This window comes from Triturus cristatus, chromosome 5_2 (assembly GCF_964204655.1).
Source record: "Triturus cristatus chromosome 5_2, aTriCri1.1, whole genome shotgun sequence".
Classification (NCBI taxonomy): Eukaryota; Metazoa; Chordata; class Amphibia; order Caudata; family Salamandridae; genus Triturus; species Triturus cristatus.
Window position 1 is genome coordinate 33088648 of NC_140588.1, and position 1153433 is coordinate 34242080.

At 46.0% G+C, this 1153433-nt stretch overlaps 1 protein-coding gene across 2 annotated transcripts; it reads right to left on the reverse strand.

The window, feature by feature from the left end:
• Positions 1-304667: 304667 nt before the first annotated feature.
• On the reverse strand, positions 304668-973383 carry GALNT12 (polypeptide N-acetylgalactosaminyltransferase 12). 2 transcript variants are annotated; one of them, XM_085606792.1, is made up of 10 exons: positions 973095-973383; positions 792738-792907; positions 749074-749263; positions 713865-714050; positions 605939-606056; positions 512826-513002; positions 462649-462780; positions 358647-358760; positions 320207-320362; positions 304668-305943 (listed from the first exon to the last, which is right to left on the reverse strand). In XM_085606792.1, the coding sequence occupies exons 1-10, from the start codon at positions 973271-973273 to the stop codon at positions 305806-305808; spliced, it is 1560 nt and encodes a 519-aa protein (XP_085462918.1). In that variant the 5' UTR covers positions 973274-973383; the 3' UTR covers positions 304668-305805. The 2 variants fall into 2 exon arrangements, with proteins under 2 accessions (XP_085462918.1, XP_085462917.1); XM_085606791.1 differs by lacking the exon at positions 973095-973383 and adding an exon at positions 940857-941536.
• Between the last annotated feature and the right edge of the window lie 180050 nt (positions 973384-1153433).

Consider the following 1153433-nt stretch of genomic DNA (forward strand, 5'->3'; position numbering starts at 1 on the left):
CTGAAAATGAGCTCCCTCAATAACTCCTTAGCTACAGTGAGTCTATCACATCTCCTAGTCACATAGGCTTCCACCCAATGTAAAAAGATGCATACCACTACTAAAATGAACATCAGTCCATTGCATTCTGGGATCTCGACAAATTCCAATTGCATTCTGTTGAAAGGACCTCCAGGTCTTCCTATGTGACTCAGTGTAAAAGCAGTTCCTTCCATCCTTCCAAAAAGTCTTTATTCGATTTTCATCATAAAAGACATACTATACATAATAAAATTCATATAAAATAGTTATATCATACATAACAAAAAATGTGTACATAATAAAACCAATAAAAAAATTATTAAATATACATATTATTGAAACACAATGACTGTACATAGTAGATAAATGTAATAAACACATAGTACCTAACCCTGTAGCCATAAAAATAACAGTTGTTAAAATCAACAGGATGACATATGTGACACAAAGTTAGATTTTAGCCTTCCGAGACCTAAGAATCCAAGCCCAACTGACAAATTTAGCAACACCTATAACCACAGGTTTTGAAGTGTCAGATTTCAAAATTCTACTAGCTACCTGTGCAGAACGAGTTCTCATTAGTCGACATACGGGACGGAGCCATACACGCCGTGGAAATAGATATGCCGGATGACAGAAAAGAAAATGATCCATGGTTTCTATCTGGTCCACACAAAAGGGGCACTACTACCAAGAAGGCTCCAGCTTTTTGTTAGCCCTCGCAGTGGTAGGGAGCCCACTCTAAACTGGTGATACAGTTTACGATCAAGTTGCTTTGTAATAGTGTCCCAATATCCTTCATAGGCGGACTCATCCTGAAGAGCAAGGAACGTTACGTTACTGTCATAGAACTACCCGTAAGGGAAGCAAATCTCTTGGCCTTAATCCTGCTCCAGTAAGCATCCCTGAGAACAATTTTTGAAGGGAAAACAGCTGTGTCCGGGTTTGCCCAAAGATTTCCCATCCCTATATCAGTCAACAATGATTTAATTTCAGTCAACCAAGTGATCCTACGTGAGCCCTCAAGCCCTTTAACTTCCAGTAGTGCTTTGGCATAAATAGACAGTTCCGGTGTGGTCCACAGACGACGCCAAAACGCGAGGGGTCTATACCTTACCAAGTCCTCAATGGGCTGGAAACCTAAATCATATAATAATGGAATACAAGGTGTTGATTGAGGAAGCCCTGTTGCGGACCTAAGAAATTTATTCTGTGCAATCTTTAATTTAGACAAATTGCTAAATCCCCACAATTCAGCACCGTACATAATGGCAGGGAGAATCTTGGAACCGTAAATCTTCATCAGGGGAGCTATAGGTTTGGTTAAAGAATAGCTATGCTCTTTCAACAAGGCTCCACCTAATTGGGCATGTTTAAGAACAAGGAGGTCTAACTGTTGCTTCCAGCTAAAATTCTCGCTGAAAGTAACCCCCAGGTAGGTAAACACAGCCGTTTGTTCCAAAATAGCACCTCCCATACGAACCTGCGCACTAACACGCCTTGGGCCACGGAAAACCATAAACTTAGTCTTCCCTACATTTATTTCCAACTAATGTTCACGGCAAAATAACTCAAAACGAGACAGGGCCAACTGCAGGCCCTGTCTTGTCTTGGAGATCAAGAGAGTATCGTCCGCGAACATGAGGAGGGGGATCATGGCCCTCCTGCTGCAGGCGAGTCTGTGCCCCCTCGTTACTGCTCGTGACTCCGTTTTTGCCCTCCTGTGCCCGGATTGTGCATTTTGTTTTATACTGTATCTCTGCTTCTTTGTGATTGTGTAACTTGTTTAAACTGTTCTCTGCTTCGTTTTGCACGTTGCTCCCCTGTTGTGACCCCCCTCCGCTCCCCGCCGCCGTGACATCGCGGCCCGCCCCCTTTCTTTCTGTGTCCTCCCCGCTCCCGCCTCCCAGCTGCTCCTCCCTCCCACTTCGCCTTAAATGGAGACTACGCGTATGCGCAGCGGTCACGCGCAGCGGGTGTGCCGATTGTGCGCCGAAGGCGTGCCAAAGGCAAGCCCGTCTGCGCCCGTCCGCGCCTGGCCCGCGCCCAGCGCCAGGACCCCTGGTCCACAACGAAGCCAGCACACCCGAGGATCCTACGACCCCGCCACCCTCCACGCACTCAACGCCAGCCGAACCCCCGTCTGCTACCGAGCCACCCCGAAACGCACCCACGGACCCTTCACCTGCCAAGCCTGCAAGTTCACCTGCCCCCGGACCTGCTCCCCACCCGCCAAGCCAAACACCAGCAGCAACCACCTCAAGTGCATCCTGCTCAACACCCGCTCCGTCCACAGACACTCCGTCGAGCTCTGGAACCTGCTCGACACAACATCACCAGACGTCGCCTTCCTCACGGAAACCTGGATGAACGCCTCCTCAGCGCCCGCCATCGCCATCCCGGACGGATACAAGATCACCCGGAGGGACCGTGTCAACCAGACTGGAGGAGGCATCGCCATCATACACAAGAACACCATCCGCATCACGACCAGCACCGACGACACCTTCGCCGCCGCCGAACACCTCCACTTCCAGATACACACCGACCCCAAGACCACCCTCAGAGGCACCCTCATCTACAGACCCCCGGGACCACGCACACAATTCAGCGAAGCCATCGCAGACTTCATCAGTCCGCACGCCCTCCCCTCCGCTGACTACATCCTCCTAGGGGACCTCAACTTCCACCTGGAGAACAACAGGGACAGCAACACCACCACCCTGCTGGACAACCTCGCCAACCTCGGGCTCAAGCAACTGGTGAACACCCCCACCCACTACACCGGCCACACGCTTGACCCAGTCTTCTCCTCCAGCGAGCACATCTCCTTCAGCCACTCCACCGGACTTCACTGGACTGACCACAGCTGCGTCCACTTCAGCTTCAGAAGAACCACGACCCACCACCACCCGCAACAGGTTCCTCGCAGAAACTGGAACAAGATCACCGCCGACCAGCTCACCACCTCCCTCAGCCAGAACCCTCCCGCCAGCACAACGGACCCCAACGAAGCAGCCAGCAACCTCACCCAGTGGATCACCAACTGCGCAGACGACCTCGCACCACTGAAGACCCCTCCCAGCAGACACGGCAGCAAGAAAGCCTCCTGGTTCACCGACGAACTTAAGAACTCCAAGAAGAACTGCCGCACCCTCGAGAAAGCCTGGCGCAACGACCAGACCACAGACAACTTGACCACCCTCAAACACGCCACCCTCAAACACCACCAGCTGATTCGCACCACCAAGAAGACAGCATTCAAAGAACGACTGGACAACAACGCCCACAACAGCAAGGAACTCTTCAGCATCGTCAAAGAGCTCTCCAACCCCAGCGCCGGAAACAACGACATCACTCCCTCGCAAGACCTCTGCGACTCACTCAACTCGTTCTTCCACCGCAATATCGCCGAAATACACAACAGCTTCGGCGCACCAACCACACACCCATCCACCAAACCTACGCCCCCACCCTCTGCGCCTGGACCCAGGTCAGCACCGAAGACACCACCCGCACGATGAACACCATCCACTCCGGATCCCCTACCGACCCCTGCCCCCACCACGTCTTCAACAAAGCTGACTCCATCATCGCACCCCAACACCGGGACATCATCAACGCCTCCTTCAACACCGCCACCTTCCCGGAGAGCTGGAAGCACGCCGAGCTCAGCGCCCTCCTGAAGAAACCAACAGCGGACCCCACCGACCTCAAGAACTTCCGCCCCATCTCGCTCCTCCCTTTTCCTGCCAAAGTCATCGAGAAGACCGTCAACAGACAGCTTGCCGCCTTCCTCGAGACGACCGGATCCCTCGACTACTCGCAGTCCGGCTTCCGAGCCAACCACAGCACCGAGACCGCCCTCATCGCAGCCAATGACGACATCAGATCCCTGCTCGACAACGGGGAAACAGCGGCCCTCATCCTCCTGGACCTCTCCGCAGCATTCGACACCGTCTGCCACCACACCCTAGTGCAGCGCCTCAGCAACATCGGAATCCAAGAGAAGGCACTGGGGTGGATCATCTCGTTCCTCGCCGGAAGAACCCAGAGAGTCCGCCTCCCCCCGTTCAGATCCGGGGCCACTGAAATCTTCTGCGGCGTACCACAGGGATCATCGCTCAGCCCCACCCTCTTCAACATCTACATGAGCCCCCTCGCAGCCATCGCACGCCAACACAACCTCAACATCATCACCTACGCCGACGACACCCAACTGATCCTCTCCCTCACCAACGACCCAGCCACCGCCAGAACCAGCCTACACGAAGGGATGAAAGACGTCGCCGAGTGGATGAAGAACAGCCGCCTGAAACTGAACTCAGACAAGACGGAAGTCCTCATCCTCGGACCCTCTCCTTCCGCCTGGGATGACTCCTGGTGGCCCCCTGCCCTGGGCAGCGCACCCAAACCAATGGAGCACGCACGCAACCTGGGCTTCATCCTGGACTCCTCACTCACGATGACCAAGCAAGTGAACGCCGTCTCATCATCGTGCTTCAACACCCTGCGTATGCTCCGTAAGATCTTCCGATGGATCCCCACCACAACCAGGAAGACAGTCACCCAGGTCCTCGTCACCAGCCGCCTGGACTACGCTGGAACCACTGCCAAACTCCAGAAAAGACTCCAGCGCATTCAGAACGCCTCAGCACGACTCATCCTGGACATCCCGCACCAAAGCCACATCTCCGCCCACCTGAAAGACCTGCACTGGCTCCCCGTCAACAAAAGGATCACGTTCAGACTCCTCACCCACGCACACAAGGCTCTCCACGACATGGGCCCGAAGTACCTCAACAGCCGTCTCACATTCTACACACCCACCCGCCAGCTCCGATCCGCCAGCCTCGCCCTCGCCTCCGTCCCACGATTTTGGAAATCCACCATCGGAGGAAGATCCTTCTCCTACCTGGCTGCCAAGACATGGAACTCCCTCCCCACTCACCTTCGGCTGACCCAGGACCATCTCTCCTTCAGGAAACAACTCAAGACCTGGCTGTTCGAGCAGTAGCATCCCCCCTCCCCCTCAGCACCTTGAGACCCTTACGGGTGAGTAGCGCGCTATACAAATTCCGATGATTGATTGATTGATTGATCTTCATACCAGCCAAAGTGGGAGCATTTGTCGGGTGATTAGAAAAATAACTTATAACCCTGTTAATGAACAACGAAAACAGGGTAGGGGCAAGCACACACCCTTGTCGAACTCCCTTTGATACCTTAAATCTTTCTGTCACCTCCCCTGGTTTACCCCAGTGGACACTGGCATACGTGTTATCGTGGATATTTACCAGGATCAACACCAACTCTTTAGGCATACCCATCTCCAAAAGAACTTCCCATAACTTAGCCCTTGGCACAAGATCGAACGCGGACCGTAAGTCCACAAAGGCCGCAAAGAGCTTACCATCCCCGAGAAAAACCTCCTTCCAATATAAAAGGACAACCCTAAATGCTTGGTCCTGGGTCCCTATGTGGGACCGAAACCCCGCCTGAAGGGGAGTCAAAACATTAGTTTCGATCATCCAACTCTGTATGCGACCCAGTACTAGGCGAGCTCTGATTTTTTGTACTGCGTCTATAAGACCAATCGGCCGATAGTTGGCCGGGGCAGAGCGATCGCCTTTCTTATAGATCGGCAATATCTCCGCCCCAAGCCACAAGTCAGGGACCAAAGCTCCACCCGCAAGGCCGTTAGCTAGCATCGTCAAGTACGGGACCCATACATCTTGTTCTTGTTTAAATAAATCAGCGGGGATACAGTCTGGTCCCGGGGCTTTGCCACTCCGAATACTTTTTAATACAGACTTCACCTCACAGGGAGTAAATTCCAAGGGGGTTTCAAATACAGGGGAAAATGTAATAGAAGCGGGCTTATCGCTGACCTTAAACTGCTCCTCAAAATACGCAACCCACTGCTGGGGCTCAACATGAGTAGTGGGCCGCATATCATGGGGGCAATTGCCCCATTTAAGAAGGTGCCAAAATTGAACCATATTTCGGCCTTCACAAGCCTGGTATAAATCCCTCCAACGGTCCTCATCCCAATTTTTCTTTGCCTTTAATTGGGCGAGTTTACAATCAGCCCTACATTTTTGGATGGGAACAGGTAACCTGGATTTAATGGCCTGAATCAAAGCACTTTGGGCCTTTCTACAGTCTTTATCATACCATGAACAAGATCTCAACTCTTTACCTTTGTTAGTAGATGGTAAAGATCTAACAAAAAAAGATTTAAGCTTTGTAAATAGTGCATTATGGATGTCCCGAATTTTACCCTTAATCGCTTCCTGGAACTTAAAGCAGTTGAGTGTTACCATGGTATTACTAACCAGGTTCCTAATTAAACCCGTATATCCTCACTTGTGGCGATCTTAGGCCAACGCTCCCTTCTTTGATCATTAGTTAGAATTGCATCTACAAATGCGGGGGCATCTTCAACCATAAGGGAGCTAGTAAAACTATTGTCATTAATAGATACGAAGAGGGGATTATGGTCACTCTCTACTCTACTTATTACCACCATATCAACAATAGATGGCCACATCTCCAGGTTAACTAAAATATAGTCAATACGACTCCCAGTTCTGCCATTATCAAAAGTCATCCTCCCTAGCCTATCTGACTTAGTTCTCCCATTAACGGCCCTCAAGCCCTTGTTTAAGCATAATCCCTTCATATACAGGGCAGCTTGTGTCCATGTCCTTATGGGAGTCAACTCCAGCTGGGGAACACCCCAAAGAGAATCCTCAACCTCAGTTAGATCCCCTCTGTCCACAACCAGAGGCTCAAAACAAGTGTTAAGGTCCCCAGCCACTAACTTATTGGTGGACTTCATTTCTGTCCCTAGGAGGCTCTCCAAAAGTAAACAAGTTGGAGAGCATCTCCCACCCGGGAGACCCCTCACATAGATGTTAATAATGAGGAGATTAAGGCCTTTCGTTGATTGAACCCTGATTATCAATATATCTGGGCTATTAATCGGGACCTCTACCACTGTGACACCCTCACATTGACGAACCCACGTGGTCAAACCACCCATCGGTCTACCCCTAAGGCCCTTGGCCGCTGGTTTAAAAAAATGTAAAAAGCCTGTACGGAATAAGGGGACCGTTGCCCATGTCTTTTGGAACGACCATATGTCTGTCTCATCAATAAAACTTGCCCAATCTGGTGTGTATAACCTTGGTTCCAAGCCTACTATATTCCATGAAGCAATCTTCATAGTAGAACTAGCAGGGTTAGTTGCCACCACCTGGCAGGACTCTTTGGAGGGGTAAGCTAAACAGACCCTAGGAGGCTGTAAATTAATGGAGGGGTTAGCCTGACAAGGGATTTCTCTTGGGATCGATGACATAACACTATCCAAACCCACTCGACATAATGGAACCGAGACCCCAGGTACTTTCGACAGGGAATTGTCAGAACTAACCCCACGTCAATCGTTTTCCTCCAGAGACGATAAAATATCAAAACGATTATATGTTGGAATGGGCTGGTTAGACCATGTAGGAATACTCGACAAAACCCGGCAATCCCTCTCAAACTGGGTTCTTCCTGGCTTGTAAAAATAGCCTAGTGGGAGAATTTTAATCACATTGGGCACAGTTAACTGTTGTGAGACAGCATCTAAAATATATTCAACCAATGTCGGAGACCTGAAACTCAGCACCACACAATCACCTGGTAGGGACTTATGAGACTGGCCAATCCAATTAATTCGCCTCACCATTTTGAATTCATCGAACAAGGCCTTACTATTCCCTAAGCTTTTCCCAAGGTAGTACAACGATTTGTTCTTAAGGTTAGACCAGTGTTCAAGGGTCCCAACAGTAAGAGGTGGAACATTTGCTAAGATTATTGTGTATGGGGTGGCTTCGGAAGGAAGGTGCAAATTGGGAAGTATGTTATAAACCCCAGCTCCCTCCTCCTCTGTTCTTACCCTATTAACTGCATGGAGATTGGTACCCCTTTTAGAGGCCCCTTCCGATACTAAATTTTGGTCCTTCACTTCCCATCTGGAAGAATTAGCTGCCGGAGCCCTAGTTGTCATAATGGGTCTATCGTTACAGTCCTCTATAGTTACACTATCAACCATTTCCCCATTCATCTGTGATGGTAACCTTACATCAGGAAACTTACTACTATTACATTTGGCTTCAATCTGGTCTAACCTCTCTACCACTAGATCTAATCTAAGTAAAACGGGTTGAATAAGGGCAACTAGCTGGTCCTTGAGGATAGCACTCAGGGAATCCAGGAGGGGCTGTATCGTAGACTGCGTTAGTGGCCTACCCTTGGAATCAGAACCCTTCCCCTTTGCTAGAGTCCCTCTAGAATCTGATTGGGCCATCAATACAGTTTGGTAGCACCTTATCCTTTCCTTTTTTTACTAGGCGGTTCTCTCGTTTTCCCTTTAAGAGCCATTCTCCCTCTCGTGATAACCCTAGGTGAACTCGGTGGGCTAAAACTATGCAGGGAGGTATCAAGGAACCCCGTTGTAGGTGAGATAAGCAGGGGAACAGGGAGGGTGCAATCATCAATACAGAGATTGCTGGTGGTAGATTGAACTACCGGGGGCTGGGCACAGGGCAATGAAAAGGCAGGTTCTAGAGAAAGTCTACGTTCAACAGCTTGAATCTCTTGATTCAATGCCGTCTCTGCCCTGATTAAATAATCGTCTAGGGTCCCCCCCACCCTGTCACCAGCCTTCCTCTTATTCATGTTAAGATAAGTGCCAGATGACCCACCATAAACATAAACAACCCACTTCCGTTTAATACAAACTTAACAACCTACAATCGGAGAACGGGAAGGCACAAAGTAGAAAAGTAAAATAAATAAATAAATAAATCCCAGTACGATCTCTAACATAACAACAATTAGGCCTCACTAAGGTGCATATACCACTGTACCCGAGTCCGACCACGAAATATCAGTCCAAGCCCATAACCATCGGCTTAGAGAAGTGGCCCAGCCCAGCCTCTTCCTGCCACTGACGGCCTCAGACGGGCCGCCCTTTGCCCGGGCTTCGCCCGGCGCCACCCGCGCGCGTTCCGCGATGCGGGGCCTCTGTTCTCAATTTATCGCCTCCTGGCGCGGATGTCTCGCGGGCGGCTTCCGGCCGCAAAGGCTCCCGGGACTCGTAGTCCCCCCACACTGCGGCCGCAATGACCCAAACTGCGGCGGCAGGAGAGACCAGGGACAGGAGATGGCTGCAGGCAGTAGGCGATGGCTGTGAGCACTGGAAAAGGTAGGCAAACGGTAAAATCCCCCACAAAGTTAGGAGGAACCCGCTCCGTCGGGCCTCTGTTCTCAATTTATCGCCTCCTGGCGCGGATGTCTCGCGGGCGGCTTCCGGCCGCAAAGGCTCCCGGGACTCATAGTCCCTCCACACTGCGGCCATGATGACCCAAACTGCGGCGGCAGGAGAGACCAGGGACAGGAGATGGCTGCAGGCAGTAGACGATGGCTGTGAGCACTGGAAAAGGTAGGCAAATGGTAAAATCCCCCACAAAGTTAGGAGGAACCCCCTAAAAGCAGTTCATTTTTCCACATTCCTTTGCTGACAAATAACACACAGATAACAAAATGGCTCAGCCATCTCTTGAAACTTCTTATGGACCAAGTCTGTCTAAACAATATCACCATCACATCCCTTCCTACATGCATCAGACCATGGAAATACCTCGCCATCGGTGGCAACAAACTATTGGGTAAGACTGGTCTCACTTCTCCTGAAACCGAAATGTCATCATCACGTTTCACATATCCTGCTCTGATCAAACTCTGTTGCCTTTCCTCAGTAACTCGCTCTTGCAACCTCTTCACTTCTTCCCATACACAGCCATTGTCATAAAAAGGTTGAGATTGGTTTCATCTGTTCCCTCATTTGTGTATTCTTCATTGAAAGTACAGACATTCAGTGCACAGTAAGCACAGCTTAGTTGGCATAGCGATTGCCAGCTGTCTCAAAATCATTTCCCTTGCAATCAGAAGAACATTTTACAATGGCAACTTGTGCTGGCATTTGAAGGGCTTCTAACAGTTTTCTCACATTTTCTCCATTGCGGATGTGGGACCCTGAGGAGGTCATAAACCCCTCTGAGACCAGAACTATCCGAAATTGGGAACCAAACCGAATCCATATTGGTATCGGTGAATATTGTCACTTTTAGCTGGTCTGAAATGCAGCACACTCTGGTAAGGTCAATCAACTCAGCCACCTGTGCTGAGTTTACTTCTCGAAGTCAGACAGCTTCCACCACTCCCGTAACAATACAGACAGAATAAGCATCCCTCATAATTCCGTCTCTGTCTCTAAAATGAGAGCCATCCAAATATAGGGTGTAATCAGATTCAGGTTAATGGCACATCAAAAATGTCGGGACGGGGCTTGGTGCATAGCTCAGTGACATCGAGACAGTCGTGGTCTACTTCAATCTCATCCGCATCACAAGCAGGTAAGGGAAGCATTGTAGCAGGGTTCAAGGTTGTACATCTTTTCCAACTAATATGGCCACACAATAACACACTCAACAACTTTATCTGAGTGTAGTAAGTTTTAATTAGAAATTTAGAAATAAGTCAATGTAAACCAGTCCTAGCATAATCATGTAGAAATACCGAAATGTTAAAATAAGTCCAAATCTCCTGGAGAGATGTACCCTAAATAGTACAAAGCCAATAACTTACTCTAAAGTGATAATACAAATAATCAAGAAAAAGAATAGACATTAGGCTTCAATTTTACTGTTGACTTTGGCTAGTGTACTCAACACGTGCAAATTTCTACAAAAGAATAAATGCAGCTTCTCATATGCATGAATAAAATGCAACGAATTATGAAAGTGTCAATGTAATTATACCTACACGTGATTAATTCTGGTTCTACGTATGAATGTCAACTACTAGTTGCACACATCCTAGTTAATAATCTCACAGTAAGGCATGTCGTTATCATTTCTCCAGTCACATGAAAATATGTAAGGGTTCATAACTTTATTAATCACAATTTTAAGCAGGACGATCTCTGAATGTTGATTACGTATGATTATAACACACTTCTAAGTTATCTCAGATGGGATCAAGATTACACTTCCCCACAGACATGCATACAATATCCAACCAAGTTTTAAGGCAGAGAGGAGAGAGTGTGTGTTTTTGTGAGTGTGGGCATGTAAAAATACAGGGCATAATCCGACAAATAGCTCATCATACCGGACTGAAAGAACCTGTAACCAACTATTTACTATAGAATACATTTTTTAGAGCTGTGTAACACCTCAAACACCCTCTCCCTGAAACTACACCCCTGGGCGTCAGCACAACATCCTGGGATTCTGGGCAAATCACTTAATCTCCCCATGCCTACCAAAAATAAATGTCTTGTTTAATGTAAGTGATGTTCATGTAATGTGCTCCAATACCTTCGGGTCGAGTTTGCGCTATATAAAACTGCAAAAAACAAATTTAAGCAGCATATAAGTGGTGATCCAATGATCAAATCTGGGGACTTGAGACACTGAAAAGTTGGTATCTCATCCATTTTCTGACCATTAGGTAAGGTTCTTTGTCAAAGTATAGAGGACACAGAACTTGTTTATTTTATATATCAATGATCTACATAAATTATTGATTAAACTTACCAACGATGTTCCCAGAATACTCTCCCCGCCCTACTGTATGCGGATGATGCGGTCCTAATGGGCCGCACACCCAATGCACCACGCACTTTAGTCCGGGGTTTTGTGGATTTTATGGCAGGCCTAGATCTCTGCACTAATTTTAAAAAATCGTTTTTAATGGTTTGCGGCCCTAAAAAGCACCTTGTTAACACAATCTCCATGGGCTACGCAATGTTTACATAGCACTAGCACTTACCCCTATTTGGAGTTGGTATTCGCAGCCAATGGTTCTTGGGCCGATCATGTGCCACATAGCAGGAGCAAGTTTTTAAAAGCCACTAACTCAATTCTGTGCTTCCAGCAACCAAAAAAGGCTGAGGTGGTTTTATCTATTATTAAAATGTATAAATCACAATGTATTCCCACGGCAACATATGGCACAGAAGTTTGGGGCTTTACAAAGTGCAGTAGCATCCAGGGTGAGGAAAACAGATTTTGCCGGAAACCTTTGGGGGGGTCTCAATTTCTTCCTAGCAGTATGTCTGCCATACATTGAAGATTATATCAGGGCTCGTCCATCCATATTCTGGCTTAACATTTGGCAAAATCCGGTAGCAACCCTTACTAGAGATATAATAGTGGACTGCCTTAAATGTGAAAAGGGCAGAGACATACCTTGGCTTGCCGCTGTAAGGGAGAGCCTGAACAGTGTGAACCTTGAACATATCTTTTTAAACTTTTTAAACCCAAGTAATATAGAGGGCATAAACAAAAAACTTCTTCAGGAGGCTCTATACGAACAGTACAGTAATGCAAGATATGAAAAAGAGCTTTCGAGATCCTCTGTTGCAAGGTATATGTCCTTAGCGGACACACTTTGTTCATCATCATACCTGCCATCTAGCTATCTTTTAAAGAATATAGGTCGTTGGGAAAGAGGTTTGATTTTTCGCCTGAGGGCAGGCACTCTGAAATTTTTGCTTTGCTTTCCCTTGGGGTTCAATGCCAACCTTGATCTAATGCCATGCCCTTGTGACAATCGCAGTAACCAATCAATGTTACAATGTTACACTTTTTATTCTTTTTTAACTTTTATCAAAAATATACAAAACAATTTTTGATTCCTGTTTCTAAGGTAACTGCCATCATTGATTATAATGTAGCCTACATGGAAATTCTCAAGTTGGAGGAGGATGATTTGGTTTTTCGTGTGGGATCCTTTTTGAAAGTGGCATTTTGCTCACGTGCTTCTATGAGCACCCACTGATGGCTGTTTTTTCACTGTTTTTAATTTACAGACTCTGACGATCAGTAAAATATCTGGATTTTTTGTGTTTATTTATTTATTTATATATTCTTGTATTTGGTCTGACAACATGTTTATCTTATATGTGTCTCTTTCTGAATTATTTTAGATCTTTGCATTGCCATTTACTTGACTGCACTTTACAGATTGTTGTATTATTATGCTGCTTTTTGACATGTGCTTACAGGTTCCCATTTGGATATTGCTTTTATGATGTTGCTGCTTGTTATATTTGTGTATATCTTATAGTTTTATGTATTTTATTGCTGGTTTTGGTCTGTGCTTTTAAGGATATATTCATATCCGAATAAAGATTTATTGAATATCTAATGCCCAATTTCGGATTGTCATCTTTGTACTTTCCCCACGCATAACCTACCCAGGAACTGCAGTTCCAACAGGATTGCAGTTGATATGCGACCATGTGATCTGGGGCCAATTGCACTCCTACCAATGGGAGTGGTGCAGGACATTCAAATGCGTGGGTGGAGCAGCTTCCTGGTAACAGCCGCATCCGACGAAGGCAATTCTGCCGAAATGCATCATGCCCAAGCTGTCTATCAAAGGACTTCCATGGATTTCCCTGAGTGGCCTCTAAACTTCTTTTTATCGGAGGGGTTCCGTGAGGATGTGTGCACGCCAGTCAGAGGCGTAAATAGAGGCCGCATTCGTCAAGCGGCCGGAGCAACACTGGCATCAGCTGTTGCTGTATCTCTTTGTCCAAGGTATTGGAATGGCTCCGGCCCACCTCAAGTGCAAGCTAAGCCAGTGGCTGCTGCCGGGTGCAGCTCGTTACTTCACGAGGAGCCGGATTCATTGTAATTCCGACTCACTGCACGGCTGACACATGTATTATCGGGCTGAACGTCAAGGGGACCCGAGGAAGCCCAAGGACACAATTCCAAACCGGGACTTTCCATTCTGACACACCGCGTCTATGTTGTAAATATCTAATGCCCAATTTTGGATTGTCATCTTTGTACTTTCCCCACGCATAACCTACCCAGGAATGTTGTCTTCTGGGAACTACAGTTGCAACAGGATTGCAGTTGGTATGCGACCATGTGAACTGGGGCCAATTGCAGTCCTACCAATGGGAGTGGTGCAGGGCATTCAAATGCGTGGGTGGAGCAGCTTCCTGGTGACAGCGGCATCCAACGAATGCAATTCTGCCAAAATGCATCATGCCCAAGCTGGCTATTAAAGGACTTCCATGGATTTCCCCAAGTGGCCTCTAAACTTCTTTTTATCAGAGGGGTTCTGTGAGGATATATATATATATGTAATTTTCCCCCTCCGCAGCACCTACCTGGACTATCAAGGCATCCTGGGACCTGTAGTTCCTATGAATTACAGGTTGGTGAGTGAGCACGAGGTAAGGGGACCAATGAGGAAGTTGCAGGACATTTAAATCCAAGGTGTCTCAACGCCTCTTGTCATCCAGGCATCTGAGGAAGGTTGGATAAGGCAGAAATGCATTATGCCGCATTTGTTCCAATAAAGGTGTTTCCGATCAGTCCCCCGAGTGGCCTCTGCTCTTTTCTTTTGGAGTGAGTGTTTTGGATATTGTTCACATCAGCAGGCGACGTGATTCAGAGGCCCACGATTTACAAGTTGGCCGCGGACATTGCTGGTGGCTGCATCTGCAGTATTGTTTGGAGTTCCGAGGTATTGGGAAGTCCGTGGCCCGCCTCTCTAATCAGGACACAAAAAGGCGGCGATACGTAAGGCGGGTTGCATTGTCACTCCTGCCTCCGCCGTAACTGTTGCCTGCTATGTGGGTCTGAAGCAGTGTTTGGGGACCAGAGGAGACACATGGGAAATCATCCAAACAGGAAATTGGCATGTTTTGATTCACCATTGCATGTCCTGCACTCTGCAATTCCACTTGGACTGTAATTTTCCCCCTCCGCAGCACCTACCTGGACTATCAAGGCATCCTGGGACCTGTAGTTCCTATGAATTACGGGTTGGTGAGTGAGCACGAGGTGAGGGGGCTTAGCGGTTCCTCACCAACGAGGACGTTGCAGGACATTTAAATCCAAGGTGTCTCAACGCCTCATGTCATTCAGGCATCTGAGGAAGGCCGGATAAGGCCGAAATGCATTATGCTGCATTTGTTCCAATAAAGGTGTTTCCGATCAGTCCCCCGAGTGGCCTCTTCTCTTTTCCTTTGGAAGGAGTGTTTTGGATATTGTTCACGTCAGCCAGCGGTGTGATTTAGAGGCCCCCGCTTTACAAGTTGGCCGCGGACATTGCTGGTGGCTGCATCAGCAGTATTGTTTGGAGTTCCGAGGTATCAGGAAGTCCGCGGCCCGCCTCTCTAATCAGGACACAAAAAGGCGGCGATTCGTAGGGCGGGTTGCATTGTCACCCCTGCCTCCGCCGTAACTGTTGCCTGCTATGTGGGGCTGAAGCGGTGTTTGGGCACCATAGGAGACACCTGGGAAATCATCCAAACAGGAAATTGGCATGTTTGACTCACTATTGCATGTCCTGCACTCCACGATTCCACTTGGACTGTAATTTTCCCCCTCCGCAGCACCTACCTGGACTATCAAGGCACCCTGGGACCTGTAGTTCCTATGAATTACGGGTTGGTGAGTGAGCACGAGGTGAGGGGGCGGAGCGCGTCCCCACCAACGAGGAAGTTACAGGACACGTAAATCCAAGGTGTCTCAACGCCTCCTGTCATTCAGGCATCTGAGGAAGGCTGGATAAGGCCGAAATGCATTATGCCGCATTTGCTCCAATAATGGGGTTTCCGATCAGTCCCCCGAGTGGCCTCTGTTCTTTTCCTTTGGAGGGAGTGTTTTGGATATATATATATATATATGTATATATATATATATATATATATATATATATATATATATATACATATCCAAATGAAGTTGTGGCGCTGAAGTGAGAGCCCAGCCAGTCGGGTCGGGGCTCGTCAACGGACGCCGCCGTTATATATTGCACAGAAGTTCTTTCCACACATCCATAGGGAAAGAAGACGAGCTACACCGGTCTTGCAGGAAACAGTGTAAAGTTTATTCACACCAACGGTAGAAGACGCGTTTCGGCTGACAAGCAGCCTTGGTCACATATGGGAAGGCTGAGGACCTGAATTATGTCGGATCCATCAGCACGGCACCCCGCGGTAATTGAAGCAATCGCAACCAGTTCCCCAGAAGCACTGGCCGCCCTGCCAAGGTTAGACTCCCTGCGTGGCAATGGAGGTGTTGTTTGAATTTTGAAGCCTGACCTGCTGGCCCCTTGAGAAGAGATTCTCGTAGTGTGGAAAGTAAGGGAGCAGTAGGAAGAATTTCCAAGACTGCAGGTGATTGCTGCTTTCAAAGAAAACGTGGAAATGTGAAAAACGAACTGTGCTGAGAGGAACACTTTATTATTTTGTGCAAAGGAAAAGACGAATATGAGAAAAGCATGCAGGGTATTTAACTAAGGATTGTGTTTAAGAAGTACTCTGCACGCATGGAAAGTCGTAATAATTTTCCCCTGCGCACTCTGCAACAGAATACGGCCTGCGTGTTCAAAAAGAGAACCACGTGGGCAATTCAAATGTCAGAGAGACTGCCTCCCGTGATCAAGGCTCTGGTGAGCTGAAACGTTGGGATTAGTGAGACTCTTTGCCTTCGTGCCATTCTACGAATTAAAGGAATTTGAAAGCAACTTTACCAGAGTCAGTGCGCTTCTTTTCAAGGTAAAAGAGTTTTGTTGATATATATATGTATATATATATATATATATATATACATATCCAAATGAAGTTGTGGCGCTGAAGTGAGAGCCCAGCCAGTCGGGTCGGGGCTCGTCAACGGACGCCGCCGTTATATATTGCACAGAAGTTCTTTCCACACATCCATAGGGAAAGAAGACGAGCTACACCGGTCTTGCAGGAAACAGTGTAAAGTTTATTCACACCAACGGTAGAAGACGCGTTTCGGCTGACAAGCAGCCTTGGTCACATATGGGAAGGCTGAGGACCTGAATTATGTCGGATCCATCAGCACGGCACCCCGCGGTAATTGAAGCAATCGCAACCAGTTCCCCACCTACTAAAGGTGTAACAATAAATGAACTATTGAGGAATGGACACTGTGCTTACTTACAGTTATATTTTGATGCACCTTAAAAGACTATACGCCCCACAATGCAGCGTCGTATGTTGGTACGCCGTGATTGGCAACTGCTTAAATAAAGGATGTAGTATTGGCAGTCAGGTGACTCGTCAGTGATGTTCCGTATGAGCCGTGGAAGAAGAGGCACCACAGCCTCGAAACGCGTCGGCTTGTTCCCAAGATCAGGGAACTGTTTGTGAAAGCTAACGAGGACACAGCCCGGATGGGAGGGGTGCGGTCGAGTGACCTTATCGAAACATCAAGGCGTGTGTTGGATTGTATCTTTGGAGAGCTGTCTGGTCCTGGTAAGGAGCACCATTCCCAGCGGAAGAGCACATATGGGAAGGCTGAGGACCTGAACTACGTCGGATCCATCAGCACGGCCCCCCCCTCGGTAATTGAAGCAATCGCAACCAGTTCCCCACCTACTAAAGGTGTAACAATAAATGAACTATTGAAAAATGGACACTGTGCTTACTTAAAGTTATATTTTGATTCACCTTAAAAGACTATAAGCCCCACAAATGCAGAGTGATATGTTGGTACGCCGTGATTGGCAACTGCTTAAATAAAGTATGTGGTATTAGCAGTCAGGTGACTCGTCAGTGATGTTCCGTATGAGCCCTGGAAGAAGAGGCACCACAGCCTCGAAACGCGTCGGCTTGTTCCCAAGATCAGGGAACTGTTTGTGAAAGCTAACGAGGACACAGCCCGGATGGGAGGGGTGCGGTCGAGTGACCTTATCGAAACGTCAAGGCGTGTGTTGCTATATATATATAACAGCAAAAAGGTTAAAGAATATATGGTTCCTGGCAGAAAGGGAATGTGCACTATCAATAGGTTCATGAATTGTAACACGAATTTTGTCATCTACTGTTTGACATGCCCGTGTGGTCTCCAATACGTCGGAAGTACCATTCATCCCGCTAAGAAACGAGTGTTGGAGCACACACGGGCAATCACAAACCGCGACACAACTTACCCGGTAGCGAGACATTTCGCTGAAAAACATGAATCTCGCAGCGATAAGCTTAGCTATTTCTGCCTAGACCATGTCCCCATTACTGAAAGAGGAGGAGACAGGATTAAAGAGCTGCGTCAATTGGAGGCACGCTTTATTGTTGAACTCCAAACACGCACTCCTGGGGGTCTTAATATGGAGGAAGAACTGTGGTCCTTCATTGGCTAAGCCAAAGTCCAACCCTATGCGACACTGTGTATGCAATATGACTTAGAAAAAGCAACAGCATCTTGATAATTCATGCAGTTTGTGGTGTGCATACAATTTTTGCATTGGACATTCATTTATGTATTACTTGCCCATATGTTGTTATATAAAGTATTCCGCAACGATGTATCTTCACCACACGTTAAATTTCGGCAGGACATTAGCCCATTTGAGGGCTGTATCTCTTAAGATCGAAATCCAGCAATTCTGCCGTATGGTTGTTAAACGAACCTATATGGGTAAAGTCTATTGTTAGTATGTATCTATGGCAATGCATCAAATCATATTGACCTTAGACGGAGTTTTCCTAAATTTTTAATGCCATTTGATGTAGCAATACTCATTATGAATTTTTTGAGACAATCGATCATGACAATACATCCAATTGAATGGATTGATTTTTCTTCTTTTTTAGGGAAACCGCAATGTGCGTACATTTATTTTGCATGCTCCATATGTCTAGGGGGTCTGAATGTTATATTAGGCACCCACAAAGCCGGCACGGTTTGATAAATTACCTTGTTAATCTTGCCATGATCTTTTCTGTTTAAATTAACTAGGCTAAAATGGCTGACACTGTAACGATTGATTTTCTGTTATCTGTATGACAAGTCCTCTGTCGGTTTCGCTTATTTTCCTTTTCGTCCAATGAAGACATTTATTATTTATATGTGGCTTTTTGAATGATTCAACTGACACTGATGAAGGCCAGGGTGCCGGAACGCGTGTGTTAGCTTTCCACGGAAATTGAGCAATAAAGATTTATTCTTGGAAACGAGCTTGGAGTGCGCTTCACGTTATCTTTGGTGAAGGCGTGGTGTTTTGGAGATATATATATATATATATTTTTTCACCAAAGCGCCCTGGAAAATAAAAATAAGAATGCACATCTGACCTTACCAAAGGAGAAGCACTTTCCTCGCACTGAAGACTCGTTGTCCCAACCAGCTTAAGAAGGCTGCCGGTTTGTATTAAACAGTACTGGATCAGCACCTTGCTCTATATGCTTATTAAGCCTGCCAGAATGAGCTGCACCTACTACAGGAAATAATGGAAAATAAAAATAAGAATGCACATCTGACCTTACCAAAGGAGAAGCACTTTCCTCGCACTGAAGACTCGTTGTCCCATCATGCATTGAAATGCATCCGTCCAATGAGAACTGTCATACTAATGAATAAATTGATGGAAATGAAACAGCTGCGAGTTTCAGATGTCGTCTTTTTCAAATTGCCCAGGAAGAAGGGGTTGAGAAACCTTGAAACGCGTTGGCAGCAGGAATGAAACGTGGCACACGAAGGCAAACTGCATGTTAAAGCCAGAAGGCAGAGCAAAGTCGTGTGCGCTCCCAAGCACAGGGCGCTTTGGTGAAAATATATATATATATATATATATATATATATATATATATATATATATATATAATTAGTCCATACGCTCCTGCTGTCTCACCTCACCCCCAAGGCAGTTGGATCGCACAATACCGGCGGAGCATGCTAGTCATTCCAATTGTTAGTAGACTCCAATAAAGCGATCACTCGGGGGATTTGTAATGCCACCAGTTGGTTTATTTTCAGAAACGCGTTTCGCCTGACAACGCAGGCTTGCTCACACACTGAAATGTTTGGACTGACAGTCCTACATAGTTTTTAGATCGTAATCTGAGTTCCATGGCATCCATATTGGAATGGTAAATTACACAGCAAAAGAATACAATTTTGTTCTACAAGTTTGCATAAATCAGTTACATTCACTGATCACATGTTCATGTTTGAATAGCAAGTTTAGTACATTTTGTAAGCATTTGTCAACACTGTTAAGTAATTCCTCTACTTTAGACAGTTGCTATCTACATCATAAAGAGATTCAGCATCCATGTTGGAATGGTCAAATTTAGTATAAATTAATATGACAACATTTCACAGACTTTGTACGTATATACTGTGTCTGCAATCGTAGACACAGACATTATTGCACATATAGGGTCTAGTGCCTGTGACTGTGTTTTGCTTTTTGCCTCATACCCTTAGTGGGCTATTTGTCTTTTAGTACCACTTGGCTGATCCCATTCTACTCAGCATAGTGCCTTAAGAATTTTGTCTTTTTGCTTTTGGCCTCATACCCTTAGTGGGCTATTTATCTTTTAGTTCTACGTGACTGATCCCATTCTACTCGGCATTGTGCCTTAAGAATTTTGTCTATATTTTTCTACATTCTATGTAGAGTATATGTTGTTGCTAACATGATTAGTCAAGACTGTCAAATACATCTGCTATTCCAAATTATGTTCTGGGACTGTTCAGTCCTAAGCCATCAGCTTGGTATCATAATATCACACCCTTGTGTATATGTTTAACACAGTGCTATTTACCCCCCTCCACCAATTATAAACAAATTAGATAGTTGCGAGAATCCATATGAATTAAAGAACATAAATTCTCTTATCTGTCATGTGCAGTCACTCGTCACTTTTTATTGCGATGTCCGAAGAAAAGAGTAGGGGGAGCGTTCGACATGTCCACTGCTGGAGTCGGCCCTTTCCTTTCCTCCTATTGTATGAAAAAGAGAAAATCATTAATTATTTTTGTGATTGGGGTTAAAAACAAATTCTAGTATACTGTCAAGTCTCCACTCACCTGAAATCCAGGATGTTCGATTTGAGAGCTGAGGCGCTAGTTCTCTACGCCCTCAAAAATCTACGCCAGTCAATCCGTATGTATAACACAGCTTAACAAGAACAGATCTGAAGGGGAAGGGGAAAATGGGACAAAATGAAAAAAGAACACACTCTGCTGGATTCGGATCTTGACACAACTGTGGCGCTGATCGTGATACCTTAACCACTCTGTATACACAGCAATTCTTCTGGGAGAATATCTATGTACAAACGATAAAGATCAATAAGCATTCATTAACCTACTTAGTTGAATACATCCACTAGTATCCTGATTTACATTGCACATAAAGATTATACCTTTCACTTTAATTTGCTGCTCAACATATAGCAAAGATAATGTCTTCCTTTTATTATCAGATGCATCACGTGCTTAAAGTGACGTTCTTAAACACATGTGTATAATACTGCTCTCTGTAGTGAAATAAAAGAACACTTTGTCACCTTTGTAGCATAACACACTAATAACTGAAATTCAGATGCTCTGTAAAACACTTACTAACAAAAACACCTTTTTCTTTTTTTCAAGAATATCGTACAATAAAAGTAATACAACACAAAATAAGTTTCAGTAGAAAAAGTCCACATATTTCTGAATAGGAAATGAGTCTGTCTCTCTTTAATTTGAAAAGTCTTATTTGTCTCACTCTTGAAATACGAAGAAACTATAATTTAATGAACCTTGGAGAATTTCTTCTGCGAGCGCAAAAGTCGTAAATTATCAGCCTTTGGAATAGAACAGAAAAGTACCAGTTTAATCTTTGATGCGCTTCCACTGCAAGCTTTGTTAATTAGAAATGCCTTACTTAACTCAGCTCTGCTTTTTCTTTCTTTGTTGCATGCCGGAGTTATTTCCAAGATGGAACGAAGGAGGAAATCGTTGAGTTGTCCTGGAAACCACCAAGGACTGACTGGAGCCGTTGAGGAAGAATGCTGCCTGCGGCGCGGGAACTGAAAGGAAATCAGGTAAGTGGGGAATAGTGAAGACAGGCGCAAGCACGTCTCATTCTGCTTTCAAGCCTTTTATAGGCTTCAGGTGGGTGAGGTGGTTTAACAGAAATGCAATTTGCCAACTGCAAAGCGGGTGTGGCAGGCACATGTTAACTGTCATTAGTTCTGCTAAATCAAGTTGTTTCAAGCTAAATGGATTCAGATACCAAGAACTACTTAATGTTTATAACAGTATTACAGCATACATACCAGTTTATACAAGAAAAATAAAAGCAGGAAAGTTCACACTTGTGCAATTCCATGAAGAAAACCAAAATATAGCAAACCAGAAATAAAGACTGAACATGCTACATATATTGGGTCAATTCTAATACACAGTATGAGGATTAGCCATCTTTATGGCGCAAACCCTAACATATATACTATGCACAATCCACACGTTTTTGTAAGCAACTACAGACATACTCAAGATTGAAAGAACACGTCTAAAGAAATTCAACAAAGAAAATACAGTGCAAAGAACATGGAAGAAGAAACAGAGAGAAGGGCAGCTGCCCAAAGTCTCTTTGCAAGAGCACCAAATAAAGGCCAGCCAAGAAAAGAAACTATAGCCTAGGATAGCACCTTACAGTATAAATTGAAAAGGTTAGAAAAACTCAAAAATCTGAAACCTCCAAGTGGTGGGAGACGATATAGTTGCAAGACTATATCGATAAAGAAATGGTACCGTGTGGCCTACGGATTTACACAACCCCCTCCTATGAATCTATCTTTAATAGCTGGCACTTCATCTAAAAAAGATATGGGATTAAAGATACAACCAACTTTTTTAGACGAGTATCGCCTCCTGAGGACAGGGAGGCAAACCCCAAGAACAACACAACAAACAAAGACAAGAGGGAGAGGCCAGCAGAGTAGAGGAAGAGGAAAAGACCTGGAAGAAACTGGAGAAGAAGACAAAGGCAAAGACAGAGAAAACAGAAGAGTAGGAGGACGGGGACGAGGGCTAATGGGAACTAAAGCAACTGGCCCAAATAAGCAGATATGATGGATGATAATACGGTAAATAGAACAATCATGAATTTATCACATCCTCCACTTTCCATGATGGAAAAAAGAACACTCTGTTTAGGTCTCTCATTCTGCCTGGCCAATGACTTCAGCTAACCTGAAACAAGAATAGACCTATATAAATTCGTAAGAAAAAAGTGTCACAAAATAAAAGGATCATGACCACCAGAACAGGGTGACATCACCACCAACACCCTTACACAGATCAACAGTGAAACTGAAACATATCTCAGTGTGGGTGACATTGAAGCATTACGAACCTTACAAGATCTGCATGATGAGGCAGACTCAGGAGATTACAGAATAACATTTGATGTACCAACAGACCAACCGGCCAAAACTAAGTTTAAACCGAAGTCTATTTTTTATCCCAATATGGCCCATGATAATATTGATACTTTTCATGACACTATGACAATTTCTCTAGAACACAATGGGAGAGTATCAAGTCATTATCAGAAGATGATAACATGGTTATGCGCCCAGCAGATAAAGGGGGGTAACATTGTATTATAGGATAGAAGCATGTACATAGAGGAAGCATTGAGGCAACTAGGAGACACCAAATTGTATATAGAGACCAACATGCTGGAGTACAACAATAGCATTGTTGAAATCGGGAATATGCTGAGTAGCTGGAAAGACAAAGGCATTTTACAGTGGGAGGAATATTGTTACCTAAAATGCGATTATCCCAAACTCCCCAACTTTTATCCACTGCCAAAGTACACAAGAATCCCATTATACCACCAGGAAGACCTATTGTGTCATCAATAGGATGTGTTTCGGAGCACATATCCAAGTATGTGGATTACTTCCTATGTAAATACGTAATGACACTGCCATCTTACACCAAAGACACTAAAGACTTTCTGGGGAAGATTGAAAAAACTATCTGGGAGGAAGACTTCTTACTAATCACCATGGATGTCAACTCCCTTTACTCGATCATTGACCACACTTTAGGCATTCAATATTGTAATACATTTCTTAAACAAGCATTTGCAACGCAATCGGTCTCACCTTTGGGACCTTATAAGCATTTTAATGCAGCACATTACCGTACATTACTGCAAAGTAGCCTAGCTATGGACTGTGTGGCAGTGATCATGGGACTGGCAGTAGATTTGGCAACAGACAAGTGAACGTGGTATTTGAGCTCTTAGGAGTTGTTTAAAGAGAAATACATTAAATTATTGATACGTTTTAATTAAATGTGTAAAAAAGTGGAGCCTACAAAAAAGTTTGTGTAAGTTTTTGGAAATAAAAATGCATGTTTTTGAGTTACTCTCGCCCTCCGATTCTCCACCCACAGTTCCCAAGCATGACCTCAATGGAAAATCAGAGCCACATGAGGGTAGGGGCGGGGTGGGCGGAATGAGAAAAAGCACTGTACAAGAAACTAAGTTCTGACTTCATGCAACTCCAAGCTCAAAACATATGCCACAAAACAAGATACCATTGCTTGCAGTGAGTTACACTGTGAAGAGGAAACAACAGGAGGAGGGAAAGGAAAACACAGAAACCAAGAACTAAAGAAAAAGACACAACAAATGCAGGGTACCACCTTGAGACAATAAGGATCTCATGTTAAGCAATGGATAAGCTGCCACGCAAGAAGCAGGCCCTCAGAACCACCATCAACATATCATAGCCCATTTATACGAACGTGTTTTCACATAGGCAAAAAATTGAAAAATCATTTGAGTCATCGGACCCCAAGATTCTAACTACATCAGGAAATGTACCTCCCCAATTATAATATGTGGTTAATCAAGTAATAATCACAGAATGAACTCTCACTCTAGCTACGCATAATTAATGTTTAGCACAACACCCCTGCAGCAAGAGGCCCATCAGAACTCAACTTGTGTCAGGCAAATGACAGCTGACACTGGTTAGGTTGGGGAGGAAGGGGGCTCAAGACCCTACAAACCACACAGAGGAAACCCTCTACACACTCAACAACCAAATAGCTCAGGATAGAAGATCGCAAGAGCCCCTCGGCCCTCATATTGTGCATCACTATGAGAATAACACACACCCTTCCAAACCACTGACCCACATCAATCTGGTTCAGGAAAGGAAAGGCCCTCTGGAGAACCTTAGCTTGTTGACTGAACAACAGGCTGACATCTGCACCACAAGAGAAAGTAGCTGGCAAACCAGGAGCTCTACCAATGCCACATTTTATATCCTGAGCCAGAGGGGTTTGATGGGACACCACCAGAGGAGGAAGGGTTAGGCAGTGACCCACAAGGTACTGGCAAGCCTGCTTAGCATTCTGCAAAGATGATCCATGGCACAAAACGTGGTTCACAAAAAACGAGGCACTAAGCACACAGCATTACTGCTCTTAGGGAGAACAAGGCTCAGGCACGAGCTCCATAACCATCAGGGTACATCAGGGTATGGCACAAGCTGAATAACCAGACGTGGCCAGGCTTACAAAGGACAGTACCCTGACCCAGGGTGCAAAACCTTATTCACAGCGACCTGATGGCAGCGCGTTCGCGCTGTAACGCTACGCGAGACCTAAAAATAATATTAAAGGAATGATAAAGGCAGGGGATCAAAATAAAACAAGGGCATTAAAAGTGCATGAATTTTTGGCCCTCCCTGCAAATATTATGTTACTGTTGGAGCACTGCCTGGCCTTTTCTTGCAATTTGGTGCCACCGAGTGGTGGTGACCTAAGGTTGCTACCCTCAATCGCCTTATAGAAGCACCAGTCCTACCCAGCGGCATAGGAAAGAGGCCTCAAGGCACTATTCAATCAGATCTGAGTGGTAGACTGAAGATTATGAGCAGGAACAGTGTGTGATGAGACACTAAAGATAGGGAGAGTCTATGTATACACATAAATTACATTACTTCTCAGCACATGGAATTCACCAAGGAGGATCTCCATGTATAGATTCCCTGCCACTAGAACTCAACTTGACCTCACTGTAACCTCATTTAGTCTCCGAAGCTAGTCAAGACCTACCTTCTTGACTATCTCAGTGGCTTAGTGTTGCGTGCCAGGTCTGTCTACCATTTCAAGCACGAAAAAGGACAAACATCTTTTATTTCACCTCCAATGTCTTGTGTTTTCCAGTGATCCTAAAAAATACACTCCTGTTACCCATCAGGTTAGTATTTCTGCTGTGTTCTCCTGAAGAAGTTTTGGCCTTAGAGGTTGTTGAGTAATTGCGCCCTCCTTAGAACCGCAAATACCAGGGTAAAAAGAAATTCAAGAGGGCGCGCGGATACAGCACTGAAATGGCGGGAGGTGGAGGGGCCGCTATTATAGAAAATAGCGCCAGATACAATTTCACTCTTCAATGCATTTACTCAACACAAATCCCTTCTTTCTACAGTATTCAGTGGCTTCTAGAATGACCTCACTGTGATGCTTTGAAAATGTCTGCTATTTTTCATACACTCTGATGATCATCTCTGCCCTGAACAAATAATGCCTCTTCCTCCCACATACACCTTGATGCCAGACCTCTCCATAACATCAGACTCTCTGTGGCAGGTAAGGAGCACCTCTCGTCTCGCCACCCTCCTGCATAAAGGAATGAATATTCCCTGGATGGTTTAACAGTGCTTTTTGTTCCACCTGATTACTCATTTTACATTGCATACTTTGTACCTGACATCCACCCATGTGTGCCTAATGTGCCTGCTGATGGCTCTGCAGAGAGGCTGCTCACAGCCTCGCCGCTCCCCCATAAAAGCTTTTCCCGCAGTTTTATAGGAATCCATTTGTGTAGGTTCACTGGTGTGTCTTTGCTTAGCATGAGCAGCTGGGAGGCATTTCAAAACCTGCCTGTCAGGCGCTCCCTTTGTTTTCACAATCACTTTCTAAGCATCATTTCTCAGGCGCTGCTCTACGCTTGAATAGCATCAGAATACCTTACAACAATGCGCTCTGCGTTAAAAGAAATTCAAAGTGGACATTTCCGGAGCGCTGACCCTTTTTGCAGTGCCCCCCCACACTTTTACCCACCTGATTCCAGTAGCTTTAGGATCTGTGATCCTTACCACTACTAAATTCTGCCCAAAAGATTTCAGTGGAGATTAAATAGTGTTCCGTTTTCTGATCTCAAAGGCCATAGTACACAGAGAAGAAACATAGGCTACCCAGGAACTACGTACAACAGCTCCTGCTTTGGTGTTTGTTGTCAGGAAAGCGCCTACCCCTAGCTGCTAATCGCACAAAATGCTCTTATACCTGGAGTGACATCCGTCGCTACTGGATTGCGGCATGCGGTACATGACAGCAGAAGCAGCCCGAGTCTTAGAACCAGGTATGAGCAGCTCGTTGACCGGGGGCGGCAATGCATGATGCGGTGGGTATCTCTGCATGGGACCAGTACACCAGCACTGACCGGTGTGAGGAAAGAGGAGACAGCGGGGGTAGCTGGGGGAGCAATACCGGGTGAGGTGCACTCTCATGGCAAGAGCACCCCTAGCTCTGCCTGCAATGACAACAGCACCCTGGACCAGCAGCAGTTTGACCCCATTTCTAAACTTCCTTTGCCTGCAGCTGAAGCAGAGCAGGCACCTCCCACTTCCACCTGACTCCTTAACCCATTCACTGTCTCTGCGGGAACGCCTGCTAGCTCTTCTCCCAGCCTTAACAAAATCTACCATGGCACCAAGCTGCTCTGAAACACGCAACACTCAATTCAATTGGATGTACTAGGAACAGAACACATGCATTTGCAATGCAATAGGACTCGCATTTATGCCAGACCTATTGCATTGAAAACGGGAGTGCAGGGAGCGAGAAGGCATGAATCTGAGTGCAGGGGGAGAGGGGCTGAGAAGGCACGGACTGTGGGAGGGGGAGGAGGCACAGGATGAAAAGAGTGCTGTCAGTAAAGGGGCCAGTAGCCGTGGAAGGACACAAATGACGACATGCTCGTCATTAAGGTGAGACTAACAAGCCTACAACCAATTGGAAGGCAGCATTTAAGAGAGAAGCCAATGAAAAAGATGGGGCGGAGAGTGGGCGGAGCTTCCACGAAGCTTCCAGCTATAGTGTATACTGCATGCCTCGCAAAGCGATGGCAGTGCATTTGCGCTGCAACGCTATGCGAGACCTAAAAAAGAAGAATCTGTTTTGTAGAACACACAACAATGCTGTTGGAAATTATTAAGTTTTGTCTGTTTAACAAAATGTTTCTATTCAATGGCATGTTGTATAAGCAAGTCCTTGGCACGGCAATGGGGACTTGTTTCGCCCCTAATTTTGCGAACCTCTTCCTAGGAGTCTGGGAAGAGGCAATCCTCAAAGAGCTGGAAACACAAAACACAGAAAACAAAGTCATAAAATGGCTAAGATATATAGATGACTCGCTCATCATAAGGAAAGGGAGCGAAGAGAGTGCCATAAGCTTCATTGAGAAACTTAACACCAATGACTTTAATCTTAAACTAACTCACACAGTAAGCAGAGAATCTGTAGAATTCCTAGATGTAGTAGTGGAAATCCAGAACAACTCCAAACTGCACTGCAAAACTACTGCAGGTAACAGTCTCCTGCATGCTCTCAGCAGTCACCCGAGACACTGAAGTGGAGCATTCCCTTTGGGGAATTGCTGAGAGCAAGGAGGAACTGTAGTAACCAGGAAGATTTCATCAGAGAGTAGGAAAACATGACGGAAAGATTGAAGGAAAAAGGTTATTCGAGGTGGGTGTTAGAGAGAGCTAAAGACAAAGCAAGTAAGATCACTAGGGAACAAACACTACTAGACAAACATGACGCAACAGATGAGCATGATGTAAGAGTAATCCTCACATTCAACTCTGAATCTAAGGGAGTCTCTACGATTCTGAATTGAAATTGGAATATCCTAGCTAGGGAACCCACTCTCACAGATATTTTCCCTGTGTTGAAAACTAAAACAGCGATATGATTAAGCATTCACTAAAGACATGAATTCTCCTTCCTTAGAACATGTTTCTTGTCTTATGTTGACTAATGTCTGGACTCCATCTTGTAATGTCATGTCTCCACGTGTTTTGCACGAGAAGAGTCCTTCCTTTTTGTTAGTTGCTCTTGTAATCTGCCTAGTAACAGTCTATAAATAGCTCCTTTGTCCGTCTGGCGCATGCCCAGACTTGACCACATATGTTATCAGTTAGTCCTTGTTTGACCATGTTTTCGCGGGCTCAGGAAATTGTTAACTCCGCCCACATATTGATTCTGTATCGAAAATGTCCATAAAAGGTAATGAATTTTGCCTCATGTTGTATCCACCCACTTATGAACCCCTCTGTTGTGTATAAAAGGGGACCGTGTACGCAAGTTCTTTGTGCTACTCTATGCAATACTGAAGAGTGTTGTATAGGTTGTCGGACCACCCTTAAGGGTTAATAAACTCTGTCTTTGTATTTGCAGTTTCCGTGCCAACTTCCTTCTAGTTTTCGTTACAGGAGAGCGAACCCTTGTATTCTGCGGGCCTAGCTGGGGCCTGTACTCATCAATTGGCGCCCGTCACGTGGGGCTCATCGGCGACTCGGATGCTCGAAGGACTGGTCGTGACGAAGGTGAGGAATTTGGCCGGGGATGTGATCACTGCCAGTGGCGTTTTTAGTCCTGGCATCCCGAGGTTTCTTCCGTCCCTTCCGAACTGACCTTCTGGGTGGCGCCGGTCCTCGACTGAGACCTCTTCTGTCGGTTTGCCGCGACAGCCGTTTGGGCGAATTTTGGAACTTGGCAGTTGGAATCTGGACACTCTTGATTGGTAAGAACCGTAGTACGGTACTTGCTCCGAGTTTTGAAGCCTGGGTTGGCTATTTGAGTTTGATTTGTGATGACCGGTCATATTTTGTATTGATTACTGTGAGAATATATGCGTTGCAACACATATAGGCAAGTAATGTGGACATATTTCTCCGGAGCTGTGTAAATCTGAACGGCGCAAAGTTTAAGTGCCATTTTTGATAATACTGCATATTTTGCATTATTTTTGAGCATGCCTGCTTTTAGCGCACTCCGTAAGTGGTGCTGCTGCTTTGGAAACCGGTTAAATCTCGAGGAATCTGCTCCAGCCCCCCCCAGAGGGGACGCCTAATAGGGATATGTATGTGAAGCATGGTCTTTCCTCTATAATGTACAGCACAGTGTGGAGGAAATACACCAAAAAGGATCCTGAGTTACGATGGCCTTTGTATGGATCGTTTGATATGCGTAAAATTGAGTATGTGGAACAGTGTATGTGTAAACGGCGTGCTCGGCAAGACATGTTTGAATGTGTACGGTTATGGGTGAAGGAAGTGCGTGAGCGAGAGAAACGTGAGAAAGCTCTGTTTGATAAAGAGCAACGGAAAAATGATCATGCGAGAGCGCAGGAAGCGAAGCGTCGGGAGGAAAGAGAACTGGCGGAGAGACAAGAGAAAGAGCGTAGGTTGCAAGTCTCGGGTCAATATGCTGTCCGCCAACCACTTTATCCTGTCCTTACTAATCTTGAAGATGATTTTCATTTATTAGATCGCTCTCCACCCCCTTATGTTGGCGCGTCTGCCCCGAGGTCACAGGATTCTGGATCGGTTTCGGATAAGGTAGACACGCGGTCCATGTTATCAGTTGAGCGTATGGGTGAGCTTCGGAAAATTTCATTTGCGTGCGCTTAAAGGCAAGCTACCCCTTGCTGAATTGTTGGAATCTTTGGAAAGTTGTCGGGATAGAGAGAAGCTGTATTTTGTTGCAACTCTTTCTGATGACGTGATTACTGCCTTTCGGAAATATTTAGATGTATTTGAGCCTGATGATGTAGTATCAGATTCTAAAGCATTACGTAACGGTGTTTTTTCTCCCTCTGAGGTACCCGATGCGGTCCGACGGCTGTTGGCATTATGGGATGCGGCGAGTGAACTTAAAGAGAGAGCGCGCCTACAGGCAGCGGAGAAGGAGCAATCGGATTCACATGTCGGCGGCGGCCAACCATCTACTTCCCATTCAGATAAGGGCGAATTAGTGCATGCTAAACCGATGCGAGAGGCGGCACCTTTGTATGTTCCTCCTAAAGGAGCAGGAAACAGTTCAGATATATCTTCCCCCGATGCTAGGGGATATTTTGTGTATAATTGGGTTTATACTCCCTGGCACAGGGCTGATGTTATGGCATTAAAGAATGCATTGCCTGACCCCCGCAAGAATCCAGCGGCCTTTTACGAAGAGGTCGAAGGGGCCTTGAATTCTTGTACTATGACTTTAGCAGATATAGATTTGTTCTTTGGGCTTATTTTACCACCGGATATGTGGCGATCTGTGCGGAAGGTGGATGATCAAGCCGCTTTTAAGGTCAAATGGTCTGAGATTGAGGATGTGGATAGGGAGAGAAAACCCGCGCAAAAACCACCCCAGCTTATTTTAGATCTTCCTGCTGCTATCCTGACTAAATTGAAAACAATTATCCCCCCTAAAAAGATTGACTGGAACATGTTAGCCTCATGTAAACAGAAGGTTGATGAATCAGTTTCAGACTTCTTTACACGCTTTGAGGAGACATTTCATGATTTCAGTGGTCAGTCACTTACGGATGTGTTCTGTTCGATTTTCCCGGCCTTCTTGTGAGGAACAATGATGGAATGTGACTTCAGTCTCTTATCATTCAAGTCTAAGGGTTAGAGTAGTGAATGGAGCCTATTTACTAGGCACTTCGACATGATTCTGTGCTCTTCCCCAGAGATCAGGGCTTGCACACATAGCCTAGGGGATAGATTCGTTAGTATTAGGGATAACCTGTCCTGTAGTGAGGGTATTTCATGGAGCTGTGCTGAATTCAGGCCTGGTAGGCCTCAAACGGGAGAGACTCCATCTTTCTTTCTGCTCCGGCAGCTTGGGATGCTTCTAGGTCAAATGTAATGTTTTAGTTATGAGGTGTTATTCGCTTGGAGAGAACCGGTTCAGGCGGTCCCTTATCGAAGGATTGTATTTTTCTTCATGCCGAAGACACTACATCAGGCCGGCCGGCTGGGAACGTGTCCTTGGTACGGGGAGGTACAAGAATTTGGTGGGCGGCAGGTTACGGGCCGGGATTTTCCATGAAGAAACGCACCTCTATATTAGTGAAAGTCTGAGGCAGTTACATGTTCAGTCCGTAGGCGGCATCTAGCCGTTAGCAGTAAAGCTACTACTTATTCCAGGGAAGACAGACGCCATCTTGAAGGCGGAGAAGAACCGAGAGACAGATACTCTCCCAGCAGAATAGCCAGAGAGGAGAGAGTAGCCGATAAGGAAGAGGTCCCAGTGACTCGGAGAAGGGTGATCCGTGACTGCGGAGGTGTGACTTCCAGGCGAGCCGAGGCACAGACGAGAAGGGAACCTAGATGACCACTGAGTGCAGGCTACATACTACTAAGGTGATGTCGACCCTTTCTTATTAGAGTGTACAACTTAATCTTTCACTTTTCTTTGCAGGTTATGTGTTATATCGTAATGTTATGTGATTGTGTATGTAATGAGTAATAAAGTACCCAGTTTGTAGTGAACCAACATGTGCTGCGTGTTCTTGTATGAGAGGGTAGCCTATTCTTCTAGTCAGCTGCGGCTACATGAACAGATGTTAACCCTGATCAGGTAAGTGGTAACTGAATAAGGGAAAGAGGAGCCCCTCGAACCTGAGAACAGGCTATGCTCGAACTGGCAATCCTTGTGTGATCTGATGAATAGTGAGACTGATTCCCTTTTTGTATGTTATGGTGATCATAGGATGAACTGTCGTATGAGACTGCCGTCTAGGTAGAGAGGTCTGGATTCGTATAGGATCGCGAGGCCGCCACTTGTGATACTGTCGAATGGGCAGAGAGGTCTGGATTCGTAGGGGATCGCGAGGCCGCCGATTGTGCTGAGACTGCCGTCTGGGTAGAGAGGTCTGGATTCGTATGGGATCGCGAGGCCGCCACTTGTGCTGAGACTGCCGTCTGGGTAGAGAGGTCTGGATTCGTATGGGATCGCGAGGCCGCCACTTGTGATACTGTCGTATGGGCAGAGAGGTCTGGATTCGTATGGGATCGCGAGGCCGCCACTTGTGATACTGTCATATGGGCAGAGAGGTCTGGATCCGTATGGGATCGCGAGGCCGCCGATTATAAGAGGTCTTGGTATGTATAGTAGGAAGTCCCTGTCCTTAGGTGGTAAGATATATGTGGTTACCTATTGTAGATAGGCCCTAGGGAGAGGGAGGGGGTAACGTTCTGACTGGGTTAGTGAGGCTCTGATGAGCGGGTTCTATCTGATCCGAAAACCCAAGCAGAACATTTGGCGTCACGAACCGTTTACGAAACCTGTGTGCGTTGTGGTTGTATCGTGTTTGCTTTCGGCGCGTGCGTGGTTTCGTTTGTATATTATTTGTATATAATTGTGTGTAGTTTTCTTTTCTCTTTCTTTTTTTTTTCTTTTTCTCTTTTTCTTTCTTTTCCGAGATGTTTTCTAGAAAGTCGAAATCTACTTTTAAGTTGCCCGTTGATATTCCCGGCTGGGATTCAACGCCTTATGAAGCCTTAGCCCGTGAGTGGGCTGATTCTACTGGTTTGAGTGAGAATTGGAATTCTTTTTTGGAGCTGGCGGAGCCGGCTAATGTGATTACTTGTTTACAGAAGGCGCCGGTATCTAAGGGTGATGAGCTTCCCGTTTTGGGGCGCAGAGGTTGGATTGTTCTGTCTGCGTACAGGATTCTGCATGAGAGGTTGTTGAAGTTACAGAACTTGCATAAGGATTTGGAAGCGAACTTTGTTGAGATTCAGAATGCTCATACTTTGTTGCGGTGTCAAAATAAGTTGCTTGCTGACAAACTTGAGACGTACCAAACTATTGCCGAGAGGGCGGCTGTGCGAATTGCTCGTTATAAATACAAGAATCGGCGTGGTCGGGTTTCGACGCGAAAGGTGCGTCTGGTCGTGGCGAAAGCCGGACTGGATTGGAATCCTGATGAATGGGATGGTAATATCTGGAACTCGAGTGATTCTCCTTCCTCGGGTGAGGAGTCTGCCAAGCGCGAGTCCTCTCGCTCCGGCCGTGATTGTAAGTCTGCTTCTTGCGCCTCTGAAGGTGCACCCCGTGATTGCGCTCGTCCTTCGAGCGGGGTCGATGCTTCTTACACTAATTGTTCCTCTACGTGTACTGGTCGAGCTCCTTGTGATGCTCGTCCCGCGGTCTCGGTGCATCCAGTTTTTCGGCGGAAGTTGCAGCAGGCTCCCGGTGCTCCGAATGGTATTGCTTTAGACTCTTTGGAGGATTTTACTCAACAAGAAATTAGTGATATTTTGCAGCGATTTCGGCAGCGAGCTGGTGAGACTTTACTCACATGGATGGTGCGCCTTTATGAACTGGGCGCTGCTGGCATTATGTTGGATGCTGGCGATTGTTTGAAGTTTTGTTCCTTGAGTTCGGATTCTACTGTACAGGATCATTTTCGTAACTTTAATGTTGGTGGTCAAATTTCTTTGCTTCAATTGGCGACTGAGGGTTGTAATCAAAAATATCCTACTGAGTCTGACTGGCCTGTGAATGACAAACCGTGGTATACTTTGCGCGATGCTGCACAACGTCTCAAAGAGGAGGTGATGAAAACGGCAATTTTTCTAAATACTGCTGACAGGTTGCTTGATGGTTTCTTGACATCTTCTGTGCGGAATCGTATTATTCGTTCTTCCCCTGTTGCTTATAAGCAGGTCATGATGACTTTATTGATTAATCAGACTGGTAATATGTTATCTGTGGTGCTGGAATCGGTACGCCAACTCGGTGAGTTGGGTGAGTGGTTTAAACCTGAACGGCAGTCCCGGCCTGACACTCGTACTCCTGGTGACAATAAACTTACTAGACGTGATATGTTTTTTGCTCTTATGGCCGATGGTGTGCGGAAGGAGGACATTGACGGTGAGACTACTTCTCGTTTGTGGGAAATGTTTCGCAAACGTGGCTTGGATCGAAAGGAGGGTGCCCGGCGTGTTCGGACGACTGAGTGTGATCGTGGTTTTTCTGACGGTAGCGGTGATGACGACCACCGTGGGCGCTCAGATCGTCGTGATGATCGACGTTATGTACGTGATTTGTCCCCCCGTCGTGAGAGAGACAGGGAGAGAGAGGGGGAAAGAGAGAGGGGGAGAGATGATTATGTTAACAGCAGACGTAGAGATGATAGGGATCAATCCCCTGAGTTGAGAAGGAGAGAGGATCGACACAGATTGGCCGATCGAAACCCGCAGTACAATGCAGAGAACAGGAATCCATTTCCTAATGGAGATGGATATGAACAGGAGGTATCGATACCTGGGAAACGTGAGAGTCTTTATCCTGATTTATCCTGGTACACAGAACGCAGTAAAAATGACTAGGAAATAGGTCAAGCTCCAGTACACAGATGGGCTCACAGAGACAATAGACCCTATGTAGATATTGATATTTATTGGAGACATCGTAATGTCCAAAGGGCCCGAGCATTGGTAGATACAGGAGCGGAGGCCACTCTTATTCATGGAAAATCAAAGAAGTTTAAAGGTCAGCCTTTTACAACTACCGGATTAGGTGGAAAGGAAACTCCCGCAGTTCAAACTTTACTTGAAATGAGAATAGGTAGAATTCCTAGAAAAGAATACTCTGTATTAGTGGTACCACTCTTAGAATTCATAATTGGAATTGATATTTTGAAAGGAATGACTTTGCACTTAGATGATGGATGTTACCAATTTGGAACTAAACATTATATATCGTCCAGGCCTGTACGGGTTGGTCGTTTAAGAATGCCCCCCATAAAAGCTCCCCAGGCGACAAAAGTGGTTCGTCAGAAGCAGTATCATATTCCAGGTGGTCATGAAGAGATTAGTACCACTATTCAGGAGTTGGTGGATGCAGGAGTTATAACCCCAGTTACTTCTGCTTGGAATAATCCTGTTTGGCCTGTACGTAAGAGTGATAATTCTTGGCGCATGACTGTTGATTATCGAGAATTGAATAGACACACACCCTCTTTGACTGTTGCAGTACCGGATGTTATTACCCTAATTGAAAGAATCCAAAAACATCCAGGTACATGGTATGCGTCCATTGATATTGCTAATGCTTTCTTTTCGATTCCGATTGCCCCTGAGTGTCAGGAACAATTCAGTTTTACGTGGAACGGGCGTCAGATGACGTTTAGAAGTCTTCCCCAGGGCTATGTGCATAGTCCTACGATATGTCACCGGCTGGTGGCAGAGCATTTGGCTGAGGTTCATCCGCAAATTCAGATATGTCACTATATTGATGATATTTTGATCCAAGGCGAAACACAAGAGGAAGTTCAGACCCAATTGGACAGAGTCATTCAGTGCCTGCGTGAGAAAGGTTGGGAAATCAACCCGGATAAATTTGTAACGCCCTGAACGTCTCAGGATCGTTTAACAGACACGACAATGAGGACGCAACCCCTTGTGAAGGGTTAGTTCTTTTAATGAAGGCAAATAAAATACAAAGAACAAACAAAAGTTATAGTCACTGGAATCCTCCAGGCTAAGTACGTTACCAGCCCACAGCACGGATGGTCCTAACCGTCCTCTGCATATACGCCGATACCGGCGTATGCCAACAGAGGGCAGAAATGAAATGGCCGACAATGCCAATCGGTAGGCTGTGAGGGGCACGAAGAGTGTTGGGGAGAATCGAGGAGTCAGGGAAACACCCAGCCGGGGTCTCTACCTGAAGGGAGCAGCCGCTCAACCTCTTCCTCAGACTGCACCGGGACGCGGAGTCACCTCCTGGTGATGCGTCACCGATACCCCAATCACAAGCAAGAAGACTGAACCGAGAGCAGCCGCTCGATCGATCCTGTGGACTTCCGAGTCTGTAACGCGGCAAACACCTCCTGGTGTGCGTTACAGCTGGCAGTCCCTGTGTCTCTGGTCGGGCTGGGAGTTACGACTCCAACCAGCAAAAGCGCCACTGCGCTTGGACTCAGCCGAGTCAAAAAGCGAAGCTCAATGGTTGACCGGTAGAGCTTCCGGGTCCTTCACAGGTGACGATGGGGCAAGACACGGCCCAGGGAGTAACGACTCGACCTACCTCCGTTCTTGCCTTACTGGAGCACCACTCCGGAACACTGCTCTTCACGAAGCAGGTACGTCGGTGTAAACACAATATCCGACAGCCTTGTACCTCCCGGTTCCTCCCTTTATAGGGCGTGTTTTCCTTGAGTTATGTAACAGCTCTCCTGTTTACATAAGGGCGTGTTTCCCTTGAGCTATGTAACAGCTCTCCTGTTTACATAAGGGCGTGTTTCCCTTGAGTTATGTAACAGCTCTCCTGTTTACATAAGGGCGTGTTTCCCTTGAGTTATGTAACAGCTCTCCTGTTTACATAAGGGCGTGTTTCCCTTGTATGACAGGAATTCTTGACAGTACATCCTCCCTCTCAGCGGCTCCCCACGGGTCCAGCGCTGGCAGGAAAACGCCGATGGAACAAGGAGACCAAGCGCGGAGCATGAACCCCTTCAGCCGGTTCCCATGAATGCTCCTCCGGGCCATAGCCTTTCCACGCAACCAGGTACCACAGCTTCCCCCTGCGCCATTTGGACGCCCGTATGCCCGACACTTCATACTCCACCTCCGACTCCACGCATACCGGCCTAGGTGTCCCAGACGGCTTGGAGGGTGCTGGTTTGAGCAATGATACATGAAAGACAGGGTGTATCCGCAATGACTGGGGCAAGCACACCTTCACGTTCACGGGACCCATACACTTGGTAATTCGATAGGGGCCCATGTACTTGGGATGGAACACACTGTTCTTTCGAAACCTCATGTTTCTTGTGGATATCCAGACGTAGTCTCCAGTGCGGTACAGTGGCCCGGGCCTTCTCTTCCTATCTGCCGCAGCCTTGTATCTTCTCTTGGCCTCTATTAGGACAGCCCTTGAGCGCATCAACGTGTCTTGTATGTGTGCCACCCTGTCCGCTGTGGCGGGAATCCTGTCCTCTCTGAACGGATGTAGAAATGGCAAGAACCTGGGATGTTGGCCATAGTTGCTATAGAACGGAGATGACTGTGTGGAGCTGTGAGTGGCGTTGTTATAGGCTATCTCTGCAACCCATAGCAAGTCGACCCATTCTTCCCTGCCCTGGTCCACAAAACATCGCAGATACTGTTTGAGCGTTTGGTTCAGGCGCTCGGTTTGGCCGTCCGTTTGAGGGTGGTAGCTGGTGGACAGGGCGGTCTTAACATGCAGCGCAGTGCACCAAGTCTTCCAGAATTGCGCAGTAAACTGCGACCCCCGGTCCGACACGATCACCCCAGGTAATCCATGCAGTCGTACCACATTCTTTAGGAGTAGTGACGCCAATTCCCCGGCCGTAGGGACTCTCTTGCAGGGGATGAAGTGCCCCATTTTCGTCAAGTAATCCACCACCACCAGTATTGCCGTCATCCCCTGGTCTACCGGTAGGCCCACCACGAAGTCCAGTGATATGCTATCCCATGGTCTATCCGGGGTCGGAAGTGGATGTAAGAGCCCTTGGGTTCGGCCATGGTCGGCCTTCATGGTAGCACACGTAGGACACTCCTGTCCCCACCTCCTGACATCCACTCTCATGGTTGGCCACCAGAAATGCCGTCCCATGCTAGCCACCGTTTTTTCAAAGCCCAAATGACCTGCGCATGGAGAGTCATGGCACCAGATGAATGCTTGTTTCCGTAGCCTAGGCGTGGGTATCAATAGGCACCTGCCCTTCAGGGGTATCCCGTCCTTCAGCCGCCATTCTCTGTGACTGAGGAGCCACCTCCGCCATGCGAATGACCTGATCCCTCTCTTTATTCCCCTCAGGAAAGTATCCGGTTGGATAACCCCCAATACCATCCTCGGGGAAATGATGGAACGCTCGGTTGCAGGCAATGGTTCCTTAACTGCAGATTGACGGGACAGGGCGTCCGCCTTCCGGTTTTCCGTCCCCGGCCGATATGTGATGCGGAAGTTGAACCCCGCAAAGAAGATCATCCACCGCAGCTGCCTGGGAGAAAGGTGTCTAGTGGCCGTCATGAACTGTAGGTTCCGATGGTCCGTGTACACCGATACCACATGTCTTGCCCCCATCAACCAATGCCTCCATTCGGTGAAGGCGTCCTTGATTGCGAGAAGCTCCTTCTCCGCAATATGGTAGTTGCGTTCGGCGTCGTTGAGTTTGCGGGACATGTACGCAACGGGATGAAGCACCCCTGTGTCGTGGTTGCGTTGGGACAAGATAGCCCCCAGCGCCACATCCGACGCGTCCGCTTCCACCACGTAGGGGAGATCCGGATCGGGGTGAGCCAACACCGGCGCCTTACCAAAGGCGCTTTTCAGGGCCTCAAAGGCTTTGTTCGCTTCAGGGGACCAGACAAACTCCTTGGACTTCCTCAGTAGCTGTGTGATTGGGGCCACCACTCCAGAAAATCCATCTATAAACCGCCTGTAAAAGTTGGCGAAGCCAATGAAACTTTGGACGTCCTTCACGCTTTGGGGCACCGGCCATTCTTTCACCGCCTTGATCTTTCGTTCTGCCATCTCCTGTCCCTCTGGACTCAGCATCACTCCGAGGAATTCCACGGATGTGACGTGGAAGTCACACTTGCTGAGTTTACAAAACAGCATGTTTTCCCTCAGCTTTTGGAGCACAGCTTTGACGTGGTGTACGTGCTCCTCCACACTGGACGAATAGATGAGGATGTCGTCGATATATACGACCACGTAGATATCCAACTCCTCTCTGAATACCTCATTCAAAAAGTACTGAAAGGCTGCCGGGGCGTTGCACAGACCGAACGGCATGACGAGGTACTCAAAAAGGCCGAACCTGGTCTTAAAGGCGGTCTTCCACTCGTCTCCGTCCCTCATGCGCACCAGATGGTATGCCCCTTTCAAATCCAACTTGGTGTAGATACGAGCTTTCTTGACCTGTTCCAGAAGTACACTGATGAGAGGCAAGGGGTACCGATTTTTTATGGTTATCGCATTCAATGCCCTAAAGTCCACACAGGCTCTCAGCTCCCCATTAGCCTTCGGGATGAAGAAGAGTGGCGAGGCGGCCGGAGACTTGGACGGGCGGATGAATCCTAGCTTGAGGAGTTTATCCAGGTACCCCCGGAGATGCACGTTTTCAGGCTCCGTCAGGGCATACAGCCTGCCGCTGGGAACGCTGGCCCCTGGCACCAGGTCGATCTGGCAGTCAAACTGTCTATGTGGTGGTAGCACTTCCGCCTTCACCTCATCAAATACATCCTCAAAACTGTGATAAGCCTGGGGGAGAGCCACATCTTTTTCTGCCGCTGTAGCCACCGTCTGACTCCCGCTCTCATCTGCGTCAAGGGATTCCGTTCTTACTCCACAATGCAGGATGCAATACGGTGACGTCATTTCGATGCGATGTGTTGGCCAATCCACAAAGGGGTTGTGTTTCTGTAGCCACGGCAATCCCAATATGACGCCATATTGGGGCGCTCGGATGATGTTAAAATCGATTTGTTCCAAATGGTTCCTCCCATATCTCATCGGAAGGACCCCCGTGTGCTGTCCGATGGGCCCCGTCACCAATCGCCTTCCGTCTACCGCATAGACGTCTTCGGGTACTGCTTTGGGAAGAAGCACTAGCCCTAGCCTGCATGCCTCGTTGTGGTCCATAAACATGCCAGTGGCCCCTGAATCCACCATGGCCACAACGGGTATCCACTGGTCATGTACTCCCACGTGCACCGTGATAAACAGGTGTCGTTGTCCCTTAGTGACCGAGTTGGAAAGTGAAGGGATGGATGAGTGACTCCGAGATGCCCCTTCTCTGGTCTTGGAGTCCTCTAGTTTTCCGCCGGTATGTCCACCACGGCTGTTACCGACCGGTTGGCCCGATAACGTGACGTCTTCGGTTTGGCAGGGCATTCACGTACGTAGTGGCCTTTTTTGCCACAATATAGGCACAATCCTTGTTTACGGCGTGACTCTTTCTCCGTGGCTGTGAGGCTCGCTCGTATTGCGCTGATGTCCATGGGTTCTCCCTTGGATGCGGTGGAAGTTTCAGGACTTCCCAGCGTCACATAGGATGGAAGGGATTTTCCTTTTCTCCCACGATCCCCCTTTCTTTCATTTAGCCTATGTTCCAGCCGTAATACCAGGTTGATAAGGCCCTCACATGTCTTGGGTTGAGGGTCAATATGAGCCACGGCGTCCTTGAGCTCATCGCACAGCCCTTGATGGAAGAGCGCCGTCTGTTTAGCAACAGGCCACTTGGTTTCCGCAACCAGCCTTCGGAACGCGTTGAGATACTGCACCAGGTCGTTGGATCCCTGTCTCAACTCAAGCATTTCACGGTCCGCCGTGTACGAGTCAGCCCTTCTGTCGAATACCTTCAGGAATTCCTCGCGAAAAGCACCCCAATCACATAAGAGGGGGTCGTCCCTGCTCACCAGAGGTACGGCCCATTGTGCCGCGTTTCCAGCCAAATAGGATATAAGGAAAGCCACACGAGCCTGACTCGTGGGGAACGCCTTTGGTTTGCACGATAAATGTAGCGCCACTTGTGTGAGGAATACCTGCACTGTGTTAGGATCCCCACTGTACCTCTCTGGTGTTGCCAAGGGGATGGCTACCGGCATTTCCACTACTACCGCAGGGGTCTGGTTCGTGAGGGAGGTGCTGGGCGTGAGCGGGTCCAATTGGATAGCATCCAGTCTGGCTTTTACATCGGCTGTTTCTTGCCTAGAGGCAGCCACTTCAACTTGCATGGCCGCTAAAGCAGCCAGCACATCATCAAGTGTTGCCATGTCTGTTATCGACCGGGAGACAGTTAGTGTTATTAAGGTCGGATATTTTGTAACGCCCTGAACGTCTCAGGATCGTTTAACAGACACGACAATGAGGACGCAACCCCTTGTGAAGGGTTAGTTCTTTTAATGAAGGCAAATAAAATACAAAGAACAAACAAAAGTTATAGTCACTGGAATCCTCCAGGCTAAGTACGTTACCAGCCCACAGCACGGATGGTCCTAACCGTCCTCTGCATATACGCCGATACCGGCGTATGCCAACAGAGGGCAGAAATGAAATGGCCGACAATGCCAATCGGTAGGCTGTGAGGGGCACGAAGAGTGTTGGGGAGAATCGAGGAGTCAGGGAAACACCCAGCCGGGGTCTCTACCTGAAGGGAGCAGCCGCTCAACCTCTTCCTCAGACTGCACCGGGACGCGGAGTCACCTCCTGGTGATGCGTCACCGATACCCCAATCACAAGCAAGAAGACTGAACCGAGAGCAGCCGCTCGATCGATCCTGTGGACTTCCGAGTCTGTAACGCGGCAAACACCTCCTGGTGTGCGTTACAGCTGGCAGTCCCTGTGTCTCTGGTCGGGCTGGGAGTTACGACTCCAACCAGCAAAAGCGCCACTGCGCTTGGACTCAGCCGAGTCAAAAAGCGAAGCTCAATGGTTGACCGGTAGAGCTTCCGGGTCCTTCACAGGTGACGATGGGGCAAGACACGGCCCAGGGAGTAACGACTCGACCTACCTCCGTTCTTGCCTTACTGGAGCACCACTCCGGAACACTGCTCTTCACGAAGCAGGTACGTCGGTGTAAACACAATATCCGACAGCCTTGTACCTCCCGGTTCCTCCCTTTATAGGGCGTGTTTTCCTTGAGTTATGTAACAGCTCTCCTGTTTACATAAGGGCGTGTTTCCCTTGAGCTATGTAACAGCTCTCCTGTTTACATAAGGGCGTGTTTCCCTTGAGTTATGTAACAGCTCTCCTGTTTACATAAGGGCGTGTTTCCCTTGAGTTATGTAACAGCTCTCCTGTTTACATAAGGGCGTGTTTCCCTTGTATGACAGGAATTCTTGACAAAATTACAAGGTCCGTCCCAGGCTGTGAAATTTTGGGGTATTAATTGACATGAGGGGCACCGAGAAGTGATCCCTCAGGTTAAACAGAAAATTCTTGATTTTGCAGTTCCGAGAAATAGGAAAGAAGCCCAAAGCTTCATTGGTTTGTTTGGTTTTTGGCGCCAGCATATTCCTCATTTGAGTCAAATATTGGCCCCTTTGTACCAGGTCACTCGTAAAAAGAATGCATTTGAATGGGGTAAACCACAGCAAGATGCGTTCAGTCTGGCAAAAGAAGCAATTCAGCATGCTCTGGATTTATGGCCTGTATGTGATGGTGATGTGGATTTGAATGTGTCTGTACAAGGCCTTTATGCGAATTGGAGTTTGTGGCAGAAACAAGGCAAGAGTAGAGTACCGTTAGGTTTCTGGACTAAAAAGTTACCTGATGCTGGTGAGCGTTCTACACCTTTTGAGAAACAGTTACTTGCATGTTATTGGGCTCTGGTGGATACCGAGCAATTGACTTTGGGACATGATATAGTTTTGCGACCTGAAATTCCTATCATGCAGTGGGTTATGAGTTCGCCGAAAACTCACCGAATTGGACACGCTCAAGAGGCGAGTGTGATTAAATGGAAATGGTATATACAAGACAGGGCACGTGTGGGACAAAAAGGAGTTGCATCTTTGCATGAGCAGGTGGCGCGGGCGCCATCGACTGAGACTGAGAGTGAATGTTCCGTACCTTTAGTACAGGAGTCTCCTGTTAAGTGGGGTAGACCTTTTGATGATTTGTCCGCAGAGGACAGAAACCATGTCTGGTTTACGGATGGTTCAGCAAGGTTCATAGGGACGAAACGGCATTGGAAGGCAGTGTCCTATAATCCGATCACACAAAAATTGCTGAGTACAACTGGTGAGGGTAAGAGCAGTCAATTTGCTGAACTCTATGCTGTTTATCAAGTTCTGAAACAAGAGTTACCTGGCACATGTCATATTTTTACCGATTCTTGGTCTACTGCCAATGGACTGGCAGTTTGGTTACCGACTTGGCATTCCCATAGTTGGAAAATCCATTCAAAAGAACTGTGGGGAAAAGAATTATGGCAGGAGATTTGGGAAATGCTCCCACAGAGTACTGTTACAATCTTCCATGTGGATGCTCATACCCCGATAGACTCTCTTGACAAATTCTTTCATAATATTGCAGATGAGAAATCTAAAATTGCTGAGGCAGTGGTGGACACGCAAGATTCTGATATTGCGGGATTGGCGAAATGGGCCCACCAGAAAGCAGGACACTTTGGAGAGAAAGCCACTAGCAGGTGGGCTGCTGATCGAGGAATTTATATTCCCCTAGATTTAATCAAAAATGTTATTCTACATTGTCCCATTTGTCAGCATATCAGGCAGCAAAAAGTGCCCCAAATTGTTAAAGGTCATTTACATCGCGGGAAATTGCCCGCTCAAATTTGGCAGATTGATTACATCGGTCCACTTCCTATGAGTAGGAATTGTCAATATGTTTGCACTATTGTTGATACATACAGTGGCCTGTTGGTGGCCCTTCCCTGTAAGCAAGCTACCCAATTGAATACTATTAAAACATTGGAATTGATTATGATGTACTATGGTGTGCCATTCCAAATTCAATCTGATAATGCATCCCATTTTCGTGGAAGATTGGTACAGGAATTCTGTGTGGAAAACAATATTGAATGGGTGTTTCATATACCATATTATCCACAGGCCTCGGGTCTTGTGGAGAGGTTGAATGGACTGCTGAAAAATCAGTTACGTAAATTAACAGATGACAAGTATAAGAATTGGCGAGACTTTTTGCCTCAAGCGCTATTGATTTTGAATAACCGTCCTTTTCTAAATGCTGAATCCCCACTTATGCGTTTGTTTCCTCCGAATGTTGATGCTAAGCCCAATGAAATCAGAGAGACTGTGATGTACTGGGAGATTACTCCCGGAGCTTTGGCTCCATGTAGAGCGACCCCAGGGTCGGCAGGTTTAGACTTGCATGCCATGGATGACACCGTTATAAAAAGTAAGGATCGAGTCATCATTGAAACTGGTGTTGGTGTTCATATACCAACTGGAAATTTCGGATTAATCGCCCCTAGATCGGGGCTGGCTGTAAAAGGCATTCAGGTGCTTGGAGGAATCATTGATAGTGATTATCAGGGAGAGATTAAGGTGCTCCTGCTGAATAGCAGTGAGGTTGACTTACTGATACATCAAACTGACCGAGTGGCTCAATTGCTAATAATGCCTGTTTTCAGTGGTGAGATCACAAAAGGCACTGCCCCAACGTTGCTAACTGTACGAGGCCAGAAAGGTTTTGGCTCCACAGATAATCCTGGGGCCAGAGTTTGGGTGCAGTCGCCTAAGAATCCCCCTGAACAAGCAGAAGTCATTGCAACCGGTCAAGACAACACCATTTTAGTTCTGAGACCAGGGAAAGATAGCTGGGAAGCAGTCCCGGCTGACAAATGTTACTTACGAGAATGAATAATGCCTGTATTTGATTCTCTTTCAGATCATTCTTTGGACTGTTGCTGCAGGATGTGTCGGCGTTGGACTCCTTTTGGGCTGGTACGACGAGAGAGGAGGGATCCCATCAACCCGGGCTGAGTTGAGAACCCGAGTGTCGCGTTCCTTCGCTGCGTGGGATTCGTCGTCGAACTTTTGGATTACATTAGCCAAACAAGTGACTAAAGCCCCTCATTTCTGCTTGACACCGATGAGATCGGTGACGGACATTCTAGCGACTTGTTTAGTTGCTGTCCCTGCTTCATTGGAGACTTTGACTCATATTTTTAATATATCAAATGCTCGCCCCAATGTTCTTCTGGGCGATTTTGCTGCCCATGAATATTGCCCCTTGTGTACTGTACTGTCAGACCCGATACCCCCCATCCAGTCCCAAATAGTTACCTATAATATCACACAGGGTGATTTGTGTTTTTTCCTTACTTGTGATCCTAGTGCGATTTCTGAATGTATGCGTTTAAAATTGAAAGGTGCCACTTCATTCACCGCTCATGAACGAACTTTGTGCCTTCAAAGGACACCGAAAACATGTACTTCTGTTCAGAATAACATGACTTGCAAGAGTTTGGTAGTTACCCCCAGTCATTATCGCACGATGTTACTACCTGCCGGATGGCTTTTCTCATGTGGTAATACTTCCTGGCCATATATTCCGGCAAATATTTCTGGAGGCCCTTGTGCCATTACTAGACTGAGCTTGTTAATGTTTTCATCACATCCGAATGCCAACTCTCGTGTGATTCGAGATACAGTGAGGTTACAGGAGGATTGTGACTCATCTTTGCATTTATATTCCAAGTCTGAATACCTTAGCCTGGCTATTTCAATTGTTGGTGTTCCTGCTTTGGCAGTTTATAATGCCAAATCTATTGGGAAAATGGCCTGCTGGATGGTAAAATCCATCAATCATACTTCTACAGTCCTGTCTGACATGCTATTAAACGCCCAGGGTGAACGTAGGGCTATCTTGCAAAATCGAGCGGCCATTGATTATCTTTTGCTTAAACATGGACACGATTGTTCTGATTTTGAGGGTCTTTGTTGTTTTAACTTGTCAGATCATACAAAATCCATTCAAGCTCACATTGATAAACTACATGACTTGACAGAAGAAGTTAGAAAACACATTGACCAGGGCTGGTTTGACTGGCTCTTTAATTGGTTACCTGATTTGCATATGTTACGTCAGATATTAGGAGGTATTCTGATTACTATCGGCATTTTGATTTCTATCTGTTGCTTTATTCAGTGTATTCCTTCACTACTTCAATTCTGCACACCTGGTACTAGACATAGATCAGTTAGTCTTGTTTCATATTATTCTTCCACAGATATTAGTTCTGTTTAGTGAATGTATAATAGACTGAAGTCAAGGGTGAAATGTTCTGCTCGATTTTCCCGGCCTTCTTGTGAGGAACAATGATGGAATGTGACTTCAGTCTCTTATCATTCAAGTCTAAGGGTTAGAGTAGTGAATGGAGCCTATTTACTAGGCACTTCGACATGATTCTGTGCTCTTCCCCATAGATCAGGGCTTGCACACATAGCCTAGGGGATAGATTCGTTAGTATTAGGGATAACCTGTCCTGTAGTGAGGGTATTTCATGGAGCTGTGCTGAATTCAGGCCTGGTAGGCCTCAAACGGGAGAGACTCCATCTTTCTTTCTGCTCCGGCAGCTTGGGATGCTTCTAGGTCAAATGTAATGTTTTAGTTATGAGGTGTTATTCGCTTGGAGAGAACCGGTTCAGGCCGGCCCTTATCGAAGGATTGTATTTTTCTTCATGCCGAAGACACTACATCAGGCCGGCCGGCTGGGAACGTGTCCTTGGTACGGGGAGGTACAAGAATTTGGTGGGCGGCAGGTTACGGGCCGGGATTTTCCATGAAGAAACGCACCTCTATATTAGTGAAAGTCTGAGGCAGTTACATGTTCAGTCCGTAGGCGGCATCTAGCCGTTAGCAGTAAAGCTACTACTTATTCCAGGGAAGACAGACGCCATCTTGAAGGCGGAGAAGAACCGAGAGACAGATACTCTCCCAGCAGAATAGCCAGAGAGGAGAGAGTAGCCGATAAGGAAGAGGTCCCAGTGACTCGGAGAAGGGTGATCCGTGACTGCGGAGGTGTGACTTCCAGGCGAGCCGAGGCACAGACGAGAAGGGAACCTAGATGACCACTGAGTGCAGGCTACATACTACTAAGGTGATGTCGACCCTTTCTTATTAGAGTGTACAACTTAATCTTTCACTTTTCTTTGCAGGTTATGTGTTATATCGTAATGTTATGTGATTGTGTATGTAATGAGTAATAAAGTACCCAGTTTGTAGTGAACCAACATGTGCTGCGTGTTCTTGTATGAGAGGGTAGCCTATTCTTCTAGTCAGCTGCGGCTACATGAACAGATGTTAACCCTGATCAGGTAAGTGGTAACTGAATAAGGGAAAGAGGAGCCCCTCGAACCTGAGAACAGGCTATGCTCGAACTGGCAATCCTTGTGTGATCTGATGAATAGTGAGACTGATTCCCTTTTTGTATGTTATGGTGATCATAGGATGAACTGTCGTATGAGACTGCCGTCTAGGTAGAGAGGTCTGGATTCGTATAGGATCGCGAGGCCGCCACTTGTGATACTGTCGTATGGGCAGAGAGGTCTGGATTCGTAGGGGATCGCGAGGCCGCCGATTGTGCTGAGACTGCCGTCTGGGTAGAGAGGTCTGGATTCGTATGGGATCGCGAGGCCGCCACTTGTGCTGAGACTGCCGTCTGGGTAGAGAGGTCTGGATTCGTATGGGATCGCGAGGCCGCCACTTGTGATACTGTCGTATGGGCAGAGAGGTCTGGATTCGTATGGGATCGCGAGGCCGCCACTTGTGATACTGTCGTATGGGCAGAGAGGTCTGGATTCGTATGGGATCGCGAGGCTGCCGATTGTGCTGAGACTGCCGTCTGGGTAGAGAGGTCTGGATTCGTATGGGATCGCGAGGCCGCCGATTGTGCTGAGACTGCCGTCTGGGTAGAGAGGTCTGGATTCGTATGGGATCGCGAGGCCGCCACTTGTGATACTGTCGTATGGGCAGAGAGGTCTGGATTCAAATGGGATCGCGAGGCCGCCGATTGTGCTGAGACTGCCGTCTAGGTAGAGAGGTCTGGATTCGTATGGGATCGCGAGGCCGCCACTTGTGATACTGTCGTATGGGCAGAGAGGTCTGGATTCGTATGGGATCGCGAGGCCGCCACTTGTGATACTGTCGTATGGGCAGAGAGGTCTGGATTCGTATGGGATCGCGAGGCCGCCACTTGTGATACTGTCATATGGGCAGAGAGGTCTGGATCCGTATGGGATCGCGAGGCCGCCGATTATAAGAGGTCTTGGTATGTATAGTAGGAAGTCCCTGTCCTTAGGTGGTAAGATATATGTGGTTACCTATTGTAGATAGGCCCTAGGGAGAGGGAGGGGGTAACGTTCTGACTGGGTTAGTGAGGCTCTGATGAGCGGGTTCTATCTGATCCGAAAACCCAAGCAGAACAGGATGATACGGGTCGACATCTTTTTGTCGATAAATATGTGGCGAATTTATTACCAAGAATAGCAGCTCGTTTAAAAGCGAGTGAAAGTTCTTGGTCCACTTCGTCTCCGGCATCCCTCCTGACTATGGCTCAGTATTATGAGCGTCAGGAACAAGAAGCGAAGGGGCATGAGGAGAAGAGATCGAAAGATTTGAAAACTAAGGTGATGCTAGCACAAGTGTATGGTCCGCCTCGTCGGGGTGTCGAAAGAGGTAGAGGAGGATTCTATGGTCCCCCTTCCGGTCGGTCAGATGTTAATAGAAATCAATGTGCGTATTGTGGGTCATTGGGCTAGAGATTGTCCGGTATTATATGCATCTCGTCAGGGACGTGGTCAGGGACCACCGAGAGGTAGAGGGGGCTTTTCGAATTTCAGAGGGAATTCCAATGATCGTGCTCGCTTTGAGCCTAACGTGCAACAACGAGATAGACCTAATGTGTTTGATCGGCAACACCAGTATCAGATGTCTGGGAATGACCGCCCTGGGTACCATGATTCACAGCATGCATAGGATTGCGTTGGATGGGGGTTGGAATCAGTTGAAGTACCGGTTGATCAGAAGGGTCCTTATGTTTCAGCAAATGTTTTGGGTTCTACTGATCGGTTCCTAGTTGATACAGGAGCTACTCGCAGTGCACTGTCCAAACAATTGGTTCCTAGGGCTCCCCCATCTGGCTTAATGGTTACATCGGTAGGGTTTGATGGTACACTCTCTCGAAGCCCTCTTTCTCGACCCCTTGCATTCCATGTTGACCACTTTTCTGCACCCTGTCCGTTTTTGCTTGCTCCGAACACGCCCGACAACATTATGGGTCTTGATATGCTTAAGCACTTCAGAGCTACGATCCGCTGCTCCCCTACTGGAGTACGTGTGATATTAAACGATAATCGCCCAATGACAGACCGGATGTGTGTGGTTGCAGAGGATACTGTATTAGCTTCCCTCCCTCATTCTTTGTGGGCCACTTCGGATACTGATGTGGAACAGATGGTGATTCCGCCTGTCCACATTAGTGTCCAGGAGGGTGCGGTGTTACCACGCCTCCCGCAGTATCGCATTTCCCAGGAGGGGGAGGAGGCACTCATACAGATTGTGCAGGATTTGATTAAGGTGGGAGTAGTGGAGGAAGTTCCCTATAATGTCTGCAACAGTCCTATTTTACCCATTTTGAAGAAAGATACCGATACCAGGGTTTATCGTTTTATCATTGACTTAAGGGAAGTGAATAAGATAGTGATACCTCAGTATCCAGTGGTTTCTGATATCACAGCGTTACTTACTTTGGTCCCGCCAACGGCGACCACGTTTTCAAATATTGATTTGAAAAATGCTTTCTTTTCGATTCCTATTCACCCTGATAGCCGATACCTTTTCGGCTTCACTTTGAATAATAGGTCTTATAGATTTTGTAGAGTCCCTCAGGGTTATACAGAGAGCCCTAGTATTTACAGTCAAGCATTGAAAAGGCAATTGGATTCCTTTGTTCTGCCTGAGGGCGTCGCCCTTATACAATATGTCGATGACATCTTGTTGGCGGCCGACACTCCTGAGCTGTGTGAGAAGAGTACGTTATCTTTGCTTTCCTTTTTGGCATCTCACAATCACAAAGTGTCGAGGAAGAAATTGCAATTCTGTAGACCAAAGGTGACTTATTTGGGTCACCTTTTGTCTAAGGAGGGGCGTGCACTCACACCAGATCGTATTCAAGCAATTTTGGACACGCCAGTGCCTTCCACACAGAAGGGTGTGCGTGCATTTTTGGGTCTTGCTTCTTTCTGTAGGCAATGGATATTGGGGTTTTCACACATAGCTAAGCCATTGTTAGCACTCTTGACAAAAGACACTCCGATTCCTCTTCCCTGGTCAAATGAGCGTGAAATTGCTTTCCAGCAATTACGACAAGCCCTTTGTTCAGCACCAGTGTTAGGTACCCCTGATTATACGAAGCCCTTTTCACTGTATGTGCATGAGAAAGATGGATGTGCATTATCAGTTTTAGTGCAGATGCACGGCGACAAGCAGCGCCCTTGTGCATATTTTTCGGCTGTACTTGATCCTGTTGCCCGAGCCTTACCAGGGTGTTTTCGCTCGGTTGCGGCGACAGCTGTGTCAATACGCCAAAGCGAGGGAATTGTGTTATCTCACAAACTGTTGGTATTAGTTCCCCTTGCTGTTGATGCCCTGCTTAATCAGACAAAGACGCAGCATTTGACCAGTGCTCGTTTAACGGGATATGAGTTGACGCTTTTGGCTCCTCATATTACGTTGAAGAGGTGTGCAACGTTAAATCCAGCCACATTGTTGCCGTTCCCGGAAACTCAGTCTGAAGCACGAAAAGCACATGACTGTATTCTTGTGACTGAGGAACAGACAAAGGGTCGTATTGATCTCCAGGATACGCCCTTTACAGAGGTAGATGGAGAACTATGGGTGGACGGATCATGCCTGAAGCTACCAGATGGTACGACTTCAGCGGCGTATGCAATTACCACATTACAAACAATAGTGGAGACAGCACGCATACCGCAGAAATCAGCTCAAGCAGCGGAACTGATAGCATTAACACGAGCATGTGAGCTCAGTGCAGGATTGTGTGTGAATGTTTATACAGATAGCCGCTATGCCTTCGGAGTAGCGCACAATTTAGGCCTACTCTGGAAGGAGAGAGGGTTTCTAACATCACATGGAGCACAGATAATGTATGGAGAGTTAGTTCACAACCTTTTGACTGCATTAACATATCCAAAGAAGATTGCTATAGTTAAATGTAGTGCCCATAAAAAGGTGGTTGATAAAGTTGGAGAAGGGAATGCTTTAGCAGACCGGGTGGCACGAGAGACTGCGATGCAGCCTGGTGCTACTGCAATGTATGTTGTGAAGTCGCAGACAGAAAGATGGCACGATGCTAGGAGAGAAGTGCTGGAGATACAGAGGACCGTTTTCGATAAGGAACGGGAGCAATGGTCCAATGATGGAGAATTAGATGATGAAGGGTGTTGGAGAAGTAAGCAGATGGATAAATGGAAGTTACCCACAGCCTTCGTACAACCTGTGGTTCAGATGGCACATGGACTAGCGCATGTCGGAGCTTCCGCAATTGTTAAATTACTCACACGAGTTTGGGAGCATCCGGAGATCGCTAGTACGGCAAAGAGGGTAGTGCAGACCTGCATGATTTGCCTGAGGTATAACCCGGGAAAGGGTACACGAACTCCAGCAGGAGGATCTGCGACACCTACTGCACCCTTTGAGGTTTTGCAGATGGATTACATTCAGCTTGAGCGCTGTAACAATCTGAAGTATGTTCTAGTAGTGGTTTGTGCCTTCAGTAAATGGGTTGAGGCATACCCTACGAAAGACAATACTGCAATGACTACAGCCAAGATGCTATTGAAGGAGTTCTTCCCTCGATATGGTGTTTGCAGATTGTTGTGGAGTGATAACGGACCTCATTTTATAGCAGACGTTATCAAGTATGTCCTGAAAGGCCTAGGCATTACTCAGAAGTTCCATGCAGTATTTCACCCCCAGTCTGCGGGATTGGTTGAGAAATATAACGGTACTTTGAAGCTTAAGATCGCTAAGATCCAAGCTTCGACTTCTTTGACTTGGCCAGACGCTTTACCGCTGGCATTATTGTCAATTAGATCGATACCGCATTCTCGGACCGGTCTCACACCCTACGAGATCGTGTTCGGATGCCCAATGAATATTTGGGGTCCACCAAAACCGAAGTCAGTGTATGATGTACCTTGTGTAATGATGAATGATTATCTGGCACAGTTAACGGATAATTTGGTTTCTATTCATCAACAGGTTCGAGAAGCGCTCCCTGATCGGTCCACGGGTGAAGGTCATAATCTCCGACCTGGAGATCACGTTATGATCAAGGTGTTCGAAAGGACGAATAGTCTGGAGCCGAGATGGGTTGGTCCTGAGCAAGTCCTGCTCGCAACGAGGACAGCTGTGCGAGTTTCCAATCGGAAGAACTGGATCCACTCTTTGCACTGTCGTAAAGTGCCGCCTGGATTGGTGGAGCCTGCTGTGTTGACCGACCATCGAGAAATCCTGACTGCGGAGAAAGGCCATGCTGTGGAACCGAACGACACTGAGGAGCTCTTCCCGGACCAAGCGATTCCTGGAGGAAGAAGATATCACCTCAGACCAAGGAAGTGATTGTTGTATCCAAAGACGTTGTCAGAACGGCCCTTAGGTTAGTGAAACGGAGAGCCAATGAGGCAAGGGGGGGGGATCAGCCCTGCATTAGTGTAGTGACACCCGTCTTGGCCCGCTGGTGAAGAAATCAACGGCTGCCTAAGGGGAAGAGTTCTGACAACCTTTTAGTTTCAGGAAGATATTGACTTCTTATTACGAGATGGAGAAGAAGAAGATTCTTTGTGCGACAAGCTTTATTATCATTGTGGCTATTGTTGGTATAGCCACATGGTTTGTTGAGGATGTGACTCCTGCCCGTGAGTTGCTTGTTTTGACCACTCCAGTGCCTGAGGAGCACTACTTTTATACTCTTCCGTATCAAGAATTGAAGCATCGTCAGTCTTATTTGAATAACACTTTCATCCAGATGTTGCATCATACCCATGTTGCTACGAATGCTACGAACTGTTGGATATGTGGTATGATGCCAGCTCATCAGAAGAAAGGAGGAACGCCGTTCATACCTCTTCCTTTCTCTCATAATGGCTCTTGTAGAGCATGGTACACTTTGCTTTTTGCCACACGGAAACCTACAGTGGGACGATTACTTTTCAGACTTAATAGGGAATGTCATCAAGATAAAGAAGGCTATCCACAAGCGAATGGGACAATATGGGAGTGGGAAGAATATCGACCAGACAATGAATCGATCCCCTACATTTTCACGAACACCAGAGACACTGCAGGGAAGGAACAATTTGTGATTCAAGTGGCACAAGCTCAAGCGGACCTGTGTGTCCAGAGTGTGGGTTATATTCCTGTTGGTGTTAGCGACTGCATTATTGTATTGAACATAGACGGGTTAAATAATAGTACTTTCTTAGCCTCCCATAACACTTACTTCGTATGTGGGAATAAGGGCTATTATCGCTTACCAGCCGGCTGGTCCGGAGTATGCTATGTAGCATTTTTATTACCCCCTGTATTCTTAGCGCCTGCATCCTATCATAAAGATTTGAAGTTGTTGAATAATGTGACTGTAAATAGGTATAAACGTACTCTATCCATTGATGATGTTGATCAAACTGATACTAGCTTACAGCAGTATATTGATTTTAACTTAGGATTGTTTTTCTTTGTTGGAGCTGCCCTAAATAGTAGGAAGGTTCGAAGGTTAACGAGAGTTGTAGAGGCTGTGACGAATCAGACCGCTGCTGCTCTTGGGAATCTTACGGAAGAATTACAAATTACTAGAATTGTTGCATTACAGAATCGTATGGTATTAGATGTTATGTTAGCTGATAGAGGTGGAGCATGTAAAATTATCGGAAGTAGTTGCTGTGTGTTCATTCCTGACCATACGCCATCAGTTTCTAACGCTATTAATAAATTGCATAAAATCGCAGCTGAGATTCATACAGAAAATGGCACTTGGACCTTTTCTGGATGGTTTTGGGCATTGATCACTACATGGGGATGGAAGGTTTTAACTGGTCTCTGCATTATTGTAGCAATTCTGTTTTCCTGTTGCATCTGTGTCCAGTGTGGTCCTTTACTCTGTTCTCTATGTGTGTCATTCTGTATTCCTGATAAGAAAGCTATTGCCAATGTCACCTATCAGAAACATTTAACCAAAGAGGTGGAAGAGATGATGAAAATTGACATATATGATGATTATCCTAATAAGCCGAATGTCTTCAGTAAATGCTGAAAGGGTCGTCTGTTGAAAATTAAAACAGCGATATGATTAAGCATTCACTAAAGACATGAATTCTCCTTCCTTAGAACATGTTTCTTGTCTTATGTTGACTAATGTCTGGACTCCATCTTGTAATGTCATGTCTCCACGTGTTTTGCACGAGAAGAGTCCTTCCTTTTTGTTAGTTGCTCTTGTAATCTGCCTAGTAACAGTCTATAAATAGCTCCTTTGTCCGTCTGGCGCATGCCCAGACTTGACCACATATGTTATCAGTTAGTCCTTGTTTGACCATGTTTTCGCGGGCTCAGGAAACTGTTAACTCCGCCCACATATTGATTCTGTATCGAAAATGTCCATAAAAGGTAATGAATTTTGCCTCATGTTGTATCCACCCACTTATGAACCCCTCTGTTGTGTATAAAAGGGGACCGTGTACGCAAGTTCTTTGTGCTACTCTATGCAATACTGAAGAGTGTTGTATAGGTTGTAGGACCACCCTTAAGGGTTAATAAACTCTGTCTTTGTATTTGCAGTTTCCGTGCCAACTTCCTTCTAGTTTTCGTTACAGGAGAGCGAACCCTTGTATTCTGCGGGCCTAGCTGGGGCCTGTACTCATCACCTGCACGCCCTCGCATCACATATAGGAAAGGAAGAAATCTCAAAGACATCCTAGTCAAAGGTGACATAACAAAGAAACCTCATGACACGAGTTTGAACCTGAAGGGCTTCTTCCCATGTGAACACTGCAACGCATGCCGCAACAGCCACATGCGTAAACAGTACTATACTCAAAAAGGGGAATAAACAATCAACCAATTTCTTACCTGTGGATCTACCTTTGCCATTTACATCTTGGAATGTCCATGTAACCTCCGATATATGGGTAGTACCACTTTTGCAGTTAAGAAGAGAGTGTTGGAACACATGAGGGCCATTAACAACAAGGACCCTCAGTTCCCAGTGGCCAGGCACTTTGCAGAGTATCATTTGTCAAACAGTTCATTGCTAACTTACTTTGCAATTGAACAAATTGAACAGAACATAAGGGGTGGGAATAGGACACTCCACCTCAGACAAAGGGAGTCCTGGCACATTATCAACCTACAGACCAAAACACCAGGAGGGCACAACCAGGACGAAGAATTGAACATCCACCTACGTGATTAATAGACATCCTTATCTGTAGTTGTAAACACAACAAACATTAGCCACATCATACCCTTTATTGCACGCTTAGATGCGCCTGGGTGTGCTTCTTTGTATAAAGTCTATTGAAAAAGCCCATCATGAAACGCTTGTATGTAGAATGTCTGTTTGCTTCATAGTATACTAGAACTTGTTTTTAACCCCAATCACGAAAATAATTTGTGATTTTCTCTTTTTTATACAATAGGTGGAAAGGAACGGGCCGACTCCAGCAGTGGACAAGTCGAACACTCCCCCTACCCTTTTCTACGGACATCACGATAAAGAGTGATGAGAGACTGCATATGACCGATAAGAGAATTTATGTCCTTTAATTCATATGGATTCTCGCAACTATCTAATTTGTTTATGATTGGTGGAGGGGGTAAATAGCACTGTATTATACATACACACAAGGGTGTGATATTATGATACCAAGCTGATGGCTTAGGACAGGACAGTACCAGAACATAATTTGGAATAGCAGATGTATTTGACAGTGTTGACTTATCATGTGAGCAACAGCATATATTCTACATTGAATGTAGAAAAATGTAGACAAAAGTCTTACAGCACTATGCCAAGTAGAATGGGATCAGCCACGTAGAACTAAAAGATAAATAGCCCACTAAGGTTATGAGGCAAAAAGCAAAACGCAGTCACAGGCACTAGACCCTATATGTGCAATAATGTCCGTGTCTACGATTGGAGACACAGCATATACGTACAAAGTCAGTGAAATTTTGCCATATTGTATTTATACTAAATTTGACCATTCCAACATGGATGCTTAATCTCTTTATGAGGTAGATAGCAACTGTATAAAGTAGAGGATTACTTAACAGTGTTGACAAATGCTTACAAAATGTACTAAACTTGCTATTTAAACATGAACATGTGATCAGTGAATGTAACTGATTTATGCAAACTTATAGAACAAAATTGTATTCGTTTGCTGTGTAATTTACCATTCCGATATGGATGCCATGGAACTCAGATTACGATGAGTCACTTTTTGCTTTCTAAAAACTATGTAGGACTGTCAGTCCAAACATTTCAGTGTGTGAGCAAGCCTGCGTGGTCAGGCGAAACGCATCACTGAAAATAAACCAACTGGTGGTATTACAAAGCTCTATTGGAGTCCATGACGCGTCATATAGATGACTGAGGCCAATTCGCTAACAAGTGAAACCGAATCAGATAACGGAGGCCCCAATTATATGAATGCATTGTCAGGAAGGCACAAATTAAGCCTAGAGGAAGAGGTGGATTTTTATCGTTGGCTCGCAGGCAGACTCTGAGACCTCGGAATTAAAAGAGGCAAGTAGGCAATGAGGCAATAAAAGACGACAAGCAATGCGCAAAAGGAGGCGGTGCAAGACACAGAAAGCCACAATGGTGCAAGAAACAAAAATAAATGACAACACGATAATCAACCCATCTAATGTGACGCTTACTAAGGCAGAAACGCAGCTGCTATCTCTAGGGCTGTCTTTCTGCCCGGAAAGCAACTTTGATTACAGGCGCACCAGGGTGGATATTTTTTGATTCATACACAAACTAAAGCTAAAAATAAAAACATCACCATCAAAGAAAGTTTAGATCAACCTAAAGTCGCAATATTGAACACGAATTTGCTCCAAGTATCGGATGCCTCAACTCTTTCAACCATATATGAACTGAGCAATGAAACAAATATGGACACAATAGACAATACAACTACTGCGTCTACACAAGAAAGGCTACAAAACATGAATATAATACAGCAAAGTGCGGGTAGCAGCCCCTTTTAACCCAAATCCACCTTCCTCCCAGTTATGCCCAAAGATGCAATTGACATCTTTCACGAGATGGTGACGGATGACATCAAGAGGTTGTACCACAAAGTAAAACACAAAAAGCGCAACAAGAACTACAATCAAATACAATATGCTAATTTGATCAGGAAACTCAGTAATAATCATGAAGTGGTTATAAACAAGTCCGATAAGGGCGGAAACATAGTGATCTGGCCCAGGAAGGAATACTTACAGGAAGCCCAACGACAATTAAATAACCAAGAATGCTATGAAAGAACAAGCGTGAATGAATATAAAAAAGCAAAAGAAGGATTGAAGAAAGACTTACAGCAATGGTTAGGGAGGGACTGATATCAAATGATGAATACAAATGTTTACACAATGAGTATCCAGTACTCCCAATAACCTACTTCATACCAAAAATCCCCAAAAAAATTACACCCATACCTGGCAGACCAATCATCTCAGCCAATAACAGCATAGGTGAACACATAACACAATACGTGGATTTCTTTTTGCAGGATCATTTCAAAAGGCTTCCAACTTTTGTAAAAGACACTGGTGATTTCCTTAGAAAAATACATGAAATTGAATGGACGGACAACCAATTGCTCATAACATTGGACTTTGAGTTTTTATATACTAGCATTGAACACAACACTGGTATCAATGCGGTCAAGTATTTTTTGAACAACAGACCCTTAGCATGCTAAAACCACAACAAAATGCTACTGGACCTTACAAACTGGTGTTTACATAACAATTTCTTTATGTTCTGGAAAGACCCATATAGATAACTGAGAGGTGTTGCGATGGGAGCCTGTTTCTCCCCCAGCTGTGCCTGCTTGCATGTTGGTTGGTGGGAGGAACAGATTCTCAGAACAACACACTCAGCTATGTATTCTTTGCATGTCAAACATTGGCTAAGGTACTTAGATGAGGTTTTTATAGCCTGCAAAGGAGATAAGTAAAGTTATCTCAAGATATAAATGTGAATACTGCATTTTTATTATTTACATCTAATATAAGTAAAACTAGCATTGAGTTTCTAGATGTAAAGGTGAACGTAGTGGAAGGCAAACTAGAAACAACGCTGTACCGCAAAACTACGGCAGGCAACTCAACATTGCACTCCAGTAGCTCGCACCCAAAGCACCTTATAAGAGGTATCCCCTATGGGGAACTTCTCAGGCTCAAACGTATTGGCAGCACAGAGGTTGAACTTGAGAAATGCACACAAGAGGCAATAAAAAGATTTAAGATGAGGGATTACAATGAATGAGGCTGAGAAAAAAGTGAGAGCCAGAACTAGGGAGTCTCTGATACAATCAGGGGATCAACACAGAGAACCCACAGAAATGCCCATTGCATCTTCAGAGCAGAAAAGAAGAGATGTTGGTGCTCCCAGACTGATTACTACATTCAGTCATCAAGAAATGCAGGTGAGGTCCATCATTAAGAAAAATTCGCCAATTATACTCACAGATGGAGTACTGGCAAATAGACTTCCCGCAACACCTACAATCACATATAGGAGAGCTAGATCTATGAGATCTCAACTAGTGAAGAGTAGCCCTGAACTAAGTTCCAACACTATATGGCTCAAGCCTAAGAAAGGTTTTTTTAAATGCTTTATCTGCAGGGTCTGAAAGTTGGAGTAAACACTATGCACTATACAACACCTTCCAGCCAAGGCGAAATTGCCATCAAAGGCAATTACAACTGCAGGACAGAGTATGAGGTGTATGTGCTGACATGCACCTGTGGCTTGAAATACGTGGGCAGCACGAAGCTACAGATGCATGCCAGGATTTTGTGGCCCTTGCGGGCTATCATTAATAACGACACCGCTTACCCAGTCGCATGCCACTTCAAAACAGAACACAACAATGACCTTAGACATCTGCAGTACTATGTTGTGGATGCGGTTCCTATTCTCCACAGAGGTGGCAATAGAGAACGTTTACTGCCACAACTGGAGTCACGTATGATTTTGGAATTTGATTGTAAGGCACCCGCAGGGCTTAACAATACAGAAGATCTCTACAATTTACTGTAAACGGATGAGATTGTTGATTCCATAACATCTGAAAGGTATACATTAGCTCTAAAGAAACCACTATGAGAGTAGAATTTTAATCAGGTTTCAAATATTGAATTTGATCCATGAAGCCGCCCGCAGTTAAGAATACTATCTATTTATTAAAAGTATTACGCCCAGATTTTTTGATTTTTTTATTTTATATCTATCTATCTATCTATCTATCTATCTATCTATCTATCTATCTATCTATCTATCTATCTATCTATATATTCACTGAAAAAACCATAGGTTTCACACATGTTATAGTTAGCGGAAATTTTACTGATAAAAAACCAATGAAATTCCCCCGTTATAGTTAGTGCAGGCAACTATAACTCACGCGACCGCAATCCTCTGCTGATGCTAATACTGTATTTAGACACTTATTTGCCCATGTCTTCTTCCATACATTTTTAGCTATACATATATTACAAATATTTTTTTTTCATAAAGACACATATGTCATCAGCAGAAGATTGCGGTCGCGTGAGTTATAGTTGCCTGCACTAACTATAACGGGGGAATTTCATTGGTTTTTTATCAGTAAAATTTCCGCTAACTATAACATGTGTGAAACCTATGGTTTTTTCAGTGAATTTGCAAGGTTTTTTAAATGCTAATTCCTAACTATAACGTGTGTGAAACCTATGGTTTTTTCAGTGAATTTGTACTGTTTTTTAAATGCTAAGTTACTTTACGCCATTCGTGGCGTGCGCGCCCACTTAACGCAGTTCGTTCCGTGCGCGCACGGTGCGCTTCGCGCACCGTGCGCGCACAGTGAGCACGTGGTGCGCTTTGCGCACCGCGCGCCCACTTTACGCAGGTAGTGCCGGGCCCCCCAAGCCCCGGGGACCACCACCCCCGGGGCTTTATTGTGACCCCCCTCCTGGAGCCCTCGAGGGCCCTGGGGACCGCCAGGGCCAGCTTCTACAGTGTCCTGGGGTGCCCACCCCCAGGACACTGTTGTTTGCTATGAGAGGGCGGGAGTCTCCCGCCCTCCCATAGCAAACTTCATTTGGATTTTGAAAGAGAGAGCAGGAAAACCTCCTCTCTCTTTCAAAATCCAAACAATATTGCTTTTCCACACGGGGAGCTGCATGTCAGCAGCTTCCCACGTGGAAAAGCAATGCCGGCTCCCGAAGGACGCGAGGAGCCGGCTGGGACCGTGGAGGCGTTGGGGCTCCCCTCACAGTCCCCAACGTTTTTTAATAAACCCCGGGGGGATAATAAAAATTAGTGATAGGGGCTATTTTCTTTTTTTACGGTAAAATTAGGAGTCGCGCATCCTAATGCGTTGGGTGCACGATTTCTCTCGCGTAGGGTGCGCGGTTCCTAGCGCATTGGGTGCACGGATCCAAGGGAAAAAAAATGAAATTTTTTGGAGATAAACATCAAGCTTAAGTGTTTCGTTCTTGAGTGGCTCTAAAAAGAGCTGTTGTGTTCATTGAGAGTTTTTGGTACTTATAAGTACCTATACAGAGTCTAAAGTTGTTGAGGAAGACTCTGTTTCCTTCATCAGTAAAGTGTACTCCATCTCTCCTATACATCTCTTGCATATGAAAGCACAGATTGTTATTGTAAATGGACCCCATCCTATAGTCTCGGAGAAAAGCAGAAACAGATTTATTCACATGTTTCCTAGCTTTCTCAATCTGTGGACAAAAATGATTGGACCAGTTCCATTTCTGCCTTTGGCATATGTTAGAATACACAAAGGCAGTTTTGGGAAAAAGTGAAATCAATTCTGCAAAGGTGTCCTTCATAAGCATTTCCAGACCTACCCCAGTCAAAGTGCCTAGATCATTGCCACCACAGTGCATTATTATGAGGTCAGGGTGTTGGAGATGCATAAAGGATTTTACCAGTGGCATCAATTGGTGCCACTTTAACCCTCTCTGTCCAATCCATTTAATATCTACATTTGGCAAACCTAGGTCTTTGTGAATGCCTTTGTTTTCTGCATACCTTTGGCTCCAGAAAATATAGATGTGTCCCAAAATCCACACTCTAAGCATCTTGAAGGGAGGTCTGGATGCACTCAGATGGTCTCTGTAAATGAAATGGCAGTTTGAAAAGTAAGATTTTTCTACAATGGTGGCTAATATGCAGTTTTGAAAAAAGACAAGAAATCATTGGTTGTTTGACAACCTTCTACACTGAAAACTAGGGTGCATGTTTCTGTTTTTTAAACGCATGATTCTTATTGGTTAACAAAAACTGATTGAAAGGAACATTTTATATGATAAGCTGATATGTTGAAAAGTCAAGCACACTTGCTGTTTTGATTAGCAACATTGTGTGCTGAACTTGTGACCTGTGTGCTCAGTTCAGTGTTCCATGACCTGTTTCTATGGTAACAGGCAGAAGGCAGATTGGGGGTAGGGTTCAAATTTATGTCATTTGGAAAGGGTTGAAATGTTTAACAAATAGAAATGTGTGTTAGCTTTTGAATTAATGTGGGAAGGAATGTGATTTGATGTTTACATGTATATGTGTGCAAAATGAGAGGGAAACTTTGCCATTCTTAGATTTTGCTGACAGGTGCACAGTGCACAGATTCTGTATAAGAAAATCTGATGTGTGACTAATATACTTCTTAATCTACAAAACAACTTGAAAGGTGAGTTATTTAATTGTGAGGGGATGTACGTGGTCTATTTTGATTTTAATCAGACTAATGTATTTCTCCTGCTGGGAGTACTTTTTTTTGTCTACAATCTTGTGTGCATGTAGAAACCATTCTGTGATAAGCATTTGTGTTTTTCATGTGTTTGCAGACAGATAACTGTGCTGTTTTTATATTTTGCAAAATGAGTCATGTTTCTACACTAAAATGTAGTACTCGTAGATTAAGAAATGTGTTTTGGTATAGTGCAAGGGATAGTGGTGTTTGTCTAGAATCACACATTGAGTCTGTGTGCATTTAGGAATCATTTTGAGAGAAACATTTTGGTACTAATGTGTAGTAGAACATTTTCTGTAATGTGTGCAGTCACCTTAGATCTTGTAGACTAGTAAATGTATTTTGTACAAGGGATAGTTGGCTGTCTACAATCACACTGTGAGTCTGTGTGTATTTGGGTAAGCATTGTGAGAGAAGCATTTGGTAACATCGTGTATTTGTTGACAGATAACTGTTTTACAACCTGTCATGTTGTCATGTTTTAGTAGCATTAGAAGCCAGTCTTTGCTTATGCATTGATAAAATGAGTCAGGCTTTGACACTAAAGTGCAGTACTGAAATATGTAGATTTTGTGCAGTCCCCTTACCCCTTTCACAGTAGTGAATACGTTTTGTTAAACTCCTAGGGATAGTGTTGCTTGTCTAGAATCACACTGTGAGTCTGTGTGCATTTGGGTAACCATTGTGAGAGAAACATTTGGTAACATCATATATTTGCTGACAGATAACTGTTTTAAAACCTGTCATGTTGTCAAGTTTTAGTAACATTAGAAGCCGGTCTTTGCTTATGCATTGATAAAATGAGTCAGGCTTTGACACTAAAGTGCAGTACTGAAATATGTAGATTGTGTGCAGTACCCTTACCCCTTCCACAGTAGTGAATGAGTTTTGGTAAACTCCTAGGGATAGTGTTGCTTGTCTAGAATCACACTGTGAGTCTGTGTGCATTTGGGTAACCATTGTGAGAGAAGCATTTGGTAACATCGTGTATTTGCTGACAGATAACTGTTTTAAAACCTGCCATGTTGTCAAGTTTTAGTAGCATTAGGAGCCAGTCATTGCTTATGCATTCATAAAATGATTTAGGCTTTGACACTAAAGTGCAGTACTGAAATATGTAGATTGTGTGCAGTCCCCTTACCCCTTCCAGAGTAGTGAATGAGTTTTGGTAAACTTCAAGGGATAGTGTTGCTTGTCTAGAATCACACTGTGAGTCTGTGTGCATTTGGGAACCACTGTGAGAGAAGCATTTAGGTACTTCATATCTTTGCATACACATAACTGCTTAAAAACCTTTCCTGTTCTCAAGTTTTGGTAGAATTAGAAGGCAGTCATTGCTTATGTATTCACCCAGGACCTGTCCTTGCAATACTGTAAACATTCAGTTAATATCCAAGTAGTAACGGAGTGAGGCAGGCCTTAGCACATGCATTGATTTAAACGCCTATCCACTATGCATGCAGTCCTCTAACCATCTACACAGTTCTCTTTCACACCTTCAATTCCCCAGTCAGTATCCTTACACTTCCAGCAAACACCCTGTCACTCCCCTTGCACTCCTCTAGTGACCCATTCAGCACCATGTACTAATTCATTCACTGCGCGAAAACCCAACCACTTATAAATTCACCCAGGCACTCCCCTTGCAGTACTCTAATCATTTAGTCAGTACCCAAGTACTCATGCAGTGAGCCAGGCCTTAGCACATGGACTGCTTCAAACTGCTATCCACTATGCATGCAGTCCTACTTGTCTTTCACACCTTAAATTCCCCAGTCAGTATATATACACTTCCAGCAAACACCCTGTCACTCCCCTTGCACTCCTCTGGTGATCCATTCAGCACCATGTTCTAATACATTCACTGTGCCAAAACCCAACCACTTATAAATTCACCCAGGCACTCTCCTTGCAGTACTCTAATCATTCAGTCAGTACCCAAGTATTCATGCAGTGAGCCAGGCCTTAGCACATGGACTGCTTCAAACGCCTAACCACTATGCATGCAGTCTTTTAACCACCTACACACTTGTCTTTCACACCTTCAATACCACAGTCAGTATTCATACAGTTCCCGCAAACACCCTGTCACTCCACTTACACTCCTCTAAGGACCCATTCAGCACCATGTACTAATCCATTCACTGCGCCAAAACCCAAACACTTATAAATTCACCCAGGCACTCTCCTTGCAGTACTCTAATCATTCAGTCAGTACCCAAGTACTCATGTACTGAGCCAGGCCTAAGCACATGGACTGCTTCAAACGCCTATCCACTATGCATGTAGTCCTCTAACCACCTACACACTTGTCTTTCACACCTTCAATCCCCCAGTCAATATCCATACACTTCCAGGAAACACCCTGTCACTGCCTTTGTACTACTCTACTGATCCATTCAGCACCATGTACTAATCCTTTAACTGCGCCAAAACCCAAACACTTATAAACTCACCCAGGCAGTGTCCTTGCAGTACTCTAATCGTTCAGTCAGTACCCAAGTACTCATGTACTGAGCCAGGCCTTAGCACCTGGACTGCTTCAAACCCCTATCCACTATGCACGTAGTCCTCTAACCATTTACACACTTGTCTTTCATACCTGCGATTCCCCAGTAATTATCCATCCACTTCCAGCAAACATCCTGTCACTCCCCTTGCACTCCTCTAGTGACTCATTCAGCACCATGTACTAATCCATTGACTGCACCAAAACCCAACCATTTATAAATTCACCGAGGCACTCTCCTTGTAGTACTCCAATGATTCAGTTAGTACCCAGGTACTTATGTAGTGAACCCGGACTTAGCACATGGACTACTTCAAACGTCTATCCACTATGCATGCTTGCCTCAAATCATCTACACAATTGTCTTTCACACCTTCAATTGCCCAGTCAGTATCTATATACTCGAATAAACATCCTGTCACTACCCTTGCACACCTCCAGTGATTCATCCAGCACCATGTACTAATCTATTCACTGTGCCAAAACCCCAAAACTTAAAAGATTCATGCAGGCACTCTCCTTGCAAAACTCTAATGATTCAGTCAGTACTCAGGTACTCATGCAGTGACCCAGGCCTTAGATGATGGAACGCTTCAAATGTCTGTCGAGTATGCATGCAGGCCTCTAACCACCTACACACTTGTCTTTCACACCTTCAATATCCCAGTCAGTATTTATACAGTTTCCGCAAACACCCTGTCACTCCCCTTACACTTCTCCAGTGACCCATTCAGCACCATGTACTAATCCATTTACTGCGCCAAAAGCCAAACACTTATAAATTCACCGAGGCACTCTCCTTGTACTTCTCTAATGATTCAGTCAGTACCCAGGTACTTATGTAGTGAACCCGGTTTTAGCACATGGACTACTTCAAATGACTATCCACTATGCATGCAGGCCTCTAACCACCTACACAATTGTCTTTCACACCTTCATTTGCCCAGTCAGTATCTATATACTCCAATAAACACCCTGTCACTCCCCTTGCACACCTCCAGTGACTCATTCAGCAGCATGTACTAATCTATTCACTGCGCCAAAACCCAAAAACTTAAAAGATTTATCCAGGCACTCTCCTTACAGTACTCTAATGATTCAGTCAGTACCCAGGTACTCATGCAGTGACCCACGCCTTAGCCCATGGAGTGCTTCAAACGTCTGTCCAGTATGCATGCAGGCCTCTAGTCATCTACACACTTGTCTTTCACTTTTTCAATTAACTAGTCAGTATCTATAAACTCCAGTAAACACTCTTTCAGTCCACTTCCACACCTCTACTGACTCATCTGGCACTATGTAGTAATCTATTCACTGCACCAAAACACAAAAACTAAAAAAGATTAACCCAGGCACTCTCCTTGCAGTAGTGTAATGATTCAGTCAGTACCCAGGTAATCATGCAGTGTCTGAGGTCTTAGCTCATGGACTGTTTAAACGTCTATCCACTTTGCATGCAGGCCTCTAGTCACCTACACACTTGTCTTTGACTTCTTTAATTAACTAGTCAGTATCTATATACTTCAATAAACACCCTGTCACTCATCTTGCACTCCTCCAGTGACTGATCCAGTACCATGTACTAATCTATTCACTGCGCCAAAACCGAAAAACTTAAAAGTTTCATCCTGGCAGTCTCCTAGCAGTAGTTTAATGATTCAGTCAGTACGCAGGTACTCATGCAGTGAACTGTGCATTACCACATGGACTGCTTTAAAGGTCTATCCAGTATGCATGCAGGCTTCTAACCTACTATACACTTGTCTTTAACAGCTTGAATTCCCCAGTAAGTATGCATGTACTTCCAGCAAACACCCTGTCACTCCTCTTGCACTCTTCCAGGGATTTATTCAGCACCATGTAGTAATGCATTCACTGCGCCAAAACTGAAACACTTATAAATTCTCACAGGCACTCTTCTTGCAATGGTCTAATCATTCAGTCAGTACCTAAATACTAATGGAGTGAGGCAGGCCTTAGCACATGGATTGATTCAAACGTTTGTCCAGTATGCATGCAGGCCTCTAGTCACCTACACACTTGTCTTTCACTTCTTCAATTAACTAGTCAGTATCTATAAAGTCCAGTAAACACTCTTTCAGTCCACTTGCACACCTCTACTGACTCATCTGGTACTATGTAGTAATCTATTCACTGCACCAAAACACAAAAACGTAAAAAGATTAACCCAGGCATTCTCCTTGCAGTAGTGTAATGATTCAGTCAGTACCCAAGTAATCATGCAGTGTCTGAGGTCCTAGCTCATGGACTGTTTAAACGTCTATCCAGTATGCATGCAGGCCTCTAGTCACCTACAAACTTGTCTTTCACTTCTTTAATTAACTAGTCAGTATCTATATACTTCACTAAACACCCTTTCACTCATCTTGCACTCATCCAGTGACTGATCCAGTACCATGTACTAATCTATTCACTGCGCCAAAACCGAAAAACTTAAAAGTTTTACCCAGGCACTCTCCTAGCAGTAGTCTAATGATTAAGTCAGTTCCCAGGTACTCATGTAGTGAACCATGCATTACCACATGGACTGCTTCAAATGTCTATGCAGTATGCATGCAGTCTTCTAACCTACTATACACTTGTCTTTAACAGCTTGAATTGCCCAGTCAGTATCCATGTACTTCCAGCAAACACCCGTCACTCCCCTTGCACTATTCCAGTGACTTATTCAGCACCATGTAGTAATGCATTCACTGCGCCAAAACTGAAACACTTATAAATTCACCCAGGCACGCTTCTTGCAATAGTCTAATCATTCAGTCAGTACCTAAGTACTAATGGAGTGAGGCAGGCCTTAGCACATGGATTGATTCAAACGTGTTTCCACTATGCATGGAGGCCTCTAAGTCCCGACACAATTGTCTTTCAGACCTTCAATTTCCGAGTCAGTATCTATAAACTCCAATAAACACTCTGTCACTTCAATTGCACACCTCCACTGACTCATTTGGCACTAAGTACTAATCTATTCACTGCACCAAAACCCAAAAACTTAAAAAGATTCACCCAGTCACTCTGTTTGTAGTACTCTAATGATTCAGTCAGTACTCAGGTAGTTTTGCAGTGATCCAAGTGTTACTCTATGGACTGTTTCAAACGTCTATCCACTATGCATGTAGGTCTCTAGCCACCTACACACTTGTCTTTCACACCTTCAATATCCCAGACAGTATTCATACAGTTCCCGCAAACACCCTGTCACCCCCCTTATACTTCTCCAGTGACTTATTCAGCACCATGTACTAATGTATTTACTGCACCAAAATACAAATACTTATAAATTCATCCTGGCACTCTCCTTGCAATACTCAAAACATTCAGTCAGTATCCAAGTACTATTGGACTGAGACAGGCCTTAACATATGGATGGATTCAAACACGTATCCACTATGCATGTAGGTCTCTAATCACCTACCCACTTGTCTTTCACGCCATCAATATCCCAGCCAGTATCCATACACTTCTAGCAAACACCCTGTCACTCACCCAGTGTCTCTCCTTTTAGTACTGTAATCATTCAGTCAGTTAGCATGTAGTCTTTTAGTGAGGCAGGCTTTAGGGCATGAACTGCTTTAAAGTAGTATGCACTATGCATGTAGTGTTTTAACCATCGTCACACTTGTGCTTCAGGGCTATAGTTTCTTAGTCAGTATTTATATAAAATGTGTTTGTACAGTAATAGAATAGTATACATTTGAAAGTTATTAATATACATTTATTTGTGATTATTTTTTACAGATACTGTTTTTCACCATTAAAATAGAGAAATCATGCCAGAAAAAAAAGAAAAAGACAAGAACAGAGACAGGAGAATTATTTGAAGAAACATCAACCACAAGTATTGAATGAATAACATAAATGTGGCTAAAAAGAAAAGATCTTCTGGTAAGATCACAAAGCAATTTATTAAAAATGTGTGTAGGACCAAACAGAATGTACAGAAGGCTGAAACCTCTGAGAATGCTTCAAGTAGAAAAAAAATTCTAAATAATAGGAAAAGCAAAAACGCAAATGGTCAGTCAAAGGAGACGAAGTATGGTAAAAGAAGGCAAAATCAGTATAAGGAAATAAGCAAAAAAATATTTTACAAGAGAGTAGTACATAATTTGCTGAAAGATGTGAAGAAATATAAAAAAGAGCTCTATTTTATAAAAAGAAGAAGCATATTGAAACCATTGTTGAAAAGGCTTTTGAAGTAAAAAGGAAACTATTCATTTTAGTATTAAACAGAATTTGATCACTAGATAAACCAATCCATTTAATGAAGGCCAAACGTAGGAGGAAAAGAGTAATTAATAGAAAAAAAAATTGTGATGTTTTTTTAAGAGAATGGAAACACAGTTCCAGTTCTGAGCCTTTCTTTAATGAAGAGAGTTATTTACAGAGCAATAAATTATTGTATGCAGTTGACACAAGTGGTCGAGGTTATGAGGTTAGAGATGGTTGTCCAATTGACAAAGAGAAAATGGTTGAAAGAAATGCAGAAGAAGTGATAGCTGATGAAGTTCTAGGGAGACGTCCTAAACACCCTGTGTACACTTGGGAATGCAGTAGTATTTGTAGTGTACGACAAGAATCTATTGATAAATTATGTAGTTTTTTTTGAGCATATAGTAAAAAAAGTGTTAAACAAAATATTAAGGTATTGCAAGGACTAGACCCTTGCAGAGTGAGAAAAAATACTGGTTTGCAAGGTCATTCTCTGGCTTGTCTTTCTAGGAAAGTTTGTCAAAGTGTTTTTCACGATTTCAGGATGTTGGCAGTACATCATACTCAAATGCGGAAGTTAGTGAGAAGATTGTATTATGCAAAAAGTCCAGCATTAAAGTTAAATGAGTTGAACAGTGCTCTTTTGCGTGGGTCAGTATCAGATGTGAACAAGGTTTGTGATGATATTGAGTTTTGTTACTTTGGTCCTCAGCAAGAGAGTGCAGAAACTGACACATTAGTAGAACAAAATGTTGAAGACAATGTAGAACCCGTGATTACAAAAAATGTTGAGGATGAAATCACAAAGTTTAAGGTAATTTCAGGTGAAAGGCCAAATGTTTCTTGTAAAATCAGACTAGGGGTGTCAATCTGTATTTAAAAAGTGAAATAGAAGATAATGATAAGTGGAAGGAATTTGCAACTTATTTGTTGGTAGAGGATTGTTTTGATTTGGGATCTGAGCAGCATATTTGCAAATATTGTTATAACAAATTAGATTAGAATCAAATGCCTGCTAGAGCAGTTCATAAGAATCTAGAGTTGGTTGCTATTCCTCCAGAGCTGATAGATTTAAATACGTATGAGTCTATTCTCATTCAATGTGTGCACCCGTTTCAGGCTATTCTTCATATGGAGCCTAAAACAGGTAAATTACCTCCATCAGAGTTACAAAGAGGATTGAAAGGAAGAGTTGTGTATTTACCGTTAGACTTAAAGAAAAATATTGAAACTATTGGTGTAGACCATGCAGAAAATGAACCACTAGTCATTCTAGTTAATGGTGTTCCTACTAAGAATAAGAAAATTTGGCAAGAGTTAGCGGATGTTAGAAAAGTGCAAAAGGCATCATTGTATCTGATAAAAAATAATGAGTGCTATAGAAATGTGTTTGTAGGAGAAGAAGAAATAGATTTAGCAGAAGATACTGAAACATTAAGTGGATAAATAGAAAAAGTGGACATGTCCAGATGTGAAGAAATCTATGAACATTACAGTGTACATCCACTTAATTCCAAAGAGGTGATGGGGAATACGATTGAGTTGTTCCAAATGAAAAAAGCAAGAGGAAGTCCCATGAGTGTATGGGAAGAGAGCTTGGAAGCTCGTTGTCTCCCGCAGTTGTTTCCAACAGGAAAAGGTGGACGATATGATGAACGTCCTGTGCAGATTCCTGCATCTAAATATCGGACAACAAGATTATATGCAGAAGATCCAAGATTTCGACAATGTATCCCTTATATGTTTCATCTTCTGTTTGAAAGTGACTTGTCTGGACTTTCATATGCAGTAAATCACATTTTAAAAACTGGAATGCATCTGCAAAATGTAACTGCAAAGGATTTTATGGATAAAGTGCATCAGAGAGATGATCATTTAGAATCTCAGTTGATTAATCTGATGGCATGTCAGTGTGGGACTAATGAATATTGGTACCGTCGTCATTGAGAACTGAAATGTATGTTACGGAACTTGGGAACTCCTACATGGTTTGTTACACTAAGCTGTGCTGAGTATGCTTGGGATGATTTACTTGAATTTCTTCGAGAGGCAAATTCCAATATAAAAAATATTGAATACAAGACACCTGGAGAATTGTGCTCTTTGGATCCTGTTAATGTATGCAGATATTTCAATCATAGATTTGAAGCTATGATGTCTTTCATCCGCAATAAAAAGAATCCTCCTCTTGGAGAAGTTGTGGATTTCTTTTGGCGAAAGGAGTATCAAGCAAGAGGTGCTCCTCATATACATATGTTGTTATGGATCAAGGACGCCCCCAAATTTGGAACAGATTGAGATGAAACTGTTTTGTCTTTAATTGAGGATTATGCTACATGTGCCGTACCTAATAGCAGAGAAGATAAAAACTTAAAACAACAAGTCTTAAGATTCCAAAGCCATAGGTGTGGAAAATATTGTCGACGAAAATACAAGTCAAAGGATAAGTTCTATACCAAATGTCGTTTTGGATTTCCACGTCCTGTATTATCCAAAGGAAGAGTGAACAGTTTTATGTCAGCTATGCGACATACCATCACAAGAAAGTCTCCAAAAAATACCTACAACTTAAGAAGAAGCGAAGAATCAAAATACATAAATGACTACAATCCAGTTATTTTATCCATGTGGAACGCTAACATGGATATTCAGTATGTTGCGGACAATTCCATTCTGTTGCTCGATATGTAACGTCCTACATTACTAAATCAGAAAAGACGGAATTGAAAGAAATGTGGGAAAAGATTTCTCACGAGAAGACTCTAAGTAAGAAATTATACAGTTTCAGTTTGAAGATGTTATCGCATCGTGAAATTGGAGCATATGAATGCTCAGATCGGTTATCATCTGCAAGTCTATATTCCAAAAGTAGAAGAATCGTTTGGGTGAGTCTAGGTCTTGCAGCGATGCGAAATCGGGTACTGAAATCTGTTCAAGAAATTGAATATTTAGCAGAAAAGAACCAGAAAGTATAGATATTTTGAAAACGAATATGTTGGACACATATTACTCAAACAGAAGTCATCATCTTGAGAACATGTGTCTCTATGAAGTGCTGCAAAATTACACTTTTAAATGGAATATTACAGAGAACATCAATGATGGAAAATATGCAGTGATTGGTTCCGAAGGATGTCTGGTGAAACAAAGGAAAGGAAATTTAATTAATCACAGGAAACTGAGTTGCGACACTGCTGACAAAAGGGAATTTTACTATTTAGCCCTTTTGCAAATGTTCAAACCGTGGCATTCAGAACTGGAATTACTTGGAGATTTTTAGAGATATGAAGATTCATTTAATGCTTGTAAAGATACCATACAATGCAGTGCTTTGGCAAATTATGTGAAAATGTTGAATGATGAAATTGATCAAGAAGCTACAATTGCAGCTCAGATTGCTAGAGACAGTTCTCAAGACAGTCAAAGTTCTGCTGCACTAAGTTAAGATCCACTAGGACAACCAATTGTTGAAATGCAGCAATTGCCATGAATGAGGTGGAAACAGCAATGTATCAAGCTCAAGAATATGTAATACAGTTAGGAAACTTGGAAGAACAACTAAATGTTGAACAGAAACAAATATATCAACAAGTGAAAGAGCAGATTGACCATGGATTACTTCATGAAAAGAAAGGGTGCTCATGTACATCATTTCAACCTATCCGAATGTATGGGAGTGGTCAAATTGGAACAGGAAAAAGTTTCTTAATTAAAGTAATTACAAGTTATCTGCAGACAACAACTGAGTCGCATTTGTCTTGTGTTGTCACTGCTCCAACTGGGTTGGCAGCACATAACATTAAAGGAATTACTTTACATCATTTACTAATGCTACCAGTAGAGCATGATAACACATTGGAATACCACAAGCTATCTGGAGAAGCTTGTTGTGAAGTTTCAAGAGTCCTGAAGAAAATGAAACTTCTCATTATTGATGAGGTAAGCATGGTCTCAAACTTGATGCTTGCCTTTGTGCATTTAAGAATGCAGTAAATTCTTAAAACAGAGTATGAAGTTTTATTTGGAGGAAAACACGTAATAGTTTTTGGAGATCTGCTGCAACTGACTCCGGTAAAAGGACAACCAGTATTTAAAACACTTGCACATGTAGATACCAGAAAGTCTCTTGGTAGTGTTGGTAACGTGAACATTTGGACATATTTTGAATACAAAGAACTGACAACAAATATGCGACAGGCAAATGACGCTGAATATGGAAGTATTCTTCAAGATATAAGAATTGGAATTCTGACAGAACATGGCAAACAAGCTTCGGACAGTCGATTACTTTCCAATTTGTTTCCAAATGAAAATGTAGTTCCTGAGAAAGTGTACATGAAAATTGCAGAAAAGAAATCAGTGATCTGCTGAATGCCAACACTGCGCGAGTGTTCTATATTCAACGAAGAACTATTGAAACTGGAAAATGAAGAAATTATAAAAATGGAAGCCATCGATAAAATAGAGCATGAAGGAATCACTATTATTTTGACGGGAAAGTTGAAAACAAAACTGGATTCTTTAGAAAAATATCTAAAACAGCTGGTTTAGAAAAGACACTATATGCATGTGTAAACTGTCGGGTAATTTTAAGGCATAATTTGGATGTAGAAAAAGGTTTAGTTAATGGAGCAATGGGTAAGTGGTGGATTTTGTTAATTATCAGAAAAAAGAAGGAATTTAATTTTTTTAAATTAAATTTGATCAGATTGAAGAACTTAAAGAAATTGGTCGTTGTTCAGTTCGTTTTTTGCTTGTTAAAGATTTGTATGTCCGTAGGAAACAATTTCCATTTTCTCTGGCATATGCAGTGACTATTCATAAATCTCAAGGATTAAGTGTAGACAGTGCATTGGTGAACATTGGATCTATCGTATTTAAAGAGGGTATGGCATATGTTGCTTTGTCGCGAGTCAGAACATTATCTGGTTTGTTTTTGATTGATTTTGATGAGACAAAGGTTACTGCAGATGCAAACTGTGTAAAAGAGTATAATAGGTTAAGAAGGGCGTATGCACCCAATTTATGTCAATATCCTGTATTTGAAAAGCGTGTGGTTGGTCGAAAAAGAAGGTTTGAGAATATCTGTACTGAAGGTGTAGAGAAGGGAAAAGAACAAGATAATGTTGAGATAGCAAGTAAAAAGAAAAAGGACACTATTGAAGAGATTGTTGGTTATCAGTTTGAAAATAGTTCAGGTGTCAACTGCTATGCTAATGTAGTGGTCAATGTTGTTTTTTACCTTGAAGGTTTGCAAGAACAAATTATGCAGAATCAGGAAAAAAGATTTTGTTCTCTGTTGCATTCTGTTTATGAAAAATTGACAACAGATACAAGTAAAATACAAACTGTTTCAGATGTTCGTAATCTTTTGGATGTGTGTTCTGGTTCTACACAATTTACACAAAATATCCAACAAGATGCTCAGGAATTTTTACTGTATATGCTTACCATTTTTGAAAATGAAGGTGTAGAAATAGAAAACATTTTTGGCCTTTCTTACAAATGGGAACATCATTGGGAAAATTGCATGTATACATGTAGCACTAATGTAGACACTGAAAGACTTCTGTTTTTAACATTACCAGACTGTAAATCAGTGTCTTTCAATAAATTAGTTAAAGGTGCAAATCAAAACATGGAGTGTAGCCAATGTATATCAGAAATGTTATCCACATTATTTTTTTTAAAATATGGACAATACATAATTTTAATGATGCAACGTTGTACAGCTGATGGAAGAAAATTGGATACTTTAATAAAGCAATTTGTAGCAACACAACTATCAATATCAGGAAGGACTTTTGTAGCAATTGCAATAATTTTCCATGATGGTCCTTCCACAACATCTGGACATTACACTGCCTATCTAAAATGTGACAAAGGCTGAACACTTTGTAATGATACCCAGTTGGTTTTCAAACAACGTTTGCCTAGGGAATTACCAAATTCCTACCTAATATTTTTAAAGTCAAAGTTTTAGGAAGATAATTCACTCTCTGAGGAATTTATTATTATAATTTAATAGGATTACCATTGGACAATTTACATAAAAAGGGGTGCAAAAATACCATTTTGCCTCAAGGAAAGGTATATGTTTGAATTATGGACTTTTTCGTGCTCATTGACTCGGTGAATATTTTAAAGCGACAACATTTACAGTTTTTATAAGTTAAAGTTATAACATTTTGTTAGCCATACGCATTTCATATATGTGTGATTTCTATTTTTTGGTATTTTACTGAGAATAGCATGTTGGGTTTTTTAAACAATCTTTTTGATTGTTTTTTTTTGCCCGCTGTTATGTGATGAATACGATTGAAATCACTATTTCTAGTGAAATTCAATATATTCTGAGAGCAGCAAAAAAGGCAAACAAATTACTTTGTTTAAATTATGCTGTGTTGTTAAAAATGTATTATTACATGTTATAGCTATTTTTTCTTTTCTTTCACAGATCCTAATTCTAAAATAAGCAATTTACCCAAATTTACTTTACAAAAAACATCTGAAAAAAATGTGTACCATTTTTTATTTCTATTACTGTGAAGGTAAGTTTAACTAAGTATTAATATGCAGAATGGGCAGATCTGCAAGAAGCTACAAAGTTTGAATACGTTTTTCAAAACACCCTGTTTATACCTATGTAGTTTTGGAATCTCCCTGTCATAGGATATAATGTGACCCGCAATCATTTCAATCATTCTTCTTTGAGCATCTTTGCAGACAAAACTCTGTGCTTACCTCCTATCATTCGCAAGCAATTTTCCAAACAGAAATATGTCACTTTTTGTAACATAGTTATAGCGCAAGACACTCTTTCATAATTACAAAGAGAGGAAAAGGCACTCTGTGTACCTTTTCTTCTCCATGTAAATACGACCTTATCATACACACCACTTTGCGTTGAAAGGGCGTTCTATAAGTGTTGCTGTGCGTGATTGCACAGAATACTCATACAACAAGACACTTCTCCAGATTTATCAGAAATCATAAATCTCTAAAAGTGTGTGAATGCTACACCATTCTCCAATTGGTGTAGCAAAGCACAACAAGGATAATTGTTTTCATTTTTCCTCATGTTTCATCTTTCAATGCATGCTACAATGCTCAGCATACATTGAAGGAGAAAAATGTGTTTACAAAAACAAACTCCACATGACACAGATATCCTTGCACTATGGTGCAAGGGTGCCTGTGTCACCACATGGCTGCAGTTTAAGCAGCTGTGCAGAGAGAAGCATAGACTTTGCAACATATTTATGTACATATGTTGCATCTCTGTGCTTCGGAAGTACTACAGCACACTGCAGTGAAAGAGGTTATTGTGTGATGCTGCAGCACTTCCTTATAGTTCTGCACTTATACATTCATCATACGCTACTAATGCATTCGTTCAGTCAATAACGCACTATACATACATTCATCTAAACTTTCACACACTAAAATACAAATATAGCTCTTTTTTAAACAGAGAAGTTAGTTCTGACAAGAACTTTTTTTTCCTTCTTTTCTGTTTTATATTTTATTGTGCTTTTTTCAACGATTTTGTGATTTTGGTTTTTTTTTTAAACAAAAAAAGGGAACATGATGAACAAAATGGTGAACTTTAGGGGAAAAAAAATTAACACTGATGGTTTCTCTGCGCCCTGCAGATAAGCTCAATGGACTGCTCACCATAACAGAGCAGTTTGTTGCATTGAATGCAACTAATTTTAAGTTGTCCAAATTCGGGACGTATGTCCGGGTGAACAACTGATTGCGGTGCTGTAGATGTACTTGCCACTGCTGGCGGAGGGTTGTGATGCATTCTTCTGCATTCTTCCCTTGCCAGGTTGACGGGGTGGAGAGTCCTGAGGTGCTTCATCACACTTGCGGTCCCACAAGAGTATTTTTTAGTTGGATCTCCTCTTGATAGGACTCTCTGGCAAATTTTGCACGTCGCCTTAGTTGCATTTGTTTTTGTTTCTCCATCAGGAAAGGTAAAACATTTCCATACCGCTGAAGTGTATCGTTCAGGGCGTGTAGGTTCAGGAAGAAACCCATCATCTGAAGAATGTTCTGAATCAGATGGTGCTTGCTGTCCAGAAGCCATTTTTTTAGAATGAAATGAATGGCAGCTGTGGATATCTCCCCAAAAAAGTTCTTCTCTGCAGAGAGATGCTCCTCCAAAGAAGGTCAAAGAAGAATGATTGAAATGGGTGGGGTATTTCAATAGTTAGAATAGGAAGTGTAATGAAACAATCAAATCTCTTTTTTTCAGGTCACATGGGATCCGCGCACCGTGCACATAGGCAGCACACACCGAGCGTGAATCCGCAAAATTGCATTTAAAAGGAATATAGGATTAGAAGTAAAAAGATATTAATTTTATGAGTAGTTTAGATTATGTCTTCAATTAATATTCACATGAAATACATATATATATGTTTTTTGACATTTAAAATATTTTGCGGGATTCGCGCACCCACCGCGTCATACACGCACATGACGTATCGCGGAAGCGCGCAAGCATTGCGTAACGTGCTTCGTATGTGTCGCGTATAGGCTTGAAGTCGCGTACCAGTCACATTGCAATTGCGCACAAAAATACGTATCCAATACATACCGTACGTGGATGCTTACGCACAGGGATCGAGAAAGAAGAAGAAGAAAACTTGGAAGTACCAGTGAAGCATTTTTACGAGAAAATTGTATGGGCCTTTTTTCCAATACTTGCTTGTGAAAAAAGGTCAACGCACATGAGGTGACATGCACTATCTGCAACAAGGTCCTCTCACGTGGATCAGAAAATAATATTCATGTGGCACATCTTCGATGCTTAAACACCTGCAAACAATGCACCCACAGCACCTTGGACGAGAACAACATCATCATGACCTTCAAAAACAGGCATCACAAGAAGACCAAGTTGCAGGGCCCAGCACCTCATCAGGTTCTTCCACTACTCAAAGAAGCCATATTGTACCTGAGTTTGTTGGACTGGAGCAGCTTTGCATTAAATGCAAAAAGGTTCTCTGCTATGGAGAGCAATCGGTGGATGCTATTGTGGTTGCTGCAAAAAACCACCATAGTTAATTTATTTTTGTTTTTGCAATGACTTTTTAATTGCAAAATGTTTCAAAAGTTTTCTCCGTTCATTCTGTTGATTTTTTCATTTACAAAAAACACCCCAAAAATACAAAGAAAGAGTTGGAAAAACAATTATGAAAGAAAAAGGGAAAAAAATGGTTCTTGTTAGAACCGCCTACTTGGTTAAAAATAGAAAAATGTTTATGTGTTGTATGAATTGTTGCAAGTGTAATATATGGAGAAGTGCATGAATATTGCATGTGTAATTGCATGAGTGCATGTGTAGTGCCTGGGTGATTGGAGAAGTGCATGTGTACTTTCCGAGTGATTGCATGACTGCAGGGAAAGTGCCTGAGTGCATGGATGATTGCATCGATATATGCCTAAGTGATTGCATGAGTGCATGGATAGTGCTTGGGTGATTGCAAGAGTGCAACGGTAGTGCCTGAGTGCCTGGATGAGTGCCTGGGCAGTGCCTGGGTGATTGCATGAGTGCATGGGTAGTGCCTGGGTGATTGGAGGAGTGCATGTGTACTGCCCAAATGATTGCATGAGTGCAGGGAAAGTGCCTGAGTGCATGGATTATTACATGGGTAGTGCCTGGGTGATTTTATAAGTGCATGGGTAGTGGCTGGGTGATTGAAGGAGTGCATGGGTAATGCCTGGATGATTGCATGAGTGCAGGGATAGTGCCTGGGTGATTGGAGGAGTGCATAGGTAGTGCCTGAGTGATTGAAGGATGTAGCATCGTGCTACAAATAATGACAGACGCCCTTTACGATTTCTCAGGAGCTTTATTCTCTACTCCTTATCTCTACCTCGTCCCTATTCTAACTGCCCACTTCTCTCCTCGCTCCTCCTCTTCCCCTCGCCCCAAGGCTCCGCCCCCGCCAGCTACTAGAATGCTCACAACCTTACATCTCCCCCTTTGTTACTAAAGCTTGTGACAGTGCTCACATCTCTTCGATCAACCGTCTCGGTTTTTGAATATCTCTTCTTGGCCGGAGGGACAGGCCTTCAGACACAGTTCCATTGCCGCCCTCAGCGTCCCGTTCCTGACCTATAGGTGTTCGACCATGCCCTTCACAGTGTCCAGTCACAGACGTTGTAGGCCCCAGCGTGAGTGTCTCTTTCATGGTGAGACCGCATCTTTGAAGGTGGGGGGCATTGCGAGTGGTGCGCCTGTTTTCCGACTCAGCCGTCAGCGCGGTACTCGTTCGTCTAGTGACTGTGAGGGGCGTTGCCCGGAACCAACAGTCCGTTTCCTTACTTGGTTCTTGTTTGACCACGACGCAATCCCCTTCCCGAGGCGAGAGAGATCTGGCTCGTCTCTTGTGGTCCGTAGAATTTCTCATGCTCTCCTTGTCAGCGCGATCAGCGTTAGTTACTATTTCTTGGTGAAGATGACCTGATGACACCGGTCTTGATGCCCCCTCCCAAGTGGGTATCCGCGTCCAGATGGGGCGCCCTAACATGAGTGTCGCTGGACATTTGCCTGTCGTGGCATTGGGTGTTGTTCGATATGCTCGAAGCACTTCGTTGAGAGCCATTTGCAAATCTCGTCTATCACAGGTAGCCTGCTGGAGAGTCTCTTTGAGTATGGCCATAAACCTCTCACCAGTGCCATTGGCTTGTGACCACACAGGTGTTATCCGCCGAAGCCGGACACCCACGGATTTCGCAAAGTCGCTGAATTTCCGTCCAGTGAACGATGGGCTATTGTCTGTTTTCAGTTCCTTGGGCACACCCCAGGCTGCAAAGACTTCATCTAGAACCGCAATGGTGGCGGCAGCACTGGTGGACGGCACAAACTGGGCAATGGGAAACCGGGAGTACTCGTCCATTATTACGAGAACATATTTGCCTGATTGCATTGGGCCATAAAAGTCCAGGGCTAGTTCGTGCCACACTCCAGGCGGCGGCGGTGTCATCTGACTCGGGGCCGGAAGATCACCGTGCCCTACTATTGGACACTGTGGATACTCTTTCAGGGTGGCATGAGGGGTGGTCTCCAGGGGGCCCGCAGGCGGTCGCGCTTGATCCTCCCCAAGGTGGACATCTTCCTCCACAACGGACAGTCCAAGTGAGTGTGGTGCCCTGGGGTGTCGCGACTTGTAGTCAGCCACGTTGACTGATTTGCCTGGCTTGTACACGATGTCATTGTCATTGCTGACGCGATAGAGAACTTCCACCAGACGCAGCCGCTCGGCCGTCGGCAGGCTAAGGAGACAGTCAGCCTCCGGCCCTTCTATGACGTGGATCACAGCGGGAACTGACATTGTGTTGTGTCTCAGCGTAGTTGAAAACTTCCCGAGGCAAGGGAGGGGCTTCCTGGACATCCAGGTGTAGACCCGAACAAATGCAGGACTCAGGCGCGGGAGGGGTTTCATTTTTTTGTACTCCGTCACCGGAATGTAATTTAGTGACGCTCCGCTGTCCATCACAAATTTTGTGGCATGTCCACCGACGCTGATGTCCAGTCGGGAATATTTCTTAAGTTGGTCCGGGTCGGCAACCATGCTCGCGTATTCAATTGAATATTCTTGTTCGTCTGATGTCGATCTAGAGTCCCGAGAGGGTGATCTCCTCGACCATCGCGATGTCCGCGACTCCCTGCTGGAGTGCGATGATCTTGATGACGACTTTGGGCGACCATGCACCGCTCGCGCATGTTGCCGGCAAGTGTCACTCCGCGACGTCACGGGCGGTTTCTTTCCTTTCTCGCGGCGATACTCTCCGCACATGGCTTCAAAGTGACTGCTCCGACCACACTTGCGGCACTGCTGGCCCATAGCCGGGCACACTCTGGAGTGTGGGAAGTCGTACCCGCATCTGTAACATTTTTGTGCTGTCGCCTTCTTCACATAATCATGTCGTCTGTTGTTTCTCCCCGAGTCCGGTCGACGGTGCCCAGAATGGCGCCGGCGCGATGATGGCCGATCGTGTCGCCCGCGCTCCCTGGACCCTCGGCGAGGGCGACCGGTTCGCACCTGACATATCTGCTCTCGGCGTTCCGTACGCCCTGCTTCCATGGTCTTGGCCTGCTCCTCGGTCTGGTCATGCACTCTCGTCAGTTCCTCTATTTCGTCTAGGGTGTGACTTTTCTTTAACAATTTTCTTCGGAGGGTCTCAGATTGACAGCCGTCAATGACACGCAGCCGTATGGCATCCTCCGTAGAGAATGCTTCAAAGTTGCAGTGGCGTGCCAACCGTCGTAGTCGGGTTATGTATGTGTTCATCGCTTCATCCTTTACTTGGTGCGCCCGCTGGAACACATACCTCTCGTAGTCTACATTTTTTTTGTGTAAAAATTTCTTATCCAGGGCTTCCCGTACCTTGGCGTACGTCCCTGCATCCGCAGCTGGGATTTCCTTAATTATCTTGCTAATGTCCTTTCCCACGAGGTTTCGAAGCGCAATCAGTTGGTCCTCATCGCCGAGGACCTTGGAACCTTTGATGTAGTCCTCAAAGTCCTCGATCCACTCCTCCCACCGAGGGCCCATGCTGCTACCGACTACAAGCGTCAGGGGCTCCGGAGGGCGCAGATGTGACAGCCCTATGACGATGGGTTTGGCCTCCTGTCGGGTCGGTGATCCTTGATTCGACATTGTGAATCCCGTGCGCTCGGGTCAGTTCACTTCAGTCGGCTTGCGTGCTCGCACCTGCGTTTGTAGCACACTTGTCTCGGGTTTGCTCGTGCTTGTTTGTTTCTTTGTCTTGGCTTTGCTTGTGCTTGTTTGTTTCTTCGTCTTGGCTTTGCTCGTGCTTGTTTGTTCCTTTATCTTGGCTTTGCTCGTGCTTGTTTGTTCCTTTATCTTGGCTTTGCTCGTGCTTGTTTGTTTCTTTATCTTGGCTTTGCTCGTGCTTGTTTGTTCCTTTGGCTTGGCTTTGCTCGTGCTTGTTTGTTCCTTTATCTTGGCTTTGCTTGTGCTTGTTGATGACTTATCCTGGGTATGCTTATGCTTGTTTGTTCTCCCTCAGTGAATCCTAGGCGCCTGACTTCAAGATGGCCGCCAATTCACTTTAATGGGGGGTGTCCCAGGAGGATTGCCTGACTTCAAGATGGCCGCCGTCCCTGCACACACGCGCGAGGCTCTCTCCCGGCTCATTCAGTCTACTACAAGTTGGACTCACCGGCGGGCATCTTCAGGGGTGGCACCCTCCAGTCCCTGCTCATTCACGGCGGCGACAGCTACCAGGTGAGGTCGGGGTGGGCTCCCGCCTTGTTCTGCAGCTTCCCGCTCTTCTTGCGCGCCGACCCTGCCAAAGCTCACGCATCGGGCGTGAGATTAGCCGGCAGCGAGGGATTTTCGGTCTTCGTTTTTCTTTTATTTTTTTTTGCGCGCTCAACAGCGCTTACAGGCAGGCTTTTGGAGACAGCGTCTCCAGCGTCAGGCACCTTCTCCTTCACTCTGGGGACACGAGGCGGGGTCGGGGTAGGCTCCCGACTTCCGTAGTCACTGGTGGCATCCAGAGGTGCTCAATCGCCTCAGGCAGGTCCGGTTCTTCACCACGCTCCAGGGCTCTGTAACTGGTGTGGGCTTGCTCATCCCACCCTCGTCGCCAGTTGTAGCATCGTGCTACAAATAATGACAGACGCCCTTTACGATTTCTCAGGAGCTTTATTCTCTACTCCTTATCTCTACCTCGTCCCTATTCTAACTGCCCACTTCTCTCCTCGCTCCTCCTCTTCCCCTCGCCCCAAGGCTCCGCCCCCGCCAGCTACTAGAATGCTCACAACCTTACAAAGGAGTGCATGGGTAATGCCTAGGTGATTGCATGAGTACATGGGTAGTGCCAGGGTTATTGCATGAGTGCATGAGTAGTGCCTGGGTGATTGGAGGAGTGCAACGGTAGTGCCTGGGTTATTGCATGAGTGCATAGGTTGTGCCTGGGTGATTGCATTACTGCAGGGGTAGTCCCTGGGTGATAGAAGGAGTGCACGGGTAGTGTCTGGGTGCATGTAGGACTGCATGAGTAGTTCCTGGGTGATTGGAGGAGTGCATGAGTAGTACCTGGGTGATTGTAGGAATGCAGGAGTAGTGCCTAGATGGTTGGAAGACTGCATGGGTAGTGCTTGGGTGATTGCATAAGTGCCGCAGAAGTGCTTGAGTGCATGTATGAGTGTATGGATAATGCCTGGGTGATTGCATGACTGCATGGGTAATGCCTGGGTGATTACATGAGTGTAGGGGTAATGTCTGGGTGATTGGAAGAGTGCATGGTTACTGCATGAGTGATTGAAGCAGTTCATGGGTAATGCCTGGGTAATTACATGAGTGCACGGGTCATGTCTGGATGATTGCAGGAGTGTATGGGTACTGCCTGAGTGATTGAAGGAGTGCATGGGTAATGCCTGGGTGATTGCATGAGTGCAGGGGTAATGTCTGGGTAATTAGATGAGTGCATGGATACTGCCTGAGTGATTGAAGGATTGCATGGGTAATGCCTGGGCGATTGCATGAGTGCAGGGTTAATGTCTGGGTGATTGGAAGAGTGCATGGGTAATGCCTGGGTGCATGGAGGAGTGCATGAGTAGTGCCTGGGTGATTGGAGGGGTGCATAGGTAGTACCTAGATAATATTTTAAGTTCATGGGTAGTGGCTGGGTGATTGGAGGAGTGCATGGATAGTGCCTGGGTGATTGGAGGAGTGCAAGGGGAGTGCCTGGGTATTGCATGAGTGCATGGGTAGTGCCTGGGTGATTACAAGAGTGCAAGGGTAGTACCTGGATGATTAGAAGAATGCATGGGTAGTGCTTGTGTGATTTCATGAGTACAGCAGAAGTGCCTGGGTGCATGGGTAGTGCATGAGTGGTTGCATGAGTAGTGCCTGGGTGATTGGAGGAGTGATTGGGTAGTACCTGGGTTATTGCATGAGTGCATAGGTAGTGCCTGCGTGATTGCATGAGTGCATGGGGAGTGCCTGGGTGATGTTATAAGTGCATGGGTACTGGATAGGTGATTGTAGGAGTGCATTAATACTGCCTGGGTGATTGGAGGACTGAAATGGTAGTGACCGGGTGATTGGAGGAGTGCATGGGTAATGCCTGGATGATTGCATAAGTGCAGGGGTAATATTTGGGTGATTGGAGGAGTACATGGGTAATGCCTGGGTGATTGCATGATCGAGCTGTAATGTCTGGGTGATTGGAGGAGTGCATGGGTACTACCTGAGTGATTAGAGGAGTGCATGAGTAGTGTCTGGGTTATTGCATGAGTGCATATGGAAGTGCCTGGGAGATTGGAGGAGTGTATGGGTAGTGCCTGGGTGATTAGAGGAGTGCATGGGTAGTGCCTGGGTGATTGCATGGGTGCATGGGTGCTACCTGGGTGATTGGAGGTGTATGTGTGTACTGCCCAAGTAATTGCATGAGTACAGAGGTAGTGCCTGAGGGAATAGAGGAGAACATGGGTATTGCCTGAGTGATTGCATGAGTGCAGAGGTAGGGCCTGGGTGATTGCATGAGTGCAGAGGTAGCGCCTGGGTGATTGTAGCAGTGCATAGGTAGTGCCTGGATGATTGGAAGACTGCATGGGTAGTGCTTCGATGATTGCATGAGTGCAGCAGTAGTGCCTGAGTGCTTCTATGAGTGCATGGGTAGTGCCTGAGTGATTGCATGAGTGCATGGGTAGTGCCTGGGTGATTGGAGGAGTACATGGGTAGTGCCTGGGTGATTGGAGGAGTGCAGAGGTAGTGCCTGGATAATTTGAAGACTGCATGAGTAGTGTTTGGGTGATTGCATGAGTGCAGCAGAAGTGCATGAGTGCATCTACAAGTGCATCGGTAATGCTTGAGTGATTGCATGAATGGATGGGTAGTGCCTGGATGATTGGAGGAGTGCATGGGTAGTGCCTGGGTTACTGCATGACTGCATAGGTAGTGCCTGGGTGATTGCATGACTGCAGGAGTAGTTCCTGGGTGATTGCATGAGTGCATAGGGAGTGCCTGGGTGATTTTATAAGTGCATGGGTACTGGCGGGGTGGTTGTAGGAGTGCATGGATACTGCCTGGCTGATTGGAGGACTGCAAGGGTAGTGCCTGGGTGATTGGAGGAGTGCATGGGTAATTCCTGGGTGGCTGCATGAGTGCAGGGGTAATGTCTGGGTGATTGGAGGAGTGCATGGGTGGTGTCTGGGTTATTGCATGAGTGCATAGGTAGTACCTGGGTGATTGGAGGAGTACAAGGGTAGTTCCTGTGTGATTGAAGGAGTACAAGGGTATTGCCTGGTTAATTGGAGGAGTACATGTGTACTGTCCAAGTGATTGCATGAGTGCAGAGGTAGTGCCTGAGTACATGGATGAGTACATGGGTAGTGCCTGAGATATTGCATTAGTGAATTGCTAGTGGCAGGGTGATTGGAGGACTGCATGGGTAGTGCCAGGGTTATTGCATGAGTGCATGAGTAGTGCCTGGGTGATTGCATGAGTATGGGGCTTGTGCCTGGGTGATTAGAGGAGTGCATAGGTAGTGCCTGGGTGATTTTATAACTGCATGGGTAGTGGCTGGGTGATTGCATGAGTGCAGGGATAATGTCTGAGTGATTCGAGAAGTGCATGGGGACTGCCTGAGTGATTGAAGGAGTGCATGGGTAATGCCTGGGTGATTGCATGAGTGCAGTGGTAATGTCTGGGTGATTGCATGAGTGCAGGGGTAATGTCTGGGTGATTGCATGAGTGCAGGGGTAATGTCTGCGTCATTGGAGGAGTGCATGGGTATTGCCTGGGTGATTGCATGTGTGCAGGGGTAATATCTGGGTGATTGGAAGAGTGCATGGGTAATGGCTCGGTGTGTGGAGGAGTGCATGGTTAGTGCCTGAGTGCATGGAAGAGTGCATGGGTAGTGCCTGGGTGATTGGAGGAGTGCATGAGTAGTACCTGGGTTGCCTGAGTGCATGGGTAGTGCCTGGATGATTAGAAGACTGCATGGGTAGTGCCTGGGTAATTGTACCAGTATATGTGTAGTGCCTGGGTAAATTGAATGAGTATGAGAACAGTGCCTGAGTGCATGTGTAGTGTTTGAAGGAATGGATGCGTGTAGTAAAAGTGTCTCTAAACATTATTTCACATTATCATGCATATTACATTATTTCTTCTTACCTTTTTTACTAAAGTAGATACAAAACTCAGTGGAACTATTTTAGAGTACTTTTGTTGTAAACTGAATTTAAAATGTTTACAAACTTCATCATTACCTTCTGTAAAAAAGAAGAAAAACTGTTATCGCATATAATATAATACTTTTAAGAAAACAACATAATTTTAGAATTACATAACATTTTCAGTTTCCTTTTTTTGCTGCTCTCAGATTCTACTGAATTTCACCATACGCAGTGATTTCAATGTAGTATCATCATACAACAGTGGGGAAAACAAATCAAGAAGATAGTAAAAAAAAAAATAAGCGTTGAGCATTATTTAGAACATGTGTAACTATGTGTTTGCCTATCTACAGTTTCTTAATTACATTCTTCAACTACATTAAGTCTTTTATTTCTCACAACTACATTTTGTAAAATGTACACTCTCATTTACATCTCATAATATAAAGAACAAATATATAAACTAGTTGTTTCTAAACACAATTTTCCAAATGCAATATGATTTAGCACAAACAATAATCCATACACTAATTGTTCACATCTTCCCAATAGGCCGAGTAATGTTTCCTAAACATTTGCATTGAAAATATCCAAAATAAATAGTTAATTCGTGTTTACATCTTCCCAATAGGCTGAAAGAGGTTTTCAAAACTTTGGCATCAAAAATATCAGATATGAATTTGGTAAATCATTAGGCAACCTACATTTGAATTCTAAATGAGCATCATAGCAATGTGTCCATCCTTTATTGCACTTTAAATACACAGTATAGTGTCCAGATGTTGTAGTAGGTCGATCCTGGAAAATAATAGCCACTACTTTAAAGGTTACAATTACATTAGCATAGCAGTTGATACCTGAACTATCCTACAATATCATTAACAGTGTCCATTTTCATTTTCTTTGCAGCTTCATGATTCTCTTGAATTGTTTTATTTTTTTGAATCTCAGTAGAATGTTTGTCATATTTCCGTTTTGGACACACTACACATTTCTCATATACTAGATATTCACCTAAGTTAGGAGCATAAAGTCTTCTTACCCGATTGTACTCTCTTACACAATTTGCACCAGCAATAATCTTTTTCTCATCAAATTCAATCAAATATAAACATGTTCTTACTCGAAACAATGCAACATATGCCATGCCCTCTTTAAACACTGTACTTCCAATATTTACCAAAACACTTAAACCTTGAAATTTATGAATGGTTACTGAGATGCTACATAAAGAGGAAACTGTTTTCTACGAACATACAAGTCTTTTACAAGCAAAAACCGAACAGCACAACTTCCAATCTGTTTTACCTCTTCAATCTGATCAAATTTAATCTTCAAAAATTCAAATCCATCACTGTTCTGAAAATTTACAAAATCAACAGCTTTTCCTATTGCTCCATTTACTAAACCTTCTTCTACATTCAAATTACACCATACAATTACCCGACAGTTTAAACATACACATAAAGTCTTTTCTAAACCTGCAGTCTTAGACACAGACTTCTCCAAAGAATCCAATTTTAACTGTAATTTCTCAGAGAGACGAATAGTAAGCCCTTTGTGTTCCATTTTATCAATAGCTTCAATTTTCACTATTGGTTGTTTTTCCAATTTCAAAATTTCTTGATTGAATGTTGTCGGGAGGTGCTTCCTGTCCCTCGGCGCCCGACCCCGGACTTACCACTGTCACCTCCCTCTTCTGCCCCACGGTCCCCGGAGACCCGAACAGGGCCAACGCTGATGCCATCGGACGAAATAGCGGAGCGCTGGCCCTTTCAGGAATGGGCTTCCCCGGCAGACGACGGACACGCCCCTTGTGACAACGTCGCTCGGGATTGGGTGAGCTACGGGAGAAAGTGCGCAGATGCGGAAGCAGGAACGACGCCGGAGACGCGAGGAGAGGCGACGGACCAGGAGGAAGGCGAGCAGACTACGGAGACCGAGAGACGGCGAGCCACGGAAGGTGGAGAAGAGCCGGAGAAGGAGCCAGGAGGCGGGAACCACGCAGCGCCCTGCCAGGGACCCGGAGGTTCCTGGCTACAACAGGTACGAAGTCGTATCCTGGGCCCAGGGAGGCGGGTCTTGGCTAAAGCGGGGGACACCTCATGGTAGTCAGTGGACGGTTCATCTACGGCTACCATCCTGTGGTATAACTTTTGGTGTTGGCCGTTCTTTCACTCACACGCCACTTCCTTACTGCGGTGTCCCACACAAGCCCTACCCCAGACTGTTAAACCGTTCCTTGAGACTGAGAGGACTCTCTTTCTTTTTGTTTATTTTATGTGCGGAGCCTACGTCCCTACCGGTGAAGTAACCTGAAAACGTGGGGAACCCTAGAAGACAGACGACCCTGGGGAAAAAGCCCGAAGGCCGGACTCCTGTCAATTCTCTCTTGTGGGACTGTAAAAATCCAGAAGTGATTGTCAAGACCTATAATTAAATCAACCACCAGATACTCCCTAGTCTTGCGTCCTTATTTACGCTGCCCGGGGAGGGCGACCCCCACAATTTGGTAGAGAATGCGGGCATAGAAGCGCAGGACTCGGACACCTGATGGAAGCGCTTATCCAGCACTTGGTAGAGGGGCAGCGTAAATTGGAATGGGCAGTAGAAAGACAGCTGACAAGTGCCCAGGCCGACAGGGACACGTTCAAAGACCAAATGAAGGCCCAACTTGATGCCCTGACCCGTGTTGTCGAGGAAATGCCCTCGGGTCCAGTAGGACATGCACCTATCCGTTTCTCAAGTGCTTTCCCCACAGTCTCTCTGCAAAAGTATGTCCCCGGCGAGGATCCCGACGCGTTCCTGGTTAATTTTAAGCGTGCAGTGAGAGCCGCGGGGTGGCCCACCGAGAAGTGGCCTTTTTTCTTAGCGCCGCTGCTGTCGGGTAAAGCACAAGCCGCCTATCAGTTGGCCAATGAGGGGGGCGATGTCCCATATGAAGACATCAAGGCGGTAATACTGGAGCATTTAGGAATGGACGCCGAAGCTTATAGACTACGTTTCCGTAGAGAAAAGGGCGCTACCGGTGACACCCCTAAAACCCTTTACCTCAAACTGAAAAAGGGCCGCAGAAAAATGGCTACGTCCAAACGATCTCACGAAAACCGACATCATGAACGCAGTCATACTGGAGCAATTCCTGGAAGCCTTACCCTTTGCCACCCAGCGCTGGCTACGTCAACATGCCGGATTAACCATCGACAGGGCCGTGGAAATGGCCACCTCTTATGCCAGAGCGCAGCCTCGCCCTCTAACATGGGAACCCGAAAAAGGTCTACGTACCTCCACTTTACCCCGTAGACCTCTCCGTCCCATCAAGGAACCAGAAAAAGTCAGAGCTGTTCGGCCAGAACCCCTTGTCCCTCGACAGCCTCAGTGCTTTGAGTGTGGCGAGTGGGGTCATATTGCCCGGGTTTGCCCACGAAGAAAAACAGAAGAGCCCATGGACGTTAGTTACGGACCCCGTAACATGTTGTATTCCACAGAGATGGGTGCCGCCTATTATGTAAGTCTCCGGGTAAATATGATGTAGACAGTCCATGATAAAAAGTTGCTTTGTGTCCCCAAAACAAAGGGTTCCGGGTGGACAGGTAGCCATTAGGTGTATCCATGGGGACGTACGCTTCTATCCCACAGCCCGAGTACCCCTTTCGTGTCCCGGGGCAACCGGTTCTACCTATGTCACCGTAGGGTTGTTAGACACTCTTCCTGAGGATCTCATCCTGGGTACGGACAATCCGGAGTTTTTGTCTCTCTTTTGGAAGACCACAAAAACCCCGGTAGATCCGGTTCCCGGTCTTTTGGCCCAGGAACCATGGGCTATCGACAACTACTTCCATTTGGCCCAGGTTAATGATGCTACGCTCCTTCACGCCTGGCAAGAGGCCAAAAGGCCCCCTACTCCGGGGAAGGGAACGTACCCCTCCTTTTCAATCCAAAAGGTACTCTTGTATCGCATCCCTCATGCCCAGGGTCCCTCGCAACTTCTGGTCCCTAAAGCTTTTAGAGAACAGGTCCTGTTTTTTGCACATAGTCATCTTTTGGCCGGCCACATGGGAGCCCATAAAACCACCGAGAATATCGTACGACACTTCTATTGGCCCGGTATCTACGCGCAAATCAAGTCCTATTGCCAGACATGCCCGGTCTGTCAGCTCAAGAATCCATATCAACCCCCACGAGCACCACTCCAGCCCTTACCAATCGTGGGACAGCCCTTTGAACGGGTAGGTATGGATATCATAGGGCCTTTACCCCGCACGTCCCAGGGATATCAGCATGTATTGGTCTTAGTAGACTATTGCACCCGATTCCCCGAGGCCTTTCCACTCCGGAGCATTACCACCACCTCCATAGCAGACAGACTCATGGAGTATTTTTCCCGGGTGGGGTTCCCCTTACAAATCCTCACCGATCAGGGAACCCCCTTTGTGTCCAAACTCATGGCCCAAGTATGTAAACTCATAAACACAAAACATTTGAAAACCTCCGTATACCACCCACAAACAGATGGGTTGGTTGAAAGATACAATGGCAATCTGAAGTTGACTCTGAAAAAGATGCTGGAGAGCGAAGGGAAGTCCTGGGAACGTCTACTCCCTCTGTCCCTCTTTGTCATTAGAGGGCTGGTACAAAGTAGCCTAGGGTGTTCCTCATTCGAACTCCTCTACGGCAGACAACCTCGTACACTGCTGGAAATGACAAAGGAAACCTGGGAAGCAGAAGAGGATAATACCCAGACTCTCCTGGAATACGCTCTACATCTGCGGTCCACCTTGGGTAAGCTTAGGGTATTGGCCGACCGAAATCTTGAGAAAGCCCAGAACCAACAAAAGAAACAGTACGACAAGGGTACCAAACTACGTACCCTCCGGGTGAATGACTGGGTTTTAGTTTCGCTTCCTCCGAGCCTGAGCAAGGGAAAAAAAGGTTGGAAAGGCCCTTATAGGATTATAGAGACCATAGGGAACACCACCTATAGACTACGAATGAGCGACCGCACAACTCAGACCTATCATATTAACCTACTCAAGAAGTGGTTAGGTCCCCCTCCAAAAAGTATACATTTATCACAGCCAGAACCATGCTCCCCATGCACCCTAGAGGAGCTGACAGTAAATCCGGAGTTGTCCGTTCAGGAAACTCAGGAGTTACTGAACCTCCTCTGTTCCTTTCGGGATCTCTTCTCCGACACTCCAGGCAAAACCCCCCTTGTGGAACATCGCATAGACACTCGACCCGGAGAACCCATAAAACAAAAACCATACCGTATCCCGGCGGCCAGACGACCGGCCGTGTCATCGGAGATCCAAAAGATGTTACAAATGGGGGTGATCCGACCCTCCCAAAGCAACTGGTCATCCCCTATAGTCCTTGTACCTAAACCAGATGGGTCCATCAGGTTGTGTATTGACTTCCGGAAAATCCACGCCATCTCCTCCCTAGAGGCCTATCCCTTACCACGTGTGGATGAGTTGATAGAAAGGTTGGGAAAAGCTAAATACATCACCACACTGGACTTGACAAAAGGATATTGGCAGGTACCCCTCAGGGAGAGTGATCAGAAAAAAAACAGCCTTCTCCACTCCCTTTGGCTTGCACGGCGCCCCAGCAACCTTTCAGCGGTTAATGAATATCGTTCTGCGCCCTCATACTCCTCGGCATATCTAGATGATATTGTGATCTTCAGTTCCTCATGGGCTTCTCATCTAGATCATTGCCGTCGGGTGCTACAGGAATTACAGGCAGCAGGACTCCACATTAACGCTGGTAAGTCCTTTGCGGCTTTTCACCAGGTACGTTACCTGGGTTATCTGCTCGGAAAGGGCTGCATTGAGCCGCAAAAAGAAAAAGTTAGGGCCATCACAGAGACCCCCGTCCCAACCACTAAAAAGGAAGTCTGGGCTTTTTTAGGCCTATTGGGATACTACAGACGCTTCATACCCCAATACTCTGAGATCGCAGCTCCTCTGACCGAACTGTTAAAGAAGTCAACATCAGACAGGAGCCTGCGATGTCCGACAACCCAAGTCCTAGAGGCGGTTTCCCGGCTAAAACAGGCGATTACTAGCCACCCAGTGCTGGTCTCTCCGGACTTTGGCCTACCCTTCATTCTACAGACGGATGCCTCTGACTCCGGCCTAGGGGCCGTCCTTTCACAACTGACTGAGGGGAATGTGGCCCATTTTGTTTATCAGTCGGAAACTGTTTCCCGAGAACGGCATTATCCCATAATCGAAAAGGAGTGCCTGGCAGTTAAGTGGGCTGTGGAGAAATTGCGTTATTATTTAGAGGGCCGACGGTTTAAGCTGTACACAGACCACGCTCCTCTCATATGGATGTGTCATAACAAATCCAACAATCCTCGCATTATGCGATGGTTCCTCTCCCTGCAACCGTTTCTGTTTGACATTTACCATCGGAAGGGCTCTGACAACGCTAATGCTGACTTCCTCTCCCGAGTGCCTTATGTCCCAGAACGGGACTATTTGTGGGGGGGGGGGTGTCGGGAGGTGCTTCCTGTCCCTCGGCGCCCGACCCCGGACTCACCACTGTCACCTCCCTCTTCTGCCCCACAGTCCCCGGAGACCGAACAGAGCCAACGCTGATGCCATCGGACGAAATAGTGGAACGCTGGCCTTTTCAGGAATGGGCTTCCCCGGCAGACGACGGACACGCCCCCTGTGACGACGTCGCTCGGGATTGGTTGAGCTACGGGAGAAAGTGCGCAGATCCGGAAGCAGGAACGACGCCGGAGACGCGAGGAGAGGCGACAGACCAGGAGGAAGGCGAGCGGACTACAGAGACCGAGAGACGGCGAGCCACGGAAGGCAGAGAAGAGCCGGAGAAGGAGCCAGGAGGTGGGAACCACGCAGCGCCCTGCCAGGGACCCGGAGGTTCCTGGCTACAACAGGTACGAAGTCGTATCCTGGGCCCAGGGAGGCGGGTCTTGGCTAAAGCGGGGGACACCTCATGGTAGTCAGTGGACGGTTCATCTACGGCTACCGTCCTGTGGTATAGCTTTTGGTGTTGGCCGTTCTTTCACTCACACGCTACTTCCTTACTGCGGTGTCCCACACAAGCCCTACCCCAGACTGTTAAACCGTTCCTTGAGACTGAGAGGACTCTCTTTCTTTTTGTTTATTTTATGTGCGGAGCCTACGTCCCTACCGGTGAAGTAACCAGAAAACGTGGGGAACCCTAGAAGACAGACGACCCTGGGGAAAAAGCCCGAAGGCCGGACTCCTGTCAATTCTCTCTTGTGGGACTGTAAAAATCCAGAAGTGATTGTCAAGACCTATAATTAAATCAACCACCAGATACTCCCTAGTCTCGCGTCCTTATTTACGCTGCCCGGGGAGGGCGACCCCCACAAATGTATAACACTCTTGAGGTGTAGGCATTAGGCAAACTATAGACTTCTTTTCTCCAATTTATTTGTACCTTATGTCAGGTGCTATGTTTTCATTTGCAAACAAGTTTGTTAGGAGCCAACTTTGTAAAGCTTCTTTACCATTTTTGTCAAAATACCAATTCTTATATCTTGAAGAATGTTTCCATAATGTTCATCACTTGCTTGTCGCATATTCTTAATAAATTCTTTATATTCAAAATGAGACCAAATGTTGACATTTCCAATACTTCCCAAAGATTTCCTAGTGTCTCCATGGACAAGTGCTTTAAAAACTGGTTACCCTTACACAGGAGTAAGTTATAGTAGTTCGCCGAATACAATTACATGTTTTCCTCCAAATAAAACATCATAATATGTTTTTAAAATCTGATGCATTGTTAAATGTACAAAGGCAAGCATTAAGTTTGAGACCATGCTCACCTTATCAATGATTAGAAGTTTCATTTTCTTCAGTACTCTTGAAACTTCATTACAAGCTTCTCCAGATGGCTTGTGATATTCCAATTTATTTTCATGTTCAACTGGTAGCATGAGTAATTGATGTAAAGTAATCCCTTTAATGTTGTGTGCTGCTAATCCAGTTGGAACTGTTACATCACAAGAGAAATGTGATTCAGTAGATTTGTGTAGATAACTGGTCAAAACTTTCATTAAGAAACTTTTTCCTGTTCCAGCTTCAACACTGCGCATTGGCATTCTTTTTTTTCATGCAGTAAACCATGCTGTTGTGTTGTGCAGTAAACCATGCTGTATCTGTTGTGTCACATATATTTCCTTTTGTTCAATATTTAGTTCTTCTTCCAAGTTTCCCAACTCAATAATATCCTGTTGTGCTTGTTGCATTGCCATTTCTACTTCATTCATGGCTATTGCTGCTTCATTTTCAATATGTTAGTTGTCCTAGTGAAGCAGAACTTTGACTATCTTGAGAACTGTCTCTAGCTATTCCAGCTGCAATAGTAGTTTCTTGTTCAATCTCTTCATTTAACATTTGTAGATAAGTTGGGAAGATTGTGCATTCAAAGCTATCTTTACATGCATTTAAAGAATCTTCATAGCAGTCGAAATCTCAGAGTAATTCCATTTCACTACGCCAAGGCTTGAATAGTTGCAGAAGTGATAAATAGAAAAATTCCCTTTTATCTGGAGTTTTGCAACTGAGTTTTCTGTGGTTAATAAGATTTCCTTTGGCATGTTTTACCAAACATCCATACCATCCAATTCGTGCATATTTTTCTTCATTTATATTTTCTGTAACATTTCTCTTAAAGCTGTAATGTTGCAGTATGTAGCGGTTTTGAATGAAGGGGCAGGACAACAGGACGATGTAGACAAGGTTTTATTGTGTGAAGAAAGTGTCTCCACATTGAAGCCAGAGTTATGCGTTACAGTCAGGATGTTATACGGAGTCTCTCTCCTCCTTGTCTGTCCCTTTTGTCGCAGACGTCTTCGGGGGATCCTCAACCAGGTCTTTTGGGATTCTGGCTTCTCCACGCCTTGGAGATGCGCTCGAGGGAATAAAGGAAATGGGACAGTGTGTGAGTGTTTAGTGTATTTATGTGCGTTTGAGGGAAGGGGGAGTGAAGGAATACACGCCAAACGAGTGCCGCACTTCTAAGCAGAAGAGTGACAGTGCAGGGAGGGGAACACACCTTCAGAGAGGACTGGTAGGGGCTGGTACCCTTAGCTGTCGGGTTTCTCCCTCCTTCCTACCCAGCCCGCAAACCGCCCTTGTACCTGTGAAAGCCACGCTCTTCCTGGAGCGTGGCTGGGCAAAACGTGGTCCCAGTGGCCGCCTGGCTCTCCTGGCGTCTCCACACTTTTCACAATCCCTCTGTTGCCCGATGTTACTCCCGCTACTCTCCAGTCGTCTCCTCGCTCTGCGTTCTCCAATCCTCCATGCTCTCCTCACTTCTCCTTCGCCTCATGTCCTCCGGTGATGAAACACACCTCCTTCCGGGTCTCGTCCGCTCTTGTTGGTCCGCTCCACGCCGCGTCAGCATTGGGGGCGGAGTCATCAGGTTCAGCGTTCGAGTTAAATGAGCAAAACCCTTTTTCTGCCGGACTTCCAAATGATGGGGAAGAGTGATATATCCAGTCCTCCTGCTGTGGGAAAACAAGAGGCTTTTCTGTTGTTGGGGCATTGTACCACTGCTTCGAGTGCCTTCTACACTCCCCTGGCAACCCTGCCCGTGACACACCTCCTCCCCTGGATTTTCCCGATCGGGGAGATGGAACACCCTTGACAGGTAATCAGCGCTATCGATGTCCACGCCTTTACGGTGTTTCACCTCGAAGGTAAAAGGTTGCAGAGAGAGGAACCAACGGAGGACCCTTGGGTTGTTGGCCATGTTACGGCTCGTCCATTTGAGGGGAGCATGGTCAGTGTACAAGGTGAAGGGATGGCCTTCTAGGTAATAACGTATTTTATCTACGGCCCATTTTACTGCCAGAAACTCTCTTTCAAATGGTGGGGTATTTCATTTCTCTAGGGAACAGCTTTCGACTGATGTAAAGGATGGGATGGTCTACCACTTCAGGAGAAAGTTGAGAGAGGACAGCCCCTATTCCGTATTTCGAGGCGTATATGTGCAGGAGAAAGGGTTTGGAAAAATCAGGTGAAGCTAAGACAGGGCTGGTCGTGATGGCTCTTTTCAAGGAATGGAATGCCTCCAGCATTAGCCCAGTGGAGTGAAGTAGGGCTCGAGAACTCAGGTCTTTCCGTAGGGTGTCAGTCAACGGGGCGGCGACATCTGAAAACTGGGGTATAAAACGCCTGTAATACCCTATCAAGCCGAAGAAGGCTCTCATCTCCCGCTTGGTACTGGGAAAAGGGGTTTCGGTTATGGCTCTGATTTTCTCGACTTGGGGGGCGATCAACCCATGACCTAGAACATACCCTAAGTATTTCACCTTTTGGTACCCTACTCGGGACTTCTTGGCATTAATGTGCAATCCTGCTTCCTGCAAGGCCCGCAAAATGGTCTGGAGGTGCTTCAGGTGTGTCTTCCAGTCTGGGCTGAAAACGACAATGTCGTCGAGGTACACTGATGAAAAGGATTGGTATTCATGCAGGACAGTGTTCATGAGCCGCTGGAAGGTTGCGGGGGCACCATGCAACCCGAACGGGAGCACCGTGAACTCATATAAACCGTCTGGGGTTGAGAAGGCCGTCTTTTTCCTGTCTTCTTCTCTTAATGGCACTTGCCAGTATCCTTTGGTCAAGTCCAATGTGGTGATGTACCTGGTATCACCGAGTTTTTCTATTAATTTGTCGATGCGTGGAATAGGAAAGGCATCAAAGGAAGAGATTTCATTGAGGGCCCTAAAGTCCATGCAAAATCGTATACTACCATCGGGCTTGGGCACCATCACAATCGGGGACGACCAATCGCTCCTTGAGGGTCGAATCACCCCTAACTTCAGCATGTCGTGTACCTCTTTTTGGATGGCATCTCTTCTGGCGGCAGGGATCCGATATGGTCGTTGTTTAATGGTTTTCCCGACTGGAGTATCGATTCGATGTTCTGCCAGTGAGATCCTCCCGGGATTGTCCAAAAATATAGAGGCAAACGGTGCCAGCGTCTGCTCCAAGGATTTCTTTTCTTCGTTGATCACTAGGTTTTCTAAGGTGCTAGAGTTTGGAGAAAGAGTGGGTAACGTGAGGTGGGCAGTCTTGGGTAGAGGGCCCAACCATTTTTAAAAAAGATTAATATTGTATGTCTGTGTACGACTGGGTGTTATCTGCACCTTGTATGCGGTCTTTCCAATAGTTTTGACTATTTTATAGGGTCCTATCCACTCTGCTTGGAATTTCTTTGAGGAGGAGGGAAGCAAAACCTACACCCAATCATGAAGATTATGCCTCCACCATTTTTGTCCCTTGTCATAGAAGTTCTTTTGTTTTTCTTGCTTCCTTTCCAAATTGGAGGAGGCCAAGTCCCTGAGTTTCCCGATCTTCGCCTTGAGGGCCTGTGCGTATTCGAGCATGTCTCGGGTCTCTGTTCCTTCCTCTTTCTCCCAGGCTTCCTTCGTCATTTCTAAGCGACTTTGTGGTTGTCGTCCATAAAGCATCTCAAATGCAGAGCAGCCTAAACTGCTCTGTACTTGTCCTCTGATCACATAGAGGGCGAGAGGCAGTATCGGATCCCATTCTTTCCCATTTACGTTCAACATTTTCTTCAGGGTAGCTTTTAGTGTACCGTTGTACCGTTCAACAAGTCCGTCAGTTTGGGGGTGATAGACTGACGTCTTGATATGTCATAGATCCAGGATATGACAGATTTCCTTCATAAGGCACGAGATGAACGGGGTACCCTGATCCGTCAGTATTTCTTTGGGGAAGCCAACTCGGGAGAACACTTCCTGAAGTTTCTCGGAGATGTTGCGAGTCGTGGCTGTCCTCAGGGGAAATACCTCGGGGTACCGGGTAGCGTAGTCCACTATTACCAGGGGATATAAGTTCCCCTTTTTGGTGCAGGCAGAGGTCCGATCAGGTCCATCCCTATGCGCTCAAAGGGAGTGCCTATTATGGGAAGTGGTTGTAAGGGTGCTGCTGGGAGTCTGTGCATATTTCTTTTCTGGCAGACCTCACAAGACCGGCAATAGGTCTTTACATCCCGATAAACCCCTGGCAAAAAATAAAAACCTTATCACGTTTTTGGTGGTCTTCTCAGACCCTGTATGCCCTGCTGTGAGGTGTGAGTGAGAAAAGAAGAGTATCTGGTCTCGGAAAGAAAGGGGGACTAATAGTTGCTGTGGTTCGTTGGGAACGGCCTGTCGGTATAGTAGCCCTTCCTTAATGAGGAACCTGGGAAACACTGGAGGGCTATTGTCTTGGGTGATATGGGCCTGCTCCCGGCATTAAAAAGGGTAGCATCATTGGCCTGGGCAAACTTGAAGCTCCGATCACGTAGCCATGGCTCTGGGGATGTGAGAGCTGGAAGCGAACTGTCTACCCTCTTCTCTGAGTCGGTCTTTCTATCATGGGTTAGGGTAGCTTGATGGAACAGTTCTAAAAACTCAGGAATGTCAGTCCCTATTATTAATTCCTTGGGGAGAACCTCCAACACCCCCACTTTGATCTGATAGGAAAACCCATTAGACATGGTGAGCGTTATGGCAGAAAGGGGGTAGGGCTTGACATCTCCATGCACACACCTAATGTGTACTTTAGCATCTGGCATTAACTGACTAGGAGGTACCAGGACTCCCTGAATGACAGACTGCCTACATCCTGGGTCTAGTAGGGCTTTGACTTTTCTCCCCTGTGCAATCACATGAAACGCGCTCCCCAGTTCTGCGGTGTACAAAATGGACTTCGGCATATAACCCACTTCCATGGGTTCCTCAGTTGTTTTCTTCCTGGGGCAGAGGCGGGCTATGTGGCCCCAGTCCCCACAAAGAAGAACTGGGGTCCCTTAACACTTGGTAGGTCAGGTTTCACCGGTCTGGGTTTTATGGGTTCCGGGACAGGGCGGTATTTTCTCTCCTATTTCGTTGGGATTACGCGTGGGTTTTTTTCAGTGTCCCAGAGGGATGGTCTGGCTTGTGCATGCGAAAAAGTAGCCATCGCGATAGCCTGTTCGGTGGTTAGATGTGTGTGTTGGCGCAGCCACTTTTGGGTGTGAAAAGGGAGGGCGTCCAAGTATTGCTCCAAATAGATTTTATTCATGATTTCTTCCTTGGAGCTCACGGCCGGGGTCGACCGTTTGTTGGCTGCCATCTTGAGCCTGAAAAACAGAGTTTTGGGGTTCTCCCCTGGTGCACCCTTCTGTTTACGAAAACACACCCTGTACGCCTCCGCATCTAGGCCAAAGTGGTCGAGTATGGTTACTTTTAGATCCTCATATGGTGTAACTCTGGTGGCGTTTGCCACCTGATATGCGGCTTGGGCCTCTCAGGTCAATAGCGGGGCCAGGAAGAACGGCCACTTCTCCATGGGCCACCCACAAGTCCTGGCTGCCCGTTCAAAGTTTAGTAGGAATGCATCCTCACCGGCCATGTATTTTTGTAGGGATATTCCGGAGGGGGCATGCGTTACACTCTGGGGTTCTTGTAACAGTACAGTGGGCCGTTCGATGATCATTTTCTGCAGACCGTCCATCTGGCCCGCGATGGTGTCTTTAAATCCGTCGCGGTCTGCCTGGGCTGACTTCATTTGCCGTTCTACAGCCCACTCAAGTTTCTCTTGTCCCTTCACAAGATGTTGTATTAAGGCATCCATCTCGGTTGTGCAGATGGTGTTTTCTAATCCCACTTCTGGCACCAGTTGTAGCGGGTTCGAATGAAGGGGCAGGACAACAGGATGATGTAGACAAGGTTTTATTGTGTGAAGAAAGTGTCTCCTCTTTGAAGCCAGAGTTATGCGTTACAGTCAGGATGTTATACGGGGTATCTCTCCTCGTCATCTGTCCTTTTTGTCGCAGACGTCTTCGGGGGATCCTCAACCAGGTCTTTAGGGATTCCGGCTTCTCAACATCTTGGGGATGCGCTCGAGGTAATAAAGGAAATAGGGACAGTGTCTGAGTGTTTAGTGCGTTTATGTGCATTTGAGGGAAGGGGGAGTGAAGGAATACACGCCAAACAAGTGCCTCACTTCTAAGAAAAGGAGTGAGTGCAGGGAGGGGAACACACCTTCAGAGAGGACTGGTAGGGGCTGGTACCCTTAGCCATCAGGTTTCTCCCGCCTCACTACCGAGCCCGCAAACCGCCCTCGTACCTGTGAAAGCTATGCTCCTCCTGGAGCGTGGCTGGGTGAAACGTCGTCCCGGTGGCCTCCTGGCTCTCCTGGCGTCTCCACACTTCTCACGATCCCTCCGTCACCCGATGTTACTCCCGCTACTCTCCAGTCGTCTCCTCACTCTGCGTTCTCCAATCCTCCACGCTCTCCTCACTTCTCCTTCGCCTCACGACCTCCGGTGATGAAACACACCTCCTTCCGGGTTTCGTTGGCTCTTGTTGGTCCGCTCCACGCCACGTCAGCATTGGGGGTGGACTCATCAGGTTCAGCGTTCGAGTTAAATGAGCAAAACCCTTTTTCTGCTGGACTTCCAAATGATGGGGAAGAGTGATACATCCAGTCCTCCTGCTGCGGGAAAACAAGAGGTTTTTCCGTTGTTGAGGCATCGTACCACTGCTTCAAGTGCCTTCTACACTCACCTGGCAACCCTGCCCCTTGACACAGTACTTCACAGAGACATTTGTTTTCCAGATGTGGACTCCTTTTGGGATAGTGCGTATCCAACATATTAGTTTTAACAATATCTGTACTTTCTGGTTCATTCAATGCTAAGTATTCAATTTCTTGCAGAGATTTTAATACTCGATTTCATGTTGCACAAGACCTAGACTTACACAAATGATTTCTCTTGGCTTTGAATAGAAACTGGCAGCGCTCAACCGAACCGAACATTCATAGGATCCAATCTCTCGATGGGAAAGCATTTTCAAACTAAAGCTGTACAACTTGTTACTAAGACTCTTCTCTTGTAAGATTTCTTCCCACGTTTCTTTCAAATCTGTCTTCTCAGATTTGGTTATACATGACGTAACATAGCGAGCAACAGCAATTGAATTATCTGCAACATACTGGATATCCATGTTTGTATTCCACATTGTCAAAATCACTGGATTGTAGTAATTAATATACTTTGAATCTTCAGTTATTTTTATGTTGGATGCATTCTTCTGAGATTTTCGAGTTATAGTATGCCTTACTGCTGACATAATACTATTGACTCTTCCTTTTGAAATTATTGGACCTGGGAATCCAAAATTACATTTTGTATAACATTTTCCCCTTGACTTGTATTTTCGTCGACATGTTTTCCACATCGATGACTTTGACACCGTAAAACTTGTTGTCTCAAGCTGTTTTCCCCTCCTTTTTTTGGAATGGCACACGTAACATAGTTTCATCAGAATCGGTTTCAAATGTAGGTGCTTTCTTGATCCATATTAGCATGTGTATATGAGGAGCACCTCTGGCTTGATGTGTATATGAGGAGCACCTCTGGCTTGGTACTCCTTTCTCCAAAAGAAATCAGTAACTTCTCCAAGAGGTGGATTATTTTTATTACAGATAAAAGACATCATAGCTTGAAACCTACGATTAAAATATCTGCACACATTTACAAGATCCAAGGAACACAGTTCTCCAGCTGTCTTCAATTCAATGTTTTTTCATTTGAATTTGCTTGTTGTAGAAATTCAAGTAAATCATCCAACGCGTATTCAGCACAGCTAAGCGTAACAAACCACGTAGGGGTACCTAAGTTTCTTAACATACATTTAAGTTCTCTGTGACGACGATACCAATACTCATTAGTACCATCGTCTCTTTGTTGAACTTTGTCCAAGAATTCCTTTGCAGAAACATGTTTAAGATGAACTCTTGTTTTTGATATGTGGTTCACTGCATATGAAAGTCCAGACAAATCACTTTTAAACAGAAGATGAAATATATATGGAAAACACTGTCGAAATCTTGGATCTTCTGAGTACAATCTTGTCGAACGGTATTCTGAAGCTGGAATCTGTAGTGGTCGTTCATCATATCGTCCACATTTTCCAGTGGGGAAGAGCTGCGGAAAACAACAAGCTTCTTTCCCATACACTCATGGGAGTTCCCTTCGATTTCTTCATTTGAAATAATTAAATAGTGTTTCCTATCACTTCTTTTGAATGTAGAGGATGTATACTGTAATGTTCATAAATTTCTTTCACTGCTGGAGTTGTCCACTTTTTCTATTTGGCCAGTTGAAATTTCTGTTTCATCTTCTAAACATATTTCATGTTCTTCCACATTTACAGTTTTATAATAAATATTGTTTTGTACAAGATATAATGTAGCCTTTTGAAGTTTGGTGACATCTACTAACTCTTGCCATATTTGCCGACTCTTTGCTGGTACACCATTAACTAGAATACCTACAGGTTCACTTTCCTCTCTCTCTATACCAACAGTTTCAATTTGTTTTGAAATCTAAAGGTAAATACACAACTCTTCCTTTCAGACTTCTTTGTAAATCTGTTGGAGGTAGCTTACTTATTTTAGTCTCCATGCAAAGTATAGCCTGAAACAGGTGCACAGATTGTATAAGAATGGATTCATAAGTATTTAAAATTGCCAGTTCCAGAGGAATTGCTACTAAGTTGTTATGTCCTGCTCTAGCTGGCATTTTATTCTCTTCTAATTTGTTGTAACAATATTTACAAATACGTTGATCAGTACCCAACTCAAAACAACCTTCCACCAACAAATAGGCACCAAATTGCTCCCACTTATCATTGTTTTCCTTTTCACTTTGTAAATATAAATCAACATTCCTAGTTTGACTTCTATAGTGAGTACGTCAACAACAAATACAAAATAGTTTGGTTTTTCACATGAAAGTACCTTCAATTTTGTAATTTCTTCTGCAAACTTCTCAGTAGTAATATCTTCCACCTGTTCATCAACACCTACACTTATCAAGCTCTCACTTTCTCTACACTCCTCTTGTGAACCAAAGAAACAAAACTGTATATCATCAGAAACTTTTTTTACATCCGATACTGAACCATGCAAAAGAGCTGTGTTTAATTCGCTTAAAGATAATGCAGGACTTTTTACGTAGTACAATCTACTTACTACCTTCCGCATTCTGAATTATGTACTGCTAGCATTCTTAAATGATGAAAAGTACTTTGATACACTTTTCTAGAAAGACAAGCCGGAGAATGACCCTGCAAGTTAGTATATTTTCTCACTTTAAAAAGATCTAGTCCTTGCAACATCTTAATCTTCTCTTTAACACTTTTTTTGCATAATCTCGTAAGAAAATTCGTAATATATAAATAGATTCCTTTCGTATACTACAAATACTACTACAATCCCACTTATACACTGCAGCTTGAGTACGTTTACCTTGAACTTCTTCAGCTATTACTTCTTCCACATTTCTAGGAACCATCTTTTCTTTTTCAATTGGACAACCATCTTTTACCACTGGTATGAACTGCATGAACTAATGTATTTTGTTGAAAATAGCTTTCTTAATTAAAAAAAGGCTCAGTACTAGATGTGTGCTTCTATTCACCAAAATTTATTTTGCAAAAATTACTTCTATTAACCAGTTTTTTTCCTTTTGCTTTTCTCCCTCATAAAGTGCATTGTTTTATTCAATGTTTTCATTCTCTTCAATACCACTATAAAACAATTTATTTTCAATTCAAAAGCTTTTTCTACTGCACTTTCAATCTCTTGTTTTTTCTTGCAAGCTGCTGATCTTCTTTTATATTTTTTACAATCTTTCAATACATTTTGTAGTACTCTACTTTTATAAGTTCTCTTCCTAATGTCTTTATAGTTTTTCATCCTTCTTTCAACATGGATTGTTTTTCTATAACTTGATTTTCGATTAATATGTCCTTTTTGCGTTTCCTTCTGACTGGTTGTACAACTTTTCTTTCTCTTTTCCACATTTTGAAAATTCATTACATTCTGTAAAAGTCTTTTAACAAATTCTTTGGTTCTCTTACCAGAAGTATTTTTCTTCAATGTCACATGTTGTACTTCATCTAATTTCTGCTTTTCTCTCTCCTTTAAATAGTACTGTTTTTTTCTTGTCTTTTCTATTGAACTTTTATAAAAAATATTTTATATTATTAAAATAATTATATACAAATATTCTCATCTATAAATAAAGAAATACTTTCATTTCAATTGCAAAGCTATGTTAGACACTGCACTATTCATTCATTTCTTTATTTAAAAAGTTTTGTATAGCACAAACAAGACCCCGAAGGGTATCGGAGCACTTCACGGTAATGGAAAGGGGAACAAAGTAGGGGAACGTTAAGGTAAGAGAGGACAACATGTTGAACAAATAAGATTGTACATGAAAGCGAGCAAAATATAACTTAAAACGCTAAGGCAAAACGTTACTTAAGGCAGAGAATCCTAGTCATTAACAGTTGATAGGAAAAAAAATTACATTTCGAGAACAGACGAGCCATGATCCAGTTAAGGCAGGAACTTGGTCATTAGGATTGTTTTTACTTTATGTTTAAAAGCCGGCGTGTAGGGGATTCTGCAGATTTCCGGAGGGAGAGAGTTCCAAATCTTGGGTGCTGCGCCCAAGAAGGCTCTGAGTCTCGTTTTCTTTTCGCGAAAAGTGTGCGGTTTGAGTAGCAATGAGGTGGCACTTCTGGAAGGTCTGCTACCACTTGATAATTCAAATTTTTGAGCCAGGTATCCAGGTGTTTTGAAATGGAGGGCTTTGTGGGTCAGACAAGGAATCTTTAGTTGTATTCTTGCTTCGTAGGGTAACCACTTTAAAGATCTTTATGCTTGGGAAATGTGCTTGTTTCTTTTAGTGTCAGTGATCAGCCTAGCAGCGGCATTCAGTGAAGCCCTAAGCAGGGCTAAGGTATATTTGAGGAGACCACAGAGTGTTGCACTTCCATAGTCTAGCCTAGGTCAGACAAGTGCTTCTACCACCTGCTTGAAGTCCTCTTGAGAAAGGAATGGTTTTTGGTTTCTAAGAGTCCTTATTTGGTGATTCGCACCCTTGCACATCTTTCTAATATTTTTCTTCATGTTCAGGTGTGAGTCCAGGGTGATTTCCAGAGATTTTGCTGTGTCGATGATAACCGGGGAGCAGTTGAAGGTAGTAAGGTGTTTCATCCATGGAAGACATCACAACCTCTCCAACAGAAATATATAAATAGACACATGTCATTCAAAACACCATAAAGTCCCTTAAACTTTACAGACTGCTGTTCCCAATTCAAAATAACAGGTTAAAGTCATTTTGACAGATGATTTAGTGATTAGGGTACTTTGTATAAGTCTTTGAAAAAATCCAGGTATAGAAGTATTTGTATAATTGTTTTATATATAGTTTCACTAGGAAAAGGTACAGACACATGTATGGATGCTTTTCAGAAATATAGTGAGGCTTACAATATAGATATGTGAAGGATTGCTGCTTTATATTTGGCTAAGCTCAACACTTGAGGTTTAAGACATGTTGGCAGAGGGATTAGTGACTAAGCTACTTCGTATGACTCTGTGGAAATTTACACTTGAAGTACGCCGCATAAATGTAGGTGTCTGTTTGAAAGGTGAAATGCAGTCTGTCAAGTTTACGGTCTTCATGGTTTTGTGACTGAGGTATGTCTCTACTTGTGAATACATGTGCAAGTACAGACATATAGCAATCACAATCCCATGTGGACCTTAAACTTAAAAGTTCACAGACTGCACTTTACATTTCAAAGAGAGACCTACATTTCTGCGGTGTACTTCAAGTGTACATTTCCCCAGACTCATATAAAGTAGCCAAGTCACTAATCCCTCTGCCAACATATCTTAAAACTCACTTCTGTGCTGCAGCTTCACCATTCTCCGAATATTCATAATGTTGGGCCTAGCCAAATATAAAGCAGCAACCCATCACATATCTCTGCCATAAGTCTCACCATATTCCTAAAACCATTTATGGTTCTATCTGTATCTATTGCCAAAAGCATAACACATATCAGAATACATTCTCATATGTTTTATGCATCTGAAAATGCTAGACGTATAAAACACAGGTATACATCTATTTGTATATTGCTTTTCAATACGATGCTGCTAGCAAATGGTACAAACATATGCATGCACGCTTTTAAGAATATGGTGAGACTTAGAGCTGAGACATGTGATGCGTTGCTGCTTTATATTTGGCTAGGCCCAACACTTTAAGTGGTCACAGAATAGTAAGCTGCTGCACAAAAGTGAAGTTTAAGACATGTTAGGAGAGGGATTAGTAATTAGGCTACTTTGTATGAGTCTTTTGTAAGGTACACTTTAAATATACTGCATAATTTTCAGTGTCTGTTTGAAAAATAAAGTGCAGTCTGTCAAGTTTTAAAGCCTTTATGGTATTGTGAGTGAGGTATGTCTCCATTTGCACATGTATTCCGATATGTGTTATGCATCTCAAGATGCTAGACTTAAAAAACACAAGTATAAATCTATTTATAAATTTCTTTTATATACGATGCTGCTGGAAAAGGTACAGACAGAAATATGCATGTATGGTTTTAGGAATATGGTGAGACTTACAGCTGAGACATGTGATAGGTTTGTGCTTTATATCTGGCTAGGCCCAACACCCTGAGCATTACTAGAATGGTGAAGCAGCAGCACAAAAGTGAGGTTTAAGGTATGTTAGGAGATGGATTCGTTATTATGTTACTTTGTATGAGTCTGTGGAAAGCTACACTTCAAATATACTGCATAATTTTCATTATCTGCTTCAAATGTGAAGTGCATTCTGTCAAGTTGTAAGATCTGCATGGTGTGAGTGAGCTATGTCTCTACTTGCACATGTATTCTGATACGCATTATGCATCTGAAGATGCTAGACGTATAAAACACAAGTATACATCGATTTGGATATTTGTTTTATATATGATGCTTTTAGCAAAAGGCACAGACATATGCATGCATGCTTTCAGCAATATAATGAGACTTACAGCTGAGACAAGTGATACATTGCTGCTTTATATTTTGCTAGGCCCAACACCATAAGTAGTCACAGAATGGTGAAGCTCCACCACAAAAGTGTGGTTTAACACATGTTAGGAAATGGATTAGTTATTAGACTAGTTTATATGAGTGTGTGGAAAAGTACACTTAAAGTATACCACATAAACGTAGTTGTCTGTTTGAAATATGAAGTGCAGTCTCTCAAGTTGTAACATCTCCATGGTGTTTTGACTTAAGTATATCTCTGTTTACACATGTATTCTAATATGTTTAATCCATCTAAAGATCCTAGACATGTAAAACACTGGTATACATCAATTTCTATGCTTTTTTTATATATAGTGTCACTAGCAAAAGGTACACACACATGCATGCATGGTTTTAAAATTTGAGGAGACTTACAACAGAGATATGTGAAAGGTTGCTGATTTGCTCTTAGCTATGCTCAATACCTGATTAGTAGTAAAATAGTGAAACAGCAGCAGCAGAAAAGTGATGTTTAAGATTAGTTTGGTGAGAAATTAGTGGTTATGATACTTTGTAACAGTCTGTTTAAAAAGTTAACTTAAATTATGCCACATAAATCTAGGTGTGTGTTTCAAATATGAACTGCAGTCTGTCAAATTTTAAAGCCTTTATAGTCTTGTGACTGAGGTATGTCTCTACTTGCACATACATGTTGATACTTGTCATGCATGTGAAGGTGATAGACATTTAAAACACAGGTATACATCTATTTGTATATTACTTTTATAGATGATGTTGCTAGAAAAAGGCACAGACGTATTTATACATGGTTTTAGAAATATGGTGAGACTTATAGCTGAGATATGTGATAGCTGTGTCTGAGTGATTGCATGACTCCATGGGTAGTGCCTGGGTGATTGTATGAGTGCAAGAGTCATATCTGGGTAATTGGACAAGAGAATGGATAGTGATTGGCTGATTGCATAAGTGCAGAGGTAGAGTGCATGAATAACTGCATTAATAGTGCCTGAATGCATATATGAGTGCATGAGTAGTGCCTAGGTGAATGGATGAGTGCAAAAGTACTGCATGGGTGATTGTAAGATTGCAAAAGTATTGCCTGGGTAATTAGAGGAGATGATGGATAGTGACTGACTGATTTCATGAGTGCATAGGTAGTGCCTGGGTGGTTTTATGAATGCATGGGTAAATGGAATGTGTACTGGAGTAGTGACTAAATGCACGCATAGTGCCTGAGTGATTACATGAGTGCAGGGGTAGTGCCTGGGTGATTGTAGGAGCGCATGGCTACTGCCTGAGTGATGCATGGGTAATGCCTGGGTGATTGCATGAATGCAAGGGTAATGCCTGGGTGATTGGAGGAGTGCATGGGAAATGCCTGGGTGCATGGAGGAGTGTATGGGTGGTACCTGGGTGATTGAAGGAGAGCATGGGTAGTACCTAGGTGATTGCATGAGTGCAGGGGTAGTGCCTGAATGATTGGAGGACTGCATGGGTAGTGGTTCACTGACAGAATATTGAGCTACAGAAATATTGACGTAAAAATATTGAAGTCCTATCTACATTACAGTAAGTAAAAAAATATCGGCAAAAAAATATCGTTGTCAAAAATATTGTTGTTAAAAATATCAGGTTTTTTAATGTTACAAAAATAATGTAAAATAAAGTAAATAATACATATAATTAAAAGAAACATAGTTAAAAATATTTTAAAATGTTTAAAAATTATAGCTAATACATAAAATGTAAAATAAATTAAACATATACATATAAAATATAATATATATACTTACTTAATAATATTCATAAATAATTAATTTAATAACTTATAAATTGTCAAAAACATTTTATAAATTATAAATACAAATATACACATACAACAATAATATAAATAAAAATAGATATAACACATTTAAAAATTACAATATGTTTAAAATAAATTATACACTACATTAACAAAAACAGTAGAGAAAATATTGGATAGTGGATGGAATAAAATTACTATTCCCACTCCAGAGACTGTAACAGTAGGGAAAGTGTTGGATAGCGTAGGGGTAAAAATTACTATTCCCACTCCAGAGAGTGCAACAGTAGGGAAAGTGTTGGATAGCGGAGAAGTAAAAATAAATATTCCCACTCCAGAGAGTGTAACAGTAGGGAAAGTGTTGGATAGCGTAGGGGTTAAAATTACAATTTCACTCCAGAGAGTGCAACAATAGGGAAAGTGTTGGATAGCTTCGAGGTAAAATGACTATTCCCACTCCAGAGAGTGCAACAGTAGGGAAAGTGTTGGATAGCAAAAGGGTTAAAATGATTATTCCCGCTCCAGAAAGTGCAACAGTAAGGAAAGTGTTGGATAGCGTAGGAGTTAAAATTACTATTCCAACTCCAGAGAGTGCAACAGTAGGGAAAGTGTTGGATAGCGAAGGGGTACAAATTACTATTCCCACTCCAGTGCGTGCAACAGTAGGGAAAGTGTTGGATAGCGTAGGGGTTAACATTACTATTCCCACTCCAGAGAGTGCAACAGTAGGGAAAATGTTGGATAGTGTAGGGGTAAAAATTACTATTCCCACTCCACAGAATGCAACTGTAGGGAAAGTGTTGGATAGCGAAAGGGTAAAAATTACTAATCCCACTCCAGCGAGTGCAACAGTAGGGAAAGTGTTGGAAAGCATGGGGGTTAAAATTACTATTCCCACTCCAGAGAGTGCAACAGTAGGGTAAGTGTTGGATAGGGTAGGGGTAACAGTTACTATTCCCACTCCAGTGAGTGCAACAGTAGGGAAAGTGTTGGATAGCATAGGGGTAAAAATTACTATTACCACTCCAGTGAGTGCAACAGTAGGGAAAGTGTTGGATAGTGAAGGGCTTAAAATTACTATTCCTACTCCAGGGAGTGCAACAGTAGGGAAAGTGTTGGATAGCGTAGGGGTTAAAATTACTATTCCAACTCCAGAGAGTGCAACAGTAGGGAAAGTGTTGGATACCGGAGAAGTAAAAATAAATATTCCCACTCCAGAGAGTGTAACAGTAGGGAAAGTGTTGGATAGCGTAGGGGTTAAAATTACAATTCTCACTCCAGAGAGTGCAACAATAGGGAAAGTGTTGGATAGCGTCGGGGTAAAATGACTATTCCCACTTCAGAGAGTGCAACAGTAGGGAAAGTGTTGGATAGCGTAGGAGTTAAAATTACTATTCCAACTCCAGAGAGTGCAACAGTAGGGAAAGTGTTGGATAGCAAAGGGGTACAAATTACTATTCCCACTCCAGTGCGTGCAACAGTAGGGAAAGTGTTGGATAGCAAAGGGGTACAAATTACTATTCCCACTCCAGTGCGTGCAACAGTAGGGAAAGTGTTGGATAGCAAAGGGGTACAAATTACTATTCCCACTCCAGTGCGTGCAACAGTAGGGAAAGTGCTGGATAGCGTAGGGGTAAAAATTACTATTCCCACTCCACAGAATGCAACTGTAGGGAAAGTGTTGGATAGCGAAAGGGTAAAAATTACTAATCCCACTCCGGCGAGTGCAACAGTAGGGAAAGTGTTGGAAAGCATGGGGGTTAAAATTACTATTCCCACTCCAGTGAGTGCAACAGTAGGGAAAGTGTTGGATAGGGTAGGGGTAACAATTACTATTACCACTCCAGTGAGTGCAACATTAGGGAAAGTGTTGGATAGTGAAGGGCTTAAAATTACTATTCCTACTCCAGAGAGTGCAACAGTAGGGAAAGTGTTGGACAGCGTAGGGGTTAAAATTACTATTCCAACTCCAGAGAGTGCAACAGTAGGGAAAGTGTTGGATGGCGTGGGGGTAAAAATTACTATTCCCACTCCACAGAATGCAACTGTAGGGAAAGTGTTGGATAGCGAAAGGGTAAAAATTACTAATCCCACTCCAGCGAGTGCAACAGTAGAGAAAGTGTTGGAAAGCATGGGGGTTAAAATTACTATTCCCACTCCAGTGAGTGCAACAGTAGGGAAAGTGTTGGATAGCATAGGGGTAAAAATTACTATTACCACTCCAGTGAGTGCAACAGTAGGGAAAGTGTTGGATAGTGAAGGGCTTAAAATTACTATTCCTACTCCAGAGAGTGCAACAGTAGGGAAAGTGTTGGATAGCGTAGGGGTTAAAATTACTATTCCAACTCCAGAGAGTGCAACAGTAGGGAAAGTGTTGGATACCGGAGAAGTAAAAATAAATATTCCCACTCCAGAGAGTGCAACAATAGGGAAAGTGTTGGATAGCGTCGGGGTAAAATGACTATTCCCACTTCAGAGAGTGCAACAGTAGGGAAAGTGTTGGATAGCAAAAGGGTTAAAATGACTATTCCCGCTCCAGAAAGTGCAACAGTAGGGAAAGTGTTGGATAGCATAGGAGTTAAAATTACTATTCCAACTCCAGAGAGTGCAACAGTAGGGAAAGTGTTGGATAGCAAAGGGGTACAAATTACTATTCCCACTCCAGTGCGTGCAACAGTAGGGAAAGTGTTGGATAGTGTTGGGGAAGCATCACTGAGCCACTCTCAACTCGGAGGAGAAACGCTGCCATCCATCACCTGCCTGCCTACCTGCTATCAGCAAGCGGAGCCCTGCAGTCGTGGTCGCACCCGCCGCCGTGCCTTTACACCGCGCGGTCGCGGAGCGGTGCGGACCACATTTCCCAGCTTGCCCTGCGACTCCGCCCATTGCCTGATTCCCGCGCCGGAGGAGCTGAAAAGAGGGCAGCTCCCACTGGGGAGCGGGGAAGCATCACTGAGCCACTCTCAACTCGGAGGAGAAACGCTGCCATCCATCACCTGCCTGCCTACCTGCTATCAGCAAGCGGAGCCCTGCAGTCGTGGTCGCACCCGCCGCCGTGCCTTTACACCGCGCGGTCGCGGAGCGGTGCGGACCACATTTCCCAGCTTGCCCTGCGACTCCGCCCATTGCCTGATTCCCGCGCCGGAGGAGCTGAAAAGAGGGCAGCTCCCACTGGGGAGCGGGGAAGCATCACTGAGCCACTCTCAACTCGGAGGAGAAACGCTGCCATCCATCACCTGCCTGCCTACCTGCTATCAGCAAGCGGAGCCCTGCAGTCGTGGTCGCACCCGCCGCCGTGCCTTTACACCGCGCGGTCGCGGAGCGGTGCGGACCACATTTCCCAGCTTGCCCTGCGACTCCGCCCATTGCCTGATTCCCGCGCCGGAGGAGCTGAAAAGAGGGCAGCTTCCTCCGCCTCGCGGACGCGCGCGGGCGGCGCCCGGGCAGAGGGCGGGCCGTCTGTGGCCGTCTGGGGCTGGCCGAGGCTGGGCTGGGGCCCCCCTCTAAGCTGTGAGTGCGGGTAAGTGGTTACTTACTGTAGAATGATTGAACACGCGACCCCCCCGCCCAGCTCCGATACCATCGTTCCTATACGTGGAAATCTCGTCACACTTACCACCTCATTTGAGCATATGTTGGAGGATGCTGTAAACAGAGTTAATAAGGAAATCGAGATCACTGAGAGGAGGCTCTCTATGGGCTATATACCCCCGTATCAACAACAGCAAGAGGGCTCTAGCGAAAACGAAACTGAGACTGCGACTGTGATGCCTGTACCATTAATCCCTACTGTAATTATTAATAAGCCAGCACACTCTGGAACTACCAGCGAGGGCCACATAATGACTGATGCTGTAATCACCATTTCTGATTCCCAGCAAAGTCCTACAACCACAAGTGATAATAATTCCATCGCAACATCAGTAAAAACCGTGGGAGAGAAAAGGAAGAGGGGCCCTGGTAAAACCACCAAAAGCAAGAGGAAACAGCCCCCTTGCAACAAACTTCAACCGACGCCTATGAGTATGTGGTCACGAAGCTCGGATGACCCTGGTAGGGCCCCTACTGATTCCATCGTGCACCCAGCAATAAGCACCCCTGATCTTACAACTTTGACAGCGGGCCGTACCTCTACTCTTACACAAACCGAGCCCGTGCCAAGGAATTCCCCACTTGTAAACCCGAATGGGAATCTAATTGACACTATAGTGGACTCCACCTTTAACCGATTGAAGGACCTAATGGTAAACCAGTTCAATGTTATTTTTAAAAGACTAGACAGACTGGAAGGCATTATAAAAAATGAGGAAACCAAGAGAAAAGGGTCCATGACCATTGATCTAACCAGAGGCGAAAAGCATCTAAAGGATCTCGACGCTCTCCATAACAGACTTTTAGAGGGCTTGAGCAATAGTGCTCCGCCTGGTCCAACTAGCGTGTGCAACGAATGTACTGGGAGGGTTAATCTAAATCTACCATCAATTAATCCTACACACAAGGCACACACTCTGAACAACCCACCCGGTATCCTGCCCCCCCCCCCTATTGTACCAACCGTTATAGCCACATCCGGACCTGTAAATCTAGTCCCTAACACAACCAACAGACCTTTAGCCACCCAACAGGCATATAAAAGTACGGAAGTTACCCTTCAGCTGCCTCCAGAAGCCTGTCCCTATGTAACAATATTAGCTGGCGTACCCCCGCTTAGACCTAACCAGACCGAGTCGTGGGATGAGCTTAAAAACAAATGCCTGGACTGGATACGTAAATACAAGGGTGTCGGGTGGGAGATCGCCAATGACATCCTAATGGTTCGTAGGGTGGCCTGGGTGGGACCTTCCACCAAACACATCATGGGAGACTGTATAGTTATATCCTTAAGGTCTCCTTCATTGGCCAAATGGCTGTTGAACGCCCCATGTGATTCATTTACCAGACCCACTAATATTATTCTTGTACCATTGGGTTTCTTTTACAGACCCCGAGCAACACCATATAATAACACTAATCTGGCACCTCAGTTATTTAATAGGTTTAGCACTTTATCTGACTTGGATAACCAGGATTGACCAATACATAACCCTATTATTACAGAAACATCAATATTGAGCCCCAGGTGTGACAACCCTGATATAGCCGAACATAGTCCCACTGATAATCCGTTGGGATCACGGATGGTCGAACCTGCATTAGTCACTTTCTCTACGACCACTGTTCCCAAACCTTATGATCAAAATCTGAATATACTCAGCTGGAACATTGCAGGCCTGAAAGCGAAGTTGAATACAAATGATTGGGTCAATATGGTCAATCGATTCGATATCCTGATGTTCCAAGAAACCTGGTGCACTAGTAACCTATTACTTGAGGGCTTTTCATGCTATAACAAACTTGCATCTATCCCTAACTCTGGTAGGCCAAGCGGGGGCTTATCGATATGGATAAAAAATTACTGAAGGTAATAGTATCAAACTTATAGATACTAACAATGATAATGTCCAGGCCTTGATTTACACGCATGGAATTACGGTCTGTCTAATTAATTTTTATAACAACGACTTTACATCTGTGCCTAACAAAAACTTTATCGGGTTATTTGAATTCATCGATACCCTGACGCAGGATGGAAAATATGGTAAATTAGATGGCATTTGTCTGGGGGGTGACTTCAATGCCCATCTGTATAACAGTACATACACATTTGCTACAATTAGTACTGGGAAAACTCCTTGCAGCAGAGGCAATGAATTGTATAACTATTTATCTACCTATGATTTAGTCGATGTAATGGCAAAAGTCGGCCTCGACCCAGTTAACCCCCCACTGCCGACTTACAGAGGACGTGGCTGCTCATCTACCATCGACTATATCTTTATTTCAGCTTCACTCGAAAAAATTTTAGTTAAGGCCGAAGTTTTAGGTACTAGCTATAGCGATCATAATCCAATTTTTACCACTATCAGATTTTTTAACAAATCCAGAAAACGTAAAGAAATAGGGGCCAAAGACCTGACACTATCCACTGACAAGTTGAAAGTCATGTGGAGAGGGATAGACAATAATGCATTACTGGCCCGTATTATAAAATCCCACCGCCCATCTATAGAGACATGTTTGTCTAGTACTTGCCCCGGTGCAGACATCATTAAGGCTTTTACTACGTTGTGTGCTGGTATAAAATCAGAAATCTCGAAGCCAGTGACGACCCAGAGCATGAGCCCTAGATGGTTCGACGACACTTGCTCTAGTGCAAATAGGTCCTTACGTGACGCTCTAAAAACCGAACCCAGGGACGTGGCATTAGTTAAGCTCCTGAGAGCGCGTTATAAGTCCGCAATTAAAATCCGCGCAGAGATGGTGTTAAAGGAACGGTGGGATTCCCTCGCCCGCGCTGCAGCTCTCAAAGACGTAATGGGGTTCTGGAGAGAGGTGAAAGCATTCAGATCCTCAGGTTCAAACATCACCCCCATAGGCTGCAATATATCTAGCAACGTATGGGAAGAGCACTTCTCAAAAATTTATTTGGCCAATCAAATAAGCTCTGATTATCTCCCCTTACCCCCACACGTATCTATATTATTGTCTGAAGTTGAAGATGCCATACACGAAAGCGCAGGGAATAAAGCACCCGGCCCAGACGGGCTGTCTATCGACCTCATTAAATCTCAACCAGATCTCTGGTCCCCTCTTTTATGTAATGTTTTTAATAATCTGATAAACTCTCCCATCCCAGAAACATGGACCACAAGCATAATAGTACCCATTTTTAAGAAAGGGGACAGATCCAACCCTTGCTGCTATCGCCCTATATCCTTGATCGATAACACCCTGAAGATCTTGGGGCGAGTCGTTTTTAATAAAATCCGGAATTGGGCTGAAGAAGAACAAATTCTAAACTGTTGCCAGCTGGGCTTTAGGAGCCACGTTGGCACGGTTGAACAGTGTCTAAATCTAAATCTCATACTGGGGAAATATACAGTAGCAAAAAAAGTACCCTTATATTTGGGTTTCATGGACCTAACTTCAGCGTTCGATTTTGTCAATCGTTCACGCCTATGGGAGATCCTTTTAAACTATGGATTGGACAATGCACTTGTACACTTTCTGGCATATCTGCATAGAGACTTGAAAGCACGGGTGAGGATTAATAACGATGGCGAGGTTTCTAGGGATATTTTAATCGGCAGAGGGGTCAGACAAGGGTGTGTCCTGGCCCCTCTGCTTTTTATTCTTTATATTAACGAATTGAACAACTCTCTGGTCAAATTATCTAGCGATGTACCTAAAATTAACGGCGAATTGTACCCTGCACTTTTATATGCAGACGATGCGGTCCTTATGGGCCGCACACCTAAAGTTTTACGTATTTTAATCTCTGGCTTTGTATCTTTCATGGGAGATTTGGGACTATGCACCAATTTTAACAAATCATTTATAATGTCTTGCGGACCTAAAAAATACCGTACAAAGAATATAAGGATCGGAACAGATCTTTTAAAAAGCACGAGCACTTTTCCCTACCTTGGTTTAGTCTTTTCTGACACAGGCTCATGGAAATCGCATGTAGCCAGAGGTAGAAATAAATTAGGTTTGGCAATCAACTCTATAATGAGTCTGGGACAACCAAAAAAGGCCGATGTTGTGACCCCTCTACTGCAGATCTATAGAACCCAATGCCTGCCTACTGCGACTTATGGCTCTGAAGTATGGGGGTTCACGGACTGCAACGGGATACAATTAGAGGAAAATAGATTCTGCAGAAGGTTACTTGGGGCACAAATCTCATCACCTACCTTTTTGTGTCATAAAGAATTGAATCTACATTATGTAGAAGATTTTATCAAATCCCGCCCCGCCTTATTTTGGCTGAAGATATGGCGCAATCCTGCAGCCATTTTAACACAACGAATTATAATGGACTGCTTGAGTTGCGATAGGGGCAAATATATACCCTGGCTTAATGCCGTTCACAAAAGCTTGTCTAGTATACATCTAGAACATAGCTTTTCCCTTCCCCTTGCTGCCGAAAACATAATCTTAAAATCAGCAAGGGAGGCACTATATGCCCTATATCGTACTGACAGAGCAAAGGCAGAGTCTAGTAAACCTTCTATCATTAGATATATGTCCATCCCGAGTACAGTTGACACTAACTATTCAAAACCACAGGAATATTTAAGGAAAAATATTGGGAGATGGAATAGGCGTCTGCTTTTTCGCCTTAGGGACAACAGTGTAAAATATCTCCTATGTTTCCCTATCGGCTTCAACAAAAATCTAGAGGATACAGCCTGCCCATGTGGCAATGGCTGCAAACAAACCTTACTACATTTTTTGTTTTTCTGCGGATTTTATGTAAGGTATACTAAGCATTACCTCATCCCCCACTTTAAAACTCATGGGACGACTAATTATATCTCTGCATATGAAGAAATACTACAATTGGGCAGTGATGATATGATTTTTCGTGTTAGCTCCTTTTTATCTGCAGCCATAAAATCTAGAGCTTCTATGCTTTCCTGATGATAAATGTTACTAACTATTAAAAGGTGCTGACTATGGCCAACCAAGATATGTTTATTCTGTTTAAACAGGTTATTGTAATTATCCATCTGTACTATAACTATGTCTACATGCTTGCTATTTTTGCACAGTAATGATGAGGTTTTCTTTACAACTCATTTTAGATACATTATCGCCTATTTTTTATTCAATAAGACTATAGTATACAGGGTCTACAATGACAAAATTCTGATTCTATCGTTGGATGTTTACAATTTGCTTATTTGCACAGAGTCTAAAAGTTTACATTTTGCGTCTTTGCACAGCCTGATTGATGGACATTGTACATATTACTGGTTAAACCCATTTCTCCCTTTTAAAAAATCGCCTTTTTTCTTTTTCGTTATGTATTTGCTTCATGACATCTATTTTTATTCTTTATGTTTTATTTTTCTCGAGTGAAGAATGTATGTCATATGTTTACAATGATGTTGTACTTTTATGGATCTTTACTGAATCCGAATAAAGTTAAACTGAAACTGAAACTGGATAGCGTAGGGGTAAAAATTACTATTCCCACTCCACAGAATGCAACTGTAGGGAAAGTGTTGGATAGCGAAAGGGTAAAAATTACTAATCCCACTCCAGCGAGTACAACAGTAGGGAAAGTGTTGGAAAGCATGGGGGTTAAAATTACTATTCCCACTCCAGAGAGTGCAACAGTAGGGAAAGTGTTGGATAGGGTAGGGGTAACAGTTACTATTCCCACTCCAGTGAGTGCAACAGTAGGGAAAGTGTTGGATAGCGTAGGGGTAACAATTACTATTACCACTCCAGTGAGTGCAACATTAGGGAAAGTGTTGGATAGTGAAGGGCTTAAAATTACTATTCCTACTCCAGAGAGTGCAACAGTAGGGAAAGTGTTGGATAGAGAAAGGGTAAAAATTACTATTCCCACTCAAGTGAGTGCAACAGTAGGGAAAGTGCTGGAAAGCAAAAGGGTTAAAATTACTATTCCCACACCAGAGAGTGCAACAGCAGGGAAAGTGTTGGATAGCGTAGGGGTTAAAATTACTATTCCAACTCCAGAGAGTGCAACAGTAGGGAAAGTGTTGGATAGCGAAGGGGTACAAATTACTATTCTCACTGCAGTGAGTGCAACAGTAGGGAAAGTGTTGGATAGCGTAGGAGTTAAAATTACTATTCCCACTCCAGAGAGTGCAACAGTAGGGAAAATGTTGGATAGCAGAGGGGTAAAAATTACTATTCCCACTACAATGAGTGCAACAGTAGGGAAAGTGTTGGATAGCGAAGGGGCAAAAATTACTATTCCCACTCCAGTGAGTGCAACAGTAGGTAAAGTATTGGATAGCATAGGGGTTAAAATTACTATTCCCACTCCAGAGAGTGCAACAGTATGGAAAGTGTTGGATAGCGTAGGGGTAAAAATTACTATTCCCACTCCAGTGAGTGCAACAGTAGGGAGAGTGTTGAATAGCGTAGGGGTAAAAATTACTATTCCCACTCCAGAGAGTGCAACAGTAGGGAAAGTGTTGGATAGCAAAGGGGTTAAACTGACAATTCCCACTCCAGACAGTGCAACAGAAGGGAAAGTGTTGGATAGCCTAGGGGTTAAAATTACTATTCCAACTCCAGAGAGTGAAACAGTAGGGAAAGTGTTGGATATCGAAGTGGTAAAAATTACTATTCCCACTCCAGAGAGTGCAACAGTAGGAAAAGTGTTGGATACAGTATGGGTAAAAATTACTATTCCCACGCCAGAGAGTGTAACTGTAGGGAAAGTGTTGGATAGGAGAGGGTTAAAATTAACATGCTTATCAATTAAATAATTTTTAAATTTAATAACCATTTATTAATTAAGAAATACATTAATTATGAATACCAATAACTTACAATTAAAAATTACTTTAATAAAATTAAATTACTTCCCACCCTATTCCCCTATAAACCCCACAACACTGTCCCTGAACTAAATTAACACAATTCATATAATTATGAATTAATCAATTAATTACCAATTAACATTGAATTAACAATAAATTAATTATCAATACCAAAACATAAACATTAATAATTACTTTAATATAATTAAATTACTTCCCACCCTATTCCCCTATTCCCCTAAAGACCCTCAACCCGCTACGGAACAAAAAATGCAACATTTAATTAAAAATAATGAATAATTTCTAAAAATTAATATTTAATTTACTATAATTAAATTACTTCCCACCCTATTCCCCTATAAACCCACAACCAGCTACGGTACTAAAACGCAAAATTTACTTTAAAAATTTTTACTAACTTCTAAAAATGTAATACATATATTAAAAAAATACAGTACATAACAAAAAATATAGAACACATACATATAAAGTACATACTAAAATATATAACACTAATATAAACATCGATATTATTAACAACAATATTTTTGCAAACGATATTTCTTACCTTCAGGTCGATATTCTGGTCACCGATATTCTTGATGTCGATATTCTGTCCCTTTGATATTTACAACTCGATATTTCTCTAGTTCAAAATAAAAAACTCAATATTATGTCTGTTCACCATGGGTAGTGCTTGCATTAGTGCAGGTGTAGTGGCTGAGTGCATGTATGACTGCACGGGTAGTGCCTGAGTGATTGCATCAAGTGCATGGGTACTGCCTGGGTAATTCGAGGAGTGCATTGGTAGTACCTGGGTGATTAGAGGAGTGCATAGGTACTGCCTGGGTGTCAAGGTTTTATTCCAAACTCCCAAGATTGCTGCGTTGCTCAAATGGGTCCACCTCTCAATCGCTCCACTCTCTGATGATATAACAGCGCAGAGGGTAGGAATGATTAAGCGAGGGAAGGAAAGGATGGGGACAGCGGGGAGGGAGACCTACAACACAAAACAAAATCCACAAGTAAAGGCCTGTTCCACTTCCTGTAATACATGTCTAAACTCACATAACTTATACCTAGCAATAACTACCTGTAAAGGAAAAAAGAACGAGCTGTCTTGCAACGAAGTCTTTGATGAAGGTATCGTATCTTATGAAGGCTCTTTAATGCAGAAACGAGAAAAAACACCATATCATGAGTTTCACCACACTATGGGTATACACCACTCATACACAACGCTCACTCATACTGTACCCACCACAATGATTGTTGGTACTTGCATCACAGAGGGGGTTGAGCCTAACTCACGCCAAAGCCCCTGCTAGGAAGAAAGATCACAAGAGCACATAAAGTATTTAGTAATACTCATCATCAGAAAACGAAATAAATGGTACTGGCATTAACCTCTCATGCCTAGTACACTTCTGCTGTTTCAGCACAGCCAATATCATGCATAACATTTCCAATAATAAGGCACTTCTTAGGCTTAAACACCATGAATCCATACACAGTACACAGAGGTATAGCTTCCCCCTATACTATAAGGTCAGATGCTAATAACTTGAGCACAGCGATCCAATTCTGAGCACAGCGATCCAAATCACCTCCTCGTGAAGTCTAAAAGTTATGCCCCCAGAGCGGTGACAATGTCACCCTTACCGCCCTTCATGAAAGCTTCCAAAAGGTCAAGTTTTCTCTTAGCGCGGGTCTTCCTCAAGCCGGCGTCCCTGCCGAACAGAATTCGCAGCACTGATTGCTTCCACCGCCCTGCATAAAAGAATTCTGGGTAGGCGCGCCATCAGAGCGCGACTACCCGGAAGCAGGAAACCTGGGAAATGGAGTTCTTGGGGAGGGGCGCGAGCGAACTCCAACACCACACTTGCCTCGCGCCCTGAAGCAATTGCCCATATACAGTGTGACACTAAGTGATTGTATGAGTGCACGGGTACCACCTGGGTGATTGCATGAGTGCATGGGTAGCGCCTGGGTGATTGGGGGAGTACATACATAGTGCCTGGGTGACTGCATGGGTACAGTGGTAGTGCTTGGGTTATTGAAGGAGTGCATGTGTAGTGCCTTAGTGAGTGAATGAGTGCAGGGGTAGTGCCTGGCTGACTGAAGGACTGCATACATAGTGCCTCAGTGCACAGATGACTGCAAGGGTAGTGGCTGGGTGATTGGAGACTTACAGCTGAGACATGTGATGGGTTGCTGCTTTATATTTGACTAGGCCCAAGATCTTGAGTAGTCACTGAATAGTGAAATTGTGGCACAAAAGTGAGGGTTATGACACTTTTGTACTGCAGCTTTACCATTCTGTAACTACTCAGGGTGTTGGGGCTACCCAAATATAAAGCACCAAACCTTCTTTTATAAATCTCACCATATTCCTGAAAACATGTATGCATGTGTCTGTACCTTTTACTAGTACTACCATATATAAAAGAAAGCTACAAATAGAGATATATCTGTATTTTATACGTCTAGCATCTTCAAACGCATAACACATACGAGAATATATATACAAGTAGAGACATACACCAATCACAAGACCATGCAGACCTTAATACTTGAAATACTGCACTTCACATTTCAAACAGATACCTACATTAATGCGTCGTACTTTAAATGTACCATTTCACACACTCATACAAACTAGCCTAATCACTAATCCGTTTCCTAACATGTCTTAAAACTCACTTTTGTGATGCAGTCTCACCATTCTGCAACTACTTAGGGTTTTGGGCCTAGACATATATAAAGCAGCAGTCTATTACATGACTCAACTGTAAGTCTCACCATATTCTTGAAAGCATGCATGCATATGTCTCTACCTTTGCAAATCATCATCATATCTAAAAAAAATATACAAATAGATGTATACCTGTAATTTATACGTCTAGCATCTTCAGATGCATAGCAGACATGAGAATACATGTGCAAGTACAGACATACAGCAATCACAATACCATGCAGACCTTAAACTTAAAACTTGACAGACTGCACTTTTCATTTCAAAGAGAGACCTACATTTCTGTGGTGTACTTCAAGTGTACATTTCCCCAGGCTCATAAAAAGTAGCCTAATCACTAATCCCTCTGCCAACATATCTTAAAACTCACTTCTGTGCTGCAGCTTCACCATTCTCCGAATACTCAGAATGTTGGGCCTAGCCAAATATAAAGCAGCAACCTATCACATATCTCTGCCATAAGTCTCACCATATTCCTAAAACCATGTATGCTTCTATCTCTCCCTATTGCCAAAAGCATAACACATATCAGAATACATGTGCAAGTAGGGACATACCTCACTCACAAGACCATAAAGGCTTTAAAACTTGACAGACTACACTTAACATTTCATTTCAAACACACACATAAAATGATGTGGCATACTTCAAGTGAAGTTTTACACAGACTCTTATAAACTGCCATAATCACTAATTCCTCACCCAACATATCTTAAACATCACTTTTCTACTGCTGCTGCTTCACTATTCTACAACTAATCAGGTATTGAGCATAGCTAAGACCAGAGCAGCAACCCTTCACATATCTCTGTTGTAAGTCTCCCTACATTTCTAAAAGATTGGATGCCTGTGTCTGTACCTTTTCCTAGTGCCATCACATATAAAAGAAACATACAAATAGATGTATATCTGTATTTTATATATCTAGCATCTTCAGATGCATTACACATACCATAATACATGTGCAACTAGAGACATACCTCACTCACAACACCATCCACATCTTAAAACTACGCAGACTACACTTCAAATTTCAAACACTGGAAATTCTGCGGTATATTTAAAGTGTAGCTTTCCACAGTCTTACACAAATTAGCCTAATAACTAATCTCTCTGCAAACATGTCTTAAACCTCACTTTTTTGCTGCAGCTTTATCATTCTACAACTACTTAGAGTGTTACACCTAGCCAAATATAAAGCAGAAAACATTCACGTCTCAACTGTAAGTCTCACCATATTACTGAAAGCATGCATGCATATGTCTGTACCTTTTGCTAGCAGCATCATATATAAATGAAATATACAAATAGATGCATACATGTGTTTTACACATCTAGCATCTTCAGATATGTAACAAACATCAGAATATATCTCCAAGTAGAGACTTACTTTATTCACAACACTATGCACACCTGAAAAATTCACAGAACACTTTCCATTTCAAGCAAACACCAAAAATTATGTGGCATATTTCAACTGTACCTCTCTAGAGACTTATAAAAAGTAGCCTAATCACTAATACCTTATGTGAACATGTTTTAAACCACAATTGTGTGCCACAACTTCACCATTCTACTACTACTCACAGTCTTGAGCCTAGCCACATACAAAGCAACAACACCTCTTTGTTATACATCATGCATCTTCAAATGTATAAGACATATGAGAATACATATACAAGTAGAGACATACTTCAGTCATAATTTCATGCACACTTTAAATCTTGACAGAGTGCACATGCAATTTAAAAGCGACACCTAAAAGTATGCGGTATACTTCAATTGTACATTTCCACATGATAATACAAACTACATTAATCGCTAATCCATCTTCCAATATACACATATTACTATATACAATCTATTTCAAACAACATTTAAGTACAATAAAACAAACTACAATACACATCTCTACATTTAATAATATATTTAAAACATCACAGTTCTTGAATAATCTTTAAAGTAACTATAACTCGCGTGCCCGCAATGCACTGCTGATGATGACGTCACATATTACATCACTCATGACATGGTCAGGGACATCACTCATGACATCACTGATGACATCTCAAATGACATCACTGATGACATCACTGATGACATCATCCTTGTGATGGAGTGGCAGACCTCCTCTCCCCCTAATATAACCTTTGATACACATATTCAAAAATAGAAACTAAAATTTTCAAAACAATGGACATACCAATACCAGTTACAACAACCTATTCAGTAATTCTAAGATCCACATACACATCCACTCATTCACCAACAGTCCTATACAGTCACTCATACATGTACTCACTCATCATATGTACTCATACACCTATACATCCTGTTACACAATGCCACTCATCCATAGAGTTACTCACACACATAGTCACTCATGCTAATAAAGAATCAAACATCCATTTACTTGCATATACAGTTATACACACAGCACCACACTTACTTCTACAGAAACTTACACATACTTAGTCTTTTAAACAATCACTTATAGAAAACACATACTTATTCATACAGGAACTCTTCCAATCTCTCACTCTCACATATACTCACTTATATACACCAATAGTCACATCTACTAGTTTAAAACATATGTAGTTACTCATAAAGACACTATTGAGACAGTCATTCACTCACTAACACACCCATGCACACACTCATCCACCCATACAGTCCTGCACACATGCTGTCTTCAACACATACAAACAGTGAGTCACTCATTCATGCACCTATGCACTACGTAATACCCCCCACCAAACCATACAGACACTCAGACACTCATACTGATACTCAAAAAACCAACTAGTAACCTATATAGACACTCATGTAGCTACTTACCAACCCATGCAGCCACTTATACACAAAGTGAGAGACTGATACAGATATTTACATATTTAAACATTACTCACTAAGCCATGTATTCACTAAGATACACTTAATCAGTCAGTTATACAATCAATTTTTCAAAAACAAATCATCCATTTAGACACTTATATACCCATTTATTCTTACATCGACCTTGAGATATACATATATAAAACATGTAATTTTCAGAAAAACACACATATTACTGGATGATGTCATCAGTGATGTCATTTGAGATGTCATCAGTGATGTCATGAGTGATGTCACTGACCATGTCATGAGTGATGTAATATGTGACGTCATCCGCAGTGCATTGCGGGTGCGCGAGTTATAGTTAGCCGAACTAACTATAACGGGGAATTTCAATGGTTTTGTACGAGTGAAACTCCAGCTAACTATAACGCCCCTGAAACCTATGGTTTTTTCAGTGAATATATATATATACACAACTGCGGCTCATCTACGGAGTACTTTATATATATATATATGATGATCAAGCCCACCTGTTGGGCGAAACGCATCATGCCGCCATGCCGAAGCGTCTATCTACTTGATTAATAAACAAAACCACGCATCTATTTTGGAGTCCGTGTCCCAATCTTTGTTTTCCAACTTGGGAAAATACAACAGGGGAACTCTGGTGTTTGTTTATATATATATATATATATATATATATATATCTCACAGAAAAGAAATGCCAAGCCCGGTTTCAATTGCGCAGGTATTTATTGCATTTTGCTGCACGCTAACCCTACGCGTTTCAGCTTTCGCCTTGATCACAGGTGGGTGACATCATGGTAAAAAGCAAGTGCTCCTTTAATAAAACAGTCATGTGACTTTCACTCGTTGCACTCAAAGTTCCAAGATGCATTTGTTTGGCATTTGGACTGCGCTGGCAGTTTAATGTAAATTTCGACCCAAATAGCCTTCAGTACTGCCTTGTGCTGTCATCTCCTGCTTGGAAAACAGAGTAAGTATTGTCTCTTGGGTGCACGATATCACAGTTGCAGCGTCGTTTTTTAGAAATACCTGGCATAGGAAACTGTCCAAGAGAGGTGTGACCCCTCTTTTCTCCCTTTCATCACTCGCGCCAGAAATACTTTGGAAGTCCGTTGGTCTGGCAAAGAGGGATGCGGGTCATGCCCCCACAATCCACAGCACGGCAAAGTTCATGTCTCCATACGGGGGGCCCCCAACCCTGCAGGGCGGCTCCGGCAGGCAACGGAGATGGAGGACTCCGTCAATAAATCTCACAGAAAAGAAATGCCAAGCCCGGTTTCAATTGCGCAGGTATTTATTGCATTTTGCTGCACGCTAACCCTACGCGTTTCAGCTTTCGCCTTGATCACAGGTGGGTGACATCATGGTAAAAAGCAAGTGCTCCTTTAATAAAACAGTCATGTGACTTTCACTCGTTGCACTCAAAGTTCCAAGATGCATTTGTTTGGCATTTGGACTGCGCTGGCAGTTTAATGTATATTTCGACCCAAATAGCCTTCAGTACTGCCTTGTGCTGTCATCTCCTGCTTGGAAAACAGAGTAAGTATTGTCTCTTGGGTGCACGATATCACAGTTGCAGCGTCGTTATTTAGAAATACCTGGCATAGGAAACTGTCCAAGAGAGGTGTGACCCCTCTTTTCTCCCTTTCATCACTCGCGCCAGAAATACTTTGGAAGTCCGTTGGTCTGGCAAAGAGGGATGCGGGTCATGCCCCCACAATCCACAGCACGGCAAAGTTCATGTCTCCATACGGGGGGCCCCCAACCCTGCAGGGCGGCTCCGGCAGGCAACGGAGATGGAGGACTCCGTCAATAAATCTCACAGAAAAGAAATGCCAAGCCCGGTTTCAATTGCGCAGGTATTTATTGCATTTTGCTGCACGCTAACCCTACGCGTTTCAGCTTTCGCCTTGATCACAGGTGGGTGACATCATGGTAAAAAGCAAGTGCTCCTTTAATATATATTCACTTAAAAAACCATAGGTTTCACACATGGTATAGTTAGGTGGATATTTCACTCGTAAAAAACCAATGAAATTCCCCCGTTATAGTTAGTTCAGATAACTATAACTCGCGCGCCCGCAATGCACTGCTGATGACGTCACATATTACATCACTCATGACATGGTCAGTGACATCACTCATGACATCACTGATGACATCATCCTTGTGATAGAGTGGCGGTCGCACGAGTTATAGTTATCTGAACTAACTATAACGGGGGAATTTCATTGGTTTTTTACGAGTGAAATATCCACCTAACTATAACATGTGTGAAACCTATGGTTTTTTAAGTGAATTGGCAAGGTTTTTTAAATGCTAATTCCTAACTATAACGTGTATGAAACCTATGGTTTTTCAGTGAATTTGTACGTTTTTTTAAATGCTAAGTTATGTATGTATTATTTTTTTTTTTAGATATTTATTTTACAATAAACTACGTCAAGTCAAGTCAAGTTGATCTTTATTCGGTTATTAAAACAAAATAACCATAAAAGTACAAAGAAATAATTATACACATATTAAAATGACAATTATAGGAACCAAACATATGAAAAACCGAGTCAGTTCAGATCTCAATTGTTTTCCGCAATTTAAAAACATTTTTGAGGAATGAGGAAATAAATACGACTGTTAAAATATTATCCAATTTCTGTACAGCTAAAAAAGCAGGGCGACACCGATTAATTTCCATCATTTTTAGCAAAGGAACAACAAACATTTGTCTAGGTCTGGTATAAAATTTACAAAAGAAAAGTATATGCATATCAGATTGCACTGATAGATCATCACAGGGACATTTGTTCAAAATTTTTGACCAATTATTCATAGATGGAAAGCTGAGTGATCTAAATAATAAATTAAGTCTAAAACGTATCAATAAAAACCTTTCATAATCACTCGTTTCTAGCTTTAAATATGGCTGTAGACTGTTGCAAATTACAATTTGCTCATGGGCTACTACCGTAGTTTTCTTAAACTCTATTCTAACTCTGGTCTCTTGCAAATAGGTCATACATCTATCTTTTAAACATTTCCTACATATATTACAAAGAGAGGGCGGGTCTGTATAATAGTCCCCCAGCCCCAATAGCGTGAGAAAATTATTAATATAGTTCAACCATCTGATTTTCCCACACTTCTCTAGACCCATCGCATTTTCCATAATCATTCGATTTAGACCAGATTCATCTGCGGTCCATATTCTATGCCATAATAGAACTGGTGCCGTTTTTATTATATCTTCCAAATATGGTTCCCCAAGTTCTATATGGCAAACATATGTTGAAACACTCTGTGGGACACCTAGGAGATATTTCATGAAATTGTTTTCAACCACTTGTAATGTACTGGCATTTGCATATCCCCATAGGCCTGCCCCATAAGTGACAATAGCTACACAAGTTGCTTTATAAACAGTCAACATTTCCTTAATTGGTTTCCTCCCTATTTTTCGGCTAAAATTTTTTAAAGCCATGATAGATTTACAGTACAACAGTTTCCTTGTCTTAATAGTATTGTTCCATAGCCCGGAGCTATCTATTAAGACCCCTAAATAGGGAAATGTTAAGGTGTCCTCTACTGGGGTGCTTCCAATATAAATTACTTTTTTCTTCCTCTGTGCACCCGGTCCACAGTGCATGGTGAATGTCTTAGAACAGTTTATGCTTAAATCAAGCTGATTCATAAAATCAGAAAAGGATGTGACTACTCTTTGCATGGCCTGCGGTGTTCTAGCCATCAGGACCGCGTCATCTGCATATAACAAAATTGGGATTGATCTTTTTCCTACCATTGGTACGTCCCTGCACTCAGTTATCAGTGTCTTTTCCACGTTGTTAATATAGAGTGTAAAAAGGAACGGCGCCAGGACACAGCCCTGTCTTACACCCCTTTTGATTGCAAAAGATCTAGTGCATTCACCATTTTTTCCATATCTTACTCTGGCCGATGCTCCTGCGTAAAGATCTCTCAGGAAGTCAATAATCTGTTTATCCACACCCAGTTTATCCATTACTACCCAAAGTTTACAGTGTGTTACTGAGTCGAATGCTGAGGTTAGATCCACAAAAGTTAAAAACATTCGTCCCTCTTTCACTTTGGTGTATTTTTCAATTAAAATATGCAAATTCAAACACTGTTCAATAGTACCAAGACCTTTCCTAAAGCCATACTGCAAGTCGCTTAAAATATTAGCTTCATTAGCCCATACATGTAACCTATCTAAGATTACCCTTCCTAGAATTTTAATAGTAGAATCCAGGAGTGATATTGGGCGGTAACACTTGCAGTTTTCACGATCACCCTTTTTAAAAATTGGGACTATCAGGGATTCACACCACGATGGGAGGAGGCCTCTTTTCAGAGTTGCGTTAAACAAGCGTGTAAGAATCGGAGCCCATAGTTCCTTGTTGTTTTTAAATAAATCAACAGGGACTCCATCGGGGCCAGGTGCTTTTCCCGCTAGACTTGCATCTATACATTTCTGCACCTCTGTTATTGTTATTTCAGGTTCAAGTTGGATACTACTCTGTATATGATCTCTCAATTGGATATTATCATTAATACTTTCCATATTATCCTGTACAGTGGAATACAACTTAGCAAAATATTCAGCCCACTCACTCTCAGCAATTGCCACTTCTAGTGGGTCCGTGTCGCTGAAATTTAGAAAAGGGGCATTAACAACTTTCCAGAATGAGGCAGAGTCTTTACTTAACGAGGCGTCACATAAAGCATCCCATGCTTCCAACTTTAAAGCATTTTTCCTATTTTTAAGGGTCTGCTTATAGACACTCCTACAATTCCTGATTAAATCAGTATCCTTCTCTGTAGCATGTATAGCATGCTTTAGCCTTCTGTAAGCCTTAGTACATTCTGTATCAAACCACCTCTTCTGCCTTGTATTCCCACCATTAGTACCAACCCACAATAACTTCCTTATTTGGGCAATAATCAATAAAAAATTATTAATAAAATCAGAATCATTGGCATTCACATCTGTACATACATAAAATTGGAGCAGCATACTTTTTATTAGTTTCTCCTGGAAATCTTCGGGGCAAATTTTTGTCCACTTTAAAGCATAACCATTTTTACGGGCCATAATAATGTTATCTATTATCACTTTAGATTTGGCCCTACCACAATGTTTCTTGACTCTCATGGTTATTTTAAAGCTTAAAGGAAAATGATCACGAAGTGGGCAATCCAGGATTCTATAGTTCCGTATCATATCCCTATGTCTAGAAGTCATTAGGACATAATCAATAGTTGTATTTGCCCCTCTGCCATTAAACGTTGGTAAGAAGGGGATTTCTGGACTAATCAACCTATTTACAAAGTCCAAATCCTTTTCAAATATTAATTCATTTAAATAATCCCCTTGTCCAGAATGTTCGAAATGACTAAAGCCAATGTCTCTGTTCAGTTTTGTTCCACATAACCCATTCTCAGAGCTCCTGCATAATTGGCGATTAAAATCTCCTACCCAAATAATGCAGGTATCCTCTGTCCTCCGCCCTATCGCTGAGGTGATGTTACTACCTAATAATCTAAAAACATCCATTGGGTCTTCTCCTTGGATGTTATCATAAAAATTAATCAGAATTACGGAAAACCCCTTGTTAACTGTGATCCTTATAATATGATAATACACATTATTAAAAACTAACTCAGTTTTAACTCCTACTAGCAGGTTCGAAACATAAGTACACAAACCTCCTTTAGCCCTACCATGAGTTGAACTAACTGCTGGAGAAAAGAATGTTTTAAATCCATTAATATGTATAGGTTCAGTTGTCCATGTTTCCTGGAGGCTAATAACATCAAAATTGCCTACCAGTTTTTCCCAGTTTTTATTGCCCAATTTAGACCTCAGTCCTGCAATATTCCAGCTCAAAAGGGACCAAACCTCCCCACTGAATTGATCATCCACTAGATCATTATTACTATCAAGAGGTGCTTCCTCGCCACAAAGTACCTCAATTTGTGGTCTCTCTCTAATAAGGACCACCTTAGCTGACTCTGTTTCGGTGATGGTATTCCGAAGCCCTTGGTCCTTTAACTTGTTAATTTTGGTAATATTCGAATTAGTGAGTCTAATGTCTCCCTTGAGTCAGTCAATATCTTCTAGCCCCTGCAGGATATGAAATCTATTTGCTAAAGGGATATTAAAATTTGGGCTAACATTACCTCTATGTCTGAACCTATGTTCCCCGGAATACCAGGTATCATCTCTCCTTAAATCCATTACCGGGTAAAAGTAGGTTAGGTCTAGAGTTTGAATTCTGCCAGTATTATAGTTAGGTTCCCATTGACAAATAAAACTCACTGCTCTTCTATCCCTCAAGTTCACGATAATACAATCTCCTTGTATATCTTTATGCCTCTGTCCAATCCAGTGTACCCTCCTAACATTTAGAATTTCTACACGAGTTTGTCCAGGCAATGGCCTATTGTGATTCAGCCAATGAATTACCTTATTCTTGAGTTCCTGATAATTTTCTGCCTTTCCGTTACTCAACTCTGGTACCCCTGTCAACACTATGGTATAGGGAATTGACTGTGGAGGGAGGTCAATATATATTCTTTTATCCTTGTCATTTCGATTATAGTTTCTTAGGTCTGCCATTCCCTCCTTCTCATCATATCCCCTACCATTCTCTTTTTCAATTCTTTTACCACCAGAATCTATTTTATTTGACATATTAGCCCCCGTAGGTAGGATGGGGGGTGCATCATTCTTCTCGCACCTTTCAGGTAGAATTGCAGGTGCTAATATATGAGGAACATTAATAACAGCATCATCTGTTTTATTGGTATTCAATACAACTTTAGATCTAATTAGTGTACTAAAATGTTCCAATGTTTCTAGAGTACCTGCCCCTTGCTTTTCTAAGCCCTCAATTTTATCAACAAGGGTCTTTAGTCTTCCTACCACTGGCAATATCAAAGACTTCATTACCTGCTCAATTTTTATCATGACGTCTACCAAATCACTCAATGTAATTCCTTGTTGTATGGTGGAATTATCTTCTTGATTAGAGGGTTCAGTACTATTTGATGACTTTCTTTTGGCCCCATTCTCTTGACGGTGGGGTAATACAAATTTCTTATTTTTGCCTTTTGGTTTTCCTTTCTTGCGTGCATTCTGCACAGTTTTTGTTTTTGAACTACTCCCTTGTATCTCCTGCAGGGAGATAGCACCATTTGGCAAACCCACAGTGTTTATATCTTCATTTTCGCAAACAATTATCTCCTCCCTGTGATCGGGGACATTGTTTGTATTTGACTGACCCTCACTTAATCCTAATCTAGGAGTTAAAGACAACCTATTTTCCCGAATCATAAAAGTATCAGGAGGTGTAGTTTGCGGAATTACAACACAGTTCGAGTCCTTGGCCGGAAAGTCCGCATATGAGGCCATTAGAATAGATTCTTGTGATAATTGCATACTCAGCATGGCATTAGAGTGTTCCTCTGTGTCCTGTTGCTGTTGCGTTAACAAACATAGACCAGGGGGTAGTGATAGCCGCCTCTCAGTGCTCTCGATAGCATTGGCGACTACCCCAATTGTTTTTGCAACATCCTATCTATTGCTGTCAGACTTGGAAGGAAGAGGGGTCTTAGTTGGGGCTTTAGTTTTAACAGATGAACGAGTGGCCATCCGTGTAGTTTTCCCCATTCTTCACGTTCACCGTGCATTCGATTAATCCAAAGAACCCCCTTTTGATAGGAATAGCAGCAAAATACCTGTGTTGAAAATCAAGGGAAGTGGCCGAGCCCAGCCACGGTCAGCCCCGGACGGCCACAGACGGCCCGCCCTTTGCCCGGGCTTCGCCCGGCGCCCACCCGCGCGCGTCCCGCGACGCGGAGGGAGCGCCGATGTTAAATGCGCCTCCGGGCGCGTAGGTAACGTCAAACAGCGCCGGGGCACCTGGGATATGTAGTTGTGGCCGCTTCCAGGCCGCGCGTGAGGTAGCGGCAGCGGCAGCCCCGAGTGCTACGTGGGGGGCCGATGGAGCACCAGCAGGGCCAGCAGCAGGAAAGAAGAACAAAGCGTCCACAAAGCAGGTAACACCCTGTCTGAAGGGATTTACATTTTCGGACTTCCCGCTCCACCGAGGGAGCGCCGATGTTAAATGCGCCTCCGGGCGCGTAGGTAACGTCAAACAGCGCCGGGGCACCTGGGATATGTAGTTGTGGCCGCTTCCAGGCCGCACGTGAGGTAGCGGCAGCGGCAGCCCCGAGTGCTACGTGGGGGGCCGAGGGAGCACCAGCAGGGCCAGCAGCAGGAAAGAAGAACAAAGCATCCACAAAGCAGGTAACACCCTGTCTGAAGGGATTTAGACTTTCGGACTTAAACTACGTATTAAATATTTTTTTTTTCTTCTCTTTTTGGTTTTTCACCGTGCGCGCACGGTGCGCGCACCACCGCGATTTTTTCACCACCTTCCTTTTTCACTCTCGCACTGAAAACAAACAAAATGGTGGCCGACACTTCCTGATTTCGACCGATTCGAACGTTGACTAACATGTAACCACCAATCAGAATTACGCTTGTGCACGTTAGGGTGCTCGCACGGTGCGCGCACGGTACGCGCACGGTACGCGCTTAGAGATATTTATATGCTTTTAAATGCTATTTTCTCAGGAACTACTGAACAGATTGACACCAGACCTGCAAAAGGCACTTCCCTGGCCTGAGGACTACCTCTCTGCCAAATTTCAAGTAATTCTGTTCAGCCGTTCGGGCTGTACCTTCGACTAAAGGTCCTATGGGAAAATGCATGGGGAAAACGTGTTTTGGGACCCCCCTTTTTTCTCGGCCCCCACTTGACAAATCGCCCCGAGACTTTCAGGGTAGGAGCTGAGCGGAGCGCTCCATTAGTTTTGAAAATTTCGCGAGTATTCGTCAACCGGCGCCAAAGTTATTCAAAATAGAATTTTCAGATTTCCTATGGAAACACGGTCCTAACTATAACTATCTACTGGCGACCGCCAGTAGATAATATATATATATATATATATATATATATATATATATATATATATATATATATATATATATATATATGTATATATATATATATATATATATATATTCACTGAAAAAACCATAGGTTTCACACATGTTATAGTTAGCTGGAAATTTTACTGATAAAAAACCAATGAAATTCCCCCGTTATAGTTACTGTAAGCAGCTATAACTCACGCGACCGCAATCCTCTGCTGATGCTAATACTGTATTTAGACACTTATTTGCCCATGTCTTCTTCCATTAAATTTTAGCTATACATATATTACACATTTTTTTTTTTCATAAAGACACATATGTCATCAGCAGAGGATTACGGTCGCGTGAGTTATAGTTGCTTACAGTAACTATAACGGGGGAATTTCATTGGTTTTTTATCAGTAAAATTTCCAGCTAACTATAACATGTGTGAAACCTATGGTTTTTTCAGTGAATTAGCAAGGTTTTTTAAATGCTAATTCCTAACTATAACGTGTGTGAAACCTATGGTTTTTTCAGTGAATTTGTACGGTTTTTTAAATGCTAAGTTACTTTACGCCATTCGTGGCGTGCGCGCCCACTTAACGCAGTTCGTTCCGTGCGCGCACCGTGCGCGCACAGTGAGCACGCGGTGCGCTTCATGCACCGCGCGCCCACTTTACGCAGTTAGTGCCGTACACGCAAGGTGGGCACGCAGTGCGCTACGCGCACCGCGTGCCCACGTAACGCACCGTGCGCACATGGAGGACATATTATGCGCTTCCTTGTGATAGGTAATCTGTTAAATTTAATTTGTAAGTGATGACAATAATATGCCATGCACAGAGAGTGCGTTTTTTTTTTTTTATATATTTTTTAGCGTAAGCGCACGGTACACGTACGGTAAGCGTAATCGGCGAAATTTTCAAAAAATAAAAATTTACCGTTTTTGGCCTTGGGGGATCTTTGAGGACTCAACTAACATGGCTATGTGCATGGGCGCTGTCTAAACAGCCCCTTTATATGTTTTTTCCCTTTGTTTACAGCCCCTCCCTCACAGTGCGAGAGAGAAAATGGCGGCCACCGCTTCCTGGTTTCGACCGATTCGAATGTTTACTTAGATGTAACAGCCAATCAGAATCGCGCACGCCACCGTACGCGTACGGTAAGCGCACCGTAAGCGCACCGTAAGCTGGCTCAGATATATATATTGATTTAAAGGCTATTTTCTCAGAATCTACTGAACAGATTTACACCAAACCAACAAAAGGCACTTCCTTGACCTGAGGACTACCTCTCTGCCAAATTTCAAGTAATTCTGTTCAGCCGTTCGGGCTGTAGCCCTGTCTAAAGGTCCTATGGAAAAATGCATGGGAAAAACGCGTTTTGGGACCCCCCTTTTATCTCAGCCCCCGCTTGACGAATCCCCCCGAGACTTTCAGGGTAGGAGCGGAGCGTAGCGCCCCACCTATTTTGAAAAATTCGCGAGGATTCGTCAACCGGCGCCAAAGTTATTCAAAATAGAATGTTGAGGAATTCCTATGGAAACGTGGTCCTAACTATAACTACCTACTGGCGACCGCCAGTAGGTAATATATATATATATATATATTACCTACTGGCGGTCGCCAGTAGGTAGTTATAGTTAGGACCCCTTTTCCATAGGAAATCCGCAACATTCTATTTTGAATAACTTTGGCGCCGGTCGATGAATCCTCGCGAATTTCTCAAAATAGGTGGGGCGCTACGCTCCGCTCCTACCCTGAAAGTCTCGGGGGGATTCGTCAAGCGGGGGCTGAGATAAAAGGGGGGTCCCAAAACGCGTTTTTCCCATGCATTTTTCCATAGGACCTTTAGACAGAGCTACAGCCCGAACGGCTGAACAGAATTACTAGAAATTTGGCAGAGAGGTAGTCCCTATGTCAAGGAAGTGCCTTTTGTAGGTTTGGTGTAAATCTGTTCAGTAGATTCTGAGAAAATAGCCTTTAAATCAATATATATATCTGAGCCCGCTTACGGTACGCTTACCGTACGCTTACCGTACGCGTATAGTGGCGTGCGCGAGCGCGATTCTGATTGGCTCTTAGATCTTAGTAAACATTCGAATCGGCCGAAACCAGGAAGCGGCGTCCGCCATTTTGTCTCTCGCACTGAGTGTTATTTATCAAACATGATGCCCAAAAACATGTTACGGGGCTGTTTTGACAACTCCCTCCCACATAGTCATGTTGAGGGAGTCCCCAAACATCCCCCAAGAGCAAAAACGGTTTTATTTTTTTTTCGGCAATTTCGCCGAGTACGCTTACCGTACGCTTACCGTAAGCGTACGGTAAAAAATAGAAATAAAAAAAACACTATCCACACTTACCCCACCCCCTGTGCTTTTGGTGGCCGTAGGCCTCCAAATGTACAGGGCTTATTACATCAGTAAAAAAACTATATTTTGGCAACATGAAATTATAAAATCGAAATAAAAAAAACACTATCCACATTGACCCCACCCCCTGTGCTTTTGGTGGGCGAAGGCCACCAAATGTACAGGGCTTATTAAAGTTGATAAAAACCGTGCACGGAACGCACTGCGTTAAGTGGGCGCGCACGCCTCGAATGGCGTAAAGTAACTTAGCATTTAAAAAACCGTACAAATTCACTGAAAAAACCATAGGTTTCACACACGTTATAGTTAGGAATTAGCATTTAAAAAACATTGCAAATTCACTGAAAAAACCATAGGTTTCACACATGTTATAGTTAGCGGAAATTTTACTGATAAAAAACCAATGAAATTGCCCCGTTATAGTTAGTGCTGGCAACTATAACTCACGCGACCGCAATCTTCTGCTGATGACATATGTGTCTTTATAAAAAAAAAATATTTGTAATATATGTATAGCTAAAAATGTATGGAAGAAGACATGGGCAAATAAGTGTCTAAATACAGTATTAGCATCAGCAGAGGATTGCGGTCGCGTGAGTTATAGTTGCCAGCACTAACTATAACGGGGCAATTTCATTGGTTTTTTATCAGTAAAATTTCCGCTAACTATAACATGTGTGAAACCTATGGTTTTTTCAGTGAATATATATATATATATATATTACCTACTGGCAGTCGCCAGTAGGTAGTTATAGTTAGGACCTATTTTCCATAGGAAATCCGCAACATTCTATTTGGAATAACGTTGGCATCGATTGATGAATCTTCGCGAAAGTTTCCAAACTTTTGGCCAGCTCCGGTCCGCTCCGCTCCTATCCTGAAAATTTCACGGTGATTCATCAAGCGGGGGCCGAGAAAAAAGGGGGGTCCCAAAACACCTTTTCCCCATGCATTTTCCCATAGGACCTGTTGATGCAGCTACAGCCCGAAGTGCTGAACGGAATTACACCAAATTTGGCAAAGAGGTAGTCCTCAGTTCAGACTCGTGCATTTTGCTTAAATGGTGTAAATCCGTTCAGTAGTTCCTGAGAAAATCAAAAGTAAAATCACATATATATCTGGGCGGAGCCTAACCACACATCTCATCGTGAGATCTGATTGGCTGTCAGCACTTCATCCAAGAAGTGTTGGTAGCCATCTTGGGACCAATATACATGATAGCACCTCATTAAAAAGCATTGCAGTTAATAAAATGTTTTAAGACTTTAGTTATATTAGAAATCATTTGTTGATGGTACCATACTCATTTTAGGAATTGTGGTGTGTTCTAAGGTGATTTTACCATGTGAAAAAGCCTTCTGCTGTGATATCATGAATCATGTTTGAGAGAAAACTATTTTCTCATGCTTTTCCTACAGAGGTTTGGAAGGTGATCTATAAGCTAAACTGAGAGCGTATTTTCTGTAAATTCACATTATCTTTCTCAGTCATGTGAGAATGAAGTCTGACATTCTCAGTAAACATGTACATCCAACAAGGGCAGAGACTGTCAGTTGATTCCTTTGTGTTCTACTGCAGCTTCCCAGAGTGTTCTAAAGAACAACTAGAGCGCTAACAGTCCTACTTATGACAAACGTATGGCACACCTGAAGCCTTCTTGGTTGGAATAAAGTGGTAACTCTTAAAACATTTAATTTAAAAAGGAACAAAATGAGGGGGTTCATTTTGCCATAGATAGTCTGATTAGTGCTGCAGAAAGAAAAATTAGGGCACATTTTGAGTGACTTCTCAAATCCTCTTCTATTCCAAAAACATAAAAAAATTCTGACATGCAGACTGAAACATGCACTTTCAATACCAGCAGCAGACTTCCCTGGTGAGCAGTAGCTTTACTACAGTGATCTAATAAGCAACTAGAGTGCTAACATTCTGAATTTATGGCAAATGTGTGACACATATGAATGCCTTCTTGATGGAATCAAAGTAAAAAACTGAAAGTATTTCCTACTGAGAAGACTGTAGTAAATGAGGGAATTAGGAAACATCATAACAAATAAGTCTCCCAAAATGGCCACCAGAGACAAAAGAGCCCAAATGTAGCCCAAATATCACCCAGATGTAGCCCAAGCATAGCCCAATGACAGAATGTCCCAGAGTGTTCTAACGAACAACTAGAGCGCTAACAGTCTTACTTATGACAAAAGTATGGCACACCTGAAGCCATCATGATTGGAATAAAGTGGTAACACTTAAAACGTTTAATTTACAAAGGAACAAAATGAGGGGGTTACTTTTGCCATAGAAATTATGATTAGTGCTGCAGAAAGAAAAATTAGGGCACATTTTGACTTCTCAAATCCTCTTCTATTTCATAAAAAAACTTCTGACATGCAGACTGAAACATGCACTTTGAATACCAGGAGCAGACTTCCCTGGTGAGCAGTAGCTTTACTACAGTGACCTAATGAACAACTAGAGTGCTAACATTCAGAATTTATGGCAAATGTGTGACACATCTGAATGCCTTCTTTATGGAACCAAAGTAAACAACTGAAAGTATTTCCTACTGAGGAGACTGCAGTAAATGAGGAAATTAGGAAACTTCATACCAAATAAATCTCCCAAGATGGCCACCAGAGACAAAAGAGCCCAAATGTAGCCCAAATATCACCCAGATGTAGCCCAAGTATAGCCCAATGACAGAATGTCCCAGAGTGTTCTAACGAACAACTAGAGTGCTAACAGTCTTACTTATGACAAAAGTATGGCACACCTGAAGCCATCTTGATTGGAATAAAGTGGTAACACTTAAAACATTTAATTTACAAAGGAACAAAATGAGGGGGTTCATTTTGTCATAGAAATTATGATTAGTTCTGCAGAAAGAAAAACTAGGGCACATTTTGACTTCTCAAATCCTCTTCTATTTCATAAACAAATTCTGACATGCAGACTGAAACATGCACTTTGAATACCAGCAGCAGACTTCCCTGTAAAGCAGTAGTTTTACTACAGTGATCTAATGAGCAACTAGAGTGCTAGCATTCAGAATTTATGGCAAATGTGTGACACATCTGAATGCCTTCTTGATGAAACCAAAATAAAAAACTGAAAGTATTCTCACTGAGGAGACTGCAGTAAATGAGGAAATTAGGAAACTTCATAACAAATAAATCTCCCAAGATGGCCACCAGAGACAAAAGAGCCCAAATGTAGCCCAAATATCACCCAGATGTAGCCCAAGTATAGCCCAATTCAAATTCATTTTGGTTGTAGACATGGGGAGATTAAGTGATTTGACCAGAATCACAGAATGTTGAGCTGAAGCAGAAACTCCAACCTTGTTCCCCAGTTGCAAAGTCTGCAGCTCTGGAAGTAACACCACATCCTCTCCCCTAGGTGCAACATTTAATCAAGTGGTCAACTGGATAAAAAAACATAAATATTACAAATAATGTAAAAGTTCTTTGTCGCTATTTGAAAACTCAGAAAATATGTCCTCATTTAAGTTTTTTAGAGCACTAACCATAATTTTGATGCAAATAAGACCCTCTCATATATGTAATTTCTAAAGGAAATACTCTAGGTATTACAGTTTTGATTACATCAAGATGACGTCAGGCGTTCCACACTTTTGTAATAAATATAGAATGTTAGCAATCTAGTTGTTCATTGGGATACTGTTGAGAGGCAGAGGTCAGGGGCACGGACTCTGAAAATTGAAGGCAGGCAGGAGAATGCAGAGGCAACAATTTGATCACACTGGGCAGGCAGGAAGGGCAGTGGCAGCACAACAGACTATGGAGGGCAGTGGAAAGGGGGGCAGGGGCAACAAACCAACAATACAGGACTGGCAAGAGAGGCTGTGGCAATATAATAGACCATTGTGGGCAGAAGGAAGAGGCAGTGGTAGTACAAACTTACATGCCAACAGACCTGTTTCAGCCAGGAAACGTCCAATGTTTTAAGCTCAATTGGGCTTTATTTGATCTGTCTCCTGTCTACAATCTCCTCTTTTTCAATGTAACTCAAAGGGGAAAATCAATACCCCAGTTTTTTTTCAAAATCTCCCTCTTACCAAGTTCAAAATGTTCGCAAGTATGGTACATTGGATCACGGTAGGCAGGAGGAATTGGGGTAGGGACATGGACTCGGATAACAGAGGACAGGAGGGACATGGAGAGGTGCACCAAACTGACCCTACAGGGCAGGCATCAGGGTTTGCAGCAGCACAATACACCACACAGCGCATGCGGGACGGGAGTGCAGCACAACAATCCATAGAAAGCAATAGGGAGGGGACAGGACCATGTACATGGACTACAGAGAACAGAGGGGAAAGAGGCAATGGTAGCTAGTTGACCATAATGGACAGACAGGAGAGAAAGCTGCAGCATAACAGACCATAAAGGGCAGGAGGGACGGATCAGGGGCATTACAATGGAACAGACAAGCCAGGAGGGAGGGAATAGGGGTCTGCACATGGAAACAGAGGGCTGGGGGCAAGGGGGCAGGGCAGGAGCAGCAAGATGACCATGGAGGTCAGGCAGGATGGGCACTAGAAACAAGACACACCATGGAGAGCAACAATGAGACTATCATGGCATACACACAGACCATGGAGGGAAGGTGGGAGGGGGTCAGGGGCAGCTAGCTGACCACACAGGGAGGTGCCATGGCAGCACAGAAGACCATGCATGGCAAGCGGGAGGGTTAGTGGCAGCACAATGGCTATGATAGGCAAGAAGGAGGGTGCAGGGGCATGCACAAAGGACCATGGAGGATAGAAGGGAGGGTCAGGACCTGGACACAGACAAGAGAGTTCAGGGGAAGGGGCCTCACAACGGACCGCGTGGGACAGGCAGGAGGAGCAGTTGCAGCACAACAGACCAGGGAGGGCAGAAGGGTGTGGTAGTAAAATGGACCATGGAGGACAGGAGGAAGGGGATAGGGGCATGGCATGTGGACAGGCAGGGTGGAGGTGGCAGGAACAGGTTACAGTCATCTGACAATGCTAGGCAGGTGGGAGGGGAGTGGCAGCTCAACAGAATACTCAGAGTAGATAGCAGTGGCAGGTCCATGGAACATGGTGGGCAAAAAGGATGGAGCAGGGGCATGCACAAAGACATCGGAGGGCAGGGGGAAGGAGAATAGGGGCAGCAAGCTAAGCACAGAGGCTAAGCAGGAGGTCAATGATGGGCCAGAGAATTGGGCAATGGACGGCAGGAGGAGTGGACTGGTACATCATGCTAAATGGAGGGCAGTGGCAGCACATCAGACCATGCATGGCAGGAGGGAGGAGGCTAGTCCGTGGATTCAGACAACAGAGTATAGGGAGGAGGTGGATGGGGCAGCAAGCTAACTGTACAGAGAAGGTGGGTATTAGGAACTTTATTGTTTTTAAAATGTGTGTCTGTGCGAACTACTTAAAATATGAACAAGTATGCAGCATAATCTCACCTTTATTCAGGAAGAAGAGGACGTTTGTGACTGTGACTCCAGGCTCACTTGGCAGAAACACCCCCTGACCGTCCACCCCCATCGCAAAATGTAATGCCCGTGAAAAGGTTAGGTGGACGCAGTGTTATATAGAACAGTCCTGAGAGTACGATTGAAAATGAAAACTAGATATAGTATATGGTATAAACTATGCACCAAAAAGTGTGATATAAGATGAACTGGGGCATGAAATATAATATGCAATACATTGTGCGCAATGACAGATTCATTGGAGAGCGCGAGATAGCACAGGCACTAGCGCGTGCTATGCGATATGCACCTTGGAGTGTAATATGCACAGAGCAGTGTTGTGTAACCTAACTAGTCTCTAAAGTTGTAATATAAAATATGTGCTGGGGAGTGTAACGTTGCATATGCACTGTGACAAAGATATGGATCCCAGATTGTAATATGTATGGCATAGCGCTGTGCGTTATAACATAGGCATCGAGGAAGGCACGTTAGATGGGGCAATATAACCTGTGCGAAGGCAAGAGTGGCATGTCATATTCACGGGGTGGTGTTACAGTGCACATGGGCTAGAGAGTGTCATAGCATACGCACTAGCTGGTGAGTGTGAGGCACTCGGCGGGCACTGGTGGGTGTAACACAGCATTGGGCTCAGCCAGGAGCACGCTTTGACTCTCAAGTGAGGTTCGTCTCCTTTCCAGAGAGTAAAATAAAAAGTATTACACATCCGGCGGTGGATGTGTATTTTATTAACCGTGAGGGGGGTTTCTTGCATAGTTTGGTCGAATTTTTGTCGAATCCCCTTTGAATGGCTTGGTGTGCTTGTATATTAAATGTGCCCGTCAATAGCTACCCATGTTTGTATGAATAAACAACAAGGGTGTCTACTTGGAGAGTATCCACCGGCGGGGGTGCCGGGATTAGGCACGGTAGGACGTCAGACACGTCAGAGCTTCACTAGCGGTGTAAATACATTCCATGTGGATTCATTCCATGCATAGTCGCCTTTTAATGAATATCACGCAAATCGTCATGGTGATAGGTACGTACGGTTTGTCCAGCATGTCATAGGTGTTTCTATAAATATATATTTTTTTTAAATAATAAAAAACAAAGGCCGGCCCCGGGGTATGGGGTCCCCGGGGCCATAAGTGGCTTGAGGAAGGGGGCAACACAGCCCCCTCCGAAAGAATTAAAAAAAAAAAAAGGTCATGACCCGGGGGTTGGGGTCCCCGGGGCCGATTAAGGCCTTGGCAGGGCCAAATTTATTTTTTTCAACAAAAGAAATTAGGGTGCAGGCCCTGGAGGATGGGGTCCCCAGGGCCAGTAAATTAGAAAAAGATGGAGGGCCACACAGCCCTCCTTCTTAAAAAAATAAAAGACCCTCATCGCGCCGGAGGCCACGCCCCCTCCTTGCAGCACTCTGCAAACGCGCCCCCTGGCCAGTTGTAAGTTGGGGAATTAATTCCCCTTCACTACTGAGGGTCCCTGAGGGCCAACTAGCCCAACAGCTATCTCCAGTATGCGCCAGGGAGCTGCGTTGCAGACAGGTGTTCTGAGGCCACGCCCCTTTTCACACCTCTATGCAACGCAGCTCTGTGGCGCTTACTGGAGGTACCTAGTGGGCTAGTTTGACCCTAGGGACCCTTAGGATTCAAGGGGACTTAATCTCTCAACTTAGAACGGCCACAGGGCGCGTTTACACAGTGGTGAAGGGAGGGGACGGGGCCTGAGGTGACGTGTGCAAACACGCCCTGAGGCGCGTTTTAAGTTGGGGAAATAATTCCCTTTCAATCCTGAGGGACCCTGGGGGCCAACTAGCCCACCAGGTGCTTCCAGTAAGCGCCACTGCTCTGCGTTCCAGAGAGGTGGTGCAGGCCATGCCCCTTTTTACACCTCTCTGCAATTACGCTTACTGGACGTACCTAGTGGGCTAGTTTGACCTTAGGGACCCTTAGGATTCAGGGGGACTTAATCTCTCAACTTAGAATGGCCACAGTGCGCGTTTACACAGTGGTGAAGGGAGGGGACGGGGCCTGAGGTGACGTGTGCAAACACGCCCTATGGCGCGTTTTAAGTTGGGGAAATAATTCACCTTCACTCCTGAGGGCCCCTGGGGGCTAACTAGCCCACCAGGTGCTTCCAGTAAGCGCCACTGAGCTGCGATGCAGAGAGGTGGTCTAGGCCGTGCCACTTTTTACACCTCTCTGCAACGCAGCTCTATGGCGCTTACTGGAGGTACCTAGTGGGCTAGTTGGACCCTAGGGACCCTCAGGATTCAAATGAACGTAATCTCCCAACTAAAAACGGCCACAGGGCGTGTTTACACAGTGGTGTAGGGAGGGGACGGGGCCTGAGTTAACGTGTGCAAAGAAGCCCTGTGGCACATTTTAAGTTGGGGAAATAATTCCCCTTCAATCCTGAGGGACACTGGGGCCCAACTAGCCCATCAGGTGCTTCCAGTAAGCGCCACTGCGCTGCGTTGCAGAGAGGGGGTCTAGGCCGTGCCCCTTTTTACATCTCTCTGCAACGCAGCTCTGTGGCGCTTACTGGAGGTACCTAGTGGTCTAGTTGGACCCTAGAGACCCTCAGGATTCAAGGGGACTTAATCTCCCAACTTAAAACGGCCACAGGGCGTGTTTACACAGTGGGGAAGTGAGGGGACGGGGCCTGAGGTGACGTGTGCAAACACGCCCTGTGGCGCGTTTTAAGAGGGAGTTTCAATCCCCTGCCCTATTATATACTAGGGGCTTACAGAGGAGGTCATGCTGATCACAGGGGGACCCCAATGCATAGTGTTCCCTAGTGTATGTAGGTATTTTCAATGTATTCCGAGTGTCTTTTAACATAGCACTGGCTCTAGGACTGGTTAGTCAGACTCAGTTACCACCAGTATCCGTCTGAAAAGGTTGAGGGTACAAGATGATTTTGCAACAAGGCTTCTTTCTGCTCTTCTGTTTGTTCTTTCTGCACGTTATCCTTCTTCCTGCACTTTTCTTCGTCTTTGAGGACTTCTGTTGCTTCTTTCTGCATTTCTTTTTTTTCTTTCTGTGCGTTTTTTCTTCTTTCTTCACATGTCCTATCTCTGTAGGCATAGTTAGAAATTAGCATTTAAAAAACCTTTGAAATTCACTGAAAAAACCATAGGTCTCAGGCACGTTATAATTAGGAATTAGCATTTAAAACACCTTAGAAATTCACTGAAAAAACCATAGGTTTCAGGGGCGTTATAGTTAGCTGGACTTTTCACTCTTACAAAACCATTGAAATTCCCCCGTTATAGTTAATTCAGCTAACTATAACTCGCGTGCCCGCAATGCACTGCTGATGACCTCACACATTACATCACTCATGACATGGTCAGTGACATCACTCATGACATCACTGATGACTTCTCAAATGACATCACTGATGACATCATCCAGTGAATGTGTGTTTTTCTGAAAATTACATGTTTTATATATGTATATCTCAAGGTCGATGGAAGAATAAATGGGTATATAAGTGTATAAATGGATGATTTCTTTTTGAAAAATTGATTGTATAACTGACTGATTAAGTGTATCTTAGTGAATACATTGGTTAGTGAGTAATGTTTAAATATGTAAATATCTGTATCAGTCTCTCACTTTGTGTATAAGTGGCTGCATGGGTTGGTGAGTAGCTACATGAGTGTCTATATAGGTTATTAGTTGTTTTTTTGAGTATCAGTATGAGTGTCTGAGTGTCTGTATGGTTCGGTGGGGGGTATTACGTAGTGCATAGGTGCATGAATGAGTGACTCACTGTTTGTATGTGTTGAAGACAGCATGTGTTCAGGACTGTATGGGTGGATGAGTGTGTGCATGGGTGTGTTAGTGAGTGAATGACTGTCTCAATAGTGTCTTTATGAGTAACTACATATGTTTTAAACTAGTATATGTGACTATTGGTTTATATAAGTGAGTATATGCGAGAGTGAGAGATTGGAAAAGTTCCTGTATGAATAAGTATGTGTTTCTATAAGTGATTGTTTAAAAGTCTAAGTATGTGTAAGTTTCTGTAGAAGTAAGTGTGGTGGTGTGTGTATAACTGTATATGCAAGTAAATGGATGTTTGATTCTTTATTAGCATGAGTGACTATGTGTGTGAGTAACTATGGATGAGTGGCGTTGTGTAACAGGATATATAGGTGTATGAGTACATATGATAAGTGAGTACATGTATGAGTGACTGTATAGGACTGTATAGGACTGTTGGTGAATGAGTGGATGTCTATGTGGATCTTAGAATTCCTGAATAGGTTGTTGTATCTGGTATTGGTATGTCCATTGTTTTAAAAATTGTAGCTTCTATTTTTGAATGTGTGTATCAAAGGTTATATTAGGGGGAGAGGAGGTCTGCCACTCTATCACAAGGATGATGTCATCAGTGATGTCATTTGAGATGTCATCAGTGATGTCATGAGTGATGTCACTGACCATGTCATGAGTGATGTAATATGTGACGTCATCAGCAGTGCATTGCGGGCGCACGAGTTATAGTTAGCTGAACTAACTATAACGGGGGAATTTCAATAGTTTTGTACGAGTGAAAAGCCCAGCTAACTATAACGCCCCTGAAACTTATGGTTTTTTCAGTGAATTTCTAAGGTTTTTTAAATGCTAATTCCTAACTATAACGTGCCTGAAACCTATCGTTTTTTCAGTGAAAAAAAATAATAATATATATATATATATATTACCTACTGGCGGTCGCCAGTAGGTAGTTATAGTTAGGACCACGTTTCCATAGGAAATCCGCAACATTCTATTTTGAATAACTTTGGCGCCGGTTGACGAATCCTCGCGAAATTTTCAAAACTAATGGGGCGCTACGCTCCGCTCCTACCCTGAAAGTCTCGGGGGGATTCGTCAAGCGGGGGCTGAGAAAAAAGGGGGGTCCCAAAACGCGTTTTTCCCATGCATTTTTCCATAGGACCTTTAGACACAGCTACAGCCCGAACGGCTGAACAGAGTTACTTGAAATTTGGCAGAGAGGTAGTCCTCAGGTCAAGGAAGTGCCTTTTGTAGGTTTGGTGTAAATCTGTTCAGTAGATCCTGAGAAAATAGCATTTAAATCAATATATATATCTGTGGCAGCTTACGGTGCGCTTACCGTGCGCTTACGGTAAGCTTACCGTACGCGTACGGTGCCGTGCGCGAGCGCGAATCTGATTGGCTGTTAGATCTTAGTAAACATTCGAATCGGTCGAAACCAGGAAGTGGCGGCCGCCATTTTCTCTCTCGCACTCTGTGTGGGGGTTAAAAAACAAAGGCCAAAAACATGTAAAGGGGCTGTTTAGACAGCTCCTAAGCACCTAGCCATGTTGAGCGATTCCCCAAAGATCCCCCAAGGCCAAAAACGGAATTTTAATTTTTTCGATAATTTCGCCGATTACGCTTACCGTACGTGTACGGTAAAAATTTATAAAAAAAAAAAAATATCCATACTTTCCCCACCCCATGTGCAAATGGTGCCAGTAGGGCACCATTTGTGCATGGCATATGAGACATATGAAAAATTAAAATATTACCTTTCACAACGAAGCGCATCATATGTCCTCCATGTGCGCACGGTGCGCGAAGCGCATCGTGCGTACATGGCCCATCTAGCATAACATGGGCACGCGGTGCGCGTAGCGCACCGCGTGCCCACCGTGCGTGCACGGCACTAACTGCGTAAAGTGGGTGCACGGTGCGCAAAGCGCACTGCGTGCTCACTTTGCGCGTACGGTGCGCGAAGCGCACCGTGCGCGCACGGAACGAACTGCGTTAAGTGGGCGTGCACGCCACGAATGGCGTAAAGTAACTTAGCATTTTAAAAAACGTACAAATTCACTGAAAGAACCATAGGTTTCACACACGTTATAGTTAGGAATTAGCATTTAAAAAACCTTGCAAATGAAGTGAAAAAACCATAGGTTTCACACATGTTATAGTTAGCTGGACATTTTACTGATAAAAAACCAATGAAATTCCCCCGTTATAGTTAGTGCAGGCAACTATAACTCACGCGACCGCAATCCTCTGCTGATGACATATGTGTCTTTATGAAAAAAAAATATTTGTAATATATGTATAGCTAAAATTTAATGGAAGAAGACATGGGCAAATAAGTGTCTAAATACAGTATTAGCATCAGCAGAGGATTGCGGTCGCGTGAGTTATAGTTGCCTGCACTAACTATAACGGGGGAATTTCATTGGTTTTTTATCAGTAAAATGTCCAGCTAACTATAACATGTGTGAAACCTATGTTTTTTTCACTGAATATATATATGTATATATATATATATATATATATATATATATATATATATATATAGTAGTCCGTAGATGAGCTGCAGTTGTATCTTCACCACTGTAACAGCATACACGGACCAATTAATAAGTGCTGGTTATTTTATTTTGTGCAGTTTTGCCGCCATAACGTTTCAGCTCCTCCGAGCCTTGATCACATGACAACATTAACGAATGAGACCATGGTTTTTAAAGTGACTGTGCGTAATAAAAAAACGATCATGTGACTGATTTGTTAGAAGAAATGGATGACAGACTTCGATACTAATCCATAGAGGCATTTGTAGTTTTAGTACATCAGTATAAATAGTAAAAATATACAGTTTTAAAACCTACAATTTAATATTTAAATATATCATATAATAACACAGTAATTACATAAACCTGATATATGTGCAACAGTTGGCAACAAATGTGCAAATCGCGCTAATGTGCAAAAATGATGCTGTAAACAGTGTTTCATTTCAGAATTAATGAGGATATATGGATAAATCCAATGTGAATTAGATACCTCTTCTGAATAATATCGCTGTATATGCGGCATCTTTTTTATGTAAGGTAAAATCCTTAATTGAAGACACCAATATGTAGTCCATCAAATTGTAAATACCTTTCAACGACTGTAAAATGCATCTCATATTACGAACATAGTATACACATTAGTGTTGACATATTGCTGTATTTACCAACTATCTGCAATGTTATTCAGGTAGTGTATTAACTGTATGACAGAGTGTACTGCCTGAGCGACTATGGCGAGTCATGGGATAAATCCCTTATTATATTGGTCACTGCCATCAAACCTTCTACTACAAGGAGTAAAATCATACTCTTTGTCAATCGGTTAAATTGTGCACATGTGCATAGGATAAAAAGTGCTACACCATATACGTAAACAATAAATAAATCCAAAGTGAATAATCTTCTCATATTTAAACCTATATAAATACCTGATATTCTAAAATGGGGAATTTTTTTTCTTGCCTTAAAATAAACTGAGCCCAGTTATATTTCTCTGATAGCAAGTAAAGCACTTATGAATAAGTTCAGTTGAGTACTCAGTGATTAGTATCAGTTGCCTTCATTGTTGCGATGAACATATTCTTTATCTTAGCATACTGATTAATCTTTAGTGTATTGGAAACATAGAAGAACTAAAAATCATGAACAATATGCAAAATGAGGATAACCCAATTGTTACCTTCAGCCCGGTTTCTGCTTCAGCATTTAATGATCATAGTATTGTTGTAGTAGCAGCTAGATTCCAAGACGCAGAGGGGAAGAAAGAGAACTCTAGAACGTCTACCATTCATCCTCTAGAGAGAGAAATAGCTATATCAATCTCACCCTCTTAGAACTGAAAGATCTAAAACAATAAATAATTATCAAAAAGGAAAAAGACCGCTCATGGGTCTAACCTGCTAGGATAAAAACTTACGCTATCTGTGGATATATATCAACCATAGTTTTTTAGGGTAGACAGGTATGTAAGTCATCAGTGATATTCAACCCCCCCTTGATGTTTAGTATCGAGCTGCAAAATATATCTCGTTTCAAGTTTGCGAAGCTTGTATTCCCTGTCGCCTCCTCGCCTGCTTGCAATTACAGCATCAATAACATAAAATGTCAGGCCCTTATTGTCACTATGGTGGAATTCTTTAAAATGTCTGGCTACAGGATAAGTATTATCTTGGTTTGCTATTGACCGAAGGTGTTGTAAAATACGTTTATGCACAGCATATTTAGTGCTTCCAACATATCTTAGTTGGCATGGGCATTGGAGTACATATATAGCAAACTCAGTCTTGCAAGTAAGTACCTTGTTGATACGATGTTCCTTATCACTGAAATTGTCTTTAAACGATTTCATATTGATGCCATGGATACAAGACTTGCATGTTTTACATTTAAAGAATCCACTATTGGTCTGTAACCATGTAGTTTTTTCAATAATTTCCGGGCTAGTATTGACCAATCGGTCCCTCATAGATGGGGCCCTGCTGTAAGCAATGGAGGCTCTCTGAGGAAGAGTAGGGCCAATAACAGGATCACTTAAAATTGTAGGCCAATTGCGAATAATGATTTTATACAATTCTGTGTGTTGTCTATTGTATCCTGTAATAATTCTGAATGGGCTGGTTGACATGGGTAACTGATCATGTGTCGTTGTTTTTGTAATTGTTCCAAGGTGGTCTGTAGGTTTGTAAGTGTCAAGGAGTTATTGTCTGCTGACTTTCATAGATTTCACTACAGCGCTATCAATGACTCGTGTACTGTAACCCCTTTCTAAGAACCTAATCCTACTTGTTTGTTGAGCTAATTTAAGATCTTGTTCACTGCTGCACACTCTCCTTAGACGGAGCATCTCTCCGTAAGGGATACTAGTTATCAAATGTGTAGGGTGCGCACTGCCCGAATGTAGGATGGTATTACCTGCGGTGCTCTTTCTGAAAAATCTTGTTTGGATCTTATTATTGCTAATGAACACCTCAGTATCCAAAAAAGTAATATTGTACTGGCTCATTGTTACTGTAAATTTGAGATTGAATTCATTTTCATTGATCATGGAGATAAAATCCTCCGCCTGTTCTTTACCACCCCTCCAAACTACAAACAAGTCGTCAATGTAACGATACCAAGCAATCACATTAGTTCTGAAGATAGTCTCATATTTGACTTTGAGGACCAGTTCCTCCCAAGCACCCATGTGTAAGCAGGCGTAGCTTGGAGAGAAACTAGCCCCCATTGCCACACCCTGCAACTGGTGGTAGAGAAGATTATTATACATAAAAATGTTGTTACATAGACAGAATTCAAACATTTGCAGCAACATTACATTATGATACTGATATTGCTCTGATCTCTGAGTTAAATAGTACTTGACAGCAGATATACCATCAGTGTGCACAATGCTCGTATATAGTGCTGTCACATCAAGCACAAGCAACCAGTCATTATCCATCCATGAGAGCTGCTGTATTTTGAGCAAAAAGTCACCTGTGTCCTGTATATAAGACTCTAGGGCTTTCACATGACTTTGCAAAAAATAGGCAATATATACTGATGTTTTTTCCAAAAGCCCTCCCTTTGCAGAAATGATAGGTCTGCCGGGTGGATTTTCCATGTCTTTGTGGACTTTAGGTATAAAATAGATCAAAGGAGTTACTGGATTGTCGTTTTTAAGAAATTTGAATTCATCCTCAGATAACATTTTCTTACTTCTCCACCTAGTCAGTTTATGGTAGTATTCTTGCTGTATAGTTTATAGCGTTGTCATATTGGTACGTTCGTAACATTGTCTATCATTAAGCTGGAGGTAGGCCTCCTTGTCGTAATTAGCTCGTGTCAACAGAACAATGTTGCCTCCCTTGTCACTTCCTCGAACGATGATGTCCCTTTCTTTACTTAATCTCATCACCAATGCCTCATATTGTTGTGTTTGCTTATCATATTGCCTCTTTTCTTTGGCTATCCGTCTCTGAAGACCTTTTAGCTTCAAAGTGACATTCTCATGAAAGATATCAATGGCATCACGGGGCATGAGGGGACTGAAAGTAGATGGTGCCTTAAAAGGTGTTTTCGGTGCTATTTGTTTTATAGGCAATATTGCTAATTCCTCCTGTCTTGGACTAACATCATATCCAGCCCCCTCAGTTTCCCACAATTCCATAATGTCGTCAGAAATTCCTGAACATGAGGCCAAACCTTCACCAGAAGGATCCAGATTGTAGGATAGTGTATTTTTGTTTGCTTTGAGGAGGTGAGATTTGCGTAACTTTAGCTTTCTGACCGCTTTATATACATCCAATCTTGTTGATGCATAATCCAGGTTGGTTTGTGGTGCGTATGATAAGCCCAATTTGAGAATATTTTCTTCATCGCCTGTGAGCTTCATAGGGGTCAGGTTCACGATAGTACAATTGGTATCATTATATACTACTGTTTCTTGGCTGACCATTGACCCCTGCTCTTCTTTCTGTTTTGGTAAGATGCCCCTCTTCCTCGCATTGTGCCGCTGCCTGCGTTTGTAGTTTGAATATTTTCGTTGTAATTTCTTTGCGTTCGGGGTCTGAGAGATTGCATTCTCTTGTGGCATAAAAAAACAATTTCTTCCCCTGAAGAGGGTTTGGTCAACTGGCTTTGCATTTCCGCGCCTCGAAGCTCAGAGTCCGATTCGTTATCCCCCACTGAGCTGATATCCGACAAAGTTGAGTCGGTCTGGTCTTTGTTTCTTGGCGCCTTAGGCTTTACATATGTTTTTGGCCCACGTAGGACATCATACTTCTTCGAGAAAGTGAATTTTTGGCCAAGCTCATAATCATTGCGGTCTCGCTAAAATTTAAAGCTTTTCTTTCCCTTATTTTTGTTTCTTCCTTTTTAAGTCTAGCATTCATTTCACTTGTTAATTTGGCTTTTTCTTCAGTTTCACCAATTGTCTCCAGTTCCTCATTGATTGCAGCTATTTCTTTAAGTAATTGTGCTCTATCAATGTCTGCGTATTTGATTAAAATCAGTATTAGACGTCTGGACGATTCTAAATTACTTTCGGCCCATTCTCGCATGAGGTCAGGATTGGGATTCTCGTAGCTTGGGGCCGTTAGGATTCGCAAACCTCTTGGGATGCGATTGACATCAATATATCCTTGTAAAGACTTAGATTCCCACCATTTGCTTTGTTCATTTTAAATTTTTTTCTCCAAAATTTTAAACTTATCTTTAAGAGTACTGTTTCTAGAATTACCATCTGTATTTAGTCTCCCCCGAATATTAGCAGGTATCTGAAGGCTGTCCGAAAACCTCACCACTGCTGCAGCCTCCCGGTCTTTCACGCTGTTGGCCGACATACTGAATAGCATTATTTTTGTCTGTCAGGCGACTTATACAGTATTCTTATTAAATTTAAGAACTGAGCGCCAATGCACTGTGACTCTCCACCCCTGAATACCTGATTTCTTCTGTTGCCTCGAAGTCAAGATTCTCCTCCCGGTGTATCGCGTCCTCCGACCCGGCACGCAGCGAGCCTCCTCTTCTTCGTACGGCGTCTTCACATACAGGTTCAGGGGGGTCAAACGCCGTTCTCCTTCCGGAAATGCTTAAATCCAGGTAAACCCGGATAGAGTTTCGTGGTCGGCATTGTCCAATCAAAATGGAGATGTGATGGCCGTACAAAACAATCCAGCCAAATATATGAAGTACTCCGTAGATGAGCCGCAGTTGTATCTTCACCACTGTAACAGCATACACGGACCAATTAAAAAGTGCTGATTATTTTATTTTGTGCAGTTTTGCCGCCATAACGTTTCGGCTCCTCCGAGCCTTGATCACATGACAACATGAACGAATGATTTGTTAGAAGAAATGGATGACAGACTTCAATACTAATCCATAGAGGCATTTGTAGTTTTAGTACATCAGTATAAATAGTTAAAATATACAGTTTTAAAACCTACAATTTAATATTTAAATATATCATAATAACACAGTAATTACATAAACCTGATATATGTGCAACAGTTGGCAACAAATGTGCAAATTGCGCTAATGTGCAAAAATGATGCTGTAAACAGTGTTTCATTTCAGAAATATATATATTGGAAGATGGATTAGTGATTATGGTAGTTTGTTTTAGTATGTAGATATGTACATTTGTAGTATACCGCACAATGTTAGGTGTTGCTTTCAAATTGGATGTGCAGTCTGTCAAGTTTTAAGGTGTGCATGGACTTGTGTTTGAAGTATGTCTCTACTTGTATATGTATTTTCATATGTCATATACATTTGAAGGTGCATGATGTATAACAAAGATGTGTTGTTGCTTTTTATGTGGTAGGCTCAAAACTGTGAGTAGTAGTAGAATGGTGAAGATGCAGCATAATAGTGTGGTTTAAAAGATGTTGAGATAAGGTATTAGTGACTACAGTACTTTTTACAAGTCTCTTGAGAGGTACAGTTGAAATATGCCGCATAATTATTGGTGTTTGCTTCAAATTTGAAGTTTGTTTTGTGAATTCTTGAGGTGTGTATAGTGTTGTGATAGATACATATGCATGCATACTTTCAGGATGTTGCACTTTTTTACTCACTCAGGCACTACCACAGTACTACTCCAATCTCCCAGGCAGTACGCATGCACTTATAAAATCACCCAGGCACTTCCTATGTACTCTTGTAATCCCTCAGATATTACCCCTTCAGTCATGCAATCACCCAGGCATTACTTAGGTACTTCTTAGTCCCCCAGACATTACCCCTGAAATGAAATGAAATGAAATGAAATGAAAAGGGGAATTTGATTAAGCGCACTGTGGCCAAGCGGCTTCCTGGCGCTGAGGACTCATCCAAGCTCACAAAGAAACCCAAAAGGACTAGCTAGGAAAAGCCTGAGAAAACAGGAAAGTTTTGAGGGCCTTACGGAAGTGGGTGTAGATGGGAATGGAACGAATAGAGAGAGGAAGACTATTCCAAAACCGGGGGGCCAAGACCGAGAAGCGGGTGCCCCCAGTGCGAGTTTTGCGAAAGCGGGGGACGTGAAGCAAAGAAAGTGATGAGGACCGAAGAGTTCGTCTGGGAGCGTGGGAAGTGATGAGGGAATTGATGAAATGAGGGGCAGAATGATGATGAGCCCGAAAGGCCAAACAGGCAAGTTTGAAGAAGGATCTAAAATAAACAGGGAGCCAATGAAGAGACTTAAGAGTGGGTGTTATGTGAGAAAATTTGGGTAGGCGAAAGATAAGACGGGCCGCCTGGTTTTGAATGGCCTGAAGTCGACGAGTTTCATAGGCAGGGATGCCAACGTACAGGCCATTTCCATAGTCAAGGCGAGAGATGACAAGAGCGATGACTATGGTTTTGAGGGCATCAACAGAAAAAAACCGAGAAATCTTACGAATAAGACGAAGGGAAAAGAAGCACGAAGAGACAACGGAACTGATTTGTGAATGCATGGACAGGTCATGGCTAATCTTAATGCCCAAGGTCCGGACAGAAGAAACCGGAACCGGGGGGGGGGACCAAAAGAGAGGGGCCAATGAGCAAGGGACCAGGGATTGGAGGGACCACCCGTGAGGACAAGCTCCGTTTTATCTGGATTAAGCTTCAGATGATTGGAGCTCATCCACTGAGAGATGAAAACTAGAGTGGAACAGAGCTTGGGGAGGGAAACAAGAGGAGAACTGATGCACTCATGCAATCATCATGCAATCATCAATGCATTAGCGATACACTGATTCAATCAGCCAGGCACTACCCTTGCACTCCTCCAATCACTCTGTCAGGATCTATGCACTCTTTCAATCACTTACCCAGTACTAATGCACTTATTAAATCACTCAGGCACTACCTATGCACTTATGAAATCACCCAGGCACTACCCTTGTACTCCTCCAACCATCTAGGTTCTACCCTTGTTCTCATACAATCATCCAGGCACTACCATTGCATTCCTTCAATCAGCCAGCCAGTCTCTACTTGTATATGTATTTTCATATATGTCATACATTTGAAGGTGCATAATGTGATCAAAAAGGTGTTGTTGCTTTTTATGTGATAGGGACAAGACTGTGAGCAGTAGTAGAATGGTGAAAATGGAGCATAAAAGTCTTGTTTAAAAGATGTTAAGATAAGGTATTATTGTATATGCTATTATTTATAAGTCTCTAGAGAGGTACAGTTGAAATATGCCACATAATGTTTGGTGTTTGCTTCAAATTTGAAGTTTGTTCTGTGAATTTTTGAGGTGTGCATTGTAGTGATCGTCCGATCAGCATTCTAGTGTTTCCCACTGCTGTACCACACACTGAACCCCCACCCACCACAGGCGTCACCTGTCAGGTGACCCTGATAATAAAAGGGGCCGAGCGCACGTGCTTTGGGCCAGTTATACACCCATACCAACTGTGTCTGTGTCATCATTTCACGAGTATGTGGGCCTAGCGCCCACCAACTCGACATTGGCGATGAGGGGGCTGTGCCAGTGCATGCAGCAGTCCAGAAGCAGATGGGGAAAAGGGGGAGAGAGCTGCTCGTGTTGAGGGCACCTCCTGGAGCAGGCGAGCTGAGCGCCTGATCGCCGCCGGCTGATGAAGAGCTCCCAGCGTGAGAAGGTGTTCGGGAGTCCACCCCGATCCTGAAGTGCCTGCGCTAAATGCGCCCTTCCCCCCTGCGATGAAGCACTGTACCCCCGACAGTCTGCGGGCATGTGAAGAGCCCCAGGGGGTGGAAGAGCCAAGTGGAGCCCACCCGCATCGGAAGAGCCTGAAGACGGCGAAGTAAGGCCCTGGGAGGACAGGAGTAACGGCAGGCGGGCCGGACTGCCAGGACGCCGGCCGCTGCTGCGGACGAGGCCTGAGTCAAAAGCAAGCAGAAGGTGAGCCCTGGCTGCGGGGCTTGGGGGCAAGGAAGAATGAACTGTGCTCATATAGCTTAAAGACAAAAGTAAGCAGCCCCGAGACTAGCGCGACCCTCCCCCACCGCCTGCAGCGTGTGAGGAAGTGGGGCTGTGGCAGCGGGGTGGAGGAGAGAACAGGGCTATCCTGGAAGAGAACTGGTTTGGGGCCAAGGAAATCTGGAGTCTCCAGCAGCAATTCCTGCCCCCCCCGTGCAGCGAAGTGAACAGTGTGAGGCTGCTGCGGCGGGGGTGAAGCGGTGAATAGAGTCAGCGTGTGGCCTGTGGCCGAATACAAATGGCCAGCGTGAACTGATACCAGCACGCCCTGAGTCCCACATAGCGTGTGAGCTGAGAGAGCCTCCGGCTGCAGGCGTGAAACGAGCAGCTGGAGGTGTTAGTGCCCAGCCTGCGGGAAGAATGAGCGTGTGACTAATACCAGGAGAGAGGCCGCGTGAAAAAAACAAACCAGCAAGGTGAGGCCCGCAGCATGGGTGAAGCTGCTCGGGCCGACTGTAACATGCTGTGACCCTTCCCTGTCATGTCCCTTCCCCGCCCCCGTCCTGCCTTGTGTGTCTGTGCGCGTGTCCCCGGCGCGCGTTTGGAATGTTGGAAGTGTTTGTGCGTAAGCCGTTATGCCAACGGCATTCCGATCTGTAATCTTAATAAAGCTGGTCGCTTACTTCATTCTCTCTGTCTTCACGTCACTACATCTTAATTTTGGCGACGAGGATGGGATCAGGACCTGTCACTGGATCACGGCAGATCACCAGAGGCTCCTGACGTCCTGTACACTCTCCCACCGAGTGTTTTGTGAGGCAGACTTCCTCTCTTCGCTCCGCCTCTGTGTGACGCCCATTAACCCCTTCCTCACACCATTTGCCTTACTTCGAACTTGTCAGCCCCGGGCAGGAGCTGCAACGAAACGTGAGTGAAGTGAAATTTGTCTGCCAACTTAAAATACCATAAACGGCCACCGGAGGGAGCCTTACGCCTTCTTAATCTTTACTTCTTGAGATTTAAAGTATCTTCCCAACTAGTACCTGCACTGTGTCAGAATGACTGGAATAATGAATGCGGTGGCAATGCCCAGCACCTTCCTAGAAGTCCCTGGGCCACCCGCGGAAAATTGGACACAGTGGGTAAAATGTTTTGAGAAACATTTAGAGGCAATTGATGGGACTGAATATAATCCTATGAGAAAACAAGCAATGATGTACAATTGTTTGGGGGCAGAAGGAAGGAGATTATTCGACCACATAACTCCAATTGAAAAAGAGGAAGGGGATGAAGAATGGGATGTATTTAAGGAGGCCAAATTGAGAATGAAATACTATTTTGACACCACTATGAGCGTGATAATGGAGAGATATAACTTCTACTACAGGTACCAAGCACCAGGTGAGGCGATTGAGTCTTACGTCGCAACATTGAGAATGTTAGCTACAACTTGTGCATTCAAAGATGCAGATGAAATGATACGGGATCAGGTGGTGATGCGTACCACGTGCGTGAAGGCGCAGGAGAAATTGTTATGCCACAAGAATCCAAACCTAGAAAAGGTAGTTTCTACCATCAAAAGTATGGAAAGATCGGCCAAAGGTGTTAAATTGCTGAGCAAACCAGATAATCAACAAGTGAGTGTCAATCTTGTGCGAAAGGAGGTGGAGTCCGCATCCAACAAACCACGCAAGAATTTCACTTGGCCTAGGAACCCCAGTACCCATGTTGGAAGGCCGAATTGTTATCGTTGCGGATCCAACGCTCATATGGCAACTAGCAAAGAATGTCCTGCGAGGGGCAGGATCTGTCAAGGATGTGGAAAAATGGGACATTTCCTTAAGGTTTGCAGAACTTTACGTTCTAAGAAAATATACACAGTAAGCGAGTCAAAGACTGATGTAGATTCAGATGAAAGTGAACTACTGGAGAACCTGGTGCTGCTGGTCGCCATCATCAATGGTGAAGATGCACAAAACCAACCCAGGTGTGATGTTGGTGTGAATGGTGAAGATGTCGAGATGTTGGTGGATACCGGGTCAAGAATAACAATTCTGTCTAAGGACACATACAACGGACTCAAGTACAAGACACCGTTGGAATCTAGCAGAATCATTCCAGGTGCATATGGCGGATACAAGATAACATTAGAAGGGGTCTTCAAGGCGGATTTGTCGTTTAAGGGACAGAACACCTCCACAAAGGTTTTTGTAGTGGACTACAATGTGAACATTCTGGGTTGGCTGGAACAACAAAAACTTAAAATGATGATTTATCCTTGTCAACCACCGTATGTATTCAGCATTCAAGAGGACGGCCTGGAGACTATTCTCAAGGAATTTGAGGAGGTATTCAACGAACAATTAGGATGCCTAAAGAACTTTGAACATCAGATTATCCTGAAGAATAAAGCATATCCAGTGATCAGAAAGTCAGGAATATACCCTTATCAGCTCGCACCGAAGTCAAGACAATCCTGGAGAATTGGTGCAAAGATGGTATTATTGAACCAATCAATGCATCTGAGTGGTTGTCGCCAATGGTTATCGCGAGGAAAAGGAACGGAAAGATCCGTTTGTGCATTGGCCTTCGCGAGCTGAACCGCCACGTAGTAGCTGATTGCCAACCTCTGCCCTTGATTAACAAAATGGTGATGACGTTAGGTCAAGCGAAGATCTTCACAACACTAGACTTCAGCGCCGCCTACCATCAAATACAATTGCAAGATGAATCGAAAAATACACGGCATTCATCACACCAGAAGGAGCGTATCAATTTCGCAGGTTGCCCTTCGGATTGTGTTCGGCTTCGGCTGTTTTTCAACGCATAATGAACCAGTTATTCAAAGGCATGGAAGGAGTCAGATCATTCCAGGATGATGTTCTGATTTACAGCGAGACAAAAGAGGAACACCTGGGCATCCTGAGGAAAGTTCTTCAGAGGATTCAGGACAGTGGTCTTACACTGCAAAAAGACAAGTGCAAATTCCTAAAAGAAACTGTAGAGTACTTGGGACATCTCATCGATGGAAATGGGGTATGACCAAAACCCTCCCTGATTTCTGCAATTTCGTGTTCACCAAATCCAAAACATAAGGATGAACTGGCATCTTTCTTGGGCATGTGTGAGTTCCATTCCAAATTCATACAACATTATGCAGCCAAGGTCGATCCGCTTCGGAAGATGGTAAAGAAGGATGCGGAGTTCATTTGGAATGAAGAATGTGAACGAAGCATAAAGACCATTAAGATGGAACTAGAGCAAGCACCGTCTCTGCAGTCATTCGACGAGAAGTTGAAAAGCACTGTAACAACAGACGCCAGCCAGATCGGGTTGGGGGCTATGCTTAGCCAAATGACTGAGAACGGGGAGAAAATCATCGCATTTGCGTCCAGGAAGCTAAGGGGCCCGGAGACAAAGTACTCAGTAATTGAACGTGAATTATTGGCTTGTGTTTGGGCTGAAACAAAGTTTAAAAGTTTCCTGTGGGGCAAGGAATTTACTATCCGCACCGACCACAAACCGTTGGTCAGTATACTTGAGGGAAAAGGTTCTAGCCAGCCTTCGCCAAGAATAGCGAAGTTGGAATTCAAATTGCAGGAGCATCAAGTTAAGATAGAATACATTCCTGGCCATTTGAATATATCGGCAGATTATTTATCACGTGCCCGTGCGAGGATGATTCTGAATGCGAAATGGATGATGATGATGTACTTGTTGCGTGCTTATTTGAAGGTCATGATTCAAATGGTACCATTACTAAATCAGAATGGTTAGAAGCTATAAAAGATGACACAGTGTTAGAAACACTTAAAAAATATGTGATCAAAGGTTGGCCACGCGAGAGGGTACTTGATGAAGCACTCAGACCCTACTGGAAAATTAAGGATGATATTAGTGTTGTTGAAGATGTCATTCTCCGGGGTGGAACTTTAATAGCACCAATGTCCATGAGAAGCAGGTTTGTGGCTTTATCCCACGAAGGGCATGTAGGAATGACAGGCACCAAACAGAGGTTGAGGGAAGGGTACTGGTGGCCCTCCATGGATCGTGACGTCGATATGTTTGTTACTCACTGCTCAATGTGCAATGAAGCTGACAAAACTTTGACGACACGCCATTGCCCCATGACCTCCATTGAACTGCCAGAAGGTCCCTGGATCAAAGTTGGCATTGACTTCATAGGTCCCATGAATGCCCTGAGTCTAGAATTGCGCTATGCCATAGTGCTGATTGATTATTTCAGCAAGTGGGTAGAAGTCAAGTTTGTGTCTCAACCCACTACATGTGAGGTAATTAACTTCCTGAAGGAGTTATTTTGCAGAGAAGGTTTTCCTCATCAACTGGTCTCCGACAATGGAGTGCAGTTTGTATTCTCTGAGTTAGTCTCATTCTTTAAAAAAAATGGCATAGAGCACGTAAAATCCTCTTTATATCATCCACAGGGCAATGGTCAAGTAGAACGGGCCAATCGCCTGATTAAAGAAACCATCCAAATGGCTTTGAAGTCTCATATTCCTGTTGAGGCAGCACTACGCACCAGGTTGTGGTCATACCGTACCACCCCCCACAGTACCACTGGTAGAATCCCATTTGAACTCATCAGGGGCAGGGCAGCGATCACACGTTTGCAACCACATTGGTCATTGGCTTGGAAAAAATGGGAAAATGAAAACCATAAAGGAAAAGAGAGTAAGATGAGAAGTCTGGTAGATGAACGCCAGAAGCGCATGCGCACTAATTATGACACAAGAAATGCTGTACGAAAGATGTCCGTGAAAGAAGGTGACGTGGTGAGAGTGAAGTATCCCAGGAAGGGGGCCAACATGAGCAAGTATAGTGAACCCAGGCGCGTGGTAAAAACAAAGGGTACTGCCGTTCTCCTAGACGATGGTCAATGGTGGAATGGGTCGAAAGTTGCAAGAAGCAGGATATCTGAGCCTGTGAGCAGGCCCAGTGGCTCGCAGGATGCTGGTCTGGTGTCCTCTGCTGAGTCGTGCCTGGGTGGAGCATATGGGGGGAAAACTACTCCTGTGTCAATAGATGATATTCCCGGAGTATCTCTTCCTGGTGTGGCCACTGGTCCTGTTGATACCATTCGTGATAGGAGAACAATTATTCCGCCTGTAAGATTCAAGGATTACGCAATGTATTAGCTCTTCTAGGGAAAGCATAAAAGTATGTGTTTCCTTTGCTTGTTTTGAAACTATGTATTCCAGAGTTACTGGGAGAAGATGTAACATGCTGTGACCCTTCCCTGTCATGTCCCTTCCCCGCCCCCGTCCTGCCTTGTGTGTCTGTGCGCGTGTCCCCGGCGCGCGTTTGGAATGTTTGTGCGTAAGCCATTATTCCAACGGCATTCCGATCTGTAATCTTAATAAAGCTGGTCGCTTACTTCATTCTCTCTGTCTTCACGTCACTACACCGACCTGAGCGCTGCAGGCAGAGTAGTTAAGTGGCAGCAGAGAAGTGCCCCAATCACGTGTGCACAGGCAACCTGCCAAAGTCAACCACAGAGAAGAAAGGAGGAAGGCACCTACCGTGCTGCGAGTGCCCGTAAAGTGTGGGGGAAGTGTCTGGGAGCAGCTGGGATCCTGGCACCGGAGTCCCTGTGGAGCACGTTAAGGCAGCGCCATCTCCATACATGGGGCCATGCAGCAGTACAGATCGGCAGAGACGGGGACATGTAAATGCAGCAGCACTGCCATCTGGTGGCCGGTTGCGGGATCGCGCACAACATGCAGCCCACAAGGAACAGGAACACTGTCAGTAGCAAAGAAGGAAAATGGCTGTAAACCCCCATTAAGGGATGCCTGCAGGAAAGCTGCCCTAATCACAAGGTGGTGCACCAAATAAATAAATAAGGAGTGCAAGAAAAGAGCAGCTCGAGGTGGCAGCAAGGAATGCACCTAAGACACTATGTCAGGAGTGCGCAGGAAAGCGTCAAGAGGACATGAATGCACAACAGGGACGGCTACTTGCAACCCACAACCAATGGTAAGGCAGTGCACATGCTCTGGGGACCAGGACAGGCAAATCAGGAAGGAGTGCAAGATGAATATGCTCAGGAGGTAGCGCACGAGGAGCAAGCTCATGGTGTCAAGAGAACCCTGAAGAGCGTCTAAGGTGAAAGGCAATGCAGGAAGAGGAGCAGCAGAACCCACCGACAGCGAGAAGAGTATCGGCTAGAAGGGAGCCCTGAACCTAGCTGTACAGAGAGCGCCGTGATGCCTGGTGGCCACAGGCTGTCGCTGCAGCAGCAGAAACAAAGCAGGAGCACCACCAGAAAAACGAGGGTGAGTCAGGAACCCAGTACCAAGCAAGTGCGCAGCAGCACAGCAACAGCTGCTACAGTCCAGGAGAGAAGGACGGAAGGAAATGCGCAGCAAGTGCATCCAATGAGGCAAATGAGGGGGCGCAGTCAGAAGCGCACCAAAGCAATGCGACTGCGGAGGGAAGGAGAAGAAGTGGTTGTGCAGACCACCAGAAGCATGAGTACCCGCAAGGAGGAAGAAGCCGACCAGCCCATTGGTGGCAAAGGGGGAAGAAGCCAACCTGCCAGATGGTTGCAAGGAGGAAGAAGCCCACCTGTCAGATGGTCGCAAGGAGGTAGAAGCCGACCTGTCAGATGGTCGCAAGGGGGTAGAAGCCGACCTGTCAGATGGTCGCAAGGAGGAAGAAGCTGACTTGTCAGTTGGTCGCAAGGAGGAAGAAGCCGACCTGCCAGATGGTCGCAAAGAGGAAGAAGCCGACCTACCAGATGGTCGCAAGGTTGACACCGACCTACAAGAGGTCAGAGAGCAAAGTGACCTGCGAAGAGGTCAGAGAGAAGGAAGGGATCTGACAAGAGGTCCGTGAGGAGAACGACCGAGGACATGTCCATGAAGAGGACCCCAGGAGAGGTCCGCAAGAAAGACAGGAAGAGATGGAAGAGAAGTCTAACGAGGTTAACAAGAAGTCAGAGTAATCAAGCGAGAGAAGGTCACGATGGCATGTCCAGTCACAGATCGAGGTGAAGATAGTGTCCTAGGGGCGGACAACACCAGGGAGACACGTGTGGAGTGCACGCTACACGGAAAGGCCTGGTTAGGGTAGACCAGCAGGAGAGAAGACCAGACCATGTCGCGAAGGAAATAGAGAGAAGACAGAACTTGAGTGGCAAGTCGCCATGGTGAAGGAAGAAAAGCAGAGGAGAAGAGTAAAGAGGTGTGCATGACAGGTCAACTCACACACCGGAAGGGGAACACCTGAAGAAGAAAGTGCAAAGATGCAAGAACATCGGAACACGGTGCCTGGAAAACATCAGTATCACTGGGAGTACACATCTACTTGCGAATCCTAAGATCACCCGGGGACGACAGAGGCCAGCAGGCCGGTCCATTGGTAACAACCACCTCTGGGATGGAACGGACATAGGACCGTGGATATCCAAGGGGCAGAGGCCTCTGGGACACCGGAGGCAGCGGGTCCCGACACGAGAGATGGACTGTTTTGAAGCTCGCTCTGAGAATCCTGGGAGGACGAAGGTAGCATGCAAAAGGGCAAGTGCCAAAAACACCCTTTCAGGTGGAACTTAGGTCACGCAGAGGTGACCCGTAGCGACTCCTCCAACCGGATTGGAGCGACACGGCGGAAGTCCACCGGTCCAGTGGAAGCCTGGCAGCAAAGGGCCTCCGGGTTGTCCGGTGAGACGGGACACCCACGAGAGAGGGGCATCCGTGAGAGGGACGGCCTGCAACTGCAAATCCCGTTGAAGGTAAAGAATCACCAGATGGAGAAAGTACTTCACCCAGGACTGTACAGTGGAAAACAACACATAACTGATCCACCATCATTCCATCTGCACTTTCACTGGATGTGGAATAGGAAGAGAGAGACTGTAGATCACACTTCCATGTTTCAAGTCCAAGAAAGACTACATCTACAGTGCACCCTGACATCGTGCCAAGGAGAACTAGTGGTCCTGGCTGCAAGGATACCATCATCGGCGGTTGGCCAGCAGCGGAAGAGACTACGTGGAAGTCATTGTTATTGTGTTGTATTTTGTTTACAAACTATATTCTCTCCCACAGGTTCGGACTTCATTGTTTCGACCCTTATTAAAGTTTGGGAGGGATGTAGTGATCGTCCAATCAGCATTCTAGTGTTTCCCCCTGCTGTACCACACACTGAACACCCACCCACCACAGGCGTCACCTGTCAGGTGACCCTGATAATAAAAGGGGCCAAGCGCACGTGCTCTGGGCCAGTTATGCACCCATACCAACTGTGTCTGTGTCATCATTTCACGAGTGGGTGGGCCTAGCGCCCGCCAACTCTACATGAATAGTGTTTTTGATACAGACATATGCATGCATACTTTCACTCACTAAAACACAACCACAGTACTACTCCAATCACTCAAGTAGTACCCATGCATTTATAAAATCTCCCAGGCACTTCCTATGTACTCTTGTAATCCCCCAGATATTACCCCTCAACTCATGCAATCACCCAGGAATTGCCAATGTACTCCTCTAATCCCCCAGAGATTACCTTTGTACTCATGCAATCACCAATGCATTAGCTATACACTGGTTCAGTCACCCAGGCACTATCCTTGCAGTCCTCCAATAACTGTGTCAGGATCTATGCACTCCTCCAATCACTTACCCAGTACCCATGCACTTAAAAAATCAGTCAAGCACTATTTATGCACTTATACAATCTCTCAGGCACTACCTTAGAACTCCTCCAATTACTCAGGCAGTATCTTTGTTCTGATGCAATCACCTAGGTAGGACCCCTGCACTCTTTAAATCACCCAGCCAGTACCCCTGCAGTCCTTCGATCACCCAGCCACTCCCATACACTTATATAACTATCCAGGACATACCTTTGCTCTCCTCCAATCACTCAGGCACTACCTCAGTACTCCTGCAATCATCCAGGCAGTACCCACACACTTATAAAATCACCAAGGCACTGCCTATGTATTCCTGAAATCCCCCAGACATTACCTGTGCACTCATGCAATCACCAGCCATTATGTATGTATACTTCTAATCCCCCAGACATTACTTCTGCAATAATGCAATCATGAATGCATTACGTATACACTGGTTTAATCAGCTAGGCAATACCCTTGAACTCCTCCAATCACCATGTGAGGATCTATGCACTCCTCCAATCACTTAGCCAGTGCCCATGCACTTATAAACTTACTCAGGCAGTACATTTACACTTCTCCAATCACTGAAGCACTATCACAGTACTTCTCCAATCACCCAGGCAGTACTGATGTATTTATAAAATCATCCAAGCACTTCCTATGTACTCTTCTAATCCCTCAGATATTATCCCTCAACGCATGCAATCACCCAGACATTGCGTATGTACTTCTTAATCCCCCAGACATTACATTTGCACTCATGCAATCACCAATGCATTAGCAATGCAGTGGTTCAATCACCCAGGTACTATCCTTCCACTCCTCCAATCATCTTGTCAGGATGTATGCACTCTTCCAATCACTTAGCCAGTACCCATGCAGTTATAAAATCATTCAGTTACTACCCATGCACTTATGCAATCACCCAGTCACTACCCTAGTACTCATTCAATCATCCAGGCACTACCCTAGTAGACCTACAATCATCCAGGTACTACCATGGTTCTCATGTAATTATCCAGGCACTATCCCTGCACTCCTACAACCACCCATCCACTACCCCTGAAGTCCTTCTATTACCCAGCCACTAACTGTGCACTAATGAAATCACCCAGGCAGTACCTTTTTTGTCATGCAATCACCCAGCTACTACCCCTGTAGTCCTTCGATCACCCAGATACTAGCCATGCACTTATATAATCACTGAGGCAGTACCCTTGCACTTCTCCAAGCACAGAAGCACTATCCCTATAATTATGTTATTACTCAGCCAGTAGCCATGCACTTATATAATCACCCAGGCATTACCCCTGCATTCCTTCAATCACCCAGTCAGTCTCTACTTGTATACGTATTTTCATATAAGTCATACATTTGAAGGTGCATAATGTGTATCAAAAAAGTGTTGTTGCTTTTTATGTGGTAGGGACAAGACTGTGAGTAGTAGTAGAATGGTGAAGATGGAGCATAAAAGTGTTGTTTAAAAGATGTTGAGATAAGGTATTAATGTCTACGCTACTTTTATAAGTCTCTAGAGAGGTACAGTTGAAATATGCCACATAATTTTTGGTGTTTGCTTCAAATTTGAAGTTTATTCTTTGAATTTTTGAGGTGTGCATTGTGTTTTTGATACAGACGTATGCATGCATACTTTTAGGATGCTGCACTTTTTCACTCACTCAGGCACTACCACAGTACTATTCCAATCACTCAGGTAGTACCCATGCACTTATAGAATCACCCAGGCACTTCCTATGTACTGTTGTAATCTCCCAGATATTACCCCTCAACTCATGCAATCACACAGACTTTACCTATGTACTCTTCTAATCCCCCAGAGATTACCTTTACACTCATGCAATCACTAATGCATTAGCTTTACACTGGTTTAATAAACCCAGGCACTATCTTGCAGTCCTCCAATAACCGTGTCAGGATCTATGCACTCCTCCAATCACTTACCCAGTACCCATTTACTTATAAAACCTCTCAAGCACTACTTATGCAGTCGCCTGGCACTGCCTTAGTACTCCTCCAATCACCCAGGCTGTATCTTTGTTCTCATGCAATCACCTATGTACTATTACTGCACTCTTTCAATCACCCAGCCACTACCCCTGCAGTCCTTCGATCACCCAGCCACTCCCCATACACTTATATAATCATCCAGGCAGTACCTTTGCACTCTTCCAATCATGCTCACATTATCTCTGCAATTATGTAAGCACTCACTCAGTGGTCATGCAGTTTTAAAATCATCCAGGCACTACCTTTACAAACATTGAATCAGTCATACACTATGATAGTAACACTCCAATCACACAGGCAGTACTCATGCAGTTATAAAATCACCCAGGCTATTGCTATGTTCTTCTGTAACCCCCCAGCCATTATCCCTGCATTTATGGAATCACTAATGCTTTAGGTATACACTGATTGAATTACCCAGGCACTATGCCTGCACTTCTCCAATCACCCTGTCAGAATCTATACACTTCTCCAATCACTTAGGCAGTACCCATGCACTTATGAAATCACCCAGGCAGTTCCAATGTACTCATGTAATCCCCCAGACATTACACCTGCAGTCATGCAATCACCCAGGAATTACCTATGTACTTCTTTAATCCCCCAGACGTTACTCCTGTACTTCATGCAATCACTAATGCATTAGCTATACAGTGGTTCAATCACACAGGCACTACCCTTGTACTCTTTCAATCACGCAGGCACTACCCTTGTATTTATGTAATCACTCAGCCTGTACTCATGCACTCATAAAATCACCCAGGCACTACCTTTGCACTCTTCCAATCACTCAGGCACTACCTCAGTACTCCTGCAATCACTCAGGCAGTACCCATGTACTTATAAAATCACCAAGGCACTGCCTATGTACTCCTGAAATCCCCCAGACATTACCTGTGCACTCATGCAATCACCAGCCATTACGTATGTATTCTTCTAATCCCCCAGACATTATTTCTGCAATAATGCAATCATGAATGCATCACCTATACACTGGTTTAATCAGCTAGGCAATACCCTTTTTGTTTTTTGAAAGAATTTTTATTAATTTTTCCCTCCAACCGTTGCTTCATCAGATCAGCATTACTTACAATAGCCTTGTGCAAGAGCGCTTGGCAGCTTAAGGCATTAAAATATAAATTAGATCCGTAGCATTCTCTTCCCTAACACCCCCACCCCGCTCCCTCTCTACCCCCACCCCCCCTTGTCAGTGTGCCCGTAGCAGACCCCCTCTCCACAATACACATAGTACTTCAGGAATTAGAGGAGCCTAACCCAAGGTATGGGAGGCGCCCCAGTGACGCTCTCAAAAGGACTAAAACCCGCGCGCCGTCGCGCAGGTACACACCACTTCCACGGCCGGACCACTCGCCACCTCTTAAAAAACTGTACAGATGCCACGTTCTCGCGGAAAATATTCAAGTGGCTTCACCCTGAGTAGACTCCCCGGCAGTCCCAGTGATCCCCTCCTCATTCCCTATAGACGGGCCATGCGTGCAGGATCCCCACCTTCCCCAACCTGCTCCCCTGGGCAACGAAGCCCCTCCACCAAGGCTCCCCACACACTAGCAGCGTCCAACGCCTGGTCATTAGAGGTACGCCTGGCCAGTTGTAGACGAAGCGTCCCTTCATTCCCTGCCCATACCAGGAAACTCGCCTTCCACCTCCTAACGCTCGGTCCTGCCCTAGCCTTCCAATGCAGGGTAAGTTCCCTTTTTGCCATTATCAGCCCCAGATCATAAAATTTGCTCGTAATTTTTGTGCGGGGGGTGTGCAGAAACCAGAGTAGCAGGCAAGTTCCCATGTCCACCTCCAGGTCCCGCTCAGTCACTTGATTCAAACACGCCACCACTTCCGCCCAATACGAGCCCAAACCTGGACAGGACCAGAACATGTGTCCAAAGTCAGCCCCCTCCGCATTGCACCGAGGACACAGTGGTGGAGAGCCTCCAGATCTTCACCGGTGTTAAGTAGGCTCTATGGAGAGTGTAAAATTGGACCAGTTGAAACCGAGCGTTACGTGTGCCCTTAACCCTTGCACTCCTCCAATCACCCTGTGAGGATCTATGCACTCCTCCAATCACTTAGCCAGTGCCCATGCACTTCTAAAATCACCTAGGCAGTACCTTTACACTCCCCTTATCACTGAGGCACTATCACAGTACTTCTCCAATCATCACACCCAGGCAGTACTGATGTACTTATAAAATCACCTAGGCAGTAGCTTTACACTCCCCCAATCACTGAGGCACTATCACAGTACTTCTCCAATCAGCCATACAGTATCCGAAGTACTTATAAAATCACCCAAGTACTTCCTATGTACTTCCTATGTACTCTTGTAATCCCTCAGAGATTAGCCCTTAACTCATGCAATCACACAGGCATTACCTATGTACTCCTTAATCCCCCAGTTATTACTCCTGCACTCAAGCAATCACCAATGCATTAGCCATACAGTGGTTCAATCACCTAGGAACTATCTTTCCACTCCTCCAATTATCCTGTCAGGATCTATGCACTCCTCCAATCACTTAGCCAGTACCCATGCAGTTATAACATTACTAGGTTACTACCCATCCATTTATGCAATCACCCAGGCACTACCCTAGTACTCATTCAATCATCCAGGCACTACCTTTGTTCTCATGGAATCATCCAGGTACTTCCCTTGCACACCTTCAATCACCCAGCGACTACCCCTGAAGTCTTTTGATCACCCAGCCACTACCTATGTACTTATGCAATCACCCAGGCACTATCCTAGTAGTCCTCCAATCATCCAGGCACTACCCTTGTTCTCATGTAATTATCCAGGCACTATCCCTGCACTCCTTCAATCACCCAGCCACTACCCCTGAAGTCCTTTGATTACCCAGCCACTAACTATGCACTTATGAAATCACACAGGCAGTACCTTTTTGTCATGCAATCACCCAGCTACTACCCCTGTAGTCCTTCGATCAACCAGATATTAGCCATGCAATCACTGAGGCACTACCCTTGCACTTCTCCAATCACAGAAGCACTATCCCTATAATTATGTTATTACTCAGCCTGTAGCCATGCACTTATAAAATCGCCCAGGCACTACCTGTGCACTATTTTGATTACTCAAGCATTACAACAGTACTGCTTCAATCACCTAGGCAGTACCCATGCACTTATAAGATCATTGAGGTACTTCATATGTACTCATATAATCCCCCAGATATTATCCCTGAACTTATGAAATCACCCAGACACTACCTATGTACTTCTGTAATCCTGTAGACGTCACCCCTGTACTCATGCAATCACCAATGCATTAGCTATACACTGCTTCATTCACCCAGGAACTACCCTTGCACTCTTTCAAACATGCAGGCACTAACCTTGTAGTTATGTAATCACTTAGCCAGTACTTATGCACTTTTAAAATCACCCAAGCACTACCTTTGCACTTATCCAATCACTCAGCCTCTACTTCAATACTCCAACAATCACATTTATGATATGAATCAAAATGCATATGCAGGTAGAGATATACCTTAGTTACAAGACATATCTCAATCACAATATAATGCAGGCCTTAAAAGTTGAGAGATTGCACTTAAGCATTTTTGTACTGCTACCCAAATAAAATGTATAGTTGTGCTCTATGATTCTGTTATATAGGTTGCGATGTCTTCTAATTGTAAGAATTCTGCAGTGTCTGATATAGCTTTGAATGCAATTAAAAATATTTCTTTAATTAGACATGACAATATTTGAATATAATTATTTTATTATTAATCTATTTAAGAAACTTATTTAAAATTGTCTTTGTTTTGAGATAGTCACCATTATTAGTAATAAAGATTGAGTGTGACAAGAAAAGATAAAAAAAAGAGAAGAAAAAAACAGAACTATTTAAAGGAAACGGAAAAGCAGAAATTAGATGAAGTACAACATGTGACATTGAAGAGAAAGACTACTGGTAAGAGAACAAATGAATTTGTTACAAAACTTTTAAAGAACGTAATGATTTTTCAAAATGGAGTAAAGAGAAAGAAAAGTAGTACAACGAATCAGAAGGGAACAAAAAAAGGACAAAATAATGGCAAATCAGATTATGGGAAAACAATCTATGTTGAAAGAAGGATGAAACAATTTAAGACATTAGAAAGAAAAGTAGAGTATTACAAAATGTATTGAAAAATTGCAAAAAATATAAAAGAAGATAAGCCTTTTGCAAGAAAAAAACAACTGATTGAAAGTGTAGTTGAAAAGGCTTTTGAATTGAAAAGAACATTATTTATATTAGTGTTCAAGAGAATGAAAACATTGAATAAAATAATGCACTTTATGAAGGAGAAAAGTAAAAGAAAAAGACTGGTTAATAGAACTAACTTTTGCAAAATCTTTTCTGGTGAATGGAAGCACATTTCTAATACGGAACCTTTTTTTAATGAGGAAAGCTATTTTCAACAAAATACATTAGTTCAGATTTTATTGATCAACTCGGAGAACATGGCGGCAGTCGGCTGACTTGCTGCGGTGTTCCGGGATTAAGTTCCCGTTGCTCTTCACCTAAATGCCTGAACCTCGAGCAACACAAGTGATTTCCACGCACTGAAAATCCCCGAAAATCCCCGAAAATATTTTTTTTTTCCGTTTAAGTTTATACTTTCTAAAAACCAAGTCTTAGGGCTTTTCAGAGGAAATAATCTGAAGAAAGGAAACGAGCATTCTTCCTACGTATCTGGCGATCGATAGAGCCCGACCTGGCTGTCTGTCCTCCCTCTCTATGACGGGAGCTTCGGACGGCGAATCAGGCATCTTCGGTGATGGAGGCGGCTGGAGAGCTGTGAGCGTTATTGGCCCTAAACGAAGCTCGAGCTACGGAGGAATACAGAACGAAGCACCGGCCGGTTTCTGGCTCTGGTCCGTGGCCGCTCTCAAGCTGCGACGGGGGAGGAAGGCACGCTGTCTGGCGCTTACCGTATGTAGCGCTCTAGTTAAATCCCAGGCTCATAACTTCGAGTTTGATTCACGAGGAGCAGTGGAGGGTAAAGTGGCTGCTCAGTGTCCTACGGACACGAAACAAACGGAAAGTAGTGTGGAGGAGATTTTGGAGGAGTTTGAAGAGGAGTGTTCGCAGCCACACCCGCGGTCTCCGAAAACTAAGGGCAGAGGGGGTCGCAGAAGAGGTAGGGTGCCTGCAAAGGCACCAGAGAAGGAGCCCGCTCTTACTGCTCCATGTGAGGTAAATCTAGTTAAACTGGTGGAAAGTGGATCTTCACCTTTTGAAGGTAAGAAAGCCTCTTATTATTTGTCTGCAGAAGTTAAATCAAAGGGTATAAGAGCAAACGGAACCAGACGTAAAGCTAAACTTAAAAGAGATCTGAATGCGGATCTGGGTACTAAGATAACTCCATCCCTACGCTCCTACTTTAAAGTAATACCACAGGTGCTCTGTTTAAAAGACGCGCAGGACATGTCTGCCTCCCTGTCAGTAATGGATTTAGGGGCTGTAGAAATACCTGTTCCTGAAATTCTGGACGTCATGGATGTTCCAACTTCAGTTTCAGACTCCATGCCTGCCTCTTGTCCCCCCTTAGGGGTATTGTCCGCTTCGGTGCATGTTTCCTCTACTTAGATAAAGCTGAGGAGGATATTGTCAAGTTGCGGAAGGAGGATCAGGCCCTACTAGACAGGATGGAGGTGTTAGAGAACAATGCCAGAAGATCTAATATCCGCATACTTAATGTACCGGAGGGTTCGGAAGGTTCGGATGTTAAAGCCTATGTGGTGCAATTATTGAAGGAGTCGTTGTGTCTAGATCAAACTTTAGAGGATCTGACCATCGACATTCAAAGAGTACATAGGGACCCGTTTAGGAGAAATCAACAAAGATCTAAGCCTCGCAAAATCCTTGTCAATTTCCATACCTACGCCCTTAAAGAGCGGATTCTCAACTTAGCCTTAAAACAAAAATCCCTTCCCGGAAAGGGATTTACTTTTCTTATCAGGTCCGATCTTTCTAGAGTCACGTTAGAGAAACAGTGGGAGTTTGGCAGGCGGCTTGATGTATTTAGAAAGTTGGGAGCAACTGCCCAGTTGGTGTTTCCAGCCACCTTGAGGGTGATGTTTAACAATAAGATGTCCAATATAAGTACGGTGCAAGCTGCTGATGAGCTTCTTTTAGAATTGGGCAATAAGACAGCAGGTTAAAATGTATGTTTTGTAATATACAGTTTAAGAAAGGAATGATTCTGAGTGCTAGGTATAATTCCGTAATTGCAGGTATTTGAGAAAGAAATAATAATAATAATTTCTGAAGAAAAAAGAAAAAAAAGGAGGGAAGGAAGAAAAAAAAAAAAAAAAGAAAAACAGAGGAAAAAAAAAAAAAAGAAGGAAAGGAGGAGAAGGGAAAAAAAAGGAAGGAAAAAAGGAAAAAAAAAAATATATATATATATATATATAAAGCTAAGAAAGGAGGGGTGGAAAAGAGGGGGAATGGGCAATGAAATAGTTACACATATTTGTCTATGACCCCTTCCTACTTCTTTTTTCTCATGTAGTTTTTTTTTATTTATTTTTTTATATACATTCTCGTTTATAAACTTATGTTCCGTCAACATAAACGGTTACTTTGAACACGTTGGAGGGAATTTCGGTTCAGGGGTTGGTGGGGAACACGGGGGCTTGAGATAGGGGTGCCATCTGCTGGACTAGATCCGGTTAGATACACCACGGGTTCTCCATGGGAGGGAGGGTGTGGAAGGGAAGGGGAGGAAGGGGGGTTGGGAGGGTCACGGGGTAAAATGGTTATAAAATTCCTCATGTGCTATCTTAGCGTTCTACTGTACGTTGCTTGGAGTATGATAACCTTAGATATGCTGCTGTTTGGTATAAGGTCAGGTCAGATAATGAGGTCTTATGCCTCCATGCAAGGTTTGGTGTTCCTAGGGTCAGTCATTAGGGCAAGATTTTATGGCTATGGCTAGTCTAAAGATAATATCATGGAATGTGAACGGCCTGCGTACCAAAGCTAGGGCTAGGAAAATACTACAATACCTTAGAGACTCAGAGGCACAGGTCATTGTACTGCAGGAGACACACTTGATTCAAGATGAAATGGATGAGTTAGTTAAAGGGAATAAGTGGATCGACTTTGCAATTTCTACTTCCCAGTCTTTGACCTGTAGGGGGGTATCGCTTATTTTCAAAAAACATCTCAGGGCGAGGTTGTTAGATTTTAAAGTTGATCCTGCAGGTAGATAGGTTATTGCTTCTCTCTCCATTTCGGGTACTCAGATTACTCTTGTGGGGTACTATGGTCCCAATCAGGATGACCCGTCATCATTGGAGGTAATTTTTTCTCACCTCCTGTCCTTTCCAGAACCTGTAATTTTTGCAGGTGACTTTAATATTGTCCTAAATCCCACACTGGACAAATCTCACAACAGTCGTTCTTTAATTCCATCCAAATCAAGGTCCTTTTTGCTAAACGCAATGAAGCAGTATGGATATGTAGATATCTGGAGGTTAAGGGCAGGTGAACAGCTGGGAGTCTCTTATAGAAATTACAAATACCGCCATCAGTCCAGAATAGACTTTGTATTAATTAGCCATTCCTTAGAAGATCTTGTTAAAGATATTAAATACCTTCCAATACATTTATCTGACCACTCAGCTGTAGTTTTGGATCTTATATCATTATTAAGGGCGCCGGCTAGGAGTTGGTCTTTTGATCGCTCCTTACTCTCCCACCCAGAAGACGTTCTTTTTCTTAAATCTGAGGAGAGCCATTTTTTAAGGGTAAATCTAGGATCGGCAGGCATCGGAATGGTGTGGGACTCTCTGAAGGCATTTTTGAGAGGTCTCATTACAAATAAAATGGCGTACAGGAGGAAGGAATATAGGGAGGCCGTGACATCAGTGGAAGCTAATATTGCTAAGATTCAGACCCAATTAGATCAAGTCGCTGACTATAATACAGAAGCGGTTCACTCTTCGTTGTCTGAGAGTTTACTTTCCTTAAAGGGCCAGCTAGCTTCGATTCTAAATCAGCGGACTCAAGAAAGGTGGGAGGCCAGCAAACTTGCAAATTTTCAATATGGAGAAGGAGCGGGGAAGCTATTGGCATGGAAAACCAAAACGGACCAAGTCCGGAATAACATCGAGGTGATTAATGTCAATGGCTCCCCACTCTCCCGAGATGATGATATTAGATCTGCCTTTAGAGAATTTTTTCAAAATATCTACTGTGAAGACAAGAACATTAGTTTAAGCACCATTAAAGACTGGCTTAGCAAGATTGAACTTCCAGCACTTTCTATTGAACAGAGCGAAATGTTGGATGGTGAAATCTCGGAGGAGGAAGTTATTAAGGCCATACATAATGCCAAAAAGGGGAAGGCGTCAGGTACAGATGGCCTCCCGGCCGAATTATATAAAACACTTGAGCGGGAACTTGTCCCCTTCCTGGCTCAACTATTTAATAGCATCCTACTGGCTGGTGAGCTTCCCCCGACGTCATGGGACAGTGCGTCCATTACAGTAATTCTGAAACCAGGGAAAATACCCACGGCATGTAGTTCATATAGGCCTATTTACATACTGAATGTAGACTATAAACTATTTGCATCAATTCTGGCCAATAGATTAGCTTGTGTAGCCCCTAAAATCTTGCACCCTGACCAGAAGGGGTTCGTCAAGGGGCGGCAGCTATATGAACTGACATTTGATTTAATTGGGGCTATAGACTTGGCAGTTTTGGAGTCTTCCCCCCTGGCGGTCCTTACCTTGGACGCCGCCAAGGCCTTTGACAGAGTCAATTGGCTGTATCTGTCGGAGGCCCTGGCGAAGTTCGGAGTGGGAACAGGGTTTCGCCGGACTATTGGTCTTTTATATCAGAACCCAAGTGCATGCGTACTGGTGAATGGAAGTCTATCCGATCCCTTTAACATCTCGAGGGGTACACGGCAGGGCTGCCCTCTCTCTCCGCCCCTGTTTGATCTGTACGCTGAACCATTTGCCTTAAGCTTAAGGGATAATGCTAATATCAAGGAGTTTGCGTGCAGGGGCTGGGAGAGAAAAGTGGCCTTGTACGCAGATGACATCCTCATTTTTACATCAGATGCCCATATGGCTCTTCCAGAAATATTCAAGCTAGCCTCTGCATTTGGGGAGGTATCTGGATATGAGATCAATGCCACAAAAACCGAGATGATGACCTGGGGTATGGACCAGAGTTTGTATATTGCTGGTATTCGGCCAGGAAAGAAGTTGAGATACCTGGGCCTTGATATTGTAGAAGATCTAGACCAGATTGTCAATATCAATTTTTCCAGGATAGTTAAGGACTGCCGTAAGTTACTTCAGTCCTGGTCCCATCTTCCACTGTCGTTATTGGGAAGGTCTAATTTGGTCAAGATGTCCGTCTTGCCAAAGGTTTCTTTTCTCTTTAACACTATTCCCCTGTATTTCGATCCAATTTTTATTAAAACATTTCAGGCCGAGATCAATACATTCATTTGGAATAAACACCTTCCAAGAATCTCGTGGAAAAAGATAAGGAGGCGTCCGGACATCCAGTTGTATGCATGGGCGTTCCAGCTCTCTCATGCCAGGATGCTGTTAAAGAAACCATTAGAGTATGGGGTGGGAACTCTATACACCACTTTGCTTATTGGAGAAGGGGTTAGCCAGTCTGGATTCCTTTTGAAATTTGGAGATCCCAAGTACTTTAAAAAGATTAAATTGAAGATCCTATTGGGGATGGCAAGGACTTGGGCCCAGGTTCTAAAAGCTATTAAAATAGGGTATTATGGCTGTAGGACTCCCTTATGGGATCTGCCTGATCCTCCGCCCTGGTTGTGTGATTCGCTAGCATTACCCATCAGGGAGGCAGGGTTGGAGTTTTGGGGAGACCTATTTGTTGACGGCGAATTGCTCTCTTGGGAGTGCTTGAGTGGGAGGATTGGCCCAGGCCTAGCTAGGCTAAAATATCTGCAGACGTCTAGTTGGTCTCGATCTTATACAGCACGGCCTTCTCGGAGAATTAAGTTCCCAATAGGTGGTTATAGTACTATTATAACTTTGTTGATTGACAAACCCCCTGCTGAGAAAGAGATCTCGTCATGGTACAATTTGATCTTGGAGGAGATGGATGGGGTATTTTTGTTACCGGATGAGCTTTGGGGGCCAGATATAAGTAATACTAACCTGCAAGAATTATGGGGTACATCATGTAGTATGATGTGGGATGTCGTGAAACCGGCGTGGTTGCGCAGGAACCACCTTTATACTATTCATAGAGCTTACTACTCTCCCCTTCTCCTCTCTAAGTTTACTCAGGGGAATATGGTAGTGTGTGCTAGGTGTGGTCTCTTGGCTGCCTCGGATATCCACATGTTTTACGAGTGCCCTTTTTTGTCGCAGTTCTGGGAAGCTATTTGTAAGATTCTGTCAACCTCAGTGGACTTCAACATAATATTAGATCCCCAGTTAGTGATCTTTGGAATTTTAGAGGGGGTCTCCACATTGGCGAAAAAGTTAGTCTTCTTTGCTATACTTCTTGCTAGAAGGGAGATATGCAAGAAGTGGAAGGACCCTTCACCTCCTTCTGTCAATGAATGGTTCGCTTCTGCCTTGCAAGTCTCCAAGCTGGACTTAGCCAGAATATGGAATCCTGATAAAAGATCTTTTTGGCGCCTTTTGAAATGGGATCATTGAGAGACTGGGGTTTTTTTTTTTTTGTTTTTTTTTTCCCCCAGGTCCAATGATTGAGCCATCTGTCCCATTTCTGGGTATAAGCATTGCCTTGATACTTTCTTCAGTATTCTGGCGGATTTTCAAAATCCTTTGAAGGGTTGCGCTCTGCTGATCGTAGGTATGTCAAGCATTATTGCTATGGGACGAGGTCCTCGCTCCATGTTCTGTCCCTTCCAGTTGGTATGTACTGAGGTAGCATATCGCTTGTTAACCTATTGATCATACATATAGAACCTTGGTGGCGTATGAGGACAAAAAAAAAAAATACATTAGTTCATGCAGTTGGTACCAGTGGTCATTGCTATGAGGTTAAAAACGGTTGTCCAATTGAAAAAGAAAAGATGGTTCCTAGAAATGTGGAAGAAGTTCAAGGGAGACGTACACAAGCTCCAGTGTATAAGTGGGATTGTAGTAGTATTTGTAGTATACAACAGGAATCTATTGCTATATTACAAAATTTCTTATGAGATTATGGTACAAAAAGTGTTAAACAGAATATTAAGATGTTGCAAGGACCAGATCCTTGTAAAGTGAGAAAATATACTAACTTGCAGGGTCATTCTCTGGCTTGTCTTTCCACAAAAGTATGTCAAAGTACTTTTCATTATTTAAGAATGTTAGCAAAACATCATTCAGAAATGCGGAAGTTAGTAAGAAGATTATACTACGTAAAAAGTCCTGCATTATCTCTAAATCACATAAACTTAATCTCTTTTGCATGGTTCATTGTTGGATGTAAAAAAAGATACTGATGATATAGAGTTTCGTTTCTTTGGTCCTCAAGAGGAGTGTAGAGAAAGTGAGAGTGTAGGTGTTGAAGAAGAGATGGAAGATACTACTACTGTGAAGTTTGCAGAAGAAATTACAAAGTTTAAGGTAGTTTCTTGAGAAAATTCAAACTATGGGGCTCATTAGGATGGCGGACGGACTCAAGTCCGTCCGCCATCCTGGTGTAAACTGAGACCGTCTGCCACACATGTGGCGGTCCCGCACACCCGATCATGATGCAACCGCCACCATGGTGGTCAGATCATGATCATTAACATTGCGGCGGGTGATGCTGAGAGCAGCACCCGCCGCTATGTTAATATGCCATGTTGCGCATTTTACAGCACTACGTGGCAGGCACCACAGGGTGCCTGTCACGTAGTGCTGTGAAATGTAGGGGGGTACCATGGGTTTTGTTTTTCACTGAAAAATATGTTACCTGTGCCATTCCAAAAGAAGGAGGAGAAAACAACTTGAGACAGCAAGTTTTACGGTTTCCAAGTCATTGATGTGGGAAATACTGTCGACGGAAATACAAGTCAAAGGTAAGATTTTATACAAAATGTCATTTTCGATTCCCATGTCCAGTATTATCAAAAGGAAGAGTCAACAGTTTCATGACAGCAATAAGGCATACTATAACTCAAAAATCTCCGAAGAATGCTTACAACATAAAAAGAATTGAAGATTCAAAGTATATTAATGACTACAATCCAGTGATTTTGCGATGTGGAATGCAAATATCCAGAATGTTGCAGATAATTCGATTGCTGTTTCTCGCTATGTTACGTCATATATAACCAAATCTGAAAAGACGGAGTTGAAAGAAATGTGGGAAGAAATTTCACAAGAGAAGACTCCAAGTAACAAATTGTACAACTTTAGTTTGAAGATGCTTTCTCATCGAGAGATTGGATACTACGAATATTCGGATCGGTTGACCTCGGCAAGTTAATATTCAAAGTCAAGAGGAATCATTTGGGTAAGTCTAGATCTTGCTCCAACACGAAAACGAGTATTGAAATCTGTACAAGAAATTGAATACTTAGCATTAAATGAACCAGAAAGTACAGACATTGTTAAAATGAATATGTTGGATACGTACTATTGTAAAAGAAGTCCACATCTAGAAAACATATGTCTCTATGAAGTACTGCAACATTACAGCTTTAAGAGAAACGTTACAGAAAATATAAATGAAGAAAAATATGAAGTAACTGTATGTGAAGGATGTTTGGTAAAACATGCCAAAGGAAATCTTTTTAACTACAAGAAACTCAGTTGCGAAACTCCAGATAAAAGGGAATTTTTCTATTTGGCACTTGTGCCACTTTTCAAAACTTGGCATAGTGAAATAGAATAACTTGGAGATTTTGAGTGCTATGAATGTTCTTTTAATGCATATAAAGATAGCATTCAATGCACAATTTTCCCAACGTATCTGAAAATGATAAAATGATGAGATTTTACAAGAAACTACTATTGCAACTGAAATAGCTAGAGACAGTTCTCAAGAGAGTCAAAGTTCTCTTCCACTAAGTCAAGATCCATTAGGACAACCAATTCTTGAAAATGAAGCAGCAATAGCCATGAATGAAGTCAAAATGGCTATGCAACAAGCACAACAGGATAGTATTGAGTTGTTAAACTTGGAAGAACAACTAAATATTGAACAAAAATAAATATATCAGCAAGTGACAGAACAGATACAGCATGGTTTACTGCATGAAAAAAAAGAATGCCAATGCTCATCATTTAAACCTAATCGAATGTATATCAGTGGTGAAGCTGGAACAGGAAAACGTTTCTTAATTAAAGTTTTCACCAGTTATCTACAGAAAACCACTGAATCACATTTATCTTGTGTTGTAACCGTTCCAACTGGGTTAGCAGCACAAAACATTAAAGGGATTACATTACATTGATTACTCATGCTACCATATGAACATGAAAATAAGTTGAAATATCACAAGCTAACATGGAGAAGCTTGTTATAAAGTCTCAAGAGTACTAGAGAAAAGGAAATTTCTGATCATTGATGAGGTGAGCATGGTCTCAAACTTGATGCTTGCCTTTGTACATTTAAGAATGCAACAGATTTTAAAAACAGATTATGATGTTTTATTTGGAGGAAAAAATGTAATTATATTCGGTGATCTACTACAACTTACTCCTGTGACAGGACAACCAGTTTTTAAAACACTTGTCCATGAAGACACTAGGAAATCTTTGGGAAGTATTGGAAATGTAAACATTTGGTCTCAATTTAAATATAAAGAACTTATTAAGAATATGGAAACAGGGGGGAGGAGCCTAGCGCGCAACCAAGATGGCCGCGTAGGTGCGAGGCTCCCGAGGACCTCCGCAACCTCCTACGACTATCCTGAATTTATCCTGTCTCGGATGAGGGGACTGTGTTGGTGAGCCTGAGCTGAGGTGGCACCCGTTTCCCGTTGTCAAATCGGACCTCGGACACCGGAGTGAGCACCGATTGAAGTCTGCGGCCTTCTCCTCGCCAGACCCCGGATTTGCGCTGAGGGGTGACCCAGTGACAAAGCGAACAACAGCGGCGGGCCGGGCATGGCGAGTCGCGTATCCCGCACTTTCGCTTTCGCACCCCCTTGCTGTCTCTGCAGGGTTGGGTCGCGGGGCTCTTTGTGTTGGTGTGGTCTCGCTGGGAGACTCGGCCTGCCCGCCGGCTGTGACCCACCCCGCCGATCTGGGGTGGCCCCCCCCGGAGCTTGTGGCCCTGATTGCCTGCCCTTCACGACGTGGCTGGTGCGACCGGGGGACTGGTGGCCATGGCCACGAAACAAGATGGAGACCGGGCAAAGACCAAGTCGACCCGGCGTGGCACCACCCATCAGGCCAACAGTATGGACCGCTATACCCTCCAGAAGGGATCTCCTGGCGGACCGCACAAATCCCCTGAGGACCCTCCTGATGCCCCGGACCTGCCCACGGATCTGACTCTGCGGGATGTCATGGGCGCCATTGCCGAGATGAAGGCCTCGGTGGGCCAGCCGTTCGACACACTGGCACAGAAGATCGACTCGGTCCTCGTGGATGTTGGCCTGGTGAGGGCCGATCTTTCCAAGACCAACGACCGAGTTGATTCTTTGGCCCACACCGCATCGGGCCTTACTACTGAGGTGGCGGCACTACAAACAGAGGTGCACCGGCTTAGTCAGGCGAGCGCGCTTATGGATCGGCGCCTGGAGGACTCCGAGAGTCGGGCCCGGAGGAACAACATCCGCATCATCGGGGTGCCCGAGGGACGGGAGGAAGCGGCGGCGGACCTATTTGTGGAGGACCTGATCGCTACCCATCTCCAGCCACGGGGGCTGAGTAAATTCTTCGCGGTGGAGCGGGCCCACAGGGTTCCCGGGGGAAGGCTGAAGGTCGGAGCCCCTCCGCGACCTCTCATTGCCCGGATTTTTAACTTTCGGGACAGAGACGCTATCCTGCAAGCCTCCAGACTGCATGGGCCGGTTAAGCTTGACAATATGGAGGTGAACTTTTACCCTGATTTCACCCCAGCGGTCCAGAAGCAGAGACTGAGCTTCCTAGGCGTCAAGCGCCGTCTTCGGGACCTGAACCTTAAATACGCTATGCTCTTCCCAGCCAAGCTGTGAGTGGAGGTAGAGGGTCGCACGCACTTTTTTGATCGTCCCGAAGCGGCCGGAGACTGGCTGGACACTCTGTCTGGGGATCGTGATCGAGGGGGCGGGGGGGGCGGCGGGGGGAGACGGCACACTGGATCGGGACTGAGGGGGTAATATTGGGCTTCACTCTGGACAAAAATGATGCCACTCTCGATTAAGCGTCTGTCTGTATAATTTCCCCTCCTATGGAGGTTGTGTGGGGTCTACTGGAGGTTCTCCTTCCTCCTCTAGGGTGTTTAGCTAGTTTTTATTATATATATGGGGCGACAGGCACACTGCACGTTGGGGGGCTGTTCGGGCTCATGCAGGGGTGCAGGGAGGGGGGAGTTTTGTTGGGGCGGGTGGGCAGGGATGGGGGGGTGTTGTTCGTTTTTACCACAAGGCAAAAGTATCATTGTGTTAGCTCTATAGTGCTCTCGGGGGGACAAATGGTGGCTTCTGTCTATGATGGGGGGTAGGGAACTAACTCTGTTGTCCTGGAACGTGAATGGACTGGGGGACAGGATTAAACGTGGTGTGGTCCTGCAGTTCTTGAAGCGAATCTCGCCCGATGTAGTTTTTCTGCAGGAGACACACCTCATTGGCAACTCCTTCTGCGCCATGAATCGGCGTGGCTATCGCCTAGTGGCCCATTCGGGCTTCACGTCTGGCTCAAGGGGTGTGGGCATCATGGTTAAGAACTCGCTCCCGTTGGAGATTGATGAGGTGCTCCATGACGACAGGGGACGTTACACGGTCTTGGTGGGAAGGATGGAGGGCAAAGTGGTCGTTTTTGTGTCAGTATACGTCCCGCCGGGGCTGCAGTCGACTACCTTTGCGGACCTGGGGCGCCTCCTCCTTGGCCTTCCGGGGGGGATTCTGGTGGTGGGGGGGGGATTTCAATGCGGTGGTTTCCGGGACTGTGGATCGTCACCCCCCTAGGGACCTCCCCCGGGCCCAATCGTGGCTATCTGGCCTATTGGACACTTTGGGATTGGTGGATTGCTGGCGTTTAAAACATCCCACGCAGCTACAGTATACCTTCCATTCGGGGGCCCATGGTAGTCTCTCACGACTAGATTATGTCCTGGTCCCGGCGGCCTATGTTGGGAGGGTGGGAGAGGTGCGCCATTTGGCACGGGGTATCTCGGACCATTCCCCGCTCCTGTTACACCTAGATCATTTTCCGAGGGGTGAGGGTAGGGTGGTCCCGATCAATCCCTGGTACCTGCGCGACCCCACCATTCGCGCTGAATTGATTAAATCCCTCCAGCGCTATTTTGACGAGAATGTGGGGTCCGTGCCTTCGGCTGTCTCACTGTGGGAGGCATTCAAGACAGTACTACGAGGAGAGGCCCTGTCCCTTATTTCCCACACCCGGAGGCGTGAGCGGGAGGAGGTGACCCGGGTGGAAGCTGAGATAGCCGAGTTGGAGGGTAATCTAGAATGTGGGGTGACGGATGCCGTATTACATGTTCTCCAACTCAAGCAAGCGGCCTATAGGGCCCTCGTCACGGAGGCGGCCAGGGGCCTCAGTAAAGAGCAACAGGGGAGACTGTATGATGTGGGTGATAAGGCTGGTAAATTGATTGCGTGGTTGGACAAAAAGGAGAGAGCGAGTCGTGTAGTCCCGCTGATTGAGAAAACGGACGGTGTGTGTGTTACTGAGCCGGAAGAAATTGTCTCCTGCTTCGCGGATTATTTCCGTGGGGTGTATTCCCCGGTGTCTTCCCGCTCTGAAGAGGATTCCCGTGCCCTGCTCAGGGATATCGCGCTGCCTTCCCTTTCGGAGGACAGAGTGTCGTTGGACGCCGCTCCAACCTCCGACGAAATCGCCCTCGCCATACGTTCGGTCGCTTCCGGCAAGGCCATGGGTCCTAATGGTCTCCCCATCGAGTTGTACAAGTTGCGACCGGATACGCTGGCACCACATCTCCGATCGATGTTCCTGGAGGCTCACTCGGTGGGCTCCCTCCCGCTGGACCAGGGTCTGGCTACAATCGTTGTTATCCACAAGGAGGGGAGACCTCGGGACCGGGTTACATCCTATCGGCCCATTTCGCTACTGAACGCGGAGCCCAAAATTCTCGCTAAAGTCCTGGCCAATCGGCTGGTCGGCGTGGTGGGCGACCTGGTTCACCAGGATCAGTCCGGCTTTATTCCCCATCGTAACACGGCCCTTAACTTGCGGCGTCTGCATGGGGTGCTCGCACGTGTTCAGTACATACGGGAGCCGGACATTTTGGCGTCCTTGGACGCCACCATGGCGTTTGACACGCTTGAATGGCCATACATCTGGGCGATGCTTGCAAAGTTTGGCTTTGGCGCAGGGTTCATCAGTTGGGTCAAATTGCTGTATTCGGGCCCATTGGCGCAGGTGGTGGTGAACGGTAGAGTATCGGCTCCGTTCGAGCTGGGCCGGGGCACGCGGCAGGGCTGCCCCTTATTGCCGCTCCTTTTTGCGCTTGCCTTGGAGCCCCTGGCGGAGTGGCTGCGGTGGGAACCTTCCATCCGTGGTCTCCGTTGGACCCCCGAGTATGAGGACCGCGTATCCCTATACGCTGATGACATCCTCTTGTACCTAGCTTCCCCACGTAAATCACTGATAGTACTGGTTGATGTTTTGCATTCATTTGGTCGTAACTCCGGCCTTGTCATCAACTGGGCTAAATCGTGCGTGTATGTTCTCTCTGGGGAGGCTCCTATTCTCCCGCGGGACTGTCCGATCCAGATCGCCCCGCAGGGATTTCGGTACCTGGGTGTCTTCATTACTCTGGACCCGGAGGCCCGGTATGATCGGAACTTGCTTCCCCCCCTCCAGCGCCTGAAGGAAGATGTCACGCGCTGGCGGCGCTTGCCGCTTTCGCCGCTCGGCCGGGCGGCATTGTTTAAGATGATGTCTCTGCCGCGTTTCCTGTACGCTTTGCAGAATACTATGGACCTCGTCCCAGCGCGCTACTTCCGTGAGGTGGAGAGTTTGCAGCGCCGCCTGTTCTGGGACGGGAGGCCGCGTATCGCCCTGGCGAAGCTGACGCTCCCATGGTATGCCGGAGGGATTGCCCTCCCGGATATCAAACGGTACTATTGGGCCTCCCAGCTGGCTGCGATTAATCACGGCCTGTACGGGCCCGCCTTAAACCCGGCATTCGAAATGGATAAGATGCTACTCCCGGGTGGGGACTATAATCGAGCGCTCTACTCCGGCGTGCCCGACGCTCGGCTGACCGGCCCCACGCGTGTCATGGTGCGAGTGTGGCACGCGGCTAATGTGGCGATGGGGTGGAAGGACCGTCTGACCCGGGCATCACCACTATACGCGTCCGAGCAGTTGGGCTCCCTGTGGACCTCGAAGGGCTTCGAGAAGTGGGACATGATAGGCATCAGCAAAGTGGGGGATCTCTGGACGAGGGGAGGATTTAAAACGTTCGAGATGCTGCAGACGGAATTCCAGTTGCATGACAGGGAGCACTTTCGGTATTTGCAGATCCGTCATGCACTGGGCTCCGTCTTCCCGGACGTTGCATCCATCCCGGAGCATTCCCCCCTGGAGGATAGAGTGCTGGATGGACACGTTCCGGACAGCACGATCTCACTGATCTACAAAAAACTGATCAATGACCGCTCGGGATTGCTGACTGCCCTTCGTGAGGCTTGGGTTGCCGATGGACTGGAGCTGGACGACGAGGACTGGGCCTCTGCGGTGGCCTCCCCGAAAGAGGTGGCCATACCGGCCCGCCTTCGCTTCGTCCAGCTCAAGATACTCCACAGAGTCTACATGACGGGGCCAAGGCTCCTGCGTATGGGCTATGCTGTGGACGGGTTGTGTAAGCGTGGGTGTGGCGCTTTGGGGACCTTTCTGCATATATTGTGGGAATGCCCGGAGGTGGAGCGATTCTGGCGTGGTGTGCATGAGGTCCTGCGTGTGGTTACGCATGTGGTGCTGCTACCCGAAGCGAGGAGATGCCTGTTGAATGTGTGGGAACCTACCGACTACTCGGCGCCACAGACGTGGTGGGTGACTCTGGGATATATGGTGGCCAAGCGTGATGTTGCTCAACTGTGGGGATCCCAGAGGTCCCCGACTGTCTCGGCCTGGAAGGAACATATGGATTGGTGCATGTTTCGGGAAAAGGTGGTGTATGTGGCGAGAGGTAAGCCTGGGACATGGGTGAAAGTATGGGGCCCCTGGAACGCCTACCGTGGGGGAATCTGTGCTCCGCCGTTATTGCCCGATCCGTCGCCGGCCCCATCCCCTTAGCCGACCCATCTTCCTTGTTCCGGGCATTGAGTTTACCCAGCCCTAGTCCTGATCTCTTCCCCTTCTTGATACTCCTATGGACTGGTAGGGTCCCCCTCTCAGGGGAGCACATGTTGCTATTTCTGATTGCGGATTGCCTTGTGGGTTTGTTTTTCTGGTTGTTCTTTCAGTTTAAAATGAAACCGTACAGTGGGGTCCGGATGGTGTGGCTATCAACGCTGCTAACTCCTGTGCATCTTCCTCAGCCGCAACACACGCTCTACAATGTGTATCATATGCTCCTTTTGTCTACTAGCGGCCGGCCGGAAGGTTGTAGGCCCATCTTTGTATATTTTTTGAGTTTTGTAATAAACGGTTTCAAAAAAAAAAAAAAAAAAAAAAAAGAATATGGAAACATTCTTCACGATATAAGAATTGGTATTTTAACAAAACATGGAAAAGAAGCTTTACAAAGTCGGCTACTAATGAACTTGTTTCGAAATGAAGACATTGCACCTGAAATAATGTACAAAAACATTAGAGAAAAGAAGTCTATAGTTTGCCTAATGGCAACACTGCAAGAGTGTTCTACATTCAATCAAGAACTTTTGAAACTGGAAAAACAACCAATAGTGAAAATGGAAGCCATTGATAAAATGGAACACAAAGGAGTTACTATTCTTCTCTCAGACAAATTACAGTCAAAACTGGATTCTTTGGAAAAGTCGGTGTCTAAGACTGCAGGTTTAGAAAAGACTTTATATGTATGTGAAAACTGTTGGGTAATTTTACGGCGTAATTCGGATGTAGATAAAGGTTTAGTAAATAAAGCAATGGGAAAAGTTGTTGATTTTGTTAATTATCAGAACAGAGATGGAATTGAATTTTTGAAGATTAAATTTGATCAGACTGAAGAAGTAATACAGATTGGACGCTGTGCTGTTCGTTTTTTGCTCGTAAAAGACTTGTATGTTCGTAGAAAACAGTTTCCTCTTTCTTTAGCATATGCAGTGACCATTCATAAATCTCAAGGTTTAAGTGTAGACAATGCTTTGTTAAATATTGGAAGTACAGTGTTCAAAGAGGGCATGGCATATGTTGCCTTGTCTCAAGTAAGAACATTGTCTGGTTTGTATTTGATAGATTTTGATGACAAAAAGATTAGTGCTGATGCAAATTGTGTAAGAGAGTATAATCGGCTAAGAAGACTTTATGCTTCTTACTCAGGGGAATATCCCATATATGAGAAACGTGTAGTATGTCCAAAACAGACACATGAAACACATTCTAGTGAAATTCAAAAAATGAAAACAATTGAAGAGAATAATGAAGCTGCAAAGAAAATGAAAATGGACACTGTTGATGATATTATAGGATACCAGTTAGAAAACAGTTCAGGTATCAACTGCTATGCTAATGCATCTTCATCATGAAATTATGGAAAATCGAGAAAAAAGTTTCTGTTCTTTATTGCATTTTATTTTTCAAGAGTTGGTAACTGATAGAACTAAAATCCATACTGCTTCTGGCATTCAACATATTTTGAATATATGTACTGGTTCTTTGCAATTTACACAAAATATACAACAAAATGCACAAGAATTTCTTATGTTTATGCTTGCAGTATTGCAAGTAGAAGGTAAAGAAATTGAAAATTTGTTTGGACTAAGTTATAGATGGGATCATAAATGTGAAGAGTGTTCATTTTCTTCTACCACTGAAATAGACACTGAACGATTTATATATTTGACAATACCAGATTGCAAATCAGTGTATTTTAATAAATTAGTAAAATCTGCTAATCAAGATATGAAATGCTCTCATTGTAAATCAGAAATAGTGTCAATGTTATATTTAGAAATATTTGGAAAATATGTCATTTTAATGCTACAACGTTGTAGAGCAAATGGAAGCAAATTGGAAACCAAAATTACAAATTTTGTCGCAAGTCATCTATCAATTTCAGGAAGAACTTTGACAGCTGCGGCTATTATTTTCCATGATGGACCTACTACAACATCTGGACACTGTACTGTGTATTTAAAGTGCAATAAAGGATGGACACATTGCAATGATGCCCATTTCGAATTCAAATGTAGGTTGCCTTTCAAATGACCAGATTCATATCTGATATTTTTGATGTGAAAGTTTTGAAAACATCATTCGGCGTATTGGGGAGATGCAAACACAAATTAAGGAGTTTATTTTGGATATTTTCAATGTAAATTGATTTGGAAACATTATTCGGCCTTTTGGGAAGATGTGAAGAATTACTGTTTGGATTATTGTTTGTTCTAATTGTTATTGCATTTGCAAAATTGTGTTTGAAAGAAAAAGTTTATATATTTGATCTTTATATTCTACGCAATGTAAAAGAGAATGTATATTTCGAAATGTACTTCAGATAAATACATGATTTATTGTACTTCAAGAATGTAATTTAGAAGCTGTAGATGGGTTTTTTCACAATCTCATTGATTGTATTTTTTTCCCTGATGTTATATGATGATCTACATTGAAATCACTGTGTATGGTAAAATTCAGTAGAATCTGAGAACAGCAAAAAAAGGAAACTGAATATGTTATGTAATTCTAAAATTATGTTGTGTTCCTAAAACTATAATATTATCTTTAATAACTATTTTTCTTCTTTTTTACAGAAAGTAATACTAAAGCTACAAAAGATTTTAAATTCAGTTTACAATAAAACTACTGTTAAATAGTTTCTCTGAGTTTGGTATCTACTTTAATAAACAAGGTAAAATGAAAAAATGTAATAATTATAATAATGTGAAGTAATGTTTATAGTCACTTTAATTGCACTTATCCATTTTTTCAAACAGTACCCATGCAGTGATCTATATAATTAGGCCCTATTCCCACACTCCTGCCATCACCCACGCACTATCCTGGCATTTCTCCAATCACCTAGCCTGTATCCATACAGTTATAAGATTACCCAGACACTACCTATGTACTTTTCCAATCACCCAGGTACTATATGTACACTTATGCAATCAGCTAGACATAATCTGTACACTCTCCCAATCACCCAGGTAGTACCTATACACTTCTCCAATCCCCTAACCATTACCCCTGCACTGATGCAATCACCCAGGCATTACCTATGCACTCATGGAATCACCCAGGCACTACCCTTGCATTCCTCCACTCATCCAGGCAGTATCCATACACTCCTCCAATCACCCAGCCACCCCTCATGTACTTATAAAATCACCAATGCACTACCTGTGCACTCGTCTAATCACTCAGGCACTACTCATGCACTCCTCCATTCACCTAGATATTAACCCTGCATTCATGCAATCACCCAGGCATTACCCATGCACTCGTTCAATCACTCAGGCAGTGCCCTTGCAGTTATACATGCACTAAGGCACTGCTGCAGCACTCATGCAATCACCCAGGAACAACCCATGCAGTCCATGTACCCAGGTATGACCCATGCACTCATGCAATCACGTAGGCACTACCCATGCACTGATGCAATCACCCAGGCAGTACCTATGCACTCATGGAAATACCCAGGCACTATCCATACACTCCTCCAATCACACAGCCACTACCCATGTACTTATAAATTCACCAATACACTCATCTAATCACTCAGGCCCTACCAATGCACTCCTCCATTCACCCAGACATTATCGCTGCATTCATGCAATCACCCAGGCATTACACATGCACTTGTTCAATCACTCAGGCAGTGTCCATGCAGTTATACATGCACTAAGGCACTTCTGCAGCACTCATGCAATAACCCAGGAACTACCCATGCAGTCCTACAGGTACCCAGGTACTACCCATGCACTCATGCTATCACTCAGGCACTATCCATGCACTCATGCAATCACCCAGTCTCATCCTATCCACTCATGGAATCACCCAGGCACTACCCTTGCATTCTTCCACTCATCCAGGCACTATCCATGCACTCCTCCAATCACACAGCCACTACCCATGCACTTATAAAATCACCAATGCACTACCTAGGCACTCGTCTATTCACTCAGGCACTACCCATGCACTCCTCCATTCACACAGACATTACCCCTGCATTCATGTAATCACCGAGGCATTACCCATACACTCGTTCAATCACTCAGGCAGTGCCCATGCAGTCATACATGCACTAAGGCAGTTCTGCATTTCTTCTGCACTCATGCAATCACCCAGCCTCTACCTATGTACTCATGGAATCACCCAGGCACTACCCTTGCACTCCTCCATTCACCCAGATATTACCCCTGCATTCATGCAATCAGACAGGCATTACCCATGCACTCCTTCCATCACTTCAATCACACAGGCATTACCCGTACACTCCTTCAATCACTTAGGCACTACCCATGCAGTCATGCAATCACCCAGGCTCTACCTATGCACTCATGGAATCAATCAAACAATCAGGGCTTTATAAAGTGCGCTACTCACCTGTGAGGGTCTCAAGGAGCTCGGGGGTGGGGGGAGCAGCTCAGGATCAGTCGAAGAGCCAGGTCTTGAGGTCCTTCCTGAACGTGTGCAGGGTCGGGGAGCGTCTGATGTTCACAGGGAGATCGTTCCAGATCTTGGCCCTGATGTAGGAAAAGGCTCTCACGCCTGTTCTGTTTTTGCGGATGCGGGGGACCTCTGCCAGGGCAGGGTCGGTGGAGCGGAGGTTCCTCTTGGGCATGTGGAAGGATACTCTGCCATTGAGGTATTTGGGTCCGATGTTGTTGAGGGATTTGTAGGCATGGATGAGGAGTCTGAAGGTGACCTGTTTCTCCACGGGGAGCTATTGGAGGTCTCATAGGTGTTGGGTCTTGTGTTTGTGATGCAGAGTCCTGAGGATGAGTCTGGCTGTGGCGTTCTAGATGGTTTGGAGTTTGTGTAGAAGGGTTCTGTTGATTCCGGCGTATAGGGCGTTGCTGTAGTCGAGTCTTCTGGTTATGAGTGCATGGGTGATGGTCCTTCTGCAGTCAGGGGGATCCATTTGAAGGTCTTGTGGAGGATGCGTAGGCAGTTGAAACTGGTGGAGGCGACGGCGTTGATCAGGTGGTTCATGAAGAGGGAGGAGTCGAGGATGATGCCGAGGTTTCGTGCATGATCTGTAGGGGTGGGAGGGTTCCCGAGGGTAGAGGGCCACCAGGTGTTGTCCCAGGCAGAGGTGCAGGGCCCGAGGATTCGGACCTCAGTCTTTTCTGAGTTAAGTTTCAAAAAGCTGTCTTTCATCCAGGCGCCACGTTCCTCATTCCTTCCTGGAAACAGAGTCTGGTGTCTTCGGGCTTCTTTGTGAGTGAGAGGATGAGCTGAGTGTCATCGGCGTAGGATACAATGCTGAGTCCATGCTGTCTGACAATGGCGGCGAGGGGGCCATGTAGATGTTGAAGAGTGTGGAGCTGAGTTATGATCCTTGGGGTACTCCGCAGTTGATATCGGTGGGTTTGGAGAGGAAGGGAGGGAGTCTGACCCTCTGGGTTCGGCTGGAGAGAAAGATTGGATCCAGTCGAGGGTGGTTCCTTGTATCCCTACGTCGTGAAGTCTGGTTGTGAGTGTGCAATGTGAAATGGTGTTGAAGGCTGCGGAGAGGTCTAGCAGGATGAGGGCTGCAGTGTGTCCCTGTTCAAGTAGCATGCGGATGTCATCCGCAGCTGCGAGGAAGGCGGTCTCGTTACTGTGGTTGCTGCGGAATCCAGACTGGGAGGCGTCCAAGATGAAGTTCTCTTCGATGAAGGCGGTCAGTTGGGCTTTTACGAGTCTCCCGGTGACTTTGGCCGCGAAGGGGAGGAGAGAGATGGGGCGGTAGTGTTTCAGGTCTGTTGGGTCGGCCGTTAGTTTCTTTAGGAGGGGTTTAACCTCCGCCCGCTTCCAGTCATCTGGGAAGATGCCGGACATGAAGGAGGTGTTGATGGTCCATCCTAGTTCGGGTGCGATGGTGGAGGCAGCCCTCTGGAATATGTGCGGTGGGCAGCGGTCCGTTGGTTCTCCTGAGTGGGTTCACCCGGGCACTAACCTTGCACTTCTCCAGTCATCCAGGCACTATCCATACACTCTTCCAATCACCCAGCCACTACCCATGCACTTATAAAATCACCAATGCACTACCTATGCACTCATCTAATCACTCAGGCACTACCCATGCACTCCTCCATTCACCCAGATATTACACCTGCATTCATGCAATCACACAGGCATTACCCAAACACTCATGCAATCACTCAGGCACTACCCATGCAGTCATGCTATCACCCAGGCTCTACCTATGCACTCATGGAATCACCTAGGTACTACTCATGCACTCCTCCAATCACCCAGGAACTACCCATGCAGTCCTACATGCACCCAGGCACTACCCATTCACTCATCCATGCACCCAGGCATAAACCATGCACTCCTCCTTTCACCCAGATATTACCCATGCACTCATGCAATCACTCAGGCACTACCCATGCTGTCATACAGGCACTAAGGCACTTCTGCAGCACTCATGCAATCACCCAGGAACTACCCATGCAGTCCTACATGCACCCAGGCACTACCCATGCACTCTTCCATACACCCAGGCATTAGCCATGCAGTCTTCCAATCATCCAGGCACTACTCCTGCACTCATGCAATCACCCAGGCACTACTCATGCACTCCTCCAATCACCCAGGAACTACCCATGCAGTCCTACATGCACCCAGACACTAACCATGCACTCTTCCATGCACCCCGGCATTACCTATGCACTCCTTCTATCACCCAGACATTACCCTTGCACTCATGCAATCACACAGGCATTACACATGCACTCCCTCAATCACTCAGGCACTACCTCTGCAGTCATGCAATCACACAGGCTTTGCCTATGCACTCATTGAATCACCCAGGCACTACCCTTGCACTCCTTCACTCATACACTTATAAAATCACCACTGCACTACCTATGCACTCGTGTAATCACTCAGGTACTACACATGCACTCCTCCATTCATCCAGACATTACCCCTGCATTCATGCAGTCACCCAGGCATTACCCATGCACTCATGCAATCACCCAGGCATTACCCATGCACTCAAGCATGTCTGCAGCACCTATGAAATCACCCAAGCACTACCCATGCAGTCTTCCAACCATCCAGGCACTACTCCTGCATTCATGCAATCACCCAGATACTACTCATGCACTCCTCCAATCACCCAGGAACTACCCATGCAGTCCTACATGCACCCAGGCACTACTCATGCACTCATACATGCACTCACGCACTTCTACAGCACTTATGCAAGCACTACCCATGCAGTCTTCCAATCATCCAGGCACTATTCATGCAATCACCCAGGTACGACTCATGCACTCCTCCAATCACCCAGGAACTACCCATACAGTCCTACATGCACCCAGGCACTACCCATGCACTCTTCTATGCACCCAGGCATTACCCATGCACTCCTTTAATCACCCAGACATTACCCCTGCAGTCATGCAATCACCCAGGCACTACCTATGTACTCATGGAATAATCCAGGCACCACCCTTGCACTCCTCTACTCATCCAGGCACTATCAATGTACTCCTTCAATCACCCAGCCAGTACCCACGCACTTATAAAATCACCCAGACACTATCCATGCACTCTTCTATGCACCCAGGCATTACCCATGCACTCCTTTAATCACCCAGACATTACCCCTGCAGTCATGCAATCACCCAGGCACTACCTATGTACTCATGGAATAATCCAGGCACCACCCTTGCACTCCTCTACTCATCCAGGCACTATCAATGTACTCCTTCAATCACCCAGCCAGTACCCACGCACTTATAAAATCACCCAGACACTATCCATGCACTCCTCCATTCACCCAGATATTACCCCTGCATTCATTCAATCACACAGGCATTACCCATGCACTCCTTCAATCACTCAGGCATTACCGATGCACTCATGCAATCACACAGGCATTACCCATGCACTCATGCAATCACACAGGCATTACCCCTACAGTCATGCAATAAACCAGGCTCTACCTATGCACTCATGGAATCACCCAGGCACTACCCTTGCACTCCTCCTATCATCCAGGCACTATCCATGCACTCCTCCAATCAACCAGCCACTACCCATGCACTTATAAAATCACCAATGCACTACCTATGCACTAGTGTAATCACTCAGGCACTACCCATGCACTCCTCCATTTATCCAGACATTGCCCCTGCATTCATGCAATCACCCAGGCATTACCCATGCACTCATGCAATCACCCAGGCATTACCCATGCACTCATACATGCACTCAAGCATGTCTGTGGCACTTGTGCAATCACCCAAGCACTACCCATGTAGTCTTCCAACCATCCAGCCGCTACTCCTGCATTCATGCAATTACCCAGGTACTACTCATGCACTCCTCCAATCACCCAGGAACTACCCATGCAGTCCTACATGCACCCATGCACTACCCATGCACCCATGTCTTACCCATGCACTCCTTCAATCACCCAGACATTACCGCTGCACTCATGCAATCACACATCTATTACCCACGCACTCCTTCAATCACCCAGGGACTACCCCTGCAGTCATGCAATCACCCAGGCACTACCTATGTACTCATGGAATAACCCAGGCACTACCCTTGCACTCCTCTACTCATCCAGGTACTATCCATGCACTCCTTCAATCACTCAGCCAGTACCCCTGCGCTTATAAAATCACACAGGCACTATCCATGCACTCCTTCAATCAACCCATCCAGTACCCCTGCACTTATAAAATCACACAGGCACTACCCATGCACTCCTCCATTCATCCACACTTTACCCCTGCATTCATGCAATCACCCAGGCATTAACCATGCACTCATGCAATCACCCAGGTATTACCCATGCACTCATACATGCACTAAAGCATGACTGCGGTGCTTATACAAGTACCCAAGCACTACCCATGCAGTCTTCCAACCATCCAGGCACTACTCCTGCACTCATGCAATCACCCAGGTATTACCCATGCAGTTCTCTAATCACCCACAAACTACCCATGCAGTCCTACATGCACCCAGGCACTACCTATGTACTCATGGAATAATCCAGGCACCACCCTTGCACTCCTCTACTCATCCAGGCACTATCAATGTACTCCTTCAATCACCCAGCCAGTACCCACGCACTTATAAAATCACCCAGACACTATCCATGCACTCTTCTATGCACCCAGGCATTACCCATGCACTCCTTTAATCACCCAGACATTACCCCTGCAGTCATGCAATCACCCAGGCACTACCTATGTACTCATGGAATAATCCAGGCACCACCCTTGCACTCCTCTACTCATCCAGGCACTATCAATGTACTCCTTCAATCACCCAGCCAGTACCCACGCACTTATAAAATCACCCAGACACTATCCATGCACTCCTCCATTCACCCAGATATTACCCCTGCATTCATTCAATCACACAGGCATTACCCATGCACTCCTTCAATCACTCAGGCATTACCGATGCACTCATGCAATCACACAGGCATTACCCATGCACTCATGCAATCACACAGGCATTACCCCTACAGTCATGCAATAAACCAGGCTCTACCTATGCACTCATGGAATCACCCAGGCACTACCCTTGCACTCCTCCTATCATCCAGGCACTATCCATGCACTCCTCCAATCAACCAGCCACTACCCATGCACTTATAAAATCACCAATGCACTACCTATGCACTAGTGTAATCACTCAGGCACTACCCATGCACTCCTCCATTTATCCAGACATTGCCCCTGCATTCATGCAATCACCCAGGCATTACCCATGCACTCATGCAATCACCCAGGCATTACCCATGCACTCATACATGCACTCAAGCATGTCTGTGGCACTTGTGCAATCACCCAAGCACTACCCATGTAGTCTTCCAACCATCCAGCCGCTACTCCTGCATTCATGCAATTACCCAGGTACTACTCATGCACTCCTCCAATCACCCAGGAACTACCCATGCAGTCCTACATGCACCCATGCACTACCCATGCACCCATGTCTTACCCATGCACTCCTTCAATCACCCAGACATTACCGCTGCACTCATGCAATCACACATCTATTACCCACGCACTCCTTCAATCACCCAGGGACTACCCCTGCAGTCATGCAATCACCCAGGCACTACCTATGTACTCATGGAATAACCCAGGCACTACCCTTGCACTCCTCTACTCATCCAGGTACTATCCATGCACTCCTTCAATCACTCAGCCAGTACCCCTGCGCTTATAAAATCACACAGGCACTATCCATGCACTCCTTCAATCAACCCATCCAGTACCCCTGCACTTATAAAATCACACAGGCACTACCCATGCACTCCTCCATTCATCCACACTTTACCCCTGCATTCATGCAATCACCCAGGCATTAACCATGCACTCATGCAATCACCCAGGTATTACCCATGCACTCATACATGCACTAAAGCATGACTGCGGTGCTTATACAAGTACCCAAGCACTACCCATGCAGTCTTCCAACCATCCAGGCACTACTCCTGCACTCATGCAATCACCCAGGTATTACCCATGCAGTTCTCTAATCACCCACAAACTACCCATGCAGTCCTACATGCACCCAGGCACTACCCATGCACTCTTCCATGCACCCAGGCATTACCCATGCACTCCTTCAATCACCCGAACATTAGCCCTGCACTGATGCAATCAAACAGGCATTACCCATGCACTCCTTCAATCATTCAGAGACTACCACTGTAGTCATGCAATCACCCAGGCACTACCTATGCACTCATGCAATCACTCAGGCACTACCCATGCAGTCCTACATGCACCCAGGCACTACCCATGCACTCTTCCATTCATCCAGGCACCACTCATGCAATTACCCAGGTACTACTCATGCACTCCTCCAATCACCCAGGAACTACCCATACAGTCCTACGTGCACCCAGGCACTACCCATGCACTCTTCTATGCACCCAGGCATTACCCATGCACTCCTTTAATCACCCAGACATTACCCCTGCGCTCATGCAATCACACAGACATTACCCAGGAACTCCTTCAATCACTCAGGGACCACCCCTGCAGACATGCAATCACACAGGCTCTAACTATGCACTCATGCAATCACTCAGGCACTACCCATGCAGTCATACATGCACTAAGGCACTCCTGCAGCACTCATGCAATCACCCAAGAACTACCCATGCAGTCCTGCATGCACCCAGTCACACCCCATGCACTCTTCCGTGCACCCAGGCATTACCCATGCACTCCTTCAATCAATCAGGGACTACCCCTGCAGTCATGCAATCACCCAGGCACTACCTATGCACTCATTGAATAACCCAGGCACTACCCTTGCACTCCTCCACTCATCCAGGTACTATCCATGCACTCCTCCAATCACCCAGCCAGTACCCATGCACTTATAAAATCACCAATGCACTACCTATGCACTAGTGTAATCACTCAGGCACTACCCATGCACTCCTCCATTTATCCAGACATTGCCCCTGCATTCATGCAATCACCCAGGCATTACCCATGCACTCATGCAATCACCCAGGCATTACCCATGCACTCCTTCAATCACTCAGGCATTACCGATGCACTCATGCAATCACACAGGCATTACCCATGCACTCATGCAATCACACAGGCATTACCCCTACAGTCATGCAATAAACCAGGCTCTACCTATGCACTCATGGAATCACCCAGGCACTACCCTTGCACTCCTCCTATCATCCAGGCACTATCCATGCACTCCTCCAATCAACCAGCCACTACCCATGCACTTATAAAATCACCAATGCACTACCTATGCACTAGTGTAATCACTCAGGCACTACCCATGCACTCCTCCATTTATCCAGACATTGCCCCTGCATTCATGCAATCACCCAGGCATTACCCATGCACTCATGCAATCACCCAGGCATTACCCATGCACTCATACATGCACTCAAGCATGTCTGTGGCACTTATGCAATCACCCAAGCACTACCCATGTAGTCTTCCAACCATCCAGCCGCTACTCCTGCATTCATGCAATTACCCAGGTACTACTCATGCACTCCTCCAATCACCCAGGAACTACCCATGCAGTCCTACATGCACCCATGCACTACCCATGCACCCATGTCTTACCCATGCACTCCTTCAATCACCCAGACATTACCGCTGCACTCATGCAATCACACATGCATTACCCACGCACTCCTTCAATCACCCAGGGACTACCCCTGCAGTCATGCAATCACCCAGGCACTACCTATGTACTCATGGAATAACCCAGGCACTACCCTTGCACTCCTCTACTCATCCAGGTACTATCCATGCACTCCTTCAATCACTCAGCCAGTACCCCTGCGCTTATAAAATCACACAGGCACTATCCATGCACTCCTTCAATCAACCCATCCAGTACCCCTGCACTTATAAAATCACACAGGCACTACCCATGCACTCCTCCATTCATCCACACTTTACCCCTGCATTCATGCAATCACCCAGGCATTAACCATGCACTCATGCAATCACCCAGGTATTACCCATGCACTCATACATGCACTAAAGCATGACTGCGGTGCTTATACAAGTACCCAAGCACTACCCATGCAGTCTTCCAACCATCCAGGCACTACTCCTGCACTCATGCAATCACCCAGGTATTACCCATGCAGTTCTCTAATCACCCACAAACTACCCATGCAGTCCTACATGCACCCAGGCACTACCCATGCACTCTTCCATGCACCCAGGCATTACCCATGCACTCCTTCAATCACCCGAACATTAGCCCTGCACTGATGCAATCAAACAGGCATTACCCATGCACTCCTTCAATCATTCAGAGACTACCACTGTAGTCATGCAATCACCCAGGCACTACCTATGCACTCATGCAATCACTCAGGCACTACCCATGCAGTCCTACATGCACCCAGGCACTACCCATGCACTCTTCCATTCATCCAGGCACTACTCATGCAATTACCCAGGTACTACTCATGCACTCCTCCAATCACCCAGGAACTACCCATACAGTCCTACGTGCACCCAGGCACTACCCATGCACTCTTCTATGCACCCAGGCATTACCCATGCACTCCTTTAATCACCCAGACATTACCCCTGCGCTCATGCAATCACACAGACATTACCCAGGAACTCCTTCAATCACTCAGGGACCACCCCTGCAGACATGCAATCACACAGGCTCTAACTATGTACTCATGCAATCACTCAGGCACTACCCATGCAGTCATACATGCACTAAGGCACTCCTGCAGCACTCATGCAATCACCCAAGAACTACCCATGCAGTCCTGCATGCACCCAGTCACACCCCATGCACTCTTCCGTGCACCCAGGCATTACCCATGCACTCCTTCAATCAATCAGGGACTACCCCTGCAGTCATGCAATCACCCAGGCACTACCTATGCACTCATTGAATAACCCAGGCACTACCCTTGCACTCCTCCACTCATCCAGGTACTATCCATGCACTCCTCCAATCACCCAGCCAGTACCCATGCACTTATAAAATCACCCAGGCACTACCTATGCACTCGTCTAATCACTCAGACATTACTCATGTACCCTCCATTCATCCAGACATTACCCCGGAATTCATTGAATCACTAGGCATTACCCATGCACTCCTTCCATCACTCAGGCAGTGCCCATGCACTCCTCCAATCACCCAAGCCCTACCCATGCACTTATTCAATCACCCAGGCACTACCCATGCACTCATGCAATTGGATATGCACTGCCCATACTCTTCTCCATATACTCCACTTACCACAATTCATAAAACACTTACAAATTTGTCTATTTTTAAACCAAATAGGCGGTTCTGAAAAAACCATTTTTTCTTCTTTTTTTGTTTTATATGTTGTTGAATTTTTTGGGGTGTTTTTAAAACAAAAAAATACATAAATAAACAGTACCAACAGTGAATAAGGTTGAAAAAATGTATGAAATTATAAACTCCTTGCATTAAAAAAAACAATTAACAATTGTGGTTCCTAATAGCAGCCAGGACAGCATCAAGTGATTGCTCACCACAACAGGGAAGGTTTTTTGCATTTTATGCAATGCTGCTCCACTCTAGCGAAGTCAGGTAAGATGTTGGCTGTGCTAAAAGATATTGAACCACTTGATGTGCTAGGTCCAGCAGCATTGTTATCACTTGCCTGCCTCTCCTGTTCCCGTCTAAGCTGTTCCTTAGCTAGACGTCGAAGATGCATTGTTTGTAGGTGTTCCAACATCGACGACGTTCCACAGGAATATTCTTTTTCAGAACCTCGTGAGAGGACTTTGTCACAAATAGTGCTTGTGACTTTCCAGACATTTACCTTTTTTTCTCCTGGTGGAATAGAGAAAAATGCCCATACAACACTTTCATATCTCTTCTTTATGGGTTCCCCCAAGTCTTCTTCCTCTTCATGGGAAAGCTATTCAGGTGCATCACCAGCTGCCATTTTCAACACCAAAAAAGGCAAGCAAGAGGAGCAGAAGACAAAATGTGTGCCTGCTAAGATGGTCTTGAAGGAATGAAAAAGAATGGGTGGGGTCCTTCAAATTCTAGAATCAAAAATGGTTTCTTTTGAAGTCACATGGGTTTGCGTACCCGGCGCACACCTAGCACCTCTTCCTTTGTCTGCCATTACGAGTTGGGTCTTCCGTATATTTCGGACCTCATAAAACTTGAATCCATCCTGTTATGGCATAGAATATGGTTAAAAGTGCAAACCAAGTTAAACAGAGAGATACTCCAAGATTGTCGACCTAGGGCACGCAAAATATTTTACCGACCCTAACACAATGCAAGAAATCCCCATAAAGAAACTGAGAAAGGAGGGTCTCCAGCACCTAGGCATGATAAGAATGTCGGAAGAGTGTCTAAAGTCTACTGTGAAACAACATCAGTCAATTTAGACCTCCTTTGACATTGAACTGTATTTAACATTTGTACCAGGTAGTTTTGATAGGCGGCTTTTATCTTGGTTTAGGCTGGATACTGTCCACAGATTAGTGACTTTTCCAAAAATGAATGATTGGTCACGGACACTGCAACCCTGTCCATGTGACAAGCAGGCTGAGCAGTCCACAATACATTTAGTTTTACTTTGTAAATGTTATATTGCGTTGAGGAAAGTGTGGATAATACCACTTTTAAAACAACAGGGGCTAAGGCAATGTCATCCGGCCCTGGTCAAACTCCACTTTTTAGAGAATGAACATGTAGCTTGGCGCATAGCAAGGTTTTTGAAGAAAGTACTGCACTTTAGAAAAAGTATGATATGTGCTGATTTTTAAACTATGATGAACTACAACTGATTGGACATTCGCCGTTCTCTCTTTTTAGAACAATGTCTATAATTTGTTGTTTTTTAATTTTATTACTGACTTTTATACCTAGGCATCTGTATATGTGAAATATTAGGTATTGTTTGTATTTTTATGAACGTCTCATGCTTTTATGATTGTTAAATGATGCAGTCGAATAAAGCTTTCCTTGACTTGACATACCCACTCACTGATTCCTAGGTCTACACACACATCCAATCACTCATCCATACAGTCACTCATGCATGCAGTCACTCATCAATACAGCCACTATTATATCCACTCATACACCTATACAGACACTCACACACCACCACTCACCCATAGAGTTACTCACACAGCTAGTCGGTCATGCAAAGAATCAGACTCCCATTTACTCACCTATACAGTTATACACACACCACCTCACTTATTTATAAAGATACTAACACATATTTACTCTCTTATACAATCACTGATACAGGCACACACTCATCCATTCAGCCACTGTCACAATCACTCTCACATATAGTCATTCATATACTCCAACACTCACATATACTGCCTTTCACATATGTAGTTACTCACACATGTACCACTGAGACATCAATTCACTCAACAAGACAGCCATACGCATGCTCACCCACCCATACAGCCCCTTGCAGATGCACTCTTGAACCCATACACCAAGTGAATCACCCACTCACACATCCATGAGGGACTCACACACACCCCACCCACCCACACAGATACTCAGGAACCCATACAGATACTCAGACAACCAATCAATAACCCATATAGACACTCATGTAGCTACTCACCAACCAATGTTTCATAAACAATGGGGTGACCCTGTGTCCCTCAGAACCTGGGTATAAATTATATGTAATACAGTGGTTCTGTCGGGTGAGACCACACAATTACTTTGCTTGACAAAAATTTACACAGAAAACTAAATAAACAAATTGACAAAACACTAAATCATATTTAAAGAGAACACATGAAAAACAAACAAAAATGCATAAACTTGCGTGGAATCAGATATGTCGGGTGGTGAAATATTCTTTATGTATAAATTGCATCATTTATATTCACACCCATATATTTCTTTTTTTAGCAAAGGAAGGCTGCCAAAAATGTAAGCATTATAGTGAATTCGTGAAAAAGTGACATAGTGACATATGTGACACAAATAGTGCGTAGTATATACAAAGTGATTAGGAAAAATATATGTACATAATAAAACAGGCCAGTATAAGAATAAACAAATGACAATGTTTCTGAAGGTGAATTCAATTTGTTAAGAAACAAGGTCTTGGACTGGACCTCAGGAATGTCGACGTTTCAACCCTATAAAAGCGATCCTAGATCATCATGCGGGTCTTCATCAGGACAAAAGTTACACAATGGCAACCTGGAAATGCAAATGAAGCACATATCAAAGAGATTCCTCTATGAAAATAACATGTGTTCCACCAGCCCCCAAAATATGGAGGCATGATTGAATGGCCATGACTCACCTAACGGGCGGTTTAGGTCAGCCTTGAATTGGCAAAGTGTGGAAATAATCGCTCGTCCAATCAAGTTTCTACAGAAAAATTGGAATAAATGGTCTGATCAATTGCCCTATGTGCAGATATATGATATCAGACAATAATAATTCAGTTCTCACATGTTATGCGGTGTGAGATGACACATTAGACGGTCTGATCAAATTGCCCCATGTGCAGATAATTGAAATCAGACAATAGTTAATAATCCAGCTCTCACATGTTATGCGATACGGAATGACACATTAAACATGTATTGAAAGTGCTATCCAAATTATGACATCTAGAGCGAACCTGACCAAGCGAGCGCTATATTCAAAAGATTATCTCGCACTTAGTCCTGGGGCACAAACCACCACTCTGGCTCTACCCCCAACTTGAAGGTGCTCATCAATTAACAATGCCAAAGTAAAGTGGTTTCATGGTAAACGCGTTCAATTGAACATCGTTATGCGGGACATTGTTGGTATGTATGTGGAGCTCACCTTAAGAATAAATAACAGGAACTGAATTAACAGCTCAGTTAGAAACGGGGTCAGCGTCAATCTCGGTTTCTCATGTAGGTGTCTATAAAAGAAAACGCAAGCTTAAGGGGACGTCCTCTAAAGTAAGTTACTAATAGGCAATAGGTGAGGGAAAGGGTCACAAGCTCACCTTAATATACGAAAGCCATACACCAGCGTTGGACTTGATATGGAAGGTTTGTTTAGGTCCTATAGTCAGCATCTGTAACAAAAAGCCAAGAAGCAGGCTTAGTTACTCGTGTATCAAGGACAAGGTAATGAGATGCCAGGGGGATCGCAGCTGAATGGCTCACCTTAATCAATTGGCGACCGGAATGAATGACGGTGAAAACGAAGAAGCAGCAATAAATCCTGCCATAGAACTTCCTTTCCTGTGTTAATCGCCGCCACTGCCGCGTTTGGCATCTCGGTCAACTTTGATTGGAATTCGTAAGCATGTGAGTGACGTGGGGCGTACGCGGGCCCGGACTGGTTGTCATGTAACCAAGGCAGCGATAGACTGACGTATCAGCCGGTGTCTTGTAACGCAACGTAGAACGTGTTGCGTCGAAGAAGGCTGCTTTCGTAACCTAGCAACAGAGAAAACCATGCAAACCAAAGACTCCGAACGAGTCGTGATAGCATTGTAAAGGGAAATCTGAGTGGAAAAGATTACCCCAGGCAAACGCTTGATGGGCTGGGTGGCACTATAAAGTAAATCATTTTAAAAAAATCGTTTAAAGAAAGGGTTGATACCAGAGACAAAATCATATGTGCGAGACACAATGCACATTATCCAACTTCTGGAAGGACAACCATTTGACATCAAAACCCAGTTACTCGTCACTCTGGACGTATCCTCGCTCTACACCTCTATTCCCCAGGTTGAGGCGCTTAAGGTGGTGAGGGATAGTCTAGATAGGAGGATAAGACCACACTGGATACCTACTGATTTTTTGATTGGTCTCCTAGAAATCGCGATGAAGTACAATTACTTCATTTTCATGAAGCAGTTTTACTATCAATGCAAAGGCGTTGCGATGGGGGCTACCTATGCGCCCAGCCTGGCTAATATCTTCATGGATGCGTATGAAGAAGAACACCGTTATAGCCACCAAAATCCCTTTATCAACCAGATAACCATCTGGAAACGTTACATAGATGACATTATAATGATCTGGTCTGGTACCGAGGCTGAACTGGGGCGTTTTTATGAATGGCTCAATCTAAGATCTGTTGATATTCAATTCACCATGGTGAATAACACGGAAACAATTGATTTCCTAGACCTGACTTTTAAAGTTGAAGATGGATTGTTATTCTGTGACTTGTATCGGAAACCCACAGAGAGGAATACCCTTCTCAAGTATGACTCCCATCATCCACGCAGCCTGAGAGATAATCTCCCGTATGGTCAGTATCTCAGGTTGAGAAGAAATTGTACACGACGGGCTGATTTCTTTAAGGAAACTGAGATTCTCACTGATCGTCTAAAAGAGAGGGGATACCCTGTGGGACTACTTACGGAAACGTGCCTGGTATTGTCCTAGGGATCAACTCTTAGAAGTCAAGAAAAGAACACCGGGAACTGAGAACATTGTATGTGTAACCACGTTCCATACCAAAAGTAACGAGATGAAAACGATTATGAAGAAATATTGGAATCTCGTGGCCAGTGAACTTCCTACAACTGAGCAACCACTGTTCGCCTTCAAACGGGGCAGGAACATAAAAGACAACGTGGTCACAGCATATCTTGAGCCTCCAAAATCCCTGGGACTCAGAGACCAACTGGGTCTGGCTCCAATCATAGGCCACCACAAATGTAGCTGTTGTAAAGCTTGTCCGTTGACAGTGGAGGGCTCCTCATTTACTTATCACAATAGAACATACAAATCATTGTGCTTTACAAACTGTAACAGTGTCAATCTTATCTACGCAATAAGTTGTCCATGTGACTTATTGTACGTGGGTCAAACTACACAAAAGGTAAAAGTTAGGATACTTCAACACATGAGCCGCATTAGATGCAAAACACAAGGAGCCCCATTGGTAGATCACTTTCTCTCCGAAAACCATCAGCCACAAGACATCAGATGGTGGGTGCTAGAAAAAATAAATCCCGCTCCAAGAGGGGGGTCCATTATACCAATTTTGAAGAGAAAGGAGTGTAGGTGGATACATTCCTTGAATACTGATCAACATGGTTTGAATGAGTTTGAGGAGATTTCTAAACAGATGGGCCAATTATGATAGGGACAGTTTTTGTAATCTCTTTACACTGTATCACTTAGTTTCCCTGTTACACTTAGAACATTGATTTTGTTGGGTTTACATGGAGTTTACCCATATAGGCTCTGTGTATTTTAACACGCTAGACACCCTCCAGATCTTATCTGAGTGGTAAAAGTAGTTGCTCTGTTGTCCATGTATATGCAATGTATAATTTTGCTTATAATTGTACTTGTGTCTCTATCTGGTCTTTTTCCAAGGTTCAACTAGGTTTGAAACATACTGTTGAAACTAATTGTTTTTGCTATCGTTTGACAGCACAACTTGATTGATGTTACTAATGTTTTAACAATGTTTGTTAGCATGACTTGCCTCCAACTGCATATTGGAATTTTACTGGAATGATCTTTGCTCGCTAGGCTCATCTATCGTTTTAATACTTTTTGCCTACAATTTCGGACCAAATCGTTTTGACCAGTGTGTAAGAGCATAATCTGGACGTTAAAATGTCATTGGAATGTTTTTTGCTCACTGGGTGCTCTTATTGTTTAAGCCCTTATAACAATCTGTAGTTTAAAGCTTTCTATGATGACTTACATTGCCATCACTATTGCGGAGTCACCCTTTCTTTAAACGATTTTTTTAAAATGATTTACTTTATAGTGCCACTCAGCCCATCAAGCGTTTGCCTGGGGTAATCTTTTCCACTCAGATTTCCCTTTACAATGCTATCACGACTCGTTCGGAGTCTTTGGTTTGCATGGTTTTCTCTGTTGCTAGGTTACGAAAGCAGCCTTCTTCGACGCAACACGTTCTACGTTGCGTTACAAGACACCGGCTGATACGTCAGTCTATCGCTGCCTTGGTTACATGACAACCAGTCCGGGCCCGCGTACGCCCCACGTCACTCACGTGCTTACGAATTCCAATCAAAGTTGACCGACCGGTTTAAGTGATTGCCAAACGCGGCAGTGGCGGCGATTAACACAGGAAAGGAAGTTCTATGGCAGGATTTATTGCTGCTTCTTCGTTTTCACCGTCATTCATTACGGTAGCCAATTGATTAAGGTGAGCCATTCAGCTGCGATCCCCCTGGCATCTCATTACCTTGTCCTTGATACACGAGTAACTAAGCCTGCTTCTTGGCTTTTTGTTACAGACGCTGACTATAGGACCTAAACAAACCTTCCATATCAAGTCCAACGCTGGTGTATGGCTTTCGTATATTAAGGTGAGCTTGTGACCCTTTCCCTCACCTATTGCCTATTAGTAACTTACTTTAGAGGACGTCCCCTTAAGCTCGCGTTTTCTTTTATAGACACCTACATGAGAAACCGAGATTGACGCTGACCCCGTTTCTAACTGAGCTGTTAATTCAGTCCCTGTTATTTATTCTTAAGGTGAGCTCCACATACATACCAACAATGTCCCGCATAACGATGTTCAATTGAACGCGTTTACCATGAAACCACTTTACTTTGGCATTGTTAATTGATGAGCACCTTCAAGTTGGGGGTAGAGCCAGAGTGGTGGTTTGTGCCCCAGGACTAAGTGCGAGATAATCTTTTGAATATAGCGCTCGCTTGGTCTAGTTCGCTCTAGATGTCATAATTTGGATAGCACTTTCAATACATATTTAATGTGTCATTCCGTATCGCATAACATGTGAGAGCTGGATTATTAACTATTGTCTGATTTCAATTATCTGCACATGGGGCAATTTGATCAGACCGTCTAATGTGTCATCTCACACCGCATAACATGTGAGAACTGAATTATTATTGTCTGATATCATATATCTGCACATAGGGCAATTGATCAGACCATTTATTCCAATTTTTCTGTAGAAACTTGATTGGACGAGCGATTATTTCCACACTTTGCCAATTCAAGGCTGACCTAAACCGCCCGTTAGGTGAGTCATGGCCATTCAATCATGCCTCCATATTTTGGGGGCTGGTGGAACACATGTTATTTTCATAGAGGAATCTCTTTGATATGTGCTTCATTTGCATTTCCAGGTTGCCATTGTGTAACTTTTGTCCTGATGAAGACCCGCATGACGATCTAGGATCGCTTTTATAGGGTTGAAACGTCGACATTCCTGAGGTCCAGTCCAAGACCTTGTTTCTTAACAAATTGAATTCACCTTCAGAAACATTGTCATTTGTTTATTCTTATACTGGCCTGTTTTATTATGTACATATATTTTTCCTAATCACTTTGTATATACTACGCACTATTTGTGTCACATATGTCACTATGTCACTTTTTCACGAATTCACTATAATGCTTACATTTTTGTCAGCCTTCCTTTGCTAAAAAAAGAAATATATGGGTGTGAATATAAATGATGCAATTTATACATAAAGAATATTTCACCACCCGACATATCTGATTCCACGCAAGTTTATGCATTTTTGTTTGTTTTTCATGTGTTCTCTTTAAATATGATTTAGTGTTTTGTCAATTTGTTTATTTAGTTTTCTGTGTAAAGTTGTTGTCAAGCAAAGTAATTGTGTGGTCTCACCCGACAGAACCACTGTATTACATATTACTCACCAACCAATGCAGCCGCTTACACACCAACAGACAGACTGATACAGACATTCAAAGTTTAGTCACTAACCCATGCATTCAGTAAGACACGTTTAATCACTCACTTATACAGTCAGTCACGCACCTACTAAATCATCTATTCAGACTCTTATATACCCACTCATTCTTCAATACACCTTGGCTTAGATATATATAAAACATATTTAAACTTTATACAAACACACAGTCACTGGATGATGTCATTTGTGATGTCATCAGTGATATCACTGACCATGTCATGAGTGATGTAATATGTGACATCATCAGCAGTGCATTGCAGGGGTGCGAGTTATAATTAGCTCAACTAACTATAATGGCCGAATATATATATGTAACCTACTGGCGGTCGCCAGTTGGTAGTTATAGATAGGATCTTGTTTCTATTCTAAAAATGTTTTTTCTTTTACAAATATCTTTGGCGCCATTTGACTAATCTTCGCAAAATTTTCTAAACTAATGGGGCGCTCAGGTCAGCTCCTGTCTTGAAAGTCTCGGGGTGATTTGTCGAGTGGGGGCCGAGAAAAAAGGGGGTCCCAAAACGCGTTTTTCCATATTAATTTCCAAAGGAAACTGTTGACACAGCTACAGCCCGAACTGATAAACGGAATGACACCAAATTTGGTAGAAAGGTAGCTCTTGGTCCAGAGTGCACTCTTTTTGTTAAATGGTGTAAATCCGTTAACTAGTTTTTGAGAAAATGTAATATTTACAGATATAGAAATATGGATCCGGAGGATCCGCAAACCCTCCCGATCTCGTGCCTGCAATCTGGTTAGCTGTCAACACTTCAAACCAGGAAGTGTTGGCAGCCATCTTGTGACTCGGTTGAACCGAGTCACAAGAAAAAAGGTGAAAAAACAAGAAAAGAGGGCAGGGTAGAAACACCCTGACACCCTAGGACTCCTCAGGGGGTCTCACAGGGACCCCCACAGGGCCAAAAAAAGCATATTTTTAAAAAAAAGAATTTCAGCAGAATTCACGCTGAGTGTGTGAATCCAACAGAATGTTTTTTTTTTTAAACAAAGCACGGGCTCCCACAGTCTGTTTTCTTTGTCCAAAAGTAATACCGGCTCCTGCAGGAGGCGGGGAGCTGCCAAGGACCGTGGGGGCATTGGGGATCCCCTGCGGTCTCCAACGTGAGGGTAAGCCTTGGGGGTTGGGGTCCCCGGGGCCCAAAATGGCCTGGGTAGGGGGGGCTGCGCAGGTCCCCCAACCCATTTAAAAACAAAAAAGAATTGGCCATACCCAGGAATGGGATCTCAGGGGCCATAAGGGCCTCAATAGGGGGGCCGTACGGTCTCCCTCCAAAATGTTTTTGTTAAACAAAATAGAGGGCAGGCCTCAGGAGATGGGGTTCCTGGGGCCAAAATCGGCCTTTGGAAGTGGGGGCATTAAATAATTATTTTTTTCTCTCGTGGTAGGAGTTGAGGCTCTCAGCTTGGCCCCCCAGTGTAACGTGGCGGTGGATTCGCGGATCCACCTTAAATAAATAATTAAATAGTATACAATTCAGAAGGTAGTATTGCAGTTGAGATTTTTTTTATAGAGCTAGTGTGATTGAAGTTAATAATCACACAAAAATTGATAGAGTTAGAAATAGTATAAAAATATATAAATTAAAAGTTAAACTTGAAAAGTGAACTGTGTTGTAGTACATTGAATTCATGCTTTTGTTTTGCGGATTCACAATAGGTTTGCGATTCCGGAAAATATTTAAAAACAGTAAAAATGTTAAAAAATATATAAGATTCACTGTTGGGTTATAGGCTGGCCGATTAGCCTTATTGACAATGCCCCAAAAATGTTTGCAAAACAAATTTTAGAGAAACTCCTTGACTGGGCTGATATAAATGAAATTTTGTCTCCCCTTCAGGCTGGTTTTAGAGCGAAGGTTAGACCAAGCCATCAGATATTTAGGTTTGCAATTTTATATTGGAAATATGTTTTAAGACAAAATCAAAAGTTTTATGTGGCTTTTATTGATCTAAGAGACACGTTTGATCTTATTCCATGGCCAAATTTAAGGCGAGATTTGATGAAAATGGAGATCCCAGACAATCTTGTGCATCTAATTAATAAATTACATGAGAACAATTATGCTCAGGTTCGTTGGGGTCCATATGGAGAACTAACGGACCCCATCCCCATTGAGAGAGGTGTACACCAGGGCTGCGTTCTTGCACCCACTTTGTTCTCTTTATATATTAATGATGTTGTAGAAGCCTTGGAGTAATGTAGAAATGATTCCCCGGTGTTGAACAACAGAAATATACCAATTCTTCTTTTTGCAGACAAGTCCCTTCTTATCTCTAAGACACCCATGGGACTACAAATTTAATTGATAAGTTTTTAAGTTTTTGCAGCTCTAGAGGTTTAGAGCTCAACATGAGTAAAACAAAGTATATGGTGTTTGAGAAGGCTAAGAGGAAGAGCCCTATTGTCTGTTTAGGTAGAGAGGTTATCGAAAGAGTACACAATTTTGATTATTTGGGCGTTAGACTTATGGATGACTGCAGGTGGACAAGCCAAATGAACAAGAGCACCTTAACAATAGAGCACAGATCTAATGTCATTATTAAATTTCATAATCAAACAACATCACGTGTAATCTCACCTGCCCTGGAAATCTATCGCGCTACAGCACAGGGTCGAGAGCTCTATGGCACTGAGATCTGGGGCTATGCTGACCCTCACTTGCTGACAATAGCGGAAAACAATTTCATTAGGAAAATGTTTCATTTCCATCCAGCTCACCACTTACCCCTTTGTACTTTGATGTGGGTTTGAAAAGAATTGCTAAATTTGTCTGTTTTCAAAATTTTAGTCTATTAGGTCTGACTTGGACCACATCCGAGTTAGGAGTTTATAAAGATTCACTTATAGACTTATTAAAATCCCCATGAGCTAGGAATCTCCCATGGGTTAAAATTGTTTTGGTTTGGCTGGGGTAATTGGGATTACAGAGCTATTGGGATGACTCAACTGTAATTCGCAAAGATGATTTCAAGATGTTGAGAGCTCGTTATTGGGCTTATATAAACGATGGATATACAACAAATAGCTTAAATGGCCCCCTCACTACTATGTTTTCAGATTTTAAGTCTTTTCGCGCCTTTGAGAAGTTTTTAGATCTAATATCCTCGCCACTAGCTAGAAGTCTGTATAAACGTTTTCACCACGTGTCTCTCCCTTTACGATCTTTTAGTTGTATATGGTACATGAAGCATGACTCTATTACTTGTCCGATTTGGGAAAAAGGGGGTGGTAATGGACAGAGTTTCTGAATGATGCAGAATACTCTTACCAAGTCAAGAGATCATGGTTTTAATCCATCACCGTTTTTTAGCTCACTGCACCATCCCAGTTCAGAACCTGGCTATATGCAAATTAGTCTGTACCTGTCCCAGTGCATGATGGGAACAGGGCAAACCAAACTACCAAGCCAATTCTTGTACTGGGAAGGAAACAAGCTTCCGGGGACCGGTTTCTGGCATCACAGCCTTCGTCGGACCGGCTTGCCTGAATCCTGATGGTGCAATGAGCAAGGGACTCACGTCTGAGCATACCCTCCCACACTGAGTGTGGATAAAATCGATTTGGGAAAAAGGGGGTGGTGATGGACAGAGTTTCTGAATGATGCAGAATACTCTTACCAAGTCAAGAGATCATGGTTTTAATCCATCACCGTTTTTTAGCTCACTGCACCATCCCAGCTCAGAACCTGGCTATATGCAAATTAGTCTGTACCTGTCCCAGTGCATGATGGGAACAGGGCAAACCAAACTACCAAGCCAATTCTTGTACTGGGAAGGAAACAAGCTTCCGGGGACCGGTTTCTGGCATCACAGCCTTCGTCGGCCCGGCTTGCCTGAATCCTGATGGTGCAATGAGCAAGGGACTCACGTCTGAGCATACCCTCCCACACTGAGTGTGGATAAAATCGATTTGGGAAAAAGGGGGTGGTGATGGACAGAGTTTCTGAATGATGCAGAATACTCTTACCAAGTTAAGAGATCATGGTTTTAATCCATCACCGTTTTTTAGCTCACTGCACCATCCCAGCTCAGAACCTGGCTATATGCAAATTAGTCTGCACCTGTCCCAGTGCATGATGGGAACAGGGCAAACCAAACTACCAAGCCAATTCTTGTACTGGGAAGGAAACAAGCTTCCGGGGACCGGTTTCTGGCATCACAGCCTTCGTCGGCCCGGCTTGCCTGAATCCTGATGGTGCAATGAGCAAGGGACTCACGTCTGAGCATACCCTCCGACACTGAGTGTGGATAAAATCGATTTGGGAAAAAGGGGGGGTGGTGATGGACAGAGTTTCTGAATGATGCAGAATACTCTTACCAAGTCAAGAGATCATGGTTTTAATCCATCACCGTTTTTTAGCTCACTGCACCATCCCAGCTCAGAACCTGGCTATATGCAAATTAGTCCGTATCTGTCCCAGTGCATGATGGGAACAGGGCAAACCAAACTACCAAGCCAATTCTTGTACTGGGAAGGAAACAAGCTTCCGGGGACCGGTTTCTGGCATCACAGCCTTCGTCGGCCCGGCTTGCCTGAATCCTGAGGGTGCAATGAGCAAGGGACTCTCGTCTGAGCATACCCTCCCACACTGAGTGTGGATAAAATCGATTTGGGAAAAAGGGGGTGGTGATGGACAGAGTTTCTGAATGATGCAGAATACTCTTACCAAGTCAAGAGATCATGGTTTTAATCCATCACCGTTTTTTAGCTCACTGCACCATCCCAGCTCAGAACCTGGCTATATGCAAATTAGTCCGTACCTGTCCCAGTGCATGATGGGAACAGGGCAAACCAAACTACCAAGCCAATTCTTGTACTGGGAAGGAAACAAGCTTCCGGGGACCGGTTTCTGGCATCACAGCCTTCGTCGGCCCGGCTTGCCTGAATCCTGATGGTGCAATGAGCAAGGGACTCACGTCTGAGCATACCCTCCCACACTGAGTGTGGATAAAAGTGATTTGGGAAAAAGGGGGTGGTGATGGACAGAGTTTCTGAATGATGCAGAATACTCTTACCAAGTGAAAGAGATCATGGTTTTAATCCATCACCGTTTTTTAGCTCACTGCACCATCCCAGCTCAGAACCTGGCTATATGCAAATTAGTCCGTACCTGTCCCAGTGCATGATGGGAACAGGGCAAACCAAACTACCAAGCCAATTCTTGTACTGGGAAGGAAACAAGCTTCCGGGGACCGGTTTCTGGCATCACAGCCTTCGTCGGCCCGGCTTGCCTGAATCCTGATGGTGCAATGAGCAAGGGACTCACGTCTGAGCATACCCTCCCACACTGAGTGTGGATAAAATCGATTTGGGAAAAAGGGGGGTGGTGATGGACAGAGTTTCTGAATGATGCAGAATACTCTTACCAAGTCAAGAGATCATGGTTTTAATCCATCACCGTTTTTTAGCTCACTGCACCATCCCAGCTCAGAACCTGGCTATATGCAAATTAGTCCGTACCTGTCCCAGTGCATGATGGGAACAGGGCAAACCAAACTACCGAGCCAATTCTTGTACTGGGAAGGAAACAAGCTTCCGGGGACCGGTTTCTGGCATCACAGCCTTAGTCGGCCCGGCTTGCCTGAATCCTGATGGTGCAATGAGCAAGGGACTCACGTCTGAGCATACCCTCCCACACTGAGTGTGGATAAAATCGATTTGGGAAAAAGGGGGTGGTGATGGACAGAGTTTCTGAATGATGCAGAATACTCTTACCAAGTCAAGAGATCATGGTTTTAATCCATCACCGTTTTTTAGCTCACTGCACCATCCCAGCTCAGAACCTGGCTATATGCAAATTAGTCCGTACCTGTCCCAGTGCATGATGGGAACAGGGCAAACCAAACTACCAAGCCAATTCTTGTACTGGGAAGGAAACAAGCTTCCGGGGACCGGTTTCTGGCATCACAGCCTTCGTCGGCCCGGCTTGCCTGAATCCTGATGGTGCAATGAGCAAGGGACTCACGTCTGAGCATACCCTCCCACACTGAGTGTGGATAAAATCGATTTGGGAAAAAGGGGGTGGTGATGGACAGAGTTTCTGAATGATGCAGAATACTCTTACCAAGTCAAGAGATCATGGTTTTAATCCATCACCGTTTTTTAGCTCACTGCACCATCCTGCTTGGCAGTTCGGGCTGGACTGTTCCCATGAGGCACAGGGTCAAGACTGATTTGCATATGGCCATGTCTAAACTGGGGTGGTGTAGTGGGCAAAAGAACGATGGATTTAACCCAGATCTCTTGACTGGGGGAGAATGTCTGCATTGTCAGCATTCCGTCCATCATTTGTTTGTTGTAACGCTTTTCGCCCTAAGTGGGATGGGTATTCCCAGACGTGGGACCCGTGCTCACTATGCCACTGGAGTCAAGCTATCCTGGCTGATGACGGCTGATAGCCAGAAACCGGTCCTAGGAGGCTTGATTCCGGTCCAGGGAAGACCTGGCTTGGCAGTTCGGGCTGGACTGTTCCCATGAGGCACAGGGTCAAGACTGATTTGCATATGGCCATGTCTAAACTGGGGTGGTGTAGTGGGCAAAAGAACGATGGATTTAACCCAGATCTCTTGACTGGGGGAGAATGTCTGCATTGTCAGCATTCCGTCCATCATTTGTTTGTTGTAACGCTCTATTACTTGTCCAGCATGTGGCCTGAATGATGAAGACGAGATTCATATAATGTTTTTTTTCCGGAATACTGTAATCTATGTCGCAAATGCATTGTGCCCATTTACCGTGACATGGGAACTTACAGACACTGGGTAGCTTTTAGGAGTTTAAAAAGTGATACAACCCCAAAAATAGTATTTGCAGTTAGTAAATCTTTACATGCAGTATGGTTTAAGATAATTAAGATTCTAAAGCCTACTACTTACCGTTGTGCTAACTAAACATATTTGAACAGGACTATTGGTTGCACTACGCACAGTCACTTTTTTGACTTATTTCACTGTTTTTTATATTGGTTCTGTGGGAATGTTGTTTTATGAAATAGTATGCTGTTGTTTGGATGTTCCTATTTTCAGAGATTGATTATGTATTTTTATTTGATTTTACTATAGAACATGAAGATGATTAAAGTTATTTTACACATTTATTATAATGTGGGATGAAGTAAAAGGATTGATATGTATTTTTATAGTATATATTTTAGTGTTATTGTATTTCTGCTTGTGTACACTTTGATGGTTTACTATAACAGAATAAAGTATTACTACTACTACCTGCCTACAATGAATCCCTTTTGATCGTTCCCAATAATCTTTTGTGGAATCGGCATTAGTCATAATGCCATGATTTTTGTAAAAAGTTGTAGTCCAATTGAACAAACGAATCAGTTGATATTAATTAATATCCAGAGGTCACTTGCTTTTTTTTAAAAAAAAAACGTACAATCAATGCTTCTGTAAAGGTTTTGGGAACCTCAACACCTTCCAGTATTTGATTATACATTGCTACTAAGAAGGGTAAGAGTTGTGAAGCAAATTCTTTATAAACATCTATCGGTATACCATCATTTCCACAGTCTTGCACACTTTTGCTAGCCTTTAGAGGGGTCTGCACCTCTGCCAAATATATTTTCTCTATGAGGGCCTGCTGTTCTAGCTGAGGTACACAAGTTAATTCAATAGAGTTAAGGTATTATGTCAGCTTGGCCCTGGATATTTAGTTGACAGTTTGATACAGATCATAAAAGTGTTGATAGAATACTGGTGCTATTTCTTTCTTTTTACTAGTTTGTCTTTTAGTAGTTGGATCGATAATCACATCAATCTAACTTTTACAGGTTTTGCACCCAGAGAACCAAGCCAGAAGCCTACCAATGTGTTGGGTTGCTTCATATACTCTCTGCTGGATAGTTTTTGTATTGCATATCTCCTCAGCATCATAAAAATCTCTAAGGTTTTGAGAAGCCTTATCCATTGCCCACCAAGCTCACCATCATTGCCTTCAATATTCTTTAAATCACCGGAGGCCTTGACCAGAGCAGCTTGAAGCTCTTGAATTTTTCTAGATCAATCTCTGTTCAGTTGAGCTTTGTATGCTATCTCCCAGCTTCTAAATATTAAATTTAAATATTACATTTAAAGTTGAATGCCCAGCTTTAAAGGCCTCCCAAACTATACATTTGAAGCCATTACTTTGCTTTCTTCTTTCTTTAATATCTTTATTTCGACTACAATGAGTCATAAAAGAAAAAACCCAAGATAAAACATTGAATTACAAATGTACAATATATGCTAAAAATACATCCTCAATACACTTTGTAGCCAGGAAATGAATACTTATCAAGTTAGCAAAGTACAGAAGATGACCTTAAGACCAGTCACCCAACAACACAGAAAGATATAGAACTAAATAATCTCATTGTTACAGAAACTTTCTCCTGATTTTCCACATTGCATCTAGAAATTTGCTAACAACAAAAACGGTTAATGGTGATAAATCCGTTTTGAGTATTCGATAGGCCTCCAAATGTTTCCTAAAGCCCCATTTTTTACATAGGGGAACAATCCACTTTTTCCTAGACGCTGTATACAAACGACAAAAGAGGATTACATGGAGATCATTTTCGGGCTGGTCAGTGCAAAGGGGACAATTAGCAATAGATGGAGGGTGCCATCTGCTCGTGAGAGCTCGAATTGGAAGCGAGTTGTATCTCCATTGGAGATATAATTTTCTAAGGGTAGAAGGGTAAATATCATTCAGGACTATCCCAAACTTATAGTAATCTTTTATTAAAAGAAATGAACTTGTCATGGAACCCAATTTATCAGAGACCTGCCAGAGCGACAGGTTGCTTTCATGGTACATTTTAACCAAATCTTTACGGGATATGGTCTTAGATGCGTCTTCTGGAGAACTCCATAAAGAAGGGCAACCCAACCTATCAAACTCTTCCTTTATAAATTTTAACCAAGGAAGCTTTTGTATAGTTTGGTACTTCAATAAATCCAAAAATTCTGATCTGTAGGTGTTTAGTTCAGGGGTTGCCCAGAGACGCCGCCAAAAAGTTAAGGGTTTTAAGCCTAGTTCCTCCTTTATGGATCTTATTCCTAAATCTAGCCTAAGGGGGAGAAGAGGAGTACTGCTAGGAAGAGATAATAATTGGCGAAGAAATTTATTTTCAGTGGCCACAATTGCTTGCGGGCAATTGTGACCCCACAACTCAGCCCCATAAGTTACTGCCCCTCTGGCCTGCATTTTGTAGATCTCTAGAGGCGGACCAGTAGGTTTTGAATAGGAATTATTCCAAAGATTAATAATCCCCCCAATTTTCTGCATTAATTTTAGTTGGGATTTGGTCCGGTGTTGAGTCCATAGGAAGTTTTCATTTATGGTCACTCCTAAGTACTCAAACATCCGAACTCTCTCCAGACTAACACCGCCGATGGTCGGATTAGGGCGGGATTTTTTAGGGGGATTCAAAATCATAAACTTGGTTTTGGTCGTGTTAATTTCCAACCCCCTATCTTGACAGAAAGAGACAAAGCCATTCAAAACTCGTTGGATGCCCATAGGGGACTTAGCAAGTAGCAAAGTATCGTCGGCGAACATAATTGCCGAAATCCCGACACCAGCAAGCTTTGGCGCCTCTCTATTGGGAACCGCACTTAGGTAGGGGATGACTCCATTTACTTTGCTTTCTCTCAAAACACTCCGCAATCTGAACCTTGATTTCCTCCCTCCAAATCTGATACGTCAGTAATATTCTGTTGATCTACCATTGCTCCTAGAACCTTGTTCAATATCACTTTTGATCTCTATTGAGATTGCCGAATGATCCACAAAAGCATGTGCAATAATTGCTGTTGAACCTCTGTTAACCCTAAATGAGTAAAAAAAAAGTCTAAATGGGACGCTGTATGAAACCACTTTGAATAGCAAGTAAACTGTATGTCTGTGGGACAATCTAGGCACCATGGATCTACTAACACAAAATGCTGTTTAAAGAACAATATTAAAGATGCAGTCCTTAGTTTAGTTCCAGGAAACTTGGAGATTGTCCACCCCTTTCAGAAATGGGTTTTCAGGGGGTCTTGCTGTATGGATAAAAAATGCACTGCGGTCCAAAGTTAAGCTTCTTTATATAGATTCACAGGACATTCTGGCCCTCGAGCTGACCCTATTTGGTGGCTGGAGGGTCAGAATGTTTAATGTTTATAATAGAGTGGACCGTGCCTTGGAGGAAACAAACACCATCCATATACTAGATAACGTTTTGGCCAAGTATTCTGATAGTGCCCCTGTACTGGTGGCAGGTGATTTTAACTGTACCTTCGAACTCCTTGCCTCTACCCCTCTAGATCTAACCGAAGACTGGGATTGCGAGTGGTCAATCCCTCCCCTAGACCTCCCATAAGGAAGGTAGACGAAGAGAAGAGGCCAGGTGCTCGCTCTTACTCTACAACATGATTTAAGAGCCACAAACGGTAGAACTAGGTCAGGTCCTAAAGGGAACACACCTTTAACAGACCTGGTCACACTAGGAGAATAGACTACTGCTTAATTACCCCTAATCTTTGGCCCCTAGTAGAAGACATAGCTGTGGAGAAAAGATCTGAGAGTGACCACAACGCCCTTGCGCTTATCCTCACAAAACTGGGCCCCGTACAGACTGCTATTACAGGGTGCCCCGACCTGGGTGTGCTCTCGGTAGCGAACAATCAAAAAGCCGTTAAGTGGAGTTGGGTGGAGGAGCACCCGGCAGCCTTAGAAGCTGTGATGGTAAAACAAAGGCAGCATATTAAGGAGTTGGCCCAATTATCCCCCAAGGATGCAGTTGAGAGCATGGGGCCCCGCGACATGCTGTTTTTTAATGAAATGAGAGACATACTTAGTCGACCTCCTACAGTACGGGGAAAGGAGGTGCAACGCACAGCTCCGCTGCAAGACTCCAAGAGTTCCTGGTATATTCAGGATTGCAGGAAGGCAAAGGGGGCTCTTGTTAGTCCACTAAAACGAAGGGTACGTGTGGGGATTATAATCTGCAGAGCTGAGTATAGAAGGGCTATTGGTAGAGCTAAAAAGGAGTGGGAGGGTTCTCTTTGGTCTTCCTTACCCATTGCACTGATCGATAAAGACCCTAAAGCCTTCTGGAGACAAGCAGCATATTGGCTAAAGGGGACAAGGCAAATCTTGGAATATACCGTTCAGCCCGAAGAGTGGGTTGCTCACTTTTTGCACTTTATATAGTATTGGCACTCATGCAAGCAGTGAAACTAGTGAGACAAGGGACGAACCTCTGGGAGAGGAAGGTGACACCTTGGTTTTCTCACTGGAGGAAACACAAGCAGCGATCTCATCCTGTGTGCCAGCGCGTGCCCCTGGTCCAGATAGAATCACCAAATACCTGTATAGAGAGGATAAAAAGCTCGGGGGTCCGTATATTAATTTGGTTACGAACTTGATCTTGTCTGATGCCCCCATCCCACCATCTTGGCAGATTGCAGAAATCCTGACCATTTATAAAAAAAAAGGGACAGATCAAAGCTGATGAGTTACAGGCCGATAAGCCTTATAGACTTCCTCCCAAGAATATTTTGCAAACAGGTCTTAGGAAAGATACAGGACTGGATGATGGAGTCCCAAATTCTGAGTGACTTCTAGGCGGGGTTTCGCACTAAAGTCAGCACCCTGGACCAGGCCTTCCACCTTATTTGTATTTACTGGAAGGAAGTAGTTGTCAAGGGAGGCAAATTATATGTGGCCTTTGTAGATCTGCAGACTGCATTCGATCTAGTCCCTCGGGCTAGACTCTGGAGGGTTTTAAATGAGATGGGCCTCCCTACTAATCTTTTAAACATTTTAATTAGACTACATTCATCCAACACAGCACAGGTTAGGTGGGGCGCGAACAACCAAGTAACAGAAACTTTCCGTGTCCAACGCGGAGTGAGGCAGGGATGTGTGTTGGCGCCCACCCTTTTTACTCTTTTTATCAATGGAGTTGTTGATTATTAAGATAGGGATGCCCCTAGAATTGGTGTGAGAAGAGTGCCTGCATTGCTGTTCGCAGACAACACCCTTCTAATTTTCGAATCACCGCAGGGTCTCCAACAACTCCTGAATGATTTTTTAAAGTTTTGTGAAGATAGAGGCCTGATTCTTAACGAGGCAAAAACTAAGTATATGATTTTTACCAGAGGAAGGAACAAACCAATAATTAGATCTGTGTGGGCCGGGAGCTGCAATTTAGAGCAAGTAGAAGTCTTTGACTACCTGGGCATTCGCCTGACTCCAACAATTGACTGGGATCCTCATAGGGAAAAAGCAAAGTTACAACTAATTCATCAATGTGCCCATGTCAGTAAAATACTCAGGAAAACGGTATCTCGTCAAATTGCCCCTACAACACCAAGGTTCTGGGAGGAGTGCTGTATGGTGCTGAGTTATGGGGTACGGGCAATCAAACCTCCCTCACTATTATTGAAAACCGCTTCCTAAGATCATTGGCCGATCTCCCCGCTAGCACCCCTCTGAGACCCTTGTATTTGGACCTTGCCCATAGGCAGTTGAAGCATAAGCTGAACTTTAATTTGCTAATGTTCTGGTTCAGGTTATGGACTGTGGAAGAGCTGGAGACCTATTGAGATACTTTGAAGGAACTCCTGAAATTTCCCCAGGCAACATCGATTAGGTGGTTCATCTCCTTACGAGAACTTTTGGGGAGGCTGGGGATGGAGACCTTCTGGTCGAATCCAGAAAGTATGGCACAATTCTCAAGGGAGAAGCTGAAAGACCTGTATTGGGAAAAGTCACTTGCAATGGATCTGGCAGAATCAGCGATTGGCTTGACAGGAGACTTTCTGAACTTCAAGTCTGTTCCATTGTTTGAGTCACCCATTGATGAAATTACTCCATCGTTGGCACGTAAACTCTTCCTACAGTTCCGCTACAAGACTTTGCCCACCAGACTATTTTGTTGTAAGTGGTGTTATAGTGCTTCTCTTGATGATTTGTGCCCTGCTTGCAAGGCCTGTCCAGAGTCTATTGTTCACTTACTTTTCTTTTGCCCTCACTATTCATCATTGAGGAAAAAATGGATATTTCCATTGTGAAGACTTGTTCGTCCGGGTCATTATCTTGAGGTAATGAGATCATTGTGCACTGATACCCGTAGACTGTTGGTCTTTAGCCTCCCAAGAGTCTGGTACGCACTGTGGATCAGACGTGGGAAGCTACTTGTATGAAGCACTTTATCCTTCCTGGAATTGCTGTATTTTGTCTTTTGCACATTTAACTAATGGAAAAGTTTTTAACATATTAATTCACCAAATTCTCTTATCTTTGTATTTTATACTTGTGCTATGTACTTTTTGGGATCCTGGTGATAGTAATACAGTTTTTTGATGACGATGATGTCACGACAACCAAGCTCCTCAGGATCAGGGCGGTGCTCAAAGGGGTCCACCTCCTGACTTCCCCACACTCCAACTTAAATTAATACAGAGTATAAAGGTGATCAAGCGAGGGATAGGGTTAGGGTAGGAACAGCGGTGGAAAAGGGAAGCCTGTAACAAAACAAGCACACAATTATTATGGTACAAAGTCCTGGCTACTCTCATATAATTCTCGCTAGAGTCTGAACCATACCTAAAATAGGATTGTTCCAGAGGTGAACCCTTTTCTTCCCTTTTTCTGGCAAGATACTTCTCTCACCGTAGGAAGTCGTTCACACCTGAAAGTCAGACACACGATGTTAGACTCAAACCACGGTACCAGGTTTTTACGTAGCCACCTATGAGTAACATACATACCCACTGTCACACACCCTTTAATCTAAAAGATAAAGCCAACTTCAGCACCAGGTAAATGTTCTCATTACCGGGAATAACTGATAGAGTAGTCATAAAATAGATCACCAGGGAGTTAGAGATCACTGATCCTCGTGAGTTCCAAATAACACCAAAAAATGTCAAATCAAGGACTCCCAGTATAACCAGCTGGTCAAGTATTACAGTTCGGTAATCCTGGGTAGTATAACACCAAACATGAAAAGGAAACAAAGTCTTGTTACCCGGACATCCACTACAGATGGCCTGGGATCTTACCAGTCCTCCGATATCGTTTCCGCCAACCCCAGTGTTCCGGAAGGAGCCCAGCGAGAAGAAACAGCCAGACAACTTCTACTCCGCCAAGCTGACTTTTCTTTACCCGCAGCTGCGAGCAAGGGAAGTTGACGGGAGGAAAGCGGCATACAATGGAGGCAACCGATGTAAGACACTCCCGCCGCAAGCGGAAAGTGCCTCAAGACGGAGGTGTTCTCGCTCGGCCGAGTGGAACACGCCTGACGGCTCGGACAGAGCCCAACCAGCAACTGCAGGAAATAAATCCTTTGCGTCTCTGCAGAGAACGCGACAATCCAAGGAAATACGAACAGAGTGCTTCAGAGCAGCAGCTCTGAAACGGGAACAAACTCCAACATAGAATCCCGTACAACGCTCCATGCGTAGTACACAATTATATCAATTAAGTCCCTCCCAGAAGGGTGGCTTTCTCGGATATGTGGTTCTGGATCACAGAGTCCTGCAGCTGGTAGGCGCAACCTCGTCAGCTCCTGACAGATAATGGTTTAGTTTGCTTTTTGAAGCAGCTGGAAGAGTTGAATTTACCATTTTGGATACAATTAAAATTGCCACCAAATATTAGGAGCCCTTCCATTTCTAATGCACGTTTATAGATCTGGGTCAAGGCCCTGTGTCGTCCTCTATAAGTTCAGACATATCTTTGCCACTGAGACCTTGGCTCACATCTCTCTACCCTTGTTGTCTTGTTGTCCTTTTTAATATCCATGACATTCCCATTTAAATTTCTTGATAGATAAATCTCAAACCCTCTCTCGTTGCACCCCAAAATGCAAAAAAAAGCTTCTGAAAATCCTCTGACAGCCACTACCCTTGGATCATTGGTTTTTAAATGAATCTCTTGCGAAAAATTGCATCCTCTTTTAAAGATGATAACCAATTCATATTTGACCCTTAATTGTGGATTTGTGATACCCGGATGTCAGGGGTCCACACTGCTGTTCCTGCTGTGTCTGCTGGGAATGGGACTCGGTCCCCCAGCATGCGCCTGTAAGAAGGAAGGATCAAAAACAATGTAAAAATGGTGATGGACTCCCGCAGCATGGGTTTGTTATTCCGCAGTTCTTGCTGTCTCTGCTGGGGTGGGACTTGTTCCCCCAGCATGTGCCTGTAAGAAGGAGGGGCCAGAAACACCGTAAATCCAGGGAGCGACTCCAGCAGAGGGGGACACACGTGGGAGTGCGAGGGCCATGCCTGGGCAAAGCCCGGGCCAAGTGCGTGCCTGACTGGGTCTGTCTGCGACCGTCCGCATCTGGACGAGGCTGGGCTGAGCCTCCCTCTCATATAGGGTCACGGAGGTCTCCTGGAATCTGAAAGCTACGGAGTAAGCAGTACGTTCCCCTTGGATTTAGCTAGTTTGGTGAGAAGATTCTTGTTATTTTCTTTTTATTCATCTTGGCCAATCATCAATATGGGTAAATGCTAAATTCAATGTTCCGTGCCTGCCAAGGTCTCGTCAGGGGTATCTCTAAAATACCCCCAATTACAAACTACTTGACAACAGTGATGGGTGCTCATTCCTGTGAGATAGGTTGGTGGAGGAAAAAACGAAATGCCGTTAGACGCAGCTCATTGTCCCTCTCTAAGATACAAGTTTTAACCCAGTCATCTCCCAAGGCAAACTCGACTTCATGCAACAGTACACCTCTAAGGGGAGAGGAGACCGCAGAAATCACATTGTTAGAAATGGGTGTCTCATAGCCCCAAATAGGGCAGGCAGTAACATTTTGTCTGGGACAAGAAATTATGTAGTCTCCGATTCGGGGACACTGTGCCCTACGGCTGTGCTGGTGGGCTCACCCTCACCTGCTGCTTCCATTGAGTCTTCCATGCACACTGGTTCTCTCCCCACTAAAAGGAACAGGCGCACTAAACACCCAGAGAGTAAAACACCGGTGAAGAGGAAAGCAAAATAACAGTGATTAATACAGAGGCCAGTGATTCTTGACTCTTTAGCTTCACCCAGCATGACATGGACGAGCACATAGACTCCCTATTCAATCATCTTTATCAATAATTGTACAGAAAAGAGATTCTAGTAACTCTATTAAAAAAAGAACTACTAGCCAGATTGGATGAGGGTTTGGATATCTTAAGGCTTTATGTAAGATTTCACTCGCTAACCTGACAGGGGGGGTTTGATCTGGACCTGACCCTTTATCTGAAATCACCCCCCAAATTGAAGCGAACAGGCAAGGCTCCAGTACATTCCTCTCCACCTGCTCTACAATGGAAGGTGGAGGGCCCAAATCTCTCAATTTCTGCAAGTATGAGACATTCCCAGCCTTCCCAGCCCTCACTGCACGGTTCTGGATCTCTGGGAAAAGTTTCAGGACATGATATCCAACAATCGCACTTACATCTTTCTCCTCAGGCTACTCCATATGTTATTATTTTGGACTGCATCCCGGCTCTGAAAAAATACACGAAAGAAATAGAGGTTGACTTAAGGAATAAGGTGCTTCATTGGTTTGGATCAAATTTGGGGTATGCCACAGACCCCCACATGATATTATAACAGTTAGATGAGTCTCCTCAGTTGGTTTTCGCAGGGGCTTCCCTGGTAGTGATAAAGTAGGGGTTAACTTTAGAACACTGAGAAGGGTAAGACACCTTTTGAGGGCTCTTCAATACATAGACAATTCTCTGCATCCAATTAGTGTATTACTTCTGTTTTTTTTTTCTACCCTTCAGCATCAACAGGGCAGGGAGCAAGTATGGCCCCCATAAGGAACCCAGCGGTTTCATTGGCTTGTACACTTTCCCCAGAGCTTCCAGTGAGTAACCGTTTTGATGTTCTGACTACCTTGGAAAAAATTGATTGACTCCCAGGAAAACCTAGCCCCCGCCTCCCGTCCACCTGACATAATAACGACCACTGAAATTAGTCTTGAGGGATCTCCTATGTGTGGCTCCTACAGGGAATCAAATATTTAAAGAAGTGGTTGATGTTAGTGCCCAGAAGCCAGTGAACTCAGATCCCTCACTTGCAATTTTGTCTTGTAACATCGCAGGAATTTTAACAAAGTTAGGAAATGAGGATTGGGTGGGCTTTGTGTCAGGTTATTATATAATTCTTTTACAAGAGACCTGGACAGTGAGTGATTTTCATCTAAATGGTTTTTGCTCCTATTGCACACCGGGTATCCCATCTATTTCAGGGAGGGCAAAGGGTGGCTTGGCAGTGCTCACATCAGTTAAATGTGCTACGATTAAGGTTCAACTAATTTGTTGTTCACCTTGGTACCAACTGCTTTTAGTTTCCGCTATTAACACTGTGGATCTTTTAATTGTTAACTTTTATCATTATATTTTTGACCACTGAAATGTTCAAGTCGCTGATAAGCTAAGTGAGGAAATTAGCAAGCTAACCCCCCTCTGGACAGCCATTATGCATTCTGTGGGCTGGTGATTTTAACTGTAGAAATTGTGATTTTAGTGGTTCAAGTGTTTGTGGGGTTGAAAATAAGGATGAGCAGTCAATGCCCAATTTCTCAGAATCTGCTTATGGGCATGCACTGAATGTTATTCTAATTTCTCATGACATGGTCTCTTTATTTTATTCTGTTAATGAATGTAATACATTTTACCCATCTTTTTTGGGAGGAGGACAAGTAAGCACAATTGATTTTATGTTTCTATCCAGTAACTATAGTAGTCTCGCCCTGAACTTTACAATTTTGCCAAATTGCGCTAGTGACCACAATCTTTTAGTAGCATTTTCTAAACTAAATTCGCGTCCAGGGACCTTGAAGTCAATTGATCGATTGTCAGTAAATTCACTAAGTCCATGAAGTTCTATTTACATCTGGCCTCCATGGATGTATCCAGTACGTTTGATACCAATCAATCGTGACAGATTGTAGGGTATGATGGGAGATATGGGGTGGAGCAACCCCTTGTTGTCCTGATGCGTAGGTTACATTTTACCACTATGGTTAAAATATGCTATAGAATAGACGGTGAGAGATCAAACTCAATTGTTTCGACGGAGGGGGTACACCAGGGCGGTGTACTGGCCCCCTTTCTATTCCTTTTTTGAAAAAAAAATGTATTGTCATTTTAAAAACAATACAGACTTACAACAACGTGAGCACATCGGTGATATCTCAATCTCATTTGGTAAGCAACACTCATATTACAACAATTTGGATCATATACATTTTAAAATCTAGCACTATAACTCAGATGATTGGCTAATGAGTTGTGTTTTCCTATGCATCTGATAGTCCTTACCTTTTAACTTGTGTCTGGTTTCCTGGTTCTCAAGTGGTGTCCTATGTGTTGCTTAGGTTTCCCATTGTGCTCATGCCCCTTTAGGACTCTTGGTGGGGATTCTTACTCCTGTCCGTTAAGGGGGGAGGTGGGAGGGTCATTCTGTCCATTCAGCATATCTGTATGAGTTATCAAATACCCTTGCAGGGGGTCCCAAATATCTTTTGGCCGAGAAGATGCTGGGAGTAGTTCTGCATAGATTAATGTCTGTCCTGCCAAAAGAGAAGGTCTTGAATCCATTATTTAAAATTAGGAGCCCTCCCTCTGCCCCATCCTCATGCCATCCTGTGCTTGGCCAGTAATAAACCTAGCGCCACATATTAATTATATGCTGATGGCATGGCTGCCGTGTATCCCAATAGTGCAACTACGGGCGATTCTGTTAGCGACATCAGAGTCATCTGTCCTAAGGCTGCAAAGACCTGGCTCCAATAGGGTTTGACAGCCGCGCATTCCATGCGAGATGTAGGAACCCTGCAGCTTCCTGTCCGCATCGGTCGCAGGCTTCATTGTCACGTAGTTTAAATTTGAACATTTTAGCGGGAGTGTAGTATAATCTATGAAGATATTTAAAATGTATGATACGCAGCCAGATGCTCGCAGATACGTTTCCAGTTTGTTGACAGCAGTAGCTCCATTTGTCGTTGCCAAAGGGTTCGCCCAGTTCCTCCTCCCATTGCATCCGAGTTGTCCCCCTAGCCATCTGAGTGGCTGTCTGTGTGCTATGGTATATGAGAGATACGACATGTATGGGGTCCATACTGTGTAGTAAGCAGTGCAGTGGGATTAGTGTAGGTGGTTTGTTAGGGAAATCTGGAGTAGCCGCCCTCACACTCTGCCTTGTTGCAGGGATTTGGCTCATGCACAGAACTATGAGCAGGAAACCAGGACCTCAGTGAATTGTGGTGTACCAAAAACTCTCCTCAGTACCCAGAACTCCTATCCGACTAACATCAGTGTCTCATTCATTCTCCGTATCATCTCGAAGCTACCAATGATTAGACAACCCAGAACAAGCGACTTAGAGTACTCTCAGGAATGGTGGGAATCAGAAACACCTTTTCGTTATTATTCTCATATCAGTCCACAACAAGAGTAATCAGAGACACGGTAACTTTTAAACATTTTATTTTTAACTACATGCCCTAAGGTGCAGTACTTTGGCTAACATAAGCAGACAGATGATTAAAAACAAAACCATCTAATATCCGTATCATCGGAGTACCCGAGGGACGGGAGGAGTCGGCGGCGGATCTCTTTGTGGAGGACCTGATCACTACCCATCTCCAGCCTCGAGGACTGAGTAAATTCTTTGCTGTGGAGAGGGCCCACAGAGTTCCCGGGGGCAGACCGAAGGTCGGAGCCCCTCCGCGGCCTCTTATTGCCCGTATTTTTAACTTTCGGGACAGGGATGCGATTCTGCAAGCTTCCAGACTGCAAGGGCCGATTAAGCTGGAGAACATGGAGGTGAACTTTTATCCCGACTTCACCCAAGCGGTCCAGAAGCAGAGACTGAGTTTCCTGGGCGTCAAGCGGCGGCTTCGAGGCATGAACTTAAAATACGCCATGCTCTTCCCGGCCAGGGTGGAGGTGGATGGTCGCACTCACTTTTTTGACCGTCCTGAAACGGCCGGGGACTGGCTGGACACTTTGTCTGGGGGTCATGGTCGGGATGGCGGGGGGGGGCGGCGGGAGGAGAGTGCCCACCGGACCGGGTCTGAGGTGCTGATGCGGGGGCTCACTCCGGATGCTGCCACTCTCGGCCAAGCTTAGGGTCTTTTGTCTGTCGTGTCTTGTCTCCCCTCCATTGGAGGTGGTGCGGTGTCTCGAGGGGGTGCTCTTTCCTCCCCTAGGGGGTCTTAGTAGTTTAAATTACATAGGGGCGACAGGCACACTGCAAGTTGGGGGGGCTGTCTGGGCTCATGCAGGGGTGCAGGGAGGGGGGAGTTTTGTTGGGGCGGTTGGGTTGGGGTGGGGTATTGTTCATTTGTACCACAAGGCAAAAATATTGTTGTGCTACTCCTAAAGTGCTCTCTGGGGGGCGATTGATCGCTTTCGGCTATGATGGGGGATAGGGGACTGAGTCTTTTGTCCTGGAATGTTAATGGACTGGGGGACAGGATAAAACGGGGGGTGGTCCTGCAGTTCCTAAAACGAATTTCACCTGATATAGTCTTTCTGCAGGAAACACACCTCATTGGAAACTCCTTTCGTGCTATGAATAGACGGGGCTACCGCCTTATGGCCCACTCGGGCTTCACGTCTGGTTCAAGGGGTGTGGGCATTATGGCTAAGACCTCGCTCCCGTTGGAAGTTGATGAGGTGCTCCATGATGACAGGGGACGGTACACGGTTCTGGTGGGTAGATTGGAGGGCAGAGTGATTGTTTTCGTTTCTGTTTATGTCCCGCCAGGGTTGCAAACGACTACTTTTGCGGATCTGGGGCGCCTCCTCCTTGGCCTTCCGGAGGGGATTCTAGTGGTTGGGGGGGATTTTAACGCTGTGGTTTCCGGGACTGAGGATCGTCACCCCCCTAGGGATCTCCCCCGTGCCCAAGCGTGGTTGTCCGGCCTCTTGGATACCTTGGGGCTGGTGGATTGCTGGCGTTTGAAACACCCTACGCAGATACAGTACACCTTTCATTCCGGGGCCCATGGCAGCCTTTCGAGGCTAGATTATGTCCTAATGCCAGCGGCGCATGCGGGGAGGGTCGGGGAGGTGCGCCATTTGGCGCGGGGTATTTCAGACCACTCCCCGCTCCTGTTGCACTTCGACATTGTCCCGAGGGGGGAGGGGAGGATGGTCCCGATTAATCCCTGGTACCTGCGTGACCCCACCATTCGCACAGAGTTGGTTAAATCCCTTAAGCGATATTTTGAAGATAATGTGGGGTCTGTGTCCTCGGCGGTCTCTCTGTGGGAGGCGTTCAAGACGGTACTCCGGGGGGAGGCCCTGTCCCTTATTTCCCATTCCCGGAGGCGCGAGCGGGAGGAGGTGACCCGTATTGAAACTGAGATAACTGAGTTGGAGGGTGATTTACAGTGTGGGGTGACGGAGGACAAATTGCATGCTCTCCGACTCAAGCAGGCGGACTACAAGGCCCTCGTCACGGAGGCAGCCAGGGGCCTCAGTAGGGAGCAACAGGGGAGACTGTATGATGTGGGTGATAAGGCTGGTAAACTGATTGCGTGGCTGGATAAAAAGGAGAGAGCGAGTCGAGTTGTCCCGTCGATTGAGCAATTGGATGGTGTGTGTGTCACTGACCCAGGAGAAATTGTCGATTGCTTTGCAGAATATTTCCGTGGGGTGTACTCCCCGGTGTCTTCCCGCTCGGAAGAGGACTCCCATGCCTTACTTAAAGACATTGCGTTGCCTTCCCTTTCGGAGGAGGATAAAGCATTGTTGGACGCGACCCCAACATCTGAGGAGATTGCCCTCGCCATACGCTCGGTCGCCTCCGGCAAGGCCATGGGTCCTAATGGCCTTCCCATCGAACTGTATAAACTACGACCGGATACGCTGGCGCCACATCTCCGTGCTATGTTCCTCGCGGCCCACTCGGCGGGTTCCCTCCCGCTGGACCAGCGTCTGGCCACTATCGTGGTTATTAATAAGGAGGGGAGGCCGCGAGATCGGGTCACGTCCTACAGGCCCATTTCGCTGCTGAATGCGGAACCCAAAATTCTCGCCAAGGTGTTGGCTAATCGGCTGGTTGGCGTGGTGTGCGATCTGATTCACCAGGATCAGTCCGGCTTTATCCCTCATCGCAACACTGCGCTCAACCTGCGGCGTTTGCATGGGGTGCTCGCGCGGGTCCCATTCATACGAGAGCCGGCCATTTTGGCGTCCCTGGACGCCACTATGGCGTTCGACAAGCTTGAGTGGCCATATATTTGGGCAACACTCGCGAAGTTTGGTTTTGGCCCGGGATTCATCGGTTGGGTGAAATTGTTGTACTCCGGACCGCTGGCGCAGGTGGCGGTGAACGGTAGAGTGTCGGCTCCGTTTGAGCTGGTTAGGGGCACGCGGCAGGGCTGCCCGTTATCACCGCTCCTCTTCGCGCTTGCCTTGGAGCCCCTGGCGGAGTGGCTGCGGTGGCATCCTTCTATCCGTGGTCTCCGATGGACCCCCGAGTATGAGGATCGCGTATCCCTTTACGCTGATGATATTCTTTTATACCTTGCTTCCCCGCGTAAATCACTGATTGTACTAGTTGATGTTTTGCACTCATTTGGCCGCAACTCCGGCTTAGTCATCAATTGGGCTAAATCTTGTGTGTATGTCCTTTCCGGGGAGGCTCCTATCCTTCCGCGGGGTTGTCCTATCCAGATCGCTCCGCAGGGATTTAAGTACCTGGGTATCTTCATTACCCTGGACGCGGAGGCCCGATATAAACAGAACTTGCTCCCCCCCCTCCAGCGCCTGAAGGATGACGTGGCGCGTTGGAGGCGCTTGCCGCTCTCGCCGCTCGGCCGTGCGGCATTGTTTAAGATGATGTCGCTGCCACGTTTCCTGTATGCTTTACAGAATACGATGGACGTTGTCCCGGCGCGCTACTTTCGCGAGGTGGAGAGTCTGCAGCGACGCCTGTTCTGGGAGGGTAGGCCGCGTATCGCCCTTGCGAAGCTGATGCTCCCGTGGTACGACGGGGGGTCGCCCTCCCAGACATCAAACGGTATTACTGGGCCTCCCAGCTGGCTGCGATAAACCACGGCCTTTATGGGCCCGCTCTTAACCCGGCCTTTGAAATGGATAAACTATTACTGCCGGGTGGCGATTATAATCGGGCGCTGTATTCTAGATCGCTTGACGCGCGTCTGACGGGCCCTACGCGGGTCGCGGTACGGGTGTGGCACGCGGCTAACTTGGCGATGGGGTGGAAGGACCGGTTGACCCGGGCAACGCCACTGTATGCATCGGAGCGGCTGGGCTCCCTGTGGACCTCGAAGGGCTTTGAGAAGTGGGACATGATAGGCATCAGCAAGGTGGGCGATCTCTGGACGAGGGGGGGATTTAAGACGTTCGAGGTGCTGCAGACGGAATTCCAGTTGCAGGACAGGGAGTACTTTCGATATATGCAGGTCCGTCACGCGCTGTGCTCCGTATTCCCGGATGTTGCCTCCATCCCGGAGTACTCCCCTCTGGAAGATAGAGTGCTAGATGGGCATGTACCGGACGGCACGATTTCATTAATTTACAAAAAGCTCATCAATGATCGCTCGGGACTGCTGACTAGCCTTCGTGAGGCGTGGGGGGCTGATGGACTGGAGCTGGATGACGAGGACTGGGTGTCTGCGGTGGCCTCCCCGAAAGAGGTGGCCATACCGGCTCGCCTTCGCTTCGTCCAGCTCAAGATACTCCATAGGGTCTATGTTACGGGGCCGGGTCTGATGCGTATGGGCTATGCCGTGGACGGGTTGTGTAAGCGTGGGTGTGGTTCTTTGGGGACCTTTCTCCATATTTTGTGGGAATGCCCGGAGGTGGCGCGATTCTGGCGTGGTGTGCATGCGGTTTTGCAGGCAGTCACGCATGTGACGCTGCTGCCCGAGGCGAGGAGATGTCTCCTAAATGTGTGGGAGCCAACCGACTACTCAGTGCCGCAGACGTGGTGGGTGACTCTGGGATATATGGTGGCCAAGCGTGATATTGCGCAATTGTGGAGTTCCCAGAGGTTGCCAACTGTCTCGGCGTGGAAGGACAACATGGATTGGTGTATGTTTCGGGAAAAGGTAGTGTATGTTGCGAGAGGTAAGCCTGGGAAATGGGTGAAAGTGTGGGGCCCCTGGAACACCTACCGTGGGGGAATCTGTACCCCGCCGCTAACGCCTGATCTGTCACCGGCCCCGTCTCCTTAGCCTGCTTGTCTCCCTGGTTCTGGGCATTGAGTTCACTTTGTCTCCGTCCTGACCTATCCCCCCCCCTGCTATTCCTGTGGATCAGTAGGGTCCCCCCCAGGGGAGCTCATGCTGCTGCTTCGACTGTTGGTTGCCTTGTGGATTTGTTTTTTCGTTTCTTCTATAAAAATGAAACCGTTGTGTGGGGTCCGGATGGTGTGGCTGCCGACGCTTCTTTCAACTCCTGTGACCTCTCTTCTGCCGCAGCGTGTGTTTTACTGCTTGTATTATATGCTCTTCCTGTTTGCTAGCGGCCGGCCTGAAGGTTGTAGGCCCATCTTTGTACATCTTTTGGATTCTGTAATAAACGGTTTCAAAAAAAAAAAAAAAAAACATCAGCATTGTTACAATACCATAGAAAATGAAGGGAGAAATCATATTATAAAATGATAGTCAAATACAACCACCCTCCCTTCGCTAGTAAGCTAGTTTTATGAAACTAATAGGAGGTCTCTAGGCCTGAATGGCGAACCCCATACCGTAAATGTCAGCTTAGGTGAATCACATCACAGGATCAGTTCTGCTCTGTGTCTGGAAAAGGTTGTTCTCCAAGTGCCTGAATCATGCATGCAAATGCAATATTAAAGGCACCCGAGTTTCAGATATTTGCAGCTGTGTGCGTGTTATGGCTAGAGCGTGGGCCGATCAACCTGAATTCTAAGCATACATTGTTATTTGACCTTGACGGCTTCTGCACTCAGTGTTCAGACTAAGGTCGCGGTGCACGCCTAGGGATGTGAACAACAGACCGTTCTCATGTGAAGAAAAAGCAAGCAAGCAGTTTTTCTTGTAATGACAGCTACCTGCAGTGTCGTGTGCAAAAGCAGCAAAGTGGCAAGATGGCGTTTTACATCTAAAGCGCTTATGCTAACATAGCAATGTGTGCCCATAGAACCCCGTCTCCACTACACCCTCCCTTGATCGGACCACGAACAAAATAGGGAAGCAAGGTAGGAACGCAGAGTTCAAGTTCGATCGAGACAGAACCAAGTTCATGTATAGGCAATCCATATAAGTGGTAGTGACAGTTCGAAAAATTCGTTGGGAAAAGGGAAAAAATTAAAACGTCTCTCATGGGCGTGACACAGCCCAATGTGGAGTAAAAAGAAACATTAAAAATCTGGATTCTGACGTGCGGAAGATGGACAGCTGCCAATTTAATCCATCAACGTGTAGGCACAATAAGTAGCAACTGCCTCCAAGAGGAAGTCATTATAATGTTCTGTAAAAGATTCAGCCATCCAGTCAAGTAAATGAGCATACATGTTCTTCAATAACTGGAGCCTCTAGCACAATCAGAGGACAACTTGCGTGTTCTTCAAGATAACTTCTCGCCAAGAAGTCATATGCTGCCGCATACATATCCCAATTCCCTAGGACTCCATGTGCCGCTCCACAGGCCATAATCCCGATGCCATAACAGTCCAACTCATGAGCCACCAAGGGACTCATTAGTCGATCATAATCCGGGGCAGGAGACACCGTGTTCGAGAGGCACAAATCCAGAGCCCATTCGAATGGAAAATCTAGGTAATGGAAAACAGGTTGCACGCAAGTAAAGAAAGAGAACCGGAAGGATAATCCATAGGCTATGCTTAAAGTGGCGAGTGGTAGTGTTCCATAGTATTCAAGCATCCGGGTGCGCAGTTGAAGCAGCCGGGGCGGGTTGTCGTGTGATACAGATTGTGCATCCATTGCGGAGCAAACAAACCAACAGGAGCACACCAGCAGTCAGGGCGAGAATCAATGGTAGCCCGCTAAAAAGACACTGGAAAAAATAGAATGAAAAAATGCCGGTATCACACCAAATATTGCTTGGAAGGAGGTCACGAGGCCGGAGCCCACAACTTTGAAAAAGTGCACCAAGCCATTTGTTGACAAGGCATTAAATATAGTATGAATCAGAGCACCGAAATGAAGGAGGAGATCCATATTTAAAAGCGCATGCACCTCGGTGCGGGTGTTTGCCACGTGAAGGACGAATGTTTCACGGGAGGAATTCAGAGCGACTTCTTTTTGAGACAATAGAGCCCTTATTCTGCTCATCTTGTTGAACTCTGCCTTCAAGGTTGGGATGGAAGGCCAGATGGATACATCCAGTCTCCCATGCGGGGGCGGGAAAAGGACATTTTTACAGCAGACTACGCATTACAATGTACGGAATTCCCGCTAGCATCCCGCAGCATGCCTCATTATTTAAAAGCAAATAGCTACCATAAGCTAACAATGTAAATATGGGTGTAATTGCTGGCACAGGATTTCCCTTCAGAATACAAGCTAAATTTGGTGTCTCAACGTTGCAGGCGCCATGCAATTGGATGTGCCTACAGACTACTGAGTGATCAGGTGTGGAAGTGCATTCCTCTCCTTTTAAATAAACTTCTCTACCCTCTCTCATGCACCTGTATGTAAATGGGAGCGACCAAACTTCATGCAGGAAAGCAGTACCCAATGGTTCATATCTGCCTTGGGCATAATGTTTCGTACATGAACTGAACTTAAACAATGGAAACGGCAAGGTGATTAAACTGTGGATAAGCCACACAGCTGAGTTCAATTCGGCCACAAAGAAAGGTAAAGTTTCCCACTTTTCAATGTGCAATAATGAGTATGTTGCATCTTTCATGGACATGAACTGTTGTTTTGCAGTCAGATTAAACGGCAGGAATAAAGATGATGTATTCATGTAGTCCGAGGGAACTTTCCCAGCCTTTAATGTTTGCAAAGTCCATGCAAACTGCATTATGGAACGCAATTGATTTTGACCATGGTATAAAACAGACATATCATCCTGTACTATATCCACAACAGATGAAACAATATTATCTAATGTGTAAATTCTGGAAGAAAGGGTGTTAATGCTATTATCGATGACAGCTAGCACTTTTTCCAAATTTGCTTGATCAATAGCTCTTAATCTGGAAGCAGCTTCAATTTGAGATAATTTCCAAACTTCGTTATAAACAGCATACACCCATCTTTTGGACCTGACACCCACAGGATCCTTAACAAAATCATTCAAATCTACTTTGTCATTTAATTTTGATAAATGAAGTTTAACAGATGCCAAGGTAGAATGTTGCAGCCAGTTTTGACATAACTTCCCGACAAAAAAGGTAGTAACAGAATGGGAAGATTCAAATCGGGGGTCCACTCTAACCTGTGTATAGCCAGGGTATAGACCCAGAAAACGATGTTGACAGCTGTCTGAGTTCTTCTGCCATATTAACCACCCTTCAGGGTTTAGGTTGGAAATGTTGAAGGATGTATTAGTAATGAATGACTGCAACGCATCAAGAGACAGATCTGTGTGATTATTCCATTTTGGATAAGCGCCCAGATCAGGAATAGAGGGGGTATTCATCTTTTTAGAAGTACCCAATCCAAAGCAGGTGGTTTGAAAAATGGTAGAATTCAAAAACAAAATGTGGTTTGGGATAAGGCAAGCATGATGCAGAGCTTCTGTACCTTGTACCTGCCATGCTTTAGAACCACAAACAAATTTATGATCAATGGTATCTTTCCACAGCTCATAGCCCCCTATAGCCTATTCATCCATAAAGGACTTGGAATACAATAATTTAGTGTGGGTCAGTGTAACTCAGCAGCCACTTTAAAATAAAAGGCCTCAGGTTGATATACACTGAAACCAGTAAAATAATTAAATTTGTTCACTAGAGTTTTGGAGCTGCCTTCAGTGGGCGCTGGACAATGTTCCAATTGCGTATAATTTACAAAATTTCTAAATGTATTTGCTTTATGCAGGAAATGATTGCCTTAGTGTTGGTAGCAAAACAACTCCCCATAATTTGCTGATTCGAAATATGAATCTTCAGCATCAAAAGCAGCATAATATTTCAAATCAGAAAAAAGAGCCTCTACGGCTTGGACATCCCAATCATCAGAGCGTATGTTTTGTTTCACAACATCCCCCATAGAAACGCGAAGTACATTGGGGACATAATCACTTCTGTGGGACCATGAATTTGAAATTTAATAGCATCCCATACAATCCCACCTAACACAGGCCAGGCAGTAATATTCACAAAAGTCTGATCCCTCTTCATGATGTGTGATGAGGAGTGGGGTGCCAAAGTTCCATCAATTAAGCTAATTGTAGATCTTTCGGTGAGATAGAGTCCATTTACTAGACGGAAAAATACGACCACAAATCCAATTGACATAAACAAAAAACATAATTATGAGCACCAACCAAATGTAAGTCCATGGGGGAATTAAAAAATGTCTTTTAAACCAAGCAGCAAAAATAGAAATTTTCGATGGGGCATTGGAAGTCATAGAGTTAGTGTCAAATGAAAAACGAGACTGGTCAACTGCACTTGAATTTAAACCAGGCAACGACACATCTGTGGGATAAGTATACTCAGTATCTTCAATCGGACCACCAGCCGGTGGAGGCAATAAAGGTTTAGTAACTGTATGCATCTCGATGGCAATGTCAGGCCTGTTGGTAGCTGCCGGAGCCAAAACAGAATTTCTCAGCATTGCTGGACAAGAGACCGCTGGGGTCATACTAAGAAGAATCGGCCACTCGCTGTAGTTTGACATTGTCAATGGAGATGTACCTGTTATCCTTGCGACCAGGGAGTGGAGGTAAAATGACTGTTCTTGTACCGTGCACGCCTAGCACTGGAACTAAAGCACGATAAGAGGGGCCAAACTTCTTCTTGTTCTCCACCTTCTCACGGACCAGTTCACCAACTCGAGGTAGCCAGCCAACTACCGGAATCTGAAGCGCAGCATCAGTTGTGGAGGGCAAGTGTTCCTTTGCAAGACTGTCTCTGCTCTCTTGTAGATTCTGTAATACAGCACAGTGATCATCTACGTCAAAGGGTGCGGCTGACGCCGCCATGTCTAGACCATCAAGGTCTGGGACAAACATCTTTATGCCAAAGAGCATTTCATATGGGCTCCGCCCACCCAGAGACCTTCTAGGGAGATTATTTAGTGCACGTTGAACGCTATACAAATGGGCCAACCAGTTCCTGCCAGTACCTAAACCCCTAGCTGTCAGGGATTGCTTTAAGTCACGGTTCATTCGCTCCACAACACTATTGCCCTCAGGCCGGTATGGAGACGAAAATTTGACTTGGACCCCCAAAGATCTCATGGCTTCTTTGTACACCTTAGAGGCGAACGCAGGACATTGGTCAGAATGAAGGGTACCACATGCGAAAATTCCCACAAAAACATGCAAATCCCTTATGACAGTTTGAGCATCAGCACTCCGTTGTGGCCAGACCCAAATAAAACGTGTGCACGAATCCACTGCAACTAAGATGTACTTATACGCAGTATCAGCGGAGAAAGGACCGCAGTGATCTAAATAAACGCACCCAAGTGGTTTATTAGATATGTACAACTGTGATTGAGGTGGGCGGGCAGCAGTTGAAGGTTGTATCTGCTGGCAGATGTCACAATTAAGAACATAAGCACAAGTCTGTTTATACAATCCGTGCCACAGTAACGTTGTTGTAAGAGAGTAACAGTCGCCGAAACAACGGCATGGGCAGAAGCTATACCTTCGTGAGCTGCTGTTATCAAGGAAAGTCTGCAGTCCGCGTTGGGAATCAATCTGTCACCAACGTCGTTAATTCTCACATAGGGAACTTTATCAGGACTTAAGTGATAAGAGTATTTAGAAGGGAAACCTCTTGTGTAATTACTGGATGTATGACGTTACAACGCATACTATTACAACGCATGCCTTTACAACGCATTTTTTACAACGCAAATACCTTTACAACGCGTGTTGTTACAACGAATACTGTTACAACGCGATATAGTGTTGTTAGTTGTAAAGTACTATTACAACGAATTCAAATATAACGCATACCTTTACAACGCATAAATATAGTGGGTTTTTTTTGTTTTTTTTAATTTTGTAAAATAAAACCTGGCACGGGATGCAGGGAAATTTGGGGTTTTTGGGTGGTGAAGTGTTTTAAAATGTAGATAAAAACGGAACGTTAATGTAATGAAATGCAAAGCATTTCTTAAAATTAATACTCGAGTATTACAATTAATACTCGAGTATTAAAAAAATACTCACTTATTTTCAATTTTGAAAAATGTACACACGCAACGATTTATTAAATATAATATACTTACAAAATATTACTTATTCACTAAATAAGTATTCGTTAAAAAAAAATTTGACATACACTATGGTGCCGATTCCGATCCTGGGAAAACCGGGTACGAACCGTCGGTCGGAGCGTTTACTCCGTCCGACTCGTACCCGGGAAAAAAACCTTACAAACTTGCAAGTACGATTCGTACGGAAACACCATTTCCGTACGAGTCGGACAAAACACCGACCGACAGTAAAATACATACGAATGTGATCCGGGACACCGCAGACGTGACGTCTGGACGGAGTTAGGCATGTTTTTACGTACCAGCAAGTACGATTCGTACCGACAGCAGTCCGGATGGCAATATTTTTACGGCACCCAAAAAGTGCCGGAAAAGGTAAGTACGCTGCGATGCGAGCGGTATAGGGGGCCCAGTACGCACCGCCCCCCCTCCAGCCCCCGTATGTACGCGCTGTTCCCCCCCAGGCCGCAGATGGACGCGCTGTACCCCCAGCCCCCGTGTATGTACGAGACGTACCCCCACCCGTGTATGTACACCCGTGTATGTACACCCGTGTATGTATGAGACATACCCCCACCTGTGTATGTACACCCGTGTATGTACGAGACGTACCCCCATACACGGGTGGGGGTACGCTCCGTACATACACAGGTGGGGGTCCACACCGTACATACGCGGGTGGGGGTACGTCCCGTACATACACGGTGGGGGTACGTCTCGTACATACACGGGTGGGGGTACATCTCATACATACACGGGTAGGGGTACGTCTCGTACATACACAGGTGTACATACACGGGTGGGGTACATCTCGTACGTACACGGGTGGGGGTACGTCTCGTACATACACAGGTGTACATACACGGGTATACATACACGGGTGGGGGTATGTCTCGTACATACACGGGTGGGGGTACATCTCGTACATACATGGGTGTACATACATGGGTATACATACACAGGTGGAGGTACATCTCATACATACACGGGTGGGGGTACGCCTCGTACATACATGGGTGTACATACACGGGTGGGGGTACGTCTCGTACATACGCGGGTGGGGGTACATCTCGTACATACACGGGTGTACATACACGGGTTTACATACACGGGTGGGGGTACGTCTCGTACATACACAGGTGTACATACACGGGTGGGGGTACGTCTCGTACATACACGGGCGTACATACACGGGTGTACATACACGGGTGGGGGTACGTCTCGGACATACACGGGTGGGGGGACGGCGTGTACATATGGGGGCTGGGGGGGACGGCGCGTATGCGGGCACATGTCTCCATGGTTGCTATAGAAGTTCGCTCCGTACGGTGTTTTTTTTCCATACGGTTGTACAATCGGATGCACGGGACGGATCGTACTTGCGCGCTCGGACTTCAGTTTTACGATTCGTACGGAAAATCGTCCGGGGACGTGTCGGACACTTTTCCCGACCCGAGGACGTCTCGGGGAATTTTCCCAATGCGATTCGTATGTATTTTTTCCCATACGAATCGCACTTGCCAGTTTGTACGGTACTCGTACGATTCGTACGGAAAAAAATCCAGATACGATTCGTACGGGGAAAATTTCTCCAGGATCGGAATCGGCACCATAGTCGCCATTTTAAACATTGTAGTTCCCAAATTGTCCTACAACACTTTCCATGAAATTAATACCACAACACTACTTGCAAAATGGATGCCAAAACGGATCAAAAAATTGAAAACAACACATCTTAACATGCTTTTTTAAATTATACGTTTCCACAGTAAATAAAAGATTTTTTTAAAATATAACCAATGCTGTATTTCTTAAAATTAACTATGACACTTGGTAAAACGTATAAATACAACCAACACACCATTTTAAAATCAGTTGATTATCAACTCGCAGAGTGACCAGACGCCAAAAGCTGAACCTCTGACCTCTTCACCGAGATAAGACCCGACTTCATTTAAGAAGGATTATTTGCCGAAATACAAGTAAGTTTCTAAAACGAATAACAGAAATGTTTACTTGAAACATTTAAAACTCTGCACCTAATAAGTTTGAGTTTGCATTTTTAAATAAAAAAAAAGCACCAACCTATTACTATAGTTATGGAAACATATATCATTTAAAAAAAACACAAAATATTTTTACATTACTACGATATAAAGTAAATTGTTTATTTAAGAAAAGGATTGTCAATTAATATATAATATATATTATTTTTCAAACATCACAAAAAGATTTTTTTTTCTAAAAGACAACTTCTATAAACTGTGACGAAAACGACTACTTCAAAAAATAGCGTTTTGCAAAATGAGCCACACTACTCATCAAGAGTAAATTGAAGGTATTTTCCTAAATTTTTGTAAACAGTATTCTAAATAAGTAACACGAAAAAACATTTTCTAAATCTAACGATTTATTAAATATAATATACTTACAAAATATTACTTATTCACTAAATAAGTATTCGTTAAAAAAAAAATTTGACATACACTATGGTGCCGATTCCGATCCTGGGAAAACCGGGTACGAACCGTCGGTCGGAGCGTTTACTCCGTCCGACTCGTATCCGGGAAAAAAACTCTACAAACTTGCAAGTACGATTCGTACGGAAACACCATTTCCGTACGAGTCGGACAAAACACCGACCGACAGTAAAATACATACGAATGTGATCCGGGACACCGCGGACGTGACGTCTGGACGGAGTTAGGCATGTTTTTACGTACCAGCAAGTACGATTCGTACCGACAGCAGTCCGGATGGCAATATTTTTACGGCACCCAAAAAGTGCCGGAAAAGGTAAGTACGCTGCGATGCGAGCGGTATAGGGGTCCCGGTACGCACCGCCCCCCCCCAGCCCCCGTATGTATGCGCTGTTCCCCCCCAGGCCGCGGATGGACGCGCTGTACCCCCAGCCCCCCGTGTATGTACAAGACGTACCCCCACCCGTGTATGTACACCCGTGTATATATGAGACGTACCCCCACCCGTGTATGTACACCCGTGTATGTACGAGACGTACCCCCATACACGGGTGGGGGTACGCTTCGTACATACACAGGTGGGGTGGGGGTCCGCACCGTACATACGCGGGTGGGGGTACGTCCCGTACATACACGGTGGGGGTACGTCTCGTACATACACGGGTGGGGGTACGTCTCATACATACATGGGTAGGGGTACGTCTCGTACATACACAGGTGTACATACACGGGTGGGGGTACGTCTCGTACGTACACGGGTGGGGGTACGTCTCGTACATACACGGGTGTACATACACGGGTATACATACACGGGTGGGGTATGTCTCGTACATACATGGGTGGGGGTACATCTCGTACATACATGGGTGTACATACACGGGTGGGGGTACGTCTCGTACATACACGGGTGGGGGTACGTCTCGTACATACACGGGTGTACATACACGGGTATACATACACAGGTGGGGGTACATCTCGTACATACATGGGTGTACATACACGGGTGGGGGTACGTCTCGTACATACACGGGTGGGGGTACATCTCGTACATACACGGGTGTACATACACGGGTATACATACACGGGTGGGGGTACGTCTCGTACATACACGGGTGGGGGTACGTCTCGTACATACACGGGTGTACATACACGGGTGGGGGTACGTCTCGTACATACACGGGCGTACATACACGGGTGTACATACACGGGTGGGGGTACGTCTCGGACATACACGGGTGGGGGGACGGCGTGTACATATGGGGGCTGGGGGGGGACGGCGCGTATGCGGGCACATGTCTCCATGGTTGCTATAGAAGTTCGCTCCGTACGGTGTTTTTTCCATACGGTTGTACAATCGGACGCACGGATCGTACTTGCGTGCTCGGACTTCAGTTTTACGATTCGTACGGAAAATCGTCCGGGGACGTGTCGGACACTTTTCCCGACCCGAGGACGTCTCAGGGAATTTTCCCAATGCGATTCGTATGTATTTTTTCCCATACGAATCGCACTTGCCAGTTTGTACGGTACTTGTACGATTCGTACGGAAAAAAATCCAGATACGATTCGTACGGGGAAAATTTCTCCAGGATCGGAATCGGCACCATAGTCGCCATTTTAAACATTGTAGTTCCCAAATTGTCCTACAACACTTTCCATGAAATTAATACCACAACACTACTTGCAAAATGGATGCCAAAACGGATCAAAAAATTGAAAACAACACATCTTAACATGCTTTTTTAAATTATACGTTTCCACAGTAAATAAAAGATTTTTTAAAAATATAACCAATGCTGTATTTCTTAAAATTAACTATGACACTTGGTAAAACGTATAAATACAACCAACACACCATTTTAAAATCAGTTGATTATCAACTCCCAGAGTGACCAGACGCCAAAAGCTGAACCTCTGACCTCTTCACCGAGATAAGACCCGACTTCATTTAAGAAGGATTATTTGCCGAAATACAAGTAAGTTTCTAAAACGAATAACAGAAATGTTTACTTGAAACATTTAAAACTCTGCACCTAATAAGTTTGAGTTTGCATTTTTAAATAAAAAAAAAGCACCAACCTATTACTATAGTTATGGAAACATATATCATTTAAAAAAACACAAAATATTTTTACATTACTACGATATAAAGTAAATTGTTTATTTAAGAAAAGGATTGTCAATTAATTTATAATATATATTATTTTTCAAACATCACAAAAAGATTTTTTTTTTCTAAAAGACAACTTCTATAAACTGTGACGAAAACGACTACTTCAAAAAATAGCGTTTTGCAAAATGAGCCACACTACTCATCAAGAGTAAATTGAAAGTATTTTCCTAAATTTTTGTAAACAGTATTCTAAATTAGTAACACGAAAAAACATTTTCTAATCCACACATATTTAATCTGTTTTTCACACAGAAATTCAATAACGAAAAAAAATATATATATATCATCTTTGAAAATTCAAACGTCGATTTAGAAAGAAGGTAAATATTTTAAACATTAAATAACTGGTTTTTTTTGCTGTCTTCATGAATGCAAAAAGGATTGTGAAAGTGTAAAAAAGTGTAGAGGTTAAAATAATTCAGGTAACGTCATAAAGGTGCAGCAGCAGAGAAATTGTGGGATGTTGTAGAGCTATCAATTACAATTTTAACTCCAGAAAGGTGCAACATTAGGGAAAGTGTAGGATGGTGTACGGTTAACAATTACTATTCTAACTCCAGGAAGGTGCAGCAGTAGTGAATGTGTGGGATACTGTAGGGGAAATTATTACTATTCTAACTCCAGGAAGATGCAGCAGTAGGGAAAGTGTGGGATGGTGTAGGGGAAACAATTACTATTCTAACTCCAGGTTGCTGCAGCAGTAGAAAAAGTGTAGAATGGTATACAGGTATCAATGACTATTCTAACTCCATATATGTGCAGCAGCAGGGAAAGTGTTGGATGGTGTAGAGTGAACCAATTACTATTCTACCTCTAGTAAGGTGCAGCAGTAGGGAATGTGTGGCATAGTGTAGGGGTAACAATTAATATTCTAACTCCAGGAAGGTGAAGCAGTAGTGAAAGTGTGGGATACTGTAGGGGCAACAATTACTATTCTAACTCCAGGAAGATGCAGCAGTAGGGAAAGTGTGGGATGGTGTAGAGGTAACAATTACTTTTCTAACTCCAAGTTGGTGCAGCAGTTGCAAAAGTGTAGTATAGTAATAAGGTAAAATAAAGTAAAATGTCACTTATGCTCATAAAATGTTTACATTTTTTACTGTATCACAAACAATGCAATAACAAATAGCATTTGCATTACTTTCTCATTTTTTCAGATACTCACATAAATCTTCTCAAAATCAAAGCACAAGTTCAATCCCACAAGACCAGACAACAAAAAAGACCAGCAAAATTTGAGAAACCAGACTGAAACCAGACCAAGAAGAAAACACCTAAATCAAAAGGTAATTGAAATGAACACTCCAAAGTAGGAAAACATTCAATTGGCAAAACTTTTAAAAACATATTCAAGAAAGCTGCAACAATACAGAAAGTGTGGCATCTTGTCGAGATAACAATAACTCTTCTAATTCCAGGTTGCTGCAGCAGTAGAAAATGTGTAGGATGGTATACAGGTATCAATTACTATTCTAACTCCATATATGTGCAGCAGCAGGGAAAGTGTTGGATGGTGTACAGGGAAACAATGACTATTCTAACTCCAGAAAGGTGCAGCAGTAGGGAAAGTGTGGGATGGTGTAGGGGTAAAAATTACTATTCTAACTCCAGGAAGGTGCAACAGTAGGGAAAGTGTGGGATGGTGTAGGGGTAACAATTACTATTCTAACTCCAAATTGGTGCAGCAGTAGCAAAAGTGTAGTATAGTAATAAGTTAAAATAAAAAAAAATGTCACTTGTGCACATAAAATGTATACATTTTTTATTGTATCACAAACATAGCAATAAAAAATAGCATTTCCATTACTTTCTCATTTCTGATTTTTTCAGATACTCACATAAATCTTCTCAACACCAAAGCACACGTTGAATCCCACAAGACCAGACAACAAAAAAGACCAGCACAAATCGAGAAACCAGACTAAAGCCAAACCAAGAAGAAAACACCTAAATCAAAAGGTAATTGAAATGAACACTCCAAAGTAGGAAACCATCCAGTAAGATGCACCAGTAGGGAATATGTAGGATATTTTAGGGGTAACAATTACTATTCTAACTCCAGGAAGGTGCAGCAGTAGTGAATGTGTGGGATACTGTAGGGGTAACAATTACTATTCTAACTCCAGAAAGGTGCAGCAGTAGGGAAAGTGTGGGATGGTGTAGAGGGAACCAATTACTATTCTAACTCCAGGAAGGTGCAGCAGTAGTGAAAGTGTGGGGTACTGTAGGGGTAACAATTACTATTCTAACTCCTGTAAGGTGCAGCAGTAGGGAATGTGTGGGATAGTGTAGGGGTAACAATTATTATTCTAAATCGAGGAAGGTGCAGCAGTAGTGAAAGTGTGGGATACTGTAGAGGTAACAATTAGTATTCTAACTCCAGGAAGGTGCAGCAGTAGTGAATGTGTGGGATACTGTAGGGGTAACAATTTCTATTCTAACTCTAGGAAGGTGTAGCAGTAGGGAAAGTGTGGGATGGTGTAGGGGTAAAAATTACTATTCTAACTCCAGGAAGGTAAAGCAATAGGTAAAGTGTTGGATAGTGTAGTGGCTGAATTTACTATTGTAGTTCCAAGGAGGTGGAACATTAGGGAAAGTGGAGGATAGTGTAAATGTTGAATTTACTGTTCTAACTCCCAGAAAGTGCAGCATTATGGATAATTTAGGATATTGTTATTTGTTATTTTTCATTTTATTCCACATAGTAAAATCAAACATATTTTCTTCACAGATAATGTCTACTCAGGAAACAGCTTCCTACATAAAATCCAGAAAAGGAAACAGATTACTAAAGCATGCTGGATACATATATTGTAAAGAAAGGATAAGTTTCCCAAGAAATCATTGGAGGTGTGTGCAATACTACTCATCCCATTGCAGTGGAAGAGCGGTTACCCTTGATGATATCATTATTAAGACAACAGATCATAACCACTCTGCCTCTGCAATGGAGATTGATGTAAGGGAAACCTTAAATGAAATGAAACAACTTGCAAGCACCTCCAATGATTCTACTGGAGAAGTGTAGCTCACTGGTTAGAGGAGGCATACCCTGAAGCAGAGGTCAGACCCGGGACCAGGGTTCAATTCCCGACGCGGCAGGGTCCGGAGCCCAATTGTCCACGGACTCTATAATTCTCGCTTCGGTGCCCACTCTAAGCACGAGTTCACACTATGCAGCTCTGGGCAACAAGCTTGCTTAATCTCCACAACGGCCCCCCGCGGAGGGATGCCTGGCTTTCACCTTGGGGATGCCCAGTACGGGTTATCTCACAGGGAAAAACCAGGACGGGTTCCCAATGCAAGCGCCAAGATGCCCAAGGGTAAGTTGAGCGCTATATAAGAACACATAATAATAATAATAATTTTAAGAGAGGTTGCACAGCATCTCCCCAGTCATGTTGCTAGTAATATGCCTATAATTCCTAATTTGAGGCGAATTATACAAAGACAAAAGCAGGCAAGTAACACACAAACCACAACACCTCATACCTTTTCTGACATTATTATTCCACATGAACTTACTATTTCTTTTGCTGATGAACCTTTCCTTCTCCTTGACAACAAAAACCCTCAAAAACGTATTTTAATTTTTAGTACACCCCGCAACCTTGTTAAGTTAGAAAATAGTGAAATGTGGATGATGGATGGTACGTTTAAAAGTACACCCCATCCTTTCACCCAAATTTACACTATACACGCTAAAATTAACCATAATGTGATCCCCTTAGTATATAGTTTACTTCCTGATAAGACTACTGCAACCTATACTGAACTTTTATCAGTTATTAAAAAAAAAACATCCAAAAGTCCTAGGAAAATAATTGTGGATTTTGAATTGAGCATGATCAATGTGATCAGTAAAACCTACACGGATACACAAATTCAGGGCTGTTTTTTCTATTTTTCCCAGGCATTCTGGCGTAAGTTACAGAAAACATCCCTGGTTGCAGCGTACTCAACAGATAGCAAACTCCAATTTGAGTTAAAAAAATTAACAGCTCTTTGTTTTGTTTCTCCCGTAAGTGCAGATTATTACAATGTAAATGAAGAGAAATTGGCACCCATCCTAAATTATTTTGAAGACACATGGATTGGGCACCTAAGCAGATCGGGTCGCAGGAGGAAGCCACGTTTCCATGTGGAGTGGTGGAACTGTTACACAAGCTGTTTAGAGGGAGAAGCAAAAACAAATAATGCCATTGAGGGATGGCATAACTCCTTCAACCACACAATTGGCAAACCACACCCTAATTTCTACTCTTTTTTGGAAACTTTGAAGAAGGAGCAAAGTTTTCAAGAAATGAGACTTTCACAAACATTAACTGGTAGTCTAAACCCACGAGTTACACAAAAAACAAAGGAAATGTCTGAGAGACTTTTGGGTATTATACAACAGTTTTCGTTGTGTGTGGCTCTAGACTACCTAGAAAATGTTGCTAACATTCTAAACTTCTTATTAACTTTTTCACCTTACTTTCCTGCTTTGCCCTAAATTTAATGAAACAATAATTACAATTGGCAATAACATTTTTCCAAAACATTTTTCACAAATATACGTCGGGTCAGCCTTCCTTTTGTTGACTTCTTTAAATTACCATGTTTTTTCTTTCCAAATTAATGCAGAAATGTACTTCTATTATTTAACAATAGATCCAAATCTACCTCCTACGAAAACATATTCTCCCTATGTCAACCTGTGCTAGTTTCCTTTTTGCACAAGAAATAAAATCGTATTTCTTCTGACCAACCAATTCAAAATTCAACAATTACTACCTCCTACCAAACCATACTGTCACTATATCTGCCATAGTACTTTAACAAAACAACGGCAACATTTTTTTTTTTTTTCAATACAGCTTTTCGTAAACAAATACGTTGTATAAAACATTTCTCTTATAATAATTAAACTTCATTTTGAAACCAATTGTAAACACAAATAACTTTTGACGATAAGTTTTTCTGACCCGACATAGGCATACTCTAATTACACGATCGGCGACATACTTTTTTATCAGTTTTTCATTACATTATTAAACCACAACCTCTCCTTACCCTTTCTTTACAATATATGTATCCTTTTTTAACTTAACATGTATAAATAAAGTTTAAATTGTTTCCTACCTGGACGTAGGTCAGCTTCCTGCTGCTTCCTCCTTCGATGCTCTTCAAAATGGCCGCTTACGTTCACGTTTACGTGCTTACGTCATCTGAAGCTGCAAAGATTGTTAACAGACTTTTTATTTATATTATTTTTATTATTACTTTTGTTATTTAATTAAATAATATTTTACTTCCAAAACAATATGTAAATATGTGAAAATATTTAAAAACAAAATGCTTTTTTTCTATATTTTTGAAATAAAAAACTAATTTACGAAACTATGTGAACTATTTTTTTATTAATGTATTTATTTTATCTATTTATCTTAATTGTATGTTAATACTTGTACAATAACGTAATTTTATCCTTACCTGGATGCTTACTCCATTTCCTTGATAAAGATCCCCTTTCTTCTTTTTTAACACCTTCCTTTTCAGTTCCGCGGGAGAAACAGCTTCATATATGGAAATAAATGAAGGACAATTTTTCCCATATAAAACAATGCAAAAGCGTGGGACCTTTTTTATTAATAATAGTTTACATTTTTTTTTTTCAACTAATAATTAATTTAAAAATATATATTTTTAACATTTATATTTTAATACATTTTAATAATTTTTAAACAAAAGTATTTTTTTTTTGATATTAATTTTAATACCTAAGTATTAAATTATTACCTTTACTCTCCATTTTTTAAATTAATTTATAATTAATAATTATTCCCACATTAAAATTAAATACCCAAATGTACTCAGTATATTGTAATATAAAAAAACTAGAGTATTAAATTTTTTTTATTTTTTTTTTTTTTTTTTTTATATAAGTATTAAATTATTACCTATACACTACTTTTTTTAAATGTAAACATAATAAAAAGTTATTCCCACATTAAAATTAAATTCCTAAATGTACTCATTATATTGTAATATTAAAATACTAGAGTATTAATTTCTAAATTTGTTTGTTTCTTCAATATATTTATTTTATAAAAATCTATTTAATAATATTTAATACCTGAGTTTTAAAACATTCATTTTTATATATTTGCTCATTTTTAATACTATTTGTTTCTATTAATAACACTTTCAATTTTGGGGGGCGGAGCTTGCCGGCAGCGATGGCGGACGTGTGAGCGCTGTGCTCTCCACCTTAGCCCTCGCACGATCCTGCTAAAGATCCTGAACTGCCGAGCTGCTTGGAGGAGGAGACGGGTGAGACCTCTCTGCGCCCAGCGGAGCTGAACTCGAGCCCCTTCTTCCGACAGAGACGACGTGCGGAGCGCCGGAGACGAGAGGCGGCGCGCCTGCCGGACCGCGCCGACATCCCCGGACTGTCTTGGGGAGCTCCCCGGCGTACGTGACGCGACGTGCGGCTGGGTCGTGGGTTGCTGACCCGGCCCGCCGGAATCAGTCGCGGACCCGGTGGAATAGAGGTGCGGGCATCACCGGACAGAGCAACGACCTTGGGCAGCCCCATCGGGGGAGAAGAGCACCTGATACGCCCCGATCCTGGCACGGGGAGAGATTGACCCACGTGGCTGCCGCGGTGGGCGGCTTGGACCTGGCGGAGTCGCCGCATTGTATTGGCTGGCCTGGGGACTTCGGTTGGGCGCTGACCCCATGACCTCCTGTGCGGTGAGGCTTTGCGGATCGTGGGCCCCTGGGGTCGGTTCTTCCTCGCGCCGCTAGTAGGCATGGTGGGGTACCCCTGGGCCCCTGAGGCGGAAGTGGAGCTCCTGGCGCTTCTGTGCCGTGGCGGTTGACGCATCCCTTGCCCAGCGCCCTGAAGTGCGCTCCCCGGCGGCCGGAGGGGAAGGCGCCGGGTGCGTGCATACGGGGAGGCCAGGAGACGAAGAGTCCGGCAGCCTTGCTGGAGTGCACAGAGTTTCCCGGTGGTGGTGTAGGGGTGCCCTCGTGTGCGGGCTGGTTGTCACCCGCTGAGCGGAGTGCCGAGGACTGGAGTCCGATCCTGCGCCGGGGGTCTTGGGACCCAGAGGCTACTGCGGGGGATCCGGCAGTCGGCCCTGAAGGGGGTGCGGAGGTGACGCCCTCGCGGTGCTTCGCTGCCTCGGTCCGCCGGGGGCCCTAAGACTTGGCAGGATATACCGCCCTGGAGTGTCGGGCCTAGTTGAAGCGGCAGTTGCGCAACACTGCCATGGGTAAAGGCGACAAGAGACAGCCTAAACTCTCCTTTGACCCGCGCAAGACGAAGGTACCAGCCAGTGCGGGCCGGAGGCGCCCACCGGTGGCACTGCCTTCGGAAAGCTCTACAGGTGCGGATATCAGGGAAATGTTGGTGGCGATGGAGAGGGGCCTGCAGGGCAGTTTGACTGCGATCGATGCCAAGCTGGATGCTCTCACATATCGCATGGACCGCATGTCGGAGCGGGTTGACAAAAACGCGGAGCGGCTCGACATGGCTGAGAAGAGGGTCACGCAAGTGGAGGAAGCGCAAACAGAGTGGGACGCGGACCGCAAACAATTCAGTAGATTGCTTCAGGTCATGCAGGATAAGTCTGAGGATTTAGAGGCCCGCTCGCGGAGATCGAACATCCGCATCACTGGGGTGGCGGAGTCGACCCATACTGGGAGGATGGAACTCTTCGTGGAAAAGCTTCTGCATACTCTGTTGGGGGAGGACGTGTTCTCTGCCATGTTTGTAGTTGAAAGAGCCCACAGATCGTTGGGGCCCCGTCCCAAGCCGGGAGCACCAGCGAGACCAATAATAGCAAAACTGCTGAATTACAGAGACAGGGATGTGGCACTGCGGGTGGCCAGGGAAAAAGGCAAGTTGCAATTTGAGGGTATGGACATTTCGGTTTACCCAGACTTCACGGCGAAAGTCCAAGAAGAACGGAGACATTTCGCACCGTACAAAAAACAACTTCGAGAACTCGGTCTGGACTATGCGATGCCCTACCCGGCGAAACTCAGAATTAACAGGCAGGGTCGCTCGCATTTCTTTACTGACCCGAGGGAACTGCAGAAATCCTCGAAGGAATGGTCTAGGGACCGGCGGAATAGTCCAAGGGGACACAAAGACATTCCTGTGGAGGCCTCAAATTTGGAGGAGCAGGATTAGTTGGCTGTTGGTAGCCGGGCTTGGCAAACGGCCAGGCCGACCGGACCCGCAGAGGGGGCGGGGAGTGTGTGCTGCTCTGGCGGGGGCTGGGGCGATTGGAGCAACTCGGACAGCGGCGGAAGAAATGGTTGCATATGTGGACTGCGCAGCTGCCCCCTGGTGAGACCTTTCTGATATATAGCGCGTGGGTAAAATCTGTGGACCTAATTGACCGGTTCGCTAGGGGGAAAGTGTATTTTGTCTGGAGGGCCGCTGGCTCCCTTGCTCCGTGTGTGTTGTGGGGATGGGGCCCTCCTTAGGGTCTGTTAGGGACACTTGCTTGTCTTGCCTGAGTCTGGGTCAGCTTGTATGGGCACGGATTTGCTGCGCAGGCCTCTCGAGGCCATTGGCTCTGTTCCGCCCGGTGGTAGACTTGGGTACCTGTGAGGGTGGTGGGGAGCCCACGGGCCCTTCTGGAGATGGAGGTAGTGCAGCTCGAGCAGTACGACTATGCGGGGGCAGGGTTATGGGGGTACGCCATTACCGTGGATTGTTGACAGGTTCTGAGTGTTTTTAGTGCCTGGCAACCTCGGCCCCAGCGTTGCTGACTTGCAGGGTCCCTGCAGGGGCTGGTTTGGGGAATGTTTGAGGGGTGTGTTTGTTGTTATGAAGGGTGGAGGGGAGGTTCGGGGTTCTGTCTGGCCAGGTTGGGGGCGGTCGGCTGTGGGTGGGGGGGTGGGTTTGGGTTGGGGGTTGGGGGTGCGCACGATCTACTGAGTGTCATGTCTCCGGTACTTTTTCTGTATGTTTGGACTGAGATGCGTGGTGGCTGCCAGCGGGTGGCCCTTAGGGCGGGAACTATCTTTGCGGTTCCTATGGCGTGTAATTGCAGCAATGGAGGACCCTAGTGATACGCATGGCGATAACGATACCATGTCCCTGAGAGCGTTGACGTGGAATGTTAGGGGGTTGAATGATTTCCGTAAACTTAGAAAAGTGCTGAGTTTTCTCCGCAGGCACCACATTGATTTGGCGCTTCTACAAGAAACACACCTCCCCCTCACGAGTAAAATGCTTCAAGCAAGGGGCTTGGTGGGTAACAGCGCAGCGGCAGGCTTCACTACACACTCCAGGGGTGTGGTCACTTTGGTGAACCCGCAATCCAACCTGACGCTGACGGTACTGGAAGCGGACCCGGAAGGGCGCTATTTAATTGCCAGATGCGTAGGGAAAGGGCATGATCTAGTGGTAGTTAACGTTTATGGTCCTAATTATGACAACCCCGAGTTCTACGCCGCGCTGGCCGCACACTGTCGGCAATATATACACGCCAGGATGGTGTGGAGGGGCGACTTCAACTTCACATTTAACCCGTCCATGGACCGCTCTTCTGGCCCGTTGCGTCGCCCGGCGGCTGCTGCCTTACACATGCAGGCGGAACTGACTAGACTTGATTTGGTGGATGCCTGGAGACACGGACATCTAGGGAAGGGGGGATATACGCATTACTCTGCATTCCATGACGTGCACACTAGAATTGACTACTGGCTGGCATCACAGCCGCTGCTCGCGGTGATTAAGGGGTGCGTGGTCCTACCGCGCACGCTTTCGGACCACTCCCCTCTTCTCCTAATACTAGATACCCCGGTGAAACGTATCCCGCCGTTCACATGGCGGCTGCCACCTTACTCACTGCTAGACGAGGTATTTAGGGGCGAACTGGCGGACGATATAGAAACCTTCTTTGATAACAACTTGGGCTCCGTTCAGAGTTTCCACACGGTCTGGGACTCGTTCAAAGCCTACATCCGAGGCATGGCGATGGCCAAGCACTCCGGTGTCCTTAAGTCCATATGGCAGAGCCTGAAGACTATAGAGTCGCAACTAGCGCAGCTGGAAGAGCGGCATCGGATCTCTGCGGACCCCGATGTGGTAGCGCAGATTCAGGCGTTGGTCGCCGAGTATGACAAGGAAGCAGACAGGGAAGTGCAGCATATGGGCAAGTATGCTACGGCCCGTACATATGTGGAGGGTGAACGCCCGGGCTCCTTACTGGCGAGGATACTGCGTAATAGCAGAAAGCCTCTGGTCATCGACGAGCTGGTCACCTCGGCGGGCACAGTGGTTACTAGTGAGGAGGCGATAGGTGCCGAGTTCAGAGGTTACTATGCTGGCCTTTACACATCTAAGTCCTCTCAGATGGAAGAGGAAATAGAGGACTACCTCAGCTATATCAAAATGCCCTTCTTGTCCAACTCTCAGAGGGAATTTCTTTCACTGCCCATACAGCAGGACGAGATTCTGGAGGCGCTGGAGGGAATGAGATCTAGCAGCGCCCCTGGGGCAGACGGGTTGATGGTGGCATTCTACAAAGCCTTCAAGGATAAGCTCCTCCCCCACCTGATCACGTTATTTGACGGCATATGCCAGGATGGCTGCATGCCGGACACCATGAGGGAAGCGCTTCTTGTGACCATTTTGAAGCCCGAGAGGCCCCCTAACTTGTGCGGATCATATAGACCGCTTTCACTGATCAACGTAGACGCCAAATTGTACGCCAAGGTTTTGGCCACGCGCTTGGCGCTGCTGGTGTCGGAACTTGTAGTGCCGGAGCAGGCGGGCATTATACCGGCCAGAAACCTTACATACAATATTCGAACGGTGCTGGGAACCATGCAACATGTGCGCCCAGAGCGCAAGGCATTAGCCCTTTTCCTGGATATGGAAAAGGCGTTCGACTCCGTGGAGTGGCCCTTTATGGTGCGGGTATTGCGGAAGTTCTGACTAGGAGAACCCTTTTTGCAGATGCTGGGAGCATTATATTACCGACCCACTGCCAGGCTGCGACTGAACGATAGGGTTACAGACGCCGTCGATGTAGGCAGGGGAACCAGACAGGGCTGCCCCCTTTCTCCTCTCCTGTATGCCCTGGTGGCGGAACCCCTGGCGTGTGCAATTAGGGAGTACCATAGATACGAGGGTATTAATTTTCCCACCTATAAGATCGGTATTTCCGCATACGCAGACGATACGCTGCTATACGTCCGGGACCCGGAGGAGAATCTCTCGTCAATGCTGAGGGAGGTGGTCAGGTTCGGGGCTCTGTCCGGCCTTAAGGTGAACTGGAACAAGTCCCTGGTGTTCCCGCTGACCCCGGTCACTGTGCCGTTTCAGATGGACTACCCACTGCAGTGGACATCGGAATCGGTCCGGTATCTGGGGATTCAACTCCACAATGACCCGGAGGTGCTACTCAGGGAAAACTACGGAGTGGCATACGCCAACCTAGTAGAGGACGTAGAGACGTGGAATCGGCTTCCCCTGTCTTTGCTGGGCAGAATAGCCATCATGAAAATGGTGGTCTTGCCAAGATTCTTGTTTCTATTTAATAACATCCCCATCGTCCTGTCCATGGCCTTCTTTAAGCAGATGACCCAAACCCTAGTTAAGCTGGCTTGGGGCGGTAGGCAGCCCAGAGTCCGGTGGGAGGTACTAACCCTACCGTACGAGATGGGAGGACTGGGGGCCCCAGACATGGAGAGGTATTACAGGATAGCCCAGGCGGCCCACCTACACGCGTGGATACATGCCGGCCCGGATGTCCCACATGTGATCCTGGAGCGACTGTTTGCAGATCCGCTCCCCCTACCGGCGATTGTCTTCCAGCCAGTTGATCGCACTGTGGGACGATTGGACTCCCTCACAGCCACGAATCATGCTTGGCAGGCGTTAATGAGAGCGCATGATTGCGCCCTTCTGTACTCCCCTCTGCTACCGGTGGAGTGAGCGCTCTGGCTCCCTCCGCTATGTGAGAGGGGTGTGTTGCAGGCATTGGGCACGTTGGGCATTGCACGGATGGAGGATTTGTTTATTGATGGGGTAGCCAGGACATGGGAACAGGTCGGGTCGGCGCAACCTGCGCCCACGCTCCTGCAGTGCTTTCAATTCCATAGGGTCCGTAGGGCGCTCTCGGTCCTGCTGGGGCCGGGCATGGTGGAGCCCCAGGAACTCCCGGAACTTACTTATGTCATCAAAACGGTGACATCGTCCAAACTGGTTACGACCCTCAAAAGAATAGGGGACCAGCATACGGCGTGCCAATGCAGCGCAGCGAGGCGAGCTTGGCAGACGGACCTCCAAATGGAGATCACCGACGAGATGTGGAAATACTGTTGCACCAGCACCAAGTAGGTATCGTTAAATGGCCGCCACAGATTGGTGCACTTCAAGTACTTGCAGCGGGTATATTATACACGGAAAGATTGCATAGGTACGGGCTCCGCCAATCTGCGGAGTGTGAGCGTTGCCATTTCCTAGTGGCCGACTTCATGCATATGGCCTGACACTGCCCGGGAATCGTGAAGTTTTGGGCGGAGGTGTTCCGAGAGCTGAGTCGGATTCTGGGAACAGAGATACCACCCAACCCATCCCTGGCGCTGCTGGGGTACTCCCGGCCTCTTCCTTTGGCACTGCGGTGCCTGACTGATTTAGCGCTGTTAATCGCTAGAAGGGTCGTGGCGATTTGCTGGATGAGAGGGCTACTCCCCACTAAGAAACGGTGGGCCAGTGATATGCTGTACTGCAGTACACAGGCGGAGACGTACAGCGAACTGCTACCGCCGAAAAGTCGCCCCAAGAATTTCTGGGGGTTGTACAGAACGTTTTTGACTGCCGGGGTCACGGAGACGGCTGACCGGGAGGGGTCACTGGGGGAGGAGTCCAGTACACACACTTTGCCCGAGGGAGACACGGGACATGTTCAGGACTCCGGGTGTGCATGATTCTGAGGGACCCTGGACCGTGAGTTGGGACGGATGCCTGCCCTGTGGGGAGTGTGCACGGGTACATTTCTTGTCTGACTGGGTGGCTTGAGTGGGGGGCAATTGGAGAGTGAATGTGTAATGCAGGGTGGTGCGCTGACTGACCGTTGAAGGGTGCTACAGCTGGCTGCGTCTGGACAATGGGACTGAGGAAAAAAAAAAAGTAAAAAAAAAAAATACACAAAAAAAAATAAAACTTTCAATTTACCTCTCATTATTATTACTATTTTTTTAAATATGAATACTAAAGTATTATTTCTCAATACTTGAGTATTTTTACCATTTATGACTTTTAAATATTAAAAACACAACTTCAATAATTTTAAACATTTTTTATTCTTTAAATATAATAAATCAGAAATATAATTTAATAATATATGTAATAATTAAAAAAAAAATAACAGAACATAAAATAACATTGAAAAATAAATATTTGCGTTGTAAAGGTACTTGCGTTGTAAAGGTACTTGCGTTGTAAAAGCAGGCGTTGTAAAAGCATGCGTTGTAAGTCCACTTGCGTTGTAAAAATCCCGTTGTAATGGTAGTGCATTGTAAAAGTTGCGTTGTAAAGGTTGTTTACCGTAATTACTTCCCTTCTCTGTTGCAGCAATAGCTGCCAAGATGTCATCATCAATCTTACTTTTGGATCTTGTAACTGCTGCTACTAGGTATGTTGCCACTGCTGTTTTTGCTGCTTCGTCAGCTAAGCTGTTTCCGACAGCGTGAACAACAACTCGCTGGTACCCACGAGTATGAATTACATTCACAAGAGGTAGATGCTGTTTAAGTTCTGCGACTCAAACCCACAGCATTTTATGCTTGATTGTGCTACATTTGGAATCACGATAGTCATTTTGCGACCAAAAGAATAAATTGTCGTTGAAAGACAGTAAAAAGAGTCACTCACTATAAGAGTAGTAACTTGAGGATCAGCAAACTCCAGTGCAAGCACCAGAGCACGAAGCTCTGCTAACTGGGCGGTACAATCACCCAATGACTGCGTGTGCACGACATCAGATTTGAATTCACCGTTCACGAAAATACCAGCCACTATTGCGCAGGCCGCTGAATAAGCATGCTTAAATCCCGTCGCCGGTTGCACCGAACCGTCAGTGTAAATGACACAATGGTAATCCTAAAGCGGGCGCTAGGACAGAGGAGCTGGATGAACAAATTCATACTGCAAGTACTCCTGAGTCTGCAATGAGGCATCAAAGATGTAAGTGACATCCGGCGATGTCAAAGAAGTGGCCCATTGTATCCAACGTTGATGCAAAACTTTAGAATTAGGTACACTGGCTTTCGTTACTGCCTCTAGGGCAGGATATGTTGTGACAACCAACATGCGTTTCCCTTGCAACAGCGCTCTCTCCTTCAGAATCGCCATCTGCACAGCAGTCAAAACTTTTTCGACAGTGGAAAAGCGCATTTCAGCCGATGTGTACAAGTGCGATATGTAAGCAATGGGGACTGTGTAGCCCTCATTGAACGTTAAGTACGTGAAACCTACTGCGCCAGGCACAATTCTTATTACCAGGTTAGTGTGGTTATCACGCGTCAGTAAGTATTTCGAAGCAAGAAGAGCAGATAGCTGAATGTTCTGGCAGCCAGCTCGATTTGGAAAAAATAGGTTGTACCAAGGGATATAGCGGCTTGATACGCTGGGCATAATCGGGAATGTAAGTACGCCCGAAATTTTAAAAACCCAGCAAAGATTGTAGTTTCTTCAGTGTTGTTGTAGCACGCAAACAGGCGCACTTCTCCAGGAAGTGAGGTGCTATCCTCGACCTTCGTTGTTGAGTTCATAGCCCAAAAACAACACTGTATACTCGGCAATGTGTGACTTTGCAAAGTTGAATTTGTAACCGAAGTCCACAAACATGACAATGATGCGGTCAATGCAACACAGATGTGGCCATAATTCGTTGTCTGTGAGATAAATATCATCAACATACGAGTACGCATCAGGGTCAATGCTCTCCAACAGAGAGGCAACACAAGCGGCAAAGACGCCTGGACTGTTTTTGTGGCCCATGGCTAATCTTTTAAACTGTTTTTGCTTGCCGCCGGAAGTAGAGGCTGTCCATTGACTACTAATCGAGGACAGATTATGGCAATAAAAGCCATTGGAGATGTCAAGTGTGGTTTTAAAACGTTTTCTCACGAGACTATCAACAAGGGCAGAACTGTGGGTATTCTGTATGGCACAGGTCCGATAATGAGAGTTCAAATGTCGGTAATCCAAAACTAGGCAGTACGACCCATCAAGTGTAGTTACAGTGAATAGAGGATTATTCATGGGTGACACACATGTTTCAATAACACCTTGATATTCCAATTGATTAAGGATTTCTGCGACGTGAGATCTAGCTTCGCGGTGCATGGGATATTGGGGTTGCGGCTGGGGCATAGACCGTAATGGAATCTCATGGCTTGGTGACAGCTTGTTCCACCCAACCTGAGTACGGTACAACGCTGGAGCAAGTACCTGAGCCCACTCTTCTGCAAAGTTCTGAGCCTGATCCTTTGGCACAGTGTGTGCGAAAGATGGGAGGATTACCTCCTCCCCTCTAGGAGTGGCCAAAATGAAAGTTGGGGGCCTGTCTGCCTCTGCTAACAGAATGTCATATGTAGAGGTCAGATTTTCCCAAAAAATCCCTTTTATGGTACGTTGTATGTCACCTTCAATTAAAAGGACTATGTCATATAGTCTGTCGGGGGAGCCACTCTAGTATCAGCAGTTTCTACAGTAATGAATGTGTCAGTTGCTGTCGCCTTCAGATATGGACGCAGTGCTTGCCGCACTACTGTAACCTCCGCTCAGCTGTCTAGCAGCGATAGTGCCCATGTCAGGTTCCGAAGCTGTGTTCTCACTATCTGTGGCATACCTCGCTGTTAGTGCGGCAACTTTCTTCTTTTGAAACAGGGGTCGTTGGTGTGCAAATTCGTCCTGCTTGCCTTTACCGTCAGTCTGGCGGGGCTGCTCACGTCCTTGTTGGGCACCCCGACCCTTGCCACGTTCTCCTCCACCAGACTGTGAGACCGATGTTTCCTCTGAAGAACGAGGAGAACGTTGTTCAGGAACCTGAAATCTATCAGGAGACCTAATCCTAGTCTTAGTTTGCGGTTGCGTAGTTGTTGTCTGAACAAATGGCTTAACCCCTAAACTATTGCGGCCAATGGTCTTCTAAGCCTCCGCAATAATTTTTGGTAACTGTCGGGGTTTATCGACGTCGTCGACGAGGCGCAGCGCATTCGACACTTGAGAGTTAACCGCATCTCCCTTGACGTTAGCAAGGATGAGCGTGGCAACTACGTTGAACACGCCAACAAGCCTCATTCCTAACTCGACCGCCGCCTCAGGACTGTGTTGATCCTGAACACGTTTGATCACGGAGGGCAGTACAGCCATAGACGGGGTGCCGAAGCACTACGAGTAGACTGCTGCAAACACTTTACCCCAGTTATCACAATCAGCTACCTCTGGGACCAAGCCTTTCTGCAAACTAATGGTGAGGATCCTGTTTCTCCACAGGAGTAGAATTTGGAAAAACTGCTTCCAGCTGGTCAAACATCTCTGCAAGCCAATAAGGCATATTGTCCTTATTTTGGGGGCGCTTGCCCATTAACGTTAACCATGACGGGACTAATAGTAATCCCGGTCGGGCCAGCTGGTTGCGCCGCAACCCCAGGTGCCCCCACCTGGACATTGCGTGACACGTATTGCACTAAAGCCCTATGCACTGCAATTAGGGCGGTATGGAGTTGACGTAACTCACCCACCGTGGCTTGCAAATAACGTGGATGTGGTGTAAACCCGGCCAAGACTCGTCAAATGGCCCCTGGAATGGACAAGGGACGCAAACGAACCAGTGTAACCGTGTGGGGGAGGGCGCCATTGAACCAAATACGATGCTGCCAAGCAGAAATTGAAATTTCCTGCATCCTATATGGCGTGTAATTAGCCGGGAATGCCGTAGGAGTGTATGAGTGAAACGTATTATCATCCGCATTCACCTCCGGCAAAGTAACCCAAGAGTAAAACAGCTCATAGGGATGCGATGCATCAGCACTCACTACAAAGATAACAGACATCCCATCGTCAGGCACCCCGAACTGCGTCAAATGACGCCGGAGAGGTGCGTGACTATGCGCTGCAATAGCGACTTCAGCCATAAGGACACAGAGAAGGAAAACAATCTATATCAACAATAGCACAAAAAGGGTATAAGATAAAACGAAACCTTTTTAATTGTCAAGCTTGAGAGAACCTATATAATAACTAAGTAGGTAGGTTTAAACCGTCCTTCCGCTAACCGGAAAGAGGGTAGTGTGGACTAATATAAGCACTACTAAGGTGTCTCAATCATAAGACCAAACGTTAGGTGCGCCATGTTGCAGGGATTCTGCTCATGCACAGAACTATGCGCAGGAAACCAGGACCTCAGTGAATTGTGGCGTACCAAAAACTCACCTCAGTACCCAGAACCCCTATCCGACTAGTATCAGTGTCTCATTCGTTCTCCGTATCATCTCGAAGCTACCAATAATTAGACAACCCAGAACAAGCGACTTAGAGTACTCTGAGGAATGGTGGGAATCAGAAACACCTTTTTGTTATTATTCTCATATCAGTCCACAACAAGAGTAATCAGAGACACGGTAACGTTAAAAATGTTTATTTTTAACTACGTGCCCTAAGGTACAGTACTTTGGCTAACATAAGCAGACAAATGATTAAAAACAAAGCCATCAGCATTGTTACAATACCATAGAAAATGAAGGGAGAAATCATATTACAAAATGATAGTGGAATACAACCACCCTCCCTTCTCTAGTAAGCTAGTTTTATGAAACTAATAGAAGGTCTCTAGGCTTGAATGGGGAACCCCATACCGTAAATATCAGCTTAGGTGAATCACATCACAGGATCAGCTCTGCTCTGTGTCTGGAAAAGGTTGTTCTCCAAGTACCTGAATCATGCATGCAATATTAAAGGCACCCGAGTTTCAGATATTTGCAGCTGTGTGCGTGTTATGGCTAGAGCGTGGGCCGATCAACCTGAATTCAAAAGCATACATTGTTATTTGACCTTGATGGCTTCTGCACACAGTGTTCAGACTAAGGTCGCGGTGCACGTCGAGGGATGTGAACAACAGACCGTTCTCATGTGAAGAAAAAGCAAGCAAGCAGTTATTCTTGTAATAACAGCTACCTGCAGTGTCGTGTGCAAAAGCAGCAAAGTGGCAAGATGACGTTTTACATCTAAAGCGTTTACGCTAGCATAGCAATGTGTGCCCATAGAACCCCGTCTCCACTGCATCCTCAGTTAGACATACATACATAGGTCCATCGCCACGGGGTCCCTGTCTGTGAAAAACTGTTCTTTATTACGAAAAACCCCATTAACATAATAGTCTCCCCATTTCCCAATGCCAATTTAATCTAATAGTTGGCGGCATCTTAGTTCCTGGGTTACGTCTAGATCGGGGTGGTGAGCCACCGGGAGCAGGGGCGAGTATATCATTGCAATATCCAATATTTTCGCAATTTTGTGCCATGCTGTGACAGTGCATGCCACCGCAGTGGAGTCAGTGTCTCTCGCTTTCGTCTGTGTGGCTATGAATACCGACAGTGGTGTAGGCTGCATATAGTATTGTTCTACCGCTAAGTGTGGCATATATGGAGTGAGGTAAACCAATATGTTGCGTAATGCGCCTGTGCGCTAAGATAGTACAGTTCAAAATCAGGGTCCTCAAATCCCCATTGCGCAAAAGGCAAGGTCAGGATCTCCCATTTCAGTCGAGGTTGTCCCCCCCCCCCCCAGGTGAACCATATCATTTGGATTTTCAGGGACTTAAAGAAGACGTGTCCCGAGCAAGAGGGATATTGTTAAATAAGAATAACAATTTAGGTAGTATGACCATTTTCATCAGGGACATTCTCCGTGCGAGGGACAAGGATATGGCAATCATTCAAGAGACCAATTCTTATACGCGCTCTAATGCTTTTCCAAAGTTTGCTCGGAGCAGCTCCGTCCTATCTCTGGAGGCAGTTGTCCCGAAATACTTCACTTCATCAGGGCACCACTCAATAGGTTAATCCATGGGATAAGGTTGAGCTGCAGCAGTAAGTGGGAACATCTGGGATTTCTCCCAGTTAATTTGCACCCCTGACTATTCTCCAAAAGCAAGGAACTCTCCTAATATGGGGTTGAGTGTGATCATCTGCATACAGTGAGATCAGCACGTGTCTAGTGGGGTACTCAAGAGCCCACTTCCGATGGTACTTGCAGAGCTTAGCCACTAGGGGTTCGACAGCTAAGGCAAATAATAGCAGTGAGAGCGGGCACCCCTGTCACTCACCTCTCGTGATGTTGAACGGGAGTGAGCTGGCACCGTTTACCAACACTTTGGCCCATAGTTTGAGGTATAGTAGTTGTATCCAAAACAGAAAGCCAAGCGGCATGCCCATCCTATGAAGTATTCCAAACGTGTAGTCCCACTCTACGGAATCGAACGCCTTGGTGGCATACAAAAACACTGCCACCGCTGCAAGATCCGGATGTATATCTTGCATTACCGTAAACAGGGCTCAGATTGTGGGACGTGGCCGGTCCTGGCACAAATCCCGCTAGGTCTGGCAGTACTAATGCGCCCATGAGGAGGCTCAAGCAGTTTGAAGGTATGTTCACATAACACCTTCTTTTCAAGACTGTAGTATTCTTACTCCCGTTCTTTTAAAATTTGCTGCGATTTAATCGAGTCTGCCCCAGAATCATGCGGACACGATAATCCCTGCAATATTTCTTATGATGTTGTCCCCATTTCTTGATTCCTGAATTCGCCACATCTTGATTCCTGAATTTGCCACATCTTTACGGAAACGAGCGTCTAGTTCGCAGCGATGGACTAGCCTTAATTCAGAAATCCCCGCAGCCTATCGATCGAAATATTTAGCTTATTTTTTTTTAAAACATATCTCCCGGCCTCTTGTGTGAATATTCTCAGCCACGTGCTGAGTTCTCTGTTATGACGTCGCACACCTGTCGTTGGGCACAGGTATAGTGATGGGGTTGTGGATGCGATCTGTCCAGCGTCGGGTTAACTGTTGTGTTGAAATTCCCACCAGATATCAAGGGTGGTGCCTATGTCTGTTATGTTCCCCCATAGATTGTTGAAAAACTAACTAGTGTTACGGAAAGCGAAGTTAGTTTACCCCACAGCATGCAGAGGCGACCTTGAAGGTCCGAAACAGAGCCCATATGTATATACGGAGTGTTTTTTTTTAACTAGGATTGTGGTGCCTCACAAGTAGGTCGAGAAGGATGCAAAGCAGCTGTGTTCTGCCCATCGTGCAGCGAATCGCTGGGGCCGCTTAGGGTCTAGGTGGGTTTCTTGTAGCATCGCTATGTGTATCCCATGTCTGTCCAGATATGCATGTATTTGTCGGCACTTTCATGGGTTCCCCAGTCCTCCAATGTTCCAGATTATGAAACGTGTATCTGGTTGGTTACCGGATTCAGTCAGCTAGTCTGTCTTAGAGTATAGTAAATCAAGCATTGTGTGCTGTATGTACTTTAGCAAATGCACGTCATACCTTTCAATATCAGGTGATGTGCTTGCAAATAAAACATTCCAGTCTACCCTACCCCACCCATATTGACAACCCCAACTTGTTGTTATCTCTGTACCCTCCCATACAGCCCCGATCTGTAACTAACAGCTGTCTTGGCAGCAACTGTGGTTCACTCATAAACCCCATATCAAGTCGGTGCAATTGTTCCAAACTAAACTGCAGCAGTTGACAATATGCTAAAGGGACAATAGAACTCCCTAAAGAAAAGAAGGGGAGGAATGAATAAGTAAAACAGGAAACAAAACAAAAAATCACACTAAGGTGAATCACTCAAATGTGTTATGAAAAAGGGAAACAGAAGCTGAGGGATCACCCTGTGGGATTACATCAGAGGTTGCGTCAACCCACTCTCACCTTCCCCGAAATTGGAGAAGGGAAGGGAAGGGAAGGGAGAGGGACGCCCAGGAATGCAAGAACACGGGCTCACTAAATCGCATTAGTCAATTTAGATGATTAAGCGTCTAGCTTACAAATACACAAATCATAGGCTGGTCCATGTGCCTGGGTGACATGTTCGATCATGCAGTTCTCAGTTCATACTCAAGACTAGTTCGGTATTATCTCAGTCAATCTTCCGAGTCCTCTCTCTCTCGACTCAACTGCTACTTCTTTAATTTCTTAAGAATGTCCTCTACTTTTGTGGAGAATTGCTGCTTTCCCTGAGGAGTGCCTCGGAGCCGGGCCGGGTACATAATCGAATAATCTATTTGCGCCTGGAGTAGGTTCTTCTTGCCTGATATACATTTATTCCTGGCTTCTTGGACTGCGAGCTTGAAATCAGGGTATAAAGCAATATTGTGCCCCTCGTACACAAGTTGCTGTTTCGTTCATGCCATCCGCAATGTTGTGTCCCGGTCCCTGTAATTGAGTAGCTTGGCTATTATAGGCCTGGCCGGTGCTCCCGGCGTTGGACTGGGCCCTAGGGATCGATGCACTCTCTCTACCACCAGGGCAGAGAGTGCGTTGGTGCTGAAGATCTTGCATTTTGCCGGTGTTGGCGCACTCCGGCACTCCCAGGATGCGTATGTTGTTGAGCCTTGAGCACACCACACTATCTTCATTTTTAGCGGCAATGACCTTTAGCAGACGGTTCATTTACGATGCATATTCTATTCCTATTCTATTCTATTTGGGTGTGCGGAGGAGGCTCCAGATCCCCGTGGCAAGATCCAGGCCTGCTTTCTACTGCCTCCTCCGGACGAGCAGCGCCGGGTCCGTCCTCCTCCCGTCTGTGACGCGGCTGGGCAGCTGCCTCCCCTTCCTGGCTCCGCCCGCCCAGGGGACCCGCCAGCAACAGCAGCGCCGCCGCTTCCCCAGCACCGAGCATGGCCGAGGCCGGAGAGGACACTGGGGCCCGTGCCCTGCTGGCTCTGCGCTCAGCCCCCTGCAGCCCGCTGCGCAGCTCGGGCGGTGGTGGGGTGTGCGAGGGCCCTGGCCCGCCGGGAGGGTCGCAGCCTGGAGTTTCTCATGCGGCAGCCGGCTGTCACTGTTGGCCGCAACTCTTTGCAGGGCTCGGTGGATGTGAACATGGGCCACTCGAGGTTCATCTCTCGCCGCCACCTGCAGCTCTTCTTTCAAGAGCCGCACTTCTACCTTTGCTGCCTCGGTAAGAACGGCGTGTTCGTGGACGGTGCCTTCAAGAGGCGGGGGACTCCTGCCCTGCAGCTGCCCCGGCAGTGAGTAACCCGAGGGAATGGTGGAGGTGGCCTGGGCGTAGGTGTTGCTGACCTGGCAGGCAGGGTACCGAGAACCTGTCAGTCGTGGCTTGCGGGTGCAGGGGCCCAGGCTGTCTGGGACTTGTAGGTGAAGGGGCCCTTGCGATCTTAACTTGTAGGTGCAGGGTCCCAGGCAGTTGTAACTTTTGGGTGCAGGGCTCAGGCAGTCGTGACTTTTGGGTGCAGGGGCCCAGACAGTCGTGACTTGTGGGTAAAGGGGTCCTTGCAAACGTGACTTGTGGGTAAAAGGGGCCCTGGCCGTCTTGTGGGTGCAGGTGCCCTGGTAGTGTTGACCTGTGAGTGCAGGGGACCTTGCAGTCTTGAGGTCACAAGTGTGCATGCAGCCTTACTGGAATATGTTATGTGTTAGTGTTTGTTGGGTTAGGCATAAAGGGCAATTGCAGCGAGTGTCAGATGGGTAAGTTATTTTGTAATAGATGGTAAAAGTGAAGAACATCGACATGAGATAACAGAAGTTGGCACTGACAAATATGCCTGGAAGTCTACTTAAGTGATGACGATTGGGCTGATAGCAAATGGTTGGTGATAAGTGTGGGTGCAGTATGTGGTAGGTGGCGATGTGTGGGTTTGGTGCCGATTGAGAGGTGGGGCTGTTGAGGCCTGACAAAGCAATCAGTGTAAAGTGAGGAATATTGGTAGTTAAAAGTGGACAGATGCTCACTCATAAAGAATAATTAATATAAATAACGCATAGACTAGACCAAGTGATACATCTCAGTTTTTTTTTTTAGAAAACATTTCTGGATCTTATTTATCAAACAAAGTGTATATATGAGATGTTGTACGGCCCAAACTTAGACTAAAGGCAAACCTCATGAAATAATCACATAAGATCAGGATCCATGTTAAATATTGCATGTTAAAATGCCAGTATTGTATTTTAATAGAATTGCGCTCAATTGATTGCCTAAACCATGCTTCCCACTTTCCTGCAAATAAAATGTAACTTTATTGTGGCATTACTAAACTTAAACACCAAATACTAATTATGATGGTTTTGTTAACAATCTTTAGACAAACTGCTCCTCTTTTATCTTCCATACGTTCCTTTAGGGTTAGTGAAAACTGAGAGATAAAGTTATTTGCCCCATGTCTGTGTCCAAAAATTACCAACCTCATATACAAGGCTTACCTTGGAGAAATTGTGAGATGTAAAAATTCCAAATCCACTAGTTAATAGTATAGTAATACTGGCCCTACCACCATTTTTAATGCCATAGAGATTAACCTATGTAATAACCATTGAGTCGCAGTTCTTAAGAACTAAGGGCGATATGTAGGTAGCTAAATACCGGCCGGTCTCAGCCGAAAATCGGTAAATTTCCCGTTACCCTTTCTAATGTAGGAGGCTGGATTTAAGGATTCGGTAATTTACCGATTCGTTATTTTAAGGAATCGGTAAAATACCGATTCCTTAATTTAAGGAATCGGTAAATTACTGAATCCTTAAATCCTATGTAGGGAGCACTCAAGTGAGTGCATTTTTGGTTTAAGGATTCGTTATTTACCACCAACTACAGGTTGGTGATAAATACCGAATACCTTTTAAAAAGCAATTTTGTGCTTTTTTAAAAGTGCCATGTGGCAGACATACATGCCCTTAGGGCATGTATGTGCGCCACATGTGCACACATACACGATTCAGGGGTGCAACAGGGTGTCAATGTGACACCGTGCCACCCTTGAATATGCTCCCCCTATTACCGAATCGGTATTTACCGAATCGGTAATAGTGAATGGCTTCCCATTCATTCCTATGGGCCTGAATGAATTGGAAGGTATTCCTTATTACCGATTCGGTAAATACCGAATCGGTAATAACGAATATTACCGAATCTGTAAAATTTACCGATTTTTAACCTACATTCTATTTACCGATTCTTAAATACCGAATCGGTAAAATTCGGTATTTAGGAATCGGTAAATAGAAATTACCTACATATGGCCCTAAATTCTTAACTCCCAGGATCCATACATAAGTCAAAACACATCAAAGCGACAGTAACAACGTGAGCTATGATGCAAAAGGCGACTCCCGCTGAGGTAATCGCAATCCATCGATATTCTGTGGTCTTCTAAGGGGTAAGAGGGAGAAGCCATAAAAACCAGGGGCCTTTCAGCCTCATGGCTACCCAAATCCCCTTCTCTGCCGCATACCTCTCTTGCCTTTTATTACATAAAAATCGATTTCGTATACTTGAACATTAGTTTTGCCTTATCACATTTAAATGTTGAAAATAGTTTTCATGATTTCATGGGAAACGTTAAACAAGCATTGGCATAGCCAATAGGTCTCGCCTTGGGACCTTATAAGTGCTTAGCCATGCAACAGTTGATGTTGTTGCACAAAGGATATTGTGCTGCATAACTAAATACTTATAAGGTCCCAAAAGCGAGACCTATTTGGCTATGCGGATGCTTGTTTTCTTTGGCATTTTATTGAGATTCAAAAAAGTGCAAAACAGGGAAGCGTTACAAAAACAGGGTCAACTTTCCCAAAATTGTTCATAAGTAATTTGGACTTCCGAAACAAACATACACACTATAGCATACTATAGTAAGAAAGCCACCAAACACATTGGATACCAGCGTCTGTGAAATAAACATGTTTAAAAGAACCCTGTAAACATAGAAATGTCTTCCCTTTAAAGCTGGTCAAAACATAGCGCACATTCTCCACGAAAAGTGGCAACCTCGTAAATTCCATAGTTATTATCCAAGTGCCTACAATATATTTTATAAAATAACGCCTGTGCATGTTTCGTGCCCTAATACTTTCTCTTTATCTTAATTGATATTTAAGTTCTTAAATAAATAAAGAACAGAAATAGGAGCATATTAAAACTGCATTTAGCGAAGAGACATATTTCACATATCCCAACAAAAGGAACAGAAAGAAAACCAAACACTGGTATACAGGGGAGGGCGCCGCACTGTTCATGTAATGCACAACACTTTGATCCCCACTTAGTCTAAGTACAGAACTGCCGACACATGGTGTAAGTACAAAGCTTTCGACATTGGGACTTGGGAAACAGCTTTGAGTCTTGGCGTGGCTTTCATGTGTGTACCAAAAATATTGATTGGAAGTAATACAAAAATAAACAATGCGTGCAGAGTGCATTTAATAAAATAAACAATGCAAATTGTAACAAAATGTGCTCAATTATTTATACGCTGCATATTTTCATTGTTTTTTCCAATAGTAACAAATAGACAGATACCATACCATGCCAATCATTACAATTAGTAACTTTGCAATTGACCGAAGAAAGCTTAAAGTAGACAGATAGTACGTGCATCATATAAAAACCCATAGGGCAAATTTGGACATTTTCATGTTAAAGGAGAAAATACTATTCAACAACATGTGCAAAGAAGACCAGGGAAATTTAAAAGCTACAAGGTTGGACTGTATCTCGAACATAAACAATTGTGATGAGATGCTACTGCAACGCAAAATATATAAACTGGCGGAAAAAAGACTGTGGGCACAAACTGTAATGGCGCATTCAAAGCTTGTCTGCTTTTCAGAGAAAGACGCGAGTTAATAACACACCCTGGGCAGAGTATTCTCTTTTTGAACGGTTAAGGGAAAAGGCTATGTCCGACCAGAAAGGCCGCTGGTGAATGGTGCACTATTGACTCCTCAGCACTATGGCAGCAAAGGGGCTCGGTGGAGAGAAAACAATCATAGCCAGCTTTTCTGCATCTGTTTATTTTTGGGTGTACAAATACTATAGAGCCTCAACTCTGCAATCCAGGCAAATGCAGTCCTTTGAGTTAAGGGTGTGAAATCCCCCAGTTCAGCTACCTTGACCGGAAGCCAAGCTTGGCGGGAGAGCGGCATAACCCTGCCGGGTCTGGCCCAGGTCCCACCACCCCATGCTACTTTTATAGAGGTTCTATGTGCAGGAGACCATCAAAAAGCAGCACAGTGGCTAAGAGGAGCGTATAGCAATGAAAACGAGTGGGGTGTGCAGCCCAATTGTGAAACTGAAAGCATGCATGGTGCGTTGAGAATAAAAATAAGCGCTGGTATAGGGGGCACCACACTCTGCATGTAAAGCGCAGCACTTTGGTCCTCACTTGTAAGTACAGAGCTGCCGACATGTGGTGTAAGTACAAAGCTGTTAACTTTGGGACTAGCGAGCCTGGCTTTCCTGAGTGTAGACAAAATGTCATTGGAACTAATAAAAATGTAAGTAAACAAAGGCGTGCAGAGTGCAATTAATAAAATAAATAAACAATTCAAATTGTAACAGAATTAACAATGCAAAAGAAAAATGAGGATGTTTATGAAGAAACAACAACATCAAAGAACGAGCAGTAGAAGGAAATAAAAGTAGTAGTCCCACAGCGTAATTAAACTATAGTTGGCCGGTGCTCCTGAACAAAATACAGAAGTGAGGTGTCAGGAGAACCAACCAATAAGGAGCCACCAAAGAAGACTGTTGCAGGAGAGAACCAATAGGTAAGCAGAAGGCAGAATTTCCCTCCGTAGAGGGATTACAGCAGGTCTTGCAGACAGCGCATGCACGCTGATACTCGACCTAAAAATCACTGTACTACAACAGGACTACATTGTTGGGCTTAAATGTGCGGACGATTTTAAAAACGAAAATCCTGAAGGGTGATAATGAAAGAATAAGATGCACCATTAGTCAGTTGTTGTGGAAGGTTATCTGCTCTCTGAATTTCTTTTGCAAAGTTATACTTTTTGCTCTAAAAAACTGTTATGTTGTTAATGCTGGAGAACGAAAACTTCCATCATGTTCTTGTGACTATATTATTGTATCTTTATTTTTGATGCATTGGTTTATTTATCTGTATGATGTAGTAGGACAATTCCAAATGGGAAAGGGGGTGTTATTTTGTTAATGCTGGGGAATGCTTAGTGTTCGCTTCTATTCACAAAATATAAGGGGGGAAACATTCAAGACTGGTCAATTGATGCCTGGCCCTCTTGGAAAGATCATGCTTGAGATGTGTGCTTATAATAAAGCTTATTTCTTCATCAGTACGATGTGTTGTAGTGCTTACTTTACAACCAAAAACTTTGGTTAGTCATTGCATTACAAAGCATTTAGGATCCCTTTCGCGCTTTTTTCATTTAGGCGGAACACAACCAAGTTGTTCCTCCTTTGCAAGTTTTAGATATTTCCAATTTTGTTTTGAGCCACTTAGATTTGAGTTGAGAGCCTCAGTGTCTTTCCAATGGGAGAACATATTTAAAATTAACAAGAAAATAACGCTGGTTTTAATTAATGTGCAGAATAAATGTGCTAGTTTGATGAAATAATGTATTTACAATGCAGAAAAACGGTAAAATGCTTATTTACTCGTTCTAGGCCTCAATAAAGGCTAAAGAAATGATACTTGGAAAAATGAGCTTGAATAGAAAATGCTGAATGCACATAAATATTTTGCTTTTTTTTGTCCTCATTTGCCTCTAAACCACACCATTCCACTTGCACCATTGAATGGAGTACCGTGCCCTTATGTGCTGGAAGTCAAGAGAAAGAAGAGAGGACGGGGATCTTCACCCTTTACTGCCATCACTCGTTTGAAACTCCATCCTCTACAAGATTCCCTTTCTATCACTCTGTTTCTCCACCATGATAAAGCGAGGGGGAAAAAACAAGAGGACAGATCACCAGTCGAGGCAGAAAGCTGAATCATTGGACTTCATTGGTCTGATGCTCACACCAATTCAAGAAAGGAAGCCAAAACTCATGCTTTCTGGACCCCATTGTATCCAATCTGGCAACATATTTAACAGAGCGTACCCAGTCATCAAACTTGGGGGGGGGGGGGCGTAGCTACCCACTGTCTACATATTTACCTTTGTGCAAACAGTATGGAGTAAAATACCAACCTTGCCTGGTTGTTTGTATTCTTTGCCAGAGAGTATACACATCCAAAGATAACAAGCAGAACGCTTACCTTAATATCGGTCTTCAACATACCGGACAAGGCCCTACTCACATCCTTCCAGTATGGCTGGATCTCTGAACAGTCTACAAACATGTGAACGTCATCTTCTCTCATACTGCCGTACTTAGGGTAGGCTACGTCGCCTCCTCTCCCAAATTTTGACAACCTCTGAGGGGACCAGTAGGCTCTGTGAATGGAGAAAAGGTGATTTGTTCTCAGGTGTGCCGGTTTAACTATTTTAAACAACATAGACATAGATACTTGCCATTGATGTTCCAGCGGTGCCTCCAGCAAGCATCTTCCCCATAATTTGTTGGCAATATGAAGGCTCCGTCTTCCAGTTCCACCAATAGCCAGTAGATTGTTGCAAGCTCCTTCTTGAGTACTGACTCATGCAATAGTCTGTCTTCAAGCTCGTTCGACTTTCCTATTATCCTACCTGGATTTTGGAACCAACTCTGCATTTGCAGATATTTAAACCTGGACAATTTGCTATCAGATAGTAGTTTACATGTTTCCCAAGTTATCAGATTACCGTCTCGAACTATGTGGTCCCATCTTGTTAAAACTGCCTCTATCAAAGGTGCAACCAAAGAGTCTTTTGTCCACCCCGATGAACCAGGAGAGTCCCAGATAGGAGCCATTAGACTATAGTACGGTATTTTCAAAACTTTTTTAACCTTATACCAAGTCTCGGCCAACCCCTCAAGATCTTTAACCTGACTTTTTTTTAAGTACTTGGGGTCAGCATATTTGAACATGAAGCCAAAATTGCCCCCTGACTCCTGCCCCGCCATTACTCCCAGTAGCCTCCCTATCTCAGATGATGTGGGTGTATTCAGTAGCATCTTGCCATTCGTCAATAAAAAAGCCCATGAGTGTAACAACAGGTCCGGTAGTGCTAATCCTCCCTTCTCCACCCTCCTCCTCAGTTTCTTCCAGGTTATTCTGGGTCCATTGCTTGCCCAAATAAAACTACTAATCTGGCTTTGCATCCTTTTAAGGCATTCCTTATCAAAAGACAGGAGAATTGCATCAAACAGAAAAGTAAGCTTCGGAAGGAGCATCATTTTTACCAGATTTACACGGCCCAACAGAGTAAGCTGAAGGTGCGCCCAAATCTTTAGGAGTCCACTGACTTCTTTCTTCACCCTTTCGAAGTTGACTTTAGTTATTTTAGTAATGTCCTGTGGTATCATTACTTCCAGATATCTCTTTTCACCTCTACTAATGACATCGCCTAGCTCCAAATTCCAAGACATTGCCTCTGTCTTATTCCTATTAATCTCATAGCCCGAAATTTTTCGAAATTCTGACGCCAAGGTAGTGATACGACTCAGAGTATTTTGTAAATTAGTTGTGTAAATGAGGATATCATCCACATAAAGACCTAGTTTCTTACTCCAACCATTGTACTGGAAGGGTGAAATGCCTGAATCCTCCCTGATATTCCTAGCTAGGGGCTCTATATAGAGATTACACAAAAGAGGCGATAATGGGCAACCCTGTCTTGTACCCCCGGTGATAAGAATAGGGTCTGTCGAAGAGCCATTAATCAGAATTCTGGCTTTTGGTGCCTGTTAGACTTGGGGGTCTCTAGTTGGCACAGGTATGCACTTGTGACAAATAGGGACCCTCGCCTTTAGTCAGGGTAAGGGGGTACACTCCTAAAATAACCCCTGCTCACCCCCTTGGTAGCTTGGCACGAGCAGACAGGCTTATCTCAGAGGCAGTGTGTAAAGCATTTGTGAACACATACAGTAATCAAGTGACAACACTACAGATGGACACCACACAGGTTTTATATAAAAAATAAGTATTCTTTATATAGATTTACCACAAGACCATAAACGACAAAAATACACAATACTGTTACTTTAGATGGTAGAATTTAACTTAGTTCTCTTAAGTTCTTAGATGCAACACTTTATGTCAATGTACCTTTTAAATGCGACACGCAGGGCAACAAAAGTGTTGCAACGATGGTGATGCGATTAAGTTTTTGGTGCAAAGAAATAAAGACGTGAAGATCTTCCAGATGCGGCACGCTTCTCCGATGGTGCGAGAAGACTCGACTCGATGCGTCAGCTACAGCGGTGACATCCCTTTACGCGATGCGACGACAGCGGCCTTGGCGGCGACACTCTTCTCTGACTTTGCGAGACGCTTCCGCTTGATGCGATGTCGCAGTGGCGACACCCCTTTACGTGATGCGACGACAGCAGCTCCAACGGCGGCACGCTTCTCCGTGGATGCGAGGTACTTTTCTTGATGCGGTGCAATGCGCCAACTACGATGGCTGCGATGGTGACATGCTTCTTCCTCGAGGCGAGACTCTTCTCTTGATGCAGTGCAATGCGTCAGCTACGATGGCTGCGATGGCGACATGCTTCTCCAGCATTACAAGACACTTCTTCGATGATGCGAGACGCTTCCTCTCGATGCGATTCTGCAGCGGCGACACACTTTGCGCGATGCGATGACAACAGCTCCGACGGCAGCACGCTTAACCTTCTTGAGTCACGCTTCCAGCTCCTTGCGACACGCAGTCCCTCAGAAGGCCCAAACAGCAGCAGCAGGCACTTCCAAAGAACTCTGGGGAGCTGGGGGGTGAAGTCTGTTGTTCCTGAGACTTCAGCAGGAGGCAAGCTCTTTTCCAAGCCCTTGGATATCCTTCACAAGTTGAGCAAAAGTACACACAAAGTTCCTTTCTCCTCTCTTTGGCAGTAGGCAACCCCTGCAGGCCAATCCCCCAGTTTCAGAGATAGTTTCTCCTCAGTTTCTTCTTGGTTCCCCGCGCTCGCATTTGACTTGATCTATCCTATTTCTCACCTGCTCTCTTTTAACCTTCCACGCCAGCAGCTTGCCACAACCCTCACTATATTCAAAATGAGCCAAACGACTGACCTCCCACTTTTTCCTAACCCTATCCTGTAATATTGTTGCCAGGTTTGATTTTGCCTCCAACACTTCCTGGAGCAGCCTGACCCGAGCTTCTTCATCTACCCTAGGGTTGATCAGATCTTTTTCTAGAGAGCGAACCAGCTCCTCTACTACAGACACCTCTTTATAGTATCCCCTCCTTTTTTCCGCAGCCAGTGCCCCTAATCTTCCCGTTAAGAAAGCTTTGTAAGCATCCCAGATTGTTTCGGATACAGCTGTACCCTGGTTAAACTCAAAAAACTCTACGGTCTCTCTACTCAGAGCTTCTATGACTCCTTCTTCCTGCAGGATCGTGCAGTCTAAAGTCCATCTATATTGAGTGCCCACAGCCTGAATATTCAGATGTAATAACACTGCCGAATGGTCTGATAAGTGAACTCCCACATGTTCAACTTGCTTAACCCATTCTCTTAAATTACTATCAATGAGGAAGTAATCAATTCTCAACTGATGTCTATTTTTTTGATTAAAAAATGTAAAACCTTTTTGTGGTCCTGACTTCTGGTGCCAAATAAAATACAGCCCCAACTGTGTCATCATTTGCTTAATGAGCCCTGACATTTTAGGATTTACAAGGCTCTACTGTGTGAGGTTCTATCCAAAGTGTGATCTAGGACAGCATTGAAATCTCGTGCCAATATAATGGGATCAGAAGAATGTATTAGTTCCGCCAAAAGTTCACCTAAGGGGGAGACATCGTCCTGGTTAGGGCCATAATAGCCCGCTAAAGTGAAACCTTGTCCCAATATCTTCAATTTAACAACTAGTCATCTTCAAGCTTTGTCTGAGACCTAGTCCCCTATACTGTTTTGTGCCACTCTTCTTACAAGAATCGCCACCCCCTTGGTTACAGCTGATTGGGTAGTACAAACTGCTTGGGAGATCCATTTTTTAGGGTAAACCACGAAACTATTTCCCCGCTTGGAATCATAACGCGGTCGTTACAACGCGTTGTGATTCCGCATACCATTACCAGGGGGGGGGGGGGGGGGGGGGGGTGTTGGATTTAAAATCCAACTCCTTCTTTCTTCCCTAGTGTCCGCACAGACTGGAGTTGGAATAGTAAATTATACTATTCCAACAACCAGCGCCCCCCCTCCGCAAGTCGTTGTTCTGACTTGCGGAGTAATGGTATACGGAAGCACAACGCGGTCGTTGTAATGACCGCGTTGTGATTCCAAGCGGGGAAAAAGGCGGCGGAATAACGTCATAGATTCATTTTTTAGCATTAGAAAGCTACAGGGCCTCCTTTTCTGTCAAATGCTTCTCCTGCAGAATGATAATCTGGGCCGGGCAATCTTTCAAATACTGTAATATTTTGCCCATCTTCCCCGTACCCTAAGGCCATTCACGTTCCACGAGATTATTTTTATTAAATTCTCTTGCTTCTCACCCATCCCACATAAAGGCTAAAAACAAACACCATGTCTGGACAGAGCAAATTTTAGAGGCTATAGAGGATCTTTTTTTGTTCTCCACCTGCTCCCCACCCAGTGCCCCCCTGGCCAACCCCCTCCCATGGAAAACCCTTCCCTAGTTCTTCATGGCTCAAGGCCATATGGGTGTCCCCCCCCCCCCCCAGAGCGAACGTGTAAAAACTATATTGAATTTGTGCAAGAGTGAATTTACCCATACCTTATTAGTTGAATTTTTGTCTAACCCACCTAAGTGATGAGATAGTACTTCCACGCGCAATCATTAGTAGCGTGATATTATTGAAAAGTAGATTCAGTCATCAAAAGGACTATCCTCCAGCCTGTTGAGAGGTGCTACACTCCAGGTTGAAGGCTTTTAATGAAGTCATCCATCTTTTTTCACCAGAGTGGAAGATATGCATTTTGTTATTTAGCATCACCTTCAAAATTGCCGGAAATCTCAGCTGTACTGAAGCACCCAATCTCTTTAGTGTGTCGATTCTTTTTCCAAGCTCCCATAGCCAATTGGAGGTAGCGATAGAAACATCCGACCTGATCTCACATTTGAATCCGTCTACCTCAATTGATTTCATCCCCAAAGCTTTCGGCAGTATTTTTTCTTTTAACGCATATGTTAAAAAACTTAATAGGATTTTCCTAGGCTTGGACCTATTGGCAATGAGCTCGAACGGGTCTCTATGTACACGCTGTAAGTCTTTTGCTATCTCCTCTTCCGACTCCTCCATCTGTAACTGGTTCTTAATCAATTTAACTACATAAACTTTAATATTGTCGCCTTCTCTACCTTTCGGAACTTTCAGAATTTTTAAATTGTTCCATCTTTGGAAGTTTTCCAGTCTTTCGAGTCTATCTTTGTGCTCTCTTTCCACTGTTTTCAAGTTATCTATTTCAGTACAGTTTGCCCGCACAGTTTTCTGGAGCTCTTTAACCTCGCCTTCTAGCGCTGACGTTCTGCTACTGAGGTAGTCTATCTTTCTCTCCATAGCTTCACATGCATTTTTAATCTCTAACTGGTTTGACTCCGGTATCTCAAATCTATTTTTGATTTCAGCTGATAAAGCTACTAGGAGTGCTCCTACAGATGTATCCTCCTTCTCAGGGTGGTTTAAGTTCTGTTCAAGGTCTTTAGAATTTGAGGCTGTACCTTTTGAGCTTCCTGGAATTTGTTGCTTGCCAGGATCCTCCTCAAGGGATAATGTATTTAAGATCTGATACCTATTTACAGACATATCCTCTTCCCAATTGACTTCGCCCAATCCATCTAAACCACCCAATTCATCTGGGGTCTTCGCCTGTTGCATAGTATCTTTCTGCTGACGGCTATTTAAACCTGCCATCTTACTTTCGCCCAGAATTAATGTTTTAGGTAGAACTTTAAAATACGCTTTAAGGGATGGAGTGATTTTTACTTTGAGCTCCGGAGTTAGTTTCTTTATTAAAGCCTTTTTGTGTTTAACTTTTGGTTGGGAAGGAGACAATTTCTTGTAACCAATGCCAATATTTTGCTTCTTGATCACACCATGAACTTTTGTATTTATGAATAAGTTGATCATCAAGTTCAAGTATTCTTGCAGAATGTTTCTACCTATACAAAAATCACTGCTACATATAACTTTGATTTCATTTAATGGGGTAATGAATAGTTTAAGCATTGAATTGCAAAGTTTAAAATGTGAATTTGACTTTCTAACCTACTTGTTTTTCACCTTCATGATGATCCTGCATGTTAGAAATTGGGTCTCTAGTTGGCAGAGGTATGCACCCTGTCAAAGTAGGGACCACAATCCTAGTCAGGGTAAGTTAGATACACATCCAAAATTAACCTGTGCTCACCCTCTGTTAACGTGGCACAGAGCAGGCAGGCTTAAATCAAGAGGCAATGTGTAAACTATTTGTGCAATACTTATTACAGTAAAATAGAGAAAACACCACACAAAAAGATACCACAAATGGATAGACAAATAGAGCTTAATTTATTTACAAAGCAAGTCCAAATGACAAAACTCCATAAAGTAGAACCGGAATTTTTAAAGAATACCTGCAAATATAGTGTCTAAAAGCATAAAGCGCCAACCATGATTATCTGGTTGTGCTTGACTGGGGTAAATCCAAAGGTTCAGGCCAACCGCGATGGAGCAGGGACCAATCTTGTCCCGCTGGAAAAGTATCTTGGTTGGGCGATACATGGACAACGTGATGGAAGGAGCAGGGAGGTGATGCGTTGATTCAGATCCTTAAGATTTGTAGGTGATGCGTTGTCATCAAGCCGCACACTCAGAGATGCGTAGTCATCAAGCATCACTGCATGTAGTCGATGCGTCATTGTCAAGCCACACAGCCGGCGAATCGATGTCACTGAAGCAGTCAAGGACGCATAAGAGATGTGTTGGTTCCACAGAATCCACTTCCAAGGACCCAGGAATGGATTGGCACCACTTGGCAGGGTAGAACTCATAGATGGCAGAGTCCACCTGCTGTTGCAGGATTACTGTAAGTCTTTGATGTCCCTGATATTTCTGAACAGGAGGTAAGCAGACAAGTCCTTGGAGTTACTCTGGGTGTAAGTCAAGCCCTTCTCACCCAGGCAGGGTAACTCAGCAGAAAATCAGCTCTTCCAGAACAGCAGTCCTTCAGCAGCACAGCAGTCCTTCTTCCTGGCAGAGTATCTACAGGTCCAGAAATGTACTGAGTTGTTAGGGTCAGAAGTCCAATTCTTATACCCAGTGGTGCCTTTATAGTGGGGGAGACTTCAAATAGGGGCTTGGAAGTGCCCTGGCTCCCTACTCACTACAGGGGGTTAAGCAGTCATTTGTGTGGTGAAAGGACACAGCCCATTCAGGTGTAAGTATGAGGCTGTGCCCAGCTCCTACCTCCCATCCTGCCCAGGATGGCCCATCAGGACATTGATGGCCCATCAGTCACACCTAAGCTCCCTTTCTGTTGGATATCTAGAGGGAATGCACATGGCCCAGCTGTCACCCACCCCAGATGTGTATTGGAGTTAGGCAGCAGGAACACAGGGCTTAAAAGCAGAAAAATGCCAACTTTCTAAAATAGGCGTTTTTAAAGTTGAAATCATAAATGCAACTTGATCATTAAAGAGGATGTATTCTTACAAGCCCATAGGTAACAAACATGACAGATCTACTACCTTTCAATTGGGAATTACTCCTATTAGGTGTAAGAAGAAATCCCCAATGTTAACCTAAGAGAGGGGTAGGCTTCACAGTAGTTAAAAACAAATGTGGGTGTTTTTCACTACCAGGACATATAAAACTAAAGAGTATATATCCTACCTTCTACTTACACAGCACCCTACCGAGGGTCTACCTTAGGGGTTACTTTTATGTTATAAAGGGGGGGGGTAATGCTTGCCAAGAGGTTTTAAATGCCCAGTTTACATGGCAGTAAAACTGTCCACTCACGCTATGCAGTGGCAGGCCTGGACATGTTTAAAGGGCTATCTAAGTGGGTAGACAATCAGTGCTGCTAGCCCACTAGTAGCATTTAATTTACAGGTCCTGGACACGCAAAGTGTGCTTTACTAGGGTCATTTAAGTAAATTAAATAGGGCAATTGTGGATAAACCAATGTTACCATGTTTAAGGGAGTGAGCACATGCACATTAGCACTAGTTAGCAGTGGTAAAGTGCCCGGAATCCTAAGGCCAACAAAAACAGATCAGCAGAATGTGAGACAAAATAGCAAAATGTTTGGGGGGTACGACGACCCTATGGGTGACAGGTCCAACACTGCAGAAAGGTTTTCCTTACTTTAAATAAATGTTTTGATTTTTACATAGATTACTGGTTAGAAGCAGATTTTAGAAAATTAAACAGCATAGTACATATGTGAGAAAACCAGCCTGAAGGAAGTGGATTCCATGTGAAAGCATAGTTGATAACATATTATTGAGAATGCAACATTATCGTCTAAAGACTATTGTATTTGTGTGAGAAGATGAGGAGTAATCCTGTTCCTAGAAGAGCATCAAACACTGATTGGTGGACAGAAGATGAGAAGTAAAACATATTACAAATTTTCTGAAATGTGAAGCCAATAATAGTGCATGTTCCTAGAGTAGGTTCCCACTTTTTTTTCCCATTTTCCCATTTACCCAGACCTTATTTCATTGAACTCTACTGAGTTTCCTGAACTACTACTTATGGGACATTCTTCCTGTGATAATTTGGAGCTATTTGAGCTGATTTAAACGCTAAAGCTTTTTTTTTTTTATAAAGACTTTTTACTGCTTTCCAAAGCCATAAAACATCTCTGTAAGAAAAATAAATATTACAAAACACAGGCAAGCGGCGATAGTCCCCGACATCAAAGCCATATAAGGATCCACATCTAAATCCCACAAGCCCAAAATGATCCCACAATATGCTCCATATTTTAGTTTTTTTAGGGCAGTCACATGCCGCATATACTGTTTCCTCCAATGCTTAACACCAGTCCATAGCATTCTGCCACCCATGAAAGTCTGGAGCATTCTTTGAAATCCAGCACCGGGCAACCACACACTTCCCTTAGAAGGTCCCCAACCCCCCAGGTATCTTTCAAATCTCCTGCCCCCGCAATCTGAGGGGAAAAATAGGCTGGCCTCCCCAACACATCTGACAAGACCTTCAGAAGCCTGGACCAATAATGTTGTATTACAGGGCATAGCCAAATCACAATAGAAATGTGTGGTATCAGCACCACAGCAATGGCATGTGGGTAATGAAAGTTTACTCGCCTTCAGCAGCCATTCCATCATATGGAGAACATTAATTTGGAACATGAGAAGCCGGAAGGATATGGCCTTTTCCGCAATACGCCCTTCTTGTAAAGCGATGAAAGACTACAGGCGACCACAAAAAACAGGGTACAGAATAGGAGTGGTTCCACACAGTCCAAACCCCCCGCTCTGTGAAAATGGCCCCCGGTTAGGAGTTTGCATGACTGAGCAAATGCTGGGAGTATGACTCAAGTTTTCTTCTCAATACTTCATCCATGTTTTGGATTACTCTCAAACCATAAACTGTTCACGACTGTGCGGATTTGCCCCAAAATGTTTAGCGATATCCCCCAAAATATTCACCTATCTCTAAATATGTAAATAGGTGGTCCTGAAGAAAGTGGATCACAATTTTAAAAATCCCCACAAGATCCCGCATGCTTCGCAGGATCTACAAGTGGATCCCCACGGAGACAAGAAGAACAGTAACCCAGGCCCTCGTCAGCAGCAGACTGGACTACGGCAGCGCCCTCTACGCAGGAATCCCAACCAAACACCTAAAACGACTACAACGCATCCAAAACGCCTCCGCCCGACTGATCCTCAACGTCCCTCGCTGCAACCACATCACCCCCACCTGAGAGACCTGCACTGGCTCCCCGTCGACAAGAGGATCACCTTCAGGCTCCTCACACACGCACACAAATCCCTCCACAACACCGGACCAGCCTACCTGAACAACAGACTCAACTTCTACACCCCCGCCTGCCAGCTCCGCTCCGCCAACCTCGCCCTGGCCGCTGTCCCACGCATCCGACGCACGACCTCTGGCGGCAGATCCTTCTCCTTCCTCGCTGCCAAGACCTGGAACGACCTCCCCACCCACCTACGGCAGACCCAAGACCTGCTCACCTTCAGAAAACTCCTCAAGACCTGGCTCTTCGAGCAGTAGCATCCCCCCCTCCCAGCGCCTTGGGACCCCCATGGGTAAGTAGTGCGCTTTATAAGTTTCTTTTTTTTTTTTTTTTTTTTTGAAAAAGTTTTTATTGAGCAATAATTCGGTTACAAGTACGGGCCTACAACCACCCGGGCCGGCCGCTAGGTACAGAAAGAAATCTACACATATCAAGGCTACAATCAGTTCCCAGGGCACTGCCCCGCAGTGGCTCCAGATAGTTCTCGAGGAACAGGAAGCGTAAGTCCAACAATCACAAAAACAGAAAGACAAACAATAAAAAACAAAAGGCGAGTTATGAGGGAAACCAGTGCGGGTCAGGCTCCCCCCGGGAAACTCCAGGACAATTGAGCAAACCGCTAAAGAGAGGAGTACCGGGAGGCCGGGGACGGAGGGGGGGGGGAGGGGGTCAAGGGAGATGAACGTCCATATGTAGTTGTTCCAAAAGGTGCCAGGAGCCATCAAGGGTCAGGGGGACATGGCGATATCAGTATCTACCAGGGGGGGCGTACAGATGCCTCCGCGATACGCGTTCCACTGCCCCCAAATTCTACCCCATGCCCCCGGCTTGCCACGGGCCACATACACAGTCTTCTCCCTAAACATACACCAGTCCATATTCTCCTTCCATACTGACACGGTGGGCGGCCGTTGAGCGCCCCAAAGTTGCGCTATGTCCCTCTTGGCAATCATGTTCCCTAGGGCCGCCCACCGAGTCTGAGCCGCGCTGTAGTCATTGGGCTCCCACACATTCAGGACACAGCGACGCACCTCCGGCAGCAGCACAACCCCAGTGACCTGTCCCATAACCGTGTGGACCCGGCGCCAGTAGTCCGCCACCTCGTGGCACTCCCAAAGGATATGAAGAAAGGTGGCGCTGAGCCCACACCCTCGCTTACAGAGCCCGTCGCCGGAAAATCCCATCGAGACCAAGCGCGGACCCGTCACATACACCCGGTGGAGAATCTTGAGCTGTACCAACCGGAGACGAGCCGGAATGGCAACCTCCTTGGGGGACGACAGTGCAGACTGCCAATCTTCGTCGTCCAATTCCACCCCATCCCCAGTCCAAGCCTCCCGAAGGCGCACAAAAAGGTCCGCCCGGTGATTAATTAATTTTTTATAGATTAAAGAAATAGTACTATCAGGGACATGTCCGTCAAGTATGCGGTCCTCGAGGGGCGAGGAAACAGGGATCTTGGTCCCCTCCCCGAAGACCGAGAGCAGGGCGTGTCGAACCTGGGCGTAGCGGAAGAACTCCCTGTCGGTCAGCTCGTATTCGGCCTGGAGCACCGCGAAAGTCTTTACCGCGCCCTTATGCCACAGGTCTCCCACTTTGCTGATACCAATCGTGTCCCACTGGTCAAACCCCTTCGTGGTCCACAAGCTGCCCAGGCGGTCGGAGGCAAACAAGGGAGTAGCACATGTTAATCGCTCACTCCAGCCCATGGCCGCAGTGGCAGCCCTCCAGGTCCGCACCGCAATCTTAGTAGGACCCGTAAGGGTCCGGCCAGCCAGGCGGGAATAAAGTGCCCTGTTGTAGTTCCCGCCGGGAAGCAGGAACTTGTCCATCTCATACGCCGGATTCAAGCCGGGCGCATACGTGGCGTGGTTAATGGCAGATAGCTGCGAGGCCCAATAGTACCTGCGAATGTCAGGAAGCGCGATGCCCCCGTCATACCAGGGGAGAGTGAGCTTGGCAAGAGCAATACGCGCCCGCCCGTCCCACACCAGTCTCCTCTGCAGGCTCTCCACCTCCCGAAAGTAGGCCACTGGGATAACGTCGAAGGAGTTCTGGAGTGCATAGAGGAACCTGGGAAGGGACATCATTTTAAACAGCGCGGCCCGACCCAGCGGGGACAGGGGGAGCCTGCACCACCGGGCCGTGTCCTCCCGCAGTCGCCGAAGTGGACGCAGGAGATTCTGCTCATAGCGAGCCACCGGGTCCAGCGAAACGTATATCCCCAGGTACTTAAAGCCGCTCAGAGATATTTGAATCGGGAGCCGAGGCGGCAGGAGAGGAGGACCACCAGAGATGGGATAAACGCAGGATTTAGACCAATTGATCGTGAGACCCGAATTGTTCCCAAAGGAGGTCAGAACGTCAAAGAGGACGTTGAGTGACTGCCGCGGTGAGGTGAGATACAGGAGAATGTCGTCCGCATACAGCGAGACCCGATCTTCGAAGCCCGGGCCCCACCGGATCCCTCTAAGCGAGGGCTCCCAACGGAGCCAGGCAGCGAGTGGCTCCAGGGCGAGAGCAAAAAGCAACGGGGACAACGGGCACCCCTGCCTCGTGCCCCTGCCGAGGGCAAAGGGCCGAGAGACCCGCCCATTCACCACCACTTGAGCCATGGGTCCCGTGTAAAGGAGCCTCACCCAGCCAATAAATCCCTCTCCGAAGCCGAATTTATCCAAGACGGCCCAGAGGAATGGCCACTCAATAGTGTCAAAGGCCATCGTGGCATCCAAAGAAACCAGCACGGCCGGTTCGGAGAGGAACTCCGCCCTGGCAAGGGCACCGTGAAGACGCCGCAAGTTAAGAGCGGTGTTGCGGTGCGGGATAAAGCCGCATTGGTCCGGATGAATAAGGTCGCACACGACACTCAACAATCGATTGGCCAGGACTTTCGCCAGGATTTTAGGCTCTGCATTGAGCAGTGAAATAGGCCGGTAAGAAGTACAGCGGTCTCGCGGCTTGCCCTCCTTGGGGATAACGACTATAGTGGCCAAGCGCTGGTCGGCCGGAAGGGAACCCGCCGCAAGAGAGTCGCGGAACATGCGGCTGAGGAAGGGCGCAAGCTTATCAGGACGCAATTTGTATAGTTCAATGGGCAGACCGTTAGGACCCATAGCCTTGCCCGAGCGAAGGGAACGGATCGCGGTCGCTATTTCATCCGACGACAAGGGGGCGTCCAGCCGCTCCCGGTCCTCAACGGACAGGCCGGGCAGAGCAATATCTCTCAGTAGGAGGCGAGAGTCATCCTCATCCCTGTCAGTCACCGGGGAGTACACCGCCCGGAGGTGGTCAGCGAAACATTCCACAATCTCATCCGGCTCAGTCACACACACACCATCCGCAGCACGCAACTCGGGGACCACACGATTCACTCTCTCCTTCTTGTCCAGCCACGCAATCAACTTTCCCGCCTTGTCCCCCGCGTCATACAATCGGCCCTGCTGCTCCCTATACATAGTTTTGGCCGCGTCAGTGACCAGGGACCTATATTCGAACTGTTTCAGGCTAAGGGCATGTAGCCCGTCCGGAGTAACATTCGCCTCCAAGGCCGACTCCAACCCCGAGATGTCAGTCTCCAGCTTCACCACCGCCTCGCTCCTAACCTTCTTGGCCACCACTATCTGGGCGAGGGCGTGTCCGCGTATCACAGTTTTAAAGGCTTCCCAAAGGGACAACGCAGACGACACCGACCCCTCGTTTTCACTGAAGTATTGGTCCATGGCCTTAACCAGGCTGTCACGAGTCGCAGGGTCCCGCAGGTACCAGGGGTTAATAGGAGCTATCCGCCCTGCGGACCGCGACCCGGTGTCAAAGAGAAGCCACAGCGGAGAATGGTCGGAGATACCACGCGCCAGGTGTCTGACCTCTCGAATCCGACCAGTCTGCGCCGCGGGCATAAGGAAGTAGTCTAACCTGGAGAGACTCCCATGCGCCCCCGAATGAAAGGTGAACTGACACTGGGTCGGATGCATTAGTCTCCAACTATCCACCAAGCCGAAGGTCTCCAACATCCCACCCAGCCATGACTGGGCAGCGGGGAGGGTCCTTGGTGGGTGACGATCCAGTTCACCCGAAACCACAGAATTAAAGTCCCCGCCCATGAGCAGGAGGCCGTCCGGAAGGTCAAGCAGCATTCGACCCAAGTCAGTAAAGGTGGAGTTCTGGAGGCCCGGGGGGACGTAGACCGAAACCAGGGTAAGGGGCTGCCCCTCCCACCTCCCAATCAAACACACATAGCGCCCTCTGTCATCCGAGACTATCCTCGTGATCTCCACCGGAAGGGAGGTTCGCAGGAGAATGCCCACCCCCCTGGAGCCAGTTGTGAAACCAGAATGGGCTACGAGGCGGTATCCCCCCCTGTTCATCGCATGGCAGACATTGCCGACCAAGTGCGTCTCCTGGAGAAACACCACATCAGGAGTCACACGACGCAAATATTGCAGTACAACACCCCGCTTAATACGGTCCCCCAACCCATTGACGTTCCATGACATAAGCCTCAACCCGTCTCCCCCCATCCCCTCCAATAGATCAAGAGGCCCCCAGCCCGCAGCACGGTTCCCAAATATGGACAAAAATCAATACCTCGCCCTGTAAACAAAAAACACACAACAAAACAACCCCTCTTCCCCCCCAACCCCACCCCAAGTCCAACTCCCCCCACCCTGCACCCCTGCGGGCCAATGACCCCCCCCAACTTGCAGTGTGCCTGTCGCCCCCCTAACCCCATTCTACAAAAAGACCCCGGAGGAGGAAAGGGACCCGAACCCGCCCGCACCCCTCACGGGTCCTGGTAAGACACAGTATGCTAAAGAAGTAAGACCCAACTGTACAGTGCAAAACCGCAAAAGCAAGGACCAAATGTCAGTCTAAGGGGACCCGTCACCTGCGGTGCCCCCAGAGGGCCCGGGCCGGCCACCCCCGTCCGGCAGCGAGTCCAGCCAGTCACTTGCGGCCACAGGAGAGTCAAAAAAGGCTGTCCGCTCTCCATACTCCACTCGGAGTTTCGCCGGGTAGATCATCGAATACTTCAGGCCTAGCTCGCGGAGACGGCGCTTCACCCCTTGGAATCCCATCCGCTGTTTCTGGACCAGTTGCGTGAAGTCCGGATAAAAATTGATGGTCGAGTTCTCGTAGCGGACCGGGCCACGGGTCCGTGAAGCCTGCAGAATAGCGTCGCGGTCCCTGTAGTGGAACAGTTTAGCCACGATAGGCCTCGGGGGGGCCCCCGGCCGCGGCCGGCCGCCCGGAACTCGATGGGCCCGCTCCACGGCGAAGAATTTGCTTAGGCCAACCGGGGACAGCTGTTGCAGGATAAGTTCCTCGACCACGAGGTCCACCGGGCGGCCGTCGGAGGACTCCGGTACACCAATGATGCGGACGTTGTTGCGTCGGGCCCGTCCCTCGAAGTCCTCAAGCCGCCGGGCCATATGGTCGTTGACCACTCTAATGTCCCCAAGCGCGGCCCGCAGATCCGACACCTCCGCACCCAGGGTGGAGGTCCGTGTATCAAGGGCCTGGACCTTCTCGTTGGTTTTGGAGAGGTCGGCCCGAATCAGGGTGACATCGATCGCGACAGTGTCGATCTTACGGGCCAGGGCCTCATATTGCGTCGCGATGGTTTCCCTGATGCCCTCGATGGCGCCCATAATGTCCTGCAGGGAAAGTTCCGCAGAGACGGTCGTGCCTCCCCCTGCAGCATCCGGGGAGAGGCCAGCAGCGCCAGGGGACCCCCTGCCCTGGGTGTAGCGGTCCATGTTGTTGCTCTGGACCGCTCCCCCGCGCAGAGAAGCCTTGGTCTTGCGCCCCTCCGGACCCCCTTTGCCCGCCATGCGAGCGCAGTCTCTCAATGGGACCTCCGATCAAGAGGTGTGCGGGCGCCAGCAAAAGGACCACAAACTGTCGATGTAGGGGTCGGAGGCGTTGAGCCCACCAGTAGCAGATGGAAGCAAGCCTCGGGCAGAGGCCCAGGAGGCACCTCGCCACCTTGAGCACGCACGCCAGCCGATCTCCTGAAGGCCAAAACCGAAACCGAAAGTGCTGAATCGGCAACTGGCACCGCGCTGAGGCCGCTGTTGTTCAATTGCAGCCCGGCCCCACGGGTCACCTTCACCCCGGCCACCTCCGTCGGGTGGGTCCCAAAAGTTCCGACGACGACAACTCAGGATTCCCAGGTCCGATTAGAGTTTTGAAAAGAGATATATGATCAGCTGGTCTTCATCTCCCAGATTCCATAAACCAAATCAGGATAGTCTCAGGATATATTCCGAGGGGCAGAAAGGGTCCCGGGAGCCCTGTGCTCACGCGACCATCTTGGATGCGCGCTAGGCTCCTCCCTTTATAAGTTTCTTGATTGATTGATTGATTGATTGAACTTACAACACAACATCTAAATTTGAAGTTCTCGCTCTGTTGTATTCACCGGTGTATGTAATTTGTGATTGAGAAAGACATGTATGAGATGTTAACATGAATGTGTGCTGCTGTGTAAGGAGAGAGTGGTATTGTGTGGTTGGTATATCAAGGTATGTGCCAGACAGTGTCTCTACATGATTGTACAGTTTAATTTTTTTTCAAAAAAAGACACGCTTATGGTGCAATACATTGTGTAAGAATTATGAATTGGTGCTAAAAATTTGGATGTACAAAAAGGTTTTTAATATAACAAAATGAAAAGAAATTCTAAATAAAGAAATAAGAGAAAAACAAGTATGTTTATGTATTTGATTTGCATGCATTAATTTCAGCTGTGGTTAGCCCATAGAGTGTTTCCAAACCAATTAAGAAGTAATAGAGGTCAAGTGGGAGTCATCTTTGTATTAATTTGTCTTTTTCCCCGGTGCTCTGAGACATAAAAAGTGTACGTATTGGATACCTTTTTCATACAGTGTATTACATGTCATACGTAAATCATGATAGAAATCTGCGGTATCAGTACCACAGCAATGGCAGGTGTGCAATGGAAATGTACTCACCTTCAACAGCTATTTCGGCATCAGGTAAGTCATATGGAGAACATTAATTTGGAACATAAGAAGCCAGGAGGATATGGTCAGTTCCCGTGGCACCATAAGTGCTTCCCTCCAGTCCCAGTCCTCTAGGGGTCCCCAGCCAAGCCTCTCAGCAAGTATGGAGAGGGCAGAAATAAGGTCGGGAGTTGATGACCAGGGACAGATAAATTTGAAACCCCCTTGTGGCCTAGGGGGGAAATGAGGACCTTTACCTTCATGGAGATGTACTCAAGGACCTCCCTCAAAGTGGGGTGATGACAAGATAAGGCATGATGAAGGAACTGCAATAAGCGGAAGAACTGCATATATTGTAAATATAAGTGAGCCAGTAGCTTGGAGAAAGAAAGCAATGTAGAGTCCTGCCATCAATCCCCAAGCTGAGAGATGATAATGAAGTCCCACTTTCTGAACCTCCCCACGTGATGAAGAGAGCCACTCCAAAGGGAAGCCTGTAGCGTGATCCTACCCCCCCAATCAGTCCATCCCGTAACTTCCTGCCGAAAAAACACCCCCATGACATGTGGTAGAGCTCGGGGAATCGGGGACCCATACAAGTGTTCAGTAATCATCTCTCAGGACATGAGTGAAAGTTCAGCACAGTATGCTGCCCCTGCGCCTCCCATGGAGCCAGTCATTCAAGATCACCAAGTGGGAAGCCCAGAAGTAAAATGGCAAATCAGCTGCAGCCAGGCCTCCATCACAGGTTGATAGCACACACTTATGGAAAGCTATATGCAGAACCCTGTGGTTCCAAATGAAGGGACGTATGAGGGCCTGAAAAGAATGAAACCACACAGACGGACTACTGTAGGGGAAGTTCTGTAAAATGTACAAGAACCCAGGCAGGGCCATCATTTTAAAAAGCACAATCCTGCCCAGAAGGTTGAGGGGCAGAAATGCCTAACAGTCAAGCTCTTTCTTCATGTGTGCCACCAAGGGTGTAATGTTCGGTGTCCATAACAGGACAGGGATCTACGAGATGTATATTCCATGGTAAACAAAAGGTCAGCCAACAAAGGGTTATAGTTCTGCACCAGCCATGACTCTGCAGTGGGCCCGTCAACTGAATCAGCATGGACTTGGGAGTGGTTAACCAAGAGCCCAGATGCCAGTATGTAGCGAATGATCATGTTCAGAGCTCGAGGGTCAGAAAAAAAGGGTTTGTGTAGGAGAGTACCACATCATCAGCATAGAGCGGAATGCAGTCCTCCTGCACATCGCCTTCCCACCAGAATCCCCCTACCTGTGCATCACATCGGACCCATGTTGCCATTGGCTCAACCACAAGGGCAAATAGGAAAGGGGACATGGGCCGTCCTGTCTAGTGCCCCTTTGAATTGGGAACGACTGAGACTACCGTTCAGACAGATCCTCGCTGAAGCGCCTATATATAATGTTTGCACAAACCTAATGAATAGGGGGCTAAAACTCAATGGAGCCAACAAATCCAGTAGGAAAATCGAATAAACTGAATCAAAAGCCTTCTTAAAACCGATAAGGAGGAAGGTGTTAGAGCTGGGCAGGCAATGACAGTACGCCACAGCCACTTACAATGACGAGTCCCAGGATAGGGCATGCAACCGTATTGGTCCAAATGGATCAGCATGGGAATCACATGAAGGGGTATTAGCAAGGATCTTGGCATACAATTTGAGTACAGTATTGATAAGGGAATTTGTGGGGTATAATACACAGGATTCAGGAGGGTGCCCTGACTTATGAAGGACCAAAATTGTGACCTTGTTCAACTCTGCTGGAAACTGGCCATTAAAATTGGCTTAATTAAACCGTGCCAGTAAGTTGGGTAGCAACGGGGTACGGAGCCTCTTATAATATTCTGCAGGGAACCAGTCCGGACCTCGTGTCTTGCTCGAATTCAAGTCAGAGAGGGCAGATTCAACCTGCAAGAGTAAGGGGTTTATCTAACGCAGCATCATTATCGGAAGTGAGCAAACAGAGGGGGCGGTCAGCTATCAGGGGGGAGGATAACTCACGGTGTTGTCAGGGTTGGTGTGCATACTGGGCACTATAATAGTCCACAAAGGCAGCTGCTATAGCACTAGACTCCGTAAGTAGACCGCAGTCAAGGACCCAGATGCTGGGAATACATATGTCAGTGAGGCCAGCCAATATAAGAGTTTGCTGGATTTATCACTCCAGCCATACACCCTGCTCTGGGAAGAAATCCAGCATCGCCAAGCTTCATCAAGGATCAGTTGGTGCAGCAAGAGTCGATTTAGGACAAGTTGGTGAGGCACAACAGGGTTTGTCACCAATGCCTCTTCTGTCTGAGCAACAAGGAGTTCAAGCCCTTCAACTCGCTGCAATCACTGCCAGTCTAGAGCATGAATACGGACACGAGCTATGCCCCTCAAACACACCTTACTGGAGGCCCAAAGACACCGCATGGACCCAACTTTGAATTGCATGAAGGTAATCAGTTCCTATGACAGCTATTTGACCACTGTCATGTCCATAAAGTGCCAGGCACTGAGGCGTCACATCAGCTAATCACCTGGGGCCTCACAACCCAGTTGGATGGTGACAGGAGCGTGAACAGAAATGCCTTGCAGTAGGATATACACACCAGCAGTGAGGAGCACATCTGTAGCAGGCATAAAGACATAGTCAATGGTGAATTGGTTCTGTGTGTAGCTGAGGTATGCGTATACGCTCGAAAGTGAGGTTGCCAGGTGAGGCAAATATCACAGAGCTCAAGACCAGATGCCCAATCTATAAGCTGGATAAACAGGTGCAGGGCCAGGCAGAACCTTGGAACTTTCTGGGCAGGGGACATCAGCATATTAAAATCACTATCAACGGGGCGTGGCTTGGCACGTCAAGATGGTGGTCGCACTTTAGGAGTGCTCTGAACCCCTCCGTCATCCGTGCCACGATCTGCAGCCTTCTGACCCCCAGATCTGTACCCATAAATTCCTGACAGCTTGCCTTACCTGTTTGAGCCGTCATCTGCGGCGATCGGCCCGCTCCGACATCTTGTCGCCTGCTCTCCCGCCTTGCCTCACCCATAATGGCGGCACTCTCTCCCTGTGTTGCCGGGCCTTGAGTGGCAGCTCGCCACCGGAGCTGATCATCGTGGGTGTAACAGGCGCCGCTGCGCCTCCACCGAGTCCCCCACCCGCGTGGGGAGGAGGCGGAGACTTCTGGTGAGAGCGGCCTGGAGCGGGTCACGGGACGGCTCTGCCCCTTGCCTCCCTGCCGGGGATTTGGCGATCTGGCGGTGCCGGGCTCGACCTGAGGCCTGCGCTGCGGTTGCCCGCACCCCTGAGATCGGCTGTCAGTTTAGACGGCGGGCGGCTCCTGCGACGTCCCATGGCCTGGACACACCAGTGGGCTCTGGAGGCCTCCGCTGCTGGGTCTGGCTGCCGTGGCCCATGCACCAACTCAGCTGGCCTTTGATCTTTGCCCCCCCTCCGGTGAGCGCGGCGAGGGGAGTCGCTGGGCAGCAGTGCGCGGTCCTGCCTGAGGAGGGGGGTTTCGGCTGCACCACCGAGCAGCGGGGCGGTAGAGGTCTCCCTTCCCCTCACCAGAGTCGGACCGCGATCGTGCTGCGGTCGGCAGAGTGGTCCTAGGGGGGTCCCCGCCTTGAGGCCTGCTTCCCTTGCGCCTGATAGCCCACGCCTCATCCGGGCTGGGACCTACCTTCCACCCCTCGGGGAGCACCGTGGTGTGTGCGGACGGCGGCGAGGGGGTACGGAGTCATCCTGCCCAGTAGGGAGTATCGGCTGCACCACTCGAGCAGCGGGGTTGCCGGAGGGGACCTCCACCACCCATTCCTCCGGTGCGCCACCTCGGCTCTTGCGGCTTACACGCGGGATCGGCTCTGCACTTTGAGGCCCCCGGGCTGGTTGCCTCTGACCCCAGCCCAGGGCCCTGTTCTTTCCTGGGCCGCTTTCAGGACTACTCCTCGTGGCGGCTGCCCGCACTGTCTCTGCTGCCTGCTCCCTTTGCTGCCAACGTTGCCACACGTAGCGCCTCACAGATCCAGCCTGCCATTGGCGCTTGTGGCTCGCTCCGGAGTCCTTCCCTGCCTTCACCAGCAATGCCCTGCAGGACCCGGGCCCTCTCCGTTGCTGCGCAGGGGGAGGGGGTCCTCTGAGCTACCTGAGGCCGAGGGGGAGGGGTGGGACCCTCTCCATAACCCTGCTTCACTTCCCTCGACACCCTGCGCCGGTCTGGGGCCGGGGGGGCCCGGTGAGCTGGTGCGACCTACTCCCGGCTGCCGGATCGGGTAGCGGAGATCACGTGCAGGGCTCACCCGGGGGGCCTGCCCGCTGTGGAGGGAGAGCCGACACTCTGCTGGTGTGCCCGTGGAGGTGCCCCCTTGATCTCTCAGTCGCTGGTGAGAGGGACTGAAGGGTTGTGGACCGGCCAATATATCAGGTGGCGGGAAGCGCGGAGGTGACCTAGTGCCGGCCCTCCCCCCCCTCCATTGTTGCCCCATATTCTTCCTCCTCTGACCCTGGACCGACTCCTCCGTGGCGTGGCTGGCTGCAGGCCCGTCCTCTGAGCCGCTTGATGTTCCCTGCGGTGCTTCCCTGGCACACTTGACTGGACGGCCCCTGGCTTGGTCCTGACCATTGCGGTGAGACTGCGTGGGCGCGGCGGTCCACCTGCCTCCGTTGGGCCACTGTGACCCTGGGTCGGACGAGACCCCCCTTCCGCCTCCTCAGTGACTGCTCTGGTGAGTGGGGTCCAGAGGGGAGGATCGGCCCATCGCGTCGGGTGGCAGGGCTGTGGACCGACTCTGGCGCCTCCACCCCCTCCCTTTCTTGTCATCTTTCTGAGCGGGGCTCTGAGCTGGGGACTGTCAATGCACCTGAAGCACGGACTGACCTGGTCACCCCCTGGGAGGGCCGCTCCACCCGACCCTGGGGCTGGGCCTGGGACATCATCTTCTTCCGGCTTCTGCTGGGACCTGAGGGGGTTAACTCTGGCCCCGGACCTGAGCATTGACGGTCTGGGGTCGGAGGACCCCTTTCCCCCTCCCCCTTCCTCTACTCTGCGAGACCGCCGCCCACATCTGCCTGGGCCGGATTGACCTCTACCCTTGGAGGCGATGGGCAGAACTCGCATCTCACAGAACCCGGTCCCTCCAACCCAAACAAAAATGGACCAGTTTACTACTTCAGATCAGGATCCTGGCGGGGGGACACCCATCGCACCTGGAGCCGCTGGGAGCGAGCTATCCACCATCCTTCAGGCGATAAGTACATTGCAAGCATCCGTGGAGAACAAGATTGGCGAGGTGAGGGTGGATGTGGCTCTCACCCGCCAAGACCTGCGCAACGCTACGGCACGCATCGTGGAGACGGAATCCCGTATCTCCACGGCAGAAGGCATCAGCCAGCTCAAAACCCAGGAGGCCCGCCTCCAGACCCAGACCTCGGAACTCCATCGAAGGGCAGAAGATGCTCTGGTTTGCCGTGGAGCGAGCCCACCGCTCTTTGGCTCCCAAGCTCCCACCTGGAGCCCCTGCTCAACCCATTATCCTGAGAATCTTCAACTTCCGGGACAGGGACGCTATCCTGGGGGCAGCCAGGGCTCTTGGTCCACTGCAGTATCAGAACTCCAGAATTATGGTTTTCCCGGACTACTCCAGAGAGGTGCAGACTCAACGCCGATCCTATGATGAAGTCAAACAAAAACTCCGTACCATGGGCCTTCGCTATGGCCTTCTATTCCCGGCCCGGCTCAAAGTCATCTTCCAAGACAAGACATTCTTCTTTGACACCCCCCAGGCGGCCTGGACCTGGCTCACAGAGGAGCAGCCCCTTCCGCCTGGACGGCTCACTCCCCGGCGGGCCCCCCCCGCAGTCACACCGAACCCTGCCTACACCGCAGCGGTACCATACCAGGTCCCGCAAGAAGAATGACCGCCGGGGAGAGGAATCCCACTTCCCGGGTGTGCCAACTCAGCACTCCCCCTCCCAGGCTCTGGCGCGGCGGTCCACCTCCCCCAGCCCGACTACCTCCCTGATCGACCTGGGCACTATCCTGGGCCCCTCCGCAGCCCTGCGACACGCCGTGTCAGACTCGGACTTGTCTAGGAGCCCTGTGATCCGTGGATCCAATGAGGATGGGAATACCTGAGCCACACGACGGTAACTCTGTCTCTCCCTTTCCAGAGGCTCCTGCAATGCGACTGCTCTTGAAATCCCCGTGATGGGGGCGATCCGACTTTGCTGTTCCCCTGAGTTTGGGGAACTCATTTCTAATCCAATCCCAGGACCTGCCTACGGTACTGGCTGCAACGTTGTCTTACCATGATTACAGCTGTCTACATATCTCTTATCCGGCTACATGGAGGGGGTCCATCTCTGCCACGTTTCTGTTTCGCTAACCGCTTTAGCTTAGCATCTAACCTCACTTTGGGGTTGTTGGTTTTATTTGTTTTTTCTTTCAGGGCGACAGATGCTTCCTCTTCAGAAGTGTAGGGTGGGAGGAATTGAGGGGCGAGGGGGGGTGGGGGGGGAGACCGTTGTCTTCCAACAGTTTTTTGTTTTTAGCCGCCTACGGGACGCTATTTCTTGTTCTTATCGGTAGCCGCATCCACATGTATGCCTTCGCTGACGACACGGGGCCCACCAGTTCACACACTTTCCACCCAGCGCCTCGGGAGGTTGTTTCCCTGGGGACCCGGGCACCTCTGCGCTTGCGTCCGCTCTTCCACACACCGCCCAACATGATGGCCTCCAACTTCAATAGGACCCTCCACGTCCTCTCCTGGAATGTTAATGGATTACTTGACCGTATCAAGCGGGCTACTGTCCTTCGCAGCGCCCACCGACACGCACCTGACATCCTGTTTCTACAGGAAAAACACCTCCTGGGCTCACAATGCAACTTCCTCGCCCGCTATGGGCTTGACAGGGTCTGGCACTCTGGCTTTACACAAGGTTCCCGGGGGGTGGCCATACTACTTAGGCGAGGACTTCCCTTTACCCTGGCCAAAGTCGAGACAGACACACATGGCCTCTACGTGGCCCTGACGGGTACGATCGAAGGTCACCCTCTGAGTCTTCTGTGCACATACATTCCCCCCGCCACCATGGCCTCTACCCTTCGCCGCCTCACGCCAGTGATTTTCTCCTTCCCACAAGGCCTGACAGTTGCTGGAGGAGACTTTAACGCCGTCCTGCACCCATCGCGTGATGCGACTGGCATTCCGTCGGCCTCCCGCCTTGACTCTGCAAAACGCCTATCCATTTGGTCCTCTGCCCTGGGTCTCTGTGATGCCTGGAGGGTGTGGAACCCCCGTAAGGAACAATACACCTTGCAGCCCGCCCTCCTCGGACCTCCCTGGCGGATCTGTTGGCTGGGACTGGAACCCAGCTGCCCTGCTTTCCCCGGACGGCCTCAGAGACTCTGGACCTTCCTTTCACCCCAGAAGAGATACATGGAGCCATCTCACTGTTGCACTCCGGCAAGACGCCCGGGCCCAACGGTTACCCCCAAGAGTATTACGCGACCTATCGTGATGAATTGGTTCCCCACTTAACGGAGCTGTTCAAGCACGTGGTAGACGAAGGATCCTTCCCGCCTGAAACTGATCTGGCCACTATTGTGGTCATCCCAAAGACACAGCCACCCTCCTTGACTGTGCGGACTATCGCCCTATCTCTCATCAATACAGAGGTCAAAATCTTCGCCACTGCGGTGGCCCAACGGCTCCGTCCCCACCTGCAAGACTTGGTCCATCCAGACCAATGAGGCTTCATGCCTGCCCGGGGCACCCGACATTGCATACGCCACCTCCACTTGGCCCTTGCCCACCGTCATCACCTCACCCCGTACTGGCTCTGCTTTTCATAGATTTTGAAAAAGCATTTGATACGGTGAACTGGGGTTATCTCGAGGACTTGCTGGAGAAGATGGGTTTTGGAACCCCTTTCCGTCACCTTATTCGGGTCCTCTACTGTAATCCCAGGGCAGGTGTCCTCATTAACGGTGAACTATCTGAGACGATCCCCATCCGGAGGGGCACCCATCAGGGCTGCCCACTCTCACCGCTTCTATTCGCGCTGGCGATGGAACCCCTGGCTTCCCTCATCGGCCAAGACCCCCTCATCCATGGTTGGGCCTGGGATCGAACTCAGATTGACAAGATAGCCCTGTACGCAGATGACGTCCTCCTTTTTTTGGAAGACCCAGAGAACTCGGTCACCAGATTCCTGGAGGCCCTCTCTGCCTTTGAGCGGGTCTCCGGCCTCCGACTCAACCTGATGAAATCCACCCTGGTCCCCCTACATCCATCTCGGGCGAGCTTTGATTGGCAAACGACCATTCCTCTCCGCAGGCAATCCTTCAAGTACTTGGGTGTGTGGGTCACCTGCCTTCCGGAACTCGAGTGGGCTCTGAATATTGCGCCCCTGGTCGCTAGGGCCAAGGCGGACCTCAGGAAATGGCAATCCCTCCCTCTCAACCCCCTGGGCAGATGTGCCCTCTTTAAAATGATGGTCCTCCCCAGTTTCCTTTATATAGTACAAAATATCGCCACCCACCTTCCAGGCAACTGGTTTCGGGAATTAGATGGCATCTTCACCCGGTTTTTATGGGGTAACGGGAGGCCGCGAATATCTCTAGCACATTGCCGCATTCCCCCCTTTGACGGGGGCATCGGGGTGACTAATCTCCACCTCTACTACCTGGCCACGAGGCTCATCGTAATCCACGACTGGTTCGCGGGCGACTGGTCCGACCCGGCGTACGGGTGTAACTCAGGCCAATGGACTTTGTGCAGATCCAAGCGTACCTGTATGGAAGCCCCGTGCCGCAGGCTCTGCCCCCAATCACTAGGACGGTGCTAATGGCCTGGCGTCCAGCCCTCCGATATGTAAGATGGGACAGGAAACTCACCAAACAGAAGCCCCTGTGGAGTGGAACCTGGCTGCGGGAGGTTTCATTCCTCCAGGACTTCCGTCGTTGGGATCTCGTTACTCGGAGACGTCTGGGTGGGAGACCATATCAGATCTTTTGCAGACCTACAACAATGTCATTCCCTCCTTCCCTCCCAATTTTACAGGTACTTACAACTCAGGCATGCACTCCACACACACATTCCGTCTCCCACCTCTCCCCCGGAATTTAGCCCCTTGGAGGCCGAGGTGATGATGGGGAACCTAGGCAGAGGGGTGGTGTCATGGATTTACTGATCCCTGGGGAACAATGGCCCCGCGTCCCTTGATCGGCTCCAAGCCCGCTGGGAGGGGTGGGTGGGCCCCCTGGAGGAGGGGGATTGGAGAGACGCCCTTATGGCCCCCAAGACCTTGACAACCTCCTCCAAGTTGCGTCTCGTCCAACTCTACTACCTCCATACGGCATACCTTACTCCAGCACGTCTGCACAGCGCCCACATGCGACCCGCCCCGGCCTGCACGCGTTGCACTCGCGCTCCCGCAGATTTTTATCACGTGGTTTGGCAGTGTCCTGCTCTGGCGCTGTTCTGGAGAGGGGTGGAGCTTGAGCTCACACGGGCCCTTGGGTGGGAGGTTCCACACGACCCATTACGCTTGCTCTTGGGGGTGTTTGATGGCCTCGATGGATCCAGGGCCGATAAGCGGTTCCTGGGAACGGCGTTGGCAGTGGCGAAGCAGGATATAGCAGCGCTTTGGTCCCAGGCCAAGTCACCTACTGTGAGGAAATGGAGGTGGGGAGTGGACTGGAGTGTGGCACAGGAGGAGCCCCTCTTTGAGGCCCGGGGATGCCCCGAACTATTTGGTAAGGTGTGGGGCAAATGGTTCAACCTATTACCCGCATGAAGGGTTTGAATGTGTCGTGTACTTGTATTTCTGTAAACATATGTTGTATTCATCTCACCTGTGCCTCGTGAGTTCCAGTCGGCTTTTCTCGAATGCAATTCATCTCAATAATGTGCTTGATTTGCTACCGATGTATTTTTGTTTTAAAAAACACCAATAAAAATGTAATTATCAAAAAAAAAATCACCACCAACAACAGTGATCTCCTGGGAGCTCTCGGCAACACTTTCTGCAAGGCATCGAGTATAGGGCCAGGAATTCGCAGGCATACATAGCAATTCAGCAAAGGGTAAACCTGATCATCAATCATCCCTTCAACGGTAACAAACCTACCCTGAGGGTTGGAAGTAGCATGAGTGGCCCCCATGTGCAAGCGCTTGTGGATGAGGCTAGCTACCCCGTGGGATCCCCTCATGTAGCCAGCGTGGTATACCCTATTATACCCGTATCAGGCCAAAAAGGAGCAGTCGGTCCCGAGTAGATGGGTCTCCTGCAAAAGGCATAGGGTGTTTCGCAAACCCCAGGACAGCACTACCTTTAATAGGGTCACTAAGTCCAATAACATTCCATGTCATTATCTTAAGAATTAGCATGAGGATGAGTGCTCAGGAATGCCTGGGCGTGGGCCAATTAGGCATCCAGTGGGAACATAAGGACAGGGAGCTGCAGCTCGCCTACATTTAATACAAACATACTGCCCCCAAACAAACCCCCCAACCACCCTCCTCACCCCATACTCTGCCCAAACACAACTACAAACCACAAACGTCCACCACACGGGGGCACACACACACCACACAATGTGCCACCGCTGGAGGAGTCGGGATGAAGAAGGATACAGTGCTGTTGGTTCAAGAGATTTGTAAAACTCAATGGACAGCGAAGAAGTCCCCAGGAAAGGGCCTAGATTTAGCTTCACCTTAGGAGTCCTGGGAAGAAAGTAGAGCCTCGACAGCACCAGAAGATCCGACTCCACAACAGTTGCTGTCTCCTGAATGGGGTCACGAGAGGTACTAGGATTCTTGTGCATAGGAGGCAAGGGATCCCATGGCCCGTCTACCCCATGGCATCATCGCTGGGCCCAGACAGCAGCACCCCCATGTCGAAGAAACTGAATTTGGAAATATGGATAACCATGAGATGGGCAGGGAACAGGAGCATATGACGGGGGTTCATCACTCAATTTTTGCTTCACCACTTCAAAAGGCCGGCACTGTACCAGACCAGTATAGTCTGGGAACATTAAAATCCAGGATGACTGAAAGGTTGTGGGGGCTAATTCGCAGGCATAGCGCTGGATCACATTCCTATCTTTGTAATTTAGGACAGTCACAATCATCGGCCATGGAGGGGCCCCAGGCGGAGGAGCTGCCATCAGGGACCTGTGAACACGTTCCATTATAAAGCAGGATGACAAATGCCCCTACGGATCTCCCACGAAGATTAATTTCCCCAGAAAGTCTACAGAAGATGCCCCTTCGGGAACCCCACATACTGGATATTACTGCAGCGGTCTCGATTTTCCATGTCTTGAGCTCAGAGCCCCAGGTTATGGGACACCATCGTAAAGCGAGTTACCTCTGCTTTGAGGGTAGAGACTGAGTCCGCGAGGTCAGAGAAATGCCCCTCAGCATTGGCCACACGGTCCGCCACATTGCACAAATCTTGGTGCAGGAAAGCCTCCTCAACGCCATACTCTCCGATCTTAGAATCCAGGGTGGATCAGAAGGCTTGGAAGCCAGGTTAATGTCATTTGTGCTCAATGGGCCCTCTGGCAAAGTGGGAGGGGGAGCCGCAGGGGCACTCTGCTGAGAGATTGGGTGGATGGGTTGTGTACTTAGCAATTTTGGGTTGCATAGAAGTGGAGGGGGGACTCCCCTTCCCCATGATGTCCTGAGATGTTATGTAGCCCATGATATAGAAATACACCCATAGGCAAGACACCAACATGTCAGGGGCCAGTCAGCAGAGATGATGCATTAGTTGGAGGGTCCATTCATGACCTGCTTGCCCAGGGTAACCTACCCCAGCAGCACAAGCAGTCGGGGTACCTTCAGGACCCAGTCGAAGCACCACAAATATGAAAAGTCAGAGGCAGCAGATCCCAGAGCAGAGGAGAAAACATTGGAGGTTACATAGCACAGAGGAGCAGGCCCCACCAGCATCAAACTGGGCACAGCCTATCCGAAGTCCCGTCCAAAGCAGACGACCGCCATCAGCAGGAGCCGGGGTCGGGGAGATGTCCAACAGTGTCCCAAAGTGTTTCAACAAATGCCCCTCTGGGAAGCCACAAGAGGTGACCAGACCACATGGCGTACGCAGCTAGACACCACCGGAGCCCCAGTAGCATCCAGGGCCCTCCGCATGCTAGGAGATCTGCTCTGGAGATCCGTCACCAGAGCAAGAAAGGTTGCGGAGCCGCTGAACACTCGCGGGGCTCCAGCCATGTACGTTTCACCATCTGCCTAATTTCCAGGCAGCTCGCAGGCTGCGCAGCAATCCTCGGGCATGCCATGCCCATAGCTAGCACTGCTGTGGGTCGGGGACACCACTCAGCGAAACAGCTCTGCCATCGCAGGGACCGCAGCAGCGGGAGAATCCTTGCAGACAAACGCCTACTGATTGTCCCATCACCCCCAAGGCCTGGGGGAGCACCCGAACCGGCTCTCTGCAGCCGGTAGGAGCAGCCGTACAGGCCCCAAATGCAGCGTGGCTCAGCGGGCTCACTCAGGCACCTCCTGCAGCCCTCGGGCGAGCAAGCAAGACCCCCAGAGTCAGGAGGTCAAGGGGAATCAGACTGGCTCGTTGGGGCTAGGATTATAAGAGCCAGTATCCAGATTACCGCAAATTCAACTCAGGAGAGCAAGAGGTCACGGAGGGATGTCCGCCATCTTGGCCAGTTAGGTCATACTCCCGTAAACGCTGAGGTTTTATGCTTTCTCTCACTAACTTCATTACCTCAATTCTTAGAATAGGAATTCATTCCTTTATGGAATACATTTGACACAATATTTTAATTGATTTGATTAACCATTGTGGATTTTATGTTTCTGTCATATATTGACTATTAAGATTAATATGAATTTAACTTGTGATATTCAATAAAGATGATCTACTAATAGATTCAATTAACAAAATCCTTTAAACCTTTTAAACTAGTTATTGAATACAATTATTAGAATAGGTATTGTGATTATTATTGATGAAATGTATTAACTCTCTTCTTCTCTAAAAAGACAACAAAGATTCATTGCAAGGGAGAAAGCATCAGGAGTTAGCCCTGAGGTTGTTAAACCACATCTTTTAATCCCTTTTTCCACTTTAATAAGTTTGGTAGCAGAGGGACGGTTTACATTATGAGAAGATGAGTAAATTAGTTACGAGACTTAGAATAATGCTCAAATCCTGTAGCCCAAAGCCCCAGATTCTGAAGGTTGACAGAGGTGCAGTTTTGAAGGCAGTTGCTGTATTGGAGGTGTGAGTATTAATAGGGGTATTGGAGATGTCAGTATTAATAAGGTTATGCGTTGTTGTTGTTGATATTGTCACGTGTTGAAGATGGATGAATTATTGGTGTTTATTGTATTTACTGTAAAGACATTGAAGAGGTTATCAGGCTTGACGTTTCTGGGATAGAGATATTGAAATTGATAAAGTGTAGAATACACTTTATAGTTTTTCTTGTCTGCAAGAGAGTTGTGGTGTACATCGTGAGGTTCCATTGCCTGCACAATTGAGTTAGGTATTTTAATGAATTGTTGTGAATTTACTAATATTAATTGATGTTGGCAGAACCAATTGAGCAAACAGGGAAGCTACATTGATTAGATGACTGTCCACTGATCGAGACTTCATTTGTAGCTGTGAAAATTCTTTGTCAGTGAAAAGTTTGAAAGGCGTAAAAACCTTAATAACCTGAGTGTTGATTTACCTTTTGTTTTCTTTAGAATAGCAGACAATGTTTTGTTTATTTAGGTTCACTGGAAGTTGATTTAAGTTGTAAGATTGCATGCACAAGTGAAAACTGTAAAGTAAGGTGAGCTGCTGCGAGGAGGGAAGGTGCCCCTCTGTGAAGAAAAAAAAACACCAATTACCACGGGCAAGAACTGGCATCAAGAGTGTGTCATGTTTGCCGCTCGGTGAAATGTCTTCAAATCATGCATAACATCGATCTAGAAGGGGTGCTTGTTTGAGATCATTTCATGCACCTAGTGACAACACTGGTGACAACACAGATCAGGGCTTGACAAATCCACTCGACCGCTCGCATTTTTGAGGTAAATTTAATGAGGTCGAGCTATTTTTAGGTCCTACTGCCCTTTCTGGCGAGTAGGAAAACATACTAACTTTTGTCCTCTGTCTTTGAAAACGGAGAAAACGTGACAAGATAACAAGATTTAAAGGCCTTTTTATTGCTCACAAAGCAAATGAGCAATAAAGATGCCTTTAAATCTTGTTATCTTGTCACATTTGCTCCGCTTTCAGAGACGGAGGTCAGGTAGGTTACTGTTAGGTCGAGGAGATTTTTCAAGGTACTAGACCTGCAGGACTAGTACCATTTTTCAGATTTTTCGAGCCCTGCAGATGATGGCTTGCATCTGCATTGTTTATTTCTTGGTGGCACCTTGACGTGTCCTTTTTTATCTTAGGTTACCATGCAGTTTTACATCTTTCTTTCTCCATTTGGTTGAGGGTTTTGGAACCAGTTTTGACCTGTTGAGCTAACACCATTAGTATTATTTGGGTATCATCGCCCCTCACACCAGGCTGAGAGAGATCTATTTAAGGCATGGAAGCTGCAAAAGGCACTCAAACTTTCAACATGATCACTGTCACCAACTAGGCATTACCAGGAGAGGAGAGCTATCCTGTCCCAGGTATTTTCTACAGCTACAGCCCAACTGGATAACTCCTCTACCCCACTGACACTGGAGCAGAAGATTAAAGGTATCCTTTTCTAACAAGCCATACCTTACTTGTTTATCCTATATATGTCACTGAACCAATATAAGGGAAGGGGCAACTTCATAGAGAATATTTTTACGTATTTCATACTGCTTACTTTCCAACACCCGAACAAACAATATTATCTCTAGTCATACAATCCGAATATATGCTCTTGGGAGCCTCCGTTATACACCACAGCCGTGCATGACAGGTCTCTCTAGTTGCAGTGTCGGTTATTAGGATGGAGGACCTCAGAAAAATACCCACTGATGAACATCAGGGATGCTGCTGCGCAGAGAAACCATTTTTATTAATACAGCAGACAGGCTGTTAAGTAATATGTTTCCACATTGTACTTACCATACCTGCCCAATACCCTGGTGCAGAATGCCCTAAATGTAGATGGGTACTGTCTGGTAACAGGTAATTTTTCAACTAATTTTTTCGGTAAGCTATTCGTAATTCTGGAGTTGAAACTGACCCAAAAATCCCTTTTAGCATCTCTTGAAGCACTTATGGGCTACATACCGGATATCTAAAAACTGATCAAAGGATTTGCAACACTGCTTTTCTTATTGGCTAACCAGTTGGTGGCACTAGATTAGAGGTGACCATATCTCACAAATAAGTGACTATCTGTAATGGATGCGAATACCACTTTTAATAAAAATAGAGAGGAGAAATTGCTCATCTTCAAAATAATTTTATTACATCCTACAACAATATTCTGCCCCACAAAAATATAGAAAACTCTGAAAGTGCATATTAAAACAATCACTCATACTTCCATAACTGAGTACATATAAAAAAGCCATTGTTCCCAAATATTAAATAAATAAGCGCCAATGAACTGTGCATCAAAAATAGTTATATTCTTATGTACTCTACCAGAAAGTCCACTAAAGATACTAACCCTCCCCATATTTTAACAGATTAAACATGAATTATAAAGAAATATTTAAAATTTGTGTAAACCATGTCTCACCTAATCAAAGGCATGACGACTTCTTATACTGAAAAAACCAGCCCAGAATAAATCAAATATACATATTATTCTGTAATTTCTATTTTGTAAGTCAAAGTGGAATTCAAGAAAGTAATGCCTAAGTAAAACTTGGAATTCTTTAAGTAACTGTATGTTGTGTGTGCTTCTTAAGCTTGAATAGAGTTAGGAGTTCAGGATATTCATGTAGGTTATTCGTACAAGAGGCACATTGGTGAGTGTGTTATACAGAATTGAAAAACCCACACAACACACCTTTAAGCACGGTGAATGTAAGTTCCAGTCCCTTTCACAATGTTTTAAAAAAATATAGGATTAAAAAAATACGCAAGTGCACTAATTGCAATCAATGTGAATATTTAACTTGAAACCGAGAGCCTTTCTGTTAAACATTTTTAAAATAGGTGATTCAATTTATGTGTGGGTGTTTTTCAAATATGGCACAACTGTTCATTTCTTGATTTTGAAATACCACTTACGGCACATAGTGCATGTATGCTAATGCAAACTGCCCCACAACATCAATGTAACATCTTTCACATTCTATGCAATAACGCCCTAAAATTGCATAATCTATGGTGGATAGGCCTAGGGCAAGGAGGTAGTGCTTTATAACGGCAGTAATTTTAAAATGAATAATCAGTGATAACATTTTGACAGATGTGTGTATAGATAACATCCGCCGAGGTCAACAGTCTTTGGGTCACAGAAAAATAGCAAATTTGTATTCAACAAATTAGATCTATAAAAATAAATCCTGTATGGTACGACTGGACTGTGATCTAAAAATACAGAATTTGTCTCTCAGAGGCAACATTAGGCTCAGTCTCTCTCACTGAAAACCCATTTTTGGTCATCTGAGTCGCTGCAGGGTCGCAGTAATGGTGCTGGATTGCCATTGTGACCTTTCATCTCGGCTTGAATACATTTCTGAGTTTGTACATGGAACAAAGTACCATCCTGAAAAAGAAAAACAGTATCAGTTTACTTGTACTTAAAGAATTCCAATTTAGAGATAATCTTAAATTGAAAGAGCTGCATTGTTGCAATATTCTAAGTAAAATCTGTATGTTTAGCACAAAGGGTTATCAGTGCTAGAGTAATTTAGGTTCTCTTGATCAATGGCCTATTTTTGGCTAAGAACATATTGGAATATCCGACATTAGGAAAAAGAACTTAGGAGAAAAAGTGGATGGAGGTGTGTGTAGCTAACTCAAGCTCAAATCAGGATCAGTGTTACAACATAAGGCCACGCAATTTACTGAAGTTGGTACCACATCTCTAATCTCTTAACACACCTTTGTAAATCTATGTAAATCGCAGGTTTATTCAATTTGGGTAAACTGATGTGTACCTTAAAATTGTTCCAGAAGGGAAAGAGTTAATACATAGTCTAAAAGCATATCGCTATGTTGGATTTAGGACTACGAAAAAAAAAAAAAAAAAAGAGACCAAAAATACCCTAACTATGGCTAGCAATGAGAGGACCTGATTAAAAATAGAGAAAGCCTAACAGAAAGTGGATTTATTGGTCAAGAGTTGAAGGGCAATATGCTGCAGAATCTACTACAGCGGGGTCACCTCCAAAACATGTGTTTAAACTGAGGTAAAGAGAGAGAGTCCCAGAGCAGAAACACGATCAGGAACATTGCTGGAAAATTTGATATGCAGACATTGGGGCTCCAACTCAAAGGGATCTATGGGCAATGCAGATTGCACAGTGCTGGATGCATTTTGCAACCGGAATCTAAAGCAGCTGCTTGCAGACTTTGGTTCACTGTATCAAAAACAGCGGAAAGACTGAAGAGTATAATGCCCATAGGGTGGCCCTCCTCAAAACCCAAACATCTAGCACAATGACCAATCAGGGCAATTCCAAGGCAAAAGCCTATCAGGGCTGCAACAAATGGCATTGATGATATATTTACCTCACTGACTCAAGCAGAAAGTGTTGTACTTGTTTGTCGCCCGAGTGAGTCCCAGTGAAGAGTTTTGCGGCTGTGAGAGCCAAGATTCATATGATCTGATTCATTAATGGTCCAACCATCATTATTTATGCAATATCCATATCTCATGCGCATTGCAAATTTGCTTTTGGCGGCACAGCCCTTAGTTCAGTGTTGCTGGTGAGTGGGCGCCGGGAGGGACTCCGATTGGGCTGGATTTGGTTTGGTAGGGGCCTGTGCAGCAGGCAACGTGCACAGTTTTTTTTCAGAATACCAAGCCCCGGCACGCCCGCACCCCACGAGTCATCAGCGGTTCAGCTGGGTCAGCCCGACGACATCGAGCCTCGAGGGCAGGCAGCAGCACCAGGCCTATCAGTTAAATAAAGGCAGTGCCCCGGCCGCCCATCACCAGTAAACCGTAAGTACTAAGTAAATGAGCACAGCCTATTGCCAAACCAACGTGCTATTTTTTTTCTTGAGCCAAGCATGGTGGTGCGACGGTCACCGTGGTAGCTCCGGCTCCACAATCTGAAAATTCGACCATGCCCAGGGCCGTGGCCTAGCTGTATATTATATAACGATAGGGCGGGACGGGGTTAAGTTAAAGGCCCTGCCCGGACCCAGCCCTTTCAGCCTCCTCGGTCTGACCACGGTGCTAAAGAAGACCGCGTGACACTTAAACATTTGATTAAACACAGCAGCTCCAGAACTGTCTGTGTATGTGATGGGTAGGCTGTCTCAGCGTTGCTGATCACTTGCGCTTGAGATCGAACTCTCTATAAAGATGCCGAAAGTCTTGAAGAGAGATCAATTCGTGCCTGGGGTACAGGGAAATCTTTCCCCAAGGGGGTACTGGAACAATGTTAAGTAACAGCTTCGAGATGACAACGTGTCTAGTAGAATTATCTGCAGGCACACTAATTATTTCACTTGCGCGGTAACCTCAGCTCAAGACGCCTACAGCACGGTTTGCTGAGATTAGAAGCCACAAACTTTATCGAGGCCCTGAGCTCCGCTAAAGTGCCTCATTGAAAGATATTGAAGAACAATCACAAAAGAAATGAAACCAAGATTTAATTTAAGGCACGCCTGAATGGTGACTACAGCAGCGCACAATTAATTTGCCAATTACTTTCGTGTACATACACTTGGTTTACAGCCCAGACCTCTTGGGCTCATGACTCTCACCAGAAATGGGGGTCAGAGAAGAGCAACAGGCCGAAACACAAGCGAAAATCCAGAAGTGGGGAGGGAGTGTGAAATAAATACACCTGGGAGAATGCTTTCTGTAGCTGGCACGGTGGAGTCTGAAAAGCAGTGCGGTGTAAAGTGTGCAGTGCTTTGATTCTCAAACTGGGCCGCCACCGATATTTTCTCTGAAGAAACCAGAAAATTATCTTTTCCTAGCAGTCACCAAACAAGGGCCTAACTTCAGTAATTAGACTAAATTCAATCAATATCGGGGTAGGACCGGAAACATGATCCTGAAACACTACCTAGAACACTGGTGATGTGAGCAAACACCACAGTAGTGCCCGTCGCCTGACTATTTAGCTACCCACTGCATTAATTCCCATTAACCCTTTGCCTACCTCCTTAGTTTTATGATCGTTAAGTTCTAGCCTTCTACCAGGGTCTGGGCTGGAGCTGCCGATTTGAAAACGGCCCCCATCTTGCACTACAGAGGTGTGCATATATCACTTGTAGTACCGCTTTCACAGCGTCCCAGGTGCCCCTTCCATACTGGACCTTACTCTCCAGCCACTGAATTCAGTGGGAAGAAATATAAACAAGTACACCCAAACATATCCGGGTCAGTGCGTCTTGGTTACATAAAAGCAATAGCACAGATGTCGGCCAAGCGTCTCTCACTGTGTCAGCCCCCATCTCTTTTTCTCTGTTTCTCTAACAATTTTCCCACACTCTCCAACATCCTTGTTCTCCCTTTTTAAATCTTTTCATAACTCTTACTTCCTGTCTTTCTCTCTTCTCAAGCATCCTCTCCTCCCCGGTCTTTATCAGCTTCCTCTCTCCTCCCATCCTCTTTCCTTCTATCACCAGTCACTAGTCACTTATCACTGCGGTTCTCACCTGGCCTCCTCCCTCTTTTAAAACCAGTGCCCTGGAGCAAGAGTGTCTCAACGCTACGACTGACAAGTTGAGAATGTTCTGATGAAGAAAAATGTTTACCAACATGCAAATAGGATTTACACATACATTTTACAATAAATATTTTGCTGACCTTTTTGTGCTTTGTGGAGAACATCTGTATTTGCTGGATGAACCCTTTAGTGATCAGAGGTTTACCTTTTCTTTCTGTATTTTTATTAAAGTGTTCTTAATGTAATTTGCAATATCTTTTGTGATCTAATCGCACACTGGCTGAGCAATGCTGTTCTCAAGTGCACATTCTATGTTGCTCTTCTCCACATGTGAATAAATGATATGATTTAATCTTTTTTCAAAATTTTCACAGGGTAAGGGAACCTCCTATCAAAACTTTACTATGATTCCGTATCATGCAGATATTCGGGGAGACGTCGGGTCTTTTTATGAATCCCCTGAAGTCCACACTGTGGGTACTGGGGGGTTCGACTCCATTGCAGGAGTGGGCGTCCTCGGTGAGGATGGCGGAGGGGGAGCTTCAGTATCTAGGGGTATTCTTATCACCTACTCCGTCGATTTCTTGGGGGCGAAACGTGGTGCCCGTGTGGGAGCGGGTTTGCCGAGACATTAAATTATGGACTCGCATGCCGCTCACTATTTTTGGCCGGTCTGCGATTTTTAAAATGGTGGCTCTTCCTCATCTTCTGTATCAGCTGCAGAATCACCCCTATGTGATCTCACCGGAATGGTTCCGTCGGGTGAATTCGACTCTGGGTCAGTTTCTGTGGGAGGGTGGGGGGGGGGGGGGTACAGGGGGCGGTGCGAGTGGCCTTACGGACGTGCTTCCTCTCAACATATACTTGGGGTCTGGCAACGTCGGATCTGCTCTCATATTATCATGCTTCCCACCTGCTGGTTCTGAATGAGTGGTGGTAGGGGAGGGGGGGGGACCCGGCATACGCAGTGGAGCGGCGGCTCATGGCCCCGCACACACTTCATACCTTGCTTTACTCCGCCGTGCATCAGGCGCGCTTGCCACCGGTGACGCAGGTAGTTTTTCGGATTTGCGGGTAGGCGCTGACGCGCATTGGGTGGTGGGGTGTGCTCACGCGGGAGACACCATTGTGGCACAATGGGCGACTACCACAGTTGGCGGCCCTGTCAGGGTTTGAGGGGTGGGATCGGATAGGCATCTCCACCATAGGTGAGGTGGTGCGGGGGTGCGTTCTGAAGTCCTTCCAGGATCCTCAACAGGAATTCAGCATGCCATGGACGCAGTTCTATAGATATCTACAGTTTCACCACGCACTCTCCCCAAGCCTGGTGGGGTTAGACTCCATAGCTGACTTTAGCCCAGTGGAGGCGAAGCTTTTTATGGGAGACCTCCAAGAAAAGAAAATCTCCAAGATATATCAATCGCTCGTTATCCACAGCGCCCCTTCGCTCCAGCAGCTCAAAGGGAAATGGGAGGACAATGTTGGGCCCCTTGATGAGACGGACTGGACGGATACACTGGCCTCGCCTCGGGGGGCGGCCATAGCTATCCGACTCCGACTTATACAATTTAAATATCTGCATAGGGCTTACTTTACCAGGCGGAGGTTGTGGCGGGCGGGCTTGATTGTCTCTCCGGAGTGTCTCCGCTGTGGACGGGAGGAGGGCTCCTTCTTCCACACGGTGTGGCTTGGTGGGTCATTGTCTCGGTTTTGGAGAGGGGTGTTGGCCTGCCTATCCGCGGTATTGGGCTGGGATCTTCCTGCTGACCCCAAGCTGACACTCTTGCACATTATGGAGGATATTGGTGGCAACATATACAAGAGACACTTACTGCTGCTGGGTCTCACGCTGGCCAAGAGGGATATCGCCCGGGCATGGAAGGCTCCAGCTGCCCCCTCACTAAATGTGTGGAAGAGGGGCTTGGACTTTAATATGGGCCTGGAGCTCCCTATTTTTGCAGCTAGGGGGTGCCCCCGTAAACACTACAAGATATGGAAGCGGTGGGCAGACTATAGGGGCCTCCCCCTGGAGCCAGTTCCAGAGGAGCGGGAGGAGGGGCTCATCTAGGTTCCCCCGGAGGAGGGGGGTACACGCAGGGACTGGGGTTGGATCTGTCCGGCTTATGCTCATTCAAGCTGTTGTTGGTTGGATACAGTATGGTGCGGTCGGGGGGGAGGGAGTCGGGAGGTGGGGGGGGAGTTGGGGAGTTGGTTTTCATCTGAAATGCATTCCAAGTATCCTATTATGATAAAAATGTCAATGTCATGATTAGTGCGCTGCTTGGGCCGATACCTCTGGGGTTACAGGGGCCGGCAATATATGTGTTTATTGACGAATAAAAACAATTTAAAAAAAAAAAAAAAAACTTTACTATGAGGAAGGCTCCCTTGCTGAAATTCAGATAGGGTACTACCTCTGACTATTAGCAGTGCCAGATGAGGATGTGTGTGGAGCCAATACAGTAAGTGGGTGGAGCTGGGGAAAAGTAGGTGTGGCCTCCGACAAACATTTGAGCACCTGGACTTCTTATTTTACAAATTAAGCACTGCCATACAGGCAATCTTAATTACCAACTACTGACCCATAGACCCAGACCCACGATTTACCAAATTTGCTGTAACTAGATGAAGCACAGACACATTTTACAGATAAGAGAGATGGCCATTGAACCCAGGTCAACAGGAGACTCATGCATGTCCTGGTCCATTTCAGCTTCAAAGCTTCCATAATTAAAGACGAAGTCTGCAGCTGCGTTTCTTTTCAACAGTCAATGCCTGTGCTCAAGTGTGGCCAGCCCCTGCCCAGACCAGGCCGCCCCCGCCGAAACACAATGATGCATGAAAGAAATCTCTCCTGACAAGCTTATTGTATAAAACTCTTTATAAACACACAGTGAAAAACATTTGAACGCTTAGCTGCGGTCTAATAAACAAGTGTTAGTGGGAGGAGGATGCAATTTGGCAATTGTGGATTTAAGAGTCTAGTATGTATTGTTATGCTTTAACTGTCGACTCTCCCACATGAACGCTTGTATGTTAATGAGCAAATAACTTCATCTCTCTGAACTTTAGTTTAGTGTCAAAATTAGCAATATGTAAGGACTCATTACAGGACATTTTATGCACTGGTCGCTCTTATAACTGGCTAACTTAATCAAGATATCTGACAGAGAAAAGCCCCAGTATTGGTCTGTCAACTTTGCAATGTTTAAAAAGTAAAAATATTATTTTAATAGTATGAAGAATTGTCCAAATTGAACACGTCGAGCAACCCTATGTATTATACTATGGCAATGAAGGGGCCTCGGGGAGGTCACAGATGGAATCTCCTGCCTGATTGCTTACCATCTCGTATACACAATAAGGCTAATGAAAGGGTTAATTCAATGCCTGGAGGGTTGAGAGGATTCTGGGTCAGAGTAAAACCTCCCAAGTTAATTCAGTAAACCACGATTAAATTACTCTAACTGACCATCCAGTGGTCAACGAAGGTGCACTACGACGGGAAGATGTGAAGAATGTAGTGTGGGGGGATATGTAACTTCAACGCGAGGGGAGCAAGTAAACAATTCCTTTTTTTTTAGTTACCCTCACACACCCTAGTGGTGTCATGCTTCATCATCGGGTCACCCCGACGCCTATAAGTCGGGTGGGCTCGACCACAGTGTTGGGAGCTCTTTGGAGAAGTTAAGGACCGGGGGGGCTGAAAGATTAAAATACCTCAGACAGATCCCCAGTTTCCCTTTATTGTTGGGTCTGCCTGGGTTATTAAAAATACTTAAAAACGGGTCTAGTGGGAGTATTATGGTCCTAAGACCCTAGTGCCAACATGTTTCAGTCTGTAAGCGGCCGTAAAGGTCCTGGACTTTCATCAGGGCAAAGGTTGGCCTCCCTGGTGGGCAGAGAGAGGGAACTCCCTATCCTGTCCGTGAATCAAGGGCAGAGAAGCTGCTCCTTTTATGTGTGACAGATAATTAATCTATCATGCGTAGTACTCCATCTGTAAAGAGAACAAAGAACAACAACATACAAATGTATGAGCACATAGTGGTAGTTCCAAAATGCTGCTTCCCATATACGTGCTTTGGAAAAAAAACGAGTCCACATGTGCCCACTGACTCTGTGACATAGTGGTGTTCTACCTTTTCCAAACATGTGCCAATTGCATCTGTATCTGTACATAATATTGCTACGTGACAGATTATCGTGTGGTGGCGATTTTGCTCGCATACTGACAATAAGTTCTTGCCAGATGGTGCGTGTTACCAAAGTGAAAGTCTCTGTATCTCAATCTCATTCATCACCCATTCCGTATCCATAGTGAAGATTTTATATATAAAGCAAAAACCAAAGGTAATGATGGACGGAGTGTTGAACATTGCAAGCACTCACCCCCAGTCAACTGATCTGGGTTTAATCCATCACCATTCTTTAACCCACTCTGCCACCCCAGTTCTGACATGGCCATATGCAAATCAGTCTGACCCTGTGCCTCATGAGAACAGTCCAGCCCGAACTCCCAAGCCATGTCTTCCCTGGACCGGAAACAAGCTTCCTAGGACCGGTTTCTGGCATTCCAGCCGTCTTCAGCCAGGCTTGCTTGAATCCAGTGGCAAAGTGAGCAAGGGACTCACGTCTGAGCATACCCTGCCAACTTATGGCGAACAAAGCAAAAACCAAAGGAAATGATGGACGGAGTGTTGAACATTGCAAGCACTCACCCACAGTCAACTGATCTGGGTTTAATCCATCACCATTCTTTAGCCCACTCTGCCACCCCAGTTCTGACATGGCCATATACAAATCAGTCTGACCCTGTGCCTCATGTGAACAGTCCAGCCCGAACTGCCAAGCCATGTCTTCCCTGGACCGGAAACAAGCTTCCTAGGACCGGTTTCTGGAATTTCAGCCGTCTTCAGCCAGGTTTGCTTGAATCCAGTGGCAAAGTGAGCAAGGGACTCACGTCTGAGCATACCCTGCCAACTTATGGCGAACAAAGCAAAAACCAAAGGAAATGATGGACGGAGTGTTGAACATTGCAAGCACTCACCCCCAGTCAACTGATCTGGGTTTAATCCATCACCATTCTTTAGCCCACTCTGCCATCCCAGTTCTGACATGGCCATATGCAAATCAGTCTGACCCTGTGCCTCATGGGAACAGTCCAGCCCGAACTGCCAAGCCATGTCTTCCCTGGACCGGAAACAAGCTTCCTAGGACCGGTTTCTGGCATTTCAGCCGTCTTCAGCAAGGCTTGCTTGAATTCAGTGGCAAAGTGAGCAAGGGACTCACGTCTGAGCATACCCTGCCAACTTATGGCGAACAAAGCAAAAACCAAAGGAAATGATGGACGGAGTGTTGAACATTGCAAGCACTCACCCCCAGTCAACTGATCTGGGTTTAATCCATCACCATTCTTTAGCCCACTCTGCCACCCCAGTTCTGACATGGCCATATGCAAATCAGTCTGACCCTGTGCCTCATGGGAACAGTCCAGCCCGACCTGCCAAGCCATGTCTTCCCTGGACCGGAAACAAGCTTCCTAGGACCGGTTTCTGGCATTTCAGCCGCCTTCAGCCAGGCTTGCTTGAATCCAGTGGCAAAGTGAGCAAGGGACTCACGTCTGAGCATACCCTGTCAACTTATGGCAAACAAAGCAAAAACCAAAGGAAATGATGGACGGAGTGTTGAACATTGCAAGCACTCCCCCCCAGTCAACTGATCTGGGTTTGATCCATCACCATTCTTTAGCCCACTCTGCCACCCCAGTTCTTTGTTCGCCATAAGTTGGCAGGGTATGCTCAGACGTGAGTCCCTTGCTCATTTTGCCACTGGATTCAAGCAAGCCTGGCTGAAGACGGCTGAAATTCCAGAAACCGGTCCTAGGAAGCTTGTTTCCGGTCCAGGGAAGACATGGCTTGGGAGTTCGGGCTGGACTGTTCCCATGAGGCACAGGGTCAGACTGATTTGCATATGGTCATGTCTGAACTGGGGTGGCAGAGTGGGCTAAAGAACGGTGATGGATTAAACCCAGATCAGTTGACTGGGGGTGAGTGCTTGCAATGTTCAACACTCCGTCCATAATTTCCTTTGGTTTTTGCTTTGTTCGCCATAAGTTGGCAGGGTATGCTCAGACGTGAGTCCCTTGCTCACTTTGCCACTGGATTCAAGGAAGCCTGGCTGAAGACGGCTGAAATGCCAGAAACCGGTCCTAGGAAGCTTGTTTCCGGTCCAGGGAAGACATGGCTTGGCAGTTCGGGCTGGACTGTTCCCATGAGGCACAGGGTCAGACTGATTTGCATATGGTCATGTCTGAACTGGGGTGGCAGAGTGGGCTAAAGAACGGTGATGGATTAAGCCCAGATCAGTTGACTGGGGGTGAGTGCTTGCATTGTTCAACACTCCGTCCATCATTTCCTTTGGTTTTTCATTTTATATATAGTCATATGTGATTGCCGTCACAAACATTCTTTAAATACAATGTACACAAACATATGATCTTACCCAAACTTTGGAGAGTCACCCTATCTCAGGGGACCGTGAGGCTTGTAGGGGTAGCTCTGTAGTCAGACCCTGTAGTTTGTCCCCCGTTGGGAGAGAAGAAGTTTAAAAGTCTAATCTAAGGGAAATGCTCTAAGGGACGCCTCCAGTAGCGGTGCTCCATATGATGGGAAACTTGATGACAACCCGCATCCCTACATTCTCGCCCAACACTTACTTCGTCAAGAGTCCTGCCCCGCCTGTTAACCTGCTTGGTTTCGGTTCCCGGCTTGTGCAAGACTATGTCGGAGATCGGTGTATTTGTACTTCCGCATCGCGCGCGAAATTGCTTGTTGATTCTCAATGACGCCTGACGTGTGACGTCATCGCGTCGTGGATGCGGAGCGCACATTACACTGGGCTCATGGGAAATGTAGTTGTGTGTGTCTGTGCCCGTAAACAACGGTAGTTCCTTATTAGAATCATGACGTAGATGCGCTTTAAAAGTATAATAAATCGATGCCAAACGGCGCTAATATCAAGCATCCCCTCCTTAATTAATTAACAATGAGAGAGTAATTTATAGGTCAAGTGAAGTAAGGATGCTGTAAAACAATTTTCATGTCTTGGAGATGTTGAGGAATACAAGTGATGTAATTGGTAGTAATGTCCAACGTGTGATGATATGGCGTTGTGGAGACGTAGCGTGGGAACCTACGACGTGATGGGAGATGTAGTTATTAATGGCACAAGTCGTGACCAATTGTAATCCAGTGTTTCGGTTGAACAAGAGATTGTAATTAGCAGGCAACAAAAAAGTATAGGGACTATATTTAATGAATATTATGTTTGCCAAGCGTGGGTGCCACTAGTTGCTAGGTACACATATCGATTAGGGAGTGTATCTACAACAATGTGCTGTGAGTTTAGTTCACATTAGCGAACATAGGAGCACGATACGACGTGCGGTGACAGCGACTAAACTCACAGCACATTATAAAGAGAAAATGCACAAAGAAACAGAAATCAAATGGACTATAATAGAGAAGGTCAAAAGCACTGACAACCTACAGCGCAAACTCCTTGAACGAGAGCAGCGATGGGTGTATCGTTTGAAGACCCATGAGAGGGGTCTCAATGCCTGCATACCTTGGAGTCAACTAAATAGGTGAACCATCCATTGACCTTTCTCTCCATCCATTTGGGCATTTTCATGACAACTAGACCCCGTTCGGCGGATAATGATATAATTTACTCTTACAGTGAACATCACTAATGCCACTACATCTCCAAGTAGTCATGACCTCTAATGAGTAGATCGCCCTCTTTTGTTGTAGATACACGCCCTAATCGATATGTGTACCTAGCAACTAGTGGCACCCACGCTTGGCAACCGAAACACTGGATTACAATTGGTCACGACTTGTGCCATTAATAACTACATCTCCCATGACGTCGTAGGTTTCCACGCTACGTCTCCACAACGCGATATCACACGTTGGACATTACTACCAATTACATCACTTGTATTCCTCAACATCTCCAAGACATGACAATTGTTTTTCAGCATCCTTACTTCACTTGACCTATAAATTACTCTCTCATTGTTAATGAATTAAGGAGGGGATGCTTGATATTAGCGCCGTTTGACATCGATTTATTATACTTTTAAAGCGCATCTACGTCATGATTCTAATAAGGAACTACCGTTGTTTACGGGCACAGATACACACAACTACATTTCCTATGAACCCAGTGTAACGTGCACTCCGCATCCACGACGCGATGACGTCAGGCGTCATTGAGAATCAACAAGCAATTTCGCGCGCGATGCGGAAGTACAAATACTCCGATCGCCGACACTGTCTTGCACAAGCCGGGAACCGAAACCAAGCAGGTTAACAGGCGGGGCAGGACTCTTGATGAAGTAAGTGTTGGGCAAGAATGTAGGGATGCGGATTGTCATCAAGTTTCCCCTCATATGGAGCGCCGCTACTGGAGGCGTCCCTTAGAGCATTTCCCTTACATTAGACTTTTAAACTTCCTCTCTCCCCACGGGGGACAAACTACAGGGTCTGACTACAGAGCTACCCCTACAAGCCTCACGGTCCCCTGAGATACGGTGACTCTCCAAAGTTTGGGTAAGATCATATGTTTGTGTACATTGTATTTAAAGAATGTTTGTGACGGCAATCACATATAGCTATATATAAAATCTTCACTATGGATACGGAATGGGTGATGAATGAGATTGAGATACAGAGACTTTTACTTTGGTAACACGCACCATCTGGCATGAACTTATTGTCAGTATGCGAGCAAAATCGCCACCACACGATAATCTGTCACGTAGCAATATTATGTACAGATACAGATGCGAGTGGCACATGTTTGGAAAAGGTAGAACACCACTATGTCACAGAGTCACTGGGCACATGTGGACTCAGTCTTTTTCCAAAGCACGTATATGGGAAACAGCATTTTGGAACTACCACTATGTGCTCATACATTTGTATGTTGTTGTTCTTTGTTCTCTTTACAGATGGAGTACTACGCATGATAGATTAATTATCTGTCACACATACAAGGAGCAGCTACTCTGCCCTTGATTCACGGACAGGATAGGGATTTCCATCTCTCTGCCCCCCAGGGAGGCCGACCTTTGCCCTGAAGAAAGACCAGCACCTTTACGGCCGCTTACGGGCTGAAACATGTTGGCACTAGGGTCTTAGGACCATAATACTCCCACTAGACCCGTTTTCAAAGTATTTTTAATAACCCAGGCAGACCCAAAAATAAAGGGAAACTGGGGATCTGTCTGAGGTATTTTAATCTTTCAGCTCCCCCCTGGTCCTTAACTTCTCCAAAGAGCTCCCAACACTGTGGTCGAGCCCACCCCGACTTATAGGCGTCGGGGTAACCCGATGATGAAGCATGACACCACTAGGGTGTGTGAGGGTAACTAAACAAAAAGGAATTGTTTCCTTGCTCACCTCGCGGTGAAGTTACATATCCCCCCACACTACATTCTTCACATCTTCCAGTCATAGTGCACCTTCATTGACCACTGGATGGTCAGTTAGAGTAATTTAATCGTGGTTTACTGCTTACCATCTCCCCAGAGAGTGGGAATACTCAATGAAACAGGTCTTGGTCCCCTAACAGCGCCTTACCACTGGGCTGCTTGTAATGAAGGCATTTAGCAACAGTCAATCATCCATTTTCTTGCAATGTTATTACTGCTTATAAGGTATAGTTACACCGCATGTTTTAAAGCATGAAAGCAAATAAAAACAATAAAAGACAATGGGCTAACAAAGTTACAGCAAACATGCTAGAGCAAATATTGGCAAACAGCCATGAAATCTGTAGGAAAAATATATTTACAGATAATAGCATCAAATCGCAGCATTGGCAGAAGAATTCGAAGCACAATGCCAATGCAATGTTTTTACAAAGGACTGCCGCACCAAACGACCCCTAACAGATTCTGATACATTTGTGGTGCTGTTTGTTCTGTTAACGATACTAGGATGCTTTTTACCAAACACGATTGATAAACACCTGGGTATTTAAACCTAAAATGTAAATTTTATTTTCCCGGTGTATATTTAAGATTACATGCAAATCACTCAGTACCAACAAGTTCATTGATTTGGGGTTGGTCCTGGCCAAAAGAGAACTTACTACCCACTGGAAGGCGAGACAGGGACCTACTCTAGCACACTGGCATAGGGAGCTTGTGAAGTGGGCAGAGAGTGAAAAGAACTATAGATTATGCATGGCCAGGCGTAATGGGAGCGAGAAATCGCTGGAAATGGCTCGGGCGTGGGTGGCACTCGTGGAACTGGCTAAACGTCCTGCAGATGACGAGAGTGCACTTGATGAGGGGGAGGGCGCACAGACTACTTGAGAGGCCCCCACCTGAGGGAGGAAGGACATGGTGAGACCAATAGGAGCCTGACAGGGACTTTCCCCCAATGTTCCTGGTCTGCCATAGGTTGAGACCTGCGAGTCAGGGATTCTGATGGGTGGTGCAGGAGCCCTGATTGACTCCCTGAGTATTTTAGTGGCCAGCGGCATGTTTGGGAGGGTGGTTGGGGTGGGGTTTTTTTTGTTGGAGTGTTTAGGAACCGGGAGGGAGGGAAGGGTATTGGGAGTTCTCTATTTAGATTTACATTATTGGACTGGAACATGCATAGAGATGAATTGAGCTGTATGCCGGGCTACCTGTGGGAGGATGGCTGGGGACCAGTGGTGTGCTCCTGGGATCCCTTGAAGAGACTCTTAGCTTGCAGCCAGCCCTGGGAGGACGGCAGGAATGCTAATGTATATAATTGTAATGCATATCGCCTTCCCAACTATTTTTTCGTGATGCCCACGGGGCTGTATGTATGGCTTTTCAGAAAACCAATAAAAGTCTGTTTGAGAAAAAAACACGCAAATCACTCAGTGGCTAATTTGTAAATGTAATTAGTCTTTTTTGTTGTCTATGTCAAGGGCACACCTGCAGGCCTACCAAAGCTCACTTTGAGACAGAATCACACATTTTTCAAACATTCATTCTTATGCGCCTGGTCATATTGGCTACCAAAAATGGAATGATATTGGAAATAAATTAGCATCCGTGAAAGTGTTCTTTCTGTTAGAAACAACCAGACACCGAAAACACGACTACAGAAATAAATGAAATACCTCTCTAAGAATGATTTTCTGATTATCAGGAACACTCTTCCCATTTTCTCGACACAGATACATAGTGAGATAATCCGTCCCAGGATCCACGGCTGCACAGGCTTCAGGCTGGCGAGTATTGTAGCGTATTTCATTATGTGATGTATATTCAAAGAACTGGAAAACAAGGGGCATACGTAAATAATGTACAGAACAAGTGGTAACTCGCTTCATTATTCTGACTGACTAAAGTATTGGTTAACATGTCCAGCTCTCACATGTAGAATATTTGAGCATTAAGAAACAGCTGAACCAGACAAAGCAACCTAAATCTAATCAATAAACAAGTGGACCAAGGACCAAAAAGCAGCAATGCAATTGATGCTATTAAAAGGCACGTGAACGTACAAACAACATTATATAGATAGTGGTGAAATGGTCGGAATGCAGCTACTCATATTTCATGTTGAAAAGAATAACAACCTTACATTAAGATTGAATAAAATAAATCAAGTCAAGGAGCGTGGCCATGAGGTGGGCAACTTCAAAGTCGTCCTGATTGCTCCAGAGTACTGCAACCAGGCGCTACTCTAAACATTCCCCAACTAAAAGATTTTCGTGCTAGGCTCTGTGGCTCTCGCCAACAGAAATGTGCACCAGTTGCACATTGATCCTGGCATGCTGGCCTTGCTCGGCTGCTCACTTGGACAGTACAACATGGACACAACAGGGCATCCAGGGATGAGGCTGCTCTCCATAGACACCAATGAGGAGGAGTCTCTTCAGGCTATCCACCCTTGGACTTGGTGCCTGGCAGCCACACCTAAGAAGGTCCGGTGGAAAAAGGAAGGGTTTGCAGCCAGCAAATGCATATACAGCAATCTGACTCCTTGGCATCAAGGAATTAATCAAGGAGCACATTAGAACTATTAGATTCTGTGTTTGTGATGTGTGTGGATTCAGTGCCCATCTCCCTCGGCATCCAGCGACCAGCCCCTGTCCTGCATCCAAACCCTACAGTCTAAGTGATGGTGTAGTTTCAGGGGTATTATTTTATGTAAGGCATACTTACTGACTTTGTCTAAGAGTCACAACACCAAAATATAACCAGCATTGGCAAAGCCAATCGGGTTTGCCTATGCAACATGTAATCAAAAAAACATTGACAAAGTCAATGGATTTCACATAGGTGAAACCTATCGTCTTTGACAATGCGTGTTTTTGATTTGCACCCAATATTTTTATTTTTTTTAAAGGAAGTCTTCCGCTCATTGAGAAGCTTGTTCACCCCCCTCCCTAGAGCTCGGTTTATCTTGTGTCACATGTCTTGGCCTAGGAGGCTGGCCTGCGGATGTTAGCGCCTAATATAGATCAATGTATAAGAGGCACTTGGTCACAGACTTTAATACTAGTAAGAGAGCTCAGAAGACTACAGCACCTGAGGCAGAGATCCGAGTGTAATCTGAAGTAAAATAGTTTTCTGAGGGCAAACTAGCTTGCGGGAAAATGGGTGTAACCTGCGGAGATATGTATATCCTACGGGTCACATTTTCAAATCTGAATAAGGTTGTTCAGTTGGTTAATACAAATGTAGCAGAGATCTGTGTTTAACCTGCAGACCATAAGATGCTTAATAGGTTAATGCAGCTACTGCAGACATGTACATCTTGAGGGTCACAATTTCCGTGGTATCAAGACAGCTCCCTTTGTTAATTTTCTTTCTGGGACAGAGGAATATTTCATAGGTCTTCCGCATGCCGCTGTAATTAATCTCCCATTAAATTGCTCCTCACACATCCTAAGCCTCTCATCCTCTCCCCCGCACATAAATCACACAAGGCTTCCCCTGACCTGGCCAAATCCGCTGGTTGCAGCCAGATATTATCTTTTATTATATACACACGTTAACTGGCATTATTCTACAAGCCGTGCATCGAATATTGTCTCTTTATGACCCATCAGTAGATAATAAATAAAGATTGGGGGCGGAATCTGACAGTGAGAGAGGCCTGCCCCTCTGTCAATGAGTGAGTGTTTTGGAAAGCACTGAGAAGACAGTGGGGCCCAAAGCAGCGCTAAAAAACGAATGTAAAGAGGGGGCGTGGTCACGACGCCGATTAAGATGGCCGCCTGACGCGGGACCTCCGGCGCACCGGAGCTTTTCTTTCATGCCGGTTCCGTTCCGAAGAGGATGACAAGCACTTCGGACATCGGATTCTGCCTTTGGAATGCAGCGTGCTTCTGGTGAGCGCTTTTTGCCTCATTTTCATGGCCGGACTGCCTCTTTTTTTACCGCGATCGTTCTCTCCTCAGAGCGGCCGCCATTTTGTTTAATGCGCGATGCTCGCGCTTGTTACCAGCTTGCCTTCATTTGCCTCACATAGCCTTTTTTTGGTGTTCTTTGCCGCCTGGATGCTAATATACCCTCTTTTTGGACACTGACTTGCCCTATGGCTGCCTTATTGCTTATGCTGCTTCACATTACCGGAATGAGGTAATCCTCCAACTGTGGATTTCGTACTATGCTTTTGTCTCCCCTTTGGTTACGTTCAACATTACCTCTGACGGGAACGTCCATGAAGTGGTTGGACACTAATTATGCACTCTTCATTTTCGTATAGACCTGCTCTTGCCCGCCCCTATGTGGTTATCTTATTCTGCTCAGGTCTTCGGACATCGTTCCCTCAGCAATTTTCTTCGCATCAGATGTCGCTTTTTTCTTTCCTAGTGTACATGGACTACCTTGACTGTTCTTGGAATGTTTCTTTAGTCACTCCCCATGCTCTCCTATGGTCATTGTTGTCGCATTATATGTGAGTGGACGCCTTCATATTCTGGTCTCCCTCTACAGTCGTCTTCTTACTTACTGCATGGTTATTTGGGATTGGCTTTCTATGGGCAAGTTACGCAACCCAAAATTTGTCTTTATTCCTTCGGGGAGCTCTCCTGTGACAACGTCTTCACCTCATTCAACAGTGGACTCTTCTCCCAAAGCAACACCAATGGCGGGAGTAGCTCTCCCTCGTTCCTCCTCAGCACAGCCGCTTTTAAGCAAATCTTCGCCTCCGTCAACATCTTCTAAGCGTCTCAAACAAGACTCCTCCTCATCAGAGAAGCCGCCATCCCCTATTTCCATGGAGATGCTTTTAGAGGAAATTCGAGCTCTTCGGCCGTTTGTAGAGGAGACCAACAATAAAATGCAGTTTCTTGAAGAGAAATGGTCGTCCATGGATAACAGAGTGACATCTGTGGAGCGACAGATTTCGGATCTTCAATCTACATCCCAGCGGGTCTCCTCTTTGGAAAAATCTGTTTTGGCGCTTCAACAGCATACGGAGGAATTGGAAAACAGAAATAGGAGGAATAACCTTCGTATTTATGGTTTGCCGGAGTCTTTGGAGGGGGACGATCCTGTGCTCTTTTTCTCCTCCTTTCTTCAGAAGCTTTTGGATATGCCGTCCACCACCTCTCTTAATATTCAGAGAGCCCATAGACTTGGTCCTCGCTCATCCACATCAACCAAGCCAAGGGGAGTCATTATTCTTTTTTTGAAATTCACAGATCTTCTCTCCGTTCTCTCAGCGTCCAGGGCCAAGCGTCAGGTCTCCTGGTTGGGTCAGAGAGTGTTTCTTTCTCAAGACGTGTCAAACGCTACTGCCTCTCGTCGGAAGGAATTTTTATCTCTACGAGCTCCTTTGAGGTCTCTTGGTGCTAGATATGGTTTGTTCCACCCATGAACTTTCAAAGTTACGCACCAAAATCAGACATGGACCTTCCAGGATCCTGCTGAACTCAAAAACTTCATTCATATTCGTTCTAATTCTGCTATGGAGACCTCTTCCTCTTCCTGTGGCTGATTGTTTAACTGTTTCTTATTCCTGCAGATTTCCTGAATATGTCTAACTTTTGCTTCCCTTACAGGTCATCCATTTTTGTTTCTATCTTTGTTTCCATTTACTAGTCTTTTAGTATTAGATTGTAAAATCACGCTTTTCCTAATACCCTTGTATCTGACTTCAAATTCCTTCTATCCTTTGTTTAATAATTGTGTCTAGATTTTGTCCTTCAGTAATCCTTTTTGACTTCTCTGTTCTCCGCTTCCTCATTTCTTTCTATTGTGTGTCGCTCTTGAATTCTCACCCTTTGATCGTCATAGTATGTCTTCATGTTCTCAAATGTTACTCATTCTTTATTTATTTATCTAGATGGACCGACTTCCTCTCCACCTGGCTCTTCGGTTATGTTCTTTGTCCCGGTGCGATCCGGTCTGGTCTCCCGTCTTGGGGGATCTGTCTCGTTGAGTGTCGCCATTTCCCCATTGTCCTATTTCGTACTCCCCTCAGGTATGTTTACTTCAGTCATCCCTTTGGGATATGTACTGTCTCTCCTTGTAATCTCTTTCTTTTTCTGTTTCCTTCTTCCTTTTCTCTCCCCTTTACTGGTTGATCAATTCCGGTTCTCCTTCATTTCTCTTTACCCCTCACTTCTCTTTTTCAACCTACTTTATCGATATTCCTCATATTTTTCTCTTTTTCGGCTTGTCTTTTGCACATGCTTCTTTTTCACTTTTTCTGTCCTATTTGATTCTATGTTATTTGTTAATTCAAAGTTGTTACCTGGAATGTAAAAGGTTTCATTAATCCTATTAAGCGGCAGAGAGTTCTTTCCCATTTAGCTTCCTATAACCCAGATATAGTTCTCTTGCAAGAAACCCACCTTAATGATGTTGAATCTCTCAAGTTAAAAAGAAGTTGGGTGGGTACAGTTTTATTTTCACCCTCTGACAACAAAAAGAATGGAGTTGCTATTCTTTGTCACAAAAGGCTTAAATGTACGGTTCTGTCTCAGGAGACGGACACTGAAGGTCGTTGGATATTAGCCAAATTACTACTGAACTCTATTCCTTTAACTGTTTTCAATGTCTATGGACCTGTACAAGCAGATTGTTCTTTTTGGCCTTTAATTACAAAGAAATGTATCCAATATAAGGATGTATCATTTATTTTTGGTGGCGATTGCAACCAGATTGTTGACCCGTTCCTTGACCGTAAATCCACAGTCCGTTTCACACCACACAAACCTCACAAACAATTTCTTAATACCATTTCACAATCACACCTTATTGACTCTTGGCGTCTTGCACACCCTGACACGTTGGACTACTCTTTCTTCTCTCCTCCTCACTCATCTTTTTCTCGCCTTGACTATATTTTTCTCTCTAAATCTTTATCTCAGAATGTGTTGTCTTCTTCCATTGAACCTATTGTCATTTCGGACCACGCTCCCATTGTAATGGATTTCGACCTACTCCCACCGCGTCCTAAACCCTCCCGGTGGCGCTTTAATAGCTCACTTCTTACTGATCCCAATTTCTCTTCCTCTTTTCACTCTTTTGTTGAGGAATTCTTTCTTTTCAACTCTGATCCTAGTATTTCTTCCCATACTCTTTGGGACTCCTTTAAAGCCTCTGCAAGGGGATTCATTATTGACTTTGTCTCTCGGAAAAAGAAACAGTTTATTCAAAAGCGGAAATCCTCCCTGGCCCATATAAAATTTTTGGAGCACCAGTTTTACACCTCTTGAGATAAATTTATGTCACCGGATCTCTTACGAGCAAAGCTGGAATTCAATAAATTAACTACGGACAATGCTTCTTCGGTTCTTCTTCGCAGTAGTGCAAGGTACTATGGAGGTCGTAATAAATCTGGTAAACTCTTGGCTAACTATCTTAAATCCCGTAAGGAACGCACTCTTATTGACTCTATTTACTCTTCTGCCGGCACTCTTCTCCATAAAGACAAGGAAATCCTTGAGCAATTTCAATTGTTTTATCAGCAACTTTACACCCCAGAGTGTCCTCCCACTCCTTCTCTTATTCAGAGTTATTTTGAGAATCTTCCTAAACCGTCTAATTCTCATCTTAATTTTCCGGATCTTGAACTTGATCTCTCATTACATGAACTCTCTAAAGCCTTGACCTCTCTTACTAAAGGCAAAACCCCTGGCCCTGACGGCTTTCCTGTGGAATTTTATCTGCACTTTTCAGACATTTTATTGCCTAAACTTTTAACCCTCTTTCAATCATTTTGCTCATCCGGCAAGGCAGAAGGCACTTTTCAAGATGCTACCATTTGTCTGATCCCCGAAAGAAGGTCGCGATCATCAATTATGTAAAAATTATCGGCCGATTTCGTTAGTCAATGTAGACTACAAAATTTTTGCCAAATTACTAGCAATGCGCTTAGATCCCCTTATGCCTCATCTCATTGGCAAAGAACAATGTGGCTTCATTAAGGGTAGACTTACATCGGACAACTCTCGTATTTTTCTTAACGTCCTAAATAAAGCTTCCTCACTTTCAACCCCTCTTGCTGCTATTTCTGTTGACGCAGAGAAGGCCTTTGACAGGGTTGATTGGTCTTTTTTATTTGCTTCATTGCGTTGGCATGGCTTTGGTATCAAATTTATATCCCTTATTTCTCTCCTATATTCTGCCCCAAGGCCTCGGTACTTGTGAATGGACAACTTTCTCCATCTTTTAACCTTCAGAGGGGTGTTCGTCAAGGTTGTACTCTCTCCCCACTTCTCTTTGTCTTGACTCTTGAACCCTTTTTATCTTCCATTCGTAATAACACTTCTATTTCTGGTTTCCCATACGGTACTAATCAATTGAAGCTTTCTGCCTATGCAGATGATATCTTATTGTTTATTTCTGATCCTGAATCTTCCATACCCCCCTTGTTATCCGAGTTTAATTCCTTTTCTTCGGTTTCAGGTTATAAGATTAAATTCTCCCTCTCACCTCATCCTGTCTCCCCATCTTTTCTCCGCTACTGGTTTTGCTTGGAGTAGCTCAAAGATTAAATATCTTGGTATTTGGTTTTCCAATTCCATCTCATCCTCGGTTAAATTAAATATGTCTGCAGTTATTTCTAGGATTGATCAATCGCTCTCAGCCTGGAATCCTCTTTTTCTTTCCTGGTGGGGTCGATTGGATTCAATTAAAATGATGATAGCTCCTATTCTAATTTATACCTTCTCTATGTTACCGGTTCATATCCCTGCATTTTATTTTTTTTAAAAATAGATTCTCTGCTTTCGCGATTTCTCTGGAAAGATAAGAAATCCAGAATTTCTCTTGCCACTCTCCGTAAACCCAAATCTAATGGTAGGGTTAACTTTCCTGATTTCCGTCTTTACCATAGGTCCTTTTCTTTACGGCAGGCCTCGAGATGGATCTCATCAACTCTTTCTCCTTTCACGCCTCTTTGGCTTCTCATTGAACACTCTTTATTATTACCCTTCTCCTTTGCCGAAGTGGTACGATTCTCTACCAGAAATCCCTATTCTCTTTGTCCCCTATTCAAACACACTTTTTCTCTTTTAAGTCCTTTGGTTCTTCCTTCTATGGTTACACGTACGTCCTTTTTAAATACCCCTATCTGGTATAATTCACTTATTCTTCTAAAGAATAGACCCATTTTTTGGAAATCCTGGAGGGTGAAGGGCGTAATGTGGGTCAACCAACTCTTTGACGGTACTTCTCCTTGCTCTTTTCCCCAATTTCAACTTTTATTTCGATGCCCTCGTTCCTTTTTGCAGAAATTCACAACCCTCATGGCAATTATCCTTGACCGCTATTATTCTCTTCCTTCTACATCATCATTGCCACCTCCTCCTCCTCTTCTCAATATTCTTGCTACACTCCCTAAAGCATCTCTCATCTATAAATCTTTCGTATCTCCTAATCCAAATCGTGTCAAACTAAAGTGGCGCTTTCTTGGGAAACAGATTTTTGTTGTACTTGGCCTGTTACTCTTTGGGATAAGCTGTGGTCCAGATCTTTAAAAATTTCTCGCTCTGCTTCTCTTACTCAATCCTTATTTTATCTATATCACAGACTTTATCTCTCTCCTCTTTCTTTATCTCGTTTTTCACCCTCCTCTGATTCTAAATGCTGGACTTGTGGTACTTCTGATGCTGACCTTTTTCATATGTTCTTTCTGTGCCCAGTTATCTCTACCTTCTGGGGGAAAGTGTGGTCATGCCTCTCTCGTATCTTCCCTCTTCCTGCCTCTTTCACAAATTCTTTTCTCTTCTTGGGTAGTCTTTCTGAACCTCTAAACCTATCTGTACACCTACACGGTCTCTTTGACCTGACGCTTGCTCTTGCCTTCCAACACATCTCTTCCAACTGGAAATCTCTAGCTACTATTTCCTTACAAGGCTGGTGGAATTCCTTATGCCATTTTCACAGACTGGACGTTTCCTTTGCCTCCACTTGTAAACCTGTTCGTAATGTTGATCTTTTCTGGTTACCCCTCACCACGTATCTGGACTGCTTGGCCCTGAAGAAGCCTATACGTCTCAATGCAGAAAATTTTAAACCCCCTTGAATGACTTGAACTCTCTCCTTTTGTTATCTCGTATAGGTTTATTTAATACTACTGTTTGTTTATGATGGTAATTTTGCCTCGCTGATTTATATAGCTTGAATGTATGCCGTAATTATTTGATAATTTATGGTTTGTATTATTATCTCTGTCTCTTCCCCTCCCCTCCCCCCTCCTTTCCTTCCTTATCTCATCCCCTCTCTTATTTCCCTCAATGTTAAAATTCTCTTAAAAATGCTTTTTGGGTTCCTAACATTGATATTAGCAGTGTTAAGGGTTTTCACTGGATTTCTGTATTGTTTCAGTGTATGCTGATATCTCCTTTTTGTTATCAAATTCTTTAATAAAGCTTTCAAACATAAAAAAAAAAAAACGAATGTAAAGCAGGAAATGGTGAGGTGCAACAGAGGTAGAAGAGAGGGGAAGAGTTAAATAAACTAACAAAGAGAAGATCTTCATGCGATTCGCCTTAAACTGCAGATAGTCATACATGATTATTGTATGTAGCGTTGTTTTATCAGTTTACACACACGTTTAATGTCCATATACTGTATACAGACACTCACATGTGATACACATACACCACACCCTCACATCTTCCTTTATAGTCTCTCCACTGTAAATTTAAAAAAATAAAAATAAAAGAGTAAATGGTGAAGCCTGCAGTGGAAGGACACTGGAAGCAGTACTTGGTCCAGGCTCGAGGCAGCCATAGTACGAAGACACCAAGCCCATGACGAAGACAGAGGCTAGGAGGAACGATGACCAATAGGAAACAAGGAGATTAGTTACTTGGGAGCCGGCCAATGGTAAGTAAAGTGACATGGTTGCCACGTGGGACCCAGCCAATGGTAAGTAATGGGCAGGCTCTAAGCCCCTTTTAAGATTTTTTATTTTTGAATACAAGAGATTTCACAAGTATAGACAGGTGAAATCTTAAACGTGGGCCTATTAACTTTATCAAGGAGCCAGTATAGCTACATATTTATGCATACCTATTGTCTTTTTTTAAAAAATCACCAATAATGATAATCAAACATATGTTTCATTACTTCACATATTGCAATGTTAAAAAAAAATATTGACATACAAATTATAATAGTTTTATTTATAAAAAAAAAAATGTAAAACTTGTCTTTGAGTTTTAGTATGACATTTTCAGCCCACCAAATGCAGCAATAAAAAACAACCACAAGAGAGCTCTGCACTCCCGCTAAAAAGCATAGAGCTCCAGCTTGGAGTACATTAAAAATGTAGTAAGCTATCCTTTGGTCATGGATTTACTAACCCAGGAGACTTACTGTTTTTTTAAAAAAAAATATAAAGTTGGGGGGGGGGGGATGCTTTTTACTCCATGCAGCCCTCCTGCAACAATAAAAAAAATGCTTGGTGGTGTCCCCAACCAGGATGACAAAAAATAACAACAAAGCCCTTGCAGAGCATTATGAGGCACTCCATTCTGGAGAAGTGAATGATAAATGAGTAGCTGCTTCCATTCATTTATAAAAAATAATCTTTGTGATAGTTTGTGGGTATCACGGTGCTCACCCAGGACAACCACACCAGTTATTGTTGTTGGGGGCCCTTGGGGGGGGGCTCATCAGCCCTATGCAAGCAGCCCCAAGGGCCACGTAGAAGCTGGCAACATCATTTATTGTTTTTTTTTTAACCTCGGGTGCCGCAGTGTCCATTCAGGGCACTCCACATCATTAACGTTGGGAGTTATGGAGGATAAGCCCCGTTGCCCCTGCAAGCTTCCCTGCCTGCACCCATCCAGGGTGCGGCAGAAGCCGGCATTGCTTCTACCCCCTGGAAGCAGTTTTCTTTTGGAGCATTTCTAAGAGAAACTTAGAGGTGCTCCCACTGGGCAGAAGCAGTTTTCTGCTCCAGTTAGGTAGGAGCTTATTAGTCTTCCCTACGCGCACTCTCGAAGGCAAGGAATCTACAGTGTACTAGAGTTTGGGGTCTCTGTGCACCACAACGGCGCTGTCCCCGAGGGATGGGGTCCACACGGCCATACAATGGTTTGGGGAAGGGTGCCTGCCCTCTCACCTCTACTTTAATCTTAACTTGGGTCCCGTGGAGGGGTATCAGGCGTCAAGTGACAGGGTAGTCTTACTCTGCTCCTCCCCCATGTTTTTTGAATCTTTTTTTCACGGTAAGGGACTGAGTCCCGAGCCCTAAGATGGCTGCCATCAAATCTTTGTTGTTGTGGTCTTATCTTAAGATATGTTGGCTAAACACATCCTCTGTGGAGTAAAATATATTACATTTTTTAACCTTAATTTCTCAAACTACTGAACAGATTTACACCACTTCATGGGGGAAGATCTAGATTTCTTCTAAACTTGGTGTTAATTTAATTCTACAGTTTTTGCTGTATCACTATTCAATTTTCTTATGGAAAAATGAAGGAGGAAAATGTGTTCTGGGAACCCTTCTTTTTCTCGGTCCCTCACAGTGATCCCTCTTGATGGATCACTGTGAAACTTTCCAGGAAGGAGAAGGGGTGGATGAGACCTTTTTGGAAAGTTTTATGAAGATCAGCAATTATAAGCAAATCTAAAAATGCTTTTCCTTTGGTAATGGCATTCTTTGAAAAAACTTGTGCCTTTGATGCAACAACTGCATGATAGGCTCATTCTCCAGATGCAGCTATTTGGACACCTTGTGCCCTTCTGCCCTAATGGTACATCTCACACTGCAAACGTCCACTTAGAGGCAAGTAGCAGTCCCAGCCCTGTTCCCAATCCAGAAAAGGCTTGCATGGACATTGCATAAATGGATTACCACTCCTCATGGTGCACCTCAGTGATGACAGCACACACGTCGTGCCAATATGCCGAAACCGGGGGACAGAGCCAGGCAAGATTAGAGAAGCCCGCCGCAGGGGACGAACACCGGAGATATCTGTCACTGGGGGCGAGGCCCATTCTATATAGCTGGGCAGGGGAGCGGTACAGCCTATGAAGTATTTAAAATGTATACGGCGTAGACGATAATTAGGAGACAGACGTTTGGTCTGCTTGTGATGGAGCGGGTAAAATGTTTTCCTTTTATGTACCCAATCCATTTATGTATGTTTGAATTAAAACGATTAATAATTAATCATAATAATTAACATTGTGTTGTATGGAAAACTAATCAACCTTATTAACCGAGAGAATACACGTGGGATTGCTTTGCATGGCTAAAATTAACATGTAAACTAAGTTCGTATGCATATTAATAGGATAAACGTTGCTTATGTGATGTTATCGTGAATTAGGCTTAAATAAACGAGTACTAATAGCTTTGAACGTTGCATATGGCTAGATAAATGCATTAGCAAGGGAAATAACACTGTTTAACCATTTCAATGTATTAATGACGTTTTTGTGTTTCTTTGCTTAAGTTGACCATTTGGGCCTGCTATAAAATGGCCGCCGACTGAATCAGACATTTACGAAGTAAATCAATGAAGGGAAAGGAGAAATGCGCCTGCGCAAACTTCAGCAGCTGCGACCTGCCGGTGAACTGTCAGCGCTGTGCCCATCAAGGCTGCTCCGGGCGAAAGGCCAACCCTTCAATAGTAATTGTTGCAATCTGCAATATGGATTGCTAATATTCCCATACATTCGTTTGGAACTTTTAATATGTGGGAACGACATCGAATGTTTCCTAATGCATTAGAATGTATTTCGATTGTCCAATGAGAACCTCGGAAAATGACTATGGCAATATTTGGAATGTAAATTTTAGTATAAATAATAGTAGACTAGAGAGGTATTAGTGCGACTTCTTTTACGTCATTGCCAGTATCCTGATGTTATGCTGACAGAGAGGACGGTGAATCTGCATGATAGAACAGAACTTTGACGATTTGACTGAGGACCAGATTCTGACTTAGAAAATGACAAATAGCCAGAATAGGTAAATATGACAAAAGATGAAATTTATTAAGTAGAATTTAACCTGCATTTGATTTAGATAAAGAAATATTAATTGAATTCATGTGTCGGGTTGTTCTTTCATTGAAATGTATTATTGATTGATTTTTAGAGAATTAAGAAGTCATTAAGCTAATCCCAACTAAATGATTCATTGACCTATATATTTCTTGATGGGAAGTGAAGCGAAGTTTTGATGGAATAGGGAGAGTGATAAAGTTCCCATCAAGGAAAGCAGTGTAGTTCGGAAACCGATGGTTTTCCCCCTCGTCTGGGTAGGTGCGGATAGATTGATTAGAATGAATGTTGGTGTTATGGGCCCCACCAGCGTGTGTGTGTGTGTGACTGCGAAATTGCTCTGTCCGTGGTAATAGGGGGAAATTGAGGAACCCGAACTGCACCAGTTTTTCTGGTAGCTAGAGATGGTTTTTATTGTTTTGGTTTAATGATTTTGGCATGTATATAGCTTATCGATTATTGATTGGTATTGATATATGTACTAACACTATATGTTGAAGTTGTATTGAGTTTTATGTTGTCTGCACGACTTCTGGGATGTAGGAAGTCGGGAATTGGTAACAGTTCCGTAGCAGAGCAGAGGTAAGCGCTGCTCTCGGGAAAGACGGGATTGTGGTTGCCCGTAAGTACACGGGAGAAACGTGTGACAACTGAAGTTGCACGGCACATTGTCTGGGTTCGATTCGGTAGCATCGCCGTGTGTTACCATTAGTGATATTCTCTGTGTGAGAGAAGTGTGAATGATAGCGAAGGGTACCTGTGAAATTTTGGTCTTTAAGTACCAGGAAACCAATTGGCATACCGATAACGCTTATTACTGAAAAGGTAGCAGGTGTTCTCTGAGCTTGTTAGAAGGACAAAGTAGAGGTAAGCGCTGCTTTGTTAACGTATGTCATAATTCTGTAGTAGGACAGACTGTTCGCTGTTCTCGGAAAAGACAGGATTCTGTGTGAATGTACTACATTTTCTTGTGTGAAAGTGCGTGAATGAAATAGCATTCGGGTTAATTGTGAAACTCTGGTCCTATTTCTCAGGAGCATTGCGTTTCCAACTATGTATCTTAATTCTGGAGAAACAGTTAATTGATGCTTGATAGAAGGGTGAAGTAGAGGGATGTGCTACTTTATCAACGGAAGTAACGATTCTGTGGTAGGGCAGAGGTAAGCGCTGCTCTCGGGAAGAACAGGATTCTCGTGAGAAAGGTCTATTGCTATTCTGTGGTTAGCGAAGCAGAAAATGGAGATGTTTATATGTTGTAACTAACGGTGTTGTAAATTTGAAACAAAGTCTACTGAATAGTCTTGTAAATGTAACGCCCTGAACGTCTCAGGATCGTTTAACAGACACGACAATGAGGACGCAACCACTTGTGAAGGGTTAGTTCTTTTAATGAAGGCAAATAAAATACAAAGAACAAACAAAAGTTATAGTCACTGGAATCCTCCAGGCTAAGTACGTTACCAGCCCACAGCACGGATGGTCCTAACCGTCCTCTGCATATACGCCGATCCCGGCGTATTCCAACAGAGGGCAGAAATGAAATGGCCGACAATGCCAATCGGTAGGCTGTGAGGGGCACGAAGAGTGTTGGGGAGAATCGAGGAGTCAGGGAAACACCCAGCCGGGGTCTCTACCTGAAGGGAGCAGCCGCTCAACCTCTTCCTCAGACTGCACCGGGACGCGGAGTCACCTCCTGGTGATGCGTCACCGATACCCCAATCACAAGCAAGAAGACTGAACCGAGAGCAGCCGCTCGATCGATCCTGTGGACTTCCGAGTCTGTAACGCGGCAAACACCTCCTGGTGTGCGTTACAGCTGGCAGTCCCTGTGTCTCTGGTCGGGCTGGGAGTTACGACTCCAACCAGCAAAAGCGCCACTGCGCTTGGACTCAGCCGAGTCAAAAAGCGAAGCTCAATGGTTGACCGGTAGAGCTTCCGGGTCCTTCACAGGTGACGATGGGGCAAGACACGGCCCAGGGAGTAACGACTCGACCTACCTCCGTTCTTGCCTTACTGGAGCACCACTCCGGAACACTGCTCTTCACGAAGCAGGTACGTCGGTGTAAACACAATATCCGACAGCCTTGTACCTCCCGGTTCCTCCCTTTATAGGGCGTGTTTTCCTTGAGTTATGTAACAGCTCTCCTGTTTACATAAGGGCGTGTTTCCCTTGAGTTATGTAACAGCTCTCCTGTTTACATAAGGGCGTGTTTCCCTTGAGTTATGTAACAGCTCTCCTGTTTACATAAGGGCGTGTTTCCCTTGTATGACAGGAATTCTTGACAGTAAAGGAGGGGTAGACTGGAGACAGGAGTCAGGAGCAGGAGCTGCCGCAGCGACTGCTGACGTCAGAAAGACCGCGCTGGGATTGGACAGCTAGTCAGAAGTGTAAAGCGCTCTGGATTGGTACGTTAGTGTGAAGCCGCGCTAGGATTGGAGAAGTACAGGGTGACGTAGACGCTCCAGGATTGGTGCGTTAGTGTAAGTCGCGCTGGGATTTGAGGATTGTGACAGTGACGTAGACGTGCCAGGATTGGTGCGTTAGTGAGAGCTGAGTTGCTATTGGACTAAAGATCAAACAGTTGAAGAAAAGACTAAGGGTTCACAGGAGAAAGGAAAATGTATTATCATTCAGCCGAAAAGAAGAAAAAATCCTTGTTTAGTAAAATAAAAGGATGGTTTGTGAAAGACAAAGAGATTGTGACCAGGGAAGGACAGTTACTTCCTCCGACGAAAACACCCGCATCCTTCATGGTTGCAAAATATGGATACCATACTTGCATTTGGTTAGATAATTGGGCAAAGTACACAAAGGAAGACGGAGTTTTAGCGTTCCCAGAAAATGGTTCGTTTAATTTGGCAATTTTAAGGAATTTGCGGGAAAGAATGATGAGCTTAGATCCACGTCCTAGACCGACACAGTTTGAGGCTTTGACTGAGTGGGAAGATGAGATGCATGAGCGAGAAAAACAGAGAAATGACAGTAGATATAGATATATGTTTGGACAGCCAAATGATCGCGAAACTCATTGTGATCGAAGGAGAAGGTGGCGAGACGCAGTATGACTGAAGGACTATTTCCCGTAAGAGCTGCAGGAGAAAATGAAGGAAGGAAATGTATAGAGAAAAGACATAATGTAGAACCTAGAAGGTATGGAGCAAATGAATCAGAGGATGATGTCCTAGATGATATGTTTTACAAAAACCCACCTCCGTACAGACAGGAATCAGAGACATTAACCTCAGGTACTCCAGTGAGGGAAACCCTGCGAATCATCAAAACAGAGGGTATGACTCCAGAGGTGAAGAGAAGGAATTCTCTTAGGGAAAGAGAGATGGAAAATAAGGTTGAGAGTGAAAATTCCAGGGAATTGGCAAAAACCACGTTAGAACTAACAGAGAAAATAAGAGAATTGACCAAAAATCTAGAAGCAGTTTCAGTCCCTGTAACCATAGGTCCGGTTATGCCCATTTTTGAGAAGCAGAAAGAAAGCCAGCATGGTCTTACAGTTCCGTATGTAAGCAATAGACAAGTGGAACAACCCCTAACGAGAGCAAGGGAGAATCCATGGAGACACACAATGAGTGAAGGTGAACTAAATGTGTCAAATAACCCGTTTTATAGTCCTGATTTTGTAGAAAGAAACAGAACAGTGGGTGGACCAATATTAGAACCACAGATAATGACAGAACCAGGGAATGTAGAAAAATCTGTAGGTATAACTACAGATGAATTGAGCGAATGGCTTGCAAGGAAAAGAGAAAGAATCCCAAACCATTGATGTGGCGAAATTACGCATGGTGTTAGAAGAATTAATAGTAGGGACAATCCCCACAGAAAAGTTGAAAAATTACCAGGATGAGGAGCTGTTGTTCCTATGCAAGAGTGTCACTTGGAGAGCAAAGAATTTACATGACAGGTTAGAAGAAATAGCAAGTGAAATGGGAATTGACATGGACAAGGTGAAAGCTTTACAGAAGCCTTACCGAGTGGATTTCACGGAAAAAGATATTGAAAATCTGAATACTGCAGGGCGAATAGGGCAGATTAAGGACATAATCACATTGTTAAGGAAATGGGGAGATGTGGACAAATGGAAAAGTAGGTGGTATAGAAAGCGAGATGATACCTCTTTCCCAGCATTTCCTGTGAGAGAAAAAGAGAAGGTAGTGACAGAGTTTCCCATGAAAGAGATTCCAGGAGGAGGATATGTGCATGTCCCATGGACGAGACAGGACATTTTGTCATTTACAAATGACTTCCCTCGATTGCGAGAAAATCCCGTCGAGTGGTACAGACAGGTGGACAGATTTGTTAAGTTGTCAAAGGTACTGTGGATTGATCTGAATAGCTTATTTGATATAATAGTGCCAGCAGACTTAAGGGCAGAATGCAAAATAGTCATAGATTAGCCAGCTAAAGAATACCCGAGAGATCCCAAAACAGGAGCACCAGACCCCGAGGTAATGAAGAAATATGAACAAGTCATGGTATTTTTGAAAAACAAAGTGCCTCCCAAAGAAACAGACTGGGTAAAAATAGATCGAACGCATCAGGAAGTGAAAGAATCAGTTCATGCTTACTATGAAAGACTAATACTAGCCTTTAAGCAGTTTAGTGGAGATGAGAATCTTGGTGAGAAGGACCGGAGTCATTTTGTGTACAGATTTGTGTATGTTTTACGTCCCGAAATCAGTGAAATGATTAAGCAGCACACAGTTGATTGGCAAAGCAAGAAAATTGATGAAATCCTGAGACATGCCAAATACTTTAGTGATGAGACTGAGGCAAAGCAGCGAAAACTAAAGGAAAAGGCAATGTGGGCACAAGTGAAAGTTGCAGAAAGACAGGAATCTCAGTTAGTCGAACAAGCCAATAACCCAGGAATCAAAGCAAGATTTGGCCCAGGCAAGGGGAAAGGTAATATAGAAGAAGCTAAAAAGAAGTTTCCATGCCACAATTGCGGAAGGTTAGGGCATTGGAAATCCGAGTGTAAATATCCACCAAGTACTAATAATAAAAATCCATCATTGAATCCACAGGTGCAGTGTGAGGTGAGTGGCCCACCGCAGCAACAGCAGAAGGCTGTTAATCCACAGAATCAGGTACCAAAACCGCCATTACCGCAAAGCAGAAATACCCAGAAATATAGCAAAGAAGTGGGATTCTACAATGAAGAACAGGTAAACAAACCGCAACGCGCAAGCGCTGTTTCACAATATTGGCTGCGAAATGACGAGAGTGATTCAGAGGAGAATTATTAACGGTGCCGAAGGGAGGAAGAAGAGTGCGTGCTTGGCGCAACTCTAGAAATAGATCAGACAGGACCATTTGTGGATGGGAAAGTTAATGATGAAAACATTACTTTTCTAGTAGACACTGGAGCTACACGATCAACTGTCAGGTCAGCAGATGTGAAGAATCTTCCTCTTTCGGATGAAACAATCCAAGTAGTTGGTGTGTCAAACACCCAGATTAGAACATACCTTACAGAACCAGTAAAGGTTAAAATAGGGAAATTCACAGACATGCACCGATTTGTGGTGTGTGACACCAGTCCCGTGAATTTGCTAGGAAGGGATCTTCTGTGCAAAATGAATTGCACTATATTGTGTACCCCAGATGGAATAGCATTTGAGACACCAGACGAGGATGTACTGTATAAAATGACAATAGCTAATCAAGAGAATGGAATTACAGGAACTTATGCAGTATTCAACCCTGATGAATTACCCAAAGAATTGAAACAGACTGTGAAAGCAGGAGTCTGGGATTTTACTGGAGAAGATGTAGGCCTTATGAGAAATATAGATCCAGTAAAAATTACATTAAAAGGAGGAGTAGTTTATCCAAACATTCCACAATACAGACTGGCACCTGAAATAATTGAAGGAGTGATACCTTTAATTGAGAAAATGATTCAACAAGGAGTTTTGAGGGAAATAATGAGCAGTCCATGTAACTCACCTATAATGGGACTGAAGAAGCCTAATAGGAAGTTCAGAATTGTGCAGGATTTGAGAAAGATTAACAAAATTGTTGTGTCATGTTGTCCTATTGTACCAAATCCATCAGTAATTTTGTATCAGATTCCCCATGATGCAGAATGGTACACAGTAATTGATTTGTGTCATGCTTTCTTTTCCATCCCGTTGCATCATGACAGCCAGCTGATTTTTGCATTTCGGTTTGGAGAGCATATTTTGGCCTGGTGCCGAATCCCACAGGGGTACACAGAGAGCCCCTCAATATTCAATCAGTTGCTGAAGAAATCTCTGGAAAGTCTAACAATGCCTGAAAATTTGGTTTTGGTCCAGTATATCGATGACCTACTGGTGGCATCGAAAACACGTGAAGCTTGTGAGACAGACACGATAGCTTTGCTGAATCATTTGGCAGATGGAGGACTAAAAGTATCTCCAACAAAATTGCAATTCTGTAAAAAGGAAGTACAATACCTAGGACATAACATTGAAAAAGGGCTGAGAAAAGTAACAATAGACAGAATCAGAATTATCCGAGGAATGAGAGCCCCAATGACACAAAGAGAAGTGAGAATGTTCCTAGGGATGGTTGGCTACTGTCGTCAGTGGATGTCGTCAGTGGATAAGTAACTTTTCCCTGATCGCCAAACCATTGGTAAGGTTGACAAAAAGTGAGGTTAAAGACCCCCTTGAATTGAACAAAGAAGAATTGGCAGCATTTAGACAATTAAAGGACAGCCTTTGTGAAGCCCCAGCTCTGGGTATGCCAGACTATGAGAAAGAGTTTGAGTTGTACTGCAGTGAGAGAAACGGATGTGCTCTCTCAGTGTTAATACAGAAACATGGAAGATTGAGGAGCCCAGTTGCATATTTCTCGTCAATGCTAGATCCAGTGACTGTAGGTTTGCCAGGATGTCTGAAAGCAGTAGCTGCTACATGCCGAAGCCTAGAGCAAAGTGAAGGAATTGTGATGGGATATCCAGTAAGAGTGTTTGTACCTCATGATGTGGCGATCCTTTTAACAAGGAGCCGAACACAGTTCATGTCACATAGTCGGCTGACTAAGTATGAGTAGGTCATTCTAGGTGCAACCAATGTGAGTCTGGAAAGATGTGTGAATGTGAATCCAGCCACACTATTGCCAGATGGAGAGAGAGTGGAGGTAAGAGATGATGTTGATCATGATTGCTTGGATGTGCTTGATTTTTGCACGAAACCCCGACCAGTCATAAAAGATTTACCTTTGCCAGAAAGTGATTATGTGCCGCTCGCAGGCGCGGACTACGTATTTTTTAATATAACCCATTTTACTTGCTATTACCCTTGTTCTTGTGGAGCTGCTTCTGAAACAGTGGGCGAATCCTGATGATCGCGGACATCTGAGGCTGTTCTTGCGCTGGGACTGCGAGGTCCAGGGTGCCCTGTTCTACAGTGATTCAACGCACCTGATCCTCTTCCCGGCCACACCTCCCCGCTCTCCTGCTATAAAACGCCTCGCGGCCCCCGCTTCGCGGGAGCCGCTCGCAGGCGCGGACTACGTATTTTTTAATATAACCCATTTTACTTGCTATTACCCTTGTTCTTGTGGAGCTGCTTCTGAAACAGTGGGCGAATCCTGATGATCGCGGACATCTGAGGCTGTTCTTGCGCTGGGACTGCGAGGTCCAGGGTGCCCTGTTCTACAGTGATTCAACGCACCTGATCCTCTTCCCGGCCACACCTCCTACCGCTATTTGACTGACACCTGTTCACGCGTGAGCAGGACGCGTGCGGGGCGTAGTCCGGGGCGAAGCCCGGGCAAAGGGCGGGCCCGTTTAAGCCCGTTCAAGCACGGACAAGACCGGACCGGGCCCTGCCCCCTTGCTCCACTGTCTCGCCGTGCCCGAGGAAGTAAGTCACTATGGACACCCGAAGTAAATTACCGAGATCCCAACCGATAGTATCCGGAACTTTGGATAATTTTATTATCAGGGCCAATTCTGTAATCCAGGGGGAACTGAACATGCTAGAAAGGCGCTTATCTGATGGGATTGCCAGTACGCGCAGGTCGTCTCTGGGTCTAATCGCATCTGCAGGCTCCCCCTCTAACCTCGACGATTCACAGGCAGCATTAATGGACAGTATTGATCATACAATTGAATCTGTATTATGCGACTTAAGATCTAGTTCCCCCTCACGTAGAGACACTCTCCAATCTATTCCTGAGGATACTGATCAAATTACGCATCCACTATTGCTGGACTTGATGTCGAATCGAGCACAGTATACTGAGGAGGGTGCTGTCCCAAAAAGAAAACGAGTGGGGATTACCAAGAGAGGAAAAAAAAACAGACTCGACAGACTTCACACTAGTACTGTCAACGTATCTATTCCAACATGTACTAGGCCTGCCCAAGTTAATAATGGCACTTCTAAACCCCCACTGGAACAAACTTTATTGACATCTAATACCTCTATACCTGTTTCTGATTGTGACCTGGAACCCGATGAGGGGTTTGGCCGATTTACTGATATTATAAACACTGCTATTAAGGGACTTCTTACTTCACTGATTGTTAGGTTTGATGTAATTGACATTAGACTCAAGGAAATAGAAAGGGCAGTTACAGTCCCTGTAAATTTATTAGAGAGCAGAGTTAAATCCTGTGCAGTATGTGAAGCGAGCAAGGCTGATTCACACTTTCCTTCCCTTCCTATCCCCTTAGGTTCTTCAAACTCTTTTTTAAGGAAGGAAATCCCTCCACCTGGAATTCGAGATTCAATGCCAAGTATTCCAGAACCCATACCAAATACTCCTCTGCCTAAATCCTCTGCCCTCCCATATACAACCTCCGTGTCCGTCCATTGTCAACCACAAACTCTAACTAAGAACCCAATCGCAGTATCTAATCCAAAATATATAGATTCGGAACAAACTTCTAAGGATCCAGGAGCCCACACTCATTCAAACAGGGCCCTAACAAACAGGAGAAATATAATTAATCTCCCACCAGAAGCTTCACCCTACGTTGTTGTTTTAACAGGCGTTCCAGAACTTACTAATTCTGCGTCTGAATCTTATGCATCTCTAAAAAATAAAGCCATTAATTGGCTTAATAAGCACAGGCCTCTCCCCCCAAACATTAGGTCACAGGTTCTAATGGTCAGGAGGGTTCCTTGGCTGGGTAGTACCACAAAGAATATTAAGGGCGACTGCATTTTGGTCAATTTCAGTAATCGCCAAACAGCTCCCTACATTCTTAATTGGATTGGCAGCAACGGTACCGCCCTTATCAATCCTTTACCTCTGTCCTCTTTCTATCCCCCAATTCACACTTTCTTCCAGGCCGAGATGGATGGTAATTGGTCTAAAGTTGGGGGTAATGGGGCTAGAGGTAGGTTCAGGCACTTCCATACTGATGAGCCCTCATGCTATGATTGCTCCACCATCAATAGATATGCATGTCTTGAGGATGTCGATTGACTTCCTCAGGAGGTCCCTATTTCTGTTTCGTCCCCTGTTGTGTTTCCACTTTCTAACTACCAGTCCACTTCCCCTGCCCCCATTTTTGTTCCCACTACTACTCCTATTTCTTCAAATTTGTGTGAGCCACCTGTTTGTAAAACTCTCGCTGCTGTTTCCAATAGCATAGCAAAACACAAAGTGCTCTCATGGAACATAGCCGGTTTACCCAGCAAACTTGATTGTCCAATATGGGGCTCCTTTATAGATCTTCATCAAATATGTTGCTTCCAAGAAACTTGGGCAAGACAAGATTACCATTGAATGGGCTTTGCTACTTACTCAATTCCGGCGGTGTGGGGTGGTCGTGGCCGTCCATCTGGTGGCTTGACTACTTGGGTTGCTACTCACTTGGGATGTACTGTTACTAAATCTGAAACTGGGTCTGACGATATTCTATGTTTGATACTGGATTGGGGCTTAGATATTAAACTGGCGGTGATTAATGTGTACGCCAGACCCGTGAATTTTTGTGCGGAATCCCGGGTGATTGAGGCCCTATCAAATGTCTTAACTGGAATACCTGACCATATAATGCTTCTTATAGCTGGAGATTTCAATTCCCATTTTGAACCACTCGAGGGCCTGGTGGACCAAATAAACTTAGAAGAGGATGAAATCTGGAATATTCCCCAGGTTGCAGGCCCAATGGCTAGGGCCTGGGCACCCCTGGCTATCCAGATTACTTCCTTGACAATGGTCCACTCTATTAGGGCCTGTAATGGACGAACCATCTTAGATAATCCCCCTAGGCCCACATTTAACAAGCCAGGTAGAGAGGCTAGACTTGACTATATTTTTGTTCAAGCCAAGGAATGGAATAGAGTCCTTGATTTTCAAGTCATTTCAAGGGGGGAGAGCGATCACAACCCTCTTATATTGGATGTCTCCCTATCTGGTTTGTGCCCTCTAGATTTAGCGTCACCAGCTAACATCGAGCCATCAGACTCAGTTACTCTTTCAAACAACAAGCGGAGAATTAAATGGACCAAATTGGTTCGTAATCACAAAGAATTATCCCAAGTTTATGCTGTAGCGGCCTCTGTTCGAAATAATGTAGTGGAGATTTTAGAGCAGTATTCTCCTTTAAACTACTACGAGAAACTGGCTACTGCCCATCAGGAATTGTTTCACACGTTGTCCGGTTTATTTAACCCAACTGTTCCTTGTAAAAAGGGATTTGTAAACCAGCCTAACTGGTACAATAAGACCTGTAGATTGGCCAAGAGTGACTTGCTTGATGCTATAAAGAAGAAAGCCTCCAAGTCTGACATTCAATATAAAAGACAGACTTATAGATCCCTGATACACCATGCTAAATTGGAGTGGGCTACTGAAAAGTGGGAGAATCTAACATCTGCCTTAAAATCTAGAGATTCACGGAGATTCTGGTTGATTGTATCTACTGGTACAACCGAACCTCCTGCAATTGTAAATAATAACATCGCTCCAGAAGCCTGGGAAACTCACTTTAGCACTCTTTATAGGGGTCTGACATCTGCCTTAGCGACCCCACTATATGCAGTACCAAGTCAGGATCAGGTAAATTTCACGTTAAGTGAGATTCAGCTTGCAATTTCTCAACTCCCTGCAGGTAAAGCACCAGGGTTGGATGGGGTACCAGGAGATTTGTACAAACACGAACCTAGAGTATGGGCACCATATCTTACATTATTATTCAACGCTATTCTTGATGGTTTGCCTGTTCCCTCTACATGGCTAGGCGCCGAAGTTGTGCCTATTTTTAAAAAAGGGTCCCCCTTGCTGCCTGGAAATTATAGGCCTATTAGTTTGATAGATGTTGCCCAGAAACTTTTCTCGAGGCAGATCCTGAATCGTATTATGGAATGGGTCGAGACCTCTGAGATCCTGAGCAACTATCAGGCTGGCTTCCGAAAGAGCGTTTCCACAACTGATCAGATCTTCAGATTGTGCATGCTCTTCTGGAAAACAGTAAAGATAGAGGGGGGCTCCCTTTACACAGTCTTTGTCGATCTCCGTGCGGCTTTCGACTTAGTTCCCCGCACAAAATTATGGACTGTGCTACAAGAACTAGGCCTCCCTGGGCCTCTCTTGCACATACTGGTGCGCCTTCATACTAATAACTATGCGAGGGTAAGATGTGGTAGAGATGGTAGCCTCTCAGCGAGTTTCCCTGTCGAAAGAGGGGTAAGGCAGGGTTGTGTTCTGGCACCCACGTTGTTTTGTCTTTATGTAAATGGCCTCATCTCTCACCTAAATGACGTACCTAATAGAGATGCTCCACGGCTTGCGGGTATTGGCATTTCTGCCATTATGTTCGCCGATGACACGCTGCTCCTAGCTAAGACCCCTATGGGGCTTCAACGTGTCTTGGATGGCTTTGTCTCTTTTTGTATTGACCGGGGGTTGGAGATCAACACGGCTAAGACCAAATTTATGATCTTCAACCCCCCTAGGTCTCTTCGCCCTAATCCCACTATAAATGGAATTAGCCTAGAAAGCGTCCACACTTTTGAGTATTTGGGACTAACTCTGAATGAGAAAATGACTTGGTCCCATCATCAGGTAAAATCAAATTTAAAGTTAACCCAAAGGGTAGGGGGAATTCTGAAATTATGGAATCAATCCATGACTCATCCCATTGGTCCGCCTCTGGAAATTTACAAAATGCAGGCACGTGGGGCTCTAATCTATGGCGGCGAACTCTGGGGCATTGACTGTGCCCCTGAGATTGCCGCTACGGAAAACAAGTTCTTACGGAACTTGTCTGCCCTTCCATCTAGTACGCCGCTACTTCCCTTAAGGCTCGATATGGAACTGAGACCGATAAGGGAGGAACTAGGTGTGAAGCCTTTAACTTTTTGGAGGCGTCTCTGGACAACTCCTGAACTCTTGAGTTATCGTTCCGAACTTATGGAACTCTACCTTCATCCAGCTCTAGGCAAAATCCCATGGCTTAATTATGTCAAAAATGAACTTACTAGGCTGGGCCTTCGGACCCACTGGACAAAACCCTCAGAGGCCTGCGCGACCATATCCCGCAAAGAACTTGTGGCATTATACCATAGCTCCAATCTCTCGGTATCTTTTGTAAGTGATAACCTGGGATCAATGACCACTACTTTTTTAACTATTAAGGATTACTATAGATTGGAAACTGTGCTGAACGATATAAATCCCATCGCCTTGAGAAAATTATTTCTACAATGGCGATACAACGCACTCCCAATTAGAGCACTCACCAGCAAATGGCACCCGCCTACTCTAAAAAATTGTCCTGCATGCTTTAGCGAGCTGGAGGACGATACTCATCTAATGTTTTTTTGCCCTATGTACACTAAATCTAGGAAGAAGTGGATCGTTCCTATTTGCAGGAATTGGGGCTTCAGGCGTCATTTAGATGCCTATAGGCTGCTGAAAAGTGATCTATCTCCTCCTATTGTATTTGCTATCTGCAAGTATCTAGCAGCAGCATGGTATATCAGAAGAATTCACTTGTTGAAATGAAATGTAAAACTGCTTACCTGTGGTTAGGATTATGCTGAACTATTCCTGTATTTGTATCTGTAGCCACCCTAGATTGTAGTTGTCTTTTATTACTGTAAGATTGTTCCTTTTAAGATAATTTGTTGCATCCAATTGTATCTGTATGACCTCTTTTATGATTCTTTGAATCGAAATAAAGATTTAAGAAGAAGATTATGTGTTGTTTGTGGATGGATCTTGTTTGAGAACGGATGAAGGATTGTTGAGTGCAGCATATGCTATATGCACAGTTGCAGCAGTCATAGAAGCATCACACTTGAAAGGAGTTAAATCCGCTCAAGTAGCAGAACTAGTGGCATTGACAGGGGCATGCAAAATTGGGAAGAATGTGAGAGTGACTGTGATAACTGACAGCCAGTATGGCTTTGGAGTTGTCCATGACTTTGGCCAACTTTGGCTGCAGAGAGGTTTCCTGACCTCAAGTGGAACTCCTATAAAGAATGCAGAAGTGGTTGGAAAATTGCTTGAAGCAATACAGTTGCCCAAAGAACTGTTGGTTGTAAAATGTGCTGCTCATAGTCAAGGTAGTGATTACATCACTACCGGGAACCGATATGCTAATGACATGGCTCAGTACTGTGCCCGAAACCAGTATTCAATCAATAGGGCAAAGGAAAAGGAAATGTTTTCTTGCTCCATGTTTACTAACGTTGTGGGAACATGGGAAGAAGTGAGGCAGTTGCAGGATGAAGCAGGAGATGAAGAAATGAAACAGTGGGTAAAAGCAGGTTGTGCACCAAGGGAGAAAGATCATGTGTGGGTCTATCGGGATGGAAGACCAGTAATGCCTGATAGCATGATGTCAACCATGGCACGGATGTATCATGGCCAAGGACATCTAGGGAGAGATGCCATGAAAAGGGCCTTTAAGCAGACCTGGTACAATGCAAAATTCAGGTTGATAGCAGAGAGTCTCTGTCAAAGATGCCCGATATGTCAGCAGTACAATCCTGGAAGGAAAACAGTGGTGAGCCTAGGCACAATAGGCCGAGAGGGAGGACCTTTCACCAGAATGCAAATAGATTTCATTGAAAGGCCCCCTTATAACAGGTTAAGGTATGTTCTGGTGGTAGTTTGTCTGTTCTCCAGGTGGGTGGAGGCATACCCAACAAGAAGAAATGATGGAATAACAGTGGCCAAGCTATTGTTAAGGGAATTCATCCCAAGGTTCGGGTTCCCAGTGACCATTGAATCAGACAGAGGAGGACACTTTTACAATGAAATCATGAGATTGATTTGTGAAGCATTGGGTGTACAACAAAAACTACATTGTGCCTATCGACCAGAGGCTTCTGGTGTGGTCGAACAAATGAATGGTGCGATCAAAAACAGAATAGGGAAAATGTGTTTAGCCACAGGAATGAAATGGCCTGATGTCTTGCCTCTAGTATTGATGACAATCAGATCTACTCCAGACAGAACTACAGGTTTGAGTCCCCGCAAAATTATCACGGGACTGGCCATGAGACACGTATTTGTTCCAGTCAACAAATTGATTACAATAACTGATTACATGATTTTGGATTACTGTAAAGGCCTGGCTGACGCAGTCCATTCTGTGTTTCACCAGGTTGGAGCGGATGCCACTACCCTTGAAAGAAAACCAGCCCATGACCTGAGCCCAGGAGACTGGGTGAGAATAAAAGTCCACAGAAGAAGATATTGCTTGGTTCCAAGGTGGGGAAGGCCAAGGCAAGTTATCCTGACCACAACAACTGCTGTGAAGTGTGCTGGACTGAAAAATTGGATACATGCAAGTCACACTTTGAGAGTTCCAAATCCAACAGCATTGGAAAAGAATATTTTTATGATTCGGAATAGAGTGCTGATTCAGACAACGAAAGTTCAAAGACAAAAGAAAATCCTGAAAGGGGGGAGAAGGAGCCAAGACTAGTTCCAACTCCAAGAGAAGAAATCCTGAGGAAGAGATTGCAGATTTCAGATAGTTCAGATTCTGGAGATGAGCAAACCGCCAGTGGGGAGCACAAATAGAAGAAGAGAAAAGAAAAGAACATTTCGACAGAAGTGACATTCACACCAGATGAAAGAGTTAGAGATGTTCCACCTGAGAAAATTCTTGAAGGAGAAGAAGGGACAGAAATAGAGAGAGAGGGACAGATTTCTGCGGAAAACCCCAGAGGAGGTGTAGGGACATCCAACACTGACTTCGGTGAAGGGACAAGCAGCAAGCAGAAATATTGCGTGTCAGAGACCCGAGGAGGGACAGAAGTAGGGCAAACACAAGAGGTGGAAAAAGAAACTGGTGAAAAGGAAAAGCCAAACGAGACTGAATCTGAAGACAGTGAACCAGAGGGTCGAGTTCTGAGAAAGAGTACTTGGATCGGGGAAAGAAACAGTAAAGACGGCAAACCAAGAAGAAATGTTAAAGGAGACCTTTGGCCAAACAAAATAAAGAGACTGAGATATCGATTGACACGAGTTAAACCCTCAAAAGCTGAACAAGTGAACGAAGTGACAAGTCAGCACAAAGAAAAGGAGGGAGAGACAGAAGTGTCCTGAATGGACGTATGTGGCACTGCCTGAACAAGGAGAAGAGGTAGATAGTCAAGGAAATCCAGAGGAGACTTTACTGAAAGTGGTGGAAGAAGAAGAAACAGCGGAAATCCTGAGAGTTATCTTATCCGATATTGGAGAAGAAGCGGAAGTTCAGGAATTTCTGTATGTGGATGATGAGAAGGAAGTGAAAAACGATGAGATGCCAAACTGAGTAAATTCAAGAAGGTCTTTGTAGAAAATATTAGGATTGAATAAGAAATTGAAGGACTGGGATAACCTGATAAGTGCGTAGCTCTTTCAGGTAAAAGTACAAGGAGTGGAGTAGAAGAGGCTAAGTCAAAAGACACGGTCAATTTAACAAGATGGCTAACATAGATGATAACAAGAGTAAATGTACCTTTATGAGAAGATGGTGTAAAATGTGTTGTTGTTGTACAGGATTATTAATGTTTCTTTGGAGCGTACTCGCTCTATTGATCTCTTTCAAAGTAACTTTAGATACACTAGAAGGGCATACAGAGAATATGACTAACGTAGTAAAGAGTTCACAAAAGGTAGTTCCATATAAAACAAGCACTGAACATATACACAAGGTTGATATCTTATTGGCAAAAGAGGGTGGAGTCTGTGGAATGCTGAAAGTTCAACATTGTTGTACTTACATTCCTGATGAAAGCAAAGATCTAAAGGTTTATATAAAAAATATTACAGAACTGCATGATGAAATAGTACCACTGGAGGTTGAAAGTATCTGGACTAAAATGAGTAATAAGATGGCTGCTATTAAAACTTTCTTAGGAAAATTAGGTAGTACTATATTAGGGAAATTATTTTTTCCATTAACGTGTGTGATTTTCATATTATTAATAATTAGATTAGGATGTATGTGTTGCAGACATAAAAGAAATAAAAAGAAAATTAGACGAGAAATTATCAAAAAGAAGGAAAGGAACCAAGAAAGAGATTTTGAAGAAATAGAATTGGAAGAATGGAAGGAGAGTCTGTATGACAAAACAAAAGGAGAAGATGAAGGGGAAACAGAATTATAATTGAGCAAGAAAACATTTAGAATTTCCGTAAAAGGGGAAAAATAAATTGATTTTTGTGGGTTTTGTTTTATGGTGATAAAATCACCAAAGGGGGGATTGATGGAGCGGGTAAAATGTTTTCCTTTTATGTACCCAATCCATTTATGTATGTTTGAATTAAAACGATTAATAATTAATCATAATAATTAACAGTGTGTTGTATGGAAAACTAATCAACCTTATTAATCGAGAGAATACACGTGGGATTGCTTTGCATGGCTAAAATTCACATGTAAACTAAGTTCGTATGCATATTAATAGGATAAACGTTGCTTATGTGATGTTATCGTGAATTAGGCTTAAATAAACGAGTACTAATAGCTTTGAACGTTGCATATGGCTAGATAAATGCACACACATATGGGTATTAGCAAGGGAAATGACACTGTTTAACCATTTCAATGTATTAATTTGCGTTTTTGTGTTTCTTTGCTTAAGTTGACCATTTGGGCCTGCTATAAAATGGCCGCCGACTGAATCGGACATTTACGAAGTAAATCAATGAAGGGAAAGGAGAAATGCGCCTGCGCAAACTTCAGCAGCTGCGACCTGCCGGTGAACTGTCATCGCTCTGCCCATCAAGGCTGCTCCGGGCGAAAGGCCAACCCTTCAACAGAAATTGTTGCAACCTGCAATATGGATTGCTAATATTCCCATACATTCGTTTGGAACTTTTAATATGTGGGAACGACATTGAATGTTTCCTAATGCATTAGAATGTATTTCGATTGTCCAATGAGAAACTCCGAAAATGACTATGGCAACAAAGAGAACTACGACACGAAGACAACTACGCTCAAGTGAGATGGGGATCCCAGGGGCAAAAAACAAATAGGATTACGGTAAATAGAGGAGTTCGCCAGGGCTGTGTACTGGCTCCTATGCTATTTCCCTATATATAAATGGGGTTGTCAGCTATTTACAGGATTTGCTGGCGGGTGATCGGGTTCCTACTTTACTTTTTGCAGGAGACACGCTCCTTATTTCTAAAACGCCAGCAGGGCTCCAAAAACTCCTAGATAGATTTTACTCCTTTTGCCAAACTAGGGGTTTGACTATAAATGCCACCAAGACCAAACTCATGGTGTTTAATCCCTACAAACCTTTCAGAAATAATTTTAGCTTAGAAGAAACACACTTGGAAAAAGTACCAATGTTCGATTACTTGGGAATAAGACTGGATGAAAAAATGCGATGGAGGTATCACATTGACAAAATGCTCCTAAGCCACAAGCGTGGCATAGGCATTTTAAGTAAAGAACATCGCCTATCGTCGAGCAGACCCGTGGCTCCTGCACTGTCAATCTATGCAGCTAAAGCGGTCAGCTCCGCCCTCTACGGAGCAGAATTGTGGGGCTTTGAAAACACCGAAAGCATCTGTAAGTCCGAGCACAAGTTCCTAAGAGAACTAGTGATGGTCCCCAGAAGCACGCCATTAAAACCACTGCTAAAAGATCTAGGCAGACACTCCTTTAAAGACATAGCGAGACTACGACCTCTGCTTTTTTGGGCCCGCTTATGTCGGACCCCTGAATTGGCCAACTATTCAGCCGCACTAACAGAAATTATGGCACTAGATGTCAATAAAAGAATCAGCTGGCTGGCCAATCTTAAAAAATCCCTTTATGCCCTAGGTCTAAAGGAACATTGGGACATCCAAACTACCACTGGTAAGGCATGTCTTAAAAAAAACTACTGGGCCTGGGTTGACGCTCAAGAACACAGCAACCCAAGAATTGTCAGGATGACGGAAGAATTCTCTCTCCATAAGAATTGTATGTCTTTTGAACCGTATCTTGATTTTATAAAAACACCACGAGATAGAGTGATCTATATCCAGTTCAGGGTTGGCTCTCTGCTGGTTAGAGAACTAACAGCGACATGGAGCACCCCATATCAGACGCCTTTGGGGTGCCCCTGCTGCATAGCACCGGCAGAGAGCATAGCCCACTTTTTGTTTGCTTGTCCCACCTATAAAAGCGCAAGGGCAAAATGGCTAAAACCTATCTGTAGAGATCTGAAGACACGTGACTATTGCACTGCTTTACGTATTTTAAAGGCCGACCCGCGAACTCTCTTCGCCTGTGGTGTAGCCAAATATCTTGGTTGTGCCTGGATTGTAAGGTTTAAACACTTGAGCAAAGTCTAGTAATTAATTACGTCTTCACCATCACTGTTGTGTCCCTTTCGCCATCCATTGCACAGTCACTTTATTTCTGAGAGCTACTTCGCATTAAAGGGGAAAAAAAGGGCTCCCCTCAATTAGAAGGGCATCCAAATGAATTTTGCAATTATTGTCTCTAGATTTGAAGGCATTCTGTATTTGATGAGCCTAATGTTGGTTGTTTTTTATTCTTTTAATTGATGTTTTATATCTTTTTAACTTCTTTTATTAATTGATGGATGTAATAGTAGAATTGCTTTCAAGATACTGGATATCGAAATAAAGCTTTTTGAATTGAATGGACTATGGCAACATTTGGAATGTAAAGTTTAGTATAAATAACAGTAGACTAGAGAGGTATTAGCGCGACTTCTTTAACGTCATTGCCAGTATCCTGATGTTATGCTGACGTAGAGGACGGTGACTCTGCATGATAGAACAGAACTTTGACGATTTGACTGAGGACCAGATTCTGACTTAAAAAAGACAAATAGCCAGAATAGGTAAATATGACAAAAGATGAAATTTATTAACTAGAATTTAACCTGCATTTGATTTAGATAAAGAAATATTAATTGAATTCATGTGTCGGGTTGTTCTTTCATTGAAATGTATTATTGATTGATTTTAGAGAATTAAGAAGTCATTAAGCTAATCCCAATTAAATGATTCATTGACCTATATATTTCTTGATGGGAAGTGAAGCAAAGTTTTGATGGAATAGGGAGAGTGATAAAGTTCCCATCAAGGAAAGCAGTGTAGTTCGGAAACCGAAGGATTTCCCCCTCGTCTGGGTAGGTGCGGATAGATTGATTAGAATGAATGTTGGTGTTATGGGCCCCACCAGCGTGTGATGTGTGTGTGTGTGTGTGTGTGACTGTGAAATCGCTCTGTCCGTGGTAATAGGGGGAAATTGAGGAACCCGAACTGCACCACTTGCAGCAATATGACCAGCCCTCCTTAGAGAGATCGATACAGAGATCCTCGCTCCTGGCAATACGGGCATGGTCAGTGAAGAGCGAGCACGCCGCGAGCGAGGTAGCATAGAGCCAGGAGACCAGTTTGCGAGGGGAAGTGGACGTGTATGCCAAGTCGAGGGCAGTCAGCGACGAGGGGGGGGGGGGGGGGGGAGCTGCGGGAACGTGGAATGTAACTCCCGACAGGTTGCTCCAAGTTTATAATAGAGCAGTGTGTCCATGGGACCAGACCATCCGGAAGCGAAAAGAAAACGCCGTTGGGGTAGAGGTCCGATAGAGTAGCCAGATCCAAGCCAGTTGCGCATTTGGCCATCCCGGCTGTCTGCAAGGAGGGAAAAGCCGGGTGGTATGCTACAGGCATGGTACTGGAGGAGAGCAAGCTGGAACACAAATGCTTTCTAAGACCGTCCCAGGGCCAGCGTAGGGTCTCCACCGTGTCAATCTCTCCGCGCTGTGGTTTTGCAGGAGCAACAATAGCGGTCTGCAGGGGTAAGGGGGCAGCAAGGTCAGCTTCCACCGCAACATGGGGCTGGAAGCCAGAAGTGGAGGAAGCTGGCATGGGCACTAAGAGCGTATAATTTAAAGTCCGGGGCACCCATCCCGCCGCACGAGAGAGGGAGCGCGAGGATATCGTATGCCACCCTGGGTTGACGACTGGCCCAGACAAGGGAGATGATGAGGGAGCGAAGTGTGCGAAAAGAATGGGCTGTAAGGGGAATGGGGACGTTCAGGAACAAATATACAAATTTCGGGAGCACTACCATCTTAGGGATAGCAATACGCCCTGCAAGGGATAGGGGTAAGCGCCGCCAGAGGGGTATCTTGGTCTCCAGCAAGTCAACCGCCCGGCAGAAAGTAACCTTCCAGAGCTCAACACCACAAATGCCCAAATACCTGGTAGGCCCCAATGCCCACACAAAAGGGTAGTCCGGGGTGAAGGGGACAGTGGCGCCCGTCAGAGGAAAAAGGACAGACTTACTCCAGTTAACCTGGATGCCGGACAGCCCCCCGAATTGTACGACCTCGCGGACCATGGGGTTGAGGTTCTGGGTGGCGGACAGAGTGTGACATCGTCCGCGTACATGGAGACAACCAAGGCTCGGCCCACGAAACCCAACCCTCTCTGAGTGTGGTGTTGCCAGAGTCTGGCGGAGAGGGGATCCATAGCCGCAGCGAAAAGCATGGGTGAGAGTTGGCACCCCTGCCTAGTGCCCCTGGAGACAGAAATGGGCTCCGAAATCTGACCACTGACACGGAGGCGGGCAACAGGGAGGGTGTAAAGGAGGAGGACTTTGCGCAGAAAAACCGGGCTAAACCCGAGATGGAGAAGGAGATAAAATAGATAGGGCTACTCGAAAGTGTCAAAAGCCTTGGTGGCGTCTAAGAGAGCCGCCACAGCCGGGAGAGCTGGGTTGATCTGGTGAAGGACAGCAAATATAGTGCGACGGTTATGTGACGTTGCGCGCCCTGGGATGAAATCCGGGTGACCGATCAGGGGCATGAGAGGTAACAGGCGGGAGGCAAGAAGCTTAGCAAAGATCTTGTTATCAGTATTAATAAGGGACAAGGGGCGATAGGAGTCTAGTAGTTCAGGGGACTTGTCCGGCTTTAGGAGTAGAGTTAACAGGGCCTTGAGAAGTGATGGAGGGAAATGTCCCACCTCGAAGGAGTCATTATACATGGCGGCGAGGTGTGGGACAAGAATGGGCGCGAAAGTTTTATAAAAGGACGCAGGCAGGCCGTCAGAGCTGGGCGCCTTGTCTCTGGGCAGGCTGTTGATGGCTGCTAAAATCTCCTCCTTTGAGAAAGGTTCGTCGAGGTATTCCCGATGGCCATTACTGAGCCAGAGGAGCTCCAGGGTATCAAAGTACTGGTCCAAGATATCACGCGAGGGGGTGATCCCGGTAGAGTTGCATATAAAAAGTAGTGACCCGTGAGATCACTTCAGTAGGAGAGGTAGTACGTTCTTGACCACCGTCCTGCAGAGCTGTGATATATGAAGCGGCGTGAGGCCGTCGCAGAAGATTGGCCAGAGTTTTACCTGGGTGGTCGCCTTCGGTATAATGGCGGGCCCTGGCCTCTCTACCCTAAAAGAAGAGCTCCCTGTCTGCCTCCTGTTCAAATTCAGAGAGTATGCCTCGGATCTGTGCAAGGGTATCGGGGTTGGGGCTGAGAGATTGCAGGGAGTCAAGAGCCTTAATCTCTCTCTCCAGACGCTCGAGAGTGCCTCGAATAGAGCGAAGGACGCCAGACTGTTTGGAAATGCATTCGCCCCGGACCACCACCTTAAAGCCCTCCCATAAAGTGGAAGGGGAGTCCATGGAACCAACGTTAAGTTCAAAATAGTTTTCTATTGCAGTCTGAAGCTCAGTGCAGAAAACGGAATCGCGAGCGCGTTGGGAGGCAGTGCGCACCATGTGTTCGACTGAAGTTACCCATGCGAAAGAATCATAAGTGGTGAGCCAGAAATCAGGGCGGGACCAGCAGCCAGAGGAGCCTGTAACTCAGGTGCCTTAGCGCGCGTCCGGGTGAGTGTGGCGCCACACATCCAACAAGGAATTGTCATCTAGGAGAGAACGCAGGAGGAAGGTGGTGCGCGGGTGAAGGGCGCGAGGCCCAGAGCGATCCAGAGTGGCTGATGGTGTGATGTTAAAATCGCCCCGCCACAGCAAAGCGGCATGGCCCAGGGAAGATATGTGTCGCCACACCTGCGCGAAGAAGTCAGGGTCATCAGTGTTCAGGTCGTAAATTGCAGCGAGAATGAGAGGCTGGGTCAAGAGGGTGCCGAGCAGTATGACAAAGCGCCCATCGGGATCGACAATGACTTTAGTGGTGCGCCAGGGGAGCCCTTCGCGTACAAGGATAGATACCCCGCGGAAGTAGAAGAGTAGAAGGAGGAATGCATTTCGTCCCAATGTCGAGAGTGTAGCCTAGAGGCAGTAACAGGAAGCAGGTGGATTTCCTGGAGGAAGCAGATGTCAACCTTGTGACAAATGAGGTGTGCATGTACCAGGCAGGCCTTCCGGTGGTCGTTGAGACCGCGAACATTACATGTCCAGAGTGTAGGGGCTGTCATAGGATTAGGCCAGGGAGATAAATGCAGGAGGATGGTGGATATGAAGTGGAAGTCGGAAGTGCTTGGAGTAGGAAGTGCAGCATGTTGCAAACATCGCGGTACATAGAAGGTCCAAGCACTAAAACCAACAAGAGGCCTCAGAGGAGAAGCAAAAGAACCCAAAAAACGCACCCCCTACACCAATCCCCCCAATCAGGTTGTGAACCCAGCCCCACCCACCCAGGGAATCCCCAACTGGGAAGGGAGAAACCAAAATGGAGAAAAAGGGAATCATCCCGTAGGAAGGTGGCTGAGAACAGCGTACACCCCTGCCACAGGGACAGGGTGGCCAAGCCATGAGTGAATGCGGTCTGTGAATGAAGGAGAGAGAGACCTAAGAGAGCGTCCGGTAGCATGAGGCCAACAAGTCGCTCGCGATGCGGGCACATGGCAGAATAGTGACGTTGCTGTACAGGCGAGTAAGGAGTGGGGGACTGCAAGGTTGAGCGAAGGAATACCACAGCATCAGAAAAGTTCCGCAGAGCCCATGCACGGAGGCGGTTGAAAATCCAGCCTGGACAGGCCATCACAAGAGCCATGATTAAACAATAGAAACTGGGACCAGAAGGGGCAAAGGCATGTCATGCCAAGCATGAGGTCGGGGCATGTGAGCAAATGGTGCCATAAGTCATTGTCACCGAGATCGCCAGCCGCAGCCGTCTGGGAGCTAGAAGGGGTGGAGCGCTGAGTTTTGTCCAGTTTTTTGGCATAGGCCAGTGCAGCCTTCGGTTCCAGAAAGGTGTGGAGCTGCGAGCCGTCCCTGACACGCAGCTTGGCCGGATACGCCAGAGAATAGGAAATGTCGTGTTTTTGCAGCAGACGTTTGGCCGGGAGAAATTGGCGACGGCCAGCCTGCACCGCCATGGTATAATCAGGATAGAAGGATATCAAATTTCCTTGATGACAGATTTCCCCCTTTTCCCTGCCAGCTCGGAGGACCGCGTCGCGATATCTGAAGTTCAGAAGTTATGGCAATGATGGGCCGAGCAGGGAGGCCAAGGGCAGGGCGAGGGCCCAGGGAGCGGTGGGCCCGCTCGACAATGAACACAGATGAGAGGAGCTCCCCAAATAAGTCGCGGAGCAGCTGTTCGACAAAGTCTTCCATTTTGTTTATGTTGGAGGATTCGGGCACACCCGTGTTGCGGAGATTGCTTCTGTGGGAGCGCGCCTCTAAATCCTCATTTTTGTTTTTGATGAGTTCCAACACTTTGTCCATTTTTAGGAGTGCATGATGATCCCGGGTTGCGCCGTTCTCTGCATTGGATATCCTCGTCTCCACCTGGGTTAGCCGTGGGAGTCCACACGAGCCTTGACGGTGTCCAGCCGAGCGGAGAGCTGATCAAGTTGGATCGCGATGCCAGTCACCGTGGATTTAACATCCAGCATGATGGACTTGAGGTCGTCCTCTCAGGTTTGGCTAGATTCAGACTGTGTGGCGGACTCGGCAGCGTCCATGACCGCTTCCTCCTGTCGTGATGACTTGCGCTGGTCAAACGCCAGCTTAGGTTGTTTAGGTTCCGTCCGCCCCATCTTTGAGTAACTGAGCGGCTCTCGGATTGCCACCACAGAGGGTAGGAAGGCAGATGAGTGGTGTGCAAACTGGCGGTGGGCCGATGAGAGGGGCCTCGGCAAAAGAAGGGCGGCTGGAGAGGTTGCGGTCGTCGGGTCCAAAGGGTAGGCCGGTGCAGGCGGGGTGCTCCACGGCCCACCGAGCCCGCCAGGGAGGACGGCGCCCGAGCACCACACAGAAAGAGCAGGAGGGCCCGGTATAAATGAGCAAGCAGACCGGGTTTAAGGAGGTGGACTGAGGCTGGTGTAAATGTAGCTAGCAGCAGGGCTTCTCAGCAGAAAGGCTGGCAGGGTAGAAGGTGAAGGGCCTGTGGGTTGGCAAGACAGCACCAATGCAGCAGAGGGCAGGCGCTGGGCCCAGGGAGGCTGGCCCGTTCCGAGTCCCAGCGATGAGAGCAAGCACACAGGGGGAGAGGGCGGCAGCCGGGCAGCAGGAGGGGACTCCAGTCCAGGTCGGGCAGTGGCGGCTGCTCAGCCCGGGCGGCAGCTGTATAGGCCAAAGCGTGTGGAGGGTTGGCGGAGGATGATGTCAAAACCCCTGACCGGCATGGCCTGCCGCGGAGCCAAGCCCGGCGGGGAACCACCCAGCCAGGGTAGAGGCCGGCAGCTGGTAATGTCTGTGCAGGAGCAGGGATGAGGAGCTCAGGCCGCATCGGGCCGTGCAGGCGGCAATGGGAGCCTCCGGGACGCAGGGGTGCGGCAAAGATGAAGGCCCAGTTCCGGCGATGTGCAGCAAGGAGGAGCAGCCGGGAGACCACGGTGGCTCAGAGCGGCGGGGAGATGTGGGAGGCGCGCCACCCACCTCGCAGGGCCCGGGGCAGAACGGCCAGGACAGCGGGTGCCCGAACTGGGAGAAGGCGCCCTCGTGGTGCGAAGGCCCGGGCCCAGCGGTACGACCCACGCGCCCCCACCCCCGCTACAAGGCACCCACACGGGTAGAGACTCATGGGAGCGACGGCAGCAGACTGACAGCGCAGGTCCGGAAAGCCGATTTGAGCCGCCGGAGCCCCTCAAGCAAGGTGGAGTGTCGGTGGCGGCGCCACAGCCCAGGCAGAGCGCCAGCCCTATGCCGGCAGGAAGGCCCAAACACAGCACCAGGCCCAGCGACGGATCACAGGAGTGCTCGCACCAACAGGGCCCAGGAAGACAGCAGGCGATTCTTCAGTGCCAGGTGGGTCTTTAGGGCACGGTGCTGAAAGTCAGCACCGAGAATTTCCACAGGATTTTGGACGGATTTTCCGCTTGGCCGGCAGAGCCCACTTAGAGTGCAGCCATCTTGCAGCCGGCCAAGCCACGCCCCCCCCCCCCCAAAATGTATTTGAAATTTAAACCATGCCATGTATAAAGATTAAAAACCTTTAATTCAATGTAGAGACTTTATATACCATAAGATGTGTGTTTGCTTTTCCCCCAGTTTTTGTAATTTCTTTTCTTACTTTTTCTGAATAAGACTTTTCAAACATGCATTCCCATTTGACTTGTGAGACCTACTGGCTATGCAAGATTTTTCTTAATTTGAGGCACAGGGAAATTAAATGACTTGCCCTGAATCACAGGATGCTGCGTCTGGTTCCCAACAAGATGCAGCAGTCAATCAGGTCCTCCAGCTGCAGCAGGGTGATAGAGATTCCTAAAGAGGGCACCAATGTTTAAAATGTAAAACAAATGTTTCCTACCTGATTTTGCCCCATTCCATGACAACTGTATAAAATCACTCGGTGTCCGGTTACCTCATGCTCATCTGGAGGATTATAATCAAAGCAGTAGTTGATCAAGCCTTTGTTCTTCAGCTAGAGGAAAGTGGAAGAAGTGATTACACAATTAGGCCGGAATTTAAGTGACCTATAGGCCAGAGAAAATTGGTAGCAATTGAGCATGAATTTACTAACATTTACCATGGCATTGCATGACATTTCTATTGTATATTACTGGTTAAGGCCTAGTTCCAGAGTTTTTCCTGCTGGCAGAAACAACAGCTTCACCCATTTTGCATTAACTTAGTACTGTATGGTGCTGACTTAGATCATTGTGACTAAGATAAAGGCAATATTCATTTAAAATTCATTACCGCATAACACCACATTTTTAAATCTTTACGTTATAGGGTTGCACAATGAAAGTCCTTTGTTTCAAAAACTTTTTCAATCACCTTCAGAGAAACTGCTTTAGGTAAAATTCCCCTTTTGGCCTAGGACCTTTTGCAAGAAGGTCGTCTGAAATTCTGAAACACAACCTATAGATTGGGGAACACCAATTATGGCAATCTCATTCAGAAAGACACATGCATTTTGTGGGTACACATTCCAATGCAACACAATCCTACAATAACCATAATAGTTTTCACACAACTGACAACTGTTTGCTAGAGCCCATTTACACTGATGATCACAGGCACTGAAAAAGTATGATGAGCTGGTTGTAACTGGATCTAGAGCACTTGCATCACCAAATAAGTTACTTGCATACCTGTCAACTGAACCCATGTGAGAAAGTGCATGTTAAGTCTGAATTTTCATCCAAAGGCAAAAGGAAAATGCTACTTACCCAGTATGCATCTGTTCTTGGCACATAAAGCTGTAGATTAATATGCTTTAGCCTAGATCACCTTCTGGTGTTGGGTCCGGATGTTTGCACTTTGTTTTTCTTTGAAGAAGTCTTTGTAGTCACGAGGTAGGTGACTCTTTGTTTCGGTGATAGTGCGCATGGGCATCGACTCCATTCCCAGATTGTTTTGCCATAAGGATGATGATGGAGTTAGTAAGAGTAGAAAGGAATGTCCATGTATAGTGTATCTAAGTAAGATAATACTGTAACAGATAACGGTACCCGGGGAGGCTGGTGGGTGCATATGAATCTACAGCTTTATATGCCAAGAACAGATTCATACCGGGTAAGTAGCATTTTCCGTTCGAGGCATATGAGCTGTAGATCATATGCTTTAGCATAGACTATACAACAGTTATCTTCCCAGCGGTGGCTAACCTGTATCTGTTGCACTGGTTTGAAATAGTGTTCTTAAAACGGCCTGACCCACACTAGCTTGTTGTTTTGCTAACACATCTACACAATAATGCTTTGTGAATGTGTGTGGCGTAGACTATGTTGCTGCTTTGCAGATGTCATCTAAGGGTATGTTCCCTAAGAATGCCATAGAAGCCCCTAGTTTGCATGTAGAGTGTGTCCTAGGGGGAACTGTTAATGTGCGCTTAGCTTTAAAATAACATATTTGGATGCATTTAACGATCCACCGCGCAATACCTTCTTTTGAAATGGGATTGCCTTTATGTGGTGGTGAAAAAGCAACAAAGAGTTGTTTTGTTTTACGAAAAGATTTTGTTCTTTCAATGTAATACAGTATTGCTCTTTTTACATCTAATGTGTGAAGAGCACGTTCTGCCACTGAGTCAGGTTGAGGAAAAAATACGGGTAGCTCAACAGACTAGTTGAGATGAAAGGTAGAAACGACTTTAGGTAGAAATGTGGGATTAGTCCTAAGAACCACTTTATTCTGATGAATTTGTAAAAATGGTTCTTGTATGGTTAGTGCCTGGAGCTCACCAACTCTTCTGAGAGATGTGATGGCTTTAAGGAAGGCCTTGTAGCTCACATTTGTGCAGAGGTTCAAATGGTCGGCCCATGAGTCTTGTAAGGACTAGGTTAAGATTCCCCATTGGAGAAGGTGGAATCTAGGAGGGATGATTCTTTTAAGTCCTTCCCTAAATGTCTTGATAGTGGGCACGCAAAACAAAGACAAATGTTGTCCGTTTTGTAGGTAAGCGGCTATTGCAGCCAGATGTAACCGTATAGATGTATAGGCTAAATTACAACGCTGTAGGTGTAATAGGTAGCAAATGATGTTTTGAATTGAAACATCTAGTGGATTGATTTGATGGTTTGTGCAGTAAATTACAAATCGCTTCCACTTTGCAGCGTGGCATGCTCTTTAATGACGTACATGCAGTCTGGCGGAAGATTAAGGTAGTTAAATCAATAAGGACATTGTTCCCTGTTGGCGGCGAAACTGAAAATGTCGTTCACCTGCTCAACAGAGGAGAAAAAGGTGGGAAGAGTGTGAAGATAGGGAGAGAGAACAAAGGGGGGGGGGGAGGGGGGGGGGAAAAGAGAAGAGGAGAGGGAAATAGAGGTAGTATGAAAAGAGGCAAAGAGAATTTCCCCAGTCTCAAGAATCCACTCCTGAAGGGGAGGACTCTATGAAGCCTCTCGTGAGCCCTCACACACCCCGAAGGATGTCTTGCTTCATCATTGGGCTAGTTGTTGCTCCTCGTCGGGCCGGCGCTGCAATGCCCGACGGTCCCCCGAAGGGTCTCTCTATCGGAGGTCTTTTAAAGAGAAAAGCCGTAAGGTGAATGCGGGTGTGTGGGCAAAAGAAGCAGTGAGATGGATCCGAGAGGTTAGTGGTAGGATGCGTGCAAAGTGTGTGGATTTAAAAATGCCTAGGGGTGTCCAAAAAGGTGGATTTTTAATAGTATGGAGCCTCTGGCAGACTAAAAAGACCAAAAGGTCACGGGGTCACTAATCAGCTCAAGGTGCTGGTGTGACTATAATTAAAAGGTCGACATGTTTCACGCCTTGGATGCCCAGACGGGTCTGTGGCGTTTCTTCAGGACCGTAGACAAGTGAAAAGTAGTGCACGGTGAAAACGGGAGTGCCAGAGATTGGAAGGGTAACTCACGTCTATGGAAAGGGTTAAAAAATGGTACGGGACTGCGGGGTACAGTGACCTGGTCAGCAGAGTCAAGAAGAGCGTACCAAACTAGTGTAACCTGTAGGGGAAAAAAAAAAAAGAACGGGAGAGGGGAGGTAGGGAGGGAAGGGATACGAGAGAGAAGGGATGGGAAAAAGGAGGGGAGGGGTGACAATACACACATGAATAGTTAGGACAGAACTGGTACAATCTGGACACAGTTATTACGAGAAAGCACAGCAAGACCTGGATGTGCCCCCGCAAACCATTCACATGGTGATAGTGTGGTCACCCCGGTGACCATGTCAACAAAAACGAACATCAGTGGCGTTTCGGGTGTCCTGCATGGGTCTGATGTACACTCTACTGTGTCAAAGGTAGACTCACTCCCCTGCATTGAGGAGCGGTGCAGGGCGGGAACCAACACTCATGGCGGGAGTTACTGTATGGATATTAACATAGTCGCTGAGGTTGGAAGGGAACGTAGGTGGGAGTGGTATTAGTGACGCCAGAGGAGGCGGCACGATTAATCGTGGACAAGGCCTAGACATCATCAACTTAATGTAGCGAATAGACCAGTGTAGCAAACAGCGTACACCACAATGCCAAGAAAAACGGACCCACTCGACTAGTTGCGGGGGGCCCGGGCGTGGAAGGTTTATGTGCAGTGAGCAGAACAGATGGAAGAAAAACAGATGAACCTAACACGTAAAACACACACATCATGTCGCTAGTAAACAATGGACGTAGAGGCGTTGTATACCAACATTCCTCAAGACGCCACCATTGAGGTAGTCAACGACCTACTACAAGGGATGGAACCCCTCACCAGTACACCAGTGACCTTCATCATGGATCTGATCTCACTAGCCCTGAAAGAGAATTTCTTTATGTATAAAACCTCTATCTTCCATCAGGTACAAGGAACCAGCATGGGGAGTACCTTCGCGCCGAGCCTGGCAGGGCTGTACATGGCCTCGTTCGAGAACAGTCACATCTTTCCCGACACAAACCCATACAAGCAAAACATCATCATATGGAAACGATACATAGATGATATTTTGATCTTCTGGAAGGGCACCAGAACGTCTTGCGATACCTTCCTGGAATGGGTTAATGGACTGAACCCACACCTTCGATTCACGGGAACTATAAGTGACATCTCCATCCCCTTTTTGGACCTCCTGATCATCCTCGAGGACGGCACCCTAAGGACCACACTTCACAAAAAACCGACAGACCGCAATAGTCTGCTTGATTTTAACAGTCACCACCCCAAAGCCCTTCGGGAGAACCTCCCGTACGGACAATTCCTGCGGATACGACGGAACTGCTCAACCAGTCAGGATTATGAGAAGGAAGCCAACCACCTTGAGCAAAACCTCCTGGACAGACACTACCCCAAGAGAGTAGTAAGATACGCAAGGAAAAGAGCCCGAAACAATCACAGGGACGCACTATTGGAACACAGAACGAAGACACCCAACGAGTCCATCACATGCGTCACCACTTTTACACCCCAATCCAACAAAATCAAACAGATCATAAAACGGAACTGGAAAATTCTGAACACCGACACACTGAACCTAGAATTACCACGCTTCGCATTTAAAAGAACAGCGAACCTACGTGACAGACTGGTCAACACACGGCCGCTGCCACGTATACAGGATCAACCCAACAACACACTGTGGAACTCAACCCCTGTGTCAGGCCATTACCCGTGTGGAAATTGCCACGCTTGCTCTACGACCACGCACAGTAAGCAACTCTTTCTGGGCAACTTTACATGGGAACAACGAGGTCACACTAATTGCAACACCAAAAACTGCGTCTACCTCATTACATGCCCGTGTGGCTTAAGGTATGTCGGCATGACCTCACGTCCCATTAAAGTCCGCATCAGCGAACACAAGAGTACCATCCGTCGTGGACGAACTGCCACGAAGCTCACTAACCACTTCATTGACCAAGGGCATACCAGCGAACAACTTACATGGACCATACTAGAGTCACGACCCTCCTGGAATGCTCAAGCCCTACTACGCCAGGAACAACGCTGGGTGTTCCGCCTCCGTACCAATACGCAGGGACTTAATGACGAGATACCATGGGTAGGACTGTAACTCACAATGGCCATACCCCGACCCCGGTGGATACTCCTCACCACTTATGAGCGAGTAATAGTAAACACAGGGGCGCGCTATAAACTAAGTATACATACAAGCCTACGGCCTGGAGTTCCCTTCTCCCCCACCTTCGCTTGCTCCTGTTTTCAGTTTGTACAGGTTAGGGAACCCGTGTGCGCCTCATTGTTCACTACGGGACACATCGTGTCCAAGATACACACATCTGTCCCCTTGCTTATTCTTGGCTGCACTCGGGACACACCGGGGACCCACAGTACACATCACGGGACATACCTAGTCCGGGTTACCCGTGCATGCCACCCTCTCCAGTCCTGGCTGTATCAGGGGTAAATCATGGGCCCACGAGCTCCTCAGGACAACTCACCATCCTCGAGCAGGACATTTTGGGAGGTCTATAGTGCACACGCATCTGGCGTAGTTTCGCTTCTTTACTCCACGCATGCGCACAACCATGGACACACTCACCCACGCATGCGCACAACCATGGACACACTCACCCACGCATGCGCGACACGGCACACGCCTCCGGCCCTCCCACAGGAAATGGTTCACTCCCTTTCTCCGACGCCTCAAAATGAAGCCTGCAAGCAACGGACACTATCTCCAGGCAGCCGATGGCAGTGGGTAGGTGCTGACTGAGCCGGCCCCCGACGCAACCGTGAGTACACACAGGCAGGATCCTACAGGGACTATCTTGTATACGACGTCCACCTCCATGCAGGAGCCACTCCCTTATACTCTCTACGCTCTGTTTTGATCCACCAGCAAATAGGGCGCTGGCAGCCTCGGCGGATCCTATGCAGCCCCGTACAGATACACGAGGGTAAGGATGGGGTAACCTTGCAAGTCACTGTAGAAGTTTCATAGAAGCTTCATGCTTTTAAATATCCTCACGGCCCTGTATATAGACACTGTTTTCTCAAATGACTTTCTTTTTAAGCGCCCGCTCTCCATCCGTACTATCTAGTCCGGCCAAGCCCCTTCCTCAATTAGTCCAGTGGGCTCGTTGTTTACTAGCGACATGATGTGTGTGTTTTACGTGTTAGGTTCATCTGTTTTTCTTCCATCTGTTCTGCTCACTGCACATAAACCTTCCACGCCCGGGCCCCCCGCAACTAGTCGAGTGGGTCCGTTTTTCTTGGCATTGTGGTGTACGCTGTTTGCTACACTGGTCTATTCGCTACATTAAGTTGATGATGTCTAGGCCTTGTCCACGATTAATCGTGCCGCCTCCTCTGGCGTCACTAATACCACTCCCACCTACGTTCCCTTCCAACCTCAGCGACTATGTTAATATCCATACAGTAACTCCCGCCATGAGTGTTGGTTCCCGCCCTGCACCGCTCCTCAATGCAGGGGAGTGAGTCTACCTTTGACACAGTAGAGTGTACATCAGACCCATGCAGGACACCCGAAACGCCACTGATGTTCGTTTTTGTTGACATGGTCACCGGGGTGACCACACTATCACCATGTGAATGGTTTGCGGGGGCACATCCAGGTCTTGCTGTGCTTTCTCGTAATAACTGTGTCCAGATTGTACCAGTTCTGTCCTAACTATTCATGTGTGTATTGTCACCCCTCCCCTCCTTTTTCCCATCCCTTCTCTCTCGTATCCCTTCCCTCCCTACCTCCCCTCTCCCGTTCTTTTTTTTTTTTTCCCCTACAGGTTACACTAGTTTGGTACGCTCTTCTTGACTCTGCTGACCAGGTCACTGTACCCCGCAGTCCCGTACCATTTTTTAACCCTTTCCATAGACGTGAGTTACCCTTCCAATCTCTGGCACTCACGTTTTCACCGTGCACTACTTTTCACTTGTCTACGGTCCTGAAGAAACGCCACTGACCCGTCTGGGCATCCAAGGCGTGAAACATGTCGACCTTTTAATTATAGTCACACCAGCACCTTGAGCTGATTAGTGACCCCGTGACCTTTTGGTCTTTTTAGTCTGCCAGAGGCTCCATACTATTAAAAATCCACCTTTTTGGACACCCCTAGGCATTTTTAAATCCACACACTTTGCACGCATCCTACCACTAACCTCTCGGATCCATCTCACTGCTTCTTTTGCCCACACACCCGCATTCACCTTACGGCTTTTCTCTTTAAAAGACCTCCGATAGAGAGACCCTTCGGGGGACCGTCGGGCATTGCAGCGCCGGCCCGACGAGGAGCAACAACTAGCCCAATGATGAAGCAAGACATCCTTCGGGGTGTGTGAGGGCTCACGAGAGGCTTCATAGAGTCCTCCCCTTCAGGAGTGGATTCTTGAGACTGGGGAAATTCTCTTTGCCTCTTTTCATACTACCTCTATTTCCCTCTCCTCTTCTCTTCCCCCCCCCCCCCCCCCTTTGTTCTCTCTCCCTATCTTCACACTCTTCCCACCTTTTTCTCCTCTGTTGAGCAGGTGAACGACATTTTCAGTTTCGCCGCCAACAGGGAACAATGTCCTTATTGATTTAACTGTTACGAGTGGAGCACGGACATTGGACCATAACGAGCTCCTGGTCCCCCCCCCCCTCTCCTTTTTTGACTGGGAAGATTAAGGTAGCCAAACTCAATGATTTCAGGTGCCAGATCGCAAGGTCGAGTTGACTGGGATCTGGATGTCTTATCTCTCCATGGCTCTGAGTGAGAAGCTTGGGGGAGAGGTGCAGCTTTTGGTGAGGAACTACCGATAGTTCCAATAGGGTTGTGAACCAGGGTTGTCGGGCCCATGTGGGAGCAACTAGGGTCATTGTGAGGGACTGTTGCTTGAGCTTCCGAACCACTAATGGAATTAGCGGGAGAGGTGGAAAAGCATAAGCAAATCTCCCTGACCAATTCATCCATAGCGCATTGCCTTTGGATTATGGGTGTGGGTACCTGGACGTGAAGTTTGGGCACTTTGTGTTGAGGTGTGTTGCGAAGAGATCAATTTCTGGATAGCCCCACATTTGAAAGAAGAGGATCAGAACATGAGGATGTAGATCCCATTTGTGAATCTGTGGTCTTTGACGACTGAGCAGATCTGCGATCTGGTTGTTTGCCCCTGGGAGGTGTTCCACAAGGAGATATATCTTTTGAGGCATGGCCCATCTCCATATGCTTTGAGCTAGGCGTGAAAGCTGTAGAGTGTGTCCCTCTCTATTTTTGTATGTAGTACATTGCTGTCATATTGTCTGTACAGACTAAGACAGCTTTGCCTACTAAATGCAGTTGAAAAGCTTTCAATGCCAGAAAAACCACTAGTAGCTCCAGGTAGTTTATGTGTAGTTGTTTCTGTTGTAGGGTCCATGTGCCCTGAACTGTGTGTTTTTGAAGATGAGCTTCCCAACCAGTTAGTGATGCATCAGCTGTTAACACTATCTGTGGAACCGGGTCGAGGAATGGCTGCCCTTTGGAAAGGTTTTGTGTATTTCACCACTGCAGAGAGCGATGTGTGCGACCGTCTACCAACACCAGATCTGTTAGCTGACCTTGAGCCTGGTTCCACTGATGTACCAAGCATTCCTGTAGGGAACGCATTTGAAGTCTTGCGTAAGGGACGATTAGAATGCAAGAAGCCATCATGCCCATCAATTGCATGAACACTTGGGTTGGTAGTGAGTGTAGGGGTTAAAATTGTGATATGAGATTTCGCATGTTGCGTATCCTGACTGGGTTGGGGTATGCTAGAGCTTTGCAAGTGTCTACTGTAGCTCCTAGATACGCTTGCGTATTGGACGGCTGGAGGTGAGACTTAGTGAGGTTTACAGTGAATCCCAAGCCGTGAAGCAGCTGTACTGTTTTGGGAGTGTGGAGTATGCAGATGTGCTGTGATTTGGCTTTTATTAGCCAGTCGTCCAGGTAAGGAAAGACTTTAATGTGTTGTCTTCTTAAATGAGCTGCGACCACCGCGAGGCACGTGGTGAATACCCTGGGTGCCGTAGTTACCCCGAAGGGGAGGACTTTGAATTGATAATGGTGTCCGTTCACAACGAACCTGAGATATTTTCTGTGAGCTGGATGGATGGGAATATGGAAGTAGGCGTCCTTTAAATCCAAAGCGGATAGAAAGTCGCCTTGTTGAAGCAATGGGAGCACATGATGGAGGGTGACCATGTGGAAGTGGTCTGACTGAATGTAAAGATTTAGCTGTCTGAGGTCTAGTATAGGTCTTAGAGAGCCGTCCTTTTTTGGAATTAAAAAGTACAGGGAGTACAGTCCTGTTCCCTGTTGATGGAACAGTACTGGTTCTATTGCATGTGTTTGTAACAGAGAGAGAACTTCTTGCTTCAGGAGTGCGAGATGTTCTGGTGACATTACACGTTGTTTTGGAATGATATTTGGGGGAGTGCTGATAAGTTCTAGGCAGTAACCATATTGGATAATTTGTCTTACCCACATGTCTGAGGTGATGGAATTCCAGACCGGAAGGAACTGTGAGAGACGCCCCCAACAGGGGTGGGATGATCGGGGGGTAGCAGAGGGAAGTCACTGCTTATTGGCAGGGGAGTGGGTGGAGTTACCTCTGCCTCTTCCCTTGTTATTATTTCCTCTGTAGTTCCCTCCAAAATAGCCTCTGGAGGAGTTAGATTGGTTGTTACCCCTATTCGAAGAGGAGGGGTTTTCTGACGACACTGTTTTTGAGCCACCCCTATAAAAGGAGCCGCCAAAGGAACCCTGGTTAGGAGGCGGTTAGGAGGCAATCACAAGGCCCCCATGGACTTTGCAGTTTAGGTGTCTTTCTTCATTTTCTCTAATGAAGTATCTACTGATGGCCCAAACAGATGCTCTTTATCAAAGGGCTGATTAAGTATGGAGAATTGTACCTCCTACTTGAATCCAGAGATTCAAAGCCAAGCGTGCCTGCGTAACAGTGCACTAGTGTTGATGGCACGAGATGCTGTGTCTGCCGCATCTATAGCGCATTTTATAGAAGTGTTGGTGATGAGCTTCCCTTCTTGGATGAGGTTGTTAGCCTTAGTTTTGTACTCATCCGGCAAGTGTTGCATAGGTTTTTAGAACTCGTCATAGTGAGCCCTATCATAGCGTGCTAACGGAGCCTGAGCATTGGCAATACGCCAGTGGTTAGCTGCCTGGGAAGCCACTCTTTTGCCTGAGGCATCAATAAGTTTTGACTCGTTATCAGGAGGAGGAGCATCGCCTGTGGTTTGAGAATGAGCTCTCTTGCGGGCGTTAATTACAACAAGAGAGTCTAGAGGCACCTGGCCTCTTATATATGCCGGGTCTGTAGGAGCAGGTTTATATTTTTATCCACTCTAGGTGTTAGTATTCTGGCTCTAACTGGGTCTTTGAATACTTCGTCAGTGTGTTTTAGTAAGCCCTTGAGCATTGGCAACGTTAGTAGACCTTTGTGAATGTGTAAATGAATCCACAAGGAAATCCTCTTCTAGATGGTCTGAGTGTAGCTCCACCCCGTGCTTTTGAGCAACCCTGTTAATAAGCTGCGCAAAACCTATGTTATCATCAGGTGCGGAGGGTCTGGAGGGATACAGGTCGGGGTTTTTATGCTGGTCTGGATCTTTATCATAACTGTCCCAGGGATCAGTGTCCTGTGGTATGTGATGTGGCACATTATGGTCCTCATCCCCATCCCCATCTCCATCCCCATCGTCCTCGTCCTGTGTGTCAGGTGATGGTGGAGGTGGTGGTTAATTTGATGGTGTAATTATAAAATTTGTGTTAGGAGGAGGAGAGGGGGTTATGTAAGGGGGAGAAGGGTTAGAACCCATGTCCTCCTTTTTCAGAGGTATAGGATGATCCTCTGTGCGATCTAGCTTACGTTTTTTAGGAAGAATGACCCGGAGGTGTCCGGTTTTTGGGTCAATGCGGTGTCTCTTGTTTGGGACCCAAAGGTGGCTGTTCGGGTTGAGGTTCTTTGGATGGGGTTGATTTAGTTTGAGGTTCTTTGGGCGCCAAGTGTTTTGAGTCTGAGTACTGTTTAGCAGGTTTCGGGTCCGAGCCATTAGGCGCGGGTTGTTTCGGATTCGAGTCTTTAGGTGTGGGTTTCGGCTCCAAGGCTCTTGGTGTGAATTTTGGCTCCGAGGTTTTAGATGCGTGTTTCGGCTCCGAAGCTTTAGGTTTGGAGGCTTTCTGGTCTTTGTGTTTGACAGGTTTCGGCTCAGAGAACTTCGGTGTCAAAGGTGTTTTCGGTGCCGGTGTCGTGGAGACTGGCAAATCCTTGTGTTTGTGTTTCGGTGCAGAAGGGGTTGGTTCGGCTCCGGAATGAGGCTGGCTCGAACCCGAGCCCGAGCCCGAAGGCTTGAGTTTGGGTTTCGTAGCCGAGCCAGAGGACGGGGCATCGGAAACCTTTTCACAGTGCCGACCTGAGCCCGAGGGCAAAGGTGATACCGAAGCCGCAGCTTTTGGGTGAGTGGGCACAGGGGGATCTGGTACGTTGACCTGGAGTGATGGTGGGTTCTTCTTCCATGTCAGAATCAGCTTCGGACACGGAGACCAGCTCTTCTTCCTCGGCTTCTGGAACTGGCTGGTGGGAATCAGAATCTTCGCCAAAGATATCTGGTACGAAGCTGCTGGCGCGATGCATCTCGTGGCGTCAAGCCCGATGGTCACGGATGGTTTTCTTCGATCGGAATGATCGACACGCTTTACAGTCCTTCTCGACGTGTTCCGGGGATAGACAGAGGTTGCAGACCTTGTGCAAGTCAGTGCATGGAAACTTAGCACGACACCTAGCGTGGTAAACACGGGTAGGCCCGACAGCCCGCCTCGAAGTTCCCGATCTAAGGTTTACAGATTGTAGACGATGCGCGTCGAATAGGAAACCGCGATCGATAGACAATACCGTCGAGGGTAGCGGATTGCACGTTGAAGAGGTTCGAAAACGATACCAAACCGGAGCGTTGCAATAAACATCCGATTTCGATGGTGGAAAAAAACAATCTGGGGATGGAGTCGATCCCCATGCGCACTATGACCAAAAGGAGAAGTCAATAAACACTTTGGATGGTATCAGTTCCTAAACGAGGGGAAAGAAGGAATACAGCAATCTTATTCGCTGTTGTCGATGTAAAGTGTCTCCAAGGTCGGTTTGAGTGTGCAGAGAGGAGAGAAGGTACTCCTATATGTAAATCGTTGTGCCCTCATGCACCCTTGCGAGTGTCTAGCATCATCATTGGGCAATGCTCCTTGTGGGGGTGGCGCTGTAGTCCCTCACGAGCCCTACTTGAGGGCTCTCTGGCGGAGATCTTCTAGGAGGTGCCGTATTTGTGCATGTGGGTGTGTGGGTCAGGAGGTGATAGTGGGTGAAAAATAAAATAACCCAGGGGGTACCCTGATCAGTTTATTCGGGGGTTCCCCTGGATCAAGATAAAAGTATCACGGGGATGGAGACGCAAATTATGCAAGAATGAGAGGGGAAACCAAGCAAATTTGATCCCGCTGCTCTCAACCCGTGTAGTGAGTTACTAAGGTGTCAGGTGTAGAAAAGGGTCGACATGTTTCGCGCTGTGAGTAGGTCCCTAGTGGATCCCGGAGCGCTTCATCAGGACCAATATAAGGAATAGAATATAGGATTCGGGGAAAAAGACGCCCTATATTCCCATCAAACCTTCGTTGAGGTTATGGTAAACAGATATATTTGTTGGGACACATTGTTATGCGTGTGCCCTGTTCTCAGCCTGGAGGAGACAAAACAAAGGGGGAGGGGGGGTGGGGAGAAAAAAGGAATACTATCACACATCAACACCATTATGATGGCTCAGGATAAAATTCATAAGGTGCACCTGAGGTGTGCTGATAAAAGCATGCATACGTGTGCCTTGTTAAGATGTATGCTGAGAGGGAAACTACGGTGATGTATCAGAGGCCACATCACATGCATGAACGCGTCCTCTATAAAAGTCATAGGTATAGATAGCGCATGCGAATCTCTGTATATAAATATTATGCAATGAGGTGAGATTAGGTGTATCGATAGGCTAGTTAGCCGTACTATAGTGCCAAGACCGCAACATAGTGCTGAAATAACATGGTGGAAGTTATCGTGGGCTTCAGTGCGTTCCGTCATACATGGTACGTTGAAGGAGGCGGGCTGATAGGGACTACAATAAAAAAGCGAACGTCTCCTTAAGCACTCGATACACAACACACAAGCATGGTGTCACCAAAAGCACAAGGTATACATGAGCACAATCTTTACTGATCACTGTGGTCACCGGAGGGCATTTAAATGAACCAAAATACGAGTTTCCTTTCAGTCTGCAAAGTGCATCACCAGCCTGTGAACAAGGAACGAGGCAGCTCTGAAACGCGTTAGGCATCAAAATTTTCCGGATGTCACTGCCTGTTTGCCTAAATAAATATTCAGTGGAATAATCCTTTGCTGAGTGCGTCTTCAAGTGGGGACACAATTTGATGAATATATATATATATATATATATATATCTTTTATTCTCCTCCACTGGTATAAAACAGGTGCGCTCTCCCTATTCCTGCTCTGTAAAGTATTCTGCAAATCCGGCTTATTTTGCACATCTTTGTTGAACCTTCGTGCACTAAATGGTTTGTGATTAAAAACCTTTGGAAATGAGGTTCTAAAAAGATAAATCCAGTGCCTCTTTGCTATTAATAGAACTGGGTTTCACGTTCTATGGCGAAGGAGGAGGCTTCACTTCAGAGAAGCATAATTTTCTGCACTAAACAATAGATACTGCTGTGCCCAACTTAGAAAGCTTCTCAACTGGCCATGTTACTAAAAGCCACAAACTCGCTCTGTCCATGTATTAAAGCAAACCATAATTGCGTCCAATGTGCTTCCAATGTGTGGAGCTCTGATCCTCTAAGAATGGATGCACGGGTTTGGAGAAAATAGCACAACAACTGATCAACGTGGAATCTAAAACGAGAACTAACCTTCCACTGAGCTTGTAGAACGTATTTTTACTTGGGGAAATACAAGAATCCTTGTGCTATGGGAAGAGCCTGGGTCTTGTCAAAGCAAGAGCTATAACAGGTGCCACTAGAGAAAATTCAAGTAGCAGTTAGGCAAATTCTTGAAAAGGCGGTCCATTAATTTCGACTACATCAAGACGTTCTTTTCTTATGAAGCAAATCTTTCCAGGTTTCTTCGGTATTATGTTATTGGAGATAAACAGGATACAGCAGGGCTATTTTAGAAATTTATAACAAATATATCTACGGCAGTTAATGTAATGCTTTTAATATTAAGGTTGTATTTATGCACACAAATGCCCTTGTCTCTCTAAACAAGCACAAGCACTCGAGCACCAACCTCAGAGGAATTTTGGATAGAACAAGTTCAGAGATGCTGGGATGTAGCGTAGATTACTTCATTTTCCCTCTGTGAGCAACTGAGGAGGTTTTTAGCGTAAGCAGTTTGGTAGCACCCATAACTGCAGAAAATGTAAAAAAAAACCACAATACTCTTGCCCTCACCTAAGCTACCAGAATTCCAACTCTCATATCAGGAAGATGCCAAAAAGTACAGAAAAATATCCTTTATTTGGGAAAAAGGGCAATAGAGTTTTGCGATTTGGGACATCCGCCAGAAACTGTTAGATGTTCCATCGGGGTATTTTGAGTGCCACTGGCATTGTGCACTCGTAATGCAATAGACAAAATCCAAGTCGCTTCTTGGCGGCTGTTCCGCGTCCACCCAACGCTAAATAAGTTCAAGTGTTTTTTTTCCAACAGATGGCATGTTCCAGGATCCACAATGTAACTCCAAGGACAAGGTCAAAACCTTTTATATTCTCCTTTAGAATTTTTAGCCTTGATACAGTGAGATTTTGAGAATTATAATACAGGACACATTTATAAGGTGGAAAACACAAAAAGGTTGCAATTTTATATTACACATGATAACTAGGGGTACATAAAATAGAGTCTAGTTTAGTAGAAGCATCTTAAAAGTGTCCTTTTAAAAATAAGAAGGATATACTTATAGAATAATATTAATATATAAATGGAGTTGAACTGATAAAATGCACTATGTCACACATTTTTCACTTTAATTATGTGTAGTACTTGCCGTTTCATGATTAACCTTTTGATCTGAAATAATAAATTAATGTATGTAATGTATGTCACAATGAAGTTGTGCTAATGTATCTTCACCATGTGTTTAGACAATTTTTGAAAAACATTTGTCAGATCCCAAGTAAATAAAGGGATCGGTAACTCTGAAGTTATTGTTAATGTTAAAGTAAACTTGTGGCAGAACCATTGTTCTTTTCTCGCGGCAGTCTCCCATTAAAGCGGGAAATACAAGGGCAGGCCATTCAGTGAAGATAAAGAGCTCTAGGAGCTGCAGCAGTGTGCAGGATCGGTCCTATGGCACAGACCAGGTATGAGTACGAGTCCAGCTGAGCGGAGGTGTCTGGTAGATTTTTGAAAGGTTATCCAGTTGAGGAGGTTAGTCTGGCCAATGTTATGATAGTCTTTGTATGTGTGCGTCAGGAGTTTGGAGAGTGCTCGTTTATGGATTTGGAGTGAGTGGAGCTCCTCGAGGTGAGGGTGATGTAATTGTGGGATGGGAGGTTGAGGGTGAGCCTGAGTTTTGGAAAGTCTGTTGAGCTTTAATTCTAGCATAGAGTGCGTTGCGGTAGTACAGCTTGCTGGTGATGAGGGCTTGAGTGACAGTTCCTCGTGTGTTGATGGGGAGCCTTTTGAAGATCTTCTTGAGCATCCAGAGTGTGTGCAAGCAGGTAAGTTGGTTGTCTATTACTATTCTGAGGTTCTTTGCGTGGGTTGCCAGGAGGGGTGTGGGTGGGATTTCAGGAGGCCATGAAGTGGAGTCCCAGAGCGAGGAGTCTTTGCGGAAAAGGACTACTTCCGTCTTGAGTTGGGGCAGTTGGCTTTTATCAATCTGGTGACTTTGGTCATGCAAGCATAGTATCTTGTCTGAGAAGGAAGAGTATGAGCTGGGTTTTGTCAGCATAGGCTATGATGCTGATTACATAGGCACAGATGATGCTGGTGAAAGGTATAATGTAGGCATTTAACAGGGTGAGGCTGAGTGCGTATCCCTGTGGAACTCCACACATAAGGTTGACCGTGCTTAAGATGGAGTGGGCCAGACTGACCGACCAGATGTGGCCTGTCAGGAATGAGCAAATCCAGCAAATCCTTTGAGCTGCTACATCCAACTGTGGTCTTCTAGAAAGTGGATCTGGATCTGCCCCTCGTATCGACTTGCTGCTGTATGCCCGTGTCTTGAACAAGTGAATGCGCCAGTACAACTGGTTATATCTGGAGTGTTATCAATCTGTCTATGGCAGAGGGTGATGATAAATTACTCTAGCACTGTCTCATAGCCAAGACGGCAGAGTTGCATGGACAGTATTTCCTTATACATCTCATAGTCCACACTTGTTGCCTATTCCGCGCTGACTACTCATGCTATACCGCAGTTAATCTATATCCTTGACGATAATAAAAGGTTCTCTTGGGATTGGTGCAAAGAATCCCCTGCCAGAACAGCCACACCCTAATTACAGACTAAAGCCCATAAGCACGAAAAGAATTTAGCATTTCTCGAAGGTCTCAATGGCTATTTCGGGCAGCTAAGAAATGCTAAATTAACTTTCAGTATGTATAAACGGCATGTGCGGTGTCACAAAATGCGATTCCTACCCAGCAGAAATTGCATTTAGGATAGCAAAATAAGAAATCGCAAATAGGATTTCCTATTTGCAATTTCCTAATGGAATGTACATAGCATTTCCTAATTATGAAATGGGCATTTAGGAAATGCTGTTGCCATAAATTCTGAACTGGTGGTAACCACGTGCAAACTAAGAAAATGCACCCAAAATGCATCAGGAACATCCACAATCATGCCTGTATGAATAGCATGTATCCATTTATAAATAATAATTTTAAAAAATTGAAATTAAAAGATAATAATCCCCTGCTCAAACGATTAAAATTGGCTAAAATACAGTAAGGGGCAACGGCCACTCGTCTGAATCTAAATGGAAGAAGTGTGTTGCAACCAGAAAAAAACTACAATTTGTACCTTATCTGCCAGAGAAGACCTTTGGGTTATAACATTTTAGGATCTCAAAATGGCTAAGCAGTTTGACAAGTATCTTTATGGCACATGTCACTTTCGTGAAGCTAGTCTTTAATCTTTCTGGCTTAATTCAGTAACCAAGAACCTAACTGGAAGGGCCATGGAGCCCTGTAGGCCTTCTCTTGCTAACCTGATATGCATGGGCTTTGAGTGCTATTTAAGACCTGAAGGGCCATGGTCTGGGGTTTTTCTACTATTGCCACTTCGATTCGGCATGTCAAATCGCTGGGAAGAAGAACGCCTCCGCATTCGCTCTTTTGATTTGGGCAATTGCACCACCTTGCTGATTGCTCGTATATCTTAACTTTGACGTAAGTTGAAAGTTGAAACAAAAATAGATTTAGTTAGAGGCCAGAAGGAGAAACCTCCTTTCATTACGTGGTGTGGGTGGTCGATTTCTACCACTGAATGAACTTGTTCAGGCATGCAGGCCACTTAAATTATCAACTGTCCCACGTAACCATAGGAGAGACCCCTGAATGGCTTTCGGGCCCTCAACTCTGTTAACACTTTAGCCCACTAGATACGCAGGGCCTACATTCAAGCTGTAATCAATGAGTTTAGAATGTCATTATTTATACAGAGCTAGACATTTAGCACTTTGAAAAAGGATCCTGTGTTACAGCTGTGTGCTACACCACAAGGCTTCAACCTAGTGCACTGAGGCCAGTCCTGGATGCATATTCCGAGAAGGATGCAGACAGACTGGATACAATTCTGGGCTAGGCCTAAAAATGGATGCATAGTTTAAAACAATTTTCAGGGAATTTTAGTGACTCAAACGTGTAACACTGGAGAGCAGGAGGGATAGCATAGAGGCATTTGTATTATTATTACAAGGCAGTATCTTTCAGTGAAAGAGCTCTGGTGTAACTAGAGGTTACCCCAGGACTGAAAGGAAGGGTCTGGTGCTATATATAAATAACAACCATATACCCTGTGTGTATAACGAAAGTATGTAGTTAAAAAATATGTGTTGTTTGTTTGTGCTGTTATTGACACACAATGGCATATAAGCCCATATGTGTAAGTAGTTGTGCAATTTCCTATTCCAATTTAGCGATTTCAGAACTTGCGATTTCCTAATAGCAAATGCGATTCCATGTTAGTTACTTTTGGGAAATTGCAGATTACATACATTCCGTTTTGTGATTCCTAAATAGCGATATCTACGGATTCGCTATTTGGTAAATCACAAAATTTGAATTTTGTACATATGTACCAAAGTCCCAAGAAAGATGTAAACTAACAAAATGGATAAGCTTCCTGTGCCCTTTGTGGTGAAGAGAGGAAGCCCTTGGTGGCAGCGGGGACTACTGCTTTTTGGGTCCTTCTGTTGTACTGGAGCTTTCTAGTAAGTCATGTATCGGCCGCAATCCAATACACTAAAATGTACTTAGAGGGCCAAGTTGATGTACTGGATGGGGGGGATGTGGGACACAGCAAGGGCCGATTCAGAGCCCACTACCTGCCCGGATATCTGTGGTTAGACTCGGTCCCCCAGCATCTTGCTGCAGCAGCAATCTCGGGTTTTGGCTAAATGGCAGCAAGGCCGAGCCACTCACATCAATAAACAAAAAGGTGCCAATGCTGCACTTTGTTCAACAGAAACTTGATCGAAGTGAATTGAATAAAACAATACCACTATCAACTACTTTTTCAGTTGGATTTAATCCAGAGAATTTTTTGTCAAATTACATGAATTCTTTATCAAAAATATTTACACAAACCTGAAAGCAACCGACATTTTCAAATAAACATACTGTTTTAGATAACACAACCTACATCCAAGATTTTTCTTTTTTGACATTCTCCATTCTTCATTCACTTACACCACAACCTCATTCGAAACCGACAATCATCCACAGATAAACCACGTACTCACTGGTCAAACACACTATTTATACAACATATATATCAAATTGACATTTAGAAAACATCATAGTTAAATTCAACGAATAAACAGAAAGGCCATCAACAAACGTCAGTTGATCGCAATTCTGAGAATTACACTCTGTTTTCTATTTTGCAAAATAGATTGGCCTAAGACAAAAAGGTCTACGCGTTTCAAATCCCGCCTCTTGTGGGGATTCTCATCAGGACCAATAATAGCTGCAACTAAATGCTTTCAAAGGCTCCCATGGTGTTGCAAACATACACTCAACTTGGAACCATTAGAGGTAGAAGGTAGATTCTTTTGTTACGCGAGTAAATCTTTTATGAAGGTTTGTGTTCTTTGAGAATGCTTAATGGTTGGCCTCAAGGTGAACTTGCCTCGACAGTCTGGAGAGGGACTCAATCGCTCGCGACACCACGGGCATACAATCAAACGCCCTGCTTGTTTGATTACCTTCTACCTCTAATGGTTCCAAGTTGAGTGTATGTTTGCATCACCATGGGAGCCTTTGAAAGCATTTAGTTGAGCAGGGGGCTAATTTCGGGGATACAACAGTGCCAAACCTGGGCACTAAAAACAGGCCCCACACTATGGGGAAAGCTGCAGCCCCCACAGATGGAATGCCTCCTAAATCAGGTCATGAAGGGCTACCCATACGTATGCCAAAGATCACTCGTGTTCCCAACAACCACGGGGTGGTGGGTCCAATAGTAATTCTACCATTAGCCACCTTTGGACTATTCCCCTAGAACACATGAGTGTTACCCACTCAAAAACTCTTAATTTTGTTTTAAACTTTGAAAATTCGCAGATTGTATATTATTTATTATCTCATTTCCACATGGCACCCATAGTCCCGACTCGAGTTTCCCTGTACCACTTGTTTTTTTTACAAACCGTCTTGCTGCATACACTATATTGCGCCAAAGACAGATCTGGTAAAAGTCAGGGGGGAGTAGGTCTAGGCCCAATGCCAGCAATGGTCCCATAACATTTAACAAATTTGCTCCCATATCAAATCCGGACTCCTGTGATTGACTGGAGAATGACAGTCGGGGGTTCTGCCAGATCGAACTTCCAGCTCCTAGTGCAAGTTCAAGGCTTAGGGAACACAGTGGGATGAATGGGGAGGGAATATCAAATCATGATCCCCGTTCACCCAGCCAACATCACGATATGATAGAGCCCCCTACCCTTTGTTTGACCACTCTGACTTATAGCCTCCTATCATGGAACATCGCAGGCGTTAACAAAAAACAATGTAATGAAGAGTGGTTTAAAGCATTCTCTGATTATCAGATTATTTGCTTTCAAGAAACCTGGGAGACACACTCAATCTTTATTAATGGTAACCACTTATTTAGTAACCCAGCAGTACCTTCAGCTGAGGGTAGAGCTAAGAGGGGTCTTCTGACACTGCTAGCTAACACTCTCGCAATTTAAGTATCAAAAATCATAAAACATCTCCCTACTTTCATATGATAGTAATTAAAGGTTATGACACTTGGGACCTCTTGTTAATAAAATATTATAATAACAATTTTCCAACCCTGAATCTGTAGCAGAGAATATATGGGATGGCCACTGATGATCTCGTTGGAATACAAGCCAATCCTCTACAAATTCTGTGGGTGGAAGACTTTAACATCAGGAACGGCCCAAGAGCAGAGACAAAGCTGTGCGGGATAGAAGAGCATAGGGGTGAGCAAATTATTTACTTCACTCATAATAAACATGGCACTGCCCTGAACAATGTACTGATGACTTGGCAAGTAGAGTCCCAAAATGAAATCGGTTTAGTAACTGGCCAAATATCCTCCACTTTTCGGGGCGCGGAACACTGTTCTGCGATCGATTACATAATTATGTGCGATTCTTTAAACACCAATATTTCTAAGATCAAAGTCTCCTTTACCAAATTCAACGACCACGCTACGCTTACATGCGCTCGTGTGGTACTCCGCCAAGAAAATCTTTAGTAAAGTCAACCGTAAACCTATTTTAGCGAGCAAAAATGGATTCCCCTTAAAGTGGGATAAAGTGGGCATGCCTAAGCTACTTGCAAACCTCCTAGCATCCAACTATGAGGATTTTATCCGCTGCTTAGATCCACAACCAAGCTGCATCCTGGTGATAGAAGCTTTTAGCCAATATTCAAGCAAACATTAAAAGCCTATTGACCCACCCAACTCCCATAAAAGATATAGCCCGGACCGATGGTTTGATAAGAACTGTTCAGCAGCCTCATATAACCTTCGGAAAGCCCTAAAAGCTACACCAAGAGATAAGGAGCACATTTGCGACCTAAGGAATTTGTATAAGTTAGCCACGGTGGAAAGACAGAAAGAGAGAAAACCCAAAGCTTAGCAAACATTAAAGAAAGCATCTTCCAAATAAGGGCGGTCCCTCTCTGGACGTTCATATAGAGGAGCAGACATGGATAAGCGACTTTCAAGATATTTTTCATAATCCGGCGGGCCATAGCCCATGTCTGACAACTTACCTATCAAGGAATCAACCTGTCTTTTATTCAAATTTGAGGAAGTAGAGACCGTTTTGTCACAGTCACCATCCCTAAAAGCGGTAGGACCCGACGACAATTGTGGTCACCTATATTGACCATAGTTTTTAATTCAATAGCATTAATTGGTTTGCTGCTCTCTTGGAAAACATCAGCAATTATAACTTTCTATAAAAAAGGCAAAGCCCTAATTCCCTGCTAGATAGCACCGCTAAAATAATGGGTAGGTTACTACTAAATAAGTTGGAAATGTGGGTGGCGGAGAAGAACATTCTCGCCAAAATGCAGTATGGGTTCAGGCAGGGTAGGGGTACCATTGACCAATGTCTTAATTTGTCATAATTAGCTACGAAGTACTCCTTGGCAAAAAAGAGGACAAACGTATACATTGCCTTCATGGTTCTATCGAAGGTGTTAGACTGTGTGGTACACAGCAAACTGTGGGACATCATGGTGGCCATGGGCGTGGAGGCCGCAATTACTAATTTTATTAGAGAGTCTTATCTAGACGCCTTTGCTTCGGTTCGATTTGTCGACGTGGGGAATGCACCAAATCTTTCAAAATTGAAAGGGGGGTCAGACAGGACTGTGTTCTGGCCCCCTTTCTATTGTCCCTTTACACAAATAATTTTTATGAAGCCCTAGTTAAAACATCAAAAGACACCCCTCAAGCTCAGAACACCCCCCTTTCGATTCTGCTATACGCGGATGATGCGGTTCTTATAGCAAGAACCCCCATAGCACTTAAATCTCATCACTGATTACATGGCCTTTATGTCCAATCTGGACCTCAAAGTAAATAAATCTTAGACCTTTATTTTAGCTATGGGAGGTGCAAACAAGAAACCCCCAAGTTTTTATCTTGATGGGGAAAAAATAGAATACGTTCCAAGCTTTAACTATCTAGGTTTGGTCTTTGAAGGCGATGGTGCAGAATAGGGCAGATCGCAAGAGCATAGCCGTAATGTTCCACTTTTCAAAATAATTGGCAGTAAGCACATGCTGGAAATTATAAAAATCTATGTAGCTAAATAAAGATATATTGCCATTTACGGCGGGGCAGCGATTTGGGGAGATAGTGGACATTGCAACCCTGCAAGTAATAGAAGTCAACTTTACAAACGGCTGCTAGCGGTTCCAACAGCTTGCATCAACTTTGTCGCTCATAAGGAAGTTGATTTGCCCTATATTGGTGATGTTATCAAATTGGCCCCGCTTTCCTTGTAGCTGTTAATTTAGAAAAAAAAACAGCGTTGCACTAAATCAACAGATTCTGAAAGACATTTTGTCCTTAGATCATAACCATAAAATCCCTTGCCTTTCCTAAGTAAAACATACTTTTACATCACTGGGACTAACGGAACGTTTTGACACTCCTAACCTCTGCAAGTTTTTCCCAAATCAAGGCCAAAGGAGCATTTTACTAAGAAAACTGCTTCTGACAGGTGGGATAGATGGAGGGGGAACATTTCTGTTTCGATCTACTATGGTCTACCACACTTACAGCAAGGGGTTCCATCGTATCTTTCTTTTGTCCATCCAGCACCTGTATATTCTAACTAGATTTTGATTGAATCATATACCGATAATGCTGGGGCTTCCATCGAACGTATTCTCAATCTCACAATTCCCCCTTTGTCTGTGCAACAATAAGTCACTTCAATCAACCATGCACATATTGTTCTTTTGCAATTTTGTACAAAAGATGGGAAACAATATATTATCCCTCTGAAAACATTTAGCTATCGCTCCCCAACATTGGCTCTTGCTACGTTACAAAACTTAAAAACTCAGTTTGTTTGCCTCACCATGGTCTCCTTCTTACAAGCTGTGTTAAGAAGTCGAAAGGCCAGTAACAAACCTCCCTCTATCCAAATGAAGTTACACGAGGGGTAGATCATGATCTTAACTGCCTCTCGCGTTCAGTTTTTAATGTTAGCTAGATTTTGCATATTCAGCACTTGCATGTATTAACAAAGCAAATGCTTATTGTCTCTCGTGCTGAGTTTCCCCACCATGGCGAGATTTGCACAGTCATATTCAGCATGTATGAACCAGTTAACGGTTTATCTCTGGAAATGCATTTTGTTCTTATCACTGTTTGTTATCTCTATATATGTCCTTTATATGCGTTTTAACTTTATTGACCCAATATATGGAGCTCTGACTAATGGCGTTATACTTTTGGAAACATTTTAACTTGTATTTTTAGCCTGTTTTCCTTGTAATTGCATCTGTACTATGCGGTATATAGTACCGATTATGTATACAGTGTTTTAATAATGTACTTTTATGCATTTGACCAAATGCAAAATAAAGAATACATTGAAATTGTACTGGATGTGCATATTACACTGGTTCAAGCATCCTTCAAAAAGTACTTCACATGGTTTTGCTGGTGGAGGCATCAGCAACACAGACTATAGAGATGCCAAGCATGCAAATAATGTTTGGAGAATCAGCTGGGGATGCTGATGAGTCTGGAATTAAATGAGGAAGATGTAAGGGAGGTCCTGTAGAAGCAGGATCCATCTGATGGACTTTCTAGAAGAGCTGAAGGCCACAATATGGAGCTGGTTTTGAAGGAAAGGATTATGTAGAAGTTGAATCCAATATGCTTGCCTGCCTTCTTTAAAGTTGAGAGGACGCATAGGTCCCAATTCCTCTATCTCTGTTAAGTGCTCCTCCAAGAAGGGTGAAATTCAAACTTAACTATAGGGACATGGAAGCTATTTTGCAGGCACAGAGAAGTGTGGGACACATCACCTTTGTAATGTTGCTTGCTACTCTTACCAGGCTACACATAATAAGTTTAAAAGCAGAGAAGGCCTTTTGATTTGATCAATAATAGACTGATGGCCATGGACTACACATAATTACCGCTAATTCCTAGTAAGTCATGGCTGGGAGCAGCTCCTCTTCGGACCTCTAGGAGATGCATGAGCAGGGACACACGGAAGACCAGCAAAACTGAGGCTGCATTTGTTTTTCACAAAGTAAGGTCCACAGTTGTTAATTTATAATCAGAGGCTTTACAGGCGGCCTAGGTCCATGGACAGACTGGTCTCCACTTAGACAGTAGAATCTGTAAACTGACTGAACATTGTCACAAGCATCATGAGTATCAACAGTAACCGTAGATTTTCCATCAGTGTCACAGAGAATAAAGTATTTATTGTTTATTTTGAGAGTTTTATATAGCGCTGGCTAGACCCGGAGGTATCAGAGCGCTTTACATAAGGTTCCACAGAAATTACAAAATTACATCAGTTAAATGTTACATCAGTTACTAGAAGTGCTGGCTAGACCCGTGGGTATCAGAGCGCTTTACATTAGGAATCACATTATTAAACAGTTAAAAACAGTTTACAGGTTACATTGGTTTTACGAAACACATTTAAATAGTATGGAGGAAGGATAAATAGGGCGGATAGGGGTAAGGGGGAAGGGTGTAAGTGGAAGGAGGGAGATAACGGCAGGAGAGACGAAGGAAGGTCTGCCCAATGTCCGGCTGGGTAGGTGACGGCCGAGGAGGGAATTCACAGCCCATCTCCCCTATAGCTATCAGGGTAGCTCTACCTGGCAACGGTCAGGTAGCAAGGTCTCAGCGGTCACGGGAAAGTTCACAGGGTAAATGTCCTGAAGGGTGTGCAGTATCCAGGTAGGATAGGGTAAGAGGGAAGGGTGTAGGGGGAAGGGGGAAGATAACGGCAGGAGAGACGAAGGACGGTCTGTCCAATGTCCGGCTGGGTAGGTGACGGCCGAGGAGGGAATCCACAGTCCATCTCCCCTATAGCTATCGGGGTAGCTCCACCGGGCAACGGTCAGGTAGCAAGGTCTCAGCGGTCAAGGGAAAGTTCACAGGGTAAATGTCCTGAAAGGGTGAGCAGGATACAGGTCGGTTGAGGGCTAAGATCAAGGTCTGGTCGATGACCAAGTAGGACCTTCCATGTAGGTCTGAAACCAATGATTGCTGTTTCAATCTCTTTTGCGGCCTTTAAAGGGGGTCAGGCAAGGGATTCAGCCCCTGGTGTTAAATTCTGCCGGGCCCCATTTTAGCTTTCCCCATTTTTATCTTTCCCCTATGTATTCTTAGGGGCCCCTAGGGTACTCGGCGCGTTGCTATCGGTGGCCTCTTTTCCCCGGCACCAACTCAGGGGTCATAGCGCCAGTTCTCTCTCCTTGATTACTTCGGATGCCACTGGGTTATCACTCCTGACCCAAATGCATGTTAAATGTGTAGTGCGCCAAGGGTCTGCATGAAGGCTTTACATTGACAACACCAACAGCAAAAACACTGATGGACTAAAACGTGTTGCAATACGAGTATAGCTAATTAATCAAAATGGCATACACCTTGTCATGTATATGGCAGTTGGAGAACAAAATCCCTTCTTAGGACTGGCTACAATTTGTTGTAAAGTAACCTAGTCCAATGATCCTTGTATGAGACTCTCTAAGAAGTACATTTGTTTGGGTCATTGCTGGAACTGCAAAGAGGAAATGTGCACATTTTGTGTGGATTGTTGCAGTGCTTAATTTGAGCTGGTGTTCCCCAGTGGGAGCCACCGGCAGTCATTTGTGGGCACCAGCACTTATTTTTCCTCATCAGACATTTCTCGGAGCAAAAGAGGGAAAAACACCCAAATGGGAAAGATGGAGGAAGAGAAAGATGAAAAAAAACCTCACCAAAGACGAAATCAGGAACCTGCAAGTGTGAGATAAGGGGGCAGAGTGCATCGGTCAGTGGATTAAAGAGGGCTGAGTTGTATTCACTACAACACAGCCTTGGTATTTGGTGTGCTGACAGTTGATAGCACTGAATGCAGGCTTCAGAGTAGCACTTTGGACAACATCACTCATTATTTTACAAATTAAGCACTGGATTGTTTCATGGGGGTTTATTTCGTGTTAGAATGATTTATGGTTATAGTGTGGTATAGCACTGATGACATATGTCCTAGTGTTTCCCATCAAAAAGGCTTAGTGGAAGCCACATTTAGGCTCACTGATCAGTCCAAAGATGGACTTGTCAGACAGTTGACCATGGAGCTGTGTATGTACTCAAAATTGCCTGACAATAGGCCTGAACTGCTAACTGAGATGCAAGGATGAGAAATAAGGGTAAACCACAACCCTGGGGAGAGGATGTGGCCTAACGGCTAGGGCTGTCAACCTCGAAGCTGGGGAACTGGGTTTGAGTCTCGACAGGGACGCTTAACGTCCTGTGCTTCTGGGAAAATCACTTAATCTCCCTGTGCCTAACAAAAATAAATGTGTCTATCTGTAAAGGAACTGGTGCTCATGTAAAGCGCTCTGATAACTTTGGGTCTAGTTCGTGTTATGTAAAAAACAAAACAAAAAAAACATAATAGAACCTGCATACTGAAGAGAGCTCTGTAGGGTGAATGATGGAAAAACTGAGGGAACAACACAGGAGCAGGAGGTTTTCGGAAGGGGGTGAACTATTACCCTGTACATGAGGTACACTCATGACAAAAAATTATGGTGTAGGTATGCAGACAAATTTTAGGTTGTTGAATATCTTAGCAGGACTCTCTCTGCCCATTCCCTCTGCCAGCCCTATTTAAAATAGAGGTAAGCAGAATCTGCGCCCCACCAGAGGAATTGGGAGGTCTTTGTTGACAAAAGCAACACACATTTAAAGAGAAGGTCAAATGTTCAATTGGGTATATTATATAACTTTCTTATGTGGCCAACTAGATGCTGTAGTAGACAAAATAATCCAAGTTTCTTCTATTTGTCTCTGTTGGTCTGTATTTCAAAGACTGATTGTTGGACTTGGCCCTTTTTGCAGGGTCATCCCTAAACTTTTTGCCTTCCTCCTGTATTTTTTCTGACCTGGTGTTGGCTGTTTTATGACTCTGGGCACCTTACCACTGCTGATCAGTGCTAAGGTGCATATGCTCTCCCTATGAAAAATGTATACATTAATTGGTGTCCATGTTTGGCTTATTTGGTTTACTATCAGCCCCTAGTAAAGTGCACCAGGAGTGCCAGGGCTTGTAAATACAAATGCTGCTGGTGGGCTTGCAGCACTGGTTGTGCCACCCACAGAAGCGGCCTAGTAAAATGTGTCTAAGATCTGCCACTGCAGAACCTGCGTGCAGTCTGGTACTGTCGCGCTGACTGCGCAAGTGCACCCACTTACCAGTCCCTAAACCTTCCCTTAACTACATATTAGTCACCCCTCTGGTAGGCCCAAGGGCAGGGTGCATTGTAGGCATAAGGTAGGACATGCCCTGATGTGTGTGGCATGTCTTAATAGTGAATTACAACCATTTTCGTTTTTCACTATTGAAGGCTACCTGCTCTCCATAGGCCAGAATGGGCTGCTGGAATTATTACACGCTGTAATCCCAGTGGACTCATAGAACATGGTAGAAAGTCAAGTTTAGTATGCCTGAACTCAGAATAATAAAATACTTCTTTTAGTAAAGTTTATTTTAATATCGTGTGTTTGTAAATACTACTTTTAGAAAGTTCGTATTTACTGACCCGGCCATTTCAGTCCACCTCTGGTTTGTGTGTGTGTGCTGCCTAGTTTCAGTGGAGAGCAGGGCTGGGGAATTCCAGGAGACAGGCTGGCTGCCAGGTGGTGGGTAGAGAGATTACACCAGGATGGGTGGGAGGAGTACACCTTGACTCTGAGTAGACCTGTGCTCTGCCACCACAATGCCGGCTCCGCCCCCTGTGGAGCGGCTGATGTCTCTGCCCTGCTGCTGAAAGGAAAGAGCAGAGTCACCACAACAAAGTGCTCCAAAACCGGACTGAGCCAGGCCCCCTGGTGACAAAGAACAAAAGAATAGCTGTATAAAAGAAGGAGCCCTGCTCCTAAGAAATCAGATCCTGTTTGCGCCAAGAAGAAACTCTGCCTGAAGAGAAGGACCTGGAAAAGCTGCATGGAGGAGTACTGTCTCTAAGCCTGAGAGACTGGCCTGTGGTGGGTGCCTTGCTGCTGGAAGGAGAGGAAAAGACTGAAGAAAAGACTTTTATTCAACTTGTGCTTTACAAACAATCTCCAAGGGCTTGCTTGTGAACTTGCCCCCTGAACTGCGCCCCAGGAACAGTGGGTGCTACCTTTCCCCTGGAAGAAGAGGAAGCTGCTGTGGGTGACCCTGCAACGCTGACCCCAGAGAACCTGTGTGCCCCATCTCGCTGAGCACTGCGACTTCTGGCTGCCCGGGCTGCTGTGAGCACCGCGACGACCAGCCCGCCTGGTCTGACCAAAGCAAGCAACTGCCCCCTCGAGCGGTAGCTTGCAACGTAAAGGGAGACCACGGCGTCCAAGCGCCGAGCCTCTGCGACCCTGAGCCGCCGAGACTACTGTAAGGACCCAAGGTGCACTGTTCGCCGATCCTGGTGTCAGCCGACAGAGCAACGCGCTGAGAATCACCCCCGGGGCTGCCCCTCCTCCTCCTGACCTCAGTGGTGTGCTGAGATGTCCCCGAGCGCCCCACGAAGCATCGCCGTCCACTGAAGAGCCAGGACTGCAACGCGACGCGGGACGCCCTTTGCGGGACTGCTGCGGCCGCCACGAACCTCCTACCAAGATTCAAGGTACTGTGAAGTGAAAGCGCCCCCGTACGAACCGTACTTGCCATAGTACGGTCCGTACCAACACTGGCGTCGCGCTACGCTATTCTTGCGTGAAGCGTGAGCTTTTGTACGGGTCGCACCAGCTGATCGAAGCGTCCCAGCGAAGGTACGGTCCATACCGTTGGAAATATTTAGACGTTGCTCACGCGGGAAGCGTGAGGATTGGCAAGAGGCGTACCGGACTTGTACGATGCGTACCTACGAGGGTACGGTCCGTACGGCTTAAGTCCCAGTACGCGTGCTCACACGAGAAGCGTGAGGAACGGCACGACGCGTCTAAAAACTCGTACAGAGCGTACGCCAGGCACTACGAAGCGCACAGACCTCAAATAAGTATATTTTGAGCCAAACATTGCCATTTAAAGAACTGTGGACTGCTGAAAAGTATTACAAGTAGCTGGAACCTACTTTGAAGTGAAGAACTGTATTTTTAAAACCTGCTTGAAGAAACCTTTTTATATAAAGAGTTTATTTTTACAAAAATACAGTCTTGTGTCTCTGTGTGGTGGGTTGGAGGTTGTTGTGTGGGACATCTTGAATGCTTAACCTAATGCCCTCTGGAATCTAGCCTGACTGCTCGCGCCACGTTACCTAGAGGGTGAGCAGGGGTTATTTTCCCAGAGTAATCCTTCGCCCTGACTTAGAGGAAAGGGTCCCTGCTTGTCGCAAGTGCATATCTGCGCCAACCAGAGACCCCGGATTCTAACATTGGTGGCAGCGGTGAGGATTTACGGATTTGCATTCTTGGTGTCTGCGCAGTAATTACTAGCCATTGCACAGGGAGGACAGTCCAGTAGCTTGAGCCACAGAACTTTAAAATTTTAACTTCGCTTGCCAAGAAAGAAGATCCCTTGTGTTTGGAGTCATGCCGGGCCCAAACAGCATTGAGAAATCAATCTCTGAAACCTCTGAAAAAGGAGAATTGGTATGGGATGAGTCAAAACTGGATAGCTATACAAGAGACCAACTCAAGTACTTCTGCAAAAACCTAAAGGTTCCACATGCAGGATGCAAGAACAAACCAGATCTCTACAAGGCGCTGAGAGCCTGGATAGAATCAAGGGGTGCGGCTGAGGACGTCGTACTACCGGAGCCAACAGAGAGTGTTCACAGTTTTGGCAGAGGCCTGTCACCAGAGGAGCTGGCAGACAGACAGGCCACCAGGGATCATGAGATAACATTGGCAGAGCTGAAAGTAAAAAGCCAATTGGAGTTAGAAAGCAAAAAGCTGGCTCTGGAAGAAAAGAAAATGGCTCTTGAAGAAAGAAGGATTCAGATGGAGCACGACGCGAGAATTAGGGAGTTGGCGATAAAGGAGAAAAGTTTGGAAAACCCTCCCTCTGGTGGCAGCGCAACGCCGGTGCAGGTAGAGTCAAGGGTGTACATGCCAAATGATGTAGTTAAGGAATACTTTAAGAATGACAACATAGGGCAATGGTTCAAGGCCTATGAGGTAGCCATGTCTTCCCACCGGGTCCCTGAGAGAGATTGGGGAACGGGGTTGTGGGGGCGGTTCCTCAGTGAGGGGCGGGACACACTGTTAGATTTGCCCGCTGATGTCTACAATTCTTACCCCCACATGAAAGAAGCTTTAATGAACAGATATGGGCTAACTCCTGAATTATATAGACAGAGGTTCAGGGAGTGTACCAAGTTTGCGGGGAGTACGTATGTGGAGTATGTAACCTCTTTCTGCAGAGCACTGGATGGTGAGGTGAAGGATAGTTTGGTTAACCCTGCTAGGGGGCTGTTTGATCCAATAGTGGGAGAGCATATTGTAAGTCCCTGTTTTCCAGAGCTATGCCAACACCTGTTGGAGAGTGAGTTCTCTGACCGCAGGGAGCTCACATTGGAGGCAGACCTTTTGGTGGAGTCCAGAGGGTCTGGAAAGGCATTGGGGAGTGATCCCAAGAGGAGTGGTTCAGGTATCTTCAAACCCAGTGCAGTGGAAGTGGCTCAGAGTAGCCCAACTAGGTCCTGTAGTAGTGAGAGGGGTGTAGGGCCTCACGTCCTGTCTTTAAGGGGAAGGAGTGAGAATGGGTTGTGTCCCGGTAGTGCCCAACCTCAGTCTCAGAGCTTGGATGGTTCTTTGAGGGAACACCAGGTGGGGAGCCTAGTCTGTCCTGAGTTGCTGCCCGTTGTGCAGGATCCCCTAGTGTCTGGTGAACGGGGAGTGTCTGTAGGCAAGCCTCCCTCAGTTCTGGTGTCTGGCAGTACCGCTCCAGTTGGGAGGGTGCAGAGGTCCAGATTGAGGGGTGAGAGGGGGAAAGAGTCCCCAGTGGAGAAACCAGTGGGTCAGGGGCCAGCCAGAAGGGCTGCGTCACCAGTGAATGACCATGGTGACACCACTTCTGTCCTGGGGGATCTTCATGCGCTGTCAGATGGACAGGGGTCGGGAGATCAGCGCCAGGCAGACTGTCACACGACACATGAGTTATGTGTCACCCTCAGGGGGGGCATGCGTGCTCCCCGGGAAGTCCTGGTGCGCCAGGCGAGCGTTCAACCGCATGGGTTGGTCCCAGGGTTGGGATGCCAGGGTCAGGTGTTGTCTGACCTGGAGGGTGGGACAACTGTAATCAGTGTCCTGACCCAGGTTGCTTCTAGGGGTACCACTCCAGTTGGGAGTGTGCAGTACTCTGGAAGGGGGTGCAGAGGGAGGAGTCCTCGCCTCTGACCCCGGTGCAGCCTGAGGGTTTAGACCCTAGGCTGGAGAGCCAGGTTCAGGTGTTGTCTGACCTGGAGGGAGGGACATCTGTAATCAGTGTCCCTACAAGTCTGTCTTCTTGGTGTACCACTCCAGGTGAGAGGGTACAGCCATCTGGAAGGGGGTGCAGAAGGAGGGAGTCCTCGTCTCTGACCCCGGCCCAACTGAAGGGTTTAGACCCTAGGTTGGAGGGCCAGGTTCAGGGTGTCCCCCCTGACCTGGACGCCCTGTTGCAGGATAGAACCCCTGAACTGGTGGGTGAATTGCGCAGGACACCTGCCCCAGGTGCCCTGGCAATTCTGGAAGGGGGTACCACTCCAGGTGGGAGGGTACAGAGCCCCCAGGAGGAGGACCGGGTGTGGGAGAGGCCACCCCAGTCTTTGGTCCAGCCGACGGATACAGGCCTGGGGCTGGTGGGTCAGTGCCAGGATGTCATACCTGACCTGACAGGAGGGAGGATGGACAAAGGGTGCCAAGCACCTGGGGCTACTGCCCCCGCTCCCTGGCGCCACAGAGGTTTGAGAGCCCTGAGAGGCATACGGCCTGGGTCTCATCCCTGACTACTGTCAGTGGCCACTGTAGCATTTTGCTGTCTGTCTGTTGGGACACACCTGTGGGCCAGTTAAGGTTAGGTGCTGCACAGGTGGTGTCCACAGGTAAGGAGAAGGGTTCCCCATGGATTGGCTTGGTGGGCCCTGAGAGTATGGACAGAGGGATTCCAATAGGTTCAGATTGGCGTAGAACTGGAGTCTGCCCCTGCAGTTGCGGGCCAGGTCCTTGTTCTATCGCCCCAAGCAGAGAAGAACATCACGGTGGTGATTGGTCTACCCTGCGTATGGCTGGAAGGGGGTTGTGTTGGACTTGGCCCTTTTTGCAGGGTCATCCCTAAACTTTTTGCCTTCCTCCTGTATTTTTTCTGACCTGGTGTTGGCTGTTTTATGACCCTGGGCACCTTACCACTGCTGATCAGTGCTAAGGTGCATATGCTCTCCCTATGAAAAATGTATACATTGATTGGTGTCCATGTTTGGCTTATTTGGTTCGCTATCAGCCCCTAGTAAAGTGCACCAGGAGTGCCAGGGCTTGTAAATACAAATGCTGCTGGTGGGCTTGCAGCACTGGTTGTGCCACCCACAGATGCGGCCTAGTAAAATGTGTCTAAGATCTGCCACTGCAGAACCTGCGTGCAGTCTGGTACTGTCGCGCTGACTGCGCAAGTGCACCCACTTGCCAGTCCCTAAACCTTCCCTTAACTACATATTAGTCACCCCTCTGGTAGGCCCAAGGGCAGGGTGCATTGTAGGCATAAGGTAGGACATGCCCTGATGTGTGTGGCATGTCTTAATAGAGAATTACAGCCATTTTCGTTTTTCACTATTGAAGGCTACCTGCTCTCCATAGGCCAGAATGGACTGCTGGAATTATTACACACTGTAATCCCTGTGGACTCAGAGCATGGTAGAAAGTCAAGTTTAGTATGCCTGAACTCAGAATAATAAAATACTTCTTTTAGTAAAGTTTATTTTAATATCCTGTGTTTGTAAATACTACTTTTAGAAAGTTCGTATTTACTGACCTGGCCATTTCAGTCCGCCTCTGGTGTGTGTGTGTGCGCTGCCTAGTTTCAGTGGGGAGCAGGGCTGGGGAATTCCAGGAGACAGGCTGGCTGCCAGGTGGTGGGTAGAGAGATTACACCAGGATGGGTGGGAGGAGTACACCTTGACTCTGAATAGACCTGTGCTCTGCCACCACAATGCCAGCTCCGCCCCCTGTGGAGCGGCTGATGTCTCTGCCCTGCTGCTGAAAGGAAACAAAGTGCTCCAAAACCGGACTGAGCCAGGCCCAGGCCCCCTGGCGACAAAGAACAAAAGAATTGCTGCATAAAAGAAGGAGCCCTGCTCCTAAGAAATCAGATCCTGTTTGCGCCAAGAAGAAACTCTGCCTGAAGAGAAGGGTACTGTCTCTAAGCCTGAGAGACTGGCCTGTGGTGGGTGCCTTGCTGCTGGAAGGAGAGGAAAATACTGAAGAAAAGACTTTTATTCAACTTGTGCTTTACAAACAATCTCCAAGGGCTTGCTTGTGAACTTGCCCCCTGAACTGCGCCCCAGAAACAGTGGGCGCTACCTTTCCCCTGGAAGAAGAGGAATGCTGTGGGTGACCCTGCAACGCTGACCCCAGAGAACCTGTGTGCCCCATCTAGCTGAGCACCGCGACTTCTGGCTGCCCGGGCTACTGTGAGCACCGCGACGACCAGCCCGCCTGGTCTGACCAAAGCAAGCAACTGCCCCCTCGAGCGGTAGCTCGCAACGTGAAGGGAGACGACCGGCGTCCAAGCGCCGAGCCTCTGCGACCCTGAGCCGCCGAGACCACTGTAAGGACCCAAGGTGCACTGTTCACCGATCCTGGTGTCAGCCGACAGCGCGACGCGCTGAAAATCACCCCCGGGGCTGCCCCTCCTCCTCCTGACCTCAGTGGTGTGCTGAGACGTCCCCGAGCGCCCCACGAAGAATCGCCGTCCACTGAAGAGCCGGGACTGCAACGCGACGCGGGACGCCCTTTGCGGGACTGCTGAGGCCGCCACAAACTTCCTACCAAGATTCAAGGTACTGTGCAGTGAAAGCGCCCCCGTACGGACCGTACTTGCCTTTGTACGGTCCGTACCAACACTGGCGTCGCGCTATGCTATTCTCGCGTAAAGCGTGAGCTTTTGTACGGGTCGCACCAGCTGATCGAAGCGTCCCAGCGAAGGTACGGTCCGTACCGTTGGAAATATACAGATGTTGCTCACGCGGGAAGCATGAGGATTGGCAAGAGGCGTACCGGACTTGTACGACGCGTACCTACGAGGGTACGGTCCGTACGGCTTAAGTCCCAGTACGCGTGCTCACGCGAGAAGCGTGAGGAACGGCACGACGAGTCTAAAAAGTCGTACGGAGCATACGCAAGGCACTACGAAGCGCACAGACCTCAACTAAGTATATTTTGAGCAAAACATTGCCATTTAAAGAACTGTGGACTGCTGAAAAGTATTACAAGTAACTGGAACCTACTTTGAAGTGAAGAACTGTATTTTTAAAGCCTGCTTGAAGAAACCTTTTTATATAAAGAGTTTATTTTTACAAAAATACAGTCTTGTGTCTCTGTGTGGTGGGTTGGTGGTTGTTGTGTGGGACATCTTGAATGCTTAACCTAATGCCCTCTGGAATCTAGCCTGACTGCTCGCGCCACGTTACCTAGAGGGTGAGCAGGAGTTATTTTCCAAGAGTAATCCTTCGCCCTGACTTAGAGGAAAGGGTCCCTGCTTGTCGCAAGTGCATACCTGCGCCAACCAGAGACCCCGGATTCTAACACTGATCAAGGATGATGCCCACCCGTGTTTTGACTGGACAAGTTTGCGATGAAGTTTAAACATGGGGGAAAAGTTACCATTAGGAGAGCTCAGTTCACTGAAGCAGAAACAGTTCACAGATAATGTTGGAAGTGGGATTTGAAGCCTTCGATCAGTTTAACAGGATCTACAAGTGCAGCATCTTGACGTGATTGAAAAATCTGGACACAGACACCACAACAGCAGATCTTAACTCAGATCTCTCAATTATGGTCTTGCAAAGCACACTTTTGTTGACTGGTCCTTGCTTGCAGATGAAACCAAAGTAGGATCATGCTTTGAAAATGGTACAACAGAACTCACTGGTGTAGAACATGGAAAAACACATTTTTTTATATAAAAGTTTATTTTCAAGCAGGTGGAAAGCAGTTGAGATGCCCTCGAACCAGTTTAACAACTCATACTTCATCTGGAATGTCACTGAATGACAATCTGCCACAGAACTCGTCTTGCTGCCAGTGCATTTCATGCAATCTTGCTGCTTCTACTGCATTTTAGGAACTGTGCACCGAGGCACCTAGTTTCTTGAACCTCTGGAGCAAGTCTCTGTAAAATACTTCTAAGGTTGAATTTGTGAGTATTCGTTTCTTCATACCTAGACTTTTTGGGCTCTACAATTATTTCAGTTGTAGGCTTCCAGGATCATGTCTCCTAGCACCAGGACAGTAGCAGGACTCGAATGACTATGCAAATGTGCCCAAATGATGATGTATGCAGGTCAAGCAATGGAGCTTAACCTCAAAGAAAGTTCATTATACTAGATCAATGGTTGGCAGTATAAAGAAAAATATCTACTACTAGCCAGTGGGATTCATAGTCTGAAAAGCAAAGACTGAGAATCCTTCTGTATAGACCACCACCCTCCAACATTAACAGGAGTGGAAAAACCCCAATGGACAACCTTCTTACCCACATTGATTATATTCATTGCTACTAAATCTCTTTTCATGGGAATAGGGATGACTTGAGACCATACTAGAAAGATGAGGTAGCAACATCAGTGCTTCATTCTAATTCAAATGTTATTCATTCAGACAGTAAAAATCCATATGAGCATAACATAGATTAACATAAATAACCTAAATTATCCCCAAAGTTAAAAAAAAATAATAATAATAATAACTCCTGTACATTACAGCTCTTTATAAAAAGATATATTCAAAAGCATCATTCATCCTCCCTGTTTATAAGGGACTTCAAATTGCTTTTCCTTTTTCTTGAGAAATGTGTAGACAGGTGGCAAATATGCATCAAGATATTTAGACATTTTTGTACATAACTACAAAGGGGCTAAGGAGAACCCTTAACATACCTCTTGCCCCTCCAAAAGTCCCCAGCTGAAATAACAGTAATCTTGTCAATATTGAGCTCAGAAGAGTTGTTGAACAACAAGCAGGCACTTGCTCTCCTTACAATTTCTGTAAATGGTCCAGTGACCTATTCCACTGACTATAATTCAAATCAGCTTGTAATGATAAATGGTTTCCCATCCTCACTTTTTTTTATAACACGTACTGCAATATCTGTCATTTCATTTAAAGAAGTATTGATAGGCCCAACATCCTTTAAAGGTGCCATTTGAATTCATTGCCCAAGTAATTGCCCTAAAGTTTGTGATTCACCAAACTGTTAGCAGAGGTGTTCTCTTGCTCAATCACTCTCTCAATTAGTTAATCACACCCTTGTACTGTTGAAGTTCATCGTTCTTTCCGGACCTCAGGCATGTAGTCTTTTGAGGTGCATATTGCTGGGTGCGCCTCTTTAAGCAAGTTTTAATAGCACTGTGACTTCCTACCTTTTCTCCTGCTTCCTTCCTTCACACTATTTCCTCTGCACACATTGCGTCTAACCGTAACACCTGTGGCCATGCTGCTGAAGTCGGCCAATTTATTAGTCCACTAGCTTCACTTCACTTCCTTGTTCTCGATCTCTTTATTTAAACACTGCTAGGGTAACAGACACATATGTGCTTATTACCAACCCACATAGTTTGAATATTCGTATCCAACTTGTATACCTGTGCTTCACTAGCTGGTCTCACTCTCTCCTTCAATAGGTAACTCCCTTTCTGGGTCGTGTCCCGCATCACCGATGGGCGGCCTAACCTCAAGATGGCCACTACTGTGATTTGCGCTAGTTAGTTACTCTCAGATTTCTACTTTCGCCCAGTGAGTTAAGACACACCTGCTAGTTCCAACTCCTAAATCGCTGTGCCAGAGGTTGGGCAAGAATGACTCTAGGAACAGCTCCTTTATGCACCCTATAGGGAGACCAGGTGAGCATTGGTTCACCATGTAGGATATGAGCACATTTTGAGATGAATGAAGTGCCTGAGTAAATTTGAGGAGTTCGCCATATTCTTGCAAGCCTGAGTGGATGCGTAAGCATATTAATTTGGGACAAAAAACCCTTGTCACAGTGGCCACCAGGCACAGCTACTCTCACTTTCCTAGATCTGAATTACACCAGGCAAGCCTGCTTCCTCTAAAAGCGAGAAAAAAAGGTTCCTGAAATTACGAATTTCTCAAGATTAGGAATGCAATCACAGCCTATAAGAAAACTAAATTATGAGAAAAGGGCTATGCGGAATGAGTAATTTAGCCCTGGCTTAAAATCACACCAAAAGATTGTGGCAGTTGGTTGTATGAAGTCCAATATGTAATTTTGAGACGGACAATCGGATTCCTTTCCTGTAGACATCTATGTGCAGGAGGCGAATAATCAAAAATCAATCCACAGGAATGATGTTATGTGAATTTTAAATAAATTCACAAGAGTAAATGTTGGTGTTCATGATGTGATTCCCAATGAGTTCAACCTTCGAGACCTGGATAAGCGGTGTGATATATTGGTGGGACTGATTTCCGCAATTGTTGTAATTTGTCATAAAGATCTTTCCAGAGTTTAAGAAAGGAACATAAAGCCAGCTAACTAACACCTGTTATATTACTTAACTTAGGAGAAAATATTCTGTTCGGTGCCATTCTACTCAGAATTGAGACAAAGATTACTAGTGATGGGATATTCCCAAACAAATAATTTAGGCAGTCTGTATCCATGATGACTCATTATTTTACACTTTTGACCTTGGCTACTATCAAACTATGTAAACAAATGTACCGGTCACTTACTTGGAAAATGTATAGTCTGCATTTCTCATAGTAGTCAGAGTAGTACTTTGAAAAAATGCAGAGACTAAGAGGTACAAGTAGAAAATAATTTGACTTACTATTGTGCTTTCACACAGCTATGTGGATCAAAATAAATATGCCAGCTAGTCGAGAGGTAGTAGGGGTGAACGCCTACAGGGCATTACATCAAGGTTGACCATCTCCTTCAACACTTTTCAACCTACTTGAAGCAGACATGCCAGGCTGGCTTGAAAATGCAGATGTTGGTCTTCCAAAAGCAAACACTTGGCCGTACGCAGATAATGTAGTTTTGCTTGACTTAAAATAATCTGTTTTATTTCAGTATGTCAAACTAAACAACCTGGCCATAAGTGCCCAGAAAACAAAGTTGATCTTTCAGCAGTTGGTCAAAGTTCATGCACGGTTAAAGCATCGATTTAGATGGTGGAATCACATAATGAAGGTAGTTCAGCTCCTAGTGGAGAGGGTACTTGGGTATGGTTGAGGATGAATAACTAAGGTCTCTGTCATATAGGGATATTTCTTATTAGGTGTAAGGCTGAAGCTCACTACTTGTCATTTAGCGTACAGAAGCTAAAGAGGAATGGATGATGATCTAGCAGTAGTGGCAAGCAAGTGAGAAGGGGACTATTGACTGGAAAATGAAGGAGGTGTGTTCTTAACCAATAGGCAGTAGTGAGACTAAATGCAGCCCTTACAGGGTTTGGTGAAAAAGTTACTTCCTTCAGTTATAATACTTCTGGTGAATTAATCTTTCCACGGATTCGTCACGTTATGAATATTCTCCAAGTGCCAAACTGAGTCTGGGACCTTTTGTTCACAGCAACAGATCTCTAATACCACTACATGGCACCATGTGACCATACCCAAAACTTGCCCGCACAGGATGTAAAAACATTAAAAGTGTAAAATGCATCAACTGGGCCACGGGGATCAGTTCATGATACACATTCCACACCCCATGGGAGAATGCAGGTAGGAGGGGGCGCTAAGTGGCGCACGACCAATACGGCCGCACTGCTGTGAGGCTCTGGCTGCCTAGCGGCAATATCCTGCTAAATATCCAGCCCACGAATCTCTGAAGCGACGCCGAACCGAGCCGACTGCTCATGACTCCTTTCGCCACCCAATGCTGCAGAAAATAGCGGAGTACGGAGCCCTGCGACTGTGCTGGAGCCCGCCAAACTGGTGACACGGGATCGCCGCTGTTGGTTGCTGGACGCCATACCGGCTCCCATTAATAATTGAACCCCCGGCGCCCACGTGGGGACTGGGCCGCACCGAAGGTATCGCGCTGCAGTGGCGCGTATCAGCCCTCAAGTACGTTTGCGGCTTTCACCCCCCGCAATGTGGCATACTGCGCTTCTCAGCGCAACGACGGTGGTGTGAAGTCGTCAGTCGGGAGGCGCTGGGAAGACTTCCACTGCCCTGGCCTGCGGCCGCTCCAACTGTCGCAGCCCTGTTGTGTGCTACAGCGACCTCTGATAGCAGTGGAGTGCGCAGCCCCCGGCGCTAAGATCTGGCTGTGTGGCTGCTGGGCGCTGATGTGGAAGGATCCTGCACAACACGGCCCCAACATTTCCTGAGGACCCTCTCACTCACTGTGGCCCCAACAAATACACACAGCCACCTGGACGAATTGCTCTCTCCTATTTTACCAGTAAATATTTGACGCATATAAACTGGCACTGGATATACACGCAGAGAGGAGTTCTCCCACATGGTGTTGACCTGTGGAAGCTAGCACGCACTCGGGAACTTTCGCAATTGCAGCTCAGGGGATACGCATGTGGTTTGGTGCCTGCAGGAGACCATACTTGTACCCCAAGGCTTGAACGATTACTTCTGGCTAGGCATTATAACGTGCACAATCTCTACCAACTGGGTGCTCGATCGTATTGTGCACCCCAAAGCAACTACGTGACTTTGATGAAATGAGTTCACACGACGGTATGGAGTGGAGCAAATGTAGTGATAAAATCTCGCTGCATTAGAAGATCTTTGTTAAATAACTGATCCGCAGACCTGTTGTCACGCTGGGAGGCTATATCCTTATCCGATCCCCTGAAACACGTTGAATCAACGATTACCTAGGCCTGCGCGCTTGGAATCTCGACACAACCATAGCAACTTTGCGCTGGGCCCATCATGGGAAAAACGGACGGCAAGCAATCAAAGTTGCCCTTCGAAGCTCGGAAAAATGTCACGCGATCTTGTGCGGATGGCCCAGATGATGTAGGTGCAGAGAGGGTACAAGACTCAGAGACCTCCAGAGAAGATGAAGTTAAAGCCCTCCTGCTCGTAATGCAACAAAGTCTCACTTCTATAGAGTCCAAAATGGATTCCATGAACACTCGAATGGACTCCATCGTCCATAAGTTGGACAAGCATTAAGAGAGATTAGTGGAGGCGGAGAAACGCATTTCGGACGGCGAAGATAACACAACCCAAATGCTAAAACACATCGCTCAAATGAATAAGGTCCTTAAGGTCATCGCTGCAACAAATGAGGACTTAGGAGCACACAGTAGGAGTAATAATGTACACATTATTGGATTTCCAGAAAGCACCAATACTGGTAAAATGGAGGACTTCGTCAAACGCCTACTACGTGGAACCTTCGGTGCCGAGGCCTTCTCGCAACACCTGACCATAGAACTGGCAGCACACCGATCCTTGGGCCCCAAGCCTCCCCTGGGAAGTCAGCCGCGCCTTATCATTCCTCGCTTCCTAAATTATCGGGACCACAACGTGGCTTTGAAGTTGGCCCGAGCGAAACGTCATTTAAATTTTGAGGGTAATGACTTCACAATGTAGCCTGACTTCACTCCCATAGTACAAGAGGCGAGAAGGAAATTTGTTCCAGTAAACCTAAAACTGCGCAAAGTACAAATTGACTATGCACTACTATGTCCAGCACGCTTGCGCATTACACATAAGGGCAAACAACATTTCTTTACTGCTGCACAACAGGTGGAGGACTTCCCCAAGCGAATTGAAAGACATACTTCTCCTCGTGCGTCACAGGACACTCCGTCCAGATAAACATCTCCGGCACGGGAATGAGATGAGAGACTGGAACCCCTCAGATCTGTCATTGTTGTGCAGATGTCTATAATCTTTACACACTCTTATGGACAAAAGGTTTGTCAATATGTTTCAGGACTACCTGCCTAAGCACCCAACAGCATTGGGCTTGGACAGCATTGATGCGATCCTGCACTCAGATAAGTGGATTTGGTGGCGGGGAGGTGGAGGGAGAAGAAGAAACACTGTAGTTAGTGGGACTAAACATGGACTATTCTGGGCTACCCTCTTCCCCCCACTCCGGACTAGACCTGGTCTATTCCATCACCTGGTGGGAGGAGAGAACCTCGTGTGCCCCCTATTGTACCCCCCAAGGGTGTTCCCAGCGTAACTTGGGACTTTAACAGTTGAATGCTTCGTTATGTTTTATGGGAGGTGGGTGGGCGCATAAATATCAGCATGATTGGGTTGCTGTTGTGGGTGGGTGGGGGTTTCGGGGACTGGGAATGTTATCTAATAGTTTCGTAAGACATATGTTGAGATGGATAGATTTGTTGATACATGCACAGTGCACTTTAGGCAGTGGAAATTCTACATATTCTGGTAGGACTCATATGATACTTCCCCAATGATTTTAGATTGCTGAAACTCAAAAAATACGATTACTGACGTGGAAAATCAGGGGTCTGGGAGACCCACGTAAACGCAGGCAGAAACTGGCATACCTAGATAGACACCGTATACACATCGCTATGCTCCAGGAAACACACTTTAACCCAACACATCCCCCCGTTTTTGCCAGCAAATGGGCCATGCATAGGGTGTTTTCTTCTTATTCCTCACACTCTAGGTGTACTGCGATCCTGATGGAAAAAAAATTCCCCATTCGTCATGGAGGGCATGACCTCAGATACGAATGGGAGATACTGCAAGATGTGGGGTAGGTTGGAGTCACACACTTACGCTGGTGTGCTGCTACAGCCCAAATGCAGATGATCCAGAGTTTTTTACTGCACTATGGTGCAGAATATTTGAAATAGGCTCCACACGTGATCTGGGGGGGAGATTTTAACACAGTATTAAACCCTGTTAATGACCGATCTAATCCTCTCCCACACCACTACACTAAGACCCATGGTATATTATCCGATATGATGGCTGATAATGGCCTCATGGATGCATGGAGGCACATTCACCCAGAGGAAAAGGAAGGAACACATTACACAACAATTCATTCTTCCTGGGCCAGAATGAATTTTTGGGTGGTCACTCGGGATATTGACCCATGGATAGTTAATGCTGAGCATCTGGCCAGGACTTGTTCTGACCATGCCCCGGTCTGCTTGACACTATCCCCGCCGACTTTATGCTTAGCTCCCAGAAGCTGGAGACTCATCCCAGAAACGTTGCTAGACACGACCTTTAAGTCCGAACTGGGACATGAAATTACTGACTTTCTCCAAAGATATATAGGCTCTGTCACACATATAGGTGTAGTTTGTGAGGCCTTTAAGGACACAATAAGCGGCTTTTGCATAGCCAAGACTTCCGGTGTCTTGCAAGACATTCGGTGCTACTTGCACCGATTGGAGGGAGAGCTTAAACGACTGGAAAGAGAAATGGGGAATGATATTAACGGCACGCTCCAGGCAACCTTCAGGGATACGCTTGCGGACTATAAAGATACTGAAGCAAGGGAGACCCGCTTCAGGGGGAAATATTTCACAGCGCGTAGATACGTCGAAGGGTATCTGTAAGCCTTGCTTCTCCAATTATGTTGCGGAATTAACAAATGATGATGGGGTGAGACATAGAGACAGTAGGGACATACTATACAACTTCACTGCATATTATACAAATCTGTACAGTACCTGTAGACACCATCTATTAGACCTTTCTGATTACTTGCAGGATGTGGCTATTGGCACTAGGAGACACACAGAGAAAATTCCTTGCTGCACCATTTGAGGTGGATAAGATGCGCACTGCCATCATGCAAATGCAGTCTGGTAAGGCCCCAGGGCCAGATGGCCTTCCAATAGACCTTTACAAAACGTATAAAGACCAACTGATACCTATACTTAAAGAGGTCTATGAAGAAGCCCATGAAGAACAAGTTACTTACCTTCGTAACGATGTATCTGTAAGAAACATTAGTTAGTTAGATTCCTCACCTTAGAATATCCCCAGGCGTCAGACTGGATCCGGAAGATTTTTCGTCAGCAATACCCCTTGCGCGTCGCTAGGCGTCGTCTGCGGCTCCGCGTCCGTCGTCGGCGTCGTGCGCCGGGATGACGTCGGAGTACTTAGACGCCGCCCTTGCGCGCTGACGTCAGTTCTTGTCCATAGACTTCCGCGCTAGGAACGCAGAGCCATGCAAGAGACCGACACTGGTGCCAAAAAATTCTAGGGCCCTGAAAGGGATAGCCTTAACCCTAGATGTCAGTTCGCAGAACGGGGAGGATGGGTGGGTCGGTGAGGAATCTAACTGACTAATGTTTCTTACAGATACATCGTTACCAAAGGTAAGTAACTTGTTCATCTGAAAGAAACACGTTAGTTAGATTCCTTACCTTAGAATAGATACCCAAGCAATACCAACCCCGGTGGTGGGTCTGCGAACCAAGATCACACCAGAAAGTCCTGGAGGACAGAACGGCCAAAGAAGCCATCCCTCGGGACTTGGCTGTCTAGGCAATAATGCCTGGCAAACGTGTGCAGCGAAGCCCACGTTGCCGCCTGACAGATGTCCTGCAAAGGGACTCCCCGTCCCAAAGCAGTAGTAGCCGCTGTGGCCCGAGTAGAATGGGCGCGCAGCCCAACAGGCGGTTCCTTTTTTGCCAAGGAATAACAGATTTTTATACACAAAACGACCCACCGGGAGATGGTCCGTTTGTGAACAGCTTTTCCCTTCTTTGCACCCACGTAGCCAACGAAAAGCTGGTCGTCCACTCGGAACTGTTTAGTGCGGTCCAAATAAAAGGAGAGCGCACGTTTTGGGTCCAGACGGTGGAGGCGCTCTTCCTCTTTGGAAGGATGCAGAGGCGGAAAGAAGGTGGGCAAGGTGACAGATTGCCCAAGATGAAAGGGGGTCACCACTTTCGGTAGAAAGGAAGGACGAGGCCGAAGGACAACCTTGTCCGGATGAACAGATAGAAAAGGAGGCTTGGACGATAGAGCCTGGAGCTCACTCACCCGTCTAGCCGAGGTGATTGCTACCAGGAAAGCAGTCTTAAGAGTTAGAAGACGAAGAGGACAATTGTGAAGAGGCTCAAAGGGAGCGCACATCAGGAATGTCAAGACAAGATTCAAGTCCCACTGAGGCATTACGAAAGGGACAGGAGGGAACGTGTGAGTAATGCCTTTAAGAAAGCGTGACACTGCAGGGGACTTGAAAAGAGAGGGCTGATCTGGAAGCCGTAAGAAGACAGAGAGAGCAGCAAGATAACCTTTCAAGGTGCCCAGGGCAGAGCCCTGCCGGGCCAAAGAAAGAAGAAAGAGGAGAACCTCAGAAAGAGGGGCGGAGAGGGGATCCACAGCATTTGCTGTGCACCATGCCACAAATTTGTCCCACCGGCAGGCATATACCGTCTTTGTGGAGGGACGCCTGGCTGCCAGAATGATATCACAGACTTCAGGAGGCAAGTCAAATGGCATCAACTGCCGCCGCTCAATCTCCACGCATGGAGGTGGAGGCTGGACAGGTTCGGGTGGAGGACCGTCCCCTGCTGCTGCGACAGAAGATCCTCCCGAAGGGGCAGACGTATCGGAGGATCGGTCAACATACTGAGTAGCTCGGGATACCAGTACCTTCGTGCCCAATCCGGAGCCAACAAGATGACTTGGGCCCGGTCGCGCTTGATCTTCTTCAGCACTCTGGGCAGAAGTGGTATAGGCGGAAAGGCGTACAACAGACCGCAACTCCACTCGCGACGAAAAGCGTCGCCGAGCGAGTGCCGCCTTGGAAATTCCAACGCGCAGAACTGCTGACATTGCGCGTTCTCGTCGGTGGCGAAAAGATCTAACCAAGGCTCTCCCCACTGCTGAAAGAGACCTTGCACCACCTCAGAGTTCAGACGCCATTCGTGATCCATCATGCACCGGTGGCTGAGTTCGTCTGCTCTGGCGTTCAGAGAGCCCGCCAGATGTTGAACCCCCAGGGTGACGCCCTGGTGTTCCAGCCATGTCCAGAGGCGCAGAGCCTCCTGACAAAGGGTCCACGACCCCACCCCGCCCTGTTTGTTGCAATACCACAGGGCGGTGGTGTTGTCCGTGAACACCTGCACGACACTTCCCCGGACAGAGGGAAGGAAGGCTTTCAGTGCAAGTCGGATCGCTCGCAGCTCCACCAAGTTGATGTGGAGGCGAGACTCCGCCGGAGACCAGAGGCCTCTGATCTCCGCCTCTCCCATATGGCCACCCCATCCCAGGAGGGACGCATCCGTCACTACGACATGCTCCGGTAGGGGTAGGGAGAGGCTCTTGCCCGTGACCCAATCGCGGTCCGTGAGCCACCACTGCAACTGCTGTGCAGTGCCCTCCGAGATCAAGACATGGTCGGACAGGTTGCCGTGATGCTGGGCCCACTGAAACTTCAGGTCCCACTGCAGAGCCCGCATGCGCCGCCTGGCGTGATGCACTAGTAGGATGCAGGAGGCCATCAGCCCCAGAAGCCGCAACACTAGCCTGACCGAAACCCAGGATAGAGGCCGAAAGATGGGAATCAGGGCCTGTATATCCCGGACCCGCTGCTCCGGTGGATGGACCCGGAACTGCGCCGAATCGAGAACCGCTCCGATGAAGAGGAGCTTCTGAGAGGGGCTCAGGTGTGACTTCGGCACGTTGATGGAAAACCCAAGCAAATGCAGGAGATCCGCCGTAGTCTGGAGGTGGGAGACTACTGCCTGGGGCGAGCCCGCCTTCAACAACCAGTCGTCGAGATAGGGGAAGACTGGAACCCCTGATCTGCGCAGATGAGCTGCGACCACCGCCATCACTTTCGTGAACACCCGAGGGGCACTGGTGAGGCCGAAGGGGAGCACGGTGAACTGAAAGTGCTCCTGACCCACCGTGAACCGCAGGTAACGCCGGTGGGCCGGCAGGACGGGGATGTGGAAATATGCGTCCTGCAAGTCCAACGCTACCATCCAGTCTCCAGGGTATAGGGCAGCTAGAACCTGAGCCAAAGTTAACATTTTGAACCGTTCCTTCCGGAGGAAGGCATTGACGTTCCGGAGGTCCAAGATAGGGCGTAGGCCCCCTTTGCCCTTCTTGGGAACCAGAAAGTAGTGGGAATAACAACCACGACCTACTCCTGGGCTCGGAACGCGCTCGACGGCCCCCTTGGCCAAGAGGGACGAAACTTCCTCGTGGAGAAGATTCAAATGATCCCCCGAGATACGGTGGTGCTGCGGTGGCATGGCTGGAGGGGTCGTCTCGAAGGGGAGGGAGTAGCCCCTTCGGACGATTTGCAGCACCCACCTGTCCGACGTGATGGAACGCCAGTGGAGCAGGTGATGGCGAACTCTGCCGCCCACTGGCGTGGAATGGGCCTGAAAGCTCGGACTAGGAAGGCTTTGAGGCGGATGCTGCCGGGGTGGATGTGGACTGACCGCTTCGTCCTCCGGAACCGCCTCGGCGGAAACCACGTCCGCGACCGCGTGCAGGCTGGGTCTGCGGCCGGTGGCTAGGCAGACGTGAGGAGGTGCCCCTTCCTTGGCCACGAAAGGAGCGAAAAGCGGAAGGTTGTGGCCGCGGGGCCGAGAGGCCCAAGGACGTGGCCGTAGCCCGGGAGTCCTTGAAGCGAGCCAGCGCACTGTCCGCTTTGTCACCAAAAAGGCGAGCGCCATCAAAAGGCATGTCCATGAGGGTTCTCTGGACATCCCCTGAAAAAGACGTGGACCGCAGCCAGGCGTGACGTCGAAGCGCCACCGTGGTAGAAATCGCCCTACCCAGCGAGTCCGTAGTGTCGAGTCCACATCGGATTGCAAGGCGCGCTGCATCTCTCCCATCGGCCAGGGCCGAGGAAAGCCGCACCCGGGCCTCCTCCGGGCACAGTGGCAGCACGTCCTCCACCGCTTCCCACAGAGAGTGGGAATAACGGTCCAAGAGACAGGCGGTGTTCAAAGATCGCAGGCCCAAACTGAGCGAAGAAAACAGCTTCTTACCAAACTGTTCCAGTCTCTTGGAATCCCGGTCCGGAGGAGCGGACGGGAAGGAGGAATGGGAGGTAGAGGCCTGGATAACCAGACTCTCGGGGGTGGGGTGTTGGGAAAGAAAACTGGGGTCGCCCGGAGCAGGGCGGTGGCGCCTGGCAACGTTCCTATCCACAAGAGGGACTGTGGAGGGCTTGGACCAGGTGCCCTGCAGAACGTCAGTAAGGGCCTCATTGAATGGCAGCAGAGGCTCAGTGGAGCATGCGGCAGACTGAAGCACCTCAGTGAGGATGTTAGTCCTCACAGCCACGGCAGGCAGCTCAAGCCCAAGGGCTTCGGCCGCCTTGCGCAGCACCACAGAAAAAGCTGCACCCTCCTCCGAAGCCACAGTCGGAGGAGAGATGAATCCAGTGTCCGGAGAGGTATCCAACCCACTGGCCTCCCCCAGTTCATCTGCCCAGTCTTGTGCAAGTTGGCTCTGAAGGGCCATAGGGTCATCAGACCCCTCCCAGTCGCCACCGTCATCCGATTCCTGGTAAACAGGAGGAATGATCGGAGCCGGTCGATAGACAATATGTGTCTCTAGCGGCGTTGGATGCGGCGTCGGGCGGCGCCGCATCGGCGTCGGGACCAGACAGGGGCTGAACCGGGGATCAACGTCGACCGGAGCCGGCGGTGGTATCGGTGTCGGCGCCGGCGGAGGAGGCGTAACGAGGACGACCGGCGTCGACGGGCCCCAGGCTCGGGCCCCTCGGGGACCTGCGGCATCGGGGCCGGAGCCTCCAACGGCGCCGGGGCCGGAGCCGCCGGCATGCGAGGTCGCCCAGTCGAGTCCGCGGGGCCCGAAGGCGCGCCAGCGGGCGTCGACAGCGGGGCCAGGCTCCTCATGGCCGAGAGAAAGGCACTGACCTCCGCCGGCGTCGCGTCAGTCCCAGGGACCGTCGGGTATGGGGACTTGCGCGGCTCCTGCGGAGCCGCGGGGGTGGAACCACCCGGACCCTCGGCCGAGTCGCGCGACCGGCAAGGGGAGTCCGAAGAGCGGTGTCGCTTCTTGGACTTCTTGAAGTGCCTCGACTTACCTGAAGACTTCGAGCCAGACGAGTGACGATGTCGAGTGCGGCTCCGCGACCGATCCTTGGACCTCCTCCTGGACCGGGATCGAGAGCGACGCGGAGCCAAGTGGCGAAGCTCGAGAAGCATGCGGGACCGCTCCCGCCTAGCTTTCGAGGTCAGGGCCATACAATCGGAGCACGACGCCGCGTCGTGGTCGAGGCCCAAGCAGTACAGGCACCGGCGGTGATGATCGGTCACCGACATCAGTCGGTGACAGTCGTCGCAGGCCTTGAAACCAGGCATCCTACCGGCACCAGAGTCGAGAATTGACCAAAAAGAGTCAAAAAAGGTAGTCAAAAATTGACTAAAGGGGTAGCTCTCCCGGATCTGCGCTTACTGGCGCGGAAAAAAGAAGAACTGACGTCAGCGCGCGAGGTCGGCGTCTAAGTACTCCGACGTCATCCCGGCGCACGACGCCGACGACGGACGCAGAGCCGCAGACGACGCCTAGCGACACGCAAGGGGTATTGCTGACAAAAAATCTTCCGGATCCAGTCTGACGCCTGGGGATATTCTAAGGTGAGGAATCTAACTAACGTGTTTCTTTCAGATACAGGCATTCTCCCATGCTCTAAGAGGGAAGCCCCATTACCTCTCTCCTAAAGCCAATCAAACCTGTTAATACTTGTGATTCCTACAGGCCGGCAACCCTAATTAACAATGACACAAAAATACTTGCCAAGATGCTTGCTTATAGGTTGAGCCTCCTGTTGGAGAAATTAGTGCTGCCGGATCGAGCAGGCTTCATCCTGGGGAGAGCGACATCCCATAATCTCCGTACATTATTTTCCATCCTGCACAGTGTAGACTCCACCCTGCCACTTGCGGATGTCTTTTTAGATGCCACGAAGGCTTTTGATCCAGTCGAATGGGATTATTTATTCAACTTATTTCAATGTATGGGCATCCCCAAAAGGTTTCTGGCATGGATACGAATGCTGTACAATTCTCCAGCAGCCAAATTCCTGATTAATGGTCTGGTCTCTTCACCTTTCTCCGTTACGCGGGGTACGAGGCAGGGTTGCCTGCTCTCCCCACTCCTCTTTGCTCTCGCAATCGAGCCGCTCGTGGCCAAAGTGAGGCAACATCATCACGATAAAGGTTTGCGATGCCAACTGCGCCACATACTCATCTCCCTCTATGCATATGATATTACCGTGTACATTAGAGACCCTCGGCAGAATTTAAACCCTATACAGCGAGAATTTGTTCATTTTGGGGAGCTGTCGAGAATACATATAAATTGGCAGAAATCTCAAATCTTCCCCCTCGCTTCTTCCACAACACCATTTTACCCTGACTTCCCAATAGAATGGTGTGCCACTGTGGTGAAATATCTTGGGATCTACATCACTTCGGATCAGGAAGAACTAATGCGCTTAAATTATGGCAGAACCCTAGAACACATTGCTAGTTGCGTCACGAGATGGATCGCCCTTCCCCTGTCTATGGCGGGACGTGCCTCTCTAATAAAGATGGTTATTCTCCCCAAGCTCTTGCATTTATTTATGAACATTCCATTCGACTCCGGTAGATACTTTTTTTTAAACTTTACGCACTGAGATGATTAGATTGCTGTGGGTTGGCAAACAACCCAGATTGAAGTGGGATGTGCTCATTAGGCCTTATTCTCAGGGGGGATTTGATGTTCCAGATCTGGAATTGTATTACGTCTGTGCGGAAGCCCACTGTGCCCAATACTGGTTCCATCCACCTGAGTATATGCCGCAAGTGGCGGTGTAACAGTTGCTGGCTGATCCCATACCTCTGTAAAGGGTCATGCGGAGTACGCACCAACTCCGTGAGTCCGGCCCTATGGCAGTCACATGTACAGTGAAAACTTGGCAGTTTATAGCCATGCGCATGCACGTTCCCATGCTTTATTCTCCTATACTTCCCTTGGTATATCACCCCAAGATGCCAGTATTACAAGATTATGTTTTTAAACAAACCAAAACTAAATTTGGCGTACACAATTGGGGTGACATACTTGAAAGGGAAATACCGCACAATGCAGCAAATGTACGCTACAGCGACACCTTCCCCATGGAATTTTGTTTCATATGTTAGATTGCGACAAGGTATTAAAGAATACACGCTGTCATACCCACAAGAACCACAAATGCTCAGTCCATTACATACGCTGTTACTGAATGAACAGGCTTCGCATGTGGTGTCCACACTTTACCATAATATATACACCAGCCAAACCCCGGCACAATGTGAGGCACGGGTGAAGTGGGAAATAGAACTGGGGCAAGCAATAACCGAGAAACAATGGCTCTACTGCTGTACACAAACAGAGCAGGTCTCAGCTAGTTGCCGCCTGCGCATTATACATTACAAATTCTTACACTGTATATTCATACACCTGTTAAAATGTGCAGGAACAAGCTGCGGGATAACCACCGCTGTGAAAGATGTGGGCTGGAAAAGGCAGACTTTTTACACCTTGCTTGGAATTGCCCCAGCATCCTAGACTATTGGAAACATGTATTCAAAGCATTGCAACAGATGTCACCTCTGATTCAAGTTTCACCACTAACTGCTCTCCTGAACTACACAGAGGCTATAGAGGTGGGATATCGGCGATTCACTTCCTTAGAGCTGCTACTAACCAAGCGGAGAATAGCATGCAAATGGGGACGGGGCAGAGCCCCTAAATTTAATGAATGGCTTAAAGACATGCTGTTTTGGCAGGACCAAACACGGACATATGCGGAATTGCTACCACCGTCCTCGAGGCCCAGAGACATATGGGACCCCCTCAAATCATATCTCCTTGCACACCTGATTGACACCACAAATACTACATAGCTACGTTAATGTATGCTATTTGGCTATGGCCCACGCACGAATAAATATTCGGGGATAAAGGGACGTTGTTTGATTACTCCTGAATGTAACATTCCTATTATTACAAATAATCAATGTGTTAAACTAGTGTATTACAGATCTCCTGCAAATTGCTACTATGAATATTGTCAAACATATCTTTCTCTCTGCTGTTGATGCCTACAATGAGTGTGCAATTTATGTATTATGAGTGTTTCATGGTTTTAAAACTAATAAAAACAGATTAAAAAAACAAAAGAATGCAGGTAGGAATCAAAAAAGCATTAACAACGCTAATACAGTACATAGATGTTTCCGTATCATGGAATCTTATTAAAGACAGCACTAGCTCACAGGTGAGGGAGCAAGGGATCTGTGGGAGGATATAGTATCCGCCAGCAATATTGTTACCACAGGTAAGTAACCTTTTTGTCATATGCATCACCTGATGAGGCAGTCGCATAGAAATATGGAGGTGTCTTACTAGATTGTTACCTGTCATCATTGTGGTGATGCCAGAGTATTCTGGAACTGTAAGCTGAAATCTTCTTGGGAATATTCTGGAGATGGCAGTTACATAGAAGCTGACTGTGTATGAGGTGCAATAAAGGATCTCTGCTCTTACCTACCTGGTTCTGCATGCTATTTCACAAATACCTTTCTGGTAAGTGGGACTGAGTAATGCGGATTAACCAAGAAAGTCATGCATCACAGTACCAGATATACAACTTGCCCGAATAACAAAATTGCGCTGGCGAAAACGATTTTATTACCTTGCCTACTTTACCACTTCACCAATCTCCCCATCATCCCACCTCGCTCCTCTTCAGGGAGCTTGACTCCTTGCGGGGGGACCTCATTTGGGGTACTGGGTGAAGTTGTGTGGCCCTTCGCAAATTGCAGCTTCCGATTGATCAGTTAGAGCTCGGTGCTCCATCCTTTGAGGCATATTTCCTGGTGGCACTCAATCTGCACGGCTAGTGATCCCTTTCTACATGGTCAGTTCCTTCCATTTGGCCAATTAGTGTGACTACAATCTCTTGCTGGGCAATTTCTCTTACATCAAAAACTCATGCACACACACACCGTACATTATAAAGCGCCACAGAACCTGCAACACATCCCTTCCTACAAACTATACATACAATGGGCACCGGCCACCACCTTATCACTTGGCTGAATAAAGCCATCAGTGATTTAACAATGCTGCCCCTGAACACACTTCGACATAGATGGGAAGATGAGTTTGGGGGCACATTGCATGATAAAGAATGGAAGATAGCTTTGGAATTACCTGAGCAGGTATTCCGCAACTCCAGAATAAAAAACCTTTAACTTCTCAAGCTGCACTGAGCATGTCCTACCCCAGCTCAGATAGATTGTTTTTCTCCTAAGCAGGCGCATGCTTGCCCACGCTGCCAGGTCTTTAGCGCAGATCTGACACACATGGTCCTGTCCAGCCAGCCACCATTTCTGGGGAAAGTTACATGCTACATTGCAACAGGTCATGGAGCTCAAAACATCCACACCTGGTAGGCATGCTTCCGTGGCATCTCCAAGCAGCACAAGCAAAACAAAGTATGGGTAAGTGCGGAAGAAGACGATCTTCGTTATGAACAGGTCCAGGGGTTCTGCAAATGACCCATCTCACCACAATGGGCTACCCTCCTCTCGCAGGTTTTGCAAAATACTGGGAATAAAGATCTTCTCCCATAGCGGCACTGTGCTCCCACTCCTGCCAATTGCCGACTTTTCACCATACCTCCATCTTCACATACTTTCAATACACTGCACACCCTCCTCCTCCATCCGGAGAGCCTGACCATACCGTCAACGTAAACACATTTTATATTTGAGTCAGATATACCCCTCTGTACCTCCCTAATCCCCCTCCATATGTTCCCCTCTCTCCCAGTTTACAAACCAGACCTTACGTTACACAGTCACAACAATTTTCTTCTCTTACACTAGGATGCATGATGCTTGCAATTTGTACTTCTGTCTTATTTACTTGATGGACTTGCGTACCACTACTTTATTTGTATTCAGCAGTTGTGGTTCTGTATCAGCAAGAATGCCTATACTGGTTAACAATGTTGACTGTATCTGTTCCCATGTTTCTAAAACACAAAAAGTGAAGAAAAAAAAAAAACCACAGTACCAGATATTGCATGCTTGAGAAGAAAATGGTAATAATGGTTAGCAAAAGTATGCAAGGATGATCATGGGGCTGCCTAGCAAGACATTTCTGGTGAGAGCAGCGGAGACAGCCATGACTGGCAGAATAGGCACTAATGACAGCTAGAAGGCTTTTCTTGACCAAGGCATATTATATTTTAATACAAAAGAAAATGTGGCAGAAAATGATGTGACTGGTCACCTCTTTGCTTTTGCTGGCTCTCTTGAAGCCCATAAAGAGGTGAACAACCCCGCTCTACTGACATAAGACATTGCACCAATGTTCCCCCAGACTATATGTGTGTGCATTTCTCTCATCCATGTGCAAAACTAAATTACAGCTTGTGGCACACTGTCAGCAACCTTTTCCTTTCAGGCTAGGCTCGGTGTGGAGTTAGGCACAAGATAGATGTCCCTCAGCCACTTTTTTCTTCTTTGTGCAAAATGGTGAAATTTTGAAATACTTTTGCACAAATCCGTTATAAAAACAGGATATATTTTAGACAAATAGCTTGACACATGGTTAAAGAGTACACAATTCAAATGGTCTTCCTTTTTGAGTCTCAATTTATTTTTTTGCTCCCCACCCCACAAAAGCAATTGAGGCCCTTATTATGAGTTACCCACTAAGTGGTCCAGATTTTACCCATCCCCTGAGTTATCAATAGTGGGGCGTTATATAGCACACAAAATGAATTCTGTATATCTTATGGTGCCAGGAGACTCCTAGAAAGCGTATCATGCTGTACTGCTCGATTTTCCCGGCCCTATTGTGTTGATGGGTGATTAGGGTGACTTCAGTCTATTACCATTCAAGCCTAAGGGTTAGAGTAGTGAATGAAGTCTATTTACTAGGCACTTCGACATGATCCTGTGTTCTTCCCCATAGATTAGGGCTTGCACACATATCCTAGGGGATAGATTTGTTAGTCTTAGGGATAACCTGCCCTGTAGTGAGGGTATTTCATGGAGCCGTGTTGAATTCAGGCCTGGTAGGCCTCAAACGGGGGAGACTCCATCTTTCTTTCTGCTCCAGCAGCTTGAGATGTTTCCATGTTATAGGGGATGTTTTAGTTATGAGGTGTTATTCGCTTGGAGAGAACCGGTTCAGACCGGCCCTTATCGAAGGATTGTATTTTTCTTCATGCCGAAGACGCTACATCAGGCCGGCCGGCTGGGAAAGTGTCCTTGGCACGGGGAGGTACAAGAATTTGGTGGGCGGCAGGTTACGGGCTGGAATTTTCCATGAGAAAATGCACCTCTATATTAGTGAAAGCCTGAGGCAGATACGGACACTTATTCTTTCAATCCATAGGCGGCACCTAGCCGTTAGCAGAAAAGCTACTACTTATTCCAGGGAAGACAGATGACAAACTGGAGGACGGAGAAAGACCGAGAGACAGTTACTCTTCTAGCAGAATTGCCAGAGAGGAGAGAGTAGCCGATGAGGAAGAGGCCCCAGTGACTCGGAGAAGGGAGCTACGTAGGTGTGATCTCCAGGCGAGCCGAGGCACAGACGAGAAGGGGACCTAGATGACCATTGAGTGCAGGCTACACACGACTAAGGTGATGTCGACCCCTTTCTTATTAGAGTGTACAACCTAATCTTTCACTTTTCTTTACAGGTTATGTGTTACATTACATTATGTGCTTGCGTATATGATATATATATATATAATAAAGTCAGTTTGTAGTCAACATGTGCTGCGTGTTCTTGTATAAGAGGGTAGCCTATTCTTTTAGTTAGCTGCAACTCAACATGAACAGATGTTAACCCTGATCCGGTAAGTGGTAACTGAATAGGGGAGAAAGGAGCCCCTCGAACCAGAGAACAGGTTGTGCTCAAACTGGCAGTTCTTGTGTGATCTGATACACTGATTCCCTTGTCGTATGTTATAGTGATCATAGGATGAACTCGTGAAGGCTGCCGTCTGGGTAGGAAGTCCTGGGTCTGTCTAAGACCGCGAGGCTGAGACTGCCGTCTGGGTAGGAAGTCCTGGGTCTGTCTGAGACCGCGAGGCTGAGACTGCCGTCTGGGTAGGAAGTCCTGGGTCTGTCTGAGACCGCGAGGCTGAGACTGCCGTCTGGGTAGGAAGTCCTGGGTCTGTCTGAGACCGCGAGGCTGAGACTGCCGTCTGGGTAGGAAGTCCTGGGTCTGTCTGAGACCGCGAGGCTGAGGCTGCCGTCTGGGTAGGAAGTCCTGGGTCTGTCTAAGACCGCGAGGCTGAGACTGCCGTCTGGGTAGGAAGTCCTGGGTCTGTCTGAGACCGCGAGGCTGAGACTGCCGTCTGGGTAGGAAGTCCTGGGTCTGTCTGAGACCGCGAGGCTGAGACTGCCGTCTAGGTAGGAAGTCCTGGGTCTGTCTAAGACCGCGAGGCTGAGACTGCCGTCTGGGTAGGAAGTCCTGGGTCTGTCTAAGACCGCGAGGCTGAGACTGCCGTCTGGGTAGGAAGTCCTGGGTCTGTCTGAGACCGCGAGGCTGAGACTGCCGTCTGGGTAGGAAGTCCTGGGTCTGTCTGAGACCGCGAGGCTGAGACTGCCGTCTGGGTAGGAAATCCTGGGTCTGTCTGAGACCGCGAGGGTGAGGCTGCCGTCTGGGCAGGAAGTCCTGGGTCTGTCCAAGACCGCGAGGCTGCTATATATATATGTATATATATATGTATATATGTGTATGTATATATATATATATATGTTCATGTAATAGGAATTCCCTGTCCTTGGGTGGTACATATATATATATATATATATAGGTGTGTTCTTGTGAATAGGCCCTAGGGAGAGGGTAACGTTCTGATTTGGGTTAGAGAGGCTCTGTTGAGCGGGTTCTATCTGATCCGACAACCCAAGCAGAACATTTGGCGTCACGAACCGTTTTCGAAACCTGTGTGCGTCGTGTTGTCTCGTGTTTGCTTTCGGCGTGTGCGTGGTTTTGTTTGTGTATTATTTGTGGTATAATTGTGTGTATAGTTTTTCTTCTTCTTTCTTTTCTTTTTCTTTCTTTTCTTCTTTCTTTTTCGCTATGTTTTCTAGAAAGTCAAAATCTACTCTCAAGTTGCCCATTGATATTCCCGGATGGGATTCAACGCCTTATGAAGCCTTAGCCCGGGAGTGGGCTGATTCTACTGGTTTAAGTGAGAATTGGAATTCTTCTTTGGAGCTGGCGGAGCCGGCCAATGTAATTACTTGTTTACAGAAGGCACCCATCTCGAAGGGTGAGGAGATTCCCATTTTAGGGCGCAGAGGTTGGATTGTTCTGTCTGCGTACAGAATTCTGCATGAGAGATTGTTGAAGCTACAGATCTCTCTTAAGGATGTGGAAGCGCACTTTGTTGAGACTCAGAATTCTCATACTTTGTTGCGGTGTCAAAATAAGTTGCTTACTGACAAACTTGAGACTTATCAGACTATTGCCGAGAGGGCGGCTGTGCGAATTGCCCGTTATAAATACAAACATCGGCGCGGCCGGGTTTCGACGCGAAAGGTGCGCCTGGTCGTGGCGAATGCCGGACTGGATTGGAATCCTGATGAATGGGATGGTAATATCTGGAACTCGAGTGACTCTGGTTCCTCGAGTGAGGAATCTGTCAAATGTGAGTCCTCCCGCTCCCGCCATGATTGTAAGCCTGCTTCTCGCACCCCTGATGGTGCACCCCGTGATTGCGCTCCTCCTTCGAGCAGGGTTGATGCTTCTTCCGCTGATTGTTCCTCTACGTGTACTGGTCGAGCTCCTTGTGATGCTCACCCCGCGGTCTCGGTGCATCCAGTTTTTCGTCGGAAATTGCAGCAGTCTCCTGCTGCTCCGCAGGGTATTTCTTTAGACTCCTTAGAGGACTTTACCCAACAGGAAATTAGTGATATTTTGCAGCGATTTCGGCAGCGAGCTGGTGAGACATTACTCACATGGATGGTGCGCCTTTATGAACTGGGCGCTGCTGGCATTATGTTGGATAATGGTGATTGTTTGAAGTTTTGTTCCTTGAGCTCGGATTCTACTGTACAGGATCATTTTCGTAACTATAATGGTGGTGGTCAAATTTCTTTACTTCAATTGGCGACTGAGGGTTGTAATATAAAGTACCCTACTGAGTCTGATTGGCCTGTGAATGACAAACAGTGGTATACTTTGCGCGACGCTGCACAACGTCTCAAAGAAGAGGTGATGAAAACGGCGATTTTTCTAGGTACTGCTGACAGATTGCTTGATGGTTCATTGACATCTTCTGTGCGGAATCGCATTATTCGTTCTTCCCCTGTTGCTTATAAGCAGGTCATGATGACTTTATTGATTAATCAAACTGGTAACGTATTATCTACAGTACTGGAATCGGTACGCCAACTCGGTGAGTTAGGCGAGTGGTTTAAACCTGAACGTCAGTCCCGGCCTGACACTCGTACTCCTGGTGACAATAAGCTTACTAGACGTGATATCTTTTCTGGTCTTCTGGCCGATGGTGTGCGGAGGGAGGACATTGACGGTGAGACAACTGCTCGTTTGTGGGAGTTGTTTCGCAAACGTGGCTTGGATCGGAAGGAGGGTGCCCGGCGTGTTCGGATGTCTGAGTGTGATCGCGGTGGTTCTGACGGTAGCGGTGATGACGACCGCCGTGGGCGCTCTGTTCGTCGTGATGACCGACGTTATGTACGTGATATGTCCCCTCGTCGAGAGAGAGACAGAGAGAGAGAAGAGGAAAGAGAGAGGGGAAAAAATGATTATATTTACAACAGACGTAGAGATGATAGGGATCAATCCCCTGAGTTGAGGAGGAGAGAGGATCGTCATAATCTGGCCGATCGAAACCAGCGCTGTACTGCTGATGACACGAATCCATTTCGTACTGGGAATGGATATGAACAGGAGGCTCCTATACCTAAGAAACGTGAGAGTCTTTATCCTGATTTATCCTGGTACGCAGAATGCGGGAAACATGACTAGGGAATAGGTCAAGCTCCAGTACACAGATGGGCTCACAGAGATAATAGACCCTATGTAGATATTGAAATTTATTGGAGACATCGTAATATCCAAAGGGCCCAAGCATTGGTAGATACAGGAGCGGAGGCCACTCTTATTCATGGTAAATCAAAGAAGTTTAAAGGTCAGTTTTTTACAATTACCGGATTAGGTGGAAAGGAAACTCCCGCAATTCAAACATTACTTGAAATGAGAATAGGTAGAATCCCTAAAAAAGAATACTCTGTACTAGTGGTGCCTCTCTTGGAATTCATAATTGGAATAGATATTTTGAAAGGAATGACTTTGCATTTAGATGATGGATGTTACCAATTTGGTACTACGCATTATATATCGTCCAGGCCTATACGGGTTGGTCGTTTACGAATGCCCCCCATAACAGTTCCTCAGGCGACAAAAGTGGTTTGTCAGAAGCAGTATCGTATTCCGGGTGGTCACGAGGAGATTGGTACCACTATTCAGGAGTTGGTGGATGCAGGTGTTATAACCCCAGTTACTTCTGCTTGGAATAATCCTGTTTGGCCTGTACGTAAGAGAGATAATTCTTGGCGTATGACTGTTGATTATCGAGAATTGAACAAACACACACCCTCTTTGACTGTTGCAGTACCGGATGTTATTACTCTAATTGAAAGAATCCAAACACATCCGGGTACGTGGTATGCGTCAATTGATATTGCTAATGCTTTCTTTTCAATTCCGATTGCCCCTGAGTGTCAGGAACAATTCAGTTTTACGTGGAATGGGCGTCAAATGACGTTTAGGAGTCTTCCTCAGGGCTATGTGCATAGTCCTACTATATGTCACCGGCTGGTGGCAGAGCATTTGGCTGAGGTGCCAGTTTATCCACGGGTTCAGATGTGTCATTATATTGATGATGTTTTGATCCAAGGCGAAACACAAAAGGAAGTTCAGACCCAATTGGACAGAGTCATTGAGTGCCTGCGTGAGAAAGGTTGGGAAATCAATCCGGATAAACTACAAGGCCCGTCCCAGGCTGTGAAATTTTTGGGTATTAATTGGCATGAAGGGCACCGTGAAGTGATCCCTCAGGTTAAACAGAAGATTCTTGATTTTGCAGTTCCAAGGAATAGGAAGGAAGCCCAAAGCTTCATTGGTTTATTTGGTTTTTGGCGTCAGCATATTCCTCATTTGAGTCAAATATTGGCCCCCTTGTACCGTGTCACCCGTAAAAAGAATGCGTTTGATTGGGGTACACCACAGCAAGATGCGTTCGACCTAGCAAAAGAGGCAATTCAACATGCTTTGGATTTATGGCCCGTACGTGATGGGGAGGTAGATTTAAATGTGTCTGTACAGGGCCTTTATGCGAATTGGAGCTTGTGGCAGAAGCAAGGCAGAAGTAGAGTGCCGTTAGGTTTCTGGACCAAAAAATTACCTGATGCTAGTGAGCGTTGTACACCCTTTGAGAAACAGTTACTTGCATGTTATTGGGCTCTGGTGGATACCGAGCAACTGACTTTGGGACATGATATAGTATTGCGACCTGAGATTCCTATTATGCAGTGGGTTATGAGCTCGCCAAAAACTCACCGCATTGGACACGCCCAGGAGGCGAGTGTGATTAAATGGAAATGGTATATACAAGACAGGGCACGTGTAGGACAGAAAGGAGTTGCATCTTTACATGAGCAGGTGGCGCGAGCGCCATCGACTGAGACGGAGAGTGTATGTTCCGTACCTTTAGTACAGGAGTCTCCTGTCAAGTGGGGTAGACCCTTTGATGATTTGTCCGTAGAGGACAGGAACCATGTCTGGTTTACGGATGGTTCAGCGAGGTTCATAGGGCCGAAACGGCACTGGAAAGCGGTGTCCTATAATCCGGTCACGCAGAAACTGCTGAGCACAACTGGTGAAGGTAAGAGCAGCCAATTCGCTGAATTGTATGCTGTTTACCAAGTCCTGAAACAAGAATTACCCGGCACATGTCATATTTTCACTGACTCTTGGTCTACTGCCAATGGACTGGCAGTTTGGTTACCGACTTGGCATTCCCATAATTGGGAATTGCATTCTAAACAGTTGTGGGGCAGAGAGTTATGGCAAGAGATTTGGGAGATGCTCCCACAGAGTACTGTTACAATCTTCCATGTGGATGCTCACACCCCTATAGATTCTCTTGACAAATTTTTTCATAACATTGCAGATGAGAAATCTAAAATTGCTGAGGCAGTGGTGGACAGGCAAGATTCTGATATGGCGGGATTGGCGAAATGGGCCCACCAGAAGGCAGGACATTTTGGAGAGAAAGCCACTAGCAGGTGGGCTGCTGATCGAGGAATTTATATTCCCTTAGATTTGATCAAGAATGTTATTTTACATTGTCCTATTTGTCAGCATATCAGACAGCGCAAAGTGCCCCAAATTATTAAAGGTCATTTACATCGCGGGAAACTGCCCGCTCAAATTTGGCAAATTGATTACATTGGTCCACTTCCCATGAGCAGGAATTGTCAATATGTTTGCACAATTGTTGATACATACAGTGGCTTGTTGGTAGCCCTTCCCTGTAAGCAAGCTACTCAATTGAATACCATTAAAACGTTGGAATTGGTTATCATGTATTATGGTGTGCCATTCCAAATTCAATCTGATAATGCATCCCATTTTCGTGGAAGATTGGTACAGGAATTCTGTGTGGAAAACAATATTGACTGGGTGTTTCATGTCCCGTATTATCCACAGGCCTCAGGTCTTGTGGAGAGAATGAATGGTCTGCTGAAGGGGCAGTTGCGTAAACTAACTGATGACAAATATAAGAATTGGCGAGACTTTTTATCTCAAGCACTATTAATTTTGAATAATCGTCCTTTTCTAAATGCTGAATCTCCACTTATGCGTTTGTTCCCTCCGAATGTTAATGCTCAACCAAATGAAATCAGAGAGACCGTGATGTACTGGGAGATTACTCCCGGAGCTTTGGCTCCATGTAGAGCGACCCCAGGGTCAGCAGGTTTAGACTTGCATGCCATGGATGACACCGTTCTAAAAGTTAAAGATCGGGTCATCATCGCGACCGGTGTTGGTGTTCATATACCACCCGGGAATTTTGGATTAATCGCCCCTAGATCGGGGCTGGCCGTAAAAGGCATTCAGGTACTTGGAGGGGTCATTGACAGCGATTATCAGGGAGAGATTAAGGTGCTCCTGCTAAATAGCAGTGAGGCTGATTTGCTGATCCATCGAACTGACCGAGTGGCTCAATTACTGATAATGCCTGTCTTCAGTGGAGGGATGGTAAAAGGCACTGCCCCAACTTTGCTAACTGTACGAGGCCAGAAAGGTTTTGGCTCCACAGATAACCCTGGGGCCAGGGTTTGGGTGCAGTCGCCTAAGACTCCCCCTGAACAGGCAGAGGTCATCGCCACCGGTCATGATAATACCATTTTAGTTATGAGACCAGAGAAAGATAGCTGGGAAGCAGTCCCGGCTGACAAGTGTTACTTACGAGAATGATTAATGCCTGTATTTGATTCTCTTTCAGATCATTCTTTGGACTGTTGCTGCAGGATGTGTCGTCGCAGGACTGTTTTCGGGTTGGTTCGACGAGGGAGGAGGACTCCTGTCAACCCCGGATGAGCTACGCGCTCGAGTGTCGCGTTCCTTTGCTACGTGGGATTCGTCATCGAACTTTTGGACACTATTGGCGAAAAGAGTGACCGATGCCCCTCACTTTTGTTTGACGCCGATGAGATCTGTACATGATATCCTAGCGACCTGTCTGGTTGCTGTCCCTGCTTCGATGGAAACCCTAACTAATATTTTCAACATTTCGAAGGCTCGCCCCAATGTTCTTCTGGGCGATTTTGCTACCCACACGTATTGCCCCTTATGTACGGAACTTCCGGACAGGATACCCCCCATCCAATCCCAAATAGTTACCTATAATATCACACAAGGTGATATATGCTTTTTCCTTACATGTAATCCTAGTGCAATCTCTGAATGTCTACAGCTGAAATTGAAAGGTGCTACTTCCTTCACCTTTCATGAGCGAACTTTGTGCTTTCAAAGGACACCGAAAACATGTGCTTCGGTCAGGAACAATATGACTTGCAAGAGTTTGGTAGTTACCCCCAGTCATTATCGCACGATGTTGCTACCTGCCGGATGGCTTTTCTCATGTGGTAATACTTCTTGGCCATATGTCCCCGCGAATATTTCTGGTGGCCCCTGTGCTATTACAAGACTCAGTTTACTAATGTTCTCGTCACATCCGAATGCCAATTCTCGTGTGATTCGAGATACAGTGATGTTACAGGAGGATTGTGACTCATCTTTGCATTTGTATTCCAAGTCTGAATACCTTAGCTTGGCTATTTCAATTATTGGTGTTCCTGCTTTGGCGGTTTATAATGCCAAATCTATTGGGAAAATGGCCTGCTGGATGGTGAAATCCATTAATCATACTTCTACAGTCCTGTCTGACATGCTGTTAGACGCCCAGGGTGAACGCAGAGCCATCTTGCAAAATAGAGCGGCCATTGATTATCTTTTGCTTAAACATGGACATGACTGCTCTGACTTTGAGGGTCTTTGTTGTTTTAACTTGTCTGATCATACACAATCTATTCGCGCCCACATTGACAGGTTACATGATTTGACGAAGGAAGTGAGAAAACACATTGACCAAGGCTGGTTTGACTGGCTCTTTAATTGGTTACCCGACCTGTATCTATTACGTCGAATATTAGGAGGTATTCTACTTGCCATCGCTGTTTTGATTTCTATTTGTTGTTTTATTCAGTGTATCCCTTCACTACTTCAATTCTGCACACTTGGTGCTAGACATAGGTCAGTTAGTTTTGTTTCATATTATTCCTCTACGGATGTTAGTTCGGTTTAATGAATGTACAATAGACTGAAGTCAAGGGTGAAATGTACTGCTCGATTTTCCCGGCCCTATTGTGTTGATGGGTGATTAGGGTGACTTCAGTCTATTACCATTCAAGCCTAAGGGTTAGAGTAGTGAATGAAGTCTATTTACTAGGCACTTCGACATGATCCTGTGTTCTTCCCCATAGATTAGGGCTTGCACACATATCCTAGGGGATAGATTTGTTAGTCTTAGGGATAACCTGCCCTGTAGTGAGGGTATTTCATGGAGCCGTGTTGAATTCAGGCCTGGTAGGCCTCAAACGGGGGAGACTCCATCTTTCTTTCTGCTCCAGCAGCTTGAGATGTTTCCAAGTTATAGGGGATGTTTTAGTTATGAGGTGTTATTCGCTTGGAGAGAACCGGTTCAGACCGGCCCTTATCGAAGGATTGTATTTTTCTTCATGCCGAAGACGCTACATCAGGCCGGCCGGCTGGGAAAGTGTCCTTGGCACGGGGAGGTACAAGAATTTGGTGGGCGGCAGGTTACGGGCTGGAATTTTCCATGAGAAAATGCACCTCTATATTAGTGAAAGCCTGAGGCAGATACGGACACTTATTCTTTCAATCCATAGGCGGCACCTAGCCGTTAGCAGAAAAGCTACTACTTATTCCAGGGAAGACAGATGACAAACTGGAGGACGGAGAAAGACCGAGAGACAGTTACTCTTCTAGCAGAATTGCCAGAGAGGAGAGAGTAGCCGATGAGGAAGAGGCCCCAGTGACTCGGAGAAGGGAGCTACGTAGGTGTGATCTCCAGGCGAGCCGAGGCACAGACGAGAAGGGGACCTAGATGACCATTGAGTGCAGGCTACACACGACTAAGGTGATGTCGACCCCTTTCTTATTAGAGTGTACAACCTAATCTTTCACTTTTCTTTACAGGTTATGTGTTACATTACATTATGTGCTTGCGTATATGATATATATATATATATAATAAAGTCAGTTTGTAGTCAACATGTGCTGCGTGTTCTTGTATAAGAGGGTAGCCTATTCTTTTAGTTAGCTGCAACTCAACATGAACAGATGTTAACCCTGATCCGGTAAGTGGTAACTGAATAGGGGAGAAAGGAGCCCCTCGAACCAGAGAACAGGTTGTGCTCAAACTGGCAGTTCTTGTGTGATCTGATACACTGATTCCCTTGTCGTATGTTATAGTGATCATAGGATGAACTCGTGAAGGGTGCCGTCTGGGTAGGAAGTCCTGAGTCTGTCTAAGACCGCGAGGCTGAGACTGCCGTCTGGGTAGGAAGTCCTGGGTCTGTCTGAGACCGCGAGGCTGAGACTGCCGTCTGGGTAGGAAGTCCTGGGTCTGTCTGAGACCGCGAGGCTGAGACTGCCGTCTGGGTAGGAAGTCCTGGGTCTGTCTGAGACCGCGAGGCTGAGACTGCCGTCTGGGTAGGAAGTCCTGGGTCTGTCTGAGACCGCGAGGCTGAGGCTGCCGTCTGGGTAGGAAGTCCTGGGTCTGTCTAAGACCGCGAGGCTGAGACTGCCGTCTGGGTAGGAAGTCCTGGGTCTGTCTGAGACCGCGAGGCTGAGACTGCCGTCTGGGTAGGAAGTCCTGGGTCTGTCTGAGACCGCGAGGCTGAGACTGCCGTCTAGGTAGGAAGTCCTGGGTCTGTCTAAGACCGCGAGGCTGAGACTGCCGTCTGGGTAGGAAGTCCTGGGTCTGTCTAAGACCGCGAGGCTGAGACTGCCGTCTGGGTAGGAAGTCCTGGGTCTGTCTGAGACCGCGAGGCTGAGACTGCCGTCTGGGTAGGAAGTCCTGGGTCTGTCTGAGACCGCGAGGCTGAGACTGCCGTCTGGGTAGGAAATCCTGGGTCTGTCTGAGACCGCGAGGGTGAGGCTGCCGTCTGGGCAGGAAGTCCTGGGTCTGTCCAAGACCGCGAGGCTGCTATATATATATGTATATATATATGTATATATGTGTATGTATATATATATATATATATATATATGTTCATGTAATAGGAATTCCCTGTCCTTGGGTGGTACATATATATATATATATATATAGGTGTGTTCTTGTGAATAGGCCCTAGGGAGAGGGTAACGTTCTGATTTGGGTTAGAGAGGCTCTGTTGAGCGGGTTCTATCTGATCCGACAACCCAAGCAGAACACATGCCTTTAGCCATAAATAAATATTTCAATAAATAACCATGCCTATGCACTGCCAAATAGGGATATTTTTTATTAGGTGTAAGGCTGAATCTCAATATTTGTTTTTTTTTTAAGGACAATCATATTTTCACATGATGTTTGTAGGATGATTTAGATTTAGATACCAACTATTTTCAGGACTCTGCTCATGAACTGGGGGCTTTAAGCCCAGCCAGACCCTTGGCCTAGCTCTGGCTTGGATCTCCCTGTTAATTTGTTGGCTTGCTCACCTCTAGGAAGGGGAGAAGTTCATAGCGAGACTTTCCTATATGGGAACAGTAAACTCTGGAAGAGGAAAAGAAAGAATCAGAAGTGACCTGGATAGGTTCAGCAAGAATTAGAAAACACCGTAGATGGAGAGAAAAGCAAAGAAAGACTGAAAAGGAAGACCCGTCTGTCTTATGGGAAAAGTAAAGAGCAAAACAGGTCTGGCTTGGTTAATACTGAATAATTATCTAGGAAATAAGAGAAACGAAGGACTGGTCTGCCTCCCTTTTCTCCTTTCATCCCTTCCTTATTTCCTCTGCCCTTTATCAATCTTTATAATAATAACTTATCTTTTATATAGCGGTGCCTACCAAATGGATAAAGTTTCTAAGCACTGTAAAAAGCATGTCATTATCCATTTTATGGCACTCCTAGTGCATTTATGGAGCTGCTCCCTTACAAAAAGACAGTGTTATCCATGTTGCTGCCAATAGTGAAGTCAAAATAGATAGTCTTTGGTGTGTGTTTATACCTCTACACTGCTGCCTATGCCTTTGTTTCTCAGCTGAACACCAGTAATACTGTACTCTATGTTATACGGGAGGGGACATTTTTTGATGCATTGAACAGTCTTCCTATCTCCACTCAGCAACCGAAATAATAATTGTCCATCATTTTCCGTGGACCGCCACTAGGGTGAACATTTGGCTGGTTTTATAATGGCATGGTTGGTTTTTTTAATATCTGATGGGGAGCGCTTGACCTGCCATTTATCGTTCCCACTGCCAGCTTGCATCACAAGACTCCACAGCCCAGGGGGAACTGCGGCCGCAGTCGCACCACAATCGCGCCAGCCGGTGCATAAAAGCTGCCCCCAGCTCCCGCTGCGCAGGAGCGCTTGACCTGCCTTTTTTTGATCCTGCTGCCAGCTTGCATCACAGGATTCCACAGTCCAGGGGGAACCGCGGCCGGAGCCGCGTCACAATAGCGCCAGCCGGCGCAGAAAAGCTGCCTCCAGCTCCTGCTACGAGGGACGCGCACGGGCCAAGGGCGGGCCCGTCTGTGCCCGTTTGAGACCGGCTGGGCCACCTCCCTAATCTATCACAAACGGGTGAATCTTTGGACATTGGATACTGGACTAAGGACTACTACCTACAGAAGTAAGCTTGTTATAGCGTGTTTTATTGCTGTTAACCCTAACTGTGCCCTCATTGCTAAATACCCAACCATGCCTAAAAGGAAGATGAATCATGCAGTAACTGCAGCAAATATAGAGACAAAGGTAGTGGGCCAAACATCACTACTGCCTTACCTCACAGGGGCTATGGGGGCCACTGAAGAACAAATCAGCACGGTGGAGGAGTCCTTATCAAATGGGAAGTGGGTCCCAGTAAGGGAGGAGGGAGGTCCTTGCTTTAACAATCTATTACCCCTAAGTGAGATTAACTCTGCCCAGGGTCTCCGAAATGGTTCCATACAGGATATCTCGGACCACATAGTCCAAAGTGATCTGAGTGACCTGGTAGAGGTTATACAACCACCCCTGAAGCGGAATAAAAATCCCGGAAGCCCGGAGGGTACACCTATACAAAAACCAAGAGGGCAAGGTTTGGGGAGGCGCAAAAAGAGCTCCCAAGGCAAGAAAAAGACATCTCAGGGTAAAGTGACATCTCAACCACAACCAACTCGTAATAATTTATCAGGAACACGAAAACCCACCACGCACGCCCAGTTAGCGGGTCACTCATTGGTACTAGAAAAAATATCGAAAAGTATAGATGAATTGCATAAGTACATAGAGAGCGCACTGGGGAAATTAATTGAGAGAGTTGTAAACTTGGAGGGGAACTTAATGGGAGAAATCGGTATAAATCATCAGGATGGCTTAACATATGTTCAGGAAAAGACCTCCAAAAGTGGGCCTATAAGCACTACCCATGCAGTTACCCCTAATCCAGTAATCAGGGATACTATCTCTGATCCCCCAATTCTTGGACATAATGTGGATATGAGCGAACAACAATCTATCATTGAGACAAATAAGTTGGTGGGGAAGGAGAATAGACATCAAACCAGACTAGGGTCAAATCGTATGGATCTAAGGCTAACTCAGGAGTTCCAAATGCATACTCGCCTTGACTTGCCGCCGGAAGCCACACCATATGTGGTAATCCTGGCCAAAACCCCAGTACTAAAGACTTCTGAACCAGAAACATGGCTAGATCTTCGTAATAAGTCTCTCCACTGGCTGGGAAGGCACAGCGGCCTTACGGATGGGTTATTCAAGCACTTTAAAATGGCAAGGCGGGTTGCATGGGTGGGTAGAGAAAGAAAAGAGCTGCAGGGTGATTGTGTAGTCCTGATGTTCAGTGACCCTAGATTAGTGCACGCAATCTTAAACAGGCTAGGAAATTCCTTTTTTAATAATGACGTAATCAATGTACTGCCACTAAGAGCTTTCTATCCGCCACACCCGGGCCCATTTAGGCCCAAAGGGAAATACCCCGTTATGGCCCCCTATGTTAGAAAACCCATGAGGGATCCCCTACCGGTTACGTGGGAGGTGAGAATATTCCTCTTTATAATCGTTTTGAACCTTTAACGGGAATGGAAGAACAAGATTGACCGATTGTAATTATTGCGAGGGAGGAGATTCATAGAAAAACGGGCACAAAGCTGACAAAGGAGAGACACACAGTAAATGAGGGATTAGATCCATCCCTATATCCAATGCACGAAGGTACTAGATCAATCTTCGTCCAAAGATACCATCGGGGTGGGGGAGGATAGAAGCCTTGTCCCCGTAAACTCTTCAAGTAAAAATGGTCAACTTGAACATACTATAATAGACACCCGAAGTGTAAATGAAGAAGGGTTCATTCCGAAAACAAACAACTTCTGTAAAATATTAACCTGGAACATCGTAGGTTTACATGCCAAAGTTAAAGGCCCCCAGTGGCTAACTTACATCAATGATCATGCCATAATTTGCCTCCAGGAAACATGGGTAATAGAGGAGATGCATATAATTGGTTTTCAAACATTTAACACCGCAGCATGTACCAGTAAACATGACCGTAATAAAGGAGGTCTTTGTACCTATGTTTCTAACTCAGCAGGGGTCATTCATGTGAAACTTAGAGAGGCTAGTGATTATTACCAGATCCTGACTATGAATATAGGTGGGCAAAAGGATGTAGTTTTGATAAATTTATATAACAACATCCCCAAAGCCCAGATAATGAATGTCTCATCCAACTTAGGCACATCCCTAAAACCTCTTGAGGGGAAATTGCTGAGAGACATGTTTAATATTTGGGTGGGTGATTTCAACTCCCCCTTGTGCCAATTCAGCGAACAAGGTATCTGTGGCTTGGGGAACGATAGTGAAGACACACCCTCACACTTCTCACATACACCTCTAGGAGACCGGTTGAATGACATAGCGTTTCAATTTGACCTTGGTTACACGAATGAATTGAGCTTGCCTCCCACCCCAGTTCAACCGACCTTTAACGGAAGGGGATGCGAATCGATTATTGATTTTTTTCTAATTTCCAACAGATATTCCCATAATCTACTCTCCTGCAAAACCCTCGATATTTCTATGAGCGACAATTTCCCTATTTGCCTAGTTCTCTCTTTAAGAGGGCTTGAGAAGAAAACCGATAAGAATTCACATTATAATACTGACATCTACCTCTCCAGCACAAATGGCTATACGCTAAAATGGGCAAAAGTGGATCTTGAAGCATTTCTTGCAGGCCTGATTAATAATAGTTCAGAGGAAATAACGATATGCTTCTCACAGGACAGGGAGGATATAGAAATATTAAATGCCTTCCTTAAGATTTCAGCTGAGGCCAGGAACGTATTAATAAGAGAAAAACGTAACGGCCGGCAACCCTCACAGGGCTGATTTGATAAAGAATGTACGAAGGCCCATATTAATTTAAAAAAGGCCCTGCACAACGAACCGAGGTGTAGGGACAAAATAAGACAGGCAAGATCCTTGTTCCGCCTGGCGCAAAAAAACGTAGGGCAATATTAAGAAGGGACGCGTGGGACGCCCTACATGAGGCTTGTATAAATAAAGATAATACTGGCTTTTGGAGAGTGGTTAATGCCCCTTTTTTAACAATAGGGAGATAGATACTATAGATATGGCTATTAGTGGTGATATGTGGGTAGACTTTTTCTCAGGGCTCTACACGGATGAGATAACAGGGTAGAGACGGCCGTACCGAGAGTAGATGATAATATTGATATTGGACCATTCCCCCTAGAGATCAACATTACCTTGAAGGAAGTGACTAGGGCTATTAACTATAGTGCCTCAGGGAAAGCACCAGGGCCGGATGGTATCCTGGTGGATGCCTATAAATCGAACATAGGGTTATGGGCCCCTCTTTTAACTAACGTATTAACTAGTTGCATCCGTCATGGGTTGATCCCCACCTGGGCTGACGCTATACTGATACCTATATTCAAGAAAGGGAATAGAAATGAACCTAGCTGCTATCGTCCGATATCTTTATTGGATGCTTTTATGAAAATAGCGGGAAGGGATGAGAACTACCTCATACAGTTTTTTCTGTTTCAAAATCATGAATTTGTACGCAAGGTAGATTATTCCCCTTATTCTCAGGAATCGGATTTTCAAATAAACATGATGTGCTAAAATTGCTTTGTTCTGGTTCCTCAGTAAAGGTTTAGAACAGACTTATGAAGTAATCAATTTTCAAGATATATAGGCTGCACTAAATGCCTGCAACTTGCTGCTAGCCAGTATCAAAACATTAACTCCTCTGTTAACCCTAAGAAAACAACTGAAAACTCATAATTTTAAAATTATTCCAGTATCCTCATTATCATCTCCTGTCTTGCTTGCTGTTAACCAATAGCTCCATTATGACAGAGAGACCAGAGGGGTATAACTATCCACTGAAAGTTCCTACAGATACAATTGTGATGCCAGATAAGAGTATTCCAGACATTGTATAAGTTTACAATGTACTATTTGTCAGCACTTGGTTTAGATGAAGTCCTACAGAAATTCTTTACTGATGAATTCCAATATAAAATCTGGAGAAAACAACAAGACACCAGGATGGTTTGATAAAGCATGTTGCCTTGCAAAAATAGCTTTTTGCACACGTATAAGGTTAAATAATTTCGGCACAGATCAAAACAACAAACAGAGGGAAAGTATCCTCATCACAAGAAAATCTAATAAGTGCTTTTAGAAGAGAAAAATAAACTTTTCCAAGCTAAATTGTGATCTGATTTAAAATGCAGAGCTAATAAAATGGATATGCATTCATTTTGGCAAGTTGTGAAAAGAGAAAAGAGAAATGAATGAGCATGCATTTTATTTTGACCTAAGAATGAGCAGAAATCAAATGAGGGTATATTTGATAGGATAGATTTGGAGTGATGAAAGCATCCGAGGAAGATGTTGCACTGGAACTAATAATGATGACAAATGTTGAAGCTGCTTTCAGGACAAAAAAAACGAGGGAAGTGCAGGGCTCTCATCATGTCTTTTGATTTTTCTATGAAAACTTACAATCTGTTGTGAGAAAGTGCCCTCTTTCTGCATGGTTGCCACCACTTTTTGCTGAATTGCTGATGTGCTTTGAGTGTGCTCTGGGCTCCTGCTAATCAGGTACCCAGGGACTATGTTGTTTCCCTAAAACTGCATTGAAGCCTAAACACAATTGGCATCTCTGGCCACAGGCCAGCCCCTGATAAATGGTGCCACAGGTACCAAGGCCACTGTGACCAGAGAAGGCCTCTAGGGGCCGCAGCACTTATTGTGCCACCCTTATAGGTCCTGTACCATTACACTCACATACTGCCTTTCCAGGCTGCATGTTTTGGTGCAGAACAAAGTGAAGAGTCGACATGGCACACATCTCTGTGTGCCATACCTGCAACCCACTGCCCTGGCATAGGTCAGTCACCCTTCTAGCTGGATGCACTATACCAGTGGCAAGGGTACAGGTGCATGAGCCCTGTAGCCCTACAGTTTCTAAGTCCATTCTTAGACATTGTAAGTGCAGTGCTGTCATTCAGAGTATATGGTGCTGGGAGTTTGTCATGATGAACTCCACAGCACCATAATGGCTACACTGAAAACTGAGAAGTTTGGTATCAAACTTCTCAGCACATTAAATCCACACTGATGCCAGTGTGGGATGTAATGAGGGGGTATCTTCGAGATGCCCACTTTCAGCTGCCACTACCAGACATTTTTCTGGACCCCTGGGTCGAGAGCCTGCTGCTCTCTGGGGCCTGAAACAATGCACATCCTGGGACGAGGTGTCAAGCCTCCTCCCCCAGGATGGGCAGGGTTCACAAAGGGGAAGCTTCAAAGGCTTGCTGCCTTTGTGAGCTTCCCCAGGCCACTTACTGCTCTCAGTAACTGGTCCCCACTGGTTCTGACCCCCACTTTGGGCAGGAGAAAAGGCGGGAAAAACAAGTGAGGAAGAGAGGTGTGTCCACCTCTGTCAACTCCACCCCTCAGGTGTGAGAGGCGAGGTGAAGCACAACTCACAGTCCACGCCATCTTGAAGATGGGGGGACTCAGCCAACCAGGGACACGCTCATGCCCCCTTCCACTGGAGGGTGGCATGATCGGGGGTGTACCCACCCCAGGGAAGGGGCCCATTGGTCCCTGCCTTTTACCTACCTGTAACGTCCCTAAATTTAGTATTTATGGGCACCCCTGAACCTGCAAGAAGAAAAAGAAGAAGATGAACCGAACAGCCGTGCAGCAGCGAACAAGAGGAAGACGCCCACTAGCTTGGCACCAGCCCTACCGCCCTGTCTCCCCCCAGAACCCGCTCCTGCGAAATCCCGGTGTGTCCTGCAGCCAGCAACCTCGAAAACCCCAGAGGACCTGCCTGCCTTCAACTACAAAGATTCTATCTCCTGTGAACATTGGATTTGTTCATCTGCAACCTCTGGCTCCGGTCGGACACTGCAAATCCGCCCCACTCTGCACCTGACGTCCACAGCCCGAGCTCGAGTGGGCAAACACCAAGAGGAGGTCACCCCCGCAATCCTGATCCGAGATCCGGCGACCCCTGACCTGCCTCAAACCTCCAGCCGACGGCTGCAGCCTAAATCCAGAAGGCCCCCTAACTGCGACCAGGAGCTGGTAAGATGATCCGACCCCCAAAAGGCACCCCTGCAACCGACGCCCCACGGCCTTGTGTGCCCAAACCAATGGTGCCTAACCAACCTCTAACTTCCCAACTTACTTCTCAAAGTGGTGATCGCACCCAGAAGACCTTTGTCCCAGAGTCTGCAGTGCCTTTGCAAACCGGAGGTTCCCCATTAAAACCAACCGGGCGCCCGAAGTCGAAACAGCACCCTGCAACCGGCCGCCCTAGTGCCGCTGAGGGTGCACCTTTGGTGCTACTTTGTTTCCCCATTTGCCCTGAGCTAAAGTCCAGGAGCTTTGCTCCCACAACCCTGTGGCCTGCTTGCCAGCAGCCACCAACCGGAGCCCCCCTATACCCCATTGGATAACATTGGGCCTCAGCACTATGCACCCGGCCGCCCTAGTGTCGCTGAGGATGTAACAAGAGAGCATCCTTGACCCTGAGGGAACCCTTGTTCTAACCCCAGAAGTTCAACTTCAAAGACTGATTAACTTAATTTCTCTCCATAGGAATCCATTGACTGTTTTACTCTGAAAAAGTGCGGAGTTGATTTGTATGGAAACCTGAAAAATAACAATTGTGTAAAACTGATTTTACTTACCTTTTCTCTAGGAAATGTTGCAGTGTGATATCTAGGCATATCACACCGAGTAGAAAAAGTTATCTCAAAAGTTATCTCAAAAGTAACGTAAAAGTAACTTACCTGTAATTTTAATTGCAAAGTCGATACAAAGTATATGTACAGTATTTCACAGTATTGCATTACCAGTAATTCAAACTGTAACCATTTCAAAGTACATTTACAATTGCATTCCAAACTGTATATTTACTGCAAAGTATTTTATCAACTTACCTGTGCCAGGCTTGCTTGGTGCTAGAAAATAACTAAAAGAATATTTTTATACAAAAATAATTGGTCTGAAGTTCAGTCTTTGAGTGTGTGAATTCATTTGCTAACTGAGTGTGTACAACAAATGCTTAACACTGTCCTCTAATACTGCCTTACTGCTCGACCACACTACCACAAATAGAGTGATGTGATATATAACTTTACCTCTGCCTACATTTGGGGATCCACTGGACTCTGTGCACACTATATCTCATTTTGGTATAGTATACACAGACCCGGCTTCCTACATCTGTGTCTCTATTTTAACAATTGTGGTTAATACAGACCTAGAAAGTGATAAAATTCTAGGTAACTGGAAACATGCTGTAATGGTCATATTCATAAGAAAATGTCAAAGGGTGGCTGAGCCACGAACTTATTGCTCATTTCCCAAATGGTTAAATATCAATAATAATCCTTAACGTTTTACTGAATGCTCGGATTACTTACTGCCAGTCTTCAATTCTTCGATTCTTTCTTCTTTATCCCAGTACTTACAAGACTGAGGTTTAGACTCTCTCACCCGATTTGCCACCACCTTCCCAAGCTGCCTTCACTTTCCAGGACCTTGGACAGCCTACTCCTTATAAACTCTGTTTCCACCTGCAGTATTTCCTGAATCTTTTTAAAGCCCAATATCAGACTGGTGATGAAGGCTCCCTTAAAGGGAGGTAGGGGTGTAAGTATTGGGACGAGGAACGAAGAATCCACTAATAAACACAAAAATTAGTAGCTAAATATGCAATGATAAATATAAATTCAGTGCTTAAAGGACACGCTTCTGAAATGTGCTGATTTGCAATAGGCAGTCGTAGTTAGCCGTATAGGCCACAGAAAGGTTAAGAAGCAAGTTTCTTTAACTAAAAGCAAAATAAATATTTGTGAAATGTGCACGTGAATGAGAAGCTTGATCTTAAAATGACACGCTTAGAAATGTTCGTCATAACTGCAGAATGTGCTGATTTAATAAATATATTACTTTATAAGCAACATTTCATTTATAAATGTCAAGAACTTCCTATTTTCTAATGTTTTCACATAAATGCTTGAATATGATAGTGATCATTATTTACAATAATTCTATGTCAGGACCGGAGGCAAAGATTATGCTTTCCTTTCTCCACTTTATTGAATAGCAGCCATTTTAAAGTTAACACACAAAAACTATCATTCACATGAAACCTTGGGAATATTACAAAAAACATCAGAGTCCAACAGGTAGACTGTCTGTCCCAGCTCCACCAATCAGGAGAGCTCAGCCGGTTCATAGTCCTTTATCCCTGGCCATTTCTCCTCTTTCTTCGCTGCTCGCAGCCAAAGATAAGTGTGCTCTCATTTTCTTCTCTTATGGAGTTGGTTGTGTCCCTTATTGCTTTATACTTAATGATTTGTGTATACTGTTTGTGGCGAGCGCGGACGTTAATCTCAATGTTCCGATTGCGTGCCTTGCATCTGTGTTTCGATGCCTTTTTCTTAATATCGCTTTGCTTCTGACCCGAACCAGGTTTTCTGGCATGGGACGCCTGCTACTCGGGCCGACCCATGTCCGGCCACAAGAAGGTTTTCTGCCCCAACGCGGTCGCAGTCATTGTTGTGAAGGCTCAGGGGTGTAGTCCTCCCGCCACTAGGGGGCACCCGATTGGCGCCTCTCGCCCGTGACGTACCCTCTGAATTCCGTGCATTTCACGCTTTGACAGGAATCGGAGCTGCAGCGCCACAGGAGAGCCTTGTCTGGGGAGTGAACACGCGCGTATGCAGGTCAGTACTGCTATCTTAGCAGACTGCTGATGTGTACGCCCTGCTCGGTATTGATTAGGTTCTTACGCTCCCAACGTGGGAGTCTGCAATTGCAGGTTTATTTCTGCGGGACCCACTACCAGGCATATTTGCCCACAGTCATTCACCAGGGCTGCAGAGTCTCAGGCATCAGCCCCAAAGCGAGCTTGGTCGCGCTAAAACATTTGCTGACACCCAGCCACCCACAACAGGCATTACCTGCATCTAGACTGTTACTTATCTGGCAGAACCTGCCGTGGGACTACCTATCCTTTACCTTGCTGGGATTACATCCCCTCCTTTTAAGGTGCTCTTTCGCATGGAGCACTATAGTGAGGAAGACCCCCTTACCGCACTTCAGTGGGACGACGATTTTTATGATGCAGTAGACGCATCAATTCATAGGGCAGGTTCAGAGGCTATGGCCCCCCTTGAAAACCACCTCTCCTGCCAGATTGCACAAGCTTATGAGTAATTGGCACGGGCAGTGCCAGGCCCAGCGGCCCGACCCTCCCAACTGCAACCCCCAACACCTGACCCCCACCGGCGATACGTACCCACAAGGCGGGAGTGGACCCAGATGCTTTTGCCCGACTTGAACAGGCGTTCCTAGACAGTACTGCCTCTCCAGCACCTCCCTCTGACGGGGATCACAGGGATACGGACAACGACGCAGGCCCCTCATGCCCTTGGCTCCCTTCTCGCCAACCCCCTGCCCAGAATGACTAAGGCCTGTGTGCAGACTTGCTAGATCCATACAACATCCTTCACCCCAGATCTGCAGATTGGGCTCCTTCAGATAAGGTCGCCCAATATTTTGCAAGCCGCATCCGAAGACCACTGTAGAAGGACCCCCGCAGCTGTCTCAGGGTGGAATGCCCCATCGCATCCCTAGCACAGAGGAGCCCGAGGCGTAGGGGTAGGGGACCGCCTGGCGAATTTTTTCCAGGCCTGGACTTCCATCACGGGGGACGCCTGGTTTCTCCAGACTATACAGGGATTCCAGATAGAGTTCTACGGGAACCCCTCCCAGCCCGTACCCCCGTGGCCCATCTCCTTCTCAGTGGCAGACTCTGCCCTGGTAGACCCGGAGGTGCAGTCTCTCCTAGTCAAAGGTGCGATTGTTCAGGCCCTGCCCTACCCCAGACGATTTATAAGCAACCTCTTCCTTGTGGACAAAGTGGACGGTGGGCAGCGCCCAGTAATCAACCTCCGCGAATTCAATGAGTGGCTTATCTATCACCGCTTGAAGATGGAGGGAATCCACCTCCTTCGGGACTTACTAAGACCACCAGATTGATTGGCGCGCCTGGATCTCAAGAACACCTACCTCTCGAGTCCCCTTTCCCCCCCCCACAGGAGGTTCCTACAGTTCATCTGGGGGGATAGGACCTACGAATTCACCACTCTGCCCTTCGGCCTATCCTCGGCCCTGTGGTGTTTCACGAAGGTCCTCAGGCCGGTGGTGGGACGCCTTCAGGCGCTGGGCTCCAGGCTCATCGTGGATCTCAGCGACATCCTGTTGATGGCTCAATGTCCTCAAGCACTCGCACGGCAGCTTCAGATAGAGGTCAATCTCTTGCAGGGCTTGGGATTCGTGATAAACAAAGCCAAATCCACCCTAGCTTCTTCCCAGAAGGTGATTTTTCTGGGTTTCTTGATCGACTCTGTTGAGTCTTCTCTCAGTCTCACCCCCAGGAAGGTGACAAGGATCCACCACGAGATTCGACGGGCGCTCACGAAAACGTGCATCTCCCACAGGCAGGTGGCCCGCATCGTGGGACTCCTGCCCTCCCCGATCCAGGCCATTTTTCCACGACCATTGCACTACCGGGCCCTTCAGCGCATGAAAGCCGCACACCTTCGCAGAGGCCTTTTGTATTCACAGCGGGTATCGCTGACAGCGGAGGCCAGAGCCGAACTCAATTGGTGGTTCGCCAACATGGAGGCTTGGAACGGGAGAGCAATTTTTGGTTCACTGCCAGATATTGTTATCGAATCAGACGCCAGCAGGGTTGGCTGGGGCGCGAGGTGTGGTGAGTTCACCATTGGAGGTGTGTGGTCTCCGCAAGAAAAACGGCTACATATAAATAGCTTGGAGCTTCTCGCAGGCTCCTTCGCGATCCAATGCTGGACCAACGATTCTATCCAGTCCTACATACTCCTCAAGATAGACATTGTGTCAGCAGTCAGATACATAAACCACCTCGGGGGTACGCGGTCGAAGGCTCTCTCGGATCTAGCCGTGCACTTCTGGCAATATTGCCTGGACCATCAGATCTCGGTCATGGCGGAATAACTGCCCGGCCAGGACAACCAGGCTGCAGACTATCAGTCACGCCATTTCCGCAACGTGAGCCTTTACAGACTGCATACGGGAGTGTTCATGGACATCCACCACAGATGGGGCCCCTTTTCAGTGGAACTCTTTGCCTCTCGTCTGGATAATCAACTACCCAGGTTTTTCAGCTGGGAACCGGATCCACTGGCAGAGAAGATGGACGCATTTCTCCAGGTTTGGCAGGGGGAGGAGGGCTATGCCTTTTCCCCTTGATAACCAGGGCCTCGGCCCAAGATCGGCGGCAGGGAGCGAGCCTGGTACACCGATTTGGAGATCGCAACCCTGGTGTCCAGTTCTTCTGGAACTTTCCTGGGATGCTCCAATCCCTCTGCCCCGGTTTCCAGCACTACTCCTCAATCCAGTGCAGCAGCCTCATCTGCTCACCATGCAAGCGTCTCTAGCTCTTATGGCAGGACGGATTACCGGGGACGATGGTCGGTCCCAGGCCTTTCGGACATGGCTGAGAGGTTCATGTCCAAGGCCTGGGGGGACGGTACAGTCAAGCAATATAGATCCACCTGGAGGAGATGGTCAAAATGGCATATGCAATGGAACCTTGATCCCATGGCAGCAGATGTAACGCACATCCAGAATTTTTTGGCGTCTGACCGAAGAGGGTTTGGCTTACAGGTCTATCAACACCTTTCGGTCAGCGATCTCTGCAAGCCATGTCGCAGTGGAAGGCTCCCTGGTGGGAGAAAACCCTTTTGTTTGCCGCCTGCTGCGGGGGATACGTCTCTCTCTTCCCCAGGAGCCCATGTACTCATCCTCTAGGATGTGAACCAGGTACTGAACCTTTTCCTCTTTGGCAACCAAACAGGTTTCTCTTGAGGAAGGAACTTTTGTCTAAATTGCCCATGTTCCTTTGCCTGATCTCCTGCAGACGAGTATCAAATGTCAGAGCTTTGGACCTCTCCGGTAGAATTTTTTCTCCCTCAGGAGTTACCTTCACGATCCGCCGCAGGCGGACCAAATGCTGTACGAAATCTATCTCATACCCGGCCTTCCCAGAGTTCCCCGAGTTGTGTGTGGTGTCTTGCCTTAAGGCCTACGAGGAATGTGGGAGCTCCTCATCGCTCTTCGAAAACCACATAGAGCTGTTTCCTCACCCACAATTGCCCACTGGGTAAGGTGGGTGATACAAGAAGCTGGGATAGACCTTCGGGCCTTTGGAGCCCACTCTACCAGGGGAGCGATGGGTTCCAAAGCCTTTGCCCTGGGGGCTCGTCTGGAAGACATACTCAACGCTGCGGCTCAGTCTTTGAAGTCTACGTTAAAAAAATTTACTTTAAATCGGTTCCGCAGATGGCCCACTTGGTGGTGAGTAAGCTTTACACTAGCATAATCCTCGCCTCCGGTCCTGACATAGAATGAAAACATTTCCTAGCTATCGTAACGGAAAGCTTCAATTCTATAAAGGACTCAGAGGCGAGGATTATCCCACCCAAGGTACAACAATTCTTGGAATCTTCCCACCCTCGTTCTGGAGTGAGTAACATTTAAGTTCAAGTTCATGTTGACTCAGACTTTATCTGATTGCAAGTGTCGTTCTCTGTGAGATACATCGGCATGCCATCTTCTCTTTCAGGGCTAATCCTTAGCCATGATTGTCTCCCAAACTTTGTCATCTGGTTACAGGTTTGGACGCAAGCAAACAAGACGCATGAAGGGTCGATGATGGCTGATCTTGCGCGACCAAAGAGGAGGAACCAGCTGGGCTCTCCTGAATGGTGGAGCTGGGACAGGCAGTCTACCTGTTGGACTCTATGATGTTTTTTGTAATATTCCCAAGGTTTCATGGGAATGATAGTTTTTGTGTGTTAACTTTAAAATGGTTGCTATTCAATAAAGTGGAGAAAGGATAGCATAATCCTCGCCTCCGAGTCCTTAATAGAATTGAAACTTTCCCTCACGATAGATCAGTAATTCTTCATTCTTGTTCATATTACATGGAATTAATTACCTAACAGTGATTTTGTCTCTTATTATAGTTAATTGTTCTGCAGTGAAACAAAATGTGGTGTAGTAGGCCAAGCTGCGCTTAAACACCTGTAGGAACTAAGGCTTATGTTTTCAGAATCTAACTACTCAAGAATGTTGTAACTACCTTTGTGATAACTTTACAAGCCGCATTTATTTTTGTGGAAACGCAGCAGGGGTGGCTCCTTTGCTATGGCGGAGTGTCGCCCCATTGCTTTTAAGCAGTGGGAAGAAGAAACCGAAAATGATAATAACTTTGCGTTGTTATCGTTTTATTTCTGCCTCCTGCTGCTTTGCGGGCAGGCGGGTAGGTTATTTGAGTAGGGCAGGGGCAGAGTGGTTCGCCCACTCAAGTGCGCAATGACTGTTTGGTTGGCCCTCTTGGGCCGCCAAAACCAGTCATGTGCACTTTCCCCTTATCCATGCAGGCTGTTTTGCAGCCTGCATGGAGAACAAACCCAGGCCCCCATTCCCTTGTTGAGCGTTAAACCAGGAGGCTCAAAACCAATCACAAGGCTGCTGCAGCATTGTGATTTGTCAGGGTAGCCTGGGTGCTCATTGGTTAGTGGGGCCTGCTTCCAGCTCCTCGATGTGGTCGAGGAGAGCAGGAGCAGAGACACGGGACCCGTCTGGCAGCAAGGTAAGTTTTTTTGTTTTTTAATATAATGTATCCCCCTGCAACCCCTCTCCGTGCAAGCCATGCCGGCCCCCCCTGGAACGAAGGAGATGAACCTGCTCAATGACGAGTGTTGCCACCCAATTGGTCCACGGATGAAGGAGCCCTATACAATTCTGCAACATGTATTCAAGTCTTTTATATTAGTGTGTGTTCCTAGGTAGAGCCAATGCCAGATTTGGACGGTTGCAGCTACTGCTACTGCTGTTACCCTATTGCCCTGTTATTGCCATTTCATATCGACAGATTTCTACTGCAACTGTATGCTGATCTATTTTGATTTACTGAGACTTGCCTGAGTTTCATGAACTACTCTTTATGGGAAGGTCTGTTGCTTTAATTTGGCTTAGAGCTTTATGCTCCTCTGGTCCCACTCTTTTCTTTTTGAATCTGAACTCTTCATTGGTGCTACGAACATGAACTCTGATCCCGATCTTTAGTACAGTGAATTAGTCCTTAATGGAATGCACTTAATCTATAACTTGATGTTTGAGTCTAACCATGCTTTTTGATGTGTTTTCTGTACACTTATTTGATTTATGGGCTAATCGAAATAAAAAACAACAAAAAGGGAACTTTACTAATCTCCTAATGAGAATTAAGGTCTTTAGAAATATATTCAAACTCTTATCATTGACTGAACTAAAAACTATTGATGCAATTTAAATCTATGATGCCTGATTTGCTCTTTGACTCACAATATGATATTCAACGGTCCTGCATGGAGAACATGCAAAGTGCTCATGAATATTTGGCCGGCCCAAGAGGGCTGGTCAAACATTCATGAGCACTTTACAGAATGCACACCCACTCCTCCTCATCAATGTCAGTGGAGCCAGGCCCCACCTCGCCTTAGCCGGACGATACAAAAAATAAAATAACTTCAGTTATTATCATTTTATTTTTTCGTTTACACTGTTCCGTCAGCAGTGGGGTGACGCTCCTCCACCTAGGCGGAGCCGCCACTGCTTCTACAAGACATACTAATGAGAAAAAGAACATGGGTACAGAAATCTTTTCAAACTATATTTATTGTTTTTCCATGTAAAACAAATACAAACCATACAGTGCAAGAGTGAAAAGATCACAGAGGTAAGTCCTCAGGCAAAAAGAGATTCCAGAGTCCAGAAGAGAGCGACTCAGCACCCATGCCAGAACAGGCATCATTTAAGATAACCACACTGTGAATATCAGACTGCAAGAAATTAACCAAGCCATATAACCCAATCCTAATGCGATATACTAGACATTAACACAGGGGGTTGTCACATTAATCATGAAAGAATAGAATGGGTAAATAAGCCCCACTTCAACAGAAGTGCTAACACCAGAAGCCAAATCATCATTAAATTTGTTGAGAAGTTGTCCCCATGCCACTATCTCCTCCACTGCCCTTTCATCTGTACACACCAGATTCATATGCTGTTCCTCTGTTGCTTCCCACTCCAGGAAATCTCTAAGCCAGTGGACAACCACCGGTCTTCTGGAACCCAACCACCCTACTTTTTGCCAACAGACGGGGGAGCTGTGCGAGTCTATAGAGGATCTTTCGCCCTTTAAGACGGGCCACCACTCCCAACAGGCAAGCCATCCGAGTCAGAGTAATCACCAATCTGGTGACCTCCTCTATCTTGGGGACGGTTACCCCCCAAAACTGTTGAACCCCAACACATAACCAAGCTGAATGTAGGAAGGTGGCAACCTCGTCACCACATCGCATCCATTGAGCTCCCTTAAAGGGATCCATTCTGTTTAATTTGTCAGGACTCACATAGGTGCAACGCAGAAAATTAAAATGCAACAGTTTAAACCTGTTATTGCAAGAGATAGTGTGCACCAATTCTAAGGCATGTGACCAGTCAGTGTATCCTCCAGCTCCCAGGCGCAACATGTTCCTCCTTAGGGCCTTATAAAACAGGGTAATCAAGTGCCAACTTTCTCCCCACCGAACCAGACCCCTCAGCACTTCAGATGCCTGCTGCGTGGCCGGAAAGTCACACCACAACTTCCTTTCAACTCTTCCTGACAGCCTCCCATTCGCCACTGCTCCATAAACACATTGACCTCAATAGCCCAAAAAGGGGCAAGATCTCAAAGTCACAATTATATATCAAAGGGAACCCGACAAAGCAGCTTTTTCCCCACCTGTTCCCAGAGCACCGCAGTGGTTCTGACCAAATACGGAATCGGATATTCTGACCGACCCCTCTTTATCAAGAGTTGAGCTAACGTGTCTGCACCAAGCATTCCCTGAAAGAGCTGCTTCTCCCATGTATGTGCTGCATAATAATATAATTGGATATCCGGAATTGCCAATCCCCTGTCCTCCAGATCCCATCGGAGAGTAGATAATTCCTCTGTACTGCGGTGCCCACCCCAAATCAGGGAGACTAACAAGCTGTCCAGTCTAGAAAAATGCTGCAGTGCCAGTGGAAACAACGAATTCTGGACTAGATACAGACAATGAGGGAGGAACACCATTTTAGCGATGGCAGGCCTACCCATCACTGAGAGTGACAATCTATTCCAAAACAGAACTAAGCGTTAAAGGCCTGACACCTCCCTGTCTACATTGAAGCATCTATAAGCTGCCTCAGTGTGGGTGACACAGATACCTAAATATTGGAACCCCTCCGTTTCCCAACGAAGACTGACTTCCGGCAGATTATACACCCACTGACCGCAGAATTCCCCAGGAGTGATTTGTGGGCACTGACTTAAGACCAGGGATGCTCCCAAATTCCGTCAACAGGTGCATCAACAAGGGTACCGACTCACCAGGCAACCTGAATACACCAACTCATCATCTGCGTAAAGGGAAATAACATGGGTAAAATCTCTTACCTGAATACCCCAGCAATCCGTTTTCCAACAGAGCCAAAGACACAATCGCCAATGCAAATAGGAGTGGTGACAGGGGGCACCCCTGTCTGGTCCCTCTACCAAACACACACAGGGCTCGACAAATCCACTAGCCCGCTCGCATTTGCGAGGTAGAATTAATGAGGGCGAGCTATTTTTAGGTCCTACTCGCCCTTTCTGGCGAGTAGGAAAACAAACAAACTTTTATCCTCTGTCTTTAAAAACGGAGCAAATGTGACAAGTTAACAAGATTTAAAGGCATTTTTGTTGCTCACAAAGCTAATGAGCAATAAAGATGCCTTTAAATCCTGTTAACTTGTCACATTTGCTCCGCTTTCATTGACGGGGTCAAGTAGGGTGAAGTTAGGTCGAGGAGATTTTTCAAGGTACTAGACCTGCAGGACTAGTACCATTTTTCGAGCCCTGACACAGGCCTCAGATAGATCAACTCCCACCCGAACAAAGGGGTCAGTATACAAGTGGCATACCCAAGCACAGCATTTGGGTCCCACTCTGCAACAAGTCCATCAGATAAAACCATTCAACCATATCAAAGGCTTTTTACATGTCTAAGGATACCAAGCCATTTCATGTGCTGCTCCAGAGTTCTCATGCAAGACATCTGCTAGTCAAAATAGATTAAAAGTCGTACTGAGCACTGGCATAAAGCTGCATTGGTCCTCATGGAGCAGGTCACGTGTAACACTGCATAGCAGCCAGGATTTTGCATAAGATCTTGATATCTGAGCTGAGCATACTGAGTTGCCTATACGAACAGGAATTCGTCCAGTCCCACCTAGGCTTAAGTATTAAGGCAGATAATACCCTGACGCATAGTTTCTGGCAATACATCCCTCTCCCATGCCTTGAGAAGAATCTCCAATAACTTCTCCCGGAGCACAGCAGAGTATGATTGATAAAACACTACCAGAAAGCCATCGCCACCCAGAGCCTTGGAGCTGTTCAGCGCCCTTATAGCATCCCCCACCTCCTCCAAGGATATGTCCTCCTCCAATTCCTGCACATATTTGGGTCCCAAATGAGGAAGACTCACTCTCCGCATAAAGACATCTAATTTCCCTTCTGGGCCTAGCAGACAGGCCCAATAAACAGCACCGAAATGATCCACCAAGACAGCCAGGATGTCTTGGCGGCTGGTGACAACATGCCAGCCGTGTTCCTGAGATGCATGTGGGAGGGGGTTCCACCTCCCGCTGGAGTATCCAAGCCAACAGGCGGCCTGATTTACCTCCCTCCCTATGTAATCGCTGACGATAGGTCTTTAGTGTCAACTTATCAAGCATCCCCCAATTCCTACGAACCTCTCTATGTAATCGCAGATGTTCCCTACACGCATCAGCAAAGTGAGTCTCTGTTTTTTGCATATCAGCCAAGTGCCCTTACAAGCTGTTGAGCTCCTCCTCCACTTGCTTGCACACTCCACATACAGTCCCCAAACATTTCCCTCGGATGACTGCCTTCAGTGCCTCCCACTCAACCACCCTAGTATTCATAGCACCCCACTATACCTCCAGCTAGCCAGGCACAGAGGTAGCTAATACTTCCCGACCAAATGTATCAGTTAAGAGGTCAGAAGGCATGCTTCAGGACCAGACCTCGTTCCTTGCAATCCCCAATGCAGTCTAAGAAGCACAGGGGGATGATCAGAGAGGTATCGTGCTAAGCGTGTCACTGCTTCCAATTGTGAGTGGTCCGGACCCCCCTGTGGAAAGCGATCCTAGCAACTATAAGTGTTGTGCGTTTTTGAGTGACAAATGTACTCCCGGCCCTCCAGGTGCATCTCTCCCCCAACCGTCCCAGAGTCATGCATGAGCATGGTGAGGAAGCACACCATTAGGGGCTTAGTCGGGTACAGAAATCTTAAGTTTTATTACCAAACCTCTCAGTGAAAATCAAAATTACAGCACAACATACCATTAGCTTTAACCCAGAATTCAAATTATGAAGTAGCTGCTTTAGAAAGAATCTTCATACCAAAACAAAATCCACTCACCTGAGCCACATTCGCCGCTTTAAGCCTGTAATCTGAAATAAATGTTGGAGCAGCCCAAGCAACAGCTACGGCAGCTTTGCAAATGACCACAAGAGAGACACCATCCCACTCTGCAGAAGATATGACCATAACCCTGGTAGAAAGGGCCTGACTGCAGGAAAGTGCCCCTTTATGACATGTTCACCCCCACTTTTTGCCTGGTATTCAATGCGATTTTGACTGGAATTGAACTGGATTCCTGCTAACCAAGTACCCAGTGCCAGATCTCTTTCACAAAAGTGTACACTTGTTCCCCCAATTGGCAAGACCTTTGGAACCCTGGTAAGTCCCTAGTAAATGATACACCAGGTACCTAGGGCATCGGTACCAGAGAGGGTCCCTAAGGGCTGCAGCATGTACTATGTCACCCTAAGGGAACCCTCACCAAACTCTTGCAGACTGCCATTGCAGTCCGCTGCAGACAAAAGAGAAAACAGGACATGGCACATAGCCCTGTGTGCCATGCCTACAGACACTGCATACAGTATATGCAAGTCACACTTACAGCAGGCCTTTCATACCCAAGACAGGGTGCACTATACAGCATGTGTGGACATATCCGCATGAGCAGATATGTCCCTGTGCTGGAAAGTTCAATTACTGCCACTACAACTGACCAGGGAAGCCATTTTAAGTACATGTGCTGGACACTGGTAAAAACATGTTTCCCAGCTACATGATGGCTTCACTGAAACAAAAGATGTTTGGTATCAAAAATCTTGAATTAATGAACCCACACTGATTTCAGTGATGGATTTATTAATACATGCACTCAGAGGGCACCTAAGAGGTGTCTCTTGAAAACCTACCAACTTCCAGTGTGCTGGCTGACTAGTCCTGACCAGCCTGCCACCACAGACGAGTTAGTGACTTCCAGGGGAGAGGACCAATGCTCTCAGCAGTTCACAAACAAAGCCTACTCCAGTGTAGGGTGTTTACACTCCATTCCAGCAGGATAAACTGTAAATTTGCATTCCAAGGCAAGGGGTTACAAAGAGGCCATTGCCTTTGGTATGCAAATCTGGCTTCCCTCAGAGGGCACCCAACCCCCCTGACCAGGGCCTATTTGGCGCCTGGACAGGTGGGAAAATTAGTAGTCAGAGAGGCGTGTTCACCTTTAGGCTAGTTGCACCCCTAAGGTGGGCTACCTGATGTGGACACGAAACTTCAGTCTGCCATCTTTGTGATGGCAGAATTAGGAACTCTGGAATAAGGTTATGTCCACTTCCCACAGGAAGTAGTCACATATGGGGCTTAGTGACCCCAAGGGTAAGTAGCCCATTGGTTACTACCCTACATTTTCCAAACAACCCTAAATGTAACATTTTGGGGAGCATCTGGCACCAGGAAATCCGATCCTGCCAACCTAATAGAAGACAAATGATGAAGTCGCAAAAGCAAGAACAGAAGACCAGCAACTGACTTGGCGCCAACACGGTTGGCCTATCTACTGTCCTCAACAATTGCGCCAAAGACGACTCGTCCTGCAGGTGCCTATGACTCCAAAAGCCTGGGAGGACTTCCAGCCTTCAACTAAAAACCCAGGAACTCCTGTGGAGCAGGAAAGCTGCTCCCCTGAATCCTGCAGGCACCCCAGATCAGCTGCGAGGACTCTAGACCCCCGAACACCCGGCAACAGAAAGCACCACTGCAGCTGTGCCCCCGAACCTGAGTTGAAGTGGACCAACGGTGCCAGTGTGGTCCCCATACCCTCCAGACTCGAAGCCCACCTTGGGTTTCCCAGCTGTAGGCTTCCTGATGCCACCTGTAGCCTCTTTGTGCAGGTCCCCTCTACAGTGAGTGTCTCCTGTGACAAAAACGAGTTGCCTTAGGACAACTCTGCACCCGGTCACCCTGTCCTGAGGAGAAGAGAACCAAAGGTAAACCCACATTGTTGGGCATTGTAAGACCTGAGCCCCCCTGTTGGTTCAGCCGGACTGGCCCCCCAGTCCAACCCCATAGCCTCTTTGTGACCGAAAAAATCCCCAGTGAGTTCAACGGGGCACCCTAAGCTGATTTGCACCTCTGCACCTGGTCGCCCCAGTGCTGCCCACGGTGACCTGTTGGTGCTCCCTTGGACCTTGCCCCATACTCACCTTAAGTCCAAGAGATTGGTCTCCCAATTCGCTGTGAAGAACTTGTATGCAGTATTTGTTTTTCCTTATAGGATCAAATTTCCGCCTCTGAAAAATGCACTAAGTGGCGACTTTTGAAAACTGCAAATATTTCCATCTCGATACGTACTTACCTGATCATATTGATTCTGGTACCTAAATATATATAATGATACAAGTTATTTTCATAAATTGATGTGGATCTCATTGAGTTGTTGTAGGAAAGTGTGTTTCTGTTGCAGTAACAACCCCACTTTTTGCCAGACTACTGATGCACTTTTTCTTGGTGTGCCCTGGGTCCCTGCCAGTCAGGTTCCCAGGGCCTGTGTTCTTTCCCCAAAACTAACCCAATTGGCATCTCTGGCCACAGGTCAGCCCCTGGTAAATAATACCACAGGTACTCAGGGCACTCTGATCAGGGAAGACCTCTAAGGGCTGCAGCACTTATTGTGCCACCCTTAGAGGCCCGGCACTTTTACACAAACACACTGCCTTGCAGGCTGCGTGTTTTGGTGTAGAACAAAGTAAAGAATCGACATGTCACACATCCCTGTGTGCCATGCCTACAACCCACTGCCCTGGCATAGATCAGTCACCCCTCTAGCTGGGTGCCCTAAGCCAGTGGTGAGGGTACAGTGTCTAAGTCCATTCTTAGCTATTGTAAGTGCAGTGCTGCCATTAAGAGTATATGGTGCTGGGAGCTTGTCTTTACGAACTCCACAGCATCATAATGGCTACACTGAAAACTGAGAAGTTTGGTATCAAACTTCTCACCACATTAAACCCACACTGACGCCAGTGTGGGATTTAATGAAAAATGCACACAGAGGGCAACTCAGAGATGCCCACTGAAAAAAGACCAGCCTCTGGTGGGTTCCCTGACTGGTACACACCAGCCTGCCACCACGAGACATGTTTCTGGATCCCTAGGGTGGGAGCCTACGCTCCCTGAGCCCAGAAACAAAGCCTTTCCTGGGCAAAGGTGTTCACATCTCCCCCAGGCCAGGAAGAGCCATCTGTGGCAGGGGAGTTTCTAATGCCTGGCAGCCTTTGTAATGCGACCACCAGCCTCTGCTGCTATCAGGAGCAGGCCCCCTTCCTGTCTCCCCTCCCTTTCGGCGGGAAGACGGGCGTGAAAAACTAGCCAGCCCAGGAGGTGTGCCCACCTCTGCCAACTCCACCCCTCAGGAGGGGGAGGCGAGGTGAAGCCCACTCTCCAGTGCTCGCCATCTTGCAGATGGCAGGCACTCCCCAATGAGGACTAGGGATTGTGCTCACTCCCCCACGTGGGGTGAGCACACTAAAGGTGTAGTCACCCTAAGGTCAGTAGGCCATTGGCTACTGACCTCAAGACCCCTAAAACGCCCCCTAAATACAGTATTTAGGGGGCAGCCCTGAAAAAGAAGGCAGATCCAGCCTACCTACAAGAAGAAAAGAAGGACGAAGAGCCATGCAGAGCTAACAAGAGGACGATGCCCACTGACTTGGCCCCAGCCCTACAGGCCTGTCTCCCCTCGAACCTGCTCCTGCGTAAACCCAGTGTGTTCAGCAGCCAGCAACCTCACAAACCCCGGAGGACCTGCCTGCCTTCACTTGCCAGACTGTTTCTCCAGTGAACACCGGACGTGTTTAAACTGCAGCTTCTGGTGCCAGCCAGAGACAGCGAATCCAGCCCATTTTGCACCCGCCGAACCCGGCCAGAGCTCGAGTAGAAAAAACACCACGAGGAGGTCCCCCCGGCGATCCTGACCCGAGATCCGGTGACCCCTGACCTGCCTCAAGCCTCCAGACGACGCCTGCAGCCTCAATCCAGAGGACCCCCCTAACGTGACCAGAGCGGGTAAGAAAATCTGACGTCAAAAGGCACCCCTGCACCAGACGCCCCACGGCCTTGTGTGCCCAAACCAACGGTGCCTAACCAACCCACGACATCCCAACTTACCCCTCGAAGTGGTGGTCACACCTGGAAAATCCTCGTCCCCGAGCCTGCAGTGTTTTTGTCCCGGAGGTTCTCCATTGAAAACAACAGGGCACCCGACCTCAAAACAGCACCCGCACCCGGCTGACCTAGTGCCTCTGAGGGTGCACCTTTGGTGCTACTTTGGTTCCAAACTTGCCCCGAGCATAACCCTAGGTGCTTTGATCCCACAACCAGTGGCCTGCTTGCCAGCAGCCACCAACCTGAGGCCCACTATCCCCCATTGGATAACATTGGGCCTCAACACTCTGCACCCGGCCGCCCTAGTACCGCTCAGGGTGCAACAACAGTGCATCACTGACCCTGGGAGACCCCTGAGTCTAACCCCAGAACCTTAACTACCCCAGTCGATTACTTACCTGAGAACCGTTAACCTGTTTTCCCTCCATAGGATAACATTGACACTTTGTGGAGTTTTGAAAACTGAAAATATTCTTTAAAAATCATGTGAATAGCCAAAACGTAATTACTTACCTGTTTCTAGGAAATGTCCCAGTGCTTAATCTAGGTATCCAGCACTGAGTTAGAAAAGGAACGTAAAAAGTAACTTACCTGCAATTTACTGAAAAAGCCTATTCATTTCAATGTACTATATTTGCTAAGTGTTGCATACTACTGCTCCCCTGTAAATCAAACAAAGTACAATTTCTATTGCATTTTCAAACTGTTCTATATCCAGTAACTTATAACTGAAAAGTATTTAATGCTTACCTGTACGAGGCTTGCTTGGTTCTAAAAATAAACAACAATATACTTTTATACAACAACAATTGGCCTAGAGTTCAATTCTGGAGTGGTGAATTCACTTGCTGACAGAGTGTGTACCTCAGATGCTTAACACTGTCCTCTGATACTGCCATACTGCTCGACCAAGCTACCACTATTAGAGAGTAAGGTTCTATCTAACTTTAGCCTCTGCCTACCTTTGGGGACTCTTGGACTCTATACACAGTGTACCTCACTTTGGTGCAGTATATATAGAGCCAGTTCTTACAGTTGTGTGTACCATGTATTGACTGCGTGTGTATTGCACATGTCTAACACTCCTCTCTGATAAGCCTAAGGCTGTTCGACCACTTGACCTCCTAAGAGAGCACCTTGGACTTGCTATAGCAAGCCCTGTCCACTTATAAGAGATACCTGGACTCTCTGCATAGTATACCTCTTTTTAGTACACTATATGAAGAGCCAGCTTCCTACATGTACTGATTCAGAAAAATATCTGCTCGTCTAACTAGGATAATGAGATAACCGTCTTAATTCACCAGTTTAGCACAAATTTAGAGGACTCGCAACATCTCTTAGAAGTTCAAAAATTCATAAATAAGCTATCAGATTGCCTAAACACAGCTGTTTTATTACAGATAATTCGTCAGAGCGAATACTAGTTCTAGAAGATGAATAAACACATCTGAATTTGAAGGAAAACTTTCACACAAAGTTAAGATAATTATTAACCCTGTAAGAAGCTAACTTAATCTTGAAAGTGAATCCGGTCCCAAGGATAACACAATTTTATTGTCAGAAATGTTTAGTTAAGGATGGTGGCATAGTATGAAACGCACTTTATAGTTGTCTTGCTGTAGCAATGGCAATCAGGAACTTTGAAGGAAATAACATTTCTGCAGCTTCCTCTAAAGGTTCAGTGTGGGGGTGTGGGGGGGGGTCGCAGAGTTTCAACCCAGAGACCTTTAAAAAGTCTTGAAACAAAGGCCTCTACTGCTGATGATCCTCTATCACTGATCATTGGATTTTTCCAAGTGGTGACTTAGATATTAAAATGAAATCCTTGAAAAACTCGCAGAATATTTTCTGGTGAACATTTTACTGGGGACATATTAGCACCACTTGTCAAAAGAAGACCGATGAGATTAATAGGATGTTTTCTTATACCAGCACAACTGCCTCACAGACTGAAGCTAAAATAAGGAAGCTCTTAACTAGGAACCATAAGTGCTAAGAAAAAGTAGTTCACAGGAGTGTTTGAAATGGGATTATGCATGTTTTTATCTCTATAAAGGAAACTTGGGTAAAACCAGAAAAGATAACGAAGAAGGTCATTCTAGATTATTATGAACAATAGATATGGAAAAATCTGAGATATGCAACTATTACATGCCTTACACATTTTATCCTCATTCTCTTTTTTCTTTCTGTAGAAGTCATTAAAAGAGGTCTGTTCACCCAATATCTTTGAGGGGGGCATCATGTGAATTGCTAACATGTGAGGAGGAACAGCAGACTTTCCATTACAGGAACCCCACAACAGTCTCAGTCTCCTTGCTCCAGCAAATCTACTCAGGTGAGAAGAAAAAATATAAAAAGAACACAGCAGGCCCCTGCACCACTACTAAGTCCAGACAAGAATGCTTTCCAGAGGGGCCTGGCCAGCAGCCAAAGGGAATGCCGCACACTAGTGCGGCTCCGGAACCTTCACCCGTACTCCTGCTGAAATTCAACAAAACTCCGACTCAAAACCCCAAGTACTCAATGGAATGAGCCCCTGTAACTACGGGCTCAACTCCGCTAAATCGCCGCAGGAAGGCATCAAAAACTGAATCGCTGAGGTGGAAGGCAACAAAGTAAACGGCGGCGTCCGCAGACTCTCTCGCCTAGCCAGGCTGCAAAAGTGAAACCACTGCGGCTCCATCAGAGCATAAGATCGGCGGTCTAACCGATAGCGACCGGTGAGTGCAGGCAGTGCAGCATCGGGACACAAAGCTTCAGTGAAGCACAGAAGCAACCGTGACGGCGCTAACAGTCCAAGCCCGCTGCGAAGCACAGCGCCGCCGACAGCACGCTGCCGCAACCAGCGAGGGGTGACCGGCTCGGCGCGGAGTGGTGAAAGTAAACCGCTCCACACGCCAAGACCAGCGAGCATAGTCTCCATAACAACCAAGCTTAAATCGCTGCAGGAGGATTTTTAGAAATGATATCGCGGCGGAGGAAAGCAACTAATAAATTGGTGGCGTCCGAAGACCCGCTTGCCTAGTAGGGCCGCGAAAGCGAAACTACCGCGGCCACATGAGAACACCGGATCGGCGGCCCAACTGCCAACGGCCGGTGAGAGCAGGCAGTAAAGCATAGTGACGGTGCCAACAGTTTGAGCCTGCTGTGAGGTGCCGCATATAGCAACACGCAGCAAGAACCATAATGGGAAGACTGGCTCAACGCGGAGCGGGGAAAGCGGACCACTCCACACGCCAGGACTAGTGCCGGACATTGCCACGACCACCTACAGCGGTGCAGTGGTACGGGGAGAGCAAATCACCCCGTCCGCTCGAAACAGAAGCCGCAAGAAACCCCAGTGTGGCGGAAGGAAAGCCTTAATTACCAGCGGCGCGGAGCGGGGATTGGGGCCGCTCCACATATTAACACCAATGGCCGCATACATCGTAGTGTCCGCCTGTTCCCACCACCCAAAGGCCACAGCACATAAGACGGTAAGAGCAATGCTGCAACACACAGTCAGAGTCATAACGTGTAAACACACGCTGGGGCTCTAGAAGAAGCCAAAGGCAAGGAGCTGGGAAGAAGCGAAATCAAGCCATACCAAGGTGCGGCCTGTCCACAGTTGCACCATCAGAAGGGCACCTCTCTGGGCACAGTCACAGAGTTTCAACCCAGAGTCAAAACGATGCCAGCAGGACTGCCTGGTGGGGGTATAGGAATTCGCGCAAATCCAGACTGCCGGGGGGTCACGGGAATACACAGCCACGATCATAGAGCAGAGGATTGAAAGGGAGCAAGAGCGCATTACCTGACCTCAAGGATCTAGGTGAACATATAAAGAAAGTGTGCAGCAACGCTCACCATGAAATACGTGACATTAGGCCCGAAGGACAAAGTCCAACAATTCCCTTATACAGCAGCACTACCCAGTAACTGCGAGGGTGGACACTCGACTCTCCCCTATCTGGATCAACTCCCCCCCCCATATAGAAACTCCAAATTAGAAAGCAAGACACCAACCAATAAAGTCGTCAAGGGGGACAGCATACAGGGAGGCAAATAACACAGCTCACTGCCGAACCACCGAAAAACCCTGCATGAAACACAACCAGCCAGACCGTAGTTATGTGGCGTGCTTATCAAAATTATGGAAACCCCAACAGGCCGCAAAGGGCACATAGCCCTAAGGCAGGCAGAAGGGGAATACCGCACAATACCCACAACCAACTAACCATGGAGCACGAACCACATATAGCAAGATGGCGGTGCCAAGGACGACAAGGTAGCATTGCAAACAAAACTTGATAAATATGCCTGGACTAAAGGTGGAGAAGATCAAGAATCTGCAAACGTAAGTGCACATGAGCAGGCCCAGACTCTCAACGGACAGTCCGAACTCACACTTCAAGACATTATGGCGGCCATCAATAGTGTACGCACCTCCTTAGAATCGGGACTAGACACAGTAAACATCGAAATTTACCATGTCAGAGCAGACCTCCGAAATATGGACACTAGAGTCAAAGAAGTGGAGGGAACCACTAAAACATTATCCACCGATACAGTCAGTCTCAAGCAACAAGTGCAGCTGCTTCAAACCAAACAAGACCTGATGGAGGCTCAACTACACGACTATGAAGGTAGGGCATGCCGGAACAATGTGTGCATCCTTGGTGTGCTGGAACGTGCACAAGGGTCAGCAACAGATCTCTTTGTCGAAGACCTAATCACCAAACACCTGCAACCAAAAGGTCTCTCAAATTATTTTTCGATCGAAAGGGCTCATAGAGTCCCAGGTGGCAGGCAAGGCCAGGGCCCCCAGGCCAATAGTAGCAAGAGTTTTTAATTTTCGAGCTAGAGATGCTATTCTGCAAACGGCCCGTATTGCCCCACCAACAAAATTCGAGAACAGCACAATTACCTTCTTCTCAGACTTCACGATTAAAGTGCAAAAACAACATCGAAACTTCCTAGAAGTAAAAAAAGCACTCAGACAAAGAAATTAAATACGCAATGCTATTCCCGGCGAAATTACAAATTGAAGTGGATCGTAAAATATGTTTTCTCTCCACACTGGAACTTGGGACTGGCTAGATGGTTGGCCACAAGTCGGGAACTCAAGCAAAGAGGGACGCTCGAGACAGAAGTGGAATCGGACCATGGTACTGCAGAATCGGAAGCGAAAGGATAAAGAGACTGTTAGGCTTTAAAATCTCCAAATGAACAATCCATGTAAAGGTAGGACCACTCCGATACGTCTGTCCGTTCTGAACTAACACACTCTGCTTTGAGGCGGGCATGATAATCTCCGGCACTGCTCTCCCCTGTGCACTGAGCCAAGATGAGAAGTTACGCACAAGCTGGACCATACAAAAGGGAAATGTGCAGTGAAGCTGATGACCAGAACTTGTTGGTACCAATGTTATGAGTAGGGTATGGAGGGATCGTGGGAGGGCTCGGCATGGCCATGGACCTCTGTTTTCTTTTTTTTGGGGGGGGGGGGGGGGCGACAGACACTCTGCAATGTTGGGGAGGCGGGTAGTTCAAAGTCCGTCAGCAGGGCAACAGGGAGGGGGGATTGTTGGGGTTGGGGAGGGTTAGTTTTAAGTTTCTACAGGTCACAAAACACACACCTCAGAGCTTACCAAAAGATTTCACACAGACACTCACAAAATACACACACCTGTGCTGCATGTGCGGGTCCCCTAAAAGACACCCTCACAGGCATCATACAGAACATCTTGTGGGCCCCGCCCACCCTGAAAAGACACCAGTCACAGCAGACAAATGCCACAGCCGATAACCCCTGCTGGAACAATGGCAATAACACTCAATGAAACCATACTCAAAATCCTCACTTGGAACGTCAATGGACTCGGAGATAAGCTAAAGAGAGGGCTAGTATTACAATATCTTATGCAACAAGCCCCAGACTATTGCAGGAAACCCACCTCGTCAGCAATAATTGCAAGGCACTGAACAGATGGGGGTACAAATTAGCAGTACATGCCGGTTTCACATCTGGCTCCAGAGGGACGGGTGTTAATCCGTAAAATTCTTCCATTAATTCCACCAAGGGGGTGGGCCGACCCACAGGGCACATTCACTATCCTAGAACCAATTTGGGAAGGGAAGCCAATCAATATCATATCAGCATGGCCCCCCTGTGCTTCATAAATCACCTCTCACAGAACTAGGTAAGCAAATCCTGGATCTACCGCTCTGTACCCTAGTTCTGGGCGGAGACCTCAATATGACCCTCAACGACCACATTGACAGGCAGTCACCTCGCACCGCAACCTGAAACACTACAACTCTTTCAGAATTTCTCAGCTCAATGGGCCTGACAGATGTATGGCGCCACTTTAATCTACAGTCATCTCAATTCACCTTTTTCTCAGGGGCACATAACAGCCTGTCTCGTATTAACTATATTCTGACTCACACAGCAGACATAGATAAATAAAGGCAAGCCCAATGCTATGCTTGCTGCATGTCGCATCACTCTCCCGTTCGAACCACTCTCTCGTTCGACAAACATCAACACAGAACCACCATACCACTAAATTCATGGCTCCTCAAAATTCCAAGTATAAAAGACAACTTGATACAACAAACAGACCACTATTTTTAAGAAAATGCAGATTCAGTAGATTCTTCACAAACGCTGTGGAAGGCCTTCAAAACAGTACTAAAGGGCCAGGCACTAGCATGCCAGGTGGGGCACAACAGAAATCAGAGGGGAAAAATAGAGCAACTTGAACATGAGGTTAAAAAAAGCATGGATGACTACACGCAGACCCCCAATGAGGCTAACAAACACAGACTAAATATCAAACAACTCGAATACAAAGCTCTTGTGACAGAGATGGCTAAAGCTAAATACATGACAGTCCAACACAAAATATACGAACTAGGAGATAGGGCGGGTAAACAGCTAGCTTGGCTAGAAAAACAGAAACAAGCGGAGCGTTGGGTCCCCATGCTACAATTTAATGGCACCCACACTATCAGAGACGCACAGGAGATTGCAGAGGCTTTTGCTGATCACTTCGAAAGGCTTTATACTCCAGCCATTGAAACCACCGCAGAAGACCCGCATCAATTGCTCGCATACAGTCCCCTACTGACCTTATCCCCCCCGACGATCGGGACTCGCCAAAAGGAGAACCATCAGAGGAGGAAATCCGCTCAGCAATTAGCAAGATGCAACCCGGTATGGCGATGGGGCCCAACGGATTTCCAATCAAATTCCTCAAACCCACTGCATCTCAGATTGCACCATTCTTATGTGATATGTTCCTTGAAAGTAACGAGAAGGGGGCCTTACCTGAAGACCAAAGGTTGGCTTCTATAGTAGTCATACACAAGAAGGAGAAACCAGCAGAAAACTGTAGCTCCTACAGACCGATCTCCTTAATAAACGGCGAGGCCAAAATCTTTGCCAAGATATTAGCCTCCCGAATCGCCCCCATCATCACTAAGATAGTACATGCGGATCAATCGGGTTTCATGCCTGGCCGCACTGTCTTAAACATTCACCGGTTACGTAATGTCCTGGGTAAGAAAAACACAATAGCAGAAGACGCATGAATATTGTCGTTGGATGCACAAAATAGCATTCAACACAATCAAATGGCCTTACCTCTTTGAAGTCCTGCACCGAATGGGTTTCGGCCCCGAATTTCTTAAATGGGTTAAGCTTCTCTATGCAGACCTCAAAACGAAAGTTGAGTGAACAATCACACCTCCCAGACATTCCAGCTCAAGAGGGGTACAAGACAACGGTGCCCCCTATCGCCGCTGATCTTTTCCTTGATGCTAGAACCACTTGCAACATGGGTCAAAGGCGAGCGACTGCTCAAAGGGACATGAGGATAGAATATCCCTATATGCTGACGACATCTTGCTATACCTTGCGTCACCAGTTAAATCAATAAACAGAATTCTTCACATTTTTATGAATTTTGGCAAATACTCACGCTACACTATTAACTGGTCCAAATCAGTAACTTACCCACTCCATGGACCGAATCAAAATCTGTCACCAGAATATGCAGCCACAATTGCAGCGGAGGGTTTCCGATATCTCAGAATATATATAACCCCAGACCGGGATCTCTTTTACACCAAAAGTTTTGCAAAGCCCTTATTTAACAGATTGCAGAATGATGTGCAACATTGGAGGTCACTGCCATTGGCCCTACTGGGACGCGCAGTGCTGCTAAAAATGCTGGCACTGCTGCGTTTCTTATTTATCCTACAAAACAGCCCATTAAAAGCGAACAAGTTACTTACCTTCGGTAACGATATATCTGTAAGAAACATAGGTTAGTTATAGATTCCTTGCCATAGAATTACCCCTAGGCGTCCGACTGGATCCGGAAAGTTTTTTCGTCAGCAGTACCTCTGCGCGTCGGAAGGTGGCTTCGGTCGGCTCCGCGTCCGTCATTGGCGTCGTGGTCGCCGGGATGATGTTGCAGTAGCTACTTAGACGCCGCCCTCACTCACTGACGTCAGTTCTGTGCACAACTTTCCGCGCTAGAAACGCAGAGACATGCAAGACACTGACCACTGGTGCACAAAACTAGGGCCCTGAAAGGATGTCCTTAACCTAGAAATCAGTTTGCAGAATGAGGAGGCGGTAAGGAATCTATAACTAACCTATGTTTCTTACAGACATATATTGTCACCGAAGGTAAGTAACTTGTTCATTTGAAAGAAACAGTTATAGATTCCTTACCCTAGAATAGATACCCCAGCAATAACAACCCCGGAGGTGAGTCTGCGAACCAAGTTCACACCAGAAAGTCCTGGAGAACAGAACAGCCAAAGAAGCCGTCTCTCCGGACTTGGCTGTCCGGGCATTAGTGTCTCGTAAACGTGTGCAGTGATGCCCAAGTAGCTGCCTGACAGATGTTATTCAGAGGAAAGTGCTCATCCCAAAGCAGTAGTGGCTGCCATCGCCCTGATGGAGTGGGCGCGCACTGCACTGGAGGCCCCTTCTTTGCTACAGAATAGCAGGCTTTGATACACAAAACGACCCATCTGGAGATAGTCCGCTTGTGTACGGCCGACCTTTCTTGAAGCCCACGTAGCCAACAAAGAGCTTGTCATCCACCCGGAACTGTTTGGTGCGATCCAGATAAAAGGAAAGCACACATTTTGGGTCCAGACGGGGGAGCCTCTCTTCCTCTTTCGAAGGATGCAGAGGCGGAAAGAAGGTGGGCAATGTGATGGTTTGCCCAATGTGAAAGGAGGTGACAACCTTGGGAAGGAAGGATGGACGAATCCTGAGGACAACCTTGTCCGGATGTACAGACAGAAAAGGAGGCTTAGATGAAAGAGCCTGGAGCTCACTCACTCGTCTGGCAGATGTGATGACCACCAGGAATCTTAAGAGTTAAAAGTCTTAAGTGACAGTTGTGAAGCGGCTCAGAGGGAGCGCACATTAAATATGTCAAGACCAGATTCAAGTCCCACTGAGTCATAACGAAGGGAATAGGAGGAAAGAGATAAGTTATGCCGTTTAAAAAACGTTTTACAACCGGGGACTTGAAGGGAGAAGGCTTATCAGGAAGCCGAAGAAAGGCAGAAATGGCCTAAAGATAGCCCTTGATAGTGCCCAGAGCAGAGCCCTGCTGGGTCAAAGAAAGGAGGAACAAGAGAACCTCAGAAAGAGGGGTAGAAAGGGGATCCACAGTCTTTGCTGTGCACTGTGCTACAAATTTGCTCCACCGGCAGGCATATACCGTCTTAGTGGAGGGAGGCCTGGCTGCCAAGATAACATCACAGACTTCGGGAGGCAGGTCAAACGACGTCAACTGCCGCCGCTCAATCTCCACACAAGGAGGTGGAGTCTGGACAGGTTTGGGTGTAGGACCGTCCCCTGCTGCTGCGACAGAAGATCCTCCCGAAGAGGCAGTTGGGTCGGAGGATCGATGGCCATGTTGAGCAGCTCGGGATACCAGACTCTTCGTGCCAAATTCGGAGCCACCAGAATGACTTGGGCCCGGTTGCACTTGATCTTCTTCAGCACTCTGGGCAGAAGTGGTATAGGCGGAAAGGCGTTCAACAGACCGCAACTCCACTCGTGACGAAAAGCATCACCGAACGAGCGCCGCCTTGGAAATTCCAACGCGCAGAATTGCTGACATTGCGCGTTCTCTTCGGTGGCGAATAGATCGAACCAAGGCTCTCCCCACTGTCCAAAGAGACCTTGCACCACCTCCGAGTGAAGACGCCATTCGTGTTCCATCATGCACCGGCGGCTGAGTTTGTATGCCCTGGCGTTCAGGGAACCTGCCAGGTGTTGAACCACAAGGGATATGCCCTGATATTCCAACCATGTCCAGAGGCGGAGGGCCTCCTAACATAGGGTCCATGACCCCACGCCGCCTTGTTTGTTGCAGTACCACATGACGGTGGTGTTGTCCGTGAACACCTGCACTACTCTTCCCTGGACAGAGGGAAGGAATGCCTTAAGTCCAAGACGGATCGCCAGGAGCTCCAGAAGGTTGATGTGGAGCTCGGACTCTGCCGGAGATCAGAGGCCTCTGATCTCCGCCTATCCCATGTGGCCGCCCCATCCCAGAAGGGATGCGTCCGTCACCACTGTGTGCTCTGGTTGGGGAAGAAACAGGGATCTGCTGTTGACACAATCCAGGTTCGTGAGCCACCACTGCAATTGTTGTGCAGTGCCCTCCGAAATCTGGACGCAATCGGACAGATTCCCCTGATGCTGCGCCCACTGGAACTTCAGGTCTCACTGCAGAGCCCGCATATGCCACCTGGCATGATCGACAAGCAGGATGCAGGAGGCCATGAAGCCCAGCAGCTTCAGGGTCATCCTGACCGAAACCCGGGATAGAGGCTGAAAGATCGGAATCATAGCCTGAATATTCCGGACTCGCAGTTCGGGAGGATAAACCCGAAACTGCATCGTGTCCAGAACCGCTCAGATGAAGAGGAGCTTCTGAGAGGGGATCAGGTGTGACTTCGACACATTGATGGAGAACCCCAGCGAATGCAGGAGGCCGGCCGCAGTCTGGAGGTAGGAGACAACAGTCTGGGGTGAGCCCGCCTTCAACAGCCAGTCGTCGAGATAGGGGAAGACTGGAACCCCTGATCAGCGCAGATGAGCTGCGACCACCGCCATCACTTTCGTGAACACCAGAGGGGTGCTGGAAAGGCCAAAGGGGAGCACTGTAAACTGAAAGTGCTCGTGGCCTACAGTGAACCGCAGGTAACGCCGGTGGGCTGGCAGGACGGGGAAGTGAAAATAAGCGTCCTGCAAGTACAACATTACCAACCAGTCTCCAGGGTCGAGGGCAGACAAGACCAGAGCGAGCGTCAAGATATTGAACTTCTCCTTCCGGAGGAAGCGGTTGAGATCAAAGATAGTACGCAGGCCCTTGCCCTTCTTGGGAACCAGAAAGTAGTGGGAGTAACAACCACGACCAACTTCAGGGGCAGGAACCCGCTTGATGGCTCCCTTGGCCAAGAGAGCCGTGACTTCCTGTTGGAGAAGGCCCAATTGATCCTCCGACATACAGTGGTACTGAGGTGGCATAGCTGGAGGGGTAGCCTCGAAGGGGAGGGAGTAGCCCCTTCGGACTATCATGCAAAACCCACCTGTCAGACGTGATGGTGCGTCAGTGGGGGAGGTGATGGCGGATCCTGCCGCCCACTGGCGTTTGATGGGCCTGAAATGTTGGATTAGGAAGGTTTGGAGGCTGCTTCAGAGGGGGGGGGGGGGATTGGTGGACTGGAGTCGCTCCGGGTCCCGGGAAGGGAGGGAAACTCGGAGTCGGCTCTGCAGGTTCCGCATGCGGAGCTGCGGGAGGGGCACCGCCCGCATCCCTCGTCGTGTCAGCTGACCAACGGAGAGAAGTCAAAGAGCGACGATGCTTCTTCGACTTCTTCTTGTGCTTCAACTTACCTGACCCCAAGTGCGATGATGATGGCTCCGCAACCGGTCCCTCGACCTTCCTCACGACAGGGACCTCGAACGGCGCGGAGCCCACTGCCGGCGCTCAAGAAGCTTTTGGGACCGCTTCTGCAAAGCCTTCGGAGCCATGGACCAGCAGTCGGAGCACGTCTTGGGGTCGTGGTCGCGCTCCAGGCAATAGAGGCACAGGTGGTGAGTTTGCGTAACCGACATCAATCGAGAACAGGAACCGCAAGCCTTGAAGCCTGGCATCCCTACGTGTACCAGGAGTCGATAGGACTCAAAAGACGTCGACAAACGTTTCTCAAAAAGTTCAGTCAAAAAGTGACTTGAGGTACCGCTATCTCGGGATCTGCGCTGGCTGGCGTCAGCGCACGAGTGTGGCATCTAAGTAGCTACCGCGACGTTATCCCGGCGACCACGATGCCAACGACAGATGCGGTGCCAAATGACGCCACATTCCGATGAGCAGAGGTACTGCTGACGAAAAAACTTTCCGGATCCAGTCTGACACCTGAGGGTAATTCTAAGGTAAGGAATCTATAACTAACGGTTTTTTTCAGCGGCCTACTTTAAAAGCATTGACAGAGAAATAAGAACACTGCTTTGGGATGGCAAAACACCACGCATTGCCGCACGTAAACTAACAAGAAGTTGGTACGATGGTGGTATAGCACTTCCCAACATTCGACTCTACTACTGGGAGTCCCAACTAAGTGGTTATTAACCATTGGGTGTACTGCTCCCAGAAAAGAACCAGCATATCAGAGGGATAGATTCCAAATGTGGAAGGAAGGAAACAATGGGGCCCTATACTCGAATCCCAAAAACGGCCGCTACACTGGCTCTACAGCTCTAACTGTTGACATCTGGCACCAGGCAAACAAAACACTTGGGTAGGAAGGAATAATAACCCAAGTTACATCACTCTGGTCAGCCCAACGATTGGGCACATTGGGCACACAACCGGGATTCGATAAGTGAAACACCATAGGCGACCTGCGGGAAAAAAAGGGAAAATTCTCAATTTGTCAGAGTTGCAAAAGGAATATGATCTAGCCAACAGGAAGAGTTTCGATAAATGCAAATCTGGCCCACACTTATCACAATCCTACCTTTACAGGGGGAGGTATCAAAGGCATCCACACTAAAAGAGAGGCTATTGTCCGAACCCATGAACAGGAAAGCCATATCCATAACCTATCAAAAACTTGTAATAACCTACCTGACCCACTCACACGACTCTGTGATCACTGACAGGAAGAAATTGGGTCGCTCGAAGAAGACGTGTAGAAAACAGCATTAATGTGCGAGGCAGCAATACCACTCAGACTCTGTCTCATCCAGCTCAAAATCTTACATAGAACTTACTTAACCGGAGCCACTCTAACTAAATTAGGGCGTAGGGAAAACGCATGTTGTCTCCGGCACTGTATGAAGGAGGCAACATTCCATCACTTGCCATTGAGCTGCCGCAACATATCACCATTCTGGGAAAATGTCACACGACAACTGCAAAACGCAATAGGGAAAGAAATCACACTAACACCCAAACTGGGACTCCTCAATATATGGGATGCCACAGATCTCTCCATTAGAGAACAATGGGTTCCTGCATACAAGTTATGGTCTAGGAAAGGCTTCTCACAGATGTTACACCCTTTGATTGGTTGGAAAGAGTGTGAGCCTTGCAATGGGTGTACAAAGTGCACATAGGAAGAGTGCATATGAACAATTCTCCAGGTACTCCTTAATAGTACTATAAAGAAACTGTCCTCAGGCAGTACTGAAGAATTGTATACTAGTTGAGAAGGTTAATGAGAGTCCCTGCACTGTTTTGTTTTAAAAGCATGTTGGTGAGAGTTTACCCTTAAGAGCTAGGAAGAACCAGAAAAAAATGTACCCACTGATAAAACACTGCACACTAACTTTGAAAATTATATTCCCTAGAAAAAGGAACGGGAAACATCAAACAAATCTAATGCTCAATAATACGGTTTCTATGCAGCATTTAATACAACACTTCTGCTGTTTCTAAGCAATGTTACTACTTCAAATTTAACGGGAGGATATGTAATGTACTCACAAGGATTACAGGCTCAACCTGCCTTGTTAGGATCTGAATTTAGGATACTAAGATCCCTACAGATACTGTTCTTGCCTCCAATTGCATTTAAAAATGGAAACAAATCATGCTGGTGCCTTACCATTCCATAAGAACCAGGCGCGTCTTCAGGAACATGAAGTTCTGGGTAAATAGTCTCCAAGAACCACTGGAAACTTTTGCATTTGAGCCGCTCCCTTAATTGCCTTCTGTCTGTGACATCACCATATGGCTCCTTAATAGAAGAGATAAATGAATATTCCCATGAGTTGAATGGGTTTTCGGTAATTTAATCCATTAACAGCATTCTTAGGTGTCAATCAATTTTTGCTGAATTTTCCAAAATAAAAAGGGGAACAATAAAACATAATATCTGACTGCATGCATTCAGAAGTGCCATATCAAAAAAGGATAAACCCATCAACGATCCCAACTAACCACCCCTCAACTTAAAAAAAAAAAACGGAAATAACAATTTCAGAGAATGCTATGGAATCATGTGAGAAATTGGGTTGTTGGAGGAGTGGGGTGTTAGCCCTGCTCAAGCAATAGCCACAATCCCTGTCAGGGTGAATCACAAAAGTGCCAAATTAACTCATATTTAACCCTCTGGTAGCTTGGCACAAAAGCAGTCAAGCTTAACTCAGAGGCAATGTATAAAGTATTTTTGCAGCACACAAACAGTAATAAAGTGAAAACACAACACAAGAAAAACCTTCCAGCTATTTAGAAAAATAGAGTAAATGTTAATACATTAAATGACACCAAAATGACAAAAAGTAATTCATTTAAGGTCAAAACTAGCGCCTAAAAGATCAAAGCACCAACTGCAGACATCTAGTCGCAAGAGATCGGGTGAAAGTTGAAAATTATGGCTGACCACAATGGATATCTGATACAAGAAGTAGATTGGACCCGGTAGGCACTTATCCTCGTACTTAAAAGAAATGTCAGCAAAAATAATCTGAGACGGTAAAGTTCCGTGAGGCAAGGCTGCAGGCGGTGGCCTAGGAGGAGGCGATATCATTAGGGGCCTATGGAAGAAGCTGCGGTAAAGAATTCCACGTAGTCTCTTTTTTCAAAGTCGAAAACCTCCAGCGGGACGAAGCCTCAAGCTATAGCCGACAAGGGATCCACGATCTGCGAAGGACCTCTGAGTGCGATTTGCAGGTGAGGAGAATAATGTAGCAGGAGCTGCTGGGAAATCAGGTTGATGCACCTTGAACGGATTGACGAGCAGGCGATTTTAGGTCTCCTCTCAGTTATCAGGGCAGTTGGATTCTGGCTATATAGGCATCTTTAGCACCACTTCCAAGTGTCCAGCACTGAAAAGGCACCATCTGGAGGGTTAACACTCACTCAGGCGGATAGTAAAAGCCTTTTCTGTCACTGGGGCTCTGATCGGGAGCCCACTGTGGTGGTCCTGGGTGCAAGAAGTGGAACAGGTCCATAACAGCACAGCAGGCCTCTGAGGGGTGGTTCAAGGCAGGCTTCAAGAAACAGAGCAGTCCTTTGATGTACACAGCAGGTCACAGCAGCAGGTGGTTCTAAGGTGAACTGAAGAGTGGCTCTGAGGTTCCTATTTGTATCCCTTTGTGGTAGGGAGAAGTTTCTAAGATTCTTTTTGAAGTGCTTGGAGTTCCCGCACTCCCGTGCCCTGGATCCAACCTGCCTGCAGGCACAATGAGCTAGTGTGAGGTTTTTTTAGTGAAGGCAGGAACAGCCCATTGATTTGCAAGTGGGGTTTTGCACAGTCCTGCCCCAATTCTGCCAGTGATGGCCCGTCCAGGCACACCTAATACCTCTATTGAGTGGCTATCTTGGAGTATATACAAAGTCCAACTGTCAACTACACTAGTTATGTGACCCTTGAACAGGCTGCAGGCACCAAATAGCTACAGCAGTAAAAAGCCAACTTTCTAAATGTAGGATTTTCAAACATGCAACTTTAAATTCAACTTTACCATTATCAAGGATTTAAAATTTAAATTTCTTGGGCACCAAACATGAAATTCCTACCAGTTCCCAATCAAACGTTAGCACTTATTAAATGTAATAGGATAACTGAATGTTATCCTATGGGAGAGGTAGGCCTCACAGCAGTGAAAAACAAATCTAGAGTTTTTCACTCCCAGGACATGTAAAACTTAAAAGTACATGTTCAACCTTTAATTACAATGCACCCTGCCCTTTGGGCTACTTAGGACCTAACTTAGGGGTAACGTATATGTACGAAAAGGGGAGTATACGGCTTGGCAAGGGGTTTATTTTGCTATGTCGAATTGGAAGTTTAAAACTGCATTCAGGCTGCAATGGCAGGTCTGTGACATGTTTTAAAAGGAAACCCTACATGTGCATTTGTAAAGCGCACGTTCATCCAAGCGTATCTTGGCGCTGAATAACATGTTTATTATTACCCAACTCAATGGTACTTAAGTGGGTGGCAAAATTCGTGCTGCAAGGCCACTAGTAGCATTTAATTTACAGGCCATGGATATATGGTATACAGCTTCACTAGGGACCAATAGGCAAATAAGATGTTTCAATTAGGAGCAAGCCAATTTTACCATGTTTTAGGGGTGAGCACAAGCACATCAGCACTGGTTAGCAGTGGTAAAGTGTACAGAGTCCTAAAGCCAGCAAAATCGAATTCAGAAAAACAGGAGGGTGAAGGCAAAGGTTTTGGGGGTGACCCTGCAGAGAGGGTTAAGTCCAACAAATCAAAATTAGTATTTCTTGTTTTCAGTGTTTTTTAATGAATATGAGTGGGCTCTTTCTCTCTAATCTCTAAAAGACCTATTACCCTAGTACAGCGGTTCTTAATCCTTTGACTTCTATGGACCTCCAATGAGTTATTAATGGAATCCGAAGATTCCCCACTGAGTCATTGGAAGTCAGGGACCAGTGGCCTAACCAATTTCTATGATTTGAACCTTAAAACAATACACATAAAAACTAAAACAAGTATACACAAAACAAATGCTCAAATATTGAAATCTTTGATTTCTTCTTCTTGTATATTCTTGATTTGCATATACTTTATATATATATTTTAATTTATGAATTTTAATATTATTTAATTTCACAAAACTGAAGCGAACTCCCGGAGTTGGCCTTCCAGACGCGCAGGGGTCCGAGTACCACAGGTTAAGAACTATTGCCCTAGTATACTGAAGGACGTCATGGTATCCTTATATAGTTGCTGCAGCTACGCAACTTCTTTAACAGACTCATTTGCCATTTCGGAAGACAAAATGTTTATTTTCTTCCTACTTAAATTAGATGAAGATTTCACAATTCATTTTGTTTCATAATATTCCTAGTTCAACACCTTATCAGACTATCCAGCATTAATAGCTGTGTCTATATGGTTAGGTTTAAACTTTCCTATGTCTCAGTCCAGTTCCCAAATGGGCAGTATACCTGAGCTCTCACAGCAATAGCCCTGACATGTTATATGCATGTTGTGCACACTGGTAACAGATCGGGTAAGAACAAATCTTGTCTTTAATCCACCAAATGCTGCTTTTGCCCTGAATAATTACAACGGAAATGGTGATGAGTCTCTTAGACACACCTTCAACAACTAACTGTAGCATTTAAGGCGCTCACACCCTCCTCTCATTCTGTTTTCGTTGTCACTCTTCAGACATATATCTTTGGGTGTTTGCTGAGTAGTGTCTTCTGCAAACTGTTCGAGGTCAACTGACAAACTGCTGTGTTGAGTCATAGGGTGACCAACTGGCATGGGTGCAAATTCAGGATGGGGAGGGTAAAAATTCAGGACAAAGGGTCAAAATTCAGGACAGGGGGTCAAAATTCAGGACAAAACTCTGGGACAAAAGTTAAGTTCTACAGACACGTCAGAGGAAGTCGCGCAATAGTATAGAAGTAAGTAAATAGACAACCACTTAAGTATAAGTCAAAATATGGACTAGGTTGAGACAATCGTGCACTTCACGGTTTTTCAGTATGCCCACAGTTTGCTACCTTAGACAACTCAAAACTCACATCTCGCTCCAGCAGGTACATTACTCACCAGCCAATGGTGAACCACACCTGAATACAAGTGAGGCCGCTTTTATTGTTGATTGAAAACTACTGGATATACAAGGAATTTTGCAGTGCCAGACCCCAGTAACAACCCCCCCCCCCCTTTCCAGCCTCCCAGGGAAACACCCGATGCCCAGTCCAGACAGTCCGGCCCTGCTACCACCCCTGAATGGTGCCCCTCATCTTCACATAGACCGTCTCTCATGTGTATTTAATTTCTTTTATAGTGCTACTTATCCCAAGTAAGTAGGACAGGGTGTTGGAGTTCATTACATCACACACACATTATATAGAGACAATGACTCATATAAACGTGAAAGTCAATGTATAGGAAATGTTACTTAAGATAATGGGTGCTACAAGGTGTAATCCTTCTTTGATCTATCATTCAGTCTTTCACCATACATTCTGTCCTTCTATCTGTGTGCCCATCTATATCCAAACATATTCAACCATTTACACACCTATCCACCATGTATCCTTCCATCCATCATTTCACTCATCCAGCCCTCCATCCACCCTTTCACTCATCCATCCACCCTTTCACCCCATCCATCTGTACACTCATCCATCCACTCTTCCATCTATTCACTCCTGCATCCAGCCATTTAACCGTTCACCCATCAAACCATCCTTTCACTTACTCATCCATCCACCCAGTCACTTATCCTTCCACCCATTCACCCTTTTAGTCATTCATTCTCCCTATCTCTCTCCATCCCCCTTTCGCTTATCCATCCATCCTTCCACCTACCCACCCACCCATTCATGAATCCATCCATTGACCCTATTACTCATCCATCCTTTCACTCATCCAGCCATTCGTTCTCTCATCCATCCACCCTTTCACTTCTTCACTCATCTATCATCCTTTTGTCCATCTACCCCTGTTCACTCACTTATCAATCCTTACATCCACCCTTTCACTCATCCATACATCCATTCACCCTTTCACTTATCAATTCATCAATCCATCCATCCATCCTTTCATTCATCCATCCACCCATTCACTCCCCCATCATCTACCCTTTCACTCATCCATCCATCCACTCACCCATCCACCCTTTCATTATCTATCCATTCAGCCATTCATTCATCCATTCATCCTTTTACTAATCCATCCAGCCATTCACCCATTCCTTTGCTTATTTACTCACCCACCTTTTCACATTATGAGCTGAGCCTTTGTCTGCAGAGTTGCAGACAGAAGAGGCCCCTCAAGAACTTCACCCTCACTGTAGTTCCTAAAGCAAGGGGTGGGGGAGGGTTCACTATGCCCTGCACATAGGCAATCTGAAAACTTAGAAGTCATGCATGATGCACAGTGCCAAGACGTGAGGGGACTGTGACATGGTGTTGTTTGCAGGGCTTTAAGTGGGGTAAAAAATACTGGGGGGTCTCTTCAAAGGGGGTGTTAGATGTAATTAAGGGCGTGGCTTAAAACACAGAGGCTAAAAATGTGTGCTTAGCATAGTGTTCCGCCCGACTGGTATTATGCGGTTTCTGCTTTTGCATCCATATATATAATAGAGCAAGTATCATTACGCCAACAACAAGCCAGGACTATTGGCTTTGTCAATGGTTGTTAGTTGCTTAAAATAAAAAAGCAGCAACCATGGCTTTGTTGAATGTAATATTGAAAATGTGTCAGTTCTAAAATGATGAGACAGTGAAAGAACTATAACCCGTTCTTTTTAACTTGTTTCACAGGCTTCTTTATATAAACTGTTTTCTCACGTTACAGCACAGGCGTTTTACCTTCTATCCATCTAACAGAATGCCCTGCTCTACACTGAGGCAGGAGGAGTCGTTGAAATGACGGACGGTGAAGGAGCACTGTGTCGGTGAAGAGGACCAGGAAGAAGCCAACTGGAGATTACTCGAAGGAGTCGAAGAAGCCCAGGGCTCCCGAGAAGACACAAGCATTGAGGAGTTCCATATCGATGAGTGGGACCGGAATATAAGCCGCCCGGCTATGTAAATTGTGAGACCAGGTTGTTTCATATGAACCCACAGATTATATCCCCGTCCTGAGGAAGCCATAAAGAAAGTGGAGGCTGAAACACGAACGCGTCGACACTTTGATAAAGGAGGAGTCCACCTCGCTGTGGAATAAATACATGAGTTGCATTGGCATTACAAATTTAGATGAAGTACTTATATCTTTGTGTTGCCGATAGGACTACCTTCTGATGTAGCACTAGGCAATGAGAAGTGCACATTTTTTACGAACTATGCTTATAGGGGAAAGGATTTTGGATTGAGTTATTTCACATATGAGTTTGTATATATGTGTTGTAGTGTAAAAGAAAAAATTGTTTTGTATTGATGTAATGATTGTGTGTATTGCGGTACACCATGTGTTTGGATGTTTACCGATGGATACTTGTGCCTGCATTATAATTATTTAAATTCGCCAGAAGAAATTGGCTTTTTGCCAAGGTAATTAATAAACTCTTGTGCATAAATTAAATATGATCTATCCCTCCATATCATTTGTACATATATCTTAGATGTTTCCTTGCCCAGGTATAGGAGGGTCATTTGGGCATCCCCCGGATTGTTTTGATTGTAGCTCTCTGCAATGGCCAAAATTACGGACAATAGGCGTCTGTAAAAGGGATCCTCACAGACAACGGACGTGAGGTCCAAATTACCGACAGTCTGTGAAATTTACGTACGGTCGGTCACCCTACGGAGCCGGAGTTTAAGAGATGAGCCTGAAGGTTTTCTGCAGCGAGTGACAGCAATCTGTTGTTTTTTGTTTAACGCTGACCTCCGTGGGAGTCAAGAGGCCCGCACATGCGCTCAGTACCTGCTTCCGGGTTCCTGGGATTTCAGCAAGTAGTTAAGGAACGCGTACAGGAGGTAGCGGTACATCTTCTAGATAAGCATTTGCAATCAAATAGGTCTTGCATTTACGAGCGTTTGAGCTATTGGCAATGCAATAGCTTAAACTCTCGCAAATGCGAGACCTATTGCATTGCAAATATTTGTTTGTTAAGGAGCACCCATGTGGCGCTTTCATATTCATGGAGGCCGCACCCCTTTCTTTAGACAAGCCGCGTCTAAAGAAAGGGGCATGGCCAACATTAGAGTGAAAGCGCGGCATTGGGCCCTTTGACAAAAAAAAGCATCTGTTTGTCAAGATAAGAAACATATATTTTTCTTGTAAAAGCGCCCATGCCCCGCTTTTACTTTAATAGCTATATTGCTAAACACACCAAAAAGTACACAGTAATTTTCCTCAATATGTCGAAGCATTCAGAGCGATGTTATCTTTCCTGTAATAAACTGTCACAAAAATGAAATAAACATGTCCATAAATATTTTCTGTTTGCTGCTCACACTTCATTTAGGAAAAGAAGATCAGCAGAAGGAAAAGCCAGCTCTTTTTCTGCTGGTTTAAACGACAGCTGCAATTGTGCTCTGTGGCCTGCCTTTCACTTTGGCTGCTGGCTCTGGTAAAAGGCATTGTGACATCAAAACTCAACCATATAACGTATTATAGTTTAGACGTTATTTCATTCCCTAATTGAAGGTGACTAAAGAGGTCACAACTCTCCTGTAATTAGAAAATTAGACACATGCTTTTATACAGGGATTGCTGTATTCTGTGTGTTATGAATTCTTTCAGTAGGACAGTGATTTCTTTTGTTTAGGTTGGGTGAATAGAGATGCCACAATAAGAAAATTCTCTATATGTTTTCATGCCAGTATTTTAGGCTCCCCTATATTACATATTAAACAGTCAAATAAATCAAGCAAATCATAGTTCATTGTTTCAGAGTATATAATTGGTCTTCCTAATATAATACAGCAATTATAAACAAATTAGCAGACATTTTTAGTGATTTAATGCAAGGCTAAAAAACGATTAGTATATTTTGCTACTCTATCTATTAAGCCCACATGGTTTCACTGGCAGTACCCAGGTAATATATTGTATTTATTTCACATGGCATATGGGAGGTTTACACTCACATCTCAAACAGAAGCTCTTGTAACAAGCATTGAAAATGCAATAGGTCTGGCCCTCGTTTAAGTTAAAGCAATTCTGTTTGTAATTAGGTTGCTTTTTAGCTTTGCTTTTATTAGTGTTTTTCAATCTTCCTTGTACATAACATGCATATGTATGCATATATGTATATGTATGCATGCATTTATATTTGTATTTATATAGATATGCAGATGTTTTATCTACTGGCGGTCGCCAGTAGATAGTTATAGTTAGGACCTATTTTCCATAGGAAATCCGCAACATTCTATTCCCAATAAGTCTGGCGCCGGTTGATAAATCCTCGCGAAATTTTCCAAACTTTTGGCCAGCTCCGCTCCTACCCTGAAAGTTCTGCGGTGATCCGTCAAGCGGGGGCCGAGAAAAAAGGGGCGGTCCCAAAACGCGTTTTCCCCATGCAATTTCCTATAGGATCTGTTGTCGCAGCTACAGCCCGAACCGCTGAACGGAATTACACCAAATTTGGCAAAGAGGTAGTCCTCGGTTCAGACTCGTGCCTTTTGCATAAATGGTGTGAATCTGTTCAGTAGTTCCTGAGAAAATTAGGGTAAAAAAGTTAGTGATATCTATGGCCGGGGAGGGTCCGCGGACCATACCCGCAGCGTAAGCGCACCCTCCCCGAATCGAGCGAGCACCCTCCCGATCACGCGCTGAATGCTAATTGGCTGTCGAGTGTCTGTCTACATTCGAAACCAGGAACTGTTGGTGGCCATTTTCTGCCTCGGTAGAAGCGAGGCTGAAGAAGCAAGGGGAATAAGTGTGTAAAACATATAAAGGGGGCAGAGTGGAAATACTCTGACCCTCTAGAGGTGCTTAGGGGGTCCCAGAAGGACCCCCTGGGGCCCCCCCTTTTTTTTTTTTTTAAACGGCGAAATGCGCGCACGGTGCGCGCATCCTATCGCATTGGGTGCACGGATTCTCTCGCGTTGGGTGCGCGGATCCAAGGGGAAAAAAAATGAAAAAAGACAAGAAATCATTGGTTGTATCACAACTTTCTACACTGAAAAGTAGGGTGTATATTTCTGTTTTTTAAAGGCATGATTCTTATTGGTTAACAAAAACTGATTGTAAGGAACATTATATATGATAAGCTGATATGTTGAAAAGTCAAGCACACTTACTGTCTTGTTTAGCAACATTGTGTGCTGAACTTGTGACCTGTGTGCTCAGTGCAGTGTTCCATGACCTGTTTCTATGGTAACAGGCAGAAGGCAGATTGGGGGAAGGGTTGAAATGTTTAACCAATAGAAATGTGTTTGCTTTTGAATTTATGTGTGAAGGATTGCGATTTGATGTTTACATGTATATGTGTGGAAAATGAAAGGGAAACTTTTCCATTCTTTGTTTTTGCTGAGAGGTGCACAGTGCAGAGATTCTGTAAAAGAAAATCTGGTGTGTGATTGATATACTTCTTAATCTACAAAACAACTTGAAAGGTGAGTTATTTAATTGTGAGGGGATGTATGTAGACTATTTTGATTTTAATCAGACTAATGTATTTCTCCTGCTAAAGTGTAGGGAGTACTTTTTTTCTCTACAATCTTATTAACCGCGTGTGTGCATGTAGAAACCATTCTGTGATGAGCATTTGTGTTTTTCATGTGTTTGCAGACAGATAACTGTGCTGTTTTTATATTTTGGTAGAATTAGAAACCAGTCATTGTTTATGAATTTGTGAAATAAGTTATGTTTCTATACTAAAATGTAGTGCTCCTTCTAGATGAAGAAATGTGTTTTGGTATAGTGCAAGGGATAGTGTTGTTTGTCTAGAATCACACACTGAGTCTGTGTGCATTTGGGAACCATTGTGAGAGAAGCATTTGGTAACATGGTGTATTTGGTGACAGATAACTGTTTTAAAACCGGTCATGTTGTCAAGTTTTAGTAGCATTAGAAGCCAGTCTTTGCTTATGCATTGATAAAAGGATTCATGCTTTGACACTAATGTGCTGTACTTTAATATGTAGATTGTGTGTAGTCTCCTTACCCCTTGCACAGTAGTGAATGAGTTTTGGTAAGTTGCTAGGGATAGTGTTGCTTGTCTAGAATCACACTGAGTCTGTGTGCATTTGGGAACCACTGTGAGAGAAGCATTTGGTAACATCGTGTATTTGCTGACAGATAATTGTTTTAAAACCTGTCTTGTTGTCAAGTTTTAGTAGCATTAGAAGCCAGTTTTTGCTTATGCTTTGATTAAATGAGTCAGGCTTTGACACAAAAGTGCAGTCCTGAAATATGTAGATTGTGTGCAGTTCCCTTATCACTTCCACAGTAGTGAATGTTTTTTGGTAAACTCCTAGGTATAGTGGTTGTTGTCTAGAATCACACTGTGAGTCTGTGTGCATTTGGGAACCACGGTGAGAGAAGCATTTGGTAACATCGTGTATTTTCTGGCAGATAACTCTTTTAAAACCTGTCATGTTGTCAAGTTTTAGTAGCATTAGAAGCCAGTCTTTGCTTATGCGTTGATTAAATGAGTCATGCTTTGACACTAATGTGCTGTACTTAAATATGTAGATTGTGTGCAGTGCCCTTACCTCTTCTAGACTAGTGAATGAGTTTTGGTAAACTCCTAGGATAGTGTTGCTTGTCTAAAATCACACTGAGTCTGTGTGCATTTGGGTAAGGATTGTGATAGAAGCATTTGGTAACATCGTGTATTTGCTGACAGATAACTGTTTTAAAACCGGTCATGTTGTCAAGTTTTAGTAGCTTTAGAAGCTATTCTTTGCTTATGCATTGATAAAATGAGTCAGGGTTTGACACTAAAGTGCAGTACCATGTACTATTCTCTTCATTGTGCCAGAACTGAAAATGTAAAAGTTTTACCCAGGCACTGTCCTAGAAGTAGTCTGATGATTTAGTCAGTTTCCAAGTACTCATGTTGTGAACCATACATTACCACATAGACTGCTTCAAATGTCTATGCAGTATGCATGCAGTCTTCTAACATACTATACACTTGTCTTTCACATCTTCAATTCCCTAGTCAGTATCCATACAGTCCAGCAAACATCCTGTCACTCCCTTTGCACTCCTCTAGTGACCCATTCAGTACCAAGTACTAATCCATTCACTGTGTCAAAAGCCAATCACTTATAAATTCACCCAGGGACTCTCTTTGCTGTACTCTAATCATTCCGTCAGTTCCCAAGTACTCATGCAGTGAGCCAGGCCTTAGCACATAGACTGCTTCAAATGCCTATTCACTATGCATGCAGGCCTCTAACCACCTACACAGTTGTCTTTCACACCTTCAATTCCCCAGTCAGTATTCATACACTTCTAGCAAACACCCTGTTACTCACCCAGTGTGTCTCCTTATAGTACTGTAATCATTCAGTCAGTTAGCATGTAGTCTTTTAGTGAGGTAGGCTTTAGGGCATGAACTGCTTCAAAGTAGTATGCACTATGCATGTGGTGTTTTAACCATCGTCACACTTGTGGTTCAGGGCTATAGTTTCTCAGTCAGTTTTTATATAAAATGTGTTTGTACAGTAATGGAATAGTATAAATTTGAAAGTTATTAATATCCATACATTTGTGATTCTTTTTTACAGATACAGAACAGGAGTGTTTCTCATCCGTTAGCACTCTTCTCGTGCAAGATTGTTTGGATGAAGGGTCCTTAGGTGTTTCATCATACTTGCCGAGCCGAACGAGTATTTCTTGTTAGGATGCCCTCGCAACAGAACTCTTTTGCAAATCTTGCACGTGACCAAGGTGGCATTGATCTTTGTTTGCCCCTCGGGAAAAGTAAAAAATTTCCACAGCACTGAAGAAAAACGTTGTGGGCGTGGTGCCTCCTCCAAAAATTCATCCTTAGATTCGGTGAATATTTTAAAGCGACAACATTTACAGTTTTTGTAAGTTAAACTTATAAAATTTTGTTAGCCGTAAGCATTTTATATAGCTGTGATTTGTATCTTGTGGTATTTTGCTGAGAATAGCATGTTGGGGTTTTTTTAACAATCTTTCTGATTGTTTTTTTTTTTGCCCGCTGTTAAGTGATGAGTACGATTGAAATCACTATTTTTAGTGAAATTCAATATATTCTGAGAATAGCAAAAAAGGCAAACAAATTACTTTGTGGAAATTATGCTGTGTTGTTTTCTTTCACAGATCTAATTTTAAAAATAAGCAATTTATATGAATTTAGATTGCAATGAAAATCTGAAAAAAATGTATACCATTTGTTATTGCTATTACTGTGAAGATAAGTTTAACTAAGTCTCAATATGCAGAATGAGGAGGTCTGCAAGAAGCTACAATTATTATTATTATTATTATTGAATTTATAATGCGCATAGCTGCCACAGCAACGAGGCGTCCCAGCGCAGCAGCGAGAACCCGAGAACGAGAGCCTGAACAAATCAATGAGGGTTAGATGGTGGAAAGGGGGAAAAGCCACGTCTTCAGGGCCTTGCGGAAGGCCAGATGGCTAGGAATGGTTCTAACTGAGGTCGGGAGAGAATTCCATAAATTTGCTGCCAAGTGTCGGAAAGAGCGCCCCCCTGCTCTGGCCCTCCGCACCCGAGGGACACAGACCAGGGCATGTTCGGCAGATCGCAAGGAGCGCACTGGAACATAAGCCTCCAATAGATCCAGAAGAGCCTGCGGGGCCTGCTTTGCTAGAATTTTATGTGACATACACAGTGCTTTAAATTGAATCCGCTTACACACTGTCAACCAGTGGAGTTTAGGAAGCACCTGGGCAACCGAGCAATACTTAGGTAGTGACACCAGAACCTGTGCTGCAGCATTCTGGACCCTCTGGAGGCAGTTTACACTGGCCCTTGTAGCTCCCAAGTAGAGGCAATTCCCATAGTCCAATCTGGCGAGAACAGACGATTGGATAATGGACTGCCGCACCGAGGGGGGAAAGAACCCAAGCAGTGGTTTGAGACTCCGCAGGAGACCGAAACAGACCCCAGCAACGAACTTGGTCTGTTTTTCAAAGGTCAGACCGCGGTCAAACCAAATGCCAAGGTTCTTTACAGAGTCCCTGGGAACTGGAGCAGGCTTCAGACGTTCCGGTCAATGAAGGTCTGTCCATAACTCCCTATCCTTTCCGAAGAGCAGAATTTCGGATTTCCCGGAGTTCAGCTGAAGGCAGTTTGCTGCCATCCAGTCGGAGATAGCCAACAAATCAGCCCTGAAGTTGTTTAGGTTGGCGGAACTTTTCTTAGAGAAGCTGATCATTAATTGATTATCATCGGCGTATGAAACCAGTGAGAGCCCCCTTCTTTTGGCCAGTACCGCCAACGGGCTAACCTAAAGATTAAATAGTAATGGGCTTAGTATAGAGCCCTGAGGTACTCCCTGGTGTAGTGCACACTTTTGTGAGGAGAAGGGGGGAGCCAAGACCTGAAAGGATCTCTCTGACAGGAATGATGTAATCCAGGACAAGGCCAAGTCCCTAACCCCGATGTCCTGCAGGCGTCTCAAGAGTATTTTGTGAGATACTGTGTCAAATGCGGCACTTAAATCCAATAGGATCAAGGCCTCGGAGTCACCTACGTCTAGATGACTTTTAATGGTTTGACACCACCAGAAGCGCGGATTCAGTGCTGTGCCGAGGGCGAAAACCATGTTGAGTGGAGTCGAATACAGCGTGTTGCTCAACAAAGCCTGCCAGGATGGAGTTCACATGTGCGTCCGTCACTTTACCGAAGAAAGGCAGTTGCGAGATGGGACGAAAATTACCTGGATCAGATGCGGCTAGGGAGGGTTTTTTCAATAGGGGGACGACTTTGGCATGTTTCCAGGCTCGAGGGACTGAAGCCGTAGATAGTGACCGATTGACCACGTCAAGGCACAGTTCGGAGATAGAAGAATACAGCTGATGGAAATGAGTGGGGGTCACTGGGTCCGCTGGAGAGCCCGATTTAATTTTGGAGCATAGAGACGCAAACTCCAGAGACGTGATGGGAGGAAATACCCCCAAACTACAGCCATTCAGAAACTCACCCTCAGATGGGTCCATCTCTTCAGACAGGGAAGATGTTTGTGGGAGTCCCTGGTAAATCAGTTACACTTTATTAATAAAATATGTGGCTAATGCACTACACTGGTTATTAGAAGTGATTGGAGAAACCCCATTACCGCCGGAATTCTTCATATTGCCCAATAAGGAGAAAATAGTCTTAGTAGGGTTGGAGCTCCCCATAATTCTATTGGCCACAAAGTCGGCCCGCGCTCTACGGATCGCTTTATGGTATGACTTAAGGGCTGATTGGTATTCCAATTTGGCAGTCACATCATATGTGCGCCTCCAAGCACGCTCCAATCTTTTTCTACAAAGTTGACACACGTTTCTAAAAACACTCAGTTTATACCTATGTAGTTTTGAAATCTGACCATAATCAGATATCATGTGACCTGCAAAAAAAGAGATTTGAGGGGTTCATAATATTTCCCATTGTAGCTATTGAAGGACCGCAATCATTTCAATCATTCTTCTTTGAACATCTTTGCAGACAAAACTCTGTGCTTACCTTCTATCATTCGCAAGGAATTTTAAAACTGGAAATATGTCACTTTTTGTAACATAGTTATTGCTCAAGACACTCTTTCATATTTACAAAGAGAGGAAAAGGCACTCTGTGCACTTTTTATACTCCATGTAAATACAACCTCATTATCCACACCAGTTTGCTTTGAAAGGGTGTTCTATAAGTGTTGTTGTGCATGATTGCACTGAATACTCATAGAACAAGACACATGTCTAGATTTGTCATAAATCATAAATCGATATGTGTGTGAATGCTGCACCATTCTAAAATTGGTGTAGGAAAGCACAACAATGAGAACTGTTTTCATTTCTCCACATTTTTATATCTTCAATGCATGCTACAATGCTCAGCATACATTGAAGGAGAAAAATGCCTTTACTGATTGTTTTTGTGCAGGAAGGTGTGTCTTCCTGCACAAACACAAACAGCACATGACACAGATATCCTTGCACTATGGTGCAAGGGTGCCTGTGTCACCACATGGCTGCAGTTTAAGCAGCCATGCAGAGGGAAGCATAGATTTGCAACATATTTATGTACATATGTTGCATCCCTGTGCTTCGGAAGTACTACAGCACACTGCAGTTAAAGAGGTTACTGTGTGATGCTGCAGCACTTCCTCATAGTTCTGCACTTATACATTCACCATACGCTACTAATGCATTAATTCAGTCAATTACGTACTACACATACATTCATCTAAACTTTCACACACTAACAAAGAAATGTAGCTCTTTTTTTAAACCAGGAAAGTTAGTTACAAGAACTTTTTTTTTTTCTTCTTTTTTCTTTTATATTTTTCGGGGGGTTTTCTGAACAATTTTTAATTTTTTTTGGTTTTTCTGCAAAAAAACCCCAAAAAACAAAACAGGAGGAACCAAACAATGAACTTCAGGGAACAATAAAAAAAAATACACAAAAAAAATACCTATCAAATGTGACTTTCTTGCCGGCTCCAGATCAGATCGATCGACTGCTCACCGTAGCACAATGTCGCATTGCACTTAGTGCAGAGCACTTTTAAATATTGAAATTGAGGACGGATGTCCAAATTTTGGGCTGATGGATGCACTCTTGAAGTGCTCGGCTGCGATGAGGTGGAAGGCGCAGGAGCAGGAGTGTCTCTCATCCGTCGGCATTCTTCTCGTGCAAGATTGTTTGGATGAAGGGTCCTTAGGTGCTTCATCATACTAGCCGTGCCGCACAAGTATTTCTTGTTAGGATCCCCTCTCGACAGCACTCTTTTGCAAATCTTGCATGTGACCAAGGTGGCATTGGTCTTATTCTGCCCCTCGGGAAAAGTAAAAAATGTCCACACCACTGAAGAAAAACGTTCTTTGCGTGGTGCCTCCTCCAAAAATTAATCCTCAGATGTATGAGGAGATGAAGGTGATGCCTGCTGCCCTGAAGCCATTTTTAGTTGAAAAAAGTTAGAGCTAAGTGTAAACTTAGTCTAAAAACATCTTCATGTCTGCAAAGAGATGCTCCTCCAAAGAAGGTCTAAGAAGAATGATTGAATTGGGAGGGGTCTTTCAATAGTTAGAAGAGGAAGTGTAATGAACCAATCAAATCTCTTTTTTTGCAGGTCACATGGGATCCGCGCACCCTGCGCATAGGCAGCACGCACCCAGCGCGCATCCGCGAAATCGAATTAAAAAAAATTATAGAATGAGATGTAAAAATATAATAGTTTTAAGACAAGTTTAGAGTCTGTCTTCAATTAATATTCACATGAAATAGATATATATATATGTTTTTTTAAATTTTAAATATTTCGCGGGATCCGGGCACCTACCGCGTCATAGACGCAGATGACGCTTCGCGGAAGCGCATAAACGTCGCGATACGTACATCAAACGTGTCGCGTATAGGCTGGGAGTCGTGTACCAGTCGCATTGCAATCGCGCACTAAACACGTACCCAAAGCATACCATGCGTGGATGCTAACGCGTAGGGATCGAGAACGGTGCGCATAGGGAGCGCGGATCCAAAAACATTGCAAAATAAATATATCAAATAAAGTTTTGAACATAGTTAAAAAACATATTTTCAAAAATGTTTGAAAAATCCAATAAAAACCAATAATATTTTGTAATTTTTAAAAGAATACATTAAAAAAAAAATTTTCAAAAATGGGGATAAAAAAGAAATAAAAAGACCTAATTAATGAAATTGACACACTGAATTTGAAAAATATAGAAATCCAATGAAAATCATTAAACAGGATATCTTTAGAGATAAGTTATAGTTAGGAATTAGCATTTAAAAAACCTTTGTAATTCACTGAAAAAAAACATAGGTTTCATGCACGTTATAGTTAGGAATTGGCATTTAAAAAAGCTTAGAAATTGACTGAAAAAACCAAAGGTTTCAGGGGCGTTATAGTTAAGAATTGGTATCATTCAACACAGACCGATAAATTGCATGTACACAACATTACAGAAGAGATAAGGAAGACTCCGAAAAAGGAAAAATTAAGAAAAGACATACTGTATTGAATCAAAAAGGATTACTTACATGAAGACATGTATAAATTTAAATAAACAAAATAATGGAACAGTTGTAACAGCACTGTACGTAAAATTAATATACCATAAAGACAACCCGGACTTGTACTTGGTGCTTAAAGTGTATGTGACACGGAGACGGCGACGCAAGTGACCAGGTGAGATCAGCAAGGGACGGCGCAATGTGAAGTGAAAGTGACCTTTCTGTCATTTGAGATCTCATCAGTGATGTCATCAGTGACGTCACTGACCAGGTCATGAGTGATGTAATATGCGACGTCATCAGCAGTGCATTGCGGGGGCGCGAGTTATAGTTAGCTGAACTAACTAGAACAGGCGAATTTCTAGGGTTTTGTACGAGGGAAATGTCCAGCTAAATATAATGCCCCTGAAACCTATTTTTTTTTGTGAATATATATATATATATATATATATATATATATATATATTCATCCTCAGGCTTGGTTTTCCGTCAACTCGGGAAGCACTCGGGCATCGTTGCAGGGCTCCAAGCATCAGCCCCATTAAAAGGTACGTGAACGCCAGCCAACCGACTTCATTAACAGTCCTTCTGCCAAAACGCCCGACGCGTTTCGAAAATCTTTCTTCTTCAGGGGCATGGTTTCAGGGAACCATCGTATTCACTTACTAACTCCTTTTGTGCACATAGTGACGTGCCCTGGATGGACGGCTCTGATGAGACTCCGCTGTGCCTTGTGGGAGTTGTAGTGTGACCGGACAGTGTAGCGTCCATTGCGAGTGCACAACATGTACTGTAAATGTTCAAAGCTCACAGATGAGCCTCAGTTGGCGGGAGTTCACTAAATCCAGCAGCGGTGTCCCACATCTGGGGGCTTGTTAGATACTTGTCCCCGTGGCCCCCAAGTTACCGGGGTGGTGCTTCCCGGCGGCACGGACGCCGCCTCATATTCATGCTCAGGCTTGGTTTTCCAACCTGATTTTCGAAACGCGTCGGGCGTTTTGGCAGAAGGACTGTTAATGAAGTCGGTTGGCTGGCGTTCACGTACCTTTTAATGGGGCTGATGCTTGGAGTGTCAACAAATTAGGGACAAAGGGGTAGGTTTAATGAGGTCCAGTGTACATACCCCGTCAACTACTAATGCAAAAGAGTACACAGTTCCTCTAGTCGAAAAAGAGAGAGGAAAGGGGGAGGATACGCAGGGATGTATTGTCACGTGTCAGGGGAATAAGGCCTGGTCACGGGTAATGCAGGTCAAGAAAGTAGAAGAGGGGGGGGCAGGAACAAAAGATCCCCAATATTGGGAGCCCGTCAGGAATTGCAGCGCCGACCTGACGAGGGGCAGGCTCAAATGATGGGTGTGTGAGAGCCCTAGTTCTAATAAGGGTTTCCCCCCCCCCTCTTCTACTTTCTTGACCTGCATTACCCGTGACCAGGCCTTATTCCCCTGACACGTGACAATACATCCCTGCGTATCCTTCCCCTTCCCCCCCCTTTCCTCTCTCTTTTTCGACTAGAGGAACTGTGTACTCTTTTGCATTAGCTGATGCTTGGAGCCCTGCAACGATGCCCGAGTGCTTCCCGAGTTGACGGAAAACCAAGCCTGAGCATGAATATGAGGCGGCGTCCGTGCCGCCGGGAAGCACCACCCCGGTAACTTGGGGGCCACGGGGACAAGTATCTAACAAGCCCCCAGATGTGGGACACCGCTGCTGGATTATGTGAACTCCCGCCAACTGAGGCTCATCTGTGAGCTTTGAACATTTACAGTACATGTTGTGCACTCGCAATGGACGCTACACTGTCCGGTCACACTACAACTCCCACAAGGCACAGCGGAGTCTCATCAGAGCCGCCCATCCAGGGCACGTCACTATGTGCACAAAAGGAGTTGGGAAGTGAATACGAGTGTTCCCTGAAACCATGCCCCTGAATAAGAAAGATTTTCGAAACGCGTCGGGCGTTTTGGCAGAAGGACTGTTAATGATGTCGGTTGGCTGGCGTTCACATACCTTTTAATGGGGCTGATGCTTGGAGCTTTGCAACGATGCCCGAGTGCTTCCCGAGTTGACGGAAAACCAAGCCTGAGCATGAATATGAGGCGGCGTCCGTGCCGCCGGGAAGCACCACCCCGGTAACTTGGGGGCCACGGGGACAAGTATCTAACAAGCCCCCAGATGTGGGACACCGCTGCTGGATTTAGTGAACTCCCGCCAACTGAGGCTCATCTGTGAGCTTTGAACATTTACAGTACATGTTGTGCACTCGCAATGGACGCTACACTGTCCGGTCACACTACAACTCCCACAAGGCACAGCGGAGTCTCATCAGAGCCGCCCATCCAGGGCACGTCACTATGTGCACAAAAGGAGTTGGGAAGTGAATACGAGTGTTCCCTGAAACCATGCCCCTGAAGAAGAAAGATTTTCAAAACGCGTCGGGCGTTTTGGCAGAAGGACTGTTAATGAAGTCGGTTGGCTGGCGTTCACGTACCTTTTAATGGGGCTGATGCTTGGAGCCCTGCAACGATGCCCGAGTGCTTCTCGAGTTGACGGAAAACCAAGCCTGAGCATGAATATGAGGCGGCGGCCGTGCCGCCGGGAAGCACCACCCCGGTAACTTGGGGGCCACGGGGACAAGTATCTAACAAGCCCCCAGATGTGGGACACCGCTGCTGGATTTAGTGAACTCCCGCCAACTGAGGCTCATCTGTGAGCTTTGAACATTTACAGTACATGTTGTGCACTCGCAATGGACGCTACACTGTCCGGTCACACTACAACTCCCACAAGGCACAGCGGAGTCTCATCAGAGCCGCCCATCCAGGGCACGTCACTATGTGCACAAAAGGAGTTGGGAAGTGAATACGAGTGTTCCCTGAAACCATGCCCCTGAAGAAGAAAGATTTTCGAAACGCGTCGGGCATTTTGGCAGAAGGACTGTTAATGAAGTCGGTTGGCTGGCGTTCACGTACCTTTTAATGGGGCTGCTGCTTGGAGCCCTGCAACGATGCCCGAGTGCTTCCCGAGTTGACGGAAAACCAAGCCTGAGCATGAATATGAGGGGGCGTCCGTGCCGTCGGGAAGCACCACCCCGGTAACTTGGGGGCCACGGGGACAAGTATCTAACAAGCCCCCAGATGTGGGACACCGCTGCTGGATTTAGTGAACTCCAGCCAACTGAGGCTCATCTGTGAGCTTTGAACATTTACAGTACATGCTGTGCACTCGCAATGGACGCTACACTGTCCGGTCACACTACAACTCCCACAAGGCACAGCGGAGTCTCATCAGAGCCGCCCATCCAGAGCACGTCACTATGTGCACAAAAGGAGTTGGGAAGTGAATACGAGTGTTCCCTGAAACCATGCCCCTGAAGAAGAAAGATTTTCGAAACGCGTCGGGCGTTTTGGCAGAAGGACTGTTAATGAAGTCGGTTGGCTGGCGTTCACGTACCTTTTAATGGGGCTGATGCTTGGAGCCCTGCAACGATGCCCGAGTGCTTCCCGAGTTGACGGAAAACCAAGCCTGAGCATGAATATGAGGCGGCGTCCGTGCTGCCGGGAAGCACCACCCCGGTAACTTGGGGGCCACGGGGTCAAGTATCTAACAAGCCCCCAGATGTGGGACACCGCTGCTGGATTTAGTGAACTCCAGCCAACTGAGGCTCATCTGTGAGCTTTGAACATTTACAGTACATGCTGTGCACTCGCAATGGACGCTACACTGTCCGGTCACACTACAACTCCCACAAGGCACAGCGGAGTCTCATCAGAGCCGCCCATCCAGGGCACGTCACTATGTGCACAAAAGGAGTTGGGAAGTGAATACGAGTGTTCCCTGAAACCATGCCCCTGAAGAAAGATTTTCGAAACGCGTCGGGCGTTTTGGCAGAAGGACTGTTATTGAAGTCGGTTGGCTGGCGTTCACGTACCTTTTAATGGGGCTGATGCTTGGAGCCCTGCAACGATGCCCAAATGCTTCCCGAGTTGACGGAAAACCAAGCCTGAGCATGAATATGAGGCGGCGTCCGTGCCGCCGGGAAGCACCAATCCGGTAACTTGGGGGCCACGGGGACAAGTATCTAACAAGCCCCCAGATGTGGGACACCGCTGCTGGATTAAGTGAACTCCCGCCAACTGAGGCTCATCTGTGAGCTTTGAACATTTAAAGTACATGTTGTGCACTCGCAATGGACGCTACACTGTCCGGTCACACTACAACTCCCACAAGGCACAGCGGAGTCTCATCAGAGCCGCCCATCCAGGGCACGTCACTATGTGCACAAAAGGAGTTGGGAAGTGAATACGAGTGTTCCCTGAAACCATGCCCCTGAAGAAGAAAGATTTACGAAACGCGTCGGGCGTTTTGGCAGAAGGACTGTTAATGAATTCGGTTGGCTGGCGTTCACGTACCTTTTAATGGGGCTGATGCTTGGAGCCTTGCAACGATGCCCGAGTGCTTCCCGAGTTGACGGAAAACCAAGCCTGAGCATGAATATGAGGCGGCGTCCGTGCCGCCGGGAAGCACCACCCCGGTAACTTGGGGGCCACGGGGACAAGTATCTAACAAGCCCCCAGATGTGGGACACCGCTGCTGGATTTAGTGAACTCCCGCCAACTGAGGCTCATCTGTGAGCTTTGAACATTTACAGTACATGTTGTGCACTCGCAATGGACGCTACACTGTCCGGTCACACTACAACTCCAACAAGGCACAGCGGAGTCTCATCAGAGCCGCCCATCCAGGGCACGTCACTATGTGCACAAAAGGAGTTGGGAAGTGAATACGAGTGTTCCCTGAAACCATGCCCCTGAAGAAGAAACATTTTCGAAACGCGTCGGGCGTTTTGGCAGAAGGACTGTTAATGAAGTCGGTTGGCTGGCGTTCACGTACCTTTTAATGGGGCTGATGCTTGGAGCCCTGCAACGATGCCCGAGTGCTTCCCGAGTTGACGGAAAACCAAGCCTGAGCATGAATATGAGGCGGCATCCGTGCTGCCGGGAAGCACCACCCCGGTAACTTGGGGGCCACGGGGTCAAGTATCTAACAAGCCCCCAGATGTGGGACACCGCTGCTGGATTTAGTGAACTCCCGCCAACTGAGGCTCATCTGTGAGCTTTGAACATTTACAGTACATGTTGTGCACTCGCAATGGACGCTACACTGTCCGGTCACACTACAACTCCCACAAGGCACAGCGGAGTCTCATCAGAGCCGCCCATCCAGGGCACGTCACTATGTGCACAAAAGGAGTTGGGAAGTGAATACGAGTGTTCCCTGTAACCATGTCCCTAAAGAAGAAAGATTTTCGAAACGCGTCGGGCGTTTTGGCAGAAGGACTGTTAATGAAGTCGATTGGCTGGCGTTCACGTACCTTTTAATGGGGCTGATGCTTGGAGCCCTGCAACGATGCCCGAGTGCTTCCCGAGTTGACGGAAAACCAAGCCTGAGCATGAATATGAGGCGGCGTCCGTGCCGCCGGGAAGCACCACCCCGGTAACTTGGGGGCCACGGGGACAAGTATCTAACAAGCCCCCAGATGTGGGACACCGCTGTTGGATTTAGTGAACTCCCGCCAACTGAGGCTCATCTGTGAGCTTTGAACATTTACAGTACATGTTGTGCACTCGCAATGGACGCTACACTGTCCGGTCACACTACAACTCCCACAAGGCACAGCGGAGTCTCATCAGAGCCGCCCATCCAGGGCACGTCACTATGTGCACAAAAGGAGTTGGGAAGTGAATACGAGTGTTCCCTGAAACCATGCCCCTGAAGAAGAAAGATTTACGAAACGCGTCGGGCGTTTTGGCAGAAGGACTGTTCATGAAGTCGGTTGGCTGGCGTTCACGTACCTTTTAATGGGGCTGCTGCTTGGAGCCCTGCAACGATGCCCGAGTGCTTCCCGAGGTGACGGAAAACCAAGCCTGAGCATGAATATGAGGCGGCGTCCGTGCCGCCGGGAAGCACCACCCCGGTAACTTGGGGGCCACGGGGACAAGTATCTAACAAGCCCCCAGATGTGGGACACCGCTGCTGGATTTAGTGAACTCCCGCCAACTGAGGCTCATCTGTGAGCTTTGAACATTTACAGTACATGTTGTGCACTCGCAATGGACGCTACACTGTCCGGTCACACTACAACTCCCACAAGGCACAGCGGAGTCTCATCAGAGCCGCCCATCCAGGGCACGTCACTATGTGCACAAAAGGAGTTGGGAAGTGAATACGAGTGTTCCCTGAAACCATGCCCCTAAAGAAGAAAGATTTTCGAAACGCGTCGGGCGTTTTGGCAGAAGGACTGTTAATGAAGTCGGTTGGCTGGCGTTCACGTACCTTTTAATGGGGCTGCTGCTTGGAGCCCTGCAACGATGCCCGAGTGCTTCCCGAGTTGACGGAAAACCAAGCCTGAGCATGAATATGAGGGGGCGTCCGTGCCGCCGGGAAGCACCACCCCGGTAACTTGGGGGCCACGGGGACAAGTATCTAACAAGCCCCCAGATGTGTGACACCGCTGCTGGATTTAGTGAACTCCAGCCAACTGAGGCTCATCTGTGAGCTTTGAACATTTACAGTACATGCTGTGCACTCGCAATGGACGCTACACTGTCCGGTCACACTACAACTCCCACAAGGCACAGCGGAGTCTCATCAGAGCCGCCCATCCAGGGCACGTCACTATGTGCACAAAAGGAGTTGGGAAGTGAATATGAGTGTTCCCTGAAACCATGCCCCTGAAGAAGAAAGATTTTCGAAACGCGTCGGGCATTTTGGCAGAAGGACTGTTAATGAAGTCGGTTGGCTGGCGTTCACGTACCTTTTAATGGGGCTGATGCTTGGAGCCCTGCAACGATGCCCGACTGCTTACCGAGTTGACGGAAAACCAAGCCTGAGCATGAATATGAGGCGGCGTCTGTGCCGCCGGGAAGCACCACTCCGGTAACTTGGGGGCCACGGGGACAAGTATCTAACAAGCCCCCAGATGTGGGACACCGCTGCTGGATTTAGTGAACTCCCGCCAACTGAGGCTCATCTGTGAGCTTTGAACATTTACAGTACATGTTGTGCACTCGCAATGGACGCTACACTGTCCGGTCACACTACAACTCCCACAAGGCACAGCGGAGTCTCATCAGAGCCGCCCATCCAGGGCACGTCACTATGTGCACAAAAGGAGTTGGGAAGTGAATATGAGTGTTCCCTGAAACCATGCCCCTGAAGAAGAAAGATTTTCAAAACGCGTCGGGCGTTTTGGCAGAAGGACTGTTAATGAAGTCGGTTGGCTGGCGTTCACGTACCTTTTAATGGGGCTGATGCTTGGAGCCCTGCAACGATGCCAGAGTGCTTCCCGAGTTGACGGAAAACCAAGCCTGAGCATGAATATATATATATATATGCATATGTGTGCGCGTAGAGAGGTAGAGGTGGTAGAGTGGTAGAGAGGTAGAGGTAGATCGGTAGAGGTAGAGAGTGAGTATTAGAGAGTGAGTAGTAGAGAGTGAGTGAGTAGTAGAGAATAGAGAGTAGAGTAGTAGAGAGTGAGTAGAGTAGTAGAGAGTAGTAGAGAGTGAGTAGTAGAGTGTGAGTAGTGAGTAGAGAGTAGCAGAGAGTCAGTAGTAGAGAGTGAGTAGTAGAGAGTGAGTAGTAGAGAGTAATAGAGAGTGAGAAGTAGAGAGTGAGTAGTAGAGAGTAGTAGAGTGAGAAGTAGAGTGAGTAGTAGATAGTGAGTAGAGTAGTAGAGTGAGTAGAGTAGTAGAGAGTGAGAAGTAGAGAGTGAGTAGTAGAGAGAGTAGTAGAGAGTGAGTAGTAGAGAGTAGTAGAGAGTGAGTAATAGAGAGTAGAGTAGTAGAGAGTGAGTAGAGAGTAGAGAGTAGAGAGTAGAGAGTAGTAGAGAGTACTTTCAAAGTCAACAAACCCCGGCAAGCTGCGTACTTTCAAAGTCATCGAACCCCGGCAAGCTGAGTACTGAAAGCAGCCTTTTTAACAACAAAAACACACAAAGATGCGCACCAAGTTACACGGCGCGCGTTTCAACAAAATAAATGCAAACTCAGTGTAAGCGGCATTTTTAAGAACTCTGCCGGTTAATAATAAATAAATAACAACCATTTTCATTGCTAGGACACCTTCCACGCCATACAGGAAACAGCCTTTTCATTGCTAGGACACCAAAATGCAAAATGGCGTCTGGCTGTCCACAGTCCCTACGGACTACGTCCACATGCATGCTGTTTGCTATGGACAAATGGCAATAGCGGCCATGTTTGGCCACGCAGACGCGTGCATGCAAGCCCTCGGCAGAATCGATTCCAAAAGGTAAGTCCGGACTAGAAGCTTACATGAAATGGGGCTACTTTGCAGCTATGCAATCACAGTGCACTCATTAAATATACATTAGCGTTCACGTCATAGGGCTTTAAATTCAGCTTACATTTGTAATACAAATTTATGGTCATATTTAGCCAATTTACCTAAGTAAGAACTTATGACGTTGCTACATCTTTATCTTCCCTTTGACAGATATTATTCTAATTTAAAACGCACACTTCAACTCTGTACAGATGCTACCACAATTGCAGACATTCCACATGCTGCCCAAAGAGCACCGTGAGTGGAAACCAATGTTTTTTCAACCCAGTATTTACCTAACACCAGCAACTGACATGGCTGAGGAACCAGTGGTCAATTCAAGCAATAATAATATATTTTTCCTATAGTGCTTTGTGAGGAACTTTTTTATGTACAGTTACTATCACTCAATCGAAAATTGGACTTGTTTGATCAATCTCAGAAAGACGGAAGACTGTATCAACTTTACAGTATGAGAACCTGCAATTCACTTAGTGTAGTTTTTCCTGTCATTACATCAAGATATATAATACAAGTATCATACCTACAAGCCAGGACTATTGGCTTTGTCAATGGTTGTTAGTTGCATAAGATAATGATGCATCAACTAAGGCTTATATATAATATTGAAAAAAGCTTACATTTGAAGCCCTGCAGACACCACCACAATATTGCTGCTCCTGAGTTTCAAAAAGAGAAGGGAAGTCCACAGAAAATGACTCTAAAGGATTTACTTCACCTTACAACGCTCACCTGGCATGACGTCATGCCGTAACTTCTCCACTAGTGAGAAGTGAGCAGGCGCACGTGATGTGCCTGCTGTCACTGCAGTCCGGAAAAACAAGACGGAGCCCGATAGAGACCCGTTTCGAGGCCCCCTTTAAAAAACAAACTGCCGGTGCTCAGCACCGGTGAGACCCGGTCCACTTAAAGCCCTGCCTTAAGAGATGGCGAGATATTTTGAAGCACAAGTACTACACAAAGTGTGCCAGTAAGCAACACTTACAGATTAGATCATGCAAATCTAGTAACTTTTGGCAGGGGCAATCTGACCTAGGCCCCCTACAGTTGAAGAAGCGCACAGACAGCAGGCTGGAGCTGCCATGAGATATCGTATTCCAGACCACCAGTTCTATTACCTTCAAGTTCTTTGTAAAATCATGCTTTCTTAAACTCCCTCGATTACCTCTCCCACCACCCTTCAAGTTCAGTCCCCTCCCAGGGACTTTCACCTGCAGTTTAGCAGCTGCACAGGTGACTGGTGTGAGGGGACAAAGTGCATAGTGTGCATTCCTTGGCTGGTCACTGCTGAGGTACAGGACGTGATCTGTGAAAACAAAAGGGCACCCCACTACCATCACCAATGTAAGGGGAGGGCGTGGAGCACGATTGGCTCCGCCGCCAAATGTAGTTTTGCTTTGATGAAAGGCCGGCCCAGGCCACAAGGGTGCACCAGAGTGAAGATAAGGTGGCGATCAAGGCTTCCCGCTAAGGACACTTAAGAATCGTAACACGGGTAGCATGACTCCTTAAAGCGTTTACTAAAAGATGCTCATGGACGCATTCTGCTGCGAACGACTGGGCCCCAGGAGATGCCGAGGCAAAAACCTAATGCACTTCAAGGCAATACTTGTGTGTGGTGGACTAGCGCCCCGGGAAAAACCATCTGGCAAAAGGTTAGGCAACATTGAACATACTACAAGCAAAAGGAAAGAATACAACGTAATGAGAAAATAGCAGTTTACAAGGCTTCCAGGAGCACTCCAGAGAGCAAGGAGCTATAAGATAGGAGACGAGGCTTTATTGCAAAGAAAAATATTAACACAACTAATCATATTATCATTTTAATATTTAGACTTTCTATTTAATTGGATTCATAGAACGCATCCTCGTATTTCAATGCTTGAGCAAGTCAAATATGTATAAACTGTGGCAACCGCATTTCACTTAATTCACTGGAGCACGCAAGGGTTTTACACATGCGTTCGCTGTCACATTGAAAATGTAGCCAATTTATTAAAACAGGTTTATTTTGCATTACGAAAGCCCCTTCTAAGAGAAGGGCAGACATTCTGCGGACGTCAGATACTAAATTCAGTGAATATTGTGGTGGGAGGGTGGGGGGGGGCGTTGGTGTCACAGTATCTTTCATTTTATCGCCGCCTTTAGAAATGAAGACTACCAGTACCGGAGTGCAAGAAAGCAGGGAAAGGAACTAGTCACATTTGCCGTCGGACACCGCCCAACTACTATTCCATTTTTACACAAACTCCCTTGCTTCTTACGCTACATCATAGGAGCCACGTGCTGGTGCGTCATGTCCAAGCCAGAGTTCTAAGACTAGCCAAAGCCGCACAACTTCAGCATTTCTTCCATCGGCGTGTGCCTGGCTGTGCACGCCAAGGGCGCGCGCATGCTGCACGACAACTACAGGAACAAGTCCCGTCATTGTAGACATGAGTGACGGTCTTTTGGGTGTATTCTGGGACTTGTGGTCTTGCAGTTTACGATAGTTGATCAAATACACGAAGCAGACGGGGTGGGCTGCTCATACGAAATTCATACTCAAGACCCAAGGAAAAGAGAATTGCGCAGGTGCACTGGCTCCAGAGCCGGCCCTTGATCCAACAGCGCCCTGGGCGTAAGTAAATGTGACGCCCTCGCCAGTGCTAGTAAATGAAGTGAGGCGGCAGCAGCAGCCCGTTTTCACAGGCCTGTCCCTGGCTGGCTATATCAAAGCAGCGGCAGGCCTCGAACACACATCGCCAGAAGGTTGAAGGGAATGTGTTTGCAGTAATTTTTTTATCGCCCAGCTCGCCCATGCCAAATACCGCCCGGCTGCCTCACACAGCCAATTAAAACAGAGGTCTTCTGCCTAAGCCAAATTATGTTTTTTGTTAAAAAAAAATAGTAATAATCCCACACATTTTACCTTATCCAATGAATCAGGAGGGCAGACTCATTACACCTATAAAGTGGTATTGCCAAAGTAGTCACCGTAACTAGTTAAGCTCAATGGGACCAACAGGATGAACATCTGCTGATGCAACTACGAGGCCCGGTGCTGCCAGCAGTTTCTCAATCTGTACTCTGTGAAGGCTGACGTGCAAACAGACAGAAGTGGATGCCTGCTTGTGCCCCGGGTGAACTGCAGGTCATCAAAAAGACAGAAGTGGATGCCTGCTTGTGCCCCGGGGGAACTTCAGGGTGCGCGCTGGTTCGGAGCTATGAGCGAAGCGGCATTTTCGTTGCTATAGCAACAAAATGGCATGGGACTGTCCACAGTCCCTACCGACACGCGCATGCTGTCTGCTATGGACAAATGGCAAGAGCAGCCATGTTTGTCCATGCAGGCGCGTGCTCGGCAGAATCGATTCCAAAAGGTACTCGCAATAGCGAGAGCAGCACATGCGCTGCTTTTGCTAGGTGAGACCTAAAAAGAGAGAAGGCTCTCTGCGTGCTGTTACTTTAAAACAACACAATGGTCAAGCAGATGTTTTCCAGAGTAGCTGTTCAGCGTGGCTGCTTGATTCCCGACAGCAAGGAAGGTGTAAATAACAGGAAACACCTCATAGAGCAAATGTGAGAAGTTGGCCTGGCATATGCTGGTCACTAGTTATAGTGGCCACCTTGCACCAGTCCAATTCGACTCTTATGGTAGATAGGTTTAAGACAACCTTTTAAAGAAAGCCTGAAGGCTGCTCTCCACAGCTACCACTAGGATAGCTAAGTCTCAGAGGAATGTAAAGCAGCTTGTTTTACCTTATAATCTCTTGAATTACCAAATGAAAGGACACCACACAGGTATATATATCAAATATATATGTTTTTATTTCTAGACACACTCTACTAATCTCTTTATGAGATTAGAAGCCAGGAACACATTCAAATATCAACGTTTCACAATAAGTTAAGCACAAATATGGCTGGGGCCCTAGGGGGGTACCAGACCATATTCTAAAAAAGAGGTTTAGGAAAGTCGACTTGCAAGGGGACAAGGCTTAGGGCCTGTAGAATCGCTGGCGCTTCCCTAATACACGCAAGGCAGGTAAGTAAAAGACCCACAAGAGACGCGTGCAGTGTGAGAACACAGCCGCAGGTTCCCTATTGGTTTCAATGGAGCAAGTCGCAGTTGGATTTTTAAAGTTTTAGGGTACTTCGAGGAAGTCTACAAGCAAGCCACTTACAAGGTTAAGTAATTCGAGGGCCAACACACACTAGGGCACCGGAGTGCACGAGTTACCTCACCCAGGGAAGCCGGGTGCATAGGTGTCTTTTGGTGTCGGGTCGCGTCGCTGTTTTCTATGGAAGCCAAAGAAGATTTGCTGCTTGCGAGGTCTGGAGAAGTGTCCGATGGAATCCAAGGCTGGATTCAAGATGAAGATGACCTGAAAGCAGAAGGGACAGTGTTCACAGTCACTTGCCAGTGACACGGGGCCAGGAAGATGGATGCCCACGGAAGTCGGGTGATCAAGGGTGTTTTGACTCTTCGCCCACGTGGTCCAGGAGGCATCGACGATGACCAGCAGCTGGATTCGCAGTGTCCCACGACATCTGCAGCTTACTGAGGTGTCGGCAACCGGATTGGAGCCAACAAGCCTTGGCAACAGCAAGTCTTGTGGAAATCGAAGAAAGTCGGCAGTGCAGACCAGCAAGGTCTGAGGGACTCACCCAGCGAGGGTAAGTCAGGGCAGGCCTGGAGCAACCAGGGGAGCCCTTTGGTTCGATGAAGAAGTCTTCAGAGGACCCACAAGCCAGCCGGCAAGGGATCGCGAAGACGCCTCGTGAGGATTCGCTTCACAGGAGCCCACGGTCACTCGGGACGAGGTAGGCCTCTGATTTTCGAGGGAAATCCAAATGGAGGCTTGGACCACACGTGATCCATTGCACAAGTTCGTAGAACGTCCTGAAGGGGTTGCACTCGACAATAGTGCACGGTACCCGGGTATTGCTGTTCCTCGTCACTCGTGGGGTCCACTCGCCCCAGCTCTGCTGGGGACTCACAATTTGCTGCCGAGAAGTCAGGAAATCCACTTCCGGGGCTGCAGGGACTTTGGACTCCGGCGGGAGCGGGAAAGTTTGCGACCGTTGATTCAAGTTTTTGGTGCCTGCCAAGCAGGGGAGTCACTCCTTGACTCCAAGGGAGATTCGTCCATCTTCCAAAGGTAGTGGAACGTCGAAGGGCCAGGATTCTTCTCGTAGAGCGTCGTCCAGGGATATCGGATTTGCAATGGCAAGGTTTACCTATCTTATAGTAAAAAAAGGGAGGGACTAGCTCTATGACCACTCCTCTAGGAGGGTCAGGGGGGTGGGTGGTTACACCCACTTCCCTTTGTCCAGTTTCGCACCAGAGCAGGGGCTGGTAGTCCCTGAACCGGTTTGAGCTGGCATATGCACAGAGGAGCCTACTGCTCCCCCAGTGCAGGACTTCAAAGCACTCTAGGAGTGCACCCACCCAGATCCAATACACTAAATCCTGTCTGGAAGGTCGTGACACCTCCCTGTGACAGGATGCCTATTGTTGGGCCTCCTCCACTGCGAGTTTCAGTCAGCAGCAGGAGGGCAGCCCAGTGTCTGTGCTGGTGGCATCCATTTTGTTATGCCAGGACTCATTCAGATTTCTACCGTGTTTCCACAGTGGGTACATGCCGTCCCCTCTAGAAGGGTGGGATCATACTCCCACACCAGTTACTGGTGTGGGGGTATGATTCCAAGTTGTTTGACACCATTTACCGGTAGGTTATAATGCACTTGAGTATATGGTTTAACCGCATCCACAAACAGCCACAGGGAATAGAGCCTGCCAGCTGCAGAGGGGCCCTGCTCAGGCAGAGGCACCCCCTCACATTGTAAACCAAGCACCCTGCCCTCAGGATTGATAGGGCCTGCCTTAGGGGTAACTGATAGGTTTATATGTGTGTGTATGGTGAGATATAGGGAACCTATACCTCTGTGAGGAGCGCTAACACTACCTCACCCAGGCTGCAGTAGCAGCCCTGTGATGTCAGATTTAGTCTGCTTCCCAGGGGTGGCATAATACATGCTTCAGCCCCTGGTAGGCCTGTGAAGTACCTATGCCCTTGGTACCTAAGGTACCATATACCAGGGGCTCATAAGGTACCACAGTATCCAATCACTAGTGCATCTAATATGCACACCAGTCATTTAAGGGAGTAAGCAGATAGGCTGGGGTCCTGGATAGCAGGATCCCAGCCAGACTAGTCAAAAACCATTCAAACACCAGGACAAAAGTAGGGGCAACCATGCAGTCAGATTCCACCTTCCTACAGCAAATAAAAAAAAATCTGAATTGCAATGTGAAATATTGTGCTTGTCGGCTCGTGTCCCTTAAAATGGCGAAGTTCAGCCGATTGTGTAAATACATGTATGAAATAAGGCCAGGCATGGACGGCCCTTCAAGTCGAGATGGCATCAGTAAAGCGATGCCACCTTACATTTGTGTATCCTAGGATACAACGCGCAGTCATCAACTAGCTCTGCGAATTCTCCCAGGCGAGCAAGGGGTGAGTTTTTAATCCATCACAGAAGACATCCTTATTTGATGTCCAGTGTATGAGTTTGGCAGATCTAACTAGAAATGCGCGAAAAGGAGTCGGATAAACAGATTACTGCTAGGAAAATCATTAGAAAGTCAACCGAGCACACTGTCTGTGTCTGAACAGCATCCTGCAGCATGTGAAGCAGTGACGCTGGAATCTGGATAATTCATATCTGCTTCAGTATTGGCTGAGGGTCTACCTCTGACTCAGGTATACATAGTGCAAGTCATTGTTTGCGTACGTAATGTATGGCATGCACAGTCAGGCAATTAACGTTCGTTCTCCTAGGCCTAAGTAAGCACTGTGTTTTCAGCACTAAAAAAACAAGTGGGGAAACTGCCAAAAACAAGATTTACAGCCTTGTTTTCAATTACGCTCCCACTGCCTGTGTGAGCAAAACCAGGGGCTTTCTAGAGTTGTGGCATGTCTGCGGCGTGAATTATTTTTTTTTTACTCTCACTGCCTAGCCAGGTTCTGGGGAGAAGTGCACGCATTTTCTGTGAAAACGCGAAACCCCCTTTCAGTCGTCTGCTTTGTGCTGTGGACTCAGGAGGATTGTTTAAGAAGCACTGTGCTTTATAGTTGCCCAAAAATATTACAAATTGCATGCAACTAATGCACGCCCCCTTAACAATGTAAGCCTCGGAGGCCAGGCTGCAGTAGCAGAAGGGGGAGGAGGCAGCCTGGTGCACGCTTGCAAGCAGGGTCACTTTCAGTGCAAACTCGCAAGCAGGGTCATTTTCAGTGACTCGCGCTGCAGCCGGCTTCAGTAAACAGTGGAGGAGGGATGTTAGATAGGTGTGGCTCAGAAAAGGTTAAACCCTGCCGAAAGGAGAGCCTTCCCAAGGAAATTGAAAAAGAAGTGCAAGGATGACTAGACAAATAGACAGAAAAGCAATCATACAGGTACCAGGGCCAGTCCGCAGGGACGGGAACAACCCACTGCAAGGCGGGACAAAAGTGAGTATTAGCCAAAGAAAGGAAGAGATTTTCAAAAAGCACAAAAAGGAACTAATGGGAAGTGAGGGGTGTGGCAAATCTCCTTGGATGAGATACACAAAGCCTCGCAGAGCAGCGCATGTGCGCTGCGAGGCTCGACCTAAAAAAACAGCATGAAGCAGGTGGCAGGTAACAGCCTCGTTTTGGAGCGTTGTCATTCTCATAAACTTGGAACTATTTGTAGCTGTTGTGTGATTGGTGGAGTATTATACATAAATCGGGGAGCAGGTTGTAAATGGTGTGTTTCACTGAAAGAAATGGAGGGCAAGAGGGAGCAGAAAAAAACATTGTAGATCGTCGTCTCATTCTTAAGATGAAAGGGAATAAGAACCATCCAGAGTTAAGAAGATAATTAGAATGTCTGGGGGTCAGGAGTTCCTCACTGCTTCTCAAACCCAAATTATAACTGAGGAGGCAGTATGAAAAGCATTGAGATGGTCTAAAGAAAAAGAAAAAACGTTACTGCAACTTACATCAAAAGAATTGTAAATGTATTAGCAGACAGACTAAGTCAAACGGTTTTTGCCTTAGTCATCAAACTTTTTGATAAATATGCCAGCTAGGATGTTCTCCAGTGGCGCTTGGGGGGGAGTAGCTGCTGATCTGTCTGGGTTCAGTCAAAGAGAGGTCTTGACATCCTTCCTGAATTGGGTCAGCAACGGGGATTCCCTGAAGTGGAGGGGCAGGGTTTCCAGGTCTTGGCGCCGTAGTAGGAGAAGGATCTTCCTCCGGTTCTTGTCTTGTGGATCCGAGGGACGGAAGCAAGGGCCAGCTGGGCAGAACAGAGGTGTCTGGCGGGAACATAAAAATGTGAGGTGGTGGTTCAGATATGCTGGTCCAGTGTTGTTTAGGGCTTTTTAGGTGTGAGTGAGGAGCTTGAAAGTTATTCTTTTGTCAACTGGTATTCAGTAAAGTTCACAAAGGTGTTAGGTTATGTGACTGCGACTGGGGGAGTTGAGGGCCAGTCTGGCTGCGGCGTTTTTCAACATTCTGTAGTTTCCTGAGGAGTTTCTGGGTGATGCTGGTGTAGACTGTATTGTCCTAGTCAAGCCCGCTGGTGATGAGTGCCTGGTTGACAGTCTTTCTTGCTTCGGTGGGGATCCATCGGAAAGTCTTTCGAAGCAAGCATAGTGTGTGGAAGCATGATAAAGATAAGGAGTTGATCTGGTGGTTCATTGTGAGCAAGGAGTCCAGTATGATGCTGAGGTTGCATGTGTGGAACGTGGGGATGGGCCACCAGGAGTCATCCCCGACAGAGGGGGTGGGTCCCAGGATGAGTACTTCAGTCTTGTCTGAGTTGAGTTTGACTCGCAATGGACGCTACACTGTCTGGTCACACTACAACTCCCACAAGGCACAGCGGAGTCTCATCAGAGCCGCCCATCCAGGGCACGTCACTATGTGCACAAAAGGAGTTGGGAAGTGAATACGAGTGTTCCCTGAAACCATGCCCCTGAAGAAGAAAGATTTTCGAAACGCGTCGGGCGTTTTGGCAGAAGGACTGTTAATGAAGTCGGTTGGCTGGCGTTCACGTACCTTTTAATGGGGCTGATGCTTGGAGCCCTGCAACGATGCCCGAGTGCTTCCCGAGTTGACGGAAAACCAAGCCTGAGCATGAATATGAGGCGGCGTCCGTGCCGCCGGGAAGCACCACCCCGGTAACTTGGGGGCCACGGGGACAAGTATCTAACAAGCCCCCAGATGTGGGACACCGCTGCTGGATTTAGTGAACTCCCGCCAACTGAGGCTCATCTGTGAGCTTTGAACATTTACAGTACATGTTGTGCACTCGCAATGGACGCTACACTGTCCGGTCACACTACAACTCCCACAAGGCACAGCGGAGTCTCATCAGAGCCGCCCATCCAGGGCACGTCACTATGTGCACAAAAGGAGTTGGGAAGTGAATATGAGTGTTCCCTGAAACCATGCCCCTGAAGAAGAAAGATTTTCGAAACGCGTCGGGCATTTTGGCAGAAGGACTGTTAATGAAGTCGGTTGGCTGGCGTTCACGTACCTTTTAATGGGGCTGATGCTTGGAGCCCTGCAACGATGCCCGACTGCTTACCGAGTTGACGGAAAACCAAGCCTGAGCATGAATATGAGGCGGCGTCTGTGCCGCCGGGAAGCACCACTCCGGTAACTTGGGGGCCACGGGGACAAGTATCTAACAAGCCCCCAGATGTGGGACACCGCTGCTGGATTTAGTGAACTCCCGCCAACTGAGGCTCATCTGTGAGCTTTGAACATTTACAGTACATGTTGTGCACTCGCAATGGACGCTACACTGTCCGGTCACACTACAACTCCCACAAGGCACAGCGGAGTCTCATCAGAGCCGCCCATCCAGGGCACGTCACTATGTGCACAAAAGGAGTTGGGAAGTGAATACGAGTGTTCCCTGAAACCATGCCCCTGAAGAAGAAAGATTTTCAAAACGCGTCGGGCGTTTTGGCAGAAGGACTGTTAATGAAGTCGGTTGGCTGGCGTTCACGTACCTTTTAATGGGGCTGATGCTTGGAGCCCTGCAACGATGCCAGAGTGCTTCCCGAGTTGACGGAAAACCAAGCCTGAGCATGAATATATATATATATATATGCATATGTGTGCACGTAGAGAGGTAGAGGTGGTAGAGTGGTAGAGAGGTAGAGGTAGATCGGTAGAGGTAGAGAGTGAGTATTAGAGAGTGAGTAGTAGAGAGTGAGTGAGTAGTAGAGAATAGAGAGTAGAGTAGTAGAGAGTGAGTAGAGTAGTAGAGAGTAGTAGAGAGTGAGTAGTAGAGTGTGAGTAGTGAGTAGAGAGTAGCAGAGAGTCAGTAGTAGAGAGTGAGTAGTAGAGAGTGAGTAGTAGAGAGTAATAGAGAGTGAGAAGTAGAGAGTGAGTAGTAGAGAGTAGTAGAGTGAGAAGTAGAGTGAGTAGTAGATAGTGAGTAGAGTAGTAGAGTGAGTAGAGTAGTAGAGAGTGAGAAGTAGAGAGTGAGTAGTAGAGAGAGTAGTAGAGAGTGAGTAGTAGAGAGTAGTAGAGAGTGAGTAATAGAGAGTAGAGTAGTAGAGAGTGAGTAGAGAGTAGAGAGTAGAGAGTAGTAGAGAGTACTTTCAAAGTCAACAAACCCCGGCAAGCTGCGTACTTTCAAAGTCATCGAACCCCGGCAAGCTGAGTACTGAAAGCAGCCTTTTTAACAACAAAAACACACAAAGATGCGCACCAAGTTACACGGCGCGCGTTTCAACAAAATAAATGCAAACTCAGTGTAAGCGGCATTTTTAAGAACTCTGCCGGTTAATAATAAATAAATAACAACCATTTTCATTGCTAGGACACCTTCCACGCCATACAGGAAACAGCCTTTTCATTGCTAGGACACCAAAATGCAAAATGGCGTCTGGCTGTCCACAGTCCCTACGGACTACGGCCACGTGCATGCTGTTTGCTATGGACAAATGGCAAGAGCGGCCATGTTTGGCCACGCAGACGCGTGCATGCAAGCCCTCGGCAGAATCGATTCCAAAAGGTAAGTCCGGACTAGAAGCTTACATGAAATGGGGCTACTTTGCAGCTATGCAATCACAGTGCACTCATTAAATATACATTAGCGTTCACGTCATAGGGCTTTAAATTCAGCTTACATTTGTAATACAAATTTATGGTCATATTTAGCCAATTTACCTAAGTAAGAACTTATGACGTTGCTACATCTTTATCTTCCCTTTGACAGATATTATTCTAATTTAAAACGCACACTTCAACTCTGTACAGATGCTACCACAATTGCAGACATTCCACATGCTGCCCAAAGAGCACCGTGAGTGGAAACCAATGTTTTTTCAACCCAGTATTTACCTAACACCAGCAACTGACATGGCTGAGGAACCAGTGGTCAATTCAAGCAATAATAATATATTTTTCCTATAGTGCTTTGTGAGGAACTTTTTTATGTACAGTTACTATCACTCAATCGAAAATTGGACTTGTTTGATCAATCTCAGAAAGACGGAAGACTGTATCAACTTTACAGTATGAGAACCTGCAATTCACTTAGTGTAGTTTTTCCTGTCATTACATCAAGATATATAATACAAGTATCATACCTACAAGCCAGGACTATTGGCTTTGTCAATGGTTGTTAGTTGCATAAGATAATGATGCATCAACTAAGGCTTATATATAATATTGAAAAAAGCTTACATTTGAAGCCCTGCAGACACCACCACAATATTGCTGCTCCTGAGTTTCAAAAAGAGAAGGGAAGTCCACAGAAAATGACTCTAAAGGATTTACTTCACCTTACAACGCTCACCTGGCATGACGTCATGCCGTAACTTCTCCACTAGTGAGAAGTGAGCAGGCGCACGTGATGTGCCTGCTGTCACTGCAGTCCGGAAAAACAAGACGGAGCCCGATAGAGACCCGTTTCGAGGCCCCCTTTAAAAAACAAACTGCCGGTGCTCAGCACCGGTGAGACCCGGTCCACTTAAAGCCCTGCCTTAAGGGATGGCGAGATATTTTGAAGCACAAGTACTACACAAAGTGTGCCAGTAAGCAACACTTACAGATTAGATCATGCAAATCTAGTAACTTTTGGCAGGGGCAATCTGACCTAGGCCCCCTACAGTTGAAGAAGCGCACAGACAGCAGGCTGGAGCTGCCATGAGATATCGTATTCCAGACCACCAGTTCTATTACCTTCAAGTTCTTTGTAAAATCATGCTTTCTTAAACTCCCTCGATTACCTCTCCCACCACCCTTCAAGTTCAGTCCCCTCCCAGGGACTTTCACCTGCAGTTTAGCAGCTGCACAGGTGACTGGTGTGAGGGGACAAAGTGCATAGTGTGCATTCCTTGGCTGGTCACTGCTGAGGTACAGGACGTGATCTGTGAAAACAAAAGGGCACCCCACTACCATCACCAATGTAAGGGGAGGGCGTGGAGCACGATTGGCTCCGCCGCCAAATGTAGTTTTGCTTTGATGAAAGGCCGGCCCAGGCCACAAGGGTGCACCAGAGTGAAGATAAGGTGGCGATCAAGGCTTCCCGCTAAGGACACTTAAGAATCGTAACACGGGTAGTATGACTCCTTAAAGCGTTTACTAAAAGATGCTCATGGACGCATTCTGCTGCGAACGACTGGGCCCCAGGAGATGCCGAGGCAAAAACCTAATGCACTTCAAGGCAATACTTGTGTGTGGTGGACTAGCGCCCCGGGAAAAACCATCTGGCAAAAGGTTAGGCAACATTGAACATACTACAAGCAAAAGGAAAGAATACAACGTAATGAGAAAATAGCAGTTTACAAGGCTTCCAGGAGCACTCCAGAGAGCAAGGAGCTATAAGATAGGAGACGAGGCTTTATTGCAAAGAAAAATATTAACACAACTAATCATATTATCATTTTAATATTTAGACTTTCTATTTAATTGGATTCATAGAACGCATCCTCGTATTTCAATGCTTGAGCAAGTCAAATATGTATAAACTGTGGCAACCGCATTTCACTTAATTCACTGGAGCACGCAAGGGTTTTACACATGCGTTCGCTGTCACATTGAAAATGTAGCCAATTTATTAAAACAGGTTTATTTTGCATTACGAAAGCCCCTTCTAAGAGAAGGGCAGACATTCTGCGGACGTCAGATACTAAATTCAGTGAATATTGTGGTGGGAGGGTGGGGGGGGGGCGTTGGTGTCACAGTATCTTTCATTTTATCGCCGCCTTTAGAAATGAAGACTACCAGTACCGGAGTGCAAGAAAGCAGGGAAAGGAACTAGTCACATTTGCCGTCGGACACCGCCCAACTACTATTCCATTTTTACACAAACTCCCTTGCTTCTTACGCTACATCATAGGAGCCACGTGCTGGTGCGTCATGTCCAAGCCAGAGTTCTAAGACTAGCCAAAGCCGCACAACTTCAGCATTTCTTCCATCGGCGTGTGCCTGGCTGTGCACGCCAAGGGCGCGCGCATGCTGCACGACAACTACAGGAACAAGTCCCGTCATTGTAGACATGAGTGACGGTCTTTTGGGTGTATTCTGGGACTTGTGGTCTTGCAGTTTACGATAGTTGATCAAATACACGAAGCAGACGGGGTGGGCTGCTCATACGAAATTCATACTCAAGACCCAAGGAAAAGAGAATTGCGCAGGTGCACTGGCTCCAGAGCCGGCCCTTGATCCAACAGCGCCCTGGGCGTAAGTAAATGTGACGCCCTCGCCAGTGCTAGTAAATGAAGTGAGGCGGCAGCAGCAGCCCGTTTTCACAGGCCTGTCCCTGGCTGGCTATATCAAAGCAGCGGCAGGCCTCGAACACACATCGCCAGAAGGTTGAAGGGAATGTGTTTGCAGTAATTTTTTTATCGCCCAGCTCGCCCATGCCAAATACCGCCCGGCTGCCTCACACAGCCAATTAAAACAGAGGTCTTCTGCCTAAGCCAAATTATGTTTTTTGTTAAAAAAAAAATAGTAATAATCCCACACATTTTACCTTATCCAATGAATCAGGAGGGCAGACTCATTACACCTATAAAGTGGTATTGCCAAAGTAGTCACCGTAACTAGTTAAGCTCAATGGGACCAACAGGATGAACATCTGCTGATGCAACTACGAGGCCCGGTGCTGCCAGCAGTTTCTCAATCTGTACTCTGTGAAGGCTGACGTGCAAACAGACAGAAGTGGATGCCTGCTTGTGCCCCGGGTGAACTGCAGGTCATCAAAAAGACAGAAGTGGATGCCTGCTTGTGCCCCGGGTGAACTGCAGGTCATCAAAAAGACAGAAGTGGATGCCTGCTTGTGCCCCGGGGGAACTTCAGGGTGCGCGCTGGTTCGGAGCTATGAGCGAAGCGGCATTTTCGTTGCTATAGCAACAAAATGGCATGGGACTGTCCACAGTCCCTACCGACACGCGCATGCTGTCTGCTATGGACAAATGGCAAGAGCAGCCATGTTTGTCCATGCAGGCGCGTGCTCGGCAGAATCGATTCCAAAAGGTACTCGCAATAGCGAGAGCAGCACATGCGCTGCTTTTGCTAGGTGAGACCTAAAAAGAGAGAAGGCTCTCTGCGTGCTGTTACTTTAAAACAACACAATGGTCAAGCAGATGTTTTCCAGAGTAGCTGTTCAGCGTGGCTGCTTGATTCCCGACAGCAGGCGGCAGCAAGGAAGGTGTAAATAACAGGAAACACCTCATAGAGCAAATGTGAGAAGTTGGCCTGGCATATGCTGGTCACTAGTTATAGTGGCCACCTTGCACCAGTCCAATTCGACTCTTATGGTAGATAGGTTTAAGACAACCTTTTAAAGAAAGCCTGAAGGCTGCTCTCCACAGCTACCACTAGGATAGCTAAGTCTCAGAGGAATGTAAAGCAGCTTGTTTTACCTTATAATCTCTTGAATTACCAAATGAAAGGACACCACACAGGTATATATATCAAATATATATGTTTTTATTTCTAGACACACTCTACTAATCTCTTTATGAGATTAGAAGCCAGGAACACATTCAAATATCAACGTTTCACAATAAGTTAAGCACAAATATGGCTGGGGCCCTAGGGGGGTACCAGACCATATTCTAAAAAAGAGGTTTAGGAAAGTCGACTTGCAAGGGGACAAGGCTTAGGGCCTGTAGAATCGCTGGCGCTTCCCTAATCCACGCAAGGCAGGTAAGTAAACGACCCACGAGAGACGCGTGCAGTGTGAGAACACAGCCGCAGGTTCCCTATTGGTTTCAATGGAGCAAGTCGCAGTTGGATTTTTAAAGTTTTAGGGTACTTCGAGGAAGTCTACAAGCAAGCCACTTACAAGGTTAAGTAATTCGAGGGCCAACACACACTAGGGCACCGGAGTGCACGAGTTACCTCACCCAGGGAAGCCGGGTGCATAGGTGTCTTTTGGTGTCGGGTCGCGTCGCTGTTTTCTATGGAAGCCAAAGAAGATTTGCTGCTTGCGAGGTCTGGAGAAGTGTCCGATGGAATCCAAGGCTGGATTCAAGATGAAGATGACCTGAAAGCAGAAGGGACAGTGTTCACAGTCACTTGCCAGTGACACGGGGCCAGGAAGATGGATGCCCACGGAAGTCGGGTGATCAAGGGTGTTTTGACTCTTCGCCCACGTGGTCCAGGAGGCATCGACGATGACCAGCAGCTGGATTCGCAGTGTCCCACGACATCTGCAGCTTACTGAGGTGTCGGCAACCGGATTGGAGCCAACAAGCCTTGGCAACAGCAAGTCTTGTGGAAATCGAAGAAAGTCGGCAGTGCAGACCAGCAAGGTCTGAGGGACTCACCCAGCGAGGGTAAGTCAGGGCAGGCCTGGAGCAACCAGGGGAGCCCTTTGGTTCGATGAAGAAGTCTTCAGAGGACCCACAAGCCAGCCGGCAACGGATCGCGAAGACGCCTCGTGAGGATTCGCTTCACAGGAGCCCACGGTCACTCGGGACGAGGTAGACCTCTGATTTTCGAGGGAAATCCAAATGGAGGCTTGGACCACACGTGATCCATTGCACAAGTTCGTAGAACGTCCTGAAGGGGTTGCACTCGACAATAGTGCACGGTACCCGGGTATTGCTGTTCCTCGTCACTCGTGGGGTCCACTCGCCCCAGCTCTGCTGGGGACTCACAATTTGCTGCCGAGAAGTCAGGAAATCCACTTCCGGGGCTGCAGGGACTTTGGACTCCGGCGGGAGCGGGAAAGGTTGCGACCGTTGATTCAAGTTTTTGGTGCCTGCCAAGCAGGGGAGTCACTCCTTGACTCCAAGGGAAATTCTTCCATCTTCCAAAGGTAGTGGAACGTCGAAGGGCCAGGATTCTTCTCGTAGAGCGTCGTCCAGGGATATCGGATTTGCAATGGCAAGGTTTACCTATCTTATAGTAAAAAAAGGGAGGGACTAGCTCTATGACCACTCCTCTAGGAGGGTCAGGGGGGTGGGTGGTTACACCCACTTCCCTTTGTCCAGTTTCGTGCCAGAGCAGGGGCTGGTAGTCCCTGAACCGGTTTGAGCTGGCATATGCACAGAGGAGCCTACTGCTCCCCCAGTGCAGGACTTCAAAGCACTCTAGAAGTGCACCCACCCAGCTCCAATACACTAAATCCTGTCTGGAAGGTCGTGACACCTCCCTGTGACAGGATGCCTATTGTTGGGCCTCCTCCACTGCGAGTTTCAGTCAGCAGCAGGAGGGCAGCCCAGTGTCTGTGCTGGTGGCATCCATTTTGTTATGCCAGGACTCATTCAGATTTCTACCGTGTTTCCACAGTGGGTACATGCCGTCCCCTCTAGAAGGGTGGGATCATACTCCCACACCAGTTACTGGTGTGGGGGTATGATTCCAAGTTGTTTGACACCATTTACCGGTAGGTTATAATGCACTTGAGTATATGGTTTAACCGCATCCACAAACAGCCACAGGGAATAGAGCCTGCCAGCTGCAGAGGGGCCCTGCTCAGGCAGAGGCACCCCCTCACATTGTAAACCAAGCACCCTGCCCTCAGGATTGATAGGGCCTGCCTTAGGGGTAACTGATAGGTTTATATGTGTGTGTATGGTGAGATATAGGGAACCTATACCTCTGTGAGGAGCGCTAACACTACCTCACCCAGGCTGCAGTAGCAGCCCTGTGATGTCAGATTTAGTCTGCTTCCCAGGGGTGGCATAATACATGCTTCAGCCCCTGGTAGGCCTGTGAAGTACCTATGCCCTTGGTACCTAAGGTACCATATACCAGGGGCTCATAAGGTACCACAGTATCCAATCACTAGTGCATCTAATATGCACACCAGTCATTTAAGGGAGTAAGCAGATAGGCTGGGGTCCTGGATAGCAGGATCCCAGCCAGACTAGTCAAAAACCATTCAAACACCAGGACAAAAGTAGGGGCAACCATGCAGTCAGATTCCACCTTCCTACAGCAAATAAAAAAAAATCTGAATTGCAATGTGAAATATTGTGCTTGTCGGCTCGTGTCCCTTAAAATGGCGAAGTTCAGCCGATTGTGTAAATACATGTATGAAATAAGGCCAGGCATGGACGGCCCTTCAAGTCGAGATGGCATCAGTAAAGCGATGCCACCTTACATTTGTGTATCCTAGGATACAACGCGCAGTCATCAACTAGCTCTGCGAATTCTCCCAGGCGAGCAAGGGGTGAGTTTTTAATCCATCACAGAAGACATCCTTATTTGATGTCCAGTGTATGAGTTTGGCAGATCTAACTAGAAATGCGCGAAAAGGAGTCGGATAAACAGATTACTGCTAGGAAAATCATTAGAAAGTCAACCGAGCACACTGTCTGTGTCTGAACAGCATCCTGCAGCATGTGAAGCAGTGACGCTGGAATCTGGATAATTCATATCTGCTTCAGTATTGGCTGAGGGTCTACCTCTGACTCAGGTATACATAGTGCAAGTCATTGTTTGCGTACGTAATGTATGGCATGCACAGTCAGGCAATTAACGTTCGTTCTCCTAGGCCTAAGTAAGCACTGTGTTTTCAGCACTAAAAAAACAAGTGGGGAAACTGCCAAAAACAAGATTTACAGCCTTGTTTTCAATTACGCTCCCACTGCCTGTGTGAGCAAAACCAGGGGCTTTCTAGAGTTGTGGCATGTCTGCGGCGTGAATTATTATTTTTTTACTCTCACTGCCTAGCCAGGTTCTGGGGAGAAGTGCACGCATTTTCTGTGAAAACGCGAAACCCCCTTTCAGTCGTCTGCTTTGTGCTGTGGACTCAGGAGGATTGTTTAAGAAGCACTGTGCTTTATAGTTGCCCAAAAATATTACAAATTGCATGCAACTAATGCACGCCCCCTTAACAATGTAAGCCTCGGAGGCCAGGCTGCAGTAGCAGAAGGGGGAGGAGGCAGCCTGGTGCACGCTTGCAAGCAGGTGAGGAGGGATGTTAGATAGGTGTGGCTCAGAAAAGGTTAAACCCTGCCGAAAGGAGAGCCTTCCCAAGGAAATTGAAAAAGAAGTGCAAGGATGACTAGACAAATAGACAGAAAAGCAATCATACAGGTACCAGGGCCAGTCCGCAGGGACGGGAACAACCCACTGCAAGGCGGGACAAAAGTGAGTATTAGCCAAAGAAAGGAAGAGATTTTCAAAAAGCACAAAAAGGAACTAATGGGAAGTGAGGGGTGTGGCAAATCTCCTTGGATGAGATACACAAAGCCTCGCAGAGCAGCGCATGTGCGCTGCGAGGCTCGACCTAAAAAAACAGCATGAAGCAGGTGGCAGGTAACAGCCTCGTTTTGGAGCGTTGTCATTCTCATAAACTTGGAACTATTTGTAGCTGTTGTGTGATTGGTGGAGTATTATACATAAATCGGGGAGCAGGTTGTAAATGGTGTGTTTCACTGAAAGAAATGGAGGGCAAGAGGGAGCAGAAAAAAACATTGTAGATCGTCGTCTCATTCTTAAGATGAAAGGGAATAAGAACCATCCAGAGTTAAGAAGATAATTAGGATGTCTGGGGGTCAGGAGTTCCTCACTGCTTCTCAAACCCACATTATAACTGAGGAGGCAGTATGAAAAGCATTGAGATGGTCTAAAGAAAAAGAAAAAACGTTACTGCAACTTACATCAAAAGAATTGTAAATGTATTAGCAGACAGACTAAGTCAAACGGTTTTTGCCTTAGTCATCAAACTTTTTGATAAATATGCCAGCTAGGATGTTCTCCAGTGGCGCTTGGGGGGGGGAGTAGCTGCTGATCTGTCTGGGTTCAGTCAAAGAGAGGTCTTGACATCCTTCCTGAATTGGGTCAGCAACGGGGATTCCCTGAAGTGGAGGGGCAGGGTTTCCAGGTCTTGGCGCCGTAGTAGGAGAAGGATCTTCCTCCGGTTCTTGTCTTGTGGATCCGAGGGACGGAAGCAAGGGCCAGCTGGGCAGAACAGAGGTGTCTGGCGGGAACATAAAAATGTGAGGTGGTGGTTCAGATATGCTGGTCCAGTGTTGTTTAGGGCTTTTTAGGTGTGAGTGAGGAGCTTGAAAGTTATTCTTTTGTCAACTGGTATTCAGTAAAGTTCACAAAGGTGTTAGGTTATGTGACTGCGACTGGGGGAGTTGAGGGCCAGTCTGGCTGCGGCGTTTTTCAACATTCTGTAGTTTCCTGAGGAGTTTCTGGGTGATGCTGGTGTAGAGTGCATTGTCCTAGTCAAGCCCGCTGGTGATGAGTGCCTGGTTGACAGTCTTTCTTGCTTCGGTGGGGATCCATCGGAAAGTCTTTCGAAGCAAGCATAGTGTGTGGAAGCATGATAAAGATAAGGCGTTGATCTGGTGGTTCATTGTGAGCAAGGAGTCCAGTATGATGCTGAGGTTGCATGTGTGGAACGTGGGGATGGGCCACCAGGAGTCATCCCCGACAGAGGGGGTGGGTCCCAGGATGAGTACTTCAGTCTTGTCTGAGTTGAGTTTGACCTCTTGTAGTGTGCGGCTAGTTTGTCTTGGCTGATTTAAGTTACCAGTACAACCCTGGTTCACATTCACATGTATTTCTACCAAATTGATAACAAACTTCATTGTGTAATTCGTTTTAAGAAAGAGAACATTCCACACTTTCCATTATCATCCACTAATGTGCCTAGTTTAATGTAAAGTAACCGAGAAGCAAATATCGGTGTGAAGCAAATCAAAACGTTAGAGCCTGCACATATTTTTGAGATTTGATTGAGTTAGAGGTTCAAAACTTGCACGGTGAACAAAGCCCTTCATGTTTCAGAGGTTAAATAAACGCACATCGGTTTAGAACAAGAATGTTTTACTTAGAGTGCTTTAGACAAAAGCACATATTTTAAATATAATCGAATAAGTCATTCTTTGTATTTGGAAACGCTGTAAGAAAGTGATTCCTGCTGATTTAGGACAGGATATAAAGCCATACTAAAAAGAGGCAAATTGAAGGAAAGTGACTTGTGTAGGGTCACACAGTTGAAAGCGTGGACGTCCCTATAGCTCCCAGGGAGACCAGGTTTGTTTTATACTCCAGAAATGTACCACAATACTTCATGTGTGTCTTTAAAATTGCCCGTGAAAACACGTGGCTTTTTAGCGAAGTTTCTTGTGAACTGTCTTTGCTGTTTGGGGCCACAGAAACCGGTCCTAGGATGCTTGTTTCCAGTCCAGGGAGGACCTGGCTTGGCAGTTCGGGCTAGACTGTTCCCATGAGGCACAGGGTCAAGACTGATTTGCATATGGAAGGGTTCAAACTGGAACGGCATGGTGAGCAACAAAACTATGGATTTAGGCCCAGATCTCTGTACTGGGGAGAATGTATGACATTGTTCTGCATTCTGTCCATCAACTGTTTTTGCATTTTTCACCCCGAGTGGGAAGGGTATGCCCAGACGTGGGTTCCGTGCTCTCCATGCCACTGGAATCAAGCTATCCTGGCTGAAGAGGGGTGAAACCCCGAAACCGGTCCTAGGATGCTTGTTTCCAGTCCAGGGAGGACCTGGCTTAGCAGTTCGGGCTGGACTGTTCCCATGGGGCACAGGGTCAAGACTAATTTGCATATGGCTGGGTTCCAACTGGAACGGCATGGTGAGCAAAAAAACGACGGATTTAGGCCCAGATCTCTGTACTGGGGAGAATGTAGGACATTGTTCTGCATTCTGTCCATCAACTGTTGTTTTTGCATTTTTCACCCCGAGTGGGAAGGGTATGCCCAGACGTGGGTTCCGTGCTCTCCATGCCACTGGAATCAAGCTATCCTGGCTGAAGAGGGGTGAAACCCCGAAACCGGTCCTAGGATGCTTGTTTCCAGTCCAGGGAGGACCTGGCTTAGCAGTTCGGGCTGGACTGTTCCCATGGGGCACAGGGTCAAGACTAATTTGCATATGGCTGGGTTCCAACTGGAACGGCATGGTGAGCAAAAAAACGACGGATTTAGGCCCAGATCTCTGTACTGGGGAGAATGTAGGACATTGTTCTGCATTCTGTCCATCAACTGTTGTTTTTGCATTTTTCACCCCGAGTGGGAAGGGTATGCCCAGACGTGGGTTCCGTGCTCTCCATGCCACTGGAATCAAGCTATCCTGGCTGAAGAGGGGTGAAACCCCGAAACCGGTCCTAGGATGCTTGTTTCCAGTCCAGGGAGGACCTGGCTTGGCAGTTCGGGCTGGACTGTTCCCATGAGGCACAGGGTCAAGACTGATTTGCATATGGCTGGGTTCAAACTGGAACGGCATGGTGAGCAAAAAAACGATGGATTTAGGCCCAGATCTCTGTACTGGGGAGAATGTATGACATTGTTCTGCATTCTGTCCATCAACTTCTTTTTTGCATTTGTCACCCCGAGTGGGAAGGGTATGCCCAGACGTGGGTCCCGTGCTCTCCATGCCACTGGAATCAAGCTGTCCTGGCTGAAGAGGGGTGAAACCCCGAAACCGGCCCTAGGATGCTTGTTTCCAGTCCAGGGAAGACCTGGCTTGGCAGTTCGGGCTGGACTGTTCCCATGAGGCACAGGGTCAAGACTGATTTGCATATGGCTGGGTTCAAACTGGAACGGCATGGTGAGCAAAAAAACGATGGGTTTAGGCCCAGATCTCTGTACTGGGGAGAATGTATGACATTGTTCTGCATTCTGTCCATCAACTGCTGTTTTTGCATTTGTCACCCCGAGTGGGAAGGGTATGCCCAGACGTGGGTCCCGTGCTCTCCATGCCACTGGAATCAAGCTATCCTGGCTGAAGAGGGGTGAAACCCCGAAACCGGTCCTAGGATGCTGGTTTCCAGTCCAGGGAGGACCTGGCTTGGCAGTTCGGGCTGGACTGTTCCCATGAGGCACAGGGTCAAGACTGATTTGCATATGGCTGGGTTCAAACTAGAACGATATGGTGAGCAAAAAAACGATGGATTTAGGCCCAGATCTCTGTACTGGGGAGAATGTATGACATTGTTCTGCATTCTGTCCATCAACTGTTGTTTTTGCATTTGCCACAGCTCCTGTTGATCATGGTGGGACTTGCTGTCTTAGGGTTCTGTTCTCTTGCATTACCAGCTTCACTTCGTGGAGTGGGAGACGCCTTGATCACGCTTATAGTGCTGCCTCCTCTTCCGGAGTGCGGGACATGCGTGGGCGGAGCCAGTGCCAAGGGCGGGCCCGTCTGTGGCCGGCCTAGGCTGGGCTGTACCACGGCTCTTGGTTTTGTAGCTTTGAGATGATTTTGAATGCCATTTATCTGTGGCTACTTAAAGGGACTCTTTAAGTTCAGTTGTCTTATGCTAGTTAAAATCCCTCCCTCCCCGTTCTGCTCTCCTTCCCCAAGAATTCTAGTGTTCTGCATAGCAGATTTGTTCTTGCCTTTGCTTTGGAGTAAACTTTGTGTTCCACTATGGAGAAGAAATGTGTAGCACCATCTAAAGGAGGGGAAAAGGGCTCCACCCCCTCAATCACTGCCTATCCTACTATGGTGATGGGTGCTATTTCAACAGAGCTTAATATGGTAGAAAACTGCATAGAGGCAGTCCAGAAGCTAATAACAGATCCTTACCCCGCCCTCAGTATCCACAATACAATCTTTGGGTTCTTCGACTGTTCTGAATAAGCCTTGCAACCAATTACATTCACAACCTCCCCATCTAGCCAAAAGGTCCAGGGGTAAAATGAATTGACGATACAAGCATCACTGAGCTTGAAGAGACCCAACTCTTCGTTGCCCCTGAAAACAATCCCCTTTCCCAAAAAGGAAACAAGGGGAAGGGAAACTAGACAAGCCAAACCCTAAGGGCTGCATTAATACAAACCCCCCCAAAAAAATAGTGCTGGGCTACAGACAACACTTGGCCCCTCTCAGCCGGGAAATGGAAACGCCACAATTACGACTGCAATCTTAAATCTTCAGGCTTGGACTTGACCCTTAATGACAGGAGTGGAAGCACTCTTGGACTTCCTCTGACAGAATATGGTGGGTCGATTTAACTCTCTGATTGACAAAATCCAATACCCGATTGAGATCCTTAATAAGCTCTATCCCTTTAGGGGCCCAAGGCCCATCTCCTATTACATCACTGGTACAAGTTCCCACCAGTTCTACCACACACCCCCTCCCCCCACATCCTTTTCGACCAGGCCAAGGAAGCAGGATACAAATTCCATCGTGTCCAACCCTCTAGCGTTACCCTAGGGGCCCCTCAGACTACCTGTGAGCAGTGTCCCGCTCCCCAACCTCCTGCGAAATCATGGATCGATCCGGACAACTTACACTTGTTGCTGGAATGTACACATTATGCAATTGTTTTGGAGGGAGTTGCTCCTCTTGAATCAAATGACAAAGAAGACACCCAAAGTTTAATTAATAAAAAAAGGAAAAAATAAATTAATTGACCTATGAATCGCATTTTATATTGTAATATTGTATTTTAAGGTTTTAAAATGTAATGTATTGCACTTTTATGATTTTTATTATAAAATCGAATAAAGTATTGAAATAAAATAAAATAAAATAAAACAGCTCACTGGTGTAAGTAAAACGTGTGATGTAGGGTTGACTTAACCAATAAAATCATTATGGCTTGCAGGGTAAAATGAGTAGGTTCTTGTCAAAAAACACCATGTGGGATTATGTGGTATTGAATTTTTGTACACTTTTTACTACCTCGCCTGTTTCATTTGTAGGCGCTGGGGGCTGTCGGGAAGATTAAGCAAGCTATTGCCCAGAGTCACATGGTGCTGGGCTAATCTGCCGCCGGCGCTGTGGATCGAACCGTGATCCCCGGATTCCGGAGTCAGTCGCCCTGGCCGCGGCGCCACACCTCTTCCCTGATAAAGTGAGATTAAGAAGTCTGGATTTTTTGCACACAGGGAGAGAGAGAATTTTATTATCCTTAAATATGATCACTATCTCTCGATATGTCTCACTCTCCACTACCTCAGATATTGAGACATATGTTAGTTGGGTGGAGAACCCGCAGCTAAGATTTTACCTTATCCACTCAAGACTATGTACAATTCATTACCTAGTGGCCTTTCCCCAAATAAGGTCTTGTTTTAAATCACTCCAGTGTTGCCCATTTGGTGGCATTTCGATTCAATCTACCAGCACTTTATGCTCTTTTGCACATTGTTCCGCACATTAAGATCCACTATTGATACTGGTTGTAGCTGAACCAAACCACCAAAGATATTTTTCAGTCTACAGAAAAATACAATGAATAAGAACCAGGCAGTTAAGACTCAACTTAGCCAAAGAGGGGTTTGTGCAGTAGGAGAGTACAAATGGTAAATTAGAAAATGAAATGCCTCCATATAAAGTAACATTACTATTCTATTTGTTTTAACACAGAGAAACACTTTATTAATCTTAAACTCACCTTGCGAGCATGTGGATTTCGATGGTAGTAAAGCTCTTTGTATTCATCCATCCATACTTCTGCAGCACGAACACTGTTAGCTAGAGCTTTGCTCCGTGAGTAAGGTGCTTGCTTGGGGAAAACATGTCCAACGTGAGAACAAGGATGAACCTCAAGACTTCCACCACACTGCCAAATCTAAAGAGAATGTATTCCAAGTTAGAGTATGACGTTTCTGTTAGCACTAAACACACTTTACAAAGATAAAAACACAGACCAGGGCATTTATGCAGAAGAACATTCTAGAACAAGGCTGAATCACTAGACTCCCTGCTCTTACCATAGCCTATGGGGTGTCTCAAGGTTCTATCCTATCATCAAAACAGTTCAATATTCACAAACATCCTTTGGGACTCCTGCTGGAAAACAAGAATATTGCTTTGCTTTAAAACACCGCTGACACCCAGCTAATCTTAAGAATTTCATCTTGTGATTGCATCATGGAAACTTCAGAAAAATGGATGGTGTTTCTCTTTAAAGATTAAATCTTCTTAATATTAAATGTTTACTCAAACATTGTGGTTCCTATGCTCCACTGGTCCATCCTTGTTCTATTCAATTGGCAATGGGGAACAATTTTAGATAAATTACCAATAACTCAAACTCTAGTGGTTCTGAAGAGATCCTCATCCAATAAGAGAGCTTTCCTTTGCGAAAATCATGTGATCTGTACCCAGTACACATTCTCCATACAGAAAAACTACAGATTCTATTTGAGGGCCTTAGACCTGCGGCAGGTGATTGATGCCTTCACTTATTAACGGAGGAAATGTCATATTTCCCATTCTTTCCAATGAAACCTTTCTTTCAAGTGCCATGGCCCAGAATTGTTTGGGAAAATCAATCCTATATTACTCTAATTATTATGAACATCTATTTGCTCCCTCAAGAGGAACAGATGCCATAAAAATCAAATGACTTCTCTCTCAAACAACCATCATATCAATACAACAAAAATCCAGAATTGCACATAGCAAGCGTTTCAAGGAGGACAGTAAAGTACAAGGTGGGCCCAGAAGACCCATTTAATATGAAAAAAGCAAACTCTCTACAAGGTTTGGCTCCATATCTAGATCTCTCTCCCAAGAAGGTATTGCTCTGATTCTCGAGCAAGGCCCTAAAAACGGAACTTTTCAAGCTTGTGATAAACCCCATCTTCTTGTCCATTGATGCCACCCTAATAATGGTTGCCATGAGTATGGTTCAGTAACAACACTATTTGTCCCATTTTGCAGTAATATACTGTGCTAGTCTGTAAACCACCACACAAGTCATATGGGGATGTCTGTGTGATATAACATCAGCAATAAATAAAAGATTTTAAAAATTTGACACGTCTGTGCAGACAGTTCTAGAGTATTGAATCTCAGGAAGATAAAACAGAGTATGTTTAAAGAGTAATGTACAATTAAAATCTATAAATATATTTACTTTGACACTACTAAGTAGGGACTTTGCCAACTCCAATTTAAAATATGCTTTTGGATTCTCTACAGAGTAGGTCCGCATTCATCAACTTGTGATAAATGCAGCCTTACTCTTGCCTAGTTCGCGGGCTTCATCTCAGGGTGATGTCTGTCATACACTCAGAATGACAGAATGGGAATGTGTCAATCTATTCAATTAAACTTAAATGATATCATATTAATTTATAGATGCCAAAAAACGTTGTCATGCATATTGGCATTATTCTTTAACCCCCGTTAATAATCTGTCCACAATCACAAATTTCAAGACAGTCCAAAACAATTTGACTGAACTTTTGATAAATCATAATGTATGTGTCTATCAATGTATCTAGTAAATGATTTCTAGTATAACATTTACCCTTAAAACATCAATACATCAGTTATATCCTAATTCATTAAGACGTTTGTTCTTACTCCTAAACACAGCTTGGTAGTTAAATGTGAACTGCAAACTATTGATTGCAGAAGATGCCATCAGTTGGGACACAAAGGACGTCTGCATTGTTTTATAGGTATTCACCCTTGCCCAAAATAACCCAGGAAGTGAGTCTCTGGTATTTCTGACTGGTTTTTGGCTTAGACACACAATACGATCATGTGTGTAGGGAGGAAAAAGGGGTAACCTGAGTAGGAAGGAACAGGGGTCTGGAGAAGAAGCAGATTAATGGGCAGTCGGTGGGGTGTGCACTAAGTGGTTACAGGAGTCTGTAACCCTTCAAAGTCATATTTCTGATTATTTAGGACTCCTCAGTTCATGCAATTTAACCAACTATTAAAGTTCTTTCCTTTACTAGGGGTAAGCTCATCTTCCAGTGATACCTCTTTGTGCCATGTCTTATGTGGAAGACAATCTATCAGCCATCTCCGCCACTTCTTGAATGCTTAGTGTGTCTCTCAGCTACTGGGGTGCTACATTTTCATTTGTCGCGGATGTTATGTGACCCGGCGCATAACACGGATTGGGCTAAAAGAGCTGCAGCCCCCCGTCGCCTTCTTCAGTCCGCACTACAGACAGGTTGCAACTTCTCCATGAGGTCATGAATTTGACCTCAATGTGATGCTGTGCAACAAGTGCAAGGAGTGGGAAGATGGGGTTTCCAATAGGGGAACAACAAGGGACGGCCAGGATGGAGAATTCCGGGAACCAGATTCTATTCCCAGGAATCCTGCTGTCACTGGAGCCCAGCATTCATGGTCTTCAATTCACATCAACAGCACCAGGCACCATTTAAATGGACAATGGTGCCAGCAAGATTAGTAAAGGTAAATGCAACCTATTTTAGGGGACTACGAGAATACCACTAACCAGCTGAGCAACTGAAGTTGGTAACCTGACGAGAGGGGCTGGAAATCTGACCTGCAATGTTACTTTTTTTTTTTAAGAAGGAGATGACTCTGCCCAAACCAGAGAACACTATCTAAAGGGCAGTGCAAGCCTAAAAGTGGATCAGAGAAACAGAATGAGTAGGTGAGGAGTAGGGAGGGAAAGTGAAAGCATTTTTGAGACCAGCAGTGCCACAAGGCCCTCAGAGGGTTAGAGGGAGAACACGGTGTGCTTCGAGGCACTGGAGAGGGAGCTGGAGGCAGAGCAAGTGTGGTGCACTATTTTTAAGTTTGAGCAAATGTATTTGCTCCCCTTTATAGTTCAGGCTCCCTTCATCAACCTCAGAGAAATGAAATACTTAGCCAGGCCATCCTTGACAGGATATAAGCATGGCCCACTGGCTACATGCTGATCACTGAAGCTAGCACACTACCAAACTGTGCTATCTCGGGAGATAAACATGATTTTCTGCAGGGGATTCAAATTACGTGCTTTCTTCTTATAGGATATCAGACATTACTGTGCAAGTCTCTTAAACTTGGCAATAAAATCAGTCCTGTCTGTAGTTCTGTAGTAATGGAAGGGTCTGGTTGAGGGCCTGAATACAGTTAGTAAAAGTTACAGAATGATTTGAAGGACATGGTATTAGTGATCACTGACGAAGTAATTGGGGACCAGAATATTAAATTGTTTGTGGATTCAGGAGCCAAGATCACTAGGATCACTGAGGCGTTTTTTCCGGCAAACTAGCCAAGTAAAGTGTTGGAACCTCCAGAACGAGCCCCAGTTTCTTATAAGGGTAACAGAACTGAGTTGTCTGGATTTTTCGAAGAAACGTTGGACTGCAGAGGAAGGAAAATGTTTGGGAAAATAAAGCTGGAATCAAGCGTTTGAACATGCTAGGGCGGTTCCACCAGGGTCTGTTTAAAATGGTTTTGAGGCCAGGAACTAAGGACCAAGTTTCAGTGGTGTGTGAGGACCACAAGGAACATATAGGAAACACATTTCCTTTTGTATTTTTTGATAAGGTAGGCACTATCAAAGGTTTCTGTCACAAGATAAAAGCTAAGGAAGGTTCGACTTATATTAAACACAAACTGCGTAGTGTTCCCTTTTCCATCAGAGATTAACTTGAAAGGAAGTTGAGAGAATTGTGTGACAAAGATATAATAGAGTCCATTGAATCGTCCCTTTGGTTGTCTCCATTGGTGGTCGCACGTAAACGGGACAGGAATTTGAGAGTCTGCGTTGATTAGCGTAGCCTAAACAGAGCTATATAGGTGGACTCATCCTATCCTGACAACTGCCGACCGGTTGACATTTCTCCTTGGGTGCAAAGTGGTTCAGTAAGTTGGATTTAGCTTCGGCATACCACCAGAACCTCAGTCCAGACATTACACAGCATTTTCCTCTCAGTTTGGCACTTTCCAGTACTGTAAGATGCGGTTTGGTTTCAGAGAATCATGTACCACTTGCTCAAGGGGATAAAGTGGAGGCAGCATTTCAAGATTACATTCTGATATTTGCAGAAGCTATAGAAGAACATGGCTCTTTTCTTAATCAGGTACTATCCATATTTCAAGAGAAAGGGGTGGTTCTTAAAATGGAGAAGTGTGAGTTAAAAGACAAAGTAGACTACTTAGGACATGGTGTGTCTGGGAATGCATCGAACCCAGGCCAGGTTTGGTGGATGCCATTGTCAATGCTGTGGCACCTGTGGCAAAGACTACACTCAAGTCGTTTACGGGTTTGTGTGAATTCTATGCCAGATTTAGTCCTGATTATGCTTCTCACATAAATGCTTTGACTGGGTTTTTTAAAAAAACGATGTCCTTGTGTGGGACGTCGGGTGTGAAGAAGCCTTTGAATGGGTTAAAAGGGAATTGGCAAGCTCCAGGGTTCTTAAACCTTCTAATCCAAAATTGTCTTGCTCACCTTAAAACCATCTCTCTGCAAAAACTTTCAAAATTTCAAAGACTGTTGGTATGCAATATTGAACAAATGTTCTCTTGACTTGATCCTTTTAATTATTGAGGAGTTATCTAATATCCTGGAAAGGCTATCAAAAGAAATAACCAATGTGAAATCTGAGTTAACCAATTCGATGTCAACTGATGAATGGTCGACAGTACTAGAAGATATTAATGTGCAACTAACTAAACACTCCCAGGAGATCAATGAGAGGAAGATTCGGAAATTCCAAAGAGATACCGTAGACTACAAGTTGGGAGAGGTGTACAGTTGGGCGGAGGTATATGCTAGGAGACGACAAAACAAACCCTATTAACAAAACACTGAAACTTCGTCTAAGGTTAGTGGTTGTAACAGTCAGATGGGTACATTTGAGAGAACAGCAGCATAATGAGGGGGGAAAGTATGAGTTGCAGATGGTTAGGACATCCATCTGCATAGTAGTAAAGGGAATAGGACTATGAGCAAGTGAGGCACCCTGATGAGAAGGCAGAGGGAGATGGGGGCACTTGGACAAATTGCACATAAGAGTAACAACCCGGAGACGTTTTAAGGCATGGGCAAAGTGGGGTCTGGGTGAGGGCCCCAGTCTTTCAGGGGGACCCGTAATGGATAAGGCATAAGGCTCTGTTCACCTCACAGTCCTGCCCTGATTACCTTGAGCTGGAATGATTATTATACATAGATTGTTTGAAACACCATTTTCCTTTAATTTATTTTTTAACATGGTTGATGTGTGGGAGTCTTTTATAGAAATTTAGCAAATAAATATGTTTTTTATATTTTTCAACACTATGCAGCATCAATGAAATAGTTCCTGTTAGATCAAAACAGGAACTCACAAATGAGAAATGGCAGTGGAGTGCAGAGATTATTTGCAATAATATTAGTGAGCTGCTGCTTAATTACAATATTTAAAACACATCACTATCCCTGAATATTAATGTAAAACACATTTAGAATTTGGACCCGTGTGTCTGTACAGTGTCAGTGACCTGGCCAGAGAGGGCATGAAAACGTTGAAAATGGATCATACATTCAAAGCTGTTCGGAACAGGGGCCACCAAAATACATTTGGCCCAGGGCCCCCAAAATCCTTAACTGAGGACTGTCCCTAGGATGGAGAAAGACTGAGAGAGAGTTGCTTCTCGAGAGGTGTTTCTCAGGAAAGGAGCAGTACCCTGAGAGAAGGCAGCACACAAAAGGAGAAGTCAGAACAGTACCCTGCCAGGTTTTAGAGAGAGGGGATAGCACCAAGACGTTTAGAACAGAAGAGGGCAGTTGCACACAAAGAGCAGTACCATAATTAGGAAGCCTGAGCAGTACCCTGAGAAGGGCCCCACAGGAACATCAACATTTCCAAGGGACAGTAGTGCATTGAGTGCATCAGTATAATGGAGCTGCATACTTCTAGAAAGCTGCACATAGAGAGGGGATTTTCAAGCATGGGACTGCATTCCAGAGAGCAGCACACTGTGAATACAGAACAGTATATTGAGGGGAAAGTAGAAACAAGGTGGTATCCTAAGAGAGAGCAGTATCATAAAGAGACACCAGCACCAGACTAGAGGTTCACAGGGAAGGAGCAGTGACTGTGAAAAAACACCAGAGTAGTGTCCGTGTGAAAGGGGTGGGGGGGGGGGGGCAATCACCCTACATAGGCAGGGGACATCCTAAAAGACAGTTGCACCATGAGTGTGACAGGAAAGCACTTTCTGAAAACACGAGAGCAGCGCCCCAATGGAGGAAACACCCAGATTCAGTGAGCAAAAGTGAGGGAGAGAGAGAGAGAGAGAGAGCGAGAGAGAGATTGAAACACACAGCAGACAAGGGGGGCCAATCTGTGATAAAGTATGGGTAGCATACTGGGGAGTTAGCAGCCAGTCAGTACACTTAGGAGAGAGGAGGGGGACGGGTATACCTTGGAGACATAATAGCACCACCACAAGAGAGGAGCAGTACCTTGGTGAGCGAATAGGTGGACAACAAACTGAGGAGAAATACTTTCAATTATAGATAGGTTGGGTCATTGGAAAAGGTATATTGGAGGCAATAGGTCTAACTTTGTATTATGAACATTTCTGACAAAACAGAGTAGGTCCGATTTATTTTTTGTGTAATTCATATGTTAAAGGCAATAGGCCTCTAAGGATGGGTGGATTAAGGATGGATTGTTATTCTACAGTGTAAAAGTCCCTCTGGACATGTAATGTGTTATATGGCTTCTTACAGATTACTGCAGCAGGCAAGGGTTCTGGTGAGGTTCTCTCCTTTGACAAATCCTGCAAGTAGATTTACCCTTTAATAATCGTTATTAAACCTCGTAGGAGAGGGATGAATATTGTTTTGTGAATATTTATAATTTCTTTACTGTATGCTGAGGGTTGCTTTATGGGAACATTTATGCAGAATACAGTAGTAAGTAAATTATGGTGATAAGCCCGTGATATAGGCTATACGCTTGATTGGTTCATTGAGAACATTTATGTCAGATGCCATATTTCTGATTTGACTATTTGACTATTTGAAAAGCTACAACAAAGGAAGTAGGCCTGTCAAATTTATTGTAAAACGGGTTTGTTAACGCAAATAGACATTTCCGAGTGGGTTGCCATTTGGGTGCACTAAAAGCTATACACAGATGTTTTGTTAAATGGAATCTCCAAAATTATCTTAGTAAGCAGGGTTTTCAGCATTGGTTATCCCCTCTGAAACACATGGGGTTGACGATTTGTAATGAGAGAACGCTTGCTGGGCCTTGAGGTTGTATATTGTTTTGCCAGATATATTTCTGTATATAATTGTAATTTTAGGACTGTATACGTGATGGTTACCAGATTATGCACAATATAATAGGTTATGGTGACAAGGCACTGATGAACGCTATAGGCGTGGCTGGTTCACTGGGACAATTTATGTCAGATGCCATAGGTCTAATCTGTTTATTATGAAAAGATGAACAAGTCAGCAGACCTGACTTATTTATTCTGAAACAGATATATTAAAGACAACAGGCCTTTAAAGATGGATTGGCTTTACACTGTGTTAAAGACTGTTGATGGGTATTTCAGGTATATGGTTACAAGGAATCTCACAGATTACTGTTGCAGACATATTTTGGTGTTAGGTGCTAAACCCTGGCAGGAGAACTGTTTCAATTCCTCCTTTTAGGATAGGTTGTATATTGTGTTACCTTTTCTAACTTTGTACATATTCTTAATCTTACAACTTCGTGCCCGGTGATTGGTTTCTGGGAAAGCTTATGCTTAATGTATTAGGCCTGAGATGGTTATGGTGAGATTCAAGTGATAAAGGCTATAGGCTTGACTGTTTCATTGGGAAATGATCTGGTCTGTTTACTAAGTTACAACAAAGACAGTATGCCGGACTTACTTATTGTAAAAAGCATATATTAAAGTTACTGCAAAGGAACCGGACGTGACTTACCTAAACTGAGATGCTTTTATCAAAGCAAATAGGCCTTTGGGGGTGGATTCTTATTCCACTGTGTTAAAGGCTGTAGAATGGTATTTTGTTACAAAGAATCTCACTGATTATGTTTTTTTGTTTGTTTTTTGGGAGTTTTATATAGCGCAAACTCGACCCGAAGGTATCAGAGCGCTTCACATGAGCAACAGTTACATTACAGACGGGCACATTCATTTTTGTTAGGCATGGGGAGATTAAGTGATTTGCCCAGATTCACAGGATGTTGAGCGTCCCTGCCGAGACTCTAACCCGGTTCCCCATTTCGAGGTCGACCTCTCAAGCCGTTAAACCACATCCTCTCCTTAGTATGCAAGCGTTTAGATATTGGTTTCCTCCATGAATTATCCATTGGGGTAGAATATTTGCCCTGTGACAGTCCTTGTTAGTCCTTCCTAAGAGGAGTTATGCCAAAATTCCTTTTATAGCGACTTGTGATTTTGCTGACTCTATGCCTGATGGCTCCCTTGTCAGAAGGGATATGTATGGTTGTTATGGTAGGTTTGAGTTTGTTTTGGTGATGTGCCAATGATAAAGGTTATAGGCCTGATTGGTTCATTAAGGAAAAGTAATGCCCAGTGCCATAGGTTGAATCTGTTTATTATGCAAAATCACAACAGATGCAATAGGCCTGACTTATTGTGAGAATCGAATGTTAAAGCCAATCCATCTTTAAGGGCAGCTTCTTTTTACACTGCACTAAAGCTTGTATACAATGTTTTTGTTACACAGAATCTTCAGATAACTGTAATGAACAAGTATTCTGATGTTTGGCAGCTCCCAAGGCAGTCCTACAGGGGCGCTCATCTTACTTACATTCTTTCAATTTATTCTGCCTTTGCTTGCTGACTTTGTGTCTGTTTTGCTGCAGAGGGGTAAGTGGGTGAATACAAGAATGTCTCAGCAGTGGATAAATGGATGCCTTCTCACTCCTTATCAGGTAGGCATTGTGGGTTGCTCTCCCAATTGCTTGGCATGTTAGCCTTGGCGTGTCAGGCCCACTCTACGACATGGCATGTTAGGGCCCCTCCCCCCCGGAAGTTCAGCTCTATTTGCACCCCTTTATATGAGTCATATAAGAGTATCCCCTATGCCCCAAAGTAGGCGTCTTTTACCATCTTTTATCAAGGACAACTTTGATGGAAAAAAGTTGTGTGTGCACACCTACCACTATGATTTCCTATCTAAGTAACGTAATCCCTCTGTCTATTTCACTGTATTGTGGGAGGTGTCAGGAACCAAATATTTAGGACATCTCACCTTCAGTTTGGATTTGTGTCCAGCTATCTCCAGTACTCAAATACATATATTTTCCTCCTTTAACATGAAATTATAAGACAAGAGTCTGCTTTCGTTTTTAGGTCGAGCCTAGAGAAGCGCATGTGCTGCTTGTTTGACTTCTAGTAAAGGGGTAAAAAAAAGTGCTACCAGATGCTGCCATGGCCGGCCTAGAGCTTGAGTGCATGTGCGCGGGCGCGCGCTTTGCGTGCCTCTCTTCGTGCTTCAATTCCCGCCCCCTCCCCACCACAGATCTCGTCACTCTGCTGGCTTCATTAAATCCATCGTGATCACTTTCACTTTCGACCAATTGCAGAGTTTGACGGGACTTCGGTATAGTGACCACACCGTCATCCGCTTCAGTCAACACGCATACACAGACATCACCCAAAGATTACACTGACACTTTATTTGTGGGTGAAGAACTGCTGCAGGTTTATTTCATACAACACAGTATGATAATAAAATTGGGTTATCTTACGGGCGATCCAGGGCAGGCAGCCCCTTGCTGCCCGCCCACCTGGTGAGCCAGCACACACGGTGGGTCGATGCCCGGCAGTGTGGCACATAAATATTTGCAGATCATCCACTGGGTCACGTGATCTGCCTCCTACTCCCGCCCCTTCCGACAGGGGCGGAGCGTGTTGTGGCCACCCCCGGTTGGTCAGGCCCCCCAACCGCCCGAAGGACTAACGGGGCGCCGTCGCGGTCTTCCCAGAACCCCCTTCGGCTCCTGGACCTTGGCTCGGGCACCCTTACTGTGCCGGACAGGGGTACCCTTACTGTACCGCCTGTCGCAGAGGTACCCTTACTGTACCAGTCTGCATCCAGATCGCCCTGTAACTCCGCCTGCAACGCAAAAAGAAAACATTAAACATTCCAATAACGCGCTGTGCCTGACACGTGGGGTAAGAGGAAAGGGCGGGAGAACGCGTGTCCAGGCTGGTGCGGCGCGCAGGAGACAGAGGAGGAACTGGGCGAGAGAGCCAACTAAGTAGGGGGGTAAGCCGCGCCCCCTGGCCCGCCTCCAGCTTCACACGATAGGGGGTCCTACCCAAGTGGGCGTCGGCCTCGCGCGCGAGGCAGCACAAGGGGGGAAGGCTCCGACGGGCGGCCACTAGAATGCTGCCCTGCTGATGTCCCACTGCTTGGGACGCGGGCAGCGGCATAGTGACCACACCGTCATCCGCTTCAGTCAACACGCATACACAGACATCACCCAAAGATTACACTGACACTTTATTTGTGGGTGAAGAACTGCTGCAGGTTTATTTCATACAACACAGTATGATAATAAAATTGGGTTATCTTACGGGCGATCCAGGGCAGGCAGCCCCTTGCTGCCCGCCCGCCTGGTGAGCCAGCACACACGGTGGGTCGATGCCCGGCAGTGTGGCACATAAATATTTGCAGATCATCCACTGGGTCACGTGATCTGCCTCCTACTCCCGCCCCTTCCGACAGGGGCGGAGCGTGTTGTGGCCACCCCCGGTTGGTCAGGCCCCCCAACCGCCCGAAGGACTAACGGGGCGCCGTCGCGGTCTTCCCAGAACCCCCTTCGGCTCCTGGACCTTGGCTCGGGCACCCTTACTGTGCCGGACAGGGGTACCCTTACTGTACCGCCTGTCGCAGAGGTACCCTTACTGTACCAGTCTGCATCCAGATCGCCCTGTAACTCCGCCACAGCTCTGGGGAGGCTACCGTCGCTGCCAGAGCCCCCCCTTCCTCCCTTTGCTGTTATATGTGCCCTGCCCCTGCGGGCCAGCTTAATGGGCTAAATTAGGGGTCCTGCTCCATAACCCGTAAAAGACGGCATTAATTTGCAACATCACACAGAAGCCCAGGGCAGACGAACAAAGGATGTCTTTTGGCCCCACTGCCGTAAGCTTAGACGTGAATGGTGTTCCTAACCTTCTAAGCGAAGCCACAGCAGCTCGTCCTAACGTAATTATGGGAAGATCTAGCACCTGCATATGGAGCCAGAACTGAACCATAGCTGAATTCCTCAATCCATCAATTCCCTTCATATCCTAGCACGAAGGTTTTAATTTCCACTCTATCTCCAAAGGTGATGTATTGATAGCGTCATGGTTCCTGAGTTGCTGCTGCTACTGCGAGGATTGCATGATTTGTCGGCTGGGCAAGACATTTTTAACGCAACTGCTAATCGGACGCCGTTTATCATGACTCCGGATAAAGCCAATTTGACTGACTGAGCTGCCGAAGGATACCTCTCTCAGCTCGGGGACCCAAATGTGTGAATGTTTCCCAACTCCCTGGCTCCAAGAAAGGCTGAGCGGGAAGAGCAACACCTAAATCAGTTTCTCAGGCTGGGAAATATGGCATTGGTAACAAGGCATAGGTGAATTAGGCACTTATGGACCTGCAATCCTATTGCGATTTTCCAATTGGCCAAAATAAGTGCCTTCCTGGCGTGTAATTGTGTTCCCAACAGCACAACAAGCAGGGTGAAGGTAGCGTGTGAGTCGGCCGCTTACCTACGTATATAAACACAAGCTGACATCACGGGTATGTAAATTTTGCTTCCTTTCACAGGTATTATCCTATTGCTTACCGCAAACTGACCCATATCTCAGCAACATCTCCTCGTTTTAGCCTTTCTACTTGCAAATTAAGTTACATTAAATTGGACGATAGAGTCTTATACTAGTCCCGCTGTCCAACCCAATCATTTCTTGCTCTCCACTGGGACAGCGTATACAATTGCCTCGCTTGGTGAATAGCAGCTAGCTTTCTGATGGAAAGGGTCAAAAGGTGTGCCTACAGTCCTTGTTATACCGGTGTTGCTGTGCTATGGTAATTCGTGGTGCCGCCATAGTGGCTTGAAAATGAAACGACATATTTTATCAAATGATTTGTTGTGAGCCCCAGATATGATATTGTTCATATCATCATAGTTGACAGTGTCTCTATCTTGCCAATACCTGGGGCACGTCCGCCTTAAATGACGACATTACATCTGGCTTTTCCGCTAGCCTTGCCCATCAACCCGTCAAATGTCTGTGGAGAGCAGCACGTCTCTGGTCATGCTCAAGGTCGCTTTCTGCTCTCCCAATTATTACATGGGCTGAGGGCATGCCATACACGGGTGTCTGGTTGAAGTATGCCCAGGTCATTGACACTCTCCCACGCGCAGTGCTGTGAACCGTTTGAAGTAGTTCATCAGATTCAGCCAGCCACCCCCTAGGTGGAGGCTTGCACTCCCAAACTTCTGCTCGTGTAAAACCCGGCCCACCTCCAGTTCAGTGAAATTTAGTACTTCACGACACTGACAACCCCAGGGGCAAAATACTGGGCTGTGTAAATGCGGCCCGACACCACCATGAACAATTAGCTTGGAGTGGATGGGTGTTGCCTAGGCTGGCTGAAGGCAAAACCTTTGACCATCACTCCTGGCAAGATGTGCCAACGCAGGTAGAATAAAGAGTTACCCTGCCCTCCTTATTTCCTTTCCCAGATCGACACAGGTTGAAGAAGAATGCCCCTTCCCGAAAGGTCACGGCCTTATCCCTGAAGCCTATCCATACAGCATTCTACCGTAAATCTACAGCATTGCTTGTAAAGCGATATCTGGTTCCCCAATTATTCGTGGTCGATATGCTCTTCCTCAGTTTGACCAAAATCTTAGCTAATCGTACGCCTGCCTAATTCCCAGGGCTGTCTGGTTTAATGCTTTCGCCTGGAATTGCCCCCCCCAAATGTGGCCTTGCACTGAACCCTCATCTGGCCCTGGCGCCTATCAAACCACAGTGACAGCCTCTGTCACCTTCATACAATACATAAACAAACCTCACAAGGTCGCAGAAGCGGCAGCCAGGCTAAGTTACGGTCAACCATGTCACTCTCTGCTTTCCCTGGCCTCCCTGTGGCAGGGAGAAGAACCTCAAAGATGTTAAGTGTGATAGACAAGCCTAGGCCTTCCGCCTGTCTCAAACAGCTCATGCTGCTGCCTATCCTATATAGACTAAGCTGCCACTATGACTGGGTTGCCGAAAATATCCCACCAGCTGTTTCCTAATAGCAAGGCTAAAGATGAAAGGCAGCCGCATCTCTTGACTTCAGCGTGGAACTACACAATACCTTCAAGATGTTATGTATGATACACAAACCCAAGCCCACAACTTGCCTCAACACAGCACAGGCTGCTGACTTTCCCATATACGCTAAGCTGCCACTATGACTAATTTGAGAGAAACCTCACCCCAGCTGTTCTTTAATAGCAAGGCAAAGATGAGACAGCAGCATCTCCTGACTCAAGCGTTGAACTTACAATAATAACATTGGTCGCTCAATTACTGTGTTACCTTTCCACAAGCTGACCATTGCACCATGGTTGAGACTGGGAATTAGGCTGAACATTGACATATTTGTACACCTGCTGCCAGGGGACATATATCTACCTATATACCTGCCCTTATCCTGTTGCACCACTTGGGACACAACTTCGTCCCTTCGTACCAACCGGCATGGAACTAATGCCAACGAGATACCCCCTATTACCGGATACTCCTAATAAATGCTGCATTTCGGTACAAAAATACCAGGGGATACATGCAAAAGGGGGGGGGGGGGCTCTCGAGTGCGTGGGAACCCATGTCATTGCGATTAGTAACAGTTGCTCTGTTCGAGCTAGAACATGCGACTTATTCATTTAATCAACTAATCTGTATGAACTAACTGCCACTTATGACCGAGTTGCAGAAAACATTACAACAGCTGTTTCAGAAGAGCGAGGCGAAAGATGAAAAAACGGCAGCATCTCTTGACTTAAGCGTGGCACTCACGAAACAAATTGTGACACCTAACGAACTTCGCCGCACTTTACTAAGTAAACCATGGCCACCAGAAGCGGCTTCCGTGAGATGGCCTTCTCAGTAGGGGCGTGGAGCTAGCACCTCCACACCAAAGTGCACGCCCTCCGAGCAACAACAGGCCCGAGAATCGCGCAGAGCATATTACAGATAGGCTCATTAGTCTGCGTGAAAATGCAGGATTCAGCAGCATAGCTATTTGCTCCGTTGTTTCCCCCTGCCATATACTCCCCTGTAAGAAGAGTTTGAAATGTTGCCAACTTATGACACTTTGACAGCGTTTGCGGGACCCGAACCCTTGTCCTGTGAGAGCCTTGATAACCAGAGGCACAAGACTTACCATTGAGCTATAGCTCCTGGTAGCAAAAGTGACAGCACCATCAGAAACCAGCGACAGGAAAAGGGGGGCGCCTGGGTGGAAGCATCTGCATACTGAAAAGAAAGGCCAAAGGACTGAAAAAACAACAAGCACCTTTGCTAGGTTTAACACACACTCTGATCTAGGCGCATAGCCGCCAAACCGACAAGAGCATTATAATACCTTTAAAATCTGCTTCCAAAATAGCATCATCCCGGTGTTCCCCTTTGGGCTTCCCATCCAAGTACTAGCCGGCCTGGCCCTGCGTAACCTCAGGATGACCCGTGAACGTGCACAAGGAGTCAGTGTGTGAACATGGAGCTAAAGTTGCATCACACACTATGCAGTGTACACCGGGGCACAAGGTGTACCAACAGTGCACTGCAAAAACAGCCTTTGGGCACAACAAGCACACAGAAGGCATTAACGGGCTAAAGGTAGCACAAGCCGTGTATTATTGCTCTGATAATCTTCTTTAGCACAAGACGCGTAAACAACGTTGCACAAGAAGTGCTGACAGTGCATTAATGAGACAGCTTGCGGGCATGAAAAAACAGAGTGCTACTAGAAAATGTCCAGGCACAGGGAGCGCCCCGGGCCTTACTGCGACGGTCTGTGGGCACAAGGTGCACACACAGGGAATAATTAACACGCATCGGAAAGTAGATTCCCTGTCTTTGCTGCCTACGCACTAGCCCGCCAAATTATTTAGGCTACCCGCGGCACCACCAAGATTCTTGCCAGACCCCCCTCCGCCCCCCGGGTCCAGGCTGGAGCTCGGGCAAAGCGTACCCCGGCTCAGGCTTCCGTCCTGTGCGCCGAGCCTTCCATCCACAACTGTACAGTATTAAAGTCATTGACGAGCAAACGTTTCAGTGTGTCACGTCAGCAAATCCTTTTAAAAATGCCGCCTTTACATTTCGTTGTGGCCTACCACGCCCACAAGTTGCCGCTCCGCTTGCTGCCCACAGCGGGAATGAAAGGAGGGAGCACAGGCACAGGACCGGTAGAGAGCGTGGAAAACAAAGCACAACAGCCGAAACTGGGGGTCACTGAGGCAGCAAGTGAACTGTCCTGCGGGGAGACTAAACTCACGGAACACTCCAGCCCAACCAAGCGGTCGTGCATTCGGGGCATTCAACAGCGCCTTTTTAGAGGGGATGCGCCGGCATCCCAGCGATGGGACGCATTAAATTATTTAACGGTGAACATACCATGTGACAAGCAATACGGCCTTATGTTCGCGTTAACATCGGTAAGTGCGCGCGTTGGGTTATAACGGCGAATTGCGGCATGAAGGGGATGGAATGGGATCGTTACAACAGGGGGGGGGGGGAACTGCTCGTGCTTAGTCCATGGTAAGAGCACACGGCGACGCAAATACCCCCAGCACCGACTGTGAGCCCCCCCTCAATGGCTTATGGCCACGAGGCTGCCGGCGACGCGGTGTGCAGGCAACTGGGCCCAACAACCAAGACAAACTGCCCACTTGTAGCGGCGCCACGCACAAACAAGAAACCACACCTGTAAAGCGTGAACAATCACCCGTCAGGGCCTCCGGGCGCCAATTAGCCGCCGGCTCCTGAGGGAAGCGAGACCGATTGCATTGCAAATGCCCGCCCCTGTTAGGCAGGGGTAGATAGGGTGATTTGCAGGGTCACCGGATGCTCAGCGTCTATCCCGAGACTCGAATCCGGTCCAGGTTCGAGGTTGGCCGCTCTCGCCGTTAGGCCAGCTCCGCAACCAAGCACAACCCTCTCGCCCCAACTAAAAGGTGAGCGTACCATGCCGGGGTGGCCTCCCGCCCACCCGGCCCGCCTCCTGGAAGAGAAGCCTCGAGACGCCAGCCGGTTGGTCGCACTCCTGCAACGGAGACACTAAATGACCTACCCCGCGTCCCAGCCCCCAAGACTGGCAGAGCCAGGAGGCCTTGTGTGCGAAATGCAGAACGTATGCCCCCGCTGCCCTTCTAACATTGTGGGCTACATGCACGCGCCCGAGTTTCCGGCGTGGGTGCGGGGGGGGGGGGGGAGATGTTCGGAGCTATGCAAGAGATACCGTTCCATTTACCCGATGGTACCACACATGGTCTGAGAAGGCACCAACAGCTGGGCGAGCAAAGAGCAGGGGGCGCTAATCACCGCGCGGAGGCCACGTGACTGTACGGCTACCTGCGCATGTCCGTACATGCTGCTGCCGAAAAGCTAGAGCGTCCCTGCATTCTACATGTTTGCGTATCAATATCTGGCGCGAACTCCACCAGCCGTAATGGAGCGCTTTACACGATCACATTACACACTCAGGTACGGGAGAGGGAGTTATTGCCCAGAATCAACCCCCCGGGTCTATTAACGCGCCACGCCGGCCGATGGACTGTGTGGGTTGCGCGCGAACGGAGAGCCTTCCTATTTCGCAACTATTCAGCCACTTTCTCAAATACCGGAGGCAGCGGCCTCAAACACCCAGGCCGGAGACTCACCAAGCCGCGACGAACAGTTGAAGCTGGGGGGGGAAAGTGCGTTGCGATTTTTAAAATTTAGCGCGAACCCCACCGCCGGCATTGGAGCGCTACATACGGTCACCGCATTCGCATTACAAATTCAGGAGGGGGGGGGTTAACAATCACGCAATGTGGACGCCACGTCCAAACAGACACCAAACCCCCTGCGGCCCGCCCTGTGGCGGAGGAGCCCCCACTCTTCCCTCAAGGCCTCCTGCGGCCCTGTAGTGGCCCGCTCGCGCCTTGCCACCATTACCTTCCAGACCCGGGTGCACATATCAAAGCGCTGCGAAATTGAGGACACGCCCGAATCCCCATTCCCTTCCGGACCCGGGTGGATCAGTCTAAAGCGATGTGCAATTAAGGACCCACCCGAACCCGATATTGCGCACCGGCGCAAAACCTGTCCCGCGAGAGCCTAGGTACCGTGGAACCCCAAGGCAAGATAGCCGCGCAGGGTGGGGGGGGGGTTGGGTTTCAAACACCCATACACCGGCACGAACGCGCGTGGCCGCTACGCAGACTGTTTGTTGGGCATGGGGCTAGCAAAGCCAACGAAATCGGCGGCGGGGGTCGATTAGGGGTGTGGAGAGTCTTCACGCGATTCGCACAAGGGCCCCCACGCGGCAGGCGCCGTCGGGGGGGTTGCTCTCAAGCATCCCCATCCCGCATTTCAACGCACTGTACCCCATGACACCGGGACTCGCCCCCGACCTTCTGAAAAGATCACAGGGCCGAGCGCGGTTTGAACCCGTGACCGCTGGTAACTAGACCAGTGCTCTACCCCTGAGATATGCTCCGCGGCGACTCACCATGTTGGAGTCCAAACGTCTAACCCCCAAGCACACGGTCCCGTCTACCGGCGCTAGAAATCGCGCTGTCCTGCAAGCCCGCCCCGCCTTTGATTCTCCCGCCACGAAACCGACCAAAGCGTCCCCCCGACGCGAATCACGCCACTTGCGCCCCCCCCACCCGTGGACATCGAGCCACAGGGCCCCGTCAACCTGGTCATGCCCAGGGACAGGGCCGGGGTGGGGGAGGTTAGCAAGACTCACCGGCGTAGAAGATCTCCCGGAAGGCACGACGACGCCGAGGGGGGGAGCCGATCCCAGTACCGACGAGAACGCGTGTCCAGGCTGGTGCGGCGCGCAGGAGACAGAGGAGGAACTGGGCGAGAGAGCCAACTAAGTAGGGGGGTAAGCCGCGCCCCCTGGCCCGCCTCCAGCTTCACACGATAGGGGGTCCTACCCAAGTGGGCGTCGGCCTCGCGCGCGAGGCAGCACAAGGGGGGAAGGCTCCGACGGGCGGCCACTAGAATGCTGCCCTGCTGATGTCCCACTGCTTGGGACGCGGGCAGCGGCATACCGACGCTCTGCTTCGTAGCTCTCGAGGCTAATGTGCCTGCTCGTCCAGTCGATATGTTTCACGATGCTGCCTTGACTGCATGAGAAATCCTCATGCAGCTGCTGTACCCTTGTCTTTGTGATTACACTCAGTCCTAATTTGTCCTCAGTAATAACCCCCTGCTGAAAGGAATCGGGCGGCTGATGTGGGTGAGTGCGGCTCTCGGCGCTATGAGACTTTGTTGATTTGTGTATTGGTTTTCTTCCCATTCCCGCCTTTTCTCATCGTTATGTAACGTGGTTTAATCGTCGAATTTGTGGTATTTTCGGAAACCATCTGCTCCTAATCTTCGCCGTTCTTTGCTTGTAAAAATGATGTGTGGATTTTAATATTTCAGGACCTTGTTTAGCTGCAGATGACGTCTTATTGCTGCAGTGTTGCAGATGTTTAATTTGTTAACAGTTCTGTTTCTTCAAGTGATTGTGTATATTGACACTTTGAGATTTAGCGTATCACATTTTTGTTCACATTGTGTACACGCATATGTTGTGTGCGGTTACTGCATGCTCGGACAGACAATGTACACATACCTATTCTGTGCAGGAACTTGATGTGTATAAAAACACAAATGTATGTATGTGTGTATTCTCACATTGGGTGCACGTGTAGATTACCTGTATATATGTATTTTTGGATGGGAAGATCATGTGTATAGCAGCTTGTGTATTATGTGTATCCACGATACAAGCATTGACACACATTGTCCATGGTCATAACACTCTTCGGATACATGATCCATGTTTCATCATATACAAAACAGGCACATCAAATGCGCAGGTACATTGTAAGTGGGAGCACGTCCTGTGTATGTGCCCATCGCTGGCATAGGCATGTTCTGTGCATGGTTATACCATGTAATTGGCGCACAGTGCTGTAGGCACATTATTTGTATGTGTACATCATGTTTTCGGGCAGAGCCGATGCAAGGGCACGTCATGTGGACAGGGGTATCATGTGTTGGGCGCTTCGTCTGGATGGGCACATCACATTTGTGCACACATTGTTAACATGAACACATCAGGTGTATAAAGTCACATCAAACAAGAGGCCATTGATCCCACGTGATCCCACCAGTGCATGTGCAAAACCACTGCAACACATAAAGTAACTTCCCTCTACTTAGCACTTGATCCCGCACCCCTGCCGTGTTTAGACGCTATAAATCAGACATTACTGTTAACGTTACTAGTTGTTCCTCGGAAGCAGGTGTGCGCTAGATCAAATAGCTAAAACCGGATTTAAATCGTATTTGTTTTTAAATTTACTGTAGACCTTTACTGTCTCCCAAACGGAATAGGCGCTTTAGTGTTCAAAAGTGAAATGTTAGCAGCGCTAACCTCCCCATTCCCTCCCCACCCCCGTATTGTCATTATTTTAAATGTAAATGCCCCACTTCAACTTGAGGAACCTATAATCTACTTCCCTTTCGCCTGTTCAGCAAATAATGTTGACATTGTAAAACTCAAAATGTGGAACGAGAACAACTGTTTTAACTCTCTCTCCCGATGGGGGTTCTGTCGTTGACTAACACAACATTCGGTTTATTTCATTTGGTACAAGTTCAGCGATTCTCTGCTTGAATGCGTATTTGTTTGTGCATCTTCCTGTGTTCTCTAGAATTCCCTTTCACTTATTTCAGCATCTTCCCTACGGCAAATGTGAGATCTCTCAGTTTTAGTCCTGTAAACGACCTGTTGTACTCTACCTTTTGTCATGGTTTGTGCAGTCATGAATGTATGGGAACCTTTATTTCACAGCTGTTACGGTTTAACTTTCTTCTTTGTAGCACATCGGCCTTTTTACACTTCCTCACCTTCTTCAGCCAATTTGAATCCTTGAAAAAGCAGTTTTCAATACGGTGACTCTGTGAGCTAGTTGCAATCTTGCTTCTTCTACTCTGCAAGGAGAACATGGACACCCCGCTAAATCCTCTCCGACAAACTGTTGCATTTGATTCCAAAGGTGCGCGAGTCCTACTTCTGATTGTTTCTCAAGTGTCTGGAGCCTTTAACCAGGGTCAGTGGAAGTAAGCAATGCTGCACCCTTTTCCATATAATTATGTATTTAACACACTTGCCACATATCCACAGCCGGTCTCATAATATGCAGATTTCAACATCTACTTAATATGGCTCAAGAGGTATTTTTTAAAAGTGCTAGACAAGGTGTTGCACAATGGCTGGCTAGTTGCACGCATTGACTGCCAAGCAGTTATCTTCTGATTGCTTAATTAGGTGCAATTTTTGCGACACTTTATTAATATGTGTTAAAATGACAATGTATCGAAATATCACAGAATATGGTGCATTCTGCTCCATAATATGGTTTTCCGTGCTGCGTAATTTAATTAGCTATGCCACATAATCTGGCCATATAATTCCTGTTAGCTGCCTTTAACCTGCCTCCTTATTGTTTGGTTTATTCTGTCTCTAACACAAAAAATAATAATCTGCAGCGTCCCTAAATGTGTGACTGTTCACTTGGACCCTCCCTGCTGATCTTTAACGTCCCCCTCCCAGCCCCCACTGACAGGCTGCACTTCAGTGCCCTCCTTCTCACTTTCAAAACCTGAATAGCTGGAAGTGTCATGAGCCCTAAATAGCACAGCAGAATCAAAGTACTGTACACGCCACCTTTAATGCCAGTTCATTGCCCTCTGCACACACTTAGGGGCATATCAACAAGGTGGCGCGATAAAATTAGACGCTTTTGCGTCCGTTTTCGGCCGAAAAGCGGAGATAATTTTATCGCTTTATCAGCAAGGTCATGCTATCGCGTGAATCCTTGCCTTAGCGCCCCTTTCCCTAACGCCCACCTTTGCATCTCCAATAAGATGTAAAGTGGGCGTTCCTTCCCAAAATAACTGGAGAAATGTCGCTAACCGACATTTCTCCAATTATCAATGGGCACGCTAACAAGCATAGCCATAATAAATGTAGCGCTAACCTTGGTTATCGCTACTTTCCTTACGCCTGCTTTTCCTTTGACTAAACAATGTTAGCCAATGGGTGGTGGATTATAGGGCTAAGACCACCCAGCCCTATCAACAAGGATATCACCGTTTTCCATGGAACATCGCTGGAAAACCAGCAATGTTCCATGGAAAACATCGCTATCACAGGAATAATTATCGCCATTGCGCTATGCGTTGTTAATACAGCGCTAGCATGGCGATGATTATCTGCGATAGCCGGCGATAAAATTCCTCACGCTAAGGGCGGCAAGCAATAATTATCGCTGGCGTTTGTTATTATGCCCCTATATCTCTATAGCTGGGCAGAACTCGCTGCTGGTGTCTGGTGTGATCTGCAGTCCACGAGTTCAAGCCCCAGTGGGGACCACACCAGTCTGTCATCCTCCTGAGGTCGATTCATCGCGATACTATTTGGGTAATGGTGAAATCTGTTATTTACTGTGCTTAGAACTTTTGGTATTAAGCTTTACATAACAAAGAATAATGAACGTGTGCTTTGCACAAACCCTGAACATTATCTAGAATATGTAGTAACCATGGAATTAGCCCCCCATTTCTTCCGATTTCTTTTTGTTTTGCTTTCACTATTATGACCATTTCCAAGCAGGCATATGTCTGTGTCACAATTAGGAGGGTAATTTGAATGGGCTTATACTCCATCGATATTGGGCTGCTCTAAAGTACCTGGTTCCCTGCGCAATGGATTTAAGCTAGCCTGGCTGATGAGGGGTGTTACCCCGAAACCGGTACCAGGATGCTTGTGTCCGGTCCAGGGAAGGTCCTGGCTTGGCAGTTCGGGCTGGATTGGCATAGCCAATCGGTCTCGCCTTTGGGAACTTATAAGTGTTTAGTTACGCAGCACAATATCCTTGGTTCAACAACATCAACTGTTGCATGGCTAAACACTTTGAAGGTCCCAAAGGCGCGACCTATTGGCTATGCCAATGCTTGTTTCAGTATGTCCTCTTGGGTAAATTCAGACATAAGCTTCTGTCGTACTTCCTTCGTGACTGTTTCCAGTGCAATCTCAAACATATCTGATATTTATTTGGTCAAAAAGCCCTTCATTTCGCCATCTCATCATTATACTCTCTCCATTAGAGTCAACTCATTTCTCCAGTCAGGGTTGTTGGCACACTGGTGTCTCAGGACCATCAATAGTCTCTCCTGCACCTTAGTGATGCATTTATTCACGAACGTTTTGTCACTGTCATTAGCGTGCACAGATTGCTCTATATGTATCATGATCTTTTCTAGTGTTGTCATCAATTGAAGCTTGTCAAATTCAGAATTTAAGGAACAGTTGTTCTCATCTATCCTCTCGAGCATTTGTTGGAAATTAGGCTCTTTTGGTAGAATTCCTCCCAGATTTTTGCATTCTTTTCAAGAACCCATTTTTGTTGAACTCTACGCAATTTACCCCAGCTAACCAGTGGTGAAGGGCTTGTGGTCTCCTTTTTAAACCTGTCAAAATTGCCTTGGGCCTAATTGCCACATTTAATTACCTTGTAAGTCCCATGTATGCGGTACTACCTGTTCCGAGGACCGGTAACTTGAATGCTAGTAGTGGGCTGCAGCACTTGTCATAGTGCCATCCACTGCAGTGGCCCTGTAAAGCATGTTTTCAGGCCTGCCAATGCAGCCTGGGTGTGCAGTTTTAAACTGCAAGTTCGGCTTGTCAAAATCCCCCCTTTGACGGGCCTAGACATTCCTTTTAATATCTATAAGTCACCCCTAAGTTAGGCCTTACTCCCCTACAAGACAGGGTGCATGATATTTAAAAATAGGACGCGTAGAAACAAATGATTTACATGTCATGACAGTGAACAACCCCCAAAGTGGTGACAGCGATACAGATGTGCCAAGGTAAAAGGGTTCATATACCCAAAAACCTGGTGCTCTGTGGTGGGGGATGAGAGAGATGTGATTTAAGAATTAGAAGGTAGTTTTGGGCATGCAGAGAGTCCCAGAGGAGGATTAGGGGCTAGTCTCTGAAAACATATGTCAGCCATAGGGAGGGACACTATATTGGCCCTAGATAAAGCTCACAGGATGTGGTATGCTCCCCATGAAAGAAGCCCTTGTTGTAAAGTTTGGTCTCACCCTAGTGAAATACGCTTAAAGTTCAGGGATAGACAAATTTTGCCTAACAAGTTCTGGGTTAATTTTGTGGATTACTCAAATAAGGCACTGGATGGTTGAGTGAAGAGCATCAAAGTCAGTGACTATGATAGACTGTACAATCTATTTTTGGGAGACCACATGTTCGGTACTTGTTTTGCAGAGCTGCACCAATAGTTTATTGGCTAATAAGCCTACTGTGCCCAAAGGCTGCAAAAGGAGGCTGGCCTCTGGATTAGTACCTGGGTGCCAAAGAAGGTATCTGGGATGACCATAAGAAAGGTGGACTAGGACCCCACCAGCAGAAGGATGGGGCGAACAGGGAAAACCAGAAAGAGTTCTCTTTAGGCCCCCGAAAGTGTTTTATGGAATCTCAAGCAGATCCCGACTAAGAAGGGAGGGTTTATTTTAAATTAAGAAACCCTGGGGCTTTACAAGCCCAAGTGCTTCAAATATTACCAGCTAAGGTACAGGAAGAAGGACGCTATCAGCACCAGCAGGAAATAGCCCCCCACAGGTGTCGACACCAGGTATTACCAGTGTAGTCCTGGCAGATGAGACTGGCCCAGTTAGATTTAAGGTAAGTGCAGAGATTATCCTAGTTTCCCTGAGGGACAAAGAGAGGGTGCCAAAAAGGAACATGCCTGATAACACGGAGAATTGCAGATTAAAGACAGTGGCTCACCATCAACTGGCAGACAGTGGAGGCTGTGAGAGACACAGAAGCCAGTGTGACAATTGTGAGGTGTCATCTGATATTTCAACAGCAGGTGGTACCCAACATATCTCACCAGGTTGTGACAGCTGACAACAAGTTGAGTCACTATCCAGTGGCTCTGGTTCTTTTTGTGCGGTAGGGGAGCTTTGGAGGGAGACCTTGGTTTGGGGAGGAGAGTTGAAGGTCCCTTGAAGATAGTTGTGAGTCCATCCATGCATGCTGACTGTAGGAAAGGACCTAGAGCGCCATCTGGAAGGAGGCGGAGTTCAGGTCCCAATTGGAGATGTTGGGATTGCCTGAGTAGGTGTGCCTGACCAGACAGCCCACAGCAACCCATCAGGACCTGGAGTCTGAAACAGTGACACAGGTGCCTGCTAGGAAGAGGAAGGGCAAGGTGAGTAAGAAAACTGCCCAGGAATTTCTCATAGCATGGGAGCAGGCTGATCCTAAGAGTGATGCTCAGGAACCTACAGAAGAAGAATGAATGAATGAATAAGAAATGTATTAAGTGCAAACATTTGCCTGGAGGTGTCTTGGCGCTACACAGTGGGACAGAGAGTTTGAGTATTGTGTTGCTAGTTTTGAACGAAAAGCCAAGTTTTCAAGAATTTCCTGAAAGTTTGCAGAGAAGGGGAGGCTTTAGGTTCCAAAGGCAAAGAGTTCCAGAGCATAGCTGTGGATCTAAAGAAGCTTTTTCTCACCCCATGTGGTTTTTCTGAAGGAAGCTACCGCAAGATTCTTTTTTAAAAATTCTTTTTATTGAACAAGCTCATTAGACAGTACATTATGAAACATATATGTATGTACACCATTTGATTGATTGATAGTGAGAGTAGGACTGTCACAACATCCTAATCTCCCAGTGAATTATGACCCCGAGGATGTAGAGACTGACCTCTCACCGGCTCTTGCTGTGCCTTTTCTTATGTTGCAGACTGTTTCTTTCGCACACAGGACGAACTACAGCGGTTCCTTTAAAGGTGAGGGTTTCCTGGCTTTGCCTTCAACCTACAAGGATGACCTGACTGCCGCGTTCCTACCAATAAGAGCCGACGAAGAAGGGACGGGATATTCAAATCCCGTAAGTTCCTACGAACTGGAGAGATTGCGAGTATCGGAGGAGACGCCACCAGTCGTGCACAAGGAAACAGACGTCCCAGCCGAATCCAGGTATCGACTCCCGAAAGAGAGAGGGACGCTAGGAGGAGCAGACCGACTCAGTCTCGGACAAGACTATGGTAAAGACTACAGCGGTGGACGAGAAAGGGGAGACAGACCCAAGGCCCCACACAAAAACCAGCAACGTTCCAGGAGTAGGGTGGCTCCGACAGGTACAGGACAGCTTAAAAGATGTAAGGGGGAGGCGGGCTTCCAACGCGATGTAAAGTCCAAACTAGAGAAGGAGGAGAGGGATAGGAGTTATGATCTCAGACGGAAAAAAAACCCTGGCACTGGTGAAGGATTACTAAGGTGTAAACTCGTCCCATCACAACCCACCCAACGACCCCTAAGGCCAAAGAAAAGGCCATTCACCCAGGTCTCTTTTTCCTGAGGTACTCCCGCCCCGTGGAAGATACCAGGTGACGACCCCGCAACACCAGTCAAAAGGAGCAAGATAGACAAGACTCTGTATATTTGCACTGTTAAGAATCACGATCAAATAAAATAGTGAATAAACCCAGATACTCTGTTATTTAAGCTAATTCCCGACAAGGACGTACGTGGGGGGTTGGGACAAACTCAGTCTTCGTAGGAATAAGCATGGTATTAAATTAGGAGTTATTTTCAGGTTCAGGAGATGATTTACAGCAGATACATTGTCATACATTACAAAGTAAATGGAAAAATATCGCAGGTTCCATGCTTCTCTACGCATTTCTGTATCTGTACCATGGGGACCATATTTTTCCACACACCCCCAACTTTTGTATACTACTTCTTCCGCTCGTTAACACCAGTCTAAATCCTTTTCCCATTCTGTTGCTGACGGGGGGAGGAGCGCCACCCCAGCGCCTGGCAATGTTCTGTTTTGCGACACCCGCCGCCAATGCCAGCCAGAGCCTAGTGTGTGTAAGCCAGTCTTCCTCCCCCTGAATCATTAGAAGTAGACATCTGGAGTCCATCGAGACCTCCATCCCCGTTACCCTTGACATTATTGTCGTAACTCTTTGCCAGAATCAGCTGATCTTGGGGTATTCCCATAGGAAATGAAAAAAGGAGCCCTCCTGCTGGCATCCTCTGACACACAGCGCTGTTTGTGCCTTTCCCCATTTATGAAGGAGTGTGCTTGGATAGTAGGAGCGATGAAGTATCTTGAGTTGTATCAGTCTGAATCGTGTGCGGATTGCAATTTCTCTGGGACCCTGGAGGGCCTCTGTCCAGTCGTCATAGTCTATATTGCCCAGGTCATATACCCAGGTACTACGAAGGGAAACCAGGGGACCTGGTGCATAGTTTATGAATTTTCAGTATATTGCAGACGTCCGATTTGTCGGGATGGGGACTACCGGTATCGTGTCCTCTAAGGGGGAATAGTCTGGAATGCCTCGTTGTATGTGCCGTTGTAAGGCATGTGAGTGTCTCAGGTAAGGAAATCTCTTGGTCAATGTCAGGCTATACTCTTGTTGTAGTTCGTCAAAGGGGAGAGGTGCACCATTTCTCCACACATCTACGAGATGTTCAATACCTATCATCTGCCAGCCCCTAAACCCCACCAGTGCGGCCACCTCCTGCAGCTGGTCTCCTAGCAACAACAATGTCATGCCAGTCAACCTTCCCTGCCATCCCAGAAACCTGTATGCCTCAATCCAACATGTCACCACGGCTGTCATATGCTCTGGCCATTCTGGGCATGTCTTGCGGGTGTAAAGGAGTGGCTCATAGCTTCCGCCCGGCATTTCATCTATTTTTACTCTGTAGGCCGTCTGCCTTTTTGTCTTCATATGCCCATTTGTTTATAACCAAAAGTTGCGATGCCCAGAAATATAGCTTGATGTCTGGGATGGCAACGTGCTTGAAGAAAGTTGGTGGGACCGGGCATGGAGTGCTCTGCATGATGTATAGGAGACGTGGTAGGCCCATCATCTTGTATAGGGCGGCTCTGCCCATTAGGAACAATGGCAAGATGCACCAGTGTAGTATGTGTGTGTGGAGCCTATCCAGATGAGGGTTAAGGTTTCTCTGGAGGAACGAATGATGATCTCTGGTTATTTGAAATGCTCAGGTATTTAAAGCAGTCCACGGAGATTTGGTCCTCGCACCTCGCTGGTAGTTTCTGAGGTGTGCCCCACAACAGGAATATGGTGTATCCCGAGCAGCTACCAAACAACTCAAAGATATGCAGGACCCTTGTTATGGAGTAGTATGTCCGTGATAGATATCAGCTTATGTCATCTGCGTACAGGGAGACGCGCTCCTCCCTTCCCCCTGGCGCTGCGATACCCTGGATTAGCAGTCCTGATCCAATGTAGCAAGGAAAACAACAATGGTGATAAGGGGCAGCCCAGCTGGAAGAGTCTGGATAGTGTGCCATTGACCGTCACTCGGGCCAGTGAGCCCCGGTAAAGCAAAACTTGGGGCCGAAGCTCAGCCTCGAAAGTACAGCAAATAAGTAGGGCCATTCTATACCATCAAAGGCCATCGCATCGTCTAGCGCCATCAATGTTGTCTGTTGAGGTGAAAGATTTTTTGTCAGGTATAGGACTCCATAGAGTCATCGTAGGTTATGGCGAGTACTTCTGTGAGGCATGAAACCTGGTTGGTCTACGTGGATAATAGTTGAAATTACTCACTAAACTATTAGCTAGTGCTTTTGCTAACACCTTTGCCTCAATGTTTAGTAGTGAGAATGGCCTGTAGGAACTGCTTGGTCTGGGGGTTTACCCGACTTATGTATGGCTACGATTGTGGCAATACGCTGGTCTGCTGGCAATTGACCCTCCTCCCTGGATTCTACTAGCATACTTTTTAATGGTGGTATTATTTTAGAGGCTAGACTTTTGTAAAGCTCGACCGGTAGTCCATTTGGACCGGTTGCTTTCCCTGATTTCAGGGACCCAAGGGCCTTGGATAGTTCTTCTTCTGCAAGGTCCGCATCTAGGGCCTCTTGTGCGTCAGCCAACAGTGTTGGTAGCAAGAAATCTCTGAGCAGCTCCTCGCAGTCGCTCTCGGAGTGTTTGCTTACCGGAGAGTATAGGCTTTCATAATGGGTAGCGAAGGTCTCCGCTATTTCTGTGTTGGACGTTTGGAGTGTCTCCATTGTGCCTCTTATACTGACCACCCAAGATCGCTCCCTATCCCTTTTTTCAAGCCAGTCTTATAGCTTAGAGGCCTTGTCGCCCACGTCGTACACTCTGTATTCCTAGAGCGTATGCCCGCGCCTCGAACCACAAGATTTTTGGCCATACTTGAGCAGAGGGTCCTGCTGGGAGTGTATCACCTAGGATGTTTTTTGAAGTAGGCAGGTCCATACCGTAGAGGTTTCTATAAGCTGTGCATAGAGCATTGAAGAGGATACGCTGTCTTACTGGAGGACAGTGAAGTATGCTTATGGCTCCCTTTGCTGATTCAGATCCGGGCACTTTTAAAAGAAAGCGCAATGATGTGTTCTGCAGTGTCTAAAGCTCATTTAATAGACCAACCGAAATATTAAGGTAGAAACTGTTGCAATAGTCAGGTCTTGTCAGCACAAGCGAGATAAACACTGTTTTTAAGTTCTTGATTTTCTTAACCAGGGACGGGGAGCAAAAAGAGGCTGAGGTAACCTTAGTGATTTGTTCCTTCAACTTCAATTCATTGTCAATCATGATCCCTACAATTTTAACCTTTGGTATAGGGACAGGAAGTGGACCTAATTCAGAAGGCAACCCGGTTTGTGTCTAAAAGAAGGGATTTTTTCTGAATAGGATAACCTCAGTTTTGGATGTGTTTAGCTTTAAGCAATTATTCTCCATCCATTTGTTAATTTCAACCATGCATTCCCTAAAGGAGTCACTGGTAGTAATAGCATTTCAGGCCGGTGACACGACAATCTGCGTGTCGTCTGCATAGGATGTCAGAGACAGTGAGAAGGACTGTATAAGTTTGGCCAGTGGTGTAACAAAGATTGAACACAGTAGGGCTCCGAATGATCCAAGGCAGGGTGTAGGATTTAGAGGAATGTTCTCCCACTGACACCCTCTGTTGTCCATTAGTCAAAAACGATTTTAAAAGATTAAGTGCTGGGTCTCCAATTCCTAAATTCCGCAGTTGGTCAACCAGCAAGGAGTTGCTGACCGCATCAAAGGCAGCAGAAAGATCTCAAAGTAACAGAGCGGCATTCCCTCCTCTATCCAGGGTGGCTCTGATTTCTTCTGTTGCTACCACCAAAGGAGATTTGTTACTGTGGTGTTTTCTATAACCAAACTGGGTATCATCCAGCAAGTGGTTGTTGTCAATAACTGACGTTAGCTGTTGATTAATCAGTTTTTCCCACACATTTTACCGGGTAGGGGAGCCTAGAGATGGGCCGGTAGTTGTTCAGCTCTTTAGTGTCATGGTTGGCTTTCTTTTAAAAAGAGGGAGAACGGACGCTGATTTCCAGCTATCTGGAAAAAGTCCCTCTTTAAACTATACAGCCGTGATGTCAGCTAATATAAGCGTTAGAGGTTCTGATACCATATGGATTATTTTATGTGGGCAAGGATCATGAGGGGAGCCTGATTTAATAATTGCGATCAGCTTCTTTAGTTGCTCTGCTGAAGGTGTGTCCAAATTGTTGAGCTTTATGTTCTCTTGGTCTGAGTTAGGGGACTGTGTTTTTATTAGAGTGGTTGAGTTGTTGTTTGTGAACTGGTTAAAAATGCTAACAACCTTCTCTTGAAAGAAGTATGCCAAAGAGTCACAGAAATCTTGATTGTTGTTTGCTGCATTGATTGTAACAGGCACTGTTAGTTTTTTAATTACTTGAAAAAAGGTTTTATTAGCATTCCAGGGCTGCTCTAATTTGTTCTGTGATATATGCTAATTTTATGGTTAAGGACAGCTTTTTGTGCTCGGCTAATTTGGCTTTATAAATGTTCCTCTCTTTATTTGCATAATTTTTCTGCCATTTTCGCTCCAATCTGCAACATTCTTGTCTTGATTCTTTAATGGACTCCCCATACCATGGCTGGGATTTTTTCCTTCCTTGGCTTGTACTTAATGAGGGCTATGATATCCAAACAATCATGGATCCATATCGGAAAAATTATCCGCCATTTGATCTATATTTTCAGCAATTTGTGGTGCCGAGTCGGTTAGCAGTAAATTTGGGTTCTGAGCTTGGATTTTATGCCATGATCTGTTCAAAAGTGAGAAGACACTGCTGCCCTGGGACATTGCTGCCCTGGGACACCTACTTGAGCTACCTGGGTGGCACAATGAAGGAGGACTGCCCAAGGTAGAATTCTGCAAGGTGAAAGAGTGCCCCACTCATGAGGGCCTATGGTGGAAGGCTGAGGTCAAGGAAGCTGGCAACACCTCTGGTGATCACCTAATTTACTGGGAGAATGTTCTCCAGTCTAGTGGGTTTAAGGTTTCTGAGCCTGGGTTAACCCATGTGTTGGAGGCCCCACAGTATTACTGGCAGGTTATCTGGCGCACCCATCCACTTTTACAGGCCCCATGGGAGGATTCTTTTAGATGCATACTGTAAATCCTGTGTAACCTGCCAGGCCAGCGGGAAGTCAAGGGTAAAACGTAGGTGTAGGAAAGGAGGATCTGCCTCTTATGGTTACCCACACTTTTTGCTAAATGTGATACTGTTTTTGACTAGTCTGACTGGGATCCTTCTAATCAGGACCAAAGTCTATCTGCTTTCTCCCTAAACTGTTATGTCATGTAATTTAGTACACTCCAGATTGGATGCTGGGGTACCATTGTCAGTCCCTAGTATATGGTACCTATGTACCCAGGGCATAGGTACCCCAGAGGCCTCCCATGGGCTAACGCATGTATTTTTCCACCCATGAGAGGGCATGCAAAATGGAACCTACAGGCCTGCCATTGCAGTCTGTGTAAGTTGGTTCATGCACCACTTACTTGAGATATAGGTTTACTATATCTAAGGGTCACTGCACTTAAAACATAAGTCACCCCTATAGCAGGCCTTAACAATCCTGAAGGCAGGGTGCTTGGTTCTAAGTGACAGGGTGCCACTGCATGAGCAGGACACCCCTGCAGCCTACGTAATCCATTCTCCCGAGTTGTCAGTTCATCAGCCATTTACAAAATATAATGGCATTATGTGACCGCGTGATAACCAATTCTAAAACAACTGAAAGTAACCCTCTTGTGTTTGATGTCAAACATTGTGGAATCATACCCCCACACTGGTAACCGGTGTGGAAGGTATGATTCCACCCCTCAGAAACGAGATTTGTTAGGTCCCTGGTGTTCCAAGTACCAGCCTTCTAGTCCCGGGCAGCACAAAATGGTTGCTGCCGACCAGAGACACATTTCTGCCCTCCTGCTGCTGAACTAAGCTCGAGCAGGGGAAGGCAGAACAATAGGCGTTCTGTCACAGGGAGGTGTGACCACCTCCCAGACAGGATTTAGTGTATTAGGCCTGGGTGGGTGCGCTTGCCAGAGACCGAAAGTCTGCATGAGGGGCACATTTGGTGTCCCTGTGCATGATCCAGTTCAAACCAGTCCTGGGAGCCGTTGGCTCCTGCTCTGGCACGAAACTGGACAAAGGACATGGGAGTAAACTCCCCACTGCCCAGACCCTCCCCTGGTAGGGTCCCCTGAATCCGTCCAACCCTCTCCTGTGGGTACAGAAGGGCTTACCTGGCTGTAGGACCCTAGATTCGACGTGGACAAGATTATGAATCAGAAACCATTGAACTCCGACCGTCTGGACACTCTGGACTTCGTTTGGACCCGACTTCGTCTCCCTCTCAGTCTGAAGCATCGTCTGTGCCGGTGCACGATACAAGCTCCGTGCAGGACCTGTGGAGTATCAAGGACAAGTAAAGATATCTCTCTTGGAGTGAAGTAGTCACTTCCCTGCAACCGCAGGCACCAACATCATGACTGACCGGTCTGCTGATCCTGAGCACCTACGGACTCCGAAGGCTCCAGCAACACAGGTGGTGGGTTTCTACGTCCCTCGAGTTCAGAGCTGCCCTCTCACGAAGTTTGAGGCCAGAATCCCTTGTGGGGGCTGCAATACCAGTACCCCTGTGCACCGCGATCATTTGCAAGTGCATATGCTTGTTGGCGTCTCCCGACAAGTGCATTGGGCTCCGAGTAGCCCTAACCTCCGGCACCATTTCCCACAAAGAACTCTGGCCTCCTTGCACCAAGTGCTCCTTGGACTGGTGCTTTGTGAAATCGCTCGAGGTCCTCTCGCGACTCCTGTGCCTCCGGCCAGTGGGTCCATTTGAAGGTCAAATTTGCTTTCCTTGGGGTCCCCTGGTTGCTCCTGGCCCGCGCTTACTCCCCTGTGCTTGGTGAGTCTTGCTGGTCAGAACCGTAACCTTCTTTGACCTTCTGCTTGGGTTGCTGTTGCCAAGGCTTGTTGGTGCTCCAGTCGGACACCGACCTCTCAGTACTCGACATCCTTCGTGGGACAGCTCGTATCCGGGTTCTGGTCGTCGACGTCTCCTGGTCCCGGTGGCTGCAGAGTCAAGAACACCCTCAACGCACCTGAAGCACCCAACATCGGTGGGCATTCGTCTACCGAGCCCCTGGTCACTCCTGAGTGACCCAGACTCTGTTCCCCCTGCTTTCAGGTACTCTTCAACAAGAATACACCTTTGGATTCCAACATACACTTTTCTTCCTTCCAGCAGCGGCTCTTCTTTGAAGTCCTCGATTGGGTTCGACGGCGATTTCCTGAGCCACTTCAGATCTATACACCCGGCCCTCCTGTGATAGGTAACTCTGGTACTTTGGTATCCATGGATGGGGTGGCTCTCCAACCTCCTAAGTTCCACGGGGTTTCTACGAAGTCCACAGGTAAGGGTCCTTAAACTTCAAAACTCCAACCGAGACTCTCCCATAGAATTGCACGGAGCATGTGGTCGTGTTTCTACACTGCACCCGTCCTCCATGGGGTCCCTACTTACTCACCTTGGGTGGTTCCTTGGGGTCCCAGTGATTCTACATCCTCTAGACACTGTCTTGACTAGAGTTGCGGTTCTTTTACCACTGTTTTAGTATAAGGTTTGGTCTCCCCCTGGAGCCCACTGTGTATTAGTGCTATTTACTATTGTTTCTGTGGTACAGTATTGTGTGCTTTGTGACTATCTTTGTGTAGAAGATATTTTGTCGTACTAAAGAGTGTTATATTAATAAATACATATTTTTATAGCTACTGTGTGGTTCTCCTTTCATTTAAGCAATACTATAAGGTTGCATCCTGGTAATACAAGCTTCTTAACATTCATTCAGGACTAAGCCTGAAGGCTGCTCTCCACAGCTACCACTTGGATATCTTTCTAAGGTTATCTTTGACCTCTTAAATCACAATAAGGGTTGTTTGGACTGGTACAGGCTGCACACTTTAATTAGCTCCCTTGCTTCCATACCCTGTGGTGAGAAACACCCTTTGAAAGGGTAGGCATGGACTTTGTTGAGCCTCTGGACCCCAAGACAGTCTTAGGCAACTGGTTCATCCTGATCTTTGTGAAACATGCCACAAGGTACTCTGGGGCCATACCCCCAAGATCGGTGACTACACCTGTTGTGCCAGGGCATCGATGAGGGTATTTACCCATGTGAGTTTCCCAAGGAGGTTATGTCAGGCAGAGGTACCAACTTCTTGTCTATTTACATGATGTGCATGAGGGACAAATGTGGTGTAACCTACAAGTCCTCCACATTGTACTACCCCAGACTAATGGGCTTGTTGAGAGATTCAACAACATCCTGAAGGGCATGATTATGGACCTATGAGAGCCTTAGAGGCATAAGTGGGATGTCCTCTTACCATGCCTGCTGTGTGCATACACGGAGGTGCCTCAAAATGGAATGTGGTTCCTTCCCTTCAAACTTCTGCTTGGCCAACCTACGTCTGGATCCCTCAGTCTTTTTAAGGTGAGTGGGAGCAAGCACCCATCAACCCCCCCTTTCCAGAATGTAGTCGGCTACAGGCTAGCCTTCTTTAAAGAGGCCACTAAGAATCTAGACAGCCAGAAGGTGATAAAACACTTGTACGACCAGAATGCCACTATGGTGGAGTTTTCAAACAGGCCAAAAGTTGTAGGTGATGGAGCCTTTGGAGCCCATGGCCTTGCAGGCAGGTGGATTAGGGCAAAGTGGAGCCTTTGGAGCCCATGGCCTCGCAGGCAGGTGGATTAGGGCAAAGGAGCAGAAGGGGGGGGGAGGGGGGTGTCACCTAACTGGTGGACCTCAAGCCATCTAGGAACATCTTAAGGTTCCTACATGTGAATCGCCTCAAGCCCCACTTTGAGAGATCTGAAGTCACTATGCTCTTGGTGACAGATGACAGTGAGGTGGAGGAGAGCGAAAACCCCCAGACTTATTCACTTCCAAGAAGCACGATTGGACTGTGGAAGGAGTTGTGTTCTCCCCTACCCTGACCCCAGAGCAACTGAGGGACTATTGTCATTTGTTGGGGCAGCTCAACTCTTTATTCTCACTTAGCCCAGGGTTCACGGATTGGTGCACCCATGGCATACAAATAGGGGACAGCAAGCTTGTCAGAAATAACATCTACAGGCTTTCTGAAAAGTGTGAGCCACTATCAAGATTGAGGTATCCAAGATGTTGGATGTGGGGGTGGTTGAGCACTCCTGTAGTCACTTGTCCAGTTTAGTGGTACTGGCATCGAAGGTTGCACCACACCAGAACTCACGTTTTGTGTGGATTACAGGGGCCTCAATTCAGTCATCAAGACTGATACTCACCCCATCAATAGAGAGGATGAGCTCAATGATCAGTTGAGGGCTGCCAAGTACCTCAGTAACTTCTGGTATGACATTCCTGCGCCAATGTGTTTTATGTCCTTACAAAATTCAATAAAAAAATATATTTTTCCCCCAGACGTTCACAAAACATCAGGGTATTGGCAGATTGCCCTGTGTGGGGGCTGGGAGAGGTCAGTATTCCCCACCCCAGAGGGCCACTTTCAGTTCAGGGAGATGCCCTTTGGACTAAAGAATGCCCCTGTCGATTTCCAGAGGTTGGGCAACCGGTACTTGGCTAAGCTGGAAAGCTTCAGTGCTGCCTGCTTGGATGACATTGCTGTTTTCAGCTCCAGCTAGAATGAACACCTACAACACCACTAGGAAGTACTTTTGGTCCTACAGCAAGCAAGCCTGACTATCAAGGCCAATACCTGCCTGATAGGGCAGGGATCTATCATGTACTTGGGCCCCAAGTTGGTCGAGGCAAGATTCATCCAGTTCAGCCCAAGATATAGACCATCATTGCTTGGAAACTCCTAAGACCCAGACCCCGTGAAAAGTTTTCGTGGGCCTGATGACCAGGTACTAGAGGAGATTCGTGAAGGGATACAACACCTTTGTTGCCACCTTAACAGAGTGGAGACTTACAAGAAGCAGCCAAAAAAGGTGACCTGGATAGAGGTGTGCTAGAAAGCCATGTGCACAGCACCAGTGCTCAAGGCCCCTGACTTCTCTTAAAAGTTTCTAGTACAGATGGATGCTTTAGAGCACGGCACTAGGGCGGTCTCGTCACAGCTAAATAATAAGGACTTGGACCAACCTGTAGCCTTCATCAGTAAGCAGCTACAGAGGTAGGGTGCTATTGAGAGGGAAGCATTTGTGGTGGTCTAAGCACTGAAGAAGTTGAGACCAAACTTGTTTGGACTTGCTTCCTGGTTCAAACAGAGCACAGACCCCTCAGAAAGCTGATACAAATGTGGGGTACAAATCCAAAACCTTTGAGGTGGTTCATCTCTCTACAGAGAATGGACTTTACGGTGGAACATCACCCTGAGACTGTCCACGCCAGTGCTAATATTCTTTCCAGGTTTTTCCAGTTAAGTGATGAGAACTCACATGAGGGTGGGTAGTTCTCTTGCATGGGGGAGGGGGGATATTGGAAATAACGATCTCTTCCATAGTATTTCCCCAGAGGTTGGGCAAATTTGCCAAACCTGTTATTGTTGGCTATAAGACTCTGCACACTTCACACCTACTAACTAGCAGTAAAGTGCTTGTGCTGTCCCTTTCATACATGTTAAAATTGGCATTCACCTAATAGACACATTTAATTACCTTGTAAGTCTATAGAATATGACAATACCTGTACCCAGGACTGGTAAATTAAATGCTACTAGTGGTCTGCAGCACTCGTGCCACCCATTGTAGTAGCCCTGTTAAGCAAGTCTCCAGGCCTGCCACTGCAGCCTGGGTGTGCAGTTTTAAACTGTTATTTTGGCCCGTCACCATTTTGACAGATCTTAACCTTTCTTTTTAATATCCACAAATCACCCAAAAGAAAGCTCTATTGCCCTACAAGACAGAGTGCGTGGTATTTCAAAGTATGATATGTAGAAATAAATGTTTTACTTGTCCCATCAGTAGAAGAGCCCTCAAATCTGTTGTTCACTGTGAAATGGCTTGCTCTCCCATAGGAAAACAGTGGCTTCCATTATAACAACTACTATTTAATATCCAACTTAATGAAAATTATGCTTTTGGAAAGCTGTCTCTTCTGCATAAAACCAAAAGGCATTTCTGCCTGTGCGCAACCGTCACTTGAGAACAGATGGTTCCTCTGTGGTGAGATGTATATAGCTCCCACATACTGTACAGAGGGCCTGGGGAATGAGGAGGGAGTTTCTGTCCTTGACAGGATGGCATAAAGGTCTGTGCCTAGCCTCTTCCTCAGCTTCAAATGATTGCCTCCCTTTGTATAGTTAAGCTGGCTCAAATCCTAGTTGGAGGGGTGAAGCTGTCCAGAACGGTTTTAGAGGGTGAACAAAGGATTTCTCCCATCGACACACTGACTTGGGGCATAGCAGTGGAATTCCCAGAACTCTCCCCAGAACACTCCTGGACCTGTGAAAATTTGAAAAAAGAACTGCCTGCTGTCAGAAGAACCAGACTTAAGAATGGACCTGCTTGCCTTGAACTCAGAACCCCAGAAATGACTCCAAACGTCAGTTGGCTGGCTTCCTATTTTAGGTACAGGGCTTCAACAAGCTTCTAGACGCCTACTTTCATGCTGACCAATTCCAACTGGACCCAAACTATTCCCCTCTGCTTTACTCTGCGGAAATGAGTACTGACCCCCCCCCCCCCCCCCCCCCCCAAAAGTACAATGGCAACCTTCATCAACATCTTCACTGGATTTGACACCAACAGCACACAATCAATTGCTTCACTGGACTCGCCATCGAGCAACGCCTAATCTGCGGTCTGCTCTGTGCCAAGCTACCAGAGGGTTTAGCACAGGTTTATGTAGTGAAGACTCCCAGGAAACAGCAAGCTATGGAAATTTAATGAACTCTATGGCATAAACAGAAAACTCTCTGGCAGATACAGCAAGGCAGAAAGACCTGTTGAAGACCAAGCTAGGAACACCATCATGAGCAACAATGGCCATCAAAGAAGATGGCTGGAGTACTTTGAAGAACTGTGTACCAGCCTGTGCTACAGTCTCCACCAGAAATACAGCCAGCTGACAAAGACTTGCCAATCGACTGCAGCAGACCAACAAGGAAGAAATACTTTTACCAATTCCAGGCAAAGTGTTCAAAAGAGTCATTATGAACAGAATGAAGGAACAAGTGGACGCTCAGTTATGAGACCAGCAAGCTTGCTTATGCAAAAACAGATCTTGCACTCACCAGATTGCAACATTGTGCATTATTACTGAGCACTAAATTGAATAGAACTCCTCCCTCTATGTCAACTTCATAGACTATGAGAATGCATTCAACAGCATGGACAGAGACACTTTGGAAACCCTCTGCCACTATGGTGTGCTAGATAAACTCGTAAAAATCATCAGGAACTCTTACATGGGAATGACATGCAAGATAGTTCATGGCCGACAACTCGCAGAATCCTTCAAAGTGAGGACCGGAGTCCGCTAGGGGTATTTACTCTCGCCTTTCCTCTTCCTGCTGTCTATTGACTGGAACATGAAGACATCCACAGCAAGGAGAAGAAAAAGGATCATGTGGACACCCTGGAAGCAGCTCGATGGCCTGGACTTTGCAGACGACCTGGCCCTACTCTCCCATACCCATCTGCAGATGCAGGAGAAGACCGACAAAGTGGCAACCACATCAGCATACCTTGACCAACATCCACAGGTGAAAACCAAGATCCTGAAGGATAACATGAGGTTGAGGCCTTCACCTACCTTGTCAGTGTCATAGACAAGTAGGGCTGAACAGACGCCCACGTTGAGGTAAGAATCGACAAAGCAAAGGCTGCCTTCATTCTGCTAAAGAATCCCTCACCTGCAACCCTAAAGAGAAAAGGAAAACAGGCACGCAAAGAAATTCCTGGCGTCGTGGCGGACTGCAATGAGATGGGGTACGACCCAGAGTAATTACTAGGTGATGAGATTAATTCAAGCATCTCATCCATCACTTTTTTGTATACTGCGGTGGGACAGTACACAAGGCACAATACTCGATGACTACACATTCTACTGACCTTCGCTCCAAGATTGGAGGGCGCCATGCTCTCCTGACAGTAGATAAAGATAAGGTCATTGAATCCCTGGAGTGAGATGGCTATGCTTAACAGCTTGGGATACCAAACTCTCCAAGCTCAATCCGCAGCCACAAGGATGACTTTGGCCCTGATCTTCTTGAGAACTTTGGGCAGGAGTGGTATGGGCTGACAGGCATACAGGAGGTGCAAGCTCCACTCAAGTCGAAAAGAGTCTCTGAATTAGAGCCGCCTTTGAAACTGCAGCATGCAGAACTGCTGCATGTTTTTCGGCGGTGGCAAACAGCTTTAACCAAGGTTCTCCCCAATGCTTACCGAGATCTTTCACCATCTTGGATGGAGACAGCAGTCGTGATCCGCTAGGCATCTTCAACTGAGTTTGTCTACCCTGGCGTTCAGAGAACCCGCAAGGTGTGGAACCACCAGGGAGATGTTCTGATGTTCCAGCAATGTCTAGAGACATGGGACCTCTTGACAAAGGGTCCATGACCCCACCTGGCCCAGTTTGTTGCAAAGGCCCCTTCAGACAATGTGAAGAACCCAGCCGTCTGATGTTATTGACCTCCAATGGGGCAGGTGATGGTGGATCCTGCCTCCCACTGGGTGCCCATGATGGTAAATTGGCAAACTAAAGGGGTTCGGAGGCTGCGCTGCCGGGAGGAGGGTGGACGGCCCGACCTCTGGCTGCCTGACCTACAGGGTCTGTGAGTAACGTGTCCTCGGCCACTCAGAGGCTGGAAAGCTTGTGCACCGTGGTGACTGGGCATGTAAAGATGTGTCTGGGAGCCTAACCGTGGCCACGAAAGGTGGGCTAGTGTAGGCGTGGGGTCATGAAAAGACCCAAGGACCTCGCTGTCGCCCTGTTGTCCTTAAAGCGCTCCAGTACGTAGTCCGCCTTATCTTGGAAGAGACCAGAGCAATCAAAGGGCATCCCCGGAAAAGCCAGTTGTTCTCAGTAAGGTGTTGTGAAGTAAGACCACAGACGAACAAACTGCTCTGCCCAGTGAGTCTGTCGTGTCTAGCCCACATCAGATTGTGAACTTGGCTGCATCCCTCCAGTCAGCAATAGCGTGGGAAAGTGTGGCCCAGACCTCCTCCGGAACCAAGGGGAGCACCTGCGCCACCGAATCCAATAGTGTGTGGGAGTAACAGCCCAAAAGGCACGTGGTGTTCACAGACTGCAGGGCCAGGCCGTTAAAAGAAACATTTTATTTCCCAAGGTGTCCAGACTCTTTGATTCCCTGTCCAGCAGAGAAGCAGGGAATACGCCAGGATTTGCACGGGAGGTTGTGGCTTGGATCACCAAGCTCTCAGGGGTAGGGTGTGGTGTGAGGAAATTGGGGTCACCTGGGGCTGGGCAGTGTGGTGAGCAATCATCAAATTCACAGGAGCCCTTGTGCAGGGTTTGGCCCGAGTCCCAAGCAGGAAGTCTGTGAGGGCTTCATTAAAGTGTATAAGCAGTTCTGAGGGGATCATTTCAGGCTGAAGCACCATTGTCAAGACGTTAGTCTTGACTGACACGAAGGTCCAGGATGTCGTCTGCCATTCTAACCACCATAGCAAAAGAAGTTTCCTCCTCCGTAGCTGTGTTAGGAGGAGAGACCATGCCAGTATCTGGAGAGGTATTCAGTCCACTGGTGTTTATCAAATCATCGCAGCGACCCCTCTTACTCTTTCCTGGGTCCCTGCCCATAGTAATAGGGCTCGGATACCAGCCTGAAGGCATGGCTCCAGTTGGCGCCAGCGTCGGATGAAGTTGCTCCAGCAGCATGTCGGACTCGGGGATGAGAAAGGGGATGGCACCATCGGTGGCATAGGGCCCAGCACCAGCAAAGGTCGAGGTGGTATGACTGGCATCGGTCCGTATCTATCCATGGATCTAGATCTAAGGGGCCTGACTGGAGCCGGGAATGGAACAGCTGATGTAGAACCAGTGGGAGCCCCTCACGAACCCACAAGGCCCAAATGCCTGCCAGCAGGAACCCGCTGCCCAAATATGAGGTGCATGGTTTCATAGAACTCACTGAGTTGGGTGTTGGTCGCTCCGGCTCCCAGAAACTCGGGAAGGCGCGGAGCCAGCCCAGGCGCAAGCTCAACCATGGAGCAAGGCCTCGAATTACAATGCTCGTATCATCGGATGACTTCAACGGACAGGGCAAAGTTGAAGACCTCTTTGACGTCTTACTGTTCTTATTTCAGTGGCACTCACCAGAGGACGACTGAGTGTGATGAGGATATGGGGCTCCACGACCGATCCTGACACCTTCCTCTCAACCAGGATCGAGACAGTTGTGGCATAGCATGTTGAGCAGCAAGGAGCTTGAGGGACTGCTCCTTCAAGGCCTGGGGTTGCATATTGCGGCTGTTGACATATGTCATTGGCAACGGCTGGATTTTGCGCCCTACAAGGTGAGGACACCTGGGGTGAGGAGGTGGAAGATGCCCCTCCGGAGCAGGACAGCTGAGCTCTAAACTCCCACTGCCTGATTACAGGAGCACTGTGGAGAGAGGTGCAAACTTGGGGGCCCGCTGCTGGGATGGTCGGGATTTGACGGCCGCTAAGAACCCACCACAGAGTACTTGTGAGGGCTGGAGGAGGCAACTGATGCCGGTCCGGAGCCAGTGGTCGCCCGCTGTAGGGAGTACCTTTTTTTGACATTGTCATCCCCACTTTTTGCTAACTGGTACTGATGCTTTTGATGAGCGTGCACTGGGTCCCTGCGAACCAGCCCCAGTATCAGTGCTCTTTCCCTAAATTGATACAAATGTTAACTGTAACCCAATTGGCAAGGACTTTAGCACCCCTGTAAGTCCCTGGTAAATGGTACTCCTGGTGCCCAGGGCATGGGTACTAAAGAGGGTCCCTAAGGTATTATGCCATCCTAAGGGACCCACACTCAAACTGCATGCAGACTGCCATTGCAAAATGCGCAAAATGATAAAACCATTCCGAAAACACATTACTCACTCCCTGTGGGCAATGCCAAAATACACTGCATGTGCTATGTAAGTCACCCCCACAGCAGGCCTTTAGAGCTGTAAGGCAGTGTGCATTATAGTACATGTGAGGGCACCATTGCATGAGCAGATATGTTCTGTGATGCCTAGTTCCATTGCTGGTCATTGCAAGTGATCAGAACGCCATTTTAAAGGTATGTACTGGGCACTGGTCATTACAAGTTACCCAGCTACATAATGGGTCAACTGAAAATAAAAGTGTTTTGTGTCTAACACCTTATCTTAATAAATCCATATTGATGGCAGTATCGGGGTTATGAAAACATGCACCCAGAGGGCACCTTAGAGATGCCCCCTGTAACCCTACTAGTCACAGTGAGTTGGCTGACTGGTATCTTTCAGCCTGCCACCACAGATGAGTTTCTGACCCCTTGCAAGGGAGAGCCCGGGCTCTCTGTGGACAGTAACAATGCCTGCTCAGCAGGTGTTCTCACCTACTCCAGCAGGATGGCCAACAAATCAGCATATCAAGGCCAGAGGCTTCAAAGCCTCTGCCGCATTTAATATGCAACCCCGGCTTCCCACAGAGCTGGGGAAAGTCACCCCCTGGGGCCCATTTGGCACCAGAGTGTTAGAAATAGGGGTCTCTACACCCTGTTCAAGTTGGGACCTTTCCTTCTAATCAGGATAAGGGAATTGCACACTTAAGATAACCCCTGTCCACACCCTTAGTAGCTTGGCATAAGGAGCCAGGCCTATCTCAGAGGCAATGTGTAAAGTAGTTGTACATAACACACCGTAACTTAGTGAAAACACTACAAATGGACACCACATCAGTTTAGAAAAAAAAGTATCTCTTTGTAAACCCAACAAAGTCAAAACCACAAAAATCCAAAATACACAACTCCAAATATAACTTTTTAGAGGTTTTAAGCAATGCGGTCTGTAGAACTCTATGGATGTAAGGTTTTTACACGAAGTACCTCAAATGCGTCAAAATTCACAAGGTAAACCAGCCGCAAAGGAGGGAAGTGTCAGAAAACACAGCGATGCATCAGTTCCTGAGTCCTTGGAGAGGCGATGCAACAGTTCTGCTGCATGCAGGCGAAGTGATGCTTCGAATACGGACTGTAGGGGGAACTGATGCGTCGATTCCAAGATAGTTCTAGTCTCTGGGTGCCCACTAGAAATAGGGGTACCCCAATTAGGATAATAAGGAGAGCGAAGGGGAAAATAAGCTCATCAACAACTCAAAAGAAATAAGCTCTACCTAAACATATATCAATGGATCAAAAAGATCTCTCTGATTAAATAGACAAATTTGCCACCATAAAGAGAGGAACACACACTCATAGAAGGCATCAAGCAGTTGATGGAGAAAATTATGATATTTTTATTATTGTTTTTTTAAATAAATCGTATAAGGTAAAGAATTCAATCAATGGGTTAACAAATAGCTCCTAAACAAAAAATAAATGCAAACATGATAATTGATAATACACACTACACATAGTAATCAAAAGTGGGCCCCCATCGGGGGTAGAAAAGAGTGAATGTATGAGTAAATAACAATCAAAATAATCAGGCATACAATACATTCATACACAATCAATCTTAAATGGTAAAAACATACATTGACTCTTAATTAAAAATAGAGGGACAAAAAAGTGAGCAGAGGGGAAATCTCCTCGTAGTGTAAGGGTGTCTAGGATCAGGCACCACTGGCTCATAGGGGGGGGGGGATGCGTCAGGACAAATGCAGTGGGACACGCCGACGCGCGTTTCGGTGCAATCACCCATAAGAATGGGGTGCCACCTTCTTCAGGGCGTTTTCTTTGATGTCAGGGGGCCTGTAGATACATAACATATAAATAAGGCAAAAATTAAGAAAAAAGGAATGGAAGAGAGGTAATGAATAGCAACACATAATTGGAGATTTACACATACTCATTGATAGTGCAATAAATTAAAAGTAAATCATAAGATAATGATGCAACAACTTAATTCTCAAGTCACAGATAGACCAGACTTTAGGTGGCAAATAGAAATTCATATTCGGTATAACAAAAGTAAATGAAATATTAAAGATTTCGACCAATGTTCAAAAAACAATCCAAATCTGGAGAAACAATATTTTAGCACCTCGTTGGTCATCTAGCATGGGATGGACCACCCATGAATGAACCAAAGACTGATCAGAAAAACTACGCATCAACAGAATAAGAAAATCGAAAACTAAAGCAATGTTCACTACTGAGGGAGAGAAATTAATTGATAAATAAAGATTATGGAAATATAAAATATAATGGGGCCTCACCCAGCTTAGGTAAATGGGAACCTTCAGGGAAAGTAGCGGTGGATGGCAATGAGGGAAAAAGATAGTACCACTTGTGTTGGGGTTCTGAAAAGTAGAAACAGTTAGTAAAGGTAATCAGATAAGTCAACAATAGAGCTTACTGGATATCCAATCTAGGAAATAAGGATAGAGAAGCAAGGAAGGGATGGGACTTGCCTTTAGATATGAGCGACTAAGGCGGTCGTGAGATAAGTCTTCTAAGTTCATGTGGGTTCCATATGGTAGAAAGAAAACGGTAGTTGACTGCAAAGTTCCTATAGGGTTAAGAAAACAGGCTGAATGATACTGACGAAAATAGGACACGGGTGAAGCATCAGTTTCAATTAATAGATGGACGGCATCAGCTCGGAGACAAGCATTAACCAATCAAGATAGGATAGACTAAACAACACATGACGTGCGTTGAGCGGATGAAGGTAATGAAAGAGCAAAAATTACCTGTGGGTGAGTATAATATAGAGTTTTAAAATGGAGGCTCTAAACTTCTTAAGGGAAATCCCCTCGGTTCGGGAAGTCAGTTCCGTGATGATAGGGGGTTAACTAAGGAGAAAATATAAACCGGAGTAAGTAACCGAGTCAGACAACTAAAAGAAAAAAAAAAAAAAAAAAAAAAAAACATGAATAATATCCAGGGAGAGTAAACATTAACAACGAAAAAGGATAGCCCAAACAAAAAATAGATAGATAATGAGGTTTCATAATACCTTGGGAGGGTCTGAATATCACGCCTGAACGTTTATAAATCCAAATCACAGAGGTAATGGTAACGTGAAATCTCCGAAGGATGGTCGCTTAACGGCAAGTAAAGTGAGAAATGAAGAGCGTTGACGTGGTTGCTAAAAGTGATGAAAACATAATTAATGAGTAAAGAACGAAGGGGAACGTCCTCGCTGGCATGCAAAGCTGTAGCCGCAGGTGCGCGGGTGAGATACTGAAAGCTGCATGCAGAGGAAGCAAACAGCTGAAAGCAATTAAAAAAACAGTCTGCGCCGGAGACAACAAATGCGCGAAGCAAAGAGGAATGCGTCCTCGCTGACATACAGGACTATAGCCGCAGAGGCGCGGGGGATAAGATTAACTGCACGCGATAGAAGCTAAAGGCTGAACTAGATTAAATGAGCGATCGGCGTCGCCGAGAAAGTACCTTGGAGGACGCTTCATCAAGCTCAGAACCGACAGGGAGCTAATCGGTCAGGGTAGAGGATAACACATCGCAGTGGCCAGGAACCGCGGGAAACGAGGGGTGAAACGTCAGGATTTAAATATGATCGTCAACCAATGGCAGGATGGCACGGTCTAACCGAGCAGGGGCCAATCAAGGAGGAGCAAAGTCGGAATAAAAAAAGATTAAAAATCCCTCCTCAGAAACCGAAATAACCCAAGGGCTAAATTAATAATACAAATGGCAAGCTGAGATGAGTGAAAAAATCTCACTCGTAAGACAGAAATGCAAAGTTCCGAGAAAAAGATGTGCCAAATAATTAAAACAACATCAGATAAAGAGACCATGTGATATCACACGGTCAAAGTGGGCGTCTGGTGAGGTGACCCGGGGGGGACAGCAGAAAGGAATAGATTAACAATGCAGAGTAGCCACGTTGGCGTAAATACCAGATAAGGAGATTCATAAAATTGCGTTTTCCCATGGAAGGGATTCGTTGAGGCCATTTTCCTGGGAGTCTAGAAGAAAAATCCAAAAAACCTCCCGTTTCTTGCGGATATTGGTGATATTGGCGCCCTTATGGCACTGAATTTTTTCCAGGATAGAATATCGTAAATCGCTTTCAATGTGGCCGGCCTCTTGCCAATGGGAGACGAGTGGGGCTGAGAGGTTGCTCCTTCTGATATTTGATTTATGCTCCCCGATGCGTATCCTGCATTCCCTACCTGTTTCCCCAACATAGGGTAGTTCACAGGGGCACAGGATAACGTAGATGACGTTGGCAGTCCGGCAATTGGTCATGGTACCCAGTTCGACTGAGCGATGGCGGAAGTTGATCTTCTCGCCAACCATGGTGTTTGCGCATGCATGACATGTACCACATTTGTGGTGGCCTCGAATCGGTTGGTTGCCCGTGATGGATCGTTGTACCAGTGATGGCTTGGAGCTGTCATATTTAGCCTTAACTAATAAATTCCTCAGGTTTTTATTGCGTCTAAAGGCAAATAGTGGTTTGCGGATCCTGGGAGAATTGGCATCTAGGTTGAGAAGATGCCATTGAGAGTTTACAATGTGTCGGATTTTGTTGTTAAGTACCGAATGTTTGGTAATGCATATCAGTTGCTCCGTTTGTTTTTTCTCCTTGGGAGTAAACAGAACGTCACGGTTGTAGTAGCGTGCTCGTTTAAAGGCATCGCGCACTACTTTCTTCGGGTATCCTCTTTGGATAAATTTAAGCTTCATGTTTTCAGAGTGATGGAGATAATCTTGAACAGTGGTACAATTTCTGCGCAGCCGGAGAAACTGACCAAATGGAATGCTGTTCTTTTGACTGGGTGGGTGGAAACTGTCGAAGTGGAGGAGGGTATTTCTAGATGTAGGTTTGGTGAAAAGTGAAACATTAAGTAGGGCATTTTCATGCTTGACTACCACGTCCAGGAATTCCAACATGGTGTTGCTGATTTGGGCAGTGAATTTCAAGTTTGAATCAGCAAGATTGATCCAAGTTAAAAATTCATCTAAGACATCTCTCTCGCCCTGCCACACGAAAAAGATGTCGTCGATGAATCGTGCCCAGTATCGAATATTTTCATAATATGGGGCCACTTCATTATAGATGTTCTTTTTTTCGAAGTGCCCCATGTAAAGACAGGCTACACTTGGGGCACAGGCGGCCCCCATGCTGACTCCTTTGATTTGATGATAGATGTCTCCATCAAATTCAAAGTAGTTTTCCTCTAGCACTGTTCTGAGGCAGTCAATGAGAAAAATGCTATTGTGTAATGTAGTTTGAGTTTCCAAGATGTCTTTGATGACAGTAAGAGCATCTTTTTGAGGGATATTAGAATATAAAGATTCAATATCCATCGATACTAGGAATTCTCTTTGATGGTTGAATTGAAGGCCCTCAATCTTGGATATAAAATGTCCGGTGTCTTTGACATAAGATTCCAGATTGGTCACTAATGGTTGGAGAAATTTGTCGATGTATTTCGACAGTGGTTCTGTCGCTGAGCCAATTGTAGAAACGATGGGCCGGAGAGGTGGATCGGTTTGGTTTTTATGAGTCTTAGGGACCCCATAGATGATGGGGAACCTAGTGAAAGTGGGGGTAAGGAATTCTGCTTCTTGATGGCATATTTCCCCCCGTGCAATGGCAGTTTCCACCAATCGAAGGATTCTCATTTTCAATTTGGGTTCAGGGTTGCTCAGAATCTTGGTATAGTGTTGGGGGGAATTCAAAAGGTTGTTCATTTTGGATTTGTAGTCATGGGTGTTAAAAATGACGATCCCCCCTCCTTTATCGCAGGGTTTAATGGTAACCTCAGGATTCTGTTTCAAATTGATGAGGGCCAGTTTTTCTTGTTTAGGTATGTTGTCAGAGGCATATGGTACAAATTTGAGAGCTTTGTGAACTTTATTAAGGACCGCCTTTTCAAAGCATTCCACTTCTTTGCCAACTTGTTCAATATTGGGTGTGAAATTGGATGGTGGTTTAAGACCCGATAAATTGTCGTTGGAAACAGGGTCGCTCGAGTTTAGAAAGAAAATTTTAAGACGTATTTTTCGAAAGAATGCGTGAAGGTCCTTGATAAGTTCGAATTTATTGAGGTTCGTCGCAGGGACAAAGGAGAGGCCCTTCGTAAGGAGGGTTTCAGTGGAATTGTCCATAGTTTGGTCCGACAGGTTAAAGACTGGGATTTTAGTTACTTACTCCAGTATTGGTTGTGACGTGTACGGATGTATCGCTGTGGTTGTGCTGGTTCCTGGAACCTCTGAGCTGTTTGAGGTTCCTGGAAAATGCCACTCGAGTGGGGGTTTTGGTATTGGCCTCGATGTTGGTTTGAATATCGATTTTGATATCTGGGGCGAAAACCACCCCTTCGATTGCCTAAAAAACGATTCTGTCCCCGGTAGTTCTCTGTATCAAATCGTGGGTTATAGTGTGGAGATCCCTCACTGTCAGAATCGGTGGTGTCAGAGAAGGTGACAACTCGTTTATAGGTATGTTGTTGTCCAGCAGTATATTCACCTGATTGGGTATAAAAGTTATCAGATAAATATGGGTATGTACGTTCCTGGGTGAACAGTCTGGTGTCCTTTCGGAGTTTATCGGTTTTTCTTTTGAGAAGATATTCACTAAAAGATTCCAGCTCCAAAGTGATTTCTTCTAATTTCTTTTTTCCTTCTTCAAGGCCGCTGGCCAGTTTGAGTTTATCTTCAAGTTCTGATATCTCCACGTTTAACAACCGAATAACTTCCCTGGCTGTTTCCACAATGAGGATCATCCAATCCCGCGAGCACCTGTTGGAAATCAGGGCCCACTTTTCAAGGAATTGCCTGATTTCCACAAAGAGCCCAGGGATATTTCTCACTCTAAGACCGATCGGGATGGTCCCTGCTTTGAGGTATTCTAGGATGAAATTAGCATGTGCCTCCGTGCGTTTTGATTTTTTCTTCAGGTTGTATAATTTCATCCATTCCTCATCGGGGCCTTTGGGCAAGGAGAAGGGTCTATCTGACTCGGTGTTGGAGCCTATAAGTCGTGCGTAATCCTCATCCGAGAAGCCGAATGTTTTGATGCTGTCCATGAATAAAAAATAAAAAATAATAAAGATTGATGAATGAAGTAAAATGCACAAACAAATTCACAAAAAAGATGTAGAAAATAGAAACCAGTAAATGAGAAACAAGAAACTGAAAAAATGATGCGTTTATTTAAAGATACAGTCTAAGGAGGAGGTGAAGAGGGTGGATCTACCAAGAGAAACGAGTGTGCAATGGTCGATAAAGAAAAAATCATAAATTAGAACGCGAAAAAACCCCCCAGCAATCAGGGCTGGAAAGAAATGTCCACTAGAAATAGGGGTACCCCAATTAGGATAATAAGGAGAGCGAAGGGGAAAATAAGCTCATCAACAACTCAAGAGAAATAAGCTCTACCTAAACATATATCAATGGATCAAAAAGATCTCTCTGATTAAATAGACAAATTTGCCACCATAAAGAGAGGAACACACACTCATAGAAGGCATCAAGCAGTTGATGGAGAAAATTATGATATTTTTATTATTGTTTTTTTAAATAAATCGTATAAGGTAAAGAATTCAATCAATGGGTTAACAAATAGCTCCTAAACAAAAAATAAATGCAAACATGATAATTGATAATACACACTACACATAGTAATCAAAAGTGGGCCCCCATCGGGGGTAGAAAAGAGTGAATGTATGAGTAAATAACAATCAAAATAATCAGGCATACAATACATTCATACACAATCAATCTTAAATGGTAAAAACATACATTGACTCTTAATTAAAAATAGAGGGACAAAAAAGTGAGCAGAGGGGAAATCTCCTCGTAGTGTAAGGGTGTCTAGGATCAGGCACCACTGGCTCATAGGGGGGGGGGGATGCGTCAGGACAAATGCAGTGGGACACGCCGACGCGCGTTTCGGTGCAATCACCCATAAGAATGGGGTGCCACCTTCTTCAGGGCGTTTTCTTTGATGTCAGGGGGCCTGTAGATACATAACATATAAATAAGGCAAAAATTAAGAAAAAAGGAATGGAAGAGAGGTAATGAATAGCAACACATAATTGGAGATTTACACATACTCATTGATAGTGCAATAAATTAAAAGTAAATCATAAGATAATGATGCAACAACTTAATTCTCAAGTCACAGATAGACCAGACTTTAGGTGGCAAATAGAAATTCATATTCGGTATAACAAAAGTAAATGAAATATTAAAGATTTCGACCAATGTTCAAAAAACAATCCAAATCTGGAGAAACAATATTTTAGCACCTCGTTGGTCATCTAGCATGGGATGGACCACCCATGAATGAACCAAAGACTGATCAGAAAAACTACGCATCAACAGAATAAGAAAATCGAAAACTAAAGCAATGTTCACTACTGAGGGAGAGAAATTAATTGATAAATAAAGATTATGGAAATATAAAATATAATGGGGCCTCACCCAGCTTAGGTAAATGGGAACCTTCAGGGAAAGTAGCGGTGGATGGCAATGAGGGAAAAAGATAGTACCACTTGTGTTGGGGTTCTGAAAAGTAGAAACAGTTAGTAAAGGTAATCAGATAAGTCAACAATAGAGCTTACTGGATATCCAATCTAGGAAATAAGGATAGAGAAGCAAGGAAGGGATGGGACTTGCCTTTAGATATGAGCGACTAAGGCGGTCGTGAGATAAGTCTTCTAAGTTCATGTGGGTTCCATATGGTAGAAAGAAAACGGTAGTTGACTGCAAAGTTCCTATAGGGTTAAGAAAACAGGCTGAATGATACTGACGAAAATAGGACACGGGTGAAGCATCAGTTTCAATTAATAGATGGACGGCATCAGCTCGGAGACAAGCATTAACCAATCAAGATAGGATAGACTAAACAACACATGACGTGCGTTGAGCGGATGAAGGTAATGAAAGAGCAAAAATTACCTGTGGGTGAGTATAATATAGAGTTTTAAAATGGAGGCTCTAAACTTCTTAAGGGAAATCCCCTCGGTTCGGGAAGTCAGTTCCGTGATGATAGGGGGTTAACTAAGGAGAAAATATAAACCGGAGTAAGTAACCGAGTCAGACAACTAAAAGAAAAAAAAACAAAAAAAAAAAAAAACATGAATAATATCCAGGGAGAGTAAACATTAACAACGAAAAAGGATAGCCCAAACAAAAAATAGATAGATAATGAGGTTTCATAATACCTTGGGAGGGTCTGAATATCACGCCTGAACGTTTATAAATCCAAATCACAGAGGTAATGGTAACGTGAAATCTCCGAAGGATGGTCGCTTAACGGCAAGTAAAGTGAGAAATGAAGAGCGTTGACGTGGTTGCTAAAAGTGATGAAAACATAATTAATGAGTAAAGAACGAAGGGGAACGTCCTCGCTGGCATGCAAAGCTGTAGCCGCAGGTGCGCGGGTGAGATACTGAAAGCTGCATGCAGAGGAAGCAAACAGCTGAAAGCAATTAAAAAAACAGTCTGCCCCGGAGACAACAAATGCGCGAAGCAAAGAGGAATGCGTCCTCGCTGACATACAGGACTATAGCCGCAGAGGCGCGGGGGATAAGATTAACTGCACGCGATAGAAGCTAAAGGCTGAACTAGATTAAATGAGCGATCGGCGTCGCCGAGAAAGTACCTTGGAGGACGCTTCATCAAGCTCAGAACCGACAGGGAGCTAATCGGTCAGGGTAGAGGATAACACATCGCAGTGGCCAGGAACCGCGGGAAACGAGGGGTGAAACGTCAGGATTTAAATATGATCGTCAACCAATGGCAGGATGGCACGGTCTAACCGAGCAGGGGCCAATCAAGGAGGAGCAAAGTCGGAATAAAAAAAGATTAAAAATCCCTCCTCAGAAACCGAAATAACCCAAGGGCTAAATTAATAATACAAATGGCAAGCTGAGATGAGTGAAAAAATCTCACTCGTAAGACAGAAATGCAAAGTTCCGAGAAAAAGATGTGCCAAATAATTAAAACAACATCAGATAAAGAGACCATGTGATATCACACGGTCAAAGTGGGCGTCTGGTGAGGTGACCCGGGGGGGACAGCAGAAAGGAATAGATTAACAATGCAGAGTAGCCACGTTGGCGTAAATACCAGATAAGGAGATTCATAAAATTGCGTTTTCCCATGGAAGGGATTCGTTGAGGCCATTTTCCTGGGAGTCTAGAAGAAAAATCCAAAAAACCTCCCGTTTCTTGCGGATATTGGTGATATTGGCGCCCTTATGGCACTGAATTTTTTCCAGGATAGAATATCGTAAATCGCTTTCAATGTGGCCGGCCTCTTGCCAATGGGAGACGAGTGGGGCTGAGAGGTTGCTCCTTCTGATATTTGATTTATGCTCCCCGATGCGTATCCTGCATTCCCTACCTGTTTCCCCAACATAGGGTAGTTCACAGGGGCACAGGATAACGTAGATGACGTTGGCAGTCCGGCAATTGGTCATGGCACCCAGTTCGACTGAGCGATGGCGGAAGTTGATCTTCTCGCCAACCATGGTGTTTGCGCATGCATGACATGTACCACATTTGTGGTGGCCTCGAATCGGTTGGTTGCCCGTGATGGATCGTTGTACCAGTGATGGCTTGGAGCTGTCATATTTAGCCTTAACTAATAAATTCCTCAGGTTTTTATTGCGTCTAAAGGCAAATAGTGGTTTGCGGATCCTGGGAGAATTGGCATCTAGGTTGAGAAGATGCCATTGAGAGTTTACAATGTGTCGGATTTTGTTGTTAAGTACCGAATGTTTGGTAATGCATATCAGTTGCTCCGTTTGTTTTTTCTCCTTGGGAGTAAACAGAACGTCACGGTTGTAGTAGCATGCTCGTTTAAAGGCATCGCGCACTACTTTCTTCGGGTATCCTCTTTGGATAAATTTAAGCTTCATGTTTTCAGAGTGATGGAGATAATCTTGAACAGTGGTACAATTTCTGCGCAGCCGGAGAAACTGACCAAATGGAATGCTGTTCTTTTGACTGGGTGGGTGGAAACTGTCGAAGTGGAGGAGGGTATTTCTAGATGTAGGTTTGGTGAAAAGTGAAACATTAAGTAGGGCATTTTCATGCTTGACTACCACGTCCAGGAATTCCAACATGGTGTTGCTGATTTGGGCAGTGAATTTCAAGTTTGAATCAGCAAGATTGATCCAAGTTAAAAATTCATCTAAGACATCTCTCTCGCCCTGCCACACGAAAAAGATGTCGTCGATGAATCGTGCCCAGTATCGAATATTTTCATAATATGGGGCCACTTCATTATAGATGTTCTTTTTTTCGAAGTGCCCCATGTAAAGACAGGCTACACTTGGGGCACAGGCGGCCCCCATGCTGACTCCTTTGATTTGATGATAGATGTCTCCATCAAATTCAAAGTAGTTTTCCTCTAGCACTGTTCTGAGGCAGTCAATGAGAAAAATGCTATTGTGTAATGTAGTTTGAGTTTCCAAGATGTCTTTGATGACAGTAAGAGCATCTTTTTGAGGGATATTAGAATATAAAGATTCAATATCCATCGATACTAGGAATTCTCTTTGATGGTTGAATTGAAGGCCCTCAATCTTGGATATAAAATGTCCGGTGTCTTTGACATAAGATTCCAGATTGGTCACTAATGGTTGGAGAAATTTGTCGATGTATTTCGACAGTGGTTCTGTCGCTGAGCCAATTGTAGAAACGATGGGCCGGAGAGGTGGATCGGTTTGGTTTTTATGAGTCTTAGGGACCCCATAGATGATGGGGAACCTAGTGAAAGTGGGGGTAAGGAATTCTGCTTCTTGATGGCATATTTCCCCCCGTGCAATGGCAGTTTCCACCAATCGAAGGATTCTCATTTTCAATTTGGGTTCAGGGTTGCTCAGAATCTTGGTATAGTGTTGGGGGGAATTCAAAAGGTTGTTCATTTTGGATTTGTAGTCATGGGTGTTAAAAATGACGATCCCCCCTCCTTTATCGCAGGGTTTAATGGTAACCTCAGGATTCTGTTTCAAATTGATGAGGGCCAGTTTTTCTTGTTTAGGTATGTTGTCAGAGGCATATGGTACAAATTTGAGAGCTTTGTGAACTTTATTAAGGACCGCCTTTTCTGACCCCTTGCAAGGGAGAGCCCGGGCTCTCTGTGGACAGTAACAATGCCTGCTCAGCAGGTGTTCTCACCTACTCCAGCAGGATGGCCAACAAATCAGCATATCAAGGCCAGAGGCTTCAAAGCCTCTGCCGCATTTAATATGCAACCCCGGCTTCCCACAGAGCTGGGGAAAGTCACCCCCTGGGGCCCATTTGGCACCAGAGTGTTAGAAATAGGGGTCTCTACACCCTGTTCAAGTTGGGACCTTTCCTTCTAATCAGGATAAGGGAATTGCACACTTAAGATAACCCCTGTCCACACCCTTAGTAGCTTGGCATAAGGAGCCAGGCCTATCTCAGAGGCAATGTGTAAAGTAGTTGTACATAACACACCGTAACTTAGTGAAAACACTACAAATGGACACCACATCAGTTTAGAAAAAAAAGTATCTCTTTGTAAACCCAACAAAGTCAAAACCACAAAAATCCAAAATACACAACTCCAAATATAACTTTTTAGAGGTTTTAAGCAATGCGGTCTGTAGAACTCTATGGATGTAAGGTTTTTACACGAAGTACCTCAAATGCGTCAAAATCCACAAGGTAAACCAGCCGCAAAGGAGGGAAGTGTCAGAAAACACAGCGATGCATCAGTTCCTGAGTCCTTGGAGAGGCGATGCAACAGTTCTGCTGCATGCAGGCGAAGTGAAGCCGAAGTGAAGGCGAAGCCGAATACGGACTGTAGGGGGAACTGATGCGTCGATTCCAAGATAGTTCTAGTCTCTGGGTGCTGCATCAGAAATGAGTGGTGCACAGGTGCGATGAGTCGAAATCTGGAACGCACTGGCGATCGATGTAGCAGTGGCAAACAGTCGCTGCATCCGTTTTATCAGCCACCGTCCCACGATACGTTGATCTTGATAGTCGCATAGCAGGGCCTGCGTTGAGGTCAGTGCGGTGGTCTCAGAGCGTTGAACACAGCGTGCAGCGGTTTTTCAGGTTGCAAACATTAACTATGTCGATTTCTTCAGCGGTGCGTGGAAATTTCTCCTGCGCGGGGGGCTGTGTCGGAAAATCAGGCACTGGAAGTTTGATGCATCAATTTGTATGTCTTCTTGACACTTTTTGCAGCAGGAACAACCTCGAAGTGCCCAAAACTGAAATGGGCACCCCAAGGCAGATCAGAACTCAAGAGTAGTGGACTTCAAGGATGCTGCAGGTGAAGTCTTTCTGTCCCCTAGACTTCTTAACAGGAGGAAAGCTGTACATCAAGCCCTTGGAGAATCTTCTTTAAGCAGGATACCAAATTAAAGTAAAAGTCCAGTCCTTTCCACTGCCCACAGATAGAAGCAGTAACTGCAGGCCAACCCAGCAAAGCAACACACAGCAAAGGGGCAGTACTCCTCCTGGCAGTACTTCAGCTCTTCTTCTTGGCAGTGTCCTCTTGATCCAGAATTGTTCTAAAACTCTGGGATTTAGGCCAAATACTGATACCACTTTTGGCCTTTGAAGTCAGGATACTTCAAAGGATTTTCTTTGTAGTGCACAAGTCTTTGACTTGGCTGGTCTTGGCTCCCGCCACACTCCAGGGGGGTGAAGACAGCATTGTGAGATGTCAGGCACAGCCCTATTCAGGTGACAGCTCCTCTCACCATTCTAGCTCAGGAAGGCTCTTCTGCCTGATAATGGGCTATCAGGGTATTCAGGACACACCTCAACTCCCTTTGTGTGACTGTCTAGGGTGAATGCACTAACAGGCCCCTGTAAGTCTAAACCAGACATTGATTCCACAGGCAGGCAGAGGCGTAAGGATGGTTAAACAAGGAAATGGCCACCTTCTAAAAAGTGTCATTTTCGAACACACAACTTAAAAACCACCTTTACTAAAAGATGCGTTATTAAATTTTGAGCTCAGAGAGCCCAAACTCCAAATCTCTAGCGCCTCTTAATTGAAAGTTACTTGTAAAATGTTACAAGGCGGTTCCAATGACAGCCTATGGGACAGCTAGTCATTGCAACAGTGAAAAACTAAATTGGCAGTATTTCACTATCAGAACATGTAAATCACACCAGTACATGTCCTATCCTTCACATACATTGCACTTTACTCCTGGGGGTACCTTAGCCGTGCATTACATGTAATAAAAGGAAAGGTTAGGGCCTGGCAAGTAGGTGTATTTGCCAGGTGGACATAGCAGTTCAAACCTGTACTCACAGACTCTGCATTGGCATGCATGAGACAAGTTTATAGGGATGCTCATGTGGGTGGCACAACCAGCACTGCAGACCCACTAGTAGCATTTGATTTACAGGCCCTGAGCACATTGTGCACTTTACTAGGGACTTGCCAATAAATCAAAATGCCAATCATGGAGAACCAATTAGAATTATAATTCACACAGGGAGCACTTGCACTTTAGCACTGATCAGCAGTGGTAGAATGCCCAGAGTATCTAAACCAGCAAAACCGAAGCCCAGCACATAGTCAAAAATATAGGAGGTAGAAGAAAACAAACCGGGGAAACCACGTCAAGGATGCGAGGTCTAACACAGAGCTGGCAAGAAATGAGATATTCAGGAAGCGTGTTTCCCTTACAGTCTAGTCATAACCCTAAGGTGTGAACAGCCACAGAAAGCTTTTTCCATCTCGATTTTTGGTGAAATAGGAACTTCTGGGTCAGGATTATACCCAATCCCCACGGGAAGTGGTCACAAGGGGGATGTAGTCACCCTAGTGGTAAGTAGGTCATTGGCTACTACCATATACTCCCTTAAAACGCCACTAAATTGAGCATTTGCAGTCCCCCTGACACCACGTCCTCAGATTTGACTTCCTGGGAACCTAAGAGAAGAAAAGAGAACTAAGGACATGAACCAAAATTGTCGCCAAACCCTACCTGGCTGCTTGTCCTTGACAATTGCAAAGACCTGACTCATCCTGTGGCTGTACATCATACCCAACACCTGGAGGACTGTCCAGCACTTCAATAACCAGCTATCATCTTCCTTGGGGTGGAGGAGCAATCCCACTGCATCTTCAGGCACTGACCGGATCTGTACGGTCCGCTATGTTGTTGGCCATCAGGCCAACCTAGGGAGCATCACTTCAAGAAGAGGAATTTGTGGCTCTAGACGGTCAGCCCCGTCTCTCTGATGTGTTTTGAGACACTAGACCCTCCAGGAGCTCCCCTGCACCAGTTCCCTGAGTACCAGGGCCCTTACACTAGCCAAGGCTTGTTCTTCGTCCAGCCTGGACACCGCTACTTTGGAGGCCTTCCTGCATGTTGATGGACTTCAGGACAGATGAGATCCACGACCCTGCTGTTTTGTTTTCTTTCCCTCTGCAGAACCCACCGACAAACCAGGAGAGCCTCCAACTCCAGTAGCCACCAAGTCAAGACACTCTGCACATGAGCTCCACAGCCTGGGTTGTGACTCCTGACCGCGTCCCCTTGGCCTAGGGGTCATCATGACCTGAACCCCCATGTGGGTTCACCCAGATTTGCCCCAAAGTCCCTCTTTGCTGCCTTTATTTCAGGTCCATATTGACTTCTACAGTGTAGCGCTCGAGGCTACCATACTGATAGCACCTCTTCTCCAGGATACACCAGGGAAGGTAACCAGAAACTGCTGGTGGTTCTTTGGACCTTGGCCCCCTAGCAACTTAAGTCCAAAAAGGCACCCCAGAAAACTGACTGCAAGTATCTGGTTGCTGTGTATGTTTTTCCTCCTCCAGGATAACATTACAAACGTTCGCTCATACCTCTAAAAACGTTACTTGAGCATTTTAATGATTTGTATTAAAATCAATAACTCTGAAAGTACTTAAGTTATTCTTAAGATCTTGGTGTCTAAATTCATATAAAAGCTACTTAATTTTTATAAATTGGTCTCAGATTTCTTATTGAGCATGTAAACCATTTATTGGCGGTGTGTGGACATCAAATGCTTAACACTCCTCTTTGATCAGCCTAAGCTGCTCGAACACACTACCACAAATAGAGCACTTGGGGTTATTAAAAGTAAGCCCTGTAAACCACATGAGGGTCATCTGGACATTTTGCATGGTGTGCCCTCACATTGGCAAAACTATATAAAAAGTCTGCTTCTTACAATCGCCTACTGCATTACAGAGACCTCATCTTGAAAAGAGCTGGGGGGAGTGGTCAGCCAAGATGGCCAAGTGGATGTGATCCACGGTGGCTCCGCTACCACATCTACACAATTAAGACGCAACTAAGCACTTTAACGAAACAGAGACACAAATTGACAATATAACAAAGTGGAAAGCCGATGCCCCATCTTTTCCAGCACCGATGTCGTAGTTTTATAGCGGGTGAAGCCTGATTGTGGACTGGCTGACACCTTTTAAGTCTCCATAGTGGAGACCGGAGGCGAGTGCCGGAGCTCCCAAGCAACTCCTGACGTAAAGCGACCGAGAGGTAGTCTGCCAGAGCAACACTCGCGCCCCGCAGGAAAAGTGTCTGCAATTTCTGGTTCCCGCTGTGAGGAGCGGCTAGAAGGCCCCGGGTGCCATATAGACCCGGCAACGGGCTGGCATTGACTGAGGGTCCTCAGACCCGGTTCGGAACACAGGGGTCTCTGTGGAACCATCTGCTGATGAGGGAGGAGGCATTGGGGGCAGACGGGCACCAGGCCTGACCCAATCATGATGAATTGGTAACACCACAGGCAGCTGATGATGTCGGGTGGCGGTGATGGCCCCCTCCTGCCATGTCGAGCTGGCTGGGAGAACCATGATGGCTGTTAAGCTGTGTTGTGGCGTCAGTCTCTGCCCTGGAACTTTGTGGGAGGCAGTAAAAAGCACTTTTCCGGACCTTAATATGGTGACTTCCAACACAATTCACGAGATAACGCTGAGTTAGAGCTTGACTTAGTGCACAATGTATCCAGTCTGAGGCCGGCCGTTAACTACTCCCCTCTTGCTGTGGACACTCAGAACCCTGTTTGAGATCAGTCCCTTGATTCTAGACTTGACGAGGCAAGGCTCATCTACATTGAGCATTACGTCCAGCATGATCCCGCCCCACTGAGAGCAGTCCTGCGAGGGGCAGCGGGGTGCCAGTCCTGCCAGTGGTACTGGTGTTTGGATTCTCCCTCTGCATATGTGCTGATGGTAAGGATTCGTGGGACACAAGAGGCAGGAAGTATTGAAGCATAGAGATGGCAGGCCATCTGCCCTTTACAAAGAGGCAGCCTTTATGCTGCCGAAAAAACAGCCCAACAGGGTGTCCAGTTATTCACCCCCGGAGAGGTCCACTGAGACAAGAGGGGTCATGGCACTAACTAAAGAAGTCTTGCTTTCCTCACTATGAGATTTCAAGACGGAACTCAGAGCGGAACTCAAAATGGATAGAGCTGCCTCAATGGATGAACTGAAAGCAGATCTCAACAACCGATTGACCTCCATCCAACAGGATGCAGATTCAGTAGGTACCAGCGTGCTGGACCTGAAAGCCAAGACCCTTGAGTTAGAAAAGTGTATGAAGGACCTGGGTAGCATGACACAAGACCTCCAAACCCAGCCACAAGCAGCATTGTTAAAAAATGAAGATCTGGAAAACAAATCCAGACAGGACACTATCTGAATTCGAGATCTAGATGAGGGTGCGGAGGGTCCACATTTAGAGGCATTTATTACAGGTCTATTTGCGAAGGTCCTCTGTGACGATTGCACAAAGATTAAGATAGAGGGGTCCACCAAGTGGGAAGACAGACCCCTGAAGATGGAAAACGTACATCTTAAAACTGCATTCAAAGTAAAGGAGGCCATCCTACAGGCAGCTAAGAAAATTATATAATAATGTTTCAGGGTTTTACATGTTCATTATACCAAGATGTGGCCTAAACTACTCTAGTTAGATGCCAACAGTTTAGAAAGTGACTGAAAAACTGAGACATGTTCACATCAAATATTGCTGGACCCATCCCTTAGGCCTGGCATTTTACTTCTGCAACAAAACACATCATGTAACTGTTTTAGCAGAATCCATGGATCTCCTAGGGCTACCACATCCCAATACACAACTCTTTCGGACAACCCAGAGTCTGTAAATGGTGGCGCTGCGGGTCTGGAGAGAGGGGAGTCAGTGGCCCACCTAACGTCGCCTGTGGAACCCAAAGAAGTGATGAGATGCCCGTTATATCTTGGAGCCAGGTGTTCTAATGCACAAACTGTGGTTACTAATAAATAGTGTAGCCACCTCGGGATAAATGCATTAAAGAGATTGGAAGGGATTGGAACTCGGTGAAGAGAGTCAAACCATGTCTAGCCTGGGGTGCCAGGACTGGGGGAGGGCCTTTTTAGTGCGTCCCTGAAATATTGTCTTTCTATGTTTGTTGCCCATAAATGTTGATACACTTGGGCAGCTGTGGAAGCGGTCTCGGACCTAATCACCCACCTCAATGCTTCATCAACATATTTCGAATGTTAAAGAGGGGCCAGTCGTATCAGGGGTTTTGATTGGGGTTTTTTGTTTTCTGTGCTTTGTTGTTTTGCGATATTTGGATGGGTTTCTTTTATGGCAATTAAGAAGATTTTACAAAAAAATTAAATCTTCTTGGTTTGCCTAGCGAGGCTTGGTGTGGGGACATATGGGCTGAGGGGAGGAAGCGGTGGATTGGGGGAGGGTATTGTCAGCTCACTTTGGGGGAATATACATCTTTAGGATGATTACTATATTATCACTGATTATAAGAGGTCGAAATTCGCCGCTTAAGCGCCAAAAGGTGTGGAAATATCTACTTGACCAACACTTCGACGTGGTAGCTTTGCACAAGACCCATCTCAAACGATCAGAAGACCACAGATTAAAGCATAAATTCTAGCCCCCGATTTACAAATCATCAGCAAATACGAAGCAGAAAGGGGTGGCATTGATATTTCACTCAACTACGAAATTTCAAACCAGAGGGCTACAAAACTGATAAAGAGGGAAGGATGGTGATGGTGAAGTAATGACTAAGGGGAAGGTTGTGTACCTTTGTGACAGCATATGCACCCAACACTGGTCAACTAGAATTTATAACGTCTCTAGTACGAATGGTTGGAGGTTATGCAGAAGGAACAATAATAGTTATGGGAGACTTCAACTTAACAAGGCATTCTAGTCTAGATATGCAAAAAACAAGAGTAGAGGAGAACAGTAACTGTGTGTGAGTCTAATGTTATAAACGACTATTGTCTTATACAGTACAAACCACATGAGAGAGAGAAAACAACTACATTCTTCTGGTATAGAAAAAGACAACACAGCAAGTCCTTTCTTATAGTTGATCTGTATCTTTTTCCTTTTCTATAAGCGTTTCGTCCCAATATCAAGGGACTTCTTCAGGGCTGTTAAAAAATGTACATATAAAGCATATCTTTAGTAAAAAGACAACAGATAATATATTGATAATTCTTAAGATACACTTGATCGTTACATTAACAATTCTTTTTAAAAAAAGATAAAGAATATAGTTGCACACTGTATATTTGGAACATGACTATTCCATATGCATGACAGAATCTAAGCATGACCTCCGGGCAATTCCTACAGTGTGGTCACAATTGGAGATTATACAGTTTTTACTTCCTTTGTTGATAAACCCCATATTCCTTTATATGATGTAGCTCCCTACATACAAAACATCTTCATCACAGTTGTGCAGCGTTGTCTCTAATTTACCACTATCTAACCTTACGTGCACCATACATGCACCCCACTCAAATTACCCTCTTTAATGTGTACAAAATAATCTCATCAAATTGCAAGTGTTGATTATTCTAATTCTTTGAAGTGAATGTCATCACTCACTCAATAGTAAAACAAATCTATGTGACAAATAGTGAGAAAAAAGAATACATAAAGAGATTGCATTTTGTAATGTTTTTGAGGTAAAAAATATAACACTATATTTGTTGTCCACTAAAACGCTCTTACCTATATTATTTTAAATTCATATCCTAAACCATATTTATATAAAGTGTCTATTCCATAGCGTTCTAATCAAGTCCACAACTCTAGCGTGTAATGGAGCCTATATTCTGGTTACAATAAGTATAAGTATAAAGAAGCTTAGTAAGCGCTCGAATGCCAAAGGCGTCTTGGCGTGGAGTGTGTAAGCACGGACGAATGGAGGGCTGATAGCTACTGAAGGTTAAACAGCTGGAGTTTCAGCGCTTTCCTGAAAGAGGAAAGATTCTGCTGGAGTCGCAAGGCCACTGGTAGTTTATTCCATATTGGATTGCACAGCTAGAAAATGAGCGGCCACCCCATCTGGCCTGCCTATGTCTGGAAATACAGATAAGGCCAAGATTGGCCGATCGTAGTTCTCGCGGGGGGGGTATAGAGCTTGAACCTATCCTGACAGTCCACAGAGCCCCCACCGTATCGTGCCTTGTGCACCAAGCAGAGCGCCTTAAACTCGATTCTCTGCTGAACAGGGAGCCAATGTAGTGACCTTCTTCCATTGGAGGTAGGGTGACCCTTAGGAAGCTTTAAAATAAAATGGACAGCAGGGTTCTGCAGTGACTGAATTTTACTGATCTGATGCTTATCAATGCCCAGGAACATCGCATTACAGTAATCTAGTCTGGACATGAAGAGGGTGGCCATTACCGTCTTCTGAAGTGCCCGGGGAATGAAGGGGAAGATTTTGCGCAGAGTCTTAAGCAGGAAAAAGCATGCTGAAGTTAAACTGTTCACCCGAGCTGACATGTTCAGTTTATCATCGAAAATCACCCCAAGATTCCTGACCTTTCTTACAGGTAGAGGACATTCCCCCGCCTCTGGTGGCCACCACAGAGTGCTCCATATTGGAGGTCCATTGCCAAATTCAATGACTTCTGTCTTCTCCGTATTGATCTTTAGGAAACTCTGGCCCATCCACTCCATGACGTCCTTCAGACAAACATGGAATCTTGCCGCTGTTAGTTCCGGGCTATCGGATACAGATATCACCAATTGCAAATCATCCGCATAAGACACATGTTTCCTTGCTACTCTGGCCAGCGGCCTGACATAAACGTTAAACAGAGTAGGGGACAAAGCGGAGCCTTGTGGGACGCCGCAGGGCAAATTGAAATTGCCCGATTGTAGACCCTCCCAGTTCAGACTCCATAAACGAGGAGAGGAGGGCTAAAGCCCGCTCGTTAATACCTACCTCCTTTAGTCGCCGCACCAACACCGTAAAGTAAATCAGGAAGGTACAACGTCATTGCTAAAATGCAGGTCCTTAACCGATTGAAAATAAATTTCAGAAAGCGTACAGCAGCCAGCCTTCGTTCATGATAGACAGACCGCTAGCACTATAACTGGACTGTATGTAACTATTCAAACTTCACCTGAGTAGACCGTACCATTTGTCCGTTACAAGATGGCCAACACCTTATTTTCGTCAGTGGTCCCTCTTCTGTGTCTTTACACGACGCTGTTATCAAATCGGTATGTTCCGCGAGCCTTTTCTACATGATGCCCCTTCCCGTCTACTCAGGTGAGATTTGAATAGTTACGTACCATCCAGTTATATTGCTAGCGGTCTGTCTATCATGAATGAAGGCTAGCTGCTGTACTGTTTCTGAAATTTATTTTCAAGCAGTTAACGACCTGCATTTTAGCAAGTATGTTGTACCTTGTTGATTTACTTTAGACTATGCTCAAAATTTTTATTGAGTATCAACTTCGTGTCTGTGCGCCACAAAAAGAATGACGCATATGAAAAAATTCTAAGGACAAATGACAGAATTACGTTTTGCCAACTCCTACGAGAAGGGTGAGGGTCTTTTCGTAATGGTTGTCTTTGCGGTTAACTCTTTGCATATAATGTTTGGATTAAGGAGGGGCACTAAATTGTGCTTTTTATTTCTACACACAGGTTGTACAGCGTCTGGGATGATTATAACCAGAATATAGGCTCGAGTTGTGGACACGATTAGAAGGCTAAGGAATAGTCACTCTCTATGAATATGGTTTTGGATATGAATTTAAAATAATATAGGTGAGAGCGTTTTGGTGGTCGAATAATATAGTGTTATATTTTTTTAACTCAAAAACATTACACAATGCAATCTCTTTATTTATGTATTTTTTTCACTATTTATCACATAGATTTGTTTGACCATTGAGTGAGTGATGAAATTCACTTCAAAGACTTTGAATAATCAACACTTGCAATTTGGTGAGTTAATTTTGTACACATTAAAGAGGGTAATTTGAGGGGGGTAGACGTATGGTGCACATAAGGTTAGACAGTGGTAAATTAGAGACAACGCTGCAACTCTGTGATGAAGCTGTTTTGTATGTAGGGAGCTACATCATATAAAGGAATAGGGGGTTATCAACAAAGAAAGAAAAGACGGTGTAATCTCCAATTGTGACCACACTGTAGGAATTGCCCGGAGGTCATTCTTAGATTCTGTCATGCTTATGGGATACTCATGTTCCAAATATACAGTGTGCAACTATATTCTCTCTTTTAAAAAAAATAATTTTTAATGTAACGATCAAGTGTATCTTAAGAATTATCGATATATTATCTGTTGTCTTTTTACTAGTTATGCTTTATATGTATATTTTTTTAACAGCCCTGAAGAAGTCCCTTGATATTGGGTCAAAAAGTGTAGGCTGTACCTGGTTATGTATTTGTACCGCTATGAAGATTGTTTAATAAAGAAAAGGAAAAAGATACAGATCAACTATCAGAAAGGACTTGCTGTGTTGTCTTTTTCTATACAAGAAGAATTTAGTTGTTTTCTTTCTCTCATATGCTTTGTACTCTATAAGACAATAGTATTTTATAACATTAGACTCACATATGGTTACTGTGGCTCCTCTACTCTTGTTTTTTTTTGCATTCTGTTTATTTCGGGTTTTTATAAAACGGTTGAGCCGAAGAGTGAGCACTGTCAAATACTCTAAAAACAGTGTGCAGCAAATATATACCATAACTGTTTGTTCATGTAGGACATCTAGTCTAGATAGCACTCACCCACACCACGCTCCCACATGTAGCTTTACAAAGGGGATAAAACAGGCCATGCAAGATATGGGACTTATGGATGCCTGGAGAACTACATACCCCACCACAAAAGATTTCACATGCCGATCAGACCTACTCTCGTCTAGACCTAGGAGCAGCAAAGGTCCACTCAATCACTATTTCGGAATACGCCCCTATATCAGTGTGGCTCGATTGGGGCATTCACTGACTTGGATTTTCATGTTGGTTCTTTCCTGGTTCCCCAATAAGTGATAGGCTTTTGAGGGATGACCTACGTAAGGCAATCAGGGAAATCTTCCAAATAAACCTCCAACAGGATACTACACTATCAAATAACTGGGACAGTTTCAAAGAAGTTCTGAGGTGTAAATATATTGAATTAAATTAAATTCTTAAAAAGCAGGGAATGAAGGAGCGGCTGGCACTAAAGTAGGAATTACGGAAAGTTAAGCGTTTGCAAAAAACGAATTCTACTCGTATCCTCCACCGTAAACTGACTACATTAAAGGGGAAGCTTAGTGCAATCTACACTTACAGGGCAGAACTCACACTCCTGCGTTTAAAACGTACCTCTTATGAGCACGGTAACACAGTGTGCGCCCATCTAGCGAGACAACTTAGGGTTGAGAGAGAAAAGGAATATATAGGGAAAATCCTCACCAATGCTGGGAAATTAGAGAGTTCAGAGGTGGGCAAAGAAAGTATATTTTGTAGGTTCTATGATCACCTATACCAAGCAGAAGACACTGACACTACATCCCAATCTACATATCTTACCTCTGTAGACCTGCCACAAGTAACACCAGTTCAAAATGAAATTCCAGGAGCACCCATAACAGATGGGATTGGCAATCAAAGAACTGAAATGCCAGAAATCACCGGGACCAAATGGACTGACGGCCCAATTTTATAAACATTTAGCTCTGGAGTAATACCCCACCTATCCCAGCTCTTCAATCATATAGCAGCAGGGGCGGCAGTCACTCCCTCCATGAATGAAGCTCTGATTACTGTAATATTGAAACCAGGAAAGGATCCCCATCTCTGTAGCTCCTATAGACTAATTGCACTACTTAATTTAGACGCAAAATTATACTCCAAAATCCTGGCCACCAGTTTTGAAGATATGATGCCAGAACTGGACCATCCCGATCTTTCGGGTTTTATCAAAGGTCAAACTCGTAACATTAGGAGGGTACTCCTGCTGATTGAGAAAGCTTCTAAACGACAAATACCACCAGAACTGTTGGGATTAGAAGCCAAAAAGGCATTTGATAGGGTGACTAGCCCTTTCTCTTTCACTCTCTTGAGCGGTTTGGTTTCTGAGAAGCCTTCATCACGATGATTCGAGCCAACGACAAAGCCTCGATTTAAAGTGGTGATTAACAGAGTGAGTTCAGAACCTTTACGACTAGGCAGAGGGACAAGACAGGGCTGACTGCTGCTCCCAATACTTTTTGCATTAAGTATTGAACCTTTGGCGGCAAGTATCAGGGCAACATCGGAGATTAGCGGCATAAGACTTGGCTTAGTAGAAAACAAGATCTCCCAATTTTCCGACAATGTACTTTTGATACTCTCTGCCCCACAACCCTCTTTGATAGCCTTACAAAAAGAGTCTGATTCTTTCGGAGAAATAGCAGACTTCCATATTAAGCTATCTAGGTCTTCTCAGAAGCAGATATGGTCACATTAGTAGACGCTACCCCGTTCCAATGGGCAAAACATTACCTCACATATTTAGGTATAAGGATCACTCCTAACATAGACTGCCTGTATCGTACAAACTATCGCCCCTTCCTGCAACAGTTAAAGAAAGATCGTTTAGGGTGGAGATCAGTGTACATCTCTTGGATAGGTTGCATACATGCGGTTAAAATGACATTACTCCCAAAACTTTTGTTCTTATTTCAAGCACTCCCCATAAGCCTATACCGAGAATTCCTCCCAACATTATGAACACTCATTATCCACTTTACATGGCAAAATAGAAGGGCTCAGTTGGCTTTTAAATTACTAAGACGATCCAAAGAGGAGGGAGGCTTAGCCCTGCCTGATTTTGATCTCTATCATAAGGCAGCACAGCAACGGGTTATTGACGAGAGGTCACTAAGGTAATCTGATAAGAACTGGCTGCATATGGATAGAGCGATAGTGGGCAGAGTTATTTGGGATGTGCTTTGGAAACCTAAGGAAGATCGATCTCCAAATGCCAATCTGAGCACTCCTACGAAAACTATGCAAACAATTTGGGACAAGGTGATAAGAGCCACTCCGTATACACCAATACATATTAATCCAGTGTTCCCTCCAGCTCTTTAGCTAGGCCCCTTCGATGCATGACAGGAGGGAGGATGTCTGACTCTGTCGGACCTCTTCCATAATTACAATATATTCACGTTGGAGTATTGTCAACAGGAATTCCACCTCTCCAAAACTGAACACTTTCACTATCTCCAACTGAAGCACTGGGCGTTACACCCTGAGGCTAGAACAGCAGCCACCAAAGAACTGACACCCATAGAGAAATTTGTACAGAGAGTAGGCTCCTTGAGATGAGCGATATCCTTTCTGTACTCTCTTCTGCTTACCACACTGCACTCTCCACAACCACGTTGCATAGGCTTCTGTGAATACATCCCAGGGATGGAAATCAATTAAGGACAATGGAAAACGTGTTGCTAAAAGTAACACGTTTTAGCTTTATGGGATTTTTCTTCTCAACCGTTCTCCCTGCCGTGCGGAGACCCTCAGGGCTCCTCTTTGAGACCTACACTTTTCAATACATACATCTCATCACTGGCCCCACTCATTGAATCATACGGCTTTTCTCTAACCTCCTACGCTGATGACACCCAAATTGTGGTGTCTTTAGTGCCAGGTGCAATGGTGCGAACAGCTTCACGTCTCCAAGAATGCATGTCAGCGGTAGGTAGCTGGATGGATCAGAACTGCCTCAGACTAAACTCTGGTAAAACGGAGGTGGTGCTGTTCGGCAATGACCCCGGCATGGTGGCCGGAGTCTTTAGGACTCTTACCCACCCCCAAGAAAAAAGTTACAAATCTGGGAGTATGGGTGGACAACAAACTCAGTTTTAAAGTGCAGGTAAATGCGGTTGTATCCTCCACTTCCTTGACGCTTAGAGCATGTAGAAAAATAATACCTTACCTCCCCAAAGATAGTATTCAAACGGTCATCACCACTTTAGCTCTGTCCAAATTGGACTACTGTAATGGGCTTTACCTCACGCTGCAAGAAGGGCTCATGCATAAACTGCAGATCCTTCAGAATGCAGCAGTTCGATTGATTACTAGTACACCATAATATGCATCTATCTCAGCGGAGGTGAAAAAGCTCCATTGGTTGCCTATAAGGAAGAGGACTCAATTTAAAGCTCTATGCCTGGTCCACAAGGTACTACATGGCGAAGGCCCAGAGTTTCTTAAGCAACAATTCGCCTGGAATGTGCCAAAAAGAGCGCTGCGCTCGTCAGAGGCAAAGCTGATTTCTGTACCCAGAGTCCACAAATCTAGCTGGGGAGGCAGAAGTTTTCTAGTATGCGCAGCGAAGACCTGGAATGGTCTTCCGCTGCACCTTAGATCCACAACAAATTTATTCTCTTTTAGGAAGGCCTTAAAAACCTGGCTTTTCTCTGCGTGATCTTCGCATCAGTCTCCTTCTCATGGCCTCCATAGGACTTCACATAGCGCCAGGACACCCTTGGGTAACAGCGCACTCTATAAATAGCAATAACATAACATAGCAAGATAAATGTCTGAAATATTAGACAAGAGGTGACAGAGCTATCATGTGGATCTGCGGGAACCTCAGCCAAACTCCAGAAACTACCACAACGCATACAGAACGCCTCCGCACGCCTCATCCTCGACATCCCCCGCCACAGCCACATCACAGCCCACCTGAAAGACCTGTACTGGCTCCCCGTCAACAAGAGGATCACCTTCTAACTCCTCACCCACAAAGCACTCCACAACACCGGACCAGCGTACCTCAACGAACGACTCACCTTCTACACCCTGAACCGCCAGCTTTGCTCCGCCGACCTCTCCCTCGCGTTCCCCGCATCCAACGAGCGACCGCCGGCAGCAGATCATTCTCCCACCTCGCCGCAAAGACATGGAACACCCTCCCCATCCGCATGCGACAGACCCAGTACCTGCTGACCTTCAGGAGACTCAAGACCTGGCTGTTCGAGCAGTAGCAGCACCCCCGCCCCCCCCCCCGCACCTTGAGACCCTCACGGATGAGTTGTGCGCTCTACAAATGTACTGATTGATTGATTGAAGAGCGGCCAAACATGCAGTTGCGTGGAAGAAACGAGGCGCCCCAGCCTTGACACAGTGGCATGCTCGTTTATAAAGGGCACTTACAATGGAGAGGATGGCAGGCATATTTAGGGATGATTTAAAAAACCTTGAATACTGCTGGGGCCCTTTCGTAACATACTTCTCACGTGGCCTTCTGTTAGTGTTATGTCCCCCAACCACAACAGGATTACATCTCTTTCAGTTCTGAGCCCTCATCGCAGTGTCTAAAGTCGTCCTGTGAGCCCTTTAATCTTACCCACAAATACTACTCTGATGCTGTATGCCACCATCTGTGTTCTACCCCATACAATTGCTTCCGACTAGCCTTTTCAGTTTCATTCTTGTTTATGTTGGGAAGGGAGGGCGATAGAGGGAGATGGGGGGGGGGGGAATGTTGAGGGTGTTCTAGTTCCTTTTATTGTTATAGAGATGGCGGACATTCTTGATGATACCATAATGCATGAAGCACTTCCTTAATCAATATGCAATTGTATCCTCTGTAGAATTACTGTGAAAGCATCTGAAAATGTTGTGACATATGAAGTGCCATTGTTTGTAACTTATACAAAAACTTAAGCAAAAACCAATAAAAAGAAGTTTGAGAAAAGATCCCAAGAGGCCGGACATTTCCACATTGACAAATCCTCAATTTGGTGGCCATTTTGCCGGATTACACAATGCTAGTCCTGCAGTAGCAGGCCTCCTTTCTCACGGTTAAAAAAAGAGCTAGAATATGCTGGCCTTTAACATAATTCTCTTGCTTCCTGCACGCTTTAAGGTTATAGTTGATGGTCACACTACAGTCCTCGATGACCCACTGGTGGCGTGGGACTGGCTAAAAGCTTATAAGTATGGCTTCAAGTCCCATGCAGCCAAAATTGAAACACCATTCTCGAGGACAACTAGAGCGAATCAGCAGAGCGCACCTGACAAAAAGACAGACTAAGAAAGAAAGAGCAGAAGTACTCAATGCAGCACCCTCTCCAAGGGCTGTTAACCAGTACAATCCAGAGAGGCAACAATCCTCCTCTGCCTCCAAAAGCTTGGATTCCAACACACTTCCTAAGGACATTGCACCTGGACCCCAAATTACCCAGAGGGTGGCTGATGAGGTCTGAAGATGGAGAACCTCACCTCTGCTTCCCTTTCCCCTCTGCCAGGTGGGAAGGGAGCTCCATAACAAAGAACATTCTACTCGATGATCCAACTTAGCCAACCAACTGTGGACCTCTCCATGCACTCAGTGCTCCTTTATTGGGGAGGACTGACTCCATCAAAAAGTAGTTTTTTCTGAAATCATGCCATAGCGGAGTCGGAGGTGGAGAGGCTTGGAAGGGGTTTGATGCGGCAGCCACCTCTTACCAGAAAACCCTCATATGACAAGATGGTATCAGGGTTTGGTTACAACAGCTTAGTTTAGTTTTATATTTTAGCTGGAGGGGAGTTGCTACTCTGACCTGTGATGAGGAAGTTAGGTACAGTTCTGTTTACATGTGCCCAGTGTTACGGACCAACTGCCTGGCTGTGTGCTTCCTGGGTGGGCAGGGGGGGGGCTGGAGGAGGGAGGGATTTCCTCAAAAAGTAAAGATGGCAAAGTTGATGCAATATTCCATCATCGCTTGGAATGTGCAAGGGATAGGGATGGTTGATAAGCACTATAAAATCCTTTCTTTCCTAAAGCGCAGAGGAGTGGATTTGTCTCTCCACCTGGAGGAACGCCTAACTATAGAGACGCTGGAGGGAACGTATCTATGCAACTAGGTATTCTGCCATCCCTAAAGGGATGCTAATCTGGGTCGGGCTCGGGGTCCCCTTAGAAATCACAAAGCAGTATACTGACAATGAAGGCGGCTATTTTATCATAGTCAGGAGACTTAATGGACTCAGCATACGAATAGATAGCATTTATGCTCCAAACGTGGCCAGACTTTTTTGTCTGTACTCTAAATGATTTCATGAGACCCTGATGTACCGTTACTTCTGGGGGAAGGGGGACTTAAACTGTGCAGGGACGTTGAGGTTGCTAGATCGGTTTCCCCACTGTGAGACTCGTGCAGGATTACAGGGACTGGCTTGGACACTGCACCCTTCAGGACGTATGATGCAATAATAATCAGAGACAGAGAGAATTTTCTTCTACTCCCCAGTATACGACTTACATGCCTGCTTTGACAAACTATTGGGCACGGCGGAGATCGCTGCTGAAGTCACGCGCATTGAATACTTGGGTCGCACTCTAACAGATCCTAACCCCTGCTTGATGGAGCTCCTTTGTTGTGAGCTTATCACAACTATACCCACCTGGTAGCTCTCCCTAGCTACCTGTATGGACCTTCAGAGATCCTCTAGGAAACAGAATTGCTGACTACCTTATCACAAATGCGCAGACCGCTGTACGACTATGGAATGGAATGCCTTTAATGGTGTGCACAGGGACTCAGTCAATCTGTGTGTGAGGAGTGCTCACTCCAAATGGAGTTGTCTAGGCTGGAGGGTGTAATTCGTAGCTTGAAAACAGAGATCCAAGGTCCAACGGAGATCATGAAACAGACGAGAAATGACTAGGTATAAAAGGCGCACTCTACCACTTTGTTTTAAAGGTACAGAGAATGAAATATATAATTTTACAAATAGTCCATCTGGTGCTTCAGGAGGAGAGGAAGCCAACCATTCCTTATCAAAGAGGACACAGTCAAGAAATTGTGATCACAGTTTCTCCAAGCACACAGATTTTCAAACTGAGGTCGGGGTTTTAAAAGTCTTATTCCATCATCTTTAGAGATGCCCATATGCCAACAAGTGTTTTGTCTAGAGCTGTTTCAGTCAGAGCAGACTTTATGTCAACTAGAATCAAGTACTATTAGAATCCAGAGTATCAGATGCAAACGTAATAATACATATTCTTATATCCTGTATATAATGTTTCAGATCCAAAGGTTGGGAAATTATTAGTCCCCGCAAGTACGTCGGTAGTGTTCTGTGGTCTGCAGAGTACGCTAGACCGAAAATCAGCGCAAATTTCCTAACCTTTGGATCTGGTTCCAAAGCTAGTAGAAATGTACACTAATGACTTGGACTGCGGCCACTTCCCGAAAACGACCAGGTAGGCCCGGATTGTTTCCATTCCTAAGCCACTTCTCCATGCTGAATTCAGACTATGATTTTCTAAGTAAGGTACTAGGGAACTGGCTGCAACACTATCTTTCCATGTTGGCGCAGAAAGAAGAAAATGACTTAATTCCCAAACATAACATCCAACGCCTTTACCATATATTAGATTAAATAAATAAAGTTCAGTTCCCTGAAGCACTGATCTTTTCCATGGGCATACAAAAAGCTTTGGACACTCTCCGGTGAGATTACCTACAAGCGGTTATGACCAGGATGTCTCTAGGAGAGGGCTGAAACAAATGGGTTGCGCTGTTATACTCTAACACAAGAGTACAGGCAGGTGCATATCTGACCTTTTTGGGATCTGTTGAGGCACACAGCAGGGTTGCCCCCTTTCTCCAATGCGGTTCTTGCTGGCAGCTGTCTGCTGCGACTGGAGGGCCGGAGATTCCACTGTACGGCAAGGAGCATAGATGCTCATTATATGCAGATGACACGATGGCCGTTTTGAGCAATGCCCAAACGTGAAACCAGTGGTACATCCTGCTGTTGGATGATTTTGGATAGGTATCTAGTCTAAGTACAAATTGGAGAAAGTCCTGCACCTTTCAAGTCTTGGTTGAATGCATGGGACCAACAGAGCTGGTGCGGATCCTCAGCGTGCAGTGGAAACCCAGATCCCTTAAGTTCTTGGGAATCATGGTATATCATGTGGATGGCGATCTGAGAGGAAAATGTTGGAAGCATAATGCGAGGCATTAAAGGCAGTGCAGCTTTTGGCAAATGCTACAGCTCTCAGTCATGGCCCAAATAGTGTTGAAAAAAATGGTAATTCTGCCCAGGGTCCTTTATTATTTTGTGATCCTCCCAATTGGGATACGAAGAAAGTGGTTTCGCACCAATAATGCCTTGATTTGGGAACGGATATGGAACAGACCAAGTACTAGGGGGTAGCTGTGCAAGCTCCAGAGGCAGACGACCAGTGGCACCCTAGGTGTTCCGGACTATGGATTGTATTACGTTGCAGCACAGTTACAGTGGATCGCTGGCTGGCTGGTATGTTTCAATCTGTCAGAAATGGGAGAGTTTGAATATTCGTGCAAGGAAGGAGGGATGCTCGGGGGGCGTGGCTTGCCGTGCTGCGGAATGGCCGCTTGCTAAGCGAGCTCCGCCGGCCAGGGATTAATCCTGAAGTCCATCCGTGCTCAGGGGGTGCATCCACGGTGCAACTCTACACCTGGAGTGTTACCGAGAGCTGGTGGTGTCGACTGTTTGGCTCGGGGCTCATTTTGTCCCGTTTGCAGCGAAGGGCGAGTCGGTGTTGTTCCGAGGGGGCCTGGGAGCCCCCTGCCCTCTGGAGGACGGCGCTGCGGTGAGCAGTGCTCGAGGCCGTGGTCCCTGTTGCGCAGGGAGCCGCGGCTGGCTGGTGGGCAGGAGAAGCAGAACCTGGGCGGTGAGTTTGCTGCGGGACCCGACGTGCGGTGGTGACGGCACAGGGAGCGAGGCTCGGATCTTCCGGCATAGCCCCGGAGCACGGGCAGCCATATTAGTCGAGCGCAGAGGGCACAGGAAGATAGCGGCAATCCCGGCGGCCCTCCTCTGCTGCGCCTGGCAGCCGCGGTGCCCTCTTTGGCTTCTACGATCAGCGCGGTCCTCCTGGGGGGCCGGATTGGCCTGACTGCCTTGGACAAGAGGAAACAACAGCGCTGGTAGCACTGATGCATTGGCGGTAGGTGCGGACCTGCTCGTCAGATCTGGGCGCCATTTTGCGTTTAGCCGCGGGGGCCCTGACTGTGCGGCGCCTCATATTTGGAGCACGCTTTGATCTGTGGTGTGCATCTTCAAGGTTCCTAGTGAAGCTCTGCGGGGTTTGTCGGCTGGCCGTGCCTGACTGTGCTATATTCGTGGCAGCGTTGCTGGTCCTCTGGTTCCCCCCACAGATCCTGGACTGGACTGTGGTGCTGCTGTGATAAGGACCCACCTGGTTGATCCCTGTTGTTCCCCTGAGCTGGCCGTCTGTTGCCTGGAGGCAGTGGCTGAGTGGGCGGAGATCCTGGCTGTATCGTGGCACCTGGAGTGGCCGGTGAGTGGCAGTGGATGTACCCGTGGTGGAGGTGTTTGGCTGAGGCGTGCTGTGAAGGAGTCCCGCGCTTGGGGGGCCGAGTGACGGGGATCCACTGGTGGAGGAGACGCCTGTGTAGTTGGGCTGAGGTCTTGTGGAGTGTGCTGGTCGCTCATCTCTGGTGCTTGGCGTCTCCCGAGTGGTTGCTGCTGGACTGGTGCTGTTCGTGGTCCGCGAGGGCTTGCCTGTAGTGCAATGGGCAAGCAAGACGCCAAGCAACCCAAGCTGAATTTTAATAATAAGAGGTCCACACGACTGACTGAATCCGACCCTGAAACCAGCACTGGCAGGCTGCCTGATGCACAGACTGAGGATCAAGGGGAAGATGTACGCACCCTCATGTTAGACATACGGTCTAGCCTACGCAATATTGACACTAAGTTGGACACCCTCACCTCCCAGCTGGATGCGGTCAAGAAGCAAGTAGGAACACATGAGACACATCTGGACGTGTTGGACAATCGCCATTCGGCTTTTCATGATTCCCAGGTAGAAACCAAGGAAGGAATATGCTACTTACCAGTATGCATCTGTTCTTGGCATGTAGAGCTGCAGAGTTGTACACTTAGCATAGGTCGCCATCTGGTGTTGGGCCCGGATGTTTGCAGTTTGTTTTTCTTCTTGGACCGTGCTTGGAAGTCACGAGTTTGGTGACTCCTCCTTCGGTCCGTACTGCGCATGGGCTTCGGCTCCATCCTCAGATTGTTTTTCGCCAACAGGGAAATGATGGAGCGTAGTAATAACAGTGAGAAACCCATGTGTGTTGTATCTAAATAAGATGGACTGGAACGGATACAGGTAGCCGGGGAGGCGGGTGGGCGTGTACAACTCTGCAGCTCTACATGCCAAGAACAGATGCATACTGGTAAGTAGCATATTCCGTTCGAGGCATATGAGCTGCAGATTGTACACTTAGCATAGATTATATAGCAGTACCCAACCTTAGCGGCGACCACCGGTATCCGTTGCAGCTGTTTGAAAGAGTGTTTTTAGTACAGCCTGGCCCACCCTAGCTTGCTGCTGGGAATGCACATCTACACAGTAGTGTTTTGTGAATGTGTGCGGTGTAGACCATGTGGCTGCCTTGCATATGTCATCTAAGGGTATATTCCCTAGAAAAGCCATAGAAGCCCCTAACTTTCTTGTAGAGTGGGCTTTAGGGGGAACAGATAATGTTCTCTTTGCCTTCTGATAGCAAATTTGTATGCATTTTACAATCCACCTAGCTATCCCTGATTTTGAGATGGGGTTGCCTTTATGTGGTGGAGAAAAGGAAACGAACAACTGTTTGGTCTTCCTGAAGGGTTGCGTTCTTTGTATGTAATATAGCAACGCTCTTTTCACATCTAGTGTGTGTAAGGCCCTTTCCGCAACAGATTGGGGTTGCGAAAAGAAGACAGGTAATTCCACTGATTGATTGAGGTGGAAGGGGGTAATGACTTTGGGCAGGAACTTCGGATTAGTTCGAAGTATGACCTTGCTGTGATGCATTTGTATGTAAGGTTCCTGTATGGTGAACGCTTGTATTTCACCAACCCTTCTAAGGGAAGTGATAGCTACAAGGAAAGCTGTTTTCCAGGTGAGAAATTGTAGCTCACATTTGTGCATTGGTTCGAAGGGCGGACCCATTAGTCGTGTAAGGACCAAATTTAGATTCCATACAGGGGAGGGTGGTGCCCTGGGAGGAATTACTCGTTTAAGGCCTTCCATGAAGGCTTTAATAGCGGGCACTCTGAAGAGTGACAAATGCTGTCTGTTTTGTAGATAGGCAGCGATCGCTGCTAGGTGTAGGCGTATGGATGAATACGCCAGGTTACACTTGTGAAGATGGAGCAGATAGCATATGATGTGTTGTATGGATGCATCTAGAGGGTTGATTGTATTGTTACGGCAGTACATTACAAATCTTTTCCACTTTGCGGCATAGCATGCTCTAGTGGTAGGACGTCTGGCTTCCATGATGATGTTCATGCAATCAGGGGGAAGGTTAAGGTACCCGAATTCTAAGATTTCAGGAGCCAGATCGCCAGGTTGAGCTGAGCTGGGTCCGGGTGCCTGATTTCTCCATGGTTCTGGGTTAGGAGGCATGGGGAAAGGTGCAGTTTTTGATGTGGTACCACTGATAGTTGTAGTAGCGTGGTGTACCACGGCTGTCTGGCCCACGTCGGAGCTACCAGAATGAGTGTGAGGGAGTGCTGTTGTAGTTTCCTGACCACTAATGGAATTAGTGGGAGAGGTGGAAAGGCGTATGCAAATCTGCCTGACCAGTTCATCCATATCGCATTGCCCTTGGACAATGGGTGTGGGTATCTGGCGGCGAAGCTTGGGCATTTTTTGTTTTCGTGGGTGGCGAAGAGGTCTATTTGAGGATGCCCCCACTGTTGGAAGAATGGGTGAAGAACTTGTGGATGCAGTTCCCATTCGTGTAGTTGTTGAGTCTGTCTGCTGAGCAGATCTGCTATGGTGTTTTGTACGCCTGGAACATGTTGTGCCAGGAGAAAAATGTTTTGGGGAATTGCCCATCTCCATATGCTCTGGGCTAAGCGGGAGAGCTGGGGAGAGTGTGTCCCCCCCTGTTTCTGTATATAATACATCGCAGTCATGTTGTCTGTGCGAATGAGGACTGCTTTGCCCGAAATCTGCTTTTGGAAAGATTTTAGGGCTAGAAAGATCGCCAAAAGCTCCAGATGGTTGATGTGGAGCGTTTTTTGCTGTGGCGTCCATAGACCTTGCATTGTGAGGTGTAAGAGGTGCGCTCCCCAGCCGGAGAGCGATGCGTCCGCTGTTAGAGTCACTTGGGGAACCGGGTCCAGGAACGGCCGTCCCTTGGAAAGGTTTGTGGTGTTCCACCACTGCAGAGAGTGATGTGTGCGGCCGTCCACCAACACCAGATCCGTCAGCTGACCCTGGGCCTGGTTCCACTGTTGTGCTAGGCACTCCTGAAGTGGACGCATGTGGAGTCTTGCATGGGGCACTATGAAGATGCAAGACGCCATCATCCCTATGAGCTTCATAAACACTCTTGCTGGTAGAGAGTGTTGAGGAAGGAATATTTTGCGTAAGGCTAGAATGCTTGTGATTCTGGCTGAGTTTGGATAGGCAATACCTTTTGAGGTGTCTATGGTGGCCCCGAGATATTGCTTTGTGTGAGATGGTATGAGGTGGGACTTTTGGTAGTTCACCGTGAAGCCTAGCTGATGAAGCAGTTGGATGGTGCTGTTTGTATGTTGCACGCATTGGTGGTAGGACGCGGCTTTTATGAGCCAGTCGTCTAAGTAAGGGAAGACGTGAACATGTTGACGTCTGAGGTGTGCTGCTACTACTGCTAGGCATTTGGTAAACACTCGTGGTGCAGTGGTGACCCCGAAGGGGAGAACCTTGAATTGATAATGTTGCCCGTCCACCACGAACCTGAGGTATTTTCTGTGAGAGGGGTGTATTGGAATGTGAAAGTACGCGTCTTTCAGATCCAGTGTTGTGAGAAAGTCTCCCTGGCAGAGGAGTGGGAGGACTTGTTGTAAGGTGACCATGTGAAAGTGGTCTGAATGTATGTAGGCATTTAGAGGCCGGAGATCCAGAATGGGTCTGAGGGTCTCGTCTTTCTTTGGGATTAAGAAATATAGGGAGTAGACCCCTGGATTTCGTTGATTGTCGGGTACCTGCTCTATGGCGTGTTTCTGGAGGAGCGAGAGTACCTCTTGTTTGAGCAGTGTGGAATGCTCTTGGGACATTGGACGGTGCCTTGGTGGGATATTGGGTGGGGTAGATGTTAGCTCGAGGCAGTACCCTGACCGAATGATTTGGGTCACCCATTTGTCCGATGTTATGGACTCCCATACGTGGATAAAATCTTGTAGTCTGCCCCCGACCGGAGTGGAATGGTCTGGGGGGAGCGAAGGGGAGTCATTGTGCGGGTGGGGTGGCAGAACGGGTATTGTTGGTTTTGCCCCTGCCCTTATTGTTGTTGCCTCTGTAGCCACCTCTTTGGTTGCCCTTTGAAAAGGTATTTTGAGGAGGGGATTTGTAGGAGGTAGAGGCATTATCGGTGGAGGAGCCTCTACCTGTGCCACGAAAGGACGAGCGTCGAAAGGAACGCTTAGAGGCTTGGGTCTGGAGCGCTCCCATAGACTTCGCTGTGTCTGTATCTTTCTTCATTTTTTCGAGCGCTTCGTCTACCTTTGGGCCAAAGAGTGTTTGCTGGTCAAAGGTGTGATTAAGTATTGATGTCTGGACCTCAGGCTTGAACCCTGATATCCTGAGCCAGGCATGGCGGCGAAGCAGGACACTGGTGTTTATGGCTCTAGAAGCAGTGTCTGCCGCATCGAGGGCACACTTAATGGAGGTGTTTGTGATTAGTTTGCCCTCCTGTATCAGGTCATGAGCTTGGCGTTTGTATTTCTCTGGAAGGTGCTGCATAAGAGCCTCTAATTCATCATAGTGTGCTCTATCATATCGCGCAAGCAGTGCTTGTGTATTTGCAATGCGCCACATGTTTGCAGCCTGGTAGGCGGTGCGTTTACCAGACGCGTCCAGAAGTTTAGATTCCTTGTCTGGTGGTGGGGCATCTCCTGAGGATTGGGAGTTAGCCCGCTTTCTAGCTGTGGAGACAACTAGGGAATCTAGAGGAGCAGGGCCCTTGATGTATGCAGGGTCTGTGGGTGCCGCCTTGTACTTCTTCTCTATTCTAGGGTTTAGTACTCTGGCTCTGACAGGGTCTTTGAATACCTCTGTAGCGTGCTTGGTGACACCCTTAAGCATGGGTAAAATAGCAGTGGAACGATCTTGTAAATCAAATGTATCCAGTAGGAAGTCTTCTTCCACTGGTTCCGTGTGCATGTCCACCCCATGGTAGTGTGCTGCTCTCTGCACTAAATGGTGAAACCCTAAAGAGTCCTCTGGAGGAGACGGCCTTGATGGGTATAGGTCGTCTTGAGGTACGTTGGGTACATCAGGGTTATTATAATCCTCCCATGGATCTGGGGTCCCTGGTGGAGTGGGATCCATTGGGGCGTTCCCTGGGTCATTGTCCGGGTCCCCGTCATCCGGATCTGGGGATGGGGCCGGATCGTAGTGAGGTAAAGGTGGAGGGGGTGGTGGTGGGAGGGGGGGTGGCAGTGGGGAGGGTACTCTAAGGGGAGAAGTAGCTGAGTCTCTCTTTTTGGGTGGAGGAGGAGGAGCCGGAGCCTCAAGGCGACGCTTCTTAGTAATCACAGTCAAAAGGCCAGTCTTTGGATCTCTGGACAAAGTCTTTTGTAAAGGGTCTGGTGTAAACAGAGCCAATGGCGCCGAGTCGTCTGTCGGCACCGGCGATTTCGGAACCGGAGGTTTCGATGTTCTGTGTACGCCTTGCTTTTTGGAGGTCTCCGTGTGTTTCGGCGTCGAATGCTGTTTCGGCGCCGGAGCGTCGGTGCCGACCGATTTCTGTTTGTGTTTGGTCGGCGCCGAGTGTCCAGGCTTCGGCACCGGTGGTTTCGGAGTCGAGCTGGATTTTGCAGGCTTCGGTGCCGAGTGGTGTTTATCGGCACCGGGCGTCGGCTGGCTCGATCCCGAGCTGCCGTGAGACTTTGAGTGCTTCGACACCGGGCCCGAAGGTGGGGTGATCGAGGCTTTGGTTTTGGTTTTGCCCAGGCCGGCAGGCGAGGGAGTAACCGGAGTCTCTTTGGTTTTTGGTGCGGGGCTGGGAGGGGGCATTGTACTCACGGCCCGCTGTCCTGGTGTTACGTCCTCCAGGTCGGAGTCGTCGGCCTCGGAAGCGCTGACGATGTCTTCTCCCAGTTCGGTGTGTGTCTGCCCCGAAGCTTCGGCGTCGTCTCCGAAGATATCCGGTGGAACTGTCGAGGATGAGTGCGCCATGGTGCGTCGAGCCCTTCGATCTCGGATCGTTTTCTTCGATCGAAAAGACTTGCAGGCGGGGCAGTCTCGAGCCTCGTGTTCCGGAGAGAGGCAAAGGTTACACACCTGATGGAGGTCGGTGTGGGGAAATTTAGACCCACATTCTGGGCACTTTTTAAACGGAGTCCTTTCCATCGGCCGGGACCGGAGTCGCGGAGGGCCCGAAGGCCGGTGTCGATGTACGGGATGGAAAAAGTGCCGCTTCGAGAGATGAAGATGATGAAGGAACTCGAAGAATCGAGGATTTTCCGTCGAGGCTGGAACCGTAGAAGTTCGAAGCCGGAGCACGAAGTATCACATCCGAGCCCGATGGCGGAAAAAAACAATCTGAGGATGGAGCCGAAGCCCATGCGCAGTACGGACCGAAGGAGGAGTCACCAAACTCGTGACTTCCAAGCACGGTCCAAGAAGAAAAACAAACTGCAAACATCCGGGCCCAACACCAGATGGCGACCTATGCTAAGTGTACAATCTGCAGCTCATATGCCTCGAACCAATTGCTCCACATGGACAGAGTTCTAGGTATCCTCCGTGCCAAAAACGAAGACCTAGAAGCGAGGTTTTGCAGAAATAATCTGCGTATTCGCGGGATTCCGGAAACTACGGCCATTTCCAAGGTGGAGACCTACATCGCGGACTTGCTACATGAACTATTTGATCCTCATCTATCATCTGTCTTTGCGGTGGAAAGGGCTCACCGCTCCTTGGGTCCTAAACCACCGGTTGGAGCAACACCCAGGCCCATCCTTACCAAAATCTTGAATTATCAAGACAGTGACCTAATCCTTCGTCTAGCCCAGGAAAAGGGGTCCATTACACACAAAGGGAACAACATCTCCTTCTACCCCGGCTGTACAGGCAGCAAAGCGCGAATTCCTGCCAGCCAAGCGTATTTTGCTCCAGGCACAGATTCCTTATTCACTGCTGTACCTTGCAAAGCTTTAAGTGGCACACGACGGCACATCCTACTTCTTCATGGATGCAAAGTCGGCCTTCAAGTTTGCCAAGCATGTTGGAGGCAAGAGAAGTAAGAAGCTCAACGGCTCTACAGAGACACAAACTGATCGCCTCAGTGATAATGACTGATTTGGGTATTGTGATTTTATTACTGTCTGCACCTCTAGCTACTAGATGGGTGGAGCTCCGGGCACCTTAAATCAGGTTTGACTGACACACGGCTCATTAAGGGGGGTGGTGTGAGACTGGGTAATGGGTTGTCCTTGACTGTAGGGTCTGGTTATGATTATTATTGAGGTGCTCCCCTACGGACTCTCGGTCACCCTGTTTCATTACGGGGAGACCGCCGGCACCACCACGCCCTCATGGGAGAGTTCCCTTTAGAGACACTAACAGGCACATGCATCAAGCAAAATACCGGTCGCAAACGGGCAGATTCTCAGAATCTGACCCTTTGCTCCCGGTATTTTTGCATTTGGGATGCATCATCCCAAATGCAAAAATCGCTATTTAAGGAATCTCAAAATAGGGATTCCTTAAATAGCGATTGCATTTAAGGAATCCCTATTTGAGATTCCTTAAATGCAATGCATTACAGTTTAAAAAAATAGCGATTTCGCTATTAGCGTGAGCAAATTACCATGAGGCTGGACCTCATGGTAATTTGCGAAAACTTAGAAAAATGAACTTATTTGCATTTTTCTAAGTTTCATGTTGCCCACACACATGCCCTTAGAGCATGTGTGTATGCAACATTTGTGCAGAGTGAACATACATGGGTGCAATAGGGTGTCATTTTGACACCCTTGCACCATCGAAATTGCGGGAGCAATTTGCGAGTACCTACTGGTACTCGCAAATTGCTCCCGCAATCTCTAATTCATTCCTATGGGCCTGGAGGCCCATAGGAATGAATGGGAAGACATTCCTTAATTGCGACTCGCAATTTGCTAGTCGCAATTAAGGAATTCGTGGGAATCGCTATTTCTTAAGCGATTCCTACATGCATAGGGTTTTGCTATTCCTTAATTGCGATTCCTTAATAATCGCTATTAAGGAATCGCAAAACCCTATGATGATGCATGTGCCTGTAAGTTTTTTTAGTCCTTTTTGGTTTTTTTCGGTGGGTATACTACAACCTGATTGGGAGGGGGGGGTTGGAGTGGGTGGTGTCTGTTCTGTTTTTCGCCAGTATGTCATTTGTCTGTATGCCATCTGCTAACTGCAGTTGTTAGTGGTAGCACCCACGCCCTTCTCACATGCACCTGGTTTGACAACACGAAGCTAACTTGAATTTTTTTAACATGGAACATCCGGGATCTGAATGATGCCAGAAAGTCTAGACTTGTCCAGGCATATTTGGTGCGGCACAATATTGATATTTGTATGTTGCAGGAGACGCTTCCTAATGTTACACCATCCCCCAGGCTCAGACATAACCGTTGGAGTCAGATCTACTCCTCTGTATACTCTACTCCTGCGGGGTTGCTGTATTGATTAGAAGGGGCCTGGAATGGAAGGAGGGGGATCTACATACCGATCCAGTGGGGCGTTTCATTACTCTCCTGGTACACTGAGAGGAACCCCAATCGCTATTGTTACATTATACTGTCCCAATGCGGACACTCACAGTTTTTTTCAGGACATCTGGGCTAGAGTTAAAGCAACTGGTTGTGAAACTATCATATGGGGTGGTGATTTTAATGTGGTATTAAATGATGATTTAGACAGAAGGGGGGCATCCCGCACTTTACACCCGGCTGCCAGCGCAGCGTTAAACGCCGTATTAGCGGACGACAATTTGGTTGATGTTTGGAGATGCAGACACCCGGAGGTTCGTGAAGGCACGTGTATATCGGAGTATCATGGGGCCTGGTCGAAGGTGGACTTCTGGCTTGTGTCGCGTGATGTTGCCACTTGGACCATGGAGGTGTCGCACTTGCCTAGGTCCCTGTCCGATCATGCTCCATGCCTCCTGTGATTGGCGCTCCCCGATTCCCCTCCACGTATGTTTACGTGGCGGTTACCACCGCATGCGCTCCTGGATGACGCATTTAAAGAGGAGATCAGGGCAGATGTCACAGAATATTTCACACTCAACTCTGGCTCGGTGGAAACCCTTTGGGAGGCCTTTAAGGTGTACATTAGGGGTCAATGCATAGCTCCACAGGCGGGGGTGTTGAAAGCTATTCGCGGTACACTGGCCTCCCTAGAAAAATAAATCAGGGATCTTGAAATGCTTATTTTGCTTCTGACGACTCTGATGCACTGGCCCTCCTGAAATCCAAACTTTTAGACTTTGAGGAGGATGCTCAGCGTGAGGTCAAGTTCTTGGGTAAATACACTGAGGCCAGACGATATGGAGAGGGAGATCGGCCGGGGAGGACACTGGCGGCAATGGTCCGAGCCTCTCGCTCCTCCACTTACATCCCTGAGCTGGCTAGTGGACCAAACAGGGTTATTAGAGGACAGAAGGCTATGCGACAAATTCTCCCATTTTTATTCCACCCTCTACACTGCCACCCAAATCGGTATGTCCTGAAGGAATGCAATCCTTTCTTGATTCCCTCGAACTCCTATGGTTTAGTCAGAGGTACAGAGACTATTTAGATTTTCCTTTTACGGTGGAAGATATTGCCTAGGTGATTAGAGCCCAGCCGCTTGATAAAGCCCCCGGGTCCGACGGGCTAACCACCGCTTTCTATAAAGCCTACGCTGAGGAGCTTGCTCCGCATCTACTGGCGGTGTACGAGGAGGCCCAGACTGTCGGTATACTTCCACCCTCTATGCGGGAAGCAATAATCAGAACGCTACTGAAACCTGGGAACCCTGATGTTGAGATTGACTCCTATATGCCGCTGTCCTTATTCAATGTGGACATTAAGATCCTTGCTAAATTGATTGCGAACAGGTTGCAACCCCTCCTTCCTTTAATCGCAAGGCCGGATCAGTCGGGGTTTATTCCTGGTTGGACGACTTCCCAGAATTTTAGGACGGTTTTCTCGGTTTTGCACTATTTACACCCGGATGTGCAGGCGGCGGCGGCATTTCTCGACGCTACTAAAGCGTTCGACACACTGAAATGGCCATACATTTTTGCCATCCTAGGCCGCAGTCCGTTATTCATAAATCTCATCCGCTTACTTTATACCCAACCGATGGCTAGGATTCGGGTAAATGGCCTCCTGTCTGAGCCTTTCTCTATATCGCATGGCACCCGGCAGGGCTGTCCTCTATCCCCCCTGCTCTTTGCGGTCGCTATGGAACCGCTCGCGGCACGTATAAGACAACATCATACGGCCCGGGGGATCGTGTTCAGTACCAGGAGTCTCCTCATCTCATTATATGCGGATGACGTCACTTGACCCTGCTGTAAATCTCGACCTTCTCCTTCGGGAATTCATCAGGTTCGGCGGCCTATCAGGTATCTCTATCAATTGGGCCAAGTCAGTTATTTTCCCCCTGATGGACAACACCGCCCCAGTTGTCTCTGAATTCCCTCTCAAGTGGGAAGGAGACTCCGTCAAATACCTAGGCATCTGGCTTAGTAGGGACCTGCAGGAGGTGTGGAACTTAAACTACGGGCGTGCCATCATGTGGTTGGAGGCCAAGGTTGCACTGTGGGCCAGGCTACCCCTTTCTCTGGCGGGGAAGATAGCCCTCGCTAAAATGATAGTCCTGCCTAAATTTCTTTATTTATTTGCCAATATTCCAATCCCATTATCGCAGGCCTTTTTCCGAACTCTTAAAACACTGCTGATCTCGCTTGTGTGGACGGGTGGGCAGGCTCGGGTGTCCTGGGTTCTTTTAACACTCCCGCTGAGTCAGGGCGGTCTGGTTGCTCCAGATATGCAATTATATGCCTGGTGCGCACAGGCCCAGTTCCTTCAATACTGGGTTCACCCGACCCCTTTTCAGCCTCATGTGGCCGTTGAGACTGATGTAGCAGCGCCTGTTCCGCTGCGGGTTGCCCTGTATCAGAACTATCGCCGCCCTAGGGAAGACAGATACTGTAAAAGCTCTCCGCTGGGCGTTGAACGAGCTGCGGAAAAGAGCAGGTATTCCCGTTTTTTATGCTCAATCTATACCGCTAGCGCTTAACCCTTTATTGTGTCACCTCAGGGACAGTGCTGGCGGGACTGCGGCTCAAAAGCTGAATCTCCGCACCTTCGCAGATCTCTACCCAAACGGCTATTTCCGTCCTCCACCAGTGGTGGAGGGGGGCCGGTCAGTACCCTTCGCGGAACTATTTTTATATCATAAAGTCCGGGCCGCATGTCGATCCCTACACAAAAGTTTCCCGTGCTCCCCAACACCTATGGCTGCCTTGGAAAACGTGTTGAAGTCACCCTCGCCTCTTAAACTAGTTACACGTATATATACACACTTATGCAAAACACAGCACCCTTGACACAGCCGAGGGCACTTCAGGCGTGGAACAACGACCTCCAGAAACCACTTACTGAGGAGCAGTGGTCGTACTGTTGCCGCCAGCTCTCCGAGATTTCCCCGAACTACAAACTATGTCTAATCCACTTTAAGTTCCGACACCGCTATTTCAGAACTCCTACGAGCCTACACCGCATGGGACTTCGGGATGACGAGAGCTGTTGGCGCTGTTTTTTCAGTCCTGCTGATTGTTTCCATATGGCATGGGATTGCCCGAAGCTGTCGACATTCTGGTTCTCGATTTTCACATTGATACATCAGATAATTGGTGTACCTGCCACTCCCTCTCCCCAACTAGGTCTGTTGAGCTATGTTAAAGACACTCCTGTTAAAGTTCGTTAATTATATGCTTTACTTCTTCTCGCTAAACGACTTGTGGCTGTACACTGGGGTAGAAAGAGGGTGCCCTTCATCAAGGAGTGGCTCAGGGACATCACGTATGGCCATTCACAGCTAACCACCTTTTGGGAACTTATGCCTCCCTCCTCGCGACCGCGTGACATTTGGGAACCTTTTCTTACTTGGGCCCGGAAGAGACAGGCTGCTGCAGAGAACCTACAGACTGGTTACGGGAGAGGGGGGTTGGATGGTTTGGCGGGCTGGGATTCCCTTCTTTTAATGCTTTCCTATTCGGACCGTTGGCACTCGCTCTTACACTGGCTCCATATCTTTTGGACATCACAGGCCCCGAACCCGGCAGGTGTAATCACTGGGTACCCGTAGTATCCCTTATGACTCCTTTTGCATGCTGCTAAATATATTTTGTGATTTTCTTATTGGGTTGGGTGGGGATGGTCGTGGGCGAAATGTGATTGGTACGTGTCTAATGATGCGGATACTGCATTGATTTTGCAACTTGAGACTACTGGCTGTTCGTAACTGATGTTACTGTTTCTTTTTTTTAAATGTCAATAAAAAGAACTTCAAAAAAAAAAAAGGAAGGAGGGATGCTGGCTAAGATGCTAGGGATCAAACTCATGCTTCTACACAAGCCAAGGGGGCGTACAGAGTGGCAGTCCCCAACCGGCGGCGAATCCCCTTCCAGCATTATGAAGAAGCTGAGGTTGAACTCAGCATAGATTTGGCTGAGGTTTCTTCGTAATGGCCTTCCATGTTGGGAGGGGATGCACTGAGGGTCGGGACTGCCACTCTGTTTGTCCCGTTGACTCATTAGGCATACCAACCGATAGAGGAGGGTACTTCACCGTCCGTCAATTGAAATCTTGGACAGAGGTGGGCACGGTAACACTAGGGGTACTACGAATACTAATCGCTGCCTGCAGGCAAGGGTTGACTATGCCCCCTACACTAGGCGTCTTCTGACAGGTGAGCGGAGGATCACCAAAAACCAGGTCAGCAGGATCTTTAGTACAGTAACTGGCAAGTTGAGACATATCTGGGGTCGCCTCACATGGTACCCTTACCCCATGGGCCCTCCAGCCTCCTTCCCTGTTTCTTCTGGGAGCGTTTGAGGTGATCTCAATGATTCACACAGCATTTGCTACTGGGCCAGACCTTTTCTTTCGTTAAAGGTTGTTTTCGCTTTTTGACTGCTCTATATTTGGTAGGGATGGATATATGAAAGCAAGTTGCTCTGAAGGTGATCTGTTGATATGTACTATTACTGAAATTACACAGGTTAAAGAAGATAATACCCGACTCCATTTTGTGGTAGTGTGGTTGAGAAATTAGGCTTATCAGAGGGTTGTGTTAAGCATTTGTTGTACACACACAGTCAATGAATGAAGCACACACTCAATGACCAACTCCAAGTCCAATGTTTTTATAGAAAATATTACTTTGTTACTTTTATTTTAGAACCAAGAAGAACTCAGTTGCAGGTCAGTAGCAGTTTAGTAATAGCAATACTTTCAGGTTCAGTAGGAATGTTTTGCAAACAGCAATAGCAACACTTTACAGTAATATTAGAAATACTTTGTCGTGTCAGACAACAGTAGCAATACTTAGCAAAGCAGGAAATAGACTCTTAATGCAAACAGCAAGAAATACAATGTAATTCATTGGAAGCTAACAGTTATGCACATTAACAGGTAAGTACACTACTGAAAATCGCAGTCTTCGGGCAGGGCAAGGTTCAAGTGGGCACCAAATCTGCGCCAGTAGCAGCACAGGGGCGGCTGGGTGCAGAGGTCAAAGGTGGTGCCCATAGCCCAATGTTAGTCTATGAAGACTGGGGGTGTTTGAAGATGCATGCTTTGCAGGTAAGTATATGCGGTTTTAGGGCACAGGCTCTAGGGGATTTGGCAAGCACATGGGGGGGCTACAAGGCAGCACCAGTCATACACCACCAACGGCATAGGGGCTGCTGGGTGCAGGGTGCAAAAACAGCATTGGGCAACTAATGCAAGCGGAAGGATGAACTCTGTTTCATAAAGAGGCTGCAGGCTCAGACAAGGAGGCTGGACAAAGGTGATCAAGGACTGGGCAGGTAGGTTGGAATGTCGGTGGACACTCGGGCATCATCAGCTGGGATCCCCAAGGTCGGGGGCTGATGATGCAGGGGGGCCTTTCAAAGTCGGAAAATCTTCACCGGAGTGGTCAGGGGTACTCTTCGTGTAGAGGCTGCAGGCGTCTTCGTGGAGTTCAGGAGAGGACTGCCACAGATGTTTGAGGTCAGAATAGCTAGGGAGACTTCTCTGGACCGGTGGGCCACTGAGACTCGGGCTGCGGGCACCGGGTGCAGAGAGGACTGGACTCGTGGATCCCGAAGGCGAGGGTGTCCTTGATGTTGGTTTCTTAATGAACAGGGCGCTGTCATCAGGAGACCTTGGTCTTTAGGGAAGGCAGGCAGTCCTCCCAGGGCTGTGGAGGTTGCTGGGCCTGCAGGATGAGCCACTTCTTCGAGCAGGTTTCTTCAAAGGCTGCGGACAGGCCGGTAGGGCTGGGGCCAAGTCAGTTGTCCTCTGGAGTCTTCACTGCTGCACGGCTCTTTGGTCCATCCTTTTTAGGTCGCCAGGAATCTGAGGATCCAGGTTCAGGGGTGCCCCTAAATACTCAATTTAGGTGTGTTACAGGCACTGGCAGGTAGTAGCCAAAGGGCTACTTACCTTTAGATTGCTTACACCCAATGTGTGTCCCTTCCCTGTGGGGAGGGAGCATCCCCTAATCCAATTGGCTAAAATCCTTCTATCCATCATGGAGGATTTTTTAACGAGGGGGGCACTTCAGCGTGGGACACCTTAGGATGGTTCTTGCTGGGAGGGGACACACCTCTCCTGATTACTAATTTTCCAGCCGACCTTGCCGCCAACAGTGGGACTTGGTCAGGGGGCGGGCATCTCCACTAGCTGGAGAGGCCCTAGCTAGCATAACAAAGGACAGGAAGCCTTTGAGGCTCACCGCCCTGAATGCTGTTCCTGCCTGGGGGTAGGTGAGAAACACCTCCACCCCGAGCAGGCTTTGTTTCAAACCCATGAGAGCTAAAGGCTCCCGCCTCAGGGGGTCAGAAACATGTCAGAGCGGCAGGCTGGTGCAGACCAGTCAGCTGCACACCAAAGAATTGGTCGTTTTTCAGGGGCCATCTCTAAGATTCCCTCTGAGTTCATTTTACAATTAATCCAACACTGGCATCAGTATGTGTTTATTATGCTGAGAAATTTGATATCAAACTTCCTAGCGTTTAGTAAAGCCATCATAGAGCTGTGGAGTTCGTAATGACAAACTCCAAGCCCATGTACTCAATATGGCCTCACTGCACTTACAATGTATAAGAATGGACTTTAGACACTGTAGGGACATATTACTCATGCAGCTGTGCCCTCACCTGTGGTATAGTGCACCCCGCGTTAGAGCTGTGAGGCCTGCTAGAGGGATGACTTACCCATGCCACAGGCAGTGGTTTGTAAGTATGGCACACAGGGATGTGCACCATGTCGACTCTTCAATTTTAGCTGCACCAAAACACTCAGTCTGCAATGGTAGTGGGTATGTACTTGGTGAGGGGTCTCTGAGGGTGGCGCAATACATGCTGCAGCCCATACAGACCCGCTCTGTTCACAAGGCCCTTGGTACCAGTGGTAACTTTAACAAGGAACTTCTGTGCCAGAAATGTGCCAATTGTGGAGAGAAAGGTACAGTTTTGGGAAAGAACACAGGCACCGAGAGCCTGATTAGCAAGGACCCAGTACACATTCAGTCAAAGTGCATCAGAAACCAAGCTAAAAGTGTGTGTGGGGGGGGGGGTTAACAATGCTAAAAGGGGCAATTTCTTACAAGCACCCTTGAGGGATACAGAAGTAGGGACTCTCTAAAAATTACAGCTTTAGGACATATTAACACCGGTGACCTGAATTCATTTGACTATTTGTAATGTGAATTTGGCCTAGAGAGGTCCAATCTTCAGATATCTTCAGCTAAGACATGAACTCAGCCCATATTTGCCAGAGACTTTGAACCTTGCTAGATGCAACTCTTTGGGAGCTAAATAGATAATATCCTGTGAAACGGAGCATGGTGAAGTCACAATATATAGAATACTAGTCTTTAAAACCCTAATTCCCAGACTTAAAAAGGGAATTGGAACATGATTTGGCCAACTCAATGACTTTGGATAGCACTGATGACCCCGCATAAAGCCAAGATTTCAGCTCAATTTGAGTGATCCAGTTTAAATATCTTCATCGCCAATGGCAGCAACCTAATCCCTCAACTGAAGCAGGATGGAGAGCATAATGGACTTATACACATGCTTGTATACAAGGCACAAGGGTGCCCTCCGAAACACACCGGGGTTCGGGCGGGTGGGTGCGATACAGGGATAGTACTTGATGCAGGACACACTGCATACACTTACTTCATGAACTGTATTCACATCTACATACTATTCGATCACTGAGACTGACAATCGAGGGCATGACGCTTAACACAATTGCATTCTGTGTGGTATTCTAGAGGTTTCGAGACATGTATAAACATATTGTTTATTTAATGTTTTATTGTATTGCTGTACTTTGAAACTCTGATAAACAGAAAAAATGAGCATACCTCTTCCAAAAAAACGTAATGAATTTTTTTTCCAGCAGTACTGAGCACCTATTTGGCAGTAGGGTTCATCTTTTTGTCTGTCTGATACATCATGCCCCACGTAGATTAAACTAGGAGCCCATAACTTTTTAGGCAGTAAGTCCTCTTTCCAGCTCGATGCCAGTCATTTTTATTGTTATACCTACCATATGCCAAGACATCTGCCTTGAAATACTTTGCACTATCCATAGTGTCCTTACACTGTGGATGTCTTGCAATGCTACTGGTATGGAGGCCATACAAAACAGACAATATTCTAGTGAAAGGTGTGTCCTCTGCCTTAGTCCTCCTTTCATCACAACTATTTTATAAGGTGTGTCACCAGATAACAATAATGTGTCTTTGGCAATTAATTCTGGGCTTCTTACCCTTGCAATTTAGGGGCCAATTTAACAACTTTGTTGAAGAGGATTGAGTCGTGAGAGAAACCTCACCTCTTCTTTTTTCAATGTGTACCTCTCTAGTTAGAGTCTGAACATAATACAGCATCTTTACTAGGCTGACACAAAAACCTAAATATAGCATTACTTCAAGTAGCTTTTCTTGATCTTCCTCCTCAAAGGTACTCATTAAATCCAGAAATGCCATATAGCAGAAAAGGAAATCTTCAATTGAAGACGCATACACATATGGTTTCACAAGGATTAATTTGTAGTTCAATAGGATTCTTGATGTGTTTCTATTGAGACACGGTAATGTTGGCAATTGCAATAATCATGAATTCAACGGGCTATAAATCCTAAAAAACACATTGCTGGTAAATTATCATAAAAATATTAAGTGCAAATCAAATGCAGTCTTCCAGTCTTTTCCCGGAGAAAAGATAAATCTGCCCCATTTAATTCGCACTACCTCATCTGTCGGCCATGACTACTTCTGTTTGGTTGTGTTTTTTAATAAATGTATGATGTTTCTAAAACGGTACCGTGCATGCCAGCTTTCCACACTAACACTTATGATTTGTTTAACTTAAAAAGTAACTTAAAATGATGTCATTTTTCTAATTTGTGCTAATTCAAACCCTCTTAAAATATACCCCAACTAATGGGTAATTGGTGTTCTCCTACTATTTCCCCTTAAAACCTCACTGTTAGGTGTTCCAACATGTGGGCATGCTCATATAGCTGAGCAGCACCCAGTCTAGTCTGTAAACATAACATATGTGCAGATGGACATACCTTAACCAGAAAACAGCACCATTAACTAAAGTTGAAAGCAGCAAAAGTGAACAAAAAACAAGCAGGAAATGAGGTGAGGGTTCCTCAAGGATGTCAAATGTAAATGTTCTGTCTTATGGGAAAACTTTATTCACATACTAAAGAACTGCAGATAAAAACATGGTGACAGTCTCAAACAAAAACACCCTAACATTGTACCACACACTCTACCAAGGAACTACATATGCAAAGGAAACAACTATCGTTATGGGGACTCTAATTCTAAATGCACTTTACTCTACGAATCCCGAGGTGTAGTACAGTTACCATGTAATGGTAGGAAGGGGAACTCCTTAAAATGGGCAATACTCAGCTGATGTACACTGGTGAGGGGTACTGATGGGCACCCTAAAAAATGCCCTCTTTTATGCCAGAATGTGTGGTCTGTTTCGTTCTGTTTTCCAAATTGTCTGCCTAATTTGACGGTACAGTTTGTTCTTACCTGACCTTTTAAAGCATCGAAATAGTAATGCAACAGAAAAGGCTTGGTTTGCAGGGGATTCTTAATTTCAGAAGAATGACCAAAATCATTTATTCAAATCTGCCAAAAAGGAAGCACGGGTACGTAAGCAAAGACTATGTTTATAGCCAACAAGTTAGCCATGGTGCACAAACATCACAGAATATCGCAGACAGGGAAAACAGGCAGAAAGCGATTATAAATGGATTGCTAATCTTGAGAAAAATCAAACATTTGACATTTTATATTAGTGCAGATTTTAACGTCTAGAATTAATGTTTAAATCATTAGGAATTGAATATTGAAGGAGGTCCTTGAATGAACTACTTACCCTAAATGAGAATTCAAGATTTTCTCCTCCCCATACTTCCATTCCAGTGTCGTAAGAACCGAGGTACTCGAAGTACCTCTTACTTACAGCAAACAACCCACCAGCCATAGTAGGGGACCTGAGGAAAATGGTTATTAAAAAATACAATATTTGTCAAAACATTAACAGAAAGTGTAATCTTACAATATATAGGCAAGTTAAAATCCACCCCTCAAACCTTTATCCAATTTCCAAAGTGTAATAATAATGTTGCAATCATTAGCACAACTATTCACAAAGCTGTTGAACATGGAAGGTACTCCTGCAATCAAAGAATTCTTTGTGCAGCAAAATACAAGTTTTATTCTGCCAAAATGTCCGATACAGCTAAATAGGTTGCCCCCAAGCAGTGCTCTACTTTAGTTGAAGTGGCCATTAATCGAGTAAGGGAACCAACCGCAGAGCATCTCAAACACTTTCCTGGTTTGACATTTTTTAATTTATAAGCAGTTTCTTGTGTATATTATACAATTTAAACACAAAAAAATTATGTTTAAATATTTAAAAGGCAATACGCATTTACAATTTACTTTAAGGTTGCTTCCATATAAGCTATGTCATTAAAGTAATTATGTAACAATTGTCTGCACCCATTAATTAATATAACAATCTTTTTTTATGACTATTGAAGATGCTGTAGAAAAGGATTTGAAACTCCAGGTAGTGTTTTCAGTACGTGCAGCTTGCATCTCTTACTTCACTTGTTTATTTTTTATAAATATGTTTATGCATTTTTTTCGCAACACTGCTCAAATATAGATCAGGGCACCATGTAAATATCTTCTGTACCAGCATGCCTTCACAGGGGAAGACAACTTACAAAGAAATACAACAGCAAGCATAAACACATTAAGGTCTCTGGTTCGTCGGCACAGGGTTGCGGGAGGTGAGCGGCCTAGAGGGTTTTAGGAGTTGGGTTCTCATCGGTATCACCCTGCTTGGAGACGTGTGGATCAGTGATCATATCCGCTCATTTGCAGATCTGCAACTCAGACACTCGTTTCATTCATCCCATTCATCACAGTTTTACAGGTACTTGCACCTCCGTCATGCCCTAGACCCACACATACAAACGGGCAAATCCCTGCCAGAACACAGCCCCCTTGAAGCTCAGATCACAATGGGTAAACTTCGCAGGGGAGGGGTCTCACGTATATACCGCTCTCTGACCAACAACGGTCCAGCATCCCTTGACTTCTTGAGAGCCAGATGGGAGGTTTGGCTGGGCCCTCTGGAGGAGGAGGACTGGAGGGATGCTCTGATGGCCCCCAGAAGTATCAAAACCTCAGTCAGGCTTCGCCTGGTTCAGCTTTACTATCTCCATGCCTGCTACCACACCCCCAACCGCCTATACAAGGAAGGCTTCACCTTGAGCCCCTCCTGTACAAGGTGTGGGACCGAACATGCAGACTTCTTCCACATGGTATGGTCCTGCCCACTTATAACTTTATACTGGAATACCCTGGAAACTGAGCTAACAGAGGTACTGGGTTGGGAGGTCCCACATAACCCAGGGGCTGTCTGGCCAAGCATCGCAGGGTGTGGGGTAAATGGCTAGACTTACCAAATTGATTTTCGCCCTTGTTTCCCCAAGACCATTCCCGGGGCTTTTGGAGTACAAATTAAAATGTATAATGTTACAAATGTGTTTGCTTACAAGATGTCCCATGTTGTGGTGCTGAGACTCATGCTGAGCTGTTCATACCATGTATTCACCTTGTTTTTCACAAAATCAATTAAATTTATTATAAAAAAAAAAAAGTTATCTGGTTGGTTGTACACTATACAAGGTTTTTTCGCTCAACCCTTTACCTCCCATCATCAGCATTGCTCAAAATTTGAGAAAGCCATCAAATGTCCAGTGTATACAGAACAAGACTGAAACAGTAACATCTTTAACAAAACAGTGAACTGAAACAGTGGGCTCCAAGTGGAAGAGCACCTAAAGGTCTAAACGGGAGGTTACACATGGGGAATGGCCCCATTTATCCAGCCCACCAAATGAACAGACAAGATGCAACCTCTCTCAACAAATCTACAGCATCACACCTTGGGTATGACCACTCGGGTTGGCAGACTCTCACAGCCCAGCATCATTTTTAATAGAAAACCTTCCACACGACCCTTCAGGTAGGCACCTCAGCAATTGGACCAGAAGTACTCACTGATTCGGCAGAGGCCTCATAGGACCCAGTGCGGCCACGTTGGCGCCATCCAGCCAGAGTGTGATCCATTGCAGCTGGGCTACCAGATAGTACAGTTTAAAGTCTGGCACCCCAATCCTTCTTCCGGGGTAGGCCGCCTGACAGTATCTAAAGACACCCAATGTCTTCCCCAAACCAGCTCTCATACTATCGAGTCTAGCTGTTTCAACCACGACGTTAGGAGCCAAGTCAGGAGATTGTTAAAGTAATAAAGAAGGCAAGGCAACAATCATCTTGGTCAGGGCTATATGCGTCATAATGAGGAGATGGAGCAAGCGCCAGAAGGCCACACACCCCTTCAAGGAACAGAAGACTACTCCCACTTTACCCTACTGTATGGCCTCCATGGTATGGTAAATTTGGATACCCAGGTACCTCAACGTGGAGGGGGCCCAGCTAAGATTCAATTGGAAGGTCTCCGGTTGGCCCAACTGGGGTGAGAGCGGAAAGACAATCCTTTGCAAGATTCACCTGTGGTCCAGAAAGCTCACCAAACTCGTGCAGCAACTGGAGCACAGGCAGGACATCAATGGCCACATCAGACATGTATAGCAGTAAATATCAAGGAGAACTGGTTCACACTTTTGAAGCTTGAAGTTTACGTGCCGAAAACTATTAGTTTTATATGAAAACCCTCACCCACCAACTTAGTTGGTGGCATGCTTCATCATCGGGTCCCACCCAAGGTGCTGAGTGCACCTCGGCTGTGCTTCGAAGCCTGAATTACAGTGGAGCAGATTAATTGCGAGTGCAAAGTGGTGCTGTGAAAGTGAAGTTTAACCTCTTCAGTGCCCATGACGAGATAGTCTCATCATGGAGCACGGTTGCGCTGTGCCCATGACAAGACTATCTCGTCATGAACCCCACCCACTAGTGCAACGCCCGGCACAGGAGGGGGAAAGGGCGTGGCACTGAAGGGGTTAAAAACTGTCCATTGGGTCCCTTTTAAATGAAGGTATCTTTTTAATGGTGGGCCCTCTGGCAGTGTTAAAAAAGGAGAGAAACGGATATGTGTAGAGTTTAAATTATGTCTCTAATATCATGTAGTAAAAGGTCTACATGTTTCAGCCAGACTACTACGTATGCTGGCCTTCTTCAGGACCTATGTGATAGTGCAGGGATGCCCACGTGGCTGCCTGACAAATGTCAAGGAGTGGAACTCCATCCCCCAAGGCAGTAGGAGCTGCGGTAGCCCTGGTGGAGTGGGAACGCAATCCCACTGGAGCTTCCTTTTTCGCTAAGGAGTAGCAGATTTTATTGCTTAGGACAACCAGTCGAGAGATTGTGCATTTTTGTACAGCCCGACCTTTTTGGCACCCACTTAGCCAACAAAGAGTTGATTGTCCACCCGGAAATCTTTAGTGCGGTCTAGATAGAAAGACAGTGCATGTTTTAGATCCAGACGGTGGAGTCTCTCCTCCTTGGAAGGGTGCGGAGGTGGGAAGAAAGTGGGCAAAGTGATGGTGTGTCCTATGTGGAAGGAGGTAACCACTTTGGGAAGAAAAGAGGGCCTCATGTGAAGGACTACTTCGTCCGGATGAACAGCAAGAAAAGGAGGTTTTGAGGACAGAGCTTGAAGCTCACTCACTCTGCAAGCAGAGGTGATGGTGACAAGGAAGATTGTCTTCAGAGTAAGGAGTCTGACAGGGCAGTTATGTAGAGGCTTGAAGGGAGCACAAAAAGGAACGTCAAGACAAGATTCAAGTCCCACTGGGAAATTTTGCAAGGAGGAAAGAGATAAGTAATGCCCTTTAGAAATGTATTTACAATAGGGGACCTGAAAAGAGAAGGCTGATCAGTAAGGCGAAGAAAGGGAGATATGGCCGAAAGGTAGCCTTTAAGAAAGCCTAGAGCAAAACCCTGCTGGGCTTGAGAGAGAATCTCTGAAAGGGGGAAAGAAAGGGGATCCACAGCCTTTGCTGTGCACCATGCCTCAAACGTGTTCCTTCTACAGGCGTATACAGACTTGGTTGAGGGATGCCTGGCTGCCAAGATGACATTACAGACTTCGGGTGGAAGGTCAAAAGCTGTCAACTGATGCCGCTCAATCTCCACACAAGGAGGTGGAGGCTTGACAGGTTTGGGTGGAGGACCGTCCCCAGCTGCTGAGACAGAAGACCCTCCTGAAGAGGCAGTCTGATTGTAGGATCGTGGCCATGTCTAAGAGCCCCGAGCCCCATAACTACCCGACTCTTCGTGCCCTGTCCGGAGCCACAAGTATGACTTGGGTCCGGTCGCGCTTGATCTTCTTCAGCACTCTGGGCAAAAGTGGTACCGGCCGAAAGGCGTACAGGAGACCGCAAGTCAACTTGCGTCGAAAAGCGTTGCAGAGTGAGTGCCGCCTTGGAAATTTCAACGCGCAGAACTGCTGACATGGAGCGTTTTTTTCGGTGGCGAACAGAACTAACCAAGGCCCTCCCCACTGTTGAAAGCGACCTTGCACCACCTCCAAGTGAAGACGCCATTTGTGATCCATCATGCACTGATGGCTGAGCTCGTCCACACTGGCGTTCAGAGAACCTGCCAGGTGTTGAACCACCAGGGACATGCCCTGAAGTTCCAGCCATGTCCAAAGGAGAAGAGCCTCTTGACATAGGGTCCACAACTCCACCCTGCCATGTTTGTTGCAGTACCACATGGCGGTTGTGTTGTCTGTGAACACCTGCACTACTCTTCCTTTGACAGAGGGAAGGAATGCCTTTGGTGCCAGATGAATTGCCTGGAACTCCAAAACGATGTGGAGGCGGAATCCACCGGAGACCAGAGCCCTCTGATCTACGCCTCTCTCCAGGTGACTGCCCCATCCCAGGAGTGACGTATCAGTCACCATTGTCAGCTTTGGTTGGGGAAGGGAAGGGATCTGCCGCTGACCCAATTTTGGTTTGTTAACCACCACTGCAATTGCCGTGCAGTCCCCTCCGAGATCTGGACAATGTCGGAAAGATTGCCCTGATGCTGTGACTACTGGAACTTCAGGTCCCACTGCAGAGCCCGCATATGCCACCTGGCATGATCCACCAGCAGGATGCAGGAGGCCATGAGGCCCAGCAGCCTCAGGGTCATTCTCACAGAAATTCGGGCTAGAGGCTGGAACATCAGTATCCTAGCCCGAATATCCTGGACTCACTGTTCGGGCGGATAAACCCGAAACTGCGCCGTATCCAGAACTGCTCCAATAAAAAGGAGCTTCTGAGAGGGAGTCAGATGTGACTTCGGCACGTTGATAGTGAACCTCAGCCAATGCAGGAGGTCTGCCGTAGTCTGGAGGTGGGAGACGACAGCCTGGGGCGAGTTCGCCTTCAACAGCTAGTCATCGAGATAGGTAAGACTGGAAACACTGATCTGCGCAGATGAGCTGCGACCACGGCCATCGCTTTCGTGAACACTGGAGGGGAGCTGGTAAGGCCAAAAGGGAGCACGGTGAACCGAAAATGCTCATGGCACACCGTGAATCGTAGGTAACGCCTGTGGGCTGCCAGGACGGGGATATGGAAATATGCATCCTGGAAGTCCAACGCACCATCCAGTCTCCGGGGTCGAGGACAGACAGGACCTGAGCCAACATGAGCATCCTGAACTTCTCCTTCCAGAGGAAGCGGTTGAGAGCCCTGAGGTCTATGATAGGACGCAGGCCTTTGTCCTTCTTGGGTACCAGAAAGTAGTGGGAGTAGCAGCCATGACCTGCTTCTGAGTCAGGGACCCTTTTGATAGCTCCCTTGGCCAAGAGAGGTGCAACTTCCTGGAGAAGGGCCAAATGATCCACCAACAGCGATGGAAGGATGGTGGCATGGAGGGAGGGGTAGTCTGGAAGAGGAAGGCTATCTGCAAAATCCACCTGTCCGACGTGATGGTGTGCCAGTGGGGGAGGTGATGGCAAATCCTGCCGCCCACTGGCCTCTGGTGGCCATGAAAGGTCAGACTAGGAGGGTCTGGAGGCTGCTGCAGGGGGGGTTATGAGTGGACTGGCCAGCCCGTTGGCCCCCATACTCGCTTCGCTATGTCCAACCATCCGTGGCCACGCACAGGCTGGGCAGCTTGTGTTAACCGGGGCTAGACTGGGCCGAACACAGTGGAGCACCCCTTCCGTAGCCACGAAAGAGGCGAAAAGCAGACAGCGAGGAGCGAGAGGTCGCCGCAAGGCCCAAGGATCCGGCAGAAGCCCTAGAATCCTTAAAGAGCTCGAGCGCTGAGTCTGCCTTATCAACGAAAAGGTGACGGCCATCAAAGGGCATGTCAAGTAAGGTAGATTGGAGATCCCCTGAAAAACCAGACGTCCTCAACCAGGCATAGCGCCTCAGGGCTACTGACATGGAAACCGTTTTGCCCAGTGAGTTGGAGGTATCCAGCCCACATCTTATTGTGAATTTGGCTGCGTCTCTACCCGCTGACACTGCGCAGGTGAAAATGGCACAGACCTCCTCCGGGCACTGTGGCAGAATTTGCGCAACCGTATCCCACACTGTATGGGTATAATGGCCCAAGAGGCATGCGGTATTCACGGACCGGACCGCTAAGCTGGCGGTAGAAAACATCTTCTTCCCAAGATGGTCCAGCTTCTTTGACTCCCTATCTGGAGGAGCAGTAGGGAATACACACTTAGAGGACGAGGCTTAGACCACCAAGCTCTCTGGTGTCGGGTGCTGGGAGAGGAACAGTGGGTCGCCTGGGGCCTGGTGGTGGCGTCGGGCAATCATCCTGTCCACAGGAGCCCCTGTGTTAGGCTTTGGACCAAGTGCCCGGAAGGACGTCTATGAGGGCTTCATTGAAGGGAAGAAAGGGTTCAGAAAAAGCCGCAGCCGGTTGAAGCACCTCTGTCAGGAGGTTAGTCTCCACTGCCACAGCAAGAAGCTCCGCGCCCAAGGCCTCAGCCACCCTATGCAACACCACTGCATATGAAGCACCCTCCTCCGCAGCCACAGTGGGGGGAGAAAGCATGCCGAGGTCTGGGGAGGTATCCAGACCACTGGTGTCACCCAGGTCCTCTCACCAGTCCGGCTCATCAAGTTGATAAGCTAAAGGGTCCACAGACCCCTCCCAGTCGTGCTCACCCTCCTCTGGTTGCCAGTCAGACATAAAAGGAACACCAGGGATGAACAGTGGCACAAAAGTGCCCTCCGATGCAGAGGTCGGACGACGTCGGTCTGGCGCCGTGTCCAAGTCAGGGGTGAGGCTGGGTTCAGCGACGGTCAGGGGCACGACCGGCGCCAGGAGTGTCCCCGTTGGGATCAGCGCCGGGAAAGGTACCATGAGGTCGACTGGTGTCGATCTGGATCCAGGCCTGGACCCTCGAAGGCCCTCTGGCTATGGGACCGCCGGCATTGAAATCCCAGGGCCCTCAACCGAGTTTACAGGGCCCAAAGGAGCAGAGTCGGGCTGTGTAGTCCTTCGTAGAAAGCTCGAAGCTGGGCAGCGGATTCTCCGGGAAACGGAGGAAAGCACAGAGCCGTCCCAGGAGCAGGCTCCAAAGACGGAGCTGGAGAACGACGGCACACCGGGTCCCGCGTCACGGCAGCCAACGGACATGGAGAAGACGAAGAGCGACACTGCTTCTTCGCCTTCTTCTTGTGCTTCGACTTACCTGAAGACCTCAAAGACTTGGAAGACAAATGATGGTGGTGGCTTCGCGACCGGTTCCGAGACCTTCCTCTCAACCGGGAGCTCGAACGATGCGTAGCCGACTGCCGGGCCTCCAACAACTTTCGAGACCGCTCCCGCAAAGAGTTCGGATTCATGGCCCGGCAGTCGGAGCATGACTTTGGGTCGTGGTCGCCCTCCAGGCAACAGAGGCACACGAGGTGGGGGTCCGTAAGTGACATCAGGCGGTTACAGGCCTCGTACGGCTTGACCTGTTCCATCGGTGGGACATCTCATACACCAGGAGTCAGGAAACTCCCAAACAAAATCGACAAAGTCGAGAAGAAACTTAGCTCTCTCCAGATCTGCGCAAGGCTGGTGCAGAAAAAGAAAGAAAGGACGTCAGCGTGCAGGGGCGGCGTCTAAGACACTACAATGTCATTTCGAGGACCAGGACGCCAACACCGACGTGGAGTCTACCGACGCCACTTACTGACGCACAGGGGATCTGCTAAAGAAAAAATTTCCAGATCCAGCCTGACGCCTGAAGGGTGATTTTAAGGTAAGTAATCTATAACTAACAGTCTCTTTCAAATAGTATTTTACTTAAGATCTTAAAGTCCATGTCCAACATGAACAGTGGGTGAAACGCTGTGGTGGGCGCCCTTTGCACATCAACCATCGCATCCCTGGTAGTGGCAGGCAGTTTCCTTTCGTTAGAGGCATATTGTACATGGTGGCCAGTCGTGGGGCCAGTTTCACTGCAAAAGCAGAGCAAAATTCCTCCAGTAGGCCATCTGGCTCGACGTCTTCCCCCACACCATGTCTCTAATAGCTCCCTTAATTTTTTGGGAGATCATGGGGCCATCCAACTCCTCCACAGTGGTCTAGGGCAGGTTCTGTAGTTGTAGCTAGGTCAAAAAGCCCTCCATATGTGTCCTCAGGCTCTCTGGCCTTTTTCCATACAGTACTGAGTAGTACTCTCAAAGCTTCATTGATCTGCACCTGGGAGTGTACCTGTTGCCTATTGGACCATGTCAAGCTAGTTATGTGGTCAACATGTGTCACAGGCCGCCCGATCAAGGACAACAGTCTGCCCGCCCTACCCTCATCCTCATGGTGCCCTGGCTACATAGTCTGTATAATTATGGCAGTTGAGCTTTGCCAAAAGGATATTGTATCTTTCACTGGCCTCTGCTAGTCATTCTATTACATTGGGGTTACCATCCACATGGTTACCTAGGTCATTAATGGCCTCGCTAAGTGCCACCATTTCCCAGTGCAAGCTCCTCCAAATGCCCATTGATGTCCCCATGCAGAGTCCGCAGATAAGCGTCTTAAAGGCTTCCCACTCTACGAGGCAATCTGTAGCAGTCTCAAAGTTGTGCGAAAGATAATCAAGAATGGCCTCACGGAGGCCCTCATTGTAACTATCATCCTCTAAGGCACTAGGGGAGAGCCGCCACTCAGGGACTGCCGGCCTGGTTGCCCAACTGGACAGCCACCAACAGCAGGCTATGATCCGAAATGGTGTGACCGAGGTATTCATTGTGGTATATATGTTGACAAAGGGAAGTTGAGCAGCAAACCTTATCCAGGCGAACGTGTCGGGCGTAAAGGCTAAAATAAAAGGAGTAATCCCCTTTCCCCATCATGTTGGGGACTCCAGACAACCTCAAGTCCCTAATCTTCTGTCCAGTCCCGGAGCCCCCTCGCAACTCTATGGGCTGACGGAGTAGAGCGCTCAAATGTGGTGTCAGCTACAATATTAAAGTCTCCCGATAGGATCAGGTTTCTGCCGTAGAAAGAGACCAGCTGGGCCGATAGACGGACCAGGAATGATAGCTGGTCCTGGTTAGGAGCATATACACAACCGAGTAGCAGGGCATACCATCTAATCCCCCATCCACTATAATCATGCTCACGGACCTGCAGGGCCTCAAAGGGGACACCCACCCTCACCCAGATCAAAGCACCCTTGGAAATACACTGAACAACCTGCGGCATAGACCGTACCTTACCGTCTCTGGTGGCACTGCACTTCCACAATGGTAAGGTGTGTCTCCTGCAGTACAGCTATATGCACAGCCCTATGTTTGAGGAATGAGTACATATTGCGCATCTGGACGCTGTTCCCATACTTCTAATATTCCAAGTCAGTAATTTGTATTTGGTATACGTCGTGTTTCGAGGCATTTGGCATAAAAAAGTTCATAGACCTCGCCTAGCAATCAATCAAATAACCAATTCCCTATCCTCAGAGCAGACCAGCAACGGCCAGCTACCCAAAATTAGGCATGATAAAAAGAAAAAACATACAGCACCATACCATTACCCACTGACCAGTGGGCATGAGTGTGCTTGTGGGGGTGAGCAAGCCACACAATCAACATGCATCAGCAGCTACTCCCATCCAGCACCACCACCTCCAGGCACCTTCGCCATTCAAACTGGCACCAGGGGACTGGGGGTGCAAGCATGGCCCACCACAGCCCCACATAGGTCCACCTGCCGGGCAGCTCCAATAGTAACATAGGGTCAGGGCTCTCCCCCTTCAAGGATCTCCAGCCTCTGCAAGAAGAACCCCCATAATAACAACAATAATAATTACACTGCGGTGCCAGAAGGGCACAGTACACAACCTGGCAGCTCCCGCCCACAGTTCCACAAAGTCTGAAGCCACAGGGGCCTCCAGTAACTCGCCACGTCCCCATAAGTCTACCTTATCCATGCATAGCGACAGGTTCAGACCTGAACATCTGCTGAGTCACCAGTGGCATATTCTGCTTGTCTAGCGCTGTATCATCTGAGAAAGAGAAAGGATTGTTAATCAGAATGAGACCCCATGTCTGAGCCTGGGCTGGATTACGGGTAAGCCCTGTGGCAGCCAGAAGAGCAGCTAGAAGGGCAGGAACCCTGTCAGGTTCCACCTGAGCTCTTGTGGGCCCCCACACCTAATTCCCGGCTCCTCCTTCTCGAGTGCCGTCGCAGAAGAGGACATCTCTCTGGCCTGTGGCTGGTCCCACCCTCCATGCGATATTTATCCAGCCACTCGCCAGTGCGGCAGGGGTCAAAAAGAATTGTGTGGTCCCATCCAGCATGACTCGGAATCTGGCAGGAAACAGGAGAGAATATATGAGCCCTCTTAGAGCGGTGCACGGTTGATCTCCAGAAATGACGCTTCGTTCACCTGCACGGCCGCATTGAAATGTGGCAACAAGTTCACGCTGTATTCTCCACTCAAAAAGGGACATCGATGCAGGCCTCTGTAGTAGGGCATCGCGATATCCATAATGTAGTAGTCAGGCCACCACTGGTTATGGAGACTGGCATGTCGCAAAGGGCCTTGTAGTAACCCTATGTGCAAGATCAAGTGCAAAAAATGGGGTAAGTTCCCCGGGGGCCACATCGGTCTTCATCCAAATCTCCAGATATGCGATCATGTTGGTGCCTTCCACACCCTCAGGCAAACCCACAATCTGCACGTTATTGCATCAATTTCGGCCTTCTGCGTCCTCTGCCTTGCCCTCCAGGATTTTCACTTGCTCAGTCAAATCAGTCACCTGCAGCCGCAGAGACTATTGAGCCGGTCCTAGCTTGCAGACAGTCGCCTCCATCTCCTTGGACCTGTCCGCCAACCTGTGGTGGCCCACCCGCAATAGGCCAAATTCCTCCAAGACAATGCCACTCTGTATCTGCAGGGAGGTTTTTAAGTCTACAATGGCTGCCAGTATCCTATCAAGGATCAACTGGTGAGCAGGGGACACCTGGTCCATGCTGCCTCCTGGCAGTGAGCCGTCAGCCGCAGGCGGCCCGTGATACCAGGGCCGTACCAGTGTCGCTCACCCTGGGTTTCCCATCTGCCTGTGCCCAAGGCAGCTATCCCCAAGGAAGTCGCTCCGCTGGAACACCTCTCAACCAGTACGGGCCCACACCAAAAGTTAGTGGGCACTTGACCTCCAGTTCCATAGCCTTCAGAAATGTTCCTTTATCATCCATAGGACATGCTAAGTGGGAGGGAGTGGGAGTGTGGCAGTAGTCTTCCTCTCAGTCGAGGGTATGGGACCTGGCGGCCCCAACCCTGGTAGCATCCTCAAAACACATGAGGCAATGGGGGGAGCTCCCCGGTCCGGCAGCACTAGCATTCTCCTGTCCCAGTTGGCCTCCAGGTCACAGGACCAGACAATACACAACTCTCAGGCCTCCAAGAATGCACCCAGTCTGCGCCAGGGGCTCTTGTTCAGGAGTCCATTCAAAGTCTCTACTCCCCACCCAGCCTCCTCAACAGTGCCTCTGCTCATCCCAGCCAATCCATGCCTCACCGGCTGCAGCAATTATCTGTAGTTGTCCAAGCCTCAATCAAGAGACACAGGGGGAAAATTTCCACCAATCCCCGGGGGTCCTACTTCAGGTTCCAGCAGTGAGTGGCCTCATATGCCCCCGCTGCAGCAATCCTCCATCACAGCAGTAGCCCCGCAGGCCTCTCACCATCTCTTGGGGCCCTCATGGCCACACTTGGGACTCGCTTTCCAGGGGTTTGTCTTTTCCCTTTTCGCTGCAGCGCAGCCATCCCTTGGGCCCTCCTCCACGGCTCTCCTCCGACTGAGCAGATAGGATAGGAGAGCCAAGACAACAGTCAGTCCCCTAGCGGACCCTAATGCAATCCGCAAGCCACCGCAGCGAAAGCCTCCCAGCCCTCCCCGCCACGGCCCGCAGACTTACTCCTTACCAGCAGGGCACCTCACCGGCCAGGCTCTGCATGGCTGCTCTCCTTTCTGCAGCCCTTTTTACACACAGTCCAACGTCCTCCGCAGCAGAGAGCCGACAGCACCTTGTGGCCCAAGACCACGCTGAGCTCTCTGCAGCCGCGTCACCCCCCCCCAAGCCACTGAGTGTGAAAGCCACCACGCTACACCAACAGCACCCTGGGTCTTCGCAAGGGGTCCCTCGCCTGCACCTCCTGAGCAGCCACCCATCAGGGGCCTCAAGGAGTCTAACCAGCTTCCAGGGTCGCAAGATAAGCCAGGATTAGGACGAGGTGAGAGGAGGTCGCAACTAGAACGTCCTATCGGCTATCTTGCCAGGCCACACCCTCCTCTTACTACATTTATTGTATTGTTTTACTATAGGTAAGTACAGTTTAAGCAATTAGTGCAATATGAAATTCAGTTTAAGCTGCAATAATGTCTGAAATGTCTCTCAGGTAGGAACTGTGCCCTGCACTGAGTGGTGCTTGCCATTTCTACCACACATTTAGAAAATGAAGGATTGTAAGAGAGTGAAATAGAACTGTCAGTTACTGGAATTTTCAAGAATATAGTGCTAGCCTGACAAACAGAAAAACTCTTCTCTGTAATGGTTTCCATGCATGGTGGTCCACAACATGTTACTTTCACCCCTGTCTATTAGAGGCAAACTGATTCTTGGATCTAGTCTGGATTACCAATATACCCCAAAAACCTTTAAGTTGATTGTGTGCAAAAATGTGGTGATAAAGCGAACAGAGTCGGAAGCAAAAATATTAAGTGTGACAAATACCTATTTTAATGAGCAAAGCTCTACCTGATATCGATTGATTTACAACTATTTCTGCCTTCGGACTACGATAAAAATTATTGCAAAATAGCTTCACTGTAAAAGCACCTACGCTCTGCCTTTTGGAACGTAGAAATTGACAGAGGCTACTAGCAACGGTAGCAGAATCTGGCTATGCTAATTGAGTATGCTTGATGAAATGAATCGCTGTTCCTTGGATAGAGAAGATGGCTAGACTTGATAGCTACAATTCATGAGAATTGAGTTTAACCTTTTCTGGGATTAGAGAAGGCAGCACTTGCTACAATCTACTAACATATCGGAGCTTTTATTTTATCTTATACATAATGGAAGACCCATGATAAAGATTTCCGATAAAAACAGAGAGGTGAACACAACTCTCTTAGCCAATCATCTGGTTTTGTAACTTTATATATTAGTTGTTTTACGGATTGATTTATGCTACCAGTATCTTGGCAACTATTATACCATGGACCTCTGTTTCAACTCAAAGGTTTTCTCTCTCCCAAATTCATCATTTATTTCATGTTTATGTATTCGGTGCTCACATTTATATTAGGGCTGAGCAAAATTTTAGCGATGCAAAATCTGAAAAATGTATCAAAATGTCAAATTTTTTAAGCTAAAGCATTTCCTACATAAAAAAAGTATTGCTAGATATCAGCAGGAGACTGGTTCACCAACAATATGTCTTGCTGAGAGCCATTTTCTGAATGAACCAGTCTTATGCTTCTATCTTTCAGGACTGTTTTTTATGGAATTACATACTCACTCAAATAAATGTGACGTAAGATACCAGCAAACCACATTTCACTATGAAAGTGTAATTGGCAAATGTTTTATAGCATTTCGGGAAATTTTGCAAGAAAACTACAAAATTTCACACTCATAATTAATACAGAAATAGTTATGAAATTCACATTTTAAAACTATTATAGACCATTCTTTTTCTTTTTTCTTTACTACAAGAACCCCAAGCTTCCTAATCACATTAATTATAATATTAACCTTCATCATGTTTTGTCACAATCTGAGAGCATTATTTAAAAGTGTTCTTATCAATAAATATTTCATTTTACTTGGCAAATGAGTGTGAAGCTTTAGCTAAATTGTATCTTGGAATGCTAAAGTGTGCAGAGTCTTATTTTGAAGAGTGTTCATGTTGTATCCTGGTGTTTAAGTCTTGCTCAGGTGTTCTGAAGGGAAAGCAAGACATTTTGGTGCAATCAGCAGGGATCGTAGTGAAAGGGGAAGAATGTTTGGCAAAAAAAACCAAAAATGGATAAAGCAGGTTCCCAGATACCAAATGAAATACCAGGATAGGAAATAGTTCCATATAGTCACCTCGCTCATGAGTGGTCACATTGTGCTGAGCTCAGTGAGAATTGGAGTGCATGTATGTCTGACGCACAGCGTGAAGAAGTACTAATTTGCTTGCAAAAAGTGCCAATTAAAAAAGGGAAAGAGTTTGGTACTTTGGGTCGAAGAAGCTGGATTCTCTCAAATGCTTTTAGGTAAATGCATGAAAAATGAATTCAGCTAGAAAAAGAGTGTGAAGCAATGGTAAAACAGTAGAAGCCAAGAATTCTTCTGTAACGTTGTCATGTCAGAGCACATTGTTGCAAGCTAACTTGGAAACTTACGAGTTGTGGCTGAAAAGGCAGCGGTACGTGTAGCACAATATAAATGGAAAAAGTGAAGAGGAAGGGTTAACAAAAGGAAGGTAAATTTGGCTATTGCTAAGGCTGGTTTAGACTGGAACCCGGAGGAGTGGGATGGTAAAATATGGGGTTCATCAGAGTTCTCGTCAGACTCTGGGGGAAGAGTGCGTTCAAGACATTAGTCAGAATGAGATGGAGGCGCGGAAGACCATCCGGGAACAGCAAATATACTGGTGAAAGATGCAGCAAAATCCACACAATCCACAGGGGGTTGTGTTACACTCTTTATAGGATTTCACATAGCAGGAGAAGATTTTGTGATATAAGAGAGATTCTGATAGAGGCCAGGTGAAACACCGATTGCATGGATGGTGCGCTTGTTTAATTTAGGGGCGCAGGGAGTTCATTTGGGTCATGGAGATGCAGCGAAGTTTTATATACAAGCAATGATCCTGCAGTGCAAGTTGAGTGTAGGAACATTCAGGAAAATGTGCAGACCACTTTACTGCGATTAGCAGCAGAAGGATGTTCACATAAATACCCAACAGAGTCTAATTGGCCGCCAGCTGATAATTATTTGATGCAATGCAGACAATGAAAGAGGATGTAATGAAGTTTGCAAATCTCATAGGTACTCGTCATGATTTGATAAACAGACTGCTAAATACATCAGTGCAAATTAATATAACTTGTTTGGCTCCCCCAGCCTACAACCATGTTATAATGGCATTGTTGACTAATCAAACATGCAATCCCTTGTCTCAGGTGCTTGAGGCAGTACGTGAATTGGGTAAGTTGGGGGAGTGGAACAAGACTGAGGTCTTCCCAGTCTGAAAATCACACTGATAGTACTAGAGTGTCCAGAAAATACATGTTTATGGCATTGTTGAAAGACAGGGTGTCAGAGGAAGAAATTGATGGCATTGATACCAAGAGTATGCGGGAGATGTATTGGAGGCAAGGGTTGGATAGAAACGAAGGAAGTGGAAAGGTGAATATGAATGATTTTTTTAAAACAAACTTTATTGGCATTTCTCAAGTACATGCAGGTTATGGTATTGTTAGAGGTGGTATACACTATTAGGGTGGCCATGCCCAATGGGCTTATTTTTTATTGTAGACAGTCATGTGTCTTAGTAAGGAGAAAACAGTTAGTATCACGTTTACAATACTTTTTTGGATATGTGTGAGTTGTAAGAGTGGGGGGCGTGTCTATTGGTGTCGTTGTGTGTTCCGTTTCATCTAGGGAGATTTCGTCCTTCCTATAATTTGTCCCGTGTGTGGAACTACCACCCGATCTGGGGAGTTTGATATCGGGTATCCTAGTATCTCTCATCTGAGAAAGAATTTCCTTCCAAAAAGGTTGAATAGTGTGGCAGTCCCACCATCTATGGCGAAAGTAGCCCAGGATCCCACACCCCTGCCAGCATTTGTCTGTTGTATTCAGAAAAAAAGTATCTAGTTTTTGGGGGTGTAAGTACAAATCGTACATGATCTTATAATGGGCTTCCTTTAGAAACATGGATCGGTTATATTTAGAGATATCTTTATATAGAGTACTCCATTGTTTCTCTGTTATGGGGTCTGCAGGGTGGACTCCCAGAAAGCTATATGTCGCGGGGGCGAAGAGGGACTTGCTGTGAGGAGGAGAGAGTAGAGAAACGAGATGCAGCCCCTAGCAGTGCCTCCGGCCAGCACAATTTTTTCTATAGGGAGCAGCTCCCTGGTTGCGGCCAGACGCATCTGAGGTTGCTGCACCCAATGCTTCAACTGAAAGTAGTGGTATTCCTCTGTGGGCTGTAGTTTAAAGGTGGATGATCAATTTTCAAAGGAACGTAATTCCCCTTGTACAAACAAATCTGACAGCATTAGGCAACCACCCTCCCTCCATCTATCAAAGGGACCCTCCAACAAAGCTGGGTTGAAATGGCTAGGTGTGTAGGGGGAGGGGAAAGTCATCAGGGGTAGAGTTTTGGTGGTAATATCTCATATCGTAAGGGGGACCACTAAGGTAGACATTACTTGGTCTATCCTGTTTCGGTTTCCAGAGGAGATCCCATATGGTTCTTCCGTCACCAGTCTGTCGATATGGAGCCGGTGTTTGAGGATTTGAGGGACCATTAAACTATAAGTTGGAGCTGGGCTGCTCTGTAATAGAGAGGGAAATCTGAAAGGAAAAATCCTCCCGTTAGTCGCGGTCTGGTCAGTAGCCGTTGAGATAAGCAGGCCCTGCGTCCCTGCCAGATACATTTTCTTGTCATCACCTTTAGCTCCGCAAACAATCTCCTGTCAACCGTGATCGGCAGACCTTGAAATAAATATAGAAGCAGGGGTAACACTGTCATCTTGATTGCATTTATGCGACCGATCCAAGTGACATGTCGTAGCAATGGTGGGGGGGGGGGGGGTGCGGGGGGGGGGAGGCAATTGGCTTTGTACAGATCCTACAGTTTGGGGGCAATCTTAATGCCTAGATAGGTGATTTATTTTTTAACACATCTGAAGGGTGAGGCCCCCGCAATGGTGGTCTTCTCCCCCAGGGGTACTGTCGGGTTAAGTTAGAAAGATTTAGAGAGTTTGATCTTAAAACCCGCCACCTTCTCAAAGCTACGGAGTTCGGCTTGTATAGCCGGCTGTGAAGTACAAGGTTTTGTAACGGGCAGCAGAATATTGTCCACAAATAAAGATATTTTGTGTTCGTCCGGACCAAACCTAATAACCAGAATTTCTGTGTTAGCCCTGATATGCGCAGCTAGTGGTTTGATGCAGAGAGCGAATAGCATAGGTAAAAGGGGGCAACCCTGTTTAGTGCCACTTGATAGATTAAAAAAAGTCCAAAGCTACCCCGTTAATAAGGACCCGGGATTTGGATCCATGGTAGTTAGCTTTCACCATGCCCAGGAAGCAATCGCCGAACCTGAAATGGTGTAAAGTGCTCATTAGAAAGGGCCCATCGACCCGATCGAATGCCTTCTCTGCATCCAAAGAGAGCAAGGCCGCCAGGATGAGTTTCTTCTGTACTTTGTCGATTAGATGCACTATCCGACGCAGGTTGTTATCGGTCTGACATCCCATGATAAAGCCCGACTGGTTAGGGTGATTCAAGTCTGGAAGAATCCCTTCCAGCCTAGTGACCAGTATCCTGTAATACAGTTTAGCATGCAGATTAAGGAGCGCTATATGCGTAAACGAGGCACACAGTTGCGCATTCTTCCCTGCTTTAGGGATCAATGTTGACGGGACACCAGCCGGGAGGTCGCTATTTCGTTAATAAGGGCCATCAAATGGGGTGATAACTTGTCGCCAAACGTTCTATAGAACTGGGCACTAAAGCCATCGGGTCCCGGAGCCTTCTGGAGTTTCAGAGCATCTATCTCTTTTTGGACCTCATCCCTTCTTATGGGCTGACAGAGTTTCATTGGTGGCGGGGGAAACCTACGGGAGCTCTATCAAGTCCAAATATTGAGATTGGTCCTTCTTGACCACTCCTCACTATGTATGTGGTGCCCGACTTGTCATCTATTTACCTAATGTACTACTTTTCCTGTTTGGCTCGTAGTTGCCGCGCCAACAAGGAGCCGATTTGATTGTTGCCATCGTACCCTAGTGCTTGGAGGAGTAAAAGGATCTTTTCTGCTCTAATAGTGTATATATTGCCTGGAGTTTCCCTTTCAGTGCCGTCACTTTCCTTTGGGCCTTTATGGATGGGGCCTCCTTGTGTAATTTCTCAGCAAGAAATAGTTCCCCCTCCAAACATAAACGTTCCGTATTTTCTTGCCCCAGCAAGGTGGTAGCTAAAGCAATACACTTGCCCCGCATCACAGCTTTAAATGTGTCCCCGTTATTCAAGTGAGAAGTCTCTTTAGGATCATTGTTGGTAAAAAAAAAAATGTTTAAACTACTTAATTGTCTTCCTCAGTTCGTCTCGAAGAAGCTGATCCCTACTGAGAATATTGGGAAAATACCACCTCTTGAGTTTAGAGCGAGGTACGGGCCAATTAAATAGTATTTCCAGAGGTGCGTGATCCGAGAGATATATCGGATGCAACTTAGCTAGAGGGACTGCCTGGCAAAGAGACAGGATAATATAAATATGATCTATCTTAGGGTATGATCTGTGAGAGTGGGAGAAAAGGAATAATTGTGTGTCGAGGGATTCAGGGCCCTCCAAATGTCTACTAATCCCATCCAGTGTAGAGAAGATTTTAGCGTCTTGGTGAAGGACCCCTGCAGCCGTCCTGTGTAGAGGAGTAGTATCCACAGAGGTATCCCATATGAGATTAAAATCACCCAATAAAATGATGTCCCCAGTCTCAAAACCCTCCAGTGTTGTAAGATACATGAGGAGAAATTCTGACTCCCCGGAGTTAGGTGCATAGACGTTGCTGTAGTGCTTGGGTGACCCATCCGGATACCCTTAACCATGAGGAATCTCCCGGTTTTATCTTTGTGTCGTGAGGCTGGAAGTGAACAGAGGAGTGAAAGAGGAGGGCAGCCCAGTTTTGCCCCGACCTCCCCCCGCCCAAGTCCCCACTCCACCAGCTCCCTCACACCCCCTCCTCCATCTGATGTTCAGACCAACATTAAAAGTACCACGGTAAAAACAATACAACATGTGTGATTTATAAGAGCAGAGGGTGCCCCAAAAAGGGGGATAAAATATGGGAGGCCTGGCAGGCTTACCGAGGATTGTAATATTGATACTGTGAAATAGCAATGTTTGTCTTCATGTGTAAATGTAATGTAAAATGAAAAGATTGCAGCATCGTAAAGCAAAAAGTGTTGCAGATATACTTTCTTCATGTTAAAAAAAACCAAAAAAACAATACAACAAAACGGGAAGAAAACAACTAACTCCGCAGTCCCCCAAGGTGAAGATAAGTCCTAATGATTGGCGAATCCAGGGGCGAGTTCAGGACCATACCTGGGGCCCCGCAAAAATGAATGACTGGACACTATTCTCCATATGGCATTTCTCAACCAGACTAGAGTGAGCGGGGTGTCCCCGGACATAGGATAAGAATGTCATTAACTTTTCGCTACCTTAAACCCAAGACCCCTGAACCATATTATCCAACTTCAGTATAGTAGGCAAGCAGGAAGGTTTCCCTGTTCACCCTCCAGTTTCGAGAATACAGCTCGCATAAACAAAAGTTCTTGAATTTTAGATCCATCGCTCCTCAGCGTTTCAACGTCTTGTCGCCCTTCTTGGGATTCTGCCAAGGTCTCGGCAGGCGTTGTTCCAGTGGCCGTTCCATGTGTGCCTGTCCAGTAGCCTGGTTCTGTTGTGACGGGATGATTTCTAGGCCAATCAAAGCCGCCGCCTCCTCGAACTCGGTGAAGTGACACAGCTTGTTACCAAAGGAGAAGGCGATGCCAAAATGGTAGATCCATCTATATCTGATCTGACGGTCCCTTAGAGCCGAGGACAAAATTGCTGCCTGCGAGCCAATGTGGCCTGAGCGACATCTTAGAAGAGCGAGCACGAAGCCCCTTGAAAGATAAGAGTCACCGTTTCTAGCTTTCCGCAGTACTAGCTCCTTGATTTTGAATGAGCTGAATTTGACAAGAATGTCTCTTGGACGTTTGCTATCACCTGGTAGATGCTGGCCCACCCTGTGGACTCGTTCCAGCCTGACCTCTGGACAGTCGCCTCCCAGGACACTGGAGAAGAGGCCCACCATAAACGCCTCCAGATCTGTCCTCTAACTTCCCTCTTCCAGACCCCTCACTCTTATGTTGTTTCTGCAGGAGTAATTCTCCAAAATGTAGGATTTTAGTAAGTCAGAGTGCAGCTGGGTGCTCAAGTTGGCCGACCCCTCCTCTAGTGGCTTCAATCTCTCCTCAAGTTCTTGGCATTTCATTTCTAGATCCAGGGTGTGGCTGCCCACAGAGTTTACATCTGCCTGAATGGACACTAACTTCGCCCCAACCTCTGAGGGGACTGTTTCAAATGAGGCGCCTATGCCCGCCTTAATGTCCTCCCTGAACTCCTTCTTGAACTCTCGCAACGTCTCCAGGAGATCATCTCTGGTGAGAGCTATGCTATCTCCTGTGGAAGCCACCCCTTCCTTTTCTGCCCGGGGCCCAGTTGGCGCAAAGTAGCTTGAGACTCAGTTGGTTTGGGCCTTTTTAATGGCACAAGGGGAAGGGGCTCGGTCAGCGCGTCACTGCATCTGTTCAATGCAGGTATCCCTGCTAGGGTGTCGCTCTCCAGGGTAGAGGGATCCCAGCGGGAGCGTGTTTAACCACATGGACCACCGTTCCAATGTGGCCTCAGACTCTTATCCGGGAGGTCTTTAAATGCAGAGTTCGGAAAACCCCAGAGTGGTCCCCTGCCAGCTTCTCCTGGCCGGGAGTATTTGTCGCAGGGCAATCTTCATCCAGTATCCGCACTCCTATGGTAATCAAGGATGGGGAAGTGTTGGCTCCAAGCCGAGACTCACCTGGTTGGGCCCATCTTTCAAACGGAGTTCGTCGCCCACCGCAGACCTGCCAGGTGCTATCTTGAGGCCAGGCACCGTCTACTGTGCCCCCCGGTTCACTGCTCATGTTCTCCCTCCTCCCAGACTCCTCGCGGGCGCTCTTCCACCTGAGTTGCGGCGACATCTGTTGACCTCCTCGTGTCGTTTCTTCCCCAGGCCGGGACTGCTCAGTTGTAGGCTCAAGTATGCCATTCAGCACCCCCGCTCCGACTCCCTTTCACTGCTGCCACATCGGTAAGTCAGGCCGGCGGAGAGGGCCGGATTGCAAGCGCTTACCAGCACCCTCATTTGCACACAGCCCAGCTCCACCTGTGTATAACGTTGCACTACATGAAGAGGAGCGCGGCCGCCATCTTGCCAGCTCTGCCGCATCTCTCCTCCGGTCCAGGTAAAACCTTGGCTTCCGCCCTCCGTTCGGGCAGCGCAAACGAATAGGTGTCCGCTGTCGACAGCACGCTCAGCACCTAGATTTCAGACAAGACGGGCACCATTTGGCATGCTGTACAGCTCTTAAATGCAGTGCGAAGCTTACACGGAGCACATCCGCGCAGCCATGATGGTTGGCCATGCATGTGGAATTGACATTTTAAAAGGCATGACTTAGTATTTAGAGGATGGGTGTTATCAGTTTGCATCAAAATGGTACATCTCAGTTGCCACCATGAGAGTGGGTAATTTAAAGATTCTCCAGTGAAGGTACCCCAAGCTACTAAGATAATTCATACGAAACAGTACAGAATTCCAGGAGGGCATGAGGAGATCAGTGAGACTATACAAGACTATGGGACTTGCTAGAGGCAGGAGTGGTGATTCCAATCACTACAGCCTGGAATAACCCTGTGTGCACAAAAGTGATAGGAGTTGGCGCATGACAGCTGATCATCCCCGCCTTGAATAAGCACACTCCTCCTCTGACTGCAGCTGTCCCATATATGATTACTTTTTTTTTTTTACCTTATTTATTGAATTTTCTGAAAAGTTCACAGCAGTTCATTACATTATGGTAGCACAAATACATATTGAAGGGAGAGTCCATACAGCATACGACATTTATACAGTAGAAGTTTGTCTGTCATTGACATACAGTCCATAGTGCTGAGCTTAGGTTGTGCCATTATGTCAGTGTTCCATGTCGTGAACATGATACATCAGAATAAAGTACATCATTCCCATACATCAACAATCTCGATGTCTAATGTTTCTCATTTCAGCTACACCTGGCTGTTAGCCTCCTGAGTGGGCCATTTTAGATTATTTTTCACTTATAGACCCGGCAATCCATCTCCACGATAGGGGGAGGGGGAGGAGGGGTGGTACAGAGGGGAATGGGCAGTGAGCAATTCATACCCTTCCAGTCTGTGTGTGCAAGTAGGTATTCCAGCAATGGGTCCCAAATGTCTCTAAACCGTGACAAGGGTGGCAATAGCTCAGCATGCGTGGTGAGCTGATCCTTACAAAATATCAGATCAGTAAGTCAGTCTTTAAATTTGGGGGCACGTCTCCGACCCCATCTGCATGCCACCCGCCTTTTGGCCAATAGCATGCATAACGCTGTAAATTTCCTGTGCAGTGGAGGTAGTTCTTCTGTGTATCCCAATAACGTGATAATGGGCGATAATGGAACTCGAGTTCCTACCATTTCGGATATCGCCTCAAGTACCCCCTCTAGTATTTCTGTATCGCTTCACACTGCCAAGCCATGTGCAAGAACCCAGCACTTTCGCACCGGCATCTCTCGCAAAAGCTGTCCTCTCTAAGTTTGTATCTGTGCAGGCGTGCTGGGGTGTAGTAAGCTCGGTGAATGAATTTGTATTGTATGATCCATAGGTGCCTGCTCGCCGTAATAGCTCCAGTTTGTTGACAACAGTATTCCCATTGTTTATCTGCAAGTATGGTATCTAGTTCTGTCTCCCAACCCCTTCTTGCCTCCTGTTATGCGCTTGGTCGATCCATAGAAGCTGCCCGGTATAATCTGGACACTACATTTGTAGCCCCAGTCATCTGATAAAGCGTGTGCAGGGTATCGCAGCCCATTGGCTCAAGTGGAAAGGTGGGAGTGTTTGCTTTTATCTCATGTCTAAGCCTGATGTAGAGAAAGACCTCCAGCGGTGTGACGCCTTCCTCTTCTAGCAGTGCTTGCCTGTCTTTAAATATGCCCTCCTGATATAGATCCCCCATTGTACGTAGATGACGTACTTTAAGCATATTTCTACAAGCGGTTTCATGAGTGACAGTTGCCAAGTGCAGGTACAAGATTCAGATCTGCGGTGAGTATGGAAAGGTGCACCCCACTTTTCAGAACAGTTACCTCCTTGCGAAATTCGTACATGCTACTCTCGATTTTTTGGTGCCTCCTTCTGGGGTATGTGTGCCTAAATAAGCTTCTGAGGGCAGTGGCGCCATGTAACCCTGTTAGATAGCTAGGGGACACATAAATGGCAGCGGGTGAAGCCAGTGTATTGAGTGATGTGCTTGGGCGCAAAGAAAGTATAATTTAATGTCTGGTGCCTCAAACCCTCCCCGTGAGAAAGGAAGCGTCAGTGTCTGCCAGTTTATACAGGGTTCCTTCCCCCCCCCATGCCAATCGAATGAGCTGTGTTTTAATCGCGCTAAAGAAAGGACGACCTGGATGATATGGGATGGTGAAGAAAAAATAAAGAAGTTTCAGTAGAATCACCATTTTCATCAGTGAGATTTTTCCTGCCAGGGACAACAGCATTGCTATCCATTGAGTTATTAGGTTTGTGATGGATTCCAAGGCGACCCCATAGTTTGCCCGCAGCGTCGCCTCCCTGTCTCAGGCTATCCACACTCCCAAGTATTTTATTTCCGGTACGCACCATGCTAACGGGAATTCTAGGGGAAATTCAGTGGTGGAAGAGGTTAAAGGGAAAATCTGAGACTTGCTCCAATTATTATTTATCCAAGAGATAACACCAAACCTAATAAACTCTAGCAAAACAGGATTCATGCTTATGTGCGGCTCCCGGAGGTAGAGGGTGATTTAGTCAGCGTAGAGTGACACTAGTATCTGACGGGGGATATGGAATAGCATATTCTCAATGGTACTGTCGGAGTTTTGCCGCTAGTGGCTCAATGGCAAGGGCAAAAAGCAGGGGTGATAAGGGACACCCCTGCCGGATTCCCCTGGAGATCGCAAATGGGTCAGAGTATAATCCATTTATCTGCGCAACTGCCATGGGATGACTATATAGCAGCGTTATCCAGGCAAGAAATGATGGTGGCAACCCCATCCATCCTAGAATTGCAAGCAAGTAGTCCCAATCAAGTGAATCAAATGCCTTTGTGGCATCCCAAAAAATTGCCGCAGCATTGGACTCTGGGTCAACATCCTGTAGCAATGCAAAAATAGTGCGCAAATTATGAAAAGTAGCTCTCCTGGGCATAAACCATGCCTGATCGGGCAGCACCAGTCCCTCCATTAGCAAATTCAGCCTGTTAGCTAGTATTGTGGCTAATATCTTGGAATCACAATTTATTAACGACAGGGGCCTGTAAGCATTGCATTTAGTGGCATCCTTAACGGGCTTTGGAAGTGAAATGATCAGGGCCTGTCTCATTGATTGTGGAAGTGTTCCAGTCTCCTTAGCAGTGGCGGCTCCCCAATTAGGGCGTTGGGGCGTTGCCCCACTGCTTTCTCGCGGTGCGAGAAGGCAGAAACATAAATGGTAAAAACGACCATTTATGTTTCTGCCTTCTCGCATTGCGAGAAAGCAGAAGTGCCTCTGTGCTTGGTTGGGGGCGGGAGGGTGGGCGGTCGTGCTCGAGGGCAGGGGGGGAGTGGCTTACCCACTGTTGTAGATACTGACTGTTTGGCCGTCGGCCCTGAGCCGACCAAACAGTCAGTACCCACAACAGTGTGGGTAAGCCACTCCCCCCTGCCCTCGCGTAGGACCGCCCACACACACTATTTCTCTATGCAGAGAAAATGTCCCGGCTGGGGCGCTCTCCTGCTGCGCCTGCGCCTGCGCAGCGATTGACTTGCGATGAGGAGGAAGCTGCCTGCTGGCTACTTCCTGTTCCTGCAGCAGGAACACGTGGACCCAACCGCCGCTGCACCAGTACAGCGTGACCGGCCAGGAGCCGAGGCGGTGAGGTACCCAACACACTCAGGTACGTATGTTTTATTTTTAATTGTTTTAATCCCCACCCGCGGCCCCCACCCCCTCCCTCGAGGATGCCGGCCGCCGCTGGTATTAAGTATGCCAGCCATTTCTGTATTTTCCTGCAGTTAGCTTAAAACGAGGTTCTCAACCAATTTCCTGAGGTATGGCAGTAGATACGTGGGTTGGAAGGTATTTAAATCTTCCAGAGACAGAGGTGCTTTTTAGCAATGGTTTGATACATAATGATTCCAGGAAAAGATGACAAACCAACTTCTCAAAGCACTGTTTAACCAGGCACAAATATGTGATGGAGAGTTTGAATTGTGACACACAGTGGACTGTCCAGTGACGGTATAGGTCTAACTCACAGAGATGACAAATATCGGATCAACAGTACGTCCAGGTGTGTGAGTGGGCCCAGAGGTCAGCTTATGTATTAAAAGAAGCATTGTGTGGTCTATGGGGCTTGTATAACGTGGCGCTACTGGAGTACTTTTCAGTGACCTGCAGGTTGGCGGAGCCCTCTAGAACGTTCAAAGGTGATGAGTGTAAGTGCTTTGACCAAGGTCACCGGGGCCGTCAGGGTTAGAGTCAGGATTCGAAGCTTGAATCGGACTCTCTGCTCCAGTCTCCAGGCCAGCCGTCTGGCCAGCTATCTGATATGCCTCTTGGCTTATCTGCCTACGTTTTGGTCGACGTTCCTTCGAAGCCACTATTTGGGAGAACGCAGAAAAATTCCTTTTTGGGTCTCAAACAGCCAAACCAGATAGCATCTAAGTTTGCATTTCTTACTGCTCTTATGGAAAGTGAGCTGACAGTGAAAGATGTTCAGCAAAGCTTTTAAAACATGGGCACAAGTGGGACACAAAAGTGCACGAAAAGCGTGTCTGAAAAATAAAATAGAAGATGTCGTGCCTCTATAAATGTCTCCAGCCTTGCGCTGATCGCTGGAGTGCCGGGGCTGTTTTTGTGAGGCTTGTCTGTCTGCACAGAGGGGTGAGGCGTTTGATTTCTGCCGGTGCACACAAGTGTGCAAGTCTCAGAGTTTGCTGAAAAGGCAAGAGCTCCTTTATCCAAACCCCCTGGGGATGCACTGCAAAGCCCCACGGCTTGGGTGGAGGGGGATGCGTTGCAGACTTGGGTCCCTCTGCCCCCCCCCCCCCCATCTGTTCCAAGATCTGCTTCAGTGCTGCCCTTCACCACCTGCTCTCCTCTCAGCACTCGGAGATCCCACACACTTACTAGCACTCCTCTTACCAGCCTTTCACGGTGAAAGGCTGCTGGGCTTGCCTGCGGTGCGAGAGTTAAAAAGTGAGGGGTTAATGCTGCAGTTTTGATTTACTCTTCACACGATGTGGCAAAAGTACCACCATTTATGTATTCACTCGTATGGTGGTGATACTAGAAATTATTTAAGGTTTTCAGTGATAAATTTACTGAAATGAAAAGCGTGATTTTATCATATGCGTGCTGCTCAGTCAGAAGCAATATCTTTTTTTGAGTGAATAACGTCACATTTGCCCGTTATTGTAAGTATTGGCGTGGATTAATTTTTGGATTCTTCACTTAATATTTGACTGTCTCTGTATTTTAAATATTCTGAAATATGTTCGGACTGCTACTTCCAAAACTACTCAAAGCAGTGAAATCCCACAGTATCGCCCAATTAATTGTAAATGGCATTTTATTGTGTTGAAATGTTATCTGGCGTGTGTATGGCATCCTGGATTGTTTTGATTTAGATATGTGCTAACTTTTGCCACGTGACTTTTCATAGTATGCTGTGCACTACTTTTCACTAACTGCACCAGGATCAAATATATACCATTTGATAGTCGATAGGGAGACAAACGTGTTTGGCATTTTGATCAGCTGATCGCCTGTGCGTCCAGTGTTTATATCGGTATTGCATTTGAGATTCATACCGAGATTTGGTATGTGAAGTGTGCGTTTCATTGTAAATTTGCAATGACTGTGTCACAGTAAATTATGCACGTCTCGCATCCCTCACACTTCTCCTGTGTGCCTGCTCCTCTTCAAGCGTCCTATTGTCTGCCTGCTCCTGTCTTTGTTGAAGAGACGTTGAATAGTTTCTCTGGCGAGGTGAGGATGAGTATAGGGAGAAAGTGTGTGAGGGTTAAGGTGGCTGATGCAAAGGTCCTCCACGGAAGGCAGGGGTGGGGGGTGTTGGGGAGCGGGAGGGGGGTCAGGGTCATGTGTCTTTCATGGTGGAAGATTGCGGAGCTGACAAGTTTCACATTTCTAGGCGCGCACACAGTTTTAATTTAGTCTTTTTATTCTGGGATTTGTAGTCCCAGTTAATTAGAGGTACAGGGCCACTACCAGTCCCAGAATACATAGAAAGAAACGCGGATTTGATGAGCTGCCCACGTGTGGACCTTCGCACTTGAGTTCTGTGGTGACGGGGATTTATAATAATAATCCATATTTGTAATCCATATCCATATAATAGTGACCAGTGCAGTGTCTCTGCGTGTAGTGTGGGGGAGTAGTAGCTTTATGGTGGTTTGTGCGCTTTGCCTTAAGGAGGAGGCAGCACGTGGGGTTACTGCGCTTAAGACGTGCGTTTGTGAGAAAGTAATATGTAAGTTGATGGCGCCCGGTACCATGGTATGGCACCTCTGAGGCTCTGGCGCAGTGGACTGTGGGCGAATAACCGCTTGTGTGGGACGGGCACAGAGGTAAGAGTTACATTTGGAGAGGGGAAAAGTGACACAGGGGTGAGCAGGAAGGGACAACATGGATAGAGGAGAATAAAAACTAGACGGGGGGTCAAATGGAAAAGGGAAAGACAAAGAGGAGGGTGGACAGGGGCAGAGAAAGAGGGAAGAAACTAAACAGTAGCTTGAAACGGAGAACGCCATGGAACATTGAGAGGAAAGGTTAAAAGTGAGTCAGGAGTGACATAAAGCGATGGATGGGTGAGAAGGGGTGAATGAGAAGAGTGAAGGGTGGGAGAAGGGCGTTGAGAGAGGGAGATGAGAGGGTCGGGGGAGGCTAGAGAGGCACAATGACAAAGAGGTGCGACAACACCGCGGGAGGGAAGGAAGCAGAGGAGAGATGGGTTAGTGATGGATAGGAAGAGATAAGGTAGCGTATTGTGTCACTCACGTAGCGCTTAATATCCCGTTGCAGTGCGCGGTAGGTTGTTCCGGCTCACTCGCTACGCTTGCTCGCTGCGGTGCATTATGACAAAAATTTTACGCCCTACCACTTTCAAATGTCACCAGCCGCCACTGCTCCTTAGCTTCCTCATACAGCTCTCTAGGAATAGGGGCCAAATCATCTATGTAGCATTTATAAAAGTATGCCGGTAACCCATCAGGGCCTGGGGATTTACCGAATCGTAATTGCAGCTTGCCCCTCATCTTTCTCAATGGCAGCAGACAAGAACTCCCTGTGGCTGTCTTTAATTCAGCCTAACGCAGTATCGTCAAAGTATGCAGCAATATCCATCTGACCTTTCTTATATACTGAAAATGTCCCCTGGGTCTGTGTGTACCACGCCGTCGTCATCTTCCACACTGAAATATTATTGGAGAACGGAGGGGCTCTTATTGTCTCAGTCAATGCTTTGCTGGGCCTCTCTCCCTCCCCATATGTGAGGGCACAAGAATAATTAGATCGGAAAAGAGATCCTCTGTCTGCGATTTCTGTGTATTCTATAAGCAGGTCTTTTAACTGTGCTTGTTTCCGAGGCGAGTGCGATTCTGGTGTGGAGGTTTCGCTGGTCCTAATATCCAGTTCCAGCTTGGCTAGCGTTCTCCTGAGATCTCGCAGTATTCCCCCATTTTGTGCTATGCACACTCCGCGAATTGTGATTTTGAAGCTCTCCCAGACGCTTGCCAGCATCTGGACACTCCCTATGTTGCGGGGGGAAAAAATCCTGTACCTCCTGCCGAACCCCCAGAAACAAGAATCCAAGAGGGCTGTAGGGTGTAGCCTCCATGATCTGTAGGGGGATTCATTAGCATGGGGGCAGAGTTTCAAGAGGATAGGGGCATGATCAGAATAGGTACAGGCAAGGTGCTCGGTCCCCCTCAGCCAGGTATATAGTTCTGCCGAAAGTAACCAATAATCTATGTGCGACCAGCTAGCACGTGCAGTAGAAAAAAAAATGGCATCCCTGAGAGTGGGGTGTGAGGACCGCCAAGCATCTAATAGGTGGTGCTCTGTAATAACAGCATTTAGGTGCTGTCCTGCCCTGGTGTGAGGTTCCACAGACCCGTGAGACCGGTCAATGTATGGAGTCAAAGCTAGGTTTAGGTCTCCTCCCCATAACAAATGTGTGGACCCAATATATAGTATGTGGCCCCAGAGTGTAGCAAAGAATGGCACATCATCAACATTCGGCGCGTAGCAGTTTACTAATATTACAGATTGCTCAGCAAGCCTATCCCACATAATGCAATATCTCCCTTGAGGGTCTAGTAGCGAACCAACAGGACAGTACTCCACTCCTGCCTTTATCAAAATGGTAGTGCCTCTGGAATAAGTCGAGAATGAATAGAAGCATCTATGAGCAGCCCCTTTCCCTGCAAATCCAGGGGTGACTCTAGGAGCAAAGTGCGTCTCTTGTAACATTGCTACTTGGATGTGGTGTCTGTCCAGATAGCTGAGTACGTGTATTCTCTTGCGGGGATCTCCTAGTCCCTGTACATTCCATGTCAATAAATTAATAGTGTGCTCTTTCAGCTTTCTATGTGAGGTCATGCGTTAACTGTTGTATCATTTCGACATACGAGGATTACCTTGCAGCTATAGCGACCCAGCTCGGTTATTCGTGTATTTTTGCTGCAGGGTTCCCTTCCATCCCCTTCATGCATTGAACCGCTCTGTACGAAACAACTACAAATACAGTCAACATTTCCCTCCGCCACCCCCCTCCCACGCCCCACTTCTGCAGGTGGATGCGATCCTCATTAACATCCCAATAAGTCTGTCTCCTGAACACAAGTGAGTCAACCTGGTAATGGGCATTGGGGATTTAGTACCGTGCCCAATGATGATGATGCCTTGGTATTGAAAGGAATCCTCCGTAGTTATATGCTCTACAGTGTCTAACGAGACATGACTCAAAATGAATTGAACAAAGAGAAGAAAAATATAATATAACGTAACATATAATCCCTGTTAAACATCTCCTGGGGAACACCAGTAGGGGCTAGTACACAAGCGAGTTTGACATTCCACCCCGATTAGCCAGGGGTGCCGAGAGATCAAAGATGTAGCGGTGTTGTCCGGTTAAAGCATGTTTATAAACCCATCTATAAGGTAGCTTAGGTTGGTCATGAAATATTTTTTTTTTTTTTTTTTTTTTTTTCAAGCAGGTAGGAAACATTTTATGCCGTCTCTGCGGAGTGTAGTATGCTAGCAATCTTTTTTTTTTTTTTTGAAACCGTTTATTGCAATCTCAAATATATACAGGTACGGGCCTACAACCTTCCGGCCGGCCGCTAAAATGACAGGAATAAATGACATATATACAATAAGGCACTTGGCGTTACAGAGACGCTAAAGCAGGAGGTATCAGCAACGTGGGCCACATGACTCTGAGCCCACAATACGGTTTTGTTTTATACAACACAACAACATAAAACCACATGGTCATGAAATATTGACCTGACATGAGCACTCCCCCTTTTTGCAAGCAAGTATATGCTTATAGTTAGTGGTGCTCATGGTGGTAGTCTTCGTTGTTTATATTGCTTCCCGACCAGTCATTTTAGTCTGCATTCGAGTGTGGCGAAGTTGCTCTGGAGCCTTCTCCTTCCTGCTCCATTCGCGGGCTGCGAGAAGATGCATTCTTGAGGAAATCCTGTGCCTGCTGAGGCACTTTAAACACATTTGCTTTCCCCGGTGGATCACCTTTAGTCTCGCTGGGTTTAGCATTATGTAGGGGATGCTGGCCTGCTGCAGTTTGTGCTTCACTGTGACAAATTTTCTGCGGGCTTCCTGAACAGATTGCGTGAAGTCTGGAAAGATGGAGATGGACTGACCATAGTGTTGGAGATCCTTTTTCTCCCACGCCAGACGAAGTGCAGTGTCCCTGTCCTTATAATTCAGGATCCTTGCGATAACCGTTCTAGGGGAGGCCCCCAGCAGAGGCCTGGGTGCAAGGCATCGGTGAGCGCACTCCACTATCAACACCTTGGAGAAGGAGGCAGCACCAAACAGCTCCGCTAGCATACGCTCAATGTATTCCTTCATGCGGCCGGTACACCCAATATTCCGAGGTTATTGCGGCGCGACCTCAATTCCAGGACCTCATTTTTTGCTGAGATCACTTTCAGAAGGCGTCCCATGCTCTGTACTTGCTTTCCCCCCAGTAGTGGATGTATCCTCCAATTGCGATATTCTGTTCTCTGCTTCGTTTATGCACCCATCATGCTCTTCTAGCCTCTGGGTAATGTAATCCATACGCATATTTAGGGCATCCATTTTGGATTCGATAGAATTGAGACTTTGTTTCATGGTGACCAGTAGGGAGCGCAAGTCCTCTTTGCCCGATTGCGAGTTATCCCCCATGTTGGAGGCTGTGTCTCCATCCGGACCTCCGACAGATTTATGCGACTCAAATTGTAACTTTGCTTGCTTGCCCTCCGTTCTGCCCATTTCTGCAATTCAGGTAGCGCTGTGACAGAATTTACTTCCAAAGGCAGCCGTTTGCTGGTAATATATATTGCACGCACAGTCTTGTCTCTGCTTCTTACAATTTTCGGCAGGAGTATGAACTCCGGCAGACACCGCGGCCCACAGCGGCCCAGCAGCAGGCCCTGCGACCAGTAACACTGCGCTCCGACCCCAGCTGCGGCACACAGGAATCCCCTCCTCCCTCTTCACTTACTTGGAGCAAGGGGCTGTCAAAAGTCACTGCAGGAACTCTGTCACGGGTCTGCTCTGCTCGGGATCCCCTGTGAGCCCCGCACTCCGCGGCACCCTCTGGCACCTCTTTTGCAGTGGCGGTGCGATTCAGTCTTCGTCACAGCACCGGTACGGTGAGAGGAAGTGGCCCCACCGTCACAGTGCAGGTAGGCAGATGCCGCATAACTTCCCCTCCATTGGTCTCGCTCCAGTCGGCCGCCAGGTATTTCTGTGTCAATGTTTATGGCAGCAGTGCGTCTCCTGAAAATCTGTTTATCAGCACTGTGTAAGTGCAAGCTCGGTGATCAATCTTCTGTCATTTTGTGTCGGCCTCGTAACTCCTGACCCGTCCTGCATATCTTCTGACACGGGGGAGGCAGCAGCGTGTCTTCGCCATTATTTTGTGCCGCAAAGATTACCACCTCTTTTCGGTGAGCAGTTTTTCATATCAGAGACAACCTTGCAATGGATAATGTCAGATTATAACTCCGGGCAACAGGAGCCTCACTAGGGTGTGTTGATCTTGCTTGCCGGCTCTCTAGCGCCCCTCCCAAATATGATTACTTTAATTGAGAAAATCCAGAAACACACTGGAACATGGTATGAGACTACTGACAATGATTTTTTCTCTATACTGATAGCCCCAAGAACAATGTGCATTCTCATGGAACAGTAGGCAATTTACATTTCAAAAACTCCCTATGACGTATTTGCAGAGTCCTACTATCGGTCATCGGCCGATGGCGGAGCACTGGGATGAGGTACCAGTTATTCCCGGGGTGCAGCTTTGCCATTACATTGATGATGTGATGATACAGGAAGAGACATAAGAACAAGTGCAGATCCAATTGGACAGGATTGTGGAGCACTTGCAGAGTAAGGGGTGGGAGATAAATATGCTAAGGTACAGGGAACTTCTCAAAATGTGAATATTTGGGTATCCAAAATGCATCAGGGACACAGAGAAGTGGTGCCACAAGTGAAACTAAAGATTAAAGAATTTTCTGTGCCACGAAATAGGAAGGAAGCTCAGAGATTCATTGGATTGTTTGGTTTCTGGAGACAGCATATCTCTCAATCGAGTCAGATTTTGGCCCCATTCTACAAGGTTATGTTAAAGAAACATGAGTTTGAGTGGGTAGAGCAGCAACAGAATGCATTTGAATCATCAAAGGAAGCTACACAGCGTGCCTTAGATTTGTGGCCAGTGCAATAGGGGGGTATTGAGCTGACTGGGACAGTCCAGGGGCAGTGTGCCAATTGGAGTTTATGGCAGAAGCAAGGAAAGAAGAGTGTGTCTTTGGATTTTGGGCAAAGAAATTACCAGACGCAGGAGAGTGGTACACTCCAATTGAAAAACCGTTGCTTGCATGCTATGGGGCCCTGGTGAACACTGAGCAATTGACCCTGGGGCACAATGTGATTTTGAGACCTGAGATTCCTATAATGCAATGGGTGATGAGGCCCCCCACGACTCATAGAATACGGCATGCGCAGGAAGGCAGTATAATCAAGTGGAAATGGTACATACAGGACAGGCCCCAAGTAGGCCCAGAGGGTACTGCAGTGTTGCATGAGCAGGTGGCGCAGGCCTCAGTGAAAGATACAGAGGTGTTACAGGATGTGCCTGAGATACAGGAGTCCCCTGTGAAGTGGGGTGAGCCGTTTGCAGCACTGTCTTTAGAAGATAAGAGAAATGTGTGGTTTACTGATGGCTCAGCCAGGTATGTGGAGACTAAGAGGCATTGCAAAGCAGTGTCATACAATCCTGCAACCAAAATATTGTTGACTACTGCTGGAGAGGGAAAGAGTAGGCAGTTTACAGAACTGTATGCTGCATTTCAAGCTTTGAAACAAGAATTGACAGAAAATGTTTTATCTATACTGATTCGTGGTCTACTGCCAATTGGTTAGCCACCTGGCTTCCCACATAGCATGCTCATAACTGGATGATACATTCAAAAGAAGTGTGAAATAAGGAGTTGTGACAAGAGATCTGGGAAATTTTACAACAAAGCACAGTCCCTGTATATCACATAGCTGCCCACTGCCCAACAGATTTATTCGAACAGTAGTGTAATTCCTATGCATATGATAAGGCCAACATTTTGAAGGCACAGGTGGCGACACAGGATTCGGATTTGGTGGGAATGGCTAAATGGGCACCCCAAAAATGTGGACACTTGGGAGGGAAAGCCACTAACAGGTGGGTAGAGAATATAGTGATGCATATTCCCATAGATTTGATCAAAACTGCAATTGTGCAATATCTCATTTGTCAGCATACACAGCACAGGCCAGTCCAACAGGTGGTGAGAGGTCAGCTAAGTAGAGAAAAAGCTTCCAGGACAGATATGGCAGATTGACTACATTGGGCCAATGTCAATTAGTCTGGGTTGACAGTATGGATGCGCAGTGGTGGATACTTACTCTGGCAGCTTGATAGCCTTTCCATGTAAACGTGCCACACAGCAGAATACTTTGAAAACGTTAAACATCAACTCATTTCACGTTATGGTATTCCATTGGAAATCCAAATTCACAATGCTTCTCATTTCAAAGGCAAATTAGTGCAGGATTATTATGCACAACACAATACAGAATGACTATTCCATATTAGAAACTACTCGCAGGCTGCGAGTCTTATAAAAAGGATGAACAGAATGTTGAAAGTTCAGCTGAAAAAATTATCAGATGGGTCATTAAAAGGTTGGAGAGATAACTTGCATGATGCATAGTTAATTTTGAATAGGCCTTTCACAAATGCTACTCTGTTAATTTGAATGTTGACACCAGCTTTTGCAGATTCAGCCTCACGTGGTCACTAAGACTATCTTGTACTGAGAGACAACTTCCAGAGCCTTGGCTCCAAATTGGGCCACCCCAGAGGCTGCAGGTCTTGATTTACATGCATTTCAGATGCACGCACTGCAACCCAGAGATATAGCTTTAATTGAAACTGGGGTTGGAATTTGGATTCCCCCAAGACATTTTGGATTGACTGTTCTCCGTTCAGGGCTTGCCCAGAAAGGCATCCAAGTTTTGGGAGGGGTAAAAGACTCGGATTACCAAGGAGAAATAAAAGTAATACTGTTGAATAGCAGAGACACTGATTTAGTAGTGTGCCTGGAGATCGAGTTGCTCAGATTGTCATCATGGCAGTTCTCTGGAGGATTTGTTAGGAACGGGACAGCCCCAGCCCTTCTTACTGTACGAGGAAAGGGAGGGTTTGGCTCCACTTATATGAACCCAGGAGCCAAAGTATGGATTAAATCACCAAATAACCTCCCTGCACCTGCTGAAGTCATAGCGGCAGGAAAAGACAACATTCTAGTAGTAGTGAGACCTGAAGATGTGAAATTGGAACAAGTGCCTTCTGATAAATACTATTTACGAGAATAAATAATACTTGTTTGTTCTCAGTTTTTCTGGATCACAGCATGGTGTGTTTCTGTCCTGATTGTCCTATTTGGACTGTGTTCATGCGTGTATGGAGGGACTCAACCGCCAGTATCAAATGACAACATTATTACAGCAGCCGGAGAACATGTGGACTTATTTAGCACATAATTTGCTTAATATATCTCACTTTTGTATGTGGAACATTAAGTGCACCCTCAATGCAATTTCTACTTGCTTGATCGCAATTCCTCCTCCTCCTGAAATCCTATTACATATCTTTAATGCTACTAATGCTGATGAGGTGGTGGAGGTGAGTGATGTCAGACCCCACCTCTCTCTCTATGAATATTGCAAATTTTGCTCTGAGGTAACAGGAAATCTATGGAAGAACATTACCTATATCATAACATTCAATATTTCTGATGGTGATACCTGTTTCAATCTCACATGTGATCCTGCTAAAATAGGCAAGTGCAAACAGCGAACGCTTGATGGTTCTAAGAGTAAAATTTCCAGAATGCAAAGTACCTTGTGTCAGTTATGGAGTGATAGTATGTGAACCACTGTAAATAACAATATGGCATGTAAACACAGTGTCTGTTGCTAGTCACTTTAGGAGTATTAAATTACCCATGGGGTGGCTCTTTTCATTTGGCAATACATCATACACCTACATTCCAGCAAACTTGACAGGTTGACCATGTGCTTTAACACAATTAGGGATTATGAGGTTTCCTTTGCATTCAGCTTTACATTCTCGCCATGCTAGAGATGCATTTCAATTGCCTAAAGACTGTGATTCTGAAATTATCTTGTTATCCAAAACTGAATATATTAGTCTAGCTACATCCATAGTAGGTGTTCCTGGGTTAACTGTATATAATACAAGAATAATTAACCGGCGTGCATGTTTAATAGTGAAAGATATAATTGTAACTTCTACTGCTTTAGCTGAATTGCTATTAGATGTTCAGAGAACGAGAAAGGCCACTTTACAAAATAGAGCTGCTATTGTTCCCTTGCTTTTAAAACCAAATATTGGCTGTGCAGATCTCGAAGTTGTGCTGTTTCAATTTGTCTGACCATTCCACATCTATCCATTCGCATCCTAATGCACTACATGAGTTAGTCAAGGGAGTGAAGCAAGACGTGGACAAGGGGTGGTGGGATTGGTTATTTGGATGGTTGCCTGATTTTGGACAACTTCGCTATATTTTATGTATCATTTTCATTATAATCTGTATTTTGATTTCCATGTTTTGCAAGAAATGGTGAGTTTGCATTGCCTTTTATCTTAAATCTTTTTACTGAAAAGTCACAAATCTAGACCCTTAAATGTCATATGGAGAATTCACTATCAATTATTAGACACATTAGAAACCATTATTTCTGTCAGGATTAAATGCTATTATAGAAACATGTATCCTAATAATAAAATAAGCATTCTTCGAAGAAAATCATGTACTAATCACAGCTCTCCCAGGAAAGGAGAAAGCAGAGAGACAAAGAAAGTTAAACTGACTAAAAAAGGTCATCATAAGATCCTACCCACCTCTTTTTGTGAGTTTACTCTTCCCCACCTCACTGTCCCCCCACCCCACCCCTTCGCTCCAAACCACACAGTGAAGTTATTAAACCTCCCTACCCTTCATGGCACATCTCAGTAGTCCACAAAGGTATCCACAGAAGAGAATTTAATCCTACATCAAACCCAGATTGTCCAGCATCCATATTGTCCAGCAAGGCTTTAGCAGAACCTGAAAGAACAAGAATGTCTTCACCTGATACTCCACCCTCACCATAGCAAGCCCTGATGCCATACCATCATACAGGTCCCCCTGCCACTGGTATTCTCAAAAGGACAATCAAAGAGGATACAGCTTATGTGACGGTAGACTCAGGGGTGAAACCAAAGGTAGCACAATGAGCTGCATCTGCCAACAAACTGTGGGAGACTTTGTGCTCCCCCTCCCAAGCTCCCCGGGCTGCCAGCCCCACCCCCAGAGTCAGTGTGATTCCTGGTGGTCCCGGTTGCACTTCAGCAACTTGGTTGGTGTCCACCTGTGCTTCTCCTTCTGGCCACATGATGCTCAATGGCTTCCACAAGGGAAGGAGACTATTCAGGAATGTCACCATCAGTTTCCACAAAGTCTGAACAGCAGCACCCATAGTGGCCTACCATGTGATCAGCTTCACAACAGACTCTTCTACAGGTGGACTCTAATCCAACATTCAAAGAATTTCCATTAGTGTCCCAACACTATGACCGGCTGTGGCAACCTCCCAAGGCTCTGAAGCAGGCAGATAAATAAGGAGCCCAGTCAAGAGCACCCCAAGACACCACCATCTTGAGCTTCGCTGACTCCACCGCCTTAAGCTTGAACCATTCCCTTGAGATTAAGACTTATGCCTAGATGTATGACTTCAATTTGGAGGTAGCAGTGCCTGTGAAAGATTGCTTCTGGGAAGTAGTAATTCTGACTTTGGAGGCCTTTAGTTAGTCTTTATACTTCCATGGCATCTCAAGCCAACGGAGCCTAAGCTGATTTTGCAGACCAGGTGTATTCTTTAGTTGTATGATGTTATGAGCCACGCAGAAACATTTAACTGTATCCTGGCACTGTGGGTAAGATAATGTAGCTAATTCGGAATAGGAGTAATGGGGTGGTAAGTAGCCTTGCTGTAGATCGGAGTTGCTTTTTGAGCGGTGCCAGGGCAGATACGGGACACCTGCATGTCCAGTCTGGAAATAACAAAAGCATATAGCACAGATTTTAGTAGGTCTGGTGAGCACAAAAACCTTTTGACACGCCGAGACGCTGAACCACTCAATGCGGGGAGAAGAAGCTGCTGCTGCTGCAGCCGCCGCAGCTCCCACAACTGGCAACCGTCTCTCCGCAACCTCTCACAGCTGAATCACTGAACGTGGGGAGGTAAAGCCGCTGCGGCTCCTGCAAACGGCAAACAGCTTCTCGCAACCTCGCAAAGTCTCATAGCCCCCACAGCCTGCCCGCCCGCCCGCCCGCCTGCCCACTGCTGTTAACATCAATGCTGCCTGTCGCCCGTTCCCAAGTCTCCATGTTCTCCAAGTTCCCCTGTCATCTTTGCTCACCGCCGCTACAAGAGACTGCTTCAATTGGGGTATAATTGGTGCGCAGCGCTCAGAGGACGGATTGCTGGATTTGGGGCATCGGAGCAAAGCAGGCACCAGGAGCGAAGCAGCTACGCACCTCTCAGTGCTCCTTAGCCCCTGTGTGGCGCCCCCTGCGGCCTGAACGGGAACCGGAGCGCTGAGAGTGTCGCTTGGAGCCTGGCTGAAGTCCCGCTGAAAACCACCAGATCCAGGCGGAGCCGCCGTGCCAGCGGTGAGAGGTGCTGAGCACAGTGCACGTGGCAGGGGCAGGGGTGGGGGTGGGCACGGGTGTGGGCGAATGCACAGCGGAGAAAGTCCTTGGCACACAGGGTGGTGGTGAAGCCAGTCAAACAGCCAGTGTAGCCAGCGAGCCGCCTGCGTTGCCTGTTGCACCCACTCACCATCCCCTTGCCTCAAAACCCCTTGCCTTCGACCCCTCACGCATCGCCCCACAGGGGCCACTGGCCACTCCATATCTCACCCAAACTCCAGCAGCGTCCACAGAGGCAAGGGCAAAGGCCAACGGCTAATGACAGAGGATGTGCTACAACGCCACAGTAGCGCAGCAGTGGTGTTATACTGACGCACCAAGGAGACGGCGACAACCGCGGTGGCAACAAAGAAACGCAGTCTGAAACGCGGTTGGGTGCCACCCGGGAAAACGCGCAGGAGAGCGCACAACAACCAGAAAACCTACTACACCACTTGGGACAATTGGCAGGAGAGTGCACAACGCAGAACAGTCAGACAAGCTACTACACTACTTGCCTCGTGCATTCTGTCCTGTTCTTCACAGCCGCTGATCTGCTCTCCAAACCTCACGAGTTCAACGAGGTCAGGTAGAATCAGAGCGGCCATGCCACCCAGGATAGGAGGGAAAAAAGGAAAAATCAAAACCCCAGCGCTCAGCATAGTGCTGAATCAAAACTCATTGCAACAGACCAGGACCAGAGCGAGACAACAGTACAGACGAGACTCACTAGCGCCACATGCTCAACTTTCTAAGGAATGCAGGCTCAGTCCTTTATTCCAGCAACGCAACACTTAAAGGCCTGCAATCTCCGCTGCTACCCCTACAGTCGCAAGCACTTTCCCCAAGCATATCGCCCTCAGACGAAGGCTGGCTGGACACTAGGGCAACACAGCAACAAGGCCAGCAACTACAGATCAAGCTTCATTGTCCAACGCATTTAGTGGGGGTGCTAGCAGCGGGCAACACATCTCTTGTGGCTTGCGCGGGAGCATCTGTGAATTCAGGGCTCTCTCCTATAAAACTAGCCAACAGGGCTGCATACAGGGGACTCCCACTATGGAATGCAAGACCAAAAAAAACAAGGACGTGAGCGACACCATTGAAGCCTCAAGGACAGTAAACGGGGAACAAATCATTGAAATTAACTCTAGTCCCTCAATTAACACGACGACCAGTATTCATAGCACCCCCATTCTAACAACCCATTCAGCAAACACAAAATCACCAACAACACAGCTACTCTTCGCCCAAGGAAGTCCGCGTACTCAATAAGGAGTACCACGTGCAGGGATCCCGGACCCAAATCAGAAAGAGGATGGGAGGGCGATTATCTCCTCCTTAAACATACAAGAATGGGAAGATATGCTCGCCACTTACTCACCAGATCAGGTACAAAGGGAGCACCCTCCCCAAGAGCCTCTCCGGAATGCTCTCCCCACAGACCAGACCAAAAACGATTCAAAGGAGAGTGCACAAACAAAGGAACAAACTACTGGCACTTGGACTTCCTTATTAAAGACAATACAACTGGTGGTCGAAGCACTGCAATTTCAGTCAGAAAAGATGAAGATCCAGCTTTCATTACTGAATACGCTGGCAGTCTTCACGGCTGGCATCGACGAGAAATTGGGAAACCTGAATGGCCTGATAAAGAGAGCGCAAACCGACACACATCTCAGCTGCAACTGCTTCCAGATCATCGATAAACTATCCACCCTGCTCTCAATGCTAAGTAGCATGATAAAGGACATCAAAAGTGCAACAGCGGGACACACAACAAAAGGCCAGGGCAATCCCAACATCGCGGAGGGAACAATCAACGATCAATCAAATAGTAAGATGCATATAGGGAACTCTAATTCGAACACTGAGAAGACAGAGGGGCTCGGTAACGGAAGATCACCAAAACTAAATGCTAAGCAACGTCGCCAACAGAAAAGGAAAGGGCGTAACCAAAAGCTCCCCACAAATGCAACAGCCTACTTCTCCATCTTCTCAGGTTCTCACAACAAACGGTAAATGAAATCGGGCAACTCAAGCTTCCTAAATCAAGCACAACTGTCTCCAACCATCTCCAACAATTCTCTGGAACAAGGAGGTGCCCCAAAACAAACACTCGCAGCCAGGGCACACGCAGAAACTGGCGAAGAATATGGACAAGGATCCCCAGCTAGGGCTAGTAGCGAATACAAAGAAGAAAAAAGACAAGATGTCACAACCATCCTTTAATAATAAAATCAGACAAAGGCCACACCCAACAGTCAACACACTGCCAAGACTCGAGGGAAGAGACACGGGTCTTACACAGCAACCCTGTACACCACCAACAGTCAAGTGGAGAGGCGGGCAACTCTGGGGCCTCAAAGTCGACTGATACAACGCAAAAAGCCACTAATATGAGCTTAAACAATGGGCCCAGAAGAGAAGGTACTGGAAAGCCATACAGGCCAAACCAGGAGTATTTGCCCAGAGAGTCTAAACGGCCTATTACATCAACCAGTGATTGCGCTAGCTCGAGGTTCCCGGACAAAGGGGCTCCGGACGGGGTGCAAGATTCAAAACAAATATCTCTCAAGTTGACAACATCCAAGGTAAATCCAAGGAACGCTACAGCAGAAGCACCAAGCAATCAACTGGAAACTCAGCTCAAAGAAGAAACCAATCTCATACTTCAAACCGTACCAATGGCCACAGTAAACCTACATCTGCCGGCAACACAAACACCAAGAACCAGGCAGCAAGAAATAGAGGCTTTGGTGTTTTACCCCCAAGGGCCATCAGGATACGTTAAATCGAGGTGATATCTTAAGACTAATGAAGGCAATTCCAAATCTTGCCGGCATCAGGTCAAATGATCTACTCTCCATAGAGTTCATACACACTGCCAATCCTCAGAGACCAGAGGCCACAAAGACAATGTGGATCACAAGTATAACTGCAGAGATAATCCTAGCAGAACTGGGCACATTCCAAAACTGGGGTATTGATATCGCCCCCTTCCAAAAACCAGCCTACCCATTTCCACTATTAAGTAATGCAAGCCCTGGATCAAAAATACACCATGCACACTCAAACTGTGTGCATAGAGGTGCCGGGGTAGAACTTGACAACAGAGTGCCAACAGCCAGCGGGACCAACAAGAAACACCAGGGAGGACAGCCGCCTCCACAAGCCAAGGGTTCAACAGGGAAGCAATATCCCGAACTATAATTATACGCTCAGAGGAGGATTGACACTACTCACAGGACGAAGCCCACAGTAGGGCAAAGGGGATCCCTTTCAAACTATGCTCGTGGAATATCAATGGCTTAGCAACAAAAATAGAGGACCCAGATTTCCTGAGTTATGTTAGAACCTTCAATATAATGTTGCTGCAAGAAACCTGGCTCGCGAATCTTCAGCACATCCAGGGTTACATGTGCTTTATCACACCGGCAACAAGGAACGGCAGATTTGGACACTGTTCAGGGGGGCTGGCCACCTACGTCTGCACGACGAGCATATCTTCAGCAACTCTCATCGGCTCGAAGTCAACTGCAATAATGGCATTTTCTGTTTAAGAGGTTGGATGGCAGCTATTTTAAAAGAACCCGCTTTGAAGTGTTAAATGCTGTGTTCACAATCTGGAACACAGTTTGGAGAAGTTTTAAGGTTCCCGTACTCTCTGTTTATACCCCCACGGATGTCATTTGATTGTTACCAGCGATCTTCTGGGATCATGTGGCTGCCAATTGGAGACTGAAGGGCATTATTCGACTTGGCAATATGTATCAGGCGGATGGGATATTATTTTCGTTTTTGGAGTTGGTGGATAAATATCATTTATCTACAACTCAATTTTTTAAGTTTCTGCAATTAAGTAATTTTTTGGTAAACATCCAATTAGTACTACAACATATAAAATTGTAGAAGCTATTAGACGACAGGGAAAAATTGGCTTCTTATACAAAATATTATTAGAGGGAAGAGTGGATCGTTTAGAGAAGTACAACTTTAAATGGGGAACCTGGATGGGAAATCCCTCAATTTCATTGGAAAAATCGATCGATCGGTCTGGGAGGATTCTAATGGTAGCTAATGTAAAAACCCAACATTATAAAGTGCTATATAATTTGTACCATACTCCTGCCAAGATGATGAAGGGGGGGGGGGGGGGCATAATGATGGAAAATACTTTTGGTGTGGAGCGGATCATGCAGATATTCTTCATGTTTTTTATGTATGTACTGCTCTGAATCTCCTGGTAGGATCGATAGAAAGATTTTTATCAGAGATCACGGGAGTCTCTGTTAAAATTTCCAAATCTATGATGTTGTTAGGAATCGGGGAAGAATTGAGCCAAGCGAAACCAATGTATAAATTTAGTTATTTAATTTTTATGGCCACGGCTGTGGCACGGATATCAATAGCCTCCTTCTGGATACGACAAGATGTGCCATCTTTTGAAATGTGGCGGGCCAAGCTGCTTAAAATTTTTAATATGGAATATAGTCTTTATTCTGTTAAAGGACCTAGAAAAAGAAAGTTGGGTTTACAGGTTTGGGGGTCTTTGAGGGATTATATGGCAGGATAATGCTTTATGGTTATATGAAATATGAAATATGTTATTTTTCATTAATGTAGACTGAGAGCTATATTTATGTAGGAACATGAATGGAATGTCTTCTGTTATCGCTTGTAATAATCAAAGATGGATTTTTATATGTACCTTGCTACTTTGGATTTAAATTAAAAAAAAAACTGCAATATATGGCAGTTACAATCATTATCTCCCTCCAGGCTGAAGAAACGGAGATGTGCCTAATCAACTCGTATGTTCATCCTTGAAAAAAATGAAAGACTCAAAAAAACTTACCGATCAAGTAGCAAAGTACGCTACAGAGATGGAAAACCCGTTGTTTATCCTGGCATGGGACCTAAACCAATATCTCATTGGCTCAGCAGAAGGAGAGGAGGTATCCATTCAAACTGGAATCTATAATATCCCCACACAATTAGCCCCACTGCATGGAAAGAAGAAACACTGCAAAAGTCGCCTTCTTCATGATCTAGAACTCCTAAACCTCCGAACACTAAACTGAAGATTCCCGGATGACTCTCCTCCTGTCGATTTATTTTATTCTGCAACAACAAGCTCCATATTGGACTACACCTTTGTAAGCCTCTCTCTGTTCCCATACATACTTGGGTTCAGAATGGGGGACAAGGGTGATAGCGGCCATCGCCCTCAGGAACTTCAACTAACAGCCACTGCACCTAGATCTATTAGGCCAGACTCAAACATGGGGCCTATTTTCACCTCCAATTTAAGAAGGATCAAATGTACAATAAACAACAAATTCTCAGGCCAAAGCTGCAATCCAGTTTACAGGGACAGTTTACCGCCACATTAATAGAACAACACACAGCTACTTTCTTCACAAAAGACAACTTGCAGATCTCACGCCAAAAAAACAAAATTCCGAAAGATCAAAGAGCACAACTCAAGTCCCTCAAAAAAATCAATAAATACAACTCTGCGTCTGCTGAGAAGACTCCCAGGAAATGCCAGCGCACGAATATTCTTAAAGGACCAAATAGCAGCATTGAAAAGCCTGAAATGGAACATCTGCAGAGATCAAGAGAACGCAACCTGGGCAAAACTCCTACACGACACACATCGCAACGACATGCTTGCTTCTGGAAAACTGTGAACGGGATCATCCCCCCCACCACGAGGGCATTATGTCACACATCTCGAAAGCAAACTGGGTAACATTCCTTGTTGCTCACTTTAATAACCAAACGGGAAGTGCAGGAGTACAAACTCTTTAACAGCTGGACACGAGAAGAACAAGCTGGAGCATGTACCACTGAGACGGGGAGCAGAAGCTCCCAGCCACAGGAAACATAGCATCACGCGCAGCTAGTAACCCCCTGTCTCCCCTAATTAAAAAGCAGATTGCCAAAGGGAGGAAAGAAGGGGCTCCGGGACCGAACGGCATTCCGCCTGCACTGTTCAAAGCAAAGTCGGAGGCCTGGGCTGACATCCTGCAACCTGCCTTTCTGGAAGTCAGGTTGTTAAACAGAATACCGGAATCTTGGAAGGGTTCGACAATTGTGCCAATCTATAAAAAAGGAGATAAGGCCGAGCCCAATAACTAGCGTCTAGTAGCTCTGATAGATAATGAAGCGAAATACTTTGCGGGCACCATACTAGAGGAGCTCACATCCTGGGTTGAGGCGAACCAGATAATACCGCTGAACCAGACCGTTTTTTTGCAAAATAGCCAGCACATCAACAAACATCCTCACAATCTCTCTATTAATCGATGCCGCAAAAACGTCTAAATTACCTCTACACCTATGTTACATTGACTTTAGTGCGGCCTTCGACAACGTAGAGAGGGGCAGACTGTGGGGGAAACTGGCGCGATGGGGCATACCACAGCCTACCTTAAACATTCTGTCGCTTCTACATACTGATACCTGGGGGCAAGTGAAACTAGGCGGTGGAACTCACCTCTCCTCGAAAGTTCCCACAACAAAAGGACCGAAATAGGGCTGTGTGCTCGCACCAACCCTGTTCAACCTATTCATGGCCGATCTTCCAAAGGCGCTCGATGCCTGTAATTCCCACTCACCCAAGATAGGAGGAAAAACATTGACCAATCTTATGTACGCAGACGACGTAGTTCTGCTCAGTCACACTTACGTTGGCCTCCAACATTTATTGACGGAAATGCAGAACTATGCTACAGGAAACAACTGAAAAATGAATCTGAGTAAGACTCGGACAATGTCAATAAACAACAAAAAAAACCTGCAAAGGAACTGGTTCCTAGCCGGCACTAAACTTGACCCAGCTTCTGAATACAAGTATCTAGGAGTACCAATCGACAAGGAAGGGTCGTTTAAGTGCCAGAAAGAGGAAATAAGAAGGAAAGGTCTATTGATAGCTTTATCAATGAAAAAGCTTGCAAACAAATTGATGGGGCCAACTCTGACCCCGCTTCTGAAGGTAGTCCAGGCTAAACTTCTCCCCTCGATTGTCTATGGCAGTGAGGCAATGCGGGGAAGAGACGCTAAGGATCTGGACAACACACAGGTCAAAGCATATAGAACTATGTCCTGTCTTCCGCCCTACACATCACCTGCTCAAATAAGGTTGGATTTCGGGCTTCTACAACAAACCTCAGCCAGGTATGGTGCTTATATCATCTGCTGGCATAGGATCAGAACCGCCACTACAAACACGCTAAATTATCTGTTGTGGCACAACATCCAGCACAGGGAGGTCTCCCAAGCTAGAGGTTACCTTCAGTTAGCCCTGGAATCTACCAAACTCATGGGACTTTGGGACACTCAACGTGTCTATTTAACTTTTAAAAAACTAGTCTTGAAGTCCATAAAACAAATTTCCTGGGTGGAGGACAAGGCTAGTTTCTCAAATAGATCTCATGCCTGGATGACCCTGAACTCCTACAAATCACTTTTTTTTTTGTTGAAACATTTTTATTGTTTTCCAACTCAACAAAACATCAATCATCTCGCCATCCCCCCCGTCCAGGAAATACCAAACATGTATCAGCATCCCCCACTCTCCTGAAGATGGCTCAACCATCCCCCCCGGTCCCCTCCCCCCCCTCCCCCACCCCCTGTCAGTGTGCCCCCTTCCCCTACTCCGTACCCGCTTCCGACGTGCCCCCCCTCCCTAGTCAATAAAATCCAGGAGCCCAACCACTCCCTAACCCAACAGAACCTGCCAGCTAGCCCAGCCAAAAGTGTAGGCGGTCAGTGCCCACCTTCTCGCTTCTTCTACTCCCCGCTCCCCACTGCCTCCTGCCCATCAGACCCGCACTCCTCAGCCCCAGCCTCGGACATCAACCCCTGAAGGTCTACCACCAGCGCTTCCCATGCCCGGGCCGTCGCCAGCGCCTTTTCGTCATCTCTCCGGAGGGCCAGTTGCACTCGGAGGGTGCCCTCGGCCCCCGCCCAACGCGCCAACGCCGATCTCCAGCACAAGAAGTTAGGTCCCACTCCTACAAATCACTTGCCTCACAAACATTTTTCAATCAGGGATATCCTAAAGCCACTAAAATGAACTTTCTTATGCACAGATTGGGGATTTTTCCGTGCGCTCAGCATCTTCCACCATGGCGGAGGACAACAGTACAAGACACGTGCAGGCTGTGTAACACCAACGAAGGAGACATTTTACATCTAATCTGCTCATGCATGGAACTGCATCAAGAACGGCAACAGATCCTAAAAGAACCTCTTAAGCAGAATGGCACCCGTACCAGGAGGCAAGCAGTGCTGGCCTGCTTAAATCCGGAAAATACACAATTGAATTGTAGATTGGTAAAATTCCTTATGCTGGCCCAACCAAAAATGCCCAAAATACCCAAAATTTGAAATTTGAGCTCTGACCCTGCAGGTGGTCCTGCAGACAGGAAGAGGCATTTTCCTGACCACACTAAGGACAGTCCTCCGGCTCTATAGTGAAAACCTCACAACAAGTCCAGATAATCTCAACAACACACACAACACGATTTTGGTCAATTGACAAGCACGGCTGGAGCATAAAATCTGTTACGGCACCTTATAGTACCCCGCAAATTAAAGACAATCACCAATGCCACTATTATTAATTCTGAATTTAAATTGCAAATAAGTTTTCCTACCTCTAGGTTTTAACTGGTTTTACATAAAGACTTTGTCTTTTACAAATATAGCACTCAAAAAGGTAGCAATGGTGGACAAAATTAAATTGAATGCTTGTCTAAATTTTTATTTCTTTTAAGAGTTAATATTGCAATGGTTTTAGTTAACTATGCAAAATAAAGAAACTTTAACTTGAACTTTTTTGAGGCCATGTTGGATTAAGTTAGCCAACTCTTCAACGTATTAATGAGCCAAATAAGCATAAAGGATGGGGTCCAAGGTGAAGCAGAGGGATTTTCGCAAGAGACAATACGTGGCGGCAAAGTCCTTAGGTTTCTGGGAGTCCAGATGGTAGAAATAAACTTGGGTCCTTGAGAGGAGGGTGAAGAGGAGGAATTCAGTCTTCCGAGAGTTTAACATAAGGACATTTTCTGAAATAAATAATTGGAATTTCTAAAGGCAGGATTGAAGAATGGCAATCTCTTTTATACATTACTTTTTTCAAGTAAAGTACGGTGTCATCAGAGCAGATGCATGCGTCTTTGAGCATCATGCTTAAAAGCTCCATATATAGACTAAAAAGGCTGGGGCCAGACTCAAATGCTTCGGGACTACAAACAGCATTGCAGCTTTACACAAGGTGTACGTCGCAATCTTTACCATTGAATGTCTATTTGTGAGGAGTGTGGTGAACCAGTTCAAGACTTGGCCACGAAAGTCATGTGGCGTTATAATGCATGGATTAGCCTGCTAAGGTTATTTGTGTCCAAGGCTGAAAAAACTTAGGAAGGCCCTGTGCCCAGACATCTCCTTTGTCAAAGATAAAAATGCATGACATAAATTAGCTTTAAGGTGACAGTTTCAATACTGAAACTAGAATAGAAACCAAAAGGAAAATCTGCTACTATTGTTGTAAGCACACATTTAGAATTAATAACATTGCGTGCAAATTAACATAGATGGATTGCAAATAGAGTAAATGCACTGTATTTTCATAATGAAGCATTTAAAAGTTGAATTAACAGTGCCTTATATTGACTTTTATTGTCATACAATGTACATTTCAAATGTACTTTCTTGTTTCACGGTCAGTGCAATCAGAGTTAAAATGTCCTTCAGTATTTAATACATTGTGTGTTTAAATTCACATAAGCCGAACGTAAAATTAATATTGGGTCTTAGCCTGAAGGCAGTGAAAATGTGGCTTTTAAAATTTGCACTGTGCATTGTGTTCATTATTTTGTTCATACAGTGTTTCTAGTCTCTTCATTAAATAGTATAAATGTGATCTGTTCTTGTGGTAATATTTATTTCAGCTGTAACAATTTTACAAGCACACTGCCTGCTATGGTTTAGTAATCCAATGTAATTTTTTATTGTTTGTAGGGCAAAGGGAATCATACTTTTGGGTGGGTTTGCAGAGTGAGCTTGTTTTATGTAGTGTAATTTCTAAATGATCATTGACTTGAATTGTTGCAATTTAATGCATACAGGCTGCAGCGTCAATTCACATCATGGATGGGCTTGAGTGTCTGCTTCTAAAATTTTATAAAAGCTGGTATATTTGGGATGTGTGCCAAAGCATTTTTCCTATACTTGTAGTGCAGTATCTATGTCCGACTGTTGCTAGATTTCATATGTAAAGATTTCTTTCCCTTAATTTCTTTAGAGACAGACTTCATGTCAGTCTTCTTATTAAATCAAAACCTTAAGATGTTTCATGCTTTTCTCCTGCCTTTAAATTGAGTTGTTCCTACGACTATTTGCACTATGAATTATTATGTGCCTTGTGCTACACCACATTTGGTTCTCGTAATTAACTAGATTAGGGTTCACCTTTCACTGCCTATGCTGAGTCACATCTATCTCATTTTGAATTGAACTGAGTAACCATTGCCTTTGCTTTCTGAAATGACTTCTGAATAATAAACTTTCATAGGCTATACTTGAGCCTTGTCCCGCATGGATTTCCTATATGGACTCTCTAGTTTTTACTGTAATTTCATGCTTGGGGCTCTCATCCTTTGGGACTCACAAATAGCCCTGATTCATCTCATCGACTCTTAATGAAACAAGCATTGGCATAGCCAATAGGTCTCGCTTTTGGGACCTTATAAGTATTTAGTTATGCAGCACAATATCCGTGGTGCAACAACATCAAGTGTTGCGTGGCTAAACACTTATAAGGTCCCAAAGGTGAGACCTATTGGCTATGCCAATGCTTGTTTACAAATTACTGCTTTGAAAATTGAGGTTATTTTCCTTTCTCTTACTACAGTTAAGGGTTTTTGTCAAGTGAGCTGTCTGAAGATGCCAGTTTTTTTCTCTAACACATAACACGTAAGTAAATAGCCTGTATATAAATATTACAAATAATACAAAATATATCAGGAATTATGAAAGCACATTTGTTTTGTAATTAAGGAGTGTGATGCAAAGAGTTAAACAGAAGCAAAACAAATCAGAAAACTTTACTTGGTGAAGTGCAAATGAAACATATGTGCAGAAACTCTATTTCCAAACATTATTGTTTGTACACTATTTAGTTTTATCTGGAAAACTGCATGTCAGTGAGAAATTGAGTGGAGGAGTTTCAATGTAGAAATCGGATCTCTGCACCTTCTGTGCCGGCGTTTCGTCCTGCTGATAGGATGGAGGTGTCATTCATTTCATAAGGCTTTATTCGGAGCTTAAACACAAAGTCCATAAAAGCACAAACATAACAATAAAAGAAACATCATCTTAACAAAATGATCAAGCTGTTAAAATACTTTTAAAAAAAATTAGAAAAACAGTTTAAAATATCATACTAGGCCTTGCTTTAATGGCTCTAAGAAAAAAAGTGGCAGTAAAAAAGCACACATCATGTGTCGGGTTAAATAACAATTTCATAGTATCTTTTACTGTCCTAACTCCATATTTCTTAAAAACAGGTTTTAAAAAAGCTGAGCGAAAATTGCCATAAATCGGACAGAATAATAAAAAATGCACGGTGCTTTGAGCAGTAGTATTATCACAGGGGCAGGGACCATTCGGGCGTTTTTTGATACTTGGAAAAGCCACCAAATGGTGGACAATCCCAAAACGAAATCTTGACAATACGAACCGATGGGAGGGTCTGGTGACAAAACTCAGATATGGTTGAAAACCCATCGTCTCGCAGAAACTATCATAAAACAAACAGGTAGATAAATTACCGTTGTCCCTCTCACGCACCTCTGTCTTATGGCTCATGAAAACAGATTTCATTTCATTTTTGGTCAGACCCGAGGCTGCGTAATTATCCTCTATTACATTAAGACCATAGATCTCCAGGAAACTACCCGAAACAAATTTGACCCATGGAATCTTTTGATGATTATCAATAGAGAAACAGTCTTTGATGATAGCTCTATTTAAGGAGGTCTCTTCCTTTGCCCAAATAGCTCGCCACAACAAAAGTGGTCTAAGGGCTACAGAATCTTTAAGATGTTGAATACCAAACTCCCTGTGCACCAGATCGGTAGAAACCGAAGTGGGAAGACACAGGAGTCTTTTTAGGAAGAGGTTTTCCTCCACTTGTAGATTACCACTAAAAGAATGCCCCCATATGCCAGCACCATAGAGAGCTATAGAAAGACACCTCATTTGATAAATTTTCAGCATGTCTTTTATCCGTTTATCCCCAATTTTAGATGCGAACTGAAACACCCCATGTGCGCATTTCGCCATCCTCACTCTGACATGGTTGATCTCACTGGTCCAACTACCTGACTTAGAGAATGTTATACCTAGGTAGTTAAAAAAGAGTCCACAGTTTGGACTTTAACCCCATCAATAAAAAACGAATGCGGTTTTTTACAGCACTTACCACATTCCATAACAAATGTTTTAGTTTTATTGATCTTCAACTTCCTTTCCTTAATGAACTGGGAAAACCTGTCCATTAGGCGTTGAAGGCCAATGGGGGTCCTAGATAAAATAACGGCATCGTCCGCATAAAGTAAAACTGGGACGTTGAAATCAAGGATTTTGGGGGCGTCGGCCGCAACGGCCTTTAAAACAGAGTCAATCTCGTTAATGAAAAGTGTAAAAAGTAGAGGGGCAAGTACACAACCTTGTCTAATTCCACGTCTAATAGGGAACTTAGAGGTACGCTCCCCTTCCGGGCCAAAGCGAACACTAGTTCTTAGGTTAGCGTATAACCGGGCCAAGAAATAAACAATGCCCTCTGGTGCCCCCATTTCCAATAATTTCTCCCATAGGATCTTATGATTCACCATATCGAAGGCACTGCTCAAATCTGCAAAGCAGAGGAAAAGAGAACCATTCTTGGCCTTCGTGTACTTCCCTATGAGAAGATCAAGGTTGAGGCATTGTTCTACGGTCCCTCGACCCTTCCTAAAACCGTATTGGGAATTGGCTAATATATTATTTGAATTGGCCCATTCTTCTAGTCTAACCAGAAGCACCCTGCTCATAATTTTCACAGAGGAATCGAGGAGGGAGATCGGGCGGTAGTTCTTAGCGTCCCTCCTCTCCCCCTTCTTATATATGGGGATAATAATAGATTCCTCCCAGGTGTTTGGGACTCCATAACGGACCGCTGCATTAAATACATTAGTTATTATCGGGCCCCATTTCTCTGGTTCTTTTTTGTATACATCAATGGGCACCCCGTCGGGCCCCTGGGCCTTTCCTCCCTTACTAGCTGAGATGCAATCCTGAACCTCGGAAATTGAAATGTCTAAGGAAATGACAGGCCAAACCCCACCCCCAACCTCCAGAGATTTATCCGAGTCAAAAATCTCGGAGAAGTGGGAGACCCAGCTATCTGCACTGACATTGGCCGTCAGTTCAGGCATCTCCTCGCTCTTAAGAAAGGGACTATTAACTGTAGCCCAGAAGAGGGAGGAGTCAGAAGTTTCAGCCGCCTGGTCTAGCTTGTCCCATGCCTCATGTCTCAATTCGACCTTCCTTTTTTTGACTGCGGCCTGATATGTGGCTCTGAGATCCCTAACCAAAGCAATATCCCTTGGTTTAGCTACGAGTGCCTCTTTTAAACCTTTAAGGGCAATGGTGCTAGCGTGGTCGAACCACCCCCTTTGCCTGCACGACTTCCCCTTAAGAAGCCTAGTAAATTTGGCCTCAATAATGAGATTAATGTTTGTAAACTTGGGTACTATTCCATCCATTAATACTTGACTTTCTAAAATAACGGCAATTTCGTTAACGCAATTAAAAATAATGGAGTTGGACAGGATATCAGCTTTATCTCCCTTCCACCTAATTCTAGTTCCATTTGGACGGTGGGGTTCGATATTTGCTATAGTGTTAGGATAGGGGTCTTGTGTCGCCTTCCAAAGAATGGCCTCCATGGTTAGGCAGTTGTGATCACTAATGAGATTATCAACTACCAAAGGGGCAGTACACCATGGGTTAAGGCTTGTTGAAATGCAAATAAAATCAATCACCGTATTTGCATTTCGGCCCGTAATAGTAGGGATAGTTTCTCCAGAGGCACCTTTCAGATTCTCCATCAATTCAATATCGTAGGTCATCAAGATTTTGTTTAATGAATCTCCGTATGGGTTATGGGGAAAATGAGAGACGCCTTCCCCCCAACAATTTACAAAACCACAAACCCTATGTGCAGATAATGGGCACACTGCAATATTAAAATCCCCTAACCATATGAAATCAAACACAATATTGTTACCCGTTACTATGTCTGCCAGAGCAGACTCTAAAGCAAACACTACCTGCTGCCTAGTATTGTCAAAAACATTATTATAAAAATTAATTAAAAGGATATTTCTACCCAGCTCCTGGTAAAGCCATAGGATCTGGGAATGGGCCCCAATGGGTACATATTTCTTAACAATAAGTGGTGCATCCACAGAAATGAGAATCAAGAGCCCACTCTTGGCTCTGCCCGAGGTGGATGCCACCGCCGGCAGTTGGTAAGAAACATAACCCGAATAATTAATGGGGTCCATACTCCAAGTTTCCTGAAAACAGATGATTTTGAACTTATTAATAAAATCTAACCATCCTAAACAAGCGTCCTTTTGTGAGAGGCCAGCAACATTCCAGCTGGCAATAAAACACCGGTCCCAATTAACTGATGCAGTGGGTTTAAAAGATACTACCCCATCCCCATCGCCAGTGGTCAGACTTACAATTCCACTGGCGATTGGTGCATCCGTAGAGTTCACCCTGGATCCACTTATACCAATGGCCTCCCCTGATTCTGAAGCCCCAAGGATCGATCTTATGTTTCCACAATCGACTGTTACATCAGTGTTATAAACACTTGTAACTATGGCCTCCACTGAATCTGAAGCCACTGGGACCGCTCTACATCTCCCCTCGCCCAGGGTCATATCCACTATGCCTGGGTCCACCATAGGGGATACCAGTCAGTCGTTACAGTCGAGCCCACTCAAGGGCTGGAATCTATTATACGTGGGGATAGTGGGGTCAACACACATGTTCATATTTCTGGTCCTCCCTTGGTGATACCCAGCATCCAATTGAATATCATGATCTCTAAAAAAGAACCCAAGGGGGCGTAGAGAAATCCCTTGATCTCGAGAAGGAAGAGAAGCAGCTTTGATCAGGACCGTGGAGGTAAGTTGAGGATTTCGAAAATTAATAACAATACAATCCCCTCCACATGTCTTACGGGATTTCCCCACCCAGTTAGCTCTTCTGGTGCTTAAAATATCCCCAGACAAAGCTACGGGGAAACCACACTGCCGGTGGAGCCAATCCACGGTTTTATTCTTTAATGATGAATGGGATTCATCAGGACCGCACTTAAAGGAGGAACATTGGTTAAAACTGCCACAAAAGGTGCACAAGTCGGAGGTAAGTCTGGCTGATGTCTACTAGATATATTAAAATTTGCGTTGGGACCCACCGGCTTCCTTAGGACTGAGCTAAAGGATGGTTTAGCTTGGGCCGGCAACTGCGGGGGAGAATTGGGAACAGCTGAGGGAACTACACAAACATTCCCAAGACCAAGTGTGCTGCTCACAGCCGACGTTACAACCAAGTTACGGGAGTTACATGGTACCTCCGCAGAGCTAGGCTCATTATCATTAACTTTTGCTCCATTGGCGGCCTTAATAAATGTATCCACTAAACCTCCCAATCTTACTACTTCTTCTGATATAGTAGCCAGTTTAATCAATAGGGGTTTGACAAGTATGTCAAACTTAACATCAATAGCATTGATTAAATAATCTAATTGCTCCTTATCTAAACTGATCGCGGTACCGTCCTGATTCTTTTTTTGGTCACTTTGGGCATTAGACAATGAAGGATCAGTTCTTTTTACGGGGCGATTCCCCCCTCGTTTAGGCTGATTAATCTTGCTAATGTTCCTACATGATCTTATTAATCTTTGTGGCCTCGGTAACTGCACTTTTGGAACGGTCGGATCAGTAATAGTTTCTGGACCAGGTTCCGCATCGTTAGGAGGCCCAGGGATAACCATAGACTCAATAGTAGTATCATTTGCGTCATCCACAATAGGACTATCCATTGGATCTAGAAAAACACTAACATCAGGATCGATGGTTGCCTGGATAACTGTTCGGTCGGGAGAGATGGGGCTCGAACTTTGAGACCCCGGTCGTCCAAGGGACTTCCTCCGTTCTTTGTTAATTTTATCCACCATCTTGACTAGATAGTTATCCATAGTGGACTTTACAACCGCTGATTTAGCTTTGGGCATAATGAGCCGGACTAGACCGGTACCCAGACTCTAAAATAAATTGGCACCACAAAGCGGCACCCTGCAGACCTGTACTTGATAAGACAATCTAACATAAGTGACAACTTCCCGTGATACCACAACAGTATGGTTCGCTGCCCTACCTTTATGGCTATAACGTTACAACAAGTCACCCAACAAGTTGGACAGAGTAACAGCGAATGGGCAGACCTGTATACGGCCCCCTCCAGCCCCCTCCTGTCCCGGACTGTCTCAGACTGTCCGCCCTTTGTCCGGGCTTCGTCCTGGCGTCCCGCGGCGCGTCCCGCTCTGCGATGAATGGATGATCTTATATGAGCGGGAACCAATAAACAAAGGCTGTAAGCAGGGAGGCGGGCTTCCACGCAGGTGTGCTGACGCACGGACTCCTGGACAATGGAGTCCCGTGCGAAGTTCTTCCTCAAGCACAGGGCAGTGGAGCGGCAGCAGTCCCAGGTATCTACCCCTCCGGGGGTGACAGGCAGCACAAGGTGATACTGGCCACAGAAACGAAGCGGGATGGAGGTGTCAACTCAGATAATGGCCAGATGAAAAAAAGTAAATCGCGATGGCATTTGTCTTGAAAGTAATTACCACTGGAAATTGGGACATACGGCTGCGAGGGACCGGCGGGTGCATAGACTCAAGAAGTCAGTCGGGATGAGGCAACCTGTGCAGTCACTGCATGTGCAGCGGAATTGGCAACGCGGCAAGGGCTAGTGGGGTTGTGCACTCACAGGGATGGGGCTCTCAACCTGTGGATGAGAGACAGATTTAGAATGTGTGTGAGAGAGAGTGTGTGTGTGTGTGCGAAAGAGTGTGAGTGTGTGTGAGAGTGTGTGTGTGTGAGTGAGAGAGAGAGAGAGAGAGTGTGTGACTGAGACAGAGTGTGAGTGAGACAGTGTCAGTGTGTGTGAGAGAGAGAATGTGTGTATGTGTGTGTGTGAGAGTGTGTGAGTGAGAGAGGTCTGTGTGTGTGTGTGAGAGAGAGAGAGAGAGAGAGAGAGAGCTTGTGCCCGAGAGAACCATGTGTGGGAAAATTAGTGTGAGTGTGTCACAGTTTAAGAAAATCTTTGTGGCAGTGTTTGAGAGAAAGAATGTCTGTGTAAATGTGTGCAAGAGAGGAAACACGTGGGGATTTCTAAAACTTACTGTTGGAAGGAAGACTGGATGCGTGAGCCAAGCTCGAGCTATTTAGGGAGGGAAGTCCTGCTATTAGAGGAAGGGGCGCCCATGTGTGCTGCTCCTGCCCTGTGTGTCCGTAGGAAGTTGAGCATTTCTGTGCACTCTAGGAGCAGGGTGTCGGGATACAGACATTCAGAAAATAAAAACGCAAATAGCATACCCGGACTGTGACACGGGAGGTGGGCATGCATTAGCGCGGACAGCACATTGGCTTACAAAACAAGGTGAAGGAAGAGGCACAGAACAAAAGAAAAGACAATAAGAAACAAAAAGTACAACCATTTTATAATTATGCCCAGGCCATTGAGGGCTGTGTGCAGGCGTTTCCAACCAGAAATATTTGGGAACGTGAGCATAGGCAGGCAGCTCTAGCAAGAGTCACTGTGAAACAAAAGAAAGTTTGTTTGCACAAGGTATTTGTTTGGAAACGTATGCCATGCAACAAAAGAAAGTTTGTTTACACACGGCATTTGTTGAACAAGCAGGAAGTGAGATAAGGAAGGGGGGTAGGCGGAGAGAGGCACGCAGGCTGACAAATGGTGTGCACTTTCGCGGCCGCTTTGATGTTCTCAGTGGCCGCGCGTCTCACTGAGAACATCAAAGTGGCCGCGAAAGTGATCACGCAGGTTGCCAAATGGTGCGCGCGCCCGGCGCACATGCACTGTAAGCTGGAGGCCTGAAAAGCAACTAGTCTGCACTTCCAAATCCCGCTTACTAAAACTCTTGCCAGAGCAGCGCTAAAGCGCTGGCTCAGGCAAGACCTAAAAAGGCGTTTTCAATGCACGGCTGCGATTTGTAGGACTTTTTTTAACCTAGCGCCTGCTCTGCAGGGAGGCTCTGGAGCACTATTTGAGGCTCTCGTAATTGAGTTCTGGTCTAGGCAAAGAGAGAGATAGTGAGAGACGGAGAGAGAGGGGAGCGGAGAATAAAGAGAAAGATCAGAAGAATAAACCACAAATATGTGACAGAAAACGTACAGACCATGTTTAAAGTGGTGGGTTGCTCTTTGCTGGGGGGAGCTCCGGAGGGGCTGATTTACATGCCGGACATGGAGACTGTGGAAGCTGCCATCTTAGGAGAGAAGAAGAGCTGCCACTTCCTTCCGCTTCCCCACCGCCTCCGCTTGTCTGTTAGCAACATAGGCAGCGCAGACAACGGGAGGGTGCGGGAGCAAAGGCAACACGCCACATGCGTGTGGGGAGGGAACAACCTATTCAAGAGCTCGCATGCAAGCAGTGCGTGTCCAACAAGCCGTCAGACCGGCACGCGAGCATTACCAAGCACCGTAAAAAAAAAATTTAGGTTGCGAGCAGAGACAATGGGAGGGGTGGGAGCATAGGCAACATGGGCAGTGGTTGGAGACAGAAGCAGATCACAAAGACCCGCAGATGCAACAAGTTGCCGCAGGCAAGCAAGAAACTTATTCTTCTTAAAGTTTTATGTGGACTTGGTGGTGGAGTTATGTCGGTGTAAACTTTGTGAGCTTTGTGTAAGGCGTTGGCAGGAAATGGGACTGCTCAAGCATCGGCACGAGGGCAGAGACTGGCACAAGTGAACGTGCGCTGACAATAACATCATGCCAGCCCAGGAGCTCATACTTGACACGATCTCGCCCGAATATAAATGCAAAATAATAATGTCCCATCATCGGGGAAAGCAAGCGGGAGTCGGAGTTTACTGGGAGGAGTTATTGTTGGAGAGCTCGCGATGGGCGTGTGCGCGTGGCAGGAGGGGGGAGCGTGACTCCGAAGTGGGCGCAGACCATGGAGGAGGCAGCGAGTGAGAGTCATACAAACAGGAAGTGGGATAAGGGAGGGGGTGGCAAATGGTGTGCACTTTCGCGGCCGCTTTGATGTTCTCAGTGGCCGCGCGGCTCACTGAGAACATCAAAGCGGCCGCGAAAGTGATCACGCAGGCTGACAAATGGTGCGCGCGCCCGGCGCTAATGCACTGTAGTTGGAGGCCTGAAAAGCCACTAGTCTGCACTTCCAAATCCCGCTTACTAAAACTCTTGCCAGAGCAGCGCTAAAGCGCTGGCTCAGGCGAGACCTAAAAAGGGCCATAGTGAAAAAAAGAGGGCAGAGAGAAGAGAAGGAAAGCAAACGACTTTAAAGAGACCACAGAATGACAGAAGGGGCACAGAACAAATAAAATTACTTAGAACGAGACAAGCAGCATTGCGAGACAAAAGGGGTACAGAGAGACTCCATAAATCAAAGAGACACACATAAAGGGCACCGAGAGGCAGACACAAGGAGATCAGACAGAAAGTACATGAGATAATAGACTGATGGAGCAGAGACAACACACAGAAGCAGAAAGTTCACAGCGAAGTAGGAGAGAATGACCGAGTCATAGTAATCAGACAGAATGTGCACAGAGATAACATGAACCCAGAGACAGAAGACACACAAATGGGAGCATGAAGAAAGCGATTGCAGGTCAGTCTAAATCGCGACAATTGGCCAACTTCCCACATTGCCATTAGACAGTGAGATCACAGCTGTAAAGAAATCCAGTAGCTCAAAAAAGCCTTTCTTCACCAATGAGAGCTATGTGCAACGAAGCTTCTACGGTTCCAACCTAAGTGATCATGGCACGCCATGTAGCGATCAGCGAGCGCATATTGTCACATATACCACGGATGAAGAAGCACAACACGCTACTTTTCAAATAACTTTTCTTGACAGGCGCTAGAAAATGTAGACCCCAGGAGGGATTATAACACAATAGCAAAACCGAACATGGATGTGTACTGGAATATAAAACAACTGTATAGCGTTAAGGCAGAAGGCATTGCTTGGAGAGGAAAACTTGATACAGATAAACTGAGTGTTTTACCTCCCCCAGAGACAAAAAAAGCCCGGTTTTAAAAGTGGTGCGCGCGCGAACGGCCGCCGAGGCTAAAGTGAAAGCACATATGTTTCCAATTAACGGAGACGCGGCAGGGGAGGGGTGGTGCGTGTAGCGTTAAAGCAGAAGGCATTGCTTGAAGAGGAAAACTTGATACAAATTGTACAGTTTGACTTGGTTACAGCTCTTTGTATTCTGCTTATTTTCTTGGCAGATAAATATTCCTCTGAACAGAAAAAAGGGTGGATCTGACTGTGCGCACAGAGTGTTTTACCTCCCCCAGAGAAAAAAAGCCCGGATTCGAAAGTGATGCGTGCGCAAGCGCCCGCCACGGCTAAAGTGAAAGCACATATGTTTCCAATTAATGGAGACGCGGCAGGGGAGGGGTGGTGCGCGCGCGAGTGCCCGCCGCAGCTAAAGTGAAAGCACATATGGCACGCTAATGGAAAAGTGTGTGCAGAACAAATGAGCTAGTGGTGCGCGCGCGCACAGGGAGAGCGAGAGTAGGCGAGTGGTGTGCGTTCACCATGACGAGAGAGAAAAGCCATATGGCGCTTCTGCTCGTCGTTGTGCGCGTAACCGCAAGCTGGAGGCCTGGAAAACCCCTTGGTAGCACTTTAAAAAGCTAGTTTCTAAATGTCTCTCCGAGCAGCACTGGCTCAGGCGAGAAGTAATTTCATTGATCTATCTTAGAGGTTTGATACTGTGAGAATATATCTGGGATAAAGGGAAGGAAGAATCCCATGTGATTTAGTAAAGTTGCATCCCTTGTCTGCCTAGCTGAAGTGCTGTGTGAGAAGTGATGCAGATCCGGTTTGTCCTTATTAGTATTACTGTGACAAAATATTGCAGTTGAATTGCTTCAGTCTCACTTAAATATTTAGATAAGTATTTACTTGATCCAAATATATCCATTCTTGTAGCTGAATGGAAGTGGACTATATAGGATGACATTTTTCTGCCAAGGCTTCTTAAATCAACTGAGAGGAAGTTACTTCAAGGTTTAATAATGAAAGGCGGTGCTTAATTTGCATTCTCAGTTGTCTTGAATCCCTAAATTTCTTAACATCATTCCGTATGTTAAAGGGTCAAGTATGAGTAACTTAGTCTAGTTTGAAATCAAGGAGTGTCTCAAGAACATTCAGGCCATAACAGGAGAGAACCATTAATCTTTTGTGTATATTAGGTTTTAGTAAGTAAATAATCCATCTTCCTTTTTTATTTTTGACAAGTCATTTGACTTGAAAACAGAAGTTTGACTTAACATAGTTTAGTTGTTGCCACTTGATTCTCAACTTCTTTGTTATCTATCTTTAAAAATATGTATTTGGTATTTTAAGAAGTGCATTTCTATGTGACAAAAATGCAAGTGTTTTAGATATGAATAGTCTGAAAATTCAGCAAGTATTTTAATTCTTTTCTATTACATTTTATCTTTACATTTCCCCACAATATATTTGATTTTTATTACGCATCCTTCTATGGCTTGTCTACCCGTTGAGGGCACACAGAAAATGAAATTACTATCTAGGTTATTTTTTTTCTCAAATTTTTATACTACTAGAGCTCTAGTCAACCTTTGTTTGCTTTACTTTTATATTTTTATGCAAGATATTTAATTTGTGATGAGTAATCCTCCTTTCCACTTCCCCGCTGGCCTACGCATCTTAACAGTCCCTCCTTCCATGAAGGAGCATACCCAAAACTTGCTGTCATCTCCAATTTTAGTGAGAAAGAAGAATTCGGATTTCTTGTAGAAAAGAATAAATGAATGAGTGGTTGTTCCAAATATGAAATGTGAGTACATGAAGCCTTTCAGTAGCACATTTTTGTAACACTGATGAAATTCTCTGACCTTGCAGAAATGTTTTTGGGATTAACAAATCACTCTCAATACAGCCAAGTTTTGCAGATAATTGTGTCTGTAGTTCTTACGAGTTGGGGATTAACTTCCCAAAGGAGTCCCCTGAAAATGAACAGACTCCTTGCTGAATTGAGCTGGAGACTCAATGGACACTCCCTTCCAGAATACAGGGTAGTTCCTAATAAAGACTTTAATTTCTCTTTGACCAGGACTTCCTAGAGAACAGAACTGATGGTCTGCAATACAAACGCCCCTGTAGTTATTATTTAACTACATTGGCACTAAGTGAATTTTTCACTCCTAGTTTAAGTCACATTATCAGCATGTTTGTAATGGAGAAAAGAAATGAGAATGAAAGGAGCCCTGATTGAAAGCAGATGTTCCTGAGTGCTGGGGGGAGCGTGCCGGATCCACCTTGGGTAATTGCAGCCAATCTCGCAGCCAGAAATCACAGAGGGATCCCCCTTGAATGTCAGAGACCCGAAGCGAATAGGCACCCCCAGGCACGGGACGGAGTAAGAGGCCTTACCTTAGAATTACCCACAGGCATCAGACTGGATCCGTAAAGTTTTTTCGTCAGCAGTACTTCTGTGCGTCGGAAGGTGGTATCGGTCAGCTCCGCGTCCGACATCGGCGTCGTGGTCGCTGGGATGACGTTGCGACAGCTACTTAGACGCCGCCCTCGCGCGCTGACATCAGTTCTGTACACGACTTTCCACATCAGAAATGCAGAGCCATGCAAGACACTGACCATTGGTGCACAAAACTAGGGCCCTGAAAGGATATCCTTAACCCTAGAAATCAGTTCGCAGAACGGGAAGGATGGGTGGAGCGGTAAGGAATCTATAACTAACTAATGTTTCTTACAGATATATTGTTACCGAAGGTAAGTAACCTGTGCATCTAAAAATGAAACACGTTAGTTATACATTCCTTACCTTAGAATAGATAACCCAGCAATACCAACCCAGGTGGAGGGTCTGCGAACCAAGATCACACCAGAAAGTCCTGGAGAACAAAATGGCCAGGCTGTCCAGGCAGTAATGTTTGGTGAACGAGGCAGCGTTGCCCACGTGCCACCCGACAGATGTCATTCAGAGGCCCTCCTCTTCCTAAGGCAGTAGTGGCTGCCGTCGCCCTGGTGGAGTGAGCGTGTAGCCCAGCTGGAGGCTACTTTTTAGCCAGAGAGTAACAAGCCTTAATACACAACACGACCCATCAAAAAATGGTGCTTTTGTGTATGGCCTGACCCTTCTTTGCACCCACGTAGCCAACAAAAAGTTGATCATCCAGCGGAACTGTTTTGTGCAATCCAGATAGACGGAGAGCCCACACTTTGGGTCCAGACGGTGAAGCCTCTCTTCTTTCTTTGAAGGATGCGGAGCCGGAAAGAAGGTGGGCAAAGTAATGGTCTGCCCGATGTGGAAGGCAGTGACCACCTTAGGAAGAAAGGATGGACGGGTCCTGAGAACCACCTTGTCCGAATGAACAGACAAGAAAGGAGGTTTCGAAGTAGGAGCCTGGAGCTCACTCACCCTTCTAGCAGTAGTGATGGCTACCAGGAAAGCAGTCTTAAGAGTCAAGAGACGTAAAGGACAGTTATGAAGCAGCTCAAAGGGAGCGCACATTAAATAAGTTATCACAAGATTCAAGTCCCACTGAGGCATAACAAAAGGGATTGGAGGGAAAAGATGTGTTAAGCCTTTTAAGAAACAGTTAACTACCGGAGACTTGAAAAGAGACGGCTGATCTGGCAGCCGAAGGAAGGCAAAGATGGCAGAAAGGCAGCCCTTGATAGTGCCCAGAGCAGAGCCCTGCTGGGCTAAAGAGAGAAGGAACAAGAGTACTTCAGAAAGAGGGGCAGAAAGGGGATCCACAGCCTTTGCTGTGCACCATGACACAAATGTGTTCCACCTGTAGGCGTATACCGTCTTTGTGGAGGGACGCCTGGCTGCCAAGATTACGTCACAGACTTCGGGAGGCAGGTCGAAAGACGTCAACTGTCGCCGCTCAATCCCCACGCAAGGAGGTGGAGACTGGACAGGTTCGGGTGGAGGACCGTCCCCTGCTGCTGTGACAGAAGATCCTCCCGAAGAGGCAGTCTGATCGGAGGATAGATGGCCATGTTGAGCAGTTCGGGATACCAGACTCTTTGTGCCCAATCCAGAGCCACAAGAATAACTTGGGCCCGGTCACACCTGATGTTCTTCAGCACTCTGGGCAGAAGTGGTATAGGCGGAAAGGCGTACAACAGGCCTCAACTCCACTCCGCCTCCGTCGCCTAGTGAGTGCCGCCTTGGAAATTCCAACACACAGAATTGCTGACATTACGTGTTGTCTTCGGTGGTGAATAGATCTAACCAAGGCTCTCCCCACTGTTGAAAGAGACCTTGCACCACCTCCGAGTGAAGACGCCATCCGGGATCCATCATGCACCTGCGGCTGAGTTAGTCCACCCTGGCATTCAGAGAACCTGCCAGGTGTTGAACCACCAAGAAAATGCCTTGATGTTTCAGCGATGTTCAGAGGTGGAGAGCCTCCTGACATAGGGTCCATGACCAGACCCCGCCCTGTTTGTTGCAATACCACATGGCGGTAGTGTTGTCCTGCACTACTCTTCCCCGGACAGAAGGAAGGAATGCCATCAGTGCAAGACGAATCGCCCGGAGCTCCATAAGGTTAATGTAAAGCCCGGACTCCGCCGGAGATCAGAGGCCTCTGATCTCCGCCTCTCCCATGTGGTCGTCCCATCCTAGAAGGGAGGCATCCGTCACCACAGTGTGGTCTGGTTGGGGAAGGGATAGGGATCTGCCATTGACCCACCACTGCAGTTGTCGAGCAGTGCCCTCCGAGATCTGGATGCAATCAGACAGATTCCCCTGATGCTGCGCCCACTGTAACTTCAGGTCCCGCTGCAGAGCCCGCATATGCCACATGGCATGATCGATCAGCAGGATGCAGGAGGCCATGAAGCCCAGCAACCTCAGGGTCATTCTGACCAAATCCCCGGGACAGAGGCTGAAAGATCGGAATAATAGCCCGAATATCCCGGACTCGCAGTGCAGGAGGAGAGACCCAAAACCGCGTCGTGTACAGAGCTGCGACCACCGCCATCACTTTCGTGAACACCCGAGGGACGCTGGTAAGGCCAAAAGGGAGCACGGTGAACTGAACCGCAGGTAACGCCGTTGGGCCGGCACGACGGGGATGTGAAAATAAGCATCCTGCAAGTCCAACACTACCATCCAGTCTTGAGGGTCGGGGGCAGACAAGACCTGAGCAAGCGTCAACATTTTGAACTTCTCCTTTCGGAGGAAGCGACTGACGTTCCTGAGATCCAAGATAGGACGCAGGCCCTTGTCCTTCTTGGGAACCAGAAAGTAGTGGGAGTAACAATCACAACCTACTTCTGTGACAGGAACGCGCTCGATGGCTCCCTTGGCCAAGAGAGCTGTAACTTCCTGCTGGAGAAGGGTCAGATGATCGTCCGACATGTGGTGGTATCGCGGTGGCATGGCTGGAGGGGTAGTCTCGAAGGGGAGAAAGTAGCCCCTGCAGACTATTTGCAAAACCCACCTGTCCGAAGTGATGTTGCACCAGTGGGGGAGGTGATGGCGAATCCTGCCGCCCACTGGCGTTTGATGGGCCTGAAAGGTCGGACTAGGAGGGTTTGGAGGCTGCTGCTGCAGAGGGGGGGTTGGTGGACTGCCCTCCCCCCGAACCTCGTTGGTTGTTTCCACGTCCCTGGCCGTGCGAAGGTTGGGTAACTTGCTGCGGCCTGTGGCCCTGGATGGGACGTAGCGGGGCACCCCTTCCATAGCCACGAAAGGGGCGAAAAGCAGACTGCGCCGGACGGGAGGAGAGGCCCAAGGACTTGGCCGTGGCCCATGAGTCCTTGAAGCGCTCTAGGGCGTTGTCTGCTTTGTCGCAAAAAAGGCGACGGCCATCAAAAGGCATGTCCATCAAGGTGTTCTGGACATCCCCAGTAAAGCCAGTGGACCTCTTCCAGGGGCAGCGACTAAGCGCTACCGACGCTGAAATGGTCCTGCCCAGAGAGTCGGTGGTGTCCAGCCCACAACGGATTGTAAACTTTGCTGCATATCTCCCGGCAGCAACAGCCTGGGAGAGCACTGTCCAGGCCTCCTACGGACACTAAGGCAGAACTTGCGCCACGTATCCCACATTGAGTGTAAATAATGGCCGAAGAGATATGTGGTGTTTACGGACCGCAGTACTAAGCTGGCGGAAGAGAAAGTTTTCTTGCCAAGATGGTCCAGCTTCTTGGATTCCCTTTCCGGTGGAGCGGTAGGGAAGGGGCTTTTGAAGGTGGAGGCTTGGACCACCAAGCTCTCCGGGGTGGGGTGTTGGGAGAGAAAACTGGGGTCGCCCAAGGCCAGGGGGTGGCGTCGGGCGATCATCCCGTCCATGGGAGCCCCCGTGTTGGGCCTGGACCACTTGCCCAAAAGGACGTCGGCGAGGGCCTCATTAAACGGCAGCAGGGGCTCCGAAGAGCTCACCACCGGTTGAAGCACCTCAGTCAGGAGGTTAGTCCTGACAGCCACCCTAGGAAGCTCGAGGTTGAGAGCCTCGGCTGCCCTACGCAACACCACAGCGTATGACGCTCCCTCCTCAGTAGCCACAGTAGGAGGAGACAACATGCCAAGGTCGGGTGAAGTGTCAAGACCATGGGGCATAGTTATGCTTCCTAAAATATACTACGTGACAATGCTCAAACGTATGTATATACTAACGCATGCTTATTAGTTGCAGCATCATTTAATGCTTTTTCACCTCATTTAGGTTAACTAGGAGTGGCGTACACAGGGCTGGTCCCTGTGTAGTCCTGACGAAGAGCTTGAGGAATGCTCGAAACATGTTGACAAAATGCTTGGTACACCTAACCCATTATAGCTAGGTCTTCCAGCATTCTGCCCCGTTTTTTAGACTATACCAACTAGGAGCAAGAATAAAATAATTTCGCCCACTAGCTAGGTATTTTTAAACTCACATTAGCCCACTCCACTACACTTTCTGCACCACACATAGTTGTCACAACAGTGCTCCTACGTAATCCGCAAGTCGTAGCATGCCTCAGTCCGTAGAGGACTGAGATGGCCCCAATGATGAAGCATGTCACTGTGGGGAAACCCTGGTGAGTGAGGGGACTCAAGAAATTAAAGTTTTTCTTTCCTGGTGATTTTCAAACTCAGATTGAGTTCTGAAAACTCTTTTGGCTAGGTTCTTTTACCTGATAATTCGGGTTGTTCAGGTCGTGTCAAGATCACTGGCATCTCCCAGATCCTCTCTCCAGTTCTGCTCAGTATCAGGCTGGTCAGTTAAAGGGTCACCTGACCCCTCCCAGGCTTCCTCATCATCCTCTGGGTGCCACTGTTGTTGGAAAGGGACCCCAGGAGTGAACAGGGGCATGAAAACCCCACACAGCGCCGGATCTGACGTCGGACGCCACCGGTCCGACTCCGTGTCTACGTCAGGAAGGAGCCCGGGGTCGACACCGGCAGGCGATCCGACTTGCGCCGAACGGGGTTAATGGTGCCATAGGAAGCGGCACCAGTGGAGGTGTAACGAGGTCAACCAGCGCCGATACGGATCCAGGCCTGGATCCAAGGGGGGCCTGCGGCGCCAGGGCTGTAGACGCCAGCAGCGAAGACCTAGGCCCCCCAATCGAGACCGCAGGGACCGAAAGTGCGCCGGCGGGGTCCGTCTGCCCAAAGATGGCATGCATCGCTATGTAGAACGTACGACGCTGGGTGGGGGTCGCTTCAGGTCCCGAAAAAAAAAGAGGGATGTTCGGAGTCGACCCTTCGGGCTCCGCGCGTGGAGCCGTGGGAGTGGCACCACCCACGTGCCTTGTCGGATCGGCCGACCGACAAGGAGAAGTCGAAGAACGACGATGCTTCTTCAACTTCTTCTTACCCGAACCTAGTGCGAAGACTTTGATGATTTTGAACCGGAATGGTGGTGGCTCTGCGACCGGTCCCTCAACCTTCCTCTCTACCCGGACCTCGAACGGCGCGGGGCCGACTGTCGGCATTCAAGCAGCTTTCTGGACCGCTCTCGCAAAGCCTTTGGCATCAACAACTGACAGTCAGAGCACGACTTGGGGTCGTGGTCGCGCTACAGGCAAAAGAGGCACACGCGGTGTGGATCCGTCACCGACATCAATTGGTTAAAGGAACCGCAGGCCTTAAAACCGGGCATTCCTCATGCACCGGTTCGGAGTCGGAGACTCGAAACAAGACGTCGACAAAAGTCGAGACAAACGTAGACTTCTGTTCCGCATGGCTAAAAGTTAGTGGTGTGGAGTGGGGTGGGGTAAAGTTGAATGGGGTAGAATGCAGTGGGGTAGATCTGAATGGGGGAGTTGGGCAGATTGGCATGGTAGATTAGGGTGGAGTAGATTGGTGTGGGGTAGATAGAAATAGGGTTGATCAAGGTAGATTGCAGTAAAGTGGAATGAATATATTGGGGTAGATTGGAGTAAGTGGGTTAAACTGGGGAAAAGTGGAGTGGATGGGGTAGATTCGAGTGCGGTGGATTGGGGTAGAGCGGAGAGGAGTAGAGTTGAATAGATTGGGGTGGGGTAGACTGGGTGGATTATACTAGGGTAGAATGAAATGGAGTTTGGTTTGAGTGGAGTGGGGTAGATTGAGGGAGTGGGGTAGATTGGAATATAGTGGGGTAGAGTGGAGTGAAGTAGATTGTACTAGTGGAGTGGGGTAGATTAAATTGGGGTAGACTGGGGTGAATTGGGTTAGATTGGGATTGAGTGGTGTTGGAGAGGACTAGGTCAGCTCTTCCTGGATCTGCGATGGCTGGCGCGGAAAAAGAAAGAATGAAAGTCAGCGCGCAGGGCGGCGTCTAAGTAGCTGCCGCGACGTCATCCCGGAGACCACAACGCCGACGACGGACGCGGAGCCTACCGATGCCACCTTCCGACGCGCAGAAGTACTGCTGACGAAAAAACTTTCCGGATCCAGTCTGACGCCTGGGGGTAATTCTAAAGTAAGGAATCTATAACTAACGTGTTTCTTTCAGATAAGCAATGGGCAGGGTTGTCTCCCAAAGACTAAGTCAAATGGGGAAAATCTGGTAGAGGATTGTATGTGACATCTAATTGCGAACAAGACCGGAGGGAGTTTCCTATGCCAATCCCGGCCTGATTTGCACCAGAGCGTTTTCAGAATAGTCTTGATCGTGTGATTTTATCGCTCCATCAGTCTGGGGGTGGTATACTGATGTCTGGATTTAGTGTATTCCCACAACTTTACATGCTTGAGTCATAAGAAGTGACATAAAGGATGTGCCTTGATCAGTCAGTATCTCTGTTTGGAAACCCACCCTGGAAAAGAACTCCACCATAGTTGTGCCACTACTAGAGAGGTCATACTAGTGAGTGGTATGGCTTCCCGGTACGTGGTGGCTCAATCTACTAGTACTAGTATAGGCTAGTACCCTTTAAAATACATTATTAAAGGTCCCACCAGGTTCATTCCTACCCATTTAAACGTGAGGTTGATGATAGGCAGGGGTCGCAATGGGGCCTTCTGGTCTTTAGGGAGGGCTCACCAATTGACAACAGGCACATGACACACCGAGGTTACGAATGTCGGAATAGACCTTCGGCCAATAAACCATCTCAGAAGGTAGTCTTCAGTCTTTTCCCTCTTGCTATGTTCACCACCTACCTAACAGTGGGCAAGTATCAATACCTGTTCCCTAAATGTTAAGGGCACCAACAACTGTACCTTCCTTTCCTCCCCGATTTTCAATGCTCAATGTAATAAACCCCTTTTCACAAAAAATAGGAGACCCTGGACCTCCGTGGTCGCTTGTACCCAAGCCTGTCCTAAATTGTTATCCTCTTGATGAGGTGCTAAATTGTTATCCTCTTGTTGAGCTGCCCTGAAGCTATGTTGGGAATCACTGTAGGTTACTGTCGGAGAAAGTAAAGACAGTTTTTTAATCTGGTGGCTCAGACCACACACTCGTTTACCAAGGTGTTTTTCTGACTTTGTTTTCTTTCTTTTATCATACTCCAACCCCCATCCTGATAAGGAGCTTCCTTTAACCAACTGACTTCTGGATTGTCTTGTGCGTTATTGAATAAGAGTTAAGAAAAAATTGGGATGGTCGGTACCAATAATAGCATCTTCAGATAGATTTGGTATGACCCCTACTTCCATTGTCTCTACGTGATTATCCATTGAATGTCTGTGTGTGCTGTCCCTATGAACACAGGTGATAGCTACCTTCTTGGCATTTGGGACCCTGAACAACTCATTTGCTATAAACGACCAAGTGATGACAACCTGAGTTGATCAATGCAGTTACCAAATGTCCGTTACGTCTTGTTTGTAATCGTCAGGTCACTCACCCATGTACAGCACCTAGCCGCTCAGAAACCCTACGTCTATGGATTATGGAATAGATGCTTTCTGAGGACAATTCCTTGCGATATGTTCCCAGTCCAAACAGTGGAAACACTGAGAACCAGCAACCACCTCTTTCGCTGGAATTTCCTGCAGTCCTTTGTTTTAAAATAAAAGGACGAGGGTGGGGGTGGGAGGGTTATGGTAGGCTGATGCGTAGATGTACTGGGCGTAAATTCAGGGCATCAATGATTGGCACATGCTAGCTCGATGGTTCCTGACACTGTAATGTTAGGGTGTTGTTCTATCCATGCTCAGGTGGAGCCAGGTAGGCCATCTAGATATTGTTTGAGGTACACTTTATCTATGGCCTCGTTAATGGTGGAAGTGTTTGTTTTTAACCAGTGATTCCCCAAGTCTTGGGTTCTATAGTATAATGCCCAAGGATGATCATTAAGCCCCAATTTATCTTTTCTCAGCTTGGTACGGTAGTGATCACTATCATATACCAACCTTTCTAATATGATCTTTATTTCCTCGTAGAGGGTAGTGCCTGTGGGATTGGCAGTTAGATAGGCCGTTCAAGATCCCACTTCTAGCAACACTTGTAACAGGCTATCAGAACACAAGCAGAGTAGGCATCTCTGATTTTTATTTTAACACCGGATTATGTTTTATCAGGGTTGGTTTACGTAAAAAGAGTGGATGAGATGAATAAAGCAAAAGCAATTAGTGGAATTGGCAGTATAGAGTTATGTCACTCCTCTCATTACATCCCAGGTTCTCTTTTTTTTGCCCGTTTTTCTCCTCTCACGTACTTCCCCTTCAGGTAAGGCAAAACCTCGGGAAAACAAAAGAGGTTGTAAATATCTTGTTAAACCAGTTGAATCCCACCACCATTAACAGTGAGGGCAAGACTATTATCATGTGTGAGTGATTTTCCCCCAACTTTACTTTTCACCTATACATAAGTCGCTGTCTCTGGGGGCCTCACCTAGCTTGCTTTTATCACACCAAATTAAACCAGTCACTGTGGTCCTATTGGCACTTAGCCGCCATGTACCACAACACTTGCCTTGGGCTATGGCACTTCCCTTGAGCTGTAGCAATATGGACCTCAGTGTCCTCTTCCTTGGGGTCACTGGATGGGAACAGAAATACAGGAGATAAGACTCTCTTGCTCCTCTAACGACACTGCAACAGTCCCTTATCTCCCTGCAGCTTCTCCTCTGTCGCACAGCTCCCGGTCTCTCGCAGCTTTTCTCCTTGTTGGCTCAGCGTCCTTTCTCATCTGCCTCTCTCAACTCACTCTTCTCGCTGGAGTCAACGTCCATCATTGATTTTCTCGGCTAAAGGGGCGAGGCCACTTGTCTTTGTGAAAGAGCGCGCGGTTAAGAGACTAGTGCCACACCCTCCACTTCATGTTTGGGCAGAATGGCAGCCATATTAGAATTCTCGGTGTGCTGCCTGCCAGCCTTTCCACACAAGTCTTAGCAAAACCAATCGGCCTCTCCTTCAGAAGGCAAGCGCCAACTAATTTGCCAATCTTTATTTGTATAGTGCTCATGATTTTCTCTGTCCCAACTCATGCATGCATCACGACACATGAATCACCACACAAGGCTCATCATGCAAATAATTCCAAGATTGCTGATGTGGTCAAACATGCATGTGTATGAATTGCGAACCATTCACATTTGTGGTGATGCACTAGTGAGCATTTGTTTTTACTACAATGTTCCAACACAGCCTACAGCCATTTCAGAATGATAAGCTAAATCTCAAAAATAGAACTGTAAAAATGAATAGACCCGATTTATTTTAGATGTGTATTTTTTGTATGTATGCAATAAGAGGTGGTACAATTCTCTAGATGCTTTCCCACCTAATGGGCATTGTTTTCTCTCTATTAAAAATGCTTTGCTCTCAGTGGTACTGTACCCAGTCTCAAAAATGTTCAAAGGACCACGCAGCCACACCCTCTCCCATCCACTCCAGAAGGCTCTGTGGGTGCATGCCCTCAGTTGCTTTATTCATTCTCTTCATTTAAGAAGGTTGGTACTGTTGAGCAGCACATCACCTAGCAAGGTTGACACAAGTAGCTCGCTATTTCCCAAGCACTATTAGCTGATTTGAAGTTGGGACTGCTGGGACCCAGATGAATAAGATGCTAGGAAAACCCATGCATTGCCATCATCTTGGACATCTTGGAGGGATGAGCAAATACACAGCCCTAAGCATTGCCAGCATTCTTAGAGGGTGAGATGACACATATAAGGAGGGCAAAATAGGAGGACCAGATCCATTTGAAGACCCGCAAATTGCAAACTCTAGAGAGACAATAGAACTAGAAAATGCTAACACAGCAACCATTCTTGATGTGTTGAGATGACCCAAGAAATCATCCTTATCTGCTTCGGAGCAGCCAAGATGATGGACGTGTTTTAATAACGCTCCGGGACTTCCTCTGCTATCCTCTGTTATTCTTTTACATTGGCTGGCTGTTTGATGCCCTACGCACACCCCTGAATTGTGCAGGCCCCTGTCGCGACCGCACAGCTGTGGATGCTTTCTTGCTGCTCAAAAGGGAGGGAGCGTTGACGGACCAAATAGGCAACCATCCGGAGGACCCAGCACTGCAGTGCCCGAGAAACTACCCGCTAGGGTGGGCGTGACAAGCACACTTGTCAGCAGTCGCAGAAGGTGGTGAGCAAGTCGGGCCGCCAGGCACGTCTCTCCAGCGTGATGTGCTCCCAGACCTAGCCTGGGGAGGGCTCCTGACCATCCCGATCACACAGGTGGAGTTTGGTGTGGCGGACGAGGTGCATGATTCGGTCAGTGCCCTGGGCAGGCTAGGTGTTTACCCCCCCCCCCCCCACTGCATTGGCAATCTAAGTCAGCTCCTAGGGCCTGGATTGTGCTTCATTGCAGGAAATTTAAAGCTGTGGGGTCTGCAGGTGCTATCAAGGCCCCCCTGGGAGTGCTGGCAACATAAGGGCACTCAAAACACCCCCCCTGGGCTGCTTGAGCTGCCCCCTACACTAACATTGAGAGGCAGGTAGGCCAGGGGGTGGACCACTCCACCTGAGATCCTCCCCCCCCCCCTTCAGAACTGATATTATTGTTGAGAGTTGGTTATGACTACTCTGCGCTGCCTGGCGCGAAGCCTTAGATGCAACTTTTCAGGCTGCCATGGGGAAAGACAAGAGCCCATCAACAAATTTACCACATGCCGCTCGCCAAACCCCTCCAAGGCTACCAGACGCCAGGCTGCAGGTGTCCCGGTCGCGGCTGGCCCCCAAGTCTCTAAATTCCCAGCTCCCGGGGAGGAAGCTCAAATCCTGCAGGCCATCCAAAACATCACATGAAGCGCTTGACACGAAAAATAGTAAGGGTGTATGTTGTCCTCTTTCGGGACTTCCGCAACGTAGAAGGGAGAGTAACAGAAGTGGAAATTAGAGTTTCTACCCTGGAGGACGATACCACAGATCTCAAGGGGAAAGTAACTATGCTGACCTCCAATACCCGCATCCTGGAAACAAGGGCGTAAGTTGCCTACAACCGCTCAAGACGTAACAATCTCTGCTTATTGGGGTTCCCAGAGGACGCTGAATCTCCTAGTCCGAAACTCTTTATAGAAACCTGGGTTAAGTCTTGGCTCCCAGAGGAGGTTCTTTCCCCACGGTTTGTGGTGGACAGCGCTCACCCTGACCCAAAGACCTCCGCCAGGAGAGCTGTCACACCCTTTCACCAGGATTCTGCATTACAGGGACAGGGATGTCATCATGCGCCATGCGGACACCAAGGCTAAACTCACCTTTGAGTCAACTTCCATCATGATGTTTCCAGACTATAGAAGGGCAGTCTACAAGGGCAGTGAAATTAAAACTGAAGGCAATGTCCCTGAAATATAGATTGTTTTCCCAGCCAAGCTGAAAGTGATATACAAGTCACAATCCTACGTTTTTCGATACACCGGAGGCATGGGAATGGATGACAGAAAAAATGTCGCTCAAGAGTCATGACCCGCCAGGCATGGTGAAAACAAAGAGGTATGCAGTTCCTAAAATTGACGCAAGGTGTGTTAGAATCACTAAAAGATACCAGGGTGACACTGTGAAAATAATGAGATAAGCAGGAGTGAAGGTCACTCCTTCTGGAAAAGAAGACCCTCACACACCCAACAAGCGGGTGTCTTGCTTCATCACCGGGTCTTCGCTCCTTATCGGGCCGGCGGTGCAATGCCCGATCAGGCACCCAAATGGGGCCTTCCTATCGGAGACCTTTATTTCCAACGCCGATGAGTGAGGTGTGTGGGGGGAGTTAATTTTAATAGTTGGTGTAGGTGCATGTGAGGTGAGAGGTAAGTGAACTAAAACAGGGGTAGGTGATCCACTTCAAACAATTTTAATAAAGCATGGTCACCATCCTGATTAAAATCAAAATAATCCGCACATATCTCACCTTTAGGTGTGTGAGTAAATGTGCTAAAGAGATCAGAGTGTCAACATGTTTCTTGCCTTGTAATGTATTAAATGGCAATTCTTCAGGACCAAAGAAAATGATACGGCTACCTGCACTTTTTTGGTGGTGGTCACAACCTCTAAGAGGTATCACTGGTGGCCACACGTACAGCACCCTAAAAATGTGTGGTACGGCGAGTAAAAAAAAACACAACCCTCATAGGCTGTGACGAATTCGAGGCCAGGGTGGGAGAGCACTAAATTTTAGTGTCGATTCCGTATTGAGGAAAATACCGTAAACCTAAGACCTCACCAGCCGCTGCAGGCATGGTCTCAGGAGGAGACCTAGTCATTACCCCCCAGGCCGCACCGACGGACTAAATCCCATGGGGCCATAGTGCAAGCAAGCGTTCACTTGAATCTTCAGACACTGAGCTCAGAAGCTCCCAAGTACTGAGAGAACAGTCCCCTGTTGTCCCGCCTTCGGTGCTGTGCTGGATCCTTTACATATAGAGACTTCTGGCACTAGGGGGTCCCGGAGGGACCGGCGAAGCAGCTAAGAGACATTCTCAGTCCTGTTCTGAAAATAGATTGCTAGCCCTGGACTCAGTGCAATCAGCGAAAGCAGCCATAAAATCCTGCTGCTTTAGAGGAGGTCCACTCAAATACCCCGTAATGTACTAAATACTTGTTGATATTGGGGACTTGAGGGCGACAGATGCTCCTAGAGTCGAAGTGTGAGGTGGAGGGTTACTGTTGATTGGGGGGAGGAATTGTTTTCAGTTTACTTTAGGTCTTCTTTGTTATATCAGTCTGTACTCACACACACCCAATACCACATGCCTTGTCTGTTACCACGGCTCTGTCAGACACTGGTCATACCTGTCTGAGACCCAAATAGCTGTCTTTCATCTCCTTTCAACACCCTTCTTGATCCTATCAAGCGAACAGCCCTATTGCAAGACACCCACCTGTTGGGTCCCAGCTGCCCATTTCTGTGCAGATTCAGATACAAAGGTCATTCACTCTGGCTATAGAAGGGGCTCCAGGTGGGATAGCCATATTGCTCCACAGCCATTTTTCCCAATAGTCACTCAAGTCATCCATGACTCACGGCGCTATTACATAGGAGTGGTGGGGACAGATAATATTCTCAGCATTTGTGTAGCCCCCCCAGCGGCAGAAACAGTACCTTGACGAGCTCACAGCAGTGATTGTCAACCTGCCGCCTGAGATGGTGATCCTGGGGGACAATTTAAAGCCACTCTGAACCCAGACCTAGATGTGTCTGCACCCTCTTCGAGGTACAGACAGGAGCTGTAGAAGTTGTTTATCTCTTGAAGGGCCTCCCTGGGCTAATGTGATGTTTGGTGGGTGTGGCACCACACTGCACAGTTATACACACAAACATCTGCAGCTACTAAATCTCTCTCTTCCATTAATTTCCTATTGTTTTCCATAGTCGATATGATACGCACGACTGCCTCGGACATCCTTGCCTGTGGGATCTCCAATCACTTTCCCCTTTTGCTTCACATAGTGTAGGAAGGTGGAATCTGACTACATGGTTCCCCCACTTTGTTTCTGGTGTTTTGATGGTTTTTGACTAGTCTGGCTGGGATCCTGCTATCCAGGACCCCAGCCTATCTGCTTACTCCCTTAAACGACATGGTGTGCATATTAGGTGCACTAGTGATTGGATACTGTGGAGCCTTCTGAGTCCCTAGTATATGGTACCTTAGGTACCAAGGGCATAGGTACTTCACAGGCCTACCAGGGGCTGAAGCATATATTATGCCACCCCTGGGAAGCAGACTAAATCGGACACCACAGGCCTGATAGTGCAGCCTGGGGAGGTAGTGTTAGCACTCCTCACTGAGACATAGGTTCACTATATCTCTCCCTGCACACACATTTAAACCTATCAGTCACCCCTAAGGCAGGCTCTGTCAATCCTGAGGGCACGGTGCTTGGTTTCCATGTGAGGGGGTGCCTCTGCCTGAGCAGGGCCCCTCTGCAGCTCTCAGAGTCTATTCCCTGGGGCTGTTTGTGAATGCGGTCAAACCATATACTCTTAAGTGTATTATAACCTCGCGGTAAATTCTAACTCTGGGATGGCTGCATCAAAACATGTCTAGTTTGGTGTCAAACGCTTTGGAATCATACCCCCACACCAGTAACTGGTGTGGGAGTATGATCCCACCCTTCTGGAGGGATAGACATGTGCCCACTGTGGAAACACGGTAGAATCCTGAAGAGCCCTGGCATCATAAAATGGATGCCACCACTCACAGACACTGAGCTGCCCTCCTGCTGATGACCGAAACTCGCAGTGGAGGAGGCCCAACAAAAGGCATCCTGTCACAGGGAGGTGTGGTCACCTTCCAGATACTCCTAGAGTGCTTTGAAATCCTGTACTGGGGGAGCAGTAGGCACCTCTGTGCATATGCCAGCTCAAACCGGTTCAGGGGCTACCTGCCCCTGCTCTGGCGCGAAACTGAACAAAGGGTAGCGGGTGTAGCCACCAACTCCCCTGACCCTCCCATAGGTGGGGTCATAGAGCAAGTCCCTCCCTTCCTTCTACTATAAGTTAGGGAACCCTTGCCATTGCAAACTAGAGATCCCTGGACGACGCTCTGAAGAATCCAGGACCTTTGACGTTCCACTACCTCTGGATGACTGAAGAATCTCCCTTGGAGTCAAGGAGTGACTCTCCTTCTTGGCAGGCACCAAATTTTGCAATCAACGGTCGCAAACTTTCCCGCTCCTGCCGGAGTCTGAAGTCCCTGCAGCCAAGGAAGAGGATTTCCTGACTTCTCCAAGGCCATCGTGAGTCCCCAGCGACACTGAGGCAAGTGGACCCCACGAGTGACGAGGAACCGCAATCCCTGTGTACCGTGCACTATTTTCGAGTGCAACCCCTTCACGACGTTCTACGAACTTGTGCTTTGGGCCAGCAGGATTTCCACCGAAGATCAGAGGCCTACCCCGTCCCGAGTGACCGTGGGCCCCTGTTGAGTGAATCCTCCCGAGGCATCTTCGCGATCCCTTGCCCGTTGGCTTGTGGGTCCCCAGAAGACTTTTCTACAACACCAAGGGGCTCCCCTTGTTGCTCCAGGCCTGCCCTGACTTACCCTCGCTGGGTGAGTCCCTCAGACCTTGCTGGCCTGCACCGCTGACTTTTTACACTTTCCACGAGACTTGCTGTTACCAAGGCTTGTTGGTTCCAATCTGGTCACCGACGCCGCAGTAAGCTGCAGACTTCGTGCGACATGCGGAATCCAGCTCCTGGTCGTTGTCGACGCCTCCTGGACCTCGTGGCTGAAGAGTCAAGACACCCATGGCTCTCCTGAAATCACCCGACTGTGGGCATCCATCTTCCCTGGCCCGGGTTACTGCCAAGTGACTTTGAACACTGTCCCTTCTGCTTTCAGGTCTTCCTTCTTTTGAATCCAGGCTTGGATTCCACCGGACACTTCTCCTGTCTTCACAAGCAGCAAGTCTTCTTTGGCTCCCACTGAAAACAACGCTGCGACCCGACACCAAAAGACACCTATGCACCCGGCTTCCATGGGTGAGATAACTCCAGCACTACGGTGCTCCTGTGGGTGTTGGCTCTAGCACTACTTACCCTGTAAGTGACTTGCTTGTAGACTCTCCCGAAGTATTCTAAAACTCTAAATTTCCAATCGAGACTTGCTCCATTGAAGTCAATTGGGATCCGCGGCTGTGTTCTCACACTGCATGCTTCTCCCGTGCGTCCTTTACTTACCTGCCTTGGGTGGATTAGTGGGGCTCCAGCACTTCTGAAGGCACTAGGCCTTGTCCCCTTGCAAGTCGTTATCCCAAAGTCTCTTTTTTAGTATATGGTCTGGTACGCCCCTAGGGCCCAAGCCATATTTGTGCTTAACTTGTTGTGAAATGTTGATTTGTGCACATGTCCTTGACTTCTAATCTCAAAGAGATTAGTAGAGTGTGTCTAGTAATAAATACATATATATTTTTTATATATACCTGTGTGGTTTCCTTTCATTTAGTAATTCAAGAGATTTTAAGGTAAAACAAGCTGCTTTACATTCCTCTAAAGACTTAGCCTGAAGGCTGCTCTCCACAGCTACCACTAGGATAGCTTTCTTTAAAAGGTTGTCTTAAACCTACTACCATAAGAGTCGAATTGTACTGGTGCAAGGGGTCCACTTTAACTAGTGAACAGCCTATACCAGGCCAAGTTCTCACATTGGTGGCAGCGGTGGGATTACAGCTTGCCATTGTTTTACCAGAAAATCTCTATTTGAATTACTAACTGAAAACCACTATAGGTACTCAAGGTACATATAAAGTCAAGCTTAGTATCAATAGGTTCTACTGAACTTAGAGCTGTGTGTGAAGGGATAGCACACCCTTTCTACAGCTCAAGCTAGGATCAGTAGGCCACAAACTAGTGTAGGTTGTACAACACTGCACAACACTAGAATGTCCTTAAGGGTTGGAACCAGTGGGTCCACCCAGCCTCAGTATAAGGACATGACTTTCTTTGACTTGAAAGACATGTATGCTGCAAGGCACCTGAGGATAGGACAGAGTCCCTCCACACTAAACCTGATAGATCTTCTGACAGCAGATGACCTTAGATTAGCTCTAGAAGCTAATTAGTCTGAATCAGGGGGTGTGTCAATTACAGTGTCTGGGTCAGATGATGAAAATCAGGATGACCTGTGGTTGAAGGGCCAGACCCACAAGGGTCTGAAAAGGACAGAGGAATTCTCCCTATGAGAACTGACAGAGTTGAGGAAAGGCCTAGGTCCCCTTCTAGGGAATCTGACCACTCCCATCACTCTGGCAGAGAATCTGTCCACCAGAGGAACTCCTACCTTCCTAGAAGGGAGACCTCCTCTGACAGAACGTACAAACTGCTGCAGTATGAGGAAGCAAGATTCGCCCTCAAAACCAAGCAGTTGCCATTAGATAGTGTCAGGCTGTCAGCAGCGCAAGAGAGAAGGGCAGGCCACTAACCTTTTCGCAGCAGCCAGCGGGGACGACAGCCAGTAGAGAGGCCTCCCTATTCGCCAAGGCACTACCTCCCACAGCGTAGGATAGACTCCTATGGAAAGCTGCACCCCGGGGAACAGGGAAGGGGATATAATATGAGGAAATACTGCGGGTTCCTTGGCACTGGTCTAGGCATCTGTCACCTTCCTTCTATGGGCGGACTGCAGAATGACAGACAGTACAGGGCATACATCTAGACTCAGGCATTTATATATACAACGTATAGACCACTCACAAGGAGCCTGGTGGTTGATGTCCTGGAGGTAAGGGATTCTCAATCCTTACTATAATCACCAAAGCGCCAATTGTCAGAAAACCATAAACGCCAGTAACCCCAGACAGTACTTGCTGAACCGGCAGTTAGATCACCTGGCTGTTACCACCACAGCCAGGGTGTAGTTCGATATTCCCTGCGTGATTAGAAAGTCATAACAAGCAGGGCATGGTGATCCTAAATAACCAATAAGTTTCTAAGGAAGAAAGTATAAGAGGAAGCGACCTAGCGCTGATACACGCTGCTGCGTGATCACACTTTTCGGTATAGTCTCGCTTTCTGCTGCGCGTTGTCTATCACGCACCTCGCACTCATTACCTGCGTACCGTGCACGGAGTCCGTTTCGTCGTAGCAGGTATGCTGAGATTCAGGTCCTCGGGAGCACAGGGGGTAGGGTTCCACACCCCGAGGCGGGAAGGAAAGCGTCCGCCCTCGGAGCACTGTAGCGACGTCTTCCGCCACTCCAGCGGGAAGGAAAGCGTCCGCGCACGGCGGAAGCGTCGGGCCGAAATAGAAGTATTCCCGTCTTCCAGCGGGAAAGAAAGCATCCGCGGAACTGTGGGGTAGTTGTGAGGCGGCCGGCAGAGCGGAAACGGAGCGTCCGCTATCGGCCCGGAACTTGCTCAGATTGTCAAGCACCCTCCCTCTGCGGAGGCGGTGCTTATATGGAGGCGGGTTGCATCCTGTTCATCCGTCTGCATTGGCTAGGCCCCACGTCCTTATGGGAGTTGGAGTGCAGCAGGCTCCTTGACCAAACACGCCTGCGCCCATGTACACAAGAGGACTTACAGGGGTGAGAGCAGACCGGGGCATGCGCGAGGCAACGGAGAATCGCTACAGAATCCCCTCTCAAGGACCGCCGACTCGGCGGGCGACCTGGCTTACCCAGATTGTCCGCATGAAACAATTCTAGTAAGTCCGGACAGTGGAGATTCTGTATGGGTTCCCATGTCCTGTCTTCCACCCCATACCCTTTCCATTCTACGAGATACTGTACCCGCCCCCTCACCAGTCGGGAATCCAAGAGTTTGTGGACCACATACTCTTCTTGGCCATCGATTTCTATAGGCGGAGGTCTTTCTGGCAGTCTCACGGTAGTGGGGCAGGGCTGGAGCAGGGACACATGGAATACAGGGTGTATGTGCCACGCCGGGGGTAAAGTCAATCTCATGGCAACAGGGTTAATGACCTCTTCGATGCTGTAAGGACCGATATATTTGGGTTTTAACTGGTCTATCCCCTTTAAGTGTATGTGCTTTGTGGCTAGCCAGACCATGTCCCCCACCTGATACTCAGGTTCTCTCGATCTTTTCCTGTCAGCAAAGTGTTTATGCGCAGCCTGCGCTGTAACGAAATGTTGTTTGGCATCCAGTAGGACCGCTCTAAGGTGTGCATGATGCTCATGTATGCTCGGGAGTTTGAAGATAATCGGCCACTCGAAGGGAAGCATGTTTGGGTGATGGCCGTTGAGACAAAAGAAAGGGGAACACCCCAACGTGGCATGTTCCGCATAGTTGTAGGCGAACTCCGCCATCCAGACTTACGTGACCCAATTCGTGGTGTTTTGTAGAGAAAAACACCGGAGGTATTGCTCCAGCGTTTGGTTGAGGCGCTCTGTTTTCCCGTCCGTTTGTGGGTGGTAGCTGGAAGAAAGGCGAGCTTCTATCCCCATAGTCTTACACAAGGCCTCCCAGAAATGGGAGGTGAATTGCGTTCCACGGTCTGTAATGGAGGACGTTGGGAATTCCATGAGCTCTAACTACGTGCTGTAGGACGAGAAGGGCCAGTTCAGAGGATGTGGTTAGTCCTTCTAACGGTATGAAGTGCCCCATCTTGGTTAAATGGTCTACTATAACTAGTATCGTTGTATACCCTTGGCATGGGGGCATCTCAACAATAAAATCCATGGACACCGTATGCCAGGGTCTAGGAGGGATAGGTATCGGTTGAAGCAGCCCTGTTGGCTTAAAATGCCTGGCCTTCCCTTGCGCGCACACAGAACAGCTCTGTACATATTCTCTGGTGTCCTCCTTCAGAGACGGCCACCAGAAGGCACGTTCAACACAGGCTATTGTCTTGTGGATTCCCAGATGTCCTCCCAACATAGAATCGTGTGCCCACTTCAGTACTTGGAGCTGTAGGTCGGGGATGGGCACATACAAGGCATGGTACTGGTACAGTAAGCCATGGTTCATGGTCCTATGGTTGGGGTCCTCTCTGAGCCAGGTCTGCACATCCACTCCAGTCAAGGATGACCTGACGTCCTCCACAAAGCCCTTCGAGGTCAGTAGAGCAATGGACTGGTTCTGGAACACTCCTTCTGCCAGTATAAACGGAGTTTCGGGAATCTCCAATGGCATGTCGTCCTCAGTGTTCATACTGCGGGAAAGGGCATCCGCTTTGCCGTTTTGAGGCCCCGGGCGGTACTTTATCACAAAGTCGTAGTCTGAGAAGAAAAGGGTCCAGCGCAACTGGCTAGGGGTGACAGCCTTGGCCGTTTTCAAGAACAGGAGGTTGCGGTGGTCCGTATAGATCTCGATGGTATGATGGGCCCCCAAAAGGTAGTGCCTCCATTCCTCGCAAGCCCTTTTTATAGCCAGCAACTCCTTGTCGGAGATGGAGTAGTTCACTTCGCTGGGGGTAAGTTTCTTTGAGAAATACGCCACAGGATGTATTTGTCCCGTCTTAGGATGTCGTTGGGACAACACTCCTCCAAGGGCGTGTTGAGAGGCATCCGTCTCAACGATGAAAGGGAGTTGTGTGTCAGGATGTCGTAAGATGGGGGCTTGTGTGAACCGTGCTTTTAACAGCTGGAAAGAACGCTCAGCCTCCTCGCTCCAAATGAACGGCGTGGTTTTCCTCAATAGACAGGAAATAGGGTGTATTATCTTGGAGAAATCCTTAGCGCTTGTAATAATTAGCGAAACCTAAAAAGCTTTGTACTGATTTAACATGTTGAAGGGTTTTCCACTGGGTGATGGCCTCGACCTTGCCTTTTTCCATTTGAAAGCCCTGGGCGTTGATAACGTACCCCAAAAAGGCTACTTCCTGGACGTGGAAAAGGCATTTCTCTAGCTTCGCATACAACTCGTTTTGGCGTAGTCTGTTGAGGACTTCTTTCACGTGGTTCACATGTTCTTGGAGACAAGACGAATAAATGAGGATGTCGTCTATATAAACCACGCAGGTAGTGTCTAGCAAGCCTCTCAGCACTTCGTCCATAAAGTATTGGAAGGCCGCCGGGGGTTGCAAAGCCCAAAGAGCATCACTCTGTTTTCAAAAAGCCCGAACTTAGTCCGGAAGGCTGTCTTCCATTCGTCCCCGCTTTTTACTCTGACCAGGTGATAAGCGCCTCTGAGATCCAACTTCGTAAAATAACGGGCTCCTTTGAGTTGGTCCAGAAGAACCAGAATCAGTGGTAGAGTGTACCGGTTCTTCACGGTTACGCTATTAATCGCTCGATAGTCGATACATGGTCGAAGCTCGTTACAGTCGTTCTTCGGTATAAAAAAAAGTGGGGAGGAAGCCAGCGAAGAGGAAGGTACGATAAAGCCGGATGCCAGGTTCTCCTCAAGGTAGTTCTTCAGGTAAAGGGTCTCGGGCTCTGTTAGTGCATACACCCTGCTGCATGGGATGTCCGCTCCCGGTGTCAATTCAATGCGGCAATCATATACCCTGTGAGGAGGAAGCCGCGTAGCCTTTTGTTTGTCAAAGAGAGGTTGGTATTCTTCATACTCCTTGGGCAGGGTGTTTGTGCCACAAACCGGCTCTTGTGCACATGCTATGGCTAGAAGACATGCTTGGGTGTCCGATGTCCCTTCCGGAGGTGCTGCTTCCTTATTGCAATACCTTGCACAGTACTTCGAGTCTAGGGCCACTGTCCGTGCTGCCCATCGCACTGAGGGATCATGTAGAGTCAGCCATGGCATGCCGAGGATAAGTCGGAATTGTGGCGCGTCTATGAGATCGAACTGGATGTATTCGTGGTGCACCGCGTTGAACTGCATCAACAAGGGAAGAGTATGTGACGTGACTGGCCCAGAGGTCAGCGCTGATTCGTCCACCGCCTTTACGTATTGGGTTTTTTCTTCTTCTCCCAAGGAACACCGATGGTCAATGCATACCCCAGGTCCATGTAATTCCCCGTTGCACCTGAATCCAACAGTGCATCTACCTCACGTGGTTTTTCCGTAGTCACCCACAGGGTGACGCTGACACAGAGATGAGCCACCGCTGGCTTTAGAGTGTTAGCTATAACTGAAGAGATCGAGGCACGTTGTTCGCCCGACCCAGTGATCTCCCTCTGGCTCGGGCTCTTCAGTTTTCCGCCGATTCTTGTGTTCCCATAACTGCTTGTCTCCTTGGGGAAGCAGTACGCTCGGGAAGTTGAGCTCTGGCCCTACATTCTCGGATAAAGTGCCCTCCTTTTCCGCAGTATAAGCACAATTTCATCTTCCGTCTCTTTTCCCTTTCTTCTGTGGTGAGGGGACCTCGGATGCCTATCTGCATCGGCTCTGACCCTTCTACATCCTTAGAGTGTTCTTCCATAACTGGTTTCGGTTTGGGGTACCAACCGCGGGGGTCACCTCTGCCTTGGTCTCCTTTTCTTTCCTGCAACCGGTGCTCTAATTGGACTGTGAGATCAATCATCTCTTCACAGGTTTGAGGCACCACTTGTGCGAGAACATCCTTCAGCTCACCCCTCGAACCCTGATAGAACAGTGTTGTTCTTTTTTCCTGGGGCCAGTCGGTTTCCACCACTAGCCGGTTAAATGAGGCTATGTACGTCAACAAGTCTTGGGACCCTTGACGAAGGGTAAGTAGTTCGCGGTCCTAGGTCAACATGTGCGATTTGCGGTCAAACAATTTCCTCATTGCCATACAAAAGTCTGGGAACGAATGCAACATGGGGTCGTTTCTCTCCATCAAAGGTATGGTCCAACTGGCCGCATTGCCTCCCATGTATGACATCATAAAAGCGGTCTTTGCCGCGTCGTTCTGAAAGACTGCGGGTTTACACAGAAAGTGGAGCCTACGTTGGCTGAGGTAGGTTTCAAACTTCTTAGGGTCTCCATAGAACCGCTCGGGTGGTGCCAGCGGAACCCCTATGTTTTGGATCACGTGTACCGTAGGGGTTGGGTCAGAGGTGGGTGATGAAACAGGAGGTACTGCAAAGAGCCCACCCTCACGTGTGGTGACCGGAGAGGGGGGAGGGACAACAAGCCCTGGAGGAGGAAGGGTGGCTTCCCTAATATAGGAACCCGCCCCAGTGCCCCTACGTGACAGTCCCGCCACCTCCCTACGCAACATGCTCAATTCCTTTCTAAGGTCCTGGTTTTCTAACCGGGAGGTCTGTACTTCATGCTGCAGTGCCGTTAGGCTCTCCAGCAGTGAGGATAAAACCACATTGGTGTCCATCGTCCGGGCTGGTCTTCTAACTTGGGCTTGACAATCTGTCCGGCTGTCAGCAGCGCAAGAGAGAAGGGCAGGCCACTAACCTTTTCGCAGCAGCCAGCGGGGACGACAGCCAGTAGAGAGGCCTCCCTATTCGCCAAGGCACTACCTCCCACAGCGTAGGATACACTCTTATGGAAAGCAGCACCCCGGGGAACAGGGAAGGGGATACAAGATCAGGAAATACTGCAGGTTCCTTGGGACTGGTCTAGGCATCTGTCACCTTCCTTCTACGGGCGGACTGCAGAATGACAAAGACAGGGACATATGTAACGACCGTACAGGGCATACATCTAGACTCAGGCATTTATATATACAATGTATAGACCACTCACAAGGAGCCTGGTGGTTGATGTCCTGGAGGTAAGGGATTCTCAATCCTTACTATGATCACCGAAGCGCCAATTGCCAGAAAACCATAAACGCCAGTAACCCCAGACAGTAGTTGCTGAACCGGCAGATAGATCACCTGGCTGTTACCACCACAGCCAGGGCCTAGTTCGATATTCCCTGCGTGATCAGAAAGTCATAACAAGCAGGTCATGGTGATCCTAAATAACTAATTAGTTTCTAAGGAAGAAAGTATAAGAGGAAGCGACCTAGCGCTGATACACGCTGCTGCGTGATCACACTTTTCGGTATAGTCTCGCTTTCTGCTGCGCGTTGTCTATCACGCACCTCGCACTCATTACCTGCGTACCGTGCACGGAGTCCGTTCCGTCGTAGCAGGTATGCTGAGATTCAGGACCTCGGGACCACAGGGGGTAGGGTTCCACACCCCGAGGCGGGAAGGAAAGCGTCCGCCCTCGGAGCACTGTAGCGACGTCTCCCGCCTCTCCAGCGGGAAGGAAAGCGTCCGCGCACGTCGGAAGCGTCGGGCCAAAATAGAAGTATTCCCGTCTTCCAGCGGGAAAGAAAGCGTCCGCGGAACTGTGGGGTAGTTGTGAGGTGGCCGGCAGAGCGGAAACGGAGCGTCCGCTATCGGCCCGGAACTTGCTCAGATTGTCAAGCACCCTCCCTCTGCGGAGGCGGTGCTTAAATGGAGGCGGGTTGCATCCTGTTCATCCGTCTGCTTTGGCTAGGCCCCACGTCCTTATGGGAGTTGGAGTGCAGCAGGCTCCTTGACCAAACACGCCTGCGCCCATGTACACAAAAGGACTTACAGGGGTGAGAGCAGACCGGGGCATGCGCGAGGCAACGGAGAATCGCTACAGATAGAGAGGCCTTTGAGCTCCAGAGAGCTTCTAGAAGAGAGGGGTTAGAACCAGCCCTGTTGGCTTAAAATGCCTGGCCTTCCCTTGCGCGCACACAGAACAGCTTAGAACCCCCTGGTGGCAGCAACAGTGTCCCTAGAGGTAGAGAATATATTCCAGACCATAGGAACCTGAGCAAGGTTGTTCCTCCCTACCAGAGTAGGGATGATATCCACAAGTGGATAACTGCTATGGAAAGAGCCTGTAGAGTACAACAGGTCCCCCAAAAGCATTCGGGCAGCAATCTTGTGGCTCTCCTTTTCAGATACAGCCAGAGACAAGCTCCTCACTGTTAGAGAAGAGGATGCTAATGACTATGAAGTCCTGAAGAGTGCACTGATAGATGGGTTTGGCTTAACCACTGAGCAGTACAGGTTGAAGTTCAGAGATACCCAGAAGGCACAGACACAGGACTGGGTGGACTTTGTAGATTGTGCTACCAAGGCTCTGGAGGGTTAGATAATTGGCAGTAGGGCAACTGACTTTAAGGGATTGTATAATCGAATAATGAGAGAGCAGATCCTTAACAATTGTCAAAACCAACTCTTACACCAGTACCTGGTGGACTCTGATCTGACCTCTCCCCAAGAATTGGGAAAGAAGGCAGACCAATGGGTCAGAACCAGGTTGAGGCCCAAGAACCAAGGTGGTGACCAGAAGAAAGATTCCACTAAGCCCAAAGAGAAAGGTGGGGATAATAAAAATACAGAAAAGTCCTCTGAAGTGCCCCAAAAATCCAGTTCTGGGGGTGGGTCCCAAAATCCTTCCTCTTCCAATAAGAAACCATATTGTCATGTGTGCAAGCAACCTGGCCACTGGAAAACTGACTCCAGCTGTCCAAAGAATGGCAATAAAGAAAATGTTCCTCCAACTGCAGCTCCAACACCTCCTATTACTACCAGTAGTAATCCCGCAGGTGGTGGGAGTGCACCCAAAAACTTAGTTTGGTGTTCTTGGGGAACTCAGGTGGACTCTGGCCTAACCAGGTCCCCTACACAAGCAACTCTAGTCTGTGATGGTGGCATGGAGTTTGCCAACTTTACTATGAGTCCCAATACTTTGGGCAGGTACAGACAAGAGCCCATGATCAATGGTCAGAAGGCTATGGCCTACAGGGACACAGGAGCTAGTGTCACCATGGTGACAAAGAGACTAGTGCCCCTAGAGAACAAGTTACTTACCTTCGGTAACGATATACCTGTAAGAAACATTAGTTAGTTAGATTCCTCACCTTAGAATATCCCCAGGCTGGATCCGGAAAGATTTTTCATCAGCAATACCCTTGCGCGTCTCTAGGCGGCGTCTGCGGCTCCGCGTCCGTCTTCGGCGTCGTGATCACCGGGATGACGTCGGAGCACTTAGACGCCGCCCTCACGCGCGGACGTCAGTTCTTGTACATAGCTTTCCGCACCAGGAACGCAGAGCCATGCAAGAGACCGACACTGGTGCCAAAAATTCTAGGGCTCTGAAAGGGATGACCTCAACCCTAGATATCGGTTCGCAGAACGGGGAGGATGGGTGGGGCGGTGAGGAATCTAACTAATGTTTCTTACAGATATATCGTTACCGAAGGTAAGTAACTTGTTCATCTGAAAGAAACACGTTAGTTAGATTCCTCACCTTAGAATAGATACCCCAGAAATACCAACCCCGGTGGTGGGTCTGCGAACCAAGATCACACCAGAAAGTCCTGGAGAACAGAACGGCCAAGGAAAGCCGTCTCTCCGGACTTGGCTGTCCAGGCAATAGTGTTTGGCAAACGTGTGCAGCGAGGTCCACGTTGCTGCCTGACAAATGACCTGCAAGGGGACTCCCCGGCCCAGAGCAGTGGTCGCCGCTGTGGCCCGAGTGGAATGGGCCCTCAGCCCTACAGGAGGTTCCTTTTTAGCTAAGGAACAACAGGTCTTGATATACAAAACGACCCACCGAGAGATGGTTCGCTTGTGCACCGCCCGCCCCTTCTTAGCGCCCACGTAGCCAACAAAGAGTTGGTCATCCAACCGGAACAGTTTGGTGCGGTCTAGATAGAAGGACAGCGCCCGTTTTGGGTCCAGACGGTGGAGCTTCTCTTCCTTTTTCGAGGGATGCGGAGGTGGAAAGAAGGTGGGCAGTGTAACAGACTGTCCGATGTGAAAGGCAGTTACTACCTTAGGGAGAAAGGAAGGACGAGTCCTGAGAACAACTTTGTCCGGATGGACGGAAAGGAAAGGAGGCTTAGAAGAGAGAGCCTGGAACTCACTCACCCTTCTAGCAGAGGTGATGGCAACCAGGAAGGCAGTCTTAAGAGTCAGAAGACAGAGGGGACAATTATGAAGTGGCTCAAAGGGAGCGCACATCAGATAGGTCAATACTAGATGCAAATCTTACTGAGGCATTACGAAAGGGACAGGAGGAAACATGTGAGTAATTCCCTTAAAGAATCTAGAAACAACAGGGGATTTGAAAAGAGAAGGCTGATCAGGAAGCCTTAAGAAAGCAGAAATAGCTGAAAGATATCCCTTAAGGGTACCCAGAGCCCTGCTGGGCCAGGGAAAGAAGAAAGAGAAGAACCTCCGAAAGAGGGGTGGAAAGGGGATCGACACCCTTTGCTGTGCACCATGCCACAAATTGTTCCAACCTTTTGGATTCCCGATCCGGGGGAGTGGACCGGAAGGAGGTCTGGGAGGTAGAGGCCTGGATAACCAGGCTCTCGGGCGTGGGGTGCAACGACAGAAAACTGGGGTCGCCCGCTGCAGGGCGGTGGCGCCGGGCCACGTTCCGGTCCACAGGAGGAACTGTGGAGGGCTTGGACCAGGTGCCCTTCAGAACGTCACTCAGTGCTTCCTTGAACTGCAGCAGGTGGACTCTGGCCTAACCAGGTCCCCTAAACAAGCAACTCTAGTCTGTGATGGTGGCATGGAGTTTGCCAACTTTACTATGAGTCCCAATACTTTGGGCAGGTACAGACAAGAGCCCATGATCAATGGTCAGAAGGCTATGGCCTACAGGGACACAGGAGCTAGTGTCACCATGGTGACAAAGAGACTAGTGCCCCTAGAGAACAAGTTACTTACCTTCGGTAACGATATATCTGTAAGAAACATTAGTTAGTTAGATTCCTCACCTTAGAATATCCCCAGGCGTCAGGCTGGATCCAGAAAGATTTTTCGTCAGCAATACCCTTGCGCGTCTCTAGGCGTCGTCTGCTGCTCCGCGTCCGTCGTCGTGATCACCGGGATGACGTCGGAGTACTTAGACGCCGCCCTCACGCGCTGACGTCAGTTCTTGTACATAGCTTTCCGCGCCAGGAACGCAGAGCCATGCAAGAGACCGACACTGGTGCCAAAAATTCTAGGGCCCTGAAAGGGATGACCTCAACCCTAGATATCGGTTCGCAGAACGGGGAGGATGGGTGGGGCGGTGAGGAATCTAACTAATGTTTCTTACAGATATATCGTTACCGAAGGTAAGTAACTTGTTCATCTGAAAGAAACACGTTAGTTAGATTCCTCACCTTAGAATAGATACCCCAGAAATACCAACCCCGGTGGTGGGTCTGCGAACCAAGATCACACCAGAAAGTCCTGGAGAACAGAACGGCTAAGGAAAGCCGTCTCTCCGGACTTGGCTGTCCAGGCAATAGTGTTTGGCAAACGTGTGCAGCGAGGCCCACGTTGCTGCCTGACAAATGTCCTGCAAGGGGACTCCCCGGCCCAGAGCAGTGGTCGCCGCTGTGACCAGAGTGGAATGGGCCCTCAGCCCTACAGGAGGTTCCTTTTTAGCTAAGGAATAACAGGTCTTGATTTACAAAACGACCCACTGAGAGATGGTTCGCTTGTGCACCGCCCGCCCCTTCTTAGCGCCCACGTAGCCAACAAAGAGTTGGTCATCCACCCGGAACTGTTTGGTGCGGTCCAGATAGAAGGACAGCGCCCGTTTTGGGTCCAGACGGTGGAGCTTCTCTTCCTTTTTCGAGGGATGCCGAGGTGGAAAGAAGGTGGGCAGTGTAACAGACTGTCCGATGTGAAAGGCAGTTACTACCTTAGGGAGAAAGGAAGGACGAGTCCTGAGAACAACTTTGTCCGGATGGACGGAAAGGAAAGGAGGCTTAGAAGAGAGAGCCTGGAACTCACTCACCCTTCTAGCAGAGGTGATGGCAACCAGGAAGGCAGTCTTAAGAGTCAGAAGACGAAGGGGACAATTATGAAGTGGCTCAAAGGGAGCGCACATCAGATAGGTCAATACTAGATGCAAATCTTACTGAGGCATTACGAAAGGGACAGGAGGAAACATGTGAGTAATGCCCTTAAAGAATCTAGAAACAACAGGGGATTTGAAAAGAGAAGGCTGATCAGGAAGCCTTAAGAAAGCAGAAATAGCTGAAAGATATCCCTTAAGGGTACCCAGAGCCCTGCTGGGCCAGGGAAAGAAGAAAGAGGAGAACCTCAGAAAGAGGGGTGGAAAGGGGATCGACAGCCTTTGCTGTGCACCATGCCACAAATTGTTCCAACCTTTTGGATTCCCGATCCGGGGGAGTGGACCGGAAGGAGGTCTGGGAGGTAGAGGCCTGGATAACCAGGCTCTCGGGCGTGGGGTGCAACGACAGAAAACTGGGGTCGCCCGCTGCAGGGCGGTGGCGCCGGGCCCGTTCCGGTCCACAGGAGGAACTGTGGAGGGCTTGGACCAGGTGCCCTTCAGAACGTCACTCAGTGCTTCCTTGAACTGCAGCAGAGGCTCCGAGGAGCTTGCTGACGTTTGAAACACTTCAGTGAGGAGATTAGTCCTCACGGCCACCGCAGGCAGCTCCAGCCCAAGGGCTTCGGCTTCCTTGCGCAGCACCACAGAAAATGTAGCACCTTCCTCCGAAGCCACGGTCGGAGGAGAGATGAAGCCAGAGTCAGGGGAGGTGTCAAGACCACTGGCATCCCCCAGTTCGTCTGCCCAGTTCCGAGATAATTGGTCCTGCCGGGCCAGAAGGTCCTCAGACCCTCCCAGTCGTCACCGTCATCCGATTCCTGTTATACAGGTGGAAGGATCGGAGACGGGTGGAAGATGAACCGGGCCCGGACCGGGACTAAACCGCGGAACGGCGTTGTCCGAAGGCGGTGCCGGGGGCGGCACCGGAGGAGTCGGCGCCGGCGGAGGGGTCGTGAGGTTGACCGGCGCTGACTGGGATCCAGGCCTGGATCCCACGGGGGCCTGCGGCGTCGGGACCGGAGTCGACAACGGCGCCGGGGCCGGAGCTGCTGGTTCGCTAGGCCTCCCAGTTGAGCCTGCGGGGCCCACAGGCGCGCCAGCAGGCATCGACAGCAGAGCCAGGTTCCTCATGGCCACAAGGTAGTCCCTGACCTCTGCCAGAGTCGCGTCAGACCCAGGGACCAGAGGGTATGGGGTCGGACGGGACTCCTGCGGCTCCGACGGAGCCGCGCGGGTGGTGCCACCCGAACCCTCAGCCGAGTCGCGCGACTGGCGAGGGGAGCCTGAAGAGCGATGTCGCCTCTTCGACTTCTTGCTATGCTTCGACTTACCGGATCGCGAAGACTTCAACCCCGATGAGCGGTGATGGCTGCGGCTCCGCGACCGGTCCCTCGACCGGGACCTTGAGCGGCACGGAGCCGAATGCTGGAACTCGAGCAGCTTGCGGGACCGCTCCCGCCTAGCCTTCGAAGTCAAGGCCCGGCAGTCGAGGCACGACTCGGCATCATGGTCAGCCCCAAGGCAATAGAGGCACCGGCGGTGGTGATCCGTGACAGACATCAGTCAGTGACAGGTGTCACAAGCTTTGAAGCCAGGCATCCCTATCGGCACCAGAGTCGAGGTCGACAAAGAATGGAACCAAAAGAGTTAAAAAAAAGTTTAGTCAAAAAATGACTAAAAGGGTGTGCTCTTCCCGGATCGGCACTTAATGGCGCGGAAAAAAGAAGAACTGAGGTCAGCGCGCGAGGGCGGCGTCTAAGTACTCCGACGACGTCATCCCGGCGATCACGACGCCGGACGCGGTGCCGCAGACGACGCCTAGCGACGCGCAAGGGTATTGCTGACGAAAAATCTTTCCGGATCCAGCCTGACGCCTGGGGATATTCTAAGGGGAGGAATCTAACTAACGTGTTTCTTTCAGATACAGCTTTTACCTGAGTTAAGATACCAGGTGACCAGTATTGATGGAATTAGGACAGACCATCCCATGGCAGTGGTAAATCACAGCTGGGGAGGGGTCACTGGCCCAAAGAGAGTGGCAGTGTCCCCAACCTTGCCTGTAGACTGTCTACTGGGGAATGATCTGGAAATCTCAGCCTGGGCTGAGGTGGATCACAATGTCCATTTAAGAAGGTTAGGCATCCCTGAGAGAGTGGATGAGACCCTGAGGGCCCCACCTCCACCCCAGGAGAAATTAAGGGGAGTGAAGCCTGAAACAATGGATCACTCCACACAAACAGAGAGCATAGGGGGTGAGGAACAGTCCTCCCCCCACCAGACTAAAGGTAAGGGTCAGTTTTCTAAGGGAACTGATCCTGCCCCTTGTGAAGTAACTGTCCCAGAGGTGGTCAGGCCTGTCCTGGCCACATCTCTGATGGCAGGGGATCCTTCCAAGGTGGTACCCAGTCTGGAGCAGGTATCCTGCCCCCTCTCTACCCTGCCTCAGTCAGCCCAGGGCTGCAGAGGTCAGGGAGGTCAGTGGACCCTTAGTGGGCCCCTGTCCAGAGGAACCCCCTCATCAACAGATTAGGGATACCCAGCAGAGTAGTTCTAGCCAGGTGAATATTCCTCTACATACTGAGGGATCCCCCTTACCCCTAGGTACAGGTAACCCACAGATGGACTCTGTTGGGCACAGGGAGAACTGGGACATAGTTGCCCCAGACATTCCAATGCCCTCCACTATTCCAACCAGAGGGACTAAACCCTCAGCTGTAGGCAGCCAGAGGTTGACCCTTAGGGCCAGATTTGACACAGTCATGGACAGAAAGGCTTCCATGGTGACAAGTGTCCTGAGGAAGTTGAGACCACCCCAAATAGGGCCTCACTTCCAGACTCAGACACCCCACCAGCCTGCTTCTGTACCAAAACACAATACAGGTAATTTCCCTAGACTTTGGAGAAACTCCAGAACCCCTTGGGGTAGGATTTCCCAAGTGGACCATGGGACAGGGAGCAACCATGCTAGTGCAGGTTCTTCCTTATATGGCCACACAGGAAATAAAGGCTTATCTGGACAAGGTTAGCCTGATCTCCTTTCGTTTGGGGGGGGGGGGGGGGGGGGGGAGGGGGTTATGTAGGAATCTGACTAGATGGTTGTCCCCACTTTTTTTCTGGTGTTTTGATGTTTGACTAGTCTGGCTGGGATCCTGCTATCCAGGACCCCGGCCTATCTGCTTACTCCCTTAAACGACATGGTGTGCATATTAGGTGCACTAGTGATTGGATATTGTGGTGCCTTCTGAGTCCCTAGTATATGGTATGTTAGGTACCAAGGGCATAGGTACTTCACAGGCCTACCAGGGGCTGAAGCATGTATTATGCCACCCCTGGGAAGCAGACTAAATCTGACACCACAGGCCTGCTACTGCAGCCTGGGTGAGGCAGTGTTAGCACTCCTCACTGAGATATAGGTTCACTATATCTCTCCCTGCACACACATTTAAACCATGGGAGGGGGTGCCTCTGCCTGAGCAGGGCCCCTCTGCAGCTCTCAGAGTCTATTCCCTGGGGCTGTTTGTGAATGCGGTCAAACCATATACTCTTAAGTGCATTATAACCTCGCGGTAAATGCTAACTCTAGGATGGCTGCATCAAAACATGTCGAGTTTGGTGTCAAACGCTTTGGAGTCATACCCCCACAGCAGTAACTGTATGATCCCACCCTTCTAGAGGGATAGACATGTACCCACTGTAGAATCCTGAAGAGCCCTGGCATCACAAAATGGATGCCACCAGTCACAGACACTGGGCTGCCCTCCTGCTGATGACCGACACTCACAGTGGAGGAGGCCCAACAATAGGCATCCTGTCACAGGGAGGTGTGGTCACCTCCCAGACAGGGTTTAGTGTATTGGGGCTGGGTGGGTGCACTCCTAGAGTACTTTGAAATCCGGCACTGGGAGAGCAGTAGGCTCCTCTGTGCATATGCCAGCTCAAACCGATTCAGGGGCTACCTGCCCCTGCTCTGGCGCGAAACTGGACAAAGGGAAGTGGGTGTAGCCACCCACTCCCCTGACCCTCCCATAGGTGGGGTCATAGAGCTAGTCCCTCCCTTCCTTCTAGTATAAGTTAGGGAACACTTGCCATTGCAAACTAGATATCCCTGGAAGACGCTCTGAAGAAGAATCCTGGACCTTCGACGTTCCACTACCTCTGGAAGACTGAAGAAACTCCCTTGGAGTCCAGGAGTGACTCCCCTGCTTGGCAGGCACCAAACTTTGCAATCAACAGTCGCAAACTTTACCGCTCCTGCCAGAGTCCGAAGTTCATGCAGCCCAGAAAGAGGATTTCCTGACTTCTCCAAGGCCATCGTGAGTCCCCAGCGACGCTGAGGCAAGTGGACCCCACGAGTGACCGCAATCCCTGGGTAGCGTGCACTATTTCAGAGTGCAACCCCTTCACGACGTTCTACGAGCTTGTGCTTTGGGCCACGTGTGGTCCAAGCCTCCAGCAGGATTTCCACCGGAGATCAGAGGCCTACCCCGTCCCGAGTGACCGTGGGCCCCTGTTGAGTGAATCCTCCCGAGGTGTCTTCGCGATCCCATGCCGGTTGGTTTGTGGGTCCCCAGAAGACTTTTCTACAACACCAAAGGGCTCCCCTGGTTGCTCCAGGCCTGCCCTGACTTACCCTCGCTGGGTGAGTTCCTCAGACCTTGCTGGTCTGCACCGCTGACTTTTTACACTTTCCACGAGACTTGCTGTTGCCAAGGCTTGTTGGCTCCAATCTGGTCACCGACACCGCAGTAAGCTGCAGACTTCGTGGGACATGCGGAATCCAGCTCCTGGTCATCGTCGCCTCCTGGACCTCGTGGCTGAAGAGTCAAGACACCCGTGGATCACCTAAAATCACCCGACGACTGTGGGCATCCATCTTCCTTGCCCCGCGTCACTGCCAAGTGACTTTGAACACTGTCCCCTCTGCTTTCAGGTCTTCCTTCTTCTGAATCCAGGCTTGGATTCCACCGGACACTTCTCCTGTCTTCACAAGCAGCAAGTCTTCTTTAGCTCCCATTGAAAACGACGCTGCGACCCGACAACAAAAGACACCTATGCACCCGGCTTTCCAGGGTGAGGTAACTCCAGCACTACGGTGCTCCTGTGGGTGTTGGCTCTAGCACTACTTACCCTGTAAGTGACTTGCTTGTAGACTCTCCCGAAGTATCCTAAAACTCTAAATTTCCAATCGCGACTTGCGCCATTGAAGTCAATTGGGATCTGCGGCTGTGTTCTCACACTGCATGCGTCTCCCGTGGGTCCTTTACTTACCTGCCTTGGGTGGATTAGTGGGGCCCCAGCACTTCTGAAGGCACTAGGCCTTGTCCCCTTGCAAGTCGTTATCCCCAAGTCTCTTTTTTAGTATATGGTCTGGTACGCCCCTAGGGCCCCAGCCATATTTGTGCTTAACTTGTTGTGAAATGTTGATTTTTGCATATGTCCTTGACTTCTAATCTCATAAAGAGATTAGTAGAGTGTGTCTAGTAATAAATACATATATATTTTATATATATACACCTGTGTGGTGTCCTTTCATTTAGTAATTCTAGAGATTATAAGGTAAAACAAACTGCTTTACTTTCCTCTAAAGACTTAGCCTGAAGGCTGCTCTCCACAGCTACCACTAGGATAGCTTTCTTTAAAAGGTGGTCTTAAACCTACTACCATAAGAGTCGATTTGTACTGGTGCAAGGTGTCCACTTTAACTAGTGAACAGCATATACCAGGCCAACTTCTCACAAATAGGGATCCCTGTGCCGCGCAAAGGATCCTTCTGGCGCTTGAATGCCTGATTTCTTGCCAATAATGGGCTTGTGGAACAGATAGATACAGAACTTTAACCCTACTCTGAGATCAATACTGGATCAGTCGGCAGGTTGGGAACTGTATGGGCGGCAGGCAAGGTCACGGTTACAGGTATTGCCAAGACGTATCAAACATACTGAGAGGGATAAATGTAGCCACATCACAGAGCTTGAATCCTGCATTTTGCACCTTGAAACAAAAATGTTATCAACGCATCCATGCAGTGACAGCTCGAGCTCAACCGGATATCCCTGCTGACAGCTGGCTTTCACCGAAGCTGGACAGTGTCGGAGAGTGTCTATCCACCATGTATGTTAGCATCGCAATAAGAGAGGCAAGCTCCTACATTGGCTTGCCACTAGAGGTGCAAGCTCCAAACTGATACCTTTGATTACAGACCCGGAGGGTAGCCCTCTACAAACTCCCAGTTCCGATAGACGATACGTTTGCAGACTTTTACGAACTGCTTTGAGCTCACCAACAACGTTCTGCTCAAGAACTGGCTATTCCATTTCTAGAGGATGTCCCTCTTCCGCAGCTTGCAAGGTCTCGACGAGTGAGACTAGAGTCTCCCATCACCGAATATGAGATATGGGTTGCGATTTATGCGCTGAACCCAGGAAAACCCCTGGCCTGGATGGGTTCCCCCTCGAATACTTTTGAGAATTCTGGGACATCCTCATTCCCCATCCTCTCAAACTCTACACTGAAGTGGCACGGGTCAGCTCATTCCCACCTAATCTGGACTTGTCTACCAGTGTTCCTCCCCAAATGAGGACACCCATCGGACTGCTGTGCGTCATACCATCCCATATCCCTGATCAACGCCAACATAAAGATCTTTGCTAAGGCGTTAGCCACCAGGCTCCAACAGGTTCTGGGTAATCTGGTACATCCAGACCAATGTGGCTTCATGCTCCACAGTAGTACTCAGCACTCTTTGGGGTGTTACACCCCCTTAATAAATGTACATTTTGATAAGTAATTGGGCACAGGTGCTTTCAGTCGGGTATGGTGAGGTGTCCATCAGATTTCACCAGGAATGTTTACATAAACACAGACAAAAACACACACACTCTCTCACTTTGTTTTGAAAGTTCACAACATTTTGGGATATTTTACAAAATATTGTATTTTCTCTCACCTAGTGCCCCTTCCAATCAGCATTCCTCTCGCCTTCCACTACCCCTTATGCCCCTTTTATGCACTCCGCTAGTCGTACAATATATTTTAGCAATATATGCTAGCGTAATTGTTGGAAAATCTGAAACTTACAACCCCCAATCTTACTGACCAAGGTACGCTCCTGATGCTGGGACTAGTAGTACTTGTCAAAATGATTATACTCCAGCTCTTTCTGTACATACTACAGAATTTCCAGCTCCAGATCCCCAATCCCTGGTTCAATGATGTCGCAGTGCTCCTTCCTCTGGAAGGGCCGGCACCCAGGTATAGCCTTTAACAAGTGTTAGGTTGGTTTATGAAGGGGCATTCGACATCTGTTTGCATTACTACCCGTTTCTTGTTGTCAATGACTGGCTGACTGGGGGCTGAAGTGACCCAACTTACCAACTTGAACAAGGCCCACCTCGGTTTGATAGCGTGATACACTTCCTGTACGGCCGGCCCATCCCTTCATACACTATAGAAGTTACTACGATGATATTCGTCAGGCGGGCGGCCAATAGGTTCATGGCTCAATCATATGCCACGGCTAGAGGGTTTGAGGCTGGGACTCGATTGGAGTTATCATACTGGGAGACTAATGGAGCCGTTTGGTCATGCACTCATTTCAGGACCTACAGGCGGCCTTCAAGCTATCATAGTCTCAGTTCCACAAATATTTACAGCTCAGGTATGCACTCGCATTGCATCGCTCAGAACTCGCAACCTACCTGGATTTAGCCCACTAGAGGTGCAGTCGCTCATTATTTGCCAGCGTCGCGGCGGCATTTCTCAGATTTACCACTTCCTGGTCTGTAATACCGCGGAGTCGATCTACACACTCTGACACAAGTTGGAGCAGTGGTTTGGCAGTCTGGAAGATGCTGAATGGCGTGAGGCCTGCATGGCCTCCATGCACAATTGCTATTCCAATGCGCCTGCGACTGATACAACCGCACCATCTGCATACAACTTACCTCACACGCAGCAGTGGCTCTGGCTTGCAGGTATACTCTCTGAACCTCACTGCACCGCTGCTCCCTCCCAAACGCTGATTTGTTTCACATGGTATGGCAGTGTCCTCCTGTGGTGTGTTATTGTAAGCTCATAGCTCAAAGCATATCCTGAGTGCTAGATCGATCGAAAGCTAATTCCCAAGTTGGCTCGGCCTTATGTAAGAGGACTGAGGTGCCTGAGGGGACTGAATGATTGAGGCATAGCCACAATGGTTGCATTGGTTGCAAAGGGGACATTGCGCGCAATCAGAAATGTTAACATCATCAGACAATATTGGAATGGAGGGCTAGCATGAACTGGTGTGCCAAGCAGTAGGAACTAATTTATATCGCATGGGGCTGCGCCTGTAAATTCACCAAGATCTATGCAATTGTATGCTGTCTTATTGTGTGTTTGTTCTTAAAATGCAAATAAACTTGATGATCAAAAAAAAAAAAACCACCAAGATATGGGGGGCCTATTCCGGTTTGTCTGTCAAGTGCGCTGGACCAGTGGTTGGGGGTCCCATGTAAACTACCGGAGAACTGGGACATGTTAGTGGATGCGAGCTTCTCGTTCTTTATGTTGTTTTTGTACTTATGCTTTAAATACCCAATAAAATAGGTTTACGTAAAAAAAACGTGCCATTCCTGGAACAGACTCAAACCGGCCTTCCTTGTGTTGAAAAAAAGAGTTAAAAGGTTTCTTCATCAACTAAGAACAAGAAAGTATTGATGCATTTCCTAACCGAAGGATGAGAAATTCTCCTATACGATTCCGTGGGATAGTGACTTGCAAAATAAAGTATAACTAAAGAACTACATAACAGGCACAAGAAGCTAGTTCTTTTCATCCAATCTGTAGAATCTAAGCAGCTTGTTAAAAAACAGATTTAGCAATTTTAAAAATTATGGTGAAAACATCAAATGTCTTAGGCACTTTATTAAGGGGCTGCCTGCCCTGATTAAACATTAGAGAAGATGAAACACTTACGAAACAAAGCATGCAACAGGTGGCAACTCGGATTATAACTTTCCTAGAACAACAATACACTTGTGTCCCAAAAAGATGGCAATAACACCCAGATAACAGAGCCTTGAAGATTCAAGAGCACCCTTTGTTAGAGTGTCTAACTCAGCCACTCCTTGTCTAGGGTTCACAATCCTAGACCTTCAACAGTATAAATGTAACCATGGCAATAACCATATTTGCCAGGGCAAATAATCAGCAGCTAAAACATCACTCAAAGGATAGTTTAGAAACTAGAAACAGAGTGTAGAATTTTTTTTAATGTGTTCTTGGGTACTGCATATTTTGCACTGACCACCCGATTACAGGTCGCCTTATTAAATCTATTATCAGAAGGATAGACTGCAGTATATTTCTTGACTCCACATTCAGTCAATGTCTTCCTAATGCTGGAATATCAAGTAGATACTTGGACCACATTGATCCTTGAGTATAGTGCAGATGCTTCCATGGTGCAACAACACTCCCGGTAATCCTATGTCACTCTTGCAGTAGAAGGGTGGGGTCGTTTGTAGGGCAGTACAGTGGAGACCTAAGTGGCCACTGTTTCTGGGCATGGAAGGTTTTCATCCAATTCCTCTTTAACTACCATTCTTTTCTAGTATTCCCTGGTAGCGGGCCACTGGACTGTCCTGATGAGAGGCATTATGTACAACTGCTGCATAGTTTTCCTAGTGCCATGCTCTGAAATAGTTCAAACGAACACAGTTCAACTAGGTCATTCACAACTTCATATCAAACATTCTCGAAACCTAGGCTTTGGGGGATGGATTAGACTGAACCCACCCTTAGAAAGTACCCAAACTCCTCATCACTGCTAATAACAATCACATATCATTCATCCTTTTCCCCAGCCTTTCTTATTGTTTCTACTACATGTCCTAGTAGTCATCCACATGCCTTCCACTCCCTGAGTGTGGAGCCATCTAGAGACCTCTTCACACCACCATACAAATAGAAAGATTAGATTCTCCCATCATCTTCTAGCCAATGACACATTTTCTTTCCATGACTTCAACCTCTGACTCCCTTCAATCCCTAAACCACAGACCAACTCAAAGAAATAAAAATGGATTGTCCCTTGTTCCTGTGACACCTGTGAAGAACAGAGGTCCATGCGGACAGTAAATCCAGACAGGACACCTCACAAAAATGCCTAGTCAGAATTCTGGTCACAGCTGCTCTCAGCTGAACAGCAACCCTTGCCCAGTCTGAGGCTCAGCCCATGCTTTGTACACATGCTTGTAAGTCTAGGGTTGCTGAGGAGCTTCAAGCATATTTACACTGTGGCTAAGCAAGTGAGTGTACTAGCTCTAGTTGGAGTAGAATGGAGTCAGTTAAGGTAATGTTAATACCTAGGAAACTATCCAGGGATATTCATGTACTAATATTGTACTTCATATGTTATAAGAAGAAACCCAAGACAGAGCTATCCCATATTTCGTTTTACACATTCCTGAAATTAAAGAAGGCAATATTAAGATTGTCAGTCTTCTTCTATACAACAATATTTTCATATTTCTCAGAACTGCAACATAAATGTAATCTACCATGCCATATATACAAAGATTTGGAGAAAGAAAATGTAGGTGGAGTCCCAGCTAGAAAGAAATTTGAGGAGGAGATGAGAGTTTGGGTGGATGAGGGGACTAAGAAACACATGTGGCTGAAGGCTTTTTAATCTGCTTCAGAATCAACAATTTCAAGTATATTCAACCAATCTAGATTATTTTTCATACATACATGCTCTTTGATACTGTATAAGCAGCTTAAGTGTGGATTGATGTATTCTGATGGATGCTGGCATTGTGGTAAGGCACCGGGTGCTTCGCTCGATATGCTGGTCTAATGAGACATTTCAGGACTACTGGTGTCAAGTTATGTTATGTGCATTTTCATAGTGCATTATCACCCTTGAGGGTATCCAGGCACTTCTAAGAGTGTGTGGCTAGCCTTGTTGAGACTTACTCACAGCCAGATCTTCAGCTTATTGAGGAACTCAAAGAGAGAGGAGAAAGCTCTAATGTGGTGTAGGTCATTCCACGCTTTAGGAGCAGTGTATAATGAGGCATGACCTCCTGATCTGCTTTTGTGTATGCGTGGGACGTATGCTAGTAGGAGTCCGGATGAGCGAAGGTGTTTGGAGGGTTAGTGTAACTGCACATGGGTGTTCAGTTAGGTTGGACCTGTGTTGTGCAGTGCTTTTTATGTGTGATTCTGATGTTTTAACTGTAAGCGCTAATGTACTGGAAAGCCAGTGGATTCCCGGGGTGGTGAGACCAGCGTGGAAATTTGGCATTTAAACCCCCTTGACAAGCCTTAAACTCTACTGTAATTACATATGAGTCACTCCTAAGGTAAACTTTGGGTAGCCCACAGGGCAGGGTGCACTGTAATTAAAATGTATGACATGCACTTCTACGTTTTACATGTTCTTATTGTGGAAAACTCCTAATTTAGTTTTTCAATACTGTGAGGCCTACAACTTCCATAGGATAATGTTGGGGATTCCTAGTCACATTTCATAAGCTGTAGTTTCCAACTGAGAGCAGGTGTCTATGTTATGTTTGGTGCCCTTATAACGAAAAACCCTATTTGATGGTAAAGTCCCTATTTAATGGTAAAGTCAGGTTATTAGAATTTTGAAGAAGCCACTTTTAGAAAGTTGGCATTTTCCTGTTTTTAGAACTTTTGCAGCTGTAGCCTGTCCTGGAACCCATGGCAGGGTGTAACTGACAGACTTTGTGAATGCTTCCCAGTCAGTCACACAATAGAGGAATAAGGTGTGTCTCAATGGCCATCTGCTGGCAGGATGGGTGGGCGTGTAGCTGAGCACAACCCAGTTACACATGATTAGTCTGTGCTCTGCCTTCACACAAAGGGCCTACCAACCTCACATTGTTGCTACAGCCAGCTTGGAGCAAAGGCAAGGGAGTCAGGAAATTGCATTCACTTCAAAGCCACTGTCTAGCAGTTTCTTTCACCTTCCAGATGGAAAGCACAAGAGTAAAAAAGGGGACCGCAGACACCAACTCTTCAGTGGTTACTCTGCCAGAAAGAGGGAGTGCTGTGCTGCCTGGAAGGACTGCCCCTCTGCTGGACTGCTCCTCTGAAAGACTGATGCCATGCTGTCCAGCTGCGCTGCTACCTTCTGCCTAGGTAAAAGGACTGGATTTTCAACTCTCCCAGAACCTCTAGAGAGACTCACAAAGTCTAGTTTGTTAGCCTCCTGTTCGGAGCAGCAAGGACACAAAAGGCTTCCTCCATGTTGAACCGGCACCTGGACCTGAGTGAGTCCTGACCCTCCAAGTGGTGCGCCCCAATCCTATTCCCTTGTAAGTAGCACTAAAGGTGACCAGATAGCCAAAGTAAGAACTTAAAAACTTTTGGCTAAAAACAGCACCGTGAACCAGTAGGAGACAGGGACCAACTTGCTCACCTATCCGCCCGAGGTGCATCGCCGGACGGATTGGCAGTGGAGCTTCTCCTACAACGTTCTTATCTGCAACAACAAATCTTTTTCAGCGGTCCTTTGGCAAAAGGGTATCTGGCCTCGTGGAACTGTCTTCAGCTACAGCCCTTTCCTCTTCTGCTGGAGTTTTTCGACTTTCATTTCGATTACTAAGTTTGAACAGAGAAACCTTCACCGGAGCTTCAGCCCAAGGCTTTCCAACGGCAACGCTCCTTTCTCAGACACCTCTTGCAGCCTCGCCCTGCTGAACTTTTTATTCTCCGTTTTTCTCAAGAATTTTTCAAAGTCCAAAGGTAAGTGCTGACCAGGTCCAATACATTTCTTGTATCTGAACTGCGTTCTATCATGGTCAGACATATTTTTCGACTTTGACCCGGTCTCGTGCAACTTGGTGTCCTTGGTTGGCGCTTTGAACTTTTAGGCAACAATCTTCCGTAAAAACTTTACAAATTTAATAATCCAGTTCTAATGATTAGATATGTGTCTTTTTGCTGTCATAATTTATTCAAAATGTACTCAAGTTTTCTAAATTGGTTTGGGATTTTTCTTGCGTTGGGTTTTCACTTTATTGCCGTTTATGTTTTGCATAAATACTTTACACATTGCCTCTAAGTTAAACCTGATTGCCTTTTGAGCCAAACAACCCAAGTTTAAGCACTGGTTAATTTTGGGACTTTCTGTGGTTCACGCTGTAAGGGATTGTGGTTGTTGCTTGACCAGGGCTCACACCTCAGTCAACCAACAATCCAAATTTCTCACAGACAGTATCAGTTGTGTATAATCAACATAGGCGAGTACATCAATGTCATCTGCAAGGATGGCATCTGCCAACAGTCTCATGTAGATACTAAAGAGGGTTGGGCTAAGCGTGGAAACCTGCAGGACTCTGCAAATGAGTACCCAGACTTCTTAAGAGTTTGGCAACTTGTTGACTGTTCTTCTGGTTAAAAAGGTGCAGATGGGCTGGAGGGGGGGGGGCTTTGGATGGCATTCTTGTGAAGTTGTCTGATCAGGATGTAGGGTGTTGAAGGTTGCTTGTCGAAGGCTGCGTGTTGAAGACTACAGAGAGATCGAGTTAGAAGAGGGTTGCGTTTTCTCCTCTGCGAAGGATCATATGGATGTTGTCCATTGCTGCGATTAGGTCTGTCTCCATACTGTGGTTTGGTCTAAATCCTGATTGTGTGATGTTGAGGAGCTGGTGGTGAGTGAGGCATTTGTTGATGGCTTTTTTCTAGGACCTTGGCCGGGTACAGTAGGAGGGAGATAAGACAGTAGTTCGCAAGCTTGGCTGAGTCTGCTGAGGACTTCTTTGGGATGGCAATGACCAACATGTGCTTCCAGGCCAGCCAGAAGATAGCTGTATTGATGGAGGTATTAAGGATGGGGGTAAGAGCTTTGCTGATAGGAGTTGAACCTTTGTTAAAGGCGTGGTGGGGGCAATGGTCTGATAGGGCCCCAGAGTGGATGGTCTTCATGATTACTGCGGATTTCTCTGTGGTGATGGAAGATATAAACTGAAGTTTGGGTATATGCTTGACGCTTAAACGAACCTGGTGCTCTCTGCGAATAATTTCTGATCCAATGCCCTAGTGTGAAGATGGCAGGCAAATATTCGATCTACCAATTTCTATAGCTGCAAAGTCAGTGATGCACACTTTGAAAAACACTTTTCTTTCTAGTCACACATGAAGAGGGAAGGAGGGATAGATGAATAGACAGATATTCTAAAAGCGCAGAGGTAATTCAGAGGACATCCGGGCACCCTCTGGATAAAAGAAGATGCAGAATAAAGCAAACTGGTTCCAGAGGATGGCAGTATTGGAAGAGTGACAGTGTTTTAGCTTTTCCTGGAGAGAATTACTTTACATATCTAAGATACGTAAGGGAAGAGTGTCCCAGAGTTTATCTCAAAGAAAAGAGAGCTCTTCCTCCAAGTGTGCTATGTTTGGTTTTGGGGACGTCAAGTGGCCAGAGAAGAAGCAACCTAGCCGGTTTGTAATCACTGACTTTCTTCTGCAAGTTGACAGGTCATGTATTCTAAAAGGCCCTGTGGGCAAAACACAGGGACTTAAATAAAATGTGCTTGCGCACTGGCAGTCAATTTAGTCACTTATGAATAACAACTAAACTGTGTTGACTGAACTAAGACATGGTTAAATTGGCACACTCGTTGATATGATTGGGCTGTGTATTTTACCATCTTACTTAATGCCTTTCTTAAGGGGCTACCTATCCCCGAGTCTTGGAGGGGGGCGGAGGTTATACCAATATTTAAGAAGGGCTCCAGGGAGGACCCTGCTAACTACCGCCCAATAAGCCTTATTGACGTTAGCCAGAAGGTGGTTGGCAGGGTCCTGCTGGAGCGAATTCTATTGTGGGTCACTGACAATGACATTCTATCACACTATCAGGCTGGGTTCAGGCCGTTCACGGGCACGATCGACCAGGTCTTTAGGCTCCTACTGATATACTGGGAAACTGTCCAGATTGGTAGGGGCAATCTCCACCTAGCCTTTATCGATCTGAAGTCGGCCTTCGATCTGGTCCCTCGTGACCGTCTATGGTCTGTCCTCCATGATTTGGGTCTTCCGCCTTATATCCTCGACCTCCTGGTACACGAGGGGAATTTTGCCAGGGTGAGATGGGGTAGTCAGGCACAGCGTACTGATAAGATCCCAGTCAGCAGAGGAGTCCGCCAGGGCTGTGTACTAGCACCCACTCTTTTTTCCCTTTTTGTGAACGGAGTGGTGAAATTTCTGCTAGAAGTCCCGGCGAACGCACCTGTTTTGGCGGGGGAAAAAGTCCCCACTCTTTTATTTGCAGACGATACCCTGCTGTTGTCTAAGACACCGGCAGGGTTACAGAAGCTTTTAGATAGATTTTATTTGTTTTGCTCAATGAGAGGTCTAGTCATTAATACATCAAAAACTAAGCTCCTCTCTTTTAAATCTCGTAAATCATCTAGTGTATCTATTTTTTCTGATGGAGTCCCCCTAGAATATGTCAAATTATTTGACTACCTAGGTATCAGGATCTCTGACAATATGAGTTGGAAACCCCACATTCATAAAATGCTGCTTAACCATAAGCGGGCTGCGGGGGTAATTGCTAAAGAACATCGCTCCTCGAGGAGCAAGCCAATTACTCCCGCATTAATGATCTACCAGGCCAAAGCAGTAGGTTCGGCTATGTATGGAGCCGAACTTTGGGGGTTCGAAAACACAGATGAACTTACTTTGTCCGAGAATACATTTCTAAGAGAACTAGTATCAATGCCTAGGGGTACTCCTTTGAAACCTTTTTTTAGTGACTTGGGTAGGCGTTCATTCAAAGACATTGCTAGGCTACGCCCCCTGTTATTTTGGGCTCGCTTATGGCGTACCCCGGAGTTAGCAAAATATACTGAGGGCTTGAGAGAAATAATGAACGCAGCCGGCTCCCAAAAAATAAGCTGGCTTCGTAACATCAAAAAATCTCTTATCCAGCTTGGTCTTAATGACCTTTGGGAACACGGAGCCCCTGTGAGTAAGGCCGATCTCAAAAAAGCTTATTGGGCCTGGATTGATAATCGGGACCTTGGTAGCTCAAGTCTTGGAAGATTAACTGAAGCTTACTATACCTTCAAGCAGACAGTTAACTTTGAGCCCTTCCTTGAGTTCATATCAAAACCTAGGGACAGAGCACTGTATTTTCAATTCAGACTTGAGATCCTCCCTACTCGCGAATTTACTAGCAAATGGAAACCTCCCTATCAGACCCCCGCTACTTGCCCGATATGCCCTGAAAAAGTAGAAAGTACGGCGCACATTATGTTTGAATGCCCAGTGTATAGCAATCCAAGAAAAAAATGGTTAGCCCCTGCCTGCCGTCTCCTGGGCATTTCGAACTATCGAGTTGCCCTACGTATTCTTCGTTCTGACACAAGTTTGATGTTAGTTTGTGCTGTGGCAAAATTTCTGGGCTGGTCCTGGATTATTAGAAACAAACTTAATAACTGCACTAGTTGATATAATGAATTGTTTTTCTTATATGTCTTTTTAAATCACAGTTTTAAATCTGTATTTTTAATACGTCTTTCTTAAACTAGCCATTAAGCTTTTATCATGATCTGCTGTAAAATTTGTTTCCTAATGAACTTCTATTTTTACCATGCTTTTCTTGTATATGCTTTTATGATAATTCTTATCGAAATAAAGCTTTTTGACTATGACTATGACTATGATATGATACATCGTCCTCGGTTACATTTTACACGTTACTGATTTGCAAACCAACTACTTTTATTTGTGTTTACCGTTTGCTTTCAGTTAAAAATGCTTCCAGGGATTATTGGTCAAAATTCCTTGAAGTTTAAAATGTATACAAGGGCATCATTCATTTTCCTGGTGTGATACTGTTGATTCCATTACCTATTTCAACCTCCCAACCCCCCCAAAAAAAGAAAGCTGCAAGCAAGTCTATGGATTCTTAGGCGACACATGACGAAGGGATAATGTAACAACCTGGTCACGAGCACATTAATGAAAACCCAATAAGTCTTGCTTGCAATAAAGGTTGGATTTTGACTTCCTTCCACCAGTCACCTCCCCCAAATGATATCTGCCCTCTTCATGTGTTCACCTGCATCATGTTGGTTCATGAACTGGGGGAGGAGTAGGTCAAAGGTTGGCCACGTCTTAGAAAGACAGCGTCATAGTCTTACAAACATAAATGGAGTAATAAAAGAAGAACTTCTTTGAAATATACGTGGCACACTTTTTACGCGAGACCATAGTACGGAATATTAAGGACTTCACCTGATGACATCAATCTCAGATCGCCTTCGCTTTTGCTCATTCTCTGGAACTATGTGCCAAGTGAAGACCAATCGCCAGTCAAAACCACCAATTTGTGGCTCCCCAGCATTCCCCAGATATTCAAAAGTATCCCAAGTAATGACATCAATCACGGGACACACCACTGCAGACTCTTCTTCTCGGATTCTAGAATTTTAAAAATATCAACATGGAGAAATTAGTTACTTAGAAAGAAAGTACCTCATGCATGTTTCTAATCCGGTATAATTTATAAACGTTTGTATATTTATAAAGTGAACACCACTGGCTTCTCACTAACTTTATCTTACATGTTTGAAAAATTCAAAGTTACTTACAAAGTACACAGTTGACAAGCATTTTATCTTTATCACATTTGCAAATCTAAAGTTTCATCCCTATCAGTAAGGAAACTTGACAAAATGCCTAATGCTCCCTTCATCTTTAAGAAAATTATTGTTAAATTAAGCAGCGCCATTTCATGTCACAAAATCAAAACAAATGAAGTTCTGATATCCAAATGTCCATTTTAATGACTCTCAAACCTCAATCAATGGCAAGATTCACCACCACACACCTACAAATAATGAATGTTCAACAAAATCTCATTTGGAAACCAAGGCTTTGAGTCCAAGGTTAGTCGCCTAAAAACAAAAGTAAATGCAAAGTACTGCTCCAGAAAAGGATCATGTGCCTTTCAAAGAATTCAAAGTTCTGCATGAAAAAAATCCCACAACTCCCCGCTCTCCATGCCATTCCAATTGAATAAGAGGTGTGTCTGATTCAACAACACTCCCTGAAAAGTATCGGAGTGGATAGAAGAGCAGTTATGCATCGGAGGAAGACCCACTCAGTGGATAACTTGCATCTTGCTTTTCAAAGTCAGGATCTTTTCAAAACATTTTAAATAGATCACAAATGCACTGCAAGTCACACTTGCTGAGGTGTTCTAGGGACCAACAGCAAAGAACTAAGGTGATTTTTCAAACTCTTTATCTAATTGCAAGTGACCCTAAGTATGAGTAATTAAGTTTGAGCAACACAGATTTCATCGGAGTAATGTGTGGGCAGAAAACCATGTGGCTGCCCTCCATATATTTACCAGGGTGATTAACTAAGAGTGCTCAGTCGCAGATTTGGCCTCCATAGAATGGGCCTCATTACGTCTTGCTGTACTGCGACTCATCTTTAGAGAGGAAAAAATTACAAACTGTCCACTTACCAACTGCCTGCTTCAACGCAGTTTGGCCCTGTACAGAAGAGAACATTGAAACCCTATGATGGATTGTGGCTTGATTGTTGAGAAAATGCAGAGGTGGCCATTTTGGAAAGGTGAAGACAAAAGGAACATCCAAGTCGACTTTCTGGTAGGGACTCATGGAAGACGGGAGTGAGGGGAGGAAGGGAGAATTTGTGCTGACAGTCCATGTCGTCCACAACACAGTTCTGAGACGTGGGACAATAAAAGAAAAGGTAAGGGCCAGGACTAAAAAAACGCTGCTTCAATATCAAGACTGAGCGCAGCAGTAAACATGTTACCAGCAGGTAAGGTATCCTGAGCATGGGCCACTTCTGTGCCACACAGATACAAGAAAAGGAAAGAACGTCTTAGCCAGAACCTCCCAGAGAGACATGAACTTTAAAGCAGCTGCCCTCATAAAATAGTTGCACTACGGAGCGGAGGCTCCCATGAAACACTGAATGCAGGGTTGCAATTTTAGGGAGATCTGCACTGCAAGGTTTAAAAGTGTACACCCCTGCCCCACTGATTGCCAGACTTGCCAAGAAAGGCCCAGTAAAAATAATGAACCAAGATACCGTTATGGGCAGAGGAGACAACTATCCAAAGGAGGACACAAGGAGCATAGCCTTACTAATCCAGTGTACTTGTTGAAGAAACCTCTGAAAAGGTGAGAATCACATTTTCTAAATGTCATACTCACATTGGCCATTAATCAAAACAGGAAGGAGTGCATAAAGCAAAAATCCGTGTCCAGGGATGGCTAATGCAACACATATTTTTCTACCTACATCGTGGCATAGGCGTACTCGCCGTCGCCACTACATCTACCACAGTTCCTTGGGGCAACTTGCTGGTGTGACGAGCAGAGTGCGACCAACCTTTGAATCAGGAGTGCATAAAGCCTCAGTCGAACTGATGGGAGAAAAGGTGAAACTTGGAAAACAGAGAGCATCGTCCTACCCAAAGTAATAGGAGTTCATAGGAAACTAGGATTTCTTTTTGTCTGTGATATTAATAGGAAAAGAATGCAAAGAATTGTGATGGCAAGAAATACAAGCACAAAAAAACTTGTCTATGGGGCACTAGAGAGCCCACAGCAAGATGACTGCACTCTAGTGCAGCTCTGCCGTCCGTGAGCCAAAAATCCGACATTATCCTGCAAGTGGATACCAAAACTCGACGAGCTGCGATCTGTAAAGCTCGTAGGAGATGCAGAGGCTTATAGCGGGAGAACATCCTTGAGAATTACCACTGAAACTGGCATCTAAAACTATCATGACTGAGCACTTGTCCGCATACGACAGCTTGGCGGCACTGACCCGCTGAGGCCCAAAGAGCAAAATGCCTGGATCTGACTCCCGCTGAACAAAATACGGTGAAAGGCGAGGGAGATCCGGATATACTCGACACCACGATCTAGGAGGTGAGGAAACACCTTTGACCGTAAAATAGGAAGCTATAATTGACAGAGTGAGCCAGAGCAGCGCCAGGGAAGATTAGCACGCTAACTCCCGCACAGCGGACTTGAAGTGAGGAGAGACGCCGCCCGGAAAACCTAGAGGCAGGACTACTGATGACTGAACCCTGCGGCGGTCGTGGGATGCCAAGCGCCGGCTGTGTGAGACCCTCCGCATCGATGCACTCGACCGGACGGGGGAGGCAGTGAGTAAGGATGCACACACGCACCAAATCAAAAGGTACATATTAACGGATGAGGGAGTTCGAAGTTGAACGGCTGCAAGAGTCCCTGCCACGCACTAGGCGATGAGCTGAGAAGCCGAGTTGTGAACGGACTATGCTGCAAGGCATGACACAATGAATAGAAGGTGCGTGTTGCAGGATACTACAACCAGTGCTTTAAATGGTAAAAAATAAGTGCGGGTACTCACCTAATTGAGATGTGGACTAGGGGCGGGGCTTTGGGTGGGCTAGGGGGCGGAGTTATGGGCAGCGCAATGGGATCCGGCCAGGGGCACCCATTTAAGCATTCCTCTTGCTCATTACTACACTCATTTCAGAGCATGCCCAAATCACCTCTTTCCCCTTACCCCTCCTACCTGGGCCCTATTCTGTCCTTCAAGGGTCTGCTATTGACCCTCATGCCACATTTATTCTAAGGCCTTATTAGTTCAACTATGCAGATGGCACTAAAATCATCTAGAAATTTGAACAATGACCCAACGTGGGCATTTGCACGATAGGTCCGCGTCATTGTGCATTTGAAGACTGAAGCACCAGAAACATCTGAAATCAGCCTGTAATGCGGCACTGGCCCAATGTTGAACTGGTAAGGTCTTGACTCGGTCTGCGGTGTCAAGGATAGGTTGGTGAGCTAAGTTGCATGAATTTATCACTGACTTTGGAAGGTGGAGGTCAATTGCACACCTCGGTAATTACAGGGGCCACTGGAGTTTAAGGGCCCACTTCTAATGAGGGCATCAGTAGTTTAAATCTACTTCCACCTCCGTGTCTCCTCAGGAGGATATTCACTTTCCTTGGATTTCTATAAACAGTGCAGCCTCCGATCACACTTGTAATTTCTCGACAGTACTACCTGCCAATGGACTCTATATCTGCTTTCTTCTTGGATGGTGCTTGGAGAAATGAAGGGCCCAATATCCAGAGGCCATGGTAAAAACAAGCGTGTGCAAACTGCTCTTCAAACGATTTGCGACCCAGGCTGCATTTTGCAGGCAATTAATGTGCTAACCTGTGACGTAGCAGAACGAGGATTCACAGGGGGTGGCAAATCACAGTGTGAGTCGGCCCCCTCCCAAACTTCCTGCCAGCTCTGCATGAATGCCTTCTGAAGGCGTCTCAATTAGCATACTGAAAGGCGAGATTAGCACTCGATCAGAGTGTATCACGAAAATGGATCCACTCGTGTCAGCTGTGTTGCTCTTCTTCTTTTTGAAAATGCTAATTTCACTGAACTTGGATCACATCCCCATGAGTACCGGTACTCTCTTTGGACAAAGAGAAGTTCTGGTACTTAAGCGCCGAAAATTTAGAAGTGCCGGTACTCAGTACCGGTGAGTACCGGCCCATTTAAAGCACTGACTACAACACCAGAGGCAGTTACAATATCAGCAGATAACAAGATGAAGAGACCGAAGTGCCTGGACAAACAGATAAATGAAGCAAATTGCGAACTTTAAAAGAAAACAGCTGATTTGAGCGCAAGCGCGTGAGACAGCCTGGCACAGAGAGTGGATAAGAGGAGCACGAGGAGGTGAGCAGTGAAGTAGAACTTGGAGCAGTGCACTGCAAATTGATCAGTGCAGAAGAGCAAGAAACTTCTACTAAAAAGTGCAAAAGCTCAAGCAAAGAGGCAAAATGGGGAGAACGGATAAAATACAGCCCAGGCTTACATTTTAGCCCAAGCACACCGTGCGAGGACTGGGGGAGGCTGCAAAGGAGTCAGATATGGAGGGGCACCGCCAACCTACTAGTGCACTTGAGACAACGCAGGCTGGGATGCAGCAAAGCTTGCAATACATAGATGGCAAAATTGATTGCTGCAACCTGTGGATGGATAACTTGACAGCCAAAATGGATCAACATGTGGGCAGATTAACGGAAGTGGAGCAAAGACTATCTACAAATGACAACACTACACAATCTCTAAATAAGAAATGCCTCAACATGGGAAAAGTGCCCGCCCTTGTACAAGCTAAAAAAGAAGACTTGGAAGCAAGATCCAGGAGAAACAATTATGGGTGTCCCAGAGTCGACGAACAGGGGGAAAATGGAGACATACGTCTGAAGCATGCTAAAAGAGATCTTTGGCGAAGAGTCGCTGTCACAAATGCTAGTGGTAGAAAGTGCTCAACGATCCCTACCACCGAGACACCCCCTCCCCCGGAGTGTCACCACAACCAATTATTGCAAGACTTTTAAACTACAGAGACAGTGACACAGTTTTGCCTTTGGCTCGGGGGGAGGAAATAAATCATCAAGGGAACATAATTACCTTCTTCCCAGACTTCACAATGTCGGTGCAAGCGGCGAGGAAGGAATATCTGCCAGTAAATAAGCACCTGCAAAAAGCGGAGATAACCTATGCTATGCTGTATCAGGCGAGGCTGAAGATAACATACAAGGGCAAAGAAAAGATCTTTCAAACGCCCGTGCGGCCATGGATTATGTGGATGAACTAACTTTGAAAGACACACTGAGAGCTGCCTTAGATGTGGGGCTCTGGGGGCGGACTGCCTTCACCTGGCATGTGCCTGCCCTGAGGTTGCAAGGTACTGGTCCGCGTTGTTTGCGCCCATCCAGGCCATGGTGGAGTTTCTTCTTGAGGGTACACCGCTGCTTGGCCTCCTAGGGTACATAAAAGAGGTGCCACCCGCGAAACGTAGATTGGTGGCCACGCTCCTGGCAAAACATAGTAGCCATGTTATGGGGCAGATGACTATCACCTAGCGAGAAGGATTGGCTCCTGGATGCGGTTTACTGTAGTGACCAACTCTCGCGTTATTGGGATTTGATGCCACCAAAATCCTACCCCGGAGACATCTGAGAACCATTGCGGGACTACTTAAAATCTACAGAGGATTAAAGAGCACCCACTACAGATGGAGGCTCCCCTAACCACACTAGACAAGGCAATCTAGACATAAGCCTCCCTCAGCAAATAACCTACTCGCCATAACAGACCAGGCACAATAGGAATTAATGTCTAAATAATAATCGATGGAGCAGTTTTGGACATTAGTTCAGCGAAATTAGAAAGGTGTCGCTGCCAGGCACAGTACTCACACAGATGTCAAGATGACCCAGTGGGACATAAATATGACTGACTTATGGACTGCAACGAAAGACCTTCCTTTTTTCCTGATTCCTTTTTTCATTGTCGTCTCTGCCCTTGTGAGTTGCCATGTGTTTTCGTTTCTCTTTATTCTTTGTTGTGTACTACAGTTATGGGACCTTTGGAGAAGTTGACTATTCAATCTGTCCAAACTGCAATGTGAATAATAAGGCCCTTATTTTGTATGTTATATGATTGCTAATACAGAAAGAATTTTTTTTTAAAACTTAGAAAGACAGACAGGAAATGTCAATCAGATGAAGATTAAAAGACCCCCCAGGCGGAACCAGGAGGGGCAAATAGCTTATATTTTGTTCTGAGCCTGAACCAAGTGCTAAATGCTGAACTGACTGCAAAGACAAGGTGTCCAGTAAGGTGGTGGCGGACAAGTCATGTAGCGGTGAGAGGCCATTAAGGCTGGGGTGAGCGCATGTAATAAGTATGTGAATGACTGAAAATTGACATGCTGTACATACTCCTGTTAATTGTAGGTAAAAAGGAGCTAACATAATTAGAAGGTCTTAGGCTTGTAGAGTAACTGGGACTCACTGTTGTGATTATAGTGGTGGCTCGCGGCCCCCGGTCAAAGGGGTGTGAGTTGGGACTGTAGGTGCTCCCCTGTGGGTGTAACACAAAACTGTTAAAAGTTGTATGGCACTGATCAGCAGTGCTGAGTTAATGGATTTGCCATGAGTAGCCATATATATGTTACACAGGGGTACCTCTGGCATGATTGGGATTCTTAAGTGGGGGGCAGGGGGTTGTTAGATTTGATGGTCATTGCTGAAAAAGTACAAAAAATGCACAAAGATGGTACCTGTATGAAGGACAGGATAAGCTCATGGATGTGCACACAGGACTGATACACAAATAAAATCCCAATGACTAGAACATCTTGCAGTGATCATCGGGAATGTCCGGGAACTAAATGACCCCCCTAAAAACCAGACAAGTATTAGCATACTTCTGCGGACACGCCGAAGGCAGCCCTGCTACTGAACAGAGGATTTGCGTTTACGCCAGCAAAGACTTGGTTGCTGGCAAGAGGAACTCACTTAGCCCACAAAGCGTGGCTTTACTATACCACGTCGTCATTCTTCATGATGGATTTATGACTTGTACATACAAGATCCACACTTAAGAAAAGAGTTCTGGAATAAACTAAATCTCGGACACAGTAATCACTGTTACCCTTTACTGTGCAAATACCACTGAGTACTAGAACCAATTTCGGGTCGGAAATAAAACTGGAACTGAGGAGCCATACAAAGAGATTAGAGTCCTGAAGAAGTCGCTGCGCACATCAGTTAAACGCAACGAAACACGTGTTGGCTAAGGACCTCTTGATGAAACTGAAGTGACTGTTTCAATGGAGGAACAAGAGTGTTTTTTATTATTGTCAATGATACATGATATATACTGTCAGCGTGTGCAAGGGACTGTTGTTTTGGTTTATTAGTGGGGAGGAGGGTGGCTCTCCCCACCCTTATGCACCGGAATCATACTTGTACACTAGTATATACTCACTGCGTATTTCCCAGGAGCGCCATTACCCTACACAATCTACCGACCAAGAAGTCCCACCGCAACGAAGGACACAACTTATATTAAATACTTAACTGAGGCAGAACGCAAATCAAAATTTTGCTCCAAAGAGCACACAGCAAGGTCTTATGGTGAGGGCGAGCGCCCCGGGAAAGCCCTAACCGAAGCAACTAGAATCCCCAGATTTGCTAATCAGATCTTGGAAATATTTGATGATGAGGGTACTAGGCATATTGACTCACATGAGATGCTTAATGCTTTTACTAATTACCATGTGTGAGAAGTTGGCCTGGCATATGCTGGTCACTAGTTATAGTGGCCACCTTGCACCAGTCCAATTCGACTCTTATGGTAGATAGGTTTAAGACAACCTTTTAAAGAAAGCTATCCTACTGGTAGCTGTGGAGAGCAGCCTTCAGGCTAAGTCTCAGAGGAATGTAAAGCAGCTTGTTTTACCTTATAATCTCTTGAATTACCAAATGAAAGGACACCACACAGGTACATATATCAAATATATATTCATTTATTTCTAGACACACTCTACTAATCTCTTTATGAGATTAGAGGTCAGGAACATATGCAAATATCAACGTTTCACAATAAGTTGAGCACAAATATGGCTGGGGCCCTAGGGGCATACCAGACCATATACTAAAAAAGAGGTTTAGGAAAGACGACTTGCAAGCGGACAAGGCCTAGGGCCTGTAGAATCGCTGGGGCCTCACTAATCCACCAAAGGCAGGTAAGTAAAGGACCCACGGGAGACGCGTGCAGTGTGAGAACACAGCCGCGGGTTCCCTATTGATTTCAATGGAGCAAGTCGCGGTTGGATTTTTAAAGTTTAAGGGTACTTCAAGGAAGTCTACAAGCAAGCCACTTACAAGGTAAGTAGTTCGAGGGCCAACACCCACAGGAGCACCGGAGTGCACAAGTTACCTCACCCAGGAAAGCCGGGTGCATAGGTGTCTTTTGGTGTCGGGTCGCGTCGTCGTTTTCTATGAAAGCCAAAGAAGTTTTGCTGCTTGCAAAGACTGGAGAAGTGTCCGGTGGAATCCAAGGCTGGATTCAAGATGAAGAAGACCTGAAAGCAGAAGAGACAGTGTTCACAGTCACTTGCCAGTGACCCGGGGCCAGGAAGATGGATGCCCACAGAAGTCGGGTTATTTCAGGTGATCAAGGGTGTTTTGACTTCAGCCACGAGGTCCAGGAGGCGTCGACGACGACCAGGAGCTGGATTCGTTGAGTCCCACGAAGTCTGCAGCTTACTGAGGTGTCGGCAACCGGATTGGAGCCAACAAGCCTTGGCAACAGCAAGTCTCGTGGAAATCGAAGAAAGTCAGCGGTGCAGACCAGCAGGGTCTGAGGGACTCATCCAGCGAGGGTAAGTCAAGGCAGACCTGAAGCAACCAGGGGAGCCCTTTGGTTCGATGAGAAAGTCTTCAGGGGACCCACAAGCTGGCCGGCAAGGGATCGCGAAGACGCCTCGTGAGGATTCGCTTCACAGGAGCCCACGGTCACTCGGGACGAGGTAGGCCTCTGATTTGCGAGGGAAATCCTGCTGGAGGCTTGGACCACACGTGGTCCAAAGCACAAGTTCGTAGAAGGTCGTGAAGGGGTTGCACTCGACAATAGTGCATGGTACCCAGGTATTGCTGTTCCTAGTCACTCTTGGGGTCCACTCGCCTCAGCTCTGCTGGGGACTCAATGGCCATCGGGAAGTCAGAAAATCCCTTCCGGGGCTGCAGGGACTTCGGCGGGAGCGGGAAAGTTTGCGACCGTTGATTCAAGTTTTTGGTGCCTGCCAAACAGGGGAGTCACTCCTTGACTTCAAGGGAGCTTCTTCAGTCTTACAAAGGTAGTGGAACGTCGAAGGTCCAGGATTCTTCTTGTAGAGCGTCGTCCAGGGATATCTAACTTGCAATGGCAAGGGTTCCCTAACTTACACTAAAGAAAAGGGAGGGACTAGCTCTATGACCACTCCTCTGGGAGGGTCAGGGGAGTGGGTGGTTACACCCACTTCCCTTTGTCCAGTTTCGCGCCAGAGCAGGGGCAGGTAGCCCCTGAACCGGTTTGAGCTGGCATATGCACAGAGGAGCCTACTGCTCCCACAGTGCAGGACTTCAAAGCACTCTAGGAGTGCACCCACCCCCAATACACTAAACCCTGTCTGGAAGCTGGTGACACCTTCCTGTGACAGGATGCCTATTGTTGGGGCTCCTCCACTGCGAGCTTCAGTCAGCAGCAGGAGGGCAGCCCAGTGTCTGTGCTGGTGGCATCTATTTTGTGATGCCAGGGCTCTTTCAGATTTCTACTGTGTTTCCACATTAGGTACATGTCGTCCCCTCTAGAAGCGTGGGATCATACTCCCACACAAGTTACTGGTGTGGGGGTATGATTCCAAGTTGTTTGACACCAAACACGACGTGTTTTGATGCAGTCATTCCAAAGTTAGCATTTACCGCTAGGTTATAATGCACTTAAGAGTATATGGTTTAACCGCATCCACAAACAGCCACAGAGAATAGACTCTGCCAGCTGCAGAGGGGCCCTGTTCAGGCAGAGGCACCCCCTCACATTGTAAACCAAGCACCCTGCCCTCAGGATTGATAGGGCCTGCCTTAGGGGTGACTGATAGGTTTATATGTGTGTGCAAGGTGAGATATAGGAACCTATACCTCAGTGAGGAGTGCTAACACTACCTCACCCAGGCTGCAGTAGCAGGCCTGTGGTGTCAGATTTAGTCTGCTTCCCAGGGGTGGCATAATACATGCTTCAGCCCATGGTAGGCCTGTGAAGTACCTATGTCTTTGGTACCTAAGGTACCATATACTAGGGGCTCATAAGGTACCACAGTATTCAATATCTAATATGCACACCAGTCATTTAAGGGAGTAAGCAGATAGGCTGGGGTCCTGTATAGCAGGATCCCAGCCAGACTAGTCAAAAACCATTCAAACACTAGGAAAAAAGTGGGGGGCAACCATGCAGTCAGATTCCACCTTCCTACACTATGCAAAACTATCACAAGCACAGAAGGAATCCACCTGATATTGCTTCCTATTTGGAATACACCGCCCTGGGGTGGATCAGCGATTCCCAAAGAGAATTTCTCACTGCTGATATCGAAGAGGATGAAATTTGAGCCGCAATAATGGGCTTGCACTTGGGCAAGGCCCCGGGCCTGATGGGCTGCTTGCGGATTTCTATAAATTCGACATTGATCAACTAGCCCCCTTCCTTAAACAAGTCTTAGAAGAAGCTAAAGAACATTGGACTCTCCCCACGACCATGCGGCAAGCCATGATGATATCCCTGCTCAAGCCAGGAAAGGACGCCAACAAATGCGAGGCCTATAGACCCCCATCACTGATCAACTGTGACACCAAGATACTAGCTAAAGTTAACTCAAATAGGCTGTCATTGCGGATGGAAGGTCTGGTCCTCCCGGACCAGGCAGGTTTGAAACCTGGGAGAGCCACCTCCCACAATTTGCGAACCATATTTGCACTACTACACAAAGTTGATCCGGAGATTTCTGCACCTGGGATCTTTTTAGACGCCACAAAAGCCTTTTATTTCCTAGAATGAGACTGCATGTTCACAATATTGGGCAGAATGGGCCTCCCCAAGCCTTTTTTGGCGTGGATAAGACTACTCTACTCTCAGCCCGAAGCCACTATACAGATTAATGGCCTATACTCCACCTCGATCCCCATTTCGAGAGGCACCCGCCAAGGCTGCCCTCTATCGCAGCTGCTTTTTGCCCTGGCCATGGAGCTTCTCGCGGCCAAGCTACGGCAACACCATAGAGAATATGCTAAACAATACCCCTCACAACAGATATTAGTGTCATTGTATGCTAACAACATCACACATTAGTCTCAACATGATTCTTCAACAGTTTATTAGGTTTGGTGCCCTAACTGGGATAAGCATTAACTGGGGTAAGTCACAGAACTTTCCTCTCACACCCAACACTGTTAAATTCTCCCTAGAATTTCCACTGAGATGGTGTGAGTCGGAAATAAAATACTGAGGTGTGGTGATAACAAGAGACAAAGAGGAAACACTCTGCGCAAACTATGGCACTGCCGTCGAAACGATTACCAGCTGGGTGACTCGCTGGATCGCGTTGCCACTTTCACTAGCTGGTAGATTGGCATTGATGAAAATGATCATATTACCCAAACTAATTTATTTATTCACTAACATACCCTATAATCCGGGACGCCCCTTCTTTCATACCCTCCGATCGTTACTTATCAGACTGGCTTGGGGAGGGAAACCACCCCAAGTGGGATAGCAGACTATGATGCAGCCATTATCTAGTGGGGGTTTTGAGGCCCCAGACATGGAATTGTATTTCCTTACTGCCCAAGCCCACTATGCAATATACTGGCTCCATCCACCGCCATTTATGCCGCATCTGGCCATCGAGCAGGGATACATAGAGCCCACGTCCTCAACCTCCTTCCTGAGAACACAAGTCCCTGGAGAGGGAGTCGACCATCACAAGGTGACCTGTACCAACCAAGCATGGAAGCGCCTAGCTAGAATAGTGTGTAAACCTATGCTATACTCCCCTCTTGTGCCACTTCCGTACCTCCCGCTTGCATCGGTTACTCATGAGGCTGTGTGCCGCGAGATGCTCCGTAGAGGAAACCTTCACGTTTAGGGCGATCTTTACCACAAGGGCACTAACAAGGATCGGCAAGAGCTACTGACCGGGGATAATGTCACTCCGCTGGAGGTCTTTTTATATATAAGGTTGAAGCACAAAGTCAGGGCCAACATCCCGGGTTTCCCACAAGAACCCCCACGCTGGATATGTTGCACACTGTGTTGAAAATGTCATGGACAGCACACGAGATGTCCAGCATTTACCGAACTGCGCTGCTAGAAAAACCACAATCAAAACATGGGGCTAGGGAAGCATGGGACCAGGACCTTGATATGCCATTGACAGACAAGCAATGGACATACTGCTGCACACAGACCGATGACATCATGGCAAACAGCTGCTTGCGGATCATACACTTTAAGTTTTTGCATAGAACTTCCTATACACCTGTGCGGTTATGCAAATATAAACTGAGAAATGATGACCGCTGTGAAAGGTGCCGGCGAGAGGGAGCGGGATTTCTGCACCACGCAATGGCAAAGCTGCAAAGTTTATGGATACTGGCAGGAAGTGATTGCTGCATTGTCCAAAATGATTGGCACCCCTCTTCCTATGTTCCCAATGTTTGCGCTCCTAGGCTACACAGCTGAAATACAGACAACACATAGAGAGCTTGCTGCAATGGGACTGTTATTAGCCAAACATAGGGTGGCATGTAGATGGGGCAGAGGGCGAGCCCCTAAATTCAAGAACTGACCATCAGATTTTATTTATTGTAAGGACCAGCTATTGATCTATGCGGAGCTCCTGCCTGCTTCGTCTCGTCCAAGAGAAATCTGGGAACCTCTAGTTGAATATTTGTGGGAACACTCGGACTGAACTTGTGCATGGCGGTCGGGCTGGCTGTGCTGCACAATTGGACTGGGGCCCTCTGAGGTACAGAGGAAATGAGGACATATGTAATCTGTCAACAAATGGGCAAGGTAGAGATATGGATGGATCCACCATGTTGTACTTGTAATTAGCGGAATTCTGGTGTCCATAATATCATGGACTGCCCTGGCGTTGGATTTACCATTCAGTTGTGTACTAGTAATGTCAGCTGTGGGATTTAGAACTAGAATTAAGTCCCCCCCCCCTATAATCACCAGGTCCGCCTCCGCTCGACCCATATGGACATTTATTTCCCAGAAGAACTCTTGTGAATTGACACTGGGGGCATAGATATTTACCACTAATGCACTCCTGCCCGCTAAGGTGCCGGATGGTAAGATATAGCAGCCCTATGGGTCTGCGGGACTGGTAAGAAGTGTAAAGAGGACACTCTTATGTACGAGGATACACACACCACTAGAGTACACGCTATAGCTAGTGAATTAACAGTGCACACCTCATGTGGTCGCAAATGTCTGAGAGGCTAGAGGTGGGTTTCCTGCAGGAATGCTATTTGGACACTATGACAGGATAAATAGGAAAGAACCTGCTTGCTCTTACAGGGTATATTGATGCCCCGAATATTCCAAGAGATAAGAGGGATGTCTAACACCCTACCCCAGCCGTCACGAAGAAGCATTTGAAGCAAGCCGATATAGTACGAACCATCACAGTATGCAATACTTCAGGTATCCTAGATGCAATACAAGACGAACAGTCAAAACAAACTATAACAACTTGATCCCAGCCCCCCATCCACACCAGTTGATAAGCCACCCAGCAGATCCCTATAACAAGAAACACAAAACTAAACAATCCCATTTGTAACAGGTCGATATACACCATTGGAGGAAGGCAACGTGGGCCGAATGTTCATGGAAGCTTGCAGAGGGAGGTATGGATTGCAAAATGCTGTGAAAAGCCAACAGAGGTACGCGCTTGAGGGTGGAGTGGAGAGGAACCCAGTATTAGCGGCAAACAGAATGAGTACATGATCATGACTACCAGCACAGCGGAAGGGACTGCATAAAACAGTAGCCCAACAATCAGTGTTAACCAGAGGGAGCCTGCTCCGGGGGTGATGGAGGTGCCACGAGGTCCAAAGTGGCTCGCTTCGAAGGAGACGAGTCTGCAGCGTGGTGTTTGTAGAAGTACATTACTTCACCCGGGGTATCGAAGAAGCGGGTGTTCCCACGGACATCTACACTAAGACGAGCTAGGCAGTACATGGCGGATCTGAGGCCCAGGTTTCGTGGGGAATGTTTAGCATCAGTGTACTAACGTCGCGCCTCCTGTACAGTAATGGTGAAGTCCTGGAAAAATGAGATGAGGGTTCCTTGATATTGCATAGAGCCATTCTCACTGGTCAGTCGGAGCAGTGTCTCTGTCCCTATAATTCAGTAGGCCTGCCAAGAGTGTACGCAGAGGGGCTCCCACCAGAGCGCACGGACCAAAGGATCTGTGTGCGCATTCCACTGCAAATGTAGATGTGAAGCTGATGCGTCGAAAAGTTTGATAAGTAGCTGTTCCATGTTCGTCGTCTCTGCAATGCCCAGAATGCAGATGTTTTTTCTGTGGGAGCGCAACTCCAAATTCTCGTTTTTAATGACTACAGTTTTAAGGATACGCTCCAGCATCTCGAGGCACTTCAGCGATGGCACAGCACCATGCTACTAGCAGGACAATGCGTTCCTCAGCACTATTCAACCTGGTCTATGGCGCTCCAGGTGCTCGCCCATACAATCAAGGCGGCTGTTAAAGGCATCAAAACAGGCGTCTATGGAGCAAAAATGGGCACTAAGTTCCATCAGGATGGCAGCAGTATCTGCCGCACCCTACGGACCCATGCAAAAACAACAGTTGATGGACAGAATGTAGAACAATGTCATACATTCACCCCAGTACAGAGATCTGGGCCTAAATCCATCGTTTTTTTTCTCACCATGCCGTTCCACTTTGAACCCAGCCATATGCAAATCAGTCTTGACCCTATGCCTCATGGGAACAGTCCAGCCCGAACTGCCAAGCCAGGTCCTCCCTGGACTGGAAACAAGCATCCTAGGACCGGTTTTGGGGTTTCACCCCTCGTCAGCCAGGATAGCTTGATTCCAGTGGTATGAAGAGCACGGGACCCACGTCTGGGCATACCCTTCCCACTCGGGGTGACAAATGCAAAAAACAGTTGATGGACAGAATGTAGAACAATGTCATACATTCACCCCAGTACAGAGATCTGGGCCTAAATCCATCTTTTTTTGCTCAACATGCCGTTCCAGTTTGAACCCAGCCATATGCAAATCAGTCTTGACCCTGTGCCTCATGGGAACAGTCCAGCCCGAACTGCCAAGCCAGGTCCTCCCTTGGCTGGAAAAAAACATCCTACGGACCCATCGCCCTATACAATAGTTCGTCACTGTCAGCTAGAGAGCCCCTGCGGCGCACAAGTTCGATTTATTCAGAAAGGAGCTTGTACTGCTTCGGGTCTCCTTTACCTATCACAAAGGGCGATGTGATCAGGAGGAATGAGGATCTAATGTGGTGTATACCGTAGGTACACAGCGCTCTCAGGAGGCCACGCAAGTCTCTAGTAGTGCTGGAAATATCACCACAAAGACAGAGGAGAGGACCCAGCATGAATTAGATTGGGATCCAAACTATTGCCAGGGTGCATTGCAGAAGACAGAGGGAAGTGTGTAAAGAGAGCCTGAGTTGGCCTGTGCAGTAGGGGTGAAACAAGGGCAGATTGGGTGCAATATTCACTCACAGCACCACAATCACTGCTCAGAGCCCTCACAACTTAACAGCATCAGTGGCAGGTCAGACCTGTCGGTGCTTTCCAAGGGAGGTTGCAGCACTCAGTGCCCAGCAAAGGTGTACATGGATGCCGATCACATGGCAACAGTAGCAGGCTTTGTGGAGAGGGCTAGAGCACTGGTGCTCTCGCATGTGGATGGGGTGCAATCGAAGCGTCAGCAGCCAATAATGAAGCCGGCGGCAAGGGTCCACTCCAGCACCTTAGCGGCTATGCGGCATTAAAGAGGAGGTCGGGCCCAGGAGGTTGAACCAGGAGGCCGCGCCCCATAAACCATGGAATGTCCAGCAGAGCTGGTGAGGGCAGGGCGGTTCGGCTCAAAGGACGATGCAGTGGGGATCGCCTCCCAAAATGCTGCACCCTCCACACGTTTACAAGGTATACTCAGGAGTCTCGGGCGGGCAGCAGTACGCGCCCTATGACAATGGCGGGTAAGGATAGCAGAGTGGGCAAGGATGCATGAGGTAGCATGGGGGGGTTGATCACCGATATGCACATTCACCATGGTCACAGGGAGCCAGAAGGAAAGGGTATGCGGCCCGGCGACACTCAGCAGTCTCGGCCTCAGGCTCGCCCACGGCCCCCATCGTCACGGGGCCGCTGAGGTGATGCAGGCCCTAAGCAGAGGTTTCAGGCATGTAAACGTGTCCTGCCCATGCAACAACAACCATCGGCAATGCACCTCATCAGCTAATATCCCTCCGGTATGGCGGTTGGGTCCTAATGTGGTTTTCCTCGATCCATGCAGTGGCAGCTGTCGCTGAGTATTTTTAGTTACTTCAGCGTTTCCATAAGAAATGTGTTTTTTGTGTTGCTAATAACGTTGATAACTTTGGCCACGTTTGACAAATCTTTACAAGACTTTCCAAAAGGGTGCTTCTTATTGACTAGCTTGTGCATGGAAAGTTATGGGATGATGTGTCAAGTGGAGGCAGAGAAAAAAGGGGGTCCCAAAACGCAAAAACCCCATACATTTTCCACAGACTTCTTTAAGAAGTGCTATTGCAAAGACTGCTAAACGGAATTAAATAAAATCTGGCTGGAAGCTAGATCATGGTCTTCAGATTCTGCTTTTTGTCATTTGGTGTAAATCCATTCCATTCAGTAGTTTTTGAGAAATTAAGGATTAAAAACAATTGTGTATCTGGGCAGTTGGGTCCCCAAGAGGCTCGAGAGTCTTCCAGGAGCCCCAATTTAAAATTAGAGTGCTCCGATTGGCCCAGGGAGCTTTATTCCTCTTGTGCCATCTCGCTCTTGTGGATGCCAGATTCCCGCAGGAGTGAGGGCTCTGACTGGCTACTAGCCACATCAGAGCGCAAATTTTTCGTTGGCAGCTAGCAGACCCAATCCCCAGGTTGATGAGTGGATTGCACAGGCCCTGGACCAGATTGCACTTATGGTCGAGAGGGAAGTCCACAGAACTAAACCCACGGCGGACTGGTTCAATGAGGAAATAGCGGTGCTAAAAAACACAATGTAAATCTTGTGAGCACAAGGATTTTTCGAGAGGCAAGTAAAATCCATAGCTACAGAAAAACTCGAATTGGGGTGCTCGACAAGTAGGAGTATTGAATCGCGATTACTTTCGATCCGGTCATTAACTCTCATATCAACGACAAAATGCCATGCTTCGATGTTTATCGCCATATAATCAATGGTACTTTGCCTATGACCTGCTCTGAAAGTGGGTTTTGGGCGGGGAAGAGGGGTTGTCTGACAGAGTTTGACCATTTAATGGATGCATACCTCCTTCGACTAGAGCTTCAAAAATACATTCCCCTTCTTTGTTCTCCTACAGTACTCTTTAGAGGGTAAGGGGATGTTCCATGCGCTATATTCCTCAATCATCTTATGTTCCAGCATTAGAGGGTGCATTTTTGATTAGAAGTCCCCACATACCAATATGCAATTATTTTGTGTAATGTTCAATCCTTCGTTATTGCTTTCTGGTGGCGACTTCGTTACCTCTTCCAATTTTTTTGCCAGGAGCTGGTATTTGAAGCAGAACATCAGACTTGACCAGATCCCATCCACCTGGGGAAAAGTAGACATTGAAGATCTTAAGTGACCATGCCTTGCTTCTTAGGTCTACGGTTTGTATGTTCTTATTTATTATAGCATGGGTTATTTCGGTGTTTCGTACCAATGATGTTCTTATCCAGTTGGTCAAGCCCTCTTTGGGTCTTCCCATTTTTTGTTTTTTAACAGATAAATGGTATGTTGACTCAACATTGTTGAGTAACCATCAGGATCTATGGTGTCGATAGACCAGGTTTCTTGCAAACAGCAGATTTCCTGTTTTAGAAAAGACAGCCAGTCCTCATCATCCATGTTTGACTTCAAGCCTGCTATATTCCAGCGCATGCTTTTTTATATATACCTTTGGTCCAATTTCCAGAATGTAAGTTCTGGGTTTATCCTATATGCAACTTCCAACTTGATCTGCCAATGATGGTCTTTTTGGTGGCAGGGAATCAAAATTACGATTTAAAGAGACTATTTGTTGTTGCGTTCCTGTGAGTGTTGGAGCTTGTTGATTTCCTGTTGCAGTGTTAGAGGTACAGAACTAGATTTAGGTCAGATTGTCTCACCCAGGGAGCGGTTGGTATGAGCTAGTTGCAGCTTGGAGAATTCTATTGAAACTTCGACTGGACTTATACTGATTTTCTGGTGTGTTTAAACTTGGTTGCTCTAAAAAAAAATGGAAGAGTACAGCTCGATTTTTGGTGACTATTTGAATAATTCCTGCTTTCATCAGATTTGCATGGTTAAGTTCTTTGATTATTGCACTGGACCATACTGCATGTGTTGATTACCTACCCCCATACTTATTTGATTGATTGAAGCTTACAGCGAGCAGGTCATTAGAACGTATGTCTTGTGGGCCTGGCAAAGTGTTTATAAGTCGCAAGATGTTACCTCTGTTAAAGATATCTGGACTCCCTCGCTGCAGGAAACTGGGCTTTTGTCGCAGTAGTCTCCCCACGTTTTGCATCATACTTGACCATGTATGTCTTTCTTGGCTCTTCTATTCAATCTCCTGTCCTAATATAATGGTTTTGCTGAGCCTCATTCTTGTGTAGAGTACGCTATCTTGGAGGTGGTCATTGGGCTTGCAAGAACTGGTTCTTGACCAGCCTTTCGAGTATTTGTCAAATTATACCTACAGTCCTCTAAAATGTCATTTATCACCTTAGGGACTTCCAGCAATTTTTCCAACAAGGGAGCACAGCTGTACTTTGGTTGGTGTGTGTCCTTAGGTTTACCTTTATGATATATTCGACTGCTGACATCCTGTGATCAATTATCACTATGTAGGATGCAAATTGCTTGGTGCGCTCCAGTTGAACATAGAGTTTTGAGAACTGTGCCATGATCACATCTGCAATTATATCCAAAGTTTTACACCTGACCTTCATGTTACTCAGTATCAGTTGATCCATTGAATACTCATTTGGTACTTGCTCCATGGGTTGATCACCTGTCGCAAAGCTTACGAGTAGTTGTAGATTTTGGTCAAGAAAATCAAACTCGTCAGATGTTATACTGTCCAGTTGGAAATCTGCCCTGTTTGTTCCTGGATTTTGTTGAGCAGAGAACTCTGTGTTGAGTAAAATAGATGAATCCAGGCACTGTATATCAGCGATATAAGATTCATTTGTGATCGTAGAGGTTGGGGAAAATAGTGTTTGTGATGCAGACACTTTCATAAGTGCTGAGTTTGTGTATTTTGGAACACTTTCCATAGCGCTCGAGTCAGGACTCGAGCCTGCAGGGTTAGCATGACCAGAAGATGGTGAAATAAAAAGCTCTGCGATTTCTGTAGTGGACCTTAAGGAGTCCCTGGACTTAGATTTGAGACAGAGAAGATATTTCTGGAGGGGTCTCTAGGAGTACCTGGTCTGATGTAGCTTTTTCTATTGCTTTTTTAAACGCCTTTGCTTCCAGTGATGATAATAAGAAATTCAATATTCCCAGGGTATTTTCAGCTCCTTAAGCATTTGGGGCGTTTGATTCATTGAGTAGCCAAAGCAACAAAATCAGATGCATGAACTTGGTGTCCTTCGTTTGAAGCGGCAGAAGAAACAGTATGGCTGTTGCTATAGAAGTTTGTTATGGTGTTTATTTGGCAGGACTCCTGGTAATAAGTAGTGGTTGTATCACTGATTAATGATTTGGGAACAATCTAAAGGAGCCTTTCTTTGTGCCAGTTTTTTGAGAATAATTTTTTCCCATTCGTGGTGCAGTCCATTGAGTGGTTGGCGTTGGCTACAACCATGTTGCATGTGACTATGTCCTCTGGTGAGGTCATGCCCAACGTTTGATCCCACATACTAGCAGTATTAAATCTGGATGATGCCAACCCAAAGTTCTTACTGGATACACTTTCTGTGGCCGCAGTGGAACAGATCTCGAGTGGTTTGAAACGTCCAGGCTTTCCACAGTATTGTTCAGACATGTTTGATCAGACTTGGCTTTTTTGCCTTTTTGTTTTACACCCCCCTGAGTGGTGAGAGTATTTGAGTTGATGGCTGTGGTGATGGAGAGGGAGGAAATTTTGTCTAGTAGTCCTTTTTTGCTAAGTAGCCTTGTTAAATTTGGTTAAAATGCTTTGTTGATTAGATTGATTTGCTTAAGAGTGGTTTATTGATTCGTAGTTTGTTGGTTGAATCGGTTTTTCTGTTGCGATCCACTTGCTTAAAGAGGAGGATTGTGGTGGGCAATACGCTTTGAATTCTCCAATAAAACCTCCCTCTTAGTTAAGATTCCAGAACCTTCTGGCGTCACTGACCTGAACGGTCACAGTTTCTCTTTCTTTTCCAATTCCCCTTAGTTACCCTATTTCTCCAGTCAGTCTTGTCTGCGTTTGACTGTGCCCTAGGGGCTTTGAGCAACGTGACCCTCAGCTCTTGGGAAGCTCTAGGCAACTACATCTTCTCACCCGCATTGACAATTAGTACAGACTGCTTTTGTATATATAAAATCAAGAAATCTCCTCATGTTGCCTGGGTTTGTCGCAGGGATTGGTGTAGGTTGCTGACAGTTTTGGTCCTTCTTTTCTTTTGGTCCTCTTAGTTGCGATAGGCCAATTTGGCTACAACCCTTTGTCCAAGTGGCCAAGAGATTAATCTGTGCTTCAGGAGAAAGGAGAGGACAAGAGGAAGAAGTAGAAGTTAAAATAGGAAACAGAAAAGAGAGAGGGGGAAGAGCCACAGTGTGCAAGCTGCCTCCGCACACCGTAGCCCACAACCCTACGGTGCTGCACCTACCACGCAGCAATCTTGCCTGCACAGTTCTTTCCTCAACCCGGCGGCCTTCCAGCTTTTGCACTCAGCGGGACGCTTCCCTACACACCTCAACTCCTTGCTGGATCTCGTAGCTATGAAAAATGCAGGCACAGGGGCAGGTGCTGGACTGGAACAAGAGCAGAAAATAAAAGAGGCTCCAGGTCTTCAGGCTCCTCTACTTCACTTCGTGGAGGTAGCGTCTGGGCAACGGCAAGTGGCAAACAAGTTTAGGTGGTTCAGTTCAGTGGTACCACTCACCTGCACTTCAAGGCTCCCCCTCAAGGGTCTCTCAGTGCAGTGCTCGCGGCACCTTGCTGTTCTCTCCTTTGTGGATCGCTCCTCCTATACTTATCGAGGTACGCGATTGTTGCCGAACACACCCACCTCAGTAGGATGTTAGCTTTCTGATCCACAGGAACGACGATAATGTTCCCACACTCTCTAGACCTCTTCACATCAGAATGATTTAGCCACACCCTAACTGCAGAAAGATAAAGAGAGATGTGGGGACCCAAAACGGGGAACAAAGGTTTCAGATCCCCCAGCTGGTTGCCATCCAAGGGTGAGAAGGGAGGAGGGACCTATAAGAGAGATAACAAGGTATCATTAAAAACTGACCTTTCTGTCCTACTCCGTTCACTATTCTCACACTGATGTACAAGAGTGTATGTATGTACTTAGTTCTTGTCTTACCAGCTGGACATCTCATAGAACTGTAGAAGGAATGACTCAGCAGCTGTAGGGACAGGCATTCATCCAAAAGGGGTTGACTGAATTAAGGACACTTAAGCCTCTTCGAGGACTCGAAAAGTACTGGTAAGATAAACTGGGGAATAGACTGCTCTCAAGAGTCAAGAAGAACACTAGAAACACTTGTCCCCTAAACAATAATGCCCTCAAACGAAGCACACAAGGTACAGAGAATAAAGGCACTCTCAACAAAGGATTTCTCACAATAAGGTCTTACTATGCAGACTCTGATGCAGGGACATCAGAAGGATTTTGGGGGCCCTGGGCCAAACATATTTTGGGGGCCCCTGTTCAGAACAGCTTTGAATTTATGATCCAATTTGAGCCCCTGTTTCCCACGCAGTTTCTGCTTCCTCAGCTGCATTAGCGGTCCAGTTTGCATCATAGGCAAACAGACGTGTGCAGCTGACAGCGGTAAGATTTAGTGTTTCCAGCCCTGCTACTAGGTTTTTAATACTTTTTTAATTGTATATTGTGTCTTAATTACTCTGTGCTTTTTAACAATTTCTTCTACCTGCGCGCACTTGCACTTTACTTGATTCTGATTGCCTGCACCTCCTTAGCTGCTCCGATTCGCATCTCGCTTTTTCTCCAGTCCTGGTCCGCCGTGGCTGATACGCCGATTGTGCGGAGGGCTGGGGCTGCTATCGGGCTCCTCACTTCCGCCCACGTATTTTCCGCTTCCTCAGCTGCATTAGCGGTCCAGTTTCATCAAAGGCATTAGCCTATATATTCCCGATGCAAACGGACATGTGCCTTCGGCGCGCCGCTGGTGTGCCAAAGGCAAGGCCCTCTGCGCCCGTCAGCATCCCGGAGGCATCTGGCTCTGGCCATGCTGCCGAGTTCCCCTCCGGTGAGTTTCTTCCACTATATTACAATAGGGAAAAACTGCTTAGCCTTTGGCGGCTACATTATGTCAGTGTACAGCCGCTGATCCGAGCTTGGAGGTAGACTTTCGATTTAATAAGTGCAACTGGTCTCTCCTCCAGCCTAGGAAACTCGCATCCAAGATCCTCCCACGTAACAATAAGTGTAAAAACAATAAGAAAGAGGACTTAAAGGCCACCCTTTTAAATTGTCGTTCTACGCAAGAGCATGAACCACACATTTATGACCTACTTTTAGACGAACAGCCTGATCTTTTATTTCTCACTGAGACCTGGCTGTCTGTAGCCTCCAACCCTACTATCACCTTGGCCATCCCTACGGGTTATAAAATCTTTAGAAGAGACCAACAAAGTGGGAAGGGGGGCGGTGTCACCATAATTTACAATTAAAAACTAGACTGCTCTCCCATACCAATGGAAAACATCGAGGGTGCAGAGTCCTTAGGCTTCTGCTGTACCTTATTCCCCCATCATAGCATAGCTGTTTTTCTGATTTACAGACCTCTCGGTGCAATTGGAAGTGTTATTACTATGCTTAATACAGCCACCACCTCCCTGGCCTTAAAATACAACAACTGCCTTATTCTGGGAGAATTCAATATGTTTATGGACAATGGAAAAGACCCTCAAACAATTTACTTGTTGGGGACGCTGCAGGCCTGCAACATGTTTTCATCTATTTCTTCGGCCACCCATGAGAAGGGCCATACCCTAGACCAAATCTTTCACAACGTTGACATATAAGCAAGCCTTCCTCTTCCCATTACCTGGTCTGACCACCTCCTATTAAAATGTGTCATTCCCAACTCTGCCACAGCCCCTCGGGCTAACACAGGGCAGAGGGTCCCTAATTACAGGACGTTCCATAAAATATCCATCCCGATGTTAGCAGATGCCCTCGGTTGTTCCTCACTGGAGCGGTCTGGCTGCCCCGACTCGGACACCCTCTCAATAGATTCATAGCTCCGTACCAACATTGGTACAGTGGTACCAGTTGTTTCCCGCTCCTCAAAGAGGTCGGCCTCACCAGCTCCGTAGTTTAACAGTTCCCTCAGATCTAGCAAAAGAAATTGTAGAAAAATGGAACGGAAATGGCGTAAATCCAATCTACCTGAGGACAGGAAGGTGTATAAAGACACCTTAAAAGCTCATTACATTCTTGTGAAGGCAGCCAAGAAAAACTTCTTTCAAACCAAAATAGAAAATGCCCAAAATAAGAGTAAGGAAATCTTTAGCATAGTTAAATCCTTTACTGTCCCGAAAGCAGGCACAAAGGAAGGGCCATGTACGGAAGAATGGTTTAAGCAAATAGCTCAATTCTTCCACAAAAAGATCTCTGTGATCTAACAAGCCTTCAGTAACATCTCAGAGGAAGAACTGACCTTCTACCTTAGTTCCAATAGCAACTTTCACCTCTTGGATCCTCCATCTTTACTAGTTTCCCTGAGTTTTAGCTTGAAGAGTCACTGACCCTTCTCCAAAGCATTAAGTCTGGCTCTCCTACCGACCCATGTCCAGCGAATATCCTGAACCTATTAGCTCCCACCATAAACCCCACGGTAAACCAGCTCTTTAATGCTTCCCTCCCCTCAGGCAACATGCCGAGATTATGGAAGAATGCTAAGATTCTTCCACTGATGAAAAAGGCTAACGCCAAACTGACGGACCCTGCCAACTACAGGCCAATCTCCCTTCTTCGTGCCCTCTCCAAAGTATTAGAAAAGCATGTAAACAAGGTCCTCCAAAAACACATTGATGATGGGAAGCTCCTTCATGAGTCCCAATCCGGTTTTAGGGCTAACTACAGTACGGAGTCCGCTCTCCTGGATGTGACTGAATTTCTCAAGGGTAAGCTGGACCAGGGAGGCAAGGCTGTTCTGATAGTGCTCGATCTGTCGGCGGCCTTCGATACGGTCCCACATGAGAGGCTCCTGGAGAGACTTGCTGACATCGACCTGGGAGGGCGCCTTAACATGGATGTCATCCTTCTAGGCAAATAGATCTCAGGACATCTGGCCCCCACCTTTCTCATCCCCAGTTCCGGCCATGAATGTAGGTGTCCCTCAGGGCTCCATTGTCAGTACTACCCTTTTTAATATATATCTACCCCCCTTGCATTTCTGGTAGAGGAAGAGAGCGCCAAAATTGGTTCCTATGCTGATGACACTCAGCTGATTTTTACATGTGAAAAAGGAACTGACTTTGATGGTGCAATGATCAGGTCTTGCCTCACAAAGGTTTTTAACTGGCTTAAGATCAATCAGCTGAGGTGCAATCCTGACAAAACTGAAGTTATTTTCTTTGGTAATCCAGAAACGCCTGACTGGAGCTCTTGGTGGCCAAAAGATCTGCTGCCCCCGCCCACGGAAAAGGAGAAAGTCAAAAACGTAGGAATTGTCATAGACAAGACACTCTCCATGCGTTTTTCAATCCAAAATCTAACTGGCGCTTGCTTTGGCATACTCCGGATGCTAATAAAAATTCCTGCCACTGTTACCGCATGAGAGTAGAAAGATCGTGGTGCAGGCTCTGGTGACATCAAAGCTTGACTATATCAACAGCTTGTACCTCGGTCTTCCCAAAGCCCTTTTCCAGCGCCTACAAGTAGTACAAAACGCGGCCAGAGCCATCCTGAGACCTAAACCCAGACCTAGTATGAACCCTATTCTTAAGTCTCTACACTGGCTCCGCATAAAAGAACGGATCAACTTCAAAGCGATGACCATCTTCTTTTAAGCTTTCCACGGCTTAGGAGCCGGCTACCTAAATAAGCGCGTTAATCACTGCACAACATCTAGACCCCTAAGTTCTTCCAATGCCTACCTGGCCATCGTGCCTAAAATATGCCGTGCCCGCACTGGAGGCAGATCCCTCTGCTTTCTAGGCGCAAAATTGTGGAATAGACTCCCTGAGTCTCTGAGACTAACCACATACCTACTCTCTTTCAGGAAGAACTTAAAAACCTGGCTTTTTAATAACTGATGGGTCTTCTACGCACGTTTTCCTCCCGCTGTCATGTGCCAGGACATTCTAGTCTGAGTGGCTGCGCACTTTATTAAATACATTATTTAATTTCATTTCATTAGGTCCCTGACAGTGCAAAGGAACACTCGTCCAAGTTCTAAGGGCCTTATTTATGAGGCCTTGTTTCACTTTTATGAAGCCGGTGTGTCACTTTTTGTGACTCACCGGCAGCGACAAAAATGTGCCATGTTGCGCCCTATTGGCAAAGTGACGCATCTAGGCAGATGCGTCACTTTGTAAACCCCTGCACCACATTATACCTGCGCCAGGTATAATGTATGCAGGGTGGGTGTTCCCCCGCAAAAAGCCTCGTAGTAGTGGCACATTGAAATCTATGAAAACTCAGTGCGCCACTTCTAGGAGGCCATTGCGTCAATATCTTACACCTGCCTCACACCAGGTGTAAGACTGATGCAGGCCCTTTCACATGGGGCTTCCCCCATGTGAAAGGACACATTGCTGGACTTGTGTCTATTTTCAGACACACCCCAGCAATGCATCAATTTTGCACCTACAGATACGCCAGAAATACTGACGTATCTTTAACTCCATGCGACATGATGCGACATAAGTAAATATGACGCATCCGTCATGTCGCAAGGAGGGTGCACTAAGAAGTGACGCATCCCTGTTTTCACACAGCGATGCATCACTTCTCATAAATAAGGCCCTAAATGTGTTTACATCTAATATTCAGGGATAGGTATGGGTGTTTTCAATATTGTAACACAGCAGCAGCTCACCAATATTACTGAAAATAATCTCTGTGACGCCCTCCCATTTCTTATATGTTAGGCCTTGTTTTGATCTAAAAGAAACTTTTTTCCGTATACTGCATGAAACATAAACACAACATTCGCAGCAAAATGGCTGTACTAGACTCTCACACATCAGGCACATAAAACATAAATTAAAGGAAAACAGTATTTAAAACAATCCGTTTAAGAAATAATCAAGGTCATTAGGGCAAAACTCTGGAGAATGGAGTTGACTCTGTCAGGGGGCCCCCTGAAAGGCTGGGGCCCTGGGCCAGAGCCCACTTTGCCCCTGCATTAAAACGTCTCTGCTCTGATGTGAAGGCGCTCACTGCGCTTTTCAATGGCTTAAAGAACTGTCAAAAGGTAAAGAAGAAACAAGTGTTTCACACTACGTACAGCGCGTTTCTTCACTTTGTAAACACGCAACTATTTCACAAAGACAAAACAATTGTAGTGCGCCTAGCGCTCGTTGCATCAGCCCTTAGGCTGAACCATACACTTCCAGCTTTTCGGGCACAAATAAACTCAGCAGAGCGCTAAAACATACTCCACTATTATCCGGGAGTCGGGGGAGTAATAAACAAGAAACAAACAACCTTGTCCTTCGTAACAAGAGTACTACGGGAAGAGAAGGGGAGGGTTACCACCATAGGGGAGGAGGAATACAGTAGGGAACCAATCCAGGCAACAACGAGAAAGCAAGCTTACCGCTCGATACACGGAACACCAGGAACGCGTTGCCAGCGGAGCAATCCTCTCGCTAGCCACGCGAACACACCCTGACTTCTCCTACCAAGGAACCAAAGCGACCAAACAAACAGGAGCACAGGGAATCAGGAACAGGGAAGCACTTGACCAGCAAGGAGACAGGATTCGGAAAAACTGAAAGCCAAGCACTGGCTTCAGGTCGACGCCCATTATTTAAAGCAGGGAGCGTCTGCAAACTCCGCCTCCTAGTCCTCGAGCAGGGAGCGTCTAAAAACAACATGCCTTCTCAATTAACTTTATTGTTCCCACGAGGCCCATTTGGCAAGACAAGAGGCTCGATGTGTAACAGTTCTCCCTCCCAAAGGTCTATTTACCGGGCGGGGTTTTCTGAGATTGAGAGCATGAAATTTGCGTACCAAAACAGGAGCATGTACGTTTTCAGCGGGTTCCCAAGATCTATCTTCAGGAGGAAACCCTAACCAATCTATTAAATATTGTAGTTTACCCCTGTGTCTACGAGAATCAAGGATTCTTTTCACAACATATTCTAGATCTTCCCCTACTAAAACAGGAGGAGGGGGTACTTCAGATTCTGGTGAGGACTGATAGGTTTTCAATAAAGACACATGGAAAACAGGGTGTATTTGCATTTCTGCCGGTAATTCCAGCTTCATGGACACAGGGGAGACTATCTTGAGGATCTTGTATGGTCCTATGAATCGAGGATGTAATTTACGTGGACCTTCCATTCGTAAATTCTTGGTAGACAACCATACCTTCTCCCCAATTTTATACTCAGGGGCAGGACTTCGGTGTTTATCTGCTTGTTTTTTCATACTGTCTTGTGTCTTTTGTAACTCTTTGGAAGCTTCCTCCCACATCTGCACCAGTTGTTTATGATGTTGCTGGACGGCAGGTACCTGATCTAAATTACCTGGTACGGGGAGAGGAAGGAATCGGGGATGCTGAGCATAAGCCAAGAAGAAAGGAGACACTCCTGTAGCAGAATGAATACCATTATTATATGCAAATTCGGCCAGAGGTAATGCCCGTACCCAATTGGAAGTAACAGTGGATAGCAAACATCTCAGAAATTGCTCCATGGTTTGATTGGTACGCTCAGTTTGCCCATCCGTCTGTGGATGATAAGCTGTGGACAACCTATGGTCTATTCCCAATGCGGCACATAGACCCTGCCAGAATCTGTAAACAAACTGGGTACCTCTGTCTGTTATAATCACTGATGGTATTCCGTGTAATCTAATCACTTGCTCGATGAACACCTGAGCTAATTCCTTAGCATTAGGCAACTTTTTTAAAGGAATGAAATGTGACATCTTGGTAAATAAATCAACTACCACTAGGATGGTATTATATCCCTGCTCCAGGGGGAGATCTGTGACAAAGTCCATGCTCACAGTGTGCCAAGGAACAGAAGGAATGGAGATAGGCCGTAATAATCCTGCAGGAGAAGTATGTTGTGACTTTTATCTAGCACATACGCTACAACTAGAAACATATGAAAGAACATCTTTAGTTAGTCCTTTCCACCAAAACCATCGTTTGCACAACTGTACTGTATTTTCACCCCCCGGATGTGCGGTTAAGGAGGTATCATGACACCATTTCACGATCTGTTGTTGTAGTGGAACCAAAGGAACATAGATTTTACCATCATATAAATACAACCCGTCTTTAATGGTACATAGAGCAGTTGTCACCCATTCAAGAGGAGATATGTCACCATAAGCTTTCATTAATAGGGAGAGAAATGTTTCTGGTGTTGTTCCCCTGGTATTACTGCCTATGATTTTATGGCCCGGAATGAGGGGTGGCGGCTCTGAGGTGAGAGCTTTCTGCTCTGCTCCCAATCTGGATAGAGTATCCGCTTTTACCTGCTGGTTTCCAGGACGATAGGTAATAATGTAATCAAACTCACTAAAAAACAGTAACCATCGCATCTGCCTAGGTGTTAAGGCCTTAGCTGACTTAAAAAATTGTAAGTTACGATGATCAGTATAGATGGTAATAGTATGAGGAGACCCCAATAAATAGTGTCTCCATTCTTGAAAAGCAAGTTTGATTGCCAACAACTCTCTTTCCCCAATGGTATAATTCTGTTCTGCTGGCAATAGAGTCTTAGAGAAATAAGCAATAGGATGCAAACACCCTGTAATCGGATTGCGTTGTGACAACACCCCTCCTACCGCATATTGAGAAGCATCCGCTTCCACAAAATAAGGTTGAGTGTTGTCAGCGTGACGCACCACAGGAGCCGTGGTGAATTTGTCCTTCAACTGAGAAAAGGCTTTTTCTGCTTCTTCTGTCCAACCAAATGTCTTCCCTTTCCGTAAAAGCCTTGTTATAGGAGTGATCAAGTCAGAAAAGCGATGTATAAAGCGTCGGTAAAAATTAGCGAAACCTAAAAAGGATTGCACCTCTTTCACCGATTTCGGACTAGGCCATTTGACTAAGGCTTCTATTTTCTTAGGATCCATGAGTATACCTTCAGGTGAAATGACAAATCCTAAAAATTCCACCCTCGGGGTATGAAAGAAACTTTTATCCAGTTTAGCAAACAAATGATGTTCTTTTAATCTGGTAAGGATCTTCTTGACATGATCTATGTGTTCTGCTTCGGTTTTGGAAAATATCAATATGTCATCAATGTAGACTATCACAAAAATATCCAGATAGTCTCTTAATATATCATTGATAAAATATTGAAACGCCGCAGGGGCGTTACAAAGCACAAAGGGCATTACGCAGTATTCGAAAAGACCAAATTTTGTGCGAAAGGCGGTTTTCCACTCATCACCTTCCTTGACTCTTATTAGATGGTATGCTCCTCTTAAATCTAACTTGGTGAAGATAGAGGAACCCCGCACTTGATCCAATAAAACTGGTATTAAAGGCAAAGGATATTTGTTCTTAATAGTCGCCTTATTTAAAGCACGATAATCTAGGCAGGCTCTTAAACCCCCTTCACGTTTAGGAATGAAGAAGAGGGGAGAAGACACAGGGGACGTAGAATGTCGAATACACCCTTTGTCTAACATGTCCTTGAGGTATTGTTGCAAATAAGTCGTTTCCGGCTCTGTCAAGGCATATACACGACTCACTGGCAATTCTGCCCCCGGAATTAAGTCTATTCTACAATCATAGCTCCTGTGAGGGGGTAAGACGGAAGCTTTTTCTTCATCAAATACCTCCTTAAACTCAGCATACATTGGAGGTAGGAGCCTCTCGGATTTCTCCATGGCACAACAAACCGGGGAATCCCATTCAGGAGCCTCCTTATAGCAATGCAAGAGACAATGAGCAGATTTTAACGTGACAGTACGCCCAATCCAATCAATCAGTGGGTTATGTACCTGTAACCACGGTATTCCAAGAATAGCCCCAAAATTAGGGGTGTCAATAAGATCAAATACGATTTCCTCCGAATGTCCATTGCTGCATACTATTGTCAAGGCTGGGGTATGATAAGTTATTAAACCAGAAGATAACTCGGTACCATCCACGGCTCTAATGGGTTCTGGCTTAGACTTTGGCAAAAAAGGAATGTTTAGGGATCGTGCCAATTGAATATCAAAAAAATTACCGGCCGCCCCGGAATCCAACAAAATGGATATATTCTTGCGACATTGAAGAGATAAAATGAACACTACCGCGATGGTGAAATGCCGCGCCACTGGCGTGGACATACTAGCCACCTCTAAGGAGACCTTGTTACCCAACTCACTTGAAGAAATGGTCTCTTCTTTCTTCAAGTTCTTTCGTTTCCCGCTACAAAGTAGGTCTCATGACTGGAAGCCACTGTCTTAGGAATGACCCCTAATTTGGCAGGACAATTTCTAGCATAATGTCCACCCTTGCCGCAATACAGACAAAGATTCTGTTTTCTGCGTCTGTCTTTTTCTTCCCCCGTTAAAGGATTCCTTACTCCCCCAATCTGCATGGGCTCACTAGTGTCTCTCTGTTCCTTGTTATCTCTCTTTTCGCTTTTGACTATCATGAGCCGAGGGGTGTTGCCCTTAGCCTTTTCTCCTTTTCTTTCCGTTAACCTATGACTAAGTTTTACTGCTAAGTCTATAAAAGCATGACAATCCTCGGGAGGGTCCACTATCTGAGATAACAAATCTTTCAACTCATCATTCAACCCTCTATAAAACAATGAAGTTCTTTTCTCCTCAGGCCATTGAGTCTCAACTAGCAATCTATTGAACTCTGTCACATAATGAAGAATATCTTTATTTCCTTGTTTTAAACTCAACAGTTCACTGTCACTGGCTTGTATATAAGTGTGACGTGCAAACAAACTCTTCAATTTCTCTTTAAAAAGAACAAAGTTGTATAAGAGTGGATCATTGCTCTCCACTAATGGTACAGCCCAATTAGCCGCATTACCCCCTAGATATGAAATGATAAATGCCACTTTCGCAGCGTCATCAGGGAAAGCATTCGCCTTGCACAAGAAATGTAATTGACATTGGTTGAGAAACACACTAAATTTAGCGCCATCTCCGTAAAATCGTTCAGGCACCGCCAAAGGAACAGGAGTGGGAGTATGTACTGAGACCTGTACTGGCTGAGGGGAAGAGGGGTTAATGGTAACAGGGTTTCCGGACTGAGAAGGAACCATGAAACGGGCAGGTTGAATATAAGTACGTTTACTTTTTACAGAGACATTTTCTGCCAAACTTTCTCCGAGCTGCCGCTTTTCTAATTCTGTATGCAGGTGATGGTTTTCTGCCCCAAGTCTCCCTACTTCTCTTTGTAAGTCTGAGAGAGCTGCTGCCAACTCTTCAACTGTGGGCCTAGAGAGGGAGCTATCCATTAAGGCCTCCGCTCCGTCTGGATTCATCGTCGCTCGGGTGGATCTAATTCGTGGGCTTGGCTTTCTGTTGCCGAACACACCTCAGAAGGATGTTAGCTTTCTGATCCACAGGAACGACGATAATGTTCCCACACTCTCTAGACCTCTTCACAGCAGAATGATTTAGCCACACCCTAACTGCAGAAAGATAAAGAGAGATGTGGGGACCCAAAACGGGGAACAAAGGTTTCAGATCCCCCAGCTGGTTGCCATCCAAGGGTGAGAAAGGAGGAGGGACCTATAAGAGAGATAACAAGGTATCATTAAAAACTGACCTTTCTTTCCTACTCCGTTCACTATTCTCGTACTGATGTACAAGAGTGTATTTATTTATTTATTTATAAGGTTTTATATAGCGCGAACGTTACCCACAAGGGTATCAGAGCGCTTTACAGTATGTATATAGTTAAAGAGACATAAAAGATAAAGTAATATACACGCATTAGATATTCGTCATTACTTACAGTAGAGGCAAAAGGTATAAGATAACATAGGTATAAGATGACATAGTAGACCAGTGGACGAGAACATGATCCCAGAGGGCAACGTCATATTGCAGACAATAAGGTTATTTGGCCTTAGGCCTGCATTGGGATATAAACAGACCAATAGTGTTCGCTTTCCATCCACACAGGGTATCCAGTAATATGCGGATCGTATCGGTGGCTCGAAGCCAGTATAGGGTCAGGACTTAGGACGTAAGTTTGTTCATTAGGAGGATTTTTACCTCTTTTTTGAAGGCTGTAAGGGAAGAGATTCCCCGAACCAATGGAGGTAGGGAATTCCATACCGTAGGGGCGATCCCTGAGAAGGCTCTGCAACCAATTCTCTTTTTATGAAAGGTTTGTGGTTTCAGAAGTAGAGAACTCGCGCTTCGTAATTGTCTGCATCCTCCGGATCGTTCTAGTTTTTGAGCTAGGTAGCTGGGTGTGTTGTTGTGTAGTGCTTTATGGGTCATGCAGGCAACTTTTAGATGAATTCTTGCCTCATATGGCAGCCAGTTCAGCGTTTTCAGGGTCGGGGAAATGTGGCTATTTCTTTTAGCTCCTGATACCAATCTTGCAGCAGAGTAAAAGTGAAGCCCTCAACGGGGCCAGCTTGTACTTAGTTCTTGTCTTACCAGCTGGACATCTCATAGAACTGTAGAAGGAATGACTCAGCAGCTGTAGGGACAGGCATTCATCCAAAAGGGGTTGACTGAATGAAGGACACTTAAGCCTCTTCGAGGACTAGAAAAGTACTGGCAAGATAAACTGGGGAATAGACTGCTCTCAAGAGTCAAGAAGAACACTAGAAACACTTGTCCCCTAAACAATAACGCCCTCAAACGAGGCACACAAGGTACAGAGAATAAAGGCACTCTCAACAAAGGATTTCTCACAATAAGGTCTTACTATGCAGACTCTGATGTGAAGGCGCTCACTGCGCTTTTCAATGGCTTAAAGAACTGTCAAAAGGTAAAGAAGAAACAAGTGTTTCACACTACGTACAGCACGTTTCTTCACTTTGTAAACACGCAACTATTTCACAAAGACAAAACAATTGTAGTGCGCCTAGCGCTCGTTGCATCAGCCCTTACGCTGAACCATACACTTCCAGCTTTTCGGGCACAAATAAACTCAGCAGAGCGCTAAAACATACTCCACTATTATCCGGGAGTCGGGGGAGTAATAAACCAGAAACAAACAACCTTGTCCTTCGTAACACGAGTACTACGGGAAGAGAAGGGGAGGGTTACCACCATAGGGGAGGAGGAATACAGTAGGGAACCAATCCAGGCAACAACGAGAAAGCAAGCTTACCGCTCGATACACGGAACACTAGGAACGCGTTGCCAGCGGAGCAATCCTCTCGCTAGCCACGCGAACACACCCTGACTTCTCCTACCAAGGAACCAAAGCGACCAAACAAACAGGAGCACAGGGAATCAGGAACAGGGAAGCACTTGACCAGCAAGGAGACAGGATTCGGAAAAACGGAAAGCCAAGCACTGGCTTCAGGTCGACGCCCATTATTTAAAGCAGGGAGCGTCTACAAACTCCGCCTCCTAGTCCTCGAGCAGGGAGCATCTAAAAACAACATGCCTTCTCAATTAACTTTATTGTTCCCACGAGGCCCATTTGGCAAGACAAGAGGCTCGATGTGTAACAGCAATACACAATGTGGAAAGAGTCAATAGCATAAAACCTGAATATAAGCTTATCAGTATGTTCTAGCTTTGCAACCAGGTCTTTCTTTCTTTCTTTTTGGTTTCACTTTGATATCTCTCTTTCTTGCATTCGTTCTCAAAGGCAAGAGGCCAGCAGCCAACACAAGATCAACTGGCTTTTTTTTAGGTCTGTGTTAGCAAAGACATATAACCAATAAGGGGTTTCAGCCAAACTTCACTCTTTAGTCTTTTGCTTTATTCACATTTTTATTCCACCCACTCCAGCATGATTAAGGAGTAATGTATCTGCCTATTTCTGCCATTTTCTAACTTAACTATGACAAATGGCATGCTGTCCTTTCAAAAGGAGCACATCCACACACAAAGTAGTTCCCTTTAATGACAGGGATTAAAAATGGTAATGTATGCTTTTTCTATTTCAAAAACATTTTTGCCTTAATTGATATTTTTTAGATTGATGAGGGAGCCGGCAGCTTATTAACAATAACATTTTACAAAAACCATGACAAAACTAAACAAGAATTGCCAGAAGGCTGGCAGCCAACACCAGACCTACTGGCTTTGCCAATGCTTGTTTGTTTTTTTACTGCTGGCAACCATGCTTGATGAACTGAGGTGATCAACATTTGTAACCTTGAGCATCGTGGCCAGTTAACTTATCTTGTCTGATTAGTGCACTATGGCAACACTTTACGACACTACATTGAGGAAACTAGGAAGAGAGAGAACAAGAGAGAAAGAGTTAAAAAAAAAAAAATACCTCTCCAGCAATGGCTCCAACCACCCTTCATGGCATTCACAATGACAATCGAGAAATGTCAGAACATCTCCTGTTGCCTTTGTTGCACCTAGCAGTCTGGCTCGCACCAATCCTTCCCGCTTATTGGCACGAATTAGACGGACCTTTCGCAAACCAGCCACGTGATTTTCCAGAGCCGTCTTTAGATGTTCTATTACAAAAAAAATGAGAATAAAAATAAGTGACGTCAATTTCAAAAAATTGGAATGAGAATAAATTTAACACACTTAATAAATATTAACAACGTTTGGAAAAAAAAAAAAAGATGGAAAAATCAATTAACTAATATAGTTGTACCAAGATGGATAGATAGAAAATGCATCTTTCTTTTACAGCTTTGAGCTCCATACTACCGGGAGGTATCAACAGTCCTACAAAAAAAGATCAGCAATAATAAAAGTTCCCAAAACCGATCCATTCAACCAAAATTAATTCATTCCCCAGACTACTTTTACCCAAGGCAGAGGGGCTGCCATAGCGATGCTTTCTGACATCCGCCGCCCGCACTGTAAAGCGCATTGATTCACCCCGCAGATCGGGAGGTGCCAGGGCACAAGTCCTTAAAAAAAAATAAAAGAAGTGGGGGAACTAACCAAGTTATGCAGTATGCAGGTGACCTCACATCACGTGACATTGCACGTGGCATTCCAGTAATTGACTTCACAGGAAGTGGCATCACAAGAAGTGACATCAGATCTTAAGCCCTAACATATATGTTTAACAAGTCTAACATGATTACACTTGAGCGCATTTCGAGTATACATGGAAAACCTCCTGATTTAGGCAGAAGATTCACACTTGTGTTAGCTACACATAAAACAATGTTGCCTTATGTCAGCGTAAAGCTTCCCCTACCCATGGATTAAACAAACTAACTCTACCGCCAGCCTACTCAACCAGGCATTCCATATGCAGCACAATCCACGTAGATGTGATTTTTTTAGCTGCCTGCACTCTTGAAGGTGAGACCACTATCCCATGCAAAGTATTCTTACTCAGCCTTACCCACTTGCACTCATTTTAGGAGATTGGGGATCATTTTTCGCCAACAGACCATGACCCAAAGCAAGAGAGAAAGGAAAGAGATAAGAAAACAATGATGAAGGCAGAAAAGGGGATGAAAAAACAACCTGCAAGAATAAGCAATTTTAGGGTAGTGAAAGAAAAAGGTTATGGCATTCAGCAATAGGACTCTAAGAGAATGTTTTGAACTCTGCATTTATATCTTTACAAATTACACACTAACCACCCTCACTTTTACCAGCGCAACCTGACAGCTCACCCGAGAATCAGTACCACCAGAAAGCTCACACAAAGAATGGACCATAAATTTCAAAGAGGTATCAGCTCGACATCAAAATAAGTGTAAGCTGCACAGTACTTAAGTATGAAATGGAAATGGTGGCAAAAGTAACACAAGAAAAAAGCACATGCAATTCCAGTCCCAAACTAGCACTTTCAAGAAAATATTGATTGGCCTTCTAGAGGAAATATTACTAGTTTGCATAGAAAAACTATCCCATTGGGGAGATGTAGGAACAGGGAGAGACACCACAAACTATCGCCAGTAATCAAATTCTACACTGGATATTGCCCGCTAATAAGACCTCTGCATATTCTAGACATGCTACACTGCCAACATGGCGCACTGGAGACGACCTACTTGTTTTCAGTAATACTGACCTGTGGGCTCACCTATTCATGTGAATCTGTCATTTTATCTGACTGTTATTTTCATTGTTTTACCATTGGCTATTCATAGTTTCTTGTATATTACAACATGGACACCGTTATGGACACGTTCCCGTACAGACACGTACTCTCACGTGACCATGTCACATGAAACGGGTCCTCGCCACTTACTGGTTTTAACTGACTCGACACTACATGCATGTTTCTTACCAGACGGTGTCTGGCCGCTGAGCTCTCTGCACATGACACGCATTAGAGAGTTAGAGATAATTCATCCTGTACCTCGTCGGTTTGACCTCAGAATCTGTGGCATCAGGACAGTACTAACGACATCATAAAATATGTTCCTTATTGGTTGGGACTACATACACACTATTTGTATTTACATGTACGACACAGATGTCCTTTGTGGCTTTTCCTGAAGAAGGCACTGCTGTGCTGAAATGTGCATAGAGGAAAAACAATTGTGATTGCTAAGCCACTGTTTGCCAATTGACTATATAATATTATGTGTTACTGACCAGCACTTTTTGCGACAAATTGCGCGTTATAAAGACATAATCACAAGATAGTACCAAGTTATTCTAAATCTGTTGCTACAGTCCTTGTCTGTGTACATTTTTTCCAGAATGATTTTGTATGAATGGAGATACGTTTGAAGTATGGATGCGAAATATACAGATATCTATTTTATATTGTTTGAATGAAATATTTTTTTATGCGGTTATACACTTGTTGTTCCTACATGTCTATGAACGTTTTTTTCTATTTGAATACATATGAGTTGCCCTAGGTATTTACATTATGGTAATTCCCTGCCGTGAGGAACTTTTAGCCATTTGCAGGGGGCCCTTTTTCTTTACATAACTCTGAATTTCATCAGCCTCCCAAACCTAAGAAAATCATAACAAAAAAGATACCCCAAGTGATTGTGTTATAATACAGTACATTGCTAAATTTGCAACATCGCTACAGTAGGTAGGTGTGAGAAGGGCAAAAAACAAAAACACCCATACCCAAGTATGGTAATAACTTGGCAAAATTTAACACAGCCATATCTAGCGCTCTCAATTTTCCAGAGTTACAAAAATGCAACTTGTCTTCCTTTCAAGCAAAACATGCTCTTTGACATTTAGTGATTGGAACTGGTAAATAAAGCACACAATTTCAAATGTTCAGAAATAATTTTTTGTTGTGGTGTGACACATTTAGATACTTCTGCACAAAACTGAAATATTTAGGTCATGGAGGAGCAAGCAGGATTATGCAAGGCAGCCCTTATTTGAAGTGAAAAGTGCACAGTTGCGGCATCTGCCTGTTACCCACACTTCAACATAATTTGCCAAGAATTAAAGACAAAGCATTAACCTTTGATGTACAACAGGCGAAATAAAGCTATGTCCATCTAATGGCTGAAATGAACAATGTGAAAACAGAAAATCTGGGTTCATTCCGGGCTTCCCGGCCTGACCAAATTCTGTGATCCTATGCAAATCTCTCTTGTGTTTGATTTAATAGGCTGCAATGTTGTACCATGTATAATAAGAATACAGTTTGCGGGGATAGGAGGAACCAAATAGGTTCACAGTGGGGAAGAGACGTTTGATGAAAGTTTGACTACAAGGCCCACCTGCCTCTTTACCCTCATGGAGCTCTAAATAGGAGGCTACTAAAGAAATGCTAACAAAGCAACCAAAATGGGTCGGTATGTATGGCATTTATGAGTAGGGTAAATGGAAGTTTCACAACTGAATGCAAACAAATAGGATACTAACAGGATCCTTGAGAGGTCCGGATGAAAACCAACTAGCTTGGTGAGTCATTGGTGTGATGGCTGAAACATGTTGACCCAGAGTTACAGAGGATACCAATTTCCTTAGTGCATCCCCACCTATTTTCAACCCTGTCAGGGTGCCCTTCAAAAAATAAAATCAACTCTCAGGACACCCTAGACTATTTTAAATCTAGGATCCCACCCAATAACCAAAGAGCTCCCTTGGCTACCAAGGTTGAGCCCATCAGATACACTAGGTATCTGGACGAGGACTGTCTGATGAAGCACGCTACTTAAAATGCCAGTGGGTGAGAGGCCTTTTAATACCATGGGGTGATCCTCTTTGGCTGGATGGAGCAATAGGCTAAGCACGGTAGGGGTTTACTCCTATTGTTTTTGTATCGTTAGGTGTTTGTAAAGGTATCACTTCTCACTCCTTCATGGAATATAGTAATAAGATTCTAAGCCACATATATAATGCATCTGGCACGACTATCATGTGTCTTCTACCTGCCAGCCAACCTCTAACCTCATGCACTAAGAAAAAAAGAGAAAACATTGACCTCTGATGTGAAATAGGACAATAACGAGATGTCTATTTAGTGGCTAAATTGCACTAAGTGAATGCAGAAAGCCTGTGTGCTGCCCATGACCTCCGTATGCCAGGTGGGAGCCATAGCGATGATTGAGGGATGTCGTCCTGGAGAATTCCATCAAGAAGAGGGCCATCCCATTGTGGAATGCTGTGACCTGAAGGGGATATTTTCTTGTGTGCGCCATCACAAACCCTGTGTGAAGTGTGAGGGCTGTCGCCCTGGAGCAGCGTGCAGCTTTGAAGGAGAAGCAAGCCATTACTCGCAGAGGAAGTGCAACGATTCAACTATCCAACAATCCAGGAGGATACAATACACAAGACCTGCCGCCAGATTCAGGGAGGCTTACCAAATAGGTAGAGGAGCGTGCAGTCTTCTCACCACTGGGCCACAGACGTGTGACAGGGCACTCCGACTCTCCACTCCAGCGAGAGGGGGTAAGACTGAATACTAGTCCACCAATACTGGGCTTGCTCTGACTTGACACTACAGCACGTAGGCACTTTGACTTTCGCAAAGACATCATGGAACTTCTAAGACTTGAACTCACTAGCGGGACCTAGCTGGAATGCAGCTTTGTATGAATGGGGAATAACCTCGCTTCTTTTGGGGGGGCTAGAGGGAGGGTTGCAAAATAGCTGCACGTTAGTGCTACTCCGCTGGCTGGGACAAATATCCAGCAAAAAACAGCACATCCGGTGAATATGGAAGCCTGCAAAGCACAGAATAAGACGTTGGAACATCAGTGCTACCCAGAAATGTGATCTGAAGAATAATTTATGGAGAACTTAGCCAGAAAATTGGCATGAAAAAGACGAGCCCTGGAATCGTAGGCCGAATCAAAATGGTCGCATGGTACGTCACAAACAATTATAGCAAAAGCAGATCGCGCACTGGCGCTCACACGTGTAAATAATGGACGGGCGCTCTGCTGCTGAAACCGGAGATCACCTGCTTCTGAACCTGCTGAGACAGCGTAACAATCTTGGTTTCCACACCGCACATTGCACATTCAGTATCTCACAATGAACCTAAAACGATGTTTGCTAGGGGCGGTGAAGTACTGGGGTGCGGCCTCCGAAGAAGCACAGACCGCGGAGTGACTCCGCAACGCACTGGTGATTAGCTGCACACAGAAAACAGCAGAGTGTAGCGGCAGAGTATAACTGTCTGGCCAACAAGGCGATTGCAAACATTAAAATACAGGCAAGGGACGTACGCGCAATTATTGAGAGACAGGGCATCCTATGACCCATGGACCAACTCTAATAAATTAGTGGAATCCCCGGTTGCAGCGGTGGGCAAAACTCCTGATTACGCGCCAGCGTGTGAATTCTATTGACGCTGTGGAGATATGCTGCCTGAGTGATTTCCAGCGCCTCATCTGTGTCGTAACAGCGCGCCCATTGTAACAGCTGCGGGAGAGTATTGTGCCAATATCTAGTGTGTGGAATTGAGATCTGCGACCTGCTACACTGCTTCAAAATTGCTGGGAGCAAGCCTGTTACTTACAATTGAGAGTTGCTCATACTGGATTCCAGTTGCGTTGGCCCTATGATCCTGTTGTGCATCACAGCTATATACGATCGAGGCGACCACCTCACGTAAAAGATAACAAACAAGAAAGCATTGACATTGTGATTGCACCGTCAGCGGAGAAGTTGGTGGAGGCACTGTGCGTGCGTGGAAGTGGAGGCCTAATCACTGCGCAAAAAGCGTAGCGGACCCTAAGCTACTTATTCACTGCATCTACACTCCAGAAATAAGGTCAGCAAATCTGGGAGATCTTCATATACAGCTGGATTGACGGTGCACACTGCCTTTGTTGCTGGTAATGATCACAGATCACTAACATTCTACTCAAGAATTGTATCACTGTGCCTGGTGAGATATCAAGTGACTTGCAATACAATAACGCAGGCAATACCCCTCAATGTCTACATTGCTATATTCCACCACAAGGACAATAATGGGCAAAACTGATAAGCAGCAACAAAAACTGTCCTTTGATGCCCGTCGAACACCCAGAACGACACTGGTACACTCCAACAGCGAGCTCGACGTTGAGCAAGACAAAGATTCCAATATGGAAGCTGCCCTACAGGCTATCCAGCAAGGTTTACAGGCCATAAATGGCAAAATTGATACGCTCACCCAAAGGGTCGACAATATGGCCGCCAAACTAGATAAGCAAGGAGAAAGACTGAACACCGCAGATCTGCGAATCTCCGCGGTTGAAGACGAGTCTAGTGCAACAACTAAAAAATGCACAGACATGGAAAAACTGTTAGAAGTAATAAAAAACAAGAACGAAGATTTAGAAGCGAGATCCCGTCGGAACAATGTCAGAATCCGGGGGATCCCGGAGAGCACAAATACTGGGCACTTAGAAAACTTTGTCAAAGACATGCTGCGCGGCATATTCGGAGCAGAAAATGTTTCCCCCATGCTCATCATTGAACAAAGTCATAGGTCGTTGGCACCCAAACCTCCTCCTGGTGCTCCACCGAGGTCCTGTAGTGGAGACGGAGGTTCATGTACACACACTGCTATGTTAGAATAAGCGCCTTAGAAGTTAAAATGCCATCTTGCCACTTTTGCTGCTTTTGCACACAACACTGCTGGTAGATGTTATTATATGAAAAATGCTTACTTGTCTTTTCTTCACATGAGAACGGTCTGTTGTTCACATCCCTAGACGTGCACCGCGACCTTGGTCTGAACATTGTGTGCAGACACCGTCAGGGCTAACAAACAATGTATGCTTTTGAATTCAGGTTTATCGGCCCATGCTCTAGCCATAACACGCACACAGCTGCAAATATCTGAAATTCGAGCGCCTTTAATATTGCTGTTTGCATGCATGAGATACACACTTTGGAGAAGACTTTTTCCAGACACAGAGCAAAGCTGATTCTGTGATGTGATTCACCTAAGCTGATATTTACGGTATGGGGTTCCCCATTCTAACCTAGAGACCTTCTATTAGTCTAATAATACTAGCTTACAAGTGAAGGGAGGGTGGTTTTATTCCACTATCATTTGTAACATGATTTCTCCCTTCATTTTCAATGGTATTGTAACAATGCTGATGGTTTTATTCTTAATCATTTGTCTGCTTATGTTAGCCAAAGTACTGCATCTTAGGACACGTAGTTTATAAAATAAACGTTTTAAACTTTACTGTGTCTCTGATTACTCTTGTTGTGGACTGTTATGAGAATAATAACGAACAGGTATTTCTGATTCCCACCATTTCTGAGAGTACTCTAAGTCGCATGTTCTGGGTTGTCTAATCATTGGTAGCTTCGGAATGATACGGAGAGCGAATGAGACACTGATGCTAGTCGGATAGGGATTCTGGGTACTGAGGTGAGTTTTTGGTACACCGCAATTCACTGAGGTCCTGGTTTCCTGCGCATAGTTCTGTGCATGAGCAGAATTTCTGCAACATGGCGCACCTAACGTTTGGTCTTATGGTTTGGGACGCCTTAGTAGTGCTTATATTAGTCCACAACGCCCTTACTCTTGTTTACGGATAACGGGAGTGACGGTTTTGACCTACCGAATAGTTACTCTATAGGTTCAATCAAGCTTGTCAATTAAAAAGGTTTTTTTCTATATTGAACCCTTGTGCTACGGTTATAACAGATTGTTTTTCTTTTCTGTGTCCTTATGGCTGGAGTCGCTATCGCGGCTCATAGCCGCGCACCTCTCCGGCGTCATTTGATGCAGTTCGGGGTGCCGGACGATGGGATGGCTGTTATTTTTGTGGTGAGTGCCGATGCGTCATATCCCTACGAGTTGTTTTACTCTTGGGTAACTATGCCGGCGGTGGATCCTTAGTAACCTCAAGGGAGATGCGGTACATTTTCAAGTGGCAAATGGTTTAGCCCTCGTAGACGACATCGATAAACACCGTGAGTTGCTTAAGATTATTGCGGAAGCTTATAAAACTATAGGCCGCAGTAGTTTGGGGATTAAGCCTATTATTACCATTGCAGAGGTGCAACAGCAAACTAAGGCGGGTTCGTCTGTCAAAGACGATCGTCCAAATTTTCCTAAACAAAATTGGAGATCTAAGAAACAAGGGAAGCAGCAACAGAAACAGGGGTCTCGTCCTGCGTCACTGGTACAGGCCACTAGTGAACGCACGTATGATTTGCGTGATCGCACTAGAATTAAGTCACCTGATAGATTTCAGGTTACTGAACAACGTCCTCCTCGTTCTTCACAGGATACATCGGCCACGCAGTCCGGTGGCGGAGAACGTGGCAAGGGTCGGGGTGCCCAACAAGAACGTGGGCAACCCCGTCAGCTTGACGGTAAATGCCAGCAGGACGAGTTTGCACGTCAACGTCCCCCGTTTCAGAAAAAGAAGGTTGCTGCACTTACAGCGAGGTATGCCACAGATAGTGAGAACGCAGCTTCGGAACCTGACATGGGCACTAACGCTGCTCAACAGCGCAGCGGAGGTTACAGTAGTGCGGCAAGCACTGCGTCCATATCTGGAGGCGACGGCAACTGACACTTTCATTACTGTTGAAACTGCAGATACTAGAGTGGCTCCCCCAGACAGACTATATGATATAGTCCTTTTAATTGAGGGTGACATACAACGTACAATACAGGGGATTTTTTGGGATAATCTGACCTCTACATATGACATTCTATTAGCAGAGGCGGACTGGCCCCCAGCTTTTATTTTGGCCACTCCTAGAGGGGAGGAAGTGATCCTCCCATCTTTCGCACACACTGTGCCAAAGGATCACGCTCAGAAATTTGCAGAAGAGTGGGCCCAGGTGCTTGCTCCGGCTTTGTACCGTACTCAGGTTGGGTGGGATAAATTGTTGCCGAGCCATGAGATTCCTTTACGTTCTGTGCCCCAGCCGCAACCCCAATATCCCATGCGCCGCAAAGCTAGATCTCACGTCGCAGAAATCCTTGAACAATTGGAATATCAAGGTGTTATTGAAACTTGTGTGTCCTCAATGAATAATCCTCTATTCACTGTGACTAAACCTGATGGGTAGTACCGCCTAGTTTTAGATTACCGGCATTTGAACTCTCATTGTCGGACTTGTGCTGTAAAGAATACCTACAGTTCTGCCCTCGTTGATAGTCTCGTGAGAAAAAGGTTTAAGACCACACTTGACATATCTAATGGCTTTTTCAGCCATAATCTGTCCTCTATTAGTAGTCAATGGACAGCCTTAACTTCTGGCGGCAAACAAAAACAGTTTAAGAGATTAGCCATGGGCTATAAGACCAGCCCTGGTGTCTTTGCCGCACGTGTAGTCTCTCTGCTCTCTGAGAGCCCTGACCCTGATGCGTACTCGTATGTTTAGGATATCTATCTCACAGACGACGAATTATGGCCGCATCTGTGTCGCGTTGACCGCATCATTGTTATGTTTGCGGACTTCGGTTACAAATTCAACTTTGCAAAGTCACACATTGCGGAGTATACAGTGTTGTTTTTGGGCTATGAACTCAACAATGAAGGTCGAGGATTAGCCCCTCACTTCCTGGAGAAGTGCGCATGTTTGCGTGCTCCGACAACACTGAAAAAACTACAATCTTTACTGGGTTTTCTAAATTTCTGGCATACTTATATTCCCAATTATGTCCAGCGTATCAAGCCGCTATATGCCTTGCTAAAACCGACTTTTTCCAAATCGAGCTGGCTGCCAGAACATTCAGCTATTTTGTAATCTTTGCAAGCTGACCTTCTTGCTTCGAAATACTTACTGACACGTGATAACCACACTAACCTGGTAATAAGAATTGTGCCTGGCACAGTGGGTTTCACGTACTTAACGTTCAATGAGGACGATACAGTCCTCATTGCTTACAAATCACACCTGTACACTTCGGCTGAGATGCGTTTTTCCACTGTCGAAAAAATTCTGTCTGCAGTGCAGATGGCTATTCTTAAAGAGAGAGCACTGTCGCAGGGGAAACGCATGTTGGTTGTCACACCGCATCCTGCTCTAGAGGCGGTGACGAAAGCCAGTGTACCTAATTCTAAAGCTTTGCATCCACTTTGGATACATCACCTGATGTCACCTACATCTTTGATGCCTCATTGCAGACTCAGGAGTACTTGCAGTATGAATTTGTTCATCCAGCTCCTCTGTTTTTGCGCCCACTTGAGGATTACCATTGTGTCATATACACACACGGTTCTGCGCAACCGGCAACGGAATCAAAGCATGCTTATTCAGCGGCCTGCGCAACTGTGGCTGGTACTTTCGTGAATGGTGAATTCAAGTCTGATGTCGTGCATACGCAGTCATTGGGTGATTGTACCGCCCAGTTGGCAGAGCTATGTGCTCTTGTGCTTGCACTGGAGTTTGCTGATCCACGGGTTACAACTCTTATCGTGAGTGACTCGTTTTACTGTGTTCAGTCTTTTAATGACAATTTATTCTTTTGGTCTCAAAATTAATATCGTAATTCCAAGGGTAGCACAATTAAGCATAAAATGCTTTGGGTTCGAGTGGCAGAACTTAAACAGAATCTGCCTTTCGTGAATGTGATTCACACTCTTGGGCACCAGCGAGTTGGTGTCCACGCTGTCGGAAACAGCTTAGATGACGAAGCAGCGAAAACAGCAGTGACAACATATCTAGTAGCAGCAGTTACAAGATCCAAAAGTAAGATTGATGATGACATCTTGGCAGCTATTGATGCAACAGAGAAGGGCGGTAATTACTCTAGAGGTTTCCCTTCTCGGTACTCTTATCATTTAAGTCCTAATAAAGTTCCCTATGTGAGAATTAACGACGTTGGTAACAGATTGATTCACAACGCGGACTGCAGACTTTCCTTGATAACAGTGGCTCACGAAGGTATGGCCTCTGCCCATGCCGGCGTTTCAGCGACTGTTACTCTCTTACAACAACGTTACTGGTGGCGCGGATTGTGTAAACAGACTCGTGCTTATGTTCTTAATTGTGACATTTGCCAGCAGATTAAACCTTCGACTGCTGCGCGCCCACCACAAATGCAGTTGTACATATCTAATAAACCACTTGGGTGTGTTTATTTAGATCACTGCGGTCCTTTCTCCTCTGATACTGCGTATAAGTACATCTTAGTTGCAGTAGATTCGTGCACACGTTTTCTTTGGGTATGGCCACAAAGGAGTGCTGATGCTCGAACTATCTTCAGGGATTTGTGTGTCTTGGTGGGAATCTTTGCATGTGGAACCCTTCATTCTGACCAAGGTCCTGCGTTCGCCTCTAAGGCGTACAAAGAAGCCATGAGATCTTTGGGGGTCCAAGTCAAATTTTCATCTCCATACCGGCCTGAGGGCAATAGTTTTGTGGAACGGATGAACTGTGACTTAAAGCAATCCTTGACAGCTAGGGTTTTAGGCACTGGCAGGAACTGGTTAGCCCATCTGTATAACGTACAATGTGCACTTAATAATCTCCCTAGAAGGTCTCTGGGTGGGCGGAGCCCATACGAAATGCTCTTTGGCATAAAGATGTTTGTCCCGGACCTTGATGGTCTAGACATGGCGGCGTCAGCCGCACCCTTTGACGTAGATGATCACTGTGCTGTATTACAGAATCTACAAGAGACCAGAGACAGTCTTGCAAAGGAACACTTGCCCTCCACAACTGATGCTGCGCTTCAGATTCCGGTAGTCGGCTGGCTACCTCGAGTTGGTGACCTGGTCCGTGAGAAGGTGGAGAACAAGAAGTAGTTTGGCCCCTCTTATCGTGCCCCAGTACCAGTGCTTGGCGTGCAGGGTACAAGAACAGTCATTTTACCTCCACTTCCTGGTCGCAAGGATAACAGGTACAACTCCATTGACAATGTCAAACTACAGCGAATGGCCGATTCTTCTTAGTATGACTCCTGCGGTCTCTTGTCCAGCGATGCTGAGAAATTCTGTTTTGGCTCCGGCAAATAACAACAGGCCTGACATTGCCATCGAGATGCATACAGTTACTAATCCTTTATTGCCTCCACCGGCTGGTGGTCAATCTGAAGATACTAAGTATGCTTATCCCACAGATGTATCGTTGCCTGGTTTACAATCACCTACAGTTGACCAGTTACGACTTTCATTTGATACTAACTCTATGACTTCCAATCCCCCATCGAAAGTTTAAATTTTTGCTGCTTGCTTTAAGAGACATTTTTTAATTACCCACTGGACTTACATTTGGTTATTGCTCATAAGTATCTTTTTGTTTATGTCCATTGGATTTGTGGTGGTATTTTTTCGCCTTGTAAATGGGCACTATCTCACCGAAAGATCTGCAATTAGACTAATTGATGGAACTTTGGCCCCCCCCCACTCCTCATCGCACATCATGAAAAGGGACCAGACTTTTGTGAATATTACTGCCTGGCCAGTGAAGGATGGGATTGTGTGGGATGCTGTTAAATTTCAAATTCATGGTCCCACAGAAGTGACTAATGTCCCAAATGTACTTTGTGTTTCTATGGCAGATGTTGTGAAACAAAACATCTGGTCTGATGATTGGGACGTCCATGCCATAGAGGCACTGTTTTCTGATTTGAAATATTATGCTGCTTTTGATGCTGAAGATTTGTATTTAGACACAGCTAATTATGGGGAGCTATTTTGCTACCAACACTATGGTAATCACTTCCTACATAAAGCCAAGACATTTAGAAATTTTGTTAATTATACACAATGGGAACATTGTCCAGCACCAACTGAAGGCAGCTCTAAAACTTTAGTGAACAAATTTACATATTTTACAGATTTTAGTGAATCTGACCCTAAAGCGTTTTATTTTAAATTAGCTGCGGAACCAGTTTCTAAAGTTAGACTGACTTCGACTAAATGGTTATATTCCAAATCCTTTATGGATGAGTTGACTATAAGGGGTTATGAGCTGTGGAAAGATACCATTGATCTTAAATCACTTTGGGGTTCTAAGACATGGCAGGTACAAGGGCCTGAAGCTCTGCATCGTGCTTGCCTCACATATTACATCACTTATGACATGGTCAGTGACATCATTGATGACATCTCAAATGACATCATGACATCATCCAGTGACTCAGTGTTTTATAAATATACAAAGATGTATTGGTGAATCAGTGGGTGTATAAGTGCATGTATGGATGATTCAGTGGGTGCATGATTGACTGTATAAGTGAGTGATTAGGTGTCTCAGTGAATGTATGGGTGAGTGACTGGTTGCATGAATGTCTGTATCAGTCTGTCAGTTGGTGTCTAAGTGGCTGTATGGGTGTGTGAATGGGTACGCAACATAATATCCCACTCCATAGAAATGGGATGTTTCCATAAGCTGCATGCCCCCTCACGTCTAATGGCTGCGCTTTCGGCACTGCCCCAACGTATCACCTTTTCCTGCCTGCCACGCGGACAGTGGAGGGTATCTAGGGGATTTCCATCTCATGGTGATCGCTCTTATGGCCAATATAAGTGCAAGGTCCAGGAAGCGCATTTGGACTTTCAAAGCGCTGGTGCGCCTGCGGAGACCTAGTAGACACTCCAGAATGTTATCCTGGATTGGTAAATGTGTGATTTCCCTGATTGCATCTTGGACCCCTCCCCAGGAATCGCGAAGTCGACGGCAAGCCCATAGCATGTGAATAAAGCCCGCCTCCTCCGACTTGCACTGTGGGCAGCAGTGTTGGGCTTCCGTGAACATGTGATGTATTATCTTTGGGGTTAAATAGGATCTGTGTAACGCCATAGTTTGTATCATAAATTTGGCATTACGGGAAACACGTTTGGGGTGTTCTAGAATGCTCGCCCAAGCTTTATCCGTGAGTTCCGCATCAATGGCCTCTGACCATTTCGCTCTAAGTCCAGTGAGTGAGATGGACGCTTGTGTTAGAATACTAATGTATAACCATCTGATGAGATGGCTGCCCTCCCCAATATAATAAAGTGATTGTACCAGGTCTTGTTGCGGAGGTTCACTGCGTTGAGGTGCCCATGTCTTCTTAACATAGTGAGAGACTGCTGCGTGTATCAAGTAAAGGCGATCTGGTACGCCAGTAGCCTGTACAAAGGTATCGTGATCGAGGAGGGTTCCATCCTCAAATAGCGAACCAACCTCCGTCATGCCGGCGTCTGTCCAGTCACGTAACCTTGCCTTCGTGAGCCCGCCACCAGTGATTGGTATTCCCGATAGTGGGATGTTACCAGTATATGGAATCACACCCGAGGTGTAAAGAAAAGCCTTCTTCAAACAGTGGAGTGCCATTTTAAGTAATGGAGGCACAGCAGGGGGGATTTTTACTTTTGGTAATATTAGAGTATGCAGGGTTCCACGTTCTAAGTCTCGGGTCTCGTAACCTATTAACTGCAGGTTTCTGCCTGCTGTCCAGAAGGACAACCATTGTAGCTGTCAGGCATAATAGTAGGCCCTAAAGTCGGGGACCCCCAATCCACCCTTGTAAGGTTCCAACTGTAATTTCCTGAGGCTTACCCTACGGCGGCCTGTCCCCCAAATGAGCTATAATAGGAGGGTGTCAAGTGTACGAAAGGTGGACTGGGGAACCACTAGAGGCAGATTCACAAAGAAATTTAAGAGACGGGGGAGCACCACCATCTTAGAAATGGCAATCCGTCCCATCACTGACAATGGCAGGGATGTCCCAAAAGATACACTCAAGCATATTGCAGTGATTGCCTTTGATAGATTACCATCAAGTTGATCCGCCTGCGTTCTGTATACTTGTTTTCCTAAATATTTGGTAATTATAACCTGCCCGTAGCACATCATACATTCAAAGTGGAGCATGTTTGGGTGGGGTCCATCCTAAAGATAGAAGGCGCTCGATTTCCCTTCGTTGATAGCAAGACCAGAGATACTTTCAAAGGCGGCAAAAATGTTGGGAAGCGGCTCTGCTTGGGCAGATAGGTCACGTAGGTATAGGATGATGTAATCAGCATAGATTGATATTAAGTGGGCGGTGCCATCTCACCACCCTCACTATATACATGAATTTTTCAATAGTCCTGAAGAACATAGATCCCCATGTAAACATATATGTGATTACATAAAAGATATACACCTTCAGGCAATCTTTTAAAAAATATACAGTTCTCTGCATCTTTAAGGAAACCTATGCAAAGCGGTCATATAAATTAAAAACCACATTGACAAACACTTCCTAATACATACCTAATAAGTATTACTACTTTATAATTTATATGCAGGCACAGCACATTTTCTTATGTTTTATTCATGACTACAGTACTCCTGTTTAATAATGTGACTAAAACTACCACAACTCCCAGAATGCAAAAAATATAGATGTATCTATTCTGCACATAATGCTAAGACATTTAAAACACTGTCATTGTGAAAGGCATTGCTGACGGTAATTTTCAACAGTACTAACACCTTTAACACATACCCTCTGCCACATAAAGTTCATCTGATATTTTTTTCACACCACTAGAATACTCTTTTTAATCAAACTCCCATACATATCTTCATTTCTAATGTCCATTTTTTTTATACAATTAAAACCTTATATACATACCAGTGAATTGAGCTTGTAGATTATATTGTTCTTTTAGATCTTTCTGTATAGTTTTGACACTGTTAAGATTTGTAAAAACTAAGCTCAAGAACGCTACACCACTCTCATACAAAGAAACCATAAAATGGCAAACTCTTCAACTTTCCACTCTATGATCATGAGAAAGGAAGCAAATGAAATAATGTATTTCATTTTAGACTACTCTAGTTTCACTTCTGAAAGGTTTCCCTCTCTTTTAAAACAAGGTTCTTGTTTGAGCTTTTTCCCGATGTATTAGGGATGATAATGGAGAAATCGCAAAAAAAAAAAAGAAATAAAAAAACAAACTCAGGAGTTCGAACCTATTCCTGCTTAATTTACCAAAAAAAATTTAAATACTACACAACAGTTTATTAAATAATCCTGAGTTGGAAATTAAAGCTTGCCATTACTTAAATTGATTAATCACTCCTCAACTTAAAAAAAAAATATCTGTCTCTTTAACACCCTTCCCCCCCAATACACTCTTAGCTCGATGTACCTAGAAAGCCAATGGAACCAGTGGGTCACGAGTACACAGCACATTCTAGAGGGAACATGCTACTTCAAAATGAGATACAGCAGGTGTGGTTTACTCCACAGGTTCAGAAGCATATCCATGTATGTATTACATTTATTTTTTTAAACAACAGCCAATAATAAGACGACTTCTTAATGCATCCAATACACTACCTAATTGTATTCACTTTCATGCCGACAGCATCTAATGAAAAATATATATATATATTTATTTATATATAAATATATGTAAAACACCTCCATTTTATTCAGTTCCAGCCTTTTACTGACTACATTTGCTCCTTCACTTCAAAATGCTTGGAGTATGGATTGAGCGCTACAGCTATAATTATTGGGCTAAAGAGACTGCAAAAGGGAGAGGAATTGACAGGGACTTGGGTTTGCCAAATGTGCAGATTACTTGGTTTGCCCAGAGAGGGTTAAAGTTTCATCAGTTGCTGGCCTTGGTTAAATCCATCGTGGATTCCTAAGTTCCTCACGTCATGATTGTGCACTGTGGTGGCAATGACCTAGGCACTTTGACTGAGGTAGGGCTGGGAATCTTTGCAAAACGGATGATGCTTTTTCCTCACACTGTCTTGGTGTAATCTAATATATGCAAAGAGAGAAATGGAAGTGGTTAAATCAATTTTGTCCACATATTGACAAAGCCAGGAAACATGTTAAATAAAATGTTTCTGCATTTCTCAGAGCCCACAGTGTCGTACTTTGCAATTTGGGACCGCGTAGGAGGCAGGGCCCTACCCCTGTCTATCCCGGTATTAGCGAACCGCGAATGGTCAATGCGGTATGTACAAGTGCTTTGTGTAACATTCTAGCTATGAATGCACTGTGTATACGTTATTATACATCACTACGTGGGTTCCATCTTGGAGCGGTGGCCATCTTATGGTTGCCCTCACATAGGCTACACATCATGAAGCAAATACGGGCCTTTTAGAGCACATGTGCCTTCCTCTGACTTCTCTGTGACCTGGGCAGCTTGGCTCCGCTGCCCCAGGTCAGTCCGGTCTCACGAGCTCCCCGTCCTCTGGCCACCTGTGATTAGCATCAGGGTTTGACACACCATAAAGCCTTTTCATCCTACACGAGCCTCCAGCTAATCTCTTTCACACCTGACTGTTCCTGCTTTATGGCTTGTTTTCCAAACAGGAGATGCTCAGGTTTATTGGGGCCTATCGATATCTGATGTGGGATCTGAGCCTTGCTGGGTAAATAATTGTGGGCTGGCTTAACTGGAATGTGGGATGGTCATCATGACTCTGCCTTTTCGTTTGAAATGTATACATGTATATGGCCATATCATAAAACAAGGAATGTATGCCTGAAGCAGGATATTCTGTATTTAAGGAGAAGCCCGTTTCTGTAACTTTAAGCAGTCTCCTAAGAACATACACGCTGTTGTACTTCTTGGATACCTGTAATTGGTCTGCAGCCAATAAACTGATCTCTGACTTCACCCAGAAGACTCTGTGCTTCTGTAGGTCTGAAACAGGAAGAACCCGAAGTCATAGGGTGTGTTCCCCTGTACCGCTGGGCTTAAAATTCCCAGTACTTCAGTTGGCGCCCAACTCGGGACGATTTCAGCGGTACCGGTCCAAGCCAGAGGTTCGTGAGGAGCTTCGCGTGGAAATTCTGGAGGAAGGCCGCCACTTCATCGACCCCTGCATGTCGACGTGGTCCGAAAGTCTTTTCTGCGAGGTTCTCCGCGTCCCGACTGCTACGAAGGACTGCTGCCCTGATTAATCGCCCTGTTTTGGACCCTTGACGATTTTGGTAGAGCGAAACAATCGAGAGAGTCTTCTGGTGAGGCCATCGATCATCGATATTCAGTTAAGTATAAGTGGAGCGTCTCCCAGTTTGTTTGGTATCCTTAGGGATTTTTGGTATCCTTCGGGAACATTTCGATTTGGAGTTTGCAAACGCCAAAGCCAGAGGACTCGTGTATTCACGAGACTATCGTAATCGATAATCCTTTGAAGTTTGGAACTGGACTAGTGAGCAAAGATGCCTGGTGCTAGTGTATTTGGAAGATTGTTTTGTTTGAGTTGTGGAAGGGATTTCCAGTTAGAGGATTCATGTCTGGTTCCTCCAATTGGAACTCCAACTTCTGAGCTTTATGTAAAACATGGCGTGGGCCCCATTGCATATAATGAAGTATGGATCCGATATACCAGAAAGGACGGTGTTTTAAAATGGCCCCAAAATGGTAGTTTCGATACAGATATCTTAGATAATTTGGAAGTGAAATTGTTTAAAAAGAAAGCCCGGCCGGCGATGTTTGATTCTTTCCGCTTATGGCGAAAGGAAGCCAAACAGAAGGAAATTAAGCTAGCGAAAAGAAATAAGAGAGAAAGAGGTATGTCAGTGATGCAAGCAGCTGTGCAATTTAAAGATAATGAGGAGGAACAAATGAATGAGCAATTGCACAGGCAGCGCAAACTAGGGATTGATAAATGTTATCCTGTTTTGTCACCCCTTATGCAAGATGAGACAAAAGAGAAAGATTCCCTAATGTCCCATTTGTTAAGTTCGCCACCCCCGTATGCGCAAAATGCCACCGCACCTCCACAGCTTGTAAATGTGCAGCCCCCAGTGAATATGCCGCAAGCCTTCCCACAGCCGCCAGCTCCTCCTCAGCTGGCTCCTATCCCTGCAGTGCAGCCCTCTCAAGGGCCGCCAGTTTTGCTACCTGTTGCCCCTGCGCTTCCTGCGACTTTGCCTAGCACGCCAGCAGCTTCCCCTGGCGCTCCTTCTTACACTACCCAGGTACCTGTATCTGAATCCGTTTTTCTTCCCTCTGTCTATCCCCCCGTTTTCGCCTCAACTTCTCCTTCAGCACGACAACGACTAGCTAATGTAGTTACTAGTTTAATTTCGCCTCTCTTTGGGTCATCCAGTGCGACTCCTGGCTTACAGCGTAAGCAATTGCGCAGTCAGCTGCCTGGTCCCGACGAGAAAGAGGGGTTAGATCATCTGGCGCGTAGGTGGATTGGTTTCCCTTCACTCTATGATGTGGAATCAGTTGTTAACGTTTTTCACCAATGGGATGCCCCAAAGCAGAGGTATGTCTTTGATAAGATGAGTGAATTCCTCTGTGAGGAATTGGAGGATAATGGTGCAAACCCAAACCCACAGGAATTGTGTCGAGTGCGATTTGATTTTGAAACAGGTATAATTGTGGGCCCCAATGTAGATAAAGCAGTTGCGACTTTACTGTCCCTCAGAAATGGGGATTGTCAGCAATCATTGTTCGAACAGGAATTCCCTGTGGGGAAGAAGGGATAAGCGCGACAATACCCTATGAGAGAAGTCCCTCCGGTATGGAAAGAAGCCGTTGCGGCTAATGCCGCTCAAGGTATTGCTGCTGCTCCAGCACATTTTCAGCGTGTTTGGGTGCATGTCCCTTGGAAGCGTTCTGAGGTCTTAGCGCTTAAACAGACATTGCCTGACCCCCGTTAAAACCCTACAGGTTATTATAAGGAGTTATCACAAACTGCAGAATCATGTGTAATGAATCTGGCTGACATAGACATGTTGTTTGGGAATGTTGTTCCACAGCCTTTATGGGGATCCATTCGTAATGTAGATCACGCTGCAGAATTGGGTAACACATGGGCTAATATCATTGCTGCAGATGCTGGCCAAGTTGGTGGCGCGAAACCTGACCCTTTAGTAGCAGAACTCCCTGGTCGAATTATTACCTACATGAAAACTATAATGCCTGCGATGCGCGTAAATTGGGATAAACTATCCGCATGTAAGCAGAAGAAAGATGAGACAGTGTCTGATTTCTTTACCAGGTTTGAAGAAACGTTTATCGACCACAGTGGTCAAGACATGAGCACTGAAGGTGGCCAACGGTTATTTGTTGATAAATTTGTGCAGAATCTACTTCCCGAGTTGTGTAAAAAATTAAAAGACTCAGAAAGTTCCTGGGCTGTTTCCTCTTCAGCGCAAATACTGGCTACTGCACAGTATTATGAAAATAGAGACAAAGATGAGAATGATAGAACAGATAAGAAATAACGAAAGAACTGAAAACAAAGGTCCTCTTACAGCAGGCTTATCCGCCACGTGGAGGACAGAATAATTATAGGCAAACACAAGGTATCTATCAGCAACCCCAACAATTTCAGAATAATCTGCAAATGAATGGGTATTATCAACCACAAATCCCTGTAGGTCCCAGCCAATGTTCATATTGCAAAGAGGAAGGTCATTTTAAATATAGTTGCCCTAAATTAATGCAGCGTAACAGTAATGCGTATGGCGCACGAGGTAGAGGTGGTCAGCAAGCTCCTAGAGGCAGAGGGCGTGGAAATGTTCCCCAGAACGCGCGTCCTCTTCCGCCTCAAAATACCATAAATAGCTTTGATCAGCAAGCCAACGCGACTGGTAATACAGCTCAGTACTACAATAATGATTATTATGCAGAAGATGACAATGTAGAAGATAATGATTACTAGGACAGCCGTAGACAGAGAGAGGGAGTTGTTTCAGTGCCAGTGGATCAGAGCGGACCTTATGTTAAAGTAACTACAGCAAATGTAACGGAGCCTTTTTTGCTGGATACTGGTGCTGCAAAGAGTTCGATCATGCATTCAAAACTCCCTGGCGCGCCTTTGTCTGGCGAAATGAATGTCTCAGTAGGTTTTTCTGGCGCCCCAGTTAGGAACCCGATTTCTAGTCCTATGTCACTTTCTGTTGGACCTTGTGAGCTAAAAGCACCCCTCATCCTAACGACAGGTTGTGGTGAAAATTTGCTAGGCTTGGATTTGCTAAAAAGATTGCATGCAACACTATATTGTTCTCCCTCAGGAGTACAACTTACATTAGGTAAGAAAGTGATTTCCCCTATGTATTTGTCTAAAAATGCAATGCCACCTGAATTGTCATCCCTTCCGGATGTCCTTGGGGCTACTGGTCCCAATGATGTGGATCTCCTGGAAATACCGCCATATGTGGTGACTTTAAAAGCCAATGTCAGATTGCCACGTATTCCCCAGTACAAGATCTCCAATGAAGGTCAGAAAGCATTGTTAGCAATTGTCAGTGATTTGATTAAAAAGGGTGTGATTGAAGAGACAAGAGGCAACGTTTGCAATAGTCCTGTTTTACCTGTCTTAAAACGAACGGACCCTTCACAGCCACCTGTTTACAGATTTGTGATTGATCTTAGAGAGGTTAATAAGATTGTTGTGCCACAGTTTCCAGTTGTCCCTGATATAACTGCCTTGTTAACCATGATTCCAGCCTCCGCTGCATGGTTCTCAGTGATCGATCTGAAGAATGCCTTCTTTAGCATCCCAATTGCAGAGGAGAGCAGAGAAATTTTTGGCTTTAGTTTAGGAGGCCGAAGCTTCCGCTTTAAACGCGCTCCCCAGGGCTACTGTGAAAGTCCATCAATATACAGTCAGGCTTTAAAAGCGCAGCTTGATGCACTGGTTTTACCCAGTGGCGCTATCCTTATTCAGTATGTTGACGATTTACTAATCGCCGCGGATACTGAAAAGATTTGCAAACACGCTACCTTGTCATGGTTGCGTCATTTGTCTGCCTTTCATCACAAAGTGTCTCTCTCAAAGCTGCAATATTGATGACAAGAAGTGACCTACTTAGGTCATCTCTTATCGAAGGAGGGAAGGAAACTGACCCCAGAAAGAATTCAAGCCATTACACAGTTGAGTGTGCCAAGAACACAGAGAGAAGTGTGCGCTTTCTTGGGCATTACTTCATACTGTAGGCATTGGATTCCCAATTTTTCCTTGCTGGCAAAACCTTTGTTAGCATTAACATGCAAAGACACACCGAATCCTATTCCATGGTCTGAAGAGTGTCAGAAAAGTTTCTTGGAATTGCGTAATGCATTGTGTTCAGCTCCTGTGTTGGGTACCCCTGACTACAGCAAGCCTTTTACATTGTATGTTCATGAAAAAGATGGTTGCGCATTATCAGTGTTAACACAGCCTTTTGGCGACAGACCGCGTCCATGCGCATATTTTTCGTCAACCTTGGATCCAGTAGCGAGGGCATTGCCAAGTTGTCTGAGAGCTACAGCCGCCGCAGCTATGTCTATTCGACGGTCTGCTGGCCTAGTAATGGATAATACATTGATTGTTATGGTTCCACATGCTGTGGACACACTGTTAAACAGGACCAAGACACAGCACTTAACTAGTGCGCGATTATCCGGATATGAGCTGACACTGTTAGCAAATCATATACACATAAAGAGATGCAACACGTTGAATCCAGCTACACTATTACCAATTCCAGCAGCCCTAGATGAGATTGAGCAACATGATTGTCTGTTCAGAACCGAAGAAGTGACGAAAGGGAGAGTAGATCTTAAAGATACTTCCCTGACTGAGTGTGATGGTACCTTATGGGTGGATGGTTCGTGTTTCAAGCTTCCGAATGGTGATACGACTGCTGCATATGCTATCACGACTTTGCACACGATTGTGGAAACTGCACGTGTGCCACACAATTCGGCTCAAGCAGCAGAATTGATTGCCCTTACGAGAGCATGCGTGTTGTCTGAAGGAATGAAAGTGAACATATATACGGATAGCCAGTACGCCTTTGGCGTGGCGCACAGTTTTGGGCGATTGTGGAAAGAACGTGGGTTCCTGACTTCGCATGGAGCTAAGATTCAGAATGGCAATTTGGTGAATGATCTCCTTGAGTCGCTGACCCTACCGTTACAAGTTGCGATTATGAAATGCAGTGCGCACAAGAAAATCACTGATGATGTTGGTCGTGGTAATGCGTTTGCTGATGAAGTCGCGAAAGAAACAGCAAAAGATGTGAAGACTCGAATGTATGTTGCAGGCCCTGCAATATGGGTTGGTGATGTTGGAATGTGTGAAAACACAATAGAGAGTGTAAAGTCCCTTCAAGCTGAAGCCACAGAGAAAGAGTTGAGCAAGTGGAGAGAAAGTACGGGTAAGTTGGATGAGAATGGTTGTTGGGTCAATTTGTCAGAACATAGGCGATGGTTGTTACCTGATGCATATGTGCCTCCAGTGGTTACTATGGCACATGGAATGGCACATATCAGTATGAAAGGAATCTGTAAGTTGTTGGCTCCAGTATGGCAGAATGCTGGAATTCCCAAGTGTGCAGAGAATGTGGTCAAGAATTGTATGGTATGCTTGAAATACAACCCTGGTAGGGGAACCCCAACTCCAGCTGGTCATTTTGCGCCTCCATCATATCCATTTGAAGTTTTGCAGCTAGATTTTATCCACATGGAAAGGTGCAACAACCTGAAATATGTATTGGTGGTTGTCTGCGCTTTTTCAAAATGGATAGAGGCCTATCCCCTAAAAGACAACACTGCTCTATCCACAGCCAAAGCCCTTGTGAAGGAATTTTTCCCTAGGTTTGGAATGCCAAGAATGGTGTGGAGTGATAATGGGAGTGAATTTGTGGGTCAAGTGATGAAGAATGTGTGTGAGGGATTAGGGATCAAGCAGAAGTTCCACGCTGCAAATCACCCCCAATCAGCTGGATTAGTAGAGCGCTACAATGGCGCTCTAAAACTCAAGCTGGCCAAAATCCAGGCGAGCTCAGGTCTTAAATGGCCTGACGCTCTGCCTCTAGCACTCCTGTCCACCAGAATGACTGTACAATCACGAGTGGGACTTAGCCCATAAGGGGATTATTTTTGGCCGCCCGGCCAATGTATGGGGTGTGCCAAGACCGGCGAAATTCAGTGAAATCGAACATCCAGTACTGCTTGATTACTTGTACGAATTGACGGCTAAATTGCGTGTTTTACACCAACAGGTGCACGATACTCTTCCCCAGGCCTCTGAGGCTCCAGGACACCCTATCGACGCTGGCACGTTGGTTCTGGTGAAACATTTCCAGCGCAAAAGCAACGATGAGCCTCGTTGGATCGGCCCTCATCTCGTACTTCTGTCTACAAGATCAGCTGTTCGAGTAAAGGGGAAGAAGAACTGGATCCACGGCGCCCACGTCAAAAGGATACCTTTGCCTCTGCCGTATGACCAGTGGGTCCAGGAGGGTATAGTTGACTCTGAAACAGACACTGTACCTCGTTTTGTGCCGTTCAGTGATGCACGCATAAAAGGCACAACTTGAGCACAACAGAGTGACGATATTTTGCAAGAAGCTGTGCCACCGTCAATTCGATTGGACACTAAAGAGCCTGAACCTCTTGTTTCAAGATCAGACAGTACCTGGCCGTTTCCACTACAATCTAAGACCAAGGCCTATGGACAAATAAATATTCTTTTTCCTTACCTTTTTGTTTTTGATACCATAGCTCTCCCATCTGAAGGACTTTCTTGATTTTTGTTTTTCGAACCACCATCCGGGTTCAGCCGCAGGGTCGCGTTGCCAAGACTTTGGGGTACAGGCCGAAGACGTTAGGTCAACGGTTCTGGTTGGTCTAGGGCGTTCCCTGGACTGACAGGCGTACTCCTTAGCAGAAGATACTCACCCGCCGCGAGCGGCACGATTAGAGGATGGAGTTTTTCAAGATGGAGAGACTCGCTGAGGAAATGAACTTTATAGCAAGAATGTGTAAAATAATGAGGAGCAAACGTTTTGTATTATTATGTCTGTTTATATTATGTAGTATGGTAGTGTTTACTGTAGGATTTGTATTCTTCTCCTCTCAAGAGCCCATTGCACCCACTGTACAGCCTATACCTCCTCCTACTGTCTCCTCACACTCTTTTCACCCTCTGCCTGAACACGAACAAGCTAGACGATCAGAATTTGTAAACAACTCATTTATTCAGCTCCTGCACCAGCACCAACTAGTTATGAAAACAACCAATTGTTGGGTGTGTGGTTTAATGCCACATACCATTAATAAGGGTATTCCTTATCTAGTGCTGCCGTTTAGTTACAATGGATCGTCATGGGCATTCCAGACCCTGTTTCTCTTTGCATTAGACGCCTACTCCCCGCGACAACCGCGTTCCATCAGACCTAGCACAAATAATAAAGCTTTAATGAAAGGAGTTGCCGATATGAGCAGAGATATCGATGCATACTCATCTATTCCCAAAGAAGAGTTGAGTGCTTATGTAGGGTGGAACGCGACGGGGTATAGTATTAGTCTGGGTGAAAGGCAGCGGAAAATCTCATCCCCAATCTGGGTCGTACCCCACATAGGTCGGTTCTGTTTACAAGGTAATGGTCAGAATCCAAGAGCTCAGCTGGGGAGAAGTGACTGTACTGAAACATACACCTTTCCATCGCAGTTTTCCCCAGCGTTTTTGGCTGCCAAGGGCACATATTTTGTCTGCAATGACCGAGCATATACATGGTTGCCCCCTGATTTCTCGGGCACATGCTATATTGCAAATCTGCTACCGCCAACATTTACTGCCGCCTCTGACTATCACAAGACCAGAGTTGTGAGAGGCGTGATTAGTAAGGAGGATACTGCCGGTCAGGAAGCGGGAGATTTCTTTTTGGGTTTCCTGCCGTTTTGGGGACCTATGGTCAATAGTAGGAACCTGAGACAACTGAATCGTGTGGTTGAATCCACCGTTAATGTTACGGCTGGTGCCCTTGGTAATTTGACAGCTGAGCTCCAAGCGGATCGCCTCATGACTTTGCAGAACCGCATGGTTCTAGACATCATACTTGCAGACCGCAGTGGGCATATGTAAGGTTATCCAATCTAGTTGTTGCATTTTCATACCAGACAACGCTCCAACAGTTTATCAAGCCATCTCCAAACTGCATAAAATATCTGAGTCCATACACGTGGATAAAGGAGATTGGTCACTGCTGGGGTGGTTCTGGGAACTGATATCTGCCTGGGGTTGGAAAGTTCTGATGGTCATTGAAATGATCTTAGCCATCCTTTTCCTGTTCTGTCTGTGCATACAGTGTGCTCCTGCGATATGTGGCCTCTGTGCTACATTATGTGTAAGGAAACCTGTATCGAGAGACGAGCTAAGTAATAGGATGATGCTACAGCAACATCTCCATGACTTCATGAATATTGACCTAGACTCGGATTGAAATGAGTATAGTTATTGCCTATGTAAGGGCAAAAGGAGGGTCTGTCGTACTTTGCAATTTGGGACCGCGTAGGAGGCAGGGCCCTACCCCTGTCTATCCCGGTATTAGCGAACCGCTAATGGTCAATGCGGTATGTACAAGTGCTTTGTGTAACATTCTAGCTATGAATGCACTGTGTATACGTTATTATACATCACTACGTGGGTTCAATCTTGGAGCGGTGGCCATCTTATGGTTGCCCTCACATAGGCTACACATCATGAAGCAAATACGGGCCTTTTAGAGCACATGTGCCTTCCTCTGACTTCTCTGTGACCTGGGCAGCTTGGCTCCGCTGCCCCAGGTCAGTCCGGTCTCACGAGCTCCATGTTCTCTGGCCACCTGTGATTAGCATCAGGGTTTGACACACCATAAAGCCTTTTCATCCTACACGAGCCTCCAGCTAATCTCTTTCACACCTGACTGTTCCTGCTTTATGGCTTGTTTTCCAAACAGGAGATGCTCATGTTTATTGGGGCCTATCGATATCTGATGTGGGATCTGAGCCTTGCTGGGTAAATAATTGTGGGCTGGCTTAACTGGAATGTGGGATGGTCATCATGACTCTGCCTTTTCGTTTGAAATGTATATGGCCATATCATAAAACAAGGAATGTATGCCTGAAGCAGGATATACTGTATTTAAGGAGAAGCCCGTTTCTGTAACTTTAAGCAGTCTCCTAAGAACATACACGCTGTTGTACTTCTTGGATACCTGTAATTGGTCTGCAGCCAATAAACTGATCTCTGACTTCACCCAGAACACTCTGTTTCTGTAGGTCTGAAACAGGAAGAACCCGAAGTCATAGGGTGTGTTCCCCTGCACCGCTGGGCTTAAAATTCCCAGTACTTCAACAGCATGGGCTATATCTATAACAATCTGCATACTGACATACAAGGAATGCTTAGAAATGATGGAGTGCATTTTACAGATGAAGGCAAAAAGGTGTTTCAAAGTAACCTGAGAATCTGCATCCGGTCTTATGTGTAGCTGCCATATACACAAAACTAACGCAACGGCTCTTGTCAGAGCTACCCTAGTACACAACATATTGTTGAGGTTTTCTAAAGATTTCTTTTTTTGGGGGGATCTTTACTAAACTAACTAAACTCATATTGTTGTACTAAGTTTCCTTAAAAAACATCTTTAACACCGATTTTCTGTTTTCGTGGTTAATTGGGCCTCGCAACATCGCTTTTAACTGTGATAATCGCGCCTTTTCCATTAAGTGAAAACACATATATGCACACATATTACAGTATTTTACACATTAGGAGTTAATTACTGTACACTCCAAACTCATGTTTTTATAGTGTATTTCTAGAACAACCATCTCTTTTCCTATTTTCTATTTTCACAGTGAGGCCGGAGAAGTCATCGCGATCCCCGCTGTTACGTCTCAAAAGCAGAAAGCAAAAGCAAGAATAAAACAGCCACCACTGCATTCAAAAATGTTAACTATATAATGAATTCTAGGCATCACAGTAGACGATTCACTATATAAATAACTCTATAAAAACATGTATCAGACTCTCAATATCTCTATACCAATGCATATTAATGATTCACTGATTCACTGATATATTTAATATTTTCACCAATATTGGTGATGACGTCTCGATAGGCGGGACATCCGCGCGATGGTACACGGGGGATGCGCTGGCGGTCGCAGCGGTGTTGAGAATATCACGCGCAATAAAAAAACAATTTTGTACACACAACTTGTATCACTAACACATGATTTCTCAAACATGGGGTCAAAGTACCTACTATTCTGGCCCCTTAATTTAGCTTTTTCAGAACTTTTCAGTACCAGGAACCTTTCTTGATCAATAAAATGGTGGCCGCAACTTTCTGTGCAGGTTTCATCAAGCGTGTGTATTCGAAAGTAATCTCAAAACCACTGCGAAATATCCCCAACCAGAGATATCACTATAATTTTCGGCTTAAATTTCTCAAAAACTAGCCAGAGGATGTCCACACAAAAGGTATAAAATTTGACGGGGATTGGAAGAAGTATTGTGGGTACTAAGGTAAACGGGGCGGTGGAGGGGGGGTCAGATACTTGATTAGACTAGAGACTTCCTGATGATTACTATGGGTTTGAGTACAGACATGTGAATGTTGCTTCATTGATAACAAAAGTTGATAATATTGGATTGTGTAACCTAGACATTGTGATTGTGTGACTTACACTGAGCTTTGTTCAATTAAAAGAGTTATAAAAAAATTCTCAAAAACTATTGAACAGATTTACACCAAATAGGCAAAATGCACTTCCTTGAACCAACATGTACCTCCGTGCCAAATTTGGTGTAACTCTGTTCAGCAGTTCGGGCTGTACGTCTTGCTAAGTTCCTATGGGAATTAACATTACAATTACACCCTTATTTCGCACCCCAAATTCTAGATGCCCACTGCACGGATCACCACTTTCCATGACATCCAGAACCTACCTTGACACTTTTTGGGGAAAATTTCATGAAGAATACCAAAGTTATAGCCAAGTCAAAAAATGCTTCTCCTATGGAAGCTAGGTCTTAACTATAACTACCTTCATATATTTATGTATCAAAACTACTTCCACACACACGATGAAAGAAATCCAGGACTCCCAAAGGCGATGCTTTAGAATTTATTTCAGGCACAAAGCGCCTCACCAACGCGTTTCGCTTACAGCTTGGTCACGGTGATAACAAAAGCTTTATTCAGCCTCATTTTATGAACAAGTTTTGTTCAAATCCACGAAACAAAGGTAGAACCATTTGATTCATATAATACATCTTTGTAAATAAGCGCCATCTTAGAATGGTTCATAAACTATGAATCAATAACATTTGTGATTATTTGTTTAGCGATTACACAACAATCAAACTCATTAAATAATTTGATGATTCATAAAAACAATTTCGATACTCCATGACGGTAGATTCGATGATTTTCATGTCCAAGTGGACAAATATACAATACATCCCAATTCATTTGATGACAGAAAAATTGTATTATGCCATGTTAGCGTGATGCAAACATTTCGTGAGTTTATTACGATGTATACTAGATCATATACCTCAGTGTGCTATGCGTCCTGTAGCAAACTATAGGATTAAAAATTAGAATCCAATAATCAAAACACATCTCATATATATATATTCACAAAAAAAACCATAGGTTTCAGGGACGCTATAGTTAGTTGGACATTTGACTCATATAAAACCAGAGAAATTCGCCTGTTATAGTTAGTTGAGCTAACTATAACTCGCGCGCCCGCAATGCACTGCTGATGATGTCACATATTACATCACTCATGACATGGTCAGTGACATCACTGATGACATCTCAAATGACATCACTCATGACATCATCCAGTGAATGTGTGTTTCTGTAAAGTTTAAATATTTTTCATATAGATCTATGCCAAGGTGTATTGAAGAATGAATGCATTTACAAGTGCCTGAAGGGATTATTTAGTAGGTGTGTGACTGACTGTATAAGTGAGTGATTGAACATGTCTTACTGAATGCATGGGTTAGTGACTACACTGTGTGAAAGTCTGTATTAGTCTCTCAGTTGGTGTGTCACCAACTGCATGGGTTGCTGAATAGCTACATGAGTATCTATATGGGTTATTGATTTGTTGTCTGCGTCCCTGAGTGTCTGTATGCGTGGGTGTATGATTCTGTGCATAGATGTCTGAGTGGGTGATTCACTGGTTGTATGGATTCAAAAGCGCATCTGGGAAGGGCTGTATGGATGAGTTACTGTGTGTATGGGTGTGTTGGCGAGTGAATGAATGTCTCAGTGGTGTATGTGTGACTAACTACATATGTTTTAAGGCACTAAGGGGCCGATTCGGATCCGGGTCGGAAAGCACTCCGACCAAGCCGGAGTCCTGCAGTCCGACCGAGCGAGTACGATGCGGACGTATGCTGTCGGACTCCCATAGAAGTCAATGGGAGCCGGTCGTACAACGCGTACATGGGCTCCCATTGACTGAATGGGTACGTCGCGGACAAGTGCGCCCCCTAAAGTGAGTACGCTTCGGTGCCATCCGCACCGTACATGGCTGTGTTGGGGAGACCCATGGGTCTCCCCCTGTGTTCGAGTCGTAGGGCTGCGGGTGACAGGGGGTCCGACGCGGACCCCCAAAGGCAACCACCCAGACGATTTGCAAGCCGGACACTCTGGCTTGCACAGGCTGTCCGACGCGTGCATCGTACTGGCTCGGTCGTGAATCGCATCCATTGCACGCCACGGTTAGCTTACGACCGAGACGTACGGAGCGGTTCGGACCCGGAAATGAGTCGGTCGGTGAATTTCATGTAGATCGCATCGTACTTGCTCACTCGTACAGCTGTACGAGTCGGGCGGAAAACACGCATACGGCTCGTCGTTTTTCTGGCCGGATAGCGTTCGGTGCCCTTCCGACCTGGATCGGAATCGGCCCCTATATGTGAGTGTTGAGTATATAAATGACTTTACATGAGAGTAAGATATTTGAAGAGTTTGTGTATATATGAGTGTCTGCTTGTATCAGTAATTGTATAAGACAGTTGTCTTAGTATCTCTATAAATAAGTGATATGGTGTGTCTATAAATAACGGACTTGGTGTGTATAACTGTATACATGAGTAAATGGAGATGTGATTGATTCTTTGCATTACTGACTAGGTGTGTGAGTAACTCTATGGATGAGCGGCGGAGTGTGTATGTAGTATATGGCACTGTTGTGTGTATAGTTTCAAAAATTGTAGTCTGCATTTTAGAATGGGTGTATCAAAGTTTATATTAGGGCATCAGCATGTGCATCAGATTATCACGTGGATGATGTTATCAGTGATGTCATTTGAGATGTCATCAGTAATGTCATTAGTGATGTCACTGACCATGTCATGAGTGATGTAATATATGACATTACCAACAGTGCATTGCGGGCGCGCGAGTTATAGTTAGTTCAACTAACTATAACAGGCGAATTTCTCTGGTTTTATAGGAGTCAAATGTCCAACTAACTAGAACGTCCCTGAAACCTATGGTTTTTTTAGTGAATTTCAAAGGTTTTTAAAATGCTAATTCCTAACTATAGCGTCTGTAAAACCTATGGTTCTTTCAGTGAATTTCAAAGGTTTTTAAATGCTAATTTCATATTTTAATGTTTATAAAACCTATATTTTTTCTATTTTCTTTTGTAATATTTTAGAACTCAATTATACTTTTTTTTTTTACTTTAAAAATGAAGTAATGTTTTATATCTTCCCCAAAAAATATGTATATTTTTTTTGTTGTTGAGAAAACTGCACTCCCATACCATACCGCTAGTGTACCAAGCTCCATCACCACGCAAATCCTATCCACCATATTGCTAAACTCGTAAAGAATGCGCATTTCGTATCCGAAGGATTCATGGCACCGCGTCCCATGTAACATCATATACGTATGAGTTCGCGCCAGCTGCTACATAGGAATCCGACGGGTACGCAGTACCAAGCCATGCGTTACGTCATGTACGTATGGGGTCTCGCCCGCTGCACGTTGCATATGCGACGAGTGCACGCTGCCAGGCCCTGTGTTACATCATAGACGTATGGTGTCGCGCCAGGTACGCCATTCCCTCGTTTTTTTTATGTCTCAAAACTATATCTAAATAACTTTAAACTGTATATGAGAGCAAGCGATAATCTAAACTATTTTAAACATTTATATATTTCTAACTGTAATAACCTTATATTATGATCAATATATTTTCTCAAAATCTTGTCAGGTGCGGCCTCCTTGCGTCCTCGATGCGTGATTGCCATGTGACCTTAAAAAAAAGCATTTGATTAGTTAATAACATTACCCATTGTAACAGTTGGAGCACCCCACCCATTTTAGTCATTCTCTCTACAGCGTTTGATGAGACACACCCCTTCTGCTTAGAGAGCTTTTTTGAAAAGTTTTTTTGCTGTGTACACATATCACACAACATGCAACGATCATCTTGATCAATATTCATGGTCTGTACATTAGCCTTCCACGTGTGATGGCCATGCATCTCAAACGTTACATCAAAAAATCAAATGTGTGTTACACAATGCCCCTGGTGTGTGTGTGTGTGTGCACATTATTGTGTTGCCTTTCGGCCTGGGTACTGCTGTCATGAAGGGGTATCATCAGCCACGGGCAGAGTGCACATCCTAGATCACATGTGACAAACAGTAAACAGTAATGTGTACATTTGTATTGCTGTATTCTCTGTGGTCAGGCTTTACCAGTATAGTAGTGTGTCTTATGTGAGACTTTCAGATTCACGTTTGGCATGCATTGCTTGACTATAATGAACGTTATCACTATTTATGACGAAGCCTCCCTGCTGATCCTCCCTCCATCTGAGCACATTCACAGTGTGCGCTTCACGATAGCAACACTTTCAATAATATCGCACACCATTGACATGAGTGTCTGCGCATATCCACAACCTTGACAACGACATGTGATGTTGGCCATTCAATGATTTCGAACAGCATCTCATTAGCGATAGTTGCCGCTCTCCCGGTACATGCTACATTAATGTAAATTGCGCATTCTGCGATGTCAAAACTGCAACAGAAACACACATAAGTAAACTTCCTTGCCAGGCAGGAACTGAACAACGCCCAGGTCCCCAGAACTATTATTCACACCCATACGCTCGCCTGGCATACGCAAGCCCAACCCACTTTGCATACGTGTAAATAGGATAACGACGACACCACATGTCCCAGTTCTTCTACACTGCCTCAGGTGATATGGCCACATCCACCTCGTATATCACAATGCGCAATAAAAAAAGGGGATCCATAAGGCGTACACCATCATCGCAATCAACACTGCACCTGAACTGTGAACAATGCTGCCCGTCGTGTTTGGACACACAACAATGACAGCAGGTGAGCAGTGGGGCCTGGGTGCACAGGGGCTGCAACTGAGCGCGATTCTGCGAGAGGGGTGGGGTGCATCAGCCTAGGTGCGCAGGTACAAACAAGCGATATTGCCCTGCTTAATAATGTGTTCTCTGACCTCATTCAGTCTCATGTCTGTCTCATTTTAAGGACCTGCTGGACCGTACTGTAGGCCTGAGCCAGCGGGCAGCGCGGCCCTACAGACACGTGTTGAGCGCAGTGCTGCGGGAGGGGTGGAGGCGCATCAGCCTGTGTACAAAGGTGCGAACAACCAATGTTACCCTGCGTACCGATGTGATCTCTGACCACATTCAGTCACATCTCTGGCTCATTTTATGGACCTGCTGGACCATACTGTAGGCCTGAGCCAGCGGGCAGCGCTGCCCTACAGACACGTGGCGTTGGCTTTTGGGGCACTGTAGTGAGCTGATTACTAAGGTACTGGCATAACATATTATTTAACCTTGTGTATTCTCGTGCACTCCAACTCCTCTTTGAACCGCGATTACCACCAACAGTTTGAAGATCATACTTCAAGAAGGAAGGATGCACTCAACTTGTGTTCTCTATTAACGTTGAAAGAAACCTTCATTTACCTCAAGACGTTTCCAACATTACATTTTTTCTCCCTTTTCAGTCACTGGTTTAGTGGAGCCAAAATGGGCGGAGCGGGTGCTCACCCGGTGATGATGCCCTGGGCATTCTGACGCCTTCCACCGTGGTATCAAGACACCGTCCCCGACCGGAGACCTGCTGAGCCACCCTGATAGCGGCACCCCGGAGTTGGAGCTCGCACCGGCTCGTCCTTGGACACACCGGTTGTGGCAGGTGAGCAGTCAAGCCTTGGCACGCAGGAGCTGCAATTGAGCTCAGTGCGGAGAAAGGGGCTGGGATGCAGCAGCCTGGGTGCATAGGTGCAGGCAAGCGATGTTGCCATAGATAATAATGTAATCTCTGGCCTCATTCATATCGGTTTCCTTTTAAGGAATTGCTGGACTGCACTTTTTCCTCGCAGACCCCAGCTTCCCAGACACAAGGGTGACGGGAAGTGAACAGTGAGGGCTGGGTGCAGTAGGCCGGCGCTCGGTTTCCTCCTCCCTCTGTTCTTTTCACTCTCCCTCCCCTTCTCACTTCTACCCACTCGCTCTCTGTCCCATTCTCACTTTCCTCCGTTCATTCTCCCTACCTTTCTTTTTCTCTTAGACATGGCACACATACTTATTATTATTTATTTTTTATTCTATTTATTAATTTTCAAACAAACCAAACAGTTGTATCATATACATGAACGACAGCTCGGCACAATATTAGCACATTTATGGCACAGTTCCATCTCGTCCTGTAGGAGAAAAATAATAAGGCATTTACGCCGGCATCTAAAAGTACTTTGTAGTTGTTGAAGGCATTATACAGGGCCACAGTTGACAATACCATACCTTCTGTACAGAACACAATGTCACATCAGAGAGTTTTCAATCCATCCCTTCTAGTGAGACTCATTCACGGGTACTCCTGGTCAGCCCGAACCCGACGTAGTGCATTCCAATCTGTATAACCCCATGACACTCCATCTCTGTAGTGGAACCAACCCCCCCGATGCTATCAGGGAGCCAAGGGCCTCTCCAGAATACATGCTCCTCTTACTCTGTGGTAGCGCCCGTCTGTGGGTGTGCAAGTAAATAACATTTTAGTGGCCCCCAGATATCTTTGGGCTTGGAGGTACTCGGCAACAGCTCCGCATATGTAGTAAGTTGCTCCTGACAATATATTAAATCGTCCATCCAGACCTTAAATTTGGGTGCCCTCCCTCTGCCCCAGCGGCACGCCACGTGCCTCTTCGCCAGCAGGAGCGCCTAGTAGGGCCAGCAGGGGTGTGGGTTCAATGTGCTCATTTATCATCAAGTCTAAAGCTTCAAAAACCTTCTTCCAATAATTATATACTACCGGGCACTCCCAGGCTAAGTGTAAAAAATCCGCACCCGGCGCTCGACACCTGTCACAGATGTCTGCTGCCCTCAGTTTATACCTATACATCCTGGCCGGTGTGTAATATAGTCTGTGTAGGAATTTATAGTGCATTATACGCAGCCTACTGCTGGCCGAGACCTGCTCTGTCTGCGAAGTGCAGTACTCCCATTGCTCGTCTGTCAGCTCAAAACCCAATTCAGCATCCCAGCGTGTCCGGGCCAGTGCAGATGGCTCCTGTCTCTGTGTATGTACGGTACGATATATTAACGATACCAGTCGTTTGGCTGTCGCACTTTTAAGAGTCAGCTGCAGTGGAGCAAGTTTGGGGGGCTCAGCCGGGAAGCTAGGAGTAAGGGAGCGGATGCCTTGACGAAGACGAATATATAAAAACATCAAGCGGAGTGTGCTGTAAGCCTTGAAGTATATGCTCTAGTTTCCGAAATTGACCGTCCTTATAAAGATCCCCCCAAGTTTTAATGTGCGTACGTTCTGCAAATCTGTGAAACACCGTTTCCTGAAGCAAGGGCATACTGGGGTGGTAGACAAGAGGCAGCAGCGAAGAATAAAGCATAGGAGCATCCAATAGGACACTTGTGCGCTGCCACGCCGCCACAGTGCAAGCAACCGTTGTCGTCGGCTGCTCCCTGCCAGTAGACACATCATACAGTGCTCCGTCTTATCGGAATAGGATGAGCAAGCCAGTGTTCCGATGCCACTTGTGGCATGTATCGTGGTTGACGCACCCAGAAATAGGCATAGTGAGCCTGCGCACTGAATTAATATAATTCAAAATTGGGTACACCAAAGCCTCCCTGCAAGTATGGCCTAATAAGTACACTCCACTGTAGCCGCGTGTGTTTGCCCCCCCACACCAAGCGTATCAATTCAGATTTCAGGGTTTTAAAAAAGTAATTTCCGGGATAGAATGGTATGTTTAAAAAAAAGGTACAATAATTGGGGCAAGATCACCATTTTAATCAGGGATGCCCGCCCTGCCATTGAAAGAGGGAGGGTAATCCAGCGGGTCACGTATTCCATTATACGCGTCACAGCTGTTCCATAATTGAGGCGCATTAATGCATCCCTATCTCTCGTGACGCTAATGCCCAAATACCGCACTTCGTCCTCGCACCACTCCAGGGAAGAATCTAGCAGGAAGCGGACCGCGGCAGCCGTCAGAGGGATGATGCAGGATTTACTCCAATTAATTTGGACCCCTGAGAGCTTCCCGAACACGATGAACTCCCTAAGGATCGGATTCAAATTGGTTTGCGGGTCCCGAACATAAAGAGGGATGTCATCCGCATACAAGGTTATTAATATTAGACTCATGTTGCACCGTAGCGCCTTATCTCTATGATGCTGCCGCAGTTTTGCTGCTAGAGGTTCGACCGCGAGCGCAAAAAGTAATGGGGATAGGGGGCAACCCTGCCGGGTACCCCTTGTGACTGGGAATGCCCGGGATGTGCGACCATTGATGAGCACCTTAGCAACTGGCGAGCAGTACAATAGCTTAATCCATGATAGAAAAAAAGGAGGAAAGCCCATGCGCAACATCACCCCAAATATATAGTCCCATTTAATTGAATCAAAAGCCTTTGTGGCATCGAGAAACACTGCCGCCAAAGGCAATTCAGGAGCGACATTATTCAATACTGTAAAAAGAGTGCGCAGGTTATGTGAGGTAGCGCGGTCGGGCACAAAACCAGAATGATCAGCCGATATTAAGGTCTCCAGCAATAAGCTAAGCCGGTTGGCTATTAGCTTGGCCAGTATTTTAACGTCACAATTAAGGAGCGGACGGTATGAATCACATTGATGAGGCGCTTTCCCAGGCTTTAATAATGAAACAATTAGGGCCTCTCGCATAGAAGGAGGAAGGTGCCCGACTTCCAGGGCATCTTCATATACTTCACGCAGTATGGGGGCCATCTGATCTATATACATTTTATAGAATTCTACAGGTATACCATCTGTGCCAGTGGCCTTCCCGACTGTAGCTGTATAATTGCATCCCTGACTTCATCAAGCTGAAACGGGGCGGAGAGAAACTCTCGCTGCCTGTCACTTAGCCACCCCAATGTCACATCAGTCAAATAGCTATCCAGATCCAACTCCCCAATCCTTTGCGTGGCATATAATTGAGCATAATGTGTGGCAAAGGCATTGAGGATACTGGCTGTATCTCTGTACACCACTTCCCCTGGACCCGCGAGTTCCAGCACGTAGGTGGAATAACGCGGTTTCCGAATCGTGTCCGCCATCGCCTTGCCTGGCCGTTCCCCTTCACCATACCACCTAGCTGTCCAATATCTACCCCGAAAGCGCGCCTCTCGCCACGCTGATTCCATGTATTCTGTAAGCACCTCTCTAAATTTTAGCTGGGTGGGACCATCCGGATACGCGGTCAACTTCGTCTCCAGGACCTTAAGTTCACTATCCAGTTTCCGCAGTGTGCCCATAATGTCTTTGAGTACGCCTGATCCCTTAGATATGCAATACCCCCTGAGCGTGACCATGAATGCCTCCCAAATGGTCTCAACCTTCTCATCTGAGTCTTTGTTCCTCCTCCCCCAGCCCTGCCTGAAAAACCGGGTCCAACAGAATGGGAGCATGTAGTCTCCAGCTATTGCGCGGGGGGGGGCCATAATCCGCCGACGTTCGTGTAAGTTTAACTGGAGCGTGGTCTGAATAAGTTCGGGCCAAATGCTGCACCTGTGCTATAGCTGGGCCCAGGCCGCGGGTCACGAAGATATAATCCAGTCGCGCCCAGGACGCCGCCTGTGCCGTGAAATGCGTGCCCTCTGGCTTGTGTGGATGATAGTGCCGCCATACATCAATTAAATGGTAAGTACTTAGTGTGTCTTGGAGGATAGCTTGGGCTTTTGTATAATGATGAGGGGCAGGCTGGGATCTATCAACCCATGGGTTACATGCGACATTAAAATCTCCTCCCCAAATGATATGATTTGAGCCTACATCAAAGATCCTAGCCAACAATTCGGAATAAAAGTCTGGGGCATCCACATTCGACCCATAGCAGCAAGCCAGGGTGACAGAGTCAGAACCCAGCCTACCCCAAGCCAGGCAATACGTCCCCGGTACGTCCCAAGTAGCCCCAGCCAGCTGAAAGGGCGTGCGTTTCTTTATAAGGATAGCTGTGCCCCGTGCATAGGAGGAGTAAGAGGAAAAAATTCGGTGCTCCGCCCATTTACTTGCAAAAGTGTTAGGGCTCCGGGGGTTAAAATGCATCTCCTGCAGCATGGCTACATGCACCTGATGCCAGTCTAGGTAGGCCAGTATGTGTCGCTTTTTACGTGCATCTCCCAGCCCTCTGATGTTCCAAGTGATAACATTCAGCTTTTCTGCCTCCTTATCAATCATGAGTATACATATTCAATATAACAGAGACCAACACACATGGCATAGGCCATGCAGCGTGCCACCGCGGGGGAATACCCATGGGGAATCGCTGTAGGCGGCAGCACTACTACTCCCTGCTCAACTGGTCCGCCACATATGGTGAGGGCCGGACCCTAACGGAGCCGAGAGCGCCCAGCATATCGAATAAGGTAGTTAGAGTGGCCGGTCAGCCGAACAACAGATGTAATGAGCACCAGTCTCCCAACTGTCCAGCTATCGCCATTGTCACAATGCCCACAATACAGCCCAGAGCGAGCATGATCTGAAACAGGAAATTAGCAGTGAAAAGCATTACAATGGTTACTGTGTGCCGTCGTCCGCTCCCGATGTCGACGATCGCGGCGATGCAGCTGCTGCGTCAATATCGCGACCTGTCCGTTTCAGATGTTTAAAAAAGTCCTCCAACTGATTTGGCGTAGTAAAAAAAAAAAAAAAATATATCGCTGCTGGCCCTGATGGGTCACACGAAGGCGCGCGGGATACAGCAGCGCATAATCGATTTGAGCTAGCCGCAGTTTGTTCTTGACCGCCGTGAACTTGCGACGTTCCTCCTGAACCATGGGAGTGAAATACGGGTAGATGAAGAATGTGTTGCCCTCATATGTCAGCTGCTTTTTGCTTCTTGCAATTCGTAAAGCGACATCCCGGTCCCTATAGTTTAATAGACTTGCTATAATGGGACGCGGCGTGCCCGCGGGGGGTGGCCGCGGCCCCAATGTTCGATGAGCGCGCTCAACTATAAACTGACTGGAGAAAGCATCCGCTCCGATAGAGGTCAGCAGCATCTTTTCCACATAGTCTTCCATCCTCCCCGTATTGGTGGACTCAGGAATGCCTAAAACGCGAATGTTGTTGCGCCGACTGCGTGCTTTCAAGTCCTCGTTCTTTGCGGCCACGAGTTTCAGCAATTTCTCCATGCGGGTGACCTGCGTGGTGACCCGAGTGGTAGCATCCTCAGTGTCCGAAATGCGTCTCTCTGTCTCTTTTATACGATCTTCGCGGCCGTCTAATTTATGCGCAATAGCATCGATACGTGATGACATCCTGTCTACTTTGTCCACTATGGTAGCGAACCCCTGCCGGACCGCTTGAAGAATGCTCTGCACATCAGTAGCCACCATAGCTGCCCCGCGCTGACCCTCCTCACCATTGTCATCCCCTGGTTTTTCTGCGGCGTCCGAGCATTTTTCTTCACCGTCTCGAAACTCAATTTGGGTTGACAGGTATCTGACTTGCCCATGGCGTCGCGATGATGGGGCACTCTTGGCCTGACTGCCCACCCCACTGTCAGCGCTGCAATAGGAAGATGGGATAGGGCCCCCGAAATCCAGCGAGGGCCAGGTCGAGGTGGGGCAACAGTACAGGAGGAATACTTTGACACCCCTCCTCCAGCACGTAGCGCCTCAGACTAACCTGGGTCCCCCAGTGCACCAGTAGCCAGCAATCTCAGGTGGGCCGTGGGGGCAATACAATAATGTTCCAATGATCTCAGCACCCCGCTGCTCCGGCACACACAAAATAAAAAAGAAACAATCCTACTCTTTTTGCACCAGCAACTTTAAGTATAAATTCAGGGTGCTCTGCGCTCAGGATCGTGATCCTTTGTGCATCCGCAACTGGCAGCCCACACTAGCCACCAGCCGTGCAGCACTCGTGACATGCGCAGCCTTGTTCTCCAGCACAGGTGCCTGCCAGCACTTCGCACGCTCTGTGCCACCAGTCTATCCTGGGGGAAGGAGGGGGGGGAGAATAAGTAATTAGCTCTCCTCACACCCCAAATGCTGCAGGAGGATCCACCTGGAGGGTCAGACAGGGCCGCTCGATTTGCCTCACTCATAAACTGCCTTCAAGGCCCCCAGACACAGCAGCATCAGACAGTCCCGGGCAGCGGCTCAATCACGCATTGGGCAAAAAGCACCAGGATCGCACCCCAGCAGGCGGCAGCAGGCACTTAGAGCCCCGTCCCACCGCAGTGCACCAGGACAAGGCCCCGCACCCTCCGCCTTTCCATCTCCGCCTTCACGGTGTCCCCAGGGCGGCACGGCACCTCGCGGTCTTCCTCGCCGCCGTTTCGCAGTACCTCCGCAATGTTCGCCGCAGTCCCCAGCCAGGAATCAGGCAGGCATCCACTTCACAGGCGCTACTCACATGGGCCGGGAACACCCGCTTCGGTCGCTTCTCACAAGGCACGCCCCAGGGCCCAGTCACCTCGTGGGCGCACCGGCCTTGCGTGCTCTCGTAGACAGAGGTAGGGCACCGCGCCGCTCTGTCCTCTACGCCGGCCAAAGCTCCTCAGCGACGCGGTAAGCGTGGCACTGCCCCAGAACTGCTGTATTTTCCAGCGATGCATCACAGATGTCTGCACTCCTCACAGACACCGCTTTCGACCTCCACCGATGCCTCCAAGCAGGATAAATTAAAGGATATGTAAGCTGGGCTGCAGGAGCCTCACAGCAGTGCGGCCATTCTGCGTGTGCGCCCCTATACTTATGTTTTTTTGTCTTGCAGGTTTTGTACGCTGCTTCCGGAGGAGTCCCACCCACTTCTTTCATGTTTTTCTGTTGTTCGAATAAAGTTACATTTCCATTTATTTGTGTTGTGTTAATAAAAGTTATTTTTTTCTACCAATAAATAACTGAGTGTATGGGTCTTCTTTTTCTGACAACACTTGTCTGTATTTTATTGTGAAAATCGGCAGTTGATAGTAGGTTAAAAGGGAAATTTTGTTTAATTTTTCGGTGCACCTACCAAATATAAACCAACAGACTATTACATAAATGAAGCCTGGGTAATTGTACAACGGCAAGAGTTCTAGGAGTGTATCACTTTAGAACACCATGAGGACTGCCCGTGTGATTTCAGAACCAATAAGGCACTGCCTAGGGCCACCGAGGCTTCAAGGACTAGCGAAGCCCACCGTGCATATTTATATAAAGCCCCGGAGGTTGCCGATACCCAGTCTTGAGTTGACCTCGAAGCCCCCCGAACAATTCGTAAACAATACCCGGGGAGGTATCGATCCCCTAGTCTGCGAAACGTTTGTGCCCTCCCGCGCCTAATTTACATGCGAGATTGAGATCCCCAGTGCTGCAGAGACACAGCAATATAATAGGATTGGCCCCGGAACATTACCCACCAGTGGGCTCATTTAAATGAACAGGTGAGACCCCGCTTCATTTTTTTTTCTTCTCCATTTTTACCATCCGGTTCCGCTTTATTGAAACGATACGAGGTTTTCCTCCTCTCGCTTGTGATGTCACTGGCCATGTCATGAGTGATGCAATATGAGAGGTCATAATCAGTGCATTATGAGGGCGCAAGTTTTAGTTAGCTCAGCTAACTATAACCGCTGAATTTATCTGGTTTTGTATTATGGAAATGTCAGCCTAACTATAACGTCCCCGTAACCTTTGTTTTTTTCGTGAATTTCTAAGTTTTTTTAAATGCTCATTTCTACCTATAACGTCCCTGCTACCTGTGGTTTTATTTCAGTGAATTTCTAATGTTTTTTTAAATGCTAATTTCTAACTATACCGCCACTAAAACCAGTGGGTTTTTTCAGTGAATTTCTATGGTTTTTTTTTTAACTAGCAGTCTGGGGCTGGGCCTCCAACTAGCGCTCAGGAACTCCGCTGCATAGGACTTACAGGAGCTACCAGGAGGGCTTCTTGGCCCCAAAGGCCATTAGGTGTAAAGTGGACTTCATCCCCTAAACAATAGGGCGCCAGGAGGCATGTTTGCAGAGTGGTGGAAAAAGGGGGCGTGGACTTATAAGACCTAGTAGCAATCCCACAGTGTGGGATTTACTGGAGGTAACTGGAGGGGTAATTGGACCCCCAAGGACGTCCTTGAAGATCAACTACCCCTCCTATTACCTCCTGTAAGTCCCACACAGCAGGATTGCTGAGTTCTGATAGCAGACCACGCCCCCCTCTGTTCACCACTCTGCAAACGCGCCTCCTGGTGCGCTTCTGGTTGGGGGGATGAAGTCCCCTTTGCTCATGGGGGTCCTTTGGGGCCAACTAGCCTACCTGTTACCTCCAGCAAACCCCACACAGTGGGATTGCTGAGAGGTGGTCACAGGCCAGGCCCCCTTTCTCCACCACTCTGCAAACGCACCTCCTGACACGCTCATGGTTGGGGGGATGAAGTCCCCTTTGCTCATGGGGGTCCTTTGGGGCCAACTAGCCTACCTGTTACCTCCAGTAAGCCCCACACTGCTGGATTGCTGAGAAGTGGTCAAAGGCCATGCCCCCTTTCTCCATCACTCTGCAAACGCACCTTGTGGCACACGGCTGCTTGGAGGATGAAGTCTACTTTACTCCTGAGGCCCTCATGAGGCAAAGGGACCTCATCACCCCACCAGCAGTCTTCCGAGAGGCTCGTTTTCAAAGTGGTGGAAAAAGGGGCGTGGTCTCCAACCACCTCTCAGCAATCCACCTGTGTGGGGCTTACTGGAGGTAACAGGACCGCTAGTTGGCCCCTAAAGACCCTCAACAACGAAGGGGACTTTATCCTCCAACCAAGAACGCGCAAGGAGGGGCATTTGCAGAGTAGTGAAGGGGCCCCTCTTCCTTTGATGCTTTTAGGCCCCAGGGACCCGATAGCCTGGGACCCGTCCCCAGGCCGATTTCAGCCCCGGGGACTCCATCCCCCTGCCATTTTTTTTTTAAGTAAGGGGGGGCGCGTGGTCCCCCTTCCCTGAGACAGTTTTGGCCCTGGGCACCGCATCCCCCGGGGCCTGCAGGCTAATTCTTTTTTTTGTTGAGTCCCCATCCTCAGGCAGATATAGCCCCGGGGATCCCATAGCTCACAGTATCATCTATTGGGCTCAGGTACTTCCTCTCATATTAAAACCGCCCGATTTACAATCGGTGCATGACTTGCCATGGCATTAGGCTACTGAACAGAAAAATTACAAGAAAACCAAATTTCGAAGCATGTTTGGATTACACACAAATATTAAGAACTACAGACTGAAATAAGGGAGTATGTACAATTTAAGAGCTCAGCCTAAAGTAATATTGAGATTTAAGATGTAGTGGCAGGCCTGCTGGTCTCTTCTATTAAAGTTCTGATATCAGGCAGTAATTTCAAGTTTGAAGCAAACAAGATTCTTACCTTTGTCACTGTAATCATCGACCAGAATGATTTCTTCCAGCAAATTATCCGGGGAAGTCTCAAGGACACTGTGAACTGTTCTTAGAAGTGTAGACCAGGCTTCGTTATAAAAAGCAATCACCACAGATGTTTTGGGCATGTTGAAATAGTCATATTTAGCTTTTCTACACCTGTAAGACAAGCAACCTCATGTCAGCAAAATGCAATTATTACATCGGACGAGATGTCAAAGAATAAACAGGTCAATTCAAAAGTAAAAGGCCGCTTTATTAGGGCAGGTGTGCAGCTGAAACTTCTATAAATTACAACATATGTCATAACAACCCCACCTCACTAATACAATTGCTAAAAAAAACTCCCCCCACCTTTAAGCCTCTCCAAACATGAACAACCCCACAACAAACCAAACATTCCTCATCACCCCCACATCATTCAATTCACCGTTCACACCTGACCCAAGCATCACTCTCCTGTGCGCTCTCTGACAACATCTGCTCTGCAAGGCCCCAATAATTCCTGTCTAAAGTGTGATACCTATGTTTTCTGCCACCTGTCCTAAGTGACAATGAAAGCCTCAGCCTCATCAGGACATCACTAATAAAGCAATTCAAGCAAACATCATATCTTCCCATAAGCAGCATGGGGAGGTGTGGGAGGCAGCAAAAGAACCCACTACTCTTCTACCATAGCAGGAACAAAGCAAGCTGTGTCTCCATCCCCCAACTGCCCACAAAGTCCCTAACTGTCACCAAAGACTATCTCTTGGCACCCTGCTATCTAATCCAGGGCTACCTGGGGCCTGGGCTGTGCCACACGTCCAAGGCACCAAGGGGGCAGACATCCAAATAGATGCCACCCAACGCAGCCCACATTCATTCCTATAGAGAAGGACATTTTCTAGTAGTTAAACAGCGGTCTGAATCAGTATCGAAATAATGGAGCATATAAGGAGATAATAAGTTAGCCTTAGTAGGGCATGAAAGGAGGTAAGTGTGAGACAGTTAAAAGAGGCCATTTCTCAGTTTAGGAGTGCAAAGAGGACAATTACACGAGGTGTGGCACATGCTAAGAAGAAAAAAACAAAAAGAGTGAATGGAGCGAATATTAAACACGGTATTGCCTAGAAAGGGCAGGATGGTGGGCCATATTGCGAAAGCTCCTGCTAGACACCGACATAACCCTGCTTAATCTTTATGACTAAAGTTGACACATGGCCGGTTTTTTACTGGTGTAGTTAGTAAATCTTGGGAACATCTGCCTTAGCTGAACTTTTCCGTTCTTTTTAATAAATAGTTTAAGTATTAAATACAAGTACAACCTGCTTCGATGTATTTTAGAGCTAACTAACATAATACTAAATTATTGTTACAGTGAGCAGAGGGAAAAACACCATTTAAAAAAAAAAGAGAAAATACAGCGGATTATCGAAAAATTCTTATTCGAGTACCGGCTCTTCCCCCATTCATACACTTAACATGAACAATAATCACTTTGAAAGGTAGCATCCCTGTGCGTTATCTGGCTGTTTAGGTAGAAAATTGTTCAGGGGCTACCCCTTTTATGTTTTTACTGTTATACTTGCAATGCTGAAATCATCAGACAGAGACACTACAAAAAAAACACTCCTTTTACCATCAAATCATAATATTCTGAACATTGCTTCAATATCTTTCCCTCTGGACCTTCCTTTTACATTTGTCAAGTCTCTTTGTTCAGCTTGAAATTTAATGATTCAAGTTGTCAACCGTTCGGGGTTCCAGAAGTTAAAGACAAAAACTATGTGAAAATGTAACAAACAACGTCATCACTAAAGTGAGAGAAAGAGAGAGTGTGTGTGTGTCTGTTTTGACAGGGCCCTGCATGTGTGGCCTGGGGCTTTCCCTGTATGTTATGTTAACACATACATCTAGCAGTTTCTTGGTGCTGATTAAAAAACACAACTTGCAACTTTTTATATGCTCCAGTAAACAACCATGTTTTCAGGAGCTGTCTAAATCTGGAGAAACGGGTCATTGATTTGATATACAAAAGAAGGGAGTTTCAGAATAGAGGGGCTCGTACAGAGAATCTAGCACCTCCTAGACTCTGAGGAATTACCAGGAGGCTGAAATGCGATGACCTCAAATTACGAGGAGGAACATACTAATGAATGCGTGAGGAGTTTAACTCAGGATAGTTGCCATGCAGATATTTAAAAATGGAATAGGCGATCTTAAGAGCAGAGCGCCGTTTCACCAGAAGCCAGTGGAGCTTCCTCATCAAAGGGGTGATGACACCTCCTTGGTTATCGGTAAACCAGTCTGGCTGCCTGGTTTTGTACCAACTGAACTCTTTTTCAGGTATTGGGGGAGACCAAAATAAAGCGAATTCGCATAGTTGATATGTGAAATGACTAAAGCAAGAACAACCTGAACAAGGGCTTCTAAGGTAAGAAATCTTCCAATATTTCTGATCATCCGGAGCTGAAGACATCAGGAGGAAACAGACCCTACCCGAGGCTTCATAGTTATCAATAAGAACTCCTAGGCAGTTTGCTGAGGTTTTATGCTAGTGGAAATGCTCATTTCGACAGGCCAAAAGTTGGAGTTCCACTGATTTTGAGAGTCTCCGATCAAAACAAGCTCCCTCTCCTAAGAGTTTAACTTAAGTTCATTCCTAGTCATCCAGTCACGGCTGAATAGCATGGTATTTTGGAAGATCAAGATTGAGTACGGGGTGTTATTGATTCCAAAAAGAATTTGCATATCATCAGCATAGTTGAAAATACGCACATTCATTTTCCTGAGAGCATGTACCAAAGGGTAGGTGTACAAGTTAAAAAGATGGGGGGACAGGGATGATCTCAGAGGTAGACGGCAGGTCAGTTTGACCTCAGTAGAGCCAAGATGGGAAAGCTGAACCAACTGGGAACGATCTTTTAAAAAAGACACAAACCAGTTAAGCACTGTTCCCTGGATGCCCACGTCCGACACGGTCCACCAAAAGTTCATGGTGGAATGTGTCAAAGACCGCACATAGGTCAAGGAACACAAGCACCTGTGTAGTGCCCAGTCTGCCTCTTCCCTCATTTCATCCAGCACAGTCAGAATTACGGTCTCAGTTGAATGAGATGGGTGGAAGCCCACCTGATGGGGATTGAGAAAATGGGATTGCTCAAGGAAGGAGCAAAGGCAGTTGGCAACATGTGCTTCTAACACTCTGGTCAGAAAAGGAGGCAATGAAATGGGGCGATAGTTAGTCAAAATAAGTGGGTCTGCACCAATTTTCTTTAATAGTGGGATCACAACTGCTTCCTTAAAGGCGCTGGGAACTAGGTCCTGAGTTAGAGTGTCATTAAGTAATGATAAAGCAAGGCCAGGAAAAAACAAGAATACTTTTTAAAAAATTTGAGGGGGACAGCTGTCATAGGGAGAGCCAGATTTTACCTTACTCAGTAAGCCATAAAAGTGTTACTTGCTAATAGAGGGGAATTCAGTTTAAAAAATGGGAGTTCTTAACAGTGGCCGGTGAGTTCCTATAGGAGGAGCTCGAGGGGATGCTATCCTGGATAGCATTAATTTAATCAATAAAAGGATTTAAGTGCTTCACAGAAAGATTGAGCAGGTGGTATGCATGCCACAAGGGTTACCAAATTGCTGAACGGTGCCAGGCCTGTGCCTATTTTCACTTGCCTCAGGCTTTCTGCAGCATTTGCATCTTGTTTCTCTCCCAATACACCACAGGTATATGTACCCTAAAAAGAGTGTAGCAGTCTGCTGGGCCCACGGCAGTTGCTGATGGGCACCATGACAGTGGGAGTGATCTGGTCTTGATCGTTGCATATGAAAATAGGCATTAAACCTTGGATCTTAAGCCTGAAGGACATCTCTTTTGGGCGATCCCCCTTACATCTTGGCCTGCATACTGCATTTCAGCAGATAACTGGATCCTCTTAAGCTCCTTTTCATTAATCGGTTTCCTCAGAAACATGGCACTGGATGCTCCTTAATTAGGTCAAACTGAATAAATTCACAGAACTCAACACCTCGATTGATATCCTGTTTTTCGTCTCTCTTTCACATTCTTTCCCTCTTGAGTTTCTCTCTCTTGCTCTGGATCAAAGTCCATTAAGGAAAAATAAGTGACGGATCACAAAAATGAATGCCGGGGGGCCCCACCTGCAACCACTAGCTAAAAGTCTGCAGATATTGAGGTACACAACAGATGCTTAAAATTAGATGTGACTTGGGGGTTGCGGTGAAGTCATCTTTCAGCTGTCAATGGTCTACGTTTTCATGCAGATTGATGCATGAAAGTTTTGGCATTTCCATAGCCACAAATCAATCTAGCAAAGGGCCATACAAAAAGACTCTACTAATCTAAAAATGCTGGATTTAATGAAAATCAATGATGTGAAAAAATGGAATAAACAGGGGGTGGTGTTTCTCGATTAAACACCATGAAGACAAATAACTCAAACAACAAACTGACTATAGAAACACCCCTGTGGATGGGCTCACTTCTCAAACAGGTTTCTAGGAACATTCTAGGAATATCCAGACAGGGCACATAAATAGCCACAGAATTGCAAAGGCTTTTTCTGATGAGCAACTTGAATTCTGCCTACTCCACAACCAATTACTTATACACCTATAGTTATGAAATACTTTAAAACGTATGTTATAAGACAAAATCCAACATCACCAGACTGGAAACCACGCACACGGCGGAGGTGCTGGGGAAAAAAGATTTCCCCAAAATACTAATCCTTTGTAATCAATTCACAGGAAATAATCTTACAAATATGGGCACCCAGAGATACTTAATTGGAGGCTATATTGGAGAAGCAGAGGTGTGCTCTCACGGCATTTGAGTTATTAACAATAGTTACACGTTTCAAGTTACTACGCTTTAACTATCTGCACCAAAAGTATACTTTCGGGCGGTTATGGTACATGCATGCACATTCCTCATTGCTATGGCTGAAATGCCACGTGTAAGACCTAGAATTCATACAAACAGAATATAGTAGTGGTCCATGACCATGCTTACCTATTTAATTTCCATGGTACTGGCATGGAGCATCACAATAACAAAATGGCATTGTTACTTGTGGTGGATATTCTGGCTAGCAATAAATGTTATAAATAGCTTGGGCTCAGTTTCAGGTAAAAGATATTACTCCGACGTGAAAGTGTGGGTGAGGAGTTTGAATTGCGCTGGTTTGTGAATGGGGAAAACATGTCATTCTAAACTCTATATAAAATGTAACCAGGTGAAGTGAGCTTACCATTTCACTGATGGAAAAAATAGCAAGTGAAAAAATTAACTTCCTCCATAGGTTACTAAATTCCCTGCAAGCCATACCATTTCCTCTAGCAATGGATTAATAAAACAGATACAGTAAAAAGTATTTAATTTTGTTTACATGGGGACTGTATCAGGAAAGGCTAGTATGACTAGAACGGATTTGGGGTGGTATGCCTATGCGGGCAAACCTACAGCCTTCGCATGGGGGGAATATGAGAGATGCAGCAACAAAGCATATTAAGCTGGAACACAAACAAGATGACAAAGCACAATAAACTGGTGCAGCTGTGAAAAAGGGAAAGATGTTATGAATCAGAAATTTGTAAAAGAATAACTCCAAGTGTTCTTGCAAAAGCTAAAGGAATAGGACTTTACCTTATTTTCATTATCCTTTGTCTCCAGTATTAGCTAAACGGGATATTTTCCTAACAGCCATGAAAGCAGAGAAGACATACAAAAAAAGAAACAAAACGTATAACCTATTTGAAGCATTTGGGTGGCGGTTGGGACCAAGATGGCAGCTCATCAGTCAGTTAGGCGTTAGCTCAGTCACTCCTGCCAAGTACCACCCGTCAGGCGTTAGACTAATGCATTTCAGTGTGGTGCTCCACATCACCGCACTGAAATGCATTGTCACACATCTGATTTCTCTGCTGTCACTGAAGCGCTGGAAGGAAATAAGTGTGTGGCTGCTACCAGCGCTCCACCTGTGGCTGTGCACGTAGCACTCCTGCAGGCTTGGGGCACTCCTGTCCGAGCTAAGCGCCGCTGGCCGTCACAGTGCTAAAATGTATCTTAAATTTTGTGGCGCCACATCGCTCCTAGTCAGACAGCCCGACGTTCAGGCCTGGGCTTTAGGGTATGCATCCAAATTAAGTAATTGTTTATTTATTCTTCCAAAGTTCGTAGAATGTAGTATCTCGTAGGATAGTAATCGGTGAGCCAGAGTCTGCCATGACCTGTAGGCCAATGTTATCTATAGATGCTTGGCACAACGGACCTTTTATCGAAATAGCATCTCCTTCACAGTCCAAAGTCACAATGATATTATTAAGAGAATCAGTACATGACTCTACCTCAGTATCAATATAGCGAACATTGACTGGTTTCCTAGCATTCCTGCACACCTCTTGAAAAATGGCCTATTTTTTTACATATAGCGCAACGCTTGTTGATCGCAGGGCAACCAGGATAATTTCCAATATGGTTCTTCGAACCACACCTGTAGCAGAAAAGGGGTTGCCTCTTTTGAGGAAATTTAGAAGGTTTACTCTTAACATTTACAGCTGCTAGTGAGTTCTCATGATCATAGTCGGTTGAAACGACAGAATTAACTCCAGGTTTACTGTCCTCCTGCATACCCTTACTGGAAATTGTAGAGCGTTCAATACTCAAGGCTAAATCAATCACCTCAGATAAAGGTGGATTTTTGCAGCTCAAAATTCTCTTTGATCTTTCTAGATGCACAGTTAAATACGAACTGGTCTCGAATATATTTATCTGTTAATGGCCCAAATCCGCATGTAGTCGCCAACACTCTGAGAGCTGAAATATATTCTTCCACTTTTTCATCTTCTTTTTGTTTCCTTTTGTAGAAGTTGTGACGCTCCAACATGATATTTGGTACGTCAGAAAACTGTTTCTTAAGGCGTGCTACAGCTTCCAGATACACATTCCATTGACTATCGCCTGAATGAGAAGCTACAGGCGGAATTGGAACCACACTGTCAAAATTTCTTTGAGCAGCTTGACCCAGACAACCAAACAATAAAGCAAACTTACGAGCAGCTGAATAGTCTACTGCATCTATAGCGACTAAATGATTTTCAAAAAGTCTGAACCACTCAGTCCAGATAATAGGTGGGCTGCCTGGTTTGCTCAAGAAAGGAGGTGGTTGTGTAACTTGGTTAATATTTGTAGCCATAGTAAATTGTATAATAAAAATAAATTGCTGACTGTAAATGCTGTAGCTGAATTGCCAATGATCCCAAGCGTGCGCGTCGCTGAAATATTGCTTTAACGCGCTGGTGTATGAAGTGACTCAATGTTGCTTCAGTAACTAAAGTTAAAGCAACAACTGTTAAAACAATAGAAATAACGTGTGTGTCGTCGAAAAATTGATTGCAACACACTTTGTAGTCAGGTAGCGATGTGAAATGAAGCTATTTATAATCATTCATTTATAAGTGAACATTTGAATGAAATTGTAAAGGTGTGCGTGTCGTCGCAAAATGAAACTGGCAACACGCGTATGAAATTGTAATTGACGTGCGTGTCGTCGCAGAATGAAACTGGCATCACGCGTTTAAATACCGGGGATGCACAGTTAAATATGCATTGTCATTCGTGTTGCATGTATACGGGCCCAATCCAAGATGAAGCCGCGTATTGCAATGTGGTGACGTCAGCAGGGGTGCATCAAGTATCCGGCGGCTCGAGCAAAAGTCTTCGTGACAACGCAGTGCGAGCTTGGGGCTGCTGATCACAGGCTTAGATCCGGCGCTCCGTTGAAATATTTGAATTCACGTACCTCTTTCCTTCTTGAAGAAAATCATGGACCTACGTGCAGAACTTGTAGAAACAGCCTTCCGATTAGGAGGAGAACTCGTTGAAGGTAGGCGCAAGGCCGGCACAGGTATTCAAAGTCGTGGGTACGCGGGTGGAAGGTTCCCCACTCGTCGCCATATAAAATGATCAAGAAAAGATCAGCAGTAGAAGTCTTGTAAAGTTCAAGAGTTTATTCCAATGTTTTTCCACCCAACACACGGAGCGTCCTGTCAGCCAGCCGTCCGGATAGTAACTTTCAGATGCTACCCGAACCCTATACCGACCGACGCTCCATGATAGAGCTCGGAACCACAATTAAAAGAACACATCAATGTTATCACTGTAAAACAGGTATTGCGTGCTGGCCGTGTGGAAGACGCCACCAGCACGCGATGTACATAAGCATCACCAATTACAGTAATATAACTAATACAGCCGGGTAGTGTCCAATAGCATCTACCAAGATAGCCGGGGACCAGACCAGTCAGGTTGCTTTATACAATGGGCCGTGAAGCCGTGGGGAATTTGTGAGGAAAGCTGGTGTAGCGGCTCAGGCAGCACTGCCGTGGGGCTTATAATCTGGTCGCTGCCGGAGCTGCGGCCAATTAAATACTGACGAGGTGAGCCCGGGCTGAGAGAAAGGCACGTGCAGTGGACTTCATCGGAGTGATGGTTGACCATCCGTCACACTGAAACTGACTGTGTACGCCAGTTGCAACAGCCGCGAGGACAGTCACAGGACTCACAGGGACAGGCAGCCTCGACAGCGGGCGGCATTGCAAACCAACCGAAATTATGATTGCTGCTGGGTGGTGGGCGGCCAGAGCCTGGCAGCCTGTTGCAGAGAGTCTCCACAGTCACACACCCGGCCGATTAGTACGGGTTTTCTGGCTTTTCTGCATTCTGCAAATCCTCAGCTGTGTAAGTGTTCAGCGTTCTCTCGATTGAGTAGTGATTGCGCCGGCGGCGAGCAGCCGCCCCTGTTAATTAAACATCCTGGTATTGCAATGCAGAAAGTGGCGCCTAGGGCTTCCTGCAGTCTGCAAATGCCAATCATGCGGCCTCGGGAGAACGAAGGGCTAAAGAAGGGCCGAAAATACCTGCTATAATTCTATCATGGAGGGATATTGACAGAGTGGTTCGTGCGGTTCCATTTCTGGTGCTTTGCAGCAGTTGTGAGATCTTCTTGGAGTTTCATGTTGCTCAAATGGGTGTAAATTCAGAAATCTGTTTCCCCCATCGTCATTGCTTGATTTTGCTTGCGAAAAAGTGTCATTCATAGTCGTTGAAATGTCGCTCATAATTACACTGATATTATGAAAATGTCAAACGTAGCAATCTGAAATGTTGGAAGCTACGGCTCTGACCAGATGTCAACAAGATCAGGCCCTGCAGCTGATTTGTCTCCTGCCCAAACAGCCCTGACAGATCTTGGGAGCCTGGATCGGCAGCAGCAAGTTCGAGGCCTTCCTACCACAGGCATCAGCAGGGTGAGAGTATGGTCAAGCTTGGAGCTCTGCTTTGAACACGGCCTCTGTTGGAGTTATGGCTCGATTCCCAGACTGCAGCCTTGCAGCACTGGTGGGCTGCAGCATGCTTGGAGCAATCTTGCTGGTGGTAGCAGGAGATAGAGAGCCCAGTAGTGCGTGACAGGCCGCAGGAGCGCCCAGGAGGCGCGGAGGGATGCCAGAGGCTGCTGACTTGAGCAGGTGCACGCTGGGGCCTCCACAGTGGCCTATGCCCTGAAATTACATGGCTAGAGTTTGGGGACTCACCACCCACCCCCTCCGTTTCTACACCCGGGGTGCTTATAGCGCTTCGGGGTTGGCTAGAGAAAATCTGGATGCACTGCCAGGCTCCAGCGGTATTTGTCGCCACATGTGGATGGACCACAAGGCCAAGGCAAGGGGGCAGCTAGCTCCTGCAGTCCAGTCCAACAGAAGCGCCTGCTTATATGAACACAAGATATGCCTTGCAGCGACTTTCCCACAGCTATGGTGAAACAAAAAAAGAACCGATCTGGTGATGGGGTAACAGCAGCCATGAAAGACAAGGCTATTGCCACGTCGACAGCGGCGACGGACACCATGGGGCAAATCCTCCACAATCACAGCAAGAAATTCACAGAGCTCCTTACAGCAGCATGTAATCTAAAAACATCCCTGAAACCCAAATTTGACAATCTGATGACTGATGTGTCAAATCTCAGGGAATACCACATGAAACTCAAAGACTGAGTGAGTACACATTAATCTATATTGGGACTGTGAAACCAATCGCACCTACTGCACGGACGCAGATTAAGGCCCTGCAAAAAGAAGTGAGACTGTTGAAAAGCAGGGCAGATGATGCAGAAGTTTGCTCAAGGCAAAACAAGATCGGAGTTGCAGAGTGCGTTCAAGGACAGAGTATGGACTTCTATATGGAGCATTGGCTAGCAAACACGGTCCTGTGGGTAAGCCCATGGCCTTCTACTTTGTATAGAGTGCACATTGGCTTCCTGGAAAGCCGCCCCCTGCGGAGCACCCTCAAAACCAGTGGTGGCAAGATTATTCAACTTTCAAGATTGGAACAACACCCAGCAAATCCCCAGAACTAAAGGTCCATGGGCAGTAGAGAACAGTAATGTCACGATCTTTACCGACTACACAGCTAATGTGCAGAGACAAAGCAAGTCCTTATATTAGTGAAACAAGGTCTACGACTTCTTAAACTCAAATGCACTTTCCCGTTTCTGGGGTAGCTCAAAGTGAGGGATGGAGACCGAAAGAGGAATGGAGCTGGCTGACGACTAAGGAAGAGGAAGCCCCTTCGCACCTCAGAGGCACACACCAGGGTTGGATGGAGCAGAAGAACAGGCATCTTGCAACTTGGAAACTCTGCAGCAGATCAAAGGAACAAGCATTGGTCATCGCCTAAATTAAATTAAATGGCACATCCGGAATGGACACCAGAGGCTCAGGCTCTGGCACACCGGTATCACAAGACAGATTCTTACTGGGGGAACTTCAGTATGACCTACAGAGCACCCAATGATGGCTGACTTGCTATTTCAACTGGACCTACATTGTATCCTTTTCGAAGTCCTGTTGTATTGTCGAATTATACTTCCAAGCTGGGAAAAGGACTATTTTTGCACGTAATATTGATTTGGAGCAACCGAGGAGGAGGGTGGAGACCTGACATGGCAAGTTATGGGACCATTCCTATCGAGAACATGTGCATTACTGAAAATCGTGGCCATCCCCCACTATCCAGTAACAACTTTATTGGTTGCTGATTGTTACAGGTTTTGGCTGTCCATGACATTCTCATGTACTGGCCTGGGGAGGGGGCTGTTCGGGTTTTTTTTAAATGAACTTTTCAAAGATCACACATAAACGTCCAAGTTTCTCGTAGTCCCCACCCCACAACATAGCCGTAGTACTTATGAAATCTCTCTGCAATGTGGTGTGGTTTGTGTATTGGTTTATCATTGTTATCTAGTACTTCGGGTATAACGTCTGCTTCCTTCCCAGGGTATACTAATGCCACTAATGTAGCCCCTGGGCGGTCCCTTTCTCCATATGTTCTGGCGACTGCAAATTTGCCCATGTGCTTTACCTCTGTGGCTGCTATTTGATTATACCATTCTAATCTATCCTGGATGTCACTGAGGGTTTGTTTGTCTCCCAACCTTTGATGTTTCGATTCTATTTATGATATTCCTTTTTCCAGGAGTGTTAGTCTGTTCTGGAGAGATCTCAGTACCCCTGAATGTTTTGATATGACCATCCCTCTGATATAAACCTTGAATGTTTCCCAGACCGTGGAAAATGTGTCAACCGAGCCTACGTTATCTGTTAAAAACTGACTAATTATTTGACTCAGTTCAGCTTTAAAAGCAGAGTCTAACAATGTAGGCTGGGATCCGACGTTGACGTAGCTCTAACGTCAGTATCACTGGCGAGTGATCTAAATAGGTTTGGGCAGTGGCTCACATTTGGTAACTCTGGGTAGTAGGCTTGTAGAGATTAACCAATAGTCTATCCAAGTGTCTTTGTCATGCATGGTTGAGTAGTGAGTGTATCCTCCCCCCATATTTGAGCAGTGTTTCCATTTGTCAACTAGCTCAGAGTGTCCCATTATATCTATGATGGCTTTTGCAGCCGCTGCTTGTTTTGATGGTTTGTGTTTGACATTTATTGCATATGTGAAACCACCTTACACCCTTTTACCATGTAGAACCCGATCATGGAGCGGATCTCACTGCTACTATGAATAGACAGTCTTATAGGATACTCATGTGGAATGTGAGGGGTATGGGAACTTACTACACAAAATATAAGGTCCACACATACCTGAGAGAGCATCATACTTTTTGCCTGCCTCCAAGAGTCTCACTAACAGCAGGGGAAGTCAAAGTGAAAACAAACAAACACACACACACACACACACACACACACACACACACCCTAACCACCCACCCACCCACCGTTAGAGGGTATCCTGGATGGAGAATCACTGCCCCTGGTAGCAATATATCCAACCAGAACTCAGCCGGCCATCCTTTTTTGCCTCCGACACTAGCGCTCTTACGTGCCATGCTGGCAGAGTCGGTGTGGTGCAGAGAATTTAAAAGTGTTCCGAATCTGGTATGGAACAGGTCCACACCCCCAATCTCGGGTGCTTAGTCCTGTGTGGCCTCCTGCAATCTTCAGCACTGGGCCCTGAACAAGCAGGTGGATGACATATGATGACTGCTACACCATGACGCAACGGAATACTAGCGTTACTCTGCAGTACACACACGACACACCTGCCTAGATATCGTAGACTGCTCATCCTGCTTGGTGCATACGTTTAAACATGCTGAATACCTGGGGCACACACTCCTGGACCACAATCCGTTGGTGATCACTATTTCCTTGTGAAGACCTCAACTAAAGAGATCTATTTGGCGTCTGGCGACAGCGGCACTGAAGGACGGGGTCTTCCGTGCGCTAATGGGAGAGGCTACAGGTCAATATGTCACTGAGAATGAGGGCTCAGTGAAGGATGAGGTGGTTGGATGGGATCCAATTAAAGTGATGAGAGGGGTGTGCATGAAAACACTGTATGAAACGAAGAATATACTGAGAGATGAGATCCTAAGGCAAGAGGGCCACATTAGAGTTTTAGAAAATGAATGCGTGGCGCACCCAGACTGGCAACAAGCTCTGGCTGACCTTAGAAAGGAATACAGGGATGTCTAGCACAGAGTATCAAGCATAGATCACACAGAATACCTGAGAGACAGCATGAGTTGGGAGACAAGGCGAGCAGCTTACTGACCTGATTGCTGAAGAAGAGATTCCCCAAGCTTCCATTGCCTAGATCTGCTCTAGAGGGACCCGAAAAATGAACTCCCAAAAGGTAATTAATGTAGTATTTGATTACTGAGACTTATCTAGGGACGCTAGAGGGATAGCACAGTAGACAGCCTCAATATATCTGGAGCAGACAGAGATCCCGAATATCAATCTCTTAAAGAATCAGTAACTGGAGATCGCTGCAACGACAGAGAAAATTCAAATGGTGCTCACACATGGGGAAAACTCCAGCCACAGACAAGTTTTCGGTTGAGTTTCCACTACCTATCGGGCACAACACTGATTAAAGATGTATGTGAGTGTTAAAGAAAGGGGTGCACTATCAGACTCCATGAAGGAGGCCTTGATTCTGGTGCTTCCAAAGCGGGGGTGGGAGCCCCTAAATGTGGAATATATCTGCTTACTGTTGTCAAATCTAGATTACTAGGTGCTGGGCAATGTGCTTGCCAATCAGCTAACCTCAATAAGATACACCCAGACCAGAACTGATGTATTCCAAGTCGGAACACATTTTTCAATTTGCACGGATAGATATGAATCATGGATTGTGCGTTGCACACAGAGACGCAATTATGGGGGCCCTCCTTAGATATTGAGAAGGCCTTTGACACGCTGGGATGGCGATACCTCATGGCAGTGTTGTGCAGCCTGGAAATGCACCCGTATTTCCTAAAGTGGATGTCACTGCTATATATAGCACCAGGGGCAAGGGTGTGCGGAAGGTGGGGGGGGGGGGTTTGGGTATTCATATCGGATCCGATCCTGGTTGGCAGGGAAACAAGGCAGGGCTGCCCCTCTCTTCCATTCACTCTGGTCATTGAGCCAGGCCATTCTTATTGTGGGTGCAGGGCTAGCAGTGGGGCATGAAGATACGTGGAATTTCACATATTATGTTGCTTTATGCCAACAGTGCATTGATATACCCCTGAGCAGGCCTGGAGGTGATGACCCTGCTGGGCGACTTTGGGCATGTATACAAGCTTTGGATTAATTATGATAAGCTGTGCCTGTTCCTTCTGGTCCTTTTATATGAACCCCAAAGGCAAGCACTACCCAGTGTGCAACTGCAGCGGAAATTCGACATAATTAAATGCCTAGGGCACAAATTTATCATGTGGAGAATGACCTGATAGCCGTCAATCTGGGCCAGGCATTTAACTCGATTATACAGTCACTCCCCTTTCAGACTCTGTTGCCATTGTATCCATTGGGCAGAGTCTCCATCTCAAAAATACTGGTACTCCCTCGCTACTTTATTACTTTGCCGCCATCCCAGTAATCTTGAAGAAAAAGTTCTTCAAGGACCTAGAGCAATTATTTACCTTATGGATATGGGGGAACAGTAAGTGTAGAGTTGCATGCAGTAAATTATAAGCTACGTTAGATGAAGGAGGTTTGAGGGGTCCTCAACTATAAGCTATATTACGCCGCAGCACAAATGCGATGGGATGGCTGAGGCAAACCCCGAAATTGGAGATACTGAGACGGTGACCCTATTAGGCTGGCTCTTGGATACTGTACCACTAGACGGTATTGAGAATATATTGTTACGGGTAGTTAGGTGGTGCTGGAAGCAGTTCTTGTCCAAGGCAACAAGCGGACTCCCTATGCTCCCAATCTCATTATTGGAGTAGTACTGAAATGTGATCTACTATGCACAATATACCGAGTAGGAGAACGGACGGAAGGATAGTACAGGTTTAGGTGGACTTTGCAGAAGAGTGTCAATTGAGAACCTTTGACGAACCTGCTGATCACGGACAGCCGAGAGCCTGGACAGTTTTTACTATAGTATGCTTTCAAGAGGGTGATTGTGAGGTGGAGACCAGGACTACTAGAGAGGATATTGATCAAAGGGGGCAGACTGAGAAAGCCATAACAGGCCTCTACAGCCCACTGTTGCAACATCATTCTAAAATGACTACACCGCCAAAGGAGTAGTGGGACCAATCTTTGGGAACGTCATCCGGATCAGGCATAGGCCCGATGCGTGAGCTTGGTCAAACTGGTTTTGATAAATGCACGATTCTGATTCAGCAAATTTAAATATCACACCTATCTGAGAATTGGGAAAATGTACTAGGGGGCAGGCACTGCATGTCCCAAGGTGCACGGAAGGCACTTGTTATATTCTTCCATATGTTATTAGCTATGTTTAATCTTGAAGGTACTTCAACTGCTGTTGGGGAACCTTTAGAATGTTGGGAAGCTAGTTCTTCTTTGGCTGCCTACTGAATAAGACTGTAGACGCTGTGCTGCATATAGTAAAGGATCTTTTCTAATTTTGGAGAACTGTCAACTTCCTACATTTGGCAACTTGCAACTGGAACAAATCTGTCATCTATGGAGCAGCACAGGCACAGAACTTGCCCCTGAAGCACGAAATTAAGGAACCCATGGAGAATGAAATGGTTAAGGACTTCTGGATTCAAATAGCACAGTCTACTTCACAGTTAATTTTGCAGCGGTGGATGTATTCAGCTTAGTCACGCAGTTCCTGGAATCTTTGGATATATTTGAGGAACCGGCTTGGCACATTGCTGCCTTTTACAAGACGGAAAGGATTGATGGACTAACGTATAGTCATTACAGCGCCTGCATTTTATAAACATTGAGCATGATCTACGTCGCTTTACACTTATGAGCTCATTGTTCTGGCAGAAGGGTCCTCAGAGCATTCGGATGCCTGAGACGTGATTGAGGGCTGGAAGTGCGTTCATCTGAACAATGGGAAAGACAAAGATGCCCAACTGTAAGTGATCAGACGCACATAGAAGATGACGCTCAGTTTACGTGAACAAACGTGTATCACGTGTTTGGGTTTTCAGTCATGGTACAAGAATCCTTATTGGCAAAGTATTGGTGATTTTCAAGGCAACGTGCATTAGAAGATCTTATTGGCCGGGTATCAGGAAGTACACTAGTTGGAGATTTTCTTATTTTCCTGGGTAATGTTTTACTTCGTAGTAGGAGCTTGCAATTTCAAATGGACATTGGGGAACTCTTCTGCGGAACTTCCAGGAGATGGATTCAACTTTAGTGCCCTAGACGGATTCATATTGGAAAAGTACAAAACATTTTTGTATACTCTTTTCTCTCCTTGATTATTACTGTTAGCACTTTTAACTTAATAGGTATTTAACTCACATTTTAATAATAAAAAATGTTTAAAAAAAATACAAAACACAAAATACAAAAATCGGGAAGGATATTTAGTAACTTCGAACAATTAAGACTGTATTTTAGGATTTAGTGTAAGCAAACTGCAGTTTGATCCTCCTAGAAATCTTTTTTTTGTTTTTGATAAGCAAATTTTTATTTTTGCAAATAAACATACAAAAATACCTGGACAACCGTCCAAGCGAACTGGCATCAAAAGATATCTCATATGTTCATTAACCTTCAACAGCAGAACCTCCCACCCCGTCCCCGACCACTTCACTCCCCCCCACCCGCATTGACATCCCTAAATTATACCCCCTAGCCACATCCCCCACACTCTGCGAAACTTCTTAGGGCAGCCCCGTACCGAATACATCAGGCGCTCCTGTGTTGCGCACCAGTCCACCCCCCTCCTACACGCAGCACATTTGGGTGGGTCAGACCGCTTCCATGCGGCGGCAATATCTGGTTTCGCTACTACCAAAGCTGTAGTGAGGAAGAATTTCTCATGACGGGAACCGTCTAGACCGTCCGTTATCCCCAGCAGGGCCATTCTGGGATCATGGGGAACTTCCCACCCCAGTGTTTCAGTTAGCTCAGTCTCAATCTCGCCCCAGTAGGTTCCCAGACGCGGGCAGGTCCACACCATGTGGAAAAAATCCGCCGGGTCCGCCCCACAACGTGCACAAGAAGCATCTGGAGAGAGACCCGCACGGTGGAGGCGCTCCGGGGTCAGACAGGCAGTATGCAAATACAGCTGGATGAGCCGCAGCCTGGCCGAGAAGGTGATCGTCCTAGGTGCCATAAGGGCGTCCCTCCAATCGGCCTCATGCAGTGGTCCCACCCAGGCCTCCCAGCGCAATTTCGTGTCCTCCCAGTCCATTGGGGTGTTATTGACCAGGGCCCGGTAAATACGGGAGTTACCCCCCTACCCAGAAACCCCATCATCACCTGCGCTTCTGGTGGGCTATGGTCAGGGATCCGCGAATCTAGAGGGACGTGGGACCGAATTGCGTGGCGCAGCTGGAGATATTTGTAAAACTGTGAGGGGCACAACGAGAAGCGAGCCTGAAGTTCCCAGAAGGAGCACATGCGACTCCCCCGCCACAGATCGCCTAAACAGGAGATCCCAAGGAGATCCCATGCCCGAAATCCTTCCAAGCCTGTAACCTCCCGCAGCCAAGTGCCATGCCAGAGTGGTGTAACGCGGGTCAGTTTCCCCGACCACCGTGTATGCCGTAGAGCGGCACGCCAAGCCAAAAAGGGGGCCCGTACAACATCTGGAAGCGACGAGGAAGCATCTCCCCGTAGAGCATATTTTGAATAGAAGGGAACCCCAGTAGCTGTACCTCCAGCCTGTAGGCCGGATCGTCCCACCCGCCTGAGAACCAGTCATGGACCACCAGGAGCCGAGTCGCAAGGTAGTATAAATATAGGTTGGTCATGCTCATACCTCCGTCATGTGATGGAATCCGGCACCGGCCGAGGGCCAGACGGGCCCTACTGCCACCCCATAGAAACTTGGTCACCATACTAGCCAAGTACCGGAACCACGGACGAGGGAAAGAGCAGGGCGTGTTTTGCAGCATGTACAGGAATTTGGGAAGGATCATCATCTTGTAGGGAGCAATCCTCCCCAACGGATTCAATGGGAGCGATTGCCATCTCGCCAGGTCTGATCTGGCTTTGTTGACCACGGGAGCCACGTTAAGAGCCCAACAGAGCTCCGGTAGAAGGGTGACCCAGATACTTAAAAGATAGCCTCCGGAGGGGAATATCGGACTGCCAATCGAAGCAATCTCTAGCCGGGTGCAGCGGAACCAAGACCAATTTCCTGGGGTTGAGACGGAGACCCGACGCCCGACCGAACCGGCAAAGAATCCCACGCACAATAGGACCAGAAGTAACTGGGTCTGAGAGGTAAAGGAGGACATCGTCGGCATACAGAGCTATTTTATCGGGGACAATGCCCGGCCAGTCCCACCCACGGAGAGCAGGGTCTGAGCGGACCAGGACAGCCAGAGGTTCCATTGACAAGGCAAAGAGGAGGGGCGAGAGCGGGCAGACCTGACGCGTCCCTCTCCCGATAGAAAACGGGCGAGATAGATCCCCATTCACCAACACCCTGGCCCGTGGAGCCGCGTACAAGATCCGGACCATGGCGCGGAATTGAGGACCGAACTCCATCCTCTCCAATACCTCTTCAAGGTAGACCCACCCCACCGAATCAAAGGCTTTTTCAAAGTCGACCAACAACAAAGCCAGATAAGGAGAGAGGCGCTCTCGTTGAGCCATGGCGAGATGCAGGCGCCGCAAGCAGTGTCGAGTTCCCCGGTTCGGCATAAACCCACATTGGTCCGGGTGGATCAGGGAGTCGAGGCAAGGACGCAGCCGTTGTGCCAGGATGGTGGCGTATATTTTGATCTCAGTGTTAATAAGAGATAACGGTCGGTAGTCCGAGCAGGACTGCGACGGAGGCTGCGTCTTAGGGAGAACGACTATCGTAGCCGTGTCCGTCTCCGGTGGGAACAAACCCTTCTCTATCACCTCTGCATAAAGGCCCAAAAGCTGCGGAGCGATGGTTTCACGGTAGTGGGCATAGTACTCTTGTGGGAAGCCGTCCGGACCAGGGGTTTTCCCGGGGGCCAGGTGGCTGATGGCGTCATCAATTTCTTGTAGAGTAACGGGCGAGTCAAGGGACTCCCTAGCCTCACGCCCCAAGCACTGCAGCTCCGCACCACCTGTTCCCAACAGCTCCTTAAGGGGGATCCCGGGCTCCCGAGCACGGTACAGCGTGGAGTAATAATCGGCAAAGGATTGAGCCACCGCCACGGAGGCTGTGTGCGTCTCACCGGTAGGGCCCTCAATAGCGGGGATAATCCTGCTTGACCGGGGGTACGTGGCCAGTCGGTGGAGAAGAGCACCGTTCTTGTCCCCCCAGCCGTACACCCGCACCATTGAGGAGCGCCATAAAGTTTTCGCAGCCTCCATGGAGTGCAGGCGAATTTCGTCCCGTAGAAAGGCCAGTCGTCGCGCCCGCCCGGCGTCATCCAAAGTCTCCGGGTCCCGCTCAAGCTCCAGGGCCTGCGCCTCACACTCAGTAAGCCGCTGGAGATGCTTTCGGCGCTGCTGCTGCACAAGACCTTTAGCCGCTCCCCTAATAGTCGCCTTCCCAGCCTCCCAGAGGACGGCCGCGGAAGAGACTGATCCCACATTATGGTGGTAGTAATTAGAGATCTCAGTTCCCACCAACTTCCGGAAGTCCTTTTCCTGAAGGAACCAAGCGTTCAGGCGCCACACAGGGCGGGCGGAGAAGGGAGGCGGGCCGAGGGCCAGAAGCAACGGAGAGTGGTCCGAGAGGCCCCTGGGAAGAATGCGGGCATCTTGAACCCCCGCGCATTCAGTGGAGGGGACAAAGATTAAATCAATCCGGGCGTGCGAGTGGTGCGCTGCCGAGGTGTGGGTGTACTGGCGGGCCTGCGGGTGCCAGACCCTCCACATATCACACAAACCCTGGGCTTCGGCCCAGCCCGATAGCAGCTTCGAGCGGGTAGCCCTGGCAAGGGAGACCGGGCACGTCGCGTCCATGCTGGGTGTATACACCGCGTTGAAATCCCCCCCCCCCCACCCAAGACAAGCGCGCCCGCCGGGAGTGTGGGAAGTAAGTTTGCAGTGTACGAGAGGACGGGCTGCAACTGGGACGGTGCCGCATACAGGGAGACGAGGGTTAGGGGACGCCCCTCAAGAGCACCACAAACCGCAACCACCGTGCCCTGGGAGTCGAAATGCACCTGGGCAAGAACGAAGGGAAAAGTCCGCCTTAGCAGGATAGCCACTTCCCGGGAACCCCTAACGAAGCCCGAGTGCCACACCCCCGTAACGAGCAAGAAAAGAACAGTTGTTGCCGAGAAGATGGGTCTCCTGCAAAAGAAGGACATCAATCCCCAGACGCTGCGCGTATTTAAGGACTGCCATGCGCTTGAAATGGTCCAGAAGACCTTTGACATTCCAGGATAAAATACGCATGGCGGCCTTAGGAATGTTAGTGTCAGCCATCACCCTAGGTCGGAGCATCTAGTGTACGCAGAGGGGGGGGGTGTCCCTGGAGCGCGATCCCAGCAGGGAGATCAGGGGGGACGCAGGCACAGGGGCTCCCCAAGGGGAGAGATCACGGGCATGCAGGCCAGCGGGAAGGTCAAGAACGCAATGATGCCATTGAACAGTAACACTGAGGAGGATCTCTCCACCCAACATATTCCTCCCTAGGAGAAAGAAACAACCCCAAAACCACCCCAACCCCCCACCCCCCACCCTATACTTCGAGAACGGAAGCATCTGTCGCCCTAACTGTGAAGAACAACGACCAAGCTAAAACGCTCGGGCTTGAGCACCTAGTGGACCCCCAATCAACCGGATAATGACCAAATCCCCCGCCCTGGCCGAGAGCTATCTCTGAAATGGAGCACGGAAGTCCAAATACTAACACTGGCAGCCCGGTAAGCCACCCCCAGTCCCCCAGCAATCAAATAAACCACCTTCATCAAGAGAGAGTCAAATAATTGGACTGCAAGAGAGGTCCGAGGTGTCCATTTGTGCAGCAGGCGGGGCCGCAGAGCCCGACTGCACCGGGGACCCGGCCCGGCAGTCCGCAGCATCCTAGAAATCTTTTACCCAACAAAGGGGACCTGTAATGCAGTGGGTAAGATGGAAGGAGGAATTTTTGACATATATGACTGCTATAGATGGGCAACAGATGGGGGCGGAGAAGAAAAAAAATATATTTTTACATTGCTTGGGGTCAGAAGGGCAAGTGTTTTTCAGGAGTTTGCCACAAGTGGAGGATGATGATTTAGACTTATATAAGAATGGAGCTCAGATTCCAACCCACCACCAGCATTGCGCTGAACAGGTTTTAATTTTAAACTAGATCACAAAAAGAAAGTGAATCTTTTGAGGAGTTTCTTACAGACCGAATAGGACTTCCTATGTCTTGTAATTTTGGACTAATGACGGACGAAATGATCCGGGACCTGATAGTAGTACAAGTTAAGATTAAAAAAATACAAGACCAACTTTGGGTAGTAAATGATCCTAAATTGCAAGATGCTATTGCCATTGTGAAGGCTTTAGAACAATCAGAGAAATAGGTATCAGCAATAAACAAGAATGGCTTCAGCAGTGATGATGTGTGTTCTGTCAATAACGCCGAGGCCAATCTGTATAGTGTTAGCAATGGAGCACGTCCTTTCTAAAAGAAAACTGAGGGAAAGTCCACAACATGTTATGGATGTGGTAGTTTCAATCATGTTGCTTCTTTTCCCCACTGCCCTGCCATTAGTAAAGAGTGCATTAAGTGTGGACAGGTAGGACATTTTGCCCATGTATGTAGAGTTTCAAGAAAAAAGAATGTGCCCCAACGTCATAGAATTTCTTCTGTTGTATAAGCTGGGGAGCAGGACTGTAAATGTGAATGTGGTAAAATGGAGAATTACACTAAAGCTGTGGTGCTGTATATAAGAATATCTGATACTGAAGGGGAAGAGGTCAAAGGTCCACCTAAGTGCATTGTCAATGTGTTAGATATGGATCTAGAACATATGGCAGATTCGGGCTTTCCATGGACCATTATTACAAGAAATGTTTTTGGAAAAAGTTCAAGGAAGTGCTAGATGTGAATAAGTTGAGAGTGCCTGTCATCATTGCTGAGAGTTTTCATGGCACCACCATTGATATTATAGGTTACAATTTGGTTGATTTGGAGTTCAAAAGAAGGAAAGCGCAGGTCAAACTATATGTAGCTGAAAAAAGCATAAATGTACTTGGGTGGAAATTGGGAATTATTCTTAACCCAAGGAGCAGGCAACCTGTTCTTATTGCAACAGATAAGTTAGAGGAGGGGAGTATCAGTTTTCGATTTCCAAAGGTTTTCACGGATAAGCTTGGTAAACTGACAGGCTATTCGCACAAGATTAAAGTAAAATCAGGGATGAACCCTGTAGGACAGAAACTAAGGAACGTCCTATTAATGTCAAACAAGAATGGAGGAGTATGTTGGGTGAAATGATCAGGGAGGAAATCACTGAATAGGTGGAATCATCAAAATGGGTTTCTCCAATAGTTTTGGTACGTAAAGGGGATCAATCTTTGAGATTATGTGTGGACTTGAGAGCGTTAAATGCCAACACAATAGCAGATTGCCATCCCCTTCCCAACATTAATGAGATAGAGTACATGTTAGAGGGTGCTGCCATGTTTTCTACATTGGATTGAAGATCCGCCTATCATCAGATAGAATTGACTGAAGAGGTGTGGCGCCGCGGCCAGGGAGACTGCCTCCGGAATCTGGGGATCACGGTTCGATCCCCAGCGGCAGATTAGCCGAGCACCATGTGACTCTGGGCAATAGCTTGCTTAATCTTCCCGACTGCCCCCAGCGCCTAGAGACCCTTACGGGTAATTCTTCGCGCTTTATAAATGTGGATTATTACAGAAGATTTGAAATACTATACTGCATTTTTGACTCCACTGGGCCTGTATCAGTTCAAAGGGATGCCTTTTGATCTGGTATCTGTGGCATCAGTCTTTCAGAGACCTATGTATCAAATTTTTGAAGACATGCACACTTTTGTGAAATGCTTTCAAGATGACATTCTCATATTCTCAAAGAACCATCAAGAGCATTTGGTCCATCTGGGAGAAGTATGTAAACAGTTGGAGGATCACGGTCTAACTCTTAAGAAGTCTAAATGTAAATTGTTTTGCTCCTCCCTTGAGTATTTAGGCCACACACTGTCGGGAGAAGGGGTGGTTCCTAAGAAATCTTTAGTTGATGCCATTGTTAAAGCTCTTGCACCGGACACAAAGGAGAAGCTGCTTTCATTTAAGGCATGTGCAAATATTATAGGAAGTTTATTAAGGATTTCACAACTAAGATGGAACCTCTACGTGCAGTTTTTGTATGGTGAGACAAACAACAAGTGGCTTGTCAACAAGTGAAAAATATTTTGGTGGCACCTACTCTCAAACCCTGTTGTGTGGGTAAAGAATGCATTGTTACAGTAGACGCCAGTATGTATGGTTCGGGTGGTGTATTGTCCCAGAGATATGGAATGGATAAATGGAATATAGCTTTTGCTCCTAGGACTTTGAATGAAACGGAAAGGAAGTATGCTGTCACAGAGAAGCAGTTGCTGGGATGTGTGTGGGCTATTGAACACTTCCGTAATTATGTATGGAATGGTTATTTTCTGTAAGGGCAGATCATGAGCCACTGGTTCATATTTGATCACCGGGGGGCATGAGAAAAAGGTTATATAATATGAACATGAGTGCAGACATTTTTTTTAAAATCCACCTGACTTTGTACAACGTTTTTTGAGGAATTTTCCATGCACGTCCTGACATTGTACATTCTTTTCTTTTTTCTCCATGTCCTTGGAAAAGTACTGTGTGATTGTTAGAATAATTACACTTGGTTAATCATTTGTGCTTCTCTGAGATGGAAAGTCACAGTGGTATTTTTCCATTCTATTTCCAATTAAGCGATGGATAGTGATCACTTATCTTGAAAATGTAGTCTGGCTCGCTATTCTTTTTGTATGTATAACAAAGGAAATTTCCAATGGCTTAGGGGGATGGGAGTGAAGTCTGTTGACAGACTCGTTTGCAGTATAGTATAAATATGAAAGGAGAATTGTTTAGTTGTTCATTACCTACACGGAACAGCTTTTTCCTTGTTGGGCTTGCATCCGCTTAAGCTTGAATAAACGAATCTGTTTTACCTCCGACTCCCTGTACTCCTTTTGAATATAAAATGGACAAGATGTGCGTTTCTCAAATGGTCCTCGAACGTGGGGACTCTACGTGGGTAATCCAACAGCATTTATGTCTGTAGCTAAGGTGACACGACCCGAGGCTGACGGATCGCTGGGGCCCCTGCTAGAGACTAGTTTCTCACAGCTGCCATCTGGAGTCCCGAACTGCTTCCCTCGGCAACAGGATCTCCCCGGCAGAGGTTCCAAACTGGTCAAGCATAATTGGTTGAATTGTAGCGTACAGAGAGTCGGACGTCTTCAGCAAATACCTAGTGAGATTGTTCTGAGTTATTTTGTAACAGGCGTTTTGAATTATTTATTTATTTATTTTTATTTTTTTGAAAAACCTTTATTAGCATTTCAACCAATAACAAGTATGGGCCTACAACCCCCCGGGGCCGGCCGCTAAGCAGTCAGAGCAACAGAGATCCAATGTTGACACAGGCAGAACCTCGGGGAGCAGAATCTCCATGCTAATATATTCTCGGCCAGTGAATGGCGCAAGTAGGACACCAGGATTAAGAAGGCTTTCATTTTATAATAGGGAAAGACGAAAGGATCAGGTGCCAAACAATTTCCCAGCAGCGAAAAATGGCAGGCAGAATAACAAACGTAAACAATAAACAGCAATCTATCGAGTCAATGGCGCTAAAACAGGAAGTGCAGGATGTAGAGAAGTATCATGACCAGTTGCGCCTGCAGTCCCATGCCCTAAAGCCCAGAAAACACCCCGGAAATTGTGGCCCACATGAAAAAGCAGTGATTCACAACAAAGGAGTTGTACCACGCTGATCCCAGAAAAGAAAAACAAAGAAGAATCAGAGAAGAAAAAGGAGGCCATGGAAAAAAAGGGTAAAGACTAAAGAATCCCCTTCCCCAACCCCCCACCCTGCACCTCTGCAGATGAGTACGCCCCCCCCCCCAGCAGTGTGCCTGTCGCCCTGGAACCAGACCCGAAATATAGAAGAACAGAGAAAAGGGAGTAAGAAAAGAACCCCACCAGACGGGGGGTAGAGAGAGTATTAATAAACTGGAGGAGGGCCTTCAAAACATGCCCCCGGCTTCTCCCTCCCGCACGGTAAGTTTTCCCCAAGGCAAACAGTAAGCAGCACAAAATCGACCATGTCAAAGAAAGATGGGGAGCATTATGCACCAATTATACTAATAGCTATGCCATGAGAGCACGCAACCCCTGAGCCCGCCCGTCTACTAGATGACCACCCCTGAAGGATCAGCCTGATCCTTGACCACTCTTTGCAAATCTGCCCATGCATACCCCTCGACCCAGCGCCATGTCCAATGTTACAAGGTAAAGGAGTGTCCAAAAACGACCGGGAAGCGACGCACACAGGTGGGGTGGAAGTCTCCGAGTACCAACACAGTCCGCATCATGGAGGGACGTCTTTCCCAGTGTTGCCCCAGGATCTGCACTGCACACAAGGTCCAGGAAGGCGGAATCAGCCAAAGTAGACAACTGTTGCTTGAATTTTCCCTGGGTCGCCGGAGGTCGTGCACGGGACGAGGCCACCACCTCCCACTCAGGTCCAATACCTCCGGAACAGATCAGACCCACAGACAGCCGATCACACGGAAGCATACTGTCCGGAGTTTCCAGCTGTTCACTAATCTCAGGGGTGGCCGCGACATTGTCCTCCTGTGTGCAGTGTGGGAAGTCCCTGTGTACCTGAGGACAGGCAGGCCGCAACTGCCCCGACGCTGATGCCACACCATCGAGCTTACTCCCCAAGACCCCGATGCCATGAACCAAGGTGGAATGAAGGGCACCGAGAGCCTCGAGGAGGTCGCCGTACCCCAGCACAGCTCTCTGCGATCGCTCCGCCACACTCCCAAAAGTCACACACTCCCAATCCTGCTGTGACCCGGTGGACAGGATGGTAGGCTTCATCATAACAAGATGGCCGCCAGGTAGGCCCGACCCGTATTGGGACCGGGACCCAGGGACAAGCGCCTCAAGGTCCACGTCGCTGGAAACAGGGTTCCGGGGGCAGGCAAAAATTATCCGTTGTGTGGTCACGGGCAACAGTCGTCCCCACCACGGACCAGCGCCCGCGAAAATCCGGGAGCAGCCCGCAAGAATCAGGGCGAGTTACGGGCGGCGTCCGGGCAGCTCACCGTCAAAGGCAGGGGCAATCACCGGAGAATCTCAGAATTGCCACCCCGGGCATGCACTCGGTCCGCTACGCTTAGCGGTAGGAACGACCACGGCGAAATGTAGGCCGAGGTGTGCACCGCTCCGGTGGTCCGACTCCCCCCAGTCACCACAGGCCGCTGTTGTTGAACTGCCACCCGGCCAAGGCGTCCACTCGAGGTCCTGGCTCCAGGGCTGCACGGGCCGCAAATTTCAAAGGCACATTTCTCCGGCGGTACCGCCGCCAGAAACTTCGGAGTCACACGGTCGGTTGCCACTCTCATTCACAAATACGAGCGCGTAGCGCAGGCTGAGGATCTCATGCAGGATATCCGTGCGGGATGCGGAGGTTCACGGAGCCGGGAGTCTACGCTGCCGTCCCGGTCGCCATCTTGGCTCCTCCCCCGGCGTTTTGAATTATTGATTAGTTTTTGGTATTGAGAATTTTATTGCATTATATTGGTTGGGTTTCAGGTTAGACCGGAAAAATAGGGCTGTATTGATAAGTTTTCTCATTTAGATGATCTTTGACTTTAAGGCACAATGAGCAAACTAATGAAATCTATTTCACGGTGTTGCAGTTTCATGAGTAAACGCCTGGATGAGTCCCAACCAGACTATGGCATCGATATACTAAGGGATTTGAGATGGCCACTGGACGGTTCATTTGATCTAGATAAAATTCAATACTTGCAGCAATGTTTGGTTGAGAAATAGGTCAGACAAGCAATGTGGGATAGTTTTAATAAATGGAAAAACATGCTACAATGTTTGTAATTAGAACAAAAAGAGAAGGAACGAGAACAGAAAAAGGGAGTGTCGCAGAAAGCCAAAGCATATGATCAATTAAAACAAACTGAAAGTATTGAATGTATGGACAGAGAGTTTAGAATGACCACTAACAAGACATATGTGACAAAAGAGAAAGAACATGACAAGGATGAGGTATTAGAGAGACTATTGGAGCATCCCCCACGATATGTCCCACAGGTTCCCCTACTTGCCGCACAAGCACAAAATGTACCACTACAGATGGATCAGCATGGACATGCACCTCTAATACCCATTCCAAATGTACCAATCCTTCCTGCCCCATTACCAGGTCAGCTACTGCCTGGCCCACCAGACCAATACTTAATCCGTCTGCAGTTCAAAAGCAGGACAAGCGATACCTGCACCAAATGTATTGACTACCCCTCAGGGAGATTGTTTTACCAAGGCTAGTGACTGGACAAACCCCTTCTGCATCCCAATCTGCTGGAAATATGCCTGCAGGTACCCCACCTTTGGTTCACAAGCATAGTGGTAGTTTGAGAAATAGGAGTGGGAATTGGAGGGACAGACCTAGTACTAGATATGGATCACAGAGAGCTGATCCAGAAGAGTTAAAAAGGATATCCCATAGATGGATGGATGACATAAATAATGCCACAATGAATACTGTTATGCCAACTGTAAATAGGTTCGATGTTTTTCAACAAAATTTACTATTCAATATATGACTGAAAGAATAGAGGACTGGTGGACATGGTGTAATAAAAATACCCCACAAGAGGTGTTACAATTGTGGCATGATGCGCAAGGGCACATGATCCCTTCCCTAGATGTCCCACGGATGCTGAAAATTGTTTGCATTGGGATGGTAAGGTTAGAAGAAAATATCAAAAAATGAATGGGGAATATCCCAGGAGGGAAATACACCCCCTTTCTGCACCCCATGCAGCTGCTGGTCTTCCTGTTCAGAACCCCATTCCTCAAGTTGTTCATACTCCGTGGAGTAGGTATGAATTAATGGCAACAAAGAACAGGTTACTTATCTTCGGTAACGATCTATCTGTAAGAGACATAGATTAGTTATAGATTCCTTACCTTTAGAATTACCCCAAGGCATCAGACTGGATCCAGAGAATTTTTTCGTCAGCAGTACCCCTGCACTTCGAAAGGTAGCGTCAGTCGGCTCCACGTTCGTCGTTGGCATCGTGGTTGCCGGGATGATGTCACAGTAGCTACTTAGACACTGCCCTCGCACGCTGACGTCAGTTCTTTTACAAGACATTCCACGCCAGAAGCGCAGAGCCATGCAAAACACTGACCACTGGTGCACAAAACTAGGGCCCTGAAAGGTATTTCCTGACCCTAGACGTCAGTTTGCAGAACGGGGAGAATGGGTGGGGTAGTAAGGAATCTATAACTAATCTATGTCTCTTACAGATATATCGTTACAGAAGGTAAGTAACTTGTTCATCTGAAAGAGACAGTTATAGATACCTTACCTTTAGAATAGATACCCCAGCAATACCAACCCCAAAGGTGGGTCTGTGAACCAAGTTCACAACAGAAAGTCCTGGGGAACAGAAGGGCCAAAGAAGCAGTCTCTCCGGACTTGGCTGTCCAGGCAGTAGTGTTTTGTGAACGTGTGCAGAGATGCTCACATAGCTGCGTCACAGATGTCATGGAGGGGGACTCCCCGTCCCAAAGCAGTGGTAGCTGCAGCCGCCCTGGTGGAATGGGCATGCAGTCCCACTGGAGGCACTTTCTTTGCCAAAGAGCAGAAAGCTTTAATGCACAAGACGACCCACCTAGAGATGGTCTGTTTGTGCACGGCCCAACCTTTTTTGGCACCCACGTAGCCAACAAAGAGCTGGTCATCCACCCGGAATTGCTTGGTTCGATCCAAATAAAATGAAAGCACATGTTTTGGATCCAGACGGTGGAGCCTCTCTTACTCCTTAGAACAGAGGTCTTCAAACTTTTGGATGCCGAGACCCTCCTGTCAAAATTTCCAGGCATAAGGACCCCCTCCTGACAAAAATTCCTCGAACTTGGTACTCCTCATCACCGACAACCACAAACGCCCCCAGTTCCCATGGCAAATCATTTTTACAGTGGGGAAATATTATTAAAGAATGGGACCGCCCGCTATGTGTGCGATGGTCCCGCATGTACAATTAGGATGCGCCCGCCACGTTGGCGGGCGCATTCCGCATTTTTTGCATTGCGGCGGTTGTTGCTGTCAGCAGCACCCGCCGCAATGCAAAAAAGGCATCTGTGCATTTGCATGCACAACGTGGCAGGCACCACGCGGAGCCTGCCATGTCGTCCCCCCATGTTTCCCCCCCACCGCCCCAACATCCTGGGGGCCCGCAACGGGCCCCCAAACCGATGAATCCGCATGCCTTTCTGTGGCGGCAGCACTGCCACGGAAAGGCTGCTTCTCGCTGACATTGTAATATGGATGGTGGTATCTAGCAGACACCGCCACCATATTCAACCCTTTTCCGCCCAGTCCGCACGGTCTTCCCGTCGGCCGCGGTACCCCCCGCCATCATAATATGGCGGAGGGGAAATAGGAGGCGGGCGGGGGATGATGTTGGGCGGATCGCCACCGCCATGCGGGCGGTGGCGATCCACCCGACATCATAGTAGACCCCATAGCGTTTTTCTTACATTTAACTTGACTCTCTTGGGAATGCATTTGACCCCCTTCAACCATTGCCAATCCCTTTATTCTCTGTGAGATTTCTTCCATCTGAGTGCAATCTATCTCCACCACTATGTCTAATGTTAAATTTATTGTGAAATATGAGTAATTATTTTTTCTGCACCTTTTTGTTATTTGTTTGCTGAACTACCACGTTTAAGAACTTGTCAGTAAGGAATTACATCTTTAAACAATCTCGATGCTGCCATGTGGCTATGAACTGGTTCCCCCACAATTTATCTTCTGTTTATAAACTTGTGCCGCTCTACAACGTATTTTTCTTTTGCAATGATTGAAATATTTTTTATATACAGCTAACTATAGGCGATAAAGTTCCTCATTTGTTCTCTATCAGTTAAGGAGGTAATTGTTTGAAATTGATTGCTTTCTCTTTTTTTGTAAACATACCTACATTAACTATTACATACACATCAAAACAGTCCATTTCTTACAAATAAGTGCAAACGGTAAAATGTTGGTGGTGCCATCGTACTTTACAGCATGACACTGTGTGGATCCCCAGTGAGTTATGGTTTTCAGCCCCTCCTGCCTCCTATACCTTTCTCCCAGTTTTCAGTTTGATATTAATGATCATCCTTTTTCTTAAGTTAATTCCAAGGTTCACTATCTCAAGAAAGTGCAGTCTCTGTGTGATGCGCAACACTATGCTTTCCTCACTATGGCAAACATAAGGACACCTTTTCTTAAATCATCACTGGGTAATTCAAATGCCATAAAACTATGCACCAAATTGCCACAAGCCTGCGTAGATCGCTCTTCAGGTTGCTATTTTCACAAATGATGTGTGTGCAGCAGCTTGCTAGAAATCCCATAGCTTCAGATATGCGTGCCTTCAAAAAATGCCTCCAACACAGTATCATGTTGTACATTTGCACTTTTTGAATCAAAAAAGAAATTCCCATCCTTCGTGTGTGTGTGTGTGTGTGTGTGTGTGTGTGTGTGTGTGTGTGTGTGTGTGGGTGTGTGTGGGTGTGTGTGTGTGTGTGTGTGTGTGTGTGTCTCTGAGGGGTTAAAAGCCAGCTTGGAAGGCGGGGAAAGAGGCAGCTTTACTTACAAGTTTTGTGAAGCTCCGGTTGCCTTGGAAACCAGGAAACAGCCGGGAGATCGGATTTCAGAGGCAGCCACAAGGAAGAAGCGCGAAGAGGACTCCAGCTAGAACAACGCAGCAGCAACGAGCAAGTCCAGGAAAGGTAACAGGAACAAACAAATACTGAAGCACTCCAGCGCAGTTCACACTCCGCAGGTGCATATTTATGGCCCCAGTTCCCGGCATTTCCTGGTGTGCATCCTGCAGTTTCTCTGATTGGAGGACAGTCGCCTGTCTGCCAATCAGAGAGCTCCTTGTGATGCACTGTTTGGAATCCAAAACGAAGGGTAAACGTTTTGGATTCCAGAGTCAGGCAGTTCCAAGCAGAAGTGCGGCCGGAAGGCGCGACCCCCTTCCCCCGACTCCACGCCCCCCCTGGGGGTCGCGTCCCACAGATTGAAGACCCCTGCCTTAGAAGGATGCGGAGGCGAAAAGGATGCGGAGGCGGAAAGAAGGTGGGCAAAGTGATGGTTTGACCAATGCGGAAAGAAGTAACTACTTTAGGAAGAAAAGAGGGTGGAGTTCATCCGGACAGCCTTGTCCGGATGAACTGCCAGAAAAAGAGGTTTCGAAGAAAGAGCCTGGAGCTTGCTCATCCTGCAAACAGAAGTGATGGCCACCAGAAAGGCAGTCTTTAAATAGAGAAGTCTGAGAGGACAGTTATGTAATGGCTCAAAGGGAGAGCACATAAGGTAAGTAAGAACCAAGTTCAAGTCCCACTGAGGCATTAGAAAGGGAACAGGAGGAAAAAGATGAGTAATGCCTTTAAGAAAGCGATTTACGACAGGGAACTTGAAAAGAGAAGGCTGATAAGGAAGCTTAAGAAAGGCCGAAATGGCAGAGAAATAGCCCTTAAGAGAGCCCAGAGCAGAGTCCTGCTGGGCCAAAGAAAGGAGGAACAAGAGAACTTCAAAAAGAGGGGCAGAAAAGGGAATCCACAGCCTTTGCAGTGCACCATGCCACAAATTTGTTCCATCTGCAGGCGTATACCATCTTAGTGGGAGGATGCCTGGCTGCCAAGATAACATCACAGACTTTGGGGGGGGGAAGGTCGAAGGCTGTCAACTGCCGCCGCTCGATCTCCACGCAAGGAGGTGGGGGCTGGACAGGTTCGGGTGGAGGACCGTCCCCTGCTGCTGTGACAGCAGATCCTCTCAAAGAGGCAGTCTGATCGGAGGATCGATGGACATGTTTAACAGCTCAGGATACCATGCTCTTCTCGCCCAATCCGGAGCCACAAGAATGACTTTGGCCCGGTCGCGCTTGGTCTTCTTCAGCTCTCTGGGCAGAAGTGGTATAGGCGGAAAGGCGTATAAAAGACCACAACTCGACTTGCGACGAAAAGCGTTGCCTAGCAAGTGCCGTCTTGGAAAATCCAACGTGCAGAATTGCGGACATTGTGCACTCTCTTTGGTGGTGAATAGATCTAACCAAGGCTCTCCCCACTGCAGAAAGAGACCTTGCACCACCGCCGAGTGAAGACGCCATTCGTGATCCATCATGCACCTGTGGCTGAGTACGGCCGCCCTGGAGTTCAGTGAACCTGCCAGGTGTTGAACCACCAGGGATATGCCCTGATATTCCAGCGACCGAGAGCCTCTTGACATAGGGTCCACGACCCCACCCTGCCCTTTTTGCTGCAGTACCACAAGGCGTGAACGCCTGCACTACTCTTCCCTGGACAGAGGGAAGGAATGCTTTTAGTGCATGACAGATCGCCTGGAGCTCCAGAAGGTTGGTGTGGAGGCCAGACTCCGCCAGAGATCAGATGCCTCTGATCTCTGCCTCTCCCATGTGGCCGCCCCACCCTAGAAGTGATCTATCCGTCACCAGTGTGAACTCAGGTTGGGAGAGGGAGAGGGATCGGCCGTTGACCCAATCCTGGTTTGTTAGCCACCACTGCAATTGTCGTGCAGTGCCCTCCAAGATCTGGACACAACCAGACAGATTCCCCTGTTGTGCCCACTGGAACTTCAGGTGCCACTGCAGAGCCCGCATATGCCACCTGACATGATCTACCAGCAGGATGCAGGAGTCCATGAGGCCCAGAAAGCTCAATCATTCTGACCGAAACCCTGGATAGAGGCCGAAAGATCGGAATAATAGCCCGAATATCCCAGACTCGCTGCTCGGGAGGATACGCCCAAAACTGCTTCAATGAAGAGGAGCTTCATAGCGGGAGTCCGATGTGACATCGGCACGTTGATAGTGAACCCGAGCAAATGCAGGAGGTCCGCTGTAGTCTGGAGGAGGGAGACGACTGCCTGGGGCAAGCCCGCCTTCAACAGCCAGTCGTCGAGATAGGGGGAAGACTGGAAACCCCTGATCTGCGCAGATGAGCTGCGACTTCCGCCATCACTTTCGTGAACACCCGAGGGGCGCTGTTAAGGCCAAAGGGGAGCATGCTAAACTGAAAGTGCTCGTGGCCTACCGTGATCTGCAGGTAACACCCATGGGCTGACAGGACAGGCATGTGAAAGTAAGCGTCCTGAAAGTCCAACGTTACCATCCAGTCTCTAGGGTCGAGGGAAGACAGGACCTGAGTTAGTGTCAACATTTTGAACTTCTTTTTCCAGAGGAAGCGGTTGACGTTCCTGAGATCCAAGTTAGAACGCAGGCCTTTGTCCTTCTTGGGCACCAAAAAGTAGTGGGAATAGCAACCATGACCTACTTCTGGAACAGGAACTCGCTCAATAACTCCCTTGGTCAAGAGAGCCGTAACTTCCTGTTGGAGAAGGGCCAAATGATCCTCTGACATGCGATGGTATTGAGGAGGCATGGATGGAGGGGTAGTCACGAAGAGGAGGGAGTAGCCCCGTCGGACTATCTGCAAAACCCACCTGTCCGACGTGATGGTGCGCCAGTGGGGGAGGTGATGGCGAATCCTACCACCCACTGGCGATTGGTGGCCCTGAAAGGTCGGACTAGGAGGGTTTGGAGGCTGCTACAGAAGGGCGTTGGTGGACTGGCCCGCTCGCATGCCCCAGACCCACGACGGTGGGTCCCACATCCCTGGCTGCGTAGGAGCTGGACAGCTTGTACAGACTTGTGGCCCTGGGCGGAACGTGGCGGTACACCCCTTATGTAGCCATGAAAGGGGTGAAAAGCAGACCGCACAGGTCAGGTGGAGAGGCCCAAGGACTTGGCCACAGTCCGGGAGAGCTTGAAGCGCTCCAATGCGTTGTCTCCTTTGTCGCCAAACAGGCGAAGGCCATCGAAAGGCATGTCCAGCAAGGTACCTTGGACATCAACGGAAACATTTTTCGACCTCAGCGAGGCGTAGCGTCGAAGGTCTATCTACGTTAAAATTGCCCTGCCTAGCGAGTCGGCGGTGTCCAGTCCACATCTTATGGTGAACGTGGCTGTGTCTCTCCCCTCGGCGACTGCGACTGGGAGAGCACAGCCCGGGCCTCCTCTGGGCACTGCAGCCGCACCTACGCTACTGTATTCCACACAGAGTGGGTGTAACGACCCAACAGACATGCGATGTTCACCGACCACAGTCCCAAGCTGGAGGAAGAAAACATCTTCTCAAGATAGTCCTGCTTTTTGGATTTCTTATCAGGTGGTGCGTTAGGGAATGCGCCTTTGGATGTAGAGGCTTGGACCATCAAGCTCTCAGGGGGTGGGGTGTTGGGAGAGGAAAGAGGGGGGGGGTCGCCCAGAGCCAGGCTGTGACGTCGGGCAATCATCTTATCCACAGGAGCCCCTGTGTTGGGCCTGGACCAGGTGCCCAAAAGTATGTCAGTAAGGACTTCATTGAAAGGCAGCAGGGGCTCCGAAGAGGCCGCTGCCAGTTGAAGCACCTCCCTCAGGAGATTAGTCCTGACCGCCACCGTTGGGAGCTCGAGGTTGAGGGCCTCAGACGCCCTATGCAACACCACTGTGTATGAAGCACCCTCCTCCGTAGCCATGGTAGGAGGAGACAGCATGCCATGGTCTGGGGAGGTATTCAGACCACTGGCATCCCCCAACTCCTCTCTACAGGCCGGTTCATCTAACTGGTCAGCCAAAGGGTCTACAGACCCTTCCCAGTTCTCTTCACCCTCATCAGGTTGCCAATCTGTGTTGTAGGAAACACCAGGTTTGAACAGAGTACAAAAAGTACCGCTCAGCACCGGATCCGGTGTCTGTCGACGTTGGTCCGGCTCCGTGTCCCAGTCAGGGTGGAGGCCGGGGCCGACGCCGGATGGGGACCCAACCGGCGTCGGAAGCAGACGTGGTGCCGGTGGAATCGGTACTGGGGGGAGGTGTTACAAGGTCAACCGGTGCCGATCCAGATCCAGGCTGAGTCTGCGGGGCCAAAAGGCGCGCCTGCGGAGTCGGGCTGCCCAAAGATGGCATGCATCGCTTTGTAGAAACTCCGAAGCTGGGCAGAGGTCGCTCCGGTTCCCAGAAAAGGAGGGAAACTCGGAGTCGACCCTCAAGGCTCAGCACACGCAGCAATGGGACAGGCACCATACGCATCCCTCGTCGTGTCGGCCGATGGACGAGGAGAAGTCGAGGAGAGACGATGCTTCTTCGACTTCTTCTTATGCTTCGACTTACCTGAGGAGTGCGAAGACTTCGATGACGAGTAGTGGTGGCTTCGCTACCAGTCCCTCGACCTCCCCCGCGACCGGGACCTCGGATGGAGAGGAGCAGACTGCCTGGCTTTGGGGATGGCTCCCGCAAAGACTTCAGATTGACGGTCCGGCTGTCGAAGCACGGCTTGGGATCATAATCGAGCTCCAAACACCACAGGCACACGCGGTGCAGGTCTTTAACTGACATCAGCTTGCGACAGGTGTCGCAAGCCTTGAAGCCGGGCCAAGGACACCTGGACATCCCTGCATGCACTAGGAGTCGATAGACTCAAAAAACAATGTCGACAAAAGTCGCAAAAAGTCAGTCAAAAAGTGACTGGAGGTACCGCTCTCTCCGGATCTGCACTGGCTGGCGGGAAAAAGAAAGAACTGGGGTCAGCGCTCGAGGGCGGCATCTAAGTAGCTACCGCAATGTCATCCCAGCAACCACGGCACCAACGACGAACGCGGAGCTGACCGTTGCCACCTTTCGACGCGCAGGGGTACTGCTGACGAAAAAATTGTCTAGATCCAGTTTGATGCCTGGGGGTAATTCTAAAGGTAAGGAATGTATAACTAATTGTCTTTTTCAGATGAAAGATTTGCCAAACTTTAGGAAAAACCCAAAGGGGTTTTATGAAGCCTTAGAGTCAGCCACTAAATTATGTGTAATGACATTCAGGGACTTGGATCTATTTTTTGATGCCTTAGTCCCCAGAGAAATGTGGAATTGAATACGTAAACATGATGATGTAGCGTACTTTGGACATGCTTGGATACATTTTGAAAATCTTGACACACAGAGAAGACCAGATCAACTTATACTTAATATACCTGATCTTATTATTGCTAAAATGCTACAAATAATACCAAGGGAAGAAGTAATTTGGGATAAAGTAACCGCTTGTAAACAAAAATCTACTGAAGAAGTCTCAGACTATTTTACTAGGATGGAGGAAATATTCAGGGCTCATAGTGGTGAGGATCTGGCAACTGACACAGGGAAAATAATGTTTGCTGACAAATTTGTGAATAATTTGATGAAAGAATTAGGAAAGTTGAATAAAGTATCAGAGAGCACCTGGCCAACTAAAGAACCTGCAGATCTTTTAGTAATGGCTACCTATTATGACAATTACCAGAAAATAAAGAAAGAAAAGAATGATAAGAAACTGAAATAATTAAAAACAAAGGTTTTGCTACTGCAAGCGTTGCCAGACAGGGGAAGACAAAGGGGTATGGGAAATGTGAGGGGAGGTGTACTTGGAAGAGCCTCATCAGCTCCTACGCAGCAACACAGAGCAGGATTAGGCCAAAATCAGTGTGCCTATTGCTTTCAAGAGGGTCATTGAAAGGATGAATGCAGTTGCCTACAGGGCCAAACAACTGTGGCAAGAGGAAGAGGTAGATCAGTGCCAACGGGTACAGGGAGAGGTGGCACAAATAGGCAAAATTTCCCCCAGCGTAAGAATGACAACAGACGTCAGAATTATTTTGATGGTCAACAAGTTGACAGAAGTTTTTATACTGAGGATTTTACTGACATTGATTACAATACCTTTGAGTATTTACAATAGGACAGCAATGGAAAGGGTGGTAATAGGGTCATGATTCTAGTTAATCAAGCAGGTCCATATTTCACCATGGATAAAGAAGGGGAAGTACTCAACTTCCTTGTTGATACAGGTGCCACTCGCACCTCTGTGGCTCATGACCAATTTCCAGGGGCTCCCCTCTCCGGCAGAATGAATACATCAGTGGGATTCTCAGGTATCCCCATCCAGAGCCCCATCTCCAAACCCCTAGATGTAACTATAGGTCCCTTCACCAGCTCTGTCCTATTTGTGCTCACTAAAAATTGTGCTGAGAACTTATTAGGTCTGGACCTATTGAAAAAACTGAATGCTAACATTTATTGTTCTCCTGATGGTGTCTTTATATCAATAGATCTGCTAATTTTAGCAAATGTTTTACAATGACAGATGTTACTCACCTGCCACCTGAATTACAGGCAATTGATAAAACGGTCTGGGCATCAGGAGATCATGATGTTGGTAAAATGGACATAGATCCCATAGTAATCACTGTTAAAAAAAAGGTGTTCCCTTACCCCGCATTCCTTAATACAAAATATCCCGGGAGGGAGAGGAAGGTCTCAAAGAGGTTATCTCCGATTAAATACATAAGGGGATAATAAAAGAAACAGAAGGCAGCCCATGTTATAGGCCTATACTTCCTGATCTTAAAAAAACCACAGAGGGAATCTCTGGTAAATACAGATTAGTGATGGATCTTCGAGCTATTAATAAAATTGTGGTACCCCAATATCCTGTTCCTGACATGAATTCAATTTTTACCATGATTCCATCTTCAGCCAAATATTTTACTGTGCTGGATTTAAAAAATGCATTTTTTAGTGTGCCCATTGCTCAAGGAAGTCAATCCCTTTTTTCATTTTTATTCCAAAGGCGTTCCCTCAAATTTACGCATGCTCCTCAAGGCTATACAGAAAGCACTAGTATATATAGTCAAGCTTTGAAAAAACAATTAGATCTTTTTACCCCTCAAAAGGCTCTGTATTACTCCAATATATTGATGATCTATTAATTGCCTCAGATACAGAGGAAAGTTATAAGGACAACTCCTAGGACACAAAGTGCCCTTATCTAAAATGCAATATTGTCAACAGGAGGTTGCCTATTTAGGTCACCTCCTGTCAACGGGGGATAGAAGACTGGACCCACAAAGAATTGATTTGGTGCAGAAAATGAAACGTCCCCCGACCCACTATGATGTTCCCACCTTTATAGGTATGACTTCTTTTTGCAGGCAGTGGATACCTAATTTCACTTTAGTTGCAAAACCTTTGATTGCTCTAGCATCTAAGAATATTAGTAACCCACTCCCTTGTACAGATGTGTGAGCATGCTTTTTAACAACTAAAAAACGCTTTATGCAATGCACCTGCTTTGGGTAACCCGGATTATTCGAAGGAATTTTTTTGTTTGTCCATGAGAAAGATGGCAGTGGTCTATTGGTTTTAACGCAACCCCATGGGGGAGGAATAAACCTTGTGCTTATTTTTCCTCCACATTGGATCCAGTAGCTAAGGCTTTGCCAAATTGTTTGCCCTCGGTAGCAGACGCTGCTGTTGTAGTCAAACAATCTGAAATATACGTTCTAGGCCCCAATTTGACAGTTATGGTACCGCTCGCTGTGGATGTGCTACTAAATAAAACTCAGACCCAGCACCTGACCAGTGCACGTTTAACAGGGTATGAGTTAACACTTTTTTCTCCATATATCATTCTGAAACTTTGCAATGTTTTTAACCCAACCACAATGCTATCCCTCCCGAATGTGATCCAGGGGAAGAACACCATGATTGTGTGTTCACCACTTAAGAAAAGACCATTGGACAGATAGACCTAACAGATACTCCCATTTCTGACTCCCATTTCTGACCCACACGGAGAGTTGTTTGTGGATGGATCATGTTTCAAATTACCAGATGGTACAACCGCTGCTGCTTATGCCATCACTACTTTGAAAACAGTAAGTCATGTAAAATACTGCGAATGTCAGCACAAGCAGCAGAAGTAATTGCCCTTACACGGGCATGTGAATTCAGTAAAGATCTGATTGGGCATGTGAATTCAGTAAAGATCTGATTGCAAATATTTATACTGATAGCCAGTCTGCCTTTGGTGTTGCCCATTCATTTGGGCAATTATGGTAAGAAAGAGGCTTTTTGACCTCACATGGTAGTAAGATAAAATATGGGGCATTAATAGTAAAGTTATTGGATGCTCTGATGTTACCAAAAAAAGTTGCTATTGTTAAATGCAGTGCCCATAAAAAGGTTATTGATGAGGTAGGTCAGGGAAATGCTTTTGCAGATGAAACAGCCAAGCAAACAGCCAGATCTGAATATAGTTTAATGTATGTTACAGAACCAGCTTGAGGGGTCCCTGAAGTATCAATGTTTAACAATACCTTAGAATGTGATAGAGAGATACAACAGGAAGCTACTATGGAAGAGAAAGAGGCAAGGCAGATGTATGGTAGATTAGATGATACCGGATGTTGGATAGATCTGTCAGAGAAACAAAGATGGATGCTTCATAATTGTTATGTTAACGCTATTGTTACTATGGCACACAGCCCGACTCACATTGGTGCCAAAGGAATAGTGGCAACATTAGACCATGTATGTTTCAACAAACTGATTGCCAGGGTGGCAGAGTCCCATGTCAAAAGATGCATGATATGCCCTATTTAGAATCCAGGAAAAGATACCCCAGTCCCAGTCATTTTGCACCTCCAGATTTGCCCTTTGAAGTCCTGGAAATGGATTTCATAGAAATGGAACTAGTGGGCAAGCTTAAGTATGTCTTAGTGGTGGTTTGCACCTTTAGTAGGTGGGTGGAGGCTTACCTTCTATGAGATAACACAGCCCTAAGTACTGCAAAAAAAACTCCTGAAGGAGTACTTCTCAAAATGTGGTTTGCCCAGAGTGCTCTGGAGCAACACTGGGTCACACTTCATTGGGCAAGTGATGGACCTGGCCTGCAAAGGCTTGCAGATACGGCAAAACTTTCATGCTGCCCACCATCCACAGGCTGCAGGCCTAGTGGAAAGATACAATAATATTTTGAAAGGAAAACTGGGAAAGATATGTGCTGAAACAAAATTTAAATGGCCTGATGCTTTGCCCATAGCTTTGTTTTAAATGTGCAATACTGAACACTCGAAAATGGGTTTATCTCCATTCCAAGTAGTCATGGGGAGGCCTGCAAATGTATGGGGTGTACCATTAAAAAGAACATTTTGAGAAATTGAATATCCTCCGCTTGTTGATTATTGTGACCAATTGACTTAAGAATTGTGTTTCATTCATTCACAGATGAAGGCCAGTCTCCCTCCTCGTCTCGAAGGTTCAGGTCATAATCTGAAGCCTGGGTCTTCACCAGTCACTTTCACAGGAAATCCAGTCCTGAGCCACGCTGGAAAAGACCGGTGCAAGTGCCACTCACCACTCAGACTGCTGTAAAGTGCATGGGACACAAACACTGGCTGCATGCCCACCACGTTAAGAAAGCTCCATTGCCTTTGTTCTATGATCAATGTGTGAAGCCAGGAATTCCTCCACAGCAAGTATCTTTTAATGATAGTGAGCTGATTAAAGAAGGAGAAGTAGCGCATCCACTGGTGAACGTCACTCCTGTTGAGCCCAAATTGATACCAATACCTCTATTTGAGCATCCGGATTGAGATTCGCCTAGGTATAATTTGAGACCTAGGACTGTCAAAAACTATAGACTTTGAATGAAAAAGCTATCTCTGGAGAGATAGCAACCCATGCCGGTGGTCAAGACTGCCAACGTCTGGACCTGTACATAAGCTTGCCAGTTAAGATTTGAAGTAAAGGACACTGGAAACTCTTGATGTTCTTTGGTAGAATAGATAGGGGTTTATAGGCGGTCTTAGCCACGTTACTTTGCTTTTGGCTGTTAGGTGTTTTTGATTTGGTTCTCTTTTGGAAAAGAAAAGAAAAGAAAAGAAAAGGAGAATGGTCTGAGCATATAGACAAAATATTAGGAGAAGCATCACTCATCAAGAACAGGTATTTGTACATCCCACCCAAATAATATAGTATGGGTAAGACTAGGAGTATTAAACTGAGACCGTTTGGGAAATCCCCCTCTGATTTAAGGCAGGAGGAAAAGACTCCAGTGTCCGGTATACAACAATTTTGGACCAAGAAGGTGAAAATGATTGTGCTTCTGTGTCTTTTGATAATATTAGGAATGCTAGGGTTGTTCTGGAGGTTAGAAGAAAACCACCCAGTCTCTAAATCAGTGACATCAATCACCACACCAATATCAGAGCATCAGTACATAACCCTTGCCCCTCATAAGCAAGCACACAGCTTGCAATATGTGAAAAATACATTCATTCAGGTTTTACATAATGCTCATCTTAATAGAATGCTACAAATTGTTGGATGTGTGGTTTCCTGTCATCTTCAGTCAAAAGGAAGGCACCTTTTATTCCTCTATATTTATCCTATAATGGGTCTTGTAGTGCCTGGTGGAAATTGAAGGTTGCTTCTTATATCAAAGTTACTAATAAAGTAGTGCATAGCCAGCTTAGAGATCACCTTTATTATCTATGCTGGCCAGATGCTGTTAGAATCTATTGCACTATGAAGGAGGAATTTACAGGCTATGATAACTCCTCTATGTTATTATCCTTTAATGAGAGAAAACTGTCCAAGGTGGCTATGATACCCATACCTGTGCATGCCCATAACAACCCCTTTTGTGTTCAAGGTAAAGGGCCCCTTGTTATTGGGAATAGTATTTGCTCCCATACAGTGATATTAAATTGCACTAGTTCTCCATCATTTGAGACTTCACAAAACACCTATTTTGTTTGAAGTAATCAGGCTTATGTCTGGCTCCCTAAAGGATGGTCAGGCAGATGCTATATTGCATTTATTCTTCCTCCCACTTACCTTGCACCATCTGATTATCACAGGACACACCGAATTATTAAACGGGAAGTGCTGGTTGACCAGACAGATACTATGCTGCAGCAATTTATTGATGCAATGAAGGGTATAGTGCCTTTTTCGGGTCCTATGGCCAATAGTGTACAGGTGCGCCAATTGGTTAGAGTAGTGAAAGCTGTTATTAATGAGAATACTGGTGCACTTAGTAACATTACTGTAGTAATGCAAGCTACCGTCTTGTGTCCCTTCAAAACCGGATTGTATTAGACATTCTTTTAGCAGAGAACGGGGGAGTATGCAAATTAATTGGCAGCTCCTGCTGTGTATATATCACAGATAACGTTCCTAATGTGAATTGGCTATTCAAAAACTTCACAAAATTGCTCCTGAAATACACCAGGATACTGGAGACTGGACTTGGTCAGGTTGGTTTACAGAAGTACTGCTCACATGGGGTTGGAAACTATTAGTGATAGCCTAAGTTATATGTGCGATTATTTTAGGGTGCTGTCTTTGTGTGAGTTGTCTTCCAATGTGTTGCAGTATGCTCCTATCAGCCTGTAAGCCCCCTCCGGTTTCTGTTCCGCAACAGAATATGCTTATGATGCAAGAAGAAGAAATATGGAATTTAATGAATATTAGTGTTAGTGCTCTCACAGATTAGCCTTCTTACAAAAGCCCATTGTTTCTTATTTTCTCTGTTAACAATCCTATAATGGAGAATATCTGAAAATGAAGTACTGTCATGATATGAGGGGCCAAATCAAATGATATATTATTGATTATATAGGTTAGTGATAGCAGGCAATTGGTAAATGTTGAACTCATGTTCTAGGACCATTTGAGGAAAAGGTCATATAATATGACCATGAGTGCAGACATTTTTTTTTTTAAGTCCAGGGGACTTTGTACAACGTTGCTTGAGGAATTTTCCACGTACGTCCTGACATTGCACATTAAAAAAAATCATCTCCATGACCTTGGAAAAGTACTGAGTGGTTACTAGAATAATTACACTTTGTTAAGCATTTGTGCTTCTCTGAGATGGAAAGTCACACTGGTCTATTTCCATTCAATTTGCAATTAAGCGATGGCTTGTGATCATTTATATTGAAAATGTAGTGTGGTTAGCTATTCTTTTTATATGTATAACTGGAAGGAAATTTCTAATGGATTAGGGGGAGGGGAGTGAAGTCTGTAGGCAGACTTCTTTGAAGTACAGTATAAATATGAAAGGAAATTTCTTTGTAGTTCATTACCTACACGGAACAGCTCTTTCCTTGTTGGTCTTGCATCCGCTTAAGCTTGAATAAACTAATCTGTTTAACCTCCGACTCCCTGTACTCCTTTTGAATTCAAAGTGGACAAGAGGTGCGTTTCTCAGGCGGCGGGAATGCCACTGCCCACATTCCTAGGCTAATGTACAGACTAAGAATACAGCTTCAAAGTGGAGTATGTGCCAGGAAAAAACAACGTTACGGCAGACTGCCTGTCCAGGTTACCATGTAATGAGGAACATGAGTGTAGGGTGAGACAGAGGCAAGAAGTATATTTGATTGCCACCATCAATGATGTGGTTGAGAAGGATTTTGCTGGTATTGATGAAGTGTTGTGGATGGAGTCTAGTGAGAAAGATGAATAGTGGAAAAATGCGAGAGTGTGTGTTGAGAGGATGGCCTAGGAAAGGTAACATATCTCCCGAGATGTTACCATTTTGGAACATTTCTGATGAATTGGCTTTGGAAAAAGATTTGGAATTTAAGGATGGTAAATGTATTCCTCCCGTGCGGATGCAGGAGGTTATTCTCCAGTTAGCTTATAAACAGTATTTGGGAATGTCTTCCATGAAGAGACTGGTCAGATAGAGTTTATGGTGGCCGGGTTTGGATCGCATGGTGGACAGAGTAGTCAGGAAATGTGAGCAATGTGTCAATAGTGAAAGATGTCTCAAGGTGGTTCCTGCACCTTTAAAAACCTGTAAGTAGGCCAGAATTGCCCTGGAAAAAGGTTGCCATGGACATTTCAGGACCATATTTTTTTTTACCACAGGAGGACCCCGTCGCTTTGGTTTTGGGGGACTACCATTCCAAATGGCCTAAAATTAAGTTTGTTGCGCAGATCACCACTAGAGCGGTTACTGAATTCCTCAAAGAGGTGTTTGCTGGGGAAAGATATCCAGAAGTGTTGATCACCGATAATGGAGATCAACTGAAATCCATTGAGATGGAGGACTTTCTCAAACATTCTGGCAGTGGCGGCTCCCCCATTGGGGCGTGGGGGCGTTGCCCCACTGCTTTCTCGCGGTGCGAGAAGGCAGAAACATAAATGGTAATAACTACCATTTTATGTTTCTGCCTTCTCGCACGGCGAGAAAGCAGAAGTGACTGGTGGGGGTGGGCGGTCCTGCTCAAGGGCCGGGGGGGGGGGGGCGGAGTGGCTTGCCCACTGTTGTGGATACTGACTGTTTGGCCGGCCTGGGTGCCGACCAAACAGTCAGTATGCCCAACAGTGGGCAAGCCACTCCCCCCCCTGCTCTCGAGCAGGGCCGCCCACTCTCCCATTTTCTCTATGCAGGCTGCTGCATGCTGCTGCACGCATCAGCCTACAAAGAGAAAATGGCCCTGGTGGGGCGCGCTCCGCTTCGCCTCACGCTTTGTGATTGGCGGAGGGGAGGGAGGCTGGCTTTCCTGGCTGGCTGATGACGTCGCGGCGATGAGAGCTGCCAGCAGAAATTTGAAAAGGCAGCAGGATGGTTGATGGTGGGAGTCGGACCCCAGAAGCTGAGGTGAGGACGGTAAGTGCTAAACCTTCCTTTCATTACGATTATGCATTTGAGTTGCACATTACCAAAGCTCGCTTAACGTGAATCCTTTTCAAGTTTGCATTTCTGAGCGTGACGTGTTTTAATATTTTCCACTTGAAAGTTCTATCAGTACAAGAGCTCGTACCTCTCACTTGGAGGGCATGTTTTCCTTCCTACAATGATGCCTTCGGTACGCCCGAACCTCAGAACAAGAAACACGCGGGTGGAACATAGAATGTGGCCTCGCGCCGCAGGAGAGCCAGGGCCACGCAGCGCGTGCTGGGATGCGGAAGAGCGGTTACAGGCTGCAATAACTCACCACAGAGAGATTCACTGTGGGTGGTGCCCGTACACTTTGAAAATCAACGGGTCGGAAGGCTTCAGATCCAGGCAAAATATGTTTGCTTTTTTTCTTTCAGGCAGGAGCAGTTTGAAAAGTACAGTGGCAGCTGCAGTGAAAGCATTTTTTAGGGCGATCAGATGTTGTCAGGTGATTCTCTGTTGAAAGATTGGGCTCGGCAGCAGTTCTGCTTGTTTGAACGGTGCACTTGTCTGTGCTTATGCCAGAAACTCGTTGGCACTTGGCATGCGTTACTTTATATATCTTCGGTTTGTGCCAAGGTTCCTAGCAAGTGGCACTGAATAGAATGTCTGCAGTTTTGCAAGGTATTATTTTTCATTTAACACCGATGATACTATTACGCAGCTTTAAGGCAGGGTGCAAAACTGTGAATATACAAACATTTAAAAATGATACGAGGCATCTTAGAATACAGTAAATGCCAACAAAGTGTACATTTTCACGGCGTACTGCACAAACTTGACCCGAATCCAATCACGTTTCAGAGCGCTTTACATAGCACCAGTTACGTTACATGAGGACACACATTAATTTTTTTGTTGGGCACGGGGAGATTAAGTGATTTGCCCAGAATCACAGGATGTTTGGCGTCATTACCAAGACTCAAACCCAGTTCCCCAGGTTCGAGGTCAAGCGCCCTAGCCGTTAGGCCAACTCCTCTCCCAACAGATGGTAACAGCACCTTCAGTTCCCCTTACCCTGGGGGTGTACGCAGTGGTTTGATTGCAAATGTTATTTCATTTAATAAAAGGCCAATATCACTGTGTTGTAGAGAGGAACTAACCGATGCTTCGCATTTTTCCGATCAAATCTATTCCCTTCTTATTTCCCTTATCACGTTACCCCTAACTGTGCTTAATGACATTGAATGCCTCTTTTGTGATGCTTCTCTTGGATTTAAATGTGTGCCAGACCAAATTATAAAAGGTACCATTGTGAACACAATTAGGTCAGTTTAAGGAAGGAGTTGCAAGAACTATTTTAAATTCTCGACCCCAGGTCTAATTGCACATAAAATAGTTTTGTATTGAAATGCCTCTCTTTTTTTCAAAGTTTTCACTGAGGAGACCTGCCCCGTATCGGTCGGGTTTGCTCGCTTGGCTTGCTTGTGATGTAACACTCAGCCCCAACTTTTACGCCCTACCACTTTCAAAACTCACCAGCCGCCACTGCATTCTGGTGTTCGCCATATTAACCGTTGTATTAACCTCAAGGAAATGGTCAGGATGAGAGTTTCAACGGCGTGTTAAAGGATTGGGTGGTTGAGGCATGCAAGTGTGGTGGTGAGTGGAAAAGTATGTTGAGGGAAAAACTATGGCTGTATTGGACAACGCCACACACAGTCACGGAGATCTGTCCATTCAGATTGCTCAAGGGGAAAAATCATATGACCAGATTGTGTCCTTGGTTGTCCAGGAAAAAATGGGAGAAAAGATGTGGATGTATGGAGAATGAACAAGTTGTCAGAAGAGTGGAGTACAAACAAGGCAAGATGAAGGAGTGGTATGATGCCAAATGGAAGGTTAAGAGACCGAATTTCCGTGTGGGTGATTGGGTGACGATCCGGTTGCCAGGCATTATAGCAAAGGGTAAGCCAAGATTTAGCAAGACTATGCAGGTGGTAAGGGTGAACACCAACAATGTGGTCACCCAGGATGGAAAAACATGGAATGTCAGACGTGTGGCCAGATGTAAAGGGACAATAGGTGGGAAGGTGGTTGCGGAAGAAGATGGGGGAAGAAAAGTGCCTGCCGAAGTTGGATAAATTGCCTGTATCGAGTGGTATAACCTTAGGAGAACATGAAAGTGGGTGTGTCACGTTGGGTAACAGGCTGGAAGCAGTGCCCTATGACTCTGTAGTTTCCAAAGTAAGACAGATAACAGAATGAGACGGGTACCGGGAGGTTTAGGGATTTTGACTCTTATTACATTTTTATTGCTATATATTTTGTATTGTTGTTTAAGGGGAAAAATGTTATATTCTCCTATATGTTATCAGCTGTGTTTACTCTTGAGGTCCTTCAACTGCTGTTGGGGAACCTGTAGAATGTTGGGAAGGCAGTTATTCCTTAGTTGCCTACTGAATAAGACCATAGATGCTGTGCTGCCTATATTTAAGGATCTTTTCTAATTTTGGAGTATTGTCAACTTCCTACAGCACTGCACACATTTTGCATTTGGTGTGGAAATGCCCTGCAATTTCCCAATTCTGGTCACTAGTGGTACTGTGCATTTCAGAAGTGACTGCCTGTCTGCTCCACTGAGACCCCCCTTCAGTGCTTACTGGATGCGAGACCTCTCATTAAAAATACAAAGCAACTTGTTCACTTTCAGAGCCTGGCCCTGATCTTGGTGAAACGATGTATAACCATGACATGGAAGTGTAAATCTGCACCCAAGTGAGCTTGAAACGCTCTTTCAGGGTGTTTGGTTTCAACACTGTTTTAGCTTATGTAAATGTAATGATAAATAACGTCCTGTAGAAGCCCTGCTAAATAAGCTTAAGTGGAAAGAGGAGCTACAGAAAAAGATTGTCGCTGGCAAATACACCGTGTTTTGACAGATTCTCCATCAGCTGAATTCAGACAAGTACAATGCCTACAAGGTTTTTCCTCTACCAATCTCATACATCATAAACTAAGAAAAATATGCATTATCTTCTTTACTCTTGCACGAACAACACCAGTCCACATCTGGAGAGGCTATACTAAGAATCAAATATATATTGTGGATCAGGGTCCTGATCTTGGTCCAAGACTTTACTACAATTGACCCTTCCTAATAATCATAAATTGAACTGGCTGGTGGGGGGGGATGCAGAGGAGAACACGCCACCACATACATGTTATTCATCCATCTACTGAATGTCACCAGATTCTAAACAGTACTGTCCACATAATGGTCTGTAGGATTTACAAATCCAATAGGCCATCTACTGAAGTCGACAACTGGGCATGTATCTGGCATTCCCACCTTCAATCAAAAATTGCACCTGCCACAGTACAATCTAGGTAACCGGCCCAGCACAAAACAATACAGAGACTCTGTAAAACATAAATTAGGTCTACTTGGTTCTGCATCTTGCTGGTATTCTCAGTTAGACAAATGATGCCGAAATTGAGAAACAATAGATAAGATTTACTGGGAAAGCATTTCATTAAACATATACAACAAAAATTTAGGAAAACATTTAAACACTTTGTTCAAATAAAATACATTCAATTCCTATTTACACAGATTTACTGTGAGGAATCTCAGTTGGGGATCCCCGGGCACAATCAAGCTGAATGGGGCCCAAATTGTAGTATACGGATCTTTCACCTCTGGCGTTTTGGGAGGACATGCAGACCCCCAACCTGGGGACTAAAAGCACTTGACATTTAGGGTAGCAAGCCAAAGCATTCAGCTCTTATTCTGGAGTGTGGTGGTGCTGTGGGCTAGAGACTCAGGGCCCGATTCACAGAACTAACTTAAGACTAAATCCTAAACTTACTACCATTTTGGTATTCACAGAAGGCAACTACTCATTTCGGTATTCACAGAAGGCACCTACTCATTTCGGTATTCACAGAAGTTGGGAGTCCTAACTTTAGGACTCCTAAATGCCTTCTGTGAATACCGAAAGTCTTAAAGTTAGGATTTTCTCAGTTTAGGAGTAGTAAAGTTAGGACTCCTAACTTTACATCTCCTAAACTGAGAAAAATCATAACAAATCATAACAAAGATACTGTTGTTGGAGATGAAAATGTTTTAATGAAGGCATTATACATTTAGACTGATATTTTTCACCAAAAGTATGTATAGGTATTACCCGTTTTAATTTTTTCCAAAGGAAACAAGACAAGAATGAGTCTATTGATGAATATGTAACAGCTTTGAAAAAACTTGCATTAGGTTGTAGGATCAAGTTGTAATGCATGCGTTTGATTAATCTATTCAAGAAAGATTATGGGTTGGGGGCGGAGCTTGCTCGAGACCGGGATGGCTGCCTGAGTCTCGGGCTCCGATACACCGTAATACAATCTGGCATTTATCCTGCAGTTTACGGCTGGGAAACAACTTCATGGTTGGCGTTTGGTTTGCGGAAGGTGCTCTCCCCGACTCGGGCTGATTCCGCGACCTACCGCCCCAGTACCCACAGAGATATCGCTAGACCTCCCGGGAGAAGGGAAGGCCGCGGATCCCCAGACCATCCTGGCAGAGTGAGCGTGGCGACGTCAGCGTGCGCGCTGCCACAACCAGGGAAGAACACTCGAACCCCGGACCGAGGATCCCTGCATCCGGAGCGGACTGCATCGGGTCGTGGGGCCCTCTTGCTTGCTTCGCTGCGGTGACTGGTGAGAGCGACAACATACGCACAGCGGCTAGTGATCGGGCCGCTCCGGGAGATTGAATCCGGGACCGGGAGGTGGCGCCCGGCAGCGAAGCTGTGTGTTCATAAAGACGGCGCTGAGGCGCCCTGGGCGCTGTGAGACGCTGATCACCCAGGTGGGCCTTTATTTATGAATGGGATTGGGCGCCTCATGCCCTGTATGCCCTGTATGCTAGCCACAAGTCACACGCCCCAGGCGTTGCAGTCGACAGCTCCAGTGAGGAGTTTGGACTAGGTGAAAGAGATGGGGAAAACGGATAAGACACAATCAAAGCTCACCTTTGAACAAAAGCGTTCCAGGTCGCACGACAAGGCGCCAGGGGAAGGCACCCACCAGAACGGCAGACCAAATGGAGGGTGACCCGGATATCCGAAGCATGCTGCTGTCAATGGAGAAGGGCCTACAGAGTGGCATTACCTCTTTGGGCTCTAAAATTGATGCCCTCTCGTACCGTATGGACAGGATGGGAGAACGGCTGGACAAACACGCCGAAAGATTGGATATGTCTGAACGGCGTCTAACGGAGGAGGAAGAGGCACAAACTACCCTAGATACAGATCAAAAAGAGATTGGAAAGGTTCTCCGGGCTCTGCAAGACAAAGCGGAGGATTTGGAGGCCCGTTCCCGGCGATGTAATCTTCGCATCACGGAACTACCGGAAACAACGCAGACGGGCAACATGGAGCACTTTGTGGAGAAGTTATTGGTGAGCTTACTAGGGGCAGAGGTGTTCTCTAATATGTTCGTGGTGGAGAGGGCGCACCGCTCCTTGGGGCCACGTCCGGCGCCGGGTGCTCAGCCGTGCCCAATCATAGCGAAGCTGTTGAATTATCGGGACAGAGATGCGGCATTGAGAACAGCGAGGGAAAAAGGAGTGTTACAACATGAAGGGTCTAACATCTCACTTTTTCCGGACTTCACAGCGCGAGTACAGGAGGCACAAAAGCAATTTGCTCCCATGAAAAAACAGATGCGGGAATTGGGTCTAGACTACGCCATGTTGTACCCAGCCAAGCTGAGGGTGAACAGACAGGGACATTCACATATTTTTACAGACCCGAAGGCCCTTCAGAAAGCGCTGAAAGACTGGGCCAAAGAGCAGCGGAGGAGTCCGGAATGACATATGCCGGAGGAGGCAACTGGCGGTTCTCGCTGGATGAGCAGGACTGAGTTTTCTTTTCTCACAACTAGCGGATAAGTACAGCGGGGCGGGATGGGGGGCGGGATACAGGGATATGAGTCGGACCAGCGTGTGAGGGGGTGGAGAGGAGGAGGTCATGTAGTCCTTACAGTAACAATGGCTGGGGGCGGCGTTGCAGCTCGGGGACCAGACACCAGAAATCGGTTTGTAGGGCTGGCCAGTGGGGACTGCGGCTGCATCAGTCGGTGTTCTGAGGCCGGGCGGAGAGAAGGCCTGTGTAGTACAGTGAACCACACACAGAGCGACCTCTGCCTCCGAGTGCTGAACACTACACATGATAATTAAGTTGGGAAGGGGGGGTGGGTGGCATGTGGAGGGGTTCCGGGGGAAGAAGCGCGACCGAGTTGCGGTGGTCTGCTGTGGGTGGGGGGTGGGAGGGAAGGGGTAGGGGTTCAGTTGTTTTTTGTTTGGGTGGAGATGTCCATTGAATGGCTATTCAAAGCAAATTCTGCAAGCGCACTACACTTGTCGGGACAGGCTAGGATACTAGTGAAATTGGATGACTATGGCTAATGGAGCTACGGCCTCGAGGGATATAGACTCTCAGAGCATTAACGTGGAACATGAGAGGTCTGAGCGATCATCGCATATTACGTAAAGTGCTGAGCTTCCTTAACAGACACAATATAGATATAGCTTTATTGCAGGAAACCCAACTACCATTACACAGCCCTCTGCTGCGACACAGGGGGCTCTTGGATTGTGTTAATGTCGCTGGCTACACCACACACACTAGGGGGTTCTAACCTGGGTTAACCCCAGAACAGATTACACGTTACGGCAATTGACGGCAGACACGGAGGGCCGGTTTGTAATTTCCAAGCTGCAGGGTAGGGGATTGGATCTACTCGTACTGAATGTATATGGACCCAACTACGACTGCCCAGAGTGTTTTATCACCTTGGCTGGTGCATCAGGAGGGGATGGGGCGTCACAAGTGCTCTGGGGTGGAGATTTCAATCTGATCAGGGAGCCGGAACTAGACAGATCAGGGGGCTCGGCGAGAAGACCGGCAGCGGCCGCCAGAGCTTTGGAAAGTATTATGACCAGTAGGGGCTTAACAGATGTGTGGAGGGAATTACACTCGCAGGAAGGCGGATACACGCACTACTCAGCACACTACGACCAACATATACGCGCATAGATTATTGGCTGGCGTCGATGTCCCTTATGTCCAGGATTCGATCATGTCCGGTCTTCCCGCGCACCCTGTCGGACCATTCACCGATCTTACTGGTCATGTCCGCTCCTAAGAAGACTATATCATCATTTACATGGCGATTCCCTCCGTACTCACTGCTAGACCCGGTCTTCAAGGAGGAGATGGCTGACACCATAGAAACTTATTTTGCCACAAATATCGGCTCGGTGGATAGCTTCCAGCATTTAAAGTGTATAAACGGGGGGTGGCCATGGCAAAACACTCGGGGGTACTCCGATCCATTAGGCAAAGGCTGTCGGCACTGGAGCGAGAGATAGGGGTACTCGAGGCCCGTCACTTAACGGGAGATGGCGAGGACGTTGGAAACGACCTGAAGGACTTATTACAGGATTACCAGGAAACAGCAGATAGGGAGGTGAAACATATGGGCAAGTACGCCACAGCGCGCATCTATGGTGAGGGTGACCGACCAGGATCGGTCCTGGCCCGCATGTTAAAAGCTAAACGTAGTAAGGCACGGATCTCTGCAATCCGATCAGAAGGGGCCGACTTGCTTACGGAGGAAGAGGACATCGCAAATAGATTTAAACAATACTACTCGGAACTGTACACTACCCACTCGTCAGATATGGAAGTCGAAATAACTGACTACTTAGAACACATTAAGCTTTCATTTCTATCTAACGCGCGCAGGGAGTTCCTCATGTTACCCATCGAAAAAGACGGCCTCACAGTCAACTTTTATGAGTCCTTTATTGATATATTTCTCCCACACATTTTCACGTTAATTGATGATGTGTGGGACGGGCGTGATGCCACATTCCATGAGGGAAGCAATGTTAGTCACTATCCCCAAACCCGGTAAACCTCTTGAGGAGTGCAGCTTGTACCGGCCGCTCTCCCTTCTAAATGTGGACGCCAAGCTTTATGCCAAAGTCTTGGCCAACCATCTGACTCTGCTGGCACCGGCATTGGTAGCTACAGAACAGGCAGGACAGGAACCTCACTTACAACTTACGAACAGTATTTGGAACTATGCAACATGTTAGACTAAAGCTATGGCGGTGTTTTTAGATATGGAAAAAGCGTTTGATTCAATCAATCAATCAATCAATCATAGGCATTTGTATAGCGCACTGCTCACCCGGAGGGTCTCAAGGTGCTGGGGGGGGGGGGGGGGGGAACGCTACTGCTCGAACAGCCAGGTCTTGAGTTGCTTCCTGAAGGCGAGATGGTCTTGCGTTGTCCGGAGGTGGATGGGGAGGGAGTTCCATGTCTTGGCTGCCAGGTAGGTGAAGGATCTTCCTCCGGCGGTGGCTCTGCGGATGCGGGAGACGGTGGCGAGAGCGAGGCTGTCTGGAGCGGAGCTGGCGGGTGGGCTTGTGGAAGGTCAGGCGGCTGTTGAGGAACTTGGGGCCCAGGTCGTGGAGGGCCTTGTGTGCGTGGGTGAGGAGTCGGAACGTGATTCTTTATTTGACGGGGAGCCAGTGCAGGTCTCTCAGGTGTCCGGAGATGTGGCTGTGTCGGGGGATGTCGAGGATGAGTCGTGCTGAGGTGTTCTGGATCCGTTGGAGTTTCTTCTGGAGTTTGGCGACGGTGCCGGCGTAGAGGGCGTTCCCGTAGTCCAGCCGACTGGTGACGAGGGCCTGGGTGACCGTCTTCCTGGTCTCGTTGGGGATCCACCGGAAGATCTTTCGAAGCATGCGCAGGGTGTTGAAGCATGAAGGCGAGACGGCGTTGACTTGTCTGGTCATCAAGAGGGAGGAGTCCAGGATGAAGCCTAGGTTGCGTGCGTGGTCCGTTGGCTTGGGGGTGGCTCCCAGGGCGGGGGGCCACCAGGAGTCGTCCCAGGCTGAGGGTGATGATCCCAGGATGAGGACCTCCATCTTGTCTGAGTTCAGTTTCAGGCGGCTGTTCTTCATCCATTCGGCGACGTCTTTCATCCCTTCGTGTAGGCTGGCTCTGGCGGCGTCCGGGTCGCTGGTGAGGGAGAGGATCAGCTGGGTGTCGTCGGCATAGGTGATGATCTTGAGGTTGTGTTGACGTGCGATGGTTGCGAGGGGGCTCATGTAGACGTTGAAGAGGGTGGGGCTGAGCGATGACCCTTGTGGAACACCGCAGATGACTTCGGTGGCCGCTGACCGGAACGGGGGGAGGCGGACTCTCTGGGTTCTTCCGGCGAGGAATGAGGTGATCCACTCCAGGGCCTTCTCCTGGATGCCGGTGTTGTTCAGGCGCTGTACCAGGGTGCGGTGGCAGACAGTGTCGAACGCTGCGGAGAGGTCCAGGAGGATGAGGGCCGCAGTTTCCCCGTTGTCCATTAGGGATCTAATGTCGTCTGTGGCTGCGATGAGGGCGGTCTCCGTGCTGTGGTTGGCTCGGAAGCCGGATTGCGAGTGGTCAAGGGATCCGTTGGTCTCGAGGAAGGCGGCTAGCTGTCTGTTGACGGTTTTCTCGATGACTTTGGCAGGAAACGGGAGGAGCGAGATGGGGCGGTAGTTCTTGAGGTCGGAGGGGTCTGCAGTTGGTTTCTTCAGCAGGGCACTGATCTCGGCGTGTTTCCAGCACTCCGGGAAGGTGGCGGTGTTGAAGGAGGCGTTGATGATGTCGCGGAGGTGGGGTGCGATGATGTGGTCGGCCGTGTTGAAGATGTGGTGTGGGCAGGGGTCCGTAGGGGATCCGGAGTGGATGGTGTTCATTGTGCGTGTTGTGTCTTCGGTGCTGACTGGGGTCCAGGTGCGGAGGGTGGCGGTGGGGGGCATCGGTTCGGTGGTGGGGTTCGTGGTTGGTGGGCCGAAGCTGTTGTGAATGTTGGCGATCTTGTCGTGGAAGAAGGCTGCGAGGGAGTCGCAGAGGTCTTGCGAGGGAGTGATGTCATTGTTTCCGGCATCGGGGTTGGAGAGCTCTTTGACGATGCTGAAGAGTTCCTTGCTGTTGTGGGTGTTGTTGTCCAGTCGTTCCTTGAAGGCTGTCTTCTTTGTGGCGCGGATCAGTTGGTGGTGTTTGCGGGTGGCGTGTTTGAGGGCCGTCATGTTGTCTGTGGTCTGGTTGGTGCGCCAGGTGTTCTCCAGGGAGCGGCAGTTCTTCTTGGAGGTGATGAGCTCGTTGGTGAACCAGGAGGCTTTCTTTCTGCCGCGTCTGCTGGGGGGTTCTTCTTCAGTGGTGCGAGGGCGTCTGCGCAGTTGGTGATCCACTGTGTGAGGTTGTTGGCGGCTTCGTTGGGGTCCGTTGAGCTGGTGGGGGGGTTCTGGCTGAGGAAGGTGGTGAGCTGGTCGCCGGTGATCTTGTTCCAGCTCCTGTGGGGGGCTTGTTGAGGGTGGTGGTGGGTCGTCGTTTTACTGAAGCTGAAGTGGACGCAGCTGTGGTCAGTCCACTGGAGATTGGTGGAGTGGCTGAAGGTGACGTATTTGCTGGATGAGAAGACTGGGTCAAGCGTGTGGCCAGCGTAGTGGGTGGGGGTGGTTACCAGTTGCTTGAGTCCGAGGTTGGCCAGGTTGTCCAGCAGAGCAGTGGTGTTGCGGTCCTTGTTGTCCTCCAGGTGGAAGTTGAGGTCCCCCAGGAGGATGTAGTCGGTGGAATTGATGGCGTGCGGGCTGACGAAGTCTGTGATGTCTTCGCTGAACTGTGTGCGTGGTCCCGGTGGTCTGTAGACGAGGGTGCCTCTGAGCGTGGTCTTGGGGTCGGTGTGTATCTGGAAGTGGAGGTGTTCGGCGGAGGTGAAGGTGTCATCGGAGTTGGTCGTGATGCGGATGGTGTTCTTGTGGATGATGGCGATGCCTCCTCCTGTCTGGTTGACGCGGTCCTTCCTGGTGATTTTGTAGCCTTCTGGGACGGCGATGGCGACGTCGGGCGCTGAGGAGGCGTTCATCCAGGTTTCCGCGAGGAAGGCGATGTCTGGTGCTGTCGAGTCGAAGAGGTTCCAGAGTTCGACGGCATGCCTGTGAACGGAGCGGGTGTTGAGCAGGATGCATATCAGGTGTTTGTTGCTGGGGCTCGGTTTAGCAGGTGCGGTGTTGGGTCGGAGGCCGGTGAAGCGGCAGGTCAGGCAGGTGAAGGGTCCGGCGGTGCGTCTCGGGGTGGCTCGGTAGCAGGCGGTGTTTCGGCCGGCGTTGAGTGCGTGGAGGGTTTTGGCGTCGTAGATGTGCAGGGTGTGCTGGTGAGGGCGAGGACCAGGGGGTCTGGCGCTGGGCGCGGTCCAGGCGCAGACGGGCTTACCTTTGGCACACCTTCGGTGCTCAATCGGCGCTCCCGCTGCACGCGTCCGCTGCGCGGTCGCTCTGGGGGCGTCATAAGTAAGGAGCCGGGAGGGAGGAGCAGCTGGGTGGCGGGAGCGGGGCGCCGAATGGAATCACAGGGGGGAGGGGCCGCAGGGAGGCAGCGGCGGGAAATTCCAAGAAGCAGCGGGAAATTCCCAGGAGCAGCGGGAAATTCCCAGGAGCAGCGGGCGAAGGAATCTGCAGGCAGGAGGCGGCAAAGGCAGGCAGGAGCGGCAGCAGTGAGTGGGGCGACCAAGCCTTGTGGAGGGCTGAGCGGTCACACTCTGTGGTCCCCTACTGTCCCCTTAAGTAAGGAGCCGGGAGGGAGGAGCAGCTGGGTGGCAGGAGCGGGGCGGCGAATGGAATCACAGGGGGGCGGGGCCGCAGGGAGGCAGCGGCGGGAAATTCCAAGAAGCAGCGGGCAGCGGGAAATTCCCAGGAGCAGCGGGCAGCGAGCGAAGGAATCTGCAGGCAGGAGGCGGCAAACGCAGGCAGGAGAGGCAGCAGTGAGTGGGGCGACCGAGCCCCGTGGAAGGCTGAGCGGTAAAGTGGCCCTATATGAGACACCTGCTTATGAGAATGGGGGTCGGCCCTGTCTTTTTGCAATTGATTGGAGTGCTGTACAATGCCCCATCGGCTCGCATACGGCTGGGGAATCTAGTTAGGGCACCATAGCTATTTCCAGGGGAACCCGGCAGGGATGCCCCTTGTCACCGACACTATACACCCTTATTGCCGAACCCTTGGCGTGCGCCCTTCGAGAATATCATAGTCATAGAGGTGTGCAATTCCCTGCTTATAGTATCGTGATCTCAACGTATGCGGACGACACTCTGCTCTATGTTAGAGATACAGAAAACAACCTTTCGCCGGTCCTCAGAGAAGTGGTGCGCTTCGGGCCATTGTCTGGATTACGAGTCAACTGGTCGAAATCCATAGCCTTCCCACTCACGCCGGCCACCACGAACTTCGAGATGGAATACCCCCTGCAGTGGACTGATGACTCGGTCAGATACCTTGGCATCAGGTTGCATACAGACTCAGAAATCTTGTTTCGCAAAAACTATGGTACAGCTGTCACCAAGCTAGAGGAAGACATTGAAACATGGATTAGACTACCGCTGTCTCCATTATGAAAATGGTGGTGTTGCCTAGGTTCCTATTCTTATTTGTAAATATTCCGATAGTGCTACCGCGCATATTTTTTGCAAGATTGACAACGTTATTAATAAAATTGGCTTAGGCTGGCAAGCAGGCACGAGTACAGTGGATAGTGCTCACACTGCCATATCAATTGGGAGGCCTTGGTGCACCAGACCTCGAGCTGTACTATAGAGCTGCACAGGGAGCGCAGGCGCACTGTTGGATTCATGGCGAAGAAGACCTACCGTTCCTTAAGCTTGAAAAGTTATTTGCCGATCCTGTTCTGCTTCCAGCAGTCATTATTGAGCCGGTAGATCGCAGGACAGGAATATTAGACTCCCTCAACTCACCACGGCATGCTTGGCACTGATTATTACAGCAGCAAGCGGGGGTACTGTTATATTCTCCAGAAATGCCAATTAATTGGTTGGTCTGGCTGGCTCCCTGTAGAGACGGTGGGGTTCTGCAAGCACTGCAAGCGCTCGCTCTGAACAAAGCAGGGGATTTGTTCTTGGGAGGGGTAGTTAAGAAGTGGGAAGAGGTTGCGGTTACTGCACAATCCCCCACGGTATTGCAGAGATTCCAGTTCCACAGACTGCGTAGGGCACTACACCAATAACTGGGGGAGGATATGACCTCGGATTTTATTGATTGTTTATTAATACGAATAGGGGGATTCAAATCCGTTTAGGTCTTTAATATTTCCCTCAGACCCCATTGATAGTTTATTTGGTCAATAATGGTGTCATAGAGCCAATTGAGTCTGCTGAATGGATTTCTCCATTGGTCGTCGCTAGGAGGGCCAACGGAAAAATCAAGAGTGTGCATTGACTTGAGCCACCTTATTGGCAACATTTTGGTAGACCACTTTCCCCTTCCTAAAATCAGTGAAATGTTGACCAAAACTAGGATTATGGAGGTTTTTCCACAGTTGATTTGTCCCAAGCTTATCATCAAATTGCCTTGGCTGGTGAAAGTAAAAAACTCACGGCATTTATCTCTCATATTGATTTGGTTTGACGTGGCGCTACAGGTGGTTAGGTCAAATAAGTTTGCCTGCAAGGTGTGTTGATCCTGTTAGTTGGAGAAGAGCCAGGTTTTCAGCGCCTTCCTGAAAGATAAAAGCTTGGGGCTACTCTTTACGGTGACCGGGAGTAGGTTCCATGTCATGATTGTCCCTAACAGGAAGCCTATCGCAACCCCAGCGAGCTTTCTTAAAACGAGGTGTTTGCAGCAATTTGCTGTGTGCAAATCTTAGACATCTAGACGGGGCATGCCATTTCAGATAAGTCCTCAGGAATTGAGGCCCGGCGCCATGTATTGCTTTATAGGCGAGGCATTGGGATTTAAGCGTAATCCTCTTGTCCACCGGGAGCCAGTGTAAGGCTCTTAAACCGTGGGAAACTGGCTCAAACCTGGGGATATTCAGTACTACTCTGGCTGCCGCATTTTGCAGGCGCTGCAGCCTTTGTAGATACTGGGCTTGGATCCCCACATACAAGGCGTTGCCGTAATCCAACCTGGACAAGGCTAGTGCCGTTACCAGAGTTTTTAGGGAATCAGGAGGAATGAATGGACACATTTTCCTGATCATTTTTAGGATGAACCAGATTGTTGAGGAGAGGGTATTGATCTGACTGTTGAATGTCAGTTTATCATCGAAGATAAAACCAAGATTTTTGACCTTGGACACTGGAGCTGGGCAGTCTCCCAGACTGGCAGGCCACCATTTAGGTGACCAAAAGGAAGGGTCAGAACCCCACAGGAAGACCTCAGTTTTTCCCCTATTAAATCTTAGACAGTTGGACTGCATCCATAGGTTAACCTGTGTCATGCAGCTGTTAAGACGGTCCATTGTCTCTTTCAAGTTGCTTGAAACTGACACCACCAACTGGGTGTCATCAGCGTAAGAGACCACTGAGAACCCAAACTCCTTGATAATTGTGGCCAGGAGGGGCACGTATACATTGAAAAAAGTGGGGCTCCGCGATGAGCCCTGTCGCACACCGCAGGGAAGTTTGAAAGGCTTGGAGGAAATGGCTCCGACTTTCACTGAAAAAGACCAATTGGCAAGAAAATTGGTTGTTTTCAATTCACCAGCATGCCTTTCAGCTTAGGCTCGGCAGCTGCTGTTTTCCAGCGTTTAATTAACAACATTTTTGGTCATTTGGATTATGTTCTCATCTTCCAAGATGACATTCTTGTCATGGGGAAGGATAGTAATGATCATAAAACCACACACATCCATGTGTTATCCCTTTTGAGCAAATTTGGGTTGACAGTGGAATGTTTTAAGTGTAAGTTTGCCGCTAAGAGTGTGGCTTATTTAGGTCACGAGATCAGTGTGATTGGCATTCAACCCAAATCCAAACTTGTTTCTGCCATTTCTGATGCACCCAGTCCCAAAAACAAGGACAAAGTTAAATTCTTTTTGGGAATTGTTGAGTTTTTTTTCTAAATTTGAGACAAATTTTTCAAGCAGGACTTTTCTTTTAGGCTACTGCTCAAACTAGGAACAGATTTTGAATGGTCTTCTTTGTGTCAAAAGGAGTTTATGGACATTAAAAATTCCATCTCTTCATCCCCTGCCCTGCAGAGTTTTGATCCTTTAAGTAAGAACATAATCACCACTGATGCTGGTGGTACTGGTATTGGTGTTGTTCTTTCTCAATTGGGTGAAGATTGTTGTGAATCCATTGTTGTGTATGCTTCAAGGTCTCTGTCTGGTGCAGAATGTAAATACGCTGTGATTGAAAGAAGCTCTTGCTTGTGCTTGGGCTCTAGAGCATTTTCGCACTTTTGTTTGGAGCAGAGAAGTCACCATCAAATGTGATCACAAGCCTTTAGTGAGCGTTGTGTCCAATGTAGGCACGATTAATGTTTCTGCCAGATTAGCAAGAATCTCCATGAGGTTATTACCCTTTCTTTATAAGGTTGAATAATTAGCTGGCAGAAAAAATGCAGTTGCTGATTTCCTGTCTCGTTTGCCTATCCAAATGGTTGAAAACCAAGACGACTTCACAGATAGTGTACAGGTAGCTTGGTTGTGGGACCACGGTTTGGGGTCTTTCTCCAAAGAGGAGTGGAATGAAGCTCTGGTTAAAGATGTGTGCTTGCTGAGAGCGATTGAATTTCTGAGCAATGGTTGGCCTTGTAAAATGGAAGTGAAATACCTTAAGGAGTTCTGGGAGGTCAGAGATGAGTTAACAATTATTGATGGAAATGTTGTAAGGGGTTAAAGGTTGGTTCCCCTGTAAATCTCAGAGGTAAAATAATCTCCTTGTGTCACGATGGACATTTGGGTATTATGAAAACTAAATGTATTGTTAAAAGTATGTTCTGGTGTCCAGGCATGGATATTGAGGTGGAGAGAGTTGTTAGAGAGTGTGGTTTATGTTTGTCAGCTGACAAAACTCTCAAAACTTCAAGACCCCCCCCATGGGTGACTTCATGTGTCCAGAGTCCCCTTGGGAGCAAGTAGTGGTTGACATCAAGGGTCCTGTTGGTAATTCCGGGAAGTATGTATTCTCTTGTTTTCTAAGTGGCCTGTTGTTAAGATTATAAAGAAATTGGACACTGATACGGTCACCAACTTTTTTATGAGGTCTTCCTTAGTGAAGGCACCCCACCCCAGTCCTCATCATTAGTGATAATGGGGTACAATTTACTTCAGATGTTATGACACAGTATTTGTTGAAATGTGGTACCGAACACAAAACTCCCTCTATGTAAAATCCCAGTGGCAACGGTCTTGTGGAACGGTATAATAGAGTCTTGAAGGGTGTCATTCTCGCCTGGGATTTCTATGGGCAGTTCTCCGCTGGAAGGGTTTTAGCGCTAAGTTTATCCAGGTTATTCAATCACTATATACCTCTCCAGTAGCAAATCTGCGTATCTCAGGTGTGGTGTCAGCGCCTATCAAAATTAGTAGAGGCACTAGGCAGGGGTGTCCTTGTTCGCCCTTGCTGTTCGCTCTGTACATTGACCCCTTTCTTGGTAAGATTGAAGCTGCTTTGGATAGCGTTCCGGTCAGGGTCAATGGTGCAGAGTTTAAGACGCTGGCCTACGCAGACGATATAGTGGTCTTAACTAGCAATGTTGCACTTGCCTTTCCTGCCTTAAAAACTCTAGCAGAATAGTTCGGCCATCTATCAAGCTATAAGCTCAATGTTTTAAAAACACAGGTCATTCAAACCCGGAATATGAGCCCCTCCCAAGCTCCCGTGGTCCCTGATGCAACATATCTAGGGGTTAAAATTACTGCCCAAGTTGATAATATTCCATATTTAAATATACTTCCGGTTATTGATTCAGTTAACCTCAAGTTGAAAAGACTGGATAATTTACATCTTTCTCTATATGGCCGATGTAATGTCTTGAAGATGATGGTCCTTCCAAAGTTCTTATATTTATTTCGTACTATTCCACTGGAGCTTTCACAGCAAAGTATTGTTAGGGCCGAAAGAATTTGTACAAGATTTCTTTGGGGATACCATCGCCCTCGTAGGGCAGCCAAATGGATGTGTCTCTCTAGCGAGCGTGGGGGTTAGTCAGTCCCCAATCTTTTATTATATTACTGGTCAGCCATCCTTCAACATCTGGGGGTGCCATTGCTGGGTGACAGGGCGAAGGTACCGATTTGCTGTAGACTTACTATTTACGAACTGGGCCTTGGCGAGACTGCTAAGGGTGTGCTTCTGCGGATCTTGGAGCCGAGTTATTACAAAAAAACAAAATTTAAGGTTATCTGGGGAATGTTTTCAACTTGGCGTAAAATTTGCCACAAATGTTCAATTCCAAATATTATTTTTTATACCCCTTTCACGGCTATTCGACTTTTGCCAGCTATTTTTCAAGATCAGATTGTTTACAGGTGGCAGTCATTGGGGCTGGCTGCAATTGGTGTGTTGATGGACAAATGGCCCATTTCTCTGTCTTGAAGGGGAGGTACTATCTTAAAACCCATGATTTTTTTAAGTATCTGCAGATCAGGAGCTTTATAGATAAAAAAAAAAAAAATGGTATTTGGTGCTGTTTTTTAAATCACCTTATTTTAAATGATTCAAAGAAGGGCTAGAATTGGGGGTCTGTATCAATATTTGAGATCTAACCTTCCTGACGATTTGGTACTTCAGAATATTAAGTGGGATGGTAAATTAGGTGAAGTCGTAGTGGACGTCAGTATGTCACTGGAGCTAGAAAGCTATGCCTTAATACCTGGGAGCCTTCGTACTCAGAGCTACATGGCACTATTCGATCTGTATTATACACCGGCCAAAATCTCAAAATGGGGAGGTTGCAAGGGTAGCTCCTGTGCTAGGTGTGGGCTCCAGGCGGTCAACGATATTCACATGTTTTATCTCTGTCCAAAGCTAGCGGGCTTCTTATCTGATGTGGAGAATTTTATAAATTCTATGCTAAGCATTCCCCTTAATATTTCTTTAGAGATGGTGATGCTTGGTTGTGACTCAGTTGAAAGGACAAGACATCTCTCAGCTTTTTTATTTATAACAATGTCTTTAATTCGTCTTTGCATCACGTCACAATGGCTTAGTCCAGAAGCCCCAACATTTTTTAATTGGAAATCCCGGATTCTAGCTCTCTATAGTCTGGAATCTGCAATTTATTTGAGGCGTGGTAGAAGAAGCTCTGAGCTGGACTATAAGATCTGGGCTCCTGTTCGGGAGTGGCTTGAGCTGTAGATCAATGATCGGCCTTTTATTTCTTTTTTTCTGAGTTGAGTTATATACTGAATGGGTGTATCCCCAGCTCTAAGTTTGGCTTATACTATGCGTTTTTATATGTCTTGCAAGATATAGTTTTCTGGTACCATTGTACATTTGTGTGATACTATATTTAGGTTAACCATCTCTGCCATGTCTCTTCTTTTTGTCTTCTGTACTTGTACTGTTGTCAAGCACTAAAAAAATTAAAAAAAAAAAAAAAAAGTGAAGGGTGTCATTCAGTTGGCTTGTAGGAACAGCATTCCCTGGGAGACATAAGTGTTCAAAACGCTCTGGTCTTACAGAGTTTTGGAAGTTGATTCCACTAAATCTTCTCCTTTTGAACTCATGAGAGGAAGAAAACCTAGAGCCAAGTGGTACCCTGGTTGGATTAAGAGCTTTGGTGAGGTCAGTTGGTCTTCCTCGGAGGTAAAAAACAACCTGTTTCTCAAACATGACAAGTATAAAGAGTTTTATGACAGTAAGTATAATACCAAACTTTGTGTTGGTCAGCGGGTTAGGATTAAGAAACCTGGTTTTGTTCCCAAGAATGAAAGCAGTTTTTTTTAGCCACAACGCATTGCTGAATTGAGGAAGAATTGTGTAATCTTAGATAATGGCAAGTGTCGTAATCTCAAATGAGTTGCTTTATGTGAGCAGGCTAATAAGGAAAACATGAATGGAGCAACTAAACTCAGTTCATTCTTTGACTGTCCTGTTGCGTCTGGTTCTGTGGGAAGCAAACTTGGTAGTCCAGATGTTTTTGACCCAGATGACAGCTCTGTTCACCAGCACGATTCCATTGCCAAGCAAAGCAAAGTTGTTAATGCGCAGGATGTTACTCTGAAGGAGGATGCCAGCACCCGTGGAAAAAAACATCAAACATCCAACTGCCTTAAAGGATTAGATTTGTGATTAATTTCTCTTTTCTGCATTTTTATTCATGCATGTGTTGTTGCATTTTCTCAGCTTTTTTGTTTGCAAAGGAGGAGGTGTGTAGTGTTTCTTCAATTCCTTCTTCTCTCACGGTGGCCTCCGCAAGAGGAGTTTGGAATACTCTCTATGTAATAATTGTTTGAACTTATGCTTCGTACGTTTTACAGGACCGGCAGTTGACAGTTGATGCTGTGGCTGATGGTTCTACTGCTGTTGTCTGGTCAAGAAGTAAGAAACTTCAACTTACCGTGAGTGTGTAGTTACGACACAACACAATGAAACCACTGAACGCAGTTATGCTTTTCCTAGCCTGTTGGCCTCAGATGAACCACTAGGTAAGCTGCGCACAAGCGACAGGGTCATAGGTAAATACCCCTCACCCCATTAGGCCTTTTCAACAGCGTTTGGTGCTCTGTACTGCTGGTAGCGTGCTCTAGACACCAAGGAAGCGGTTACAAATCTACAGTTTTAATAATTTTCTGTGGGCTGTTTTCTGGAGCTTTATTTTAGACTCCTCTTCCTCTGTTGAGGAAGCGCGTCAGCAACTTATCCTTCTACCCACAGCTCCTGGTAGTCTTCTAGCCTGGGGTTTCACAGCTGATTACAAAGTTTACATTCTTAGCCCCCAAAGCCTCCTGGTCACTTGCACGGCGCCTACAGTAGTGGGCTTAAATTTGAAAGGAGAGTTATAATGGTTACAACTGGCAACCAATCAAAGAAGCTTACAGTGGTTAAAACATAATTGGGTGGCGGGCTGTTAGTCACAACAGAGAATTAAACCCCAGGAGGTCCAAAATAAAAAAAATTTAAGCCGGTCAGAACCCAATTGCTCACACTAACATTCTATTAACATGCACTAGAGGAAAGCCCATTATTGGCTAATTGGAGTGCAGATTATGCATGGAGTTCACACTCCGTACAAATGTGTTCCTGAAGGTTTGGGAGGAATGTCTTAGCTCATCCTATCCATTTTTTTTAATTCTTACAAATTTCCTGACAAGACCACATCAAATATTTGTGGGTAGTCACACTAAACATGGCAGCTTTCACACGATTGCAGAAATAACTGCTCAGATTCAATTTCCTACACATGACAAAGTTGTTGGTACCTATAGTGCGTTTCTTATCTTTCAATACCTGACATTTGAAATGGAACCTTTTCTGATAACATCCACAATTAAAGGCATGGCCAAGCAAGAAGGCCAAACAGACGCTTCTCCTGGAGCCCCGCTGGAGAAAATGAATTCCTAACCTAATCCTGCAGTGATCCCGAGTCCAGCTTTCCCCTATACCTCCAACACCACTACTGGGTACAATACGGGCCCTCTCGCAAAATTGAGCCACCCTGCAGGCCTCACCTGATTGAGCCTCGGTGGGAGCAGCCGGGGCCATTTTTAAATCAGAGTGCTGCTCCTCTTCGGACTGCTGCTGGGAGGCCCTGCACCTCTCTTAGTGGTATGAAGCGACAGGCCTCAGGCCAGTGTGGCGCGTCAGGAGCCCGCGAGGTGCCGGTGGGCCCCTCTACGGATCGGCTGCCCGGTTGGAGTGAAAACTGGCGGCTGCAACGAGGCAGGCTCGCTCACATTGAAGTACTGTGCTATAGCGGGGGATGCTCCATGAAGGACTGCTACTGGCAGCTGTATGGGGGAATATGTTGGTGCCTCCACCTTCCAGGGAGTGATCAACGAAACAACATGGCCAGCAGAATGCACTAGACCTGATCAGTCGCCTGAGTTCTGGAGGTATGCATGCAGAGTGATGGCGTTCAAACAGTGTCGGATGTAAAATGGCCTGCTGCTAGCAATAATCAGCGGGCTGTGATGAGATCTGTGAGGCCCGCTTGGGGTGACTGGAGTGCCAGCGGCGCTGCAGTGAAGCAAAACAAACCCTCAGGCAAATGCATGTGGTCCTGTGGAGCCCACTAACGGCCTGCTGGCCTAACTGAAACTGGGCCCCCCCACCAGTCTAAGTGGGTTAATTCCAGAGGCACAGGCCTAGTTTTGATGAGTTGCTAAGCACCTAATAAAGTGTGAGCGGCAGAGATTGTACTTTTTACGCTTCTTCTACCTGCTATTGCCCTACCTCCAGGGCCGGACTGGCACTGCGGGCATCGGGCATTTCTCTAGTGGACCTTAAGGGTTGGGGCCGGCTTTGTGCCCGTTGGGACCGGTTTTGTTACAAGGGAGGCGGTTTTGCAGCAGTGCTGCAATATTGGCCCATGTAAAAAAAGCGGGAGCGGTGCGCTTCATGGGACGACTGATGTCTCTAGGCCCTCATGGACTGCTGAGTGTGGCCTACGACTGTTGTGGTGCGCAGACGCCTGGTGAGCCCAGCTAAATACTCGCCCCGATCAGGCTAGGATGAGGAGGGAGACGGCTATGACCCTTGTGCGCCGTGCGTCTTGCCCTCCAAGTATGGTGTGCAATCTACCCCCACAATAGTAAAAGACAAGGGTCCTAAACCTACTCACAACAAAATCATCCATTATACACAACCTGTTCCCCAGGGGGGGCCAGATGGAGGGACAGCTCCTTGATTGCCGCAACGGAAACTGCAGATGGAGATGCAGATGTAACTTGGTCACTGGCGGACTTACTAGCAGCAATCCAAAGATCACAGGACAAAAGGGTTCATAAAATTGACTCTGTGGCCATGGATGCTAATTTGCTGAACACTGACCTACATAAAGTGGCAGAGCGTGTAACAGCTAAGAAACACAATGTAAATTCCCTCCAACAGGAGATCCACACCCTATGAGATAACAGTCCTCAAACTTCAAACACAGATGACCCCCCTTTGGATGAAAGAATGGAAGATTCCAAGAGACGTTCTAGCAGAAAGAATCTAAGATTCGTGGGCTTCCTGGAGAAAGCAGAAGGACCATCTACCAAACTTTCTTTGGAGGACTGGATTACATTAGTCCTTATGCCCAAGAGACTCTCCAAATATTTTACCCTTGAGTGGGTGCATAGTGCCATGGCTTCTCCGCCACTGTCAGAAGTTCCGCCAGAGCAGTTATTGTCCATTTGTTTAATTTCCACGACCGTGACACTATCCTGCAAAGCACTTGCACATTTCTATATTCCATGACTACACACAACGAGGGCAGGAACAACAGAAAACTTTTCTCTCAATTAAGAGGAAACTCCAGGCCCTCAACATGAAATACAGGCTCATGTATCCAGCAAAACTGAGAATACAGAATGAAGGAGAAGCCCAGTTCTTTTTCCCTCAGTGAGAGGTTAGCAAATGGCTGGACACACTGCCTTGCTCATCGGGCCAGGGATCAAGTCGATTCAACCAGGCTCTGCCTGATACACAGCGACAACCGCAGGGTCAGACTGGGAACAGCAACCAGCCCTGGCAGATTGCTGCTCGACCGACCCTGGGGGGGGGGGGGTGGGGGGGGGGGGGGGGAGGGGGGGGGAGGGGGGGGGGGGTAAGGTGCGTTCCAGTGAAAAAGCACCGCTCCCGCTTTTGTTACTGGGGGCCGATATAGCAGCATTGCTGCAAAACTGGCCCCCAGTGACAAAACCGGCCACCAAGGTCAGAAAACCGACCGCCATCCCTCTGGCCCACCAGGGCTGAGACCAGCCCTGCAGCCAAGCACCATCCATGCACACCGTCAGCTAAGCACCAGTCCACATACACCACCAGCCAAGCGCCACTCCACGCACACCATCAGGCAAACGCCAATCTACACACACTGCCATCAAGCGCGAGTCCACACACACCATTAGCCAAGTGCAGGTCCACACGCACACCGCCAGCAAAATGCCAGCCAAAGGTCAGTACATCCCAGACCGTCAGCCCAACTCCAGTTCACACACACACAAACTCTCCCTGGCTTCCAGTGGTTTTCTGCCCCCGCTTGGGGGCAGATGAGACTAAAAATATCACTGAAACAGCCAAACTGTGCACCAAAAAAAAGGGGGAGCGGCCATTGCCTATTGGGCTTTTCCCTAACTTGCCCATGAAGGTATCCCTGGTGCATAGTGGGCTTTCTGCCCCATCCCTCCGGGGCGCGGGTGCAGATAAGGGGCTATTGCCCCGATCTGCCTTCCGGGGAAGGAGGAAATACTTTTTTGGGGGTGGGGGGTGAGGGTATTAGCGTGCCCATTCTCCGCAGCCCCCAACCCTACGTATAAAAAACCAACATAATCCCTTGTGCTTATGGGCTTTCTGCCCCCTCTCACCAGGGCAGATAAGGTGCCAGGGGAGGCAGAATGACAGAGGCAATTTTGGGGGGGGGGGGGGGGGGGGAGATCGGCATGCCCATTTTAGGCAGCCCCCACCCCTATATACATTAAAAAAAAAAACTGGTGCCTAGTGTGCTTTATGCCACCCCGGGGGGGAGGCATAAGGAGTGTGGCAATTTTTTTCCGGGTGGGGGAAATTGGCATGCCCATGTTGGGCAGCCCTCACCCTTACATACATTAAAAAAAGCCCTGGTGCCTAGTGTGGTTTGTGTATCCCCCAGATCGGGAGCTATTGCCCCATCTGCCTTCCAGGTGGGCAGAAAGACTGGAATTTCGGGCAGCCCCATCCCTAAATTTGCTATAAACATATAGTACCCCCGCCCCCACCCCCGGGAGCAGATTGAGGGCTATTGCCAAGAAATATTGAATACGTGCCCCAAAAATTGGGGGGAGCAAAGGCCCTTGCCCAAGGGGCCACTCCCCCCTCCCAGGTGTACAGTGGATGGATCCCTGCTTGAGGGATCACCCTCCTGCAATGATTCCCAAGCAGGGATCTAGTAGGGAGGAGTACTATTGGAAAGGGGGGATTCTCCTCTTTCAAACAATACCTATCCTGCCCTTTGGGCACTTAGGCAGTAAAACCAAAATGAGCCTATCCGCTCATTTCAGTGACATTACACCAGCACGACCTGCGCGCTGATCGTCATTTCACTGAAACAATCCAAACAGCCTTGGGAGCTGGGGATGCCTTCTCCTGCTCCCAAGGCTGTTTTGGACTGCCCGCACCAGAAGGATTTCAAGTGCCATGTGTGCATACGGCCGGAGCCGTCCAACGCACACATGAGCACCGTGGCATCGGACGGCTCCTGGCTGTCCGACACATGAAAAGGGTTAAAAGGACTTTATAAGATGGAATGTTACATCACACATATGTTGGAGTATACCATCTGGATTACTTGCAATAAGCCACAGCTCATGCCTCATTAGGAAATTGTGGAAATGCATCGAGGTGTAATCTGTTGCATATTGTGCTTTGCATTTTTATTTTTAAAGTAAAAATTATATATGAATCAGAGTATGTAATATTTATTGGGATGTTGTATCAATTTTGGCCTAAAGTGGAAGGCAGCATTTATTTTAATTTTTTTAATTTTTCACAATGGTAAAACAAACTGGAAATAACTTGAGATATTTTGAAGTCAGATGTACAAATGTTTTTGCTCTGTACTAAAGTGAATTGGAAATGTATCAAGCCCTATATATTTACTTATACTGTAGAAGTCATTTGTCAATCTCCCGAAAAACTATTTCTTCATGTCTTCAACAACATAGGTATGTAAAAAGTGCGTGATACATTGATAAGCAACTTCAGTACTGAAACCATATATTATTTTGAGCATTTGAAATATACTTAGGTTACTTGAAGTAAGTGTTACCATTGTGAAATGCCCAATCTAAGGAAACATATTGAAAATAAAGGGGCTAGCCCTAATAATCCGAGTCAAAAACACATGAGAAGAAAAACAATGGTATAATGCGGGAACAAATTATTGCAACAATAATTTATACAGACTTCTGACAGAATTGTCAACGCGTTTCAGCCTTGAAGCTAAAGGCTTCTTCAGAACAAATGAAAGAGAAGCACTGGCAGAGCATTACAGTGGGTGGAGGGAACCACCAGGAGCCCCTAAGTGGTTAAAAGGTAGAATTGTGGTCTGGGGCCATATGAATGAGGGGCAGTCAGACCTAAAATGGTAAGACCTGAGCTGGTAGGAAACCAAAGTCCCACAGACAAACACTGTAAGGTACTTGGACCAGAGACACCATGACGTTTGTACTTATTTTGTCAGCATCAACAGGTGAGAGGGCCTGCACCGCAGATGGCCCAGGGGGTGCCGGCAGCCGGTCAAGTCGGCAGGAGGAGGATTAACAGGCTGCTTGTCTGAGGGGAAGCACACAAGCAGCCCGTTAATCCTCCTCCTGCCGACTTGACCGGCCATCCTGTTACTAAGAGACACGTCGACAATTCTATTGGGAGAGTCTATCTAAACTTTGATTACTTTTCTGAAAAAAATTGTTTGAGACACACTAAGGATACAGACGGCAAGACTTTTCCTGTGGCAAGACTGTTGCTGTGACTGTACATTCTACAGACTATCTCCTATATGGACTGTGCCAGAAATAAAGAACATAGCCATATCTGTTTAAAACAACTGGAGACTGAAGGAAAATGTTCTAGCTGTCACATTTATTGCCTTCATCCCACACTTTGTTTATGTCCGCGCAACTGAGTGCAATTAATATCCTTTTTATATGTTTTCCTTTTATTTTTATCTATGCATGTATATTTAATGAGTTTAACTCCTCTATACACCCCCGGTACCTTCCCCAGGTGTGCATGTTTGTAGGGCTGTATGAGAAGTTAAAATAAATTATGGTTTACAAAATTGAATATATCACCAGTGATTAATTGAAGTACTCACTGTATAAACTATTGTTGTAATAATTTGTTTCCACATTATAGCATTGTTTTCTTCTCAAACAAAGGAACTAGGCTTTCAGTTTATATAAATATCGGTACAACACTGCAGTATTTGTTGACACAGATGGATTCATAGTTACATTTTTATGCATCAATATAATTCAGCTCTTTTCTGCCTTGTACTCACACTGTACAAAGTTATTTTTGCTTGGTATTATTTTTGACATAAGGTCACTATTCTAAACAACAAATCAGAATCATTCAGAGGTGTTAAACCGTTCCTGGAGCAAATTGACAATGGTTAAGCAAAAAGATCATAAATGACATAGGAGCAATAATTGTAAATTACAAAACTTTGACTAAATGTTTTCTGAAGAAGTTCCCTACATGCATGAGATAAAGAAAAAAAAAGAACAAAAGACTATAAGTCTTGAAGCATGTGAAATCTGGAAAAATGGAAAATGTTTAGAGGAAAAACTTCACGGTCACTTCTATTGAAGATAAAATAGCTACTGTATATGACTTTACAGCATCTTCAGCAGCAGGTGAAGTGGACGATGGCCATGTAGGCGGGGGAGCAGCAGACCACTGTGGTTCGGGTGTTGGGACCACTGACACTAAGGAAACCAGTGGCACGGAGGGTGAGGGGACTGCAACGGAGGCCACCAGCTAAACAAACCCACCTCCCTAAAAGGGGTGGTGTCTTCTTTGCTGCAGACACCTCACGCCCTGTTCTGCCAAGTTGCACTGAGTGACTTCCTACAAAACATTTCTGTAGGCCACACTGCACTCCTGAATGCCATGTTTCGCGGCAGTTATTGACCCGCCCGACCTCCAGTCCTTCCCCGCAGTTCCCACTTCCCTGTTGAGACAACTAGAGACGCCATTTTGGGGAGTGTGTGCTCTAGTTGCTCAAAGGGCGGGGGACATAAAAATTAGTACTGTGCGGGCGTCTGTGTCCAGAGCGCATTGATCTTGCACATTTGCACTCTTGCTTGTGGCTGCGATTATACTTCTCTTTTAAAATTGCTTTATTTTAACGTTTTTACCTGTGCTTGTAGCTGTGCTAATTTTATGCCCCCACTAATGAATGAGCGAATCATATTGCACAATATTTTTACAATAAAATTAAAACCATCTAAGTTTCTTTTGGAGAGCCACCTGAAGCAAAGGATGTTAACACAGGTTTGTCCCCCTCTGTTATTGTCAACTCAAGTGGGGCCCATTTGCAGTTCCCCCCCCAATTTCACTACCCAAATCACTTAAGATAATGAAAGCATTGAAATCTGGCTCCCCCTCGGACCCTTGCCCTGCGAAAGTATTGGCGTCTATAGCTGAGGTTATCAATCCTGCAGTTAATTCGGTTTTTAACCTCTCCCTGCCCGAGGGATTGATTCCTGATAGCTGGAAACACGGAAAAATTCTCCCGCGTTTAAAGAAACCGTTAGCGGATACCTCTGTATCCAGTAATTACAGGCCAATATCGCGGTTACTTTTTCTCTCCAAGACTCTCGAGAAATATGTAAATGCTGTTACAGATTTTGTAGAGGCCAATCACGTATTACACCCGAGCCAGTCAGGATTTAGAGCCAATTTTAGTAAGGAGATGGCCTTACTGGAAGTTTCGGAAACTATAAAAATGACTCTGGACAGAGCAGGCAAAGCGGTTTTCTATTGGACCTCTCCGCGGCTTTTGATACCGTGCCCCATGATCTACTCCTGCACAGACTTCAGGACTGCGGCATTGGTGGCACAGTCCTTAGGTGGTTCACCTCCTTTTTGGAAAACCGGCAGCAAACAGTATGGGTCCCCCCTTTCTCGACCACCATCCTTCCCTATGAAAGTTGGAGTCCCACAAGGCTCCGTTTTGAGCCCAACTCTGTTTAATGTAGACATGGCTCTCCTGACGCGTCTGGCAGAGGCATACGGCGCTAAAGTTATATCTTACGCCGATGTCACGCAGCTGTTATTCACCTGTGAGAAGGATGATGTACTGAGGGTAGCGAGATAAATGCTTGCCTGGCGAAGGTGTTTGCCTGGTTCAGACAAAATCAACTGCTATGCAATACAGAAAAGTCAGAAATTATTTTTTGGGCCATAACCCAGGCGAGGAATGGCGCCAATGGTGGCCTCAGACCATGTCCCCCCCCCCACCCCCAGCAAGTCCAGTAACCACCGTGAAAAAAAATTGGGGTGAAACTGGACGCTGACATGCCTATGAAGTCCCAGGTCCAAACAGTGGCCGGCATGTGCTTTGGGCTACTGAAAATGTTGAGGAACTTCCTTCCGCTACTTCCAGTCTCACAAAGGAAACCAGTGGTCCAGGCCCTGATTACATCTAGGCTGGATTATGTCAATGTTCTGTTCTTGGGCCTCCTAGACTACCTACTGGGCCACCTGTAGGTAGTACAAAATGCGGCAGCTAGAGCAATACTAATGGTAGGCCCCAGGACACACATGACCCCCCACCTGAAGTCCCTGCACTGGCTCCCGGTGCGAAAGAGGATAAACTTCAAAGCCCTAGTACTGGCCTTTAAGGCCTTCCATAACATAAGGGCTCCTTATATTAGGAATAAAATTCAGCACTATGCCCCACTCAAAACTTTGGAGGTCCTCGACCCAGTGGCTGTTGACTGTTCCAAAATTCTCTTGCACTCGCACGAGGGGCCGCTCCTTTCAGGTGATGGCCTCTCAGCTATGGAACAACCTGCCGTCCTCCCTAATACAGGCGCAGGGTCTCCTTAGTTTCAGGAGAAATCTAAAAACCCGGCTTTGCCAACATTAGAATGAGGTCTACCCGCCGTTGTGCGCACCGGTCTGATAGGGGGTCTTTCTAGCGCCGGGACACTCTTGGGAGAAGCCCTGCACTTTATAAATACCCAGTAACATAACATGTACATACCTTGAATCTGAATTTGTATTTTGCAGCGGTTTTTTACCCCGCCCGACCTCCGGTCCTTCCCCGCAGTAACCACTTACCTGCTGAGACAACTAGAGATGCCATTTTGCGGAGTGTGTGCTGTAGTTGCTCAAAGGGCATGGGACATAAAAATGTGTGCTGCGTGGGCGCGCCACTAGCACGCAGCAGGCGTGCCAAAGGCAAGGCCGTCTGAGCCCGTCAGCGTCCCGAATGCGTCCAGCGCCAGCCATTATGCTGGTAATCCCTCCCACATCAGGCCTAACGCCCTTCAGTACCACAGTAAGGAACTTTGCTCTCTTAACTCTAACAATTGTGAGGGATGCATGAGATGGGATGTTTCAGTGAAGCACAAGTTACTACTTGTGTAACGATATATCTGTAAGAGTCATTAGTTAGTTAGTTAGTGATAGATTCCTTACCTTAGAATAATCCCCAGGCGTCAGACTGGATCAGGAAAGTTTTGCTAGCAGTAATGTTGCGCGTCAGTAGGTGGCGTCCTGCGGCTCCGCGTCCGTCGCTGGTGTCGTACGCGCCAAGATGACATCACGGAGACTACTTAGGCACCACCTATGCACGCTGACGTCAGTTCTGTACAGGACTTGCCGTGCTAGGAACACAGAGCCATGCAAGAAACTGACCACTGGTGCCATGAAACTAGGGCCCTGAAGGGGATGACCTTAACCCTAGAATCAGTTTGCAGAACGGGGAGGATGGAGGAGTGATAAGGAATCTATCACTAACTAATGTCTCTTACAGATATATCGTTACACAAGTAGTAACTTGTACATCTGAAAGAGACACGTTAGTGATAGATTCCTTACCTTAGAATAGATACCCCAGCAATACCAACCCCGGTGGTGGGTCTGCGAAAAGATTACACCAGAAAGTCACGGAGAACAGAACGGCCAAAGAAGCCGTCTCTCCGGACCAGACTGTCAAGGCAGTAACGCTTGGTAAACGTGTGCAGCAAAGCCCACGTATCTGCCTGACAAATGTCATGTAAGGGGACGCCACGTCCCAAGGCAGTAGTGGCTGCAGTTGCCCTGGTCGAATGGGCACGCAGCCCCACAGGAGTAACATGCTTTGATGCACAGAACGACCCACCGCCAGATGGTTCGTTTGTGCACAGCCAGACCTTTTTTGGCACCCATGTAGCCAACAAAGAGCTGGTCATCCACCCGGAACTGCTGCGTATGCTTCAGATAGAATGCTAGCGCACGCTTTGGGTCTAGACGGTGGAGCCTCTCCTCCTCCCTTGAAGGATGCGGAAAGAAGGTGGGCAATGTGATGGTCTGCCCGATGTGGAAGGGCGTGACAACCTTTGGCAAGAAAGAAGGACAGGTCTTTAAACCCACCTTGTCCGGATGAACAGAAAGGAAAGGGGGCTTGGAAGAAAGGGCCTGGAGCTCACTCACTTGTCTGGCAGAGGTGATAGCTACCAGGAAAGCCGTCTTGAGAGTGAGAAGACGCAAAGGACAGTTATGAAGGGGCTCGAAGGGAGCGCACATCAGATATGTCAAGACAAGGTTTAAGTCCCATTGAGGCATTATGAACGGCACGGGAGGAACGTATGCGTAATGCCTTTCAGGAAACGGTTAACAACCGGGGACTTAAAAAGAGAAGGCTGATCTGGAAGCCGTAAAAAGGCGGAGATAGCCGAGAGATAACCTTTGATAGTGTCCAGAGCAGAGCCCTGCCGGGCCAAGGAAAGAAGTAACAGAAGGACTTCAGAAAGAGGGGCAGAAAGGGAATCCACAGCCTTCTCTGTGCACCATGGCACAAACTTGTTCCACCTGCAGGCGTATACCGTTTTAGTGGAGGGACGCCTGGCTGTCAGAATGACATCACAGACTTCGGGAGGAAGATCAAAATCTGTCAACTGTCTCCGCTCAATCTCCACGCATCGAGGTGGAGGCTGGACCGGTTCGTGTGGAGGACGGTCCCCTGCTGTTGCGACAAAAGATCTTCCCGAAGAGGCAAACTGATCGGGGGATCGATCGCCAAGCTGAGTAGGTCAGGATACCATTACTTCGTGCCCAATCCGGAGCCACAAGGATGACTTGGGCCCGGTCGCGCCGAATCTTCTTCAGCACTCTGGGCAGAAGTGGTATAGGCGGAAAGGCGTACAGTAGACCGCAACTCCACTCGCGACGAAAAGCGTCGCCGAGCGAGTGCCGCCTTGGAAATTCCAACGCGCAGAACTGATGACATTGCGCGTTCTCTTCGGTGGCGAATAGTTATAACCAAGGCTCTCCCCACTGCTGAAAGAGACCTTGCACCACGTCAGAGTTCAGACGCCATTTGTGATCCATCAAGCACCGGCGGCTGAGTTCGTCCGCCCGGGCGTTCAGCAAACCTGCCAGGCCTTGATGTTCCAGCCATGTCCAGAGGCGCAGAGCCTTCTGACATAGGGTCCAGGACCCCACCCTGCCCTGTTTGTTGCACTACGACATGGCGGTGGTGTTGTCCGTGAACACCTGCACCACACTTCCCCGGACAGAGGGAAGGAATGCCTTCAGTGCAAGTCGGATCGCCCGAAGCTCCAGCAGATTGATATGGAGCCGGAACTACACCGGAGACCAGAGGCCTCTGATCTCCGCCTCTCCCAAGTGGCCTCCCCATCCCAGGAGGGACGCATCCGTCACTACTGTGTGCTCCAGTTGGGGAAGGGAGAGGGATTTGCCACTGACCCAATTGCGATTCTTGAGCCACCACCGCAATTGTCGTGCAGTGCCCTCCGAGATCTGGACATGATCGGACAGGTTGCCCTGATGCTGCGCCCACTGGAACTTCAGGTCCCACTGCAGAGCCTGCATATGCCATCTGGCATGTGTCACCAGCAGGATGCAGGAGGCCATCAGGCCCAGAAGCCGGAGGGTCATCCTGACCGAAACCCGGGACAGAGGCTGAAAGATCGGAATCATAGCCTGAATATCCCGGACTTGCTGCTCGAGAGGATAAACCCGAAACAGCGTCGAATCCAGAACCGCTCCAATGAAAGGGAGCTTCTGAGAGGGACTCAGGTGCGACTTTGGCACGTTGATGGAGAACCCCAGCAAATGCAGGAGGTCGGCCGTAGTCTGAGGGTGGATGATGACTGCCTGGGGCGAGCCGCCTTCAACAACCAGTCGTCGAGGTAGGGGAAGACTGAAACCCCCAACCTGCGCAGATGAGCTGCGACCGCCGCCATCACCTTTGTGAACACCCGAGGGGCGCTGGTAAGGCCGAAGGGGAGCACGGCAAACTGAAAATGCTCCAGGCCTACAGTGAACCGCAGGTAACACCGGTGGGCCGGCAGGACGGGGATGGGAAAATATGCGTCCTGCAAGTCCAACGCTACCATCCAGTCTCCAGGGTCGAGGGCAGCCAAGACCTGAGCCAGAGTCAGCATTTTGAACTTCTCCTTCCGGAGGAAGCGGTTGACATCCCAGAGGTCCAAGATGGGACGCAGACCCCCTTTGTCCTTCTTGGGGACCAGAAAGTAGTGGAAATAACAACCATTCCCTACTTCTGGCCCAGGGACGCACTGGATGGCCCCCTTGGCCAAGAGGGCCGCAACTTCCTGCTAGAGAGTCGCCAAGTGTTCCTCCGACATGCAGTGGTACCGAGGTGGCATGGCTGGAGGGGGTGGACTGAAAGGGGAGAGAGTAACCCTGCGGATGATCTGCAACACCCACTTGTCCGATGGGATAGGGAGCCAGTGGGAGAGGTGATGGCGAATCCTGCCACCCACTGGCATGGGGTGCTCCACAAAGCTCGGATTAGGAAGGTTTGGAGGTAGAAGCAGCGGGGCGGAGGTGGACTGCCCCCCATGCGGATTCACCGAGCCGCCCCTGCGGAAACCGCGGCTGCGCTGAGGCAGGTTCTGCACAGGCTTGCTGAAGGAACGTGCCTGGGCGCCCCTGTCTTGCCCAAGAAAGGAACGAAAACCAGGAGTGGCTGGGCTCTTTGTGGAAAGACCCAAGGACTTGGCCATAGCCCGCGAGTCCTTAAAACGCTCCAGTGCACTGTCGGCCTCATCACCAAACAAGCGAGTGCCATCAAAGGGTATGTCCATGAGCGAGCTCTGGACGTCGGGCGAGAACCCAGTAGATCGCAACCAGGCGTGGCGACACAGAGCCACAGTCGTAGAAATCGCCCTGCCCAACAAGTCAGTGGTGTCCAAACCACACCGAATGGCAAACTTAGCCGCATCCTTACCCTCAGCAACCGCCTGGGAAAGCACAGCCTGGACCTCCTCAGGACACTGAGGCAGCACCTGAGCAGCCATATCCCACACCACGTGGGAATAGCGGCCCAATAAGCAGGCGGTGTTCACTGACCGCAGCCCCAAGCTGGCCGAAGAGAACAACCGCTTACCGAACTGTTCCAGCTTCTTAGAGTCCTTATCCGGCGGAGCCGTGGGAAAGGCACTCTGCGAAGTCGAGGCTTGGATGACCAGACTCTCAGGCATGGGATGAGTAGTCAGAAACGCGGGGTCGCCGGGCGGTGACGCCTGGTGACATTCTTATCCATAGGGGCCCCCGTGGCCGGCCGCGACCGAGTACCCAACAGGACATCGGTGAGGGCGTGGTTGAAGGGAAGCAGTGGCTCCAACGACGTAGACGCCATCTGGAGCACCTCAGTGAGGAGGTTAGTTTTGAGTGCCACCGTAGGCAGATCGAGGTTGAGGACCTCAGCAACCCGACGGAGCACCATCGTGTAGGAAGCGCCCTCCTCCATTGTAGCCATTACAAAAATGGGGTAACCCATGGTTAAAGGACCTGGGTGTAATACTGATACCAAAAACAGTGGTCCTTGACCAATAATCGATATATCTGAGCCATATGCTTTGCTTAGTTAAATAATTTTCTAATCCTGAGCTTGAAAACAGAAAAACTCTTTGAGAACAAAGCTCGCAATACTCAATATGTAATTCAATCTAACAAAGGACAACATCCAAAACACTGAAATAATATACATACGTTTATTTTTTGCCAATTCGCAATATTGATAGGACAGTACGAGGTTGCTCCAAGGAGAACGTGCATCAAAAGAAGGTGATTAAAGAGTGAGTGAGTGAGACAAGAAATGGGAGGTACATAGTAGTAAGAACATTCAATCAAATTTAGGCAATGAGGATCGGTTGTAATTCACCGTCCAAAATCCAAGAAACCTGGTCACATTCATCAAATACGAATGATGTTAGTATATTTCATAAAATGACCCCATTAATGGTCTTGCACGAAAAACTGAATATGTGTCCCAGGTAGTAAAGAGTGGGCGTCGACGTTTCGACCCGTCTTGATGGCCTTAGGGATTTTTAAGCATTGGCCTTGCGGGTCTTCATCAGGACCAAAGAGGGGGCAACCTGACTGGAAGGTGGTCTAACTCAAACACCTAATCAGATTCAAAGGACTTATATCACAGGAAGGAATCCCGACTTCCAATGGATGGAGGGCTTGGTGTCACAGATTAATCAAATTCGATCGCATCAAGGAGTCGTGTGAGATCAGTCTGCGTTGGATCGGCCGTTATTTAGAAAGGATCGCCGAAGTGTAAGGTTCAGTCAAGGCACGAAAACACAATAAATGTGCTGATTCACGGAGCATCTGTCTCCGTTGGAGCCCCAGCTCAGTGTGAGCTCAACCGCGTCTTCACACTGAGCTGGGGCTCCAACGGAGACAGACGCTCCGTGAATCAGCACATTTATTGTGTTTTCGTGCCTTAACTGAACCTTACACTTCGGCGATCCTTTCTAAATAACGACCGATCCAACGCAGACGGATCTCACACGACTCCTTGATGCGATCGAATTTGATTAATCTGTGACACCAAGCCCTCCATCCATTGGAAGTCGGGATTCCTTCCTGTGATATAAGTCCTTTGAATCTGATTAGGTGTTTGAGTTAGACCACCTTCCAGTCAGGTTGCCCCCTCTTTGGTCCTGATGAAGACCTGCAAGGCCAAGGCTTAAAAATCCCTAAGGCCATCAAGACGGGTCGAAACGTCAACGCCCACTCTTTACTACCTGGGACACATATTCAGTTTTTCGTGCAAGACCATTAATGGGGTCATTTTATGAAATATACTAACATAATTCTGTATTTGATGAATGTGACCAGGTTTCTTGGATTCTGGACGGTGAATTACAACCGATCCTCATTGCCTAAATTTGATTGAATGTTCTTACTACTATGTACCTCCCACTCCTCCATTGTAGGCAGGGGAGAGGCAAACCCCGGGTCAGAAGAGACATCGAGGTCGTCCTCCAGATCGTCCACCCAGTCCTGCTCGGAGTCACACTGACGGGTAAGAGGGTCCTCGGACCCCTCTTAGTCATCCTCCACCCCCGTTGCAGGAGGAACCGGCCGCGGCGGTAGAGCCGGAGCCGGAGAAGGGACAAACGGCGTTAGAAACGGCGGTCCATGGTAGCAAGAAATTCTTGCACCTGTTCGGGAGTCGCCGACGCACCCGGGTAGGGGGGTAGGCCGTGGGGCTCCCAGGCTCAAAAGGAGCCGCAGGGGCAGAACCCCTGTCCCCCTCGTCCGCATCCGAGGACCGACGGGGGGGGGGGGGGGACGTCGGAGAGCGAACACGCTTCTTTGACTTCTTTTTATGTCGTCGCTTACCGGAATCCGAGGGCGAAGACTTGGAGCCCGAGGAGCGACGACTGCTGCCCTGCGAGCGGCCCCGGGAAGGGTCCCTGAACCTGGAGCGGCGTTGGGGCGAGTGCCGGACCTCCAGCAGATACCGGCGCTGCTCCCTCAAGGTCTTCGGGCCATGGCCAGACAGTGCCGGCAGGACCGGGAGTCATGGTCGGTCTCTAGGCAGTAGAGGCAAACATCGTGGGGGTCCGTCACCGACATAGTGCGACGGCAGGCCCCACAGGACTTAAATCCAGGAATCCCTACGTGCACCAGGAGAAAAAAAGGGGAGACAAAAGTCTCAAAAGAGTAGTCAAAAAGTGACTAAGGTACGTGCTCTATCCGGATCTGCTGGCGCGGAAAAGGAAAGAACTGACGTCAGCGCGCATGGGTGGCGCCTAAGTAGTCTCCGTGGCGTCATCTCGTCGCTTACGACGCCAGCGACTGACGCAGAGCCGCAGGACGCCACCTACTGACGCACAACGGTACTGCTTTCCGGATCCAGTCTGAAGCCTGGGGATTATTCTAAGGTAAGGAATCTATCACTAACGTGTCTCTTTCAGATAAACGCTTACGTCTGTGATAATTGCAAGTTAGATTTTCCCCAGTCCCTGTTTGAAGGCATGAGCCACTCTCTATTAAGGCACGCTTATCAACGCTCTTTCAGTCTTTAAACACTGCCAAGACATCTTTGACCTGCTCGTAGATGAGTCCCTCGACCTTCTGTTTCTAACCGAAACATGGCTTATGCTTTTTTCTAGCCCGGTCATTAAAATGGCCATCCCTAACAGGTTTACAATCACCAGAGCAGATTGCAAATCAGGGAGTGTTGCAGTGGTGGTGAGGGAAGAATGGGAGTGCCAATTTAATGAATTAACGCACTCACCTGACATCGAAGTCCTTGATTTTTGTGTTAAAATGTCTCCCCACTATTGTTTGGGGGGGGGGGGGCGGAATCTTGTTCTATCGACTCCCTGGCTCTGCTGGTCTTTTCTCTAATTGCTAAATAACTGGATTATGCCTAGAGCTCTATGTTACAGGCACTTCTTGCTCCTAGGCGATTTTAACATTACATATTGATAATATGGATGGGAGTGATACGCCCAACTTTCTATCCATGCTGCATGCGACCCAGCTCCAGCAATATGTAACCACCCTGACTCATTGCGGGGGCCACAATTTTGATGTCATCTGTTCCAGTCTGCCACTGGTAGTGGCATCTCCCCTGCAAGTAACTTGGTCCGATCACTATCTGATCTCCTTCTCTTGGCATATTGCCAGGGGGACTTATTCGCCAAGGCCATGTGGGGCTGGCACGGGTAAGGCGACCCATAAAATAGAGCCGGCTGCTTTCTGCCAAGCCCTGGCTAAATGTCAGCCTCAGCTCCTTGCGGATTTCAATATTGCTCTTTCACATTTAATAGATGGATTGAGAAAGTGGTGGTAGATCTCACTCCTCTAGTTAGATCCAAACGCGCCGCTGTCCAAACCGTGGTTCTCGTCTCAGCTTAAATTACAGAAACAGCATTGTAAAAGGCTGGAAAGGAAATGGAGGTAACTATAGTATAGAGGTCAAAACTGCATTGAAAACAGCCCAAAAATCCTACTATGCTGCTATCATATTAGTGAAACGCTCATACTATACTGATAATATTGCCCTGTCCGGAAAGAACGCTAAAGAACGGTTTAACATTGTGAAAAGTTATGTGACCCCTAAAGCTATGAACAATGCCAATGCCCCTCCTCTCTCTTGGTGTGAAGAGCTCTTAAATTTCATTTCTTCATTGATAAGGTCAGGACACTTCAATTGGTTGTCGCCAGCCAGGATGCCCAGGCCACTTCGGTGTCTCCTGTCCAACAAGTTTCTTCTCCTGCAAAAGTCACCTTTTCCACCTTTGACGCTATATCGCTGACGGACTCCTTGGGTACTCTGTCCTCTCTCAAATCATGCTCCCCTAACGATCCCTGTCCTGCCAAACTTATGGCTAGTGCGGCTGTTCTTATCAACCCTCTCCTTAATCAGTTGATCAACGCCTCGCTGACATTGGCCTCTGTTCCTACAGAGTGGAAACAGGCACTGCTTATCTCTTATTAAAAAGACGACTCTGGACCCAAACCTACCGGCCAGTTATCTCCCTATTTCTCTGCTCTCGGCTATTGCCAAAGTATGTGAGAAAATGGTTAATAAGCAGTTGACCACCTTTGTTGAACAGCATGGCCTGCTGCATCCGGTTCAATCTGGCTTCAGAGCCACAAACAGCACGGAGTCAGCTTTGATGGAAATCACGGAAGCTATCCGTGAGACCTTGGATGCTGGGGGCAGGGCAGCTCTGGTCCTTTTGGGCCGCTACTGCTTTTGATATTGTCCCCCATTCACTCCTTTTAGCCTGCTTGCAGAAATTAGGTATCATGGGTACCACTGGTGAGTGGCTGAAATCTTTTTTAGAAGGCAGAACCCAACAAGTCTGGATCCCCCCCTTTCCGGTCTACTTCCCAAGCCCTTTTGACAGGGTTCCTGCAAGGATCTGTATTGAGCCCACTTTTGTTCCATATGTACATGACTCCTCTCATTCAGCTGGCAGAGGAACTGGGAGCTAAAGTTGTTGCTTATGCCGACGACACGCAGCTCAGGTTCACTTGGAAAAAACAAGAGACATCCACTGCCCATGTTAAAACTTGTTTGGCTGCGGTGTTCAATTGGCTTATGTGTGCTCAGCTGAAATGTAACGAAGATAAAACTGAGATTTTACTCTTTGGGGAGTTCCCCCCTCAGGTCTGGCATACTTTCTGGCCGGATGAGTCTTCTAGGCCCTCACCTTCGGGGCTCCCAGTAAAAAATCACGGGATTTGGTTTGACGAAAAGCTTAGTTTCTGCAACCAAATCAATAAACTGACAGGTACCTGTTTCGGCATCCTGAATCTTCTCAAAAAATGTCTGCCCTTCTTACCCTTAGCAGCAAAAGAAACACTCGTCCGAGCTCTTGTTTCCTCCCACCTTGATTATGCGAATGCACTATACGTGGGCCTTCCCGGCTACCTAATGGATAGACTTAAGGTGGTACAAAATGCTGCTGCCCGTCTGCTTCTTGACCTCCCCAAACGTACCAATGTCAGGCAACATCTGCGCAGTTTGCACTGGTTACCGGTGAAGGCAAGGGTCACTTTTAAGGCCCTGGTAACGGCTTATGCTGCACTCTATGAGTATGGCTCCCTCCATCTCAGGAAACGCTATCAGTTCTACACCCCTAGCAAACACATACGTTCCTCTAACATGCTTGGCCATGATCCCTAGATTCCGCCTGAAAAGAAAGGGCGGCAGTTCCCTGGCCTATTTGGCAGCTATGGCATGGAACTCTCTCCCTTTTGACTTGCGCAGCTTACAGAACTCTACCCAATTTAGGAAGAAACTTAAAACCTTCCTTTTTAACTGAGCTGGTTCTGTGTTTTTTTTACTGTTCCTCTTTTCCTCTTCCTGCTGACTCTTGGGCTCGTGCCGGGACTGTCTTTTGAGTAGCTGTGCACGTTATAAACGCTGATAACATAACATAACATCCAGGGGCTTAGTTACCACATGCAAAAAATGGTAGCAAACGTGGAAGCCATTCATAGTGCTATGTCTGGCCTGCAGACAGCCTTTACAGGACTAGCCTCCGAACTAGCCCAATCTTGTGCCCCACCTCAGGTCCCTTCCCCATTTCAATGCCCAGCCCTGTCCCAAGCACACTAACTCCTTTGCACGCTCCCACTAAAACAGACACAAACAGCACATGCACACAAACACATCCAAACATAAACACCACATCCACCAAAACTACCACCACACCTACAACTCCAACACCAACCACCACCACCACCACATCAACCACACCCACATGCACCAACACACCCACGAACACCAGCACACCCACTAGCACCAGCACACCCACTAGCACCAGCACACCCACAAGCACCAGCACACCCACAAGCACCAGCACACCCACAAGCACCAGCACACCCACAAGCATCAGCACACCCACAAGCATCAGCACACCCACAAGCATCAGCACACCCACAAGCATCAGCACACCCACAACCATCAGCACACCCACAACCATCAGCACACCCACAACCATCAGCACACCCACAACCATCAGCACACCCACAACCATCAGCACACCCACAAGCATCAGCACACCCACCAGCACACCCACAAGCACCACAACCGGACCGACCACCTCAGCAGCATACTCATCTAAAACACACACACCTCACACAAAACCATACCTACACCCACAACACCAACCAAACACACACACTCACCCAAATACCAAACACCTACTAAGAAACACACACCCAAATGCACAAAACATGCACCAGACCCTCATGAAACTGCACAACAGACACACGCACACCACACACTCCAGCTCTCGCTACCTCCAAAACCCAGTCCTTTCTCACCACTCCTACCCTTTATCCTAGTTCTGCTTTAATTGATGCTTTGACCTTCACCCCTCCCCGAGGAAGATCATTGAAGTGCCTGCTCTGTGTCCACTATATGCTCTTTCCTGAGGAGGTTCTCGTTGTCAGTTCTCTAGGAGGCAAGTTAGCAACAAGAGCACAAACGTGCAATCAATTGGAATTTGTTAATATTTTTCCTTTATTTAAAAAAATTAGAGAAGCATCTCATGATTTTAATAAACCATGTTTTTCATTTCACGAAGTTTGTCCTGACATTAATTTTCCTTTGCAATTGTTCGATTCCTAGAAATGTTTATGGCTAAAATGTTAAATACAAATATGTACTTCACATTATGGTGGGAAATGCAAGGTTTTTTTTAATGTTTACTTTGCTAAGTGCATACACTGGTTAATCCTTTCTATGCTCATGACGGAGCAGTTCCGTCATGAGCCATGGTGGGCATGTGCGGATGACGGAACTGCTCCGTCATGGCACCCACCTATGGGGGAAGGGCTAGCGCTCACCCCATGGGAAGCCCATCAACTCCCCAAAACAGGGATGGCAGCGTAAGAGTTTCCGCTGCCACCCCGACCCCCGTGGCAGTCCCATGACGTCAGCGTGCACAGCATGAGCCAACGTTATCAGGAAGCCCCGGACGCACTGGAAGCCATTTGCTTCCAGGCGGCTGAGAAAGCAAGTAGGTGTTTCCTGTTTCCAGGGGGCGTTTCTTTGTACATCGGGAGAGGAAAGAGGTTTTCCTCTCCCATGATGAATCGTTGTAGGGCATTTCTGCTTCACGATCGCGCCCAGCATCACGATCGTGCAGCAGAAATGACTGCACTAGGCACCAGGGATTTATTTTATTGTAATGGAAGGGACCCTTTGAGCAGTTGGTCCCGTTTTTTTTGGCCTTTCTGCCCCCAGGGAAGGCAAAAAACACCAACAGGTACAAAGGAATTTTTTTATATTGCACAGGGTAGCTTCCAAGGGGGTGAAATTTACAGCATGGTTTTTATGCCCCACCCCCGGGGGCAGATCAGCCCTTTTTTTTGCCTTTCTGCCACCAGGGGAGGCACAAAACACCAATAGGCACCAGGGATTTTTTTATTGCACACAGAAGCGACCCCTTGGGCAAGAGTCACTTCCAAGGGGGTAACATTATGTTTATGGATTTTCTGCCCCCCCCCCACCCCGGACAGATCTGCCCCCAGACAGGAGGGGGGCAGAAAACCCAACTAGGCACCAGAAATCTATTTCTTTTGCAAGGGGAGAAACTTTGTCTGTTTTCTGACCGACCTGGCATAAAACCTCATCAGATCCCTTGGGTAAGCTCACACCCGATTTTTCTCAGCGCTATTTGAAGGCCCATCTGGCAGATTGACCATTTCTGTAGCGACAAAGGGTGATATAATGTGAATTGTTTTATTTCTTGTGAATTGCAATTGTAATATTTTATTTCTCCTTTTTATTCTAGTTCAAGGTTTTGCTCTTTAGACTGTTCCAGGTTTTGGTTTTGTTACTGGTGGTTCCGCAGTTTGTGTAGTTGCATGCGTTTGGTAAGAATTTTTTATTTGGTACTATTTACTCTAAATGAGTTTTATTTCCCTGCATGAATCTGTTTTTTGCAAATGGTGTAATAATAGCAGTATGTTTGGCTTCTGCTTTTTGTGTGTCAAAATATTTTTCCATTTGTGCTCGATGTGGATTTTGTTGTCTTGCGAGTAATTGATTTTGTTTTTTCTTTCTCGTGGGATATCATTGCTTTTTGCTGTGTCTCTGCAGAGTAGGTCTGGTGAGTGTGGCTATCTTTGGCAAGTGAGTCACATTGTTTTTGGGTATATAGATCTTTATGATAAAGCCACACTTTATTACTTATTTTGCAGAGTGTTGGTTGTTAACTTTTTGTGCAGTCTCCTTTCTTTGTAAGGATTATGGTTAGCCGCAGGATTACTGCTCAGCACGTTATTGGTATGCTTTTTGAGTCTTCCGTTGACCATGATGCAGAGACTGACTCTGCATATGAGGCAGAGGAGGCAGTGGAAAATTCTGGCTGTGAGTTTTCTGTCCACTAGGAATCATCGGATGATGAAGCCACTCATAGTGCAGATGAAGTGCCTGTCTTAGAGGAGGACATTGATGTGCCGATAGTGCAGCAAGTGGCATCTGGGTTGCAGCCTGGGGCTGCAAGGCTTCCCACTGGAAGTGCTGACCTCTGGGTTGCCCCAGGCATGGTGCAGCCGACATTGCCAGACTTTACTGGTGTTCCAGGGTGTAGAGTGGATTCTAAAAATCTTTTGCCTATACATTTTTTCAGTTGTTTATAAACTATGTATTTTTGGCAGAGATTGTTGAGCAGACTAATTTGTATGCGGAACAGTATTTGATGGACAACAGTGCCAGCCTTAGTCCCCACTCTAGAGCTACCCAGCTGACTCCCACAAATCTGGAAGAGATGAAGTTCTTGGGTTTAACTTTTTTGATGGGCTTGCTAACGGAGCCATCAATGTCTTCATATTGGTCTACTAGTCCCTTGATGGCAACGGCTATATTTCCGGCAATCATGGGTGGTGATTGGTATTTGCTTCTGCTTCGGGTACCATTTATATGTAGATAACTTCTACGCTGGTGTGCAGTTGTTCAGGGAATTGGCCAAAGTGGACACTGTTGCTTGTGGCACAATCCGCTCGAACCGTAAAGGTTTCTCAAAAGGAAGTTGTTTGTCAAAAGCTTGTGCGGGGACAGTGCAGTGCGTTGCGTAGTGAGGAACTTCTAGTTGTGAAGTTTGCAGACAGGAGAGATGTCTACAAGCTGACTACCATCCATGATGAAAGCACTTCACCTGTGACTGTTTCGGGTCGGGTTGCTGAATTTCGCAAACCTGTGTGCATTTTAGACTAGAATAGGCACCTGGGTGATGTTTAGAGTAGATAAGAGGTTGAAACCTTACACTGCTTCTCGTAAGGCTTATATAAGGTATAAGAAGGTATAAGAAGTTGTCTAGCCATCTTTTCCACTTGGCAACCTTTAATGCTTTTGTTGTATTTAAGGATTGTTGACAGAGTCAACGATGACTTTTGTTAAGTTTCAGGAGTCTGTGATGGCAGCCTTGTTGTAGTGGAACAGGCAAGTGCTCCTAGAGTTGGAGTGGTGGAGAATGTGGCTAGGTTTAAAGATCGCCGCTTTCCTGATCACATTCCTCCCACGCCCTCAAAAGACTTTCCCAGTAGGAGATGTAGAGTTTGTTGGCGAAAAGGTACGCGGAAGGAGACTCGTATGTACTGCCAGACTGTCCTTGTAACCCTACGCTTTGTGTATCTGCTTGTTTTAGAATGTACCACACGCAAAATAATTTTTGGGAGCATCCATGAGTGGTAAAGTGAATGGCCTGGTCTGTATCGTTTTAAATTTTTTATTTAGCATTCTGAACACCTAGGAGGCGAGTGTATGGTTAGGTTTCTGGCCAGAAGCCACTTCCAGATCGTGTGGGTTTCCCAAGATAATGGTCTGGACCTAGAGCCTCCCTGCTTGTTGAGGTACAACTCTGTTGTTTTATTGTCAGTCTGGACAAGCAGGGAGTTGGCGCGGAGTGATGGCCAAAAGGCTTTCAGCGCCATATGAACTGCTCGTAGCTCTAGCAAATTGATGTGGTAAGTGGATTCTCTGTGTGATCATTTGCCCCGGATTTGAAGATGACCTGTATGGGCTCCCCATACCAGGAGAGAAGCATCCATGACTAGGGTTCGAACAGGTATCTCCTTGTGGAAAGGGATCTATCGTAGGAGACTAGTGGGCTAGCACTACCATTTGATGGACCCGAGGGCATTCGGAGACAATTGAATCCGGTCTTCCCAATCTCCTGTTCGCTGGTCCCATTGGTCCTCCAGGCATTCCTGTAGGGGTCTCATGTGGAGGCATGCATTCGGTGTAAGGAATATACAGGATGCCATCGAACCCAGGAGCGAGGAAACCTTCCTCACAGTCGGGCAAGACATTGCCATGAGAGCCTGAGCCTTCCGAAGGATCAATAAGCGTCTCTCCTCCAAAGGACACAGGTTTGCTGTTCAAGTATCGATGGATGCTCCCAGATATTGCAGGCACTGCACAGGAATCAAGGTTGACTCGCCTATTTGACATAAAGTCCCAACCGAAGGAGAAGATCGGAGGTCCAATTGAAGTGTAGCTGAGCCTCCTGATACGTGGATGCCTTGATTAGCCAATCGTCTAGACAGGGGTAGACAAACACTGTTTCCTCAGATGGGCAGCTACCACGCCATGCACTTGGAGAAGGTCCTGGGTGCTGACTTGGAAGTACACAGTATTGGTAGTAGTTGTTACCCACTGCAAACATGAAGAACTTGTGATGCTTCCTTAGGATGGGAATGTGTAAGTATGAGTCTTGAAGGCCGATTTCGCATAACCAATCTCCTCGATGTAGCGTTGGATAGATTTGGTGCAATGGTAGCATGCAGAATCTCTCTCTCCGAATCCATTTGTTAGCCGTCCTTGGGTCAAGAGTGGGTCTAAACTTGTTCTGGTCTTTCTTTTTGACATGAAAGACTAGAGTATAGACCCGTGCCTCCTTGTAAAAGAGGAACCGCTTCCATCGCTTGTTTTTGTAAGAGAATGTTTGCTTCCAATTGTAACTGATGCAGCTGGAATCTGGATTGCGTCAGAGGTATTGACGGTGGAGGGCTGATGAATCTGAGAGACTATCCATTGCAAACAATATTCAGCACCCAAATGTCTTAGGTGATTTTTTTGACACTACCAGGTAATGTTGGATGCTTGCCCATACCGGAGCGGGAAACAGAAGAGGGGGGAAGACAGGATTCAGGGTTTTGAAGCAGCTGGACTCTTGCCTCCCTAAGCAGGTTGCTGGCCTGATCTTCCTCTTGCCTGTCTTTTCTGATAAGGCTGGTAAGAACATTGGTACTATTGTTGCATACCTGACTGGCGGCCCTGATCCCACAAAGGGGTTTGAACCCTCTGTGTAGAGTAGCAAAGTTGAAAAGGTCTAAGGGCAGATGTATCAAAGGGTTTTACCCATTCTGTGTCTATGGAAAAATGTTTTTATACATATACCCTAAAAGATTTATGCTGCTACTTAGGTATTTCCAGGCCAACAGCTTCTAATGTCTCAATTTCTAACTTCATTCTGTTCATCTCCTCTTCTGCATGAGTGCCGAAAAGAGTCATACCTGAAAAACGGAGATTCAGGATGCGCTGCTGTGAATCAGGCTTAGGCGATGTAAGACGTAGCCATGAATGCCACCGTAGTGCCACGCCGCAACAATACCCATGTGCAGAAAGTAGGGATGTGTCTGCTGCTGCGCTAATATCTTGATTAGAGACCATCAGAACTTCTGTTAAGACCTCATTAAAGTCCTCACGTTGGTCTCTAGGGAGGTAGTCCACGAACTGTTGGAGCGATTCCCACAGTACCTGGTCATATCTGCCTAATAAGGCTTTGGCACTGGCAGCTTTCATGGTAGTTGCTGGTGTGCTGCAAACCTTCCTCCCCACTGAGTCTATTTTTTGGCTCCTTTTATCTGGTGGCACTGTCGAGGATGGAGCTGTGGAATGTTGCTTTTTCGCCGCCACTACAATAACAGAATATGGCGTCGGATTAGTCCGTAGGAAAGCAAGGTCCTGTTCCAGAGGCCGGTATTTCTTTGGCAGCCTGGATGGAGCGGACTTAATAGAACAGGGTGTCAAAAAAAGTTCCATCGCTGGTTCTAAGAGGCCCGGCACCAGAGGAAGCAAGGGACGTGTGGCCTGTTTTTGTTGAAGAGTTTCAAATATGACAGAAGAAATTGGTGTAGGAGTGGAAACTGGAATGTTTAACTTCGAAGCACCCTGCACCAGAACCCTTTTGAAAAGTTGAAATATCATCAACTGGTAAAATCCGCTAAGGACGTGAATCCGACAGTGTAGGGGAGTATCTCCCTGTGCTTGGAAATGAGGTGTCTCTGGTATGTCTGGAATGAGACCTTCTGCCATGACGGGGACGACGTGAATGAGTAGAGGAGCATCTAGGACTATGAGAACGAGGCCTTGTGTGAGACATAGATCTTGGTCTTTGTGGTGGTGGCGGTGGAGGAGGCGAAGGCGGAAGTCTTGGTTTCACCTGTGGAAGAGGAGGTGGAGACTGCCGGGGAGGAAGTGTTGGAGAAGGAACGATCATAGAAATAGAACAGGTTCGGGAGTACTCTGAATCTGAAGTGTAAACAAGACTTCTCCTTTTTCGCGCTTCCTGAGGCCTTGAAGAGGCTGACAAAGTCCCTGAGGAAGATCTTTCCATCCCCCTGGACACTGATCTACTCGTCAACGGCGACCTTCGACATCATTTTGAAGGAGGATCGCGCCTCGACGTCGAGTTCCGGCCTCTCAGTGTCTGCCGATGGTGGAAATGCGTCAGTGATCGACAGTGGTGACTTGACGTCAATCGACGGAGGTGTCTCGACATCGAAGGACTGCAGCAGTGGAATAAGGTCCTCGACAGTGACCTGTGAGGTGTCACAGTCTGCGGGGGGCTTCCTGATGACGACCGAGGAGTTCTCGTAGTCGGCTTCGTAATCGACATCGAATATGTTATTCTTCTCGATGTCGTTTAGACCCAGAGCCCTCGGTCGATGGCGAACAAGTCGGCGCGGTACCTCCTCTCAACGCAATAGTCTTCGACGTCAACCAGGACCGGCACCATTTTGCAGCCCTCCTTCTGCTGGGGAGCCCCCGAGAGGCTGAAGACAGAGCCCTGGTAGAGGACTGACCCTGTCCTCGACCTGAAGTCCCACCTGAAGACTGGTCCTGCTGTTTTTGTCGTTCTTCTGCTCCCTGGAGCTGAATATCTGTCGTGCAGAGCACGCTTAGAGAAGGTTTTACAGATGGAACAGGAGCCAGGAACATGAGAAGCAGAAAGACAAAGAATACACCCTCTGTGAGGATCAGTCTTGGCTTTCTTCCTACCACAGTCTGGACACTTATCAAAAAGAGATGGAATTTTTTTTAGAGAAAACTGCAAAATTTCCTGTCAGAAAGAGACAGTAAAAAGTAGAGAAAGACCAAAGACGTCAAGTGAAATAATTATTTGTTGAATTCAGAAGTGAATTTTGAAGGAAAAAAAACAGTTCGGTAGAGCTCAATGCTCCAGGGTCCGGATAGCAGGAGCCGGAAAAAAGAACTAAAGTAACTGCCACTGGCTGTGTATGATGGGATACTGGTGGTCTCTGGATTCTTAAAGGCACACAATTTCTATTTTTAAGACAGATAATGGCAGCCTATGGGGATATTCTGTCCTCTCCTTTCATCTCTATCATGAAAAAAGAAGTTTTGTGAAGGGGATTATTCTGTGTGTTAAGCAACACAAAAATTGCACAAAATATAGTATATTGGCTACGTTTTTTCACTTCAAGATGAAGATAAGGCCAGTTTAGCCTGAGTTTTTAGGATGCATTATTGTCTTTTTAGCTCTTAAGTGTCTTTGCAGGCCTTCCTGAAAAAAGGCGAAAAAGAAGGTATATCTAAAGAAGTGCTCCGGGGTCCCCACACGTGGGAGGGCTATTCAAGTGCTTATGACTATACATGGTAATCCCCTACAAGAGAACATCACCACCCCCTCTCCCAGGACTTCTGTGACTGACTTGCAGAGTTCTTGTACAACAAAATTGCAACAATATAAGAACACTTTGACCCCCAACCTCCCCTTGATACCCTTAGCAATCTATTCACCGACAAAGACAACACCCCAGCCACCATCTCAATCTGGGAACCCCTCACCACACCAACCACTGCCACCCTCATGAGCTCCATCCACTCCAGATCTCCAAGGAACCCCTGCCCTTATCACATGTTTGACAGAGGAACTAGCTGTATCAACAAGGAGCTAAGCCCCATCCTGAATGCCTCCATCACTCCTGCCTGCTTCTATGTGGTGGGGCGGTAGGCATAAGTCAAATCTCTTCTAAAAAAAATATCAGCGGACCTAAAAAAATGAATCGACCCATCTTGCTACTACCCTTCACAGCCAAAGTCCTAGAAAAAGCACACAAAAAAAAACACTCAACTGACCAATCATCTCAAAACACACAACCTCCTGAATCCCTTGCAATCAGGATTCTGTGGCAACCATAGCACGGAAACTGCCCTTATAGCAGCCACAGACGACATCAGAGCCCTCATGGACAAGGGCAAAACCACTGCCCTCCTCCTCCTCGACCACTTCGCAGCCTTCAACACCATATCGCACTACACCCTCCTCCATCAGATGGGCATCCAAGTAAATGGTCTCTAAAGGATCACCTCCTTTCTCACAGGCATAACCAAAAGCACCCACCTTCCACCTTACTCTTCAGCTCCAATGGACATCTGCAGAGTCCCAAGGCTCCTCTCTGAGCCCCACTTTTATCAACACCTAAATTGCCCCATAGCCACTCTGGTCAAATCTCATAACATGAGCATTATATCCTATATGAATAACACCAAACTCATCCTATCCCTTTCCTCCTACCATACGAACACAAAAGCCAACTTCCACAGGTGCAGGACCAGCGTCGCCAGTTGGATGCAGAGCAAATGCCTCAAACTTAACACTGATAAACAGAGGTACTAACCTTAGGTAGCACGGCCTCCCTCTGGGGCCATACTTGGTGGTCTACCGAACTAGGCCCCCCCTACAGAGTCCACAGAACACACAAAAAATCTAGGCATTATTCTGGAAAGCATTCCATGAAACAACAGGTGAACACCGTCTCCTCAGCATGGTTTCACAACTTCCGCATGCTGAAGAATATCTTGAAATGGCTCCCCATACTCACGAGAAGCACCATCATCCAGGCAAGCCTCACCAGCTGCCTGGACTACAGCAACATCTTCTATGTAGGGATCAACACCCAACTCCAAACAGGCTCTAGTCAATACAGAATGCAGTTGTCAGGCTCGTCCTCCGGAGACGGACCCAGATGACCCCACCTCACAACACTGCACTGGCTCCCCGTCAGCAAATGCTGCCATTTCAACCTTCTCACACACACTTACAAAACCCTTCATGAGGGCCCAGCCTACCGCAACCAGAAAGTGAACTTCTACCAGCCCACAAGACAGCTTCGCTGCTCCTCCCTGCACCTCGCCCACTCTTCTTGAATCATCAGAAGCAGGAGAGGAGGCAGATCCTTCTTCCACCTTGACCCCAAACTCGGGAACAACCTCCTACCAACACTACTGTAGTTCAGAAAGAGACTGAAAACCTGACTCTTCAACAAAGAGCTCAGAGCAGCAGAACTCCCCCAGCACCTGCAGACCCTTGCGGGTGTTAAGTAGTGCGCTAGAAATTCCGTTTGATTGAGAGATCACATTTCTGTTACTAATTAACAGTGGCACCTGCCCAGATCAGTTAAGAAAAGACACAGATTTTGACATCTGGTACCTGGCACTGTCAATCATACACAGACAACTTAATGCATTTGCTGTAGGACTGCAGCCACAGACATTAATGGCACATTGTAGGAAGATGGCTCTGCATATAATATACCAAAGTGAGGTATTGTGTGCACAGAGTCCAGTGGAACTCCAAAGGTAGGCAGAGGTAAAAGTAGATAGCACCTTACTCTCTATTTGTGGTAGTGTGAGCGAGCAGTAAGGCTTTATCAGAGGGTAGTGTTAAGCATGTGTTGTACTTACTCAATCTGCAAATGATTGTCAAACACTCAAACACTGAACTCAGACAAATTTTGTTTGTATAATAATATTCTTTTAGTTATTTTATTTCCTAGAACCAAGCAAGCCTGGCACAGGTAAGTGGTTTATACTTTTCAGTAATAATACAGTTTGAATTGCAAATGTCTATACACTTTGGTTTGATTACAGTAGAATTACTGGTAATACACTGCTTTGAAATATTGTACATATACTTTGTATTGGCTTTTCAATAGGATGTCAAGTAGATTACTTTTTCTTACACAGTGTAGTATACCTGGATTCTGCACAGGGTATTTCCTGTAAACAGATAAGTAAAAGCTTTTTGGTTATGTGGTTACAGTTTTAGAAACTTTTATAGATTTTCCAACTCCACAATTAGAAACTTTTTCATAGAAAACAAACAGTCAATGTTATCCTATGGGAGGAAATAGTGTTATCGGTTAACCGGTAAGTTAACTTTGTTGTTGGATTTGGGTTTCCGGGGTTAGACTCAGGGGTCCCCCAGGGTCAAGGATGCACTCTTGTTACACCCTCAGCGGCACTAGGGCGGCCAGGTGCAAAGGGTTGATGCCCAATGTTATCCAATAGGAGATGTGGGCCTCTAGTTTGTGGCTGCTCACGAGTAGGCCACAAGGTTGAGGGAGCAAAGCTCCTGGACTTAAGCTCAGAGAAAATGGGGGTTCAAGATCGCACCAAAAGGTACACCCTCAGCAGCACTAGGGCGGCCGGGAGCAGGGTGCTGGTTTGTCATCAGGTGCCCTGTTACTTTCAATGGGGATTCTCCGGTTTGCAAACACACTGCACGCTCGGGGCAGAAGGTCTTCTGGGTGCGTCCACCACTTGAAGAGGTAAGGTGGGATGCGGGGAGTTGGTTGGACACCATCGGATGGGGCACCCAGGTCCGTGGATGTCGGGTGCAGGGGTGTCTTTTAGGGTCCGATCATCTTACCAGCTCCTGGTTGCAGTTGGAGGGGGGACCTTTCGGATTGAGCCAGCAGGCGTCGGCTGGATGCAGGTCAGCGATCACTGGATCTCAGGTCCGGCTCGCCTGGGAGACCTCCTCGTGGTGTTGGGCCACTAGAACTCGGGCGATGGGCGTCGGGTGCAGAATGGTGCAGACTTGCGGATTTTGCCAGAGCTGGAGTCTGTTGGTGAACAAATCCGGTGTTCATGGGAGAAAAAAGTATTTTCTCTGGAAGGCAGGGCAGGTCCTCTGGGTTCTTGAGGTTGATGGTTGCAGGACACACTGGAATTTCACTTCTGCACGTTCGAGGTGGGGACAGGTCGGTAGGGCTGGGACCAAGTCAGTGGGCGTCCTCCTCTTCTTCGCTTCGGAACGGATGTTCATGTGGAAATCTGAAATAATTTCTGTTAGTATGAGCTGAAGCCATCTTGGTTATGGCATCCATTGTGTTGGCTTTGTAATTCTCCCATTCCTGCTGCTCGTCTTTTTCCCGGTCTGTGCTGTCTATTTTAGTTGACTTCCTGACTCAGCTAAAAGAAATATGCATACTAAAGAGTTTGTAGCTGCCAGAACACCTGGTCTCAGACTCAACTGTCAATCTCTTAGTGCTGCCATAAGAACTCCTGCTCCCCCTCCCACTTTGCTGACTAAGTGATCTCCCATCTGCCAATGTTTGTCGGTAGTTATTCCTGTGTATGCTTGTACCTTCGATTTGTAACTACATGCTTACTCTGCAACAAACTCTGTATATAAGGTCTGTGTTCTGCAACTTCAATGTACTACCTCAGGCAGCATTTGAGAGTGCTGTGTGGACGTAGTCCCACTCATGAGTAATTAATAAACTTGATATTTGAATTCCAGCTTCAGTGCCAATCTCTATTTTGTTGGTCTAAGGACCCGTGGACAGAGAAGGGTAACCCCTGCACTGGATTGCTCAATGAAAAGCACATTTCCACATTCGGTCCTCCTTCGTCTTTTCTTCCTGTGGTGTCTTGTCTGAGGAGGCAAGGTTCAGGGGTGCCCCTAAACACTAGATTTAGGGGTGTTACAGGTAAGTAAAAGGTTGGGACCAATGGGTCCCTTCCTTGCGGTGGGTACAACCCCTATTATGCCACCCTCCAGTGGGAGGGGGAGCATATGCTTCACTCTGGTTGGCTGGGTCCCTCCCATCTGCAAGATGGCAGGGACTAGGAGTTGTGCTTCATCTCGCCTCCCCTACCTGAGGGGTGGGGTTGGCAAAGGTGGGCACACCTCTCTTTCTTATTTGTTTTTCCTGCCGATTCTCCAGCCTAAAGTGGGGTCAGAACCGGTGGGGGCCAGTTCCTGAAAGCAGAAACAGGCCTGGGGAAGCTCACAAAGGTGGCAAGCCATTGCAGCTTCCCCTTCGTGGACCATGCCCATCCTGGGGGAGGAGGTCTGGCACCTCGTCCCAGAATGTGCATGGTTTCAGACCCCCCCCCCCTCCCCCCCCCCCCCCGAGAGCAGCAGGCTCTCGACCCATGGGCCCAGAAACGTGTGGTGGTGGCAGCTGGCGAGCAATCACTCAGCCTGGACACTAGTGGTAGGTCGTTTTTCAGGGGGCATCTCCAAGATGCCCTGTGTGCATTTTTCATTAAATCCCACACTGGCATCAGTGTGGGTTTAATGTGCTGAGACATTTGATACCAAACTTCTCAATTTTCAGTAAGGCCATTATGGTACTGTGGAGTTCATAATGACAAACTCCCAGCGCCATATACTCTTAATGACATTACTGCACTTACAATGTCTAAGAATTGGCTTAGACACTGTAGGGATACAGGGCTCATGCACATGTACCCTCACCACTGGTTTAGTGCACCCAGCTAGAGGGGTGGCTGATCTATGCCGGGGCAGTGGGTTGTAGGCACGGCACACAGGGATGAGTGCCATGTCGACTCTTTACTTTGTTCTGCACCAAAACACGCAGCCTGCAAAGGCAGTGTGTGAGTGCAAAGATACAGGGCCTCCAAGGGTGGCACAATAAGTGCTGCAGCCCTCAGAGGCCTTCTCTGTCACAGTGCCCTGGGTACCTGTGGTATCATTTACCAGGGACTGACCTGTGGGCAGAGAGTGCCAATTGGGCTTGGTCTTCAAAACAGTTTTAGGGAAAGAACATAGGCCCTGGGTACCTGATTGGCAGGAGCCCAGGGTACACTCAGTCAAAGTACATCAGAAGTTCAGAAACGAATGGGGGAAACCATGCAGAGAGAGGGCACTTTCTCACACACATGGCAAACTTCATTACATTTCTTTTAAATATCACCAAAGACCCGTCCCATCCATTAGCCGTTTAGGCCCACAAGCCTCCCAGTCAGTTAAACAACTCGTCAAAAGCGAAACTAGTTTTTGACATACTCCTTACTATTACAATACAGAATCCCTTACAATTTAGAAACAGGCGAATAAACTTTCAAGGCACTTGGCGAGTTTGTGTCCCACATATAGGCAAATACAACAACATTGTATCGGACAATTAGGACCCGATGTGTAGCATCATAACTCTTTCGGGTTCATTCATGTACGTTTTGCTTTTATAATAGTACGTTGACCCCAACTGGCAAGATTACTCCTTAATTGTTGCACTTTAGCCTTTTGTATAACGTCTTATCACTGTTTCTTATAAGTGGTCATATGGTGATTTTAAACATTTTAAACTATGTATTCTTTTTGCTTGTATGATTTGTATGTACAAATCGAATAAAAGCTTTAAATTGAACTCTTTCGGGTCATTTTGTTTAATTCTTACAGACAGTACAACCACTAGGAAATGCTCCTCATGGGTCAAAACATTCTTTTTTTATGTAAACGAAATAACAAATATGTACCTTTTGCAATTATTTCTTCTTATCTTATTGTTGGTGTGATCCACTCTTGCTTGCTTTCCGAGTGATACTCTCTTTCTCTCTCTCTCATCTCACTCTTCTCAATCTTTTCTTGGTTCAAGCCCTGGTGTTCTTAGCTTAGTATATACTTGCTAACCACACTCTTGCTTCCAACATGCTTAGGGTGTTTGTTTGAGATATGAGAAAAACATCCTCCAAAAGCAAAACATGCGCAAATCCAAGACAGATTATACTTGCACCACACTTCTCAGACAGCATAAAATATGGAAAAAAGAAAAACGCACCTTGGGTAAGTTTCGAGACAATTTATAAATATGCAGCATTTGAAGCGTTAAGTATTATAGTTTCTTGTTCAGGTCTTATTTCCGAAAGTAAAGTTAACAACTGCTGCTTCCATTATATTTGTTTCGAACCGAAATAAATACAGAACTGCGGTTTTAGTAACACCCCCTCACCCCCCTTCAAACCATAGTGCATAATTACTGGACAATTATTACGCCATTCCTCTCCTAGACAAGCCAAAGAAAAATCCAGATTTTGCAATATGGATTTACTTAAACTCGGTTTACCCTACTAATTAAGTATTGCATACCAAAATCGTTTTTGAACCACAGGAGTGAGCATAATCGAAAGGGTGCATTCTGGTTTTGTCAAGGATTTCTTCACACCCACCGATCACTACTTTTTCGCCCCTCCTCATACCTATATCACCAGCTGTAAATTTCATGTAATACATTTCAAATTGAGATGGCAATAAAGCAACACGGCAGCATGCTCTGTATTTTACATATCAGCCTTTTGAATAAACGACTGGATGGTTGGTTGCTAATTCTAAATGAAATAACTGCATTAACAGATTCGTATATGACTTGATTAAATGTTATTTACTGTAATAGAAAAACATTGCCAGAGCAAATAATTACTTTATGGGTTGAAATTTGGGTAGATGCAACTTGGTTTCTCCATTTCACGTTATAACCAACCTACTTAAGACTCATTCACAATTCTGTGGGGTGGTTGCTGGAGTTGATACATGAACACCCGAATCACTCCATTCCAGTTCGAACTATCCATGTCTCTCCAGTGATTTTCAGCATTGGTCGTCCCTTTCCCTCTATTGATTAGGGACACTACATACAGTCAAATACAATATTTAATAATAATTTGTGTATTTGTTTGATGAATGCTTGTTTCTCTATTTTTGTGTATTGGTTTACTTCAAATCATAGAAAATGCGTAGAATGCGGTCCTCGGCTTCCAGTAAGGACTCCGTGGAGGTCCTGTATTCCAATAGAAGTTCGGGGGTGTCCACAGAAGTCAAAAAGGTAAAGAACTACTGCCCTAGTTGATTGTTGCAAAGAGTGTGTCTTGTGTAGGGTCTGTTGCTGTCTTATTTGACAGTAGTATTTCAACCCACTCCGGCCCACCTAGGATCGGGGAACAACCTTTACAACGCAACTTTTACAACGCACTACACTTACAACGCATTTTTTACAACGCAACATCCACTACAACGCATTCCATTACATAGCATGACACTACAACGCATTTTTAAAAACTACCTTTACAACGCATTCCATTACATCGCATACTACCTTTACAACACATACCATTACAACGCATAATATTACACTACACTATCCAACACTTACCCTACTGTTGCACCCCCTGGAGTTAGAATAGTAATTTTTACCCCTATACTATCCAACACTTACCCTACTGTTGCACCCCCTGGAGTTAGAATAGTAATTTTTACCCCTATACTATCCAACACTTACACTACTGTTGCACCCCCTGGAGTTAGAATAGTAATTTTTACCCCTATACTATCCAACACTTACACTACTGTTGCACCCCCTGGAGTTAGAATAGTAATTTTTACCCCTATACTATCCAACACTTACACTACTGTTGCACCCCCTGGAGTTAGAATAGTAATTTTTACCCCTATACTATCCAACACTTACCCTACTGTTGCACCCCCTGGAGTTAGAATAGTAATTTTTACCCCTATACTATCCAACACTTACCCTACTGTTGCACCCCCTGGAGTTAGAATAGTAATTTTTACCCCTATACTATCCAACACTTACCCTACTGTTGCACCCCCTGGAGTTAGAATAGCAATTTTTACCCCTATACTATCCAACACTTACCCTACTGTTGCACCCCCTGGAGTTAGAATAGTAATTTTTACCCCTATACTATCCAACACTTACCCTACTGTTGCACCCCCTGGAGTTAGAATAGCAATTTTTACCCCTATACTATCCAACACTTACCCTACTGTTGCACCCCCTGGAGTTAGAATAGTAATTTTTACCCCTATACTATCCAACACTTACCCTACTGTTGCACCCCCTGGAGTTAGAATAGTAATTTTTACCCCTATACTATCCAACACTTACCCTACTGTTGCACCCCCTGGAGTTAGAATAGCAATTTTTACCCCTATACTATCCAACACTTACCCTACTGTTGCACCCCCTGGAGTTAGAATAGTAATTTTTACCCCTATACTATCCAACACTTACCCTACTGTTGCACCCCCTGGAGTTAGAATAGTAATTTTTACCCCTATACTATCCAACACTTACCCTACTGTTGCACCCCCTGGAGTTAGAATAGTAATTTTTACTAGGCCTGGGCGAAGCACTACGCTACGCTCGCGTAGTTTGCGAAGTTCGCGCTACTTCGCACTACGCGAACTGCACGTAGCACAGTGCGAACACGCGTAGCGTAGTGTTGCGTAGTGCTGCGGTCATTTTTTGCTTGCTCGCGGTCCTCAACGTCAAGTTGGCGACCGCGAGCAAGCAAAATGACATCCCGGCGAGACTTTTTCCTTCTTCGCGATCAGCAACATCAAGTTGGCGATCGCGAGCATGGAAAATAAACCTCCCGGCGAGATTCCCAACGCGAGGAGGTCAGGTTTCTCATTGCGAGGGGTCGCGTATGCTCGAGACCGCTCGCGATGAGAAACTACCAGTTCGCGTTGAGAAAGCTGCCGCTCGAGTAAAAATCTACTCGAGCAGCAGAAAACTACAGCTCGCACTGTGCAAGATGCCATTTTCAATGATTGCACAGTGCCGGTTGCTTGTCCGCACTGTGCAATCATTGAAAACAACATCTTGCACAGTGCGAACATGTTACTACGCAGTTCGCGAAGTGCTACGCGTAGCTCGCGTAGTGCGAACTTCACTTTGCGTAACTACGCCCACCCTTAATTTTTACCCCTATACTATCCAACACTTACCCTACTGTTGCACCCCCTGGAGTTAGAATAGTAATTTTTACCCCTATACTATCCAACAATTACCCTACTGTTGCACCCCCTGGAGTTAGAATAGTAATTTTTACCCCTATACTATCTAATACTTACCTTAAATGCAATTTAATATTATGCGTTGTAATGGTATGCGTTGTAAAGGTAGTATGCGTTGTAATGGAATGCGTTGTAAAGGTAGTTTTTAAAAATGCGTTGTAGTGTCATGCGATGTAATGGAATGCGTTGTAGTGGATGTAGCGTTGTAAAAAATGCGTTGTAAGTGCATGTGTTGTAAAAGTGTGCGTTGTAACGACATACATCCCCTAGGATCCAACAATTTAAATAGCATTGTCTTTAAGATTATTGGCATCTAGAAGAATACTGGAGTTAATCATGTTAGGAGTCAATTTGATAATATTTTTTTCCAAACGATCATGCGTTCCTTTCCTATTTCACCCCTGGAGGGCAGTGACTGGGACCATTTCACGCCAGCTGGGACTGTTGCTACTGGGGGAACTAGGGTGGGAGGGCACAAATGGGAGCCAGAGAAAATGCAGTTACTAGGACTACAGGATCGATACGGATTAATTGAAGCTTTAATATCTACCAGAAGTTTCTTTGTATGAACATCGATCATACATTTTCTTTCTTCGTGTCAAATTATATAAAAAAGGATGTTTTTAGAAACAAGTCTTACTGAATGTTCCTTTTCGGGTAGTGTTTTTGTTAACTACCTTAGAGAGTACTACTTCAATAATTGTGTAAACCCTTGCTTTCGAAAGGAAGCTTTGTACTCAGTCTTCTGCAAACCATAGCTCAAGAGAGTTTGAAACAACCTATATCCAACTTCTTGTGCCCAACCATCTCAACTTCCGTTAGCAAGAGATCTGATGTACTGGGAATATTTCAAACTCACCCTCTGCTTTAAGCTTAGCGTAAACCCTCACAAACAAGTCAGCAAATAAAGAATAAACTATATATCTGCTAAGTATTTTCACAACTAGAGGCAAGCCTTTTGTTAATATTTTACATGAGCACATTCAGAAGTCAGCAACTTTTTTTCTCTGCATAATTCTCAAACTTTACATACTTTCCCTACCCCAGAAAGCGATCTATAAAAAACAAAATATGAAATGTTGTATTCTCTGCACATTTCTCAAAGCCCAAATTATTCCAGAATCGTAGTACAAATATTTTTTGTTCAAATGGCACCCACAAAAATTTGCTTTTTAAAAATAAATAACTGAAGGTTTTTGAAGAAAGAAAAGGAGGCCTTAGATAAAATATTTGTAACACATTAAAACCCTGTCAAGAGAAAGAGTGTTAGAGAGGAAAAGAAAAAGGGGTTAGTGAAAAACAGACTGGGAGAAGAGGGCAGCAAAACACAAGACATAACTCACAAAACCAATTACAAAAAGCAAGTTATTTGCATAGCAGTGCCTCTACTCTGTACTCTTAGTCCTGCCAGGAGTTAATTGTTTTTCTAGATCCAGGAACTTCGTCTGGCCATAGGACAAAAACTCCAACTAAACCAAGTAACAAAAACTTGCATCTCGTATTCTGTGTGCCACGCTCCAGTCTTTATTAAGAAATTGAATACCTGATACAGAGGGGAACCAGTTAGGACATCTTAGTATATGCAAACAAATAATGTCTATACAATAATTTGAATGATCACTGGTGTATAGCTAGAGGAGTACAACACTCCTAATGAGAGTCATTCATACTCCGCTCCTTCTCATTTCCAGAGGTCATCTCTCTCTCTCTCTCCAAACTAAGGGTCTGATTTAGATCTTGGCAGGGCGGCAACAGAGTGGGCTTTTTTGGCAGTCATCCCACCCACCTACTTGGCGGTCCGCCCGCTAGATTTAGGTACTGGAGTGCAATGGGCGAGAAGACCGTCGCAGTCCTGCTGACGGCGGGGTGGGCTGTAGCAGGAGGTGGCGAGACTCCAGTCAGGATTTCTGCATTTGGTTCTGGCTTGTTTCTAAGGTAGTTCCGATGGGAATCCTTACTACTTCGAATATGCAGAAAGGGACGAAAAAGGGTGAAAACTCACCTTTTTTCGGGGTACAGGCTGCGGTTTCCTCCTCTTAACCATCAGCTACGTTCCCCCTGTCCTGGCACACCTTAACTTTGACAGACCAGCACCCCGTTTTGACGGACTCAAAAATAAGTGTACGTGGTGTGTGCAGGTATACAGTGCATGGTGCGTGTATGTTGGTGGGCTGCAGTGCAGAATATACAACGTAGGGTCACTACATATAACCTACATACAGCTATGGACACATACACAACATATGTGTGTTATATATAAAAAAAAAATGAAATGACACTTACCTGTCTCCCCACCACCATGGTCGCCCTGTCTTCACTCCAACAGAACACCGCCAGCCCAACCAGATCATCCAAATTGGTTCAGCAGGTCCCTGCCGTCATGACGGCAATGGAGAGCGGGTGGCCACCATAGAAGACTCCCATCACAGAAGACTGCCGTCGTGGCAGTCTTCTGTGCATCGTGTATACATTTAAATATGAGGGTGGGACTCTGTCAACCTGACTGAGTACTGGAGCCTGCCGCAGGCTGGCGGTCGCACCACCAAGATCTAAATCAGGCCCTAAGATTCTAGGCGCCAAGTATTATATATTAATTTATTGTCATCAGCATAAGCCTACAATATGAAAACTGCTTCTCAACAAGTTGAACTGAGCTTGAGGCAATTTCGGTTTAAAACTTCCATTAATGAGCTAACTGTAACCAGGTTAAATTATGCTCAACATAGTTCAGTCAGTTTCTACCCGCCTACCTGAGTGAGCAACTATTTCTTGGATTGATTGCAAAAACATTGATTATCGGAAATTGTCCATCCAGTTTGTTAGACCTGGCACCATTGTCATGGATCCCCCTTCCATTTTTTGCTGTTGCCTCTTGTATTTTTGCTATGCGTTTTGCTGGTGAAGATGCTTTGGGCACTGTGCCACTGCTATTCAGTACCACAGTGCAAGTGCTCCCTATTGTAAAGTGTTGTAATGGATTAGTGACTCCATGATTGGTTTATTTGATTTACTTGTCAGACCCTAGTACAGTGCACCATGTGTGCCCAGGGCCTGTGAATCAAATGCTGCTGGTGAGCTCGCAGCACTGGTTGTGAATCCCACAGAAGCAGCTTGTAAAAAGCAACTCAGGCCTGCCATTGCAGAGCCTGTGTACAGCCTGGGGCTGCCATGTCGACTTGGCAAGTGCACCCACTTGCCAGTCCCTAACCCTTCCCTTTGCTACATATTAGTCACCCCTAAGGGAGGCCCAAGGGCAGGATGCATTGTATGTAAAAGGTAGGACATGCCCTGATGTGTATGGCATGTCGATCGTGAATTACAGCCAATTTCGATTTTCACCATTGCAAGGCTACCTGTTCCCATAGGCCAGAATGGGCAGTTTGATTATAACATCTTATAATTCTAACTGACTCAGGGAACTAGGTAGAAATTCGAGTTTAGTATGCCTGAACTCAGAATGATAAAATGCATATTTTAGGGAAGTTGGTTTTAACATACCACTTTTAGAAAGTAGGTATTTTCTTGCCCAACCATCCAAGCCGGCCTCTGCTAGGTTGTGTTTTCCATGTCTGCTTTGTTAGTGACAGGGGGTGGGGGGGCTCCAGGAGACAGGTCTATTCAGCCTTGTGCTGACTCTCACCCTGTCTGCATGAGGAGTGGTGGAAGGAGTAGCACCTGGGCCTGAATAGGGCTGTGCCTGCCTTCCACAATGCTGGCTCCACCTCCTGTGGTGCGTCTGATGACCCTGGCCCATACTGACAAAGGAAGAAGTTGTGCACTGGCAGATTGCACCAAGAACTGGTTTGGACTAGGTACAGACACTCCCTGCCTTCAGAGACAAAGGATTTTGGTGAATAAAAGCGGGGACCCAGACCCCAGAACTTTAGATCACTTCTGGGAATCAAGACGAACCTTTACCAAGGAGACGAACCAAGGAAGCTGAAGGAGGAGACTGCCCCTGTGCTGTGCTGTTGGGGTTGGCCTGCAGTGGTTATTTTATTGCCAAGGAAAGGAGAAAAGGAACTTTGTGTGTACTTTTGCAATCTTGAAGAAGAATCTCCAAGGGCTTGAACTGTGCTTGCCTCCTGCCTGAAGTCTCAGGGATACTCTTCACTTCACCACCAGCTCCCCTGAATTCCCTTGCTGTGGAATTCTGCCTGCAGATAGGTGCTTACTGTTTTTTGGGCACTCTGAGAAGACTGCGAGTCGCTGGAAGCGCGATACAATGAGAAGAAGCGTGTCGCCACCGCAGTAGTTGCCAACCTATTGCCGAAGAAGCGCGCCGCCTCTGCAGCTTTTCGCTGTCGCATCACCGACGAAGCGCGTCGCATCACAGGATAAGCGTGTCACCGCCGCAGAGGTCGCAATTGCATCACAAGAAGTGTCGCAGGGCCTGTCGCGGCTCAGAAGTTACCGAGTTCGCCACACGGCCGTCGGGCGTGCACGCATCACATCCGACGTTGTCGCATCAAGACGCCATTTTCTCGCCTCGCACCGGATCGTCGCATCGCATTGAGGCGCCATCTTGTCACATCGCACCGGATCACAGTAAGAAACTGACGCATCACCTCCTCTCCGGTAAGTCACCGACTTATCACCTCCCCTGCACTACAGTAACGAACTGACACATCACCTCCCAGAAGCAAGGAAGCAACGCATCACCTTCCCTGCGACCCTTTTGTTTGTATTGAATGACGCATCCAAGGTACTTTGAGAGTAAAGTGTTGCATTTACCATCTACATTGAACTAAGCTATTTCTACCATTTCAAAGTCTATTCTTGATTACAGTATTATGGATTTTTATCGTTTGGTCTTGTGTTAAGTCTAGTAAAGATTACTTATTTTTCTAAACTGGTGTGGTGTCCAATTGTAGTGTTTTCACTGTATTACTGTATGTGTTCACAAATGCTTTACACACTGCCTCTGAGATTAGCCTGTCTGCTCGTGCCAAGCTACCAAGGGGGTGAGCAGGGGTTATTTTAGAAGTGTAGCCCCTTACCCTGAGTAGAAGCAAGGGTCCCTATTTGGTCAAAGGTACCTACCTCTGCCAACTAGAGACCCCCAGTTTTAACACACGTACATCCAGTATAGTACAGGTTTGAAGGCAGCCTGGGCTTCTATGGCAGACAAGCCCGATTATAAGTACAAGGGCAGCAACGGGGTTCCGGGTTCTAAGATCAACGGGAATCTACGGAAATAGTTTTCTACTACTTGTAGCTTTTTTAGTCTAGCACATTCCCATGGAATGCCCTCATATAAACAAGCAACCACAGGTTTTTGCTGATAAATCGGAAAAGATACCATGGTGACAACATTTGCTTTGGGACTAGCAGAGATCTAGCACCCCCCCCCCCCCCCCAAACGATATAGAGGACTCACTCATGTGTTCACAGTGATGGGTACTGTATTCTAAGTGGGAGAGTGTTGACCTATGCAAGTCAATTCAGAATCATCATAAATGATAACACAGACGCAACTTCCCTGCGGGGGAATCTAGGCTCTATACCCAGAGTGCAGGTCTCACCCCTTTAAATATGAAGTGAATTCTCCCCTTCCCACTCTCTCTCTCTCTCTCTCTCTCTCTCTCTCTCTCTCTCCCCTTTTCTCTCTTCTCCTCACTCTTTCTCCCCCTCTCTCTCTGGTTTCCAGCCATGTTTCATCATTTCAGCTTCGCAGAGCCCAGTGTGTCATTCTACCGTTCAGCTCCTCCCCATCTCCAATATTGTGCCGAACTTCAGGAAGAATTAAGAGACTAAAAACACTGAAAGCAACCTATAACCAGTAACTCACGTCGGTTTAACACAGGGCCATCCACCCCTTGGCTCCTCTAGGAACCAGTCTACCCTTTCTCACAATGGTCCATGCCAGAGTCAGGGATGATCATGAATCTAAGCTCTCCAAACCCTGAAGTGCCACAATCAAAGTCTGCAGTACACTGTGTGCTCCACCCAGCAGTTTCTCTACTTTCCCTGGTACATGTGCTCCAACTACCTTACTGGACTCCTTCAGATTATTTACACATCAAGCTCATCACATACACCACTGCAAGCACCCAGTCACACCTCTGCAGACACCACTGGTCCCATCAGGCTCTGCAATGCATACGGTAGACCCTCACTTGGAGAGGCAACAAGTTCCATTTTCTCATAAACACACCATTTGTGGCATCCTCGAGGAGTTGAAAGCAAATCACTCTCCCAATGCTATACATAAATAAGAGGTCTAAGGTACAGACAAAAATCACATTCTCCATAGGAGAAAGGAGGCTCCCCGTTCACTCCACTCAAACTGTTGCACGGCGGGTGAATGTAAGTCAAGTTAAGGTACATAAACCCGTTAAAGCCACCTAATTATACATACATGATAAGGCTTCCAACTAGTGCTCTGGGTCCAGTAACTATATATTTTTTTTTTACTTTTTATTGATAACAAAAAAAAACAGACATTTCTTACCAGCAGCATTTTACATGATGAACAGCTTCTCGTACAGCGTAGCGATATTAGAACTTCATATTATGCATCATAGAACAACACTCCAGATTATCGGAGGAACAAATATGCAGACTAGGTGCAATACTTTGTATTAAGGAACATAAGTCCAGATACAAAGGTTTTCAGGAATGATTTTTTGCTGGCAAAAAGAAAAGTCTGTCTACGTGTCTGTCTTCCTTATACAAACATAGACACAACATCCACCCACACATCTTTCTAGGCCCCAGTGACTGTCATTCCAAAGTAATCTCTGGGTCCCAAGGAACCATCTTGCGGTTTAGGACTAGAGTAACCTTACAACTCTTTTTCACAGTATAAGCAATGCAGTGGCACAGCAAAGGCCGTTTTTCGTGGGGGCCGGGAGCTTCATGAGGGATTGGAACTGATACCTGTTGCTTTAAAGTAAATGGTCTCAGTACTCTGAAACAAGCTGTCAATGGACGGCCAAGAGATGTTTGCGGTGCAAGTCCAGAACCTGTATGGATGCATGTCATGTTTATTTTTAGATCCCACCGAGGCAGCGCTTACGCTTTCTCTTCGAGACATACCCTGAATACATGCTGTATTCAGGGTATGCGTTTTATATTACAACAGTGGTCCTTATACAAAGCAAAAATAGAAACAGTAAATATAGACTAGAATCAGTGCTATATTGAGAATGTCCAGCCGGACATTCAATTTAATGTAACAATTGAGTCAGGAAAATAAGAACAGCACATCAATATAGTGGGACACAGTCCTGTATCCTACAAAAAACACATGACACATACAAAAGGACAAAGACATTTCAGGCAAGACAAGGGTAGCTTGGCAAATTTAAATTGTAGCAAGCTTTGTGGAAACAGCAAATGCACTGCTTTTAACACAATGGATTAATGTGCATGCTGTTTACATTGGTCGACGACGTTTTGATCCTTTCAAAACAATAGTATTATCATCATCAGGACAATTAAGTTACAAGCCTGAGTATTAAAGTGCCTCGGATTTTAATTATACACACATCCAAGGTAAGGGACGGTCCAAGGAGTAATGATGGAGGCTCACACCAATGCGCGATCTTAAAACTTGACAGTACAAGATGGTGGACGGAATAAGGAATGAAAAAAGTATCACGGCGAGGTGGCAATGCACGATCAGCCGTAAGATCCTGGAATGGATATCTAAGATCCACGGTATGGGCATGAAGCTTAACCAATCTTTTTAATTGGCTCCTGTCCTTTGTAAATGGTGGCTTTTCATTGGTCAATAGGCTTAGTAGTCCCTCCTTAGTACCACCTTTTCTCTTCTTGTAATCTCCCATGAGGACACCCCCCCCCCCGTTACATGTGTTGTTACTAGGTATGTTTGGATTACGGCCTCCGAACACTATTTTCTTAAAGGGCTTTCTCCTGCCTGCAGGCAGGACACGCTCTCCCCAGGACTAATAATGGTGGTCGATCTTCTCTCTTTTGTTACTTGCGATCGCAAGCATATTCTGAAGTGAGTAAAGAAATGTTGGGCCACTGCGCCAACCGCAGCGTAGAAGACAGTATCTTAAGATAACCTTTTTTGCCCTGTGCATTGCCAAAGTGAGCACAAACCTAATATTGTACGAGGAGATACATAGAGTCTATCTTTCGAAAAATTGCTTACCAAAGGTGGCCTTTCCATACTAGATTTGTGTGGGTATTAAGCTGTGGTAGCGTCCCTTTAAAATTAGTTACGCCTTCTTCTAAAAAAAAAAAAAAAAAAAAATGGGGACGTGGAAAAAAACCTGCATTACAGCAATTGCAGAGCAGGTGAACTATGGGTATGCAAATTTAAAAAATGAAGTCCCCCGCCCCCAGATTGGTTGTGCTGTAGTGCTGGCAAAACACATGAGACTGCAAGACCTACAGAAACAACTCAGGGAGGTGAACTTCAGTGTAATTAGAAATTCAAACGTCTGACTCCCTCAAGAGCAATGCTAATTTGGCATACCTAACGGCCACAAATATTCCGGGACTACAAGGGGCGTGAAACCCTGCCTCAGGTGCCTCATGACCAACAAGGACATTAAGAGCACTGTTAAGGATAGCTGCTTCAGTCCGGAAACAACTCACGGAGCAGGTCACTTCCTTCATCTAATAGGACCCAGCTAGGCAGCAACATAATCGGTTTATTAATCCAAGCATGTGAGGTGCTGCTGATTAAACATCCAAATCTGACGGGATATGCAGGTCACTGGAATCATGCAAGCTATTATTGCAATGCTATAGGTCTCGAAATTGTTAAAGTTAGACCTGTTGGTGTTCACAATGACAATGTTTTTTACTTTTATAATTAATCAACTGCAAATAAAAGTAAAAGTAAAAACATTGTCATTTGAAAAAAAAAAAACTTCAACAAATGCGAGATTTATTGCATTGCAAATGCTTCTTTACCTAGCCATGTTGCAGGGTGCAGTACCCTATTTGACCAAAAGAGGTCCTGTGGATCACATTAAAGACACTGGAAACATGAAGTCATCTACCTCTGGATGGTAGGCTAAAATGGGGAAATGCATCATTTTTCGAGTCAGACTCCAAGGAGTACCTGCCTCTTTTGCCCCGAATTTCAAACTGCATGTAGGAACGAGGAGTCCCATCATGTCCGTTTAGCGGAAAACACTGAGTACTAGGGGAAAACATTGGTGTCTTTATACCTAGTCTTAGATCAGCTTGAGCAAATACATTTAGCAAACACTGGCCAAGCGAATACCTGTAATATAAAAATGACAATGCTGTTAAAAGCAGGTGCCGGGGACAGAAAAGTGCTCAACATGGTAATGGACCTGCCCTGAGTGCCCAGCAGTACAGAGGCCTGGATCTCTAAAGCAGATTTTTATTGTCATAAGCAAACCCGGATCAGGCATGTGAGTCATGAAAGCCTGTCTCACGGACTGCGGTCTCGTTGTGCCGGGAGGGGTGTCCAAAACGCTACCCTCATTGTGGTGAGAGGCTACTGTCTTTAACAGGAGTTAAGCAGCGCAAGCATGGTGGTGGCAGCATACTGTGTAGTGATCAGTAAGAGTGAGAAGGTCATTTTTAACCTGTGTCACTGGAGTGAAGCCTACAGGCTCACTCATGTTGCTGTGAGCTTAATTCCCCCAAGGCGTATATCAGTTTGGTGTGTAGTGCTGTGCAGTGTATGCATATTAGATGCATGTGCTGCGTATGTGTGCCTATGAGTGGAACAGTACAGGAAGGGTACATTGCTGTGCAGTGTGTATGCTGTAAACATGCATTGGGTGTATGTGCGTCTGTAAATGGTACAATAGGTGATGAGCTCTGGGTTCCATTCTTCGGAGACTTTAGCCTTAGCCTGCATGGTCTCCCAGTAGAGAAACCACCCAGACAGACTTGGGTATTGCTGCATTCGTGTAAGCTGGGTAGGGAGAGCCATACTTTCCCTGCACACACAAGGAAGGGACCTCAGCACCTCTCCAGATGGAGATGGGGCTAATAAGAGAATTTTAAAAAGGAGGGCCTGGGTCTGGGCCCTGAGCTAAGCTTTTGATACACATCACTGTCAAAGACATCCAGGTGTGAACTCTGGTCACTTGCATGGACTGTATTATGGGGCTATCCGCTTTAGAGTGACGCTTGCTGCGACAGACTGCGTTCAAGAGGAAGAAGAGAGCAAAGGAGTGGGCACTTCAAAAGAAGCAAGACCCCAATATAGAATCCAAAGACCCAGAAACAAAATGAATTTGGGGTCTGGAAATATACTATAAGAATGAGAGCTTGAGACCCAAAAAAATGTAATCTGCCAAGCGGCCAGGGCTGTGTGAGGAGGGGAAAGCTCAGCAAGACTTCTGCCTGTGACCAGGACTGGGGGCCAAGGCCTGCAAGTCCCCCTGTTGGCTGAGGGGACATCACCCAGGAAATCCAAAACCACGTGCCCTGCAGCCTCGGCACCATTGCCTGACTGTATGACAAGATCAGTGTGACCTGTGAAAAAGAGCAGAGCTTTGGAAGGAGCGAGGTCCAGTGAGAAATGTTGTCGACTGGACTCCCACTGCGAGGTGTAAGGGAAAGGCTGCTACACAAAACAGGCCTGTATGCAGGATAAGGTCGGCAATCCCCGTATGCCAGGAGAGGCCCACCCTGAAATGAGCTGTGGTGAACGATGTGCCAATCGGGCCAGAACCTGTGGGCAGCTCAGAAGTGACAACTCTGTATGGCAGATGGGGCTGCCGTACTACCACATGCTGTGCTGAACGGGTCAGTGCCTGGGTACAGAAGGGACACAGTTACCTCATATGCCAGAGAAGGTTACTGAAGCTAGCCAGAAGTGCATACTGTCCCAGAGCATCAATGGAGGAATGAGGCTGCCATGGGACCACCCCCACCCAAACATCTACTCCAGGACAAGGGGTCAGCACAGATCAGCACCAGGAACTTCTTGTCATTTCCCCTCACACCTTCTGTCTTGGGAGAGACCAAAAGACTTAATTGAAACAAGGGGTCACAAGTAACCTCTGGTCGCTGCAGGAGTGCGTCCAAGTATGAGATGGGAGATCAGCGAGTGCAGCCTGGCTGGTCCATGTGCAATGAACTCACTTATACCAGATGCAGCCACTTTGACGCCCACAGAGGGGGTACACTCGGGAGCCTGCAGGGATGGGTAAGACTGAATTCGGGCCAGTATGCCCGGGCTAACTTGCTGGCTACAAGAGCTCGTCCGCAATAGAACGCTTTTGACTTCAAAACAGAGTCAGAGTGGACTCTCGAGACGCACTACTAGTGGGGGATACCCTGGATGTTGTCAATATTGATTGGAGAATAATCACTACAGCTAGAGTGAGGAGGAAGTGGGACAGAGAACCGCCAAGGAAACACTAGACCCCTAAACTCAGGGGGATTTTGTAGTTGTTTATGAATGTCGTATTTTTCCTTTGTATGGGTAATGGTAGGAAGAAAACACTTCTCTTTTTTCCTAAGGGTGAATATTTGGCTGGACAATGATTTATTGCTGCTGCATATATTTTGTGTTGTGAGCCGGTGTTCACACGTCTGTATCCACACCACCCCCACAAGGGGCTCTTGGACTGCTCACCACTTCACTACTGAGAGTTATGTGCAAAAGGCGTACTTGGCCAAGTTGCTCAGAGACCATAGTAGGTCGGGCCCCCGGACAGAAGGAGTAAAAGGCGTCAACCCCCACGATTGGGTCAGTAACCAATGCTTTCCCCGTGGCCCTCTGAAAGGGGTCCTGACAACAGGCATTCAAAAGCAAAAGTGCTGTTTATCACATTATAGTCTGTGCTAAAGACTTAAAAAATTACATCGATTAACACAACTTTAAACAAGCATTGGTAAATGCATACGGTTTTGCCTGTGTGATTAATAATAAGCTGTTTTTTGGTGCAAGTTGTAGCTTGCTGAGTAGTTGTACAGTACAAGTTTCAAAAAGTCTGTTAAAGTGTTATGACTTGTTTATGTACAAAAAGGCAATCAATTGTGCTGTTACTAGTGGTAAGTATTAGTAAAACTTTGAAAAATTAAAGAGGGAAATAATAGAATTAATTGATGAATTATTTAGAGGAGTTCTGCCAATGTTTGGCTCCGTGCCACTGCACCTGCTACACCATTCAAACCATGACCCTATTGCCTGTAAGGTAACTGCACTTGTGACTGTCTGTTTAGTAGCAAAATATTGCAATTTTAGGTGTTTAGTTGGGTGCCTAGAGCTTTTGGTTCCGGTGTCACTGCACCTGTTGGAACATTGAAATTATGACCCTAGTGTCTGAAGGGTAACTGCTCTTGTGATTGCTTATTTAGTAGTTAAATATAGCTATACTTGGTGTTTAGAGGACTTCTGACAACTTTTGGCCCCGGTGCCAATGCACCTGCTGCACCATTCAAACCATGACCCTGTTGTCTGCAAGGTAACTGCACTTGTGACTGCCTATTTAATTTAAAAATTTAGCAATAATCTGCATTTAGAGGGGTCCCTAGAGCTTTTTGGTCCTGGGCCATTACACCTGCTGCACCATTCAAATAAAGTCCCTTTTAACTGCAATTGTCACGGACTGTTTAGTAGTTAAATATAGCAATATTATGTGTTTAGAGGAGTACTGGCAACTTTTAGGCCCAATGCTATTGCGCCAGCTGCACCATTGAAATCATGAACCTGTTATTTGCAAGTTAACTGCACTTGTGGCTGCCTGTTTAGTAGTAAACTATAGCATAGCTTTAGCAAATTAACTTTATTTTTAATGCAGAATGTGTATTACAATATTTAGAATTTGATCATAATGACCAAATAGATTAATTTGGAAAAAATATCTCCGATAATGCCTACAAAGTGCAAAGAAAGGTACTGAGGCACGAATAGGAAATGCCACAAACGTTCTAAGGCTAAAGCATCTGCTTTACACAAATAAGTATTGAAAAGCAAGCATTCTAGCAAACTGTTAGAAGCTGTCTGCCTTTTCCGTGGAAAAAGATCTTACCTTGACAGTGTATGGGGCTTAAACGGAGCGAACAGCTTTAGTAGAAGCATCATAAAAGTGTGCAGCCTGGGGAAGTTAAAAAAAAAAAAAAAAAATCCACCCAAAAGCGAATTAACAAAGTAATTTGGAGATGGGAACTGATAAGAGCACTCTTTTAAGATATATTAAATACAAGAGATTTTACAAGCACAGCTTCAGCGCTGTGCAGGCTAAACCTACAAAGAACTAAAAAATGTGAACATTTTACAACATGTTATTTCATTAACTGGATTTATCTCCAATGCTGCTTTAGCTGTCAAAATACCATATATTTTTTAAAAAGAGGTTTTAAAAATCTATGTTGAAAACCTTTAAAGCAGGACAAATAAATCACATGTTCAATGGCCTCTACATCATTAATAAGATACGGTGCATATTCTCTCATCCCAAACCATCTCCTGCTATGCATCCATCACAGTTTTTAACAGTAAACATGTCGGATTATGCATCTTTGCACCCTATTTTTAGTATAAAATACTCATGGGGGTGGGGAGGAAGAGTTCAATGTGACAAACGGCCCGACAATTGAGTGTACTTGGCCAATGAAAAATATACCCTCAAGCATTCTAATGTAAGCACTTCCTAGAAGGTGAAATGATACACCAAAGGGCCAATATGATGAGATGAAAGAAACCTAGTTTTGATGGTGGAGCAGAAGTCCACACTATGTATATTTTAAAGTTGGTAACGATAGGGCATGTGGCCAGCTGCGCTGTCTAGTTAGATCTAAAATATAAGAAGAGAACAGAAGAGAACCTCTGAACTTGCGCACTTGAAAAAAAAATGCTCGAAATAATTAATTACTTAATATTGGCAGACTGGTTTAACCCCTACAAATCCCTTCAGAATCAGCTCAATTTTGGGCTGGACCCTCCCACTAGCTGCAACTATAAAACATATTTTTGAAACTGGTAGAGCGGATATATTTAGTATGAAATTGGTACAGCGGATATATTTAGGTACAGTGTGACTATTTGGTTTAGTTTGTGTAACCAATGTTTGCTTCAAAAATTATTTATTAAGTCCTGTTCCTGCATAATGAAGGACCCAAGCCCTCACTACAACCTATGACCAGCTCCCAAGGAACAATCGTGCGCTCCTACTGGGTAGGTTTGGAACTTATTTTGAATTGGCTACAACATTTCCACAGATGCCATAACTTGAGGCGTATAAACAGAAAAGACCAACAATATTATTTTCCTTTCTAATCATGGTTTAAGAGTCCTAGCCCGAGTCATTTGTTACTCGAGGTAACTGTACTGTATCATTCAATTTATAGTTGCTAGGTCATTTAAATGACTTGGATTGCTAAGCTTTTTTTTTCCTTTTAACTCCGTTGTAACAGTTATCGTACACACCGCAACTGTCGAATTTTAACATACTTATAGACCACTGTGGCCACATCTATCAGAAAATTCCCTCCCCACACAGTATTAGGGTAACAAACATTTTTAGAACGCATCCTCTGTAGTATGCTTAGTCAGACAAGAGACTTAAACAAGATTCAAAGCCTTCTCTAGATGTTCAAAGGGGATCCGATTTAAGCTTCTTTGAGGATCAAATGTAAGAGTATCTGTACTACATCTGTGAGCACTTTATTAAGCAGCAAGGAACCTTCATCAACACAGTTTTTTCCTTGGATTTCCCTTACCCCATGGGCACAGTATAGGAATCATTTTCCACAATACTTTTTTACTTGCAGAGTAACCATGCACCTCTTACTGTTCATCGCATTCTCTTTTTTGTTTTCACTTATGTCACTTGCTCAGAATGATAAATACACAAATGTAGTGAGACAAACTGAGTTGGCTAACTCGTCGCGGTTTGTGCATCTGCATCTTACCCTACTTGCGGTCTTTGCCTTTAAACTCGTGGCCAATGTCAACCAGATTTCCTATATCAGGGATGCCAGCATACCACCTTAGATCACTACTAGTGATCGGCGAGTAGATGTCCAAACATGAAACAAATATATCCGTATCAGCTCATTCTTCTTCCCTACGTCAAGTACCGTCATTGTCTAACACTGCAATTCCATTTCTTGTTTTTAAATGTCAGCAACTGTATTTTGGAATGCAACTCTCACCTTGAACGTCCTAAATTATCTTTAGGGTTAAACTGCCTGAACATAGAGCTCTTAAGTGCAGCTTTCTTCTAGAGGTGGAGAGACTTGGCAAACTACAATCTGGTTCATCATCTTGTACAGAGACATGAAGTTGTGAAAATTGGAATCCAAGGGAGGTAGAGTCGAGCTGTTAATCTTTTCCCCCTATGGACAAACAGTCAATGTTCTTAAATCTTACTAGTCATACTGCTGAATATACACAATTAAAGCACATTATAAAGCAAACACAAAGCCTAAAAGTCCAGTTGAAACAATGTTATTTTAATACTTCAAAGAAATAAAAATTGGAATAAAATTTAAATGTGTTTTGGCAGAAAGGGTGAAGGTGTAACAAGATGAATTCCACGCAGATGGGTGGAATCTTTAAGATATTTATTGAGTTGTTAAGATCCATAGTAACAGCCCCACCAGGAACAGCCTGCTAGCTGCTCAGCCCATCTTCCAACTGACAACATTCACACCAGGCACCCAAGCATTCCACTCATGTCAATCATACCAACATTCCACACAGAACACTCACACTGGCTGAGCATCTATTTACAAGGTAAAGCTGAACACAATAAACATAACAGGAAGATACTACATTATCTTCTCCCTTACAATTTAAAATTAATAAAACCATACTGAAAATGAAAAACTACATAGATGAAATAAATATAAAGATGAAATAAATAGTCTAAAACCCAGGGGTAAAAGGTAAAACCCACACCACGAGAGGGAACAGACTAGACTAAGGAAGAGAGAAGGGTGAAAAGATAAACACAACCTAACACCATACTCCTCTTTAAAGAAAACATAAAGGGCAGGGCGACTTACACAAAACAAAAACACATGAAGCGCAGGGCGACGTACACACGCCAGACAATAACATGGGAGGCACAGGGCGACTTATACACACCAGAAAGAAACATATGAGGCGCAAGGCGACTTACACACAAAGTGAAAATGGGACAACACCCATAACCACACACCCTATGTAAGGATGTACCCATGTACACGTAAATGGAGCTAGCATCCATAACTCAACCCTGTGGAAGGGTTACGACAAACACGTGTGAATGGAAATTAACCCATGAGCCTACCTCTATGAAGAGGTCAAGAACTGTAAAACGTAAGAATGGGACTATAACCCAAACCCATCCGACATGTAAAGGAGTAGAACTGTGACGGCCACCCACAAAAACACACGGGCCACTCGTATGTAAGATAAGATAAACTGTGGCATCACGACACAAGAAAACTTCTTCCATAAATATGAAAAACAAGTCTAAAAACATTCAACATTAGACTAAATCCCACGACCTTTCACCCGAGAACTAGTAGGCAAGGCACTCCCGTGCGTAAGGGAACCAAATGGTAAACATGCCTAAATGTAAAAGCACAAATTGAACAAAACATAGCACTACACAAAAGCAAACAACACCGGTTGTGACTCATTCACGTATAATCTGGTCTGTAACAAAATAATCCAAGAAGTGAGTCTGTTTTTAAAACCACGGTCTAGTTGATCTTCTCATACTTCACCTCCAGATAACACGTCCATGCCAAAAAAAACAGTTAACTGCCAAACTGTCCTCCAACATGTTATTTACTTCAGTGGATCCCTTTTGACACCTGACCAAAAGTGCCCAGATATCCAATGAGACTCCAGTGACCTCAGCGCCTACCACAGCAATGCGTCTCCGGTGTCCACAGGGTGTAATTAACTGGAGGGGCTTGGCACCCGAAATCAGGCAAAAGAGAATCATCCACAAGGCATCTTACCACCGTGTTGTCACCGGACTCCATCTGAGTATTGAACCTTTATTGCAGCCGCCCAAAAAAAAAAAAACGGCGTGGTTGGCAAAATGCAGTCAGATAACATCGTGACTCCAATGTTAATGGAAGATAGACTGCAGCCACCAAACACAAGATGGCGGCACGTTTTCAGACATCCCGCTGGATGGCGGATGACACCTTATTGCAGCAAGGCGTCCCTCAGTAGCACCTAGCTGCGTAGAGAACGACGAGGCGCTTGTACCGCAGGGATTCCACAAGACTCCAAACGAAACTGGTAAGCTTGGGCGTGCATTTATTGGACTCGTGCTTCACTTTGAAATGTTGCGCGTCAGTTAAAACAGGCATTTTGGATCCATGACCAAGTTGATTATAAAAAAAATAAAAAAAAGTTGCACCTCAAATCCGGCAAGCAGCACAAAACGTGAGCCAGATATTACTCTTGCGTGGGATGAATACGTTATGCTCGTTATGAATAGGATGACCTTGCATTGGGTCAGAGACCAATTTGCCACAATTCAAAGCCACTTCAAACACGCATTGTAGCTCACAACAGTTTTCTATATATGCCCACACAGCAAAAATCCCACTCGTGTAACCGGATAAGAGCAAAAATAAAAACTTGATCGATCCCATGAGTCTTCCTAAATTGATAAGCGCTTTCAATTATGTAACCCTACAGCTGCAAGGCACAGTCACAAATCAAAAAGGTTGTCAAATAAAAACTTGTACAGAGCCATGGTGATCCTGTGTGGCCCCTGTACATACTCCCGTTGATTCAGCTTGCAACATACCACAAATGACAGTTAAGCACTTTTAAAATTCTCCATTTGTGCAGCCAATGCACACAGTTTGTAGTGACTTCTTGATACAGGGCAGTCACACAATGTAGAAGAAACAGCACAGCAGAAGTATCCAAAACGATGATATTAGTGAACTAAAGGTGCCATTATTGACAAGTTTTTATGGTCTTTGTAGACCTAAGAAAAACGATGTGGCTCCAACACCCTCATGTGGCAGTAGTGTAACTACACCTCCAAATCATAATTCTTTAGGAAAGATCAATGGAGCATGTCCAGGCTGGGCAATGGTGGTTGGGGCCATCTGTGGACAAGGACACTGGTGGGACTGGCTTGCCTGTAGTAGCTCCAAGCTTGCTTCTTGCAGTTGTTGTAGTTTCTTTTAGTTCCTGTAGATTTCTGTTGTTCCTCTGTATTCCATGTCCAGCTGTATACAGCTTCTAAATCATTTAAGATGGTCGGGTCCCAGTCCAGCGGTCGCCAAATGTCACCAGATGAATTCCACGCAGATAGGCGACATATAACAATTTTAGTAACGCACAAACACCTCTGTGCAAAGTCAAATCATTTTTTAGTTGATCTCTAAAAGCCTAATTCAGCACACCACGTCGAGCTTTTCGGAACCATACTCAATCAATCAATCAGAACATTTGTAAAGTGCACTACTCACCCGTGAATGTCTCAAGGCGCTGGGGGGGGAGGGGGGAGAAGGGTGCTGCTACTGCTCGAATAGCCAGGTCTCGAGTAGCCTCCTGAAGGTTAGTAGGTTCTGGGTCTGCCATAGGAGGATGGGGAATGTGTTCCAGGTCATGGCGGCGAGGTGGGAGAACGATCTGCCGCCGGTGGTTGCTCTTCGGATGCGGGGGACGGTGGCGAGGGCGAGGTCGGCGGAGCTGGCGGTTCGGCATGTAGAAGGTGAGTCGTCTGTTGCGGTATGCCAGTCCGGTGTTGTGGAGTGCCTTGTGTGCTTGGGTGAGGAGCTTGAAGGGGATTCTCTTGTTGACGGGAAGCCAGTACAGGTCTCTCAGGTGGGGTGTGATGTGGCTGTGGCGAGGGATGTCGAGGATCAGGCGTGCAGAGGCGTTCTGTATGCATTGCAGTCGTTTCAGGAGTTTGGCCGGGGCTCCTGCATAGAGGGCGTTTCCATAGTCCAGCCTGCTGCTGACGAGGGCCTGGGTGACCGTTCTTGTTTCGGTGGGGACCCACCTGTAGATCCTGCGGAGCATGCGGAGGGTGTTGAAGCAGGAGGACGAGACGGCGTTGACTTGCTTGGTCATGGAGAGTGTGGAGTCGAGGATAAACCCCAGGTTGCGTGCGTGGTCGGTGGGTGTCGGTGCTGCTCCCAGGCCGGTCGGCCACCAGGAGTCGGCCCAGGCTGAGGACCTCCGTCTTGTCCAAGTTCAGCTTCAGACGGCTGTTCTTCATCCACTCGGCAACGGCCTTCATTCCTTTGTGGAGGTTGGTTTTGGCGGTCCTTGGTGAGGGAGAGGATCAGCTGGGTGTCGTCGGCATAGTAGATGTTGAGGCCGTGCAGTCGGGCGACGTGGGTGAGCGGTGCCATGTAGACGTTGAACAATGTCGGGCTGAGGGATGATCCTTGGGGTACGCCGCAGATGATCTCGGAGGCTTCGGAACGGAAAGGGGGAAGGCGGACGCTCTGGGTTCTGCCGGAAAGAAAGGAGGTGGTCCATTCCAGAGCCTTGTCTTGGATCCCTGCGTTGTGGACGCGTGTGCGTAGGGTGTGGTGGCAGACAGTGTCGAAGGCGGCTGATCGGTCCAGGACGATGAGGGCCGCGGTTTCGCCGTTGTCCAGCAGGGCCCTGATGTAATCGGTGGCGGCGATGAGGGCAGTTTCGGTACTGTGGTTGCTGCGGAACCCGGACTGGGATCCGCCTTGGGTTTCTTGAGTAAGGCGTTGATCTCGGCGTGCTTCCAGCTCTCCAGGGAGGTCGCGGTCTCGAAGGAGATGTTGATGGCCTTGCGGAGATGGGGTGTGATGGTGGTGCTGGAGCGGGTAATGCTAAAAAATGTGTATACCCTCCCCATTTTGCACGTTTATACTAATTAGGTTAATTAATATCGAACTAATGGATTGAAGTGGAAGTTACTAATCAACCTTATTAATGATTGAAATACACGTGGGATTGCTTTGCATGACTTTATTAAATTGTAAATTAAATTATGTACGCATACTAATGAGACAATTAGAATATTGCATGATATATGTTGCTTTTGTGATGTATTTGTGATTTGTGCTTTATTTTGTAAGTATAAACAGCTTGAGTGTTGCTTATTGCTAGATAAATACATACATATATGGGTATTAGTGAGGGAATAACATTTATTTAGTCATTTTTATGTATTAATTACGTTTTGTGTTTCTTTTGCTTAAGTTGACCATTTGGGCCTGCCACAAAATGGCTGCCTCTGGTACCCAACCCGACCGTCGACGCTGTATGAGGTTTGGGTGAAGTGCGCCTGCACTGACGCCAGCTACAGTGGCCTCGTCATGACCCTAACCAGACTGTACCCATCAAGGTCGCCCTGGGAAGCAAGCCAGCTTTTCAGAAAGAACAATAAGACGCCTTTAAAAACCGGAACAAGCAAGATTGATGACATAAGAGACATTATTTGGTGTGAACCTTGTCAGACGATGTTCGATTGACCAATCAGAGGAACTGAAGACCCATGTTTGTTACAATTTGTCAATGATTTTTACTATAAATTATGGTAGAATAGAGAGGTTGGTGAGGGTTAGTTTCTGGCTTTTCTTGATTTCCTGACGTTATGCTGACGGAGAGGACGGTGATGCTGCAGGACAGCTGTTTCCCTGAATCTTTGACGGACTGAATTAATGCCCAAACTCCTGATGAACTGAAATTACTAAAATTTGATGGGCATAGATTTGCGAGACTACCAGATTTGACATAGAGGACGACAATTTGCCAGAATAGGTAAATATGATTGGTGACTTGATTAAATGAATGGTTTAATTTGCATTAAATTAGATAAAAAAATTGAGTTGATCAACTACAGAATGAGTTGAGTTGCTTATTCATTGAAAATGTATTAATGTAAAGGTAAATTAGAGAATTGGAAGTCAACCTAAACCTGCAACTAACTGATCCATCCCGATATATGAGAGGAATACTAAAGGTGAAGTTCATGGCCTAATGAGTATCAGAAGGTTGCGTAGATTTGTCGCTCATTAGGGTAAAAAAGGGTAATTCCTTTCATGCCAGCGTTTGGAAGATAATCGCCTCCCAAGAAACACAGATTGATGGTGAGTGAATGTTGGTGTTATGGGCCCCACCAGCGAATGTATGGATAGTGTATGTTTGTGAGATCTTTGGTCTGTGACGGAGGGAGGGATTTTTGTACTCCACACTGGAGCAGTGGCACTAGCTTTGTTGAAGATGTGGTGTGGGCATGGGTCTGACGGGGAGCCAGAGTGGATGGTGTTCATGATTTTGATGGTGTTGTCATTGTTTATGTTGGTCCAGGTGAGCAGGGGATCGATATGGGTGGTGGCCCTGGGGTCTGAGATGTCGGGCGGTCAGGTTGTTGAAGCTGCATATCTGCGATCTTGCGATTGAAGAAGGTGGCAAGGGAGTAGCACAGGTCTTGCGATGGTGGGATGTCGTTGGAGAGTTCCTTTACGATGTTGAAGAGCTCTTTACTGTTGTGCGCGTTGTTGTCGAGGCGGACCTTGAAGGAGGCCCTTTTGGCGGATCTGATGAAGTGATGGTGTCTGCGGATGGCGTTCTTGTGGGCTGCGTAACTGTCTGGTGTCTGTTCACGGTGCCACTTCTGCTCTAGTTTTTGGCAGGTTTGCTTGGAGGTCTACGGTGAACCAGCTGGCTTTCTCGTTAGTGCGTCTGTAGGAGGGTTTCTTGATCGGGGCGAGAGTGTTGGCGCAGTCGTCGATCCATCGCCTGAGGTTGTGGGCGGCGGTGGGGGTCAGCGGGTGGGCTTCGGGCGAGGGTGGTGTTTAGCTGGTCTTCGGTGACTTTGCTCCAGCAGCGGCGGGGGATCTGTTGAGTGCGGTGGTGCGTGGTGGGTTTCCGGAAGGTGAAGTGGATGCAGCGATGGTCAGTCCAGTGGAGTTCGGTGGTGTGGCTGAAGGTGACGTGGGAGCTTGCGGAGAAGATGGGGTCAAGCGTGTGACCGGCAGAGTGGGTGAGCGTTGTGAAGAGCTTTCTGAGTCCGAGGTTGTCGATAAGGGTGGTGGAGTTGGTGTTGTTGTTGTTCGAGGTGGAAGTTCAGGTCCCCGAGGAGGATGTAGTCTGTGGAGGCAAGGGCGTACGTGCTGACAAAGTCGGCGATGGAATCGCTGAACTGAGGCCGGGCCCGGGGGGTCTGTAGACGAGAGTTCCTCGGAGGGTGGTGTTGGGATCAGTGTGGATCTGGAAGTGCAGGTGTTCAGTGGAGGGTGTCGTCGGTGCTAGTCGAGACCCTGAGGGTGTTCTTGTGGATGATGGCGATTCCACCTCCTACTCTGTTGGTGCGGTCCCTGCGGTTGATCTTGTAGCCGTCCAGGATGGCTATGGCGATGTCGGGTGCGGAGGAGGCGTTCATCCAGGTCTCTATCAGGAAGGCGACGTCCGGGGAGGATGTGTCGAGCAGGTTCCAGAGTTCGACGGCGTGTTTGCGTGCGGAGCGGTGTTCAGTAGTATGCATCTGAGGTGGTTGCGTCCTGTCACGGTGGGCGGTTTGACGGCTCGGAGGATGGTGAAGTTGCAGCTCCGGCAGGTCATGGGTCCTTTGGTGTGCTTCGAGGAGGCCAGGAAGCAGGTGTGCGGTCGTCCGGTGTTGAGTGCGTTGAGTGCGTGGAGGGTGCTGGCGGCCTAGTGGCGGCGGTCGGTGTGGCGTTCGCGGGGACCAGGCGTTCTGGTGCTGGGCACGGTCCTGGCGCAGACGGGCTTGCCTTAGGCGCGCCTTCGGTGTGCCAGCGGCGCACCCGCTGCGCGCGGTCGCCATATAAGGGGAGGAGGGAGGGAGGAGTAGCTGGGAGGCGGGGTAGCAAATGGGCGAGCAGGGGGGCGGGGACGCAGCAGCGGAAACGGGTGGAGAGTGGAGGAGGCAGGCACAAAGGGGCACAGGATAAAAATACAACAACAGGGCACAGAAAGAGAAGGGCAGCAGTGGGCACAGAATAAAAATTATACAACAGTGGGGCACAGAGAGAAAAAGGGCAACAACGGGCACAGAATAAAAGTAAGGCAGCGGGGCACGGAGGAAGCAGCAGTACAAGAGAACACAACAGAGGCAGGGGGCCTCGAACTCACAACGTTAGCCGCGGTAGCGAGCACATGGCACGTGCGGCGTGGGGGAGCGACCTGCCTGAACCAGGGTATTAAAGTAAATCTTTAGCAAACAAGCTATGACTTCGGTAAAGCTATTTGTGACAGACATGTGCCATCTTCAACAAATACCATAAGAGTATATAATCACCGAGTATTAATATAGATCCTAAGTAAAAAAAAAAAACTTGCACATAGAAAGAGGTGTGCAAGTGTCTTCTAGAATTAGCCAGCACATGAGAATTATAGTATGATATATGTCAGAGTTGTACGTAAATGAGTTCAGTTACGTATATTGTATGCATTTTCATACACAGAAAGAATTGCGAGGATCAAAAAAAAAAAAATCTATCCCTAACAAATTTATTGTGCATGCACATATCGGCCAACGCGTGTTTCACGAGAAAAATCACTTTATCATGGCCTATTTAACAGTAGTCCAGTAAATCACTCAATTCTTATTTTCAAAGAAGGTTACCCTAGTAGCAGTGATGTACACTGCTATTAGGGAAACCTATTTTGAAAGACCTAATGACATTATTTTTATTGCGAAACATGTTTGAAGATTTGTGCTTGGACAATATGTTTATTAAAAATATTTTTTTCTTTTTGACCCTCGCAATTCTTTGAGTATGAAATTTTTATACTGTGTTCAGTGCTTAATTTATCAAAACAATAAGTGCTGTGTCCCTTTACATGAGGCCAATAGCAGCTTGCAATAGCCACTGCCAGCGCTGCCAATATCAATACAAACACAACGACTAACCGTCGCGCTCCTCCAAGTGTGACAAGTCACACTATTCTAATCCCCAAGGCTATAAGAATTGCTTCGGAGGTAGGTATTATCCATTTTTAGAATTGCATTGAATTAACAAACAAGTGAGGTTGTGTACATCTCTAAATTAGTCAAACAGTGCCACCTTGTGGCAGACTATCCTAAGTGCCGGTGTTGACAATTAAGAGCTGGTGCTGAGCCCAGGAAACCACCAACTCAAATTAAGCACTGCTGTGTTACTGTGGCAGCAGGCACATCCTGAGGGAGCATTTGATGGTCTACGTTAATCTTCCCCAGTTGTGAATTTATACTGCATGCATATTTAGTTTACGTGGGTATCCTGAAAATTTGACATGGGACCAGCCCTCTCGGGCCTACCTTGGACACCCCTGTTCCACGAGCGGCTTTTTGGGCAGCAATCTACAGATTAAACCATTCACGCAGCTTTCAAGCCGATGACCAATAACATCAACATTACATTTCTGCAAGAAAAGGTTTCTCAGTGGTAGTAGCACCCACTAACATGCTCTCAATATGCACAAACAGAACAAAGAACTTCAAGCAACTTACTCTATAAGTGGACTGTTGCTCTGGTGCGTGGCAGCAGACTAGTATGATGCGAACGCTAACCCTACCTTCACATATGAGCCCTAGACTTTCAGTGTCCTGTGGTTCCTCTTTTCTTTCATAATAGAGCAGAAAGGACTGAAAGACTAGTCTGATAAGAGCTAAGGTCCTTCAGTTATGCCATTTAGAGCAGCTGTCTTGCTTCGGCTGCAAACCTCAACCAAGGAGCTTCACACATTCTTTTCCTCGCTCTGGCACTTGGTTGCCACTGGGCCAGAGGAGGCATCACGGAACTCGCAAACAATAGCAGCAGGCCTGCTCAACAGAGAACATCTTTAAATGAGGACCAAAGCTTTTTGATGACTATTATTTTCAATAAACAGAACATGACAGCAATCCTATATATCTCTGATGGCAGCCTACAAACTGAACTCTTCAGGAAATCTACTGCAGGTAACTCCATTTTGCACTCAGCTAGTTAGCATTCCCCCAGCTTCAGATGGAGCATTCTGTACAGTGAATTCCTAAGAGCTAGGAGAAATTTTAGCTCGGACTTGACCTACTTGAGAACCAAATCAGAAATGATCGAGAGATTTAGAGCAAGGGACTATCCACAAAAGAAACTCAATATTGCCAAGAAGAAAGCAAACAGCATCCCTAGGATACAGGCCCTGTTCCGTCCCCTACCTAGTAAAGATAAAGAAAAAAGCGAAGGCGTTGGCTTCATCACCCAATATACCAGCCAAGCTGGGAAGCTTAGAGGCATATTGCAGAAAAGATGGGGGATTTTGATGCAGAATAATATCCTTAAAACTACAAAAGGGAGAACACCTAGCATTACATACCAATTGAATGTACTCCTCAGAGACACGCTGGGTCAAAGCCACTTGAGACCTAAAAATACCAATTGGCTGGGACAAATGAAAGGTTTCAAACGTTGCGGGACCTGCAAAGCATGCAGGTAGAGCAGCAATATACAAAAGGTAGAACGAGAGAGTCAATAGGAATTGGCGCATTCCAAAACTGATTACTTGCAAAACGGATTTTATAGGTTATCATTTGCCCATGTGGTAAATGGTATATTGGATATACCACCCTTATGGTCCAGAAAAGAATTCTAGAACATTGGAGGGCCATCACCAACAAAGACCTTACCTATAGTACAGCGAGGCATTTTCAGGAATCACATCAGAGGGACTGGACCTTCTCTTCTGCCCTGCCTATGGGAAGTCAAGGTCACGGTGGTTGCTACAACTGTGTAGGAATATGGGGACTAGACATTGTTCTGAGGCGTTTAGGCTTTTTAAGTATGATACCGATGTCCCTATTGTGTTCTCCATCTCGCAGTTTTTATATTCTATGTGGTGCATTCGTAGAGCTATTTTAAAGAAAGTCCCTATAGGAAATTCTTAGGTTTACAACTACCAGTCACGCTATGTTATGCACCTTTGACCTAGAATAATGAGTGTATGTAATCATTGTATGCATGTTTAGCCCTACCACAATTTACCTATTGCCAAGGTTTTTTACAATTCCTATAATTTTATCTATCTTAAATTGATATCCTTATTTTAGTATTTATTAGATAAGAACAAACTTTTTTAGCACCAAATAGGTGTTTTAATTCTTAATGAAATAGCCATCTGTTGCAGCACGTGTTATTGCTCCTCACATTGTAGCCAATGAAGAAATTACGTATTTTATGCATATTGTACAATCTCCAGCTACAGAACATTGAGCAGGCTTGGGGGAGCTAACTCAAGAATGCAGTTATGACTGTATATTCATAGTGTTTTAAGGGAAAATAAATAAATACATACATATAGTCTTTTACATGACGTACTTATATTTAACTATATGCATCGTTTTGTTTTATGGCCTGTATGGCCGAAATAAAGGTTTTTTGACTGATATGTCCAGCGGGTGAGCTCCCCGGAACATAGCATCTGAGTCAGCACCAGGGGACATGGTCCCCAGGGCAATTAGGAACTTTGGGAGTGAAGCCACGAGAATATGAATAAAGAAGCCGAAAGTTCCCTTGCATTAACATTTTATTGATCAACTTTATGGGATGGCCCTTGACCATCCATACTGAATTACTGAATTAACTTACTTTCCAACTGGACAAGATATTTTAGGACTGCGATTGCCCTCCCTTATCGAACTTTATAATGTCACCCAAGACACATAAAAACAAAGTACTATCACCCAGCTGACCCATCTTGTTAGTGACTGGTTCGATTCCAGAACCTTTATCAGAGTTCAAAGACCATTTTCTTGGTCCATTGGTAGTCAAGATGCCATCCTACCTTAAGGCTATGAAGGACATACAGTGTCTGGTGGACAGTCTCAATTTAGATCCAGACACACATGCTGATTGGATAAGACATTGAGTCCAAGTACACATGAACACCACCGAGAGACGCTCTACAGATAGTAGGCCATCTCCTACAGATGTCACCCAGAGCATACTGGACACCTAGTCCCTTTATCTAACCGTGTACAACTCTGGTGCTGACATTTTGTTTTATTTTCATTTTTGAGGATTAACAATACATCCAACCGAAAGGACATCAAGTGGCAGGACCTTCGGCTTCAGTCTTACAAAACTTTTGGTTTAGGACTTTGAAAGGACTTACATCTATTCATCGTCTTACCCTCTTCAAGCCCAATTAAACTCTGGAAGCACTACTTAATGATGTTTTGATCATCTGGAAGGGATATAGAAACCCAATACAGACTTTTCTGACCTGTCTTGACCATCTGAATCCACACCTGAGGTTCAAGGCTTACAATAACAATAATGGTTTATGTTTTCCTGGACATCCTTATATACCCCCAAGACTGTATATTGGATACCGAAACAGAGGAAACCTATAGATTGGAACTTATTACCACGATTGGAGAGATACCAACCAAGAGCACTCAAGGAGAACCTCCCTCTAGGTCAATTCCTATAGATACAGAATAAATGCTAAGATCTTAACACCTTCTCCAAGCTTGCAGACATACTCACCAGTCCACTACAACAAAGTTCATACCCCACACACTTTATTAAGAGAGCCAAGACGTGGGCCATGAACAGCCACCAGATCCTTCTAGAAACACATCCTAAAGCCACCTCTGACAGGATGGGATATGTCCCCATATATTCTAGTTTTTCCAACAACATAGAGAAATAGATTATGAAAACTGGCACATTTTGAAACTCTGGCAAATGAGCATTCCAAACAACCATTCACAGTAAAACTTAGCCAGAATTCAAAGAATATTTTTCTGCATACCCAACCCAAGAAATGTAGCACCCTGGCTCAAAGCAGGTTGTGGGGTCTACCAAAACCAATAGGTTACTATTTGTGTGGCTTCTGCACGGCCTGCCAGTCTACTGAATCCAGGCCAGAAATGAACCTCAATGACACCATGGGAGTTATTCAGCATGACTAAACTAGAATAGTAAAGGGGTAATTTATTGGATTACATGCCCATGCCTTCTATGATATATAGGGATGACAACTAGAGAAATTTGCAGAACAATCATCGAGCACAGAAGCAATATTAGATGTAAACGATCAACAACTAATCACTTCAAATAGCTGTGTCAAAGAAGATGAGCTGAAGTGGATGGCAATTGAAAAGTCAGTCTTTAATGGCCATACCAAAGATAAACATGAATTCCTTTTTATTAAAGAACTCTGGATTTACATGTTGCAAATTGATTAATTGGTGCTTAATAATGAACTACTATGGATGTTCCTATCACAGATGAAGAGATAACCTAACCTATCAGTAACTTTGGCCCTTAGAAGAATATGTACATCCATAGATATTACACAGATATGGCTTGGCCATATCCAGTTTTGGTATAAAACCACCCATCAGCCCTTGACGGACTACACAGACCATAAAGACACAACAAGATATGGTATCATGCACGATGACTTCATACATTATATAGTATAAACTAGTAGTTAGTTACACTGGTGTGTGAGTAACCTATCATGTAAGTGGTGACTTAGACATCTCTATATACTAATTTTATTCATGGCTGAAGGTGTTTAGTGTAACAACTAATCACTGTGATTAATGTATTACAAGCTTTCATGAAATATAGCACAGGTCTGTGAACTTCAGTGTTTAGACTGCTCAACAACCCACTAACCATTTAATTTCCATATTTTAGATGTGACCACTCTTAAAATACTAGAGACCAATTTCATCATGCAAGTGCATGCATAATTACCAGTGAGATCATTAACCTTGCAGCACCCACAGCAACAAAGCAAACTACATTTCCCATCAACACCGTACATCGCATTCAGGGAAGAGATTGAATGGATGAATGAGCAGCTTGGACACAGGAATCTTCAGGTAAAGGACTCTCTAGCTCTAACGGGGTTTGGATTGTGACGCTCATCTTGATCACGGTGTTCCGACATGTACCGTACCTGTGAGAATTAATTGGGTATACCCTCCAAATTAGGATTGCTATGAGGGGCTTTCTAAGGGCAAAGACACCTGTAAGAAGACATTTTACAAAACTGTTTTGACACCGTTGTACTCTTTTATACCACTATACATCTTGTAGTCTCCATACGAACTTCTAATAAATTTAGACTAATTTCTTTCACTAATTAATTTAGAGATACTGCCTATTATCTCCACCACTGACATAAGATAATAGGAATGTATCATTAGGTAAGACTGCTGATACAATAATTTCCCAGGTGTGTCCTGTTCACAATGTGTAGCACTAGCATGAACACAGTGAAAGATATATCGCTTGAATACCAAAGAATGTTTATGATTAACCATGCTAACCTCTGATGACCTTGACCCCACCACAGAAAGTTGGGGCAACTCAAGTGAGGATTAAATTATCCCCTCTAGGCTGTAATCTTTTCTATGTTGCATTATTTCATTTATACTTATTCAGCATAGAAAGCAACAATCTCCTGAAGAATGCCCCATCAGCTCATCTAAGGGTGTAATATAGGCAGAAACATATTGATCTCTATTAGTGGGTAGAATTAATCCCTACGCTTTTAAATCTACCCTTGGGGACGACTTATTATTAAAATGTTACTAGTCCATCAATAGGTAACTTTTTCATTCCCCTCTGTAATTAGGCCCCTTCCCTCCAATATCCTTTCTGCTCATCATCAGCTCCCAGCCTACCATACAACTGCAAAACACCTCATGAGCTCCCAAACATGGTAGTAGCTTGCACTTAGATCATAAAGACCAGTTAGGTTATGTTATAGGCATTTGATATAGCGCTGAACAAATCGCATCCAGAGGTGCATCTCAGCGCTTGAAACCCAAGGTGAAAAGTGCATACAACCTATTAGAATACCCATGTTTTTAGATTTTTTTTAAAGTAGAATGATCCTGAATCATACGAATCTGTAAAGGAAGCTTGTTCCAGTAGAACAGGCAAGGTGGGAAAAAGATCTGCCAGCAAATTTAACACTGCCAGGAGAGGCCCAATGATGATGCATGCCTCCTGACAGGTTGGTGAAGGCCTTCCTTTCTGAACACAAGGGTTCTTTTAAATCTTTACTCAAGTGATAAGATTTCACTATTGGCAAGCCGTACTATTTTGTATTGATCATTCCGAGTCTGCATGGAAACCGAGATGGAATATTTAACATTCATGTCTTTATTTCTTCTGAGTTTGTATATCACAGGTAATTTTTATTGTACACCTTGCAACAAAAAGTTATTTTTTAAAACAGCTATAAAAAAGTTACATAATCACTTTTTCCACCTACCAGAATAAATCTCTAAAATCGATTTCCTATCAACTGCTTTTTTCAAAACCTTTTTTCAAATTCAAAATAGAGGTATTTCTGATAAAATTAGTGTAAAATCCGCCTATTATCAATCTCTACACCGATGTGTAAATACTTATAATATTTTAGAGCCACAATATTAAAATTTTATATATTAGCAAATCACTACCTACTGAAAGTCTCAATACCATTATTTCAATTATTAAGACAAGAGGTAGTGCGCAATCCCACGCCCCTACGTCACAAAAGAGTAAGCAGGAAACAATGGCCTTGAAAGCTTTTATGGGTGGCAGGTTATTTAGTTCCCCGGATTTCACATTAAAAAGTAAGACAGCCCTCACTGTAGCAGTAATCTGCAAAAATAGCCAGTGTGCTCTAAAAACAAGTCTCTCATAAAATATCACCCAAAGTCAGTAGCGGCTGCCCCTAGAGCGCACCAGGCACTCAACCACTGTCTCCCGTCACAACTGCTTGCCATGTTACAGCTTTTACATGAAAACAAAACCATCTCACTCATCCTTCGTTTGCATTTAAAAGCTGTAATATTATCTTGCCTGCAGAAGAGGGCTCTACCAGCTGTTTTTCACCTGTCAGGCAGAGGCTGTTAAAGCACTGCCTCACACAGACACAATACATACCGGACACCCTGCATTAGCATTTATGTAGTGCAGAACATCAGATAATGGAACTTCAGGGCTTGTCAATCACATTCCAGTTTCTGACTGGGTGGAAGCTCTAGGGTCTGCCTCTGGTTTGCTGCAGATGGACGGGGGGAGTCGGAAATCATGGGCCTGCCTCAGTTATGGGTTTGTGTTCAAAAGCCTGAATGTGGGTGTCTGTGTGCTGGGGAATGCAAGTGTACAACTGTCTGTTTGGACATGCCTACAACTGTGTGTGTATGTACGTCTGTTTGTATACCTGAGCAAGAGTTAAGTGAATGTGCAATCTGGAAGACTTACCTGGGGTTTGGCAAGGCCCAAGGCAGAGTCCTTGGCTTCTAGCAGCCTCCCGGATCCGGCATTGCGGGATAAGTCTTCCGCCGAATGGGCGCCACTTGATCGTTACCTCAACGTGTCCTTCACATGCCGAGATTTGATGGGGCCAGTCGCAAATATTTTATAGATTGGCCGCTGCATCGACAGGTAACAACACCTTTTTGGTGCAACGAATGGTAATATTAGGTTAATATACCACACTGCCATAGTTTTTAGTGTAGATACATCACTTGTTCACTAGGTCCTGAAGAATTGCCCCCAAATCCACCAGAATAAAAGGCAAGAAACATGTTGACCGCATAAGATTGAGCGCAACACATTGCAACATCACTGCAGTGAGTCGCCACTCCACTTTTTTTAATCAGGGTGGAAGGCAGGGTCATTAAAATTATTCTGCCCGACTCTTCCACTCCTTGTTTTAACTCACAAAGTCTACCTTGACTCACACACTTGCAATTCTACACTTCTTAGGCCCCTCACACTTCACCATACGGCAAGGAATAAAAGATCTCCGCCAAAGAGCCCCTGCAAAGGGTGACCGTCGGGTATTGCAGCGCCGACCCGACGAGGAGCATGCCCAATGAAGCAGGACACCCAGCGGGCTGGGTGTGTGAGGGCCCTCCTTACGAAAGGAAGCATCCCCCTACCCTCCTTTCTTTAGAGACTTGTTCGCTTTTTGCTTAGGATCCCGCCCCCATTCCTTCCCCCCCCCCCCCAGAAACTGCATAACTTTTTGTTTCGCAATTAGACTAGGGCATGTATGCTGGACCTTTTGAAGCCCTCTGTCCCCCTCCTTTGATCGCCTTCTAGCAGCCTACCACTTCCATAATGCACCAGCCGCCACTGTCCACAGTAGGTTTAAGTTAGCAACACATTGCATAAAATGATCATCTGTAAAACACAATGGCTTCGTCCTGGTTCAACAAAGACGGGGAATAGTACACTTACAGTAATTGATTTAACAAGCATTTGCAATGCAATAGGTCTCGCATTTATGCGGGTTTGAGCTATTGACATTGCAAATGATAATGGCTTTTATTTTTGTTTTCAAAACCTAAATAAAAGGCATAGTCATTTACAATGCCAATAGCTTAAAGTCGCGTAAATGCGAGACCTATTGCATTGCAAATGTTTTTTAGGCTGACAAAGGCTATGAATACAGCTGAAAGGCGTTTCTAAGATACTAATGCTGTCTTTTATTAAAATGGAATTTCCTAAAGGATTGGAGTGCAGGCTTTTCTCTTGATGAGGAGGAAGGAGTGTGTGGAGTTGTAAAGAGGTGTGTGTGGTATTCGCCTCAAACTTAGCACCACCGGCGAACGGGATGCATGCCAGGAAAGCCACAAACCCAGAATGATATATATATATATATATATATATAAAATCAAAGTACTTTCAGTGGAGAAATATGAAGGTCGACATCAGAGGTATCTTTACAAAGATTTATTAATATCAAATATTACTTGGTCAATACAAAGAGAAAATCAGCCGACACGTGTTTCGTCACAAGGAAATACACTTGTGACTCTTCAGGGCTGTGGTGAGGGACAGTCTGTAGTGCGGGAGTCGGCATACCGGTGATACTTCCAACCCGGTAATTGATATGGGTTCATCAAATTAAACAATAGGTTCTTCAAAAGAAAGGGGTAGAAGGGGAAGGCAAAACATCGCCTGTTCCCGGTGTTTTTGCGGTAAATGAAAACACCAACGAGCGGACGTATACGTCCCTGTGGTGGGGAGACTTCAGCTCCCTAGTCTGTCAGGCGATAATGAAGTCTCGATTTCCGGGTAGTGGGTATACTAGTGCATCTGGAAACTATTTGTTACACGTTTCGGGGGGAACCGACTCTAAACTTTTCCACCCAGTGTGATTAATGTAATGTATTTCCACCTAACACAGCTCTAAAATATATGTACTTATTTTTTCAGTGTTATCATTAATATTGTGTGGCTTTCATAGGAAGCCTCTTTTGTTTGTTTACACCATATTCTAAATCTGGTAACTCAATGCTACGATGTAGTTACAGTTGATAACAAAACATGCTACCCTCTGTTGCTATGACATTAAGGCATTCCAGGCCAGTATGACCAGCCTCCATGACAGCCCGCAAAGGAGCAATGCTGTCTGCTTTCACTGAGAGCACATCTGTAGGAGGTGGAAGGAAGGCAGAAAAGGTGGTAGGGTTAGATAAGGATGGCAGGTAAATACGTTTTATTCATATTGGGGTTGAGAAGGAGATGTCATGTTATGTATGGCTCCCCCATTACTCCACTGTAACAGATGAAAGCAAGGACAGATGATTTTGGAGGCCATACAAAACACAAAACCTAAAATTATAGCTGGGGGAAGAAGTGAATTACGGGATGTTTTTCACCTCGGGTTCAGAGTAACATCATAGACAACTCAACCTTCACTCTTGATCTCTATTTAATGTCACTCAGAACCCCTTAGTGAAAAACCTCCCCATAATTCACAGTTACCAATCTAGAATTGTATATTTTTAGTTGACTGATGTCTTATCAGTAAAGTTGACTCTTGCAGCATTACCTTTATCAATGTCAGAGGTCGATTTATGGCACTCCCTATGATATCATATCTAGTGACGCCTGGTTGCTTGCAAATAAGAGGACTTGTACGTTCCCTTTCTGCCCCAGCACCCCTATTCAGTTCCTGATGCCACTGACAGATGCGCAGCAGTATGTCAGGAAACCAAGGTGTCCGAGTGAACATAAATTACTCGGCCCCTCCACGCACAGTAGCCGGGCCCAGACCTGCAGAAGGGAGGCGTTTTTTACAACCCCTGGGTTAATGGAGCGTGACCAGGCTTTATTTCTGCCGAGGGGCGAAGCGTAAACACCCTCTGGTGCCCGTGCGCTGTGGCCACACGAGCAGGTGGGAGAAGATGCGTCACCGCACGGGCTCGAGCCGAACACCTCGCCTTTTTAGGCTGTTTGCCCAGACCAGAGGAAACGCCTCCCTTAGCCTATGATTGGATTTGGGTACTCTATTCAGGTGAGCGAACTTTTTTAGGCCTTTCACTCCCACGACTCAAAGCGTCATTTGTGTGTGGTTTGAAGATGGCGACACCCATGACCGAGACTGCTAGTCTGAATGTTTCTAGCATAAGTGTTGATATGCTGGAAGGCTGCAGGCCTACACATCTTGTTCCAAAGAACAACAGTTTTTCTCGCACGTCCCTCTAATATCCGATTTGCGCAATATTTACATGCCCCTCATCGCCCTCAAGAGACCATACGATAACATGGGCACGGTTTGCTTTTACGCAATTCCAGTTGGTTTCTGTGTCTTTACAAACTGGACTGACCTCTGCTATGTTGACAGGACGGACAGTTGCAGTGGACATGTTATGGTCTGGGAACGGAACACTGAGCCTGTAAAATGTCCCATGGAGATGCCGCGAGCCGGAGCGCGAAATAGTGTGACTGATAAGGACTAATAGATTCATGTGTCGTAGATGACTAGACTCGCGCCACATAAGCGAACCGCTACTGTTTAACTGTTGCGCACCGTGCCGTTTGTATATCTGGAGCCACCTTAACCAGTTGTACTTAAGCTAACCCTTTGCAGAACTCCCAAGAGGTGGACACTTTTATCCAGGAGACAGAGTGGGCGTGTGAAGTCAGAAAAGGGAACGTGTTGTGTGTGTGTAGTCTGCGCGTGTCACCGTCATCTGCTTGCGTGGGCCACAAGCGGCTGGCCTTGCCTTGACTGAGGGGGCAGGGAAAATGCAGAGCCTGAAAGTTTCCTGAGCTGTGCTCGGGTGCAGCAGTAGATAGTTAACGCTTGCGCGCAGCAGGCCCCAATCACCTTTGTTTATGGAAGGAAACGCACTATCCGGGAAGGGCGTCTGGGGCGATGGAAGGCAGGTTAAAATGTTGAAAGGAAACCAGAAGGCCTTTAAACTCAAGAGCAGGAAACCGACTCTTGAGGGCAACTGTTCGCTCTGAAACATTGTATTCCTTTTGGTATGAAACAGTAACCAGTGGATTATGGCTCTTCTCTTGAGACCGCATCCCAACCGGTTGATAAAGCATCCATTAACGGACAACGAATGCACAAAAATATATTTTTCTTCAAAACAGCACTTTCTTGCCGAAGATTTGTGGGAGATAGCTGCGCTGATATTAAGCGATGTTGGAGTTGCACAACTCAGTGGCAACATGCGCATCACCACACGAACAATGAAATGCTGTGTCCTACCTTTCCTCACTTGATGTTTTGTCGTATATTACGCAAAGTATTTTCAGAGTATGGATTGACCCACTGAGCTTCATTCTAAATAGGTGTAATATTGGCAACAATTTGAAGCATTCGACTGTCGTTTTAAGCTAAATATGGGCAGTTTCATGCCGAGACTCAACAGATTTTACCCGGTGCTAGGTATTTGAACGGAGGAGACCCACTGAAAAGTAATTTTTTTATTCGACGGCACCTTATTCCAACCTTCTCATTAGAATTTCCGTTAGCTGAAGCAATTTCGAGTACAACTTCACAAACGTTAATTTGTGAGTGAAATCCCAAAGTTGCTGGGTACTTTTTAATTTACGTGAACGTTCTCAAAGTTTTTTGGTGAAACTTTTAAGCAGTTTACTAATCAAATGCTGACTTGCTCTCCGTTCGCGCTGTGCTTAATGTATCCGAATTCCATTCTAAACCTGCGAGCGATGTAGGTATGGCTACTCCAGGTCTAAGAAAAAAAACGTATCTTATGACATCTCGAAAATTAGTATTTTTGTTGCGGGGCAGTTGCAAAAATTTCATCTTAAAATTTCATCTTAAAAATGTATACTTATGTGTTCTAGTAGGTTAGTAGAGAGTAACATCACATCTGTGCCGGAAGAGACACCTAGATATTGGAAGAATGAACCCAGCGACAAAAATGGCTAATCACATTAGACGAAATTATCTCCTTTCGGACAAACTGCAGAAGTGCATCGCAGACAGCGATCAAAGACAGTGGCAACCCAGTCCGCGCTCTCGAGACTCCACTCCGCAGCTTCCATGCAGCCCTCTGCCAGAACTTTTACTATTGTATGGGCCCCAACAGAGAGAAAAAAAAATAGAGAAAACAAATGGTGCGAGCGCGCCACAGCATGACATCTGTTTTGCATTATCAGCCACGATAATGCAAAACAGATGTCAGCCGTGCGGGAAACAGACACCAATAGGCCGTGGGCAGGGTACATGTGGGACATGCACCCGTATTTGCCCAATTGCGTGCTGTCTTTGTTAGAAAGATGCACGCAATGCCCAATAGCCTGCAAGGAAAACAAAACCACACGCACAAGCGTGTGGTCAGCTTTCCAAAGCCCTTTTTCTGTTCACATAAAGTCTCGCGCTGCACACTGCAACGCTAGGCGTGAGACCTAAAAAAGGGAATCTACGGAAAACTCAGCGTTGTTCGTGTTACCATGAGAAATTAATATCAGAAAATTTCAGATAGCTTTTTTTGTAACGTTTGCCAGAGTAACCAAAGTCCGGCAGTCCCACCACTCACTGCATAATAAAAATATTTAATTGTACTGGGAATAGGGAGTAAATATGTCAGCTTGCATATTACTGGTCTTCTAAAGTTTTAGCGCACCTTGACTGCTAATTTGCTTAAGTGTGGGGGTTGACTCGGCTCTTGTTGAGTCCTTGGACTGTCGGGCCTTCTGCCTTACTTCTGGGTACATACACACCCTACGAGAGACTTCACCTCTTAATATTCGGGGACATCCAGGAAGTTGGTGGCATTACCATATGAAAAGAATGTTTTTTTCTGCCTTGCTTTCATGGTCGTGACACAGCATTGCCGTGGTAATTCTAACATGGTTTACAGGTTTATGATTTATGTAATCCATAAAGCAGGGTCCTAAACCTCACATAGTCGTTCCAGTCTTCAGAAAATCACAGTTAAATACATTTCAACATGCTACAAACTCTTCCAAAGTCCTATCGCAAGGTCGGCCTTCACTCTGCAGCGCCTCTGCAATCTGCCCAGCGACTGAAGCCTTAAATACTATTAAAACAAGCATTGGCATAGCCAATAGCTGAATAAGCATTTGTTATTCAGCACCAAGATGCCTACAGCTGAACGTGCGGGGGCACACACTGCTGAATCTAATTACAACCTGAATATGGGGGTGCTCATTACTGGACTAGAGAGCTCTATCTGCTTCTGTAATCACCTCCCCCTGTCTACTATGGGGCGGATGGCCCTGAATAAGATAGTATTGTGCCTGCATTGCCTGTATGCCTTTCAGAATTACTTCTGTTGTATCCATCGTTCCACTTTCACCACCCTGAATAGTTTGCTGATATATCTGATGTGGGCTGGTAAGCAGAGCAGGGCGAAACTAGAGGTGTTGAAACTGGATACGGACACTGGTGTCACACAGTATACTGTCAAACCACATTCTGATGTAAAAGTGACATTTTTGGACCATTTTTGGGAATTCACAAAAATTCATTAAAACAATAACAATTTCTCAAACCCTTATATTTTCTGCAGTAAACACGTATGCTTCTATGAATCGGCCCCACAGAGTTTTACAGGTAGAGATACAAAAGTAATAAACAGACAGATGTTCCGATGCAGAAAATGGAGAGAAATGCAACAAGCATTTGCAATGCAACAGGTCTCGCATTTACGCGAGTTTGAGCTATCGGCATTGTAAATGACAATGCCTTTTATGTTTTGGTTTTTGAAGCATAAATAAAACGCATTGTCATTTACAATGCCAATAGCTCAAACTCACGTAAATGCGAGACCTTTGCATTGCAAATGCTTGTTCTAATTATGAAAGTGGGACTACATATACCGGAAATTAACTAACTGCTTGGGCATAGACCAAGAAACATTGAGAGCTCGGAGACGACCGAGGCCAACAAACACAATTAAGCAAAAGAAAATCATTTAAGACCAAAACCCGCCGAAGGAGACCGCAGAAAATTTCACAAGGGTTGAAACGCAAACTGGAGCATATGTTATTTAAAAAGTAAGAACGGTTTGCGACTGCAACGGCGGAATTTACAATAAATGTTATACTGAACGTAGGAATTCCTGTCTACCTTGCTGGAAGTCTGTGGTAAGATCCAGGGTGGATTTGGGGTAAAGAGGTTGTCGGTGGCCTGCTTCTTCCTGAAGAGCCTGGTCAGGGTCGCTGATTTGGAGTGGCTCTTCTTCATGGCGTCGGGTGCTCTGGCCCGGACCTCGGGTGCTCTGGGCCTGCTGCTCTAACACGGCATGCTGCATCACTGGGGAGCACGGCATAAGTCACGAATCAAGCCCGGAAGTACTATTACGAGCAGTTCAAACCAATAAAGGACTTGCTTAAGTGTCACAATATAGAGTTAATCAAAATAATTATATTTTGTTCATGTGATTGTTATGAGTTCAGAGCCTATTACAAGTCTGAAATTAGCATTTTTTGTTGCTTTTTGCATTTGCGGCACGCTGCGCTGTAACTTAATATTTTAAAAGCTAAAGCGTGCTGTGAAAGTTAGAGAAGTAAACAGATAGAAAAGCAAGGCGGCGACGTCCGTGTTTAAAGGTATAACCGACGTAAAAGCTGCATAGCCGGCAACGATGTAAAGGTGGCCACCGCCTTCCTTTTGTGTTTAATTGCCTACACACATGGAAAGGAGGAGAAGGAAAAAGCACCATTGGCTATGTTAGAAGCCACCGAACTGCTAATAATAGGTTTATGGGCACCATTTTAAAGTTAACGTGCGGATTGTAACGATGTTGAACACAAAAACAAGAGAAATATTGCAAGTTAAAGCATGACGTTGCAGCGGTTTAAAAAAAAACGTTTGTTAAGCCGCGCAACGCTCGTTAAAAAAAACAAGCATTTGAAATGTAATCGGTCTAGGGGACAGGGTGGATGTGCGCAACTTACTAGTGCAACTTCAGGGAGACGTTCCCCACCAGCTGCTCCGGGGTCCAGCAGGCCATGGGTCCCGCCGACTGCTGCCTGCAGAAGGGCACGGTGGCGGCCAGCGGTATGCCTCGGGTGAAGGAGTTTATGTGGCCAATGTTGCGCGCAGTGGGGTCCTAACCACAGCCTGCAGGGCTGGCAGGCAGCTAGCAAAGGCGTCCTTCTCAAGCTCCAGCGGGGCACTCTCGGGGAGCGTGGGAGGAGGCGACGGGGCTGGGGGAAGCGGGGCACCATCATCCTTCTGCGGGGGCTGCCTGCCCGGTGAAATGTTAATGAGGAAGGAGAGTATGTGTCCATGCCGCGCCGCCTCAGGGGCTGCGACGGCGGGGATTGCAGGTTGCGGTGGTGCTGGACTCTAGCACTGCCGCTAATAACAACTGCGTTCAGGGAGGAGGATGCAATGGCGGCGACTGGCAGGGACTAGTAGACACTACGGGAGACAATGGGCTTAGTAAGCAGGTACCGCTGCAGCAGAGTGTCCGTAAAGCAAAGCACAGCAACATTTGCACCCACCACTGATCGCGCGAATCAACCTGAAACCAGCTTGTGTCGAAGTTAAAAAACAAGCATTTACAATGCAAATTGGTGTCGAATTTCTGAGAGTTGGAGCTATTAGTGTTGTAAATGTCAATGTGTTTTACCGGTAGACGAGTAGATGGGTGCAAAGTGCAAAAGAAATGTGACAACAACAAAAACAAGCACACGAAAAGACAAGCGCGTACTGAAGCTGACGAAGTGGGAGGGGGAGTGGGGGCGGGCACGCAGGCTGCCAAATGGTGCGATGAATCACGGCTAAAGTGAAAGCAAACAAGTGGTTGCAGGACTCCAAATGGTGCGCGCGCCCGGACGGGTCACATGCACTGTAGTTGGAGGCCTGCAAAGCCACTGTTTGCACTTCCAAAACGCGCTTACTAGAAGTCTCGCCAGAGCAGCGCTAAAGCGCTGGTCAGGCGAGACCTAAAAAGTGGAAGAGAGACACAAGAGAGAAAGAGAGTTAGTAAGAAGAGATAGGAGGAGACAGAGAGAAAATGATACGAAAGTACGCGGAAGCATGAACAGTGCGGTAAAAAGACAAGCCTAGAGAAAATTAGAGACAGACAGAGGCTCAGATAGAGATTGAGCGGGCGGTGGGAGGAAAGTAAGGTGTGGGAGAGCAGGCAGAGATAGGCGAAGACTGTGCTACATGAAGTGATAGAAATATAAAGAGTGAAGCTCAGCCAAGGGCGGGGGAGGGCAAAAGAGGTAACGAGCGATGACATGAAAGGGTGCCCGGAGAGAGGCGCTTAATTACCCATGACAACAAAGGAAAGGCATATGGGGGCTGCGCGCGTGCACATGCACGTGCACTCAAGCTTGTGGCCACCAAAAGCCTGGGTAGCACTTTGAAAATCCACTGTCTCGCCAGAGCAGCTGCGCTGCCTAGCGAGACCTAAAAATCAGGTTTGCAAGCCCAGAGCCATTGAAAGAGAAACCTATAAGTGAAGGAGAAGGATGGAAGAGTGCCAGGCTCTGCCCCCCACCAGTAAAAAGCCAATAGATAGTGGCGTGTGTTTTTTTATAAAAAAATCCCCCAGTGAAAGTTTGTTGACCAGGGATCATTTATTGTGACAAACAGTAGTTAAAGCTCATAGGCAGCTGCTTATTGATTATGAAAACCCTTTGAGAAAGGCAATAGGCAGAGATGTGTTTATTGTGTAAAGCTTGTTCATGTGCAAATTTATAATTTAGTGTGTGCACTTTAACTGTGTGTACAATAAAGTACTGGCTGGACACTGATTTATGTAAGTGTTATTACACTGTTCTGAGTTCTGAATTTGTAGCCCACGCCACATCCCAGAGTATGAATTAAAGAGCTCTGCCTCAGTATCCTCAGGGATAACTGAAGAAAGGGTACCTGGTGCTCAATTCTAAGTCTAGTAGTAAGTTGTCCACAAGACACTAAAGGTTAACTGTCCCATATGACAAAATCCCTTCATGGTAATGCCGACTAATGGTATGATATAAAATCGATAGTCAGAGGTACAGGACGTCCTGCCATTCCTCCAATGAACAAATCAACACTGTTTCCTATTGTCCACTGTGCAAAATGTATGTTTGCAAGCAATTAAAACAAACAACATAGGTATCATTCCAGAAAATACTGCATTTGCACAAAAGGATTACACGAAGCCGTGGTAGGTTGTACTCATTGACAGGCTTTGGAAGACCATGTTTTGACGGCAGGGCTGTTAGCAGACCAGGTGAAAGTCTGGACTCAGGCGAACTCATAGGAGTCAGGGTTAAGGAACACATATCTAAAACAGGGAACTGAAGCATCATGTTTACACCAGAAAAAGTTTGACGGTCTCTGAAGAATGTCTTGCTGTGAAGCAGATTTTATGTGCAGCAGCTGCAAAACAGTCAAAAAGAGAAGAAAAAGAGTTGAAAGATAAAAAAAGAGTTAGAAAGAGAAGTGAGGGAGGCCAAGGCAGGAATTAATATGCGAAAGATCCGTAACATGAAAATAATGAGAAAGTAACAAGGTTTTTGGATTAGAGAAATCAACATCATCTGAAAGAAAAAGGCTACACTGTATAAATGCGCAGCATATTAACAACTGTAAAAAAACCAATTTGTGCTGGAAAATAACAGTGTTCTGCAAAATGTAACAATGCAACCATATGGTATGCGAGCTCACTGACAACCGTATGGGGGCAAAATTACCTCTAAGACACATGAGCCCAGCGGCACTATGATGGAGATGATCACATACCATACACCACTTTATAGAATCGATTAGCACTGACATTTGGAGGGGCGCAAGATTGTGAGAGTTAGCAACACCACTGGGTGATGAATTAATCAGTTTTTGTGAAGCATCTAAGAAACAAAGACCAGTGTACCAGCGTACTGATGAGGTGGCAACGATAAAAAGCAACAACCATTGGCCGCGCGGCAGTAAAAGTGAAAGACATCGCGATCACTCTGAAAGCGAAAGAGATCACGATTGCGATGACTCTAGGGATGCGCGCGCAGCAGAGGGGGGAGGTGCGGAGGCAGGGAGCAAGGGAGAGGAAAGACACATGGTGCACAGGAAAGGCAGATGGCCGCGCGTGCACGCGCACGTGCACTCAAGCTTGTAGCCAACCAGCAAATGCCTGGGTAGCACTTGAGATCCCCTTTACAAAAAGTCGAGCAACAGCGCATGAGCTGTTCTAGGCTCGACCTAAAAAGGACTCACATGTGTGTGTGTGTATATATTTATAAATATATATTTATTCACTGAAAAAACCATAGGTTTCACACATGTTATAGTTAGCGGAAATTTTACTGATAAAAAACCAATGAAATTCCCCCGTTATAGTTAGTGCAGGAAACTATAACTCACGCGACCGCAATCCTCTGCTGATGCTAATACTGTATTTAGACACTTATTTGCCCATGTCTTCTTCCATAAATTTTTAGCTATACATATATTACAAATATTTTTTTTTCATAAAGACACATATGTCATCAGCAGAAGATTGCGGTCGCGTGAGTTATAGTTTCCTGCACTAACTATAACGGGGGAATTTCATTGGTTTTTTATCAGTAAAATTTCCGCTAACTATAACATGTGTGAAACCTATGGTTTTTTCCAGTGAATTTGCAAGGTTTTTTAAATGCTAATTCCTAACTATAACGTGTGTGAAACCTATGGTTTTTTCAGTGAATTTGTACGTTTTTTTAAATGCTAAGTTACTTTACGCCATTCGTGGCGTGCGCGCCCACTTAACTCAGTTCGTTCCGTGCGCGCACGGTGCGCTTTGCGCACCGTGCGCGCACAGGGAACACGCGGTGCGCTTCGCGCACCCACTTTACGCAGTTAGTGCCGTGCACGCACGGTGAGCACGCGGTGCGCTACGCGCACCGCGTGCCCACGTTACGCTAGATGGGCCATGTACGCACGATGCGCTTCGCGCACCGTGCGCACATGGAGGACATATTATGCGCTTCCTTGTGGGGAAATGCTGTGCTCTTATATGCCATGCACAAATGGTGGCCTTCGGCCACCATTTGCACACGGGGTGGAGAGAGTGTGGATTTGTTTTTTAAAAAATTTTTTATCGTACGCGTACGGTAAGCGTAATCGGCGAAATTTTCGAAAAATAAAAAATTACCGTTTTTTGCCTTGGGGGATCTTTGAAGACTCAACTAACATGGTTATGTGCATGGGCGCTGTCTAAACAGCCCCTTTATATGTTTTTGACATTTGTTTATCAGCACCCCCCTCAGAGTGCGAGAGAGAAAATGGCGGCCGCCGCTTCCTGGTTTCGACCGATTCGAATGTTTACTAAGATCTAAGGGCCAATCAGAATCGCGCTCGCGCACGCCACCATACGCGTACGGTAAGCGCACCGTAAGCTGGCTCAGATATATATATTGATTTAAAGGCTATTTTCTCAGAATCTACTGAACAGATTTACACTAAACCTACAAAAGGCACTTCCTTGACCTGAGGACTACCTCTCTGCCAAATTTCAAGTAATTCTGTTCAGCCGTTCGGGCTGTAGCTGTGTCTAAAGGTCCTATGGAAAAATGCATGGGAAAAACGCATTTTGGGACCCCCCTTTTATCTCAGCCCCCGCTTGATGAATCCCCCCGAGACTTTCAGGGTAGGAGCGTAGCGTAGCGCCCCACCTATTTTGAAAAATTAGCAAGGATTCGTCGACCGGCGCAAAAGTTATTCAAAATAGAATGTTGCGGATTTCCTATGGAAACGTGGTCCTAACTATAACTACCTACTGGCGACCGCCAGTAGGTAATATATACACATTTTTTTTTAATGCTGTTGGATTGCTTTTTCAAGTTAATAGTGCCCTGTGTAATCCATCTAATTTTTCAGTGACATAATCTACTTGAGATAGAGCAGTAAACATGTCCACTATGGATAAGTTCAACAATAGGACTGCAGAAAAGTACCCTAACTTCAACCAACCGAAAGTGGGGGAAATGTCTCATATATCCTCACCAATATTTTCTATGTGGATCTCCAACCCAGTGCCCATGATGAGCCGGCTCAAATCCTGAACCAATACCTCAAGCAAGCAGTTTTGGTCACAACTGTGTCCAAAGCCAAACTAAAATCTACACAAGGGTAGCCAAAAGAGCAGTATTATTGCAAGTTGAAAAAAATATTCAAGCACTAGATTAAAAAGTGGATAATAATGATGCCAGGCCTAGTGGCACGGTGGACTGATACATCCCCTCCAGTAATATGTGTTTGAGCTCCTGGTCATTTGTGAATTCTAGCAAGTCCACTTGGACATTCATCCTTACAAGGATGATAGAATGGGTACAACTGAGTTAGATAATAATATTAACATCTGTTATTCTACCCCAAGCTGCACAAAGGTGAAAAGATATGCTTTAAAACCACATGGTTTGTTATGTTTTATCTGTAGGGTTGGATCTTTAGAAGATCATTGGATATTCTCCACAGGCTTACTACACAAGATGTATTAATCCTCACTTCTTCACACTGCATTTTTGGGACTTTGAAAACGTTCCTATGGCAGATGAACGCAGCAGAGTACAAAACAACCACAAAGTAAACAGCAAAAAACATTTCTTAACTCTCCCATGCAAACTAAATCGTGTACCGGCTTTCCCTCTTGAGATTATCCTAAGGGCACACTAAAAGCATTTGGCGACATCCTTAAAAATCCTTTAAGTCTAGTTAAGAGGCAGCCTAAGTTTAATGGTTACGAACACATGACAAGTGGTAAGAAAATCCACCCAATCCATAGTGAATTGTGAAATGCAGTCGTATATCCCGACATTTAATGATAATCCAGTCATATCAATGGTTGGCTGAAATTTAAATCTTGTTCATGACCCACTTATACCTTTAATTTTGTAGCCAATCAAAGCATATTTGCCTCACAAAATTTGCTGCCCTCTCCCTATGCCCATTATCCATATGAGAAACTTTGTTATTACCACATAAACTGTCTGGAAATACTTCCCTTACTTCGACTTATTTAATATGGTACATTTCTTGCATATATAAGATGGTGGAGGAAAATACTCATTCCCGAGCCAAGGTATGCTACGTTTAATGTCGTTTTAACTTTTCGAAGGCTGTGTCTAATGATAGTTCAAGAACCTTACTAAAAAGTCCCTTTATCACTACTGCTGCAATAATAAAAGCATCTACTTTCGAAACTAAAGATATTTCTATACCAAGAGTCAAGAATGGTCATGATACAAGCCCACTTAGAAAAATCACCTACACAAGAAATCTTTTAGACTGGAAAGGCCCTGCTTAGAAATAAAAGCAAAACATGTACCAATCCCATAAATATATCTCTTTCCACTCCAAACATAATGTTTATTCGTGTAGTTTAAAAAAAATGCATTCTGAAAAGATTAATCGGTTTAAGGCACTCAGTGCCAAGCTACTGCACATATGTTGACATACCACTAATTCACTCATGACTGGAACTTTGGCTATGCTAAGAATGACGAAAGATCTCTGCTTAGCTTCACGCTCAAACACTTCTATCACTGTAGAGCTTCCGAACAGGTGCGTGTGTGTAAAACTCAGTCAATACATGAAAATTGAAATAATTAATTGCCCAGTGGAAAATTGGGAAAGCGAGACCTGTATCTCGTTTGTAAGGACTGGGGGTGGGGCGACAAGTTAACACGTTTACATTACTGCAAATACACGTCAGCGTACCCGTCTATTGTTCATTTTATTTCTTCTTGCACATGAATGGTTGGTAAAGAACAAACACAAGAGAGGGGCTGGCTTGGGCGGGGAAACAGAATGGAGAGCATTCCTTTGAGCATGGCACCTGCAGCGTTCCTACAGCATGACCTGCATTTCTATATGAAGAATGACCTGCATTGTATAGGAAGAAAAATGAAAAATGCCATATGCAATATTGCACTTACTTCAAAATCGAACATACTTTTCCCCAGAACAGCCGACAGAACTTTGTCAAAGACCAAATTTTGCCAAAACTGGTTGAAAAATCGACAATTCTCCTATAAAAACATAGCTATCAATCTGTTGCAAAGGGGGTCTGAGGTTTGGGGGAAGAGGATGACTACACTCAAATTAAATCAGTCTTTTCATATCCAATCCTTCCCCGGAATAAATAGGGGTCATCTCTTTCACTAGCATCAGGGCCTAGCCTAACCTAACCCACCTTTACTGCGCTACTGGCCTCTTATAGTAGGCATGGAGGAGATGAAAATGTGCAAAATACCACGATCAGCACACAGCACTTTTTTTTCGTCAAACAAATATTAGTAGCTGTCAAAAAAACTGTCTGAATAAAACCTTTGTATGAGGTACTGTCCTACACTCTTATAAGAAATACAAATGATAGTGGCAACAAAGCTTAAAGTGATGGGAAACTGAAGGATTAGCCGTAAAAGGTCTAAGAAAGCCAGGTCTACTGTGTGCCAACAAAAGTTAGGTAGGCTTGTTGGGGCGGGTGTGGCAGGTTGGGTTAGGCACGGTAAAGTGGCAGGTGCCCGTTTGTCTCTTTCATTGCACAACAGCTTCTCTGCTCCCCCCCCCCCCCCCCTTTGGTCATCGGCTACCCGGCCCTCTACACCCCAACACTCACAGAGGGTTCCAGCGTTCGGGCAGGCGCCGGTGCAGGGAGATGCGCTGGCTCAGGTAGGTGTTGATCTGGTGCAGGTTGATGCTCGCCTCTTCCTTGGCGCGCTCCTCGCCCTGCAAGTTCAACTTTACTGCCCGGCCCAGCTCCCCCAATGCAGCCTCATCAAACGGTGGCTTCTCGTACACCGGTTTCCGTAAGGTGCCTGCGTCCTCCCACGACACCGGGTGCGAGGCGGCAGCCTGCTGTCGCTCGGGGCTCCGAGGTAGTTTTTGCTGTAGGTCGGGGATTGAGTCCCTGCCACCGCCCCTTCGTATGAGCACCAGCAGCCCCCACCCTAGCCCCAGTACTGCCAGGAGGAGTAACCAGCTCCTGCGTCCCCGCAGCCCGTGGCGTCGCCGGCCCAGCATGGCGATGAACGAGCGTGAATGGCAAGGGTGGTTGGTGCGAGGCACAAGCAGCAACTTCCTCAAGTGCAACTCGAAGCCTCGGCCCCGCCCAGAGAGGCGGGACAACAAGGAGCACCGTGAAGGACTGTGGACCCTGAGAACTGTCAAGGACTGCTCTGCCAACGCACAGGAGACACGCCACCTGGAGGTTCCAACACAATGCACCCACTGCCCAATTCCCCGTGAGCAGCCGGACCAGAGCCGCTTACTTCACGATGAATCCGGGAAGGCGGAGGCGCTTCCTCCCCTAAACACACCGCCCCCTATCCATTCACGCTCAGGCCAAAGCTGACATCCTGGCAACCCCAGAGTACCCGGTACCAGTCCTTACCAACGTGTCAGAAAAGCACGGCGCACTCCGGTGTGGAGAGTTGCTGAATTCTAATTATGCGGAGCGGCTCGATTTTAAACTCCGCCCTTACTTTGCAAAGAAGTGCATTTATAGACATGCATTTGCCATTATATTCACTGTGGGTCTTAACTTTATTCGCACCTGTGAAGCACTAAAACAAGCTTTAAAATGTATTCATGAAATGTATTCACGGTAGAGACTAGATATTTATACACATGTGCACTAATGATCATTTTAAAGTGAAGACGTATTCCTTATTCACATTTTACAAGCTATTATTATAATTATTAGATACTTTATTGTTATACAAATTGTACGCATAATAGGGCGAACCCAAACAGTTAAATGCATACAATAAAAAAAATGTTAAAAACAAACACAAGAAAAACATCCAACGATTAGAAATTACACTCCCCCCCCCTCCCCCCCAATCAAAAGAATATGAAGCACTGGGTCCCCGATTTAAGGCCAAGCGGCAAATCTCTAAAGTGTTAATTGGGCAACGGGATCTAACAGCTGCTTTTAAATAGGCACCCAGGTGTATGATTTCCTCCTCATCCACCAAATTAAAAGGCATGTTCAATGCATCCCTCAAATTCTTAATACATTGTTTCCTTAAAAGGGAATCAGAAAATGCTTTGAATACATAACAGAAAAACACAGAAAAACGTCAAATGCAACACTGTTTGCCCTGAGTGTTCATCGCTGGGAAAGCCCAATACTGGAACAGCAGGTTCTGTAACCATCAACACCGGACTGTAGTCAGATATCCTGCAATTTTGTCTATAGGAGCCGATAGCATGTAGGTGCCCATGCTCACCTTTTGGCTCTCCAAACATATGCTTTGAAAAGCAGCCTGATCATATAGAGCCCTCTGTAACTGTTTTCTACTGATGTTTAAATTGCTGGTTGGGTCGGTAAACACCAGTTCTAGGTTAACTGAGCAAAGGCTGGATCCAACACTAGCAAGCTATGGAATCTCAGAACCCTTTTCACAGCTAAGGCTATCCAGGATTATATCTCTGGTTAGACAAACCTTCCCATTTTTCCAGATGGATAGCCACAGTAAAGGAGGTCTGGCTTTAATGTTGTCCTCGATATAAGGAATATCCAAATCTCTGTGGCAAATAAATATGGAAGAAGAAAGTGGTGCCATAAGAGCATGTCTGCAAAACCTATTTTCCGCATCCTGAATAGGGTTACTACTCTGGAAGCCCCACACTTCTGCGCCATACGTCGCTGTAGGCAAACATGGGGCTTTATATATTTATAGTAGTGGCAAAAGCGCACCCCCCTCACTTTGGTTGTGATAGGTTAAATAAAGTGCCAATAGATTTTGATAGTTTTAGTTTGCTTCGGCCAACTTGTGGGACCACGAACCTGTAGCTGCAAATGTTAGGCCAAAATAAAAAATGCTGAAGTGCGTTAAAACAATTTTGCCTACCGAAAGGACAAACAATGTTTCTTAGGTCCACAAGCCATAATAAAAGATCTTTTAAAATTCGTAGGAAAATCCGAAGTGTCCATGACATTAAAAAAATGCACTAACTGCAGCAGTGCACTTGGTGTGCGTGCAATTAAGACGGCGTTGTAAGCATACGAAAGCATAGGTAAGGGAGAGCCATTGATTATTGGGATATAAGGAGTCTGATGCTTAAAAAACAACAGATAGAGATTATTAATATATAAAATAAATAAAAGGGGAGCTAGCATGCGCCCTTGCTTCACTCCACGAAAAACATCTATTGTTGATGATACTGCACCCTCGGCAGTGGTCCTAACTTTAGCATTTATACTGAGTGCAGATAGGCTAGGAAGCGCACCAATGTAAAGTCCAACCCCTATTCCAAAAGAATGGACCCGAGCTTGGAAGGATTTACGCAGTCAAATGATTGTGACAGGTCCATAAAGGCTAAATATATGGGTGACTGGCGTGCAATTGTGTACTTCCCAATAATCAAAGACAAATTTAAACATTGTTTCACAGTGCCTAGTTTGCTCCTGAAACCGTATTGACAGGAATATAAGACAGAGTCTTTCAATTGTATAAGACCCTCCCAATAATCTTGACTGTAGGGTCAATTTGGGAGATTGGTCCTTAAAAGTTCGGTTGGATGTGATCTCCCATTTTAAAATGAGGTACGATAATGGAGGTTGATCACATGCTAGGTAATGGACAGTTGTCCGTCCGTTAAAGACATTCACTAACAGAGGAGCCCAAAACTCTGGTGAGTGCTTAATGAGGTCAACTGGGACCCCATCCGGCCCAAGTGCTTTTCCACCTGAGCTTTGGTTGATAGCATCTTCCACCTCCTTTAGGGAAACAGAAAACTCAATAGGAATAACTTTCAGATTTAGCCTAATTGAACCATTAACAGCAGCATAAATTTGAGTAAAATGTGCATCCCAGGTGGTACGGGCAATATGACATGTTATCAAAGTTACTGTCTGGCATGCTCTCCTTGTTACAGAGACCTTCCGACCAAAATTAATTTACTATTCTTTGTAGCTGCAAATAACGCAAGAGAATCCCACTGACTTTTGAGCAGTTCCTTCTAGTAATAGCTATTTTGTACTCTTTGCGACATGCTACTACTACCCTGGGTTCCCTAGGACTAGCTGCGAGTGCCCTTCATAAAAATTATAATTGGCCTCTGAACACTCTTGGTTAAACCACCTGGCATTAGAGGGATGTTCCCTTTGGAAGCATGTCAGCTTGCTCCTGAAGTTCAAGGAGATTTGGGTGAAAGCCTGCACCACAAGCCATTCTGAAACATCCAGACACACTTCTTCCTCTTAACTACGGGCTCCAGATAAAACACCACAGGTGCTAATGGGACTGAGGGGGCTGAGCGGCAATCAGCTTCATTGAACAATAGTACTTCAGAGAACGGGAAGCTCCTGGTCGTAATGGGTCGCCTAACAAATGTGAAAGGGAGTCGACCTCAGGCAGTGGTAAATCAAACAATTGGGTTTCTTGGTTATTTTTTATTTAAATATTTATAATTTGCACAGCTACCCTACAGGGTTTTCCAGTGCTGAGCGGGACAGTGCACAGACCGAGGTTGCAGATAGTTGAAATAAATGAATTATACTTGGTTATAGAGAAAGGTCTTTAGCTTTTTACGGAAGGCTAAAAGCGACTGACAGATCCTAAGTTCCAAAGGAAGGGAATTCCACAGTTTAGGTCCAAGGTAGGAAAACGAGCGGCCTCTCATACGAGTAAGCCGAAGTCTGGGAACAGAGAAAATAAGGTAAGGTAAGGTTTGACTAGGCTTTGTATGTATGAGGGTGCCAAGCCATACTTAGCTCGAAACGTAACATAGATTCTTGACTTCAATGCACTTGTTCACCTTCAGCCAGTGAAGTTGATGAAGCAGAGGTGAGACAGAGGCGTGTCCAGGCAACTGAAAAAGAAGGCGGGCAGCCGCATTTTGAATGAGCTGTAGCCGGCGAACAGAGGCCTTATCTGCCCCGAAGTACAATACATTGCCATAGTCAAGTCTGGAAATAACCAATGCTTGCAATACGGTTCTTTGGGCCGCGGGTGGAATTAACCAAAGGATTTTCTGAGCCACTTGAGAACTGCAAAGCAAGTTGCGGTAACTCCAGACATTTGGGCTCTGAGAGAGAGATTGTTATCAATAGTAAAACCCACGTTCTTACCCTTAGGGACCGGAGTAGGTAACAGTCCTAAAGTGTCAGGCCAATGGCTAACTCCCCAGAGTACAGGATTGTTTCGCAGAATGAGGACCTCTGTTTTAGAGCCATTCAGCTTCAAAGCATTACTGGACATCCACAAACAGATATTACACAGCCCTAGCTGGAGCAAGGAAGTGTCCTGATGCTGAGAAGATCTGGGTATCATCTGCAAAGGAAAAAATGGTCAACGCTGACTTTTCTGCAATATTCGCCAGAGGACGAATATAAAGATTAAAAGCAAAGGGCTCAAAATCGAGCCCTGCGGTACTCCCGACGTTAGAACTATTGAGTTAGATTTAGTGGTATGTGAGAAGACTTGGAACGAGCGATCTTTTATAAAAGAGATCAGCCACCTCAAGGTCTCTTCTACAATGCCTGAGGCTTCAAGACGATCCACCGGGTTGGGGTGTGAGACAGTGTCAAAGGCCGCACTCAAGCCCAGTAAGATGAGCGCTGCCGTACCACGGCAGTCAAGCTGCTGCCTAAGATATTCCGTAACACCAAGCAGAGCCGATTCACTACTATACCCAGGACGAAAACCCAACGGTGACGGATGAAATACATTGTGAGGAGAGGTGCGAATTGATGTGTCTTTCGAAGACTTTGGAAAAGGCATGAAAGAATGATATAGGACAATAATTTGACCAGCAAAGAGGGTCGAGGTCGGTCTTTTTTAACAAAGGGAGCACAAGAGCGTGCTTCCAATTCCAGGGCACCTGACATGAGCTTAAAGAGGAATTGAGAAGATTAAGAATCACACCAATGGCTGACTCGTCCAAAAGTCGGAGCTTGGATGGGGGGAGAGGATCAAGTGGAGAGCCGGACTTGATGGTTCCCTACAAACTTTGAAGAGAGATCAAGTACAGTGGGAGCCAGGCCTTAATTTGAAGGGACTTGTCAGAGAGGAGGCCTAGGAGAAAGTGTTGACCTGATCAGAAGAGGGAGCAGTAGGGAAGGTAAAGCTGTCTTGAAGGGAAGGGTCAGAGTCAAGCTGACGGTGAATAGACTCTACTTTATTGTGGAAGAACAAAGCACGTTTGTTGCATTGATGTAACAAGAGTGAAGGAGACGGCAAACAAGTGCTAGATGCAGAAAGTTATTTTACAACTTTGAATAGAGTTTTCTGGCAATTTTGGGCATTCGTAATCCTGTCCGTATAGAAGGAAGCACGTACTGATCTGAATAGAACATGGTATTTTTTCTGTGCAGTCAGATACGCAACCTTAGTCTCTGGTGCATAGTGCTTTCTCCACTGTCTCTCCAAGACTTTACAGAGTTTTTATATCGAGTTTGAGGGAGTCGGTAAACCACGGGGTAGGAGGGTGCACACTAAGTTGAGGTTTGGCTGAGAGAGGAAGAGTAGAATCAATAGCCTTCGATAGCCATTGATTAAACGAAATTTGATCTGAGTCAGATTGAGATGTAATAGTAGGAATTGTATTAGAAAGCTGCTTATTAAGCGCTTGCATATCAAGTTCAGACCAGTTCCTTGATTTTAGCGGAACGGTCGGTCGAGGAGGGGCCAGTAAGATTTGATGATGAAAGGAACGGTTATTGCCACATTCCAGGGACAGTCTCGCTCAGGTAAGGTCATTTCCTTGGATACTATCCCTATTGCTCTTTCCAGCATACTGTCAAAAGCTGTGGTTGTTGGGCAAGAAATTGAACCGGTAGCCCTCCAGCAACCTTACGCTTCCCCATTGTATGTAACCTATATGTAGCAGATTCACTCACCGGTCATAGAAGAAAGAGAGTAGGCCTAGCCCAGCCTCGACTGGCTGCAGACAAGTGCAGACGGGCCCGGTCTTGGCCCAGGCAAGTGCCCAGGCATATCCCGCGAGGTGGGAGCCCAAGCTGGAAATATTAGGCGTCTCCAGGCGCAAGGAACCAGTGTCAGCAGCTTCCTGCCACAAAGTAGACCGGGGTTTGTATTCCAGCACCTACTCAGCTCCTCCGTCATCCCAAAACAGAAAGTCCCGCACTGCGGGAGCCCCAGCTGGAAATCATAGGCACCTCCGGGAACAAGGAACCAGTGTCGGCGGCTTCCTGCAGCAAAATAAACCTGGGCTTGTAGTCCCGCCCCAACTCCGCTCCTCTGTCAGTGCAAAGGAGAGAGTCCCACGCTGCGGGAGCCCCAGTTGGAAAATATAGGTGCCTCCGGGTGCAAGGAACCAGTGTTGGCGGCTTCCTGCCACAAAGTAGACCAGTGCAAAAAGAACAATTGAGGGACAGAATGCAGAACAATGCCATACATTCACCTCAGTACAGATATCTGGGCCTAAATCCATAGATTTTTGCTCAGCATGCCATTCCAGTTTGAACCCAGCCATATGCAAATCAGTCTTGACCCTGTGTCCAATGGGAACAGTCCAGCCCGAACTGCCAGGTTAGTTCCTCCCTGGACTGGAAACAAGCATCCTAAAACCGGTTTCGGAGTTTCACCCCTCATCAGCCAGGATAGCTTGACTCCAGTGGCATGGAGAGCACGGGACCCACGTCTGGGCATAGCCGTCCCACTCGGGGTGACAAATGCAAAAAAGAACAATTGATGGACAGAATGCAGAACATTGTCATACATTCACCCCAGTATAGAGATCTAGACCTAAATCCATCTTTTTTGGGCATTGCGATTAAACCAGATCCTTGTGACTGGGGGGGAATGTTTGCATTGTCCAGCATTCCGTCCATCAATTGTTTATTTTGCATATGTTGCCCTAAGTCAACACCACTGGATTCAAGCTAGCCTGGCTGATGAAGCCCTGAAACTGGTCCCAGGATGCTTGTTTCTGGTCCAGGGAGAACCTGGCTTGGCTGTTTGGGCTGGACTGTTCCCATAAGGAACATGATGAAGACTGATTTGTATATGGCTGGGTCCAAACTGGGGTGGTGTGGTGAGCAAAAGAATGATGGATTAAACCCAGATCCTTGTGAATGGGGGTGAATGTTTGCATTGTCCAGAATTCCATCCATCAATTGTTTCTTTTGCATATGTTGCCCTAAGTGGGAAGGGTATGCCCAGTCGTGGGTCCCGTGCTCACAAGACCACTGGATTCAAGCTAGCACGCTGATGAAGGGTGATGCCCTGAAACAGGTCCCAGGATGCTTGTTTCTGGTCCAGGGTGGACCTGGTTTGGCAGTTAGGGCTGGACTGTTCCCATAAGGAACAGGGTAAAGACTGATTTGCATATGGATGGGTCCAAACTGGGGTGGTGTGGTGAGCAAAAGAATGATTGATTAAACCCAGACCCTTGTGACTGGGGGTGAATGTTTGCATTGTCCAGCATTCCGTTCATCAATTGTTTCTTTTGCATATGTTGCGCTAAGTGGGAAGGGTGTGTCCAGACATGGGTCCCATGCTCACAACACCAATGGATTCAAGCTAGCCTGGCTGATAAAGGGTGATGCCCTGAAACCGTTCCCAGGATGCTTGCTTCCGGTCCAGGGAGGACCTGGCTTGGCAGGTCAGACTGGACTGTTCCCATAAGGAACAGGGTCAAGACTGATTTGCATATGGCTAGGTCCAACCTGGGGTGGTGTGGTGGGCAAAAGAATGATGGATTAAACCCAGATCCTTGTGACTAGGGGTGAATGTTTGCATTGTGCAGCATTCCGTCCATCAATTGTTTCTTTTGCATATGTTGGGCAAAGTAGACCGGGGCTTGTAGTCCGGCCACTACTCCACTCCTCCTGTCATCCCAAGTACAATTTCCATATGTAAACATGTACTCTTTTACTCACGCTTTAAATTTATTCTGCAAATTACACATGCATATGTAGAACCATGCATTCAAGGTGCACATCAAATGCTTAATTAAAGTTAGCTTGACTACAGGCCTCAGTTGAAATGCATTTTGCTTTGTCAGTATGTTTTCTATTTTCCTTGCAGGTTTATTGCATGATTTTGTTAGCTAGAGAAAGGTTTATTGTCGGTATTAGACTGCTGATAGAGAGGCCTGGAACTAAACTTGGCAGCGAAGGTGTAAAAACAATGGTTGAAAGAGGCCTTCTGTTCATCATGCACCAGTATGGCAAGATGTTAAAGGTTGAGAACCTCAGTCTTAGTTTGATGCATTGGAAAAATTGGGCTGTGTTGCAGATGCACTTGAGTAGTAACTTGATTGGCTCCAGTTGGTGTGAAGGAGATGAGAACGTTTCTGAATCTCCTGTTACTTTTAAATTGGTGTTCACACAGTTAGAGTCACCAGAGATTCCATTTAGACTTTGTGAGGTACAGACGTCTCTGCTTGCTTATTCTTGCAAGTCTGAAGCTGTAAGCAAATACTTTACTTTTTCCAAAGACTTCTACTGGAGTCTGATCATGCTGACACTTTTTATGCTCCCGAATTAGAGACCCTTGATAGAAGATCCAATATCTGATCTATATTTAGAAGAGAACAGGAAAGTTTATTTATGGAACACCTGTTTGTTTTAATTTGTGTCTATACAATTGTGGTTATTGTAATTTGCTATGTCATTCTATTGCACTTTAACCTACTGAGATATTTATTTACCTATTGTCAGGGCTTCTGGAATTATGCAATTGTGCAGCTGCTGTAGGAAGCTGGCTCTATATATACTATACCACAGTTAGGTATTGTGTGCACAGAGTCCAGTGGAACTCCAAAGGTAGGCAGAGGTAAAAATAGATAGCACCTTACTCTCTATTTGTGGTAGAGTGGGCGAACAGTAAAGCTTAATCAGAGGGTAGTGTTAAGCATTTGTTGTACACCCTCACTCAGCAAATGATTTTACACACTCAAAGACTGAACTCAGACCAATTTGCTTTGTATAAAAATATTATTTAGTTATATTTATTTCTTAGAACCAAGCAAGCCTGGCACAGGTAAGTGATTTATACTTTGCAGTAAGAATACAGTTTTAATTACAGTTGTGTATATATTTTGGTTGGGTTATAGTAGACATACTGGAATTGCAATACCTTGAAATACTGTACATATACTTTGTAATTACTTTCCAATAGGATGTCATGTAAATTACTTAGCAGATGACTTTTCTTACACAGTGTAGTATACCTGGATACTGCACTGGGACATTTCCTGTAAACAGGTAAGTAAATGTGTTTTGGGTATTTTTACACAGTTATCTAGACTTTGATAGATTTTCCAACTCCACACTTAGAAACTTTTTCATAGAAAACAGTCAATGTTATCCTATGGGAGGAAATAGAGTTATCGGTTAACAGGTGAGTACTTTGTTGTGGGAGTTGTTTTTCTGGGGTTAGACTCAGGGGTCTCCCAGGGTCGAGAATGCACTCTCGCAGCACTTTCAGCGGTACTACGGCGACCGGGTGCAGAGTGCTGAGGCCCAATGTTATCCAATGGGGGATAGGGGGCCTCCGGTTGGTGGCTGCTCAAGAGCAGGCCAAAAGGTTGTGGAAGCACAGCTCCTGAACTTTAGCTCCGGGCAAATGGGGGTTCAAGTGAGCACCAAAGGTACACCGTCAGAGGCACTAGAGCGGCCGGGTGCAGGGTGCTGGTCTGTCATCGGATGCCCTGTTACTTTCAGTGGGGATTCTCTGGTTTGCAAACACACTGCAGGCTCGGGAAAGAAGGTCTTTTTGGAGCGACCACCACTTGGAGAGGTAAGTTCGGGTGCTGGGGGTTGGCTAGACACCATCAGTTGGGCCACCCAAGGCTGTGAGGCATCATGTGCAGGGGTGTCTTTTAGGGTCGGCTCTTCTTACCAGCTCCTGGTCGCGGTTGGGGGACCCTCTGGATTTAGGCTGGAGCCATCGGCTGGAGGCTTGGGGCAGGTCAGGGATCACTGGATCTCAGCTCAGGATCGCTGGGGAGGTCTCCTCGTGGTGTGGGCCACCTTAACTCAGGCCGTGGGCCATGGGTGCAGAGTGGTGCAGACTTGTGGATTTTGCCGGAGCAAGAGTCTGCGGGTTAACAAATCCGGTGTACCAGGAGACAAAGTCTTTTCCTTGGAAGGCAGGGCAGGTCCTCGGGGTTCTTGAGGTTGCTGGCTGCAGGACACACTAGAGTTTCGCTTCTGCAGGTTTGAGATGGGGACAGGCCTGTAGGGGTGGGGCCTAGTCAGTAGGCGTCCTCCTAATTTTAGCTCCGGCATGGCTGTTCAGTCCTTCTTCTTTTCATCTTGGTCGTTGCTTGTCTGAGGAGGTAAAGTTCAGGAGTGCCCCTAAATACTAGATTTAGGGGCCTTACAGGTAAGTAAAAGTTTGGGACCAATGGGTCCTTTCCTTGGGGTGGGTACACCCCCTATTATGCCACCCTCCAGTAGGAGTGGGGCATATACCTCACTAGAGTTGGCTGGGTCACCCCATCTGCAAGATGGCGGGGACTGAGAGTTGTGCTTCGCCTCGCCTCCCCACCTGAGGATGGGGTTAGCAAAGGTGGGCACACCTCCCTTCCTCACTTGGTTTTCCCGCCGGTTCTCCCGCCCAAAGTGGGGCTCAGAACCGGTGGGGAGCAGTTGCTGGAAGCAGCAAAATGCCTGAGGAAGCTCACAAAGGCGGCAAGCCTTTGCAACTTTCCCTTCGTGGACCCTGCCCATCCTGGGGGAGGAGGTTTGGCACCTCGTCCCAGAATGTGCATTATTTCAGGCCCCCGGGATCAGCAGGCTCTCGACTCAGGGGTCCAGAAACATGTCTGGTAGTGGCAGCTGGGGAGCAACCACTCAGCCTGGACACTAGTGTTAGGTCATTTTCAGGGGGCATCTCTAAAACGCCCTCTGTGTGCATTTTTTATTAAATCCCACACTGGCATCAGTGTGGGTTTAATGTGCTGAGAAGTTTGATACCAAACTTCTCAGTTTTCAGTAAAGCCATTATGATACTGTGGAGTTCGTAACGACAAACTCCCAGCACCTATACTCTTAATGACATTACTGCACTTACAATATCTAAGAATTGGCTTAGACACTGTAGGGGTACAGGGCTCATGCACCTGTACCCTCACCACTGGCTTAGTGCACCCAGCTAGAGGGGTGGCTGATCCATGCCACAACAGTGGGATGTAGGCACGGAACACAGGGATCAGTGCCATGTCGACTCTTCACTTTGTCCTGCACCAAATAATGCAGCCTGCAAAGGCAGTGTGTGAGTGTAAAGGTACAGAGCCTCTAAGGGTTGCACAATAAGTGCTGCAGCCCTTAGAGGGATTCCCTGGTCACAGTTCCCTCGGTACGAGTGGTACCATTTACCAGGGGCTAACCTGTTGCCAGAGAGTGCCCATTGGGTTTGGTCTTCAATGCAGTTTTAGGGAAAGAAGAAAGGCCCTGGGTTTCTGATTGGCAGGAGCCCAGGGCACACTCAGTCAAAGTACATCAGCAGGTCATCAAAAAGTGGAGGCAACCATGCAGAAAAAGGGCACTTTCTCACAGCTGCTGCGATTTTCGCATAGTTATGGATTTGCCACATAATCCATTGTCTGCTGAATAATTTTCAGATTTTAACAAAAGAATATTGCTCAAATGGTTAAAAAGTTGCTAAAAACGCAGCAGCAAGTGTTGCTGCTCAGTGGAAGGCTGTTTGCAAAGGAGGACTGGTCACTTTGTGATGCTTATTTCTATATTTGGGTATTAAACTGGTCCTATCGAGGTGCAACCTATGCCCAGACCAGTGGCGGCTGGTGACATTTTAAAGTCGTGGGGCGTAAACGTTTGTGATGAATGGCAAGTGGTGAGTGAGCACTGTGAGCCCGACCGTCATAAGGGAGGTCCCCCCCCTCCGAGAAAAAATTGAAAAAATAGTGTGCAAATGGTGCATTTTCAAGCATCTTTGAGAAAGCAGGAAGGTTAATAAAGCAATTGCGAAAGTGCAGTTACAGAATCAATAAAGAGATTACGGGCCTCATGTAGGTAGCCAAATACCGGTCGGTAACGGCCGATTTTCGGTAATTATACCGTTACCGACTGGTATTTTGGCCATTGGTATGTAGGGGTACAAATTTTGCTTTCGGAATTTACCGAATCGGTAAAATTACCGATTCGGTAAAAATACCGAATCGGTAATGTTACCGAATCGGTAACTTTTCCGAATCGGTAATTTTACCGATTCGGTAAATTCCGAAAGCAAAATCGAGATGTAGGGGGAGTGTGTGTGTGTGTTTAAGAGTCGGTATTTACCACCAACTTATAGTTGGTGGTAAATAATGAATGTATGTGTAAATGCATTTTTACGCGCGTAGCAGTGTGCAATGTGGCATACATACATGCCCTTAGGGCATGTATGTGTGCCACATGTGCACACATGGCCGAATCAGGGGTGCAACAGGGTGTCAATGTGACACCCTGCCACCCTTGTATGTGTTCCCCCCATTACCGAATCGGTATTTACCGATTCGGTAATGAGGCATACCTTCCCATCAATGGGAAGGTATGCCTCATTACCGAATAGGTAAATACCGATTCGGTAATTACCGACTAGTAACGATTCGGTAAAAAATACCGACTCATTACCTACATACCAGTTACCACTTCTAAAATACCGATTCGGTATCGTTCGGTATTTTAGAAGTGGTAACTGGTATGCTACCTACATGAGGCCCTACATGTGCTAATGATGTTGGCAGCTGCTTATTCATTATAACCACTGAACTTCAGAACTGACTTTGAGATAACAATGATGAGTACCTTGCATATTTCTTTATTTGTTGATATACCTTTAAAAATGAAATCTACTGATGCTTGGTGCTCGCTTGGAATAAAATTGAGTGCAAAGTGGCCAGAATAATGCTAAGTAATTAGAAGTGAAACAATTGGGTTGCAAATTTTTACACCAGCTCACAAAACCCGTTTTGATGTCAGATAGGTGAAGCCTGCTAACTATCTTCCGAAGATAACGTACAGTGTACTAATAGCCACGTTTTAATGTTTGGTATTGCAGTTTGTTTTCCTCTTCATCATCAATCGATTCCTTAAGCAAAAGCATCATATGTGCAATCTAATTAGTCAACAAGTAACCTGCTCCATTCTGAAAAGATATTATTATCGATTTTTTAAAGTGCCATGTTTATACATAAAATACAATCAAAACTTTGAATAATCGTAGCTATATTAATAAAATGGGTCACCCTGCATTCCCTCTGCCAAGAGTAAAAAGTATGAGGTAAACTGAACTGCATGGAAACTTGAAACATTATACTTGAATGTTCCGGAAATAGTTCCTCTCTGAGCGACCACTTGGGTTTGATTTGAATCCAGGTGCCAACAGCTTTGTGCAGCAGGTACGGAGCCCATTGCGGCTGAATGTGCTCCGCTGCAGTAATCTGTTCACAATCAGATTCAAATAAAAGCAAATTGGTCCCACGGAAAGAACCTATTTCCGTAACATTTAAGTATATTGATCAGAATGACATTCTTGGGGGTGACGAGAGCACGGGTTCTGAAGACCCACTCACGAAGATCAGTATTTTAATTTTAAAATGCCACCACAGGTCGGAGATAAATTCTAGTAGTCAAGCAAGCAGCAAGATGGGGAATTCGAACTCCAGCTTGTGACGTATATACTATATTCCTGCAGCGGCGGCCGGCATGCTCGAGTGGGGGGGGGGGGTGGGGGGGGGGGGAAATCGCAGCCCGCGGGTGGGGAACGATTAACGAATAAAACTAAATTAATTAAACTCAGTGAAGATAGTTGTCGTTTTATTGGCATTACTTAATCAGCTTCCATTTCAATACACTGAGCATGCAGTTCAAAAGATCTTTTCAATTTCAAAGCAGCCTCTGTCTGACAAATTAAGTTCTGGTACCTGTGGGAACAGAAACGCAAGTCATAGGTACCTGCTCTGCCTATGGCGGAGCTTAAAAGTTAGTGTTGTGTAATAAACGCATCAATGGCGGCCGGCATGCTCGAGGGGAGGATCGCGGCCCGTGGGTGGGGAACGAATAAAACCAGTCGCGGCTCGCGAGGGGAGAAGAGGGGATGTCGTGTCGCGCGGGGGAGGGAGTTTTAAAATAATTAAAACCGTGTCGCGCGGGGGAGGGAGTTTTAAAATAATAAAAATCAATCCTACCTGACCAGGTCTGCGCCACCTGCCTCGGGTCCGTTCTGGCGCCAACAGTGGAACAGCCGCATCACTGCTGGGAAGTTGGAACTAAGTAGCAAACCCTTCTAAGCCAATCAGAGCAGGCGTAGGGCAATGTTACGCTTTGCCCGCCTGCCCATTAGGAGACCGAGGTTCGCTCTCCTAATGGGCATGCGCCAGCCTGAGCAGGCACTAGTGCGCATGACTGGGCACGGTGCAAAAATTCGCCACCATCCCCGCTCATGCGCACTTGTGCTTGTGCTTGCCTGCCCCTGACAATCATGACTGTCAGTCAACATGACGCCAGACCGGAGACCGCCCACCCCCTTCAGACTCTGAAGGAGGTGGGCGGTCCGACGTCTGACTCATGCTGACTGACAGTCATGATTGTCAATGTCAGTTCTCCCTCGGAGCCGCTGCGGCTGAACTTCAATAAATCAGTTAAAACTAAGAGTTACGGTGCGGGCGCGGGCGGGGGGGCAACGCCCCAACGCCCACAATGGACGCACCGCCACTGGCCCAGACAGTGTTAACAAGTGTTATGATGAGAAAATAATAAAGTAATACTATCTCAAAATGTGGCGCATTATGCCGCATGATTTCCCTTTTCTTTCAGCTTAATTTGGCCCTCCCCTGCTGCATAAATTTGCTGCATTAATTTTTTTATTGAGCTTTTCAGTAACATACAGTAATAGCCAAGAGAATGTGCACAATTGGTAGGTGTACAATTATCTTGATTCCAAAGCAAGATTGATGTCTACAAGAGGGATTAGAGATATCATTCAGCGTCTTTGGAACATGTATACCTAATAGGTTATATACATACATATCATTATGGATACACTAGACCTTTTAGTATTGCATAATATGTAGCACAGATGGCAGATTATTTACTCAGACCTTTGTTATCTTGATGTGGAGAGTGTCAGTTACATTGCTCTGATCCTACCTGCCTAACATAGTGTGTGTAGTCTTTCAATCAGACTTTTCGCGCAAGTACGCTAGTAGGGGTTCTCAAACATCTCTGGGGCGGGACGAGGCTGGCAAGAGCTCCGCATAAGCTGTCAGTTGGTCTTTGCAATATATGAGGTCTGAGAGCCAGTCCTTAAACTTGGGGGCACGCCCTCTGTCACATCCACATGCTACTTTTCGTTTTGCCAGTAGTAGGCCTAGCGCAACAAGCTTCTTAAGTGATGTTAATAAGTCTGCTGTGTATCCTAGCAGCGCCAGTGCCAGCGATAAAGAGATAGGGGATCCAACCATCTTGGACAGGGCTGTTACCACCTCCCACCAGTAGCCAAGCACCTCCTCGCATTGCCATGCGAGGTATAGAAACCCAGCTCCTTCCCACTGGCATCTGTTGCAGCGATCAAGTTTTCTCAGTTTGTATTTGCATATGCGCGGACGCGCGCAAGCAAGACATAAGCATTGGTGCTCTGCTACTTAAACGCTCCGCTAGTAAAACCCCATTATTAGACCTCACACTGAATATTTGTGTTTACCCTTTTTTTAAATCTGCTTTTAATTGAGATGCTTGCACTGTTTGCTAAAATCTGCTTTTAATTGCGATATTTGCACTGTTTGCTAAAATCTGCTTCAATTGCGATACTTGCACTGTTTGCCACTTTGCACTTGCCTCTCCCCGGTCCACCACGGGTGTTGTCCCGATTGCATGGAGGGAGGAAAAGGCAACTTCCGGCCCAGGGGGTTAGCGCTCTAGTCTTCGCGCTTCCCCCTCCATTTAACCGGATGCCCTGGCCTTCGCGCAGCGGACGCGCGCAAGCAAGACATAAGCATTGGGGCTCTGCTACTTAAACGCTCCGCTAGTAAAACGCCATTATTAGACCTCGCACTCAATATTTGTGTTTACCCTTTCTTTAAATCTGCTTTTAATTGAGATGCTTGCACTGTTTGCTAAAATCTGCTTTTAATTGCGATATTTGCACTGTTTGCTAAAATCTGCTTCAATTGCGATACTTGCACTGTTTGCCACTTTGCACTTGCCTCTCCCCGGTCCACCACGGGTGTTGTACCGATTGCGTGGAGGGAGGAAAAGGCAACTTCCGGCCCAGGGGGTTAGCGCTCTAGTCTTCGCGCTTCCCCCTCCATTTAACCGGATGCTCTGGCCTTCGTGCAGCGGACGCGGGCAATCAAGACATAAGCATTGGTGCTCTGCTACTTAAACGCTCCGCTAGTAAAACGCCATTATTAGACCTCGCACTGAATATTTGTGTTTACCCTTTTTTTAAATCTGCTTTCAATTGAGATGCTTGCACTATTTGCTAAAATCTGCTTTTAGTTGCGATATTTGCACTGTTTGCTAAAATCTGCTTCAATTGCGATACTTGCATTGGAGGTAGGAAAAGGCAACTTCCGGTCCCGGGGGTTAGCGCTCTAGTCTTCGCGCTTCCCCCTCCATTTAACCGGATGCTCTGGCTTTCGCGCAGCGGACGCGCGCAGCAGGCGCGCAGGTGGCGCGCCGTAGGCGCACTAAAGGCAAGCCCGTCTGCGCCCGTCCGCGCCCGACCGGGTCCAGGGGCCACTACCCCTGTTGGCCCTAGGGCCAGATCTATCACCTACAGCCCTCACTCTCTCTATGCACTTCGCACAGCCATCACAGAAGCCTGCTGGCACTCCATGAATGCACTAAATGAAGTCGTTCAATGCCCTCACTGTGAGTTTTCCTTCTCGCCTCTTATTAAGTCGTCCGACTGCCCTGATTCCTCTCTCTTGTTAAAAATGTTTCTACTTAATTGTAGATCCCTCCCTAAACACTCTACGGAACTGGCTATGCTACTGGACGATTTTAAACCTGATATCCTTTTTTTAACTGAAAAGTGGCTCCATGATGAATCTGACCCTGTTCTGGTGCAAACCATCCCCCCTGACTATGCTATAAACCGGATTGATCGGAAAACTGGTAGAGGTGGGGGTATAGCCATCATCTATAAAAATACCTTTCTATGCCGTATAACTGCAGACCCGTTATTTAAACTGCGAGAGTCTGGCATTCTCCTTAGTGATTTCTCCTACTAGTACCTTTTCTGGTATTTTGTTGTACCGCCCCCCTGGGAACGCTAGACAATTTCTTGATGCGCTGCCATTCGCAGTAGCAGACTTAGCCCTGGGACCAGCTAATTTTACCATACTAGGTGATTTTAACGTACACTTAGATATTTTATCTGATAAAATGGCTATGCAGCTGATTGAGAGTCTGTCAGCTCTCCAGCTCACGGAGAAAGTATCAAACCCCACTCACTCCAAAGGTCATCTTCTGGACCCAGTCTTCAGTAATTGTAGGGAACTTACTAGTGGACTTCCCATCCCTCTTCCCTGGACTGACCATTTCTTAATTCCGCTAAACTGGGAAATCCCCGGCCCCGCTCGCCCCCCCCAATTTGATCCCGGTGAGTGAGCAAAACTGGTCTAAACTCCCCACTGACCAGTGGAAATCTGTCCTGGAAACCAACAGGCCATCCTTGGATAAAACTTTTAACCTGGAAAATGCGAATAAGAGATTTAATTCCTGGATACCGGGCTCCTTAGATACAGTTCTCCCAAAAAAAACAACGTATATAACTAACAGGACTAAAACTGCGCCTTTGTTCACTCATAATTTGAGAGAACTTAAACAGCGCTGCAGACGGCTGGAAAGAAAGTGGAGGCAGGATTACTCTGATATTAGTAGAATGGAATACAGGGAATCCATTAGATGCTATAAATTGGAAATTAAAAATACCCAAGCAATTTTTTTGAATTAGCTGCTAACTCTCCCAAAGAAATATTTAAAATTGCCAGAACCCTTACTAAACTGCCTCAAAATCATCCTAGGTTACAGGATCCTTTGACGCACTGCAACACTTTGGCAGAATTTTTCCATAAGAAAATTCTAAATATCTATCAGGACTTTCTGCCCCCTCATTCTACTATTCCTACTACCACCTCTGCTGAGCTGTCTGTAGGGCCCCTTATCTCACTAGCACAATTCCCTCTCCTCAATTCTGCCATGCTGGATCTAATCATGGCACATATAAAATCAGGTTCCCCTGTGGACCCTGCTCCCCCCAAGGTTCTTACCTTAGTTGCCGACACTGTTCGCCCTCTAATTTTGGATATGGCGAATTTTTCCATCTCCTCAGGAACAGTCCCGGTAGCATGGAAATGTGCTATGGTCAAAGCCATTTTTAAAAAACCCATTCTGGATCAGGACAATTTTTCCAACTATCGCCCCATATCTCTCCTTCCTTGGGTGAGCAAGATTCTAGAGAGACACGTAAATAAAACTATGGTAGCCTTCCTGGAAACTCATAACTTGCTCCATCCGTCTCAGACAGGGTTTCGTCCCCAATTGGGCACGGAAATTGCTCTCCTTGCGGTGATAGAAGAAACAAAAAGGATTTTGGATCAGGGTGGCACGGCGACCATTATTCTTCTTGACCTCAGTGCCGCCTTCGACACTGTTAACCATGTTGTTAACCATGTTACCCTACTCCTCAGACTTAAGAATGTGGGAGTATCAAGTATGGCAATACAGTGGTTTCAATCATTCCTCAGTGACCGCTCTTTTAGGGTCTTTGAGGGAGACGTGGTCTCTAATGAGTTTCTCCTTAATTGTGGAGTCCCTCAGGGCTCGACCCTTAGTCCCACGCTTTTTAATATATACTTGAGACCCCTGGAAGTGATCATCCAACCGTTTGGCATAAAAATTGTTTCCTATGCGGATGACACCCAACTTGTGGTGGCACTTAACCGCTGTAAAGGGCCTTCTGACACTCTAAGCAGTTGTTTAGAGGAGGTCTCCAAATGGATGGAACATTCGTGCCTCAAACATAACGGGGACAAAACAGAGTTGATGCTCCTGGGTAATTCTCCTGTCTTCAACCCGGCATCTCTCTGGCCGGACTGCCTAGGCCCCGCTCCGGCCCCCAAAGAACAAATCAAGAGCCTAGGCATCTGGATTAACCACTCCCTCACCTTTAGTCACCAGGCAGTGAAACTCTCTGCAACTTGCTTTGGGATACTAAGGATGCTTCATAAAATTCTTCCCCTTCTTCCCTTTAATGCCAGACGGATCATGATTCAAGCCCTGATCCTTTCCCGCCTGGATTACGGGGATGTATTATACCTAGGAGCTCCGCAGTACACCATTGATAAGCTCCAAGTCATTCAGAACTCTGCCGCTCGTAGATTGCTTCAAATCCCCCGTCGGCACTAAGCCAAACAAGCACTAAAGAACCTGCATTGGCTGCCTAACAGGGAAAGGATCCAGTTCAAAGCTATGTGCCTGGTCCATAAAGACCAGGCACCAGGAAGAATAGTCCTCCTATTCTTCAGCCCCTGATCACCCCCTACCACCCGAAAAGAGACCTCCGGTCATCTGTATCCCTCCTTGCCTGTCAACCTAGAATAAGGAGGGCCAGATGTGGGGGGCGGTCCTTTGCGTATAACGGCGCCATTGGTTGGAATGCCCTCCCGCTTCAATTACGGAAGGTATCTAATCTTCTATCTTTCCGCAAGCTCTTAAAAACTTGGTTGTTCTAGCTCTCTCCTTTGCCTTTGCTTTCTGCTTGTTCTCTGTCCACAGCGCTGGGAGGCCTTCGGGTAGCCATTGCGCTTTACAAATTCTATTTCATTTCATTTCATAAGCGCACTGGCGTGTAATATACGCTAAGTAGGAACTTAAAATGTATGATCCGCAAATGGCTACTTGCCATTAAGTGGCTGGTTATCTGTTCTCAGCAGCGGCCTCAGCGTAGATCTGAGTAGGTGGCATCTGTGAGTACTCTGGTACATTTAATATCTTGGCCCTGGTAGGCATGCAATGGGTTGGTCCTGCAGTCACAGCTGGGGAGTATGATCTCAGAGAGTATGCAAGAGCCTCAGCTATTCCTCCTCGGGTGCTGGGGATGATGTTCTGGGATCCGAATCATCATCTTGGGTTGCAGGAGCTCGACATTTTATAGATTTTAGGAAGTCCTGAGTTTGTTGTGGGGGGTTAAATCTGTGCATTTTTCCTTAGCATGGGACATGGAGATGGACCGGATATAACATAAAATATGATATATTAGCTTGTTGGAGTTTGCGTTTGACTTGCACAAATTTATTTTGCGCTTCTTGCACTGCCATAGTGAAGTCTGAGTATATGGACATGGTATTCCCCTCATGGACAAGCTCTTGCCTGCCCCTTGCGAGTCTCAAGATTGTCTCCCGGTCTTTGTAATTGAGTAGGCACAAACAAATTGGACGAGGTCTGGCAGAGATTGAGCGGTAGGCCCTCTCCACCACCAGTACCTCAAAGAACGCCGCAGCACCAAAGTGCTCTATCAGCAAGCACTCAATGTACTCCTTCATGCAGCCTGTGGCTGTGGATTCTGGAATCCCTACTATTTGCACATTGTTTCTGTACGAGCGAGCCTCCAAGTCCTCATTCTTGGCTGAGATAATTTTCAGGTGTTTCTCCATACCTTGAAGCCATTCTCTGCCTGCTGAGGAGGTGTCTTTGAGAGTGGATATTCTCTGTTCATTTTCAGTTATACGGGCGTCGTGTTTGTCCAATCTTTGCATTATAAAAATCCATACGCATACTCATTGCGTCCATCTTGGATTCAACTGATGTGAGACTTTGCCACATGGTTAGCAGGAGGGATTTCATATCTGAGTCTATTGGTGATGAGGAGGATGGATGGTCTTCTATGCAGTTGAATAAGCGAGGCTGCGAGTTGATTTTTGTACTACAAACTGCAGTTTAGCTTGTTTTCCCTCCATGCGGCCCATTGTCTGTGCAGCAGTACGCATACAAGATGCATGATGTGCCCCACAGGGTCACTGTCCAGAGCATAGGCACTTGAGGAATGCAAGGCAGGCACTGTTTGGATTGTGCACTACTGAGCGGTCATCAGTGTCTCAGCGTGTTCTGACAACTGTAATTATCCGTTATGTGGTGTAGGAGCACTGGTGAAATTTAAAGGTTGGGCCCGCTGCGCCTACTTGGGGGTACGTTGCAATGAGATCGGGCATGGGCACAGTGTGTTCCTTAATCGCAGCCCTCCCTTCGAGGAGCAATGCCAGGCCTCTCGGCGCTACCTGCAGCAGCGGTAGGCTATCAGCATGCCCGGAATATCCGGAGCGCCTAGAAGACCTGGCAGCTCCCTCCAGCGGTTTGTTTACGTGAGCCAGCAGCGCCCCTGAGCTTCGCTGGCCCCCTCGCGGAAGCAATCATGCAGCCCCTCAGCCTATTGGCAGACTACCCCAGCATGCCGCTGCCAGATCCCCTTGGCGGTCGGCCTCACCTCTTATCTTAGGGACGTCACCTTGTGCAGGTACCAGTTGCCCGTCTCGGGCGGAATGCTCCAGGCCCACCTTCAGCCACCCCGTGGCGCAGGCGGTGGAGCCTCTTGTGTGTGCTAAGGGGGCTCTCCAGTGTCTCCACCGTTGGGCTCAGAATGTGGCTCAGGGACTGCCAGCACCAGCGGCCGCAGGCCGCCAACAGCCAACGCAGCAGCCCCCCGCCCAGGTTTTATCACCCGCTGAGGCCCCAAAGGCGCAACCCTCGCATTGACGTCCCGTGGGATCGGGTCATCAGCTTCACTGCTTCCCATCAGCAGCCACAAGGAGCGGGTAAGCTGATGGTACGGCTACGGCCTACAGCCGGCCAGAGCTTGTCAGCGGTAGGCCTCGCCTCCTCTCGGGATCACCCCATCTCAGAAATTAGGGGCGCCCTTCTCTGATGGACAGCCCTGGGGCAGGACTCTGGTGTCTGGCACCGCAGGTAGTGTAGATAGCTGCTTTAGGTGTCCAGGCCACTCACCAGGCCGCCGCGCGGGCTGCTATGCAGCGAGGGTGCCAGCCCATTTCTGTAGCCGCAGGCCGCACTTTGTTTACAAAGAGCTTGCTCTTTCATTTTTTTCTTATTTTTGGGCGCTGTTTGCTGTCTCGGCGGACTGCGTGCAGGCCTTCGCCAGTCTGTAGGTTTTTCCAGGCTTGATTCAGCCTTTAAATAAGGATTTTGCTCCCTGGCTGGCGGAGCCTCAATAGAGTGCGGCCATCTTGCTCGTCGGCTCTCTTGCGCCCCTTGCTTTGCTGCATTTATTGAACTTACTCTTAGTTTGCATATATACTGGATTGATTGGAAATCCAAAATTAAATTATTTAACTATATTCAGCAATTCCTGGTCCTTATTGTGAAGCCACTGTGAAGATAGAAGTCCCAAACAAAGCATTTTAAAAGAAGAAGTTTATTTCAGATGAAGTACGCATGGAGTAAACACCTCAGTCAACCTGCCAGTTCAACTGCTCTTGCTCTCCAATATTCTCTCAATTCTGACCACATCACAGGTCATTGCATTCCATGTCTAACCTCATCACTATCTGTAACCTAGATACCACACACCTTGCCCCAACACATTTAAATACATAGAAACTTATCATGATTCCACCTAATACACATACACTCAATACAAATTAAACAGAAGAATAAATTGCTGCTAATTTTTTTCTCCAAATTACGTAGTCTTTTAAATAACCAGGTCTTTTATTGGTACGAACAAGAGAGTCCAATCATGCCATCTTGACTACTTATGGGTAAACTTGGGTCGTTGATCCTTTCATGTGAATGTGAACACGTTGACACTCTATAAAGGTTCCAGGTTCTGTTATCTTCTACTTTAAGGACATTTTTAAACAATTTTATCACTTTCATCATCTTGCAGAATTTAGAATATCCTGACTTAGCAATAGGAAGCTTGATCCTAACCCAATCTCCCACATTAACACATGTCTTATTCATTTTCTTCTGAGCATCAAACTCATTCTTTCTTTTCAACAAATTAAACTGATTCTCCCCCTCCTTCTTCTCCCAACTTTAGTTGATCAGTCAAACCTCTCTTTTCATTTCCCTACCTTGGACACATCAAACAGTCAGGTTTCCTGCCTTTGAATAATTGAAATGGACACCTCCCAGTTGTAGAGTGGGCTGTCAACCGATAAATCCTTACTTTTTTAGGTCGAGCCTATAGCGGCAGATGCATGTGCTGCTCGCTTTACGAGGCATGCAGTATTCAGTATGGATCGGAGCTCCATGGAAGCTCCGCCCACTCTCCGCCCATTTTTTTTCATCGGCTTGTATCTTAGACTTAAATGCTGCCTTCCGATTGGTTTTATGCTTGTTAGTCCCTCCTTATGACGGCCATGTCGTCATTTGTATACTTCCAGGGCTACTGGTCCCTTTATTTCGAGTGTTGCACACAGTATGTTTTTTTATATTGAGAGCACTACTTTCTTTCTGTGCCTCCCCGTCCCTCCCGTGCAGGCACGGCGATTTAGCCCCTTCAGTTAATGGATGGTAGACAGTAGCAGCGGTTCCCCCATGTCATCTCGCTTTCTCCGTGGCTGCTGCTTCTTCTTCTTGGAGCCCTTCTTGTCCTCTTGGCATAGGCAGGGGGTCCTTCTCCCCATGTTCTCCTTATGTTAGTGGGCTGCCACGGTGAAGTGCTTGGACTCGGCGTCGCTGGTGTCCGCTGCCCCAGTCGCGCGGTTCTGCACCTGCCCTTTCGCCGCTGACATCTAGCTCAGTAGGCGGTTGCGGGAGTCCTCTGTGCGGCTTGCCCCCTAGCACTTGGCGGGAGACCCTGCCCTCGTAACTGGCACACTGATGCAAAACCGGGTCTTTGAGATCAGAGTTGGTGGCTCAAACTGCCTTTTGGGATCAGGGTCCTGCTCTTGCATAAGACCCACATCTCCTCTTTTTAGGGTATTCTTTCCACAGGCTTCTGTCATTGGGTTTGATCCGTTCCAACATGGGCGAGGATCCGACTGCTTCCCCAACGCAAGCGTCCCGCTCTCAGTAGTTTACGGAGTTCAGTTGTTGTCTGCTTGCTTAGCCCACTTGAATTGTTTCAGGAAGAAGTTTTTGTTCGATCTTTTCCGAGTTGGGGAACATCCAGCTTCCTCGAAGTTGAATTTCACTTTTTGCTTCTAACGCTGCCCTCCCGCATCCAGGCACCACCAACGTGAACGTTTTTATATTATCGGGGCATACCTGCAGCACTCTCTGCTCTGATTTAAAATCACATGGCCTGAGACCTGGGGTATACTATATGCCTGCAGTGGAACCACGGGCTGTAACACCAGCAGCTTCTCGGACGCAAGGGTTTAACTACGCTCGGTCTGCGAAATGTCTTCAGAAATGCTAATATATATACACGGTTTGGTGAGCAGGGGCGTGGGGTGCACCAGGTGCAGAGGCAGCAGGGACAATTGAAATCTGCTCATTGCTGTATTCTATTATTAAAACAGCAGCCACTATGCATGTCCATACAGTGGGGCCCATAACACACTGGCTATGTGATGTCACTGTCCGCAAGTTGTACTTTGAATATATTAATAAAGTGTTCATGGACACGCATCCGGGAAGACGACAGGACGAGCGCAGGGGTCCTGGTGTCTGGACATTGTCTGCCATGGTCCCCTCTCCCCCACCGCCTTCTTGAAGACCTCTACAGATCTCAGATAGCCCTGCTGTTGATCTAGTAACCTCTATCTTTCTGTGTTTGACTGTGGTGTCTCATTGTGCTTCCACAGTCCTGGTTTAATACCGCAGGAAAAATAACGCCAACCAGGTTACTGCCGTTTTTTTTTTATAATGCTTGATTTTAAAATGCAAAAAGGGAGAATGCCGCTGCCCGCGTCCCACGCAGTGGGACATCAGCAGGGCAGCATTCTAGTGGCCGCCCGTCGGAGCCTTCCCCCCCCTTGCTGCCTCGCGCGTGAGGCCACGCCCACTTGGGAAAAACCCCCTATCGCGTGGAGCTGGGGGCGGGCTGGGGGGCGGCTTACTCCCTACTTAGTGGGCCCTCTCGCCCAGTTCCTCCTCTGTCTCCTGCGCGCCGCACCCAGCCTGGACACGCGTTATCCCACCCTTTCCTCTTACCCCGCGTGTCAGGCTCAGCGCGTTATTGGAATGTTTAGTTTTTCTTTTTTGCGTTGCAGGCGGAGTTACAGGGCGATCTGGATGCAGACTGGTACAGTAAGGGTACCTCTGCGACAGGCGGTACAGTAAGGGTACCCCTGTCCGGCACAGTAAGGGTGCCCGAGCCAAGGTCCAGGAGCCGAAGGGGGTTCTGGGAAGACCGCGACGGCGCCCCGTTAGTCCTTCGGGCGGTTGGGGGGCCTGACCAACCGGGGGTGGCCACAACACGCTCCGCCCCTGTCGGAAGGGGCGGGAGTAGGAGGCAGATCACGTGACCCAGTGGATGATCTGCAGATATTTATGTGCCACACTGCCGGGCATCGACCCACCATGTGTGCTGGCTCACCAGGCGGGCGGGCAGCAAGGGGCTGCCTGCCCTGGATCGCCCGTAAGATAACCCAATTTTATTATCATACTGTGTTGTATGAAATAAACCTGCAGCAGTTCTTCACCCACAAATAAAGTGTCAGTGTAATCTTTGGGTGATGTCTGTGTATGCGTGTTGACTGAAGCGGATGACGGTGTGGTCACTAAAGTGTGACTATTCGTGCGTGCGCTGCTGAGTTAGGGTGTACACAGCGCGCAAATAAAAAATGCTGTAACATTGGCTCTGCCTGGGATAGTCGTGCAATGTTTACAAACACATTTGCAGTCCAGAATTACAGGACAGTAACTGCGTTCCAGAGATGTATTAAAAAAAAGTAGAGGAAACTGCTAAATGCAGCTAAAAATCCAATAGCAAATAACACGTAAAGAGCACAGAAGTGACGTCTCACGCCCTCTCATTGTTCATGTCCTAGGCGGTAGCCATTCCTCAGCCCAAAATGGTGGCTCAGTCTGTTTATGTGGTTCTTGCCCCTTACTCGACACGACTGGCACTGCTGCCATCTGTTTTTCTGAGCGCCATGACTAACTGTGGCACCGCCCGTCTTAACCGATTCAATGTCCAACATCGTTATCTTCTCGTCTTCTTGGAGCTAGGACACTGCCTCTTTGTGATCTCATCCAAACCATTAGTTGCGGATAGTCTTTGTCAGGGTGACACAACCCCCTCCCACCAGCTCTCAGTGGCTAGCCGGGGTGCCCACAGTGAGGCCTTGCAGGATATGTGAATCTTCCCAGATGGCACTAAGCAGAGATATAGAACCTATTTAGCGCTAAGTGACACCAAACAGTCAAATAAACTGTGCATGAAAACAGAAAAGCGTGAGCTAGCAGGAAAAGTGTGATGTTCTTCATTGGAAATGTACACTTTATAGAGTGTCTGCGCCTTCGTTTGTTGGTGATGTATGTTTTTTTGTTTAGCTAAAACGCATGCATTTCAAGATTTTTCTGTGAAGTGGTGTGTGCTCTGAGAAATGCAGTGTGCGAGTGACCGACAAAAGGGAGCGTGTTCAGTGAGATACGAGAGCTCAATATTTCTGTAAACTACTTAGGTCGAGCATGAGTCAGCGTGCATGCACCTGCACCGGTTCAAATTAAGCACTGTGTCCCAGGCCTGAACGTATTCTCAGGATCGAACCGATGCTCTTAGGGGTCCACCTCTCGACAGCCCCTAGTCTGGATATGAACACACAGAGACTAAAGGGTAGTCAAGCGGGGGAAGGGACACAGGGGAGGGAGACCTGCAAAAATACAAAAGAAGAATTAACTACCTAGACCTTTCCAACATCCCCCTACTTCCTTAATGCTCAAATGTACCCATACTTCCACTAACCTGTAAAGAAAGAAAAGGTTGCCGTCTGACAGGGGTGCTGAGCATGTAACCATTATCCTCATACTGGAAAACAAAAAAGTTTATATGAGACATACCATTCAGCTTACCAGTCTACTCTTAATGTATCTATTACGTATATCTTAAATCCTCACACCATATACCTGATATAATATGATGAGGGCATCTAGCTCAGAAGAAACATCTGTCTTATATCACTCCTGTGGAGGTATAAAATAAAGCGTGCAAATATGGTGAGTCACATTAGACACAAACATGAGAGGCAAGAACGTTTCAGCCGTACTGTCAATAACGGTATTCTGTGTAACAACGTACTCCAAAATAACTGTATCCAGGAAAACTTCCGGGACAACAAAGGACCCAAGTTGAGAGTTATCGTCACTCTCACAAAAGCGTTAATCCACTGAGCAAGAAAGCCAACGACTTCTTCCCTGCATGAGTCCCAAAGAACGGACCCGCCAACAGGGAAGACCTAGAGAAAATCTCCCACCGGTAGGAAGGTAAGTGTAATGTATTTCAACCAATTGCAATATAACTTAGCACCTCAATTTCCCTCGCATGAGCTCTGTGGGCTAAAGAACAGTGATGAGCTCGCCAATGTAGGGAAATAACGTAATGAGCACCCACACAAGATAAATTCCATAAGGTAGCAATCACAATATAACAGAACACCTCTATTTCCCTCACAAGAGCTCAGTGGGCTTCCGAAACTGCAGAGAGCTCGCCAAAGTAGGGAAAGGAGATAACAAGCACCAACATGAGTTGTGCTGCAAAGGTACAGATAAGCCTTCGATAATCCAATGAGATAAAGAGACAAGTGGTGCCTGTGGCACCCTTACCAGACCAAGGTAACTGTAGAATATGGCCAGCATCCAAACTGGACTTCCACGAATAATCGGCAGCATCTGAAGTTGCTGCCTCGCCTTAACCAGAGTCTTCCAGTATCACGTGAGGTGAAGCGTCTGACGTCAGAAATGTAGTCCTCCCAGGAGAAACTCATCGCGAGCCTGAGCGAGCGGCGTCACCGTGTCCCCATACAAACTGGGTGGAATGGTGTATTTCCGAACCCAGCCAGAGCGAAGCAGGCTTCTACAGAATATTAACAAGCATTTGCAATGCAATAGGTCTCGGATTTACCGAGTTTAAGCTATTGCCATTGTAAATGACAATGTCTTTTATTTATGTTTTAAAAAACAAAACAAAAAAAAAGGCATAGCCATTTACAATGCTAATAGCTCAAATTTGCGTAACTGCGAGACCTATTGCATTGCAAATGCTTGTTTCTCACCTCATTAACCCAATCTTTGCCAGAAGCAACTGACAATTGTAATGTCTCATTTAGTACTTTGTTCGATCTTTAAATCATGCAATTCGCTTCAGGATGATAGAGGACTGGGTTCCTATAATTACAAGCCCTGCAAAAGAAATTCTACCATTTGAAAGAAAATTGAACACCGTTGTATATACAATAGAGAGGAAGGATAGCCTTCCCTTTCAAAGAGGTCCTCCAAATACATAATAATTTCCTTTGTCTCCACCGAATTGACCATCTTCACTTCAGGCCATCTTGAGCACAAATCTATATAACTCAACATATAACGATCAACGCTCAAGATTCTAGGAGGTACCAACCTAGTAGCTGTCGGGACGTTAGTGGCTATGAACACGGGTTATGGGGTGAATGACCTTGGAGAAATCTTTAATGAACCTTCGATAATAGTTGGCGAAACCAAGGAAGCTCTGCACTGATTTTACGTTGAGCGGTGCCCTCCATTGAGTTATTGCTGAGACCTTTTCCATAACCATCTGGAAGCCTCGGGCGTTAATTACGTATCCCAAGAAGGCGACTTCTTGCACGTGAAAAAGACATTTCTCAAGTTTGGCGTAGAGAGAGTGTTGTTGAAGGCGTTCCAACACGGTTCTCACATGGGTGATGTGATCCGAGAGGTTTGTGGAATAGATGAGAATATCGTCTATGTAGACGATGCATATGGAGTCCAGCAATCCGCGCAACACTTCGTCCATAAAGAACTGGAACGCTGCTGGTGCATTACATAGTCCGAAGGGCATCACTTGGTACTCGAATAACCCATACTTAGTTTGAAAAGCGGTTTTCCATTCGTCTCCCGTTCTAACTCGTACCAAGTGATATGCCCCTCGGAGATCCAGTTTGGTGTAGACCTGAGCCCCTTTCAATTGATCCAATAACACTGGTATTAATGGTAACGGGTACCTGTTCTTTATGGTAATTATGTTGAGGGCTCTATAGTCTATACACGTCCTCAACTCGTCACAATCCTTTTTAGTGATGAAAAAGAGAGGGGACGAGGCGGGGGATGACGAGTGTCGTATGAATCCAGACGCCAGGTTTTCGTCCAAGTATTTCTTGAGATACTGGTTTTCGGGTTCAGTAAGGGCGTATACTCGACTACAGGGGATGTCAGCTCCCGGCAGTAAATCAATACGGCAATCATACGGCCGATGGGGTGGTAGTTGGGTTGCCTTTTGTTTATCAAAGACTGTCTGGAATGACAGGTATTCATCCGGAAGCGGTGTAGAACAACAAAGTCCGATGGCTCCTACTCCAGACGCTAGGAATTCGGCTTGAGTATGGAGAGTAGTTTCCTGTCGCGTGGATTGTTTCGTGCAATGGGTTCTGCAGAACTCGGAGGACAAGGAAATAGTACGAAGAGCCCACAGTATAACAGGGTCATGCAGCGTCAGCCAGGGCATACCCAAGATCAGACAAAAATGAGGGGCGTCAATGAGATCGAAGCTAATGGTTTCGTAATGTTCCTCGGTAATCTTCATCACCAGGGGGATGGTCTGGTATTGGATGGGTCCCGAAGTCAGCGCCTTCCCATCTACCGCCCTTACCAGGGTAGGAGTCGTTTTCTGGACATAGAGGACTCCTATGTTCTTAGCGTATTGCTGATCTATGAAATTGCCCGTGGCTCCTGAATCGAGCAGAGCGGGGACTCTTATGGGCGAGTCTGATGTTACCCAAAGTGTGACGTCAACGTTCACGTGGGCCACAGAGGGCTGGATGGTGTTAGCCAAGACAGAAGGGATCGTGAGCGCTTCAGAACCCAAGACGGAGATCCCGTCTTGACTTGGGTTTAGTAGTTTTCCACTTCCTGTTGAGTGGCCGCTTGGGTCTTGAGAATGGACCCCCTCTCTGGGCCTTTGGTTCTGGCCCGGCATTCTCTTATAAAGTGTCCCCCTTTTCCACAGTATAAGCATAGTTTCTGTTGTCGTCGTTTTTCTCTTTCTTCTGGGGTCAGCGGACCTCGGAGTCCTCCAATTTGCATGGGTTCAGACCCGTCTGTTCCCTTGGGGCGTTCGTCAACCGACGGTCGAAGTCGAAGTAAGGCAAAACTGGGTTCTCCTCTGCTTTTATCCCCTTTTCTCTCCTGCAACCTATGGTCTAGTTGCACGGTCAGCTCAATTAGTTCTTCACACGTCTGCGGAAGCTGGACGACTTGGGAAAGAACGTGCTTCAATTCTCCCCGAAGTCCCTGATAGAACAACGAGGTACGCTTTTCTTGTGGCCAGGTTGTTTCCACCAGGAGCCGATTAAAGGTCGTTATGTATGTAAGGAGGTCCTGTGACCCTTGCCGTAGTGTCATAAGTTCTCGATCCAGAGAAAGCATGTGGGTTTTTCTATCGAATAGTTTTCTCAGTTCCCCACAGAAGTCCTGGAAATTGTGAAGCACGGGATCGTTTCTTTCCATTAAGGGTATGGTCCAGTTTGATGCGTTGCCTCCCATATAGGACATCATAAACTACGTCTTGGAGGCGTCATCTTGGAACACTGTTGGTTTGCACAGAAAATGGAGTCGGCATTGGTGTAAGAAGGTTTCGAATTTTTTCGTATCCCCATAGAAACGTTCTGGGGGGGCTAGAGGAATCCCGGGGTTCTGTATCACATGGACTGTAGGGATGAGGCCGGTAGCTGGCAAAGAGGCTGTTGGGTTTGAAAATATACCTGCTCCCTTGGGCCCTCCTCCTAGGGATGAAACGGGTGGTGGTAATGTCCAGTCTTTAATGTAGGAGCCTCTCCCTGTGGTTACGGGTGTACTGGTTCTTGAGAGCCCTGCTACTTCCCTACGTAGGGTTCCCATTTCGTTCCTGAGCTCCTGGGTCTCTCTACGGGAGGTCTGTACTTCCTGCTGGAGAGCATTAATACTCTCCAGCAGTGTGGACATGACCGCTACGGTGTCCATCGCTCAGGCCGGCTAGTTCCTTGGGCTTGACAATCTGTCGGGATGTTAGTGGCTATGAACACAAGAATGCCACTAACCTCGGAAGGAAGCCGTCGGGAGCGATGGAGCGTGGCTTATCCCCCCTCGACCCTGAGGCGCAGACCCTCGCAGAGCGATGGAAACACTGCTGCGTGGGAAAGCCCCCCGGGGAAAAGGGAAGTGGAGAAAATAATAAAATGCTGCTGAGCGGTGAGGTGTCTCTGGTCCTGCGCCTGAAGTTGAGGTCTGTGGAACGGCAGAGGAACCTCCCAGGGAAGAACTACAGAGGGAATACAAACAACAGAGTGGTGAGTAAGCGCTTCCCACCCCCTCTCTACTCAGGCTCTCCAGGCTATGTTCCCTACCCCGCGGCAACAGATACTTACAAGGGACAGTAGCAGCACACTCAAGGAAGTTCGGTATGATTACTGAAAGGGTTCTTCAATGGTGGCGCAAGGGTTGCGCGCGATGATGCACTTCAGGAAATGGCAGAAATATAGGCAGTCGATCTCCCCCACACTGTTGCGTCACAGTCAGGGTTTTATCCACATCTTCAGTGCGCATGGAGTCTTTACGGGGTACACGGATTGGAACAACGCAGGAAAGCGCGTATCCGGACATAGATGAGAGTCTCTAGCACATGGGGTCTTTAAGGAGCCAAGCGATCGGGGGTGACGCAGGTAAGCGCTTGTCCGTGCACAGACCAGTGTCTCTAACGCTTGGAGTCTGTACGGAGGCAAAGCGAACAGGGGTGAAGCAGGGAAGCGCTATCTGTGCACTACTCACACTTCTTGATCCGGAGGGGAGTTCTCGGCGGAACGCGTCGACGGTTGACTAACTTCCTGGTTCACAAACTGCAACGTGTTATTCCACAACGGTGCTGTCAGAGTTCTGAGTTTTGCCGCTGAAGGTCTTCCAGCTCTAGGTTTCGTCTTGTCGAGCGTATCTCCAGTGGGGAATACCATTCGCTTCAGGTGCAAGAAAAAGGATTGTCAAGCCCCGTTCCCTGGAAAAGGGAAGGGCTTTATTGTGTATTCCGGCAGAACAGCCGGGAGCGACTTCCGGTTCGCCGTCTGTGTGCCCGATGGGATTCGTAGTGCAGGGCGTTTCCGAAGACCACGGCCTCCCCTTATGCACCATGCATACTTGACAGCGCGCTGACTCCGAGAGGCACCGGGGGGGTGATGTATTGTGCGGGCCTCGCCCTTGCCTAAGACAGCGCAAATCGCGACAGTAGCCCTTAGCAGAATTTCATTCTTCACATTCAGTTAATCCTTTATGGGCCAAAAGGGCTTAACACCTTCTTCACACTCAATTTTTAACACCAACAGCTCTTCATCAATTTCATGACTTCTAGCAAGGAGGAATTAGTTTGCATTTTATCCAACCACTCTCTCTCTTGCATTATACCATCAGAGATTTCACACACTTTCCAATCATTCTCACAGAGCGCTTCTTTACTCTCATCATTATCTGGTAACCTTTTGTCAACATTCTTTTTACACAATCTAGAATAACAGTCTGCTATTTAGTTGGTAATTCCTGGAATTTACAGAACATCATATTCAAACCCTTGAAGCGAAACCACCCGATTGCAAATTCTTTGGAAACACTGTCAATGCCTTTGTTCAAAAATATTTACCTCAATGGCTTATGGTCTGTTCTTAATTCAAAATGCTGATCACCCCATAAGAATTTCCTTAACCCTGCGGTCCCAGTCGAGTGAAGATCTTCACTCGACCGTGACCGCAGGGACTGCAGTAGAAAAATAATTGCAAGGCACGTGACTCTAACAAGACCTTATGCCCTGAGAAAGCCCTTGGCCCATCAGTCCCCACGGGCGAAACACGTGTCGGCGGCCTTCTTTTCGTTTCATCTGGGTTCATTGGGTCTGCTCCAAATAAATTATTATACAAATTGAAGAATGTATCTTGGATTACATTATCACAGGATATCATAATCGAATACTTGGGTACAATTATCCCCCTCCTTACTCCTACTAAGCAATTTAACTTAGTGGTTCTTGGGTCTAACCATTTGAGGGATAAGTGGCAACCACCAATTTGGGTCCTGTCATTGTTTGTTGCCGTAAATTCCGCACAGTACCCACCCACTCATCTACAATCAAACAAGGAGCAGTTTGTAAACAAGATTTGAGATCCAAACATTCTCTCACACTCCTTCTCCTGCACAAACCCTTTTCCTTTTTTTAAATATCTCTAATATTTACACATTTCCCAGCCAAGTTTACTACAGACTTGCTGAATTACTCTACCATGCCTAGAAACCTCATGAGCTCTTCCTTATTAGAAGGACTGGGAATATTGTTGATAACCTTTACTAGATCTTGTTTAGGTTGTATACCCTTTCCACAAATCACATGAGCCAAGTATTCGATCTCGGATACGCTGAATTTATATTTTTCAATTTTCAAAGTTTTTCCACTGGATTCAATTTTCTTTAACAAAGCTCACAACCCTCTCATCATGTTCTTCAAAAGAGTTTCCGTATACAAATATGTCATCCTGATTCATTTTTATGCCTTGTTACACTTTTAATATGCCCTCCATACCTTGTTGAAAAACTGAGGCTTCAGAAATTAGCCCAAAGGACATCCTCACATATTTGAACAAACCAGGGGGGGGCCAGAGAGCCCGGAGCAAGATGGCCGCAAGTTAGTGCAGCTCTGCTGGCCGGGACTTTAATCCGACTATTATCCTTGAGCCTCAGTGCCATCCACGGTATTATGCATAGGACCTGGCCTCCATATCATTTGAAGAGCCCTTCGCTATAAGTTTGGAGCCTGTAGCTGCAGCTTACCTGCGTTTTTCTGCCTCCCCTGGGATCTGGCTTGTAAAATGGCGGCGGTACGCGGCGCCCTTTGAATTCCCGCTGGTGGAGTGGCTCCGGTGCTGGGTCGGGTGCGGCACTTTCCTGCTCTGGAGGCTGGGCGGTGTCCACGGTGGTGCGGAGCTGTGCTGAGGTTGCTCCCTTGGTGATTGCCCGGCTTGGGGAGGTGAGCCTCGCGCGCCTGGTCTCGGAGGCGTGCTTCCTGCACGTTCTTGGGAGTGTAGCTGTGTTCCCGGGCTGTGCCGTGAGGGGCTGCGGCAGCGCTCGGAGACCTTCCGCGATTGGTAGCGGGGACGGCGCAGCTCCCTCCCCCGGGCCGCCCGCTGCTTCTGGAGGAGTCGGGACGGCTGCTTTCTCCGGATCTTTGCAGGGCCTGCCTCGTTGCTGCCCACGGCCTCTGCCTCGAGCTTCTCTGCTCCCGGGTGAGTGGCGGCGGTCCTAGTCGCCGCGCCGAGCTGCAGGAGACTTCGATTTGAACATTGGTGTCTGCTATCTGCTGTGGGCCTTTGGAGACAGCGCGCCCCCCCCCCCCCCTGTCGTCCGCTGTTGATTGAGGTGGTTGACGGCAGATGACGCTGGGCCATGGCCTGGCATGCGAGTAGCTGCTGGGGGGAGGCCTTCGTGGGGGTGTGCGTGCTTCCTGCCTCCTGCGCTGCCGGCTGAGGGTTCGCCTGCCTCTCCCTGTATGTGGGCTGCTTGACTGCGACCAGCTGCGGACTGTTGGAATACCTGGATATATTGTGTGGGGGCCACTGGTGTGAGTACTGCCCGCTGGACCTGGACTGCTTTTGGGGACGGACGAGCCCGGGAGGGTGCTTTTGTCCCCTTCCTTTCTATGTCCTGTGGCTCCCGGTGCCTATCTTGCTTCGTGAACATTGCTTGCTGGCAGGCTGGTGGGCATTGCGCCTCTCATGTGAGAGTTCTTGGCCCCCTGCGACTCCTGGTGCTGCAACTGTGCACTCATTGTCTTCATTGTTGCCTTCACTCTAACCTTCATTGACTGTCAGAGGGTGGCTTTGGATGTGGTTAATAGTCCCCCTACTGACATAGTCTGCCACTGCTATTCTTGGCCCGTACACATTTGGGGGTTTCTTCTTTGGATTAGTTATGGGGCGCACAGATAAGCAACAAAGTAAACTCACTTTTGAGGCCAAACAACCCCCTAAATCCCACATGCCTCCTGCGTCGGAGGCTGAGCCCGATCTTGCGCAGGGACAAGGCGATCGCTGGAGCGCATGATGGTGTCAATGCAGCAGAGCCTCCACACTATTGACGCCAAAATTAATACCCTGAATCTCCGTATGGACACAATGGCATCCAAGCTGAATAAGCATGGCACGCAGTTGGCGGAGGCCGAGCGGCGCATCGCCGCAGCTGAGGATCGGGTCGAGGCGCTCAGCGCCACCGGCGCAGGCATGGAGAAGTTCTTGGAGGTTATGAGGGCTAAAATTGAGGATATTGAGGCCCGCTCGCGACGAAATAATCTACGAATTACGGGGATTGCGGAGTCGACCAACACTGGGCCCATGGAGCTGTATGTAGAGACGTTACTTACCTCTCTGCTAGGGGCTGGACACTTCTCGAAGGTTTTTATTGTGGAACGAGCTCACCGCTCCTTAGCTGCCAGGCCGCCGCGACCCATTATAACCCGACTCCTAAACTATCGGGATTGTGACACTGCGCTGCGGTTGGCGCATCAGAAGGGCGGCCTGAACTATGAAGGCATGAAGGTGGAGCTCTTCCCTGATTTCACAGTGGCGGTGCAACAGGCGCGCAGGGAATTTCATGCGGTGAAAAACAAATTGCAATCGCTCAACATCCCCTATGCAATGCTGTACCCTGCACGCCTACGCATTCAGCATAATGGGAAGGCCCACATCTTCCTGTCCCCTAAGGATGTACTTCAATATCTTCGGCAGTTAGAGCGACGCTCACCGCAACGTGAGCTACTGAGAGACGCTGACTCTGACGGCTGAGTAGCAGACCTTGGGATCGTCTTGCACTGGTTGTCATGCCCTTGGCTTGTTTATTGCTGGTTTGCTGTCCACAAGTGTTAGATTCAATTCTTTAGATTGCCTGGGGATGTTCATTTCAGATGTCGTATCCGTTCTTGTTATGTCTGCCCTGATGCATTGCTCTCTGATCTTGCTATCCCTTGGAATGGCTTGATGGCCGATCTGTGATGGGGGGGAATTAAGTCCTTTGCTGTAAAGGTGGTGGCAATGGTCACTCGGCTGTGGCTATGGCCGGGGTTCGATGGCCTAACTTATTTAGTCCCGGCCCACCCTGTTTTTTACGGGGTGCCTGTGGCCTCTGCGCCTCTCTGTATGGGAACTCCCCACAAAGTTGCTTTTGTTTTTGCTTTACCACGCTCATGGGCGCTAGTTGCGCTTTTGCCAAATGGGCGGCCTTATTTTTTTGTTGTGACTGTGGTGAAGCATGTTCTGGGATTTCTTGCTCTATGTTCTTCCTTGGGGTGCCACGGCAGCTCTTCGCTGCTGGAGTGGGTGGGGTGGGTTGTTGGGGTTTGTAATGTTTTGTGTTGTGCATTGGCAGAGCACTACGGATATGGTGAAATACCTGTTGGGGCTACATATGAGCGCTGTACCAGAAATCGGCGCTGTTTCCCGGGAACATGACTAACTCGGATGACATGGTGATCTCTTGGCTTAGTTGGAATGTGAGGGGCCTTAATAATCCGCGGAAGGCTCGCCAGGTGCTGTCCTACCTAGACCGTCACCGCATTCAAATTGCTCTCCTTACCAAGCAGGCGGTGTCTACTATTGCCACCAGATGGGCCGGGGTGCGACTGGCCGCCTCCTACTCCTCTTATGCCCGGGGGTTATGATTCTGGTCAAGAAGGGCACTCCTTTTATACCGCTATCAGTGGATGCAGATGATGCGGGGCGCTATATTATAGTGCAGGGAATGCTGTATGGTAGAGCTCTAGTGATCGTTAATGTATATGGTCCAAACGTCGACGATCCCACCTTCTATGAAGATCTCTGGCGCAAGTTGTATAACTTGCCTCCATGTACTGTTATCTGTGGGGTCGATTTTAATGTGGTCTTGGACCCCGATATGGATAAGGTGCCTACTGTGGATCGGCCTCCTAAGCGGGCGGCTGCAGCTCTGCGGGATGGAATGTTGACACTGGGGCTAGTGGATGTCTGGCGTTTACGTCACCCGTGCGCCAGGGAAGGTACCTGTCACTCGTATGCTCGCTCTGCTTGGTCCCGGATCGACTTTTGGTTGCTGACCCGGGACGCAAACGATTGGACTGTGCAGGTGGAGCATTTGCCCAGGACACTGTGCACATCCGCCTGGCCTTGCCCACTTGCACGCGCCCTCCCTTCCAGTGGCGGCTTCAGCCCTCCGCCTTGCTGGACTTGGTGTTCTGCAAAGGTGTTCGGGGGGCTATCACTGATTCTATGTCAGTCCACGGAGGCTCTGATTATGCTTCTCTTTGCTTTACTGCAAAAACACAGCAGCCAATTAAAAACAACTTTAAACTTTCAGCATACCCCGGAAGTACAACCCCCTCCATAGTATGCACCAATCACTAACGGTACTTAGTATATAAAGTCTGAACTCGCGACATCACTTCCTCTTTCTTTGCTGCTGCAGCAGCAGATAAGTGCCTTTCCATTTACTTTATCGTTTGTGGTAAAATTGTGGGGAGGTTTATATGTACGATCGATTTATCGTTGGTAACGATAGTGTGCTGCGAGTATTTAGGCTTTATTTCCATGGTTATGCCTTTGTGATTCTTTGGGAGACCTTCCGCATTGTTTTTTTTTTTTTTTTCCGTTGCGGTTCGTCAGGTGAAGACGCGTGAAGCGGCGCGCGCTTGGTTGTTTACTTCGGTTGCGCGGGCGACGCTAGGGGGCGGTGGAGAAGGAGGAGGCAGACACGACACGCTCGTGCTCGGAGAGCGGTCACGTCGTTGCCCCAGACGCTGTACGAGTGCGCAGAGAGCCGTTTTTTCTCCCATTGCGAGTTAACGGCCCTTCGCGCACCTCGTACTTTGACTGCATACATCTCTGGCCTCGAAAAACGAACGCTGACTGGAGCGTTTTTGCGGATTAAGAGCGTTGCTCTAGGGGAGTATCAAAAGGGGTTTCTCCTTCCACCTTGAACAGTTTTGGCAGAACTTGGGCTTGAGTTTTCATTTTGGTGTAGTTTTGTGAGGAAAGTTCTGTCAGACCCCTGGGCTGCTCCCCCCCTTGAGTCTCCTCCAGACCTCTCTGCTTAGAGCAATGGCGTACTACGCCGAAGAGGGTAACCAGTGGGTTGAATGTGAAGAATATGAGGAATATGAGGAGCCTGAGCAATTGGAGGAGAATTTAGTTGAAGCCCTGGATACCCACGTCCAGGGTTCTGTTAATAAAGCCTTAATAAAAGCCTTAAACCTCTCCATAATTACGGCAAGAGGAAGATGAAACTTCATCATAGTGGCGCAGAGAGTTCACATTCTTCAGCCAAGGTCTTGGCACGTATGGCCAGAAACGTCATGAAAGACCATGGCTCCATGGCTGCCTGTACCTCCGACGACTCCTTTCCCTCTACCGCAGACACTTCGGATTCGGAGGTGGAGTCGGTGAGGCCCAAGAAGAAATCGCAAAAGTCAAAACATACGGCATATAAACCTGATGACAGCCAGGCTCCCAAAAATCTATTATTTGACCCCCAGAGCCTTATACACCCTCGGTCCACTGAATAGGTACCGTGTCCGGAAGTGGCCCATTATGTGGGGACTAACCTTCGACAGGGTTTTGAAAAAGAGGTGTGCGCCACTTTAAGGTCCGAGTGTCCCAGACCCTCTCTGACGGGCAAGGTGGCTGACACACCGGAATTGGATCCGAACATGGCTACGTTTATGCGAAAATTCGCGAAGGACCCTAAAAAGGGTCTGGATAGAGCCTGGCGGGGGTGCCAGGACAAACTGTTGGATGTGTCAGGTCCCCTTACAAAAATTTTAGACGCGGCGGTCAACGCTAAAAACCAGAACACCCCTTTGGACACCTCTGATATTATGGAGTGGGCTCAGCGGGCCCTGTGTTTTCTAGGAAATGCCAATGTGGCGCTGTCGACTGAAAGGAGGCGTTCCTTCTTAATGAGAATAGATTCTCAATTAGCGGAGATGGCCACGACCGAACCGGGTTCCTTGGCCAATGGCATGCTGTTTGGCGACAAATTTGTTAAAGAGATGGGCAAATACGTGGCCACGTTCTCGGCTCTAGACAAGGCGCAGGCTAACATCAAGAAAGTGTTCCACACTGGTGTTTTTGATAGGGCCGGACGCGCTAGAGGTCGAGGGTCCGGCCGAGGATATAACCAGACCTCCCGAGGTGCGGAACAAAGAGGCAGAGGTGGTCAGAGGTCGCAGTTTTACCCCTCCCGCAATAGGGGCGGACGAGGTCGAGGCCACAGAGGAACCTATCGAGGACAACAAAATTCCGGAGATAACTCCTATGCAGGTAACGATTTTGAGTACCACAGAATACATGGTGGGAGGTCGTATTGCTTTGTTCCTTCACAGGTGGCAGGAGATTACGGTCGATCCCTGGGTGTTACAAACAGTGCAGGGCTTCCACATAGAGTTCTACGCCACTCCGACTCAGAGTCAGGTGCCAGGCTCCCTGCATTTTTCCCTACAAGAACAGAGTTTCATCGACAGGGAAGTGGAAGCACTACTCCAAAAGGGGGCAATAGTGAGGTCTACTCCCCATCCTCGGGGTTTTGTAAGCACGATTTTCTTGGTCCCGAAGAAGGACAAAGGGTTCCGTTTAGTTTTAAATCTCAGAGAGTTCAACGCCTGGGTGGTGTACCGCCATTTCAAGATGGAGGGCATCCATTTGCTGAGAGACATCCTCCTAGAACTGGATTGGCTCGTTCGCTTAGATCTGAAGGACGCCTATCTGGCAGTTCCTATTTTCCCGCCACACAGGAGATTTCTCCAGTTTCTCTGGCGCGACCAGTGGTTCGAGTTTTCCACGATGCCCTTTGGTCTGTCTTCCGCCCCTTGGTGTTTCACCAAACTCATGAGACCGGTGGTCCAATGGTTGAGAGAAAGAGGGGTACGCCTGATAATTTACCTCGACGACATTCTAATTATGGCACAGTCGAGGGAACTCTTGATGAGTCACCTGTCTTGGACTCTCCAACTGTTACAAGATCTGGGCTTCCTTTTGAATCTGGAGAAGTCGGTCCTGACTCCATCGCAGTCGATGGACTTTTTGGGCTTGCAGATCGATTCTCTCACGTGCCAGTTACTTCTTCCCTTGAGGAAGAGAGTGGCTATCAGGAAGGAGTTGAGGAGAGCGCTTGCCTCTCCGACAATATCCTTACGGACACTAGCTCGCCTCGTAGGCCTGTTGGCGGCGTCCATTCAGGCGATATTCCCGGGCCCCTTGCATTACAGGGCCCTTCAGAGATTGAAAATTTTGCATTTACGCAAGGGTCTCTCGTATGCACAACAGATAGCCCCATCAGCGGAGGCTCGTACGGAGATCAATTGGTGGTTAGACCAGATGGATGCCTGGAACGGCAGAGCCATTTTCTCCTCCAGTCCGGATGTAGTGATAGAGTCAGATGCGAGTCGCTGGGGCTGGGGAGCGCGGTGCGGCACCATGGAGACAGGGGGTCGTTGGTCTCAGGAGGAGCTAAAATTGCATATCAACTGCTTGGAACTTCTGGCGGGAGCATTTGCGATTCGAACTCTGGCCCCGCAGAAGATGTCTTGTTGCATTCTTCTACGCATGGACAATGTGTCCGCGGTGAGATACATAAATCGACTCGGAGGGACCCGATCTCGCCTCTTGGCAGAGATAGCCAAGGATTTCTGGCATTATTGCCTGGACCATCGTCTGGTGGTGACGGCGGAGTATATTCCCGGGTCGTCCAACGTGATTGCCGATTGGAATTCACGACACTTGCGGGACAGCAGCGACTGGAAACTGCATCCCAGCAGTTTCGCAGCGTTGAATCTCAAGTGGGGACCCTGTGTGTTGGACCTGTTTGCGTCCAGACTCAACAGTCAGCTTCCACGGTTCTACAGCTGGCGGCCGGATCCTCTAGCGGTGGGCTCGGACGCCTTTCTTCACTCGTGGACGACGGGCATTCTATATGCCTTTCCTCCATTTGCCATGATTCCGAGAGTGTTGGCTCACGTTCGCAGACAGGTGGCAGAACTGGTCCTAATTACACCTTGTTGGAAAGCGCAAGCTTGGTTTCCAACCGCCTTGACCTTGGCCTGTGCCCCCTCAGTGCGTCTTCGGTCGTTTCCGAACATTCTCACGGATCCTCAGGGGCTGCGCCATCCGTTAGTGTTGCAGAACCAGCTGGTTCTCATGGCCTGGAGACTTTCAGGCGTCGCTGGCAGGTGCCGGGAGTTTCGCAAGACACTCTCTTTTTCTTATCCCAGGCTTGGGCACCCTCCACACACAAGCGATATAAATCGGCTTGGAAGCGATGGGTTGGTTGGTGTGGTGAGCGACAGAGTGATCCTGTGGGATCCGATATTCATCTAATCGTGAATTTCTTGTCGGAATTAGCCAAGTCCGGTTTGGCGTACCGGACGGTGAATAATTTTAGATCGGCTATTTCTGCGGGCCATCCGCATGTGGAGGGCAGACCGGTGGGGGAACATCCCTTGGCTTGCAAGGTGGTGCGAGGGATTCGATTAGTGAACCCTCCTCAACCTAGATACACCGCACTTTGGGATGTGTCGGTGGTTTTGCGTTTTTTGAGGAACTGGCCGAATAATGAAGCCCTGTCTCGGAAACAATTATCGGCAAAGTTGACAGTCCTACTGTGTCTAATTTCTTGTAGACGAGTGTCGGATGTGCGAGCATTGGATTTGGCAGGTAGAGTATTTACTCCTTCGGGAGTTTCCTTTACGATTTCCAGACGTACCAAGACGCATTCTCAATGTATTACATACCCTGCATTTCCTCATCACAGCAAATTGTGTGTAGTCAAGTGTTTGAAGGTTTATGAAGATTGTACTAGAGAGTTTAGATCTGATGTTTCAGGACAATTGTTGATTGCTCTTCAGCGACCTTTTCGCCCGGTCACATCTGCAACCCTGGCCAGGTGGGTCACTTGGTTACTGGGTCTTGCGGGGGTGGATGTTTCCATTTTTGGAGCTCATTCTGTTAGGGGAGCTATGGCCTCTAAGTCTTTTGGGGCGGGTTCCCGGTTGCAAGACATCATGACTGTGGCGGACTGGTCGGCTGATTCCACATTCAAAACGTTTTACCATAAACCTATTGTGGATGTAGCTTCGGTGGTGGTGAATCAACTTTAAACTAGCATAATCAGAGCCTCCGTGGACTGACATAGAATGAAAAATTGTCTAGCAAGCGCGACAAAGAATTTTCAATTCTATTAAGGACACAGAGGCGAGGATTATCCCACCCAAGCTTTGAGATTGATAACATTATTGTGTAATTGTTATAACGTTGCACCCACCCTGTTTTTTCTGTACATTGTCTTCAACGCCAGTTTGTATGGACGTTACGATGTCAGTTTGCATTCCAGGTGAACAGACCAAGCAATCTTGAGGTTCTGGAGTTTTGGCATCGGCAGAGATGACAGGGTTTTGCCAGGGTGATGTTTCCAGCTGGACATAAGACAGATGACAACATCTGCCGGAGAGGAAGTTCGGGGTTCAAGTTTTGGACGCACGTCGATGAGGAAATCGGTGGTCCGGTGTTCGACAATCAAGTTTGTGGACTGTGTTTAGGACTTTACGCAAAGAAAGAGGAAGTGATGTCGCGAGTTCAGACTTTATATACTAAGTACCGTTAGTGATTGGTGCATACTATGGAGGGGGTTGTACTTCCGGGGTATGCTGAAAGTTTAAAGTTGTTTTTAATTGGCTGCTGTGTTTTTGCAGTAAAGCAAAGAGAAGCATAATCCTCGCCTCCGTGTCCTTAATAGAATTGAAAATTCTTTGTCGCGCTTTCTAGACAATTTTTCATTACTTTGAGCGGAATACTGGCTCGGTTGAGGCAGTGGGGACACTATGGGAAGCCTTTAAGGTGACCATACGTGGGGTCTGTATCGGCCTCCAGGCAGGGGTTCTTCGATCGCTACGGGATACAATTTCTGCACTGGAGCGTGAACTACGGGGGTTGGAGCGGGAATATGAGGGCACACCGACCCGTCTGTGTTAGCCCTTATTAAGGAAAAAGTTGTAGAATATAATGAGGTGGCAGACCGTGAGGTGCGCCACATGTCGCGGAGAAGCAGGGCAAGATATTATGGGGAGGGCGGTCGGCCAGGCAGAGCCCTTGCGGCCCGGCTTCTGGAGCCTCGAAGGGGTGGGTGTATGGTTAGCTCGATAACTGTTGATGGCGTAACGCATCATGATACTTCTCATATTTTGCAAGTGTTTGCTGGCTTTTATACGGACATGTACGCGCATCGCTTGGTCGCGCCTGAGACTGAGCTGCAGCAATATTTGGATGATATTGCGTTGGTATGGCTCTCCCGGGGGCAGCAGGAATTCTTAATGCACCCTCTCACCCTTGGAGAAATACAAGATGCGATTGTTGCTCTCCCTACTGGTAAATCTGCTGGCTCAGATGGACTCCCAGCGGAGTTTTATAAAAACGTATATTGACATTCTTGCTCCATGCCTGCTCCAGGTCTATGAGGAGGCTTACGAGACTCAATGCCTACCTCCGACATTACGAGAAGCGCTGGTGGTCATGCTTCTTAAGCCAGGCAAACCATCTGATAGCTGCGACTCTTACCGACCGCTGTCTTTAAATTAACACGGATGTTAAAATATTGGCTAAAGTTCTGGCGGCCAGGCTGCAGCTGTTGCTGCCAGTCATGGTTCTGCCAGATCAGTCTGGCTTTGTTCCGACCCGCTCCACCTCTCATAATCTTAGGACGCTTATCACGATTATGCATGTCCTGGAACCTACATTGCCTGCGGTGGCAGTGCTTCTTGACGCCGTTAAGGCATTTGATTCCATCTCCTGGTCTTACATGCTTGCGATTTTACATCGGATGGGGGTGCCCTTTGTCTTCACTAACTGGATAAAGTTGCTTTATACCTGCCCTACAGCGCGCGTGAGAGTTAATGGTAACCTATCTCAGCCCTTCTCTATACAACGCGGCACGCGCCAGGGATGCCCGCTCTCCCCGTTGTTGTTTACGCTCATGCTTGAACCCTTGGCCTGTATTTTGAGGCAGCGCTACTCTCAGGCGGCGCTGCGGTTCCTCCAGCGCCCTCTGGCTGTCTCCATGTATGCAGACGATATGGTGCTGTATGTGCGTGAGCCTGCTCTCTATCTGCCTCCGCTTCTTTGGGAGTATGTCCGCTTTGAGTGGTTTTCGGGGCTCAGTATAAATTGTTCTAAATCCATCATACTGCCCCTAACAGATTGTACGTCACCTATTGACTTAGATTTTCCATTGGTATGGGGCACGGATTCCGTGAAATATATGGGTGTGTGGTTACACCGTGATTCCCAGGAGGTGGTGCGAGCCAATTATGGGGCGGCTATCACGCGTCTTGAGGAGCAGGTTGCCCGCTGGGTTAAGTTGCCCCTGTCCTTCGCTTATCGTCTAGCGTTAATAAAAATGGTCATTCTCCCCCGTTTTTTGTATCTATTTATGAATGTGCCGATACATCCGTCGCGACATTTTTTTAGCTCCCTTCGTTCATTATTAATTACGCTAGCGTGGGGGGGCAAGAAACCTCGTCTCAAGTGGGAAAAGCTTGTGCTCCCTTATGAACTGGGGGGCTTTGCGGCACTGGATTTTCAGTTATACTATCTGTGTGCTCAAGCCCACTTTGCGTATTATTGGCAGCATGACCCTGCTTATATTCCCCATGTGGCGGTGGAGGCTGGAGCAGTACACCCCATTCCACTGAAGGCCATGATTGTCAATACGCATACAGTGTTTGATACTGTTCAGACCACGGTTAAGGCTTGGCAGGAGTTAGGCAGGCGAGCGCGGAAGTTGCCACTTTATGCGCCTGCTATGCCCCTGCTTCATCACACATGTCTCTCGGTTACCACGGAGGTGGGAGCTCTGCGGATCCTTAAAGACATGAACTTGGGGACCATGAAAGACGTATACCCCGGGGGGGCAATTTATCGCTTCAGCGTCCCTGGCCACTGATGGTTTAATTCCTGCTATGCACCTTTTCACCTATACAAGGTTACGGTCGGCTATGCGTGGGCTTTACCCGCAGTTCCCTGCTGAGCCGCCTACGCTGGAGGCACTGCAATTGTTATACACTACTCCTTCCAGAGTGAAACTGGTCACTAGGCTTTATCGGATATCGCAGCGTGAAGCTGCTATCTCTGATGTAGTGGCCCTGCATAGCTGGAATGCTGTTTTGCCGCGCACCTTAACTGAGGATGAGTGGGTGAGTCGTTGCCGCCTCACGGGGCGCTTAACATCGAATGGGAATCTGCGAATGGTTCACTTTAAATATATCCACCAGATGTATTATACACCGGCCCAGTTGTACAAATATGGTCTGCGGAGCTCTGCTGCCTGTAAATGCTGTGGAGCTCCTGATGCTGATTTCTACCACCTAGCATGGGTATGTCCCAAGATCCTTTCATATTGGGAGGATATTATGACGATTATGCGCCTAATGGTTGAGCCTCCCTTGGAATGTGCCCCTCAGTTATGTCTCCTCGGCCTTGTTGCTGATGTCAAGGCCTCTTGTAGGCGCTTTGTGGCTATTGCGCTGCTGGTGGCCAAGCGGAGGGTCTCACTGTGTTGGGAGAGCAGGCTAACCTCTACTCCTAAGCTGTGGCTGCAGGATTTGACGTACTGTTGTGATCAATTAGTATGTTATGCTGAAGAACTGCCTGCCTCATCACGGCCACGGGACAACGGGACATTTGGTCGCCTCTCATGAATTACTTACTGTCAGTGCCCACCATCCTGCTCTGCTGGATGTCATGATGGACTACATTGTTATTTGACTGTGATGCCCTGTGCCCTTCTTGGTGCTCCTCTCCCTTCTGGTCAGCCAGCCATGTCCCTCTCTGATTGTCCATGATCACCTGATTTGCTCCCCATGGAATTTTGCTGATCTTATTTTATTCACATCGTGTCCTGTATAGATGCCTGCCTTTTTGTTGTGCAATGTGTCTCATGGTAATGGTTGTAAGTTTTTCTTTATTGAGAAATGCCAATAAATAAAATATTTTTTAAAAAAAAAACATATTTGAACAAACTAAAAGGAGTTACAAATTAAGTTATGTCTTGAGATAAGGAATGTAACTTCAACAATGAAAAAACGTAGCTCCACCCAGCGAACATAACATTTCATTAATATTGGGAAGGGAATAGTGGTCCACGATGACGTTCATATTGATGTCAGGCCGTCAGTAGCGTATAACCAAAAAAGGCCACCAACCTCAAGGATCTGCCAGCAGGAACGATGGCGCGTACAGAGCCCCTCTCTTCCCCTGGGCGTAACCCCACGCCGAGGAAGACAAACACCACTACGTAGGAGAGCACTCCGGGGAAAAAGGGAAGTGGACAAAACAATAACCACTGGAATGTCAGTGGGGTTTTCCTGACTATTCTTGGCAGGAAGGGCAGCTCAGTGGCAGGCAAGATCCCTCGTGGGTAACCGCATGTAGAGATAACCACAAGAAAACAGGTATTAGGCAAAAAAGGATAGAGCACTCAATCATACTGCATACCCCCTGGGTGCCCAAGAATCCTGTACTCACTTAATAGATTTGCTATTCCTCTGGGGTGTAGGACCAAGGACATGGATTCTTCATATAGGGAACACACTGTTCCGAGGAGAAAGGGATTCGGTATCCATGTAGTCTTTGTAAGAGGACAAGACGCTGTTCAATTCACAGCGTGTCCTTGGAGGCGTGAGGGATCCAGGAGCGCTGTTAAACAACACAGCAGAGTTCACCCCAATTGACCCACCGCCTCTGAATACGCTGTTACTAACACAGCGTGTGAGTGCCCAACCGTTAAGCAAAAAAGGAAGGTAGCCTAAAGTCAGACAGACTACTAAAGTAAACAACAGTCACGCGAATTGGATGAGTGCGTTCTCGCAACACTCCCGCAACAACCTAAATACCTGAGAGGGTAGAAATGACCTGTAAACAGTTCGGGTCCTCCGTTTGACATCGCGGTGAAATGCCGGCCCTTCTAGGAAAAATGCGGAATACTGTGGACAGGGCCAGAGTCAACAAGGCTCCTGTGACGTCTCTGCTGCAAACTCGGGTGAAAGCGATGGTAGCAGGCGCTCGACCTCCGTGGGGAATACCATCCACTAGCGCTGCTATTTGAAGATCTGGAAAGTTTGTCAAGCCCCGTTCCCACCGGAAGGGGAGGGGCTTTATAGCCATTGGTTTTGTGTATGGAGGCGCCTGACCCGGTTAGCAGGTCGAAGTCCCTTGGCCTTCTGGGACATGTAGTCTTTTATATATTTCCTGCCCCTCGGTGGCGCCCTGTTCCTTGCCGGTTCCAACTTACATACGCAAGTAGGGGAGAAGGGAGTAGGCGACTCCCAACCCCAACAACCCCCGGTCTGGTCCAGGATCGCGACAGAAACCCCTCTCGAGGACCGCCGTCTCGGCGGTTGCCCTGGTTTGCCCGGGTATTTGGTATGAAATCGTTGTAGCAACCTCGGGCAGTGAAGGTTGGTAACTGGTTCCCAGGTTCTGTCCTCAACACCATACCCCTTCCAGTCCACCAAATACTGCACTCGTCCCCGCACCAACCGGGAATCCAACAACTCTCGAACCTCATATTCCTCCTATCCGTCTATTCCTAACGGTAAGGGCATAGGGGGTAGCCTCATACTAGTGGGACAGAGCCGGAGTAGGGAGACGTGGAAAACGGGGTGAATGCCCCAAGATTGGGGCAAGGATAATCTTATGGCAACAGGGTTAATGATTTGCTCAATACCGTATTTAGGAGCTAACTTTCCCACCCCTTTCAAGTGTAGATTCTTAGTAGCCAACCACACCTTATCTCCCACCTGAAAAACTGGTTCTGGGGCTCTCCTTTAATCTGCGTGGTGTTTTTGTACTGTCTGTGCTCTTTCTAGCTGATGTTTTGCCTCGATAAGCACTGCTCTGAGATGGGTGTGGTGTTACTGTATAGTGGGATGTTTGGAGACCTCAGGCCAGTCAAAGGGGAGCATGTTTGGATGGAAACCAAAAAAACAGAAGAAGGGGGAACACCCCAACGTGGTATGTTCTGCATTGTTGTAGGCGAACTCCGCCATCCAGATGAGCGCGTACCAATCCGTGGTGTTCTGGAGGGTGAAACACCGCAGGTATTGCTCGAGTGTTGGTTAAGCCGTTCGGTCTTCCCATCCATCTGGGGGTGGTAGCTGATGGACATCCCACTCTCATGGTATCGCATAACGCCCTCCAGAAACGAGAGGTGAACTGAGATACCCGGTCTGTTATCAGTAGTCTGGGTAGTCCATGAGCCCTAACAACGTGCTGGAGAAAGACAATAGCTAATTCAGCGGAGGTAGGCAGCCGTTTTAATGGGATGAAATTTCCCATTTTTGTCAGGTGGTCGAATACTACCAGGATGGTGGCATATCCTTCACAGGGTGGCATTTCAACGATGAAGTCCATTGACACGGTGTGCCACGGGAGTGGAGGTATGGGTATCGGACGTAATAACCCCACAGGTTTGGAATGGCTGGTTTTGCTTTGCGCACTCCTTGGTGTCTTTTCGTAGGGAGGGCCACCAGAAGGATCTCTCGATACCAGCTATGGTCTTGTACTTACCCAGGTGTCCTCCTAGCGTCGAGTCGTGAGCCCAAGCCAACACTTGTAAATGCTCTGCCGTTTGGGGAACATACAAGGCATGGTAGTGGTACAACAGGTCCTCTTTCGTCGTCCTGTGTTCTGGGTCCTCTTGTATCCAGGCGTGGCTGCCCACATGGGCCAAAGAAACTTTCAGGTCTTCAAGGAAGTCTTGTGACGCGATCAACGCGAGGGTTTCGTGCTGGAAGGCGTTTTCAGGGCGGATAGAAGGCGGTTCTGGAGGTATGCCCTCCACATCGTCCACGGGTTCGTCCAGTCGAGACAATGCATCAGCCTTGCCATTCTGGGGTCCGGGTCGGTACTTGATGACAAAATCAAAGTCCGAGAAAAACAGGGACCATCTCAGCTGACGCGGGGTAAGAGCTCTGGCGGATTTCAGGAATAAAAGATTCCGGTGATCTGTGTAGATTTCAATCGTGTGACAAGCTCCCAAGAGATAGTGCCTCCACTCCTCACAAGCTTGTTTGATCGCCAACAACTCCTTATCTGTGATGGTGTAATTCACCTCGCTGGGGGTGAGTTTCTTTGAGTAGTAAGCAACTGGATGGAGTTGTCCTGTGTCTGGATGTCTTTGCGACAATACTCCTCCTATGGCGAATTGCGATGCGTCTGTTTCCACCACGAACAGCAGGCTTGGGTTTGGATGGAGCAAGATGGGAGCTTGGGTGAATCATCTCTTCAACTCCTTGAAGGAATGGTCTGCTTCTTGGTCCCAGGCGAATGGGGTGTTTTTTCGCAAAAGACGAGATATGGAGTGTATCACCTTAGAGAAGTCTTTTATAAAGCGTCTGTAGTAATTAACAAAACCCAGGAAGCTCTGCACTGCTTTAACGTGATGCGGTGCCTTCCACTGCGTAATCGCTTCTACCTTGCCCTGTCCATCTGAAAACCCTGAGCGTTGATGACATACCCTAGGAAGGCAACCTCCTTGACGTGAAAAAGGCATTTCTCGAGTTTGGCATATAACAAGTGTTGCTGGAGTCTATCTAATACTGCCTTTACATGGGTAACATGTTCTTGTGGTGTGGACGAATAGATGAGGATGTAGTCAATGTACACAATACATATAGTGTCCAGTAAGCCCTAAAGTACCTCATCCATAAAGAACTGGAACGCAGCTGGGGCGTTACACAGCCCAAAGGGCATCACCTGGTACTCGTAGAGCCCGAATTTGGTCCTGTAGGCTGTTTTCCATTCATCGCCTGTTTTGACTCTTACCAAATGGTATGCACCACGTAGATCCAATTTCGTGAAAATCTGTGCGCCTTTCAGTTGGTCTAACAACACTGGTATCAATGGCAGGGGGTATCGATTTTTTATGGTTATTTTATTGATCGCTCTGTAGTCAATACAAGTCCTCAATTCATCGCAATCCTTCTTAGTTATAAAGAAGAGAGGAGAAGAGGCTGGCGACGAGGAATGTCTGATGAAGCCAGATTCTCCTCCAGGTAGTTCCTAAAGTATCGGGTCTCGGGCTCAGTTAGGGCGTATACCCTACTACAGGGGATGTCAGCTCCAGGCAGGAGGTCGATGCGACTGTCATACGTCCTGTGGGGTGGCAAGTGTGTCGCTTCTTGTTTGTCAAAGACAGGCATGTAGTCCTTGTAGGCCTTTGGTAGGGTGGTGGAACAGCAGTACCCAGGTTCTTCGCATCCCTTAGCTAGGAGTCCAGCTTGCGTCCCTGAGTTACCGTCCAGGCTAGGGGTTCGTTTGGTACACTGGTCCTTGCAATACTCAGAGGTCAAGGAAACAGTGCGAATTGCCCACCGGATGAAAGGATCGTGTAGGGTCAGCCAAGGCATGCCCAGGATCAGACAGAAGTGGGGCGCGTCTATGAGGTCGAATTGAATAGTCTCGTAGTGGTTCTCCCCTACTCTCATTGTAAGGGAAACAGTATGGTACCTGACCAGTACAGACGTCAATGCCTTCCCGTCTACTGCCTTGACTACCTCAGGTGTTTTCTTGCTTTCGTATGGCACCCTTATGTTCCAGGCATACTGTTGGTCAATGAAGTTTCCTGTGGCTCCGGAATCCAGAAGGGCAGCTGGACGGTAAGATCAATCAGCTCTTCACAGGTTTGCGGTAGCTGTACCACCTGAGACAGAATATGCTTTAGTTCTCCTCGCAGTCCCTGATAGAACAACGTATTGCGTTTCTCCTGGGGCTAGTCGGTTTCCACCAGGAGGCGATTAAAGGTGGTGATGTAGGTCAACAGATCCTGTGACCCCTGTCGAAGGGTGATCAGTTCCTGGTCCAGAGACATCATGTGAGACTTTCGGTCGAATAGCTTCCTCATTTCTGAACAGAAGTCCTGGAAGTTGTGCAGCTTCGGATCACTACGTTCCATCAGCAGGATGGTCCAGCTAGCAGCGTTTCCCCCCATGTACGACATCATGAAGGACGTTTTAGCTGCATCATCCTAAAATACCAAAGGCTTGCAGAGAAAGTGTAGCCGGCTTTGGTTAAGGAAGGTCTCAAACTTTTTGGGGTCTCCATAAAAACGTTCGGGTGGTGCCAGGGGAATGCCATGGTTCTGTATGACATGGACTGTGGGAGTGGACCCCATGGAGGGAGGTGTTGCAGCTGGTGCTGAAAAGAACCCGGTACCCTGTGAACCACCCCCCGTGACTGGTGACGTGGTTGATAACGGAGGAGGAAGAGTCCATTCCTTAATGTACGAACCCGTGCCTGAGCCTTTTCTAGATATGCCAGCTACCTCCCTGCGCAAGGTACCCATCTCCTTTTTAACTCCTGATTCTCTAGGCGAGATGTATGAACCTCCTGCTGCAGAGCCGCAAGGCTCTCCAGAAGCGAGGCCAAAACCTCACTGGTGTCTATCGTCCAGGCTGGGCAACACTCTAGGGCTTGACAATCTGTCAGGCCGTCAGTAGCCTATAACCAAAAAAGGCCACCAACCTCAAGGATCTGCCAGCAGGAACGATGGCGCGTAGAGAGCCCCCCTCTTCCCTTGGGCGCAACCCCACGCCAAGGAAGACAAACACCACTGTGTAGGGGAGCACTCCAGGGAAAAAGGGAAGTGGACAAAACAATAAGCACTGGGATGTCAGCGGGGTTTTCCTGACTATTCTTGGCAGGAAGGGCAGCTCAGCGGCAGGCAAGATCCTTCATGGGTAACTGCATGTAGAGATAACCACAAGAAAACAGGTATTAGGCAAAAAAAGGATAGAACACTCAATCATACTGCATACCTCCTGGGTGCCCAAGAATCCCGTACTCACTTAATAGATTTGCTATTCCTCTGGGGTGTAGGACCAAGGACTTGGATTCTTTATATAGGGAACACACTGTTCCGAGGAGAAAGGGATTCGGTATCCATGTAGTATTGTAAGAGGACAAGACGCTGTTCGATTCACAGCGTGTCCGTTGAGGCGTGAGGGAACCAGGAGCACTGTTAAACAACACAGCAGAGTTTACCCCAATTGACCCACCGCCTCTGAATACGCTGTTACTAACACAGCGTGCGAGTGCCCAACCGTTAAGCAAAAAAGGAAGGTAGCCTAAAGTCAGACAGACTACTAAGGTAAACAACAGTCACGCGAATGGGATGAGTGCGTTCTCGCAACACTCCCGCAACAACCTAAATACCTGAGAGGGTAGAAATGACCTGTAAACAGTTTGAGTCCTCCGTTCGACGTCACGGTAAAATGCCGGCCCTTCTAGGAAAAGTGCAGACTACTGTGGACAGAGCCGGAGTCAACAAGGCTCCTGTGACGTCTCTGCTGCAAACTTGGGTGAAAGCGATGGTAGCAGGCGCTCAACCTCCGTGGGGAATACCATCCGCTAGCGCTGCTACTTGAAGATCTGGAAAGTTTGTCAAGCCCCGTTCCCCCGGAACGGGAGGGGCTTTATAGCCATTGGTTTTGTGTAAGGAGGCACCTGACCCGGTTAGCAGGTCGAAGTCCCTTGGCCGTCTGGGACATGTAGTCTTTTATATATTTCCTACCCCTCTGTGGCGCCCTGTTCCTTGCCGGTTCCACCTTACATATGCAAGTAGGGGAGGAGGGAGTAGACGACTCCCAACCCTCACAACCCCCGGTCTGGTTCAGGATCGCGACAATTGAGTTCCCTAAGGTCCACACACAACCTTGCCTCACCACTCGCCTTCCTAGCCATTACAACTATGGCTAACCATTAGGAAGCTTCAATTTCTATGATGATGCCATTATCCATGAGTTTCTTCAACTCTTTGCCACGTCCTCCTTCACCGCTAATGGCACATTCGTAACTTTGCAAACTTTCGGTATAGCGTTTTTGAGATGCACATAGTTATTTAAACATCCTAGCCTTTTCTGAAATACATTGAGAAATTCTTTCACAATTTTTTCACCATGAGTTACACCATAATTTGCTCCTGTCACTTCACTCACATTGTTCACAATTTATTTTGATCTTACAGAAGGACAAACATTAGGATCCAAATATACCTTCAAGTCTCTTTGGTGAAAATCAATCACCTTTAATATAACCATGAATTTTCCCAGCTACAGTTCGTCCAGAAAGCACCAAATTCAAAGAAAATATCCCAACAACTCTATAGGTTTTCCTCCATAACCTTTCGGTTTGATGTCTGATTTAAACAGTTTGACTTTTTGTTTTAACTTCGAGTCAAAGAATGTTTTTTGGTATCAATGTGATTTTTGCTCCTGAGTGAAAAGGCATTTTTACTGGTAAACCCTCCACTTGAACCTCCTCAATTGGTCCCTCACAATCATTAGACACAACTTGCAAGACTAACTCATCACATTCACTATCATTGTCTCCATCCACATCTCTGATTTTTTGTTTACCCATCACATTTGACTTACAGCAGTTGGTGAAATTACCTTTTTCCCCGCACTTTTTTTCACCACCCCTTACATCCAGGACAGTCCTTGAAGTTGGCCACATGCGTTTTGTTACCACATCTGAAGCACTTTATACTACCTTTTGTGACTTGTTTGGTATTATCTTTTTTCAGAGAATCCTTTTTACCCCCTGCTTTAACCAGGTGAACATTATCTACTTCAGACTTCTCGGTTAACAATCTAACATTCTTTATAGTTTCCATAGAGGCAATAGGCTTTTCACAAGTTTAAGCAATTATATGATCTTCCTTCAAATTCAGATCACCCTTTTGCCAAATTAATTCCTTGACTCTATCTACAGAACCCACAAGCATGAATTGATCTCGGAGTCTTTCTTCAGTTGACGCTCCAAAATAGCAAGTGGAAGCCAACTTAAGTAAAGAAGAAATATAATTGTCTATATATTCACCCTGTCTTTGCATCATGTTCACAAAGTGATACCTTTCTAAAACTGTACTTATTGTGGGGAAAAAATGCAAGTCCCCTTTTTTATACAAACATCAAATTCATTCAGATCTTGCACATCTCAATCAATCAATCAATCAATCAGGGAATTGTAAGCGCGCTACTCACCCGTGAGGGTCTCAGTCAGATAAGTCAGGTAAGTGCTCATAGACCTCCTGGCCCTCTGGACCCAAATAAGGCATCAATAGGGAGGCCCTTCGCTCAACGCTTAGTTGTGTAACACATTCTTTTGCATAATGCATAAAAACTTTTTTCCATTTAGGCCACAGTATGTTACGTTCTCCTGGAGCTGATAGGAAGAAGGGAGGAGCTGTAACTCCCTTCATTTTTCAAAAACCAAACAGTAAATATTACTTGTAGTTAAATTATCCTCAAAACTGTAGATAATTACTTAGCACCTCTTCTGACCATGCCAAGACACTAACACACTCTACATTTGTCATTTATAATCAATCTCATCACAACAGTAATATACTTTTTCTTTAATGTCCAAAAACCTGTGAAGAAAAGAAACACAACAAACTAAAACAAGAATAAAAAACAAGAAAGAACAACAAGATGGTCGCCGAATAGGAGCACCTCCAGGGAGCTACCAGGCTGGGGAATACCAAATCTGTAGTTATCCCTATTTTAACCCTGCCATCCACCCTCCTGGCTCTCACTCGAGTCTCTCCTACTAACTATAACTCTACCGGGAATTTGTTTGGCTCTGCTCACCTACTGGATCGGCCAATTCCTCCCCGGGACTTTCTAGCATCGCTCTTTCTCTGCTTCGACCAGATCTTCCCTGTGGCGTGGGCTGGCCGCGTTGCATCGTTTACTAACTGCTGAGGATCACAGATGCCTGGGACCTGGTGAGTGCTTGTGCGACCGCCTGCTATCACCCAACCTGATCAACCACCTGCAGTTCAGCTGAGGGGTATCTCTCGGTCCTTGCCAGGTGCAGCCCTGGGGTGGGCCGTGCTCCCCGCTTGAGACCGCCGCCTGCTGCCATGATCCTTGCCAGGTGCAGCCCTGGGGCGGGCTGGCCCTCCACTAGAGGCTGCCGCCCATTGTCACGATCCCTGGCAGGTCCAACCCGGGGGGCGGGCTGTGCTCCCTACCGGTGGTAGCCACCTGCTGCTCCCAGTTCGGACCCTCAATTCTTCTACCGGAGGCTCGGACGGAGCCTTGTTCTCGCACGCGAACCCCCTGAAGGCCACCTGGCACCAAGTGAACGCAAGTCGGGTCCGCGCCAGCCCTGCAGCGTCTACTTATGCGCCTTGAGACCCTCATGGGTGAGTAGCGTGCTTACAATTCCCTGATTGATTGATTGATTGATATTCTAGCTGACATTGGAAGGAGCTAGGAGACGCACATGATGTGCTGAGCGCCCCTGCAGCCTCCCGAATTCCAAGACTTGGCCTTCTCGACTGGGCCGCCATTTAGAGCTAGTCTGCTGCTCTATCTTTCTTATAATTTTTTCCCTTAACCAAAATGTCTGTCCCTTAAATGATCCCCTTGCCCTTTCACAAGGATAGCCCACAGTAAGACCGGGGGCCATTTAGAGCGAGTTTGCTGCTCTATCTCACTTATAGTTTTCCCTTAACCAAAATGGCCGTCCCTTGAATGATCCCCTTGCCCTTTCACAAGGATAGCCAGTGGTAAGAATAGAAAGAGGCCCAAGCAACCTTTGACCTTAGAGTCAAAAATAGGGCTCGAAGTTTGGACACCCCTTACAACAAAGCGGCCATCTTTAAACAACCTCATGCACAGAAAAGAGGGCTTTAAGTCTGGTATGTGGTCCTCCAACCTCGGATCCTAGAAACAATTACTGGACCTGTGATTACCCTACATAATGAAGTGTTGTCTTGAAACTTCCTAAAACACAAGATAGGTATGTATCAGAATTGTAGCCTCACTACTTCCTATCATTACTCTATGATTAGTGCATCCACCACTTCATCATTGCAATTGGACTGCCCGACCAGAGCTCTAGGGAAGTCACTGTGAAAGCGGATAGAACCATCTATTCTGCATAACCTGCATTTTATCGCTCAACCTCCTTTATCTAGGGAGGTCACTGAGAAAGCGGATAGAATCATTCCACCAATCAACCAAGAATCATTCATTCTGCATAACCTGCTTTTTCTCTCTCACCAGTATGGCAGGATCATGCCTGAAAGCAGCAGGATTTAACTCCTACACTATCACATACTCCCAACCTACCCAAGACCACTTAAAAAACTTTCAAACACGATCTTCTGAGAAGGCACCCTGAGACTCTGATCTCCGACCCGTACTATAACATGGAAAAGGCCATTATTGTAAATGACCTAATATTCTACACCAGGAAAACTGTACTATGGCAAGCAGCCATAATAAACCTACTAAACGTTCTTGAAACCAGAAACATTCCGTATGGCATCAAAATTATGATCGCTCCCTCACAAAACCTAAGAGCTGACCTTAACGGTCCAATCTATAGAAACTGCACCGTTCTGATCCAAGCACCAGACAAGGATCTCAAAAAATTCGATGACCACTTCACCACCCTAAAAGAGCAGGTGATTAGCTTCAATGCACCCCCAGCGCCCTCTGTCTCAATCTAACTCATGTTGGAGCAGTGTCCACCTCAGATCAAAGTTAGCGTTGTGGGGTAAGGGCCTCCCGCTTATGACCACCAAAGCAGAAACTACCTTCTTAAGCTCCTTAACACCTTCTCCCAAAGAATGGATTGACACTAATCTCCCCAACATGATGTCCCTACAGCCCGGTGCCCAGGGCAGCAACTCCCCTAAATCCAACAGAGTACAACCCACCTCACCCCCCCCAATCTCTCAAAAAGGCAACACCTGCAACCCCATCATCCACTCATCGTCTCCATCCCACATCCATAGCAGCAAGCACACAGGTTATCCAAAGCTCGTCGCCTACCCCCCAAAAGGCCCTTTGGCCACCCTGCTGAGCAAAACAGGCCCTTTGCAAACCTCTCCATACAGAAATGCAGCCACAGGAAGATCAAACTCCAACTTCTCTGCCAGGACCTCTGAGTGTACTAGCATACCAAGGCTTGATCCCCGGGTCCCTTTGCATCTTTTACAGTCTACAGTAATGGACCTAGAAGCTCTGAACCTCCGAACAGCCAGCATAGCTCAGAGCATCCATAACGCTATTGTCGAAATGAAGACCATCCTACACGTTACAGACTGCTTTCTCTTAAACATCCAGCACATTCAAAAATCAGTGCTCAGCCCTCAAATTAAGACTTACCATCAACCCCTGTTGCTGGCTAATAGACACTATCACCTTCGCAAACAACTTAATTATCTATCAGAGGATGAAACACTAGCTTATCCTACGCGGCAACACCTGCCTCTTCCTGTCCCACTGACAAGAAAGACGAAAACAAAATCCATACTGTCACAATCAACACAAACAGAACTTCCACACTTAGAAAACAGAATGGTAAACAGCAACAACTTAAAACGAGTACCCTTATCCACCTCAACTCAGAACATAACCCGGGGAACACCGCGTCACCGCTCTCTGGTCTTCTACTTAATTGCCGATCAGCAGTGAAGCATGCCTCTGACATCGCCAAACTCATCTTGAGTCAAGAAATTGACATGGCAATCTTAACTGAATCATAGCACAACGAAGCATCATCACCCTGCATGAATTTATTGGTTCCTCCAAACTACAACATCGTAAGGCTTGACAGACAAATAAAAAATGGGGGAGGTATCGCTTGCATCGACCGCTCCGACCTCTTCATTACCCAACTTCGTTCTGATCCTCTTGACTCCTGCGAATATCTTGCACTCTCCATAAGTAACAATTATGCAAACTGCACACCTTCTACCACAACCAGGGTAGGAATGACCCATTCATAGAAATCATTACAGCAAATGCCTCCCCTCGACTCTAATGATATATTCCTAGGAGACATTAATCTTCACTGGAATAACCTTAATGACATTCAGGTCAACACCCTCAAAGATTTCCTAGCAGACCAAACACTTACTCAAGCCTGCACTCTACCAACTCACACAAAAGGCTCCACGCTGGATTGGATAATCTCAAAGGAAATGGCAGTCAAACTAACCTCAATTGCTCCTTGCGACTGGTCAGACCACCATGCTATTACCTTCCTAATACCGGGTGTACATAAGAAAAGATCAGTGTTATTAGTGAAACCAATGCTATGGCTCAGGGACACAAAAAGCCTAGACTATGAGAACCTGACAGCACAATGCGAGAAAGATCTCCCCCCTCCCCCCAAGCTATCAAATGTCAACGAAATTACAGAGTACTACAACTCAAAAATGTCTGATATAATTGACTAACTAGCCCTGTTAAAACTGAAAAGAATTCAGGTTAAAGACAAAAATCCCAGGTTTAATGGGTCGCTAAACAATGAAAGGAGAAATCTTAACCTAACTGAAAGGGAATGGAGACAACACCCCTTCTCCCCCCAGCTAAAACTTCTCAGAAAACCCAGAAATGCATTCAATAAGAGCATTCTAAAATAATTTAAAAAAAGAATTATTTATATTGGATTTGGAGAACACTAAGAATAGATCTCTTAAGCTCTTTGAAATGGTAAAACAGCAATCAAACAAACTGGAAAAAAAACCTCTAAAGAAACAACAAGATCCCTAATAAACTGTGATGAGTTCTCCACCTTCTTTTTAGCCAAAATCATCCTTTTGGGAAATGAGCTGAATTCCGCCGCTATCGTCCGATCACATCCTTCGGCGACACAATTCAACGTCTCTACACACTCCCTCCAGGCATTACCCCAAAACCAAGCTCACTGGACTACCTTTCATTTATATATCGACCATAACATCTTGTAAATTCTATCGCCCATAAAACCGAATTACCACTCCATGACCCGCTCCCCTCCAACTGCTTGTCTGTAACCAACCAGTTTATCATACTGGACTACAATAATCAATGCTTCCCTAATACAAGGGTCCATACCAGACTCTCTAAAAGCTGTTCAAGTCATCCCTATTTTAGAAAACCCCACATTGAATCCTGCTGAACCAGACAATTTCAGACCAATATCTAATATACCTCCATTAGCGGAAGTACTTCAGAAATGTGTGCAACAACAACTTAGCCAACACATCGCCAAATTCATTCTACTATACGAATGCCAATCTGGTTTCAGGCCAGATCACAGTACCAAAACTACTATTCTCCATATAATAGATGACGCCCTTCAAGCTTTAGACCATGGCAAAACGTGTCTCTTAATTATTTTGGACATATCATCGGCGTTCGAAACAGTTAACCATGAGAAGTTACTAGAACATCTTGAAAATAGGATGGGATCAGGGGGAGCTGTTCTCAAATGGTTTAAATCCTTCTTACGGAATCACTCCCAAAGATTCTTAGTTAATCAAAATCTATCTTCTCCTTCTGCTATTACGATCTGAGTCCCCCAAGGTTCAACTCTCTCCCTAACTCTTTTTAACCTCTATTTGGAACCATTAACTGAATTACTGCATATTGCCAACATCTCTTTCCTCATGTATGCAGTTGACACACAGATCTACATCAAAATGTCATCCCTAGAGGAGATGAAAACAATGGCTTCCTAGCAACCAGCTCAAACGTAATGCGCCAAAAAACAAATTCTTACTAATTCCCCCCCCTAAATGTTCCACTGACATACTTGAATGGACCAAATCAATCACTGCGCTGAACTGCAACCCGACCATAGTGGACTCAGCCAAATCTCTAGGAATCAAACTGGATAAGAACCTGAACATGCAAGCCCATATCAACACACTGACCAAAAATGCCAGGTTTCACCTGAGCGACCTGAGAAAACTAAAACCATTCCTAGATACATCGGACCTTAAAATTTAAATACAGGCATTAGATATCCTAGGATCGAATACGGATGGTCAACCCTCTCTGGCCTACCCAAGATCTCAACGGCTCCCTTAAAAGCTTATCTCAAAGCAGTCACAAGACTCTTAAAAGGTTCAAAAAAATTCAACCACATCTCAACGAACCTGAAGGCGCTGAACTGGCTTCGTTACGAACCCAGCATCCAACTCAATTTGGCCTGTACCACACACAAAGCGTTACACTCTAATTCTCCTGCGTATCTTACTTATAAAATTGTGGTATCCGGACGAGGCAGGCACTCCCAGTATGCCAGGGACTTTGTGCTGAAACCACCCCTCTTCGGGAAGAAGAAAACATATAACAGAGCTTTCTCTGGGGCTGTACTCAGAATCTGGAACTAATTGCCGCCTAACATCAAAAGAATACCATCTTAGGCAATATTCAACAAGCATTTACAATGCAACGGTCTCGGCATTGTTAAAGTTAGAGCTATTGGCATTGCTCATGACAATGCCGTTTCTTTAAATGTTTTAAAAACAAAAACATAAACAAAAATAATGTCATGAGCAATGCCAATAGCTCTAACCTTACCAATGCCGAGACCATTGCATTGTAAATGCTTGTTAAATCTCGCGAGCGAGACTGCGCAAGCTAGCCGAGACCTAAAAAGACACATAGAAGCACTGTGAGGAGACACACATGGCGACTTAAAGGAATACACGCAGGGGCTGAAATTAGAAACACAAAGGGGTTGGAAGGATAAACACACAAGGGCTAAAAATATACTCTCACAGGGGGCGTCAGGATACACGGTGATGGGCTGACAGGATAGAGACTGGAGCTGAAAGAACACACGGGTCCGAAAAGATACACACTCGGGAATAATGGTAGAAAGAATACACACACAAGGGCTGGGAGAATACACTCACAAGGTCTAAAAGGATACACGGACAGGAGCTGAAAGGATACACACGGGGGCTCCCAGAAGAAAGGATACACACAAGGGCTGAAAGGCTGCACACTCGGTGACTGGAGGTATAAACAGACACGGGGGCTGAAAGGTTAAACACTCTAGGACTAAAAGGATAAAGCAAACAGGGTCTGAAATGATGCGCGCAGAGAGGCTGGAAGGATATACACAAAGGTGCTGACAATATACACACAAAGGGGCTGAAATTATACGCACCAATACAGGTGCTGAAATGAAACACATAGACAGGGACTGCAACAATGCACACCGACGGGGCTTAAAATATGCACACTCGGGCTGAAAGGATGCACACGCGGGGCTCACATACACCTCAGATGGCATCAACAGACGAGACCTTCGGAACGGCGACAGAATTCACACACACAGGCGGATGGATTAACAGTGAGGGAGAAGTATGGCTCGGGCTGTGTGATGGGAAGCACGGGACACCCGGTGTGCAGCACACGCCCCTGTTGCTCAGGGAAGGCCCTGGGAGTGCTACTGAGGGCTCCCCTGATTGCTGCGCTCTGCGGGCTCGCTCTGCGCAGCCCATGCTGCCGCTTTAAACACATCCTAGCCTGCTAGGGCTGCCTCCGCCTTCTGCCCCACTGCTGCTGCTGACACCGAGCTGGCTGCACAGACCAGCGGCGAGTGCGTGGAGGCTGGGAGTATCTCTGGCGAGGAGGGGGTCCTGCAAAAGGAGCTCGGGACCGGATATCACTGAGGAGCACCATACCTGGCGAGGGGCGGGGGCCACACCTGGCGAGGGGGCGGAACCTGGCCTTTACCTGGGGATGGAAACCCACCGGGGAAAGCCCTCACACTAAAGATGCTCTCCACTGGGGGAGGGGCGATGCCTGGGGAGGCTAGACAGAAAGTGGTCGACAGATAATTTGGACAGGGTTGCTGATTTTGCTGCAACCCCCGACCAGGGGTACAGCTTCCACCATGATGGGAGAGCATTATCTGAGGGGAGACACCCCCCCCATACGAAAAGAAACTTGTGAACAGTTCTGTAGCACCAAATGACGGGGTCCTTCCGAAAGCCCCCGGGGCAGGATGTGTGGCAGCTGATGAACGAAGCAGCAGTCCTGCTCAGGCTGCCCCGAGCAACAGAGCTGATGAACAGAGCAGTGGCACCCCACGGCAGGCACCCTGCCTGCCCGCATCGCAGCACATGAACAGGGCTACAGCGCTCGACATTCGGCGAACCGCGAAGACTGTCCTGGGAACGGACTGCGGAATCTGACGCACGCAACAGCTTCGACACCGAGGCCAGAACTGCCGAGGTCTCATCATGCACGTCAGATTGTGAACACATGTCAGATTGTGAACACAGCAGTAGCACCCCACCTAAACACCGGCTCCGTGCTTCCTGACCTCGGTTTTCCAGATAGCTCTGTGTTTTTTTTCGTGTCCTATACTGGATTTACGTGTGGCAGCACATGGATTGCCCGAGAGCAGGGGGAGAGGAGGAGCACACCACTGCCTTTCTCCGAGGCGAATGCCTCGGAGAAAGGCAGCGGCGTTTTCGGATTCGGGGGCGTGTTTTGCTTTTATCTCCTCTTGCCATTGGCTGGAGGAGATAATTAGACTTTCTGCAAAAAACACGCCCCCGATCCGAAAAGGACGGGGCCTGATCGGAGTGACGGGACCTCTTCTCCAATGGCTGGCCAGCATTGAAGAGGCCAGCCAATGGAGAACAGGGGAGAAGAGGGGCGGGTTCAAGCCCCTCTTCTCCAAGTCATTAAATCTCCGACTTCCGGTTCTGCCTTCGGCAGACCGGCGGTCCTCGACCTAAAAAGGAAGCTAAGTCTTTCCGAATGGGCAAATTCCTTCCATAAACACTCTCATTGTCATTTTAATAGGCAGAGGCTGGTTTTTGCAGACTTCCTCTGCTCCAGCTAATGTTTGTTTTATCTCCCTCAAGTGTACTCATGATCGCCTATTCCTACTCTTTGTATATAGCGTATTATCTCTGTATAGTGTTCTCATGATCGCCAGTTCCAAATCTGGTAAATAACTTGTTATCACTGTAAAGCACTCTGATACCCTAAAAGGTCATGTTTGCGCTCTATAAAACACTAAATAAATAAAAACACACTGGTATTCGGCACACTACCCGAGTAAACCTCTGCAGAAAACATCATTGTATCACGTTCTGTCGTTTTGCCCTATCAGGAAACCCCCAAAATGCAGACGATAGTCAGCAAATAGAATGAGACAAGTCATGTAACAGAGAACATCACATAGCATACTCCGATGATATGGCAATCCAATGACGCGAGCCTCCAACAAGGACTGGAACTCCAGAGTACACGAGCAGGCAGTGAGCACTTACACAAGCCTTTAAGTTAAGGTTAATGAACTGATCATAAGCACGGAGATGCCAGGAAGGGCCGAAATGTTGCTGACTGTGTGGAACATGCCAGGGTGGTAGCCCAGGGAGAGGTTGGCGTCAGCTGTAGCTCACGCTGGTTTGAGGCTTGAGAAAAGGCGCACGCTACCTTGAACTGTAAAATTGAACTTGAGGACGCTGCGAGGCATGCATTGCCTAAATGGCATTAGCGCTCGAGCACCGCAATGAACTTCCTGCAAATGGTGTAACAAAATGTAACACGAAACAGTGTCTATGTACAGCTGTTAGGGGGGGCGTGGCTTGGCCGAGCAGCTGCTTGTTAAGTGGGTTCTGGCAGTCGGGCTCATAATCCTGCATTTATCCTGTGACATCAGGGCACACACGCTTCAGGAAACGGCGGACGATAATTAGCTAACCTTGAGAAGTACGGCGAGCTGTGCATAGTTGCCCGAGGCCGATTTGTGCAAAAGATACAGCTGTTGCGGCCTAACTGCGGCGACCCAACTCGTAATGGCGGACATCGCTCCTGTCTCCTTCTGAGCCCATAGAGAGAAATGCCCTCGGCGCTGCGGAGCAGCGTACCTTTGGTGAGTGCAGTTGCAGAGACGTTCGAAGTGCCCCGGGCGGACAGCCGACGCTGCTGGGCTGACTCCGGAGATCAGCCTCGGAGGCGCCATATACTGTGACGTGGAGAGTGCAACGCTTTGTCATCTCATCGTCTGCGCCCCCCCCTAAATCTGCAACCCGCCCACCGGGGTGGATGCTTCCCGCTTGCCAGCGGGGATCGGTTGCCCCTGATTTAGGGTGAGCAGATTCTCAAAACAAACAAGCATTGGCATAGCCAATAGGTCTCGCCTTTGGGACCTTATAAAGTGTTTAGACTTGCAACAGTTGATGTTGTTGCACCAAGGATATTGTACTGCATAACTAAATACTTATAAGGTTCCAAAAGCACGACCTATTGGCTATGCTGTAAGAAGCCGGTTAATATATATATATATATATATATATGACGCTTACGTTTCGTGGTGAAGGTAATTAACTTTATTAATTTCCGAGCGCCGGGACGCATCTGCCAGCTATCTCTCCTCACGGCTAACTGGCGCGAACACGCGCCGCTACCTAGCATGCACTGGGGCGCTCTCAAACACTAGAGCGCATCGCTACATATCTCCCCCCTTTAGCCCCTTACAACACAAGGCCCATAGCTGGCCTAACGTTTACAGTCTTTCTTGCTTTGCGTGTCAAAGTCCTCGAGCCTTCTAGGCATCTTGATCACTCTGCCCGATCTCGTACAGTTCTGTCCGTGCTCTTGAGCCGACCTTTGACCTCTGGTCAGGAGTTCTCCTCTTGCTTCCAACTCACCTCGCATCTCTTCTTCCTTTACTTGGGCCCCCACGCTCGTAGGGTAGCCCCGTCTGTTCGTTCCTCCTTCTCTGCTTTCACCTGATGCGCTCTGACATTCCCCATTCCTCCTGGGAGGAGTAGGGCTTTGCTCTCTGACCTCCGGACTTTCCTCTCTCTCAGGCTCATCTCCCTCTTCTGTACTCAGTGCTCTTCTGTCCTCCGGATCTTCCCACTTCATGATTTTATTGCACTTCGCCATCCTGTCTTGCGACCATACCTTCCCATCACTCAACAACGCTGACCTGGCATAGGGTTCTATCACTTGTAGAGGTGGGCTGAATTTGCTGTCTCCTTTCCTTTTTAGCGTAGCTTGTTTTACTCTTACCCACTCCCCTTTTTCTAATGTTACCTCCTTGACGTTGCGTCGTTTGTTATAGTACTCAGTGTACAGGGCTTGTGCTTTATCTAGGTTGCGCCTCACCACTGCGGGCGACCATTTGCTTTGCACCAGGAGGTATTTCCACGCTACATTGTCCTTCGTGAAAGGGTCACGCCCCAGTAGGATCTTGAACGGACTGTACCCGGTGTTGGTCGGGGTGATGCGATACGCCCATAGCATGCGTTGGAGTTCCTTCTCCCAGTTTAGCCCTGCACTTATTGCTGCTTGTACGGAACCCATTACTACCCGATTGAACCTTTCTGCGAGTCCGTTCCATGCTGGGTGGTAGATTGGGGTGTGTTTGACCTCTATCCCATTTCTGGTCGTTGAAGGAGTTCCATCTCGCTGATACACATTGTGGGCCATTGTCGCACGTCATCACCTTGGGTATTCCTTCCCTCAGGAACGTGGCCGTGAGAAATGCTAACACTGCCTCGGTGTCTGCCGTTTCACATAATTCCACCTCCGGCCATTTAGAGTACCTGTCCATCAATACTATGACGTATTTGGGCACACCTTCTGCGTTCAGGACTGGACCCAGTATGTCCACGGAAAGCGCTTCCCATGGGCTAGACAGCCCCGTGAATTTTCCCAGTGGCGGGCGTAGTAAGGTTTGTGTTTTATCGGCCCTACTGCACTGTTCGCACATTCTGACGTGTCTCTCCAAGTGCCCATCTATCGCTGGCCACCAGTATGCCTGCTTCACTCTCGCCTTGGTCTTCATGATCCCCAGATGTCCGTGTAGAATGGTGAGGAGATGGCTCACCAGGGATTGCGGTGGAACCACCTTGTCCCCTCTCAGTAGGAATACGGGGTTGTCTCCAAGGGATAGTTCTTCTCTGACTTCCCAATATTTCCTCAGCTCACTGTCGAGGTGCCGTTTGTCAAGCCATCCTTGGGTCACGTAGCTTTTTACTGTACCTAGGGTCTCGTCTGCCACGTACGCCTCTTCCCACTCTTGTGCGCTGACGGCTCCTTCATGGTCCTGCGTGAGCGCTACCATGTATTCCTCCCATTCCGAAGGTTCCAGATTGTCTGCTGGCTCCATGGCAGCTGCTCTGCTCAAGAAGTCTGCTACCTTATTCTTGGACCCTGGGAGGTACTCCACGTCATACACATAATCCAACAGCCTCAGGCTCATCTTCGCTATGTGGGGTGTCGCATGCGCATGTCCGCTTGAGGGTAGGACTTTCACCAGTGGTTTGTGGTCGGTACGGAGCAGAAACTTCGAGCCCCACAAGAACTGTCTGAATCGTTCCATTGCCCAGACAGTCGCCAGCATTTCTTTCTCTATGACGCTGAATTTCTCTTCATTGGCCGCTAAGGATCTCGAGGCAAAGCTGACTGTGGTGATGTCTCCGCTCCTGGCTCTTTGCATTAAGACCGCCCCCAGGCCTTTGTCACTGGCGTCCGTGGTTAGTATAGATAAAGCTTCTTGATCAAACCCTTCCAGGGGAATTGCTGTGCAGATGTCGTGTTTTATCACCTCGAACTCCTCTTGTTCCTCCCGTGTCCATTTGAACGTGTTCTTCTCTTTCAAGAGTTGCCTCAGGTTGTGCGTTTTGGTCGCGAAATGGGGGACAAACTTACTGTAGAACTCCGCCATGCCTAGGAAGGATCGAACATCTTCCTTCCTTGTTGGTGTTGGTGCTTCTTTGATGGCCGCCATGTTCGCTCTTTTTGGTTCTATTCCCCTCCCACTGATTTCGTGACCCAGGTACGTCACCGATTCCACTCCAAATCTACACTTTTGCCATTCCGCCGTGAGCCCGTTTTGGGCTAAGATCGCCAATACTGCGTGCAGTTTCTCATCGTGATCTTCTTTGGATTTCCCCATGATGAGGATGTCGCCTTGGAAGTACTGGACTCCTTCCACCTTCTGGGACAGCCGATGCATGAGTTTTTGGAAAACAGCTGCAGCTGACGCTAGGCCAAATGGCATCCGGAGGAACTTGTAACACCCAAACGGCGTGATGAATGACGTCAGATGATTGCAGGAGGAATGTAGTGCGATTTGGTGGTATGCAGAGGTGAGGTCTATTGTTGAGAACCACTTGACTCCTTTCGTTTTCGCCAACATCTCATTTATCTGGGGCAACGGGAACTTGTCTACTAGGATGTTCTTGTTAAGTTCCCTCAAGTCCACGCACAGGCGTACCTTCCCATTCGGTTTCTGGGATACCACCAGCGGTGCGAGCCATTCCGCGCTTTCGATCGCTTCTATGACTCCGTTTTCCTCCAGTCGTCGCAGTTCTTTTTGGACCGCATCTCTGCTTCTGAAGGGAATGTTGCGAGCTTTGTGGGTCACTGGCCTTGCTCCTGCCTTGAGGTGGATTCTGAGCGTGAATTTCGTCATCCTTCCTATGGTACCCTTGAACACTTCCGGGTATTCTGTCTTCCAACTGCTTTCTTCGTGCACATGTTTTGCTTCGATCATCAGCACTTGCGTGGACCCACCCGGGTTGAGTTGTATCCCTAAATTTCCTTGGTCCATCCATCCTAGCACGGACGGTCCCTTCTCTGCCACGTACAGCTTTCCTTCCGCTCTACATCCTTTGAATTCGAATCGTAGCCTTCGGTACCCCACCATGGTTATGGGTTCTCCTGTGAACGTGACTGGGTGGATGTCTGTGGGTAGTAGCTCTTCCCCTACTCTGGACCTGAACTCATTTTCCCATATGGTCCTTTGGATGATTGTGTATGGGGAGCCAGAATCCGCCACCATGTTCACTTGTACCCCGCCGATCTCCATCTGTAACGCTGGTTTCTTGGAACGCGTGCAGTTTACTCCCAACACCTGATCGTCAATGCATAGGACTTCGTCTTCCTCTTCTCCCTCTTCTTGGGTTTCCTCCTCACCCTCTGGTTCTTGGGCAACGTACTTCACTTCCGTCCTGCTGAGCTTGCGCCTGCATACTTTCTCGTAATGCCCCATAATATTGCAGTAGGAGCATTTGGCTCGAAATGCAGGGCATGCTCTGTCGTTGCCCGCATGTGTTTGGCTGCCACACCTGTAGCACACGTTTTTACTCTCTCCTTGTGGTTTCTGGTTTCTCGTGGTCTTCTGAGGGTATCTTCTCTGGTACTTTGTGTTGGTATGCATCTGCTGCTTTGGAGTTTCTGGTTTGCTTCTGTCGGTTATCCTACAGACCGGTGTTCTGTCGCCACTCTCTCTTTTGGCCGCTTCCGCGCACCTTTTTGATAGCTCTGCCTTCTTCACCAACGCCACCATCTCCTTCAGCGGCGCATCGCCGTTGACCCATAGTTTCTCCTGCATGGCCGTGTTGGCCGCGTGCATAACGATCTGGTCCCTGATGAGTTCGTCATGAAGTGTGCCGAATCTACATGTCAACACCAACTTCCGTAAGGCTGACACATACTCATCTATAGACTCTCGCTTGCTCTGTTTTCTTTGGAAGAAATTGCATCTATCTATGGCCGTGCACACGACTGGGCGGTAGTGAGTGTCTAGGTCTTCCAGCGCGTGTTGGAACACTTCTGCATCACCCGCTGGTCTGGTCACCCTCACTAGGCTGTCGTATACCCTGATGCCCTCCGGGCCTAGGTTGTGTAGTAGTATTTTCTTTTTCCTTGAACTTGAGAATCCTCCTTCCCCTTCTTCTTCTAAGGCCTCAAGATAGTTCAGGAAATACCGCTTCCAATCCACCCAGGGCATCGCCGGTTCTCCTCTCTTGGGTAGGAAGGGAACTAGGTAGGTGAGAGACGTCGCTTGGGTGCACATCCTGCCCCTGTCGCGTTGGGCTAGGCTGCGTCTGTCGTCCGTCTCCGGTGGACTCCCTGGAGCCTGCCTCTCGCCTGATCTGCCAGGTTGGGTGGGTGAAAGGCTTCCTTGCCCTCTCCGCGATGACCCTGGGGTCGCCAGATCTGTTGCTTCCCTTAGCTGGCCGGACGCAGGTTACCCACTAGATGGCGCGCTCTGTTGCTCCGCTTCTGACTGCCGTTCCTTCTTGCTCCCCGTGTCGTTTTGTGTGCCTCGCTGTGAGTCTTGCCCTTATTCGGCCGGGTCTTGCTCTCTCTGGGTGTTGCCCCCTCCCTTCGGGGAGTCCTGTCTCCTTTGGGGTGTTGCCTGGGTCTTTCCCACCAGGCCGAAGGCCTCAGGTGCTTGCGCCCCCCCCCCCCGTGACTCTCACCCCTGCGGCATGCCTGGCCACTCCTTCTGTCGCTCCTCCTGCTCACTCGCGGTTCAACGGGGCGCCGGTGACTGCACCGGACTCCTCTGTTTCGTGTGTCGGACTGTGTTGATGATGCTCCTCTGCCACGCTCGGTTCTTTCCCGGTCTTGGGTGTCTTGGTCCTGTGGTTTCTAAACTCCCTCAGTGGTGACATCCCATCCTCGTCGCCATTTTGTAAGAAGCCGGTTAATATATATATATATATGACGCTTACGCTTCGTGGTGAAGGTAATTAACTTTATTAATTTCCGAGCGCCGGGACGCATCTGCCCGCTAGCTCTCCTCGCGGCTAACTGGCGCATAGTGTGCCGCTACCCAGCATGCACTGGGGCGCTCTCAAACACTAGAGCGCATCGCTACATATGCCAATGCTTGTTTTAGCATATTCATGCCGTCCCAATGCAATGACTCCGGGCCTCATTGAAGCCTTGGGAATCAAAGGGCTCGCAAGGGCAGCATTACCTCCTCTAAGGAATCCTTTTATATGGAAATTGGGTCAGTGGACAGATGGAAAACAGCAGGAGAGCGTGCCAAAAGGAGCTGTGGAGAAGGGGCCTACAAGGAGGGGCGCTGGCCGCACGGGAGCGGCCGGGAGACAGGCAGGCATGGTGGTCTGAGCCGTGGGGAGCATGCATTGTGCCATGTCCCTTGATACGGAATACCTTCCTGGTCGCAGTGGGCAGCATGTCCGGGTCACCGCATCTGCAATGAACACGATGCTTGGGGTGTCTTTTTAGGAGCTCGTGAGAAGACATGGGAGAAAAATACATGCAAGCCCACTCATTGATGCATGCAGAAATGCGAACCTTTCTGGCCTCCACCAAGAGCAGAGCTCTGACAGGCCGTTTGGCTGGCAGTCAGTCAAGAAAATGTTTTCAACTCTGCCGATGTGACTCTTTCTGGAGGCAGACACAACTAAAAAGGAGTTTTCAAAGCACGGCTAAGATTTGTAGGACTTTTTTTAACCTAGCGCCTTATCTGCGGGGAGGCTCTGGAGCACTATTAGAGGCGCTCGTAATTGAGTTCTGGACGGTCTAGGCAAAGAGAGAGATAGTGAGAGACGGAGAGAGAGGGGAGCTGAGAATAAAGAGAGAAAGATCAGAAGAATAAACCACAAATATGTGACAGAAAACGTACAGACCATGTTTAAAGTGGTGGGTTGCTCTTCGCTGGGGGGAGCTCCGGAGGGGCTGATTTACATGCCGGACATGGAGACTGTGGAAGCTGCCATCTTAGGAGAGAAGAAGAGCTGCCGCTTCCTTCCGCTTCCCCACCGCCTCCGCTTGACTGTTAGCAACATAGGCAGCGCAGCCAACGGGAGGGTGCGGGAGCAAAGGCAACACGCCACATGCGTGCGGGGAGGGAACAACCTATTCAAGAGCTCGCATGCAAGCAGTGCGTGTCCAACAAGCCGTCATACCGGCACGCGCGCATTACCAAGCGCCGAAAAAAAAAATGTATGTTGCGAGCAGAGACAATGGGAGGGGCGGGAGCATAGGCAATATGGGCAGCGGTTGAAGATAGGAGCGGATCACAAAGACCCGCAGATGCAACGAGATGCCGTAGGCAAGCAAGAAACTTATTCTTATTAAAGTTTTATGTGGACTTGGTGGGGGAGTTATTTCGGTGTAAACTTTGTGAGCTTTGTGTAAGGCGTTGGCAGGAAATGGGACCGCTCAAGCAGCGGCACGAGGGCAGAGACTGGCACAAGTGAACGTGCGCTGACAATAACATCACGCCAGCACAGGAGCTCATACTTGACACGATCTCGCCCGAATATATATGCAAAATAATAATGTCCCATCTTTGGGGAAAGCAAGCGGGAGTCGGAGTTTACTGGGAGGAGTTATTTGCTGAAGAGCTCGCGATGGCCGTGTGCGCGCGGCGGGAGGGGGAGCGCGACTCCGGAGGGGAAGCAGGCCCTGGAGGAGGCAGTGAGTGGGAGTCATACAAACAGGAAGTGGGATAAGGGAGGGGGTGGCAAATGGTGTGCACTTTTGCGGCCGCCTTGATGTTCTCAGTGGCCGCGCGGCTCACTGAGAACATCAAAGCAGCCGCGAAAGTGATCACGCAGGCGGACAAATGGTGTGCGCGCCCGGCACACATGCACTGTAGTTGGAGGCCTGAAAAGCCACTAGTCTGCACTTCCAAATCCTGCTTACTAAAACTCTCGTCAGAGCAGCGCTAAAGCTCTGGCTCAGGCGAGACCTAAAAACGGGAACAGGTCATAGACATAGAAGTAGGACGACGGTTTGCAGTAACCATCAACATAAAAGTAGGACTATTTGACAGCTGTCATAGACATAGAAAAAGGACTACAATGACAGCTCCCTCCACAGACCGAGATGAAGCATTACAGACAACAAATCCGCTGTCCTTTATTGGCACCCCTCTCCTTTACACAGCAGCATTTAGTACTTTTTATTACATTTACACTTTTAAGGACTATAGCAAATATTTGCCAAAAATCAATAAAACATCACAGGCTAGCAAACGCCAGATTTACTAGCTTTATCAATGCTCGTTTCTATTGCTGCGCGTCAGCACCACGTAAAGTACAACTCACCAATGTTGCTTAGTTGCTCACAACAGAAAAGCATGGGAGGTAAACTGCGGAATGCTAAATTGCCAAATGGCAGCCATGGACCAATGTAAAAAAAATACTTCTCTCCAGGTATTACTGCCTTAGGGTCTTAAGGGTCGCAATGGCTGGCCGACCACACAGTTCTCCCATATTTGCGTGGTCACTGCTGGGATGTCATGTTACCTTACTGGGGTATGTATAGTGCACTCTAGCCATTGGTATCATCTCATAGCGTAATAGTGTGAAGACCTGAGCAAAAAGCTCGAGCAGCGCTGCTCGCCTCTTCCACAGGCGTTAACCCTGCTCCTTTAAGTTCTTTCCAGCTAAACAGTTTGCCGTGATCTGAAAGGTCAGTCAAAAGGTCAAGTCATAGCTTTGATATGGAGAACACAGAGCATGCATCAATTGGTTAGGAATAAAACATTCAATGAGCAATGCATTAATCCTTGCACGGTATGCATAAGGGCTACTGAAAAGTTTGTATGGCTATGAATACAAGCTACAGGACGAAGAAATATTGTTTTATCCAAAGTAGAAACTTTGGCTGGCACGATGACTTGGTGGCGCTGCGTGTAAAGTGTCTCTCTTCAAAGGATTTCCCTTCTTGCTACAGCACTCACCTCAGTGACGACACGTCGTAAACAGTGCAAAGAGAGTGTGCGCGCGCATGCTCAACCGGAACAATGAAAAACAGGGACATTTCTGTGTTTAACCTGGACACTGTTTGAAAACAGGGACATTTGAGTCACTTGGAGAAAAGTGTCGGGACACGGTGACACTTCTCCAAAAACAGGGACCGTCCTGGGAAAACGGGGACGTCTGGTCACCCTACGAATTGCACACGTAATTCGGGACGAGGAATTAGCCTACTAGCGGGAACATGTGGCGGTGGCCTCCGAGGGTACGCCGTGTCAGGCCGAATGCCAAGGAGGAAAGCGGCCTGGCAAATCACCAAGCGCTTGTCTGCTGCTGTCCGGGACGGGCGTGGGCCTGCCAAGCACCCGCTGAGGCCGCCCAAACACTTTTTCCTGGGCTGGGGCCAGGAGTAACGTGTAATGAGACTTGCTGAGGTGGAGCGGGCCGACCTTGCGGGTTATTGTGGCGGGCCTTGTCTGCACTGTGAGCCGGTGCGGGGAAAAGACCGATGCCTAGACGCATCATCAGCCGCTGAGGCAGTGACCAGCACAGCCCTTGCACCAGCATGACCAAACACTTCCCTCCTGCATTTACCACCTGGTGTTGGAGAGCGCCAATGCGGGACAAGCTGCGGCAACACCTGAAAGTGATACCATCAGGACTGCGAGACCTGCGCTGATACTGTGGGGTGGAAGAGCTGCAGATGCTCAGAGGTGTCTTGGCGGCGACTCTGTAAGTAGGCCGTTAGGCCCCTGGGTGCGGCTGACTTTGGGCGTGAGCTGGCGGGCCTTCCCTGGCATTGGGGCGCTGTCTCTTGACTCTCCTCTGATTGCTGGGAATGCTCGTAGCCTGTGGGCTGGCTTGGCGGCCTCATGGGGCTCGGGGTCCTGAGCGGGGTGGCGGGGGATGGCGCTGATGCAGGTGTGGGACGGTATTGGGCACCCAGACACTTTTGACCCTCCATTTGTGCTGGGGCTGCGTTGCACCTGTGTTTCTTCCCTTGCTGAGCGTTGGGTGCTGGCCCTGGCTTGCCCTTTTTGGCCCCGTGGGCGGATTGAGTCGAGGCTGGCCTAGGACAGCATCCTGGGAAGGCATCTTCTTGCCGTGAACCTTGCTAGGTAGCGTGCGTTGCAGTGTGGGAGAGCGTTGAGACCTGCACCATGGGCAAGAACGACACCAAACAATCTAAACTGCAGTTTGAGAACAAACGCCACACCCGCACCGCAGACACTGGCACTGAACCCAAAACGGATCCCGCCAATTTGGTGACAAGCAGGAAGAGGACTTGCGTACAATTATGTTGGAGCTCAGAGCCAACCTCAAGTCTATTGACACCAAATTCGACACGCTTTGCAGTAGCCTAGACACGGTAAAGCACGAGGTGGAAACACAAGAGACCAGAATAGATGCGCTTGAAAATCGCGCCTCGGAAGCCCACGAATATCAAGTAGACTCCAAGGAACACCTCCTCAGTATGGAAAAAGTACTAACAGTCATTAAGGCGAAGAACGAAGACTTTGAGGCGCGGTCCCGGGGCAACCACCTGCGCATTGTTGGAATTCCTGAGACCACAGCCATACCCAAGATGGAGCCCTATATCGAGTCCGTGCTGCGAGAACTGTTCCCGACGGCTCTCTCAACTGACTTTGTGGTAGAGAATGCGCATAGATGTCTAGGACCAAAACCACCTGTCAGCGGCACACCTAGGCCTATAATTGTGCGCCTACTAAACTACCGGGACAGAGACTCCATACTAAAAGCTGCCAGAGATCACGGCCCCATTAACCATCAAGGGAACAATATTCATCTTTCCAGACTTCACCCCCTTGGTCCAGGCTGCACGAACAGAGTTCCTCCCCACAAAACGCCTTCTACAACGTGCCGAAATCCCATTCGTAATGCTCTACCCGGCAAAACTGAAAATCTCCTTGAGGGACAGCCCCATTTTTTCAATGATGCCAAATCTGCCCACAAGTTCGTCAAACATGTCTGCTCCAAAAGACAGCTTTCCCGCTCGCCTCTGCGAACTGAAGCCGAGAACAGACTGAGCGACAATGACTGAATAAAGGCCTGAAAATGGGCACAGTTGCATGTGACACTTGTTCATTGCCATCTTCGCTGCTGCCCACTTGCCGCACTACGGAGACGTGGAGCCTCGCTACTGCTGCTCTTTAGCTCACCATTTTTTTTTCTTGTTCTGTACCTTGTGTTATTGTACAGCCCGGCCACCCTGCCACCAATGCAAGGCAGTTTGCCGGCGACTCATGCCCCCACAGGGAGATCTCCCATGGTGTGATATGAGTGTCTTCTTTCTTGGTTTGTTTGGGAGGGGGTGGGTGGGACGTGCACAACTTAGTTGGAGGGTTGGTGTGGGAGATGGGGTGGGTAGGGCGGTTTGGGCTGGGAGGGGGATTACTGTAAGTAAGATGTCTACTGTATTTATTTTGGTGTACGCACAAAGCGAAAGGGCGCACAGCCTCATCACGTTGTTTTACTATCTGAAGGATAACTCACACTTAATCGAGAACACATAGCCAACAGCACACATACGGAGCGTGAGCAGCAATACTACTTACATAAGATGACTACAGTCCAGTTCCTAACCTGGAACATACGCGGTCTAAATAACCACAAAGAGGCGAGGCTAGTAAACGCCTATCTCATAAGACACAAGATTGATATTTGCTTGATACTGGGGGGAGACACACTCAGCTGCATATTCCAACTATACTCGGGGTACAGCAATCCTGATAAGACGAAGTGTAGGCTGGACCACAACCAGCTCAGTTATTGACCCGGAGGGCCGCTATGCCTTATTGAGTGGAACTCTATGCACAACCCCTTTGACACTAGCAGCAGTATACGGCCCCAACACTGATGACCCCACCTTTTCTTAATTTATTTGGTTGAGGATCACAATGCTGCGCACTGAAACAGTGATATGGGGGGGGACTTCAATGCTGTTATGCAGGATTCTCTGGACTGGGTGGGGACCTCCCGACAATTACATCCCAAAGCTACAGACGCTCTTACCACCATCTCCCAAGAATACGGGCTGACAGATATATTGCGCGCTTGTCACCCAGGGCTCAGGGATGGCACTTGCATATCCGCAGGCCACAATGCGAGGTTGCGTCTAGACTTCTGGTTGGTCTCCAATGATATCACGTCTTGGGCTACGGCCATTAAACATACGCATCGCACTCTCTCAGACCATGCCCCAGGTTTGCTCAGCTGGACCGTACCGATGACTAGGCCACAGGCTTTCAGCTGGTGTCTTCCACCGCATGCGTTAAACAAAGCAGCATTTAGAGAGGAGATACGATCAGAGATCCTGTAATACTTCGCCACTAATGAAAAGTCGGTGGACTCCCCTTCTACTCTGTGGGAAGCTTTCAAGGCCGTTATGAGAGGGGCCTGTATTGCCAAACAATCTGGAATATTAAAATCAATCAGGTCCACCCTGGAAAAGCTCAAGAACGAGATACACCAGGTGGAACTCCTATACTTTCAGAGTAAACTGCCCATGCACATGGCAGCTATATGCAAGGAAATCTCTGATTATGACACAGAAGCCGTCTGCGAGATACAATTCCTGGGGAAGAACTCATGCGTGCGCAGATGCGGGAAAGGGGACCGCCCTGGCAGGACTCTAGCTCTCACACTTAGGCAACAACGCACTTCCTCGTATGTCACTGAGCTCCTAAACGATGACTCTAGCCCCATCTGTGGGCAGGCCGCCACGCTGTACAGACTGAAGGACTTCTATTCTTCCCTATATACTGCCACACAGAGCAGCCCAAACCCGGAGCTGCAGGCTTACCTGGAATCTATTGAACTGGTGTGGCTGAGCGACGCACACCATGAATACCTGGATCAGCCCTTCATGGTGGAAGATATTACTCAGGTTATAAAAGGTCTGCCCGGGGATAAAGCCCCTGGTCTGGATGGTCTGTCGGCTTCCTTTTATAAGATGTATGCTGCGGTGCTCGCCCCCTACTTATTGGATGTATATCAGGAGTCAAATGAAAAAGGTCACCTTCCGCCAACAATGCAGGAAGCTGTAATCATCACAATTCTAAAACTGGACAAACCAGCTAATAAGTGCCATTCCTACCGCTCGCTTTCCCTCATTAATATAGATGCCAAGATACTAGCCAAACTACTTGTCAATAGATTGTAACCCCTACTCCCCACCATCGCTAGGCCTGATCAGTCCGGATTTATCCTGGGAAGATCCACTACACACAACTTACGAACCTTCTTTTCAATCCTCCACCAGCTGACCCCAAAGTTGCCAGCCCTTTCAGCCTTCCTAGATGCAACTAAGGTATTTGATTCCCTTGAATGGCTGTCTCTCTTCCTAATATTGTCCAGAATAGGCATTAGCGCCAACTTTCTGAAACTGATACAACTGCTTTACACCCTCCCCACTGCCAGACTAAGGGCAATGGCATGATTTCCAACTCGTTCCACATATCGCAAGGCACCAGACAGGGATGCTCCCTTTCACCCCTGTTATTCGCAATAGCGATAGAACCTCTAGCTGCTAGGATTCACCAGCACCACACGGATAGGTGTCTGGGCCTCTCAGACAGAGGGTTTATTATATCAATGTACGCCGAGGATATCACGCTATATACACGCGAGCCTGAACTGAATCTTCATCCTGTGCTGCGTGAGATACTCCTGTTTGGAGGCCTTTCAGGCATACAGGTCAATTGAGCCAAATCAACGCTTTTACCGTTGACATCGGCCCCAATAACATTAGAAATGGACTTCCCTTTAACCTGGGCTGAGGGGACGGTTAAATATTTAGGGATCTGGCTCAGTAGAGAAGTGCAGGATACCTGGCGATTAAACTATGGACGGTTGATTGCCTCGTTGGAGGGCAAAATAGCCATTTGGGCCAAACTACCACTTTTGCTAGCTGGCAGAATAGCCATTGCCAGATGATAATTCTGCCCAAATTCCTGTATCTCTTTGTCAACATCCCGCTCCCTCCCACACAGGCCTTCTTTAAGCATCTGCGCTCCCTCTTGTTGACACACGGCTGGCAGGAAAATAACCACGAATAAACTGGGAGGTGCTGACATTGCCACTTACGCAGGGGGGACTGAGGGCGCCGGATTTTGAGCCCAATGCCTTAAGCGCACAGGCAGAATACCTCGATTACTGGACCCATCCTATCCCGTTTCAGCCCCACGTTGCAATTGAAAAAGATGTTGCTTCGCAGGCTCCTCTGCCAGCCGCTGTCTTCTATACTCATAAACGACCAACCGACGAGAAAAACACTGTGGAAGTCCTTCGCTGGGCATGGGAGGGTCTTAGGCGGTACGCAAGAATCCCCTTACTGTACGCACCATCAGTACCACTAGTGCATCACCCAAGCTTCCCCCCAATGCATGACACCAGCACTAACCAATGCGCACGCAGGATGGGGCTTGCTACTTTTAACGATCTCTAACCGGAGAAGATGTTTCTAGCTAAACAGCATGTCCTCGACAGCGCCCAGTTACCTGCTCTGGAACTCCCTTTATATTATCAGCTTGAGGCAAATTGCAGACAAGCCCACACTTCCTTCCCCGCGGCACCACCAACGTTAGCTGCACTAGAAAATATTTTAGCAAACCCGTCGCCCAATAAACTGATCACACGCATCTATCAAACCACACAAAAAACTTCTCCGATTGCCACACCTATGGCGCTGGAGCAGTGGTGTGTTGACCTGGACCCACAGCGGCTTAATAGGCTTTCTGCTGCGCACTGCTCCAACACCTTTCTCCCAATTATAAATTGAGACTCATACATTTTAAGTATCTCCACAGACTTTACCACACACCCCTCCAACTGTTCAAAATGGGTCTGAGACCTGATGCCAATTGTTGGAGATGTGCTCACACCCAAACATCTTTTCTTCACCTAGCGTGGTCTTGCCCACCCATATCGCGCTTCTGGGACGCAGTATTTGACACCATTTGTGCGGTAAACGGGAATAGGTTAGATTGCTCCCCGCTGATAGCCTTACTAGGCTACGTGGCGGAGGCTCCCCTGGGTACGAGCCATCTGTCAGCCATGATGCTTCTATTGGCCACGCGCCGCATTGCAATGCACTGGGGCACACACAGGGCACCCAAAGTAGACACTTGGATTCACGATATCATATACTGTCAGTCAACGCTCTCTGCATATTGGGATCTCATGCCTAAGGCGTCGAGACCCAAAGACATATGGGCACCATTCGTAGCATGGGCCAACGCACGCACAGAGAGGGTAACCCCTATATCGTCACCAGACACGAGGACATTATCTCCAGCTGCGGAGGCGCCTGCCCCCAAAATTTACACATAGCCCTAAGATTGTTGAAGAGGCCATTACACGATTATACACATATCATGCCAAGGTTGCAGTGAACAGAAAGCGACAGTACCCGAGGTGTGCGGACCTTGTGCACGCACTGCTGTGTAAGCACCGCTAACAGTTTGTTGTTGTCTCTAAAAGTGATTACTATGTACTGCTTGCATTTTGCATTATTTAATTTGCCATGTAACATCGTTCATTGATCATATTAACGCTGTACCTTCTCGTCACCGTTTAGTTTCTCTGTCATGGCTGCGGACTGCTCTGTTTTTGCTGTATACCGATTTCAGTTACAAAATCAATAAATAAAATAAAAAATAAAAAGTACAGCTGTTAAACTTCAAAAGGCCGTCTGAACAGGGAAGTCATTAACTATAATAGTGTGCGGCCTGAGAAATAGTGCAGATACACAAAACCCATAGTAAAGACAAATGAGAGCGGAGGAAGCGCCAGAACACACCCACTTGAAATACGCAAATTAAGGGTTAAATACACAGTACCATAACGAAATTGAGGCGAAATGAAACCATAACAAGATGCTGTTAAAATGTAGCATCAGTGTTGTTGAGGTGCAAGTGACTCCCGATCGTCGTCAATATGAAGATAGTAGCCCCAAACAAAGTATTTCGAAAGAAGAAAGTTATTTCAGATGAAGTAGCACGGAGCAAACACCTCAGCCAACCTGACAGTTCAACTGCTCTCCTCACTCTTCAACAATCTCTCCCTCTGACCACATTACAGGTCATCACATTCCATGTCTGACCTCATCACTATCTGTAACCTAGATACCACAGTCACATTGGCTTCACGAGTTGGAAATGTATTGCTGATGTTTTCTCCCTTTCAATGGTTCACTCAATTAACAAAGCTCCATACAACCAATGGGGAAAAATCTTTGACAAATTGACTAAGATATTACGTTGTAAGGCCCAGTGCGCTGTCATATGTTTAATGTTATTTAAATGATTTAGCAAGAAACTAATGTATACTTTTATTGTTTGCATTTTTGGATCCTTGTTGCATCTGAGCACCACGCCAAATGCCCACATGAAAATAAGTTATAGCAATAAATAAAAAAAGGTGTATCTACATGAATAGGCATTTAAATCTAACCATAGATGTGTATTTAGATCACACAGACATCTGATCGAAGGAAAAAAATGCCTGAATTACTTGCCATTAATCTTCATTAGTCTGAGTCATACTTCCTCGTCCCAGCACTACTTCTCTGAGGTTTATTCTCTGTTACCCCAGTTAGTCACCACTTTTCCAGGGTGATTTCTATGTCAATGACTATACTATAATTTCTATCCCTATAACTATTGCCTCCCATAGCACTTCCTGTTTTATTTTTTTGCTTGTCCTTTATGGGTTGCTACCTTTTCCATGTAGCCTTGAAAGTGCTCTGCGTTTTTAGTTGGAGGCTTCAAGTGTTGTTTTTATATTCACTGATGGCAGTGCAGGGGCTGACACCTATAGTTTTCCTCAAAGCCATATCTTTTTTCAGACTTAAAAGGTGTTTATTAATCTATTTTAGGACCTGTATGCATGATCATACCTAAATTGTCGACAGTAGAGAGATCACTCACCTCATAATTGACCTCCCTACGTGCTCTCTCCATCACCACAGACTTCCGTCTACCCCTCCATACCCACATCTGTACTAGTTCTTTCCAAATAAACAAGGGACAATGCATAAACTCTTTATTTTCAGTCAAACAGTCTTCATTGCTTTCAATAGAACAATGCCCAAGAACCAGGGCTTTAACCAGGAGCATTTATTTTGGGGTCATAGCCCACAGCATTACCAACAAGAAGAGAAGTTTTGATCCCTGGTGTCGTGTCGTCACGCCTGGCGCGGCGTCGGGACAAGGTCAGGCCGGGTTGTGGGCGGAAGGGGAGGAGCCGCGGGAAGAAGTGGCAGTTACGAGCTGTAAGGAGAGAATAAAGATGTGTCCTCAATGCGCCCATGTCTGTGTCTCCTTCCTGGGTGCGGGACACAAAAGTGGCGACGAGGGTGGGATGACCCCCCCCTCGTTCATCTCACAACTCGGGAGAGGCGCGCTGCTGCTGCAGCCACGAGCATGAGAGCTGAAATAAATTGAATAACGCGTGAGGCAGGGGGCCACACGTGCATGCAGCCTGAAGTGCCGGGAGCCCAACGATCAGGACACCGCCACTGCCCCAAGGAGAGATGTTGTAATCCAAATGAAGATATGATCTTCTAGCGTAGATTAGTTAAGTTCTTTATTTAAGTTGTTACAAGTATAAATAAGGAAAACCCCACCAGGAGCAGCTGTCCTGCTGCTCAGCCCATACCCAACTGACATTCACAGACATCCAACATTCCATCCATCCAACATTCCACAACACACTCATTCTGGCTGAGCAGCAGGGAAACCTAAGTTACAACATATCTCCCTTCTTTACGGGAAACAGATGCATTGTGAAATAGTTTAGATGAAACATTTAAAATAATGACCATATGGCAAATAGCATATAGTCAAGGAATTAAATACAATGCACTAATAACAAGAAAAATCAAGCAATACAATATAAACATCTCACATCACAACCTGTCACACCATACTACCTCTCATCAAACTTACAAAAAAAACTTCCTATCACAACATACTACATCTCATCTTGCATACAATGAATAATTAAAAGAACACTCTTCCACACCATACTACATTTCATCTCGCACACAGTGAATAATTTAACGAACCAAAAGAACATCCTTTCACACCATACTACATCCCAACTCACACACAGTGAATAATTAAAACATTCTCTTACCCCATACAACATCACAACTCGCAGGGAAACTATACTAAAGATTTCACCCCACATTAAATTCAGATCAAAGTATCACGTCACTTCCTGAATAAACCACTGTCCTACATCATACACCAAAACCCATATGGCACAGATCACACCAGTTGGCCAGACCGGCACGACCAGCAACATACATGGAACCAACCTTAAACAATACAAATATCAGGACACAACGTGCACCCCGCAGGTCAGAAAACGATCACCGCCATAACACTTCTACACACACATCCAAAACTAAACCACTAACCCGATAGGTATCACGCTCACACACATTATACAACAAACCATACCTAATAATAAGTGACTTAACTAAAACACAGCCATCTCATACACAACTGAAACCAATGAGTGGCCTAACACCTCAATGCCAACTCATACACAACAAACTTTTGCTTCTGGGACCATTGTCCCTGTTGTGGATCAAGTTCTGGGACCTTTGTCCCAACATGGGCTCTTTGACCACATGTTTTTGGGCTTTCCGTTGTGTTTCAAGTTCCGGGACATTGTTCCCGACATGGTCACTAAGACCTGCTTCCATTACTGGGACCTTTGTCCTGTTACAGCTTCTTCTGGGTTCTTAAACCCGCTTCCAATACTGGGACCTTTGTCCTGTTTAAACTTCTACTGGGCTCTCTGACCCATTTGTGTTCTGACTCAGTTCTAAGCTCCCGCCTCTTTTTTTTTTTCACATGTATATTTATTTATTTATTTTCCTCGCTGTTGCCATACTGCTTCCAAGGAGCTCACCAACCCACTGACATTGTTCACGGAGCAATACTCCACAGAATCGTGAGTTTTGTGGTTGACATGCGCGGGCAAGAAGAAACTGCTTTCATGCCATCTCTTAAACTTTTTTTTTCCAACATTGACGATATCATTAGCTTTATTGTCAGTACCTGGTTCTCTACGCAGTACAAGACCCCCTGCCGATTTTCATACAGCGACCTTCACAGTAATCTTCAATGAAAAACTGGGCTTGACGATGTAATCCTGTATTTATCATAAAACAAAATGGAGGCACGCACGTCCACGTAGAGCCGGCTGGTTCTCGGCACAAACGTGCACCAGAAAATGCCCCCCAAGAGTACAGACGTGAATGGAGTGAGAAGTCGTCACAGAAGATGACGCTGAAATCCACTGTGAACAGGTAAACCTGCACATATGTTATCTCTCTCGTGCCAGATTTTTTTTTTAAAACTGTAACTGTCAACTCCCTTAACTGAAACGGTCATGTCTAAATGAACAAAAAAACCATCCTGCTTCATGCCAATTACTTCAAATAAAGCATTGTTTTTTTTTTTCCCTTTTTCCGCTCTCACATTATCCGGATAATTCCTTCTCCTTTCCACTCTCACAGCATCCGGGCAAACTCCACAGCGCAGTCTCCACATCTTGAGCCAACAACTTAGGCACACCCCTCTTGCTCCTCAATCTCGCTTCAGCTCTTCAAAGCAGCAATGGGCCCGATCTCCAATCTCGATCCGCACATCCCAAAGTGCACAAACCCTGCCAACACCAATAGTCAGCAACAGGTCCCGATATCCTTCCTTGAACAATCAGATGTGTTCGTTTTCTGGTACATGTTATCCTTGCAAAACTCCCGATTCAACACCGGATAATTGCTCATTAATTTACATATCTTGCACAGAATCATCACGTCGTGAGCAGTTCACAGCAGAGTTCGATTTTTTTTTTCTCACACAGAGTATTTCAAAGTGTGAATTTACTTAGAGGCAACCCATCACACCGCAAGCATCTCACACCGGGGCTCGATCATTTGCCCCCGACCAAATATACACATTACACTGTGGCTGGTACTATGCCGTTGTTTAACACTGATGAGTTTGGCACACCTGGGTTTTAGGGCGACCCATGGCAGGGTCACTGGTGGGGTTTGGGTGCCAAACAGCGTCACATACTTAATTACCACAAAGATGTCTTTTACCTTGTGATTTTCTTGGTTTCAGTTCACTGTTTCTGTCGATTCTTAGTTTTTCAACATCCTTTGGCTTCACTTTTCAGTTCCTGTCACATTTCTGTTATGTTGTTTTCGGTTTTCTTCAAATTGCACACGTGGATTCTTCTTCAAAACCATTGTCAAATGTTGTAATCCAAATGAAGATATGATCTTCTAGTGTAGATTAGTTAAGTTCTTTATTTAAGTTGTTACAAGTATAAATCAGGAAAACCCCACCAGGAGCAGCTGTCCTGCTGCTCAGCCCATACCCAACTCACATTCACAGACATCCAACATTCCATCCATCCAACATTCCACAACACACTCATTCTGGCTGAGCAGCTGAGCAGCAGGGAAACCTAAGTTACAACATAAGACAACTCACGAGCAGGGGTAAGCTCTGTCACAGACTCCTTTGAGAGAAGTGAAGCATGCCTGCATGAGTCCCTTTCGGCGGCCATCTTGAAGTCAGGCAACTCACCGAAAAGACCCCTGAAACCTGCAAAAAGTGAAAGTAAGCGGCTGCGAACGTCACCGAAGCCTCGTAGAACTACATTTGCGCCCCCACCATGTCAGACCCTGACTCCTCGCAGCAAGCGGCACCCCGCCCGGCTCACAATGCCCCACCGCCTGGACTGATGCCCATGGGAGTATCGTACCTGCGCCCCCCTGAGCCACTACCATTGACGTCTGGTAGCAGCATGGGCCCCGCGTGAAAGAGCTGGCTCGAGGACTTCGAGGACTTCATGAAGGGGTCACAAGTCCGTGACCCCGACCAACAGCTCATAGCCCTACTCAATCTCGTAGGTAAAGACATCGGACAAATCATCAAAGACCTGCCGTCGACCAGCGCTGTGTCATATGACAATGTAAGAGACGCGCGGAATAAGAAGTTCCTCCCCAAACGGAATCTAGACTATGAGCGCTACACTTTCAATCTCGCGTCTCAGGAGCGAGACGAACCCATGGGCGACTTCATCTCCCGCCTCAAGCGTCTAGCCCGCTATTGTGAGTTCGACAACTTCAACACAGATGACGCACTACGTCTACGCATTATTGACGGATGTCAATCTGACTCCCTACGTCGCTGACTCCTGAAGAAACATTACACTCTAGATGAAATAGAGGAACTCACGCGCATCAATGATCAAGCCGAAGAACACGCAAAGAAAATGGAGGCCAGTAAATCCGAAAAAAAAGAACAAGCACTTCGTGTACACTCTCACGCAGAACCAAGACGTCACTCAGACCGACACTTATCGGGGAGATTTGCAAGACAGCCTCGCGTGAAGTCACTCCGCCGAGGGACACAGAACAGTCACTCCTGTAGACAACCTCCACAATGCTGCCGGTGCGGCCAAGATTACCTTCACACGGGTCAATGCCCAGCCATTGGACAACAATGCCATCGATGTGGGAAAGATAACCATTTTGAAGCCGCTTGTCAAGCTCGTCGCACGGAACCGAGACAGACCAGGCAGACTCCAGGATCCCGTCACCATGCAAGGGCTGTACAAGGCCGAAGAGACCACTCGACGAGCTCGTCCACATCCAGTACCCAGTCACATAGCTCCTACCGATCTCGGTGCTCAACATCCAGAGAGTGGTCCTCCATCACTCCGATATCACTAGACAGCGACGAATATGTATGTATGGTGGCAGACCCAGATAGACTGAAGAAATACCCGCGACTCCACATTCGAATAGGAAATCACTCGGCCAAGTTCGTTTTGGACACAGGCGCATCACTCAATTACATCTGCGTCACTGAACACCAAGCATGAGTCCCAAGCCGAAACTGGAACCAGACGCAGTGCGTGTCTACACGTGGATGTCCAGAGAACCACTGCCGTGTTTAGGGCGGTTCTCTACCACGTTGACCTACAAGGACAGGAAAATCCAAGCGTACATTCACGTTATCGAATGCCCTGAAGCAGCAGACTGCCTCCTCGGTTTACCAACGGCGGAACGTCTGCAGCTGGTCGAGAACCTATACAAAGTAGACGACTCACCAGACATCGTCAACAAGTTCCCGAAACTATTCCACGGTCTAGGGAAGCTTGCCCATTTCAAAGTCAAACTACACATAAATGAGCAAGTAACACCAGTGGCACAGCATCACCGTAAAGTGCCGTTTCACCTACAGCAAGCGGTGGATGAAGAACTACAAGACCTCTTAAAAGCAGACATCATTGAGAGATCAACCGGACCCACTCCGTGGGTGTCTCCGGTTGTGGTCGTACCCAAGAGGGGCCAGGGCAACAAAGTACGCCTGTGCGTTGACATGCGAGCCCCAAACACAGCCATTGAACGGGAGCGACACCCAGGACCTCACATCAGTGACATGATCACACGCCTGAATGGAGCGACAGTTTTCTCGAAATTAGACCTGAACAAAGGCTACCATCAACTTGAACTACACGAGCGGTCATGTTACATCACGACTTTCACCACACACCAAGGACTCTTCCGGTATAAACGCCTCAATTTTGGAATCTCTTCTGCTGCGGAGATCTTCCAGGAGGCTGTCAGACAAGTAATACAAGACATTCCAAACGCCTTCAACTACAGCGACAACATCCTAGTGTTCGGAGAGACACAGAAAGATCATGACAAAGCGCTGGACCGGGTCTGTCATGCCCTACTCACTGCCAACCTCACACTTAACCAAGAAAAATGTGAATTTCACAAGTCAACTTTCAAGTTCTACGGCCATATCTTCTCGAAGGAGGGCATGAGACCGGACCCTGACAAGGTGTCAGTGCTCTCGGACACTTCACAACCTCACGATGTCAGTGTTGTTTGTTCGTCCCTGGGGATGACCAGCTACTGCACCCGATACATCACGGACTATGCCACAATTAGTTATCCCCTCAGAACTCACTCGACATGGACAAAGCTTCCAATGGTCAGCTGCGTGTGATCGAGCGTTCCGCAAAATCAAGGTAGTTGTGAGTACATCCATCAACCTTGCCTATTTCAATCCCAAACAAAAGACTGAAATCACGGTAGATGCCAGCCCCGTAGGGCTAGGGGCAATTCTAGCGCAATATGATGACGACGCAGACCAACGGCACATCATTGCGTATACCAGCCGCAGCCTCACTGACACTGAAACAGCATACTCCCAACCGGAAAAAGAAAGTCTGGCAGTTGTGTGGGCGTGTGAGCATTTCCACCTTTTTGTGTATGGTAAACATTTCACACTCATTACCGACCACCAAGCACTGATCACCATCTTTGGGAACCCCAAGGCGAAAATGCCTCCCCGAATCGAACGGTGGGGCCTCCGTCTGCAAGACTATACATACACCATCATTCACAAACCGGGGAAGGCGGAGAATCCGGCGGACTGCATATCACGGCACCCCCGGACTCTGACGCAGGTGCACCACTCTGTGGCTGAAGAATATCTCCATTTCGTCATTGACCGAGCCTGCCCACCAGCTGTCCCACTTGAAGCCATCATCGAGGCATCGGCAAATGACGCCACAATACAAAACGTCATGCATCGGGTTCGCACTGACTCGTGGCGACATCTAGAGGACCCGAAGATCAGTGACACCATCAATATGCAGGAACTTGCGGCATTCAAGCACGTCAAAGATGAACTTTCCACCAGTGACATGGGCCTGCTATTAAGAGGTCAGAGAATTGTCATCCCAACCCAGCTGCGACAGGGAACTGTAAACCTGGCACACGAAGGACATCGAGGGGTAGTAGCCACGAAGAAAGCGCTGCGTGAGCGTGTCTGGTTCCCCTCCCTCAATCAGATGGTAGAGTCCACGCTCCGAGATTGCCCACATTGTCAACTAGTAGCGCGTGAAGAACCACATGCCCCCCTGCAAATGTCGGACCTCCCAGATAGCGTCTGGCACCTTGTAGCTGTCGATTTCTTTGTCCCATTGAAGTCCGGAAAATACATCATTGTTATCATGGACGAATATTCCCGCTTCCCCATTGCTCACCACATTTCCTCCACCAAAGCGACCACTGTCATACCTGCCATTGATGAAGCCTTTGCCGCATGGGGAATCCCCATTGTGGTGAAAACTGATAACGGTCCACCATTCAATGGACAAGAATTCGCAGATTTCGCGAGACATCTCAATTTCAAACACCGGAAAATCACTCCCCTGTGGCCTCAGGCCAATGGAATGGTGGAGCGATTCATGGCCACCATTAAAAAGACAATACAACAAGCTGAGCTAACTCACCGGGATTTCCAGCCAGCACTGAATGAAGTACTCCGAGCATACAGGACCACTCCACACAGCACCACAAACCAATGCCCGGCTACCCTGATGCTCTGGCGGACCCCTCGTACCCGGATACCAACCGCAGACGCTATCACACGATTCAGAATCACGACTTCAGACCACGAAACCCTGGTCGAACTGGATCGAAACAAGAAGGCAAAGATGAAGGAATACACTGATCACCTCAGACACGCCAAAACATCTGACTTCCAAGCAGGAGACTGGGTACTAGTGAGACAAGAAAGAAAGTCCAAAGCAGAGAGCCGTTACCACCATCACCCACTACAAGTAACGCGAAGGAAAGGGACTATGGTCACGGCTAAGTCAGGAAACAAGAGAATGACCAGAAACGTGTCACATTTCAAAAGATGCAACCCAACAACCTACACCTGGGCTCAGAGACCTGACTGGGACACGGACGTGTCAAGTCAAGAAGAAAGCAGTCATGAAGAACCCCTACGAACCTTGGAGACACGTGACCAGAGAAGTGAACATCCTCACAGTCAATCACGACCCAGCCGACCACGACGGGACATTCGGCAACCTACCCGACTCATTGAAGAACTATAACAGAGACGCTGAATTTCTAAAATACAAAAGGGAGAGATGTTGTGTCGTTACGCCTGGCGCGACGTCGGGACAAGGTCAAGCCGAGTTGTGGGCGGAAGGGGAGGAGCCGCGGAGAGAAGCAGCAATTTCGAGCTGTAAGGAGAGAAGAAAGACGTGTCCTCAATGCGCCCGTGTCTGTGTCTCCTTCCTGGGCGCGGGACACAAAACCTGGTTGGGGTGGGGCTATTGCCATAAAATTGCAGAACAAATGCTGCAATATGGGTGTTTTTTAAACCACACTATGCATATTCCTTGTATTCTTTTGAATAATGTATTATTCTTTTCCTCTCTAATCCCTATGGATTTTTGTGGAACATGTTTGAAAAATAGTGCATGTTAAAGCACATGAAGGTAAAACCAAATAGAATTCCAGACAAGTTTAGCTGGCGAGTCCCACAGGATGATATGCTGCGGAGAAGTGTTATGTGACACCAGCTTGCTCCCACATCTCTCTCACGTAAGAAGAGATGAATTTGGTTCCCCGATTAGAAATTAATGTCTTGGAAATATGACTCTAGAAATAATCCCTAGGAGAGCAGTCACTGTCACCTTTGTAGTCATGCTCTTCAAAGGTACAGCTTCAGGGTACCTGGTGGAGTGATCCACCACAGCCAAGAAATACTTGTTGCATGACGGGGGAGGTCAAATGGATCAACTATGCCTAATCCCAACTGCTCAAATGGAACTGCTACAAATGGTAGAAGTACTAACTGTGCCTTAGTCTTCCCTCCTATCTTACCACTCATATGGCAATCTGGACAGGTTCTACAGAACCTCTCTATGTCTCTGCTCATCCCTGGCCAGTAGAACTGAGGGTCCAATCTATCCTGGATTTTTCTAATCACTAAGTGGCTTGCTAAGGGCACTTCATGAGCCAGTGGCAACAGAAAGTTCCTGTGCACCAATGGAACCAGTAGCCTCTTGGCTCAGAATGTACCCGTTCACGATATAGTAGACCATCCTCCCAGCCAACAGAGTGCTTTCCGTCCACTCCTTTGCTAACATATTCCTGGGTTTACTTCTGAAGTCCCACAAGAGAAGGGCACTCCTCTTGTGCCATGCAGAAATCTTACCGGTTAGGCTCTCAAGCAGTTAACAAACCCTGCTGAGACCTAGACTCCAGCAGATAGTCCACTTCGGGAGCCTCATACTAACCTCCACCTGCAACAGAAGTGATGATCTCCACAGCCACTGTCTTCCTGGAGTCTGCACTTTCCTGCAAACTATTATGGCCTTGCTAATACAAATCAGAGATGATCCCAGCCTAATTCTGATGTGCAGCCTGTGTTCTGGTTAACACAGCTGACATTGTCCAAGCCATAAAGACTTTTGGTCCAGGCACCAAGCCAGGGGCTATCAAAACATTGCCCAAAAGACATCCAGCTCCTTGCTCTTCCCTTACACCAACATCAATGATGGCTGCCTTGCCATTGAGCTCAATCTTGACGCTGGACAAGCAGATACTCCATGCTCTCTTCACTGGCTACCAATCCTGTATCCTTTGGTTCCAGGGCATATCTCCTCAACCTTGAGGTACTTCCTCTCAATCACAATGCAGAAGGCTCCAGCATCCCTAAGAGCAGGCACCTTCCTCCCATTAATACTTCCTGCACAAATCCCATTGTGTTAGGATGGATGTGCACCAGAGCATCTCAATCCCTTTGCCAAATTTCCATATCTACTAGTCGGTTACTTTCACTCACAAGTAGCCTGTTTGCTATCACAAGTGTCGCTGGATCAAGATCCTTCTCTTGACAAACTCTCTTGTAATGTCCCACCTTGTGGTATTTAAAACAAGTCACCACTTGGACTTGGAAGGCCTTCCTTTCCTTCCCTTCTCGTGATGCTCCTTCTCAGAGACAGCATTACAATTCCAATGTTACCTTGGCTCTTAGCCCCCATTTAGAACCAATCTGTGGAGTGTCCTCCCTTCTCCTTCGGCTTAGAACTATGCTGCTCCAGCCTTTTGAGAACCCTGTTAGCCAACCACTTAACAGCTAACACTGCAAGTTTTGTTGGATCTCACTCTGTCAGATCAGACAGGTATTGCCTAAGTGGGGTAGAGCACTTCTCCTTAAGTCTCTGTATCACCATCATCTGGTTAAGGGACTGAAAATCCTTGACCTCGATCCCTCTTACCCACTCATTCTAATCATGCAGTACACCATAAAATCATGTCTCAAACGGAAAACCACCTGCTCTCTTGCAGTCACTGAATCTCTGCAGGTATTGGGATGGCTTCAACCCAAACTACCTAATGAGTGTTTCCTTCCTTCACTCATAGACAAACTGGTCTGCCACAGGCATCCTCTAAATGATAACTGTCCCTTCCAATGGCATGCACTGCATTGAGGCAGCTGCCTTAGACCCCTCATTTATGGCCTGCGCCGTACAAGTGACTTCAAAGCTCACAGACCATTCCTAAATATCATGCCCTTTCACATACACATTCACAAGATATTTTGGAACCTTGGCCACAACCTGGCCTGAACTGAAAGCAGAATCACTTATCCCAGATGGAGTTGTCATTGCAGCAATCCTAAGTTTCTCTCTCTCTATCTTTTCCCTTTCCACCTCTCTTTCATTTTCCTTCTGTTTTTCTTCCCACTCTCTCTGTTTCTTTTCCTTTCCTCTCTGTTTTTCCTCTCTCCCATGGTTTCCTCCCCAGAGTCAACTACAGCCTTGTCCTTTTCACCAAGTATCTCAAACTGGTCCCTAATGAAATTAGCAAGGACCTCTCTGTCTATAATACTTCAAGGGATCCTCAATCCTCTATCCCTATATAAAGTCTTCACCTGATCTATGTAAATGGTGCTGAGGTCAATTCCCAGCCCTCTGTTCTCCATTGCTTATGCTAGTTTCCTTTGTGTCTAGAAGAAAAACAGCTGCACCTATTGCAGTAGTGGCACAGATAGGAAACACCCAATGCTACCTCCATATCTCTGTACCCTAAACGTTAGGAGCCCCACTGCATATTATTGGAACCCCTTTCCGAGGGCAACGGGGGATGCAGGAGCTACTGGGCTAGACCATTGTGATTGAGGCCCCTTTTGCTCCTGATGTGCCAGGACCTGGCCTACTATGGATCTGAAGCAACTGGGTCAAGTACCCCTTCTTTACTTGACTATCAGTGGTAGCTGTTGACAGGCAGTCAAAGGCTCCCTGGGGGAGAAGTCTAGATACAATTGAATGAACACACCTCATAATTCAAAGTGCACACAGTACTAACAATAAATCAATGTCCAGTCAAATACTTGCTTTTATAAGAAAAATAAGTATTTTATGTTAACTGTACACACTCAAAGGAATAAATACATTCATGAGCAACAACACAATCCGCTTGAGGTCAAAGGTGTCTATGGTGCTGCAGCACCATCAGCAGCGAGTCCTTCAGCGCCTCATAGGCTCAGTTCTATGCTTAACCACTCTGGCAGTATGGAAAGACTCAGTGATGCATTGAGCGCCCTCTCAGCGGGAACTCACAAGCTCTGATCCCGTTTGGTGAAGTGGCTCCACACACAGCAGCAGCATCTGGGAGTCTCAGGCTCTCTCCCGGAAGCTGCATTGCTGGCTTTTCCCAGCAATCGGAGCAGCTCCCACTCTGCAAAAACAAAGTAAGTCACTTTCCCTCACGAGGGGGGATTCAATCCTACAGCTCCCAACTGGAGCCCAGCCAGGGTGCGACGTCAGCTGCAGCTTCCTTCACAGTCCTCGGGGGAATCAGTGAGGTGCACGTCTTTGTATGTGGGCATGACCCACGGGTCACAGCCATAATTCTGTTCAGGTAAAACTTCTGGAGTTGGTAAGGGCAACCCCTTCTGGCATACAGGTTGCTACACTACTTCCCAGTCTAAGCACAGACTCTTCCGGTGCACTCGCCTTCACCATGGCGGCCCCTTGTGGGTATAAGGTCATCAATTATGGCGGACACAAGTCTCAACGCTCTGGCAACAAATAGTTCAATGGTGGCCCCCTTTGGCATACAGGGTTACCGCAATGAGCTGGTGTGAGTCTGTCATGTTACGCACAGTGCTCAATACACAGTTCAGATCAAGACATCGCTGTCCTGGCATACAGGGATAACCGGGTCGCTCCTGCACACGGGCAGCTACCTGACAAGTGCACAGCTGTTCCCTCACACCTTGCTGTGGGAATCCTCCCCGTAGGGTTTCCCACTGAACTTCGCTCCCTCCAACGCTCTTTTCATCCTCACAGGGCACACTGGTCTGGTTCCAGGGCAGGTGATCTAGGTTTTCCCTGGGTGATGTACCCACACCCAGCAGAGATAATAGCAGGCCTTTGCCTCCATTCCTGGTCCCAGACAGAAATCTTGCAGGGCTTCCTCTCATCACAAAGCCCGTCTGGCTACTTGGTAGATGGCAAATTTTGGGTTCTCAACCCCCTCTTGTTATAGTCCAGTTCCAGACACCAAATGTGATTTAGGGTCTGAGTCTTGGAATGTTTATGTTGGGGTTATGCTTCTTTTGAAGTGTATGTTTTTCCATTTCTTCTTTCCTCTTGAAAGACTGTCTATCACAGCAGGAAACACCTCAAAGTTGATAGACCCACAACACAGTTCATAGGACTGACCCAGTTCACACCTGGATATCAGCCACAGTGATGTGTGGTTCAGAAGGTTAATCCTGGGCTCCTGGGTCAACTCTGTAAGCCTTGTACATATGTGCACCTCTGTCTCCTGGTCCCTTTCCGCAGCGCCTTGACGCCCCTGGGCTAAGTTCACGCTTTACAAAGCTTATATTCATTCATTCATTCTGGGCTCCCAGTCCTGCTTTTTATGATTCCCTTATAAGCCCCATCTTCTTCCTGAGATGTGTCTAGGCTCCTTCCTTGTGATCTATCACTGACTCAAAGAGCACCCTTTGCAATTTTAAAAGGGGGTCCCTTCCTCCATTGTGTGCCCCACCCAGCTCACAGGTATGGAGATGTAAGAAAATAAGCTTCTGGTTACGGGGGTGAAACCCTACTCAAGCAGCAACCACAATCCTTGTCAGTGTAAAGTCACAAGCAAACCCTAAATTAACCTATACTCAACCCTCTAGTAGCTTGGCACAGAGCAGTCAGGCTTAAGTTAGAATCAATGGGTAAAGTATTTGTGCAACAATTCAACCAGTAATAAAAAGAAAACACAACACAAGAAAACTACACACCAATTTAGAACAATAGAGTACATTTAAATAAATAAATCAAGACTAAAATGACAAAAATCCAATCAGTAGAACCGGAGATATGCAAGTTTAAAGATTTCAGTGAGAATAGCTCTAAAAGGTATAAAGCCCCAACTGTGGTTATCTGGCCACACCGGACAGAGACAAAGTCACAAGTTCAGGCCAACCGTGATGGAGCATGGGCCAGCTACAGGAACTGAATTAGGTCCGCTGAACACAGTACAATAATCCTGGTTGCAAAGAGATGTGGAACCTCGCATTGAGGATGCGCCGTGCAGCAGAGACGATTCGAGGTTCAGGCGCAGACATGCATCATGAAGCAGCGGTTATGGGGTGCGGAGAGTGCAATGGGATATCCTGGCATAGAGTTACATTGTGCAGTTGTGGTGCTGATGGGCTGCAGTGGCGATGCAAATTCCATGCGTTATGGGAATCCATGCATCAGAGGCGATGTTTCGCTTACGAGGGCAATGGGGCAGTTCTGCTGATTCCACAGATGGGCTGGCAGAGCACCTTCTGGAAAACACACAAGATGATGGATGGAATGTTGCACATTGGCAAAACACTCACCCCCAGTCACAGATCTGGGTTTAATTCATCGTTATTTTGCTCACCACGCCACCCCAGTTCAGACATGGCCATATGCAAATCAGTCTTGACCCTGTGCCTCATGGGAACAGTCCAGCCCGAACTGCCAAGCCATGTCTCCCTGGACCGGAATCAAGCATCCTAGGACCGGTTTCGTGGTCTCACCCCTCTTCAGCCGGGATAGCTTGACTTCAGTGGCGTAGCGAGCAAGGGACCCACGTCTGGGCACACCCTTCCCACATAGGGTGAAAGGCAAAACACACAAGATGATGGACGGAATGTTGCACATTGGCAAAACATTCACCCCCAGTCACAGATCTGGGTTTAATCCATCGTTATTTTGCTCACCACGCCGCCCCAGTTCAGACATGGCCATATGCAAATCAGTCTTGACCCTGTGCCTCATGGGAACAGTCCAGCCCGAACTGCCAAGCTATGTCTTCCCTGGACCGGAATCAAGCATCCTAGGACCGGTTTCGGGGTTTCACCCCTCTTCAGCCAGGATAGCTTGACTCCAGTGGTGTAGTTAGCACGGGACCCACGTCTGGGCATACCCTTCCCACATAGGGCGCACAGCAAAACACACAAGATGATGGACGGAATGTTGCACATTGGCAAAATATTTACCCCCAGTCACAGATCTGGGTTTAATCCATCGTTATTTTGCTCACCACGCCACCCCAGTTCAGACATGGCCATATGCAAATCAGTCTTGACCCTGTGCCTCATGAGAACAGTCCAACCCGAACTGCCGAGCCATGTCTTCCCTGGACTGGAATCAAGCATCCTAGGACCGGTTTCGGGGTTTCACCCCTCTTCAGCCAGGATAGCTTGACTCCAGAGGCGTAGTGAGCACGGGAAACATGTCTGGGCATAACCTTCCCACATAGGGCAAACAGCAAAACACACAAGATGATGGACGGACTGTTGCACATTGGCAAAACATTCACCCCCAGTCACAGATCTGGGTTTAATCCATCATTATTTTGCTCATGACACGCCACCCCAGTTCAGACATGCCCATATGCAAATCAGTCTTGACCCTGTGCCTCATGGGAACAGTCCAGCCCGAACTGGCCCACTTCCAAACATTCAGAACTGTGGAGTGCAGGACTCACAGATGGCAGCAAACTAGCCGTTGGAGTCATTCTGGGGTCCTGGGTTTAGAGATGCAGGCCCAGTCCTTCTCACCCAGACAAGAAGGCAGAAGAGCAGCAGATCAGCACAGCAGGGAAACAGTCATTCAGGGCAGCAGTACAGCAGAGTGGAAGTCCTTTTAGCAGTACAGCAGTCCTTTATCCTGGCAGAGCCCACAGGTCCAGAAACATACTGAAGAGTGGGTGTCTGAGGTCCAATATTTATACCTGGTGTCTTCTCTGAAGTGGGAGACACTAAATGGCTACGGTAGGAGAATGCCAACTTGCTAAAAGTTTTAAACAACAGGGTGTTTGGGTGCGTGACTCACATTTATACCATTTATACAAAAACCACCTTGATAACTAAAGCGGGTTGGAGTTTTTATTACAGATGTAATAAAAACACCAAACCACTTTAGTTGTCAAGGTGGTTTTTGTGTAAATGGTATACATTTGAGTCATGCAGCCAAACACCCTGTTGTTTAAAACTATTGCTGAGGCCTAGCTTGGGTGCAGTCTTAGGCCCAACCCCTCTTTGTTTAAAAAACTTTCTAAAAGTGGCATTTTCAAAATTGTAATTTGAAATGTACCTTTACCATAGAATAAGATGTCTCATTACAATTCAAAAGACCCCAAACATGAACTGTGTATCTGATGCCATTTGGAAGTTACCTTATTAAATGTAAAATTACCAGAAAATGTTCCTGTGATAGCTGATCAGAACAGTCCACTCAGCACATAGCACTTTTTTGTAAAATCAATATTTTTCTAAGAGAGAATTAATCATCAGGCGGCTTTTACATTTTTGTATGAATTAGGGGATGCAAGAGTGTGCTATATGGTTGCTCTGTTTCTCTCCAGAGTAATCCGTATTAGAGCTTTCCTAGATGACGTAGGAAACAGGAAAACTTGATAAAGTTTAATAGACTAATTTCAGCTCCTTGCTTTTTTTTATTGGTGATTCCATTAGGGCTTCATAGTGATATGTAAACATTGGTCAGCATAATTTAATTTCAACGTTACGGTTATTATCTGATCCCATGTATTTATGTATGATATTTGTATATTATTTTATTTATGTTTTACATTTTATTTTAATTGCTTTGGCACAGTGTGAATTCTGGCTTTAAGACATCAATGTTTTTAATAATACTGTAATAATTTATTGTAACATAGACAATTCGTGCTGAATAAAGCTTTTATGAATTAATTAGTTAAATATAAAAATGTAACCATAATGTTACCCTAAGGGAGAGGTAGGCCTTGCAATAGTGAACAATGAATTTAAGATTAAAAGATTTGCACTATCAGGACATATAAAACTTAAAAGTACCTGTCCTACTTTTTAAAATACATTGCACCCAGTCATGTGGGTTATTTAGGGCTTACCCAAGAGGTGACTTATATGTATTAAAAAAATGTTTATGCCTGGCAAAAGGTTGATTTTGACAGGTCAAAATGGCAGTTTAAAACTGCACACACAGGTTTAAGGATTGAGCACATACATTTTAGCACTGGTTAGCAGTGACAAAGGGCACAGAGTCCTACGGCCAACAAAAAGGAGAGCAGAAAAATATGGAGGAGTAAGGCAAAAGTATTGGGGGAAGATCAACGTAAGACTGATAGTGGCAATACACAAATCTGTCTGGGGGAATTCCTCTACTCTTCATATCTTCACCAGCTAGGTATGGGCTTCCGAAAATGGAACACAGGGTCCTCCATGTAATGTACCATTGAAGGCATACTTACTCTCAGTTGTAGCACTGTTACCTCCATGCATTGTGCCATTACAGACACACATACATGCAGCACACACATTCAGTCTGCGATCACTGTTCAGTACTGTAGCTTTTCTGTATTTTACCTGGGTGTGCTATCTGCAAACACATAGACTGCAAGCACAAACACTCAACATGTGCGCTGCACAACACCTCACCCTTCATGTTTGGCACTTCATGCAGGCACATTTACACAGCACATGATTCCCTTTCACACACACATCACCACATCTCTCATGTAACAAGCGCCCCTCCCAGTCCAACATGACCACAATCTGTGAGAGAGACCTACGACATGGTGCACATGCATGACCTGTGTTTGCCTATGACATAAAATCAGAGTTAGCGATCCAGACAACAGTACAGGTAGGCGCTCAGGGTAGAGGTACACATCTTTAACCATGTAGAGGACACCATTATATAAATCTGGCTATACTTGTTACTGTGTTCCAGCAGTATCTAATGGCCGTGGGCGTCCCTCAGGAGGCCTCATGATATGGGTAAATATTGCTCTCGCCTGTAGAGTTTGCCATATACAAAGCGCCTCACCAGATGTGATGTGCCTAACAATGAGAGGGCCAAAAGGGGGTCCCACTATTGAGCTCTTTAACGTATATATTAGAGGCACTAAAGGCGGAACTAAGTCATCGATTGTTTCTACCTTGGAAGAGGAGCTTTTCTCCTGTCCCCCAAACTCATTTATTCTGGTGGCCGGAGATATGAATTGCACCTACGATCCACTTGCCTCTGAAGATATACTAGAGGTTGAAGGTGGGGCATACCTCCTCTGGTGGTTCCTCCAGTCAAGAAGTGGACGCAGGTGGCAATTCAATTGAATGCCCTCACATTGGAATTTGGGTTGAGAGCCGCTAATGGTCGACTCCCCTCTGATCTCCATGGTGCATCCACCTTCAACAGAATATCCAGCCCATCACGTTTCGATTATATTTTGATCGATCGTAGACTATGGCGATACGCAGTGGATTTGGTCATAGCCCCTACCACTGACAGTGACCACAACCCCCTGTGTTTGATACTGAAGAGACCATGGTCTTTCGTTCTTTCAAGTTCTGACCTATGCCCTATTATGATTACCAAAGAAGTAACCCCATCGAACTGCAAACGATACCTCAAATGGCCGACAATCTCTTTAGATGAGCAAAAATTTATATCAATAAAAGAGATTTTGCTGACAAAAACTGCCGAACTTAAGAGAGCTTTTGAGGAATCCGATGGGAGTTTAAGGGTTGGGACCATCCACACAGCCACAGCTGATTTGATAGGGTCACTCTTCATGGTATCCTCCCTTCCTGGTAAACCCAATAGGCGCAAAGTGCCTGGTTCTTGGTATAATTCTGAATGCAGGATTAGAAAGAAAGCTTGTAACCGCTGTCAAAAACAGGGATTGTTGCCAAGTCCAAACTGCCAGATCAGACTATAGAAAGGTTGTGGCCAAAGCCAAGTGCGCCTGGGAGGAAACCCACTGGTTGGCCCTGAAAGCTGCTAGCTTAGCCAGAGATGGGACGGCATTCTGGAATCTCTGCAGATATTCAAAAGATTCCGACCCTGACATAATTTTAAATCATATCATAAACCAGGAATGGTTTGCCCACTTCTCAAACCTTTATTCTGGTGAGGATATTCAAAGCCCTAGGGTTTCTTCTTCTGACTCCAAACATTGGGCAGCATATTTTACCATCCTGCTCAATGCACTTCTCAAGGGATCGCCCATCCCCGAGTCATGGAAAGGAGCAGAGGTAATCCCGATATTTAAAAAGGGTTCTAGAGAGGACCCTGCCAACTGATGATTGATTGATTGATTGATGTACTTATAGAGCGCAGCTATCACCCTACGGGCATCTTGGCGCTTGCATTGGGAACCCGTCCTGGTTTTTCCCTGTAAGATAACCCGTACTGGGCATCCCCAAGGTGAAAGCCAGGCATCCCGCCGCAGGGGACCGTTGTGGAGATTAAGCAGGCTTGTTGCCCAGAGCTGCATAGTGTGAACTCGTGCTTAGAGTGGGCACCGAAGCGAGAATTATCGAGTCCGTGGACGATTGGGCTCTGGACCCTGCCGCGTCGGAAATCGAACCCAGGTCCCGGGTCTGATCTCTGCTTCAGGGTATGCCTCCTCTAACCAGTGAGCTACACTTCTCCAATAAGTCTTATTGACGTTAGCCAGAAGGTGGTTGGCAGGGTCCTGTTGGAGCGTATTCTATCGTGGGCCAACGAGAACAACATCTTGTCCCACTATCAGGCTGGGTTCAGACCAAACACTGGCACGATCGACCAGGTCTTTAGGCTGCTATTGTTATATTGGAAGGAGGTCTTGATTGGCAGGGGCAGTCTTCATTTGGCCTTTATAGACCTGAAGACTGCCTTTGACCTGGTCCCTCGCGATCACCTCTGGATGGTCTTGCAGGATATGGGTGTCCCTCCCCCCGTCCTCGACCTTCTGGTCCGTCTTCATGAGGGCAACTATGCACAGATGAGGTGGGGAACCCAGGCCCAGAAAACAGAAAACATCTCAGTTAACAGAGGAGTCCTCTAGGGCTGTGTACTGGCACCAACCCTCTTTTCCTTGTTTGTGAATGGAGTGGTGAAGTTTTTGCAAGATATTCCAGCTGATGCCCCTGCCCTGGCGGGCGAAAGAGTCCCCACCCTCCTCTTCGCCGATGATACCCTTTTAATCTCTAAAACACCAGCAGGCTACAAAAGCTTTTGGATAGATTCCATTTGTTCTGCACACTGAGAGGCTTGACCATTAACACACTAAAGACCAAGCTTCTTTCTTTTAAATCGCGTAGATCATCTAGTGTCGCCATTACGTTTGATGGAGCCCCTTTGGAATATGTAAAATTATTTGATTATCTCGGAATTAGAATTTCCGATAACTTAAGCTGGAGACCCCACATTCATAAGATGCTGCTAAACCACAAACGAGCCACGGGGGCCATTGCTAAAGAACATCGCTCTTCGCAGAGCAAGCCAATCGCTCCCGCGTTAGTGATTTATCAGGCCAAAGCAGTTGGTTCGGCGCTGTATGGAGCTGAACTTTGGGGATATGATAACCTTGACGAAATTTCTAGGTCCGAGAACAAATTTTTGAGAGAATTGGTTTCTCTTCCAAGGGCAACTCCACTCAAACCACTCTTTAGCGACCTGGGTAGGCGCTCAATTAGGGACATGGCGAGGCTATGCCCTTTGCTATTCTGGGCTCGCCTTTGGCGCACTCCGGAGCTAGCTAAATACACCGAGGGCTTAAAAGAAATAATGAACTCTCTGGGCTCACATAGAGTAAGCTGGCTCTGTAACATCAAAAAGTCTCTTAATCTGCTAGGTTTTACAGTAGCCAGGGAGTATGGGGCACCCCTGAGTAAGGTAGACTTTAAAAGAGCCTACTGGGCATGGATTGATCGTCAGGACCTCAGTAACTCCAACACGGGCAGGCTAACTGAAGTTTTTTATATTCATAAACAAGTCGTTAGCTTCGAGCCCTACCTTGATTTTGTGCAGAAACCAAGGGACAGGTCATTGTACCTTCATTTTAGATTCGAGACTCTTCCGACTCGAGAGTTCACTAGCAAATGGAAGCCTCCTCACCAGACCCCGGACACTTGCCTGAATTGCGCAGGGATGGTTGAAAGCACGGCACACATTTTGTTTGAATGCCCAGCGTATAAACATCCAAGAAGTAAATGGCTAGGCCCTGCTTGTCGCCTGCTGGGCACATCAAACTACCGTGTGGCACTACGAATATTACGATCAGATACCAGCCTAGTGCTGGTTTGTGCCGTGGCTAAATTCCTGGGGTGGTCATGGATCATCAGAAGTAAACTTTTTTGCCCCACCATATGATTCTGTTTAATGTTTTTTAATTCTGATTTTATTATATGTGAAATGATCTTGATCATATTTTAATTCCTTTCTATTGGAAGTTTTTAACATTGTAATGCTCTACGTAGTCGCAAAGTAATTAGATGGATAGCCCATCTCCAGTCACTTGTATTAAATGTCGCTTTTTCGATAAATTGTACCTTTTATGTTTGTATGTTAATGCTTTTATGATACAATTTTTATCGAAATAAAGCTTTTTGACTGACTGACTGACTTTTCCATCCCAGGGAAAAAAATATATATTTATATATGTATATATATGTTTTCTTTCTTTTTATTCACTGACAAATCCAAAGGTTACAGGGATGTTATAGTTAGGAAATAGAATTTAAAAAACTTAGAAATGCACTGAGAAAAATAAAGGTAACAGGTATGTTATAGTTAGGCTCAGATTTCACTCATACACAACCAGTGAAATTCAACAGTTATAGTTTTATTTATTTATTTGAAAAGTTTTATATAGCGCAAACATGAACCTTACGGGTATCAGAGCGTTTTACAAGCAAATCTAGGCACAAATATATACATCAGTTAAACATGATCTGTATGCATATATCAAAGAGAAAAGGTTTGTTCAAACAGGAAAAAAATATGAAATCTAATCTTGAAATGTGTTCATAAGTAAAAGTTTGACTTCCTTCTTAAAAGATGTGGTTGAGGGGATCATTCTTATTTCAGGGGGGAGAGAGTTCCAAATACGAGGGGCAATGCCAGAGAAGGCTTCTTCCTGGAGATTCTCTGTGGTTTTAGCAGTATAGTGCTGGAGTTTCTAGAGGATCTTGCACCTCCGAAAAGTTCAAGCTTCTTAGCGAGATAGCTTGGGGTATTAAAGTGTAAAGCTTTGTGCGTCATGCATGGAATTTTCAGTTGAATTCTTGCTCCATAGGGGAGCCAGTTGAGGGATTTAAGGTCAGGAGAGATGTGATTGTTTCGTTTTAATTCTGTGATAAATCTTGCAGCTGAGTTGTGGGAAGCCCTAAATGGGGCTGTTGTGGATCTGGGCAGGCAGGAGAGGGTTAAGCTTCCATACTCCAATCTGGGAATAGTTACCTTAGCTAACAATAACTTATGCTCCCGCAATGCACTGCTTATGACCTCACATAGTACTTTACACATGACATGGTCAGTGACATCACTGATGAAATTTCAGCTGACATCACTGATGACATCATCCACAGACCCACTCATACACCCATACACCCTCACATAAACCAACTCACAAACCCACACAACCACTAACATATGCATTGACAGACCCATACAACCACTCACATACCGACTCACTCACTATTACAGCCACTCACTCACCCATCCAGAAACCCACACCACTACTCATTCACCCATACAGCCATTCACACTGCCCCACACCCACCAATATAGTTACTCTTACATCCACCTATTTACCCATACAGCCACTCATACACCCACTCACTTACCCATACAGCGACTGACACAGCAACTCACTTACCCATAAAACCACTCACACACCCGCAGAACCACTTACATACCCATTAACAAATCCATACAACACACACACTCACTGACCCTTACAGTCACTCACAAAGACACTCACTCTCCAATACAGCTACTCTCAACCACTCACCTATACATGCACTCAAATAGCTACTCACTTATCCATACAGCCACACACACACCCTCCCTCTCACCTATACAGCCATTCACAGAGCCACTAAGTCACCCATATGGCCACTCATGCACCCACTCACATACCTATGCAGCCACTCACATAGCAACTAACTCACCAGTATACCCACTCACTCACTAACAGCCACTCACTCACCCATACAGCTACTCACATACTCACTAACACATCCATACAGCCACTCACACACCTATACAGTCTCCCAAACACCCACTCATACACTGATAAAGGCAGTCACACAACCACTCAGGTGATTTATATTAGAAATAGTATGACTAATTACTAGTACTGAAAGTATAGTAATTTAACATATGCTGTAGCAGTGTATATATCTCTAAGTCTCAGAAACATTTACGAAACACACTCACTGGATGATGTTATCAGTGATGTCATTTCAGATGTCATCAGTGATGCCACTAGCCATGTCATGAGTGATGTAATATGTAAGGTCATAAGCAGTGCATTTTGGGGGCGTAAGTCATAGTTAGCTCAGGTAACTGTAACTGCTGAATTTCACAGGTCTTGTATTAGTTAAATCTGAGCCTAAACTATAACGTACCTGTAACCGTGGGTATTTTCAGTGAATTTCTAAGGTTTTTTCAATTCTATTTCCTAACTATAATGTCCCTGTAACATTTGTTTTTTTCAGTGAATTTCTAAGGGTTTTTATTTTATTTCTGAACTATAACGTCCCCGTAACCTTTGCTTTTTCAGTGAATGTCTATGGTTTTGGAATGTTATTTCCTAACTACAAAAACACCCTGTAACCTTTGATTTTTTTTACTGAATTTCTAAGGTTTAAAAAAAATGTTATTTCCTAACTCTAACCTGTAACCTTTGAGAGTGTTGAGGGATTTAAGGTCAGGAGAGATGTGATTGTTTCGTTTTAATTCTGTGATAAATCTTGCAGCTGAGTTGTGGGAAGCCCTAAATGGGGCTGTTGTGGATCTGGGCAGGCAGGAGAGGGTTAAGCTTCCATACTCCAATCTGGGAATAGTTACCTTAGCTAACAATAACGTATGCTCCCGCAATGCACTGCTTATGACCTCACATAGTACTTTACACATGACATGGTCAGTGACATCACTGATGAAATTTCAGATGACATCACTGATGACATCATCCACAGACCCACTCATACACCCATACACCCTCACATAAACCAACTCACAAACCCACACAACCACTAACATATGCATTGACAGACCCATACAACCACTCACATACCGACTCACTCACTATTACAGCCACTCACTCACCCATCCAGAAACCCACACCACTACTCATTCACCCATACAGCCATTCACACTGCCCCACACCCACCAATATAGTTACTCTTACATCCACCTATTTACCCATACAGCCACTCACACACCCACTCCCTTACCCATACAGCGACTGACACAGCAACTCACTTACCCATAAAACCACTCACACACCCGCAGAACCACTTACATACCCATTAACAAATCCATACAACACACACACTCACTGACCCTTACAGTCACTCACAAAGACACTCACTCTCCAATACAGCTACTCTCACCCACTCACCTATACATGCACTCAAATAGCTACTCGCTTACCCATACAGCCACACACACACCCTCCCTCTCACCTATACAGCCATTCACAGAGCCACTAAGTCACCCATATGGCCACTCATGCACCCACTCACATACCTATGCAGCCACTCACATAGCAACTAACTCACCAGTATACCCACTCGCTCACTAACAGCCACTCACTCACCCATACAGCTACTCACATACTCACTAACACATCCATACAGCCACTCACACACCTATACAGTCTCCCAAACACCCACTCATACACTGATAAAGGCAGTCACACAACCACTCAGGTGATTTATATTAGAAATAGCATGACTAATTACTAGTACTGAAAGTATAGTAATTTAACATATGCTGTAGCAGAGTATATATCTCTAAGTCTCAGAAATATTTACGAAACACACTCACTGGATCAGTGATGTCATTTCAGATGTCATCAGTGATGCCACTAGCCATGTCATGAGTGATGTAATATGTAAGGTCATAAGCAGTGCATTTTGGGGGCGTAAGTCATAGTTAGCTCAGGTAACTGTAACTGCTGAATTTCACAGGTCTTGTATTAGTTAAATCTGAGCCTAAACTATAACGTACCTGTAACCTTGGGTATTTTCAGTGAATTTCTAAGGTTTTTTCAATTCTATTTCCTAACTATAATGTCCCTGTAACATTTGTTTTTTTCAGTGAATTTCTAAGGGTTTTTATTTTATTTCTGAACTATAACGTCCCCGTAACCTTTGCTTTTTCAGTGAATGTCTATGGTTTTGGAATGTTATTTCCTAACTACAAAAACACCCTGTAACCTTTGATTTTTTTTACTGAATTTCTAAGGTTTCAAAAAAATGTTATTTCCTAACTCTAACCTGTAACCTTTGAGAGTTTTGAGGGATTTAAGGTCAGGAGAGATGTGATTGTTTCGTTTTAATTCTGTGATAAATCTTGCAGCTGAGTTGTGGGAAGCCCTAAATGGGGCTGTTGTGGATCTGGGCAGGCAGGAGAGGGTTAAGCTTCCATACTCCAATCTGGGAATAGTTACCTTAGCTAACAATAACGTATGCTCCCGCAATGCACTGCTTATGACCTCACATAGTACTTTACACATGACATGGTCAGTGACATCACTGATGAAATTTCAGATGACATCACTGATGACATCATCCACAGACCCACTCATACACCCATACACCCTCACATAAACCAACTCACAAACCCACACAACCACTAACATATGCATTGACAGACCCATACAACCACTCACATACTGACTCACTCACTATTACAGCCACTCACTCACCCATCCAGAAACCCACACCACTACTCATTCACCCATACAGCCATTCACACTGCCCCACACCCACCAATATAGTTACTCTTACATCCACCTATTTACCCATACAGCCACTCACACACCCACTCCCTTACCCATACAGCGACTGACACAGCAACTCACTTACCCATAAAACCACTCACACACCCGCAGAACCACTTACATACCCATTAACAAATCCATACAACACACACACTCACTGACCCTTACAGTCACTCACAAAGACACTCACTCTCCAATACAGCTACTCTCACCCACTCACCTATACATGCACTCAAATAGCTACTCGCTTACCCATACAGCCACACACACACCCTCCCTCTCACCTATACAGCCATTCACAGAGCCACTAAGTCACCCATATGGCCACTCATGCACCCACTCACATACCTATGCAGCCACTCACATAGCAACTAACTCACCAGTATACCCACTCACTCACTAACAGCCACTCACTCACCCATACAGCTACTCACATACTCACTAACACATCCATACAGCCACTCACACACCTATACAGTCTCCCAAACACCCACTCATACACTGATAAAGGCAGTCACACAACCACTCAGGTGATTTATATTAGAAATAGCATGACTAATTACTAGTACTGAAAGTATAGTAATTTAACATATGCTGTAGCAGAGTATATATCTCTAAGTCTCAGAAATATTTACGAAACACACTCACTGGATCAGTGATGTCATTTCAGATGTCATCAGTGATGCCACTAGCCATGTCATGAGTGATGTAATATGTAAGGTCATAAGCAGTGCATTTTGGGGGCGTAAGTCATAGTTAGCTCAGGTAACTGTAACTGCTGAATTTCACAGGTCTTGTATTAGTTAAATCTGAGCCTAAACTATAACGTACCTGTAACCTTGGGTATTTTCAGTGAATTTCTAAGGTTTTTTCAATTCTATTTCCTAACTATAATGTCCCTGTAACATTTGTTTTTTTCAGTGAATTTCTAAGGGTTTTTATTTTATTTCTGAACTATAACGTCCCCGTAACCTTTGCTTTTTCAGTGAATGTCTATGGTTTTGGAATGTTATTTCCTAACTATAAAAAAACCCTGTAACCTTTGACTTTTTTTACTGAATTTCTAAGGTTTTAAAAAAAATGTTATTTCCTAACTCTAACCTGTAAACTTTGAGAGTGGGAGTGTGAGTGGCTGTAAAGGTCGATGAGCAGGAATGTGAGTGGCTGTATGGGTCTGTGAGTGGGATTGTGAGTGGGTATGTGAGTGGCTGTATGGGTAGGTGATTGGGTGTGTGAGTAGCTGTTGAACTGGTGAATGAGTGTGTGTGACTGTTTGGGTCTGTGAGTAGATGTGAGAGTGGCAGAATGGGTGTGTGAGTCTGTGTCTGAGTATCTGTATGGGTGTATCAGTAGCTGTGTGAGTGCTGCACCAAAACAGAACCTCACCTGGCCCTTTATCCAACAAGAGTCCACAACTTTGCACAAAATATCTACTCAACTGGAATGCTTTCTACTGGTAAAATAGTAAGTGCTACCTCGTTGGGAAAATATCTACAGCATATTCTACACTACAGCTGCATAATGGGCAATGAGGAAATATGTTCAGTGGCCTTGGGTGGCTTTTGGCAATGTGATTGTTTCTCATGCGTCTTCATATAGAAATCTGTGATAACATGAATCCTTCAATAGATAAGACAATGATATTACAAAGAGGTAAATCTCCACCAAACAAGGGTACTTCTTCTTAACTATATGTAGCAAGTGCTTATTTGTTTGGTGGAGTTATGCTGATATTCCTCTGCATCAAGACCGCGTCAACAAAATTGGTGGGAAATGCGTTGGGGTCCTTTTGGTAAGCTTTCCATCATCCTGACAAAAGGCAGGAAGACCAATGCATACTACTAAGGTGAACGTGGCAGGACCGAACGGGCGGAGATTCTGCTGATTTTAAAAATTTGTAAACTCGTCATCATTTGAAGGGAGAACCATGGACTCCGCTTTCACGAGATAAAGACAAGAAAGAACCCATTTGTGACAGTCACTACAGATTGCACTCCAATAGATCAACAATGCATTCACCTCCACAAAGCATTTCAGATCGTCTTTCAATGTGCAACTGCCAAGAAAACACACTTGCTTTGCCTTCATCAAGCCCAGGAAGTCCGTTCATTTGTACTTTACAGAAGTGGAGCTTCAACTGGGGCACCTGCTATGTTTATATTTGTAAGTGCTTCCTGTTGAGGTTTAATTTCTGTGAAATGAGCTTCAGGGTCAGAAAGAAACATCACCTGCCCGTTTATCCAAAAACAGGCCAGAGTTTTGCACAAAAAGTCTACCCAGCTGGAGTAGTTTATACTGTTTAATTAGCAACTACTATCTCGTTTGGTAAATGTCAGGTGTATCTTCCACACTCTTGCTACATTATTAATCACAAGGAAATGTCTCCTGCTTTATTGTTCCTCGTGTGTCTACATTCAGAATTTGTAATAACAAGAACCCTGCCATAGACAAGACAACAATACTACAACAAAGAGGTAAATCTCCACCAAACAAGGGTACTTTCTTCCCAACTATATGAACCAAGTGCTTGTTTGGTGGAGATGTCCTGATTTTCTTGGGCATGAAGAATGCGGCATAGTTTTCTTCGGCATCAAGAAACAGTGCCCAGAAGGCTTTACTTTGTAATTTTTTATATTCACAAATGTGTCGCGAAAAGTTGCACTGCGTATATTCTGAAAACAGCATGATTTTTAGAAAGTGTTGATAACATATATACACATATTGTAATTAACGTTTGAGGTCAGTAGTTCACTAATATAACATGTAAAGTGAGATTTTCATGAGTAATGTTATGGTTCAACAGTGTTTTATTCCATTTTCGTAACTACGTCGGCATTCGCAGAGACATCAGCGTTCGCGAATATCACAGGACTATGAAATGAAGGGGTTTCATTGAGGAAGACACTTTTTTATCAATTTAGGAAGGAAGTCCCCACCCAATTTTGTTTTCCTCACACTTGCAGTGCTCAGAATGAAAGTATTTTTTGAAGCACCTGCTATTTCCAAAATTAGGGTATCAATTTGTACTTTTTTGGTAATCATGTTAAAAAAATGGCATCTGGTAGCAGTGGAGAGCAGAAACACACCCTGAGGAACACAACTCATCCGAAGAGGAACCGAATACTCACTCTTCCCTGACCAACAACCACAGGACATTTATTTCGGGGACACCCGCCTCTATTGGCATGCACATGTGACGTGCTACATGGGGGTTTACCGCTATACAGACCAGGACCTGTATGAGGGGAACCTATGCAAAACTCTGGCGGGAATCCAAATGCAGGTGCATTTCTGGCTGGCTGTCCCCGTGGTTCCCATAGGCAAGATCATTTTGGCAAAAATGGTCTTCCAGCCCGCCTGTTATACTATTTCACAAATCTACCAGTTATACCACCACAATCCTTCTTCATGGAACTAGACTCTATCATATGCACATTCATATGGGGTTCCAGATGCAGACGTACTGCTCTTGCTAAGCTGCAGTTGCCACTATCCGAGGGGGGCCTGGGTGTCCCATGCTTTGAGGCATAATTACTTGCTGCACGGCTACATTGGTTGTCCCATTGGACAGCTGGGCGCTACTTGGATGAAACCAACATCGAATCTGGGCCCCTCCAGATCCGAGGCTTACTCCTACCGAAGGCCCAACACGCAGTTCCCTGGTCGCTTCAAGTAATGGTAGCAAAGACATGCATGGCTAGGATACATCGACTTTCCCGGGAGATCCCACTGTATGCCCTGAATCTGCCCCTAGTAGGCCTACCTCGCAACTCAAGTTTCTATACCATGGGGGAAATGAGGGTCTGGACTGACCACTTGGTGCTCACGACAGGCAACCTATTAGCCAAGAGCCATCTTCTCCCTTTCAGCAAACTAGCTGAGGAGAATGATTTTTCCCCCTGGGCAGCTCAGTCATACATCCCACATCCTCTGGGACCTCTCAGAGGGGAAACCTGTGACGCACTCAGAGCTCTGGACCATCCTAGCTATGGGTGTTGGTCAGCACCTGATTACCTGGCTCTACAAAGCTGATGGCCACTCCCCTCACAGCATTGGATCAAAAATGGGAAGATGAATTTGGGAGGGTACTGCACGGTAAGGAATGGGAGTGAGCGCTAGAGTTCCTGAAAAAGCTCACTCGTAACTCATGCTTCAAAAATATACAGTTCTTCATCCTACAAAGAGCCTACCTGACTCCGGCTCAACTCCACTGCTGTTTCCCTGAGACACGGTTCGAGTGTCCGCACTGTTGAGCTCCTGATGTGGACCTCATGCACATGTTGTGCTCCTGTCCTGCTCCCCAGGAGTACTGTCACTCAATTCCCACCATTCTACGTGAGGTCACAGAGTCCACACATGGGAAGCATTCTCCCTGGACATATTTAAGGGCAAGAGGCGACTGAAAGTATGGGCCCGCATTGCAGACCCGGCCCTACTGCTAGCCAAGAGCACGCTTACACTTAAGTGGCGCTCTCCTATGGATCCCCCGGTGGAGGCATGGAGTGTGGTGGTGCGTAAGTGAGACACACCAGAGGAGGATGCTCTCTGATACGAGGAGGCTCATCGTCTGTGCAGACTACCCATATCCCCTCAGTGATTGTCAATTCCTGCAAGAGGCAGGAATTGACAACCTACCCCCATAGAGCACCAGGCCCCTCCCACACATGCAGCACACATCACCCAAACAGGGTTGCACACATCAGCGAGCACCCAAACTATGTCTTTGATCACATCTACACACCTCTAGCCTGCCGGGACGCCCCCTCCACGTGGGGCCCTACGCCCAGTCACCCACACCACCCTATACATCCTGTCACTGAGGGCAACACGCCCATCACCTATCACCAAGACCTATTTGTTCCTCCCTAGTTACACTACAACACAGTAGATCAACTGCATTCAGCACTCCAGGTGGGGAGATCTTAAAAACACTCATGAATATCCACAGTTGCTTGTCAAATGCACATCTGATTAAACACTTGGCTCTATCTGGCATTATGCATTACGGTATTTTATGTTGCAAAACACAATAGAATTTTTTTTTTAAATGAAGCAGTGCCCATTATTGCACCGCTCTGTCATTTCTGTTTCTAAGTGAGGCAACAGAAAGTAGGACCCTGGCCTCTGTGTGCGTGCCACCGCCCCTGCCTGATCTCCTGCTCTGCACATGAACCTGGTAAAAATTAAGGGGCTTATTTAGATCTCAGCTGATGGAACACTCCGTCACACACATGACAGATATCCCGTCCGCCGTATTGCGATCTCCATAGGATGATGTAATGATCGGCTGAACACCATTCTAGTGTTTCGCCTGTTGTACCACACACTGAACACACACCCACCACAGGCGTCACCAGTCAGGTGACCCTGACAATAAAAGGGGCCGAGCGCATGAGCTCATGGCCAGTTATCCACCCTAACCAACTGTGTCTGTGTGCTCTGTATACCAGCATGCGGGCCTAGCGCCCACCAACACTACATTGGCGACGAGGGGCCGGTGCCCGTGAGTGCAGCATCCCAGAAGCTGTGGAAAAGGGGGAGAGAGCTGCCCGTGTTAAGGGCACCCCCCCTATGAGTAGGCAAGAGAAGCGCCTGATCGCCTGCGGGGCATGTGAAGAGCCTCAGGCGTGATGAACCGCGGGCGTGTGAAGTGCCCGGGGTGAAGGTGAGGAGGTTGGGAGCCCACCCCGCACCTCATGTGCCTGCAGTAAATCCACCCCCTGTGCAGAGGCACCCGGTAGCTTGCGGGGCGTGAGTAGAACCCTGGGGTGTAGTCGAGGCGGCGGGAGCCCACCCCGCCTCTGAAGAGTTTACTGCCGAGCTATCCGGCGTGAAGAGAGGCCCGGGATGGCGGAGATGCAGCGCGAGCAGGGTCAGACTGCCAGGATGCCAGCCACCGCCGCAGACTGCAATAAGTGAGTGGCGAGCGGGCGAAAGGTGAGTCCGGAAGATAAGGGGCAGTGAAGCAAGCCCGCTACGAGAAGCTGGAGAGCGGAGTAGCTACCCACCCCTCCGCCCCCCTGCAGCAAAAGTGACTGGCTGAAAGACAAGCTGCCAAGGTGCGAGTGAAGGTATGCAGTGATGCCTACTGGCCAGAAGTGGTCACTGCAGCAGTAAAGACGACAGTGAAGCACTGCACACAGAAGCTGGGCAGAAGCCAAGACAACAGACCAAAGCAGCAAGCCTCTAAAGGGACCGAAGAGCGCAGTCAGAAGCGCACCGAAGCAAGGCGACCGCAGAGAGAGGACAGAGAAGTGGTTGCGCAGACCGCCAGAAGCACAAAGACCCGCAAGTAGGAAGAAGCCGACCTGCCAGATGGTTGCAAGGAGGAAGAAGCCGACCTGCCAGATGGTCGCAAGGAGGAAGAAGCCAACCTGCCAGATGGTCGCAAGGATGAAGAAGCCGATCTGCCAGGTGGTCGCAAGGGTGAAGCCGACCTGCCAGATGGTCGCAAGGAGGAAGAAGCCGACCTGCCAGATGGTCGCAAGGAAGAAGAAGCCGACCTGCCAGATGGTCGCAAGGAGAGAGAAGAGATCTGACAAAGAGGTCCGACAAGAAGAATGGAGAAGACATCCGTGAAGAGAACAACGAGGAGATGTCCATGAAGAGGACCCCAGGAGAGGTCCGCGAAGAGGACCAGGAAGTGACAGAAGAGAAGTCTAACGATATAACCTGGAAGTCAAAAGCAAACGAGCGAAAGAAGGTCGTGACGACAGGTCCAGTCACAGATCGAGGTTAAGGCAGTGTCCTCAGGGAGTACAAGACCAGGGAGACACGTGTGGAGTGCACGCTATACGGAGAGGCCTGGTTAGGGCAGACCAGCAGGATAGAAGACGTGACCGCGTTGCGAAGGAAGGAAAGAGAAGACAGAGCTTGAGTGGCAAGACGCCATGGCGAAGGAAGAAAAGCAGAGAAGAGTAAAGAGGTGTGCGTGACAGGTCAACTCACACACCAGAAGGGAAACACCCAAAGGGAAAAGTGCAAAGGTGCATGAACATTGGAACACAGTGCCTGGAGAACATCAGCATCACTGGGAGTACACATCTACTTGCGAATCCTTAGATCGCCAGGTGACGGCAGATGCGAACAGGCCAATCCATTGGTAACAACTACCTCTGGGATGGAACGGACACAGGACCGTGGATATCCAAGGGGCAGAGGCCTCAGGGACACCGGTGGCAGCGGGTCCCGACACGAGAGATGGACTGTTGAAGCTCGCTCTGGAAGTCCGGGGAGGATGAAAATAGCTTGCAAAGGGGCAGGTGCCAACAACACCCTTTCAGGTGGAGCTTGGGACATGTACAGGTGGCCCGTAGCGACTCCTCCAACGTGGTTGGAGCGACACGGCGGAAGTCCACCGGTCCAGTGGAAGCCTGGCAGAAAAGGGCCTCCGGGTCGTCCAGTGAGAGGGGACACCCACAAGAGAGGGGCATCTGTGAGAGGGATGTCCTGCAACTGAAAGTCCTGATGGAGATAGAGAATCACCAGATGGAGAACATATTTCAACCAGGACTGCATGGTGGAAAATAATACATACCTGATCCACCATCATTCCATCTACACCTTCCCTGCACGTGGAACAAGAAGTGAGAGATTATACAGCACACTTCCACGCTGGAGTCCCAGAACGACTAGATCGACAAGGCACCCAGACATTGTGCCAAGGAGAACTAGTGGTCCTGGTGGCAAGGACACCATCGTCAGCAGTTGGCCAACAGGGAAAGAGACTCAGTGGAAGTCATTGTTATTGTGTTGTATTTTGTTGACAAATTATATTCTCTCCCACAGGTTCGGACTTCATTTGTTTTGACCTTTATTAAAGTTTGGGAGGGATGTAGTGATCGGCTTATCACCATTATAGTGTTTCGCCTGTTGTACCACACACTGAACACACACCCACCACAGGTGTCACCAGTCCGGTGACCCTGACAATAAAGGGGGCCGAGCGCACATGCTCATGGCTAGTAATCCACCCTAACCAACTGTGTCTGTGTGCTCTGTATACCAGCATGCGAGCCTAGCGCCCACCAACACTACAGATATAATGGGATTATAATATGGCAGACAAGATATCCCTCACATTTGTGATGGAGTATTCCCCTACCCCAAGATCTAAATCAGGCCCTACATATCTACAGAGCACACTGAACAGTATTCTGCATTAGAACAACACAGGGAACCCCTGTCTGCATCAAACCTTACAGCATGCATGCATGAAATTCCTTTAAAGAACATGCATCCTGATTTAAAAAGCATGCATGAAAATTACTTTTCAATAGCATTGCATCTTCAACAATCAAGTCTCTACAGAACGCATTGAAGAGTGTGTTGCAGCAGAACAAGGCAGAAGGGAAAATACCAAACCTGAAGCCTCCAATTCTGGAGGGGCAGATACAAATATGTACTGGCCGAGCCCTGCTACGCCCTCCCCCCCATCCTCTCCCGTACTTACGGCCCTGAGAAGGAGCATCTCTTTTGTTAGGGAGCCTAAAAATCCTTTACAGATGTATTTAACTTCTAACCAGTATTCTGACCAGTATTGACTAATGTTGACTAATGTTACTGCAATACGTTTGCGATGCACCATTTGCCAAAACATTTGTGGTCTTTAAAGTGGCTTGTAAATGTTATCCAATTTTGACCACAGTATTGACATATGCACATATTTCACTGATAATTCCTGTGGGAACTCTCCGGCTAAACTTGTCTGAATTATATTAGCTTTTGACTTTTTATGCTTTATTTAACATGCACAGTTTCTTAAAAATGTTCCACAAAAATCCACCGAGATTGAAGAGGGAAACAATTATGCAATACTCAAAAAATAAAAAAGAATATGCATTGTAAGCTTTCAAAAAAAATTACCCATTTCTCAGTATTCTTTCTGCAATTTTGAACCCCAAACAGGGGCTGAAACTTGTTGGTAATGCTGCGGCTCATGCCCCCTGAAACAAATACTACTGGTTACTGCCCTGTGCACTGTGTGTAGCTACGGGTATAATTTACAAAAATAATATATATGTTTATATTTAAATAGACACCAAAAAGAGAAACATCTGATGTAGCGAACCGGAGTTATGATTTTGGTAAAGGTTTTTCTCTCCAAAAAGTTTCAGAAAGTTTGTAAATCATTGCTTTTCACTCTTAGTTGTTGTCTATGAGCCTCAAGCAGGAGGGTCCGGAACAAAGTCAAATATTTAGGCTGACCACGATTGATATTGGGGTCCGATGCGGGCGCTGGGCTGGTCCCGGTCAAGATCAACCTTTGCAATTACAAACTTTTCTGGTTGCTTTTCTCATTGACGGTGAGGTCAAAGGTGGTCTCTTTAGCATGAAGCCAGCGTTGGGCTGGACGACAATGGAAGGGCAAGTCCAGTGGTCTGTTGAGGAGCCTTGGCATTTCAACGGCATTTGAGGGTACCCATGAAATGGCAAGTAGCAGTAATCTATAAGCCTCAGACTTTGTGTCCAAAAAGTTGCAGCTCTTTGGGGAGAAGGACTCTAGCACCAGCGAAGAGTCCATGACCTGGGAAACACCGCTTGTGGTTTAGGGCTTGAACTCACTGGCTACACCAGCAGAGTCCAGGGCAAGTCCAGTGGCTACTGGCCAGCGGGGCACTTTGCAGGTGCAGGCTTCTTGAGCTATTATGTCCCTAAAACATAACAGGAGGCCAGCCCACTAGCCCTTGGAGTCTACTAACTGGTCCTTGGCACAAGTGGGAGCAGTCTATCCCTTGTGGTTTCTTGCCACAGTGGACTGTAGGAGCAACCCTTCTCTTGCTGAAGTTCTGTCTTGGCTCAGCAGGTGCAGCAAGTGCAGTCCTCCTGGCAGGTTGTTAGTGTGTGTCCTGGCAAAAGCAGGCTCAGACTTCTATCTTTCTTGGGGCAATAGATTGACTACCATCAGATCAGTACCATCAGAACAATAACACCTGTTGTTTACAATGCTTAGAAACAATAAAACTTGTGTGAAGAACTATATAAAATGTGGGTTATTATCATTTATTATTTTATAATGATGGGGTGTCTTTTTGTAGGGCTTTTGTTCAAAGTTGAACATAGTTTTTGCTCATCAAAGTTGTGTGATGTCTTTGTGGCTATCAATGTGATATACACTGACTATTGTGTGGCTCTTAGATTATCCTGGCAAAGAGATGAGTGAAGGTAAAGATGGCCTTCTTCAGATACCAACTCTCTAACGTTCAGCATGTAAGCAGCGGAGAGCCTGATAATCTGCAAGAAAACAATTAGAGAAGAAAATTTAATTTTACCCCTCCTGAGTCTAATGCTTTCCCTACTGTTGCAATGACTGGAGTGGGAATAGTACATTTTACCCCTCCGCAGTCCAACGCTTTCCCTACTGTTGCACAGCCTGGAGTGGGAAGAGTAAACGTTACCCCTCCACAATATATAGCCAGGGCTCGAAAATCATAGAAAATGCACTAGACCTGCAGGTCTAGTAAACTACAAAATCTCCTGGACCCAACTGAAATGCACTTGACCTCTAATCTGAAAGCTGAGCAAATGTGACATGTTAACAAGATTTAAAAGCATTTTCATTGCTCATTTACTTTGTGAGCAATAAAGATGCCTTTAAATCTTGCTATCTTGTCACATTTCCCCTGTTTTCAGAGGCAGAGGTCAAGTGTCAGTTTGTATTCCTACTCGCCAGTAAGGGCGAGTAGGACCTAAAAATAGCTCGTCCTGAATTAATCTGACTCGCAAATGCAAGGGGTCGAGTGAATTTTTCGAGCCCTGATAGCTTTACGTACTGTTGCAAAGACTGGAGGGGGAATAGTGCATTTTAAGCCTCCACAGTATAACACTTTACCTACTGTTGCACAGACTGGAGTGGTAATAGCACATTTGACCCCTCTGCAGGCCACGGGGACTGTGGATCCGCGAGTCCACTACAAGGATCCAGGTCCCCAGAAATCTATATTTTTTAACCTTAAATATCTCTAAAACTACTGAACAGATTTACACCAAATCACAAAAAGCACGTTTTCAATATAAACATCTAGCTTTCTGAAAAATTTCAGAGTAATTTCATTCAGCAATTCGGGCTGTAGTCATGTTCAAAACCCCATAGAAAAATGCATGGGGAACACACGTTTTGGGACTCTGTTTTTTGTCGGTCACCACTTGACAGATCACCCCGAAACTTTAAACACACCAGCTGGACCGACTAAAGTAAAAGTTTTGAAAAGTTTGTGAAGATTTGTCAGGCTGTGGCACAGTTATTGGCAAAAACAAAAAATGTTCTTCCTATGGAAACTAGGTCTCAACTGTAACTACCCACGGGGGACTGCCAGTAGGTAATATAAATGTATATTTTTATATTAGTCTACATACATTAGGGCAACAGAGTTTTTAGGTCTCGCCTAGGCAGCGCAAATGCGTTGCTCTAGGAAATGACCTTTAGAAATTGGTCAGCTCTTTTCAAACACTAGTGCTTGTGCTGGCATCCACCTTGCGGGAGCGAGCAGCGGCGTGCGTGCTAATTGGAAACAGATGGCCCGCGCGCCACTGCTCGCTCCCGCTAGGTGGATTTCAGCACGCGTGCTTGAAAAAAGCTGTTATAATTTGCCTGCTCTTTGTTATTTTTTTACACTGCTTTTCTTGCCGTCGTTTTGCCGTGCCGTCACTTTGCCGTCTGCAGTTGTCATGCTTTGTTGACAATAGTAAGACACCCCGTAAATCAAGGGTTTGTAATTCCCAGGGCATCTCCCAGTTTAAAGGCTAGCCTGTTTTTTTTACTCATTCTTTTATTTTCAATTCAATACTAAAATTCTTTCAAATGAAAAGGCACACAGATTGAGAGGAAGGGAAACTTAAGTCCTTCGTTTCCTAAAATCTCAATCTTTAAACACTTGTTGAAGGTAGCAGTTTGTGTGCCTGAGGGAGTATTCGCAAATGGTGCACAATTTATGGGAGAGTTGTCGGGTAATTTGTACTATCAAAATGAGTCTAGAGACACGTTTTTCCGAGCATGCCATTACATGTGGAAGTTGTTAATAGATGTTCAGCAGGGCAATGCATGTGTCTGCTGTAAACAGCTTTTCGACATGCCCTTGTTCTTCTACTACGTATCCCTATAGTACCAATTATTTGACCTTTTAGCACTTTACCGTGACACTTGCTGAACTTGTAAGCCCTATTTTTCAGCACGCACTTACATGTGGGGGTTTTTAACAGAACCTAGAGGTTCTTTTCTAACGTAGGTTGTACTTGCAGGGACATTTGACATGTGATTGCATGTGTATTTTATAAAGAGATGTTCAACTTGTTCTTAAACACAGATCTTGTGAACATATTTTTGGCATGCCTTTAAATATGGGGGTTGTAAACATTTTCAGCTAGTCATGCACAGCACATTTATCTTAAATACATATTTTCGACTTGTTTTATGTGGATCATCTTAATAGATTTTATCACGTCAAATGTGGATCTCGTCAAAGACTTTCAGCATGGGTAGATTCTCTGAGAACTGCTCCCAAAGAATCGCATGTTAAGAAACGTGTAAAAACCCCGCAGTGTACGTGCAGGGGCATTCGACCATAAAGGCAGGGGGTTATTTGGTGGTGGAGGCAACGATTGAATTTATTTAGAAGTAATATGAAACCAGAATGTGCCACGGGCTTACAAATTGGCAGTTCGAAATCAGCAGCATATACATGTGGCTATGTCAGAGCCCGCAGAAGGCTAATGAGAGGTTTAATAAAACGACCGGGTAAATGTCGGCTGGGGCTTCTCCACTTCAGTTACAGTTCCTGTCTGAGTTCCGTCCCCCAGCGATTGTCACCCAGGAAACGAAACCAAGGGCCACTTCATATCGGAAAGAGTGCATTATTCACACAAGCGTTGGATACAGTCATTATTGGCATCGCCAGCAATTGTCTGTTTATAATTAGTTATTTGCAGGGGGTCAAACTGTTGATTGGAACGCCCTGGCTCTGCTGAACGCATTACATGAACAAGCATTGGCATAGCCAATAGGTCTCGCTTTTGGGACCTTATAAGTATTTAGTTATGCAGCACAATATCCTTAGGGCAACAACATCAACTGTTGCATGGCTAAACACTGATAAGGTCCCAAAGGCGAGGCCTATTGGCTCCTGTAAAAAGGCTAATGGTAGACGAAACGCGTAGGCCGTCCTAACCCCTGCACTTTTGCACAATGGTGTTTTAATAAAGGAAATTGAACTTTACCCTGCAGTGGTGCCGTGACTCTTTCGCCAGAGGAACGTAGGAGGCGAGGGAATCAAAGAATATATATATATATACATTACCTACTGGCGATAGCCAGTAGGTAGTTATAGTTAGGACCACGTTTCCATAGGAAAACCTCAACATTCTATTTTGAATAACTTTGGCGCCGGTCGACGAATCCTCGCAAATTTTTCAAAATAGGTGGGGCGCTACGCTCCGCTCCTACCCTGAAAGTCTCGGGGGGATCCGTCAAGCGGGGGCTGAGATAAAAGGGGGGTCCCAAAACGCGTTTTTCCCATGCATTTTTCCATAGGACCTTTAGAACGAGCTACAGCCCGAACGGCTGAACAGAATTACTCAAAATTTGGCAGAGAGGTAGTCCCTAGGTCAAGGAAGTGCCTTTTGTAGGTTTGGTGTAAATCTGTTCAGTAGATTCTGAGAAAATAGCCTTTAAATCAATATATATATCTGAGCCAGCTTACGGTACGCTTACCGTACGCTTACGGTAAGCGTACGGTAGCGTGCGCGAGCGCGATTCTGATTGGCTCTTAGATCTTAGTAAACATTCGAATCGGCCGAAACCAGGAAGCGGCGGCCGCCATTTTGTCTCTCGCACTGAGAGTGATTTTTAAAATATCAAGCCCAAAAACATGTAAAGGGGCTGTTTTGACAACTCCCTCCAACATAGTCATGTTGAGGGAGTCCCCAAACATCCCCCAAGTGCAAAAACGGTTTTATTTTTTTTTCGGCAATTTCGCGGGGTACGCTTACCGTACGCTTACCGTAAGCGTACGGTAAAAAAATAAAAATAAAAAAAACACTATCCACACTTACCCCACCCCCTGTGCTTTTGGTGGCCGAAGGCCACCAAAAGCACAGGGTTTATGTTAAGGGCAAAAAACACTATCCACACTTACCCCACCCCCTGTGCTTTTGGTGGCCGAAGGCCACCAAATGTACAGGGCTTATTATAAGGGAAAAAAACTTAGCATTTAAAAAACCGTACTAATTCACTGAAAAAACCATAGGTTTCACACACGTTATAGTTAGGAATTAGCATTTAAAAAACCTTGCAAATTCACTGAAAAAACCATAGGTTTCACACATGTTATAGTTAGCGGAAATTTTACTGATAAAAAACCAGTGAAATTCCCCCGTTATAGTTAGCGCAGGCAACTATAACTCACGCGACTGCAATCTTCTGCTGATGACATATGTGTCTTTATGAAAAAAAAATATTTGTAATATATGTATAGCTAAAAATGTATGGAAGAAGACATGGGCAAATAAGTGTCTAAATACAGTATTAGCATCAGCAGAGGATTGCAGTCGCGTGAGTTATAGTTGCCTGCGCTAACTATAACGGGGGAATTTTACTGGTTTTTTATCAGTAAAATTTCCGCTAACTATAACATGTGTGAAACCTATGGTTTTTTCAGTGAATATATATATATATTACCTACTGGCAGTCGCGTCATGTGATCAAGATCACCGTGTGCGATCGAAACGCGTCTGGGGCGGACACTTGTCTGTTTCACTTTGTGGTGATAAAAACAATAAAATACCTGCGAACCTTTTTTCTTGAACTCACTCTGTGGAGATTTAATTGCGGTCCGTTCCTGTTTCGATTCCCCCCTCAGTGTAGGAGGTGGGACAGGACTGTGGATTTTTATATATATATATATATATATATATATATATATATATATATATATATATATATTCACTGAAAAAACCATAGGTTTCACACATGTTATAGTTAGCGGAAATTTTACTGATAAAAAACCAATGAAATTCCCCCGTTATAGTTAGTGCAGGCAACTATAACTCACGCGACCGCAATCCTCTGCTGATGCTAATACTGTATTTAGACACTTATTTGCCCATGTCTTCTTCCATACATTTTTAGCTATACATATATTACAAATATTTTTTTTTCATAAAGACACATATGTCATCAGCAGAAGATTGCGGTCGCGTGAGTTATAGTTGCCTGCACTAACTATAACGGGGGAATTTCATTGGTTTTTTATCAGTAAAATTTCCGCTAACTATAACATGTGTGAAACCTATGGTTTTTTCAGTGAATTTGCAAGGTTTTTTAAATGCTAATTCCTAACTATAACGTGTGTGAAACCTATGGTTTTTTCAGTGAATTTGTACGTTTTTTTAAATGCTAAGTTACTTTACGCCATTCGTGGCGTGCGCGCCCACTTAACGCAGTTCGTTCCGTGCGCGCACGGTGCGCTTCGCGCACCGCACGCCCACTTTACGCAGTTAGTGCCGTGCACACACGGTGGGCACGCGGTGCGCTACACGCACCGCGTGCCCACGTTACGCTAGATGGGCCATGTACGCACGATGCGCTTCCCGCACCGTGCGCACATGGAGGACATATGATGCACTTCGTTTTGAAAGGTAATATTTTAATTTTTGGTATATTTTATAAGCCATGCACAAATGGTGCCCTTCGGGCACCATTTGCACACGGGGTGGAGAGAGTGTGGATAATTCTTTTTTTTATTATATTTTTTTTAAATATTTTAGTTTATCTCATATCTAATAAGCCATGCACAATTGGTGCCCTGCGGGCACCAATTGCACACGGGGTAGAAAGAGTGTGGATAATTTTTTTTTTTTTTTAATTTTTTACCGTACGCGTACGGTAAGCGTAATCGGCGAAATTACCGAAAAAATAAAAATTCCGTTTTTGGCCTTGGGGGATCTTTGGGGACTCCCTCAACATGGCTATGTGTGTGGGAGCTGTCTAAACAGCCCCTTTACATGTTTTTGGGCTTTATATTTTAGAAATCACTCTCCGTGCGAGAGAGAAAATGGCGGCCGCCGCTTCCTGGTTTCGGCCGATTCGAATGTTTACTAAGATCTAAGAGCCAATCAGAATCGCGCTCGCGCACGCCACCGTACGCGTACGGTAAGCGTACCGTAAGCGCACCGTAAGCTGGCTCAGATATATATATTGATTTAAAGGCTATTTTCTCAGAATCTACTGAACAGATTTACACCAAACCTACAAAAGGCACTTCCTTGACCTGAGGACTACCTCTCTGCCAAATTTCTAGTAATTCTGTTCAGCCGTTCGGGCTGTAGCCCTGTCTAAAGGTCCTATGGAAAAATGCATGGGAAAAACGCGTTTTGGGACCCCCCTTTTATCTCAGCCCCCGCTTGACGAATCCCCCCGAGACTTTCAGGGAAGGAGCGGAGCGTAGCGCCCCACCTATTTTGAAAAATTTGCGAGGATTCGTCGACCGGCGCCAAAGTTATTCAAAATAGAATGTTGCGGATTTCCTATGGAAACGTGGTCCTAACTATAACTACCTACTGGCGACCGCCAGTAGGTAATATATATATATATATATATATATATATATATATATATATATATATATATATATATATATATATATATATATATGAACACGAAGATTGTAGCTGTTCCCAAGCCTCTAGTTCCGCGGGCTCACGGCTGGGGTAGCCACCCCCAAAATTCTCACACGTTCAGTCCGGCGCAATCCTTCCCAGGTGTATCAAAGGAATCACACAGGAGCCGTGGCCTCTATTTCAGTGCAGATTTATTGCAGACACAAACGTCCTACGCGTTTCGGAGTAGAACACTCCTTCGTCACGGGCAAACTTTGTGCATTTCATCTTTGTTAATAAAGTAAATCAACATGTCACGTGATACAATCAACATAAACAAAATACTTTTCATATTATAGATCATATGAGTATTTCCCGTTTTCTAAAGTTATTTTAAGGTTTTTTCGTGTAGAAGGAAAATAAATGACTAGCATATCAAGAACAATGTTTTTTACATGATTCAGAAATCCATAGTTTACGAATAACACGTATAATAGCGCGTTCGTATAGCACACGTTAACTTGTTAAACATCATCTTTCAAATGATTACTACGTTTAGTTAACTCCCAGGTAGAAAAAAATGCTCAATTCTGGTCGACATAATGACAGTAAAAAATAAAATACCGCACAAATAAATTGATGTCGGCCGTCCTGGGACTTGAACTCCTCATGTTCAAAAGTAAAACAGTGGTGTATTAGCCCACAGTGCTACGGAAGTATTCTCTCGTACCGCCTCAAAAGAGTGCTGTTTGTGCTGGGCTGGCTTTGTGAATGGTTAGAGAATTTATACTACAGACAGCCTAACTATACAGACTGACATACTGCTGCATACATTGGAACGCCCCAGTGGGCATACATTAATCTAAAAACATTGAATCATGGATTTTAAGTTATTGCTGGTAACCAGTGGATTCAATAAGTGAATACTACTGGTAATTCCAAAACTTCAAAAGCAAAAAACTTTATCAAACAAAAATCGTCACTGTTTGATGTGTACCCAGCAATTTAAAGGAAGGCCCATGTGTGTACAAATATCGGCACTTTGGCTATACGCTGTTCACATCGATATCGTAAAGTCTATCAAATAGGTTTAAAGAACATGAGGGTCATGAGAAGACTCTTTCACGCTAGTTAGCACAGTTCAATAGCGCCCCAGTGGGCCAAATCATAATAGATGGATTTCGCTTAGGTGCTGCCCATGTGGGCAAACTGTTCAGAGGGTAGCCAATTCATCTACTTCTCCAAGCATCTGTTACCTTAAAAAACAAAGTGTCTATTAAAATCTTCATATCATTACACAAGATTATTAAAAAAGTCACACAAAATTTCTGAAAAACAACAAGCAGAAACAACAGCAAGTATGCATGGACCTGTTGAACCCAACACATATTTTAGTATAAGTGTACTGATAACTCTTCATCCATATTCAACCCATGGGGCACCATGGTGTTGAATCTAATAATAAATTTGGATTCCAATTTTCTGAGTTCTAGCAATCTGTTGCCACCTCTTGTATTAGGAAAAACACAATCAATGGCAGCAAATTTAATGAGACTGGCATTACTGTTGTGGTTATCTTGAAAATGCCGGGCTACTGGATATGTTTTATCATTTTTGTTAATAGCCCTCAAATGCTCCAACACTCTTTTCTTTCCTGAATGGATGGTGCTCCCTATGTAATATTTAGAACATGGACACTTGAGGATGTACACCACAAATTCCGTATTACAATTTAGATGTTTTTGTATGACCCAAGGGGCCTCATTTTTGTTGAATTTTACTGATTTGATACTGCAGCTATATTTACATGCCTTGCATTGGTTGCATGTAAAAAACCCTTTGACCGCATTCTCTTTTTTAAGATTGGGGATCATGTTGTTACATAATTGGTCTCTTAATGATTTAGGTTTGCGGAAGGTGAGAGATGGATAATCTCCTATATAGTCTTTCAAGTCCTTATCAGTTTTGAGCACTTCCCAAAACTTTTTTAGGCTCCTCCTGACCTCCCATGCATGGGTGCTGTAGGTGGTGATAAACCTTACAGTTTCCTTGGGCTTAATGGTTGGGACAGTTTCCGTAGGGAACAGAAGTTCCTGGCGATTAAGAGCTTCTACTTTATTGATCGCCTTTTTCACTGTTTTAGCACTGTAGCCACGTGCCAAAAACCGTTCTTGCATGATAGATTTTTCTTTTTCAAATTTACCAATAGTGCTGCAATTTCTGCGTGCCCGCAATAGCTCCCCAAAAGGTATACTTTGTATAAGGTTATGCGGATGGCAACTGTCAGCATGGAGTAGACTGTTGCCAGCCGTAGATTTTCTGAATAAGGAACTTTCTATGGTGTTGTTTTTTGTCTCAAGTTTAAGATCCAAAAATTCCATAGTGTCTTTGCTAATTTGGTGTGTGAATTGGAGATTCATTACGTTAGTATTGAGGGTCTCTACAAATTCAATGGCTTGTGCCTCAGTGCCACTCCACACACAAAAGATATCATCTATGTAGCGTAGCCAGAGGACGGCATGGCTCTTGAACAGTTCGATGTTGTGGACCACCTGCTCCTCCCACCAACCCAGGTAAAGACCTGCAAAGCTGGGGGCGAAGCAGGTTCCCATGGCCGTCCCCTGGATTTGCCTATAGATGTTTTTGTCAAAAAGGAAAAAATTATTATTCAAACACATTTCAATCATCTTGAGCAGCATCTCAGTGTGATGTAGAAAACTTGCTGGTCTGCTATGGAGAAAGTGTTTGCATGTTTCTAGGCCTAAAGTTTGCGGAATACTAGTGTAAAGACTGCAAACATCTAGTCCTAACATGAGGTACTCTGAAGACCATTCCATGCCAGATATATGCTTGAGGAAATCACTAGTGTCTCGGACATAGGAAGGGAGGGATTGGACCAGGGGTTGGAGAAAATAGTCCACATATTTGGAAGTATTCTCCAACGCACTCCCACATGAAGAGACAATAGGTCTCCCTGGTGGCCGTTGGGCATTTTTGTGCAATTTTGGAAGTAAATATAATACAGGTAGTTTAGGGTATTTGCATGCCAAATAGGAAAATTCATCTAAGCTTATCATACATTCATCTTTCCACTCAGTGATCTGTTTTGCCACTGTAGACATTGCTTGATTGTAAATTAATCTAGTGGTTTCACAGTACCTACTGGTGTCGGACAATTGTGAAAGTCCCTCTTGTTTATACATGTCCACAGGCCAGATAACCACATTACCCCCTTTATCACTCTGCTTTATGACAAAGTCACGATTGGATTCCAATACATTCAATGCTTTGAGTTGATGAGGGTTTAAGTTTGTTCTTTGGTATATTTTGTGGTTTTTCAATTTTTTTAGTTCATTGACCATCCCTTTCTCAAAGCAGTTTATTGCTTCACAGTTAATCTGGGGCAGAAACACAGATTTAGGTTTAAAAGGAGTTTCAGCCATAAGGTCTAAAGGAAGGGCCGTGTATATATTACCAGTCACCAGTAGGTAGTTATAGTTAGGACCTATTTTCCATAGGAAATCCGCAACATTCTATTTGGAACAACGTTAGCGCCGATTGACGAATCTTCGCGAAATTTTCCAAACTTTTGGCCAGCTCCGGTCCGCTCCTATCCTGAAAACTTCACGGCGATTCGTCAAGCAGGGACCAAGAAAAAAGGGGGGTCCCAAAATGCATTTTCCCCTTGCATTTTCCCATAGGACCTGTTGACGCAGCTACAGCCCGAACTGCTGAACGGAATTACACCAAATTTGGCAAAGAGGTAGTCCTCAGTTCAGACTCATGCCTTTTGCTTAAATGGTGTAAATCCGTTCAGTAGTTCCTGAGAAAATTCGAGTTAAAAAGATAGATATATCTGGGCGGAGCCTAACCACACATCTCATCGTGAGATCTGATTGGCTGTCAGTACTTCATCCAAGAAGTGTTGGCAGCCCTCTTGGGACCAATATACATGATAGCACCTCTTTAAAAAGCATTGCTTTTAATAGAAGGTTTTAAGACTTTAGTTACATTATAAATCATTTGTTGATGGTACCATACTCATTTTAAGAATTGTGGTGTGTTCTAAGGTGATTTTACCATGTGAAAAAGCCTTCTGCTGTGATATCATGTTTGAGAGAAAACTATTTTCTAATGCTCTTCCCACAGAGGTTTGGAAGGTGATCTATAAGCTAAACTGAGAGCATATTTTCTGTAAATTCACATTATCTTTCTCAGTCATGTGAGAATGAAGTCTTACATTCTCAGTAAAACATGTACATCCAACAAGGGCAGACACTGTCAGTTGATTCCTTTGTGTTCTACTGCAGCTTCCCAGAGTGTTCTAAAGAACAACTAGAGCGCTAACAGTCCTACTTATGACAAACGTATTGCACACCTGAAGCCATCTTGATTGGAATAAAGTGGTAACTCTTAAAACATTTAATTTAAAAAGGAACAAAATGAGGGGGGTTCATTTTGCCATAGAAAGTATGATTAGTGCTGCAGAAAGAAAAATTAGGGCACATTTTGAGTGACTTCTCCAATCCTCTTCTATTTCATTTAAAAATTCTGACATGCAGACTGAAACATGCACTTTCAATACCAGCAGCAGACTTCCCTGGTGAGCAGTAGCTTTACTACAGTGATCTAATAAGCAACTAGAGTGCTAACATTCTGAATTTATGGCAAATGTGTGACACATCTGAATGCCTTCTTGATGGAATCAAAGTAAAAAACTGAAAGTATTTCCTAATGAGGAGACTGTAGTAAATTAGTAAATTAGGAAACTTCATAACAAATAAGTCTCCCAAAATGGCCACCAGAGACAAAAGAGCCCAAATGTAGCCCAAATATCACCCAGATGTAGCCCAAGTATAGCCCAATGACAGAATGTCCCAGAGTGTTCTAACGAACAACTAGAGCGCAACAAGTCTTACTTATGACAAAAGTATGGCACACCTGAAGCCATTTTGATTGGAATAAAGTGGTAACACTTAAAACATTTAATTTACAAAGGAACAAAATGAGGGGGTTCATTTTGCCATAGAAATTATGATTAGTGCTGCAGAAAGAAAAATTAGGGTACATTTTGACTTCTCAAATCCTCTTCTATTTCATAAAAAAATTCTGACATGCTGGCTGAAACATGCTCTTTGAATACCAGCAGCAGACTTCCCTGGTGAGCAGTAGCTTTACTACAGTGATCTAATGAGCAACTAGAGTGCTAACATTCAGAATTTATGGCAAATGTGTGACACATCTGAATGCCTTCTTGATGGAACCAAAGTAAAAAACTGAAATTTTTCCTACTGAGGAGACTGCAGTAAATGAGGAAATTAGGAAACTTCATAACAAATAAATCTCCCAAGATGGCCGCAATAGAGACAAAAGAGCCCAAATGTAGCCCAAATATCACCCAGATGTAGCCCAAGTATAGCCCAATGACAGAATGTCCCAGAGTGTTCTAACGAACAACTAGAGCGCTAACAGTCTTACTTATGACAAACGTATGGCACACCTGAAGCCATCTTGATTGGAATAAAGTGGTAACACTTAAAACATTTAATTTACAAAGGAACAACATGAGGGGGTTCATTTTGCCATAGAAATTATGATTAGTGCTGCAGAAAGAAAAATTAGGGCACATTTTGACTTCTCAAATCCTCTTCTATTTCATTAAAAAATTCTGACATGCAGACTGAAACATGCACTTTGAATACCAGCAGTAGAATTCCCTGGTGAGCAGAAGCTTTACTACAGTGATCTAATGAGCAACCAGAGTGCTAACATTCAGAATTTATGGCAAATGTGTGACATATCTGAATACCTTCTTGATGGAATCAAAGTAAAAAACTAAAGGTATTTCCTACTGAGGAGACTGCAGTAAATGAGGAAATTAGGAAACTTCATAACAAATAAATCTCCCAAGATGGCCACCAGAGACAAAAGAGCCCAAATGCAGCACAAACATCACCCAGATGTAGCCCACATGTAGCCCAATGACAGAAGTGTGCAAAACACTTATTTGTTGTGTATTTGCAGTTTTATATAGTGCAGACTTGTCAGGCATTGGACTGCTTTACATGAGCATTGGTTACATCACACAAGATCAAATTCATTTTGGTTATAGACATGGGTAGATAGAGTGATTTGACCAAAATCACAGAATGTTGAGCTGAAGCAGAAACTCCAACCTGGTTCCCCAGTTGCAAAGTCTGCAGCTCTGGAAGTAACACCACATCCTCTCCCCTAGGTGCAACATTTAATCAAGTGGTCAACTGGATAAAAAACATAAAGATTACAAATAATTTAAAAGTTCTTTGTCGCTATTTGAAAACTCAGAAAATATGTCCTCATTTTCGTTTTTTAGAGCACTAACCATAATTTTGATGCAAATAAGACTCTCTCATATATGTAATTTCTAAAGGAAATGCTCTAGGTATTACAGTTTTGATTACAACAAGATGACGTCAGGCGTTCCACATATTTTTGTAATAAATATAGAATGTTAGCAATCTAGTTGTTCATTGGGATACTGCTGAGAGGCAGAGGCCAGGGGCACGGACTCTGAAAATTGAAGGCAGATAGGAGAGTGCAGAGGCAACAATTTGACCACACTGGGCAGGCAGGAAGGGCAGTGGCAGCACAACAGACTATGGAGGGCAGTGGAAAGGGGGGCAGGGGCAACAAACCAACAATACAGGACTGGCAAGAGAGGCTGTGGCAATATAATAAACCATTGTGGGCAGAAGGAAGAGGCAGTGGTAGTACAACCATACATGCCAACAGATCTGTTTCAGCCAAAAAACGTCCAATGTTTTTAAGCTCAAATGGGCTTTATTTGATCTGTCTCCTGTCTACAATCTCCTCTTTTTCAATGTAACTCAAAGGGGAAAATCAATACCCCAGTTTTTTTTCAAAATCTCCCTCTTACCAAGTTCAAAATGTTCGCAAGTATGGCACATTGGATCATGGTAGGCAGGAGGAATTGGGGTAGGAACATGTACTCGGACAACAGAGGACAGGAGGGAGATGGAGAGGTGCACCAAACTGACCCTACAGGGCAGGCATCAGGGTTTGCAGCAGCACAATACACCACACAGGGCATGCGGGACGGGAATGCAGCACAACAATCCATAGAAAGCAATAGGGAGGGGACAGGACCATGCACATGGACAACAGAGAACAGAGGGGAAAGAGGCAATGGTAGCTAGCTGACCATAATGGACAGACAGGAGAGAAAGCTGCAGCATAACAGACCATAAAGGGCAGGAGGGACGTATCAGGGGCATTACAATGGAACAGACAAGCCAGGAGGGAGGGAATAGGGGTCTGCACATGGAAACAGAGGGCTGGGGGGCAAGGGGGCAGGGCAGGAGCAGCAAGATGACCATGGAGGTCAGGCAGGATAGGCACTAGAAACAGGACACACCATGGAGAGCAACAATGAGACTATGATGGCATACACACAGACCATGGAGGGAAGGTGGGAGGGGGTCAGGGGCAGCTAGCTGACCACACAGGGAAGGTGGGAGGGGCCATGGCAGCACAGAAGCCCATGCATGGCAAGCGGGAGGGTTAGTGGCAGCACAATGGCTACGATGGGCAAGAAGGAGGGTGCAGGGGCATGCACAAAGGACCATGGAGGATAGAATGGAGGGTCAGGACCTGGGCACAGACAAGAGAGTTCAGGGGAAGGGGTCTCACAACAGACCGCGCAGGGCAGGCAGGAGGAGCAGTTGCAGCACAACAGACCAGGGAGGGCAGAAGGGTGTGGCAGTAAAATGGACCATGGAGGACAGGAGGAAGGGGATAGGGGCATGGCATGTGGACAGGCAGGGTGGAGGTGGCAAGGACAGGTTATATTCATCTGACAATGCTAGGCAGGTGGGAGGGGAGTGGCAGCTCGACAGAACACTCAGAGTAGATAGGAGTGGCAGGTCCATGGAACATGTTGGGCAAAAAGGATGGAGCAGGGGCATGCACAAAGACATCGGAGGGCAGGGGGAAGGAGAATAGGGGCAGCAAGCTAAGCACAGAGGCTAAGCAGGAGGTCAATGATGGGCCATAGAATTGGGCAATGGAGGGCAGGAGGAGTGGACTGGTACATCATGCTAAATGGAGGCAGTGGCAGCACATCAGACCATGCATGGCAGGAGGGAGGAGGCTAGTCCATGGATTCAGACAACAGAGGATAGGGAGGAGGTGGATGGGGCAGCAAGCTAACTGTTCAGAGAAGGTGGGTATTAGGAACTTTATTGTTTTTAAAATGTGTGTCTGTGCGAACTACTTAAAATATGAACAAGTATGCAGCATAATCTCACTTTTATTCAGGAAGATGAGGACGTTTGTGACTGTGACTCCGGGCTCACTTGGCAGAAACACCCCCTGACCCTCCACCCCCCATCGCAAAATGTAATGCCCGTGAAAAGGGTAGGTGGACGCAGTGTTATATAGAACATAGTCCTGAGAGCACGATTGAAATTGAAAACTAGAAATTGTATATGGTATAAACTATGCACCAAAAAGTGTGATATAAGATGAACCGGGGCGTGAAATATAATATGCAATACATTGTGCACAATGACAGATTCATTGGAGAGCGCAAGATAGCACAGGCACTAGCGCGTGCTATGCGATATGCGCCTTGGAGTGTAATATGCACAGGGCAGTGTTGTGTAACCTAACTAGTCTCTTAAGTTGTAATATAAATTATGTGCTCGGGAGTGTAACGTTGCATATGCACTGTGACAAAGATATGGATCCCAGATTGTAATATGTATGGCATAGCGCTGTGCGTTATAACATAGGCATCGAGGAAGGCACGTTAGATGGGGCAATATAACCCGTGCGAAGGCAAGTGTGGCATGACATATTCAAGGGGTGGTGTTACAGTGCACATGGGCTAGAGAGTGTCATAGCATACGCACTAGCTGGTGGAATACAACACAGAGGTGTGTGGCACTCGGCGGGCACTGGTGGGTGTAACACAGCATTGGGCTCAGCCAGGAGCACGCTGTGACTCTCAAGTGAGGTTTGTCTCCTTTCCAGAGAGTAAAATAAAAAGTATTACACATCCGGCGGTGGATGTGTGTTTTATTAACCGTGAGGGGGGTTTCTTGCATAGTTTGTTCGATTTTTTGTCGAATCCCCTTTGAATGGCTAGGTGTTTAATAGCTTGAACGCTTTTTCAACCTCGTTCCCAGATAAATTCAATTTAATGTTCCATTTTTCTATAACCTTTGCACAATCATCCTCCTTATGCCTGGTCAATTCCCCGTATACCTGGGATATTGAACAGCCCTTCTTATCTCTTAGGATTTCCATGATTTCTACTCTCTTATGATTAGTATCCCCTCCCTGTTTTTTTAACAAAACTGATCTTATTTGAAGGTATTTGAAGAAGTCCCTGCGATCTAAGCTATATAACTGCTGTGCTTGATCAAATGTTATGAAACCTGTTATACCCATAAGGTCACCTATCATTTTTACCCCCATCATATCCCACCTCTTCATAACTGGATCATGAAATACCTCTGGCAACAGCTGATTATTAAATAACGGGGTGTAATAATTCATCCTCCCCATTTTCATTTTCTTCTTGACAGTTGACCATACTGCCATTGCCGCACCTAGAGTCTTGAACTTGACTTTTTTGTAATAGCTACCTTCATTAAACGAAAGAAGCCACTTATTAGAGTCCTTAATCAATAGCTCATATATATCAGGAACGCTCTCTCCTACTCTCCACCGATCCTCCATACTTCCACCCACTAACCCTCTGATATATTGCAGGACAGTCGCCCAATAATAGACCCTATAATCAGGTGCCGCCAGGCCCCCTCGCTCTCTCGGTAACGACAGAAATTTCAATGCTCGCCGCGTTTTGCCTTTAGCCCATATGAAGCGATTTGTGAGTCCTTCTATTTCACTAAACCAGTTATTATTAAATTTTAATGGAATGGTGCGAAACAGATATAGTACTTTAGGCAAAAATATCATTTTTATTAAGTTACATCTGCCTATTGTTGTTAAGTGTAGATTATGTAATCTATCTAGGTCCCCTTTAGCCTTTTTTATTACCGGCCCCAAATTCATTTCCACTACCTTTGAGAGATCTGAAGTTATTATTATCCCTAAGTAGGTAGCTGAATCTGTAATTTTTTGATCCACCATCGTTACCTTTTTATTGATTACTATTTGAGTTTTACTCTGGTTTAATTCATACCCCGAGAGCGCCCCGTAGGCTATTGCTTCCCTTTCTATTTCTAACAGCGCTACTGCTGGATCCGTAGATGTTATGGCTAGGTCGTCGGCATACCCTAAAATTTTTGTTTCAAATCCATTCAAAACAACGGGCAGAATGTTTTCATTTAGCTCTATCTTTCTTATGAAAGCGTCTATATAAAAGGCAAAGAGTAGCGGGGAGCAGGGGCACCCTTGCCTGGTACCCCGTCCAATCTTTATTATCCCGCTCTGCTCTCTCATAATCCTTAATCTTATCGTGGGGTTCTTATATAGAGCTCTCAGAGCCCCAATGCAGACATCTCCTATGTTTGCCTTCCCTAAAGCCGCCCAGAGGAAGCCCCACAAGACCCTATGAAACGCTTTTTCAGCATCTAACAAAATTAAAGCCATAGGGTCTCGTGAGGTTGCCGTCCCGTCAAACAATGCACACACTCTTCTAATATGGTCCGCTGTACCCCTACCTGGGATAAACCCATGCTGTCGGGGAGAGATGATCTTGCCTATAACTGCACTAAGGCGATTAGCTAATATCTTAGAGTAAACCTTAGTGTCGCTGTTCATCAAACTTATAGGTCTGTATGACCCGGGATCAGTTGAAATTTTGTTCTTTTTTAGAAATACCACCATAGTTGCTTCCCCCCAAGACTCGGGAGGTGTCTCCCCTCTTTGCGTAGCTACCATTAATTGATAGAGATCCTCTTCAATACTAGGGAGGAATTTTTTATAAAATTCAAGCGGTATAAGATCAGGACCCACAGCTTTCCCAGCAGGTAAATCTTTGATTGCTGCCCGTACCTCTTCTAGCGAAAAATTGATTTCCAACTCCGCTCTATCCTCCATTGTCAATTTCTCTACTTGCACACTTTCTAAGTAATTCTCTATTTCACCACCTGCAGCGCCACTTTCAGGATTATATAAATTCTGATAAAACTCTTGGAAAATAGAGCATATCCCCCTTGGTGTTGTCGCTGTTATCCCTGCCACGGAGTTAACCTGTAAAATTTCTCCTTTAGAGGCCGCCTGTCGTGTCCTAATAGCTAAAATACGCCCTATCTGTTCGCTAAACTCGTATTGGTCCTGTTTCCACGCCAAATATTTTCCGGCCGCTTTGACTGCGAGCAGCTCGCCCACAGCTGCCTTTGCTATTGCCACCCTTTGTAGTATTCCAGCGACCTCTTGTTTGGCCTCAATTGCTTTGATTAATTCTTCTTCAATAGCAGCGACTGATCTCTGTTTGCCCTCCATTTCTTCTTTCTCTAGTTTATTTTGTTTGAATGAAAAGCTAATGGTCTCCCCCCTTATGCCAGCCTTCATAGCATCCCAAACTATTCTGGGGGAAGCAGATCCTCTGTTTACCTTTAAATATTCTTTTAGCCAGCTATCCATCTGGGTAACATACTTAGAATCAAGCAGCAGAGCTCTCTCGAAGGTCCAGCTAGATCTCTCTTTTTGTTGATTTGAGATGGCAATATCTAATATCAGAGGACTATGGTCTGATACCACCCGCGGTAATTTTCTAACCTTAGAGATCATTATCAATACTGGTGATACCAGAAAATAGTCCAATCTAGCTAAAGATTTGTGTAGTGCAGAATAATAGGTGCTTCCCCCTCCCCCAGTATGTTGCTGTTCCCATATATCCATCAGCCCATTATCCTGCATCATCTGTATTAGTGCCCTATGACTTTTCTTTTTTCGACCTGTGAACCTAGCTGGATCGTTTTTCCACAGACCATGTAAGCCGTTAATATTCAAGTCTCCACAGACTATAATCGGCATAGGCCAGTTTGTCAATTGTGCGTTAATATGATCTAAGGCCTCTGGATGATCAACTGTTGGAGCATAGATGGAGCAAAGTGTAAAGCCAAACTCTTGCACCTTGCATTCTATTATGACCCATCGAGCATAGGGATCTGCCTTCTTTTTTTTTACTGTCACCATGCCGCCCCGTGCTAATACAGCCACCCCCCGTGTCCTAGACCCTTGCGTTGTACATATTAAAAGTTGATAACCTAATTGCTCTAGCAGGAATTTTTGAGATATCTCAATATGTGTCTCCTGTACACATACAATATCGGCGTGTATTGCCCTAAAGTATTCTTTCAGCTCTCTCCGTTTTTTAGCATCGTTCAGACCACTTATATTGATTGTGACTATCCGCATAAAGTTTGATTTTTTTTCCCCTTTTCCCACTTAATCCCCTCCTTCCCCCTCCTGTATAATTTCTTGATGATGATGTTGTTTTCTCTCTCTTTTCTCCCCCTAAGTCCCCCCCCTATCCCACCCTTCCTGCAGGGACCCCCCGTGGGGTAGCCCCTCCCTCCCTCCCCTCCACCCAGTAAGGCAAGCAGACCAATAGGTCTCTGTGATGGAGTCTGACTGTCAGCCTCCCTAAGCCTTAAGTCCTTTAACCTTTTTTTTTTTTTCCTGGTGCATTATACAGCAATATCGTCCGTTTCTTCTTCTGTTATTATACCCCTCCTTCATTTTCTACCTTATTTTTTTTTTTTTTTTGTCCTGCGACATATTCTTTCCCCCTCTTCATACAGTCTCCAAGGTCGATTGTGTTGTCATCTTTCCCCCCATCACCAATATCTGCATAGATCTACATGACCATGAGGCCCATAATATTTCTTATATATCCTGCTTCAGGCAGTAGTACTAGTCTTTTTTTAATGTATCCATATACCCCTTTGCTTGTACTTCAGAAGTGAATACTCTTACCGTGTTTTTATATATAATCTTCAGCCTGGCAGGGTTCATCAAGTAAGCCTGCAATCCCATTTGATGGCATGGATCTAGCAACTCTCTCAGTCTCCATCTCCTTTCCACTGTTGTATGACAGTAATCTGGGGTTGTAAAGAAGGATTGGCCGTCGAACGAGCATTTAGAGTTGGGACGGGCTTTGGCATACACTTCCTCCCTTAATAAGAAGTTTCCGAAAAATATCAATATAGCTCTTGGTCTCTGTGGTCTCTGTGGTCTCTGAGTTCCTCCCTGAGCCTGAGCCTGTATCTCTTTCCTCTTCATCATCATTGGGAATCGATGTACTCTTTGGACTTCCTTCTCCCAGTCCCAATGGCTCAGTTCTGGAAAGGCTCCTTTCAACATCTTCAATACATAGGTTCTCACATCATTCCCTTCCTTTCCTTCTTCAATACCCAGAACTCTTAGATTATTCCGCCGTTGGCGGTTTTCTAAGTCTTCCAATTTCCATTGGATGTCAGAGAGTTGCTGTTCGTGTCCTTTCGCCTTGGCTGTATCTTCTGCATGTTGATCTTCCAAGGTGCTAATACGGTCCTCTAGATGGGATACCTTCGTTTTTGTGTCTGAGCAGATTTTGGCAATTCTTTTAATTGAGCCTTGCAGATTCCTGGTTGCAAGCCGATTTTTCCTCCCCTCAATCTTCGTTGCCTCTTGGAGTTGTTTTATCGAATTTAATATCAACTGCAGCGGAGGAGCTTCCGTTTCTGGCTCTCCGATACCCCCCTGCATCAGTGGCTCCGGATAAACCTCCTGAGTGGCTGAGTAATCCCATTTTAGATTTGTTGCGCTACCCCCTCCGCTAACTCGCCTTTGCCCACTAGACGCTTTTTCCTGTGACTGTGTATCTCTTTGTCGTTTTGAGAGCCTCTTTCTTCTAATGGCTATGTCCTTTTCTTTAAGGGAGACTCTGCTGCTCCCTGAGCTAAGACCAAGACTGGCGTCTGTAGAGACCTCCTCATCGCTTCTTTCTAGCTCGGATAGAATATCTTCAGACCCATCAGTCACTGAAAAGAAATTGTCAACTGCATCTACGTTATCCTCTGTGCCACTGGGGCCTCTGCTTGCGACAACCCCCTGAATCAAATTCTTAGTTAGTAATGCTTCTGTATTTGGCATGCCTGTTGTACTCTCCGCACTAGTCATCTCTGATCCTGCTACTTCAGCTCCAAGGAGGCCTACTCGACCTTGTGCTTGATCTACAGGAACCACTGGGTTCAGCTCTGTGCTGCCCTTGTCGTGCTCTTCTTCAATTTCACGACCATCCATAATCTCTCCCCACTGCGCCTCAGAGTTAATATCCTGTGTCTCAGGGACCTTTCGTGAATTTTCTTGCGTATCTGCTTTACCTTTGCGGGCAGCGTATTTTTTTCCCTCCTTCTCTTTTCCAGGGCCGGCACGATTTTGTCATTTGTGTTGGCTACATTGACTATATTAGCTATGTTAGCTGTAGTGTCTTGGCTGACAGGGGAGAAATAACCCGTATGGGTTTAGTGCCTCCTATATTCCCACCAGGATTTACAACCCGGACCATATGAATAGTACTTGTCAGGGTCTCTGAGCCTGAGCCTGACACCCAAACTTTCTTTCCCCTAGTGTTACTCCAGGTCCCCGTATTAAGTGTTGCACCCCCGCTCTCACCTGGGGTGTTCTCACCATTTTCAGCGTCCTCGATAGGTTGAAAAAGCGTTCAAGCTATTAAATTCAGTGTTAAGAGTAGCCACCTTACAAGTCCAGCAATATAAGACCATGTTCGAGCTCTATTACACGCCACATAGAATTGCTCAATGGGGTGGAACAACGGGAGTGGTTTGCCCAAGATGCCAGGCAACACAGGCGGATACTATACATATGTTTGCTGCATGCCCCGCCTTGGATTTATTTAAGAACTCAATAGAGCAATTTTTGGATAGAGCACTAGGGATTAAAATTACTATAACTAACGAAGTTATGGTTCTGGGGGTAAGTAGGGATGGTGTAGAAATACCCCAATATGAGTTTATATATATAGCGATGACTTTGAGTCGACTTTGTGTCGCAACAATGTGGAAAGACCCTAATCCGCCAACATTTCAACAATGGTTATCACGATTATTAGCTGTATATGCATTAGAAAAAGCCTTGTACGATAAAAAAGGATGGAAGACAAGGCAAATGGGGAATCGGATATGGGCCCCTATTGCTTATTGGAAAGAGAGGCTTGAAAATGATTAAAATAATGACATTTTCTTTTTTGATTGGGGGCAATTGGCTAGCTTTTCATCAATTCATGGCCTAATCATGTCTTTTTTTTCTTTTACTCTTTGTTTTTTTTTTTTTGGGTAATTTTTTTTTTCTTTTTTGATGAAACTGTATAATGAAATGTATTATTAAATGTAACTCTTGATGATGATGAATTAAAAAAATAATAATAAAAAAAAAAATGAATGGCTTGGTGTGCGTGTGTATTAATCGTGCCCGTCAATAGCTACCCATGTTTGTATAAATAAACGACAAGGGTGTCTACTTGGAGAGTACCCACCGGCGGGGGCGCCGGGATTAGGCACGGTAGGGCGTCAGACACGTCAGAGCTTTACTAGCGGTGTAAATACATTCCACGTGGATTCATTGTATGCATAGTCGCCTTTTAATGAATATCACGCAAATCGTCATGGTGACAGGTATATACGGTTTGTCCAGCATGTCCTAGGTGTTTCTATAAATATATATTTTTTAAAATAATAAAAAACAAAGGCCGGCCCCGGGGGATGGGGGCCATAAGTGACCTGAGGAGGGGGGCAACGCAGCCCCCCTCCTAAAGAATTACAAAAAAAAAGGCCATGACCCGGGGGTTGGGGTCCCCGGGGCCGATTAAGGCCTTTGGATTGCCAAATTAATTTTTTTCAACAAAAAAAAAACAGGGTGCAGGCCAATAAAGTAGAAAAAGAAGGGGGGCCACACAGCCCTCCTTCTTAAAAAAATTAAATAAATAAAAGGCCGGCATCGCGCCGGAGGCCACGCCCCCTCCTTGCAGCACAATTAATTCCCCTTCAATACTGAGGGTCCCTGAGGGCCAACTAGCCCAACAGGTATCTCCAGTATGCGCCAGGGAGCTGCGTTGCAGACAGGTGTTCTGAGGCCACGCCCCTTTTTACACCTCTATGCAACGCAGCTCTGTGGCGCTTACTGGAGGTACCTAGTGGGCTAGTTTGACCCTAGGGACCCTTAGGATTCAAGGGGACTTAATCTCTCAACTTAGAACGGCCACAGGGCGCGTTTACACAGTGGTGAAGGGAGGGGACGGGGCCTGAGGTGACGTGTGCAAACACGCCCTGTGGCGCGTTTTAAGTTGGGGAAATAATTCCCTTTCAATCCTGAGGGACCCTGGGGCCAACTAGCCCACCACCAGGTGCTTCCAGTAAGCGCCACTGCTCTGCGTTGCAGAGAGGTGGTGCAGGCCGTGCCCCTTTTTCCACCTCTCTGCAATGGCGCTTACTGGACGTACCTAGTGGGCTATTTTGCCCCTATGGACCCTCAGGATTCAAGGGGACTTAATCTCCCAACTTAAAAAACGGCCACAGGGCGTGTTTACACAGTGGGGAAGGGAGGGGACGGGGCCTGAGGTGACGTGTGCAAACAAACTCTATGGCGCGTTTTAAGTTGGGGAAATAATTCCCCTTCAATCCTGAGGGCCCCTGGGAGCTAACTAGCCCACCAGGTGCTTCCAGTAAGCGCCACTGAGCTGCGTTGCAGAGAGGTGGTCCAGGCCGTGCCACTTTTTACACCTCTCTGCAACGCAGCTCTGTGGCGCTTACTGGAGGCACCTAGTGGGCTAGTTGGACCCTAGGGACCCTCAGGATTCAAATGAACTTAATCTCCCAACTAAAAATGGCCACAGGGCGTGTTTACACAGTGGTGAAGGGAGGGGATAGGGCCTGAGTTAACGTGTGCAAACAAGCCCTGTGGCGCGTTTTAAGTTGGGGAAATAATTCCCCTTCAATCCTGAGGGACCCTGGGGGCCAACTAGCCCACCAGGTGCTTCCAGTAAGAGCCACTGCGCTGCGTTGCAGAGAGGTGGTCTAGGACGTGCCCCTTTTTACATCTTTCTGCAACGCAGCTCTGTGGCGCTTGCTGGAGGTACCTAGTGGTCTAGTAGGACCCTAGGGACCCTCAGGATTCAAGGGGACTTAATCTCCCAACTTAAAACGGCAACAGGGCGTGTTTACACAGTGGGGAAGGGAGGGGACGGGGCCTGAGGTGACGTGTGCAAACACGCCCAATGGCGCGTTTTAAGAGGCAGTTTTAATCCCCTGCCCTATTATATACTAGGGGCTTACAGAGGAGGTCATGCTAATCACAGGGGGACCCCAACACATAGTGTTCCCTAGTGTATGTAGGTGTTTTCACTGTATTCTGAGTGTCTTTTAACATAGCACTGGCTCTAGGACTGGTTAGTCAGACTCAGTTACCACCAGTATCCGTCTGAAAAAGTTGAGGGTACAGGATGATTTTGCAACAAGGCTTCTTTCTGCTCTTCTGTTTGTTCTTTCTGCACGTTATCCTTCTTCCTGCACTTTTTTTCATCTTTGAGAACTTCTGTTGCTTCTTTCTGCATTTTTTTTTCTTTCTGTGCATTTTTTCTTCTTTCTTCACATGTCCTATCTCTGTAGGCATAGTTAGAAATTAGCATTTAAAAAACCTTTGAAATTCACTGAAAAAACCATAGGTTTCAGGCACGTTATAGTTAGGAATTAGCATTTAAAAAACCTTAGAAATTCACTAAAAAAACCATAGGTTTCAGGGGCGTTATAGTTCGCTGGACTTTTCACTCATAGAAAACCATTGAAATTCCCCCGTTATAGTTAGCTCAGCTAACTATAACTCGCGCGCCCGCAATGTACTGCTGATGACGTCACATATTACATCACTCATGACATGGTCAGTGACATTACTCATGACATCACTGATGACATCTCAAATGACATCACTGATGACATAACTGATGACCTCATCCTTGTGATAGAGTGGCAGACCACCTCTCCCCTTAATATAACCTTTGATACACACATTCAAAAATAGAAACTAAAATTTTCAAAACAATGGACATACCAATACCAGTTACAACAACCTACTCAGTAATTCTAATATCCACATACACATCCACTCATTCACCAACAGTCCTATACAGTCACTCATACATGTACTCACTCATCATATGTACTCATACACCTATACATCCTGTTACACAACGCCACTCATCCATTGAGTTACTCACACACAGTCACTCATGCTAATAAAGAATCAAACATCCATTTACTTGCATATGCAGTTATACACACACCACCACACTTACTTCTACAGAAACTTACACATACTTAGTCTTTTAAACAATCACTTATAGAAACACATACTTATTCATACAGGAACTCTTTCAATCTCTCACTCTCACATATACTCACTTATATACACCAATAGTCACATATACTAGTTTAAAACATATGTAGTTACTAATAAAGACACTATTGAGACAGTCGTTCACTCACTAACACACCCATGCACACACTCATCCACCCATGCAGTCCTGCACACATGCTGTCTTCAACACATACAAACAGTGAGTCACTCATTCATGCACCTATGCACTATGTAATACCCCCACCGAACCATACAGACAGTCAGACACTCATACTGATACTCAAAAAACCAACTAATGACCTATATAGACACTCATGTAGCTACTCACCAACCCATGCAGCCACTTATACACAAAGTGAGAGACTGATACAGATATTTACATATTTAAACATTACTCACTAAGCCATGTATTCACTAAGATACACTTAATCAGTCAGTTATACAGTCAATTTTTCAAAAACAAATCATCCATTTAGACACTTATATTTCCATTTATTCTTCCATCGACCTTGAGATATACATATATAAAACATATGTAATTTTCAGAAAAACACACATTCACTGGATGATGTCATCAGTGATGTCATCAGTGATGTCATTGAGATGTCATCAGTGATGTCATGAGTGATGTCACTGACCATGTCATGAGTGATGTAATATGTGACGTCATCAGCAGTGCATTGCGGGCGCGCGAGTTATAGTTAGCTGAGCTAACTATAACGGGGGAATTTCAATGGTTTTCTACGAGTGAAAAGTCCAGCTAACTATAACGCCCCTGAAACCTATGGTTTTTCCAGTGAATTTCTAAGGTTTTTTAAATGCTAATTCCTAACTATAACGTTCCTGAAACCTGTGGTTTTTTCAGTGAATATATATATATATATAATTCACTGAAAAAACCATAGGTTTCACACATGTTATAGTTAGCTGGACATTTCACTCGTAAAAAACCAATGAAATTCCCCTGTTATAGTTAGTTCAGCTAACTATAACTCGCGCGCCCGCAATCCACTGCTGATGACGTCACATATTACATCACTCATGACATGGTCAGTGACATCACTCATGACATCACTGATGACATCTCAAATGACATCACTGATGACATCATCCATTGAGTATGTGTTTCTGAACAATTTTAATATGTTTAAGATATATATAGGGAAAGGCCTGTTGAAGAATGAGTGGGTGTACAAGTGTGTAAATGGATGATTTTCTGTGGTGCGTAACTAACTCTATAAGTGAGTCATTAAATGTATCTTACTGCAGACTAGTGACTAAACTGTGTAAATGTCTGTATGTTTCTGTATGTTGGTGTATAAGTGGCTGCATGGTTTTGTGAATACCTATATGAGTGTCTATATGAGTTATTGATTGCTTGTCTGAGTATCTGTATGGGTTCCTGAGTGTTTGTGTGGGTAGGGTGTGTGTGACTCTATGCATAGATGTGTGAGTGGGTGATTCTATGGGTGCATGGTTTTAAGAGTGCATCTGTGATGGACTGTATGGTTGAGTGAGTGTATGCATGGGTGTGTTAGGGATTGAATGTATATCTCAGTGGTACATTTGTGACTAACTACATATGTGAAAGGCAGTATATGTGCGTGTAAGAGTATATAAGTGGGTAGATGTGAGAGTGTGTGATTGTGAGAGTGACTGTATGGATGAGTGTGTGCTTGCATCAATGATTCTATAAGAGCGTAAGAATGTGATACTATTTTTATGAGTAAGTGACCTTGAGTGTGTATAACCACATAGGTGAGTAAATGGGAGTGTGATTATTTGCATGACTGAGTAGGTGTGAGAGTACCTCTATGGATGATTGGTAGTGTGTGAGTGTCTATATAGGTGTATAAACGCATATGATAGTTTTGTATGTTGTGACTGTAAGTATGAGTGACTGTACAGGTGAATGAGTGGAGGTGTATGTAGACCTAAGAGTTAATAAGTGGCTATGTAGTTATTGGTATTGCAGTATGTATGGTTTTGAGAATGGAACTCTTAAATTTTGAGTCGGTGTATCAAAGGTTATATTAGGGTGTGAGAAGATGTGGTAATTTATCACATGGATGACGTCATCAGTGATGTCATCAGTGATGTCATTTGAGATGTCATCAGTGATGTCATGAGTGATGTCACTGACCATGTCATGAGTGATGTAATATGTGACGTCATCAGCAGTGGATTGCGGGCGCACAAGTTATAGTTAGCTGAACTAACTATAACGGGGGAATTTCATTGGTTTTTTACGAGTGAAATGTCCAGCTAACTATAACATGTGTGAAACCTATGGTTTTTTCAGTGAATTTGCAAGGTTTTTTAAATGCTAATTCCTAACTATAACGTGTGTGAAACCTATGGTTTTTAAGTGAATTTGCAAGGTTTTTTAAATGCTAATTTATTAATGTATTTTTATATTTTTTAAATATTTATTTTACAATAAGCTACCTATATTTATAGTTATAGATTAACTTTATCCTGTAATATGGAATGGCTCAGTTTTTTTAAAAATTTGGATAGAGTTGAACAGCATAGTTAATATCTTCTATAAACTTATAAACACTTTAAAAAAAAATCTTTTTTTTTTTAAGGGTTTTTGTCCGTGCGCACACGGTGCGCGCACGGTGCACGCATGCGTACGTACTCCGTGTGCGCATGCGTACGTGCTCCATGTGTGCATGCGTACGTCGTGCGTGCTCCGTACGCGCATGCGCGCGTGATGCGTACGCGCGTGCGCCCGTGCTCTGTGCGTGTACGTGCATGCTCCGTACGCGCATGTGTGGGTGCACCGTGCGCGCTCCGTGCACGCACGGTGCGCGCACAGCAAGTCATGTGATTTAGAAACAACACTTTTCATTGGTTTATAGTAGTTTCAGTTCCAGAAACTTCCAACACCATACCCACTCCCCTCATTATTACTTCTGATTCCCTGGGAGATGGAGCTGAGCAGCTTTTCCAGTACTCCAGTACTTGAGAATGGCAGAGCAGCAGTCATCTTCTGGGAGTGAGCAGGAGACCCTTGTGAGACAGAGACAGAGGAAACAGAAAGACTCTTTTATATGGCAATTTTTTACATTTCCACACAGGCAGAAGAAGGTGAATGCTCCAAAAGTCACCTGCACTCTTTGTGATCGTGTCTTATCAAGAGGAGATCCTAAAAAGAAATACTCTTTTAGTATCTTCACTATGATCAGGCACGTTAGAGATGTACATCCTGTGGCTTATGCTCGTGCTGCAAGAGAAAACCCTCCAGCAGCTCAGCCGAGCACATCCGCAGCAGCTCAGCCGAGCACATCATCGGCAGCTCAGCCGAGCGCTTCATCTGCGGCGGCAGCTTCACCGTCTTCGGTTCCTCTGGATATACACCCTCTGTTTAAGAGGGTGCATATACGGTGCAATGCGTGCAATGCTCTTCTCTCTTATGGGGACACCAGCACTCCCCTAATAGAGAGCAAGATACAGCAGCACACGTGCGGCACCCTATAATTTTTGCCATGTCTTTTTTTTCCTCTGTCCCTCAATTAACACAACGGCTCTTTTTAGAGCCTCCTAACATCTAAACACTTAAATTTGATTTTTAATTCTATTTTATTATGATTCGCCGTGCGCGCACCGTGTGCGCACCTCGCGACGGTACGCGTACGGTGCGCGCACCCTACGCGCACCCCGCGGTTTAAAAAAAAAAAAATGTTTTTTTCACTCTTCATGGTCCTTCAGGGCCCCCCTGACAAAAGCTAGGGAGTCAGGAACTCTGTACCCTGCCCCCTTTTCACGTTCTCCACCTTTCTTTTTCACTGTCACACACAAAATGGCAGTCGACACTTCCTGATTTCGACCGATTCGAATGTTGACTGACATGAATCCACCAATCAGAAATACGCGCGCGCACGGCACCGTGCGCGAACCGTGCGCGGCTATAGATATTTATGTGCTTTTAACTGCAATTTTCTCAGGAATTACTGAACAGATTGACACCATATATGCAAAAGGCACATGCCTGACCTGAGGACTACCTCTTTGCCAAATTTCAAGTAATTCTGTTCAGCCGTTCGGGCTATACCTTCGACTAAAGGTCCTATGGGAAAATGCATCGGGAAAATGCGTTTTGGGACCCCCCTTTTTTCTCAGCCCCCGCTTGACGAATCACCCGAGACTTTTAGGGTAGGAGCTGAGCGGAGCGCCCCATTAGTTTTGAAAATTTCGCGAGGATTCGTCAACCGGCACCAATGTTATTCAAAATAGAATTTTCAGATCTCCTATTGGAACTCGGTCCTAACTATAACTATCCACCGGCGGCCGCCAGTAGATAATATATATATATATATATATATATATATATATATATATATATATATATATATATATATATATATATATATATATTCACTGAAAAAACCATAGGTTTCACACATGTTATAGTTAGCTGGACATTTTACTGATAAAAAACCAATGAAATTCCCCCGTTATAGTTAGTGCAGGCAACTATAACTCACGCAACCGCAATCCTCTGCTGATGAAATATGTGTCTTTATGAAAAAAAAAAAATTTGTAACATATGTATAGCTAAAATTTAATGGAAGAAGACATGGGCAAATAAGTGTCTAAATACAGTATTAGCATCAGCAGAGGATTGCGGTTGCGTGAGTTTGTTCCACCGCGTGCCCACGTTATGCTGGATGGGCCATGTACGCACGATGCGCTTCGCGCACCGTGCGCACATGGAGGACATATTATGCGCTTCGTTGTGAAAGGTAATGTTTGATTTCTTACTCTAATTTTATAAGCCATGCGCAAATAGTGCCCTTCGGGCACCATTGGCATACGGGGTGTGGAGAGTGTGGATAGTTTTTTTTTTTAATAGTTTTTTAACCGTACGCGTACGGTAAGCGTAATCGGCGATTTTTCGAAAAAAAATTATAATGGGGTTCTTTGCCTTGGGGGTTCGTTGGGGACACCATCATCATGGCTAGGTGGTTGGGAGCAGTCTAAACAGCCCCTTTACATGTTTTTGGACTTTGTTTTTCCACCTCCCCCTCAGAGTGCGAGATAGAAAATGGCGGCCGCCGCTTCCTGGTTTCGACCGATTCGAATGTTTACTAAGATCTAACACCCAATCAGAATCGCGCTCGCGCACGGCACCGTACGCGTACGGTAAGCTTACCGTAAGCGCACGGTAAGCGCACCGTAAGCTGCCACAGATATATATATTGATTTAAAGGCTATTTTCTCAGGATCTACTGAACAGATTTACACCAAACCTACAAAAGGCACTTCCTTGACCTGTAGACTACCTCTCTGCTAAATTTCAAGTAACTCTGTTCAGCCGTTCGGTCTGTAGCTGTGTCTAAAGGTCCTATGGAAAAATGCATGGGAAAAATGCGTTTTGGGACCCCCCTTTTTTCTCAGCCCCCGCTTGACGAATCCCCCCGAGACTTTCAGGGTAGGAGCGGAGCATAGCGCCCCACCTATTTTGAAAAGTTCGCGAGGATTCGTTGACCGGCGCCAAAGTTATTCCAAATAGAATGTTGCGGATTTCCTATGGAAACGTGGTCCTAACTATAACTATCTACTGGCGACCGCCAGTAGATATATATATATATATATATATATATATATATATATATATATATATATATATATATACACAAAACAAGAGAGTTGTCTCCTCAAAGAGGCCACATGCAGGAAGATATTCTTAGCGCTTTATTGGTGAAGGCAACAGCAAGGATGGCAGAACACTTCACTTGAAATCTTGAGCCCGACGCGTTTCGTGCTGCTCTCGCACTTAATCATGGGCAGGATCGTAGAGCAAACGCACCACACCTAAAATACTCATAAGAACCGCCCCAGTGGGCGCAGACTGTACCACAGCCTACTGGTCTTTGTAGTGCTTGACAATGTTCCTTCAGTGAGTAGTGAGTGCGCTGCTTGCCATAAGATAAATCAAAACCCCAGTGGGTAAGTGGAATGTCTGATCTCACTCCAAGCTGCTCCGTATACCTTTCGCCGCACCCCTCTTGTCCAACACACTGCTGTACGCTGGCAGGCGTCAGCATTCGTCCGCTACACGTGGCGGGGTCTCTTCACGGCAGAACTGGCCGTTTAATATCCAAAAACAAGAAAGCTGTCCCCTCAAAGAGGCCACACGCAGGAAGGTATTCTTAGCGCTTTATTGGTGAAAGCAACAGGAAGGATGGCAGAACACTTCACTTGAAATCTTAAGCCCGACGCGTTTCATGCTGCTAACGCATTTAATTATGGGCAGGATCGTAGAGCAAATGCACCACACTTAAAGCACCTAAAATACTCATAAGACCCGCCCCAGTGGGCGTAGACTGCACCACAGCCTACTGGTCCTTCTAGTGCTTGACAATGTTCCTTCAGTGAGTAGTGAGCGCGCTGCTTGCCATAAGATAAATAAAAACCCCAGTGGGTAAGTGGAATGTCTGATCTCACGCCAAGCTGCTCCGTATAACTTTCGCCGCACCCCTCCTGTCCAACACACTGCTGTACGCCAGCTGCATTCAGCATTGGTCCGCTACACTCGGTGGAGTCTCTTCACGGCAGGACTGGCCGTTCAATATCCAAAACAGGAGAGTTGTCCCCTCAAAGAGGCTACAAGCAGGAAAGTATTCGTATCGCTTTATTGGTGTCCTCTGGGGTTTTTATTTATCTTATGGCAAGCTTTCTTAGGAAAGTGAAGCTGGAAATATCAGAGGGATGACACATAAAAACGCAATTCATAAAATATCCCTTAAGCGTGGCCATACCCTCCCTTTTTTTGTCGGTTATAGTTTGTAAAAGTGTTGCCCCATATTCTTGTTAATATACAAGGGCATCAGTTACTTTTAGATAAAGTAGAAAAGAAGTGCTACAAGAAACACTCCCACACTACATCATCTGAGGTCACAACAATCACCAGTAAAAAACTGTTAATCACAAATTACGTGATATTACATAGAAATGTACGCTTCATCAAAACATTACATGAAGGACTAAGTATACAATTATTTTTTGCAACTACTTTTTTATGAAACATTAGCCGTGTAACAAACTGTGAGGTACTAAGTTATCTACGGAAATAACTATAGTATGTATTGTAAATTGATCGCACAGATAGATGTCCAAACCCTTTGAAGTACTATAAACACACAGTACATGAATATACAGGGTGAGTTTATAGTATTCCACAGGAGAAGAAGAATAAGGGTCCCTACAAAAAATACAAAAATTTTACAATTTCTATTCTGTAGAACGCGGGAAAGTTTTGTTGTAGTGCTTAGAGGTCGCTGACTGCTCCACTGATAGATCAGGTACTCCTTTAAGAATATATAGGATAATAGTATAATATACACTACTATTCCAATATATTCTATAAGGAGAAGGAGAACAACAAAATATTTTCCAGCTGTGAATATGTTCAAAGCTTCTTTTCCCCGGGACTTCAAAATCTTTCGTCCTCAGGCCGACTGGTCATGAAGGTCTCTGAGATCAAAATGACTGTGAATATTAGAATATACACACTCACACTATATTATCCCGGGGGGGGGAACAAAGTTAGAATGAGAAGCTGCTGACGTTACATATAAATCTTGAGTTTTGGCGCCCACGGGTCACCAACACGTCTGTGGTCAAGTATAGTGTCACTATTATAATATAGAAAATCACACCATATGAGCTCAAAGGAGCCAGTAAAGGAACAGTGTATCCTCTATTCTGTCAGTTTCTGAATACAAGCTGCTGACGTTACATATAAATGGCAAAAACAACCAATAACACTTTTTTGTAAATACAAATCTTTATATATTCACAAATAGCTACCTATTATAAGTATTTACTATGCCATAATCAAACATCTTACAACTCCGTAATATCTTTGTTGTCGCAAAAGAAGAACCCAACGCTAGAAAACGGAACCTGCATCACAGAATGGACACGTGTAAATAACTTGCAAAAATGAAACTAATCGAGCAACGGCTGTGGTTTATATACTTTTTGGGTATTCAGTAGTCTATGGAAGGAACATGCGGCTCCACCCATTTAGATGTAACGTTTTACAGTTGACACGTGCTCACGTTTTCACTGTTAACTTGTGCACGTGTTGGGAAAAGTTAAAAAATGTGAAGCTGTAAAGGTCTCGATTTTGACCCTCACACGTATATGTATAACGCTGGAGAGATTAAAAACTGTTACCTGGCAAACCATGTCATTTCCTTTCTCATGACTAAAAACATCTATTAATTGCCGTAATTCTAAATAGAAGACACAAAAAAAATATTGTTCAGAATAGAAGAAAAATAAAATACGTGCTAATATTTGTCATCACTATGGTATTAAATAAAAAAAATGCCAGGATTTGTAAAGCGTACAGCTACCTCCAGAGAGGTGTCCCGGCGCTCAGGGGCGTCGGGATGATTAAGCAAGGTATTGCCCACACTGACATAGTGGTGGGCTAACGTGCCGCCGGAGCCGGGAATCGAACTGTGAACGCTGTTGTTCAAAGTCAGGTATCATAGCTGCTGCGTCACAGTTTTTATACACTTACATTTTAATTAGTGCTAATGAAGTTTTAAACATTGTTAAATTATAACTTATATCAGACTACTGTTACAGTTAGTTTTTGACTACAAAAAGTATGTACGTCTTTTTAAAATTTACTTAAGAACAATATAGGTTTCAAGGACATTGTAGTTGAAATTAGCATTTAAAAAACCTTTCAAATTCACTGAAAAAACCATAGGTTTTACAGACGTTATAGTTAGAAATTAGCATTTAAAAAACCTTAGAAATTCACTGAAAAAAAACATAGGTTACAGGGACGTTATAGTTAGCTGGACATTTCACTCGTACAAAACCAGAGAAATTCCACCGTTATAGTTACTTCAGCTAACTATAACTCGCGCACCCGCAATGCACTGCTCATTACGTCACATATTACATCATTCATGACGTGGTCAGTGACATCACTGATGACATCTCAAATTACATCATCCACGTGAAAAACCAATGCATCTCCTCACACTCTAATATAACCGTTAATACACCCACTGTAAAATACAGACAACCTTTTTCAAAATCGTTAACACACCAATACCAGTTACTACATACGCACTCACTGATTGCTAGGTCTACACACACATCTACTCATTCATCCATACATTCACTCATACATGCAGTCACTGTCATATGCACTCATACACCTATACAGACAATCACACATAGCCACTCATCTATGCAGTTACTCACGCACCTACTTAGTCATGCAAAGAATCTATCAGAGTCCCATTTACTCACCTATACAATTATACACACACAACCTCACTTATTCATACAGATACTAATGCATACTTACTTACTATTATATAATCAGTGATACAAGTACACACTCATCTATACAACCAGTCTCAAAATCACCAACTATCATGTAGAGTCCCTTAGATACTTTAACTCTCACATACACTGCCTTTTACATATGTAGTTACTTGGACATTTACCACTGAGACATCCATTCACTCACCAATACACTGATACACACACTCATGCACCCATACAGGTGTTTCCATCTGCACTGTTGAACCCATACACCCAGTGAATCAACCACTCCCACATCTATGCACAGAGTCAGACATCTCCCACGCACCCACACACACACTCAGTCTCCCAGGCAACCAATCAATAACGTATATAGACACTCATATAGCTACTGACCAACCCATGCAGCAGCTTGCACAACAGACAGACTGATACAGACATTCACACAGTTTAGTCACTAACCCATGCATTCAGTAAGACACATTTAATCACTCACTTATACAGTCAGTCACCCACCTACTAAATTGTCCATCCAGACACTTATAAACCCACTCATTCTTCAATACACCTAGGAATATATATAAAACATATTTAAAAATGACAGAAATACACAGTCACGGGATGATGTCATCAGTGATGTCATTTGAGATATCATCAGTGATGTCACTGACCATGTCATGAATGATGTAATATGTGACGTCATGAGCAGTGCATTGCGGGTGCGCAAGTTATAGTTAGCTGAAGTAACTATAACAGTGGAATTTCTCTGGTTCTGTACGAGTGAAATGTCCAGCTAACTATAACGTCCCTGAAACCTATGGTTTTTCAGAGAATTTCTAAGGTTTTTTAAATGCTAATTTCTAACTATAACATCTGTAAAACCTATGCTTTTTTCAGGGAATATATATATATATTTACACACACCACAATCCTGTACTCCCACAAAGAAACAGGCACCGACACGCTGAAGTCAAGAATCACAGTAATTTACTGGGACAGAAGGCTCTGAGATGCGTTTTGGTGGACAGACCACCTTGATCACACAGGTTTGCGTCACTAAAGTGGAGTACATTTAAAACGTTGCTGATATCATGGACATAGAAGAAATATGCACACTCAGTTGAGGCAGGCATGTAAACATCACAATGCTTGTCAAACATTATATACATTAAAATAAGAATGTCATTTAAAAAAAAAAAAAAATTTGAACATAAACTCAGCATTGGAAATGAAGAATGGAATCCGGGCTGCGCATTTCCTGAAAAGTTTCAGATAATGTACTAATCACATGTAAATCATAAAATGTCACAAGGCTTCAGAGAGATACAGTGCCCATAGTGATCAAATGTACCAAAACATTGCACAATGTATACAACAAATGCTGTTGTGAAAGGTCACATACGGACTGGTTAGTACCATTATAAAACTGGTGAATGAAAATAACACATATGTGCCTACACATCAGGCCAAAGTGGGCATTGACTCTTAAACCTGGTACACTACATAAGATGACATACTGGGCTCCACCTCATGAAGACCATGTGCCAAGTACATATGCAACAGGTGTTGCACCTTAACACAACCAAGACATGTTAAAGAAACAGACACAATGCTGAGTCCATGGCATACAGATAATTATAAAAGAAAATCAAAACTCATGCACTGTTAAGTCTGCTAGGGAGTGGGTATGGCAAAGCAGGGTTACAAGTGTGAAATTAACTCTTCGTCAGAATTCAGCCCATGTGGGATTTTTCTGTTGAGTATGATGATATAGCTAGATTCTAGCTTTCTCAATTGCTGCTCCTAGGGTTTTTTTTGGAATGGCGTCAACCACTTAGTACACCAGATCTTTAGCTGAACCATGGTGGTGCTCATGGATATGTCTGGCTATGGGGTAGCTCTTGTCATAGTTGGCAATTGCCCTGAGATGTTGCAAAATTCTGATATGGACCATATGTATGGGGCTGCCTACATTTTGATTGGGACAAGTGCATTCCAGTATGTACACTGCATAATCTGTCTTGCAGTTGTACTTGCCCTTGATGGTAACAGGTGAGTCTCATAGGCGGCTGAATGTTTTTCACCTTTGTACAGTGTTTACAGGCTTTACACCTGAAGCATCACTGAAAACCTTTGTTGTATGTAAGCCACTCTGACCCACTGCTTGGTTTGGGTGTACTTAGCAGCAATTCATTTGTCATAGATTTGGCCCTTCTGAATGAGATAAGAGGTACACAAGATATATCTTGCCCTATGACGGGATCGCTCTTAATCAATCGCCAATGTCTGTACAGGATGTTCTGGAGTCTGGCATGATACCTTGAATAAGTTGTAAGCAGATTCCCTTTAGAATGCACCTGAAGAATATATCGAACAGCAGCACCCGATCACGGTTACAGAGATAAATGAAGATTTTTCGTTAGGAGATAGGAAGACGTAGAAGAACCATACACTCCTACCCTGGTGACAACACAAAAAACTGCGCATCCCTCACTATTTCTTGAATTCAAGGCAACAAAAGGAGACAAGCAGTTTCTCAATAAGTGGAGCCAAATACAGAGATAGCGCCCAATACTAGAGGCTGTACAAGAGGCATAGTAAAAGGCGGAATGTCCGCTTTTTTAGATTGGGTCTATTGGATACCAATATAGGATTTCTTCTCGGCTTTTAATATTATTTGAAGATAACAACAAAAAAAAATTCAATTACAAGGATCTGTAATAATGAGGACATAAGAAGTAGAGAAAACCTTATGAAATTATATTTCTTGAAAAAGATGGTAAAATTTTGAGTCAAGCCATCGAAACGCGTCGACGCTTCTTGGATGACATAATCTCCAAGGGAATATGGTTGTGGTATCTTTCGAGTAAAAGTTGAACCAGACCTGATCCTCACTGATTTAGATGATATGTCCATATAAAAGACTAATTTAGGAGTCTGGAACTGTGTTTTCTCTTATACATGTGTTTGTTTTTTATGTTTGTGTAATGATACAGTATATGTTGTAGAGATTTTATGAAATATATGGAATGTTTTAATGTAAAATTCCCCTTTTTTCTATTGGATCAATTGTATGGTCTTTGTATGTGATTTTATTAAAGAAACATTGTGTACTATTCAAGTAGACGTGTTGGATATTTTAAAAATTTGCCTGTGATATTTTGTTTTATGAATGCTATATGAGCTTTGCATGGGGCTATAGTGTGTGTAGATATATTCTTCAGGTGCATTCTAAAGGGAATCTGCTTACAACTTGTTAAGAGTACCTCATCCCTTTGGGTGACAAAGAGGTCTCTCTCTGTATAATACATGATACTTTGAATAACCAGTGATCAGACGTATCTGACCGGAGTCCGTGTCTTTACGCTTTCTCTTATTTGACCCAAAGAGCAGATCTTCTCTTCTCTTGTCGCCAACCTTGTCTCTAGCTGTGTTCAGTATTTCCCTCGCATAACCACGCTGGGACAAAGGGTTGGACAGATCTGTCTGGATCTCTCTCAATGAATTCTCACTGCTGCAATTACGTTCTCTGCATACGGGATGTTATGTTTAGGTTTGGTAGGATGAAAACTGCTGGCGTGCAGAATAGAATTGCCAGCAGTTGGTTTTCTGTATGGTATTTTGGTAGCGAGTATATTTTTAGGGTTTAGGGTGGGTAATGGTGTCAGGGTGACAAGGAAATGTTTAGCGTTTAGGGTGGGTGAGGGAATTTGCGTGGCATGGGTATTATTAGGATTTAGGGTGGGCGAGGATATTTGGGTCGAAAGGGTATTTTTAGGGTGGATAGGAGCATTTGGTTGGCAAGGTTTTGTTTTGGCGGATAGGGTGGGTAGGGTTTGATATGGTTTTTATATATATATATATATATATATATATATATATATATATATATATATATATATATATATATATATATATAATTATATCAAACAATCCATTCGTGCACTTCACGCTATGCAGGACAAGGACTCCACGAATTGCGGTGCACCTCCACCCTGCCTGTCCACATGCCATGCCCCTATCCTCTTCCTCCTGTCCTACATGGTCCATTGTACTGCCACACCCTTCTGCCCTCCCTGGTCTGTTGTGCTGCAACTGCTCCTCCTGCCTGCCCCGTGTGGTCTGTTGTGAGGCCCCTTCCCCTGAACTTTCTTGTCTGTGCACAGGTCCTGACCCTCCCTTCTATCCTCCATCGTCCTTTGTGCATGCCCCTGCACCCTCCTTCTTGCCCATCATAGCCATTGTGCTGCCACTAACCCTCCCACTTGCCATGCATGGTCTTCTGTGCTGCCATGGCCCCTCCCACCTTCCCTGTGTGGTCAGTTAGCTGCCTCCGAACCCCTCCCACCTTCCCTCCATGGTCTGTGTGTATGCCATCACAGTCTCACTGTTGCTCTTCATGGTGTGTCTTGCTTCTAATGCCCATCCTGCCTGACCGCCATGGCTATCTTGCTGCTCCTGCCCTGCCCCCTTGCCCCCAGCCCTCTGTTTACATGTGCAGACCCCTACTCCCTCCCTCCTGGCTTGTCTGTTCCATTGTAATGCCCCTGATCCGTCCCTCCTGCCCTTTATGGTCTGTTATGCTGCAGCTTTCACTCCTGTCTGTCCATTATGGTCAGCTAGCTACCATTGCCTCTTGCCCCTCTGTTCTCTGTTGTCCATGTGCATGGTCCTGTCCCCTCCCTCTTGCTTTCTATGGATTGTTGTGCTGCACTCCCGTCCCACATGCCCTGTGTGGTGTATTGTGCTGCTGCAAACCCTGATGCCTGCCCTGCAGGGTCAGTTTGGTGCACCTCTCCATGTCCCTCCTGTCCTCTGTTATCCAAGTCCATGTCCCTACCCCATTTCCTTCCATGATCCAATGTACCATACTTGCGAACATTTTGAACTTGGTAAGAGGGAGATTTTGAAAAAAAACTGGGGTATTGATTTTCCCCTTTGAGTTACATTGAAAAAGAGGAGATTGTAGACAGGAGACAGATCAAATAAAGCCCATTTGAGCTGAAAAAAAATTGGACGTTTCCTGGCTGAATCGGGTCTGTTGGCATGTATGTTTGTACTACCATTGCCTCTTCCTTCTGCCCACAATGGTCTATTACATTGTCACAGCCTCTCTTGCAAGTCCTCTATTGTTGGTTTGTTGCCCCTGCCCCCCTTCCCACTGCCCTCCATAGTCTGTTGTGCTGCCACGGCCCTTCCTGCCTGCTCAGTGTGGTTAAATTGCTGCCTTTGCACCCTCCTACCTGCCTTCAATTTTCAGAGTCCGTGCCCCTGGCCTCTGCCTCTCAACAGTATCCTAATGAACAACTAGATTGCTAACATTCTATATTTATTGCAAAAGTGTGGAACGCCTGACGTCATCTTGATGTAATCAAAACTGTAATACCTAGAGCATTTCCTTTAGAAATGACATATATGAGAGGGTCTTATTGGCATCAAAATTATGGTTAGTGCTCTAAAAGACTAAAATAAGGACATATTTTCTGAGTTTTCAAATAGCGACAAAGCACTTTTAAATTATTTGTTACTTTTATGTTTTTTTATCCAGTTGACCACTTGATTAAATGTTGCACTTAGGGGAGAGGATGTGGTGTTACTTCCAGAACTGCAGACTTTGCAACTGGGGAACCAGGTTGGAGTTTCTGCTTCAGCTCGACATTCTGTGATTCTGGTCAAATCACTTAGTCTCCCCATGTCTACAACCAAAATGAATTTGTTCTTGTGTGATGTAACCAATGCTCATCTAAAACACTCCAATACCTGACAAGTCTGCACTATATAACACTGCAAAAACACAAAATAATAAGTTTTTTGCACACTTCTGTCATTGGGCTATATTTGGGCTACATCTGGGTGATTTTGGGCTACATTTGGGCTCTTTTGTCTCCGGTGGCCATCTTGGGAGATTTATTTGTTATGAAGTTTCCTAATTTCCTCATGTACTGCAGTCTCCTCAGTAGGGAATGCTTTCAGTTTTTTACTTTGATTCCATCATGAAGGTATTCAGATATGTCACACATTTGCCATAAATTCTGAATGTTAGCACTCTAGTTGCTCATTAGATCACTGTAGTAAAACTACTGTTCACCATGGAAGTCTGCTCCTGGTATTAAAAGCGCATGTTTCAGTCTGCATGTCAGAATTGTTTAATGAAATAGAAGAGGATTTGAGAAGTCACTCAAAATGTGCCCTCATTTTCTTTCTTCAGCATTAATCATAATTTCTATGGCAAAATGAACCCCCTCATTGTGTTCCTTTTTAAGTTAAATGTTTTAAGTGTTACCAGTTTATTCCAATCAAGATGGCTTCAGGTGTGCCATACTTTTGTCATAATGAAGACAGTAAGCGCTCTAGTTGTTTTTAAGAACACTCTGGGACATTCTGTCATTGGGCTATACTTGGGCTACATCTGGGTGGTATTTGGGCTACATTTGGGCTCTTTTGTCTCTGGTGGCCATCTTGGGAGACTTATTTGTTATGAAGTTTCCTAATTTCCTCATTTACTGCAGTCTCCTCAGTAGGAAATACTTTCAGTTTTTTACTTTGATTCTATCAAGAAGGCATTCAGATGTGTCACACATTTGCCATAAATTCAGAATGTTAGCACTCTTTTTGCTCATTAGATCACTGTAGTAAAGCTACTGCTCACCAGGGAAAACTGCTGCTGGTATTGAAAGTGCATGTTTCAGTCTGCATGTCAGAATTTTTTAATGAAATAGAAGAGGATTTGAGAAGTCACTCAAAATGTGCCCTAATTTTTCTTTCTGCAGCACTAATCATACTTTTTATGGAAAAATGAACCCCCTCATTTTGTTCCTTTTTAAATTAAATGTTTTAAGAGTTACCAATTTAATCCAAGCAAGGTGGCTTCAGGTGTGCCATACGTTTATCATAAGTAGGACTGTTAGCGCTCTAGTTGTTCTTTGGAACACTCTGGGAAGCTGCAGTAGAACACAAAGGAATCAACTGACAGTCTCTGCCCTTGTTGGATGTACATGTTTTACTGAGAATGTCAGACTTCATTCTCACATGACTGAGAAAGATAATGTGAATTTACAGAAAATAAGCTCTCAGTTTAGCTTATAGATCACCTTCCAAACCTCTGTGGGAAAAGCATGAGAAAATATTTTTCTCTCAATCATGATATCCCAGCAGAAGGCTTTTTCACATGGTGAATCACCTTAGAACATACCACAATTCCTAAAATGAGTATGGTACCATCAACAAATGATTTATAATGTAACTAAAGTCTTAAAACCTTCTATTAACTGCAATGCTTTTTAATGAGGTGCTATCATGTATATTGGTCCCAAGATGGCTGCCAACACTTCTTGGATGAAGTGCTGACAGCCAATCAGATCTCAGGATGAGATGTGTGGTTAGGCTCCGCCCACATATATATATGATTTTACTTATGATTTTCTCAGGAACTACTGAACAGATTGACACCAAAAGGCACATCCCTGACCTGAGGACTACCTCTCTGCCAAATTTCAAGTAATTCTGTTCAGCCGTTCGGGCTGTACCTTGGACTAAAGGTCCCTATGGAAAAGTGCATGGGGAAAACGTGTTTTGGGACCCCCCTTTTTTCTCAGCCTCCGCTTGACGAATCCCCCCGAGACTTTCAGGGTAGGAGCGGAGCGCCCCACCTATTTTGAAAATTTCACGAGGATTCGTCAACCGGCGCCAAAGTTATTCCAAATAGAATGTTGCAGATTTCCTATGGAAACACGGTCCTAACTATAACTATCTACTGGCGACCGCCAGTAGATAATATATATATATATATATATATATATATATATATATATATATTATCTACTGGCGGTCGCCAGTAGATATTTATAGTTAGGACCCTGTTTCCATAGGAAATCCGCAACATTCTATTTGGAATAACTTTGGCGCCGGTCGATGAATCCTCGCGAAATTTCAAAATAGGTGGGGCGCTCCGCTCCGCTCCTACCCTGAAAGTCTCGGGGCGATTCGTCAAGCGGGGGCTGAGAAAAAAGGGGGGTCCCAAAACGCGTTTTTCCCATGCATTTTTCCATAGGACCTTTAGACACAGCTACAGCCCGAACGGCTGAACAGAGTTACTTGAAATTTGGCAGAGAGGTAGTCCTCAGGTCAAGGAAGTGCCTTTTGTAGGTCTGGTGTAAATCTGTTCAGTAGTTCCTGAGAAAATAGCATTTAAATCAATATATATATGTGGGCGGAGCCTAACCACACATCTCATCCTGAGATCTGATTGGCTGTCAGCACTTCATCCAAGAAGTGTTGGCAGCCATCTTGGGACCAATATACATGATAGCACCTCATTAAAAAGCATTGCAGTTAATAGAAGATTTTAAGACTTTAGTTACATTATAAATCATTTGTTGATGGTACCATACTCATTTTAGGAATTGTGGTATGTTCTAAGGTGATTTCACCATGTGAAAAAGCCTTCTGCTGGGATATCATGATTGAGAGAAAAATATTTTCTCATGCTTTTACCACAGAGGTTTGGAAGGTGATCTATAAGCTAAACTGAGAGCTTATTTTCTGTAAATTCACATTATCTTTCTCAGTCATGTGAGAATGAAGTCTGACATTCTCAGTAAAACATGTACATCCAACAAGGGCAGAGACTGTCAGTTGATTCCTTTGTGTTCTACTGCAGCTTTCCAGAGTGTTCCACAGAACTACTAGAGCGCTAACCGTCCTACTTATGATAAATGTATGGCACACCTGAAGCCATCTTGCTTGGATTAAAGTGGTAACTCTTAAAACATTTAATTTAAAAAGGAACAAAATGAGGTGGTTCATTTTTCCATAAAAAGTATGATTAGTGCTGCAGAAAGAAAAATTAGGGCACATTTTGAGTGACTTCTCAAATCCTGGCATGCAGACTGAAACATGCACTTTCAATACCAGCAGCAGTTTTCCCTGGTGAGCAGTAGCTTTACTACAGTGATCTAATGAGCAAAAAGAGTGCTAACATTCTGATTTTATGGCAAATGTGTGACACATTTGAATGCCTTCTTGATGGAATCAAAGTAAAAAACTGAAAGTATTTCCTACTGAGGAGACTGCAGTAAATGAGGAAATTAGGAAACTTCATAACAAATAAGTCTCCCAAGATGGCCACCAGAGACAAAAGAGCCCAAATGTAGCCCAAATATCACCCAGATGTAGCCCAAGTATAGCCCAATGACAGAATGTCCAAGAATGTTCTTAAAAACAACTAGAGCACTTACTGTCTTCATTATGACAAAAGTATGGCACACCTGAAGCCATCTTGATTGGAATAAACTGGTAACACTTAAAACATTTAATTTAAAAAGGAACACAATGAGGGGGTTCATTTTGCCATAGAAATTATGATTAATGCTGAAGAAAGAAATTGAGGGCACATTTTGAGTGACTTCTCAAATCCTCTTCTATTTCATTAAAAAATTCTGACATGCAGACTGAAACATGCACTTTTAATACCAGGAGCAGACTTCCATGGTGAACAGTAGTTTTACTACAGTGATCTAATGAGCAACTAGAGTGCTAACATTCAGAATTCATGGCAAATGTGTGACATATCTGAATACCTTCATGATGGAATCAAAGTAAAAACTGAAAGCATTTCCGACTGAGGAGACTGCAGTACATGAGGAAATTAGGAAACTTCATAACAAATAAATCTCCCAAGATGGCCACCGGAGACAAAAGAGCCCAAATGTAGCCCAAAATCACCCAGATATAGCCCAAATATAGCCCAATGACAGAAGTGTGCAAAACACTTATTATTTTGTGTTTTTGCAGTGTTATATAGTGCAGACTTGTCAGGTATTGGAGTGCTTTACATGAGCATTGGTTACATCACACAAGAACAAATTCATTTTGGTTGTAGACATGGGGAGACTAAGTGATTTGACCAGAATCACAGAATGTCGAGCTGAAGCAGAAACTTCAACCTGGTTCCCCAGTTGCAAAGTCTGCAGTTCTGGAAGTAACACCACATCCTCTCCCCTAAGTGCAACATTTAATCAAGTTGTCAACTAGATAAAAAAACATAAAGATAACAAATAATTTAAAAGTGCTTTGTCGCTATTTGAAAACTCAGAAAATATGTCCTTATTTTAGTCTTTTAGAGCACTAACCATAATTTTGATGCCAATAAGACCCTCTCATATATGTAATTTCTAAAGGAATGCTCTAGGTATTACAGTTTTGATTACATCAAGATGATGTCAGGCGTTCCACACTTTTGTAATAAATATAGAATGTTAGCAATCTAGTTGTTCATTAGGATACTGTTGAGAGGCAGAGGCCAGGGGCACGGACTCTGAAAATTGAAGGCAGGTAGGAGGGTGCAAAGGCAACAATTTAACCACACTGAGCAGGCAGGAAGGGCCGTGGAAGCACAACAGACTATGGAGGGCAGTGGAAAGGGGGGCAGGGGCAACAAACCAACAATACAGGACTTGCAAGAGAGGCTGTTGGAGGGAAGATCTATTACGGGTCAAGGAAGCTAGGGGCGGTCCCCAGAGCCCCGGGAGCCACCACAGAACTGAGCAGGAGAGTGAGTCAGGGACAAAAGGGGCACCTTAATTTGAGCCGGGGTGCCTAGGAACGCTTGCTCCAAAAATGAAGAAAACAGACATATGAGACATGGAATTGGAGGCAGAATACAATGGCAGTTTAATGAGAAGATGCAACTTCAAAGAAACCGCAGAATAGAGACATAAAGTACAAAATACAGAATCCAGATAATCATACAGCTGTCATGATATTCTCTGTATCTCAATTAATGGAGTGACAGAGAGAGAGAGAAAACACATCTATAAATGCATCATGAGAAACAAGTTACACCAAGGAAAATGTTACCTAGGGACACTCACATTTACTCTTAGAGCAAGCATTCCTGCAATTACAACACAACATCTTTTAAATGCAAAAGTAAAGAGAACAATGGTTAAACATAACATGACATTTCATATAGGTAAAATAGAATAAGATACTTCAAGCAAAGCAGAGCAAGACATTTTAAGCAAAGGAAGACAAGAGCTCCCAGTTCTTGGGGAAAACCTGCACAGCCTGTTAACCTACATACAGACGGCGAGGTTGTCCGTCGATATCTGTGGGTGCTCCCTTTTTATATCATTTTGTGGGCTCCTTTGCACGCTACATCTACCTACGTATGCTACCCAAAAGCTTCGTCTGCAGATTTTACCAGACATTTCGTCATTTACCCACTTAATGCTGACAATGGACTGGGTGAAAAGGTCAGTCTCTCAGGCCAATCGCTTATCGTAAGTTCCATAGAGCAAGCAGAAAATAATGGGTATTGTACAGGAATTCAATATATTCATGTATAAAATCTCCTCAGTTCTCCTAACTTGACGCTCTGCGGTTGCCACTTCCTTAAAAGCGGGAAACCTGCCCAGGAAACAAGTACCAGTCCAGGATGCAGCCTACTGTATGTCGACAGCTTCAGGGGGATGTTGAACTTTGATACCGAGCACGGAGCACTCGGATAGGGTGGGGGCTACTAGTTTGGAGCAGAAGGCCTCGCAGACCTGCCTTCAGACTGCTATACACTAAAATTGCAGAGCTATGGTCAATTTAACAAAGAGGCCTACATATTGAACAGAAGGGCCTACACAGGGGTTTTATGCTGGCTGAGTGGTAAGTATGTCTCAGGATAATTATATAGCAACACAGGACCCGCTGGTCAATTTAATACGGCCTACAAATGCGGCTGGCAGGGCAAGGACAAGGGTCTCATACTTCAGGTGTGGACAGAACGGGCCAGGGGCCCCCTGTGATACAAAATCTACCCTCCTTCAAGGCTGTGGCAATGTAATAGACCATTGTGGGCAGAAGGAAGAGGCAATGGTAGTACAACCATACATGCCAACAGACCCGATTCAGCCAGGAAACGTCCAATGTTTTTAAGCTCAAATGGGCTTTATTTGATCTGTCTCCTGTCTACAATATCCTCTTTTTCAATGTAACTCAAAGGGGAAAATCAATACCCCAGTTTTTTTTCAAAATCTCCCTCTTACCAAGTTCAAAATGTTCGCAAGTATGGTACATTGGATCATGGAAGGAAATGGGATAGGGACATGGACTTGGATAACAGAGGACAGGAGAGACATGGAGAGGTGCACCAAACTGACCCTGCAGGGCAGGCATCAGGGTTTGCAGCAGCACAATACACCACACAGGGCATGCAGGACGGGAGTGCAGCACAACAATCCATATAAAGCAAGAGGGAGGGGCCAGGACCATGCACATGGACAACAGAGAACAGAGGGGCAAGAGGCAATGGTAGCTAGCTGACCATAATGGACAGACAGGAGAGAAGGCTGCAGCATAACAGACCATAAAGGGCAGGAGGGACGGATCAGGGGCATTACAATGGAACAGACAAGCCAGGAGGGAGGGAGTAGGGGTCTGCACATGTAAACAGAGGGCTGGGGGCAAGGGGGCAGGGCAGGAGCAGCAAGATGGCCATGGAGGTCAGGCAGGATGGGCACTAGAAGCAAGACACAACATGAAGAGCAACAGTGAGACTGTGATGGCATACACACAGACCATGGAGGGAAGGTGGGAGGGGGTCAGGGGCAGCTAACTGACCACACAGGGAAGGTGGGAGGGGCCATGGCAGCACAGAAGACCATGCATGGCAAGTGGGAGGGTTAGTGGCAGCACAATGGCTATGATGGGCAAGAAGGAGGGTGCAGGGGCATGCACAAAGGACGATGGAGGATAGAAGGGAGGGTCAGGACCTGTGCACAGACAAGAAAGTTCAGGGGAAGGGGCCTCACAACAGACCACACGGGGCAGGCAGGAGGAGCAGTTGCAGCACAACAGACCAGGGAGGGCAGAAGGGTGTGGCAGTACAATGGACCATGTAGGACAGGAGGAAGAGGATAGAGGCATGGCATGTGGACAGGCAGGGTGGAGGTGGCAGGGACAGGTTACAGTCATCTGACAATGCTAGGCAGGTGGGAGGGGAGTGGCAGCTCAACAGAACACTCAGAGTAGATAGGAGTGGCAGGTCCATGGGACATGGTGGGCAAAAAGGATGGAGCAGGGGCATGCACAAAGACATCGGAGGGCAGGGGGAAGGAGAATAGGGGCAGCAAGCTAAGCACAGAGTTTAAGCAGGAGGTCAATGATGGGGCATAGAATTGGGCAATGGAGGGCAGGAGGAGTGGACTGGTACATCATACTAAATTGAGGGCAGTGGCAGCACATCAGACCATGCATGGCAGGAGGGAGGAGGCTAGTCCATGGATTCACACAACAGAGGATAGGGAGGAGGGGGATGGGGCAGCAAGCTAACTGTTCAGAGAAGGCGGGTATTAGAAACTTTATTGTTTTTAAAACATTTTGTCTGTGCAAACTACTTAAAATATGAACAAGTATGCAGCATAATCTCACTTTTATTCAGGAAGAAGAAGACGTTAGTGACTGTGACTCCGGGCTCACTTGGCAAAAACACCCCCTGACCCTCCACCCCCTATCGCAAAATGTAATGCCCGTGAAAAGGGTAGGTGAACACAGTGTTATATAGAACATAGTCCTGAGAGCACGATTGAAAATGAAAACTAGATATAGTGTATGGTATAAACTATGCACCAAAAAGTGTGATATAAGATGAACCAGGCGTGAAATATAATATGCAATACATTGTGCGCAATGACAGATTCATTGGAGAGCGCGAGATAGCACAGGCACTAGCGCGTGCTATGCGATATGCGCCTTGGAGTGTAATATGCACAGGGCAGTGTTGTGTAACCTAACTAGTCTCTAAAGTTGTAATATAAAATATGTGCTGGGGAGTGTAACGTTGCATATGCACTGTGACAAAGATATGGATCCCAAATTGTAATATGTATGGCATAGCACTGTGCGTTATAACATAGGCATCGAGGAAGGCACGTTAGATGGGGCAATATAACCCGTGCGAAGACAAGTGTGGCATGACATTTTCACGGGGTGGTGTTACAGTGCACATGGGCTAGAGAGTGTCATAGCATATGCACTAGCTAGTGGAATACAATACAGAGGTGTGTGGCACTCGGCAGGCAATGGTGGGTGTAACACAGCATTGGGCTCTGTCAGGAGCGCGCTGTGACTCGCAAGTGATGTTCGTCCCCTTTCCAGAGAGTAAAATAAAAAGTATTACACATCCGGCAGTGGATGTGTGTTTTATTAACTGTGAGGGGGGTTTCTTGCATAGTTTTGGTCGAATTTTTGTCGAATCCCCTTTGAATGGCTTGGTGTGCATGTGTATTAAATGTGCCCGTCAATAGCTACCCATGTTTGTATAAATAAACGACAAGGGTGTCTACCGGGATTAGGCACGGTAGAGCATCAGACATGTCAGAGCTTCACTAGTGGTGTAAATACATTCCACGTGGATTAATTGCATGCATAGTCGCCTTTTAATGAATATCACGCAAATCGTCATGGTGATAGGTACGTACGGTTTGTCCAGCATGTCCTAGGTGTGTCTATAAATATATATTTTTTAAAAATAATAAAAAACAGTGGCCGGCCCTGGGGATTGGGGTCAAAAAAATATAATTAGGAGACAGGCCCTGGGGGATGGGGTCATCAGGGCCAATAAATTAGAATAAGAAGGGGAACCACACAGCCCCCCTTCTTAAAAAAATAAAATAAATAAAAGACTGGCATCGTGCCGGAGGCCATGCCCCCTCCATGCAGCACTCTGCAAATGCGCCCCCAACAGGCATCTCCAGTATGCGCCAGGGAGCTGCGCTGCAGACAGGTGTTCTGAGGCCAAGCCCCTTTTTACACCTCTCTGCAACGCAGCTCTGTGGCGCTTACTGGAGGTACCTAGTGGTCTAGTGTGACCCTAGGGACCCTTAGGATTCAAGGGGACTTAATCTCTCAACTTAGAACAGCCACAGGGCGCGTTTACACAGTGGTGAAGGGAGGGGACGGGGCCTGAGGTGACGTGTGCAAACACGCACCATGGCACGTTTTAAATTGGGGATATAATTTCCCTTCAATACTGAGGGCCCCTGGGGGCTAACTAGCCCACTAAGTGCTTCCAGTAAGCGCCACTGAGCTGCATTGCAGAGAGGTGGTCCAGGCCGTGCCACTTTTTACACCTCTCTGCAACGCAGCTCTGTGGCACTTACTGGAGGTACCTAGTGGGCTAGTGGGACCCTAGGGACCCTCAGGACTCAAATGAACTTAATCTCCCAACTAAAAACGGACACAGGGCGTGTTTACACAATGGTGAAAGGAGGGGACGGGGCCTGAGTTAACGTGTGCAAAAACGCCCTGTGGCCTGTTTTAAGAGGTAGTTTTAATCCCCATGCCCTATTATATACTAGGGGCTTTTAGAGGAGGTAAGGCTAATCACAGGGGGACCCCAACGCATAATGTTCCCTAGTGTATGTAGGTGTTTTCACTGTATTCTAAGTGTCTTTTAACATAGCACTGGCTCTAGGACTGGTTAGTCAGACTCAGTTACCACCAGTATCCGTCTGAAAAAGTTGAGGGTACAGGATGATTTTGCAACAAGGCTTCTTTCTGCTCTTCTTTTTGTTCTTTCTGCACGTTATCCTTCTTCCTGCACTTATCTTCGTATTTGAGGACTTCTGTTGCTTCTTTCTGCACTTCTTTTGTTTCTTTCTGTGCATTTTTTCTTCTTTCTTCACATGTCCTATCTTTGTAGGCATAGTTAGAAATTAGCATTTAAAAAACCTTTGAAATTAACAGAAAAAACCATAGGTTTCAGGCACGTTATAGTTAGGAATTAGCATTTAAAAAACCTCAGAAATTCACTGAAAAAACCATAGGTTTCAGGGGTGTTATAGTTAGCTGGACTTTTCACTTGTACAAAACCATTGAAATTCCCCCGTTATAGTTAGTTCAGCTAACTATAACTCGCGCGCCCGCAATGCACTGCTGATGACGTCACATATTACATCACTCATGACATGGTCAGTGACATCACTCATGACATCACTGATGACATCTCAAATGACATCACTGATGACATCACTGATGACATCATCCTTGTGATAGAGTGGCAGACCTCCTCTCACCCTAATATAACCTTTGATACACACATTCAAAAATAGAGACTAAAATTTTCAAAACAATGGACATACCAATACCAGTTACAACAACCTCTTCAGTAATTCTAAGATCCACATACACATCCACTCATTCACCAACAGTCCAATACAGTCACTCATACATGTACTCACTCATCATATGTACTCATACACCTATACATCGTGTTACACAATGCCACTCATCCATAGAGTTACTCACACACATAGTCACTCATGCTAATAAAGAATCAAACATACATTTACTTGCATATACAGTTATACACACACCACCACACTTACTTCTACGGAAACTTACACATACTTAGTCTTTTAAACAATCACTTATAGAAACACATACTTATTCATACAGGAACTCTTTCAATCTCTCACTCTCACATATACTCACATATATACACCAATAGTCACATATACTAGTTTAAAACATATGTAGTTACTCATAAAGACACTATTGAGACAGTCATTCACTCACTAACACACCCATACACACACTCATCCACCCATACAGTCCTGCACACATACTGTGTTCAACACATACAAACAGTGAGTCACTCATTCATGCACCTATGCACTACGTAATACCCCCACCGAACCATGCAGACACTCAGACTGATACTCAAAAAACCAACTAATAACCTATATAGACACCCATGTAGCTACTCACCAACCCATGCAGCCACTTATACACAAAGTGAGAGACTGATACAGATATTTACATATTTAAACATTACTCACTAAGCCATGTATTCACTATGATACACTTAATCAGTCAGTTACACAATCAATTTTTCAAAAACAAATCATCCATTTAGACACTTATATACCCATTTATTCTTCCATCGACCTTGAGATATACATATATAAAACATATTTAATTTTCAGAATAACACACATTCACAGGATGATGTCATCAGTGATGTCATCAGTGATGTCATTTGAGATGTCATCAGTGATGTCATGAGTGATGTCACTGACCATGTCATGAGTGATGTAATATGTGACGTCATCAGCAGTGCATTGCGGGCGCGCGAGTTATAGTTAGCTGAACTAACTATAACGGGGGAATTTCAATGGTTTTGTACAAGTGAAAAGTCCAGCTAACTATAACACCCCTGAAACCTATGGTTTTTTCAGTGAATTTCTGAGGTTTTTTAAATGCTAATTCCTAACTATAACGTGCCTGAAACCTATGGTTTTTTCTGATATATATATATATATATATATATATATATATATATATATATATATATATATGAGCAACAAGAGACCTCTGAGCCCAGAGGTCAGGAGAACACGCACTCAAACGGAATCCACTTGTTTAGTTGCAGTTCGTTTTAATTCAAAATCAAATTCATCAGCAAAACAAGCCAAACAACACTGGCCCAACGCGTTTCGGTTCTTACTCGAACCTTGATCACGGGTTACCTACAAAATGACCAGATATCATTTATTTCTATTTTTGCCTTAACTTCCTGTTGCAAAATTGGCAAAGCATTCTGGTCATTGTTGTGCATTTGAATTGCACATTATGCTGGTGAATTACAAAAATACCAAATTTGTAAAATAACATATGGAGAAAAGAGGAAAATAGGGGATGAGTTTGTCATTAATACAATTCTTAACAACGCACTTTCACAAATGACAATGTCCAATTATTGTGATGATTTGGGAACTCAGCTTTTGAATTCGAGATACCATTAAACCTGCAGTTCTGGGTTTTAAATACCCTCTAGTAGGTATATCAAAGGCATGGCATACACACAGTATTTTAAGGCTGCATTGACCCTCAAGTCCGAAATCGAACACAGGGTTCTATGCATGACCATGGAATCACATTGGGTTCTCTTTGGTTCGTAGCGTTTTGAGGGTGGGGTTTTTCTTTCTGGGTTTATAGGCTTGTTTGGAAAAGCAGATGAAGGACAGTGGATCATCCGGACCAGCCTCGACATCCTTCTGAGCCCCCATTGAATTTCGCCGCCCGACCCTAGGGTTGTGGGCTGAATGGCTGTGTAAGAAACTTACGGCGGGGGGACGGAGGGGTGTGTCTCATTGATCTTGCTTGTTATATTATGCTGGTTGATTATGTAACGATTTACTGATTCCTGCAATAAAAATATATTTAAAAAAAAAAAAAAAAATGACCATGGAATCACATCCCGCTAGTGGGTGTTAAGACATTGTGCATTTTAGATATGCCGAAATTGGCTGATTGGACCCATGTGTACAAAATTAATATAATAGCTAAATACTAGTGAAGCCTTGTACTACTATGCCATGCATGGATTACAACTGCAAAAAAAACTGCAAAAAAACTTTTGTATTACGGTAATTCTTGAAAATGGTTTATAACCATCAAATGAGTTCACAAATGTACAAAAAGTTCCTCATCCTGATTTAAGCCATAAGGAGTCAGAGTTCTGAATGAGACAATGTGCTTAGACTCTTTTTGACGGAGAAGTTTTTCTCGGTTGCCTCCGCGTTCCAAATATGGCACTTGTTCAATGGCGTAGTAACGAAGCAGTTCCCATTTGCTTTCATGCATGCTTTCCATGTGCTTAGCGATTGCATTAGAGCGATCTAAGTTCACAGTGGCTCTAATGTGTTCCAGGATTCTTTTTTTGATTTCACAGATTGTACTGCCTATATACTTCAACTTGCATGGACATTCCACCACATACACCACACATTTGCTTTTACAGGAGAAGTGTTGTTGAATTTTCCATTTTTCGCCTTTTCTGCCCGCAACCTCTTTTTTCGGGATGCCAATTTTGCATGCTTTGCAATTCTTACATGGCCAAAAACCCTCGATGTTAGTCCATGGTTTCTGTGGTTTGGATTTGAAATGACTGCGAGTCAGTTTGTCACTTAAATTAGGTGCTCTCCTGTGAGTGACGTAACATCTACACAACAAGAAGAAATTGATCACCGCAGTGATTCTCAGGAGTTGAATGTCATCAACCTCTCTAACCGCCATCTAACGAATTCAGAGGAAGAACTTCTAAAGAAAGGTCTCAATTTTTGCCCTAAAATACACATTGACATTGCCCAAACACGCATCGATCTCTTTAAATACATCCGCAAAATTAAACTGGTCAAAATATTTGCGGAAAAAACCAGACCCACCAAGGAGAAAATTGCCACGCCTTTCAGCAGCGAGCTACTAGTTGAAGACGAACAAGCTCTGGTCACCCTCATAACCATGGGTGAAGAAGAACCAGCAGACCCGAGTGAAAATCTGGGAGAAATACTTCCACCTTTAGGAGCCGGAATAAGCGGCAAGAAACCAAAATCCTACTTCTATCCCACTTTACCACCTGGCAATAAGATTGATTTGTTCCATGAAACAATCATACATGATCTATATAATCTTAATCAACGCAAAGTAAAGGACAATCTTTTGCCTTCAGAAAGACAAGCGCTAAAAAATCTACAACAGGATTCAACAATTGAAATCAAACCCGCGGATAAAGGCGGTAACGTTGTAATCCAAAATAAAGTAGACTACATATGGGAAGCTAACCATCAGTTGCAAGATGAATCATGCTACAAAGAACTCAATACCAATCCAACTAAAGAAATTGAAAATAATATCAATAAACATCTCAATGATTGGTTTAACGAGGGTCTGATAGACGAAGAGGAGAGAAAATATTTAACAGTGTCACATCCTATTGAAGCTACAATTTACTTCTTACCTAAAGTGCACAAACGCTTAATCAGACCACGCGGCAGACCTATCATCTCTGCCAATGGTTCAATCATGGAACCCATCTCTAACTATATTGATTACTTCTTAGCTCCCATTGTAAAAGATCTCACTAGCTACCTCAGAGACACAACTGATCTCCTTCAGAAACTTGAAGGAATACCTTGGAACCAGCAATATAAACTTGTGTCAATGGACGTAGTCTCTCTATACACAAGTATAGAACATGACATAGGCCTAAAAGCATGCAGCTTCTTTTTAGGCAAAAGAAATATCCAATATAAACAGCACAACACCATGTTGCTACAAATGATTACTCTGTGTTTGCAAAATAACATCTTCACCTTCAACAAAAAACATTACCAACAAATGAAGGGTACAGCCATGGGCTTTTCCTTTTCTCCAAATTTTGCAAATCTTGTAATGGGGTGGTTTGAACAGAAAATCGCATGGAACTGTGAAAACGACAAACATGTGCAAAAATTTATCGCATGGTGGCGCTTCATCGACGATTTGTTTATAATATGGGATGGCACTAATGAAGAATTTGCAACATATTTCCAAATCTTGAACAACAATGAAACTCACTTGCAATTCACTTATGAGATAAGTTCAAATAAAATCTCATTTCTTGACATTGAAATATATGTGCAAAACAACACAATACAAACCACCCTTTTTAGAAAACAAACAGCCACAAACTCAGTCCTTCATGCGGACAGTTTCCATCCCATAAATCAAAAATGGAACATACCTTATGGGGAATTTTTAAGACTACGCAGGAACTGCTCCGCAGATAACGAATTTGAAAACCACAGCAGAGCAATGAAAGTTAGATTTGAAAAAAGAAAATACCCTGGCAGGATAATTCAAACAAGTCTAAAAAAGGCAAAACAAAGAAATCGGACAGAGATACTTAAAAACAAACAAAAGACGAACCAGGAAGACTTCACAAAAATACGCCTTATAACAACTTATTCCACTGAAACCAGTGATCTGGTTCACATCTTGAAAAACACATTGGGGCATCCTAAAACTAGACACCACCATTGCAGACCTCATAGGGGATCACCCTAACGTCACTCACAGGAGAGCACCTAATTTAAGTGACAAACTGACTCGCAGTCATTTCAAATCCAAACCACAGAAACCATGGACTAACATCGAGGGTTTTTGGCCATGTAAGAATTGCAAAGCATGCAAAATTGGCATCCCGAAAAAAGAGGTTGCGGGCAGAAAAGGCAAAAAATTGAAAATTCAACAACACATCTCCTGTAAAAGCAAATATGTGGTATATGTGGTGGAATGTCCATGCAAGTTGAAGTATATAGGCAGTACAATCTGTGAAATCAAAAAAAGAATCCTGGAACACATTAGAGCCACTGTGAACTTAGATCGCTCTAATGCAATCGCTAAGCACATGGAAAGCATGCATGAAAGCAAATGGGAACTGCTTCGTTACTACGCCATTGAACAAGTGCCATATTTGGAACGCGGAGGCAACCGAGAAAAACTTCTCCGTCAAAAGGAGTCTAAGCACATTGTCTCATTCAGAACTCTGACTCCTTATGGCTTAAATCAGGATGAGGAACTTTTTGTACATTTGTGAACTCATTTGATGGTTATAAACCATTTTCAAGAATTACCGTAATACAAAAGTTTTTTTGCAGTTTTTTTTGCAGTTGTAATCCATGCATGGCATAGTAGTACAAGGCTTCAATAGTATTTAGCTATTATATTAATTTTGTACACATGGGTCCAATCAGCCAATTTCGGCATATCTAAAATGCACAATGTCTTAACACCCACTAGCGGGATGTGATTCCATGGTCATGTATAGAACCCTGTGTTCGATTTCGGACTTGAGGGTCAATGCAGCCTTAAAATACTGTGTGTATGCCATGCCTTTGATATACCCACTAGAGGGTATTTAAAACCCAGAACTGCAGGTTTAATGGTATCTCAAATTCAAAAGCTGAGTTCCCAAATTATCACAATAATTGGACATTGTCATTTGTGAAAGTGCGTTGTTAAGAATTGTATTAATGACAAACTCATCCCCTATTTTCCTCTTTTCTCCATATGTTATTTTACAAATTTGGTATTTTTGTAATTCACCAGCATAATGTGCAATTCAAATGCACTACAATGACCAGAATGCTTTGCCAATTTTGCAACAGGAAGTTAAGGCAAAAATAGAAATAAATGATGTCTGGTCATTTTGTAGGTAACCCGTGATCAAGGTTCGAGTAAGAACCGAAACGCGTTGGGCCAGTGTTGTTTGGCTTGTTTTGCTGATGAATTTGATTTTGAATTAAAACGAACTGCAACTAAACGAGTGGATTCCGTTTGAGTGCGTGTTCTCCTGACCTCTGGGCTCAGAGGTCTCTTGTTGCTCATTTGTACCGGTTGCCCTACCGGGCGTACTACGCACCGCCCCGACCTAAGAGCGCCGACCCTCAACCAAGGGCATCACAGGATATATATATATATATATATATATTTTTTCTCAGAAGTGGTTCGAAAACCGGATGGGCGGCGCTGCATAAAGGTGCGTGATCCTCGCGGTTCGAACCTGAACCGCTAGTATATGCCAAAAATCTTCTCCGTGGGAGAAATCAGGGTCGCACTCCAGTTTACTCAGTTTGTAGAAGTTTTATTTTAGTATTCCATCAGCAATCGTGCCAGACACACAGGTCTCCAAACCAACGCGTTTCGGTATTCTCACAATACCTTGGTCACGGTCGATTGTAACATATCACATGATTGGTTTTTAAATAAAGAAAAAAACTTTCAAGGAAATGCTGGTTACCTCATTTCCTGTTCCCATCAGGACTCACTCCATTGATTTATGGGAGTTGTAGTCCTACAACTTTTTGTATGTAAACAATTGTATCCATGAAGTATAAAGAAACATTGAAACAGTGTAAAATTAAACTCTTTAAAAGCGGGATAGGATAATAAAAGACAAATCAACATTATCAGGTCGACTTTCACATGTGTCCATGGTACGAACTGTATTAGTTCCTGTAAACCTGCAACACCATAGTTATTTACAATAAATGATTATTCCCAAGTGTTTGAGTGTCTTATTTGTCGCCCGTTTAGTCTCCTCCAGTGGAGTGTCTCACTTAGTTTCACAGGGTGAGCAGTGGGTGTTCATTTTCATTTCAATTGCTATATTTTTGTGCGGTTTGATAATTAGATATGTATGTAGAGTTCTTCCGACTGGTTCAATCCATTTGGTGCCAAAGTCCTGAAATTCAGGATATGGCGTGATTCCCGTTGGCGTAGCATTTTCTCTCTGTTGCCACCGCGTGTCAAGGTAGGGATGGATTCTATCCCATGAAATTTCAACAGTTTCCAATTGCCATTGTGATGCATGTCCATGTGTTTTGCCACTGCGTTGTTTTTGTCTCTGTTTTTGGTTGCGCGAACATGTTCTAATATTCTCTTTTTTAGTTCGCATATGGTGCTCCCCACATATTTTAACTTGCATGGACATTCAAATTCTACCCACAACTACCGCCCGGCAATAAAATCGACCTCTTTCAGGAAGCAGTTGTCCATGACCTCTACAAAATGAAAAAGATCCAATACAAAGACAACCTTACAAAACATGAAAGAGAAGCCCTTGAGAAACTAGCGAAAGATCCAGACTTGGAAATCAAGATGGCCGACAAAGGTGGCAACATCGTGATATGGGATAAAACCCTTTACATCACTGAGGCCATGAGACAATTGTTGGACACTACTTATTATGAAAAACTACAGACAAATCCCACAGCAACTCTCAAATCGGACATGGATAAAAAACTAAGAACATGGTCTGCACAAAACTTGATTAATGAGGAGGAAAGCAAGTACCTCAAGGTTGATTTCCCTAAACTGGCAACAATGTATTTTCTCCCGAAAATTCACAAACATCGAACAAATCCACCGGGGAGACCTATCTTATCAGCCAAAGGTTCCTTATTAGAACCTATCTCAAATTACATTGATTTCTTTCTGATCCCATACGTAACCAAATTACGTTCATACATAAAGGATACTACAGATCTGTTAAGAATCCTTGGAACAATCAAATGGCAAAGCACATATCATCTAATTACAATGGATGTAGTTGGCCTGTACACCAACATCGACAACGCATTGGGCTTGAACGCCATCAGCTTTTTCCTACAAGACAGAAATATACACTACAAACATCACAACGACATGCTGTTGGACATGATCAAAACATGCCTAACATGTAACATCTTTTTGTTCGGTGAGGACCTTTTCCGACAAAAGAATGGGGCGGCCATGGGTTTTTCATTTAGCCCCAGCTACGCCTGCTTAACAATGGGCTGGTGGGAGGAAACAGTTGCATGGAACAACCTGAATGAGAAATACACCAATCATATAGTGAGCTGGACTCGCTTCATTGATGATCTATTCATTATTTGGAATGGAAAGACTGATGAATTTGAGGATTATTTCTCTATACTCAACAACAGCACAAAGGGATTAAATTTCACCTATACAATCAGCAAAGAAAAAACGACTTTCCTAGATACTGAAATTTATGTGAAAAATGATCATCTGGAAACAACACTTCATCGTAAGATAACAGCCACCAATGCGACTTTGGAGGCAACAAGCTTCCATCAACCCGCCCTAATATCAAGCATACCGTATGGTGAATTCTTACGTTTAAGAAGAATTTGTAGTGAAGAATCTGAGTGGAAAACACACAGCGCTGGGACAATTCAAAGATTCAAAGCCAGGAAATACAATACAAAAATTGTTAATCGATGCTGGTCTAAAGCCAACAAAACCGCCAGAAATGAATGCCTTAAACAAAAAGATCTGGAACAACCATCTGATACAGACCCCATCCGATTAATCATGGATTTCTCCTTGGAATCAAGGGAAGTAGCCAAGATCATACAAAAAAATTGGAAAATCTTACAAATGGATGGCACAATTGGTGAAAAAATGGGATCCAAAGCTACAATAACATTTCGTAGAGCAACCAATTTGAAGGATCGACTTATACACAGTCATTTACAAATTAAACAACCAAAGGAAACTTGGCTCAAAACCAAAGGATTTATCAAATGCCACAACTGCAAGGTATGTCAAATTGCACAGCCCATCTCAGAAATTTCAATGGCCAGTGGGAAAGTCTGGCACATACGAAACTTAATATCTTGTAAAAGCCAATATACCATCTACATCATTGAATGTCCATGCAAGTTAAAATATGTGGGGAGCACCATATGCGAACTAAAAAAGAGAATATTAGAACATGTTCGCGCAACCAAAAACAGAGACAAAAACAACGCAGTGGCAAAACACATGGACATGCATCACAATGGCAATTGGAAACTGTTGAAATTTCATGGGATAGAATCCATCCCTACCTTGACACGCGGTGGCAACAGAGAGAAAATGCTACGCCAACGGGAATCACGCCATATCCTGAATTTCAGGACTTTGGCACCAAATGGATTGAACCAGTCGGAAGAACTCTACATACATATCTAATTATCAAACCGCACAAAAATATAGCAATTGAAATGAAAATGAACACCCACTGCTCACCCTGTGAAACTAAGTGAGACACTCCACTGGAGGAGACTAAACGGGCGACAAATAAGACACTCAAACACTTGGGAATAATCATTTATTGTAAATAACTATGGTGTTGCAGGTTTACAGGAACTAATACAGTTCGTACCATGGACACATGTGAAAGTCGACCTGATAATGTTGATTTGTCTTTTATTATCCTATCCCGCTTTGAAAGAGTTTAATTTTACACTGTTTCAATGTTTCTTTATACTTCATGGATACAATTGTTTACATACAAAACGTTATCGGACTACAACTCCCATAAATCAATGGAGTGAGTCCTGATGGGAACAAGAAATGAGGTAACCAGCATTTCCTTGAAAGTTTTTTTCTTTATTTAAAAACCAATCATGTGATATGTTACAATCGACCGTGACCAAGGTATTGTGAGAATACCGAAACGCGTTGGTTTGGAGACCTGTGTGTCTGGCACGATTGCTGATGGAATACTAAAATAAAACTTCTACAAACTGAGTAAACTGGAGTGCGACCTTGATTTCTCCCACGGAGAAGATTTTTGGCATATATATATATATATATATATATATATATATATATATATTACCTACTGGCGGTCGCCAGTAGGTAGTTATAGTTAGGACCACGTTTCCATAGGAAAACCTCAACATTCTATTTTGAATAACTTTGGCGCCGGTCGACGAATCCTCGCGAATTTCTCAAAATAGGTGGGGCGCTACGCTCCGCTCCTACCCTGAAAGTCTCGGGGGGATTCGTCAAGCGGGGGCTGAGATAAAAGGGGGGTCCCAAAACGCGTTTTTCCCATGCATTTTTCCATAGGACCTTTAGAACGAGCTACAGCCCGAATGGCTGAACAGAATTACTCAAAATTTGGCAGAGAGGTAGTCCCTAGGTCAAGGAAGTGCCTTTTGTAGGTTTGGTGTAAATCTGTTCAGTAGATTCTGAGAAAATAGCCTTTAAATCAATATATATATCTGAGCCAGCTTACGGTACGCTTACCGTACGCTTACGGTAAGCGTACGGTGGCGTGCGCGAGCGCGATTCTGATTGGCTCTTAGATCTTAGTAAACATTCGAATCGGCCGAAACCAGGAAGCGGCGGCCGCCATTTTGTCTCTCGCACTGAGAGAGATTTTTAAAATCGGAAGCCCAAAAACATGTAAAGGGGCTGTTTTGACAACTCCCTCCCACATAGTCATGTGGAGGGAGTCCCCAAACATCCCCCAAGTGGAAAAACGGTTTTATTTTTTTTTCGGCAATTTCACGGGGTACGCTTACCGTACGCTTACGGTAAGCGTACGGTAAAAAAATAAAAATAAAAAAAACACTATTCACACTTACCCCACCCCCTGTGCTTTTGGTGGCCGAAGGCCACCAAATGTGCTGGGCTTATTACAATGGAAAAAAACACTATCCACACTTACCCCACCCCCTGTGCTTTTGGTGGCCGTAGGCCACCAAATGTACAGGGCTTATTATAAGGGAAAAAAACTTAGCATTTAAAAAACCGTACTAATTCACTGAAAAAACCATAGGTTTCACACACGTTATAGTTAGGAATTAGCATTTAAAAAACCTTGCAAATTCACTGAAAAAACCATAGGTTTCACACATGTTATAGTTAGTGGAAATTTTACTGATAAAAAACCAATGAAATTGCCCCGTTATAGTTAGCGCAGGCAACTATAACTCACGCGACCGCAATCCTCTGCTGATGACATATGTGTCTTTATGAAAAAAAAATATTTGTAATATATGTATAGCTAAAAATGTATGGAAGAAGACATGGGCAAATAAGTGTCTAAATACAGTATTAGCATCAGCAGAGGATTGTGGTCGCGTGAGTTATAGTTGCCTGCGCTAACTATAACGGGGCAATTTCATTGGTTTTTTATCAGTAAAATTTCCACTAACTATAACATGTGTGAAACCTATGGTTTTTTCAGTGAATTTGCAAGGTTTTTTAAATGCTAATTCCTAACTATAACGTGTGTGAAACCTATGGTTTTTTCAGTGAATATATATATATATACACACACAGTCCTGTCTCACCTCCTACACTGAGGGGAGAATCGAAACAGGTACGGACCGCAATGAAATCTCCACAGAGTGAGTCCAAGAAAAAAGGTTTGCAGTTATTTTATTGTTTTTATCACCACAATGCAAAACAGATAAGTGTCCGCCCCAGACGCGTTTCGATCGCACACGGTGATCTTGATCACATGACGCACTAGTGACGACTAACTACTAAAATATTCAGTGTGACCAATCAGAACAAAGGATTGGTCAGAAGTCAGTGCATGGATAAAGAAAACAGACTACCCAGAGTTCTCTGCTTCATTTTTGCATAATTTATTTGTCACTGCCTGAAAGGGTATTTTTTTTACTTATACTGGGTGCTTCCTTGTGTCTGGACAAAGCTATACCTCTCTGAAGAGCTTTAATTAGAGGGAAACACTGTGTCAGGGGTTGCTTTTGCTCATTTCAGGTTGGCTTGGTTGGTATTTTACCAATTCAAAGCTGTAATACTGTGCCTGGAGTGGTAAATGGCTTTTGTCATTTTACAGCTCGGCAAGGACAGCACTATGCTAGTCCTATGCTTAAAGACTTTGCTGTAGAAATGGCAAAAGACTTTGTCCTTTTCTATCTCGGCGTGGATGGCACTGTGCTAATCCTATGCTTAAAGACTTTGATAGAAAAACAGACATTTTAGGTGAGCAGATCTAGAGTGTCGCTGGTGTTGAGAGTGCTCTCTACAGGAGCTGCTTTCCACCTAAACTTGAGAACTACCCAGAGTTCTCTGCTTCTTTTTTGCATATATATATATATACATTGTATTTTCTGTCACTTAGTATGTCTATTATGTCTATTGTAAATTTAGGAGCACTTGCACTTTAAAAATGGGTTTGCCTAAGTGCGTGGTCAGGTGATCAAGGCCGCTTGGACGGCCGAAACGCGTCCTGACATCCATGGGGAAATAAATAAATAAAACTGTTTGGCACTTCAAGAGGTCTGCACCCGTGATTCCTTTAAAGGAGTTATATTGCGAGTTGTTTGGAAAATTTACCGGCAGACGGCTGCTGCCGGTTCGTGGACCCCCTCCTGGACGAGGCTTCGCCACAAAACAGCTGACTGCACTCGAGGGTTTCCCGAGCGGATAAAACCAAAGGCTTGTGGTGAGTGACGGCGGGGACCCCCAGGGCACTACGTGGAGTCCGGAAGAGGAATTAGGCAAAGCCCCTCGGGACCCTATCGACTAGCCAGTACGGCGCAATCCGGGTGAAGTGAGAGGCACGAGAAGGTGCTTTCCTGCAGTTGGTGGGGACGCTCGGCTGAGCAGGCACCTAGCGGAGGGCATCCAGCACAGTATTCGGCTTCCATTCCCCGGTAAGAAATTGCGTGTGTTATTGGCATTGAGGTCACCGGGAAGGAGGTGTGCCCGCACTTGGGGGAAACGGATGAGGAGAGTCTTTTGTTCGCACGTTGGATTACTTCCCCAGTGTGTCAAGAACAGTTTCGTTAAATGAATCCCCCAATAGAAGATGTCGGCTGACGCGCGTGCAGCCCATGAGCTTGCTGCTGACGAAATATTCTCGGATGCCTTGGAAAATGAGGCGATCATGCGAACAGGGGCACAAAAGGAGACAAACAAAGAGCCTACTGGTTTAAAGGATCAATTCAAAATACTGGAAAAAATGAAAAAACAAGAAACAGCCAAGTGGTGGGAAGCTCGTTCTTTAAAAAGATATTTGGATGTTGGCAGAATTCCAAGGGGGCTTAGTGTCATGTTAGCCCCCAGCTATGAGACACCCAACCCCTTGATGATGGCAGAATGGGGAGAATGTAATCTGGACTCTTCCAGACGTTTGGTCCAGATTCTTGTGAAATATGCGGAAATAGATGGGGCAGCTCTGCAAACAAAAATAGACGCCTATGAAGCATATATTCAGCAACAAGGATATGACCCCCAACAACAAGCCAAGATGAGGGAAGAAATGAACAGTAGGCTAGGGAAAGAGGAAGAAAAAATAAAGGCCCGAAAAATATGGAAGTTCAAAAGAGACCGTGATGACTATGTGAATGGCCAAATTTTTACCTTTTCACGTCGCTATGATTCCCTTAGAGCAGCAACTGCTAACAAAAGACATGCAGACAAAGGGTCCCAGAGAGAAACAGCGGAACTTTCCTCACCCTCTAGCTCAGCACTGGAGAGTGAATCTGAAAATGAAGGTGTACGAAATGTTTCAGGAATCAAGCTGACGGTGGGGGAAGAGTTGGATGTTTTAAAGCAAGGAAGAAGGGAGACATTGAGGCCAAGACCACAAACAACAGGGGGACAACAAAATGCCAAAGAAGACGGGTGAGACGTCGGGCAAATAAGCAACGGCGAGCCAAGGAAGCGAGGACGAGGCCGAGGGCGCCCCCGGAGATACTAGAGACAGAGGTCAGTGACTATCAAGCCCAAGAAGCAAAATCAATTATTAATTTAGGGCAAATTGAACTCACTAAAGCAGAGAATCAATTATTGAGCCTGGGTTTAAGCTACTGCCCTGAGTCAAACTTTCACTATACTCGTACTAGAGCACATGTGTACCTATTTATCAGGAAATTGAAGCTCAAAAAATTACACATGCAAAAACCAGCTAGACAATCTGACAACAGGTTGGACAACATCACCAACTTTAGTGACCTCCAAGTATCTGATGCAGCATTGTACAATGATATGTACCAATTGGCATCAGGTGACAATGTGGAATCAGGCGAATCAATTCCAGCATTTAATCAGAAGAAACCTGACACTCCCTTCAAACCAAAATCTAAATTCATCCCTCTCTCTTCCCATGATGGTTTGGATACATTCAGCGACCATGTGACAGCACAATTGAAAAAACTCATGCATACTAGCAATACAGCAAGGAAAAGGAAATATTCCAATCAACAAAGAAAATTTAACCAGCTGATTTCCAAATTACAGAAGGCAGATTTAATAATTCGCAATTCGGACAAAGGAGGGAACATTGTGCTTTGGCCCACAGCAGATTACCTCAAAGAGGCCTACAGGCAATTGGATGATGTAGGGTGTTATAGTAAGAGCACGCCTTTCAAATACAAAAATGCACAAGAGACTTTATTTAAAAACCTACTGGCATGGAAAGGCTTGGGCCTCCTAAGTTGGGAAGAATTTAAATTCATCAAAAAAGAATATCCACTAGCACCTTACATGTATTTTAGCCCTAAAGTCCATAAAAATCTGACTGTCCCCCCAGGCCGACCAATCATTGCAGCCTGTGATGGTCCTTTTGAGAATCTTTCCCAATATATTGACTACTTTCTGCAGGACCACATGAAAAAGTTAGACTCGTACATCCAGGACACAGGAGACTTACTCAAAAAGATTGACAATTTTAATTGGAAAGAGGATTATTTGTTAGTCACCTTAGATGTATGTTCGTTGTACACCTGCATCAAACATCAAGATGGCCTTAGAGCGGTTGAATTCTATCTGAGTACTAGAAAAATGGAATATGCTGATCACTCTAGAATGTTATTGAATATGCTATCCTTCTGCTTAGAGAACAACTTTTTCTTTATTCAATGGTTGTTTTTATCAACAGTTGCGAGGAGTAGCGATGGGCGCCAGCTTCTCCCCCAGCTATGCCTGTTTGTTCATGGGCTGGTGGGAGGAGCTGGTGGTCAGGCGCAAATATAAGCATGTCTATACTCAGAATGTGATTTCATGGTTCCGCTATATTGACGACCTTTTTATCATTTGGCAAGGCTCCAAAGAAAGTGTGTTTAAATTTGTTGAGGATATTAACTGCAATGATCTTAATCTCTCTTTTACATCCTATGTTAGTGATGAAATAGTGACATTTTTAGATGTACAGGTTTTAGTAAATAACAACATTTTAACTACTACCCTTTTTAGAAAACCTACGGCAGGCAACACACTTCTTCATGCTACTAGTTCGCATCCCCCGCATCTAATTAGAAGTATACCCTATGGGGAGATGCTCCGTATCCGGCGTATATGTAGCAATCCTGAGGATATGGAAACAAAACAAAAAGAATGCATGATAAGGTTCCTAGCTAGAGGGTATAGTTATGAAGTAGTGGAGGCTGCCATGAAGAAGTCCCAGCTAAAACCGAGAGAGGAAATTTTGGAATATAGAAACAAAGAGGCCCCAAACACCAATAATGAGCCAGTACGCCTCATTCTTACATATTCAAAACAAGAGAAAGAATTGAGGAATATCATGAGAAAACATTGGCATTTTATACGGGAAGATCCAGTGATAGGGTGCCTCATGCCCCCTAATCCCTCTATTACTTTTCGCAAAGCTAAAAGCATGGGTAATATGCTTACTGACAATAGTCTAGATACTTTCAAAAAACAAACGTGGTTACCTACTAGAAATGGTTTCTTTAAATGCTCTACCTGCAAGGCCTGCCAGTTTGGTACAAACACCAAGACCTATTGCACGGTATTCCCAGATACGCAAATGGAAATTAAGCAGCACCTCACGTGCAAAATGGACTATTGTGTATATGTCCTGGAATGTGACTGTTCCTTGAAGTATATAGGTAGTACCAAGCTGGCAGTGCACAAGCGTATTCTGCAGCACATTAGAGCTATTAACAACAAAGATCAGAATTATCCCGTAGCCAGGCATTTTGAAAAGGTACACAATAGTAACCCCAAATGTCTTAGGTATTTTGCCATTGAATCAGTACCGTTGAAGAAAAGAGGTGGCAACAGGGAGGCAATACTCCGCCGTTTGGAAACTCAATATATTTTGGAGTTCAATTCCAAATGGCCGGGAGGCCTGAATGCCACGGAGGATCTCTATACTTTTCTTTGATTCACGGTACTTGATAGGTAACCAGTCTTATCTGTCATAATTACCCTTTTATCGCAAAGTAATACAGGTATTTTTTATTCTGGGACTTTTTACTGTTATTTTTAATGATTGGTTTTAAAGATACTGGAGGGTAGTAATTTTTATATACCTAGTGTCTTTTTATTGATCATTTTAAATATGTCACAAGTCTTTTACATTTGCTCATTTTCCTGTGTTTCATTGCCTATTTATCTCTGATGAATTTGACTTGAACTTGCTTAGATTGTGGTATCGGATTATTCTCTATTTGTATTCCACCATATTTGAACTGCTTGTACTATTTATCTTTTGTCTCAACCAATGATTGCCTTTTTTGCACCAGTAGCACTAGTCACTTTATGTCCATTAAGTACTGTCGCATTAATGCACTTTAATAGACTATGTATTTTGAACGGAGAGTTCGACTACTGTTGCAGTATGATTGCCTTCTTTGCACCAAGAAGCACCAGTCACTTTATGTCCATTTAGTACTGTGGCATTTATGCACTTTATTAGATTATTTATTTGAACATAGAGTTGGACTATTTTGGGAGCATGTAATTTATTTACATGATGTTTTTTATTAAAGCATGGTGAGCACTTTAACAATTTAAAATAATATGACATACGACATACTGTTAATTGACACCTAGGAAAGAGATATATGTGAAGCAAATATTTTTTCTGTATAACTACTGGCATTTGGGCTTTGAATCCCTAGTTACAATGTAACACATGCTATGCATTTGCTAAAATGGTTATGCGACCAGCGCAATGTATTTACATTGTATTTTCTGTCACTTAGTATGTCTATTATGTCTATTGTAAATTTAGGAGCACTTGCACTTTAAAAATGGGTTTGCCTAAGCGCGTGGTCAGGTGATCAAGGCCGCTTGGATGGCCGAAACGCGTCCTGACATCCATGGGGAAATAAATAAGTAAAACTGTTTGGCACTTCAAGAGGTCTGCGCCCGTGATTCCTTTAAAGGAGTTATATTGCGAGTTGTTTGGAATATATATATATATATATATTACCTACTGGCGGTCGCCAGTAGGTAGTTATAGTTAGGACCCTGTTTCCATAGGAAAACCGCAACATTCTATTTTGTATAACTTTGGCGCCGGTCGACGAATCCTCGCGAAATTTTCAAAATAGGTGGGGTGCTGCGCTCCGCTCCTACCCTGAAAGTCTCGGGGGGATTCGTTAAGCGGGGGCTGAGATAAAAGGGGGGTCCCAAAACACGTTTTTCCCATGCATTTTTCCATAGGACCTTTAGACACAGCTACAGCCCGAACGGCTGAACAGAGTTCCTTGAAATTTGGCAGAGAGGTAGTCTACAGGTCAAGGAAGTGCCTTTTGTAGGTTTGGTGTAAATCTGTTCAGTGTATTCTGAGAAAATAGCCTTTAAATCAATATATATATCTGAGCCAGCTTACGGTGCGCTTACGGTGCGCTTACCGTACGCGTACGGTGACGTGCGCGAGCGCGATTCTGATTGGCTGTTAGATCTTAGTAAACATTCGAATCGGTGGAAACCAGGAAGCGGCGGCCGCCATTTTCTCTCTCGCACTCTGAGTGGGGATTAAAAAACAAAGGACAAAAACATGTAAAGGGGCTGTTTAGACAGCTCCTATGCACCTAGCCATGTTGGGGGAGTCCTCAAAGATCCCCCAAGGCCAAAAACTGAATTATAATTTTTTCGATAATTTCGGCAATTACGCTTACCGTACGCGTACGGTAAAAAATTTTGGTGAAAAAAAATTATCCATATTCTCCCCACCCCATGTGCAAATGGTGCCCGAAGGGCACCATTTGTGCACGGCATATCACAGATGTGAAAAATTAAAATATTACCTTTCACAACGAAGCGCATCATATGTCCTCCATGTGCGCACGGTGCGCGAAGCGCATCGTGCGTACATGGCCCATCTAACGTAACGTGGCCACGCGGTGCGCGTAGCACACCGCGTGCCCACCGTGCGTGCACGGCACTAACTGCGTAAAGTGGGCGCGCGGTACGCGAAGCGCACCGCGTGCTCACTGTGCGCGCACGGTGCACGAAGCGCACCGTGCGTGCACGGAACGAACTGCGTTAAGTGGGCGTGCACGCCACGAATGGGCGCGCACGCCGCGAAGCGCATCGTGCGTACATGGCCCATCTAGCGTAACGTGGGCACGCGGTGCGCGTAGCGCACTGCGTGCCCACCGTGCGTGCACGGCACTAACTGCGTAAAGTGGGCGCGCACGCCACGAATGGGCGCGCACGCCGCGAAGCGCATCGTGCGTACATGGCCCATCTAGCGTAACGTGGGCACGCGGTGTGCGAAGCGCACCGCGTGCTCACGGTGCGCGAAGCGCACCGTGCGCGCACGGAACGAACTGCGTTAAGTGGGCGTGCACGCCACGAATGGCGTAAAGTAACTTAGCATTTAAAAAACCGTACAAATTCACTGAAAAAACCATAGGTTTCACACACGTTATAGTTAGGAATTAGCATTTAAAAAACCTTGCAAATTCACTGAAAAAACCATAGGTTTCACACATGTTATAGTTAGCGGAAATTTTACTGATAAAAAACCAATGAAATTCCCCCGTTATAGTTAGTGCAGGCAACTATAACTCACGCGAACGCAATCTTCTGCTGATGACATATGTGTCTTTATGAAAAAAAAATATTTGTAATATATGTATAGCTAAAAATGTATGGAAGAAGACATGGGCAAATAAGTGTCTAAATACAGTATTAGCATCAGCAGAGGATTGCGGTCGCGTGAGTTATAGTTGCCTGCACTAACTATAACGGGGGAATTTCATTGGTTTTTTATCAGTAAAATTTCCGCTAACTATAACATGTGTGAAACCGATGGTTTTTTCAGTGAATATATATATATATCTATATATATATATATATATCTATATATATATATATATATATATATATATATATATATATTCACTGAAAAAACCATAGGTTTCAGGCACGTTATAGTTAGGAACTAGCATTTAAAAAACCTTAGAAATTCACTGAAAAAACCATAGGTTTCAGGGGCGTTATAGTTAGCTGGACTTTTCACTCGTACAAAACCATTGAAATTCCCCCGTTATAGTTAGTTCAGCTAACTATAACTCGCGCGCCCGCAATGCACTGCTGATGACGTCACATATTACATCACTCATGACATGGTCAGTGACATCACTGATGACATCACTGATGACATCTCAAATGACACCACTGATGACATCACTGATGGCATCATCCAGTGAATGTGTGTTTTTCTGAAAATTACATATGTTTTATATATGTATATCTCAAGGTCGATGGAAGAATAAATGGGTATATAAGTGTCTAAATGGATGATTTGTTTGTGAAAAATTGATTGTATAACTGACTGATTAAGTGTATCTTAGTGAATACATGGCTTAGTGAGTAATGTTTAAATATGTAAATATCTGTATCAGTCTCTCACTTTGTGTATAAGTGGCTGCATGGGCTGGTGAGTAGCTACATGAGTGTCTATATAGGTTATTAGTTGGTTTTTGGAGTATCAGTATGAGTGTCTGAGTGTCTGTATGGATCGGTGGGGGGTATTATGTAGTGCATAGGTGCATGAATGAGTGACTCACTGTTTGTATGTGTTGAAGACAGCATGTGTGCAGGACTGTATGGGTGGATGAGTGTGTGCATGGGTGTTTTAGTGAATGACTGTCTCAATAGTGTCTTTATGAGTAACTACATATGTTTTAAACTAGTATATGTGACTATTGGTGTATATAAGTGAGTATATGTGAGAGTGAGAGATTGAAAGAGTTCCTGTATGAATACGTATGTGATTCTATAAGTGATTGTTTAAAAGACTAAGTATGTGTAAGTTTCTGTAGAAGTAAGTGTGGTGGTGAGTGTATAACTGTATATGCAAGTAAATGGATGTTTGATTCTTTATTAGCATGAGTGACTATGTGTGTGAGTAACTCTATGGATGAGTGGCGTTGTGTAACAGGATGTAGAGGTGTATGAGTACATATGATGAGTGAGTACATGTATGAGTGACTGTATAGGACTGTTGGTGAATGAGTGGATGTGTATGTGGATCTTAGAATTACTGAATAGGTTGTTGTAACTGGTATTGGTATGTCCATTGTTTTGAAAATCTTAGTTTCTATTTTTGAATGTGTGTATCAAAGGTTATATTAGGGGGAGAGGAGGTCTGCCACTCTATCACAAGGATGATGTCATCAGTGATGTCATCAGTGATGTCATTTGAGATGTCATCAGTGATGTCATGAGTGATGTAACTGACCATGTCATGAGTGATGTAATATGTGACGTCATCAGCAGTGCATTGCGGGCGCGCGAGTTATAGTTAGCTGAACTAACTATAACGGGGAAATTTCAATGGTTTTGTACGAGTGAAAAGTCCAGCTAAGGTTTTTTAAATGCTAATTCCTAACTATAACGTGCCTGAAACCTATGGTTTTTTCAGTGAATTTCAAAGGTTTTTTAAATGCTAATTTCTAACTATGCCTACAGAGATAGGACATGAGAAGAAAGAAGAAAAAACGCAGAGAAAGAAAAAAAAGAAATGCAGAAAGAAACAACAGAAGTCCTCAAAGACGAAGAAAAGTGCAGGAAGAAGGATAACGTGCAGAAAGAACAAACAGAAGAGCAGAAAGAAGCCTTGTTGCAAAATCATCCTGTACCCTCAACTTTTTCAGATGGATACTGGTGGTAACTGAGTCTGACTAACCAGTCCTAGAGCCAGTGCCATGTTAAAAGACACTCAGATTACAGTGAAAACACCTACATACACTAGGGAACACAATGAGTTGGGGTCCCCCTGTGATTAGCATGACCTCCTCTGTAAGCCCCTACTATATAATAGGGCAGGGGATTAAAACTACCTCTTAAAACGCGCCACAGGGCGTGTTTGCACACGTCACCTCAGGCCCCATCCCCTTCCTTCCCCACTGTGTAAACACACCCTGTGGCCGTTTTAAGTTGGGAGATTAAGTCTCCTTGAATCCTGAGGGTTCCTAGGGTCCGACTAGACCACTAGGTACCTCCAGTAAGCACCACAGAGCGGCGTTGCAGAGAGATGTAAAAAGGGGCACGGCCTAGACCACCTCTCTGCAACGCAGTGCAGTGGCGCTTACTGGAAGCACCTGGTGGGCTAGTTGGCACCCAAGGTCCCTCAGGATTGAAGGGGAATTATTTCCCCAACTTAAAACGCGCAACAGGGCGTGTTTGCGCACGCCACCTCAGGCCCCGTCCCCTCCCTTCCCCACTGTGTAAACACGCCCTGTGGCCATTTTTTGAGTTGGGAGATTAAGTCCCCTTGAATCCTGAGGGTCCCTAGGGTCCAACTAGCCCACTAGGTACCTCCAGTAAGCGCCACAGAGCTGCGTTGCAGAGAGGTGTAAAAAGTGGCACGGCCTGGACCACCTCTCTGCAACGCAGCTCAGTGGTGCTTACTGGAAGCACCTGGTGGGCTAGTTAGCCCCCAGGGGCCCTCAGGATTGAAGGGGAATTATTTCCCCAACTTAAAACGCACCATAGGGCGTGTTTGCACACGTCACCTCAGGCCCTGTCCCCTCCCTTCCCACTGTGTAAACACGCCCTGTGGACATTTTTTAAGTTGGGAGATTAAGTCCCCTTGAATCCTGAGGGTCCCTAGGGTCCAACTAGCCCACTAGGTACCTCCAGTAAGCGCCACAGAGCTGAGTTGCAGAGAGGAGTAAAAAGTGGCACGGCCTGGACCACCTCTCTGCAACGCAGCTCAGTGGTGCTTACTGGAAGCACCTGGTGGGCTAGTTAACCCCCAGGGGCCCTCAGGATTGAAGGGGAATTATTTCCCCAACTTAAAACGCGCCATAGGGCGTGTTTGCACACGTCACCTCAGGCCCCGTCCCCTCCCTTCCCCACTGTGTAAACACGCCCTGTGGCCGTTTTTTAAGTTGGGAGATTAAGTCCCCTTGAATCCTGAGGGTCCCGAGGGGCAAAATAGCCCACTAGGTACATCCAGTAAGCGCCATTGCAGAGAGGTGTAAAAAGGGGCACGGCCAGCACCACCTCTCTGCAACGCAGAGCAGTGGCGCTTACTGGAAGCACCTGTGGGCTAGTTGGCCCCCAGGGTCCCTTAGGATTGAAAGGGAATTATTTCCCCAACTTAAAACGTGCCACAGGGCGTGTTTGCACACGTCACCTCAGGCCCCGTCCCCTCCCTTCACCACTGTGTAAACGTGCCCTGTGGCTGTTCTAAGTTGAGAGATTAAGTCCCCTTGAATCCTAAGGGTCCCTAGGGTCAAACTAGCCCACTAGGTACCTCCAGTAAGTGCCACAGAGCTGCGTTGCATAGAGGTGTAAAAAGGGGCGTGGCCTCAGAACACCTGTCTGCAACACAGCTCCCTGGCGCATACTGGAGATACCTGTTGGGCTAGTTGGCCCTCAAGGACCCTCAGTATTGAAGGGGAATTAATTCCCCAACTTACAACTGGCCAGGGGGCGCGCCTCCTGTTGGGCTAGTTGGCCCTCAAGGACCCTCAGTATTGAAGGGGAATTAATTCCCCAACTTACAACTGGCCAGGGGGCGCGTTTGTAGAGTGCTGCAAGGATGGGGCGTGGCCTCCGGCGCGATGCTGGTCTTTTATTATTTTATTTTTTTAAGAAGGAGGGCTGTGTGGCCCCCATTATTTTTCTAATTTATTGGCCCTGGGGATCCCATCCCCCAGGGCCTGCACCCTAATTTTTTTTTTTTGATAAAAAAAACATTTGGCCCTCCCAAGGCCTTCCCGGTGACCCCAACCCCGGGGCCGGCCTTTGTTTTTTATTATTTTTTTATAAAATATATTTTTCGAAACACCTAGGACATGCTGGACAAACCGTATGTACCTATCACCATGACGATTTGCGTGATATTCATTAAAAGGCGACTATGCATACAATGAATCCACGTGGAATGTATTTACACCGCTAGTGAAGCTCTGACGTGTCGGACGCGCTATCGTGTCTAATCCCGGCTTCCCCGCCGGTGGGTACTCTCCAAGTAGACACCCTTGTCGTTTATTTATACAAACATGGGTAGCTATTGACGGGCACATTTAATACACACGCACACCAAGCCATTCAAAGGGGATTCGACAAAAATTCGACCAAACTATGCAAGAAACCCCCCTCACGGTTAATAAAAGACACATCCACTGCCGGATGTGTAGTATTTTTTATTTTACTCTCTGGAAAGGAGACAAACCTCACTTGAGAGTTACAGCGTGCTCCTGGCTGAGCCCAATGCTGTGTTACACCCACCAGTGCCCGCTGAGTGCCACACACATCTGTTTTGTATTCCACCAGCTAGTGCGTATGTTATGACACTCTCTAGTCCATGTGCACTGTAACACCACCCCGTGAATACGTCATGCCACACTTGCCTTTGCACAGGTTATATTGCCCTATCTAATGTGCCTTCCTCGATGCCTATGTTATAACGCACAGCGCTATGCCATACATATTACAATCTGGGATCCATATCTTTGTCACAGTGCATATGCAACGTTACACTCCCCAGCACATATTTTATATTACAACTATAGAAACTAGTTAGGTTACACAACACTGCCCTGTGCATATTACACTCCAAGGCGCATATCGCATAGCACGCGCTAGTGCCTGTGCTATCTTGCACTGTCCAATGAATCTGTCATTGCGCACAATGTATTGAATATTATATTTCACGCCCCGGTTCATCTTATATCACACTTTGTGGTGCATAGTTTGTACCATATACTATATCTAGTTTTTATTTTCAATCGTGCTCTCAGGACTATGTTCTATATAACACTGCGTCCACCTACCCTTTTCACGGGCATTACATTTTGTGATGGGGGTGGAGGGTCAGGAGTTGTTTCTGCCAAGTGAGCCCGGAGTCACAGTCACAAACGTCCTCTTCTTCCTGAATAAAAGTGAGATTATGCTGCATACTTGTTCATATTTAAAGTAGTTCGCACAGACACACATTTTAAAAACAATAAAGTTCCTAATACCCACCTTCTCTGAACAGTTAGCTTGCTGCCCCATCCACGTCCTCCCTATCCTCTGTTGTCTGAATCCATGGACTAGCGTCCTCCCTCCTGCCATGCACGGTCTTATGTGCTGCCACTGCCCTCCATTTAGCATGATGTAACGGTCCACTCCTCCTGCCCTCCATTGCCCAATTCTATGGCCCATCATTGACCTCCTGCTTAGCCTCTGTGCTTAGCTTGCTGCCCCTATTCTCCTTTCCCCTGCCCTCCGATGTCTTTGTGCATGCCCCTGCTCCATCCTTTTTGCCCACTATGTTCCATGGACCTGCCACTCCTATCTACTCTGAGTGTTCTGTTGAGCTGCCACTCCCCTCCCACCTGCCTAGCATTGTCAGATGACTGTAACCTGTCCCTGCCACCTCCTCCCTGCCTGTCCACATGCCATGCCCCTATCCCCTTCCTCCTGTCCTCCATGGTCCATTTTACTACCACGCCCTTCTGTCCTCCCTGGTCTGTTGTGCTGCAACTGCTCCTCCTCCTGCCTGCCCCGGGCGGTCTGTTGTGAGACCCCTTCCCCTGAACTCTCTTGTCTGTGCGCAGGTCCTGACCCTCCCTTCTATCCTCCATGGTCCTTTGTGCATGCCCCTGCACCCTCCTTCTTGCCCATCATAGCCCATGTGCTGCCACTAACCCTCCCGCTTGCCATGCATGGTCTTCTGTGCTGCCATGGCCCCTCCCACCTTCCCTGTGTGGTCAGCTAGCTGCCCCTGACCCCCTCCCACCTTCCCTCCATGGTCTGTATGTATGCCATCATAGTCTCACTGTTGCTCTCCATGGTGTGTCTTGTTTCTAGTGCCCATCCTTCCTGACCTCCATGGTCATCTTGCTGCTCCTGGCCTGCCGTCTTGCCCTCTGTTTCCATGTGCAGATCCCTATTCCCTCCCTCCTGGCTTGTCTGTACCATCGTAATGCCCCTGATCCGTCCCTCCTGCCCTTTATGGTCTGTTATGCTGCAGCTTTCTCTCCTGCCTGTCCATTATGGTCAGCTGGCTACCATTGCCTCTTTCCCCTCTGTTCTCTGTTGTCCATGTGCATGGTCCTGTCCCCTCCCTATTGCTTTCTATGGATTGTGGTGCTGCACTCCCGTCCCGCATGCCCTGTGTGGTGTATTGTGCTGCTGCAAACCCTGATGCCTGCCCTGTAGGGTCAGTTTGGTGCACCTCTTCATGTCCCTCCTGTCCTCTGTTATCCGAGTCCATGTCCCTACCCCAATTCCTCCTGCCTACCATGATCCAATGTACCATACATGCGAACATTTTGAACTTGGTAAGAGGGAGATTTTTTTTAAAACACTGGGGTATTGAGTTTCCCCTTTGAGTTACATTGAAAAAGAGGAGATTGTAGACAGGAGACAGATCAAATAAAGCCCATTTGAGCTTAAAAACATTGGACGTATCCTGGCTGAAACGGGTCTGTTGGCATGTATGGTTGTACTACCACTGCCTCTTCCTTCTGCCCACAATGGTCTACTATATTGCCACAGCCTCTCTTGCCAGTCATGTATTGTTGGTTTGTTGCCCCTGCCCCCCTTTCCACTGCCCTCCATAGTCTGTTCTGCTGCCACTGCCCTTCCTGCCTGCCCAGTGTGGTCAAATTGTTGCCTCTGCACTCTCCTACCTGCCTTCAATTTTCAGAGTCCGTGCCCCTGGCCTCTGCCTCTCAACAGTATTCCAATGAACAACTAGATTGCTAACATTCTATATTTATTACAAAAGTGTGGAACGCCTGACGTCATCTTGATGTAATCAAAACTGTAATACCTAGAGCATTTCCTTTAGAAATTACATATATGAGAGGGTCTTATTTGCATCAAAATTATGGTTAGTGCTCTAAAAAACTAAAATGAGGACATATTTTCTGAGTTTTCAAACAGCGACAAAGAACTTTTAAATTATTTGTAATCTTTATGATTTTTTATCCAGTTGACCACTTGATTAAATGTTGCACCTAGGGGAGAGGATGTGGTGTTACTTCCAGAGCTGCAGACTTTGCAACTGGGGAACCAGGTTGGAGTTTCTGCTTCAGCTCAACATTCTGTGATTCTAGTCAAATCACTTAATCTCCCCATGTCTATAACCAAAATGAATTTGATATTGTGTGATGTAACCAATACTCATGTAAAGCACTCCAATACCTGACAAGTCTGCACTATATAAAACTGCAAATACACAAAACATAAGTGTTTTGCACACTTCTGTGATTGGGCTACATGTGGGCTACATCTGGGTGATATTTGTGCTGCATTTGGGCTCTTTTGTCTCTGGTGGCCATCTAGGGAGATTTATTTGTTATGAAGTTTCCTAATTTCCTCATTTACTGCAGTCTCCTCAGTGGGAAATGCTTTCAGTTTTTTGTTTTGATTCCATCAAGAAGGTATTCAGATATGTCACACATTTGCCATAAATTCTGAATGTTAGCACTCTAGTTGCTCATTAGATCACTGTAGTAAAGCTACTGCTCACCAGGGAAGTCTGCTGCTGGTATTCAAAGTGCATGTTTGAGTCTGCATGTCAGAATATTTTTATGAAATAGAAGAGGATTTGAGAAGTCAAAATGTGCCCTAATTTTTCTTTCTGCACCACTAATCATAATTTCTATGGCAAAATGAACCCCCTCATTTTGTTCCTTTGTAAATTAAATGTTTTAAGTGTTACCACTTTATTCCAATCAAGATGGCTTCAGGTGTGCCATACTTTTGTCATAAGTAAGACAGTAAGCTCTCTAGTTGTTCTTAAGAACACTCTGGGACATTCTGTCATTGGGCTATACTTGGGCTACATCTGGGTGATATTTGGGCTACATTTGAGCTCTTTTGTCTCTGGTGGCCATCTTGGGAGATTTATTTGTTATGAAGTTTCCTAATTTCCTCATTTACTGCAGTCTCCTCAGTAGGAAATACTTTCAGTTTTTTACTTTGGTTCCATCAAGAAGGCATTCAGATGTGTCACACATTTGCCATAAATTCTGAATGTTAGCACTCTAGTTGCTCATTAGATCACTGTAGTAAAGCTACTACTCACCAGGGAAGTCTGCTGCTGGTATTCAAAGTGCATGTTTCAGTCTGCATGTCAGAATATTTTTATGAAATAGAAGAGGATTTGAGAAGTCAAAATGTGCCCTACTTTTTCTTTCTGCAGCACTAATCATAATTTATATGGCAAAATGAACCCCCTCATTTTGTTCCTTTGTAAATTAAATGTTTTAAGTGTTACCACTTTATTCCAATCAAGATGGCTTCAGGTGTGCCATACTTTTGTCATAAGTAAGACTGTTAGCGCTCTAGTTGCTCGTTAGAACACTCTGGGACATTCTGTCATTGGGCTATACTTGGGCTACATCTGGGTGATATGTGTGCTACATTTGGGCTCTTTTGTCTCTGGTGGCCATTTTGGGAGACTTATTTGTTATGAAGTTTCCTAATTTCCTCATTTACTACAGTCTCCTCAGTAGGAAATACTTTCAGTTTTTTACTTTGATTCCATCAAGAAGGCATTCAGATGTATCACACATTTGCCATAAATTCAGAATGTTAGCACTCTAGTTGCTTATTAGATCACTGTAGTAAAGCTCCTGCTCACCAGGGAAGTCTGCTGCTGGTATTGAAAGTGCATGTTTCAGTCTGCATGTCAGAATTTTTTAAAGAAATAGAAGAGGATTTGAGAAGTCACTCAAAATGTGCCCTAATTTTTCTTTCTGCAGCACTAATCATACTTTCTATGGCAAAATGAACCCCCTCATTTTGTTCCTTTTTAAATTAAATGTTTTAAGAGTTACCACTTTATTCCAATCAAGATGGCTTCAGGTGTGCAATACGTTTGTCATAAGTAGGACTGTTAGTGCTCTAGTTGTTCTTTAGAGCACTCTGGGAAGCTGCAGTAGAACACAAAGGAATCAACTGACAGTCTCTGCCCTTGTTGGATGTACATGTTTTACTGAGAATGTCAGACTTCATTCTCACACGACTGAGAAAGATAATGTGAATTTACAGAAAATATGCTCTCAGTTTAGCTTATAGATCACCTTCCAAACCTCTGTGGGAAAAGCATGAGAAAATAGTTTTCTCTCAAACATGATTCATATCACATCACAGCAGAAGGCTTTTTCACATGGTAAAATCACCTTAGAACACACCACAATTCTTAAAATGAGTATGGTACCATCAACAAATGATTTATAATGTAACTAAAGTCTTAAAACCTTCTATTAAAGGCAATGCTTTTTAAAGAGGTGCTATCATGTATATTGGTCCCAAGATGGCTGCCAACACTTCTTGGATGAAGTACTGACAGCCATTCAGATCTCACGATGAGATGTGTGGTTAGGCTCCGCCCAGATATATCTATCTTTTTAACTCGAATTTTCTCAGGAACTACTGAACGGATTTACACCATTTAAGCAAAAGGCACGAGTCTGAACTGAGGACTACCTCTTTGCCAAATTTGGTGTAATTCCGTTCAGCAGTTCGGGCTGTAGCTGCGTCAACAGGTCCTATGGGAAAATGCATGGGGAAAATGCATTTTGGGACCCCCCTTTTTTCTCGGTCCCTGCTTGACGAATCGCCGTGAAGTTTTCAGGATAGGAGCGGACCGGAGCTGGCCAAAAGTTTGGAAAATTTCGCGAAGATTCGTCAATCGGCGCTAACGTTATTCCAAATAGAATGTTGCGGATTTCCTATGGAAAATAGGTCCTAACTATAACTACCTACTGGTGACTGCCAGTAGGTAATAGATATATATATATATATATATATATATATATATATTCACTGAAAAAACCATAGGTTTCACACATGTTATAGTTAGCTGGACATTTTACTGATCAAAAACCAATGAAATTCCCCCTTTATAGTTAGTGCAGGCAACTATAACTCACGTGACCGCAATCCTCTGCTGATGACATATGTGTCTTTATGAAAAAAAAATATTTGTAATATATGTATAGCTAAAATTTAATGGAAGAAGACATAGCATCAGCAGAGGATTGCGGTCACGTGAGTTATAGTTGCCTGCACTAACTATAACGGGGAATTTCATTGGTTTTTTATTAGTAAAATGTCCAGCTAACTATAACATGTGTGAAACCTATGGTTTTTTCAGTGAATTTGCAAGGTTTTTTAAATGCTAATTCCTAACTATAACGTGTGTGAAACCTATGGTTTTTTCAGTGAATTTGTACGGTTTTTTAAATGCTAAGTTACTTTACGCCATTCGTGGCGTGCGCGCCCACTTAACCCAGTTCGTTCCGTGCGCGCACGGTGCGCTTCGCGCACCGCGCGCCCACTTTACGCAGTTAGTGCCGTGCACGCAGGGTGGGCACGCGGTGCGCTACGCGCACCGCGTGCCCAAGTTACGCTGGATGGGCCATGTACGCACGATGCGCTTCGCGCACCGTGTGCACATGGAGGACATATTATGCGCTACGTTGTGAAAGGTAATGTTTGATTGTTTGAAGTACTATGGTTATTAGATATGCCATGCAAAAAAAAGGTGCCCTTCGGGCACCATTTGCACACATGGTGTGGAGAATATGGATATTTTTTTTTTATTTTTTTTTACCGTACGCGTAATCGGCGATTTTTCGAAAAAAATTAAAATTGAATTTTTGGCCTTGGGGGTTCTTTGAGGACACCTTCATCAAGGCTAGGTGGTTGGGAGCTGTCTAAACGGCCCCTTTATATGTTTTTTGTCTTTGTTTTTCTTCCAATCCCTCAGAGTGCGAGATAGAAAATGGCGGACGCCGCTTCCTGGTTTCGACCGATTCGAATGTTTACTAAGATCTAACAGCCAATCAGAATCGCGCTCGCGCACGTCACCGTACGCGTACGGTAAGCGCACGGTAAGCGCACCGTAAGCTGGCTCAGATATATATATTGATTTAAATGCTATTTTCTCAGAATCTACTGAACAGATTTACACCAAACCTACAAAAGGCACTTCCTTGACCTGTAGACTACCTCTCTGCCAAATTTCAAGGAACTCTGTTCAGCCGTTCGGGCTGTAGCTGTGTCTAAAGGTCCTATGGAAAAATGCATGGGAAAAACGCGTTTTGGGACCCCCCTTTTATCTCAGCCCCCGCTTGACGAATCCCCCCGAGACTTTCAGGGTAGGAGCGGAGCGTAGCGCCCCATTAGTTTTGAAAATTTCGCGAGGATTCGTCGACCGGCGCCAAAGTTATTCAAAATAGAATGTTGCGGTTTTCCTATGGAAACAGGGTCCTAACTATAACTACCTACTGGCGACCGCCAGTAGGTAATATATATATATATATATATATTATCCGTCAAAGTTGCCCAAGCAAGCCCGGATGCACTCAGCTGCTGTCGGTAGTTTGTTAACCTGGCGGCCAGCTGATTCACACCAGATTTAATGTGTCAATGCCCAACGCGTTTCAAAGTGTTAACTTCTTCCTCAGGGGCGGCTGCACAGAAATCATCAGGAAACACCCAGCGTGCCTTTTCATATTGTCCCCGCCCTTAGTGGGTGTGGCTTAGTGCCCAGGAGCATGCTGGATCATGTAGTTCCCTCAGTGGGTTCCGTCGATTTCATTGCGGCAATAGTTTTCGTACCCTTGGTAGGGCTCCGGTTAGAATACTGGTCCATTCATGCCCCAACAGCAGTGCTGTATCAGTAGGGAATCGTTTCCCCCACAGCCTCTCTTGATTCGTTGAGATGGTGCAAACCGGCGCGGCAGGGCTGCCGCGTATAGATTATCCGTCAAAGTTGCCCAAGCAAGCCCGGATGCACTCAGCTGCTGTCGGTAGTTTGTTAACCTGGCGGCCAGCTGATTCACACCAGATTTAATGTGTCAATGCCCGACGCGTTTCAAAGTGTTAACTTCTTCCTCAGGGGCGGCTGCACAGAAATCATCAGGAAACACCCAGCGTGCCTTTTCATATTGTCCCGCCCTTAGTGGGTGTGGCTTAGTGCCCAGGAGCATGCTGGATCATGTAGTTCCCTCAGTGGGTTCCGTCGATTTCATTGCGGCAATAGTTTTTGTACCCTTGGTAGGGCTCCGGTTAGAATACTGGTCCATTCATGCCCCAACAGCAGTGCTGTGTCAGTAGGGAATCGTTTCCCCCACAGCCTCTCTTGATAAGTTATAGTTAGGAATTAGCATTTAAAAAACCTTTGAAATTCACCCAAATATCCATAGGTTTCATGCACGTTAAAGTTAGGAATTGGCATTTAAAAAACCTTTGAAATTCACTGAAACAAACCAAGGTTTCAGGGGCGTTATATTTAGGAATTGGCATTTAAAAAACCTTATAAATTCATTAAAAAAACCATACGTTTCAGGGGTGTTATAGTTAGCTGGACATTTCCCTCGTACAAAACCCTAGAAATTCCCCCATTATAGTTAGTTCAGCTAACTATAACTTGTGCCCCCGCAATGCACTGCTGATGACATCACATATTACATCACTCATGACATGGTCAGTGACATCACTGATGACATCACTGATGACATCTCAAATGACATCACTGATGACGTCATCCACTGACTGTGTGTTTCTGTAAAGTTTAAATATGTTTTATATATATATAGTGAAAGGCCTATGGAAGAATGAGTGGGTGTACAAGTGTGTCAATGGATGATTTTCTAGGTGCGTAACTGACTCTATAAGTGAGTCATTAAATGTATCTTACTGCAGACTAGTGACTAAACTGTGTGAATGTCTGTATGTGTCTGTGTGTTGGTGTATAAGTGGCTGCATGGTTTTGTGAATACCTATATGAATGTGTATATATGGGTTATTGATTGGTTGTCTCAGTATCTATATGGGTGCCTGAGTGTTTGTGTGGGTAGGGTGTGTGTGACTCTGTGCATAGATGTGTGAGTGGGTGATTCTATGGTGCATGGTTTTAAGAGTGCAACTGTGATGGACTGTATGGTTGGGTGAGTGTATGTATGAGTGTGTTAGTGATTGAATGTATATCTCAGTTGTACATGTGTCAGTAACTACATATGTGAAACGCAGTGTATATGTATGTAAGAGTATATAACTATCTATATGTGAGAGTGTGTGATTGAGGGAGTGCCTGTATGGATGAGTGTGCGCTTGTATTAGTAATTGTATAAGAGTGTCAGAATTTGTTAGTATTTTTATGAGTAAGTGAACTTGAGTGTACTTAACTGTATAGGTGAGTAAATTGGACTGTGATTAATTATTTGCATGACTGACTAGGTGTGTCAGTACCTCAATAGATAATTGGCGGTGTGTGGGTGTCTATATAGGTGTATAAATGCATATGATAGTCCTGTATGGAGTGACTGTAAGTATGAGTGACTGTACAGGTGAGTGAGTGGAGATGTATGTAGACCTAAGAGTCAATGAGTGGGTATGTAGTTATTGGTATTGGAGTATCTATGGTTTTCAAACTGGCCGTCTGAAATTTTGAGTCGGTGTATCAAAGGTTATATTAGGGTGTGAGAAGATGCACTAATATATCACATGGATGACATCATCAGTGATGTAATCAGTGATGTCATTTGAGATGTCATCAGCGATGTCATCAGTGATGTCACTGACCATGTCATGAGTGATGTAATATGTGACGTCATCAGCAGTGCATTGCGGAGGCGCGAGTTATAGTTAGCTGAACTAACGATAACGGGGGAATTTCTAGGGTTTTGTACGAGGGAAATGTCCAGCTAACTATAACGCCCCTGAAACGTATGTTTTTTTTTAATGAATTTATAAGGTTTTTTAAATGCCAATTCCTAAATATAACGCCCCTGAAACCTTTGTTTGTTTCAGTGAATTTCAAAGGTTTTTTAAATGCCAATTCCTAACTTTAACGTGCATGAAACCTATGGATTTTTTGGTGAATTTCAAAGGTTTTTTAAATGCTAATTCCTATCTATAACTTATCTCTGAAGATATCATGTTTAATGATTTTGATTTGATTTTTATATTTTTCAAATTCAGTGTGTCAATTTCATTAATTATCTTTTCTTTAAAATACTTTTTTATCACCATTTTTTAAACTTATTTTTTCAATTAATTCTTTTAAAATTTAAAACATGTTATTTGAACTTAATGAGTTTTACAAACATATTTTTTTATATTTTTCTAAATAATTTTTTAACTATATGTTCAAAACTGTATTTTATATATATTTTTCAATGTTTTTGGATCCGCGCACCCTATGCGCACCGTTCTCTATCCCTACGTGATAGCATCCACGCATGGTACGAGTTGGGTACGTGTTTAGTGCGCGATCGCAATGCGACAGGTACGCGACACCCAGCCTATACGCGACACGTTCGATGTACGTAACGCGACGTTTACGTGCTTCCGCGATGCGTCATCTGCGTCTATGACGTGGTGGGTGCGTGGATCCCGCGAAATATTTAACATTTAAAAAAAATATATATATGTATTTCATGTGAATATTAATTGAAGACAAACTCTAAACTAGTCTTAAAACTAATGTATTTTTACATCTAATCCTAGATTTCTTTTTAAATGAATTTCGCGGATGCGCGCTGGGTGCCATGTGACCTGTAAAAAAAGAGATTTGATTGGTTCATTACACTTCCTCTTCTAACTATTGAAAGACCCCACCCATTTCAATCATTCTTCTTTGACCTTCTTTAGAGCACCATCTCTTTAGAGAGAAGACTTTTTAGACTAAGTTTACACTTAGCCTTAACTTTTTTCAACCAAAAATGGCTTCAGGGCAGCAGGCATCACCTGCATCACCTCATACTTCTGAGGATGAATTTTTGCCGGAGGCACCACCCAAAAAACTTTTTTCTTCAGTAGTGTGGAAATTTTTTACTTTTCCCGAGGGGCAGAACAAGACCAATGCCACCTTGGTCACGTGCAAGATTTGCAAAAGAGTCCTATCGAGAGGGGATCCTAACAAGAAATACTCTTGCGGCACGGCAAGTATGATGAAGCACATGAGGACCCTTCATCCGAACAATCTTGCACGAGAAGAGTGCCGACGGATGAGAAACACTCCTGCTCCTGCGCCATCCACCTCATCGCAGCCGAGCACATCAAGAGTGCATCCATCAGCCCAAACCTTGGACATCCGTCCTCAATTTCAATTTTTAAAAGTACTCTGCACTAACTGCAATAAGACTTTGTGCTATGGTGAGCAGTCGATCGATCTGATCTGCCGCCGGCAAGAAAGTCACATTTGCTAGTTTTTTTTTTTTTATTGTTCCCTGAAGTTTATTGTTTGGTTTCTCCTGTTTTGTTTTTTGGGGGTTTTTTTGCAGAAAAAACAAAACATTTTTAAAATTGTTCAGAAAACCCAAAAAAATTATAGAAGAAAAAAAAAAGTTTTTGTAAGAACTAACTTTCCTGGTTTAAAAAAAGAGCTACATTTCTTTGTTAGTGTTAGTTTAGATGAATGTATGTGTAGTATGTAATTGACTGAATGAATGCATTAGTAGCGTATGGTGAATGTTTAAGTGCAGAACTATGAGGAAGTGCTGCAGCATCACACAGTAACCTCTTTAACTGCAGTGTGCTGTAGTACTTCCGAAGCACAGGGATGCATATGTACATAAATATGTTGCAAATCTATGCTTCTCTCTGCACGGCTGCTTAAACTGCAGCCATGTGGTGACACAGGCACCCTTGCACCATAGTGCAAGGATATCTGTGTCATGTGCTGTTTGTTTTTCTGCAGGAAGACACACCTTCCTGCACAAAAACAATGAGAAAATGCATTTTTCTTCTTCAATGTATGCTGAACATTTCAGCATGCATTGAAGATATAAAAATGTGGAGAAATTAAAACAATTCTCCTTGTTGTGCTTTCCTACACCAATTTTAGAATGGTGCAGCATTCACACACATATCGAGATTTATGATTTCTGATAAATATAGACATGTGTCTTGTTCTATGAGTATTAAGTGCAATCATGCACAACAACACTTGTAGAACACCCTTTCAACACAAAGTGGTGTGCATGATGAGGTTATATTTACATGGAGTATAAAAAGTGCACAGAGTGCCTTTTCCTCTCTTTGCAAATATAAAAGCGTATCTTGCACAATAACTATGTTACAAAAAGTGACATATTTCCATTTTTAAATTTCCTTGCGAATGATAGAAGGTAAGCACAGAGTTTTGTCTGCAAAGATGTTCAAGGAAGAATGATTGAAATGATTGCGGTCCTTCAACAGCTAAAAAGGTGAAATATTATGAACCCCTCAAATCTCTTTTTTTGCAGGTCACATGATATCTGATTATGGTCAGATTTCAAAACTACATAAACAGAGTGTTTTTAGAAACGTGTTTCAATTTTGTAGCTTCTTGCAGGCCTCTTCATTCTGCATATTGAGACTTAGTTAAACTTACCTGCACAGTAATAGGAATAAAAAATGGTATACATTTTTTTCTGTTTTTCATTCAAATATATTCATATAAATTGCTTATTTTAAAATTTGGATCAGTGAAAGAAAAGGAAAAAAAAATTATAACATGTAATAATACATTTTATACAACACAGCATAATTTCCACAAAGTAATTGTTTTGCCTTTTTTGCTGTTCTCAGAATATATTAAATTTCACTAAAAATAGTCATTTCAATTGTACTCATCACTTAACAGCGGGCAAAAAAAACACAATCTCAAAGATTGTTAAAAAAGCAACAACAACATGCCATTCTCAAAATACAAATCACAGAAATATAAAATGCACACAGCTAACAAATTTTTTTAACTTTAACTTACAAAAACTGTAAATGATGTCGCTATAAAATATTCACCAAATCTAAAGTTGAATTTTTGGAGGATGCACCACGCCCACAACGTTTTCCTTCAGTGATGTGGAAATTTTCTACTTTTCTCGAGGGGCAAACAAAGACCAATACCACCTTTCTCATGCACAAGATTTTCAAAAGAGTTCTGTTACGAGGGGATCCTAACAAAAAATACTCATGCGGCACAGCAAGTATGATGAAACACCTAAGGACCCTTCATCCAAACAATCTTGCACAAGAAGAGTGCAAACAGATGAGAAACACTCCTGTTCTGTATCTGTAAAAAAGAATGACAAATAAATGTATATTAATATTAATAACTTTCAAAATTATACTATTCCATTACTGTACAAACACATTTTATATAAATACTGACTAAGAAACTATAGCCCTGAACCACAAGTGTTAAAACACTACATGCATAGTGCATACTACTTTGAAGCAGTTCATGCCCTAAAGCCTACCTCACTAAAACTCTACATGCTAACTGACTAAATGTTTACAGTACTATAAGGAGACACACTGGGTGAGTGACATGGTGTTTGCTAGAAGAGTATGAATACTAACTAGGGAATTGAAGGTGTGAAACACAACTGTGTAGGTGATTAGAGGACTGCATCCATACTGCATAGGCATTTAAAGCAGTCCATGTGCTAAGGCCTGGCTCACTGCATGACTACTTGGGTACTGACTGAATGATTATAGTACATCAAGGAGAGTGCCTAGGTGAATTTATAAGTGCTAGGCTTTTCGCACAGGGAATGGATTAGTACTTGGTACTGAATGGGTCACTAGAGGAGTGCAAAGGCAGTGACAAGATGTTTGCTGGACTGTATGGATACTGACTAGGAAATTGAAAGTGTGAAAGACAAGTGTCTAGGTGGTTAGAAGACTGCATGCATAGTGCATAGGGGTTTCAAGCAGTCCATGTGCTAAGGCCTGGGTCAGTGCATGAATACTTCGGCACTGACTGAATGATTAGAGTACTGTAAAGATAATATCTTGGTGAATTTACAAGTGTTTGAGTTTTCGCACAGTGAATGGATTAGTACATGATGCTGAATGGGTCACTAGAAGACTGCAAAGGGAGTGACAGGGTGTTTCCTGGAAGTGTATGGATACTCACTAGGGAAATGAAGGTGTGAAAGACAATTGTGTAGGTGGTTAGAGGACTGCATGCATAGTGGATAGGTGTTTGAAGCAGTCCATATACTAAGGCCTGGGTCACTGGATGAGTGCTTGGGTACAGACTGAATGATTAGAGTACTGCAAGGAGAGTGCCTGGGTGAATTTACTAGGGTTTGGCGCAGTGAATGGATTAGTACATGATGCTGAATGGGTCACTAGAGGAGTGCAACGGGAGTGACAGGGTATTTGCTGCAAGTGAATGGATACTGACTGGGGAATTGAAGGTGTGAAAGTGTGTAGGTGGTTAGAGGACTGCATGCATAGTGGATAGGGGTTTGAAGAAGTCCATGTGCTAAGACCTGGCTCATTGCATGAATACTTAGGCAGTGACTGAATCATTAGAGTACTGGAAAGAGAGTGTCTTGGTGAATGTATAAGTGTTTGGGTTTTGGCACAGTGAATGGATTAGTACATGCTGTTGAATGGGTCTCTAGAGGACTGCAAAGGGAGTGACAGGGTGTTTCCTGGAAGTGTATGGATACTGACTAGGGAATAGAAGGTGTAAAAGACAAGTATATAGTATTTTAGAACACTACATGCATGCTGCATAGACATTTGAAGCAATCTATTTGGTACTTAGACACTGACTAAGTAATCAGACTACTTCTAGGACAGTGCTTAGGTAAAACTTTAAAATTTTCAGTTCTGCCACAGTGAACAGAATAGTACATGGTACTGCACCTTAGTGTCAAACCCTGAATCATTTTATCAATGCATAAGCAAAGACTAGCTTCTAATGCAACTAAAACTTGACAACATGACAGGTTTTAAAAGAGTTATCTGCTAAAAAGTACACGATGTTACCAAATGCTTCTCTCACAGTGGTTCCCAAATGCACACAGACTCACAGTGTGATTCTAGACAACAACCACTATACCTAGGAGTTTACCAAAAATCATTCACTACTGTGGAAGTGGTAAGGGAACTGCACACAATCTTCATATTTCAGGACTGCACTTGTGTGTCAAAGCCTGACTCATTTAATCAAAGCATAAGCAAAGACTGGCTTCTAATGCTACTAAAACTTGACAACATGACCAGTTTTAAAACAGTTATCTGTCAGCAAATACACAATGTTACCAAATGCTTCTCTCACAATCCTTACCCAAATGCACACAGACTCACAGTGTGATTTTAGACAATCAACACTATCCTAGGAGTTTACCAAAACTCATTCACTAGTCTAGAAGAGTTAATGGTACTGAACACAATCTACATATTTAAGTACAGCACATCAGTGTCAAAGCATGACTCATTTAATCAACGCATAAGCAAAGACTGGATTCTAATCCTACTAAAACTTCACAACATGACATGTTTTAAAAAAGTTATCTGTCTGCAAATACATGATGTCACCAAATGCTTCTCTCACACTGATCCCAAATACACACTAACACTGTGATTCTAGACAAGCAACACTATCCCTAGGAGTTTACCAAAACTCATTCACTACAGTGCAAGTGGTAAGGGAACTGCACACAATCTACATATTTCAGGACTGCACTTTTCTGTCAAAGCCTGACTCATTTAATCAAATCATAAGCCATAACTATCTTCTAATACTACTAAAACTTCACAACATGACAGGTTAAAACAGTTATCTGTCAGCAAATACACGATGTTACCAAATGCTTCTCTCACAGTGGTTCCCAAATCCACACACTGTGTGATTCTAGACAAACAACACTATCTCTTGCACTATACCAAAACACATTTCTTCATCTAGAAGTAGTACTACATTTTAGTATAGAAACATAACTCATTTCACAAATTCATAAATAATGACTGGATTCTAATTCTACCAAAATATAAAAACAGCACAGTTATCTGTCTGCAAACACATGAAAAACACAAATGCTTATCACAGAATGGTTTCTACATGCACACATACTGTCAATAAGATTGTAGAGAAAAAAAGTACTCCCTACACTTTAGCAGGAGAAATACATTAGTCTGATTAAAATCAAAATAGTCTGCATACATCCTCTCACAATTAAATAACTCATCTTTCAAGTTCTTTTGTAGATTAAGAAGTATATCAGTCACTCACCATATTTTCTTTTACAGAATCTCTGCACTGTGCACCTCTCAGCAAAAACAAAGAATGGAAAAGATTCCCTTTCATTTTCCACACATATACATGTAAACATCAAATCACAATCCTTCACACATAAACTCAAAAGCAAACACACATTTCTATTGGTTAAACATTTCAACCCTTTGCAACTGAAAGACATTTCAACCCTTCCCCCAATCTGCCTTCTGCCTGTTACCATAGAAACAGGTCATGGAACACTGCACTAAGCACACAGGTCAGAAGTTCAGCACACAATGTTCCTACACAAGAGAGTAAGTGTGCTTCACTTTTCAACATATCAGCTAATCATATATAATGTTCCTTACAATCTGTTTTTGTTAACCAATAAGAATCATACCTTTAAAAAACAGAAAATACACCCTACCTTTCAGTGTACAAAGCAGTCATACAACCAATGATTTCTTGTCTTTTAAAAAAAAAAATCCGTGGATCCGCGCACTCAACGCGATAGGATGCGCGCACCGTGCGCGCATTTCGCCATGTTTTTTTTTTTAAAAAGGGGGCCCCAGGGGGTCCTTCTGGGACCCCCTAAGCACCTCTAGAGGGTCAGAGTATTTCCACTCTGCCCCCTTTATATGTTTTACACACTTATTCCCCTTGCTTCTTCAGCCTCGTTTCTACCGAGGCAGAAAATGGCCGCCAACAGTTCCTGGTTTCGATTGTAGAGAGACACTCGACAGCCAATTAGCATTCAGTGCGCGATCGGGAGGCTGCGCGCTCGGTTCGGGGAGGGTGCGCGTACGGTGCGTGTGCGGTCCACGGATCCTCCGCGGCCATAGATATTTATGTACTTTTAACTCTAATTTTCTCAGGAACTACTGAACGGATTCACACCATTTATGCAAAAGGCACGAGTCTGAACTGAGGACTACCTCTTTGCCAAATTTGGTGTCATTCCGTTCAGCAGTTCGGGTTGTAGCTGCGACAACAGATCCTATGGGAAATTGCATGGGGAAAACGCGTTTTGGGACCCCTTTTTTTCTCGGCCCCCGCTTGACGAATCACCACAAAACTTTCAGGGTAGGAGCGGAGCGGAGCTGGCCAAAAGTTTGGAAAATTTCGCGAGGATTCGTCAACCGGCGCCAGACTTATTGGGAATAGAATGTTGCGGATTTCCTATGGAAAATAGGTCCTAACTATAACTACCTACTGGCAACCGCCAGTAGGTAATATATATTATCTACTGGCGGTCGCCAGTAGATAGTTATAGTTAGGAACGTGTTTCCATAGGAAATCTGAAAATTCTATTTTGAATAACTTTGGCGCCGGTTGACGGATCCTCCGCTCAGCTTCTACCCTGGAAGTCTCGGGGTGATTCGTCAAGCGGGGGCTGAGAAAAAAGGGGGGTCCCAAAACGCGTTTTCTCCATGCATTTTCCCATAGGACCTTTAGTCGAAGGTACAGCCCGAACGGCTGAACAGAATTACTTGAAATTTGGCAAAGAGGTAGTCCTCAGGTCAGGGATGTGCCTTTTGCATATATGGTGTCAATCTGTTCAGTAGTTCCTGAGAAAATTGCAGTTAAAAACACATAAATATCTACAGCCGCGCACCGTGCGCGCACGGTACGCGCACCGTGCCGTGCGCGAGCGTAATTCTGAATGGTGGATTCATGTCAGTCAACATTCGAATCGGTAGAAATCAGGAAGTGTCGGCCGCCATTTTGTGTGAGACAGTGAAAAAGAAAGGTGGAGAACGTGAAAAGGGGGCAGGGTACAGAGTTCCTGACCCCCTAGCTTTTGTCAGGGCCGTGAAGGGCGGAAAAAAAATCATAAAAAAAATAGAATTAAAAATCAAATTTAAGTGTTTAGATGTTAGGTGGCTCTAAAAAGAGCCGTTGTGTTAATAGAGGGTCAGAGGAACAAAAAAATGGCAAAAGTTATAGGGTGCCGCACGTGTGCTGCTGTATCTTGCTCTCTATTAGGGGAATGCTGGTGTCCCCATAAGAGAGAAGAGCATTGCACGCATTGCACCGTATATGCACCCTCTTAAACAGAGGGTGTATATCCAGAGGAACAGAAGCAGGTTAAGCTGCCGCCGCAGATGAAGTGCTCAGCTGAGCTGCCGATGATGTGCTCAGCTGAGCTGCTGCGGATGTGCTCGGCTGAGCTGCTGGAGGGATTTCTCTAGCAGCTCGAGCATAAGCCACAGGATGTACATCTCTAACGTGCCTGATCATAGTGAAGATACTAAAAGAGTATTTCTTTTTAGGATCTCCTCTTGATAAGACACGATCACAAAGAGTGCAGGTGACTTTTGGAGCATTCACCTTCTTCTGCCCCTCTGGAAATGTAAAAAATTGCCATATAAAAGAGTCTTTCTGTTTCCTCTGTCTCTGTCTCAAAAGGGTCTCCTGCTCACTCCCAGAAGATGACTGCTGCTCTGCCATTCTCAAGTACTGGAGTACTGGAAAAGCTGCTCAGCTCCTTCTCCCAGGGAATCAGAAGTAATAATGAGGGGAGTGGGTGTGGTGTTGGAAGTTTCTGGTACTGAAACTACTATAAACCAATGAAAAGTGTTGTTTCTTAATCACATGACCTGAAACTACTATAAACCAATGAAAAGTGTTGTTTCTAAATCACATGACTTGCCGTGCGCGCACCGTACGCGCACGGAGCACGCACGCTTGCGCGTACGGAGCACGCACGCATGCGCGTACGGAGCACGCGCGTACGGAGCACACACGCATGCGCGTACGGAGCACGCGCGTACGGAGCACGCACGACGTACGCATGCGCACGTGGAGCACGTACGCATGCGCACACGGACAAAAACCCTTAAAAAAAAACAAAATGTTTTAAAGTGTTTATAAGTTTATAGAAGATATTAACTATGCTGTTCAACTCTATCCAAATAAAAAAATAAAAAAAACTGAGCCATTCCATATTACAGGATAAAGTTAATCTATAACTATATATATAGGTAGCTTATTGTAAAATAAATATTTAAAAAATATAATAATACATTCATAAATTAGCCTTTAAAAAACCCTGCAAATTCACTTAAAAAACCATAGGTTTCACACACGTTATAGTTAGGAATTAGCATTTTAAAAATATTTGAAATTCACTAAAAAAACTATAGGTTTCACACACGTTATAGTTAGGAATTAGCATTTAAAAAACCTTGCAAATTCACAGAAAAAACCATAGGTTTCACACACGTTATAGTTAGGAATTAGCATTTAAAAAACCTTGCAAATTCACTGAAAAAACCATAGGTTTCACACATGTTATAGTTAGCTGGACATTTCACTCGTAAAAAAACAATGAAATTCCCCCGTTATAGTTAGTTCAGCTAACTATAACTCGCTCGCCCGCAATCCACTGCTGATGACGTCACATATTACATCACTCATGACATGGGCAGTGACATCACTCATGACATCACTGATGACATCTCAAATGACATCACTGATGACATCACTGATGACGTGATCCATGTGATAAATTACCACATCTTCTCACACCCTAATATAACCTTTGATACACCGATTCAAAATTTCAGAGTTCCATTCTCAAAACCATACATACTCCAATACCAATAACTACATACCCACTTATTAACTGTTAGGTCTACATACACCTCCACTCATTCACCTGTACAGTCACTCATACTTACAGTCACTCCATACAAGACTATCATATGCATTTATACACCTATATAGACACTCGCACACCACCAATCATCCATAGAGGTACTCTCACACCTAGTCAGTCATGCAAATAATTACACTCCCATTTACTCACCTATGCGGTTTTACACACTCAAGGTCACTTAATCATAAAAATAGTACCACATTCTTACGCTCTTATAAAATCATTGATACAAGCACACACTCATCCATACAGTCACTCTCACAATCATACACTCTCACATCTACCCACTTATATACTCTTACACGCATATATACTGCCTTTCACATATGTAGTTAGTCACAAATGTACCACTGAGATATACATTCAATCCCTAACACACCCATACATATACTCACTCAACCATACAGTCCATCACAGATGCACTCTTAAAACCATGCACCCATAGAATCACCCACTCACACATCTATGCATAGAGTCACACACACCCTACCCATACAAACAATCAGGAACCCATACAGATACTGAGACAAGCAATCAATAACTCATATAGACACTCATATAGGTATTCACAAAACTATGCAGCCACTTATACACCAACATACAGAAACATACAGACATTTACACAGTTTAGTCACTAGTCTGCAGTAAGATACATTTAATGACTCACTTTTAGAGTTAGTTACGCACCACAGAAAATCATCCATTTACACACTTGTACACCCACTCATTCTTCAACAGGCCTTTCCCTATATATATTAAACATATTAAAATTGTTCAGGAACACACACTCAATGGATGATGTCATCAGTGATGTCATCAGTGATGTCATTTGAGATGTCATCAGTGATGTCATGAGTGATGTCACTGACCATGTCATGAGTGATGTAATATGTGACGTCATCAGCAGTGGATTGCGGGCGCGCGAGTTATAGTTAGCTGAACTAACTATAACGGGGGAATTTCATTGGTTTTTTACGAGTGAAATGTCCAGCTAACTATAACATGTGTGAAACCTATGTTTTTTTCAGTGAATATATATATACATAGGATTTATACTTACCTGCTAAATACTTACATTTTCTTTATAGAGGCATGCATGGTAAAGGCATATGCGTGGTAAAGGCATATGCGTTGTAATGGTTGCGTTGTGAAGGCATGCATGGTAATAGCATGCATGCTTCCATCATACATCCCTCAGGGAGTGGGGTCACATGCTCTCCTCCCCAAATAAAAAAAAAACTGAACTGAATGTGAAATAAGGGGAGCAGTCGCTCATTTCACATTCACTGCTCCAGCTGTGGAGCTCCCTATAACTGCATTTATTTGTTGGTTCCTGGTGGCACCCCTATAAGGGGCAAGGGCGCCACCAAGTATTGTTTTTTAATTGTGAAGGGGGCTGAAGGAAGTGCAGCAGCCCCACAGCAACATTTAAAAAAACATACAGTAAGTCTGGGTCATGGAATCCATGACCCCAGGAGATCTTGCTATATTTTTTAAAAGCACTCTTGTGGTTGGTTCTATGGCTGGATTTTGTGGCCTGAAAAGTATAAAAAAAAGACTAAAAAACATGTAAATATTTTATAGGCTTTATGGAAAATATTTTATGACAATCACATTTTTATTAAACATTGCTTTATTTCATTATGGTTATTAGTGATTATTTGTCAAAGACAAAATGTCTGCTTTATATATGTTGATGTGATGGCTCCTTGATAAAGCCAATAGGCCTGTTTTTTATATTTCATAATTCCATTGACAAAGTCACTAGGTCTGCCTTACTTAAAAGGCAACCTTTATATTGTTACATCATATAGTCAGCCATTCGCGTACAACCCCACGCTGCTCAAGGCCAAAGGGAAAGGGCACCTTTTGAGGGTTGGGTGCAGGGACTGGCTTTTGGCAGACCCTGCGCTCAACCCCACGCAGTGCATGGTGATGCATATGTTACTTTAAAAAAGCACAGAAATTCACTAAAAGAAAAATTTAGTTAGGGAATGTAATAACATTTTCACTTTAAATAAAAAAAATACACTGAAAAACCAAATGTTAAAGGGACATTATATTTAGGTGAAAATGTCTGTAAAAACATACAGCTTAGAATGAAAACCACTGAAATTCGCTGTTATAGTTATCTCTAGTAACGATAAATTGTATCTATAAATCGTGCCCTAAAGTAACTATAAATTATTCCCTCGCCAATTTCCTCCTATTTTACATCACTCATAACATGTTTATGTCATCATTAATAACACCACTGCAACATTTGAAATCACATCATTGATGACAACACTGTTCATGGTGGGAGCGCATTTAAAGGCTCCAGGAACCCCAACCCCTGAAGCTGACAAATGATTATAGGGGAGGGTTATAGGAGAGGGGATGCACAGCCTTCCTGCCTGATCCAATAAAGGATTCGGGGAACCCATCACCTGGAGCCGGCTCACTGACTGTGAGTAGGGAATCCCACCGCTGGGAAACCATTGCCCTGCCGGCAGGAGCACAGGCCGGGAAACCTGTGTGCTCCCAAGCGGTGGGAGCTTTGAAAATGCTCCCGCCGCGTGGAAGCAAACTCTTGGTTCCCCGCCCGTGCTCCTGCGGCAGGAACACTCAGATTGCTCCTGCCGGGAGAAAGCAAGCAAAAACAGCTGTCCCCTCCGGATGGGAGCAAAATTGGCTCCCGATACATCCAAGATGGGTGTACGTGGAGAGCTGGAGGAGCCCTGGGACTCCCCTGTGGCTACCAATGTAGTATTTTATAGGTGATGCGTGTGGGCACCGGGGCCTCCACCAGAGACTCTAGGGGATAGGGTCCATTTGGCTGTAAAAGCTTGGGGAGGGGGACGTCCTCCCTACTCTCTTTTATTTAAAAAAAGGACCCTAGGAATGGGATCCCAGGGGCCATAAAGAGCGATGGGGGGCTGAACGCACCCCTAATAACTGCTTTTAAAAAGGATGTCCCGAGTGGGCACTGGGACACCAAAGTGAATCATAAATGAGCATCCAGAGCTGCTCTTTCTAAGGGTGTCCCATAATGCCTTGCAGAGGTTTTTTTGTTTAGTAGTATTTTAAGCTTGGTGGTGCCACTAGATTAGGGAGGGCGTTACCAAGCATTTTTCTAATGTTGTGAGGGGTTGCAGGAAGTGAGGCAACCCTCAGCAACATTAAAAAAAAGTTTCCTAGGTTATAAACATCAGGAACCCAGGAGAGCTTACAAAGTCTTTTTAAAGCAATTCTTGCTAGGGCTCCATGCTCTTCCGTTGGAGTGCAAGGCTGTCTTGTGGTTGTTTGTAC

Bases quoted from the DNA above. Each gene is read 5' to 3' on its own strand.
- GALNT12 (XM_085606791.1), bottom strand. From the start codon at position 941,260: ATGCTGGGCCGGCGACGCCACGGGCTGCGGGGACGCAGGAGCTGGTTA. The intron at 792,908-940,856 runs GTGAGTGTTGGG...CTTGTCTTACAG, and splicing joins CCCGAACGCTGGAACCCTCT to GTGTAGAAAAGCTAAATATG. The intron at 305,944-320,206 runs GTATTTCATTTA...TTTCTTTTTCAG, and splicing joins AGAAAATCATTCTTAGAGAG to GATGGTACTTTGTTCCATGT.